This window comes from Phascolarctos cinereus, unplaced genomic scaffold, assembly GCF_003287225.1.
Source record: "Phascolarctos cinereus isolate Bilbo 61053 unplaced genomic scaffold, phaCin_HiC Scaffold_4;HRSCAF=312, whole genome shotgun sequence".
Lineage (NCBI taxonomy): Eukaryota > Metazoa > Chordata > Mammalia > Diprotodontia > Phascolarctidae > Phascolarctos > Phascolarctos cinereus.
This window is the reverse complement of record NW_027555847.1, coordinates 196,499,050-197,652,482: the sequence shown is the minus strand read 5'-3', so window position 1 is coordinate 197,652,482 and position 1,153,433 is coordinate 196,499,050. Positions and strand designations below refer to the sequence as shown.

The following is a 1,153,433-nucleotide window of genomic DNA, read 5'->3' as shown; positions in this document are numbered from 1 at the left end:
TTGTGCAAGGAACAGTGTGGAGGACAGTGTCACTGGACTACAGAATACATTAAATATTACAACTATTTAAATTAAATTAAAGATTTTAATATTCTTCTAAAGTCTATTTTGGCTGTATACTAAAACAGCAGCTGGTGGTACAATACATAAGAGTTCTAGGCCTGGAGTCAGGAAGAGAAGACCTGAGTTCAAATTTCATACTACTTAACGGTGTGACCCTGGGCAAATCACTTAACTTTTCTTTGCCTTAGTTTACTATACTGTAAAATGGAGATAATAATAGCACTACGTCTTAGGGTTGTTAGGATCAAACAAAATAATATTTGTAAAAATATAAAAACCTCTTAGCACAATGTACAGAGTAGACACTATGTGAATGGTTATTCCTTTCCCTTTCCATTTGAAGCTTTCTCTTAAATCATATATTACTTCTTCCTTTATACGATTGATGAATTCTTTGGAATTATATTAGCCTCCATAATTTCTTCAAATCACTTAGTTAAAAAATTCAGAAGCTGGAAAGGTCCTCAGAATCTATCTAGTTCAGGGGTTCTTAAGTTGGGGATGGATTTCAGGGAGTGATTTAGAAGAGAAAAAAAATACATCTTTATTTTCATTAACATTTGGTTTCCTTTGAAGTCCTGCATGTTTTATTTTATGCATTTGAAAACATTATTCTAAGTAAGGATCCATATGCTTTATAGACTGCCAAAGAGGTCCATGACACACAAAAAAGTTAAGTACCCCTTATCACATACAGCTCCTACATTAGAGAAATGCCAACTATAACATATTCAATAAGTTGCCATCCTTTCTCTACTTGAAGAGCTCCAAGAAGGAGGGATTCACCACCTTTTGACCTAGGATTCTCTACGTGTTCTATTTCCTATTCTCTGGACCAGTCCTGGATCACTTGATGGCTTTGTGGATTGTGGTCTTCCATACGGGGACCTTATGAAAGGGACCTTTCGTTACTGGGTGGAGTTAGAGAGAGGGGGATGGAGAATCACTGGTATGGGCTCAGATCCAGAGTTTTAGCATAACCCTGTTGCTATGTTTTTTTGTTTTTTGTTTTTGCAGTTAGGGGTGGGGTAGAGAAGAGATAAGGAAGGAAGTATCACTGCTGATTTTCTAAAAATTCGTTGATTCTTTGTTTCTTTTGGTGTTTTTTTAATTGTTCCTGAATCAGTTCTCATAGAAATTGTTCCTAGTTCATACTTTTCAGACCATCGTCTTCACTACATGTCCCTATTGTTCCAAGATAAGTGATGCATAATACAACTTGAAGATTATAATAATCAGGAAATGTGGTATGTATTGTGACAGTAATCATTTAGATATGTGACTGTTCAAATGCAACTTGAGAACAAATCATATTTAGTTGCAATATTTTAGAAGTCTACAGTTAGGGGCAGCTAAGTGGCAGAATGGATAGAGTGCCAGGTCTGCAATCAGGAAGACATGAGTTCAAATTCGGCCTCAGACACTAGCTGTGTGACCCTGGGCAAGTTGTTTAACCCTATTTGCCTCAGTTTCGTCATCTGTAAAAAAATCTAGAGAAGGAAATGGCAAACTACTCCAGTACCTTTGTTAAGAAAACCCCCAAAATGGGTCATGAAGAGTTGGACCTGACTGAAAAATTACTGAAAAAATCCATAGTTAAGGTTTGTCCTCCCCAAGTGAATCCTTTCCCCTGCTTCCCTATACCTGCAAATATTTCTCACCTGGAGCAGGAAACTGAAATCAAAGGATAATTGATTCAAAACTAGAAGGAATTTTAAAGCTCATCAAGTCCAGCAATTTACTTTTCAAGATGAGGAAACTGAGACCCTGAAAGGTTAAGCAAATTTTGTCCAAGGTCATACAGGTATAAAAGAGGAAAAGCCAAGAATTTCAACCATGTTCTTTAGTCTAGAATTCTTTCCATTGCACCATATGGATATGCGAGGAAATTTCATAGACATTTTGGTTGAAAGCTTAAGGTAGGATTTTTAATGGGTTGTTTTTTTTAGTAATTTTCCCCACCTCTAAACTAAGGAATTCTTTTTTTCTTGCTCCTTCTTCCCAATCCGTCCTTCCCCCAATGCTTAAAAATGACTGCTAAATTAATTATCTGAAGCTTATTTTTGGCATTGGCTCCCTATTGAAATTTTTGCCCTTATTAAATGCTGATTATTTAAAGTTTCCTGTTACTTGATGTGAATTAATTGAAATTTTACTCTAATTTCCCATTACTCAGAACCAGTCAATTACTTTATCATCCTTTACTTTTAATATCTTCCTTTGACTTTTGCCTTATGATTCAAAAAATCTCCATAAATATGAATAAAATCCCTCAAACTAACATCCTGCTTGGATATTTTATCTTCACAGTGAGGTGTTCTGGGATCTTATATCCTGGTTACCCAATAAACTCTTCAGCAGTTTTATGAATAATTTTGACTGAAGAAACTGAGGAAACTGACAAAAAAGCATGACCCTCAGTGCTATGTAGCCCTGTGCCACTTTCCCAATGATGGTGGTAGAAAAGAGAGTTAAAGGTTATTAAGAATCAGTGTTACTAGGCCTTCCTTCTTTACAGCTACATATATATATATAAATGTGTGTGTGTGTGTGTGTGTGTGTGTGTATATATATACACACACACATATATAGTGTGATAAATGTATACATATACACATATATATCACACACTATATATACATAAACATATATATTATATACTATGTGCTAGGCACTGTACCAAGTGCTTTACAATTATTACGTTATACAATTAATATCTCATTTGATTTCACAATGGCACTAGGAGCTAGGGGCTATTATTATCCCCATTTTATAGATGAGAAAAGGCAAAGAGTGATCATGACTTACCTAGGGTCACACATTTAATAACTGATGCTGGATTTTAACTCTGTTCCTCTTGATTCCAAGCCTGTGCTCTATTAACTACCTAGCTGCCTCTATAGACTAGGAGTGTACAACACTGCATGACTGTTAGACTCATTTGATCAGTTACTTGCTTTCATGGAACTGCATTTTTCTCTCTATTATTTATTATAAAGAATGATTATCTGTGGAGGTGAGGGAAAAGGGATATATTTTAAAATGAAGGCAGTTTAAAACAAAAGATATATAAAATATCTTAGAAGATTCACATAGTTCTTGGACCATCTACAAAAATTAATTGCTTGGTACTTGTAATTTTGTCCAGTAAAGAATGCATTGAAAATATTGGTAACTAGGTGACATAGTAGAAAGAATCTTGGACATGGTATCAGGGAAACTGGACTTAAAATCCTACTTTGAACATTTACTGTGTGACCCTGGACAAATCACTTAACCTTCCATCAGCTTCAGTTTCCTTATCTGTAAAATGGAGATAATAATAATTACCTCCCAGGATTGTTTTAGGATCAAATAATCACACACACACATACACACACACACACACACACACACACACACACACACACGTTTATATATATAAATGGCTTTGCACATCACAAAGCTCTATATAAAGCTGCCTGTTTATTATTAGTAGTACTACCTTGTCTGACCTTTTGTGACCCTATTTAGGGTTTTCTTGGTAGAAATACTTCAGTGATTTGCCATTTTTTTCTCCAGCTCATTTTTTACAGACGAAGAACTGAGGCAAACAGTGTTAAGTGACTTGCCCAGGGTCACAGAGCTAGTAAGTTCCTGGGGCTGGATTTGAATTCATGAAGATGAATCTTCCATATTCCAAGCCCAGTGCTCTATCCTTTATACCACCTAGCTTCTCCACTAGTACTACTACTACTATCACTAATAATAAATAGCTAGCATTTAGTACTATTAATAGTTATAAATAACTAGCATTTTCACTAAAAATGAAACCTAATCATATAAATGAGTTGCAACAAAATCAAAAGGCATATCACCCTCATGGAATGAAAACTATTTATGAACTGGATTATAGCATGTGTTTAAATAAAATAAACAACCTATCTTTTCATGGGATATGTGATTATGCTCTCCAAAGTCAGGGCCAGAGACCCCTGGAAGCTCATGGCTTGACCCTGAGGAAATGGGTAATTAGAAGATGGGAAGATGGATCACATGCCATCCTCTCTGCAACAATTTATTTTAGAGTTTGTCAACACAACTCAACCTGACTTTTATCTCAAACACTACTCATCGCTGCTTTTTCCCTCTGTAAGCTCTCGACCTCTCCGATTCTGACCAGAGTATGGCCCCTCAGGGAAATTATAGCCTAATCGCTACCTGAGAACCAGCAGCAGCAGCTGTTGCATAGATGCTTTTGGTAAATTCCCTCCCTCTAACCTCCAACAAACCAGTCTCCTGACCCACAGATCACTTCATGGTTGTGGCAAATGCCTCTTAGAGGATGAGCTCTGGGGCCATTGATCAGTAAAAGTTCTATCTTCCCAATTTTCATCTTGATGGGAAAGAGTGAATCACACAAAATAAACAGGTGCATGGATACTTTGTGATCTTTATGACTGATTTCATTACATCGTCATTTTATCCTCAAATCCATACACCTTCCAAACTCCCCCATTACTGTATAGAACACTAATATCTTCAGTCACTTTGGTTCACAACCTCAGCTACATCTTCAATTTCTCATTCTCCCTCACCCCACATATCCAATCAGTTGCCAAATTCTGTTGTTTCTACAATCTCGACATTGCTAGTATTTCTCCTTTCTCTCTAGGCTACCACCCTCATTTAGGCTCTCATTTCCTGTAATCTGGAGTGTTTATTTCAATGGCCTCATAAATGGTCTCCCTGCTTCAATTCTCCCCACTCACCAATCAATCCCCCACAGCGCTTACAGAAATAGTGCCATATGAATGTTAGCTATTATTGTTGCTGTTGTTATTACTGTAGGAATTGAATCACAACCATATTGACGTTCTCACCTTTATAGAAAAAGCTACCAAAATGATTTTCCTAAGGTACAGAAATAACCATGTCACTTCCTTACTCAATAAAATCTAGAGATGTAATATTGACTTTAGGATTTTATGTTATTTCATTTATCTTATCCTATTTTAAAGTCTATGTTCTGTATGTTTTGCATGTGTATAATTATTAATGTTTATTTTAACGTTTTTATTAATAATGGTACATGATCAACATTTTTGGAAAACATTGGTTTAGAATGAACTAATGTTACCCTTAGCAAATATGTCTCTCTACTCGGCGAGATCAAGTTTTTGCTGCCTGAACCATTTTCTGATAATCTTTGGCTCTTATTCTTGGGATAATTATTTTGTACCAATATCTCTAAGAATGATGATATTGTAAGACCTTTTCATTTTTGAAAATATCTTCTAATTTTTATCCTTTATTCTAATTGCATATTATTTTTTATGTTTTCTGTAATAAATATATAATTTTATGAATAGCTAATTTTGAACATTCAGAAGCAGTAAAAATTCATTTTTCATTTGTTAAGGTATTGTGAAGTTCATATTCTGTGACTTTATTCAGTGCTTATCAAAGCTAGCTTCTTCAGATTTTTTCTTAGAGAAATGGTTATGATGTACAGGTATGAGTAGTCTATAGGCCTTTGACCCTTTCTCATTTCTTGATCCTGAATCATTTTTTCCCACAATTCTTTTCATCCTCATCTTCCCCTGTCTCTGCTCTCTCTCTGAAGACAAATTGTATCAAACTATATATACTTACTAACTTTTGAGCATATAGTCAAATTCCTCATAAAATTTTACTGCATTACCTTCTGCAACAGTTGTTAGAACTTATGATGAGAATTTCATGCTGATTACATGAGCTGTAATCATATTTGTGATTTTCTGTCTAGTCATACTCATTATTAGCACTACAAGGTAATTTTTCCAGGTGTCCTATAAAATAATATTTCTTATTACCCTTAGGTGCTCAGTAAAATCACTTCTGCCAACTTCTCTCTGAGGAGAACCTGTGAGTTATTCTTCCATTTAGCTACAATAATTTTATGGCTTCCAATTTTGTTGAGAGTGAGAATACCAATATAATGTGATTCAGTTCCTCTATGATCCTCTTTTGGGATCCTTGGACAAAGATTATTCCACAATCACACAAATTGTTAAGGAACTATTTGTAGGTAGTCTAAAACTTGTGTCAGCTTTAACACCTTCTGTCTCATTTTCTAATCCCCTACTACTGTTTTTCATTTATTTAATCCAGTGCCCAACATGATATGGATAAGATCACATATGAAATGGTAGCACTAGAACTCGAGCCCACACAACCTAACTCAAAATCAAATGCTTTTTCTCATATTCCACACTTCCTCCCAAGGAGCTTACTGTCTAGTGAGGAAGCAAAGACATATACATAAATGCCATTCATTGTGGTTCAGCTGTGTCTGACTCTGTGATCTTGTGGACCATAGTATGACAATACTGTTTAGCGGGTTTTCTTTGCAAAGACACTGGAGTAATCTGCCATTTTCTTCTCCAGTGGATTAAGGCAAACAGAGATTAAGTGTCTTGTCCAGTGTCACACAGGTAGTAAGTATCTGAGGTTGGATTTGAATTCAGGTCTTCCTGATTCCACCACTCTATCCACTGAGCCATCTGTCTCACAATATGTACAATATATACAATATATGCAAAGACATATACACAAATGTCATAGTACAAGATTAGAACTTTGGGTACATGGCTCAAGTAGCAAATATTCTCATTCATCAAGGAAGAGAAAGCTGAAGCAATCAGAGAAAGCTTAGATATGAAGCAGTTGAACCTAGAGGACCAGTAACTATAGCAGTCTGCTTTCTAGAAAAGTAGGCAATAAAGTAGACTATATGGGTACATTACAAAATGAAATATGTATGTGGAACTCTGAAATTATGCATGTGGAAATGAATTGATTTAGTTAAGCACTTTATGAAATAACTTTTATTGTCCAGATAAAAACCTCTCATGCAAAAGATGAGTAGAAAGAGCTTATATGTAAACCCAGTCTGCAGGAATAGTAGCTAAATAAATATGCAGATTTAGTCCAATTTTATGCCATAGGCAAGAGGAATGTGAAAACATGATTTATTTTAGAAAAAATGGACCTGCCTGTTACAAGAATGGATTTTCTTTAGGTCATGGAGCAAGAGGAAATAGCATCAGTAGCCTGAACAGTCTTTAAAATAATCATTCTAATAGTTATTCCACTCCATGCTCTAACTTCGGATTTGTAATTATTTGCCTTATTTATATTTATCAATGTCACCTTCTCCCTCTCTTGACTATGCCAGGAGTGATTTCCTATGTCAATCCCTCTTTCAGTAAGAGGGGAAAAAAAAACCCTCAGGCACGTATCCTCAGCTAAACATATATAAGAGTACTTGGGTTATCATATTTCCCTACCTTACTCTGATTTTCTCTTGCCCATCACTATATTGCAATAATAACTCCTCATTCTGTCTGTTAATGTCTACCTGGCAACACAAAAGAATTTTAATGTTTTCATGAGTGTGAAAAAATTTGGAAGGAAATTCCATTAAGAATAGAATGTAATTATCTCATGGCGTAAAACAAAGGTGCTTTTTGACTCTGCACCATTGTCACCTGCTTTAAGCATAACCAGTAGAGAACTGACAGTATTCCCTCAAAAAAGGGGGATGTAGGAGGAAGCAGAATGTATTTATTTTCTTTTATGCTGAGGTACTGTTTTCTATTGATTCTGCAGTCTTAATTTCTTTAAGCACATCATAATTTATTTGGAAAGCACATGCTTCTTTTTATGACTAAACTAATGGTAAGACTCTATATTCCAATTCAAATCAACTAACCTTTCCATCAGTTGCCTGACTCATCATTTTTTTCCGCCCTCGAGATGTGTCTTATTTATACTCTTGTCAAAATTATCTGTTGCAGGTGTGTTTTCTCCTAATTAAGAGATAGAACCATGCAAATGAAAAATGAATGGTTATATTGTGGGTGGCTGTGGCAGTGATACCAATTGCAATGCACATAAGAATTCTTTGCTTAATGATTCAGAAAGGGACAAACATTTTTAGTTTATAGTGCTTCCAGTGTTTTTAGAACTTCTCAGTTACTGTGAATCCACAATCATAAGATATTTCTTTGATACTACCTGCTTTTGCCTTACAAGAGTGACCATTTTTTACCCAAAGGTTTCAAGATTTTATTTTCCCCCACCTTTTACAAGCAGCTAATTAGCATTTATTAAACATCTACTATGTACAAGACACTGTGCTAAGCACATATTTCCACAACTCTTTTTGTTTTGTTTTCAGTATCATAGAGAAGAATGTGATGAGAAAAAGGGTGAAGGGAACAGATACCTAGAAGTGACTTGATTTATTCCACTATTCAGAGTTAATTTGCAGCAACTTAAAAAGAAATATTTAATTTAGATTTCATGCTCAATTTTGCAATAAAGCTATATGGTTGGAAGGGCCTACCTGGAAATCACGATTACAGAAAGAAAAGTGAAACCATCCTTGACTAAGTCCTTTCATATTATGTCTTACTGCAGTTTGGGAATTAACATTATTCTAAATGTAAAGTATTAACTTCAGAGTCGAAATGCATATAGGTTCCTAAAAGCTTGAATTGTTTTATGGGAATGGAAAAATCATATAAGTCCTTTACGGTGCCAGTGAGGCTTTGATCTTCTCCTTTTATTCATGAAGAAATTCATAGAAAAAACCTTTTTAAGGACTGCAGGTCAAGGTGACTCTGGCTTTGACTGAAACTCAGAAGTAAATTGCTTAATAAGATCTTTCTGTGTTTGATAAAATTTGTAATATGGAATGGAAGTAATATCAAGTTCATACTACAAAAAATAGCAAATTGACTCCTGTAGAGGAATATCTCATGACATATTATATATTAGTGATAAAATATTGTTGCTTTAAAAAAAATTGGGCCTTTGTTTCAGGGAGAAGATTGGGATCATTAAAAGACTTTTTGCCAATTCCAAAGGCTATCCAACTCACTCTTACTCTCATTCTCCTAAATCATTTACCAGTTTCCTTTTTCTTTCCAAATTTTATATACTATGAATCCTCTGCATGGATTGTCTATCCTATTGTTAATCAGTCTGTAGAATCCAAAGAATTAGTTTTGCATCACATAAAGGAAAATGGAGAAGTACATAGTGGATATGAGTAAGGTGCAACATATTAGTAATGATGAACAGTACAAGATAAGTGACTGAACTGAAATCACAGTGGAGAGACAATGATTGAAAATAAAAGTGAGCTAATCTAAGTATTTTGAATTAAAATGCATTTTTTCAATTATCCAGAATTTCTTTTTCTATTTCCCCAAAGCCTCTTCCCAAGAAATGGAGGTGGGGTGAGAAGAAAAAAGAAAAATAAAACCCTTGTAACAAATATGCATAGTCAAGCAAAATTAATTCTCATATTGTCTGTCGACCTGAAAGTTGGTTAAAGAGACAACAAGCTAGGTGATAAGTAAATTCATATTTTTTATTCCCTCAAGTTAGCCAAGTTAGCGGTGCATGGAATCAGAGCTTTAACTCTGATTGAATGAAGCAATTTTTGGAGGACATTTAAACACTGACTCAGGATGTCTGTGTTACTCAGTTTTGTGGTCTCCATATGTTTAACCAGAGCATGAGAAAGGAAATTTAAATAAGATAGGCAGATGTTAGATCCAGGATATCAGTGTTTCCTTTACCACCCTCAAAGTAGTGTCTAGATTAAAAGTGCCTTAGTGGTCATAAACATAACAATGCTCTTGATCAGCTTTAGCTGTTGACATAAGAAGGGGCATTCTTAGTTCACTCAGAAAAGATTAATTCAGGTTTTTGGCCCTTATTGGGGCTTAATTGATCTTAAATGATTATCATGTCCATATCCCCAAATATGTATCTCATTCTGTATATTTAGCGCATCATCTATCAGGAGAATAATATTCTTCCTTATTGATAATCCACAATCATGGTTGATCATTTTAATGATCAGTTCTTATGACTTTCAAAATTGTTCATTTTTTTACAATATTGTTGTCATAGAATTGATTGGTTTTTGTTCTATTTGTATAACAGTTCATACAAGTTTCCTCAGCTTTCTCTGAAGCCATTCTTTTCAATATTTCTAATAGCACAATAATATTCCATTGATTTATAAAAAAAAATTATTCAATAATTCCCCAAATAACGGGTATCTCCTTTTAATTCCCAGTTCTTTGCCACCACAAAAAAAAGAGATGCTACAAATATGTTGGTTCATATGAGTGTTTTTCCTTTGTCATTGATCTCTTTGGAGTATAGACCTAGTACTACTGTAGCTGTATACAGTTTAATAACTTATTGGGAATGGTTCAAAATTGTTTTTTAGAAGTACTGTGCCAATTTCCAGATCAATCAATATTGCATTAATGTACCTGTTTTCCCATATACTATTCAGAATTTATCATTTTCTCTTTATTATCAGCTTCACCATTTAATTTGCATTTCTTTACTAATTAGTGAATAGAAGCATTTTTATTATGTCTATTGATAGCTTGGATTACTTCTTCCAAAACTTCCCGGTCTTCTTTGACCATTTATGAATTAAGGAATGCCTCTTCCAATTATGTACTTGAATTAATTCTTTTCATAAGATGGGTGCTCATGACAGTTATACTGTTGAAGTCAGATATGAGAGAGCAGTCCAAGTGTGAAAGAATTCACTTAGACATTCTCCATAGCCATTGGGAGCTTTATTATGTGAAGCCCACAGGCCTTGTTAGCAAGAAGCTAATTAAAGCTTGATATTTGGGAGAACTAGGCTTATATAGGGGTTTCAGAATGATGATGCAATTTTAGGGTTTTTTAATGGGTTTGAAGATTAGAAACAGGATAAGGATGAACAGAATAAGGAAGAAGTTTACTTATAAGATAAGGAGGAATTTTGTGACACAGGATGAGGAAGATGGTTGACAGGATAAGGAGAAAAGGGGGCACAGGATAAGGAGAACAGGGGAACACAGGATAAAGGAAAAAGTAATCATTTTGGTCTTACAAGATAAGGACAAGTCTTATGGTATTTCAAGATTAGGGGAAAAGGACTTTAGGAAGCCCTCAAGTTACAGGATCTCAAGTTACAGGATGAGCTACAGAATGAGCCCCAAACACCCTCAACAAGGGGCTTCACAATGTACTGGAAAAGCAACTCAATCTTCTTTTAACTCTTAGGGCACCATATGCTGTACCCACATCAATATCAATTGTAATACAAGTAAGCATTCTTTTGCTAATGACTCATAAAGTTACGAACATAGTTTCTTGGAAGTGAGATCTTATCTGAGAAACTTGCCCCCAAGTTTCCCCTTCCCCCACTCCCATTTAGCCATTTCCCTTCTAATTTTAGCAGCATTAGACTTGTTGTATAAAAACTTAAAAAACAAAACAAAACAACTTGTTTAACAATTCCCCAATTGAAGGGCATCCCCTCAATTTCCAGTTCTTTGCCACCACAAAGAATGCTGCCATAAATATTTTAGAACATGTAAATTCTTTTCCTTTTCCCTTAATCACCTTGGGAAGCAAACCTAATAGCTGTATTACTGGGTCAAAGGGAATACACAGCAAGGTCCCCATCCCTCTCCTATGGCACTCATGTGGTAAGGTGTCCAGAAACTAGGGAGGATCCTGCAGTCTTCCCCTATTCAACTATTGGACCTGGACGCAGTCTGTAAGGTGCAAGTTTCTGCTGCCACCTGATCCCAGGGCTTATTCTTTGTTCATTTGTAGGCCTTGAAGCCTACAAAGTCAATCAGGCCAGGCCTCCATTCCTGAAGGTCTGGTTTTCCTTAAGGTCCTCCTAAGCTGTTGTAGTAGAACAACTACTTTACCCTGAACCATTAAAGTATCAAAAGAACAGGGATCAAAATCAATAAAATACAAATACAAAGAAATATAGTATAATAAATTGGTTCATTATAATATGGAGTCCTAAAGAAATCTCCTATCTTCAAATATTGTGATAGTAAACTTTCCCCCCACAATTATTAGGAACTTGAAATCTAATGAGAAGGAGATGGTACAACTAATAAAACAAATCCTGCATTTTGAAACATTTAGACAATAGGGCCGAGTATGGTATTGATTATGTAAGATATGAAATAAGACAAAAAGCAACTAGAGATTTTTTTTTTCTCTTAGAGACATGTAGATGGGTTAAGTTTCTCAGAAGCTCATTCAATTTTCAGGGATAGATTCTTTGTCTAAAAGGCAGGGAATTTGTCTAAAATGCAAAACAAGGTGACACACTGAGTTGAGTCCTGAATTGCCACACCCTCTTTGAGAGAATTAGAATTCTGAGTACATTAAGCCCCAGCCACAAAATAAAAGATTTTCCTGTCTCTTTAATCCCTACATACTCCATGAGTTCCTGAACTATGAATTTCCTTAAAGAAGGTTGGCTAAAGCTAAATTGACTCCCCAAAGGAAATCTATTCTTTCTTAACAAAACTGTATTTGGTACTTCACATGATCAATTAATCAAGTTTTGATTGAGAATTTTAGTGCTATAACTAACATAATGCAATCTAGGTTTTGTCCTAGGCCATATGCATAAGGGTTTGCTCTTGCTCCCAGGGGCTGCTGTCCTCTATGTGCCTCATAGGCACATAGGTTAAGTACCTAGTCATCCAGTAACAGGTCAGCCAAGAATTAAAAAATAAAAACAATCTAGCCTCAAGGAGCCTAATTTTTTTTTCTGATATCTTAATTTTGCAGAAACTTGTAATAATGATGATTATCAGCAACACCTAATTTTCTTTTGTTTGGCTTTAGATAACAATAAGGGCTTATGAAATATGATGAGAACTTAGAATCTGCCTTAAACACACTGAAAGTCACACTAAGCATTGTTAACTATTTTCTTTCTCGAAGTAAATAACATTTGTTAATATCTAATCAATCCTATAAGAGATATTTTGTGTACCCATCTCTGCCTCACTCATTCATACGTGTATATATTAATTGATTATTAATTTATGAAATTATGAAATGGGGGAAGGCACACCTGCTTCTTTGGGTACTCTCCAGTAAAGACCAGGACTGACAGTGAGAAATAGAGTGGCAGTAACCACAAAAGGTGTAGGGGGAAACAGCACAACAGAGATAAGCAGTGAAAGGGGTGCAGAGGCAGATGGCATGGGAAACAGGATGAGTGAAGGAAGGCAGGCAGCATGGGGAAGAGGATGAGGAGAGGCACAGATAATTTTAGAGTTGGGAGCACTAAGCAGAATGGATCCAGTGAAGATGGAAGAGTGCTGGGGTGGAGTGGAGAGGGAAAGGGGGTGGAAACAGGAGTTTCAGGTCTCATTTGATAGGGTGCAGAGGTAATGGATAACCTGGGGTTAGTTCATTAACCTATCCAAACCATCTCAAAATTGGCAGTAAAACTTTAAAGTTAAGGTGTCCATGTCATCTCAAAGTTATCAATACTTTTTGATATTCTGCTGGTCTGAAATTGTGGGAGTCTGGAATTTATCTGGAATTTACATATTATAGGACCAAAACCCTGACAACTCAGAACATATTTTGAGATTTAGGGGTGCCCTAAATTACTCCGTCATTACCCGGATGTGAATTTTGCTTAATATATCATGCAATTTATAAATTTTACTGCTTTATTTTTGGGACACTTTGTATGTGAATTCCAAGTTCTCCTTTGCAATTTCATTTCCTGCTATTGTCCCTTTATCTGGCTACTTATAAACATATTTATTATGCTGACTAGAAGGGGCATGTCAGGGAGACAAGATACATTTTTTTTAACATTATGTATGTGTATATACATATACCAACGTATATGTACACATATAAATATACACACACATACCCATACTTCAAATTACATTTAGTAAATGCTGTTTAGAATCAAAAGATATGTTTATATTGTATAGTTTGGGGCAAATTACATAGTCTCTAGGTACTTGTTTCTTAAACTTTAAAATGAGAGAGTTAGACTGGAAAACCTTGAAGATACTTTCCCGCTCCAAAATTCCTGATTCCTGTAAGACATTTGTAAAGAAAGGAAGAAGGAATAAAAAGAAGTCTCAATTTTTCACTAAGGTTAGCTATAAGGTTTGGTGCATCCTACATTACACACACACACACACACACACACACACACACACACACACACACGCATATATTTTTGTATATCTATAGCTAGTGCTTCCTGCGTCTTGGATTTTAAATACCAAATTACAGAGTAATTTATTAAGGACTCTAGAATCCATTTCTTTAACCAAGTTAGCATTACATGGCTAATATTCCTTAGCTTGCCTTGTACCAGGATATTTTTTTCTTTTTCTGCTTTGCTTGGAGAAAACACATTCTTCCCCATGTTATAACCATGCTGTTAACAGTTTTATGAGTTAATTGGGTGATAGCATATATTATATGCATATGCTTATGCAATTCGCAAATAATACATAGATAAGACAGATAGTTAACAAGGGATGTAGGAGTTAGGTTCAAAAAGTATTTATACTCCAGAACATTGCACTGATTCATTTTCCAAGACTGATACTTATAAGCATTTGCTAGATTTAATAGAGTGAAGATTCCTTCAGGGAATTAAACTTCTTTTTATGCCTAGTATGACACCTTGCACATAATGTTTAGTAATTTTTTTGAATGAATGATCATCATTTAATGTACAACTTAAATTCCTTAGTCTGTTGATAAGCATGTTATGGGGACAAAATCAAAACCCTAGGTATTGAAAATTAATTTTATTTATTGCATCTTCCTTTATGTATTATCTGCCATTTGGTCCTTACTGATGAAATTAATATGACAGAATTTAATCTCTTAGGAAATCTCTCATTATATGACGTATTTGTCTCATTTTATACAGTATGTATGTCCCTAAAACTTTCAGTATGAAATGAGTGATATTTTAAAATTACTAGAAGAACTGAATAGTAAGAAAAAGTTGTGGTGAATCCTTTTGAAAACTGAGGAATTTTTCTCATTTATTTTCCTTTGAAGGTTTTTTTTTTTCTATAAAGCAGAAAATACTTGTATCACAATTCTCCTCAAAGCATTTTCGAACACATTTTGTGATTTTTTTTCTCATGAAAAGTAGTTAAATTAGTAAGTCCCTAATTTCTAGGACTGGTCTGGTTTTTTGTAACCATTCTGGTTACATACAATCAACTCTTAAGACACATTTTTTTAGGTTAGATGTAGGGACTGGACCTGTGACTTTATTGATACAGAGAAATACTTGTGAAAACTCCCTGTACCAAAGCAAATCAGCACCTTCTTTGTTTAGGGAATTGCCTAGAGCAGTGAGCAGTTAAGTGAATTGTCTAGGGCCATTACATTATTAGATTCGGGGCTTAAATTCATTTTCCTTAATACAAGATCTTCTCTCTATTTACTATGCCATAGCTGCCTCTACAAAGTATTAAAAAATTGTAGCTATGCTGCGGTGCTTAATTTACATTAAAAATTTGCTGTGAAATCTATGTGGTCCTTTTGATTTATTTCACCAAAGAAGACAGAATTGCTGTATTACTGCATGGATAAAGACAGCAACATCTTACAATAAAATGTATGCTTTTGTTATCTATAGGAAATTAGCAGACCTTGAAAAGAAAAAAAAATGACCAGGAGGAGGTTATTAAAGGAATTAAGGAGTTTGGGGGTCATTTATTGTAAAGGTTATGAAAAGCCAGGAGAAAGAATCTTTCTTATCCTTATTTACCCTCCTGGACTAGTGATAACATTCAAAGATGCTACTAGAGTCCCTTATTGTACCCAAGTACCAATTGATTAAATGCTAAAACTAATTTACCATGGATTTGATTAAAGCCCCAGTGCTAATGAAGCCAAGCTCATGAATTAAAGAGACATGGCCCAATTAACTTTGCTCTATTTCCTGACCTTAGCTTGCTCCTTTAACTTTGGTCCCCCATCTCTCATGCATAGGTGACTGGGTAAATGAAATTTATTTCTCTTATTAGAAAAACAACTGAGAGTGAATTCCTCACTGATAGTAGGTTGGCATCATCACTATATATTTGAATAGATGCTCTTGCAGAAATTCCCAATTAGCAATCTGTGAATAATTCACATTGCGTAGTGAACGAAGTGCTGGGCTTGAAGTCAGTAACACAAATACTAATAATAGCAATATTTCACGTTTACATATGGTTTTAAGTTTAAAAGCACTTTGTATACATGATATATTTGATCCTTATGGCAAACCTGTATGTCAATCAAAAAACATTTATGAAGCATTTTCTATGTCCAGGCACTGTGCTACGTGGATCCAAAGAAAGGAGAAAACAAAGTCTTTACCCTCAAACTGTCCACAATTGAATAGAAAACACATAGATATTCTTATTATTCCCATTTAGTAGAAAGGAAGATTGAATCTCAGAGAGTTTAAGTAACTTCAACATAATATGTCTTGTGACAGAATTTTAACCTTGATTTTTCTGATTGCAAGTCTAGTGCTGACATGATATAGGCCCTGGAACACCCTCCCCTCCCCACCCCAACTTCCCCTGAACTCTCCCACAAGACCCTGGCATTTGCCTGAGGCTCATCTCAGCATAATCCTTTCAACTGTCCTAGCACCAAGGCTTTGACCCTGCTGCAATCTCCAATTCTCTTTTACCTCTAATCCAGCCCAGCCCTCATTGTTTGCACCAGGCCCTGCCCTAGACCACCAATCCTTAATTCCATCTGCACCCTTTCCACAAGGCCCACATCCTTGTCATTTGCCTGGGTCACCTGGCCCATCTGTGTCCTTCTCTTTTCCCTCCCAGTCACCCCAGACTACTTGGCCACTCCTAGATCACATTCAGATTTTCCCATAGTCTTTCAGTGTATTGACTCACATTAAATTGCTCAAATTCCTTAAGAGTCTGGCCTGCTTCTATTGGTGACATAATAAACCTTGTCTCAGCTCAGATTCCTTAAGAGTCTGGCCTTCTTGTCAATACAAGTGAAGAGGTCTAGGGGTTATGGAGTGCTGGGACCCCAAGATCGCGATACTGGGCCCTGCTGAATGAATTCAACTCAAATCTTCTTCAGCCAGAGGAAAAGTTTATTGGTGATAAATCACATTGACCAGGTGACTAAAGACGAGCAGGCATGAGAAGTTCTCAGCCTTTTGAGCGTGAGATTCTCAGCATCTCAATGAGGGCCAAGGTGGATCTTAAATACTAAAGTAACTTTGGGTGGCCAGAGAAGGGGGTTGGGAAAAGGGTCTAGGTAAGAATTCTAATTGAGGAGGTCAGAGAGATTGAATGGACAATGGGAGTAGATAATGGAGGGAACAGGAAGGCAGAAGTGTGAAAGGCATCTGCACAAAATCAAGGTGGGGCTAGGACTTTCAAAAGGAGATAAAGGAAGGCCTTTCTGGGGCCTATAGACAAGAGGGAGCCTAAGGCTTTCAAAGGGATATGAGGGGAGTCGATTAGGAAATTTGAAGGTTTAAGGGTTTTTCTGGGTCCTGTAGACAAACAGGAGCCAGATTCTATTCAGGGCAAGGGCTGAAGGTGCATCTGAATAAGATCTAAAGGTAAGCTAGGGCTTTCAAGGGAGATGAGGGTCTGGGGCTTGTGAGTCAGATTCCCTTTGGGGCAAAGGGTGAAGATCTTGGCTTGGGCCCGCCCCTATCACAAGTATCACAAATGTTCAGATTCTTAAAATCTGGCCAATAATGCAGACTCACTAGGAGTCTCTCTCACCCCAATAGTGTTTTAATAAACCTTTTCCCTGACTGAAAGAAAGCTTGAGTTGAATTTATTCAAGGTAGGACCTGTGTCTTCTGCCCCAGAATTTTGGGGTTCTTAGCACCCCTAGACCTTAACAATGCTCTACTTTATCTTGCTGCCTTTCAGAAAAATCTATGTTAAAGTTGTCTGTAATCTCACTAGTTATGTGACCACTGACAACTTTCTTAGCCTCTCTAAACTGTTTCCTCATCTGTAAAATACATGAATGGATTCAGTGGCTTCTAAGGTTAGTCAAACACTTAAGTAACATTTATACAGCACCTAATATATGCCTGTGCTACATGCTAGGGATACAAAGAAAGGCAAAAGAAAATCCTGGCTTCTGTAGGAACTCATAGTCTCATGTGAGAGATAACATATAAACAGCTATGCAAAAACAAGACATGTATGAGATAAATTGGAAATAGTCTTGTTAACATTAAATCTGACTTTTAAAGATTTTTTTTCCCCTAGAAGGTGAGACTTTAGCTGAGATTTGAAGGAAGCTGGGGAATCTAGGAGGTAGAGATGAAGGAGAAGATTTCAGGCAGTGAGAAGGCTCTTTCTACTATATCATGCAATGTCACAGAAAGGAAATGGATGAAAGTGTCATGTACAAGGAACACAAGGCAGTGTTACTGTATCACAGATTACGTGGAGAGGAATAACCACTATGTTAAAGATACTCTGCTAAAAGGAATCCACACACACATACACATACACACACACACACACACACATCAGTTGATGAAAACTGGACAAATGGTGCATTTTATTTTGTTCCCATACTTGTGTTTTATAAGACTCCATTTAAGATTTTAATGCCATGAAGGTGAGTAGAGAAGACAATTGTCTTGGATTTGTACAGCACTCATAGTGTTGGAGATTATTTTATTTGTAACTGTAATCCCCAAAGGTAAGAATTTATACTACCTATCTCATAGTGACATTTTGAGAAATGCTCTTTGTAAACCTAAACATGTCATGAAATGTGAACTATTATTATTATAATTTTGTTGCCAAAAAAATAACCAATTAATTCACTGATTTTAATGAGGGGCAGGTTCTTGCCCCATGTCATTAAGCATTATATTTTATAGGTTGGAAATTGGACAAAAATTTGGCTCAAATTGTACTTAACTCTTTTTTATTTAAGTCTCATTAATCTTAGAGTAGGTAATTCAACTGGAAAACAGTACTTGGATTAAATTAGTTTTTGAAATATACAGTTTTTTATAATTCATTAAGCATATTTTATATTCACTGCAAAGCACATGGAAAATTACCGTGGGGGAATATTTGTTCTATATTTTATATGTCCTCTTTATTGCTAGGGAAAAGATATAGCTTTGAAAATGAAATGCATGTGTATAGGATTTTGATTCTCTATGTAAAATAGTTTAGACTGTATACAACAAGATATGTAGGCTCCCTTATGGTTTTATATTCAAATTTTGACACGTAATAAAAATGTCTGAACAGAAAAGGGGCCTCATAATAGATGTCAGATATAGTTCTTTAAAACTTATGTACTGACATACAATATTAAAGAGTTCACAGTTGACTCATAAGTTTGAAGAGAAAATATAATGCCAGGTATCTGTTAAATATAATGGTAAGAATTTATAGAACATATCCAACTGCAATAAAAAAGTATGTTTTAAATCTTTTTTTAAATATGAAAATCATATTCATCTTCAGTGCACTAGCAAAGATAATTTTACATAATGCGTATCCTCAATCTTTCATGCACTTTGAATCATGTATAAATCCGGGGGGAAAAAATTCTCCTCTGGAAAGAGGATGCCAGAATGTGCATTCCCCTTTTGGAATCTAAAAAATAAATTTAGAGTTACAGAACTTATTTTTAAAATGCATAAAGTCAGAGGTTAGACTAATCCAGAAATTAAAAGAACATTTGCCTGGTGGCATGTTGAGCATATAGCTCCCTGAGGAGAGTAGCATCCCATTAGAAATGCAGGTTATGTCTACATGGAGTGACTGGCAAAATTGGAACTGAAAATTCTAATTTGATTGCTTCATATATTTATGCCATATTAGTATACATCAGAACTGGCTTCCTAAGTTTCAGCTTAAATCCCATCTTCTGAAGGAGGTTTTTTCTGGTCTTTCACCTCCTCTACTCCCATCCCAACACACTGACTTTTCTCAGATTATGTTGTTTCCTCCATTAGAATGGGAGCCTCTTAAGGACATGCAAAGTATATTTGTTTTTCTTTGTATCTTAGCATATATAATAGTGCCTGCCACAAAGTAAGATCTTAATAAATGTTTATTGACCAATTGACTGAATTTGAGGACCAATATAAGTTCTGATTTAAAGCCAAATAATATACATTTCAGAGCAGTCTCAACAGATCAAATTTCAATTTTTATTTCCAATTCATTCTACTTGTGCCTGGCCAACTTTAAAGCCAGCTTTGATTGTATCTGTTTCTGATAAATTGCATACCTGATGATCTGAAGGCCTTAATATTTCACAATGGCTCAGTTTCTCAGGCAACCAAAACCCAGGTTATTTAGTTAATCATGCCCTAGATTAAAATTAATACCCTGAAGCAGGTTGGTAACTAGGGCAAATTAGTAGCTGTGCCTTATGCATCATTTAATCCATAAAAGTAAACAGAAGGTTCTGTTTTTGTCTTCCAAATATACTGAGGGGGAAAAAAACCTGATTGTTTATAAATAATATTTATAGATAATTCTTTATCTTCTCAAGTTTTTTTTTTTTATTTGAAAATGATATTTGTAGATCTGGGAAGAAGGGCACTCTTTTTTTTTTTTCTGAGGTGAGGGGACAGACCAGAATACCTAAGTGACATAATACGGTAAAAATGAATATGACAAAAAATATTACAACTATCAATGTATACCATTTATTTGTAGTGTGTGTCTCTTCTATACAATACTCTTTTTGATAATTTTCCAAGAGATAGCAGATTTAGAATGCAATCTTGAGTCCTGGAGGAGAGTCTAAATTTCATCTGGTGTCATTGCTATAACAAGAAGGGCAGCAGTCACATAAAAGCTAACAATCACATTTCATTTTCATGATCACTTGAAGTGGGATTATCAGAATGTTTTTTCAAATGTCTTTTATTTTTTTTTTCTTTCTGAGTGGCATTAGAGAAGTATGTGTGTGGGAAGATGACATCAATTGATGTTGCATGGGGAAGATAGTTTTAAAAATCAGACTTGCTGAAAAGTAAACACCATCATCCAGTCATTTGCTGACTAGAGTAATGATAGCAAGTGGTGGTATGATTTTTGCCCAAGAAATATAAGGAAGTATATATTAGGGAGAATACTGAAATACTTTATTTAAACTGAGTTTACAAACTTTTGGGTTCAGTAGATGGTACATTATATGACTTCCTTATTCAAAGATTTGGATATTCTGTAACTCAAGACTGTCTCAGAAACATAATTACATAAATAAGCAAATTTCCTCTGTCTATATCTATCTATCTATCTATCTATCTATCTATCTATCTATCTATCTATCTATCTATGTTGAACAGGTAAAAATGAAACTAAATTTCATTTCTTCCAACTCTGACATGCCTAAATAAAATGAGATTACATTCTATTTCTTTTCTTAACATTTATGTATATAGGGACAGCAAGGTGACCCAGTGGATAGAGTGCCAGGCCTGGCGTCAGGAACACTCATCTTCCTGAGTTCAAATCCAGCCTGATTCTTGCTAGTTGTGTGATCCACAGCAAGTTACTTAACCTAGTTTGCCTCAATTTCCTCATCTGCAAAATGAGCTGGAGAAGGAAATGGCAAATCACTCCAGTATCTTTGCCAAGAAAATCCCAAAAGGGGTCATTACAAGTCAGATGTGACTGAAACATGACTCAACAAAAATAACTTAATATATAAAGAGTAGCTATACACACACATGCATACACACACAGGCATGAATATAAGCATAGTTTACATAATAGTGATGATGATATCTCATATTTATATAGTGCCTTAAAGTTTACAAAACATTTTACAAATGTCTCATCTAATTTTCACAACAACTCTGGGATCTAGTTGCTATTTTTATGCTTTTACAGATAAGGAAACTGATGAGGTCTAGAGGTTTAGGGGTGCTGGGACCCTGAGATCATGACATACAGTCCCTGTCTGAATGAATTCAATCCAAATCTTCTTTCAGCCAGAGAAAAAGTTTATTAGAGATAAACCATGTAGGCAGACTCTTAAGGGATCTGAACATTAGTGAAGCCTATGGGGAGAAGCAGGTGTGAGAAAGTCTCAGCCTTTAAATGGGAGCCAGGGTGGATCTCATATATGCTAAAGTAACTTTGGGTGACCAGAATTGGGGCTGGGAAAAGGGTCTAGGTGAGAATGGGGATTGGAATGTCTGAGAGATTGAGTAGACAATGGGAATAGATAATGAAGGGAACTGGAAGGAAGAAGTTTAAAGGGCAACTGAATAAGATCAAAAGGTGGGGCTAGGGTTTTCAAAGGGGGATAAGGGGAATAGAAAAGAAACTATTTGAGTCCAAGAGTAAGAGAAGTGTAAAGGTTTTCTGGGGCCTATAGACAGATTCTTTTTAGGGCAAGGGGCCCATACCCCATCTGAAACTAAGGCAGATAAAGGTTAAGTGATTTGCCTGGGATCACATAGCTAATAAGTATCTGAGACAGAATTTGAATTCAGGTCTACATATGTTTATGCTCAGACACACATATACTTCCTTATATGGATATATAAATAGAGGTCGAAAGGGGAGGGAATTGTTTACAAAGAACAATACTATTATACAGGGATGGCAGCTGTGGGAAAGAGTTCTGATGCCAACAGGAAACAGCATAAGCAATATGCTTTTCTTACCTCCTCCAGCCTCACAAACAGACTAATGGTTTGGGTATGCAACAAGATGAGCACTCCAGTTCAAGGTTCAAAGCCACTCAGTGCTCAAACTTATAGAAAGTTTTAGAAAAAGAGCTGGTATGGCACTAAGAGACTGCTTCATTGCCTGTGGGGCAAAGCAATGAATGACAGGAGGGAATTTTCTGAATTGTTGAACGAGGAGCAAGTACTCAGGAAACTTAACTCCAACCATGACACAGCAAGGTAATGCCTGCAGAGGTGGCCAATACTTTGTCTCTGGGTCCATTAAACTTTAACACATATGAATTCTGGGGCCTGGGGCCATACCAGCCAAACTGGTTTTCATTGGCTTAAATAGCTTAGATAGGTAGGTAGATAGAGAGATGAAATCTTAGAAGCAGTATGGCATTGTGGATAGAAACTTGGGAGTAAGTCTTGGATTGAGGAAAAGGAGTTCAAATCCTTAGTCTGACATGTATAAATTGTATAAGTAACAATTTCACTGTCCAATATTGTATTCCACTTATGAATTACTGGCCTGTATAATTGAAGAAAATTCCAGTTTGAGAGTTCCCCACATTAATCAAATTGTAGGCACTAACCCTATATGTGTGTGTGTGTCTATGTATATATGTATGTATATATATAATATATATATAATTGTCATGTATACATATATTCATATTATTCTGTAGTAATACATTGTACCTATTCACTCGATAAGTCATAACTAATTAATCAGTAATATTGATTGATAGTTATTAAAGACCTAGTAGCTGTGTGACATTTGGCAAGTCCCTCTTATATTGGTTTTTCTCACATAAAATGGTGAAAATAGTTCTCTGAGAGAGCCTAATTCACAGGTTTTCTATGAAGCTCAAATGAGAAAGTGTATATAAAGAGCTTTATAAAGTTTAAAATGACCTATAAATGGCTTCCATTGTTGTGTTAATGATGTTGCTAGTGATGATGATGTGGAAACAATGATAATGTGTGTAGAGCATCAGGAAGATTTGTCTATGGCCTCTAGGAACTATCTGATTGATTTACAACCTCTAAAATAAATGGTAAAGTTGCAAGGAAATAGTGAGTAATGATACTGTTCAAAGAATCAGACAAGAATAGAGTATCAACATATATGTTGGCAGACTAGGAAGAGACCATGGCCTGGGTGGGGGCACATGGACTTACGATACTTCATTTTCCAAGTTTACCTAGATGAAAGGTCTTACAAATATATTAGCATAATGTAATTAATCTCAGTAATCATGGAGCCTTGTGGGTTACTTTCATTTCCATTGTTCATCTTTTCTTCCTATTATTATGTGTGGAACTCTCAGGAGGTTATTAGATCTTTAAAAATGTAATGCATTATTGTTACTTCTTTATTGCTATTGTAATTACTGTGAAGACTTTCAAATGCTATTATGATTTACTCATCTAAAGAGCTTATTATTATTGTTCAGCCAGGTGAACTGTGTTTCTACTTTAGGGACTTCATAAAGTGTAGCTTTTTGATGTAGTTTTGGATGATATTTTACTTTCTTTCCCCTCCCTCAAATTCTGGTAATATGAATGAAAACTGATTAATAAAACAAAAGTATGGGGGAATATTCTAAAGGACCTAATAAAGTTATCAGTGTAAATTGGAATCTAATGCTCAATATAGAAAGGTGATAATTAAAGTGCAATGGCAGAAAATATATTATAATTACATTATTTGACTTTACCTGAATAGCATAGAATTTAAATGAGACAATGGGTATAAAGTGATTTGAGAATCTTACAGTGCTATAAAAATCTATTATTACTATTAATATATTAGTCAAACGAAACTTGAAATCAATAGGCAAATTCAGTTTGTGAAAGTATTTTCCCTAAAATTCCAGTTTCTGGGAGCAAAAAACTAACAGCTTGATTTACTTCTTTTATACTTTTTCCAGTCAATTTCTTTCATTATGTTTGGTTATATAGTGGAATTTCAGTTATTTGAATGAATTGTCTAATAAAGCACTGTCATCATCTAAACATAAAAATAAGTATAATTTACCTTTTAATAATCAGGCCTTTATCTCCCAACTGCTTTCCTTCCTCCTTTTTTCTTGTCATAATTTTCCACGCTGTTCACATCAGTCTAGGAAACACTATTTATGCAATTGTATAATTAAACTTTAATATGAAGTAAGATAATATGGGTATTCAAACTACATACTGTTGAGGCAAGCAACAAACATTTATTAAACATGTATTTGGCGCCTTGCTAAACACTGGAGATAAAAAGAAAAAGCAAAAATTGTCTCTGCCCTTAAGGAGTTTAGAATCTAATAAAATGCATGTAGATGGGAATTCTAATAAAATGCACATAGGTAGGAATATACAAAGTATATGGAGAGTAACCTTAGAGAAGAAAGCATTAGTAGGATGGGAAATTGAGAAAAGTCTAGGAAGCCTGTGACTGTAAGACTGTAAGAGGAAGGGGTGAGGAAGAAAGGTACTCCACCAGGGTGAAGGCCTAGTGATGGAAATGGAATTGGAATGGTGTTTGTGTGCATGTAAGAGTATGTGCTTTTGTGAAGATGAGATGGCATCTAGGCCAGTATTGTAACATAGAGTGTATATATAAGAAAACTAGAACAATAAAAAGGTCCCAGATGATTTTAAAAAATCTTTTAATGTTAAAGCTTTATATTTGTATGTGGAGGCAGTAGGGAACTCCAGATGATGAGGATGGGATCTGGACCCTAAAAAAGGAAAAACCCTGGACTTTCCTACAAGACCAAATGTTCACCTGAGGCTATAATCCTATCAATTGGCCTTTCATTAACCCCAATGCCCAATCTACCTCCAGATGGCCCCAGGCCACTTCCCACCCTTTTCCTATCTAGACTCCATTCTCCCTTGGTCCAGGTCCCAGGGTTCTGTTCACCCTAGCTTACTGGCCACTCCCATCCAGATCTTCCTTAGACTCCTCCAGTTACCCCAAACTACTTGGCCACTCCTAGATCCCTCCCACAGTCTTTCTGTATATAAGGTCCATCTTGTCTCTATTAAGGTGCTCAGATTCTTAAAATCTAGCCAAATGCTCAGATTCTTTTAGAGTCTGGCTAATATGACAGATGTTCTGATAAACCTTCTCTTTGGCTGAAAGAAAGCGTGGGTTGAATTCTTTTGAACAGGACCCGCGTGTTGTGATTTTGGGGTCCCAGCACTGCTAAACTTTGAGACAGAGGTTGATTGATTAGTGTGGTAACATTCAGGCCTATGTACTAAAAAAATCCCTTTGGCAGCCATGTGAAGGATGTATTGGAGTGAGAAGAAACTTGAGGCAGAGACCGTTTAATATTCAAGGTGAGAGATGATAAGGTCCTGAATTAAGATAATGGCTATATAAGAGAGGAGAGAATGTATGTGAGAGACATGGTGAAAATAGAAATGATATATACACACATATATATGTGTGTATGTATATACGTAATGCAATATACATTATCTATGAGTAATATCCATTACTATATGCTATTATGTAGCAATATACCTTACTATGAGTAATATACATTAGTATACACACACACATTTGTTTAATTAATTAGTCCTTTGAGAATAGCATAGTATCTAGAATACTAGGTTTTATGCCAAAGGACCTAAGTTTACTAGTATGTAAAATATGGGAGTTGTACCATTGAGGATTACGGTTTAGGGGTGCTGGGACCCCAAAATAGTGATACACAGGTCCTGCCCTAATGCATTCAACCCAAGCCTTCTTTCAGCCAAAGACAAGGTTTATTAAAGATCCACCATATTGGCCAGACCCTTAAGGAATCCGAACATTTGTGACAAGGAGGCTAGATTGAATCTCAGCCAGATTTTTAGAATATGAGCACTTTAATGGTGGCAAAGATAGATCTTACATACAGAAAGACTGTGGGAGGGATCTAGGAGTGGCCAAGTAGTCGGAGGTGACTGTGAGGAGGGTTCTAGGGAGGATCTGGATGGGAGTGGCCAGTAAATTGGGGTGAATGTGAGGTAAAAGGGACCAGGATCCTGGACTACCTGGCCAAGGGAGAATGGAGTTTAGATAGGATTAAGGGTGAGAAATGGGCAGGGGTGATCAGAACTTAACAGAACAGAATTGGGAGATTGGGTTTAGCCACAATGAAGGGCCAACTGAGTGGATTATAGCCTGAGGAAAACACTAGAGACTTACTTGATAAAGTGAGAAAATTCAAAGAGGGAAGGCTTCCAGAGCTTGTAACCTGTCATTCCCCTCTCAAACAAATGGGACCCAGATTCTTTTGGGGTAAGGCACAAAGGTCTCAGCTTGGGCCCATACCCCATTATTACTTGATGATGTCTAAGATCCCTTCCAGATTTAAATCTATGATATTATGACTGGGCTAAAATTTTACCTATTCTTCCTATCTGTGTGACCTTGAGTAAATGAATCACTTAAATTCTTTAGGCCTTGGTTTCCTCTGTAAAATGAAAAGCTTATTCCAGGTAACCTTCAAGGACTTTTCAGCTCTAAATTTTAAGAACCAAAGAAGATATTTTCAAAAATAAATAATCCAGTCCCTGGGTCCAAGTATGTAAACAACTTAGTCACTTTTAAAATTTAATTCTAAATTTATATCTAGAACTAGTGGATCAAGTAACAACTCCATCAATATTTTATTAATGTAATTGCCTTCCCAACACCACTCCAACACTACTCTTCCCATTAGTCTACATTTACATTTTTCAAGGATTAAGGTAAAATCTCACAGTCGATACATTGTGTCAGCTGTGGGACCACGACTGAGACAAGCACCTGTTAGAAGATAGAAGTTGTTCTAATCTCTCAAATTAAAAAAAAATTATAAACAAACAACAACAACCAAAAAAAAAAAAAAGAAGAGTCCCTTCCCTCAAAAAACTTACATTCTACTATCAATAGTTGATTGGCTGGTTGTTGTCCTTCATTCTTGAAGAGGAGCAAAATGACATCACTATGCTAGAGTCTGGCTACAGTGTGTTTGACTATGGCTAAACAAATGAATATGAGCTCAGAATGCTCTACCACAGGTTGAGCACAAACAGTTGATGTGAAGATTTGTAGTGGATTCTCTAAATTTGCGGATCTCTTGTTTCTTTTGAGCTACTGCAATTCTGCTTTGTTCATAGAGCACCTTCTCTGATGAGAGCAGGCCATGTTGGGCAATTCCTGTGTCAGTGTCTCACATGTCACACAATCAATTCCAAAATTCTTAAAAGAGACCTTAATAATATCCTTGTATCACTTTTTCTGACTACCATGTGAGCACTTGTCCTGTGTGAGTTCACCATAAATAGTCTTTTTGGCAAGTGTACCTTTGACATTCAAACCATATGCCTAGACCATAGGAATTGTGCTCTCCACAATAGCATTTGAATGCTTGGCAGTTTAGTCTGAGAAATGACCTCAGTGTCTAGTAGTGATTCAATTTCCTGGCAAGGCTCCAGTATATTGTTCAGGTTTCACAGGTATGCGACAGTGAGGTCAACACAATGGCTCTGTACACCTTACAGTTTGGCAATCAGTCTAATACTTCTTCATTCCCGTACTTTCCTTTGGAGTCTCCCAAACAGTAAGCTAGCTCTGGTAATGCCTGTGTCAACCTCATTATCAATGCATATATCCCTGGAAGGTATACTGCCAAGGTAAGTGAACTTGCCCACAACATTCAGAACTTCTCCATTTGCTGTAACTGATCGTTCCACATATGGGTGGTGTGGTAGTGGCTGATGAAGCACCTGTGTTTTCTTGGTGTTAATTTTTAGGCCAAAACTAGCACAAACAACAGAGAACTGATCCATACTTTGTTGTATCTCAGCTTCAGAAGCTGCATTGAGTGCACAATCATTGGCAAACAGTAAATCATACACCAACACTCCCTCCCTTCACTTTGGTCTTGGCTTGTAGCCTTTTGAAGTTGAAGAATTTACCATCAGTGTGGTAGCTGACTTTGATGCCATGTTTGCCCTCAGTGAAGGGATTTGATAACATGGCTAAGAGCATCATGCTAAAAAGTATGGGAGCAAGCACATAGCCTTGTTTTACTCCACAGTGACTGGGAAAGCATCAGAGCATTGCCCATTATCCAGAAGCTGGGAAAGCATGCCATCCTGAAATTGAGAGACAATGCTTATGAACTTCTCCAGGTAACCAAATTTTGACATAATTTTCCATAAGCTTTCATGACTGACAGTATTGAAGACTGGTATGTGTATATGTATATACGTAATATAATATACATTATCTATGATTAATATCCATTACTATATACTATTATGTAGCAATATACATTACTATGAGTAATATACATTAGTATACACACAGACACATTTGTTTAATTAATTAATCCTTTGAGAATAGCATAGTATCTAGAATACTAGGTTTTAAGCCAAAGGATCTAAGTTGGTCATATCTACAGATGTTGTATGCAGACCTCTGTTCTGCTCCTAGCATTTCTCCTGGAGTTTTCAGGAAGCAATTACTGTATCAACCATTCCTCATCCTTTTCTGAAGCCACACTGGCTCTCAGGTAGATGACCATTGTACAGGTGAAGGATGAGCTTATTGAGGAGGATTCTGGCAAGACTTTTGCCAACAATGACTAAAAAAGAGACCCCCCTGTTATTGTCACAGGACAATCTATTTCCTTACTCTTATTGAGATGGACAATGTAAGGATCCTTGAATTCCTGGGGCATCACCTCTAATTGCTATATAACCCAGAAAATTTCAGTTGGCTTTTGTATGAGCAGTGGACCCCTTGCTTTGTACACCTCAGTTGGAACAGAATCAGCACCAGGTGCTTTACCACATAAAAGTAGCCTAATGATATTCAAAATTTCTTCTTCAGTTGGAATTTCAGCTAGGGAGGGATTGACTTCACCCTGAGGTAAATGATCAGTGGCTTCAATATTGATTGATAATGGTCGTTGAGGTCACTATGGAACTGTTCAGCCCATCTCTCTAAAATCATATCCTTATCATTAATCAATGTGGCTCTATCAGCACTGAGTAGTTGAGATGCACTGTAGGTCTTTGGTCCATATATAGCCTTCAGGATGTCATAAAAGTGCTTTAGATTGTTACTATCAGCATAAAACTGAATTTCATCTGGCTTCTTACTGAGCCAAGAATCCTGCATCTCTCTAAGCTTCACTTGTACTTTACTTTTGATGAAATTAAATGCTGCCTTCTTAGAGACGGATAAACTACCCTGTTGATAAACCCTGTGGAGTTCTCGTTTTTCATTTAGCAGCTTCTGAATTTCCCCATCATTTTCATCAAACTAGTCTTCATGTTTGTGAGTGTTCTAACCCAGAAGAACAAATGCAGTGCTGTGCACCAAATCTCCAAAAGCTTCCCAGTCCTTCTCTGCTCCACTGTTGCCAACTGTGTGGTGGCTCAATTTACCCTCCAAGTAAGCAACAAAAAAGAAGAGAAGAGCTCTAATGTGCTGATATTAATGCTTCTGCTAGTCATTTTGCTTTGGGGGTCACCACTATTGATGAATATGAATATTTAGCTTGGAGAGGATAAGTCTATGATCAGTCTAGAACTCTGCACCACACATTGCCTTCACTACTCTCATACCCTGTCTCTCTCTTCTCCTTACAATCACATAGTCTATTAAATGCCAGTGTTTGCTATGCAGGTACATCCATGAAATTTTATTGCATTTAGGTAAATGTAAGACAGTATTGGTGATGAGAAGGAAATGAGATGCATAAGCCTTCAGTAGTAAGTAACCATTGCTATTGCTATTCCCAACTCCATTCCTCCCTAGGACTCCCTGTGAGCTCCTGTAGTCTGAGCCTACTCTGGCATTGAAGTCACCCAGAATTATAAGCTTGTCCTCTTTTGGCACATTGATGGTAAGGGTCACCAGGTCTTCATAAAATTTTTCTTTGACCTCATCAGAGTTCATCATGGTTGGAACATAGGTACTAATGATGGTGGTGCGATATTTTCCTGCCAGTGGCAATCCTATTGTCATGAGGCTATTGTTCACTCCTTTTAGTAGGCATACAAGCTTGTTGACTAAATTAGTTTTGATTGCAAAACCTCCACCAGCTTCAAAGAGCTCCCCTTCACTGTGGGCACTCCAGAAAAAACATGCATTCAGCTCTGACTTCAGGAAGCTGGTCTTCATTTGCCAGCCTTGTTTCTTCACTCAAGGCTGATATTTGGATGTATACCTGCTGAGTTCTCATGCAAAAAGACCGGTTCATCCTTCAGGTCTACCAAATTTTGTGTTGCTTACAAGTGTGTGCACATTCTGTGTACTAATGGTGTGTGGAATCATCTTTGAAGCTTTTGTACACTTTTTCGTGTTTCAACATCAGGGAATAATCAGGCCAGGGTTGGGTAAGCAGACAAATTTTAGGGCATCTTTTCTAGCCCCTTCCTCACACCAGGAGGTGAGCAGTGTGGTACTTAAAAGGCTACTCAGACACTCAGGGGGCCGCCAAATCCCACTGCTGCTTCCATTGAGAAGACAGCCCTATGGTCTAGGCTTCCTGTGTTCAGGATTGTGACTACAGCTCCCAGTATATCCTCACCTGCTGCTTCGTCACTTGCCTGTCACCAAAGGACTTTGAGATAAGTAAAAATAGTAAAATGGCATGGATGATGTCTTTTGATTTATGTATAAATTATATTTAAGGGAGGCAGAGTTGTGTGAAGTCATTGGGCTTACTGTCTCCTCCAGAGTCATCATAGTCCAGTGGTAGGAAAGAGTGGTGATAGCTCAAGAGAATGACTTTGGCCTCTTTGATGTTTAACCAAACTGTAAGTATGCCACAGTGCCTGCTTCAGCTGCCTTCATGGGCATTAGAACAAATTGTTCTCATCCACCCATTCTACCAGGGGAAGTCTTCACATGCTTGAGGTAGACACCCCCTTAGCTCACCAATGTGTTTGAGACCCTTCTGTTACCCTCAACCTGGTGCAGTTCATCTGCTGAAATGGTTACTGAGGTGTGGTCACTGTGCATGCTATAGCTTCTTGGATGGAACAGGTAGACACCAAAGTTTGAAAGCAGCCCTGAAAAAGGCTTGGCAGCTCTCACACCAGAGGTACTAGTCTTCCCTGAAAACATCCTACACTCCAGTATCAATAGTAGGTATTTGTGAAATGCCAGTTGAATCTAATTGAACTGAATGGAGCAGACTGTACTCATTTATAGCCAGGAACACTTTATGCAGTTGAATGTAAGAAGTCATTTAGCCTGTTAACTAAGAGGTAAATTGTCTGCTTGGCTACTAATTGCCCAGGACAGTTTAAGTCTTTCAAACTTTTACCAACAACTGTCTTGAAATCTGATATATAAATAGCTTGAATTCTGCAATAACATTTTCAAGTTTTGGCAGTTCTCAAAATATACTTTTGAATAGATTAAAAAGTGAAGAGTGCATATTCAAAAAGTCAAAATATAGTTCCAGGTATTGTGGAATGATTATAAGATCTACTTAAGCTTCCATGAATATTCATCACCTTACAATATAGTGTAGAAACCAAAAAGCACGTAATCAAGGAGTGCAAATTTGCTTGTATGTGTACTGAATGGCAGACCCACACACACACACACACACACACACACACACACACATACACACACAATTAAAATTGGAAGTGTCACATTTATTTTCAATCTTACATTTCCAAGGAATAGGTATTACGCTTTTTCCTCCTAATTTCCCCCCACTCCAAAAATAACAACAATAAATCTTTCCATGATATTAGTTGACATATGTTATTGGTGAGGTGATATGTAATACAAAATTATATTTGTGACTGAATGAAAATTTAATTCAATAGGTACTGCCTTCCTTCTCCCTCTTGAGTTTCCACTCCTTTTTAAAAATCCAATTCAAATGTTGCCTTTTCTAAGAAGCTTTCTTTGAGTCTTACCTCTAGACCCCAATGAACTCTACCCCTATATTTCTTATAATATTTCTTCTAAATCTTTTATTGGAGGTAATATATTACTTTATATTATAGATATCTGTGTATGTGTCACATTCATCTTCCAGATTGTAAGCTATATGTGGACAGAAAGCTTATATAAATGAATACCATATGTATTTGGTTAGCTGAACAAGAGAGGTATTCTAATTTCCCTACTAAAAAATCTTCAGTAACTTACTATTTTCTGTAGGGGAAAATAGAAAATCATTATCCTGACATTTAAATCCTTCTGCTATATGACTGCCACCCTCCTTTCCAGATTTATTGATATTATTTGCATCCATTCATTCTCTGTCCCAGGAAAATGAGCCTGCTACTATTTCTTTCCATTATTCCAATACTTGATACCACACCCCCTCAAAAATCCATATCTTTACACAGTTGATTCTGCATATATGGAACATACTCCTTCCTTACCTCCTTTGCTTCCTTTAAAGTGGCTCAGCTTACACCTTTCTTGATTAGCCTAATACTTGTATTCTGTCTCTCTTGAAATGATTATATACATTTTTTATGTATGTGTGTCACTGCTATAGCATAGAATATAAGTACCTCAATGTCAAGGAACATATATATATATGTATGTATGTATATATATGTATGTATGTATGTACTATTTAAATTACACGCATGTGTATATATGTATATATGATATATATGCACTATTTAAATTACACACATGTGTATATATACACACATACATACACATGCATACACATACATATACATACTTATGGTATATAGTATATAACATATACTTTTTTCTTTTTTCTTTTTCATCTGCATTGTCTAACCTAGCACTTGAGACATAGAAAGTGCCAATGTTTATTGAGTGGAATTGAACTAAACTTTATGCTATCATCCAAGAAAAAAAAATGTGTGTGTTTGACAGTGAGAACAAATTCACTTTAAGAAGGTTTCATTTGTGTGATGGAAATCCAGATTTAGAGCTGGAGGGAACGTTAAAGATTATGTAATTCACCCCCACACACACTTTAAAGAAGAAACTGACTTCCTCTAAATCATACATGAAGTATGTAACAAAGCTCTCTTGAAATCAACTCATCCAAATCAAACATTTATTCTAACACACTATGTAACCTCTGTCTCTCCCCAGATAGAAGATGAAGGACTGGGGGAGATAGTGGCAAGTAGTGTTCTGTTAGAGGTACTTTAGACACCTTTAACTCACTTGTACCTAGTTTCAATGTTCTTAAGGCTACAATATTGAAATAGCTATGAGCTTTGCGAGAAAAACCTAGAATTAACAAAAATCCTGGATGAAGCTCAAATTCAGAAGAATCAGGAGATCACCCATGTCCTATTCTGTCTTATTTTATAACTAACCAGAGAACAGGAAGGAAAAAATCCATCAATGTATAAGCCATAAGAAAAGGTGACTATCCAGGAGGCTATATTTTCCTGAGAAAGAGTGGGTCTACACCAGTGATGTCACTCAAATAGAAACAGGGGCCACTAATCCATATGTAATGATCCTTATAGGTACATGTTGACTTAGAAACCACATATTAACATTATCTATGTTTTATTATAGGGGAAGAAAGGTGGTGTGATTGACAGAGTGCTGGGCCTGGAGTCAGGAAGACTTATCTTCCTGAGTTTAAATCCAGCCTGATACTTACTAGCTATGTGACCCTGAGCAAGTCATTTAACCCTGTATGCCTCCATTTCTTCATCCATAAAGTGAGCTGAAGAAGGAAATGGCAAGCCACTGCAGTATCTTTTTCAAGAAAACCCCAAAAGGAGTTACGAAGAGTCAGACCCTACTGAACAGCAACATGTTTTACAATATTTTAAATTTATTTCGTTAAATATTTCCCAACTACATTTTAATCTGATTCCTGCCATGTGCAAGTGTGTTTTAGACACCTCTGGTCTATATTATGGAAACCTCAAAAGGGTTAGGCACCTTTTTTGGATACTATCGTGAAAGGAGAAAAAATAAAACAAACCTATAGTAACATGTGACTTGTCCTACTACAACATTGTGAGCTGACCTGCATTTCATCACTGACTCATCTCACTGTGTACATTGGATTTATAGAAGCAAGACAGTTTGCTACTAGACTGATAGATCTAAAATTAGAACATGCACTCAAAAGATTATTTTTTCCTATTTTAAAGTAAGAGAATTAATAGTTTTTCACATGGAAAATAAGCCATTCTCCAAATAAAGCTTTTTAAAATAATGATCAAATTAGTAATTCTGGAGCAAATTTAAAAAATAATTAGAACCTTTCCTTGAATCTTGAAGAAAAGATGATGCATGGAAAGGAAGAAAAACTTGTTACAATAGAATGCATGATATACCCATCTTCCTGGGAAATGCAACCTTGTTTAAGAAAGATCAATACACCTAATAACTCGGTAACTGGAAATAGAATACACTTATTATCAACTCACCTCATAAAATTCTTTTCTTTTTTGTAAAATGGAATTTATTTTTAACTTAAATTTAAACAATAATTAAGCTCATTAATTGTAATTTTAATTTTGTGGGAAAATGACAATCCAGATGTTATCCAAAAAGTAGAGATAGACAAATAGGCCTCTAGAGCTGCCAAGATACTTTAGAGGTCTAACCTCTTAATTTTATAAATAGCTAAAGATCTTCCTTCAGGAAACTGTTTCCTGGCATGCTGACATTAGAATGTCAATCTCCTGATTTCTCATCCAGTCTTCTGCTCTCAGTAGAATGTTACCTCCTGCTACATATAACTTCTTTTCTATGTATATACAAGGATATCAATACTTCAGTAGGATAATATTTAATCAAACACTTGTCATTGATTTTATGCAAGTTAGAAAATTGGCTGATTTTCTTTTTGTAAGCAGATACATATTTTTCCCATTTGAACACTTTTAGCTTTTCATACTCAACAGCATATATATCTGGTACAATAATTCTTATGACTCTCATATACTTTCATATAGCAGTTGATCCATAATCACTTCTCAGCTACCATTGAATGCTAGCTTATTTAATGTAACTGTATAGATTTGTGAAAAGGAAAGAAAATGGTGACAATACAAGAGGTGAAATACAGAACCATTGTACTTTGGGATTTGTTTTTCCACAGTATGGTTTCTATAGCTACTATGTCTAACAGGATAGACTATATTCAAATTAAGCACAGTAAAACCTCCATTAATAAGGACCATACTAATGAAAAAGATACTGCATTGAACTTCTTTATATACTTCAGTTTTTTTTAAGACACCATCTTGACTAATTTATTTTTTTCATGTGCTATAGTTCATTTATTTTATTTTTAACATTCTTTTTATTAATTTATTTATTTATAGTTTTCAACACTCACTTCCACAAGATTTTGAATTCCAAATTTTCTCCCCATCTCACCCCTCCTCCCACCCTAAGATGGCATGTATTGTGAATACTCCTTCCCCTAATATGCCCTCCCTTCTATCACCCCCTCCTTCTCTTATCCCCTTCCCTTCTGTTTTCCTGTAAGGCAGGATAGATTTCTACACCTCAATGCATATGTATCTTATTTCTCAGTTGCATGTGAAAACAATTTTTTAACATCTGTTTTTAAAACTTTGGGTTCCAAATTTTCTCCTTTCTCCCTCCCCACCCACCCTCATTGAAAAGGCAAGCAACTCCATACAGGTTACACATGTGTAGTCATGCAAACCATTTCCATAGTAGTCATGTTGTGAAAAACTAACTATGTTTCCTTTCATCTGATCTCTCCCTCCCAACCCCATTTATTCTATTCTCTGTTTTGACCCTATCCCTCCTCAGAAGTGTTTGCTTCTGATAATCCTTCCGCCAATCTGCCCTCCCTTCTATCATCTTTCCCTTCTCTTATCCTCTTCCCCTCTATTTTCCTATAGCGTAAGATAGATTTCCTTACCCAATTGAGTGTGTATGTTATTCCCTCTGTACTTAAGTTTTATAGTAGATGACAACAAGGTAAGCTAATATCAGGGATTGAATTCATTTTCTTTTTAAGTATGTCTCAGTTAGTCCTATCCTTTCTATCTTCTACATCTGTAGAATCAGAGATGGTCAACACATTTGTTCATTTAACAATCATTTGTTGATCACATACTATGGTCAAAGTATTGTGCTTGGCACTGAGTGAAAGAAAAAGATGAGTAAAATACAATCCCTGCCTGCTAAATAGTATTTATGATGTGATACATACACAAATACAAAATAGATATAGAAATATCGAATAAGAGTTTACAAACAAAAGACTACTAAAGAGGGGGAGGAGATTAGTTCTTAGTTGGTGGGATCAAGAAGACTGCAAGAAAGGTGTTATTTGGCCTCAGCTTTGAAGGAAAGGAAGAGTTTCCAGAAATAGCATGAACAAGAATTTATGTGGAAAAACTTGAGATGGATTTATGGATGGTACATAATTCAGTGTGGGTATAGATCATACAAGTAAGCAAAAACAGATTTCTGGACCATAGCTTAAAAACTAAGAAATATGAGTTTTGAGTCATGGATCAAGGATATGTAGTAGTAGTAATAGTTGTGGCAATAACATTTATGTAATGCTTTATTTTCCAAAGTGATTCTCATATTTTATCTCAGTTCCTCATGTCAACTCTGTGAGGTAGGCCTGGTTATTATGCCCATTTTACAGATTAAGAAACTGAAACTGAGAGATTAAATGACTTGCCAGGTTCACACTTCTGATAAGAGTGTGAGAAAGAATTCAAGTAAAATATTTGCCAAAGCTATTCTAAAGAAGCTTCAACTCTAAAAAACAAAAGCAGACAAACAAACAAACAAAAAAAAAACGGAGGGGAGGCAACAAAGAAACATTTTTTCAGGCTTTATTCATTTGGACATGGGCTGGAAGTGTCTCTCTGCCAAAAGCAGAATGCCTAATAATTTTTTTTCACTTGCCTCAATGGCAGTAGCATCATTTAAATTCAAATATTTAAATTTAATCAAATTTAATTTTAAAATCAAATTTAAATTCAAAATAAAACAAAGCAAGAACAACAAAAACAAAACAAAATACAAATAAAGGGCAGCTGGCCCTTGTAGCTCCGGAAAGTAAAGCTTGAGGATAGAAGCACAAGCCCACGACCCCGGCCATGAGGCTTCTGGAGTGCTGCCAAGATGAATTCAGCTCCACTGACTCATAGGAAGTTCTGAGCATGAGGCAGGAGACATAGATTGGGTACAACTACCAGGAGGTGTCCCTGGGGTTGCACACAGACCTCTTTGGTGAAGCTGGCCAGGATGAGGCTGCCTGGTCATTCAAGATCTGGTGGAAATTCTATTCAGTCCTGAGCTACCTGGGAAAACCTGCTGTGTATGATGAACAAAGAATGGTGGGTTGAAGAGTCTGATGTGCTCAGGCAGGAGGAGAAATGGTCATCGTACTGGCGACTGCTTTTTAAAAAGAAAACCTTAGGGGGATATTAAAACCTTTGAAGAGAAGTACACTGATTTTAAAGAAGAGTTGACTGATATTAAACAAACCTATATGGACTTTAAGGACAACATGGATCAAATTATGGCATCTATGTTACATGTGGAATGCACTACCAAACCTAAAATAGGGAACATCATTCAACTGGCCATTGATTCTGGAGAAGTTACACCCTGTTGCCCTGTTAAGTTTTTTTTTTTTTAAGAGTCAAAGGAACAAAAAATGCAAGAAAAACGAGAGCTCAGGAAGGGGCCAGACAAGCTGAAAAGTGCAGGAAGAGGTTGGGCCTAAAAACATCCCTCCAGACCAGGCAAAAGGATTGGAAAAAAGAAATTCTGGCCCAGATGAAAGATGTATTGCAACTCTTCAAAAAAAAAAAAAGACAAGAAGGGAAAGAAATAATAAAGCAGATGATTTTGTTTCTTCAGGGGGCTTTCTATTTAATTGGCACTTACCTAGCTACCTGGATAAAATTGGTAAGACCTTTATTATTGAGGAAAATTGTCCCTTCTGGCCTAGACTAACCAGATCAATGACTGTCTGGTCAGTAAATTATTTAGCAATTTCCCCAGCCCATTTTAATTTGTTATAGATATACTTTCAAAATGTGTAATGGGAGTTATCATTTGTTTCTATGAAATGTTCTTATTGGAAGAATTTAGTTTTAAGAGAATATTTATTTTCATGAGTCTTACACAAAGGGAGCTCTAGGCAAATTATGTCAAAAAGGGATAGAAATTTTAGCAGAACTCACTCGACAGATAATAATGCTATTAGCTACCAAACTACTCACTGATAAAGAAGTTAAATTCTTAAAGCAGCCAGTGAACAGCTTTGTTCTAAATGTTTCTTTGCAAATTTGTTTTTGCTTATTTATGGTGATCAATATTTCTTTTTACTATTTAGTTTAATATAATGCACTATGGGTGTTGGCAAATATTTCAATATGCATGCAATAAACTAGTAAAATATTTTTTTTCAAAAGAAAAACAAAATAACAAAAGTAAACATTATTCATAGTCTCTCCAAAAAGGAGGACTCCATTGCTGGGGTGAAAATTATGTAAATAGGTGATGTAGGGGATAGAGCACCGGTGCTGGAGTCAGGAGGACTTGAGTTCAAATGCGGCCTCAGACATTTGACACTTACTAGCTGTATGACCTTGGGTAAGTCACCTAACTCCATTGCCTAGCCAAAAAAAAAAACATTATGGTAATATTGGGATAAAGTAAGTCTCCATTTTAGAATTTTTAAGAGAACAAGAAAAAGCTGGCATTGTCTGACCTACACCCTACAATCAGTGAAAGTGGGTTTTAAACATTTCAGAAAAAAAGACAGGTAAACTTACATGGATTAAAATTCAATTGAGGTCTTTAGCTCAAGCAATATAAAACAAAATCTTCAGGGGGCAGCTAAGTGGTGCAGTGAATAAAGCTCCGGCCTTGGAGTCAGGAGGGCCAGAGTTCAAATCCAGCCTCAGACACTTGACACTTACTAGCTGTATGACCCTGGGCAAGTCATTTAACTCCAATGGCCTCACTAAAAAGCAAAAAAAAAGAAAAAAAGAAAATCTTCATTAGCTATAATTCTGATGATGAATAAACAAGGAGTTGACTAAAAAAGTTGACATAGATTACACAGAGAACTAATCAAAAATTAGGTTTCTATAAGAAATGCACAGAAGATGGAAAACAGGAAAGTTTATGGATAATGAATGCATAGGGCTGGAAAAAGGAAAATGTCCCAATTTCTGTAAAAGTCAGTTTTGGAGTCTGAAGAGTAAAATCTAACAAACTTGTTTCCTATTCCTTTAAAAATTCAAAAATGCATTATTAAATGTATTATTAGTGAACATTAATAGGAGACAATAATTACAAGGAGATAACATAGCTTTTTGAAGAACAAATCATGCTAACCTAAATGCATTTGCCTTTTTGATAGAGTAGATCAAGAATATTATCGATACAGTTTACCTAGATGTTTCACAGCATTTGACAAAGTCTCTCATACTACAATGAAATAGATGAACAAATGTGATTTCAATGGTAGATAGTACATTTGGAGGAATAAAGAGTAGTTTAATAGCAGGATCCAATGAGTAGTCATTGATGGGAAGGGATAAAGGAATTCATACAAAAGATCTGCCAATTATAAGATTTATTATCCCCAGTTACTGATGAGGGAACTCTGGTTCATTTGATTTATTGGTCATTTATTTTATTTTAAAATTGACCATCTATTGATGAGACTAACTGAGGTTAAGTGACTTTCACAACTGTCCTATTGTAAGACGCAAACCCCAGTTTTAAATTGTGGTGCAGTAGATTTGTGTGTGACAGAAGGTCTCTCTTCTGCTGGTGGATCCCAGTAGAGCTACTGGAAAGGTACCATACATGTCTTAGAAGAAGAGGGATGCAGGGATGGAGAGTGGGTCATTGAGAATATGGAACTAGAAACAACTTCAGTTGTATAAGACAAAAGGAATTCTAGTATGTTGCTTTTAATATGTCAAAGTTCCAATTAACTTCAAGATCAAGAGATGTTGGAGCTCCATGCTGCATAAGCATGGAAAGTGTAGAAAAATAAGGCTATAGGCTTGTCATCTATACTTTCTTCAGTTGGGACAGAGAAAGCTCAAGAGAAGGCTAAACAGGAAAGAATGCCTTGATATATCAAGGAATTTGGAGTTTGAATCATGGGGAATGATTCCAAAACATAGTGATCCAGTTGGTATCTCTAACATTTTTCACCACAAGTGCCTCTATATGAGTTTAACATTTGCTGTCTAACATTTAGTGAGACCATGTGCCACCAACCCACGAGTACCTTTCCCCTTTTCCTATACCTGTTATCTCCATTGGTAATTTCATCAGCTCCCATAGGATCAATTACCTCTATGTACATGATTCCCAGAGATTTTATACACACACATACACACACACACATTATATATACATACATACATACACACATATATATGTATATATATATATGTGTGTGTGTATGTGTGTGTGTATACATATACATATACATATATATATATATATATATATGATCTCTGGAAATCATCTATATATGGGATGATCATATTCCTATATATGGGAATCATCTGGGATGATTCCCAGAGATTTTATAGATAGATAGATAGATAGATAGATAGATATAGATATATAATGTTAATTTATATATAATTAATATAGAAATTATGTATAATATAAATATACCATGTGTATATATATATATATATATATAATCTGGGAATCATCCCAGATGATTTCCATATATAGGAATATGATCATCCCATATATAGATGATTGCCAGAGATTTTTATAAATATATATGATAATCTCTGGCAATCATCCACATATTGGTGTATATATATGTGTATATAGATAGATAGATAGAGATAGAGATATAGCCCCCCTTCTTTATCCTGATCTGTAAACATGCATCACCAGCTACCTTCTGTAATTTTCCATCTGGCTTGACTGTAATAATCTAGGAGTGGCATCTGTCTCTAACCAAAGAACTCTGTTGCTAGGAGATAGTTCTGGATTGATGACTGTTGGTCTTATTGTCAAATGTGTCTTTCTTCTTTAATTTTCCCATCTGCCTTGAGTGGTGATAGTTTATTAAACAAATGCTTAATTATTATAAGATGATTAAATAATTTTTGGTACATGTTTAGCTGCATGCATCCCTTAGTATTTATTTCTTTTTTAAACATATTAATTTTCAGCCTTTTTATGTACCTTGAAATAATCCTTCAAGATGAAAACCACTTTGAGCTATCACCATACACCTGTCAGGTTGGCTAATATGACAGAAAAGAAAAATGACCTATGTTGGAAGGGATGTGGAAAAATTAGGACACTAATGCACTATTGGTGGAGTTATGAATTGATCCCACCATACTGAAAAACAATTTGGAATTACACCCAAAGGGCTATAAAACTATGCATATTCTTTGACCCAGCAATGCCACTACTAGGTCTGTATCCCAAAGAGATCAAAAGAAGAGAAAAAGAACCTATATGTATAAAAAGATTTATAGCAGCACTTTTTTGTGGTGGCAAAGAATTAGAAATTGAGGGGATGCCCATCAGTTGGGGAATGACTAAACAAGTTGTGGAAAATGATTATGATGGAATACTATTATGCTACAAGAAATGATGAACAGGATGCTTCCAGAAAAAAACCTGGGAAGACACCTATGAACTGATGCAAAGCGAAGTAAGCCCAAGAGACCACTGCATATAGTAACAGCAATATTGTATGATGATAAACTGTGAATGGCTTAGCTTTTCTCAGCAATACAATGATCTAAGACATTTCCAAAGGACTTATGATGAAAAATTCTATCCACCTTCAGAGAAAGAACTGATAGAGTCTGAATGCAGATCTAAGTATATTATTTTTTACAATTTTCTTTATTTAAATTGATTTTTCAAACATGACTAACATGGAAATATGTTTTGCACAATTTAACACATATAATTGTTATTGATTCTTGCATTCACAGTGGGTGGGAGAGAGAAAGAATTCAGAACTGTTTTTTTTTAAGAATTTAATATTTTTTAAAAAGAAATACTCATTTGAATAAAGTCTATCCGTCTGCTGGGAAGATGAGAGGAAAGATGTTCAAACCAACCTGTGGAAGACCTCAAATAATAATCTATTCTACTTCACTGGAAGATAATAGAGACCCAATGCAGATTTTCAAGTGATGGAGTGACTTGCTTTAATTAAAATGAAATGGATAACCTATCTCCCAAGTGCTTCTGCCGGATTGATTGAAGCCTCACAATTTCAGTGAAAGAGTAATTGGGGCAGTTGTTTGCTTTCTCAGGTAGTCTCAGAGTGCTGAAAAGGTGATGGACTCAAAACTTTCATTAATGGCTTGGTGAGGCAGTGTTTCAGAACAATAACTGGGCAATTGTAACATCCTGAATCATAATGTTAACAATTCGCATTTATATAGTATTTTATTTACAATGTCTTATTTGATCCTTACAAATATGTAAGGTAGATTCCCCATGTCTTTTTCTATTTCCCAGATCAGAAAACTGCCGTATAGAGATCAAGTTTTTGTCCAAGGTCACCCAGTTACTAAGTGTAATTGGGCAGAATTCAAAGCTAAGTATTTTATGACACCAGGGAGAGCACTGTCAAACTCTCATTGAAATGATTTATAATTATTTCTCATAAATTAGACTTAATGAAGTATAGAGATAGATTGCTACACTTTAGAAAGATTTTTAACTAAAAAGACTGAAGTAAAACTTAAAGTTAAATCCCCTTGTTAACTAGAAGATGAAGCTGATATCAACACTCTTATTTCTTGAATAATACTTTTAGTGAAGGGTTTTGCTGTTGATGGTTTTTAGTTAAGATTCCAAGAAATAGTTGGAATTTATGGAAGAAATTATGTTTTACACAACACTTTAAGTATCATATCACATTTGATCCTAATAACAGTTCTGGAATAAAGATGCTGCAGGTATAATTATCTCTATTTTACAAATAAGAAAACAATCTCACACTTGCTAAGTGCATAAACTAATTATTAGAAGAAACTATGAACTTAAATCTCTTATGACTATAAATGCTGTGTACTTTCCATTTCTTTCTCAAGAAGAAACTCTAGATTTCCCTTTGCACTTTGCTTAAAAAAGAAGTCAGAAAAGTATGTATCACCACATCCAGAAAAAAAAAATTAGGCATAACCTGATGATCTAGTGAGGGTACAGAACACATTTTTGGCTATCAAAGTTTGTTACTTAATTTTTAAAAATTTTCCTCTAAAAGCAGACAGAAGTATATTTCTACTATAGATTCCTATGAAACCCTATATTGAATTCTATGACAAAATCTAGAAAAACCTAAGGAATGATTCCCAAATAGAGGAGCAAGAACTTATAAATATTGTGATGGGAATGAAGGAAATGCATGCGTAAAGGAGACTAGGAGTATGTTGCAATATTCTAGGCAAGAGGTGATGAGTACCTGAGCTAATGTACTGTATGAGTAGAAAGAAGAGACTATATTCAAGAGATGTTATAGTGGCAGAAATGACAAGATTTGGTGATGTCATTACATATGTAGGGTAATGGAAAGTAAAGAGGTGAAGATAACCCTGATGTTATAAACCTGGGATAGATGTGTCTTTGATAGAAAAAGAGAAGTTTGGAAAAGTGGTAAATTGGGAAGAGATAATTGGTTTAATTTTAGACATGACAAATTTGAATTTTCTTTGGCACGTCCACTTTGAGATGTTTAATAGGCAATTGATGGTGTAGGACTTAAAATCAGAGAAGATTCTAAGACTAGATATATAGATTTGTGAGTCATTAGTAAAGTATTAAATTCACAGGAGCTGATGAGGTTTCTAAGAGGAAGAGTGTAGAGATAAGCAGGTGCTTAGAACAGAGTCTTAATTAACATCTGTAGTTAGAAGGGCATGATATATATGGATAATGAACTAGCAAAGAAGAATGAGGAGAGGTTATATAGGTTGAAGGAACATTAGCAGAAATGAAAACCCAGAGAGGAGAAAACATCCAGAAGGAGAGGCTGGTAAATAGTGTCAAATGCAGCAAAGTCAAGAAAAATGAGGACTGAAAAACAAACCATCAAATTTGGCAATTAAGATATGATTAGTGACATTGGAGAGATACCACAGACTGACAAATAAGTAAGTAAGGTGAAGCCTTATAATTGAAGTGAAGCCAAAGTAGTATTTGAAGGACAAGGTTGGCAGTAGTAGGAAAATAATTTCTTACTGAAAGACTCAGAGAAGTTTTGTAGAGGAAGCAGGTTTTTTTATATGAAGTTTCTTTTTTTAAAAATTTATTTATTTTTAATTTTCAACATTCACTTCCACAAGATTTTGAGTTCCAAATTTTCTCCCCATCTTGTCCCTCCCCCCACCCCAAGATGGTATGCATTCTGAATTTCCTTTCCTCTAATATGCCCTTCCTTCTATCTCTCCCCCCCTTCTCTTATCCCCTTTGCCTTCTTTTTTCCTGTAGGGAAGGATAGATTTCTATACTCCATTTTCTGTATTTCTTATTTCCCAGTTGCATGTGAAAACATTTTTTTAACATGTGTTTTTAAAACTTTGGGCTTCATATTTTCTCCCTTCCTCCCTCCCTAACCATCCTTATTGAAAAGGCAAGCAGCTCCATACAGGTGATACATGTGTAGTCATGCAAAACACTTCCACAGTAGTCATGTTGTGAAAAACTAACTATATTTCCCTTCATCCTATTCCACCCTCCCCATTTATTCTATTCTCTCTTTTGACCCTGTCCATCCTCAGAAGTGTTTGCTTCTGGTTACCCCCTCCCCCAATTTGCCCTCCCCTCTGTCATCTCCCTGCCTCTTGTCCCCTCCCCCACCATTTTCCTGTAGGGTAAGATAAATTTCCATATCCAACTGAGTGTATGTGTTATTCCCTCCTTAAGCCAAATCCTATGAGAATAAGATTCACTCATTCCCTCTTATCTTCCCCCATTTTACTCCCACTGTAAAGGCCTTTTCTTTTCAGTTTTATGTGAGATAATTTACGCCATTCTACCTCTCCCTTTCTCCTTCTCCCAGTATAATGCTCTCTCACCCCTTAATTTTATTCTCCAGATATCACCTATTCATCTTCAACTCGCCCTGTGCCATCTGTCTATCCATCTATCTATCTATACATACATATAATTTTTATCCTCTAACTACCCTAATACTGACAAAGGTCTCAGGAGTTACAAATATCATCTTTCCATGCAGGAATGTAAACAGCTCAACTTTAATAAGTCTTTTATGATTTCTCTTTAACTGTTTACCTCTTCATATTTCACTTGTGTTTGAAAGTCAAATTTTCTATTCAACTCTGGTCTTTTTATCAAGAATGCTTTAAAGTCCTCTATTTCACTGAATATCCTTTTTTTTCCCCCCGAAGGATTATACTCAGTTTTGCTAGGTAGATGATTCTTGGTTGCAATCCTATCTCCTTTGCCCTCTGCAATATTATATTCCATGCCTTATGGTCCTTTAATGTAGAAGCTGCTAAATCTTGTGCTATTCGGATTGTGTTTCCACAGTACTTGAATTGTTTCTTTCTGTCAGCTTGTAATATTTTCTCCTTTACCTGGGAACTCTGGAATTTGGCTACAATGTTCCTAGGAGTTTTCCTTTGGGGATCTCTTTCAGGAGGAGATCTGTGGATTCTTTCAATTTCTATTTTGCCCTCTGGTTCCAAAATATCAGGGCAGTTTTCCTTGATAATTTCTTGAAAGATGATGTCTAGGCCCTTTTCTTGATCATGGCTTTCAGATAGTACAATGTTTTAAAAATTATCTCTCCTGGATCTATTTTCCAGGTTAGTTGTTTTGTCCAATGAGATATTTCACATTGTTTTCTATTTTTTCATTCTTTTGGATTTGTGTTACAATGTCTTGATTTCTCATAAAGTCGCTAGCTTCCAATTGCTCTATTCTAATTTTTAAGGAAATATTTTCTTTAGTAAACTTTTGGACTTCCTTTTCCATTTAGCCAATTTTTCTTTTTAGGGCATTCTTCTCCTCATTGGCTTTTTGGACCTCTTTTGCCATTTGAAGTAGAGTATTTTTTAAGGTGGTATTTTCTTCAGTATTTTTTTGGATCTCCTTTAGCAAGCTGTTGACTTGTTTTTCATGATTTTCTTGCATCACTCTCAGTTTTTCCTCACTTCTCTTATGTGCTTCTCAAAATCCTTTTTGACCTCTTCCACAGCCTGGGACCAATTCATATTTTTCTTGGAGGCTTTAGAAGTGGGAGCTTTGATTATGTTGTCTTCTTCTAGTTGTATGTTTTGATCTTTTTTGTTACCAAAGAAAGATTCTATGGTCTGACACTTCTTTCAGGGTTTGCTCATGATCCCAGCCCATTACTTGAATTATAAACTTTTTGTTAAGGTAGGGGTCTGCTTCCAGTGTGGAGAATGTACTGTCCCAAGCTTCAAGGGTTTTGTGCAGCTGTTTTCAGGGCTACTTCTGGGGACCTGTAAATTTACAATTCTTCCAAGGTTGTATGATCAAGGGAGAGGTGTTTAATCCTTTCTTGGCCTGTGCTCTGGTCTATCAGTGACGCAAGCACTCTTTTCTGCCTTGGAACTGTGAGGAGGATTTTCTCTATACCACCACTACAAGCTCCACCATGCCTGCACCCTTCCTCATCCCAGGACCACCACCCAGAACTGTGACCCAGATCCAAGCAGGGCAAAGCAAGAGATTCCTGCCTCAGCACTGTCAAAGAGATCCCTGCAATCCTCTTCTGATCAGCCACTAGATTCCCCTTTAGTCTGTGGGCCAGAAGCTTCAGGAGGCAGCTGCTGCCCTAGGGCTATCACCTGGGTTGGGACTGGGACTATGTTTCTCTCTCTCACTGCAGTCATTGGCTTTTCCCACTGACCTTTTAAGTTGTCTTTAATGTTTGTGGGTTGAGAAGTCTGGAAACCACCACAGCTGCCCTTGATTCAGTCGTCTGAGGGCTGTTTTGTCTGTGTGTCCACACCAAACTGCAGTCCTCTCTGCACCCAGCCCAATATGCCTTTCTCATCAACCATCCAGGCCGTCTTAGGCTGGAAATTTGTTTCACTCTATCTTTTTGTGGTTTCTGTTGCTTTAGAATTTGTTTAGAACCATTTTTTACAGGTATTTGGAGGAGTTTGGGGGAGAGATCAAGCAAGTCACTGCTTTTACTCCACCATCTCGGCTCCGCCCCCTGAGGAAGCAGTTTTTGACCAGGCCTTTAGTATGGGTAGGATTGCAGCAACCAGAGAGAAGGTGGAGGGCATTCATGTATTCATGGATATTAAGTAGTAAGAACAAAAGTACAGGTCAGGAAGGACAAACTACATATACACACATGTGTGTATGTCTCTCTGTGTGTTTGTGTGTGTAGGTATCATCAAAGAATTTTGAAACAGTTTTGACATAGATAGGTTTTACTTGAATACTAACTGATTGCAGTATGAATAATTTTTTCATAGAAAGAGATTTTTAAAATGAACTTATTTTATATAGGAAGGGTGAATTTCAGAGTAAGAAAAATGTATGTGAGAATTGTTTGCTTTATGGGCATAAAATATACTTTGTAATGAAAACCTTTTGGTTTCATTTATATGTTCTTGAATAAAATTTTCTACTTGAATAAAATACTCTAATTTACTTTCTCAATTAAATTTATTCAGTATACCTCCCAGGTCTTGCAAAAAATCTCAACATCTCTCTCTCCGTCTCTCTCTCTCTCTTCGTACACACACACACACACACACACACACACACACACACACACATATATGCATGTATATACACATATATACACAAACATACATATATACATAAACATACATATATACACACACACATGCATACATACATACCCACACCCACATATATATGTATATATGCATATATATACACACCCACATATATATATATATATATATGTGGGTGTGGGTGTGTATGCATTCTATATACATATAATTTTTTTAATATTTCCCAGGTGTTATAATGAAATCACTTAAATTCAATAAATATTTACTAATTGCCTACTGTGTGTAAAGCACTGCATTAACTTTGGAGATATAGTTACCGTCCTGAGTTTACATTCTACTCAAAGAGCCGTTTATACTACATACACAGTTAAGTAAATGTAAGATTTTGAGCATGTGTAAGACGTGCATGTTCATATGAATTTGTTAAAAATATAGATGCATGGTTTTTAGAGGACATTGATAGATATCACCAGCATCATGCTCCTTTCATTCCCAAAGAAAACTAGAATTCCTGCCTTGAAGGAAGCAAGAGAATGGAGATGCTCTTTTCTCCAGTATCTGAGAGGTATCAGACTAGAAATATCACTCTCTGACTAAATATTGCTGGCCTACAGAGTATAAAGATGATGGTGAAGAGGAGGAGACAGAGGTTGTGGTGGTTCAAAAGATTAGCCACTGGTCACTCCCCACTTCAGGAAGAAAGGTAGCTCCAAATATTTAACTTTTTGTTGGCCTCTTCCCACCAAGTTACTGGTTACTAAAATGACTGTCACATATAGTGAATCCATTTATCTAGGCAAAACAGCAAACAGACATTGAGGAAGTTATACAAGCTGGAATATACAAGGATAATATGCAAGAGTAAATCTTTTTCTAACTGGAATGAGATAAGATCTCAGTTGAAACCTACAAAAAAAAAAAAGACTAATCCTGCCCTAGGGGAAATTCTTCCAGCAGTCTCTGGACAGACAAACTACAAGAAAGGTTCTATTAAGGGCCTACTTCACATGCCTGCAGATTCCAAAGTCTTTCTTTCTGTGCTCCCTGGTGTGTTTTCAAAAAGAAGTTTGCCAACTAGTGTCTCTCCCCCACCTCCCAAAAGTCTTAAAAGACGTCCACCTTTCCTTGAAAGTCTTCTTTATAAAATGTATCTTCTTCCAAATTCTCAAACCAGCTCTACCCCTTGCACAGGCATACAGTGTTTCATGTCAGCATTATCTATACCATTTAGGAGTCTCTTTTCTGAATACACAACAGAGTGCAAAATCCCCCAGGATTGGGTAAAAGCCTAGTTACATAAATATAAACTAACTTGAAAAGGAGGACACTAAAAAATTGAAGTGATCAGAAAAGGAGAAGAAGATGGTATTTGAGCTGAGCCTTAAAGATAGATTCTCAAAGATAGAGATGAGTATGTAGTAGATTTTATTCAATGGATGATTTGGAAATGCAACCATCCTAGAATCACTACATAGATTTAATTCCTCATTGACTCTGAATGTCTATGTGTATATACCCACAATCTCTTTTCTTTGTATCTTAGAAGGAAAGAAAAAAAGTATCCTTCATAAGACAGCATGGTATAATGAAGTGATTCCTTCACCTAGAGTCAAAATGTCAGCTGTAATGTCTACAATCTATATACCTTAGCCAAATCATTTCATCTTCTCTGGAACCCAGTTTCATCACTTATAAAATAAAGGGATTATACTAGATCAGATATTATTAATGTGTGTGTGTGTTGCATCATGGATCTCTTTGGTAGTCTAGTGAACCCTACAAACTCCTTATCAATGTTTTTAAATGCATAATATAAAATAAAATGGATGGGATTACAAAGGAAACCAAATTGTATTGAAATATAGTTATCAAACTTTATTTTTTAAAGTTTGTAGGGTGAAGGTTAGGAACCCTTGATAATGAGTTTATCTCTAAGGTCCTTCTATCACTAAATTTGATGTACTGTATTTTTTTCCAACATGATTCCTTCTAGTTGTGCACTTGATCCCAACTTACTCTAGAATTTTTAGACCTCAATTAAAATAAATATACTGGATTTCCAAGGCACTGGGAATAGAACATTTAGAGTTGAAGCCCATAAGCTGACTTGTATAGCCCTGCCTTCAAGAGCATTGTGAGCAGTGGAGCAAGGGGTGCCAACTTGAGGGGATTATTGTTCTTCCCTGTTGTAAATTCACTGTTTTTTTTTTTTAAACCATATTTAGTTTCTTAGTGTACTAGGCCAGAGGTTGGCAAACTATAGCCTCCAGGTCAAATTTGCTTGTCATTTGTTAAAACCATTCGAGATCATGAGTAGTATAACAACAGATGATGGAATAGATTTGGCCCTCATGTCATAATTTGCCAACCCCTGTCCTAGATTATAGAGGTAGCTAAAATTGCTTTATTTCTTGTGCATAATTCCTATTTTGGAGAGGTCTGAGAGGTCATGAGTGTCAGAGAAAATGTTTAGTCCACCATCTTGTTGGACACATGACCCAGATCATCTCAGAAACTGCTTCTTCTTGTAGATGTCACTTTAACTAAGCTAGAAGATAGCTTGGGAATTTGAAAGATAGAGATTAAAAAAGGAGAACATTCCATGTAGCAGGAATATCCTGCACAAAGGCAGAGAATATTTGAGGCACAGGAAGTAAGTCAATTTGTCTGGAATGTGAAATGTATGTGGAAGAGTACTATGTAATCAGCCCAGAGAGATAAGTGTACACCAGAAGGGCTTTATATGCCAAAGAAAGGAGTTTTTATTTTTATCTTAGGGGCAAGGAGGAGTCGCAGTAACTTCTTGAAAAGGGGGGAGTGACATGACTGGACTTGTGTAATTAGGACTTAATTAAAGCAATCAGACTAAGAATAGTCCTTACCATCCTTGAATTTTCTGAACAACTTGAAATATTAGTTATGATCATTTTGATATTATATGCCTTAGACTCTATGGCACTGCCTTAAAAATGTATTACTTAACATATTATTTACAGGTTTCCTACGCTGGTGATCCTCCTCCTATTATTTGCATTTGTATTTGTCCCCTCCTTCCTATCTCAGACTATCTTGGCAATCTCATCTATTCCTATGGTTTTATTTATCACTTTTGAGGATGACTTCTACATCTCTACAACCAGCTCTATTCTGACTTAAATCATAGTGTCACATTGTTGTGTGTTACACCTCCCTCTCCTCCCCCCCTTGTGACCCGCTGGAGCCTCAAATGTAATAGGTACAAAACTGATCTCATTTTCTTCCCTCTAAAACCTGTTCTTTCCAGTTTCCCTAGTCCTAATGTCATGTCACTCATTTTCCGAACGCTAGTTTTATCTTTAAATATTTCCTTTCCTTCCCCCTTTTCACTCAATTAACTGCCACTTTCTATCATTTCTACCTCATGGAATTTCTGGATTTCATCTCTTCTACTTCATTCACATTGTCATATTCAACCTATTTAAGGCCTTAATCACCTCTCACTTAGACTATTGTAATAGCCTCCTAAATAGTCTGTTCTGCAGCAAATTACAGTCCTCCCCAATCCATCCTTTACACAGTAGCAAAATATACTTCCCAATGTAGTGATCTGCCTCTGCCTCTTCCCAAATCAAAAACCTTCTGCAGGTTGCTAGTAATAAGTTACAATCTCCTTAGGCATTTAAGGCCTTTGTTCCAGTCTGTTTCCCTCCATTTCTCATACTACTTCCACCCCAACCCCTGTTTATGCTCTTTATGCTTTAATCACATTTGTCTCTTTACCATTCCCTAATGTTATTTTTTAATTTTAAAAATTAATTTTATTAATTTAATCTTTCTAATTGAAAATGATCTCTCCCTCCTTAGATTTTCATATAACATTTTAAATGGCTCTCTCATATATTCATTACAGTTTTCCTTGTAGTACACTTAAGGGTATATGTGTTATGACCTCTTCACAGAGTGTCATATATACCAGCGTCATATTAAATGTCTGTTGAACTTAATTTCAAGAAGTAGTCTCATTGAAAAAGTTGAAACTTATTTCAACTTACATAGCTGGAAATTCCAGGTTCTTTTGCTTCAAAAACATATACTGATATCTCACATTGCTTCTATGAATATGCTTATTTGGGGCAGACCTTAGCTTTGAAGTAAGATAAAAATCTAAAAGCATTCATCTTTTCTGTGGAAAAAAAATGTCATGGCTGATGGTTTTCTCTGTCTGATTCCATATGGGTGAAATCTGATGCTATTTGTTTGTAGAAATAGAATTTCATAAAACCTGCTCTAAACTTTTTAGAAATATTCTTTTTCTTTCTTTATTCCCATACAAAGGAATGATAAGACATGGTATAAAAGAACTGTCAAGACTACACATAGTAAATATCATTTTTAAGTTTTGAATGCATAAATCATCTGCCTTGGTCACATTTTAAAACTGCAGTGTGAAAATGACTTATGACACTGATATAATATATCACATATATTAGATGCTAGTGAAATAAAATGGATTCATGAAGCTCATTTCCCCACCTCATCCCACTAAACAATGCCCTATTCTTTTCTTTTCAATTCAAATAAATTCAAACTAGCCTCAAAGCTAACACTATCTTAGTTTGAGTGCCATCTCTGACACATATTAGCTATGTACCCTAGTCAAATCAATTAACCTTTAAGTGATCTAGTAGCTCTCTAAGACTAGAAGTTGCAGAACAGTAATTGAACTTTTTGACAAAGTTTCCTCATTAGGAAATTCCCTATAACAGTAAAATAACAGAGCAAACCTCTATTGATAGGAATCAATTCAATTCAAATTCATTATCAATTCAATTTGAAGGCTAAGTACTTAATATAACATGAGAATGGAAAGAATCAAGAAGTCCAGGAGAGTATTGTGAGATTTGCTAAGATGAAGAAATCATTCTCTTCATGTATGATAAAGGGAAGGCCTGGACATTCAGGGTAGATTTCATGTCATTCACAGATGATCTCTAAGTTTGATTTTGAGGAAAAGAAGAGGCAATACCTCAGCTTATTTAAATCCAACCTAGATCTAGCTCCTGCCTTTACCAGTATGTATTTTCAGTTTCTGCAGCTCACATTGATTTCTCCTGTATCCCTTCTCTAACTCTTATAGCATTTTCAGTCTATTTGCCCAAAACAAGCACAATGATCAGATATATATTTTGGTTATTCTTTTATTGTTTCTTTTGCAAATGTCTTTCTCCCATTACCTAATTACAACTTTTACAGGGCAGAGAGAGTAGCTTTTACTTGGATTCTGTTCCACTCGGTATTTAGCCCAACACTGCAGCTAAAATTAAATATATAATTCAGCAAGCAAATATCATACTGAGAGAAGGGCATTGACTCTGGAGTAAATAAACCTGGAACTTGCCTCTGACAATACCAATTCAATTGAATTGATTTTGAATTTGAATAGAATTCATTCCTAACAATAAGTTGCTCAGTTATTTTGCTGGTATAGGGAATTACCTAGTGAGGAAACTTTCTCAGCCAAGAAAGGTCAATGCTTGCACTGCAACTTCTAGTCCTGGAGAGTTACCTACCTTAGTAATCTTGAACAACTCTCTTAACCTCCCTCAGACTCAATTGCCTCATCAACAAAATAAGGAGTTTGGACCAGAAGGCCCCCAAAATTCTTTTCAGCTCCTGTTATATGATTTTATGCTTATATGCTTTTCAAATATGCATGAGAGATACCTTGTTGGAGATTTTTAGAGGCAATATTTTATTCTGCTGAATCTAGGGTCTTGTATTTTCTACATCTTTAAGGAAGTTATGTAACATTAAAAATTTCCACAAGGGAATATTGATACAAAAGCCTGCCTGTCCCTTTTAACATTCTTATCAAGTATGTCCTTGATAGATGCATAGAACATTCTCATAAAACTTTGTATAGTTAGTTTTGCTATGTCATTTTCCTTTGGAGGTGACCTCACCCACCCCAATTTATGTTGGCTATTATTTTTAGTGGAATATTTTCATTTTCTCAAAAATTGTTTAATAACCTATAAATTTAATAAAATGTTTTTATATATTGGTATTGAAAGAAAGACTAGTGCCTGTATTATAGTCTTTCACTACTATATGGAAAAAAAGGAAACTTTGGATATAATTTCCTACATGGGAACATGATTTGAGTGAGAGAATGACCAAGACTGTGGGCTAGACAGGCACTTTATGACAAAGGTTTACTGTAGTTACCTTTTTATTTTTTTTAAAAAAGTGCAATCAAACACATGGTATGCGTTTAATATTTTCAATGACAGTTGAGCCTATCTCTATGTGTCATTTTGCTCTTTAAAATAGAAAAATATTCCACTTCTATTGATGGCCATTAGTAAAATGATAAATAAATGAAACTATAATGCAAAGAATAATAATAATAATATCTCATATGTATAGTGCTTTATGTTTTAAAAAGTATAATAAAGTAGGCAGTGCCATTATTATCATCTCCTTTTACAGATGGTGAAACATACTGAGAGAAGTGCTTTGCTCCAGTATACAGCACCCCATATCTTCTCATTCCAATTCTAGTGCTCTTTGCACTACTGATATATATATATATATATATATATATATATATATGTTTGTAAGGTACTTGCATTTATAAAGAATTCCCTATACCTTGTGAACTGGGGGAATATGAGATGAAAGAAAGAGAAAATTTGCATATCACATAGGACAAAACAAAAATGGTTTTGGGAACTGAGACCCAAAATAAGGAGCTAGAGAGCTAGAGGGAATTGGAGCTAGGGAAAAAATGTTTTCTGTCTCAAAATATAGTGTCTTCTCCATCTGATATTTCACCATTAAAATGCAAACCTGAATCAGACTCTGTTTATGAGTAAGCAAGGTGATTCAGATTTTTTTTTTTAGGATTAAGTTGATTACTAATATAAAATGTATGAAGGCTTCTGGTGTTGCTCCTAGACAGTGTTGGAAGAAAAATGGAAGAAGGAAAAGTCTGATATATGTGTATATATATATGAATATATACATTTGTATATAGAGAAAGTTATAGTTCTTATAATTATACTTAGTCCCACATTAGCCACATTTGAAAATATGTTTTATTTGGTAGTCATGATATAACAGTGAAAAAAACAATCTTCATTAGTCTTCTAAAGACATAATTAATAATTGATCTGAATGTTTAAGCCTCTTAAAATTATGTTTTCCCTCCTTTACAATACTTATTGTATACATTATTTTGGTTCTGATCACTATACATCAGTTCAGAAAAGTCTTATGAGAATTCTCTGGATCTTTTATGTTCATTCTTCTTTCTGGCACGATAATATTGTATTTTATTCACATGTCAGAACTTATTCAACCATTTCCCAACTGATGAGTACTCACTTTGCTTTTAGTTCTTTGCTACAAAAAAGTTTAGTAAAGAAACAAAATGACCAAAAATGACCATTGTATGAGTTTGTTTTGCTTGACTATATTTGTTACAAGGTTTAAAGGGTTCTGTTACAAGGGTTTTGTTTAAGGTTTTGTCAAAGGTTTAAGTGGGCAAATTGTTGGGGAGAGGAGTAGTAGTTATGGAGAAAAACAATTTGAAAAGTGTCAATAAAACACTGAATATACATAGAAAGAAACAGACCAATGCACAGAAGTTCATGAACAAGTAAGACCATTTTTAAAAAAAATTTTGTTCTCATGACAAACTTTATAACAATTAAAATTATGCATAGTTTATAATTTCATATATTTTCTATTCAACATCATATATTGTTATGTTCATGTGTTCATGTTTAAGTTGATAAAGAATATTTTAAGTAAAGAATGCATGGTAAATTGGGAAGAATAGAAATGGATATTCAGGCATATTCTGCAGAAAGTTATTTGCTTGACTGATTCATTATATTCTAAAAAAATCATCTATTCATATATGAATACTATGAAGCAGATAGAGTACTTTGTAAATACCGTTCTAGTTAACAGCTTGTTTTGGTGTTTGCAGATAACTCTTGGGTTGTATGGTGACATAAAAAAATTAGGTGGTGGGGAGTCATTGTACTTGTCTTCAAAGAAACAAATAGATTGAAATAACAAATAGCCTGAATTGCAACTGATTTACATTTTACTTTCTTTAATTTCTGTGTTTGTATACCTTGATACATCCTTTCCTCTTGAGGAAGATTCAAAATAAGGTAACAATTATGAGCAAGAATTCACAAATATAAATTCTGCAATTATTTTCAATTGGATTTCTTACCTAAGTTTTTATAGATATTTGATTGACAGATTAACAGGGATTGCAATAGCAATGAAAGTTTCAAAGATTTAGGTTTAATAAGAATTTAGAGCAGAGAATAATTCTGTCACATACCATTCCAATTATACATTTATTAGGGTAATCAATCATATCAAAATAATAATTTCATCAATATGATTGTATTTTATATTGTTATTATTAAAGTTGAAAGGTAATGATTATTCTTAATTTCATTTGGGGAAGACTCATAAATCCACACATAAAGTTTTGCTGACTATTCAAAATTAAAATCAAGTAATACTGCATTTCAAATAGGAAACTCAAGTATATTTTAAGTTACTTGAAGTAAGGCAGGAAGTCTGTTTCTTTAATATCCCCTAATACTAAATATTATGATGCTCTGTATACAGTGGTGATTAATAAATGTTTGCTAACTACAGCTTGAAATTTGTTATTTTTATTTTTTTCCATGTCATAAACAGTCTCGGATCTCAGTAAAATGTGCAGCATAAGTTTTATTAAATTTCATAGTTAAGATTTCATTAGTACATTTAATTTCACTGACCCTATATTTTATTACCAGAGATGAAAGCTTAAGAAATAGCTTCATGTGGAAATAATTCTGTTAAATTTATAAAACCTAATTAAATTAATATTTGGCCTTTGGAATTGGAGTTTGAACAGAAGGGTAATTCATGATTTTGCTACTTGTTGGCATATATAAGCATACAGACATATGTTATGATTACACCTGACATTTATGCCCCTTCCAGTTTACACAATGATATATGTGTATTAGCTCATCTGAGCCTCAAAACATCAGTTTGGGTGGGCAGTGCAATTATTGTTATTCTCATCTTACAGATTAATTTGCAAATCTGGAAGGGACCTCAGATATCATCTAGTTCACTGTTGAGTGCTATTGAAGCAGAACAAGCTGGCTGATTTTTAATTTTTGTCATTGTAGTGGAGAGAAATAGTTGAATTTGGACCCTTGCTTCCTTTTGGTTTTCTATGCATATTTGTGCTATGTGATGCTTGTCAACTTAATAATTTCCATACTTCCTTATCTGATCCCTTTGATCTATGTGGTATACTTAAGATAATATCAGAATCCAGTTTCACCTCCACAGGTTTTCAACTTAATACCAGATGTCCTCTATTCCACTTAGATGGAACAAAACCCCAAAATGACTCTCCATGGTTCTGCCTGATTGTTTCAGGAATAAATGCAGAAACCTTTGCTGATCTATAAGTGGGCTGCAGGAGATTTTGGACAACTGTTTTTGTATTCAGGGTGCCCTGTGAAGCTGAAGGCCAGCCAAACACAGAGCCTTGGAATAACCATGTGTGGGGAAGAATGGAGTTAACACATCTCTAATAGATGATTTTAAAGATAAATCAGAAAAGATCTGCCTTTGAGGAGTTGGAACAAGGCTGTTTCAAAAGGACGTAAAGTAGGATGGATTTTGAAAAAGAATGGTAATGGCAATAATGGTGACATTTTTCAAAGCCTGAGAACACACACATACAAAAATGTTAAAGACTGTGTCTATGTATCACCAAAATATCTCCATGAAAAGGTGAAAACTCCAACCCATCATTTTAAATATTTAGGTTATATTTTGAAATACTTGAACATTTAGGAAAAAGTGCTTATGTTTGTAGACAGCTGGATGTATTGAGCCACATAGCCATAGCCAGACACAGAAAGAAAAATAGTTTTCAATGAAATGGAAGAAAAGATTTTCTAAATGAGTTGCTTTAGGCTTTTTCAGTCTTTTTTGATGCATGTTTCCCTTGCCTTATTTTAAAAGGTCTCATGAACTCTTCCCATTTACCTTCTTCATGCTTTTTATTCCTGGGTCTGATATAGAAAAGCAAAACAAAACAATATGTGTGATGTAGTGTTTTCTAATAAAAAAGAAAGGGAGGGAGGTGACAGGAGAGAGGGCAGAACGGAGAGGGAAGAGGGGGAGGGAGGGAAGATGGAAGGGAGAAAGAGAGAGAGAGAGAGAGAGAGAGAGAGAGAGAGAGAGAGAGAGAGAGAGAGAGAGAGAGAATAAGTAAGAGAAATAATGAAGGGAAGCTTTCCATGTCAGTCAACAAGTATTTATTAAATCAGCTCTTGTGTGATTGGTATTCTGTTAAGTTAGCCCTGTGGGGAATACCGAGGATGTAGAAGACAAGTCCCATCCCTTGCAAAATTAATGCATATGAAATGACAAGGATATCACACTCTAAGTATAGCATCTGAGACTTTGTGGCTTTAGCTCACACATGATGTTTATTCTTTATAAACCCAATCTCTACTGCAGAAGGACAACAAAACATGACATGATCAATTTGGTATTTTCCTCACAAAGTTTAAGATTTGGAAAGAATTTTAGAAGCCGTGCAGTACAACCAGTATTTAAACAAGAATTCCCTATATGAAGTACCAAACAAATAGACACTCAGCCTATCCTTAAAGACAACCAGTGAAGGGGGAATGCATTACATTTAGATATAACCTATAAGTCTTCTAATTGTTAGTAAAAAATTTCATTAAGCAAAAATTTGCATCTTTGAAAGAGGAAACCCACTCCCTCCTGAGGCAGCTGAAATCATTTTCGCATGACTTTTGATTGTTAGGATTTTTTTTTTCTTTGTTTAAATCTTCTCTGCAGCTTCTACTCATGCTTGAAGTTCTGCAATCTGGTTCTAAACAGGACAAGTGTAATACTTCCTTGCCACAGCCCTTCAAATATTTGAAGATCTCTATTGTGTCTCTCCTCTCCAATACATCTCCTCCAGCTTAAACATCCCAAGTCATTTTCAGGGATTGTTTCAATCATCATATATTTGGTCTGATTGAGAATGGATTATAGATAAATCAAAAAGAAAAGCAAATAAATCATTGCCTTGTGAATTTGGCCATAGAGTACGGATTATACATTTAAAATTTCTCACCTCAAATTTTTAAAGTGATATAGGCAAGATAATAGATCACTTAATATAAATTTAGCTTTAAATCAATTTCTCTCCTTTATTACTAGCCATTTCCAACGTACCTTGGATCATGGAAAAGTAGGAAAGGACCAACACCTTCATTTTACAGTTGAGAAATTGAGGCTAAGAGACGTGAAAAGGATGAACAGAAGAGGTAGCATTCAAACCTAGGTCTTCAAAATTCAAGCACAGCTTAACTTTTCCTGTTCTCTGTGACCTGATATCTCTAGCTTAGAATAGCTCATAGGATCAATTGGCAAATGCAGCATCCAACTACAAAGCTCTAAAATATGTTCTATCAGCAGTGGCATCTGGGCATTCAGCTGGCTTTCTGGCAGACCTTTTTGTAGGCCTTTATGTCTGGCAGCAAACTAGGCTACTCAAAGGGCCATAAAATTCTCTATAGAGTTGGCATGAGTCAGAATGCTCATGGGCTGCCTCATGTCTGTGAATGATGTTAATTTGGCTTTCCCACTGGACTGTGAGGAATTATTCCAGCTTGCTGCAGCTAATTTAGTAATATGGAGGCTCTTCAAATACATGCTTTAGAAAACAAGGTGGCAAGTAAATCTTCCTTGGGTTGGTGATTGCAAAAAGTTATGTTTTTGGAGTAGTTATACTCACTAAGTGCTATTAGGTTGGAAGACATTATTGCAGTTGCTGTTCTATTCCATACATGAGGGTACTAAGGCTATCAGTGTATCATTGTAACTTTTAAAGTTAAATTCAAACTGAAAAGTTCAAAATAAAATTGTGAGGGGACAAAGAAGGTAAAAAAAGGATAAGTTACATTTTTTCCCCAAGGGGAGGTGAAGTGGGGCAATGGTGAGAGCTGGAACCAGACCTAGGATTTCACTGTTGTAAGAAGCTTCCATTAAGATAACTTTCTCTCTATCAATGCAGATCACTATCAGTTATGTGATTAGATAGAAAACCAATAATTATACTTATTAAAGTATTCTTATGAAGTTGTCTAGGGTCACAGTAAGTTTAGTTAACTTGCCTACTGTAGCACAGCGGTAGGTGTCAGGTGAATCCAGAGCTTCCTGACACTGAAGCTTACTGTCTACCCACAACTTCAGATTTAGATCCCACCTATGGCTTGGTATTCAATGAGGCAGAGTATTTCTTGTGACATTAACTCCAGCTGGCCATTAATCATCTGGAGAACCTTTGTGTGGAAACTGTTATTTCCATTACAGTGGAAAATGAAGGGGAAGTTTGAAAGAAATATTTATTTTCTTATGATATAAACTCAACTAGCATATATGGGTTTCTTCTTGAGAAATAGGCCTTATCATTCACCAATCATTTTGTTGTTAAGTACCTCTCAACAGTCTATTCAATGAACTAACAGGGTTTGGAGTGTATTCCCTATAATTTTAGCAACAGAATAAAATGTCATTTTCAAAAATTTTGCCCAGAAGCTATTTCTTTTAATGGATATATAGAAGGGCTAACTTTTGTTCTTCTCTGAGGCAGGATTATTTGGTTGTAAATAAATCTTTGCAAAAAAAAAATTTCTCTTCTTTTGCTAATCATTTTGTAGAGTTCTCCAATCTGGACATTTTACTCTTACAAACAATCCATGATTAACAATAAGTAGCTTGTCCTGTTTAGAAAAAAAAATTGATATCACATCTTTAGAAATATCAGGTGTCACAAATGCTTATTTAAAATACCTGTGAGTCAGGGGCAGCTAGGTGGCTCAGTGGATAGAATACTAGCCCTGGATTCAGGAGGACGTGAGTTCAAATTTGGCCTGAGACATATAACACTTACTAGCTGTGTGATCCTGGGCAAGTCACTTAACCCTATTGCCTAAGCCCCCCCAAAATAATAATAAAATACCTATCAGTTATTCAAATCCTATGTCTCAGAGATACAGGGATATTCTCTCTACTAAATGCAAATTATCATCCATACACATCATAGTGAGTAGTCTTTATGGTTTTCTGTAACAATAGGTAGGTAGGTAGGTAGGTAGATAGAGAGATAGATAGATAGATTGACAGACAGACAGATGGACCGATGAATGGATGGATAGATCATAGAAATAATCTAGTCATTAATCTTTTAGCAAAATCAATCTGACTTTAGCTAATCTGCTCCATAAGTAACACATATTGTATCATCAAGTTGCAAAGTTATCTAGTTGACATAATTTGTATTATACTATAGTCTTTGAGAACCTTAGATAATTCTCAAATCATGATGAAACATAGAAAAGAGACTTCAGGAGAAAGTCTTAAAATATCTAGAATAAAAATATAAAATAATTTGCTAGTTCCTCCAAGTCTCCCCTTCCAAAGTAATTTTGAATATATGTATTGCAAGAGTTTAATTTGGATGTTGGAGATAAGAGATAAAATTTTGCATGAAATTTTCATCTATGTCCTGTAATAATAGATTCAGAGCCTTAGAAGCCATTTAGTCAAATTTCTTCATTTTACAAATGAAAATCTGAGAGAGGTGAAGTAACCTGTCCAAGGTCATTCAGGTAATATATGGTAGGTCTAGGAGTTGAAACTAGATCTTTTGATTACACATTCAGCATTCTTACTAATGTTCCACCCTGACACAATTTAATGAATAAAAAATCATGTAGCATTAGCAAATTAATTGTCAATGAATAATCAGTTTTAGCTTTCTTTGAGGGAATCCAAACCACAATTCATTGGTATAAGATGATAGGGGTAATGGAAGTTGAGTTAAATTCTCAAAGGAATACTTACTGAAAATGAATTTTGGCTGTTAGGCCATGTTTTCTTCCTTCAGGACAAAATATGACTCCTAGTCCCCTATAACACTGGCATGATAAAATGAAGCCAAGCCAAACAGTTCAAGAGAACAAAGTTGTGGGGTTCATTTAAATTACTTGTCAACTGTTATTAAGGGAAATAGTACAGATGCACAGAGACTACAAAGGGGCGTAAGTCCTAATCTCTATCATGAATTCATGTATTACCCCACAGAAACTAAAGAATGAACCTAAGCTTAAAATTGAACTGGTGGCTCATTATTTTTCATGACACATATTATAGGAGCATGTAATAGTGGAAGGGGGGTTGAGAGGTGCAATAAGTATCTTTGGGTTCAAATCTTGTCTCAGCACTTAACTGTGTGACTACTGAAACCTCTCAGAGGTTCACTTTCCTCATTGTAAAATTGGAATAAGAATACTTTAACTATTTTTTCCCCATAGGTCTACTGTGAGAAAAGTAAATTATAAAACTTAAATCACTATATAAATGTGATTTCTTTTTTTTGATTTGATATTCATTGCACAAAATTTGTTTTCTTTCTCTTGACTACCATGTAGAATCATATGGTGGGTACAGTGAAAGGAGGATAAGTGTTGGTCAACTATATCCCTTATTGATTTAATCATTTACCCACCCAAACTGATGAGCCTGTAGGATGTCACTGCTTTGCAGGACCTGAGCGAACCTTGCTGTGGATTGAAGGGTGTGCATGCTTACCTGAACCTTATTGCCAGAATGCTAAAATTCTAGTTGCTTCCCAAATTAGACTACCTCCAATTTGATGATTAGGCTGGTACTCAGAGCATTCTCTTGTTAGAGGAGCCTTTTCTCTGGTCTACAAAAATGAGCTGAAGGCACAGATTTTTTTTTGCCTCCTTTTCACGATCTCTTGATCAGAAGACATGCCAACACATTGTAGAGGAAACCTGTGTTCTGGTGTGTATGTGTTTTGGGGTGGGAGGAGGTGGTGGACCCATGTGATCACACAGCCTCCTCCTAGAAGTTGCAAATGACTGCTTTGGGGCAGAGATGTTGGGAACTGTGTTTGCTTATATATGGCCTATGAGAGGAGATTCTGAGCAAGGACTTCTCTAGTTGACTCAGAAGTATCTGGGGTATTAAGAGATCTTCACACATGGCAGATGAAAACATTTGACTTGAGAGGAAAGTCTAATACTTTGAAGTTGCCTTCTGAGTAATCCCAAATTTGATAGTTCCTAAATTTCAGAGTTTGGGCATTGACTTCCTAAAGGAGAGGACTGTCTCAATAACTTGCTTCTCAAATCAGGAAGAGAATTAGCAACATGGCTCGTGCTCTAGAAGTACTAAAATTACATTATGGTTTTGGGAGGAAGGATTTTGGACCTTGACACCCTTGCTTTAAATATGGCATATTTCAAAAATACAAGTCCATTGGGAAGAATTTTGGTTGTTCATCAACCTGAGAATGGTACTATGAATATCTGAAAGCTATATTTGTCTGTGGGCTGAAAAGGGAATATCCAATCATTGCCTCAATTATAACCCCAAATTACTTTCCATTCTGGGAAGAGTTGAGGTGCTTTAGTGAATGTTATATGTATTTATTTACATTCTCCTGTGGTATCTCCTGCACTTTCTAAAAGTGAAATAAAGGCCATATCGTTCATGGTGTTCATTATCTCTGCGGCTTTTAAAGGATCCTGTTAGCCACCTTTGGGGAAAAAAAATAAACATGAGCTAAAACATGATTATATTAGGCAGTTTCTCCCAGAATAACTTCAGGTAAGAGCAACGACCTAATGACAGTCATGAATCAGTCCCTAAGAATAGAACCCAGTCCATGTGAGGAGAGGGACAAAGGTCCCCTATGAGATTAGACCTCAGAAGTACCTTGGGGATCAACAATTATAGCCCATTAATTTTTTTTAGCCCATTAAATTAGAGGCAGCTAGGTGGTAAAGTGAGTAAAGTGCTGGATCAGCCAGACCTGAGTTAAAATCCAGCCTCAGATATTTAGCTAGCTGTATGACCCTGGTCAAGACACTTAACTTCTGTCTGCCTCATTTCCTTAACTGTAAAATAGAATAATGATAGCACCTACCTCCCAGATCTTTTGTGAGGATTAAATGAGATAATATTTGTAAAGTGCTTAGCACAGTGCCTGGCACATAGGAAACACTTCATAAATGCTTTTTTCCTTCCTCACTCCTCCCCCCCTCACTCCTTCCTTTCCTTCCTTCCTTTTTTTCGTCCTTCCATCCTTTCATCCTCCCATGCTCCCTTCCTTCCTTCCTAATAAATTTTACCCTAGAGATGTTGAATAATCCACCCAAAATCACATAGTGGCTGAGCTAGGACTAGAACCTAGATCTCTTGACTATCAGTCACTAATTTCCTTTTGTCATATGTATACATTTTAAGCTAAACATAAATTTCTTTTCTATTCCTTTTGTGTCAAAGATTATAGTTTTCAAGATGTGAAAAATACATCCAGACTTTGTTCAAATCCCTCTCTCAACATTCTGCACATCAATATTAAACATTTGTTTATATGTCACTTCAAAGTAATATCCCCTTGTTATTTCATGTCTTACAGCTAGAAGAGATCCTCAAGGGCAGGACCTGACATATCTTCTGAATCCCTATCATGCATAGTACTATAATCTATAACAATAAATATGATACTATTCCTTGGACTCACTGTTCCATGATCCTTGACAGCTTCTTGGTAAATATTTCTTAAACTAATTTGGCTATAGAATATACTTTGATTCTTGACAGATAGTAAAAAACTCCATAAAGGTAGCTTTTGAGATATGTAAAGCTTTAGATTACTTCTAGGAGAAAAGGCAGATCATGAAAATTTTTTGGAAAAAAGAGAAAATTAAGGTGTTTTCATACCAACTAATTGCTATATGATAAACATCTTATTTTATGTATAATTTTTATTTAATATTTCAGAGGGAAGCAGCACACTGGCATCACATATTTGTCACGGACCTCCAGCTTCTCATAAGGCAGAACATCAAGGTGTTCTATTGAAAAGTTTGGGAAACATTGTTTTAGACCATATTGGCATCCACAGGATTCCAAGCTCCACGTACTCACAGTATGAATAACTTACTTCTTTGAAGTATTTATAATATTATTGGAGGTGCTAAATGGAAGTACTGGGAACAATTTCTCAAAATGGTTCGTGGTGTTTTAAAAATGAATTAACCAAAGATTAGAAGCACTCCAAAACACAAATATGATCTGATGACAATTATAGGCCAAATCACCATTTCCCTTAGTTTCTCAGAATTAACAGTTATCCACTATATATCTCAATTCCATTGCTCTTTGAAGTATACTATATGTTCCAAAATTTATAGCTACTATTCTTATTAAAAACCAAATTAAACAAAAATTTAAAAATCATGTGTATAGGATACTGTTGAATAGTTAACCCCAGGATGTTGGACCTGAAATGCACTGCTGATTAAGGAAAATTCATAAAAAATAAAAAGAATCTTTCTGTGGGAAAGAGGGCATAGTGAAAGCTATCACCTAAGATAGTAAATAGAATATTAGGTGGATGGGGTTCTCACAGAATTCACGGAGCAATGTATTGCAAAAGTCTTCATAAAGAGAAGAAAAGGAGTTTATAGCAATGGTCTATATTCATGTTATCAGAGAGCACAAACCATAAAGAATGACAGTAGGTGTCAGTGGAAAGATAAATATCTGTTTCTCAGAAGTCCTCTGACAGAGAAAATTTTTTAATATTTGTTTTTTTTAATTTCTGTACCTTTTTCTGGGTATTCTATTTGAGTGTTTCTATGACCTTGGTTGCTACTGCTTTCCCTTGAATAGCTTCCCAGAATTTGAAGCTATAGTTTTGGGGGATTGTGTTAATATAAGATTTGATAGCTTTGGATTGTCACATTATACCTTGTTTCTCATGATTTCTCCTTGGGCCAATAATACTAGATTATAAACTAGTCTAGTAGACACAGTCTCCTGGACTATATATTCTTCCTATTTTCTTACCTGTTCACCAATAGCAGAAAAAAGTAAGAATGTATGTTAAATTTAAGATAGCATCTCAACAGGGACTGGTGGCAAACAGGGTAATATCTAAGCTCACAGACTCATTAGCATGGTTCAATTAGTAGTTTACATGGCAGACCTGGTGAAGTACCACACTAGCATTCAGTGTAAGATGAGGTGAAGAATGCAAGTATTTATTGTAGAGGAGGTAGTATAGCATTGTTGAAAGAGTCCTGGTTCAGTAGTCATATGATCTAGGTTGTATGTGACATTTACTACCTGTGACTACAAACATCACTTAATCTCTTTGAGTCTCATTCTCTTCATCTGAAAAATGAAGTTGGACAAAATGGCCTCTGAGACCCTTTCCAGGTCTGGAGCCAATCATAAGTTTTGGAGAGAAAATTTAAGTCAGACAAATGGTCACATTCTTCAGTAAGCCTCCATAATTCACCATTTAATTTATTACTGACCTCTTGGTCTGAATCTTCATGCAACTGACTTTCCTACTTCAGCCCTTGGGGTATCAGTGCTCCAAAGTAATCCTTGACCTTTCCTGTCTTAGGTTCTTAGACTAATAATTTGGACCCCACTCTATCACCAAATGAAAATATTCTTTCTTGATCCTTATGTTTGCCTTATCATGCATACATCTTATACATGTCACTTCAATAAGTGGATATACAGTAAACTGGGTAATCCTAGTGGGCAGACTATGAGGCTCAGCTATTGAGCTGAATGATGAGGAAAGACCTTTTATCCTAAATACCAGTTTCTGTAAGTTTCTATTAATATGTAGGGTTGGGCAGGGCAGCAGATCTCATTACCTAATTCTAATGACTCACTAGGCAGGGATAGGCCTGTACACACAGATTTTGGCTGGCATAGTATGGCAAGTCTACCTAAGAAGCTTTTTAATTTGTCCAGATAGTCATCAGCTATGGAGACTTCATCAAATAGGATGAGAACAGAGAAAAATAAGTAGTGGTGGAGACCATATTTTGTATAAAGAGGTGTTTGTGAGGTAGTCAGATGAACTGTGCTATTATAACAGAATTCTGTGGTAGGGAGCAAAGCAATCCAATTCTTCTCAATGGTAGATAGTATGGTACCCAATTTATTGTTTATTGGTACAGTTCATGTGTTCATTAGATTGGATGTCATGTCGTGGAAAGGCTAATCTTTATCTTGGGGGGTTTGAATAATTCAGTCCAGAATGAGAAAGAAACTAGAAAGTCAACCAGAGGTGGGAGTAGGAAGGATACTATGGAACTGGGGAATTTATTTTGGGACCAAACTGGTAGTTTTGATAATGTTGGAGAATCTACCACCCTTGGATTCATCATGGTGAACACCACAGATCTGTCAGATTCTGCAACTTAGATGAATGGATTTGCTATTTCACTGATATGGATATTTCATTTGACAGTGCAGATCACAGTCCCTCCAGGCCATCCCATACCATAGGACTCTTGAATATGGGTAAGGAAATTTGCTTTGGATCATAATGGTATTCATGTAATTTCTAACATGCACATATCATGATCAAGCCATAGTACATACCACCACCTCCAAAATGACATTATGGCCCTGAGATATAAATATATGGACAACAAAATCCATCATTTTAACTTCTTTGGGATGAAACAGAAGCATCAGGGGATAAAGAGAGACTATTGATGGCTTACTGGCATCCTGGACCTTATTGCATTTTACTGTCCTGGCCACAGAAGCAACAGAGTACTGCCTATACAGAATGTCATGGTTAGAACAGATAGAAGCAGAGGTTTTAGAGCCTATGGAAGACTGACCTTTCTTTGGGTGTAGCAGTTATTTCCTCTTGAAGGGTACATAATTGGGCCTGATCCTGAGAATCTTGTGAGAGTTAGTGTGATCAAATAATAAGAATATAAGATTCAAAGTAAAGTTATTTCATTTGTATTTCAGACCTTACACTTACCACTTATGGGACCTTAAGGAAATCACTTCATTTCCCTGTTTCCTTATTAATAAACTGGAGTATAAATATCTGCATTAGCCACCTCACATAATTGTGGAGAAATCATACTGTGAACCCTAGAACAACACAGAAATGTGAGTTCCTGCTGCTGCTAGGTCTAATCTAGTAAGTTTAGTTTCTAAACTATTTATGGTCTTCAGGAGGGCCTGTTGAGATTGTTGAGCTATCAGGTATCCAATTTATGAGGTTTTCATGGAGACATATTTGCCTATAAAATCGATGCATCATAAGACAAATGTGGTAGTGAAACTGGAGAGATTGAGAGTGAGAGAGAGAAGGAACACTAAATTTCAGTTGGGTTTGACAATGATTAAATTGTCAGGCCATATGAATGTGCCTCAGATTATTATTATCATTGTGGACCATCATGAAGTGGCACAATATGCCAAAAATAGCACCGTGGTCTTATGTGCATGCTTGAAATAGCAAAATAGTAGTTTGGCAACATCAGTTTGAAAGAGGAGGAAGCATATTTGTGCTCCAAAAAAAAAAATCCATGTTGATCATTAGGAAGTATTTACTATGAGGTAGGGAGAAATGAAATAGGAAGGCCTTGTAGCCTTCCTTCCTCTCTTCTGCTTTTCTGCTTTTCTCTTTTACACTCTCTCTCTCTCTCTCTCTCTCTCTCTCTCTCTCTCTCTCTCTCTCTCTCTCTCTCTCTCTCTCTCTCTCTTTCCCTCCTTCTCTCCCTTCCTATCTGCTCTTTTCCTTCTATCCACTTCTGTGAACATAGTCCATTTTTTTTTCTCTTGAGCCCCATATTAGAACCTCCATAAAATCTTCTCACTTATATGGAGTATTTGGCAGGATGAAGTTTCTCTATGAAATATAAATTGTATTACACAGAAATAATTTGAAGTTATTTTTTCCCCTGAGAAAGATGAGACAATATGCTGACAATAATGAAAGAAAACTTCCTACAATAATGAAATAGTTTCCAAAGGACACTTAAAACTGTGCAGAACAGTATTATTCCTATGTATTGTTGCAGAGTTATTGATGATAATACTGTGCTTGAAGGTCATGGTTTATATTTCTTTGGAAGCTCCTAATACATTTTACTCAAACAGGAGTCAAAGAGGTTAGTAATGAGTCACAAAATCATTAGTTTTTCTGTTTCATCTTTTGACAGTATTTCCTTTAAGCATATTATGACTGTATTTAGTATTTCAATTTCTTTAGTCACTTGTGATGAATTAATTCTTTGGCAAAATTTATGATCAAGTAATTGACTCACAGTTGCCGTGGCAGGGTAGGAGTAGGGGCATGTTAAGTTTTAAAACATGGATATTCCTTTAAAATGATTGATTTTGAAAAAAAAATTGAAATTTTATAATTTTTTTAGAGTAGAATGGCAATAAGGATTAAGTCAAATCTATTAAGAGTATTTTTATTTGTTCTTTTGTTAACTGAGAATTCATGGATATAATTAAGCCAGTGAAACATTGCAGACCTCCTTTGTCTTCTACATTTCATTTATTGCCTGCCTATTGTTGTCCATAAATTTGTGTCCAATTTTATGAATATTTGGAAATAGAGGGAAATAAAGATTAAGTAGACTGACAGAGTAGTAATAACTTGTACAAATAAATTTTGAATATATAATGGCAGACATTTAGAGAAGGAATAAATTAGAGATACGCTTATATATTTGCATTTTATAAATAAGATTGTTTTGTTGTATTTTAACAATTGTATTATAAAATTGTTTACTTCTTTAAAGTAGGCATTCTTGAGCTTGACTTGTGATCATTGCCCCTTTGGCATTTGGACAAGGTCTGTGGACCCCTGTACAGAATGTTTTGAAAGGCATGAAATATATAGGAATTCAAATGAAATTGATTATACTGAAATATGCTTATACATAATCTATGTACATATAATAGCAACAATTAGCATGTTTCTATGTTTGTGTATATCCACATACATTTACACATATATGTATATATTAACATATTATAAATGTGTGTGTGTATGGGATTCTAACTTTTAGAGGTTCTTAATTTGAGGCCCATAAAGTATACTTGTAAAAACATGCGTATTAAACAAATTCAAGGACCCCATATTAATATTTTATATTAATGTACATCTATATTGAAACAAATTCATAAATCTCATAATTATCTATAAATTGGTTTCATATATACATATACTATATGTAATTATATTACATATATAACATATTAATCTGTGATCTGTTTCATACACACATATGATTTTGTGTGTGTATATGTGTGTGGTGTGCATGAAAGAAATTTAAAGATATCCAATTTCATAAATAAATATGAAATAAATCCATGGATATCAGATATAGATAGATAATCTGTATCTATATCCACCTAACAAATTCATGTGCCCCAGATTAAGGACCCCTGAAAATTTAAAGGACAATTTAAAAGTAAAGTAAGCCATCAAGATTAAAATGTTACACTATTAAAGCAATTGCAGTGTTTAAGAAGAGCTGCTTCTTAAAGGATTAATCACACAAGAACACTTCAAAAATAAATTTTAATTTTTTGAGAAAAAGCTATTTCCTGATTATAAGAAAGTGATGCTAGTTTTGCAGACACAAAATACAGTGAAAGAACAGAATTACATGTAGATATATGCTGATTATTCTTTAGGTTTCCAGAACATAAGGAATATAAAAATCATAAACTGTTTGTGTTGCATGCGGAAGTACGTTGTCATCACTTCCATTTAGTTGTGACAGTTGGCCTAAGTTGTCTGTTGAGGAATGACAGAATCATTGCTTTCTAGAAATTTTGTTTTGGACAAATATATGATTTCACACTTTTAATGTTTCATAAGTCTATAAAAATTATGATTATATAATATGGTATGATATGATATATCTTGACATTGTAAGACATTGACTCATATGCCACCTGGAAGACTAAAGGAAAACACAAAAAGAATCACTGATGGGGAGGATATTATGGTTGCTTTTGACATTTCATAAGGAGAGGATGAAGTCCAAGTCATCCTTTAACAAATATTTGATGCACTCAAGACGTAGAATGGGATATATATTTTTGGCCGTAGGCAAAATAGAAATTTGATTTTGTTTGACTATGCCTATTTGTTACTGTGTTTTTTTCTTTTTCCTTTTTTTCTTTATCAAATGGGAGTGGGAGAGAGGGAAAATTAATTTATGTTGATTAAAAATATTAATTCTTTTTTTGTTTAAAATTAGTTAATTAAATGATAAGTAGAAGACACTTTAGAAATGTTTGAATCACTAGACTCAAAAGTAATTGCTAATAGATAAGTATCAATGTGGCTGGTCCCTACCAAATTACCCTGGAGATCTGTGCTTGACCCTATGCTGTTTAACATTTTTATCAGTGAATTGGATTAGAACATAGATGATATGCTTATAAAATTTGAAGATGACACAAAGTTGGAATGGAATAGCTAATACACTGAATAACTGTCAGGATTAAGAAATATATTGGCAGACTGTGTCAGTGGGCTAAACCTAATAATATGAAATTTGTATTTGAGGTGGGAAAATCAACTTCATAAGTATAAGATAAAGAAGGAAAGTTAGACAACTGTTACTTTGAAAAGATCTAGGGGTCTCAGTGGACTTCAGGCTCAATATGAGTCAGTATTGTGATGTAACTCAAATAAGACTAAATTGGTGCTGTAATACATTGAGGGAAGAATAACTTCTATTTCATTAAGACTTCAACTAGAGTATTTTTACACAGTTCTGGTCACCACTGTTTAGCTAGGACATGAATGGACTTCTAGAAGAGGATAACCAAGATGGAGAAAGGCCTTGAGTACACACCACATGAGGATTAGGGGGAAAAAATTGCCATGTGTAGCCTGGCTAAAAGAAAGCTCAGTGGGGCATGATAGCTGCCTTTCAGTTTTTGAGATGCTGTCATGTTTAGGAGAGATTAGACTTGTTCTGTTTGGTCCTACAGGGCAGGACCATAATCAGTGGGTGAAAACTATAAAGAAGTAAATCTAATCTTAAATAAAACAAATAATTCAGCAATTTAGAGCTGTCCAAAGGTGTAATGAGTTAGCTGAAGTGGTGATAGGTTACTTCTGGTAGGCAATGGAGAAGTAGCTAAATGACCACTTCCTTGCCAGGTATATTGTGACCAACTTATTAGATGGAGAGACAAATGAGATGTATCAAGTATCAAGTAGTCACTAAGGTCTCTTCCAACTCTTGAACTCTATAATTCTCTGATTCCATCATAATTGTGTCCTAAATACTAAATATAACTTTTTTCTTATGGGGTCAGTGATGACATATTTCGTGACTTAAATTTACCACCATTGTTTTGGTTCATATTACTTAAACTGAGTTTTAAAGGTACATGGGAACTTCGTCTCAGTACCCTCAATCTACAACATCTGACAATATATCAAAAGGTTAATATGTTATAGGAATTATGTTTTTAGAAATTACAACTTCATGAAAAACCAGTTACACTTAGTACCTCTTACTTCATTCAACTATTTCAATTATCCCTTTCCTCAAATGGTTGCTCAGAGCTAAGAAATAGAGAGGGGTTTATTTCTACAAGCAACCAAATGGGAGAAAGTCATTGACTGTCACTCTGTTGGTAGGACTGTGAAAAAAAAAATACTGATCATAAAAGAAGTAACAGTAAAGAAGTAGAAGATACACACCCAATGTTTTATTTTTGTTTATAAAGCTGTAATATACCTGTATTTTGTTTTTGTTCTTTTTTTCTAATTTCATTGACTGGGGCTCTTTGCAGTGTGGTCATGGGTACTACCACTAAGAGATGAGTGAGGCAAAATACTGAAGGTGATAAAATAAGTAATTGAAAATGATTAGATAGGGGAATGAGAGAGAGTGAGGAATGGGAATAAGCATGAAATGTTAAAGATCTCTAGAAGTCACAGAACTTTACAAATACAGGAGAGCTTTGAGTACTGCTTTCTTCATTTTATTTCTTGACAACACAGAGGTCCAGAGAGGTTAATTTTTTATTTATTTAAATGTTTATATATTTGTTTGTATTTATTAAGAGATAAGGTAAAGTGACATACCAGAGACTGGGATGGATTGTTCAATACTTATTCAATGGATCTGTAAAGTCATCATTGAGGCCACTCACAAAGTAAATGCACCCAACATGTTGGAGTCCTTCCCCTAGATTTCTTAAATTGCATAAATATCAATGAAATATGCAGGCTATCAGTTATCCCTTGCTCTTACTACATGGAAAGCCCACTTCTTTTCGATCCATGGAAAGAATGATGTTACCTGTTTTTCTGATTGTTTCATAGTCTGGTTTTTTTTGTTTTGTTTTGTTTTTTGTTTTTTGGTTTGTTTGGTTTTTTTTGCTGCTAAGTAGCTCACTGAATAGAATATTGAGCCTGAAGTCAGGAAGACCTAAGTTGAAATCCTATCTGAGAAACTAAGCTGTTTAACTCTGGGCAAGTCACTTAACCTCTACACATCTCAGTTTCCTCATTTGTAAAATGGGCCTAATAATGGTACCTACTTCACAGTATTATTGTGAGAATCCAATGTGATAAGATGTGGAAAGCAATTTACAAAATACAAATATGCCACATGAATGTTAGCATTTATTTTCATCATCATCATTATTTCCACTATTAAAATTATGATTATATGATATAGTCTATTTCCATCCATCATCCCTCTCTCCATTACCTTTTGGGTGTCCAAAATTTTTGAGTCTTCAGAGATTGTAGTTTTTCATGATCCAAGCTATATAGCATCACCATAAGAATATTAGTGTTCAAAAGATTGATTTCTATTTCAGGGAGAAGCTTGGTTGCATTCATTCAAAATACTGTGCGATTTCCCAAATGCAGTCTAGGCTGCATTCTTCCTCTCATTCAATTTTGGGGAATTTAAAGAGACAAATATCAACTAACATTTACATAACCATATATAGTTTACAAATTTCTTATTATTAGATAGATAAACATTGATATTATAAAAATAGCTATATCAAAGATAAGGAGATTAAGACTCAGAGAATTTTAGTGATGTGTCCAGTGTCATACAACTATTTTTGTAAGTATTAAACCTGGGATTCAAACACAAATTTTCTGATTCCAAAGAAGCAGGTTTTTCTATTGTACTATTCTACCTATAAGGTCTAATGATTTAGTTGTAGCCATTTAAATACAAAAACTTTACATTGTTAAAATATGCATGCAGTTTATTTTTTGCTACTGTAATAAACTGATATGGACTATGATGGTGTATTCCTTTGAATGTACAATCAAGCTCTCTAATTACTTATGCATCATGCATATTGGAAAGTATATAAGGACCATTTCAATCTTAATTGTTCGAAGAGGCATCTAGGGGACTCTTCCAACTATATTAGCTTGAAAAGAATATGAGTTCTGGTATTACCATTGAGAAAATCTTCAGTATTGATATGCAAAAAAGAAAACCTTGTTTTGTATCAGTTATGCTGAGAAAGGATTTTAAAAAAATAAAATCAGTATTAAAAAGGAATTTGAATTGTAGTCCTTAATATCTTCTTTTACTTAGGCAGCATCAATATATATTTACAAACAGGGTCAGCAACCTTTGAGTTACAATTGCGTAGCTATATAATATTGCCTATGAAAATTGTATAACAATTTACAATGGGAAATGAAGGATGAATAACAGGCTGAACTGAGCTTCAACTGAAGCTACAAGTCAAATAATAGGTAAAGTGTACATAATTGCTGGACCTGAAATTATGACAGTGATTTTTACAATCTCCCTCAAGTGGATTGCTGATGGCTTCAGATTGCCCAAACAATATTTTATGTGACCAGTTATTCCATGGGATAACTCCAAGAGTAAAGACTCTTCTGTTACCCTGTGACCATTTCATGTATTTCACCATGCAGTGCATGCAGTCTTTTTCTCATTCCATTTTTGACAGTCAACATGGTATTTACTAAAACAAAGATACAGAAGAAATGCATGGTTTCTGTAAATGAGTCACTGCAATGACATCCTTTGTAGAAAAAAAAAATCTCTGTTGAAAACCAACTTTATGCCAAGAACATTAAAATTAAACTCCTAGACTGAATTTAAAGGAATGGAACAAGGGAAAATGAGGAAAGCAGAAGGGAAAGCAAGAAGGGTCACAGATATCATTACAACAAAGCAAGGAGTATGACTTAGTAGAAGCAGCACAAAGCTGGTCATCAAAAAAATTTGTGATCAGTTTCTGACTTTTTCATCTAATTAGTTGTGAATTTGGGCAAGTCATTTAGCCTGTTTCTTTCATTGTAAGATAAGAATAATGATAATCATACAATCAATATTGCAAGATTGTCTTAAGTGTTAAATTTTGTAATGTGAAAAGTATTATATAAATGTGAGCTCCTATTATTGTCTGATTTAGGGATAAAGGGTTAATAGAGATAGGTGGCCAAAAACAATTCTGATTCATTATGCCATTTCCATTCACTTAACTCCCATCTAATTTTTGATGGAAGGAAAAATGAAGCAAAGCCAATAAAATTTCTCCTGAAATTGCTGCATATCCAGTACTCTTTCAGATAAAAAGTCATAAGGTATTTGTAAAATAGTATGACCTAGAAGAACTTTTGGTCTAGGAAATAATTTTCTTTTTAAAAAATTAATTTTTTTGATATCTTTTCTTTTTACATTACTTAACATTTCTCAAAACCTCTCTTTCCCTCCCCATCCCAGAGAAGTATCCATTGTAATATATTTTTTTTAAAAGAATAAAGATTGTTCGGGAATATTAACCAAGGCATTGAAAAGATCTGACATGTGCAGTCATCCACACCCACAGCCTTCCCCACACACTTTTGAAATAAAGGAAAGAGGTGTTTTTACATATCTCTCTTGGGGGGGGCAGGAGTGGTCATATAACTTCACAGAATTCAGTTTCAGTCCTAATGTTGTTCATACCGTTTCCCATTTATATTATAGTAATTTGTTTACTGTTTTCCTGGTTCTGCTTCCTTCATTTTGCATTGATTCATATAAGTCTTCCAATGCTTCCGTATATTCATCACATTCCTTGTTTCTAAGAGCATGGCAATATTATATTATATTTTTATAGCCCAACTCATTTAACCATTCACCTACAGACAGACATCTACTTAGTCCTTCAAATACTGTAGATAATTTCCCTTGAACCACTGCAAATAGTGAAACACTGACTGTGGCATGCAACAAAACAAAACAAAAACAAAATATTTTAATGGCTGCAGTGTTTTTCATGATATAAGCCCTCCTCTCCCTTTCAGCTTCTTTTTCTGTATTGTCTTCCCTCTTTACAATGTAAAGTCCTTGAGAGAAGCTACTGTTGACTTGCTATTATTTGCATTTTCAAAATGCAAAAGTGCTTACCAAAATGCTTTGGTGTGACTCAGTGACACTTAGTAAGTGCTTAACAAATGCTTTTGACTGAATGGCATAAATATGAGTATTTTTAATGAGTATTCACAGATAATGTGGCTTAATTTTCTGCTTTCTCCCTGTTCCCATAATAATAACACATATCTGTATGTCTCTTTATAGTTTATAAAACATATTAACTCAGGCAACCCTATAAATTAGATGGTGTATACTAGTTACATTTTGGAGATGAGAAATTAAAATTCAGAGAAGTTTAGGTAATAATGATAATAAAGCCAACATTTATAGTGCTTACTATGTATCAGGGTCTGTGCTAAACACTTTACAAATATTAACTTATTTGATCCTCACAAAAACCCCAGGAGGTAGGTGCTATTATTATCCTCCTTTTACAGTTGAAGACCCTGAGGAAGTGTATGAGGATGATGTGAACTCAGATAATCCTGACTCCAGGCCCAGCTTTTTATCCACTGTGCCGCTTAGCTGCCAGTGATTTCTTCCATCACAGTCACTTCAGAGATCAATCACTTACCTCATGTCTGAGTGAGGCAATGTCAAGAATCAAACCCTGAACTTTTTAGGCTAAATTCATGTATTATTTTGTCTTTCTGTCATTGTGTTTCTTCTTATAATATCCATTGTCAATATCATTGGTCTCCAAAATTGATCATAGTCATGTAATATCAGCAGAAAAAATTGCAGCATACGTTCCAGCAGATGTGTGTTTACTAATTGACAAACTCTGTAATGCATTATTTTACTAATAATTATGTATATTCCAAAACTTGCATAAAATAGGATTTTTAAAGGATGATATAAAATGCAATAATATTTAAATGCACATTTTTTACTCATCTACTAGATTATAAGTTTTGGGAAGGCAAGAGATCATATATATTTATATCCCTTGAAACATCTAATGTAGTGTCTTTTTGCATAATAAGCAATCAATAAATATTTGGCAGTGAAGAAATTAAAGAATATCATATTTTGGTATTTTTTTCTTTTGTAAGAGTTGCTTAATTGAATCAAATGCATATAGATTTTCATCAGTAAAGGCAGAATTCTCCAAGACATTGCTGTTAGGATTTTAAAATGTGTTTACTTGTTTCTACTACATATTAGGTGGAACCACTTTTCCTGAAGAAACTGGTATATGTATTTGTAGTGGAGATGCATTTCAATATTCCAGTTTTCTTCTTAAATGAACTTTTCAGGAAATCATTTAAGCAGTACTCTAAGTGGGGGAAAATGAACTAGAAATTTTCTTTTCTATCTTTATTCTACCCTCAGTAAACAGCTAATTTAAAGGTTAGAGTGGGAAGAGTGAAAGAAGAATAAGGGAGGAAGGAAATAAGTGGTTAGAAAAAATAGAGAAAAGACAGAAAGAGGTTGACTGGAATGACTTTGGTCACTACATCAAAGCCAGTAATGAGCAGGGAAGCAGCCTAGGACATAAGAAAGAAAATTGAAGTGGCAGTCAAGAAACCTGGGTTCTATTTGCCAATTTTATCAGTAACTAGATGTGGCCGATATACATCTTCATTGATTCTACAATGTCCCAAAAGATAATTATGGTACGGTGCTGTTCTTGACCTTAGAGCGTAATGAATCACAGAAAGAGAGGTGCAATTCAGACCCAGCAGAGTGAAACAAGGGACAAAATTCTGTTAGTAATTAATATATTCCATGCCTTAATATTTACAAAGAACTTGTCTTACAACAACATTATAAGGTAGATAATAGAAATATTATAACTTTCTTTTACATGGCATAAGTTGAGGCCCATAGAAGTTAATTAAGGTTCTCAGTCCTACAACTACTAAGTGGCAAAACAAGGACTCAAACTAAGGTCTTCTGATTTAAAGACTAGTACTTTAAATATCGTTATTTAGTTATGTCTGACTCCTCATAACCCCATGGACACCAAGGCCTTCCATTCTCTACTATCTCTCATCTGTCCAAGCTCATTTTCATTGCTTCCATTATACTATCTATCCATCTTATCCTCTAGTACTCCCTTTTCCTTTTGCCTTCAATCTTTCCCAACATCAGGGTCTTTTCCAATATGTTACGTCTTCTTCTTTTGTGGTAAAAATATTTAAGCTTTAGGTTCCATATTTGACCTTCCAGTGAATAATCTTAATTTCTTTAAATATTTACTGATTTGAGCTCCTTGCTATCCAGAGGACTCAAAAATCTTCTCTAGCACCACATTTCAAAACTGTCTATTCTGCTGTGCTCAGCTTTCCTTATAATCCTACTCTGACAGCTGTACATTGCTACTGGAAAAACCATAGCTTTGACTATATGGACCTTCATCAATAAGGTAATTTCTCTGCATTTTGGTATGCTATCTAGATTTGTTATAGCTTTCCTTAAGAGGAGCAAGTATCTTTTAATTTCATGGCTGCAATTGCTATCTGCAGTTATTTTTGAACCCAAAAATATAAAATGTGAAACTGCTTCCATTCCTTCTCTCTCTATTTACCAAGAAATAATGGCACTAGTTGCCAAGATAGTTTTTTTAAACTTCAAGCTAGCTTTTACACTCTACTCTTTCACTGTCATCAAGAAACTTCTTATTCTTCTTCACTTTCTTCTATCAGAGAAGTATTGTCTGCATATCTGAGATTGTTAATATTTCTTCTGGGAACCTTAGTTCTGGCTTTTGATTCATTGTGCCTGGCATTTTGCATGATGTACTATGCATGTTACTTAAGTAAAGTGACAATATAGAGCCTTATCATTTTCCTTTTCCAAACTTAACCCATCAATTATTCCATGCTGGGTTCTAACTGTTGCTTATTGGCCAGACAAATAAGCTGATCTGATACTCTCCTTTCTTTGACTACTTGCCATATTTTATTGTAACCCACAGAGTCAAAGGCTTTATTGTAGCCAATGAAGCAAAGGTAGATTTTTTTTTTCCTGAAACTTCCTTGCTTTCTCCATAATCCAGCAAATATTGGCAATTTGGTCTCTAGTTCCTATGGATCTTTAACAACGTTTCTGCTTTTCTGATAATTCTTGGTTCACATATTGCTGAAGCTTACCTTGCAAAGACATAAGCATAACCTTGCTGCTGTGTGAAATGAGTGAAATTGTTAAGTAATTTGAATATTATTTGGCATTCCCCTTCTTTAGGACTGGGATGTAAACTGATCTTTTCCAATCTCATTGCCACTGTTGAATTTTCTGAATTTGCTGGTATTTTAAGTGTCAGAACTTTGACAGAAACATTTTTTAGGATTTTAAATAGCTCAGCTGGAATTCTGTCACCTGCACTAGACTTAATGTTGGCAATCCTTCCCAAGACCCACTTGAGTTGCTCTCCAGGATGTTTGGCGATAGAAACCATCATGGTTATACATGATGTTAAGATCTTTTTAGCATAGTTCTGTATTTTCTTGCAACCTCTCCTAATATCTTCTACTTTGCCTTTTATTATGCCTATTTTTGCATGAAATGTTCCCTTGATAACTCTAATTTTCTTGAAGAGATTGCTTGTCTTTCCTATTCTGTTATTTTCTTCTATTTCTTTGCATTGTTCATTTAAGAAAACCTGCTTACCTCTCCTTGCTATTTTCTGGAATTTTGCATTCAATTGGGCATATCTTTACCTTCCTCCTTTACCTTGTTTTCCATCTTTCCTCAGCTATTTGTAAAGCCTCATTAGGAAGCCATTTTTCTTTCTTGCTCTTCTTTTTCTTTGCTTTTTTTTTTTTTTGCTGTTTTCTGTGTAACATTGCAAACTTCCATCCATTTTCTTCAGGAACTCTAGCTACCAGATGCAGTCCCTTAAATCTATTTATCACTTTTACTTCATATTAATAAAGGATGTTATTTTGGTTATACCTATAGGGCCTTATGGTTTTTCCTGCTTTCTTCAACTGAAGTCTGAATTTTGCAATAAGATGATCTTAGCCACACTCAGCTCCAGAGCTTGTTTCAGTTGATTGTAAGGAGCCTTTCCACATATATAAGTATATAATGAATCTGATTTCAATATTGACCATGTGATAAAGTTCATGTGTAGAGTTGCTTTTTGGGTTGTTGAAAAAGAAGTGTTTGCTATGACTAGTGAGTTATCTTGACAAAACTCTTTTCCTTGCTTCATTTTGTACACCAAGGCCAAATTTGCCGGTTATTTTAATTATCTTTTGATTTCCTACTTTAGCATTCCTATCTCTTATGATGAATGTGACATCTTTGTGTGTGTGTGTGTGTGTGTGTGTGTTTTCTAGAAGATTTTGTGGGTCTTCATAGAACTGCTAAACTTTGGTCTCTTTAGCGTCAGTGATGTTAAATGCTTTCCCTTAGATTTGTACAGATACCATTCTATATTTTTTGAGATTATACCCCAGTAGTACTTTTCTCATCCTTTTTTGATTATAAGGGCTACTCTATTTTTCTCAAGGGATTCTTGCCCATAGCAGTATATGTAATGATCACTTGAATTAAATTCACTCATTCCATCCATGTAAGTTCACTGACACGAAAGATGTCAATGTTCAATCTTTCCATCTCCTGTTTGTCCACATCCAGCTTATCTTGGTTCAAAGATTTTACATTCCAGATTCCTCTACAATATTGATCTTTACATCATCAGACTCTCCTTTCATTATCATTTGAATCCTCAGCTGAGTGAGGATTAAATGAGATAATATTTGTAAAGTGCTTAGCACAGTGCCTGGCACATAGGAAACACTTCATAAATGCTTTTTTCCTTCCTCACTCCTCCCCCCCTCACTCCTTCCTTTCCTTCCTTCCTTTTTTTCGTCCTTCCATCATTTTATCCTCCCATGCTCCCTTCCTTCCTTCCTAATAAATTTTACCCTAGAGATGTTGAATAATCCACCCAAAATCACATAGTGGCTGAGCTAGGACTAGAACCTAGATCTCTTGACTATCAGTCACTAATTTCCTTTTGTCATATGTATACATTTTAAGCTAAACATAAATTTCTTTTCTATTCCTTTTGTGTCAAAGATTATAGTTTTCAAGATGTGAAAAATACATCCAGACTTTGTTCAAATCCCTCTCTCAACATTCTGCACATCAATATTAAACATTTGTTTATATGTCACTTCAAAGTAATATCCCCTTGTTATTTCATGTCTTACAGCTAGAAGAGATCCTCAAGGGCAGGACCTGACATATCTTCTGAATCCCTATCATGCATAGTACTATAATCTATAACAATAAATATGATACTATTCCTTGGACTCACTGTTCCATGATCCTTGACAGCTTCTTGGTAAATATTTCTTAAACTAATTTGGCTATAGAATATACTTTGATTCTTGACAGATAGTAAAAAACTCCATAAAGGTAGCTTTTGAGATATGTAAAGCTTTAGATTACTTCTAGGAGAAAAGGCAGATCATGAAAATTTTTTGGAAAAAAGAGAAAATTAAGGTGTTTTCATACCAACTAATTGCTATATGATAAACATCTTATTTTATGTATAATTTTTATTTAATATTTCAGAGGGAAGCAGCACACTGGCATCACATATTTGTCACGGACCTCCAGCTTCTCATAAGGCAGAACATCAAGGTGTTCTATTGAAAAGTTTGGGAAACATTGTTTTAGACCATATTGGCATCCACAGGATTCCAAGCTCCACGTACTCACAGTATGAATAACTTACTTCTTTGAAGTATTTATAATATTATTGGAGGTGCTAAATGGAAGTACTGGGAACAATTTCTCAAAATGGTTCGTGGTGTTTTAAAAATGAATTAACCAAAGATTAGAAGCACTCCAAAACACAAATATGATCTGATGACAATTATAGGCCAAATCACCATTTCCCCTTAGTTTCTCAGAATTAACAGTTATCCACTATATATCTCAATTCCATTGCTCTTTGAAGTATACTATATGTTCCAAAATTTATAGCTACTATTCTTATTAAAAACCAAATTAAACAAAAATTTAAAAATCATGTGTATAGGATACTGTTGAATAGTTAACCCCAGGATGTTGGACCTGAAATGCACTGCTGATTAAGGAAAATTCATAAAAAATAAAAAGAATCTTTCTGTGGGAAAGAGGGCATAGTGAAAGCTATCACCTAAGATAGTAAATAGAATATTAGGTGGATGGGGTTCTCACAGAATTCACGGAGCAATGTATTGCAAAAGTCTTCATAAAGAGAAGAAAAGGAGTTTATAGCAATGGTCTATATTCATGTTATCAGAGAGCACAAACCATAAAGAATGACAGTAGGTGTCAGTGGAAAGATAAATATCTGTTTCTCAGAAGTCCTCTGACAGAGAAAATTTTTTAATATTTGTTTTTTTTAATTTCTGTACCTTTTTCTGGGTATTCTATTTGAGTGTTTCTATGACCTTGGTTGCTACTGCTTTCCCTTGAATAGCTTCCCAGAATTTGAAGCTATAGTTTTGGGGGATTGTGTTAATATAAGATTTGATAGCTTTGGATTGTCACATTATACCTTGTTTCTCATGATTTCTCCTTGGGCCAATAATACTAGATTATAAACTAGTCTAGTAGACACAGTCTCCTGGACTATATATTCTTCCTATTTTCTTACCTGTTCACCAATAGCAGAAAAAAGTAAGAATGTATGTTAAATTTAAGATAGCATCTCAACAGGGACTGGTGGCAAACAGGGTAATATCTAAGCTCACAGACTCATTAGCATGGTTCAATTAGTAGTTTACATGGCAGACCTGGTGAAGTACCACACTAGCATTCAGTGTAAGATGAGGTGAAGAATGCAAGTATTTATTGTAGAGGAGGTAGTATAGCATTGTTGAAAGAGTCCTGGTTCAGTAGTCATATGATCTAGGTTGTATGTGACATTTACTACCTGTGACTACAAACATCACTTAATCTCTTTGAGTCTCATTCTCTTCATCTGAAAAATGAAGTTGGACAAAATGGCCTCTGAGACCCTTTCCAGGTCTGGAGCCAATCATAAGTTTTGGAGAGAAAATTTAAGTCAGACAAATGGTCACATTCTTCAGTAAGCCTCCATAATTCACCATTTAATTTATTACTGACCTCTTGGTCTGAATCTTCATGCAACTGACTTTCCTACTTCAGCCCTTGGGGTATCAGTGCTCCAAAGTAATCCTTGACCTTTCCTGTCTTAGGTTCTTAGACTAATAATTTGGACCCCACTCTATCACCAAATGAAAATATTCTTTCTTGATCCTTATGTTTGCCTTATCATGCATACATCTTATACATGTCACTTCAATAAGTGGATATACAGTAAACTGGGTAATCCTAGTGGGCAGACTATGAGGCTCAGCTATTGAGCTGAATGATGAGGAAAGACCTTTTATCCTAAATACCAGTTTCTGTAAGTTTCTATTAATATGTAGGGTTGGGCAGGGCAGCAGATCTCATTACCTAATTCTAATGACTCACTAGGCAGGGATAGGCCTGTACACACAGATTTTGGCTGGCATAGTATGGCAAGTCTACCTAAGAAGCTTTTTAATTTGTCCAGATAGTCATCAGCTATGGAGACTTCATCAAATAGGATGAGAACAGAGAAAAATAAGTAGTGGTGGAGACCATATTTTGTATAAAGAGGTGTTTGTGAGGTAGTCAGATGAACTGTGCTATTATAACAGAATTCTGTGGTAGGGAGCAAAGCAATCCAATTCTTCTCAATGGTAGATAGTATGGTACCCAATTTATTGTTTATTGGTACAGTTCATGTGTTCATTAGATTGGATGTCATGTCGTGGAAAGGCTAATCTTTATCTTGGGGGGTTTGAATAATTCAGTCCAGAATGAGAAAGAAACTAGAAAGTCAACCAGAGGTGGGAGTAGGAAGGATACTATGGAACTGGGGAATTTATTTTGGGACCAAACTGGTAGTTTTGATAATGTTGGAGAATCTACCACCCTTGGATTCATCATGGTGAACACCACAGATCTGTCAGATTCTGCAACTTAGATGAATGGATTTGCTATTTCACTGATATGGATATTTCATTTGACAGTGCAGATCACAGTCCCTCCAGGCCATCCCATACCATAGGACTCTTGAATATGGGTAAGGAAATTTGCTTTGGATCATAATGGTATTCATGTAATTTCTAACATGCACATATCATGATCAAGCCATAGTACATACCACCACCTCCAAAATGACATTATGGCCCTGAGATATAAATATATGGACAACAAAATCCATCATTTTAACTTCTTTGGGATGAAACAGAAGCATCAGGGGATAAAGAGAGACTATTGATGGCTTACTGGCATCCTGGACCTTATTGCATTTTACTGTCCTGGCCACAGAAGCAACAGAGTACTGCCTATACAGAATGTCATGGTTAGAACAGATAGAAGCAGAGGTTTTAGAGCCTATGGAAGACTGACCTTTCTTTGGGTGTAGCAGTTATTTCCTCTTGAAGGGTACATAATTGGGCCTGATCCTGAGAATCTTGTGAGAGTTAGTGTGATCAAATAATAAGAATATAAGATTCAAAGTAAAGTTATTTCATTTGTATTTCAGACCTTACACTTACCACTTATGGGACCTTAAGGAAATCACTTCATTTCCCTGTTTCCTTATTAATAAACTGGAGTATAAATATCTGCATTAGCCACCTCACATAATTGTGGAGAAATCATACTGTGAACCCTAGAACAACACAGAAATGTGAGTTCCTGCTGCTGCTAGGTCTAATCTAGTAAGTTTAGTTTCTAAACTATTTATGGTCTTCAGGAGGGCCTGTTGAGATTGTTGAGCTATCAGGTATCCAATTTATGAGGTTTTCATGGAGACATATTTGCCTATAAAATCGATGCATCATAAGACAAATGTGGTAGTGAAACTGGAGAGATTGAGAGTGAGAGAGAGAAGGAACACTAAATTTCAGTTGGGTTTGACAATGATTAAATTGTCAGGCCATATGAATGTGCCTCAGATTATTATTATCATTGTGGACCATCATGAAGTGGCACAATATGCCAAAAATAGCACCGTGGTCTTATGTGCATGCTTGAAATAGCAAAATAGTAGTTTGGCAACATCAGTTTGAAAGAGGAGGAAGCATATTTGTGCTCCAGAAAAAAAAAATCCATGTTGATCATTAGGAAGTATTTACTATGAGGTAGGGAGAAATGAAATAGGAAGGCCTTGTAGCCTTCCTTCCTCTCTTCTGCTTTTCTGCTTTTCTCTTTTACACTCTCTCTCTCTCTCTCTCTCTCTCTCTCTCTCTCTCTCTCTCTCTCTCTCTCTCTCTCTCTCTCTCTCTTTCCCTCCTCTCTCCCTTCCTATCTGCTCTTTTCCTTCTATCCACTTCTGTGAACATAGTCCATTTTTTTTTCTCTTGAGCCCCATATTAGAACCTCCATAAAATCTTCTCACTTATATGGAGTATTTGGCAGGATGAAGTTTCTCTATGAAATATAAATTGTATTACACAGAAATAATTTGAAGTTATTTTTTCCCCTGAGAAAGATGAGACAATATGCTGACAATAATGAAAGAAAACTTCCTACAATAATGAAATAGTTTCCAAAGGACACTTAAAACTGTGCAGAACAGTATTATTCCTATGTATTGTTGCAGAGTTATTGATGATAATACTGTGCTTGAAGGTCATGGTTTATATTTCTTTGGAAGCTCCTAATACATTTTACTCAAACAGGAGTCAAAGAGGTTAGTAATGAGTCACAAAATCATTAGTTTTTCTGTTTCATCTTTTGACAGTATTTCCTTTAAGCATATTATGACTGTATTTAGTATTTCAATTTCTTTAGTCACTTGTGATGAATTAATTCTTTGGCAAAATTTATGATCAAGTAATTGACTCACAGTTGCCGTGGCAGGGTAGGAGTAGGGGCATGTTAAGTTTTAAAACATGGATATTCCTTTAAAATGATTGATTTTGAAAAAAAAATTGAAATTTTATAATTTTTTTAGAGTAGAATGGCAATAAGGATTAAGTCAAATCTATTAAGAGTATTTTTATTTGTTCTTTTGTTAACTGAGAATTCATGGATATAATTAAGCCAGTGAAACATTGCAGACCTCCTTTGTCTTCTACATTTCATTTATTGCCTGCCTATTGTTGTCCATAAATTTGTGTCCAATTTTATGAATATTTGGAAATAGAGGGAAATAAAGATTAAGTAGACTGACAGAGTAGTAATAACTTGTACAAATAAATTTTGAATATATAATGGCAGACATTTAGAGAAGGAATAAATTAGAGATACGCTTATATATTTGCATTTTATAAATAAGATTGTTTTGTTGTATTTTAACAATTGTATTATAAAATTGTTTACTTCTTTAAAGTAGGCATTCTTGAGCTTGACTTGTGAATCATTGCCCCTTTGGCATTTGGACAAGGTCTGTGGACCCCTGTACAGAATGTTTTGAAAGGCATGAAATATATAGGAATTCAAATGAAATTGATTATACTGAAATATGCTTATACATAATCTATGTACATATAATAGCAACAATTAGCATGTTTCTATGTTTGTGTATATCCACATACATTTACACATATATGTATATATTAACATATTATAAATGTGTGTGTGTATGGGATTCTAACTTTTAGAGGTTCTTAATTTGAGGCCCATAAAGTATACTTGTAAAAACATGCGTATTAAACAAATTCAAGGACCCCATATTAATATTTTATATTAATGTACATCTATATTGAAACAAATTCATAAATCTCATAATTATCTATAAATTGGTTTCATATATACATATACTATATGTAATTATATTACATATATAACATATTAATCTGTGATCTGTTTCATACACACATATGATTTTTGTGTGTATATGTGTGTGGTGTGCATGAAAGAAATTTAAAGATATCCAATTTCATAAATAAATATGAAATAAATCCATGGATATCAGATATAGATAGATAATCTGTATCTATATCCACCTAACAAATTCATGTGCCCCAGATTAAGGACCCCTGAAAATTTAAAGGACAATTTAAAAGTAAAGTAAGCCATCAAGATTAAAATGTTACACTATTAAAGCAATTGCAGTGTTTAAGAAGAGCTGCTTCTTAAAGGATTAATCACACAAGAACACTTCAAAAATAAATTTTAATTTTTTGAGAAAAAGCTATTTCCTGATTATAAGAAAGTGATGCTAGTTTTGCAGACACAAAATACAGTGAAAGAACAGAATTACATGTAGATATATGCTGATTATTCTTTAGGTTTCCAGAACATAAGGAATATAAAAATCATAAACTGTTTGTGTTGCATGCGGAAGTACGTTGTCATCACTTCCATTTAGTTGTGACAGTTGGCCTAAGTTGTCTGTTGAGGAATGACAGAATCATTGCTTTCTAGAAATTTTGTTTTGGACAAATATATGATTTCACACTTTTAATGTTTCATAAGTCTATAAAAATTATGATTATATAATATGGTATGATATGATATATCTTGACATTGTAAGACATTGACTCATATGCCACCTGGAAGACTAAAGGAAAACACAAAAAGAATCACTGATGGGGAGGATATTATGGTTGCTTTTGACATTTCATAAGGAGAGGATGAAGTCCAAGTCATCCTTTAACAAATATTTGATGCACTCAAGACGTAGAATGGGATATATATTTTTGGCCGTAGGCAAAATAGAAATTTGATTTTGTTTGACTATGCCTATTTGTTACTGTGTTTTTTTCTTTTTCCTTTTTTTCTTTATCAAATGGGAGTGGGAGAGAGGGAAAATTAATTTATGTTGATTAAAAATATTAATTCTTTTTTTGTTTAAAATTAGTTAATTAAATGATAAGTAGAAGACACTTTAGAAATGTTTGAATCACTAGACTCAAAAGTAATTGCTAATAGATAAGTATCAATGTGGCTGGTCCCTACCAAATTACCCTGGAGATCTGTGCTTGACCCTATGCTGTTTAACATTTTTATCAGTGAATTGGATTAGAACATAGATGATATGCTTATAAAATTTGAAGATGACACAAAGTTGGAATGGAATAGCTAATACACTGAATAACTGTCAGGATTAAGAAATATATTGGCAGACTGTGTCAGTGGGCTAAACCTAATAATATGAAATTTGTATTTGAGGTGGGAAAATCAACTTCATAAGTATAAGATAAAGAAGGAAAGTTAGACAACTGTTACTTTGAAAAGATCTAGGGGTCTCAGTGGACTTCAGGCTCAATATGAGTCAGTATTGTGATGTAACTCAAATAAGACTAAATTGGTGCTGTAATACATTGAGGGAAGAATAACTTCTATTTCATTAAGACTTCAACTAGAGTATTTTTACACAGTTCTGGTCACCACTGTTTAGCTAGGACATGAATGGACTTCTAGAAGAGGATAACCAAGATGGAGAAAGGCCTTGAGTACACACCACATGAGGATTAGGGGGAAAAAATTGCCATGTGTAGCCTGGCTAAAAGAAAGCTCAGTGGGGCATGATAGCTGCCTTTCAGTTTTTGAGATGCTGTCATGTTTAGGAGAGATTAGACTTGTTCTGTTTGGTCCTACAGGGCAGGACCATAATCAGTGGGTGAAAACTATAAAGAAGTAAATCTAATCTTAAATAAAACAAATAATTCAGCAATTTAGAGCTGTCCAAAGGTGTAATGAGTTAGCTGAAGTGGTGATAGGTTACTTCTGGTAGGCAATGGAGAAGTAGCTAAATGACCACTTCCTTGCCAGGTATATTGTGACCAACTTATTAGATGGAGAGACAAATGAGATGTATCAAGTATCAAGTAGTCACTAAGGTCTCTTCCAACTCTTGAACTCTATAATTCTCTGATTCCATCATAATTGTGTCCTAAATACTAAATATAACTTTTTTCTTATGGGGTCAGTGATGACATATTTCGTGACTTAAATTTACCACCATTGTTTTGGTTCATATTACTTAAACTGAGTTTTAAAGGTACATGGGAACTTCGTCTCAGTACCCTCAATCTACAACATCTGACAATATATCAAAAGGTTAATATGTTATAGGAATTATGTTTTTAGAAATTACAACTTCATGAAAAACCAGTTACACTTAGTACCTCTTACTTCATTCAACTATTTCAATTATCCCTTTCCTCAAATGGTTGCTCAGAGCTAAGAAATAGAGAGGGGTTTATTTCTACAAGCAACCAAATGGGAGAAAGTCATTGACTGTCACTCTGTTGGTAGGACTGTGAAAAAAAAAATACTGATCATAAAAGAAGTAACAGTAAAGAAGTAGAAGATACACACCCAATGTTTTATTTTTGTTTATAAAGCTGTAATATACCTGTATTTTGTTTTTGTTCTTTTTTTCTAATTTCATTGACTGGGGCTCTTTGCAGTGTGGTCATGGGTACTACCACTAAGAGATGAGTGAGGCAAAATACTGAAGGTGATAAAATAAGTAATTGAAAATGATTAGATAGGGGAATGAGAGAGAGTGAGGAATGGGAATAAGCATGAAATGTTAAAGATCTCTAGAAGTCACAGAACTTTACAAATACAGGAGAGCTTTGAGTACTGCTTTCTTCATTTTATTTCTTGACAACACAGAGGTCCAGAGAGGTTAATTTTTTATTTATTTAAATGTTTATATATTTGTTTGTATTTATTAAGAGATAAGGTAAAGTGACATACCAGAGACTGGGATGGATTGTTCAATACTTATTCAATGGATCTGTAAAGTCATCATTGAGGCCACTCACAAAGTAAATGCACCCAACATGTTGGAGTCCTTCCCCTAGATTTCTTAAATTGCATAAATATCAATGAAATATGCAGGCTATCAGTTATCCCTTGCTCTTACTACATGGAAAGCCCACTTCTTTTCGATCCATGGAAAGAATGATGTTACCTGTTTTTCTGATTGTTTCATAGTCTGGTTTTTTTTGTTTTGTTTTGTTTTTTGTTTTTTGGTTTGTTTGGTTTTTTTGCTGCTAAGTAGCTCACTGAATAGAATATTGAGCCTGAAGTCAGGAAGACCTAAGTTGAAATCCTATCTGAGAAACTAAGCTGTTTAACTCTGGGCAAGTCACTTAACCTCTACACATCTCAGTTTCCTCATTTGTAAAATGGGCCTAATAATGGTACCTACTTCACAGTATTATTGTGAGAATCCAATGTGATAAGATGTGGAAAGCAATTTACAAAATACAAATATGCCACATGAATGTTAGCATTTATTTTCATCATCATCATTATTTCCACTATTAAAATTATGATTATATGATATAGTCTATTTCCATCCATCATCCCTCTCTCCATTACCTTTTGGGTGTCCAAAATTTTTGAGTCTTCAGAGATTGTAGTTTTTCATGATCCAAGCTATATAGCATCACCATAAGAATATTAGTGTTCAAAAAGATTGATTTCTATTTCAGGGAGAAGCTTGGTTGCATTCATTCAAAATACTGTGCGATTTCCCAAATGCAGTCTAGGCTGCATTCTTCCTCTCATTCAATTTTGGGGAATTTAAAGAGACAAATATCAACTAACATTTACATAACCATATATAGTTTACAAATTTCTTATTATTAGATAGATAAACATTGATATTATAAAAATAGCTATATCAAAGATAAGGAGATTAAGACTCAGAGAATTTTAGTGATGTGTCCAGTGTCATACAACTATTTTTGTAAGTATTAAACCTGGGATTCAAACACAAATTTTCTGATTCCAAAGAAGCAGGTTTTTCTATTGTACTATTCTACCTATAAGGTCTAATGATTTAGTTGTAGCCATTTAAATACAAAAACTTTACATTGTTAAAATATGCATGCAGTTTATTTTTTGCTACTGTAATAAACTGATATGGACTATGATGGTGTATTCCTTTGAATGTACAATCAAGCTCTCTAATTACTTATGCATCATGCATATTGGAAAGTATATAAGGACCATTTCAATCTTAATTGTTCGAAGAGGCATCTAGGGGACTCTTCCAACTATATTAGCTTGAAAAGAATATGAGTTCTGGTATTACCATTGAGAAAATCTTCAGTATTGATATGCAAAAAAGAAAACCTTGTTTTGTATCAGTTATGCTGAGAAAGGATTTTAAAAAAATAAAATCAGTATTAAAAAGGAATTTTGAATTGTAGTCCTTAATATCTTCTTTTACTTAGGCAGCATCAATATATATTTACAAACAGGGTCAGCAACCTTTGAGTTACAATTGCGTAGCTATATAATATTGCCTATGAAAATTGTATAACAATTTACAATGGGAAATGAAGGATGAATAACAGGCTGAACTGAGCTTCAACTGAAGCTACAAGTCAAATAATAGGTAAAGTGTACATAATTGCTGGACCTGAAATTATGACAGTGATTTTTACAATCTCCCTCAAGTGGATTGCTGATGGCTTCAGATTGCCCAAACAATATTTTATGTGACCAGTTATTCCATGGGATAACTCCAAGAGTAAAGACTCTTCTGTTACCCTGTGACCATTTCATGTATTTCACCATGCAGTGCATGCAGTCTTTTTCTCATTCCATTTTTGACAGTCAACATGGTATTTACTAAAACAAAGATACAGAAGAAATGCATGGTTTCTGTAAGTGAGTCACTGCAATGACATCCTTTGTAGAAAAAAAAATCTCTGTTGAAAACCAACTTTATGCCAAGAACATTAAAATTAAACTCCTAGACTGAATTTAAAGGAATGGAACAAGGGAAAATGAGGAAAGCAGAAGGGAAAGCAAGAAGGGTCACAGATATCATTACAACAAAGCAAGGAGTATGACTTAGTAGAAGCAGCACAAAGCTGGTCATCAAAAAAATTTGTGATCAGTTTCTGACTTTTTCATCTAATTAGTTGTGAATTTGGGCAAGTCATTTAGCCTGTTTCTTTCATTGTAAGATAAGAATAATGATAATCATACAATCAATATTGCAAGATTGTCTTAAGTGTTAAATTTTGTAATGTGAAAAGTATTATATAAATGTGAGCTCCTATTATTGTCTGATTTAGGGATAAAGGGTTAATAGAGATAGGTGGCCAAAAACAATTCTGATTCATTATGCCATTTCCATTCACTTAACTCCCATCTAATTTTTGATGGAAGGAAAAATGAAGCAAAGCCAATAAAATTTCTCCTGAAATTGCTGCATATCCAGTACTCTTTCAGATAAAAAGTCATAAGGTATTTGTAAAATAGTATGACCTAGAAGAACTTTTGTCTAGGAAATAATTTTCTTTTTAAAAAATTAATTTTTTTGATATCTTTTCTTTTTACATTACTTAACATTTCTCAAAACCTCTCTTTCCCTCCCCATCCCAGAGAAGTATCCATTGTAATATATTTTTTTAAAAGAATAAAGATTGTTCGGAATATTAACCAAGGCATTGAAAAGATCTGACATGTGCAGTCATCCACACCCACAGCCTTCCCCACACACTTTTGAAATAAAGGAAAGAGGTGTTTTTACATATCTCTCTTGGGGGGGCAGGAGTGGTCATATAACTTCACAGAATTCAGTTTCAGTCCTAATGTTGTTCATACCGTTTCCCATTTATATTATAGTAATTTGTTTACTGTTTTCCTGGTTCTGCTTCCTTCATTTTGCATTGATTCATATAAGTCTTCCAATGCTTCCGTATATTCATCACATTCCTTGTTTCTAAGAGCATGGCAATATTATATTATATTTTTATAGCCCAACTCATTTAACCATTCACCTACAGACAGACATCTACTTAGTCCTTCAAATACTGTAGATAATTTCCCTTGAACCACTGCAAATAGTGAAACACTGACTGTGGCATGCAACAAAACAAAACAAAAACAAAATATTTTAATGGCTGCAGTGTTTTTCATGATATAAGCCCTCCTCTCCCTTTCAGCTTCTTTTTCTGTATTGTCTTCCCTCTTTACAATGTAAAGTCCTTGAGAGAAGCTACTGTTGACTTGCTATTATTTGCATTTTCAAAATGCAAAAGTGCTTACCAAAATGCTTTGGTGTGACTCAGTGACACTTAGTAAGTGCTTAACAAATGCTTTTTGACTGAATGGCATAAATATGAGTATTTTTAATGAGTATTCACAGATAATGTGGCTTAATTTTCTGCTTTCTCCCTGTTCCCATAATAATAACACATATCTGTATGTCTCTTTATAGTTTATAAAACATATTAACTCAGGCAACCCTATAAATTAGATGGTGTATACTAGTTACATTTTGGAGATGAGAAATTAAAATTCAGAGAAGTTTAGGTAATAATGATAATAAAGCCAACATTTATAGTGCTTACTATGTATCAGGGTCTGTGCTAAACACTTTACAAATATTAACTTATTTGATCCTCACAAAAACCCCAGGAGGTAGGTGCTATTATTATCCTCCTTTTACAGTTGAAGACCCTGAGGAAGTGTATGAGGATGATGTGAACTCAGATAATCCTGACTCCAGGCCCAGCTTTTTATCCACTGTGCCGCTTAGCTGCCAGTGATTTCTTCCATCACAGTCACTTCAGAGATCAATCACTTACCTCATGTCTGAGTGAGGCAATGTCAAGAATCAAACCCTGAACTTTTTAGGCTAAATTCATGTATTATTTTGTCTTTCTGTCATTGTGTTTCTTCTTATAATATCCATTGTCAATATCATTGGTCTCCAAAATTGATCATAGTCATGTAATATCAGCAGAAAAAATTGCAGCATACGTTCCAGCAGATGTGTGTTTACTAATTGACAAACTCTGTAATGCATTATTTTACTAATAATTATGTATATTCCAAAACTTGCATAAAATAGGATTTTTAAAGGATGATATAAAATGCAATAATATTTAAATGCACATTTTTTACTCATCTACTAGATTATAAGTTTTGGGAAGGCAAGAGATCATATATATTTATATCCCTTGAAACATCTAATGTAGTGTCTTTTTGCATAATAAGCAATCAATAAATATTTGGCAGTGAAGAAATTAAAGAATATCATATTTTGGTTTTTTTCTTTTGTAAGAGTTGCTTAATTGAATCAAATGCATATAGATTTTCATCAGTAAAGGCAGAATTCTCCAAGACATTGCTGTTAGGATTTTAAAATGTGTTTACTTGTTTCTACTACATATTAGGTGGAACCACTTTTCCTGAAGAAACTGGTATATGTATTTGTAGTGGAGATGCATTTCAATATTCCAGTTTTCTTCTTAAATGAACTTTTCAGGAAATCATTTAAGCAGTACTCTAAGTGGGGGAAAATGAACTAGAAATTTTCTTTTCTATCTTTATTCTACCCTCAGTAAACAGCTAATTTAAAGGTTAGAGTGGGAAGAGTGAAAGAAGAATAAGGGAGGAAGGAAATAAGTGGTTAGAAAAAATAGAGAAAAGACAGAAAGAGGTTGACTGGAATGACTTTGGTCACTACATCAAAGCCAGTAATGAGCAGGGAAGCAGCCTAGGACATAAGAAAGAAAATTGAAGTGGCAGTCAAGAAACCTGGGTTCTATTTGCCAATTTTATCAGTAACTAGATGTGGCCGATATACATCTTCATTGATTCTACAATGTCCCAAAAGATAATTATGGTACGGTGCTGTTCTTGACCTTAGAGCGTAATGAATCACAGAAAGAGAGGTGCAATTCAGACCCAGCAGAGTGAAACAAGGGACAAAATTCTGTTAGTAATTAATATATTCCATGCCTTAATATTTACAAAGAACTTGTCTTACAACAACATTATAAGGTAGATAATAGAAATATTATAACTTTCTTTTACATGGCATAAGTTGAGGCCCATAGAAGTTAATTAAGGTTCTCAGTCCTACAACTACTAAGTGGCAAAACAAGGACTCAAACTAAGGTCTTCTGATTTAAAGACTAGTACTTTAAATATCGTTATTTAGTTATGTCTGACTCCTCATAACCCCATGGACACCAAGGCCTTCCATTCTCTACTATCTCTCATCTGTCCAAGCTCATTTTCATTGCTTCCATTATACTATCTATCCATCTTATCCTCTAGTACTCCCTTTTCCTTTTGCCTTCAATCTTTCCCAACATCAGGGTCTTTTCCAATATGTTACGTCTTCTTCTTTTGTGGTAAAAATATTTAAGCTTTAGGTTCCATATTTGACCTTCCAGTGAATAATCTTAATTTCTTTAAATATTTACTGATTTGAGCTCCTTGCTATCCAGAGGACTCAAAAATCTTCTCTAGCACCACATTTCAAAACTGTCTATTCTGCTGTGCTCAGCTTTCCTTATAATCCTACTCTGACAGCTGTACATTGCTACTGGAAAAACCATAGCTTTGACTATATGGACCTTCATCAATAAGGTAATTTCTCTGCATTTTGGTATGCTATCTAGATTTGTTATAGCTTTCCTTAAGAGGAGCAAGTATCTTTTAATTTCATGGCTGCAATTGCTATCTGCAGTTATTTTTGAACCCAAAAATATAAAATGTGAAACTGCTTCCATTCCTTCTCTCTCTATTTACCAAGAAATAATGGCACTAGTTGCCAAGATAGTTTTTTTAAACTTCAAGCTAGCTTTTACACTCTACTCTTTCACTGTCATCAAGAAACTTCTTATTCTTCTTCACTTTCTTCTATCAGAGAAGTATTGTCTGCATATCTGAGATTGTTAATATTTCTTCTGGGAACCTTAGTTCTGGCTTTTGATTCATTGTGCCTGGCATTTTGCATGATGTACTATGCATGTTACTTAAGTAAAGTGACAATATAGAGCCTTATCATTTTCCTTTTCCAAACTTAACCCATCAATTATTCCATGCTGGGTTCTAACTGTTGCTTATTGGCCAGACAAATAAGCTGATCTGATACTCTCCTTTCTTTGACTACTTGCCATATTTTATTGTAACCCACAGAGTCAAAGGCTTTATTGTAGCCAATGAAGCAAAGGTAGATTTTTTTTTTCCTGAAACTTCCTTGCTTTCTCCATAATCCAGCAAATATTGGCAATTTGGTCTCTAGTTCCTATGGATCTTTAACAACGTTTCTGCTTTTCTGATAATTCTTGGTTCACATATTGCTGAAGCTTACCTTGCAAAGACATAAGCATAACCTTGCTGCTGTGTGAAATGAGTGAAATTGTTAAGTAATTTGAATATTATTTGGCATTCCCCTTCTTTAGGACTGGGATGTAAACTGATCTTTTTCCAATCTCATTGCCACTGTTGAATTTTCTGAATTTGCTGGTATTTTAAGTGTCAGAACTTTGACAGAAACATTTTTTAGGATTTTAAATAGCTCAGCTGGAATTCTGTCACCTGCACTAGACTTAATGTTGGCAATCCTTCCCAAGACCCACTTGAGTTGCTCTCCAGGATGTTTGGCGATAGAAACCATCATGGTTATACATGATGTTAAGATCTTTTTAGCATAGTTCTGTATTTTCTTGCAACCTCTCCCTAATATCTTCTACTTTGCCTTTTATTATGCCTATTTTTGCATGAAATGTTCCCTTGATAACTCTAATTTTCTTGAAGAGATTGCTTGTCTTTCCTATTCTGTTATTTTCTTCTATTTCTTTGCATTGTTCATTTAAGAAAACCTGCTTACCTCTCCTTGCTATTTTCTGGAATTTTGCATTCAATTGGGCATATCTTTACCTTCCTCCTTTACCTTTTGTTTTCCATCTTTCCTCAGCTATTTGTAAAGCCTCATTAGGAAGCCATTTTTCTTTCTTGCTCTTCTTTTTCTTTTCTTTTTTTTTTTTTTTGCTGTTTTCTGTGTAACATTGCAAACTTCCATCCATTGTTCTTCAGGAACTCTAGCTACCAGATGCAGTCCCTTAAATCTATTTATCACTTTTACTTCATATTAATAAAGGATGTTATTTTGGTTATACCTATAGGGCCTTATGGTTTTTCCTGCTTTCTTCAACTGAAGTCTGAATTTTGCAATAAGATGATCTTAGCCACACTCAGCTCCAGAGCTTGTTTCAGTTGATTGTAAGGAGCCTTTCCACATATATAAGTATATAATGAATCTGATTTCAATATTGACCATGTGATAAAGTTCATGTGTAGAGTTGCTTTTTGGGTTGTTGAAAAAGAAGTGTTTGCTATGACTAGTGAGTTATCTTGACAAAACTCTTTTCCTTGCTTCATTTTGTACACCAAGGCCAAATTTGCCGGTTATTTTAATTATCTTTTGATTTCCTACTTTAGCATTCCTATCTCTTATGATGAATGTGACATCTTTGTGTGTGTGTGTGTGTGTGTGTGTGTTTTCTAGAAGATTTTGTGGGTCTTCATAGAACTGCTAAACTTTGGTCTCTTTAGCGTCAGTGATGTTAAATGCTTTCCCTTAGATTTGTACAGATACCATTCTATATTTTTTGAGATTATACCCCAGTAGTACTTTTCTCATCCTTTTTTGATTATAAGGGCTACTCTATTTTTCTCAAGGGATTCTTGCCCATAGCAGTATATGTAATGATCACTTGAATTAAATTCACTCATTCCATCCATGTAAGTTCACTGACACGAAAGATGTCAATGTTCAATCTTTCCATCTCCTGTTTGTCCACATCCAGCTTATCTTGGTTCAAAGATTTTACATTCCAGATTCCTCTACAATATTGATCTTTACATCATCAGACTCTCCTTTCATTATCATTTGAATCCTCAGCTGAGTGAGGATTAAATGAGATAATATTTGTAAAGTGCTTAGCACAGTGCCTGGCACATAGGAAACACTTCATAAATGCTTTTTTCCTTCCTCACTCCTCCCCCCCTCACTCCTTTCCTTCCTTCCTTTTTTTCGTCCTTCCATCATTTTATCTCCCATGCTCCCTTCCTTCCTTCCTAATAAATTTTACCCTAGAGATGTTGAATAATCCACCCAAAATCACATAGTGGCTGAGCTAGGACTAGAACCTAGATCTCTTGACTATCAGTCACTAATTTCCTTTTTGTCATATGTATACATTTTAAGCTAAACATAAATTTCTTTTCTATTCCTTTTGTGTCAAAGATTATAGTTTTCAAGATGTGAAAAATACATCCAGACTTTGTTCAAATCCCTCTCTCAACATTCTGCACATCAATATTAAACATTTGTTTATATGTCACTTCAAAGTAATATCCCCTTGTTATTTCATGTCTTACAGCTAGAAGAGATCCTCAAGGGCAGGACCTGACATATCTTCTGAATCCCTATCATGCATAGTACTATAATCTATAACAATAAATATGATACTATTCCTTGGACTCACTGTTCCATGATCCTTGACAGCTTCTTGGTAAATATTCTTAAACTAATTTGGCTATAGAATATACTTTGATTCTTGACAGATAGTAAAAAACTCCATAAAGGTAGCTTTTGAGATATGTAAAGCTTTAGATTACTTCTAGGAGAAAAGGCAGATCATGAAAATTTTTTGGAAAAAAGAGAAATTAAGGTGTTTTCATACCAACTAATTGCTATATGATAAACATCTTATTTTATGTATAATTTTTTATTTAATATTTCAGAGGGAAGCAGCACACTGGCATCACATATTTGTCACGGACCTCCAGCTTCTCATAAGCAGAACATCAAGGTGTTCTATTGAAAAGTTTGGGAAACATTGTTTTAGACCATATTGGCATCCACAGGATTCCAAGCTCCACGTACTCACAGTATGAATAACTTACTTCTTTGAAGTATTTATAATATTATTGGAGGTGCTAAATGGAAGTACTGGGAACAATTTCTCAAAATGGTTCGTGGTGTTTTAAAAATGAATTAACCAAAGATTAGAAGCACTCCAAAACACAAATATGATCTGATGACAATTATAGGCCAAATCACCATTTCCCCTTAGTTTCTCAGAATTAACAGTTATCCACTATATATCTCAATTCCATTGCTCTTTGAAGTATACTATATGTTCCAAAATTTATAGCTACTATTCTTATTAAAAACCAAATTAAACAAAAATTTAAAAATCATGTGTATAGGATACTGTTGAATAGTTAACCCAGGATGTTGGACCTGAAATGCACTGCTGATTAAGGAAAATTCATAAAAATAAAAGAATCTTTCTGTGGGAAAGAGGGCATAGTGAAAGCTATCACCTAAGATAGTAATAGAATATTAGGTGGATGGGGTTCTCACAGAATTCACGGCAGCAATGTATTGCAAAAGTCTTCATAAAGAGAAGAAAAGGAGTTTATAGCAATGGTCTATATTCATGTTATCAGAGAGCACAAACCATAAAGAATGACAGTAGGTGTCAGTGGAAAGATAAATATCTGTTTCTCAGAAGTCCTCTGACAGAAAAATTTTTTAATATTTGTTTTTTTTAATTTCTGTACCTTTTTCTGGGTATTCTATTTGAGTGTTTCTATGACCTTGGTTGCTACTGCTTTCCCTTGAATAGCTTCCCAGAATTTGAAGCTATAGTTTTGGGGGATTGTGTTAATATAAGATTGATAGCTTTGGATTGTCACATTATACCTTGTTTCTCATGATTTCTCCTTGGGCCAATAATACTAGATTATAAACTAGTCTAGTAGACACAGTCTCCTGGACTATATATTCTTCCTATTTTCTTACCTGTTCACCAATAGCAGAAAAAAGTAAGAATGTATGTTAAATTTAAGATAGCATCTCAACAGGGACTGGTGGCAAACAGTGGTAATATCTAAGAACTCACAGACTCATTAGCATGGTTCAATTAGTAGTTTACATGGCAAGACCTGGTGAAGTACCACACTAGCATTCAGTGTAAGATGAGGTGAAGAATGCAAGTATTTATTGTAGAGGTAGTAGTATAGCATTGTTGAAAGAGTCCTGGTTCAGTAGTCATATGATCTAGGTTGTATGTGACATTTACTACCTGTGACTACAAACATCACTTAATCTCTTTGATCTCATTCTCTTCATCTGAAAAATGAAGAATGGACAAAATGGCCTCTGAGACCCTTCCAGGTCTGGAGCCAATCATAAGTTTTGGAGAGAAAATTTAAGTCAGACAAATGGTCACATTCTTCAGTAAGCCTCCATAATTCACCATTTAATTTATTACTGACCTCTTGGTCTGAATCTTCATGCAACTGACTTTCCTACTTCAGCCCTTGGGTATCAGTGCTCCAAAGTAATCCTTGACCTTTCCTGTCTTAGGTTCTTAGACTAATAATTTGGACCCCACTCTATCACCAAATGAAAATATTCTTTCTTGAATCCTTATGTTTGCCTTATCATGCATACATCTTATACATGTCACTCAATAAGTGGATAAACAGTAAACTGGGTAATCCTAGTGGGCAGACTATGAGGCTCAGCTATTGAGCTGAATGATGAGGAAAGACCTTTTATCCTAAATACCAGTTTCTGTAAGTTTCTTATTAATATGTAGGGTTGGGCAGGGGCAGCAGATCTCATTACCTAATTCTAATGACTCACTAGGCAGGGATAGGCCTGTACACACAGATTTTGCTGGCATTAGTATGGCAAGAGTCTAACACTAAAGAAGCTTTTTAATTTGTCCAGATAGTCATCAGCTATGGAGACTTCATCAAATAGGATGAGAACAGAGAAAAATAAGTAGTGGTGGAGACCATATTTTGTATAAAGAGGTGTTTGTGAGGTAGTCAGATGAACTGTGCTATTATAACAGAATTCTGTGGTTAGGGAGGCAAAGCAATCCATTCTTCTCAATGGTTAGATGTATGGTACCCAATATATTGTTATATTGGTACAGTTCATGTGTTCATTAGATTGGATGTCATGTCGTGGAAAGGCCTAATCTTTATCTTGGGGGTTTGAATAATTCAGTCCAGAATGAGAAAGAAACTAGAAAGTCAACCAGAGGTGGGAGTAGGAAGGATACTATGGAACTGGGAATTTATTTTGGGGACCAAACTGGTAGTTTTGATAATGTTGGAGAATCTACACCCTTGGATTCATCATGGTGAACACCACAGATCTGTCAGATTCTGCAAACTTAGATGAATGGATTTGCTATTTCACTGATATGGATATTTCATTTGACAGTGCAGATCACAGTCCCTCCAGGCCATCCCATACCATAGGACTCTTGAATATGGGTAAGGAAATTTGCTTTGGATCATAATGGTATTCATGTAATTTCTAACATGCACATATCATGATCAAGCCATAGTACATACCACCACCTCCAAAATGACATTATGGCCCTGAGATATAAATATATGGACAACAAAATCCATCATTTTACTTCTTTGGGATGAAACAGAAGCATCAGGGGATAAAGAGAGACTATTGATGGCTTACTGGCATCCTGGACCTTATTGCATTTTACTGTCCTGGCCACAGAAGCAACAGAGTACTGCCTATACAGAATGTCATGGTTAGAACAGATAGAAGCAGAGGTTTTAGAAGCCTATGGAAGACTGACCTTTCTTTGGGTGTAGCAGTTATTTCCTCTTGAAGGGTACATAATTGGGCCTGATCCTGAGAATCTTGTGAGAGTTAGTGTGATCAAATAATAAGAATATAAGATTCAAAGTAAAGTTATTTCATTTGTATTTCAGACCTTACACTTCCACTTATGGGACCTTAAGGAAATCACTTCATTTCCCTGTTTCCTTATTAATAAACTGGAGTATAAATATCTGCATTAGCCACCTCACATAATTGTGGAGAAATCATACTGTGAACCCTAGAACACACAGAAATGTGAGTTCCTGCTGCTGCTAGGTCTAATCTAGTAAGTTTAGTTTCTAAACTATTTATGGTCTTCAGGAGGGCCTGTTGAGATTGTTGAGCTATCAGGTATCCAATTTATGAGGTTTTCATGGAGACATATTTGCCTATAAAATCGATGCATCATAAGACAAATGTGGTAGTGAAACTGGAGAGATTGAGAGTGAGAGAGAGAAGGAACACTAAATTTCAGTTGGGTTTGACAATGATTAAATTGTCAGGCCATATGAATGTGCCTCAGATTATTATTATCATTGTGGACCATCATGAAGTGGCACAATATGCCAAAAATAGCACCGTGGTCTTATGTGCATGCTTGAAATAGCAAAATAGTAGTTTGGCAACATCAGTTTGAAAGAGGAGGAAGCATATTTGTGCTCCAGAAAAAAAAAATCCATGTTGATCATTAGGAAGTATTTACTATGAGGTAGGGAGAAATGAAATAAGAAGGCCTTGTAGCCTTCCTTCCTCTCTTCTGCTTTTCTGCTTTTCTCTTTTACACTCTCTCTCTCTCTCTCTCTCTCTCTCTCTCTCTCTCTCTCTCTCTCTCTCTCTCTCTCTCTCTCTCTTTCCCTCCTTCTCTCCCTTCCTATCTGCTCTTTTCCTTCTATCCACTTCTGTGAACATAGTCCATTTTTTTTTCTCTTGAGCCCCATATTAGAACCTCCATAAAATCTTCTCACTTATATGGAGTATTTGGCAGGATGAAGTTTCTCTATGAAATATAAATTGTATTACACAGAAATAATTTGAAGTTATTTTTTCCCCTGAGAAAGATGAGACAATATGCTGACAATAATGAAAGAAAACTTCCTACAATAATGAAATAGTTTCCAAAGGACACTTAAAACTGTGCAGAACAGTATTATTCCTATGTATTGTTGCAGAGTTATTGATGATAATACTGTGCTTGAAGGTCATGGTTTATATTTCTTTGGAAGCTCCTAATACATTTTACTCAAACAGGAGTCAAAGAGGTTAGTAATGAGTCACAAAATCATTAGTTTTTCTGTTTCATCTTTTGACAGTATTTCCTTTAAGCATATTATGACTGTATTTAGTATTTCAATTTCTTTAGTCACTTGTGATGAATTAATTCTTTGGCAAAATTTATGATCAAGTAATTGACTCACAGTTGCCGTGGCAGGGTAGGAGTAGGGGCATGTTAAGTTTTAAAACATGGATATTCCTTTAAAATGATTGATTTTGAAAAAAAAATTGAAATTTTATAATTTTTTTAGAGTAGAATGGCAATAAGGATTAAGTCAAATCTATTAAGAGTATTTTTATTTGTTCTTTTGTTAACTGAGAATTCATGGATATAATTAAGCCAGTGAAACATTGCAGACCTCCTTTGTCTTCTACATTTCATTTATTGCCTGCCTATTGTTGTCCATAAATTTGTGTCCAATTTTATGAATATTTGGAAATAGAGGGAAATAAAGATTAAGTAGACTGACAGAGTAGTAATAACTTGTACAAATAAATTTTGAATATATAATGGCAGACATTTAGAGAAGGAATAAATTAGAGATACGCTTATATATTTGCATTTTATAAATAAGATTGTTTTGTTGTATTTTAACAATTGTATTATAAAATTGTTTACTTCTTTAAAGTAGGCATTCTTGAGCTTGACTTGTGAATCATTGCCCCTTTGGCATTTGGACAAGGTCTGTGGACCCCTGTACAGAATGTTTTGAAAGGCATGAAATATATAGGAATTCAAATGAAATTGATTATACTGAAATATGCTTATACATAATCTATGTACATATAATAGCAACAATTAGCATGTTTCTATGTTTGTGTATATCCACATACATTTACACATATATGTATATATTAACATATTATAAATGTGTGTGTGTATGGGATTCTAACTTTTAGAGGTTCTTAATTTGAGGCCCATAAAGTATACTTGTAAAAACATGCGTATTAAACAAATTCAAGGACCCCATATTAATATTTTATATTAATGTACATCTATATTGAAACAAATTCATAAATCTCATAATTATCTATAAATTGGTTTCATATATACATATACTATATGTAATTATATTACATATATAACATATTAATCTGTGATCTGTTTCATACACACATATGATTTTGTGTGTGTATATGTGTGTGGTGTGCATGAAAGAAATTTAAAGATATCCAATTTCATAAATAAATATGAAATAAATCCATGGATATCAGATATAGATAGATAATCTGTATCTATATCCACCTAACAAATTCATGTGCCCCAGATTAAGGACCCCTGAAAATTTAAAGGACAATTTAAAAGTAAAGTAAGCCATCAAGATTAAAATGTTACACTATTAAAGCAATTGCAGTGTTTAAGAAGAGCTGCTTCTTAAAGGATTAATCACACAAGAACACTTCAAAAATAAATTTTAATTTTTTGAGAAAAAGCTATTTCCTGATTATAAGAAAGTGATGCTAGTTTTGCAGACACAAAATACAGTGAAAGAACAGAATTACATGTAGATATATGCTGATTATTCTTTAGGTTTCCAGAACATAAGGAATATAAAAATCATAAACTGTTTGTGTTGCATGCGGAAGTACGTTGTCATCACTTCCATTTAGTTGTGACAGTTGGCTAAGTTGTCTGTTGAGGAATGACAGAATCATTGCTTTCTAGAAATTTTGTTTTGGACAAATATATGATTTCACACTTTTAATGTTTCATAAGTCTATAAAAATTATGATTATATAATATGGTATGATATGATATATCTTGACATTGTAAGACATTGACTCATATGCCACCTGGAAGACTAAAGGAAAACACAAAAAGAATCACTGATGGGGAGGATATTATGGTTGCTTTTGACATTTCATAAGGAGAGGATGAAGTCCAAGTCATCCTTTAACAAATATTTGATGCACTCAAGACGTAGAATGGGATATATATTTTTGGCCGTAGGCAAAATAGAAATTTGATTTTGTTTGACTATGCCTATTTGTTACTGTGTTTTTTTCTTTTTCCTTTTTTTCTTTATCAAATGGGAGTGGGAGAGAGGGAAAATTAATTTATGTTGATTAAAAATATTAATTCTTTTTTTGTTTAAAATTAGTTAATTAAATGATAAGTAGAAGACACTTTAGAAATGTTTGAATCACTAGACTCAAAAGTAATTGCTAATAGATAAGTATCAATGTGGCTGGTCCCTACCAAATTACCCTGGAGATCTGTGCTTGACCCTATGCTGTTTAACATTTTTATCAGTGAATTGGATTAGAACATAGATGATATGCTTATAAAATTTGAAGATGACACAAAGTTGGAATGGAATAGCTAATACACTGAATAACTGTCAGGATTAAGAAATATATTGGCAGACTGTGTCAGTGGGCTAAACCTAATAATATGAAATTTGTATTTGAGGTGGGAAAATCAACTTCATAAGTATAAGATAAAGAAGGAAAGTTAGACAACTGTTACTTTGAAAAGATCTAGGGGTCTCAGTGGACTTCAGGCTCAATATGAGTCAGTATTGTGATGTAACTCAAATAAGACTAAATTGGTGCTGTAATACATTGAGGGAAGAATAACTTCTATTTCATTAAGACTTCAACTAGAGTATTTTTACACAGTTCTGGTCACCACTGTTTAGCTAGGACATGAATGGACTTCTAGAAGAGGATAACCAAGATGGAGAAAGGCCTTGAGTACACACCACATGAGGATTAGGGGGAAAAAATTGCCATGTGTAGCCTGGCTAAAAGAAAGCTCAGTGGGGCATGATAGCTGCCTTTCAGTTTTTGAGATGCTGTCATGTTTAGGAGAGATTAGACTTGTTCTGTTTGGTCCTACAGGGCAGGACCATAATCAGTGGGTGAAAACTATAAAGAAGTAAATCTAATCTTAAATAAAACAAATAATTCAGCAATTTAGAGCTGTCCAAAGGTGTAATGAGTTAGCTGAAGTGGTGATAGGTTACTTCTGGTAGGCAATGGAGAAGTAGCTAAATGACCACTTCCTTGCCAGGTATATTGTGACCAACTTATTAGATGGAGAGACAAATGAGATGTATCAAGTATCAAGTAGTCACTAAGGTCTCTTCCAACTCTTGAACTCTATAATTCTCTGATTCCATCATAATTGTGTCCTAAATACTAAATATAACTTTTTTCTTATGGGGTCAGTGATGACATATTTCGTGACTTAAATTTACCACCATTGTTTTGGTTCATATTACTTAAACTGAGTTTTAAAGGTACATGGGAACTTCGTCTCAGTACCCTCAATCTACAACATCTGACAATATATCAAAAGGTTAATATGTTATAGGAATTATGTTTTTAGAAATTACAACTTCATGAAAAACCAGTTACACTTAGTACCTCTTACTTCATTCAACTATTTCAATTATCCCTTTCCTCAAATGGTTGCTCAGAGCTAAGAAATAGAGAGGGGTTTATTTCTACAAGCAACCAAATGGGAGAAAGTCATTGACTGTCACTCTGTTGGTAGGACTGTGAAAAAAAAAATACTGATCATAAAAGAAGTAACAGTAAAGAAGTAGAAGATACACACCCAATGTTTTATTTTTGTTTATAAAGCTGTAATATACCTGTATTTTGTTTTTGTTCTTTTTTTCTAATTTCATTGACTGGGGCTCTTTGCAGTGTGGTCATGGGTACTACCACTAAGAGATGAGTGAGGCAAAATACTGAAGGTGATAAAATAAGTAATTGAAAATGATTAGATAGGGAATGAGAGAGAGTGAGGAATGGGAATAAGCATGAAATGTTAAAGATCTCTAGAAGTCACAGAACTTTACAAATACAGGAGAGCTTTGAGTACTGCTTTCTTCATTTTATTTCTTGACAACACAGAGGTCCAGAGAGGTTAATTTTTTATTTATTTAAATGTTTATATATTTGTTTGTATTTATTAAGAGATAAGGTAAAGTGACATACCAGAGACTGGGATGGATTGTTCAATACTTATTCAATGGATCTGTAAAGTCATCATTGAGGCCACTCACAAAGTAAATGCACCCAACATGTTGGAGTCCTTCCCCTAGATTTCTTAAATTGCATAAATATCAATGAAATATGCAGGCTATCAGTTATCCCTTGCTCTTACTACATGGAAAGCCCACTTCTTTTCGATCCATGGAAAGAATGATGTTACCTGTTTTTCTGATTGTTTCATAGTCTGGTTTTTTTTGTTTTGTTTTGTTTTTTGTTTTTTGGTTTGTTTGGTTTTTTTTGCTGCTAAGTAGCTCACTGAATAGAATATTGAGCCTGAAGTCAGGAAGACCTAAGTTGAAATCCTATCTGAGAAACTAAGCTGTTTAACTCTGGGCAAGTCACTTAACCTCTACACATCTCAGTTTCCTCATTTGTAAAATGGGCCTAATAATGGTACCTACTTCACAGTATTATTGTGAGAATCCAATGTGATAAGATGTGGAAAGCAATTTACAAAATACAAATATGCCACATGAATGTTAGCATTTATTTTCATCATCATCATTATTTCCACTATTAAAATTATGATTATATGATATAGTCTATTTCCATCCATCATCCCTCTCTCCATTACCTTTTGGGTGTCCAAAATTTTTGAGTCTTCAGAGATTGTAGTTTTTCATGATCCAAGCTATATAGCATCACCATAAGAATATTAGTGTTCAAAAGATTGATTTCTATTTCAGGGAGAGCTTGGTTGCATTCATTCAAAATACTGTGCGATTTCCCAAATGCAGTCTAGGCTGCATTCTTCCTCTCATTCAATTTTGGGGAATTTAAAGAGACAAATATCAACTAACATTTACATAACCATATATAGTTTACAAATTTCTTATTATTAGATAGATAAACATTGATATTATAAAAATAGCTATATCAAGATAAGGAGATTAAGACTCAGAGAATTTTAGTGATGTGTCCAGTGTCATACAACTATTTTTGTAAGTATTAAACCTGGGATTCAACACAAATTTTCTGATTCCAAAGAAGCAGGTTTTTCTATTGTACTATTCTACCTATAAGGTCTAATGATTTAGTTGTAGCCATTTAAATACAAAAACTTTACATGTTAAATATGCATGCAGTTTATTTTTTGCTACTGTAATAAACTGATATGGACTATGATGGTGTATTCCTTTGAATGTACAATCAAGCTCTCTAATTACTTATGCATCATGCATATTGGAAAGTATATAAGGACCATTTCAATCTTAATTGTTCGAAGAGGCATCTAGGGGACTCTTCCAACTATATTAGCTTGAAAAGAATATGAGTTCTGGTATTACCATTGAGAAAATCTTCAGTATTGATATGCAAAAAAGAAAACCTTGTTTTGTATCAGTTATGCTGAGAAAGGATTTTAAAAAAATAAAATCAGTATTAAAAAGGAATTTGAATTGTAGTCCTTAATATCTTCTTTTACTTAGGCAGCATCAATATATATTTACAAACAGGGTCAGCAACCTTTGAGTTACAATTGCGTAGCTATATAATATTGCCTATGAAAATTGTATAACAATTTACAATGGGAAATGAAGGATGAATAACAGGCTGAACTGAGCTTCAACTGAAGCTACAAGTCAAATAATAGGTAAAGTGTACATAATTGCTGGACCTGAAATTATGACAGTGATTTTTACAATCTCCCTCAAGTGGATTGCTGATGGCTTCAGATTGCCCAAACAATATTTTATGTGACCAGTTATTCCATGGGATAACTCCAAGAGTAAAGACTCTTCTGTTACCCTGTGACCATTTCATGTATTTCACCATGCAGTGCATGCAGTCTTTTTCTCATTCCATTTTTGACAGTCAACATGGTATTTACTAAAACAAAGATACAGAAGAAATGCATGGTTTCTGTAAATGAGTCACTGCAATGACATCCTTTGTAGAAAAAAAAAATCTCTGTTGAAAACCAACTTTATGCCAAGAACATTAAAATTAAACTCCTAGACTGAATTTAAAGGAATGGAACAAGGGAAAATGAGGAAAGCAGAAGGGAAAGCAAGAAGGGTCACAGATATCATTACAACAAAGCAAGGAGTATGACTTAGTAGAAGCAGCACAAAGCTGGTCATCAAAAAAATTTGTGATCAGTTTCTGACTTTTTCATCTAATTAGTTGTGAATTTGGGCAAGTCATTTAGCCTGTTTCTTTCATTGTAAGATAAGAATAATGATAATCATACAATCAATATTGCAAGATTGTCTTAAGTGTTAAATTTTGTAATGTGAAAAGTATTATATAAATGTGAGCTCCTATTATTGTCTGATTTAGGGATAAAGGGTTAATAGAGATAGGTGGCCAAAAACAATTCTGATTCATTATGCCATTTCCATTCACTTAACTCCCATCTAATTTTTGATGGAAGGAAAAATGAAGCAAAGCCAATAAAATTTCTCCTGAAATTGCTGCATATCCAGTACTCTTTCAGATAAAAAGTCATAAGGTATTTGTAAAATAGTATGACCTAGAAGAACTTTTGGTCTAGGAAATAATTTTCTTTTTAAAAAATTAATTTTTTTGATATCTTTTCTTTTTACATTACTTAACATTTCTCAAAACCTCTCTTTCCCTCCCCATCCAGAGAAGTATCCATTGTAATATATTTTTTTAAAAGAATAAAGATTGTTCGGGAATATTAACCAAGGCATTGAAAAGATCTGACATGTGCAGTCATCCACACCCACAGCCTTCCCCACACACTTTTGAAATAAAGGAAAGAGGTGTTTTTACATATCTCTCTTGGGGGGGCAGGAGTGGTCATATAACTTCACAGAATTCAGTTTCAGTCCTAATGTTGTTCATACCGTTTCCCATTTATATTATAGTAATTTGTTTACTGTTTTCCTGGTTCTGCTTCCTTCATTTTGCATTGATTCATATAAGTCTTCCAATGCTTCCGTATATTCATCACATTCCTTGTTTCTAAGAGCATGGCAATATTATATTATATTTTTATAGCCCAACTCATTTAACCATTCACCTACAGACAGACATCTACTTAGTCCTTCAAATACTGTAGATAATTTCCTTGAACCACTGCAAATAGTGAAACACTGACTGTGGCATGCAACAAAACAAAACAAAAACAAAATATTTTAATGGCTGCAGTGTTTTTCATGATATAAGCCCTCCTCTCCCTTTCAGCTTCTTTTTCTGTATTGTCTTCCCTCTTTACAATGTAAAGTCCTTGAGAGAAGCTACTGTTGACTTGCTATTATTTGCATTTTCAAAATGCAAAAGTGCTTACCAAAATGCTTTGGTGTGACTCAGTGACACTTAGTAAGTGCTTAACAAATGCTTTTTGACTGAATGGCATAAATATGAGTATTTTTAATGAGTATTCACAGATAATGTGGCTTAATTTTCTGCTTTCTCCCTGTTCCCATAATAATAACACATATCTGTATGTCTCTTTATAGTTTATAAAACATATTAACTCAGGCAACCCTATAAATTAGATGGTGTATACTAGTTACATTTTGGAGATGAGAAATTAAAATTCAGAGAAGTTTAGGTAATAATGATAATAAAGCCAACATTTATAGTGCTTACTATGTATCAGGGTCTGTGCTAAACACTTTACAAATATTAACTTATTTGATCCTCACAAAAACCCCAGGAGGTAGGTGCTATTATTATCCTCCTTTTACAGTTGAAGACCCTGAGGAAGTGTATGAGGATGATGTGAACTCAGATAATCCTGACTCCAGGCCCAGCTTTTTCCACTGTGCCGCTTAGCTGCCAGTGATTTCTTCCATCACAGTCACTTCAGAGATCAATCACTTACCTCATGTCTGAGTGAGGCAATGTCAAGAATCAAACCCTGAACTTTTTAGGCTAAATTCATGTATTATTTTGTCTTTCTGTCATTGTGTTTCTTCTTATAATATCCATTGTCAATATCATTGGTCTCCAAATTGATCATAGTCATGTAATATCAGCAGAAAAAATTGCAGCATACGTTCCAGCAGATGTGTGTTTACTAATTGACAAACTCTGTAATGCATTTTTACTAATAATTATGTATATTCCAAAACTTGCATAAATAGGATTTTTAAAGGATGATATAAAATGCAATAATATTTAAATGCACATTTTTTACTCATCTACTAGATTATAAGTTTTGGGAAGGCAGAGATCATATATTTTATATCCCTTGAAACATCTAATGTAGTGTCTTTTTGCATAATAAGCAATCAATAAATATTTGGCAGTGAAGAAATTAAAGAATATCATATTTTGGTATTTTTTTCTTTTGTAAGAGTTGCTTAATTGAATCAAATGCATATAGATTTTCATCAGTAAAGGCAGAATTCTCCAAGACATTGCTGTTAGGATTTTAAAATGTGTTTACTTGTTTCTACTACATAGGTGGAACCACTTTTCCTGAAGAAACTGGTATATGTATTTGTAGTGGAGATGCATTTCAATATTCCAGTTTTCTTCTTAAATGAACTTTTCAGGAAATCATTTAAGCAGTACTCTAAGTGGGGGAAAATGAACTAGAAATTTTCTTTTCTATCTTTATTCTACCCTCAGTAAACAGCTAATTTAAAGGTTAGAGTGGGGAGTGAAAGAAGAATAAGGGAGGAAGGAAATAAGTGGTTAGAAAAAATAGAGAAAAGACAGAAAGAGGTTGACTGGAATGACTTTGGTCACTACATCAAAGCCAGTAATGAGCAGGGAAGCAGCCTAGGACATAAGAAAGAAAATTGAAGTGGCAGTCAAGAAACCTGGGTTCTATTTGCCAATTTTATCAGTAGATGTGGCCGATATACATCTTCATTGATTCTACAATGTCCCAAAAGATAATTATGGTACGGTGCTGTTCTTGACCTTAGAGCGTAATGAATCACAGAAAGAGAGGTGCAATTCAGACCAGCAGAGTGAAACAAGGGACAAAATTCTGTTAGTAATTAATATATTCCATGCCTTAATATTTACAAAGAACTTGTCTTAACAACATTATAAGGTAGATAATAGAAATATTATAACTTTCTTTTACATGGCATAAGTTGAGGCCCATAGAAGTTAATTAAGGTTCTCAGTCCTACAACTACTAAGTGGCAAAACAAGGACTCAAACTAAGGTCTTCTGATTTAAAGACTAGTACTTTAAATATCGTTATTTAGTTATGTCTGACTCCTCATAACCCATGGACACCAAGGCCTTCCATTCTCTACTATCTCTCATCTGTCCAAGCTCATTTTCATTGCTTCCATTATACTATCTATCCATCTTATCCTCTAGTACTCCCTTTTCCTTTTGCCTTCAATCTTTCCCAACATCAGGGTCTTTTCCAATATGTTACGTCTTCTTCTTTGTGGTAAAAATATTTAAGCTTTAGGTTCCATATTTGACCTTCCAGTGAATAATCTTAATTTCTTTAAATATTTACTGATTTGAGCTCCTTGCTATCCAGAGGACTCAAAAATCTTCTCTAGCACCACATTTCAAAACTGTCTATTCTGCTGTGCTCAGCTTTCCTTATAATCCTACTCTGACAGCTGTACATTGCTACTGGAAAAACCATAGCTTTGACTATATGGACCTTCATCAATAAGGTAATTTCTCTGCATTTTGGTATGCTATCTAGATTTGTTATAGCTTTCCTTAAGAGGAGCAAGTATCTTTTAATTTCATGGCTGCAATTGCTATCTGCAGTTATTTTTGAACCCAAAAATATAAAATGTGAAACTGCTTCCATTCCTTCTCTCTCTATTTACCAAGAAATAATGGCACTAGTTGCCAAGATAGTTTTTTTAAACTTCAAGCTAGCTTTTACACTCTACTCTTTCACTGTCATCAAGAAACTTCTTATTCTTCTTCACTTTCTTCTATCAGAGAAGTATTGTCTGCATATCTGAGATTGTTAATATTTCTTCTGGGAACCTTAGTTCTGGCTTTTGATTCATTGTGCCTGGCATTTTGCATGATGTACTATGCATGTTACTTAAGTAAAGTGACAATATAGAGCCTTATCATTTTCCTTTTCCAAACTTAACCCATCAATTATTCCATGCTGGGTTCTAACTGTTGCTTATTGGCCAGACAAATAAGCTGATCTGATACTCTCCTTTCTTTGACTACTTGCCATATTTATTGTAACCCACAGAGTCAAAGGCTTTATTGTAGCCAATGAAGCAAAGGTAGATTTTTTTTTTCCTGAAACTTCCTTGCTTTCTCCATAATCCAGCAAATATTGGCAATTTGGTCTCTAGTTCCTATGGATCTTTAACAACGTTTCTGCTTTTCTGATAATTCTTGGTTCACATATTGCTGAAGCTTACCTTGCAAAGACATAAGCATAACCTTGCTGCTGTGTGAAATGAGTGAAATTGTTAAGTAATTTGAATATTATTTGGCATTCCCCTTCTTTAGGACTGGGATGTAAACTGATCTTTTTCCAATCTCATTGCCACTGTTGAATTTTCTGAATTTGCTGGTATTTTAAGTGTCAGAACTTTGACAGAAACATTTTTTAGGATTTTAAATAGCTCAGCTGGAATTCTGTCACCTGCACTAGACTTAATGTTGGCAATCCTTCCCAAGACCCACTTGAGTTGCTCTCCAGGATGTTTGGCGATAGAAACCATCATGGTTATACATGATGTTAAGATCTTTTTAGCATAGTTCTGTATTTTCTTGCAACCTCTCCCTAATATCTTCTACTTTGCCTTTTATTATGCCTATTTTTGCATGAAATGTTCCCTTGATAACTCTAATTTTCTTGAAGAGATTGCTTGTCTTTCCTATTCTGTTATTTTCTTCTATTTCTTTGCATTGTTCATTTAAGAAAACCTGCTTACCTCTCCTTGCTATTTTCTGGAATTTTGCATTCAATTGGGCATATCTTTACCTTCCTCCTTTACCTTTTGTTTTCCATCTTTCCTCAGCTATTTGTAAAGCCTCATTAGGAAGCCATTTTTCTTTCTTGCTCTTCTTTTTCTTTTCTTTTTTTTTTTTTTTTGCTGTTTTCTGTGTAACATTGCAAACTTCCATCCATTGTTCTTCAGGAACTCTAGCTACCAGATGCAGTCCCTTAAATCTATTTATCACTTTTACTTCATATTAATAAAGGATGTTATTTTGGTTATACCTATAGGGCCTTATGGTTTTTCCTGCTTTCTTCAACTGAAGTCTGAATTTTGCAATAAGATGATCTTAGCCACACTCAGCTCCAGAGCTTGTTTCAGTTGATTGTAAGGAGCCTTTCCACATATATAAGTATATAATGAATCTGATTTCAATATTGACCATGTGATAAAGTTCATGTGTAGAGTTGCTTTTTGGGTTGTTGAAAAAGAAGTGTTTGCTATGACTAGTGAGTTATCTTGACAAAACTCTTTTCCTTGCTTCATTTTGTACACCAAGGCCAAATTTGCCGGTTATTTTAATTATCTTTTGATTTCCTACTTTAGCATTCCTATCTCTTATGATGAATGTGACATCTTTGTGTGTGTGTGTGTGTGTGTGTGTTTTCTAGAAGATTTTGTGGGTCTTCATAGAACTGCTAAACTTTGGTCTCTTTAGCGTCAGTGATGTTAAATGCTTTCCCTTAGATTTGTACAGATACCATTCTATATTTTTTGAGATTATACCCCAGTAGTACTTTTCTCATCCTTTTTTGATTATAAGGGCTACTCTATTTTTCTCAAGGGATTCTTGCCCATAGCAGTATATGTAATGATCACTTGAATTAAATTCACTCATTCCATCCATGTAAGTTCACTGACACGAAAGATGTCAATGTTCAATCTTTCCATCTCCTGTTTGTCCACATCCAGCTTATCTTGGTTCAAAGATTTTACATTCCAGATTCCTCTACAATATTGATCTTTACATCATCAGACTCTCCTTTCATTATCATTTGAATCCTCAGCTGAGCTTCATTTCAACTTTGACCCAGCTGCTTCATTAGTAGTGGGGCTACTTGTAGTTATTTTCCACTCTTCCTCAGCAGCATGTTGGACAACTTCCAATCTGAGGGGCTCATTTTCCAGTATCATTTAAAAAATCATTTTAACACTGTCCATGTTTTTTTTTTTTCTTGGCAAAGATATTGGAGTGATTTGCCATTTCCTTCTCCAGTGGATTATCTTTTGTCAGAGTTCTCCACCATGATCTGTCTTGGGTAACCCTGTGTAACATAGCTCATAGTTTCATTTATCTGTCAGGGCTTGTCCTCCATAACATGGCAGTGATCCAGGATGAGGTACTTTTCATACTAGACCACAATGAAACATTCATGAGACAATATACATCTAGGATATACATAGGAATCAGATGTCATGATAGAGCAAATAATAGGGAATGAAAAATGAAGAAACCAGAGGATAAGACTGCACACCTAAGTCAGAAAGCAATAAGAATCAAAGTTAAGACAATCAGAGGCAAAAGCAAGGCAATTAAAAATATTTAGCATCTACTATGTGTAAGGCAATAATAGGTATTGAGGTACTGATGAATTGGCATCATGTTTATCGGAGTGAGGAGAAATTGGAAACAGGGAAAACAATTAGGAAGCTATTGGGATATTCTAGGCAAGTAGTTATGAGATCCTAAACTAGGGTGAGTGTTGCATGGGCAGATTTGAAGGATTTTGCAAAGACAAAATCTAAAAGACTTGACAAATGATTGAACGTGGAGTAAAGTCATGAGAGAGAAGATGTGTCAAGGAAAATTCAGGATAATAATCTAGGTTATTGGAAGGATAATGAAGTCCTCAACATTTTTTTTGAAAGTTTAGGGGACGGGCAGATTTAGGATGAAAGAAAATGGGTTATCTTTTGGGAATACTAAGATATCTATGGGGTATAGAGATCATGGCAGCCAGTTGACAATACGTAATTCTTTGTATGCATGTATGTGTAACAAGTGAGAAGATGACAAGAGAATATCAGCTAAGTTCCCATGTAGTCCCATTATTATTCAGGAATCATCAGCTAAGGAATTCATCCATAACTTGAAATTGTGAGTGCTGACCACATCATCAAGAATGTGTAGAAAGGGAATAGGATATAGAATTGCAAAACATATGCTAAGGAATTGGGGGATACAGGTGTTTTAACAAAAGAGACTGAAGGGAATGGTTATGGAGAGGTAGGCAGGAGAACCCAAAGAAACCTATTTCATAAAGCCTGAAGGAAAAGAAAACATCCATAGGGGAGCATAATTGTCCAACTATGGTTTGGAATAGTCACTAAGAAGAGTAGCCTAGAGAGTCAATATAACAGCAAGTTCACTGATATGTCACAAACTGAGAAAGATTATGAAACAAGGTCATTCAAGGAAGTTTGGCTCAAAGGTATCAAACAACAAAAACTAATTTAGGATGATGTGGTACTGTAGAGTATTTGATGTCAGAGGATCGAATGTAGAATCCTAGATTTAATATTTAATCCCTTTATGACTGTTGACAAACTATTTAATTTCCTTAGGCCTGCTCATCATGAATTAGACTGCCTGTGAGGTGTCTCCATGCTCCAAATCTACAATCCAGTGATTATATGGTTTCTGAACCCATCAATGCAGATATTCTCTTCACTGTTTCAGGACACAATTATTTGTGCCTTCTCATTTTGTCCAGTTCTTGTCCATGCCCATCAATAAATCTTTCATAGAGTATTTGCCTAATATACTAATCTTTCCTTTGATCTTTTAACATTTCATCATGTATACTAATGCAGTCCTTAGGCTGGCCAGCTCTCAAATTTCATTTCTGGTTATGCATGCATTTGATAATGTTATTTAAGTCACTTCCTGTAATTTGTCATTATTAGTAATTTTTCAGTCTATTTACTTTTCTTTTTTCTCTTGCTCTTTGGATCACTGGAAAATTATGATTCTTCTGAGGTTATGTAGTTTCATCACAGATAGTCAAATAACATCGCTAGGAAGATACGTATTGCCTTTTTTTAAAAAATATTTTTGTTTATTTTTATTTTTTAATATGTGTTTTTAAAACTTTGGGTTACAAAATTTCTCCCTTCCTTCCTCCCCACCCACCCTCATTGAAAAGGCAGGCATCTTGAAACAGGCTATAGATGTGTAGTCATGCAAAACACTTCCATAGTAATCATGTTGTGAAAAACTAAGTATATTTCCCTTCATCCTACCCTACCCCCATTTATTCTATTATCTCTTTTGACCCTGTCCCTCTTCAGAAGTGTTTGCTTCTGATTATCCCCTCCCCCAATCTGCCCTCCCCTCTATCAACCCCCTGCTTTCTTGGCCCCTTCCCCCCTTATTTTCCTGTAGGGTAAGATAGCTTTCCATACCCAATCGAGTGTGTATGTTATTCCCTCTTTAAGCCAAATCCTATGAGAATAAGGTCCACTCATTACCTCTCACCTCCCCTCATTTCCCCTCCATTGCAAAAGCCTTTTCTTGTCTATTTCATGTGAGATAATTTACCCCGTTCTACTTCTCCCTTTTTCCTTCTCCCAGTATAATCCTCTCTCATCCATTAATTTTATTTTCCAGACATCACCCCTTCATCTTCAACTCACCCTGTGCCCTCTATCTATCTATCTATCTATCTATCTATCTATCTATCTATCTATCTATCCATCCATCTATCTGTCTATACATATATATAATTTTTCCCTCCCATTACCCTAATACTGAGAAAGGACTCATGAGTTACAAATATCATCTCTCCATGCAGGAATGTAAACAGTTCAACCTTGATAAGTCCTCTTATGATTTCTCGTTCCTGTTTACCTCTCCCATGTTTCACTTGAGTCTTGTATTTGAAAGTCAAATTTTATATTCAGCTCTGGTTTTTTCCTCAGGAATGCTTGAAAGTCCCCTATTTCATTCAATGACCATTTTTTCCCCTGAAGGATTATACTCAGTTTTTCTGGGTAGGTGATTCTTGGTTGTAATCTTATCTCCTTTGCCCTCTGGAATAGCATACTCCATGACCTCTGGTCCCTTAATGTAGAAGCTGCTAAATCTTATGTTATCCTGATTGTGTTTCCATGATACTTGAATTGTTTCTTTCTGGCTGCTTGCAATATTTTCTCCTTGACCTGAGAATTCTGGAATTTGGCTACAATATTCCTAGGAGTTTTCCTTTGGGGATCCCTTTCAGGAGGAGATGGGTGGATTCTTTCCATTTCTATTTTGCCCTCTGGTTCTAAAATGTTAAGGCAGTTTTCCTTGATAATTTTTTGAAAGATGATGTCTACTAGGCTCTTTTTTTTTTTTGATCGTGGCTTTCAGACAGTCCAATAACTTTTAAGTTCTCTCTCCTGGGTCTATTTTCCAGATCAATTTTTTTTCCATTGAGATATTTCACATTCTCTTCTATTTTTTCATTCTTTTGGATTAGTGTTACAGTACCTTGATTTCTCAAATTGTCACTAGCTTTCAATTTCTCCATTCTAATTTTTAAGGAAGTATTTCTTTCAGTAAGGTTTTGGACTTCCTTTTCATTTTGGCCAATTTTTCTTTTTAGGGCATTCTTCTCGTCATTGGCTTTTTGGACCTCTTTTGCCATTTGGGTTAGGCTATTTTTTTAAGGTGTTATTTTCTTTAGTATTTTTTTGGGCAGCTGTTTTCAGAGATACTTCTGTAAATTTTCAGTTCTTCCAAGGTGCTATGATCAAGAGTAAGGTGTTTATAATCCTTTCCTGTCCTGTGCTCTGCTCTATGAGTGACCACAGAACTCTTATCTGTCTTGGAACTGTGAGGAGGATTTCTTCTACACAGCCACTACAAGCTCCACCATGCCAGCGTTCCTCCTCACCCCAGGACCACCACCCAGAACTGTGACCCAGATCCAAGCACGGGCAAAGCAAGAGAACCCTGCACCAGCAGAAAGATCCCTGCAATCCCCCTCTGATCAGCCACTCCATTCCCCCTCAGTCTGTGGGCCTGAAGCTCAGGAGGCAGCTGGCACCCCAGGGCCAAGCTCCAGGAATGGGTCTGGGACCCCATGCTTTTCTCTCACTGTAGAAACAGCCTTTTCCCACTGACCTTCTAAGTTGTTTTTAGTGTTCATAGGTTGAGAAGTGTGGAAACTGCCACAGTTGCCTGCGATTCATCCTCTGAGGAGTGCTCCAGGTTTGCTGTGGCCTGCATGCCCACTTCAAACTATGCTCCCCTCCCAGCATGGTGCAATATACCTTTCCAATCACCCATCCAGGCTTCCTTGGGCTGTAAATTTGTTTCACTTTGTCTTTTTGTGTGTTCTGCTGCTTTAGAATTTGTTTAGAGCCATTTTTTATAGGTATTTGGAGGGGTTTGAGGGACAGCTCAAGCAAGTCACTGTTTTACTCTGCCATCTTGGCTCTGCCTCCCTACATATTGCCTTTAAAGTGTGTTTTGATGTCAGACAACTACTTGGCATCACAAATTGTCCTACAAGGTTTCCCAAATGCTATGCTATTTTATTCTTCTTCTATTAAATTCTGAGCTCAATTCATTGTTGAACCACATTGTCTGTCCAAAATGAAGCTGAAATTATGGTTTAAATTAATAGATTATCTTTCTAACTGAATCTCATAATTATGTACTTGTTTGTATATGTTTTTCTTCATTTTTTTCACTTGCGTATTGTAATGCCTTTTTTTGTTGATTTATTTGTTTGAGTAGTCACGGATCTCAGTGAGGATGCCCTATGATATTTCAGGACTCAGTACAATCAGTACATTGTAATTTTTAAACAGTGCTGTGTAGGATTCTCACACATCCTAATTCATCAAAGCCCATGTAGTATTTACAGTGGTATAGAACTCCCCTGCACCATGTCTGAAGAAGACTTTCCTTTCACCGTGACATGGGGTTTTAACTCTCAGATATTGCTCTCTTCAGTAAAGGCAGAAGGTTGTGTGTGAAGGTGTGATTGCCAAGAGTCCTAGTCCCAGCCAGGGTGAGCATTTTCTAATATTGAGAGAAAAGGGATTCTTTATAAATGAAGTGTGAGATTCTGTGATTGAGCCTTTGATTTTTCCAGAGAAGATAGAGGGTGACAATAATTTGCTGCTCTACTCTGTTCTTGGAGGTTTGTCTACCAGAAAATTTAGTCATAACTTTGGTCAGTGGCTTATGAATTTCAAATGAGAATACCAGTCTTCTGGGATCAGTTTATTCACAGTTACTGTCAAAATGGTTTGGTTAGATTCTGACAGGAAGGGATGACTCTGAGAGTCATTACAAGAGGTTTTATTATCACTGTATTGATACCATTGTCACTGACTGGTGGTGGGTAGAGAGTTCACAGTTCAGGAGTACATAGTGATTCCTGTGGGAGGGGATGGGGAGGAAAGAGGGAAAATATGGGGGGAGTCTAACTCAGGAAATTAGATAACCTTTGAGGTGGAAGAGATGACCCCTTGGCAGACAACCATGGGAGACAACCATGCAGTTAAGGAATTGGTAGTGATTGATCTGCTGACTAAGGATTTAGGTGGGGCTTTAATAAGGTACTTTTAAGGAATTACCCCAACCATGTGGACAGGGATGAGGCATACCCCTACTGTCTGGATGGTGGTGGGCCTTATCTTTGGATGTAGGGTAGATGAAGGGCCACCCAATGTTATAACTTTGGGCTATCTTGACAGTGTCACCCTTTTGCCAAGTGACAGGTGGTCATCTATAAGGATATATCATCAGAGGAGGCCAAACTACAGAGGTTTGGTAAGTCAGCTAGTAAATTTCCATAGCAAGCCAATGTGTCACATAGCAAACCAGAATAGGCAAGGTTATAAGATGGACTCCAGGTTACAAACTGGATTCTAAGGAACATCAAAGGATCACACAGATTACCAGCTTCTACTGTTGTACTATCTTCTTTTGTCTAGGCCTTATCTTTTCCCATTGTCAACTACTGGTGACTTAGTACTATGCCAATCCCAGACTTCTTCATTGTCTCTCCATAGAGACTATGGTTGCAGAGAACCTTTCCATATCTCAAATTCTATGACGATATTTTAAAGAACTTATAGATAGTTTTGCAGCTAATACATTTTGAATGTGGTATTTGAACCCAGATCTTTCTTTACTCTAAGATCTATCTCCTGTCTGCTATAACAAACTGCCATTTACAATCTTCATCACTAAAATGTTCATTCACCATAGTTGTGCTCAAAGATCTGGGGGCCACCTTAACAACACCTATTTTAGCCATAAATACCAAAGTCTGGGGAAGATTTTGACAGTCATATTTAAGCTTGGTATAAAGAATTTTTTAAAGCTTCCTAACAATTGACGCTGTCCCCAGGTGAAATATTTTGCCTCAGGAAATGAATGATTTTCCTTAACTAAGTATTTTCAGGCAGAAGTTAGATGGCCACATGTCAGGAATATTGTAGGAGATTTATGGTTAGTTATGGGTTGAAATAGATTGCCTCTGAGGTCCCTTCCAATTTTGAAGTGTAAGCCACTTTGCCTGGAAGGAAGAAGCAGGGAATAATGTGAAATCAGTTTGAATAGATAGATTGGATCCCTCTTCCTATGCCTCTCCCTTTCATTTCTCTTTCCTGTCCTGCTTCTTTTTTCTATTAAATAGTATTTTATTTTTTCCAATTACACGTAGAGACAATTTTTAACATTTTTTTAAAAAGTTTTCAGCATTCATCTTCATAAAATTTTGAATTCCAACTATTTTTCTCTCTCTCTCTGCCTCCTCTACTCCTCCTCAGGATGGCAAGCAATCTGATATAGGCTATACATGGACAATCATATTAAATATATTTCCACATTAGCCATGTTGTGAAAGAAGAATCAGCATAAAAGGGGAAAAAATGAGAAAAAAAAAGAGCAAACAGTATGCTTCCATCTTCATTCAGACTTAATAGTTCTTTCTCTGGATACGAATAGCATTTTCCAACATGGGTCTTCTAGAATTGTCTTACATCATTGTATTGCTGAAAAGAAATAAGTCTATCAAGGATGATCATTGCTCAATGTTGCCGTTACTGTGTACAATGTTCTGGTTCTGCTTACTTTACTCAGCATCAGTTCACACAGGTATTTCCAGGTTTTTTTGAAATCTGCCTGCTCATTACTTCTAATAGTACAGTAATATTTCATTATATTCATATTCCACAACTTGTTCAGCCATTACTTGATTAATGGACATCCCCTCAATTTCTGATTCTTTATCACCACGAAAAGAGCTGCTATAAATATTTGTGTACATGTGGGTCCTTTTCTTTTTCTTATGATCTATGTGGGCTACAGAGTATCCCACTAGTAGTGGTATTGCTGGATCAAAGTATATGCATAGTTTTATAGCCCTTTGGTCATAGTTCCAAATTGCTCTCCAGAATGGTGGGATCAGTTCAAAACTCCAGCAACAATGCATTAGTGTTCCAATTTTCCTGTATCTTCTCCAATACTTGTCATTTTGCTTTTTGTCATATTAGCCAGTCTGAGAGGTGTGAGGTGGTAAGGTATGAGTTGTTTTGATTTGCATTTCTCTAGTCAATAGTGATTTAGAGCATTTTTATATGACTATAGATAGCTTTAATTTCTTCCTCTAAAGATTGCCTGTTTATATCCTTTGACCATTTATCAATTAGGGAATGATTTGTATCTTATAACTTTGACTCAGTTCTCTTTTTTAGAAATGAGGCTTTTGTCAGAGACACTGGCACTAACTATTGTTTCCAGCTTTCTGCTTCCTTTCTAATATTGGTTGAATTCGTTTTGTTTATCCAAAAAAAATAATTTGATGTAATCAAAATAATCCATTTTGCATTTCATAATATTCTCTAACTCTTGTTTGGTTACAGATTTTTCCATTTTCCATAGATCTGACAGCTAAACTGTTCCTTGCTCTCCTAATTTGTTTATAGTATCACTCTTCCTGTCTCAATCATGTACCCATTTTAACCTTATCTTGGTATATGGTGTAAGATGTTAGTCTATGCTTAGTTTCTGCCCATACTGTTTTCCAGTTTTCTCAGCAGTTTTTGTCAGATAATGAATTCTTATCCCAGAAACTGAAGTCTTTGGTTTTATCAAATAACAGATTACTAGTCATTGACTATGTCTTGTGTGCCTAACTTATTACACTGATCCACCACTCTGTTTCTTTAACCGGTACCAAATAGTTTTGATGATCACTGTTTCATAATACAGTTTTAGATCTTAGATGGCTAGGCTCCCTTCTCTTGCATTTTTTTTCATTGATTCCCTTGATATTCTAGATGTTTTGTTCTTCCAGATGGATTTTGTTATTATTTTTTCTAGAATGATTGGTGTGGCACTGAATAAGTAAATTGAATTAGGTAGAATTGTCATTTTTATTGTATTAGCTTGGGCTACCCATGAGCACCTGACATTTTTCTGAGTAGGTATTCAGATCTGACTTTATTTGTATGAAGTATTTTGTAATTGTAATCATATAGTTCCTTTGGTTTGTCTTGGCAGGTAGCCGCCCAAATATTTTATATGGTCTATAGTTATTTTAAATTGAATTTCTCTTTCTATCTCTTGCTGCTGGGCTTTGTTAGTAATATATAGAAATGCTGTGATTTATGAGGGTTTATTTTATATCTTGCAACTTTGCTAAAATTTTTAATTATTTCAAGTAGTTTTTAATTGATTCTCTAGGATTTTATAAGTATACCATCATATTATCAGCAAAGAGTGATAAATTAGTTTTCTCATTACTTATTCTAATTCCTTCAATTTCTTTTTGTCACTTATTGCTAAAGCTAACATTTCTAGTATAATATGGAATAACAGTGGTGATAAAGGACATCCTTATTTCACTCTTGATCTTACTGGGAAAGCTTCTAGCTTGTCCCTATTACATATAATGCTTGCTGATGGTTTTAGGTAGATGTTATATATCATTTTAAGAAAAACTCCATTTATTCCTCTGCTCTCTAGTGTTTTTAATAGGAATGGGTGCTGTATTTTGTCAAAAGCTTTTTCTGCACATATTGAGATAATCATATGATTTCTGTCATTTTTATTACTGATATGGTCAATTATACTGATAATTTTCCCAATACTGAACCAGTCCTGTATTCTTGGTATAAATCCCACCAGGTTATAGTGTATTACTCCAGTGATAAATTGCAATAATCTCTTTGCTAATATTTTATTTAAAAATTTTTCATCAGTTTTCATTAGGGAAATTGGTCTATATATTTTCCCTTTGTTTTGACTCATCGTATTTTGGGTATCAACACCAAATTTGTTTCATAAAAAGAATTTGGCAGGACTCCTTCACCTAGTTTTTCAAATAATTTATATAGTATTGGAATGAATTGTTCTTTAAACATTTTGTACAATTCACTTGTAAATCCATATGGCCCTGGAGATTGTTTCCTAGGGAGTTCATTGATTGCTTCTTCAATTTCTTTTTCTGAAATACAGTTATTTAAGTATTGCATTTCCTCTTCTGTTAATCTGGGATGTGTATGTGTGTGTGTGTGTGAATATATATATATATATATATATATAGTGTAAATATTTATCCATCTCACTGAGATGGTCAGATTTATTAGCATATAGTTGGAAAAATAGCTCCTAATGATTGCCTTAATTTCCTCTTCATTTGATGATGAATTCACCCTTTTCATTTTTGATACTAGTAATTTGTTTTCCTTCTTTCTTTTTTAAAATCAAATTAACCAAATGTTTATCTATTTTATTATTTTTTCATAAAACCAACTCTTAGTTTTACTTATTAGTTCAATAATTTCCTTGATTTCAGTTTTATTAATCTCTTCTTTCATTTTCAGGATTTCTAATTTGATATTTAAGTGGGGGGTTTTAATTTGTTCTTTTTCTAGCTTTTTGGGTTGCATACCCAATTTATGAATTTCATTTTTCTCTATTTTATTCATGTAAGCATTTAGAGATATAAAATTTCCCCCTTAGCTCTGCTTCAGCTCCGTCCCATAAATTTTGGTATGTTGTCATTCTCTTTGATGAAATTATTGATTTTTTTTCTATGATTTGTTGTTTGACCCACTCCTTTTTTAGGAGTAGATTATCTAGTTTCCAATTAATTTTTTGACTATCTCTCTATGGACCTTTATTACATGTAATTTTCATTGTATCATGGTCTGGAAAAGATGCATTCAATATTTCTGCCTTTCTGTGTTGGATTGTGAGGTTATTTTATGCCCTAGTACATGGTTAATTTTTGTGTAGGTGCCATGTACCAATGAGAAAAATGGTATATTCCTTTCTATCCCTATTCAATTTTCTCTAGAGGTCTACTATATCTAACTTTTCGAAAATTCTATTCACCTCCTCAACTTCTTTTTTTTGTTTATTTTATGGTTGGATTTATCTAGTTTTGAGGGGGGGGGTTTGAGGTCCCCCACTAATATGTTTTTTCTGTCTGTTTCTTCCTGTAACTCCCTTAACTTCTTCTCTAAGAATTTAGATGCTATACCACTTGGTGCATATATGTTTGGCACTGATATTACTTCAGTGTATACGGTACCTTTTAGCAAGATGTAGTTTCCTTCCTTATCTCTTTTAATTAGACCTATTTTTGCTTTTGCTTTGTCTGAGATCAGGATTGCTACTCCTGCCTTTTTTTTAAGTTTAGCTGAAGCATAATGCATGCTGTTTCACCCTTTGACCTTTACTCTGTGTGTATTTTTCTGCTTCAAATGTGTTTCTCATAAATAATATATTTTAGGATTATGTTTTTTAATCCTCTTTGCTCTCTGCTTCCATTTTATGTGAGAGTTCATCCCATTCACAATCATAGTTATGATTACTAATTGTACCTTTCTCTCTATCCTATTTTCCCCTGTGTTTATGCTTCTCTTTTCTTTCACCCTTTCTCTCCTCACCACTGTTTTGCTTCTGACCACCAACTCCCTCAATCTGTACTCCCTTGTATCAACCTCACTCTTTTCTCTTTCCTCTTTCCCCTACTACTTCTTCTTTCTCTTGTATCCACCTCTCTCTTTCTTTCCCTTTTCTCCTTTGAATTCCCTATAGGGTAAAATAGATTTCTATACTCAAATGGACGTGTATGTTATTTTCTCTATGAGCCAAATCCAATAAGGTTCAAAACTGTGCTCACTCCCCTCTCTTCTTTCCTTCTACTGTAATAGGTCTTTTGTGCCTGTTCATGTGATGTCATTTACCCTTTTTTGCCTCCCCCTTTTCTCTTCTCCAAGTATAATAATTTTTTTCACCCTCCTATTTATTTTTTTTATATCATCACATCTAACTCAACTTATGCTCATTCCCTCTTTCTATGCATACCCCTTCTACCTGCCCTAATAAAGATACAATTCTCAAGACTTACGGCTGTCATCTTCCCATGAAGGAATATAAACAGTTGAACCTTATTGAATAACATTTTTTTTTCTTTCCTGTTTACCTTTTTATGCTTCTCTTAAGTATTGTGTTTGAAAATCAAATTTTCTGTTCAGCTGTGGTCTTTTCATCAGGAATTATGTAAAGTGTCCTATTCAATTTAATATCTATCTTTTCCCTGAGAAATTATGCTTCGTTTTGCTGGGAAGTTGATTCTTGGTTGTAATACGAGCTCCTTTGCCTTCCTGAATATCATATTTCATGCCTTCCAATCTTTTAATTTAGAAGCTACTAAGTCCTGTGTAAGCCTGAGTGTGGCACCACAATATTTAAATTGTTTTTGTCTGGATGTTTGCAGTATTTTTTCCTTAACCAGATAATTCTAGAATTTGACTAAATTTCCTTGGAGTTTTCATTTTCAGATTCCTTTTAGAAGGTGATCAGTGGATTCTTTCAGTGACCACTTTACCCTCTGGTTTTAGGATATCAGGGCAGTTTTCCCTGATAATTTCTTGAAAGATGCTGTTCAGGCTCTTTTTTTTTAATCATAGTTTTCAGGTAATCTAATAATTCTCAAATTATCTTTCCTGGTTCTATTTTTCCAGGTCTTTTGTTTTTCCAATGAGGTATTTTATATTTTCTTCTATTTTTTCATTCTTTTGATTTTTTTGATTGATTCTTGATATCTCATCAGAATCATTAGGTTCCACTTGCCCAATTCTAATTTTTAAGGAACTATTTTCTTCAGTTAGCTTTTATACTTTGTTTTCCATTTGGCCAATTATGCTTTTTAAAGAGTTGTTTTCTTCAGTGAATTTTTTTCCCATTTGTCCAGTTGTATTTTTTAAGTATTTTTTTTCTTCAGCCAATATTTGTCTTTCCTTTTCCAAGCTCTTGACTCTCTCCTGCATACCTCTTATTTCTTTTTCAAATTTTTTTCTACCTCTTTTATTTGACTTGAGCTCTTTCCTTCTTGAGCTCTTCCAAGAAGGCTTTTTGGCCTTGAGCTCAACTCATATTCTTCTTTGAGGTTTTGTTACATAGGTATATTGAAAATGTTGTCCTCTTCCGAGTTTGTGTTTTGAGCTTCCCTATCACATAGTAACTTTCTATGGTCAATGTTCATTTTTGCTTCTTGCTCATTTCCCCCCCATTTCATGCCTTTTAAAATTGAACTTTCCTCCTGAGATACAGGGGCCACTGTCCCAAGTTTCTTATGCTCACTGACTTTGTGCACAATGACCTCTGATGCTGGCTGCTTGCTCACTGCTCTGAGATGTCCTGGCCTTGTCGCACATGTTGTTGCTTGGTTTTTGAGTTGGCAGTTTGTCTTCTATGGTAGGGCTTGAGACCTCACTGATGGACTTTTGGGGCACCAGCCTGATGAGCCAGTACTGAGGCGCCTCAGTTGCTGATCTGTTCTGTTTCTAAGAGCCTCCTACTGCCTTGCTGAGACACCATCTGTGTTAGTCTGCACTACCCTTTTACCCCAGTGAAACAGACCTTTCCTGAAATCTTTCTAAGTTATCTTAATCTGGAAAATTGTTTCACTCCATCTTTTGTAGGTTCTATTGCTCCAGAATCCATTTATAGGCTTGTTTAATGTAGTTTTTGAGGGAAACTGGAGAAAGCCTAGGCAACTTCCTGGCTTCTCTCTGCCATCTTGGTGCCTCCCCCTCCCCCTCATCTGTTATTTCCTTTTGATCTACACCTTTATTTTCATCTTCATTTTAGTCTTTTTCAATAATACTCACAGCCTATAATGTTATTTTCTTTTTAAAAATTTCCTTTAAATGTACAGAATTAACCACAAATTAATCAGGTACATTTAAATCAACATTTCTCTAATAAAATGGGGAAGGATATCTTGCTTTGTATAGGGGAATATGAGAGATTATAGCAAAAAAAAAAGAATTAAAGAAACAATGATGTTATGTAAAAATAAATGTGTACCATGCATGTAAAGTAGAATTTGAACAGCTGATATGTATTAAAAAACATAATTTGTTATTAAATATCATGTGAAGAAACAGGATAACTTGCCAAAGAAAAGAAGTTTAAATCATATTTTTCACTTTGATTTATCAAGTTAGAAAAGTAAGAAAATATTTATGGTTGAGTTATATATATGTCTTTAAAATTAAATTTTTTGCTTAAATACTAAGAGTGATTTATTGGACATTGTTGTGATGGATTTTTTTTAATAGCCTTGACCACATATTCTGCAACTCATGAGAATTTCTTGGTCATATGTATTTTTAAAATGTAATTTTACAGAATGTCTTCATTTTAAAACTACCTTAAATAATTGGTCAGAAAGAAACTTGTTTTTCTTTTTATTTGATCTCCTAATTCCAGAAGGAGCAAAGAGCTATATGTGTAATGGTTCATGTTTAAGAATGGATAGTTGGTTTTGTGGTTTAAAGCTGCCTCATATCAGTTTTCTGTCTTTAAAAAATATAGAAACTGTATTCTATAATTTCAAACTTTTGCTGTATGATTTTCCCTTTGTTGTTTTGATCCATTTGGAAAACCTAAAATTATTTGCTTAAAATGTTGAGATGTTATTTGAACTACTATCATACTTTATGCAATACTATATTTATTTTAGAAAGCTTTGTCATGTTTTAAATAGTAAACTATGAAAAAAAAATTTTTGTGATGATCGCACTAAATCAGATTAAACAACTTAGTTTATCCCTCTGTTGAAAATAGGAAGGTTCTTTGCTGGCTAGGAATTGACTTCCCACATAGTCTAACAGTTTATGGAGTTGGAAAGATGCATAGCAAATGCAACACTTGGGAAAATGTTTATTATCTCTTTATATGACTGTTCTCTAGTTATTCCCAGTGGTCTGGGAGAATTAATGATCGTATTAAAGCTTCTGCTCAAAGCTGCTTCCAGAAAATGTAAGACTAACATTTATAAACACAATTCATTGAATTAATCCAGCATGACATTTACATAGTGACTAATCATCAAGATCTCTGGGGTATTCAAAACAAATATCAAAACTGCGACAAACATTTGTTTTGATTTTGAGATGCAGAGGGGTAAGGGTCACAGTAAGAAAGATCGGCAGGGGCAAGACAAGGAAAGAGCATGTGGTTTAAGCAATTGAATCCAATCATTTAATACACATTAATCACCCATTGTGCTAGTGAATTAATCAGTCACAAGCATTTATTAAACACATATTATTGGCCGGGCACTATGCTAAGCTCAAGGAGTACAAAGACATGTAAAGTTATCTCTGCCCTTCAGGAGCATGAATTCTAATGGAAGAGACATCCAGAGAAGATGGAAGGTAATTTGAAAAGGGAAAGCACTGTGGGGAATCAGAAAAGCCTTCTTTCAGATTGTGGAAAATAAGAGCCTAAGGTGAAAGGGAAGAGTACTCCAGCCCTGGAAGACAGCCCACCCGAAGGCACTGAGACAGTGTCATGTTTAGAAAATTGCAAGTGGGCCATTGTAGATGGATTGTAGAGTGCATGAGGAGAGAAAAGCATATGGCTGGGGAGGAGCCAAATTATAATGAGTTTTAAATGACAAAGGAGTTTCTATTTGATCCAGAAGGCAATAGAGAGCCATTGAAGCTTATTGAGAAGGGAGTGGCAACATGGTCAGGTCTCTACTTTAGAAAACTCAGTTTGGTAAAGGACAGAATTGAATGGAGAGCTAAAGATACAAAGACAAAATGAAAATGTTTTTGAATGGATAAATAAATCTAAAATATTAGCTAAGTAAATGCAGAGTAATTTGTTTGAGTCACTAACAACTAGCTGGGGTGGGGGAGCATCAAGATAGCCAGCCCTCATAAAGTAGGTATCACTTGAACTGAAAACTTTAAGGATTCTAGTAATTCTGAAAGAAGAGGGGAATGGAGAAGAGGAGGCTGGAGATAAGGTAGCCTGTGAAAAGTCATGGAGGCAAGAATTAGATATCCCGTAAGGGTGTAGATAACTAGGCCCACTTTGCCTGGACTGTATACTACAAAGCAAGGAGTAGTGTGAAATAAGTTGGCATAGATGAATTAGAGCTTGATTGTGAAGGATTGCATAGGTAAAACAGAAAAGTTTATTATCTTAGAGATGATAGGGTGCTACCAAAAATTTTTGAGTATGGAGTGACATATTCGAAGCCAGACTTTACAAATGTCAGCGTGACAGCCCTGTGGAGGATAGAATATATAGTGGAGAAACAGGATAAAGGAGATATTAGAAAGACCGATGTCATCGATGAAGAGAAAGGTAAAAATGCTTCAATTATAACAGTTACAGAATGCATAGAAGGAAGGAAACAGAGGAAAGAGATACTGTAGAATCTACAGAATTAGCAATTGACCTGATGTGGACAGTCTGGCAGAGGTGAACCTGAGTGATTGGACAGAAACAGGGAATTTAAGAAAAAAAATTTTTTCTTTTGCTTTTTTTTTGAGGAGGATGAGTTCTATTAATAGACACAATAAATGTGAGAAGAAATATAGGTTAATGTCTTGGGAGAGTGGCAGAGTAAAGTTTAGAAGGTTTTATTTTTCTTTGTCCTATTTTATTTTAAGGTTGGGTAATGTCTGAGCATGTTTGTATTCAACAAGGCTGAATATAGGAGAGAGAGAGAGAGAGAGAGAAGAGAGAGAGAGAGAGAGACAGACAGACAGACAGACAGAGACAGAGAGACAGAGACAGAGAGAGACAGAGAGAGAGAATGTCATAGAGTATATGGAAGAAGGAGACATCTAATACCCCAGGAGAGAGTTGGGTCTTGGCAAGGACAAGTATCACATTTCCCCTCATAAACCAGATAACGAATAGGAAGTATATATATGTGACACCAGGGGTACTGAAGCTTAATACTTATCCCATTCAGCATTCAGTCTATCAATCAAGCATACCACCCAAAACTAAAGGGTTCTCTGTAGTAAGTGCCACACTCTCCCTGGCTCCTTGAGAACTGACCATTATATACCATCAGCTACCATTTTGCAGATAAGATTGCTTTTCTTCTATTTGTCTATTAATAACAGTTGACTATTACTAAGAGTCAGATTATTATTTGTAGGCCGAACCAACTCTAGGAAAACTCTTCTTCATTATTAACACTGGTTGTGACTCCATCGATTCACTTCTAACTTTTTTTTATATTTGATTTTAAGCTTAAATGCAAAATAAGAAAAGGAAAAAAATGCAAACTTAAATTGTGAAACTAAAATAATATAATACAAAAGAAAGAAAAACAAAAACATTGCCATGTGTACAGAATTTGAGTGTGGATTCAAAATATACAGCAATAAATTTCCATTTCAAGAAAGCCTATATAATAAATAGTACATATTGTATTAAGAGCTATCTACCTTTTCTTTGCTTCCTTGTTAGTTTTCTTTTGTTCTCTGCTGTGTACTTTTTGTTTTGTCCTTTTTTCTCCATCCCCCCAACAAGGCTACAATTAAGTGTGGCTACACACACACACACACACACACACACACACACACACATACACACACAGAGACATAAATATACATATATATATACATAATACATATGTAGACACATACACATAGATATATATGTAACATACATACATATACTTACATATACATAGATATTTATGATTATACTCATATATAGACATATGCATTCATATACATATGTGTAAGACTGTACTATACTTATTTGTCCTCTGTTTCTCTGAGGGGGGATAACCTTTTCCTTCATTACTCTAAGTGTTTCCATATTTTTCCAAGTCTACCAACTCATCATTTCCTATACCACAGCAATATTCCAACCTTATACTGTCTGGTTATATTAAATAGTCCAAAATAACATTGATGAATATGGCTGACACATAGCATAGTGTCCCTATTTTTCTCTTTTGATTAAATCTATTGATTTACTTCTAACTTAAGGAATATTGTAACAAGTATTTAATTGGTTTAAATAGGAGGTAATACATTTGAAAGCATTGGTTAATAGGTAACAAACATGAATCACATACTACGTTAGAACTTGGGACCCATCTTCTCCAAAAATAGAATCTCTTTTGAGACTGAAATACATCCTTCCTTCTCCTTTTTCCTACACAGGGATAAGAGCTAGCCCTGATGGTTTATTTCTCAGTTTCTACTCCTTAGGAGATGATTTTAAAAAATGAAAATATTTCCTTTATTCAAACAGTATGTGACAACCAAAGTTAGATTTCTTATTGATGCCAAGTTGAACTTCATTAATGTCATGTCAATTGCCATCAATGTCAATCAACTACATTGGGAGTCTTTCTTAAGGGCATTATAGCTTTATTAAGCAAGCTGAATTAGGCACTGGGGGTAGTGTATTAACTCCATCCCTTAATGTCAGATTTCTCCCTATAGCTATATCTCTTTATTCTTTGAAAAAAGTTTATTGGGCTTTCCCATAGGGAAAATCTTCTGCTTCCTGCTGTGAAAGTCCCTTGAAAAACAAACACCATAACAGTATGTCAGGAAGTACTTCTGCTTGATTACTTTCTTCCTCTCTCCCTCAATCTTCTTGAAAACCCTCCTGTTGGCCATGTCTCCTTCATAACTATCTGTCTAATGTGTCTTCCCACTGGTGATGTGTGTAAAATCGAAGAACTGCATATAAATAAAGATAATTCAATATACAAATGTCAATGCCAATCAAAATCATGAAATAGAAGTTTTTCTGCTATGCTCTTCAATATGTCTGTAACTGTACCTCTTTTATTTTAGCACCCTGATTCAAATCCCCTCACCCCCACCCAGTTTCCCAGAGTGCCCACCTGCTTTTCCTTGCTCATTATTGTTTAGAAATTTCCATTGTGGTAGCCCATTAGATCTAGGATGCATCCTATGCCCCTACTTTTCCTCAACCTTCTTCTTTGACTTATTCCATGCCCTTAGGGTCCTCAAGGTCTCTTGCTCTATGTTGGTAAACTAATTTGAGTGGAAAGTGTTAATCAGGTACTTATGGTGTCTCCATATAATTGTCCTTAGCTAACATTCATATTTTAATAGCTGCTTTAAATGTGCATATCCCCAAAGTTGGGAATTTTAGACATCCTATTAGGGCCAATAAGGGGAAAAAGATACTTTTAAGCAGTAGAGTCTTTCTTTACTGAAACCCTTGAAATTACATCAGTAAGCAGTTACCTAATCCAGATAACAAAAACAGCTAGCACTTTAAAATTTTTTTATTTACAAAAAGCATTTGTAAAATGCTTTACAAATATCATCTCATTTTATCCTCAAGACAATCCTATGAGATAGGTGCGATTTACAGATAAAGAAACTAATGCCAAATAAGGTTAAGGGACTTGCCCTGGTTCACACAGCTAGTGAGTTTCTGAGCCCAGATAACAACTCAGGTTTTCCTGACTCTAGTTGCAGAACTCTTTACACTGTGCCAATTAGTTGTCCCTGCGTACATGTATTTTATTCTACCTACAGGGAATTTTGTTCCCTATGGCTTCAGAAACTCAAACCATGAAGCTATTTCCTTGATAGTCTATCACAGATGGAAAAAAAAACCAGCTTTCATTGTTTGTGAATTCCTTAGAAAAGAATGGAGCTTAGTATCTTGCTAATTTCAAGTTTTATGCTTCTTTTAAAAAGAGGCATGAAGTTCCCCTGCTAGTGCTTATGCTTTGAACAAGTGAAATTTATTCAAATGTTATCAGGTATCCCATTTCTGAGATTGAATATCTAGTCATTTGTTCTGGCATTTGTAAAAACAAAACCATTAGAAACCATTGGCATAATTGAATATAATCCTCTTTATTTAGATGAAGCTTGTAAAATGGCAAAATGTAACACTGATAGGATCAATGCACTTTGATAACCTTAAATGCATAACAATAATTATGATTTAGGACTAGTAGAAGCTATGTTAGGAAACAACTCCAGGTACCTGAACCTTTGTTATTTCCTTAAAGACAGAAAGATCATTGGAACACAAACATTTATGGGGTCAGCACCTGCCTTAACTCTTGTAATATTCCACATGCTTACTTCTTGGGCTTCCAATGACACCACTCTGTCACTAACTTGTGATTGGGTTTACACTGCTCATCTATAGTCTCATTACTATAAAGACCTACCCAGTAAGGAAATACCCTCGAACAATGGAAATCAGCAGTTGTTCAGTAACTTACATACTTAGACTTTTAAGTGATTTACCTAGCATCACAAATCCAGTGTGTGTGTCAGAGGTAGGACAAGAATCCAGTCTTTCTGATTCTGAGGCTAGCTCTTTGTCCGCAATGCTGTACTGCCTCTGATTTAAAAAAAAGAATATGCTCAATCATGTAAAGTATCTTCATTTCCTGTCTCACTTTATGTTTCATATTCATTCCCTCTAACAACCATGCTTTTGCAATTTAATAGGCAAACAGGCATTTGTAATGCTGTCTGCTTAGAACACTTGGCATCCCTAACTGAGGAAAATTAAGTTGTCTTCTGTTTACTTCATGTAATGCTGAAAAGAAAAGGCAGCCAAAAAAGGATTCATTTTAAAAAGTTCACATTAACCTTAATGATATTTCTGAATAAGATGGAAGACCAGTTAATTCTGTCAAATTTTTGAGTAAGTCTATACTGCTGAAGTCAGTAAAAGTGTAGCCAACTTGGAATTGAAGGATAGACCATGAAGTATCTAAAAGTAGAGAGTCAGGATGCTGAGATTTCCAATTTGTTTCCCTACTAATGTCTTTCCTACCTTGATAATGCTTCTTTTTAATTATTAATGACCTAGAGTCTACCTCACAAATAGCTTCTATTGTGGGCACTTAATACCTATAACAATGAAATAGAGCTGGCAGAGATATTTAAAACAAACTAACAAAAAAACAACCTTCTATTAAATGTTTCCATAATTTTTTTCACCTACAGTGGAGAGAGGAAAAAAAAGGAAATAGATAAAAGGAGGAGAAGAGAGGGGGTGAGCATTTACATAGTGTCTTCTATACATCAGATACGGTGCAAAATGCTTTCCAAATGTTATCTCAGTTGATCCTCACAACCCCGTGAGGTAGGTGAGGTTATTGTCTCCATTTAACGGTTGGGAAAACTGAGCTAAACAGTGGTTAAGTGTAAAGTCCATGGTCATACCTCTTATAAGGGAACTTGAACTCAGGTCTTCCTGACATCAAGCCCAGCACTCTATCCAATATATCAAGTAGCTGCCTCATGAAGTCAGGTTCTGTAAAACCAAATTGAAGTGTGAGTTAAAATTCTTATCTTGAAATTTGGGAGCACCTGTTAGAGGCCTTGAACTCTAAAGTAGGTACATCCACTGGAAAATGAACATGACCTGCATTGTTTGCTTCAGACAGGTATCACGTAACTGATCTTTCCACCACACTTCTTCCCCAAAGAATAAATTAGCCAGAACATGCCATTTTGCAACAATTGGGCATAAGAGTTTCCTTCAATATCATTTTCCTTACAACTCTGGGAGGTAGATGGTGTAAAGATGTATTATTCTCATTTTATAGATATAGAACTGAATCATGGAAAGATTAGGTGAACTGCCTCTTGTTATCTATTGGTACCTACTAGTCTTGAACTGCAGGCAGTTGAAGACAAGTCCAAGGCCTGAAGCCGAGTTTGTGACTTGTAACACAGAAATCTTACCACTGAACTTTTAGGCTTTATGAAAGATCTTTTCCTATAGCAAATCAATGAATTTCCCTTTTTGGGAAACTAATATCTAAGTTGTTGTTTTTTTCCTCCTGATTTGGGGGAAGCACTGCATGGCCCTGAAAAGCAGATCTCTCTAAACTTGAGGATCCAGTGGAGAGGCTGTTATTGTTGTTGTTTAGTCATTTTAGTCATGTTGGTTACTTAGTGACTCATTTGGAGTTTTCTTGGCAAAGACTCTAGAGTGGTTTGCCATTTCCTTTTCCACTCATTTTGCTTAAGAGGAAGCAAGGCAAACAGGGTTAAGTGACTTGCCCAGGGTCACCCAGCTAGTAAGTGTCTGAAACAGAATTTAAATACAGGTCTTCCTGATTCCAGGCCTGGCACTCCATCCATTGCACCATCCCAGAGAGCCTGTCTGCATCCAAATTTCTTAGAGTAAGTATCATTGACAAACATCTGGCTATTACCTACACAGACAAAGAAACAGACTAGCAGAAGAAAGGATACAAGAGACTCTGAAAGACATATTATTTTATATGAGAGATAATGTGACTGTGAATAGAGCATGAGACTTATATTCAGGAAAACCTTTGTTCCAATCCTGTCACAGATTCTTGATATTAGACAAGTCAACTATCCTCTGTGAACTGGTTTTCTCATGTATGAAATAAAGGGGTTGAACTCAATGAACTCAAATTCCCCTTCCAGCCCTCAGTAATCCTATGTCATCCCTGACCTTAATGAATGGAGTGGCAAATTTATCTTCTATATGGGAAATGACTTTGGCCTGGGAATTAAAAATCTGTGTTTAAACTATTCACTTAATTATATGACTCTGGACATATATCTTAACTTCTCTTAGCCTCATTTCCTCGTCTCTAAAATAGATATAGGAAATAATCGATTAAATAATTTTCAATATCTATTCCAGCTCTGATATTCTATAACTTTATGGGTTTACAATAATCAGAAAAGGAAATCTCTGGGACCTTGATTTCCTTAAAATTGTTCATGAATATAATCAGTCAGTCAGCAAGCATTGTTCTGAAGGGACAAAGAAAAAAGAAATAAAGTCAAAACAATCCTTACTCTCCAGAAGCTCATAGAATAGTGATGAAAGCAACATCCAAACAACTAGTGCAAGAAAAATATATGCAGGATGAATTGTGGCTAATTAACAGAGGAAATATCAATAATAAAAAAAAAAAGGGGATTGAGAAAGGGTTCATATAGAAGGTAGGCTTTTAGGTGAGACATGAAAGAAGTCAGAGAAGCCAGCAGATATATGTGATGTAAATCTTTAAAAATCTCAATAACAACTAATTCTGGAATCTTTCATTTTATTTTGTTTTCTCAAAAGCACCACATAGGTATAACCAGGAACAAGTTATTTAGAGAACACAGAATGGAAGAAGGCCTTGTTTGGGGGTGATATCATCCAAACAGCTAAAGCATGAAGGCAAAATAAATCATTGAAGAAGAGTTTCTATTCAGATGAATGGTCGTTTGAAATAATAGTTAAGGAAATTCTACAGAATGATAAGAAGTTGTGCTAGTTTAATGATAATGAAGGAAAATAGCCAGGAATAATGAGGTGTATGAGCTTTTGAGATGTGATGTGCATAAAGTCTTTCTTTGTTCTTGTTTTTTGTCTTCATATTCCCAATGCCTTGTATAGAGTAGGTGTTTAATAAATGCCTACGGAGTTGAAACAAGCAGGGGAAAAAATGACAAAACAAATTTAAGTGTTTTTCTAATGTAAAGTTCAGATATCCTTTTGTATTCTATATCATTGTTAATTAAACTACTCTATGAATCCTGAAATTGAGCTATTATATCTTAGTTTATCGCTCATATTAATGCAAAGCAGAAATCCATTACCCATTAAGCATCTGTTCCTCTATTGTTTGGGTTAAATGCTATTTTGACATAAGGTGACAAGTATTATGCCTTAAAAACACAAAATGAAGAGTACCTTAAAGGTTACCTTGCCCAGCTCTCTCATTTTACGGATGAGGACTCTGAAACCCAGAGAGGTTAAATGAATTGCCTGAGGTATCACAATCAAATATCAAAGTCAAGTAGTTGAACTTTTTAGCCGCAAATAGGCCAGGTGTCTCCTTTATCTGGACCTGAGGTATCAAGGTCAAATATCCAAGTCAAGTTGTTGAACTGGTTAGCTTGTCTCTTTTTTTCCCCCCTTCACTTGTCTTAAATTCAAAAGTATAAATTTATGGCAGCTGCAAGAAGAAAAATTGTTAAATGCAAGCAGCATTCCCAAACTTGGCTATTTGACAAAGAATTTAATACATATTTGTTAACTAAAGGGTTATCTTTCCATAGAAATAATTGACACTGACATTGAGAGTGCTCATAGGGCTACCTTTCTCTCTAGATTGAAGATTAGAGTAATAATACAAGGCCAGGTTACACTGAGTACTAATCTATGTTAGCCCTTTGGGCTGGATTTGTTTCCCTAGGATCAAAAACTCATAAAGCACCTGATCTCTGTGATTGCAATGATTTCAATATCTACCTAAGACTCAGGTACCATGCTGTAATGCTGTCTTATCTCAACATCTAATTTTGAGTCTGTTTTGTGTAATATACAATTATTTCAGTGAATTTCTTTTTGAAGCTATTAGAATTCACTTTGGGAAAATCACAAACTGTCTAACAAAAAGGCTGCTCTATGTAATGTAACTATAAATATATAAAGATACTGACAGTATTTGAATGATATGTAATTGAATAAATATTTATTGTGTACATCAGTTGTGCCTAGCACTGGGCTAGTTAGGCATTCTGGGAAATACAAAAGAAGAAGGAAGCAGATCTGATTCCTACTCCCACAGAGGTTACTGGGGAATCCAGGTGCATGTGTGTACTAACTTCAAACCAAAACCAAAACAGGCTATGGCTATTAAGCAATAAAACAAATATTCCTTTGTGGTTTCTGGAATTCAAATCATTGACCACTTTATAGTTACACTTCAAATGTATTCTCCAATGCCAAAATAGATCATATATACTAACACCAGTAGAGTAAAAGATTCAGTTCAATTGAAACCGACAAATGCTTATGGAACATCTATTTTATTCAACATTAGATGATAAGAAATTATGAAATTTAAATTAGACACAGTACTGGGGCATATGGAACCTACAGTTTGTTAGAAAGATATAGTATAGAGAGATACAGCATATCATAGGGCCTGAGTACTAGGAAGATCTGAGTTGGAGTCCTTTCTCTGATACATATTGGTTGTATGATTCTGAGTAAGTCCCTTAACTTCTCAGTACTCTGTGCAGCTCTCTAAGAATATAAAAAGCTGCAGAGAAGATGTTGCTACATGAGTAAGTTGAATTTCCTCACCTAGAAGTTCCCTGTACCAATGAAAGCAAAGGTCTACTGTCTATCCCATATAATACCCACACAGACTGACACAAAATAATAAATAATAAATATATGAGAGGTATGATAAAAGTGTTAATGACATCATAGGCTAAAAAAATCATTTGCAACAAGGGAATAAGAGAACATTTCTTTGATGAACCAGAACTTGAGTGGGTTTTAAAAGAAGAACAGAAATTCCACAGGCAGAGAGGCAAATTATAAGATATTGTTTTTTAATGATTCAGTGGGATTGACTCCCATTATTCAGTATGGTGGACTGCATCTAAATAATGGACCTAGGAAATGTTTCTTTTTTGGGTGGAGGGGGTTAAGTGACTTGCCCAGAGTCACACAGCTAGGAAGTACTATGTGTCTGAGGCCAGATTTGAACTCAGGTCCTCCTGACTCTAGGGCTGATGCTCTAACCACTGCATCACCTACCCGCCCCTAGGAAAACATTTTTGCCTGTCTATAGTCACCTATTTGAGAGGAACTTTAGTCATCTACTCCTTGCTTTATTATTTACTTGAGATTGGTAGTAAAAGATAGTGATAGCTAAGGTAAAATTCTTCTTCACAAACTTCTTTTTAAAAATACAATTTTATTGATATCATTTGTTTTCATATTTCCTAGATACCCTCTTATCTTTCTTTCTGCCCTTCCCAGGGAACCATCCATTATAACAAGACTTTTTGAAAAAGAAGAAAAAAACCACCTGAAAGTATCGATATATAATTAAAATCTGAAATTGTTTAGTGTTCCACACCTATGGAGCCCCCTCATCTCTTTAAAGGAATAAGGAGTTTCTTCTTAGGACTAAGCACAAATTCCCTTTGGTTTAATCTAGTGTCCTAAACAGTTTAATTTAATTGATCACCTTGAAGAAGTGTATTAGGCAGAGCCTCTTACATCAAATCTTCCAGAGGGTCATCGGTAGTGGAAGAAGGGTCAAGATTTGAATTTTTTCTTCTAGGTCTGTAGACATACGTTCAATCATCAACACTAAACAAAAGACTTCAACACTACTTACATGGTAACATATTTAGAACTATAAGAACATTCATATAAGTTCATTAAGAACCTTGTAATGATAAAAATTTGAATGACCAGTGAGGAAGTTAGTGAATTTGTGATGATACTTTGGGTCTTTCCTAGATCTTCTATTGGTGTGCTTGGGGGGAAATGTAAAATTTTGGAGAAACCTTTTCTTCAGCAAGATTCACAAGGAGTTGATTGAATGCAGGTGTTGAATTTGGTTACTACCTGAATGCCTTAGTAATGTTTCATTCATAATCTCCACAAAGTCTCACCTTAATAGAAAGTTTTAGTACTGGTACAACCAACCCATCAATCCCAAACATTTATTAAGTGTGTATTCTCTACCAAGTCACTGCCATCAGAAAGCTTACGTTGGACTATGGGAATTGTTGAGGGGAAGAGGACGGAAATACCAACCTCCCATAAATATAAATCAAGTAAATACAGAGTTATTTCAGGGGCCTGGAGAAGCACTAGCCACTGGAAGGATCAAGAAAACCCTGTTTGGGGGCAGCTAGGTGGCGCAGTGGATAGAACACTGGCCCTGAAGTCAGGAGGACCTGAGTTCAAATGTGACCTCAGACCAAACACTTGACACTTACGAGCTGTGTATTGCCTAAAAAAAAGAAAGCTGTGTTTTAGCACATGGAACTTGAGTTAGGAGCTTTGAAGCTAGGGATTCTAAAAGGTACAGGTGATGAGGAAATTCATTTCAGTTATGTGGGACAACCTATGTAAAGATAGAACTATAGGCATAAGAATATCTTCCAGGAATGAAAAGGGTGTCAATTTATCTGGAATGTAATGTGTAATCAACCTAGAATAGTGGTCCAGAGCCAGAATGGAAAGGTCTTTAAATGCCAAGCAGAGGTGGTTACATTTTCGCTTGTTTGTTTTCTTTTTGATATATCCTAGGAGCAACAGGGAACCTCTGGATATGTTTGAGCATGGGGTGACATGTTCAATCTGTGTTTTATGAATATCACTTTGACAGCCATATGGGTGTGGTTCCATTGAATATTTAAAAAAAAACAGATTTCAGGATTCTGTTTGATTATACGCTTAACCCCTCCATTTTTAATCCCTTAAGGCAAAAAGTCCATTAGTTTCAAGGGAATTGGAGTTGTAATTAGGTCCAAGTAAATCACTGGTTCTTCCTATCAAGCTGTCAATTCCCCAGAGAAATAATATTGCTCCATTTTTAGTAAGGCTTTGGACAGTAATTTCTAAGCATACAAAGTATTTTCTTTTAATGTAAAAGCCAAATGTACTAGATCTTTGAAATGATGAACTGAAACTTATATCACTTGCAATATTGAACAATGTATAGTAGCTAAAATGAGTCTGGTAATAGGCCTGGCAAAACATTATGGACAGTATATTCACTAATTGTTAAAATAAGATAAGCAGAATGGACATCCATCTTGCACTCAGGCCATTTAAGAGTACCGTTGCAAATGCTGCATTGTTATAAGATATCCTGCTACCCATTCTCCGTTTATGATACAACTACAAGATTTTACCAACATATGAATAATTAAAATCATCCAATGTCAGGTAAGATGAACTACTATGATAGATACTGGGCTTCCTTCTGATGCCAGAGGTGGGGAAGTTCTGTAAAAGAAAAAATGCTCTTAACCTTTTCTGTGTCATGGACCCCTTTGGCAATCTGATGAAGGCTTTGGACCCCTTCTTAGAATAATGTTTTTACATACATAAAATAAAATTCTTAAGATGAAAAAGGAAACCAAATATATTGAAATATAGTTATCAAAATATGTTAATAAATCAATAGATTCCCAGTTAAGAATCTCTGGTAGATCCTAGACCTAACTTTTAGCTAACATAGGGAATTTTAATCTAGAATTTAAAGTGTGAGAGGGTTACTGATTTAAAGAGGTTAAGAGCAGCTAGTATGTGTAAGAGTCAGGATTTAAGCCCAAGTCTTCCCAACTCCAGAGTCACTTCACCATCCAATATGCCATCACACTGTATAATAGCACCACATTGCAGAAATTAATAAACATTCTGTTGCAGGCAGCTACTCTGCACATTTCCCCTATGAGTTAACCAGGGTATGAAAAACTTCTTGTGCACCAGTATTTGTATTTCCTGTAGCATCCACAATCCCTTCATATTTGCAAGTTGTTCTGTTTCCATGTGAGAATCATTTAAGAAAATAGAAGCCATTATCAATTAACATAAAAGTTTGTGAATATAATCTCTATGACCTTTTCCAACTCCAATAATATACAAGGCTATGTATATGTATGTGTGTGTGTATGTATGTATTTATACACACACATATGCATACACACAGATATATGTATGTGTGTGTGTGTGCATATATATGTATGTGTGTGTGTGTGTGTGTGTGTGTGTGTGTGTGTGTGTGTATATACACATATATATAAAATGTTAGTGTTGTTGGTTGGTTTGTTTAATAGTCACTAGAAAGCTGGCTTTGTTCTCAGAAATACCTGGATTACAATCCTAACTCTGAGCCATACTGTCTCATGTGATCCTTGACCAGTCATTTACCCCTTTTAAGACTGTAAATTGCAAAGAACATGCTTTTCCATTGTTATTCTCAAAGAGGAACATGACATTAGGAAGGTGATGTCATGACTTGCAAGTGAATTGGATTTAAGTAAGGGAGGGCTGTACAATTGCAGAGAAGCTAAATACCTGCACTGGTAGAAGAAATTGTTTTAGAAATTGTTTTTTAAGAAATAACAAATCCAGTCCCTATCTCAATCTTTTGTTTCAAAGTGATCTTGATTTCCCATTTTAACCTTCCTTTCCCACCTAGGGAACTATCCCTAATAAAAAGTATAAAAGGGGAAAATATATGAAAATATCAGCTAAAGCTATTAGTATATTTTTAAAAGTCTGACATTTTATGTTTGAATGAGAGCCTTCTCTTCTTTGGGATCAACCTTTGAAATATAATTTTGTAACATTCAATTTCAATTGCTTTGTTGTTCTGTTCATTTTTATTGCCTTAGCTATTGTGTATATTATTTTCCTCATTCTGCTGCTTACTTCACTTTGCATCAGTTCATCTGTCTTCATCTTAGCTGGTATTACATCATAGTAATATCTCAGTATATTCTTGTAGAACGTAATTTTTACTGCACATTTTAAAGCAGATTGGTATATATGGCTAGGGCAAGCATCGTAGATAGAAAATGAGTAGAATTTAACTAGAAGAAGATAGCAGCCTCAGTTACATTACGGAAAATGAATGACATTTTTTTACAAACCTAAACTGTTCCCCAGCATCAATGTCTTTCTTCCCTGCTTGCTTGCTTCCTTCGATGTTCTTTTTGGTAACATATTTTAAAACACTATAATTTCCAGAGTCAAAGTTGTGGTGACCCAAAGGACAGTGGGTGAGTTGTAGCCATTCTCAAAAATGACCTAAACCCAAGAAGGGGCACAAAATATCATCCAGGAAATGTATGATTGGGAAATCATGTGCAATGTATATATATAGGCAGGGAGAGGGACAACAGGTGGGGAGCCCAAGTTTTACATCAGTACTTATGAAAAATAAGCCTTCCTAAAGCAATACCTCCATCATATTAAATGTTTTATTTATAAAAGATCATAGGCAAGAATTACAGATGGAGATTAAGTTCTAATATATATTCAGTCAGAAGTACGAATTGAGCTCACATGTGTACATTTAGTTCTCACATTTATAGATGCTTCAAAAAATTCCTTGGGGATGGGAATCAACCCTGTGAAACAATAAGTAACTAAAGATCTATTTTTGCTTTTCAGTCATTTAAGTCATGTCTGACTTTGTGACCTCATGTGGGGTTTTCTTTTTTTTTTCTTCAATTTATTTTATTTTCAATTCGTGAAACAAAACAAACATTTCCATAACACAGTACAACAAAAATATGATTGCATATGGAACTGCAAATCTACCATGTTCAACTTGCTATTCCCTCCAAATATACAACAAAGTTGTGTGAATTTCTTTTTTTCCTCTTTTTTCCTTCCCTCCCCCCACCCTTTGCCCGACAGAAGGCTACCATTTCGGGGTTTTCTTGGCAAAGACACAGGAGTGGTTTACCATGTCATTTTACAGATGATCAACTGAGGTAAACAGAGTTCAATGACTTACCCAGTGGCATACAACTAATGTCTGAGGCCAGATTTGAGCTCAGGCATTCTTGACTCCAGGTTGATGGTCTATCCATTGTACCACTAAAGCTCTATAGGTTTGTATATTTTGGCATTGCTAAAAAGGTGGTTTGTTGAAGTAGTGGAATAATTTCAATTATTTGCTTGATTCACATTTAGAACCAAGCATCTAGGGTTTCTTTTCTTGCTTCTTCTTTTTGTGAGTGTGAGTATGTGCGTGTGTGTGTGCATGCGTGTGTGTGTGTGTGTGTGTGTGTGTGTGTGTGTGTGTGTGTTTTATTAAAGTGAGCCTGGGACAAACATTTAAGAAATTGTTTCAGTCTGGAAAGTGAAGGTCTACAGATCTTTCAAGGGCAATAATATGACTAGGCCATCAGGGCACTTCTAGTTGTGCTTTTAATAAAAGTTATTCTCTGCTTTGATAAACAATGAGTCATTTTCTGATTTCAATAAAGGAAGAAGGTCTTCCATTTTGCAAGTAGACAGTTTTAATACAACTGAAGGCAACCACAAAGTGGTAGAAATGAGATTTACTGCTGAGTTTGAATCACAATCTGCTGGAAGGAAACAAGCTTTTCATCAAAGTAGATTTACAGTTATTCTTATGCATAGATCTCAGAAAATCTACAAAACAGTAGTAGGCAAATGGAAGAGCTCAGAAGTCTAGTACTTTGGCATTCATAGGAATGTTGTAAACGTGATTTCAATAAGTTTAGAGAAGGGATTTCTTCTCTAGTTTTTTTCTTCTATCTTAGTTTTATATGAAATTAGGTATGTTCAACTGGATTATTTTCCAAAATTTGGACTTTGTGTGCAAATCCTTAATATAAAAATAATAATCTCTTTTTCTCTATTAAAGAACATAGATTTTGGAGCCAGAAAATCTGGGTTTAAATTCTGAGCCTGTATTTCTTACTATTATGTATCCTTAGATAAGTCACTTAATTTTGCAGGGCTCATTTTCTTAATCTGTAAAATAAGGAGTCAAGTTTCCTTCCAACCATAAATCCTGTGATCTTGTAAATGCATTTAGGAAAAATCATAAACTGATAAAGATGAACAGGGGCTAAATCCATCATTTTAAAAATTAGGAAATCAGAATCCAGGGAGATGAAGTTATTTGCCCAAAGCTACATAATCAGTTGAAGATTCTATAACTGTGAACTTAAATAAACAGCTTCCTTACTTCTCACTGATACTACTTAGGAGTAGGGTGTGTGCGCGTGTGTGTGTGTGTGTGTGTGTGTGTGTGTGTGTGTGTGTGTGTGTGTGAAATTTTGCAATCCTTTCACTTCCCTTTAGAGCTAAGTAATGCTTCTTTCCCCACGGTTTCAAATTCAAACTATTCAGAGGCTAACAGGCTACCTCTGTTTATTATCTTAAAGCAATGGAAGTATTTCTTATGTGCATTAAGGAAAGCAAAACAAAAACTAGAAATTTTTTGGTTTTTTGTTTTTTTCTTATTCATTTATTTATTTTTAATTTTCAACATTCCCTTCCACAAGATTTTGAGTTCCAAATTTTCCCCCATGTTGTCCCTCCCTCCACCCCAAGATGGCATGCATTCTGAATACCCCTTCCCCTAATCTGCCCTCCCTTCTATCTCCCCCCACCTTCTCTTATCCCTTTCCCCTTCTATTTTCCTTGTAGGGCAGGATAGATTTCTATGCCCCATTGCCTATGTATCTTATTTCCCCAAAACTAGAAAATTTTAAGAGGGTTACATGTGTACACACACACACACACACACACACACAGAGAAGATATCTGTATCTGTACTAGATATCAAATACACACACACACATTTGTTTGAGATTTTGAAGAAATATTTCATTTCTTCCTAAAGCCTGGTTTTAGAAGTCCAAATCTTTCCTTAAAAAGGTACATATGCACTAGAAACCAGGAATCTCTGTGGTCTTTAGCATATATTAGTCATCTCAGTTTTACCTTAATCACTTAAGTGTAAATAGATAGAATCTTAAATTGCAAATTCCATTAAACAGTGAATAATCATACCCCACATATGTAGTAGTTAAGTGCATACGATACCTGATAATACTCTATTACTTGCTTTAGGTTTTATTCACTTACTAATACATAGATATGAATTTAAAATATTTTTCTTAGGGCTTTATCCTTCCAACCAATCCACTGAAAATATCTCTAGTGAGCATTCCTGCTTCTTATTCAATAACTTCACAAAAAGAGTTTAATTTAACCTGTTTGTTAGAGATAAAGCTTTTAAACATTGTGGAGAAATTTAGATAGTTATTATAACTACTGATCAGAATTTTTAAAAATACTTTATTGGTTCCCTAAAAAGGTGCCATGATATAGTAGAAATAGCACTGGATTGTGGAGTCACAAAACCTGGGTTAAATTCTTGTTCTGCTTCTTATTACCAATGCGCCCTTAAGAAAATCACATCATCAGGGCCTCATCTCACTTCTCTATAAAATGAGATTATTAGAGTAGATAACATCTAAAATACCTCACAACTCTGAATTTATGATCCTGGGACCTTATATTTGGGAAAAGATCAGGAAACACTGTCCTTTGCATGAAACTTCCTATTGTTACAGCACTGATGGAGTCCTTCCCACCAAAGCAATATATGTTGATGGAGATTTTAAAGCAAAGATTTATTTTTAACTATTTTTAAAATCCATAGTCTTAACTAATATTAAAAATCGAACACACCAAAAAGAAATTAATAGGTATTTAGATAAATAAATAAATTTATAATACATAAATAAAAGGCAGGTGGCTTATGTCTTTCAATCTCAGAATCACAGAATATAAGAGTTGAAAGAGACTTATGTAGATAGCTAGTAACTGTAGATAGCTAGATAGCTGTATCCAAAAGAATCCTTCAGTATAACTTACCAGAGTAGTGATGATCCAGACTATGCTTGAAAACCTTTAATGAAAGAGAATACACTACTTCTGGAGGCCCACCTCACATATGATCAGCTATATTTTTAGGAAGTATTTCCTGACAGTAAATCTAAATTAGCTTCTTTGAAATGTATACCTGTTGCTTGTTTCTGACATCTGGAGACCAAACAAATCTGTCATGAGGCATGGAAAGTGGAGGATGCATATTTTATTTATTTATTTTGCAATTAGAATATAATCTTCAAATCAAGGTTCTTTAATATCAAGTCTAATTTCTATTGCAAGTTTTTCAATCAATAAACATATATTAAGCACTTGCTGAACAACAGCAGGTGCCAGGAACTGTGCTAAAGACTTCAGCAACTGCAAAAGACCTGGAAAAAAACATAAAAGATGCTTGTTTTTTCTTTGCCATTATACTCAAATTCATGAAATATGAAATATGCATGTTGGCAACATAAAGCATATAATATTTATAAACACAAATATAGCATTTTTGGAAATGTTTTCCATTTATTTGAAAAGCATTCTTTTGAATTATATTTTTTTAACTACAACTCCATTTTTAGTTGTACAAGTTAAGGAAATTTCATTTAATGGTAGGAAAAGAGGACTGCATGATATTTGCAATGAAAATTTAAAGAAACTTATGTGTCATTTTGAATAGTTCTTCAGTGTTCTTTACTTGTGTTATTTTTTTCTTATCATTATACATTTTGCAAAGTTCTCCTTGATTCGTTATTCTTACATCCTCTAATATTCAAATTTGGGGCTATATAACTTAGAGTTAGCAAGGGGGGCAACTAGGTGGCACAAGGGACAGAGTGCTGGTCCTGGAGTCAGGAAAACTTATCTTCCTGAGTTCAACTCTGGCCTTAAACACTTACTAGCTGTGTGACCCTGGTAAGTCATTTACCCCTGTTTGCCTCAGTTTCTTCATCAGTAAAGTGAGCTGGAGAAGGAAATGGCAAACCACTCTAGTATCGTTGCAAAGAAAACTCCAATTGGGGTCATGAAGATTTGGACACTACTGAAAATGACTGAACAAACTTGTGGGTTCATCTTTGCTTCAGAATCTGCTATGAATTCTTCCCCTAGTTGGGTGAATACACAGAACTCTAGACATCCTCCAGCTCATTTATTCTTCAGTAGCTCCACCTAAAATTCCTTCTTCAGTTTGAATGTCTCTACCATCAGGGTCAAAGCTGTTTATTTATTCTTTATTTTTTTAAAATCACATTATAATTATTATAAAAATAAACATATGCCTTTCATCATTTTATATTCTTCAAGATGTGCTAGCCTAGCAAGAATAGAGGGAATTAAAAGAACCTGACTAGAAGTATTGGGTGAAGCAATTTAAAGCTTCTAGGAATGGACAATTTTGTCCATTTTTTATTTGTTTAATGGCCAGGCTACATTTAATTTTATCAGAGAAAGGTATTCACACTTCATAAGGGTCACTATTTGTTAATTCCTCATAAACATACACTATGTATTGAATCCTCTAATTGCATCATCTGAATTGGGGAGGAAATGAAGAACTAAATCTCTCTGTTAGATAAAGAATAATAGTTAAAGCAAATACAGTTAATACAATGTCTCTGTCTGAATTATATGCAGCTTTCTACCCTGTTAACCGTCCACCATTTCTCTGTCAAGTGGAGAAATTTATTTCATTACTTGTTAATTAATTTAATTTCATTACCTGTTCATTACAGAGCCACTTAAATAAACCATGTAAATTATCTTTTTTCATTTACATTGTTTTAGTCATTGTGAATATTCTTGTTTTGTTCTACATATTCTACCCTATTAGTTTATATAAATCTTCTTATGTTTCCTTAAATTCATAGTGTTTTTTTTTCTTTTGTTTTTTGGCTATACCTCCTAGTAGTTGGATCACTGGGTCAATGGGCATAAAATATTTAGTCATTTTCTGGCATAATTCCAAATCTTTATGATACATATCATATATATGCATATATGGATGAAAAATGTACAAACACATGTCCATGTGTGTATACATATTTACATATGCATACATATATTTGCATTCTTATATGTAGTCCCCATCTCTCCCCTGAGTTTTAATACTGTGTATTGGACATTTCAAACTGGAGATTCTAGGGATATCTCAAACCCAATGCGACTGGACCCACTACCTTTTCCCTCCAAAACCTTCCCTTTTCTAAACTTCATTTTTATTACCAAAGATATCACCATCCTTACAGTATCCTAAGATTATTACCTATGAATTATCCTTGAGTCCTCACTCTTGCTCATCTCATGTATACTGTTAGTTACTATATCTTGCTCTTTCAACTTTTATAACATATCTTACATCTAACCACTTCTCTCCACTAACACAGCTATCACTTTGTGTCTTCATGATCTCTCACCTAAATTGTTGCCCATTTCTTCCTAATTTGTCTCCCTGCCCCAAGTGTCTCACTATTTCAGTCCATAATACACACTGCTACCAAGGTAATTTTCCTTAAGCACAGATCTAACCATGTAATACCCTTTTCAATCAGTTCCCATGTCTTCCTTTTGCTTCGGCAGTAGAATATCAACACATCTATTTATGTCATAATGCCCTTTACAACCTGGCTTCTAGCTATCCAGTCTCATTGGAAATTACTCCCCCATCAATTGAGCTAGTCACATCTGTAATAAGATGGGACTCTAAGTCTGGTTTGATCTATCCTCTAAGAAAATGAAGTTAAAGAAATTTGGTCATTGAGTTTCCCCTGCTACATATGCTGATTTATAGAACTTCAGTAATGAAAGTTGGTATATTACAGAAAGGAGTTAGAGAAAAGATCCCAGAATAAAAGTAAGCTGGTAAGTGAATACAGTATTATTGAAGAGAAAAACAAACAAACAAACAATTAGGACACTGAATGGTTATCATTTGTATCTCAAAGATTCTATGAATTCCTTGTATCTGAACTAGAGTATTATGGGTTGCATTAAATGACAAGTATGCAGTGATATGCCTACAATAAATGGTTAATAAATGGTTAAATTAATCCATATATATTTTTTAATTTATGGAGCATCTGATAACACAGACGTGATGGTTTTCTGAATTCTTTTTCTAGAAGAAAAGCAAAATTCTAATTGATTGAAAGGCATTAAAAAACACAGATGGACATAGTTTCACATTCCATAGACTAAAGAAACTTTTGCTATCGTTGAGAATTTTTTTTGTAATTTTTTTCATTATTATCTTAGGCTAAAGGACTAGTAAGTAAGATGTGAAAGGAAAATTGTGATGAAATATTCATTTAGATAGTCTCTCCTTTCCCTGATCCCAAATGTGAATTTCATCTTAAAAGTCAGCTGGGCACTTTGTACATGCATTTTCCCAGCTCACTAGGGTACTATTTAGCACATTGGAGCAGTAGTTCACTACCTGTTTTTTCCCTAGTGATCTGAAAAAGTGAATGTATTTCTCAAAGTACCTAGTTCTCTCCAGGGGATAATTTGTCTTAGGACAATCTGTCTGAGCAAATGACTTTTCTTCTCCTTAAGTTAACTAAACCATTACAGTCACTATAGGGTTTTTGTTGCTCTCTCAACTAGAAGAAGAAGGCATAGAGAATGAATGTGTAACTCATTTTCTGGGTTCCTCTTAACACAATCTGTGCTAACCACACACATATGGGATGGTAGAAATGCAGGCTTTTATGAAAATAGGAGAATGGAATGACCTTTGAAGAGTTATGTTTATTCAGCAAATAAATATAACATTCATGTTCTTGCCAAACATTAAAAGAATTTATAGTTTTTAGGTGGGTCAACCTTATTATCAATAGGTGACTCATTTATCACACCTCCAACCCCATCTAGCAAGCCTACAAACTGACTTATGACCTTCAGAAAAAATCAGCAAAAAAAAAAGGATGCTTTAAGGGGTGGTTTGAGTTTGAGGACAATTTGTACTATCTACAAACTAAAAAGTAATTGGTCAGGCAAAGAAAAATTACTTCCTGGATGTCTTCTGGCTAACTTGAAAACCTTTAAAACTATGTAGAAAATATCTCAGACCAAGAGATTTATGTAGTTTTCTTTAAAATTAATATGCAATGTTTCTTTTAGTGAAGACAGCAAGTTTTAATGGAGGAAGTACTAACTTTTGAATCAGAAAGACCTGGGTTTGAATCCTAGCAGTTATGTGACAATGGCAAATCATTTTATGTCTATATGCTTCTGACAACTACTGAATCCTAGATAAGTTGCAATCTTTGTGGATGAATGGAATCCCAACATTGGGAATTCCGGAACATGGAAATTAAAAAAAAAATTGTGCATGTTTCTTATGTGCTCCCAAGTAGATGTTACCATTTCATTGGTAGTAATCATAATGGTTACAATATAGTAGGTGAGCAACAGCAATCTGTCTTTTTTCAAAGGGAATATGATCATTATTATGTGTACAAGAAGAAAACATTTCCTTCTTTTCTGTTTTAGGCTTGCAACATTTTTATAAATTATCATTTGCATTGATAGACTGAAATAAAAATTGTTTCTTAGCTAACAAAGATAAGCACTTAAGTTAATGAAGTAAGCTACCAATAATACAGAAATTTTTTATGAAGTACAGTGTTTTTAACATTTAAATCTATAGCCAAGTCCATATGACTATGGCAAATTAAACATGGAACTAGAAAATTAAATCAGTCCAATTTAATGGGCATGTTCATAATACCATGAGAGCAATGTGCATAGCACAGCTGTATAAACAGGCTCTAGCAAATGGGGTGAACAAAATGTTATGGTCTACTGTGATTATATTTGCAGAAAGGGCAGAAAAACATTTCAGATTGAAAGAACAGCAAAAATGTAGAAAACTATGTAAAATATACACATATATGTATGTATGTATATATATATATATATATATATAAACACATGCATTCATTAATATTATACAAAGATAGAATAAATTCTGGCCAATTACCATTTATTTGTCATCACATTTGGAAATTATGAATGGGTTAGGAATTGTATTAATGAGTTTGAGGCATATTTGCTTGTATTTTAGCAAATGGGAAGAAATAAGTGCAGTTTAAACTTATATGTAATTCTTCACTAGTTATAAATTTGATGAATTTCTTGTGAGATACTCAGGGTTTTCTGGGGACTCACAACCTCTGTTGAAAATTGAGTTAAGCATCTGAGAAAAATCAGTGTTTGCCTATTTTTTTATTTTCATTTTTTATTTTAGAGTCAAACACCAGAACTCAAATATAGAATAGAGAAAAGAGAGAGAAACATAACATAAATTTAAATACTGAAATTTAAATACCAGGTAAAAAAAGGGAAAAAAATGTCATGTGCACAGCAGAACATAAGAGAGGATTCAAAATATATTGCAATAGATTTTCATTTCAAGAAAACCAGTATGGTAAATACTATACATTGTGTTGAGAGCTGTCCATCTTTTCTTTACTTCCTTGTAAGTTTTCTTTTGTTTTGTGATATGTACTTTTTACTTTGTTCTTTCCCTTCCTTCCTCCCCACCCCTCAGAAGGCTACAATTAAATGTGGATATATTTATGTATAGATATAGATATTTACATATACATATACATAAATAAATACATACATACACATATACATACTACACACATATATATATATATATATATATAGAGAGAGAGAGAGAGAGAGAGAGATAGATAGATAGATACTTTCCCTAACAAATTCTATACCTGATACTTTTTTCCTATCCCTTCTGACTCCTCTAGTTTACTTCTACCTGCTACCTTGCCCTTCCATTTCTTAGCCTACCCCCAAAAAATCCCTCCCCTTTCTGCACATTCCCACAAATCTAAACACCCTTCTATACCCCCTTTAACCTATTCCCTCACCTTCCCCTCTAAAGATCCCTCCCTTATCCTCCCATTCTCATTGATCTCAATGCCATTCTATACTCACCTTTTAACCTACTCCCTCACTCTCCCCTCTAGAGATCCCTCCCTTATCCTGTCCCCCTCAATCCCCTTACAGTTTTATTTCTTTTGAATTTAGAAGATTTTTATACTACACACACACACACACACACACACACACACACACACACGTATGAGTTATCCCTCTTGAACCCATTTCCAATAAAAGTTGGTTACCAAAACTACCAGCCTTCCTCCCCCATCTAATTCTTCTGGGTCAGTACTTCCTCTTGCAAATCATTTATATAAGATACTCTTTTTAACTATTCCTAGATGGTTTTACTTTCTAAAGTCATATCATGCTCAAGTCTACCCTAATCTTTTTCCCCCCAATTTATTTATTTATTTTTAGTTTTCAACATTCACTTCCGCAAGATTTTGAGTTCCAAATTTCCTCCCCATTGCTCCCCTCCCCCCATTCCATGACAGCCTGCATTCTGATTCCCTTCACCCAATCTATTGTACCTTCTATTCTACCCCCTCATCCCCTTCCCCTTCTATTTTCCTGTAGAGTAAGATAGATTTCTATACACCCTTGCCTGTGTACCTTATTTCCCAGTTGCATGCAGAAACAATTTTTAACATTCATTTCTAAAGCTTTGTGTTTTATATTCTCTCCCCTCCTCCTTCCCCACCCACTGTCATTGAGAAGGCAAGCAATTTGACATAAGCCATATATGTATGCTCATGCAAAACACTTCTGTAAGTTATGTTGTGAAAGATTAACTATAGTTCCCTCCATTCTATCCCAGTCCCCATTTAGTCTATTCTCTCCTTTGTCCCTGTATCTCCTCATAAATGTTTGCTTATGATTACCACCTCCCTCAATCCATCCTTCCTTCTATCACCCCTCCCTCTCTTATCCCCTTCCCCTCTGCTTTCCTGTAGGGTAAAATAGATTTCCATACCCAATTGGATATGTATGTTATTCCCTCCTTAAGCCAAGTCTGATGAGAATACAGTTCACATTCCTTCTTACTTCCCTCTTCCCCCCTCCCCCAGCCTCTCCACTGTAAAAGCTTTTTCTTGCCTCTTTTATGTGAGATAATTTACCCCTGTCTACCTCCCCCTTTCTCCTTCTCCCAGTACATTCCTCTCTCACACCTTAATTTTATTTTTTTAAGATGTCATCACTTCATATTCAACTCACCCTGTGCCCACACTGAACTGTGCTCCTCTCCTAGCTCAGTGCAACAGACCTTTCCTGTCAACCATCCAGGTTGACTTGGGCCAGAAATTTGTTTCACTCTGTCTTTTTGTGGGTTCTGCTGCTCTAGAATTTGTTTAGAGTCATTTTTCACAAGTATCTGGAGGGGTTTGGGAGAGAGTTCAAACAAGTCCCTGTTTTTACTCCGCCATCTTGGCATTCCACCTACCCCAGTCGTTCTTACAAACTACCCAATTGCAAATGACAGACTTAGACATATGCTTTCCTTTTTAAATACATGAAAGGTAAATGATCTGTCCTTAATCTTTTTTAGTCAGTCTTTGATATGTACCTTACGTTTCTCTTGGCTCTTGTACGTCAAATCTTCAATTAAGTTCAGTTTTTTTTAACAAAGTCCTGGAATTCTACCAGTTGACCAAATATCCATTTTTTTCATTCGGGATTATGCTTAACTTTGCTGCATATGATATTTTTGGCTGGTCCACCAGTTATTTGGCTCTTCAATATATAGTGTTCCAGGACATGTGGTCCTTTAGTATCTCCACTGGTAGGTCTTGTGTGATTCTAATTGTGGCACCATCATATTTAAATTGTTTTTGTTGTTGTTGTTGTTGTTGCTCTTAATATTTTATTCTTGAGTTAGGGATTTTGGAATTTGACTAAAATACTTATATGAGTTTTCCTCATGGGACCTCTTTCAAGTGGTGATCAATGAATTTTCTTTCTATTTCTGCTTTCTTCTCTTGCTCTAATGCTTCAGGATAACTTTCTTTAATTATTTCTTGTATTATTGTACCAAGATTCTTTTTTTTAAAAATCATAGCTTTTATTTAGTAGTATTATTCTTATGTTTTCTCTTCTTGATCTGTACTCCAGATCAGTTGTTTTTCTTATATCATAAGATATTTCAATTTCTCTTCTATTCTTTTCCTTCTTTATGTTTTGTTTAATTATTTCTTGATGTCTTATGACTTCACTGACTTCCCCTTGCCCAATTATAATTTTCAAGGTGTCATTTTCTTCCTTAATATTCTGGATCTCCTTTTCTGTTTGGTTGACTTTCTTTTCACAATCTTCTTGTTTTTTTGGATTGTTCTCATTTTTTTTTTAAAGATTTTCCTCAATCTCTCTCATTTGATGTTTAAAGTGGTTTTTTTAAGTTCTTGTACATATTCTTTTTGGGCAGGTGACCATTTGATGTTACTCTTTGGGGTAGAAGAGAGTTTCTTTGCTTCAATATCCTACCCTTCAGATGAACTCTGGTCTCCTTTCTTCCCATAATAACTTCTTATGGTTGGATTATTTCTCCTTTGCCTGTCCATTTGTTGTTGTTGTTGTTGTTGTTGTTGTTGTTGTTGTTGTAAGACCTTAATTTTTTTAATCACCTCTAATCCTGGAGTGTGGGGAATGGTGCCTCTGGCCTCAGGCCTTCAGTTCTCCCCTTTTGTCTGGAACTAACCAAACTTCCAGCTTCCTGTAAGTGCCTACAGCCAGGGGCCTCCTGCCCCACTGCTTCGACACTCACAAGGAATGTTCTGGTTCCTTCTCACCCCCACCACAATCTACAGCACAGATATGTCTGGCATTCTTTGTCAACAGAGGTTCCATCAATCTTACCTGACCCAGATGAACAACTCCCCTCACCGTCCAAGAGGTAAATGTTTCTGTGTCTGGGGTAGATGGAGGCTGCCTCCCAACCCAGCTAACCCATTGGTGCTTGTCTCTTGTTGTTTAAGTGGACCTAGCCTGGAGGTATTTACTGTTCACAAGGACCAAACAGTCCCGGAATTTTTCTTCAGATCTTCTCAGATTGTCCCAAGAGTACCCCTATTGTACCCACATTCTTTGTTTTCCCTGAGGTACTATTTTACTTTTGTGGGGGATAATCTTGAGAGCTTAGAATTTACTGACCTACTCCACCATCTTTCCAGAATCCTCTCTGCCTATTTTAACAAAATGGACCAACATGGACAACCATATGCAGAACCTCGGCATAACAGCAATTTTGTTGTTCCATGGGGGCTCAGATTAGGAACCAGATTTTGCAATGGTCTAGGCAAACTTTTTTTTGCAGTTAAGGAGAGACTCATGGAGTGAGCTCCCCCTCCCCAAAGAAAATGAGTATAGGAGAATTGCTATTTACTGAGTGTGTAGACTGGGAAGCTATTTATTTATTTAATCATACATGAATTTAGACATGGAACAAACTTTTACAAAGCTGCCTATGTTCAAGTCCTTTGATATGTGTGGAAGCCACAAAGAAGGAAAAAAAATGTCATTGCACCTACCTTCAGTAGTTTATGATCAGCCTATTGATCAATATATCTTTTTGGTCAGATACTGTATTCCAACTACTGTATTAGATGTTGATGATACAAATATAAAAAGGAAATTGTTTCTGTTTTCAAGATGCTTACAATGCTACAAACAGAATATATATTCATGAATATTTAAATCCAGACTTACATTTTTTTAAAAATGTGGTGATTTGGAGTAGAGGAACTAATAATTAGAGGAAAGGTTCTTGAGGGAGGAGAAATGAGTCTTGAAGAGAGCTAGATATTGTAAGAGACAGGAATGAGAAACAAAGAGGATTATGAGTATGGAGCAAAGCTTGTGCAAAAACTGAAAGGTGGGAGATGGAATGCTTTATGTACAGCACAGCAAATAAGCCAATCTTCCAGGATCATATAATGTGTGAATATGAATAATATCTATGTAATCAGCCTAGAATAGGCTTGATCCTGACTGTGAATGATGCATGACAAAACATTCTGTGGGTAGTCATAAAAGCTTCATAAGTAGAGAAATAACATTGTAAGCGTTGAGCTTTGGAATAGCAAATTGTCTACTATGGTGATCACTTAGAGAAGAGGGAAATTGGATACAGGGAGAGCAATTAGAAATTTCTTGCAGTAGTCTAGTTAAGATTTAATGAAGACATAGAGTAGGGTATTTATGATATGAGTAAATTGAAGGGGACACATGTTAGAGATGTCTAGGAAGTGGAATGATCAAGACTTGGCAACTGATTGGAAATAGGGAGATAAAGGAGAGTAAAAAAGGTGATGATTCCTAGGTTATTAATTTGTTTAACTGGAAGACTCATCATGCCCTCAATAGACATGGGAAGATAGGAAATACAGCATGTTTAGAGCAGAGGTTTGTAAGTTGTTTTTTTGTTGTTATTGTTGTTGTTGTTATGTGTGTGTGATGAACATCTTTGGCAGTCTAGTGAAACCTATGGATCCCTTCTCAGAATAATGATTTTAAATATAAAAAATAAAATACATACGACTGCAAAGGAAACCAACATTTAGTGAAAATAAAGATATTTTTTTCCCATCCAAGTTCACAAATCCTATTAAATCTGTGCATAGTTACTTAAAAAATCTCTGGTTTATACTTTTGGGAGCCAAGATAGTAGAAGAAGCAGTAAATTGCTGTCCCTATTCCATATTGACCTCTGAAAAGCAAGAAAATAGCATCCCAGGAAAAATACTGGAATAGCAGGGCCAGTGGAAAGATGGAGTGGAGTAGTCTTTTAGTCCACAGTATTTGGAGGATCAGCAAGAAAGCTTCAGTCAGGTAAAAGGGGAACACATTCCAGGACAGTAAGTGTCCTGACAAGCCACTAGCAAGCCCCACATCACCAAACCAGTGGGAGATCTTGAGCTGCAGTGTGGTGGAACAAGCAAATGCCAACACTAGGACCCCACCCCCCTCCCCCCATGTGCCTTAGCATAGCCAGGGGAACCAGCAAACTCTAGCTTGGAGAACCGCTTTGTGCTTCAGTGCAACCCCAGGCAGACAGACATCCCCTAGAGGACAGACATCCCCATGCTTCAGCACAGCACTGGACAGAAAGGTGTTCTCCAGTGGCCAGACCTCTGTGTGCTTCTGTGTAGACTTAGTGAAACACTGAAAAACCCAGTTGGCCTCAGCACATGCCAGACACCACCACTAAGACCAGGTAAGCTGCCAGACCCCCACAGCCTCTAGTTGCCAGCACCTGAGGCCCCAACACACAAAGCCAAAGGGGACAGTGCCCCCCCACCATGCTCCAGCAGAACTCAACTTTAAAAACCAGGAAATAAGCAAAGAACATGAGCAAAAAGCAAAAATGAACACTGACCATAGATAGTTTCTATGAGGACAGGGAAGATCAAAACACAAACTCAGAAGAGGACAACTCTTAAAACTCAAAGAGGAATATGAATTAGTCTCAAGGCCAAAAAGCCTTTTTTGGAAGAGTTCAAGGAGGATTTTAAAACTCAAATAAGAGAGGCAGAAAAAAAATGGGAAAAGAAATGAGAGGTATGCAAGAGAGAATTGACAGCTTGGAAAAGGCAGGACAAAAATTAACTAAAGAAAATAATTCCTCAAAAAACACAATTTGCTGAATGGAAAAGGAGATACAAAAATCCATTGAAGAGAAGAACTCCTTAAAAAGTAGAATTAGCTGAATGGAAAAGGAGGCCACTTACTTTCCATATCCACATTTCTCTTCCAAAGCCTCAACCTTCATTTGCCGTAACTAATAACAATACATGTGTGCCACTAAGTCTTTAGTTTCTTACTAGTATATGTTAATACCCAAATACGATTTCATAGTTCTCAGATTCCTCATTTTTAGAATGAGATAATAGGAACACCTAATTCCAAGGGTTGTTACAAGGATAAAATGAGTTAACTTTTTACAATGCTTTCTGACCATAAAGTACTATTTAAATTCTATCTATCTATTATTATTAAACTTTGAGCAAGTCAACCTTTCTGAATCTCAGTTTCTTCATCCATAAAATTGATTCATAATACTCTCACAACTTATCTCACAGGATTGTTGTGATGCAAGTGTGGTTTGTAAACCTTAAGACAGTATATATACATGGAAGCCAGCATTTGACTTTCCTGAAAATGTCAAGAATGATAATACCATATATATATACACACATATATGTATGTGTATATAAATGTATATATATAAAATATATATTTGTGCATAATATATCTATATATACATGTACACATACACACATATACCATGATATAGGTACCTTATATTAGGGTAACAAAATAACATTTAGTTTACATTAAATAGTGTCAGAAGGAACCTGTTGTATATGTACCTGCAAAATATGGCTTCATTATGATAAATGTAATTATTCAGTATGAAATACTTTTATTTTAAATTATACTTTGTGTATGTAGTGATAAATTACTATTAAACTATTACTGATATTTTATGAGTCGCTTGCCCTTTCTGAAAAAAGAGTAATTTTTTACCAGTATATTCCTTCTAATACATAAATTACTCCATGGAAAGGAGGTTTATGCACCTCCCAAAGTAATTTATTTTTTCCCAAGGACTGTTTGAATATAAACTATACTTTAATGCACCTATCCTAAAGTATGAGCTCAAAATGAATTCTTTAATACTAAACTAATAGAACTATAAATTGGCCCATTAATTCTGTGAAGCAATTTGAATTAATGTTAAGAAAATATCTAAAACATCCATACTCTTTGAGAAAGCCTGAGGAGGTCAAAGGAATAAAAAGGGTCCCTTAAACACAAGCACACAGAAAAATATTTAGAGAAGTATTCTTGTGGTAGCAAAATGATCATTATAGACTCCTATCAGTTAGAGAATGGCTAAATAAACTGTGATAGGTAAATGTAAAGGAATATTACTATGCCATAAGAAAAAAAAAGAATCAGAGGAGCACCAGAAGATATAAATAATTTTAAAGTAAGCTAAACAGAATCAGGAAACTACATATGCAAACAGTACAGCCATATGGATACAAAGAACAACACTAATCTCTGAAACTAAGTGCTATGTAATTAAAAAGAAAAATCTTGACCTAAAGAAATTTCCCTTCCCTTTATTAAAGAGATAGAGAACTATAGATGTCAACTGGTCAGACTCAGTTTTATCAGTATGGGTTTTGGTGATTTGCCTTCTTTTAAAAAAGTCTTTTTTTCTTATTATTGTTTCAAAAGATAGCTTATTTTATGGATGGAGTGACATTTGAAAATGAAGATTATGTAAATAAAAAAATATGTGAATATAATTACAAATTAAATTAAAAACTGTTCGTCAGCAGTAGAGTAACTAATATCTAATGTTCATTGTAAACATGGATAGCACTGATATGACTTTAATCTGTTTATCATGTATTTACCCTAAGACTTAGTAAATTAACTTATTCCAACTTAAAAGTTCTTCATATGATTAAAATTATATATAGCAAAAGAGGCAGTATGCTATAGTAGATAAAAGGCCACCTTTAGATTTTGGAAACCATTCACGTATTCATATTCTGCCTCTGGTACACACTTTATGACCATGAGCAAGTCACTTAATCCATCAGTGCCCTACATAGCCATCTGAAATTATGGTTTCATTAAAATGAGAATATTTTGATTGGGGAAAGAGTTTTTGTACTGAAAATATCTGGTCCCACTGAAATCATAAATAAACAAAGAATAAATAGTAAGTTTAGGAATTCAGTCTTAATGAAAATGCAGGTCACTTTGAACAAGCATGTACTTGATATGATACTGGGACAACAAATTTCCTATCCAAAAGAACAAAAAATGAAGCAGTATTTCTTTAATATGTGTTAAATGTACTTCAAATGCTATTTTATTTTCTCTTACTTTGTTAAAAACATTTTAAAAGATGCTTTTCATTTTGATGCTATAATCATTTCCAAACAAACCCCACACCAAGAACATGGAAATGTTCCTTGTGACAAAGAAAAACTATTTAGCTCAGCCAAATATACTCTCTTTCTTTTTGTCTCAATTCTGTCCCACTGCCCTCTCTCTCTCTCTCTTTCTCTCTCTCTCTCTCTCTCCCTCTCTCTCTCTCTCTCTCTCTCTCTCTCTCTCTCTCTCTCTCTCTCTCTCTCTCTTTCTCTTTCTCTCGTTTTATATATATAATATATAATTGTTTATATATAAGTTATATATTATCTCTGTATTTAAATATTATAAAAAATCATAGTATCAGTTTATATATAATGTGTATATGGAGGGTGTTGGAATCAAGACTGTCAGAATAAGTAACATTTGTTTTACATAGTTTTTGTCACCCTCAACCATGAGATCATAGATTTAGAGCTGGGAGGGATTTTAAGGCTATCTAGTGCTACATCTTCATAGTATAGATAAGAAAACTGAGGACCAGAGAGGTTAAGTGATTTGTCTGAGGTCACATAATTAGTTAGTGACAGAGCCAGGATCTGAACCCAGGCCCTTTAATTCTAAAGGCAGTGCTCTTTCTACAATACCAAATTCATATTATTTATGTTCAGTTTAAATGATTGATAATTAAAGGCTAACTACTTCCAATTATGGCTCTAAAAAGATAACTTCCAATCAATCAGTCACTATCTATTAACCAGCTATCATATACCACTTACTACATTAGGAAAAGGCAAAAGAACGGCAGAAAATGAAAGTCTCTGACCTCCAGAAGCTTCCATTATTTCCTTTCTCAAGTATTGGGGTTGCCTGAATTACACTCATAAAACCTGGGAAGAGGAGGCTTTCTTAGTTGGTATTTATAACCAAGTCAGTCTTAATGTTATTTCAGAGTAGATTGTCTCTGAAAGAAGGAGAGAAAGAAAGCCAGATAACAATTCCAGAAGACAAAGCAGTATGACTTTGGAGGAATTTGTGGCTTGAACATCAGTACTTGAGTTTTTCTTCTCTTCTCTGTGCCCTTAAAGAAGTAAAATATATTTGGTCAATACTGTTAAGTTGTCCATGGTCTTTGAACACAGAGACGGGTTTAGAAGGGCATCACGAAGTCAACAAATACAAAAAAGTCTTTGATAGTGCCTTCTGAATTCATCTTAATTATCTTGAGGGTAGCCATGATTTAGACTGTGGGGCCCAGGAAGTTGACAGCTGAAGACCCTGACATTTGCATTCATTGTTTTCTGACTTTTTTTTTTCTGCTCTTCTTCCATCTTTTATCTCAGCATAATACCCTGCTTTAATTTAATTTCAGGTTTCCCTTTTTCATAAACTCAGACAACTTTATAAAGTTATGCCCTTGAATTTACTTCATTCTTCTCTGAACCATACTCAGTTGAACTGATAAGGCAACCATATCAGATTTATGCCATTTAGACCTTTGTACTTTCTTGTTATGATAGTGTTATTACTATTGGCTTTGGTTTATTTATGAATTGTTAATATGACTTCTCTAAAATCATTAAGTATATCTAATTCTATGCATGTCCAGTTTATTGTTGCTCAGTACATGCTTAAATATTATGAATGTCATTTTTGAGAACCACGTTGGGAATCCATATTTATAGTAGACATCCTAAAACTTTGGAGTTACGGGCTGAGTCATGCTGCTCTATATTCTTAGCTAAATGTTTATTTTCAGTAAAAATGCCATACCAATAAAAAAATCTATATCTAAAGTAAAGGATTTCTGGTAAAGGAGAGTATTTCTATTGTCCAAGTCTAATAAAAGTCAATCTGACAAGTAATTTTGAGGTATGGCATAAGGAAAGAGGAAGAATTTGAAGTTTTAAATATTAATGTTGTTGGTTTCTATCTATGTTTTTATATATTAATGAATGAAATAAATTTTTAAAAAATTGCTTACTGTATGTAAAACACTGTGCTAAATGCTGAGTATACAAATGCACAAGTTGTTAGTACCTGCCATCAAAGAGCTTAATTCTCATAGAAGGAGATGACAATGTTGGCTAGGTTGGTATATTATAGTTTGGAAAGTTACAGGAATAATGAGAGGAGTAGACTAACATGATATTTCCAGTAACAATGTCAGTATTAGTTTGGTTATAATTCTAGAATTAGCACTTTTAATGAGAGACAGCTTATCTTCATAGATAGATATCCCAATTTGGTACCAGAAAAATTGAGTTCAAATCCTATTTCTGTCACATATTAGCTATATAATCGTAGGCACCTGACTTAAACTCTCAGTCTCCTAGATACCTCTCTAAGAGTTGCAGAGAAAGGGAAGATCTGGAGTTCTCTAAATTAATGAAATAAAAGTTCCAGTCTCTTTCTCTATCTAGAAGTAGAAAGTATGGTGGCATTGTGGAAGATGAAAAAATGGTCTGTGAGTGAAATGAAGCATGGCTAGCTCCTGCTTCATTGTAGTAAGCCATATGAGTCTCCAACAAGAAAAGCAAAGTCCCAGAGAATAATTTCTATACATGAAAGTATTAAGTCCTTAAAGCATGATATCTAGTTCCTATATCTTAGGGCAACAAATAAGAAAATCATAGGGAATAAAAAGGCTTATTATTACTATCATTATTATATTAAGAATTTTAATTAACTTATTTGCCTTGTCAGTGTATTGTAACTAAGAATTTATAGTCTAATTTTGCAGGGTGGTAGTAGCAAATATAAATGAATTTTCTCACTATTCATTTGGCTAATTTACCTGGCCATGAGTCTGCTAGTCTTGTCCTATGTTTTAAACCTTGTTTAGCTCTTATTTTAAATAAAATAAATTAGTCATATGTTATGATGTGTTTCTTTTTGCAATGTAATGTGGGATCTGGTCCTTTTATTTGTTTCTTTATTTAGAAGTACTGTGTTGTTCAATGTTTAATATATAATAATAGCTGACAGAACAAATTGGTCAGCTGGAACATGTTTTAAAGTACAAAATGTGATGTATTTAACAACAAAAAGAAAAAGAAAAATACTGCTGTATCAAGTTAAAAATTGAGGCATGGCATCTAACTTGATCCTACACCATAATACACCAGTGGGTGATCCTGTAAATGGTTTTTCTCCTCTATTATATTGTCAAGTACCTTGAGCATGGGCACAGTGATGTGAGAAACTTCATATTTCCCACAGTACCTAACACAGTCTGTGGTGCATAGTTTTTCTCAATAAATGAAGGTGGGAAGAAAAAAAAGTGGAGAAGGCAGAGAATAAAAAGGAGCAAAGGAAGAAGGAAAAGAAGGGCTTCTTAGTTGAAGTCTCAAAGTAAAGAATAGTATGAAAAAAATAAAAGAGAAATGTGGCTTTTCTTTAAAAAATATTCAAGTTTGGGGTTTCTTAGTAGCTGTGATACTCAGAATGTATCACAATGATTAATAATAAAATATAGCAATCTAATTTAGTAGGGAAAATAAGTATGATAGGAAAACTTGAAAATGTGGTACATGCATATTCAATTGTTTGTATTTTGTTTTTTAGGAAAATGCATTCCAGTAGGATAATATTTTTTTGAGGGGAGGAGAGATTTAGAGAATCATCTTATATACATTCTGCAGGTGCTTGAAATTAAATATGTAATGAGTTCCTAACTGCTGAGTCATTGCGAATTTGTTGGTTTTTTTTTTATTCTTACCACATTCATGGCAAATCTAACTGCTTGACTAGAGTATTACCCATAAAGTGAATTGGCCTTAGTCATAGCCATAATAGGATGGTAATCTATGAGGAGAACCTAATAAGGAAAATTGCCTCCCTCACATGCTAAATCTCCCCAAGCTGCCTGAACTTTCCCATTTAAATTTCTCATACTGCCTAAAGTTCTACCTATTAGAGATTAATGTGGGGTCCGTAGACAAACAACCCTTTCTAAAAATGTGAATGGTCCTGGATAGCCATGCCTTTATATATGCATCAGTGGGATTTCATTTTATCATATTTCATCCTGCCTCCATTTGGTTGAGACTAACTGCCATGAAAGAAGGAGGTCTTGTGAGTGTGTGTGTGTGTGATAAAGATAGATAGATAGATAGATAGATAGATAGATAGATAGATAGATGGATAGATAGATAGATAGATGATACAGATATAGATATGACAATGGAGAAGCATGGGTAATTAGGAAGCGTGGATCATTCTAGAGACTATGGCTAAGGATATAGCAGAAAAAGCCTGTGGCAGTCATGGGGAAAGACAAAAATACTTTTCTGCTGGAATTTATTAGAAAAGGAAATATCAGATGAAGATTTCAGAAAAGGAGATAAAAGATGCCAAAGACAAAATTCGCCTGCTTTAACATCCTATCCCATTCTGTTCCTACAGAATATTATGATACTCTGCTTTTTGAAGAATACATTTAAAATATCATAGAATTGGTAGTAAAGTGTCCATAGCTACCATAAAAATTCTACTTATTTATTTGGATGAAAATATTGACTTGTACCTCTCTATTACTTCACTGATATGGTTACTACAACACCTTTATTTGCATTTGCATTAAAAATCTATTCAGGCAAGAAAATTCAGAACAATATGGGTTGAAACAATGGTATATAGTTAAATGGTGACTACTAAGATTCTAATCCCTAACGTACCATTTTCTAGCTATATGACCTTATGTAAACCAGTTTATTTGGGTTTTAGTTTCATTATCTATAAAATCAAAGGCTTGGAATAGATCCCAGGTCCCTTTTTATCTTCAATATTATATTATTCTTGTAAAGGTTTCTTTTATGAAATATTTGTTACTACTGTTTTAGCCACTGCTATAGTGAAAACCAAGAGGGCAGTTAAATATATTCCAAAGAAGTATTACATTATATGTGCTGAAAGAAAAGTATTCCATATTGATTGGAAAAATACATTCTTCTGTACATCTTTGTCTCAATATATCTGTGATCTCATTGCTAGAAACATTCCCTCTGCCAGTTCAGATTGCAACTACTCCATGCCTTTTCCTCTTGTGCTATTCCTGTGCATTTCTTATACAAATTGTCCTTAGATTCTAACCAATGTGATATGATATCCCTCACTGACCTATGTGCTAAAAGCTTTCTATGAGGCTTTTAAAACATGATTTCTGATGTACTAGTTAAATATTTTAGCATCCATCTGTTTTACTTCACTCCAGATGTAAGATCAGTTCGTCTCCTTTCTCAGACTTAGATATTCTTGAGAATATGGTAAAATATTTCAATATACTTGAATTCTCATGTGTCTCTCCAGTGCCCTATAAATCTCTCTCTGTGTGTGTCTCTCTGTCTCTGTCTCTGTCTGTCTGTCTGTCTGTCTGTCTGTCTCTCTCTCTCTCTCTCTCTCTCTCTCTCACACACACACACACACACACACACACACACACACACACACACACACACAAACATTGATTCTTCTAGGTAATATTTTATCCATGTTTTGCCAACTGCATAGAATCAGGAGAATACTATGACTATGATGAAGAACTTTGGTATCAAGAAGCTTGAGATCATGAAACACTGCAAAACTTCCCAAATATAAGCCAGTCTATTCTCTCTATCCTATTCACTCCATCATCCATGTTCAGAACCTGTTCATTATATGCATGACTGATTAATTCAGTGGACTCCCACCATCCAACTATATGCCAACATCTGGGCACATGCATTCTTTATCCAGTTCATTTTCTTCTGTTTGTGTTGCTAGACTTTTCTGATCCCCCCCCAATGTTATTTTCCTTTATTACTAATCACTTTGTGTTTAACCATTTTATTGATTCTGCATTGATTTTTCCTGTATTATATATGTGTGTGTGTCTCTGTGTATGTATGCATGTGCTTGTGTGTATATACACCTGTTGTTTCCTCCAATTGGATGTAAATTCCTTGAGAACAGGGAGTGTTTCTTTTTTTTTTAACATTTGTGTCATCAACACATCTTTCTCTTCTTCTGTCTCTATACTACTTCACTTGATGATCTTCTCATGGATTTAAATATCTCTATGATGCATGATTCTCAAATCTACCCATCCATCCCATCCCAGTCCTCTTCTGACCCCAATTTCTCACCTCCAACTGCCTTCCCTTCTTATGCTACCTTCCCTGTTATCATAGAGGGCAACAGCATCATCCCAGTCCCTTCACAACCCGGGAGTCATCCTCAGCTCTTCATTTTCACACACACACACACACACATATGTACACACACACACACACACACACACACACACACACATAAAATCTGTTGCTAAAGCTATCAATTTTACCTTTGTAGAATCTTTTGATTATTCCTCTTCCTTTCTTCTGACACTGCCACCACTCTAGTACAGACAAATATCACCTCATTATTACAATATTATGCTTGCATTATTATAATAGCTTGTTGGTAGGTCTGCCTACCCAAAGACTGTCCTCACTTGGGTACTTCCTCCATTCACCACTATGTGATTTTCCTAGAGTACAGGTTCATTCATGTCACACACACACACACACACACACACACACACACACACACACACACACATACACAGACACCCCTACTCAATAAACTCTAGTGACTCCCTATTACCTCCAGGATCCAATATAAAATGTTCTTTTTGGCATACAAAGACCTTAGCCTAGCCCCTCCTACCTTACCAGTTTTCTTAAACTTTACTTCTCACCAGGTACTCTGATCCAGTGATACTGCCTCCTTGCTTTTATACAAATAATACCTCTTGACTCTGAGAATTTTCTCTGGTTGTCTCCCACACTTTGAATGCTCTCTCCCCACCCTTACCTCCACCTATTGACTTCTTTACCTTCCTTTAAGTCTCAGTTAAAATCCTGTCTTTTACAGGAAGTCTTTCCCAAACCCTATTAATTCTAGTGTTTTCCCTCTGTTAATGACTTTCTATTTGTCCAGTATATAGCTCGCTGTATGTATGTATACATGTATTTGCTTGTTTTCTTTTCATTAAGGATTCCTTCCATGTGTACATTGACCAGTTTGGCAAATATTTTATAGAGATGAGGAAATAAGCATAGGAGTCAGTAATTGATGATGTATTTCCATCAGTCTTTTGGGGACAGTGGGAGTAAAACCATCTGTAATTTTTCCTCAGTTTTGAGGGGGGAATTTTTTTTCCTATTGGAGGTATTTTGAAATCAGATCACTACATGCCTTTCAAATTATGTCACTTCCATCATCTATTTCTTCTGTGTGAATTTGTTCAGGATCATCCATTCCAGCTTCATCTTCTGCATCCTATATCAATGATGATGAGATTTCATTGCTATAGGAATGCTAGGAAATAATATTCATTTAGCACTGATTGTTCTCACAAAAGCTGAAATAATTCAAAGACCAATCAACATATTTCTGCTGAAAATCTTACCTTGTAAAATCAATTTTTTTCATAAAACGATACTTCTATGTGTGTTTTTTCACTTTGTTTTCAGGAGAAGACAGAACACAGAAGTTTATTTAGGTTAGATAAATAAATTAGATGTGAACTGAGAAGCTGACAAATCTATTGTTCTCCTGTCACAAACTAATTACTAAAGAAGTCATCCTAAGATATAGAAAACTGAATTTTCAGACAATAATAAATATTCCAGTCTATAGTCTTGAGCAAGATAATCTGTCATCCTACACCCCCTGATCCAACTATCTGGCATCCATTCCCCCTTACAACCATATTTCAATGTGCATTCATTTGTCTTTTACTCTCACTTTTTTTCTTCGTCATAGTTGATATTTCACATTTGCAGAAAATTTTATGGTTTTCCTAGGATTTTCCTCTCAATGGTGCTGTGCAGTTGGCAGTATAAAGTCTTCATGAGGAAACCAAGGCTCACAGAATTTAAGTGACTTTTTTGCAATGTCACCAACCAGTAAACAGCTTAGCCAGGACTTGACTCATGGTCTTCAGATTCTAATTTCAGTGCTCTTTCTTCCATTCTATGCTCTCCATTTGTTGGTCAAATAATACCACACAGAATGTCCAAGCCTACACTATGTAAAGTACCAAAATACTCCTATAAATTGGTTAGAGAGGTAATGGACATGGGCTTTGGTCCATGAAACAAAGTAACTTTCTATAATACCCTTTACAAATTTTTTTTTAGGATTGCCTTTTCTCACTCCTTAACCTTTTTGACTTCTCTGTAGGCTGTGACACTCTTGAACAAACTCTTCTCCGGGATTCTCCCTCCTATGTACATTTTCATGCATTGCTCTCTCATCTCTCTTCCTAACTGTTTGCCCCTTTTCAGTCTCTTTTCCTGGTTCTTTACCTAATTCATGGCCCAATTCAGGGGGCACATCCACCAAGGCTCTGTCCTGGGCCCTCTTCTTTTCTTCCTCTGCACTATCTCCCACGGTGATCTAATCAACTCTGATGGGTTCAATTATCATTTCTAGGCAGATGATTCCCAGATCTCTATATTCAGCCTTAAATTCTCTGCTGAGCTCTAGTCTCCCATAACCAACTACATGTTAGATATCCTCAAATAGATGCCCAATAGCCATCTCAAAATTAACAAGTCCAAAACAGAAGTCTCCTAAAAACATCTGCTTTTTTTTTCCAATTTCAATATTACTGTGGGGAAGCTAGGTGGTATAGCATATAGAATGTCCAGGCTGGAGTCAGGAGTTCAAATCTGACTTCAAACACTTACTGTGACCCTGGGCAAGTTACTTAATCTTGTTTGCCTTAGTTCCTCATCTGTAAAATGAGTTGGGGAAAAAAATGGCAAATCAAACCAGTATCTCCACCAAGAAAACCCTAAATGGCCTCATGAAGAGGTGGATGTTACCGAACAGTAACAACAACACTACTGAAGGAGAGCCATGAGTTAAAATTGTTTGCTCTCTAACTTTTGATACCTTGGAGAAACACTCCAGTACCTCTGCCAAGAAAACCCCAAATGGGGTCACAAACGGTCAGGCATGATTCAACAACAACAACAACAATGATAACAACAGATTACTATTAAAAGTACCACCATCCTCCCATTCATCCAAGCTCACAACTTTGGTGCCATCCTTGATAGCTCTCATGCTCAATTCACATATTCAATTGTTGTTAAGTCTTTCCTTGTCTATCTTTATGCCATTTCTTGGTGTATAATCCCTTTTCTTTACAATCACACAGTTACCACCCCTGGTACAGACTCCCATCACCACTTGCGTGGACTATTACAATAACCTATTGATTGGTTTCCAACCTCAAGTTTCTCCTCTTTCCAGTCCATCTTCTACTCTACTGCCAAAATGATTTTCCTAAAGATAGGCCTGACTCTGTTCTCTACTCAAACTCCAGTGTCTCCCTCTTACTCCTGAATCAAAAATAAAATCCTCTGCCTGGCATTTAAGCCTGTCACAGTCTTTTCATTTCTATTTTTCCCCCATTCTTCTTATATTTTTCTCCCTTCCAAGTAGTTTGCAATCCAGTATCACTGGACTTCTTTCTGTTCCTCACATCTCCTGACTCAACACCTTTCCTGGCTGTCTCTCACACTTAGGATGCTCTCTCTTTTCATCTCTCCCTGCTGGATTCTTGAACACTTAGCTCAAATTCTACCTTCTGCAAGAAGTAGCCCTCACTAATAATGCCTTCCCCTTTAGGTTACTTTCATTTTGCATTGCATATATCTTGTATATACATAATTGTTTGTATGTTGTCTCACTTGTTAGAATGAGAACTCCTTGAGCTCAAGTATTCTGTTTTTTGCCTTCCTTTTTCTCCATGAGGATTAGCACAATGCTTGACACATAGCAAGCACGTAATAAATACTTGTTGATTGAGAATGGCATTACTGATATTATCAATGAAGGTATGAGGAAAGGTTAAATACATATATCTAAAAGTTTTCATGCATGTAAATTGGCCTTGGTGTGGGGGAAGGGAAGCAGTGACTGATGTTTAGACAAGATAGTGGAAGGGATGGAAAATATTCTATTTCAGAAATACTTTAATTTTTCTAAGATTTATTTTTTCATCAGTGTCTGAATTCTCCCTCTTCTGACATAGTTTGAAACCTCTTGATGGCCTTTTAATTAGTCTAAAAGTTGATTTGGCTAAAAAATTTCACCATGTGATCAATTTAACACTAAGTCTCTTGTAACTCCAGTATTCTAATACTTGGCAAAATTATATAACATTAACACCGAAGCCCATACTTGAAACTTTTCTAGTTTCAGTGATGTTGTTTATAAATAAACCTTCCGTACTCATTCTACACTAAATGGTTAATGTGCTGATCTTCTCCTGTCCACACCACTTCTTGGGACACTAACAGCCCTAGAATACCATGAACTATAGCTATTTTATATGAATTTCCGAGTATGTATGGATTTCTGTGTATTTGTTTTTGTATGTACACATGTATTTATTATATGGCAGCACAGTGCTAGCCATGAAGTGGGCATCAATAAATCTCTACCAAATTTAAAGAATGAAGTACTAGGAGTTTAACTGTAAGCATTTTGTGCCAAGCTTCTTTGTTACTTCTAACACATTACTATGGAATGACATAGGAATGAGATAGATAGATAGACAGGTAGATAGATAGATAGATAGATAGATAGATAGATAGATAGATAGATAGATAGATAGATAGATGGATGGATGGACACAAAGAGATATCATTTGGGTCTATAATAGAGATAATGAATTATTAAATTTATGGAATGTTCTCCAGCATTTTATGGCAGCATAGTGCAGTGGATAAAGGAAGACATGAATTTGAATCTTGATTTTAACATTTAATTTGATGATCATGAACTAGTCAATGCCTCTTAGCATCATTTCCCTTAGATGAAATATAGAAGTTATGATAACTACAGTATTTATCTCATCAGGTCATTGGCTCCAATGATATAATGTTTATAAAGTATTGTGTTAATAACAATTATTATTAATTGTGATTGTTATTAGTCTTATTTCATTGTATCCCAACAATGCAACATTCAAATATTGGTAGCAAGAAATTAAACTTTAACACAGCATATATTTTACATTTTAAAAGTTTTTTTATATCATCAATTATAATTAAAAGGTAGATTAAGCATGTGTTTTGGGGATGAATGTAGTAAGATCCTATAAATATAAAGTAGTCATTACTAATTGGGGGAAGGGCATTCTAAGTTAGCTGAAAGTATAAATTATTAATTCATATTTTTGACATATATATCAAAATATAAAATATTTTAAATCATACAGTAATGATAACTAGGCTTAGAAAGTCTTAGCTAGCAGTGGAGAATTTGTTTTGTGATGGGAATAAATTGAACTGTGATTGATCTTTTATTCATTATACTATAAATACAACCATCTAACTATCTAAAAAAAAATTACAAAAACATCAGATAGTCAAGTTGCAGTTTTGTTTATGTGACTAAAGAAATCTTTACCCTAGGGATATAAAAGAAAAATAAACTTCAGGTTTGATGGGATGAATGGGATAGATAAATAAATAGCCTCTCTCTTTTTTTCTTTAAAGCATATTCTTTTGGTCAAGAATGTTTTTCCTTAGCTTTTGAATATTATTTTGAAACTTAAAGACAGTTTTTTATAAATCATTTAATGAATTTCCAGGAGTGCTAAAACCTTCAAAACTGGTAGGAACCTTAGATACCACATTATCACATAGCATGCCAGATCTGGAAGGCAGTTAAGATATGAAAGGCCAGGGATGTCAAACACCAGTGTTGCCATCTGTATTGTGACCATAAGTCTTCTCAAGTGCTTACAGAGCTGATTTAAAATGTAGTTGAGAAATATTTAACAAAATAAATAAAATGCAATAGAACATAAATAATGTTTATATGTGGTTTTCTAGGTCAATATGCAATCTACAGGAATCTTCACGTGTGGTTTAGTGACCCTTGTTTCTATTTGAATTTGATATCACTGTGCTAGCGTACTTCCCTTATTTTTCAGAAGAGGAATGTGAAATTCAGATAAGGTGTGAAATGAGTCATATATATTCATATGTGGGCATTGTATTAATTTGTTTTGCTTAACTATTCCTTACAAGGGAAGTTATGGGGGGGGGGAGAAGGCAGTGAGAAGTAACAATGATTTTTTAAAAAGAAAATTCATTGAACATTTAAGAAAAATTTTAAAAATATAATTACAGATGAATCTTTTTTTTTCTAAAAAGAGATTTGTTAATGCATACAGTGAATTAGGCCAAATGACTATATATTTTCATAATCAGCATGCATAACTTCTTATTCATAATATTTCTTCAATATTTCTTTGTATCTTTAATATCATGTGACCATACTTGAAAAGTGTCAGATAAATTGATAGTATGAAAATATTATTCATCATATTTTTTCTATGTTTATGCTAGTTTAAACTGTGGACCAATTGGGTAAAAACTATTTAATTTCTGTGTCTAACAGCATCTTCTGTTCTTAATGTTTGTCCCAACAGTTTGGCATAGAGTGTAGTCATATGTGCTTACTTTACATATATTGTTTTATATATTTCTTGGTTATGAAAATTTCAATGTTTTTATTGTTTTGTTCAGTGCTATTTTAGTTCCATTTATTTTTTAAGTGACCCTTGAGTTGCTAAGTACTGCATGTGAATGTTGCTTTGAATGTATATATGTTACACCTCTCTAAGTAAGAGACAGACAATACTCTTTATATATGTATTTCTTGACTGGTATTTACATTGAAGAAAAGAATAGGGATAGATACTAAACCTGTTCTTTCACTGGTATAGGTAAATACTAAGGAAGACAACTCCCTCTGCATATGTGTACCTCCTCTGCAAATTATAGTCTTATAGAATTGCCTAGAGTATTTTTAAAATTAAATGTTTTTTTCCAATTACACATAAAAAAAATTTTAACATTCTTTTTTATTTTGAGTTCCAAATTCTCTCCATCCTTCCTTCCCTCTCCTCCCCTGTTGTTGAAAAAGGCAGCCAATTTGATATAGGTTATACATTTGTAGTTAAGCAAAACATATTTCCATATTAGTGAAGTTATGAAGAAAATAGAGACAAAAACATGAAAAAATAAAGTAAAAATTGGTATGCTTTGATCTGCCTTCAGACACTATCAATTCTTTTAGAACTGTCTTTGATCTCTGTTACTATGTATAATTTTTCTTGGTTCTTCTCACTCCACTATGCTTTAGTTCATGTAAGATTTTCCATATTTTTCTGAAAGCATCCTACACATCATTTCTTATAGAAAAATAGTATGTTGCCACAATCATACATTACAACTTGTTCAGCCATTCCCCAATTGATGGGCAGGCATCCCATTAGTTTCCAATTCATTGCTACCTCAAAAAGAGCTGCTATAAATAATTTTGTATATATAGGTCTTTTTCCTTTTATAAATTTGGATTTCAGATCTAGTAGTGGTATTACTGGGTCAAAGTGTATGCACAATTTTATAGCCTTTTGGGCACAGTTTCAAACTACTCTCTAGAGCAGTTTACAACTCCAGAAACAATGCATTAGTGTCCCAATTTTCCCGCATCCCCTCCAACATTGGTCATTTTTCTTTTCTGCCATATTAGCCAATCTGATAGATGTGAAGTGCTACCACAGAGTTGTTTTAATTTGCATTTCTCTAATCCGTACTGATTTAGAATACTTTTTAATATGACTATAATAGATAGCTTTATTTTTTTTATCTGAAAACTGCCAGTTTATACCATCTGACCATTTATCAATTAGGAATGACTTATAATATTCTTATAAATTTGAATCAGTTCTTTATATATTTGAGAAATGAGACCTTTATCAGAGAAACTTGCTATATAAATTTTCCTTCAATTTTTTTGCTTTCCTTTTAATCATGGCTATATTGGCTTTGTGCAAAATCTTTTTTTTTATTTGATACAATCAAATTATGTATTTTACATCCCATAATGCTCTCTCATTTGATTATAAATTCTTATCTTATCCATAGATTTGACAGGTAAACTTGTACGCATTCTTTCTGTGTCTACTTCTTCTAACTGCCCTAATAATAATAAAGTTCTTAGAAGTTACAAGTATTATCTTCTCATGTAGGAATGTAAACATTTTAAACTTATTGAATCCCTTATGAGTTTTCTTTCTTCTTTACCTTTTTATGCTTCTCTTGAGTCTTTTTTTTGAAAATCACATTTTCTGTCCACCTCTGCCCACTGGAGAACTCTGCTTAGTTTTGTTGGGTAGTTGATTCTTGTTTATAATCCTAGCTTCTTTGCCTTCTGGGATATCATATTTCAAGCCCTCTAATCCTTTGACGGCGAAGCTGATAAATCTTGTATTATTTGGATTTTATCTACATGATATTTTAATTGTTTCTTTCTCACTGCTTGCAGTATTTCTTTTTCAGTTGAAAGCTCTGGGATATAGGTATAATATTCTTGGGAGATTTCATTTTGGGATGTCTTTCAGGAATGATCAATGGAGTCTTTTGATTTCTATTTTACCTTCTGGTTTTAGGACACCAGGGCATTTTTCCTTTTGAAATTTGATGTCCACACCCTTTTTTGATCATGGATTTCAGGTAGTCCAATAATTCTTAAGTTATCTCTCCTTAGTCTATTTTCCAGATGAGTTGTTTTCTAATGAAATATTTGACATTTTCTTCTTTTTTCCCATTCTTTTGATTTTGTATTATTGTTTTTTGAGGTCTCATGATTTCATTAGCTTCCACTGGCCCAATTCTAATTTTATGGAATTATTTTCTTCAGTGAGCTTTTCTTCCCCCATTGGCCAATTCTGCTTTATAAGGAGTTCTTTGCTTCAGTGAAGTTTTGTACATCTTTTCCCATTTTTGTGCTTCCTTTACTGAGTTGTTTAGTCTTTTTTCATGTTTCTCTTGCACTACTTTCATTTCTTTTTCCAATTTTTTCTCTACCTTTCTTATTTGATTTTTAAAAAATCCTTTTTGAGACCTTTAAGTAAATTTTTGAGGTCCGAGACCAGTTCACATTTTCTTTGAGGCTTTTCATGTAACTGTTTTAACATTATTGTGTTCTTCTGAGATTATGTTCTTTGTACCATAGTAACTTTCTATGTCAGGTTCTTTTTGTCATTGCTGATGCTGCTGCTCTTTCCTCATTTTATGGCCTATTTCTTGACTTCCAACTTTATGCTAACATTGGGTTCTGTTCCTGGTGTGGAGATGGCCCTGTCCCAAGCTTCAGGTTTTTGTGCTTCTGTTTTCAAAACTAATTCTGGGGGTCTTTATTTTTCAGTTCTTTTAAGGTGCTCTGATCTAAGGAGATGTGCAGCAACTTCTCCCCTTGGCCTATATTATCATTTGTGAGTGCCCTCAGGCACTCTTTTCCACCCTGAAATTATGGCCAGGGTCCCCACTCCCCTGTGGCTAGGAATTCTAGTGTGCTATTACTCTTCCTTTCCCTGGGACTGCCACCCAGGCCTGTGTCTTGGATGCTATAAAGGTAATGCAACAGAGTCCTGCATCTAGTACCAGCAAAGGATTCTTATGATCTTCTTATAATCTTATAATTTTACCATCTGTGGGCTGAGAGCTTCAAAAATTGTGGCTGATTCAGTCACTCCCAAGGCCTGCTGCTGGCTTCCTAGAAGGTGAGGCCTGCACTGGACTGCACTGCCCTCTCACCTCAGTGAGAAAGACGTTTCCTTTTGACCTTCTAAGTTGTCTTGAACTGGAAAATTGTTTCACCCAATCCTTTTGTTGGTTCCACTGCTCCAGTATTCATTTTGAGACATTGTTTTAAAGTTGTTTGGAGAAGAATTTAGGATATCTCAGATGAGTCCCTGTCTATCTGTTATTTTGGCTCTGCCTCTCAAATTTCCTTGAGTATTGAAAGGTTAAATGACTTGCCAAGTATCTCATAATAATTATGGACAGGTTCTCTATCCATGCTATCACAGTACCTCTCAAAATTGAAGATAACAAAATTTAAAATTGACTTGACAGAAATATGATGCCATTATTTCTATGTTCCATCTTTTGGAATTCATCCAAATATACTAATTTATTGTATTTCCTCCTTGTGATAAAATTTAGTCCCTGTGCCACTTAAATTATAATAATTATTAAGAGTGTTGCTTCTGAAAAATGTTAAGTATCACAAAACAGAGAGGCTTGAAAGGAGTAATAGAATTAAATGCAGTGAACATCTTATGTTCAATATGGGAGGAAATCATGGATGTCAGATTCTATTAGCATAGGATAATATTGAAACACTTTTTTTCCTAATGCATCTTAGTACAGGTGTTTGAAATCATAGAAATTTACTTATTCCCATTTTATTTCCTCTTTATATCCTCATAAGCCCATATACTGGGGTAACCAAGACTTTATGGAGCCCCCAAAACATTTACAATATCAGTGCCAATAGATACCATCATTGTCCTACTTTATTTAAAAAAAAAAACTTTTTTAAAGGTAAAAATTAAGAGACTAGGAAAACATAGAGACATGAGGAGGGTGCAAATGGACAGAGCTTTTACCTTTTAGTCAGTCAATCTGGGAAGGCTCAAAAGAAAAGGGAAGGAGATATAAATAAAGTATACTATCATATTTTTGCCAAATTCCTAGTGGGATTTATTGGGTGAGTTCAAAGGCCAAGGTTAATGATGAAAGTTAATGTTAATGTCAGCTAAAAAAATGGTAAGGCTATTGATGCTGGCTCTTAGAGAAGAGATAGTTATTTTTTAAAAAGGGGGGGAAGGTTGAGATAAATCATTATTAATACAAAGTAAGGTCTTATTAATCTGTTATTTGGAAAGATGCCCTGTTTGAATTTTCAAGATAAACTTATCCCATTAAATGCCAAATTTTCTTTTAAAAATAAAATCTTATTATTTTGATGGAGATTTTTTAAAGATATATTACATATTTCCTTGACTTCTTTAGGATACTTATTTCATACTCAGAAAAGTCCATGATTTTATCCCTATTAAATACTCCATCCATTGACAGAGCAAAAACAAAACAAACAAACAAACAAAAAATCCACCACCATCAATAAATAACAACAACAAAAACAAAACATTACTATCCTTCAAGTGACAAGCTTTCAGGTGATAGCTGAATTGTAATTATAATTATAATTATAATTATAATGAATTGTATAATTCGTTACTGTGTCCATATTAAAATCCTTTCTTGGTTCATGAAATGTTTCACTTTTCTGGCACTTTCTCCAAAAAACACTTTGTTACCTCCATTCCATATAAGGCATCAGACTGGAACTTTAGTGAGAAAATACAGTATACTCAACATAATGCCATTTTCTTAATCATTATATTAATCACATTATATGCATCATCTTGGAATACAAAATGGATAATCTGGTTTGAGTGCCAAGGTCTTATAAATCTGCACAAATTAATCTAAAAGTGTGTAAAATGATTTTGCACTTTTGCTATTCCCTAAGTGTCATTTTATGAATTGACTGTCAATGCAAACTTGCAATGTATTATTTAGTGCTAAACTCTAGGTGAGAATCTTTTTTAGAAATCAATTGATTCATAGAAATTACAATGTAAAGAAATCCACTTAAAAAAACTTTAAAAGACATTATTATTAAATTTATATGGATCAATATTGTATGAGGCAATTTTGTACAAATTCTGTCTGTAATAATGATGTGATTCTAGTAAAGTTTATTTGTTGAATTCTTAAGGCTATTTTAAGACCTGGACTGATGTCAGTCTGTGAAAGTAAGCAACCTTCTGATATACAATTCTTGCTATCATGTCATGTCTCAATTGGTATTCCCTAAAGACTAAATTTTTCCAGTCTAAAGTGATGTGTTTCACAGTTTCTACCATTTTTCCCATAGCCTATATTGATCTTGATGTCTAGGTTCTTTAGGAATATCATTACTGTCTCACTCTTATCTTTTTCAGTGGGGCTCAGATAAAAATGGTTCTGGTGACAAGTCATTCTCTTGTCGTCATATCTTTATGTTTAATGTGATAAACTATTGTACAAGTAGATAAAATACCTCTTTTTCATAATTGAATACAAGTTTTTGGATGTAAGCTCATTTTTTATAGGCTCATTGAAAGCATCTTTATGACTCTAGTAATAGATGACACAATAGAAATGATTTGTATGCCACATGGTTTTTTTTTTTTACCTTTTTAAAGCTTTTCATTCCACATAGCTTAAAGATTAAGATGAGAGATTTGGTAGGATGACATCTATGAAAAATATTTTCAAGTATTTATTGATTAATATTATGTTCAGGCAGTGGTGAACAACAGTTCTGTATATGATAACGGAGTCTGATATGATTTATTGGTTAAGTTGTTAAAGATATTTTGAGATTTGTTTTTGTAGTTCAAAAATATATCATTTCTTAGTTTATAAGTAATAGCTAGCTTCTGTGGCATAATTCTAACCACTCAATTGTGCCATTCTATGTATCTGAGAATTTCTCATTTTTTAGAGCACAAAGGGATATATATTGTATAGCTTCCATTGTTTCCTTTGGAAACTGCGTTCACCACCAAATACAGTCTCCTTAAAGATAAATCTCCTGAAATTTATTGCAGGTGTTCTATGGTCCTGAATTGCCATCTTAAACCTTAAATAAAATAAACCATAAAGTTATGTGATTCATCAATTTATTTCATGGGTGGTTAAGTTCATGCAGAAGTCACCCATGAAGGTCTTTTGATCCTATTCTCAGTTCTTAGGAAAACTACTTTTTGTTACATTAAACTAGGCCAGTATTATGTACCCACCAGCCTTGATTATTGCTTGGAAAAGTGATATCTGTTTTTCCAAAAAAATATTTATGTAGGGTTTTCACCCATTTATCATGAGCTTTTAGAATGTCTATCAATTCTCTTCCTTCTTTTTGGTGAGGAAGTATTCATCTTGTCATTATCATCATCAGTCATTATCAACATAATCATGATCATTATCATCACTGGCAGCAGCTTCTGCTTATGTGTTATCTTGATATGCGTTGAGAAAACTTCAACTTATATATAATAATAATAGCTAACATTTATATGGTGCTATAAGGTTTGCAAAACATTCCAAAGTGCAATCTCATTTTATTTTGGTTTCTTTTAGCACACACTTTTTTTATGCTAGGCAATGGAGTTAAGTGACTTTCCCAGGGTCACACAGCTAGTAAGTGTTATGTGTCTGAGGCTGGATTTGACCTCAGGTCCTTCTGACTCCAGGGCCAGTGCTCTATCCACTGCACTACCTAGCTGTCCCTAGCATACACATTTTTCACAAGGACCCTTAATTTACTATATAAATTCTATTAAAGCCAGGTTTAGAGACCTAAGTATCTAATATAATATTTGATCTAGATTCTTAGTCCCTTTGCATTGCCCAGATAACTACTCTTCATAGAATGTTCCAAAGAAAAAAACCATTCATTCATGACAAGGGCGTGAGGATGACAAAGAGGAATACATCTCTGGATAGAGTAATTTCAAAATACATCTACATTCAAAATATTTGTATGACATCAAGTATGCTAGGGAATCATTACCATTGAGCACAGAAAAGTAGTGGCTAGAAAAGTTTAAGGACTCTTTCCACTAACAGGAAGAGTTTTTTGTTTGTTTCAGTTTCTTTTTTGTAATGTTAATCATTGTTTTAGGTTATCTGTGGAGAAATAAACAAAAAGAAATAACACTGAATTGAATGCAAAACTTAATGTCTATTAGGGCAATGGGATACTAGTATAGATAAACTATGGAAGTGTTTAAAAAGTGTGTGTGTGTGTGTGTGTGTGTGTGTGTGTGTGTGTGTGTCTTTCAAGAACTTAAAAAAAAGAATAAATTACCTGTTATGGCATGCATTTCCTGAAGCCCAAATGTTTCCTTTGGTCCCTTTTTTTCCAGGGACATTAGTTTAATGGCTTCCGTCTTAATTGATTTATTTCTTTTAATGCAGAACTTCTTAACCTTGGGTTTACAAACCTCCATGGTATCCACTGACAGATTTAAAAGAGTCTATAAACTTGGATGGGAAATAAGATTACATCTTTATTTTTACTAACCTCTGATTTCTTTTGTATTTTAGTCATTTAAAAACATTTTTCTAAGGAGTCTGTAGACTTCCCAACTGCCAAAAGGTCCATCACAGTGAGCTACAAGCCCTCTGTCACCTGAATGGTGACACAACATGTGTCATAGAGCTCCCTTAATTCCTAGATTTTGATACCGGATTGACTTATAATTCTCCCCAACACCTTATGCAAAGAGCCTTATTAACTTTGGGAATAAATAACTACATTGTAACCTGCTGACATAGTCAGAAGAGGATGAGGTAGGAATGACTATTAGAAAACACAAGGCAAATTTTCTCAAAAGTCTCACTTTACTAGATATCTATTGATAGTATTCTTATCAATGCTTCTCAAACCTTCCAGTATACCAGAAAATGGGACAATATAAATTTTAATCAGGGGAAAAATGCCTCTTTATCTTTTTTGCCAGTTTTTTTCTCTTCATTTTTTATTCATTTTAAGTTCCAAACTGTCTCCCTCCCACTTTCCCCATCCCACCCTAGAGAAAGATGCCATTTGATGCAGATTTATAAATATATAGATATAGATATAAACATATGATGAGTAAATTTTTATAGACAGTTTCTCAATAAAAGCCTCATTGTCTTTTAAAGACTTTTCTACATATGGGATATAAAAATCATGAGACAATGAGACATTAACCAGATACGTGATCATGTCATAATTTGAGCAAATAACAATTATTAGTGACTCCACCCATCACGAGTTCTCTTAATAATTGATAATCATTACATGTGTTAGAGCCAATAACAAATTGTGGCCATACCAATGATGTCTACCAGTAGTCAATAATCATTCAAAAATTTCAACTCTGCTATGATTTTTCCTTTTTATTATGTCTTAACATGTCTTTTGGAAATGTTAAGTTTAGGTCCCAGCACCAATGATTTTGTATTTGATTCTGATAAGGTGAAAATGGTAATTGGTTCCTTCCACCTTCAAGATTTGTTCTCTAATGATATGTGGTGCCTCCCTTGCCATGGAAATAATAAAATGTACAAATCTTTGGTTTTAGTTTTGTTCTGCTGTACCCACAAAGATTCATATTCCATAGTCAACTGATGTTGAGGAGGACAATATGTGGCTGCCTTTAATGTTTGCTTGTACAGGCTGCCTAGAAGATTTATCTTCTCTGCTTATGCTGCTGCATGACCCAAAGTTCAGTGAGCAGGGGAAGCATAGCCTGACTGCCCCCATATTTAGTATTTTATACTACTTTTCACAGCTATTTTTCTAATTTCTTGCTCTTGGGTTGAGAAATGTTCAAGATATTTAGTAATCCAATCGGTTGAGACAAAGTTGACATGCTTGGGTTGGTTTCTTAGGAATTGTTTATGTATATCATATATGACACACATATCCTCTTCTGACATGAACTTGTATCTCTTTCAAGAGTCTTCTAGGTTCACTTATCTCTTTGTCTCTCACGCATACATAGCTCTGTAGCATTAATTTGGGATAAACTGTGAAATATGTGTGTGTATTTATATATGTGTGTGGTATATGTATGTGATATATCTAGATAGATCACTGAACTTCATTATGCTTGACTTTCTATGTATTTTCTGTAGGATTTTCATATGATTTATAGTTCTTTATATTTTCTTTTATGTATTTAAAAACATTATTCTAAGAAGAAGTCCATTTGGATAGGATTTTTCCTTTATTCCCCTCCCTTAACTCCCCTTCTGTCCCTCTCACACTCCTGTATCCTCACCCACCATGCCACAGGATAAGCCTCATGTTGTGAGATTCCTTACAAAGTACTATAAAATATGAGAGGTAATCAAGATTTGTCCAGGACAGATCAATTTAATTCAATGGCTATATGCCTTTGTTATGATTTAAACTCTAAATTTAGCAAACAGTTATGACTATCCAACAGCTCATTCTTAGAGTAACCAAAATACAAAACTGTATTTTGCTTTATGCTAGATGCTGGAAAAGAATGACAAAAAACAAAGTTACATAATGAGGTGCAATCATTTTTTTTTCCCTGGAGATTTCCCAAATAGGAATTTTTATTTGTCATTATACTCATAGTTATCTTGCTCATGGCTTGAGTTCATAATGAGTTTGCTTTTACTGGTCTTTAATCTTGGTTTCCTAAAATACTCTGCAGCCACTTTATAAAACATGCCAAAAGGAAAGTGGGTGATATACATGGCATGGACTTTTTGTCCACAACTTTGTAATTCCCCAGTACAGTTTTATATTTTGGTTGCTCTGAAAATGAGCAGTTGGACAGTCATAACCATTTGCTACATTTAGAGTTTAAATTATAACAACAGTGTATAGCCATGAATATTTTTGACCAAATCTTCTATGTGACCCAAACTGATATTATAGACATTGTGGCTGGCATTGTTAGATTAGCATTGCTGTGGTTTGGGCAATAAAGGATTTTTGCCCATGACTTCCCATTATTTTAGCCAAATTGTGAAATTCAGGCATTGTTGTAGCAGTAGGGCTTATTCTTATATTTTGATCCAAATGAATATATCAGACACAAATGGATTGGTCATCTAGATTGACTGAAGTATATTTAAGAGCTGTTATAAGAACTGACTATAAATCCAATTGTGTACCTACATGATTCAAATGTCTCTTTGTTTTAGTGTTGATATATGGTACACATAGCAAAAATCATTGACCTTCATTCATAGAAAATACAAATCCAACTAGTTTTAAAACCACTTAATTATTACCAACAAATTTACTCCCAAATATCTGAGCCACACTTAAAAAAAAAAACATTTGGAGCTGTTACAGGACCTTTCAGAGCAGTTTCTACATAGCTTATACTCAATTAATTTGATATCCCACACATTGAATTTGGCCAATTCTCTCTTTTCAGAGATAAAGTTACAGAAATAAGCCCTTTTGGAGAATAGAGGTGTAATGGGCTGAACTCTTTCATTCAATGGCTACAGGTATGACTAGGAATTGCCTGCATCTCTCCTGGGAAACACATTTCTTCTGGGAAAAATAAAATGAAGATTTTGTTCCATGCATTACCTTGTTCTGACAACTTGTTGGCCTTGCATTTAAAATCAAATCATTTGAAGAAAAGAAATCTTTGAATAAAAAAAGGTATAAAGAAATTTTCAGTAAGATTTCTGTAGTTGCGTCAAACTCAGAACAAACTATTTTGCTCTTTGTGGTAAAGGAGAGTGCTATTTAAATCAACACAGATATTATCAGTTACTTTGTATATTGAAGTGGGTAGAAAACTAGCTAGAACTCAGAAAAGACTTGTTTGTTTTGTTGATTCTGAATTCCCAAGGGCAAATGATTTGACTATGTATGTATCTGTCTGTCTGTCTGTCTGTCTGTCTATCTATCTATCTATCTATCTATCTATCTATCTATCTATCTATCTATCTTATCTATCTATCTACCTATCTAATTTGTTGAGGGAGATTCTTCTTAAGAGGTGACAACAATAACTAATCATCATAGAGGAACTAAGTAATTTAGCAGATAGAGTTTCTTAGCTGAAGTCAGAAGAACTGAGTTCAAATCCCACTAGTTGTATGACTTTAGGTAAGTTGCTTAAGTTCTCTTTCCTTTTGTCTCTTTATCTGTAAAATAAGAATAATGCTAGCATCTATCTCACAGAATTTTTATGAGGATCAAATGAGATAATATATATAAAACTTTGTAAATTTTTAAAGTCAACTTTTAATTGCAACGAGTATTTCCAAGCAAAAATCAAACAGAGGTAAATGAAAAAAAAATTCTAAGAAGAAAACTAAAATTGCTCTTCTGCCCTCCAAACTGAAGATGACTCCAGCAGGAACCAGACCCAACTCATCCCTTTGGAGATTTTGACCTCAGGGGTCAACTCAATGGAAAGGTATCTGCTAGAATACATGCAGTAGAGGGTGCCAGAAGGATCTGGAGATTCAAAGTTCTGATCTTCCTATCAGTTAATAGTATCACTCTCCAGAGGCAGAACTAGAGAAGCTACCATAGATGTTTTTCTTTTATTTCCTGATACCAAAGAACCCAAGATTATCCAAGCTAACCTAACCCCTTGGATATTAGAGGAAAGAAGGGAAGACTACAAGAATTCCAAGAGTATCTAGGAATGGACAATGTGAGGATTCTCTGTGCTTGTTCCCCTAAGATAGTAGGATCTCTCCTAGAAAGAAAAAGAGTACTAGGTGCCATCCAGAAATGTGAGGCCTGGAGATGGATTAGACAAAGGCCACAATGTTTCTTAATCAATCCTAGATCCATCTTTACTATTTAACTTGCCATTCCAATCAAGACTAAAAGCCAGCAGAGATCCCTGATGCCTAGAGCAAAAGATGTGTGTGTGTGTGTGTACATGTACATTGTATTCTAATATATAGTATCACATACATATGTGTATTGCATATATATATATATATATATATATGAACACATATGGTATATGTGTTTTTGTGTGTACACACACACACACACAGACTATATATATACATATCCACATATATATGTAACATATATGCAATGGGAAGCAACATGTTTTATAAATACTAGCTGTTATTGTTATTTTCTAAATGTCTTTGTGATAAATAAAGATCAATGACCTAATAGAAAAGCTGCACCTTTGATGGCTTTCTATTATTCTTAGAATTAATAATTCCAGGGGCAGCTAGGTGGTACAGTGGATAGAGCACCAGCCCTGAAGTCAGGAGGTCTTGAGTTCAAATCCAGTATCAGATGAAACACTTGACACTTACTAGCTGTGTGACCCTAGCAAGTCACTTAACCCCAATTGCCTTAAAAAAAATTATTATTCCATACATGTAAAATCCTTTCTTTAACAGGACTTTCTGAAATCATGTTATGGAGACAATAGAAAAACTGGATTGTTCAAGCAAATAGCTCAAACAAATTAAAGTAAGTGATAGCTTCAGTAAAGTAGTGGCGCACAAAATAAACCTACAAAAATCAACAGGATTTCTAAATAGCAATAAAAAATAATAGAAAAGAAGTTCCATTTAAAGTAATTATAAAATACATATCTGAGTATCAATTGACTAAAGCCACACTCAACATACACATAGATAAAATTCCACAATCTTTCTTAAGAAAATTCACAAAATACCCTAATTTTCCTTCTGTTTCCAGTATTGAAATATTGTCTGAGCCTGATCAAATAACTTACTATTTCTTGTTTTTAATCTATAGTATCGAATAAATAATTATTACCAATTGTTTGAAGTGTTGGATTGGTTTAAAGACATGAGAAACTTGACTCACCATCCTACAATATTATAATTTAGTAGAAGTCTTAGAGATTAGTCATTCTACCCCTTGTCATTTTACAGATGAAAAAACTGAGACCCAGACAGGATTATGTATCTTGTACAAAGTCACTCAGTTAGTTATTGGAAGAACCAGAGCTAAAACTCAGATCTCTGACTCCCAATTCAATACTATCTCTTCTACTTCACACCTACATGGGCTGAGTTGCTCTTTTAGCTTTGTATTATAAAAAGTAAATAAATAAAGTTTAAGTACATTGTACTTTAATGTTTTTAAGTTGTTGAATTGAATTTTTATGTGTTTATACAACTGTGTTCCTTGGAGTCCTTGGGACTAAAGAATGCATTTTTTGAGCCAAATTCATAAGGGTAAATTGTTTGTGTTTATAATAGATGTATCATACATTTATTTATATAAATAAATTATAATGGCATTTATGGGGCTTAGTGGATAGTGTCAGTCCTGAAGTCAAGAAGAGTAATTTTCCTGAGTTCAAATCTAGCCTCAGACACTTATTAGCTATGTGACCCTAGGCAAGTCACTTAACCCTGCTTACCTCAGTTCCTCATGTGTAAAAATGAGCTGGAAAAGGAAATGGAAAACCATATCAAGTGATTTACCCATGGAATTACCTAGGTTGTTTTTTTATTTGGGTTTGGTGTCACCTGTGATTTTAGTACAATAGGCAGCTCCCAGTGAGGAAACTCTCTGTACTAATGCAGATCATTACCTTCTCTGCCAGGCATAGTATTAAAGAGTTGACAAGGGCACTGAGAAGTTAAATGATTTTCCCAGCATTAAGTGTCAGAAGCAGGCCTTGAACCTGGGTCTTTCTAGCTCTTTTCTAGTATATTATGCTGAAAGCTAGAATGTCAGAAATGGGATTTGAACCTAGGTCACGGATTTATAGATTTAAAACCAAAGAGAACTCATAGACCTTCATGTTTAACCCCGTTAATCTGTGAATGAAGAAAATGTGGCCCAGGGGTGTTTGACTCACATAAGTAGTAAGTAGCAAGGCTACTTATTCAATATTCAAGCTAATATAATATTCAAGTCAAGCTATATTAGTCAAAAAGAAAGAAAAAGAGAATCTAAATTCTCAATGAAAAGAAAGGAACATGTCCTATGTATACCTGCCACAGTACTTTATATGCCATTTTAAGTTCTATTTATTAAAATTTTGTTTTATTCATAGTTGTATTCATTAACTAGTTACTGCATTAAATATTAAATTTATATTTCTGGTCTGAAACCATTGTCTTCAGATAGGACTTCACAATGCAAACTGGGGAGACTCTATCCTCCTGGCCAAAAACTTCCAGAGCAGGAGAGTGTACAATTTTCCCAACTCATTGCAATACCTGGTCGTCCAAAATCAAAGGAAAATTTTACATATAAACCTCAATTCCTTATGCATCTATTTAATCTGTTTGGTTTTGTTCTGACCTCAACGAAGATAGAAAAAATTAGGTTAATATATAATAGATAATACTTGTCCACATCCAGTTTAAGACATTTATTTAGTACTCTTCACTTAACCAAGCCACTGCCTTTAATCCATCCCCATTGGCCTTATTCCTCACTCTTGTAATTATGGAAATGACTACACTCTTAATCCTTTCTAGTTTCTCCATAGTTCTTGTCACTTGTGGAATCCAGAAAGCATTATCATCAAAACATCCACATTTTTGGCAAAACTGTGTTTACAGCTAGCAACAAACCTACTGTCAGGTTTCAGCCTTGATAATATTTTGCAAACCAATTCTTGATACAAATAGTAATACTTGTAACTGAAATCCGAAAGTCAGGGGGCAGTTGTCTCAAGCACAGACTGTCTGAAAATAAGCTCAGAATGATTGAGGAAAGATTTTCCGAGAATTTTGCATTACCCAATGTATTTCAACAAATAATGAAAATGTGTCTGAATTTATAAGCAAATGCTAAAGTCTCCTCAGGTTTGGGAACTAAGTAACAATTGTGTGATTGCTTCCCTGCGGTAAATCTGAATTTCAAAATCACCATAAGTCATTACTTGTAATTAAGATATTATTAGTGCAGATGGAAAATACCTTGCTTACCAGCAAATGAGGGAGGCAGGCCCATCATCAAATACTTTCACGTTAATGTCACTGTTTATCATCATCATCATCATCATTTTTGTATTTCAAATTTTGCAAATGTCAAACTGTGTGGCACCATTTATCTATGTTAATATCCTTTGATTTAGAATAAATTTAATTACTCTCATGGATTTTTATAACTTGGACCCCTCCTACCTTTTCAGGCTTCTAGTACATTTCTCTCTGTAAAGAACTTTGTGGTCCAACCAAATTTGCCTTCTTGCTGTTCATCATATGTATCATATTCATTTTCTACCTACATGTGTTCGCACAGCCAGTCCCCAATGCACAGAGTACTTTCCCTCTCACTGCCGTTCCTTAGAATCCCTTGATTCAAAAGCTCAGGTCAAGTACCACCTCTTGCTGGATTCATTTCCTGATTCTTTCAGCTGCTAACCCCTTCTTACCCAAAAGACCTTGTATTTACTTTGCATATATTGTGTATATATTTTTATGTTTATGTGTTATTTCACCTGATAGAATATAAGTTCATAAAGTCAAGGACTATTTTTTTCATATCTTCAAAGCCTAGAACAGTGTCTTACACACTTAATAAATGCTTGCTAATTGATCAGTTGGCAGCTTAATTTATTTTTTTCTGAAAACTTTAATTAATACAACAGTTTTTTTAGTATTCTAAGTTAATGAAAATTGATGTAACATTTCATTGCTATTTTTCTTTAGAATAAGTACAAGTCTTCCTAATGCATAATTTTGCTTACAATGTACCTTTTCTTGTCTTGTAACTTGGAAAATCTCAATAGTGAGGGGGCTTATTTTGTGAAGTTATAAAATTTGGTAACTTCATTCAAATATCTCCTAATAAGCAGTCAATAAATCAGTGAGCATTTAAGTGTCTATTATGTGCCAGGCACTTGGTATGTGGTAGTAAGTTTTTACTATGACAAAAAAGAAGCATCCCCTGCTTTCAAGTAGCTTATAGTTAATAATGAAAACAGAAGATAGCAGATGAGCAAGCATTTATTAGTCACCTGCCTTCCCCTTCTGGTTCTGTTTATGACTTTCTGGCCCTTGCCATCATGTTTTAGATGTCAAGTCATCCTAGAAATTCCCTCTGCACCTGGAATCTCCTTAACCTAGGATATCTCTTTGCCATGCTGGCCCTCTTTTTCCATTTGTTATTTCCTCCCATTGCCTCCGTTTAGGGGAGGGGAACAGGTTGGGTAAATCTTGCTTTCTACCCTCTGCTTCTGATTTTTCAGACCTCTAACATCATGACACCGTAGTCTCTCCCTGCTGCTTTTCCTGGCACATGTTAAACACTTAATACATGCTTGTTGTCTTAACACATCTGTTGCCTGTGTGTCAACTATGTCATGCTAAGCACTGGGGAAAAAACACCAAAAATTAAAGCCTTTGTCTTTAAATTCACACACACACACACACACACACACACACACACACAGAGTAAATACAAGGTGGCTACAATGGTAGGCATAACATGTATTATCAATCATAATATATTTTTGAGCTACAATTTGCATTGGGAATATCTTAGAAGGTTTAAGCTTAAGCCCTGACTTTGTGATTTATTCACTGTGTGACTGTCTTTTGTGTACATCATTAGACCTAAGTTATCTCATCCCTGAAAGAATGTACTTTTCATCTCAAAGTCCTGTGGTTCTGCATTTCTAAATATTTGGGAGTAATGAAAGCATAGATAGTAGCCTCATTGTTTAGTACTTGAGCATTGGTTGTTGTTACAAGTACTGTGGTATCTTATCTCTATCAAATGACATGACTTTACCAAGTACAGTGTTTAAAATCAGATTTCTTCAGATCAAAATGCGATGTTGAACAGATGAAATAAAAGCCTTATTGCTTCTGATATGATTTAGGAATAATGTCTGCATTAGACACACAACAAAGGAGAATAAAGCTGGGGTGGTGATACAGGTTGTCAAAAGATGTTACAGGGTTATATATATATATATGCCTCCGGAAGAAAAAAAAATTCCTGCTCAAATATTCTGAGGTATTTCAGGCTAGTTCTCTTATACACTATTAGCCAAGTTCCTGACCTTTTTCAAGATGACTGAATCCTGCTATTATTAGTGTTGTCTGTTTATCCTCTATAAAATGAACTTAGAACTGGAGTCTTAGACACTGAGCTTGTCAAGATCTTTAAAAACAATATGATTTATCTTATTTTCTGACAGTTCAAAGTGGCTAAAAAAATTAACTCAGACAAAGCTCATTAAAAATAATTTAAAATTCTATTTTTTGATACACTGATTATCAAAATCTTAAAAGCACCAAGATAATCTGAATTTAGGAAAATATAATTATATATATACTTTTAATTTTTATAGGTTACAAAACACAGTTATAGACTTAATTTAAATATTTTAAATTTTAATTAAAATCCAATTGCCCAGATTATCACTTTGTACAACTTTGTGTAGTAATGGAAATCACAGGGTGAGAATTTTAGCCAATATGAACAGCAGACTTCATCCTGAGATGTTTAAATGGACAAAAACAACGAAGTCAATGAGAGATTCTATTTTGAGAAACCATGGGAAAATCTCTTTTACAAAGCTTACAAGGAAATATATACAGAAAGTTCCCAAAGGTATTGAATATTTAAGAAAATTACAGTTATGAGTAAGCTACTACCACTTTTATCTTTAAATAGTTTGGTTACTGAAAGGGACAGAAAAAGAACATTTGGGAAGGAAACTTGATAATAAAAACTTGTGGAAAAAAGCAATCTCTCAGATAACATGTTGAGGAACAAGTCTGAGGGAGAGATTCATTTTGGCACTCAAATAAAGTAATAAGAATACTTATTTGAAGGCAAAACAATGACAGAGCTAAGGATGGCTACTGAGCATTGTGGTCCATCAGCTCCTTTGCATGCAGCTATTTGTAGAGTTTTAATATTTATGATTGACAAAAAATTATAAATCAAATACTTGTTTGGAACTATGGGTTTCAGATAGTAGACAAATGAACATAGTAGTTATTTAAGTTTACAAAAGAAGTAATAAATACCTCTTTGCCTCAAATTTATCAGTGTGAATACCTCCAGACAAACTTTGTTATAGGACATCCCATTCTAGCTCTGTTCAAGTATCTCCTTCTACACTAGTATCTGGACCTCCATCCTCAAAATTAATTTGTATTTAGTTCTTACATATCCTGTATTGACTTGCCATATTCACGTTACTTTCCTTAAGTAGAATGTCAGCTCTTTGAGAAAGGACCATTTTGTTTTTATTTTTGTCCGAGCACCTAGCTCATATAGTAGGCTTTTGATAAATATTTGATAAAAAATGAGTGAATGAATGATGTTATGTAAGTTATCTTGGGTTCCTCAAAACTATGCCAGTGGAGCATAAACCTTGATTGGTGCTATCAAGTTGGAAAGGCTTTGTTCATAATTCTGTCAAAAGAAAGTAAAGAAAGTCCATTCTAGATAAATATAGAACATTCAATATCAAAAGTTTGGCTAAAAGGTGAAAATTTTCTTGGCCATGGCAACTACTTTATCTAATTCACCCCTACTAGAATATAACCTCTTTGAGGGCATGGATCTGTGCTTTTTTATGTAGTATATGTATATTTAGATATAAAGATATCTATATCTGTTTCTAGAATAGAAAGAGAACACTACAGCTCTAATAAGTAATTAATAATAATATTACAAGCATATATAATGTAATATTTTGTGCTAACACAACTTCCCCTTGCACATTACTTTTACCTTCTGCTATGCTAACCTGATCTCCAGCCTAAGGTGAGGAAAGTAATACCTTTCTTTAACCATGAGCCTTTTGTCTCCTACTAACATGTTCTTGGAGGAAAGGCTGCTAGGGTTCCCCAGTCAAACTTTTATCTGCGCCAGTACAAAACAACTTCTACCTCCTACTCTTGGCCTTACCATTTTCTCAAGAGGTCGATAGCCTCCAGTGTAAAAAGGAGTCTTTCCTTTTGACCTCAGGTCTTCCATCTCCTACTGTTTCTGTCTCTTGGGAGAAAAAGAAGAGGAAAGTAAGTGGAGTTTGGGACTTCTATCTCCTGCAGTGTCTTTTCCTGCCTGATCTCAAGGCTCCTCTGACAAGAGGAGTGGTGCCTTCATCTCAATGATGACCATTTCCACAACTGGCCATACTTTATGCATCCCAAGATTACTGATCAGAATCTGTAGATCAGAATCCAAACCTCACTCACCATCTCCCATCACCTGATTCCTATTCCTGTCCCAGTCAACCCTCCAACCCAAAAGTCACCGCCAAACACCACAACCTGTTCCACGGTATCCTCTGGAATGGCCTGTTTCCTAGTCAACAAACTTCCTTTCATTCTAAATCTTTTCCTCTCCCACTGCTTCCATCTTCCAGAGATCACCAAACTCTTGCCCCCTGATGATGACACAGCCTTCTCTGCAACTCTTTCCTATGTTGTCTACCTTCCTTTAGACTCATTGGTCAAGGTGAGGGAATGGAATACTTCTTGCTCCCCACCGCCACTTTTAGGTACTCCCTTGAGCTCTATCAACTAACCTCCTCTCTTTTGAAATTCATATCTACCACCTAATCAAAATCCCACTAGCTATTGTCTATGTACCTCCAGGTCACTTCCCTTATATCCTCAATGAGTTCAGTAACTGGCTCACAATTTTTCTCTCCTCCCCAGTTCCTCCTCTCATACTAGATAACCTCAACATACATATTGACTCTCTGTCAAAAAATCCTAATGACTCAGTTCCTCAACCTATTCACTTTTCATCACTTATTTCTCCACACCACTTCAGCCACACACAAAGATGGTCACGGCTTAGATCTTGCTATCATCCACAAATGCATTACCTTCCTCTCCATGAATTCCAAGATCCTCTTATCTGATCAAAATATATTGGTTTTCCACCTGTCCCTCTGTCTTCCCTTACCAAACCATACTCTTTTCCCATACTGTCACATCCAATCCCTTGACCTCACAAGTCCCTCTCTTCATGTTTTCCCTTTCTCGATACATTGGTAGACCAATTTAACACTACTTTATCCTTTTCTCTGGGGTCCCTGGATCCATTATCATACAATCAATTGTAATCTACCAATTGAATCTCTCCCATCATCTGCCACCTTCACTCCTACACATGTACTGCTAAACAAAAGAAGGGGAAAAAATTACACAATCATTTTTATTGGTTTGACTACAAATTTATGTTACAGAACTATAACTTGGCCCTTACTGCTGCTAGGCAATTCTTCTACACCTCCTTTATCATCTCACTATCCCACTTGCTTCAGTGGCTCTTCTAAATATTCTCATTCCTCCTCAAATTTCCCATGGCTCCCCCTCCCTATGCTCTCTCAACTGAAAACCTTAAGTTACATTTTACAGAAAAAAATTAGTCCATTCACCATAAAGTCTCTCTTCTTCCCTCTTCCTCATCTCATAACAGGTATGTGATTTCTGCCACTATCTCTTCCTTTCCTTCTATCTCACATGAAGAACTGGCCTTCTTCTTTACCAGGCTAAATCTGTCTGCATAAGTTATTCCATCCTGTCTTGTCTCCTCTAAAAGTTTTCATTTACACTCTATCACTTACTTCAATTTCTCATTGTTCATTTCCTCCTTCTCTACTACCAATTATCATTCTCTTGTCTCTTTCATTCTTTTTTTATTGTTTTATTCAGTATTTTATTTTCCTCCAGTTACAATAGAAATAATTTTAACATTAATTTTTTAAAACTCTGAGGTCCAAATTCTCTTTCTTCTTCCCTCTGCACCCCCTTCATTGAGAAGGCAAGCAATTTGATATAGATTAAATATGTGTAATCATGCAAAATATTTCTCTAATAATCATGTTGTGAAAGAAAACATAGACCAAAGAAAACCCTTAAGAAAAATAAGGAAGGCAAAAAAAGTAGTATACTTCAATCTGTATTCAGACACCATGATTTCTTTCTCTGGGGATGGATATAATTTTTTTATCTTAGTCCTTCAGAATTGTCTTGAATCATTGTACTGACAAAAATAGCTGTCAGTCACAGCTGATCATCTCACAATGTTGCGGTTGCATTGTACACAGTGCACTTCACTTTGCATCAGCTCCTGTAAGTCTTTCCAGGTTTTTCTGGGATTATCCTAGTCATCATTTCTTATAGTACAATAGTATTCCATCGTAAGCACATACCACAATTTGTTCAGCCATTCCCCAAATGATGGGTATCCCCTCAATTTCCAATTCTTTGCCACCAGAAAAGAGCTGCTATAAATATATTTTTTTACATGTAGGTGCTTTTCCTTTTTAAAAAAATATTATTGGGATACAGGACTAGTAGTGGTATTGCTAGGTCAAAGGGTATGTATGGTTTAATAGCCCTTTGGGCATACTTTCAGTGCTCTCCAAAATGGTTGAGTCAGTTCACAACTTCACCAACAGTTCATTAATGTCTCATTTTCCCCACATCCCCTTCAACATTATTCATTTTCCTTTTCTATCCTTATTAGGTATGAGGTAGTACCTCAGAATTGTTTTAATCTGCATTTCTCCAATCAATAGTAAGACCATTTTTCATATGAGTACAGATAATTTTGATTACCTCAGCTGAAAACTTCATGACTTCTGTTCATTTATGAATTTGAATCATTTCTCTATGTTTGTGAAATGAGGCCTTTTACCCAGGAACTATATGAGCACAATTACCAAACACTTTTTACACAAATAAAGTCAGATCTAAATAATTGGAAAAACATCAGTTACTCGTGTGTGGGCTGAGCAAATACAATAAAAATGAGAATTCAACCTAACCTAATTTACTTATTCAGTGCCATACCAATCAAGCTACCAAAAAAGTATTTTATAGAGCTAGAAAAAATGATAAGCTTCATTTGGAATAACAAAAAATCCAAATATCAAGGAAACTAATGAAAAGAAATGCTAAGGAAGATAGCCTAACCATGCCAGATCTGAAATTGTATTATAAAGCAGAAATCATCAAAACTTCATGGTACTGGCTAAGAAATAGAGTGGTGGATCAGTGAAATAGGTTAGGTATGCAAGACACAGTGACTATGGTAATGACTATAGTACTCTACTATTTGATAAAACCAAAGACCCCAGCTTCTGGGATAAGAACTCACTATTTAACAAAAATTGCTGCTAAAACTGAAAAAAGAGTATGGTAGAAACTAGACACAGACCAAAATCTTACACCATATACCAAAATTAAGTCAAAAACAATTTAGATATAAAGACTGATACTATAAGCAAACTGGGAGAGCAAGGAATAGTTTACTTGTCAGATCTATGGAGAAGGGAAGAATTTATGACTAAACAAGAGATAGAGAACATTATGAAATGCAAAATACATAATTTTGATTACACTAAATTAAAAAAAAATTTTTTGCACAAACAAAGCCAATGCAACCTAGATTAGGAGGGTAGCAGAAAACTGGATGAGAATTTTTACAACCAGTGTCTCTGATAAGGTCCTCATTTCTAAAATATATAGAGAACTAAGTCAAATTTATAAGAACACAAGTCATTCCCCAATTGATAAATGATCAAAGGATATGAACAGGTAGTTTTCAGATGAAGAAATTAAAGCCATCTATCCTCACATGAAAAAAAAAATGTTCTACATTACTATTAGAGAAATGCAGATCAAAATAACTCTGAGGAACTACATCACACCTATCAGATTAGCCAAAATGACAAAACAGGGAAATGATGAATGTTGGAGAAGGCGTGGGAAAAATGGAACACTAATGCGCTGTTGGTGGCGTTGTGAAATGATCCAACCATTTTGGAGAGCAATTTGGAACTATGCCCAAAGAGCTATAAAAATGTGCATACCCAGCAAAAGCACTTCTAGGGCTGTACCCCAAAGATATAACAAAACTGGGAAAAGGACTCATATCTGTGGTGACAAAGAATTACAAACTAAGGGGATGCCCATCAGTTGGGGAATGGCTGAACAAGTTGTGGTATATGAATGTAATGGAATCTATTGTGCTATAAGAAAAGATGAGTAAGTGGGCTTCAGAAAAACCTGGAAAGATGTGTATGGACTGATGCTGAGTGAAATGAGCAGAACCAGGAGAATATTGTACACAGTAATATTCATGTTGTGCAATGACTAACTTGGATTAGACTTAGTTCTTCTCAGTAATGCAAGGCTTTAAGACATCTCCAAAGTTTTATGATGGAAAATGCTATCAGCATCCAGAGAAATAACTGGAGTTTGAATGCAGAATGAGGCATGCTATTTGCTCTTTTTTTCCTTCTGTTTTGTTTTGTTTTGTTTTCCCTTTCTAGTGGTTCCTCCTATTGGTTCTAATTCTTCTTTATAATGTGATTAATGTGAAAATATGTTTAATATTATTGTATATGTAGAGTCTATATCAGATTGCATGCCACCTTGTGGAGGGAGGAGGGGAGGGAGGGGGAGAAAATTTAAAACTCAAAAGCTTATGGAAGTAAATGTTGAAAACTAAAAATGAATTAATAAAAAAAGAAATAAAGAAGGCCTTTTTCTGAGAAACTTGCTTCAATTTTTTTCACAGTTACTATTGCTAACCATAGTTCCCTCTATCCTATTCCATCCCCAGTTTATTCAATTTTCTCTTGCCTTTTGCTCTGTCTCTGATCAAAAATGTTTTGCTTCTGACTATCCCCTCCACCAATCTCCCTCCCTTCTATCAACCCCCTCCCCCTTATCTTATACCTACTTTCCTGTAGGGTGATATAGGTTTCTATACCCAATTGAATGTGTATGTTAATTCCCTTTTTGAGCCAGTTTTGAGGAGAGTAAGGTTCATTCATTCTCCCTCAATTCTCCTCTCTTTTCCTCCACTGTAAAAGCTTTATCTTGCATCTTTTATGGGAGATAATTACCTCATTCTACCTTTCCCTCTCTCTTTCTCCAAGTACATACCTCTTTCACCCCTTAATTTTATTTTTTAGATATCATCCCTTCATATTCAACTCACATCTGTGCTTTCTATTTATATATACTCTTAAATTCCTTAATAATGAGAAAATTCTTATGAGTTATAAATATCATTTTCCCATGTAGCAATATAAACAATTTAACCTTATTAAATCCCTTATGATTTCCCTTTCCTCTTTATCTTCTTATGCTTCTCTTGAGTTTTATATTTGATTGATTCATGATGTCTCACAGTCATTAGCTTCCACTTGCCTAATTTTAACTTTTAAGGTGTTGTTTTCCTTAGTTAGTGTTTGCACTTTCTTTTCCATTTGGTCAATTGTACTTTTAAGGAGTTGTTTTCTTCAGTGGGTTTTTGTATCTCCTTTTTCATTGGTCAATTCTACTTTTTAAGGAGTTTTCCAAGCTGTTGAGTCTTTTTTTCATAATTCTTTTGCATTACTCTCATTTCTTTTCCACATTTTTCTTCTACGTCTCTTATATGACTTTCAAGCACCTTTTTGAGCTCTTCCATGAGTTCTTTCTGGACTTGAGATGACTTCCCATTTTTCTTTAAGGTTTTACCCATAGGTGTTTTAACATAGTTGTCCTATTCTGAGTTTGTGTCTTGGTCTTCCCTGTCACCATAATAACTTTCTATGGTCAGATTCTTTTTTTGTTATATGTTTTTTGGTTGTTTGTTTGTTTAGCTCATCCCCTCTTTTGTGGGGGCTTTTTCATTTCTTTTGGATTTGTTCTCTGCTCCCAAGTTGGAAGGGGCACTGTCTCTGGCTTTTTGTGCTAATGGCTGCAGGCCATTACTATTTACCTAGTACTGCATTGATCTTGCCCTGAGGTCCACAGGGGACCCTCATGTCTGGTTCTGCACTGTGGCATGGGGTGGAGGCGTTTGGCAGCTTATACCTGGTGCTGAGCTGGGGTTCTAGTGGTGGTGTCTAGCATGTACTGAGGCCCAGTGGGGTTTTTGTACATTTCCTCAGGGCACAGGAAGGTCTGGACCCTGGGGGATGTCTAGTTGCCCTGGGTCCCACTGACGCACATGGAGGTCTTGCCACTGAAGGATGCCTAACTGCAGCTGTGCTGAAGCATGTAGTGGTTCTTGGAGCTGGAGTCTGCCAATTCCCCTGGCTATGCTAAAGCACCTGTGGGTCATTGTGTTGGCATTTGCCTGCTCCACCACACTGGGGTTCAAGATCTCCCACTGGTTTGTTGAGGTGGGGCTTGCTTCTGGCTTGCTGGGATGCTTCCTGTCCTGGAATGCACTCCTTTTTACCTGAGTGAGATGGACCTTTCTTAGTGATCCTTCTTCACTGAGATTTTTTTTTAAATCACCTTTTCTATTTGGCCAATTCTCCTTTTTAAGACAGTCTTCTCTATACTGGCTTTTTGTACCTCTTTTACCATTTAGCCTAGTCTGTTTTTAAAGCTTTATTTTCCTCAGTTTTGTGTGTGTGTCCTTTACCAACTGTTTTTCGTGATTTTCTTGCATCACTCTCATCTCTTACCAATTTTTCCTTTACCTCTCTTGCTTGATTTTCAGAATATTTTTTGGGCTCTTCCACAGCCTGAGATCAATTCATTTGTTTTTCCTTAGAGGCTTTAGATGTAGCAACTTTGACTTTGTTATTTTCTTCTGACTGTGTGTTTTGATCTTCCTAATCACCATAGAAACTTTAGAACTTTTTTTCTGTTGTTTGGTCATTTCCCCAGCCTATTACTTGACTTTTAACTCTTTGTTAAAGTAGGAACACACTGTCCTAAGCTTCAAGGGTTTTGTGCAGCTGTTTTCATAGATTCTTCTAGGGACCTGTAAGTTTTCAGGAGAAGTTTTACTATTTGTGTGGCCTGTGCTCTGGTCTGTGAGTAACCACAAACACTCCTTTCTGCTCTGGAAATGTTACCAGGGTCCCTGTTTCACTGTGGCTATAAGCTCTGGCATACTAGAGCTTCTCCTTGCCCTGGGACTGCCACTCAGGACTGTGACCTGGATGTGAGTATGGGAAGCAATAGAGTCCTACTTCCATTCCAGCATAGAGACCCCTATAATCTCCTTCTCATTAGTTATTCAACCCTCTTACCATCTGTGGGCTGGGAGGTCTTAAAGCAGCTGCTGCTGCTGCTAATTCAGTGGCTCCCAAGGATTGCTTCTGATTTGCTAGGGCTGTGCTTGTATCAGACCTTTCCTGCTGACCTTACAAGTTCTCTTGGCTGGGGAAATTCTTTCATTCCATCTTTCATTCCATCTAAAATTTTTTTAAGTCATTATTTAGTGGTATTTGAAAGTGTTGGGGGGAGAGCTCAGGTGAGTGCCTGCCTTTACTCCAGCATCTTGACTCCACCTCTGTCTTATACTTAAAAAAACCCCAAAACTAATTAGATCCTTACATCCTTGCTAACCATCATCCTACATCTCTTCTCCCAAGCTCTTTGTAGCTGAATTCCTTGTAATAACCTGCTTGTGGATTTGCCTGCCTCAAGTATCTCCCCACTCCAATACATCCTCTGTTAGCCACCAGTGACCCTGAAGACTATGTTATCCCCTTACTCTACTGCCACCCTATTATCTCCAGAATCAAATACAAAATCTTTTCTATGTGATGTTCAAAGCCCTTCATAACCCCTCCTCCAAATTATCAGTATCAAAAATGAAAATGGGAATGCACCAACAATGAAGATGAAATTAAAGAAATTATTAGAGGCTATTTTGCCAAATTATACATTTGTAAAACTGACAATCTAAGTGAAATGGATGAATATTTACAAAAATGTAAATTATCCAGATTAACAAAAGAGGAAATAGAATATTTAAATAAACCTATCCCTTTCTAGTCTTCTTATAACCCATTCTCCATCATGTTCTTTGATCCAGTGTCACTGGCCTCCTTACAGTTGTACAAACAATATAGACTTGGTTCAATGCATTTTCTCTGGCTGTCCTTCATACCTGGAATACTCTTCCTCCTCAACTCTACTTACTAACTTCCTTGACTTTCTTCAGATCCCAACTAAAATCGCATCATCTATAGTAAACCTTTCCTTGGTTATTACCTCCCCTCTTTTAAGTATATCTTATTTTCCATCCTGTATACAGATTGCTTTGTATATATTTGTTTGTTTATTGTCTCCTTCTATTAGATTGTGGATTCTGAGAAGGCAACAACAGTCATTAACTCTTTTTTGTATCCCCTGAACCTTTTTATGTAGAATGGCAATTTATTAATTGACAAAAATAGATATACTTGTTGAGTGTTGGCACCAATTGTTTTGATAGTGTACAGCCTCAGGGTGAACAGATTCATTCAGAAGATCAAATTACAAAGAAACACAAGTTTGCTTCTTGAGAAAAGATTTTGAAGAAATCTGTTCTCAAAGGATCTTTCCATCAAGATGGGATATGCCTTGGACACATCTATGGTAAAGTTCTGCTGTAAGAATATTTCTATCCAAAGATATGGGACTTGTCATCTAGCACCAATGCTGGTCAAACAATGACAAATCATAGCAACTCAGTTCTCCTTTATTTATAAGAACTCCATGTAAATTACCACTTTTTTACATCATCTTACAGCTGACAGTGTAGATTAGAAGTATTTAACATTTTATTTTTTTCTCTCAGATGAAATATCAGAAGTTACTTTAATCTTGACAATAAATGGTGGCATTCTGCCATAGCTCCCTGAGCTTTTTAGTGGCCAGCTCCTAAAGCTCTGTCTTGTTCTAATACATCTTCAGCCGATGCCTTTGGGAAGCATTATCGATCTTTTAAGAGAAAGATCTTCCAGGCTACATGCTTTGGACTATTCAACACATTTTAAGTTCTTTAGTTAAAAAGCTGCACTGTATCTACCTCAGTGGTACACAAAATGCTATTTGGGAAGCTGGCCTGACCCTCCTCAGGGAGGTCAATATATAGATTTCATCTCTTCTCCACCTTAAAAAAAAGTAGCTATCTTCCCTTCTCTCATGTGTTCAGTACCTCCTCATAAGTCTCTTTGAGGCTGGGGAAAACCACTCATAAAACATTTCTCCTTCCAGTTTCTGGTTGCCCACATGTAACCCATGCCCAAATATTCAGATTTTCTCCCAACCTCTAAGAAGCTTTTATAAAGCATTAGGAACAATGGAAGGTAAGGAGAAGGTTAGCTATATTTCCTGATATTCCTTAGGCCTTAAGAAAAGTCCTCAATCCCATGCATAAAATATTATTTCCAGCTTAGACATCACATTTGAGCAGGATTTAGAGAAGTTAGAGCATATCAAGTAAAAGAAGAAGAGGAAGTTGTTAGTACTATAAATGATGTTGTATGAGGATCAAGTGAAAGCACTAGCAAAGTTTAGCCTGGAATAAAAGACATATGATGGGTGTGTAACTGTATTTGTCAGATGTTAGAAAAATTAGTTGGTTATACTTGACCCTAGAGGACAGAACAAACATTAATATCTCTGATAACAGTATGGTATCCAAAGTCTATAGATAATCGATAGAAATCAGTTAGATCAACAGCCAATATTCACAAATGATATAAATAGCTTTTAAAAGAAGAAAGAGTATCAACAACAATCTAAAGAGCTATTCAAATCATTAAAAATACAAAATGCAAATTAAAACAGTCCTGTGAAATCACCTTACAGTCATCAAATTAACTGATTTTTTTTTGAGATGGGAAAATTCACTATTGAATAGCCTGGGAAAGATAGGCCAGTGGACCTGTAAATTGGGTCATCTATTCTAGAAATCAATTTTGAATTCTTTAACAAATTCTGTTTATATCTTTTGCCCCAAAGATTTCACTGCACAGATTAAAAGCTTATGCAATTACTGAAACCATGAATATACCCTTATGTGTAATGATATTCAAAGCAGCATTACTTGTTATAACAATCTAAACCTTAATGTACTTTCTTCAAAAATGAATTTGTTTACTCACATTCTTAAATGAATAGCTCTGATGTTCTTTATTCATGTACTTCACCTTGTCATAAGGCCACTCCATTATTCTGAAGATAATGTGAATGAAAAAAGAAAGCCTCTGCTTAATGATGCTTATTCTTCTTTTCTTCTTCCTGATAGTATCTCATCTCCACTATGTCCTCATGTAACACTTGGATGTTGAAAATCTCTGTCACTTTGAACAGCAAGTGATCAATGAAAGCTTCTGAGACCAAAAACACTGAACACCACTATTTCAGGCAGGAGTAGTTATTAGCAGCCTTTAACCTCAATTTAAGAATTGCTGCCTTTCTGTAAAAATATGCATACCCTTTGACCCAGCAATAGCTCTTCTAGACCTATATCCCAAAGAGGTCATACAAATGGAAAATTTACCTACATGTACAACAAAATATTTATAGCAGCTCTTTCTGTGGTGGCAAAGAATTGGAAAGTGAGGGGATGTCCATCAATTGGGGAATGGCTGAACAAGTTATGAAACATGAATATAATGGAATACTATTGTGCCATAAGAAACGATGAGCAGGAAAACTTAAGAAAAACCTGGAAAGACTTGTATGGACTGATGCTGAGTGAAGTGAGCAGAACCAGGAGAACATTGTACCCAGTGACAGCCACATTGTGTGATGACTAACTTGGATAGACTTAACTCTTCTCAGCAATGCAAGGATCTAAGACATCTCCAAAAGACTCATGATGGAAAATATTACCATACCCAGAGAAATAACTATCGAGTCTGAATGTAGATCAAAGCATACAATTCGGTCTTTTTTTTCTTCTGTTTTGTTTTGTTTCTTCTTTCTTGTGGTTCCTTCTATTGGTTCTAATTCTTCTTTATAGCATGACTAATATTAAAATATGTTAATGGGAATGTATATGTAGACCTATACCAGATTGCACACCATCTTAGGGATGGAGGAATGGAGGGAGGGGGAGAAAATCTAAAACTCAAAAGCTTATGGAAGTGAATGTTGAAAACTAAAAATAAATTAATTTTTTAAAAAATTGATACCCTTTACTTCCCCTTATTACTTCTTTCAGCAAGGTCTAGTTGTTGAGTATACGTTAGCTACTAATAGGTCTAGATTCTCTTTAATGGCCTCTTACTCTGAATCTTGGCAAATAATCACTATAATGCTGTTGGAGGAGAGAACAGTTACCTTCTTCTCATGGCTCTGTCTGACAGACCCAACATTTCTTTCAAAACAGTCGAGAATCTAGTCTGAGATTCCAAAATAATCTTTATACATCCACAGTTCTGATATGGGTATAGTATGCACAGCTAACCTATCTGTCCTTTTATTTGGTCTGGGTTTGGAAGAGATTTGGGATTTTTTGTTGTAGTTTCAAGAAGACAAGGTGTAGGGAAGAAATAAACCTATTATCGAGGTCTTGCTGGGGTTCCTCTGGAAAGACTGAGGTAAAGTCTTTTCTTTGAGAAAAGATTCTTGACCTACTCCTTAATGTTTATTTTCTTGCTCTTCCCCCTGGGGTCCTAAATGTACAGGATGATCTTGTCTTGCTGGTTTAGACTCTCACTTTCTTCATTTTGCCCTCAATTTTATAGGTATTACTTTTTTTACTTGTTAAATTTTTAAGATTAGGAATTAAAAGCTCTCTTTACCCCATTTTGAACATGTTTTCTGAAGATCTCTAAATTGAGAAAACACTGTAGAAGACCAAATGATGGTAGCTATTATCTGTTGTTATCATCCTACAAATGAATCATGAACTCTGGTTGATTTCCTTTGAGGGACTGAGTATCTGTAAGTCTTCTGTTTCCTCAGAGCATTCTTTCAGTATGATCTCAGCAGCTGATCAATGTTGGATACACTTTCAGGAAGAGAATCTTCCCCTGTGGACCCCAGTTTCACATCATAAATATAAATCTTCTTCTTAATTAACTCCAATCTGGCATCAGTCTCCCAAAGAATGATCACTACCTTTATAATTTCTACTAAGTAGCAGATGCTTCTAACTGGCTGATTTTTAGTCTTGGATAGTGAAGAGATGTAAGGACAGTTAGAAGAGGAAGAAGCCTTATTTTCCTGTTGTTTCTCAAAAATAATTAGTGTCATGTTGCCTTAGAGGTTCTTCTCCTTTGAGGAGCCACTCAGCCTTGGACCCCACTGCCTCTTGGACCTTCCATCCTTCTGACAAGTGGGTGAACCCAGGAAAGAGTCTCAAAGGGCCTGGGGCTGACGTCAATTCCCCTGGTGCCTATCAGGCCTGGAAGGCCCTGGAGCTTCGGTGCAGGAGAGCCTCAGCCTCATTCTCTTGGGTGAAGGACGGTGAGCGCCCAAGCCAGCACTTTCTTTTTAAATTTTTTATATTTTATTTTTTGCAATTACATGTAAAAAAATGTTTTTAATTAATTTTTTAAAAAAAATTTTGAGTTCTAAATTTTCTCCTTCCCTCTCTATCTCCCCCCTCCTTGAGAAGACAAACAACATGATATAAACTGTACATGTGCCTTCATGGAAAGCATATGTTGTGAAAGAAAACACAGACCAAAAAACCCCTCCACAAAACAAGGAAAATAAAGTTTTAAAAAGTATGCTTCAATATGCATTCAGACTCCATCAGTTCTTTATCTGGAGGTGAATAGCATTTTTTGTCATAAGTCCTTCAAGGTTGATAGCTGAATAGCTTGATTTCAACATTGCTACTTTTAGAAGAAAATATAAAAGACATTTGGAGTTATCAAGGAAATAAGAAATCTAGCTGTTTGTTCTAATTTTATTCATGTTTATGTTCATGTATGCCCATAAAGGAATATAAACAAATCATTCATCAATCTGCAAGCATGTGTAAGTATTTATAAGACATTAGCAGTACTCTTTGGACTCTTTATATTATAAAAATGATGGGAGAGGCAGACTGGATTACATATATTTTGTATTTTGAATGATATAAACACACCTCTTCCTTTGGTATTGATTTTAAAGAAATGGTAACACCTGTGTGACAGGAAAGTTTGGGTGAGAAATAGTTTTTTTTTCTTGTATCACCACCGACACCTCAGAACAATAGCTAATTGTATTGCCTAGGGGAATAAAAGTTGATAAAGCATAATTGAATGATGTAGGTAGATAGCAATGTCTGAAATTAGGATGATAATGTGATCTGCATGTGTTCCTTGTTTCTTTGTATGAAGGTAAAAGTAACTGAAATATAAAAGAACAATCTGTCAGGTTACATCTGGTTTTATGGTTCTCACATTCAAGCAATGAAATGTGGGGCCTTCAGTTTCCAAACTCTCTCAAGGCCTCTAGGGATTGGTTCCTTGTAGTATGGTACAATAACTCTGAGTTCTGCTATGATGATTTTGCTCCACAATTTGCCACCCATTCTCCAGCTAAGTGTCTTCAACCTGTCCTCCATGTATCAGGAGTACAGTGTCAGTATTCTTAAACCTCAGGGTTATTTTTCATTATAGAGCAAAAATCAGGAGAAGGCAGGTTGATAGTGGCCCATAGTTTCCAGAGATTAAGGACCTCAAGCAGTAAAATGGACATTTTAGGAGGCTTTTTTACCTCTAAGGCATGACATGGGCTAGAAGACAGACTGTGATAGCTTGTAAGTAAGCATATTGACCTTTGACAAAAATATTCTAAGACATGTAGTTGTATTTTCTCTTAATTACATTTTTGAATCTTTGATTTTGACTTGCTTCAGGAAATCGGGATTGTACTTTCTAATTCTTTCCCCTAATCTCCTGATCACTTATTTCAAAGCTCTATATGATAGCTTTCCACTCTGTTCTTTCAGAACATTTCCAAGTTTCCCAACTTCTAAATAAAGTTGTTTTCTAAAATTTTTATGAATCTTACTCCTCTCCTTCTAGTGCTTTCATTTGATCTCTTAAAACTCAAGAGAAAGTCATTTCATGCTAGCTTGAAAGAAAGTAGCCTTTCAGTCTCAACTTTTATGTCAAGAAGGCTTTTTGGCCTTAAAGAGCTTTTGGCCAATCAACTTGACTTTGGAGGAAGATAGTAAAAAAGAATCTCTCTCTATTTAGAGATTTCCTCAATCAACAGTACTGTGGATTCAAGCTTCTTAAGAAGAAGCAAGTGTTCTAAGTCAGGAGTCATTGTAAATGGCCTTGGTGATTTCTAAGTTTCTCTTTACCTATACTGCCAGAGCTAATTAATAGAAGGCTACAAATCTGTAGGTTGCTGCTTAAATATACTCGGTGTTAACTTTCAGTAGCAGGAACTGAGACACATTTATTCTATTATTTACTCTACAGTATATTTTCATGAGGTGAATGGGTACTGTTTGTTAGTTAAGATGACAATTTTGTGAAATAAATGACTAGTTTTATTCAGGTAGTACATGTTGGGGAAAGGGCAAGTAGAAGGAGGAAAGAGGGCACTGGTTAAGTGAATTGAGTTTTCTCATTAAGGAAATACTAATCAGAAAACCTGGATAAAACACTAATAAAGAAAACCTGTAACACAAAAGAACTCAAATACCTCAAAATGTATTTCTTGGTATAGTAGAATAGCAAAATGACCAGTTAAAATTAAAATTTCTCTTCATTCTAATAAAAAAATCATTTCAAAATGAATTCCATGCTATTAGGGCTAGTGTTATAGCAATTTTTATTTGTCAGTAAGCAGTTATGTGTTTTCTAATAGGTTCCAGAAACAGGTACTGGGTACATCAAAGACAAAATGAGCCTTATGGAACACATGTGGTTCACATAGAACACATATGGTTCACATGGAACACATTAATAGGTTCTAATAACTGTCATGGTGTACCCTTAAATCAAGAATTTTACAAACCAAGAAAAGCATGGAAAGTGGCTCAGATTTCACTGGAAGAGAGATGCCAGTGTCAACATTACAAAGTTCATTTCAGTGCTTATTATAGGAACTCTAAGATGTTCTCTTTCTTGTCTTATTAATTAAAATATAAAGTAAATAATTGACTTATTTCCCATTGATTCGGGATATGAGAGCACCTAGGGATTATACTGCATATTAATTTGCATTGTGCAATCATATGGGTGTTATAAGGAAGGTGAATTTTAGTGTGTGTAAAGTGGATTTTTTGGTTATTCTTTCTTAGAGTTTTCTTCCCGGGATATATATAGCCATAACAATCTCTATTTCCCAGGTGTTAGATATGAGTTCTTTCAGATATGATCATGGTTCAAAACAGTTTCTACTGCATAGTAGCAATAGATATAGGGGTGAAGTTATGTAAAATTGTAAGGCCATTGCTGACAATATGCCTTCTTTGTCTATTGCCCTATAAAGCAAGTGGGCACTGGTTAGTGACTGGGGACCCCCTCAATGGTGAATGTGCAGGCTAGAATGCTGTGCAAGCTCTGATTGCCCCCCCATAAAGACTTGGGAGGGGGAATCTGTGTGTTTGCCTCAACCAGCCCCCACTGAGGTTTGAGGGGATTTAGAAGAGTGGACAAACCGTGCTGGTCTCCATTGACCCTATCAAGATTGAGGGGTAGTTGCCTCTCCCTTCACACTGGCCCCTGTGAGAAGGGTCCTTAGGGAATGCTGTAGGAGTTGGTACGCCCATTATCAGCAAAATCCCTTTGAGAAGACTAGACTAGAATAAAGTAATCTTATTTAACCTGTTATTATGACTACATTACTTTCTTCCTGACTCACCAAATCAAAAGCGAACCTGCTAGTGAGAGAGGTGCTAGAAGCCCTTCTGTGTCTTCTTCCTAAGAAATGGCATAGTCAATGTGTTTACTTGTCCAACAGTTGTATAGAAAATTAGTCTATATGAGTATTGACCCCAGGACATATGCTGAAAGTTTTGCTTTAAAATAAAAAATTATCAATTTCTTTCTTTTTGTTTTGCCTCTGCGCAAAAGTTAAATATGTGTGTGTATATGCTGGTTCTCTTTTGTGTGTGCCAGTTGTGGGGTGGGGAGACAAGTTGAGGGGTGGGTTTTACGTAATTGAGTTTGTATTGTAGTAACCAATGATGAATCCAGAAGAGGAGAGGAAGAGGTATGCAATCTAGATATAAGAGCTGCTTTAAAAAATTCAACCTCTTTTTAGAAATATTTCATTTTTTATTTCTCCTTTTTTCCCTTTGTAGTCTGCTCTGACAAGAAATGACAGGTTAACTTTTCTAAGTTTTTATGTTGAAATAGCTATTAAATATTCTTGTACCACCTACCCCACCTCCAGATAAAATTCAAAGTGGATATGCTCTGTAAGGTGCTAAAAATCTCCTGTTAAAAAAAGATACAAAATTTTTTTTAAAAGATAGAAATTTTAACTCATTCAATTCAACTAACATTTATTAAGGGCCTATTATTTGGGATATAATCCATTTAAAAAAATCTGATTGCATCCATGTAGGCAACTCCCAGAGAAGATGTAGAGGAGCCTTCGCTACTCAAAAAGTTGCCTGTGATAATGACAGGTTAAATGACTTGCCTAGCATAATACAGCTAATGTTTCAATGATAGGATTTGGACTTAGGTTTTCCTGAGTCTGAGGCTAAGAATCTATCCACTACATCATAGTTACCTCACAATATACTTCATTTAAACAAACCAAAAAACCCCCATTAATCAAGTATTATTTAGGCACCTACTATGTGACTGGAAATGTGCTTGTGCTGAGAAGCAGTGTGGCATAATAGATGAAGAGATGATGGTCTTGGAGGCAGCAACACCTGAGTTCAATTTCAGCCTCTGATACACACTGGCTGAATTACTCTGGGCAAGTCAAATAACTTCTCTGTGCTCTAGTCAACTTTCTAAATCTGTAAGATACAAAGAAGGTACCAACCTATGTTGGTGCAAAGAGTTTCCTATACTAATAAGAACATTATTCTTCCTCTTCCAACACATTTAACATTTTTTGTGTTCTTGATGCCCAAGTGGAAGTTGAAGATAGATACATAGATACATACATAGAGATGATATATAGATACAGATTTTAGATATAGATATGTAGATACAAATATATATTTCTATATAGGGGATAGATTAGATAGATAGATAGACAGACAGACTAGTTCTTGATCTGTCCCCTCCTAGCAAACCTTCTGCAATGCATATACAATGAAATTTGTAGCAGTTTAGATCACAAGGATCAAGCACACAGCCCAGGGCAGCATTGTGGCCAGCAATACTCTGGAGTACAGCCTAAACCTGATTAAAGTATAATTGAGAAACATTTAACAAAATAAATAAAAATAAAATAAAATATAGATAATGTTACTATGTGGTTTTCTAAGTATGTACCCACAAGGATCCTCAATTTCTATTTGACTTTGACCCCACTAGTCTAAACTATGTTGATTTATCCGTCAGGGCACCTGTGGAAAGGGTTCATACATGGAGTAGCCAGTCACTCTTATGGTTCATTCTAACACCTGGATTCTCTATTCCTCTAGTAGTACTCAATTTAGAGATGTGTCAACAACTAATATTGGAAATGGCCATTTAACTGCTGAACAACAATAGAAAAAGGGATCGTCTTTCTTGTTCAGTACCGCCAACATGGTATTCAACGCTATGTGGAAATTGGCCGGGTGGCCTACATTTCCTTTGGGCCGCATGCTGACAAGCTGGTAGCTATTGTGGATGTTACTGATCAGAATAGGGCTTTGGTTGATGGCCTATGCAGAGGTGGGAGGAGGCAGGCCATGCCATTTAAATGTATGCAGCTTACAGACTTTGTGTTCAAGTTCCCACACAGTGCTCGTTAGAAATATGTCCAGACTGCTTGGGAGAAAGAAAAGATCACTACAAAATGGAAAGCCACAAGATGGGCCAAGAAGATGGAAATCAGAGAAAGGAAAGCTAATATAACAGATTTTGACTGTTACAAAGTCATGAAGGCCAAGAAAATGAGAAAACGAACTATCAAGCATGAAGTAAAGAAACTCCAGAAGGCATCCACCCAGAAGGGGTCTCCTAAGAAGGCACTGGCTGCAAAAGTCTCTGCCAAGAAGATCCCGTCAAAGATGGCTGAGAGTCAGAAGGCCACCCCTGGTTGGAAAGGTCAGAAGGATCAGAAGGCCTACAGCCAGAAAGACCCAGCCAAGTAGGGACACCCCCAGAAAGGATCTGCTCAGAAAACAGTTGCTCCAAAGGCCAAAAAATAAGAGGCTGCCAGAAATCAAATAAAGGTTTTGCTACACAAAAAAAAAGAAAAAGGGATATTTGTGATAAATATATTTAACAGTATAGATTCAGTGTGATAATGCTGCATTGGAGAATATAGTGTCTCTGATGACTTATTGCCATACTTTGCAGTATAGCCTGAAGAATGCTTAATAAATGGAAATCAGACTCTCACCATACACAACTGTAACACTCTCTATTGTAGCACTGAGAGTGCTTGCTAAGGGGAAATAGGCCCTCAGGTAAGGCCCTTAGCGAAGTTGGCTATAAAAGGTAGAGTCACAAGAAAAAATTCAAGAGGGGAGGAAACAATAGAGGACAGGCATGAAACTAGGGATAATTCAAGTCATTGCCTTGCTTTGACATAATATCCTATCTGTCTATGATTGTGTGTGTATACACACACATATGCATACACATATGTGTGTGTGTACATATATATGTCTGTGTGTATATGTGTGTATGTATATACATACATATATATATATACATGCATACATATATACACATGTATACATATATATACATATACACACATATACACACACATGCATGTGTATGTGTTTTTAAAGCATTATCCTAACTGCACTTGTGAGTTGACCTGACCATTTGTTTTTATCATTTTGAGAAAAAGTTAATGGTGCTATAGTGGATGCCAATACTTGAAATACTTAGTGTTTACAATATTGAGAATATTTATCTGTGGAAGTCAATGTGGTTTCCACAAAACCTACCCATTCTGGCCTGGAGTATCTGAAGAACCACCTCCTGTGTTTCCTGGGAGAGAAGAAGTCTCAAATCAAGAACCTGTTTATCTGTGTGTTAGAGAAGTGGGAGGCAAGCCCCGTCACTCATGTTAGAAGAGATTCTGATGAAGATTGGCTCCAGATAAGCCTGGGTTGCTTTCTTTTTTTGTCTGATAGGATTTCTGAGGGATGCCCTACTTCTTTTATCTGTCTGAAATCCAAGAAAAGTAAGCACCCTCATGGGTAGGAGTTAAAGCTTTTCTAATACTTAGGCAGTATTATTTTTAAAATAAGGTATTACTGAAAACTACATGTGATTGTTAGTAATTAAGATATCCTAAGGTGCTGTGGGATATACTATACTAGATATAGATAAAAGATTTGTATCCCAGATCTATGAGGTAATGTGGAAAAGCCTTCTCAAAAACAATGTTTTTAAATGCATAAAATAAAATACAGAGGATTACAAAGGAAACCAATTATGTCAAAATGTGTTTATTAAAAAATTAAATGCTCACAAGTTTACAGACCTGGTCAAGAACTGTGCTTAGGCAATAACTTAAGTAATAGGCAAGAGTATGATATAATGGAAAGAAAGTAGTTTATGAGTCAGAGGGCATGGATTCAAAAGCAGCCTCAGATGCATACTGTTTCTGTGACCTTTGGTGAGTTGCTTAACCTTTCCCAGCCTCAGTTTCCTTACCTGTAAAATTAGGAGGATGGATTAGATATCCTATAAGGGCCCTTCTTGCTCTAAAGAGAAGAAAACTATTGTTTTGAATGCATACCAGGTGCCTAAGACTTTAAATGGCACTCTATAATTATGCTAAAATTTGGAAAATATGCTTTCAATTTTTTTAAAAAGGCCAACATGGGCATTATATGCTACAGTCTATCCTATCATAAGTAGCATTTCATCAAAGCACCAATGTACTTAGAATAAATATTCAGATGCTAACATCTTGGTAATTTTAATAATATGGAAAGGATGATTCCCTTTTTAACAAGATCTAATAGGTCTTAGTGTCTCTTAAATCTGGAATTATAGGAACCATGAGGAATATACATAGTACTAATTTCTTTGACTAAAACTTAAAGTTGAGATTGTAATCAATAGTACAGAAACAATGAATGACATTCTTGATACTATAATCATATGCATCAGATGCAGTGGCAAGAGCCCCAAATGTTAAGTTTTAATAGATTATATGAAGTTTTAAGTAAAAAGCTTCATTAGCAAGATTTATAAAGTAGCTTGAAAAAGTTTAACTTTTCCAGAAAATGGAACAATTATATTCATTTTATTATGTTAAAACATATATTAGAATCAAAATGTAAATATATATATGCATGCTTATATCTACATATATGTGTATATATTTACATAAGACATATAGACTTATATTTACACACACATGTAGCACAAATCACCATTCTTCAACAATGTGGGCAAAGTTAATGTGTCTGAGGAAAAAATACATTTTGGGGGATGGGGGATTGCTGTTTATCTCAAGCACTAAAATAAGAGACTGAGCAAAAATGAATAAGGCTATAGACAAACCTTTGACACTAAAAATCAGTGAGTCAAATGCCTACTTTCTGTATTCTTTGCTTTTTGTGGCAATAGACTTACAGCCATTAAACTTTGTATAAAATTCTTGTAACCAGTGTCAATATCATTTATGATGTCTATTTCCCATTTCCCATTGCTGATGTATTGCTTCAATATATAAAAAGGTAAATATACAGTACTTTTGGAAGGCAGGCATTAACAATAGAGGAAAGTATTCTTGAAAGTGCTCTTCAGCAGAACACTGAAGAGAGCTAAACTTTTCAAGGGGCAGAAGTAATAGGGAGAGCAGTACAGACATGTCAAGCAGCTTGTACAAAGGCACAGAGATAGCAGATTGAATGCTTTATATGGGAAATGGTAAGTAGGCTGGCTTGGCTAGAACATATTCTAATTAGTCATATAAGAACTTATAATGTGAAATTAGTCTACAAAGATAGATTGGAGCCAGATTGTGAAGGAATTTAGTTGACTTCCAGAGGAGTTTGTATTTTTATTTTCCTCAAGGCAATGGGGATCCACAAAAACTTCTCCAGCTTTGGAATGATACAGTGAAGCCTGAGTGTAGGAGTATCAGGCAGCTTTGGGGGATGAATTAGGGAGAAAATAGTTTGGGTTTAGAGAGACCAATTAGAAGGATATTATAGTATCCTAAATGAGAGGCAATGAGGAATTGGAATAAAGGATTGTTATGAGTGGGCAAAAAGGTAAGAACGTGAAAGACATTGAGGAGATAGAATTGATAAAACTTTGTAATTGATTGGATATAGGGTGGGGGGGGAAGGAGAATGAAAGAGTGAAGAGAAGAAATAACTCCTAGGTTGTGAATCTGGGATTCTAGAAGAATGGTAGTACTACCCTCAACAGAAACAAAGAAGTAGACAGGAGGGGAAGGTTTAGAGGAAAAGATAATAAGATCAGTTTTGAACTTGTTGGCTTCCAGATGCTTATGGGACACTCAGGTAGAGATGTCCAGCAGACAGTTGGGACAGTGATACTGGAACTCAGGGGAAGCATAAGAGTAGGATGCAGATTAAAGAACATTTCTATGATAGTTAAATTCATGCCTTTTTACCTGTGGGGAAAGTATAGAGTTAAGAAAAAAGAGCAAAGGATAGAGCTCTGGGGTACACCCACACAGGGGTGGAATGTGAGTGATGGTTTTGTTAAACAGAAAAGGATTAGTCAGTCAAGTGGGAAGAAAACTTTGTTTGCTAAAGCTGGGTGAAGGAGGAGGAGATATTCTTCAATACTAAGGGATGGTCAATAGTTTGAAATTCTATTGAGAGGTAAAGAAAACTAAGTACTAAAAAAAAGCAATGTATTGGTCATTAAAAATATCTTTACTGTCCTTGGAGGCAGCAATTTGAATAAAATAGTGAGGTTGGAAGGCAGTTGAAAAGGGATTAGAGTAAGCAGGAGGTGAGAAAGTAGAAGCATGCCCTAGGGATGAGTGCTTCATTTGGTCCATTTTATCTAGGCAAGCTCTTGCTTTATTCTCTTTTCATCTTCTCAAAAAACCAGCTTGATGGTCAGACCAGAGATCATGTCAGGGAAGACTTCAACTTTTCTGTTTTCCCCCACCTACCTTGATGTAAAGTATGTACATTTTCCCCTCTCCCACAAAATACCTCCAGCTTTCAGTCCTGGGACAATAATCAATCAGATCAATACTACAGTTGTTAATATGCTCCCTTGTGACTCTACTTATAATTCCTATAACTTTTCAAACCATAATAACCCTCCCTGGACACCTTTCTACTATATGGGTTGCTTATCTCTATTAGAATAGAATCTCATTGAGGGTGAGGTGAGAGTTTTTTTGTATTTGGATCCCCAGGAGTTAAGATAGTTCTTGGCTCACAGTAAGCACTTAATAAATGTCTTTTCATTAATTAATTAATCTATTCATTCAATTAGTGGAATTGATTTTTTTCCTAGGATGTGAGAAACAGGATGATAGCTTGAGTAGATCATAGGGCCGAGTAATTTTTTTTCTTAAAGAATGAGGGGTGACCTAAGTATGTTGTAACAACAGGAAAAGAGTCATTGGATAAAGAGAGATTGAAAATTCTACAGAAAAAGTGATAATTGAATGTGGAAGGAGGAGATTGGAGGGATAGCTGAAGAAGTTAATATGAACATTATTATCCCATTTTGCAGTGGAGGAAACTGAGGTAAAGTGAAGTATCAGAGTTAGCATTTGAACCTAGTTCTTCTATGTTGCAATCAAGACATCTAACTTCTTTGTCACATTGCCTTTCAGTAAAAAGAATGTAATTATGGCAAAAAAAAATTCTTTGTAGGGAGCCAGTGAGTGTGAAAAAGAAATGACCTCTTTTCTAAATGCAATAGGATATAATGATGGGTGGTCAGTGATGCGTGATGTAATGAGGAGGTAAAATGTATTCATTATTATATCATAACTGTTCCAAATTTCACTTTTGTTTTGTGAAAGGTACCACTATCCTCTTCCATTCTCCCAGGATCATAATGTCAGCATTATCATCTACTCTTCTCTTTCCTTTATCCTTCATATCTGGTCAGTTGTTAAATCTAGTCATTTTACCTTAAAAACATTTCTTCATCCCAAACCCCTCCAAATACCTGTAAACAATGGCTCTAAACAAATTCTAGAGCAGCAGAACCCACAAAAAGATAGAAGGAAACAAATTTCCAGCCCAAGACAACCTGGATGGTGGATGGGAAAGACCTGTTGCGCCAGGCTGGGAGAGGAATGCAGTTCAGTGTGGGCCAAGCAAGCAAAAACTAGGCCTCAGTGAACCTAGAGCAGGCCTCAGGGGACTGAATCAAGGGGAGTTGTGGAAGTTTCCAGACTTCTCAACCCACAAACACCAAAAACAACTTAGAAGATCAGTAAGAAAGATATGTCAGACATAGGTGAGGAGCAGCTCAGTCCTGCCCCAGTACTGGTGTAGCCCCAGGGCAGCTGCTGCTTCTGGAGCACTCAGGCCACAGACTGAGGGGGAATCAAGCAATTGATCAGAGAGGGATTGCAGGGATCTCTTTGCCAGTCTAGAGGCAGGATTCTCTTTCTTTGCCCGTACTTGAATCTGGGTCGAAATTCTGGGTGGAGGTTTGAGGCAAGGAGGAGCACTAGAGTGGAGGAGCTTGTGGTAGTGATACAGATGAATCCTCCTCACAGTTCCAAGCCAGAAAAGAGCTCTTGTGGTCATTCATAGACCAGAGCACAGGCCAGGAAATGAGTAAACACCTTGCCTTTGATCATACCACCTTGGAAGAACTGAAAATCTACAGGTTCCTAGAAGTATCTCTGAAAACAGCTGCACAAAACTGCTGAAGCTTGGGACAGTACATCCTCCACACTGGAAGCAGACCCCCTACCTTAATAAAGAATTGAAAAATTAAGCAATTGGCTAGGAATATGACTAAACAGTACAAAAAAAAAGTCAAACCATAGAATCTTTCTTTGGTGACAAAAAGATCAAAACATACAACCAGAAGAACACAACAAAGTCAAAGCTTCTACAATCCAAAGCCTCAAAGCAAAAGATGAATCAGTCCCAGGCCATGGAAGAGTCCAAAAAGGATTTTGAGAAGCAAGTAAGTGAAGTAGAGGAAAACCTGGGAAAAGAAAGGAGAGTGATATAAGAAAATCATGAAAAACAAGTCAACAGCTTGCCAAAGGAGACCCCAAAAAAAATACTGAAGAAAATAACACCTTAAAAAATAGCCTAACCCAAATGGCAAAAGAGGTCCAAAAAACCAAAGGGGAGAAGAATGCCTTCAAAAGTAGAATTGGCCAAATGAACAAAGGGAATCCGAAAGCTCGCTGAAGAAAATACTTCCTCAAAAATTAGAATAGAGAAATTAGAAGCTTGTGACTTTATGAGAAATCAAAATCTGTAAAACAAAAGCAAAGAATGAAAAAATAGAAAACAATGTGAAATATCTCATTGGAAAAACAACTGACCTGGAATATAGATAGTAGAGGAGAAGCAGGCGAAGGTGAGAAGGAATGAGTGAATCTTATTCTCATCAGATTTGTTTTAAGAAGGGAATAATATATATATTCAATTGGGTATGGAAATCTTTCTTACCCTACAGGAAAATAGGGGGGAAGGGGATGAGAGAGTGGGGAGATGATAGAAGGGAGGGCACATTGGGGGAGGGAGTAATCAGAAGCAAAATCTTTTGAGGAGGGACAGGGCCAAAGGGGAGAATAGAATAAATGGGGACCAGGATAGGATGGAGGGAAATATAGTCAGTCTTTCACAACATGACTATTATCCATGACTACACATGTATAACCTGTTTTGAGTTGCTTGACTTCTCAAGGAGAGTGTGTGGGAAGGGAGGAAGGGAGAAAATTTGGAACCCAAAGTTTTAAAAACAAATGTTAAAAATTGTTTCTACAAAATGGAAATAAGATATACAGGTAATGTGATATAGAAATCTATCCTGCCTGACAGGAAAACAGAAGGGGAAGTGCATTAGAGGAAGGGGGGTGATAGAAGGGAGGGCAGAATACAGGAAGGAGTATTCAGAATGCATGCCATCTTGGGGTGGGGGAGGGGAGACATGGGGAGAAAATTTGGAATTCAAAGTCTTGTGGAAGAGAACATTGAAAACTAAAAATTAATGAAATAGAAGAAAAAAAATTTTCTTCTATCTGGCCCCATCTCTCTGCTTATACAGTTACCAGATTAGTTGAAACTTTCAGCCCTTTTTGTAATTACATTGTAAGCTCACTGATGATAGGGGCTATCTTTTGCCTCTTTCTGTATCCCCATTGCTCAGCATAGTGCCTAACACATTGTTGTTCAGTTGTTCAGTCATGTTCAACTCTTTGTGATCTCATGGACCACACTATTCATGGGATTTTCTTTGCAAAGATGAGAGAATACCTTGCCCATTTTCTTCTCAATGGATTAAGGCAAACAGAGGTTAAGTTACTTTTCAAGGGTGACACAGTTATTAATTATTCTGAGGCTGGATTTGGATTCAGTCTTGCTGACTCAATGCCCAGCACTCTATCCACTGAGTCATCTACCTGCCTGCCTAGCACATAGTAGACACTAAATAAATGTTCATTAATTGGTAGATTGTCTCAACAGCCTTTTAATTTGTCTCCTTACCTCAAATTTCTCACAACTACATTCTACACACTGCTGCCAAAATAAGATCCCGTAATCTGACATGTCATTCCCCTATTCAATTAACTCCAGTAGCTCATTGATGCCTTTAAGATAAAATATAAACACTTCCATTTAGCTTATAAACCCATCAGAAACTAGCCTGTACCCATCTTTTCAGCCTTATTCAACATTACTCCACCTCCTACTCTCTTATCCAGCTAAAATGACCCAACTTTTTCCTCAGGAATGTCACTCCCTCTTTAACTCTTTCTTTGTTCCTCTGCACTGACTTGTCCCTATGTCCTCCTTACCTCCACTACATAAAATCTCTTGTTTCCATCACAATTCAGACTACTTTCTACACGAAGACTTTCCCAATCTTCCCAAATGCTAGTGCCCACTCAAACCACCTTATTTCTTTTTACACACAGTATTCTTCATATGCTTACCTACATACTTATTTTCTTCTCTATTGGAACACAAGTTCTTTCTATATAGGAATCATTTCACTGTTTATATTTGTGTCCTCAACATCTAGCACAATGCTTGACACAGAGTAGAAGCTTAGTAAATGCTTATTAATTGATTAAAAGTTAAGTATTAAATTAAAGTGAATTGTTGAATGGAAAGTAATCTCAATTATCACATCTAACTAATCACCTACATTAAAAAAAAAAAAAGAAACTGAATCCCAGAAAAGATAGAATGAGTTGCCTAAGGTCACTGGGTACCCCTTGGTGCTTTATTTTTTTTATTTTATCTGTCACTAGTTATTTATTATTTAGCATTGTTGCCATACTACCTGAAATTTCCACCATTCAATACTTTTTTGGTTTAAGAGAATGAGCACAAGACAGAACAAATATTGATGCATTTGATTTGAAAGCATTCAAATAAATGTGTAAGATGAACTCTGAGAATGCTCTGTGTTAATGGGACCTACATAGCTCATTTTCCCCAGATTCACGATGCTAATCTTTTGCTCAATAGACACTTGAACTCAATCTTTTCCCTTCATCAGTGTGTATTACAATCCATTTAGATTATGCCATCCTATGCAATTATTTTCTTTGTTCACCCATTGATCCTTCCCAGGGCAATCAACGTAACAAATGCTAACATATTTCACAAATGTATATATATTGCATTTAATTGGAGTCAGTTGACCAGGGATTGGATACCAGCTTTTACATTTACCAATTTTGTGACCATGGTTCAATCCTTTAACCTCTCAAAATCTCAATTTTGTCATCACTAAAATAGATTGTACCACTTACTTCCTAGGCCTGTTGTGAAGAATGTATTTATAACATTAAAACACTACATATATATGTGTATGCATATGTAAAATATTAATCCAGGAGTTGAATGGATTCATAAAACAACCAGCCAACAAGCATTATTATATGGCTATTATATGCCAGGCTAGTTGCTGTGGATAAAAAGACAAAAATGAAAATCTTTGCTCTCCAGGAATTTATACTTTACAATGGGAGACATGATTGTTATATTCACAATGCAATTAACTTTGCATGTGTTGTGAGGAAAATGCTTTGTAACATGAAAACATTACATAGATGTAAAATATTATTCTAGGAGTTGAATGGATTCGTAAAGCGGTAAATCAGCAAGCATTTAGGAAGCACCTACTGTGTACCAGGCATGATGCTAGGTGCTGAGGAAGTAATGACAAAAATTAAACAGTCTCTAGCCTCAAGTAGAAACATGAATTTTTGCAAAATTTACAATACAATTAATATGATATTCCATTAGTAGGTTTGTCATATTGGTTCAAAAAAATTTTAGTCTCCATGAACTCTGCAAAATCAGGTGTTACTGGTAGTCTTAAAAAAAAAAAGTCTTAGTTGACTCAACTTCCAGAAGCCAAGATGGCAGAGTAAGCAGTAAGTTGTTCTCACTCTCCCTTACTGACCTCTGAAAACCCAGAAAATATCACCCCAGGAAAAATCCTGTAACAGAGGAGCCATAAGATGGGCTGCAGCAGTCTTTTATTCTGGAAGCCTTGGGGGATTAACAAGAAAGGTACCTCTTGCTCTGGTGGAAGGGGAGCAGTACAGGATGGGAGGTGTCCTAGGAAACCAGCAGCAAGTCCTAACTCAGCAAACCAGCAGAAGAGCCTAAGCCACAGGGTGGTGAAGCAGGCAAATGGCACCACCAGGAATCCCTGCCCCTGTATCTTGGCACAGCCAGGGGAACCAATAGACTTCATCTTGGAAAACTACCACATGTGCCAGGAGTCAGGTAGTCCTCCAGCAGCCAAACCTCTCTGTGCTTCAGAGCAGCCTAGGTGAGCAGGTGTCCTCCAGGGACTAGACCCACCCACCCACCCACCCATCCTGAGAAGCGTTGGTATAGCCATTGGGAAACACAGAAAAATCCCATCTGGCCTCAGCATATGCCAGCCACAACCACTAGGACCCCAGTTCAGCACCAGGTAGGCTGCCAGACCACCTGAGGCTGCAGCACACAAAGCCTGAACCTGGCCCCCAGAAAAAGTAGCTTGGGAGAGTGCCTCCTGTACTGTAGTAGGAGAACTCAAAAAAGCCAGGAAACAGCAAACATCATAAGCAAAAATCATAAACAGACAATGATCACAGATTCTTACTATGGAGAGAGGGAAGGTCCAAACACATATGCAGAAGAGGACAATATTGTCAACATACTCACATCTGAAACCTCAAAGGGGAATATGAACTAGTCTCCAGCCCAAAAAGCCTTATTGGAAGAGCTGAAGGAAGATTTTGAAAGTCAAATAAGAGAGGTAGAAGAAAAAAATTGGATAAGAAATAAGAGATGTGAAAGAGAGAGTCAATAGCTTGGGAAAGGAAGGACAAACATTGACTGAAGAAAATAATTCCTTAAAAAATACAATTTGCTGAATGAAAAAAAAAAGTCCGCTGGGGGAAAAAAAAACAACAACTCCTTGAAAAGTAGAATTGGCCAAATGGAAAGTGAAATGCAAAAGGTAACTGAAGAAAACAATTTGTTAAAAATTAGAATTAGTCAAGTGGAAGCTAATGACTCTATGAGACATCAAGAATCAGTCAAATAAAATCAAAAGAATGAAAAAATAGAAGAAAAAATAAAACACCTTATTGGAAAAAGAAATGACCTGGAAAATAGGTCCAGGAGAGATAATTTAAGAACTGTTGGTCTATGTGAAGGCCAGGGTCAAAAAAAAAAAAAAAGATCCTAGACAGAATCTTTCAAGAAATTATCCAGGAAATCTGCCCTGAAGACCTAGAACCAGGGGGTAAAATAGTCATTGAAAGAATCAACCAGTCACCTCCTGAAAGAGATCCAAATTAAAAATGCCAAGGAATATTGTAACCAAAATACAAAATCATCAGATCAAGGAAAATATTACAAGCATCCAGAAACAATTTAAATATTGTGGGACCCAGTGAAGTTTATGCAGGACCTTGCATCTTCTATATTAAAAGATTGGAGGGCTTGGAATATAATATTCTGTAAGGCAAAGGAACTTAGTTTACAACTAAGGATCAACTACCCAGTAAAATTGAACATATTTTAAGGAAAGAGATGAATATTTAATGAAATAGAGGACTTCCAAAGCTTCATTATGAAAAGACCAGAGCTTAACAGAAAATTTAACCTTCAAATATAAGATTCAAGAGAGGCATAAAATGGGAAACAGGAAAGAAAAAATATGTTATTTAATAAGGGCAAACTGTTTACATACCAACATGGGAAGATGATACTTGTAACTCTTGAGAACAGTATCTTTGTTAGGATATGTGGAAGGGGTATTCATACACTAAGGGTGTGGGTATATGTTGACTTTAATGTGATGATAAGAAAAAAAGGTGGGGCCTCAAACTAAACACTTGACACTTACTAGCTGTGTGACCCTGGGCAAGTCACTTAACCCCAATTGCCTAAAATAAAAAGCCTAATTAAGTGGTGAAAAAGGTTGTATTGGGAGAAGAGGAAAGGAGGAGGCATAAATGTGTAAATTACATCATACAAAGAGGTGAAATGAACTATTACAGTAGAGGGAAGGAAAGAAGGGAGATGACTGCTATTTCAACCTTATGCTAATCAGATTTGGCTCAAAGAGGGAATAATATAATCAGTTAGGTGTAGAAGTCTAACTTACCCTATAGGAAGTAGTAGGGGAAAAGGGAAAGAAAAAGGAGGAGTCTGATAGAAGGGAGGGCAGATAGAGGGAGGTGGTTGTCCAAAGCAAAATTCTAGTGAGGAGGAAAAGAGAGAGAGAGAAAAGTGTAAGTGGAGTCGAAGGAAATAGAATGGAGAGAAAGACACAGTCAGTTATTGTAACTGTGAACATGAATGGAATGAACTCTCCCATAAAACAGAAGTGGATAGCAGAGTGAATTGAACACCACAATCCTACAATATATTGTTTACAAGAAATTTGAAACAGAGGGATTTGTGTTTGTCCTTCCTTCTGGAAGAGTACCATGACATTAGAGAAATGATGACATGACTTGCAATTGACTTTGATTTTAGTGAAGTAGGGCTGTGCAAGGTTGCTGGCCTCATTTTCTCCTTCAGATCCATCTGGGTCCAGTGGCCAGATATTCATCAGGAATACTGGAGAAGGCTCAGGATGCAATGGGAAACCCTGATCCTTTTAAGCTAAAATCTTTTCAGTTTCTCACTTTGAGTGAGGCAATGCTCATTCAGTGAATAGACCTCTTTAAGAAGTGAGTCAAGGGATGGCCCTTTTACTCAAAAAAAAAAATCAAACTGGGAGAGGAAGACCATCAGTGTTGCTAGCCAAAAGAGAAACAGTTGTTATTTATATTCACTCTCAGCCAGGAGGGCCCAAAAAATAACCATTAAGTGGTGCTTGGGCAGGGAACTATTTTTGTCCAATCTATGAGCTGCAGAGTGAATGGAGTTTAAGACTTGGTCTTTGAGAAAGAGAGGTTAAGTCAGTAAACCCCAAGTAAACTAGGCAGCTTTCAGGCAGAACACCTTCAAATAAGAGGAAAGGAAAGGAAAGGAGAGGAGGTGAGAGGAGAGGAGAGGAGAAGGTGAGCTGAGTTACTTAACTGAAACTGGCCAGTTGGGTCCCATTCAGGCAGCTCAGATTACTCACAGGTTGTGTTTGTCCTTCATTCTCCTAAAGGACCATGGCTTCCAGGAGATACAGAGTAAAAGTAAAAGGCTGAAGTACAATATACCATGCTTCAGCTGAAGTAAAAAAAAAAAAAAAAGCAGGGGTAGCAATCTTGATCTTAGACAAAGCAAAATCAAAAATAGATCTAATTGAAAGAGATAAGGAAGGAAACTACATGCTGCTAAAAGGGACTATAGACTATAAAGTAATATCATCACTAAACATATGTACACCAAGTAGTATAGCACCCAAATTCTTATAGAAGTTAAGGAAGTTACAGGAAGAAATAGACAGCAAAACTATACTAGTGGAGGACCTTAACCTGCCCTTCTCAGAACTAGATGATTCTAATGACAAAATAAACAAAAAAGAAGTTAAGGAGGTGAATAGAATTTTAGAAAAGTTAGATATGATAGACTCCTGCAGAAAATTAAATGGGGATAGAAAGAAATATACCCTTTTCTCAGCAGTGCATGGCACCTACACAAAAACTGACCATGTATTAGTACATAAAACCTCACAATCCAGTGCAGAAAGGAAGAAATATTAAATGTATCATTTTCAGATCGTGATGCAATAAAAATTACATGTAATAAAGGGCCATGGAAAGATAGACTAAAAATTATTTGGAATCTAAGTAATCTAATCCTAAAGACTGAGTTGGTAAAAAATAAATCATAGAAACAATAACTTCACGTAAGAGAATGACAATAAGGAGACAACATGCCAAAACTTATGGGGTGCAGTGAAAGATATTCTTAGGGGAACTTTTTTTAAAATTAATTTATTTATTTTTAATTTTCAACATTCACTTCCAAAAGATTTTGAGTTCCAAATTTTCTCTCCATCTCATCCCTTCCCCAACCCCAAGATGGCATGAATTCTGAATACCCCTTTTCCTAGTCTGCCCTCCCTTCTATCTCTCTTCCCCTTCAATTTTCCTGTGGGGCAAGATAGATTTTTATACCCAATTTCCTGTATATCTTATTTCCCAGTTGCATGGGAAAACAATTTTTTTTTACTTTTGTTTTTGAAACTTTGGATTCCAAATTTTCTCCCTTCCTCCCTCCCCATCCACTCACATTGAGAAAACAAGCAACTTGATACAATCATGCAAAACACTTCCATAGTAGAAATGTTGTGGAAAAACTAAGTATATTTTCCCTAATCCTATCCTGCCACCCCATTTATTCTATTCTCTCTTTTGACCAAGTCCCTCCTCAGAAGTGTTTGATTCTGATTACTCCCTCCCCCAATGTGTCCTGCCCTCTATCATCCTCCTGTTCTCTTGTCCCCTTCCCTCCCTATTTTCCTGTAGGGTAAGATAGATTTCCATACCCAATTGAGTTTGTATGCTATGCTCTCCTTAAGCCAAATCTGATGAGAATAAGATTCACTGATTCCCTCTCACTTTTCCCCATTTCCCCTCCACTGTAAAAGCCTTTTTTTTTTTGGTCTATTTTATGTGAGATAATTTGCCTCATTCTACCTCTCCCTTTCTCCTTCTCTCCATATAATCCTCTGTCACCCCTTAATTTTATCCTCCAGATATCACCCCTTCATCTTCAATTCACCCTGTCCCATCTATCTATCTATCTATCTATCTATCTATCTATCCATATATATGTATATAATTTTTTCCCCTCCAACTATTCCAGTACTGACAAAGGACTCATGAGTTACAATTATCATCTTTCCATGCAGGAATGTAAACAGTTCAACCTTAATAAATCTCCTATGATTTCTGTTTCCTGTTTACCTCTTCATGTTTCTCTTAAGTCTTGTATTTGAAAGTCAAATTTTCTATTCAGCTCTGGTCTTTTAATCAAGAATGCTTGAAAGTCCTCTATTTCACTGAATATCCATATTTCCTCTGAAAGATTATACTCAATTTGACTGGGTAGGTGATTCTTGGCTGTAATCCTATCTCCTTTGCCCTCTGGAATATTATGTTCCTTGCCCTGCGGTCCATTAATGTAGAAGCTGCTAAATCATGTGTTATCCTGATTGTGTTTCCACAATACTTGAGTTGTTTTTTTTCTGTCTGCTTGCAATATTTTCTCCTTGACCTGGGAACTCTGGAATTTGGCTACAATATTCCTAGGAATTTTCCTTTGGACATCTCTTTCAGGAGGTGATTGGTGGATTCTTTGCATTTCTATTTTGCCCTTTGGTTCTAAAACATCAGGGCAGTTTTCCTTCATAATTTCTTGAAAGATGATGTCTAGGCTGTTTTTTTGATCATGGCTTCCAGATAGTCCAACAATTTTTAAATTCTCTCTCCTAGATCTATTTTGTAGGTCAGTTGTTTTTCTGAGACATTTCACATTCTCTACTATTTTTTCATTCTTTTGATTTGTTTTACAGTGCTTGATTTCTCATGAAGTCAATAGCTTCCAATTCCTCCATTCTAATTTTTAAGGAAATATTTTCTTCAGTAAGCTTTTGGACTTCCTTTTCCATTTGGCCAATTTTGCTTTCTAAAGTACTCATTGACTTTTTGGACCTCTTTAGTCATTTGGGTTAGGCTATTTTTAAGGTGTTATTTTCTTTTGTATTTTTGGGGGGTTTCCTTTAGCAAGCTGTTGTTTTTCATGATTTTCTTGCATCACTCTCAGTTTACCCTCTACTTCTCTTACTTCCTTCTCAAAAATTCTTTTTGAGCTCTTCTATGGCCTGGGACCAATTCACATTTTTCTTGGAGGCTTTGGATGTAGGAGCTTTGACATTTTTGTCTTCTTCTGCTTGTATGTTTTCATCTTCTTTGTCACCAAAGTAAGAGTCCATGCTCTGACTCTTTTTGCACTTCATACTCCCAGTTAATTACTTGAGTTATAAACTCTTTGTTAAGGTAGAGATCTGCTTCCAGTGTGCAGAATGTACTGTCCTGAGCTTTGGGGGTTTAGTGCAGCTGTTTTCAGAGATACTTCTAGGAATCTATAAAATTTTAGTTCTTCCAAGGTGCTGGGATGAAGGGTGAGGTGTTGACTCTCTTTCCTGGCCTGTGCTCTGGTCTATGGGTGACCACAAGGACTCTTTTCTGCCTTGGAACTGTGAGGAGGATTGACTCTGCATTGCTACTACAAGCTCCACCAAATTAGTGTTCCTCCTTGCCCTAGGACTGTGACCCAGATTCACACATGGGCAAAGCAACCATGTACCAGCAAAGACAACACTGCAATCCCCCTCTAATCAGCCACTTGATTCCTCCTCAGTTTGTGGACTAGAAGCTCCAGAGGCAGTCGCACCCCCAGGTCATGTCAGGGACTGGAGATAGCACTGCTACCACACTTCTCTCTCTCACTGTAGGCACAAACTTTTCCTACTGACCTTCTAAGTTGTCTTTGGCCTTCATGGGTTGAGAAGTCTAGAAACCACCATAGCTGCCTGTGATTCAGTCCTCTGAGGCCTGCTCCTGGTTCACTGTGGCCTATGAGTCCACCCCAAACTATGTTCCTCTCCCAGCCTGGCACTGTATACCTTTCCAGTCAACCATCCAAGTTGTCTTTGGCTGGAAATTTATTTCACTCTGTCTTTTTGTGGGTTCTGCTGCTTTAGAATTTGTTTAGAACCATTTTTTACAGGTATTTGGAGGGGTTTGGGGGAGAGCTCAAGCAAGTCACTGCTTTCACTCCACCATCTTGGCTCTGCCCCCAGGGAACTTTTATATCTTTCAATGCTTACATGAATAAAATAGAGAAAGAGGAGATCAGTGGGTTGTGCATGCAACTAAAAAGGCTAGAAAAAGAACAAATTAAAAATCACCAATTAAATACCTAATTAGAAATTCTGAAAACCAGAGGAGACATTAATAAAATTGTAATTAAGAAAACTATTGAACTAATAAATAAAATAAAGATCTGGTTTTATGAAAAATAAAATAAAATAGTTAAACATTTGGTTAATTTGATTTAAAAAGTAAGAAGAAAACCAAATTACCAGTATGAAAAATGAAAAGGGTAAATTCACCACTAATGAAGAAGAAATTAAAACAATAATTAGGAGCTCTGACAATCTTAGTGGATATTTGACAGTCGTAGTGAAATGGATGAATCTATGAAAAAAATATATAAATTGCCCATATTAACAGAAAAGAAATAAAATACTTATATAACTCCATTTCAGCAATAAGAAATTGAGCAAGCCATCAGTGAACTCCCCAAGAAAAAATCTCCAGGGCCAGATGATTTACAAGTGAATTCCACCAAACATTTATAGCACAGTTAATTCCAATATTACATAAACTATTTGGGAAAATACCAGTTCTTTTCATGATACAACTATGGTGCTGATACCTAAACTGGGAAGAGTCAAAACAAAGAAAGAAAATTATAGAACAATTTCCCTAATGAATATAGATACAAAAATTTTAAATAAAATATTAACAGAGATTATAGTAACTTATCATGAGGATAATACATTATGACCAGGTAGAATTTATAGCAGGAATGCAGGACTGGTTCAATATTAGGCAACCTCTCAGCATAATTGACTATATCAACAACATAACTAACAGAAATCACATGACTATCTCAGATGCAGAAAAAGCTTTTGACAAAATAGAACACCCATTCCTATTTAAAAAAAAAAAACAATGGAGAGCATAGGAATCAATGGAAATTTCATTGAAATGATTAGTATTTATCAAAAACCATCATCAAGTATTTCCAATAAGATCAGGGATGAAACAAGGATATCCATTATCACTGCTGTTATTTGATATTATGCTAGAAATGTTAGCTTTAGCACTAAGAGAAAAAAAAGAAATGGATGCAATGAGAAAAGGCAAAGAATAAACAAATAATATGATGGTATACTTACAGAATCACTTAAAAAAAACACTTGAAATAATAAACAACTTTAGCAAAGTGGCAGTTATAAAATAAACCCACATAAGTCATGGGCATTTCTATATATTACTAACAAAGACCAACAGCAAGAAATAGAGAAATTCCTTTTAAAGTTACTGTAAACATCATTAAATATTTGGGAATCTACCTGTTACTACAAACCCAGGAACTGTATGAACACAATTACAAAACACTTTTTACATAAATGAAGTCATATCTAAATAAGTGGAAAAATATCAGTAGCTAATGAGTGGGCTGAGCTAATATAAAAATGACCATTCTATTTAAATTAATTTACTTATTCAGTGCCATAGCAATCCAACTGCCAAAAATGTTTTATAGAGCTAGAAAAAATAATAACAAAATTCATTTGGAAGAATAAAAATCCAGAATATCAAAGGAAATAATGAAAAGTAATACAAGAGAAGGCGGCCAAACTGTGCCAGCTCTTAAATTGTATTATAAAGCCATAATCATCAAAACTACTGGCTAAGAAACAGAGTAGTGGACCAATGGAATAGAATAGGTACACAAGACAAAATAGTCAAATTCTATAGTAATTTAATGTTTGATAAACTCAAAGACTCCAGCTTCTAGGATAAGAACTCACTATTTAACAAAAACTGCTAGGAAAATTGGAAAATAGTATGGCAGAAACTAGACATAGACCAACATCTTATATCCTATACCAAGATAAAGTCAAAATGGGTTCATGATTTAGATATAAAATATTCACCTCTCAGATTTGTGGAGAGTGGAATAATTTATGACCAAACAAGAGATAGAGAACATTATGAAATGCAAAATGAATAATTTTGATTACATTAAATTGAAAAGTGGGTTTTCCCCCACAAACAAAGCCAATGAAACCAAAATTGGAAGGGAAGCAGAAAGCTGGGGAATAATTTTTATACACAGTGTCTCTGATGATGCCCTCATTTCTAAAATATATAGAGAACTGAGTCAAATCTATAAGAATACAAGTCATTCTCCAATTGATAAGTCGTCAAAGTACATGAACAAGCAGTTTTCAGAGGAAGAAATTAAAACTACCTATAGTCATATGAAAAATTGCTCTAAGTCACTATCGATTAGAGAAATGCAAATCAAAATAACTCTGAGATACCATATCACACCTACCAGATTGGCTAACATGACCAAACAGGAAAAGGATGAAGATGTGGGAGAACTTGGAGAAGATGTGGGAAAACTTTTACACTAATGTATTGTTGGTGGAGTTCTGAACTGATTCAACCTTTCTGGAGAGTAATTTAGAACTAAGCCCAAAAGGCTATAAAAATGTGCATACACTTTGACCAAGCAATACCACTTCTAGATCTCTATCCCAAGGAAGTCATACAAATGAGAAAAGGATCCACATGTACAAAATTATTTATAGTAGCTCTTTTTGTATGCCCATCAGTTGGGGAATGGTTGAACAAGTTCTGATATATGAATGTGATGGAATACTATTGTGCTATAAGAAATGATGAGCAGGAAGATTTCAAAAAACCTGGAAAGACTGATGCTAAGTGAAGTGAGCAGAGCCAGAAGAACATTGTACATAGTAACAGCCACAGTGTGGAATTACCAACTTTGAAAGATTCCTCTCTTCTTAGTAATACAAGGATCCAAGACAATGCCAAAGAACTCATGATGGAAAATGCTGTCCACATCCAGAAAAAGAACTATGAAGTCTGAATGCAGATCAAAGCTTATTATTTGCTCTCTCTCTTTTTTCCCCTTTTTTCTTCTTTCTCATGGATTCTCTCATTAGTTTTAATTCTTCTTTACAGCATGTCTAATGTAAAAATAGGTTCAATATGAATGTATGCATAGAGTCTATATTAAATTGCATGCCATCTTGGGGTGGAGGAGGAGAGAGATGGGAAGAAAATTTAGAACTCAAAATCTTGTAGAAATGAAAGTTGAAATTTAAAAATAAATAAATTTTTAAAATACAGGCTAATTGAATTGAAGTGTCAGGAATATTAGTACTGAAATCAGGGACTTTTAGAGAAGAGAGAATCATGAAATCTTATGACTTGAATAATACAAATAATTGATAAAAAGAAATCAGAAAAAGTTGTATTTCCCATATTATAGTGTCCTCGGATCATATTATGTGTACTTCCTATTTCTATGGACCTGTAATATATGTAATAGTCCATTACACAGAGACAATAGAAATTATTAATTTGTCTTTTTTTTTAATTTATGTAACAAAGCAAGGCTTTCCATGACACAGTACAAAAAAGATGATTGAACCTGAAAATGCAAATCTACTAGGCACAACTTGCTAATCCTTTCAAATATACAGCAAAATCATAATGAAGATTTCTTTTTTTCTTTCCTCCTTCCCACCCCAGGGATGGCTACCATTAGAAACTGATAGGTACATATATGTAAAATTATCCTATCTGTACTTCTATTCATCAATTCTTTCTCTGGATGCAGATGTCTTTCTTCATATGTCCTTTATACTTAATTTTGGTATTTATAATAGTCAAAATAACTTATTACCTCAAATTCATTCTTAAAACAACACTGCTGTCACTGTATGCAATGTTTTCTTGGTTCTGCTCACTTTGCTCTTCATTATTTCATTCAAGTCTTTCCATATTGCTTTTTTCCTAAAATCTCTGAGTTCATCATTTCTTAAAGCACAGGAGTATTCCATCACAATCGTATACCACAACTTGTTCAGCCATTCCTAAATTGACAAACATATCTGTAATTCCCAGTTTTTTTACCACCACATAAACAGTTGCTATAAACATTTTAGAACATATGTTCTTTTCTTTTTTCATTAATCCTCTTTTTAATGAATCTGTAAGAGGCAAATAATTGTTACCTAGAAACTATTAACCTTCATGGTTTGAAAGAGACTGTGAGGGTCAGAAATGACATTTCTGAGGGACTGGGGAAATTAACTGTCATATTTAAGAAAAACAAAACAAAACAAAACTGATGACATTGCTTGAGATCAGAAGTGTCAGACTCCTTGTGCAGCAAGTGTGTTCCAGACTGTATTAAAATTCATTTAGGAAATGTTTAACAGAATTAATTTAAAATGTAGTGAGATATAGATAATGTTAATTTATGTTTTTCTAAGTGAATATCCAGCTGCAGGGATCTCTTTTTATTTTAATTTGATACCACTCTATTATAGAACTGAATTTAACTCTTAGGTTATGAAGGTTTTCCTTTTCAGAATTCTTGAGAGATGTTTACTTTCCTGGGAGAGCTGAATGGTACCACTGTATTTCTAGAGTTGGGTAGAAGTTAGTAGTTTCAATTAATGTTTAGAGTTAATACTATGATTTAGCTCACTGTAATCAACTGATAGAATATTTAAATATGTCTGTATTGTTTGTTACTTCCTTATTAAATTGTATAGCCAGTAACATCAAAACTTTTTTAAACCATTTAGACTAAAGAGTTTGGTAGAGAGGAAAGATAGGTTATGGGAAAATGAATTTCTCTGATTTATTTTATAAACAGTGGTAGGTATGGGAATATACATGTCCATTAATTGATGAAGGAATATGACACCATATCCTTGGTTGTCTTAGAACCTAGGTAGAGAAGCAGTAATTACAATTCAAGTGCAGGCTGATGGGTGGAGTTTGGTGTGCTTGTCAACACAACACAGCCCACCAGATATCACTACCACCTTAACAACAATGTATGGGGCTGTCTCACCAAACAATGTCATTTGGTCACTTTATGGACTTTCACAAACTAAGAAGAAAAGAACTTTTGTTCTTTTTTTTTAAAGCAATTGGGGTTAAGTGACTTCCCCAGGGTCACACAGCTAGTAAGTGTCAAGTGTTTAGTCTGAGGCCAGATTTGAACTCAGGTCCTCCTGACTTCAGGGCCAGTGCTCTATCCACTGCACCACCTAGCTGCCCCCAAACCAAAAACTTTTGAAGCCAAATAGTTCAACCCTTACTAGGACCTATGAATCCCACCCACAATGTGTCTTAAAATCTATCAAACACATTCTAATTCAATATTTCTTGTGACAAAGGATTTATTACTTTGTAAAACATCCCTTTAAACATTCAAACATTTAAATGCTATTAGTAATATGTTCTTTATATTAATCTGAAGTCCATGTCCTTCTAATTCTATTCATTGGACTCAGTTCTCTTCTCTAGGTGAAGCTGGAAAAAAAAATGCAGAATCCCTCTTCCACATGAGTTTAAAGCAGCTATAATTCTCCCTCTTACCACTCCCCAGCTATTCTTTTCTAGTTTCCCCAGACTTATTTATGTTATCATTTATGGACAATTTTCACATGCATTTTTCCTGATAAGGTTTTTACAGCCATTGAGGGGGAAGAGTTAAAAGAAATTCCAAAAGACAAATATTTTATATTGGTTTTATTGACTCCTCATGGTTTAAGGATTGGATTTTTCTTTAAAGGTGAGATTCCAAATCCTTAGAAAGTTTGTAATCCATCGCATTTTTGAAAATCTGTGAATTTCATGCTATGGACTATAAATATTGAAGACATAGGGATAGAGACATGTAAGCAAAACCTTTATTTTTGCCACTTGAATTTTTGAATTCTCACCTGTAACAAAGAGAACGTAACTAACCTAGAATCATAAAGTTTAGGAGAATCAAGGGACACTGAACTAAAGTAAGGAACATATCCATAAAATGAAACATTAGTGTTTATGTCAAACATTCTTCTCTTGATTCCCCTTCATGGTAAAGTAGCCTAATTCTTAGAAACTTCTTATTACTCAGGCTATCCCTATGGTATATTGATCCAGTGGTGAGGCAACTGGGGTTTCATATTCCTGGGAAAAGAGTATCAACAAAGATAAATTTGATTCTTGTATTGCTTCTCTCCTAAACTTGTCATATGCACCTCCCCCATTCATGGTCAGTTTCACTAGTTTTGATTAATTCTAATAATTCATATGGATATTGGAAAAGGAATGTCGTATAGCACTGTGTGTTTTACTCAGTAATTACTCCACATGTTACTTTCTGTATTGTACACTATTGATTGTCACTTCTGTTGATAGGCAATCTGGTAATGCAACAATAGATCAATTAGATTATAAACTCCTTAAGCACAGGGACTCTTTTTAATGTTTCTCCTATCCCCAATGCTTACCACAGTACCTGACATTTAATAGCACTTAATAAATTTTTATTCATTAATTGATTATGAAGACTCTGAAAACCTTAGCACTACATTAAAGTTCCAATCCCAGTGGCTTTGAAGTTAGCCATGTTATAGTATTTAGCAATCTGGTGGCTATTCAATTCCAATCTAGAAAGCCATTAACATAGAATTCGGTATACAATCAGTCTTTTTTTTTTTAATTGACCATGGTAAGGATAATAGTGAGATATTAGTGATGGTTGGCTTCTTCATTAAAATTTAGTCTTTTAGAGGGTTGTGGAAAGGTAGACAGACTAATGCATTGTTGGTAGAACTGTGAATCAGTGCGACCATTTTGGAAAGCAATTTGGAATTATGCAAATAACATGACTATACTGTCCATGTCCTTTGACCTAGAGATTCCACAACTAGGCTCATGTCCTAACGAGGCAATTTATAAAAAGAAAGCCCTATATACACCAAAATATTTTTAGAACCATTTTTTTATGATAGCTAAGAATTGGAAAGTACATGACCAAGTAGATGCAAGTAGGTGATGTAGTGGATAAAGTGCTGAGTCTGGAGTCAAGAAGATACCTCTTCCTGTGTTCAAATCTGGCCTCAGTCACTTACTAGCTGGGTGACCAAGGGCAAGTCACTTAATCCTGTTTGCTTTAGTTTTCTCATCTATAAAATGAGTTGGAGAAGGAAACAGCATACCACTCCAGTGTCTTTACCAAGAAACCCTCGAATGGGGTCATGGAGAGTCAGATATGAGTGAAAAATGACTGAACAACAACTGCACAGATGCCCAAGAATTAGGACATGGCTAAACAAATTGTGGTATATGAATGTAATGCAATATTACTCTTTTATTAAAAATGAAGGATGTGAAGGACAACAGTCATCTCCATCAATGTCCACAGCCATCATCCTAGGAAGCAACCCCTATGGAGATGAAGGTTGGAAATTGCACCTGCAAGTACTATAGCCACATCTGTTGAAGATAAAGAAAACAAAGTTCTTGTCACCAAAGTGTTAGGCAGTCTAAAATGGTTCATATTCAGAAACTGCTTTGGTTATATTTGTGCATTTGTTTTCAATTTTATGTAATCAGATATTCACTTTAACTCTGATACTAGTGTATCCCATATTTGGTTTTGAATTCTTTGACCATGATTAAGAAAATTTCTATGAGATTGATTCTAAGTTTCTCCAACAGTTTTGTCAAATAGTACGTAGTTTGGGTTATTGGCTTAATGAAGCACTTTGTTATTACATTAATTTTCTTCTGTATGTTGTACACCTAATTTATCCTACTGATTGAATTTTCAAATTGTAGTACATTGTTTTGATGATTATTGCTTTGTAGTATAGAATGAAATCTGGTACTGATAGGTCCTTTTCCTTCTCATTAGTTTTTATTATTTCCTTGGAATTCTTTATCTTTTCTTTCTTCAGATGTAGAAAGGAACCTTAGCAAGTAAAGAAATGTTCTATTTAGGGAAACAAGGAAAGGCCTTTTCCAGAAGGTAGGACTTGAGCCAATATTTCAGCGAGGCCAGGCAGCAGTGATAGGGATTAAAGACAGAATTCCAGGCATGGGGACCATTTAGTAAAAATGTATGGAACAGGGAGTGGGAATAGCAAGGAGGCCAGTGTCATTCAGATTATAGGGTATGTGGTGCAAGAAGGGGCCTGGCTCTGAAGGGCTTTAAAAACTAAACAGAAGACATTATATAGTACCACTAAGGTGATAAGCAGCCGCTAGAATTTATTGAATAAGAAAACAGTATTTAGATCACTTTGACAGCTGAATGGAAGGTAGACTAGAGCAGAGAGAGATGAGGCAGGGAGACCTAGCTCGAAAGGGCTACAAATCCTCCATCAAGTCTAGGACTATGCTTGAGCGCTTCCAGAAGCTTTGCAGAGACCATTCAAGAAAGGATGAGGTTCCAGTGCATCAATAGCCAGAACTTGTATAAGAGACAGGGCTAGACTAGCACCCACCAAATTAGACCTGGCTTCTCACATGTCTTCCTCAGCAATAAAATGGCTTAGATAGCCCACAGTTTTATCATGCATTTCAACTAAAGGGGAAGAGAAGTTCAGACAGAGCCCAGGAAGTACAGTACTAGGTTATGTTCAAAACATAAGCTGTAGGAAAAGAAAGAGCTAGTGAAACACATGAAAAGCAAAGCTTCTGAGGGATTTCAAGAGACCGGTTCCTAATGAAATATATAACACCTGTTTGGAGCCTTTTGGGCAAGGTAGAGAGCCATCTCCTAGTTCAAGTTGTTCAAAAAAAAGAAATAAAAGGGGTCAAGGCCAAAATTTAAGTCGTCACCAGTTGACAAAGCTGAAAGCTAGGAATTCCTGCAGAGGCTAGGGCTTAGTCTTAACCAGGAATAAGCATGATCTGATCATTCCATTCATGAGCAGAGGTGGGAGTAGAGGCTTATTCAAGCATAGTATCCCAATCTATAAAATTAAGGTTACATATAGATTTTATTTCTATATTTTATATATACATAAAATAAGTAAAGAGGAAAAAAATTAAGAAAATAATGAAAATGTCACGGACTTCTCAGTCCCAAGAGGTGAACCCAGCAAAAAAGACTATATCTAAATGAGTCCAAGGAGATCTCCAGAGAAAAGATTGGCTTAGCCAAAAGGTCTACATGACTACCTGGATGAAATGAAGGAAATGATAGGAAGGAAGACATAATGGGAATAAAATTAATAGCTTAGAATAGAATGTAATAAGCCTTAGCCAATAAACTCCATGAAAATTAGAATGTACTGAAAAGGAAAAAAAATGAGACAAGAAATATTAGAAGAAAATTAAAAGATTGGGAAAAATGTAAGATATACAATATAAAACTAACTGACCCCAAAAATAAGTAAAGAGAGATAATCTAAGAATCATCAGACTACCTGAAAAACAAAATAACAACAACAAAAAAAACAAAAAAACAACATGGATTTCCCCATACATGTTTCTCTTTGTCACTACCCTAGGAATCAAGCAGGTTTCTGGTGGCTCTTTGGCCCACTGCCACCATTCTCCCATCCCATATCCATGCTAGAGCTTGGACTATTTCACATAATTAAATACTAAATGTTTTCATTAGAATAATTGGAGTGTGGAGGACAGAGAAGAAAATATTCCCTGGTCAGATTAGAGGAGTTGAACATAATTCCGAGGAAGGAATGGAGTTCAGAGAATCCTATTCCCCTTCACAACTCTGCATGATGTTGCCCAAGAGAAGATAGGGCTTTTCCAGTGCAGTACTTGAAATATAGGCTCTTTGTGTGTGGGTGTATAAGTGGGGGAGGAGGTAGAAAATTGAGGAAGGGAAGAGAAGAGATAGCAGGGGTTCTTACCTTTTATGCATTAGGGACACCTTTGGCAGTTTAGTGAAAGATATACTCCTCAAAATAAATGCATAAAATACAGAAGAAAACAAAAATTAGTGGAAATAAAAACGAAGGTGATTTTTTTTCCACTTCTTGAAGCCAAGATGATGGAGTAAGAAGTAAGTCATTCTCACCCTCTCTGATTGACCTCTACAAGCCCAGAAAATATCGACCAAGGAAAAACCCTGGGCCAGCAGAAATACAGGGCATAACATTCTTGTAGCCCAGGAAGTTTGGGAGATTAACAGGAAAAGCCCCTCTCTCTCTGGGGGAGGGGAAGCAGCAAAAGAGAGGAGGCATCCCAGCAAGCCAGGACCAAGCCCCACCTTATCATATCAGGGGGAAATCCTGAGACCCAGAGTGGTGGAGCAGGTACATACCAATACCAGACCTCCCAAGAGCCTCAATACAGGCGGGGGGGGGAAACGGACAAAACAGAAAAGGAAGCACAAAAACTAATAGAAGAAAACAACTCATTAAAAATTAGAATAAGACAAATGGAAGCTAGTGACTTCTCAGTCATCAAGAATCAGTCAAATAGAAACAAAAGAATGAAAAAAAATAGAGGAAAACATAAAATACCTCATTGACAAAACAACTGACCTGGAAAATAGATCCAGGAGAGACAATTTAAAAATTATTTGTCTACCTGAAAAAACATGATGAAAAAAAGAGCCTGGACAACATCCTCCAGAAAATCGTAAAAGAAAACTATCTTGAAGTCCTAGAACCAGAGGGTAAATTAGTCATTGAAAGAATCTACTAATCACCTCCTGAAAGAGATCCCAAATCGAAAACACCGAGGAATAGTGTAGCCGAATTCCAAAATTACCTGTTCAAAGAGAAAATACTGCATGCAGCCAGAAAGAAACAATTCAAATATCACAGAACCACAGTCAGGATTATGCAGGACCTTGCAGCTTCTACATAAAAAGGGCATGGAATACAATATTCCATAAGACAAAGGAGCTTGGATTACAATCAATAAAAACAAGTGTATTTTCCCAACCAAATTCATGGATCCATTAAATCTATTCAGGAACCTCAGTTTAAGAACAGATGAATTATAGGTTTCCCTTGTTTCTGTCTATCTCTCTCTTTTTCTGAATTTGACTGTCTCTCTTACCTCTGTTTCTTCTTTTTCTCTGTTTTCTGCCTTTCTTTGCATGTCTCTGTCTCTCTGTCTCTCTGTGTGTTTCTCTTTATCTTTGTCTCTTTATCATTACCTGACACTTTTTCTTCTTACTTTGTCTCTTCTGCTTGCCATTCCTCTGGTTCATCTAGTCCTGCTTTCTGTTGTTATTTTGGTAGGCCCAGAGGACTGGGCTTGGATGTAACCTTTCATAGTTCCATCTTTGTGGTGATTTTCCCGTGGTCAAATGCTAATAAATGTTAGGACCAATACTCAGATTCAGATCTTCTGAATCCATATTCTTTCCAATAGTCGTGTTGATTATTTAATGTTTAATCAAGATCTACTTGCATTTGTTAAGTAATTAGGGGAAAACAGAGTCAGATGGGACATAACATAGGGAATTTGAAATGTTCACAATTTGAAAGGACTAACATTTTCTATTTTATTTGTTTGTTTCTTTTCTTTTCTGTAGGAAATCCATTAGAGATGGCTTCAAGAATTAGAATTGCCTTACTTGGATGCTAGAAATAATTTGAGACTTTCATTGAAACTTGTCAATTTGTGCTATGGTAAGACAAATGCTTCCTAATGTTTATTTCACTGTTTAGTTTTGAAATAAAGGAACTGTTTTAGTTATTTTTATGTTAAAGTTTTTATATGTGGCTTATTTCTCATGGAAATTATGAAAAAATGTGCATACGATCAAGTTTTGGATTTCAAGATAAGGTAAAAAAAAAGCCCTTTCCTTTCTAAAATGTGATTATTTTTCTGTCCAGAAAAGCATTTAGGTTAACTATAATTGAGGCTTGATATATTATTTTGTTTAGACTTAAGAAAATGAAAGAGAAAATATAAATGCAAGTTAAAGTTAAACATATGGTCTTGTTTCCTTTTTTTTTTTTCCAGAAGGTGGGTTGTTAACTTTTACTAGAACACCACTGGATTGCTTCCCTATTAACTCCACCTCTTATTCAAAATTCTTTTTTTTTCTATATATAAGGCTTTAGGATGAAAGGTATTTAATTGGACTATTTTAATTGAATTGTAATGACTTGAGAGCTCCTTAACCGTCATGAAGGTTTTAAAGACAAGTACGTTACCCTAAAATATGTGTTTAATTGAAAGAATATCATGCAACTTTATGAAGGTGAAAAGAAATTGAGGTATTATAAGGCAATTATGTATCTATGGTGTATCTATGGTATATGCATTTATATGGGACTTTATGATATGTATATATGCATGTGCATATACATATGCATGTGGATATAGTACACATGGTTATATATACATGTAGGTTCATATATAATATATACTCACATGAAGTTTATATATATATATATATATGTATACATGTGTGTATATATGTATCTATGTGTGTATACAATGAGAGAGACAAAGAAAGAGAGAAAAGAAAAAAGGAGGGGAAAATGGATAAAGGTAAAGAAGGAAGAAAGGAAATTCATTGGTTGGACTTCTGCTTCCAACAATAGATTTTTAAATTGTTGATGCTTTTTTCAAATCTTTTTTTTCCCTTTCTTTTACTTCAGCCTACACATTTTTTTGGTCTGGTTGTTTGTTTTTTTTTTCCAAAAGAATGTTACATGGTAGCCTGGGGTGGGGAATGGGCAGTGCCATTCTTTTCAACATGTTCAGGTTGCATTTGTCTGATGAAGGCTTGTCAGTACGGGACTACCAACATTATTATTATTTTTCTGTAGATGAAGGCATAGAATTACAATGTTTATCTGAGACATTGTCATTCATGGACTATCATGGACATTTATTCTTAATTGTGTGAAATAGATTAGGGAATATTCCAAATTAATGACCTGAAACTTGAGGATGACCCATTTGATTTAAGGAGTTAATTTCAAAATTGCTGGGGAGAGACTCCCTGCCTTCTCACTGGCTTTCCCCCATCCCTGGAATTCTCTTAATTCTCACTTCTACCTTTTATATTCTGTGTTCTTTTAAGATTTGACTCAAATCCTGTCCTCTAAAGGAGTCTTTCCCAGTTCTTCCCTGCTTGCTATTCTCCTGCTGCCTTCTTTCTGAGAATGCCTTTTATAATATCTCTATCTTTATAGATAAATAGATATTTTATGTATATATACACATAATTATTTGAATGTTGTCTCTTCCACTTGAATATGAACTACTTGAGGTCAGGCCCCACATTTTGGCTTTTCTTGTGTCCAGCCCTTGGTACATTGCCTGGCCCATAGAAGGAACTTAATAAATACTTGTTGACTGATTATTAGGTAGTCATACTGCCCCTGTTTAAAAAAAATGATGTAACTAAATGCCAAAATTCTAGCTTGCTTGGGTAAATTCATATATTCCATGCTGTTTGCATGCCATGGCTGAGGATTTCTTTGTCAGCTACATTTTTGTGGCAATAGGTGCCACCTGCAGCTAAAGCTTAAATTTTTAATGTTCTATATTTTAAAACCAAAAAGAAATCTAACTTTTAATGTGCAGGAGTAAGGAGAAACCTATGATCACCATGCTCCAGTATTTGTACTCACATTTCATGGGGAAGTAAAAATCTTTATAAAATTGATGAATGCATTGAAGATGGTAGGCTAGAGTTGCCTCTGATATCAATCTAGAAGGGCTTCCCATAGAGTACCATGGGGAAAGAATCTAGGCCATTCTTTACTTAAGCTATTTTCAATTAGTTTTCATTCTGTGAACACCTTCAAAATCTTCCATGTCCCTCCTACATTTTATTACTTCTGAATGTAGGCTTCTCTCATTTTGATAGGTTCTCCCAACTTACTTGAAAACTGAACAAACCTATATTCCCACTGCATTTCTAGATTTAATGAGAATAGTGAAGTAATATGCTTCTAAGGGACAGAAATTATAATCTCCCCTAAAACCTAGATTTTTTTTTCTTTGTGCACACAACATCCTTAATGAAGATGATGATGATGACAATGATGATGATGACAACTAGAGATTTTTTTTTAAGTTAGCTATACAGGGAAGAAATATGTAAATTATTATGCTATTTTTGTTCTGTATTCTGTTTTCCATGTGGCTACTAAAGGAAGTGTTCCCCCTTTGTTAGCTCTGTATTTGTCAGTTGGCTACAGTAGCTCTTCATTTGAATTTCTCATTGACACCTTAACTATACATTGGAAAACCTATCTGACACATTCTCTTAGCTTTGAAGTGGTTGCCAAGGAATGAGTAAGAGCCTTGAGCATTACGGAAGCCAAACTGGCCTATTGCTGCCTGGACTCTGCATTCTATTGTCCCATCCCCATGCTTTTAGATAGGCTCTTTGCCCTTTAAATCTCTACCTATTTTCATGGCCTCAGTACTAAGATAACTCCTCTAGAAATCTTTGTTAATGTCCCTGATTTTTAGTGGACTCTCTTTCCTTAAATAAAAATATCTATCTATCTATCTATCTATCTATCTATCTATCTATCTATCTATCCACACATATGTATGTATATGTAAATGTAAAAATTTACATGTTACATATTCCCTCAACCTGTAAGTTACAAGCTTCTGGTAGACAATAGTTTTTCTTGGTAGTTTAAAAATTGAATATGCTAAATAAGTAGTGCTGGAACATTAATTGCTAGAAATAACCAATTGATGACATTTTAATCAACTGGCTCTCAACATCATAAAATATGATATAGAGTGGGACAACATGTAAAAATAATCTCTCCCATTCAGTGACATGTATACATATCCCTTTATGTGAAGAGAACAAAATTTGAATTTTTATTCCAGAAAGTAGAAGTAAAGTATAGTAGCAAATGTCTTGATATTTATATCTTAATATCTTAATAATTAATTAATTAATTAATATATTAATATTTAGTTTTTGATATACTTGTGGAATAAGCATTGTGGAGAAATTAATTTACTCAGTAATAGATATCAAAGCTGAAAATAAATAAATAAAATAATCATTTTATTGGAAATATTCTAAATTATTATGACTGTGTGAAACTTCCATAAACAGTATATTGAAAATAATTTGAACTTTTCTTTAACACTCAAAATATAATTTTTGGCTCATTTATTCTGGCTTCATATGTAGTTGTAGATGCAGATATAGATCATTAAGGGTAGTGCTGTCAAACTCAAATAGAAATGGGTCCTTGAAGACTACATAATGACTTTAAAAAATACAAACTTAAAATTATCTATAATTTTTATTTTTTTTAATATTTCCCAATAAAATTTCAATCTTGTTGGGGTGGTGGCACTAGAAGAGTCTTTGGAGCTGCAAGTTTGACCCCTCTGGTATAGGGAATTGAGGGCATCATCTAATAAGTTAATGTGTAAAGTTGCTTACTTGGGGAACAAAGTACCAAATATTCTCTTCTCTTAGGATCATTTGCATTTTTCTAATAAAATTGATATGAAGGATATAGAACTTCATGACCAAAAGAACAATTATGTCATGAATGATTTTTTTAAAATCATGTAGCCAGAGGCTGAAGCAGCCATATTTCAAGAGATTTTTTTCTATCTCTAGAAAATTATCTAATCTCCTTTATTTTCATTTTCTCCTCAAAGCCTAGCATATGCCAGATAAGATTTTTTTTGTCACAGATCTCCTCTTCCCATTTCTTTAATTTTCTTCCTTTCTTCCTCCCTCCCTCCCACCTCTTTCTTCCTATTCCTCATTCTTTCTCCATATTATCTTCCTTTATCACCTTTTCTCCCTCAATTCTGTAATTATGGAGTTACCACTTTGTTTCCAGTAACGATCAAATGAGAGAATAGCCCTTAGTAAAGTACTTGGCACATAGTAGGTACTATATAAATGCTTATTCCTCCCATCCCTTTGTTTGTTTTCATCAGTTCCACTGATCTATATTTCTGTTTCTTAACCAGAAATGTCTTTTGTTGGTTTTTCTTTTATGGCATAATTTATGAACTGATATGGTCCTTTTTATTCAAAATGAATTTTGTTATGATATTATTTACTTCTATGAAGGATTTTCTTGATAATTTAATTGTATGTCAAAATCTATGAATTGATTTAGAAAGTATTATCATTTTAGGGCCAGTGAGCTTGACTCCTGGGAAAATTATAAAATGGATATTAAAGATATAGTTGGTGGACATCTAGATAGGGAATGATAATTACTACATAGAGGCAGAACAACTTCATCAAAAATGGGTCATGCCTAGACTATCCACATTTCCTGTTTTGTCCTGATCCTGACTTAGTAAATTAGGGGAATGTTGTGGATGTATTACTGATTTTTGAGCAAAACTTTTTATAAAATGTCTCATACAATTTTTACGGAGAATTACACAAATTAGATGGTTTTTAAACTGTTTGGATACATGGAATCAAAAGATAGTTAATGTTTTAATGTCAGCATTGCAGGAGGTCCCCAGTGGATTACTCTGGGGTTCTATGTTTGGGCCTATGATGTTTAAATATTTTTTTTAATAAATGACTTGGATAAAGGCATAGATACTATGTTCAAGTTTGTAAATGACACAAAGCTGGAAGGAACAGCTAACTCATTAAATTACGAAGTCAGAATCCAAAAAGATCTTCCCAAGCTTGATTTGAATTCAATAAGATAAAATGTTTTGCTTGGGTACAAAGGACTTTAGGTTCAGTATCAGTCAGCATTATGATGTGGTTGCTAAAAATCTTGGACTCCATTAAAACAGGTATATTTTCTGCTTTAGTCAAATTTTATCTGATTTACTGTTTTCAACTCAAGTACCAGAGTTTAATAAGGGTATTTATAAGCTATAAATTCCAGAGGAGGATATCTAAGACAGTGAAGGGTCTTGAGTTCATGGATTATGAAGATCAATTGAAAGGGCATGAGATTTTTAGCTTGGAGAAGAGGAGACTCAGGGGGATGTGTATAGGACTATCATATAAAGAAGGGATTAAACTTCTATTTGGCCCTTGGTGGAGAAACAAGAGCTTTGTGTGTCACAGTGGGAAGAGTATTATCTCTGAGGTGAGGAAGACTTGGGTTTCAATCCCACTTTTGAAATTTAATAGCTATTCAGTGGTAGGAAATTTAATTAAACCCAATTGAACCTCAGTTTCCTCATCTGTAAAATGAGGATAACAATAGCTTTAGCATACATCTCACAAAATTAGCATAATGATAAAATAATATCTGCAAACTTTGAAGATTTATATAATTTTCAGGTATTATTGTGCAAATGATGGAATAAGGGCCCAAGCTTAGACCTTTGCCCCTTACCCCAAAAATGGAATTTGGGTCCCATTTGTCTGTGGGATTCTCCTTGAATTCCCTCACTTGATTAATGAAGTGTCTGGCTTTTGCCAGAGGGTATAATCCTCTCAACTGGCCTTTCATTATTGCCTATGCCCAATTTTCCTATTCTGTTACCCTTAACCTAGCCTATCTCTCCATTGGCAGTTACCTGAAGATGGCCTAAGACCATTTCCCACCCTTGATCCTATCTAAATTTCATTTTACCTCCCAGTCACTCCCATCAACATTCTCCACTCTTGAATCCCTTGCACAAACTTTCTGTATGTCAAGTTCATCTTGTTTCCATTAAGGTGCTCAGATTCTTTAAGAACCTAGCCAAGGGCTCAGATTTTTACAAAATGTTCAGATTCCTTAATCCTTAATCCTTAAGCTGTCAATATGGTGGATTTTTAATAAACCTTGTCTTTGTCTGAAAGAAGGCTTGGGTTGAATTCATTTGGACAGGACCTATGTGTCATGATTTTGGGGTCCCAGCATTCCTAAACCTCTAGACCTCAACATAAAAACAAACAAGTTAACTTAATTTTAATTTAATTTAATTTAACTCAACTTAAACAACAAACAAGTTAATCTGACCCCAAGTTTCGTCATTGATAAGAGGAGAGAAATAATATTGGCATTGCTCATTCTGATGTGGTTTAGGGGTTCAGGGGTATTGGGACCCCAAAAGCACAACATGTAGGTCCTGTCTAAAAGAATTTGACTCAAGCATTCTTTCAGTCAAAGAAAAGGTTTATTAGAACATCCATCATATTGAAGAGGTATAGGGGTGCTGCTGGGAACCCCTGAGATTATGACACCAGGCCCTGCCTGAATGAATTCAACTCAAATCTTCTTCCAGCCAGAGGAAAAGTTTATTAGTGATAAAACACTTAGGCCAGGTGACACCCCTAAGGAGGAGTGGGCATGAGAAAAGCTCAGCCTTTGGGGCATAAGATTCTTAGCATCTGAATGGGGGCCAGGATGGTTTTTTTTATACACTGAAGTAACTTTGGGTGGCCAGAGGAGGGGGCTGGGAAAAGGGTCTAGGTAAGAATTCTGATTGGGAGGTCTGAGAGATTGAATGGGAATAGATAATGGGGGAAACTGGAAGGCATCTGAGTAAGGTCAAAAGGTGGGGCTAGGGCTTTCAAAGGGAGATAAGGAGCTGGGGTCTGTAGACAAACAGGAGTCAGATTCCCTTTGGGGCAAGGGGTGAAGATCTCTGCTTGAGCTCACCCTGTCAATATTGGGCAGACTCTTAAGGAGTCTGAGCATTAGTAAGCTGATTGATGTGGTATGTATGCTATAATTAGAAAATATATCAAGAACCTAAGATTTCATCTGCATGGAAATATTTTCTACCTTTGCAAATTGCTTTCTGATTATAATGTATAGTCTTAAGGAGCTCTCTGAGATTCAGAGAGGTTAACTGACTTGCCTATACTCACATGGCTAGTACATATACTAAAAATAATCCTGATAGGCATTTAGGTTGATGGATGTTTTTATAATATTGTTAGTGTGAGCTATAACAATAATTTTCCCATTTGCTATTATTATTTTTATTTTTATTATTTTATAATATTAATATATAATATACATTTATTAATTATTATATATTACAGTAGGCTTATACTATTATTTATTATATATAACAATATAATATATTATTAATATATAATATTGATTGTGTTTATAATAATAATATTTTATTATTTTAATTCTTCACTTGGAAGAATAATGTATTCAGCTACATAAGATAAGCATGTTTGTCTAGTTACTATGTAAAACATAAAAGAAAAACAAGTCTGTCACTTATGGACAAAGTGAATGAAGAATGAATTGTGAACAAGTTATTGTGTTTCACTCTGTGCCAGACACTGTACTAAGTTCTGGGTATAGAAATTCATACAAGCAAGATAGTAAGATAGTCTCTATTCTCAATGAGAACATATTCTAATGGGGGAATATAACAAATGAAGAGAAAGAAAAGGACGGTGGTTTCCTTGTATAGTTTGGAAATGGTTGGAAAATGACATGGAAGCCTTGTTCTGGTTAGGATAAAGCAAATGCTTACTAATCAGGGGAAAGGAACCCAATCCAAAAATAAGAATAAGATATAGAGGATGCCTTCTAAATGTGTCTGGTTTTCTACATTGAGTTTACTAGTTCTGATTATGTTCTATTACTTTAAAAAACTATTAGCATTTTATAGTTTACATAAAATATTATTAAAGGCATATATAAAGCAAATATAACCATTAACAATAATAGGAGAATTGTGGATACATTAAAATTATTCTGTGAAGAAATATGTAGTATTGGAGTGACTTAAGCACATAGTTCTGAATAATCTGGCCTTAAAAGATAGCCTTCTAAGACCTCTTTATGAAGCTGTTATCTGATTTGTTTCAATTATGCCATAGAAAAAAAGGCAGGGATACTTTAGGGGGGAAAAAAGCTGCTTCAGGCACTTAGAGGAAGCAATTAAATGAAAGTGTAGGGAGTTCATTCAAGGTTATAGTGAAACAATTAAAGAAGAAAAAACCTTCAATGGATTTCACTTTCCTGTTAGCTGACTGGAAACCTAACATAGAAAGCAAAATGACAAGTATTTTTTTTTTCCTTGCTTGACAACACTAGAGCAGAAGTCTTCTTATTAGGGGAGAAGTGATTTAGACTTACTTATTTTCCCCCTTGAATTGGTGCTACATGCTGAGCATCTTTGACTTTACTTTATCTTATAATGACATAGTTATCCCACAGTTTAATTATAGGGAATGCCTAAATATGCGTTCATAAGAGGGGGATGGTGATTGTGAAATTTGAAACTTTTTAAAGCCCTGTTTCTAGCTATATTTAATGACCACTAGGGAAGAAATAAGAACCTAATCTGTTGTTGTTGTTGTTTTCTCTTACAATTTTGAAAGAGGTGAAGGAAACTGTGATTATAGAGTAACTAAATCTGTAGATTGAGAAGTTAATAATGCTTTTCTCCAAGATTCAAAGAACCCATCAAGTCTCTCAGCTTACCCTGATATTGTCACAAATCTTTCTACTTTTTGCAACATAGAACTGTTAATGATTACCTTGAAAACTTTCAAGATACACACACACACACACACACACACACACACACACACACCACTTCACATCTTAGATTGAACTCCATTACAACATCAACTTGTTTTATTTTAATAGGATTTGGGGTATGGGGGTGGAGAAAGGGGTGTTTCTAGTTTCAAGGGCACTTAATGCAGAAAGTACATCAATAAAATTAACTGCAGAACTCACTAGACACCTGTCAAAATCTGAAGAGTTCTGACCCTGTAATTGACATTGTGTATTCAAAGAAAGCTTTGTAAACTGCAGGGGCCATGCTCCACTGCAGTTGACTGTTAAATATTGGCAGTCTAGAGAAATGGAATGTCTAACAGCAGTCCTTTACAATTATCTGAGCCACTGGCTTCAGTCTCCTCACCCTCCTTTTTATTACCCCCTCTCTTTTTAGAGTATGTAGATAGATATTATGGTGTCAGCAACCAGTATAGCCTGTTTAAGTATCCTAATACAGGGCATATAACAGTGTTATATGATTCATAAAACATGGTAATCAAGCAAAACAAATCCCCACATTGTTCATATCCCCAAACAGACATTGCTCTTTTTTTTTTTGGACACAGCCATTAAAGAAATTTGTTTTGCTTGACTGCATATTTTTTGCAAAGCTTTAGTTTTTCATTTTCAATGGGGAGAAATGAGGAAGGAGAGATAGAACTTTCTTGTTAATTTGAAAAACACAAAACTAGAATTTCAAAATACAAAATAAACTAGAGGGAAAAAAAGATGTCTTATTTTGCATCTTGAGCCCATAAGATGTGTGTTTCTTTTCTTCTTTCTTTTTTTCTCAGTTAAGGCAAAACAGGGAAGGGGGATGAATCTACCTAAGATGTGAGACATGTCAAAAAAAAAAACAAAGAAAGAAAAATAAAAGGATGAATGAATGAGAATGCTTGTTAATTAAAAAAAAGAAAAGAAAAAAAGAAACAAAATGGAGGCAACTGAGTGGTACAGTAATAGAGTAGGGAACCTGGAGTCAGGGAGTGATGAATTCAAATACAGACAGGCACTTATTAGCTGTATAACACCAGGCAAATCACTTTGTCTCATTTTTGTTATCTGGAAATGAGGATAACAATAGCACTAACCTTCCAGGGCTTTGGGGAGGCTAAAATGAGTTAATCTTTGTGAAGTGCTTTGCAAACCTTAAAACACTATTAAATGCAAGCTAGTATTTTTAATTATTAATGAGAAATATATAGACTAGTTTTTCTTTGTTTCATTAGTTGAGGAATGAGATAAGTGGAGAAGGAAGGAAGAAGCAAGTAAAAATGAAGTGAAACTTAGGTAGGACTTGTTGATCTAGGGGCTGTAAACTCCCAAGGTGTACTTGGATGGATTTCAGGGGGTCTATGAAGCTGGATGGGGAAAAATTTGCATATTTATTTTCATGAGCCTGTAACTAAAATTTGGCACTTTTTTCAATTATTTAAAATCATTACTCTGAGAAGAGGTCTTTAGGTTTCCACTGACTGATACACACAGGCACAAATTTAGGAAGTTCTGATTTAGACTAATGAATTGGAAGAAACCTGAGAGATATGATTTAGCCCACACCTGTTAGAGTCTTGCCTTTTAAGGTTAGTTTTCATTTACATTCATTTATATCCACACATCACATGTACCTATTTATGATATGTGTCTCGCATTAGAATTCAAAATCCTTGAGAACATGGGCCATTTCTGCTTTTCTTTGTATGCTCAGTGCCTGATGTATAGTAAGAATGTAAGGATGTTTGCTTATTGAATAATTGCTTGATTGATTTTCATATACGGCTTATGAAATGTTTCTATATTTTATAATTTTTATTAACAGTATTTCTTCAGTCACAGTCACTAGTCCTGTAGGTATAGATCAACCAGTTAGTCTGGAGGTGTGATTAATAAAGTTTTTGTTTAAAAATTATTTCATTTATCCACTCTTAAAATTTCGTAAGACGTTTTGCATTGAATCTCTTACATAATGTGTGATTTCATTCAGTGAGGAAGCATTTATAGTGAACACCTAGTATGTGTGAAATATTGTTAAGGTGTGGGAATACAAAGAAGAGCAAAAGGCAGCCTCTTGTCTCACGGAGCTCACAGTCTGACAGGAGAGAAAAAGAGAAACATATAAATAGTTCTGTACAAACAAGATAATATACAAGATAAATTGGCGATAATCAAGAGAAATCAGAATACATTAGCTACCTTACATCTCCAATCATTTAACCAAACCATTAACCAATGGTAAGCATCCTTTGAAAGTAGACCAATAAAAAAGCCAAATTAAAAATGTATCAAATAACTTTAAGCAGAATATATCAAGGATAACAGTTCTTAAAAACTTCATATAAAAAGGGATCTAGAAAATTTGGAATTCTATCAGAAATTATAGTTATTACAATACCAATTTTGATTCCAAATATAAGGTGTTTCATATATAAATACATATATAGTATAACATATACCATGTGTGTATATGCACTATATATGTATGTGTGTTTAATATAATTGTGTTTTTTTCCCCTTGGAGTCAGGAAGAAATGAGTTCAAATCCTTTCTCAAATACTTACTATGTGACCCTGGGGAAATCACTTTATTTCACTGTGCTTTAGTTTTCTTATTTATAAAATGAAGAGGTTAGACTTCATGGCCTCTAAGGTTCCATCCTTCTCTAAATCTGTGATATGATGTTCTGATATATCAATCTCATATTCTTAAACATGTTCAGTAATAGTTCCTTGATAAACTGTGCTTGGTAACACAGTTTAGCCCTCAAATTTTATTGTGTAGACTGTCACTAAGTTTCTCGTATGTGCTTTATTATAATTGGTTATCATAATTAATGTATGAGTCATTACAAGGAATCTTAGTCTTGGAAGGGAAATTATGGTTTTTTCAGGCTAACCTTCCTCCCAAAACAAGAACCCCATCTTTCTTTCACACTTTTCAAAACTTTTTTTTGGATTGGTTTCATATAAGTACAAGTCATCAGGTCTTTGATATAGCAGCATTTTCTGTCTTCTGTTTCTGACTTCTAGGATCTAGTTACAGTAAGAATAATATCAAATGTTTAGCTTTTATCTGACTAGCTGGAACTAGGAGATGTGAAGTCAACAATCATAGTGCATATCAGAGATGTAAAACACATGGATGCCTGAACCAGATTAAAATATAATTGGGAAATATCTAACAAAATAAGTAAAAATACAATAAAACATAGGAAATGAGAGGAGGAATGATGACCATTTGAAAGGAATGATTACCACTGGAAAGGATTGGCAGGGTAAAGCCATATTTCATTCAATTTAAGAGGTAGAAAAAGGATATGAGAAAGACAAGGATGGAAGGAATCTATTTCAATAGAGTGATGTTTCTGAAGGGCCCAATGGAAAAAAAAAAACCTAGTAGAGGGCTAGGTATTAGTCAATCTGTCCTAGAAAGAAAGTAAAGGTGGAAGTGTGTATGGGGGGGGGGGTGTAGGGGTAGTGTGAAAGGAAAAAATGTTCACAAAGATAGTAATCTTTTTTTTTTTGCTAGCAATGGGGTTAAGTGACTTGCCCAGGGTCACACAGCTAATAAGTGTTAGGTCTCTAAGGTCAGATTTGAACTCAGGTCCTCCTGACTTCAGGGCTTGTGCTTTATCCACTGTGCCACCTAGCTGCTCTGCAAAGATGGTGATCTTAAGAGATACTTTAGAGATAAGTGAGAATTGAAGTGATTAGGCAAAATTAGTTAATGTTGCTTAGAATGTAGTTAAAATAGAATATTAATGATACCTTGCTTCACACACTCAGTTGCTCCATAAATCTCCTCTGCCTTGGTGGCCTTTTCTGGTGGGGGAGGGGAGGCTATGCTCATAAATAGTTTTCACAGTCTACCACTCACGCTAATTTCTTTCTTTTCCCTTGACATTAGTCCAGCTAGAATAATATAACCTCTATGACAGGTTTAATATTAACTTTTAATTCTATTTATTAGCTAATGGAGCTAATACTTTTTTAACAATAATTTCTCCAAGAAAACATGGCTACTCTTATTTCCTGAACTCTCAAGTCTTTTTAATTAAAAATGTGACAGCACTGCTTATTCCTTTATTTTAAGATCCTAGATTCAAAGACTTCATTCTTAAAATTCTGGTAGCATCCTAAATTTTAAAGTAATTGGGTAAGTTTAACGATAGGCTTGATCCATCAAAGATGTGAAACCTGTATGCACCAAGAAATGAGTTGATTACATTTAACCTAGTTACATTCCCAGAACATGTTTTCATGTTTAGATATAGGGGAAACTCATTGTAGCATCTGGTTATTACCTGAATAAATATCCCAACTACCTAGCAGTATTTACATTACAAGAATGGTCATTACCTATATTAAAAATGGCTACTGAGTTAAAATATGCCTTCATTTTGCAAATCTTTTATTTTATACAAAGTCTAACTAATCAATCAACAAGCATTTTACTAGGCACATATTGGATAGTTTATTATTATTATTATCATAATCATCATCATTATTAAGTCTTATACTTGAAATTTAACAAACCCTTCTCCCAATTCAAGCTGGCTTCAGCATGTGCCTGGCTTTAGGAGACAATCAGAGACATTTATTTGTCCTAGGTGAATTAGGGAGTCATTGGAGTTTATTAAGTAGTGCAGTCATTGCAGTAGTGTACAAATGGATTAGAGAGGGGAGAAATGAGGCAGAATATTAATTTATTAATTTTTGGGGGGTGCAATGGGGTTAAATGACTTGCCAAGGGTCACACAGCTAGTAAGTGTTAGTGTCTGAGGCCAGATTTGAACTCAGGTCCTCCTGAATCCAGGCCAGTACTTAATCCGCTGTGCCACCTGGTGACCCCAGAAGATTAATTTAGAGCCTACTACAATAGTTGAGAGGTGATGAGGACCTGAACTAGAATGGAGATTGTATGAGAGAAGAGGATAGATGTGAGACATGTAAAAGTGAAAGCAAGATTAGACAACTGATTGGATATTTTCAGTTAGGGAAAATGAGGAGTCCAGGATGACACAAGATTGCAAATCTGGGCGACTGAAATGAATGTGGTGCCAATCTGGGGTCTACATAATTCTAGCAATTTCAAACTCTACTTCATTATTTGAGTGATAGGCAAGTATTTTGGTGTGGTGACCTTAGATCAAACCAGTCAGATACAATGATAATATGACATCAAAATAACTCTCTTGGAATTTCAGAACCAGTATCACCCTCAGATCACTGAGAAAAAAGGGAGCATTCTATTTCAAATGAACAAGATAGATACAGTGATGGATTTATTCATGATACAATAGATACATTATTAAGAGAGTTCAAATTAATCTGAAATTCAGTCACCCTTTACACAAACATGTTTGAAATTGAAGATGTTTTGGGTAAAAATGTGCAAACAGCTATGACAAGTAATTTTAACCATGTTCAGAGTAAATTGAAAGTATTTTTTTATTATTGGTTGCTATAAATATGCTTTTTTATCACAGCTTAAAGCATTAAGTATGAAGCAATGAGAGATTTTTGAATTTATGAAAACCTGTGCTTAAATACCAGATAGCTAGGATAATGAGTTAACTTCATTGCTTAGCCTTTTCAAGAGCTCCTCACTCATTTTAATAAAGAATGGGCTTTAATGTTTCATTTATGAAGTGTTCACTCTAAAATTGTTTCATGTTTCTGACAACATGCAAGGATTCCTGCCTTCCTGATTTTAAGTGCAAGTTGAGTTGACCGACATAGTCAATTAGAAGAGATTAAATAAGGAAGCCATGTATTTGATGAACCCTCTTGGTAGTGAGGGGAAAGGAAAGGATTTGTTTGTTTTTAATTTAGGGGCTTTTTGTGCAATCTCTATCTGTCATTCCCCACTTTCACAACACTGTCACAGATTCTATTTTCCTAAAGTCAAACATTCAGATTAAAGGTAGCCATTGAGAATCCTTCCTTCATTCCCTCCCTCCCTCCTTTCCTTACCTCTTTCCCTCTCAAACACTGATAAGTCTTTGCTAGTAGCTTAATAGATAGAGCTTCAGTTAAATTCAGGAAAACCTGAATTTGAATCCAAAGTCACACATTACATGTATAACCCTGGCCAAGTCACTTAACTTTTTTCATCCTCAGTTTCCCATATAAACTGTGGACACTAACAGTGTTTACTTTATAGGATTGTTGTGAGGAATAACTGTGATAATTCATGTGAAGTGTTTTACAGACCTCAAAATACTATATAAATATTAACTATTAATATTTTTGTTATCATATTGACTAATTTTCCTAATACCTGAAGGAAAAAAAAACTCTTAAGCAGCTATATTAGACTCAATCAACTGTATTCTGTCAAAAGTAATCTTCAATGTTTTCTGAGATCAGAGCAGAAAGATTCAATATGTGTATCATTCTACTTGTGTTTGTAGTTAATGGGGAAGATTTCATGCATTCTGATACAGTTGAGAGGGAATTTGAAAACAGTTGAATAGTGCCAGGCTGGGTTAATACAATTGTTAGCTATGGTTAAAAAATGATGTAGCCAAAATTTAGAAAGCTAAACAGTCTGAACAGAATTGGTATATCACAGGAGTATAGAGCAGGGATCATGAAGATCTTATGGATCCACATCCCTGTTCTGCAAAAAGAGAAATTTGATGTTAAAGGAGGAGAAGTAACTTTCCTATCATCACACAAATGTCATACCTAGTACTTCAATACAGATCCCTTTCCTCTTTCAGCCACATCATTTTGTCTCTGGTTTGGACAGGGAATCATACCAGATGATATATTCAGAATTAGTCAATATTGTCATGGAATTAAAAAAGAAACTATTACAATGGAAAGGTGCCTAAAATATAATCTCTCTCACCCACGACCCCACTCCTTCATTTTAGGTAAGAGAGTGGGAGCCCAGAGAAGTCAAGAGATCTGGCCAGGTAAAAAGAAATGACCAGTGGCAGAGATGGGACTAGACTTGAGGAAATCCATTAAGATTCTTTGTAAAGTATCGGATTAGAATGCTGCATCAATCTTTTCAAAAGCCCAACCATGACCCTTCATTCCATTGAGTATAATGTACTTCCTATAGGCAGAATTGCTAAAACTACACAATATGAATATATGAAACTATAGCACCAGTAGCAAGATCAGTATTACTAATGAACTGCAGCCTAGTGGATGAACTGGAAGCATGTGAGTACAAAAATGGGGAAATGGCACTTATTATAATCCAGGATCCTGGCTGATGATGGTAAATCAGGTCTGCAGAAGGAGGATGGGAGTAAACACAGACCTTGACAGTTGAGGCAATTTTCTGTCTCATATCTGAAAGCTATTATATCCTACTTTTTCAATCAGGAAGCTTCTTTACAGAAAAGGTTTCCCAGTTGACTACAGGAAGCAAAATGCCTAGCTGGAATGGAATGAAAAGGCAAAGAGTATATGAAGTCATGTTGACCATGACCCATTATTGCTTCATGGCAACAAAGGAGACAGATATTTTTTCCTCCAGTATTTGTGATGCTTACTGAGTTATAGGTGCCTCAATTCTGTTATTACCTCAAGATGAATTCAATTCACTCTCTGTTTCACTTGACCTCACCAGTTCTGATGGATTCAAGAATTATCTGTATCCTGATTATTCTTAACTCTACTTATTCAGTTATTCCTAACTGGAACACATTGATTTTTAATTTTGTATCTCCAAATTCTCATTACACATCTAAAACTGGATGTTTTTAGACATTTTAAACTCAATATGTTCAAAACTATACTCAGTACCTTTCCTTCTAAAGTCTCACCCTCTTCCAAACTTCCCTCCTACTGTTGAGGACACCACTGTCTTCCAAATCACCCAGGCTCACAACTTATATCATCTTTTCTCTTATTTTGCATCTTATCCAATCTGTAGCCAAAGCCTGTCAAATGTACTTTCAAAATGTATCTTGCATATACCCCTTTCCTCTCCTCTGACACTGCTATCATCCTGGTACAGACTCTCATTTCCTCACATCTGGACTACTACAATGTGCTACTGGGTTTGTCTGCCACAAGTCTCTTACTACTCCAGTCCATCTTCTATGCAGCTGACAGCTATCTAAAGCACAAGTTTGATCATGTCACCACCCCCCAACTCCTACTTCCCAACTGCTCAGTCAACTCCACTGGCTCCCTATCATTTCCAAAAGCAAATATAAAATCTACATGGCATTCAAAAACTTTCATAACTTACTCCTCCTTTCACCTTTCCATTTTTTTACCTGATGCCCTGCTGTGTACTCTGTAATCCAGTGAAATTGGTCTCCTTGTTGCCTTTAAAAAGGAACTGTACATCTGAGTCTGGGCATTTTTATTGGCTTGTCTCCTATGCCTGGAATGCTGTCACTTCTCATCTCTGCCTCCTGGTTTCCTTCAAGTCCCTACTAAAATCCTATCTTCTACTTCTCTTGCCTTTGCTGATACATCTCCTGACTATTTCCAATTTATCCTGCATGCAGGTTGTTTGTACATATTTATTTTTATGTTGTCTTTCTCCCATTGGATTGTGAGCTCCTAAAAGGCAGGAGCTTTCTTTTATCTTTCTTTGTATTCCCATTATTTAGCATAGTGCCTTGCACTTGGAAGATGCTTACTAAATGTTTATTAACTATCTCTGTGTTTCTGTCTCTGTCTCTCTCTGTCTCTGTCTCCTTCCCTTCTCTCTCTTCTCTCTTCTTTTAGCAATTTATGACTTAAGAAAATTTCCCAGATCACTGAGAGGAGGTTAAGTGACTTTTCCAGGGTCTCATAGGATTATGTATCAGGGGCGAGATAATGTGATAAGCTTCATTATTCTTTGTTTTACCTGCATCAACTATGGCAAACAGAACTAATCACCTATTTACCATATTTTATATGGACGTGAATTTATAACTACAAAATCCAATAGCTGAACAAGCATATATCATCTCAACCAGGAAGGTAGCCAGGAGGCCTAAATGCCATTTCCCTGAGAGGCAACTTTGAGTGATAAGTAGCTTACAATTCCAGATAAAATAGAGTGAATTTGACTGAATAGAAGGAGAAATGCCCGTGAAGGTATCATAAAGCAAGCAACTAAACAGAAAAAAGACACTAAGCTATCTGTAGGGAAAGAGAAGTGCAAATTAAGCATGTTATAGTTATTCACTGTTTTATATTAGTGTCTCTAACTACTATAAATACTGTTTAGGGCATTCATGTGCTCAGAACTGTCATTTTATTTGGTATATGGTTATGTATATACTAGTTATTTGAAAAATCACAAAGGAAAAGCCTAGTATTTATGCCATTGAGAATATATCTGGGGAAAAGTGACAGTTTACTCCCTCCTGAATAATCTGAATCAGCAAAAATCTCATGAATTACAGTGTTTTGCATTTTTTTGGGAGACGGGGATATTATTAAATGGCAATTGACAATGGAGAGGCTAGTGATAAGACTATTGTCTACAACACATTGCCACTGGAAACTTGGGCATTCAGGGTCAAATAAAAGGCATAAATGAAGACATTTGGGACCAGAAATGATAGTGGGCTGCATATATAGTGAGATGGAAAGAGAAGAGATGGCCTGTCCAAGGGCTGCTCTGCAAGCTTGAAATTTCAAAAGAACCAGAGTCAGCTCTCTAGTGCAACAATGAGATTTTCTCTGGAGGTGTTGTGGAAGGATATGGATAAAAAGCACAAATACGAATATATTTATGTGTTGTTGTTTATCCTTCATTTTTGAAGAATACCAAGGACATTATGGGGTGATGTCTTGACTCGATGATGAATTAGACTCAAGTGAGGCAGAGTTGAACAAAGCTGTCATATTTGCTCTATCTTTCAGAGTCATCTAAGTCGAGATGACTGGCTATGGCCCAGGAAGAAGTAGATGATTTTGGTATCTGCATTGTCTGACCAAGCTCTAAGAGCTTCACAGAGCCTGCTTCAGCTGCTTTTGTGGCCATGGGAACAGATTGTTTTCATCCTCCCATTCTGCTGGGTGAAGTTTTCACGTAACGGGGTGTGTTAGACATCCTCCTAACTCACTGAGAGGTCTGAGTCCTATTAGTTACCCTCATACTGGTTTAGCCTATTTGCCAAGAAAATTTTATTGGGGTGTGGCCACTACATATGCTACATCTTCTTGAAGCCACAGATGATAGCTGGGTGACCAACTGATAGGACACCAAATCAGCACAAAAAGGATTTGGCAAGCCCTTACGCCAAAAGTACTTGTCCTCCCTTAACACTCCATACACCCCTGTGATAATGTTTCAGTAGAGGGTGGAAATGAAGAATCTATTACATTATTATATAAAATCCTTGTTGCATGTGATATTTCTAGGTATGTCTTTGTAAAAAAAATAAATTCTTCACTATTGTTCATGTATGCTTAATACATATGCATATATATATATATATATATATACACACACACACACACACACACACACACACATAAAAAGCAATAAATTTGGAATTATGTTAGGATCTGAGTTTGCACCCCAATTCTATGACTTCCAACCTTGCAGAAATCACTTAACTTCTATAGGCCTCACTTGTAAAATGAAAAGTCTGGACAAGATAACTGCTAAGGTTCCTTCAACCTTTAGATCAGTGTTGTCAAACGCAAATAGAAATTGTTCCCAGAGAGTCAGTATTGACTTTTATTGCTCAGTCATTTCAGTCATATTCAATTCTTTATCACCCATATGGGCTTTTCTTAACAAAGACACTAGAGTAGTTTGTCATTTCCTTCTCTAGGTCATTTTACAGATGAGGAAGCTGAGGCAAAAAGGTTAAGTGACTTGTCCAGGGTTATGCAGCTAGTAAGAGTCTGAGGCTGAATTTGAACTCAGGAGGATGAGTCTTCTGGATTCCAGGCCTGGCAATGTATCCGCTGTGCCACCTAGCTGCCCCTGTATTGACTTAGAAAGCCACAAATTAACATTATCTATTTTGTATTATATTTTGTATTTATTTTGTTAATAATTTCCCGATTATATTTTAATATGGTTCAGGCCTGGAGTTTGACAATTTTGTTCTAGATCTATGATCCTAAGTATGTATCCTTAGACTAAGTTGAATCTAAGCAAAGAGATAGAATCAGGGACTGGATTTATGATTTCATTGGGAAAGGGAACTCCCAGGTGAGGAAACTCCTACTAATGAAATTTGGCACTTTATTTGAAACTCATTAGTCCTAATGAATTTTAACTAGTCTTAGATAGACTAATTTAACTGGAATTTTTAATGAGTTAACTAGTCTTAGATATTTGCCTAAAGCACTGAAATGTTAAATAATTTGCCCAGAGTCAAGCAGTCAATAATACTTAGAGGTGGACCCAGAACTTCCTGGTTTTGCAGTTGACTGCCTGTTCATTACACTATGTTGTTGCTTAAACAATGTATGATGGAAGACAATATAATAAATAAAATAAAATATTTTAATACTCCTATATTTGCAAAAAGTGCCCTTAAAGTCTCCATAATGTAATTGAACATACTCTGTCCAATCTAAATAATAATTTGCTACTTAAATCTCAGATAAGTTTTGTGTGTCATGCAGCCAACTTCTCAGGCTAAGCATTTGTTAATTTAATTATCTATCCAAGATTTGCTGATCTGTCTGTTTGTCATGCATGTGTCTTGGCTAACACAGTGTGGCCTCTCTTGCAGAGAACTGGTACTATGTCTGTTACTTTGACTTATTCTCTATCTAACCAATTGCTACTTTCTTTAGCTCACACAGATGTGAGAGTTAGTTGACAAAATCACTCCCCTATTGATTTATAACCTTGTTTGACTTAAACTTGTCATGGTCCCTTAATACTTCAGTATACATAGAAAGAAAGAAAAGTTTATTAGAATAAATTTAGAGAGGCGGAGCCAAGATGGCAGAGTGAAAGCAGTGACTTTCTTGAGCTCTCCCCCAAACCCTTCCTAATACCTATAAAAAATGGCTCTAAACAAATTCTAATGCAGCAGAACCCACAAAAAGACAGAGCGAAACAAATTTCCAGTCCAAGACAACCTGGATGGTTGATCAGAAAGGTATATCGCACCAGGCTGGAAGCAGAGCACAGTGTAGCTGGGCTTGCAGGGGGCAGTGAACCTGGAGCAGGCCTCAGAGGACTGAATCACAGGCAGCTGTGGCAGTTTCTAGACTCCTCAATCCACGAACGCCAAAGACAACTTAGAAGGTCAGTGGGAAAAGACTGCTTGTGGCCAGTCACTCAAAGACCAGAGCACAGGCCAGGAAAAGAGTGAACATCTTGACCCTTATCATACCACCTTGGAAGAACAGGTCCCTAGAAGTATCTCTGAAAACAGCTATACAAACCACCAAAGCTTTGGACAGTGCATTCTCCACATTGGAAGGAGACTCTTGCCTTAATAAAGAGTTTAAAACTCACATAACTGGCCAGGATCATGAGCAAGTAACACAAAAAGAGTCTAACTATATTATCTTACTTTGGTGACAAAGAAGATCAAAATATACAACCAGAAGACAACAAAGTCAAAGCTCTTATATCCAAAGCCTCCAAGAAAAATATCAATCAGTCCCAGGCCTTGGAAGAACTCAAAAGGGATTTTGAGAAACAAGTAAGAGAAGTAGAGGAAAAACTGGGAAGAGAAATGAGAGTGATGCAAGAAAATCATGAAAAACAAGTCAACAGCTTGCTAAAGGAGACCCCAAAAAATACTGAAGAAAATAACACCTTAAAAAAATAGCCTAACCCAAATGGCAAAAGAGGTCCAAAAAGCCAATGAGGAGAAGAATGCCCTAAAAAGAAAAATTGGCCAAATGGAAAAGGAAGTCCAAAAGATTACTAAAGAAAATACTTCATTAAAAATTAGAAAAGAGCAATTAGAAGCTAGCGACTTTATGAGAAATCAAGACACTGTAAAACAAATCCAAAAGAATGAAAAATTAGAAAACAATGTGAAATATCTCATTGGAAAAACAACTGACCTGGAAAATAGATCCAGGAGAGAGAATTTAAAAATTATTGGACTATCTGAAAGCCATGATCAAAAAAAGAGCCTAGACATCATCTTTCAAGAAATTATCAAGGAAAACTGCCCTGATATTTAGAACCAGAGGGCAAAATAGAAATTGAAAGAATCCACAGATCTCCTCCTGAAAGAGATCCCCAAAGGAAAACTCCTAAAAATATTGTAGCCAAATTCCAGAGTTCCCAGGTCAAGGAGAAAATATTACAAGCTCCAGAAGGAAACAATTCAAGTATTGTGGAAACACAATCAGGATAACACAAGATTTAGCAGCTTCTACATTAAAGGACCACAGGGCATGGAATATAATATTCTGAAGGGCAAAGGAGATAGGATTACAGCCAAGAATCACCTACCCAGCAAAACTGAGTATAATCCTTCAGGGGAAAAAATGGTTATTCAGTGAAATAGAGGACTTTCAAGCATTCTTGATGAAAAGAACAGAAAATTTGACTTTCAAATACAAGACTCAAATGGAACTTGAAGAGGTAAACAGGAAAGAGAAATAATAAGAGGCTTATTAAGGTTGAACTGTTTACATTCCTACATGGAAGGATGATATTTATAACTCATGAGACCTTTGTCAGTATTAGGGTAGTTGGAGGAAAAAAATTGTTTGTATGTATGTATGTATGGATAGATAGATAGATAGATAGATAGATAGATAGATAGATAGACAGAGGGCAAAGGGTGAGTTGAAGATTAAGGGGTTATATCTGGAGAATAAAATTAAGGGATGAGAGAGGATTATCCTCAGAGAAGAAGAAAGGGAGAGGTAGAGTGGGGTAAATTATCTCACAAAAAAACCAGAAAAGAAAAGTCTCTTACAGTGGAGGGGGAACAGGTGAAGGTGAGAGGGAATGAGTGAATCATATTCTCATAGGATTCGACTTACAGAGGGAATAACATATAATTTCTGTGTTGTGGTAGATTTATTTCAGCAACACTTACCTACCATACTCAAAAAGGAGATATTTCTCTTATAGCAATTACATTCATAGACACAATTTGCTTATTCATTTCCCAAATGATGAGCATGTACTTTCTTCCCAATTTTTTGCTTTCATAAAAAGTAGTGCTACTTTCTTCTCATCAATGGCTTCTTAGAAACCTTGTAGTGGAATGTCTGAGTCAAAGGTTTTGGGCATTTTAGTCATTTTATTTGCAGAATTCCAAATTGTTTTCTAAAATAGTGGTAGTGATTCATAGTTTCCCCAATAATGTACTAATGTGCTTATCTTCTGACAACCCCTGCACTATTTGCCAATTTGCAGGGTGTGAGGTGAAACCTCATGAGTGTTTTGATTTTATTTCTCTAATTATTAGTGATTTTTATGGCTGTTAAAAGTTTACAATTCTTCTTTTGTGATCTGCTTATAAACTTTGACCACTTATCTATTGGGAACAGCTTTTTTATTGCAAAATACTTTTACATCCAGCATCTTAATGGAAAAATACACTTGATATTTTACATTGAGGTGATATGCTTAGGAACTGCATGAATAACAATTAAAAGCACCCACATGCACAAAAATATCTATCAGCTCTTTCTCTGGTGGCAAAGAATTGGAAATTCAGGGAATGCCCATCTATTGGGGAATGGCTGAATAAGTTGTGGTATAGGAATGTGATGGAATACTCTTGTTCCATAAGAAATGATGAGCAGGTGGATTTCAGAAAAACCTGGAAAGACTTACATGAACTGATGCCAAGTGAAGTGGACAGAACCAGGAGAATGTTGTGCACAGTAATAGCTCCATTGTGTGATGACTACCTTTGATAGACTTATCTCTTCTCAGCAATGCAAGAATCTAAGACATCTCTAAAAGTCTCATGATGGAAGATGCTATCAATATCCAGAGAAAAAACTATGGAGTTTGAATGCAGATTGAAGCATACTATTTGCTCTTATTTTTCTTCTTCTGTTTTGTTTTATTTCTTCTTTCTTATGATTCTTCCTATTGGTTCTAATTCTTCTTTACAACATGACTAATGTGAAAATATGTTTAATAGGAAAAAAAATTAAAAGTGTAATTATTCCCTAAAAAAAAGAAAAGAAAAAAACTTAAAAAAAAATAAAGAATAAAATTTAATCTCCACCTTTGTCAGCTATGTTAAATTCCCTCTTGATGATCTCATGCTAGCTACAAAGGCTTTAGGGAAATTAAATGCCTATTTATTTAATAGGCTATAGTTTTTGCTCTTTTAAAAATCATCTTATATTCATTCTAATAAGTTATGATACATCATTGTTGAGTTTTTGAGTACCCACTCCCTACCCTGTGTCCCACTTAAACAAATTTGTAAAATGCCTTCTGGTCATTTGCTAATTAATATTTATCCTAATATTTGAAATATTTAGAATCATCTTGGGTCTTTCTGTGAATGCTGTGGTAAGACTAAAGATTTTACAAATGGATTATGGTCTTTTCTCATGTAGCTTATTAGTGAATTTTAGTTGATGACTCTCAAGTGAGAAGAATTTTTTCCTATGCCTTCCAAATACAGATGTCTGTCCCATTTGAGCATCCATGCATTCCAGTACAATGAGAAACAATTCATGTATTTGTGCTTCTAAGTTTTGCTCTCAAAACAGACCAAAGCAAGTCCCAAATAGATATCTCTCTTTTTTAGATGGTATGTAGAGTATCTTTGAATGAACACTTTTAGTGTCCCATAAGGCCTGAGAAGAAAACGTATTTTATTTTTGTTTTTTTATAAACCCCTACATATGAATGTTCAATGTGTAAGATATACAAGGATAGTAACCAATGAGCTCATATTTTTTGTCCGAAAACAATTTTAAGGTCCTCTGACGTGTCTGTTTAAAATCCTTGACAAAGAATCCAAAATTTTATCTATACTTTGTATGAATGTGCTGACTCAGTTCATTATTTATTCTGAAGTTGATCATCATCAAAAAAGCATTCATTATATGCCCTTGTGCCTATGATAATAATAATTAAAACAAAACTGCTTGTTTTCTTGTTTCTAAGAAAACACAACAGTGTGACTGGGACAAATGTTATGGGGATAGAATTGACAAGACTTTGTCACTGGATATGATGGGGAGAGATAAGGGCAAGGGAAGTCTAGGATAACTGTGGTTGAAAACCTGAATGATACACAAGTTAGTGATAGCCTGTCTATATAGTAGTGGAAGTAAGGGGAATTGGAAGGCCTTTGGGCATGTTGTTTCAAAATGCAAATGTGTCATCTAGTTGAAGATGCTGTGCAGGTAGTTGTTGATAGAGGCCTGGTGCTGGATATGTAGATTTGGGATTCATATGCATGGAGACAGAAATGGAGCTCACTGGAACTTATGGGATCACTGAAATAGAGAGATGTAAATTCAGGACAGAGCCCAGGGATGTACCCACTTTTATAAGGTGAGTACATTATGTGATGAGGGACATTATTGATAATCCAGCAATGAGAAAAATTGTTTAGAAAGGGAGAATACAAACTAGGGGATAACAGTGTCCAAAAAATCTAGAGAAAAGACAGTCTACAGTATGAAATGCAGAAGAGTCACATGAGATTAGGTTTTTAAAAGGCCATTGGATTTGGCAGTTATGAGACTATTGATGACTTTGATGAGAGTTTTTACAATCTACCAGTGACAAAAGAAGTCATGAGGCAAAGGAGCGAAAAGTAAGTCAGATATTAAGAAATACAGGTTGGGCAGCTAGGTGGTGCAGTGGATAGAGCACCAGCCTTGGATTCAGGAGGACCTGAGTTCAAATCCAGCCTCAGATACATAACACTTACTGGCTATGTGACCCTGGGCAAGTCACTTAACCCTATTGCCTATCCTAAAAAAAAAAAAAAGAAAAAGAAAAAGAAATACAGGTAGTAAGTGTATATATCCACACTACAACATTTCATTCTGTGTCATTATTGTTCATTTCTCCTTGAAAAATCCTCTGTCTCAAGCATTGGAGGTATTCCTGTCATTTTTTCAATGCCTCACAAGTATGGCTATAACTTTCAGAAAGTCCATCTATTCTCCCTCATTTTTTTTCCCTAAATGACTACTCACTTCCTTCTTTTTTAATCATGTAGCTTTATGATAGTTTTTGCCCTCAATTCATCATTAATAACATACTTGCAACCTGATTCTGTCCACTCTATGTCTGTCCATTTCCCTTTGATATACTTATAATTTTAGTTTTTCTAAAATTATTGTATTCTATGACTCAGACTTTTAGCATCATTAGGTAAATGCTGATGTTAAAAATGGACTTGCTGTTCTCATCTGCTCAATATATGTCTTTCAACCACATTGCATTTCCAATGTGACTGATAGCTTCATATGCTTTCACTTTGCTATGGATATCATAGAGCTGACTTTGTGATGTCTTAAGATTAGTACTTTTAGTCCAGTGTCTTTTATGAATAGCAGACTTTAGAAAATTTTGACATAAATAAGATCACTTAAAAATATATTTAATTCTTTCATAGGAGATCTTCCATGAATGTCAAACACCTTTGGAAAACACATCCCTGTTTAAAATTTGGCTCAGTGACAATACTCAGCAGGTCATTGTACTTGTTCATAGCTGTCATAGAGTCTAATGCAATTTTGACAGGTCAATGAGAGACAACTTCCCAGAGGAAAGCATTTAAGGTTGCAATGTCAAATGCTTTCTTAAAATCAATAACCAATAAGTGCAGAGACATTGTATGTTCCCTATAGATCTCAACCAGCTACATGACCCCGAGTACTGTGATGTACATCTTGTGTATTTTATTTAGAATTCCCTTGATGGTCTAGACTCTAGACCATTTTCATAAAGATTCAATACAAATGAAAAAACAGCACATGGCAGTTGCCAATAAATTCTCAGTCACCTGTTATCTTTGATATATTGGTAGTGGTTAAAAATACTATTAATTTTTCTCTTCATTCTAACATCCTCCTTGACTCTACATTTACTTTTGTAATCTCATGTACTCAAGAGGGGTGTCAAATATTGCTTGCTGAGAGGTCAAGAACGATGAGGACTGGAGGAAAAAGAACACCAGAGCTGGAAGTTTAGAGAAAATAATTTTAAAGGGAGGAGTTTTAGTTGAGTGAAGAGCAAAGAAGGGAAGAAGGAAGAAAATGAACAAACATTTATTAATAGCCCCTATCTCACAAGGTTGTTGTAAAGTTCAAATGAGTTAACATATGTAAAGTGCTTTGTAAACCTTAAAGGACTATATCAGTTCTAAAAGTGTAATTTTAATTAGAGGTAGCTGGGAAGCATAATGGTTAGAACGCTAAGCCTGCAGTCAGGAAGACCTGAACTTAAATATGGCCTCAGACACTTAGTAGTTGTGTGACCTTGGGCAAGTTACTTCTGTCTACTTCAGTTTCCTCAAATGTGAAATGGGGATATTGGTAACATTTACCTCCCAGGTTTGTTGTGAAAATCAAATGACGTATTATTTGCAAAGCATTTAACACAGTACCTGACACATAGTAGACACTTAATAAATACTTCTTAATAAATTTCTTCCTTCTTTCCTGTCTACTATGCGCCAGACATGTTGCTAATAGTTGTATTATTATTCCAGATTGACAATCGAGGAAACTAGAGGTCAAATGACTTGGTCCAGGGTTGCACAGCTAGGAAGTGATACCATATTTGAACTCAGATCTTCCTGACTGCAGGTCTAGCATGTTATCCCCTGGGCCAGATAGCTGCCCAGAAAAAATATTGAAATGGGTTGAGAAGTGAGTGAAAGGAGAAATAAAGGCAAAGAAAAATGACAACTAAATATGAAATGGAACAGACCTTAGAGGCCATCTACTCTAACATACTTATACAGATAACACAATTGAGGACCAGAGAAATAAATGACTTGCCCAGTGTCACTGAGACACTAATTAACAGAAAGAAGATTCAAAGTCAAGAACCCATGATTCAACATTCAGCACACAATATGGTGCACCGTATTGCATCTCAAAAAGCTTTCAGTAGAGCTCATTTAATTGGGCTCCAGTATCTTACTTGCTCTAGGGAAGTATCTACCATGAGAGAATATAAACACATAAATAACCTTACTTTCCAAATATATCCTACCCAGCTTTGGAGAATGCCAACACGGATTTTTTTTTATGTTGTATTCTATTTATATTTATTTTAAATTTTGTTTAAAATTTGTATTTTCAGTTGCAAGTTTTCTCTTTCCTTCCACCCTTCCCCTATCCATTGAGAAGGCAAGAAATGCAACACACATTATACATATGAAGTCATGCAAAACACAATTCTACTATTGTCACGAAATTATTTTATTAATTTTGCTCCTAACACAAACCAGCTTATGTGCAATTTCTAAGTCCAGTTTAGTGATACTAACTAGAAATGTTGTTCTCCTTGCTTTTATAAGTTGCTTGTTGGCAGCCTCAGAGTAAGAGCATGCTTCTTAGAGGAATTGTTGTCAGTTACTGCCTGCCTTTTCTTATATCTCGTGAGCTGTCGTTATGATTGTGATATCAATAACACTTTGAAACAAATGAATGATTGCTGGTATAAAATGATTGATTTTGGTACAGTGTAGTTTTATTGTAACCAGGGACTTTTGGCATTGCTCGTTTTTGTTTGTTTGCTGTGCTTTTTGTCTTTTGCATCCCCAGAATCTAAAATAATACTCAATTGTTAAACAAGAGGTATTCCTAGGATTGAATCATTAATTTTATATATTGGAAACCTGAGGGAAAGGGGATTGTTACTTAGTTAAGCCAACGAGTATTTAATTTGACTCTCCATCTTTCCCTTAAATTGAGATTTCCACAGCATCAGCAATTTCAATAAAAGAAATCTCCTAGTTTTATTAACATGAGGAAAATGGATCAGGAGAGGTCCCTGTGAGACTGATAAGTTCCCAGATCAACTTGATGAGATTATAGTGTGGGACTTTGGCTTTGTTTTGTTTCGGCTGCTAAGTGGTATGGTGGCTAAAGTGTTGGACCTGGAGTCAGGAAAACCTGGGTTCAAATGCAGCCTCAGATCCTTACAGCTTTGTGACTCTGGACAAGTATCTTAACCTTGTTTGTCACAATTTCCTCATCTGTAAAATGAGATGGAGAAGGAAATGGCAAACCACTCCATTATCTTCACCAAAATAACCCCAAGTAGGATCACAGAGAGTGAGTTATGACTAAAAAACAACCAAACAGTTTAGTTCTGTGTTTCAAGACTTCTGAGAAGAGGGAACTTCCTCTAGGTTATAAGTACTTCCCTTGGGATCCTTTTTTCAGGGCTGATTATCCACCTATATAGATAACACCACTGAGGACCAGAGAAATTAATACTTGCTCAGTATCACCTAGGTATTAGGTCGTAGAAATAATAACCGAAGTCAGGGAACCCTGATTCTCACCTGTGGCTCTAAGAAGCTATAGCATGTTCAGTGGCCATACCCTAAGAAGCTATAGCATGTTCAGTGGCCATACCCTGGTAAGACATCTCCGCAGACAGACTAAAGTAGATTGAGGGTAATCAACAAGTCTCAAACCCATTGATGAGTTGGGGGTGTCTATACAAAGCATGTAAGGACTTCCCCAGGCAGAATGGGTAGATAAAAGCAATTTTTTTTTCCCAGTGCCCATGAAAATGGTTGAAGTAGGCTCTTTGAAGCACTTAGAGCTTGGTCAGATATCAAAGACTCCAAGGTCATCCATTGCATCCTAGAGTATTGCTAGTTGTCTTGATTTGTATCCTGCTACTTGACTTAAAGTAGAAAGGGTGACACTGGCAACTTTGTGCAACTCTGCTTCACTTAAATTCAATTTTCAGTCAAGTCAAGACATCACCCCATGATGTCATTGGTCCTCTTTAAGAAGGACCAACAACAATAAAAAGTAAGCTAACACAATAACATTCTCTTTCTCTATTGTGGACTTTAAAAAGTTAGACCAGTAGTCAAAAGAGCAGACCTGATGATATGATCAGATGTTTTGAAGGTGAACTTAGCATATTTAATGTGCAATAACTGCTATTTCTTTTACTAATAAGTCCTGCCTTTCAGAAGGACAGTCTACACTCACAATTACTTCCCTCCTCCCAGGAGTAGCTGCTAGTGTATTGTGTTAGAAGCACATGGTAGAGATTGAATTGAATAGTTCATGGAAAATATTTCTGATTCATTGCCTGTGTAAAATATATGGATCTGTGAATATGTGCATTGTGATCCTCAAAACTAGCTCTGTAGTCAGAGAAGGGCAGTATCCTGGGATATGCCAGATTTGCATGTCAACTCATGTGTAACCACAAGTTTGAGATTTCTCAAGGTTGAGAGTTCAGGGATCATACCCTCTAAAGAGAGAAAATCTGCATAGTTTCTGTGCTTTGTCCTACCTGGAAAGCAAAAGTCCATGGCCCTTGAATAGTAAATGCCTGATGGGAAGGGGATGGCTTGGTCAGAAGCTCCCTGGAAATGTATAAATTCTGAGGGAAGTCTATGTCACAGTATGGTATTATGAGTACTAACAATTTCTCCTATTCACTAGATGAGCATTAAATTGAACATCAAGCATACCTCAATGGATTTCAAAGAGCTTCATTTCAGACTCAGTGAAGCCCAAGTAGACTACTAAACTTCTAAAAGCAAATATATAAATGAAAATGCATACTAACTCCCCAAGTATTATTCTGAAGTAAACTAGTATAAATACTTTGAAGGTGGACTCTATCAATCTATCTCTATCTATACACATATCTATGTATACATAGATATGTGTGTATATATCTATATCTATCTTTCTATGCAGGTGCTATTCCTGTAGTAAGAGATCACAAAGGGTTTTTTTTTTTCCAGTTGTTTGGTTATATAAAGTTAACCTACATGTGCTTCCATCCACAAAGAACACAATCCATTCACATTTTAGGCAGATTTTGTAAGTTGTTATAACAAAAAAAAAATCTATCACACAGACCAAGATTCCTTGGTGATCTTCTTTGTATGATATAGCAAAATAGTAGAAATTTGTCCCTTAAAAAGGGAGGGTCTTGGGTAGTCAAACATCCATTAACTATAAATTCCTTCATTTTATACTTGTCAAGTAGAAGAGACTAGACTATTTTTAAGTAAAATTGTTTTCAACAAGTATTTTAACTTGATATAGATCTGGGAGTAAAATATAAATCCCACAAGCATAATATATGCTCTTTAAAATAATACTAAGCAAATCTCAGAACTTTATCAAAAATACTTTGCTAATACACAGTTCTTTTGTAACAGAGTAGATCTACATAATTTTCCCTTTCCATATAATGTTTATTATAGATATCTGTTAATTTTAGTTGCCTATAAGGTATATTTTCCAGGAAAAACAAAATGTTTCATCAAAAAATGAAAGTCAATTTATATTAACATTTGATGACTTTAGCCTTCATTATCCATTCATCTATTAATATGTAATCCATTTGCTCTAAGATGTATCAAGGAGAATTAAGCTTCTTCCTAAGAAGTTATAGTAACAAGAATTATAATTCTTGAAGCATTCCTATTTGAAAGAAAATCAAACTTTGAGTCAGATATTCCCTAATCTTTTATTATATGGAAGATATGTTTTCCTCCATGAATGTACATGTTTTACTATTGTTTTTTTGTATAATAATTTTAATAATAATAGATATTTACACAGTACTTTATGATTTAAAAAGTACATTATATATATTATCTAATTTTATCCTAATGAAGCCTTGTGAAAGAGGTCATAATGCGACTATGGTTATTCACCTACCTGCTTTACAGATGAGGAAATGAGTCTCACAGAAGTTAATGACTTACCCATAATCACACAGGTAGTGAGTATCAGAACTGAGAGTTAAATCTTGCTTTTCATGACACCAACACTTTCTTCACTATATTGTGTTGCCTCTTAGGAAAATTCTGTTTTGTTGAACATAGTGGGTTTTACTTATATGACTTTTCAAAAATCACATAAAGCACCTACACATGGCTTAAACTTGTTTTCCAAAGTCTTCTTCCAAAGGCCTGAGGTGTCAAACTCTGGTGAGCAACACACTACCCATTGGCACCATATCCCCCCAGTGCTCCTCAGAGCATCCTATACCATAAGGAAATTTTATTGGGAAATATTTCACTCAATAAATAAAAATACAGCAAAGCACACATACTGTTAATTTGTGCCTTTTTATGTCAATGTGCAGCCCAGAGGGATATTTAGGAGTGGGTTGTAGCCTTCAATTCTATTTTTCTTTGATACCACTGCTCTAGGTAACTGATTCCTTAAGAGGATAAATAACAGACAAAGTGCCATCGGTGGAGAGTGTCCTCATCAAGTGTTCTCTTTAGCAGAAGAATCGTAGGTCCAATATTAACCTTATGCTAGAGGCAGGTAGATGAAGTAGCACATAGAGTGCTGGACTTGGAGTCAGGAACACAAGTTTGAATCCTGCCTCATTGACTTACTAGCTAGATAACCCCACTAAGTCACTTCCCCTTTCTCAGAGTTTTGTCATCTATAAAGTGAGGGGAAGAGCAGCACCTACCTTCCCAGGATTGTTGGGAAGGCCAAATGACATCATATATCTAAAGCTCTTAGGAAGCATCAAAGCACTATATAAATGTTAGCCATTATTCTGTGCAAAGTCCTATTATCATGGTCATATTATCAAGGTCCTATCAACCATGCAGAAATAGACAAAAAATGAAATAATCCCTTCTTTCAAGCATCTCATATTCTATAGAGGGTAAAGTAGCAAATGTGTCATGTATACCCAGATGTATTTACAAAGTAATTAAGAGGAGTGCAATATAATTTGTAAAGTATTAACTCTCTTAATAAGAGAAAGTAGCAGTGCCTAATCAACATGGAGACAGTCAGTGTAGATGCCTATAATATGATAGGGTCAAGTCAGCCAAAATTTCCATCCTCTTGAGACAGTAATTTCAGGATGGGATCTATACCTTAGCAGTTCCTTAGTGGCATGTCAGCTTTCTCATCAGGGACTTCAAGTACTATCTGTATAGGAGAAATTTCTCTTAAGGGCAACAAAAAAGCCATTTTGCTCTGAGAATTATATGAAATGAAGGCTACTAGAGATTAGCACATTAAGAACATTTAATAGTTAAAATGTCGCATAATATCTATTCCTTTCTATTTTGGATTAAATGTTTCCTACTAAAAGAGAATAAAAAGGCTATTAAAATTATATTATTGTTTTTTGCTTACATGAAACATAAATTTTTGCTCTGTAATAGCCAACAACCTGAAAATTGTGGTCTACTTGGAGGGATTTTTTTTTTAATTTAATTTATTTTATTCTGTATTTAAGAAATAAAACAAGCATTTCCATAACATAGTAGAATAGAAGAAAAGATTATTGTTCATGAAACTGCAAATCTGTTATGTACAACTTGCTATTCCTTTTAGATATATAATAAAATTATCAAGTAACTTTCTTTTTCCTTTTTTTCTTCCCTCCCCCTTCACTTCTTGAAGGATGGCTTTAATAATGAGAGCTACATATTCTATTAAGGTATTTTCAGAAAAGAAAATAGCAGATGATGACAGTGATGATAATTTATTATTTATTCATGCTTTTTATTTAGCTTATTTGTTCTTTATTTGTTAAATACTAGAAATTTAAAGATTTGACATTTATGTTAGAATTATTTTCTTTTTTAGAAAATCAACAGAGTATGCAACTGATGGATGCCATGTCATGATGAGAACAAACTTTCAAAATTGAATTATTATTGCATGCATTTATTTTTTTAAAATATTTTGAATCACTAGGCTGATTGTAAAATAGGCTTTCACAGCTCTCCTGTGAGACTTGCAGGAGATAAGATATATCTTGTATGTGTGTTTCACGTATATCATATTCAAATATATAATTTATTCTATAAAATGCAGTTTAATTTTTCACATCAATTTCCATTTGTAAGTGGAGGTTATACTACTTCAAAATGAAGATCCAGCAAGTTCTGTCCTCTATTAGGAAGTGCTCAACACTTAGGGAGGTGTCATTATTCACTGGGGTACATTGTTCTAGTTGCTGTTACTATTTTTATTGTTGCTGATGCTAATGGTGGTTCTGTCCAATTCAGATGTTGTTCAAATTATGAGACAAAGATATTCTGTACTTCTACCATGGAGATACATTCTCTCATTCATTCACTAAGTCATTCAATAAGTTTATTAAAATGTGGATCATTTTATCTGGCATTGGTTGAGAATTAAAGGGAAAAGGGAAACTATTATTGACTGTAAAATAAATAGGAGATGAGCTAACTGGCTTTCAAGAATTTATAATCTCCAATAATCACCATCATCATCACCACCATTGTTATCATCATCACTCATCATTTGTATAGCACAATATAAATTTCAAACTGTTTCCAACATCATTGACTGCCCTTTTCTCTACATCTTGGACCATCACCTCATTTGAATTTTTAAAAAATGAGTTTACAGAGATTAAGTAACTTGCCTAAGGTCCAGGCTAGATTCTAATTAGCTTGAGATGGTTAGCTAAGTCTTAGAACTGCTAGTGCACTGCATTTTCTATTACAGTAAAGGTATATGTGGACCAATATATGAAAAATAATATACAAAAATACAAAGCAACACTCAATAAATGAAGAAATCATAGAATTACGTATTTATGTCTGGAAAGTATCTCAAATACCATGTAGCCCAACTTTCTAGGTGGCAAATTTCATTTACTAGACTAGAATTCAGGCCTTCTGATTCCAGAGCTAGTGAGCTTTCCACCGTACCACCCAGATAAATATATACTATTTTACAGGCTCAGAGTTACAAGAGTAAATAGTATCAGGTGGGGTCAGCCAGGAATTGCTTTGAAAAAACAACAAAAATGGAGGGATCTGAAAGAATGGAAAAAAATATTACATATCAGTAGGTGAGTATGAATGATAAGTCATGAGGATGAGGATGGTAGTCAATTTAAGGTTCTTGAAGAAGAGAGTCTTTGTTGTATGTAACTAAATTAATCTACTATAGATTCCCAAACTAAAATAGTTCTAGGAAAATTTAGGTAAATTTATGATTGATTGATTAATTCATAGTAATATGCTGAGTTAGTTATGAATATTTGATGTACATGCAAACATACGCACAGAGAGACAGGCAGACAGATTCAAAGTCAGGATCATGGACCATAACTATGCAGTCTCTCTCATTAAATATGTTGTGTCTCTGCTAGTGGTATAATACTGGGTTTTTGTACATCATTACTCTGGCTCAGTGAGGGACTGAATATATTTACATTTCTCTTTTGATTCTATGTTTCCATACTGCAGTCTTTAATTTTTGTATGCTTGTCTTTGTAGCTACTGAATGAATATTAATAGGACAGTTGCCTATTGAGAAGAAGAATAGTCTTTGGGGTTTCAACACACTGCCCTAGGCCGCTTGTTACTACTTTGCTATAAATTAAATTGAGTAAGTCTATAAAGTTTTTATCTTTACACTTTTTGATGTTAGAAATGGGAAATAACAGATCAAAGGCAATTTTCTAATCGAGATTCAATTTTATACTTAGGTCAGGGCAGCTAAATCTGAATAATATTGATTGAAGCCCATCTCTCTACATTTCATATTACAGAAGGGAGAATAAACATATTAATATTGATCAAAGACATGGAATATTTTTCATGTTTTAGAAATTACATTCCGTGTAAGTATGAAATTGTCTGAATACATATTAATCCATTTCAAGTGTATGCTTCTATTAAAAAATAAAAAAGACAATAGTATATCCAATCAGATTTGAATTTCCTTCATAGGAAGAATATGGTTGAAATGTTATACATTTGCATATACATTTGTGTGTATACATACATATATATGCACACCTACATTCACACATTTATACATATATGCATACCTGCTGTTACTGATGATATACATATATTCCCCTTAACATTTTGAAAGCATATCCCTAAGCAATTCAATATTTAACAATATATCATTTTCTCTGTTATGCAAACACAGCTATGCACACACAGTGAGCAGGTATAAATAATCAAATATGTTGTTAAAAGGTACAATTGTTTTATTGGTAAGCTTAAGGAATATATTTTAATCAAGCAAATGTGAGCCATTGAAAGATAACAGAATCAGAATCTTGGAATTAGAAGGCAATTCAGGGGCTATATATATATATATATATATATATATATATATATATATATATATATAAACAATTCCAAAAAACCCTCACTATTCCATCCTAAATAAATGGGGTCATAATGTTTATTAGAATTGCCTCCCCAGGGAGCACATTCCATTTTTGGAGAATCTTACTAGCAGTTTTTTTTTTCTTTCCTGATCGCAAACTGCAATCTGTCATTTTCACTCCTTCCCCCTAGTTCTGCCCTCTGGAAAGCCAGAACAATTCTAATCTCTATTCTAACTTTAGATACTTACTTGACAACAAATATAATATAAATCTTCTTTTCTCCTAGTGAAACATCCAAATTTCCCACAACTAATTTTGACTATGCCATAATCTCATGGCCCTTCATCATCCTGGTCTCCTTTCTGTATCTACTCTCTAGGTGATGAATGACATTCCTAAAATGCTCCATACCTGAACGTAATAGTCTAGTTATGATCTGATGAGGGTAGAGTAAGAGGGACTATCACTTTCTTATTCTTTGACATTGCACCTTCTTGAGTGTAGTCTATGATTATATTTGCTCTTTTGGCTGCCATGGCATTTGGTATATTATTATCAAGTTTTAAGTCCCCTAAAAATACCAGATCTTTTACATATGAACTATTACCTCTACTTATGACTCCTTTTATTATATTTGTGAAGTTGATTTTCTTTAAATGAAGTATAAGAAATTATACTCTATTAAATTTTACTTTCTTAGATTTAGCCCAACATTCTATCTTGTCATGTTTAAAAATTTTTTTATCTGATATTATCTATCATTTTGGTAATCTTTCTTAACTTCTGTTATATCCAAATTTGATAAATATGCTATTTATACCTGTATCTTAGCAAGTAGTCAAAAATGTTAAAAAGCACAAAGTCAAATAGAGATCTAATTTTGAAATGACATCAAACCATTCGTGAAATTGCTTTTTACCTCATCAGTTGATAAATTAAAATACATATAACTGCGCTTTCATATAGTCCAGTCCTCTCCATCTTGTCCATATGAATAGCATAAAAGACTATCAAATGTTTTGCTAAAATCTAGGTAAACTTATGACATTCCTCTGAACAGCCTAATGTCTTTCTTTGTCTCTCTCTCTCTGTCTCTGTCTCTGTCTCTGTCTCTGTCTCTCTCTCTCTCTCTCTCTCTCTCACATACATACACACACACACACAACAAACTCACACACACACCCCAATGTTATTTTGATGTAATCTATATTGAAGACATTTTTGTCCCGTTGCAATTATGCTTCTTTTCTTTATTTTTGTTTTTAATTAAGATATAAAACAAGCATTTTTATAACATAGTAGAATAAAAAAGGTGATTGTACATGAAACTGCAGTTCTACTATATACAACTTGCTATTTGTTTTAAATACATTATAAAATTATCATGTGAATTTTTTTTCTTTTTTCCCCTTTTTTCCTTCTTTTTTTCTAAATCCCCCCCCGAGATGGCTGCCATTACACACAAATATGTGGTATATATGTAAAAATCATTCTATATTTTTGCTAATAATTCCTTTAATAAAGTTGTCAAGGCTTCTGCCAGGAATTAAAATTAAGCTAAACGGCCTATAATATGTGAACTACAATACTTTTTTCTTTTTTGGAGTTGGACATGAGGGATGGGAAAAGAAAAAAGGTAATAGGGATAGAAGATAAAAGCATCAAGAATACATGGCAGTAGTAATAAAGTGAAAATCATAAGTAATCGATTTCTTTATTAGAATTTATTAGAATTTCTTAGAAACTAAGGAATAATAATAACAACAAATGCTAAATGCTTTCAGAAAAGATGGAGTCAGGTAGAATTCTACAGTACCCTACAAAAAAATGTTTCTTTCTAATTTGGCCAAAGAATTATTATAGATGTTCAAAGTTCTACCTGATCTTCCTCATAGGAGAGGGAGAAAAGGGGAGTTAAAAGTAAAAATGTAATTCAATTCAACAAACATCTATTAAACACCTATTCTATGCAAAATTAAAAAGGGGGGGGTGGTGTGGATCAGTTCCTGTCCTCAAGGAGCTTTCATTCTCCTGAAACAATCTTCCAAGGGAGAGCTTTTGAATCAATGTGGATTATCACCATGGCTCCAGACATCTGATGTTGCACTTACTCTCTTCACTAACTCTCCCTTAACATCTCCCTATTCCTTAAGAAGTACACATTGACCTGGCATATATTGTCTACTTTGGCCAGTGTGATTGATAAGAATATCCTGAACTGTTGGGCAGAGGGCAAAGGAAAGGAGAGTTATAAAAAAAAATAGGAAGATTTTTGGACATGAATGCTGAAGGGAAAATCTCTCTTTTATTGTTTAAATGGATTTCTCTTCTTGAGGACAGATGAAATTAAAATATCATTATGTTTTACCATACTTCCATGCCTATATTTCATCTTTCTAGAAAGACGTAATTAGGATGAAGTTTATATGAGTATTGTTTCAGATGTGCAAATTAAAGGGTCCTGAAATTCTGGTATTTCTTTGTCAGGCAGAAACAACTAAACTTAACACCTAGGTAACAAGAATAATGAGTTACCAAAAAAAAAAAAAATAGGAAGCCACTTAAAGAACTGGCATCAAAGTAGAAACCCATGGATACAGGAATGACTAAATAAATTGTTGTATATGAGCACAATGATATATGAGTGTGCTGTAGGAAAGGAAAAATAGGATGACTACAGAGAAAAATGGAAAAGTTATATAAACTGATGAAAGTTAAATTAAGAAGAGCCAAGAAAATATTCCCAATGACTGCAATGTAAATTATAACAATATAAATGGAAAGAACAACCAAAAGCAATTGAAAGTGAATGTTGCAGAATTACAAAGAACAAGCATGACCACAAAGGAGCATGCATGGTAAGAAGAAATCTTCTCCCACTGCTTTGCAGACTTGTGAAGTGCACAAGTTTGAAACATTGAATATACTTCCAAACTTTTAAAAAATTTTATACATTTATTTATTTCTAGTTTTCAGCATTTACTTTTATAAGATTTTGAGTTCTAAATTTTCCTTCCTCCCTCTGTGCCCTCCCTCCCCAAGATGGCATGTAATCTAATATACGCTGTACATGTATAATCTTATTAAATATATTTCCACATTAGGCATGTTGTGAAAGAAGACTCACATCAAAAGGGAAAAATCGTGAGAGAGAAAAAGAGAAAACAGAATGCTTTGATCTTCATTCAGACCCATAGTTCTTTCTCTAGATATGGGTATCATTTTCCATTATGAGTCTTTTGGAACTCATTGCATTTTGAAGATCATTGCATTTCTCAGAAGAGCTAATCTATCAAAGTGATAATTTCACAATGTTGCTGTTACTGTGTATAATGTTCTCCTAGTTGGGCTCACTTCACTCATCATCAATTCATGCAAGTCTTTCCGGGTTTGTCTGAAGTCTGTCTGCTCATCATTTCTTATAGCACAATAGTATTCCATTACATTCAAGTACCACAACTTGTTCAGCCATTCCACAGTTGATGGGCATCTTCTCAATTTCCAATTCTTTGCCACCACAAAAAGAGCTGCTATAAATATTTTTGTACATGTGGGCCCTTTTCCCATTTGCATGATCTCTTTGGGATACAGCTGTAGTAATGCTATTACTAGGTCAAAGGACATGCACATTTTTATAGCCCTTTGGGAATAGCTCCAAATTGACCTCCAGAATGGTTGGATCAGTTCACAACTCCACTAACAATGCATTAGTGTTCCAATTTTCCCACAGTCTTCTCTAACATTTATCATTTTCCTGTTTTGTCATGCTAGCCAATCTGATATGTGTGATATGATACATCAGAGTTTTTTATTTGCATTTCTCTAATCAATAGTGATTTAGAGCATTTTTTCGTATGACTATAGATAACTTTAATTTCTTCATCTGAAAACTGCCTGTTCATGTCCTTTGACCATTTACCAGTTGAGGAATAACTTGTATTCTTATAGATTTAACTCAGTTCTCTATATATTTTAGAAATGAGGCTTTTATCAGAGACATTGGGGGTGAAAATTGTTTCCCAGTTTTTGCTTTCCTTCTAGAATCTTGGTTGCATTGGCTTTGTTTATTCAAAAAACTTTTCAATTCAATATAATCAAAATTATCCATTTTGTATTTCATAATGTTCTCTGTCTCTTATTTTGTCATTAATTCTTCCATTCTCCATAAATCTGACAGGTAAACTATTCCTCGCTCTCCAAGTTTGCTTATAGTATCAGCTTTTATATCTAAATCATGTACCCATTTTCACTTTATCTTAGTATACGGTGTAAGATATTAGTCTATGCCTGGTTTCTGCCATACTGTTTTCCAGTTTGCCAAGTAATTTTTTTTAATATTAATTTATTTAGTAGTGAGTTCTTATCCCTGAAGATGTAGTCTTTGGGTTTGTCAAAGAGTAGATTGCTATGGTCATTGACCATTGTGTCTTGTGTACCTAACATATTCCACTGATCTACCCTCTATTTCTTAGCAGTACCAAGTAGTTTTGATGATTCTTGCTTTATAATTGAGTCTTAGATCTGGTAGGGCTAGGCCACTTTCCCTTTCATTTCTTTTCATTAATTCTCTTGATATTCTGGACCTTTTGTTCTTTCCCAGATGAATTTTGTTATTATTTTTTCTAGCTCTATAAAGTATTTTTTGTTAGTTTCATTGGTATGACAACGAATAAGTAAATCAATTTAGGTAGAATTGTCATTTTTAATATATTATTTTGGCCTACTCATGAGCAACTGATATTTTCCCACTTATTCAGATCTGACTTCATTTGCATGAAAAGTGTTTTGTAGTTGTGTTCATGTAGTTCCTGAGTTTGTCTTGGTAGGTAGAGTCCTAAATATTTTCTATTGTCTATATTTATTTTAAATGGAGTTTCTCCTTCTATCTCTTGCTTTTTGGCTTTATTAATAATATATAGGAATGATGATGATTTATATGGATCTATTTTATATCCTATAACTTTGCTAAAGTTGTTGATTATTTCAAATAGTTTTTTTATTCTCTAAATATAGCATCATACTATCTGCTAAGAGTGGTAGTTTATTTCTTTATAGCCTATTCAAATTCCATCAATTTCTTTTTCTTCTCTTATAGTTAAAGCTTACATTTCTAGTACAACATTGAATAACCATGGTGATAATGGAAATCATTGTTTCACCTCTGATCTTACTGGAAATGCTTTTAGCTTATCCCCATTATGTATATTGTGTAGGGGATGGTTTTAAATAGATGCTACTTATCATTTCAGAAAAACTCTATTTATTGCTATACTCTCCAATGTTTTGAACAGGAATGAGTATTGTATTTTGTCAAAAGCTTTTTCTGCAACTATTGAGATAACCATATGATTTCTGTGAATTTTGTTACTGTTATGATATATTATGCTGATAATTTTCCTAATATTGAACCATCCCTGAATTCCTGGAATGAATCCCATCTGGTCATAATGTATTATCCTAGAGATCAGTAGCTATACTGTCTTGGCTTATATTTTATTAAAAAATTTTGCACCTATATTCATTGGGAAAATTGGTCTAGAATTTTCCTTCTCTGTTTTTCCCCTTCTTGGTTAAGGTATTAACACTATATTTGTATCACAAAAAAAAGAATTTGATAGGACTCCTTCTTTTCCTATTTTTCCAAATAGTTTATATACTGTTGGAATTAATTTTTCTTTAAATATTTGGTAAAATTCACTTGTGAATCCATCTGACCCTGGAGAGTTTTCCTTAGGAATTCATTGATGGTTTGTTTAATTTCTTTTTCTGACATGGGACTATTTAAAGACTGTATTTTCTCTTCTGTTAATCTCAGCAATTTATATTTTTGTAAGTATTCATCCATTTCACTTAGGTTGTCAGATTTATTGGCATACCACTGGGCAAAATAGTTCATAATAATTACCTTAAGTTCATCTTCATTTGGTGATAAATTCACCCTTTTTATTTTTAATACTGGTAATTTAGTTTTCTTCTTTCTTTAGATTAATCAAAATAACCCAGGATTATCTCTTTTTTCATATTTTCATTAAACCTTCCTCCTTCCCTTCTTCCTTGCCTTCTATTCACCCCTTCACTTTTTTTCCCCTTTCCCCTCCTACTTTCCTAAAGAGTGTGGTAGGTTTTCATAACCAACTAAATGTGCATGTTTTTCCTTCTTTGTGACAAATCCAATGAGAGTAAGAATTAAGTAGTGCTTGCCTCCCTCCCTTCTTTCCCTCTATTGTAATAGGTCTTTGCATCTCTTCCTGTGATGTCATTTACCTTATTCTGCCTGCCCCTTTCCTCTTCTCCTGGTACAATCCTTTTTTTCATCACTTAAGTAATTTTTTTTATCATCACATCAAATTCAATTTATTCCCACATTCTCTATGTATACCCCTTCAGAATGCCATTCTAAAGATAAAGTTCTCAAGAGTTACAAGTATCATCTTCCAATAGAGGGATATAAACAGTTTAACCTTATGGAACAGCATCATGTTTTTCTTTTCTGTTTACCATTTTATGCTTTTCTCCCGTCTTGTATTTGAATATCAAATTTTCTGTTCAGTTCTTTTTTTTTATCAGAGATGATTGAAAACATTCAATATCATTGAATGTCCATCTTTTCCCCTGAACGAGTATACTCAATTTTGTTGGATAGTTGATTCTTGGTTGTAATCCCAGGTCCTTTGCCTTCTGGAACATCAGATTCAAAATTCTCCAATCCCTTAATGTAGAAGTTTCTAAGTTCTGTGTAATCTTGACTGGTTCCACAATATTTAAATTGTTTCTTTCTGACTACTTGCAGTGTTTTCTCCTTGACCTGATAATTCTGGATTTTGGCTATGATATTTCTTGGAGTTTACATTTTGGGTCTCTTTCAGAAGATAATCAGTGGATTCTTTCAATGACAATTTTCCCATCTGGTTCTAGGACCTTAGGGCAATTTTCCTTGACAATTTCTTGAAAGATGCTGTCCAGGCTCTTTTTTCGATCATGGCTTTCATGAATGCCAATAATTCTTAAATTATCTTTTCTGAATCTATTTTCCTAGTCAGTTCTCTTCACAATGAGGTATTTTACATTTCTTCTATTTTTTGCATTATTTTGATGACTAATTATTGATGTCTCAGTGTCATCTTCCACTTGCCAATTCTAATTTTTTAATGAATTGTTTTCTTCAATAGCTTTTGTATCTCCTTTTCCGTTTGGTCAATTTTTCTTTTTAAGGAGTTCTCTTTAGTGAATTTTTGCACCTCCTTTTCCATTTGGACAATTATACTTTTTAAGGAGTTGCATTCTTCTGAGGATTGCTTTTTCCAATTGTATATTTTAAAGAATCATTTTCTACATTCAAATTTTGTCCTTCCTTTTACAAGCTGTTGACCCTCTCTTGCATACCTCTTATTTCTTTTCCCAATTTTTCTTCTAGCTCTCTTGTTTGACTTTTAAAATCCTTCTTGAGCCCTTCCAAGAAGGCTTTTGGGGCTTGAAACCAGTTCATATTCCCATTTGAGTTTTCAGATTTGTGTATATTGACAATGTTGTCCTCTTCTGAGTTTATGTTTTGATCTTCCCTGTTACCATAGAAATAGTCTATGGTTAGTGTTCATTTTTGCTTTTTACTCATTTTCTTTGCTTAATTCATGGCTTTTAAAGTTGATCTCTCATACTGGGGCACAGGGGATACTCTTTCAAGCTTCTTTTGCTGGAGTTCAGGGGCCTGGTCACTAACTTTGTTAGTTGGGGCCTCAGTGCTGGTTGCTGGAGGCTGTAGGGATCCAGAAGCTTACATGATGATGAGCTGGGGTCCTAGTAGTGGAATGTGGTGTGTGCATAGGTCAGGTGGAGTTTTTCTCTATTTTCCCAGAACTACACTGAAGCACAGGATGGTGTGGCTGCTGGAGGATACTTACCTCCTTGGGGCCATGCTGGCACACCTGTTGATTCTCTGAACTGGAGTCTGCTAGTTCCCCTGGCTATGCTAAGGCACATAAGGCTATGCTAAGGACCAGGAGGTCCTGATGATGGCATTGCTTCACAGCCCTGGGGCTCAGGATCTCCCACTTGTTGAGGTGGAGCCTGCTACCAGCTTGCTGGGATGCTGCATGTCCTGGGCTGCACTGTCTTTTACCTGAGTGATATAGAACTTATTTGCCAATCCTCTAAGTCTCCTGGATCAAAAGACTGGTGTACCTTGTCTTTCCACTGGCTCTGCTATTCCAGAATTTGTGCTAGGGTGTTCTTTTATGTGTGTTCAGGTATGAGAATGGGAGAGGAACAGTGATTTACTCCTTTCTCCACCATCTTGTCTCCCATATGTCCTCTCCAAACTTTTTCAAGGTATTTATTGGTCCACTGATTCTTTTCACTTCCTTTTTTTCTCTTTCTTTAAAAATAGCCTTTGTTATATTACATGGGGAAACTGGGTCAAGATATTAGGACATGTTAAAAGCAAAAAAAATGAATAAAATTCATTTTAAAAAAAGAAAGTGGATATTATAAACTTGAAGAGAATTATTTTGGCTCAAAAGAAGAGATATTAAAAGACACCTTGCCCAATCTTTTCATAAGTTGTTGTGGAGGTCCATTGATGTTGAACGTGGTATAAAATGTCAGCTTTTTTTTTTCAGCATACGATCAATTTTGCTGAATTTTGTTCTCTTCCTCTTTTTCTCTTAAGTTTAAAGGATGGCTCTCTGTGAGGGAAGAGTGTAAGGATAGAGTAGGGGAGTTCCTCCTCTAACCCTATCCAGCTTCTTTCCATCCAGAAACGATATCCCAGTTTCTCACTCCACAGTTGGTTAGTCAAGGGCCCATTAACTGAGGGGCTGTTTACACTGCTTGCCTTAATTTTAGTTTGTTGTATTTTCCCTAGGTGCATAAATTCCCATTTAATTGTCCATAAGAAACTATTCAATTTTCCTTTTCTCTCTTTCTCTTTTTGACCTTTAACCACCACCATAAACCTGGTTTATTTATGTTTTTGGTCTCAGAACAACGAATCCAATCAAACTGTATAAAAGTTTTTTTTTTCAAAAGCAGCTTCCAATTCTTTTCCGTTAGATGTTTATTTTTTTCTTACCTTTTTTTTCTTCTTAACTTGTGCAGTTACTGAGACCAAGAGAGACCTAGTTGACAGGAAATGTAGAATGGCGAATGAGAATGTCTACAATAGATATCAGTTCCTTTTATAAATGATGTCATTAAAGGGTAAACCACTGACTTACCTTTATTATTATTCTTATTTAATTATAAAATTATAAGTCAATGGCCCGTGTTAATTTAGCAACTCTGCTTGTTCTCTGACACTACAAACTATTGGCAATCACATAATTAGCATTCAGTAATCACTGAATCTTATAACCAAATACATTTTAAGTATGTGATAAACAGGAATGGGGAGAGATTAGAAAATTAGATTAGAAAATTATTTTACGTGGTTTTTTTTATCACAGTAACAATATAAACACTAGTATGGTAAACCATAAGTTTAGTTTATGTAAGCCCAATATGGTTTTGCTATATAAAATTAGATGTGCTCTTTGGCGAGGACAGAGTAGGGGACGGGATATTCAGAAAGCATGACATCTTGGAGTGGGGGGAGGGGGAGATGGGGTGAAAATTTGGAACTCAAAAACTTGTGGAAGGGAATGTTGAAAACTAAAAATAAAAAATTTATATTTCAAAAAAAAGAAAGAACTGTGATTTCATCCATATAGGGAACTCCCAAGTGTGGAAAATCCTTCCACTGATGCAGAGCAGCAACTCCTCTGTAACTTATACTCTTAGAGAGTTGCCTAACATCCTGAGACATTAAGTGATTGATTCATGGTCACACAGACAGTGTGTGTGTCAGAAACAGGACTTGAACTCAGTTCTTCCTGACTCAAGACCAGACTTCTTTCTATTACGCCGTGATGCCTTTTATTTTGACTTAGAAAATAAAAATGGCCAACGTTGTGTGAGTCCCTGTGTTAAAAAAAAAAAGGATGTGCTCTTTGATATACTGCTATATAAATGTTAGTATCGGCAAGCATCGTTTGTCTTCATTAAAATAAGCGTCATATGTACATCTCTTTTTGTGAAAAAAGATTGTTCTACTATGTAGAACAATCTATCAAGTGGAATAGAGTAGCATAATCAGCTTTATTTTCTTTGAACAGTTATAAAGACCAAAATAAAAACACACCTGGACACAGCATCTGAGAAGGAAAATTATCCAGGTAGAAGCATGTAATTCTAACATAGTCAATTATGTTAATGATATATACATATTTTTGACATATTTGGGTTCACCCATATTTCAAACACAACCCTATTCTAAGTCTTTGGATCTGCACTACCTAGTGACTTGTCTCTTAAAGGACTTTTTGCTGTTTTGATTATCTGTGAATCACTAATACTATAGTCATATGAGGGGTCAAACAAAAGACAGTGGAATTAAACAACAAGGAACAAGGGCTTTTTTATTTACCTCTCCATTTATTTTTTTCCCCTGGAAGTATTGAAAGTTCATGGAAAGAATGAACAAATGAAATAACATTAAGTTCTTATCATGTTCCAAGCACTGTGTGAAGCCTTACAGATGCAAATATAAAAATTGGTCCCTGCCCTCAGGAAGTTTACATTTTAATGGGGGTTGTCAACATAATAAGAGTAGGGCAACTGCAAGCTAAGTGGCTCAGTGGATAGAGTTCCAGGCCTGGAGTCAGAAAGATTTGAGCTCAAATCCAACTTCAGACACTCACTAGCTGCTGGAGGTAGGTACCTTTACTTCATGAAAATAGACAAGCCAACAAATCTAAGACAGTTTGATATAATCAAATCTGACATTTGCTACAGTCTCCATTCAACTTACCAGAGGACCAGGGTTGAGGAATCATGGTGAGAACTTGATTAAGTCTCCATTGCCCTTGACACCCAAAAATACAACTATATAGATTTTAGAGCTTTACCTCTCTCTTCCCATTCAAAAATATGCTTGGGTGTTATGTAAAGGTGAATACCCAAAGAAAAGTGAAATGGAGTCACCCAGGACTATACAGGTAGTTGTTTATTGGCTAGCCCTTTAACCTAGGTTAAATAAAAGGTACCTTAGAAGTCATGATATTCAATTCCCTCATTTTATAAATGAGGAAACTAAGGTCCAGAGAAGTGAAATGCCCTTGCCCAAAGTCTCACAGGTGCCACTTGGCAGTGGCAGAGTCAGGATTCACAACTATCTCTGACTTTGAATGCAGAGACTATTCCCATAAAACACCATACCTTCCTCCTTTGGAGGAATATTAAAATTGTGTTGGCTTTCCCTCATGGGTTATGTTCATTGAAAGGTTCAGTGATCTTTTATTAGAAATCTATCAGATTTCCTAGAAGCGTGACATATGCAGAATCTTAGAATCCCTTAATTCTAAAATTATTTCTCTTTCCATTGCATTCTCTTCTCCCTCAAACCAATTCATTTTCTTGAGGAATCTTGACTATTTTTACCAGATGGTATTTTCATTAGTCATGTATTTCTCTCCTTCCCTTATTTAATTCCATCCACCGTATGCAGTCAGTCACTAAGTCAAATTATTACTTTGGGGGAGGGGTATTATCTCTCCTACCCACCCTTTTCCTCTGTAATAATTTGGAAACATTTCCATGACAATCTTATCATCATAGCTATTTCCTAACTGGATTCCCCTATGTTAGGTCTTTTCTACTTCCAATTAATGAAATATGAACAGCTTACTCTTCCTAAACCTCTACTACCTTCCTTCTCTTCCCTTCTTAAAAATCTCCATGACTCTAAATTTAATCTCCTTATTCTGACCTACATGGCTCTCTAATTTGGACCCATGCTGTCTGACCTTATTGTCTACTCCAGTATGATCATGGTACTTCAGTTAGGTCAATCTTACTAGCACCTAAAAACATTTTGCTTAATTTCATCTTTTCCCCCTGCTAATGCTGTTCTACATGGCTTAAATGCCTTTCCTTTTCCTCTGTGTTTCTTTTCTAAATTCTACCTATCCTCCAGAACCCAGGTAAGATCCATCTCCATGAATCCTTTCTGAGAGTCTATATCAGACCTATACAACTTGGCAGTAGGTAGGGGCCAAAATTAAAATAGGCTGAACTCTTTCAGACCACAGATAGGTTAGATTAGAAACAGACTGACAATGGTTGGTTGCTGTGGGTCACATGACAAACAGAAGAGAATGTGCATACAAATAATAATATTTGTATAGCATTGTAAAGTTTTCACAGTGATTTATAACCATCATTTTCTTTGAACCTTACAACAGCCCTGTGATTTAGCCACTACAAATATTATTATCCCCATTAAGAGAGGAGAAATGTGTAGCTAAGAGAAAGGAAGTAATTTGTTCATGGTAATGCAGCTAGTAAGTGTCAGAGACTAGATCTCAACAAGGTATTCCTAACTTGAAGTCTAGAATTCCACTATATCATAGTATCTCTCATAAGTAAAGTTTGCTTAAATATTCAGTGATTGGACTTATCTTCTTCATCATCATCATTTTATGTATAGAATCCTCTAAGACATTTTACCAATCCCCAGGAATTGTGGAATTTGAATGGGAGGCTACCTTTATGATCTTTTTAAATGTTTCAATACTTGCCAAACTCACCTTGATGATGTAGCTGCACCTACTATATTTTTTATTAGTTAATTGAGCGCTTGGACCAGATGATGATTAAGGTCTCCTCCTTCTCCAATATTCTGAGTCTATGATTCTGTAATAGTATGTTTCTTAGAGTCAAGATGTCCTGTAAATTGAACACTATTTGGTAGAGTAATAATTACAATTGCACTAATGATGATCATGATAAATGGTAATAATAATAATCAGCACTGGTATTGCTTTAATGTTTACAAAGTCTCTCTTAAATATTATTTTACTTTAACCTCACAGCAACTCTGAAAGGTAGGTATTATAATTGGCCTCATTTCACAAATGAGGAAACTGAGGTAAATAAGGTTGAATGACTTGCTCAAAGTTAGTGTCTGAGACTGTATTTGAATTCAGGACTTCCTGATTTCAGGTCGAGTACTCTATTTACTTTACCACATAACTGCCTGATGTAATAATTCCAAGTGTTTTTCTTGAAAAAAAAATTATTTAGTAATGGAATCTCCCTCATGAATCCATTATCAACACCTCCCCCAAAAAACTTTCAGATGGAGGATTAGCAAACAGAAATTAATGTAGTTTGATATCAATTTTTCAAGAAACAAAAATTCTCTTAATGTTCCATATGTTTTTAGGTTCATATTAACCCCTTTGAGTGTCACTTGACATACCTATTGTAGCAGTAATACAGATTAAAAGAGAAGGTCATTCTTTGGTATTGCATAATAATTACAGTCTTAAATCAATGGGTTGGGGAGCTAAAATTTGCTTTTGAAAGGCACTCTCAGTGTAAATCACTAACCACATCATACTATTATAATCTTTTCATTACTTTATTAGTCATGAATTGAAAAAATAATTAGCAAAATCATAAACCTTAGTCAGTGTAACACCCAATGCAAATTTGGAGAGTTTGAAGTCAGCTAGTCTTGTACTTATTATTGCCTGTCTTATCTGAGAAATACACTGTGTTCTCAATTATTTTTGATGATAACTATTACAGGAAGTTTCACAAGCTATCTCCCTGGTACATAGATGATTTGGTCTATTGTCTCATCACTCAGGATTGATGAATTATTTAAGAGTTATTCAAAGTAGTTTCTCAATCATTACAAGATAATTGTATTCCCATGAAAAGTAGCTTTTAAAAGATACCTTTGCAGCAGTACAAACATACAAAGACACTTGCTTGGAGCCAAAGAATTTGTAACTGAAAGTGACCTTTGCCTCCTTTATCCCCACTTAATGAAAGTAATGGCAATATTTATCACTTACAGTTCAGAATATATTGTAAATATAATATATATGTATTGTGTTAAGAGTAGTATGAACAGAGTGATACAAGGACCAAACCATACAAGGAGCAGTTGAAACAGTTGGAGCTGTTTGGAGAATAGCATATATTGGGAGAACATTACAGATGTTTTTATCAATAAGAAATGCTGTCAGACAGAAAATGGATTTGACTAGTTCTACTTGACTACCAAAATGAGAACTATAATCAATGAATTGAAGAACTAGAATCAAGAACTGATCTAGAATCAGTGAACATCATCATCTAATTTCCAAAGAGGTGAAAGAAGGCAGTGTTCACTTACAGTAGTTTATGAGGATAAAGAGAACAGAATCAGCCCTCACAAGGCTGGACATTCTTGAGGAGTGCAGCACTCTCAATCAAGCAAGAATCATTTTTTAAGCATTTATGATCTGTCAACCACAGTGCCAAGCATTGGCAACACAAAAAAGTCAAAATAGTCCCTGACCTCAAGGAACTTTCATTGTTATGGTAAAGACAGTCTGCACAGAAACATGTACATGCAAGATAGATGCAAGTATGTGGAATTTAGCCTTAGGTGGGAAAGTACCAGCAACTGTGGGGGACCAGAAAAGGCCTCTTAAATAAGATGGAGTTCACACTCAGTCTTGAAGGAAGCCAGGAATTCTAAGAGGCAGAATTGAGTAGAGAAACCCTTCCAGCCATAAGGGACAGCTACTACAAAGCCATGGAGAAGAGAGTGGAGGAATGATGAGTGGGCCAGTATGGTTGGATTAAAGAGTGTTATGGGGGAGAAAGGGGGATAGGTGAGAAGACTAAAAAAGATAGGATGAGGCCAAGTTGTAAAAAGTTAAATGCCAGAGTTTATATTTAATCCAAAGGCAATAGACAGTTATTGGAGTATACTGAATAGAGCATTTACAAATTATAGTGTCAAACACATAAGTGTTTATGAATTTAAAAAGTAGATCAGTCAAATGCAATTTTTTTAACAGAAAGAATACACTTAGAAATGCATCACACCCAGATGAATTAGGGCAAGGGAAGGTGATAAGAACTTCTAGTCCCTCCAGATATTTTGCTCAGTGTTTCAGACACCTGAGCAAACATCCACAAAATAAAACAAAACAACAGCAGCAACACCACCACCACCAACAAAAGTCTTGTATCTTGGTGATTACCCCATTAGCTTTCATTTCTCCAGCCTACACTGAGGTATAAGTTTGAGTAGAGGAACTGCTAATATTTCATGTGACAGAATTGGGGGTGATAAATACCCACCACCTCATTCCTCTTTATGTATTCTCTTCCCTTATTTGTCTTGAGAGCTTTTCAAAAACCCAACCAAAGTAGGAAGCTCCATTCTGTTTAGTTTGATTTCACTTTAGTCCTCTCTTCCATTTTTGGGAAGAAATACTGCTCCATGGTCTTTATTGAATTAAGCACTTTCACAGGGCAGCCAGTCCAAACCTTTCCAATGGGACTGCTATACTGCATTACAAAAATCACTTTGACAGCTATATAGAAAATAGATTGCTGTAGAAAGAGAATTGAGGTAGGAAGAACAATTAGAAGATTATTGTAGTAGTCCAAGAAAGGAATAAGAGTCTCAATTAAACTGGGGGTTATATGAGTAGAGAAAAAGGTACATATGCAACAGATGTTGTAGAGAAAGCAATGCTAACATTTGCCAATTTATTGAAAAGGAGTAGAGTAAGAGAAAATGAAGAATGAAAGATAACCTCAAGGTTGCAAACCTTGGTGACTGGGAGGATAGTGGTGCCTTCTACTAAAAGAAGAAAATTCTGAGCATTGGTGGGATTTGGGGAAGAGGTAAGTAGTTATATTTCAGACATTGCATTTGTGATAGCTATATTATATCCAGTGTGAATTTTTCAATAGGAAATAGCTTGGGAGATGAGGAGGAGGAAAACTAGGACTAAATAATTAGATCTGGGAATCAACAGCACAAAGACAGTAATTGAACCTATAGGAGTTGATGAGATGAATTAGCTCAGAAGTAGAGAAGACAATAAAGAAGACTAAGAATAGAGCCTTGGAGGCATACAAAGTTAGTGGGGATGAAATGAGTGGATGAAGATCTAACAATGGAGACTAAGAAAGAGCAACAAAGGTAGAAGGAGAAACAAGAGAGAGCAGAGTCAGGAAAACACATAGTGGAGAGTGGTAAATAGTGTCAAATGATAGGTCAAGGAAGATGAAGACTGAGAAAAGGCCACTAGATTAGGCAATTACTTTGGAGAGTAGCTTCAACAGAATGCTGAGATCAACAGTCAGGTAACAGAGTTTCAAGAAGAGTTAAAATAGAGGAAGTGGAGGCATCAAGTGAAAGAGACTTTCTCAAGGATGTGGTTTTAAGGATGTTTTCAAGGATAAGAAAGGGGGAAGAGAATATTTAATGATAGCTAGAGGGCATAGCAAATGATAACGAGGTTTTTATTGTTTTAGCATGTGGGAGAATTCTGCTTGTTAAAATAGATCATGTCACCATATGATAGCTAGCAAACTTCTGTGTTATCCATTCAAAATGTTAGTGGTACAGAACTCATGTCTACCTACAAAACCAAAACCAAAACCAAACCAAAACAAAACAAAACAAAAACACCTTTCCCTGCTACTGCTAAATGTTATCTCATTGTCACCTACCTCAGGCTTACACTTTTTTCCAAGTCTGCATGCATCTCTGCCCTCTCTTCCATTATGCCCTCTGGAAACCTTATACTATTGTTAACTCATTTCTGTTTATCCTACACTTTTTCCTTTTCTAGAAATCCCTGAGAACTTGATCCTTCCCCATGCCCTAAAATACTGTAACTTTGACCATCCCATCCAGAATCAGATACACATTGTCTCATGCCCTCTAACATGCTCTACAAGGAGAAGGAATTGACCTCTTGCTCTTCAATGATACTTCTAAACCATTACTCCCCTCCATTGCTCTCTTTCTGTAAAATTTACTTAATTCAGATTTATCACCTGATCCAGACCCCGGAAGAAGTTATCTGTCAGTCTAGGTTATATGCCTTCCTTTCTAATAGCATTTACTAGCTGGCTTAGTCATCCTTTATTACCTAAACACTGCTCACATACTTGGTGACTTCAATATGCACAGGGATGCACCCTTAAACAGCTTAGCCTCCCAGCTCATTGACCTCTTCATCTGCTATTCTGTCAGTTCATTTCACCTTAGCTATACATATGGATGATCTTGATCTTACTTGTAAGTGTTCTCTTTCCATGAGTAAGATCTTCGACATTCTTCTTTCTGGACATAGCCTCCTCTTCTGTCATCTTTCCCTGTCCCTCATTTTTTTAAGATTTGTACTTCATCCTTATCATGACTTTGAATTTTTCAATATAACAGTATACTCCCAAGCTGTCACTGGTCCCATTTCCTTCTTTTTCCATTATCATCAGCTATATATCATCAACCTTTATGTTGCCTTGACTTATTGTCTGATTATCACTCATCCATTCCAAAGACCAACCCATGATTACTCCTACCATCTGGTTTCTCAGACCTCATTCATGTGGCACTGAATTGTACTAGAGGAAGTCATAAAACTATATTGACTCAGGTATGCTATCTAACTAATATCAACTCAGCCTTAGTCACTGCTGCATAGCAATCCTTTTATATCTCTTTAATTAACTATATTACACTCACTAAAATGGTTATTTTAAACTTTTTCTTCTCTCCTTAAATGTATCATGCCATCTCCCTCTTTGCTCAGCAAAAGACCTCATAAGATATGTTATTTATAAAATAGAGAGCATGTGCCCTAGGCTCCTCTTCTACTCCACATCTCAAAATCCTTCAATTTCTCCTACTCAATTTCAGCTTTTTATGAAAGCTTTTTAAGTCAGCCTTCTCTTCATGGAGTTTAACGCTTCTGTTTGTGCCCTTGATTCCCTTACCTCCTCTGGCAATTTCTGGTTTTTTTTTTTGTTTCTGTCTCTGTGAGTATGTGTTTCTGAATTTCTCTCTCTGAATCTTTCTGTCTCTCTCTGTCTCTGCCTCTTTCTCTTTCTGTCTCTGTCAGTCTGTCTATCTCTAATTGTGTGTGGGAGAAGAAAGGTGGGAATCTAAGTCCATGCTCAGTCTTCTCTTCCTAGGAATAATTAATAATGATGGTGACTTATTTACTTTCTTTTGTATTATACTACTTGTTAAGATAACTCGTTGCTTTTTGAGAATTTGTTCATTTGTTGTTTTATCTTAGTTCTTGTAATCCTTTTCCTCTCTCTATTATATACTTTCTGGCCCTCTCTAGTGGGCTATGAATATGCCCCACAAAGACTGAACAGCAAGGCTGCCTCAAGCTCCACATGTTATGGGGTTATAGCATTCTCCTAACTGGTCCCTACAATTAGAACACTGGTACTCTTAATGGAGTTGAGGGTGCATACCTGGCTTCAGTTAGGTTTCAGTTACTTTTCCTTCAGCTTGATACAGCTGCAAATCCAGAGACCTTGCACTATTTCCTTCCTTGGCTCTATTCCTTTCTTCCTTATGCATCCTACTTAGAGAGCAAAGCCAGTAAATTATTCAAACAGTACAGGTCTGATGGGAAAGGGCTTGCTTGTTCAGCAACCCTCAAAATATGTTTACTTTTTAGTGAATATTACAAGGCCTAGGGAAAAGGCCCTTGGGGGATTATTAAAAAAATAGTCTTGATAGCAACATCAAGTTCAGTTGCCTTCTTGGGGGAGCTGATGAACTATTCTAGTGATTAGAGACAATATGCTAGATAAGCATTCCTGTTTGGAGAGAGTTCAAAATGAACAAAGGTTTTCCTAACTGTAACTATCCCTTCCCTTAAGCAATTTTCTATTAGTTTTTATAGTAATCATGAACAAAAGATAAAATTCCATAGGAATCTTTTTTAAAGTGTAGTTTAATTTTATTGTTTTTGATTTACATAAACAGAATGAAAGTCTGACTGCTGGAGGAAATGTCTTCCTGAAATCAATTGTGTCCCACTTAACCACAGTCTCTACGGATTCCTCTTTCAATCTGGTTGAAAGTGAACAGATATGCTTCTCTTAATTGGATTAAACAAGAAAGCATTTCCATTTTAAGTTTGGTAGCTAAAAATAAAATTATACTTCAGTTTCAGGGAATCAAGATTTTTCCTTGGAATTATCTTCTATTTGAGGAGGATGAATTATGTCTTTGATTCAAGTGAGAACAAAAACTTCAGGCCAAGACCCTATCATAATATTTTTTCCTTAATATTTTATAACTGAAGTTTTGGTGATTATGCTTCCACATGTGTTTTGTATATTTGCCTATAAACTCTCAAGAATCATGAATGCTTTTGTAGTTTCTATGAGGGGAAAAAGGTTAATTTGCATTTTCTACTTACACTGGAAGTTTAGAACTTGTCCTTGGGGCTTAAGATTCTTTTACTTGCTTTAGGTAAAACCAAAACTTTGGCTCTACCATAAGTACGATAGGTAATTTTCCTAGACTCTCTCTAAGAAAAAGAATTTAAGAGATAAAAATTATCCTCTTGAGTTCAGCCCTCCTATTCCCCCCAAAAAAAATACGTGATCAGCTCTGTGTGAGCCTGAAGTAGTAGAAGGTGAAGTGTCAGGAAGACTAGGTCATGGATTACACTGATATTATTTCTGTTTCTATTATTGATAGCACCATCTCTCTCTGTTCCTTTTTTGCACATTGACCTATCTTCCACATTCTTGGAGTGCTGGTTGTATATGTTAGTCTGGTCAAATGTGAAAATATATATGTATATGTATATATATATATATATATATATATATAGATATAGATATATATAGATATATATAGATAGATATAGATATAGATATATATATATATATATATAGATATATATATAGATATAGATATAGATAGATAGATAGATAGATAGATAGATAGATATAGATATATATAGATAGATAGATATATCTATCTATCTATCTATCTATCTATCTATCTATCTATCTATATCTATATCTATATATATATCTATATATATATCTATATATATCTATATCTATATCTATCTATATATATCTATATATATAGATATATATATAGATATAGATATAGATAGATAGATAGATAGATAGATAGATAGATAGATAGATAGATATAGATATATATAGATAGATATATCTATCTATCTATCTATCTATCTATCTATCTATCTATCTATCTATATCTATATATATATATATACTTCTGTTTTGTTGGACTAAACCAGGGATGGGAAACCTGTGGCTTCGAGGCCACATGTGACCTTCTAGGTCCTAGGGTGCAGCCTTTTGACTGAGTCCAAGTTTTACAAAAAAATTATTTTATTAAGTGGATTTGTTCTGTGAAGTTTGTATTCAGTTAAAGGGCCACACTTGAGGGCATAGAGGGCCACATGTAACCTTGAGGCTGCAGGTTCCCCACCCCTGGAACAATAAGCCACTCCCACTCTTAGTTTGTTCACCATTAAGATCTGACTTTTATCTGTTCTGAAACTCCCCTGAAATTCTTCCACACTAGCTCTCAAGTGGTGGGATTCGGTCAGCAACATGAATTCCACCTAACCATAGTTTTCAGTAAATTTTGCCCCAGTCCAGCTAAGGGATCTATAAAAGCCACTGCAATATGTTACAAAGGGGCAGATTTTAACATAAGGGATGATATTCTGAAAACTAAAACTTTATGTTTCAGCACAGTGCCTGGCACATAGTACTTTACAAAAAGCTTATTGACTGACTGGAATGTGTTGCCACAAGAAATTGTGGGTTCTCAGATTGTTAAATGAAATGTTTATGACAAGGTGTCAAGGATATTGTAGAGACAAGAACTGTTTAGTAAATGTACTGAAATTGATTAGAACGGTTACCTTCTAACTGATATTTGGTGATTCTGTGACTCCAAACCCATTTATAATATCATACAAATTATCACTCTTCATATTCAGAGATCATTGAGGTCTCCTGATTACCCATTGATGTCATTCAGATAAATCTGTCTATGGTGAGGAAGGTGATATAGCCTTGAGGTAGTAGCTTTATAGTGCTCTGTATTTATCAAATCACATCTGGAGCTTTGTTTTCCATCCTGCATGTGATGTTTCACATAGAATATTGACAGAATGAAATATTTCCGGAGAGGATTATGAAGTGCTTGAAGTAACCCAGGATTTTAAGATTGGTGAAGAGTTGGTGGGTAGCCAGTGGCACATGACAGCTGTTTTCAAATATTTTAAAGCCTGTCATATGCAAAAGGGATTAAATTTTTCTACATATTCAACAAAGAAAAACTGAGACCAATGGATGTAAATTTCTGAGAAGTAACAGGTAAATATGAGGAAGACTTCCTGATAATTGAAATTGACCCAAAAATGTGCTCAGACACAATTTCAATGATTTCTCTTCAGGTTTGTTATAGTCACAGGCAGTATTTATTAGTCAGACATGGACCTATACAAATGATCATCTTTCAGGTTCCTTCCAACTCTAAGATTTACAGGTCTATGAATTCCTGCCAACTCAAGGATTCTATGGTTGTGGACTGCGAGTCTAGATAAGTTTGATCTTAAATGATAGTCCCCTGTCTCCCAGGCTATTTTCTACTCTTTCCATGGGCTTCGTTCCTAAATTTTCCACCACTTGTACCTTCAGGCCATCTGGCCTACCGATGTCATGCTTTGAAAGCAATAATTTTGTCTGCCTTCCTAAAGGCTCTAGATTACTTGGCCAGTCTTTGTGTTCCAAAAATAAGCTATCAAAGGTTAAGCTGATGTCTTCTTAAAAAGAAAAAAAAAGTCCATATACTAAGCGATAGGTTCTAACAAGTTGAATAAACTGTTCATCTCTGTTCTCTGAGGATCACCCAATTTATGTTTGGAAAGGGTTATGACTAGATTGACTAGAGGGTAAGGAATTTTATAGCCAAAGAAACTCTTGAAGACTATCTACTATCTACATAAAGGGGCTGTGGTATGTGTTCAATAAGGGGGATCTGTACTGAAAAAAAATCAATCCTAGACATATTGCAATGTGATAAACCGAAGCATTCATGATTGTTCTATTTAACTAAGTACCTTAGTACTTTGATAAATGCTCAGTAGGTGTTAGCTGATTGATGATACTGAGTAAAAAAAATCACATTTATATAATATTTTAAGGTTTATAAAATATTTGACTTAAAAAAACGAAGTAAGTTTATAGTTTTTCTTCCTCACATTTTTTTAAATTAAGGTAGGTCCCTAATTACTTCTTTCAGAGTCTTCAGCCTCAGTTTATTCATTTCACTTCAATAGGCACTGAATATCTACTATGTGCAAGACATTGTATAGAATGTATTTTATTCAGATACATAAATGTTGATATTTAGTATGAGTTCAGATGAAGAGCACCAAGGGAAAAAGTGCTGTCAAGCCACTATCTTGACATTTTGTTGACAGTCATCAGAGCAATTTACACTTCACTGAGAAGCCATAAAACAATTACTAGACCATTAGCACTTTAAAAAGGGGGCTTTAGGACATTTCTCATAGAATTGCTAAGACAAGCATAAGACAGAATCCTGACTCTGCATACGGTGGTATCTTTCAATGAGTTAAAATGGCAACATATCCAGCTGGGAAGTACTGGGACTGCCTAGGACACAGGAGAATGATATAAAGACTATGTCTTTCAAATCAATGGCCCTCTGGAATCAGAGATCAAAGGAATGCTCCTGTAGTAACATTTATTAAGTACCTACTATGTACTAGGCACTGTGATAAGCACTAAGCATTCAAAACAAAGATACACACACATGTGTATGTATTCTCATTTATATGTGTGTGTGTGTGTGTGTGTGTGTGTGTGTGTGTGTGTGTGTGTGTGTATTTCAGTAGTGTCTGGTTCTTTGTGACTGCAATTTGGGGTTTTCTTGGTAAAGATGTTGGAATGGTTTGCTGTTTCCTTCTCCAGCTCATTTTATGGATGGGGAAACTGAGGTAAACAGGGGGTAAAGAGGGTTAAGTGACTTGGGTCACACAGCTAGTAAGTGACTGAAGCTGAATTTGAACACAAGTAGATGAATCTTCCTGACTCCAGGGGCCACACTCTATCCATTGTACCACCCAGCTGATATCTATTTATCTATCTGTCTGTCTGTCTGTCTATCTATCATCTCTTTGCTGCCAAGGAACTCACAGGCCAAAAGGAAAGACAACATGTAAACAACTATGTACAAACAGGATTGATTGGTGGTAATCTGACAAGACAGTAAGATTAAGGAGAATGAGAAAAGATTTCTTACGGAAGGTGAGACTTCAGCAGAGACCTGAAGGAAGCCAGGAGACAGAGTTGAGAAGCAAAAGAAAGAACATTTACACATGGGGCATACCCAGTGACACTATCCAGAGTCAGGATTATATGACAAGGAGTAAAGTCTAAGAACACTAGAAAGATAAGAATGGAACAAGTTATGAAGGGCTTTGAAAGACAAAGAGAGGATACTATATTTGATCCTAAAGGTACTTAGGAGCCATGGAGTTTATTGAACTGGGAGAAGGCAATGAATGAGGGGTTGAGATGTGCAGACTTGCATTTTAGGGAGATCAGTTTCACAGTTAAGTGGGAAATGGATTGGGAAGAGAATTGCCGTAGTCGAGAACAACTAGTAGCCTATTACTATAAAAACCAGGCATGAGGTATTAAGGGCCTGCACCAGGATAATGGCAATGTCATAGAAGAAAGTGGGGCATATATAAAGGATGTTATAAAGGTTGAAATATAAAGATTTGCTGATTGATTAGATATTGGCAGTGGGAGAGAGTAAGGAATGGAAGATGACATCTAGGTTAAGCCGCTGTGACTGGGAAGATAGTGGTACTCTCCATAGTTAATAAGGGAGTTTTAGAGGGAAAAGGAAAGTTTTAAGGATTTTTTGGGAAAAGATGATGCATTCAGTTTTTGGATGTGTTGAGTTTAAGATGTCTATTGTATATGTAGTTTGAGATGTCTTAAAGGTAGTTGGAGATGTAAGGCTTGAGATTGAGACAGAGGATAAGGCTGTACAAGAAGATCTAAGAATAATCTCCATAGAGTTCATAGTTGAAATCATGAAAACTGGTGATATCACCATGTGAAATAGTATAGAGGGAAGAGAGAAGAGAGCTGAGGAGAGAATTTTGGGAGACTCCCCCCACACACACACACACACTATTCTGATGTGGATGAAGATAAAAGCAAACAAGACTAAGAAGGAGCAGTCAAATAGGTAGGAGAACCAAAAGACAGCAGTATTTTAAAATAAAAATCATTGATACTTTATTTTTTCTTTTAAAAATTATTATTTATGTATTTAAACACTTTCTCTTTTGAAATTGAATTCCAAATTCTCTCCCTCTCTCCCACCCCTTCCCCATCCACTAATAGGCAAGCAAAATGATATCAATTATAAATGTGAAATCATGCAAAACCCTTTTCCATATTAGCCACATTGCAAAAAAAAAAAAGAAACACAGAAATAAAAGGGAAAAAGGAAGAGAAGAAGAAAGGAAGGCAGGAAGGAAGACAAAAAGTCATACTTCAATTTGTACTCAGGTTTCATCAGGTCTCTTTCTGGAGATGAATGGCAATTTTTAGGGAATTATTTTCTTCAGTGAGCTTTTACCTATTTTCTTATTTTGCCAATTCTTCTTTTTAAGTTTTTTTTTCAGTGAATTTCTGTACCTCTTATACTATTAGGCCAATTCTGTTTTTTAAGTTATTATTTTTTTCAGTATTTTTGGTGGCTCTTTTACTAAGTTATTAATTCTCACTTCATAATTTTATTGCATTGCTGTCATTCCCTCTGCCCCCAATTTTTCCTCTACCATTCATCTCTTTCTTTAACTTTTCCAGGAATTATCTTTTTTCCCCAGTGACTATTTTGCTTTTAGGCTTTGATTGAGACTGTCTTTACATTGTTATCTTCTGAATTTATGTCTTGGTTTTCCTGCCCCCATTGCAGCTTTTATGGTCAAGTTCTTTTGTGGTTGTTTGCTCATTTTTCTTGTCTATTTCTTGACTTTGAAATTTATATTAAAATTGGGTTCTGCTCATTTGAAGGTTGGGTAGCTTTGTCCCAAGCTTCAAGCTTTTTCTTATTGCTGTTTCAGAGCTAATGCTGGGATTTTGCAAGTTTCCAAGGTGTTTCCAAGGTGTGATATGAAGTGAGGTGTGGTCACTGCTCTCTTAGTCTGTACTTTGATCTTTATCCAAGAAAGGTCCCTTCTCCCTTGCACTTACAAGTGCTAGCACTCCTTTTAGCCCTGTAACTGTGACCAGATCCCCTGTTTTCCTTCAGCCATAAGCTCTAGTGCTCCTCTTTGCCTTGGAATTGCAAATCAGGCCCCTGCTCCTTTGTGACTGACCAGAAGTACTCCTCTCTCTAGAGGTGTGATCCAGAATTATTTATTGGTACTGGAGTTACCAATCAGCACTAGCTACATACCCAGTGCCTGCAAAGGGTCCCCTGGTATATCTTTCTAATCAGTTGTCTGCCTCTGGGCTCACAGATGCTGAAGCTGTGCTACTTTTAGTGCTGAAGCCTTTCTCTGGGCTGGTGCCCACTGGAGTGTCACAGATCTCTCTTGCCTAACTCCTAAGTTATCTTTGGCTGGAAAAATGTCTCACTTGACCTTCTGTTGGCTCTGCCACTCCAAATTTTGATTTGAAGTATTATTTTAAAGCTGTTTGGAGGTATATATTGGCAGAGTTAAGCTGAGTTGCTACCTGTATTCTACCATCTTAGCTCTACCTGCACCCTGAACACACTATGGAGGAAAAAAAATATCCTTGAGATTAGTGGGGGAGAGTAGACATTGAGTTTTAATGTGAACAAATATAGCATTTAGGAGAAACTAAGCCATATGTTTCTTATAGGAAAATGGAACTCAGGAATTCAAAATTATATTGAAGGAGTAGTCCCTGAAGACATTAGCTCAATGTTCTGCTTCTAGGGGAAACTGTTTATTCAAATGCTGGAAATCATCATGGTAGGGCATTGTCTTCCCAATATTTATTTTTATGCTGCAGAAAGCCATTGTACATTCATACAGGAAACTCTTCCTACAATTCTTGCTTCACTTCAAAAATTATATAACCAAACTGGAGAAGGCCCAAAGAAGGGAAGGTAAAATGTTGAGTTTATTTCTCTATGAGGGCACAATTAAAAAGTTTAGACCTGTGTTTCCTCACTAAAAGTTCAGTGAGGAAAGAGGTTATGTGAGTCATATACACCCAGAATTTTAGAGCTGGAAAGGATAGACTATTTTATTTAATTCTTTCATTTCAAAAATGGGAAAATTGAAGCCTATAGATTTTAAACAACTGGGCTCAGTTCACATATTTAAATAGTGACAAGATCAGGACCAAATAAAGTATTCCTGGTATGGGTAGTCACTATGCTATACTGACTCCAATCTTATAGCTTTTATTTCAAGTGAGATAACATATATAAAATATTAACTATCATTATTTATACAGAGGATAGAGAGTGTAAAACGCATGCAGTTCAGAAGCAATATAGTCTATAGTTTTTAATAAATTCCATAAAAAGCTCAGGTGAACTCATAAATAGTAGTCCCATAAAGGGAAACTAGTACACACTGGTGGGACATCCCTTAATATTCAGTGATGTTGTCAAGGATATCCAAAACATATTGATGTATTGCCCAAAGATAAGATACTGTGATATATAGAGAGAGTCATAACTGGAGTGAGGTGATCACTGTTTTCCTCAGAGCATAGAAATTTAGAGGCTGCTATTAGTCTAAGAAGTAGAATAAACTTGTCTTAGCTTAAAGAATAATTAGTCAAAATAGTAAGTTGTCTAAAAGTCATATGCTTAAATAATTCTTCCTCTACCTAATCCTTCCCTTCTGAGGTGGGTCTACCAATTAGTGGCATTTCAGTGTCCATGGTTCTCTGACCATGGAGGTCAACATCCTATAATCTCTATTTCCAATCTCCCTGACATGGGGTCCTATCACTTCATCTCCCTACCCTGATAGGGGTAGCAACCGAAGTCCATTCTCTTTTTCCTCAGTCAATTACATTTGTCTTGTAAAAAGCTGACTTGAAGCCACCTTTCATATAGTTTGCCCTAGATGTTTTTTGTGGTGCTTAAGCCCAGGGCACCAAAATTGCTAGTTAAGGATCTAGATGAACATCCCATTGTTTTGACTATAGTTAGCCATTCATACATTCTAAAGCAGGAGCTGTCAATGCCTTACCAAATATGACACATAGAATGGCAGTTAGGTGGCATGTCATCAGTATTGTAAAAATATATGAATGGCCAACAGAATTATGAAAATTATGAAGTAATTTGTGTTAGGGGAAATAAGTGGCTACAAATCAGTCCTGTCTTTCTTCTCTCTCTCTCTCTCTCTCTCTCTCTCTCTCTCTCTCTCTCTCTCTCTCTCTTTCTCTCTCTCTCTCTCTCTCTCTCTCTCTCTCTCTCTCTTTCTCTCTCTCTCTCTTCCTTTCTTTCTCTCTCTCTTTCCTTCCCCCCACCACCTTTTCCCCCTGTATATACTTGTCTTGGAACCTATAGTTTCTAATCCACGATAGCGTGTTAAATTAAATTATTAATTTGATTGAGACTAACAAGGTAAGCCTTTTTTTCTACCATTAGAAAACTCTTTTTTTTTTTTACTGCTTCAGAACTTTTAGGTGATCTGTTATAGTTGCCATCAATTTAAAGAGAAGACTCAGATCTTCTGGGGACACTCAGAAGTAAATTTACATTTGCATCATAAACTTCTGATATTGATTGCCTAGAACCCTAAAAAAACCTAAGGAATTCCTCAAGCACTGTATGTGATGCTGCTACCCTTAAGTTTCAGGCCATTATTTAAGACTGAGAAAGCATTCTGTGAGTTATAATTCTGTAAGTATGAGTAAAGTAGGGAAGAGGGATTCCCTATTTACAAGAGTAAATTAAAGAAGATTGAAAGGACACATTATATATAGGAATATTAAGGAATAGCTGTGAAATTGTTGGATATATCTTTGTAGAGATAGACACTTTGTTTTACAGAATGCTGCTAAGTGTAATGAGAAAAGGAGGCATAGTCCTTTATAGAACCTCCTCTATCTCCTCCTCTCACACAACACACACCCCACACACTCTTCAGGTTTCTGACAAAAGTATATCCTTCCAACTTCTTTAAGAAAAGAGCATATACAGTTTAATTTTCATAATGACCTATTCACTCATATAGTTAGATAAATCGAAGTAGAGATTAGTTGATTGACTTTAGTAGATTAACAGATACCATATTGTTTCAATTGTGGTGATATTCCTAATAGGTAGCATAATAGCATAATGACTGGCACATAGTAAGCTCTTCACAAGAGCTTGTAGATACATTAGTTATAACAAATACAATTCAATTCAACAAACATTTATTAAGTGCCTATCCTAATCTAAGCACTGTGCTAGGTATGGGGTATGAAGGAAAAGAAAATGCAAAAATAAGTCTAAACTAAAAGATCTTCCCTGCCTTCAAGAGAATTACTTTCTACTGGGTGTAGGGGATAGTTGCAAAATGTACGTAGGCAAGTAGATACAATTCTGTGTAAATGACTTGGGACAAGCAATAATTTTGTGAGTGTAATTGTCATGCATGTGTAGTTCTACTGATACTAGGCTAACTCAGATTCAGACTTTGACCAGATGAAATTAGAATGAGCTGTTTTCAGAGACTCAGTCAATAAATATTTATTAAATACCTACTATGTTTTAGGCAAGGTACTAAGCACTGGAAATACAAAGAAAGGCAAAAGACAGTCCCTTATTCCAAGGAGCTCATAGGCTAATGGGGTACAGAACATGGAAACAAATGTATACAGGATAAATCAGAAATAATCCACAGAGAGAAGGAAATAGAATGAAAAATTAGGAAAAGCTTCCTATGAAAGGTAAGATTTTAGGTGGAGTTTTAAAAAGCCAGAGAAGTTAGGAGGTAGAGTTAATTCACTATCACTTTGATGATGAGTTTTATATAATATACATATTTCAATACTTTCTTTTGTTGCATTTTTAATTTAAAGGCTTTTTAAAGCAATAGATAGCACTCCAAGCAAACTGGCTTGCATTATCTCTCCTAAAGACCACACATCACCAAATGTTAGATATTGTGACAGCTGTTAGCCTAGTGAAATCAAGTGTTTGAAGGATCAAATGCCTACCTTTGCTTTGTATGGAAGAACAAATGAAAGTATGATTGAAATAAAACAATTGGTTAAAAATTGATGGAAAAATGTCTAATAAATCCTCTGGGGGGGAAATACCATTTAAGGGGACTTAGCTCTTGGAGATTTGTTCCAGTTTGTCTGCAATATGGTATAAGCTTCTTGATGTTGGAAGAACAGGAAAAAGACCATTAAAAATAACTGTAAACCTTTTCAATGAAGAAAAATGCTTGCTATGAGCAACAAAATACACAAACTAAAGTATTAAGGATCAGTAAAAGGTCATTTTTACTGATAAAACTATTTTTTTCATTAAAATATGTACTAATGTGATTTTTAGAAGAATTCCAGATGACTTTAAGATCTAGAAATCTCTGTTAGACATTGAGACAAAGTAAAATATTGAAATTAACATGCAATAAACCTAACACCATTTTACACACTTAAAAATAATCTACAAAACAATATGTTCTCTCCTATAGCAATTATTTGTTTTACACAATTTGACAGTGTGTTTTTGACACATTCTTAATGGTATTTTGACTCATTTTTTGACACATACTTAATGGCATTTTGACACATGCTTAAATTTTTCATCATGATGCCATACTATACTAACTGTTGTGTGTACTTTGATAAACAGTTCAGTTTTCCAAATCTAGCCTTAATTATTGCTACATAACCCCATGTAACCAAAACTAGTTAGATTTAAAAGTTCCCAAAACATTTAGGTATGTTTATCTCCATTTTTTGAATAAATATGTTAACTTTCCATTATCAGTGGAATCCATTATCATTTCCATTATCAGAAGGTCACAATTTCTTTATTGCATCTCCATTTTTAGAATTTCTATAATTTCAAAAGAAATTAACTTATTCATGTCAATATATTTATCAGAGTTCATTGTTACCTAAATGAGAAAAAATATTTAGGCCCCCAAAAGAAAAATAAATCATCAAAACTTTTGAACAGTTTGATAAAGTAGGGCAGATCTTATAATCTCACCTGAAGTTCTTCTGGCAATGGTTTAGCTATATCCTTGAAAGTAAAAAGTGTCCATCAGTTAGATAAACAAACAAACAAAACAAAAACAAAAACGTTTCCCACTCCTCAATGAGTTTTTGTATTGTCTTGCCTTGGTGACAAGTAGTTTTTTTTTCTTCACAGAAAACAAGCTTTTCTTAGGTCTCATTTGTATGTTTGTTTTTCTGATTTTCTCACTTTCTTTCAGGCCTCTTCAAAAATCCTAAATTACAATGTAGAAAAGTGAGTAACAATTGTTTTAAATCGAAGGGTTCTGCTTATTTTTGTTTGTTTTTCTGAGTGTAGATTAGGCAATTTTCTGGCAAAATCCATCAGTTATCACTTTAAAAAAATATTTATTTTCCCCAGTTACATGTAAAAACAATTTTAACATTCATTTATAAAACACTGAGATGCAAATTCTCTTCCTTGCTCCATCTCCACCAACTCCTAAATTGAGAAGGCAAACAATTCAATGTAAGTTATACATGTGTAGTCATGAAAAACAAATCCATAATAGTCTTGTTGTAAAAGAAAACATAGGCAGAGCCAAGATGGCAGAGTAAAAGCAATGACTTGCTTGAGATCTCCCCTAAACTTCTCCAAATGCCTGTTAAAATGGTTCTAAACAAATTCTAGAGCAGCAGAACCCACGAAAAGACAGAGTGAAACAAATTTCCAGCCCAAGATAACCTAGATGGTTGATTGGAAAGGTCTATTGTGATGGGCTAGGAGAGGAATGAAGTTCAGCATGGGCCCACAGGTGAAGACCAGGCCTCAGCAAACCTGGAGCAGGCCTCAGAGGACTGAATCATGGACAGCTGTGGCAGTTCCAGACTTCTCAACCCACAAATGCCAAAGACAACTTACAAGGTCAGTAGGAAATGTCAGTGACCTCTGTCAGAGAGAAACTTGGTCCCAGCCATGGTCTGTATCCCAAAAGAGATAAAAACAAAAAGGAACAGGACCTACCTATATGTACAAAAATATAGGGGTCAAGTATCTGTTTTCAGCTTTGGCTATGGTGCATTGTATTTCTGTCTGAAGTGGAATTTATGAAAGATAACACAGCTAAATAGTATTTCTTTTAATTCTGTCTGATTATGAGCCCATCATGTCAAGGAAGACCAAGAGAACACTGAAGGAAGAAAACAGATTTTTTTTATGAGGATTGAGAATTGAAATATTATCTTGTTCCTGCTAAAGATAAGATGATTTGCTTGTTTTGTGATACTACAACATCAGCATTAACAAAATTCAATTCTTATCACCATTATAACACACACAAGGACCACAAATATTTTAAATTAGAGGGAGTGGAACTAAAGGTTGTTTTGCAGAAATGAAAAGATGAAAAGCAAAAGCAAAGACAGTTCTTTCAAGCATTGGTAAGACCTGGAAATAATGCTACTGAAGCAACTTATGAAGTAGCTTATCTACTTGAGGGAAAGGGGTAGCCATTCGATGATGTAGAAATTGTAAAAGAATGAATGCATTGTCAAACATGTAGTACGCTTAGACCCAGGTAATGTTTCAAAGTATAAACAACTGTCTTTTTCAATGAGAGACATAATTGATCTGCAACATGAATTAGCCTTCAACTTATCAGAACAACTTCGTGGAATATTTCAAAAGGAAAACGTATACTATTCAATTGCTTTGGATGAATCAACTAATATTACTGACTCAGTACAGGTTTTATATTTCATTCAGGTCATAATAGACGATTTTCTTTGCTGTGAAGAGTTACTTGCTTTGGGTACTCTTGCAAACAGAATATGGGGAACAGATATCTTCAAAAACTTTCAAGATAAATGTCACAAAGTCGGACTGAATTTGGTAAATTTTGTAAGTGTATGTACAGACAGTGCATCTTCCACGAAAGGAAATCATGAAGGGTTAATTTCACAGATTTTAAAAAAAGGTGTTAGATCCAGATACTCTTATTTCTTTTCATTGTATCTTGCATAAGCAAAATCTCTGTACTAAAGCTACTATTTTAAGTGACTCTTTGCAACAAATTATAAGGATTGTTACCTATATTCATGCAAATACAACAAGGCATCATTAGTTTTGTAACATGCTACAGTTGAATGATGAGGTATTCAGTGTGGATTTGCCCTATCATTCTAAAGTGTGTTAGCTATCGTAGGGATAGGTGTTAGCCAAAATTTTATCTCTGTGAGAAGAGATGATTAAATTCTGGGAAAAACAGACTCAGCAATGTGAATTATTGAAAGAAGATTTCTATAGGAATGCTGCATTTTCATGTGATATCATGTCAAATCAAAAGCATTTGGATATTTCTTTGCAAGGTAAAGCTAAGTCTATATGTAATATATGGCAAAAATTTCAAGCATTTTAAAAAATATATCTTTTTCAAAACACTTCTTCAAAAGGAATTTCATTTGATCATTTTTCTTCTGTTATCAAAGGTCGCTGATGAACAGGATGATATATGTGAATCATTTGAAGAATATGCAGCTATTATAGACCTGTTAATTGGAGAATACAACAAAAGATTTGCTGACTTTGAGAATCATGACATCACACTCAAATTAGCATTTCAGCCTCACCTATTTGCTATCATCAAGACACCTAAAGAACTATAAATAGAATTGATTGAGTTCTCAGTAAATGACATTTTAAAGTCATTTTTTGATGCTAAGAAAGATCCAGTTGAAATATGGAAAAATGTAGTAGAATGCCCACACCTTGGGCAACATGCCCGAAAAATGCTTTCTTGCTTTTCAACCAGTTGTTGCTGCAAATCTGCACTCTCCTACCTAACCCAAATCAAGATGTGCTCAAGGTCACAAATGACTGATAGCAATCTAGAGGATCAACTGAAACAATGGACTTCCGTGCTGCAACCAAATATTCAAATGCTTTCCAACAAAAGGCAGACAGAACAAAGTCATTAAAATATTAGTTAACTTTAAAATTAACAGATAGTTTTTATTTTTTTGAAATTATTAAGTACATAGTAGTTAGATTTTTACAAAATAATGTACATTTTAAGTATATCTCATTGTTTCTTGAATATGGCCTTATTTGATTACAGCTAAATTTTAATGTGGCCTTCCAGCATGAAAAGGTTCCCCACCCCTGCCCCAAACCAACATTTGCTATAATATCTCTAATAGTCAAAGAATCATACTTTTTAAGAGCTACAACTATTGCCCAATTCATTGAAGTAATGATTTTTTTCTTTAAAACCATATAATTTAAAATACAAAAGAAAAGGAAAATGAATCTATTTCCAAAAATCAGTATTTAACTAATAGAAAACTAACCAAAGGCAGGGAAACCAGCTCAATCTGGTTTCACATGGAAAAGGTCAACTATTCTGAGTCATTTTAGTGTCAGCAGAAACACAAATATTGCTTTCACAAACTGAAAACATTTCAGACATTATTGTTTGTTTCAAATAATTCATACAGCAATTAAATGGGGATAAATGTAAAATAGATAAATAATGTAAATTGAGGTAAGTGTACAGTGCACTTGGGCAGACACACACACAAAAAAAACTTTATGAGTACAAGATGGAGGAGATTAGAAGGCAGTTTTCTGGAAAACATCTGAGGGTTTTGTGGACCACACGCTCAATATTAGTCATCAGTGTGATACAACATCCCAACACAAAAGGAAACAAACATAAAGTAATTCTATTTTGAGCTGCATTAAGAGGGACAAAACTTCCAGGCATAGGAAGGCAATCCATTGTATTCTGCCCTGGTCAGAGTTCATCATTCTGGAACATAAGTTCTAGGTCCCACAGTTTAAGAAGGACTTTAATAAACTGGAGAGTATGCACAAGGGGGAAACCAAGATACTTAATGGCCTTGAGTCATGAAATATGAGGATAAGTTATAGAAACTGGGCATGTTTAGCCTGGAGATAAGACTCAGGGGAACATGAGAGTTGTCTCCAAGTATTTGAAGGGCTGTCTTGTAAAGGAGGATTACACTTGTGCTGTTTGGCCCCAGAGGGCAGGACTAGGGAGCAATGGGTAGAAGATTGTTTTTTGTTTTTTGTTTTTTTTAAAGCCAGTTTAGTCTTGTTGTCAGGAAAACACTCCATTAGAGTTGTTCAAAAAGTGAATGGGCTTCAAAAGACCTCATTTGAGGTCTTTAAGCAGAGATTGGAAAATCACTTGTCTGACATATTATAAATAAATATTTTGTGTATGAGTTGAACCAGAGGATCACTGAGATGCCTTTCAACTCTCAAATTCTGTGATGCTATAATTCTTTCAGATTCTGTTGAGATTTGGGTAAATGATCACACCACCATCAGTTTGAGTCATTTAAGTGAGAATTTTGATGTTACAAATTAACAGCATACATTTAAAAGTATTAATTCACCAAAAGTGGTTTAATAAACAATAATAATGGTTGATATGTATTGGAAGTATAAAATACACTTAAAATGCATTATCAGAATCTTTAATATCTTTCTAGACTTAGCTCAGAAGTCTTTATGGAAGAGTCATTTCCAGTTTACTCCAGATGTTAATGCTCCCTTCCTCTTCCAATTATCTACTATGTCTTCTTTTATTGTGTTGCCCCAGCAGAATGCAAGCTCCTAAGAGGCAAAGGAGGTTTCTTTATTTTTGTGTTTGTTTCAGAAGTGCCTAAATAGATCCATTTACATAGTAAGTGTTTAATAAGTGTTTTATTTTACCTGAACCCCATACCATTCCTACAAACTGAATACTGCAAGCATTATTATCCCTATTTTACAAATGAAGAAATGGAGTCTGAGAGAAGTCTGTGTTCAAATAGCTAGAAAGTAGCATAAGCTAGATGGGAACCTAAGTTTCTTCTGACTTCAAGTCTAGTTTCACTGTGGTATTTGATGTTAGCAAACAGTTATTTAATTTCTTTGCACATTTCATTATTTTTTGTTTCTTATAAGGCTTATATGTAAGGACTCTAATTACTCATGAACACAAATAGAATGCAGAATTATAAGCATCTTGTTACTTGGATGTGTGTAAATATTCTCATTATGTGTTACTTGCTCACATTTTAGCTGACATTTTTCTCATAAACAGTGACATATGTCTTGGCTCAGAAATGATGATACATGTGGTAGTATTCATAACAGGCCTCTGTGAAACATTCTTTATTACAGTACCTAGAAAATATCCAGAAAATCAATGCTATCATACAGGTACCGTATGGGAAGTACTTAGATTTGTAATTTACTATATTGGTGAACGACAAGTAAGAACAATTTTGCCATTCATGAATATTTAAATTAGTGATATCATGACCAGAAACAAATTCCCAGGGACAAAATCCCAAGACTGGAGCTCCATTATCTCATAAAATAAGAATCCAACTCAGTGTGGCTGTCTATTTTATCTTTCCTGTCACAGTGGTTTTCTCCTCAAAATGTGCTAATAAATTACCATGAACTCTACAAATACTTATTAAGGATAAGAAGGAGGAAGGATTTTTAGCTCCAAAATGTAAGCAATTATGCTCATTCCCATTCTACTTCTGTATCTGAGTCTTTAAAATTCCCTACTGAGGCTTTTGGCCCCCATTTAAGTATTCAGGTTAACCTAGGCATTCAATATTGCAATGGATTTGTTTACTCAAAGCAATACAGAAAGGACTCGTTCCCAATCTATTATACAGTTAAAAAAACCCCAAAACTCTTTTATTTCCTATAAGGAATCAAGTCATTTCCACTTTGAGTATTACTTTCTGTGTCTTGGAGTTGCTAAATAACTGAACTTCCCAATTCCCTCAACATTGAAATATAATTAATATATGCATAATCTAAATCATCAGGAAAAGAAAAGGTCTGGTTTTTTTTAATTAATGTTTTTGATTTATCAGCAATCACTTCCACCTGCTTTTGAGTTTAACATTTTTCTCCTCCTTCCTCCCTACCACCCTCCCCAAGATGGCATACAATCTGATATAGGCTCTGCATTTACATTCCTATTAAACATATATTCACATCAATGATGTTGTAAGTAAAAATTAGAACCAATAGGAGGAATCACCAGAAAGAGGAAACAAAACTCAACAGAAGAGGAAAAAAAATAGCAAATAGTATGCTTTGATCTACTTTCAAATTCCATAGTTCTTTCTTTGGATGTGGAGAGCATTTTCCATCATGAGGCCTTTGGAGGTGTCTTAGATCCTTGTATTGCTGGGAAGGGTTAAGTTTATCAATGTTAGTCATCCTACAACATGGCTGTTATTGTGTGCAACGTTCTCCTGGTTCTCCTCACTTCACTCAGCATCAGACCATACAAGTCTTTCCAGGTTTTTGTGGGGTCAGCCTGTTCATCATTTCTTATAGCACAATAGTATTCCATTACATTCATATACCGCAAAACTTGCTCAACCATTCCCCAACTGATGGGCATCCTCTCAGTTTCCAATTCTTTACCACCACAAAAAGAGCTGCTATGAATATGTATTCTTATAAAATTGACATAATTCTCTATATATTTTAGAAATGAGGTCTAGGGGTTTTTTTGTATTATTAATTCTTTGTTACAGGCCCTCCTCTGGTCCTCAGTTTTGTGATTTTTGATAGGCTGTAATAATCTGTGGTTCCACTGCCAGTTAACATCACTGTCTGTTGCCAACTGCATCTCATTGTAGATCACATGAATGTACCAACCTTCAGTGTAGTTTTCTCTCCAAGTCTACATGTATCCTCATATGTGTCTGCAAACCATGGTCTCTTCATGGTCACTTTTATATGGATACACATCAAATACTACTGATATTTAATGCTTTATTATATGAAAGTGATTTATATAGCTTCTCTGAGCTAAACAAAATAAGATCAATGTTGTGATGTCCTTTTTGTGGATGAAGGAACTCAGAATCTCACAATTTAAGGCACTTTTCAAAAGTCAAAAAGCCAAGAAATGTCAGAGCTAGGACTCAAAGCAAAAACTTGTCTAAGACCAAGTTAATTTTTTCATTGTTTTTTTCTTTATTTGTTTTAACTATACTATGTTACACAGACTTTGGTGACTTTATAATTAAATTTTTTCTTGATTTTTTTGACAGCTTTCCTGATTTAAATAGGAAGAGCTTTGGAATTTCTTTACAAATGAGTATTTTGAGATCTTACTTTTGAAAGTACTTGAAATTTGTTTATTTAAAGAGACAAAGAGGGATAGAGATTATACATGTAGGAGGGAAGCTAGCTCAAAAATGATGACAGAAGGAAGAATTCCTTTGACAACATGGTATGAATAATACAAAATACATGTGAAGAGCAGAGACTTAGCGTCAAAGCCTCAGGGCCCCACATATCATTTATTTAGGAGCCTGAATAGGGAAAAAAATCAAACTGGCAAACTGTGTGAAAAGACTAGGTTGAACTGCAATAAAAGGTTGCTATATTTCATTTCCAGCAGTTTTTAAGACCTCACAAAGCAAGTGAGCTGTCTTGTAGGCAATTTCCACCCACCAAGGTTGAAGAGAAAAGGGGATAAGTAGTAGGAAAGTTGGTGCAAGTTTAATACTGTTTCAGCTTAGTGTTATATCAGTTTCTTTGCACATACTTTTAGTTTCTTATAGGGCTTGGATATTAGCTAACGATAGCTAGTATTTACATGGTACTTTAAGATTTGCAAAGGGTTTTACATGTTTTCTCATTCAATCTTCACAATGACCTGTGAGCTAGGTCTTATCGTTATCCCTATTTTACATGATCCCCATTTTATGGATGAGGAAACTGAAGCTAACTGAGGTTAAATAACTTGCACAGGTCACATCAATTTTGAGTGTCTGAGGAAGGATGTGAATTCATATTTTTTCCTGACTCCATGTCTGGAAATCCACATGTCACCAACTGCCTAGATGGAATAAATCTAATTTCCCATGGTCACAAAGAAAATGGAGACCAGCATGGATTTAGTTACTTACATCTATGTAAATTTCTTTATGAATATGTTTCTATCAGGCTGTCCAGTGTCTTCTTGTGTGTTATCCCTACCAATCCCATTTCCAGGCCTATGAGCTCTATCTTTAAGTAGGTTTTAGAAGTGTTTAATTAGGCATAGGCTATGGTGTGCATATAATAGACCTAAAAATTAATGCTAGATCAAGATTAAAATATCCTTAGAGAAACTGGTAAACAAAGAAGGGTACCAACATGACATCAAGACCTAGCCTGTATGATGGTCTTCTGTGCAGTTATTTTCTTTCACAGTGAATATGAGACTAGGATATAATGAAGTGAATTTATCAGCATTTTTTAATAATTTTATCAGCAGATATGACACTGAATGGAAAGACAAGATCACAAATGAAGTTGCAGGACATTTACACAATGGGAGCAAGAATTGCTACAGTGGAGCTCCCAGTGTCCACCATGGCAGAGAAGTGGACATCATCACATGACCATATACACAGGAGTTAATTTCAAGGATATAGCATTGCTATACAATACTTTAAAAAGAATTTTCAACTGCCTACAGTGGCATACAGAAATTGGAAATGAATTGATTCAATCTGTGAAGCACAGAAGGCAAGATTCAAATAGTAGTGTTCCCCCAAACTAAATCATTAAATGAAAGACAAGTTCTCAATATAACAAGAGGGAAAGGAAACATGGAATGAGCACTGGCTTTGGAGCCTCAAAAACCTGAGATTAATAACAATAATAGTAATTAATTATGTTATGTTAATAAAAATGAAAATACCAATAATCCCTAATATGTATATAGCACTTTCAGTTTTACAAAGTGCTTTACATATATTAACTCATATGATCCTCACAATAACCCAAGGAGGTAGGTGCTATTATTCTCTAAATTTTATAGATGAGGAAATAGACAAATCACATCTATCTTCCAGGGCTGTTGTGAAGACTAAATGGGATAATATTTGAAAAGTGCTTAGCCTAGTATTTGTAACAAGGCAGATACTTAAATATTGGCTCTTTTCCTCCCCATCCCCTTTCCTTTCCTTTGAAATTACTTGCCTAGGGTCACACAGCTAATGTGGCACTATTCAAACCCAGATTTTTCTAATTTCAAATACCCCATTTTATCCACTGTGCCACCTAGGTGGCTTATATACTTCTTTTGATACTGTGTGGGCAGCAAATTTGACCTCCCTGAGACTCAGTTTCATCATTTTTAGCATAAAGGTGTTGGACAAGATTACTTCTAAGTTCCCTTTCATCACAGAAATCTGTGATGAGATGATCTTGTGCCCATATATGAGCCTTTTTAGCTACATAAGTATTGTGATTACTATCATTAATGCTGTCTATTTATACATACATATATGCCCATTTGTTCTCTGGCTTTATACTTTTAAGATTACATTAACCCAAGTAATATCTGAACAAACACTTTCAGAACAAAAAGCATTGGTAAACTAAGAGATACAGTGTAGTAACTAATAGTATTGCCTGCTTATTGCTTTTCTTCCAATTTTGAATCAAAGCATTAATTTTAATATGTAGGTCTTAGTACGCACTTAGCTGTTCGTTGATTTATTGATTATTTGATCAACCAACTGACATTTCATAAGGCTTTCTATGTGCCAGTTACTGTGTTCAGCACTGCAAACAAAAAGACAAAAGGGAAATAGTTCCTGCTTTCAAATGGAGGAGACAACATACACACATAAAGGTAGGTACAAAACAGATATCTAACAGATAGAAGGCAACCTTTGGATTGGGGACTGAGGATGAGGAAGGAGCACTAGCAGATGGAGCACTAGCAGATCAGGACAGGCCTCATGTAGAAGGTAGCCACACCATGAACTAAGTCTTGAAGAAAACCAGGTATTTCAAGAGGAGGAGGTGAGGAGGGAGAGGATTTCAGACTTGGGTTGTAGCCAGTGCTGACAAGGGAATAGCCTTGAGGTGACCATGAGTATAGCACAGACTATATCAAAGGGAGTAACACAAGAAAACTAGAAAAGTAGGATGTATTTAGGTTTTGAAGAGCTTTAAATATCAAACAAAGGAGTTTCTGTTTGCTCTTACAGATAATAGGAAATCACTGCAGCTTATTGAGGGCCATGATGCTCAGACTTGGACCACTTTGGTGGATATATGGAAAATGCATTGGAGTAACAAGAGATCAGGCAGGGGTGATATTGAAGAAGCCATAGCAATAATCCAGCTGAGAGGGAATCACAGCCTATGCTAGGGTAGACTCTGTGTGGGAGGGTAGAAAGATGGGTATATTAGAGATATTATGGAGATTGAAAGACAAGCCTTGGCAACTGATTGAATACATAAGATGACAGACTGAGGAGAAGAGAGCAATATTCTTGCTGCAAACCTATAGATATTGGAATATTATAGTAGCCTCTCAACTGATCTTCCTTGTCTCTTTTGTCTCATAAGGTGATATACAAGACCCTACAAAAGTTTTCCCCAACCTACCCATTCCAAACTTATCTCTTACAACTTCCCAATATGAACACTACCCTTCTTCTAGACTGGTTTTCTCACTCTCCCTAGGAAATATCTTATATATTATCAACTCCACATCTTTGTGTATAGCTTCCCCCTTTTGAAATATCTTCACCTTTTTCCTCCTTGAATACATGAATTTCCTTATCTTTGGACCCAGCTCAAATCCCACCTTCTTTCTGAAACCTCTGTCCAATTAGGAATATAGAGAGCAAAGTATATTAGAGCAGGAAGGGACATTGATGAGCATTCCCTCATTTTATAGATGAAGAAACTGAGGTCCACAGACATGAAGGGACTCTCCTGAGGTCCCACAAGTTCAGTAAGTAGCAGCAAAACTGGACCTGTAGCCTAATTCTTCTGACTCACAATCTAGCATTGTTTTCCACTGTCCTGTTTCCCTTGTTTCCAATGATTTCTCCATCTTTTAAGGGCCTATAGTACTTATGATCTATATCAATCATTTTTAACCTATTTCTTAACAATATTTTTATATGGTTATTTACTCTTTAAATCTATATTCATTCTGCCTCCCCAATTATACTGAAAACTCCTTGAAGGTAACATGTCAAGGTTTCTTTATTATTATTATTTTCAATATTTTTCCATGAGTATGTTCTATAAGTTTGCAGCCTCCTTTAAGAGGAAATTGTCATGATGGCCTCAAAACCATCATTCCAGGGGCAGCTGGGTGGCACAGTGTATAAAGCACCAACCCTGAAGTCAGGAGGACCTGAGTTCAAATCCAGCCTCAGACCAAACATTTGACACTTGCTAGCTGTGTGACCCTGGGCAAGTCACTTAACCCCAATTGCCTAAAAAAAAAATCCTAATCTTATAACAGTGATTTCCATGCATAGATGCTACAAACTATAACTTCCCTTAAAGGGAAACTGTCATGGTGGTCTCAAGACCACCAGGCCTAATTTTATCATAGGTTACTATTGTGTATAAAAATTATTTCAAAGAATTTAAAACTGAAGATTGGAATTTTAAGTTGAAGACCTTCCAAACAACAGCCATTTTAAGAAAGGAAAGGAAGATGGATGGCCTCTCCATGCCCAACAAAAACCCCTAATATCATCAAATTAATTGTGCTGTCATACTTAAGGATGGTGAATGACTAAACAATGACTCAGAAGGTCAGAGGATCAAGCAGTCGATCAAAATTTATTAGGCACCTGCAGTTAGAAATATACATACACACGATAGTTCTTGCTCTGAAAGAGCTCATGGTCTGATGGAAGAGAGAATATGCAAATAATTATTTACAGGATTAATTGGAAATAATTAACAAAGAGAAGATAATAGAATTAAGAGGAATTGGAAAAGACTTCATGTAGAAAGTGAGATTTTAGCTGGAACTTAAAGGATGACAGGGAAGTCAGGTGCAGTTCATCCCACGCATAAGGAACTAGCCCCCAGAGCATGGTGATGGAGTGTCTTGTTTAAGTGACAAGAAGGAGGTCAGTTTCATTGGATAACATAGCATGTTGGGGTGTGTGTGTGTGTGTGTGTGTGTGTGTGTGTGTGTAAGGATCATGACTTTAGCATTAGAAGAGATTTTACAAGCCATTCAATTCAACCCCTTATTTTGGTAATGATGCTCAGAGAGGTTAATTGACTTTCCTGAGGTCAAAAAAAGGGTGATATCATGAAACTGTCTTAGCTGAAAGGAGCCTTACAAATCATTTAATCCAACATTCTCATTTTACAGATGAGGAAATGAAGACTCAGAGAAGGACATTAAGCTGTTCACAGTCACAGAGTTATACTAGTGATATATACTATGTTTATATCTATATCTACCTATCTATCTGTGTGTGTATGTGTGTGTGTGTGTGTGTGAGTGTATGTGTGTATCCTGTCCTGTCAGTGGTCTTACTGTTATATGACATGGTCTGCTTTGTTCTCACTCATTCAACTCTTCTTTCTACTGAGCAACTGCATAGTATAATAGAGAGAAAGCTGAATGGGGAGTCAGAATACCTGGATTGAAATCCTGGCTTTGTTATTTACCACCTGTGTGTTGTTGTCATTCAGTCATTTCAGTTGTGTCCAACTCTTCATTACCCCATTTGGGGTTTTCTTGGCAAAGACACTGCAGTTCTTTGCTGTGTGTTTCTCCAGCTTATTTTACATGTGAGGAAATTGAGGCAAACATGGTTAAATGACCTGTCCAGGTCACACAGCTAGATATGAACTCAGGAAGATGAGTCTTCCTAACACCAAACCCAGTGCTCTACCTACTATACCACCTAGGTGCTTACCACCTCTCTGCCCTTGGGCAAATCACTTTTAGTCCCTAAGTCTCAATTACATTATTTTTAAAAGAGTAGATTGGGTAAGATGATTGGAATAGAAGCTTCCTGGCTTCTCTATCTTCCTTCAAATTCCAGCTAAAATCTCACCTTCAACAGGAAGTCTTTCCCAATCCCTCTTAATTTTAATACCTTCTCTTTGTTAATTATTTCCAAATTATCCTGTGTTTACTGCATGTTGTTTCTCCCATTAGACTGTGAGCTCTTAGAGAGCAGGAACTGTGTTTTGCTCTCTCTCTCTTCTCTCTCTCTCTCTCTCTCTCTCTCTCTCTCTGGTGTGTGTGTGTGTGTGTGTGTGTGTGTGTGAGAGAGAGAGAGAGAGAGAGAGAGAGAGAGAGAGAGAGAGAGAGAGAATAATTCTAGTGCCTTTGTATTGTTTCTCCCAATCTTGACATATGTACAACCAAGCCTCTGTTTTCAGACAGGAGTTGGGTGGAACTACAGAGCAGAGATACCAACACGGCCATTGTACCATATGTACTTTATTTGAGAGCAAAAGCTAATAACTCTTTCCATTCTGACAAGGCACCAGGGAGGATAGATAAGGCTAAGGCACTCAAGATTCTTCTGAGATAAAAACTCTGAGAAAATGGAATACACAGTATTGTTGAGTCATGAAAGTAACAACCACAAGCTAGAGGAACATTGGAAAATATCTCATATCCTCTACGAAAATATTCTAGTCTACTGTCCCCCAAGAAACAGGTCATAAAAGAAATGAAACCTTTATCATTTACTACAAACTTATATTGAACTTTTAGCACTAGGGACTATATCTAGGGAAGGCTAGTGACTCACATTTATAATGGGAGGAGACAGTGGGGATGGAGGATAATAGCATCATAGATTTGGAACTTGAAGAGACTTTTGAGAACATCCACTTCAATTTTTTTTCAGTTTACAATTGAATAAACAGAGAATCACTAATGTAGTTGTATTCTGCTCCTAAGTCCAACCTTAGCTAGATAACCCCAACTTTCCCTCACCTTCAAAAAAGGGATGATTTTCTACTTTTACTAATTCCAGAGCCTTGGCATAGTATATATTGTATCTAGTCCTAGTTAGTTTTCTCTCATGTCTTCCTTTCTTACTCCCTTCTCCATATTTTTACCCCTCATCTAGGGAAGCATGTTGGATCTTATGGAAATAAAAAAGGAAAAATTGGTCTGACTTTGAATATTATTGGAGTAGAGGATGTAAACATTATAAAGTTGCTAGCAAAAATTCTACCATGGAATGGAATGTTAGGGTAAGATGGGCCTGTAGAGTTATTCCAATCCAAACTATTCATTTTGCAGATGACAAAACAAGGGTCCAGAAAGAATGACATATTCTTTATAGACTAGTACTAAACAAAACAAGCAGTTTGGGTTCCAATGTAGTGTGTCGGCAAACAAGAACAAAAAATAAGCATAGACCATGAATTATATAACTTTGATTTCTAAATTTCTAGAATTTTCTATGGAAAGGCTTATTTCAGTCTTATCTCAGTATTTTTCAATTTTTGTATATAGGTGTTTCCATCAGATGTTTCCGGTTCCTCTCTTATAGAATCAGATGAGTTTAACCTTAACAGACCATAGAAATCATAAGTTATGATTCCCTGCATTTTGAAAACGAGGCCACTGAGTCCTAGAGGTGAAATAATTTACCAAGGTGTTATAGAAGATTAATGACAGAATCCAGACAAGAACTGGGTCTCCTGATTTCCTATGCAGTGCTCTATCCATTACACTTCCTTTGCCCTCCCACCCTAGAAAACTACACTTACGAATTTTAAAAGTGATCAAAAGGGAACTGCATCAATATAACAACAAGAATGATAGCTAACATTTTATAGTGTTTTTTTTACATTTGTAATCTCTTTTGATCATAGCCATAACCCTATGAGGTATGTTCTATTATTATAATACCCATTTTAAGGATGAGAAAACTGGTGCTGACAGAACTGAAGTGACTTTCCTGGGGTCACAAAACTAATAAATTTATGAGGCAGGATTTGAAGTCAGTTCTTCCTTATTCCAAGTCCTTCAGCCTCAATATCATCTTCTGTGATCTAGCCTAATATGTCAAATAAAATATGGATGAAAGTGAACTGGACTGAAGTTTTAATAAACAGACTGATAGCCACCGCTGATTGGAATGTCTTCTGCACTGTTGTGAAGAATAATACTTCTTTGACCAAAAGAAACTCATTCATCAGACACTTCTGGGGGTTACATACCAAACCTGAAGCATGCTGTCAGAACTAAGATGGGAGAAAATACCTGTACCTGCCTGCCAAACATGGTTACCAGCTTTAAACAAGTTTGTGTGCATTTGCAGGAACTTGTGAGTCTCCTATTGAAAATGAACGGGAGACTGGTGAGTTCCCGGGAACACCCACAAATTTTCCTGCTAATTCTCACTACCTTGCAAAGGACAACAAAGCCTGTCTGTTGGCTGCCACTGTTTCACTATCTTCTTTTTAGGAATGCAAAGAAAGCATCATCCAATATTCTTGGAATCCTTCAAAGCAAAACAATGCCTAAAACACTGTCATTCCTCTTTAGGTGTTCCTGTACTATCAGCATACCAAAAGCATAAAGTTTCCTTGGTTAGCTCCCCCCAGTTCTCACCTATGACTTTTTTTCCCCACATTTATATGTTTTTTAAGTTTAAGTCTTCAGGATACATTTGTAAATTGAGTGGACAATTCATGATAATGCTTTAAATACCACTCTATTTAAAATTAAATAACATAAACAATTTGGTCAAATTAATGTTACTTTATTATGTGAAAAGATCTGCAACCTTTGGAGAGTCAGATTTTTTTAAAAATAAATCAATATAGAAAGAATTAAATTACCAGTAGCCTGAATATTTCTTTAATTATTTCTCACTGAAATTTTTTTTGGGGGTATTTATTTTTCCCTTTCATCTTACAAAAGCATGTTTCTCTTTCAGGTCTTTTTATAGTATTAAGTTTGGGAGAATTTCTTGGATCCTCTCCCCATCTATTTTTGTTTTATTTTGTTTTTTGAAAGAAGGACATTTAATAGAATATTTTAGTTTTTAATATTTCATGGAATTGCTTACAAATGTTCTTATTATTTGGATTCTTTCCATAAGATTTATAATTTGCTATATTATAAGTCAGATGCTAAAATTTCACAGATTTGTGTGGATTTCTTCCAACACTCTGTACTATTTCTTTATTTTAAATGAAAGTCAGTGTGGTCTGATGGAAATCAATGGGTTTCAACCCCACTTCCAACATTAATTAGCATTGCAATCTTATAATCCTCTTAAACTCTCTTATACTCCACAAACTGCAAAATGACAAAATGCTTGCACCTACCTCACATATTTTGCAGTAGATCTCTATCTAACTTCTATAGGAATTCTTCCTCCTGCTTGGATCTAATTCAATAGGAATATGGGCCAATAACCTACAGAGTTGGCATATTTTTGAAGGAGGCAGAGGCATGGGTAGTGGTTGAGAAACATGTTTTGTTAACATCATCACTGTGATGTCATCATGCAAATGTAAACTACGAGGTTCCTTTGCCTAGTGATCTATCATAATGGATTGATTCTGACTTTCCCTTCTATAAACAAAGAGAAGAAAGTTTAAGTCTCTTGTCGAGGCACAAATCAAGAACATGAAGTCATTTATGATAATAGTTATAGGATCAAAGATTGAGAGCTGGAAGGAATTGTTGAGGTCATTGACTCCAAACCCCTCATCTTGTAGTTGAAGAAACTCAGGTCCAAAGAAGGTAAGTGATATTGCATAGCAATATTTACACTAAAGTCTTTTTGACTCCAAGTCCTCTGCTCTCTGTGCTATACCATGCTGCTTCCTGTTCATTCATCTCCTTGTACAGAGTTTCTAAATTTTCTGTAAGCATATTCATCTTACATCATCATAAATTCTCTGAGGATATAGATTGGATTTATTCTTTTCTCATATCCCTTCCCTAAAGTACATAGTAATGTAATAGCATATATAGAGTATCATTATCATATATTTTGATGACACTAAATGAACAATAATTGATGATTCATCTAACATATCATTGCTGAGACAATTCCTGACCTTCAGGGTTTTACATTCTATGGGTTTAGAGAAAATTGTAACTGTTACATAAATAGTTAAATGCAAAAATATATAGAAAATAAATACAACGTAATCAGGAAAGATTTTTCTAGTAAGAGGCACTGGTGTTGAGCCATGAAGGAAGTTAGAGATTCTAACAAAGGGAAGTGAGGAGGGAACACAGCTCAGGAATGGGAAGATAAAGAGAAGTCAAGTCTCTATAAGGGCACTGAGGTAAGAAATAGAGTTTCCTGCATGGAGAACAAGTAGCCAAATTTTTGGGCTATAGCATTTGACACTGTTGAGCACCTACTCTTTCCTCTTAGATACACTCTATTCTGTGGGATTTTATTCCACCTACACCCATTTTTTCATGTGAAGAGCCTAAGACCAAGATAGGTTGCAACTTGTATAGGGTTACAAAGGTAGGAAACATCAGAGGTGACTTATTGTATTTTCAGTTAAAGTTTTCTTGATGCCTTTTGTTTATATGTTAAAGTCATTTCAGGTTGTAAACTCACCCCCTCAAAACATCTACTTTTAGTGAGCCTTACCTTGAACAAAGAAAAAGTTATACAAAATTGAGTGTTAACAGTGATTATGACTCAGAGCATATGCAACATTCTACACTCAGAGTCCTCCAACTTTTAAGGCAAAGTGGGGGGGAGGATGCATTTTCTCATCTCTTCTTTAGGGCCACCAATGGTCATTACAGTTTCAAAGTGATTGGCTTTATTTTAATATTATTTTTATTTATGTTACTATAATTATTGTGTATATTTTTTCCTAGATTTGGTAATTTTACTCTTCATTAGTTCATGTAAATTGTCCTACTTTTCATGTTCTTTTTTATATTATAGTCCTATTACATTCATTTACAACAATTTGTTCATCTGTTCCTCTGTTATCCCATCTTTTTAATAAGAATTTGACATCATCTGTAGGTAAACACTGACTTGAATAAGCTGCCATTGAAATATGAAGATGAATTTTAGTATTGCTGTTCCCCTGATTATATCTCAGTAGCAGTTAAGTTTAAGGAAATCTTTGAGCATGTTTTTCCTTATTTTCTGGGGCAAAAATTTCTAATTCTATTCTTGGACTAGATTATTTCTAGTGCTCTTTCCACTCTAAAATTTTATGATTATATTGGATTCAAAAGGTATTATTACTCTTATTTGAATACAACTTTTAATGGTCCCTACTCCATTATTACATACTTTCCCTTCACTTGCAAACCTTTTCCCTTTAAAAGTAGTAAATTCCACCGAATAGATTATAATATGCTGGTGGAATTATATCCATTGTCATTTTACTCTTTTTTTCCAAAATACAATCCCCACAGGAAATTTCCTTGCATATACTTTGTTACACAGTTGTTTAACTTTAAAAATGATGAAAAGAAAGTTTGAGGACAAATTTACTATGATATTGGTGGTATGGAAATTACTGTTGCTTGGTTTAGCCATGGAAGATGAAACTTGCTGTCAGTATGATGATAAATGTCTTGTTCTGAATTTTGGGTACAGATATGACTTCAGAAAAGTGAAGTATGCTTCTAATGAGACTTTTCAAAAAGCAATATTCTTAGCCAGGCAGTGTGTTCTGATGTTTAGGTTAGGTAATATGTACACCATTCCCAGAACATAGGGAGAAAGAGAGAGTGTCTCAAAGATGAAAGCAGAAGGTTTCCTAGAATGTTTTCTTATAGTCACTTAGGCTTGATGAAAATTCATAGATAGAAGAAGCAGTTTGCAGCTGCAATTGAATCTGGAATGTCAAATTATCGAATATCAAGTCTCCTTCTTCCAGGAATTAAGTTTCATTAGAGTAAAAATTAGTAAATTATGCATGAAGAAAAAATGGTAAATTATTTCCTTTTAAATGTTGGAAATGAGGAATATTTGATGCAAGGAAATCATATGAGACTTTGTATTCATACCCCATTTCATCTAAGCTAAGAATCTAATCATAGTTGTATTAATCATTGTCCTCAAATCCAAGGAGTTTATATTTTTTTCTTTTATGCCCCATCAACTCTAACATTCCCACTGAATCTTAATTTAATTGATTTTTGAATGCCTTTTACTTTTTTGTTTTTCTGGAAGAGGCCTGGCACTTTAGACCTGTGTATAAATTCTTTCAATTCTGAAGGGAAAGTTATGAAGCCCATATGAGATACATTGATCCTTATTTATTTTACCATGAAAAACCTCACCCCAACAAGACTATCATAATGGGTAACATTTATATATCACTTTAAGTTTTATAAATACTTTGTGTGTATTATATATTTTATAAATTGTACTTTGTAAACTTTATATTTTTATATTTATATATTGTACTTTATAAATACTTTATATATATTATATTATTTGATCCTCACAACAATCCTGTGAAATAGGTGCTATACAATGGTTCCCATTTTACAGAACCCGATAGAGGTTAAGGGACTTGTCCATCACAAAGATAGGATCACAAAGAAAGTAGTGTCTAAGGCAGAATTTGAACTCAAGTTCAAGAATTTAGACTCCAAGTCCACCCCTCTACATATCCTACCACCAAGCTGCCTCTCTCCCCATGACTCAAGGCCTGACACTGTGTATGTGCTATTTGGCTGTGGATTCTTCAGCTTTGTTTTATGATTGCCCTCTGCTTTTCTCCCTCCTCCCATAAGATTTAGGATGTGTGCCTTAAAATATTAGACTGTGTCATAGTTGAATAATTATTTATTTAGATACTTTGGTCATATTATGTCAAGGTAACAATTTTACTTATCAAAAGTTCTGCATCAGAAAAAAAAATCAAAAAAATTCTTCAGGTAGTGATAGCGGCTTCAGAAATATGGTCTCATGACTATAGCTGATCCTTAAGTTTTGTCACCATGAGTTACTTGTGCAATTATTGTGAATGTTGAATTAAATATGAAGATTATGCAATTATTTTGAATACCTTAATGAAAAAAGATCAATTGTGTGATGAATGCCATTAAATGGATTAATCAAAGCCAAAATTTGACTTTAATCTACTTTTATTTGCATGGAATGAGACAGGCCATATACCTGACTATCCTTCAACTTTTTGCAGTTTTCCTAACCCAACTCTCCCTGGTGGCTAGCTCAGGTGATCCTCAGTGTTTGTTTTTTGTTTGGAGTTTTTTTTTTTTTGGTGAGGCAGTTGGGTTTAAGTGACTTGCCCAGAGTCATACAGCTAGTGATTGTTTTGTGCTGAGGCTGGATTTGAACTCAGGTCCTCCTGACTCCAGGGTGAGTGCTCTATTCACTGTGCCACCTAGCTGCCCCTGAAATGACTATGTTGTTACTGTTCACTTGTGTAAATCAACACACCCACAGTAAGAAACCCCACCTCTTGGCACCCAGTAACTTCTTTCCTTACCTCTCACAAGCCTTTTAGGCCAAGGCTTCTTAAACTTTTTCCATTCACAACCCCTGAGCAATTATTATGTGATGGTATATAAATATATAAAATAGGTGTAGAAATCAAACATTTACTGATAAAAAAAAATCATAAAGAAATTTGTTTTAAAACAATTCATTGTCATACATATAATTTTACCATTCATTAAAGATGAAAGCAAATTTGCATACTAATGATATGGATGTGCTTATTTATTTCTAAATGAAGAATTAAACCTCGGCGGAATATTTGATACGACAGGACGTAGAGAATCTTCAACGTTTTTCAGAGCTGATTGATATTTTGATCTTATAATCATCAGTGCTGAGAATTCTACTTTGCATAAATATGTAGTATAAAATGGCAGAAGTATATTTAAGGCCATTTCAGAAACTGTTGGAAATTTTGTCCTAATCCTAAGCCAAAATTAATTTAATAATTTTGTATGTATAGTAAAAACACTGCAATTTATAACATATAGTAGTCTTGAATCTGAGCCAAGGTATTTCTGGCAGCATTTGTTGGCATTGCATGGCTTGACGGGATTCACAGAACAAAGTATGCATGTTGTGTGTTCAAAACAAAGGCTGGAGTGAAGTTGAACAAGGCAATATGAGTAAGCACTACCAGAAACACCTCAGATTCATTATGTATTGGATTTTGAATCAAATTTTGGTTCTTGCATAGTCAGAAACATTTTATTGTTTCCAAATTTTTCACAACCCCCACATTCAGTTACACACTCTATGTGGGGTCATGATCCACAGTTTAAGAAGCACTGCTGAAGTCCTTGCCACAGGATTCATCAAGAGGAATTGTTGCATTAGTCATCCTAATGAACAATTCTGGTTCTGTACCTCCATAGCTAAAACAAAATAAAACAAAACCTGCATTTTCTAGCCATTTTCTGCTTAATAAAGCCTAAACTTAGCTGAAGGTCCATTAACTTTATTTCTTGATATTTTGCAAACTCTATTTAAATATATTGATTTGCTTTCTAATCCTGTGATTTTATTATATGCAATTAAAAACAGTTTTGTGAGAAGGGATACCTTGTTTTTTTTCCTAGACTGCCAAAGAGATCAATGACATAGAAAAAGTTTAAGAACCCCAGGATTAAATGATTTCTAAGATTCCTTACAACTCAAAATTTTGTGCTTTATGTTATTCCCTCTGTTCAGAACTCTTCATTTTCCCAATTATAAGCCATCCCTATCTCTATCTGTTTAGTTCTTAGCCATGCTTCAATGCCTATCTGAAATACTACTTTCTCCATTAGTTCTTCAGTCTTTCCATGGAGTGAAAAGTTATCTCTACCTCTGAATTCCCATTGTGCATTGCCCATACCTTATATGTGATATATCACAACTTGCATTAACATCATTTGTGTATATAACTTAAAATTCTTAAAGAGTAATTTTTTTTCATTTTTTTTGATGATGGTTGGGATTAAGTGACTTGCCCAGGGTCACACAGCTAGTAAGTGTCAAGTGTCTGAGGGTGGATTTGAACGCAGGTCCTCCCGACTCCAACGCCACAGCTCTATCTACTGCGTCATCTAGCTGACCCTTTCATTTATCTTTGAATCCCAAATCGTACTTGATCAAAATTTTTCTTTGCATCCCAAATAACACAGTGTCACTCATGTAGCAGAAGCATCTCCCCAAACCCCATCCCTGGAGAATGTAAGTTTCTTGAGAGAAGGAACAATTTTTGTTTCTGGTTTTTTTTTCACTTCACATCCTTAGGGCTTAGTATAATAACTTAGAAGTGTTAGGCACTTAACATATGCTTTTTTTAATTGAATTGAAGAAGTTGTAAAACTTGAAGAAAATGTTTGAGTTACACACAGACTTTGGAAATATAATGCACTCATGAGCTGTGGACTGCCTTCATAGATAGGCAATTGGCCTGGGCACTATTTACCTGATGTCCTTTCAGTAAGCACATATTACTTACACACACACACACACACACACACACACCACACACACACACACACATGCAATTTATAGTAAAAGTTTCAAGAAGAGAGCAGAGAAAGCACACTATCTCCTGGAAGTGCTCCAGGTACTCTGATGTTATAAGCATTTGCCCAATTGGCTCCATGTAGATAGCCCCTTATGACATTCACACAAAATCTTAATCTTGCTATATCAGTGACCTATCTACAATGAAAATGTTTTAGATAATTTTAGACTAATCTCTGCTCAAATGATTCAGTAAAGTTAAACCTCCTATTCTTCTGCCCAACATGGTGAAGACTTCACTCACTCTTGAAAAAGATTAGAAGAAAGGCTGCAAAATAAGAATTCTGGGTATTGAATTCACTGAGCTGAGGGAAACTGATTACAGATAGTTTTTAAATCATCAGTGGTGCAAAAAGTTCTTACAAAAATGCCATGCTGTTCCAGGTCTTCAGTATGGCAATGAACGATTAATCTGCATAACAATTGATATTTTAAAAGATGTTTTCTTCCTTTTATTATGTTTCACTAAAATTCTGTCAATTTTATATTATTTTTGTTCTTTCTCTCTATTATAAGGAAATACACCTTTTTAAAAAGTAAAATATGACTTTGGGAAAGCCAAAGCCTTTGGAACAAACAATACTCCTGTGGGCAGCTACCTCACTTGCATTAGCAATTGTTTATTTTCTCAATAGTCAATAACTGTTGCTTTTTTTGACTCCATGTCTGACTCCTGATCTACTTTCCATCCTTTAAACATAATCATCTTTGAAAAGTCCTTTCTTTGGTTCCACTTGTCTCTTTATCCTCTTTCACTTGGTGATCTTATCCACTCGAAGTTTCAGTGTTCACTTGCAGATAACTCACAAATTTGTGCCTCTTTTTCTACTTCATTGAAAAGTTTAAGTCACATATTTCCAATTGCCTACTGAATACTTTGCCCAGGATGTCTAGCCAACACCTCAAATTCCATGTACCCAAGACTAGGTTTTTTATCTCCTCTCTTAAAAATGCATTATCCCTCTCCCTCTATTTCTATTACTGATGTCATTATCTTCCCAATCACCCAGGCTTAAAACTTGGTATTATGTTTGACTTTTCCTTGACACTTAATTTATGCATCTAATAATCTGTTATATATGTGTCTGCATATCTTTGTATATTCCTACATATATGCATATATACATACACACATAAACTTGTGTGTAATTGTACATGTGTAAAATACACAAAATACAGAAGTCTGGGTCATCTACATCTATAATAGACATACATATGTTATAGCTAGCTAGATAGATAGATACATATACATCTATCTTTCAGTCTATCTCTTTTTCTTATCTCTAGTCTATGACTCTTCCAATATCTTTTACACTGTTGCCAGAATAATCTCCCAGATAACTGTTTAATTACTTATTTATTAAAAAAAAACTTTCAGTGACTTCTTATTGCCAATCCCCCCTAAAAACAGTATGAACTCTGATAGTGACCATTCAATACCCACTACAATCTGACTGCAACCATTAAATATTTTAATATAATATGAGTTTAATGTAACTCATTTTATTTTGCTTTTTCTAAATTAATAAGCATTCATTTTCCTCTTTTTCCTGCCCCCTCCCACATTAAAATATTGTATAAAATGTACATACATGCATATATGTACATGGATACATATATACATACATATATGTAGAAGTATGTGTATATATAGGTAAGTATATGTGTATGTGTGTGTGTGTGCATATATATATATATATATATATATATATACATACATACACATGCACACATCTATATATAGTCAAACAAAACAAATTCTCATATTGGCCGTGTACAAAAAAGAATGCCTCATTCTACACTTTGAGTTCATCACCTCTCTGTCAGAAGTGTAACACACTTTATTGTTAGCCATCTGAAATAATGGTTGGTTGTTGGATTGATCAGTTTTTAAAAATCTTTACTTTAGATGAAACAGGATAAATTTTACTTCATCCCCTTATTTTAACTCTGTGTCTTTTTTTTCTTTTTGGTTCTGCTTTCTATTCCAATCTGCTATCCTCTTCCGTTTTATAGGTGAGTTCATCTCATTCATATTCATAGTTATAATCTATGGTTGTGTAGTTTTCATCATCATATTTTTCATACTTTTCTTTTTTTTTTGTTTCATGCCCCTTCAGTATAAAGAAAGGGTGATGAGAGAGAAAGGTTATGCTCAGCACAGGTGTTCTGTGTTTGGTATAATTTGCTCCTGACATCTTTCCCCTATTTTCTTTCTGTCACCCAGAGCCCAGTCAAATATTTTATTATTTCTATCTTTTCTTTTAAATTCATCTTTGAAATGAAGCCTACTCTGCTAGAATTTGTGTTTCTTAGTACTAATAATCATTTTTTAATCTATTCTGCCTCATATCCCTTATTCCCAACATTTGTCCTTTCCATTTTGTTTTCCTGTTGAGTGAGATTTATTTCCATATCCGTGTGTGTGTGTGTGTGTGTGTGTGTGTGTGTGTGTGTGTTTATTCCCTCCTTTGAGCAGTTCATGTAAGAGTAAGCTTTGAATATTTACCACTCTGCCCACTCCCTTCCATTGTGTCTGTATGGTGGTTGTTGTCTCTAAATGTAAGGTCAAATTTAAATATTAATCTTTCCAAAGCCTTCCATCTTCCCCCACAGTGGAAACTAGGGATTGGCAAAGTTGCTTCTTGAGCAATAAGGGTCACTTTTTAATATTACTTTTTTATAAATGCATGCAATTTGATGCAATAAATGGGTACTCTTACATTCAACCTCATAACACCAGTGTGCAAAGATTAATTTTATCTTATAGGAAGAGACCAGGCAAACAAATTATGTTCTCACATGGCTCTTCTCAATTTGAGATTTTTATTAATAAAATAAATAATGAAGCCTGAAAAATTACAAGCTCATCCAAATAGGAAGTAGCTTACCTTTCTTGAACTCTGCGTTTTTCTGCTTCCTTTCTCAGGGAACATTATATTCTGTTCTTCAAAATAAAAAAAGGACATAAAATAAAAATGGCTTGTTGAGCATGTGTGAAGGCTGGAAGGAATACTAACTCCAATTCTCATGAACCCAGGAAAGTGGGCAATTTCTAGTTATATAACAGATTTGGTACTATTAGAATTTTCAAAAGTACTAAAATAGTACTTTGCTACTATTGGAATTTTTTTAAATTGCATATCCTTCCACAAATCTTCTGGGATAACTACTTCTTGGCTAGAAAAATGCTTCATTAAATAAAAGTTGTACTCATTACAAAGTAGAACAGTTTGTGCTTAAGAACTAATATCATAGTCTATCTGTGGTCTAAACACCATAGACTGCCAACAGGATTTCTTTTATTATAAAGTAAAACTTCATAAATTTAGTGTTATTTATTCAAATTAATTTAAATATAGGTTATTCACAATGTGACTCAATTTCCTTATTTTGAAAACTAAAGGGCCTATTTAACTACATATGCTAAGGGGCCTGCCAAATGTAAACCCCATGGTCCTGTGAATTGGTGAAGACTATAAATTATAGGAAGAATTTTAAAGACATAAAGTTGTTAATTTCAAGTAAATGCAGCAATTCATACCAAACTAATTAACTATTGCCAAGAAAATTTCAGTAGAAAAGTTCTTATATTTTTTTCTTCAATTAACAGTATAAAAGCAAATCATACCCAGTCCCTAACAAATATGGTACACATTAATGGAATATGGTAGGGTGGAAAGAACGATGAAAAGACTTGTCTTCAAATCCTACCCTTTATATTGGTAGCTCTGTGACCACAGACAAATCTTAAAGACATAATATCAGTTCACTCATCTACAAAAGCCTAAAATATTAACTATAGTGCTGATCTCACAGGGTGACCATCAAATGAGATCATATCTATACTTCATTAAAACACTATGACAGCTCTCATCATTATTATTGAATACAATATGCATTCTTCTTTGTCCTCAATCATCATGAGAACTTGGATTCACTTTTTTAATAGTTCTTTTCCACTTGATTTTCTTTTGCTCTTCCTAGGCTGACAAGTCTAAATTAATACAATCCATCTTATTAAAGACTGCTCTGATATGGGGGTCTGGAGCTCTTTACCATCTTCAAGCCTCTAGCACTTAAACTAAATGGTGACAAGTTTTTAAATGAACTCCACAAATTGATTTTATGTTAAATTTTGTTGCTGACATCAGTTACATTATTCATTTGTAAAATGATTTAGGATCACATGCAATATCAATGAAAAATGTTTCTTTTAATCATCACATGCATCAGTGGGCAATATTCTCTTTTAGCCACTTCTTCGTGTCAGTAGTTCATTTTTTGTCTTACCATTTGGAAGTTTGTTTTTAAATTTTAGGGTGAAACATATATAGAGAATGGAAAAGGAGGTAGATTGTATTTATTGTGCATGAACTTTTCATTTTCTATTCTATTTATAATTTTCCATTATTTTACACACGTTATTTTAGCTCTCTTCACAAAAAAAAGTATTCAGCCTTCATTTGGAACTCTACCTCCTACTCACTCAAATTCACCAGCAGGGAGTGTCACATTAGAATTAAATCCTCCAACTGAGGACTCCCTTGCCAGTCTTGCCTTAGCTTTATTTCCTCTTGTCAAAAGTAGCTATTTAAAATAAAACTGATGCTATGTCCTGAACTGTGGCAATAGTTATATTTCCCTCTCTCACTCCTTTTGTTTTAGATTGCTTGTTCATGTGGGCTGAGAAATTAAAGACTATAGGAATGGAACAATATCTAATAAGTAATTTCTAACTAGCATAAGCAGTCCTTCAACTTTGAATTCCAATCTAGATCTCAAGCAGAGACTATAAGAAGCTAAAAAGGGCTCATTAATGTAGCAAAAACTTGATTAACTAGAACTTAGTCAACCCAAACTTTCAATATCCCAACTTAACTGTACTTCTATACTATTTTTAAAGTAATAGAAACTACAAGAAAATAATCTGATATTGGGGATTCATTGTTTAGAACTTCTATGATATGTCCTAGAGTCAATATAAATTCATTCCAATCTGCCATACTTCCTTTATCTGCAATATCCTCTTCTTCACCACAACCACCAAAACCACCACCATCTCCCTCAAACTCCATCATTCACTGTGTAAGATGATGGAGGGAATGGCAAAGTAATGTTCTATCAGCCAGAATCATAATATACTGGGGACTCTGTGTGTCCTCAGAGTATTATGATAGCCAGCAAGACCTTGCAAGAACCCTGGAATACTGACCATGTGTGTTCTGGTAATACAACTGATTAGATTAACATCCAGGGTGATGAAGCTGCTCCTATAAAACTAAGAAAATGATATGAAGGTACAGAGTTGTGCTTTTTTATTGCTATCTTTAACTTAACATGAGGTTAGTAGAGCCAGTGTTACTCCTCCATGTTCTGGTACCACAAGGAGGTAAAATAAATTGGAACAAATCAGAAATACCAGTATCATACCTATTGGAAATGGTTTAATTCTGATGAAATTGACTATTAAAGAGGACAAAACATAATTATAGATGAAATAGATTGAAGATATGAATGCTTTCATTACATCAGTACTTTATCATAACAAAATGAAATGTATTGAAATATCCAAGAATTTTATCAGGTCATGGAAGTTTAAAGAGCTAAAATAACCAATGACACATTAGATTATTTCCACAACACCATCACATTAAAGAAATACATTTGTTTACCATAGGGAAAAACATTACCTGAAAGATTTAAAATAAAGTAAAATTATGACTAAATGTCTATGTACAGAATATTTTCTTCAAAATATCTGATTTTCAGTATTCTAAACATCACAAGGCTGTCCAGTATTGGGCAGAGAATGTGAGAATTTTCATTCGTTTTATTAAACTATTGGATTCAACATAATGAAAGATCAGATTGATTGCTTTAGTGGTAAATTTTCTTAAAAGATCATGAGTAAAGTAGAAAAGTATAGTCTAAGGAAAGTTTATAAACAGTTAAGGAAAGCCTGTTTAAGTTTAAGGGAGAGAATTCAAGATGACAGTAAAAGTGTATTAAAGTGAAACCAATCTTATATTTTTGTTGTCTTGTTATATGAGTTATTGATAGGAAGGTTTTGAATTGCCTTAAAGATTATCTCATCCTGAGTTATTTTATCAGAGGTGAAGTGACTTGGCCAAAGGCATATGGTATGTGGGAGAGTCAGGCAGTGGATAGAGTGTGAGGCCTGGAATCAGGAAGACTCATCTTCCTGAGTTCAAATTTGGCCATCAGATACTTACTAACTGTGTCTTCCCTGGGCAAGTCACTTAACCCCATCTGCCTCAGTTTCTTCAGGTATAAAGTGAGCTAGACAAGGAAATGAAAAACCACTGTAGTATCTCTTCCAAGAAAACCCCAAATATGGTCTTGAAGAGTCAGGCATGACTGAGAATGACTGGCCAACAGCAACAAAATGTGGGAGTGCCAGGATTTGAAACAAGTTTTTTTTTTAATCGCAAGTCTAATGTCTATGAGATTTTGGATAAGTCATTTCATTACTTGAATCCCTAGTTTCTTTATCTGTGAAATTAGTTCACGGGACTAGATGGTCTCTAAGGTGCTTTGTTGCTCTAAAAAATCTATTTTAGACTATAATTCTGGTGTTATGTTAAGCTAACTATATACTTCTTCATAGGGGGAAAAGTATTCAGATGGACAGAGACAGACAGAGAGAGACAGAGATACATACAAAGAGACAGGCAGAATGAGTATTTATTAAGCACTTACTTACTACATGTCAGACACTGCTAAACCCAATGAATAAAACATAAGCGAACAAAATAATTTCTGCTCTCAAGGAGCTCACATTCTAGTGAAGGGAGATAACATATAAAGGACAGCTGAAAAGTGACATGGGATAGGATATGAAGTGACAGGTAACAAGGAGAAGTCTGGAGAGAGAGTCCTAGTATAAGTGAGATGAAGAATTACTGGGGTCCTTCCTAGAATCATGATCCTATGGAGAAAGTCACCAATCAGAAGGGTAAAATCTTAGGGGGAGGTTTCTTCAGGATAGGAAGGAGGTTGACAAGAAAGAAGAGAAATCCAGATAGTGAATCTAGGAGGTGAAGTGATAGTTCTACTGTACTCTGCCCTGGTGCAGTCTTTTGAATATTATATTCTGTACTTGCCTCCAAAATTTAGGAAAGATGATAAGGTGAATCACATCCAGAAAAGAGTGGCCAGTATGGTAAAAGCATTAAAGTTCATGCCATAAGAGAAAAATTTGAAGGAACTGAAGATATTTAAAGTAACTGGGGATATTTACACTGTAGTAGAGATATCTCAAAAAGAAGGGAGCATGGTGATGGTGTTCAGGTAATTGAATGGATGTCACACAGAAGCGATATTAGACTTGTTTTGTTTTGGCCAGAAGAGGGCAGAACTAGAATCAATGGTAGAAAGAAGGTGAAAAGAGGCAGATTTAGCCTGGATATGGGTGGGGGAAATTCTGCCCATTAGAATTGTCCAAAAGTGCATTATATTGCCTCAGAAATTGAAATACCTCCCCTCATGGTGTGAGGAGTGATCAAAGAGAAGCTGGAGGAATGGCTATCATCAGTGTTTTATAAATGATGATTTTTGGCCAGGTGTGGATTGAGCTATATGGCCATCAAGATTCCTTCCATTTCTGAGATTCTGTGATCCTGTATAGGCTTTCAAGGCATTTAAAAAATCTCTGATGCTGTATCGTCTTTAAACGCACTTTCTTTCTACTCTGCACTTTATCCCTAGCTCCTTGCTCTCCATGCTCTATTATTCTACTCCTTTTGAAGTCTTTCATGCCCAGAATTGAAACTAACAACATTGTCAAAGTAAATTTATTTCATTTTCAAAGCAATTCACTTCAACTTATATTGAACAATCATTGTTATATCTGTGGTGTTCAAAACCCTCTATTACTTGCTGAAAGTACATAGATGAAACAAAACTATGGTCTCTTAAGCTTATAGATAGAAGAAATTACAAATGGTTATAATACCTATACCTGTGAATATAAGTGTATAAGAAGAGGTCCAAGCAGCATGCTAAACATATTGCATGACAGACATTCAACGAATATTTGTTGAATAATTGAATACATCATGTTTCATCTTATAATAATAAGTGCTTAGTAGTAGAAAGAAGTGTCAGAATAATGTGAACAGTAATGAAAACAACTTCCATTCATTCTTCCTTGTTCTTATAGTAGTAGAATCAATAAGAATTGATAGCTAAATAGGTGCAGGGATGAAGGAAAATGCATAGCCCTTAATCATTCATAGATTTTGAGCTTAGATGGTGGGGAGGATGTGGATGTGAACAAAAGAAACAGGAAAAATTGAGTAGAGAGTCAAGTATTGTTGTTGAGTCTTTTCAGTCACGTCCAAATCTTTGTGAACCCATTTGAGGTTTTCTTGACAAAAATACTGGAATGGACTGCTATTCCATTCTCCAGTTTATTTTACAAAGGAGGAAACTGAGGCAAACAGGGTTAAGTGACTTGCCCAGTCACACAGCTAATAAGTATGTGAGGCCAATTTTGAACTCAGTTCTTCCTGACTCCAGGCTCAGCACTCTATCCACTGTACCACCTAGCCACCCTGGAGTGGCAAGTAAGAGTGGGCCATCGATAATTTGTTTTTATTTTGGCATGTGACTAGCTTAAAATATCCTTATGGCTATGGTCAAAATACAACCCTAAAAAATCTGTACTAAATAGGCCTTCATTCTTTGGAGAAAAAAAATCTCTTTATAATTACGTATAATGGGCTAAAATGCTGTTTTTATATTATTCCCATTATTTTGTTGCCTTTCTTTACTCCTATCTTGTGGTGACTATTCTCTGTAGAATGTGACTCTCCATCTTCATTCAATATTTTCTAAAACACCTTAGGTCTCTTCTATGCACTTTTACATTCTATCTTATATTTATTTATTTATGTCCCTTCTCTCTCCTTTTACATCACAAACTACTTCAGAGAAGGACCTATGCCATTTCAATTTTTTTATCCCCATTATCTAGTATAGTATCTTTCATGTGGTTGACTATTATCAGTTTGTTGAATTGAATTAAATTTTAATTAGCATAGATTTTTAGAGCTTTACTTAGTTGTGGACATACATATGTATCACTTAACTTAGGTCAAATGACCTAAGAACTAGCCTCAGGCAGTTGAGACTTAAAGTCTGCTTCCTATTTGTTAATTATGAATGAAATCTTTAGTTTTTATTTTCCTTTTCCAGCATCTTTGGAGAACTTTTGTAACAGAGAAAAGCTGAAGTCTATTGTTTATTCTAAGTGATTTTTACTAAAGACAGCATGCTTTCCTACTGTATGGTCATTTTTAGCCACACCTTTTTGGTTTTGAATTAAAGTTTTTTTTTTCTTCAACACAAAGTCCAAATTGATATTGATCTTGGAGTAAAGATATGAAAGCATTTTCCTTCTATAAGACATTCCTTACTGAATTTGGGCTAACGATTGATACTTGTGCAAATACTCAATCTAAATACATTATATCTTATTACAATCTAAATAACTGAAGTTATACTTAAACATTGTTTAAGCTTTTATAAATGAAAGAAGTCCAAAGCGTACAGACTATCACATCTATCCACCTATTTTCAATTTAACAATGTTTCAAGGGCCTATTATGTGAATGTAACTGTACTTAGTAACTATGTAAAAAAATAATAAAAGAGGAACAGTGCCTCCTTTCAGTGAGCTTTCATTTTTCTTGTGTGAAACAACTTGTTCACAAATGAGTAAATTTGGGATATGCACAAAGTAATCCAAAGTAATTTCTCCCTCCTGAAATTGCCTCACATTACTTTCTATACATTTCACATTTACTAAAAACCAAATGAGTACCCATGGGGAGTGGCTGAACAGTTATGATTTATTAATGTAATGGAATATTATATGAAAGGCATTGGTTTAGGGGGTTCTGGGAAGATTTATATGAACATATGCACAATGGCATGAGCAGAACCAACAGAAAAATCAGGGCATTAGTAACAACACTGTAAAAAAGAGAACTTTGAAAGACAAAAGTTGTGATGAAATGGCAAGCCAGAACTCTAGAGTAGTTAAGAAAAAATACAAACCTGCCTATACATAGAGAGGTGATGGACATACAATTAGTTATGGCCAATGTGGGAATCTGTTTTCCATGACTATATATATGTTTGTTGGAAGTGTTTTGTTTTGTTTTGTTGTCAGTTGAGAGGGATATTGGAAGACTGGGGACTAGATATCAGGATCCAAGAAAGAAAGAAAGAAAGAAAGAAAGAAAGAAAGAAAGGAAGGAAGGAAGGAAGGAAGGAAGGAAGGAAGGAAGGAAAGAAGAAAGAAAGAAAGAAAAAGAAAAGAAAAAAAAGAAAAAAAAAGAAAAAAGAAGAAAGAAAAGAAGAGAAAGAAAGAAAGAAAGAAAGAAAGAAAGAAGAAGGAAGGAAGGAAGGAAGGAAGGAAGGAAGGAAGGAAGGAAGGAAGGAAGGAAGGATGGAAGGAAGAAAAAGGACAGAAGAAAGACCATAGAGAAGAAGAGAAGCTTTCAAAGTTACATGTTAAATAACATATAGTTAAAACTAAGGTAGGCTCTACATAACGACAGTTTCTAGATTCAAGTGTAATCTTCCTCTTTCCTAAAATGCATATGGGAATGCTCATTTCATTTGGTATTTAAGTTCCTAATAAAAAGAACAATAAAATAATAAAATGAGAGGGTTGTACCACATGATTTCTAGCTGATTACATGAATGCCATTGTTAGAAATGATTCTTGCAAGGATAAATGAAAAATTATCCTCAGTCATCTGCTATTTACTTCTATTCATATGACCTTAGATATGTTAAATCTCCTTTCTGTACTTCACTTTCTTCATCTACAAAATGAGAGGCATAAGCTAAGTGATGTCTACCACTCTTTTCCTTTTGTGAATTCTAAGATTTCATGAGTCTCCATGCTTGCTAACAGCCTAGCCTCCACATTAGAAAATGTGGAGACCTGAGTCAGTTAAGAACAAATAACCAAAAAAAAACAACAAAAAAAGAAAAATGGAAGAAGGTGTTAACTGGCGAGACAGTGTAGACTCTTACTTGTTCCTGAATTGTCAAATACTTATTCAGAACCACAGAGGAGACAGGGAACTTAACTTCCTAGTATCCAGTGAATAAAACATGCCCCAGTTTAGTTAAATGCTCATTCTGGGAAGTACCTCAGTGGTATTATTCAACTTGTAGAAATATTAGCTGTGTACTAAATTAACAGTTAGTAGATTATCAGCCTTTCGTTTTCATATGGGTATAGTTAAGTAATGTAACTGAACTCCACTGTAATCAGTGTCCTAATTTTATCTCCTTGAGAGATTGTACTTTTAGTAGATGTTCCCCAAATAATGATTAAAGGAGTAAATTAAATCTCTGGAATCCTGCTTTAGAAAAATATAATGCAGTTAACTGTAGGAAAAGAGAATTAGAAAAAAATAAACAGATTAATACCTTAAAGAGAGCAGCTCTGTTTGAGAAAGTTCATTACATGGGTTTTTCAACAGGCCCCAATTCAGGTAGTTAACAGAGAAGCTTCCCAACTGATATTTACATATACTTAGTCCTTTTATCTGTAGTTCCTGAATCACACCCTAATGCTACAAAGAGAGGAAGAAACCTTTTCAGACTACCCTATGATCCTAAAGCTATTTATAAGGAAATATTGTCTCTGTGATCCTTTGGAAACAAAGAATGATGGGATTATAGATTTAAGTTATAGGATTATAAATTTAGATCCAAAGAGGCCTAAGAAGTCCTCCAATAGAGCATGCTCAATTTATCTATGTGGAAACTTTGGCTCAGTGAGTGAAAGTGACTTAAGCAAGGCTCCAAAAGTTGCGAGTGACAGAAGCAGGTTTCAAGGCCATATCCTCTTACTGCAAATCCAACATAATTTTCAGCACAATGTGGTATACTGCCTCCCACTTTGTTCATATTCTGGCTGATCATATTGATATGCCATCCTAAATGAATAGAAACCTGACTTTCTATTTTGGTAGAAGTCTGTGGATTTGTTGCTTAACTGTAAATTATTTGGCTTAGAAGGTTAAAGAATAAATAGCAGTAAAAAAAAGACAAAAGGCATATAAGTAAAGCTGTGTCTGTGACCTTAGGGTCCAAGCGTATTGGTTCCACCATTCTTAATGGGGATTAAAAAAAAGTTATGATGATGTTTGAAATTTTTCCCCATTTTTTTCTTCTGATAGTACTCCTTTTATTTCCTTTCTTGAACATTTCTAGGATTGTTCTTTATTAGCTGCCCATCTTGCCAAATTTTATTTAAACTGCTTTTACTTTCTGCTGTTTCTTTCTGCTTATGAGTTGATAATGCTAAGATTTAACAATGGAGTTATATTCTAACTTGGTGTTGCCTTTGTCAGTCTCATCTCAATTTTTGAAAGTAAGTCAGATATTTGCTGACTAACATTTTCTAGGTTCCTTTGGCATCCTTGTTGTGGCAATTCATTTACATTGGTTAAACTTCTGAATGAATTATTATTGTTGGCATAATTACATTTATTTTCATATTTTTAAATTGTTTTTTCAAATACTTGTCTAGGGAATCAACACATTAAAACTTTTTCAGAGTTAAGTTATTGCTTGCTATATATCTGATTTTTTTTCCTAATCTGTATTTTATCTCAGAGAAGTTGATGGTTTGCCTGTATACAGATGCTTAAATCAGGGATACCTCTGAAAGCAGTAACAATTATTTTCCTATCTGTTAAAATACAATACACTTCATTTTTTAAAGGCAATTGGAGTTAAGTTACTTGCCCAGAGTCACACAGCTGGTAAGTTTCAAGTGTTTGGTTTGAGGCCAGATTTGAACTATGGTCTTTTTGACTTCAGGGCTGGTGCTCTATCCACTGAGCAACTTAGCTGCCCCTATACACTTCATTTTTATGGTATAATTTGAAGCTTACTCATTAAGTGATAACAGATCACATTATACTTATTGTTTATCAATTATATAAATTTCTTTGATTTTGTAGAATAAAATGCTGCCTCATAGGACTTTTTATAACAAGGTGTCTTCCTTCCACATATCCATATATATACACACACACACATATACACACACATATATATACACATACACATATGTATACACACATACATTATATATATATATATATACATATGTATGAGAATCATTCAAAATTTCTTTAAAGATATAACTACAGCAATAACCCTTTTTAACTACCCTTTAGTTATGAACATAAGGTGAGACATAAAATAGGGAGATATATGTTCATAGATGTTCCAAACTCCAATTGAGAATATATGGTGCAGAGAAACTCTCTCTGGCCCTAGATATTCTTATTTCAGATTCCATTATGCCAATCGTATCAATTTCCATAACTTTACTGAGCCTCTTCAATAATCTGTTTTCACTCAAAGGCATTTGGTCTGATGTTACATACAGGAAATAATAAATGGATGAGGAATGTCTATTTCTCAGATTATAAAGGGAAAGAGATGTGCACATCAGTGAGTCTACATGGGACAATCAATAGTGATGGATAATGGATTAGGTTCAGAACAAGTTGCATTGCCCCTAGAAATTTAACAAAGCTCTTTTAATGACCCATAGTCTTCATAGAAACATCCTACTAGTTTTAGTCTATGACAGTTCACTATGTAATATAAACTGTCTCTAAAGAATTAAAAATGAACATCACACAGAGGCCAATGGGGAGGCAGAGTGTGGATTGTAAGCAATCAATAAGGAAATTCAGAGAAGAATAGAAGCAAAAGTTATCATCTGGGAATTGTATGATAGGAAAAGAACATGAGCTTATAATGTGGTGAAGACCAAGGGATGAAAGGTTAATAGTTTACAATTTTTCAACAAATAAACTAGTTGAAAATAGTCACTGTGGTATGGTGAATAGAAAGATAACCCTTGGAGTCAGGAAGATAAGGGTTCAAGGGCGGTTTTTAACATATGTCATCTGTGTTATGATACACAAGTTATTCAACCTCTCAGTACCTCTAGAAAATTCTCTAAATCTAGAAGTTCAATATAAGCAACTGATTTACTTCAGTAGAGGCAGTTTCACACACACACACACACACACACACACACACACACACACACACAGAGTCACTCACTGATGATTTGAGTTCACTCCCCATGGTGATAACTGTGATAGCATGCAATGGCAACCAAAGAAAAAAAAAGCAAAGCTATTAATTTGAATATAAATTAAAAATATACCCACTCATTCATTTGTTTCAGCTGTCAGTCAGCTATATAAAAATGAATAAGACTGGAAGGAGGCAAACTGGTGTAATAGAAACTTAGAGAGCATTCAAAGGGAGCCTAAGTTCTCAAAACCAGAAAATGAGTCATCAGATGTAACAAGGAGAAATGGAGACAAAGCATACATCAAAGCATAAAGGTATGTCCCATGGAAGAAATGAGGCAAAATGTTATCATCTTGGTGATATGAACTAGGGAGGCAGAACCTACAGACTAATAAGTAATAGAACTAAACCTCATCAAGTATAGCACCAGCTTGAGTAATCACTCCTGCAAGGGCTATGGATACTAAATCTTTAAGATGGAATCAATCTTTGGACTGATAACAGTTTATCTGTCATCTATAAGGAACATGGAAGATGACTGAGAGTTTAACAAACGTTCTGCAGAGATTTTTAATTATGATGGCTGGAGAGTGAGTATTTGAATGCAAAAAGAAGAGACTAAGAGAACTTTTTTCCTGAGAGACTGACTGATTTATTCATCAAAGAGTTAGGATGACAAAGATTTTTTTTAATTTTTAATTTTTTTATTTAAATTTTTTTTATTTTTTCCACATGCTTTTGAGTTGAAAATTTTTCTCCCTTTTCCTCCCCCCCACCCTCCCCAAGATGGCGCACAATCTGATGTAGGCTTTACATTTACATACCCATTAAACATATTTTCACATTAGTGAAGTTGTAAGTAAAAATTAAAACCAATACGAGGAACCATCAGAAAGATGAAACAAAACTCAACAGAAGGTAAAAATAAGTGATAGTGATTCAACTTCCATAGTTCTTTCTTTGATGTGGACAGCATTTCCATCCCAGGCCTCTGGAAATGTCTTAGATCCTAATGCTGAGAAAGGTTCAGTTTAACAATCTTAGTCATTGCATAACGTGGCTGCTATTGTGTACAAAGTCCTCTTGGTTCTGCTCACTTCACTCAGCATCAGACCATATAAGTCTTTCCAGGTTTTTCTGAAGTCAGCCTGTTCATCATTTCTTACAGCACAATAGTATTCCATTACATTCATATACCACAACTTGCTCAGCCATTCCCCAATTGATGGGCATCCTTTCAATTTCCAATTCTTTGCCACCACAAAAAGAGCTGCTATGAATTTTTGTACATATGGGTCCTTTTCCCATTTGTTTGATCTCTTTGGGATATAGCCCTAGAAGTGCTATTGCTGGATCAAAGGGTATGCACATTTTTGTAGCCCTTTGGGCATAGTTCCAAATTGTTCTCCAAAATGGTTGGATCATTTCACAACTCCACCAACAATGTATTAGCGTTCCAATTTTCCCACATCCTCTCCAACATTTATCATTTTCCTGTTTTGTCATGTTGGCCAATCTGATAGGTGTGATGTGGTACCTCAGAGTTGTTTTGATTTGCATTTCTCTAATCAATAACATTTAGAGCATTTTTTCATATGACTATAGATGGCTTTAATTTCTTCATCTGAGAACTGTCTGTTCATATCCTTTGACCATTTATCAATTGGGGAATGGCTTGTGTTCTTATAAATTTGTCTTAATTCTCTATATATTTTAGAAATGAGACCTTTATCAGAAAGACTGGTTGTAAAAATTCTTTCCCAATTTTCGACCTTCCTTCTAATCTTAGTTGCATTGGCTTTGTTTGTGCAAAAACTTTTCAATTTAATGTAATCAAAATTATCCATTTTGCTTTTAATGTTCTCTATCTCCTGTTTGGTCATGAATTCTTCTGTTCTCCATAGATCTGATAGGTAAACTATTCCTTGTTCTCCCAGTTTACTTATGGTATCAGCCTTTATATCTAAGTCCTGAACCCATTTTGACTTTATTTTGGTATATGGTGTGAGATTTGGGTCTATGCCTAGTTTCTGCCATACTCTTTTCCAGTTTTCCCAGCAGTTTTTTTCAAAGAGCGGGTTCTTATCCCAGAAGCTGGGGTCTTTGGGTTTATCAAATAATAGATTACTATAGTCATTGCCTACTGTGTCTTGCATATTTTACCTATTCCACTGATCCACCTCCCTATTTCTTAGCCAGTACCAAGCAGTTTTGATGATTGCAGCTTTATAATACAATTTAAGCTCTGGAATGGCTAAGCCACCTTCCCCTGCATTTCTTTTCATTAGTTTCTTTGATATTTTGGACCTTTTGTTTTTCCAAATGAATCTTGTTATTATTTTTTCTAACTCTATAAAATAATTTTTTGGTAGTTTGATTGGTATGGCACTGAATAAATAAATTAGTTTAGGTAGGATTGCATGACAAAGATTTTTCTAAGAAAATTGAACTTAACTTATCCTGTGAAGAAATATTATTAAGAGAATTCTTGAGAAGAGTTTAATCCCCATCTGAAAATAACTGAATTGAGGGACTGTGTTTCCGCAGTTAATTGTAAAAGGTGATTCTGGCAATGATCATTCTGATAGCCGCTACATTGCAAATAACTGTTTATGTCTTTGCCTTACTATTCCTTGAACTATTAAATTTTATATACAAAAATCTTCTTTTTAAAGTTAAGCCTAATATATTACAGGGGTTGTTGTATAATAATGTCTGAAAGTTAATAAGAAAAGACATGTCACTGGTTTACTTAATATCCAATATGTTAAACTGGTACATAGGTATAAAGATATTTAATTAAGTAATGATAGAAATGTTACAATTTGAGTAATTTGTGAGAAAGTTCCATAATACATATCTTAATTTTCTCCGAAACTCATTAAAATATTAAATTAAAATATCAGGACAGCAAGGTGGCACAGTGGGTAGAACACTGGCCCTGAAGTCAGGAAGACCTGAGTTCAAATCTGGACTCAGGTCAAACACTTGACACTTACTAGCTGTGTGGCCCTAGGCAAGTTACTTAACCCCAACTACTTAAAAATTAAAAAAAAGAAAAAAGAAAAAAGGGAGAATTAAAATATCTATGGGTTTCCACTAGATACTGAAGGCTCAAGATGAAAAGAAGAGAAGAAGATGAACCTACAGCTATAGATTAAAGACTTCTAATGACAACAGAGTTGAGTTCAGTTTACACCATGGTGAAAGAACAAAGACATCTTTTTATTGATACTTGTAAATCAATTTATGATTTTATGCTTTTTACTTTTTTTTATCCTCTTCTAGTATATTCTTCTATTTAGGTTAAATGATTGCTTAAGAAATGCAGTAGGATATTGATCAGAGGAATACACTAAGAAATATATTCTGAGTTAGTGGTGAGGTGAAGGCAAGATAAAATACACAGTTGGGAATAGTCAGAGGTGTCAATGAGAAAAAAAGAACAATTATGCCAGAGCATAAAACTGAGGTCCCTGATAACAAGGACATCAAAGCCACAAGAATAAAACCGAATCAGGAAACAGAACTAAGAAAACATTATACAGAATGATCACAACAATGTATAGGAAAAGTACGCTAGAAGACATCAGAAAGCAAATATAATGACCAGTTTGGATTCAAGAGAACAAATGGCAAAGTATATTTTCTTCCTCTCAATAAAGTATGAAAGACGGAATATCCCATCAGGCACAATTGATGTTTTGATTTATTTTGATTAACTGTTTCTCCTTGTTACAAGGGAGATTTCTATATTACAGATGATGATGATATTGAAAAGTGACAATGTGAAAGAGAAAAGGCAGCAAATCACCTGAACTCTCACAAAAAATCATTCTGAACATCTTTAAATAATGTCATAAAACAATTCCTAGAGTAGCAGAACCCAAAAAAGGATGGGGTGAAATAATTTTCCATCCAACTTAGAAGTTCATTGGGAAAGGTCTGTTACGCTTGGGTGAGAGTGGAGGACAATCTAGTGCAAGCTGTACCAGCACCGACCCAGCCCCAGCAAATCAGGAGCAGGTCTTGGGAACCACTAAATCGGTTGTAGCAGTGGCTGCTTTCAGAGTTTTCAACTTACAGACAGTAAGGGGATAAAACAACAAGTCAGAAGGAGATTACAGGGGTCTATTTGCTAGCTTTCCCCCTGCTTGGATCTGGGACACAGTCTCTAGGTGGCAGTCACAGAGTAAGGAAGGAGCACTAGCACATCCCAGCTTGTAGCCACAGTGGAGCAGGGATCCTGGACATAGTTCCAAGGCAGAAAAGAGTGCTTGTGGTTGCTCACTGAACACTGGCCAGGAGAGGAGCAAACTTATGTATCCTTAGATCACACCATCTTGGAAGAATTGAAAACTGACAGGTCCATAGTAGTATCTCTGAAAACAGCTGCACAAAACCATTGAAGCTCAGGACAGTGTACCCTCTACCCTGGAAGCAGAAGCCTACTTTAATAAAGAGTTAAAAGTCAAGTAACAGACTGGGAAAATGAGCAAACAACAGGAAAAATACTGTAGAAGGTTACTATGGAGACTTAGAAGATGAAAACATATATACTTAGAAGAAGATAATAAAGTCAAAGTTTCAAAGTCCAAAGTCTCCAAGAAAAATATGACTTGATCTAAGAGGGCCATGGAAAAGCTCAAAAAGGATTTTGAAAATCAAATAAGAGAGCTAACGATAAATTGGGAAGAGAAATAAGAGTGATGCAAGAAAATCCTGAAAAATGAGTCAATAGCTTGGTAAAGGAGACACAAAAATGAAGAAAATGACACCTGAAAAACAGACTAGGCCACATGGTAGAATAGGAACAAAAATTACTGTAGAACAAAAACATCCATAAATAGTAGAATTGGCCAAATGGAAAAAGAGGTACAAAACCTCACTGGAGAAAATAATTCTTTAAAAATTAGAATTGAGCAAATGGAAGCTAATGATTTTATGAGAAATCAAGAAACAATAAAAACAAACCAAAAGAATGAAAAAAAGATAGAAAACAATATGGAAAAATATTGGAAAAAGTATTGACCTAGAAAACAGATCCAGGAGAGATAATAAAAAGAAAATATTAGACTACCTGAAAGTCATGTTCGAAAAAAGAGCTTAGACATCATCTGTCAAGAAATTATCAAGGAAAAGGCCCTGATATTCTAGAACAAGAAGGTAAGATAGAAACTGAAACAATTCACCAGTCACCTCTTGAAAAAGATCTCAAAATGAAAACTGCCAGAAATACTACAGCCAAATTCCAGAGCTCCCAGGCCAAGGAGAAAATATTACAAGCAGCCAGAAAAAAAAAACTAATTAAAGTATTGAGGAAACATAATCAGGATAACACAAGATTTAGCAGCTTCTACATGAAAGGAATGGAGGGCTTGGAATATGATATTCCTGAAGGCAAAGGAGCTAAGATTACAACCAAGAATCACCTACTCAACAAAACTGAATATAATCCTTCAGGGGGGAAATGGATATTCTGTGAAATAGAGGACACTCTTAATATAAAGAACAGAGCTAAATAGACATGACTTGAGAGAAGCATAAAGTGGTAAACAGGAAAGAGAAGTCAAAAGGATTTAACAAGGTTTGGCCATTCATAAGACTTTTCTCATTATCAGGGTAGTTAGACGTCACATATATAGACAGAAAGCACAGATGTGAGTTGAATTTTGAAGGGATGATATAAAAAATAAAATTAAGAGGTGAAAGAGGAAAGTACTAGGAGAAATAGAAACAGATAGATAATAAGGTAAGTTATCTCACATAAAATAACCAAGAAAAAGCTTTTACAATTGGGGGAGGAGGGAGGGAGGGGAATGAACCTTACTCTCATCAGAATTGGCTCAAACAGTAAATAACATATCCACTCAATTGGGTATAGAAATCTATCTCCCCCTACAGGAAAGTAGGAGGGGAAAGAGATAAGAGAAGGGGGTTGATAGTAGGGAGGGCAGATTTGGGGAGGGGTTAGTCAGACGCAAAACACTTTTGAGGAGGGACAGGTGAAAGGAGGGAGAGAATAGAATAAATGGGTAGGGTAGATGGCAGGAAATAGCAATACTGTGAAAAAAAATTTTGAAGGAAGTTTCTCTGATAAATCAAATTAGCAAAAGTAAGAGTAATTCCCAATTGATAAGTGATAAAAAATTATGAACACTTTTCAGATGAATTAATCAAAGCTTTCCATAGTAATAAGAAAAAATATTCAAACTCACTATTTATTAGAGACATGCAAATTAAAACAATTCTGAAATACAACCTCATACCTATTAGATTGGCTAATAGAACTGAAAAGGAAAATGACAAGTGTTGCAGGGCATGTGGGGAAAATGAAATATCAATTCATTGTAGGTAGAGTTGTGAACTGATTAAAACATTGTGTAGATGAATTTGAACTTAGGAAGATGAGTCCTCATGACTTCTGGCCCTCCTTGTACCCTATCCAGTGTGTCACTTAGGAAATTTTATACATGTACACACACACACACACACACACACACATACACACTTATATACTTATATATTTATATATATATATATATGTGTACGCATATGCATATATGCACATACACATATATATACCCCACATATAAATATGTGCACGCATATATGTGTGTATATATACATACACATATACATATGTATGTGTATGTGTATATGTGTGTGTGCGTGTGTGTGTGTGTTTATGATTTATCCTTCTAGGAGAAGGTTAGAATATTTGATTCACTACTTTTTCTCTCAGATAGAGAGACATATGGATAGACAGACAGAGAGACAGACAGACAGACAGACAGATAGATAGATAGATAGATAGATAGATAGATATAGATGCATCCACTTGGAAATATTGGGAGAGATATTCAAATAGGTAATTATGCATGAATTAATTACATTCATACTCTCAGAAACACCACCTAACAAATAAGTATTTAAGGGAATAGGAGTGAATATTCTTATAGCTGTATTTTATGATGATTATCCAGACACCCTGAAGATGGAGGCAAAACATATATAAACAGATGGTATCCAGTTAAGGGTACATTATTCTGCAACCATTTGTTTCATTACAGAAGACTCCAAAATTGTATATTAAAGTTAGTCATCTTAAAATTCCATTATAAATATTGTTATAAGAACATTTTTTTTCCCACTCTCCTTTTGCCCTCTTCTGGTTTGCAATTTTCTGCTTTCTATTCATTTCCTTAGTGATTTTCAAATAAGCTCTGCCCATGGCAATCAGACAGCTATTCAAGCCACTTTGGAAAATATGCAGATATAAGACAGTGTACACACTAAAGGGCCATGATTTATCAATCTCTCAAGGAAATGCAAGATTTTAGAATCCCTGGTGTCAGTCAGGTATGTGGCTGGGTTTATATTTTAATATAATTTCAAAACTCCTTTGGTGGCTATAGTTTTAAAGTAATACTACCTATTGTTTATGCTAATCACTCTAGCAAAAATAATCTATAATTTTTATGCAATTTAATAATTATATAACTTTTCAAAATAAGTCTAGGAGCAATTTTCTATTATTAACTCAAGTATGTTGCACTAGTTAATTGATTTTGCCTAAGAACAGAAGGTTGAGTATGTAAGTGTTAGCAACTAAGATTTTTGTCTGATACCAGCAAATATTTAATCTCTTACAATATACAAACTGATTTTTCTTTTATTAGAAACATTAAGTCAATAAAGTTTTGAATGCCAAAAAACAATGATTTCTTTAATATGCAAATTTTAACTCAATATAAATGCTATTTCTAATAGATATCCCTTGAATGATGTCCATTATTGACTAAATAGATTATACTTATATGACTGGACAGCTAGGTGTTTCACTGGTTAGAGCGTCAGGCCTGAAGTAAGGAAGACTCATTTTTTTGAGTTCAAATCTAGCCTCACTCCCTTCCTAGTTGTGCGACCCTGGGCAAGTCATTTATCCCTGTTTGCCTTAGATTCTTCATCTGTGAAATGAGCTGAAGAAATAAATAGCAAAATGCTCCAGTATCTTTGCCAAGACAACCACAAATAGGGTCACAAAGAGACATGAAATGGCCATGACCAAATAACAAACCTGTATTATACATATTTTCTCAGTTTAATGAGTTATTTATTAAATATCTCTTTATAAGGAACATTCAGGGAGTACCAAATCCCCAGAAATGTATCTCATATTATTATGATGCAGTAGAAAGAAAAATAACTTGGAATCACAAGACCAGAATTCATATCCGAGCTCTACTACTTACAACCTGTATGACCATGAGTAAATTATTTAATTTTCTGGGCTTCAGTTTCTTTATTATGAAATAAATGGGCTGAACCTGATGAATTATAATATCCCTGGAAGCTCTAGATCTTGAATCCTCTGATGCAGAAGTAAATATAAGTATTATTTTCTTATGATATATTTTTGATTGTGTAGAATTCTCTTGGACCACTTCCTCATTTGATAAAGATAGAAAAGGATATATCTGGAGAAAGAAAATGTTATTTTTGTTGGCTTGCTTCTTTAAGGAGTTCTAAGGAGTATCCATCAAAAGACTGAGTTCTTTTGTCACTTATACTTAAGAAAGTTCTATATTTTTTATCTTTAGGATACTGAACAGTTTGGATGCTGGGAAACTTTTGCATAACATCCAGATTGTGAACATTCAAGGAACTGAATGTGCTATCTTTCAAAAGCAAAGGTGACACTACAGACCCCCATTAGTAGATCATTAGCTTTCAGCTCTTCTTCAACTATAACTAGTTTACTCTGATGGATTCCAAGCACAGTCCCTTACCTTGAATAATTTGTGCCATTAACAAGATGACTTTCTGGGATTCAGAGGTTGTAATTTAGCAACTAAAATGTCCACGCAAGAATGGAAAAGAACAAAATAGAGAGTAGAATAGGATAGGATAGAATGGAATAGAATTTTGGACTTGGAAATCACCTTCTAAATCAAAGAAACTGAGACCTGGAACTGCTTTGTCTCACTCAAGGTCACACAACTGTTTAATAGCAGTCAGGAGTGGGGCAGAGCCAAGATGGCAGAGTGAAAGCAGTGACTTGCTTAAGCTCTCCCCCAAACTCCTCCAAATACTTATAAAAAATGGCTCTAAACAAATTCTGAAGCAGCAGAACCCACAAAAAGACAGAGTGAAACAAATTTCCAGCTCAAGACAACCTGGATGATTGATCGGAAAGGTGTATCACGCTGGCTAGGAGAGCAGCACAGCGCAGCATGGGTGCCCAGGCTGCAGTGAACCTGGAGCAGGCCTCAGAGGAGTGAATCAGGAGCACCTATGGAGGTTTCCAGACTCCACAATCCACTAATGACAAAGACAATTTAAAAGGTCAGTAGGAAAAGCTTGTTTCTGTCAGTGCTGAGAAAGGAAGGTGGGGTCTCAGGTCCATTCCCCAAGGGCATGGCCGGGGAGGGTGCAGCTGCTTCCCAAGCTACCAGCCCACAGACTGAGGGGGAATCCATCCAGTGGCTGATTAGAGAGGGATTGCAGGGATCTCTTTGCCAGTGCTGAGGCAGGAATCTCTTGCTTTGCCAGTGTTTGGATCTGGGTCACAGTTCTGGGGGCGGTGCTGGGGTGAAGGAATGCTGGCTGGTGGTCTTGAGTGGCTGTGGAGAGGAACCCCTCCTCACAGTTACAGGACAGAAAGGAATACTTGTGGTCACAGGCCAGGAAAGGAGTAAACACCTCCCCTTATCATACCACCTTGGAAGAACTGAAAATTTACAGGTCCCTACAAGTATCTCTGAAAACAGCTGTACAAACCCCTGAAGCTTGGACAGTACATCTCCACATTGGAAGCAGACTCTTACCTTAACAAAGAGTTTAAAACTCAAGTAATCTGCCAGGATCATGAGCAAGCAGTGCAAAAAGAGTCAGACTATATTATCTTACTTTGGTGAAAAAGAAGATCAAAATATACAACCAGAAGAAGACAACAAAGTCAAAGCTCCTACATCCAAAGCCTCCAAGAAAAATATGAATCAGTCCCAGGCCTTGGAAGAGCTCAAAAGGGATTTTGAGAAGCAAGTAAGGGAAGCAGAGGAAAAACTGGAAGAGAAATGAGAGTGATGCAAGAAAATCATGAAAAACAAGTCAACAGCTTGCTAAAGGAGACCCAAAAAAATACTGAAGAAATAACACCTTAAAAAATAGCCTAACCCAAATGGCAAAAGAGGTCCAAAAAGCCAATGAGGAGAAAAATGCCCTAAAAAGAAAAATTGGCCAAATGGAAAAGGAAGTCCAAAAGATTACTGAAGAAAATACTTCCTTAAAAATTAGAATAGAGCAATTGGAAGCTAGTGACTTTATGAGAAATCAAGACACTGTAAAACAAATCCAAAAGAATGAAAAATTAGAAAACAATGTGAAATATCTCATTGGAAAAACAACTGACCTGGAAAATAGATCCAGGAGAGAGAATTTAAAAATTATTGGACTATCTGAAAGCCATGATCAAAAAAAGAGCCTAGACATCATCTTTCAAGAAATTATCAAGGAAAACTGCCCTGATATATTAGAACCAGAGGGCAAAATAGAAATTGAAAGAATCCACAGATCTCCTCCTGAAAGAGATCCCCAAAGGAAAACTCCTAGGAATATTGTAGCCAAATTCCAGAGTTCACAGGTCAAGGAGAAAATATTACAAGCTGCCAGAAGGAAACAATTCAAGTACTGTGGAAACACAATCAGGATAACACAAGATTTAGCAGCTTCTACATTAAAGGACACAGGGCATGGAATATAATATTCTGGAGGGCAAAGGAGATAGGATTTACAACCAAGAATCACCTACCCAGCAAAACTGAGTATAATCCTTCAGGGGAAAAAATGGTCATTCAGTGAAATAGAGGACTTTCAAGCATTCTGATGAAAAGACCAGAGCTGAATAGAAAATTTGACTTTCAAATACAAGACTCAAGTGGAACATGAAGAGGTAAACAGGAAAGAGAAATCATAAGAGACTTATTAAGTTGAACTGTTTACATTCCTGCATGGAAAGATGATATTTATAACTCATGAGACCTTTGTCAGTATTAGGGTAGTTGGAGGAAAAAAATATATATGTATATAGATAGATAGATAGATAGATAGATAGATAGATAGATAGATAGATAGACAGAAGATAGATAGATAGAGGCACAGGTGAGTTGAAGATTAAGGGGTCATATCTGGAGAATAAAATTGAGAGGATTATACAGAAGAAGAAAGGGAGAGGTAGAATGGGGTAAATTATCTCACAAAAAAAAACAGAAAAGAAAGGTCTCTTACAGTGGAGGGGAAATGGGGGAAGGTGAGAGGGAATGAGTAAATCTTATTCTCATAGGATTTGGCTTAAGGAGGGAATAACATACACATTCAATTGGGTATGGAAATCTGTCTTACCCTACAGGAAAATAGGGGGAGAAGGGGGCAAGAGAACAGGGGGATGATAGAGAGGAGGGGAGATTGGAAAAGGGTGTAATCAGAAGTAAATACTTCTGAGGAAGAACAGCATCAAAAGAAAGAATAGAATAAATGGGAGGGCAGAATAGGATTAAGGGAAATACAGTTAGTTTTTTACAACATGTCTACTATGGAAGTGTTTTGCACAACTGCACATGTACAACCTATGTTGAGTGGCTTGCCTTTTCAATGAGGGTGGGTGGGGAGGGAGGAAGAGAGAAAATTTGGAAACTAAAGTTTCAAAAACATATGTTTAAAAAAATTGTTTTCACATGCTGCCAGGAAATAAGAAATAGAGGAAATGGAGTACAGAAGTCTATCCTGCCCTACAGGAAAATAGAAGGGGAAGGGGTTAAGAGAAGGGGGGAGAGAAAGAAAAGAGGACAGATTAGGGGAAGGGATATTCAGAATGCATGCCATCTTGGGGTAGGGGGGAAAGGTGAGACGGAGTGAAAATTTGGAATTCAAAAACTTGTGGAAGTGAATGTTGAAAACTACAAATAAATAAATTTATATTAAAAAAACAAAATTAAAAAAACAAAGAAATTTTTAAAAATAGCAGTCAGGAGTATCACTTAGTCCAGTGTTATTTCTGCCTTGAAAAGAATGTCTTCAAGTTTTATCTTACTAGCCCAGTTCATTAACTTACTGAGCGAAGTAGCCACATATTCTAGGAATGACTATTTAAAGTCATTCAGTAAACTGGCTTTTCATCCTAGACATTCTGAGCTTTTCTTTAAAAAATCCATTTTTTGAGGCTAAAATAATGTTACATGTATAATTTTAGGTTATTTCAAGCTATGATGTATACTGAGGTCTACAAAAAACATATAATTCTTTTTAGAGTAGATAATGCACAGATGTGCATGTGTGCTTTGATTAGTATTATCATCCATCTGGTCATGAGCTTGTGTAAGATTTTGGCTATATTGGGTCACCTTGAAATATGTGTTCACTACATGGAGAAGACCAAGACATCTAAAGGAAAGGGATATATGTGATATTTGAGTGAATACATTAAATTCAAATGAGAGAGAGATTGAGGCTAAAACTTCCAGAATTTTTCAGTGACGCTTATGCATGCCAGATATACTTTGAAGATAGCAACATTCAATGTAGACAATATGTGCAGCTAAGAAGGAAGATTTTATTTTATTTTTTAATACCTATAATAAATAAAATTCTATTGAATATCTTGATCTCTCTGCTTAGTCATATATCCTGAATTTGTAATCTTTGAATACTCCTCATTTCTTTTGAAGATGTAAGTAAATACAGTAGTATCTTAAACTATTTTCAATGCTATAGAACCCCTAGGAAATTCATATTCCTACAACTGAAACACAACACCAAAGAACCTTAGCATTGAAATGGACTTCATAAATCCTAGAGTTAAACCCCTATATATTTGAATAATTATATTTTTAATATCTTCTAAAATATCTCATAAAAATATTTGGTTTAAGCAAATGAAGAACCACCACCATCCTACCTGTGGCCCATAGATACCGAGTCTTTGGGGACATAATGGTAATACCTTTTCTCTGTTGGTTATTTCCAATTTATTCTAATACATGCATATATACCATATGCATATATATGTATATGTGTGTGTATCTTGATTGTACATAGTTGTTTTCATAATGTTTCCTCCATTAGACTGTAAGCTCTTTGAGATCAGACTGACTTTTTGCCTTTCCTTGTATTCCCAGAACTTAGCATAGCCACTAGTGAATAATAGGCACCTCATAAATGTTTATTGACTTGACAATTTCTTATAATTGGAAAACTAAAAACATTATTATAGTAGCATAATGGAAAATACTTTTTAAATCGAAAAAAAATTGTTTAAGCAAGTTATCTAAAGGTTTTTATATTTGATTTTATTATTGAAATAGAAAATTAAAATTAAGCCATTAAAATATTTCCATGTTAATTTTAGAATATGGTGAAGACTAATAAAAGATATAGTTTGTAATTTACTAGGTTTGGAAAATTTAAAGCATATACCAAGTGGAAATTGAACTAAATTCTATCAAGCATAAGGTCATACTACCTCAGAGTTAAAAGCACTTCAGAAATTATCTAGTTTAACATATTTGTGTAATAATCTTCTGAATACCACAAGTAGCTATATCTTGTTACCATATAAAGGCTATAATGGGAACTCCAGCAGGTCCTGAGGAAGCTCACTCTATTCTTTGACAGATGTATTTGTCAGAAATCTACCCCTACATGTAACTTCAATATGACATTTATCAGTATCCATCCATTGAAGCCAAGCAAAGAAGGTCCAAACTTTCTTCCATATAACAATCCTTTAAAAAGCAAAGAAAGAAAAATTGACAACAGCTATCAAACACTAATAGTCCAAGCTATTTCTGATCTTATTAATTTAGTATTTCCTATTATGATGCAACACACATACATTTTATGCCAATTTGTATCATTTCCTTCCAAAATCCACCATAAAAGTTTCACCCAACTGGCTGAGGTCCTTCCTCAGTTTCTCTGGGATACGTGATTATTCTTTATTATAACCACAGGACCAGTCTTCTTGTTAAACATTTATTTGAAAATATGCTTTACATTGGTTCTTCTGAATAGTTCCTCATTTATAATACACTGTAGATTGGTCCCAATATACATGTTCTTTTCCATTGTGCTTTCTGCAATCCTCAACTTTATTTATTTTGAGACCATGCTATTTTATGACTCAGGGTCATTTATTGAATAGCCTAAAATCAATAAAATCATTAATATTCTTCCAAATCACCAGAGACTATCTAACTGTACAAGAGATGAAAGAAAGTTAAAGAAAGACAGAAATGTGTAAAATGTTTCAATAGATTATTTAGCTGGTTTATAAAATCATAACATATTCAATTCATCTTTTTTTGTTTTTCTCTGTTATTTTACAAGTATAAGGAATTCCTGCTATATAATTAGGATTCTTTATCTACTGAAGCAGATCTGAAACTCATTTGTAACTTAAAAATCTTAGTTAAATGATGTGCTATGAGAATACAGCTTGTCCATAATTGCACTACTAAGAAGTATCACAGGATTTGAAACCAAGTCTTCCTAACTGCAAAGCTCATTCTGTCTCTCTCCTACTTGATGTTTCCTCTGTGACTTAATTTATGTCTTAATAAAAGATGTTTCAAGTGTATTTCAAGTTAAACATTCAGTTGCCAATTAAGTTTTACTTTTCTCTAAGTCTTTCATTGACTATAAGTTTCATTATGTTATAGTCAATAAATATTTGTTTAGCAGTTCTGCTTATCTGAAGTTGTGAAGTTTTTCTGCCCTGGAATATGTGGTGCTTAAAAAGTTTAAGAAACATAGTTTCTGGGCAATTTAATCATTTTTTATTTACTAAGACTATCACGCTTATTCATAAAAGGAGGTCTGTGGCCCTCTGAAATGTCGAAGAACCTCGTTGTGGTGGGCTCGTGGTTTATGTACTTTTGGAAGAGTGGTTGTTCCTGAAGGTGGCAGTCAACTCAAATTGGTTACCAATTAATGACAGAAGGAATATTATAATGGGAAGTGAGTTATATTACAGTGAAGGTCTTGGGGAGAACGTGACTTGGATCATCCAAGTCTTGATCAAAGAGACTTATTAATTTCCATATCACCTATCTGACAAAAGGGAGGATCTACATTTTCCCAGACCTATCTTTGAAAACACAATGTGCAGGAATGTACCCATTAGCCTAAACTTAGAATTTCTTTCACTGTCTTTGATTAGATCTCAGTCATCTTGGCTGGATAAAGTCTTTGAGAGATTTCCCACTCTTGTTTATTTCTGGATGAGGAAGTAGAAAATGGGAAAAACCTTGGTCCTAATTCTGTAATTAGTTATTAATACAAGAAAGAAATAATTATTTTTCTCGTATATAGTTAATTTTTAGGAAAATGTAATGCAATGATGAGCAATATATATATATATGTATATATATATATGTATATATATATATGCCTTTGTATTCCATTCTACGATCATCAGAAATCTATTATATTTAACTTTCTAAAATTATATTAAGTTCTTGTTTTTGCTTAACTTTGTGTTAGACTTTCCTAGTTTTGAAAGGTCATTAAGGTTTCTAGTTATTTTAGTTTTTTTTCCTATTTATTCCAGTGATTTATTGAACCTTTCCTTCAAGTAAAGAAGTTAAGCCTTTGCATATACATACTCACACACATAAAAAGTAGATAGATAGATAGATAGACAGACAGACAGACAGACAGATAGATAGATAGATAGATAGACAGATAGATAGATGCATAGATATTTCATATTATTTCCTTAAAGTGACTAAAAACTCAATATCATTCCCCTACTTATGCTCTTTAGTCATGCATATTTGTATTGCTGTCAAGATTTGAGATGATGATTTGTGGTCACAGACCTCCTGAGAGGTGTTGGGTGCTGGTTCAGGCTGAATTTTATTCTGGTCTTTCTCCTGCTGTGGCTTTAGCTGGTTTCAGGTCTCTTGGTAGGCCCATAGATGGTGCTGCCTGGGCACTACAAACAGTTTGTCTAATGATGTGGCTTTAGTGTGGGCTTCTGTAACTTCAGATGTCTTAGAAGCATCCAGGTAAGTTGGTAATGTTTTCTCTATCTCCCTATGCGATGGCTTGGGAAATGGCTCTGTTCTCTGCCACTGAAGCCAGATTAAAGACCCCACTAGCATTAGGCTCCAGATTCTTTGGCTAGCTTTGCTTATCCCCTGACTTGTCTTTGCTCAGAATGCTGCAAACTTCTTGTAGTCTTCTTGTGGAGTCCTAGACTTAGGCAAAGGAGATTACTATTTTTTTATCTTAGTATACTTTATCATTCTTCTACTTTTTAGAACATGGCTGTAGCACATTCGGGAGAATTAGGTTCTTCTTGAACTTCTTCTGTTAGTATCTTAATCAAAAGCAACCGATATTTAGAAATTTTAATTTGAAATGACATAAATTCAATGTCATTTCTTTGCACTATTGTTTTTTGAAGATCTCTTAGTGAAATGTGATTTCAGAAGTTTTTTGAAATATGGAATAAGGGATACCCTTTGCAAAATCAAGTAAAACTTGAAAAAAGTCAGGAAGTCATTGATTGGATGGCTTAGTTATCAGGCCATGCTTTTCATTTCTTTGGGAGAAGCAAAGGAACTGAAGAGACCTTGTGGTATTATGTTAAGTGCCCTGGACTTTGATTCATTATGCTTGGCTGTGAAAACTGGTGAGCTGGTAAGCAACAGGGGAGTAGATAGACAACTCCTTTATTGAAGCAATCACATTGTTGATTTGGTTATGTATCTCTTACTTGAAAGAGCTCAAAATTACAAGTATTACATGCTTTGTGTCCTGGTACCAGATGAGAAGTTCAAGAAATAAAGTGTGATGGAAGCCAGAGTCCATACACAGTGGACAACTTAAACAACAAGGAGTCAGGACAGTAGGGCCTTAGTGCAGGAGTTCTGGTCATAAAAGGGCTGTCATAATGTCAAATTTGTTATGCAAAAGAACACAAACCAGTTTAAGAAACTTCAAGAGTTTTGAGAATGGGGGTAAATTCATTCTGAGACATTGTGTGGTAAGAACCATTAAGGTTATGTGCCATCAAAGATGGCAAGACAAATCCTTAGGGGAACTTAGATTAGAGTCCAGGTTTTCTGACCCCATTTTCTGGGTTCTGGCTTCCAAATTGGGCTGCCTCATTGTCTGATAGCACAGTCAAGTGACAATTGTCTCCAAAAGAGAAAACTGTGCAGCCAAACAGTACAGACATAAAGGGCATTTTCTAATCATTTACCTATGTAAGAACAAGAATGGTTTTGTTAGATATTTCCTCAGTGTCTAATCAGATGCATCAACACATTTCTTAAGAACTGCATTGTGTAATAGTCACTATTCATTCATAAGTGGAATCCTGAAGAGATGACATTTCAGCTTAACCAAAGTTGATGTTTCAATGGTTCATCTATGAGTTTCTTGAAAGTTGAAATGCATGAAATGGAAACAAATGGAGGGAGATGATTCTTTAGCCTATGATACAGCTGAAATATAGATTTAATATTGCATAGGAAAAGATACAATTTATAACATTATTAATCTGGGGAAATACAGTCAAACTTCCAATTTGGCACACCAGGAACGTATCTACCATCACTGAAGCAATAGAAGTGGATATTCCTCCTTCCTAGCTGTTCCACCACAAACAGTCTCAATTTCTGCATAGTTTGAGAGGAGACTCTCTCAGATCTAAGTAGCTCAAGGTGGTAGCCATGGCTAGGATCAACCCAGATTGGGGGGGGGGTGAGAACTAATAGTAACTGTGAGAGGAGTGGAATAGGGAACAGTAATATAGATATGAATGAAGCATGAGAGATTGGGCTACATAGGCATGATGATGAGAGAAAGAGCAGAGGAAACAGGATTCGGGGTGTTCAATGGCATAGATTAAAAAAGCTAAGACCATTGAAGGGTACCATTTGATAGTAAGTTGGTACAAAATTTCATACTTAGAACCTGTGAAGTTATTTAATCCAACCTGTGCCTAAATAACCAAATAATTAATCAGTATATATTAAATACCTACCTTATATCATATACTCTGATAGATACTGGGGATCCCAAAATAAAGATGAGACTTAAATAGATTTCTTCTCTAAAATATCCCAGGCAAATAGTCATTTAGCTTGTCTACGAAAAAGTTGAAATAATAAGGAACTCACTGACTCTTCAAAGCAGCCCACCACATTTTCAGAGGATTAAGATATGTTTTACATTGTAAAATGGAACCCTAATGTTCATCTAGCCTGCCTCCAGGGATGAATGTACCTTTTGTCATAAGCTAATCAGTCTGTGGGAATTAGGGCTTGGCAAAGACTCTATTTATAATAGCAAAGAGGGGTGATGAGGGCTAGGAGTGATGGTAAGATAGGTAAGGTAAGGTAAGGTAAGGTAAGGTAAGGTAAGGTAAGGTAAGGTAAGGTAAGGTAAGGTAAGATAAGATCTCCTTCCTCCCACTCCTAATATGTTCCCATCCCTCTCTGTTGTCTCCCTTCACTGTTGGCACTGATGTTGGTTGATCAGGTCCTTGAACTCCACTCTTAAGACACGTGGCTCTGAAAGACAGCAATGGAGGTGCACATCCAGAGGTTTTTTATTGAAGTGTTGAGGAAAAGTAACAAAAGTTGGCTTTTCCCTCAGTCTTTTATAGCGTTCTCCCAAATTAGATCCTAAATAATACAGAGGAGGACTGGAGACTCTGTAAAGGGAAATGAGAAGCAATGACTAGTTTCCCAGTGTCTGTATGATGGAGTTGGTGGTGCATAAGGGGTGATGGTGACTAGACTTAGTCTGTGGCAAAGAGGGGTAAGGGAAAGTGAAAAGAGAAGGGAACTTCTTGGGAGAAGTGGAGATAGGGATAAAAGAAGTTTCTGAAATTAACTGGGGAGGGAATCCCTGGCTAAGATAATTATTTGTCATCAAGGAGATATTGTGATACAAAGCAAAGTATATTTCAGTTCTCTAGATTCAAATATAGGTTGGAATTCTGACTCTCATGCTTAATTATCTACGTGACCTGATATATCTTACAAGGTTAAGGTGGTTAAGTGCCTCAGTTTCCTCATCTGTAAAATGTGAGATTTGAATTAAATGGCTCTGAAGTCCTTTCTAACTTTAGATCAATGATCCTAAATCTGGCTACTTATATAAAATTTAAAACATCAATATTCATATCAACTACTTTAAAAATTAGGAGAAAAATATTCTCTCTCTCTCTCTTTCCCTCTCTCTATGTCAGTCACAGACACACACACACATACACACACACACACACACACACACACACACATACACACCTCTACAGCACATATTTTTTCCCCACATACTACTTTTGGCATATTTCTTGTTAACAAAAATAAACTGCATCTTCATTGTAAAAACTCTGCTGTTTTTAATTCATGCTATGTCACTTTGAATTGCCATACTTTAGCAAGAGCTTTATAATCCATCATCAACAATGAACCAGTCCTTTTGAAAACATTAGCGAATGATAGCATTGTCAAGGTAAATTTTTGTCTTAGAAATTAAAGCAGAGTATATATGGAATATAAACCTGCTACAAGTTTTAGGCCCAGCAGCCCACATCTTATAATTGCCATCATGGCACCATAATAACATTTGAATAAATATATTAGAAAAGCCTTTGAAATGAAAAGATATAAGTATATAATATCATATATAAATATGTAACTGTATAGCTAATAATTTTTAAAATTTGGACTGTTACCCAGAGATCATCCTAATACAGAAAATAAAGCTTTAGGTATAACTAAACTGTGCAGAAAAGGACCATGAATAAGAAGAATATAACTGAAAACAGATAAAATTACCAATGAATCTTACGTGACACTCAAATAAAACTGTAATTCTTAAATTAAAATTTACAATGAAAAATTATACCAAATAACTGAAAATAAAAATGGAAATACAGGTGGAATTCAAAACACATTTCCATTAAAATTACCAGTACGTTAATTGATTTTCCCCTTCAGACTAGGAGAGTGCAAGTTATATGCTCTCTGGGAAATGGTAGACAAAGAATCTTTCCATTTCTTTCTGAATTTCTCTGCCTATTTTCCTCAGAATATGGACGAGAGACCATACCATGAACCACAAAAAATTCATAGCACAGAGTAGTGAGTAATGTGCTGGCTATATTTAAGGCACCATTAATATTGTAACTCTGAAATCTGGAAGAGTCTACAATGGCATTTTTATTATACCGCTTTATCTTACAGATGTTGGAACTGATGCTGAAAGAACTTCAGCTCTTGTGGATTGTAAATGGTAGACTCAGAATATGAACCTGGATCCTGTGGATTTTGGTGCTGGAATGAATGTTCTACAATAGGCTACCTAAGCTAACACTTTGTAATTTCTGAGACTATAAAAAAAAAGTACATTTTTGTAGTGCTTAGCCAATATCATAGAATAAGTCGTTGCCACTTAGGCTGTGAGGCTCTTGTCTCAGAGATCTGAATCCATTGACCAAATTGGAATCTGTGGAAAGGAACAGAGACAGGGGCTTTGCATAAACTAAGATTAGATCAGTTTTCTATTACTAGTCTTCCAAATACAAGTGCCTAGATAAACCTGGCTTCTCTGCAAAGTATATCTTTATTGTCTTGGTTAGGTACAATAATCAATTTTCTTGTAGTATAGAGATGTGCTCTAAATGGGTCATTCATTTTTCACCCCTATAGCTAAGGGTTTTCTTTTTTTTTTTTTAAGTTCCATTCCATCCTGATCTTATGGAGGCATTATTATTGAAATATTGTTGTGGCTATTATCATTTTTCTTTTTTTTTTTTAGCTAATACCCATGATGTGCTAATTATTATTAAAGACATTTGAAGAAAAAAAAAAGACAGTCATTGTAGGCATTGCTAGTACTCCAGCTCTATGGAAAACTACCTTTTAAGTTTAAGTTTAGCCTGCACTACTAACATTTTTCCATAATTTTCTAAAGACTAGACAAATCAACAAAACAAATAATCAAGTCTTTATTTGTATTTTGCTGATTTTCAGGTGCAAATACACTGAAAATTTAACAACCAGCTCTCCAAGCAGGTTTGAGTTGTCTCCAACACACTAAAATCTTTGTCCCATGAATGTGACATGCAGAGGAAAATTAACAGATACTTAAACTTATGCTAAGTTTCTGAATTTATAGCCTTTTTCACAGGAAATATTTATATATTAGCCATATAAAAAGACAGTCTTTCATATTAATAGCTGAATATGCTTATTGCTTAGAATATATAGTTTCTTTACCATTTCATGTATTTTTTCATAAACAATATTTTTCATTTACAGGTAAAGACAGTTTTTAACATTCATTTTAATATGAGTTTGATTTCCAATTTTTTTCTCTCCCTAAAATTGCCTCACCAATATGTCAAGCAGATATGGGTTATTCATGGGTAATCATGTAAACATATTTCCACATTAGTGTTGTTATGAAAGAAGAAACAGAACAAAAGGAAAAACCACAAATAACAACCAAAAAGTGAAAAATGGTATACTTTGATCTGCATTAAGATCCCATAATTCTTTCTCTGGATACAGATAGCATTTTCTATCACAACTCTTTTGGAATTGTTTTGTACTATTGTATTGTTGAGGGCAGCTAAGTCTATTGTAGTTAATCATAGTACAATGTTCCTATTGCTGTGTGCAATGTTATTCTGGTTCTGTTCACTTCACATGGCATCAGTTCATGTACATCTTTCCAGATTCTTTTGAAATCCGCCTTCTCATTATTTCTTATAGAGCAATAGTATGCCATTACATTCACATACTGCAACTTGCTCAGCCATTCCCCAGTTGATGGGTATCCCCTCAATTTCTAATTCTTTTCCACCAACAAAGAGCTGCTATGAATATTTTTGTATATGTGGGTCCCTTTCCCTTTGTTATGATCTCTTTGGGATACAGTGGTGGTATTGCTGGATGGAGGGATATGCACAGTTTGATTGCCCTTTGGGGATAGTTCTAAATTGTTCTCTAGAGTGGTTAGATCAATTCACAACTCTACCACCAATGCATTAGTGTTACAATTTCCCCAAATCTTCTCCAACATTTATCATTTTCTTTTTCTGTCATATTAGTCAATCTGATAGGTGTGATATGGTACCTCAGAGCTGTTCTAATTTGCATTTCTCTAATCAATAGTGATTTCGAATATTTTTATATAACTATAAATACTGAAAACTGCCTGTTCATATCCTTTGACCATTTACCAATTGGGAAATGACTTGTAGTCTTATAAATTTGACTCAGTTCTCTATGTATTTGAGAAGTAAGGCTTTTATTAGAAATAATTGCTATAAAAGTAGTTTCCCATTTTTGTGCTTTCTTTCTAATGTTGTCTGTGATGATTTTTTTTTGTGCATAATGCTTTCAATTTAATGTAATAAAATTATCTGTTTTCTGTTACATAATGTTCTCTATATCTTGTTTGGTCAGAAATTCTTCCCTTCTCCATAGATCTGAGGGGTAAGCTATTCGTTATTCTTTATGTCTAAATCATGTACCTGTTTTGATCTTGTTTCCTATATGGTGTGAGATGTTCGTCTGTGCCTGGTTTCTGCCATACTACTTTCCAATTTTCCCAGAAGTTTTTGTTAACTAGTGAGTTCTTATCTAGAAGCTTAAGTCTTCAGTTTTATCAAACAGAATATTACTGTTTACAGTAATACAATATCTTCTGTATCTTCTAAACCTAATCCATTTCACTGATCCACAACTCTGTTTCTTATCCAGTAGCAAATAGTTTTGGATCTGATATGACTAGGCCACCTTCTATTGCATTTTTTTTCATTAATTCCCTTAATATTCTTAATATTTTGTTCTTCCAGATAAGTTTTGTCAATATTTTTTCTGGCTCTATAAAATCATTTTTGATATTTGTTTGGTATGACATTGAACAAGTAAATTAACTTACATAGCATTGTCACTTTTATTATATTAGCTCAATCAACCCATGAGCAACTGACATTGTTTAGATATTATTTTATTGGTTTGAAAAGTGCTTTGTAATTGTGTTCACATAGTTCTTGGGTTTCTCTTGGGAGGTAGACTTCCAAATACTTTATATTGCCTTTATTGTCTATGTTATATGAATAGAATTTCTCTTTTTAGCTCATGCTGCTGGACTTGGTTGGTAATATATAGGAATGCTGATGATTTATGTGGTTTTATTTTATAACCTACAACTTTGCTAAAATTGTGAAATATTTCAAGTGATTTTTTAGTTGATTCTCTAAAATTCTAAGTATATCATCATATCAGCAAAGAATGATAGCTTTGTTTCCTCATTGCCTATTTTAATTCCATCAATTTCTTTTTCTTCTTTTCTCACTAAAGGTGACATATCTAGGAGAATATTGTATTATAGTGGTGATAATGGGCATACTTCTTTCACCTCTGATCTTACTGGGAAGGCCTCTGTTTTATCCCCATTACAAATGTTTACTGATGGTTTTAGATAGGTATTGCTTTCCATTTTAAAGAAATCTCCATTTATTCCTATACTCTAGTGTTTTTTAGTGGAAATGGGTACTGTATTTTGTCAAAACCTTTTCTTACATCTATTGAGATAATCATATGATTTCTGTTGGTGTTTTTATCGATATGGTCAATTATGCTGATTGTTTTCCTAATATTGAACCAGCCCTGCATTCCTGATATAAATCTCAACTGGTCATAATGTATTATCCTGGTAATAAATTGCTGTACTCTCTTTGTTAATATTTTATTTTATTTAAAATTTTTGCATGAAAATTCAGTAAGGAAATTGGTCCTTAATTTTCTTTCTCTGTTTTGGCTTATCCTGGTGTAGGTATCGGAACCATATTTGTGTCATAAAAGAATTTGGTAGAACTCCTTCTTTGCCTGCTTTTCCAAATAGTTTATGTAATATTGGAATTAATTATGCTTTAAATGTTTGGGGAAATTTGCTTGTAAATCCATCTGACCACAGGGATTTTTTTCCCCTTAAAATTTCATTGATGGCAGCAGCTAGGTGGACACAGTGGATAGGCACCAGACCTGAAATCAAGAGGACCTGAGTTCAAATCCAGTCTCAGACCAGACACTTGATACTTACCAGCTGTGTGACCCTAGGCAAGTCACTTAACCCCAATTGCCTCACCAAAAACAAAAAAAAAAGTTCAATGATGGCCTGTTCAATGTATTTTTTCTAAAATGGGGCTATTTCAGTATTTTATTAATTCTTCTGTTCATCTCGACAATTTATATTTTTATAAATATTCATTCATTCCACTTACATGATCAGATTTATTGCCATACAGTTGGGAAAATAGCTTCAAAATATTGTTTTAAATTTTTCTTCATTGGTGATGCATTTATCTTTTTCTTTTTGATACTGACAAGTTGTTTTTCTTCTTTCTTTTCTTAAAATTAAATTAACCTAAGGTTTATCTAATTTATTGTTTTCTTCATAAAACCAGCTCTTAATTTTATTTGTTAGCTCAATGCTTTTCTTATGTCCAATTTTATTAATATCTCCTTTGATATTCAAAATTTCTAATTTGGTGTTTAATTGGGGCTTTTTAATTTGTTCTTTTTCTAGTTTTTTTAGCTGCATGCCCAATTCATTGATCTGTTCTTTCTCAATTTTTTTTTTCATCAAGCATTTAGAGATACAAATTTTTCCTTAAGAACTGCTTTGGCTGCATCCTGTAAGTTTTGGTATGTAGTCTCATGATTGTCTTTCTGTTAGATGAAATTACTGATTGTTTCTTTGATTTGTTGCTTGATCTACTCATTCTTTAGCATTAGATTATTTAGTTTCCAATTACTTTTTGTTTGCATTTAATGTTTCTGCCTTTTTTAATTTGATTGCTGCATTTTTATGCTGTATACATGGTCAATTTTTGTGTAGATGCCATGTATCACTGAGTTTTCCTTTGGGGATCTCTTTCAGGAGGAGATCTGTGATTCTTTCCATTTCTATTTTGCCCTCTGGTTCTAATATATCAGGGCAGTTTTCCTTGATAATTTCTTGAAAGATGATGTCTAGGCTCTTTTTTTGATCATGGCTTTCAGATAGTCCAATAATTTTTAAATTCTCTCTCCTGGATCTATTTTGCAGGTCTGTTGTTTTTCCAATGAGATATCACATTGTTTTCTAGTTTTTCATTCTTTTGGATTTGTTTTACAGTGTCTTGATTTCTCATAAATCACTAGCTTCCAATTGCTCTATCCTAATTTTTGAGGAAGTATTTTCTTCAGTAATCTTTTGAACTTCCTTTTCCATTTGGCCAATTTTTCTTTTTAGGGCATTTTTCTCCTCATTGGCTTTTTGGACCTCTTTTGCCATTTGGGTTAGGCTATTTTTTAAAGTGTTATTTTCTTCAGTTTTTTTTTTTTTGGTCTCCTTTAGGAAGCTGTTGGCTTGTTTTTCATGCATCATGATTTTCTTGCCTCACTCTCATTTCTCTTTCCAGTTTTTCCTCTGCTTCCCTTACTTGCTTCTCAAAATCCCTTTTGAGCTCTTCCAAGGCCTGGGACTGATTGATATTTTTCTTGGAGGCTTTGGATGTAGGAGCTTTGACTTTGTTGTCTTCTTCTGGTTGTATATTTTGATCTTCTTTTTCACCGAAGTAAGGTAATATAGTCTGACTCTTTTTGCACTGCTTGCTCATGATCTTGGCTGATTACTTGAGTTTTAAACTCTTTGTTAAGGTAAGAGTCTGCTTCTAATGTGGAGAGTGTAGTGTCCTAAGCTTCAGGGGTTTGTACAGCTCTTTTCAGAGATACTTGTAGGGACCTGTAAATTTTCAGTTCTTCCAAGGTGGTATGATGAGGGGGGAAGTGTTTACTCCTTTCCTGGCCTGTGACCACAAGTATTCCTTTCTGTCCTGTAACTGTGAGGAGGGGCTCCTCTCCACAGCCACTCCAAGGACCACCATGCCAGCATTCCTGTTCACCCCAGCACCGCCTCCCAGAACTGTGACCCAGATCCAAACACTGGCAAAGCAAGAGATTCCTGCCTCAGCACTGGCAAAGAGATCCCTGCAATCCCTCTCTAATCAGCCACTGGATTCCCCCTCAGTCTGTGGGCTGGTAGCTTGGGAAGCAGCTGCGCCCTCCCCGGCCATGCTCTTGGGGAATGAAACCAAAACCCCGCCTTCCTCTCTGAGCACCACAGAAACAGACTTTTCCCACTGACCTTCTAAGTTGTCTTTGGCATTTGTGGATTAAGGAGTCTGGAAACCTCCACAGCTGCCCCTGATTCACTCCTCTGAGGCCTGCTCCAGGTTTGCTGTGGCCAGTTCGCCCACACCGTGCTGCGCTGTGCTTCCAGCCCGGCGTGATACACCTTGCTGAAAAGTCTTCCAGGTTGTCTTAGGCTGGAAATTTGTTTCACTCTGTCTTTTTGTGGGTTCTGCTGCTTCAGAATTTGTTTAGAGACATTTTTTATAAGTATTTGGAGGGATTTGGGGGAGAGCTCAAGCAAGTCACTGCTTTCACTCTGCCATCTTGGCTCTGCCCCCAGGATTTTGGTTTTTAATCCACTCTTCTATCCATTTCCATTTTATGGGAGCATTCATCCCATTCACATTCATAGTTATGATTACTAAGTGTTGATTTCCCTCCATCCCATTCCTCCCTTGTTTATATTCCTCTCACTCTCTCCTTTCACCCTGTCCCTTCTGACCAGTGTTTTGCTTCTGACCACTGCCCCCCTAATTTGCCTTCCCTTCTATCAGTCCCCTCTCCTTTTATTTTCTGCTCCCCCTAGTACCTACCTATAGGTAAGATAGATTTATTTACTAAACTGAATGTGTATGTTATTCCCTGTTTGAGCTAAATCCAATGAGAGTGAGTTCAAACAATGCTCATCCTCTCCCTTCTTTCCCTCTCTTGACTAGGTCTTTCATGCCTCTTAATATGATACAATTTACTCTGTTCTGCCTCCTCCTCTCCTTTTTTTCAAATACAATCTTTTTTTCAACCATTAATTATTTTTGTCAGCACATCAAATATATCATCAAATTATACCCATACCTTGTGTCTAAGTATTCTTTTTAATGACCCTAATAGAAATACAGTTTTGCCTTTTTTTGGTGATGCAGTTGGGGTTAAGTGACTTGCCCAAGGTCACACAGCTAGTATGTGTCAAGTGTTTGGTCTCAGTCTGCATTTGAACTCAGGTCCTCCTGACTTCAGGGCCACTGCTCTATCCACTGCACCACTTAGCTGCCCCAGAGATACAGTTCTTAAGAGTCACAAATATCATTTCCCATGTAGAGATACAGACAGTTTAACCTTTTTGAATACTATGTTGTTTTTTTCTTTTTGTTTTTTTCTTCTTTTATCTTTATTCCTCTCTTGAGTAAAATACAAGTATTTTAAGACCAAATTTTCTATCCATCTCTGGTCTTTTCATCAGGAAATTTGAAAGTCCCCTATTTCACTTAATATCCAACTTGCTGCTTGCAGTATTTTCTCCTTGGCCTGATATTTCTGGAGTTTGGCTACAATATTCCTTGGAGTTTTCATTTTGGGATCTCTTCCAAGAGGTGATCTGCAGATCCTTTCAATTTCTACTTTTTCCCTCTGTATGTAAGACATCAGAGCAGTTTTCCTTAATAATTTCTTGAAAGATGCTCTCCAGGCTCTGGGTTTTTTTTTTTTTTGATCATGGCTTTCAGGTAGTCCAATAATTTTAAAAATTTCCTTCCTGTATCTATTTTTCAGGTCTTTTGTTTTCCCATTGAGATATTTTACCTTTTCTTATATTTTTTTTTGTTATTTTGTTTCTATTTGATTCTTGTTCATAGCGTCATTAGCTTCCACTTGGCCCATTCTAATTTCTAAAAGGGAGCATGTCATTTAGTGAAATTAATATTAGAATTGGAGTCAGAGTCCTTGGTGTTCTTCCTGGCTCTACCATTAAGTCAATGTTTGATCTTGGGCAGTTCTCACTTGAGGAGGCAACTAGTTGAAATATCTCTGGATCAAAATATCAGGACATCTATGGTCTAGCCATAGTCCTGTCACTAACTACCTAAAAGACATTGGCCAAATTATATTCTCTATGTAGCCCTCAGTTGCCTCTATTTAAAATGAAGGGAGTGAACTAGATGGTTTTTACATACATGGATATTCTAAATCTATCATTAACAATAGTTCACATGTATAGATCAACTTAAGCTTTTCAAAGTGCTTTACATACATCATCTTACTGCCTTCTCACAATAATTCTATGAGGCAGGTATAACCGTTATTTGCATTTTCTAGATGAGGGAATCAGTATTCAAGTACAGTGTTTGGTATTTCCCTACAGTCATACAGATAGCAAAAATCTTAGAGGTGAGAGTTTACCCAAGTCACTCTGAACCCAAGTTCAGACCTCTATCTTATATGATCGTTTTCATTCTAATAGCTCTTTTTTGTTTTGCAACAGTAAAAATAAAGGCTAATTTGTAATTTTGGAATGTAAATAAACATCTTTTCCAAATAAAAGGATAAAGACAAATAATTATGTTCTAGAATTGAGTATGGGTTGAATCTAGTAAACAGCAATTTCATTTTTTCTCTCTCATAAATGTAATCAATGTGCAAATTTACTTGATGAAATATGCTTAAAACCTTATGGAATGTTAACATTGAGTTTTTATTACTTTAAAAAAAAATATTTTCCCAAGCAACATATACTCTTTATTCATTCTCTCTCTCTCTCTCTCTCTCTCTCTCTCTCTCTCTCTCTCTCTCTCTCTCTCTCTTTCTTCTCTCTCTTTTCTCTCTTCTCTCTCCTCTCTTTCTCTCTCATATACTCTTCTCATTTTGTAATGAGGTCATTAAAACATCTGTTCAAGAAAAGTACAGGCTACTAGAAAATACCATTTAAAAAAGTGATGATTTAGATAATTTGGGAGGTTTTTACTTAGCTAATGTTTGTGCTGCACAAATACAATAAGATTATACCTATATTATAGGTATAATTATATTATATATAATTAATATATAATTATATATATCATATATACCTATATATATACCTATATTAACATATAGATTCAGTATCATGCCATCCAACTACAAAAGGAGACAAAATAGAGCAAAAAAAATTAACACAAAACTTTTTTGGTATATAAAAAGGTATATAATTTCAAGAGAAATAACTTTTAAAAAAACATGAACAAAGGGAAAATAGTACTTCTAGACCACATATTCTAGTATAAAATAATAATTATGAAATATCATTTTAATCATAATTTAAAATATTCTTTGAGTTATAATTAATTATAAAATCTATAAATAGATTAGTAAATCTATGCTGTTTAGAAGTAGTAAAAAATTTGAATTACCTTGACCAAAACTTGCTCTGTGATCCTGAGTGAATCAATCAACATCTAGGCAATTCTCTAAAATTATAGAGAGCATAAAAGCTGCATTGCTAGAGATGGTTTACACATCTAGGAGTTCCCTATAGCTAAACAAACAAACAAACAAATAAATAAAGAGTTCCTATCCCTATCCTCTTTAAAATAAGTCAACCACTTGAACAGATGAGATAAGAAAGAATCAGGGGGAAATGAACTCAAAATTTGTTGTTTGAAAGACCTGATAACCTACTTTACTTGGCAAAGAATGTCTCTTTGACCTAAACTACTGTGGAAAAGAGAAACAGTGTGAAACGAATTAGATGTAAACCAGTGTCTTAAACCATACATCACAATAAGCCAAAAATGGATTCATGACCTGAATGTTAAAAATCATACCATAAAAAAATAGATAAAATCAGATCATGTATCTTTCATATGTATGGGTAACAGGAAAAGTATTAATCAAATAAGTGATAGAAGAAATCCCAAGAGATGGGATGGGAAAGGACTGGAGTTATCATTTAATTTTTATAGAGATTTTCACAGGGGTATATTCCTCTTAATAGTGCAGATCAGTACCTTTCCTGAAATTAATATATTTCAAACATTTCTTGGGGCATTGAGAATTTAAGTAACTTGCCAAGAGTCACACAGCCAGTTTATGTCATATTTGCAACTTGAAGCAAAATCTTCCTGACTCTGAGTTCAGACCTCCCTCTCCATTGTGCAAAACTCCCTCTCACTCACAAAAGATTAAATAGGTAAGTTGAAATATATGAAATGTAATAGGTTCTCCATGAACAGAAGCAATGCAACTAGAATGAGACATTACTATTGGAGGACAAAATACTTGCCTCAAATAATTATTATATAGTTATATGATAAAATGCTCTAAATCATTATTGATTAGAGAAATTCAAACTAAGTCAACTTTGAGAATCATTTTATAGCTGTCAGGTTGGACAAAATGATTGAAGGGGAAAGCACCAAATGTTGGAGGGGAGTGGGAAACGTTGGGACACTAATTCATTCTTTGTGGCATTGTGAACTGATCTAGCCATTTTGGGGAGTAATCTGGAATTATGCCCAAAGACTTATTAAACTGCCTGTACCCTTTGACTCAGCAATACCACTACTAGGTCTGTTTCCAAAGATGATTGGGGGAAGAGGAAAAGAACTTGTGTGTTCTAAAATGTTTGTAGCATCTCTGTTTGTAGTGGAAAAGACCTGAAAATTACAAAGATGTCCATCAATTGGGGAATAGCTGAAAAAAAATGTAATATACGACTGTGATGGAATACTACTGTGCCCTAAGAAATGATGAGCTCAATGATTTTAGGAAAACAAAGAAGGATTTGCACAAAATAATGAAGAATGAAATGACAAAACTAAGAGAACATTGTATACAGTAAAAGCAATATTGTTTTCAGAATGACTTTGAGCAAATAAGTCATTTTGATTATTATGAATACCCAAATTAACTATAAAGGACATCTGAAGAAAGATACTATCTGCATCCACAGAAAGAACTAATAAATAGAAGTATGTATAGAATAATTTTACATATATGTATGTGTGTATACATATGTGTATATGTATGCATATATATGTATATACATACATACATACATACATACATACATACATACATATGTACACCTATTTGTGTCTAATGGTAACCATCTGTAGGACACAAGAGGTAGGGGGAGGGAAGGAAAAAGGAGGAAGAAAAAGAAATTCACATGATAACTCTATTATATATTTAAAAGGAATAACAAGTTGTATGTAACAGATTTGCAGTTTCATGTGCGATTTTCTTTTTTATCATTATATTATGTTATGGAAATTCTTGTTTTATTCCATAAATTTAAATATTAATTAATTAACTAAAAAGGAGTTGTGGATCACAAAAAATAACTATTATAAGATTTTGATATCCAAGATATGTATGGACATAACACAAATGCATAAAACCCTAGAGCCATTCCTCAATGATAGAGTAATTAGAGGAGATGAGCAGTTCATAACAAAATAATTTTAAACTGTTAACAAGCATATAAAATAACTTTTTAATATGCTACTAAAATACAAATAAAAGCAATTCTAACTTTATCTCAGGTCCATTAAAATGACAAATTGACAAAAAATGGAAATTGTCAGTTTTTAGTGGCTGTGGAAAGACAGACAGCATTCTAGATGGAGTTGTGAAGTGGTCCAAACATGCTGGGATGTAATTCAGAATTATATTAAGAAAGTGAATAAAATGTTCATACTCTTTCTCTCAGAGATATTCTCCTTGCTAGTGAAGGAACTCTAAAATACATCTCAAGCACATCAACACATTCATACCTTTTGTATCGTAGCATAGAATTAGAAACTTTGATGAAGTAATGACTAAACAAATAGTGGTATATGAATTTAATTGAATATTATTGTTATCACTACTACTACTGCCACTACCGTCACTATTAGTAATAGATAATACCATTTACATAGTGTCTTAAGATTTGCAAAGTGAAAAATATTATCTCATCTTATACTTACCACAATCTTAAGAGTTAGATGCTATTATTATCTCCTTATTACTGTACCATAATGTACAATGAAAATGAAGAATTAAGAAAAATATGGAATGATTTAAATGAATTGATGCCAAAAGAAGTTAACAGAACTAGGAAAAACACACATACATCTACATGATGTCTTCAAAAATTTAAATATTGTACAAAAATATGTTAAAATGAGCATTGTGTAGCTATAATAACAAACTTGGATCCCAAAGAAGAGATAAGAAAATGCATCTCCTTCTCTCTTGTTTGGTAGAAGTACAGGATTATGGTTGGGGAACATTGTACTATGAGATTTTGTTGATGTATTGATTAGTTTTACTGATATTCTTTTTTCCCTCTTCTCATTTAATTAATTTATTGATAAATATGACTCACTAGGTATCTGTAGGGACATATATTTTGAGAAATTAAAGTGACTAAATAATAAAAATACAGAATAATTCCCATGATAGGTTTTATACCTACATAGAAACACATAACTGTTTCACATAAGTGAAACAGTTGAAAACAATGTTCTTTATTTTTAGGCCTCCTAAATCATGAAAAAGTATTTTCTGAACTTTCAACATTTGTGACAATTTATAGTCTGATTACTTATTTTAAGACGGTGAATTTATTTTGTCACTGAACATTTTCATATGATTTTTTTAGTAGCTCTAGTACAATAGCCTTAATCAGAGTATACACCCCTGTCATTATTAACTATGACAGCTCAATTTCAAGCTATTATTTTTCTTTTTAAAAAATCAGCTATTGCTTCTCATTAGCAACCTAGTAAAATATTAATTTCGTGCTCCTAAATGTCATATCTCTGGGGGAAATTGCACTAAAAATGCTGAGTAAATAATACACTAGTACTACAGATTCTCCCTCATCATTTCTTAACTTCTCTCAGAGTAAAATTACAAAGATAAATATAGTATTCAGACTTAGGAGAAGTGGGAAGATGTTAAGATCCAGTATTTTAGAAGCAGACTTTTCCCTCCAGGTCTTGGGATGTAATTCCTACTTGGTCACAAATAAGGACACACACTTTCTTATTAATTTGGATGTGGGAAGGCTTCCCTAGAGAATGCCAGATGTGTGTGTGTGTGTGTGTGTGTGTGTGTGTGCACGCGTGCACATGTATGCATTGTATATATATACACACACACACACACACACACACACACACATATATTTGTTCTCATGATACACTTTTAAATTTAACCTGAATTATTAACATCTCCATTATTTTGTTAAGTCTAAACAATTAAAAAATAAATTAAGCCTTGGTTTGAAGCATTTACTGATTTCTGAGGCTCATACTGAAATGCAAACAATTAGCTCTCATAAGTCAGTAGGAGTTGACATACTTTTTGAAATGATAGAGATGATCATTTTGGGAATCATGTGGAATGTATTAGAATGATTCAGCCAAAGAACCCTCAACCTCTTCTAATATCACAATATAGAGAAATTATATTTTTGAAAAAGTGAAAAATATGATTGGAGAATATTCTTGAGACTTATGGGGCTAAGTATGAATACTCTGCTTTTAAATAAAGCAAGACTTTCCTCTTCTCACTGCTACAGGTAGAGCTCTTGCCTTCTTGCTTCTTGGAAAAGAAAGGGAGACAGAAATGCCATTCTCCAAATATATTTCATTAAATACCTGCTTATGCAGATAGCATGGTATATTTAAGAGATCACTGAATTTTTACTTATTTTATTTTTTTCCACTTAATAGTATTCTATTTTTTTAATTACATGCAACTACAGCCTTCAACATTCACTTTTATGAGATTTTGAGTTCCAAATCTTTCCCCCTACCTCCCTTCCCTACTCCCTCCCCAAGATAACAAGCAATTTCATATAGACTATACATGCATAATCATACAAACATATTTCCAAATTAGTCATGCTGTGAAAGAAGAATCATAGCAAAAGGTAAAAATCACAAGAAAAAAAAAACAAAAAAACCCCAAAAAAGTGAAAATAGCATGCCTTGATCTGCACTCAGACTACATAGTTCTTTGAATTGTCTAAGATCTTTGTATTCCTGCGAAGAACCAAGTCCATCAAAGTTGATCATTGCACAATGCTGCTGACACTGTGTACAATGCCCTTCTAGCTCTGCTCACTTCACTCAGCATCTGTTCATTCAAGTCCTTCTGAATTTCTCTGAATCTCACAGCACAATAGTATTCAATTACATTTATGCACCACAACTTGTTCAGCCATTCCCCAGTTGATGGCCATTCCTTCAATTCCCAAATCCTTCACACCACAAAAAAGAGCTGCTATAAATATTTATGTACCTGTGGGTCCCTTTCCCTTTTTTTGTAATCTCTTTTGGATACAGAACTATGGTGATATTGTTGGATCAAAGGGTATGCACAGTTTGGTTGCTTTTGGGGCTTAGCTCCAAATTGCTCTCCAGAATTGTTGGATCAGTTCAAGACTTTACCACCAAAATATTAGTGTTCCAATTTTCCCACATCTTTTCCAACATGTATCATTTCCCTTTTCTGTCATATTAGCCAATCTGATAGGTGTGAGGTGGTACATCAGAATTGTTCTAATTTGCATTTCTCTAACCTATAGTGTTTTAGAACATTTTTCCTTATGACTATAGATAGCTTTGAATAATTCATCTGAAAACTGCCTGTTCATATCCTTTGACCATTTATCAATTGGGAAATGACTTGTATTCTTATAAATTTGAATCAATTCTCTATATACTTGAGAAGGGAGGCCTTTATCAGAAATACTTGCTATAAAAATTGTTTCCCATCTTTCTGTTTTCCTTCTAATGTTGATTGTGTTGGTTTTGTTTGTGCAAAACCTTTTTGAATTTAATGTAATGAAATTATCCATTTTGTGTTTCATGATATTCTCTATCTCTATCTCTTCTCCATAGGCAAATTGGCCCTTGCTCCTAGTTACTTGTTGTATCAGTCTTTATATCTAAATGTTGTACCCATTTTGACATTGTCTTGGTATATGGTGTGAGATGTTGATCTGTGCCTAGTTTCTGCCATACTATTTCCAATTTTCCCAGAAGAATTTTTGTCAAATAATGAGTTCTTATCCTAGAAACTGGAGTCTTTGGGTTTATCAAATGGTAGATTACTATAGTCATTGACTACTGTATCTTGTGTAATTAACCTATTCCAATGATCTACAACTCTATTTCTTAGCCAGTACCAAATAGTTTTGATGATTGCCACTTTATAATGTAGTTTTAGATCTGGTACAGCTAGGCCACCTTTTTTTTTGCATTTAAAAAAAATTAATTCCCTTGATATTCTTGACCTTCTGTTCTTCCAGATAAATTTTGTTATTATTTTTTCTAGTTCTATAAAATGATTTTTTGGTACTTTGATTGGTATGGCACTGAATAAATAAATTAATTTAGATAAAACTGTCATTTTTATTATATTAGCTTGGCCTACCCATGAGTAATTGGTATTTTTCCAATTGTTTAGATCTGACTTCATTTCTGTGAAAAGTGTTTTGTAATTGTGTTCATATAGTTCCTTGATTTGTCTTGGCAGGTAGACTCCCAAATATTTTGTATTGTCTACAATTATTTTTAATGGAACTTCTCTTTCTATTTCTTGTTGCTGGGCTTAGTTAGTAATATATAGAAATAGTAGTCATTTATGTGTGTTTATTTTATCCTGCAACTATGCTAAAGTTGTTTATTATTTCAAGTAATTTTTAGTTGATTCTCTAGTGTTCTCTAAGCATACCATTATATCATCTTCAAAGAGTGATATTTTCTTTCTTCATTGCCTATTCTAATTCCTTCAGTTTCTTTTTCTTCTCTTCTTGCTAAAGCTAACATTCCCAGTACAATATTAAACAGGAGTGGTGATAATGGACATCTTTGTTTCACCTCTGATCTTACTGAGAAGGCTTATCCCTATTACATGTAATGCTTGCTGATGGTTTTGATAGATACTACTTATCAATTAAGGAAAACTCCTTTTATTCCTTTGCTCTCTAGTGTTTCTAATTGGAATGGGTGCTGCATTTTGTCAAAATCCTTTTATGCATCTATTGAGATAATCATATAATCTCAGTTTCATTTTTGATAGTTTCATTGTTGATATGGTCATTTATACTGATAGCCCTGAATCAGCCCTGAATTCCTGATATAAATTCTACCTACTCATAGTGTATTATCCTCATAATAAATTATTGTAATCTCCTTGCTAATGTCTTTTTTAAAATTTTTGTATCAATATTCACTAGAGAAATTAGTCTATAATTTTCTTTCTCTGTTTTGACTCTGAATGGTTTAGGTTATCAGCACCATATTTGTGTCAGAAAATAATTTGGTAGGATTCCTTTTCCTATTTTCCCAAATAGTTTATATAGTCTTGGAATTAATTGTTCTTTAAATGTTTGGCAGAATTCACTTTTAAATCTATCAGGCCAGGGGGATCATTTTTTTACTTAGGTAGTTAATTGATGGTTTGTTCAATTTCTTTTTCAAAATAGAGTTATTATGAGTATTTTATTAACTCTTCTGTTAATCTGGACAATTTATATGTTTGTAAATATTCATCTATTTCACTTAAATTGTCAGATTTGTTGGCATACAGTTCGGCAAATAGCCTCTAACTATTGTTTTAATTTCCTCTTCATTGGTGGTGGAGTCATCCTTTTCATTTTTGTTACTGGTAATTTGTTTTTCTTCTTTTGTTCAATCAAATTAACTAAAAGTTTATCTATTTTATTGGTATTTTAATAAAACCAACTCTTAATTTTATTTATTACTTCAGTAGTTTTCTTATGTTCAATTTTATTAATCTCTCCTTTGGTTTTCAGATTTTCTAATTTGGTATTAAATTGAAGATTTTTAATTTGTTCTTTTTCTAGCTTTTTTAGCTGTATGGCCAATTCATTAATCTTCTCTTTCTCTATTTTATTCATGTAATCATTCAGAAATATAATATGCCCACAAACAATACTTTGGCTGCATCCCGTAAGTTTTGGTATGTAATCTCATTATTGTCATTCTCTTTGATGAAATTGTTGATTGTTTATATGATTTGTTGCTTGACCCTCTCATTAAAGAATGAAAGAGGTTAGTTTATTTAGTTTGCAATTAATGTTTAGTCTATCTTTCCATAGCCATTTATTACACATAATTTTTATTGCCTTATAATCTAAAAAGGATGCATTTGATATTTCTGCCTTTCTGCACTGAATATTGAGGTTTTATGACCTAATACATAGTCAATTTCTGTGTAGGTGCCACGTATTACTGAGGAAAGGCATATTTCTATCCTCATTCAATTTTCTTCAGAGGGCTACCATAGCTAACTTTTCTAAAATTCTATTCACCTCCTTAACTTATTTCTTTTTTATTTTGTGGTTAGCTTTATCTAGTTCTGAAAAGAGGAGGCTGAGGTTTCCCACTAGTATAATTTTGCTGTCTGTTTCTTCCTGTAACTCACTTAACCTCTCCTCTAAAAATTCTGATGCTATACCTCTTGGTGCATATATGTTTAGTTTTGATATTACTTCATTGTCTATGGTGACTTTTAGCAGGATGTAGTTTCCTTCCTTATCTCTTTTGATAAGATCTATTTTTTTTTTTTGCTTTTGCTTTGTCTGAGATCAGGATTGGTACCCTTGCTTTTTTTTTTCTTCAGCTGAAGGACGACACATTCTCCTCCAGTCTTTAACTTTACTCTGTGTTTGTCTCTCTGCTTCAAATGTATTTCTTATAAACAACACATTATAAGACTCTGGTTTTTAATCCACTCTGCTACCTGTTTCCGTTTTATGGGAGAGTTCAACCCATTCAAATTTACACTTACTATTACTGTGCATGTCCCTCCGTCTTGTTCCCACCCCCCAACCTTGCTATATGTTTTTTCTTTCCTTTAGCCCTTTCCCTCTTCATCATTATTTTACTTCTGACCACTGCGTTCCTCAATCTCTTCTCCCTTCTATCAATCTTTCTCTCTTTTCTTTTCCCTTTCCTGTACTACTTATGCCCTCCCTTCTATCCACCCTCTCCCTTGTCTTTCACTTTTCTCCTCCTACTTCCCTATTGGGTGAGATAAAATTTTATACCCAACTGAGTGTGTATGTTATTCCCTCTTTGAGCCAAATCTGATGAGAGTAAGGTTCAAATAATACTCACCTTCCTCCCTTCTTTCCCTCTATTGTAATAGGTCTTTTGTGCCTCTTCATATGGTGTAATTTATCCTGTTCTGCCTCCCCCTTTCCTCTTCTCCCAGTACAATTCTTCTTTTCACCTCTTATTTTTTCATATCATCACCTCAAAGTTAACTTATACACATACTCTCTCTATGTCTCTCTGTCTCTGTCTCTGTCAATATAGATAGATAGATAGATAGATAGATAGATCAATAGATAGAGATAGAGATATTTATATACCCCTTCTAACTGCCCTAAGAAAGATGTAGTTTTCAAGAATTACAAGTATCATCTTCCCATGTAGGGATATAAACAGTTTAACCTTATTGAATAACATGTTTTTTTTTTCCTTTTTCTTTACTATTTATCTCTTTTTTTTTTTGCTTTTCTTTAGTCTTGTACTTGAAGATTGAATTTTCTGTTCAACTATGGTCTTTCCATCAGAAAAGATTGAAATTTCCATTTTTCATTGAATGTACATCTCCTCCCCTGAAAGTTTATGCCCAGTTTTGCTGGGTAGGTGATTCTTGTTTATAATACAAGCGCCTTTGCCTTCCAGAATATCATACTCCAAGGCTTCCAATCCTTTAATGTAGAAGCTGCTAAGTCCTGTGTAATCCTGACTATGGCTTCAACATATTTAAATCATTTCTTTCTAGCACCTTGCAGTGTTTTCTATTTAACCTGTTAATTCTGGAAGTTATCTGCAGTATTCTTTGGAATTTTCATTTTGCAGTCTCTTTCAGGAGGTGATCAGTGGATCCTTTCAATAACCATTTTACCCTCTGGTTCTAAGATATAAGGGAAGTTTCCCTTGGTAATTTTTTTTGATAGATGCTGTCCAGTCTCTTTTTTTATTGTGGCTTTCAGGTAGTGCAATAATTCTTAAATTATCTCTCCTGATCCATTTTCCGGGTCAGTTGTTTTTCCAATGAGTTATTTTACAGATTCTTCCATTTTTTTAGTTCTTTTAATTTTGTTTGACTGATTCTTAATATCTCACAGAGCCATTAGCTTCCATTTGCCCTATTATAATTTCTTAAAATTATTTATTTATTTATTTTTTGGTTACGCAATGAAGTTAAGTGACTTGCCCAGAGTCACATAGCTAGTAAATGTTATGTGTCTGAGGCCAGATTTGAACTCTGGTCCTCCTGAATCCAGGGCCAGTGCTTTATCCACTGTGCCACCTTGCTGCCCCTACCCTATTCTAATTTTTAAGAAATTACTTTCTTCGGTTAGCTTTTGTATCTCCTTTTCCATTTGGTCAATTCTACTTTTTAAGTTTTTTTTTTCTGCAGTGGATTTTTCTCCCTTTGGCCAATTGTAATTTTTAAGATTTGTTTTCTTGAATCAATTTTGTCCTTCCTTTTCCAAACTCTTCATTCTCTCTTGCATACCTCTTGTTCCTTTTCCCAATTTTTCTTCTACCTCTCTTATTTGAGCTTAAACATTCTTTTTGAATTCTTCCAAAAAGGCCTTTTGGGCTTGAGACCAATTCATATTCTCCCTTCAGATTTTGCATGTAGGCATTCTGACAATATTGTTATCTTCTGAGTTTGTGTCACCGTCACCTATGTTCTATGTTCAAGGTTCTTTTTAGCCTCTTGTCATTTTTTTTGGGGGGGGGCACTATTTCATGACTGTTAAAGTTGAGTTCTGCTCCTGGAGCACAGGGGGCACTGTCCCAGCTTCTCAGGCTGAGGTCCAGGGGCTTTATCACTAGCTTTGTGTGCTAGGGCCTTGAGTCCTGGGAGCTTGCTCAGTGTGCTAGGGTGTTCAATCTAGCTGGCAATTTACCTTCTGCACTGTGGCTGAAGGCCTCACAACGGCCTGCATTGCCACTGGCCTGCTCAGCCACCAGCAATGGGCCTTGGTTTCTGACCTGTGTTGCAGCTAAGAGCCTCCTCCTGGTGTGCTCAGGCACTGTCTGTGCTAGGCTGCACTTCCTTTTTACCAACTAAGACAGACTTTTCCTGAAGTTCTAAATTATCTTATACTGGAGAATTGTTTCACTCCATATTTTCTAGGTTCTGTCACTCCAGAATCCATTTAGAAGCTTTATTTAATGTTGTTTCTGAGGGAATCTGGGAAAATCTCAGGCAATGTCCTGGTTTCTCTCTGTCTTGGCTGCAACCCCCATCTCCCTGAATTTTTAGTCAACAGTTAGATTTCAATCCTAGCTATACCGTGCTTTACCCTTATGTACTTCAGAGGAAAAAACAACAACAACATGATAAATACTCTTAGTCCTCAGTTAGTTTCCTTATCTGTAAAAACAGGAGATGATACTATATCACTAAAGTCTTTTCCAACTTTACATCCCATGATTCTACATTCTTGGCAATCTGATTGTTTTCTGCTTTCCAAAGCATAACTTCTAATTACCAGTGTCTTCACAAGGTTGATAGAAGAAACGGACCCGTAGTCAGTACAACTTGAGTTCAAATCTAGCTTCAGATACTTACTAGTTACATGGTCTTGGAGAGGTAACTTAACTTTTGTCTGCCTCAGTGTCTTCATCTATAAAAAAGCAGATAGTAATTTAAAAAAAAACTACTTCCTAGTATTATGGACAGAATTAAAGGATATAATGTGTGTAAAGCACTTCACAAACTTTAAATCATTATATAAATGCTATTATTATGTATTTTAAATTTAACAGAGAGAACAGTTTACAAAATACAGGAAAATGCCCATAATCAATAAACTCCAGTGGTACCTCATTAAGTTAAGAATCAGTTATAAAGTCCTTGATTTGACATTTAGAACTCTTCTCAATTTGACCCCTTTTTACTTTTCCATTCTTTTTATGCTTTCTTCCTTTCCAAATTCTCTGTAACTCAATCCTAGTACCTATTTGCTCTTCTTGCATACAATACTCCATCTCTTATCAACATGCCTCTACCCTGTACCTGAAATGCTTTTCTTCCTTACTTTCTTTCTCGCTACAACCACTTAGAATTTCTGGATTTCGGTAAAATTCAGTTAAAACATCACATTCTGCAAGAGGCTTTTCTTGGTCACCCCAGTTTATAGATCATCCCCCTATAGGGTCACCATCTATTTATTCTGCATTCATCACACATGTACCTATTTATTTTCGTGTTTTCTCTTCCACTAGAATGTGAGGTCACTAATGTCAGTGACTATTTTTGCCTTTCTTTGTAGAGCCAATGCTTTAGTACAGAGCTTAGCACATAATAAGTGCTTAATAAATATATGTTGATTCTTTGTATGATTGTTTGAAAACAAAGAATTATATTTTATTAAATGTGATCTTATAGTTAGAAAATAACTGATCATATATGTTTTTGTAAAAATATGTATTTCTGCCTCAAAGTGAATTTTAGCCTATGACAACAGGTTGTACTAACTTTACCTAAGCAATATGTTATTACTCAGAAAATTGTTTTTCCTCTACTGTTAAATGGTACTCTACTCCTCTGGAAGAGTTGATTCATTTGAAAGTATGAGTGTTGTTTGCTTGTTTAAATCATGGAAACAATTATGTTAGTGAGTTGCATTCCCCAATGTGGGGAAGGCAAAAGATAGGGCCACCAAAAATGTTTCAAAGGAGAGATGAATGTGAGGTTAAAGTATAAAGAGAAAAAAAAGGATTATGGCTTCAATAAAAAATTGAATTAGGCCCTAGAGCAATAGGAAGAATGAATCTGGGCTTGTGAGTAATGGAGCCCTATCGCCACTAGACATAATACTTCCAGAAAAACTTAATTTGTTTTCTTCCATCACAAATGAGAAACTTCCCTCTTAGATGCTTCAGTAGCTTATATGTTATCAGTTTTAGTATCTATTTAGAATCCCGTTTTCCTGTCTCTTTTCAATTAGTGACTAGGAAAGAACAAAACAAAGGAATTTGTCACCCTTACATAATCAGAGTGATGAAATGAGTTACACCCTCCCTCTTTCTTCCTTGTCCTCTGAGAAATTCCAACCAACCCATTATATTGTGCCTAGGTCTGGGAGCAGCTGCAGGAAAAAAGAATGGGGGGTGGAAACAATATTGGTGTGGGCAGTTCACAGTAGAAAAGAAAACTTTCATGATGGTCATAGAATAAAAAGTTCAAGAATTGCTAAATTATTCTTAATTAAGTATTCACTCTTTGATTAGCTTCAACAATTCCAAGTGTTACTTATTAATGTGGTAGTTTTTGCATAATTTATTTTGCAGAGTGTTTAAAATAAGTTTTATTAGCACTGAGTTACTGTTCTAGGCATCAATTCAGTTTCACACATTTTCACTGGGAAGTAAAATTGAATTTTAAACATACAGAGTCTTTTGCATCATTGTAAAAATATCCTCATTGCTGCATAGCAAGCATTTAAACCTTCTTGGTATTTCACTCACACTTGACATTAATATTTACCATAGCAACTAAATCTTTGTCAATATTCCCCTCCGAGTTATAAGGTAAAATGTGCTGATAACATCAAACATACAGTAAGATTATTTTTGAAATTCTCTGCTCTGAGCTCTATTTCTGTTGTTTCTAGTTAGTGGCTCTGCTGATCATGGAGGAAAAAAAAAACAGTCTAAATTGTTTCCTTCATTTTCATGCCTCTTCCCATGCTGTATGCTTAGAACTGTAGGGGGAAATGTCAGCTTTGTCAACACACCATCACCATCATTCTGTACATATTGAAAGAACTATATCAAACAGTGGAATCTATGATCTATTGGTAAAAATGTTTAAACATTTTCATTGAAACTGAAATGTGCAGTAGTATTGAGACAAATTCTGTGTTGATGAAAATTGTCTCTTATTTCAACCTAAAAGACTTTTCTATATTATCTGATTTGTCAGTGAAACTTTACCAAGGAATTGCCGTAACACAAACAAAGCCCCTTTAAGACTTTATAACTGACATTTTTAGTGTCAGGGCCCTCTCCTAGATTTTATATCTTACTTGGAACCCAGTGGAGTAGTGCTAATCACTGCTACAGCTTTTTTGTTGTTGTTTTATTTAATAATTTTTCCTTATTACATGTAAAAACAATTTTTAACATTTATTTTTAAAACCTTGAGTTCCAAATCTCTCCCTTTCTCTCTCTCCATCCCCTTCATTGAGAAGACAAGTGATTTGATATAGATTATACATGTGTAGTCATGCAAAACATATTTCTATATTAGTCATTTTGTAAAAGAAAGCAGACAAAAACACTTACAAGAAAAATAAAGAAAGTAAGACAAGTATGTTTCAATCTATATTCAGATACCATCAATTTTTTCTCTGGGGATGGATAACATTTTTCATCATAAGTCCTTCTGAGTTGTCTTGGATCATTGTATTGCCGAGAATAGCTAAGTCGTTTATAGCTGATCATCACACAAAATTACTGTTACTTTGTACATGGTACAACTGAATTTTGCATCAGCTCATGTAAGTCTTTCCAGGTTTTTCTGAGAGCATCCTTCTTGTTGTTTCTTATAGCACAATAGTTTTTCATCATGATCACACATTACAATTTTTTTCAGCTATAACACAATTGATGGACCATACCCTCAATTTTTAGTTCTTTGCCACCAGAAGAGAACTGCTATAAATATTTTTGTATGTATAGGTCCTTTTCCTTTTTTTGTCTCTTTTGGGAAACAGACCTAGTAATGGCGTTGCTAGGTTAAAGGGTGTGCATATTTTATAGCCCTTTGGGCATAGTTCCAGATTGGCCTACAGAATGGTAGATTCTCCACCAACAGTGCATTAATGTCTTATTTCTCTTACATTCCATCCAACATTGGCCATTTTTTTCTCTCCTATTAGCCAATCTCATAGTTATGAGGTAGTACCTCAGAATGCTTTTAATTTGCTTTTCTCCAGTCAATAGCGAGAGCATTTTTTCATGTGTCTATAGATAGCTTTGATTACTTCATCAGAAAACTTCATATCTTTTAATCATTTATCAATTGGGGAATGGCTTTTATTTTTGTAAATTTGACTCAGTTCTCTATGTTTGAGAAATGAGGCCTTTATCAGAGAAAGTTGTTTCTATTTTTTTTTGTATTTGCTATTGCTAGCTGTATTTTCTTCCATTCTATCTCCCATTTATTGTATTCTCTCCCTTTCCCTCCTCTAAATTGTTTTGTTTCTGACCCACCCCAATTTGCCCCGCCCTTCTGCCACCTCCACTTTTCTTATTCCCTTACCCTCCAACTTACCTGTAGGGTAACGTAGATTTCTATACCAATTGGGTGTGTATGTTATTCTTTCTTGGAGCTAATTTTGACGAGAGTAAGGTTCACTCACTCTCCTTTAGTTCTCCCATCTTTCCCTCCACTGTAAAAGCTTTTTCTTGCCTCTTTTATGTGAGGCAATTTACCCCATTATTTCTCTCTTTCTTTTTTGATATCATCCCTTCATATTCACCTCACATCTGTGCCCTCTGTCTGCATATGCTCCTTCTAACTGCCCTAATAATAAGAAAGTTCTTATGAGTTACAAGTATCATCTTCCCATGTAGAAATGTCAACAATTTAACCTTATTAAGCCCCTTATGATTTCCCTTTGCTGTTAACCTTTTCATCCTTCTGTTGAGTCTTGTATTGAAAGTCACCTTTTCTAGTTAGCTCTGGTCTTTTCATCAAGAATGCTTGAAAATCCTCTATTTCATTGACTATTTTTTTTCTCCTGAATGATTATACTCAGTTGTACTGGGTAGGTGTTTCTTACTTGTAATCCTAGCTCCTTTGCCCTCTGGAATATCATATTCTAAACCTTCTGGTACTTTAATATAGAAGCTGCTAAATCTTGTGTTATCCTAACTATGGCTCCATAATACCTGAATTATTTCTTTGTAGCTGTTTGCAATGTTTTCTCTTGACCTGGGAGCCCTGTAATTTGGTTATAATATTCCTGGGAGTTTTTGTTTGGGGATGTCTTTCAAGACATAGGTGGATTCTTTCAATTTCTATTTTATCTTCTGGTTCTAAAGTAGCAGAGCAGTTTTCCTTGATAATTTCTTGAAAGATGATGTCTATGATTTTTTTTTATTATGGCTTTCAGTAATCCAATAATTTTAAAATTATCTCTCTGGATATCTTTTATAGGTCAATTGTTTTTCAAATGAGATTTCACATTGTCTTCTTTTTTTTCACTCTTTTTAATGTGTTTTATTGTTTCTTGATTTCTCAAGTCTTTGGCTTCCATTTTCTCAATTCTAACTTTTTTTTCCATTAAAAATTCTTATTCAATTCAAACTTTTAAGGAATTATTTTCTTCCCTGAGCTTTTGTACATTCTTTTCCATTTAGCCAGTCCTACTTTTTAAGGAGTTTTTTCTTCAGTGAATTTTTGTACCTCTTTCCCATTTGGCCTATTCTGCTTTTTAAGGGGTTCTGCTCCTCATTGGCTTTTTCTTCCTCTTTTACTTTTTGGCCTAGTCTGGTTTTTTTTTTTTCAGGTGTTATTTTCTTCAGCATTTTTTGTGTCTCCTTTACTAAGCTATTGACTTGTTTCTCATGATTTTCTTGTATCACCTTATTTCTCTTCCCAATTTTTCCTCTATCTCTCTTGCTTGATTTTCAAAATCCCTTTTTAGCCCTTTCATGGCCTGAGACCAATTCATATTTTTCTTGGAAGCTTTGGATTTTGCAACTTTGACTTTGTTATCTTCTTCTGAGTGTGTGTTTTGATCTTCCTTGTCATCAGAGTAACTTTCTATAGTCAGAATTTTTTTTTCTGGTCTTTACTCATTTTCTCTTGACTTGACTTTTTACTCTTTGTTAAATTGGGGCTCTGATTCCAGGGTGGAGATTGCACTGCCTCATGCTTCAAAAGTATTGTACGTCTGTTTTTAGAGATACTTTAGGGACCTGTAAGTTTTCAGTTCTTCCAAGGTGGTATTATTTAAGGAAAGATATTCACTACTCTCCTGGCCTGTGATTTGGTCTGTGAGTAACCACAAGCACTCTTGTCTGTCTTGGAACTGAGATAATGGGGATAAGCTAGAAGTCTTCCCAGTAAGAACAGGGTGAGTCAAAGATGCTCATTATCTCTAATATTATTCAATATTGTCCTAGAAATGCTAGATATAACAATAATACAACAAAAAGAAATTCAAAGAATTAGAATAGGCAATGATAAAAAAAAAACACTTTTTCCAGATGATATGTTGGTATGCCTAGAGAATGCTAGAGAATCAACTAAAAAAAGTTAGCTGAAATAATTAACAACTTTAGCAAAGTTGAAGGATATAAAATGAACCCACATAAATCACCAGCATTTCTAACTATTATGAATGAAGTCCAGCAGAAAGAGAAAGAGAAATTCTGCTTAAAATAATTGCAGACAGTATAAAATACTTGACAGTCTACATGCCAAGAGAAGCCCAGGGACTATATGAATACAATTACAAAATGCTTTTTATACACATAAAGTCAAATATGAACAAAGTGGAGAAACGTTCACTATTGATGTGTAGGCTAAGCTAGTTTAATAAAATGACAATTCTACTTAACTTAATTTAACTTCAATTAATTTATTTTAGTACTATTCAAGCTTCCAAAATTATATTGTAGATCTAGAAGAAAATAACAAAATTTATCTGGAAAAACAAAAGGTCAAATATATCAAGGGAATTAATAGGGAAAAGCAAAGGAAGATGGGCTTAGCAAATCAGATCTCAAACTTTTACTATTACAAAGTGGTAATCATCAAAATTATCTGGTTCTCAGTAGCATGGATTGGGTACACAAGACACAGTAGTAAATGACTGTAGTAATATACTATTTGACAAACCCAAAGTTCCAAGATTTGGGAACAAGAAAACATTATTTGATAAAAATTGTTGGGAAAACTGGAAATCAGTCTGGCAGAAACTAGGTATAGACCAATATCTCATACAGTATGCCAAGATAAGGTCAAGATGGGTACATGATTTAGACATAAAGAGTGATATCATAAGCAAATTAGGGAAGCATGGAATAGTTAACCTACCACATTTATGGATAAGGGGAAAACATTATGACCAAACAAGAAAAAGAGGGCATTATGGCATCTAAAATGGATAATTTTGATGACATCAAATTAAAAAGGGTTTGCACAAACAAAACCAATGCAGCCAAGATTGGAAGGGAACAGGAAACTGGATGGGGGAGGATTTACAGCAAGTTTCTCTGACAAAGTGCTCTTTTCTCAAATAGGTAGAGAACTGAGCCATATATAAGAATTAGGCATTCTTCAATTGATAAATGGTCAAAGGATATGAATAGATAATTTTCAGAAGAAGAAATCAAAACTAACTGCAATCATGTAAAAATGCTCTAAATTACTAATGATTAGTTGCAAATTAAAGCAACTCTAAGGTAGCCCCTCACATCTATCAGACTGACAAATATTGGAAGGAATATGGAAAAATTGTGACATTAATGTACTGTTGTGGAGTTTTGAACTGATCAACCACTTTTAAGAGCAATTTAGAACCATGTGAAATGATGGCAAAACTGTGCATACTCTTTGCCCCAGCAATATGTTACCCTTTACCTAAGAGATCAAAGTAAAAGAAAAAAGGACTTATATGTACAAATGTATTTGTAGCAGGGTTTTTTTTTTGTGTGCTGGCAAACAATTGGAAATTGATTGAATGCTCATCAATTGGAGAATGGTTGAACAAATTGTAGTATAGGGTTGTGATGGAATACTACTGTATTATAAGAAATGAACAGAATGTTCCTGAAAAGACTTATATGAACTGATGCAAACTGAAATCAGCAATACCAGGAGAGCATTGTACACAGTAAAAGCAATATTGTGCAATGAGCAACTGTGAATTACTTAGCTATTCTCAGCAAAATGATGATCCAAGACAATTCTGAAGGATTTATTATTAAAAAAAATATGCTGTCTTCCTCCAAGAACAAATATTGATGAAGTCTGAATACAAAGTGAAGCATACATTTTTCTTTCTTATTCTTGGGGGTTTTTTAGTCTGTTTTCTTGGCAACATGGTTAATATGAAATATTTTGCATGATTGCACATGTATAATCTATATCAAGCTGCTTATCTTCTTAATGAAGGAAAAAGAATATGGAATTCAAAATTTTAGAAAATGAATGTTAAAAATTTTTGTTCACATGTAACTAAGAAAGAAAATAAATAAATATTAATTGCTTACAAAAAGTCATGTTGATTTTCTTTCTGATTTCCTTACCCTTTCCTAAAGCCAGTAGCATTCCAACTAAACTTAATTTCTATTGGATGTAACAAAGCAGGACTGACACTACTTCCTTTTATATTCTTAGCATCTGTTTCTATATACCTCCATACTGGAATAATTGAGGTGAGAATGGAATTGCATTGCAGAAAATGGTTGTGGTGCAATAATACACATTCCCTGAATAATAGATTTTCTGCTCTGGTTAGATGTTTTTCTCTACAACTGAGTCTATAACATAAAAATTATCCTTTCCTTTGATACAATATTTTGTTTTTACACTCTACAATTTCATTATAATATCTAAGATAGTTTTGACTGGATAGGAGCCAAGATCAGGAAAAGATGATTTAGTTACTAAAAAGACATCATATTTTGGCAAATTCTACAATAAAGTGCAACTATAAAATGCTTCCATTACATATCATCCATGGCCAGATCAATGTTATAACTATAATTCTTTAACTTTGTCTCAGAGATCTCAGGATTTACATGAGTAACAAAAAAACCCAAATATTATGTGCGTTCCTTAATTGGCTAAAATTAGAAGCTGGCGTGATTAGAAAGAAAAGTGTATCTGTAGCTATATTCCACAGTAAATATATTTAAGAGTAAATATATTGCAGTAACCCAGGTATCAAGTAATATTGTAATAAAATCCAGTGTTACCTATGGGAAAGTAAGGAATGAGTTTTTGCAAATTAAATAATAGAATTTGGTGACTGGGTATGATGGTGAAGGAATACTAAACTGTAATTCTTTGAAGGCAAGTAAATGAAAAAGAATGATGATATTTTTGAGGGGTTCTTTAAATCAGGCATAATTTTTTTAGTTATGACAAAGACTACATTGTCTATCTAAATCTCTTGTCTATTTCCTGTGATTAAACTGAATCCAGAAATAATGACCATGCTTGAAGAATAGGCTTTGGTTACACCAAACTATTTTATACCACACTAGGATAGAATTTGAGAGGTGATGTGGAACCCACGTTGCTTTTTTGTTTTGTTTACTTTTAAAAATATTTTAGCTCAGCTCTGCTTTCTCTTTTCCTTTCTCCCATATGAGGAGGGTCCTTTGAACATGTGTTATATAGCTCTTGAAGGTCTTAACTTCATGAACTAAAGTAATTTGTTTCAGTCTGACAAGTACTGACTATAACTAGAAGACATTCCATGTTGTGTTCCTAGTCTAAAGATTACACTATAAACTTTACTCTTTGAGAAAGTGAAACTTCTTTGTTTGTAATTAGCATGCTGTTTTTCAAGTTTATTTTATATTTTTTTCCAGAAAGAAACATAAATAACAGACTTTTTTTCCATTTGAGGAAGATACCAATGGTTTTCATGATATTCAAGGCATGGTTAACAATTACTCTGATAGCAACATTGAAATCCCTTGCCTGATAGGTAGAAAGGAATAAAGAAAGCCTGGGGCAAAGTGATTGTGTTTAATTGACTCTGTCCTACTCTGGGTTTTTGTTTGTTTGTTTTTGTGTATATGTATTTGTGTGGAGTGCTCTACCTAGAAAGATGAGAATAATATACCATTGACTGTTATTATTATGGTATACTGATTTTGACTATAACAGAATATTCATAGCTCTCTTAGTCAAGATCCCCACTGCTTCTTACAGAGTGAATTTTCTCAGTAGGCTTGCAGTTTTTTTCTGCCCACTCTATGCCCTAGCAATCTTACAAAAACTGTTTTGTTTTGTTTTCTTTCCTGACTGAATTCAGAAGGAGAGCTCAATTAATTTCTTGTTTATTTTCTCATGCTTTTGCAGGTATGTATATATGGGTGTATATGTGTATATGTGTGTTGAAATTTATCTAATAACATTTTTCATACTCTAAATTCTGAGAGTATGTATGGTAGAATGTACCCCAGCTATAGTTGAGCCTTCCTTTCTCCACCTCTCAGAGAGAGCTAATTTATTGCCTATATCAAGGTAAGAGATAGGAAACTAAGTGGAGTCTCATGCTATTTGCTACTTGGCCTATTTCTGACCAACAAGACTGAAATGCTAATCATGAATGCAGTATTCAGAAGGTCTGAGACAACTAATTACTGGTTTCATTATGTCACTTCTCTAATGAGAAATCTCCAAAGGTTTACTGTGGCCTACCACATAAAGTCCAAGCTTTTCCAGCTGATATCCAAAGCTCTCACCGATCTTGATCTTATGGACTTATCCAACTTTAAGCTCTATTGGTTCCTAACCCTTACTTCATTTATGTATAATTTTCCACTTAAGGTCCTTCCTTGTCTTCTTCAGCCCACCTCCTATTTAAATCCTACCAACCTCAATCCAAATAAAATCTGACTATCTTTATGAGGACGTCTCTAAATGGTGTAATTTACACTTTTCTTTTGAATATGTACTGTCCTTTGGCTTGTATCATTTAATTTTCATCACTAAATCATATATTATTTTGCATTTTTATATGTGTTTCTTTGATGCATCTCCCCCAACTAGATTTTTAAGCCACTAGGGGCCTAAGCAGTTTTCAGAAAAAAAGAAATCAAAGCTATCTATAGCCATATAAAAACATGCTCAAAATTACTATTGATTAGAGAAATGCAAATTAAAACAACTCTAAGGTAACATTTCACACCTATCAGAAATGACAAATGCTGGAGGGGATGAGGAAAAATAGGTACACTAATATGCTATTGGTGGAATAATGAACTGATCCAATATTCTGAAGTACAATTTTATAGCCAAATGGCTATGAAATTGGGCATACTACTAGGCAGCAATATTACTATATCTGTACCTCAAAGAGATAAAAGGAAAAGTACCTATACATATAAAAATGTTCATAGCAACTCCTTTGGTGGTGGCAAAGAATTGGAAATCAAGGGAATGTTTAATAATTGGGGAATGGCTGAACAAATTGGAGCATATGCTTGTGATAGAGTACTGTTGTGTTATAAGAAATGATGAGGGGGTTAGTTCAAAAAAATGGCAAGACCAAAATGAACTGATGTAAAGTGAAGTGAGAACTGGGAGATCATTGTGCACAGTAACAGTAATGTTGTCATGATGATAAATTGTAAACAAAACAAAGCAAAATGAAAAAAAACAACCTGGATACTCTGATTAATATAGTGATCCAAGACAATTCCAAAGGACCTATAATGTAAAAAAAAATGTTATGAACCTCTGAAGAGAGAGCTGATGGACTCTGAGTGCAATTTTAAAGCATGATTTGCTCACTTTTTTTTTGCAATGTTACTTATATGGAAATATGTTTTATGTGATTTCATGTATATAAGTGATATCATATTTTTTGTCTTTTCAGTGTCTAGAGGAGGGTCGGGAAGGAGAGAGAAAATTTAAGAAAACAATATCAAAAATAAATAAATAATGATTTTAAAAAATGTCCACCTGAGTTCCCCAACACTGAAAGTCTTTAAATAGGGGTCAAGTTGACCACTTGTTAGGTGTATTGTCTAAGACATTCATAACTTAGATAGGGGTGGTGCTTAAATGACTTCCAAGGTACCTTCCAACTCTGAGATTCTACAAGTCTATTATTCTATTTTAGAACTTACATTGTTAAAGCATATTATTTCAAAGTCATTCAAGTGAATAATAATTATAAACCCTTGGTTGTTTATGGATTTGTTAGTGTTTCATCAAAACCTTTGAACTAGAACAATTCCCTTACTAAGATACCTGATGAGGAATGATTTCCTTACTGGTTTCACCACAGCCAAAGACAAATTGTTAAGGAATGTTTCCTTTGAGTATGATTAACTAATAAGCTCTGAGATCTAATAGCTTAACAAAACACATTTGGAAGAAGGAGCTACTTCCTACCTCCCAACCAATGCTTTTACGCTTCATTGGTCACTTCATCAGCTCTTATATTCCACTCTACTTTTATGATTTTATTATATCTGAATTCATAAGTTATTAATCTTTTTATGTACATAGAATTATCTTATGGAGTAGTATTTGGTTTTCCGAGCAAAATAGTATCTAGTTCATTTTTACAGCGCTTTGTGCCCGAATGCCTTATTAAATTGCCTACCCCTCCCCCTTTCATTGCATGTGTGTGTTCTTAGCAGTTGCCAAGCAACTCCTGTAATACTTTGGCAAAAATATTCTGCGGATATTTTTCAGAATAGACATAATGGAGTTATTGCTCCCTTATAATGACTGAGGTTATACTTGTTCAAATGGCAAATCAGGCACTGTGACTAAAGATTAGTATTTAACATAATAAGCAAAAATCTCTCTTCAACTGCCATTTTCTCAAATACAGAAAATGTCAATTCAGGGTTAAAAAACTGAAGTTGATAAACACCACAAGCAAAATTTTTATTAAATTAAATAAAATAACTATTGTATTAACTTCATCTTTTAAAAGTTGTAATTATACATTATAAAATCATACTGTATAATTATAATTTAATTATGTTTTAATACATAATTTTTAATTACTATATAATAAACTATAATTATACATTATAATAATGAAATATTAATAATTACTATGAAATGCTAATTTTCTATCTAATGTGGCATAAAACCCTTATAGTTTTCTCTGACTTCTCCATATTTTCAGAGTAGGACAATCATAATTTGAACCCATGTCCTTTAATTTAAAATGCAGGATTCTTTCTATTTCACCACGCTGTCTTCCCTAAAATCAATAACAAAGTTATTTCAATTCATTTCAGTAAGTCTTATCTGGGCACATTTTATGGACACAACACTTGATAGGAAATATAAAAAGAGTATATAATATATTCATTTCCCTTAAGGACATTTGTGTTCTAGATGAACTGGAAAGATTAGACCTGAAATTTCATTGATTTAGGCAGCTCTTTAGTGAGGAAATTCTCTCTACTAAGGCAGGTAAGAGTTTTTCTATAACTGAAAATCTTAAGGCATTGCATAGAGCACTGAGAATTTAAGGTACTTGAATCCTGCTCTTCCTGGTCTTAAAACAGCTAGCTCTCCATGTACTGAAGGCCCAAAACAGAATGGTTCTTTTCCAGTCTTATCTAATTGAACCTGTGCAACTTTTACAAACCCTTTGCCCTTTGCTTAATTTCTCACTATATACATACAAGCATATATACATACATACATACATACATATGTATATGTATATATACTATGTATGTATATATACTATATATGTATATATACTATATATACTTTGCCCTTCTCACTATATGCGTGTATATATGTGTGTGTATATGCATATATACACATATATACTATATATACATATGTATATACATATATACGTATGTGTGTGTGTGTATATAATGAGGCCAGATTTTTTTACTACTGGAATGTAACTCCTTCCCTTTTATTTAAATATATTTTCATATGCTTTATGTTGGCTTTGCATCTAGCACAGTATTAGAAACATAAAATCACAGAATTTTAGAGCTGAAAAGGGCTTTACAAATCACTCACTTTAAAACATTTATTTTATAAATTAAGAAAGATGTCTCAGACTGGTAAACTGACACCCTTATTAATAATATAAATAAATAACAACAAAACAGGGCTAGAACTTGACTTTCTTGATTATCAAGAAATATACTTTCCTTACTTTTCTCAGGACACTTTCCCATATATTCTCCATATCTTGCCACTTAATTAGATTACTACTTTGATTCCCTTTTCCTGAGATGTACTTGTTCCTCAGTTTTCCTTCAAGATTTTGTCAAATAGGATCTTCTATTCTGAAAATTCCCCATTCCTGACCCATTCTTTTGAAAATATTCCTGACATTTCCTCTGAAAATTCACCCTTTTCTCATACTAGAAAGAGCATAATAGACTATTTTCTACTCCCTTTGAACTCATCTTTATCCCCCAATCCTCATTTTCATAAAAAAATTTTTTATCAGTACTGTATTCTTGTTCATTATGAATGTCGTGCTTTTTCATAAAAATGTCTTTCATGATCTTATATTCCTAAATACCTTCTTCCATTGGACTCCTAATTTTTTTCCCCTCTGAGATCTTACTTTCCAGGCTCTCATCTCATTTCCTTTGCTGTTTCTCTTCCTTTTTTTTCATGTATAGGTCAGTGGTACTGTTCAGAGATGAAGAGTTATAAATATTACACATTTTATTATCATTAATAGACTGTTTAAGAAAGAATATTTTATACTACAAATGAATAGCCAAGAGCTAGAGATGTGTTAAAAGGACCCCAATTACTAAAAGAAATATTCATGAATAAATACTTGAGTAGGGAACATTAAAAAACAAACTACACATTAATTTTCAGTGATGTGGAGTGAAGGGAAGGGAGACATTTTACATCCATCTAGATTTATTGCACTTAGTTATGACATACAACTAACAAATACTGTGGGATTTTTAAAAAATCCTCATAGAGTGTAGGCTTTTAAAATAGGATCATTTCACTGTTCTAGTCTATAGGAATGAAACCAAATTCCATGTGTTGTCCCCTTGAATGACTGATTTCTTTTCTTCATGGCAAAGTTAATTATGAATAGTTTTCAGAAACTATTGCTTCCTGGTTTGGGAACAAAAACTAGCTCCTTTCAACAGAGACTTCTTCCTGACCAGCAGGAGTCTAGTTGTTTTTATGTAGTTTGATGTGCAGAACTTTGAAAAGGGCCTGGTGATTAGGAACACTCAGTTTCTAATAAGCTGATCCTAATTTTTATAGCCTGTCTATCTTCCAACTTCTCTCATATGTGTCAAGGAGAAAAAAGTCATGGTCTGTATTACCTTACCTATCACAGAATGACAGAGTTTGATGGAATCTCAAAGCCATTTAATACAATTGGACCTGTGAATACACAGCAGCCAAAAGGTGATATCCATCTACTCTGGGTCGTGGGGGTAGAGATGGGGTAGAAAAGGATCCTTTATTTCCTTAGGTAACACATGTGAACTTGGGGTAGCTCTAAACGTTAAGAAATGTTTCTTTACATTCTGCCAAAGCTTGATTCTCATCATTTTAACCTATTTCTCCTGCTTCTGAATCTGAGGCCATTTTTTAAAAAAAATCTAAGGGTTTTTAATACTCAGTTAGCCCAACCTACATCTGACCAGGAATCCCCTTTATAGCATCCTGGACTCATTAACTAGACTGCATTTGAAAACTTTCCTTAATGGGAAATTCACGCTACAATTTTGAGGAAGTCTTTGTTAATAAACTTTTTTTTTCTCTTTAAGAAGGCTAAAATTTCTTTTTTTGACTATAAGTCCCATCTGCTAATGTAAAGACAGTAAGAAGGATACAAAATGTGTGTATGTCTGTATACATAATATATGCATGTATGTGTTTGTGTATATATACATTCTTTATGATATTGAGATAGAACTATAGATTATCCAGCCCAGCATTCTGACAGTGGCACAAGGCTTATTTTGTGAAAGACTAAAATAATTTATCTTAAGAGGTAAGGAAGGAGTGCTCTGAACATGCCAGTAAATTGTGAGTTTTTAAAGCACATGAACTAACATACTTCCATTGCATCACTTTCATTACTTAACTTAGCATATAGAATATATTCAGTGAATATTTGTTACAGTAATGTTCAACAACAACAACAACAATAAACATTTATATGGTGCTTTACATTTTGCTAATTGCTTTGCAAATATTATCTCATTTGATGCACACAATAACCCTGGAAGATAGGTACTATTATTGTCTCCATTTTAAGGATGAAGAACTGAGGCAGAGGTTAATTGACTTGCTCAAGGTCACACAGCAAGTATGTGTGTGAAGCAGGATTTGGACTCATGTCTCCCTGACTCCAAGCCCAGTGTTGTATCCCCTATGCTATCTAGCTGACTTCTATATCAGGGATTCTTAACTTTTTAATTTTTGATTTAATCTTTAATTTTAAAAAAATGTCATTGACCCTTTTTGCACTTTAGTAAATCCTATGGACATCTTCTTATAATGTTTTTAAGTACATAAAATAAAACACATAAAATTATAAATGAAACAAATTATATTGAAATGATTATCTATATGTGCATATATGCATGTGTGTATGTACATATATGCATATACATATACACACACATATACACACACATATACATACACACATGCATATAAATATATATATGTATATATGCGAATTTTGACACCCCCCCCAGGTTAAAAACATCTGCTTTAGATCCTTGCCATCTGAGTATTTAGTTACTCAGTATCCCAAATCTCAATCAGCAGACTTATTTGGTCCAAATCTTAACATATTTTTTTTTATCATATCCTCTGAAATGCCTTTCCATCCTTGGATACTTTTCTCCATCATTTAGGAGAAGTTTTAGAATGTTTCATTTGTTGAGTCATAGGAAGATAGAGTAGATACAAGGTGGGAACAGGAGAAAAGCAGAGATGAAATTCAAGTGAAATGACCCTCTTAAACCAGGAGTGAAAGTCTGATTTGGCACTTTTTTTCTTCTGTGTGTGTGTTCATCTCCCCCCACCCACAGTCTAATAACAAATCCTTATAAATAGTAGAAGAGCTGGTTGATTCAACATCATTTTTCCTACATTGGTCCAAGTTTTCTCCTGTATGCTTACCTTTTCTGGCTTGGCACTGACTTTGGTTTCTGATTTTTGTTTGTGTAAAAAATTAGCTACTATTTCTAAGCCATACTGAGTTTTGTTTGTTGTTGTTGGGTTTTTTTTTGGGGGGGTTAGGGAGTTACTCACCTTATTCTTGTCTAGTACTCAGATTCTAGCTCTTGATGATATTCTTGCTTTGAATCTTTAAATATAATCCTTTCATCAAACATTTGAAGGGAGGTCATTCAAAAAAGGGATGAGATTTGGTTCTGCTTAGATTCATACAGTAGTGTTCAGTATGCCATAAGGAAATAGGATAGGATAACGATAGTTGCAATTTATGCGTCAACATCCACTAATGAGTATTAAGAGGTAGAGATTTTTTTTTTAAGTTACTTGGTAAGAGTTTTCATTCCAAGTCAACAGTTACCTTTACATTCATGCTCTTAAATTTGGAGATTGGCGCAAGAGACAGTGGTGAAAATTATGTTATAAAATATTATTTGCTATCAAGAAACAAATTAATATAAACATTGTAAAGAACTAGCGTGCTAAGTTCAGGGAATACAAATGAAAAAGGTCATCAGTCCCTGCCTTCAAGGAGCTTACATTTGAATTGGAGAGAAAACACTACAGTTTATGATGACTAGGAAAGTTTATGTTGATTAGGGAAATAGTAGGGAAGTGAAAGAACACTTAAGGCAATCAATTGGCGTGCTTTTTTGCAGGAGCATTGGTAGCATTGATTTAATTGGCTTCCCAGAACAATAGGTGGTAAACCTGGTGTGGGGTCCAGGGAGGAGATATGCATATGACAGCATGGAAGGAACATGAACTAGGGTAAAACATGGTCAGAGGTCTGGGGTTGCTTAAATAGAATTGATAGCTTATAAACTCAGAAGTCCCATATATGAAGATTATAAATATTATTTCCTTTAAAAAACTGATATCTTTTACTTTGTTGCTCTTTCATTTTTGACTGCCTCATTTGACCTATCAAGCATGTCATCACTTCCTTATAATTTTTTAAAAGAAAACAAATCCTTGAAATTAGGCTCAGCTAAGCATTATTATTCAGAGAACACTGACACATAAAACTAGAATGAGAATTAAAAAAAGACATGAAATTAAACTGATTTCTCTGAGATTTTCTAATGATTTTGCTTAATGTCAATAATGAAACTCACATTTCAAATCTCCTCCAGTTCCCAAAGGTACTAAAAAATTGAAGTTGGCAATAGTGACTAAATGACCAGCCCTGGCTAAATCCATAAAGATGAAAACCATGCTGGAAGCAATATTTTTCATCATTCAATTAGCCAGCATTTATTGTATGTGATGTTGACATACAACTAGTCTGCATTGTTAAGCAAATCACTTCAATTCTTATGTTTGTGTTTTCTCATCTCTAAAATGGAGATAATATTATTTGTGATACTTATCTCAAAGGCCTGTTGTAAGGAAAGCATTTTGCAGACCTTCCAGTAATATATAAATATGAATTACTATTACTACTGCTGCTGCTACTACTACTACTACTATTACTATTCTGTTGGCAATAGTTCATTTTATAGCATTGCCAACTATTTTTTATCAATAAATTTCAATTTGTGAGGAATATAGCAGTGTGTTTACCTAGTATGAAAGTAACACAGCTGTGCCTTAACCTCTGTAGTGGCTACCTTTCTGAAGCTAGACAGAGACATGATCTTAGCCCTTTTCTTTATTTCAACAAAGATCAGCACAGATACCCATGATGCTGATATTTGAATTTTGAGAGCAGCGAAGGGCAAGTCATTCGGTCAAATCCTTAGCTGGGAAATTCAGTTTTTCACTGACTATAAAGTGTCACATTCTGTTTAATTTTTTTTTTAAGGATAGCAAAAGGCATAGCTATTGACTTTATTCTGTGACTCATATAGCTACTAATAAGTGGTAGCAGTCCTTCACTGTTTCTGGGTCTAGGCAACATACCACATTTTGCATTTTACATGTGAATTTATACGGATAATCTTTTGTAATCTCTGCCTTTATACCATCTAGCCCAAGAAAACATGGAAAAACCAATCAAGCATTACAATGGACAGGTTGTAATTGTCCCATGTTCCATAGATATTTAATATTGCGATTAATTTCCAGTTCAAAGCAATTAACAACAACAACAACAAAAGCAAATCCAATATTCAGCCAGGTCTTGATTTTTCATGTCAACAGAGAGACAATGTCATAAACAATCCAAAATAAATGACAGTCAACAAGCTATGTATGTTTATTTGATTTTGGGATTCATTGAATGGATTTATTTTTCAGCATATTTACTTCTCTAGTGACGCTTTATATAGACCAGTTGTTTTTCATTTCCTTTTTGCAATTCAATACGTATACAAACTTTTTCCAGGCTTGATGCTGTCTGGCCTCTAGAGAAAAAGCCAAGCTATTTGATCTTGTTGTTTCTGGTTCTTTATCACCCACCCAGGAACTCCAGAGAGGAAAATTACTTAAAACTTAGGCTTGGCTCATGTCTAGGCTATCAAAAAAGGAGCTAAGTTTGAGTTGTCTATGAGATAGGGAGTACGAAATATACAGTTACCTGAAGATGCATGACTGGAGCTAAGGAGAGATAATATGGCAGAACATATAGATCTGACAGTCATGTGCATAGAGATGATAATAACAATTAACAAATGAATGATAATTAACATTTATATAGTGCTTATTATGTGCCAGGCTCTGTGCTAGATTCTTTATTTTCTCGATTGAGCCTCTTAACAACCCTGGGAGGTGGGTACTATTATTACTACCATTTTATAGATGAAAAATCTAGATAAACAAAGGTAAAGTGGCTTGCCCAAAATCACATAGTTCATAGGTATCTGAGGACTAATTTGGGGAAGTTAGGTGGTACAGTGATTAGAGTGTTGGGCCTAAAGTCAGGAAGACTCATCTTCCTGAGTTCAAATCTGGCCTCAGGCACTTAATAGCTATGTGACCCTGGGCAAGTCACTTAACTTTGTTTACCTTAGTTCTTCCTATGCAAAATGAGCTGAAGAAAGAAAAAGCAAATCACTTCAGTACCTTTGCCAAGAAAATCTCAACTGGTGTCATGAAGTCAGATGTGACTGAAACAACTGAACAACAAGACACATCAAGGACTGATTTGGATTCAAGTCTTCCTTACTTCAGGCCCAGGGCTCTAACCACTGTCACCTAGCTTCCCCTACTGATGAGGTCACAAAATAAAAGCATGCAGAGTAAGGAGAGAGCTGAAGACAATCTTGAGGTGTACATGGTTAAGGTCAGGATGTAAATAATAAACCAGCAAAAGAGACTGTGAAAGAATAGTCAGACATGTAGAGAAAGAATCAAGAGAGAGATTTTATGAAAACCAAGAGAGGAGAGAGTATCTGAGAATACAGTTCAGTGAAGAGCATCAAATGCAGCAAAAGGGTGAACAAGGATGAGCAATGAGAAAAGGCCATCATATTGGGCAGATAACTGGCAACTGGATACTAAAATTTCAGTTGAGTGATGACTTCATAAACATAAACTCATAAACAAAACTGCAAAATGGGAGTGAAAGTGAAGTCAACATGTGCAGATTTTTCAATATAATGAGATAAATATCATACAAAGGAAAAACTGTATATGTAACATTAACCCAACATTTCAACAAAGACATTTTTTCTTTTATCAAGGAAATTCTGAAAATCACCATAATTTTCTTTTATTGGACTTTTGGTTACATTTCTCCATTATCTGAATTCCCTGAGCCTATCTTTATGTTGATGATTTTCATCCCTAACCTCTCTTGGTCTCCCTTCCTAATCAGTCCTTCATAATACATGCCACGGATGAGGTAAAACATGAAGTTTTGAAATCCCTAGAACCATAAATCTTCATCATTAACCTATTTTCACCCCATATTACAACTCTTACTCTGAGAAATGCAATCTTATTAACACATTTTTTTTCCTTTGGATAGGGCATATCAAAAGATCATTTAATATTCCAACCACTATCCCTGGTTTCCAAATGAAAGGACCATTCATTCTTTCACCATCACTCCAATACACATCTCCCTTCCACTATAATGTAAGCTCCTTTAAGGCGTGGATTTTGCTGCTATAACATCTTTATCCCTACCACTTAACAATGTCCTTGGCTTATAGTGTTTAATATATAACTCAGTCATTCATATATTCATGAGAAAGGGAAGGGAACAAACTTTAACGTTCCACAAACCAAGCTAAGCACTTTCTAAATATTATCTCATTTGATCTTTACGACAAACCTATAAGTTAGATACTATTATTATCCCCATTTTACAGTTGAGGAAACTGAGGTAGATAGAAGTTAAATGACTTACCTATGTTCATACAACTAGTAAGTGACCAGATTTGAATTCAGATTCCTCACTATGGAAAAGGGTTCTGTCCACTGTGCCACTTAGAAGTCATTCATTCCATGCATTGTAGAAAAACCTTTTTTTTTTAAATTTCAGCTACAAAAACATCTCAATTGTTTCATGTCATGCTGTGACAAATGAGAGAACTCAAGAATCTTGACTAAAATAAATGGATTTGCATTCAATCTCATTTCTCTTTTCTTTTCTTTCTTGCAAGGAAGGATTAATGAGCAATAATATGGATGAAAGCTGGCAGCTACTAGAAAAAAAAGGAGACACAAATTATATGAACAATCACCAACCAGATAACACAACAAATGGTTTCCTTTAAGTATAGCATGCATATGACACTTGCATCACATTTTTGTAATGTAAAGAATGAATGAATGTTTTACAAGAACAGTGTGAAAATAAAATGTAGTTAGAATGTACAAGATTTTACACCAACAGTTTCATAAATCTTGCAAGCATCTCTTTTTTTCCTTAAAAAAACTGCACTCAACAGGAGCCCCCATTTGATGACTTTTGTGATGTCTGTCATAAGATTTAACTAGTCTACAAGGCTAAGGGTTTTGCTTCATTTCATTTGTTTCTATTGTGCTTGAATTCTGAATAATAGAACTTATTTGTCAAAAAGCAGTTTATTTATGTGATATGGTGAATTTATTATTGCCTCTGTTTATGGTGGTATGACTGCAGCAATCTTATTTCTGACTAAGGTCTTATTTTTTATCAAGTATCCTACTCCTGCACTCATTCTTACTACAATGACACATGAATACACTAATTTCCAGTACAGATATTGTTGTAGTGAAATTAGCATCCTTTCTTATGTGATGTATCTAAGTCTCATCTTTTTAATCCTAACATTGCACATGAAGCAGTACACAGCTTCAAAGCCAGACATTATTCCAAAGACTGTTTGTATTTTAGGTTATGTCATGCTCCCTGATTATGTGGTGCTTGTATCTTGTTGTCTATAGCACTTGAAGTGGCCTTTAAGAAAATGATTCTCTAGTTCTTCTTTTGGAGGTTTAAATTTGATTTCATCCATTAAAATACTTATAATGTTCTAGAACTCTTCTTCCAACCTTTTCACTCCATTATCCCTTTCTCTCCTTTCTCTTCATTTGCCCTGTGAATTTACTCTCCATCTCTTTCCACCTACATATACGGATTGCTCATTTCCGTCATTCTAACACAAAAAGTTCATAACATGGGTTGTATAGTATAATGCATTACAGTGGTAGGGTGCTATTAAAGTAAAACTTAAGGAAGAATTCATTTAACCAACATTTATTAAACAATTTCTCAGTGTCTTAATGACCAAAATTGTCCTGTTATGTGTTTTTCAAGAATTGGAATATTTTGTGTATTAATAAGGATGTAGGAGGAGGAAGAGAAGGAGGAACAGCAGCAGTAGTGGCATTGTAGTAGTAAAGCTAATAATAATAGTCAGCACTTATATAATGCTTTAGGGTTTGTAAAACAATTTACAAATATTATTTCATCTGGTTCTCCAAACAATTCTGAGAAGTAGGTGTTATTATTCTCATTTTGATGGAGGAAGAAACTCAGATAGGGCAAAGAATGGTCAAGTGACTTGCTTAGCATCACAGAACTAGTAAGTTTCTCAGCTAAGAATTGAACTAAGATCTTTCTGACTCTAAGTATAATGTTCTATCTATTGTCTGACCTGTCTGCCCTTGATAATATTACTATTAAGAATAACAATGACAATAGTAATAATATGCATTTATATACTATTTAAAGTTTGACAAGTGTTTTATATACAGTATCTTATTTGAATCTCTTAGTAACTTTGTTAGCCCCATTTTCTTGATAAGGGCACAGAATCTCAGAAAACTAAAATGACTTCTTTATGGTTAGCCATCTAGTAAATATCCAATTTAGATTTGAATATGTCATGCTGACTTCAGGTGCAGCATTTTATCCGTCATTCCATACCACCTCTCAAATATAAACTACCAAAGCTAGTTCTTCCTCAAATGTGGAAATACAAGTCTGATCTTTGAGATATCTTTCTAAATGGGGCCTCTTAAACTAAAAAAAAAAAAAAGAATCTAAGTTTTCCAATGCAAAAAGTAATAAAAATTTTAAAAAAGCATTCTAAGAAAGGGGGTGAAAGATAAACAATAAGGTTGGCTTCTCTCTCTCTCTCTCTCTCTCTCTCTCTCCTCTCTCTCTCTCTCTCTCTCCTCTCTCTCTCTCCCCCAGTCAAAATAAGCAGATGACATTCTGTGGGTGGAAGATGAATGACTAAGGATTCATTGCATGATCGTATCACAGGATTATGTGTAATTGATGCATTTAGCTTTAAAAGCCTTTGGTTCTGCACAGCTCTTGAAACACAACCAGAAAAGAATGAAGCTGCTCGGCTTTTAAGATTTACAATGTGATTGCAGGATTTCTACTCTCAATGGTACCCTGGTTTCTCATCAATACATTTATATTTTGCTTCGCAATTTTTAAAGCACTTCCATATCCACGATCTCATTGTACCCTCAGAGCTATCTTGTGAGACAAGCAGGGCGGATAAGATTATACGCATTTTATAGATGAAAAAAAAAAGTTTAAAGAGAATAAATGACTTGACCAAGATCAAATACCCAGTGAAGCCGATTCTTAATCCTAAAGCCTCTGGTGCTTAGCCTAGTGACCTTTCCATTTGGCCACATTGTATATTCTGTTGTGTTAGCATACGCAGGATTAAGCCCTGAACATTTTGGAGAGCATTAAAAGTGCATAACAAAAGCAGCATCTAGGGATTCTGGAGACAGCATGTTTTCTTCTACATGTAGAATCTTCCCTCCAATTATCACTTTTCTATTATCATGAGCATTCTATATCCATTAGTCATTTTTTGCAAATTAGAGAAAATAATTAAGAAGGAAAATTCTAGGGAATATCTCATTCAGTCAAAAAGGGGTAAGACGATATGAGAGAAAAGTTTAACAGACTACATTTATGTGACCAAAAGCTATTTGGCAGTTTCTTTAAGTGCATATATGTACTGGGGTAGATTGAACATATGACATCTCTTGGGATAGATATGCCAAATAAATTGCAGGGTTAGTAGAGAGGAGGAGTGTTTTCATAACTATAATTTTGGTACAGAAAAAAAAAACTTATTGTCAATAATGTCATTAGATGACTTCTCTGTATTAATATATCAGCTGCTTTTAGGCACCAAAGAGAAGCAGAAGATTAGAAAGAAATATATGCATTACAAATAGCCAGACTTTATAGATTTGTGTTGGAGCACTGTTTTTTAGACTCCAGTCTGCAGACTGATTCTGCACACAATCTCACTTTTACTGGTCTGTTCCAGTCATTACCCAGAGGATCAAAGACTTTGCAAAAAATTCAGATCTCAGCAGTATAAATAGGCTGTTTGGAGACCCTATCTCTCAGAAGGCACAGCTTTCTTCAGCTGCATAGCACTATTTCCAACTTGACATGTATGTTACTCCATCTTAAGCCTTTCTCCACCAGAGAATTTAGTTTTACTAATTAAATGAGGTGGGTTCCTTTTTGTTTATTTTTGTCTTTTACAAATAGAAAAAGATTTTTGTTTTGCAAGTAAGGACACAAAATGTGCATGGATTAATTCCAAATCCAGCACTTGATGTAGAGTGGTATTGTAGATGGTTCAAAGTGCATTTGTGTTGGCCTGACTGATGAATTTCATTAGAGCTTTTAATAGTAAATTCTACCAAAATCTAGTCAATCACATCTGTGCTCTTATATACTTACGGACAAACTAATAGATAGATGGATGTAGTGACTTTAATAGGTGTTCTACAATACTGTAAAACACAAGTAAAGAGGAAAGGATTGTTAGCTACTGGTTATCATTTCTTCAGATTTGTATTTGATGTAGCACATAAATATCATCTTCTATTTATGAGTTATATATAAGTGCATAACAGAATTTGTGAAGTATCACACCTCTATGACTCAATGAAGCATCAGTGGAATTGTTCCTTTTCTAACAAAACCTAGATTTTCAAATCACAATGTTGATAGATCTAGATTTAAAGGACAAACCTTCCTGAGTGTTAAAATATGCATTTTTGTGAGGTCAGAATGTTTAGAATAATCTCCATAAAATTGTAATCTTTCCCTCAGATTCTTCTGGGAGTTGCCCTCATTTAAATGTAAAGGCAATCTAGCCCTGGGACCTAAAGATAATATGAAGTATAAAATGCATATGGGTTGAAACACTAGAAACATTGTGATTGCAGTTTTACAATGGGAATTATAAAAGATGACATTGATTGGCTGTTCAAGACTCCAAAGTGCTCTTCATTTGATGCAGTTGTACAGATTTTAAATTGTTTGCAAAAGTTTTAAAAGTCTGTGCACTTACAAATGCTTAAATATCAAAATCAATTGTAGGGCACTGTGCTTACTGTTGTTATTGTTCAATCATGTCCAACTCTTTGTGACCTGTGGATCATATTGTCTACGGAGTTTTCTCAGCAAAGATTCTGGAGTGGTTTGCCAATTCTTTCTCCAATGGATTAAGGCAAACATAGGTTAAGTGACTTGCCCAGGGTCATATAGCTTATGAAAGTCTGAGGTTGGATTTGAACTCAGATGCTTTTGACTATAGGCCTAGCTCTCTATCCATTAAACTATCTAGCTGCCTCACTGCACTTATTTCCTTCCTCTAACAGCAACTCAAGCTCTGATAGATTCTATCAAGTTGAAAAGAATTGAAGTATGAGACACTGATAGAATCTTTGTCTGCCATTAAAAGACTAAATTAGCTAAATTTTAGAGAAAATCAGTGCCCTGATCACATAATCAGCCAAAAGTGATGGACATTTTCAAATACTGCAAGGCCCTATATTGATTTAATAATGGGTGAAGGTGCTACAATCTGCGTCAGTGGAGAGAGTATGTCCAGAATTAAAATTCACATCACTTAATTTTGAACTAAACATTCTAGTTTCATACAATTAGAAAAAGACATCTGGGTGGCACAGTGGATAGAGCACTCTGCCTGGAATCAGGAAAACCAGAGTTTAAATTCAGCCTCAGTCAGTTACTAGCTATGTGACCCTAGGCAAGACACTTAACCTTTCTTGCCTCAGAACTGTTAATTATAATTTTTAAAAGATTTAGTTCCTTGTGTGGTAATGAAATCAATCAGCTTTTCTTGAACATATTCTTTACTTATTAGAATGCAAGCTCCTTGAAGGTAAGAACTGATTCATTTTACCTGTATATCCACAACATAGGAAATATTATTACTTATTAAACTTAAATCTTGTACTTATTATTTTTTAAATCCTGGGAGCTTAAATTGAAACTAGACCAGATAACTAAACTTTGGTGAAATACAACTATTGATGCTAATATCCATCTTTCCTTTCTGATAACAATTAACTACACTGAAGGAATATATGTACTTTGTAGGATTTTTGCTTTGCTGTTTTGGGAAAGTTGTGAATTATGTGCAAAGGAAATTTATATAAAAATGACATATTCCCACACATCAAAAGATTGTGAATTTCTCTTCCCTATATACTTACATATGCTCATGCTGCATTTTTTAGTGACAGTTCGTCCCTTGAAGGTTTCCTCTGCTGATTCATTTGTCATATTTATAGAAGTATAGAATCATAGAGATAAAAGGGATCTCAGATGTCATTTAATATAAGCCTTACTTGAACAGGAATCCTCAATGCAGCAATCCTGAGAAATGGTCATCCAATGTTACTCTGAAGAGTTCCAGTGCTAAGGAATTCACCTCTTCCAGAGATAGCCCATACTACTTTGGGACAATTCTTTACAACTAACTCATTGCTCCTGTGAGTCAATGCACTGAAAGTCTAATCCTTTTTTACATGACAGTCCTTCATACATGTGCAGAAAATGATCATTCCACATCCTCTACGAGTCTTCTCTTTTCCAGTCTAAAAAACCCCAGTTATTTCAACTGTCTTTTAATCCATATTTTTATGTTCTTTTACCAATCTGATCACTTACTGTTTTTTCAGTTACTCAGAGTTTACTTTTCTGTAAGTAAATTTTTCATTTATATTTTCTATTAATAGTGATAATTGTTCTTATTATTTTATTTAAATCAATTCATATACTTTTACCCTTAATCTTCTGAGTTCCTCATATTTATTATTCCCTATACACAATAACATTTTATTGCTTTGATATGTGTTTTGTCAGCAACACCACAATCAACGAGCATTCACTTTGTTATTAGTTCTTTGCTACTGAAGAAAAATGCAGCTATAAATATTGTGACATATGTGGGAGCTTCGTTTTTATCTTCATCTTCCTTGGAATTTGTGAAAATTAATGATTGTTGTATGAAAGGGAATATATGATCAGCTTGGTCATTTTTTTTCTTATCTTATTTATGTATTCCAGAAATATGATTAAAATATTTCTTGGTAAATTATTCTTGAAGTTTCTTCCTGCTCATGTTCTGTGCACTCTTCCCATTTTACATTGTTTTCTGCTTTCAATATTTTGGGGGCAATTTTTCTACATAATTATTTGAAGTATGATATTCAGGTCTTTTTTATGATGGCTGTTACAGAGTTATAACCTTTAGATTATCATTTTTAAATATAGATTTCTTATTTTGTAAAGCTGTCATATCTTATCTTTTTTAAAAAGTAATTATTCTGTTCTTCCTTCTGCCTCTGCATTTTTGAATTCTAATTTTAGTCGCTTTTTTAAAAAAATCTATTGCTTTATGGGCCCATTCCCTTCACCTCAAACTTTACATATCTTCTATGTGCACCAAAAAGATTTAGATTATAATTCTAATGACATGGAGATGGCAGGCTTGTATCTGGGGATGTGGCAAATCTACCCCATGCCAAGCTCCCCGTCCCATTTAATTGTTGAAAATTTTTTTATCCTTTATAAAAGCATAACAAAATGTTCTCTGTCTCTATCTCTCTATGTCTGTCTCTCTGTCTCTGTCTCTCTCCCTCTCCTTCTCCCCCTCCTTCTTTGCCAAGTTCTCATTTTCTATAAAAACATCATCTAGCCTATGAGGTGGGTGGTCATCAGTCATTTAGGAAATGTTCTGATAATTAATAACCCCCTCTACAATAATATATTGTGAACTATATCACATATATAGGAGGAGCTGGAAGGAAGCTTAGGAAATCTGGCTCAAAACCTTCATTCTATAGGTGAGAAAACTTAGTCTCACCATGTTTAAGTAGCCTGGCTATCCTCACATAACTAGTAAATATCAGAAGGTAGATTTTAACTAGCCTTCCTGCCTCAAATGCCAGGATATTCTCCAGTAAGCTATACCACCTCTCAAGAAGTCAAATCTAAAAATTTGCATCTAAAACTACAAGAACCATCAGAGATGTAGAGCCTGACGTAAGACAATACCTGGTACATAGTAGATATTTACTAAATGTTTATTGATTGATTGATTGTGCTGTGGGTTGTAGGTGAAGGGGAGGAGAGTGTGGGATAACCTGGTGAGGTGAGTTTTTTATCTCTTCTGACAGTTGTTGTCCACTTCCCCCCACTTCCAATGTATTAACAGCTTCCATTTGGACTTCAGAACTACCTCAAAATAAAAAAAAAAAAAGAACTACCTCAAACCAATATGAGCTAAGGCAGATAGTAGGCCTTGTGAGAAATTGTAGGAATCTCATATGGGAATACCAGAAGAGGTATGTTAAGATCTGATAATTTGAACTTGTTTGTTTGTTTTTCTTTTAAGAATTATCTTGGAACAAGTACTTCTCAATTTCTTTTTTCTGACTTGGATGATTTTGCCCTGTTTTGTAATTGCTTGGGGAGAAAGGCTGATGAGAGAGAACTTTGTTCTGAGACAGTTTCCTTTCACAAAAGACTGTTGTTGTTCATCCTTCATTTTGAAGAAGACCAATGACATTACTGGGTCAGTAGAAAAGTAAAATACTATAATTTAAACTCAATATCACTAACCCTCAGACCACTCATGTACTGGTGCAAGAGACAACGTCAAATATGCAGGCTTATGCATTAAGGATTAATTTTGCAGTTCCCTACTGAGGTCTTCCATGGCAGTGACTCAGAATGAACTCTACCTCACCCCATAAGAAGTAGCACACTTTTGGCCAACCACATAAAAAAAGAGAGCCAAGGATAAGGGGAGAGAGAGTGGCAACATAGTAGCATAAAGTTTACTAGAACAGAGAAGTAGCTTACATGTATAAAGGAGGAAGATTAAGAATTTAAATCCCAAAACAAGGAGGTTGAGGGTGGCAGCTTCATGGGTCTAAGCAGCAGAGGTGAAGGGGGCAAAGAGTGATGAAGAAAAATACTACAAGATATTGGGAATTCAGGAGACAGGCTAAAAGATCAAAAGACCAAGAGGGAATGGCTGAATATAAACCAACTTCCTAAGCAGATAAACCAATAGAGAGGCAGAAAAATGAGAAAAAAAAAATTCAAAGAGAATCCATTACATAACCCACTGTTGTAGTATGAAGGAAAATGTGCTAAAAGCTTAGATGAAAATCTGGCAGCTTCCCCAGAGATCATAGTATAGACAAGAAATTCCACAGTGGTTCAAAAAGAAGTAAAACTTTTAAAATAGATAATAGAAGGAAGTTAGATTGAAAATCAGAGGTCATGATGTCTGGATGTATACCTTCCCTAAGGTAACTGTATCTATTCTGTACCTTCAGGGCCCAGGGTTCAGAGGCATCTCAGTACTAGTGAAAGTAAATCCCCTCATCTTTGCAACCCTTGACCTGGGGCCCAATCATATTGATTGGTGACTAAGTGAGCACAAACTAGCCCACTATATCTAGATAGTCTCAAGCCCTAGACTATGCTGCACCTTCACATCCTATCTAGTCATTTGTTTAAACCATTTTTCTTTCTGTCTGAAACCAGCATATACCTCATCTGTCTCTCCTCTCAAGCTTTCCATTTCTTGCCCTGGGATAAGCAATAAAATCCAGAGTATCACTGCTTCTAGAAAGAGCCTGTTAGAAATTATGTAATATATCAACTTATCAGCCCTGTGACTCCTTAGAAAAACTCCCTTGCCTGACCATCACTTCCTTATGTTCATTTTATTTCTCTTTAGGCCATAGTTACATTATGGGCAGAGGCTGTCTCCCTTCTTCTTTTTGTATCTGAAGCATTTAGCATTGTGCTTAACACATAGAAAACACAGTGGATTCTTCAAAAATAACTAGATGACTCATATTAAAAGCAAAAATACCTCTAACTCTATGATACCGATGCATGGGGGAAAAAACCAGCTATGACAAAGGACATGTAAGATAACCTACATATATGCTAAAAACCATACTTAGAATTGGCAATAGACTTTCTCAATATGATAAAACTAACGTAAAATCATAGGCTAATATTATTTAAAATGAGAGGTGAAATGTGCAAAAACAAGGGAGTGTTAGATGGAATGTCATGCACAGGGGCCTAAAACAGAGTATTTAATTGGGAAATAATATAAAATAAGATTTAAAAGGTAGTTGGGGGATACATAATTTTAATCTTTAAATTGTGGGCTAAGGAATTTATATTTTATCCTGAATGCAATAGGCAAGCATCAAAAAATAAGGAAAGGAAGGGATAAGTCTGTCTTTAAAAAAAATCAGTGAGGGCAGCTAGATGGCACAATGGATAGAGCACTGGCCCTGGAGTCAAGAGGACCTGAGTTCAAGTCCGGCCTCAGACGCTTGAAATTTGCTAGCTGTTTGACTCTGGGCAAGTCACTTAACCCCATTGCCTAGCCCCCCCCCAAAAAAAGCTTCCCTCCCCAACACTGCTGAACACCTTTGGCAATCAATCAATAAATATTATTAAAAAAAACAATGCACTAGCCATGTGGAAGGTAGATTCAAGAGAAGAGAGATGGAAGCAGGGGAACAAATCAGGAATCCAAGTGATGGAGGCATGAACTACGGTAGAGATTACATGAGTGGAAAGAAATGTATAGGTGTAATAGACAAAGTGCAAGTATGATTCATAAGAATTGTCAAATGTTTAGACAGTTGTATTATGGGAGAAGGAAGAAGCAAGGGTGACTAATTGGTAGAATCTACAAAGATAGAATTCAATAGGATGAATATAAAATCTTACACAGATACAAAAGTCAATTTCAAACATACATATTTGGGAAGACAGGCATCAGTTATAAATATTAAAATGTTATACTATTATATAATATGCATAAAATAGTGTGTGTGTGTGTGTGTGTGTGTGTGTATATATATATATATATATAATGTAATGTGTATATATTCAAGTTGTTCTGATTTTCCTCAGATAGCATAACAAGGAAAAATTGGTAGAAGTTCCAAACAAGCATACACGTAAACTTGATATCAGGGAAAAGATCCAAACCACTGGAATGTCCAAAAGTGGAGTTTGCTGTTTTGAGAGTTGATGCAATCTTTCTTGGAGATTTTCAAGAGGAATCAGTATTATCACATGGTTTCTATTTAGTAGAGATTCCTTTCATGTATAGTTCAGACTTCCAAATCATAAATTTTGTGATTCTGTAACTCCAAAGTGGGAGACCTACATGAATAGAAAGATGTTCTATCCCTAAACAGAAATAGGAATATCTGGAGGAGGGTTGGGTTTCAGGACAAATACAATGAATTATGTTTTGAACATGCTGCATTTCAGATGATAATGCAGATGATCAGCAGGCAATTGGTTACGTCTCTTCTTTACTAATTAAAAAAAAAAGCAAACTATTTGTCACGTCAATGAATGTATATATTTTGATAGCAGGATACTAAGGAGTTTGTATACCCCAAAACAAAATATTTCTCAGAATTTGAGAGCAGATACATTTTTAAACAAAAGAGGGATTTTTAACAAGCCTGTGAAGATTGCCCATTGTTTGTAGTAGAAGATTTAGAACCTATCTTTATTTTAATGGAATCAGAAAATACTTGCTAATTTCCTACTTATGAAACCAAATTCTCTGCACATAGTGAAAATAAACAACACCTTTGCAATAAGTGACACCTTGTTAAAAGGAAAATTCTTTGTTCAGGCTTTTCTACTAATAGGGCAAAACTTAGGAAAAAGAGAATTAAAATAAATTTATTAAAATATGTCAAGGTAGCAACACATTGATGGGGATAACTTTTATAATGAGATAATAACAATTCAGATAGGTCAGTAAAAGGGGATGGACCATTGTGTCTCAGTTCCTCCCCAGTAGTCAGTAAGTTGAGGGCTAACAGGTATGAAATGTGACATATGGCAAATAATACAAAAGCTAAAGATTTGGTTGTGCCTTCCCCAGTACTGATTGACAAGCAGGACAGGGAACACTAGGTCACTTGCTCAGCATAACTTTCAATAATCTCTCGTCTAAATTGTATCTTGAGAAGTAGAAAAAGTGGGCATATACTCCTTTTCACAAACCAGTTGCTAGGACCTCCTAGAACATTTGCTCTGCACACACAGATTTCAAAAACCTATTTACTTTCAAGCTTTGGTGAATGATCTCAGGGACTATTCGTTCTTTATTAAAAAACAAAAACAAAACTAAAACCTGGGGAACTCTTGATTTCAAAAAGAGAAACTGTTTTAATAAGATTTAGCAAAGATCTTTTGCTAGACTGTGAGGATCCAAATTGGTTCAAGAAAACACAGTTCCCATATCTATAAAGAATTTTAGAGTTTGTGGTGACTTTAGAGACTAGTTAGTGTAACCCTTGTCTTTGTACAGATGAAGATCTTGTCTTGTCAAGGCCTCTTCTCAACCTGGACAAGCACCCTTTGCATTGAACCTATGGAATTATTTTCTGTCAACTCTTGGGAAATCTAATGACCTAGGACTGAGCCCTCTTGAGTATACACATACTTGCCTAGCCCACTGTATCTAGTTGGAACCAGACAAGACCAGACCATATCTTACATTGCATCAAGATATCTATCCAAGCTACTTTGTCATCTGCCCTGTTGTTGTGCCCATGTATCCTATCCACCATTACTTTTCATTTATTATTCTCTTCACAATAATCAATTCAAAAGTACTAATACTTTTAGAAAGGGTTTGTGAATGTAAATTAACAGTACACTGTGACTGTCCTATGCCTCCCCAGACCAATAGGTCCTTCCACAGCAGCACTCCTCTCCATTTGCTTTTTCTCTCCCCATTAAACTCTAAGTTGCTTGAGGGTAAGGACTTTTTTTTTTTACTTTTTGTATTTGTACCCCCAGCACATACCACAGTATATAATAAGTACTTAAGCTTTATTCATTCAGTCATCTCTTGGGTTAAAAGGTCAGGTCTTTTAGTCTCACAATTTTAGAGCCACTGTATTTACAATTTGGTCTTCTATTCTTTTGCTTAGTAGATACCTATGGAACAGCATGCTCTGCCTTTTTTCTACTGAAGGGATCTGTAGCTATTACCTAATTGTTGAAAATATATTACCAGGCTGAATTAAAATATTTATCCCAAAATTAACTCTCTGGGAGCCAAAGAAAGTGCAAAGTATATTTGTCTTGTAGTAATAGGCAAAATCTCTGGCAAGAATAGATATTTAAAGGGTAGAGAGAGAGTTCTTTTCTTGAGTAGCCACAAAAATGAACTCTGAGCAGGGGAATACTTAAGTAACTTTAATGTGTTCACTAGTCTCAAAAGTGTTTGCCCTCTGCCTTTATTGATCCCAAGGATGCACAGCTAACCACCCATAACTAACTCAATGTTTCTTTATTTTTTATTAATTTATTTTTATTTATCAACAATCACTTCCATAAGCTTTTGAGTTTTTAATTTTTCTCCCCCTCCTTCCCCACCTCCCTCCCCAAGATGGCACACAATCTAATATAGGCTATACATATACATTCTAATTAAACATATTTTCACATTAGTGATGTTGTAAGGAAGAGTTAGAACCAATAGGAGGAAACACCAGAAAGAGGAAAGAAAACAAAACAGAGGGAAAAAATAGCAAATAGTATGCTTCGATCTGCATTCAAACTCCATAGTTCTTTCTTTGGACGTGGATAGCATTTTCCACCATGAGACCTTTGGAGATGTCTTAGATCCTTGCATTACTGAGAAGGGCTAAGTCTATCAAAGTTAGTCATCGCACAATATGGCTGTTATTGTGTACAACATTCTCTTGGTTCTGCTCACTTCACTCAGCATTAGTCCATACAAGTCTTTCCAGGTTTTTCTGAAGGCTACCTGCTCATTATTTCTTATAGCACAGTAGTATTTCATTACATTTGTATGCCACAACTTGTTCAGCCATTCCCCAATCAATGGGTATCCCCTCAATTTCCAATTCTTTGCCACCACAAAAAGAGCTGCTATAAATATTTTTGTACATGTGGATCCTTTTCCCATTTTTATGATCTTTTTGGGGTACAGCCCTAGAATTGCTATTACTGGGTCAAAGGGTATGCACATTTTTATAGTCATTTGGGCATAGTTACAAATTGGTCTCTAAAATGGTTGGATCATTTCACAACTCCACCAACAATGCATTATTGTTCCAATTTTCCCACATCTTCTCCAACATTTATCATTTTCCTCTTTTGTTGCTCATGGATATGCCAAGCTAATATAATAAAAATGACGATTCTACCTAAGCTAATTTACTTATTTGGTGGCATACCAATAAAACTACCAAAAATTATTTTATAGAGTTAGAAAAAATGATAATAAGATTCATTTGGAATAACAAAAGGTCCAGAATATCAAGGGAACTAATGAAAAGAAATGCAGGGGAAAGTGGCCTAGCCATTCCAGACCTTAAATTGTATTATAAAGCAGCAATCATCAAAACTACTTGTTACTGGCTAAGAAATAGAGTGGTGGATCAGTGGAATAGGTTAAGTATGCAAGATACAGTAGTCAATGACTATAGTAGTCTACTATTTGACAAACCCAAAGACCCCAGATTCTGGGATAAGAACTCACTATTTGACAGAAACTAGCGGGAAAACTGGAAAAGAGTATGGCAGAAACTAGGCATAGGCCAACATCTCTCACTACATGCCAAAATAAAGTCAAAATGGGCTCATGATTTAGATACAGAGGCTGATACTATAAGCAAATAGGGAGAGCAACAACTAGTTTACCTGTCAGATGTGTGCAGAACAAAAGAATTTGTGACCAAACAGGAGATACAGAACATTATGAAATGCAAAATGGATAATTTTGGGGTAGCTAGGTGGCGCAGTGGATTGAGCACTGGCCCTGGATTCAGGAGGACCTGAGTTCACATCCAGCCTCAGACACATAACACTTACTAGCTGTGTGACCCTGGGCAAGTCACTTAACCCCATTGCCTACCCCCCCCAAAACAAAACCCGAAAACAAAATGGATAATTTTGATTACATTAAATTGAATAATTTTTGCACAAACAAAGCCAATACAACTAAGATCATGAGGGAAGCAGAAAACTGGGAAAGAATTTTTACAACCAGTGTCTCTGATAAGGGCCTCATTTTAAAAATATAGAGAATTAAGTAAAATTTATAAGAATACAAGTCATTCCCCAGTTGATAAATGGTCAAAGGATATGAAAAGACAGTTCTCAGATGAAGAAATTAAAGCTTTGTATAGTCATATAAAAATGCTCTAAATCCCTATTGATTAGAGAAATACAAATCAAAACAACACTGAGGTACCACATCACACCTATCAGATTGGCTAACATGATGTAACTCAATGTTTCTTGAGAGTGATGAAAATAACTTGAATGTTACAGGATTAAGTGTTTTTGTTTTATTTCTGTAGACTGCATTTCTGGGCAAAATAAATATTTTCAAATTGTGTCATCAGATGGTATGAAATATGTCATAATAATTTTGTAATGATGTGATTCTACAAAATCTTTCTGCTTCCACTGGGGGGGAACCCTCTCATCTCTCTCACATCTCCATCTATTTTCCCTGTGTATTTCATGTATGTGTACGTTGTATGTAAATGTACATAGATACACTCAGACGTAAATATACATATGTTTGCACATATACATATAATGCATCTTTTTCATGGTTCTTATACACATTAATAAAGAATACTGAATTAAAGACCAAAAATTATGGATAGCATTGCAGTATTTAATGACTTAATGAGTTTTTTTCTCTGCTACACAAATTTGGAATTAATGAACATTAACTTTCTTGAAATGCTAAAAATGTTTTGACATTTATTATTGGTCAAAGGCAAATTATAATAACTACTGATCTGAATTGTTAGATGCTAGGGGAGCTGTTTTAAGGAGCCAGGTGTAATAGAACAACTTCCTGAGTATTTGGAGAACCTGGGTTTGATATGTTGTTCATCTCATAAGTTCACGAGAAAGAATACAAACACAGTCTAACTGAAGAGCTCAGAAAGGGGGAAAAGGCATTATATGTTACTGGAGACAGTGTGGTTCAATAGAAGGAGCATGGATTTTGAGTTAGAGGAAGTGGATTAAAACTTGGCTTAGCCATGAAGAAGTCACTTAACCTGTGGTAAGAAGTAGTATCATGTGTACTGTGAACACCCTGGTAAAACCATCTTAGCGAATAGGCTAAACCAAGCTGATGTTAACTGACAGGCCTGAAACCCATCAGTCAATTAGAGGAATATATACCGTAAGAATGTGAAGGTTTCCCCAGCTGAATTTGCAGATGACAGCAATTTGTTTCAATGGCTATGAAGGTAGCTGAAGCAGGAGTGCTTAGAACTTGGTCAGACAATCAAAGATGCCAAAGTCACTCACTACATCCTAAGGCCATTTTCAGTCATCTTGATTTTTGTCTTGCTATTGGACTTTGATGACTGTGGAAGATTGAGGCTGATGACTGGGCAATTCTGCCTTACTTAAATCCAATTCACGAGGAAGTAGGACATCACCCTGTGATGTCATTGGTCCTCTTCAAAAATTAAAGATATACAACAGCCTAGAGTCATTCATAAGTTTTTTTTTAACAGTCATTTTTTCCATTAATTCCTTCCTGTTTTCACTTCCTTCCAAGAGGAGTATTTTAAACTAATCCAACCTTTTACTAACCAAAAAAAAAAATTCTGAACAAATTGATGTTTTTAGAAGAATTAGTTGGTGATATAACCAAGTTTCAATGTGGCCAGAATTTTTCAAGATGAACATATCTTGAAACATAAACAGGACAAACAACTTCATAGCTTCAAAATGAAGAGAAATTTACTTTGCTTTCTTTGGAATAAAATAAATGAAAGAAACTTTAGATAGGTGGTGAGCTTTGACCGTATCCCTACTTTATCCATGACTCTACTTCATATTAAGCCCTTCATAAACATTACTCTAAACTAAATAACTAAATTTAGGACACTTACTGGTTCTATTTTTTTTTACTTGGTGTGTGCTATGTTTAATAGATTTTATTAAGGACACATTTTTGAAACATTAGTCATCACATATTTTTATGAAACTTTCATAAAAACATAAACTGCTAGGGTAATCCAATAAAGAGCAACAGCATAACCTAAGACCACATATGGATAATTGCTACCTCAAAAATGCTATTAATACAGCCCTTTTCTTTTGCATTCTTAATCTTCACTCACATATACATTGGAAATTCCTGCATGTTGTACCTGAAGGTAAATAATATGTTTATTATTATATTTTAGTGCATTTAGAGATCTTAGTGAGATTCATTATTAGGTCTTTAAATCTTCAAATCCTTTACTGATTATTCTGCTTTATAATTATTTGGGATTATACAATTATAGTAAAAAATAGAAATAAAGTTTATGTTGTTATTGCCAATACTTTGTACATATCAAAAGGTAAATAATTAGAATGAGAATCTTCTGCTTCTTTTTGTCCTATGGTGATATGTGTGTATGTGTGTGTGTGTGTGTGTGTGTGTGTGTGTGTGTAACCTTTGTTTCTTGTAATTTTGTCATGTGGTTTTATAAATTCATCATAATCCCTTTATTTATTTTACTCACCTCTGTGTTTCTAGTCTATTTATCTTCATTTAATTCATTGAAGACCCTGCTTGTATTTTTATCAATTATGTTTAAAGACATTCATTCAAATCATTACTGGGTTCCTGTCCATAAAAGAAGTAGAGAGTGAAAAAATGTAACAAAAACTAAGCACCCTAGGTTAACTCATCTGTAAAAAAGAGGGATTAGATGAGAAATCCCTAATCTTTTTTTTTACTTTATTTTCAATTTATGGAATAAAATAAGTATTTCCATAACATAGTATAATAAAAAACAAGATGACAGCACATGAAACTGTGAATCTATTATGTGGAACTTACTATTCCTTTTAAATGTATAATAAAGTTATCATGTAAATTTCTTTTTTCCCTTTTTTTCTTCCTTCCCCTGCCCTACCATCAGATTAGATGTCTACCATTACACAAAATAATGATTATTATTAAGTATTGTACTCAAAGTGATAGGAAATAATTACAAGATGAGGAGACATGGCTAGGTGAGTTTATTTTGTTTTTTGAAATGACATTATTCAAATATAATTGTTAAAGACATGCAAAAGGCCAGAGCACTTTAGAAGACTATAAATTCAATATGAACTGACTATGTGACTTTCAAGTATACTAAAGGACTAATGAAATCTTAGCCTGAATTAATAGGTTATATGGTCTACATCAAGAATCAGTCATTTCATCAATAAACATGTGTTAAGCATTAAATGTGTCAAGCACCATGCTAAGCATTGGGGATAAATAAGAATCTAGTCAAACAGATCATTTGATGACAGAAGAAAACAAAATCCAAAGAATTTAATGATTCATCCAAAGTCAAATACTTAATAAGTAGCAGATTTGGGATTTGACCCCAACTCTCAACAAATCCAGGAAGCTTTACAGAATGGAGGAAATGAGGAAGTGATAGCCCCATTATCCTCTAACCTGATGACAGTGGAAATACTTTGTTCAGTTCTGGCCACATTTTAGGAAGAACGTTGGAGGTCTGATTACAGGAATGTGGCCAGGGTTATAAGATGGCTAGCAACACTACCCGGTGAGTTCTGATGAAGAAATATGGTATTCTTGGTGAAGAGAAGATTTGGGGGGTGTCAATGGAAGGGGTGGAGACAGCAGCTGTTTTCAGACACTGGAAAGGCTGTCATGTGATCAGGAATTATTCCTATTTGATTTGACTTGATTCTAGAGGCAGAGGAAGAGAGAGGAACAAGAACTTGTAGACCTTATTTTAGTTTGCTATATCAGCAAACATGAACAAAAAAAGGAGATACTGTGTTTCTGATGTTTGCAAGTGGAAAATTTTTGTGACACTTCTATGGAAGAGGTAGAAGGCATTTCTGCTTAGTCACAGTTTGGACTACATGACGACCAAAGTGAATTTCAATTTTGAGATTCTCTGATTCTCTGAGTTTGGGCTCAATGATCCTTTTTTGGCTTTCTAGTTAGGATATTTTGGCTATTTGTTTAATTACATGAATCCTATTCCCAGTATTCATGGTCCAGTATTCTAGAATTTGTAGTCTTAGATAGTTAGGATCTTGGATACGAAGGTCCTAAAAGAACGTAGTCATACAGCTAGGGTTAAAGACAAGTGTTAAACATGGATCTTCCTGACTTAAAGGAAAGGATATATCTTTATTCATTCAGCTTTGTTTCCTCTTCAGATCATACACAATCCTAGTATAATTATGTCTTACATGTGTGGCAAAACCATCATTATCAGTATACTGAGTAAATGAAGTCATTGGACTAAAGAACTTAATTTTTCTGTAAACTCAGAGTCAGGCATAGCACCATCTTAGTAAAAAAAAATTTCAAACTTCATTTTTTAACACTTTGCAACAGTGCATCATTCCACTGTCCAGTCTGAGTAATTATGACATTCTTCATTCAATTCAATTAAATATTAAATGACTACTTTGTGTAGAGTTTTGGGATGGGTATTGTGATTATCCAAAAATTAAATAAGGCATAGTCCCCACATATATGGTAAATTTACAAAAATAATGCTAATAGAAAATAATATATGAGTACATGAAAGTGCTAGGAAGAGCACTCTGAGTACTGCACTGGGAAAAGTCCTACGGAAGAGATGCCATTTCAGCGGTACTTTAAAGGACAGGAAAGATTTAAATTGGTGAATCAAGAGTTGTGGGAGCATGGAGGACATTTGAGGGATAGAGAACAGTTTGTGAAAAAGTATGATCATTTGTGGTTCAGGATCAGTGGTGCAACAACTTTTACTCATGATGATGATGAATGGTTCTGACTAATTACTGTGTTTGGATTTATGCTGCTAGAGTCCTGTGTTCATTTCTTTTTTTTCCCTAAATCAGACCATAAAAGAATTGAATGCTTAGTATTTGAAAGGTGATGATCATACTTATAAATTAAAATGTCTAGACTTTTATGGTAAATTTTTCCATTGTAGAATTTAAGCATTATCTAACTTTTTAATGTTTCAAACTGTTGCTTTTATGGGTGATGGAGAAGAGATGTAATAAAGTGGGTACTTTACTCACAGGAAAGCTATAAGAATTAGTGAGCTATTAAATAGGCTAGGGTTTATTGTTTTGGAAGGTATTCATTATATCCCACAAATATGAAAAGTTCCTTTTATTCTGTTAGCAATACTGAATGAATAAAGAATAATTTGATTCCCAAGATGTCTTATTAAAGTAGGAGAGATGAATTTCATACTTCCCTTTACCTTAATTTTCTTCATGCTCATTGCTAGGGTCTAAAAATTTTGTTCTGAGCTTGACTTTTTACAGTGCTTTAAGATTTAAAATTTGCTTCCTTGACAACAGTACCATGAAATAGGTAGTAAAGGTATTTTTATCCTTAATTTACAGGTGAGGAAACAAGCCCTGAGTTGTTATGCCGTGTTGAGGGTAACAGAGCAAGACATTTAAAGAATGGAATTGGATCCAGATTATTGATCATTAATTGCTAGTATGGGGAATTGTAAGATCATAGATTAAAAGCATCCAGGACCTAAGATATATGTAGTCAACTTCCTTCTTTTTACAAATTAGGAAATGGAGGCACAGAGAGGCTAAATAGCTTTCCCAAGTTAGAATTGGAATGATTGAACACTTTTGTTGATTACAACAGTTTTTTTTGGCTGATAGGTGGAATACCAAGTCTAATTTGTCTTCGTGCTTTTATCTTTATCTGATATTTACACAGTTTGGCTAAAAAAGAAGGGAAGAATAAAAAATTATTTATAATTCAACTAATAAATTTTTGCATTCCTTGGAGTGTGAATAAAATAGCTATGACCATAATGAAGGACAAATGATTTTAATTATCCAGGAATCATCTCAGGTAATTCCCTAGGGTATTAATCTCCAAAGATTATATAAAATAACATGTTTGCCTTATGATCTCTTTTGAATAAGCAAAATTCTTTATTGTAGGTAATCTTTGAAATTTATTTTCCACCATAGAAGGGAAGTTTCAGCCAAACATTCATTTCCAAGTCTTTTAGTTGCCCTTTTTACTAAATATATGCACATACGCACACACACACACACACACACACACATATACAAACAAAAAGCAATGAGTGAAAAATAACAAAAATAAAGAACTCACTCATCCCACATATGTTACGATATGTTATACATATATCTTCATTTGTCTACAATATTTTTAAGGATTTTCCTTTTCAGGAATAAATCAATTTTCTATATTTAGTTTTAGTTTTCAACAATCACTTCCTTAAGCTTTTGGATTTTAAGCTTTCTCTCCCTCCTTCCCTACCTCTTTCCCCAAGATGATGTGCAATCTTATATAGGCTTTACATATGAACAAATCCATTTTTAAACTATATTTGTACCTCAAAGAATTTTTCATTTTGTCTATGGCCAAAAATATATTTCATTCTGAATTTTGAGTTCAGTACCTCTCTGTGAGAAGGTGAATATGATGATTTCTCAGTGGTCCACTGGAATTTGTGGGGGGGGAAGGGGAATCTAGTACTGGGATAGTAAGTATCTATCAAGTAGATCATATTTCTTGTCTTTCAAAGTTATTTGACTTTATTATGGTTTTCTGCAAATTGTTCTCCTGGTTCTGCTCAATTAGTTCTATATCAGTTGTAAAAGTCTTCCTAGATTTCTCTGAAATCATTTCTTTAATATTTTCTTATACTATATTACTATTTCACACATTCGTATGCTATAATTTGTTTTGCCATTCTCCAATTAATGGGTACACCCTTAATTTCCAGTTCCTTACCACCACAAAAATAAGTTATATCACTATTTTGACACATATGAATACATTTCCCCTTTATTTTGGCTGTTAAAGTTATACACCTATTAGAGTTATCACTGCATCAAAAGGTATTTATGGTTCAGTAACTTTTGGAGCAGAGTTACCAATTGCTTTACAGATGGGTTGGATCAATTCACAGTTCTACCAATAATGCATAAATGTACCTGGTTCCCTGCAGCCTATCCATTATTTACCTTTTTTTTTTTTGGTTAACTTTGCCAATCTGTTGGGTAGGAAGTGGAAAATATGGGTTGCTTTAATTTTCATCTCTTGAATTATTAGTGATTTGGAATGTATTTTTTCTTGTGGTTATTGGTAATTTGATTTTTTTTCTTTGAAAATTTTCATTTCATGTTTTTTTTTGTTTTTTTTTTTGCTTTGATTTTACTATTTATCATTTGGAGAATGGCTAAAAGATTCCTTTGTCAAAAGTCTCCATTGGTTCTAAGTCTTCAAACATTAAGAAATTCTTAGTATATTTTCCTGTCCATTGAATATTAAAGCTTCCTGAGGAAATGAGCAGGAACTTATTATTTTTTTCTTTAATGTTCCTTCCAAGTCTTCTCACTAATTCGTTAAGTATTTCACATTTACAGGTTTGAAAGAATTTGCTTTTAAGAGCAATATAATCAAGAACTAATTCTCTGGACTTTGGGAGATAAAAAAGGGTTCTGATGATTTTTCATCTTTGAACACTTTCTCTGATATTTTGGTAGGTCCATGATCACTTCAATGAGATTTTGTCTTCATTCTACAGAAGGGAATCTACAGATTCCAATCCAGCAACATATTCTCATTCTTTACCATTCTTGTTTACAGTCTTCTAAAATTCTTCCATAACATATTTTTCAAATATGTTGGATTTCTTCCTTTGGATAATGTTAATTTGGTCTTTTGAAACAAATCTGAATGTAACCACTAAAGTTTATTACTTTGACAAAACTAGCTGTATGTAGAAAGGCCAATTTGCTAAAGTAAAAAAAAAATGTTTATTTCCCATCTGTCATTTTCTCTCTTTGCCCATTGTTCCTTCACTAGTTGAACTATTTTAAGTGTCCCTTAGCTAATGTCAAAATCCTGTAGAGTTCTGCTTCTAGGAGCCAAGATGGCAGAGTAAAAAGGTAGTTGCTCTCACTGTCCCCTACCAATCTCTGAAAGCTCAGAATGTATCACCCCAGGAAAAACCTTGGAACAGCTGAACCAGAAGAACAATGGGGAGCAGCATTCCAGTAGCCCAGGTACCTTGACAGAAAGGCCCCTGTTGCCCAGGGGGAAGGGGAGCAGTACTGCATGGGAAGCTTCTTAGCAAGCTAGCAGAAAGTACCTCTTTAGCATGCCAGAAAGGGATCCTGAAACCCAGGTGGTGGAGTAGGCAAATACCAAGACCTGGACCTCTGAGTGCCTCAGTGAGGGGCAGGGGAACTGGTGGAAACCAGCTCAGAAAATCACCAGGTGCCTCGGCATTCTACAGCAAATGGCTCTCCCAGTGCCTCAGCAAAAAATGGAGGAAGCAACACTACAAAGGGCCCCAGGTGGATAAATATCTTGCAACATCCATCTGAAAGGAACTGAAGAAAGCAAAAGGAAAGTAAAAGCAAGCAACCTAGAGTAACCCTAGATTTCCAGCCTTGCTGATTCCAGCCCAGCACCAGGTAAGCTGCCAGAACCATGTGGCCTCCAATTGCCAACATTGGAGGCCCCAGCACACAAAGCCAGTGACCAAGACCTAGGCTCCCAACACAAGAAGCTTGGGTCAGTGCCCTCTGCTCCCCAGAAGGAGAACTCAATCTCTTTAAAGGCCTGGGAATAATCAAACACCATGAGCAAAAAGAAATGTACCATACATTCATATTATGAGAACAGTGAAGATCAAGGCAGAAACTCTGAAGAGGACAACATTGTCAACAAACCCACATCTGGAACCTCAAAATGGAATATGAACTGGTCTGAAACCCAAAAAGCCATTTTAGAAGAGCTCAAGATGGATTTTAAAAATCAAATGAGAAAGATAGAAGAGTCCTTAAAAAATACAATTGGCCAATTGGGAAAACAGTACACTGAGAAAACAAGTCCTTAAAAAATACAGTTGGCCAACTGGAAAAAAAAGTACACTGAAGAAAATGAATCCCTAAAAAATAGAATTGGCCAAATGGGGAAGGAGGCACAAAATCTAATAGAAGAAAACAATGTATTAAAAATTAGAACTGGGCAAATGGAAGCTAATGACTCTATGAGAGAGCAAGAATCACTCAAACAGAAACAAAAAAATGAAAAAAAAAAGATGGAAAAAAAGATGAAAACAAACAAAAAAAATAGACAAAATACATCATTGGTAAAACAACTACCTGGAAAATTGATCCAGGAGAGACAATTTAAAAATTATTGGTCTACCTGAAAATTACAATGAAAAAAACTGCCCCTGAGGTCCTAGAACCAGTGAGCAAAATAGCCATAGAAAGAATCTACTGATCACCTCCTGAAAGAGATCACAAATTGAGAATGCCAAGGAATATGGAAGCCAAATTCCAAAATTACCAGGTCAAAGAGAAAATACTGCAAGCAGTCAGAAAGAAACAATCTAAATATCATGGAACCACAGTCAGGATATCCCATGATATTCCATAAGACAAAGAGCTTGGATTGCAGCCAAGGATCAGCTTGGTTATAATCAACTCAGCGAAAATGAGCATGATCTTTGAGGGGAGGAGATGCATATTCAGTGAAATAGGGGACTTCCAAACTTTCCTGATAAAAAGACAGAGCTCAACAGAAAATTGATCTTCAACTACAAGCCTCAAAACAGACATAAAAAGGTAAATGGGACAGAAAGATACAATATGTTGTTAATAAGGGCAAATTGTTTACATCCCTACAAAGGTAGATGACACTTGTTACTCTTGAGAACTGTATTGCTATTATACCATGTTAAAGGAATATACATAATGGGGGTGGATATAAGTTGACTGATGTAATGATAAAAAAAAATTTAATCATTTGGGTGAAATGGATCCAAGTAAGTGGATTAATCTGATCTAAGAAAATGTGCTGAGAAAGGAGGAGGCAGACAAGGGTAAATTACATTACAAGAAAAGACACAAAAATCAATTACAGCAGAGGGAAAGAAGGGAGGGAGATGAGCATTGTTTGAACCTTATTCTCATCAGATTTGGCTCAAGAAGTGAATAACACAATCAGTTAGGTGTAGAAATCTAACTTGCCCTATAGGCAGTAGCAGGGAAAAGGAGAAAGAAAAGGGAGGTGGGGGATAGAAGAGAGGGAAGAAGCAGTAAAGTGGAAGAAAAGGGAAAGCCCTAATAACAGAGGGGAGGGACTGAAGGAGGTGGTGGTCAAAAGCAAAACACTAGTGAGGAGGTAAAAGGATAAAGGAGAGAAAAAAGCATAAACGGGGGGGGGAAGATGGAGTAATCATAACTGTGAATGTGAATGGGATGAACTCTCCCATAAAATGGAAGTGAATAGCAGAATGGATTAAAAACCATAATCCTACAATATGTTGTTTACAGGAAACACATTTGAAAAAGTGTGACACACAGAGGGTAAAGGTAAAAGGGTGGAGGAGAATATATTATGCTTCAGGTGCAGTAAAAAAAAAAGCAGGGGTATCAATTCTGATCTCAGACAAAGCAAAAGTAAAAATGGATCTTATCAAAAGAGATAAGGAAGAAAACTACATCCTGCTAAAAGGCACCATAGACAATGAAGTAATATCATTACTAAACACAAATGCACCAAATGGTATAGCATCCAGATTCTTAGAGGAAGAAGTTCAGGGAGTTACAGGAAGAAATAGACAGCAAAACCCTACTAGTGGGGGACCTCAACCTCCCCTCTCTGAAATAGGGGGGACCTCAACCTCCCCCTCTCTGAAATAGGATAAATCTAACCACAAAATAAACAAGAAAGAAGTTAAGGAGGTGAATAGAACATTAGAAAAGTTAGGTATGATAGACCTCTAGAGAAAACTGAATGGGGATAGAAAGGAATATACTATTTTCTCGGTGGTAGATGGCACATACACAAAAATGGACTATGTACTAGCACATAAAAACCTCACAATCCAATGTGGAAAGGCAGAAATATTAAATGCATCCTTTTCAGATCATGATGCAATAAAAATTATGTGTAATAAAGGGCCATGGAAAGATAGACTAAAAAATACTTGGGAAGTAAATAATCTAATCTTAAAAAATTATTGGGTCAAACAAAAAATCATAGAAACAATCAATAATTTTATTCAAGAGAAAGACAATAATGAGACAACATACCAAAACTTATGGGAAGCTAAGAAAGCAATTTTTAGGGGAAGTTTTATATCTCTAAATACTTACATAAATAAAATAGAAAAAGAGGAGATTAATGAATTGGGCATACAACTAAAAAAACTAGAAAAAAGAACAAATTAAAATCCTCAATAAACACTAAATTAGAAATATTGAAAACAAGGAAAATTATAAAATTGAATTAACAAAACTATTGAACTAATAAATAAAACTAAAAGCTGGTTTTATGAAAAAACATAAAAATAGATAAACCTTTCATTAATTTAATTTTAAAAAAGAAAGAAGAAAACCAAATGACTAGCATCAGGAATGAAAAGGGTGAATCTACCACCAAGGAAGAGGAAATTAAAACAATAATTAGGAACTATTTTGCCCAACTGTACACCAATAAATGTGACAATCTTAGTGAAATGAATACATATTTATAAAAATATAAATTGCCCAGATTAACAGAAGAGGAAGTAAATACTTAAATAGCCCCATCATAGAAAAAGAAATTAAACAAGCCATTCATGAATTCCCTAGGAAAAAATCTCCAGGGCCATGCAAATTCTATCAAACATTTAAAGAACAATTAATTCCAAAACTATATAAGTTAATTTGGAAAATAGGTGAAGAAGGAACCTTACCAAATTCTTTTTACGATACAAATATAGTGCTGATACCTAAACCAGGAAGAGTCAAAACAGAGAAAGAAAATTATAGACCAATTTCTCTAATAAATACAGATGAAAATAATTTAAATAAAATATTAGAAAATAGATTGCAGCAACTTATCACAAGAATAATACACTATGACCAGGTAGGATTTATACCAGGAATGCAGGGCTGGTTCAATATTAGGAAACCTATCAGCATGGTTGATCATATCAACAACAAAACTAACAGAAACCACATGATCATCTCAATAGATGCCTAAAAAGCTTTTGACAAAATACAACACCCATTCCTATTAAAAACACAAGAGAGCATAGAAATAACTGCAGTCTTCCTTAAAATAATAAATAGCATTTATCTAAAACCTTCAGCAAGCATTGTATCTAATGTAGACAAGTTAGAAACATTTCCAATGAGATTGGGGGTGAAACAAAGATGTCAGTTATCACCACTGTTGTTCAATATCGTACTGGAAATGTTAGCTTTAGCAATAAGAGAAGAAAAAGAAATTGAAGGTATTAGAATAGGCAAAGAAGAAACAAAGCTATCACTCTTTGCAGATGACATGATGATATACTTAGAGAATCAAGTAAAAGACTACTTGAAGTAATAAACAACCGCAACAACAAAGCTGCAGCCTATAAAAAAAACCCAAAATAAATCATCGGCATTTCTATATATTACCATCAAAGTCCAACAGCAAGACATAGAGAAATTCCATTTAAACTTACTGTAGACATTATAAAATGTTTACGAATCTACCTCCCAAAACAAACCCAGGAACTATATGAACACAATTACAAAACACTTTTCACACAAATAAAATCAGATCTAAATAATTGGAAAAACATCAGTTGCTCATGGGTAGGCTGAGCTAATATAATAAAAATGACAATCCTACCTAAGCTAATTTACTTATTCAGTGCCATACCAATCAAACTACCAAAAAATTATTTTATAGAGTTAGAAAAAATAATAACAAGATTCATTTGGAAGAACAAAAGGTCCAGAATATCAAAGGAACTAATGAAAAGAAATGCAGGGGAAGGTGGCCTAGCAATTCCAGATCTTAAATTGTATTATAAAGCAGCAATCATCAAAACTGCTTGGTACTGGCTAAGAAATAGAGTGGTAGATCAGTGGAATAGGTTAAATATGCAAGACACAGTAGTCAATGACTATAGTAATCTATTATTTGATAAACCCAAAGACCCCAGCTTCTGGGATAAGAACCCACTCTTTGAAAAAAATGCTGGGAAAACTGGAAAAGAGTATGGCAGAAACTAGGCATAGACCCAAATCTCACACCATATACCAAAATAAAGTCAAAATGGGTTCATGACTTAGATATAAAGGCTGATATGTAAAACTGGGAAACAAGGAATAGTTTACCTATCAGATCTATGGAGAACAGAAGAATTCATGACCAAACAGGAGATAGAGAACATTATGAAAAGCAAAATGGATAATTTTGATTACATTAAATTGAAAAAGTTTTTGCACAAACAAAGCCAATGCAACTAAGATTAGAAGGAAGGTAGAAAATTAGGAAAGAATTTTTACAGTCTCTCTGATAAAGGCCTCATTTCTAAAATATATAGAGAATTAAGACAAATTTATAAGAACACAAGCCATTCCCCAATTGATAAATGGTCAAAGGATATGAACAGATGAAGAAATTAAAGCCATCTATAGTCATATGAAAAAATGCTCTAAATATATTGATTAGAGAAATGCAAATCAAAACAACTCTGAGGTACCACATCACACCTATCAGATTGGCCAACATGACAAAACAGGAAAATGATAAATGTTGGAGAATGTGGGAAAATTGGAACACTAATATTGTTGGTGGAGTTGTGAAATGATCCAACCATTTTGGAGAACAATTTGGAACTATGCCCAAAGGGCTACAAAAATGTGCATACCCTTTGATCCAGCAATAGCACTTCTAGGGCTATATCCCAAAGAGATCAAACAAATGGGAAAAGGACCCACATGTACAAAAATATTCATAGCAGCTCTTTTTGTGGTGGCAAAGAATTGGAAATTGAGAGGATGCCCATCAATTGGGGAATGGCTGAGCAAGTTGTGGTATATGAATGTAATGGAATAGTATTGTGCTATAAGAAATGATGAACAGACTGACTTCAGAAAAACCTGGAAAGACTTGTATGGTCTGATGCTGAGTGAGCTGAATAGAACCAAGAGAACCTTGTACACAATAACAGCTATGCTGTGTGATGACTAATATTGATAAACTTAACCCTTCCCAGTAATACAAGGATGTAAGACATCTCCAAAGGCCTCGTGATGGAAAAGGCTATCCACATCCAAAGAAAGAACTATGGAGTTGAATGGAGATCGAAGCATACTATTTGCTATTCTTTTTTCTTCTGTTGAGTTTTGTTTCCTCTTTCTGGTGTTTCCTCCTATTGGTTCTAATTCTTACTTACAACATCATGAATGTGAAAATATGTTTAATGGGAATGTAAATGCATAGCTTATATCAGATTGTGCACCATCTTGGGGGGAGGGTAGTGGGGAGGAATGGGGAGAAAAATTTTAAACTCAAAAGCATATGGAAGTGATTTTGATAAATTAAAATAAATTAATAAAAAATTTTGAAGAAAACCATGTAAAAAATTAAACAATAGAAAAGGTGACTAAGACAAAAATGCAAGAACAATATCACTGCCGTGTTAAAAAAAAATAAAATCTTAGACATTTTATTTTCCTATACTAGATTCTTCTTGTTAAGACACTACTTTGGGTCAATCATACACATACATGGGTGCATATGCACTCAGTTTCTCATCCATAAAATGAGTTGGAAAAGGAAATGGCAAACCATTCTAGTATCCTTGCCAGGAAAATCACAAAGGGAATAACAAAGAGTTGAATATGACTGAAAAAATGACTCAAATATGAGTGTATATATTCATACATGTATGTGTGCAAGGGTGTCTATCCATCCATCTATCTGTCTGTCTATCTATCTATCTATCTATCTATCTATCTATCTATCTATCTATTTATCTATCTATCCCTGCATCTATATATCTAGTACTTTGAGATGGAAAGTGCTAGAAGTTCAGGGGATCAAGAAATGCTTCGAGAGGTTGGAGCCAAGATGGCAAAGTAAAAGCTCTCCCCCAGACCCCTCCAAATACATGTTAAAATGACTCTAAATAAATTCTAGGTCAGCAGAACCCACAAAAAGACAGAGTGAAATACATTTTGAACCCAAAACAGCGTGAATGGTTGATAAGAAAGGTCTGTTGTGCTAGGCTTGGAGAGAAGCGCAGTTCAGCATGGCCCGAGCAGGCAAAGACAGAACAGATATCAGGAGAATGAATCACAGGAAGCTGTGATGGTTTCCAGATGTCTCAACCCACAAATGCCAAAGTTAACTTAAAAAATCAATTGGAGGGAGCAGCTAGGTGGCACAGTGGATAGAGCACCGTCCCTGGATTCAGGAGGACCTGAGTTCAAATCGGGCCTCAGACACATAACACTTACTAGCTGTGTGACCCTGGGCAAGTCACTTAACCCCATTGCCTAGACCAAAAAAAATCAGTTGGAAAGGTCTGTCAGAGAACTCCAGTCTTGGCCCTAGCACAGCCCAGGGGCGGTGGCCACAATAGCAGCAGTTGCTTCCAGAGCTCTCAGCCCACAGATAGTGGGGGCATCAAATGGTGGATCAGAAGGGGACTACAGGAATCTCTTTGCTGGCACTGAGGCAAGATTCTCTTGCTTTGTCTGGGCCTGGATCTGGATCACAGTCTTGAGTGGCAGTGCCAGGGTGAAGAGGAGCACTGTCAAGGTGGAGCTTGTGACATAGTGGAGAGAGAATCCTCCTCACACTTCCGAGGAAGAAAAAAAGTCCTTGTGGTTACTCACAGAGTAGACCACAGCCAGAAAAGGAGTGAACACCTCTCATTTGATCATACCATCTTGGTAGAACTGAAATTTTACAGGTCCCTAGAAGTATCTCAAAAACCACTGCACAAACCTCCTGATGCTTGGGACAGTACATCCTCCATACTGGAAGCAGAGGTCTACCTTAACAAAAACTCTTTTAGAAAGTCAAGTAATTAACATGATCAGGCTCAAAAAAAAAACCAACCTCAGACTACAGAATATTACTTTGGTGACAAAGAAGATGAAAACATACAACCAGAAAAAGACAATAAAGCAAAAGCTCCTACTTCCAAATCCTCCAAGAAAAATATGAATTAGTCTTAATCTTTTTGAGGAAGACCTCAAAAAGGATTTTGAAAAGCAAGTGAGAGGAGCAGAGGAAAAACTGGGAAGAGAAATGATAGTGATGCAAGAAAATCATGAACAACAAGTCAATAGCTTGCTAAAGGAGACCCCAAAAAATTCTGAAGAAAATAACACCTTAAAAATAGATCAACCCAAATGGCAAAAGAGGTCCAAAAAGCCAATAAGGAGAAGGATGCCTTCAAAAGCAGAATTGGCCAAATGGAAAAGGAAGTCTAAAAGCTCACTGAAGAAAATTCTTCCATAAAAATTAGAATGGAGAAAATGGAAGCTAATGAAGTTATGTGAAATCAAGAAATTATAAAACAAAATCAAAGGAATGAAAAAATAGAAGACAATGTGAAATTTTCATAGGAAGAACAACTGACCTGGAAAATAGATGCAGGAGAGATCATTTAAAAATTATTGGACTACCTGAAAACCATGATCAAAAAAAGAGCCTAGACATCAGCTTTCAAGAAATTATCAAGGAAAACTACTCTGACATTCCAGAACTGGAGGGTAAAATAGAAATGGAAAGAATCCACCAATCACCTCCTGAAAGAGATCCCCAAAGGAAAACTCCTAGGAATATTACAGCCAAATTGCAGAGTTCCCAGGTCAAGGAGAAAATTTTGCAAGCAGCCAGAAAGAAACATTTCGAGTGTTGTGGAAACACAATCAGGATAGCACAAGATTTAGCAGCTTCTACCTAAGGGATCAGAGGGCTTGGAATATGATATTCTGGAGGTCAAAGGAGCTATGATTAAGAACAAGAAAAACCTACTCAGCAAAACTGAATATAATCCTTCGGAGGGGAGGTTGGACATTCAATGAAATAGAGGACTTTCAGTCATTTTTTATTAAATGATCAAAGTTGAATAGCAAATTTGACTTTCAAATCCAAGACTCAAGAGAAGAATGAAAAGGTAAACAGCAAAGAGAAATCATAAGGGACTTATTAAAGTTCAACTGTTTACATTCATATGTTGAAAGATGATATTTGCAATTCATGAGACCTTTCTCAGTATTGGGGTAGTTGAAGGGATATATGTGTGTGTGTGTGTGTGTGTGTGTGTGTGTTTAGAGGCAAGAGAGGATTGTACTGGGGAAAGAAGATAGGAAGAGGTAGAATAGGGTAAATTACCTCCAATAAAAGAGGCAAGAAAAAGGGGAAGGTAAGAGAGAGGAGGTGAGAGGGAATGAGTGAACCTCAACCTCATCAGATTTGGCTTAAGGAGGGAATAATATACACACTAGCTGGATATGGAAATCTCTCTTACCCTGCAGGAAAATAGATGGGAATGGGATGGGGGGGTGATAGAAGGGAGTGCAGATTGGGGGAGGGGTAATCAGAAGCAAACATTTTTGAAGAGGGACAGGGTCAAAGGAAAGAATAGAATAAAGAGGGAGTGGGATAGGATGGAGGGAAATATATTTAATGTTTCACAACATGACTATTATCGAAGTGTTTTGCATGACTACACACGTATAACCTATGTTGAAATGCTTGCTTTCTCAATGAGGTTGGAATGGAAGGGAAGGAGAGAATTTGGAATTAAAGTTCTAAAAACAAATGTTAAAAATTGTTTTTACATGCACCTGGGAAATAAGATATACAGGCAAAGAGGTATAGAAATCTATCCTTCTGTACAGGAAAATAGAAGGGGAAGGGGATAAGAGGGAGGGTGACAGAAGGGAGGGCAGATTGGGATAAAGAGTATTCAGAATTCATGCCCCTTGGGGAGGGGAGGGATGGGGAGAAAATTCGGGACTCAAATCTTATGGGAGTGAATATTGAAAATTAAAAATAAATAAATCAGTCAATAAAAGGAAATAAATAAATAAAGAATTGCTTCTTTTAGAAGATGGTGCCTGAGCTGTGTTTTGCAGGAAGAGAGGGATTTTACGAGACACAGGTGAGGAGGGAATACATTCCAGGCATGAAGAATTGCCATTGTATAGAGGTTAGAGATGGTGAAGCGACATGTTTAAGAAACAAAAAGAGGCCCTTGTGATTGAATTTTTGTGGTATGGAAAAAGTAATATGCAAGGAGTCTGAAAAGACATGTTGGAGTGAGGTTGTGAAGGGTATTAAAAGCTAGAAGAAGAATTTATATTTGCTCTTAGAAGTAACAGGAAACACATTATAATTCCATACACAAATAAGAAATTAAAAATATGACTGTATATCACAAATATACATATACACATATATGTATATCTATAACTATCTATATATGAATTTAAAATTGTAAAAACAATACCCGCCTACTTTTCTGTATACCTCTAGATTTTACTTCTGCCCTATTGTGTATATTTTTTGAATATTCTATTGATTCTTTACTTTTTCTTTTTTTTTGTATCACTTTAAATATCTACCCATTGTCTCCAAACTCTGCCCCTATGATATTATTATTATTATTATTATATTATTTTTCCATATAACCTTATTTCCCATTATTCACCAATATGAACTCTTCTTTTCAGGCAGCTCTTCTTTTTTCTCTATTTATGTATTTTTAGTTTTCAACATTCACTTCCACAAGATTTTGAGTTCCAAATTTTCTCCCCATCTCTTCCCTCTCTTCACCCCAAGACAGCATGCATTCTGAATATCCCTTCCCCTAGTCTGCCCTCCCTTCTATCTCCACCCTTCTCTTATTCCCTCCCCCTTCTATTTTCTATATACCCCAATGCTTGTATATTTTATTTCCCAGTTGCATGAGAAAACAATTTTGAACATTGGTTTTAAAACTTTGGGTCCCAGATTTTCTCCCTTCCTCCCTCCTCACCCACCCTCATTGAGAAGGCAAGCAACTCAATACAGTTTATACATGTGAAGTCATACAAAACACTTCAATAGTAGTTATGTTGTGGAAAACTAACTATATTTCCCTTGCTCCTATCCTGCCCCCCCATTTATTCTATTCTCTCTTTTGACCCTGTCCCATCTTAGAAGTGCTTGCTTCTGATTATTCCTTCCACCAATATGCTCTCCCCTCCATCATCCTCCTACTCTCTTATCCCCTTCCCCACTATTTTCCTGTAGGTAAGATAGATTTCCATACCCAACTGAATGTGTATGTTATTCCTTCCTTAAGCTAAATCCAACGAGAATAAGATTAACTCATTCCCTCTCACCTTCCTCCACTTCCCCTCCATTGTAAAACTTTTTCTTGTCTGTTTTATGTAAGATAATTTACCATATTCTACCTCTTTTTCTCCTTCTCCCAGTATAATCCTCTCTTATCCCTTAATTTTATTCTCCAGATATCACTCATTCATCTTCAATTCACCCTGTGCCTCTATCTATCTTTCTATCTGTCTGTCTGTGTCTGTTTGTCTGTCTATCTATCTATCTATCTATCTATCTATCTACCTATCTACCTATCTACCTATCTAATTTTTTCCCTCCAACTACCCTAATACTGACAAAGGTCTCATGAGTTACAAATATCATCTTTCCATATAGGAATGTGAACAGTTCACCCTTAAGAAGTCCCTTATAATTTCTTTTTCCTGTTTACCTCTTCATGCTTCTCTTGAGCCTTGTATTTGAAAGCCAAATATTCTGTTCAACGCTAGTCTTTCATCAAGAATGCTTGAACACACTCTTCTTCACTGAATTCCCATTTTTTCCCCTGAAAGATTATATTCAGTTTTGCTGGGTAGGTGATTCTTGGTTGTAATCCTATCTCTTTTGCCCGCTGGAATATCATATTCCAAGACCTCCCATCCCTTAATGTACAAACTGCTAAATCCTGTGTTATCCTGATTGTGTTTGCACAATACTCGAATTGTTTCTTTGTAGTTGCTTGCAAATTTTTTTTTAATTTTATTAATTTATTTTGATTTATCAACAATCACTTCCATATGCTTTTGAGTTTAAAATTTTTCTCAACCCTTCCGCCTCACCACCCTCTCCAAGACAGCACACAATCTGATATAAGCTACATTTACATTCCTAATAAATGCATTTTCACATTAGTGAAGTTGTAAGTAAAAATTAAATCCAATAGGGGGAACCATCAGAAAAAGGAAACAAAATCAACGGAAGAGAAAAAAAATGATAGCGATTCAACTTCCATAGTTCTTTCCTTTGCATATGGATAGCATTTTCCATAACGAGGCCTCTGGAGATGTCTTAGATCCTTGTATTGCTGAGAGGGGTTAAGTTTATCAATATTAGTCATTGCACAACTTGGCTGTTATTGTGTACAACGTTCCCTTGGTTCTGCTCACTTCACTCAGCATCAGACCATAGAAGCCTTTCTAGGTTTTTCTGAAGTCAGCCTGTTCATTATTTCTTATAGCACAATACTATTCCATTACATTTATATTCTACAACTTGTTCAGCCATTCCCGAACTGATGGGCATCCTCTCTATTTCCAACTCTTTGCCACCACAAAAAGAGCTGCTATGAATACTTTTGTACATGTGGGCCCTCCTCCCATTTGTATGATCTCTTTGGGATACAGCCCCAGGAGTGCTATTGCTGGGTCAAAGGGTATGCACATTTTTATAGCCCTTTGGGCATAGTTCCAAACTGTTCTCCAAAATGGCTGGATCACTTCACAACTCCACCAACAATGCAACCAATTTTCCCACATCTTCTCCAACATTTATCATTTTCCTGTTTTGTCATGTTGGCCAATCTGATAGGTGTGATGTTGTACCCCAAGCCATTCCAATTTGCATTTCTCCAATCAATAATGATCCAGAGCATTTGTCCATATGACTACAGATGGCTTTAATTTCTTCATCTGAGAACTGTCTGTTCATATCCTTTGACCATTTATCAATTGGGGAATGGTTTATATTCTTATAAATTTGTCTTAATTCTCTATATATTTTAGAAATGAGGCCCTTATCAGAAAGACTGGTTAAAACATTCTTTCTGAATTTTCTACCTTCCTTCTAATCTTAGTTGCATTGTCTTTGTTTGTGCAAAAACTTTTCAATTTAATGTAATCAAAAATTATCCAGTTTGCTTTTCATAGTGTTTTCTATCTCTCATTTAGTCATGAATTCTTCTGTTCTCCATAGATCTGATAGGTAAACTATTCCTTCTTCTCCTAGTTTGATTATAGTATCAGCCTTTATATCCAAATCATGAACACATTTTGACTTTATTTAGGTATAAGGTATGAGATTTGGGTCTATGCTTAGTTTCTGCCATAGTCTTTTCCAGCTTTCCCAGCAGTTTTTTTTTTCAAAGACTGGGGTCTGATCCCAAAAGCTGTGGTCTTTCAGTTTATCAAATAATAGATTACTATAGTCTTTGACTACTGTGTCTTGCATATTTAACATATTCCACTGATCCACCACTCTATTTCTTAGCCAGTACCAAGCAGTTTTGATGATTGCTACTTTAAAATACAATTTAAGATCTGGAATGGCTAGGCCTCCTTCGCCTGCATTTCTTTTCATTAGTTCCTTTGATATTCTGGACCTTTTGTTCTTCCAAATGAATCTTGTTATTATTTTCTCTAACTCTATAAAATAATTTTTTGGTAATTTGGTTGGTATGGCACTGAATAAGTAAATTAGCTTAGGTAAGATTGTCATTTTTATTACATTAACTCGGCCTACCCATAAGCAACTGATGTTTTTCCAGTTATTTAGATCTGATTTGATTTGTGTGTGCTTGCAAAATTTTCTTCTTGATCTGGGAAATATAGAATTTGGCTACAATATTGCTAGGAGTTTTCCTTTGGGGATCTCTTTCAGGAAGTGATTGGTGGATTCTTTCCATTTCTATTTTACCCTCTGGTTCTGGAATATCAGAGTAGTTTTCCTTGATAAAATACTTGAAAGGTGATGTCTCAGTTCTTTTTTTTGATCATGGTTTTCAAGTAGTCCAATAATTTTTAAATGATCTCTCTGGATCTATTTTCCAGGTCAGTTGTTTTTCCAATGAGATATTTCACATTGTCTTCTATTTTTTCAATCTTTTGGTTTTGTTTTACAGTGTCTTGATTTCTCAAAAGTCACTAGCTTCCAATTGCTCCATTCTAATTTTTAAGGAATTATTTTCTTCAATGAGCTTTTGGACTTCCTTTTCCATTTGGCCAGTTCTGCTTTCCTCTCCCAGTCTAGTGTGATAGACCTTTCCAATCAACCATTCAGGTTGTCTTGGGCTGAAAACTTGTTTCACTCTGTCTTTTGTGGGTTCTGCTGTTCTAGAATTTGTTTAGAGACATTTTTTACAGGTATTTGGAGAGGTTGGGGGAGAGCTCAAGCAAATCACCGCTTTGATCTTGGCTCCACCCCTAGGCTCATCAGCTAGCTCTTAACTCCACTGTCTCTCCACCACCCCATATGCAGCTTTGAAATGTTTATAATATTTACTTCATAATATGAGACCTTCCTGTTTTTTGAAATTCTAGTTTTGTCCATCTCAAGTTCAAATTTACATTTGCTATTGTGGCCAACAATGCATCTTCTCTTCCCTAGATTTCTATAGATAATCTTTTATATCTGGCATTAAATTTGAAATAATTTTATAATGTTGCTTACCTATTTTATACATTAATGTCTTGGTAGATTTTAAGTTCAAGGAACAAAGAGGGTGTTTCTTATATTTCTTTTGTGTTTCCTTCAGTGCCTAATACAAAATATCCAATAGACTATACATAATTATTGAGTATGTAGATAGATGAATGAATAAACATCATTATCTGCAACTACCTGTTGTACTCTGTAAATTCCTTGAGGCCAGGGAGTACTTGGGGTTTTGAGCTCCTTTTGTTTTAAGCCTTCAGAGCACTAACTTGGATATAAACAGATGCTTGATAAATTTCATCTTAACAAAACCAAACAGATTAAGTTATCGTTGTAATATCAGAATTTTAAAATTGAATTTAAAAATTTGTGATAGATTTACTGGACTAATTGTTATATAAGTAATCATGTAATGTGGCCCTTTGAAACACTGCTGTCAGGTCCTTAAGTTAGCTATTTCCTCAGCTGAAGATTAAAAGGTAGAGCTGGGAGGGAAGATGGGATTTCTTCATCAAAAGTCTAATTTCTAAGTCCACATACTTTTCTTATCTGGTGTTACCTCTTTCTTCTTCCATAAAATACTGCATTATAACACAATTCAAATTAACTATGGTGTTAGTATTATTATGAATCCAAGTTACACTTATTCATGTGAGAATGTGTTCTAACTTTAATAATTCTAGAAATGTAAATAAAAAACTACTTTGAGATATTCTCTTATGCCCATTAGTTTTGCAAATATTGTTAGACAATAAAATTAAATTATGGAAGGACTATAGAGAACTCTACTGTTTTGCACCATACCTATAGAGTTGTAATTTAGTTCAATGTTTTTTGAAAATTAAAATAGACTTATATAGCAAAATAAGAGTTATTTTTAACATTTGACCTAGTAAGGTGATGTTGGGATCATATTCTAAAGATGTTATTTTTTGATAAGGTGAAAAATTTATTTGTGCAAAAATAATTTCATAAAATTAGTTTATGTACTTCAGAATTCAATGCATCCGTGATCACATTAAGTGTAAGTACTTCCCTTCAATAGTATTCCCTGTAGAATCATTTGTAATAGGAAAAAAAATGGAAGCAATTCATGTTGTGCAATATGACTATGATAGAATATTGTTGTGTTGCAAGAAATGATGAAGGGGATGGTTTCAGAAAAAAGAACATGTGGCAATACTTTTATGAATTTATATAAAGTGAAATGAGCATTATCAGGAGAATGTTGTATACAGTAACAATACTGTAATGACAATCAACTGTGAAAGACTTAGCAACTCTGATCAATATAATGATCCACAACAATTCTGAAAAATTCTTGATGTAAAATTTTATCCAACTCCAAAGTGAGAACTGATACACTCTAAATGCAGATTGCATTTTTTAAAAAATTTTCTACTCTTTTGCCACATGGCTAATATGAAAACATGTTGTATATGACTTCATATGTATAGTGAGTGTCATATTGCTTGCCTTCTCAATAGATAGGGGAGTGGTGGGAGAAAGAGAATTTGGAATTTCAATTTTTTAGTGAATATTACAATGTACATAATTTTAAAAATACAACTTATGTGCTAGTCAATTTTTTCATAATAGTGTAATTAGTGTAACAACATTTTCATAAAATAAAAAGGAAACACAAATAATAGAACAGTTTACTATTAATTTATCAAAGTTAATTTTTGTTAGATAGGTTCATAACTTTAGGCAGAATCTACTTTTTTCCTTTTTGTGTGTATTTGAAGGTTTGTGACATGTTTGTTGAGAGATGTCAAGTATCTGTATGCTACATACATACATATATATGTATGTGTATATATATTTATATCTGTCTATCTATTCACATAAATGAATCTCATACTGCTTCACATTGTTCAAGTAGCTCCATAGCTACATGCAAGTTGGAAATTTTTCTTTTTTTTAAAGACTGTCTTAAATCCTCTCCCCTTTTACTTATAGATGTTTTCCCTAGGCAATTAGGGCCAACAGCCTTCTTATTTCTGCAAAACCTGCTTCTACCCTCCTTGCAAACCCTTTGGATTTCTAGAGATATAAAGTCATTTCCTGTATGTACAGTTACACATGCTTTCTGGCCACTGATCAAGCATTTCTATTAACAATCCCCTTCATTATCATTTGAACCTTTGTACTTTAGTCATCTTGTTATTTTCTTTCCTCTCTCCCTACATTCTCTTCTCCCAAATATTCTCCCCTCCACCTTTATACTCTGGATCAGCATATTCTAGGTTTCCTATATCTTGGTCTTCTTGCCAATCCAGCAGTCAGTGATCCTACCTAGTCTTTGAACTTCGATGAAGCTTCTCTCTCTGTCTCTATCTGTCTCTGTCTCTCTCTCTGTCTCTTTGTCTCTTTATCTCACTTTCTCTCTTTCTCTCTCTCTCCTTCTCTCTCTCTTTCTCTCTCCCTCTTTGTCACACCTCATTAGGTCTTTTCAACTAGATTCGCCTTCTCTCCTCTAGACTCCATACCACTGGATCATCTTAGTTAAATTGACCTAATTTTCTTTTTAAAACTTTTTTAAAATTTCTTATTAAAATTCCATTCAAGAATTCACAAAGCTAACGACATCCACTGTGTTCCATGGAAATCTTCCTTATGGTGCCTTAAGTGATGAAGAATATTTATGATTCCAAAGTAATTTTTAGGAAAAAAAACCCTCTGTTTTGTTGTCACCCCCATTTTGTCATAGGTATCAAGGTTCTAAACAATGGGTCACTTGAGGTAGAACTCAGGAATTGACAATGCACTTCATGTAGTCACTAGGGAATGAACTCACAATATAATAGAGATCCTACCCCAAACAAGTTACCTGGGATACTATGGGCCATATCATAAGGCATGATGAATTTGTTAAAATATCCTCTAAAGTAATCTAGGTCTTTTAGAGTTTGGCAAATGAATTTTGAATTTTAATAACCTAATACTTCAGGTCCAAAGATACATTTCTATGGCATTGGCAGAATAAAAGCATCACTAGATTTTCCATTCAAAACTCAAGTATGTCATATTTTAACCTTGCTTTCATAAAGTGGTAGATTGAGATTTATGTTGTTATTTTTTTTTCTGAAAGCTTGCCGGGATCTAACTACTTTTGTTTGCTGATGACTTGTACCAATGCCCAGTTGAAGTGAATTTTAGAAACAGCAAATGATTCTTTTAGCTGTGTGTTGCCAAGTGGAATGGAGTCTATTCCACTCCACTGTTTAATAACATGCACAATTATGAAAGATAATGGAGTGTAGGAGAGGCTGCTGGCTTACTTGAAAGAGATGGTTTTTTTTCCAAATTGGAAATAAGGCCAAATTTAGAATTCCATCATCACTTTGCCTTTGTTATTGTATAAGAGCTTCAACTTCAGTATGGTACCTTTAAAATGCCCTTTCTCTCTTTTTAATTACAATCAACTTTCAGAGATAGAGTCATAGAACCTAAGAATTGGAATGGACATTTGAGATCATCTAGTCCAATCTGTCTCTCAGTGGAATCACTCTCATCCACCACATCCCAGCCAGATGGCCATCCAACCTTTGACCATTTTCAGTGACAGGAAGTTAGCTGCTTCTGGGGGATTGCCTATTCTATTTCAGACAGCTTTTTTAGGAACTCCTTCCCTTTTTTGAGTAAAAATCTGTCTTCATTCATTGGTCCCAATTCTGCCTGTTAGGACAACAAAAAATCATCTAATTCTTCCATCACATGATGATGCATCCAAAAATTTAAAAGTTGAGACAGCAGGGCTGGGGAGTCACATGCCACCATACTCCATTTCAGTGGCAGCAGGCCCACTGCAGGCTCATTAATAGTTCATTCCATCCCTCCCACGTACATGCACACCACCCTACCCTGGCCCTGTCCAAACAGGCCTGGCCCAGTCCTCTCCCTGGCCAGGGCTGCTGGTGGGCTGGGAGGAATAGTACAGCCTACAACATTTTGTGGCCAAATTGGAAGAAACCCCTGGGGCAGCTCCCTGAATGTAAAAAAGATGGACTCCCCGTGGTGGGTAGCCACCCACTCTACCACCCAAGTGAATATTACTTCAGTCTCTTTCCTTCCAAGGCAAATGAAGAAATGATTGACCTCTCAGAATGGGCACCACTGACTTCTCCTTGGTACCAGAGCTGGATTTTTTTGTTTGTTTTCTTTTTCTTTCTGTTTTTTAATTTCCCCTGAAGATTTTTCTTGCTGAAAGTGCAGGATCAGCACCTAGTAGCAAGAAAGATCAGGAGATTTCCAGTGGGGCCTCCCTCGGGGACTAAGTAGAGGCAGTGGAACGAGCTTTTGGTAGAGAGACTCCAAATGGAAGCATGCAAATTATGTACGTGAGAGCAGAGGCTGTGATGAGGAGATGATGAAAATAGTCGACTCTGCTCTGCCATGGTTAGAAAGCAAACCAAGAAATGCTGCTGTCCCCATTGCTGCATCAGACGCTGATATTTCTGACAGTAGCTGTTTGAGTTCCATAGAACAAAACAGCTCCTGGGGTGACTTTGAAGGTTTCAGGGCAGCTCTGACTAGTCTGACACTTTGAGCACCCTAGAAATTCTGGAGTGGTGGGCAGCACCAGAGATACATGAAAGTGATCCTGATTTAAATGGATATGTCACAACCTATTGTAGCTGTCTGTAGTCTGATAGTTTAACCAGTATGAGGGAAACTGCTGCTGTTTTACCTATTAAAGCCAGCCTCAGCTATGAGAATATTTTTAAGCTTATCTTTCTTTTTTGTTTTGTTTTGTTTTGTTTTTTTAATTTTATTAATTCATTTTGATTTATCAACAATCACTTCCATATACTTTTGGGTTTAAAATTTTTCTCCCCCTTCCTCCCCACCACCCTCCCCAAGACGGTGCACAGTCTGATTTGGGCTATACATTTACATTCCTGTTAAACATATTTTCACATTAGTGAACTTGTAAGTAAAAATTAAAACCAGTAGGAGGAACCATCAGAAAGAGGAAACAAAACTGAACAGAAGAGAAAAAAACAGATAGTGATTCAACTTTCACAGTTATGATTACTATCTGTGTCTTCTTGTCCATCCTTTTCCCCCCTGCCCCGTTTATGCTTTTCTTTCTCCTCTCTCCCTTCCCCACCTTCACCAGTACTTTGCTTTTGACCACTGCCTCCTTCAGTCTCTCCTCCTTTCTATTATTCCTCTCCCCACTTCCCCTTCGTCCCCACCAGTTCTTCCCTCCCTTCCATCCCCCCTCCCTTTTCTTTCCCCTTTTCCTTCCTACTGCCCATAGGGCAAGTTAGATTTCCATACCAAACTGATTATGTTATTCCCTTCTTGAGCCAAATGGGATGAGAGTAAGGTTCAAATAATGCTCACTCCCCCTCCCTTCTTTCCCTCTGCTGTAATAGGATTTTTTGTCTTTTCTAGTAATGTAATTTACCCTTGTCTGCTTCCTCCTTTATCAGATCAGATTAATCCACTTACTTGGATCCATTTAACCCACTTGATTAGATTTTTTTTTATCATTACATCAAAGCAACTAATATCCACCCCCTTTATGTATACTCCTTTAACATGGTGTAATAATAATACAGTCCTCAAGAGTTGCAAGTGTCATCTTCCCTTGTAGGGATGTAAACAGTTTTCCCTTATTAACGACATTTCGTATCTTTCTGTCCCATTTACCTTTTTATGTCTTTCTTGAATCTTGTACTTGAAGATCAAATGTTTTGTTGAGCTCTAGTCTTTTTATGAGGAAGGTTTGGAAGTCCCCTATTTTGTTGAATATCCATCTCTTCCCTTGAAAAATCATGCTCATTTTTGCAGGGTAGTTGATCCTTGGCTGCAATCCAAGCTCCTTTGCCTTATGGAATATCATGTTCCACACCCTGCAGTCTTTTAATGTAGAAGCTGCAATGTCCTATGTAATCCTGACTGTGGTTCTGTGATATTTAAATTGTTTCTTTCTGGCTAGTTGCAGCACTTTCTCTTTCATCTGGTAATTTTGGAATTTTGCTATTATATTCCTTGGAGTTATCAATTTGGGATCTCTTTCAGGTGGTGAGTGGTACATTCTTTCTATGGTTATTTTACTTTCTGGTTCTAGGACTTCAGGGCAGTTTTCTTTTATGATTTCCTGAAAGATGCTGTCCAGGCTCTTTTTTTCATCATGATTTTCAGGTAGGCCAATGATTTTTAAATTGTCTCTCCTGGATTGATTTTATAGGTTGGTTGTTTTACCGATGAAGTACTTTATGTTTTCATCCATTTTTTCATTTTTTTGTTTCTGTTTGACTGATTCTTGCTCTCTCATAGAGTCATTAGTTTCCATTTGTCCAATTCTAGTTTTTAACAGATTGTTTTCTTCTGTTAGTTTTTGTACTTCCTTCTTTAATTGGTCAATTGTATTTTTAAGGGGTTTGTTTTCTTCAGTGTACTTTTTTTCCAGTTTGCCAATTGTGTTTTTTAGGGACTTGTTTTCTTCAGTGTACTTTTTTTTTCCAATTGGCCAATTGTATTTTTTAAGGACTCTTGTACCTCTCTCATTAGACTTTTCAAATCCTTCTTGAGCTTTTCTAAGAAGGCTTTTTGGGCTTCAGACCAGTTCATACTCCTTTCTGATGTTGCAGATGTGGGTTTGTTGACAATGTTGTCCACTTCAGAATTTCTGTCTTGATCTCCACTCTTTTCATAATATGAATCTATGGTACATTTCTTTTTACTCAGGATTTCTTTATTCCTTGTCCTTTAAAGAGATTGAGCTCTCTTGCTGGGGAACAGAGGGCACTGACCCAAGCCTGTTGTGTTGGGAACCTAGGTCTTGGTCACTGGCGTTGTGTGCTAGGGCCTCTTATGTTGGCAATTGGAGGCTGTAGGGTTTTGGCAGCTTACCTTGTGTTGGGCTGGAATCAGCAAGGCTGGAACTTTCAGGCAATTCTAGGCTGCCTGCTTTTCCTTTCCTTTAGCTTTCTTCAGCTCCTTTTAGATGGGTGCTGCAGGATGTTTATCTGCCTGGGGCCCCTTGCAATGCTGCCTCCCTTGTTTCTCCTAATCCACTAGGAGATTCCTTTGAGGTAGAGTGCCTGGTGGTTTTCTGAGCTGGTTTCCACCAGTTCTCCTGCCCTCACTGAGGCACTAGGAGGCCCAGGCATTGGTGTTTGCCTGCTCTACCACCTGGGCTTCAGGATCTCCTCCTGATAGTTGGTGGCTGTAGGACAGCTTACCTGGTGTTGGTTTGGAGTCAGCAAGGCTGGGACTTTAGGAAGACTTCAGGTTGTTTGCTTCAGTTCCTTTCAGATGAATGCTGCAGGGTGCTTATCCCCCTGGGGCCCTTTGTAGTGTTGCTTTCCTTATTTTTGCTGAGGCACTAGGAGACCCTTTTGCTTGGCTGCTGCACTGCTGTTCTCTGTCTGTCTTCTAATTCAGCTGTTGCAGGGGTTTTTTTTTCTAGGATGATATTTTCTGGGTTTTCAGAGGTTGATAGGGGAGGGTGAGAGTGACTACCTTTTTACTCCACCATCTTGGCTCCCAGAAGCGGTAGTCTAAGTTTGTCTTTTAAGAAGTACCAGTACAACAAATAACAGAGGATGTTTGCATCTCACACCAGTTTAAAAAAAAACATAATAAAGAAAATACTAGCTGCAAACCTGTTTAAAAAAAAACAATTTTGTTCTGAGTCCTGAAAACTCTTGATGATTCTCCAAGATGAACATAACACATCTACTTCAAGATGCCACTGGAGTAAATATCATTGCCAAGACAATTTCTTGTTCTCGGGATATATACTGCTCAAAAAATCTTTCAGGAGATAAGAATACGTTATGGAAGATTCAGACCTGAAAGAGACTGAATATTTAACAAAAGTAAATGATTTTAATCTTAATAATTACGAGGCACTAATTCAAACCAAGCATTCTGAATCCTGAGCTCTCTGACACAGCAACCCATTTATGTACAACTTGCTTTTGACAAAGCTCTTTCCAGTGAAAATATGAAATATGTAACAATCTAAAGAAAGAAAAAAAAATTTTACTGCCCAGAATCTAAAAATAAAATATTAATAATGATGTTTGCTGAAGAAAAAATATATATGTAAATATATTTTTTTTTAATTTTTGAGGAAAATCTTACATTTTGCTACTAACAAATGGTTCTCTAAACTTTAAATCATAGACATCTTTAAGGTGAGAAAACAAATTTTCAGCTATATTTTCCTATGGCTACCACTTTGAATTTGAATTAATCATGGGTAATAATCAAGACTTTCATTTGAAGAGTTTGCTCTCCATTTTTAAATGTACTATTTTCTGGCCACCCCCAATTTGCCAGTAGTAAGCAAATGAAGGGTTTTTCCACAAACTTTATTTTTCTATTCAACAAATACTTAGAAAAAGCCTTGAAAAGAAATGTATTGCCTTTATAAAGTTTAGAGATGCCACACATTTCTTTAACAAAGTTTCCAGGCCCCTATTCTCAGGTAGCCATTCAAGATTCAGGCTTTGGTAGCCTGCCTCTGGGGCTACTTCCACGGTAGCAGCATGAGCTTAAAGATCACAAATGGCTGATGGAAAAAAACAAAAACACTTCTTCAGATGACTTCCCAATGTCTTGACTCATTCATTGACCTTTTGTTGTTGACTAAGAGAACTAAACATTTTTATGAATGGTTCCAGCTGTGACTAGATGTCCCAACACGTGAATTTTCAGTGTCAGCCTCTTCAACATAGATGTTTTCTTTATTTTCAGGTGACATACTATGGCGAATCCAGGATAATGTCACTGTAGAAATGTCTGATTAAATGCTGTGATGCTTGTTTGGAATATGTTAAAATAGTGTCCTTAGTGGGTTTAAAATATGTTCTAACTAAAAGATGAAGGAAAACCTGAAAGTATAGCCCCAAAGTATCTTAGTCTAACTTAAGTTGCTTTTCCCTAAAATATTCATTTTATTTTATTGTATTTATTGGAGACATCTCAATATTCTGTTTAAACATAAAACTCAGTGCTGTGTGTTATGCACTAAATCTGGGATAATTTGACATTTTCCTATGTAACTGTTGACCTTGACAAAGCAACGCACATGGACAGCAGCTTTATTCCATTTTAAAATTCGTGTTATGGAACATGCAAATGAAAACTTTTTCTAGGTCTCCACTGAAGAATAACTCCTGTTAAAAATGGCAAAAGCCAACAAATCTGCACGTGTTTTTTTCTTAACATTTTATCAAATAAAGTTCCCTGAATACAAAAAAAATTAAGTCATTATTTCTTCCCTAATTTTTTTTTCTTTTGCAGTCTGCTACAGTTCCCACTACTTTTGACCATTCCTCATATGGCTTATTTTTACATACTCTCAAAATTCTCATTTATATCCTCTCAATGCTCTTTTTTGTCATTGTTGCTCAAATATGTTAGTGCTAAAAAATAAACAGAATACTGATTCTCATGAGATACAGTTGCCATATTCTTTCTTTTCCCTTCTAGAACCTATTATTTCCCAAGTGTAAATACTTATGTGAAACCTTTTTTGTGCCAATACATTTGGCTTATAACTTATTAAGAATTACCTGGATCACTAAGAAGTTAAGTAACTTCCTCAGATTCACACAGCCAGAATATAGAAGGTGGGACTTAAACTCAGATCTTCCCAATTCCATTGTTGGCCCACTTTTACTATGCTGTATCAACCTTCTTAGACTTTATGCTTTATCTCTATTACCTGTGTTGCCTTTGGCAAGTCATTTATCCTCTCAGAGCTCCAGAGTATTTGTATATAAACAGATTTAACTAGAATTTGGTGACCTACAAATATTCTTTCAGCTGTAAATGTATGAGCCTATAAACTGTTTAGGGATTAGACTGGTGATTTTGATGGTATATGCCAGGAACTGTGTTAAGTGTTGAAAATATGAATGAGAAAAACACAGACCCTAGCCTGGAGGAGCTTACAACCTAATGGGGAAAGACAACACCCAAAAGAAAGATGAAAAGTGGAGAGGAGATATGCAGGGAAAGAAGGTAGCTGGCATTGAGATATGATGGATTCCAGATCAAGAAAAGCAGCTTGTAGAAGATCAAAAATTGGTTGGCCTGGGAGCCCTCTTTAAATGGAGGTTTTGGGAGTTCTTTGATCTATCTTCCAGCCCTTGAATCTGAGGGGCTAAGTATACCTATATGTAGTGATGGAGTGTGAATACCAAAGTTGATGAAATCTTGCAGGTTGATGATTTTCCTGATGATGAGTTTTCATGGAGTATGATCATGGTAGAGTCCAGTCCAAGTTTTGCAGATAAGGAAACTACTAATTAGTAAAAGCCAGCATTTTATATTTAGTTTTTGCAAAATGCCAAGGTCTTCACAACAACTCTTTGAGAGATGTTTTTTTCCCGCCTCACTTTACAGATAAGAAAACTGAGGCTGAGAGATGTTAAATGATTTGCACAGTCTTGCAAACCACATATTGGCTTAGAAAACCATATGTTGATGTTATCTATGTTTTTAAAATTATTTTTAATTCCTTTTATTAAATATTTACAATTACATTTTAATGTGGCTGTGGCCCAACTGGGGAGTGTCCTGGGCCTCAAAAGCCCTGTAGGCAGCATGTCCGATTCCACTGATTTGGAGCAGTGAGAGATTGTGATTTAGTCTTAGCCAATGTGTCAGAGACAGGGCTTGAACCAGATAGTTCTGACTGCAAGGACAGTTCTCAATCTATTATGCCATGCTGTCTGAATGTGACCTCTCTTAATTAAGCATAAGTCCCTTATCTATTTAAACAGCTCAATAACTCTGTTGACTCACATTATATTTGTGGTCAACACTGCAAACATTTTATTTCATCTAAAATAAAATAAAACAAAACTAAAGATATCTCTTGGAAAATACAGAGGAAAGAAAATAATCAAATTATCATGGGAAATACTTCCTGAAGTATTAACTAAAACTGTGCAGTCACAGTGAAACCATTCAGTAATGGGCAATTGCTAAAGCAATTAATCTTTATATGGAAAATGCCTATATGTCACAGTTAATCATATCAAAAATATCCGCATGGACTACACACTACAGAGAAGAGTTCTCATGGTGCCCATCAAAAGTTGACATTCATGATCACTCTCTAATGTAGCAAGAAGCCAGTAGGAACTTTGGGATGTGCTGTCAAAAAGAGATAAATCAGGATTAAAAATGTATTCACTCCTTTGAATGTGTGAGTTATGTTTCACAATTGGAGACAGCTTATTTTTGAGAGCTTCTAAGACTAAGCAAGGTTAAAATGTGACTTTAAATCTTAATGACCAAGTCATCAGCAGCTACTAAATGTTTTGGTCTGGATTACCAAACAAAGTCTATTATGAGCTCACTCTATTCTGTGCTTTGCTCTGGGCACCCACAGACACTTTGTGTGGAAGAATACCATACACATGTTAGTCTAGCTTTACTCTGCATTGTGGTAAAACTCAGACTTTGATATTTCTATATTGAAAGAAATTAATATTGGAAAATATCCACATGGAGAGTTTAAAAACAAAAGCTACAGCAGGGTCCTTAAAATGTGAGACTGAAAACAAAACTGACCTTCAATTTAGACTTTTGTTCTTTGCATTAGCCCACAGAACAGGGCTTGTAGTACCCCAAAAGTTCCTCAATATTAAGTCCTCACAATTGGAATTCTCACAACGAAGCCACAAAAGCCCTTCTACTGATAGTTTTCAGCACTTGATTCACCATCCACACTCCGTCCATCAGAAATGACTCTTTTCCCCATGCCCCATGGCTTTGTAGAGGCCTTCCAAAAAAATGAGGTGTATAGCTGCATGTTATTTTTATTTATTTTATTTTTTTATTTTTTGGCTAGGCAATGGGGTTAAGTGACTTGCCAGGGTCACACAGCTAGTAAGTGTTACGTGTCTGAGGCTGGATTTGAACTCACGTCCTCCTGAATCCAAGGCCAGTGCTCTATCCACTGCGCCACCTAGCTGCCCCATAGCTGCATGTTATTAAACAATGTGTATTCTTTGCATTGGTTCCCTAGTAGACTGCTAGGGAGATCATGCTTAGAATAATCAACAAGAATTATACGACTTTCCTCAAAAAACACGCCATACCTCTATCTACAAATGAGATATTCTTTTAGGTTAATGAGCTCCTTTTGGTGGAAGCAAATACTCCTAGGAAAACTTTACCTATTCATTTATCATACTTTAGTTCTATTTCTTCTCATTTGAAATTGATATGTGTGATCTGCTTACATGGTTTTGTTTATATCTAATTGAGTTGTGATAAAGAAAAGAAAACATTATGTAAGCAAATGACTCCTACTGGGTCCAACTTGCTTTGAATAGGTATTATCAGTATTTTCAGATTCTTATATGGTATTTTTTAAACTCTATATACTTTTTGGTGCTTCTAGTTATTTGTTTTCTTTTTTAGTTCCTACATATGTTAAATTCTAATCTCTGTTAAAAAATGTTAACAAATTAGTCTTTCTTAAGAACCTATGGAAATTAAGACCATGGTAAGTCCCTTGCAAAACAAATTCCAAGAAATCAAAGATTTGGCAGAATGTTAAATAAGAGGCAGTTTGGAGTAGTGGATACAACATCAGATTTGGAGTCTATGAGACCTGGGCTCAAATCTCATCTCAATCACTTCCTATATATGTGACTCTGGGAAATCAATTTTACCTCTGTACCTTAGTTTTGTAATCTATAATAGTAGGTCTTTGTATGCATGGATCTTTAAGGTCCATTCTAGGTCTAAATCTATGATGCTTTGATTGAGCTCAAAACCTAGCTCTGAAACTGTGTGAGCTTGACCAAGTTACAATTCTCGGGACTATGGTTTTCTCATCACTAAAATAAAGGCACTAAATTATCTCTAACAGACCATCCAGCTCCAAAACTATGATCCATTTTAAAATAATCCCTATATTTGGCTTCTAGAATGATAACACTCTTTGGGGTTGTGTGGTAATAAAGTTATAAGTTGGCACAACTTTTTTTTCTCTTCAAACTTTTGTCTTGATTTCAATTTAAGCCAATTTATATATTTAGAGTTGGCATCAATTAGGACAAGGTACTTCTGGAATATATAGCAATAAAAGCATAGCTTAGTAAAAACTCTTCTTCAGATTTTTGAAGCTGTTCTCAGTCCTGTTAGACCCTGAGAGACTATTAAAAACCCAGTTTTCCAAGCACAGCAAAGAGATAGTCCTTTGACATAAAGCCTAATGAGGTCAATACCAGTCTTCCAACATACCATATCAGGTAGTTGTTTTTTTTTTTATCAGTTCTATTACTCAAATTTCCTTAAAACACTTTGTCTGGATCTCTTCTTTTTTCCTCATTCCACAGGCAGACTTTTGTGTTCCCATAAATTTAGGGAAGTCCCTCTGACTATCAAGGCAGATTATCAGCTCTGCTGAAATTTATGGTTTCAGAGATTTGCCTGAAAGATTAAATGGTTTTGTGGCCATCAGAGTCAGTACTTGAACTAAGTTTTTCTTGATTCCAAGATGAAGCCACTATCCACTACATGTGATAGATTAAAGCCTTGTACATAGTAGATGTTTAATAAATATGTGTTGATTGAGCACATAGAAATTGCCAGGAAATCACTGTCATCTTTTATATGCTGATAATAAAACTAGATAATTTGATCTCCACAGTAATACCTCTGGGTTGGTAGTATGATTCTTATTTTCCAAATTTCAGTAAAAAGACTAGGAAAATGTAGTGATAAGTTAAAGATCACAGAAACAAAGAATAACAGAAAAACTAGAAGAGATCTTAGAGAGCATCAATCCTGTTTACTTTTTTTTTTCAGATGAAGAAATCTAAAATATGGAGGTTGTGGCCTACCCAACTTAACAAAACTAGTTAATAGCAAAGATAACATGTCAATCCAAATCTGTTGCCTAGAATCTTGTGATTTTGGGAGATCTCCTGATGAGGGCCTCTCTTTAACGGGATAGATCAGTACCTTCACTACCTATAATCCTAAGTATATAATACTGTGACAATGGAATTCAAATGACCTACTCAAGATTACATAGCCAATATGTATAAGAGGTAGAACTTGAACCAAATCTTTTCTTAATTTCTGAAAATTATAAAGATTATGATTTAATACTGAATTTTGAAAATAAATGAGGTTCTGATTTAGTTCCTTCTCTCTTGCCTAACAACCATGTACATTTCCAGGTACTGATAAAATCATAAATGGTTTTTTCAAACTGTTTAAATTTTTCTACCCTTTAGATATTTCCTTATGACTTGATCTTTTAAAAATTTTCTTTATTTTTATTGCTATCATTTGTTGCATATCCTCCTTATTTCTCAACATTTTACTTCCCCCTTCCAAACCTGAGAGTCATCCTTTAAGAATGACTATAAAAGAAAGAGAGGGGAAAAAAGCATTTGAGAAGAACTAACCAACATACCAGTCAAATCTGGTATATTTATATGTGTGTGTGTATGTATATATGTATGTATATGTGTGTCTACACACATATAAGTATATATATGTATATATAAGTATGTATGTTTGTATGTATGTGTGTACATATGTATGTATGAATGTATGTGTGTGTGTATATCCTTCTCCATATTCTCCCTGTGCAACAAAGAAAGGTACAAAGTGAAGTATATTCTCTTATTCCTCTCTCCTCTTTATTTTAACTGTTAGCTCATTATAATTACAAAATATTTATTTTCCATTTCTGTAGTTATCCCTTAGATTAACATTGTTGTCACTGTGTACATTGTTTTCCTTTTTCTACTTACTTCACTTGCCTCTTTTCTTGTTCTTTAAAAAGCTCATCAGTATAAATGTTAAGGACAAATGGTATTCTCCAGTATGCTGAACATTCCCAGTGGATATGCATGTTATTTTGTAGAAAAAAGAAAAATTTCCCTCCTACTGCTAATGTGATTGGTTTATCTTCCATTCTTTCTCTCCGTGTATGTTGCAATGCTGTTACAATGTTTAGTAATTTTCTTTCTTCCATGGAAATTTAGATATTTCTAAGATAGAGCCTCAATTCCATTCTGTACACATATTACTTTTATTTTGTACTTGTTATTACTTTGGGGAGGAGAAGATGGTAGGTCAGTCTAGATTGCAATCTGTTTTAAGTGACCTCTGGTGCCAACAGAGTTAAATTGCTGTGTCCTTGTTTAGTATGACATCCATAAGATCATAATCATTACCTATGCATCACTTCACTGCCAAGTAAAGAACAAATGATCTTATAGCTCTTTACAATTTCCTAGGATTTAAAAAAATGTTACTACACACAGATACAAAAAATAAAATAAAACAAAAAACTTAGAAATCCAGTCTTCTGCTTTCGATTTTAACACTCAGTCATCTGACAACAATTCAATTCAATTCCAAGAGTATTTATTACAGACCTTCAATATGCGAAACACTGTGCAAAGTGCTAGGAATTTTAATAAGAAAAAGAAAGTCAGTTCCTGACCAAAAGGAGCTTACAATCAAATGGGGGGAAACAACATAAAAAAATCAGGCTAGAAAGTGGAGGAAGGGGTAATAGCAGGGGATACATGGGTGTTTTCTCCTATGGAACTGAACCCAGGCAGAGTTGTAGATACAAAGTAGAGTTGGGGAGAGAGGGGATGCTGCACCAAGACTGAAGGAAAGGGAATTGACAACTGGCTGAGGCCAATTCTGTTCCCCTACATGTTAATTAGGACAGAGAACAAGAATGGTTAAAAGCAAATTAAGCAACATCTGAGGAGGCTGAGACAACTTGGAAGATTTGCCACAAAAACAGGTTGAATATAAGTGGATAAAACAATGGGTAAGATATTAAAACAGAAGGATAAATAGACACTAAGATATCTAAATAGGTAAAAACATCTCTAAATATGTAATGCAAGACAAAGGAAAATGAGCCAACACCTGATGAAACAAAGAAATCTCTGGATTACCAAGTGAGCATGGGACTCTAGCAAGATATCTTTGAATGGTTCAATAGAGAAGGGAAGAATATCGTGAAAGAGTAGTTTATGACCTGCACAAAAGTTTACTACACTATGTCTAAAATGAACAAAGAAAACTTGAATCCATAATCATGAGTCTTTCCAAAGAATTGAAAGAAAGAAAAGCTGATTAGGAACACAAATATACAGGAAGAAGAGAAGCAAAATGCAATAATGTTAAAAGAACATACAATATACATATAAGCAAAACATATGGCTCTCAAAGATATAATGCATAATTAACTTAAGGATCATTGAAATATGACAAGTCAAAAAACCTGAACATCATCATGCAAGAAATCATATAACCAAGCTGCCAAGAACTACTGAAAGTAGAAAACTAAGTAGCAATCAAAAGACTCCACAGATTTCCCCCAAAAGTTTTCAGCAACATCATCTGTTATCGCCTTACCTCTGGTAACAAATTAGAGTTAACTCTACTGTTCATTAAGATTTGATCCCTTTAAAAATCATTCAGGCCATTCCTCTGCCAAAGCGTCTAACCTTTGAAATTTACAATATTTTTCACTTTCAAAAAGTCATATTTCAACAGAACCTATGATCAAATAACTTCAATGCTATTGATTCAGTTCAGTTCAAGTAAATAAACATTTGTTAAACTAGAAATTACTGATCTTCCTTTAAGACCAAGCAATACTCAGCATCTATATTCTACTCCCTTGAAAGACTGAGTTTCTAACTTCTTTTGGTGATCAAATCCTACCTAAGTATTATACAAAACCCTTATTTTATCCTTTAAGTTATTTTAACCATGGTTATTACTCTTTCTCAATGCCATGCTGCACTCAAAAGATTTTCTAAGGGTTTTCATCATGGATAAGATTTCTTCATGCCGTTTGGTCAAGCCTTGAACAATCTCTAGTATTCTATACAAAATGAACATGAATAATTGATGTAAATAAGACCTAAAAATGATGGCTTCATGCAGTGGGATTTGGAAAAGAATTAACTTGTTGTGCAGCCCAGCATGAAATGGGACATACTGAATTCTCAGGGATTTAATGGGGAAAAAAGAGGTACCATAGCCATATTTTCCTAGGTCAAAATTGTACAGTCTTCTTTCTCTACCATGTTCAATCCAAAAGGTAATCACTTGGTACATGGATTAGGCTTATTAACAGTTCTTCCCCAAACATAACACTCACAGTTCATATTTAGATAATTAAAGAATGTAAAACTTTTATACATTACTTAATACATGACTTACTCATGGTAACACAGGTAGGGAGTGTTACAAGTAAGATGTAAAATCAGGTTTCATATGACATGACAGAAGGCATTCCAGAGGACAAACAACTTTCTTTAGTTTATCTAGGAATATTGTCAAATATTATGGAAAGGCAATCTCATCTAGTAGATTGACTTGGAGTTAGGAAAGACTAGGCTCAAATAATCACCTCTGATATTTAGTAGTATTGACTATGAAAAAGTCATTTAACCTCTTTGTGCCTCAGTTTTCTCATGTATAAAATGTAGTTAACAATACCTCCAGAATCCAACACACAAGTTGTTTTTGTTTTTAGGCTTAAATGGGATAATTTATGAAAACATTTTGTGAACTTTCAAGTATTATATAATTGTCTGTCACCAATATTATCATTATCAGATTGAATTTCTATATTTTTCCATATATGACACAGTCACCTCATCCAAATTATAAAGGAAACATGATAGAAGTATGGATTTTGTCATTTTACCTAATGTACTTTAGTGCCTTACTTATTAAAAAAATTTCCTCCTAATGAAGAAAAAAAATGTGAGACAAAAGTCAGATAAAAATAAATAAGTGATTCTTAAAGTTTGATCTCAGGTTCCTTATACCCTTACAGGAGGTTAGAACTTTTTTCATTTGACCATTAGGTCAAAACGGTTTTTGTAAGAAAACTAAGACGTCTTAATCCACAATACAGTAAATATTGATAGCTAAATCCCATATTTAAAAAAAAATTTTTTAGAAAAAATCAATTATTTTTAAAAGTTAGGGGGTCCTGAGACTAAAAAGTTGTAGAATCACTGTTAAAGAAATGCTGGGAATTGAAGCATTATCTACTTTGAGGAATGGAAGAATTTTAATCAAGCTGATGATATATGTCTTTTCCTAGGATTTCAACTCCCCTTTTCCATTCTTCAAAACTTCTGAGCTGCAGAAGTCAATAAATAAATATTTATTAAACACCTACTATATTCCAGGAACTGTGCTAAGCATTGAGGATACAAAAGGAGGTAAATGACAGTCCCTCTTAAGGAGCTAGTAATCTAATGGGGGAACAACAAGGAAACAGATGTGCACTAACCAGCCATATACCGGACAAATAGGAAACAATTAAAAGAGTGAAGACACTGGAATTAAGAGGTGGTAGATGGTGAAGATGAGATTTTACGTGGGGCTTGAAGGAAGCCAGGGAAGCCATTAGGTAGAGATGAGGAAGTATAGCTTTCCAAGCATGAGGTCACAAAAGGAGTTTTTCTTATACTTTATTGAGGCTAATCTTTCTATCTCTACTTTTGATGTTATTCCCTTGGGCTTCCTCCAATATCATGTTTCAAAGGCCATCCCCTGTATCATTCATCTTCAGTATAAACCTCTCTCTTTTTCTCCACTGTCTTCTTCCCAAAAATTTACATTTTCAAGTGTCCTCAATTAAAAGTAAAGTTAACTTTTCTAACCCCTTCCACTAGCATATAGCATTTCCCCTTTCATTCACTGAAATACTTTTGAAAAAAGTTTTTTTAACCTTAAATGCTTCCATTTCCATATTCCCTGATTTCTTCTCAACACCTTACAAGCTTCCATCCCCATAATTATCATAAAAGTTCTCTTTCAAAGTAATCAAAGTTCTCAGAAATGCAAAAATCCTTTTGCCTTTTTTCAGTCTTCATTCTCTTTGGTTTACCCACAACTTCTGAAGATGTAGACTACCCTCACACACTAGACAGCATCTTTTCCTTTGTCTTCAGAGATAAGTTTCCTCCTATCTCCTTTTTCCTTCTATTCATTGACTACTCATTTCCCCCCCAGACTACTTAAACAAGGTAATCCACAAGGGTCTTATTTTCTCTCTTCTCACTTATTTTTTTTTCCATTCATTTCCATGGTGCAAATTCTACCCACATGCAAAAGCTTACAAATCAGTAACATCATTAATTCTTTCCTGAGTTCCAGATCTGCACATCCAAATGCCTTTAAGACATCTCTATATACATGTATATCCACACTTCAAGTAAAACATTCTAAAACTGATTTTTTACTAAAATCTCCTCTTTACAAATTTACTTTTGTCTGTAACAACATTATTGAATTAATTTTCCATGAGACTTGACTTTTTGTTAACTACATACATCTTTTATCTCCACCATCTTCTTTATTCCTCTAGTAACATCTCTAACAATTGTTATTATCTGTCATCTGCATTGACTTATTCAATAACTTATTCACAAATTTTGCTGCTTCCATTTTCTCTACTTTCAAAATCATCCTTCACACAATTGCCAAAATTATCTTCCTATGCATATACACATAGCACTCCTACAGACAACATTACAAGTGGCTTCCTGTTGCCTATCAAAGTACACATTACTTTTTTTTTCTACTTGAAGTGTAACTGCAATGCTGCCTCTTTCCTGAAAACTTCCACTATCACATGATCAATAACCAGCACGTCCCTGGAATCTTACATAACACTTTGCTTTGCAGACTAATCACTCAGCAGTCTTTGAGCACATGAGAATACAAATATAGAGGATTAGGGAATTAGAGAGATGGAGATATAAATATTAAAGCTCAAGCTTTATTCATATTCCATATACTTCCTGATCTGGGAAGGTACTAATATATATGATTTTAAAATATTTCTATTCTAGATTCTAGGAAATGGAAATATTAAATAAATAAAAATTATCCTCTCTTTGATATTAAGAACTTCAAAGTCAGTTAACAATTTTTTTTGTTTGTTTACTATGTGATAAACACTATGCTAAAATCTGGGGCATGTTTTATCCCATATTAGGCATAATATAACATGTCCCAAAAATCTTAGTGCAGCTTTAGGCTATTCTAGCAAATTAATATTTAAGCAATTAAAGTTTAAAATACACTAAGACAGAGGTGAGGAACCTATGGCCTTGAGGCCACATGTTGCTCTCTAGGTCCTCAAGTGTGGCCTCATGACTGAATTCACACTTCATAGATCAAATTGATTTGTTTGTCCTTTGAAGTTTGTATTTAATCAACGTGCCATGGGCCTAGAAGACTGTATGTGGCCTCTAAGCTGTAGGTTCCACACTCCCGCACTAAGACTTTTGGGACACCTTGTATGAATAATCTTGTCCATGAATATTCAAATGTTGATCATATAAATCCCTATTCAGATATCCAAGGTTTTGAAGTTGATTTTTTTGTCTTGTGTATTTTTTTAATAATTTATATAAGTATTATAAGTTTAAAATAACATGTGTATCTGACTCCAAGTCCAGCTTTCTTGCCACTGTAATAAATATTTTTACTTATTAACTGTAATAAAACAAATTTATTAGCTAAGCCTGAAAAGGGAAAGGGGCATTGAGGTTTTTCATTGTGACTACGAAAAGTAAACTGAAAGGTGATTTTAAAAGGTATACTTTTTTTTTTAGGAATAATTCTTTGGTACTTATATATTTATATATGAATAAAACATTTAGATATGATTTTTATATATTTACTTTTTTTAATACCTATTTTGTTTCATATTAAATATGAAGGCATTGATGATTCCTCAGGGTGTTAGTGTTTCCCAGTCTGAAATTACTTTGTAATGATTATATTATGACACCTTCCCATCCAATTCCTGCTCAGTAGAATGTAAGCTTCTTGAGGTCAGCTATTGTTTGATGTTTTTCCTTATATTCCCAGTGGCATAATGTCTCACACAAGAGTGTTTTCTTTATAAAAATTTCCAAATTGAACTGAAACTATGAACTCTTTGGGGTCACAGATCATGTTGTCTTTTCTCTTTACGTAATTTCACATGACCAGTACTCTACACTCACTGAGTGCTCAATAATTGTTACCTGGTTGACTAAATCATATATACACACTCATACACACACACACACACACACATATGTGTATACATATATATGTAGGTATATATGCATATAAGTATATGTATATGATATATTTTATGTGCATATACATGTATACATGTGTGTATATGCCAAAAGTATTCTCTAACTTGAGAAATAATTTTAAAAATTATTACTTTCAAAAATATTTACTCTGCTAAAAGGAAACATATGCTAATATTAACATAAGGACAAGACCTTCAATTTGATTCATGTTGAGAACTTGAGGATACTCCCTCTACTAATGCTGGCAAGAACTTTCTCTGGAATTTATAGCCTTAAGGAGTTGTCTAGAGGGATGAAAGTTAAAAAATATTTGTCCAGGGATGCACAGTCACTATATTTTAGAGGTAGAACTTGAACTCAGGTCTTAACTAGGTCCAAGACAGGATATCTGTTCCCTATGCTGTGATACTTCTCCATACAAATGGATTTTTCAAAGTATTCCTATGTATCCCAAAAGTTTAAAAATTATATAATCCCTCTAAATTGTCCATTCACTCATAATTTGAGACCTCAATGCCTCTTTTCCTTTTCAGCCTTAGTTAATAAATTTGTTTTATAACTATTTTTTGACATTTTAAAAAAATTTTTAGGCAATTGGTGTTAAGTGACTTGCCCAGGCTCGCACAGCTAGTGAGTGTCAAGTATCTGAGGCTGCATTTGAACTCAGGTTCTCCTGACTTTGGGGCAGGTGCTCTATCCACTGTACCACCTAGCTGCCCCTATAACCCTTAATAAGGGGAAATGCATATTCTAGTGGAGAGACAGCTGGAGTTGGAATGAGGAGCACCTATATTAAAATCCTACCTTTGTTACTTTCCAGATATGTGAATATAGGTAAATCATCTTTAAGCCACAGGAAACTCTGAAATACATAACTGCTAAATAGTCATCTGTGGGTGGGGAAAGAAGGAGGGGAAGGAACAAAAAGAAATTTACATAAGAACTTTATTATATTTAAAAGGAATAACAAATTGTACATAATAGATCTGTAGTTTCATGTGCAATCATCTTTTTTATTATGTTGTGTGATAGAAATTTTTGTTTTATTCCATTAATTAAAAATAAATAAACATTTAAAAATACTTAATTGCTAAATGATAGATGAGTTGTGATTGCCCTTGGTAAAGGGTTCCCACCCTAATATAATCACAGATATTTTGCGTACTGAGAAATATTATTAATAACAGATTTGCATAGCACTTTATATTTTACTAGCCATTTTCACATCATTGCCTCATTTGATCCTGGAAAGAACATTATGATTTAGATAAGCAAGGTGTTATATGCATTCTCGAATGGGAGAAATTCAGGTTCAAAATTAAACAGTTATAAAGTGTCAGATCCAGAACCAGAACTCATATCTATGAATGTATGTAGATGTGTATGTTTATAAATCTTTAATATTTAGTAGAACTTTTTGGAGATGATTTGCTCAACCTAGGTGTCTTTAGAAAGCTAGTCCAAGAAGTTTGAATTGGTGTTCTTTATCCCTTGGTGCATTTCCTTTTAATAAGCCCTGTTCTCTATAATAACTTTAAGATATATTAAGTGAGAAAAAAAATGGCTAAGCATATCAAATAAAACTTACAGGCAAGTTAATATGACCATTTAATTACAAACTTGTTTTTATACATAATACTTAAGCTTACATGATGAAAAATATTTCTGTTGCTTTTATCCACAAATAAGTTTTTAGCCTCTAAAATCAATGTAATTTTTTCCCTGATACTATGTGCACTTTAAGTATCATCATCATTATGTCACATGGAAATATATGTGATAGGTATAAGTAGAAAACCAAAAGCTGTATACATGTGAAAACTTCCAAAAAGACATAATCAATGACATATATAATTGGAAAAGCAAATAGTCTGTTAATGAAGCAAGGGTGAGCTGATCAGTTCCAAGATCACATTGAAACTTTCACTGTTTGATACATTTATAATGTCCTTGATGGGGATATTCCCTACACTTTATTTCTCTCAAGGCAGGTGGCATGCACATGCATGGGAGCTACAGTGTTGGAACTGAGCTCCTATCAGTATTGGGCTACATAATTTTTTAAACTCTTCCAACAGGGGCCAATGTCATTTCATCATCATTTTGTCTCTGGACAGAGGAAATACTTCTATAAGACCACTCCCTCCAACCTCAATCTGGTCTATCTAGACAAAAGAATTTGTCTCCACCCAAGCCTGAGCAGAATACAATGGGGTCTCCCTACCTTACATTAAATTACTTACTGGCTTGGGTCAGAGGCTGACCAGGATAAAGAGAGTCAATAAAATCTCCTTATCAGTAATGTTTTTCTGAGGAAGAACTGAACTTAAAGTCAGGACTTAGGAAGAAGGGAGCTGAGAGAAGCTTTGAATCTCTTAAGATAATTATTGTTATAAATCATTTCATTATATATACATATATATCACATACATATATACACACATACATATAAATATATACATACATAAGTGCATTTATACATACATACACATACATGCACACACAGTGTGTGTGTGCTTATAAATCCTCCATGTCCTCTCACCCATTGTGATTCTTATCCATCTCTTTCATTTCACAGATCTTCCATAGAGGATTTACCTAATTCCTTTCCTCCAGTCCTTTTCATATTTTGTGGATAGCTGTGAGACACTTTGGTTCACTATTACAGCCTCACTCTTATTACATAATTGGCCAGCTTACTTTTTTTTCTTGTCACACATATTTTAATACTTTGTGTTATACCATGTATTCACATAGTTATGGTTAATAATATGGTTACATACCACTTATACTTTTTTTTCATTGCTCTTTGGATCACCAAAAATTTTCACTCTTCTTAAATTCTAATGTTCTGTGACTCATAATCATCTAGTACTGCTGAAAAACTACCAGTGGTAAAAAAAAAAAATATGGCTTTTGTGACAAGAAAAAGCTTAGAGTTTCTGAAAATGCTATACAATTTCCCAAGTGTCATCTATCTAGTTCTTTTCCATTCTGGGCCCACTTTTTGTCCATCTGTTAGAGGTAGAAGGGCTTAAGTTTCCGCAGGTAGAATAATACAGAGATTTAAAGAACAGCTCCAGGAAGTAGTACACTGCAGGTGGGCTCGGGCTCAGCCAATAAAAAGTAAGTTGATGGTTCCATAAAGACCCCAAAATCAAGATAAGGGTCAAGCCAGCTCAGACCAGTTAGGGTCAACCTAAGGACACCTGAAAAATGTTAGTGCACCTGCTTAATGAGCTTCATTACTATTATCTGACACACCCTGCATAAAATTAGAGCCTCGTTAACGAGTCATGGGTCACATGACCAAGGGAGGGGGAACATACTTGAGCATATCAAGGGGAAACATGTAAGGAAAGGTGTAACCTGGGGAGGGATGGACCAATCTCGGCCTGGGAGGTTTCGCGCCAAATTCAACTGCATTAAAGCACATTTGCCCTTGCACTCAGGGCCCACCCCTCCTGAAGAGGGGTGGAGCCCGCTTCTGGCCAGAAACGTCTAGATCCTCTGGACTTTTCTTTATAATAAATTTTCTTGATACTAAATTTTTGCTGTCAAGCCTATTGGCACCCAATGTGGGGCTCGATCTGGACTTCGGAGGAGACAAGGTAAGACATCCCGGGAAGAGCGCTCCCGCTGTATTTCAGCGGTCTCGGTGAATTGAGCCTTTCCCAACCAAACTCCTGATCTTGGACCACGCGGAAGAACTCCAGGGGATTGGGAAGCCAACAGCAGACCACAAGAGCCAATATATTGGGCAAAGGTAAGAAACAATCTTTGCTGGTCTCAAACTCCCAAGGTTCGGATATCTGACCGGTTAGCCTTGAGCTAGGAACAGGTTCGGAGATGGGAGGGGCAAATTCTAAGGTACACGTGGAAGAGGGGGAGGAATCCCCAGGGACAACATTTCTTCTGCTAGCCCTCTGGGAAGGATGTTAGAAAGTTGGGAGGACGCTCCCAGGACTGGAGGGAAGAAAATGATTACATATTGTTGCCAGGGAGTGAACTAAAGAACCTGTCCTGGCACCATCAGTGTTCGGGCCTAAGTTTTGATCAGATGAGGATTGGATTTGTCAACTGCTAAATTTGTATGTAAATGATAAGAGAGAGGCATCTCAAGAAGAAAAAGGTTACGCTGGTTGCTGGGGCCCAGGGGCTATAACCCCAACAGCGACAGGTATATTCTTAAGTCAAGTAAGAGGAAAAGAAAAGGAGGAAAAAAAAGAAAAACTTCGGAACCCATTCAAAGGGGACCCTGGGACAAAATGAGTTTCTTTTGACCAGTCAAGGTTAGAAGTAGCATTGTGCGCACCCTGTCTGTCTGGATGTTTTGTGTTGCCAGAAAAATTTTGTAACTTTTGAGGTCTGAGATTGGAAAAGGAACAGTGGGAAAGACCTCCTGCCTCAGGCTTTCTGGGGGGAGATTGAGATTAGAATAAAAAAGGAGAGAATCTCTCAGAAGTTAGTGGAAGGCCAGCAAGCAGCCTTTAACTGATAAGGAGCTTGCAGCCCAAGATGGCTAGAAGAAGAAAAAGGTTGAGGATTGGAATTCAGGTTTAATGGGATCCCAAGGCTAAGTAAGAGTTTGAATGGCTGTCTTTATCCCTCCTGCCAATGTGTCTGGTATAGGGGCACTGTGTTTAACATTGCAAAAATAAGGGTTTTTAACATTATAAAAGCTATTTGGGGAAAGGCTGGGAGAGCTTTTCTCTGGTTTGCAATTCTTATGTCCCTTCTGAGTCCAAAGCTGTCCCAGCCTTGATGAGTGGGTATTGTTTGTTGAGGTAAGCCACCCTTGGATATTGATTCTGGCTGCCTTCAAGGTGTTTTAAAAATGTGAGGAAGTTTGACTCTGCTTTGGGTAGAATTGAAGTGAAAATTTTGCAGATCATTGTGATTGGAGATTGTTACATAAACTGGGCTGTTCAATTACTTATTGTAACTCTAGAAGCTTTCTGCCTAAGGGAGAAAATTGATTAGGCCTAGTTAACATTGAAGTAGGAAAGAAAAAAGGAAGATAATTGTTTAAAGCAGGAATTATTTACACGTGTCTGTTTAAGGGAATTATAAACATGTGGAGAATATTTCCTTTTAAAAGGCCAAGAGTATTGGATTTAAAACAAAAATGTTTTTAAATGTTTATCATATATAGCAATTATAAATTAGGATCTGATTGGATTTAAGTTTACTGTTCTATAAAGGAAAAACATAATGGTTATTATGGAAAAGAAAATGAATGATGATTGTAGAGTGCTTAATACAATGGCATATGTTAGAAGTGGCACTATTTATTATTTAATGTAATTGTTAAAAGTACTAAGAGTAATAAGAGTGATAATTTCTGTATGTGATAATCTAGAAATTCAATTGATGTTATCTGAAGTTTATTGTTTAGGTTATTACTGTATTTCTAAAATTGTATTTCTAAAACTCTTAGATTGTAAAATTTGAGGGACCATTGTGAGGTAGAAATGGTGTTAAAGTAACTCTTGGCCTGGAATGAGTCTTTAGTGATTAAGAGTGGAGATGTGATGAAAGCGAGATAATTTGAGATTGTTAAATACCTAGTGAGGTATATTGGGTTTTAAGACTATGATGGTAGATTCTCATTTAAAATCTTGACTATTATAAAAATATGTGGTGGTTTAAAGTTATAGTTTCAACATATTAATGATGAGATGAATGATTTTCTGTACAAAGTGACTTAGAAGAACATCCATCTAAATTGATAATGGGTTGTTTCAAAGTTTATTACAATTGTGGAAATTTATAATGTATGCCCTATGGTACAAACATATTTTATTGTGGAAAAGCTTGTTGATATGTATTTGGAATTAATGAGGTATTCTCTCATATCAGAGCCTCAATTAGAAATTAGAAAAATAGAAAAATATATATGTACATATATGTTTTTCAAACCAGGCCTTCTTTAGGATAATTATTGGGTTTGTTGGGGGATGGGCCATTGAAGTTGAATCTGGATGTGGCCTGAGGCTATCAGAGCCCATAGACAATAAAGAAAAGCCAGTCTAGTGGGATGGGAGTGGCCCCAGGAGACTGTTGAACCTGGTGAAGGGGTTCAGAAAGAGAGAAAAGGTTTTTATAATAATTAATTGGGTCTGGTCCAAGTTTTTAATATACTGCTTACATATTTCTGAATTTTCTTATGTGATGTAATCTGGTAAGCAATTGTATTAGTTATGTTGTTGGAAGAGCAATTCATTTTATAACCTAGAATGTTAAATTAAGAATTGTGCCTTCAGAGAAAAGAGAAAAAAAAAGGAATGGGTAAAGGCTGTTGGGGTATTCTATATGACCCTGTTCTGTAACATTTCCTTTTTAAGTACTATAATTTGAGAAATGAGAACTTAAAAGTTTTCTCTGTTTAAAGGAAAGTTTTAGCTGGGATTATTTGGCTCTCACTTATGAAGTTTAAAATTGTTAACTAAGCTATTTGGAGTTACTGTTTAAGTGAATTACTGGTAGAAGTATTTTTGTGTGTGTGTAAAGAAACTATGTAATTATGCAAAGAAAGATTTTGTAAAATCTCATAATTCTTATCAATCCTGTGCAGGAGTTTTCTGAGGTGGAACTCTTACTGATTAAGTGGCCCATTGCAGACACCTCTGGACTAAAGAAATTAGGTAACTAGGAATTTTATGGTGATAATCATTTAAGATCGATTGAGCCGCAATAAGGGCAAAAAACCTGAACTGATCTTTTCTTCCTGAGTGAGCTAAGAATGCAGATCAAGAGCATTCTTATGTTTATGACCACTGAGGCGCCTTTAACCCAGACACTACCTTGATGGTGGTAAAGGAGACCCAGATGTCCTGGATCTGACATTTGCCTATCTTATTTAAATTTCCTTTCTCATGCTTAGGTTAAACATTTGGAGACCATGAAACTGAGTAACCCAGATCTCCTGAGTCAGGGTGGAATATCACTTATCACTAGCTTGTGTGTGGTCTCTTTAACCAATGTTCAGGTTGACAATGGTAATTAGGAAATTGTAAGCTGTTTTTAAGAAAAGGAGATACTTTTATGAAGAAGATGTTTTGATGAAGTCTTTGATATTCTTTTAGAGGGCCCACTAAATTTCTATATGCAAGCTAATTTGTTGCAGTAATAATTTATTGTTGATGAAAATTATGTTCAAATCTCTTATGAACTTAAGAGTTTCATTTCTGGGTTTGTTGTGTCCTTGGATTGGACTTAACTGGGTGCTTTTAGAGAAACAGTCTCAATGGGAGCAGTGTCAGAGATCTAAGGCTAGTGATTAATACTAAAGCATATAAGCTGTAAGTAGGAAAGATCTTACTGTTTTGATCTGAATTCATTCCATGGCCTAGAAAGAGCTAAAATTACTATTTAAACTTATATGTATAAGATTCAGTCCTGAAAGTGTCTCATTCTTTCAGATTAAGGATGGTTAGGAGATAGATAAGCTTGAGAAACAGAAAGGCAAATCTATTTGGAGTAGCAACTTATGATCTTAATGGAAATTTGATTTTACTTAGGATGTTATTAGGAACCAACATGTGTAGGAAGTTATGCAAGCTACTCACTTTGGAGATGTTCCCTAATTAATGTGACACTATAGTCACACCTGAAACTCTGATGAGGGGAATTTGCTATCTAAGACCTTGGAATCTGTTAATGAAATATTATTTTGAGTCTAAATCCAGGTATGGTTAACAACAAACTGATTGAGCTACTGACCCATGACATCAGCAACCTGCAAAGAGGTTTGTGAGCTGCACCTATGAGCTGCAAGAAGGTGTTCTCATGGGAAGGTCGGGAGAACGACTTTTCTGCATGGCTGAGGTAGGATTCTCCTGACTCAATTTTCCCACCAACACCTGGCAGACTTTAAACCTGGCTCAGTACAGTTCATTGGTCATTATATAACTTCTGCCTGGAGTTGACATGGATCTAGGGAAGCATTGTTCCCTTACTTTAGTTATGTTCTTTCATGGCAAATTCCTATATTCATAAGTTTGTAAGCATAAATATTGAATCTATTAAGCAATAGATTGATGCGGAGCATCTGAGGTTATTATAGTAAGATGAAAAAGATTGAGTTATTTGGCCTAGAATTTCAGAATTAAGTATATTCCTGTATAAGTCAGGATCCTTTAATTTCTCATAATAGTTAATGATGAGGTTTGGAGGTTTGGGGGTGCTGGGACAGCACAAGGGTTCCTTCTGAAGAAGTTCAGCCCAGGTCTTTCAGCCAGGGGGGAAATTTGTTGGAGATAAACCATATGGGCCAGGTGACCCCCATAAGGAGGAGCAGGCATGAGAAAGTCTGCATTTTATATAGGGGTCAGGGTGGATCTTACATTCACTAAAGTAACTTTGAGTGACCAGAGGAAGGGCTGGGAAAAGGGTCTAGGAGAGAATTCTGATTGGAATGTCTGAGAGATTGAATAGACAATGGGAACAGATAATGAAGGGAACTGGAGGGAGGAGGTTTGAAAGGCATCTGAATAAGATCAAGAAGTGGGGCCAGGGCTTTCAAAGGAAGATGGGGAGCTGGGGCCCTTAGACAAAGGAAAGCCACATTCTTTCTGGGTCAAGGGGCAGGGGTTGACTTGGACCCTTACCCCATCATTAGGGGATAATTAGGCCAGGAGATTGTGGAACAAGGATATTATTCTGTTACTTAGTTAATACTTAGTTAATGTTAAAGTTATCTCAGTTTGTTACAATTAATGTTAAAAGAGGAATAGCTTATGGCTTATCTTGTAAATGCCTTGAAAGAAGCATCTACTTTAATTAAGGATTATTTATTTGTACATGACTAGAAGTTGGGATTGTTTTGTTATTTGATATGTACTGGTTTTAAATTAACTACTATGTATTGGAGTGTGTTATTAATTCCTTAGTGGAATCTCATCCTCCTGATGAGGAATATGAATAGGAATGAATAATGAACTAATGAGTAATGCAGAATGTAAGGCTAGGTTCTAATTTTTTTTTAAATATGAGTGTCTTGAAACATGACAACTGGACAAAGTTCCAGTTTTGATCTTGTAATGGTGAAGACATAGGGGTTGAGTTAATTTTCATTATTTGCCCTGGTTATTGGCAAGGTAATTTAAAATTGTGTTGAGATCAATCTTGTAGGAGAGTGGATACAAGAAGAAGGATCTCTGCAGGAGGAGTCTGCTGGACACTGTTTGAACAGCACTTAGACAAGAAGACTTCACCGATGATGTCAGAGTGTCAGACGGTGTATGAGAAGAGACTTCTGAAGCTTTAAATGGACAATTTATCATTACTTTTGGGTCTCTGTATCTGTACTTAATAAGGGGACTGCCCCCTTTTTAATTTGTCAATGCGTCGGTCAACTCTTTCCTTCCTTCTCTCATATTGTTTTAAGTCCCCAAAATCCCTTGATGAAATGTTGCCCAGCAGCACAGTCCCAGGTAGAACCATCACTAAGACATTGCAAGGTTTAACCACTTTAGCTGAGGAGTTGGCAGAGAATTCTGGGAAAGATAACTGATTAAAATGATGGTTAGAATCGTGGTCTGGCAAATGGAAGGGAATAGCAGCATCCATCATCACCTCTCTAACCATCGCTGCGGGAGTTTTAACTGCTGTAAGGTGTTATATCAACCCTTGTATCAGAGGACTAGTGAAAAAATTAATAGAAACAGCACTAACTAAAAGTATCCCAATAGGACCAGCTATGGAATTCAGGTAACAGGATCAAGTGGAGTAGGATGATGATTGAGAGAATTAATGATCATTCCTCTCCTTCTGATGAAGAATGAACTAATGTTAAAACACTTTGAGGAAAGACAACAGGAACAAAAAGTGTGGAAACATAATTCTTATTGAGAAGAAGAGGAGGGAATTGTTAAGAGTTAGAAGGGCTTAAGTTTCCGCAGGTAGAATAATACAGAGATTTAAAGAACAGCTCCAGGAAGTAGTACACTGCAGGTGGGCTCGGGCTCAGCCAATAAAAAGTAAGTTGATGGTTCCATAAAGACCCCAAAATCAAGATAAGGGTCAAGCCAGCTCAGACCAGTTAGGGTCAACCTGAGGACACCTGAAAAATGTTAGTGCGCCTGCTTAATGAGCTTCATTACTATTATCTGACAGACCCTGCATAAAATTAGAGCCTCGTTAACGAGTCATGGGTCACATGACCAAGGGAGGGGGAACATACTTGAGCATATCAAGGGGAAACATGTAAGGAAAGGTGTAACCTGGGGAGGGATGGACCAATCTCGGCCTGGGAGGTTTCGCGCCAAATTCAACTGCATTAAAGCACATTTGCCCTTGCACTCAGGGCCCACCCCTCCTCAAGAGGGGTGGAGCCTGCTTCTGGCCAGAAACGTCTAGATCCTCTGGACTTTTCTTTATAATAAATTTTCTTGATACTAAATTTTTGCTGTCAAGCCTATTTCTAACACATCTACATGGCATTCCAATCTATACATACCAATACACTAATGTGATTGGCTTCCCATCCAAATCTATACCATAATCTGGGCAATATGTATTCTTCATCAACTTATTTTTCCAATGTGGATTTCTAGATCAAACATTTTTGGACAATTGTGGATTTTATTGAGGAGGCCATGTCATGTTCTGAGCTGTAACTCAGTCATTGAAATGCTATTTGCTCACAGGAGCTTATGGACCACAGTACCACTTAGAGAGATTCACATTTCTATTTGGACTTTGATTAAGACTTATTTTTGAACATACTAACTCAGGGGTTGTTGATAAAATTATTTGTGATTATATCTATCAAAGAATCTTATATGTTCTTAATATATAAAATGGAGAGACTTTATTAGATGATAACCTGTAATGAAGGCTAAAACTTGTTCTATTGGGTCAAATACATTTTTGTTATCATCAAACAAGAAAACAGCTGAATATTGTATTTTCTGTATTTTGCCTATCATCACTTAAGCTAGTTAGTATTACAGCTGGAAGATGAATCACTGGTTCTCCAATTTTTGCATCCTTTTCCTTATGTCACACAGCCCAAACTTTCTGATATTGTATAGCACACTGCATTTTGATGCAGTGAAGTTCAAATAGAGAGTAGATAATAGTAAAAGAGGTTGGCAATTCTGTTTCATTGAATGTCTATTTGTTATCTTCCTCTAAGTTTCATTCAGATATAGAACTGGAATTTACATTTTCTGTTTTATTTATAGCAAAACATTTTAGTGTGGATGGAGTTAATGTTCTTGATTACTGTATTCACTCATTGTAGGATGTTTCGTATTCATTGTTACTTACATTAAATGTACCAACAGTTAAATTAATATTTATTGGTATATAATTCTTAACATCTGGACAGTTTGCTACCATCATTATATTAGCGGAATGAAGGTCATTTTGCATTTTTATATATTTCGTATCTGAGGATGATCACTTGTGCCTTTCCTGTGGGATTACCTTCCATTTATACTTTATATATTTTCTACATGTATAGTTATTTTCATGTTGCCACCTCAATTAGAATGTAAGGTTTTTGAGGACAAGGACTGTGTTTTTATCTTTCTTTCTATCCTCAGAGATTAGCACAGTGACTGGTACATAGTAAGCACTCTAAGGACTGACCTGACTAACTGACCAAACAGTTTATTGTTTAACAGGTAACTTTTTCATGATATGCCTCTTCATATTTAGCTAGGTTAATCCTCAGAGAATAAACTTTGCCTCCAGAACCATACTATTTTTTTCTAGATAGGTAGACTTTTTAAAAGTTTTGAATTGCCTTTGAGATGCCTGAATCCACCCCTTTGACCCAATGAGACATTAACAATTATTTATAAGATATTATCTATAACATAGGCATGTTGGGGAAAAACACTCTGAAAAATACATAGAAATATATGTAGGAGCCATATAGGATTAGAAGATATAAACAGTTGTGATCTATGTGAATGATGTATACCACTCCTGAATCCATTGAAGAATCAAGGTTGTATCATCATATAGACATGAATACTCTGTGGCATTCCCATATGCTAAAAATTGAAGTTCTGGTTTATATTTGCCAAGATCTAGAGTGTTTCTGCATGTATCTCAACCCCCATGTTCCAGAGTTTAAGTTCCAAATACTATTTCAATATATTCTACTCTTGCCCATCCTGCACTGTGCTTCTGGACAGTGTTTGCTCACTGATAATTGGGGAAAAAAGCATCAAAATCCATCATAAAATATGCATATACATCTCTTGAGGAGAAAACCTATGGCATAGTGAATAGGAATGTCAAGCTCTGCAGTTTGCTATTGTTATTACTTGGATAGTTAAGATACCCCATAGATAATTTCAGTCTGAATCTTTGGAGGGTAAGGAAACTATTTCAATGAATTCTGAAGATTATGCTGCATATGTGTTGTTCCCCCCACCCTAGGCAATCATTAACTATGTGTGTGATGCAGGCAAATGGCTCTTTGCCAAAAAAAAAAAGTGAAATAGCTAGAAATAGATGCCTTAGATGCCTCTCTCTTTGCTCACTTTTTAGGGTGGATAGAGAGAAATGGTCTTTCTTAATGGATGACATTGGAAATGAGGGAGCCCCTTCCAAAAAAAAGAATATAAGATTTTGGAGCTTGCAGTTCATTGATCTTAATAGAGTTCTAACACGATGAGTAGAATTTTGTGAGTGGCATTGCTGATATTCACAAAGAAGTGCTGAAAATAAAATACTATATTTTTGGATAAGTAGTACTCTGTGAACACACAGCATTATTGTGCTTATTATAATAGTCTTCACTAGCATTCTTTTGAAAAGACAATAAAATTTAGCCCTTTTGTTCCTGATAATCAAGTTATTCTGAAGAAACATTTAAAGCAGTAAGTTAGTTGATGACCATCAAAGTTAATGTGCTTGCTATTATTGGCACTAGAGTAAGTGATCAAAAATAGCGTTAAACATTAGACCTTTATTGCAAATGCGATGAAGGAATATTTGCCAGGATATTTGGTTGATGCCCTTATCTTTTTTTCCCTTTTCTCAATTCACAAAGGTTCATAGATATTTAATAAATCTTTTACTTCTATTTGGGTAATAGGTTAATGTAGGTGGATAGATTCCAGTTTAACATTTCATCTGGATATTAGAATAATATGCTTGCAAAGGAGGTATCAGTTTTGCCTTCTTGTCAAACAATTCTGCATCAATACTGGAAGTGAATTTGATTCTTCTTAGGACTTAAGTGAGGCCAAAGCAAGAAGCTGGCTTCTACAATCAAATATTTATTTCATTCATTATTTGTTCCATTAATTTCTGTGTATGCTTATTTTTATTCTATTTTTAAAAGTCAAATAGTTGGTGACCTACTTTCGTAACAGCATAAAATTTGATGAATAGTAACTGAATTATTCAGTCCTGTTTAATATTTACCATAGGTATGTGGCACTTTCCCACGTATCTGTATTCCCTGCTTCCTTCAACTTTAAGGCATGTAGTAGATACCAGTTTGGATCCATATACAACTGTGAGTCACAAGTATGAATTGTAGTGCTTCTTTATCAGATAAGATTTTTAAAAAGACATTTCATTAAACCCCATAGTAAAATAAGTGAGAAATAAGATTTTCCTCATACATGGGACTTTATACCTGTGTGATGCCACTAATGGAGAAAGAGACATAAAGATCTTACATGTTGGGAAAATGTGCATAATTTGGCATCCACGTAGAAACCAATCTCTGGGGAAGTATATGCCTGAGGTACTAGAGAGCTGCTGAGGACTGAGGTTCTTCTTTGTACATTGTTTTCTGTTAGATGCCTCTGCTTCTGGGTGCTTCTTCTGAGTTTTTCTTTGATGGTCTTCAGATATACAATCCTCTAATCCTTCATGATAATGTTGTGGTTGTGGTTGTGGTTGTTGTTGTTATTGTTGTTGAGTCATGCCTGACTCTTCGTGATCCCTTTTGGGGTTTTCTTGGCAAAGATAATGCAGTGATTTGTCATTTCCTTCTCCAGCTCACTTCACGAATTAGGAGATTGAGGCAAACAAGGTTAAATGATGTGCTCAGGGTCACATAGCTAGGAAGTGTCTGAGGCCAGATTTGAACCTAGGAAAATGAGTCTACCTGATTCCAGACCTGGCATTCTATCCACTGTACCACCTAGCTGGCAATTAAGGGTTCAAAATTTCATGTCCTGACTCTGACACTGACTTCTGGTGTAAGCTTAGTCAAGTCACTTCACTTTTAGTTATTTCATCAGAAAAAAAGTGAGAGATTTGGACTAGATGCTCTTACTATGTCATTTCCAGTTTTGCTGTTCTATAATTCTGTGTTCTGCTATTTGAACATGATGGGATTTCTAATAAGTCAATTATTTCCAATGGCAAATTTCTACATTTCTAAAGCATTAATTGAATTAATTTTAAATTTGACCACCAATAAAATGTACTATTACTGATTTTATATTACTGATAATTGAGAAAAAATATGACAGCTATGGCATTTAAGTTAAAACCCATGTCAAAGTTCTATGCTTCTAGATGTTATGACAATTTATAATTCTATTTACCACATGAAGCTTGAGAAATTTTATCCAGTCTTTAGCATAATACTATGAATTGCATTAATTTTCTGATATTATACACTGGAGAAATTTCTACCAGTAGCTGGTAAATTCTTTGAAAGTATATTTAACTACCAAACCTTTTGAAAGCAGTGTCTTTAAACAATATTAGATATATTAATCCTATTAATTGTCATCACAATGGAGAAAGAATCTGGGAAAATTTAGAAACTAATTTGGTGAAAAGAAAAAATGCTTATCTTGGAAGGGTATAGCATACAAATTGCCTTCCAGGACTTATGATTTGTAATCATTTTCCCTTCCCTTGCTCCAATATTACTTTAGTATTTTAGGTAAAAACAAGTCATGGCTAAATTAAAACAATTTCCTCCACATCTCATTCCATGATTTTATCAATGTGGGCCAATATATATATCAAAACCCTTCTTGATTGCAGCAGATGGTTTTCATAGAAAAACTTTATGTGTGTTGCTGTATCCAAGACCATTATGCCAACCATTGGGTGATAAGCCTGTATCAATGTAGACTAGCTAGTCTTCAGATTACAAATATAGCATCTATTGCCAAGCCCATATTATGCTCACAGAATTGGTAGCAACTACCAAAGGTTGTGCTTTGTTGGAATAGCCTTGGAAAATGCAATTTTATATCCATGACATAATTAATCAGTCTCAGTCTTGTGAGTATATTCTCAAAGATGTAAGTATCCCATACCTAACATCTTTGGAAGATATTAATTTTCCCTTTTTATTGTGGAGAGAAGAACATTAATTATATTGAAATTTGGAAAGTTTTTTTTTTCCAGAGAGAGTTCATGCCATTGACCATCAAAAAAAAAACATAATGAGGAGAAACCCTATGAATCTGATGAGTATAAAAATTCCTTAAATCATCAAAAATCCAATATCAAGAATTATACTGTTCACCCGCAGGTAAAATACCATGAGTGTAAGTTTTAAAGAAAGAGTAAAGGGAGTTCTTTCAGTAAGAAAGTATCTTTTATTCAGCATCAGAAAATCCATACTGGTAAGCAGTTTTAAAGGTAGTGAATACAGAAAACCCTGGGAGAGTTCAACATTAAGCTGCATATTTTCATAAGAGATTTCATACTAGAGAGAGAACTCCAGAAATGAAGCAAATTTTGGAAAAAACTTGAAGTGATTAATTTGATGGTGGTAATTTCAGGCTGAATCATTATTGTGAAAAATCATAGGGAATCCCATCTCTCCTTCCTTTGTTCCAGCAAAGATTGAAAAGGAAGATTAGGTCAAAAACATTCAAGAGAACAGTAAGCATCAGGAAACAGGGAGGAAGCTTGCAAGTATTCTGACTAAGGATATCCCAAGGGCACCTGAAATAACATGTGTATGTGTTTACATACTTGATGGACATCTACTTATTTTCCATTTCTTTGCTACCAAAACTAATATGCACTGAATATAGGAATATGTGTGTATGTATTCATAGTAGTACATTGTATGGTAACAAAACACTGGAAAGTCCATCAATTAGGAAATGGCTGAACAAATTATTGTACATTAATGTAATGGATATTACTGCTCTGTAATACATGAAGAAATGGAGAGATTCATAGAAACCTGAAAATATTTTCATTAACTGACATAGCGTGAAATGAATATAACAAGGAAAACAATTTATACAACTACAACAATCATGCGAAACAACAACTGTGAAAGATTGAAGAAATATAAGTAATGAAGCAATCTACCACAACTCCAAAAGGCAGTGGGTAAAACATGTTTCCCATATTTTGATAGAAGTGATAGAACAGAGGTGCATGATAAAGGATACTTTCAAAAGCAAGGCCTAAAGATGCATTTGTTTTGCTTTGATTATAATTATTTGTTACAAGGAAGAATTTTTTTAATTAACAAAAGTGGGAAAAAAATGATTCCTCAAAAAAAGAGAAATTAAAAGAAAAGGCATTGATGAAATACATTTTTTTAAAATGGGTACATGATTTAAACAAACAGTCATACCACAAGAAATTAGAAAAGCATTGAATAATTTATCTGTCAGATCTTTAAATAAGAAAATAATTTAGGACCATTTTTGGAGAGTTTTGGAGAGCATTATGAAATATAAATGGATAATTTTGATTATATAAAATTAAAATTTTTTTGCACAAATGAAACCAATAAAACCAAAATTAGAAAGCAGAAAATTGTGAACCAATTTTTGTAGCAAGTGTGTCTGTTAAAGGTCTCATTTCTTAAATATATAGAAAAGCGAGTCAAGTTTATAAGAATACAAGTAATTTCCCAATTAAAAATGGTCAAAGGATATGAACAGTTTTCAGATGAAGACACTAAAGCTATCTATAGTCATATAAAAAATGCTTTAAATTGCTATTGATTAGAGAAATCCAAATTAAAACAACTCTGATGTACCACCTCACACCTAAAAGATGGGCTAATATGACAAAAAAAAAAGAAAATGATAAACATTGCAGGGGATATGGGAAAAGTGGGACACTAATGCACTGTGGGTGGAGCTGTGAACTAATCATTCTGGAGAGCGATTTGGAACTATGCCCAAAAGGCAATCAAACTGTGCATAACCTTTGATCCAGCAATACCATTGCTAGACTCTATCTCAAAGATATTTAAAACAGGGTGAGGAGAAGATGTATTTGTACAGAAATATTTATAGCAGCTCTTTTTGTGGTGGATAAGAATTAGAAATAGAAGTGATAGCCATCAATCGGCGAATGGCTAAAAAAGCTGTGGTATATGATTGTAATGGAATGTTATTGTGCTATAAAAAGTAACAAGCAGAAAAACCTTGGAAGACTTGCATGATACAAAGTGAAGTGAGCTTAACCAGGAGAACATTGTATACAGTAATAGTAATATTGTATGATGAAGAACTGGTAATGACTTAACTATTCCCAGCAATACAATGATTCAAGACAATCCCAAAGGACTCATGATGAAAAACGCTATCCACTTGATATTGTCTGAATATAGACTGCAGCGTACTATTTTCTCTTTCTTCCTTCTTTTCTTTCTCTTTCTCACTTCCTTCCTTCCTTTCTTTCATTTTTTTTTTTTGGTTTGTCTTCTTGTATAAAATGAATAATATGGAAATGTTTTCCATGAGTGTACATGTATAAGCTATATGAGATTGCTTACTATCTCAGAGAGGATTAAGGGGAGAGAAGGAGGAATAGAATTTCAAAGTCAAAACTTAAAAAAAGTTTAAATTGTTTCAACATGTAATTGGGGAAAATAAATACTATTAAAAAAAAGAAACATTTTGAAAAGGACAGATGAGAACATAGACTTCAAAGGGATAGACAAAAAGAACAGCTTGGAAATAATGTGCTAACTTTATTGTGTACATTTAAAAATGAAGGCTGTACAAAATAGATACTCATGGATTTATATGCAATACTCTTTCTCTTTATTGTATTTGGATATGTTCAGGTAATAAAAATATTAAAATACTGGTAAAATGATACGCATGCATATATACATATATATACACACATATAAGTACATATACAGACACAGTTGTTCAGTCATTTCAGTCATACCTGCCTCTTTGTGACCCCATTTTGTATTTTTCTTGGTAAAGATACTGGACTTGTTTGCCATTTCTTTCTCCAGCGCATTTTGAAGATGATGAATATGAGGCAAATAAGGTTAAATGATTTGCCCAGGGTCATACAGCTAGGAAGTGTCTGAGGCTGGATTTGAATTTGGGAAGATGAGTTTCCTTGAGTCCGTGCCTGGCACACTATCAACTGCATCATCTAACCATAGATTGATAGACAGATAGATAGATAGACAGAAAGATAACATTTTATAGCTATTTAATGTTTGCAACCTCTTTACCTAAGTTATTTCATTTGGTCTTCACAATTATCTTATGAGCTATGTATTATTATTACATCCATTTTAAAGATGAGGAAGCTGAGACTGAAAGATGTTACATAACTTTCCCAGTATTATCCAATTAGTATGTTTGAGGCAGAAGGTGAACTCAGGTCTTTCAGATGCTAAATCCAGCACTCTGTCCACCATTCCGTGTAGCTATCCCAATACTCAGCTTCTCTTTACCTTGTACCCTGCAGCTGTCCCATAGTAAATATGTAAATATATATATATATATATATATATGTATGTATATATATATATATATATATATATATATATATATATGTTAATTTGTTGATTAGGCAGCTTGTCTTTTTCCTCTTGTTGATTTTTCTTCATATATCATCTCCCAGAGACAACTTGTCACTTATTCCATTTTTCCAATATCTAAGAAATCTAAGAGACTGTAGAGAAATGGCCTTGCAGTCAGCAAAAGAAAGGTTCAAATCATGGGTCTGTTAACATACTACATATGTGACTCTAGCCATATCACTTAACCTCAGTGGCCAGGGCATTTATTTAAACCTATAAGCCATAGACAATGTGAATATCTGAGAGAGAGAGAAAGAGAGAGAGAGCGGAGGGGAGGGGAAGGGAAGGGAGGGGAGGGGAGGGGAGGGGAGGAGAAGAGAAGAGAAAAAAGGAAAACAGGGAGGGAGGAAGAAAAGTAAAAAAGGCTTAAAGAAAGAAAAATGTTCCCAATCATTCTTTCTTCTCATGACATTTTCCTGAAATGCAAATTTTTACTTGGAAAAAATGTTTTAAGCACTGAAATAAATTGATCTTGCCAATAAAAGATATTGTTACCCCAGTCTCACAGCCATAGTCTTGAATTTATAACTAGAAAATGAAAATGATTAAAATTATATCCTCTGCATTTTTGTTGCTGGTTTGTTCTATATAATATGCCACAATTAATTCAAATTTTAAAAAAAAGTTCTCATTTAGACATCTTTACTCCTAGATTGAAAGTTTATAAAAGTTAATATGATTTGTCACCTAAGACAACATATGCTTTTATATATATATAAATGTGTGTGTGTGTGGTGTGTGTGTGTGTGTGTGTGTGTGTGTGTGTGTATATAGTTTTCAGCATTCACTTTAATAAGATTTTGAGTTCTAAAATTTTCCAAGAAGGCTTTTTGGGCTTGAGACCAATTTTTATTGGATGATATTGTCCTCTTATGAGTTTGTATTCTAATCTTCCCTATCGCCATAGAAACTATCTGTGGTCAATGTTCATTTTTCACTTTTTGCTCATGTTGTTTGCCTATTTCCTGGCTTTTAAAGTTCATCTCTGCTTCAAGGGCACAGGGGGCACTGCTCCAAGCTTCTTGTGCTGGAGGCCAGGGACCTGGTCATTGGCTTTGTATGCTAGGGTCTCAGGTGCTGGCAGCTGGAAGCTGTAGCAGTCTGACAGCTTACCTAGTGCTGAGTTGGGGTCCTAGTGGTGGTTTCTGGCATGTGCTGAGGACAAGTGAGTTTTTTCTGCTTTTCTCTGGGGCTACACTGAAGTACATGTAAGGTCCAGCCACTGGAGGATGCCTACCCACTCAGGGCTGCACCAACACACATGGTGGTTTGCTGAACTGGAGTCTGCCAATTCCCCTAACTGCACTCAAGCATGTGGGGAGACCTGGTATTTACATTTGCTTTCTCTACCACCCTGGGGCTCAGCATCACCTGTTGGTTTGCTGAGATGGGGCTTTTGTTTCTGGCTTGCTGAAATGCTTCCTGTCCTGGAATGAGCTCCCCTTTTACCTGAGTGATATGGTCCTTTCTTGCTGAGCCTTCAAGCTTCAAGTGCTAAGACTGCTCCAGGGGCAGCTAGGTTGTGCAGTGGATAGAGCACCAGCCCTGAAGTCAGGAGGACCTGAGTTTAAATGTGGCCTCAGACCAAACACCTGACACTTATTAGCTGTGTGACCCTGGGCAAGTCACTTAACCCCAATTGCCTAAAAACAAAAATAAAAATAAAAAGACATTTAGCTTCTTAAAAAAAAGACTACTCCACCCCATCTTTCCAATGGCTCTGCTGTTCCAGCCTTTTTTTCTGGGGTGCTATTTTCTGTTGTGTTTTTTTTTTCCAGAAGTCAATATGGGAGAGTGACAGTGATTTACTGCTTACTTCCCCATCTTGGCTCCCAGAAGTGACCTCCAAGCATCTAATTTGGGGCCAGTACCAATGGTAATTATGTCAATGTGGATCAATAAGAGCTTGTATATAAACCCATCCACATTCTTCATTTCAAAACAGAAAGATATGCATGTAAGAAAAGAACAGCAACAATGAAAAGAGGGAAAAAGAAAAATAATCAAGGAACACCAAAGAATATCCAGTATAAAGATTAAAACAAGCAATAACCCCCTCCAAAGAAGTCTCACAATAAAATGAAGAACTAATTAAATTAAAAGAATTTTAGGAACATCCTCTAGAATAAAAGTATGCTATAATAAATATTAATAAGAAAATAGAAAAAAGAAAATGATAGATATATATATATATATGGATTACATAAGTCATTAAAGAGCTTAATAAAAGAATAAAATGGAATAAATAGCAAAATTATAGATCAGAGAAAAAAATTAAAATAATATTTTAGAAAGGAATCTGAGAGTAAAATTGATGAAGCATGGGATACGTAGAAAATAACAGCATGAAAAAAATAGAGATTTTAAAATGTTGAGATTTAATTTAAAAGAAAAAATTTGCATAATGACAAAGATATAAAAATTTGAAGTATTCATGAAGTCCCTAGAAGCCAAAAATATTGATCACAAAAATAATGATAAGTAAACAATGTAAGAAACATTGGTCTCCAAGAAAATATGGAGGAAGGAGAAGTCTGCATATTTCAGAAATATTACGGAGAATTAGTAGAACAAGAGGAAAAAGTACAGATCAATAGGCTTCCCAAAACACCAACAAAGAAGGACACCAAATCCAACTCATGGAGACATTTAGTTACAAGCTCTGAAACTTCCAAATATAAGAAAAAAATTTGTGGAAATCAGTAATGGGCAACTGGTTGAAGACCTCCCAGTTCAAATCATTCAAGATTATAATACTTATCAAAAGTGAAAAATGAGAAAGGGGGGGTTAGGTTATAATATTCTCCTTAGCAAGAGAAAATAGTTTGCGCCCCAGCATAACCTAACTTTTTAATCTGAGTATAATTACAACTAAAGACACTTCAGTAATCTTAAACACCCTGAATTCTAAGCTTCTGGTTTAATACACATAAAGAAATTCTATAGGAAAAGATAATTTTATTTGAATACAAATTCCTAAGTTTAAAAAATAACTGTTAACTGATGCCAAAAAAAGAACTGCATATATATGGAAACAAACATTATTCATTCCATGTTTTTTAGTACTTATTATCTACAAAATCCTAGCCTAGATTCTGTATGGATTCAAAGGTTTTTCACATGTAATTCCTTTCCTCAAGGATTTTTAAAGAACTACAAAAGGACAATTGAAATGGGCTTCCTATAAGTCTCAGAAATTTGTTATAAATTTATTATATTTAAAGCAGATTAGCCAATACTGATAGTGGTTCTCTTTATAAGTATATTGAAAACCTACCTTCAATAATTGTTTTTTTTTCCTTTTAAAGTCCTTTCTCTTTTAGAAATTCATAACTAAATTATCTTATTCTAAACATAAGAATATGAGTAGCTAGGTGGCACAGTGCATAAAGTGTTGGGTCTGGAGTCAGAAAAAACTCATCATCATGAGTTCAAATCTGGCCTGAGACACTTACTAGCTGTGTAACCTAGGACATGTTCACTTAACCCTGGGTGCTTCATTTCTTCATTTGTAAAATGAGTTAGAAATGACAAACCACTTCAGTATCATTGGCAAGAAAACCCAAATGGGGTCATGAAGAGTAGGACATTACTTATATGACTGAACAACCACAAAATAAGAAAAACATGACATTATTTCACTATAAATAAATTTCTTCACCACTTCTATACTTAAATATTTTGTAGGAGTATCATTTGCCACTCATCCATTCATTGTCTTTGAGCCTTAGTAGATAAAACGTGTATTTTGTTTTTAGCCTAGTGAATAACTTAGTAGATACTTTTAATAGAACTTAAAGTTAATTCATAATTATGTTGTTTTATGTATCAAAATTTAGAAGAAATATTCATAAGTTGTAATATTGCCACAACAATGCAAGCAGGGTGGTAAAGGGACTTAAATTCATTCCATTAGTAATAGGTTGAAAAGGGTTTAGCCTGGCAAAAATAAGGCTTAAAAGGGTTCTAGACTTTTTTGGAGTCATAGACCTCTTTTTCAGTCTCATAAAGCCTATCGATCACTTCTCAAAAAATTATTTTTAAATGTGTAAGATAAAAAGGATCACAAAGGGAAACAGTTGTATTGAAATATAGTTATCAAAAAAAAATCATGGACAGCAGGTTAAAAATTCCTGGTTTAGGAAGAGCTGTGATTGCATATATTGTTTTCTTGTCCCTGCTTGCTTCACTCAGATCTTTCCATGCTTCTATATAGTTATCACATATATCATTTCTTACAACCCAGAAATATTACATTACATTCATGTAATTAATTTGTTCGGCCATTTCCCAATTGATGGGGTTCTATTTGTTTGCAACTCTTATATTCTGTCTTTTTCAGTCAAGTCCAACTCTTCATGACCCTATTTAAGGTTTTCTTGGCAAAGATACTGGAGCTGTTTGCCATTTCCTTCTCCAGCTCATTTTACAGATAAGGAACTGAGGCAAACAGGGTTAAGTGACTTGCTCAATATCACACAGCTAGTAAGTGTCTGGGGCCAGATTTAAACTCATGAAGATAACTCTTCCTGATTCCAAGCCCAGTGTGCCTCCTAGTAGACTTCAAGTATTTGAAGAAATTTGAAATAGAAAAAAAACTTTTATGATTTGTTCTGCTGAAACCTAATGAAGTAAAATGGGTAGAAATTATATGGAGTTATAGTTAAGGTCTATATAGGGGGAAATTTTTCACAAATTAGAGTAGTTCAAAAATGGAACAGATTGTCTTTAAGCAATAATGAGTTTTGGTTTCCACTTACTGGAGTTTTTCAGGCACAGGCTAGAAGATCACTTAATGGTGATGTAGTAGATAAGATTCTCCTGATCTGGTCTGGACTCAGTGATTTTTTTAATATTCTTCCAACTTTTTTGGTCTATAATTCTTTAGACCGCATGTTTTAGGAGTAGTTGATTATTTCTTTGACTTTAGGATAAGCATCAATAAAATATTTACTGAACACTTACTATATGCCTATCTCTGTCCTTGGTGCTATGTGGGATACAACAGAAACATGGGCCCTACACTATAGGAACTTGTAATTTAGTTGGGGAAATAAAATTAAAATTTATGAAACAATTAAGGAACACTTCAGCATTAAATACTATGGTACTGATGATGGGAATAGTAGACCTTCAGAGAATGAGGGTCAGTGGGTATAGAGTCATCAAAGAAGGCTTCATGAGGTAATTACAATAACAAAATCATAGAATTTAGGATTGATTGGTGATTCACTCCAAATGATAATGAAGGTTGAAGTTCAAAGTTTGATTATGTAGCATTTGGATAGGCTGAGAAGAGAAAAGACATTGTAAAGAGGGAAGATAATCATGGGAAAAGGCATGGAGTTAGCAGTAAGCATGGCATACCTAAAAGACATATGGTGGTGTGAGTAAGCTAACAGATATTACCAAAGAATAATTGTGCAGCAGTGGTATAAAGAATACCACTAGAGAGGTGTATTACCAGTATATAGCCCAGTCATGTAGTCAGAGAAAGGGGTAATCAATGGGAAACCTGCATGGTCCATTAGAATCTGCAATGTGTAAACAATGAAGGAAAATCTCTGGCATTCTGGGAAAAGTCATTATAGGCTATTTTGGAGAGGACATGTGTAAGATATACAAAATAAACAAGTATGGATAGATTGCATTTTGAACTTTTGAAGAATATACCTACATTAAGATATCAGAGATTCATTGAAGTATTGAGACACAGGAATGATAATGAGGCAGTAATACTAATAAAACCACAGCAGATATGTTGAGAGAAGTGGAAAATAAAATTCCAAAGGCATTGTGGAAAAAGATTATGAATGGTTTTAAAAACTTGGCACAGGAGTATGTATGAATTTATACTCTGAAGCACTAGAAAGTAATCAGTATGCATTTCTCATAGTAATTTCTGAGTTGGGGTTTTATAGGCCAAGGTCGAGATGAAGATGTACAAAGCCCAGAATAACATTAGGAAAAAAATGCCTGGTCAGAAAAATCTCCCTTGCTGCCAATGTCAGATGGCTGGCTATATAGATAAAATAGAATCTAAACATATTTAAAAGTGTCACATAGTGGAAAACTGTTTTTAGCTAGTTTTTGTTTAATTTATATCCTAGTCTATTTGTATGCCACTAAAACAGCTATAAATCTTAATGTATAGAAAAGCAATCTAAATCTTGCAATGGAAAAAAAAAGTTTGTTTGTTTTGACCAGGTTGTTAACTTTAAGTCATAAATACATGAATAGTTGGCCATAGCAGAGTGGTCATGCTCATTGTAGCCACTGTCAGCAATCATCCAAAGAAAATAAGTACAATTTTTCTCCACAAATTCATAAAAAAACCCCAAAACAGTTTGGTCTTTCCTTTTAATAATGTTGCCATTGTCATGGACTGTTGAGTATGAGTTACATTTCCTGGTTAGCTCTAGCTTCTTTTTGGGAAGTTTCATGAATGATAATGCCCTTAGTTTTATTTACTCCCAGATTTCTTTCCCCTCATTCAGATTAAGGATATCTTTGAGTACTATAATTTCCTTAGCAGTCTAACTCATGTTTCTTATTTAGCTTACCGTTTTGATCAATCTGATTTTTCCTTGAACCAATATAATCTATTGTTTTTCTTTTGATGCTTACATATTTTTTTGCAGCCAGACTGACCTTTTTAAATGTTTTTTTCTATATTAGGGGCAAAATTGTATCACCAAAATCCATTCTACCATATGCCTCCATTCTATAGTATTTTAAAATAATATTTAAAACTTATTTTAACAATTTATTTAATTAAACACGACATCTCATTCATGTGCTTTTTTAATCTCAAAAATGTATTCTGTTAATCTGATTTTCATAATTTCTAAATGAACTCCATTGAACTTCCTCCATGTTGTGCCTTCCAGGTTTTCATTTCCAGATGTTCATTCAGTTTATCAGAAATTGTTATTTGGTGTTGATGCTGCTTAATAAATAGACCACTGACTTTTTTTTTTTTTAATGATCATTGTATTGGAGAACTTTGTAAATTGGAAAGGGCAATTCTGTAGAATTTTGCTATGGTTCTCTTACTTATCTACCGTACTTAGAAAATGAGAGGAAATCATTTTTTAAAATTGTATACTTATGTGCAATGACTAAATTCTCCCTTAAATATCATTAGGTTTCTAATCTTATTTGTCCAACCTACAATTTTTTCAAAGAGCTGCAAAATTTGTAATAGTCAATGAAAACAATGCTAGCTGGTTTTCTTTGATAAATTAAATTTTATTTTATTTTACTCCTAGAGAATTGTAAGTAGAATCATGGAATTTTAAGGCTAGGAGGAGGGACTTAGAAATGCAATCAATTCAAACTTAGAGAGATTAGAGTTGCTCACATTAAGTAAATAAATACACACATAAATAAATAAATAAACAAATAAATAAATAAGCAATTAAATAAATAAATTAGTGAATGAATAAACAAACAAGCAAACTGGTTTGCAGCAGTGCCCCCATAATTCCAAATTCACAGGCTGTTTCCCAGATTGAGTGCAGAATACCATTTTGATGATTCTACGGCTACCAGTCTCTCCCCTTTTGATATTTAGCAGTCTGTTCTTCACAAGATGCAGGCACCTTTTGCTCTTTTACCCTATGCTAGCAATAACTCCTTGAAATATCAACTATGTTATTGAGACAGTATGATGTTAAGGTAAAAAGAATGCTCTGTACTTGGATTCCATGAACTTGCTAGTCCTGTGACTATACACTAATTAGTCAACTTCCCCAAGAGTTAGGGTTTTTGTCTCTAAAAGGGGAAAAATAATACATATTTTAATGGCCACAAACAATATGAGATAGTATATTGCCATACATTGTCCATAATACTTTATCTACATCTTCAACATTTGATAGCCATGAATGTTCATAAAAATGGCCTCAAGTTACAGTACAAATTATGAGCTCATCTTAAGGATAATCTGTTTAAGAAGTTAGGAGATGTGTAAAAACCTTTTAGAAGGATTTCCACTGGGTGTAAAAAAGTTTAAAATAGCAAACCAGATTTTCCATAATAGCCCTTTTTTTGGTGAGATATAGAAATCTGAGGATTTTGTTGTATAGAAATATGTCCAAAAATTAAATATTTGCCATCCTCTGGAACCTGATAGACTGGCAACACTAATGCAGATGGCTTAAGTATTCATGATGGCATGGATAAGTGACAAAGAGTTGACCATGGAATACTGATTTAACAAAACATTGGACTTTTCTATGAAAAGAAAAAAAATACTTCTTTCTTTTGTTCTTTTAGGGCTTTATTAGATCTATCTGCTCCCATTACCAGAAGATGTCAAGTTGATATGTGTGCCAATAATCTTGTCACCAACCTCTAAACCACATTATAATAGATCTATGTTCTTGTGATCTAGACCTGTGATTTCATTGATGTATGGAATTCCCACCAATGAACCTTCATCCACTAATATTTTTGGCAACTCTTCTACAATTTATGGTCTAACAGATGCCTGGGGAACTGAGAGGTTAAGTGATTTGCTCAGGGTTACATGGCCAGTAGGTGTCAGACTTGGGATTTGAAACCACAGTTTCCTTTCTGTAAGATTGGCTTTCTGTCGCTCCTCCATGCTGTTGATAATTATTTGTATGATGATAATTTACCATATAGTCATGTCAATTCCACTTTTCTGTTACCCCCCACCCCACCGAGCTCTCTCAGTTTATAGACATTTAAATAGCAGCACCTATTAAAAGTTTGTTTTGTTTATTTGTTTTGAGCATAGCACCCATCACGGTATTATGAAATGAAGCACTTAGATTGTTTACAATAAGGAATATAATCATCATCAGTAACTGAAGACTGCTTAGTCAAAAATCTAAACCATTCCAATTCAAGTAGCATTTTGTAAACCATTTACTGTCTTGAAGGTACTATCTCTGGTAAGCATTTATGAGACACAAAGATGAAACAAACAACAGTCTCTTCCCTCAGGTAACATATATCCTTCAGAGTAGTGAGGCAGAAATACAATATGTAAATTCATAAGTTTGTTAATGATAATTTAGGGAGAAGGAAAAGCAAATATTAATAATGCTTAGAGCAATCAGGAAAGACTTCCTGAAGTCTTAGGAAGAGGTGCATAATTTTAGCTTGAAGGAAGTTAGGACTTGTGAGAGGGGAAAATGAAGAGGAAGTATATTCTAGGCATGAAGAATATCTTATATAAAGGGATGGAGGTGGGACACAAAATGTTTGGTTCAGATAACAACAAGTTTGGCTGGAAGATAGAATATAAGAAATGTTTTACTGTGCAGAAAACCTTAAAAACGGAGTCTAGGACCAAATTGTGAAGGACATTTCATTGCCCAGATGAGGAATCTCAAAAAAATGCAATGTTTTGTAGCGAAAAGAACACTGGCAATGGGACACCTATGTTTAAAATAGTTTCCATGCATGCTCATTCTGTGACCATGGATAAGTCACTAACCAAAATATGAGAATCTGTTCCCTTGTTTGTAAAGTGATAATAATATTTACTTTACCTATGTCACAAATTTGTTGTCAAGGAAGCACTTCATTAAGCTTAAAGTACTATATACTTGTTAAGTTTCACTGAGAAACTTGCTCTGTGATGGGAAAACTATTAGAAATCCACTTATGTTACATAAATGTATACAAAATTATTACTTAAGCAATGAACATATGAAAAAGAATTCATGAGGATTTACAGTCATCCAGAAATGCATATAAATTTTAAGGGCAGCCAGAGTGTACTTACCATAGCTGACATTTTAAGTCATTCCCCTGCTGAGATATTACCCAGCTCTGACCTTGTCCTGTCCCCATTGTCAAATTCACTCTATTTACTTATTTTATTTTGATTATTCTTGTTCCTCTCAACAAATAATATATTTATACTGGAGGTCCATATGTGTTAATCTGATATATTCTTCCTCCCCCCAGTGTTATATCATGTAGTGTTTCTCTGACCAACATACTATCACCAAGCCATTGCCAACTCTTATTTCATTCACTGGGATTTGTCTCTAACATATACATATAAAACTTATATGTATTTATATGTATGCATCCATATACTTCAGAACACATGTATGCATACATGTATATATATATGTGTGTGTGTGTATGTGTGTTCTCTCTCTGTCTCTCTCCTCTCTCTCTTTTTCTGTCTCTCATATGCGCACTGTTTTTTACTCTCTCTCTCTTTTAGAACAATTGTATATGCGTTAGATCTCAAAGTCCTGTCATTCGTCCTCTTCCTCTAATGCATATCCTGTCAGATTTATACGTATACACACACATCTGACAGCAATGTTTCATATCAATATATTTCCTTCTACTTGAACATCTTTGTGATATGTTAAAAAGAATAAGAAATCTTTTAAAATAATATATAGTGACATTCAATTTGCTTACTACAGTATGGAGGGGGAAAGCTCATTACATTTAAAAATAGTAAAATGCCTGATGAAAAGTATGATGTATCCGAAGACATTGTATGTCAAAGATATCCATAAAATTGATCAAGCTGTACAATTACAACTTAAAGTGAGGGTTGATAAGGCTAAAAACACTGCCCTAAATTACCCAAAAGCTAAAAAAAAACAAACAAGTAAGCTTTAAAGAACAGTTTGTAGTAAGTGATGCACCGTGGGGTAGAAGAAAGAAAGAACAAAAGGATTTTTAGATGTATTATATATGCTCTTGTTGAGATTCAAGGTGGATTTTAGAGTTGTCACAAAAGAATTCATAGATTCAGCCCATCTACAAGCCAAGCAAAAGCATTTATTGAGAATTACACCTCTCAGAAAGGGTTGAGCTCCAAGATGAAACAGCATCTTAGCAGAGCAAAATATGGATTTTTATAGAGTGAATGAAGCTGATTACATAACAGAATATATGAATATACATATAACAGAATATATAATTATTAAAATAGAGGAGGAGATTAATAAAATGAGGAGGGGTCCTCACCTTGTTGAAATTGTCCATGCAATTACCCCGAAGGCATACGGAAAATCCCACTGGGGAGGCATTTATGTATGATAATGATATAATAATAAGTATGATACTGATATAATAATAAGCCTCTAAATTCACCTTAGGTTAGTTCTTTGCTATTACTGTGAAGGTGTCCAAATAGGCTGTGATTTAGTTGTCAAATATCCTGGTCCATATTCTCTTTGTGCTGCTTTCTGATTGGCTAGCTATTGTGGTCCTGTGTGGGACAACATGGCTGGCTGGCTATTCTGGTCCTCTCTGAGGCAAAATAGATGATGTGGTTGAGAACATGGGCACATCTACTACTCTAATAGGCTGTGAGGCATATGAGGAAGTTGGATATTGGGTCTGGGGGCAGTGGCTAGCTAGAGTCAGTGGGTAGGATTCCATCACTCTAATTTTAAATTAAATGCATAGGTTCATAGTTTTTGACTATCTTAAGTAATCTTTAGACAATTGGATGCCACTGTGAAATATTCTGGGTATGATAGATTCCTTTGTACTAGGGAATTCAACAAAAATATGGATTCTCCCTCAAATTGCCTAATTTCCCAGTTGTCAATATATGTATCTCCTATTAGCTTCACATCACATTAGAATCAACTTCACATCACAAGCACACTGAGATGGTGATGCCATTCATCCTGGCATCAACCCAAAATTTTCTGTTTCCATGTTAATGAACTCTGAAATTCAGAGTTCAAAATATTTCATGATTCTATCTTTCCCTTTACTTTAGGACACCTAAACTTATTTTTTAGTCTTAGACCTCCAATCCCTCAACCCTTCAGTGTTTTCTCAAGCCATTGCCCCTAAAAATAGAAAAATTTGATGCCATTCACTGAATTCTGCCTCTTATCTTATCATTTCACATCCCTCTGACATAATTTTGTGCCATCTCCTCTTTTACACAAGTCTTTTTGAGGCGCTCTCTCTCTCTCTCTCTCTCTCTCTCTCTCTCTCTCTCTCTCTCTCTCTCTCTCTCTCTCTCTCTCTCTCTCCCCATATATATGACTCACTTAAATTGAATTCATGTCAGGATATCACCCTGGTGATGTCCTGGTCCTCTTCAAAAAGGAAGGATGAACAACAATAACAACTCTTAATCTCATCCCCTCTCAGTGTCTATAGAAGATTTCCACCATTATCATCTTCATGTCTCTGATCTTCAATCTCTCTCTATTTTCCATTCCATTCTCAATGCCTATAAACTCACTTGTGTCTAACTTTATGAACAAATGAAACATTGTAACTTAACTATTCTCTGTTAAGTCTAGTATTAATCTAGTATTTCTCCATTTTTTTAGTGAAACTCCTTGAAAAATGTTTCTATATGTAGTATTTCTACTTTTTTTCTTCTTACTATCCAAGGAGTGAGAAGATCCCTATATAATATGGCTTCTGATCTTATTGTTCAATTGAAACTCCTTCATTTAAAGTTACCATTGAACTCTTACCTGCCAAATCTAATGGGTTTTTTCTCATACTTTGACTTCCTTACAGCATTTGACACTGTTGATAATCTCTCCCTGGATACTATTTTTCTTGTAAAATTTTATAACTGTTTTTCCTTTGCTCTCCTACTTTCTGACCTCTCTTCAATATCCTTTGCTGGATGAGCATCCATGTCATGTTCACTATGAGTTTTCCTAAAGTTCTGTCCTGAGACATTTTATCACATTTTCTGTATTATCTCACCCAGATTCATAACCTTGCAATTATCACTGATTCCTCTCTCTCATTTACCAATCTATAGCCAGATCTCATTATTTCTACCATCACAATATCTCTCATATGTGTCCCCCTTTCTCCACTCATACAACCATTACTTTACTCAGGTCCACATCATTTCTTTCCTGAACCATAGTAAAACTCTAATTAGTCTCCATGCCATCCTCCATAAATTTGATTTTCTTAAAACTTAAATCTGAACATGACAGCTATCTTTTCCTCCCTAATAAACTTCAATGATTCTTTTATCTCTGGAATTTAATATAAAGAACTGTGACATTTAAAGTCCTTCAAAAACAGGCCCTTTCCAACATTTCTAATCATTTTGTATTCATGTTTTCTCCCTCTTTATGTCCCTAGAATATAGCACAATGCCTGGCACAGAACAATTACTTCATAAATTATTGTTGATTGATTTAAATATAGAAAAGAAAGTATCAGCTCAAAAATAATGCATTTTAAGTATAATTATAGGAGTATTGAATAATGAAAAGCAATGTTTCTGAATTATTACTTCATCCAAGGCATAATATAAAATAATTGATTTGATACCACCTAGTGGTATGTTCATACTTTGAAAGAGCTACTAGTCATGCCTCATGAAGGAAAAATATAACTTCAGATTATATTTAGTATTGACAAAATTAGAGAAATTGACAAAAAATATTCAAATTTTGCATGATCTGATGATTAAAACTTAAGAAATTTATCAAATGTTGTCTTGAATTTTAAATACTAATTATATAACAATGTATAACTTTTTCAGTAGTGTGAAAAAAATAACTTGGTTATTTTTTTCTAAGAATTTGAGGAGGTACAGTAAAAGATATATGCCATACAGTGAAAAGGAAGAAATAGACGGGAAAACATTCCCCACCTCCAGTCCTTTGGTTCATAATTCAGTCATTCACTCGTTAATATACAACATTATTTATTAAGTAGCCAATACAGTGTATGAAGAGGCACTTGAGGAAATATACAGAAGAGACATCTCTGCCCTAAAAGAATATATGATTTAGTGGGTGGTGAGTGGGGGACCTTATATTTATATGGCTCAGAACATTTTAAAGGCATTTTTATTCACTTAATCTTGACAACAACACTGTGAGGCATGAAATTAGGGTGAGGGTTAACAGAGGCAGGTGAGGTAGTAATCATTCCAAATTTACAAGTGAGCAAACAAGTTGAAAGACTATCCCAAAATCTCATACCTACTGAGCGGCATATCCAATTATTCTGACTCATTTCCTAGTATACTTTTCATTATATCATGCTATCTCCCTTCAATCTTAAGGGGGAAATTTAATTCCTGCAGTGGCTTCCAGAAGTGTATGCTTTCTAAAGTGCTTTAGAAACAATGCAGGAAAAGTACCCTTGTAGAGCTTATTAGTGATCATCCGTTATTTAGAGAATCTTTGGGCAAAATAGGGAAGTATAGTAGGGACAATGCCAGGTATCAAGAATTCAGATGAAAATATGAAGGAAAATATATGTCTAAAGGGAGCAAAATAATGTCCACATTTTTGTGATTGATGTTGAGGTTAACTTCAGTGAGAAGTGAGACCAATGGTTTGAGGAGATGAGTGGAGAGCGAAGAATGTAGAACTATGTTTGTAATGAGCAAATATAGTAGTTCAAGTGAATAGGAGTAAAAATTATGCATTCATATACCATATTTGGCTATCCTAGAACTGAATGGTTTTAAAGAAAATAATCTTCAGAACAAACATCAGAGAATATCCAAAAATTGCAAATGTGGGACTTAGGACGAGGTGTAGAGAGGAAGACAAAACAAATTTCTCTATGTTTACTTCAGAGCTTTTTTCAATAACTAAAAGTTATTTTATATCTGGGATGTTCCATTAAGTAATCTAACTTTTTAAAGTAAAATATAAATTATTTGCATAGGAAGGGTTTTATTTCTAATTGCTGCTAAAGTCTGATTTCATTTTGTTTTAGGATTTCATATTTAAAATTTGTTAGCATAAACTAGAAAAACATCAACAAATATGAACTTTCCATAAGGACAGAAAAAGAGGCTTATATGAAATGCAAATCCCTTTTATTTACAGTTTGTTTCTTTTTTTTAGTATCTAATACATTTGTGACATTAGTTGCAAAGTTTCCCTGCTTTTCTGTGTTTCCCTCTGAACTTCCTTGTATTCTTTTCTGTGCTCTATAAAATGTTTCATTGACATTTTTCCCCATTTAGCAATAGTATCACTTTCTCTGTCCCTCCAAATTATCACACAAATTCCTCAAAAAAATCTTCCCTTATAACAAAGAAGGATAGTGAAGCAAAACATATCAATGCGCTGACCTTATCTAAAAATGTTATTTCATTCTGTAGTTCTAGTCTATCATCTCTGTCTCAAGAGGTAGAATGAATGCTTCATCAGTCTTCTGAAATTATGATTGGTTGTTTTATAATCAGTTTTTTCAATCAATGTTTTTTAAAATTTACAATGTTAAAGTCATTGTATAATATTTTCTAGCTCTGTTAACTTTACTCTGCATCAATTCAAATAAATTTCTGTAGTTTTCTCTGAATTTTTCCTTTCCATCATTTCTTATAGCACAATAATACTCCATTGCATTGATATGTGATAATTTGTTCAGTCATCACCCAAAAGATGTAACTACTCTTTAATTTCTAGTTTTATTCTACAGCAAAAAAGTGCTGCCATGAATTTTTCAACATATGGACCCTACAGACTTCAGTTACCTATGGATCAGGCTTCCACATCAGCAGACTTCTGGCTGTCTTTTTGTGAAGTTATCAAATGGATAAAGGTGTTTACTGTTGTTTTACTTGGGATATCCTGATCATTATTTGATCTGATACCCTTTAGAGATCCGTTGCTGTCATATATTTGTATATATGTGTGTGTGTGTGTGTATACACACACATATATACGTATGCACATACATACATATATATGCATATATACACATACACATATGTGTATGTGTATATATCTATATATGTATGTATATATGTATGGCTCCTCTGAGACCTATTATATCACCATTTTAACCAGAAGGAGAAAAGGTAATTATACATATAGAGGCAACAATTTATATTTAATTGAACCCTCCACTTTATGGAGGAGGGAGGGAGCAACTTGTCAGTTAGCCCGGGCAGTTGGAGACAGGAATCCTCCATTAAGTTCATGAAGATAGCAAGATGTGCATATGTAGTCTGCTTCATTTAGTGAGATGGGGATTGTTTTGTTGTTTTTTTTTAAAATAGTAAAGAGACAGCCTGAATGAGCAAAGAAGAAAATTTAAGACATCTTTATACAATTTTAAAAATGAGTCGTGACATTGTTATTCTAAGGAAAGAAAGCTTGGAAGTTGAGTGTTTTATTTTGTCTTTGTGTTTGTTGTTTGTTTTTAATCTGCCATGGGATGGTGGAGAATTCCATATCCATTGATAGAAGCAGGACACATCTTTGAAAGGAAGCATAAATTTTGGACTATGTTGATCATTGAGAATTCGCCTCTTCCAAACAACTCTTGATTGTGTAAGGATGCATTGGACGACAAAGCATGTAGAAAACTGTTTAATTACTCAAGAAGAACTATGATCAAGTTAGGATTCTATTATTTACTAGCTGTGTGATTTTGATAAAGTCATTTCTACTTCCTGGGACAGAGTACCTCACATGTAACATGAAGGGGGTACACCAGATGTATGCTAAGGTCTCTTATGGCTTTAACATATTGTTCTTCACCTGGGACCATTGATATTATGAACTATTTTATCCTAAGAACATTTATTATTACTTGGTGCATATTTTTATCTTTAAAGTACCAAATTTCTAACTGGTTAGAATACAGATTATCAGCATTCACATGTGACATAGTAATTGCCAGTTGTCTACAACTTAATCATTATATCACATTCATTATCAAGAATCATTTCAGCTAGAAAAAAAATTATATTTGCCATTTTCCACTATTGCAGTAATATCATAATTTTAGGTTTTATATATATATATATGTATATATATATATATATATATATATATATATATATATATATATATATATATATGAAATGAGCTCCATCATGGGACTTCCTGTCTCCCCCCCAGTAAATCTTTCACCTTCAACTCTATTTTTAGCTAAATAATTACATTATTTTGACTTTTGTACTCATTTTGTTATTCATCCCAAATTCTTGTCCTAATGGGTCAGCATGACCACAACTTTTGCCACTGTGTCAGTTCCATTATGTTTGGGTCCCCTCACCCACATATTGTAGTGTGATAAACTTGAAAATGTACTATGGGGGGAGGGTTGGGAGACATGTGTTCAAGTCTTGACTTGTTTCCTGATAGTTGTGTGAACATAAACAAGTGACTTTATTTCAGGGTCTTAGGTTCCTCACCTTTAAAATGCTCTCTAAAGTACTTTTTTATCTTTTACCTCTTTTGACCTTTATTTTTTTCTGTTAGTCTATAAGCCAGTTTTAAGAGGGTGGCAACGGCCTCCGATTTTTATCAATGTCTAGATCATCCATATCTAAATCTATGATTTTTTCATCTCAGTTCTTTCATTCTCCCATACCTTCTTTCACTGCTTTTCCTTTTCCTTTTTATGGAAAAAATGTTTTAACAGTATTTGCAACATGTTTTAATAAAATATGTAGCATTTATCATTCTGCAGAGACTATACAGTTCCTCAATTACATAGTACAAACATACATAAAATAAATATGAAGTATTTTAGGGAGAAAAGTGGCACAGTTGGTAGTATTGGGAATGGTGTGATGAAAAATGAAGTACTTGAGATGTCTTTTTTTTTTAAGGCAGTTGGGGTTAAGTGACTTGCCCAGGGTCACACAGCTAGTGAGTGTCAAGTGTTTGGTCTGAAGCTGGATTTGAACTCAGGTCCTCCTGACTTCAAGGCCAGTGCTCTATCCACTGCACCACCTAGCTGCCCCTGAGGTAAGTCTTAAAAGAAATAATGGATTCTATATAACAGAATGAGAAGAAAAGCATTTCATACATCAGGACATCCAGTGTAAAAGGAATGATATGAGTAAAATAAGTCCTGTGTGTGAGGAATTGCAAATTTAGCTAGATTGAAAAGAGACAAAAGAAAATAACTTGAGAACCAGTAGTATGCAATGTAGGTTTTATTTGTTGCTTGCTTTTCAGTTTGTTTGTTTGTTTGGTTTGGTTTATGAGGATGGTATAAAACTAAGCGCTCAATTGAGAAAGCAGGGGAAAAGAGGAGGTATGGGATGTTTGCAGAAAGGCAAAGAGTGACATAATAATGAATTAGGGGAGAATCAAATATTTGTACTTCCTACCCTAAAGGGCTATTGAGAAAATCAAACAAGATGATTATATAAAGCACTTTACAAGAGTAAAGAAATTTACAAATGAATTATTATTTTTATTACAATGATGGTAATCATCTTTACAAAAAAGTTGGGACTACACACGTATGAAGGCATCACTCAAAATTGTATTAGTAATAGTAAGGGACACAGTAAAGAACAAATACAGGTAAAAGAGAAAATATTCCTTTGATTTTAGCTTTGCTAATCCAATGAATTGAATGAATTTGAATCTCACAGAATTGACTATTTTTCGAAATAGCGTGTGAAAGCTCTTACTCACTACATATTTTAGATTAATCCTGCATTCAAGCCTGTTCTTCCACATTTACCTAGGTAGTTTTACTAAGATGAATTAAATGGATCTTTTTCAGTGTAGATAGCTATGGTTATGAATTTATATGATAATATGATTAAGTTTGGTATGGGATATGCTGTTATGCAATATTTTCAGTACAAGATGCTTTCTTTTTGGCTAGGCAATGGAGTTAAGTGACTTGCCCAGGGTCACGTAGCTAGTAGGTGTTATGTGACTGAGGCAGAATTTGAACTCAGGTCCTCCTGAATCCAGGGCCAGTGCTCTATCCACTGTACCACCTAGGTGCCTCACAAGATACTTTTAATAAGAAAATTAATTTGAAAATCAAATTTATAGAAATCCTGACTAGTATGTACTGATTGGGAGCCATCAAAGTCAACAAAATGTGTAGAATTGCAGAAAAGATAATTAAATGAAACTGACACTCAATTCACATACTATCTGGGAATTTAAGATCATTTACTTAGAACTAAAAGGGATCTTAGAGGTCATCTAGTCCGCTCCCTCATTTAACAAATGAGGAAACTGCAGATGAGAGAGTTAAAGTGATTCACCTCTAACAGAGATAATAAGTGGACAGTGGTATATAAATTGTTGGCTTATAGATCCCTTTGTATAGATCTACTCTGCTTTAGTAGATAATATAATTTATGATTGGCTTATCATTCATTCAAGCAACAATTATTTGATTGACTACTATGTGAAAATTGCTTAATTGGTGAGTTCATAAATACCTTCTAGGATACTCAAGCTTTTTGAAAACTGTTCTTAAGTAAATGGATATTCTTCTGGCAATGCCTTTTTTCATTAGTAACTTACTTAGCAAATAATTTTCTCCTAATTATTACAAAAAGTTCATCCTTTCCCAGGCTCTACTGAATGTATTAAAGATTTTGAATCAAGGTCATATAACTTTGAGTTTATACTATTGTGTATAAAATTTATATTAGACATTTTCCTGAGACAAAGGATCCAGTGCACTGCTTTTTTTCCTTTTATTTCTCATTATGTGTAATACATCAACCCATGAGATTTTGGAAACTTCATCTGTGATAGCCCCAGTAGACTGAGATCAACTCTCAAATTACCAGCATACTGCTCACAATAATACAGAAACACTTTATTAAAAGAAGAAGAAAAAAAACCCACTATTGAATGTGACTATTAGTCCCAAAGATCTATCTAAATTTTTATTAACCAATTATATTATTAGGAATTTTTTGTCAGTTATCCACCCCCTAGGAAGTAATTTCTTCATTTGATTTGGTCTGCCCATCTAAAGGAGAGGAAGGCTGCTCCACTCTCTCTCTCTCTCTCTCTCTCTCTCTCTCTCTCTCTCTCTCTCTCACACACACACACACACACACACACCCCTTTCTTCTTTCCCTCCCTTCTCTTCCTACTATGTTTCATGACTTCTTCCATTTCTGTAGCATAATTATCTGGGATTCATGAAAATTTTCCAAGTGGGTAAAGATGAATTTCTAGAGTTTTTAATATTTTTATATTGTCTCCCCTATTCAAAATGAGAACTATGTGCATGAATATCAGTTTATTCCTAAAACAAGAAGACAGTCCTTATGGAGGGTGTCTTGAAAAAGTAATATATTCCAGTTCTACCAGTATCTTTGGATAAAGAAGAGATAAGACTGTGGCTTGCAATAGATAAAGAGTAACAAATAAAGAGTTAGCCACTGTGAATGGTATTTAAAAGATAGAGAAAAGGAGAGATGTTAATAGACTAGAGAATGATCAATAAGCCAATTAATAAAAAAAAAAGGGGAAAGAATGTTTGGAGTTTGTGAAGATTATGCTGGTGATCTTGACCTTGATTCCTGGCAAAATTCTTGAATAAATAATTAATTTCTAGAGTAAATAATTTTTTACAATGACTAGTAAGTATTTAGAAAAGAAGACACATCACTAAAAGCAAGCATAGCTTCTTTAAGAGTGGATAGTATGTTACTACCATTATTTCTTTTATGGATAGAACAATTAGGTATGTAGATAAAAGAACAAGTGTATTAGACTAGATGATCTAACCTCCTTTTAGCTCTCTTCAATCATATAATCTTACACTTTGAACTCAGATCTTCTGACTTCAAGTCCAGAACTTTAACTATAATACACTTCCTCTCTACTCAACTCACTGATGACCACTTTGGGTATAGTTGTGTCCAATCAAGTCTAAATACACATCACTCTACTCTCATAAAGTCTAGCCATATAGAAGAGCACTTTCAGCAATGATAGAGTAGGAAATCTTGGTCAAGTATTGATAGGTCTGGGTGACCTCTAGAGTTTTGTACAACTCTGCAATTCTATGATTTGTGAAGATCACAACAGAGTGGAATGGTGAGTGTAGTAACATATAATTAATGTTATTTAATTGAAAAAATGCTAATGCCTACATTTGAAATTTTAAAAACCAATTGCAGAAGTACAGAATGGGACAGTAGTTCACATGACAAGAGCCTTTAAGATTTTAGAAGTTCAATGATCCTCACAACACTTCTGTAGATGCTATTAATCAGACATTAGACCAATGAAGAGAATGCCCCAGCAGAGTCAGGGAGACTCTGGAAACCAGGAAGTTCTTCAGAATTAGGATAATAGAATTTTGAGATGGAAGATTGTCCTTAGTGAATAGTTAGTATATCTCTTCTATGGTTGTAGTAGAGGAGACTGAGGGTGGTGAAACTGAGGTTTGAAGAATGGAAGAGAAGAGCTGAGAGAGTTCATAGCCAATGGCAATCTTGTCAGTATAATATGATTCTAGATCATCTCATATAAATGGAATGGGAATCAAAGGAATTAAAACTGAAAAGCAAGAAGTTTTGTAATAATAGCTGTGTTAAGTCATTTTTCAGTTGTGTCTGACTTTTCATGACCCTGTTTGGGTTTTTCTTGTCAAAGATACTAGAGTGGTTTACATTTCATTTTCCAGCTCATTTTGCAGATAAGGAACTGCAACAAACAGGGTTAAGTGACTTGCCTAGGTTCATATAGCTAGTAAGTGTTTGAGGCCAGATTTGAACTAAAAAATATGAGACTTCATGACTCTAGGCCCAGTACTCTATCCTCTGTATTGCCTACCTGTCCCTACTAACAGCTATGAGGAGATGCAATAAATGTAAAATAGAAATAGAAACAAATACTATTGAGGGCCCGGCTAAAGAGAGTAGTAGTTGGCATTGTGAATAGAGATTAGTGGCATGAACATACAATAAGGTCAATAGTATAATATGGCTATTTTGATTTTCATCCCTGCAGTGGAGAAAAGTAGGTCCCGATTTCCCATTCTTTTTCCTCTTAAGGTAGTTTGTCTTCCACGATTGATAGACAAAAAGTTCCATGCAAATTTAAAATGTTCTTTTTATGTTGATTTTATGTAAAATCTTTATTTTGTTCACTGGAGGTACATGAGATTTTTTTTTGGCTGTTAAAATATAAACTCACGGAATAAGAATAATTAGACAACTTACTAAATTTGGGGCAGCTCTTGTAAAATTCAGGAAAAATTTAGCAAGCTCTCTCCCAAAGCATGGGAGGAGAGAGAATCATAGCTTATCTACCATTTAAAATAAGGGTGCAGCGATACAGCATATTGTGAAGGAAGAATTAGTTATGCTTTAAGGGAAATCCAGTTTCCCAGGTGTTCTAGATAGCTTCTGCAGAGGTTAATAAGCTTTAGTATCTCTAAGGCAAAAGACTAATCTTGTCACCTTGGAAAAAAAATTGTTCAATATTTTTGCCACCTGCCAAGTGTGACAAATCAGCAATGGACATTGAGCAAGTGCTCCAAGGTGAAAACTGGAATCACAAATTAGTGCTCCCAAAGGGTTCTAGTCTTGGTCCTATTTATGATCAGTGTATTTACCAAAGATTTGGATGGAGCTACCCATAACAGCTTTAACAAGTTTTGGGCCAGCATGAAGCTGAAAAGGATACATAGTAGAGTGGAAGATTAAATTAGTGAATTTTTTTAAAGCTCTTGACAAAGCTAGGACGTTGGTCTAAAGCTACTGAGATAAATGTAATGGGATAAATACAAATTTATCATATAGATTTAAAAAATAACTGGAGATATTTTAATTGAATGTTTGTAACAAGGCTTTGACTTCTAAATTACTTGAGTATTTATTTAACATTCTTCTCTCTACACCATCCCTTTATATCATCCACAAGGACTTTATCATTCCTTTTGATGGTGCCTCTAGTGATCTGATCATGTAATTCCTCAATTTCTTCAACCCCAATGACCCACTTCTTTAATTTCAGCTAACCCCTGATATGGTCATATGTTTATTCCCATTATCTCTTAAAATTCAATCAATAACAGACCTAGAATTTGAAATTCTACAACCTCCTAACTTTTCAATTCTATTATATTCTCCCTAATATTCTTCTTCTCCTTAGTCATTACCTCCAGTATATTAACCTCTAAAATACTTCACCTGATTCCATAGTCAGTCTTTAGTCAGTGATCATCTTCTTTAAAATTTTATTAACTTGTACTTGAGGGCGCTAGGTGGTGCAGTGGATAAAGTGCTGGGCCTGGAGTCAGGAAGACTCTTCTTACTGTGTTCAAATCTTGCCCTAGACAATTATTAGCTGTGTGACCAGGGTAAGTCATTTAACCCTGTTTGCCTCAATTTCTTCATCTCTCAAATGAGCTGGAGAAGGAAATGGCAAACTACTCTCATATCTTTGACAAGAAAATTCCAAATGGTGTCACAAAGAGTTGGACATGACTGAAAAATGACTGAACACAGCTATTATTACGAAACTTCTTCCTTTTCAATTTTAATTCCTTTGATTCCCACTCCATTTATATGAGATGATCTAAAATCACATTATACTTACAATTGCCATTGGTTATGAACTCCCTCAGTTCTTCTCCTCCATTCTTCAAACCTCAGTTTCACCACCCTCACTACAACCATAGAAGAGATATGCTAACTATTCACTAAGGACAATCTTCCATCTCAAAATTCTATTATTCTAATTCTGAAGAACTTCCTGGTTTCCCCTCTTGACTCTCCCTGACTCTGCCGGGGCACTCTCTTCATTGGTGTGATACCTGACTAATAGCACCTACAGAAGTGTGGTGAGAATCATTGAGCTGTATATATAAGCTATTATTATCTTTACCCTTCTTTGGAGTTAAGGTGACCTCTGTTAAAATGAATGTTCCCTGGAAGGAGTAGCACACATTAATCATTTTAGCTTTAGGTTGAATTAGCTTATTGTATTAACAAGTCATTAATAAGGCAATAAGAAAATAGAAAATTAATTTTTGATGGGAGAGTATTAGGGGTGGAAGGGGAAAAAGGAAGGGTTAAAAGAATGATGAAATTACTACTACATTATTGAGACCTAGGAGGCCACTATGAAGATATTAAACACCTGGTACAGTAAGGGAGAGGGGAAATACAAAGAGATGTGGTACTTTAAAAGATTAAAGAAGGATGCTAATTGCAACCTTTGCCTATATTAATTTTTTTCCTTAGGGATTTGCCTATAATCAAGGATCTACATGTGTTTATGAAGACTAAAAAAATGCAGAAGGTAAAGTTTGCATTTGTGTGTGTATTTGTACACATATGAACACATATATCTCTCTTTCCTGTTCCCCTTCCCCACCTCAGCTGTAGTGTTCCATACCCATCCTTGGCTTTTGTTACGACTTATTAAAATGTTACCTCATCTTTTTGTAAATTCCAAATAAAAGTAACTGTAATCAAGTGGTAGAAATGTGAAAATGATCATATAACTAACTCCCCAGCTATATCTCAGCCTAGGTGAGAATACCAGAGGCCTCTTTATGTTGCTCTTTTTGTAATCTAACTGAATGGCTCCTTTACCATAGACAAAATCATCAGAATTGTCATTCATCAGAAAGGAGCTGATACTTTCTGTCTATTATGTGTTTCTTGGGATACCATTTTGAAATCAAATGAACTTTCCCTTCCCCCTTTACAGAATATTAACAGTTCAGAAGAAAAATTATCATTGCATTAATATCAACTGGATTTTGTTTTTCCTTCACAAACCCTGAGCCAATTAGCTTGTATTTGAGTTTATACTCTAGGTTCAAAAAGATATCTGTTTATTTTATTGGGATGTTTTTTCTTTTTTTTTTTTTTCGGTGAGGCAATTGGGATTAAGTGACTTGCCCAGGGTCACACAGCTACTGAGGCCGGATGTGTCTGAGGCTGGATTTGAACTCAGGTCCTCCTGACTCCAGGGCCAGTGCTCTTTCCACTTCTGGATGCTTTCTTTCTTTTCATCTCTAAGCTCTCATATAAATAGGGAATAATAGAACATTGCCTTAGATGAAAGCACTACAGTAATGTGTCTTGGGGGACTACTGAATAGTCATTTAATACAAGTCTTAACAAACTTGTTTAGGATGATGGATCAGCCCCAAAAGTTTTTCATCATGCAAAAAAAGAAAATGTCAACAGGGGCAATATCAATTAATTAATTAATTATTTGTTTTTATATATTATAATATTATTAATATATAATATATGATATATGATACATTAATATATAACTAATTAATTAATAATATTATCTAATTTAATTATGAAAGCTTAGCGACCAATACTGTATTAACATCTGTGTTATCTGTTCAAGGAAAAATCATTTGTGACTGGATCATCTCAACATATATGAAACCATATATTTTTATTAATGTCTCTATGTATTCCCTACACAATAATTTCAATGCATCTTTGAACAAATGAATGAAAAAGTAAAACTTGAAGTATCAGACCCAAAATGAAAAAGGAGTTTAATGATTTCAGCCACATTTTACATGTGACTGTAACATACAGCATTTAGGAATTCAAGGGTTAAAACCTAGTAGATCAACCATAAAATAAGGAATAATATTGCATTCTTAGAGCTACTATATATTGATGCAGGCTTTCTGGGGAGCAACCTGGCTAGGTACCTAAGAGTCACAAAGCAATGACTGACATTTGTAAGGCACTCTGAAGTTTGCAAAGTGCCTTATATGTCTTATCTCATTTAAGCAGCACAACATCTGTGAGGTAGTTACTAGAGGTATTATTATAACCATTTTGTAGATGAGGAAATTGGGCATCCAAGAGGAGAAATAACTTGTCCAGTATAAGTATACCCTGTACCAAGCTGCCTGCCGTGAAACTGATTGTATCCTTTGATTGATTCCATTGCTATAACCAAGGAATGATATTAATAGAAAGGATAAATTGGAATACTCTTCCCCCTCACCTCCACCTCTTTGTTTCTGGCTTCAAGACTGAGCTCAACTCCTTCCTTTGGGAGAAAGCAGGCCTTCCTGGCCCTTCCTCGCCCTCCCAGTTTATTGCTTTTTCTTTCAGATTGCTTTTATGTAACTGCATAGATCATGTATGTATGTATCTGCCTCTCTATCTATCTGTATATTATCTCTCCCATTAGAATGTACACTCTTTAAAATAAAACATTTTTGTTTGTTTGTTTGCTTGTTTTGGCCTTTGCTTGTATCCCCAGAGCCTAAAACTATGCTTGACACATTATAAATACTAAATTAGTGCTTATAGAATGACAAAACAGGAGGGAAAGAGCACTTGTAAGTGCAAAGACGTTCATATTTATTTTATTTGTTATAATGAAAAAGCAGGAGCAATCTATATGTCTAATGATTGGAAAATTGTTGATAAATTCTGCTATATTAAGTGAATATGTTGCAAAAATGACAAATATGAAAAATACAAAAATTATGGAAAAATAAATAAAGTGACATAAAACAAGATCAGCAGAATAGGAACTTCATGTCCATTAACTACAACTGCAGTTTAAAAAAATCTATTGGAACATTGATTTTAAAAGAGACCAGAAACAATTTTGTTAGTATGTTGTCAAAACGAATATTATTATTATTAGGTTCTCAATAAAAATATAAATGGTTCCAGTTCTAGGGTTCTATGTGAGATTTGCTCCATATTTTCTTTGATCATTTGCATTTTTTGAAAATGTTGCTGTTATATTTAAAATAGGTAACTTATATAAAATTAAAAAAAACTAAGAACCTGAAAAAATTTAAGTCAGCAAAGTGAGAATCTAGAAGGTCTAAAATCAATTTTAAATGCTCTGTTTCTCCTCTCTTTTCTCATTTTTGTTTTGTTTTCATGGGAAACTGTATTTGTGGAGACAATTTTATTTCATGCTGGTTTCTCTATAATGCCATCCTCAGGGTCCAAGATCACATTATAGCTTAGTCTGCACTATAATGAAACATTCACAGTATGACCTCTCCAGCCCCTTTCTCCATGGGGTTTTACTGCATGGACCAGACCAGACAGTCACGTTGGGGTCCTTACCCAATTTAGGTCTTCTATAACAATGTCTCTAAAATGCTCCATTGTATTGACGTGAATTCCTTCTAATGTGGGAATGCTTTACCCTAACATTTTTTAACCTTTTAGGAATCAGCTTGACTTCTCTGAAACTACAATTTTAAAGAGCTTTGGGAGGACTTTAAAAATTAGAGTCTTACCTAGACCCAGACCATACTGTGTTTCATGCCATAAAAGGGCACTTTTGAGGTCTACTATGTTGTTTGGAACAGACGTTTCTGTGATGTTACTTTGTCTTTTGTTGTAGTGAAGATTGTAAGACAGTGGCATGTGATAATTAATATGGATGAAACCAGTATAGCCTTGACATGGCAAATGTAAGTTTTAATACATATGCAATAACCCTGGGTTCTTGAAGGTTCTCCAGGACCTACCAAGATAGGAAGGCTTTGAGAACAATCTCAGCCATAGTTTGTTTGGTACACGAGGGTGAGGCTTAACCTGAGGCCTGGAGGCCACATATGGCCCTCTGGGTTCTCAAGTGTGGCCCTCTGACTCAATCCAAATTTCATAGAACAAATCTCCTTAATAAAAAGATTCCTTCTGTAAAACTTGAACTCAGCCAAAAGGCCACACATGTAGCCCCGGCTGGCCTAGGTCAATATGGAGAGGCTCATTAATAGCAGTTTTTGGGCCACTAAGTGATGGATTCTTTGGCTATGGTGACCTAGAAAGATAGATAGATTGATAAACAGCTTTCTCATGTTGTCCCTCAAATTGCTCATTCACTCATATGGCTTCAGTTGTTTCCTCTCAAATTCCACCTCTAGACTGTCACTGATATTTCTTCCCCCTATTTTCCACTGCTTATTAGAAGATATTTTATTGGCTTATTAACATTTAAAAAAAACTTTTTTAAAAGACCTGACCTGTGATTTCAGGTATACTTATAATATTAGAAATGAGATTATAGTGAGGAAATTCTTTTTAGTAATGCATGTTGGTACATGCTTTACAACTTATATTCTTATAGGACAAGGCTTATAAGGTGTTGCCTGGGGCAATAATAGGTTAAGTGCCAACCAGGACTCACAAAGCCAGTATGTATCAAAAATGAAATTTGATCCCAAACCTTCCTGACTCCAAGGCTAGCTCCATATCTATTACTCCACCTATTCCTTATCATAATATTAACAGAAAATTACCATGACTCAGTATGAATTTATCACCTTTCCCCAGATACCTCTTTCTAATTTTTTTTCTGTTTTTATTACTATTGTTTTTCCAATCTTCCTGACTAAAACCTTTGAGTCTACTTTGATACAGACTTCTTCTTCATTCCCGATATGCAAATTCTATTGGTTCTTCCTTTGAAATTCTCCTTATTTATCATTCCGACTGCCAGCTGTAGAACAGGCCCTGTTCACCTCATGTTTAGCTTGCAGCAGCAGCTCACCTTGATGACTTCATTTTCTCTTCTAATCCCCATTTGACTGTAAGCTCCATCAGGGCATGGACTGTTTTCATGTTTCTTTGCATTCCAGGTGCTCAGTACAGTGGCTGGCACAGATAATTGCTTAATAAATACTTGCCAACTTGACATCTAATCCATTACACATACTATTGTTGGCAGAGTCCCAAGTAAAGTGCCCGTATTGTGAAAGCTGCAGTGCCAGCTTTTTGCCTTTTTTTTGTTTGTTTTGTTTTGTTTTGTTTTTGGTGAGACAATTGGGGTTAAGTGACTTGCCCAGAGTCACACAGCTAGTGAGTGTTATATGTCTGAAGCTGGATTTGAACTCAGCTCCTCCTGACTCCAAGGCCAGTGCTCTCTATCCACTGTGCCACTTTGCTACCCTAGTTTTCAATCGAAATTCTTGTTGTACCTCCTCCCCAAACTGGACACTTACATTTTATTCTGAGACACAACTAGTTATAATACCTAGAGTTCCAGAACTGGAGTCAGGAAGACTTAGATTCCTGCAAAACCAGTGAGGATTTACTGAACCAAGGAGGAATATCTCAGCAAAACAAATGCTACTACTAATAATTCTTTAAATAAAGTAAGTGCATGTAAGCAACTCAAATGTATATAAGTGGCAAACAACAGTGCTCCTTACTGGTGTTTTTGTTTGTTTGTTCTTGTCTTCCTACTCTAAAACATTTGTAAGAATTAATCTCATTCTCTGTCTCATTCTCTCCATTTCTCTCTGCCTCTGTCCTCTGTCTCTTTGTCTATCTTCATATACCTGTGTCTGGCTGGCTGTCTCTCTTGTTCTCTCTGTCTCTCCCATTACTTCCTTCTTTCCCGTTCAATTACATATGCTCAATGCAATTGCATTCTGCTTTAATCTTAAAGGAAATAATATTAACACTCCCAACTGATTCTCCCATCTCAAAAGTTTTGAATTGTTAATTAACTAACACTGGTAGCCCCAGTGTTAACAAATTCACATCTCTCTGTTTTATATCCCTTCTTCTAACCAAGTTACTTAACACTAATTTCATGTTTTACCTTCCTTATTTTCTGATTAGGTCCTTAGGCATTAAATCCATTCCTTGCTCTCAAATTGACTAGAGTATCTGGAATATTTCCATATATAAGAAGAGAAGAGAATTCATTGTAGATGAATTCATCCACTCATAGATTCAATCTAGAAATATGGTCACGTATTTAAAATAAAATATTATTTAATCACTGTAGTTTTTCTCTCTTATCAATGAGAATTGGTTCACCATCACTCCTTGATGGGTGGTTTCATGAGTTTCTGTGACCAAGATATAATTGTCAGGTGGCTAGCCTTCTAGTACTGAAACATTTTCAGAATCACCTAGACTGACGGTCCTCAGACCAAGATATCCTACTGGGCTTGAAGTCAAAACCTTTCCAGGTTCATAAAACTTATCTAAGCTTTTACTTCACTGACATATCTATTATTATTTTTTTTTCTAATATCTCCCTATTGTGCTCAGGCTGGAAGTACAGTGTCTACCTCTAGGTCCAAACCCAATACTGACTAGCAGGGAAGTTTTAACCTGTTCATTTTTTTTTTCCAACCTGGGCCAATTCAGCCCTCTTTAAGCATCCTAGTAGCCACCTGCTCTTGGGGTTTCACCATATTGATGCCAAACTTAGTGTGGATAACTTGATTGGCGTACTATAATTCAAAACTCCCAAATTCAAGTAATCCACCAACTTCAGCATCCCTTGTCTCTATAGTAGCAAGGCTAGCCATGTACCATTATGCCCAGTCAGTGTATCCTTTCAGAACCCAGGATCACTTCGACCTCACAATGGAGACTTTAGAATATGAATTTACTGGAGTCATATGCTGCAAAGACAATAAATATTTGATTCATTATACCTATGAAAATAATTTGTGTATTTCTTAGGTTTTTCCAATAATAGAAATGTTAATTTCCATTTCCATTTTCAGAAAGAAATAATGGTTTTGTTTCTAAAATTTTGTGATATGGATTTTTAATTCCTGCATGAAGTAGATAAAGGTGCTGTATTTTATAATCTGAACAAGAACAGGAATTTAATGTGTGTCTGCTCATTTTCTAGTATAATATATCCTAAATGTCCTCAGTGTGTTCATAGACAGCTAACATTGCAAGCAGTAATTGGAAAAATACATCACTAGTCCAAATGTTCTTGCATGCCTAGGTCAGTTTGTTGATGTTGCTTAAGTCACTATGCTTTCAGCATGGAGGGTGCAAAATTGACTTGTCAGGGCCCTAGTTTTAGCCAGTAGAAGTTGTAATGTTACAAAAGTGGAGTCCAGGTATGAGGAAAGTATTCCTTAAGGCTTTCTTAAAATACTTTCTATAAAAATCTAGTCATGAAACAAAAATATTTTTGTAAGGTAGTCATGGCAAGACTATAAGGAAAATTATAAATAGTCCAGAGAAAATGGGACTTTGCCCCTAGCATGCCAAAATTTAGGACGATATACTCTCTTACCTCTCCTTCCATTACTTAGTAGTCTTTTACTGGTGGTCAATGTAAATATCCCCAGAGACACATATGGCCATATTCCCTATACTACTAACCCAATGAGGAATGGACAGTTCTATCTGGAGTTTGGGATGCCCCTCTAAGCAGGACTATATCCATTGTGGGATTTTGGGGGGCATCATTCATCTTCCCCCCATTTCCAAATACAGCTGAAATTTGCCCAAGTCCAATTAGAGCTAATTTATGACTATAAGTACACAATTGCATTCAGAATAAACCTAGAATAAAATAAAATACCAATTTATATAATAATTTAAACAATTACAATACACTCTGGTATCAATAGAAAATAGGTATTATGTTTCATGCATCCATCAACAAGCATTTATTAAGCACCAAATGCCTGCCAGCCAAAGTGCTAGGTGCTGACAATGCAAAGTTCAATGGGTTTCAACACAAATTTTGCAAAATATGTTATAGTTTAACCCATTATAAGAAAAACTAAATAAATCCACAGATTTATTACAAAATGAAATAAATATTATGGTAACATTAATGATGACATTTGTAAACATTGTAATTATGTTTAGGATAACTTTAAATGCTTACTTAATCTAGAACAGAGAAAAGTAGTTAATACAGTAGCTAGCTGTCTATTTAAGCAAACAGGTATGAAAGTTCCTGTGCAGTATACTTTCTTAGGTGTTAGAGATAACAAAAAAAAGGAAGAAAAGAAAGAAACTATCCATGATCTCTATCCTAAAAGAATTTGAACTCTCCAATATATTTATTATGTTAAAATTATATTGTAATTATTCATATTTCTTTTTTTCTCACCTCTCTTTTTAAAATGTAAAGTGACATGAGAGATTTCAAGAAGTTAACAACATATATAATCAGTAGATTTAGGAAAGGCTTCATGGAAGAGGTGATACCTTGCTCTTAAAGGAAGAGGAAAATATCAGTAATTAGGGATATAGGAAGAGGACAGACTAGGCAAAGAGGAGAGTGAAAGGAAGAAGTAAAGGGCAAGATCAGGTCAGCAAATGACTATTTTTATTTCGATAAAACTTGAGACTGTGTGAGGGAAAACAGTACAGAATAAGGCTCTGTTTTTGACTCTCCAGACACAGCTACTATGTTTTAGGTAACTTTTTTACTGTAGAACTTCCCTCCACAATTGAGTTTCTGTTTCCCTGGAACATCTCTCTACCTCTGCAGTCCCATTTTCCCATTGATGAGTTTGTTTAAGGGCCTCCATTTTGGGGAAGGCCATCCATCATCATTCTTGCAGCTCTGCCTCTGACCCTCTAGACTTTGCCAACATACTTTAACTATCTTTTCACCTTGAAACTTCCCTTAGTGCCTGTGCCTTTGTTATCCTGATATATCCCTCCTCCTTGTGGCACCTTAACCAATTGGTAAGTTGCTTCCAGAAAGAAAAGACCCCAGGTCAGCCTTCTTCTACCACCATTACCCATTTCTTTTCAATTTCCTTTTATATATTGTCTTAGTACATAAAAAATGTAAGCTCCTTGAGGTAAGACACCTTCTTTTTGCTTGTATTTATATCCTCAGTACTTAAAATAGTGTCTGGCACATAGTAAGTATTTAATAATTACTTGTTTATTGCACTGAAAGGTAGGTCAAGAGCCATATTTCGGAGGGCTTTGAATGCCAAGATGAAAAAATGTGATTTTATTTTCTAAACAATTAGTAGACAATCAACAAGTAATTATAAAATATCTGTATATGAATGTCCAGAATGTTCTTTTCATTTTCCTCCCACATTCCTTGGTTGTGCTTGCAAAAATACTCACAGGATCACAGAATATGAGAATCGTAAGAGAACTAAAAAAACAATCTAGTTCTGTCTGACTCATATTGAGCTTGTAGCTCCCTTAATACAATGAGGTCTTTTTCACGTTAACTTTTATCAAACTATGATTCCTCCATTCTCTTTCATACAGATAAGATGTAATGCATATTTATATATTAAATTTAAGTGTTGGGTTTACCATTTTTCCCTATTATACAGGATGTCCAAAAAGTCTTATTGCAGTTTTAAACTATTAAAGACTAAAATTGCACTAAGACTTTTAGGACACCCTGTATTTCATTTTATTAGATTTGGTTAGCAATTACAGAATCACAGAATTTAACATTTCAAGAAGGCTATGGGACCTGATTCAGTCATCCACTATCCATGGCATCTGCAAATATGGTAAGCATGAAATCTCCAGCTTCATCTAAATCACTAATAAAACAATCAAATGGCACAGAGCCGCTGGTGGATTCCTGAGTAAATCCACTAGGGACTTCCAAGTTGATATCAATCCATTAGTGTCTGATCTTAGGATTTATTTTTGTGGTCATCCCACCAGAGTGAGGGAATAACAAAAAATTAATTTGAAAATAAAAGTTATATAATCTTTCAGTTTCATCGTACATAAAATGGTGAAAATATTACTTACACAGTCTACTTCACAGTATTATGGGGAGGAAAGGGCTGGCAAACTTTAAAGCACTATATAAGTGGGAGTTATTGTTAGTATCATTATAAATACTATATTTTCATGGAGTTTAAACAACACGTAAGCCATATAGGAATGGTTCAGGGATCAGTTAGCAACTTGCCCACTACTCTTGCCCACTTCCTGCTTTGAGGCAGGAAGCTTTTTTTTTTTTTAAGTAAAAGAACCTTGATTCACACCCCTTACTTTTTGCTTATTATCTTTTCAGGCTTGGGTAATTCATGTGACTTCCCTGGGCCTGAGTCTTATCAAATAGAAATAGCAAGAATGACAGCATATACTGAGCTCAGTGCTTGATTGTTCTTTGTACAAAGATTAATACACATTAAGAATACTAAAATCAACTTAATGTTTGTAGAAAGTCTATGACATATGTGATTCTGAGTATCTCTGCACCCTTTCTTCCCATTCTATCAAAAGGACCAAACATATATGCACATATACCTACATACATACGTCTACAAACATACATATGTGCATATACATACTTCTCTATTTGTAAAGTAGATGTATGTTGTGCATATTTGTATGTATATGTGGATTGTGTACATGCAGGCATATGTTGTATATGTTGTGTATGTGTATATGTGTGTATATATGTGAACAAATGTATATCCTTATATAACTATGTATACATATATTTACATAAATATATTTTACAATTATAATTTCATATATGTAATATGTGTTAGCTTAAAATCCACTAAGACTGGAAAACTCTGTGTGTGTGTGTGTGTGTGTGTGTGTGTGTGTGTGTGTGTGTGTATGTGTGTGTGTGTCCCAAAATCTTGGTGGAGTTTTAAGCATTTTGCACATAAATACACACATACACATATGTTATTATATATTCATATATGTATACATCCCAAGTAAATTGATTCCTCTCCCTCATGTCAGCCTCTTTACCTCCTTGACTTTCTTCAATTTCCAGATAAACCCCACATTTTGTAAGAAGTCTTTTCCAATACAATATAATTCTAGTGCCTTCCCTCTATTGATTATTTATCCTATATAGTTTGCACATAGCTGATTGCATGCTGTGTCCCTGATGAGTTTGTGGAGATTGTTTTTTGCCTTTATTTGTATCTTGTGTTTTTAGCACAATATCCAGCACATGGTATGCATTTAATTAATATTTATTGACTGACTTCCTGATTAACTGACTGGAAAATGAGAAAGCTGAAGATAGATCCTTGGGGGAAGATCTACATTAAAGGAATAGGAGGAGAACCAGGAAAAGGAGATAGGAGTGATTACAGAGGTAGATAGATGATTCAACAAAGTGTGTTATTTCTGAATTCATGAGAAACTACAATAATCAATAGGAGAGAGTAGTCTGTAGTATCAAAAGCAGCAGAGAGGCGAAAGAAAATAGAATCCAATGAAAGTCATTCAGTGCAGTAATTAGAAGGTTATTGGATTACCTTAGATAGCACATGTTCAGAAAAGTGGTGCCTCTATTAACCTAAATTCAAAAACTCATGAAAAGAGTGAGAAGAGAGAAAATACATGAGGCACTAGATATAGAAAGCTTTTCTAGAAATTTGGTAATGATGGAAAAGAGAGAGATTGCAGATGTCATATTTTCATTCCTGGTGCGTGCGTGCGTGCCGTGTGTGTGTGTACACACACATACATATACATTCACACATATGCACACATATACATATATGCATATTTAAATCTTTGATAATGTGTTTTATGTAACTTCATGCATGAAAGCCATGTTGTAACCTTTTTATACCTACAGTAAATTCCCTCATAATTTCTCAATTCCTTTGCCTTTTAAAAATTCTTTAGAAAGCATGGTGTTTTATAATTCACAGTCACATAACATTAACAGATCATTGAAGTTATAAAAGGGCTGTTGAAGCAGGGAGAATCTAGAAAATTTTGTAGTTTCCTTAATGTAATTCAAGCCAATCACATTCTATTTAATCCATTTTTTTATATTTTAAGTTTTTTTATGTCTTTACAGTCACAAATCAGCTTAAAATATGGGAAGACCAATTTCCTAAACATCCTAAATATTGCTCCTTATGAAATAATCCATGGAACAACTTCTGCAAAGCCTTAACGGTTCAAGGAACATCTTTAAAAAAACCCTCCCCTAAGATGTAAGCGAGAAACTTGTACACGTTAAGTTTTATTTCTAAAGGGTACTTGAGTAGAATAAGTATCAGCCTTGGAATCATAAGATCCATGTTTAAATCCAGTCTCTACCACTCACAAGCTGTGTGACTTGGGGAAGACCCCTGCCCTTCTCTGATCTTCAATCTTTTCATTTGTCAAATGAATACTTGCACTATTTCTCAGTTTTGAGAAAAGTATATTGAAGGCCTTGAAGTACTTTACAAATGGGATGTGGCATATTACTACCTACAGTTAGCAGCTTGTGATTAAGTTAATATCAACAGATACTAAAATTCTACATGCAAGATAGAGAAATATGGAATGTTATGACATTTATTAAATAGGAAACAAGTCTGGGCAGAGCAAAGAAAAAAAATAGAAATAAAGCCATTTGAACTTCATTATCTTCTGTTGAGGTCACCAGTTTTAAATTTAATTTCCCTTCTAATGCTATAAATTCACACAGAGTTCTGAGCACTCTAAAAATTACTTGCTACTTCAACGGACAGAAATGAAGCATTTTCATATAACATACGGAAAAAAGTGACCACCTAAAGGATTGACAATATAGCAGAACATGTTGATATATTCATAGAAGTAATTTCCTGTGTTCCTATGCCCAAAAAGGTGAAAAATAATAGACTTTAAGGAACTTAAAATAAGAAAAAGGAAATGGAAAGACAGTTTCTCTAGACTTTTGAAAGAGAATTGAAATATCTTTTGATTAATTCTAATCAGAGAGTGGGTTATCTCTCTTTCTAAATGGCAATGTAGGTCCTGACTGAAAGCAGAGAATCATTTAGATCCATTCACATCAGAATACCAGCGCATTTTAGGGTGAAAAAATTATAACTACAAAGTATACAGGTGCACAGATGAATTATGAAACAGATACAGAATACATTGTTATTTATCTTATTTTGTAAAATGTATATATTTTTTTCTAATTGTGATATATACAAGTATTTTTATTTTAATGTATTATTTAAAGTCACTCCTTATTTGTTAGAATTCGTTGAATACAAAGTTTACTATTTTAGAAAAGTTCCTAGTAATGCAAATGTCATTATTTCTGATTAAATTGTATAAACAAAAACAGTAATCCTTTTGGAAAATATATTTTAGCTATTTAGGCTTTGATAAATTTGCTTTAATGATTTTGAAAGGCAGATGAAATAAATTTTTATTGGGCAAGAATATTTTCTTTAAGTCAGGAGTTTAGTAGAACTATGCTTTTGCCTTTGCAAGGGTTACATGACTACATGCCTTTCTATATTTGGGCCTATTTTTGCACATGAACACTAAAAATAATAAAAAAAAAACCATTGAGAACTAATATCTTGTGAACCATCTTTAAAGGTGTACCTTCCAGAAATATTATCTTTACTGTAACAACATTCTAGGATTGATAGTGAGGCAGATAATTTACCTTTTTTCTCTGGCTACCTGCTGTCTCCAGAAAAGAGATTTTCAAGAACAATTAATATGAGAAGTGTTAAAGAGATGCTTACAGTATCCTAAGCAGATTTAAGAAAACCAGAGGAAGGATGTAGAGTAGCTATAGTTAGAGAATGACCCTATTTATGAGAGAAAAAGAGGAGTTTTACAAAGCTTATCCTAGTATTAGTATTTTCTCCACTAGTACTGAGTAGAACCCCTGCATACCTTCCCTCTAGTCTTTAACTTGGGGTTTACCAGCTATAGTTCTTTCTCAAAGAACATGCCTTAAACACTATTCTCTCTGGATCTTATTGATTGAACAATAATAGGTCCCTGCCTAAGCACAACTTAATGATTATTTTTTGGGCCCTCCTGGCTCAGAGCAAATATAAATAGTAACTCTTTCTCTTTTGGCCAGCAACCAGAGGGTCTTCCCCTCCTTGTTTTTTTTTTTAGTTACAATGCCATCCCTTGACTCACTTCTTAAAAGAGGCCAATTCACTGAATAGGCATTGCCTCACTCAAAGTGAGAACCTGAAAAGACCTTAGTTTAAAAATGCTAACTTCTTCCACTGCATCCTGGGACATCTCCAGTGGTTCTTAATCTGTATCTGGCCACTGGACTCAGATGGCTCTGAAGGAGAAAGTGAGGTTGGTAAGTTTGCACAGCCTTCCCTCACTCAAATCCAATTCAATTGCAAGTCACGACATCATCTCCCTGATGTCACAGTCTCCTAGAAAATGAAGGACAAACCACACAATTCTTACCCATTTTTTAAAAAATATTTCCATAAAGCATCCACACTAATCAAAGGGCATGTTTCTCAAATAGTACAGTTGAAAGAATGCTAGATTGAGATTTAAGAGATCTGGGTTCAAATCCTAGCTTTGAAAGTTAGCTAGCTCTGTGATACCCCACAAATAGTTTCATTTCTCTGATCCTGAGACTTTTAATACATAAAAGGAAGGGATTGAAATACTCTTAATTTATTACCCTGTAATAAACAGAATAACACAATTTAATAGTAGAGAGGGATCTCACTATCTATCTAGTACAACCTATACATAAAATGTATATGGGATGTATGTACATATGTATGTATGTGTATATATACATATATATGTATATATATACATACTATTTTTGCAGTGTTTAAAGGGAGACATTCAAATACAAAGAAAATGTGGAAGGAAAATTATATTTATGATTCTTAATAATTAATTTTAAATTCTGTTTTATATTTACTTTTAGCTTTTAAAACAATTACCATCGTGTGTGTGTAACCAGAAGACACCCAATACCAATTGATTATGTAAAAAAACCTTTATTTCCATTATCTTTTTTCAATTTGGTTTTCTCTAGAAAACATTTTGATTAATTATCCCATCTCAACATATAAGCCAATATGAAAATGGTAGTTTTCTTTCTCTTGTATTCTTAATAAAAAATAACTCATTTTTCTCTGTCATGTTCTAGAATATATGCCATATGTTATCTGATTATTGTCATAAAGGTGAGGTTTAGATGTGCTGGGATCCCAAAATCATGACATATGGGTCCTGCCCAAATGAATTCGACCCAAGTCTTCTTTCAGCCAAAGATAAGGTTTATTAAAGTTCAGCCATATTGGCTAGACTCTTTTAGGAATTTAAACATTTGTGACTCTCATAAAGGCAAAAGAGCTTGAGCAAGTTTCAGCTATTGACTAGATTTTAAGAATCTGAGCTTTGGCTAGATTTTAAGAATCTCAGCACCTTAATGGAGACAAGATGGACCTTATATACAGAAAGATTGTGGGAGTATCTAGGAGACCAAGTAATTTGAGGTGGCTGGAGGAGGGGGTCTGAGAGAAGGGGTGTCTTGGTGGGAGTGGCCAGTAGGCTGGGGTGACTGGGAGCTCCACAATGGGGTCTAGATAGGATCAAGGGAGGGAGGTAGCTGGGGGCCATCAAGAGGTAACAGACAAGGGAGGGCTGGGCTAGCTTAACTCTAAGGAAGAATTGTGAGATAGGGTATAGGGATAAAGAAAATCTAGTTAACAGGATTATAGCCTCAGGATAACTCTAGAGACTTCCTTGACCAAGTGAGACAGTTCAAGGAGAATCCATAGACAAATGGGACCCATATTCTTTTAGGGGTAAGGAACAAAGGTCTTGGGTTGGGCCCGTACCCCATCAAAAAGGCTTGAGAAAGATCAATATTGCCCTGATTTTTTTTTTAAAGAAGAAAGTATACTCCATGAACTATGACTTTGACTTGAGGAAAAAGTCTAACATATATTGTTAAAGGTATTATGGTTCATGATCTTTGAGACTATAAAGTAGCAGTAATTACAAAGAGTAATATGTCTTCATAAAAATAAGCCATACAAGAATATACTTATTTTCTTTTTTTAATGTGTTACTAGTCTGGTAGATAAAAAGATTTCTATAGCAATAGTTTGGAGGTACTATTGATGCAGTGAAAAGCATGGTGGCTTTAGAGTTAATGATCCTGGATTTTAATTCCAGCTCCTCATGAGCTAGAGTCAATCACTTATCCTCATCAATAAAAAGAGAAGAATGGTCTCTAAAGTCCTTTCTTAATTAAATAGCAAGCATTTCAAGAAATATATCAAGTAAAAATTATAATAGTAGGCATCCTTGCTTTGCTAGTAATCTTAGTGGGTGGTGCTTAAATATATTAAATATATAATATTTATGTCACATATAAAAGTATATTGAATATAACATAAATAAATTATTACTGTATAATTAATAAAAATAAATTATGTTAGCATTTTAATATTAAATATATTTTCCCCCTTTATCGACATTTTATTCAATATTTTTGAATTTATATTTATTAGCAATGTGAGTCTATAGTTTTAATTATCTGATTTATCATCCTTTGGTTTGGCTGTCAGCACCACTTCTGTCTCATAAAAAAGATTTTATAGGTTGCGTTCTTGCTCCATTTAAGATAACTTATAAAAGTTTGGAGTTAATTGTTCTTTAAATATTTAATTCAGTTGTTAATGTTTCTGGGCATAGAATCATCCCTTTCCTTTCCCTTTTGGGAGATTTATTTATGGCTGTTCAATTATTTTTCTTGAGACTGGGGTATTTAAATGGCCTGTTTCTTCTATCAACCTTGTTAAATACTTATCTATTTCAGTTATCAGTTTTATTGGCATATAATTTTCAAGTATTATCTTTCGTTACCTCTTAATCAGTGATATATTTTTTTCTTTTTAATTCTGATTATGACGATTTGACTTTCTTTCTTTGTTACAAAATTCAGAGTTTGCCCATTATATTACTTAAGAAGTTTCTAGTTTTATGAATCAATTCAATATTTTTTGTTTTCCAATTTGTTTCTTTCCTTTCATTTTCTACATGTGCAGTTTATAAATCTGTTCTTTCTCTTTCTTTTTTGACAAAATATTTAGAATGAATGCTTTGACTGTATTCCAAACATTTTGGTAAACCACCTCATTATTGTAATTTTCTTTTGTAAGAAATTATTCATTATTTATGTTCTTTTGTTTAACTCATTTTCTTTAGAATTATATTTCTTGATCATTATTTGAGTTCAAATATTTTCTTCAAAGACACTTTATTGGTAATAATTTAACTATGTTGTTACCAGTAGAGGATGCTTAATATTTATGTAATTTTTAATGTCATGGTGCATAGTCAGTTATTGTAATATCAAGCAAATCTGAGAAATATATACACACACACACACACACACACACACACCCCATTTTAATTATCATCCAGTAATTAGGAATATTTGAATATTTATTTATGAATTAAATATTCATTATTTCTATCCTATAATTATACATGTGATTTAACAGTTGTATTTATTATGCAATAATAAATAACACATGAGTAAAACTTTAAAGTAAAATAAGATAGTATGCTATAAATTCATTATGTTTATATTATAATTTCTATACCAATAATCATGTCATTATAAGACTTAGTCTAATCAGCTAGCATTTATTAACCACAACTACATGCCATCTGTGTGCTAACGTCTGAGTGTACAAAGAAAAACAAATGAAAGTCCCTTCTGTCAAGGAGCCCATAACCTAATAAGAGATACAACATATCAACAACTATGCACTAACAAGATATATAGAAAATAAATTGGTAGGGGTTGTCTCAGAGGAAAGGAACTAAAATTAAAGGGGACTGAGAAAGGCTTCTTGAGCAAAGTGGGACTTTAGTTGAGATTTTTCAGGAAGTAAGCGAAGTGAAGAGGCAGAGATGAGAAAGATCATTCCAGAAGTGGGGGACAGCCAATGAAAATGCTCTGCATCAGGAGATAAAGTACCATGTAAAAGGAACAGTAAGGAGGTCAGTGCATGTGGAGAGAAGCATAAAATTTAAAATATGTGAGATAAAAGTAAAACACTTTAAATATAATATTTTGTTATTTAATGGTGCAAAAATATTAGTTCTCACTAAAATATGGTGATGAATAATGAGGTGATGAAATTTGTAATTTTACCTTGAATATAAAATATTGAAAATAAAGGGATGAGTCTTTCATGACTTAATAAAACTTGATAATATAGATATCTTAAAGTTCTAGTGAATCACAATTTATTTGGTCTTCTATAAATGAAGTATCTAGTTCACAAGCATAAGCACTAAAAGACCAGTAGCCCCATTCTATAGTATAGGAAAATGAAGGGCTTGTTTATCTCGTTTCTCTTTACCAAAAGGAAATATTTGAGCAGGTCCACATTTAAATATAAAGGTTACATAACCTTTTGTAATATAAAATATCTTTATGCTGGGTCTATATTCTGTGATGAAAATTCAGAAAAAAAATGGGTAGGTTTTTTTTTTCACTAATACTTCTGCAAAAGTTGATAAATGCCCCCCTCAAAACAAAAAGAAAAAAAAATATGCAGTTTATATTCTTATGGGAGTATATGGGAGATGGGGAACCTTAAATAACAAAGTATATTTTTTCCCCCAAGTAAGCAATAGTGAATAAGAAAACACTCATGCTTTCCAGAATTTTCTCCAGCCAAGTTAAAAGCTGTTTACCATTCTTGCTGAACACAACATACATACGAGCACTTTTAAAGACACCAACATAAACTTTTACTTTTTTCCTAAAACTCATTCACACAGATACTATTCCTAAGTGTCATGATGTTTTGAGCCTTAATTTTCTTTAAGTTCTACATTCTATTTTGAGCATAGAAGGGGGTTTTTTTTGGTTTTATTTATTTGTTTCATTGTTTTTCCCTTTCTCACAAGAAAAACAAGTTTAAAACTGTCTGAGACAAAAAAAACCAATCCCTTACTATGGAGTCTTAAATCACTTTAATTACTACTAGAGGGTTAAAACATTGTGCATTAATTTGGAGGACTAATCACATTTTATCTTTCATCCTTCAATGTACAAATTTTAGAATGATTTCTGATAAAAAAAAACCTTTTTCTTGGCTGAGTTCAGTTTTATTTTTAGAATATTTTGCATCTACAGGAGAAGCATTCTCTCAAGGGAAACAGGAGCTTAGTTAAATATAGAGCCATTTCAAGGCCAAGAAAAATCTTTAGAACACCTGAAAATACAATGCAATACAAGTCATGCCATACCTTCACCGCAACAATAATGCAGGATCATGAAAAGTAGTTGAGGAAGCACAGCTGATAATTTTATAATGACCAAAGCAAATATACGTGTTTATTTCTGCATTCAGCTCCACCACACATTTAGGTTGTTACATTTTCTCATCCCTCTTAGCAAAGTTGGCCTTCTAAGTGCAAGGTACATGTCATTTATACATACACAAATACTGTTATTATTATAATTTAACAAAACCTAGAGATAAATTTAAAAATAAACCCTTGAAGAGTAGTAGTGCTAATCGAAGTGTTGAAGGAATTTTCAGTGCAAATATTCTTCCAATTCTCTCTAAGCTAGGACATTTCCTGTGGAAATAAAGAGCAATGAGCTGTCATTGCTATTCCCTACCCACACTTACCCCTTTAGTTTAGGTTAAATTAGCCTTTGTGGAATTATTTACTTATCTCAGCTAATTCAACCTGAGTATAATCTCAAACATTTCTAGTGGTCAGAGAATAACATTTAAGGGGTTTCTTGCCTTAATGACTGGCCCTTTTCCTTTTTATCCTCCCACTGTTCCCTTTGCACAGAGGTATTCTTTACTTTTTCTACGTATACTTGTTGATCCTGTCAAACTTTAACATCTTCCTATAACTAGTAAATGTTCATATAGGCAGTGGTAGTGCAACTCATCACAAATAGGTATATGCCTTTTTCCTGGCCTCTACTTCACAACTTTGACCCCTATGTTGACCTTGCTTGTTGCCTGGAAGGTGGGAGAGTCACATGACCATCTAGTTTCAGCCATATGCATAACCCTATTATCTTAACCATGTGGGGTCCTCATACATGTAGCCACCCAAGAGGATGCAAAATATCTCTACTCAAAGAGAGACAGCTACTATAGTCAAATGATTTCTTGAGGTCTCATTCCTGGTTTTATTTCTTAAGTTAATAAATAGTCTCCTCCCCCATTTTTTCTCACTTTTTTTTCCAAACAATGATATTGGCTTGGTATGGGGGCCTCATGAGCCTGATCACTTTTAAATCCTATATCAGTTCAATTTGAATTACAATGTGGCAGCAAAATATTATAGAAAAAATATTAAAGAGGGGAGCTCAGGCTTCTGGTATTAAGGAGAAATCCTAGCAAAATCCTTTTGGGGAATACTTTCACCTGCACAATAAATTTCTTGTGTGACTGGTTCAATCCAAATAGAGGCTTCCCCAATTGTACTAGGACTGTCTTTTTTTTTTTAACTAATTCCCCTTTGAATCTGAAACCTAAAGTGATTTAGTTCATGTAAAAGTTTTTTTTTAAAGAAGTGGGGAATTTTGCCAGCTGAGATCAGAGAGCAGTTTGCTTCCTGTCTTAAAAGATGTTGCATGTATTACCTGTCTGAGCGAGTGTTGCATCAAGTTCTACTCTCTGAGTTTATCACTGGCTATACCTAGTTGTGGCTAATACCATAGCTGGAACAAAGAGAGACATTTGTTTATCTTGTATTTCTGTGTAAAATTTTCAGCAAATTCCTTATCTTAGTCATCTAAAATTGCAATGTGTTGCCTTGAGAAATATTGAATCCTCTTATTGGAGATTTTCACATGAACACTAAATGATCAGTTGTCAGTGATGATAAGAGAAAAGATTACTATTCAGGAATATGTTAGACTATGTAGTTTCTTCTGCCTCAAAGATTCTAGTAATCTAAGACTGATCTCTAACACTAAGAACAAGAATGGTTAAAGTGTCCAAGACAGTACAAGTGTTTGATGTTAGAACTAGAACTATAGACCCGGTCTCTTGCCTTGCCAATAAGAAAACTACAGTATCAGAAAAGCAGATATGATTTTAGAAGTTTTTCCCTTGCTCCAAATCTCTTGGTCCTCTCAGAGCCACACCTGTTACTGTGCCCTTCCAGTAACAGTCATAGGCCTCCAAGTTCCCCTAAAGTTGGTTGAGTGTCTCTTTCTGACATTAGCTTGAATAGGCACCTGTTTTATTCCTCCACATTTTAGGGAGGCAGTTACTAATATTCTAGTTTCTTTTAACCCTTAACATTGATTGGTTTTTGCAAAGGAATATTTACTTCACAGATATAACAAGAGCAAACATTTAACCCAACACTTCAGGTCATAATCCCACCCCTACCCCTGTTGCAGTGTGAGAGGTTGAGAGGTTGTGACCCCTCAAAGACTGGAATACAGGACGGGTCGTCTGGAATGAATTCACAGACTCAAGCATTCTTTAATTCAAGGTGGCAAAGATTTATTGTTACACTTTTCAGCCGGCAAGGATTCTTAAGGATTCCTGCGGCAAGGATTCTTAAGGATTCCTGCAAGAGACTGAGAATGTGGCTAGGGTTTATATGGAAAAGAGCATGGGAAAGAAATGCCAGGGACATTGATGAGGTAATCCAAAGGTGCCAGTGTCTTTGGGCGCTATGAATGGGAAAGTACAGGGAGTATACCAGACAGGGAGGGAGATGACAGAGGTATGGATCTTTGGAGTCTGGCAGGAGGAAGAGTCCTTGGGCTGGCCAAGGACAAAACTCCTTGGGCTGGGCAAGGCACCCCTCTCCCTCTGTCTTGATGAGAGAATGCTCTGTAACAAGGGAAAGCTTTCTCACAAGACAGGAACTTACTAAGGAATTGAGAGGCTTCCAGAGACATGATCTGAGGACTGGGGTCTGAGCATCCCAGCTCTGTGTAGCTATACCAGGGAGAGAGATAAGGGTCGTGCTGAGGTGCATGCATGAATAATTTCTAGGCACAGTGTCCTTGGGCTGGGGAGGAACTGTCAGGGATAGTGTTTCTGAGGCTAGGGAGAAATTGGGGTACAAGTACAAGCACAAGCACCTAAACACCCCATCACCCCCACTCCCATATCCCTTTACTGATGGAGAGCAGAGGCAATTAACATCAAAATTTAGCTCTGGTTGTAACATTGATTCTGAGTTCACATCTAATGCCAACAGCACTGTCAAGCTCTGCTAGGCTGGAATCCCTGTGCCTTGCTCCTCAGGGCATCTACCTTGGGCATCTACCTGGTCTAGGATCCCAGTGGCTCAAATTCCTGGTCCAAATAGGAGATTCAGCTACCTGCACATATAATGGAAAAGAACTAGGGAAAAGGCCAATGACCCAGGACATTTCTCAGGGTCTATTTGGAGCAGAGGCATAAGGAACCCTTTAACCCTCCTCCTTTACAATATGATGCTCTTATATGGAGCTATTAGTAAAGCAGTGACCTTAGATGTGTATGCCTCAAAGAAATAGCTGACTGGACCTTTTGTTTGTTTTTTTTTTAGATACCAAGAGTTCTTATTCCATAGTCATTGGAAAAAAGACTCCTTTAAACCATGTGTTAGGCCAACAGGAAGCAGTTGCAGAACGTCACAAATGCCCCAGTCATCCAAATTCTCCGAAAAGTAGCTCCCAGTCTCTCCAAGTGGACAGAAGTAATTTTAGCTGGCCTGAGTATGCCAAGACATCCGTTGCGTAACAATAAAGGTTTCTTAGGGTTAGGCTATTGTGCTTATATGAGACTCTTGTTAAAATGCAAAATATTTTGGAAGGAGTACACATTAAACTTTTCAGTCATTAACATTTAAGTGTGAGGTTAGTTTCCTATAAAATATAAAAGTGAAGGAATAAGAAGCCAAACAAGTACCTTTTTATGGGGCTGGAACAGAGTAGGTAGGTAGGAGCCAAAATTAAAATAGACTAAACTTCTTTGGGCCGCAGATAGGGTTTTAGTGGCTCACTTTCCAAGAAAAGATAAAATTAGTGATTAAGCTATTTCTCAAAAACTTTTTTAATCCAGACATAATCCAGAAACTGCAATCAGCAAACACTTCTTTATGAAGTCATCTTCAGTAAAAGACTTCCCAACAGCAATAATTTCTTTAGAAATCTAAAAATTAACCTTAGTAGCTGCCTCATTTTCTGGAGTTTACTTTCTTGAAAAACTATTATTCCTCACTGAAATTTTTCAACAATTTGGACCTTTAATTTGTTTTTAGTTGGTGTCCAATTTGCTTAAGTCAGGATGTTTTGATTGGAAATGGCAACAAAGATTCTTTTGGAATGGCTATTAATTCTTAGCAAACAAGGCACAGTATTTTGTCTGTTGTGTAAGTAAACAAGAATCTATTTGCCCACTCCATATTAAACACTCTATGTTTCATCTTGTTTCTTTTTTATCAGCCATTTTACAAAGTCATTCCAAAAACTTTAAAGTTAGAACCAAAAAATCTCCACAGCAGCTGCTCACATCCAAAGAAATACTGAAACGAACCGAGTGTCTGACCTTGGAGAGAGCACCAGACGCTCATGTAACTTGGAGGACAGCTGCTCAGTGAAGGAGGGGAAGAAGCCCTCATATTGCTGCCACTATTCACATAGTGGGTGTCAGCTGTGTTGGCATGTGGCTGCACTCACTTTGTCCTTGTTCAATTCCAGTAACAACTGAAAACACAGAGAAAAGATATGACTCTCACTCTTCTCAGACCAGAGACAGATTGTTGATGGTTAGTTGCCACCAGTCACACAATGAACCAAGAGAGTGCACAGTGGCAGCCCACCCGCCAAGTTACATGACAGACACAATAGTGACTAGTGGAAGGAAGACTAAGCCGGCATGGACAAAGCACTTATTACATCTTTACTTTCTTTTAAATCCTCTACATTTTTTGTGGGCCACCCAAAATCCTTTGGCGGTCCTGTGGGCTTTATTGTTGTGCAGGCCTGCGGTAAGAGGATTGAGGGGAATGGGAGGAAGAAAGGAAAGCAAAGCAAGTAAGGAGGCAGACAGCTGTGTTAAGAACTACAAGCAATATCAGTAAACAGTGTAATATGGCAGTTAAAAAAACGTAATTCAATCTTGGGTCACATTAAATTTTTGCTACAAATCCAACATTCTTGCCTATCATTGCACCAGCACTATCTGTACAGACTCCAACACAATTTTTACACTGTAAACCTTCATTTGTGAGAAATCCATTGACTTCAAGATGTCTGTCTATCTATCTATCTATCTATCTATCTATCTATCTATCTATCTATCTATCTATCTATCTGTCTGTCTGTCTGTCTCTATCACTATATATCTATATATCTTGCCTGCTTGTATGCCCTTCCAAAGGGTGACAAAACAATAATTTTTCACATATGCTTTCTTCATAAACATATCTTACATGAAATAACAACTTTGCCATGTTAGAAATATCAATTATATCATCTAACTGAATTGCGAACTTTGTTTTGCCCTTAAGCCTAATAATAAGCAGCTGGAATTGGTCATTACTACTTTCAGAAATTCTTTCAGAAATAGTATCACATGATATGGGGATTTAACTAATTTCATCCCCATCTTTTTTCCCCACGAACTATTTCTGACATTTTAATAGCAGCAGGTAATACAAGATCTTCTGTTGCATAGGGCTTTTTCGTTTTTGCAACTAATGAGAAGACTCATAAGATGCAAGTCAAAGTTTTTTGTTAACAGTAACAAATTTCTCAAGATGCATATTTTCCTTATTTGAAGATATTAAAAGTCATTCAAAATATTTCTTTGGTTTATTGCAATACACTGCATGCTTGGTATTAAGAGATTGTTCTATTTTGTCTGGTTTCATGCTCTCTGTAGCCAAAACTTCATTACAAATTAAGCAAAGAGGTTTTTCTACACCATCATCATTATCACAAGTAAATCCATATTGCAAAAATGATTTTACATGTTTTCTTTTTCTTGTCAATTTAGGTGTACCTGGAAGTGAAGACTCTGCCACATTGTCATCAGTATTTTTACCACTTCTGTGTAAATTTAGACACTTATCCATAACCAAAGAATATTTTTGTCCTAAAATAAAAATAGATATTCCCAATAACTTCTCAAATAAATAGTAGCTTTAGTTTCTGAAATTTACATTTGTTTGTGCTTAATTTAACAAATTGATGTTCACCCTTACACATACAGTGATGATGGTGGAGAAATATTATTAAAGGGTTTTTGTCTTTACTTGCTGCAATTAAACACTTATGTTTCTGTAAAATAAAAAAAAAGGAGATAACAGCAATTTTTAAAATCAAACATTCTAACACAATACAATCCGGAGGAATACTGATTTGATACTTACATGCTGACAAATGATGGTAGAAAAATATTAATTTTTTTAAATTTTCTATAATTAAACTATTATGTTTCTGCAATAGCAGAAAACTTTGTATGTACAGTAAAAATATTGTAGTTCATAACATGTAATAGTCTCATATCTGAGCTGAGTTGTTTTTGGCAGTGTTTGTTGGTGTTGCATGGAATGACGGCATGAGCAGTGCAAAGTGTGCATGTTATGTGTTCAGAACCAAGGGCTGTAGTAAAATTGTGCAATGCAATATGGGCAAGTGCTGCCAGAAACACCTCAGATTCATTATGCATATGATTTTGAATTAATTTTTGGTCATTGTGTGTTCAGAAACATATTACTAGTTGCCAAATTTTTTGTGGATGTCCACCCACATTCAGTTATGTGACCCCAGACGAGGTCACGACCCATAGTTTGAGAAGCTTCAAATCAAGTGTTCAAAGTGTGGTTTGGCGATGCTTTGGTTGTCTCTGAGCCTAAGAGAGTCTCAGAAGTCAGAACTATTTTCATAATAAAACTTAGGTGTTTTAATTTATAATAAGGTAAAAACAAATAACTATGACTCATGTAAACAAAAGGTTTTTGGGAGGTCCTCAATAATTTTTAAGTGTGCAAAGGGATACTGAAATCAAAAAGTCTGAGAAATACTGGAAAGGCTTGGGAGTGGGGGAAGGACTTGGTAGCTATTTACAAGTGTTTGAAAGACCATCGAGTAGAAGTAAGTTTAGATTTGTTCTGTTTATCCCCAGAGGTAAGGCAGAGGGTCAATGAATAGAAATTGCAAAAAAGAAAATTTAATTTTGTTGTCAGGAATAACTTTCTAAGAATTGGAGCTATGAAAAAATTGAATGGTTTGCCACAGAAAGTAGAAAATATTGCTTCCCCTCACCAGTGCCACTACGGTTCTTCAAACAAAATCTTGATGACCACTTTGGGATTATGTTGTAGGTGAATTTCTTTATTGGATATGGCTAAGACTATATTAATATTTTCCAGCTTAAAAGTTCTGTAAATCTGAGTTGGGCTTGTTAGGTTATGCCTATAATGTCTACTGTCAGAGAGGTTGAGGCTGGAGGATTTCTTGAGTTGTAGTGGGCTGTGACAATAGCATGTTGACACTAAGTATGACAACAGTTTGGTGAGCTCCAAGTTGCAAAGGGCCACAAGGGCTATCAAGGGTGGAGTGAATTAGCCTGGTTTGGAAAGATCTGTGTCAAATAGTGTTGGAATTGGGTCATGAATAGCTTCTGCACTTTTTTTTTAAATTTTAGACAAATGCTAAAACTTAAATGCATAATAAAAGAAAAAAATATAAAACAAGGAAAAATAAAAAAAATATCATGTGCACAGCAGCACATAGGAAAGGATTCAAAATATATAGCAATAACTTTTCATTTCAAGAAAGCCTGTATGTTAAATATTGTGCATTATGTTGAAAGATGTCCATCTTTTCTTTGCTTCCTTGTAGGTTTTCTTTTGTTCTCTGCTGTATACTTTTTACTTTGTTCTTTTTCCCCCCTCCTTCTCTCCCTACTACCTACAATCCCAAGGCTACAATTGAGAGTTGGATATGTTTATATATAGGTATTGATATATACATATACTTGTGCGTATATACACATATATACATACATATATAAACAAATTCCTAATTCCTCTACTTTAGCTCTACCTGCTTTCTTGCGCTCCTATTACTTAACCTACCGCCACTCCAGCAATCCCTCCCTCATCCTCCCATTCCCCTAAATCTAAACCACGTTCTATATCCCCCTTTTATGTTATTCCCTCACTCACCCCTCTAAAGATCCCTCATTTATTCTCTCCCCCCCTTCCCCTTAGAGTTCTATTTCTTTCTAAATTGAGAAGACTTTTATACCCTTCTAAATATATATGTATTTTCCTCTCTCAAATCCATTCTTGATGAGAGTAGGTTTCTAGAACTAACAGCCTCCCTCCCCCATCTAATTCTTCCGTATTGGTTCTTCCTCTTGCACTTCATTTGTAAAAGATAATTACTCTTTTAGCTGTACTTGAAAGGTTTTACTTTTTGAAGTCCTGTCATACTAAGGTCTACTCTGATCTTCCTTACAAGTTACCTAATTGCTAGTAACAATCTTAGACATAGGTTTTATATTTTTCATACATAAAATGTAAACATTCTATCCTTAATTATTCCCTTATAATTGGTCATTGGTATGTACCTTATATTTCTCTTGGCACTTGATGTTAAGTCTTCTATTGAGGTTTTTCTTTGTTTTGTTTTTTAACCAAGACCTGAAAATCTGAAAATTGATCAAATGTCCATTTTGTTTTTCATGCAGAATTATGCTTAGCTTTGCTTGGTATGATATTTTGGCTGGAAATCCAGTTGTTTTGCTCTTTGATATACAGTGTTCCAAGACCTGCGATCTTTTAGTGTCACCACTGCTAGGTCTTGTGTGATTCTAATTGTGGTACCACCAAATGTAAATTGTTTTTCTCTTGTTGCTCATAATATTTCCTCCTTGATCTGGGGCTTTCAGAATTTGAGTATAATATTCCTGTGAGTTTGCCTCATAGGATCTCTTTCAGGTGATTGGTGGATTTTTTTCTATTTCTACTTTCTCCTCTTGTTCTAATGCTTCAGAACAATTTTCATTAATTATTTCTTTTTTTATTGTATCAAGACTCTTTTTTTGATCAGAACTTTTGGGTAGTCCAATTATTCATATGTTTTCTCTTTTTGATCTGTTCTCTAGATCCATTGTTTTCTTATGAGATGTTTCATATTCTCTTTGATTTTTTCATTCTTTATGTTTTTTTATTATTATTATTTCTTCATGGTGCCTCTAATCCTCTTCAGTTATCCCTCCTGATTTTGAACTCAAACCAAGACCTCTAACCTCCTGTAAGTGCCCACAGCAGAGGCCTCCCCACCCCACTGCTTCTACATTCACTGGGCAATTACTGGTTCCATGTCTCCAAAGCACAGCTGGGTCTGGTTCTCCTTGTCAGCAGAGATTACCCAGATTTTCCCCAGGTCTGATGCCCAACTCCTCTCACTGTTCTGGGGGTAAAAATTCCTGTGGCTGGGGCCAAGGCAGCCTCCTAAACCACCTAACCCCAGGATTTGCTGCTTCTTGTTTAAGTGGCTTGATGCTTGTTGTTAAAGGGGACCCTAGCCTGGAGCTGTTTACTATTTACAGGGAGGAAATCTCATCCAGGAATTTTCTTGAGATCTCCAATGGTCCCATAAGGACCCCTCTTCTCCCCCTATTCTTATTTGTTTTCATGGCTCTACACTCAACCAGAGGCTATTTTATCTCTTTTGTGAAGGAAAATCTTGGGAGCTTGAAATTTTCTGACCTACTCCACCATCTTTCCAGAATCCTCTCCTGCACTTTTGAAATGAGGAAAATTGGAAGTTCCAGTTTTGAAAAAGGAGGCAAGGGGAGAAGATGAGAAGAGGAAGGAGAGGGGAGGAAAAGGAGAGGGGAAGGGGGAGAAAAAGAAAGAAAGAAAGAAAGAAAGAAAGAAAGAAAGAAAGAAAGAAGAAAGAGAAAGAAAGAAAGAAAGAAAGAAAGAAAGAAAGAAAGAAAGAAAGAAAGAAAGAAAGAAAGAAAGAAAGAAAGAAAGAAAGAAGGAAAGGAAGGAAGAAAGAAAGAAAGGAAGAGAAAGAAAGAAGGAAAGGAAGGAAGAAAGAAAGAAAGGAAGAGAAAGAAAGAAGGAAAGGAAGGAAGAAAGAAAGAAGGAAAGGAAGGAAGAAAGAAAGAAAGGAAGGAAGAAAGAAAGAAAGAAAGAAAGAAAGAAAGAAAGAAAGAAAGAGAAAGAAAGGAAGGAAGAAAGAAAGAAAGAAAGAAAGAAAGAAAGAAAGAAAGAAAGAAAGAAAGAAAGAAATGGAAGGAGAGAAAGAGGACAGAAGGAAGGAAGGAAGGAAGGTAGTAAGAAACAAAGAGAAATTCAGTGAATCATTGATTTGGGGTATGGAATTCAACCTGTAGAGGGCAAGTAGTATGATAGGAGAATGAGAATTCAAAGAATGTGGAAAGAAATGAAGTATCAAAGGCTAATGGTACCTATTTTAAAGTTTTGCCCAAGGCTTTTCTAGAAGTCAGCTTGAGAGATCATCGCTTGAGGAATATTATCCTGTGCTTAAACTAAACCACAGACTTAGTGTGATAATCAGTCAAGATAATGTGCATGGAAATATTTTGTAGTAGTAAAACATTATAGAATTATAAAGTATTATTACCACAACATATTGTTAATGATTTAATTCATATGAAAACAAAATAAATCATTGAAAATATTCAAAAGTGACAATATTGACTATGTTTAATATTCATGCAATAATGTTTATAGAGCAAAATGAATTGTAACGTTAGCAAGTACACATGAGATATGATAAATATGTCCAATGATAACCTGTTAATCCAGTCATTTTACTTCTGCTCTGCTAAATCAATTACACAAATATGTTATTATAGCTATTTGCTCATACTTAATTTTGTTGACATTAAATTAGTGAACTAATTAGTCTCCATTGTTTAAGTGGGCTCCTTTTGGAAAAGCAACATAGCTTTTAAGCTTTTGAATGGCAGATACACCTGCTTCCTTCCTCAAGAGAATAGCCTGAATGAGACAATGTCACCTGAAGCTGTAGTACTTCTCCATTTAAAAGAATGTGGTTGTAGATAACATTGACAGTAGAAGATTTCAGGACTAGAGAAAACCAGAGGCAAATAGATTATGTCCAGGCATGGAAAAACACACAGATTCACGCAAAGCATTAGTCGGTTTATGCTCATATAAGATAATTTATTCTAAAATTGCAAAGCCTGTTTTAAAATAACTTTGGAGCTTGTTCTTGGCTCAGTACATACTTGATTATGATGGGAAGCCTTCCCATATGAGTGATTTCTTTTGTCGCAATAAATTCTATTTACAGAACTTCTGAGCATGATCAAAATATGAATTGTTCTTGGTCTTTAATTGGTCAATTCAGTATACACTGTAATTGACAAAGAGGTAATGCTGTCACAGAGTATTTACCCTAGCTTACAGCCATAGTAAATTTAGAAGTTGGCTTTTGCTATGCATGCACCTAATTAAGTGAATGACCAAAATCTGTTTGAAAGGGTAAAGCTTTGCCTGAGAAACTCAGGAGGTTATTCAAAATTAGGGAACTGTTGCAAGGCTTTCAGCTATTTTAGTTTTATTTTATTTTATGTAATTAGCACTTTTTTCTCCCTTCTTTGCTGAATTCAATTCATACTTATTACCATACATTCTTGAAGGTTATTTATTTTGTGATTATTTCTATGTATACTTTTTTGGGAGGGAGATAAAAGAAAATAGCTTTGGAAGGGAATTTGTTGTTCAGTAGTGTCTGAGTCTCCATGACCCCTTGTGTTTTTGTTTGTTTGGCAAAGATACTGGAGTGGCTTGCCATTTCCTTCACTAGCTCATTTTATAGCTAAGAAAATTGAGGCAAACAGGTTTAAGTGACTTGCCCAGGATCTTATAGCTTGTAAGTGTCTGAAGCCAAATTTAAATTCAGGAAGATGAGTCTTTCTGATTCCAGGCCTGACCCTCTATCCACTATTGCCTACTCACCCAGGAAAATATTATTGATAGTAAGTTTTCCTTTCAAAACTTCAAAGTGTTTTACAAGTATTAAATCATTCACCCAAATAACTCCTATGAAGTAAGACAGGCAAATAGTATTAAGTTATTTGTCTAGGTTCATGAAGAAAGACTATATAATCAGCACAAGAACTCAGGTCTTAGAAATACAGATTTAGAGCTGGAAGTGATTTCGGAAGACATCTAGTAAAACACCTTCATTTTTAAGATGAGGAAAATAACATCTGGAGAGAGTATGTAATTTGCCAAGATCACATAGGTAGCAAATGTCAAGGCTAGCCTCTAACTCCACTTATGGCCTTCTTTCCATTTTGTCTCACTACATCCGAAGTCTCTCATTTCTCTAGGGCTTAGTTTTCTCAACTGAAAATTGAGGGATTTGTACTTTAAGACACCTTCCAATGCTAAATCCATTATCTTAACTACATTCCACTTATAACAGTGGTCCTATTATATTCTGCCTTAGACATATGCTTTAAAAAGACTTATATGAACTAATGTTGAGTGAAGTGAGCAGAAGCCGGAGAACATTGTATACAGTTACAGCAACAATGTGCGATGCCTAACTTTGACAGACTCATCTCTTAGCAATGCAAAGATCCAAGACAGCTCCAAAGGAGTCATGATGGAGAATGCTGTCCACATCCAGAAAAAGAATTATGGAATCTGAATGCAGATCAAAGCATATTATTTACTCTCTTTTTTTTCCCTTTTCTTTTTTTATTTCTTCCCTTGCATGGTTTCTCCCCTTGGTTCTAATTCTTTTTTACAACATGACTAATGTGAAAATAGGTTCAATATGAATGTATATGTAGTGCCTATATCAAATTGCTTGCTGTCTTTGGAACTCAGAATCTTATGGAAGTGAATGTTGAAAACTAAAATTAAATTTTAAAAAATAATTAGAAATGATGGCAGGAGGGATATCTATTCAGAAATAAAGCTGATGTAAAAAAGAAACATGCATTAAACTTTGGACTGGTCCCTGACAGTGAGCTACTATTCTACAGAAAGTGAAATTACTATTCTAGGTGGCCCTCACCAGTCTACCTACAGTAAGTACCACCCATGTCTAATCAGTTGTAAAAGTGAAAGACTAATTTATAAAAACTATTTAATCCTGACCACAGAAGGCTGCTATTTGCTCCTGCTGCCCTTTAAAGTAACATTACTCCTAGGAGGCTTCCATATCTTAGAAACCATGTTGTGACAAGAATAAGCTGAAGCATTATCCTGATGACTAGTTCTTTCCTTTTTTCAGTAGGACTGTGTAATACCTTGTGGTATGGCAAATATCTACCAAAAATACCTCTTCAACTACCTGGGGTAAGGTAGATTTTTCTAAAAATTCATAAAGCTGTGACTTGATTGGCCAGGGGATAGGCTCAAGCTATGTCTCTCTTAATGTTACTGCCTGGTAGCCTCTAGTTTTATTGACATGACTTCCTGATCATATAGAGGTCCCATCCACATGGATTTAGCACTTCATTAACTTTGTGGAAGTCCAACAATCACACAAATAGTTACCACACACTGTCCTGCTGAACCAGCCCATTTCCATATGGAGAAAACATAGGGTATATCTATTAAAGCTAAGTGCTACTGTGTCCTTCAGCATGTCCTTATTATGTTAGGGTGAAGCAAATCTCCTTTGGTTAACTGGTCAATGACCTAATAGTCTCGAATCATCTCAACATCAAACCTGAACTAACAGGATAGTATCATTAGGCCTATCCCTCATACACCTCTATAAATGCTTGTAGAATAACAAGGGAAGGAAGGCCAGACTCTGTGGTATAATGGTAGAATTGAAATATCTGATCTCTTAAAACAACCCTTGGATGATGAGTAGAAGTCTCAGAACAAATTCAATGTCAGCAATACAGTCAAAGATATCTCTCAGAGATTTTCCCATCACTGGCTTTGCCCTTATCAGAATGCTGATCTATCTCATGATGATAGTAGTAAGAACTAACCACAAGATATTACAACCAGGGAATGCATATACACGCATTATTCTTTCCTAGCTGTTTCCTGGATATTATTAAACTTTGGAAGACAGAAAGATATATTTACATAAAGGAACTTTCTCCCTGGGAACCCTAGCTAATACAGTGACACCCTTCCTAAAGATTTCCTATGTCTTATTCCTACTACAAAAGCAATCCAAAATACCTAAAGGGCACAAAATTTTTCTGGCCATCATACTTAGATTCACTAGCACTCTCTTTTCTCTTTAAATATGCCCTCCACCTATATGACTATGATATTGGTAGCCAAAGACAGGAGAGACTTGATTGTTGCTGGCCTGATCACAATGTTGAGTCAAATTATTACCCTCAGCTTCATCAAAGCCACTGTCCACGGTGCCGAACACTTCTCTGCTAATGCTAAGAAAGGGAGTGCTCTAGCATAAAGGTATATTGGCATGACCACTACAGAAGTATTTAGTACAGTCCTCTGTTCTTTCCTGTCCATATCATACCACATTCATATATATATCAAAGTCTTCAATAGTATGCTACACTAGCCTTCATATTAAAACCAATTTTTACCAACTGGACTGAAAACCCGAACATTTTGGGTAATGCAGATGAATGGAAAGCACTGGACCAAGTGATACAGAGACAATTCATCCCCATCTATAAATATAACCTTTTTTCGTGGAGTCTTTAAGAAAATGGATAACCCAGTGGAAAATTTGACTTCCTTTTTCCTGAAATTCAGACTGAATTCCCATAAGATTTTAATCAAAACCTTACTGAATTAGGAATTTTTAGCAACTTATGTACCTAGAAATTATTATTAAACTATGTTCCCCTGAAGGTTGTGATTTGGGGAATTGAAATATATTCTAGCAAGCTTTAGTTATCAGATACAAGTGTTTAGTGGGTATACAAGACCATTTGGGGGGGTTATTATTATCTATAGAGAATAGTAAATATGGAAATATTTCTAGTACTTGAATGCTTATTGCTGCCAAAGAGTGGCAGAAAAGTCTATGATTGAGTCAGATTTTCCCCTTAATATATATGAATGCATGGACTTTAAAAAAAACTGTTTCCTGGAATTCAATCTTTCTTGAGGAATTTTGAACATTGGAGTCAATTTTATATGTATTACTTTAGTTAAACAGTTGCACCATTGGCAGTTGATCCAAATATTCAATTATTAAAGTCCTTTGATTTAAGCTTTCTATTTTAATGAACTCTTTTGCAATAGAGTAGTTTTTAAATGTCCTTTTAATCGATGATGTATATATTACCAGAGTCTCTGGCATTTAAAATGTCAGTTGTTTAATTTTGAAAAGTGGATATTAACTTTTTCAAAAATATGTGATGAAGTTTTGCTTTATATTCTACTTGGCTCAGTTACTTGAATTCTACATAAAAGGTCTTCAGTATCAACAGAATATAAGGTTATGAAAGCTTCATACATAATATTCATTTTCTACCTGGAAATGAAACCTGTCTGAAACCTTCCCCTATCTACACACTCCACCATTTGTAGAGCCTCACTATGGGAATGGCTGGAATGGATTCTCTCACAAATTAATAAGTCACAGATCTGAAACTTTCTTTGTGATTTAAGAAAAAATGAAGTAAAGGCCAAAGATTTGGATACATATAAATAATACCAATAGGTGTAGAAAGGATAGGGACAAAACAAAATTACAGAGCAAAAGATTGGTCATCATGTATAGACATTACACAGAGCAGGGTTTTAAGAAACTCTTTTTGTGTTATGAAACCCTTTGGCAGCCTAGAGCAGGGCTCCTTAAATTTTTCTACTCACAACCCATGATTTAGCAACACTTTTTAGAGTAGCCTATAGATCCCTTCTCAGAATTTTTTTGTTGCATTAAATTAAATACATAAAATTATTAAGATGACCAATTATATTGAAATTCAATTATCTATTTACCTATCTACATATATATATATATGTATATCCTTGTACAGTTATTGAAATATATCTCTATAGCTATAGCTATCTATTACATATATATGTATGTATTTATGTATATTTATGTGTTTATACACAGTCAAGAACCAGGTTAAGAACCTCCACCTAAAGCAATATTCCATTTTAATTATTTCAATTGATCAAAGGCTTTGTGTTCAAGCATGAAGAAGAGAATTGAACTCCATGATAAGCAAAGCAAGACTCCAATTTGTTCCTTGCTCCAAAGAGACAGATAGATAAGTAGATAGATAGATGGATAGATAGATAGCTGATAGATTTCATTTGGGGGGGGGGTGTCTGTGGTCTGTGTGTCTGTATGTATAGTGAAATAGAATTCAGCAAGGCATAAGAAAGGACTTCTTGGTTGTGAGGGTTAATTGAATGTGATTGAATGCTAGATCAGAATCTGGAGAAAGTTTGTGGAATAATTTTCACTAGAGGCTTTAAAACAGAAAACAGAGGTATTTCTCAGGGGAGACTTAGAAACTGATCTTTCTTGAGACAGAGAAATAGATTTTATGTCTTACTGAACTCTCCATGTAGATTTTTTTCTTTTTTTTATTAATTTATTTTGATTTATCAGCATACACTTTCGTAAGCTTTTGGATTTTAAAATTTTCTTCCCCTCCCTCCCACCCTCCTTCCCAAAGATGGCTTGCAATCTGATATAGGCTATACATATACATTCCTATTAAACATAATTTCACATTAGTGATGTTGTAAGGAAGAATTAGAACCAATAGGAAGAACCATCAGAAAGAGGAAACAAAACACAGCAGAGGAAAAGAAACTTTGCCCAACTGTGTGCCAATAAATTTGACAATCTTAGTGAAATTGATGAATATTTACAAAAAAATATAAATTGCCCAGATTAACAGAAGAGAAAGTAAAATACTTAAATAACCCCATCTCAGAAAAAGAAATTGAACAAGCCATTGATGAACTTCCTAGGAAAAAATCTCCAGGGCCAGATGGATTTACAAGTGAATTCTATCAAACATTTAAAGAATAGTTCATTCCAATTCTATATAGACTATTTGGGAAAATAAGCAAAGAAGGAGTCTTAACAAATTCTTTGTATGATACAAATATGGTTCTGATATCTAAACTGGGAAGAGTCAAAACAGAAAATTATAGACCAATTTCCCTAATGAATTAAGATGCAACAATTTTAAATAAAACACTAGCAAATAGATTAAAGCAGTTTATCACAAGAATAATACAGTATAAGGGGGCAGCTAGATGGCATAGTGGATAAATCACTGGCCCTGAATTCAGAAGGACCTGAATTCAAATCCGGCCTCTGACAAAACACTTGACACTTACTAGCTGTATGACCCTAGGCAAGTCACTTAACCCCAATTGCCTTAAAAAAAAAAGTATACTACACTATGACCAGGTAGGATTTATGCCAGGAATGCAGGGCTGGTTCAATATTAGGAAAATTATCAGCATAATTGATCATATCAACAACAAAACTAACAGAAACCACATGATCATCTCAATAGATGTAGGACAAGCTTTTGACAAAATACAACACCCATTCCTATTAAAAACACTAGAAAGGCTAGGAATAAATGCAGTCTTCCTTAAAATAATAAGTAGCATCTACATAAAACCTTCAGCAAGCATCATATGTAATGGGGACAAGCTAGGAGCATTTCCAATTAGATTGGGGGTGAAACAAGGATATCCATTATCACCACTGTTGTTCAATATTGTAATGGAAATGTTAGGTTTAGCAATAAGAGAAGAAAAAGAATTTGAAGCCATTAGAATAGGCAAAGAAGAAACAAAGCTATCACTCTTTGCAGATGATATGATGATATACTTAGAGAATCCTAGAGAGTCTAACAAAAAACTACTTGAAATAATAAACAACTCTCCATATAGATCTTAATTCTATTACACTAGTAGATAAATTTAGCAATTGTTCTTCCTCTTTTTACTCAAGAGAGAATAAATGGGCATGGGGTTAGCATAGAATAAAACTAGGGAGTGGGGGAAAGAATTTAGGTTAGTCATTAGTAAGAACTATGAAATGTTGGGCTGTTATAAAGATAGGCTACTGAATTCCCTAACTATTTTTAGCACTAGGGCATCTAATACCTGCCTGGAATCTCTCTATTGAATAAAGATATGGACAGGACCTGTGGTTTCATTGGTGTGGAAAAGGAAATTGCTTCTAGAAATTTTGGTTGATGCCTCTGTGTCTTATAGTTTAAAAACCTGCCTAGAGCAGAGGTATCAAGCTTGTCTCTTGTGGCCTGCAAAACTCCTGAGTGTGACAGGAAACAGACTAAAACGTAATTGGAAAATGTTTAACAAAATAAATAAAAATACAATGGAACATAGTCAATACTAACTTTTAGTTTTTTTAAAGTTAATATGTGCCCTACAGGCATTCATTCCTATTTGAGTTGTACAGTCAGTACATGTCAGAGGTGTGATTTGAATGCAGTTCTTCCTATGTTTTAAACTGGCTCTTTGTCCCCTATGACATGCTACCTCTCTTATATTTAATAGTGTCTACAAAATTGTAATTGAATTGTAGAAAATCCTTCGATTCAATTTAATTCAGTTCAATTCAGAAAGCATTTGATAATAATCTATAGTCAATCTAATGTTCCAGATTCTGGAGATCTGAATCAGTCCTTCTCAAGAAGTTTATATTCTACTGAGAGAAAGAACTTTTACAATTGTTCACATTTCTTTTGAAGTGTATTAATGATTTTGGAGCAACAGTACATTCTCATAACATGCAAAACAAAATAAAAAGAAACAAAGGAAAGAATATGAGCTTCATAATTAGGAGCTTCAGTGGCTAAATAGTTTCCAGATATAGATAGATATGTCCCCTCCCCTCATGGATTCAGAAATTAAAGAAAATCAAAGTTTACTTTACTAGGCATTTCCTTTTTTGATCAAATAACATGTGAACCAATAAAGGTGTTTATCCGCCTTAAACATGATGTCCAACTATTAATAATTCACTTGAATCAGCTGTTTGAATATTCAATTTTCATTCCATTATGAGTAAATAGGTCAAGTTATTTAAAACTTTTTTTTTCTTAAAGAAACTGAAGCTGAAAGGTTATGTAACTCTAGGCAAGCTTCCTAGTGCCCAAGATATTCTTTAAAACTGAGATGGAAGAACAGCTGTCCATCTGCCTCAATAGAAAGGATTTTATCACTATCAACTCCCTACAATGATAAAATCACAGTATTTCTCAAAAAAAAAGTAAGACTGTCTTAGATAGTAATAGATGGAAGGAGGGGTGTGTGTATACACATATATACATTACATAAATACTATATCATAAAATATCTATAATTATGTAATAATATTGTAATTAACATATTAATATAACTTGGATAAATATATTTGTCTCTGTCATTTTGTTGTATTGCACATCTGTAGATTTGCAAGTCTATATAGCATTTTGTCATGCAGTGGATATAGAAGAGAAAAAATTTGAATTTTAAAATATGTATTATATTGGCAATTATCATACCAGTTTGAATAATTTTAGATAACTTGCAAATTTTTTAATTGAATGGAATGATATGTCATGATAATGCATGGATATAGATACATTAGCAGCAAGGAAAAAAATTAATATTTGCTTTTAGAAAGAGTTGAAGATAGTAAATTAAAATCTACCCCAAATCACCAAGCAATATTAATAAATTAATAAAATTATATGAAATACCTGAAAGTGAAACTTTTCTTCCTTTTCTTTTTGAATCATACATGTATGACTTTTTTCTTTTTACTGATACACAATTTTCCAAAAGAGAAGAATCCAGAGGTAACGAACCTGCAGCCTCTAGGCCACATGGGGCCTTCTAGATCCTTGGATGCAGCCTTTTGACTGAGTCTAAGTTTTATAGAACAAATCCTTTTGTTAAGGGGATTTGTTCTGGGAAGTTTGGATTCAGTCAAAGAGCCACACTTGAGGACCTGGAGGGCCACATGTGGCCTCGAGGGTGCAGGTTTCCCCACTCCTGGCTCTCAACCATGAGTTGCATAAAACTACTGCCATCATATTAAGACTAACCAGTGACACCCATGTCATTTTCAAGTGAGTAAAGAAACTGTAAGAAAGAATTGTGTACAGTAGTCATGCATTTTTAAGATATTGGAACAGTTCAAGACTGAAAGAATGTTAAATCCTACTGACCTCAAAATGTATTTCTTCTATCATCAGAGATTATAAGATCAAAACATATAAAATCCTAATGTCCTTTCCATTTACATTTCTTAGAAAAGTAGAATCTAAAGAGAAATTTATGACACCAAAATTTGCATTATTCTATTGACAGTTACAAAAACAAAAGTCATTTTAATTTAGGCAGTTTGTAACAGAAAAAAGTCAGAAAGTTTTTGTCTGTTTGTTTTTCACTACTTTTCTCCATTGATGAATTCGAGATGTGGATTTCATACTAAAGAAAATTCTGATGCTATATAACATTGTAAAATATTCTTTTAGCAGTATTTGAATGGACACGTTTGAGATGAAAGTACTTGATAGAGTAAATCATTCAACCTGTAACTTCATTATGCTCTCTTTTACTTCAGGATGTGTTCTGTTGTAATTTTGAATGGCTCAAGGAAGGACTGAAGTAAGAATTATATGAATACATGATTGATTCCCTTCTACCATTATCTTTCTCTGTCCACAACTATAGCACACATGGGTGAATCCCTTTTGCCATTACATTTTTCTGCCCACAGCTATAGTATATGTTTGTTATTGTTTCCTACTAGAACAAAGACTATGTGAAGTTACATGTCACTATTTTTCTTCAAATTAATTATAATTTTAAGTATAGTGATATGATTTTATTGTTGGTAAGCTAACAATTGCTATGCTAGGAGGTGTCTGAAATTAGCTACATTGCTTATTTCTTTGTCATGCATTGTTTTTAATTAACTACTTTTTGTTGTTGTTTATGTAAAAAAAGGGCTTGCTTTACAGCCTACACTTATTTATTTTTTTTCCAATCTTTAGAAGCAATTCCTAACAAAAAGGCTGAAATAAATTAAAGTTACACAACCTTCATTTCCCCTAAAAATTCAGATCAAAAGTCATTTAACAATACTTTTGTTTTTTTTTTTTTTAACAAATCTGAGATGTAGATAGCACAAGTATGAAACAAATTAAGGTCAGCTGCACTGACTCCTGGTTGCAAGTTTCGCACAGAAGCTGCAAATATACTGTGGCTTAAATGCCTGGCATTCCAGTGCATCTCTTTGCCTGTCTTCCCTTTTTCAAAATGTAAGCCTCAGTAGGATAGAAAAAAATAGCGATACACTATCATCCAATGCAATTTGACACTGTTATTTCCTGTGAATATTTGTGCTTAAAAACACTCTCAAACAAGTAAAGCTTAAGGGTCTGGTATGATAATAAGCCTTCCACTACAGAATGCAGTCATTCAGAGTATAATATATAGTCATGCTGGCATTGTGAGTCAGAGTATAAGGGCCACTCTCTATTGTCTTTGATATTAGCCATCTGTAGTTGAATAGGTAGAACATTAGACAGGGGTTAGGAGTACCTGAGTTTTAAATGTGAAGGAAAATAGTTTAGCAGTACCACATCTCAAACTGTATTTATTAGAACGTGGTAAGCATCAAAAACCATCTAGTATTGGCTATAAAATATAGTGGTAGATCAGTAAAATAAAGTACATAATGCACAGTAGCAAATAACCATAGTAATCTTATGTTTGACAAACTTAAAGATTGAAAATTTTGAGATAAGAAATCACTATTTGACAAAAATTGCTAAGAGAACTGGAAAGCAGTTTGGCAGAAATTAGGTGTAGACCAACATCTCACATCCTGTATGGAGATAAGGTCAAAATGGGTACATGATTTAGACATAAGGGTTGATGTCATAAGCAAATTAGGGCAGCATGGAATATTTTAAATATCACATCTATGGATAAGGGAATGATTTATGAAGAAACAAGAGATAGAGTCTTACAGGATATAAAATGGGTAATTTTGATTATGTCAAATTAAAAAGGTTTTGCACAAACAAAATGAAGGCAGCAAAGATGAGAAGGAAATAAGAAAACTGGGAAAAAATTTTTACATCAAATGTCTCTGATAAAGTCCTCATTTTCCAAATATATAGAGAATTGAATCAAATTTATAAGAATATGAGTTATTCTCAAATTGCTACATGGTCAAAAGATATGAATAGGCAGTTTTCAGAAGAAGAAGTCAAATCTATCTATACTCATATAAAATGTTCTATATCACTACGATTAAACATGCAAATTAAAAAAAAAACTTTGAAGTACCAACTCACACCTATCAGAATGACTAATGTGTCAGAAAAGAAAAATGACACATGTTGAAGAGGATGTGGAAAAATTGGGACAGTAATTTAGTGTTGGTGGATATGTGAACTGATCTAACCATTCTGGAGAGCAATTTGGAACTATGTCCAAAGGGATATAAAACTGTGCAAACCCTTTGATCTAGCAATACCACTACTAAGTCTGCGTCCCAAAGAAATTAAGCAAAAAGGAAAAGGACCTAAATGTGCAAAAATGTTTATAGCAGCTCTTTTTCTGGCGGCAAAGAATTGGAAATCAAGGGAATGTCTCTTAATTTTGGAATGGCTGAACAAATTGTGATGTATGATTGTGATGGAATATTATTGTGCCAAAAGAAATGATGAGCAGAAATACTTTCAGAAAAACTTGGCAAGACTTACATTAACTGATGGAAAGTGAAGTGAGCAGAACCAGGAGAATACCACACAGCAATATTGTACAATGATCCATTGTTAATGGCTTCACTATTCTCAGCAATAAAATGATGTAAGACAATTCTGAAGGACTTATGATGAAAAACGCTATCCACCTCCAAAAAAAAAAAACTGATGAAGTCTGACTGCAGGTTGAAGCATATATATTTTTTAATCTTTTAAAATTTTTCTTGTTTTTTTTCTCCCTTTTCTTGTGCAACATGGCAAATTGTGCAAAATGTTTTGCATAACTACACATGTGTAATCTATTTCAAATTGCTGACATTCTAAAAGAGAGGAGAAGGGAGTGAAGAAGAGAATTTGGAGCTCAATTTTTCAAACGGATGCTAACTTTTTTTAATATGTAATTGAGAAAAAAACAGAAAAAAGGATATGTAAGTAAACTGACATATTAGACTCTAACTACGACCTTACTGTGACCTATAACATAATTTTCTCATCTGTATAATAGGGATAATAATAACACCTATTGTTGGAAAAAATATCAATATTAATACAATACTGTGCATTTTTAGTCTCAGGGCTGCCAGAAACCAAATTCACTTTGTTTTCAAGTCTCAATGTTTTTGTAATCTCTTAGTTTAATGAAAGATGGCAAAATTCAGAGGTGCAATGTCTTGTTAGGTGTTTGATAGTTATTAAATTGTTGCAACAATGTAGTGAGTTGTTTTTCAGTTTAAACCATTCCATTACCTAATCTGCATTAATCAATGAGCCAATATTCATAAGGAGTAACCTTTCTATAAAACCAATGTTTCCTAGTGCAAACATTCTAAACTTCTCTATTTCTGCAAACAAATCTGTGGGATTCAGACATTTCTTCAATGCCTCTTTGTCAACATATTGTTGGGTAACTTCATGTGGTTGTCATCATGTAGGTGCTTTTGATTCAACTGTTTTATCTTTTTTTTTATGAACGCCATTTAAGCTTAAACCACTTTAAGTTACATTAGACAAATCCAGTGGTAAATTTCAGCTTTTACTTGATCAGTGAAGTGCTATTTGCCTTTTTTAATAGTATTTCTGTAGGTTCTTAATCTTTTTGTTACTATTACTACTATTATTATAAACAAACTTCAACTATAAGAATCACCTGCATTATAGAGGTGTCTGATTTCCTGGTTGTTTTCATTATTGGTTCACAAAACCAATTTCTTATTGAATTTACATCATGAGAATTATTATTTATAAGTCAACTATGATAAAGATAAGAAAGGAATGTGTCTTATCTACACTATATGTCTTGCACAGAATCTGGCCCAATAGTCTGAACAATGAATGTGACTAATAAGTGCTTAATGAATTATTGACTAGTTTTTGGGTCTTGACTTTGAGAAGAATACTATTTACTGTCTCTAATTTGTTTCCCATCTCTCTGTAAACACATACACACACACACACATACACACACACACACACACACACACACAAACACACACACATGCACACAGACTTGCAAATGATGGCATTTAAATGGAAGGACATTGTTCTTAAACATTATATACCTGGTTTTTTAAAGGAAAAGAAAAAAAAGCATTTTTAACTAGGTAGGTAATAGACAAAGAGAAAACTATTCTACAAAGATTTCCCAGAAGTTCAGCCTAAGTGTAATTTCAAAAATGAACCAAAATTACTTTTGGTTCACAACATGTTCCTTAACGTGACTTAATGCTAAGCCATTTCCTTTCTTTACCATTTCCATCTCTTTCTAGTAATCTTCATATCAGTATTAAACTAAATGTCCGTAAGAGTGCTTATCTATAGAGAATGTGTTTTGAATATTTTTTAACACTTTATTTTTCTCCAATTATATGTAAAACAATTTTTGAAATATGTTTTTAAAAATGGAGTTCCAGATTCTCTCCCTTTATTCCTTTGCACCCTCCTCATTGAGAACACAAGCAATTCAATATAGGTTATACATATATACTCATGCAAAACACACTTCCATATTAGTCATGTTGTGAAAGAAAACAGACAAGAGGGAAAACAACAACAACAACAACAACCATCAAGTAAAAATAAGTAGGTTTCAATTTGTATTCAGACGCCATCAATTCTTTATCTGGAGATGGATAGCATTTTTCATCATAAGTCCTTCTGAGTTGTATTAGATCATTTTACTGCTAAGAATAGCTAAGTCATTCACAGCCAGTCATCTTACAATATTGACCTTATTTTGTAAACCAGGCATTTCACTTTGCATAAGTGTATTTAAGTCTTTCCAGGTTTTTCTGAGAGCATCCTGTTCATCCTTTCTTAAAGTATAATAGCATGCCATCATAATCACATAATGTAATTTGTTCAGCCCTTCCTCAATTGATACGCATCCCCTCAATTTCCAATTCTTTGCCACCAGAAAATAGCTGCTATAAATAGTTTTGTACATCTAGGTCCTTTTTATTTTTTTTATCCTTTTTAGGATACAGACCTAGTAATGATATTGCCAGGTCAAAGCCCTTTGGGCATAGTTCCAAATTTCTCTAAAGAATGGTTGAATCAGTTCATAATTCCACCAACAGTGCATTAATGTCTTGTTTTTCTCATATCCCTTCCAACATTTGTCATTTTCCTCTTCTGTCCTATTAGCCAATCTAATTGATATGAGGTAGTACCTCAGATTTGTTTTAATTTGCATTTCTCCAATCAATAGTGAGCTAGAACATTTTTAAAAATATAGCTGTAGACAGCTTTGATTATTTTATATGAAAACTGTCCATATCTTTCGATCACCTATCAATTGGGGAATGGCTCTTACTTTTATAAATTTGACTTAGTTGTCTATATATTTGAGAAATGAGGCTTTTAGCAGAGAAACTTGCTTCAAAATATTTTTGCAGTTACAATTGCTAAATATATTTCCTTCCATTCTGTCTCCTTCATTCATTCTATTCTATCTTTTCACCCTTTCCATTCTCAAAAGTGTTTTGTTTCTGACTACTTCCTCTCCCAATCTGCCCTCCCCTCTATCACCATCCCCCTGTTCTTATTCCCTTCCCCTCTTACTTTCCTGTAGGGTAACATAGATTTCTATACCCAATTGAATGTCTATATTATTCCCTCTTTGAGCCAAGTCTGATGAGAGTAAAGCTCACTCACTTCCCTTCACACATCCTATCTTCTACTCCACTGTAAAAGACTTTTCTTGCCTTTTATGTGAGATAATTTACCTCATCCTAACTGTCCCTTTCTCCTTCTCCTAGTGCATTCCTCTCTCACCCTTAATTTTACTTTTTTTTTAGATATCATCCTTTCATACTCTGTGTGCTTTGTTTATATAGACTCCTTCTCACTTCCCTAATAATGAGAAAGTTATGAGTTATAAGTATCATCTTCCCATTTAAAAATGTAAACAGTTTAACCTTATTAAGATTCTTATGATTTCCCATTCCTGTTCACATTTTTATGCTTCTCTTGAGTCTTGTATTTGAAAGTCAGATTTTCTATTCAGTTCTGGTCATTTCATCAAGAATGCTTGAAAGTCTTTTGTCTCATTGAATATCCAATTTTCCCCTGAAGGATTATACTCAGTTTTACTGAGTAGGTGATTCTAGCTCCTCTGCCCTCCAAAACATCATATTCCAAGCCCTCTGATCCTTTAACATAGAAGCTGCTAAGTCTTGTGTTGTCTTGACTGTGGCTGCATGATACTTGAATTGTTTCTTTTTGGCTGCTTGGAATATTCTCTCCTTGACCAGGGAGCTCTGGAATTTGGCTATAATATTACTTGAATTTTTCGTTTTGGCATCTCTTTCAGGAAGTGATAAGTATATTCTATCAATTTTTATTTTACCCTGTGGATCTAGAATATCAAGCCAATTTTCCTTGATAATTTCTTGAAAGATGATATCTAGGCTCTTTTTTTAAAATATGAGTTTCAGGTAGTCCAGTAATTTTAAATTATCCCTCCTGGATCTATTTCCAGGTCAGTTGATTTTTCAATGAGATATTTCACATTGTCTTCTACTTTTTCATTATTTTAGTTTTGTTTGATTGTTTCTTGATTTCTCATGAAGTCATTAGCTTCTATATGCTCCATTATAATTTTTAAGGAATTATTTTCTTTACTGAGCTTTTGTACTTCCATTTCCATTTGTCCAATTCTACTTTTTAAGTATGTTTTCAGTGAATTTTTGTGCCTCTTTTTCTATTTGTCCAATTCTGCTTTTCAAGGCATTCTTTTCCTCATTGGCTTTTTGTACCTCTTTTACAATTCAGCCTATTTTTTTAAGGTATTGTTTTCTTCACTACTTTTTGTGTCTCCTTTACCAAGTTGTTGACTCATTTTTCACGATTTTCTTCCATCACTCTCATTTTTCTTCCCAACTTTTCTTCTACCTCTCTTATTTGATTTTCAAAATCATTTTTGAGGTCTTCCATGGCCTGTGCCCAATTCATAGTTTTTTCTTGGAAGTTATGGATGTTGGAGTTTTGACTTTGTTGTCTTCTTCTGAGAGTGTATTTTGTTCTTTTTCACTATAGTAACTTTCTACGTTCAGAAATGTTTCTGTGGCTAGCTCATTTTTATAGTCTATTTCTTGACTTTTAGCTCTTTGTTATAGTGGAGCTCTGATTCCAGGGTGGAGTGCACAGTGTCCCAAGCTTCAGGGGTTTTGTGCAGCTTTTTTCAGAGAAACTTCTAGGATCCTGTAAGGTTTCAGGTCTTTTGAAGTGGTATGACCTAAGGAGAGGTTTATTATTCTTCTGACCTGTGCTCTGTTCTCTCCATGACTGCAAGCACTCTTTTCTGCCCTATAGCTGTTGACAAGGGTCTCTGCTCCATTGTGGCTACAAGCTTTGGTGTGCAAGTGCTCCTTCTCACTCTGAGTTTACCACCCAGGACTGTGACCCAGATCTGGATGTGGGCAAAGCAACAGAGTCCAGCCCCCCAGTGCCAGCAAAGAGACTTCTATAATCTCCTTTTGATCAGTTGTTCAACCCCTTTACCATCTGTGGGCAGAGAGTTCTGAAAGCAGCCACTGCTTCTGCTGATTCAGTGGCTCCCAAGGCCTGCTCCTAGTCTGCTGAGGCATGGCCTATGCTGGCACATTCTGCTCTGGACTGTGCTGCACTCTTACCCAGGGGTAAGACCTTTCCTGATGAACTTCTAAGTTGTCTTTAGCTGGAAAATTATTTCACCCCATCCTTTTGTGGGTTCTGCTGCTTCAGGAATTGTTTTATGGAATTATTTAATGGTGGTTGGAGTGGTTTGGGGAACAGCTCAGGTGAGTCCCATTTCTTCTCTGCCATCTTAGCTCCCTTAGAATACTTCTGAAAAAAATTGAGTTCATTGAAAAAAAGGAAAGAAAAAAATGAGATGAGCACATTTAAATTAATTTCTTTCAAGGCCATCATCAGTTTCTCTTAAATCCTGAAGCATTCTCATTTCTATAGCTGATTTGGATGCTTGCTGATGGATTCCAAATGTCCCTTGCCTTCAACCGCTTTGATCTGTCCATTTTCTTAGCTTACCAATGAACTCTTAACCTGTACCCCAAACGAAAGATGTGTATCTAAATCTTGTGTGTGCGTATGTCTATGTGTTTAAAGTCTTTCATCAATTTCTCTATTATTATAAGGTCAAAAATAACACCTGCCTACTCCCACCTGTTCTCATGGTTATCGCCTTTTAAAATTTCTTAGTCAGTCAATAAAAATTTATTAAGTTATCAATACCATGCACTTTGGTAATGGTTAAATATGTGTGTATGTGTGTATATGTACATATATACACAAAACAGATTTATTTATGTGTACATATATATAATATAGATTTATGTTGTACATGTATTTATATTTAACATATATTTAACACACATGTATATGTGTATTACATGTATATGTATACATATATGACAAAATGGAAATAACATAGTTAAGGCACTACAATTAAGGAGGAGAAGGGAGAGGAACTGGGAAATTCTTCCTGTCAAAGATTATCTGGGACTTGAAATAAGCTGGGAGAGCCAAGATTCAGAAATGATGAGGGAAGATAGCTGGGGGAAATGTCCAGCACTGAGAGGTAGAATGTCACTTTCAAGGAAAAGAAAGGATAACAGAGGATATAGGACTGAAAAATGCCATGTCTGGGTGGGCATCTTGGTGGTTCAGTAGATAGAATGCTAGCCCTGGATCAAGAGGACCTGAGTTCAAATCAGGCCTCCAAAATTTTATTGCTGTGTGACCCTGAACAAGGTGATTAACCCTGTTTGCCTCGGTTCCTCATCTGTAAGATGAGCTGGAGAAGGAAATGGCAAACCACTCCACTGTCTTTGCCAAGAAAACTCGAAATTGGGGCACAGAGAGTCAGATATGACTGAAATGACTTAATAATAACAGTAGTAATATACTCAGGACAGTTCATCTAGGGCTTTGAACACAAAACAGAGGATTTTATATTTGATCCTTGAGGTGACAGAGAGTGACTGGAGTTTGCTAGTTGGGGTGGAGGATAATGTGATCAGATCTCTGCTTTAGGAAGACCACTTTTACAGCTCAGTGGAGCATGGTACAGAGCAGGTCTGCCCACAGGAAGTTTGCAGCATGCTAAAGAATTTCTCTCTGGCCTGCAAAAAAATGTAGAAGTTGTTTTCCTATACATTTTTCTTAGACTACCCAAAAGTTTTTGGTAGGCCACAGGGATCTGCCAAAGCAGAGATCTGACCACATTATCCCCTACCCTAATTAGTAAACTTCAGTTACTCCCTATTACCTCAAGGATCAAATATAAAACTTTCTGTTTTGTGTTCAAAGCCCTGCATAAACTATCCTTGGAATATTGCTATTGTTGTTACTGAGTTGTTATTGTCTACATTTTTCATGGGCCAACCAAAATCCTTTGTCTGGCTACAGGTTGTATAGGTGTGGTCTAGAGTGAAGCAACACATGTGGCTGAAAGACCAACAAGCAACTTATTGCAATAGTCCAGGTATTAGCTGATTGAGGCCTTTACTATTGTAGTAGCAGTGTCATAGGAGAAATATATGAAAAATTTTGTGAAGGCAAATTAGACAGGCTTTGATATCAGATTAGAAATGGGGTGATGAGCTAGACTATACAGCTGAGAATGACAGCTAACCAGTGAGGCTGGGTAACTAGACGAGGTGGCACCCTTAACAGTAATAGGGAAGTTAGGAATGGGGCAGGTTTGGGGAGGGGGAATTAAATGAGTTCCCTTTTAGACATATTGAGTTTGAAATGTCTGAGTTATCTTAGGGATATTGAGATGTCCAAAAGACGATTGGAGATGCAAGAATGAGGTCAGTAGCAATGTCAGAGGTGAGTAGATTTGAGAATCATAAGCAGAGATTTTCATTGATTCCATGGGAACTGATGAGATCACAAAGAGAAATAGTAACAAGAGAGAAGAGAAGACAGAGCTCTATAGGACACCTGTAGTTGATGGGAATTATTTGGATGAGGATCCAGCAAAAGAGACAGAGGAGAAATCAGATAGATAGGGAAAAAACCAGGAGAGAGGAGTATCACGAAACTAAAGAGAGAAGTCTAAGAGTATAATTAACAGTGTCAGAAGCTTCAGAGAGGTAAAAAAAAAAATACAAGGCCATTAGATATGGTGATTTTAAAAGTGTTACTGTCTTTGGAGTTTTATTTATTCTACCATTGAAATTAAAAACTCACTTCCTCTGTAGCATTGGCATGATCCATTTCCCAGTGCATAATCCAGACACTCATACTTCTGACTGTCTTCTTTGGTTTATTGAATGAGAGAACATCAGAAAGATAGGCAGGAATTCTCAATGGCCATGTAGTTCAACATATACTCCAAAAAGTAATCCTTCTTTGAAGATCTCCAATGAGGGGGAACCCACCACCTCACAAATGCAATCCATTCTACTTTTTGATATCTATTTAATAGAAAACTTTTCTTTACAGTAAGTCTATTTTTTTCCCTCTCTTTCCAACCTCTACTCATTGTTCCTAAGCCTGATTTCTATGGCTAACCATTCTTCTTACATATTTCAACATATTTCAACAATTCAAATATTTCAACAAAGTTATCATGTCTGCTCTGAATGTTTTATTTTCTAGGCAAATCTTCCCAAGTTAATTCAACCAATCCTTATATGGCATGAACTTCATGTCTTTCACAACCCTGGTTGCCCTTCCCTTGACCTTGTCAGTTCCCTTTATAAAATGCAATGCCCAGAACTGAACACAATAATCCATGTTTTCCAATCAGGAATAATAACATGAGATAATCTTTACTTTAGACTTGGGCACTATGCCTTTATTGATGGGGTCTATATTACCAATACTTTTCTTGGCTGTGTTATCACCCTGTTTAATCAATTTATTCCAGGTTAAAATAATGTTTTCTTCTTCAGAAAAAAAGTATTTATTTGAAACTTTTTTGTTTTTTTTAAATATAAATTTATTTATTTTTAGTTTTCAGTATTTACTTCCACAAGATTTTGAGTTCCAAATTTTCACCCCATCTCACCCCCTCCCCCACCCCAAGATGGCATGCATTCTGAATATCCCTTCCCCTGTCCTCTCTTCTATCTCTTCCCCCCTTCTTTTATCCCCTTCCTCTTCTATTTTCCTGTAGGGCAGGATAGACTTCTGTACCCCATTTCCTGTATTTCTTATTTCCCAGTTGCATGTGAAAACACTTTTTTTAAACACATGTTTTTAAAACATTGGGTTCGAAATTTTCTCCCTTCCTCCCTCCCCACCAACCCTTATTGAAAAGGCAAGCAACTAAATATGGGTAATACATGTGCAGTTATGCAAAACCCTTCCATAGTAGACATGTTGTGAAAAACTAACTCTAATTCCCTTAATGCTATCCTGCCCTTCCATTTATTCTATTCTTTATTTTGACCCTGTCCCTCCTCAGAAGTATTTGCTTCTGATTACCTCCTTTCCCAATCTGCCCCCCTCTCTGTCATCCCCCTGCTCTCTTGTCCCCTTCTCTACCTATTTTCCTGCAGGGTACAACAGATTTCCATACCCAATTGAATGTGTATGTTATTCCCTCCATAAACCAAATACTATGAGAATAAGATTCACTCATTCCCTCTCACCTTCCCCTGTTTCCCCTCCACCATAAGAGACTTTTCTTTTCTGTTTTGTTTTTTGTGAGATAATTTACCCCATTCTACCTCTCCCTTTCTTCTTCTCCGAGTATAATCCTCTCTCATCCCTTAATTTTATTCTCCAGATATGACCCTTAATCTTCAACTCACCTTGTGCCATCTATCTATCTATCTATCTATCTATCTGTCTGTCTGTCTATCTATCTATCTATCTATCTATCTATCTATCTATCTATCTATATACATATATATAATTTTTTTCTTCCAACTACCCTAATACTGACAAAAGTCTCATGAGTTATAAATATCATCTTTCCATGCAGGAATGTGAACAGTCCAACCCTAATAAATCTCTTATGATTTCTCTTTTCTGTTTACCTCTTAATGTTCCATGTCAGTCTTGTATTTGAAAGTCAAATTTTCTATTCAGCTCTGATCTTTTTATCAAGAATGCTTGAAAGTCCTCTATTTCACTGAATAACCATTTTTCCCCCTGAAGGATTATACTCAGTTTTGCTGGGTAGGTGATTCCTGGTTGAAATCCTATCTCCTTTGCCCTCCTGAATATTATATTCCATGCCCTGTGGTCCTTTAATGTAGAAGCTGCTAAATCTTGTGTTATCCTGATGATGTTTCCACAGTACTTGAATTGTTTCTTTCTGGCAGCTTGTAATATTTTCTCCTTGACCTGGGAACTCTGGAATTTGGCTACAATATTCCTAGGAGTTTTCCTTTGGAGATCTCTTTTGGGGGAGATCTGTGGATTCTTTCAATTTCTATTTTGCCCTCTGGTTCTAATATATCAGGGAAGTTTCCCTTGATAATTTCTTGAAAGATGATGTGTAGGCTCTTTTTTTGATCATGGCTTTCAGATAGTCCAATAATTTTTAAATTCTCTCTCCTGGACCTATTTTCCAGGTCAGTTGTTTTTCCAATGAGATATTTCACATTCCCTTCTATTTTTTCATTCTTTTGGATTTGTTTTACAGTGTCTTGATTTCTCATAAAGTCACTAACTTCCAATTGCTCTATCCTAATTTTTAAGGAAGTATTTTCTTCAGTAATCTTTTGGACTTCCTTTTCCATTTGGCCAATTTTTCTTTTTAGGTAATTTTTCTCCTCATTAGCTTTTTGGACCTCTTTTGCCATTTGGGTCAGGCTATTTTTTAAGGTGTTATTTTCTTCAGTACTTTTTTGGGATTCCTTTAGCAAGCTGTTGACTTGTTTTTCATGATTTTCTTGCATCGCTCTCATTTCTCTTCACAGTTTTTCCTCTGCTTCCCTTACTTGCTTCTCAAAATGCCTTTTGTACTCTTCCAAGGCCTGAGACTGATTCATATTTTTCTTGGAGGCTTTGGACGTAGGAGCTTTGACTTTGTTGTTTTCTTCTGGTTGTATATTTTGATCTTCTTTTTCACCAAAGTAAGGGTAATATAGTCTGACTCTTTTTGTGCTGCTTGCTCATGATCCTGGCCGATTACTTGTGTTTTAAACTCTTTGTTAAGGCAAGAGTCTGCTTCTAATGTGGAGAGTGTAGTGTCTCAAGCTTCAGGGGTTTGTACAGCTGTTTTCAGAGATGCTTGTAGGAACCTGTAAATTTTCAGCTCTTCCAAGGTGGTGTGATAAGGGATGGAGTATTTATTCCTTTCTTGGCCTGAGACCACAAGTACTCCTTTCTTTTCTGTAACTGTGAGGAGGGTTTCCTTTCCACTGCCACTACAAGCTCCACCATGCCAGTGCTCCTCACCCCAGGACCACGGCCCAGAACTGTGACCCACATCCAAGCATGGTCAAAGCAAGAGATTCCTGCCTCAGCACTGGCAAAGAGATCCTTGCAATCCCTCTCTGATCAGCCACTGAATTCCCCCTTAGTCTATAAGCTGGAAGCTCAAGAGGCAGCTGCATCCCCAGTGCTGTACTCTCAGGAACTGGAGCTGCACCCCCAAGCTTCTCTCTCAGCACAACAGAAACAGACTTTTCCCACTGACCTGCTAAGTTGTCTTTGGCATTTGGGGATTGATGAGTCTGGAAACTGCCGCAGCTGGCAGAGATTCATTCCTCTGAGGGCTGCTCCAGGTTTGCTGCAACCTGCCCATGCTGCACTGTGCTCCTTTCCGAGCCTGGCGTGCCATACTTTTCTGATCAATCATCCATGTTGTTTTGGGCTGGAAATTTGTTTCACTCTGTCTTTTTGTGGATTCTGCTACTTTAGAATTTGTTTAGAGCCATTTTTTATGAGTAGTTGGAGGGGTTTGGGGGAGAGCTGAAGCAAGTCACTGCTTTCATTCTGCTATCTTGGCTCTGCCCCATTTGAAACTTTTTTATCCTTTACCTGTGAAGTTTTATTTTTGAACCCAAGTGTGCAACTTTACATTTATCCTTGATAAATTTCATCTTATTTGATCCAATGTTTCAACCCATTTAGAAAATTTTGAATCTTGTCCTCCAGGGTATTAGTTATTTTTCCCAACTTTGTGTAATCTGGAAGTTGATAAGCTTTCCATCTATGCCTTCATCAAAGTTCTTGACAAAAGTGTTAAATGTCCTGGGGTGAAACATATGAATTCCCTAAAGCATTCTCATGGAGTATCCAAGGTGACATTGAACTAGTAACTGAACTAAAGATTGGGTCACTGGGCCTGACCAATCAGCCAATTCTAAATATTGCACTATGCTAGCCCATATTTTTTTGACATTCATCAAAAATGTAAGTTCCAAATCTCTATCTCACTCCCTCCCTTCCTGTTCTCTAAGGCAGCAAGTGATTTGATATAATTTATACATGTGAAATCATGCAAAACATATTTCCGTATTAGCTATGCTGTGAAAGAAAACAGAGACTACAAAAAAAACCAAGAAAAATAAAGTTAAAAAAGTATACTTCAATCCGTACTGAGACCTCATCAATTCTTTCTCTGAAGATGGTTAGCATTTTTCATTATAAGATCTTATCTAAGTCATTCACAGCTGATCTTTCTACAGTATTGCTGTTACTGTGTAAACTATTCTACTGGTTGTGTTCATTTCACTTTGCATCAGTTCATGTAAGTATTTCCAGGTTTTCCTGAAAGCATCCTGATCATCATTTCTTATGGTACAATACTAGTTCATCACAGTCATATACCACAACTTGTTTAGCCATTCCCCAATTGATGGGAATCCTCTCAATTTCCAATTCTTTGACATCATTAAAAATGCGATCTGTGTCTTTTTCTCCATCCTTTCCTCCCACCACTTTTATGCTTTTCTTTCTCCTCTGTCCCTTCCCCCCTTCACCAGTACTTTGCTTTTGTCCACTGCCTCCTTCAGTCTCTCCTCCCTTCTATTATCCCCCTCCCTCCTCTTCCTCTTTGCCCCCACAGCTACTTCCCTCCCTTCAATCCCCCTCCCTTTTCTTTCCCCTTTTCCCTCCTACTGCTCATACGGCAAGTTAGATTTCCATACCTAACTGATTATGTTATTCCCTTCTTCAGCCAAATCTGATTACAGCAAGGTTCAAACAATGCTCACCCCCCCTCCTTTCTTTCCCTCTGCTGTAATAGGATTTTCTGTCTTTTCTAGTAATGTAATTTACCCTTGTCTGCTTCCTCCTTTATCAGATCAGATTAATCCACTTACTTGGATCCATTTAACCCACTTGATTAGATTTTTTTTTTATCATTACATCAAAGTCAACTAATATCCACCCCCTTTATGTATACTTCAAGAGTTGCAAGTGTCATCTCCCCTTGTAGTGATGTAAACTGTCTGCCCTTATTAACAACATTTTATATCTTTCTGTCATTTACCTTTTTATGTCTTTCTGAATCTCGTACTTGAAGATCAAATTTTTTGTTGAGCTCTGGTCTTTTTATCAGGAAGGTTTGGAAGTCCTATTTCATTGAATATCCATCTCCTCCCTTGAAAAATCATGCTCATTTTTGCAGGGGAGTTGATCCTTGGCTGCAATCCCAGCTCCTTTGCCTTATGGAATATCATGTTCCATACCCTGCGGTCTTTTAATGTAGAAACTGCAAGGTCCTGTGTATTCCTGACTGTGGTTCCATGATATTTAAATTGTTTCTTTCTGGCTACTTGCAGCACTTTCTTTCATCTGGTAATTTTGGAATTTTGCTAATATTCCTTGGAGTTGTCAATTTGGGATCTCTTTCAGGTGGTGAGTGGTGTGTTTTTTATGGTTATTTTACCTTCTTTCTAGGACTTCAGGGCAGTTTTCCTTTATGATTTCCTGAAAGATACTGTCCAGACTCTTTTTCACATCAAGATTTTCAGGTAGTCCAATAATTTTAAATTGCCTCTCCTGAATCAATTTTCCAGGTCAGTTGTTTTACCAATGAGGTATTTTATGTTTTCATCCTTTTTTTCATTTTTTTTTTCTGTTTGACTGATTCTTGCTCTCTCATAGAGTCATTAGTTTCCATTTGTCCAATTCTAGTTTTTAACAGATTGTTTTCTTCAGTTAGTTTTTGTACTTCCTTCTTCAATTGGCCAATTGTATTTTTAAGGGATTTGTTTTCTTCAGTGTACTTTTTTTCCAGTTTGCCAATTGTGTTTTTTAGGGACTTGTTTTCTTCAGTGTACTTTTTTTCCAATTGGCCAATTGTATTTTTTAAGGACTCTTCTACCTCTCTCATTAGACTTTTAAAATCCTTCTTGAGCTCTTCTAAGAAGGTTTTTGGGCTTCAGACCAGTTCATATTCCTTTTGATGTTGCAATGTGGGTTTGTTGACAATGTTGTCCTCTTCAGAATTTCTGTCTTGATCTTCACTCTTCTCATAATATGAATCTATGGTACATGTCTTTATTCCCTGGCCTTTAAGAGATTGAGCTCTCCTGCTGGGAACAGAGGACTGACCCAAGCTTCTTGTGTGGGAGCCTAGGTCTTGGTCACTGGCTTTGTGTGCTGGGGCCTCTTATGTTGAATTGGAGGCTGTAGGAGTTCTGGCAGCTTACCTATGTTGGGCTGGAATCAGCAAGGCTGGAACTTTCAGGCAATTCTAGGTTGCCTGCTTTTCCTTTCCTTTAGCTTTCTTCAGCTCCTTTTAGGTGGGTGCTGCAGGGTGTTTATCTGCCTGGGGCCCCTTGCAGTGCTGTCTCCTTGATTTCTGCTAATGCACTGGGAGATTCCTTTTAGGTAGAGTGCCAGGCACCTGGTGGTTTTCTGAGCTGGTTTCCACAGGTTCCCACACCTTCCTGAGGCACTTGGAGGTCCAGGTGTTGGTATTTGCCTGCTCTACCACCTGGGCTTGAGAATCTCTTCCTGGTTGACAGTTGGAGGTTCTGACAGCTTAGCTGGTGTTGGGCTGGAATCAGCAAGGCTTGGACTTTAGGAAGACTTTAGGTTGCTTTCTTCAGCTCTTTTCAGATGAATGCTGAAGGGTACTTACCTGACTGGGGCCTTTTGTAGTGCTGCTTCCCTTATTTTTGCTGAGGCCCTCTGACATCCATTTGCTGGGCTGCTGCACTGCTACTTCCCATCTTTCAGGTGTTCCAAGGTTTTTTTCTGGGGTGATATTTTCTGGGTTTTCAGAGGTTGATAAGGGAGAGTGAGAACGACTACCTTTTTACTCTGCCATATTGGCTCCCAGAAGCGAAATTCTTGAGTGAAATATATTGCCAAAATCTAAGTAAACTGTATCTCCCTCATTCCTCTAACCTATCAGAATATGTACCCAGATAAGAAAAAGAAATTAAGCTAGTCTGCCATGACTTGTTGTTTATAAATCCCTGTGGGCATTTCTTTTTGTTTGTGTCTTTGTTTTTGGTGATGACTGCTTCTTTGTTTAAAGATGTTCTTTAAGAAACCTATTTATAATATCTTCTAGAATTTACCCTGGTTATCTATCCCGTACTTGAAGATATTAAATGTCAGTGTTTCCTGAGGTTTATCCATTTTACTTTAGGCAGTACAATTTTAGGATTTTTTAAAGCAATATCTGTTTCTTTGGAGCCTGTCCCACCATATTGTTCCTTGTTCTTCACGCTAAAGTACCCAAATTCCTTCAACCAATTCCTGATTTAACCAGAGCTTCCTAGTAGTTCAGAGTTGCAGTACACCTTCCTCATCAGGCTTGTTGTCTCTACACTTTCTCATTTCCAATTAATGCAAAATTCTGTGGTTCAAATCATCATGTAGTTCTGCCACTTCCTACCTGTTTGACCTTGGGTAAGTCACTGAAGCTCTCTGATCCTCAGATGCTTTATCTATCTATCTATGTATCTATCTATCTATCTATCCATCTATCTATCTATTATATATGTAATATATACACACATACTTACATATATATGTATATATTTATTACATATATGTGTGTATGTATGTAATATTTCTACATATATATAATATACAACTGGACTAGATAAAGTCTAATTCCCTTGTCAGCTAAAAATCTGTGACCCTCTAAAATAAGCAGTTTTTCTCCAAAGTTCTGGTACCGGGAGGAATTATGTATCAATCTCAATGTATTCTTTGCTAGAGAATTAGGAGATGGTATGTCATGTATTCTTCTCTTTCTAAATACAAAGCTGAAACTAGATATGTAGGTAAGGATAGCTGGGAAAATACCCAACTGCCCTGCCTAGTTTCTGGATGCTACAAGAGGTTAAAGAATTTATCATCCTTAAAAATCAATGCATGTGTAACTTAGGCACTGTATATATGAAAGTGAAAGCTATTTAGACACTCAAAGTAATACATGTCAAAGTAGCGAACAGATTACTATCATTATCCACCTTTTATGAATCTACAATAACAAAGACATGTAATATCAGATAAGAATCACCTGCCCAAAATGACACAGAAAGTTAGTGGTAAATGCTGAACAAGAAGCTAAGATCTACTGCTATTCATTTCTCTAGCTAATGATCGGAAAATACTATCATTCAGAATACATATAAGAGTGATTATCTTTGAAATTTCAGATATTTGTGAACCATGCATTCAAGGTGAATAAATATTTAATTCATTGTGCTTTTTTGTAGTGCTTTCAGATCCATTGCTCAGTATAGTATTTTGCAAGTCAGGTAGATTTTTTTAAAAGTTGATATTATTACTACATTAGTATTGTGGATCTATAAGAGACGACACTAACTACAATATACATTGTAATTCTTAAAGGTCAACCCTGGCAAGGATCTGGATTGGAATTCTAGTTTTGTTAGTTGCTGTATCTCTGAATCTTGTCCTTTTGACTAATGTGGGCCTCCATGTTCCATCTTTGAAATGAGTTTGGGAGGCAGTAAGGGAGCACAGTGGATAGAGCACAGGCTCTGGATTGAAGAGAATCTGAGTTCAAATCTCTCCTCAGACACATAACACTTACTAACTGTGTGACCCTGGGCAAGTCATTTAACTCCATTGCCTAGCCCAAAAGAAAAAAAAATTAGTCCCCTTAAATGTTATCTTAAATCTATTCCAACACCAAAGTAGAGTTGGAGAGTAAATCTTTTGAAGAATCCATAGTTAATAATAATGATCATCTTAGGAAGAAAAATATTGTTCTGAATATTCTCCTTAACCATGTTTTGTTTTGTTTTGTTTTGTTTTTTTACAGTATCTGGGAGAGTAATTGGTACATTTCCCAGTGACACATTTATACTTCTTGATTGCCCCAATGGATTTTTCTTCATATGAGGTAAACACTGAATTTAACTTAAATATACTTTCAAGATAAAATAAGTTCCTAATGTGTTATCAGAATTCTATTGTTATCAAATCCCTATTGTGTTTCTTCTCCTAAGAGTGTATTTAAATTTTCTTTATATAATAAGATATATAATTGTCTTTTCAGTAGTGCTTTGGGTCTCTACCTTGTGAGACCCTCAAATATCTGTGGATAACTTAATGGCATAATTAAAATCTACTTCTATGCATGTAAATTGACTTCAGTTGTTTTGCAAAACTGTCAAATACTACGGTGAATATAATGCAGTAAATGCAATAGTATAATGTTTATGAAGTGTTCTGATTCAGATACTTCTTCACCACCTTTCCCTAAAAGCTAAATTAGTGTATTCATTTTTTAGACCAAGCTTGACTTGTTCACCACATCAAGTCCTAGTGGAATAGAGTTATTTAACTATTCTTTTTTACAAGTTTCAGCTTTCAAAATAGAAACTGTCTAATGGAGGTACTGACTTATGCATGGATGATATTGACAATCTTTTATTCCTTGAAGACTCTCCATGAATATTTTAATCCTTCCTATAAGCCATTTGATTTTATCTGCCTAACATCAATCAATGCTAGAACCACAATTTAGTATAATGTAAGCTTTTTCCATATGGGGGATGTATTTTTTAAAAAAATATTCCCATACCCTAGCACGTGGTCAATTATTTAATGCATGCCTATTGATTGATTAATTGAATGACAACCTTCATTTTGTTTTGCTCTTTGTAGATTCAGTGGAAAGATCTAACATTTTTCTGCCTCTTTTTTCCACAACTAAAGCTCCAGCATTCAAACAAAGCCCAGTTTTCTCCCATGAGATCTTGCTGACATAAAAAGTATAAATAATAAACAAAGAAAACATATATACCACAAACATAAATAATATACACAATAATAAACAAAGAAAACATATATACCACAAACACGAAGACCCTCCTGATAGAGAAAACCATGACTTTCAATCAATGATTCACTTACAGAAACGATGGTCTTTTCTCATTTCTAGCAAATGAATAGTAATAACCACAGGTCAGGGATAACTTGTAAATAAATAGCTTTTCTCAGTGGGAAAGCAGGCATAAACACATCAAGCCCTTATGGTGCTACTGGGCCAATGGGAAATTTTCTGTGGAAACAAATGTGCCACACTTAGCTACAGAGCCACAGATTTAAAATGCTAAAAAAAACAAAGCAATTAAACAAGAAACACAAAGACAGTAAAAAGCTGTCAAAATTTCAGATGAATTTTGGCATAAGGAATAATATAAACAGAATCAGCTGATGTTTGGTTTTGTTTTTATTTCTCTGTGAATGAGTATACCATTGAAACATTGTAAAAAATGGGCTGTATGTTGAAGCATGCAATACACACTTTACAAAGACTTCCAGGATGTTACCTTGGAAGGGGTGATATAGGAAGAGGGAGAACAAATCGTTACATGGAGAAATATGAGCTAAAGGTAGTTCATTTAGAGCCAGGCTGGTTTCAGAGTGCTGTATCAATCAGAAAGACTAAGTTGCTAGTGGCATTTAAAAATGACAAACTTAAAGTGATTTGGAGACACTGTGAAATTTAATTGCCTCTTTGATGATTTCCTGGAATACACTTTAATACTTCCTCAGTCAAATTAAGTAATCCTAATAAATTAACCTCTTTTCCTGCTTAAAATGATGAGAAGTGAGCAATCTGCCATTGATCGTGAATTTTCAGAAGAATGTTAGATGTTTTAACATACATCTTTATAATTCAATGTTTGAAGTAGATCCTTATCCCCTTGCCCCTTAGTTCATGAAAAATCATGTACTTTCAAAAAGAAAAAGAGTATTTTTTAAAATATAGTTTCCATTTGGTTAGCAGTAGGATTTCAAAAAAAATCCATCTTTGGTTATGCAGACACTTTTTATCTTTAAGATTCCAATTGTATTCATGAGGAGAAAAGAGTAAATTACAATAATGCAAAGATACAATAACCCACAGGGCAGCTAGGTAGCATACTGGATAGAGAGCAGGGATTGGAGTCATAAAGACCTGAGTTCAAATCTGGCCTCAGACACTTACTAGCCATGTGACCCCTGGGCAAGTCAGTTAACTCTGTCTCAGTTCCTCATCTGAAAAGTGAGCTGGAAAAGAAAATGGCAAACCACTCTAATATTTTTGTCAAGAAAACCCTGAATGAAGTCACAAAGCATCAGACATAGCTAAAATGACTAAACAGCAACAATAACCCACAAAGAATTATGACCTAAGGGGCAAAAGTTTATAATCCTTTACACAGATCACATATTCTTTAGCATTCGTAACACAAATTAATTATACTTTTTATCTAAAGCCAAATTATGATGTCTTGAACATTCTAAAAGTTTAGTGGCTCTATTCTTAATATATTATGGGAAAAATATGTCATCATGTAACTATGTGTTCTGCCCCCATTAAATTTACACTGAAGACAAGGTATAGTAGAAAATTGAATATGGCTCCAGAAAACATTTGTTAAAATTGTACCATCACCAAGCCCTAGCTGTGTGACCTTATTAATTTACCTCTCTGACTTTCAGTTTCTTCATCTCTAAAATGAGAACATTGAGTTAAATGAACTCTAAGGTTACTTGCAACTTGAAATCTACATTCCTATAATCCTCTGCCTATGTTTACACAGAGTAGAATCTCGATAATATTTCTAATCCATCTTATATTTATCAAAATATGTTGTCTTCTTTTACTTTTGTCATTTCACTTCTGGGAATATAATATCAATACACAAGTACATAAAGAATGCTGTTGTTAACCATATTGTCTTTCTTATGTATCTTAATTAATAATGCTGCACACTTTATAAAATTTGGTTAAGCTCATGCATTTGTGAGACTACTTAAAATCTCAAATCTTTTTGAGCTTATCATTTCTGTTAGGCTATTCACAAATACTGAAAGGCCACTAACTGCCCCCAGAGATAGGATTTTTAAGAGGAAAAAAAAATCTGTGTGTTTGGACATATACACCCTTATTCACTCAGGCTAAAGATAGGGAAATAGGTGGGGATTGTTTTAAAATGATTATTTTAGTTTGCAATGATCTCTGATATTTCTATCCTGCCTTGGATGACTAATCAAGATCTGAAATATATATATATATATATATGCAATATGGATCTGTTTCTTTTATTATAGTGCTCTATACATGAATTTACCATCTCTGTTTAAAGATACTCCTTTAGTCAGAAGAGTTCTCCCCATGAAGTTCTTCATGCTTCTTAAGGGCTGCATTACTATCATTGTACTTCAAAATATTAGATTCCTTAAGTGCTGAATTTCAAAAGCTCTAAGGTCATGGTTTTACTCACCTGATTGTTCATAAGGTGAAATTATTGTAGGCACTATTAGAAATATGAGAATAGGAATTTTTTTTTTAAAAAAATGTGATGTTTGTCCTTCTCTACAGTTTCCCCAGGTCAAGGGCAGAAACACAATGTTAATAACTTTGGAGTCTGTTTTCCAGAATCTGGTCCTAATAAGGGTTGCTTCAGAGAACTGTAACAAAGAATAAGCAAAGTAAACTAAGGTAACATTTGAGAAACAAAAGTGATATTTTAAAGTTTTTTTTAAAAAGAAACAATAATATGGGAATTTATAATATCAGAAATTCTGGAATGCACAGGTATTTATTTTGTGATAGAATAATTTAGTGTGATAAATCAATTATGCTGAAGACTTGAACACTAAGTTGAACAGTTGTACACAACAGAATGGGAGAAGATAAAATTTTCAATCATTGCATAGAATACAGAAATACTTTGTTGATGACTTAGGAAGCTGTGTACTTGCATGGGTGTAGAAATGGAAAAGTACGTAGGACAATATGCACATACCAACAAAAGATGACAGCCATGGAACCCACTTCTATGTTCAATAATATTTCCTTGCCCTTTGGCCCTATTATCTTTTTTTTCCTTTTAAGGAAAAATGTTATTCATTTATTTAACATTCTTTCTTTTTAAATTGAGTTCCAAATTCTCTCCCTCCCTCCTATCCCTCCTGCACCACTGAGAAGGCAAGCAATATGATATCAATTATACATGTGAAATCATGCAAAACATTTTCATACTTGTCATATCACAAAGAAAAGCAAAAAGAAAACAAAGCAAGAAAGAAAAAATATATTTCAATTTGCACTCAGAGTTTGTTAGTTCTCTCTCTAGAGATAGCATTTTTCCATCCTGAGTCCTTTGGAATTGTCATGGATCATTATATTATTTGGAATAGCCAAGTCTTTCACAGTTGATTATGATTAAATCATTGCTGTTACAATGCACAATGATTTTTTAGTTATTCTCATTTCACTTTGCATCAGTTCGTATAGGTCTTGCCATGCTTTTTTTTTTCTGAAACCATGCCCCTTGTCATTTCTTATAGCATATTAGCACTCCATCACAATCATATGCCACAACTTGTTCAGCTCTTCCCTAACTGATGAACATCATCTCAATTTTCACTTCTTTGCTATCACAAAAAAAAAGAAGTACTATAAATATTTTTATACATATAGGTCCTTTTCCTTTTTCCTTTGCTCTCTTTAGGGTGCAGATCTAGTGTTAATATTGCTGGGTGAAAGGACATTCACAGTTCATAGCCCTTTGGGTACAGTTTCAAATTATTGTCCAAAACGGTTGGTCAGTTCAGAAGTCCACAAACAGTTTATTGGCGTACCTCTTTAATCTTATCTCTTCCTGCATTTGATTTTCCTGATAGGTGTGAGGTGGTACCTTAGAGTCCTTTTTATTTACATCTGTCTAATCAATAGTTATTTAGAACATTTTTATGTGATTACAGATAGTTTTGATTTCTTCTTTTGAAAACTGCCTATTCATATTTTTGACCATTTATCAAATAGGGAATGGCTCTTTTTTTTTTATAAATTTGACTTAATTCCCCATATGTGAGAAATAAGACCTTTGTAAGAGAAACTTGTTATAATTTTGTAATTGTTATTGTCTATAGTACCTTTTTAGCAAAATGTAGTTTCTTTGATTATCTCTTTTAATTAGATCTATTTTTACTTTTTGCTTTATCTGAAATAAGATTGCCATCCTTGCTTTTTTTAAACTTCAATTGAAGCATAAAAGATTTTGTTTTATCCCTTTATTTTAACTCTGTGCATGTGTCTTTCTATTTCAAATGTGTCTCTTATATACAACACATTATTGGATTCTGGTTTCTAATCCCATTCTGTCATCTGGTTCCATTGTATGGGTGAATTCATTCCATTCACATTCTTCATGGTTATGATTACTTACTGTGTATTTCTCTTCATCCTATTTTCTTCTGTTTTTCCTTCTCTCTCATTTCATCTTGTCCTTCCTCAAAAATCTGTTTTACTTCTGACCATTGCCTCCCTTGATTTACCTTCCCTTTTATCATCTGTCCCCCAATACCTCTTATCCCCTTCGCCTCCTGTTTTCTTAAGATAAAGTGAGGTTCAAGCAAGGCCCACTCATTCCCACTTTCCCCTCCACTTTAAAAGCCCTTCTTTATGTGACTTTTTATGTGAAAACATTTCCCCCATTCTAGATATCTCCTCCCCCTTCTCCCAATATATTCCCGTTTTCCTCACATTTTTTTTTGAGATCATTTCAACACGATTGACATACCTATGCTCTCTGTCTATGTAGACTCCTTCTAACTGCCCAGTAATGATAAAGTTCTTAGGAGTTATATGTAGTTCCCACATAGCAATGTAAACAGTTTACCTTTATAGAGTCTCATGATTATCCTTTTTTGTTTACCTTTGTATGCTTTTCGAGTCTTGTATTTGAATGTCAAATGTTCTATTCAACTCTGATCTTTCCATCAGGAATACTTGAAAGCCCTCTATTTCATTAAATATCCATTTTCACCTGAACGATTATACTCAGTTTTGCTATAGGTGATTCTTGGTTGTAAACCTAGCTCCTTTGCCTTCTGGATTATCACATTCCAAGATCTCTGATATTTTAGCAAGGAAGCTGAAAAATTTGATGTGATCCTGACTGTGGCTCCACAATATTTGAATTGTTTTTTTCTGGCTGCTTACAATATTTTCTCCTTGACTTGAGAACTCTGGATTTTGGTTATAACATTCCTGGGAGTTTTCATTTTGGAAACTCTTTCAGGAGGTGATCAGGGGATTCTTTCTAAAATACTGGGGTAATGGGACAGCTAGGTGGCACAGTGGATACAGCACCAGCCCTGGAGTCAGCAGGACATGAGTTCAAATCCAGCCTCAGATACATAACATTTATTGGCTGTGTGACTCCAGGCAAGTCACTTAACCCCAAAAGCGTCACCAAAAATAAAATAAAATAAAATAAATAAAATAAAATACTGGGGTATTTTTCTATGATAAACCTGAATTCAAATCTTGTCCTAGCACTTAATAGCTGTGCAACAATGAGCCTGTTTCATTAACTCTTGAAAGAAAGTAATAATAATTATAATATGGACCTCATAGAATTGTGAGGATCAAATAAGATTAACACTTTTAATTCTAAATCCTTATGCCTCATTGGACACACCTTCTAAGGTGATATCTATGATTCTATGTCTTTTTGAACAGTGGCTATTGAGTAGCAACTATGTATCCACTAACACCAGTAATATCTCACCTATCATTACTAAAGACATTTATTCTTTTTATCCCTTTTCCCAATATCTCTTTCATTGTCTAAATGTGATGATCAGTTAAATTGACAAATGTGGGTGGTTGCCTCTTACAACCTCTTTAAAAATCTCATCACATGTCCCTTTCTTCAAAAGATGTTTCCAGATCCACCCAAATGTCAATACCCATGCTCTAATATCCCGGGTACTTAGCTTGCATATATTTTTCCATGAGCATTTTGTATCCCTCTAGCAGAAAGGAAGCTCACTAATGGTAGGGATTATCTCACTTTTGTACTGATATTCCTAGGGCCTAGCATAGCATTGCACATAGTAGATGTCTGTTCCTAAACCTCTATTACACTAATTTCTAGCATTCCCTATCAAAGAGTTTAGTGATTCCATCAGAATAAAAGATATGAACTTGGTCTGGTTTGAGTTATTCTTAATAAAACTGTGGAGAAGGGGCAGCTAGTTGGTGCAATGGATAGAGCATCGGCCCTGAAGTGAGGAGGACCTGAGTTCAAATACGGCCTCAGGCCAAACACTTGACACTTACTAGCTGTGTGACCCTGGGCAAGTCACTTAACCCCGATTGGCTAAATATATAGATATATATAAAGAAAAATAAAACTGTGGAGGTCCATTGTGATCATTGCTTCATGTAACCTATAGTTCTTCTCTACCTCCTAGTTATGGAGTATGCCTTTGAATCAGCAGCTATGCCAAATCTTATCCTGAGCTCCCACCAGTGACAGATCATTCAAAAAAGACATTGATCCAAGAGGCAACAGGTTTCTAATTAAGGCAGAAAGGTAAATCACGGGGAGTTGAATCAAATAGTAAACATTTTCTTCAACCATAGATACAAGAGATGCCATTTCTGTTATCTCCAGGAAAATACCAATCATTTTTTCCCCCTTTAATCCCTCTGTTTCTCTTCAATAGAGAAAGGGGACAGTTAGTTCTGAGCTCAACTCACTTGCAATTTCTATCTAAGACAACCTAGGTGAGTCTTACAGTTTGTCCATCCAACATAGTTTGTACACACATGAAAAATAATGCAAGAATAGCATTGCAAATGGTTTCATTTAAGTAATGCATGGGCAAAAAAAGCAAATGGGCTGGTCATGTGATTAGCACAGGGGATGGTCAATGGAAGACTGCCTTTTCCATTAGGGAACCTAGCACTTTAGGTAGACATAGGAAAGACAAATACAAATGGGCTGTGCTTGGCTTCTTTGGGAGCAATACTTGAATCAAGAGATTTCAGATCCATTCAAATATGTAATCCAGTCTGTTCAGAATCATAATTTTGGTGCTAAAAGGTACGATCTCACAGCTTATATACCTATATTTCTTTTACTCTAGTCTAATGCAGGCAGGATGAGTAGCACTGATTCCTTAAGATGGCCTTTCCTCTCACTATAGCTCTAGTATCTTTATGCCATGACCAGGCCACACCATGCTTCTTTCTCCTCTGTTATTAACTCTTCCTTTTCACTAGAGACAAGAGTTTACAAAGATGAGGATGAGAAGAAATCTAGTGAGATGTACAGGTGTGAGTGAGATAAAGCATGGTTAGGGTCTTTCCTGAAATGGTGGTTCCAGGGAAGGTGTTGAAAATAAGGAATTTGAAACCTCCGGACAGAGATTTTTCTAGAGTGACAAGACATGGATTAGCGTAAGTCTGCAAAGTTAGACCATCCGTAAGTGAGGTGAAACTAGGTCCCTCTGTTTGCTCTACCTGTCTTATTCACAGTCTCCAACAACCTAAGACAATTCCCCTCCCCCATCCACATTAGCTACAAGTAATCCTGGCTATCTTATATCCAAAAGCTTTTATTGATCAAGAGCAGTTCCATCCATGTTCCACTGTGGGCTAACTGAAGCTGCAATGGAAAGCTCAATAAAGGACAGTAGAAATTTCCTTCCATGTTACAAATAAGTCAGGTATTGTTGAAGGATCTTTCCTTTCCAATGAAAGTTAATATGGAGCAATAAGTTAGTGAAACAAAAAAAAGTATATACATGTATATATATTTCTCAAATTCTTGTGATTCCTATTTCTTTGGCATCAAAAGGTCTTCATTCAACAAGATTGGGAGGGAATACAGAGATATTTTTTTAATTGTCTCTACTTATCTTTCTACTAGCAGTTTATGAGTAAATTAAAATAAGTATAAGGCACTCCTCATGATAGAAAGAGCAAATTGCATTGGTATTCTATTCAATTCAATTCATCTAGCAAAAGAATGGCTTTTTGTCTTTTTATTATTGGATTTTTTTTTACCCAAGGGGCTAATTTTTATGTTTTTCTCTCATATTCTAGGAACTTATCTTACTAAGAAAAATTAAAATGACAAGCTGTCTAAGGAATAAGAGACTTTTTGGACTCAAATAACTCACTTAGGCCTGTGAAAAACAACTAGGCAGAGATTTATCCATTTAACCTATTAAAAAAACCCAACAGTATTTCTACTATACATATTATACTAACATATTCTGCTATAAGACTGACTGCATATTCCTATACAGATTGAAAAGTCAGACATAGTTGGAATCCCTAAACTATTCAGGAATTGTGTCATCCACATTTGGGGCCCAAGTATTTGTGAGTCATAGTAGTACTGTGAACTTTTAAGTCAAAAATACAGAGGCTTTTGAAAAAGTTTGAATTCACTTATGTTATATGCACTTCAACAATGAAGTGTCAAGTTTCATTGAGGGAAGGCTTCAGAAGCTTATGGAAAATATAAACTAAAAAATCTGATGTCATTTGTTGCACACATTAAGGAAAAAAAGTAGTCTAAGTACACACATGAATTAAAAATCCTTTAAAAAAAGGAACTTTAATCAAACAGACTATAGTAGTATAAACTGCTAATAAAAATTGCTTGCCCATAAGCTTCTAAAATTTTACTGGGAGACCTGAGTTTTAGTCCTGGTTAACTATTGAATTTAAATTAGGCCAAGTTAATTCATTTCTGTCGACCTCAATTTACTTATCTTAAAAATAATGGTTCTGGACTAGATAATCTTTGAAGTTCTTTTCACTTGTATGACTCCATTGAAATAATAATGCTTTTGCCTACTACAAATCTATAACACATTTATATAGTACATTAAGGTTTGCAAAGCATTCATTTATTGCAAAGCATATATATGTGTGTATGTATACACATATATGTATATGTATAATATATATACACACACACATGAATACATATAAACACATTTACATTTGTAACAGTTTACCTGAAATTGTAGCCCAGGAGAGAAAGCCACTATTCAGAACACTGGACCCCCAGAGTACTATTTTGGGAATAGAAAGTTTTAAGATATCTTGGATATGGTCTGTCTTGTGAGTGGCATGACATTTGGCAAAACTAGTAAGAAGATTGCTGAAGAATCTTGTCAATCTGTGTTTCATTTTCAAGACCCTGCAAAATATAGCAATATCTTTATTTTCAATATTGTCTTATATCAGTCTCCACAAAGCAGTACAATATTGCTTGAATGCATATTGCACTTTCTTATCTCTATAAATCTAATCATTCAATTGCCTATCACTGAAATTGCTTCCCTCCTAACTTTAACACGTTGAATTTCTGTCTTTTTAACTCAAATTGCATCTTGTCCAGTAAGTTTTTCTTGATCTTTGCTGTTATTTATGGCCATTTTCTCCCTTTGGATCTCACACACTTTGTTTTGCATTATGTTATATATAATAATTATCTGTATCTATGCCTTATCCAACTACTAACCATAAGTTCCGTGAGACACCTTCGCATAGGGGAAGGAATGCTGGATTCAGTGTCAAGAGAGTCCTAGGTTTAAATCTGGCCTTTGAAACTTACTGTATGATTATGGACGTCATTTAACTTGCTCTGAGCCTCAGATTTTTCTTCTTTAGGTGATAATAAGAATATCTGCAGAGACTAACTCTCAGTGTTTATTGTAAGGATCAAAGCAGATAATGCAGCAATTGTATACCTTAAGCAACTACATAAATGTCACCTACTACCATCATCATCTTTACCAGTATTATCATCGTCATTATGATGATGAAGAGAAAAGGAATAAGCATTTATATAGTGCCTACTGCAGGCTAGAACAGTGCTAAGTGCTTTTTAATGATATTATCTCATGTAATCCTCACAATAACCCTGGGAGGGAGGTGTTATTGTTATCCCCATTTCCCAGATGAGGAAACCGAGACAAACAGAGATTAAGTGACTTATCTGAGGTCACAGAGCTAATAAATGTCTGAAACTGGATTTGAACTCAGATCTTCCTGATTCCAGGCACAATGTTGTATTCACTGTGCCACCTAGTAGCCATGATAAGAACAAGGGCCATATTGTATCACAGTATTATAAATCTTCCAGGTTTTAGCACAGTGTTCTGCGTACTTTGATATAAGTTCATTTTGTTTCTCTTTTTGTGAGATTTTGGTATAAAGTCCTAGCATTGGAATGATTTTTAAAAGTCCAGAGATTCATAAAGGTCCTGCTATTTTGTCAGAACACACAGGGTCTTCAAACCATCTTTTATAAGTGAGAAATGAGTCATCCAGCGTTGTCAGCATATTACTTTCTGCCCTATCTGTGTTTGGGGACATCTGATAGAGTAGATTGTTCAATGACAGCTAGAGACTCTGGGTTCTTAGAAGAGAGCTCCTAAAAAAAAAAAAAGATAATGCATACGTACACACACACACACACACACACACACACACACACACACACACACACACACATAGATATATATAGATGGATAGATGGATAGATAGACAGATAGATAGATAGATAGATAGATAGATAGATAGAGAGATAGAGAGATAGAGAGATGTATAGGTATATTCACCCTTATTGAGGCCTGTCTCCCTATAAATTGTTGTCATTTTTCCCTGGTGGCAACTGCTTACATGTACCTCTTCAAAAAGTGATCCCAGACAGAGGATACTAGGAACAGCTTTTCTGGAAGGCTATATTTACTAAGTCAGTTGATAATATTTTTTGGCATTCAGGGTATGGAAGTATTCAAGAACCAAATACCAGTTTTTAACCACCAGTCTGGTAAAGTTCCCTGTAGTGTTGCTTCACATTTACTACAAATGAAATACACACACATGTTCATCTCAGTAATTCTCCAGGATCTTCAAAAGCAGCTCTGGACCACTCTGCTCAACCATTTTCACATTTTTAGTTTCCAAAAGGCCTAACTGAAACTCTGAATCACAATATCCATGTAGTCATAAAGATTGCAGCTGTATATTAAGAAGTCTCTCTAAAATATAAAGAATACCCACCTCATAATTCACCTTCATTGGTTTCTGTTGGAAAATAAGTGTTACATCCAAGTTCCTCAGCCACTCAAACTCTACTGTTTTGGAATCCATAGTAGTCAGATTCAATCTGAGAATCAATTAATTCTCTTTCCTCCAACCCTCTCTGCCTTCTGTGCTTACAACAGATGATGAACAATCCTGTTCGTGAAATCCTAAAAAGTCCACCTTACCACTTATGCAGGGGAGAGTAAAAAACAGCTGGCTTGCTTTCAAATCTTTTTGAGAGAATTCCTGCTAGAGTTGTTTATTTGTTTTGAATGGTACACAACCTGAGTAGTGGTGTATAACTCCAAGGGCTGCCAATTTTTGCTTTGTCATAATCACTGCCCCCCCCCCTCGATTGTCCATCAACTTCACTCTGTGAGAGCTTTCACACAAGTTGATGCCTTAGTGGGAGTTTTCTAGTAAATTCAACTCAAATGTTCCCATACTGCTCCCTGCTTGTCAAACCTCTGCTTGTTAATTTTGCACCAGTTAACCTAATTGATACCAGCAGGGATAACATAAAATGGTTCCCAACAATTTTTGAATGTGGTGGGTGTAGTATATACCAGGAATGAAAGGAATTACTAGAGGGCATTGAGTGTCTTCTCTGTTGTTTGTTTTTACCTTCTATTCTAATATGTATAATATATGGGTTTTTTTGTTTGTTTACTTATTTTGACATATACTATGTTTTTTCCTATCTTTATTCTTAATCAACATTTGTTTCCACTATTCTATACTACTTTTTGATATAATCTATTCTATAAGAGTAGTGTATAAATTGTCAAAGAATAGTTATAAATTTCCTTTCTTAATGCAATTAGATGAATAGGAGATTAAAAGCCATGGGTAATTTTGCCTATTTTTCACTAATTTAAATTATATTATCTCATAATGGCACTTTGACTTTTGTGAGGTCAGTTGTTATCCAATATGATATTTATTTGCATGTAACTTGGCACATGAGAAATGCTTAATAAATCCTTTATGAATCAAAACAACAGTTAGTGTGGATGTTGTATCAACAGTAAATCCATGTGACTTCTAATCAAAAGAATTTATTTTGTTGTTTAAAAAAATAATGTGAAAGATTTACTTGCAAGATCCTGAATCTGTTACATGAGACGGGATGATGGGAGTAGGAGGTAGGTTTATTTTTTTAATTGAAAAATATTGCCAAAAGTGAAAATTAGCATTGAAAGCAACTCGAGAGATAATTTCTTTTTATTTATTTTGAAGATGGGGAAGCTGAGAGAGAAATGAAAACAGTAATGGGTAAAGACGCCATTTTTTTCTTTGGGCATAGGGGAGAGAAGTGCTCTTTGTTTTGTTTCTAAATAATTGCTAGAGAAGAGACAGAGACAAATGCTAGAAATGGGAAGCAGAGATACAACTTGGAAGTGGACTTACCACAGTGATAGGCATTTAATAAATCTTTGTTGAATTGAATTTAATTAGCCCCCAAGAAGCAGACAGAAGAGGGTTATAAGTTAGTATTTACTGAGTACCACTAGAGTAAATAGGAATGTGGAAAGGGAAGGAGGTTAGAAAAATGAGAAAAAAAAATACATTGATGCACACAAGATGGCATGTACATTGGTCATTAAGCTTGCCCTAAAGCCACAGTTTAGTCTCCTGAGCATTTGCTCCCTTCATTAGAAACAAAGTTCTGACTCTATCCAATGTTGTTTCATTACACCATGATGACCGCTTCTCAACATGGGTTTTTTTCATTGTGGCCAACTATTATTCTTATTCTATTTTCTTCAAGATTCATTTCTAGTGTCATTTCTTACTTTGTTAAGCTTTTCCTAATCCCCCAAGCTGTTAAAACTCTCTCTCTCTCTCTCTACTCTAATTATCTAGTATTTACTTAGCTGTGTACATGTTGTTAGAATCTATATATATCTAGTTGGGATGTAAGCTCCTTGAAGGCAGGAATTGCTCTCCATTTTTCTTTCTATCACTAGTGCTTGGGGAAGTGCCTTGAAATAGAATCATCAGATACTAGATCAAGAGTCAGAGAAGACTTTTGAGGCCATGTTCTCCAAACCCTTTCATCTTAGAGATGAGGAAGCTGAAGCTCAGAGATCTTAAGTGAGTTGGCCAATGCCAAATAGGTGTCAATATCAGGATCCAAACAGGATTCCATTTTCAGCACCTTTTTTATGCTGTTGTGCCATTTTAAAATGATGATTAATAATTACTTATCAAATTGAATAAAAATAAAAATAACTGGCATTTCTCCATGCTTTAAGGATTGCAATCCGCTTTAAATATGTTATCTTACTTGATCCTCTTGATAACCCTATGAGGCAGGGGCTATATTTTCTCTTGATATATTCTCTATCAACATTTTTACAGATGAGGAAACTGAAGTTAAGAGAGATTAAATCACTTGTCCTAGGTCATATAGTTAGCAAGTATCTGAGGCAGGATCAAATTCAGGCCTTCCAGATTCCAAATTCTCCTAGTTGCCTTTAACTGAATTTAATTTTAATAGTCAGCTTAGGGTAGTGGGTAACTTAACACAAGAGTTCTTTAAAGTAGAGTTGTCAAACTTAGGGCCTACAATGCAAAAGCCGCCTGCAAAACTTCTGACAGTGGCCAGAACCAGATTAATATATAATTGGGAAATGTTTACATAATAAATAAAATATGTTATGACATAGGTAATATTAATTTGTGGTCTTTTGTCAATATGTGCTTGAAGGAATATGTTTCAATTTGAGTTTGGCCCTATTTTCTTTAAAGCTAAATCCCCATTCCTCTTTAGAAAAAAGATAAAAACTATTGCCATCTTCAAAGTTACATCCCATAAGCATCTTCATATTATGGACAGTGCCCTTATTAAGGACAGAACAAAAGCAAAAAGGTCAGGAAATCATGTCTGACCAAGTTTCAGATACAAATTATCACAGGGGAAATTTCTGACAACCTGTCATATGCTATCCCTTCCTTTAAGGATAATATAGTCCAATGTGTCAGAGTATGGGTTAAAAAAGCAAACGAAACAGAGGAGAACCAAGAAATCTGATATGGGGTTAATCCATCCAGCCTATTAATCTGGCAGTGGTTTCATGGGATGTATAAGGCCAGTGGTAATAAATTCAGACAGAAATAGGGGTCTCCAGTCTCATACACAAGGATTCCTCACAGCCACAAACTAACACAGTTTTAAAATGTGACATGATCTATGTTTTATTTTTTAATTTATTTTGTGAAATATTTCCCAATTATATTTTAATATGGTTTGGGCAGCCTTTGACAATATTTTGCTGCATGAGACATATACTTGATACCTCTGCTTTGAACAACAAAGTGATAAAGAGAAGGAATTCCACTCAAACATCATTTCCCCTGATATCTCATAGTTGCCTTCTTAAGGTAATGAGTTCTCTAGGTTTATTGCTTGCCACATAATGTAATATATTAATTTTTTTTTCTAAAACTGTATTGATCAGCTTTATTGGGCCTTCTCCCCACTCCAGTTCTAGAATTCTGCAGTTTTATATCAGAATAATTTGCACAGCAAGTGATTTAGAAATCAGGTTTCTGTATATGGGTGTAAGTTCAGAGACTGCCCCAAGGTCACACACAGGCAATGTCAGAGTTGGCATTTGAGTCCAGGTCCTCAGACTCCAAATCATGTTTACTGTGTCATTTTTGCCTCTAATAGACTTGGAATACAAAAGCATGGGGTCAGTTCTATACTCTGACATTTATGGGGTGACCCTGAGCCAGTAATTAACTTCCTTGTGCCTCACCTTTGAAGGTTTGTAGGATCTATTTTAGAAATAATGCTTTAAAATCTGCTTTATCACGTATCAGTTTCCCCAAGGTGGAAATATACTTACATTTATTTTATTATAAAGAATGGGAAATATGATAGTATCACAAATGTAATCATTTAGACAAGTCAACTTGGTCGTGTAGTGCTTAACATGCTGGCACTGTCATCAGTAATGTTGTTCAGTCATTTTCAGTTGTGTCCGACTCTGTGACCCCATTTTGAGGTTTTCTTGGCAAAGATACTGGAGTGGTTTGCTATTTCTTTCTCTAGCTCATTTTACAGATGAAGAAACTGGGGCAAACAGGATTAGGTGGCTTGCTCAATGTCCTACAGCTAGAAAGTGTCTCAGGGCAGATCTGAATTCAGGAAGATGTCTTCTTGACTCCAGGCCCAGCATTCTATCCATTGAGCTACCTAGCTGCCCAGAGTCAGTAATAACTGAGTTCAGATCTGACCTCAGACACTTACTTGCTGGGTGACCTTGTGGAAATCACTTAACCTTTGTTTGCCTCAATTTCCTCAACTATAAAATAAGATTTTACCTCTCAGGATTATTGGGAGGATCAAATAAGATGATATTTGTAAAGTACTTAGAAAAATGCCTAGCATGTCATAGGTACTACGTAAATGCTAGTTATTATTATTATTAGATATTCTTTAATAATATTAGTTTCTCAATATACTTCATTTATATGACTTATCTCGCTCTTCAATAATTTGAAAAAAAATTTCCAATTGACAAATGGTCAAAGGGTATGAACAGGCAGTTTTCAGAAGAAAAAATTTAAGCTATTTTTATTCATATGAAAAAATGTTCTAAATCACTATTGATTAGAGAAATGCAAATCAAAACAACTCTGAGGTACATCGCACCTATCAAATTGACTAACATGACAAAACAGGAAAATGATAAATGTTGGACAAGATGTGGGAAAATTGGAACACTAATGCATTGTTGGTGGAGTTGTGAACTGATCCAACCATTCTGCAGGACAATTTAGAACTATGCCCAAAGGGTTATAAAACTATGCATACCTTTTGACCCAGCAATACCACTTCTAGGTCTATATCCCAAAGTGATCATAAAAAAGGGAAAAGGATAGACATGTGTAAAAATATTTACAGTAGCTCTTTTTGTGGTGGCAAAGAATTGGAAATTAAAGGGATATTCATCAATTGGGGAAAGGCTGAACTAATGGAAAACTATTGTGCTATAAGAAGTGATGAGTAGGTGGACTTCAGAAAAACCTGGAAAGACTTATATGAAGTGATGCTGGGTGAAATGAGAACCAGGAGAATATTGTACACATTAACAGAAACATTTTGCAATGACTAACTTTGATAAACTTAGCTCTTCTCAGCAATGCAAGGATCTAAGAAACTCCAAAAGACTCATGATGGAAAATGCTATTCTCATCCCAAGAAAGAACTTAGGAGTCTGAATGCAAATGCAAGCATACTATTTGCTCTCCTTTTCTTTTGTTTTGTTTTGTTTCTTCTTTCTCATGGTTCCTTCCATTAGCTATAATTTTTCTTTACATCATGGCTAATGTGAAAATATGTTTAATATGAATGTATAAGTAGAGCCTATATCAGATTGCCCACCATGTTAGGGATGGGGGATGAGATAGAAGGGGAGAAAATTTAAAATTCAAAATCTTATGGGAGTGAATGTTGAAAACTCAAAATAACTAAATTAATTACAAAAAAATTGAAAAACATTGAATTTTAGCTTTTTGAGCATATACTGTGTATGTCTCTTTTAACATCAGAGTGAAATAAGCTAAAACAATGGCTAAAGCATGAAAATACTGCAAAGGTTTTCCATTTCCTTCTCCAGTTCATTTTACAGATGAGGAACTAAGGCAAACAGGGTTGTGACTTGGTCACACAGCTAGTAAGTGTCTGAGGCCAGAATTGAACTCATGAAGATGAGTCTTCCTGATTGTAAGCCTAGTGCTCTATCCACTAAGTTTAAAACCATGCTTAGAAGCATTAGCTGACTGATCCTGGGCAAGTCACATAACTCTTTATGTCTCTATTTCATTACCTATAAAATGAAGATAATAATATTACCCACTTCTCAGGGTTGTTGTGAGTTTAACATATGTAAAATGCTTTGAAAACTTTAAAATGGCATGTAACTTCTATTTATGTTATGTAAATGCCAGCTATTTTTATACAGTCAGTGGTCCTAGTTGTATAGTACTCGACAAGTCATTTAACTTATTTGAACCTTTGTTTTCTCAAATGTTAGATGATCAATAATATATGATAGCACTTAACTTCACAGCATTGTTGTGAGGACAAGTGTGTGTGTGTGGGTGTGTGAGAGAGAGAGAGAGAGAGAGAGAGAGAGAGAGAGAGAGACAGAGAGAGAGAGAGAGAGAGACAGAGAGAAAGAGGGAGAGGGAGATAGAGAGGGAGAGGGAGACAGAGAGAGACAGAGATAGAGAGAGGGAGGGAGACAGTGAGAGGAAGAGGGAGAGGGGAGCACTTTTTAAATTTAAAGCCTTATGTTAATGTTGCAAGGCAATATGGCCTAGTAGACAAAGAACTTGACTTGAAGCCAACAAAGCTTGGATTCAGGTTCTGCCTCTGATATATGTTATGTGACCTTGGACAAGTCACTTGAACAATCAGTGCTCTAGGCAATTCACTAAGATGATTAATTGCAAAGAATGTGTGAATTTTTATTGGTAGAGAGAATTTTCTTAGCTGAGAGTTCCCTATACCAATGAGATGACTAGATGGCACAGCAGACTGCATTCTGGGCCTGAAATTAGTAAAACCTGCGTTCCAATATGGGCCTCAGACCACTTACTAGCTGTATGATCATGGGGAAGTCACTTCATCACTGTCTACCTCAGTTTCTTCAACCATATAATGGGAATAAGAATAGCATCTATCTCCCATGTAGGATAAAATGAGATAACTAGGGGGAAGGGAGAACGAATAAACATTTATATTGAGCCTACTTTGTGCCAGCAGTGTGCTAAGTGTTTTATAAACATCGTGTTTGATCTTCACAAAAAACTCTGTGAGGTAGGTGCTGTTATTATTCTCATTTTACAGTTGAGGAAACTGAGAAACTGAGGAAACTGTGTGACCTTGACCAAGTTACTTAGCCTCTGTCTCAATTTCCTCAACAGGGGCTAAGTAACTTGCTCAAGGTCACACAGCTAATAAGTGCCTGAGGCCACATTTGCACTCAGGTCTTCCTGAGTCTAGGCCAAGAACTCTATATTCTATACTACCTAGCTGCCTGGATATAATATTTGAGATTATATTTTAAAAGCATCTTTCAAACCTAAAAGCACTATATAAATGTTAGTTACTATTGTTGTTGCTATTATTTTTATTATTATTATTATTATTATCATATTGTCGGAAGTTATAGAACTCTGGCCTTAAAGGCATATATGTTTAGGAGTAGCAGCTTAGCTCAGATCAGCTGCCAGTTACATTACCTGTCGGGCTAGGAGATTTCAGCTCAACTATGCCTGTTTCTGTCTTATAGTCACCTAGCATCTTCATTACCATCACTGAAGAACATTAGTAGTTCATGGCAAGAAGGCAAGGTTTTGCTGTTGATTGAGTCATGCCAAGGAGATAATCTTAGGGAAAAGTGGGGTATCAAAGGCTGAGTTTTTATGACAATGCAGTTTCAGGAAATGTTCCTAGGGATCTAGAGCCAAAGAGTCAGAGATGAATAAACTAACTAGAAAACAAGGTACAAAGTAGCCATGACTAGGTGGAAGGCTGGTCAAGTATACTTGGCACTCTATAGTCCCCTTGAGGTATTCAGAAGCACAGGAGCCCTTCCCAAACCTTTTAATGACCATAATGGCAATGATGAGGCCCCAGACATAGTGTCTCCATTGTGTTGGTTTTTATAGCTCTTCTGGCTTCCCAGTCAATATATCAGTACCACTCAAACTGAATTGCTGCCAGTCTAATTATAACACATCACCAGGCACTGCAGCAGAGCCCAGTTAAACTGAGACAATGCTAGATAACTCCTGACTGTGTCTCATTATATTCCAGAAATACTTTATCTTCCCACCTTTTGTGCATTACCCCCTTCAAAACCCTTGTTTATTTTGTATTGACATGAATCCTTTCTATGTGATTACACCAGGAAAATTTCCTTTTGCAGATCCTGAATACAAAGCCCAAGAATTGACTGTACCTTGTGACCTTCTGATTGGTGACTGACTGGCTCTGGTAAACACTGTGATTTAAGAACAGTGATGGACTTTTTCCTCAGCATTGGCAATTAGTGACAGGTCTAGAGGTCCTATACCTCTAGAAAATAGTCTCCTAACTCTGAAGACTAAAATTTAAGATGGAACTTAGAGCTTCTACAGTTTCAGAGTATATAGCAGTTCAGACAAAGTTAAACCAGAAAAAAAAGTCCATCCAAATTGTTATTGTTATTCAATCATTTCAATTATATCTGACCTTTCCTGATCCCATTTTGAAAGTTTTCCTGGCAGAGATATTGGATTGGTTTGCCATTTCCTTCTGCAAGTCATTTTACAGATGAGGCAACTGAGTCAAACAGGGTTAAGTGACTTGCCCAGGGTCACATACCTAGTAAGTGTTTGAGGCCAGGTTTAAACTTAGAAGGATGAGTTTTCTTACTGCAGACTTCACATTCTATCCACTGTGGCACCTACTTGCCCTCCATTTAAATATGCTCATGGCTAATTCAATTCATAGGACTGTTATACAATCATAAGTGATTTGAACAATTTTTGTGTAAAAGGACTGGGGACAATTAACATCCTTTTTTTTTTTTATAAATTCATACTCTTTCTGGTACAAGTGGCAGATATGGATATTGAAAAAACTGGTATTGCCAGGAATATGAAGTAAATTTTCCCATACCACATGGAAAGTTGATGGTGTCAAATGCAGTGGTAGAAATGATTAGGTATTTGTTTTTAACAACATGATGAAATCCACTAAAATTTGGGATTTCCTGACATTAATATCTACTTCTGAGAATAATTAGGTTTTCTTCTCATTTCTCCATATCAAAATATGTAATATATGGGACAGAATGGACCAGAGAACTTGACTGGGGTTCGAAGAACTGTGCCCTACTGCCATTATTGTTATTAGTTTCCCTTCAGACTTCAGGCAAGTAATTCTATCCAGGCCTCAGTTTCCTCACTTATGAAATGAAGTTATGCTTAATTTCTAAGTTCCTTTGCTGTACTAACATACTGTTGACTGATAGTATGCTGTCATTTAGGTTTCATGATAGAAGCCTCAGTAATCAGCAGAATAGACTTTTATTAAACCACATAATATTTATGATGCTTCAGTCACTTGTTCCTATCATCTGGCACAGATGTCCTTGTGCCATAAAGTATTCTCACCTATGTCATTTAAAATCCAATTTAAACATCTATAGATAGTCAAGCATTCAATGTTAATAGTACAAGATGTCAGATCTCTAGCCCGGTAAAGGTATTTTTAATGCATTCTTTTTTTTTTTTCTGTGCCAAGAAAATGGGGGGAGGGGTTGGAGAGGAATGCCAAGACTAGAGTCTTATGTGTTTTCTTTTTCTGATTTCAGCTTCTTGTTTGTAAATCAGTCTTGTGATTTTAGTGCAAATTGACCCCTTCTTGGCAACTTAGTCTTAGCTGCCTGAGACACTAAAAAGTGCACTTTCTAGACCTGGGGACAGCTATAAAGTATACCATCCTTCCTCTCTTGATTTCATACTTATGTACATAAGAATATGACAATGAGGGTATATATGTCAGAATATGGAAAAGCAGAATTCAAACAGCATAAACAGATTATTTCAATGTATAGAAGGATGGAACCTCAGAATTGTTAAGGACCTCAAAGGACATCTAGTATAATCCATTCTTGATCAAGGATCTTCATAATATTCCTTCCCAAGAAGTGATCTTCCAAACTCCTTTTGAAGACTTCTAGTGAGGAATAACTGATTAATTTCTTTGGCTGTGTCCCTTTTGGAGTTGCCATAATTACTAAGAAGGTTTGTTTTTCCTCTATACAATCAAGCCTAAATCTACCAAACTTATAACTTCAATTCACAATTCTGCCCACTGGGACCAAGCAAAAACAAAACCAAAAAACAACTCTAATTCTTCTTCCAAATAACAGACCTTCAAATGCTTGAAGATAGTTATTATGTCTCTCCTAAGCTTTCTCCTCTCAAAGCTATACATCTCAGTTGCTTCAACTGATCCTATATGGCATTAATTCGAGTTCCTCCACCATCTTGGTTGCCTTCCCTAGACATTCCACAATTTATAAATGTCCATCCTAAATTTGGTGCCAAAACTAAACATAGTAATTGAGATATCAACTGATCAGTACAAAATATAAAAGCACTATAATCTTTCCTCTTCTGAATAGTGGCATGGTATAATGGAAAGAACACTGGGTTTGAAGTTAAAGGATCCAGAATCAAATCTGGGCTCTTGCTTTTATTGTTCTTGTAGCCTTAGTCAAGCCACTAGAACTCTTGGCCTATTTCATCATCTGTAAGATAAGAAGGTTGAACTAAATGTCCCAATTAAGTTCTAAGTCTATGATTCTATGAATATCATACCTCTCTTAATGTGCCCTAAGACTTAATTAGATTTTTTTTTCCTGCCATGTCTTGTTCTCTACACTATAATCAGGGATCCTGGAGACTAGGAAAAGTCCCTGTGAGTGGAAGTGAAGAAGAAACTGAAGTTCGAAGAAGTGGTGTCTAAAGCATGATCCCTTTTATGCATGGTTGAAGTAGGGTAGGAGGGGTAATAGTAGTTGAGTAGGTTGAGGGCTTTGGAGTCCAGGGTGTTTTAGAAAGTCAAGGATTGGTGTGAAGAAGACTAAGCCAGATAGTAAACTTATTGGGGGAGGAAGGAATGTGACCTGGTTATGAAAGGATGACAGCAACAAAGTGAACATTGATGAAGTGGTTTCTCAGTGGGAGTGACAATAAAATTTGTTTATAAATGTTGTTGGGTATGAATGAATATGCCAGCTCCCCCTTCTGAACACTTTAGAGAATGGAGAGGAGAGAGAGATCAGGTTAGGAAGATCTGAATTCAATTCTTACCTCAGACAATTTACTAGCTGTGTGACCCTGGGAAAATCACTACAGCAATTTATGCCTTATTTTACTCACCTGGAAAATGAAGGTTAGACTTGACAGCCTCTAAACCTGCTTCCGGCTCTAAATCTATGGTCCTTTGTGTGTCAAGGCATGTATAAGGAAATCATTCTGTCTTGGAGAGAGCACAAAAAAGTTGTGGTATTCAGGGGGAAAAAAAACTACTTTCAGTGAATCAGCTATAATAAATGCCTGGTGGATGGAAGTTTGTGGGCTAGCTAATGTTATCAGCTGGTCAACAGTGCTGCATATGGTGAAAGTCATATATGCCAAATCCCTTGAGTTAACATGGGCCAGCTCTCTGTAAGCTTTCTGTTAACTCATATTGACCTTAAGTCCACTAAGACTCAGATCATTTTCAAAAAGACTGCTAGCCATATGTTCTCCATTTTGTAAGTGAGAAGTTGATTTCTTTACCAAGGTATGATATTTAATAAATCTGATAAACTGTATCTTATTAGAGTTCTTATAATTATTTAGGATAATATCTCAGTCATCCAAAAGGTTTGCCATCCCTCTCAACATAAAAAAAATTATGCTTCATTATTCTTATTATCTTTCATGGAAAGAGAGAAAGACCAGCAAAGACATATTCATTCTTCTCTTGAACTTCTAAACGAGAAGATCCATATTATCACCATATGTCTATGATTTATTACAAAGCATAAAATCAATAATTATCCAAATATTAAATGCTGTTGAGGCCTATCATACTACAGCACTAATAAAACTTGTTTCACTTAAAATTCCACTATTGTGAAAAATATTGATTGTTTAAAGTATGCATGTTCAACAAATTCAAATTCATTAATTTATCCACTGATTTATTTAAAATATTTATTAAGAATTTAATATGTGCAAAACAATATCAAAGGCCTTAGAAGATGTTAAAAAAAAGTTACATGGAGTTTGTAGTCTAGTAAGATAATGAAATAAATGCATGTAAATACATAATATTACATAATTAGGTGAAAACATGCTATTAGAATTCTAAAGTGGAGGTAAGTACTGACTTGGGGGTTTAGGGTATACTTCCTGGAAGACTTGGCTTCAAATTTGAAATTAAAAAGATTTATAAGAATTCAACAGGTAAAAAAAGGAGAGGGAGAACATTTAAAGTATATATTCCTGTGAGTAATGATAATATAGAATATGTACAAGGAGCAGGATGTTCAATTTGAAATTCAATTTGATGAGTGTATAGCATTTGTGAGATAACACTGATAAGATAATGATGAGGTAAATGATAAAATGACAGGATATATATTCTTAAAAATCTGATAAATGAGAAGATAAATGAGATAAGGCCCAAAGGGTAAGAGTACTAAATACTAGATGATGCTGAAAGACAGATGCAATAATTTGATTTTGATCAGTAGGCATTAGGGAAAGAGTAAAGATTTTTAAGCAGAAGAGTGATGTGTCATTTCTGGGAGCCAAGATGGCAGAGTAAGTGGTAAATTGCTGTAGCTCTCCCATATTCATCTCCAGACAACCATAAAACAGTACCCCAGAACAAATCCTGGAAGAGCAGAGCCAGCAAAAAGATCAGGTGGAGCAGTCTTTTAGCCCTAGAGACTTGGAGGATTGGCAAGAAAAATGCATCTCACTCAGGTAAAAGGGGAACACATTCCAGGACAGGAAATGTCCTAGCAATCCAGCAGCAAGCCCCACCTCAGCAAACCAGAGGGAGATCCTGAGCCCCAGTGTGATGGAGCAGGCAAATGCTAGCACCAGGACCCCCTACCCCCAAACAAAAAAAAACCAAAACCAAAAACATGTGCTTCAGCATAGCCAGGGGAGCCAGCAGACTCCAGAGAATCACCAGCAATTCAGTATATCCCTGGGACCAGGGGCCAGACCTCCACAACCTTCAGTATAGCCCCAGGGAAATGCAGAAAAACACCACATGGCCTCAGTATACAAGAGACACTACCACTAGGACCCCAGCTCAGCACCAGGTAAGATGCCAGACCCTTACGGCCTCCAGCAGTGCCAGCCAACCACTACCTAAACCCCTTAACACAGCACTGGGCACAAGGGTCCCCCATGCGCCTCAGGGCAACTTCAGTGCAGCATCAGGTAAACAGCCAGGGCCTGTAGCCATTGGCACAAGAAGCCTGACATAGAGCACCTTCTACCCTGGGAGCTGAGATCAAATTTAAAGGAAAGAAAAAAGGTCCACCCCCCCCCCCCAAAAAAAATGAACAAAAACAAAACAAAACAAATGAAAAAGAATCTGACCATAGAAAATTATTTTGGTGACAGGGAAGACCAAGACACAAACTCAGAAGAGGACAAAAAAGTCAAAACACTTATGGGCAAAATCACAAAAAAAAGAGAAGTGGTCTCAACCTAGAAAGAACTCATGAAAGAGCTCAAAAAGAAGCCTAAAAATCATATAAGAGAGGTAGAAGAAAAAATGGGAAAAAGAAATGAGGGTGATGCAAAAAAAATTATGAAAAGAGACTCAACAGGGAGCCAAGATGGCAGAGTAAAAAGGTAGTCGCTCCCACCCTTCCCTATAAACCTCTGAAAACCTAGAAAATATCACCCCAGAAAAAAACCCTGGAACAGCTGTGCAGCAGCCCAGAAAACAGGTCTCCCAGTGCCTCAGCAAAAATAAGGGAAGCAGCACTACAAAGGGCCCCAGGGGGGTAAGCACCCTGCAGCATTCATCTGAAAGGAGCTGAAGAAAGCAACCTAAAGTCTTCCTAAAGTCCCAGCCTTGCTGATTCCAACCCAACAGCAGGTAAGCTGTCAGAACCCTACAGCCTCCAACTGTCAACCAGGAGGAGATTCTGAAGCCCAGGTGGTAGAGCAGGCAAATACCAACACCTGGACCTCCAAGTGCCTCAGGGAAGGTGTGGGAACCTGTGGAAACCAGTTCAGAAAACCACCATGTGCCTGGGCACTCTACCTAAAAGGAATCTCCCAGTGCATTAGCAGAAATCAAGGAGACAGCACTGCAAGGGGACTCAGGCAGATAAACACCCTGCAGCACCCACCTAAAAGGAGCTGAAGAAAGCTAAAGGAAAGGAAAAGCGGGCAACCTAGAATTGCCTGAGAGTTCCAGCCTTGCTGATTCCAGCCCAACACTAGGTAGGCTGACAGAACTCCACAGCCTCCAATTTTCAACATAAGAGGCCCCAGCACACAAAGCCAGTGACCAAGACCTAGGCTCCCCACACAATAAGCTTGGGTCTTCCTCTGTTCACCAGCAGGAGAGCTCAATCTCTTTAAAGGCCAGGGAATAAAGACATGTACCATAGATTCATATTATGAGAAGAGTGAAGATCAAGACAGAAATTCTGAAGATGATAACATTGTCAACAAAGCTACATTTGCAACATCATAAAGGAATATGAACTGGTCTGAAGCCCAAAAAACCTTCTTAGAAGAGCTCAAGAAGAATTTTAAAAGTCTAATGAGAAAGGTAGAAGAGTCCTTCAAAAATACAATTGGCCAATTGGAAAAAATGTACACTGAAGAAAACAAGTCCCTAAAAAACACAATTGGCAAACTGGAAAAAAAGTACACTGAGGAAAACAAATCCCTTAAAAATACAATTGGCCAATTGAAGAAGGAAGTACAAAAACTAACTGAAGAAAGCAAATCTGTTAAAAACTAGAATTGGACAAATGGAAACCAATGACTCTATGAGAGAGCAAGAATCAGTCAAACAGAAATAAAAAAATGAAAAAAAGGATGAAAACATGAAATGCCTCATTGGTAAAACAACTGACCTGGAAAATTGATCCAGGAGAGACAATTTAAAAACTATTGGACTACCTGAAAATCGTGATGAAAAAAAGAGCCTGGATAGTATCTTTCAGGAAATCGTAAAGGAAAACTGCCCTGAAGTCCTAGAACAAGAAGGTAAAATTACCATAGAAAAAAAAAACACACCACTCACCACCTGAAAGAGATCCCAAACTGACAACTCCAAGGAATATAGTAGCAAAATTCCAAAATTACCAGATAAAAGAGAAAGTGCTGCAAGCATCAGAAAGAAACAATTTAAATATCATGGAACCACAGTCAGGAATACACAGGACCTTGCAGTTTCTACATTAAAAGACCGCAGGGTATGGAACATGATGTTCCATAAGGCAAAGGAGCTTGGATTGCAGCCAAGGATCAACTGCTCTGCAAAAATGAGCATGATTTTTCAAGGGAGGAGATGGATATTCGATGAAATAGAAGACTTCTAAACCTTCCTGATAAAAAGGCCAGAGCTCAACAAAAAATTTGATCTTCAAGTACGAGATTCAGGAAAGACATGAAAAGGTAAATGAAACAGAAAGATACAAAATGTTGTTAATAAGGGCAGACGGTTTACATCACTGCAAGGGGAGATGACACTTGCAACTCTTGAGAACTGTGTTATTATTACACCATGTTAAAGAAGTATACATAAAGGGGGTGGATATTAGTTGACTTTGATGTAATGATAAAAAAGAAATCTAATCAAGTGGGTTAAATAGATCCAAGTAAGTGGATTAGTCTGATGTTAGAAAATGTATGAGAAAGGAGGAGGCAGACAAGAGTAAATTACATTACAGGAAAAGACAGAAAATCCCATTACAGCAGAGGGAAAGAAGGGAGGAGGGTGAGCATTGTTTGAACCTTACTCATGAAATTTTGCTCAGGAAGGGAATAACATAATCAGTTAGGTATAGAAATCCAACTTGCTCTATAGGCAGTAGGAAGGAAAAGGGGAAAGAAAAGGAAGGGGGGATAGAAGGGAGTGAAAAAGCAGCAAGGTAAAGGGGAAGAAAGGAAAATGGATAATGGAAGGGAGGAGAGACTGAAGGTCAAAAGCAAAACACGGGGGGCAAGGAAAAAGGAGAAAGAAAAGCATGAAAAGGGGGGAAAAGGATGGAGAAAAAGACACAGATAGTAATCATAGCGATCTTTTTTTTACTCTTCTGTCAAGTTTTGTTTCCTCTTTCTGATGGTTCCAACTATTGGTTTTAATTTTTGCTCACAACTTCACTAGTGTGAAAATATGTTTAATAGAAATGTAAATGTATAGCCTATATCAGATTGTGTGCTCTCTTTGGGAGGGTGGTGGGGACGAAGTGGGAGGAAAATTTTAAACTCAAAAGCATGTGGAAGTGAGTGTTGATAAATCAAAATAAATTAATAAAATAAAATTTTTTTTAAAAGACTCAACAGCTTGAAAATTTACTCAAAAAGTGTAATTGGCCAAATGAAATAGAAAATACAAAAATCCACTGAAGAAAACAACTCCTTAAAGAGCACAATTGACCAAATGGAAAAGAAAGTACAAAAGCTAATTGATGAAAATAACACCTTAAAGGTTAGAATTGGGCAACTAGAAGCTAATGACTCCATGCAACATCACGAATCAATCAAACAAATTCCAAAGAATTAAAAAATGGAGGAAAATGTAAAATACCTCATGGGGAAAACTGACCTGAAAAAAAAAATCCAGGAGAGATCATATTAGAATCATTAGAGTACCTGAAAGCCATAATCAAAAGGAGGACCTGGACAGTGTCTTTCAAGAAATTGTCAAGGAAAACAATCCTGATGTCCTGGAAGCAGAGAGCAAAATGGGCAGTGAAAGAATCTACCTCTGGAAAGAGATCTCAAAATAAAAATCTTAAGGAACATTATAGCCAAGTTTCTGAACTATCAGGTCAAGGAAAAAATACTGCAAGTGGCCAGAAAGAAACAATTCAAATCTTGAGGAGTCACAATTAGAATTACACAGGACTTGGCAGCTACAACATTAAAGGATCAGAGGTCATGGAACATAATATTCAGGAAGGCAAAGGAGCTAGGAGTACAATGAAGAATCACCTGGTAAAATTAAGCATTGTACAATAATGAGGGAAAAAATGGTCATTCAATGAAATAGAAGCATTTCAATTCTTTATAAGGAGAAGACTGGAACGAAACCAAAAATTTGACCTCCAATATCACGACCCAAGAGAAGCATAAACAGCTCTTATTAAACTCCCCTTTATGTGGTAAGGCCTACATTTCTCTCCTGTTTAAGTAATGTATCAGAAAGTTTTTTGTAAGCTAAAATGCTATAGAAATTTAATTTTTTTGTCAAAAAGATTCCTCTATGAATTGTTTTAATTAATTAAATTAATTTAATAAATTTCTTTTTTGCTTACCACAGAATCAAGTATAAACAGCAAATTAAAAATGTTTTTATACTGAATTCATACACTGAAATGTAGGCATACATGCTTTAATTATACCATATTTCCTAAATATTTTCTGTGTGTTCTTCAAAATATAGCTTGCATACATTTTGTAACTTCTAAGAATGCATATAATATAAAGTTTTACACAACCAAGTTATGAGAGTAAGTTGGCCAGTAGTGCTGTTATTTCTACTTAGTTGTACTTGGGTGACTGCTGAGAAGAAGATTGATATACTTGACAATAAATGTGTAAGAAGGATCCTGGGAGTCTGTGGGACATATTGAAGGAAGTCACCAGCAGAGAGACAGAGAACAAAAAAATTAGGAGACAATAAGATCTTTGAAGAAATATTATTTGACATGTGTGAAGAGCAAAAAATGTGGAGAAAAATCTAATAGGATTCAGACACTGTCATTGAATTTTGAAAGAAAACATGGTAACTTACAAAGGGTTCAGGGACAAGCTTCTGAAAGGACAAGCCTTTTCAGAAGGATTTGAGATTAAGGCTCCCCTACTGGTGTTGCAGGTATCAGTAACAGGCAGAGGATGAACAATATAATTGTGTTTATTATGGTACACAAAGCTGTCTTAGAATTAAATATAAACATACACTATGAGAACAATGAATACAAAACACTAGATTAGTAAAATATCCAAGGTAAATTAATTCATTACATTGGGGGGGGGAAGCAAACTTTCTTTTAAGTACATGCATACCCTTCTCCCACCCACAATAGCTAACATAATCTTTTCTTAGCAGACAATAAGGTTATTTTTTATATGTATATTTACATCACATTCTATCCCATAATCCAGTGTTAAAATCTCATCCTTGAGACTAAAAAAGAGGAAAAAGGAAAACTTTAATAAAATTAAGTTACATAAATTCAACAACCTCACACCTCTGAAAGGAAGGAATTAGCAATTTTTAACCTTTATTCCAGTACCAAATTTTGTCATTATGATATTCCAGTATGCGGTTTTATTGTTGTTCATTATATTACATTGACTTACAATTTGTTTTGATAAAAGGGTTATTTTTTGCTAGGATAGGAGTATGAATTAGGCTAGTGGCAGAAAGTACACCACTTTAGCAGTTAAAATGACCAGAAAATACTTTACTGTTTCTCATCGACTTCTTCCTCCTTACAATACAATGCATGAAATAGACCTTGCACTCTGTCAAAATGTGAGGAGGTAAGAGTTGTCTTTAAGAAAATGAAGTCCTTATCATAACAAAAAGCAGGATGCATAATATATTCCAGCATGGCCTGTATTTGAATGATAAGTGCCACAAGGGTGTCCAGAGGCTCCAGGTGGTGCTCCAGGTGTTTTTCCTGTGCTGGGAATAAAGTCAACTGAATCAGGGTCCCTTGGAAGCAAGTAGGGTTTCCTTGTAGCAATTCTAATATCTCTTCTTTTCCCAATTCCCTCCACAAGACATCTGTCTGGAAGGAGATGTCATCTTCATATCATATTTGGGGTAAAATACCTCTGAATATAGTAGCATTTGCAATAATACATAGAAATGGCAATGACTGAGAGATAGAACTACAATCCAGTACAAAATATCAGTATCAGTAACAGTATCCCCTGGGTATTCATTGCTCTGATTCCCATCATTATTAGCCTCAAAAGTGTTTGGCCTCTGTTACATGTCCTCCTCTGGATATATTTGATATACCCCTATCCTTACACAGAGGACTGTGTCCATTTTAACCAAACTCATTCTTTTCTCCCCTCTATTTGTCCCCATGCCAACCCCCAGCGCCTAAATAACTAACTAACCAACACCAAAACATCCTAATATCCTGGGAAATTGGCTAATCACTTATTTGTAGCCAGGAAAGCTTTAATGGGGTTTATTCCTCAGACAATGGTTGCCAGAGTGATATGAACTGGTTCCTTTTTAAAACACCCTCCTCATCTTTATTCTTCCCTGTCCAACTATGACTAATGAAAAGTGTTTCAGTGAAGAATTCATACTACATATTTACAATGTAACTCTCAGCAATTTCACTGTGATTTTGTCATCTCAATTATTGTAATATTTAAAACCATAAGAGTGGCAGCAAGCCTTAGAAGCAAATCTGATGAAGATATCTTTACTGAATACTGATATGCCATAATGGGTTCAATTTTCATATTTCAATTGCTAGTATTTATGAATACAGTGCAAAAAACTACTATAATTGGAAGCATCTTTCCATTGACCCTCTGACTAGAATAAAACTAGCATTTTGCTGTCATGTGAATAATGAAGTGTGGCTCATCTGACTGACGCTAATTTCTATGATGGTTTCTGGACTTACTTCTGATGGCTTTTTAATGGAGTTTCTCCACAGGTGACCTTTCTTTCAGAATCTTTATTCAATATCCTTAAATCTGCAGAGCATAAGAATATGCTAAACAGGAAAGGATATATCTAAGAGATTACAGATATTGTTTTGTGTGCTTCCCTATATTTGATTAACATGGTGGCATAATCACTCTGCCTGCATGTTGCATGTAGTCTTTTTTTCTTTTATTTTTTCTTTTGATTTTTTTAACATTTGTTTTTAAAACTTTGGATTCCAAATTTTCTCCCTTCCTCCCTCCCCACCCACCCTCACTGAGAAGGCAAGCAACTAGATACAGGTTATACATGTGTAGTCATTCAAGACACATCTATAGCAACGATGTTGGGAAAAACTAAATATAGTTCCCTTTATCCTATCCTGCCCCCTGCTATTCTCTCTTTTGACTCTGTCCCTCCTTAAAAGTGTTTGCTTGTGACAACCCCTCCTCCAATCTACCCTCCCCTCTATCATATCCCTGCTCTCTTATCCCTTCCCCGCCCATTTTCCTGTAGGGTGAGATAGATTTCCACACACAATTGAGTGCGTATGTTATTCCTTCCTTAAGCCAAATCTGATGAGAATAAGATTCACTCATTCCTTCCCACTTTCCCTCATTTCCCCTTCACTGTAAAAGCCTTTTCCTGTCTGCTTTATGTGAGATAATTTACCCCGTTCTACCTCTCCCTTTCTCTTTCTCCCAGTACCTCTCTCACCCCTTAATTTTAATCTCCAGATATCACCCTTCATCTTCAACTCACCCTATGTCATCTATCTACCTATATCTATCTATCTATCTATCTATCTATCTATCTATCTATCTATCTATCTGTCTGTCTGTCTGTCTGTCTGTCTGTCTGTCTATCTATCTATCTATCTATCTATCTATCTATCTATCTATCTACATACATATAATTCTTTCCCTCCAACTACCCTAATACTGACAAAGGTCTCATGAGTTACAAATAACATCTTTCTGTGAAGGAATGTGAACAGTTCAACCTTAATAAGTCCGTTATGATTTCTCTTTCCTGTTTACCTCTTCATGTTTCTCTTGATTCTTGTATTTGAAAGTCAGATTCTCTATTCAGTTCTGGTCTTTTCATCAAGAATGCTTGAAAGTCCTCTATTTCACTGAATGTCCATGTTTTCCCCTGAAGGATTATACTCAGTTTCGCTGGGTAGGTGATTCTTGGCTGTAATCCTATGTCCTTTGCCTTGAAGAGTATTATATTCCAAGCCCTACAGTCCCTCAATGTAGAAGCTGCTGAATCTTGTGTTATCCTGATTGTGTTTCCACAATATTTGAATTGTTTCTTTCTGGCTGCTTGTAATATTTTCTCCTTGACCTGGGAACTCTAGAATTTGGCTACAACATTCCTAGGAGTTTTACTTTGGGGATCTCTTTCATGAGGTGATTGATGGATTCTTTCAATTTCTATTTTACCCTCTGTTTCTAAAATATCAGGAAAATTTTCCTTGATAATTTCTTGAAAGATGATGTCTAAGCTCTGTTTTTGACTATGGCTTTCAGATAGTTCAATAATTTTTAAATTCTCTTTCCTGGATTTATTTTCCAGGTCAGTTGTTTTTCCAATGAGATATTTCACATTGTTTTCTATTTTTTCATTCTTCTGGTTTTGTTTTACAGTGTCTTGATTTTTCATAAAGTCATTAGCTTCCAATTGCTCCGTTCTAATTTTGAAGGAAGTATTTTCTTCAGTAAGCTTTTGGACTTCCTTTTCCATTTGGTCAATTCTGCTTTTTAAGGCATTCTTCTCCTCATTGGCTTTTTGGACCTTTTTTGCCATTTGGGTTAGGCTATTTTTAAAGGCATCGTTTTCTTCAGTATTTTTTTTTATCTCCTTTAGCAAGCTGTTGACTTGTTTTTCATGATTTTCTTGTACACTCTCATTTCTCCTCCCAGTTTTTCCTCTGCTTCTCTTACTTGCTTCTCAAAATCCTTTCTGAGCTCTTCCATGGCCTAGGACCAATTCATATTTCTCTTGGAGGCTTTGGATGTAGAACCTTTGACTTTGTTGTCTTCTAGTTGTTTGTCACCAAAGAAAGATTTTGTGGTCTGACTTTTTTTGTGAGGTTTGTTCATGATCCCAGCCAATTACTTGAGCTATAAGGTCTTTTTTAAGGCATGGGTCTGCTTCTAGTGTTGAGAATGTACTGTCCCAAGCTTAAGGAGTTTTGTGCAGCTGTTTTCAGAGATACTTGTAGGGAACTGTAAATTTTTAGTTCTTCCCAGGTGGTATGATAAGGGGTGAGGTGTTTACTCCTTTCCTGGTCTGTGCTCTGGTCTATGAGTGACCATAAGCACTCTTTTCTGCCTTGGAACTGTGAGGAGGATTTTCTCTGTACCACTACCACAAGCTCCACCATGGCAGCACTCCTCCTTGCCCCAGAATTGCCACCCAGAACTGTGACCCAGATCCAAGAATGGGCAAAGCAAGGGAATTCTGCACCAGCAAAGAGATCCCTGCAATCCCCCTCTGATCTGCTGCTTGATCCTCTTTTAATCTGTGTGCTGAGAGCTCTGGAAGCAGCTGCCACCCTGGGGCTGCAGCAGGGATTGGGCTGGGATGGAGCTTCTCTCTTAGCACAGTCACAGACTTTTCCTACTAACCTTCTAAGTTCTCTTTGGCATTTGTGGGTTGAGAAGTCTGGAAAACACCACAGCTGCCCGTGATTCAGTTCTCAGGGCTGCTTCAGGTTTGCTGAGGCCTGTTTTGCCTGTGTGCCCATGCTGAACTGTGCTCCTTTCCCTGCCCAGCACAATATACCTTTCTGATCAATCATCCAGGTTGTCTTGGGCTGGAAATTTGTTTCCCTCTGTCTTTTTGTGGGTTCTGCTGCTTTAGAATTTGTTTAGAGCCATTTTTTACAGGTATTTGGAAAAGTTTGAGGGACAGCTCAAAAAAGTCACTGCTTTTACTCTGTCATCTTTGCTCCTCAGACAGTCAATATAGGAAACCATTCATTTAATCTTTCTGTTATATATCCAGAAAATTTCAGAAGCCAAGGAATTATTTTAGATAATTCTAAACGTCAAATTTTGTCAAGTGATGACTTATAAATGAAGCCTGTATTATTAATTCCCCAACATGATTCCCAATTTCATAAGTCAAAAAAATGCATTTGTATTTCTATGGCCTTTTGCTGTTCAGTTATCTTAGTCACATTCAACTCTTTGTGATTCCATTTGGGGTTTTCTTGACCAAGACACTGGAGTGGTTTGCCATTTCCTTCTCCAGCTCATTTTACAGATGAGAAAACTGAGGCAAGGAAGTTTAAATGACTTGCCCAGGGTCACACAACTTCTAACTAAGGCCAGATTTTAACTCAGGAAGATGAGTCTTCCTAACTCCAGGCCTGTCACTCTATCCACTGTGTAACCTAACTGCCCTTATTTCTGAACCTTATAAAATATCAATAAGAAATTCACAAATTTGCACTGTTTCACTCAGTTAGTTAATAAATATTTATTGTCTTTAATGCTCCACTTTCTTTGTTACATGATCAAGATACAAAAACAAGAAAAAGACCATATTTTCTCTCAAGTTGGTCATCATGTAATGGGGGGGAGAATATATGAAGGACTACATACAAATAAGCTATATGCTGTCTAGTTTGCATCATGGTTTTGATTCTAACTCTAAAATAAATCTGCCAAAACACAACATCTCAGAGTCACAAAGGACCACAGAGGTTTCCTTTTTCAACTAATACTCAAATAAAAGTTTATATATCCCTAAGAATTGGTCATCTATCTAGCTTGGCTCAAAGATTACTAGTGACAGGAAAAGTTTTCCCCTTGATCAAGCTAAAATCTGTCTCCCTGTACCTTCTATCTATTGTTCTTCCTTTTGCTTCTAAGCCTAAGCAGAACATGTCAGATTCCTTTTAGTCATTTCCTATGTCACAGCCATTCAGATCTCTGAGAATACCTATACTGTTCCACTTAAGTCTTCTCCAAGTTGAACATTCCCAGTTCCTTTAATTGATCTCTACATGTCTAGTCATAGTCTCTTCAATCATTGTGTTGTACACTAGTGCTGGTGAGGTACACCTTCAATAACTTCACAAGTTTCTTGAATTTCTTAGAGCAATAGGTGATGAGAAGTCATAACATATGCTTTGTTCCCATTAGCTGTCATGAGTACAAAAGAATTTTCTTCTGAGTCCCCTATCTTGTTGAGTTTAAGAAAATAAAATAGACTCTCTAAGAATAAACAGCTAACTAGGGGGCAGAGTGGATAAAACACAAGCTTGGAGTCAGAAGGATATGAGTTTGAATTCTACCTTTGACACTTACTGTGTAATCCTGATCATTTCACTTAGCTTCTCTCAATCTCAGTTTCATCTATAAAATGGGGATAATAATAGTAGCTAATTCCTGGGGTTGTGAGGATAACAAAAGATAATGGAAATATTTAAAGTGATATGTAATTGTTCTCTATTATCCTTATTACAAACACCAGGGAATAGAATAACTAATACAAACTTATACATTGTGCCAAAGGAATAATTTCTATCCCAGGTGTCTAGATTTCAGGATGAAGAGCACTTCATTGATTCACTGTCAGAACTGGTAATAGATAAGAGATGAGCAGGGCTTCGAAGGGATTGTATTTTTCCTGTAGGTTTAATCTTTATAATACTCCATCTTCAAATTAATATTTCACATACTAAAGAACATACTAAATATATAGAAAATGATATTACAATACTCTCAGAAAGACAAAGATGAAAAAGCTACTACAAAGCTCTCCCCATTGATCATTTGTGACTCTGAGACGTTGTGTTTTGGGAAATTTATTTTAGAGTTAGAATTAAAACCATGATGCAAACTAGACAGCATATAGCTTATTTGTATGTAGTCCTTCATATATTCTCTCCCCCATTAGACCATGACCAACTTGAGAGAAAATATGGTCTTTTTCTTGTTTTTGTATCTTGATCATGTAACAAAGAAAGTGAAGCATTAAAGACAATAAATATATATTAACTAAGTGGAACAGTGCAAATTTGTGAATTTCTTATTGATATAAGGTTCAGAAATAAGGGCAGTTAGGGGAGCTTGGTAGTAGCACCTGCCTTTTGAATGAATGAATCTTTTAAGTAATATATGCAAAGCAGTATGCTAAGCATTGAAGATAGAAATAGAAGACTATTGTAGTCCCTTTTCTTAAGGAGCTCATATACTGAAAGTATCAGCTGCAAGTCCAATGGGAATGTTCCATCATCCTTATGATGTAGCAGCAAAGCAGATCGTAATGCCTCCTAAGGCCAAGGTATTTCCAATGACAAAATCTTACATCATCCTTCGATCCATGGAGATCTTTTCTTACTATCAAAGAACCATAAACAACCCCCAAATTAATAAGATATTTGTTATTTAGAATCAGAACATATGCTCATTAGTCACCATTACAGAGATACTATTTCATTTCATTGATTCGATGGTTTGCAAAGGAAAATGAAGTGGAGGCTTAGTCATTATGCCTTCTAGTTTCCATTAAGCTTTCCTCACACTTATAAATTGAAGATCTGTTAGTGGAACTGGACTTTTACTGTTTAGAGAAATAATGGTTAGTTGAGTCTCACCATATCTAGATCATTATAAGAGCCTAAATATAATGGTTACTTTGAAGTTCAGGGCAATGGTGTTTCTTTAAATTACTTAATTGACAATTCAGTTGGTTAAGAGAATGGTGCACAAGTCAGTGTCATGTGGTGGAACCTTCAATTGGCCATTTAGTTTAACTCTATTGCCATTTCAAGGTTGTATGCTGTTGGTTACAAGTGAGATCAGGCAAAACAGGAGATGCTTTAGTATGTTCAATTGCTTTTAAATAGAGGAGTACTGGGATAAGGAGTGGACCTGTGATTTCATTAGTATAGAGAAATCCCCAGTGAGGAAACTTCCTCTGCCATTGCAAGTCAGCATCTTTTCTGCAACTTAATCTTAGAAAGTTGCCTAGAACACAGAGAGGCTAAGTAATTTGCCCAGGGTGTCATGGCCCATATACATCTGATCTAGGACTTGAATCTAGGTCTTCTTTTCTTCAAGGTTGGCTCTCAATCTATTAGGTAATGTAACCTTTTTAAGCAGAGGGACACCCCAAAATACATGTTGGACTGGTGGTGATTCATAGTTTCCTTTATTGATTAAATTTATAATGTATCTTTCATATGAGGTCCAATATACTAACATGCAAAATAGAATGCTTAATAAATACCATTTGTCAACCTGAAACTTGAATAAATTCCAAAAATAATATGTTGTTCAGGAGATGGAGGGGATTTCACACCTTGCTGTGAAAGGTGAGTCCTCCTTTAACATTATCATTCATAGGAAATAATGAAAGGAATTCTTATTGTCTCTCACTGGAGGGAGCGAATCTAGGGTTAAAAACTAGTGTTATATAAAGGAATAATTATATCCATTTAATATGAATAGAATAACATGGGCCAAAGTTTTCATGAGACATTCTAGCAGTGTATCCATTGGTCCATTCAGAATCTTGTTTTAAATCTAACAATCAGTAAAACCAGAGACCACTGAAGATTACTGAACTCAAGAAGTATATTTGCTCATTCTCAAGGGAACTTACCCAGTCTTTTTTATTTCCCATGAAACCTACCCCCGGACTTAACCTTTGTCAATCATTTGGCCTTTGGACTTAAGAATAAGTTCTTCAGAAGGAGCCTGGACTATAATATAAAGAAGAGAAGTAAGTGGTGTTAGTAAGATACTGACAAAAGAAGCAAACTAGCAAGAAATAGCTTTCTCCTGGGATACACAGTAAGCATTTCAGTAGGGGAATGAAAAGAATATTTTTTTCCATCCACTATGGCAATTGGCTTCTGCATTCAGACCCTACTACTTCTAATAGATGAAAAGTTAGGAAGAAAAAGAAAGTTGTATATCAGGAAAGAAAAAAGAAAAGAAGAAAGGAGACAAAGAAATTATCATTTAACAATGAAATTTAAAATCTTTTTTATTTCTTTTTAAAGTTAAAATTCAACATTACCACATTGTATGCTACATAAATTTCGTCCATGTGAACTGAGGTCTTGGGGCTAGTTACAGGTTGACTCTAAAAGTTGCAGAAGATTTCCTGAATTTTCTTTGTAATTCTCAGCATAAGTTTGAGCTTTTAATGATGACTACAGATATGACAGTAAATGCATTACCTAGTCTTTTAGCAGTTCGCATATATATTCTTCCTTCAACTAGTTCAGAGTAAATTTCAGCTTCATTGTATTTTAGATTAGAATAGTAAAATGTGGGAGAAAAAATAAGCTCTTTGGCATTGGTACATCCATTCTTCAGGCTCAGTGCAACAAATTGTGCTGTCACTGTGATGTTCATAGGAATGGAAAGTATAGTGTCTAATACACAAAATACACAGAAAGAAGACTAGAAGATGATAAATGGGAAGATGATTATGGACTACAAAAAGATTTTTTGCGATGATAAATTGTACTGAGCCTATTTTCAAGGGAAATACAAAAGACTAGAACCCAATTAAAATGATTGATTTTTATTAGTAGAAATCATCATGAATCCTTCAGAATTTATTTAAAATATATAATTGATAAACATATTCCTAGCTTTCTCCATTAATTATTGGGAGAGCTATGTTTGTGTAAAATAAAGCACTGCTTCTGAACTTTGTAAATGGCATGGGGCTCTGAGGTCCTAGCAGTTCTGCTAAAATTAGTCATTAATCCAGGGAAGTTGTTAATAATCTATATAATGTAACAGTTTGGAAGCAGTATCTGGTGATATCTGAGTTTCATCTATTACTATAAAATTACTGCTGACTCATCCTTGTTGAAAAAGCTAATTGAAGGAATTACTTGTATTGAGACAAACTTCTTTGTACATAAATGAAATAGCAAGCTACACTTGTGAATGTTGAAATCAGAAAATTATGTGCCAGTGGAATAAGATAGATTACACATAGCCAAACCATTCAGCTGTGATCATACTTTCACTTAATACTACTCAAACTTCAGCTAATTGTTTTTCCCTTGGTGGATTTATATGGAAAATATAAGTTTACAAAAGAACGGACTAGTAAGCCATCCAAGTTATTCAGCACGTTGTATTAGGTACAACCACTGCATAGACTACCTATTTGTATGCTTGTGTATATATACAGATAGATTTGTTCTTTAACCTTAAGTGAATTTATTGCCCCTGAAATAAGCTGTATTCCCAGAATCTGAAGTCCTTACATTTATCTATACAAGAACATGATACTTATCTTCTGTCCCTCTTCAAGAAAGAAAGGAAGGAAGGGAGGGAGGGAGGGAGGGAGGGAGGGAGAAAGAAAGAAAGAAAGAAAGAAAGAAAGAAAGAAAGAAAGAAAGAAAGAAGAAAGAAAGAAAGAAAGAAAGAAAGAAAGAAAGAAAGAAAGAAAGGAAGAAAGAAAGAAAGAAAGAAAGGAAAATGTATACAAGCTACTAAGTCAAAATTGAAAGTATTTCTTCTATTCCTGTTAGGCTTTGTCCATCCTGATCTATAAACTATCAGAAATAATGGGTTACACTGAAACCAGCCTGATGATTTTCAGAGGAAGTCTCCTATCTCACTGAGGACTTGGATCCCAAGGGAACATTATTTTTACTTAGGCTGAATTTTTCACAGCTCAAAGAAAGAAAAGTCTTCTGTTTATAATTAACAGCATGACTGAGTTTGGAACAAAAAGTGGGTAATAATAAATATGGATATATCTTCTTCAATAAAATAATATACAATTCAATAATAATTTTAAATGCCTGATCTATGCAAGACACTGGACTAAGTTATACATATATACATATACACACACACATATACATATATACACATATATATGATAACAAAAATGAATTATTCTCTGATCTCATGGAACATATTACATCCATTTGAACAATACCTATAGGATATACATCAGGGTTGTTGTGGGGCTGAAATGAGACAAAGTATGCAAACTACTTTTTAATTCATACGTTACTATAATCATCATTATAATGATTATTGGCATTTTGTTTCACAAATGACTGCCATGTGTTTATAAAATTCTAATTATTTGGATTGATATCAATGATGCTTTATCAAGGGACATTACCTGTCCAATATATACTGTAATAACACTTTGGGGAACTGTCTCACAAGGTACCCAATATGATATTTCAACATTAAGTGAGCATCATTATATTTTCTCTAGTACCTAGGTATCATTGACTATAGCATTTGTATAATAGATCCCTGTGCCATATAGATTATAAGCATTAGGTCTACAAGATGGCATTCTCAGAGAGCTATGAGCTATGAGGCCCTTCAGAGTTCATCAAAGATAGGAAGTTAATGGAACTAGATATTTTATAGGTATACCTGGGAAAATGTAGGGTTTTTTTTAAAATTATTGCTTGGTGTATTATTTTAGCTCTGCTTTGAATGAATACAATTTTACAAAACCTTGGTGAAGTGACATTTTATGTTTCTACATTTCTCTGAATTTGAGTTATATTCATCTACCTTGTGGCTTCAATCATATTTTGGGTGGGGTGTTAAGAGAAGATATGAGGACAGCACACAGGAAAATGCTGCACTTTAACTGTAGAAAACTTCACAATTTTCTGTGCTGAATGGCTGCTGCTTCTGCTGAGTCAAGCAATTTACTTTTTTGACATTGTAAGAAGACTGTTACAGACCTACAGATATGGCAGTGCTTCAAAGCAGAAAAATATGAAGGTCTTTAAAATGAATTTAATGGAGCGTAGCAATGATCTGAGTTCATCGTCTTCAGGATTCTAGGCAGAATTCTGTTTTCCAGTTTGATTCACAGGTTGGGTGGAAACAAATGTTTTGCTTTGTGTTGTTTTGTTTCATTTTTTTTGTATGCAGGAAAGCAATTGCATCAGCAAAACCCCCGACTTATCCTTTGCTCTGTGTTGTAAACAAGTCATGATTTATACCATATGCATTTTTCCCAGATTAAATTGGTAGTTTCTTTTGTCCAGCATAGGGTTCCCTAAAGAAAAGTTTAGCACATTGACCCTACATTCTCCTTATTCCATAGCTTTAACCATTTAAACATTTCTTGTAGGTTCAGCTCCACTCCAAACTCTGGCTTCAATCCAGTCCCTAAATAGTAATGTGAAGCTCTTGGGGTTCAAATTTTGGTAGCTTAGAACCAAGTTAGCATTATCGTTAGTCCAATTTTGATTGTGTCTTCCATTTCCAACAGAAAAGGCCTTTGCCATTGACCAAGCCTCTGCTTAATAACCTAGTCCTCTCAAAGATGAACACCTGTCTGATTGTTGCTATTCAGCTATTTCCAAAAATCTCTGACTCTCTGTGACCTCATTTTGGGGTATTCTTGGCAAGATCCTGAAATGGTTTGCCATTTTTTTCTCTAGCCCATCTTACAGATGATTAATTAAGGCAAATGTGGTTAAATGACTTTCCCAGGGTCACACAGCTAGCGAATTTCTGAGGCCAGATTTTAACTCATAAGACTGAGTCTTCTTGAGTCCAAGCCCAGTCATCTATCCACCACATCATCTAGCTGTCTCCCTGTCTGATTACTCACATCTCATTTCCAGCCTTGCTTTTTTTTACTGTTACCTTGTCCCCTTCTAATGATGGTGTATTTCATTTGCCTTGTGTCAGACCCCTCTGATGCCAACCACCTACAAATTTCTTGTACCTCTAACAAACATCTGCTAATAGATATTCTTAATTTCTTTTTCTTTCTGGTTGCTAGCCAGTTGCCGGGACCATCTCTAATAATGTTTTCCTTCAGTAAATCTGTCTTGTCTCTGAATTTTGGCAGTCTCTAGTGTGGTCCCTACCTCAGTCTTTGAGCCTTAATTTTTACAAGAAGAAATGCAATCAGTTTATAATTTGAAGCTTTGTTTCTATAGTCACTTGAAATTTACTAATACTGCATTCTGACCCATTTGAAGCTAGGTACTGAAATACTGAAAGACAATTTTGTCACTTATATCTGTTTCATGGGTTACTTTGGCCAAAACATCCACCAACTTAGCAATAAGTCTAACTATACTAAACTTAGCTGACTCTCTGATAGCATATACACATGAGGGTTCATTAACTTCTAAGAAATCTTCCAATTCTAGATCTATGATCCTATGATAATAGGATAAAATTTATTTGTGAAATCTTTCCAACTTTGTAGAAACTACAAGAGTATATGTTCTATTTCTAGTTCTTTAAAAACTTGGAGTTTCCTTAAAGCCATAATGAGGTAATGGGTTAAAATACCTTTCATTGACATGTTACATGCCACAATAATGGATAAGCTTCTGTTGTGACAAATGAGTTCCTCATCATACCTTGATGTAAAATACCCATTCAAATGAAGGCTAGATGATCACTCTCAAACATATTGAAGAGGTGATTAATAATAACAGTAGCTTTTAGGCTAAGTGATTTCAGAGGACTGATAGTGAAGCATGCCTGCCACCTTTTGCCAGAGAAGTGATAGACTAAGAGTATAGATGGAGACATGCTTGTCATATATGGCTAATATGGTGCTTTGCTTTGCCTAATAGTATAGAAGCGAAGGTAGTATTTAGAGGCAAGGAGAAAGGATGACTCATTAGGAAATTACAGTAATGCAAAAAAATACTATGGATAATGCAATGATTACTTAAGTATTCCATTTAATACCTTCTGTTACCTTCTCCAAGTTCTTATTACTCAAGGGAACAATCATAGTTAGTGATGTATAAAATTATCTACTTCTTAGCTTTTTTTAAGATGGAAGGATAGAGAGATATAAAGACAGCGAGTTGTGAAAGTAGTGCTCTTAACACTTTTTTAACTGAATGGTGAATATATTCATAGATATACACATTCAGTGCTCTTAAGCAACCATGATGGTGTTTGGATACTAAAATTTTCCAGCCAATTATTTTTTTAATTTTTAATTAATTTACTTTTAGTTTTCAACATTTACTTCCATAAGCTTTTGAGCTTTCAATTTTCTCCCCCTCCCTCCTCTCCTTTCTTTCCAAGACAGTGTGCAATCTGATATAGGCTCTACATACACATCCTATTCACCATATTTTCACATTAGTCATGTTGCAAAGAATAATTAAAACCAGTAGAAGGAACCACAAGAAAGAAGAAACAAAACAAAATAGAAGAGAAAAAAAAAGCAAATAGTATGCTTCAATCTGCATTCCAAATCCATAGTTCTTTCTCTGAATGTGGATAGCACTTTTCATCATGAGGTTTTTGGAGATGTCTTAGAAGCAGTGATCTAAATTGTTACATGTAATTGTATCACGTGCTCTAGGTTCACTATCACAACCCTTACTCACCTTAGCAGTTCAGGCTCATAGAAGTGACGTCACCTCCTTGGAGATTTAAGGATAAGCCTGAAATCCATGATCAAAAAAAGAGACTAGACATCAGCTTTTGAGAAATTATCAAAGAAAACTGCCCTGATATTCTAGAACCAGAGAGTAAAATAGAAGTGTCCACCAATCACCTCCTGAAAGAGATTCCCAAAGGAAAACCCCTAGGAATATTATAGCCAAATTCTAGAGTTTCCAGATCAAGAAGAAAATATTGCAAGTAGACAGGAAGAAATAATTCAAGTATTGTGGAAATACAATCAAGACAATACAAGATTTAACAGCTTCAACATTAAGGGACCAGAGGGCTTGGAATATGATATTATGGAGGGCAAAGGAGATGGGATTACAACCAAGCAAACTGAGTATAATTGTTCAAGGGAAAACATGGATGTTCAGTGAAATAGAAGACTTTAAGCATTCTTGATGAAAACACCAGAGCTGAATAGAAAATTTGACTTTCAAATACAAGATTTAAAAGAAGTATAAAAAGTTAAACAGGAAAGAGAAATATTAAGGGACTTATTAAAGTTGAACTGTTTATATAACTACATGGAAAGATGATATTTGTAACTCATGAGACCTTTGTCATTATTAAGGTAGTTGGAGGGGGAAAACTATGAATAGATAGATAGATAGATAGATAGATAGATAGATAGATAGATAGATAGATAGATAGATGACACAGGGTGAGTTGAAGATGAAGGGGTAATATCTAAAAAATAAAATTGAGTGATGAGAGAGATCATACTGGGAGAAGGAGAAAAGGAGATGTAGAATGTGGTAAATTATCTTACATAAAACAGAAGAAAAAGCTTTTATAGTGGAGAAGAAGTGGAGATGCAATGAGTGAATCTTATTCTCATTGGATTTGGCTTACGAAGAGAACATACACACTCATGGTTATGGAAATCAATCTTAAGAGAGCAGGAGGGTGACATAGGGGAGGGCAGATTGAGGAAGAGAGTAATCAGAAGCAAATACTTCTGAGGAGGGACAGGGTCAAAAGAAAGAATAGAATAAACAGGGAGTGGGATAGGATGAAGGGAAATATACTTAGTTTTTCATATGACCACTATGGAAGTGTTTTGCATGACTACACACATATAACCTGTATCATGTTGCTAGCCATCTCAACAAGTGTGGCTGGGGAGGGAAGGAGGGAGAGAATTTGGAATCCAAAGCTTTAAAATCAAATGTTAAAAATTGTTTTTACATGCAACTGGGAAATAAAGATATGCAGGCAATGGGGTATAGAAATCTATCCTGCCATAAAGGAAAATAGAAGGGGAAGGGCATAAGAGAAGGGGGGTGATAGAAAGGAGGGCAGATTAGGGGAAAGGGTATTCAGAATGCACACCATCTTGGGGTGGGATAGTGGCGAGATGGGGAGAAAATTTGGAACTCAAAATCTTGTGGAAATGAATGTTGAAAACTTAAACAAATAAATAAATAATAAAAAAGAATTACAATTGGCTGAGAAATGAGCTAGAAAATAGAAAAGAAGAACTGGAAGTTACCATTATAGATAACTTTGGCTAGGAAATTGGTTCTAAAGGGGAAGAGAGATCTGGGATGATAGCTTAAGAAGCTGGTAGGGTATTATGAGAATTCTTTTTTTTAGTGTTTATGTTTAATGTTTGATGTTGTGCCTATTTGTAAGCAGTAGAGACCGAAGATTGGAGAGCAGAGAGGAGAGATTATGGCGGCAATCTGCTATAGCACAGAGAAGAGGATGAGCTTAAAGATCTGATAGATAGATATAGATATATAGATATAGATATAAATATGTGTATACGTATTATATATATGTATATATACACACACACACACACACACACACACCATTCCCCAATAGATAAATGTTCAAATAATATGAATAAATCATTTTCAAAAGAACTGCAAAACATTCACAATCACACGAGAAGAGGCTCCAAATCACTAATAATAAGAGAAATGCACATCAGAATAACTCTGAAGTTTCACCTCAAACCCTGAGAGTTGGCAATCATCTCCCCCCAAAAAATCACAATAGTCAAATGTTGGAGGGGTCATGGGAAAATAGGCACAGTAATGCATTGTTGGTGGAGCTATGAAATTGTTTACCCATTTTGTAGAATAATTTGGAATAACGCAAAGAAAAAAAGAAAATAATATTTATAGCAGCCTCTTTATTTTTAATGATAGCTGAGAATTCAAAACAAAGTATATATACTCATCAACTGAGCAATGGTTAAACAAGTTTTGGTACGTGAATGCAATGGAATACTGATGCACTGTAATAAATAAAGCATGTGATGAATATAAAGAAGCATGGAAAGATCTGTATGAACTGATGCAGAGGGAACTAAGCAGAGCCAAGAAAATAATACACACTGGAACTATAAAACTGTAAATGGTAAGAATAATGACACACCAAAACCTCAAAGGTAAGTATGAGAAAATTATAAAGATCAAGCAGCACTCAAAGATATGTGAAGACACCCCCAACCTTTGTGTAGATGGTAGGTTCACAGACAGGTGTTAAACGTTGCCCATATCTATCAGTTGTCCTGATTTTTTTTTCTCTCAAAAAAAAATACCATTTGTCTTATAGGATAACTCTTGACGAGTGTTAAGGGGAAGGTAACGTGATGTATGAAACAAATAAAATCAATATTTTAAAAAAGATTCATGTAGAGATCACTAACCTTGTAGTGTCATCCCTTCACCAGAGTTCCAAGAGTCTGGAAGTTGTACTTTAGGGTTAACTACTGAAAAATAAAAACTGGGCTTTGTTGATCTACTTTGTTCATCTCTTTAAATATAAAAGAGCAATTCTGGTTTTTTAGCTAGCAATGATGAGTGCAACCTACATTTCATTTATTTTAAACACTGTAATGCTTCAGAGCTTCCTCCACCTTTCTATTTTTTCTCCAAATTTGGGGTGATAAAAACAGTAGATTTCGAATCAGAGGACCCATGTTTGAATCCTGGATCTGAAACTTTTTTCTTATATGACTGAACAAGTTATTTAACCTATCTAGACCTTGGTTTCCTCATCTTTACAATAAGAACATTGGACTCTGACCTCTGGAGTCCCTTTGGTGTTGTTTGATTGTTTGGTTGTTGTCCTCTGTGCTAGAAAAAGGACCAAAATATCACTGTCAGGGTCAAGGTAAAGTGTATCTGACTGGCTGATAAGACAAACAGAAGCTCAGAAAGCTTTACCTTATGTTGAGCACAAATAGTCCATATGAATATTTAGAGTGGAGATATCTCTAAATTTGTACATCTCACTGTTTTTTTAATTACTGATATTCTTTTTTGCTCAGAGAACACAGCTTTGTGTCCTGTGACAGTCTCTCCTATGCCATGCAGTAGATTCCAAAGTTCTTCAGAAACACTCTGATAGTGTCCTTTTATTGCTCCTTCTGACCTCCGTGTGAGTACTCGCCTTGTGTAAAATAATTTGTTAGGCAAACATACATTTGGCAGTGCAACAATGTGGCTAGCCCATCAAAGTTTCACTCTCTACAGTAGAATTTGAATGTTCGGCAGTTTAGCTCCAGAAAGGACCTCAGTGTCTGGTACCTTATCTTGCCAGGTGATTTTCAGAATCTTCCTAAGACAATTCAAATGGAAGCGATTCAGTTTCCTAGCATGGTGCTAGAATGCTTTCTAGGTTTCACAGGCATACAACAATGAAATCTGCACAACGGCTTCAGTTGGTAGGCAACCTAAATACCTCTTTTCTTCCACACTTTCCTTCAGAGCCTCCAAAACACTGAGCTAGCTCTGGCAATGTATATGTCAACCTCATCATCTATGTGTACATCCTTGGAAAGCATACTGCCAAGAAGTGAACGACATTCAAAATCTCTCCATTTACTGTAAGCAATGGCTCCACGTACAGATGTTATGGTGTTGGCTGGTGGACAATCTGTCTTTCTTGGTGTTAACTGTCAGCTCAAATAAAATGTTCACAATCTGGTCTTCAGTTGAGGAGAAGGGATATAAGAAATTCATTATATACACACATATATGTATGCATATGTGTGTATATATATATGTACGTATATATTCATATATATATATATATTTTATACATATAGTATACATATTTTTTTCAGTTGGAAAGTATTTTCTTTCTCCCATCGTCCCTCTCCCCCACTACTAGGGGAAAAATTTTTTTAAAAAACTCTTGTAATAACTATGTAGAGTCAAATAAATCGAATTCTTATATTGGCCAAGTCCAGAAACATGTGTCTTATTCTACATATTTAATTCGTCATCTATGTTCCTGACGGTGAGTAGCATTCTTCACCACCAGACCTTTGGAATCATTATTGAACATTGTGAAACTTCACTAACCATTGCCTCTATTTCCAAAAATCGGTATGTGTCTTGTTGAGGCATTTTATCCTCTATCCTAATTCTAGTAAGATGGTGTCAAAGGTCTGAAAATCAGACTCTAAAGAAGAAATACACTTTTTTCTGTTTTAAATTATTCTACAAAGCTAGGATATTTAGTTTTCCTACAAACATATCACTATAAAATCATCATTTGCATGACCACAGATAACTTTATTATCTTTGTTTGTTACTTTACTAGAAGATAGAGACCATGATGTTCCAGTAGTGACTTCACTTTCTTCCAGTTCAGTCTGGCATCATTTGGAGGCAATAATAGCAGAATACATGTATAAATTTGTACATGGAAAGGGTATTTTTGGCCTGACTCAACTTCATTTCTGTGTGCCCTGTTATTCAAGCCTGTAGCTTCTTGTAATTCCAGAAACATGTTGTAGCAGATATAGCTAAGGAGTTCTGTTAAATAATTATCTCAACCATCTTGTCTCATATTGAGAGAGAGACATGCCTTGAGGAACAAAGATGCAGTGAAGACATGGCTTAGGGCAGATAAGACAAGACCCCACTGGGTATGAGTTAATTTGAAACATTGGTGTGTGTGTGTGTGTGTGTGTGTGTGTGTGTGTGTGTGTGTGTGTGTTACATTTGTGGAGAAATCCTGTCCTTTGTTCATAATGAATTTATTAATGGCAGTACAGTTATTTTAGTTTCCCTAAATCAGCTATTTTAATGGACTGAGTTCTTGGGCTAGATATATCATGGAGAGAGTTTTAATAAAGAGTGAAGCTTGTTGGTTGTGATCAGAGATCTGGAAATTATAAATATGTGTGTAAAATTCAATTCTTTCATGGATTTTGGCATAACTGATATTGAAACTCTTTAGTAATTATGGAAGTACAATATGTAGAGCATCATAAAAATTTACTAATGAGTTTTATGCACATACCATAAAAATATCCAGTTTCAAATCAAGAGATTGTCTGATAAAGAAGCCAGGACACCAAACTGCAGGACATCATTCCGGGATACCTGGGAGGACAATAACTCTCTCAACTGGGTTGTTATTTCTTCCCCCAGTCTTACAAGATATTTTCCTGATTAAATTCTCTTTGTTGGTTGTTACTGAGCATCTTCATACCGTGAGTTATAATTGTAATTTTCTCCTTCTCTGTGTAGATATTCTTAGGAGAGGACAAATATTAGGGAACCAGACACTGGAAAATGTTCATCTTGTGGATATTAGAATAGTTTATGTAATTTTTCAAAATGTTTTGAAATATAAAAGTTGTGATGGTGGTGGTGGTGCAACAATGATAATGATTAAGATATGATTTACTAGTATTTTCTTGGGAAAAATTTCCTAGGTTCTACATTTTCTTTAGATCCTTTAGCTGCTTTCCTAACTTAATATTCATTTTTAAGAGACTTTTTGATTTAAAGTTTTAAAATCAAGCTATATTTTATATATTAAACAAAACCAGTTATAATTTATTTAATCCACAGTGGAAATTGATTTCATAATTGCCTTCATTGTCTGAACATCCATTCAAGGATATGAACACATGATATCAATTTTTAAATGAAATTTTATAGTTAATTAGATGGATTGACTCTGTATATCTCATGTAGAACTGTCAGGTGAAGTAGTAATCAAGGAAACTAGTATTATTATAAGTCTCCCCCTACTTCAAAGTAAATATGTTATTACTAGTTCTCATATGTAACTTCCTTGCATCTAAATTGGTTATAGTCTTCATCAAGAGATTACTGGGGGCAGGTAGGTGGCACAATAGACAGAACTCCAGCCTTGGAGTCAGGAGGACCTAAGTTCAAATCCGGCCTCAGACACTTGACATTTACTAGCTGTGTGACCCTGGGGAAGTCACTTAACCCTCATTGCCTCACCAAAAAGCAAAAAAAAGAGATAGATTACTGTATTATAATCTATAAAATATGCAAAAACAGCCCTGGATAAACATGTAATGAATGAATGAAGCTTTCAATCAATCTACCTATTTCTTGTGCCTTTTCACCTCACTGTGTCATACTCTACACCCCTTCCACCTTTCAAACACCAAGTTCTCTTTTTCCACAACTATCCTTTTAGGAAAGGAATTGTTGTTTATCATTTATACCTTATTGTGAATGTCAATGTGTTTTATTTTACAAGGGTGTTAAATGTTGTCTTCTCTCCAACTGGGTTCAGGAAGTTTTGTTTCCTTAAAATAGACAGAAAGCATGGGAGGCATTATTTTTGGTGAGGCATTGGGGGTGGAGGAAGGTTGAGGGAATATTTCCAAATTAATATCTGAAATAATTTATCATAATCTATATTCTCCCTACATGGAATGGCCACCTGGGTATCATATGTAGTCCATTTTAAACTAAAGTTACATCAGTATAGGGATAAGGATAGGTCTTGTGATTTCAGTGATGCTGGGAACTCACTCTATCAATATAGATGGGCACCTTCTATTCTTATAGTATTAAAAAATTTCCTAGAGTACTGTAAGGTTATGTGATTTGATCAAGGTCCCAAGCCAGTATTTGGCAAAGGTAGGACTTAAACAATGCTCTCTCTGAATCCATGACCAGCTCTCTAGCCATAACATACAATAATCATAAAAAATAAGATTAAAATATTTCCCTACTTATGTCTTGTTGCCTTAAGGAGGATGTTGTCTTTATAATGTTACCAAATATAGGAAAAACGTAAGAAAATTGTCAAGTATATATTGTTTGATTCTGCTAGTACCCACATTGTAGAAGCACAATACAATATTTTTAAATTTTAAAACATAATATTTGTGATTTTTTAATATGTCACTGAGTAAACTTGATGATTATTTTAAGGTATTATGACAAAGATGACAAATAACGTGAATAGTCAGTGTTAAATGGATTGTAGATATATGGGCACCCTAAAGCATTTTTAGTAGGACTGTTAACTGGTTGATACAATCATTCTGAAAATTATTTATTTAAGTAAAATGAGAAAATATGCATATCCTTTTGCCCACAGATTTCATTGTTTGGCAGATACAAGAAGTCAATGGTAAAAAGACAGGCCCAAGGTACTCCAAGACAATTATAGTAATACATGTCATGGTAGGCAAGAATTTGAAACAAAGTAATCACTCATTGGTTGGGAAATGTTCAAACAAAATGTCGGGGGGGGGGGAGAGAGAATGGAATATTGCTATTCTGTATGAAACAATAAGATTATGTGAAAGATTAGGATTACATGAAATAATGCAAAGTGAAATAAGCAGAACCAAGGGAAATTATACCAAATGACTAAAACAATATAAATAGAAAGTATAACAGCAGGAATACATTTAAAAATTAATGCCATGAAATTATATTGCCTCAGCTTGGCTAAAAAACTAGATATGAGAAGGTAACTACCTCTCTTTTTTGAAAATGTGACTTCTTGGGGGGGAATGCTAAAGATATTTTCAGTTCTGATGAGCTACTTCAATTTTTTATAAGAGATAACAATCTCTGTGAGTCACGAATATATTGGGAAATATAAAGGATGAAAATGTATCAACAAAACATGTTTTTTTAAAAAATTATTTATTTATTTTATTTTTCCCTAATTACATATAAAAACAAAATGTAACATTCATTTTTAAAATTTTGAGTTCCAAATTCTCTCCCACCTACCCCTCCCACCTCATGGAGAAGACAAGCAATTTGCTGTAGGTTGTACATGTGTAGTCATTTAAAATATATTTCCGTAATAGTCATGTTGTAAAAGAAAACAGATTTACTAGCTATGTGACCCTGGGCAAGTCACTTAACTCCAGTTGCCTGAAAGCAATAAAAGAAAAGAAAAAGAAAAAAAAAGAAAAAGAGAGAACATAAAAAAAGTATGCTTTGATATGTATTTAGACTCCATCAGTTCTTTCTCTGAGGATGGATAGCATTTTTCATCATAAGTCCTTCAGAGTTGTCTTGGATCATTGTATTGCTGAGAATAATTAAATCATTCACAGTTGATCATCTTACAATATTGCTGTTCTCTTGGTAACTCATTTCACTTTGCATCCATTCATGTAAGTCTTCCTAGGTTTTTTCTGAGAACATCCTGTTCGTCATTTCCTATAGCACAATAGTATTCTGTCACAATCCCATACCACAGCTTGTTCAGTCTTTCCCCAATTGATGAGCATCCCCTCAATTTCCATTTTTTTGCCACCAGAAAAGAACTGCTATCAATATTTTTGTACATATAGGTTCTTTTCCTTTTTATCATTTTGGGCTACAGACCTAGTAGTGGCATTGCTAAGTCAAAAGGTATACATGGTTTAATAGACCTTTGGGAATAGTTCCAAATTGTTCTAAAGAATGGTTGTTCACAACTCCAGCAACAGTGCATTAGTGTCTCAATTTTCCCATATGCCTTCCAACATATGTCATTTTCCTAATAGTTTTGAGGTAGTATATTTATACAATCAATAGTGAGTTAGAGCATTTTTCCATATGGCTATTGATAGTTTGATTACTTCATCTGACTGTTCATTTCTTTTGATCATTTATCAATTGAGGAATGGCCCCTCTCTTTATAAATTTGACTCAGTTCTCTACAGAGAGATGAGAAATGAGGCCTTATCAGAGAAACTTGCTTCAAAATTTTTTCATAGTTATGATTGCTAACAATATTTCCCTCCAACCTGTTTCATTCCTATTTATTCTATTTTCTGTTTCCTTTCATCCTGTCCCTCCTCAAAAGTGTGAGAAAACATTTTAAAAGAGCCTATTTTGCATTCTTTTGACATACCTTACACATCAGTCTTCAAGTACTTCAAAATATGTCTTGATTTCAGCTTAGATTTCAGGTGTACATGTTTTTGAGAAGCAATTTTTTCCTCCAACTTCATATTAAGTGTAATTGTCTTTCTGCCCTAAATGTATATTCATATATACATATTGAATAAATATGCATATATTTATATACACATGGAAGGATGGATGGATGGATAGACACATAGATAGATAGATAGATAGATAGATAGATAGATAGATAGATAGATAGATAGATATTCTAGCAAGTAGTATTTTACTAGAAAACAAATGTAAACTATATAATATCAAATGGTGAGAGTAGATCATCATTAATATATAAGCATATCTATTCTATTTCACAGGTATATTTCCTGTCTGCTTTTCAATTTCATCTACAAATGTTCTCAGAATGATCTGATTTTAAAAATCTTTGCAAGCTCATTTCCCCTTAGTTGCTTATCATCATTTTTTAAGTCCATGTTTTTTATAATCTTCAGGCATCCTAGTATAACTACATTGTTTCTCCATTTGACAAGGAAATTGATTGATTGTTCATTGAGATAGTTTTTGGAGATATTTTGGTCTCATCCCTGCGGTGACTATTTCGTCAATTAAGCTTCTCTAAGATGGTGATTTGATTAGTAGAATTATAAATATTTAAATTAATTTTGGTGGTATTTTCATTGACATGGCCCAACCATGAGCGTTGAATAGCTCTCCAAATGTTAATATTTCTTTCCTAATCTCTATAAATAATGTTTCCTATTTGTAGTTATATAAATCTTACCTGTGTTTTGGGAGGCACTTTCCCAACACCTCATATTTTCTTGTAGTTTTTTTTAATGCAATTTCTATTTCTACCATTATTTTTCACTTTGTTAGTACTGTATAGAAATAGTGATGATTTTGTACCTGCTACTTTACTTAAATATTAATCATCTTAATTTGTTTCTTCATGAATTCTCTGAGATTTCCTAAATACATAATCATGTCATCTTCAAATAGCAATATTTTTCCTCTGATTCTTGTACTTCTAATTTTTTTCTCTTGTTTTATTTCCATCCCTAGTATTTCTAGAAATGTGACAACAATAGTGTGCAATGCCTCAAAAGCTTCTTTTATTTCTGTATTAAAAATAAAGCAAATTATTAATTTTAGGTACATGCTTTGGTTAGTATTGAAGGAAAGTTTTTCCATGGCTATACTTGTAAAGATTTGTTATATAAATGATTGTGATGTTTTGTCAGAGACTCTTTAACATATATATATATATATATATATTATATGTATGCATATATGTAGTATACATACATATATATATATATATATACATATGGTTTCTGTTCTCTGCATTGTTTATATGCTGATTGATGCTCAGTGTTTGAACAATGATTAAAGAATTCTTGCATCTCAGATATGAATCCAAAGGGTTATAAAGATTTATTTTGTGTTTATACACTGCTGTCATCTTTTTTGCACAGATTTGATTTTCAAATTTTATATCAATATTCACTAATACCACTGGTCTGTAATTTTATGTGTATGCTTAATATTTCCCTGGTCTTGATATCAGGATCATGTTTTTCTCACAAAGGGAGTTTAGTAAAATTCTTTCTGTTGCTATTTTTTAGAATTTTTTTTGTAGTATAGTTATTTGTGGTTCTTTAAAGGTTTGAAAGAATTTACTTGGCAACTCATCTGCCTCATTAATTGTTCTTACCCCACCAATTCTAGGTACATCATTCATGGCTTATTCAATTTTTTTTGAAATTCCTATTTCTTGTCTTATATATTTAGACACTTCATACTTTTGCAGATAAAGATCTATTTTTAGTTTTATTTTACTGGAATATAATTCACACTGACTTTTTCTAATTCTGTTTTTAAATTAACCACTTTTTACATTTTGATTATTTGATTTTCCTCTTTTTGTGATCAATTTGTGTAATTGTTCATTTATTTAGAGTTTTCAAAAACATAGCTATAAATTTTATTTGTCAGTTTGTAAGTAAAAAACATTCTCCTTTTTGTGCTTTTTAAAGGACCAAATTTTTGTTGACAGGTTTTTTTTATTTATACACTCAGATTTTAAGCCTTTCTTTTTTTCTATTTTGTTAATATTCACTTTCATATATATGCATATATGTGTGCTTTTGTATATGTGGCAAGAATAGCCACCTCTAGTATTTCCTTCCCTAATGTTTCTCCAAGGGAAACTTTGAATCTTGCTAGGAGGAGAAGTAGGCAATTAAGGCCAGAGGCAGGCCACTCTGATTTCCTCAGAGATAGGAGCCCTGTTCTTCCCCTTAAGCTTTGGAACTGGTTTGATTCAGTGTCCTCAACCCATTGTGACAGCAGAAGCATCCCTGTGATACTGATAAGTGATTAATTACAAAATCAATGTTGAAAAACATCATCCTGTCACAAACGACACAAGTGCCTGAGGCCATATGTAGCTACAGGTTGTGGGAAAGAGCAGACCAGAGCAATGGGCTAATGAACTGGTTTTCTGTTACTTCACCTATAAACATTTCTCTTTTTTTTGTTGTTTTATTTTTCAAATTTTTTCTTCCTTTCATTGTTGTATTTGAAGCACAGTCATGATATTTTCATTATTTATTTAATGTGGTAGTGGTGGTAGAACTAGAGGTAGAGAGGGAATGGGTCCTAGGTTACTTCTGAATCTGATGTCTTCTCTTTTTTTAGTTGCAATGACTTGGAAATTAAGGGCTGTTAATCAGTTAGGGAAACAGATGAATAAATTATGGTATATGAATGTAATAAAATATGATTGCAACATCAGAAATAATAAAAGAGATGCTTTTAGGGAAATCTCAGAAGAATTATATGAATTGATACAAAGTGAAGTGAGCAAAACCAGGAGAACAATTCATATAATAACAACATTGTAAAGACAAACTTTCAAAGACTTAAGATCCCAAAACATACAAGTCTAGAGGACTAATGCAGAAGCATGGTATCCACCTCTTGAAAGAAAGATAGATAATGGACTAAGATACAGAATGAAACATGTCGTTTTGGCTATTGCTAGTATGGGAATTTGTTTTGATGGATTATGAATATTTCTTACAGTGATTTTGTTTTTCTTTCTTTTTTGTCTTCCATTGGGGATGGTAAGGTGGAAGGAAGAAAAAATAATACCAGTTAATTTTTTAAATAAAAATAAATGTTTTTAAAAATTAAATGGACTCGTTTTGGATATAGTGAATTTTTACTCAACTGAGGTGTTTAAACAAATATTTTAAAATTTTTTAAATTTAATATTTTATTTTCCCCAATTATAGGTAAAAAACAATTTTTAACTTTTAAAAAAAAATTTTCAGTACCAAATTGTCTCCCTCCCTCATCTCTCTCTTCATTAAAAAGGTAAGCAATTTCTTATAGCTTATCCATATGCAGTTATTAAAATATATTTCCATATTAGTCATATATTATGAAAGAAAACATAGAACTGAAAAGGAAAAAAGGAAAAATAAAGTTTTAAAAGTATGCTTCAATCTGCATTTGGACTCTTTCAGTTCTTTCTCTGAAAATGCTTAGCATTTTTCATCATAAGTTCTTCTGAATTGGCATGTATCATTGCATTGCTGAGAATAGCTGTCATTCACAGTTGATCATCATACAATATTACTATTACTATGCATAACTTTCTCTTGGCTTTGCTCATTTTACTTTGCATCAGTCCACGTACATCTTTCCAGGTTTTTCTGAGAGCGTCTTTCTTGTCATTTCCTACAGAGCAAGAATATCACTCACAATCACAACTAATAAATCATCCCCTCAATTTCTAATTCCATGTCATCACTAAAAAAAACCCCCACAACTATTATAAACATTTTTGTTCATATAGGCCCTTTTCCTTTTTTATCTCTTTGAAATAGAGATCTAGGAGTGGCATTGCTGGGTCAAAGGGTAGGTGTAGTTTTATAGCCCTTTGGGCCTAGTTCCAAATTGTTCTACATAATGGTTGAATTAGTTCACAACTCCACCAACAATGCGTTGGTGTCTCAATTTTCCCATATCCCCTCCAAAATTTGTCATTTTCTTTTTCTGTCATATTAGTCAATCTAATAAATGTGGCATGGTATCTTGGAGTTCTTTTAATTTGAATTTCTCTAATCAATAGTGAATTAAAACTTTTTTTTATATGACCATAGATAGTTTTGATTACTTCCTCTGAAAACTTCCTATTCGTCTCCTTTGACCATTTATCATTTGGGAAATGACTCTTGTTTTTGTAAATTTACCTAAGTTCTGTATATATTTGAGAAATGAGACCTTTATCACAGAAATTTGCTGTAAATTTTTTTCATGGTTATGATTACTGTATATTTCCCTCCATCCTTTTTTCCTCATTTATTATATTTTCTTTCTCCTTTCACCCTGTCCGTTCTCAAAATTGTTTTGCTCCTGACTACCACCACCCTTAATTGGCCCTCCCTTCTATCAGTGCCTACTTTATTTTATCCCCTTCCCCTCTTATTTTCCTGTAGGATAAGATACTTAACTGAGTGTGTATGTTATTCTCTTTTGATCCAATTCCAATGAAAGTAAGATTTAAACACATTCTTCATCTTCCTCTCCATTGTAAAAGCTCTTCCTTACATGCCTATTTTGTGAGATAATTTTCCCATTATTCTTTTACCTTTCCCCTTCTCCCAGTACATTCCTTTCTCATCCCTTAATATTACTTTTTAGCTATCATCCCATCATATTCAACTCACACCTGTGTGCTCTGTCTGTATAGACTCCTTCTAACTTCCCTAATAATGAGAAAGTTTTTATGAGTTACAAGTATCATCTTCCTATGTAGGAATGTAAGCATTTTAACTTTAATGAATTCTTTCTCATTTTTCTTTCCTGTTCACCTGTTTATGCTTCTCTTGAGTCTTGTATTTGAAAGTCAAATTTTCAATTCAACTCAGGAATGCTTTAAAATCCTCTATTTCAGTGAATATCCATTACCCCCCTGCTGAAGGATTATACTTCATTTTGCTGGGTAGGTGATTCTTGGTTGTCATCCTAGCTCCTTTGCCCTCTGAAATATCATATTCTGAGCCCTTTGATTATTTAATGTAGAAACTGCTAAATCTTGTGTTATCCTGATTGTGGCTTCATAATATTTGAATTGTTTCTTTCTGGCTGCTTGCAATATTTTCTCCTTTATTTGAGAGCTCTGGAATTTGGCTATAATATTACTGGCAGTTTTCATTTGGGGATCTCTTTCAAGAGGTGATTAATGGATTCTTTCAATTTCTATTTTATCATCTGGTTATATAATGTTAGTACAGCTTTTTTCTTGATAATTTCTTGAAAGATGACTTCTAGGCTCTTTTTGAGATCATGGATCTCAGTAGTCCAATAATTTTTTTTTAAATTATCTCTTCTGCATCTATTTTCCAAGACAGTTTTTTCCAATGAGATATTTCACATTTTCTTCTATTTTTAAAAAATTCTTTAGATTTTGTTTTTATTGTCTCTTGATGTCTTATGGAAATATTATCTTCCACTTATCCAGTTCTAACTTTTAAGGAATTATTTTCTTCATTGAGCTTTTGTACTTTCTGATATTTGGCCAATTTGGGCTAAACACATATTAGAAGACTACTGAGTCATTCCTCTAAACAGGAATTTCTTATTCAGATACAAGTATAACTTGGCCTAGTGGGTCTCTGAGTTCTCTCCCCACTTTGTGTGTGTGTTTGTGTGTATGTGTATGTGTATATATGTATGGATGGGTGGGTATATGTGTGTGTGTGTGTGTGTGTGTGTGTGTGTGTGTGTGTGTTTGCAGCTAGGTGATGCAATGGATAAAACACTGTACCTGGAGTCAGGAAGATTTGAGTTCAGACATGTACTAACTATGAGACCCTGGACAAGTCACTCAACCTCTGTTTGCCTCAGTTTCCTCATATGTAAAACTGGTATAATAATAGCATCTACCTTCTAGGATTTTTGTGAGAATCAAATGAGATAGTAGTTATAAAGCACTAGCACAGTGTCTGGCACATAGTAAGCAATATAGAAAAATTAGCTAATAACAGTAGTGTTGTTGTTGTTGTTGTTGTTGTTATATGGTATATAGAGGCAACTAGGTAGTATAATGGATAGAGTACTGGACCTGGAGTCAGGAAGACCAGAGTTCAAATCCCACCTTAGATACTTACTAGCTCTGTGACCCTGAACAAGTCACTTAACCTCTGTTTGCCTGATCTTCCTCATCTCTAAAATGGGGGAAATAGCAGCTGCTTCGCAAAGTTGTTTGTGAGGATCAAATGCGATATTTGTATAGTGCTTAGTACAGCACGTGGTATATATTAGGCACTATGTAAAAGCTAGCTAGCTGGAGAAGGAGAGAGGAGGAGGAGGAGGTGATAAAGGAGAAGAAGAAAGATGAAAAGAAGGAGGAGGAGGAGAAGGAGAAATGAATACTCATTATGACAAAGAAACTAGTTATAATGTTGAAGAAACTGGAGATATTTCACTTAAAAGAGAATATTGAAGTCAATACAATAGCTTCTGCAAGTATCTGAAGATTAAGACAAAGAGAAGTGGAACAGGGATTTCACTTGTTATAGTTAGCCTAGACTACAGAACTAGAAGCAATGGGTGGAAGTTGTGAAGAGGTGGATTTTTGCTTCATATAATGGAAAATATCCTAAAACTGAAGTTGTATAACAGTAAAATGTATTGCCATTGGATATAGTGAATGTCTCAAAAGCTAAAGGAATTAACTGGAGACTAGATGATCACTTGTCAACAGTTCCTTTGATAGTATTCCAGTTCAGATATAGATTAGGGTAGATGATAATTGAAATAAATTCCAATGTTAAGATTCTATAGGGAGGGAAAAGATTAAGTATATCTTCATTTCCATAATGGTGATCAATTTCTAACCCTTGAATATAGCTAAAATTTAGAACTATTAAACCAGAAACTACTACTTCTGGGTAGTATTTCCTCCTATTTCATATCTCCTCCCCGAACCTTAAATAGGAATGTAAAGTTGGCTCATTCTTTTTATTTTGTTTTCAGTAGATTGGTTTTTTCAGTGCTACAAAATAGAAGAACAATTTTCAGATCCTTTTTTTCATTTTGTAAATATGTTGGTTTTTTTAAGACAGTAACATTTGTCATATGCGTTATGTTATAATACACTATAACTAATTATCAGTCCCAGCTTTTACTGAAAAATCTATGTAGATAATAGTTACTGATATCATTTAAATTATTAGTATATTTTCTATTTCTTATTAGTGAGAAACTGTATTGTGACTGTTTAGGCCTATAAGAATTTAGTCATTGGTGAAATAATTTTAAAGTTTATGACATTGTTTAAAATACATTTTTACATATTCCAAGTGGAAAGTCAATGTAATATTCTGGCTAGACTGGTAGCTTCAGAGCCAGGAAGACCTGGGTTTAAATTCTGCCTCTGAGAGCTTCTGGTTGTGAAACCCTGGCCAAATCACTTAACTTCCCAGTATTCCAAGCAATTCTCTAATTCTGGAAGTTGCAAAGGAGGTGTCAACTTGTGTTGATATCTTGAGTTAGAGTTCCTTGTTCTAGTGAAACCATAGGTTCATTCACAATCATATATTTTGAATAGACCTGGCATTGCTTCTGAAACATCAAAAAAAGTGATTTTACTATTTTAAAAGTAAGTTGTATATTTAATAAGTGTTATAACCTATAAACCAAAAATGTTAATTCAAAACATGCCATCATTTTTGTGCCCTCAAAAAAATACCTAATATGCCCAAAGGGCTATAAAACAGTGTACGCCTTTTGACCAGCAATACCATTGCTAGGTCTATATCCCAAAGAGGAAAAAAAAAAGGAAAAGTATTTGTATGTGTAAAAATATAAGAATTCTTTTTCTATTGGCAAAGAATTGGAAACTGAAGGGATTTTCATCAATTGGGGAATGCCTGAACAAGTTATGGCATATGATTGTGATGAAATATCATTGTACTATCAGAATGAGGAGGATGCTTTCAGGAAAGCCTCGAAAGACTTTTATGAACTGATGTGAAGGGAAGTGAGCTTAACCAGGAGTACATTGTACACGGTAACTACGATACTGTATGACAATCAACTGTGAATGACTTAGCTATTCTCAACAATACACAGATCTAAGACAATTCCAAAGGACTTACAATGAAAAATGCTATCCATTTCCAGAGAAAGAACTGATGGAGTCTGAATGTAGATTGAAGCATATTTTTTTTTATTTTAGTAGGTTTTTTGATCTGGTTTTTTTCCCACAACTAACATGAAATATGTTTTGCATTACTGCACGTGTATTTTGTTGTTGTTGTTTAGGTGTTTTAGTTATGTCTGACTTTTTGTGACTCCATTTGGGGTTTTCTTGGCAAAGATACTAGTATGATTTGCCATTTCCTTCTCCAGCTTATTTTACAGATGAGGATACTGAGGCACACAGGGTTAAGTGACTTGCCTGGAGTCACAGAACTAGTAAGATTTTGAGGCCAATTTTGAACTCAGGAAGATGAGGCTTCCTGACTCCCAGCCCAGCACTCTATCCACTGCACCACTCCACTGCCCAACAGAGGCAGAACCCAACAAAAGGAAAAAATAAAATTAAAGAATACATGACATTTCAAATGTTAATTGTTTAATTAGGTGGTTATTTGGTACAGTGAATACACAATTATATCATTCTTTTTTAAATCGACAATTCATTTTAGATTAAAGAATTTTGGAATGGACTACAGAAGAATCTACTATTACCTGCCTTTCCTACTTCCTAATGATATACATATACATTCATACATATACATATATATAATTCCTTTTTAAATAAACAGTATTGGTATCTTTTATTTTTTATTTGTCATGTCTGGACAAAATGACCATGCCTTTCCATCTCTAGCATTGAATTCTCTCTTGTAACATGAAAAACATTTAAATAAAGTAAAAAAAAAATGTAGTGACTGAATCTGAGTATATGCACCAGTTTGCAAGTGAAGTCCTACACCTCTCTGCCAAAAAGAGGATGGTAAGTTCTTTGTTGTTTTTTTAACAGCAATTCTTAAACTATAATCTGCTTGGAGTGACCTTATGGTGTAATCCAAGGAGTCACCTTGACCCTTTCAGGAGATCCACAAGGTCAAAACTCTTCATAATAATATTAAAAATGTATTTGATTATTAAAATGTACCTCCCTTTCCCAACTACCTAGGTCTGTGAGGCTGCATTTTCTTCATATATTTCAACTAAAATGACATAACATAATGGATTGAATGCAAAAGCAAATATGAGAATTAAATTCTCATATTAAGCCAGAAACTGAAGAGATTTTCAAAAACATGTAAAAAACAATGTCACTCTCCTCATAATTTCTTTTTCTTTTGAAAATTGTTTTTCTGTATTTTTTTAATTTATTCTTTACTTTTAAATTAATTAATAAACATATTTTAAAATTCTATTTTAATTTCTAACATGACAAATACTTAAAGATATAATCCATATCAATAAAAGCGCTTTGGGGTTCTCAATAGTTTGTAAGTGTATAGAGGCTTTGAGACCAAAAAAATTGGAACCATTGTACTATAGGACCAATAATCTTGGCCAGGATAAAATGACAGTGTAATTCTGAGTCCCCTTCCCTCCCACACCACCCCCTCCTGCTTTGGTCCTTAAACCTCTGAAGCACATTGCATTCAATAATACTACTGATTATTAGACTTTCATATGAGCCAAAGCATCTGCGAACTTTAAGAATTGATCATGGGGTTTATTTCAACATAGAACCCTCTTGTTGTTTACTCACACAATAAGCAGTGTAACTGACAGCTGTGCCAAATGAATGCCCTCATGGTCTTACCATTTTTAATTCTTCTAATGATGAAATATTTTAAAGGTCATTTTATTAAGAAGGAGACATTGAAAGTGTAAACTTGGAATATGTTTTCCTGTTTAGTCTGCCATTTAGTCTAGTAGTTTAAAAAATGGAAGTAGAGATCTTAGAAGGAAAATCAATTTTTTGGTTTTTCGTGGTTTTGTTTTTTTGAAAGTGGATAAACTCTTGTAATGAACAAAGGATACAGAAAATAGATTATCCCAACTATCCCTTGTTACTCTGGCTCCAAGTTTTTAATTACTGGTTCCAGGAGAGGTAACAACACTTACTGAGATGAGAGTAGACATGTAAAGAACTACAGGCTGGATCCAAGTAGCCAAAGTATTCCTATGTAACAATATTTTATATTTTTAACTAATGAAAGCAAAATTGATTCACTTCCTACAGGTGCCAGTCTGAGATAGTAAAATTCCCACACCAAACATTCCTACACATTAACACACTAGATACATGCAACTCAGGAGAATGACACATTCAGATTGGCACAATTTCTTTGGTGCTATGTGGCTCTACCATATGAATGAAATGACCTATGCAGCCAATATCTTTACTCTTCATGGAGCTGAGGTCTAAAATGGAGGTTGAATATCTACTTCTCAGATTTTGAATCTTACTTCCATGTGTGGATTTGAGGTCTTTTCTAATTCTTGGATTCTGCGAACAGTATCCAAGGAGCCTGACCAGCCAATGTACTGTAGTGTAATAGGTCCATAACTCTGATAAGGTTCTTTCAACATCAGAGGTACTTTTTATACTGTTTATATGGCTCATACTATTGTACTTTCTATTCTGTTTGTGAAAATGAAAAAAAAAACATGGACTCATTTAGAAATTTGAACTCTAACCTAGGCAAGTTAAACATCATTATGTGATTTTGTCACATAAATTAATGTTATTACTGCATTATTTAACACTTTGAGGATGCTGTGCTCTTGTCATTGCCATTACCATCATGCTTTTAATTCAAGATATTACTATGTAAACAGGTTTACCCCCTGCCTGCAGATACTCAAATGATTTTACTCCTTGCTTTGAGTTTGATACACTTCTCTTGTTGAAAAATACACTATTTGCGATTTTAAATATGCAACCTAATTTTACCACTTGGGTAAAAATAACTCAGTCTTATTTCTCCCAATGAATTATACAGTCTAATTAAGTGCTACTCAGTAGGAGTAAATAGTTAAGAAAAGCAAGTATAAAAACATTTTAAAGTTTGGAAAATGTCCTTAACTGATATAGACATTATAGAAAAGAAAGAAAGAAAGAAAAATACAGGCTTTCTATGTGCTTGACACACTGTTGAGCACTGGAACAACAAATACAAGCAAACCAGATTGGCCTACTCACCATGAGCTTGCATTCTAATGGTGGAAGATAAGACATAAAGGGCAATTGGAAAGTGTGCTGAGAGTCCTAAAAAATGGCATGTGAGAATGGCTAGGAAGTTATGTGGAGGCCTCATTCTCAGCAAGCTAGAGCAGAAGTTCACCTATAAGAGATCTGGGAAACCCAAGTCTCAAAGAGAGGGGGGGAGAGGAGGGAAGAATAAGAATGATGGCCAAAATATAGAGTACCCAAATAAATGTCATATATTTTAAGTACATACCACAAGTACAAAAGGTAGACCTTTTCTTTCTTTGGCTACTCAGTATTCATCTATAACCATGCCCCAGATTGCACGTAGCTTTTCCCTTATACATATCTCAAGAGCTAGAGTACAAGTATAGATGTATCTTACATTATCCCAATAATGATATGTCTTGTTTTAAGTATTTTTAATCACTAAGAAATAAGAAATACAAAAACACAATATCACCAAGTTGGAAAAGGCTTCAGGAATCACTGACTCTAACTTTTTCCTGAGTAAGAATCCTTCCTAAAATCTTTCCGGCATGCTCTTGCTCAGTCTCTAAATAAAGGCCTGTGGTGATAGGAAATTCACTCTCTCCTCAGTTAGATGGGCATTCTATACTTAGTTCATAGCGTCTTAGAAGCATTGACTAAGCGATGGAAGGAACTTAAGATCATTGAATAAATCCCCATCATTTTATTGATGAGTAAACTGGGGCACAGGGTCAAACAGCTAGTAAATGTCTAAGGCCAGAAATGAATCCAGTTCTTCCTAACTCTTGAGCCTAGCACTCAATTCACCAACTCCACATTGCCTATCGAATTCAGTTCAATTCAAAAAGCATTTAATGGATACCTTCTTCGTTCCAGGTACTGTGCTAATAGGTATCAGGAAGATAAAGAGAAAAATAAAACACTTTTCCTTCAAGATGCTTAGATTTTATTGGAAGAAAGTAACAGGTACACAGTAGAATAAATATAAAACATATACAAAAAACATATAAAAAATTTGAGTGGTAGGGCAGGGTGCCTACCCTGATTCCTGAAGGAATCAGGAAAAGTCTCTTTAAGAGGCCTCACTAGAGCTAAACTTTGAATATATTTCAATGAGATTTCAGAAGATATAAGTGAGGAGGGAAAGTATTCCAGATAATGGAATCATCCCATGCAAAAACGAGAAAGGAATGAATATAATGTCTTGTCTGGGGAATATTCAATAAGCTATTTGACTAGCATGCAGAAAAGTGGTGTTGAATTCAAAATAGAAACAGATTTTTCCATTGACCAAATATCGACTTAGAAAACCACCGATTAACATTATCTATGTTGCATTGTATTTTTATTTATTTTGTTAAAGTCAGGCGGAAATGTTCTGAAGGCAATAGGGCATAATGGATAGAGAGCTGACATCATGTCTGGAAGATCAAGTTGCTTATCCTCACTGAACCTCATTTCCTCATCTGTAAAATGAAAATAACAATAGCACTCACTTCACAGGCTTTTTGTGAAAGTGAAATGAGATTGTATGTGTAAAGTGCTTTGAAAATCTCAAAGTGCTATATAAATATCAGCTATCATCATTATCATTAAGTGTTAACAGATTAACAGATTAATGGAAGTGACCTCAGAAGCCATCTATTTTAGCTCCCTTATCCTACAGAAGAAATTCACATGTAGGGAAGTTAAATACCTTTCTCAGGGGCATACAAGTAGTAAACCTCAGACGCTGGAAATGAACTGAGTTCCTCTAACTTGTCAGTTACTACTGGGCCACATACAACCTGGGTTAAATTTCCAACTCTGCTTCTTACTACCTTTGTGACTTGGAAAAGTCATTTAGCCTCCCGTTGCTTGGAAGGATGGGTAGACAAAATGATCTGGGAATGGCTGAACAAATTAATGGCTGTGATGGAATACCACTGGACAAAAAGATTTGATAAGCTTAATGATCTTAGAACACTATGAACAGACCTGCAAGAAATAATGAAGAGCAAAATGAGCAGAACCAAGAAAACATTGTATACAGTAACAATAATATCATTTTAACAAGAATTTTAAGTGACTAAGACATTTTGACTATTATAAATACCCAAATTAACTACAAGGAATGTATGAAAAAAGAAATTATCTGTATCCAGAGAAAGAAATGATGAATAGAAGTATGTATAGAATGATTTTACATATACATCTATACATGTGTCTAATAGTAGCCATCTCTAGGTTGGGGGTGCGGAGGGAAGGAAAAGGGAAAAGAAAAAGAAAGTTACATGATAATTTTATTACATATTTAAAAAGAATAGCAAGTTGTACATAATAGATTTGCAGTTTTGTGTACAATTGTCTTATTTTTATTCTACTGTGTTATGGAAATGCTTGTTCTTAATTCAGAATAAAATAAGTAAAATTTTTAAAAAAGAAAGAAAAAAATAAATTCTATTAACATTTGAAATATGGAACTGGAACTCAGAGAATAGACTATTACGTAAAAATTATGTAGTCATCTTCACAGGCATATTTGAAGCCGTAGAAATGGATGAGATTCTTTAGGAAGAAAAGGGAAACAAAAGAGAAATGAGAAAAAAAAAAGCCCTTTATCTTAAAAAGCCCTATTTTTAAACAGCTTAGGTAATATAGAAAGATCCATTGCCAAATATGGTACAGTGAAAAAAATAAATCAATTCATAGTCAAATCCCACTTCTGTATTTACTACATCATGTGAAACTGAATGAGTCATTTAATCTCTCTTGGTTCCCATTTCCTCATCTGTAAAATGAGGGGGTTATATTGTAAAAGACTTTCCAGCTCAAAATATCTGATACTATTAAAGTAATGTTTACCCCAACTATCTATGACCTTCAGATAATCTACTCTAGTTAAAGAAAAAGTATCATGTAGAATTGTCTAGATTTGAGATGTTGTACTAACATATGGAGTTTTCTTGCTATTAATTTCCTTCTCTTATATTCTGCAACACAGTAAATTAGCTTTAAAGAATATTCAAAATAGTTCTTTATTTTCTACACACTGATTTGCCTAACCTGATTAAAGATTAAAGGGAATAAACAACAGCTCCAGCAAACATGCCCAATTTGTAGATACTTACTCTAAATTCCTTCTGCCCACTAACGTTGGCTAAGTCACAATATTTATTTGGGCTTCCAACTTGCAGTGATTTCTCTCTCTCTCTCTCTCCACACATACACAGACACACACACACACACACACACACACATACACACACACACACACTATTACAACACCAAGCTCAGTGAGTACTACATAGTAGGTACTTTAATAGTAGGTACACTAAAAATACTTGTCAATTGATTAGTATGATTTACTAATCAGTAATATGACTTATCATGTTTAACATTAATGGGTCTATGTTAAATCAGATGTCACTATTTCCATATAAACACTTATTTCTCTCAAATATTTGCTTTTATATTTTTGAATTTCTTTTTTAAAAATATGTTTTAATTGAAATCTATTGTTTTTAGATCACCTATATTTCTCAATGTATCCTTCTCTACTCCGCCTTCCAGAGACACATCCCTTATAACAAAGAACAAAAAACAAGGGAGCAGTTCCATTAAACTAGGAAATACATAGGAAAGTATGAAACTGTAGATTGTTTCACACCAATAATCTTTCGCCTCTGCAAAGAAAGAGGGAGAGTGTCTTCATATATTTCTTCTTTACAACCAAGTTTAGTCATTATAATTTCATAATGTTGTACCGAGAAATCAGCGAGTGAGATCCAGATGTAATTTAAGATGTGGCTTTCGGCTGCCAGGGGTATGCACATCCAAATCAAGCAGCCCCCATCAGGGGTCGAGCTAGGGTTTATATAGAAAAGAGCATGGAAAGAAATGCAAGGAATACTGATGAGGTAATCCAAAGATGCAGGTGTCTTTGGGGGCTATGGATGGGAAAGTACAGGGAGTATACAGGACAGGGAGGGGGATGGATCTTTGAAGTCTGGCAGGAGGAAGAGTTCTTGGGCTGGTCAAGGACACCTCTTTCCCTCTGTCTTGATGAGAGAATGCTCTGTAACAAGGGAAAGCTTTCTCACAACACAGGAACTTAACTGAGGAATTGGGAGGCTTCCAGAGACATGATCTGAGGGCTGGGGCCTGAGCAGCCCAGGTCTATGTAGCTGTACCAGGGAGAGAGATAAGGGTCACGCTGAGGCCCATGCGTGAATAACTGCTAGGCACAGTGTCCTTGGGCTGGGGAATGGTTGTTAGAGACAGTGTTTCTGAGACTAGGGAGAAATTGGGGCACAAGTACAAGCACAAGCACCCAAGCACCCCATTATTACGGATCAGAGATCACACAAATCAGACCAGGTGTCCTGGTCTCTGGTATAAACATAATTATCTAAAGCAATTATATTGCAAGCTTTCTTATCCATTTGCGTTGGAGGTACGGACTATGCTGAGCTATGCGAGAGTACATTTCACTATTGTTTAGATTTAGGAGGAAAGAGGTCTGGGGCAAGATTAAGCACCAACTTTTGCTTTCCATGGTTTAAAGGGCCCTACTACCTAAATGGCAAAATAATGTTCTGTATAACAATAACATTCTGTTTACTTTTTTTCTTTCCCTCTATTTTGTTGTAGTCATTATATATTATTGTCATATTTGCTTACTGCAATTTGCAACAATTCATGTAATTCCCTTCTTGCTTCTGTAAATAGAGAGTTGCCTAGCTCATTGTGCCCATGGTCATAAGGCCAGTATGTATTAGCCAGAACTTGAACCTAAGGCTTCCTAGTTCCAAGGCAAACTATCTAATATACCCCACTGTTTCTCAGTAATGTATTTATATTTTGTCCAGAATAATGACAGTATTTCTTCATGTATAGAGTTTATTTATGTATGTATGTATGTATATAAATTGCTTAGGGTTTTTTTTATTAGCACGTATGTTTCTTGATCAACTCGGCTTGTGCTTTGGTATAATTGCTATCTAGCATAATATATATATTAATTCCCCTTCATTGCACATAATTTTTTGTAGCAAACTTCCTCAAAAAATTGAAAGTTTTGTATATCCAAGGAATTTTAGATGTCTTACTTATTTGAATTTTCAGCATTTATCCCTAACATCGGAAGCTTTGATCTTCAAAGGAGCTGATTGCTACTAGATAACAAATGTGTGTATGAGGGGTATATGTGCACACACACACACACATATATTATATATATATATATATATATATATATATATATATATATATATATATATATATATATATATATATATATATAACAGAATACATGTATATAATATATGCATTAGTTGAATATATTATATATTTATGTGCTGAACTAAGGTTGTATTAAACAAGTATTAACTGTTCATTCACATACCAAACTATATTTATAAAGAAGAAAACCAGTATCCACTTAGCTATGTTTGACTTTCAGCTGTAAGGTTTTGCTCTTCTTAATCATGCCAGATTACATAATTATTTTGTAACTCAGATGTATAGACATTGAAGATTAGAGAAAGTTGTTTTCATATTATCTCTATACAGACATAACATTGACTTCAGATATCTACATATAGAGAACTCTATCTTACTAAAAATGGAAATAAGGCATCTTTGAAAAGGAAACCCTTTTTTCTCTAACTCTTCTCCCCAGAGTCTGATGAGTGTATGCATATATATAAAATGAAACATTTACAAAAATGCTCTGAGCAGGTTTATTAACCTTTTTAGGAAGAAATTACTGTTAAGTGCATGAAATATAAAAGGAGAGGAAACTGAAAGAGCAGCTATTTAATGTATACAGTTTAAAATTCTATTGGAAAAAAAATTGAGAAATTGTCACTTAATGTACTTATATGTAATCTCATGAACCAAGAGAAAATGCATCATGTCCTTCAAAAATGCTGGAGGCTTATGTAAATGAATCTTCATCCCGCAGTTGCTCTCTTAGTGGATAGGCTAATTGAATACTTTGTTAATTCCACTTACATGTGGCATGTGAATTAATTCATTTGATCTTTTGGGAAGAATTTTGGACATTTGGCACCAAGTGAACCTCATGCTACATGAGATACATCAAGGCATCCTCTCCCCAAATTAAAATAAACTTGTGGAAGAAATATGGTGCGACTTCACCTTTTAAATGTGTAAGCTGAGAGCCAGAAACATGAAATGATTTGCCCAGAGTCACATAATTAGTAGGACAGCTTAGTCCTAAGCCTGGGTCTTCTAATTCTTAGTCCAGGTTTCTTTCTACTACATCACTGTTTTCTTGACACACCTAAAGAGATGGTGTCATAAAAGGTAGAAGGAAGAACATGGGAAACTGGCATAATAAGATTTTGGAGGGAAAAAAGGGTTAGTGAAGATGATTGACAAAACCAGTTTACTCACTGATGATTCTAATTTTTAAATAATCCTTAACCTTTACATGTGGAAGATTAACCTAATTCCCCAGATAATTCCATATCACTACACCCTCTTCTACATAGTCATAAACAAACACACACATACTTCCAACCCCTCTCCCAAAAAACCGCTTCTGACATTTTTATATTCTTCCATTTAAATGCAAGGTCTCCTCTTTTAGCTTTGGCACTTATCACTGGATGTGATGGAAGCGACTTCAACAGAAAAGCTGTGGTCTCATTGGTGTTGATATTCCCCTTCAGTGGTAGACTGCAACCTATCCATACCTATTCAACCTATTCAATTCTTGTCGATACACTTATGTAGATCCTCCACAGAAAATCTACTCCCACTTATTCCCTCTTCTACAGGATCCTTAATCTACATATGACTTCTGCTGGACTGATTGCTAGACACTGTTAACTCACTTCCTAAAAATACCCCATTTCATTTTAGGGTAGCTTAAATAAGCAAGAAAATCTCTCCCTTCCACTGATTTACTACTCTCCCTTCTTCTCTTCCTTCCACCTACCCTCAATTAAAAAAAGGAAAGCAAAATTCTTGTTAAAATATATAGATAGTTAAGCAAACCAAATTTCCACTTTAGCAATGTCAAAAAAAAAAATGCGTGTTTCATTCTGCAGTTTGAGTCCATTATCACTCTGTCAAGAGATGGGTTGCATGCTTTTATTATCAGTCCTCTAGAATCTTGGTTGGTCATTGCATTGTTCAGGTTTCTTAAAACCTTCAAAGTCCTTTGCTCTTACAATTTTGTTGTTATATACATTGTTCTTTTCGTTCTCTCACTTCATTCTGCATTACAAAAGTCTTTCCAGGCTTTTTTTCCCCCAAAACTATCAGTTTCATCATTTATTGTGGTTCAATAATAGTGTGTTTTATATATAATGCCATAATTTCTTCAACCATTCCCCCAAATAATGGACGCAAGATCCTACACAGAGAATCTATCAAGAATACTAGAGTGTTTTCTCCAAATGTTTTTATATTTCTCGGGTACAAGAGGAAAATTTTGGTTCTCCATTTGTTATTTCTTGTTTTCTAATGTGCTTTTGATTGCCAATTACGTACAGGGTAAGAAAGAGGGAGAGGATACAGGAGAAGTGAGAAAAAGGAGGCAAGGAAAAGGAGAAAAGAGAGCAAAGGAAAAGGCAGGAAAAGTCTTCAACAGAGTTGAGATGACCATCATTGTAATTTTGGAAGCCAGTACAGATTTTCCCAGCACTCTAACATTTAAAGGTACAGGACAAGTCAGTGATGAGCCACAAATTGCATAGATAAGTAGAATAAGTCACCAGTAAGAGTTTCATTGCTAAATTCTTTAATTGAAGTGTTCCTTTCTAAGTTACCTAACCATGAAAAGGGAAAATGGTCTTAAAATATATATTTTTGGTGAAATATGGTTATCTTGATGAAAGGACAAGAAAGCCTTTGCTTTAAAGATTAAAGACTTTCTTTTGATACCTAGCATTTTCAGTTTTAAATGGCCCAAATAATATCTTTAAATACATCATGGACAAAGTTAAACAAACTAGATAATATAGACAGCATTGTAGCAATCATAGTTTAGCAGCCACTACCACAATGAAGAATTTGTGACATCTAAGCATGTTAACCTCTATTTCGCTTGTTTATTTGTTCTTTGCACCAAAAGATACCAGAACTTTCATATTTATTGTCAAGTTTTAGTCCATCATTTGGGGGTTTTACTGGTTTCAAAACAGCAATATAGTTTTAGCAATGTAATAATAAAGGCTAAAAATAATATTTTTCCTTTTTGTGTTAAACCTCTTCTTTAGAGAAGATTAATAGACCCTGTTTTTCTTTATTTTTTAGTAAGCTAGAAGTTATAAATGTGCTACTCTCATCATCAGGAATTAGTTGATTGGAAGAATTTAGTCATTACCTCCTTTATAACCCAGAAAATGGCTCAGAATTAATTATACAACTATATTGAGATAAAATCACCCTAACACCTTCCAGCTACTTTTCTCTGGGAAGCTTTGGCTGTAGTGGACAGAATCAATTATTGTGATAAGGCATGTTCTTCCTAGTTGTGAACTAAATCACTTGAAATCTTTTTTTTTGTTGTGATTTTATCACTCCAGGTACTTCCTACACTAATAGGAAACAAAACTCTTCCCTATACTAACAGACATATCAGTTGAGTTACTGGATTGGAGTCCCTGGGGAACCCATTACCCCACCAACTATAGTAGCCAGCCTTCTAGAATGAGTCTCTCTGAACTAAGGTAGTCTGTTACACAAAGACGGACAGATTAATCGTCTATTTTTAGCTTATAGTTAACCTAGAACTTTCCAACCCAGCCCAGGAGAAGGGGTTATTAAAATGTATGATATTACATATAATTATAATATGTGACATATTTCCCCATCCATAAATTAATTGGAAAAGGAAATAGCAAACCACTCTAGTATCTTTGCCAAGAAAACCCCAAATGGGGTCACAAAGACTTGGATATGACTGAAAACAACAACAACATATTATAACTATAATCAGTGAGGAAAGAGCTACTAGATCTTTAGTCTCTGAGCTACCAGACCCACTTATAACCAATTGCAAACCAGACCCTAGAGCATAGTTGCCCATATTGTTGGGACAGAGGTGATAATTTCTTGTCGTATCTATATTCAATTCCCTCTTCCTCATCTCCAAATACCTGATGTCCTAGAGAAATCTTAAACTTAACATGTCTAAAACAGAACTCATGATCTTTCCCCTCCAAACCTATCTCTTTTCTAATCTTTCTTTTCACTACTGGGGTAGGTAATATCATTCTTCCAATCTTTAAAGTTTACAACTTTGGTGTGACCCTTAACTCCTCACAGTCACTTACCTCATTTATTCAACAAGTTTTTAAGTTTCTATCTCCAATGTGCCTTTTGCATTGGTCTCTTTCTCTCCCTTCAAAATACTACCTAATTTTATCCCTTTGTCATCTCTTGCCTAGTAGATTACAGTAATCTATTAATTGATATCCATGTTTCAAACCTCTCTCCATTATAATCCAAACTCCCCACATCCACCAAAGTGATTTTCTTAAATTACAGATCTCATCATGACATTTTCCCTACTGAATAAACTCTTGTAGCTCTCTGTTACCTCCATGATCAGATACAAGTCCCGTTGGCATTTAAAACTCTTTAAAACCTTGCTCCTTCCTCCCTCTCTAGACTTAAACACTACTGCCCTTTACATACTCTACAACACAACCAAACTGCCCTATATATTGTTAAACACACACACACACACAGATATACATACCATCATATCTACATGACACTTTTCCTTGCTTAATTTCATGTAATATACCACACATTGTCTATTCTAAGCTTTCTCTTCTTTAATCCCCAGTCACCATTTCCTTGTTCTTCACTTTTAGCAAAGTAACTCACTTCTATTTTTCCAAGAAAATTAAAGCCATCTGTCATGAACTGCCTCTTGAACTCTCCTCAAAAGCATTTCCCATTCTCTGTATCTCTGTCCCTTCTTGCAAGACCAAATTACCTACTTGGACCATTTGTCCCATCCCTCCTGTGTCCTCTAGCAGCTTGCTCAACTGATCACCCCTTCTCTTCCCTATTTTCAATATTTCTTAATCTACTAGCTCTTCCCCTAAAGCCTTCAAACTTATCCAGGTCTCTACTATCCTTATAAAACCTTCACTTGACCCTGCCAGTTTCACAAATTATCTTCCTATTCCTCTTTTCCCTTTCACAGCTAAACTCATAGAAAAAGCAATTTAATAATAGCCAACATCTTCCTGTTCCAGGCATTGTCATTTTATAATTATAATCTCATTTGATTCTCAAAACAACCCCAGGACGTAGGTACTATTATTATTCTCATTTTATAGATAAAAGTGGAACAAACAGGAGTTAAGTGACTTGCCCAGGATAATACATCCAGTAAGTATCCAAGGCAAGACCTGAACTCAAATCTTCCTGATTCCAGGTCTAGTAAACTTTTTTTTCTAGTAAACTTTTCTAAAGTTTACTGTAGAATCTAGGTGTTCTATACATGTTACTGTTGTTTCATCAGAACTCACTCAATTCTCATCCCCTTTTCATTTTCTGACCACTCAAGGTTATCAAACATCTTTCACCTGCTTAATCCAATGATTTCTGCTTTCATCATTCTCATCCTTTCAACAGTGTTTGATATCTTCACCACCCCCGCCTTCTGGATACTATTTATACTCTGGGTTTTTAATTACACTGTTAATTACTGGTGTTCCTACATATCTGATTCCTCTTCAGTCTCCTTTGCAAAATCCATGTTCCAGTCTTCTGCTTAGGTATACTTCAAGACTCTGCCCTCTTCTCTTTCCATACCTTGTTTCTTGTTGATCTTATTAGCTCCCACAGGTTCAATTATCATCTATATTCAAATAAGTGTCATTTTTACATGTCCAGCCCCAACTCTCCTAAAATCACATGACATATATCTATCACATTTTTGGATATCTCTGGATGTCCCACAATAATCTTAAATGCAATATGTCCAAAATGTAACATATTATTTCCCACAACACAACTCACCTCTTCTTAACTTCCCAATTTCTAGCACCGCTATCCTTTCTGTCACCTAGGTTTACAACCTAAGAGTCATACTGTACTCTTCATTCTCCTTCACTCTTACCTGCTTCTCACTATATAACCAGTTGGCAATTTGTGTTGATTCTTTCTCCACAAAAATTCTTGCATCTGCCCACCTCTCCATTCAGTTACCATGCTTATTCAGGCCATCGTCATTTCTTTCCTGAATTATTACAATACACTGATAACTGGCCCCTGCTTCTAGTATCTCCTCTTTTTAGTTTGTCCTCTTCACAGTTCAAGAAACTTTATTGTCTTTCTCTTGTGGTTAGCATAAATAAAAAAGACTCTATGTCATTTAAAGCCTTTACAATCTGATTTCAACATATCTTTCCAAATTGGTTTCATATTCTTCTCCCTCATTCCCTACATTCTAGGAAAACTGGGTCACTTCCTCTTTTTAAAATATTGTAGTCCATGCTTTTTCACTAACTCTCTTGACTATAGAAATACTGTCTTTATTTACTGCTAACTTTTGGAATGCATAACAAGGTATGTGGTAAGGTGGTTAGAGTGCTGGCCCTGGTGTCTAGAGGACCTGAGTTCAAATCCAGCCTGAGACATTTGTTAGCACTGTAGCCTTAGAAAAGTTACTTAACCTTGTTTGCCTCAGTTTCCTCATCTGTAAAATGAGCTAGAGTGGCAAATCATTCTAGTATCTTTGACAAGAAAACCCCAAACAGGGTCACAAAAGAATTGGACATGACTAAACAACAACAAGGAGGTATATGCTGGTGAATGTTTCACAAATGGCTCTCTGGTGGAAAATGCACACAAAATACATTCTCATATTTTATCTGCATTATTAACATTTTCTCTATCACTTTCTTATTCTAGACAATCAAAAAATCAATGTCAGGCCCTAATTTGGAGTATTTGCCAATTTCTGATATGTAAACATTCATACTAAGAAGTAACAATCAGATATCTTGAATCCATAGAAGTTTACTACAGTATGCTCCTGTAAGGCTCCTCCTTTAATAGCTTAGCTCCAATGTCACTTACTTCCTACTTAAGGAGCTTTTTAAACATAGTAGTTAGACTTTTAGGAATAGTAGAATTGGTGAGATGAGTTACTGATGGATTAAATGACTGTAGATCAAAACAGGATATTTCACATTGAAAAACCACATAAATGCATAGCTTCTTCGTCAATACAAGCATGAGGAGACTAAAATTAAGCATTATGTTAATGCTCAGTGGAATTATCCTACTGTGAATTGTGACACTTGGTGTATCTTTTCCTTGTATTTTTTGTTTGCTTAACAGTCACATTTTATCAAAGAACTATGGTTATATATTAATTTATTTAAATTAGTGGCTTAAAATGGCATCTTGCTTCAGCACAAGTGAAAACAAAAAGTAGACATTGCTTTAGTGGGGATTTGCTAAAACATGCATTTGCCAGCAAACAGCAGTGGAGGATTAGTGGAAAGAAAGCAATTTGAAACCAAAGACAATAATTTGAAGCCAATGTGATAATTCTAGCAAAGCAGCATCTCAACTACACATTTTATCATTACATATAAAAATGAGTGCTGGGTAATTATAAAAAGCTTCTTGCATATCAGGAGTAATGGAGGAAGAGGTCCTGTTGCTATCTGCAGAAGATACACAAGGAACATTTTTTTAGATAGTAGTCAGTCAATTCAAATATGTAATTGATTTTATTTAACATGCTAAAAAAAAAGATCCCACTGAACTATAGCACTATGGAAATCTAATTTGTCATCATAATACAGAGCAATCTTATCCTCATGCTTTCTGATACACATAGAATAATAAGTTTGACATTTGTAATAGCAACTATGTTTGACTGCCATGATTATATTGTTGGGATCTTGGATGTTGTTGAGAGAATAACTGTTTAAAAATAATAAAAATTGAGCCAGAATCTCCTAGCAGGTATATCACCACTAGTATTATCTTTAACATTTTAGCTGTGGTATGAACTTTTTTTGGCTGCTGAAGAACTTTTTAGATCACTGAAAATTGGGAAATGGATACTTCCAGAATCCTGAGGTTTCTTTCATTCTTTCAGCTCAATGACAAGAGATTAGCTCTGGACTACTCCTCTGTCTGGCCATAGAGTAGCCTGAATTCATGACTGAAATGACTTACCCTTTATAGATAGAATGATGTCTAATATGAGTCAGTATGAAAATGACTTTCATGAGGTTATAATTGCTTTAATGAAAAATTATTGGGAATAACTACAGTGAGACAAAGGAATTTGTATCTCATTTGCACTGCTTACATGAAGACTTACAAAGATCCATGAAGCACAAAATAAGCAAAAATTATATATATACATGTATATATATACATATATATATATACATATATATATATATGAATAAAATTAGATATTTGTCAAGTGTATTGCAAACCTTTAGGGCTATATAAATGCTACCATTATCTATATAAGCAATTAGGTGTGCAGGTAGTAATAGAAGTAGTAGTAGTAGTAGTAGTAGTAGTAGTAGTAGTAGTAGTAGTAGTAGTAGTAGGTAATATTAATAGTTTTGAGAAGAGCATGGTATAGTGGACATAGATGTGGCCTTTGAGCCAGGAAGATACCAAATCCTCTAGGACATATTAGCTGTGTAAGCATGGATATGCCGCTTAATTACTTACAGCTGTTTTCCACCCTGCAACACTCCAATGAGTTTTTGCTGATTTTCATTAACAGAGGGTGTTCCTTCATTGATGGAATGAGAAGGAGTAAGGAGTAGGTAGAAAGGGAAGTAGAGGAAGAGGAAAGGAAAAGGGACAGAGGGGAAGGAAAGAGGGATGCAAATATTGAAAAATGCTTTAAATACATTTTATTAGCATATAGTAATAAGGGCTTTTTCCAGAAAGACTATGTTCTCATGGATCTAGGAGTAAAGATTCAATTCCACAAAGTTATATTGAGTGCTTACTAAATGTCAAGCATAGTGTTAAGTTCTAGAGATACAACAAAAGCCAAAAATAAAAATAAAACAAAATAAAAACAAAAAATCAGCTTTTTTTCTCTTGAGAAGCTTATATTAAGGAATTCAGATTACAGATGGCTGATTTTCTGATTCTAGAAAGGTATGAGCCCAGGTATATTTGAAAATCTGGGGAGGTAGAGACACTTGAAGAGGAAAATGAGTTGACTAAGAATAGTGAATGAGTTTAGTACTTTTTCACTCCACATGTTGTTTCAACTACTAACATAGAAGCCACTTTAAGCTTCTCCCTAATAAGGTAGTATAGAAACACAAAATATTCTACACATCCTACTATTTATCATCTGTCTCTAAATTACTTTCCAGTAGACAAGTCCCATCAAATTGGCAGCCCTGAACTGTTCTTTCTGGTTTTAATGCATAAATATGGGCACATCTCCCCCTGCACACACATAAAATGCATTCTTTCACTATATGTGCAAATAATATTCACATACCATTGATACACATCAATAAATCCCTTTCCCTATGCCAAATATCCTGGCATCAAACCATGCAGCCTGTTGCTTCTACATGAACAAACCATATCAAGTTGTCAACTATTGTTAAAATTGCTGTTTCATCACCACTAACTCACTCTGAGGTCATCCCTTTCTCACAAATCTAAGTAAACATCTTGCTGTCTCTTCTCTGATACTAACCCTGAATCACTGACCTGTCATATCTTTCTATTCAAAGTTTCTTCAGGGCATCAGGACTTTTTTATTTAAGAAAACGAAAGTGTTACTTTGTAAAATGTTAAAAAGAACTCCTCAGGACATCTATCTAAGTGAGTCATAAGCATCTCAACATCTAAACATCTCAAATTGTTTTCCTTTCACCCCTTCCAAAACTTGTGGAATGTTGATCATCAAAATGCAATAAGGAATCTTTCCCTTCATCTTCTGATAAAGGACAGCTTGAATGCAGAGAAACTGGGCACTCATGACCTTAAAAATGCTTAGTTCCTCCATAGTTTTAGAATATGGTGTTTCCATACAACTTTCTATTCCATCTGATAATGTGTCACTATGGTTACAGTGATTTTATGCCAATACATAGCAAGTGGCCAAGACATAAAAAAATTAACCAGCATGCCCATTGCTATTGGGCTGCATCATTTGTCAATCTCCCTTCATTGGTTAGAAACAATAGTGATAGATACTAAAGAAATTAATAAGTAGAAAAAAAGATATACAACATATTTTAACCTTTTTGAGGTTATATTAGCATTTTTGAAGACAATTTCCATGCCCTTTCATTTATTTGTTATTAGAAAGCCAATTATATAAAAGGAGGATTTCTGATGTTGGTAGACCTGCTGAAATGATAAAAGCTTTTGACTTTTCCATTCAACATCATATTCATCCATCTGTTTATTCTTTGAACAAACCTTTATCAGAGATCTTATATGTACAGGTATTGTGCTAGGCACTGAAGGGGAAATGAAGATGCAAGGTTTTGGTCTTTGGCCACCATTATTTATAAGAAGGGAGACGTAGGCATGTAGTTCCATTTGCAAAAATTTGCATCCTGAACTGAGCACAGATAAGGTTTAGAACATTGTACAACAACTAAATTTAATACAGCTTTCTATATGTATTTATCATTCTGGGAAGACTTTCATATTTTTTTCTTTATATTGGTATTTTAGTAATTACATATAGTGAAAGAGATTTGGTTCTCATCTGCCTAGAGCCACCCCCACCAACTTTGTTGATGTAATAGAAAGGAAAGGGAAGATAATAAAGAATAGATTATTAAAATACAAAGACATATCTTTCCCTGTGGCCTTTTTATAAAGTGCAAAAAGGTTTCTCTGATTAAATTATAAGAAGAACTTAGTACTAGATGTCTAAAAATTGGCGGCATACTTAGAGATTTTTCTTTTAAAGTCAAGCTTGCCAAGTCCTGGAGAACTGAACCTTGCTCCAGAAAGAGTAGTCAAGGTTTCAGGTACCTATATCAGAGGGCAGTAGGAAAGAAGAGTATTAACTCTCCTTCTCCCATCTCTGCTTCTATCATGAACCATGTAATCATGAAGCAGAGCGACCTACCATGTCCAGGAGAGTGAAAAGACACACTTTTCAGATGGAACCAGCACAGAGAGACATTCATAGTTCTAGGCAGGAAGCAATTTCCAAAAGAATTACTTCTGCAGGAGAAGACAAAGTTCACTGTGGATTCAAGAAAGAATTAACTTAATAGATGGAAGTTAAGCTAAGGAGAAGAGTAGACAAAGGAAATCCAGCTAAATGACTCATCCAACTTAAACAGTGGAACCAACAGGTTATACAGAGAAGATACCACAAAAAAAAGAAAGAGGAGGCAAAGCCAGGGTGGCAGGGTAAAGACAGGGACTCACCACCGCATACCTTTAAAAATGACTCTAAACAAATTCTAGAGCAGCAAAACCCACAAAAAGAGTGAAACAAATTTGCAGCCCAAGACAACTTGGAAGTTAAGCAGGAAAGGTCTGTTACTCAAGAATGAGAATGGGGTGAAGTCTAGACCCAGCCCCAGCAAACCAGGAGCAGGCCTTGGGAATAACTGAATCAGCAGCAGCAGCAGCTGCTTCCAAAGCTCTCAGCCCACAGACAATAAGGGGATTGAACAACTGGTCAGAAGGAGATTTCAGGGGTCGCTTTGTTAACACTGAGGCAGGACTCTTGCTTTGCATATACACGGATTCAGGTCATAGTCCTCAGCGGCAGTCCCAAGGTGAGGAGGAACATTAGCACACCAGAACTTGCAGCAACAGTGGAGTGGGGAACCTGGTCAAGTTTCCAGGGCAGAAAAGAGTGCTTCTGGTCACTCATAGACCAGAGTACAGGCCACAAAAGTAGTAAACACCCCTCTTTAAATAATATCACCTTAGAAGAATTGAAAACTTACAGGTACCTAGAAGTATCTCTGACAACAGCTGCACAAAACTCCTGAAGCTTTGGACAATGCACCTTTCACCCTGGAAACAGAGCCATACTTTAACAAATAGTTAAAAGTCAAGTAGTAGGCTGGAAAAATGAGCAAACAATGGGGGGGAAATGACAATAGAAAGTCACTATGCTGACAAGGAAGATCAAAATACATGATCAGAAGAAGGCAACAAAGTCAAAGCTCCTACATCTAAAGCCTCCAAGAAAAATATGAATTGGTCTCAGGCCATGGAAGAGCTCAAACAGGACTTTGAAAATCAAGTAAGAGAGGTAGAGAAAAATTGGGAGGAGAAATGAGAATGATGCAAGAAAATCATTAAAAAATAAAAAAGAGTCAACAGCTTGGTAAAGGAGACACAAAACAGTACTGAAGAAAATAACAGCTTAAAAAAGACTGGCCCAAATGGTGAAAGAAGTTCAAAAGGCCAATGAGGAGAAGAATGCCTTAAAAGTAGAATTAGCCAAATGGAAAAAGAGATCCAGAAACTCACTGAAGAAGATAATTCCTTAAAAATTAGAATGGAGCAAATGAAAGCTAATGACTTCATGAGAAATCAAGAAACAATAAAACACAAAACCAAAAGAATGTGAAATTTCTCATTGGAAAAACAACCGACCTGGAAAATAGATCCAGGAGAGATAATTTTTAAAATATCAGACTACTTGAAAGCCATCATAAAAAATATCTAGACATCATTTTTCAAGAAATTATCAAGGAAAACTTCCCTTCTATTTTAGATCCAGAGGGTGAAATAGAAATTGAAAGAATCCACCAATCACCTCCTGAAAGAGATCCCAAAATGAAAACTGCCAGGAATATTATAGCCAAATTCCAGAGTTCCCAGGTCAAGGAGAGAATATTGCAAGCAGCCAGAAAGGAACAATTCAAGTATCATGGAGCCACAGTCACGATAACACAAGATTTAGCAGCTTCTACATTAAAGGATTAGAGGGCTTGGAGTATGATATTCTGGAGGGTAAAAGAGCTAGGATTACAAGCAAGGATGACCTGTCTCGCAAAACTGATTATAATGCTTCAGGGAAAAAATAGATATTCAATGAAATAGAGGACTTTCAAGAATTCTTGATGAAAAGAACAGAGCTATATAGAAAATTTGACTTGTATATACAAGATTCAAGAGAAGCATAGAAAGGTAAATAGGAAAGGGATATCATAAGGACTTAAAAAGGCTAAACTGTTTATATTCCTACATATGGAGACAATATTTGTAACTCATAAGACCTTTCTCATTATTAGGGTAGTTAGAAGGAGTATATAGACATATGTCTACATATATATCTATCTCTATCTCTATATCTCTATCTCTATATCTATATCAAGAGAGAGAGAGGCACAAGAATGAGTTGAATATTAAGGGATGATATCAAAAAAATAAAATTAAGGAGTGAGAGAAGAATGTATTAGTAGAAAAAGAAAGCTAGAGGTAGAATGGGGTAAATTATCTCACATAAAGGAAGCAAGAAAAAGCTTTTACAGTGGAGGGGAAGAGGGAGGAGCTGAGGAGGAGTGACAGAACCTTACTATCCTCAGAATTGGTTCAAAGAAGGAATAACATACACTCAATTGTGTATAGAAATTATCTTATCTTACATTTCAGAAAATTAGGAGGAGAAGGGAATAAGGGTGGTAATATATGGGAGGACAGATTAGGGGAGAGGGTAGTCAGAAGCAAAGCACTTTTGAGGGCGGATGGGGTGAAAAGAGAGAGAGAATAGAATAAAGTAGGGAACAGGGTGGAGGGAAATAAAGTTAGCAGTAGTAACTGTGAAAAAAATTTTGGAGTAATTTTCTCTGATAAAGCCTCACTTCTCAAATGTATAGAGAAATGAGTCAAATTTATAAGGATGGAATCCATTACCCAATTGACAAATGATCAAAATTAGCAGTTTTCAGATGAAGTAATCAAAGTTATCTATAGCCATATGAAAAAATCCTCTAAGTCACTATTGATTGGAGAAATGCAAATTAAAACAATTCCTCCTATTATATTGGCTAGTAAGACAGAAGGGGTGTGTGAGGGGTGATGGAAGGATGGGACATTAATGCATTGTTGGTGGAGTTGTGAACTGATTTGACCATTCTGTAGAGAAGTTTGGAGCTATCCCCAAAGGACTGCACATGCCCTTTGACCTAGCAGTGCCACTGCTGCGTCTACATTCCAAAAATATTTTTAAAAGGGAGGAGAACCTATGTAGAGAGAGGTATTTATGGCAACTCTTTTCTTGGGACAAGGGATTGGAAATTGAGAGTATGCCCCTCAGCTGGGGAATGGCTGAACAAGTTGTGGTATGTGATTATGATGGAATACCATTGTACCACAGGAAATGATGAGCTGATACTCTCAAAACACCTGGAAAGACTTACATGAGCTGATGCTAAGAGAAATGTACTATGTACAAATTAATAGCAATATTGTGGGATGATCAGCTGTGAATGAGTTAGCTATTCTCAGCAATGTGATGACCCAGGACAGCTCTGAAGGACTTACAATGAAAAGTGCTATCCATTCCCAAAGAAGGAACTGAAGGTGTCTAAATCCAGAGTGAAGTCAATTTTGTTTTTACTTTCTTTTTCTTGAGTTTTTTTTCCTATGTTTTCTTATACAACCTATTATAGAAATGTTGTGCATGGCTACACATGTGTGGCTGTATCAAATTGCTTGCCTTCTCAATGTGGAGAGTGAGAAGGGGAGAGAATTTGGAGCTCATAGCTTTAAAAATGAATGTTTAGAATTGTTTTTACATGTGACTGGGGAAAAATAAAATACTAAATTTTTATGCAAAAAAAAATTAAATTTAAAAAAATGAGAGAGAAAGAACATTTGAGCCTGCAATACTGAAGTTGTGAATTATCTTGGCTATATATATTCTCTACATGTATGCCCTACAACCAGTGTACTCAAAGTATGTGACTACTCTATATTTGTTGGAATGGGAACAGCAGATGTCAGGACTATGGGATAGACTTTCATAGTTTGTTTTCTTACTGTCAATTTGCTAAATGCTTTTACTTTGAGATCATTGTATCTGGTTTTCTTTACTCATTTCAGTCATGTCTGATTCTTCATGGCCCCATTTGGGGTTTTCTTGACACAGTTACTAGAGTAGTTTGCCATTTCTTCTCCAGATCACTTTACAGATGAGGAAACTGAGGCAAACAGCATTAAGTGACTTACCCAGGGTCACATAGCTAGTAAGTGTCTGAGGCTAGATTTTTACTCAGGAAGATGAATCTTCCTGATTCCAGTTCTAGCACTCTATTCACTATACCACCTAGCTGCCTCAATTGTGTCTACTGACTGACAATTAAAGGTAAACTCATTGGTAGGTACTCATGAGCTATAATTTTAAAAGTTTGGACCCACAAAGGAGTCTTTGATCTTTTGAGAATATTCATTCCTGTAGTACAGCCATAAATTAAGGTTGCTGAAATGATAGCTTTCAAATTCATTTAGAAAGTTAGGGGAAGAAGTATTGGAAGAGTCAGAAGGCATTGTGTACAGTGGAAAGAGCAGTAATTCTGGGGTCATGGGATCTACTTTCACATCCTACTTCTGATGTTTACTGCCTCTGTGACCTTGCTTAAGTCACTTAATGTCCCTTGACCTCAATTTTATCATCTTTAGAATGAAGTGCTTGGAATAAGTGGCCTCTAATGCCTCTTCCAGTTCTACAAGTATAATCCCATGAACTAGGTTCAAGTCAAAGATCTTTCATTAATTAACCATATGACTTCAGGTAAATCACTTACCCATCCTGGATTTTAATTTCCTTGTCTGTAAGTGAGTACATTGAGGGAGATGATTTCTAAAGTCCCTTCCGAACTCTAATAATATATGAATGTGCCTAGTTTTGTTATGCATAATTTTAATTTTGAATAGATGTGCTTTAGTATAATATATTATCTCATGGTAAATTTCTTCTCAGAAGTGAGTTTGTATCAAGCCATCTTCAAATTAAGTCCAAAAATATAATGATTTTAGATCCAAGGGAAGTCCCACTTCTCTTTTCCCATATATACTTTATTTGTCTTGAAAGTCACTAACACAGCTTTAAAAAGATCTTAGTTTTCTAAAAATAATTTACATCTGCACTAAAATCAGGAAAAGATGTAAGGATAAAAACTTCTGAAAATAGCATACTGACCTTCAGGTAGCACCAACAATCCACAGCTAAGGTCATGGTGGTATTTCCTTCTCAAGGAGAATTATTAATTAGCATTCACTAGGAAATTTGGAGGAGGCAATGATTGATCTTAGTACTTAGAATGAAGTAAATTGGTTTTAACTAAATGTCTAACTATAATGTTTGCCAATGAGGAGCTTCTCATTTAAGCTTTAAACTAAACTGTTTCTTTTGCTGAAAAAAAAAGTACTTTTATTTAAAAGCAAAGTAATCATTTACTTCCAGCTCCCAAATATTGCCCAACTTCAAATTGAACTTTAGAAGGAAATTTCTACCACAGGTCAATAAGCATACAGTAGCAGATAAAAAGAAATATCAACAACAAAACGATTTATCTGTAATTTGATAAAAAAAAAAATGAATTCAGCCTGCATCTTGAGGGAGTCACTGATGAATACTGATAATGACTATTAATAATCTGAAGTCAGAAAAACACCTGCACATGATAGAATAGTCATTAGTTGGCTAATTCAAACATTGCATTAAACCTAAAACAGTAAAAGGAGAGAGTGTCTCTGGCAAGTTACTGCTGGAGATTCTCTCTCCTCATACTTTCCCCCTGCTAATACAACCCAGACAGCTCTAGGAATTACTCCTATTACTTTGTCATTTGTATTTCATCCTAGGAGAGGCAGCTTGCAAAGTGGTTAGAAATCTGACCTTAAAGCCAGGAAGACTTGTGTCTATGTCCTGCCTCTGACACATACTGGATACATGACCCCGTGCAAATCACTAAACTTTAAGTTCTTTAAGCAAATTCTATAAGGGCATAAGTGTAGGGACAGTACTTGCATTGGTAGAAGGAATTTACTCACTTAAAAAATTCCCTATAGCAATAAAATCATAGGTCCATAGATTTTTAAAAAAATAAATGTTGCTTTCTTATTGTATAATTTAATGAAAAAATATCCATTATTTTGAAATTCTTTTCAAGTACTTACTTTGTCATGCCACCCCACCTTTTCATGTTCATATGTTCACAATATATGTGTTTTGATGAGTCTAGCAAGAAAGATAGCAGTCTATATATATATCTAATTCATCTCCAGTCACTAAAGAATATGAAGGGAAATGATCCCCAGTGATTTGTCACAAATTGGTTTTTCTGAGGGGGCAGAGCCAAGATGGCTGAGTGAAAGCAGTGACTTGCTTGAGCTCTCCCCCAAACCCCTCCAAATACCTACAAAAAAATGGCTCTAAACAAATCCTAAAGTAGTAGGACCCAGAAAAAGACTGAGTGAAACAAATTTCCAGCCCAAGACAACCTGGATGATTGATCAGAAAGGTATATCATGTGAGGCTGAGAGCAGAGTGCAGTGCGGTGGGGCACACAGGCCACAGCGAACCTGGAGCAGGCCTCAGAGGACTGAATCATGGGCAGCTGTGGCTGTTTCCAGACTCCTCAATCCAGGAATACCAAAGACAACTTAGAAGGTCAGTGGGAAAAGTCTGTTTCTGCGGTGCTGAGAGAGGAAACCAGGGTCTCAGATCCACTTCCCCAAGAGCTTGGCCCTGGAGGGGTAGCTGCCTCCTGATCTTCCATCCCACAGACTGAGGAGGAATCGAGTGGCTGATCAGAGAGGGTTTGCAGGGATCTCTTTGCCAGTGCTGAGGCAGGAATCTCTTGCTTTGCCTGTACTTGGATCTGTGTCACAGTTCTGGGCTGCGGTCCTGGGGCCAGGAGGAGCGCTGGCATGGTGGACCTTCTAGTGGTTGTGAAGAGGAAGCCCTCCTCACAGTTCCAGGACAGAAAGGAGTGCTTGTGATCACTAATAGACCAGAGCACCTTGGAAGAACTGAAAATTTGCAGGTCCCTAGAAGTATCTCTGAAAACAGCTGTACAAGACCCCGAAGCTTGGGGCAGTGTATTCTCCACATTGGAAGCAGACTTCTACCTTAGCAAACAGTTTAAAACTCAAGTAATTAGCCAGGATCATGAGCAAGCAGCGCAAAAAGAGTCAGACTGTATTATCTTACTTTGGTGACAAAAAAGATCAAAACATACAATCAGAAGAAGGCAACAAAGTCAAAGCTCCTACATCCAAAGCCTCCAAGAAAAATATGAATCAGTTCCAGGCCTTGGAAGAATTCAAAAGGGATTTTGAGAAGCAAGTAAGAAAAGTAGAGGAAAAATTGGGAAGAGGAATAAGAGTGATGAAAGAAAATCACGAAAAACAAGTCAACAGCTTGCTAAAGGAAACCCAAAAAAATACTGAAGAAAATAACACCTTAAAAAACAGCCTAACCCAAATGGCAAAAGAGGTCCAAAAAGCCAATGAGGAGAAGAATGCCCTGAAAAGAAAAATTGGTCAAATGGAAAAGGAAGTCCAAAAGATTGCTGAAGAAAATACTTCCTTAAAAATTAGAATAGAGCAATTGGAAGTTAGTGACTTTATGAGAAATCAAGACACTGTAAAACAAATCCAAAAGAATGAAAAATTAGAAAACAATGTGAAATATCTCATTGGAAAAACAACTGACCTGGAAAATAGATCCAGGAGAGAGAATTTAAAAATTATTGGACTATCTGAAAGCCATGATCAAAAAAAGAGCCTAGACATCATCTTTCAAGAAATTATCAAGGAAAACTGCCCTGATATTAGAACCAGAGGGCAAAATAGAAATTGAAAGAATCCACAGATCTCCTTCTGAAAGAGATCCCCAAAGGAAAACTCCTAGGAATGTTATAGCCAAATTCCAGAGTTCCCAGGTCAAGGAGAAAATATTACAAGCTGCCAGAAGGAAACAATTCAAGTACTGTGGAAACACAATCTGGATAACACAAGATTTAGCAGCTTCTACATTAAAGGACCACAGGTTATGGAATATAATATTCCAGAGGGCAAATGACATGGGATTACAACCAAGAATCACCTACCCAGGAAAACTGAGTATAATCCTTCAAGGGAAAAAATGGTAATTCAATGAAATAGAGGACTTTCAAACATTCTTGATGAAAAGACCAGAGCTGAATAGAAAATTTGACTTTCAAATACAAGACTCAAGTGGAACATGAAGAGGTAAACAGGGAAAGAGAAATCATAATAGATTTATTAAGGTTAAACTGTTTACATTCCTGCATGGAAAGATGATATTTGTAACTAATGAGACCTTTGTCAGTATTAGGGTAGTTGGAGGGCAAAAATTATATGTGTGTAGATAGATAGATACATAGATACATAGACAGAGGGTACAGGGTGAGTTGAAGATTAAGGGGTCATATCTGGAGAATAAAATTAAGGGATGAGAGACGATTATACTAGGAGAAGAAAAAAGGGAGAGGTAGAATGGGGTAAATTTTCTCACCAAAAAAAAAACAGAAAAGAAAAGGCTTTTACAGTGGAAGGGAAACGGGGGAAGGTGAGAAGGAATGAATGAATCTTATTCTCATAGGATTTGGCTTATGGAGGGAATAACATTCACATTCGATTGGGTATGGAAATCTGTCTTACCTTACAAGCAGATGGGGGAGAAGGGAACAAGAGAGCAGGGGGATGATAGAGAGGAGGGCAGATTGGAAAAGGGGGTAATCAGAACCAAATACTTCTGAGGAGGGACAGGGTCAAAAGCAAGAATAAAATTTATGGGGGGGGCAGGATAGGATTAAGGGAAATTGAGTTAGTTTTTCACAACATGTCTACTATGGAAGTGTTTTGCATAACTGCACATGTATAACCTATATTGAGTTGCTTGCCTTTTCAATGAGGGTGGGTGGGGGGGGAGGAAGGGAGAAAATTTGGAACCCAATGTTTTAAAAACATATGTTTTAAAAAAGTGTTTTCACATGCAACTGGGAAATAAGAAATACAGGAAATGGAGTACAGAAGTCCTTAAGGAAAATAGAAGGGGAAGGAGATAAGAGAAGTGGGGAAGAGACACAACAGAGGGCAGACCAGGGGAAGGGATATTCAGAATCCATGCCATCTTGGGGTGGGGGGGAGGGGTGAGATAGGGTGAAAAGTTAGAATTCAAAATCTTGTGGAAGTAAATATTGAAAACTAAAAATAAATAGATTTATTTAAATAAAACACAAATTAGTTTTTCCATATTTCAATAAATCTATGATTTCTGAAACATGGTCACTTTCTGCAGCAGTGCAGATTACAAGCTATGTAGACTTTCTCATTTTGTCTGTGTCATACCATAAGAAGTCCATTCATAGGACATCTATGCAAAATTGCTAGGAGCTTCCTTCTACCTTACATCTCTCAATATCATGTGGGAGCCAATCAGCATAAAGGCTTGCCATTTGTATGGCCAGTGCTAGATAAAAATATTCAAGTTAAATTTGGGGTTTTTGTCCCAAGGAAAAGTTTCAGGGGTATCTAAATGTGCTGTGAAATTTCCAAATGCAGTCCACTGGACTGTTTTGATCATGTATAATTCTGGAGCCAGATCACTATCCATCTTCAGTAGATAGAAGCAACTAGGTGGAGCACTGGACCTGAAATCAGAAAGTCCTGAGTTCAAATCTGGACTCAGGTACTTACTGGCTTTATGACTTCTGAGTAATTCACTAATCTTTGCCTGATTCAGTTTCCTTATCTGTAAAATGGGAATAATCTTGGCTTCTACCTCCCAAGATTATTGTGAGGATAAAATGAAAGAATGCTTGCAAAGCATTTTGTAAACCATATAAATACTAGCTATTATTATTAATGTCCATACAAAATATATGTACTGATATATTACTCTTCAGAAGAGAAAGATGACCACTATCAGCCCGACAGCCCCTTTCTTCCCCCTGCAATACCATTTACCTAGCCCCCACCAATCTAGCCTGGAGGAGTAACGTCCCTAGTCTTTGCATGGAATACAACCCTAAGGAGACTATGAACATTCTAATTCACCTTGTCACCCATTACTATCCCTGTTCTTAGCTAACTTATGCTACTTGTTGCTTTCCCTATACTTGATTACTTAATCACAGGTCTACCCAGCAGTAAATTATAATCACGTTACAAGAGATATATCTCTATAGATCATCTCAGTAAATACCCTTCTCTTTATATTCAATCTTCCGAGATCTTGCCTAAAATACTTCTTCCAGAGTGGCCTACTGAAGGGTACTTCAGCAGAACCTTTTCTTCCTTTTACTACACTCACTATTAGTATTAACAACTTTGAAAGATGTGAAATGAAAATCTTCAATTCCAGAAGGCCAATGAGAAAATATACTGCCCACTTCTTGTTAGAGAGGTGATAAATTTAGGGTGTAGAATGAGATATAGGGGCAGCTTGGTGGTGCAATGGATAGAACACCTATCCTGGAGTCAGGAAGGACTTTAGTTCAAATCTGGCCTCAGACACATAACACTCACTAGCTATGTGACTCTGGGCAAGTCACTTAACCCCAATTGCCTCACCAAAAAAAAAAAAAAAATATATATATATATATATATATATATATATATATATATATATATATGTGTATGTGTGTGTGTGTGTGTGTGCATGCATCTCATTCTGCACCCTAAATTGTACCCTAAACATATATATATTTATATTTATGCATATACATATGCACACATATATTTATATAATGTACACACACGTGTTTGTTGATTTATCTACTATATGTATGTACATATATATGTATGTACATATATATGTATGTATATATATATCTATATATCTATATCTATATATCTATATCTATATGTATCTATATAGATATAGATATATAGATATAGATATAGATATATATAGTAGATAGATCAATAAATAGAGCCAGAGACCTTTTTTCTCCTTGACTTTGCACATTTGTTACCAAACAATGTTTTCTTGCCCTATCAGTGGGGTAGAGGTAAGAGGAGAAGATAATAGATTTTTTTTATTTTAAAAAAACCACTCCAAACTAGGAAAAAAAATCACTACAGAGATATCTTAATTTCTGACCCATTCTTTCTGCTATGAATTATTCTTCTAAGATTACAAAGGCACTAGTAGAGCAATGACAGTCCTGGGCCAGCCTCAAGTTTTCCAACTTCAAGTTCAGGGCTCTTTCTACTAATCAGCACTTACTGTCTGCAGAATCAATAATAAGTATACCCTATAAGTTTTTATGTGGATCAATGAGAGAGTGTATATATCAATGAACTTAACTGAGTTTATAGAAAACAGGAACTAAGAAAAATTGACCAAAAACGTGAAGCAAAGATAGAGAAGGGAGAGATTTAACAAAGATGAATTCATTGACTCATGCCACGTATGTGTTTATGAAATGAAAGATTTCATTTTTTATAATAGTCTAGTCTATTGTCTGTAGTCTCTGCTATGCCTTGAGGACTTTCTTTAAGAAAAGCATAAATATCTATTGTTTAATTAGCATAGTGATAATTAATCTGCAAACTTTTAAGCCAGCTCTGCAATACCTTCCATACTTGTATACTCTGGTTAGACCCTGTGAGAGTTACTCTATAAAAGAGTGGGGTAGTGAGTATGAAAATAAGGCTCTGAGAAACTTATAACAGCTCAACTGCATTAAACTAGAATTTGTCCTCTCCTGTTTTTCCTGATATCACTATGAATAGCTCAGAATATGGTGCTTATGGGCAGGCAGGAGCCCAAATGATTTCTGTTCTTATTTGTCATTCTTCCCCAACCCGTTACGTGTGTGTGTGTGTGTGTGTGTGTGTGTGTGTGTGTGTGTCTGTAGCTCATGGTATTAGGATGAAGGAATTCAAAGAGGAAATCTGAGAATCCTGAAGTTTGAGTATCAGAGCTACTCAGTATTTCATGACCAAGATCTATCTCCTATGGCTTGGGAAGAATGCCCAAATTAGAGCATTTTGTGATTCAAGAAAATTAAGCCTCTAATATGGAGCCTACATGTAGTCTCTCATTAGTGATTTATTTCTTTAGATTGTATACTCCTTTAAAATGAAAATACCTTGATGTTAGTTTAATTTTATGCTTTCTCCCAAATCAATGAAATGGCCATGAGAATTCAAGACCTGGTGAAATATGTCCCTCTAAGTAGCAGGGGAGAAAGTGGTCAAAGAGGCTTATTGGTAGGCAAATATAAACTGTTTTTACTTTATAACTTTGTGTAGAGTCAATCAAAGCAGCTGATGAATGAGTCATGACATGTCCCGACAGGATGTGTGATAATTTCATTTTAGGAAAACTTGCATGTAAAAAGGACATTTCTTTTGCCACAGAAAACATGGTTATTTCAAGCATTGGTGGGATACAGTGGAAAGAACACTGACTCTGGAAGTGAAGACATGGGGTTCAATTTCCATCTCTAATACTTACTACCTGTGCAACTTAATTTCCCTAGATCTCATTTCCCCAGCTTTAAAATGTAGGTATTGGACAATTTTGACCTCTGAGTCTCCTTTGACCTCTTCTTCTATGATCCTATGATCTTTTCATTCACTAATCACTGAAAAACTTTGAAAATATAGGGTCAGTAAAGGATGGCTCTATTAATAATATTCTATTTCCATTATCTGAATTAGGTATAATTTCTCATCATGAAAAATGTGTTAATAACATGATTCAATTTACCAAGTTTGGCCGTTAAGTTTATTGCTTGCTGTGAGTAATAAAATTGATTCAATGTATGTCTCTGCGGATTTGTGTCTATAAGGTGTTTTCTTATAGCAAGATTCCCAACACATTATAGCGTAAGACAGTTACAGCAGTATCCTTCAAAGGCAAAGATCCTCTCAAACAATGACAGCCATTATAGTTATCAAAATATAACTGTTCTTGTTAACTTTTAAACAAATTTATTTTTCTTTAAACAAAATTATTATTAGTGGAAAATGTTCAGAACCTTAAATAGGCATTTCTTTGATGACCTGGGATTTATCTGTTTTCTTTTAAAGCTGTAGAAGAAACTTAACATATCTTCCCAATGTTCTCCCAATGTGCATGTAATATAGGAGAATTGTGGAGAATACTAGTTTATTTTGATTAATTTTATCACTCAAATACATTCTGTAATTTTCTCAACTAGTTTCTTTTTATACTTTTTCTCTAAAAACAGAACATTGCTTGTGTTTTCTAACTTTATTTTTGTTAAATATTTTTTGTTGTTTTGGTTCAGTTTTGTATCTCAGATTCTGAGTCTTATTCAGTAATTTCTAGACATATTGATAATTAATTGAGTGAATTGCTGGAGTTTGACACTTGCCTTTAGAAGTATTCATTGATAGCTTTACCTTTCTTCCTATGGTTCTCAGCTTAACCGTGGCTGCTGCCTGTACTATTGTAAGCAGATCCTGCATTTTTTTTTACATTTTCTGTTACAGTGGAATATTGTATTCATTTATGATGGTTACATCATATATCAGCTTTTTGGAATTACTGTCTTCTTTGTATCAGTGGTGTGTGTCTTAATTGGTTTCAGGCTGTTCAACTCGAAGAATACTTTCTGGAACTCCAGTTTGAATAGGTGTTTCCCCTTTTCAAAATAATTTGAAACTTTAGTAATATAACTGTGATATTTTGATATTAAGTATTATTTCTGGAGTTTAACATAAGTGAAGATTCTCAATAAACTAATTTGCGTCACTATTCCACCCTTCAAATTTTGATTATGCTTTTATCTAACCTTTTATTTCTTCTAACTAAGTTTACAAATAAAATACAGAGTTTTGTTTTGTTTTTATAATGGCTCTGGAGGAGAAAGGGAGGCTGATGGCTTTGTACAGCCCTCTTTCACTCACATCCTTTTTGAGAACAAAGGAGAAACCACAATGATTGCCTTGAACTGCTCACCTGAGACAACTATTCGTAAAAAGTAGTCTGAATCCCTTTCCTACAGTTAGTATGATCTACTTCTAATTTTATTATGACATAGTATGAATACACAATTAAGTATTAATAAAGAATTATTGACATTAATTAAGTATTAGTACACAATGAAGTAGTAATTAATGAAGTATCTCTAGCATATGAGTAGTGTCTCTGATGTGATGGTCAGCATAACCTGCTCAGAGTATATCTAACAGGTCCAGTATTGTTATTCCTCATTTGTTTTGGTGTATCTAGCCTGTTTGTAATATTAAAATATAAAGTGCCACCACTAATTCCACTATCCTCTGTGTCACACACCTTCATCACAGTTTTGAGTAGTGCCAGCTTGCAACTTCATGTCACCCTGCTAATTTCTTTCATTCTTAGGATCACTTACAATAAGAAGTATCAAATTCAAGGCTGCAAAATTCCTGGAGGGAAGAGAGGGAGGCTGAACAAAATGTAATGGGGGGGGGCAAGATGGTGGAGTAAAAGCAGTGACTTGCTTGAGCTCTCTTCTAAACCCCTCCAAATACATATCAAAAATGGCTCTAAACAAATTCTAAAGCAGCAGAATTCACAAGAAGACAAAGTGAAACAAATTTCCAGCCCAAGACAGCCTGGATGGTTGATCTGAAAGGTATATTGTACAAGGATGGTAGAGGAGCGCAGTTTGGCTTGGGGGTGAGGCAAGGCAGGCCTCAGCCAATCTGAAGTAGGCCTCAGAGGACTGAATTGCTGGCAGCTGTGGCGGTTTACAGACTTCTCAACCCACTCATGCCAAAGACAACTTAGAAGGTCAGTGAGAAAAGTCTGTGTCTGCTGTGAGAGAGAGAAGAATGGTCCGAGCTCTAGTCACTGAGCTTGGCCGTGGCTGCTTCTGGAGCTTCTGTCCCACGGACTGAAGGGGAATCAAGTGGCTGATCAGAGAGGGATTTCAAGGATCTCTTTGCCAGTGCTGAGGCAGGAATCTCTTGCTTTACCTGTGCTTGGATCTGGGTCACAGTTCTGGATGGTGGTCCTGGGGCAAGAAGGAGCACTAGCGTGATGGAGCTTGTACTGGCGGTACAGAGAGAATCCTCCTCCTCACAGTTCCATGGCAGAAAAGAGTGCTTGTGGTCACTGATACACCAGAGCACAGGCCAGGAAAGGAGTAAACACCTCTCCTTTAATCATACTGCCTTGGAAGAACTGAAAATTTACAGGTCACTAGAAGAATTTCTGAAAATAACTGCACAAAACCCTTGAAGCTTGGGACAGTAAATTCTCCACACTGGAAGCATACCCTTATCTTAACAAAGAGTTTAAAACTCAAGTAATTGGCTGGATCATGAATAAACAAAGGTCCAAAAATACTCAGACCCTAAAATCTTTCTTTGGTAACCAAGAAGATCAAAACATACAACCAGAAGAAGACAACTAAGTCAAAGCTCTGACATCCAAAGCCTCCAAGAAAAATACAAATCAGTCCCAGGCCATGGAAGAGCTCAAAAAGGAGTTTGAGAAACAAGTAATAGAAGTAGAGGAAAAACTGGGAAGAGGAATGAGAGTGATATAAGAAAATCATGAAAAATAAGTCAACAGCTTGCTAAAGGAGATCAAAAAAAAAATACTGAAAAAAATAACACCTTAAAAAATAACCTAACCCAAATGACAAAAGAGGTCCAAAAAGCCAATGAGGAGAAAAATGCCCTGAAAAGCAAAATTGGCCAAATGCAAAAGGAAGTCCAAAGGATTACTGAGGAAAATACTTCCTTAAAAATTAGAATAAAGCAACTGGAAGATAGTGACTTTATGAAAAATCAAGACACTGTAAAACAAATCCAAAACAATGAAAAAATAGAAAACAGGGACAGCTAGGTAGCACAGTAGATAGAGCATCAGCTCTGAAGTCAGGAGGACCTCAGTTCAAATCCAGCCTCAGACCAAACACTTGACATTTACTACCTGTGTGACCCTGGGCAAGTCACTTAACCCCAATTGCCTAAAAAAAAATAATAAAATAGAAAATGACGTGAAATATCTCATTGGAAAAACAACTGACCTGCAAAATAGATCCAGGAGAGAGAATTTAAAAATTATTGGACTATCTGAAAGCCATGATCAAAAAAAGAGCCTAGACATCATCTTTCAATAAATTATCAAGGAAAACTTCCCTGATATTTTAGAACCAGAGGGCAAAATAGAAATTGGAAGAATCCACCAATCACCACCTGAACAAGATCCCCAAAGGAAAACTCTTTAGCCAAAACCCAGAGTTTCCAGGTCAAAGAGAAAATATTGCAAGCAGCTAGAAAGAAGCAATTCAAGTATTGTGGAAACACAATCAGGATAACACAAGATTTAGCAGCTTCTACATTAAGGGACTGGAGGACGTGGAATATAATATTCCGGAGGGCAAAGAATCACCTACCCAGCAAAACTGAATATAATTCTTCAGGGGAAAAAAATGGCCATTCACTGAAATAGGGGACTTTCAAGCATTCTTGATGAAAAGACCAGAGCTGAGTAGAAAATTTGGCTTTCAAATACAAGACTCAAGTGAAACATGAAGAGTTAAACAGGAAAGAGAAATCATAAGAGACTTATGAAGTTTGAACTATTTACATTCCTTCATGGAAAGATGATATTTGTAACTCATGAGACCTTTTTCAGTATTAGGGTACTTGGAGGGAAAAAATTATTTGTATGTAGATAGATAGATAGATAGATAGATTGATAGATTGATAGAGGGCACAGGGTGAGTTGAAGATGGAGTGATATCTGCAGAATAAAATTAAAAGGGATGCAAGGATGATATTGGGAGAAGGAGAAAGGGAGAGGCAGAATGGGATAAACTATCTCACATGAAACAGACAAGAAAAGGTCTTTACAGTAGAGGGAAACGGGACGGTGAGAGGGAATCAGTGAATCTTATTCTCATAGGATTTGTCGTAAGGAGGGAATAGCATGCACACGCAGTTGGGTATGGAAATCTATATTACCCTACAAGAAAATAGTGGAGGAAGGGGACAAGAGAGCAGGGAGATGATAGAGGGGAGGGCAGATTAGGGTAGTGGGTAATCAGAAGCAAACACTTCTGAGGAGGGACAGGGTCAAAAGAGAGAATAGAATAAATGAAGGGAAAGGATAGGATGAAAGGAAATATACTTAGTATTTCACAACATGACTACTATGGAAGTGTTTTGCATGACTACACATGTATAACCTGTATGAAGTTGCTTGCCTTTTCAATGAGGGTGGGTAGGGAGGGAAGAAGGGAGAAAATTTGGAGTCAAAGTTTTAAAAACACATGTTAAAAAATTGTTTTCATGTACAACTGGGAAATAAGATACACAGGCAATGGGGTATAGAAATCTATCCTGCCTTACAGGAAAATAGAAGGGAAAGGGGATAAGAGAAGAGGGGGGAGAGATAGAAGGGAGGGCAGATTAGAGGAAGGGGTAATCAGAATACATGCCATCTTGGGGTGGGGTGAGGTATTAGATGGGGAGAAAATTTGGAACTCAAAATCTTATGGAAGTGAATGTTGAAAACTAAAAATAAATAAATTTTTAAAATAAAAAATAAAAAAATTTAATTTGGAAATATTTAATGAAATAAAAATATAGCACAATATAGAAAATGTTAATTTATGGTTTTCTAAGTCAATATGCTACCCTCAAAGGTTCTTTTTTATTTGAGTTTGACACCAGACATAACACAAAGACGAGGGAGTCAGTGCAGTAATGTTACTGCAGAGTGTTTCTGGGTTTGTACCAGACCTTCACAGTTATTGAAATGGTCACAGGTTGTGCAAAGTTCCTGCTTTAAGTAATTCTGGCTGGCATTCTCCTGCTTTGCAATATCCCCAACTTTTTTTACATTAAGCATTAAAAATGAGCTGGACTTTGAGAAAGTTATTATTATTACCATCATAATCATTTTATCATTATTATCATTAAGACCTATGATTTAATCTGGTGGGGTGGGGAGTTCTCCAGGTATGGGAGCTGCCTTCACTGATGCAAATGTTCATCAGTTAGATTTAATCACTTTTTTTGTTAGAGAATAAAAATGCCTCACCCATCATAGTGTGTGTCAAAATCAGAAATTGAAGCTGTTGTTTTGACTTGAAAGTCAACCCTCTACTCATTATGCCTTATTTTTGTTATCATTACACTTATTATTATGATGATTACTTGGCGATGTTCTCAGAGTCTCTTATAGGAGTTTCCCTTAATTAAATGATCAACATTCTACATTGTCCTCATCTCTCAAGTTGCTTGCCTCCTTTTCTTATTTCTGATCTTGTCCTGACAAGCCCAACTTTTGAATTACTCCCATTATATGCTGTTTTCACTCCTACTCATGTGTTGCTTAATGAAAGTAGAAAAATTCGTAAAACCATTTCTAAACCTCCCTAATTAACTGCCAAAACAGTGCCTTTTCCAAAACTTTTTTTACCATTTCTCAAATATTTTATTAATTGGTGAGGCCCCAGTTGAGATTATGTAGTGTAAAATTGTAGTAGATTCAGTCAGCATGGTTTCATGAATTTCTCCACCTTTTTTTTCATCAGCACATGTGTAGGAGTAAAGGTAGAAGCTTGTGGGAGGCATCCAAGCCTAGTGCTTGTTGAGGAAAGATCAACAACAGGATGAAGTGGTGAAGTACTTGAGAGAAGAGGGCAATATGGAGTTGAAATGGTGCTTCAAGGGGTCAAGAGAGGGAAGGGAGGAGAATGTAGCCAACGTAGTGTTGATTACTTGAGGAGTTGAGAGGTTTCAGGTCACAGCAAGGATGAAGAAGAGGGTTAGAGTTTGCAAGGCAGAGTAAGATTTATAATGACAACAGATCATGAATCAGACAAGAATGTTTTGGAATTCATGATCATGGAAGTGGCACATTTGTAGGTGATGACAAGATCAATGATAACTCTCTATAACTGAGGTAGGGTAGAATAGTTCATGGGAAATGGGCAAATTAAGGAACTGGGAAGTTTGCATGTGCGAAGGAGTATCAGTAGGTATGTTGAAGGCCCCTAGTAAGACAGCAGGAGTTGGGGAGGAGAGAAAGACTGTGGATTAGACCCTGAACTCATCAGTAAAAGAAAAAGAGTATCCTGGAGATTTGGTAGAAAACAGTGGCCAGAATTTTGATTGAGAAGTGGATATGGAGAAGATACCAAATAATGTTGGTAGAGGAAGAGCCTTGAAGTGGCAATGAAGAGTAAGGAATATTCCGAATTTCTTATCTCAACCAGGAGGATGTCATTTCTCAATGAGAGCCAGAAAATATGAGAAAAGATTTAAGATAAAAGCAAATTTATTACCTATGGAGCAGATATACAGAAAGCACAGTGCAAGGGTTGGGTAACTTTTGAGGTGGGTTGAGTTGAGGGGAAGAGGATGATAATAATAACTAACAAATGGCTCTTGCTATGTATTAAGCTGTGCTAAGTTTTTTTTGAAATTATCTCATTTGGTCCTCATGACAATACTAGCAGATAGGTGCTATTATTATCCTTATTTTACAGAAGAAGAAATTGAGGCAAATAGTTAAGTGACTTGCCCAGGGTCACACAGCTAGTAAGTATCTGAGGTAGGATTTAAATTCAGGCCTTCCTGACTCCAGGTCTACTGCTTTATCCTCTGTGCTGTGAATAAAGGTGATCAGTGAAGGACAGAAAATAGGTCTTGAATAATGATACCTCTGAGTTCAGTTGTCAGATGAGGAGAATATAATTGGGTGGGAGTTTATTAATCGTATTTTGTGATTGTTATTTTCATTTACATTATTTGTAGTCATCGTTTTCCCAGCTCTACTTACTCCACTTTGCATAAATTTTGTAAATCTTTAACATGCTTCTCTGTATTCATCATGTTCATCATTTCTTACTACACAGTAATGTTCCATTATCTTCATGTATTCTAATTTGTTTAGCCATTTCACAACTGATGTATGATTACTGTGTTTCTGGTTCTTTGCCACTACAAAAAGTGCTGCTATAAACATCTTAGTGTGTATGGAGTCCTTTGTTTGTCAATGACCTTCTTGTTGTATATAGAATTTCTGTGTCAAAGCACATGGATCTTTTAGTCACTTTCTTTGAATAATTCCAGATCTCTATAAAGCTCCACCAATAAAGCATTAGTGTCCCTGTCTTTTCATAACCCTTCCAACATTTAGGATTCCTGTCCTTTATCATCTTCTCCAATATGGTAGTTTTGAAGTGAAACTCAGGGTGGTTTTGATTTACATTTGTCTTATTGTTAGTTATTTGAAGCATTTTTTTTCATGTGGTTGTTAACTGTTATTATTTAGCTATTCTTTTAAGGTCTGTTTGTTCATTTTCTTCCTTATTTATTTGGAAAGGCTTTTGATATATATTGCTTTTTATTGTCTGTATACCTTGGATCTCAAAGACTTATCAGAAATATTTCATACAAAGATTTTTTTCTCAGTTGATCACTTTCCTTATTTAGTCTAGATGCACGAATTTTGTTTGTACAAAAGCTTTTCAATTCCAACAAATCAAAAGTAATCTAGTGTGTCTTTTAAAACTGCCTGTATGCACTAAATCTGTAAATTAACTTTGGTAATATTGTTCTTTTATTATATTGACGTGGCCAGTCATGAGTTATGAATGACTTGAATGAAACTCCTGATATTTAAATGTTAATTATTTAGGGATAGTTTTGTTATTAAATCTATACAAATTACCTATCATTTCTTTTTGTTATCTTCACATCTTTAGCTGTTCACCATTAGATCTCTAAGTTTATTAAAATTGCACCCAAATTAAGATATGAGTAAAAATATGAGATCTTTATGGTTTGTCTGATCTCTAAGCTTACTAACATTGTATCCAAAAGAATAATTAAGAATAATTAGTGAAGATCTAAGGAATCTAAATACAAGTGTTGAGTCATATTTATTTATTTATTTTTATTTATTTATTCATTCATTCATTCATCTATCTATCTATTGGTTGATTGATTGATTGATTGTGAGGCAATTAGGGTTAAGTGAGTTGCCCAAAGTCACACAGCTAATAAGTGTTATGTGTCTGAGGCCGGATTTGAACTCAGGTCTTCCTGACTCTAGGTCCAGTGCTCTATCTACTGTACCACTTGGCTGCCCTGAGTCATATATTTTCTTTGAGCTTTCAACATTTCCATTTAGAAAAGTACCTAGTGAGTGATGATTCAAGTCTCTTCCAGTACTATCCTAAGTACCTTCCACATAAGTTCCTAATGTGTGACGGGCTGCCGTTCAGTGTCCTAGAATTGCAAAACCTAAGATAAAGAGATACATATATAGACAAAATTGAAAATTCTTTGAACAACCAAAACATCTCTTTGCATGGTTTTTCAAAGTTAGATTATATAGACTGTGGAATTATTTATTTATTTATTTATTTTACATAAAGGTATTCAGAATTAGGATAGGCAAGGTAGACAGCCACTTGTGATGAAACATGGAGGATGAGGATTATTGTGGGGGAATGTAATGGAAGATGTTTTTGGTGACAGAAAATTCTCTTCTCTTTAGTAGACATTTATTTAATGAGAAATCAAGTACTCATGCTAAGATAAAGGGACAAAATCACCAACAGACAGTAACACTGAGAGTGAGCAATCTCATTTATTGAGAGATGACTTTTCTAACTTCATATATCAGTAACATCACTAAGAACCGGCATATAAACAGAAAAGCCCCCAAAGAATGAAAAAAAAATAGAAGACAATGTTAAATATCTCATTGGAGAAACAAGTGACCTGGAAAACAGATCCAGGAGAGATAATTTAAAAATTATTGTACCACTTGAAAGCCGTGATAAAAAAAAAAAAAACTTTCAAGCTGTTTCAAAGCTAGACAACAGCTTTCAAGAAATTATCAAGGAAAACTGTCCTGATATTCTAGAAGGAAAGGATAAAATAGAAATTGAAAGAATCCACCAATTATCTCCTGAAAGAGATCCTCAAAATGAAAACTGTCAGGAATATTATAGCCAAATTCCAGAGTTTTCAGGTCAAGGAAAGAATATTGCAAGCAGACAGAAAGAAACAATTCAAGTATCATGGAGCCACAGTCAGGATAACAGAAGACTTAGCAGTTTCTATATTAAAGGATCAGAGGACTTAAAATATGATATTCCAAAGGTCAAAGGAGTGAGGATTACAACCACTAATCATCAACCCAGCAAAACTGAGTATAACCCTTCATGGGGAAAAAAATGAATATTCAATGAGATAGAGTACTATCAAGAATTTTTGATGAACAGACCAGAGCTGAATAGAAAATTTGACTTTCAAATACAAGACTCAAGAGAAGCATAGAAAGGTAAACAGGAAATGGAAATCATAAGGGACTTAAGGTTAAACTGTTTACACTCCTAAATGGGAAGATGATACTTGTAACTCGTAAGACCTTTCTCATTATTAGGGTTGTTAGGAGTATATATAGATGGAGGGCACAGATGTGAGTTTAATATGAAGGGATAATATCTAAACAATAACATTAAGTGGTGAGAGAGGAATGTACTAGGAGAATGGGAAAGGGAGAGGTAGAATGTGGTAAATTATCTCACATAAAAGAGGCAAGAAAAAGCTTTTACAGTGGAGGGGAATAAGGAGAGGTGAGGAAGAGTGAGAGAACCTTACTCTCATCAGAATTGGCTCAAAGAGGAAATTACATACACATTCAATTGTGTATAGAAATCTATTTTATATTTCAAAAAAGTAGGAGAGAAAGGGGATAAGAGAAGGTGGTGTGATAGAAGGGATGGCAAATTGGGGGAGGGAGTAGTCAGAAACAAAACACTTTTTAGCAGGAACAGGGTGAAAAGATAGAATAGAATAAATTGGGGGAATAGGATAGAGGGAAATACAGTTAGCAATAGTAACTGTGAAGAAAAATTGAATCAAGTTTCTCTGATAAAGGCCTCATTTTTCAAACACAGAGAACTGAGTCAAATTTATAAGGATGGGAGCCATTCCCCAATTGATGAAAAGACATGATCAATTTTCAGATGAAGTAATCAAAGCTATCTATAGCCACATGAAAAAAATACTCTAACTTACTATTGTTTGGAGAATTGCAAATTAAAACAATTTTGAGGTACTATCTCAAATGAGATTGGCTAATTAGACAGAAAAGTTATATGACAAATGTTGGAGGGTGGGAAAAAATGAGAAATTAATGCATCATTTCTGGAGTTGTGAACTGATTCAACCAATCTGTAGAGCAATTTGGAACTATGCCCAAAGGGCTATAAAACCATGTATAACTTTTGACCTGGGAATACTACTATTAGGTTGGTATCCTAAAAGACATAAAACACAAAAAATAAAGGACCATATACAAAGAAATATTTACAGCAGCTCTTTTCTGGGGGCAAAGAATTGAAAATGAGGGAATGCCCATCAATTGGAAAATGGTTGAATAAATTGTGGTATGTGATTATGATGGAGTACTATTGTATTATAAGAAATGATGAGCAGGATGCCCCCAGGAAAAAAAAAAACCTGGAAAGACTTATATGAGCTGATGCAAAGTGAAATGTACTGTGTACAAAGTAATAGCTGTATTATAAGATGATCAGCTGTAAATGACGTAGCTATTCTCAGCAATACAGTAATACAAGACAACTCTGAAGGACTTATGATCAAAAAGCTATCCATCCTCAGAGAAAGAACTGATGGTGTCTGAATACAGATTGAAGCATACTTATTTTTTTTTACTTAAAAAAAATAAAAGCGACAAATTTCTCTTTAAGCTCTGCACCAGGGAGTTTTACAATTCTTTATATTAAAAAAAAGTATCATCTCGGCATGACATCAGGAACTTTTACAAGACAATAAAAGTAGAATTCTCAGTGCAAGAGACTCATGGAAGGAAATGAGGTGATTTTCACCATTTATGTTGAGTTTTATAGAGAACACAATATTCTTTACTTGTTTGTTTCTTTATTAGACAATCAGCCATGCTGAAAAATAATATTTTAGGAAAAACTCCCCTCATAGGCACTTTTGAAAATAAAATTTTAATGCCAACATACCAAGATTTTCAGACTTAAAGGATCAATTTCCCAGAATACAGCGTCTGAGGGAATAGTTCTCTGAAGTGCTCTCATCTGCATATTAATTCATGAGGCATTGTTACAACAATAGCCAAGCAGCCAGACTGTTCAGCAGTTGAAACATTCATGATCTAACCATCTATATTTCAGAAAAGTTGTACGTAAATTAGTCCTTCAGTACTTCCATATGTCAATGAATTTGTGCTATCTTCAAAGTGGTGTTTCGTCCAGTGGTATTAACTGTATTCCATCCACACCTTTTCAGCTTATTTATAACATCCTGTAAATTAGAGAAGGAAGGAGGGCCATTCATCAGTCTAGGATATTTCCACTAAGTTTTTTGATGTTTTATGAGGATTGAAGTAGCATGTGTATAGTCTATTTATTATTCCTTACTCTGCAGTAAATTTTAAGTCAATGGTTGTGAGAAGTGTGAAACGATTATATCATCTGACCTCATTGCCATGTAAGTTATTCTGATTTTTGAAACTGAACAGAGGCCATTGATGTCAGCATACTAGTGCTTAGCAACACCTTCAAAGAATAGTTGCAAAGATGTTTATATACTTATATGTAAACTCAAATGAATATGTGATCACATTAGTTTGGTGTTTCCTACCAAATTGCAGAGGATAACACATCAATGTCTTAACATCCTATTTGACTTGCCCAAGTTCACGCACACATATGTGTATCTGTATACAAACACATATGAAAGGGTGGTGAAAAGAGATTGGCCCTCAAAATCAGAAATAACTAGTCAAGTTCTGCCTCTGACACAATTTGTATATTAATATGGGCAAGATACTGAACTTTTTGATATTCTAAGCAACTTTCAAAGATTATATTGCAGAGACAGTACTTACTTGCACTGGTAAAAGGAGTTTCCTCACCCGGGAGCTCTGTATATTATTAATAAAATCACAAATGCACATATATATGCATTTATATACATACTGTACATACACACATGTAAGTATATGCACAAATACACATGTATGTGTTTGTGTATAGGATATAGTGATTAAAAGCCTTAATATAATACTATTATTTGCAAGATACTTTTCAGGTTTTGCTCTCTTTGTGTCCTATTTCCATATTCTCATTTCTTTATTTCCCAAAGACATTCCTCTTCCTATAAACAATAAAACTGCTGGTTGGAGGGCTAATTAAACACCCCTGTGGCTGTGTTTTTAGGCTATCTCCCCTTAGCAGCACAAAAAAAAAAACCTAGACTCCCAATACCACTGTGAAGAAAATACTGTCATTATATAGCAAGGACAAGGGATGCCAGTGGGACAGACAGAGTACCCTCCTAATGTACAATGACATCAGATGAAAGTCTTTTGTTGAGTTTTGAAAGGCATGGACAATAGTGACAGAGAAGGGAAAGTTGCAGATTAATATTAAATATCAAATAATATAGCATAATATTAATTATCCTCAGCAGAGACTGGACCTGTGATTTTATTAATAATATACAAAGCTCCTGGGTGAGGAAACTCCCTTTACCAGTGCAAGTAAACACTGTCTCTGCAATATAATCTTTGAAAGTGGCTTAGAATATCAAAAGGTTCAGTATCTTGCCCACATTAATATACAAATTGTGTCAGAGGCAGAGCTTGAATCTAGTTATTTCTGCTTTTGAGGGCCAATCTCTTTTCACCACCCTTTCATATGTGTTTGTATACAGATACACATATATGTGTGTGAACTTCGGCAAGTCAATGTATGTTATGAAAAAAAAAGGAAAGAGGAAAGAAAGGGAAAGAGAAATGAGGGAGGAAAGGAAGGAAGGAAGGGAGGAAAGAAGGAAAGAAGGAAGGGAGGAGAGGTTATATGCCTATCTATATATTTACTCAATCTCAATGCTTTGTTCCTTTGCATATAATGCACATCTTTGCATTACCATAGAACTGCAAGAAGAAAAAAAAAGGCCAGTTGATTTGAGAATACATGTGCTTCTATTTTTGTCTTGCAAGAAAATTTAGACTATATTTTTCTTTGCCAAAGCCTGTCTTCAAAGATTATTCTATTATTGTGCTGAATGGCTCATTTTCTTTCTTAGGTAAAAATAGAAATCTTGAAAACTAATAGTCCCTAATGATGCAGCAGGGTTCCTCCATCCACCTTAATATAAGGATAACTCTTACATCCCAGGAATATTACAACTGAGACAATTCAAAAAACCTACCCCCAGGTCCATTAATATTTATAAATAGTTCCACAAGCTTTTCAGCAAGTGGAAAAATGCTACTCCACAGGGTATAAAGGAGACTAATTTCATTATTGGGGCATGGTACCAGTATAAACTAGATAATTTCATCAATTAAAATTTGAGTTAATGCATAAATGGTACTTGGAAATGAACCTTCTTATACTGATAGCTTTTTAAAAAGATGAATTTCCTTGGTGGATTTATGAAGAAGAAAAACATAGTTTATTTCAGTGGAGAGTAAAAATATATTATTTGTTTCCTTGGGAATACTATAATTCTTGTAGAGCAGTCGTTGGCTCTAAGGGATAGAAGTTGGTAAGATAGGGACAAATAATTTGCAGATCTATAATCTCTTTTTGTTGTTGTTCAGTTGTGTCCAACTCTTTGTACCCCACATGGGGCTTTCTTAGCAAAGATACCACAATACTATGATTAATTGCTGTATTAACTAGACCCATAATAACCAATGAATTGAGGTCATTGATCTTTCTCTGTGATCCCTGAGTGAGGCTCACAGATTTGAGTGCCTGAGGTCACATTTGAACTCAGATCTTCCAGGCCCAGTACTCTATCCACTGAGCCACCTAGCTGTCATTTATAATCCCTAATCAATCCACTATCTCCAAAACAAAATGGGAAATAGGTGGCACAAATCCTTTCTAGAATTCTAATTTCTTAATAAGCATCATATCACAGACTTAAAGCTCAAAGAGACCTTCTATAATATCTAACCCAACACCCTCATTTGTCAGATGAAGAAAAAGGATCCCCCAAGAATTTAGCTGGCTGGTCGAAGGTCACATAGATAATCAGGGAAAGAGCCAAGGTTCTAATCTAATTCCCTAAATCTAGAATTCTTTATACTGTACAACCCCCCAGAGGTTCATGATCTACTGATCTTGTTAAATCATGAAAAGTTTAAGCACTCCCACACCTTTGCCATGCCCCTCTCATAAGTGGCTTATTTTGATCAAAATTTCTTTGATTCACATAATTGTTCTCCTTTAACTGGACTCCTGGACATGGATCAATATAGCTTGTCATTTTCCATTGGCCAATATAATAATTTAGTTCAATGTTGAATGCCCAGTTTTATGTGGATTTCAACTACAATTATTCTAAACCTATTTAAAGTGGACACACTACCTTCTACATGAAATAACTTGGACCTGATTACATCAAAAAAAGACTATTGCCAACATTTAAGTTGGGGGGGTGAGAATAAGGATGTCTTAGTTTGTAGTAAAAACAGGGAGGCAGTACTCTAAATTCAGTGAATGAGATTTGAAAAGTAAGCAGCAGGAGTTCTCATTAAGTGTATATTAACTTCCATCACCATCCAGCAAATCCATTTGCAGGAACATAATCTTATATGTGGAGTGATATGTCTGTATGTTTGCCTGCATCTTTTTTACCACTTTGATTTGGCCTCTGGTGGCTTAAAATATATAATCCAAGTATTTGGAACAGCTTACTGATGCATAACACATAAATGAATTTTTCTTTCAGATAAGTTTCCACTAGTAATAGGAACACTTCTCTTTACATGCAGACAGAAAGTTATTATCAACTGTTTCTAACACTTAAATTTCTTCCACTAGTGTGAGATTTGGGTTTTATGGAATGCCTTGAAATTCTGAGGTTGTGTTCTTAAAGTTGCCATGGCCTGTGTTTGGAAGTGGCCCCAAGGCCACTTTTTGTAATGAATCTGTCAGGCTTTGAACCTGGATTGATATCTCCTAAATTATGTGATTGTTTTTTACCTACCTCTTAAAAATTTTTTAGGGGTTGAGCATAGTGCTGTGCTGGAAAAGGTGCTGGATTCAGTTGATTTGGATTCAAATCTCTATTCTTTCCCTTCCTTTATGAGTATACTTCTGCAAGTTACTTAAATACTTTGGGACTTAGTTTTCTTATTTGTAAAACAGGAATCTTTAAGGTCCATCCTAGCCCAAAACCTATCTAAATCTCATTAAAATTCCTTATATAAATTAGAGTCCTGATGGAGGAGACAGCATAAATTGTCTATGCGTATATCTGTATAAATCGTGTGGCCCCCACATACCTTTTGATTTTTTTGTCTTTGTATTCACAGAATCCAACACAGGCTTACAGAACTCCCAAAGCTGTAGAGACTCTTCCCCAGCTACCCTACCATTCTCTTACTAAAAGTGGCAGGTTCTAATTCATCCCACCCAAGAAAAAAAAAGTTGGAGAGGTGAAAGGGAAACCTGCGTGGAGTTCCAATGCAGACTGTGGTCTTGAGAAATGGGTGTGAAGCCCAGTTGGGACTGATCGTGGTCTTTCAGAGTATTCTCATGGCAAGGACCAAGACTAGTGAACCTGTTCCCCAATGTGAGACATATAAGGCTGACTTTTAGACTAAGCTCAAGGATTTACCCATCAAAAAATGTGGAAAGGCCAGAAAATTCAACTGGAGAAAATACACACAGACATATGCACACATACACACACACACACACACACACACACACACACACACATACATACACACACATGCCATGCACAGGTGCACACACATACATATGCACGCAAATGCTGAAAAACCAAAGATTTCAAGAGAAAAAGTCTCTTAAAGACCTCTAGCATAAGAAGAGAAATCATCTAAAGGGGTCCAAAAAATATAAATCCTCAAAGAGAATACAAAGTTCTCGGAAGAAATATAATACGAAGGAAACTGATTCATTGACTAATGAAATACAGAATCTCATATACTCCTATGAGACCATGGAACAACAACAAGAAATTTCAGAATCATTCAAAAGAGAATGAAATCCATTAAAGAAGCAATTAGGAATGAATTTTGGTCAGAACTTAGAACTATTTGTGTAGACTTTTAAAATTTCAATGAACAGATTAGGAAAAAAAATCAAATCTATATTCAAAAACCTCTCTAAAGAAAGGATGAGATTACCGAATTTAGTCAAAAAAAAGAAACTTGGCATATGCCATATACCTGCCATAAGAGAAGCAAAAAGCGAGATTATTAAACAAACATATGAATTATGTGAAAGGAAAAACAACTGTGATGTAGCTTTAACTACAAAATTAAATATCATAGATCTCATTCAATAATCAGTCAACAAAAATCAATTGTCACACAAAAAAACATAATAAATAAACCCCTCCTCGAATCACAAAATAGAAGAAATAATATGAAAAAAAAAAACTTCCCAAAGGCTCAAGTTCATCTAGGGAAAGTTTTCTTAATGTTTATGATGTCCTGGACTCCTATATCAATCTGATAACCACCTCTCAGGGAAATGTATTTAAATGCATAAAATAAAATACATAAGATTAGCAAGGAAACCAAAGACTGTTTGAAATAAAGATTTTTTTTTCCCGTCCAAGTTCACAGATTCTCATTAAACATATCCACAACCTAGTTTGGGAATAAAAGCTCAAGAATATGGTCTCTGGTGTGAGCAGCAAGAGAGCTGATGAGGTTGTGGAGGAGGTAGCTGGAGAAAAGAGAAGTGAATCATGCTTTAGGCTTTCTTGAGAGTATGACTATGAGATCTCTCTGTCCTGCTATTAAGGAAAATCAATGTTTCTTTAAGGTTTACTGTGCACCGTACTATCTCTTAACAACCCTTTGAAATGGGTATCTTTATTATGCCCATTTTAAACATGAGGAAATGGGTATATGAAGATAAAAGAATGACTGAACAAATAATGAAATGAAGTATATTGATTTTGTACACAGTGAATCAATCAGTACATTTTGTAATGATAAGGAGAGAGGAAAGTATCATTAGTACTGCATTTTAGACTTGAGAATCTGAGGAGCAATTAAATTTTTCTCAAATAAAGTGTTCTTTTGGGGGAGGGAAAGAAGGGGAAAAAGAAATTTACATAATAATTTTATTGTATGTTTAAAAGGAATACAAAGTTGTACATAATAGATTCACAGTTTCATGTGCAATCATCTTTTTAAAATTATACTGTTATGGAAATGATTATTTTATTCCATAAATTAAAAATAAAACTTTTTAAAAAAGTGTTCTTAGAGATGATAGAATTTCAGGGGCCTTCTGAAGAAAAGAAAAAGGGCTTAGTAAGCTCTATTGAAAAGGACATCCCAGGCATGTAAGAGGGTTTGAATGCCAAAGGGGCATGCTCAAAACAAAATAAACTTTTAAGGAGGCAGCTTGGAAGAAAAGAAAACTCACTGGATGTTCCCTAACCATCACTTCCTAATTATGTAATTTTAGGCTAGTCAGTAAATTGTCTTAAGTTGAACCTTAGCTCAACTTCCTTATTTTTAAAATGATGATAACAATGCTACCTATTTCAAAAGGCTGATGTGAAGAAAATGGTTCACATATTCTGAAGTCCTATATATATTCATGTAAGAAACCAGTAGTATTATTTTTCAAGCCTATGATAGTCTATAACTACCTTATTAACTCATTGGAATCATTACAAAAAGAACTTGAATGAGATAAAATATAAATATGCTCATGAATAATGACTCAGATATGTGACTATTTAATGGAATCATCAGAAGAGATTAAGGAAAGGTAGAACTATTTGGGGCATTTGTTTAATGATTTGAGTTTGAAGTCACGTGGGAATCTGTGGGAAGACATCTACTGATGCATGAATAAGATGAAATAGCGGGATGGTTGGTTTTCTACTGGTTTTCTACAGTTTGTCTAATGTATATGTTAATTCAATAAGTATTTATTGAAATACCTACTGTGTGCTTGGAGCTAAGACAAGAATACACACACATATCCACATTCTTAGGTGGGTTAGAGTTAAGTTGAGTCAACAAACATTTATTAAATGTAATATGTTCTAGGCACTGGGGATAAAAAAAAACAGCAAAAGTGGTCTCTGCCCTCAAGGAGCTCACGCTTTAATCAGTCAGACAACAGACAAAGATCTATATACATATAATTTGTGTACAAAGTAAATTGGAGGTAATCTGAGAGGTAATGCACCAGCATTGATGGGGCAATATTCTAGCTGTGACTTGAAAGAATCAAGAGAAGCTGGAAGACAAAGATGTTAGACAACATGCCAGGCATGAGAAGCAACCAGTAAAAAATGTAGAGTTGGGAGGTGAAGTGTCTTACACTGGGGGCAGCAAGAGGCCAGTGTCACTGTATCATAGAGAACATGGGAAAATTCTAAAAGTAAGAAGGGGCCAGATTATGAAGGATTTGAGCACTAAACAGAGAATTTCATATTTGATCTTGGAGGTAATAGAAAGTCATTGAAGTTTATTGGATAGGGAAATACAGTAGTCAGATCTTCACTTGAGGAAGATTACTATGGTAACTGAGTTTATGATGAACTGGAGTGGGAAAAGATGAAACAGGAAGACCCTCTAGAAGGTTTTTGTAATAATCTAGGCTTGAGGTAAAGGCCTGCACCAGAGTAATGGCACTATTGGAGAGAAGGGGTCACATGTTAAGAGATATTGTGAATATAGAATTGATAGGACTTGAAAACAGATTTAATGTGAGAATTAAGAAAGAGTCAGCAGTTGGAGATGACACTTATGAAATTAGATGACTGTAAATATGATGGTACCCTCAACAATAAAGGTAACTTTGAGACAAGGAAAATTTTTTGGGGAAAAGATGTGTTCTGTTTTGGATATATTGAATTTGAAGTGTCAATGGGATGTCAAGTTTCAGATGTCCAAAAGACAGTTGGAAATGCAACACTGCAGATAAAGAGAGAGGTTAGGGTTAGATAAATATGTCTTAGAATAATCTGCAAAGAAACGACAACTGAGTGCATGGGAATTCTTGAGCTCACCAAGTGAAATAATATAGAAAGGGAAAAAGGCCCAGGGCACAGCAGATGCCCATGGTTAGTGGACATTACCTGGATGAAGATCCAGTAAGGGACACTGAGAAAAAATGGTCCAATAGGTAGGAAGAGATCCAGGTGAGTGTAGTGGCATGAAATATTATAGAAAAAGAGCATTAAGGAAAAGAGTGTGATTGATAGTATCAAAAGCTACAGAGTTATAGAAGTATGAAGATTGTGGAAAGTCCAATAAGTGGTTTTCTCAAGGAGTTTAAGAGTTGGAGGAGTTGTAACAGGAGGCATTTTGGTGGCATCATGAGTAGAATGCTGGATATTTATTCAGTAAGACCTGGGTTCAAATCCTTCCTCAGACAATTGCTAGCTGTATTATTATGGGTAATTCATTTAGACTCTCTTAACCTCAAATTTTTAGGGAGGCACTGTGAAACAGAGAAATGGTTCTAGATTTGGAGTTAAAGGACACAAGTTTGAATCATGAATCTAACTGTTACTACATGTGTAACTTTGGGTAAATCATTTAACTTCTCTATACCTCAGTTTCTTCATCTGTAAATTGAGGGGGTTGAACTAAATGACTTCTGAGGTTGCTTACAACATTAAATCTATGCTCCAATAAATAAGAATAGGAAAATGCAGAGGAGTTAAATTGGTCCATGATGCTTTTCTATAAACTTTGAAGGGTAGATTTTGTATTTTGTCAATAGTGAAATGGGAGGGCATAATAAGCCATTACAAAGGAAAATGTCACTGTAAAACTGATAAGTGACAGTGTTTTGTTTTGTTTTTTGAAATTTCATTATAGTAAATAAGATTAAATATCCAGAAATACTTAATTGCTGTTCTGACAACTCTGCAAGGAAGTGACAAAATTTTGAACCAAAACTGTATAGATAAGAGAGACATTATAAATAATATTTTTGGGGCAGCTAGGTGGCACAGTGGATAGAGCACCATCCCTGAAGTCAGGAGGATCTGAGTTCAAATCTGGCATCAGACCAAACACTTGACACTTACTTAGCTGTGTGACCCTGGGCAAGTCACTTAACCCCAATAGCCTAAAAAATAAAGAAAAAAAAGATAAATGAAATTTTCTGGATGGTTGTATTCCTTAATAATTAAACGGACCTTTCCTCTTCACCCCCCCCATTTTAGGGTGATCTCCATTTTCAACTCAACTTAGACTTCTAAATAGAGCCATCTTGAATCACAAATTTGATAGATGACATTCCCTCCCTTGTTGGATTAGAATTGTAGTGTTAGAAGTTGGTGGACCTTAGAGAATATTGAATTGAACCATATCATTTTACAGAGAAGGAAAACATTGGCCTGGTGACAGTGAAGACTATATATTATTTAGGGCTTTCCAACCTCCTCTATGATAATCTTTCAGACTAATCATAAGGTTATGATAGAAATAATATTGATTTGGAATTTTTTTCGCCCATGTTCATTCAATATTTTCTTCTGTGCTGCTTCTTGGTTTTTGTTTGTTTGTTTGACACTAAGCCTAGTTTTTCTTTGTTTTTTTTTCTTGTTTGTTTATTGTAAATTGCATTCATATTCTATTTTTGAAGTTAAGTTCTTAGAAATAACTATTGGTTATTTCTTTAATTTCTTTCAGACATCTACTTAATGGAGGACTCTTCTTAATTTAGATGTGTCATCAAAAGCAAATGAAAATAACACATCTCTTTTAAAAATACTAAGCTTCCTTTCATTCTTTGAAAGAAACTGAATTTGTTTAATACTGTTCAGTTGAAAAAGCAGTAATTTAGATTTATATTAAAAGAAAAATTGTCCTTAACTAATCATAGTTTTAGTCTTACTACTTTTGGAACTTTGCTTTTGAAATTTATTCCAGTGCTCCATATATAGAATATTCTGAAAGGGTCTCTCCCCAAATTAAGTGTTTTTATTATGTGAAATTGATGAAAATTCTCATACTAATCTTCCATTAGCTTCATAAGCTAAAATGTATTCAAAAAGAAAGGAGTTGTGATTGTAACTTATCAAAGTAGTTTTAACTGAAAGAAGGGATTTTGAACTGAATAGTAAGGACAGAAAATCATCTATGCCTATTTACAAATCTAGAAAATATTGGCCATGGTTACAGTTCAGAAAAAAAGAAGAGTAGCAGAAGTGTCCAATAATTTATAAGAGACAAGGACCAAGAAAAAAGTCAGCAGTGGAACCCATGAAATCAAAAGTCTGTAAACAAAGGTATGAAATATAGGTACTTAAGAAGATAAGTTAAAGATTTTAAAAGTGGAAAGAAAATGCGTCTTCAAAGATTTCATTCAGGTTTAATGGAATGATAGTCAAAATTAGGATAAAGTTCTAGAAGTCTACATTGTATTCAATAGGAATAGAATAGATAAGAAAAGGGGAGGAAAGGTAGAAAATAGTATGATATATTAAAATAAACTCATGAGGGAACCCAGATTTAGAGGAGAAAAGTATGGTAGGGAGTATTTGGGCAAAATTTTATGAACATATAAATAGACATTATTAGTTAGACTATACACCAGGACAGAAAAAGAATGTAGATGAGGAGTTTGGGAAATAGATCACTGACTTTGTCATGAAGGGAAGGTGCAGTAGAGATGGAGGGCAGATGCCTTCAGTTATCTAGATATCTGCTAAAGCTCTCTCTGTCTATATAAAGCAGAACAGGTAACTTAAAAAAAACCCCATCTTTGTAATTATTTGATCCTCCAAAAGGCAGGTGGAATGACAAAGAGAACTTTTATTCTTCAGTTGAATCCATACTACAAGGAGGGACCAATAGATGATTTGGCAGCTAGGTCACACACTTAACCTGTGACTGCCTCAGTTTCCTCCTTTATAAAATGGGGATAACATAACAGCACATACCTCTCTGGATTGTTATGAGGATAAAAAAAATAATACGTATGTGACATTTCTAAGCCTTAACGCACTATATAAAGGTTTGTTTTCATAATGATTGTGATGATGATTTGAATTTCTGGGTTGGACGGCCATTCTACCTTATAATTTATGTTACATGAAAGCAAAATTGGGCATGGTCTGACATGCACTTTAGAAAAGTTGATAATTATAGTAGTCATTGGATGGCTAAAGAGCTCTTCAAAGAAGCAGCAAAAGTGGTTCTCAATGTATCAGCTAGTTTATTACTATAGAGAAAGAAATACTAAACATAGAAAAAACTCACAGGATGCATTAACAGAATTATTTATTTTTGTTTACTTTTGATTCTTTGGTGGATCATTGTTCTTTCTACCCATGTCTCTCATCTGCGGACTACCAATATAACTTATGCTGACCTCCCCTTCATATGCAGTTCACTACCTGAATACTACAAAATAAGGCATATTTCTCTCTGCTCCCAAAATGAAGTACATCACAATATAGGAACAAAAAATCATACATGGGGTTTGGGGACTGGGATTCCCATTTGGAGGAAGTGTCAGGAAGTGTCATAAAGCAAATGTTATCCCCATCATCATCATCATGATGCTGTGTAGTTTCTTCAGCCTTATCTGATATTAGGTCAATAATTATAATATTTTCATTCTTGGAGTAGAGGCCAATGGAAAATAGAGGCCAGGGAGGGTCTAAAAAGGAGCCGGTGAGTGTAGAGATGTGGCACCTACTGTCTGCATCATAAAACACTATGTCTCCTGCCTCATAATCAAAAAAGATCCCTATTTTGTTGAGTGTTCCTCTTAAGGGAATTCTGGTCCTAGATGTGGTGCAGACTATATAATTATTTTGTCTTTGACTCAAAAGCCAGTATTCAGTAAAAGATGATGAAACCTTTCCAATTCTTTTTACAGAGTTCTTACAAAGACCACCATCCCAAGCAGAACTGTTTCCCACTAATTTCACCTCCCAATAATATCTTCCAGACTTGAAGCTCTGAGTCACTAGAACAGGACCACATAGATTGGATCTCTCCACAGTACAATGTACTTCCTTCCATGAATCTTTTTCTCTCATTGTTTTCATATCTGTGGATATGATGATTCCAAGATGGACAGTTTCAGGATCCAGACTGATTTCCTCGTGGAATTATGTATTGATCATTTTTCTCTGATTCAGGCTCCTCCTGAAGTGAGACTGGAGCAGTCTGAAGGACTGTGCTACTGTCATCAGTTATTGATTGGGCCAAAGTTTCTGGATAACACAAATTTTCCCAGCACTCAGGACATTTAAAACTGTCCTCATTAGTCAAATAAATGTAGTGGAAGATACGGTCTTCCCAGAAATTGTGATCACATTTTGTAGACATGGCACATGTGAAGAAATCTAAGCAGATAGAGCATATCATCTCTTGTGAGATGCTTGAAGTAAGATATGAAGCCATGATTCTTTCTGAAGCCTCTGATTTGGGTGTTTCCCTGTTCTTGGAGCTCCTTTCAGTTTCCAATAACAGAATTGTTTAAACAAGATTAACTTACAACTCTGGTTACAAACAGTTTGGAGTCTGACATTCAGCGTCATTGAAACATAAGGCATTATTATCTTTTACCCGTATTGAAGACTATTCAGTCAACATCCCAGTCTGATTTTCTTTCTTGTGATCACCCTCTTCAATATGCATGCTTTCCCTGTTGTCAACCATTGTTGTTCCTGGGGGGCACCAAAGCCATCATATTCAATGACATCCTAGGATCCCTAGACCTTTTGGAACTCAAGTTCATTGTCAGTCCTGGACATGTCCAAAATGCATACTCATTCACTTTACATCAAGAAACAACAAACACAAAAAAGGCAGAAGTTGGCCATATGTTCAAAACTAGTGGATGGTGGGTTAGAAGTGCTATTGTTTGCTCTTCATTTTCAAAGAGGACCAATGGCATTACAAGGGTGATGTCTTTACTCATGCATGAATTGGATTTAAGTGAGGCAGAATGGCACAGAGTTATCAGTCTCAATCTCTCTTCCAGAGTCATCAAAATTCAGTGGCTAGACAAAAGTCAATATGACTGGTGTGGACCTAGATGCAGTGGATAACCTTGGCATCTATGTCTGACCAAGCTCTAAGCACTCCACAGCACCTACTTTAGCTGCCTTCATGGCTGTTGGAACAAACTGTTCTCATCAGCCAATTCTACCTGTGAGAAGTCTTCACATGCTTGGGGTAGATATCCCCCAACTCATCAACAGGTTTGAGGCCCTTTAGTTACCCTCAACCTGGGTTAGCCTGTTTGCTGAGATAGTGGAGTGTGATGACTGTACATTCTGAAGCAATTCCAACTGTTGCTCATGATTCATAGGTGGAAATGAAGAGAAAAGAGAGTAGGGATGAGAGCTCCTTTCATGTAGCTTCTGAGTCATCAGTCCTTTCAACAGCATAGACCGTTAGGGGACTCTTCATCATCCCCTATTTCAAACCTGTTATTGATGAGGGGCTAGAAAAAGGATTGGAGCTTCTAAGGGTTGTCTGGAACTAAGAATGGTTATAGTACATTCAGTGGAGGGGGATGGGAAAGAGTAAAGGAAGAATGAAGGGAGAGAAGGGACCATTACAAAAATATTAATACTATATAATCATGAAGTTTTTGCAGTACAAGCCTTTGGCCTCTTTCCTCCTTTGACCCTGTGTCATATTTTCCAACCATTCTCCATGTTTTTTACTATCCTCCCCTATGGCCACCTTTTCATTGAAATCATATTATATTAGAATATGTTGATTTAATTTTTAGTGTCTTATCAAGGCCTTTATAAAATATCTTTGTTTCATTAGCCTCTAAAATATATTTTGGTGCATAAAATTCAATTATCTGTATTGGCTACCTTTTTGCTTATGCTAAAAATGAGGTCTATAAAGTGAAATGAGCAAATGTTACATGAAATAATGTTTCTCCTTTATGATTGGACACATGCTGTAACTAATTCTGCTTAGTCCTTTATTTATCTCTCCCGAGATGATGGATAGATAGATAGATAGATAGATAGATAGATAGATAGATAAAAGAAGGAAGGAAGAGAAGAAGAAACTTTTATGGGGGGAAGACAAAACATAAAAGGGAGCTGGAAATGGGGGTTACTGCTGAAAGAAAGGGTACCTATATGGAGAAAGAGAATTTTGTAGGTAGGACACAGATTGGAGAGTGAACTGGAAGTGAAGTGAAAAGAGTGTCTCATGATATGGTGACCCCAGGAAGGAACCTGTTAACTAGTGAAAAGGCCTTAGGACAGCCATCATTAATAGGATAAGGCAGCTGGTGTGGAGACAGAACAGACTAGAGAGTGAACCAGGAGGTGAAGCAGATGAAGAGAAGAACCTATGAGTTGGCCTCCCCTTAAATTTTTAACTAGTATTCCTTCTATTTTCCATTATAGTGAGTGTGTCAATATTTATATTAATTAATAATAATTATATTAATATATAATAACTTTATATATAATAATATAATTATATTAATATTAATATAATTAATATATTAATATATTATAATTAATATAATATATAATGTATATTAATATACATTAATGTAATGGTATTAACTTTTTGATAATTGGACAAAAATATCACAGTAAGTGTACCACCAGTTAAATGAATCTTTATAAACAGCATACAATTGTATAACTAATATCTCTGCTCCCTTTTCCACCACTTTATCACTATCATGATGAAAGGAGCCTAACAAAGGACTGGAGGCTTCAGATTCCAATCTCTGTCCAATAAGGATGTCATATTAGGTAATAACTAAAGTCCTTTCCAGTTCTAAAAGTCAATAATACTGTGCAACTTTGGATTTCAATGTGACTTTCTCCCTGCCCCAGTACAATGAGATAATACTTTTTTTTTTATTATTATACTCACAATTCTCTGATATTCAGTATGGTATCATACATCACGTTATTTTTTAATGATATACTGCTGCTCCAGTAGTGTCTAGGTAAAATGTTTTTATGGTGGGTTTTCCTCTAGCATCTTAACAGGGAAGGAGGCTTCTACCACCTATCATCATTGTTTCCTAATGGAACAAAGAACCTGTCATTCCTCAGAAGCTACTTTTTAAATTTGTTTTTAATCCTTTTTCTTTTCCTCTAGAAATTAGTCTATGACCTGCTGCATGGTCTTTTTTTTTTCTTCCCCTTGGGGCTGAAACTACATTTAATTTCTAAATATCCTCAAATGAGACATTAATAATGATGATGGGATAGGTAATGGACCTGTAATTTCATTGGTGTATGGAACCCCCGGTAGAAGAAACTCCCTCTATCAATGCAGTTTGGCACTTTTTCTGCCATTTCCACTACAGGGTACTGAGAGATTACGATAATTTATTTTCTTTAAAAGTTGTATTTTCCTCACAAATATTATTTGTGAGTTAGGGGAAATATTATCTCAATTTTTCAGATGAAGAAACTGAGGATGAATAGCTTGCTCATAGTCATATAGTTTGTACTGTCAAGGTCAATATTTGAATCCATTTCTCTTCATTCTAATTTTAGGCTCTTATTCACCTTGTCCTTATTTTTTAGCTTAATTTTGCTGCCGTGTTGAACACTGGTACTTAATGCAGTCAATCCCTGTGAAGATAATGGAAAAGTTATTTTCATACTCTCTAGGAACTTCAAAAGGGGGAATCAGCTGCAACTTGTGAAAAAGCTGTTTTGCATATCATTATTTAGTTAGCATTTATTTATCTATTTATTTATATTCCATTTATACTTCTCCTCTCAAAATGAATTGGCAACAGATTTAGTTTATATTTTAATTAGTCTAGAAGCTTCAGCTTGCTGTTAGCCTTGTTTAAACTTATTTTCCCACAAGAAATCCTAATTATGGGTGTTGTACAATAATAATATGTTTTTTAATTTGTGGAGATCTCAAAATAGCCTTTCCTACCTTGTCAGGTAGAAGAGCAAATGAATTTAGATCACATGGTACAATCTGCTTAGTTACAGATAACAAAACTGAAACTGGGGCAGTTAAACATTGAACTGTCCAGGGTCGCATAGTAAATAGCGGACCCAGGATTCAGAATAAGCTGTTCTTACTCTCAGTCTAGTTTATTGGCCATTATGGAACACTTGTGTTCCCCACTTTCACAAATTGTATAGCCTAAGTAATGTTTTAATATTATACGAAATAAAGTTATGCTTTAATTCCTATGCTGATAGAACTAGGGTTCCATTTTGCTGTTGTTGTTAAATCGAATCACCCAAGGAACAAATAAAGGATAAGTTCCCACAGACCATGCTACTGAATCCTGATTTTTCCCCCTCACCCATACTTTGCTTATATAGCAGTACCCCTTTCTTTCCTTCCTGCCTACCTCGTAATAGCATGAATATTGTACGATATATTAATATCTCAAAATTATATGGCCAAAGCAAAATCCAAGGTTAGTTGGGAAAAAGACTGATAGGCAAGTAGGCCAAAACTTAGAGTTATTTTGGCAAAATCATTTTGTACATATTATGAAAGCTCTTTGGATTCAGGGGCTTTTGTTTTTTGGAATCAATGGAGAATAGAATTACTGACTTGATTGAATTAAAATGTGAAATCTAAAATCATTTTTATATTCTTACATCTTAGAAATTTCACTTCTAGTTTTTAGGGAAAAAAAGAATACATAAAGCAGAACCTGTTATTTTTTCATTTAAAACACATGCAAAAGGCTCAGCATCTTAAAAGTTAAAATCTCAATGAAGTACATCAAAAGCAAAGTTTGATTTCTAGTAATTTTACAATATTGATTTAAGACCTAGAATAAAAAAAAATTATCAGAAATCAAAGTCCTTTAATCACTATTATATTTTAAAATTTTTCATATTAAAATTTTTTAAAATGCAAATACGTAAGCAATGCAATGTTTATGATTTGTTTTCTTTAGCCTGAGAAGATGACTTCTTCCCTCCACCCTCTGCTCTTTCTGTACCCACCTCTTCCCATTCTTCTTACCAGAATGTTGATTTCTAGAATTAAACCAAAAAGCTATAAAGTTCTTAGGAATGCAAATCTGGGCACAACAGAATCCCAAATGACCTAAGCGTTAAATAAATTATTCAGTTGTTCTACATAGTACTCTTCAAATTTATTCACACGGTACAAATGAAAAGATTTTCCAGGTTGATAATCACAAATTAATCATGAATTATAGGTTTTTAGGACTAAAACATGAGGAGGAAAGATATTGCTTTCTTCCTTTTCATAGTTTCAGCTGAACTACAGGACTCCATTTGGGGTTTTCTTAGAAAAGATACTGGAGTGGTTTGCCATTTCCTTCTCCAGCTCATTTTACAGATGAAGAAACTGAGGCAAACATGGTTAAGTGACCTGCCCAGGGTCATACATTTAGTAAGTATCTGAGACCACATTTGAACTCAGGAAGATCCTGACTTCAGGCCTGGAATTCTAACTGCTGCACTGATTAGCTGCCTTGTATAATTATATTATTTATTGTTATGATCATTCAGACAAAAATCTGCAACTTTTACCCATTGCACCTGCTTTTGACCTCTGGTGTCATACAAATCAAGTCTAATAATCCCTGCCCCTTCCACAGCCCCCTCTAATGTAAGGTAGAGTCTACAAACAGGATGTTAAACTCATAACTACTGAGCACTAACCCCTTATATACAAATGCACTAATCCTAATTAATCTTCACTTGGAGTTGTGATTAGCAGCAGCAAAATACAGATTGAAGTAGGCATATTGCAAAGGTACATTCTGCTGATGAAGTCTGGATGCATTAGCATTGTTTGCCAGCTGCTACTCTAGTCCTTTCTGAACCTGGACTAATTTTACAGCTATCAGGTAAATTAACAATTCACACCGCGTGCTCAACAGATGCTGTTGAAGAATATGAAGGAGACAGCAACATAATCACACTGAAAACAGAATTTGAAGATCACCTTGTCCTTTTTGCATTAGGGACTCAGCTAAACAAGACCACTGATTTATTCATACACCCTATGCCATTATTAAATAAACCAAGAGAAGAGTGGAGGCATGATACTTCACAACAATTTCATTGGTATGAGTCACAGTCCCTGTAATTTAGCAATCACATTGTCTAGCTCAAACAGGTGGCCCTGTCTGCCAGAAAGGAGTGCAGATTTCTTAACAGGAATCTCAGATTTTTGAAAATGATTCTCTCTAGTTTCTGTGCATTTCCTGTATCCTTTTAGTTGGGAGGAAGTAAAATAGGAGAGGCCCACTATTCTCTAAAAGCCATATAAGAAGTCAGGGCTGTCATCAAAGTGCATTCTTTTGCAACACATCTTTTCTTCAAATGCATAAGTATATCTCTGGGGAGGAAGAGGCTCTCATCCTCCAAAAAGGACAGAAGGGGCAATTTTTGTAAGAAAGGAAAAAAGCATTCTCAGTCTCTGTACCAAGAACTTGACAATGAGACTATAAAAGCATTATCAGGAAGAGAACAGATGTAGACAGACTTTTTTTTTTCTCACAAAAAGGCAGGGGTGGAGGAGGGAAAGAAGCGAGGAATGGAGAAAGATCAGAGTATTGCTATTGTGCAATAGTATTCCTTTATGAAGAGTTAATCACATGATCATTAAAGTTAAGTGTGGATGCAGGATCAGTAACTAATTGGGAGTGTGCAGCATGAGCTCTCCTTTCCCAGCCCTAACATTCTGGCAGATGGCTTGTGTCTTTGTGGTTTCCCCAGAGGGGTGGATCTCAAATCTGGTAGCTTTGTTCCATGGGCATATGAAGAAAGCACTGGGGAGAAAAGCAGTGAGAGTTTCTGCTGAAGTACAGAAGTCAAAAGCAAGAAATACCACAGTTAGTTAAGTCAGAAACTGCTTTCCTGAAGCCTGTTTTTTTTGGTTTTTTTTTTTTAAATAGGAAGCTTGTGTGCCTTACCCTGGGATTGATGCAGATCCCTTGACCTTCCTGGGAAGGCCCCTAGGGTACAGCTGAATCAGCCATGCCTACTAAGTCTAGGACTGAGTACTACATTTATTTTATAACTTGAAGAGGGGACAGCATTCCTCCCCCATCCTCTCACCAGAGTAATCTTTAAATATTTTAAGGACTGTCAAATGTCAGATAAGGAGGGGGCTGGGGAAGGAGCAGGGATTATTAGATTTGATTTGCATGACACCAGAGGTCAAAAGCAGGCACAATGTGTAAAAGTTGCAGATTTTTGTCTGAACGATCATAACAATAAATAATATAATTATATAGGGCAACTAATCAATGCAGCAGTTAGAATTCCAGGCCTGAAGTCAGGATCTTCCTGAGTTCAAATCTGGTCTCAGATACTTACTAAATGTGTGACTCTGGGCGAGTCATTTAACCATGTTTGCCTTAGTTTCTTCATCTGTAAAATGAGCTGGAGAAGGAAATGGCAAACCATTCCAGTATCTTTGCCAAGAAAACCCAAATGGAGTCATGAAGAGTCAGACATGACTGAAATGACTGAACAACAACAAATACAGTATTATTGCTTTCCTCGTAACAACCTTGTTAGGTATTGTTACTCAATATCAGGAAATACTACAATATAAGAAAATCTAATCAGTACAACTGGATTCAAGAATCAAGAATCACCTCGAGGTTGATGACCCCAGATCTCTCTATTTAGCCATAGCTTCACTTCTAAATCTTCCATATCATTAACTGCTTTGAAACATTTCCAATTGATTGTTTCATAATCATATCTAACTCTACCCAAAGCCTTCCCTAACTTTTCTTAAATCCAGTGCTTTCCCTCTTTTAATTATTTCCCAAACCCATATGTCTTCTTAACTTCTCTGTTAATTTAAAGGGCTCCACTATCCTTCCAGATACCTTAGTATGTAATTACCAAGTAATTCTCAACTCTATATTGTCCTCCTTCCTATCTAATCAGTTGCCAAGTCTTGCTGATTCTTCCTCCACACCACCTCTCTTGCATCTATGCTACTCTAGTTCTGCATCTAAACATATTACTATTTTCATATCCTCCTAATTGGTCCCCTTCTTCCAGCTTCTCTTCATGCCAACTATTCTGTGCATAGCTCTTAAAGTAGTATGTCTATAGCACAGGTCTGACCACATTACTCCTCTGCTCACAAACCTCTAACCTTTCAGAGAAAATATAAAGTCTATTGTTTGGAATTAAAAGTCCTTCACATGAGGCAGAGCCAAGACAGCTGAGTAAAATCAGTGACTTCCTGAGCTCTCCCCCAAACTCCTCCAAATACCTGTAAAAAATGGTTCTAAACAAATTCTAGAGCTGCAGAACCTGCAAAGAGACAGAGTGAAACAAATTTCCAGCCCAAGACGACCTGGATGGTTGATAGGAAAGGTCTGTTGCACCAGGCTGGGAGAGGAGCAAAGACAGGACCTCAGTGAACCTGGAGCAGGCCTCAGGACACTGAATCACTAGCAGTTGTAGCAGTTTCCAGACTTCTCAACCCACAAACACCAAAGACAACTTAGAAGGTCAGGTGTAAAGGTCTGTTGGACCTGGGTGAGAGGAGCCGTGGTCTGATCCCAGTCCTTGCACAGCCAGAGGGCAATGGCTACTTCTGGAGCCCTTGGCGCACAGAAGGTGGAGTGATCAAGCAGCTGATCAGAGGGGGATTGCAGAGATCTCTTCAGCACTGAGACAGGATTCTCTTGCTGCATATGGGTCACAGTCCTGGGTGGCAGTCCTGGGGTGAGAAGGAACGCTGGCGTGGTGGAGCTTGTGACAGCAGTGCAGAGAGAATCCACCTCATAGTTCCAAGGCAGAAAAGACTGCTTGTGGCCACTCATAGACTAGAGCACAGGCCAAGAAAGGATTAAACACCTCTCCTTTGATCATACCATCTTGGAGGAACTGAAAATTTACTGGTCCCTACAAATATCTCTGAAAACAGCTGCACAAAACCCCTGAAGCTTGGGGCAGTACCTTCTCCACACAGGAAGCAGACCTCTACCTTAACAAAGAGTTTAATACTCAAGTAGTTGGCTGGAAACAGGAGCAAACAGCACCACCACCACCACAACAACAATAACAACAACAACAACAACAACAACAAAAACTCAGACCACAGAACCTTACTTTGGTGACAAAGAAGATCAAAACATACAACGAGAAGACAATGAAGTCAAAGCTCCTACATCCAAAGCCTCCAAGAAAAATATGAATTGGTCCCAGGCCATCGAAGAGCTCAAAAAGGATTTTGAGAAGCAAGTAAGGGAAGTGGAGGAAGAATTTGGAAGAGAAATGAGAGTGATGCAAGAAAATCATGAAAAACAAGTCAATAGCTTGTTAAAGGAGACCCCTCAAAAAAACTGCATAAAATAACACCTCAAACAATATACTAATCCAAATGGTAAAAAGAGGTCCAAAAAGCCAATGAGGAGAAGAATGCCCTGAAAAGATTGGACAAATGGAAAAGGAAGTTCAAAAGCTCACTGAAGAAAATAACTCCTAAAAATTAGAATGGAGCAAATGGAAGTAAAGAAGTTTATGAGAAATCAAGAAATTATAGAACAAAACCAAAAGAATGAAAAAATAGAAAACAATATGAAATATTTCATTGGAAAAACAGCCAACCTGGAAAATAGATACAGAAGAGATAAATTAAAAATTATTGGACCACCTGAAAGCCATGATCAAAAAAAGAGCTTAGATATAATCTTTCAAGAATGTATCAAGGAAAACTGCCCTGATATTCTAAAACCATATAGTAAAATAGAAATGGGAAGAATCTACTGATCGCCTCCTGAAAGAGATCCCAAAATGAAAACTTTCTGGAATATTATAGCCAAATTCCAGAGTTTTCAGGTCAAGGAAAGAATATTGCAAGCAGACAAAAAGAAACAAGTATCATGGAGCCACAGTTAGGATAACACAAGATTTAGCAGCTTTTATATTAAAGAATCACAGGGCTTGAAATATGATATTCCGAAGGTCAAAGGATATAAAGGTATTATGTAAATTTTGTGTTTAAAGGTAAAGACATTAAAGACATTTCCACCACCCCTCAAAAAAAATCCTTCATATGCCAGCTTCAGTCTACCTTTCCATATCTATGATAAATTTTATTGTTCAGTTGTTTCAGTTTTGTCCCCCATTTGGAATTTTTTTTTGGCAAAGATACTGGAGTGATTTGCCATTTCCTTCTCAAAATTGTTTTATAAACAAGGAAATTGAGGCAAACAAGGTTAAGTGACTTGTCCAGGGTAACACAGCTAGTAAGTATCTGAGGCCATATTTGAACTCACGGAGATGGTCTTCCTGACTCCAAGTCTAGCACTCCATACCACTGTGCCATCTAGGTGCCGTGTATCATACACTGCCTTGATTCAAATATTCTATGTTCCATATACACTGGCCTAATTCAATCAATCAATCAACCAACCAACCAATATTTATTAAGCACCTACTATGTACCAGGCACTATGCTAAGCTCTGGGGATACAAAAAGTGGGGGGGAGGAGCAAAAGACAGCCCTCACCTTCAAGGAGTTTACAGTCTAATGGGAGAGACAACATTCAAACAAATATATACAAAGCAAACTGCATATATAGGATAAATAGGAAATAATTAAAAGAGGGAAAATGCTGGAATTAATAGGGCAGCTAGATGGCACAGTGGGTTGGGAGGCTTCCTGGAAAAGGTGAGATTTTAGCTGGGACTTAAAAAAGTCAGGAAGCTCAGTAGTCAGAGAGGAAGAGGGAGAGCATTCCAAGCATGGGGACAAGCCAAAGAAAATGCTCTGAGCTGAGAGATGGAGTGTCTTGTTTGTGGACCAGGATTGAGGAATATATGTTAGGGGTAAGATATGTAAAGATTGGAAAGGAGTAGGTTATGAAGGGCTTTGAATGTCAAACAGAGCGTTTTGTAAGTGTTCCAGGAAGCATCAAGAAGCAGCTGGAACTTACTTATTGGGGGAAGGAAGTGAGATAATCAGAACTGTGTTTTCGGAAAATTATGTTAGTTGCTGAATGGAGAATAGCCTGGAGCTGGAAGAGATGTTGAGGCAGGCAGACCCACCAGCAGGCTGTTATGGTTGTTGTTGTTGTTATTTTTCCTTCTTTCTTGAAGAGGATCACGCAATCTAGAAGGTGATCCCATGATTTGCAAGTGAATTGGATTTAAATGAAGGAAGGCTGTGTGAAGTCACCAGCCTCACTCTCTCTGGAGTCATCTAGGTCCAATGGCAAGATATAGATCAGAACTATAGCAGACTGTGGTAGTAATCGAGGAGTAAGGTGCTGAGGGCCTACTCTAGAATGGCAGCAGTGTCAGAAGAGAGAAGGCAGCATATTTGAGAGATGTTGCAAAGGTAAAATCACTGCTCTAGTGAATCAGAAACAAAGACATAGCCCATGCCTAAACCTTTAAGAACTTCCCATGTTTCATTTTTTGCACTGTATTATTGATCAAAGACTGACATGCAAATATTTTAAGCTTCTTCGATTAGTGTGGGAGCAAAAATATCTTGCTTCCTCCTAGCATCTGTATAATTTGGGTTCATATTGTTTGACTTTAGAGAGGTATCCCTGTTATAGATAGATGTAGATGCAGATGTAGATATAGATGTAGAGATAGATACAGACATAGACATAGACATAGATATAGATACAGATATAGATATAGATGCAGATATAGATGTAGATAGATATATGTATGTGTGTGTATATATACACTATCAGTGGGGTTTTATTTTCTTTCACTCTAAAAGACAACAAGTTTTAGTAAATAAAGTACTGGTCTACAAGTTGGGAAGACAATTCAAATCCTTTTTCTGGCTCTTAACTAGCTATGTGACTGGACAGGTCACCGAATCTCTCTAAATTTTATTTCCTCCCTTGTAAAATTAGGCTATAATGTCTATAGTACTCACCTCACATAATATATACCTCTGAGGTGTCACTCATATGAAATGAAATGAGTTTAATGCTTTGTAAACTATAAAGCACTCCATTAATGTCAGCTATTATTATTTAAGGGATAGTTATTAATTAGTTTGGAAAATCATCATCACTTAAAATATTCCATAGTGAAATAAATGATGGGACATTTGTTTCAATTTTCCCATCTAACCAGATTTCAAAAATATAGGATACAGAAAATACAACTAGAAAGTAGGTCATATTTTAAAAAGAAAAGAAAAAAACATACCTGGGGTTTTAGTGGCTTAAAAACTCAACTTGAATCAGCAATGTGATACAGCTGGGGAAAAAAAAAAGCCAAATGCAATCTTGAACTGCATTAATAGAAATATAAAATCCAGAACTAAGGAGGTGGTAGTCCCATTGCAATCTGCCCTAGTCACACTATACCTGGGTTACTGTATTCAGTTCTGAAAAAAACAGTTATACAAAGTGAAAAAGCATAATTGTATTCCTCCAAAGGAGGATGACTAGTACATAGAATAGACTTGAAATTATGCCATGAAAGAAATAGTTGAATAACAAGTGGTGTTTAGTTTGTTCTAGAGGTGAGAAGATTTAGGAATAATAAGATAACTGCCTTCAAATACTTGATGAGTTGTCCAATAGAAGGCTCAGATTTTTCACCCCAGATAGAAGAATTAGGACCAAATCAAAATGTGGAAAGTGTGGAAATTATGATTTCAGCTCAAAATAAAAGGGGAACTTCCAAATTATTGAACAACTGAAAAATGGAACATGTCAGATAGTGCCTCTAAACCTAACTCTAGAATCCTTACAATGGAGGCTAGATAACCACTTGTTAGGCATGTAATGGGACGAGGATGGGATTCATGCTTCAGGAAGGGAATGGGCAAAATGGGCTAATATTAGAAATTTAGAGTCAGCAGGAACTTTAGGGGTTATCTAGTCCAACTTCTTCATTTTACTAGATGAGGAAACTAAGACCTAGACATGAAAAGTGACAAGTTGATGATCACATTAGTAATAGTAATATATAAGTAAATAAATTCATAGATAAATAAATAAATAAAGCTCTTTAAGGTGTGCAAAACACTATGCATATCCCATCACTTACTTGTGCTCTCTCTTTCCCTCTACCTCTTGTAATCCTTGGTTCCCTTAAAGATTTGGCCCAACTTCCTATGTGAAATCTTTCCTAATCTCCATAGCTACTTTGAATTCATTTTGTATATATTATGTATAAATTTACATATATTCATGTTGTCTTTCCCAATTAGAATGTAAACTCCTTGAGCATAGGGACTTTTTCCACTTTTTTTATCCCTAGTGCTTTGCATTTTGTTGTTCTTCAGTCACATCTGACTCTTCGTCTGACTCTTTGTGACCTCATGGACCATAGCATGCCAGGTCCTTCTGTCCTCCACTATCTCCCAAAGTCTGTCCAAGCCCATGTTCATTGCTGCCCTCTCATCTATCTCTCCATATCTATCCATGCCATCACTTATCCCTCCCTTCTCCTTTCGCCTTCAATCTTTTCCAACATCAAGGTCTTTTTTTTTCCAATGAGTCCTGTCTTTTCATTATGTGGCCAAAGTATTTAAGCTTTGGCTTCAGTATTTGACATTCCAGCGAATAATCTAAATTAATGTCTGTAAGTATAGACTGATTTGATCTCCTTGCTGTCCAAGGAGCTCTCAAAAGTCTTCTCTAACACCAAAATTTGAAAGTATCAATTCTGCAGCACTCAGTTTTATTTTTTAGTCCAACTCTCACAGCCATGCATTACTGCTGGAAAAAAAAAACCAACATAGTTTTGACTATATGGACCTTTTTTGGCAAAGTGACATCTCTGTTTTTTAGTATGCTGTCCAGATTTGCCATAGCTTTCTTTCTAAGGAGCAAGTGTCTTAATTTTGTAGCTACGGTCACCATCTGCAGTGATCTTTCAGCCCAAGAATACCAAATCTGACACTGCTTCCATTTCTTCTCCCTCTATTTGCCAGGGAGTGATGGGACTAGTTGCCATGGTCTTAGTTTTTTTTTTTTATACTAACTTTCAACCCAGCTTTTACACTCTCATCCTTCACCCTCATCAAAAGGTTTCTTAATTCTTCCTCACTTTCTGCTATCCAAGTGGTATCATCTGCAAATCTGAAAGTGTTGATACTTCTCTCAGCAACTTTAATTCTGCTTTTTTAAAAAAAATTTATCCAGCCTGACATTTCACATGATGTACTTTGCATGTAAGTTAAATAAGTAAAGCAACAAATGCACCCTTGTTGTACTCCTTTCCCAGTCTTAAACCAATCAACTATTCCATGTTTGATTCTAACAGTTACTTCTTCATGTACATACAGGTTCCTCAGGAGATACCTCTTTGAGGACTTGCCACATTTGGTTGTTATCCAAACAGTCAAAGGTTATAGTGTGGTCAATGAAGCAGAAGTAGATTTTGTGTGTTTGTTTTCTGGAACTCCCTTGCTTTCTCTATAATCCAGTGAATATTGGCTGTTTGGTCTCTAGTTCCTTTGTCTCTTTAAAAACCAGCCTGCACTTCTGTCAACTCTTGGTTCACATATTGCAGAAGCAACATTCTTCATTCTCCAGGATGTCTAGCACTAAATCAATAGCCATAGCATCGTGATTATTAGTGATATTAAGATCTTTCTTGTATAGTTCTTCTGGGTATTCTTGCCATCTCTTCTTAATCTCTACTACTTCAGTTTAGTCCCTACCATTTTTGTCTTTATCATGCCCATTTTACCTAAAGGTTCCCTTGATATCTCTAATCTCTCGAAGAGATTTCTTAATTTTTTTCCCCATTCTACTGTTTTCTTCTATTTCTTTACATTGCTCATTTAAGGAAACCCTATTCTTTGTATAGTGTTTTTCATATAGTAAGTACTAAATAAGTGCCAGCTAATTGATTGATTTAAGGGTTTCTGTCAGCTTTGCAAATAATTTTTGTCTATCATTTGGGAATTCATGAAGAAAATACTTCTAAACATTTGTAGTTCTGTGTTTTTTATCATGAGAAAATAATAATTTTTTCAATAGAGTTCACAAAACTTTTTGGAGTTTTAAAATTCTAGGAGATTAGCATGTATTCACACTCTCCTCTTTGCCTTATGTTTGGACTTTTGTAATCAGTGAACTGAGTCAGTATCAGCAAAAACACCATCATAATTTGAGTATTCATATGATTGTGTTTTCTTTAATACGTTTGATCCAATTCTAGGAAAGGGATTTATTTTTTTTTTCATATCCATTAATTGTTTTAAGTCATTTTGGTAGTGTTATCCTTTTGAAAGAGGCAATTAAGTGGACCTATCAGCCTGAAAGAATTAAATTATTCAATGAAATTATTAAATGACAAAATAATACACAGAGGTGCCCGCTTATTTCTAAGACCTAATCCCTTTTATTTTTCCTTTTTTTTAATTCTTTTTTTTATCTGGATCTGAGGATCACCTATTATGGAAAATTTCTCCACTAATTCAAAGGTGCTCCTTTTCTGTAATTTAGTTTTAGAAAGTTATTTGAGGTATTGAAAAGTTAAGTTACTTCCCCAGAGTCACCCAGATAGTATTTTTTAGAAGTAAGACTTAGAGCCAGCTCTTCCTGATTCCAAGGAATCCATTGTGCAGTATGTTATTACAATCATTGACATAGCTATGCCTTTTCCTGGAATTATGTCTAGGATCGTGAATTTTAATTCTTAATTAAATTCAAGTAATACCTTTATTTTTCATTGTCTTCTAATTCTCTTTATTGTGATTTACTTACATATACCATGTGTCCCCAATAAGTTTGCAAATGCCTTAAGGCCAGGGGCCTTGTCTTATATTTCATTTGTGTCCTCCACAGCAACTGTAGCAATGCCTGATATATAATTGACACCAAATAAATACTTCTGGATTAGAATTTCATCTTTACTAGAGACTAATAACTACAGTTATCTTCCCTTAATAATTATCCAATGAAGTTTATCTGTATGATACTATAAATCAATCATTTTCATTGTGGTCTTTGATTTCTGAGAGACAGAAAGAAAAAAAAAAGTAGGGGAAGAGAAGGAAAGTGTCATACACTAGAGACTCCCCAATGGTAATTTAAGAATCATAGGCATAGGACGGCCTCAACCTAACTTCTCTATGTCAGCCATCATTAGAAGGCAGTGCTTGATGATTACTCCTTCTTCTTGTTGTTGTTGTTGTTGTTGTTGTTGTTGTTGTTTTTAAACCTTGTCAGAAAAGGGAATGCCTGAGCTAAGAACTTCTTTGCCATATTATGTTCACAGGATTAAAGTTGGGAGTATCTTCCTATAAAGTAGAGATTCTTAAACTGCAGGCAAAACTGAAGCTAAGGTTTAATCAAGAGAGACTGGGAGTGAGGATTCTGGGAAGATGGAGGAGTAGGTCAGAAAATTCCAAGCTCTCCAGATTTCCCTCACAAACAAGACAAAATAGAGCTTCAGGGCAAATATAGAGCCAGTAAAAATAAATAAGAGTTAGGGCAGAACAGTAGTCCTTAGGGACAAGAGAGAAGAACAGAAGAAAAATCCCAGGACTGAGGTTTTGGTCACCTGCCCAAAAAGAAGGGAAGCTACATTATACGGCAGCAATATGAATCAATATTGTATTAGACTATTTAACATAACTAGAAATTATAAGGTTGGAATGGTGCTGTGGTATAGGAAATGAAAAGTGTAAACAACCCAGACTAGTTTCTCTGAGACAATAAGCAGTGAGCCCCAGAGCTAGCTGGGTTGGGAGGTAGCCTGGCCCCAGCTACAGGAATTTTCACCTCCTGGACAGTGTGGGGAGTGGAGCATCTGAGCAGGGGAAGATTAAAGGAACTTCTACTGATAAGGGACTCTCCGCTGTGCTGCAGAGAAGCAGCCCTTGGCCAGAAGGTACCAGGACACACCTGGTTAGTGCAGAAGCAGTGGGGCAGGGAAGCCACTGGCTGCAGACAATTACAAGAGGGTTCTTGGTTTTGGTTCCAGGCCAGAGGCACTATCCCCCATGCCCCAGGACTAGAGGTGATTGCAAGAAGTTGCTATTAAAAAAAAATGAGGAAGCAAAGGAGAAAGAACCCAGCCATAGAAAGTTATTGTGAGAATAGAGAAAACCAGAGTTTGTTTTCAGAGGAAAATACTGTAGCAAAAAAAAGAAAGAAAGAAAGAAAAGAAAAGGAAAGGAAAGGGGGAAAAAAGCTCCTCTCCTACCCCAGAGAGTAGCATCAAATGGTCACCTGCACAAAAGAATGGAAACTACACTATATGTTAGCCATAATAATCAATATTGTTTTAGACTATTTGAAATAACTAGAAAGTATAACGTTGGAATAATGCTCTGGTGCTGGAAATGAAAAATACAGAAAGAATTGGACTTATGAAGGAAGATGCTGTCCACTCTCAGAGAAACAAAGGACAAACAAGTATAGTACTGTCTTACGTAAATGCATATGAATGTATATGTTTATGTATAACTATGATTATAGATATCCAAGTGTACATATGTATATGTAAGTGTATGCATAATATGTATGTGTATGCTTATGTGTATATATGTGTGTATGTATATATATATATATATGTATGTGTATAGACATTAAATCATACATTTATCTCAGATATATAAGGATACCCCAATATTCTCATTCTCATTAACTAGTTTTTTTCTTTTTCTGATCAGGAAAATGTTCCACTGGAAAATGTTAGTAAATAGCAGTACCCAACTTCCTGGCAGGTGATTGGAAGCTTTTAATGGAGTTTCTTTTTTCACATCTGTATTTTGCATCTATTTCTTCCAGATCTAGAAATAAAAACCATTGGTGGGAGAAAAGGATTTCTTCTCTCTGCTAAGGGGGCCTTATTGGCTCTGGACTCAAGCAGACAGACCCATTTCAATACTGGTAGAGCATGACCATGTTAGGTAGGGCCAAACTTTCATTCTCATACTCCTTGGATCTTTACTTCATCACCAAAGCCTTGGGGGAAATTACTTAAAAGTTTAAGTTTGTTTCATATCTAAAGGTCTCCCTAGAAGGGGAGAGTAGAAAATAGCAAATGTACAATGTATACAAGGTACAAGAAAAGTATGTATTTCTCCCACACAAAAGAAATGCTTTTAAAAAAAAAGAACATAATTGACAGACTTAAAACAGGATACAGTAATTACTGTTATACTTTCTCGGACAGTTGGGACTCAAAGATCCAAACATGAAGCAATTTTCAAGATAGCTGAATAGGCATTTTACATTTTACCTCAGCTCTGCACTCTTCAAGTAGTTCCCTCCAGGTATGGGAAGGCAGGCCAAGAATTGGGCTCATCCTCCAGCTAGCGGCTATCTTCTCTAAGAAATGTTGTGGCATATAGAGAAGGGAACTTCACGCATCAACTCAAGGCCTAGGAGCTGTTGACTTCTAGAATTCACAAGGTGGCCTCCAAGGTGAGGTCCACAAATCATCCTATCCCATCATAGGATTGCTGCTCAGTCACCTATGATCAGAAAAAGAAACACGAAACGGAAGAGGAAGCTAAGGCTCTGGAGATACATTTTCAGGCTTGCCTAAGCAGGTCATAGACTTTAGCTGTCATGTGCTTAAAATTATAAGCACGTGAATGGGGTTCATGAAAGGCAACACCTTTATCCCCCACTTCAACCAGTGTTCTGAGGAGAGGCTTAAATAGTCTTGACATTATCTGCAGACAGGAAAAAAGAAATAGTTACTTATTATACCCTTGAAAGAAAATAGGTAACAAGGTGGCACAGTGATGGATAGAGCACTGGGCCTATAGTCAGGAAGACCTGAGTTTAGATGTGAACTCAGGCACTTACTAGCTGTGTCACCCTAGAGAAGTCACTTAACCTCTGTTTGACTCAGTTTCCTCATCTGTAAAATGGGGATGGTAATAGAACCAGGGTGGCCTTGAAGAGCAAATGAGGTAACTGTAAATTACTTAGCACAGTAACTGGCAGATAGCAGGCCACGTGTAAATGTTAGCTATTATTATTGTGTACCTACTATGTGCTTAGTTCTGTGTGTGTGTGTGTGTGTGTGTGTGTGTGTGTGTGTGTGTGTGTGTGTATGATCCCAATAGTGGCAAGGATCAAATGAGATAATTGTAATATTATTCTGATCAGTCCATAGACTTCACCAGACTGCCAAAAGTTTCCTTATCACACACACGTACACACAAAGGTTAAGAACCCCCCTTCTAGAGGAAGTAAACAGAGATCACAATTATCGTATAAAAAGGAGAATGCCTTTTATCCACTGAATGCTGTTGGCAACTCTTCTGTGACGTGGGGCAAATCATTTAACTTCTCTGAACTGCTGCCCCTTCCTTTGCAAAATGAGGAAGTTACACTAATTGATCTCTGAGGTTTCTTGCAACTCTGAAATTCTATGGTTCCCCATGGAAATGGAGTAGTCAGGGCTTAATGGAGAAAGCTAACAGGGGCTCTTGACCTGATTCTTCCTTTTAAGTCTTCTCTTCCCATTCTGAAAGAGAGTCTAAGAGCTCTAGAGGTAGAATAGGTGGTTCAGTAAATTAGGGTTCTGCCCTGGAATCAGGAAGATGTGAGTTCAAATGTGAACACAGACACTTACTTGCTAGCTATGTGACCATGGGTAAGTCACTTAGCCTTAATTTGTTTGCCTTGGTTTTCTCAACTATAATATGGGGATCAGAATGGCATCCCTACCTCCTGGAAATGAGACATTATTTGTAAAATGTTGAGCACAGTAATAGCACTCTGGAGGTTTCTTAATAAATGCTCCTTTATTTCCTTCCTAAATTTCCCTTCCCCTCTTCTTTTGTTTCCCCATGTTTCTTCCCTTTCTGTTTTTTCAGTCCTGCCTCTGCTCTTTTTTCTTATTATTCATTTTATACAAAAATAACTGTAAAACAAAATGAAACATGAAAAGCTCCTGGAAGACAGAGGTACAGTGAGTACTGAGGAGCAAGTGGTCTCTGGTTGGCAAGATCAAGAAAAGTTTCAAGGATGTCATATGAGATGGATTTTGAAGGATAAGTAGCATTTGAATGGATGCAGATGGTAGTATTCCAAGCATAGAAAATGATGGGAACAGAGGTATGAAAGTTCACAGGGCATCTTAGTGGAGGTTGGCTGAATCTTAAACTATGTGGAGTGAAATATAGCTAGAAAGGTAGCTTGGAGCCAGATTTCGAAGAGTCTGGAATGGCAGGATCAGAATTTTGTACTTTATTCAGTAAACAAGAAGAATCTACTTAAGGCTTTTTAAGCAGTACAGTATATTAGGACAGCCCATCTGATGATGATACATTGCCTGGATTGGAGTAGGGGAAAGCTAGATTCAGGAAAACTAGTTAAGATGCTATTGCAAAAGTCCGGGTGAGAAGTAATGAGGTCCTAAGCTGCTATCAGAAGTGGAAGGAAGAATAGAAAGGAAAGAACCAATATGATACTGCAGAGATAGAACAGACAGAGAGCCGAGCCACTCACTACATACGGGGAGGGGAGATAAGGGAGACAGAGGAATCAATAGTGATTTGGAAGCTTTGATCTTGAGTCACAGGGAAAGGGGTGATCCAATTAATAGAACTTGAAAAATTAGGAGAAAGGGAAGGTTTACACTTTGCAAGGAGTTTTTCCCCTGCAAGGAAACAGGTTCACCTTGCAAAGTGTTAAGTACACTCAGCTGGGTGACATGTCAGAGAGGAAATGTCCCATAACCATTTGGGGAAATAAACTCTGTTCTTACTATCCTTTCTATAGTGGTGAATGGTTGGTGGAATATGGACAGGATTTAGGCAGATGGGATTTCTAGTTGCATTCTTGGAAAGGAAAATGCCTTTCACTGATTTTAAACCCTAGGACAAGGTATTACCCCCTCACTCTCCAGATTAGGAAACAAAATCATAGAAGGAATGGTCCAAGGGCTTATTAAAATCGTAATCTCTTTAAGGATTTAGAGCTATAATTAGGAATTGAGATTCTTACCTTTTAGTTCACTATGCTGTCCATTATTCTCCTCTCCCTTTATATATACCCAATTGACTATTGCTGGAGTCATGCAGATGGAAAAAATGGGGAGGAAAGTATACTTATAACAGCTTTAAATGCATTTTATACTCTTAAACATAAACAGCTACAAATTATTTTTAAAAAATAACAATTTGTTCAGATGTTAGCCCACAATATTTTCCAAATGAAAATGAATAATTTATTATTTCTGAAATAGTCTGTCTTAAAAATTGCTCCAGGGCAATGCATATGTAATGCCTCTTTCCCCTCCCTTGAGGCCTTGAACTGAGATTCCTTTATGCCTAACCTGGCAGATTTTTAAGTGCTGACTTTTATTGTTTGATATTGTCAGATAGGTTCGTTCAGAGATATTGAGGAAGGAATAATAAGTAATCCAAATTCTGAGGTAATTTTACTGCTTAAACGGGAAATATAATTATACTTTTTACAAGACTTTGAAATAGCATGTAGTAGTGGATAGAGAGTCAGCTTCAAAGCAGGAAAGATCAAGATTCAAATCTTGTCTCTAACCCATACTGGTAGTGACCTTGATTAAGACACTTAATCTCTCAGTGCCCTGGGTAACTCTTTAAGAGTATAAGTTGTGGAACAATGGCCAAACTGTACTAGTATACTCAGGTTGGTTGGTTTGTTTGTTTTATTTAGGGAGTTCACCAGGTAATTGAAAACAAAAGGTTCAGTCCCTACCCAGCATCTTTATCCCACTTGATAGGAGTCTGATCTCTGGGCTTAACTAACATAGATAATTACTAGTGGAGATGGGAATAAACATAGGTTTATTTATTAATTGAGCTGCAAATTATATTTAGTCTAGTGGTTCAGTCATAAATAGGTTGGACTGAAGAATATGTAATCAAAGACAAACCATGTCCTTTATGTAAGAGTGAAGGCATTGCCATTTTAGCAGGCTTTTATTTGATCAACACCTCATTTCACTGTTATAAATCCTGTGCAAAAGTTGGCAAGTATAATCTTAGCCTAAGGGGTAATTTGCTTAAAAAAGAATGGCATATGGCACATTTGATGAACTGACATAATATGAGACTTTTCTTATCAGAATTTTCATCATCATCATCATCATCATTTCCTTTGCATTTAGGGACATCCGTTGCACATCTCTGCCTCTCTATTCTTTCTTCACAAATCTTTCTTCTCTTTTTAAATGCAATTTCATCTCCAATGTTTTGGATCCATCTTTCAAAATGCATATCATATCATACCTTCTGTATAAGGCCACACTAGCAAAACCAACTTTACCCTCATGGATTTCCATAGTATTTATTGTATGTCACACTCATTTCACGCTTAACAATATTCCATTTTGTTCTGTAGTCTTACTTTTGTATTTATATGGCTTGTTTTTCCATGATACTGCAATGCCCTTAAAGGTGGAGATTCTGTTCTATGTTTTTGAGATTAATGAACTAACATTCAATACTTTGCCCATAGTAAGCATTCAATAAATACTTAGCATAGTATTTCTTGTATATTTGCACATGCGATATAATTGGAAGAAGCACCTTTATTGTGTGGTAAAAAATGTAGTAGTATTTTATGTGTCATCCCCAGCCCTCTCCCCACTCCCAGAGAGATGCCCAAGAATAGAGAGGTGACAACATTACAAATGCATAGCTGTTAGATCCAAGCCCAGTGTAATATGGGCAGCTAGGTGGCACGATGAATAAAGCAATGGGCTTGGAATCAGGAAGACTCATCTTCATGAGTTCAAATTTGGCCTCAGACCCTTACTACCTGTGTGACCTTAGGCAGCTCACTTAACCGTGTTTGCCTCAGTTCCTCATCTATGAAATGAGCTGGGGAAGGAAATGGCAAATTACTCTGGTATCTTTGCCAAGAAAACCCCAAATTGGGGGCATAAAGAGACAGACATGACTGAACAACAATAATCTGGCACAGTGAAGATGGCCTTTCCCAAGGAACCTCCAGAGCACACTAGACACTAATCCTACTGATTATTTAGTTGCTTCTGTCTTTTACAACCTCCCAAACCAATGAACAATTTGGATTTGGGGGAAGGGAGCAACTACTGATTTGTTTGGGAAAGGAAACAGTATTTTCCTGGCATGACTGAATACCAATATGTGCCTTAAAATTATTGGAATTGTTCTTCAGCCCTAGAGAATAGCAGTTCTAGTGTTGACATTATTTCTTTAGTATTTATTAGAAAGCAGGGCAAACTATTTAGTGTCTGCTGCATGGAGCTATTTGTAATACAATACAAAGACAATTGCGTAGTAAAGCCCCTGTAGCTTCTTTAATGCAAAAGCATCCCAGGGTGTTTTTATATTAGCTAAACAAAGTGTAAGCAGTGTTCAATTAGAGAACATGCCTCACTGAAAAGATAAAAATTTAGATCTGAATGAGTTTATTGACTCTGCTGTTTCAGACACCAGCTGGGAAAGAATTTTAAATTGACCTGTACAATAGAGAAACCAGAGTGTGTAGATTTCTGTGTTGGCATCGAGAGTTTTGTTGTCACCAGACCTTTGTGGTTTTGAAATCGCCTGCAGACCAAACTTGACTTGATTAGAGACAAAAGGAGGACAATAGCTCAACTGTATAAAAGATAATGCTGATAAATATCCATGTTCCAAATTGTTCTGTTCTTTAAGTCATCATACGACAATTTTAAAATCAATTTGATACTTAACAGAAAACCAATGTAATTCCCTCAGAAGAGAAATAAGTCAATGAGACCATCTTGGGTGTGCTACCATTTCAGTCCCTGTATTTTTCATAGGTTTGAATGTTTTCCTTTTAATAACTTTCAAGAAAACAATACCTACTTACTCAATGTCAACTAAAAAAAAAAAGACTATATTGTTTCTCCCAGAACATTGTTAAATATTTGCCCGCATATTTCCATAGATTAGCTTGAAGCATAGAGATTAAGGATTTTTCTTAAATGTAGCTCCAGTAGTAGCATAGTTTAAGGTAAAGAATGTTGGTCTCAGATTCAACAGTCTTGGATTCAAATTTTGGTTCTGTCACTATCTACAAGTTATTTAACCTTTCACAGCCTCAATTTCCTCATCTATAAAAATAAAAGGGCTAGACAATGATAAAAATCATAAAATTGCATTACAGGTAAAGTATACCTTCTTTATTAGTTACAGTAGATACCTACATCATTTCTTCCTGCTCTCCAATACACCCAACAATCCTTCACTTTTATCAAAGCTTAGTTAAGTAGCCCCTCTTCTAAGGGAAGGTTTTCCTTTTCCCCCAGATGTAATGCTTTTTTCTTTCCTCAAACTATATTATATAAATGCAGCCCCTTCCTCTCCCAAGGTTTCAAGGACTAGTGAAATGGCTTCCAGGAGAAGGGAGTGCATGAAATCAGTTGTGCATTGTTTGGGAAGAGAGAATATGAAAAGGGGTAGCTCAGGGAGTTTGAAGGTAAGACAGGTGAGGGCTGGAGGACAGAGGAACCAGTAGATAAAAGAGAGCTATGGGCAAGGAAGCACAAGAGGGGCAACATCTATATATTTTTTTGTTCATATAATATCTCTTCTGTAGAACGTAAGCTCCTTCAGGGCAGGGATTATTTCAGTTTTGTTTTTGTATCCTCCTCCCATCTTTTCAGCTGAAAATTTTGCCTCAAAAAAAAAATAAGTTCATTTATGAGAGCTCCCTTTTTTTCACACATTCCTCATGTCACATCACTCAGATGGCTCCTGCCACTATCTCTTCCACTCCATTTCACATAAAGAGGTAGTCTTTCTTTCTAAGGCAAATTACATGCATAAGAGATTTCATTCTATCTCATATTCTTCACTAGACTGTTCTCTATCATCCCTACTTTTTCATCTCCTTAATTACTCCCTATCTGTTGCCTGTTTTCTTTCTGAATACAAATATTCCTGTGTATCCCCCATCTTCATTTTTTTTAATTTTAAAAACCTCTTACTTCATCCATTTATTCCCCATTAGCTGTCATCTCTCTTCTCACTTCTATGGCTATACTCCTTGAAAAGCCCATCTACAATAGGAGCCTCCACTTCCTTTCCTCACATTCTCTTCTTAACTATTTTCAATCTGGCTTCTGACCTCAACACTCAACCAAATCTGATCTCTTCAGAGTGATTAATGATCTCTTTTTAATTTTTTTCTTCTTACTATTTTATTTTCCCCAGGGACATGCAAAAACAATTTTTAACATTTGTTTTTAAAACTTTGAGTTCCAAAGACTCTCCCTTCCTCCCTCCTCACCCCCAACCCCATTGAAGAGGCAAGCAATTTGATATAGGTTATGCGTGTGTAGTCATGCAAAATATTTCCATTATAGTCATATTGTGAAAGAAAACACACACAAAAAAAGAAAATAAAGTAAAAAAAGTATGCTTCAAACTGTATTCATTTTTTTTTCCTTAGGGGATGGATAGTATTCATTATAAGACAACTCTAAAGTTGTCTTGGATTGGAGTATAGAGTTTAGAGTATTGCTGAGAATAGTCAAGTCTATCACAGCTGATCATCTTACAATATTACTATTACTTTGTACACAGCACATTTTACTTTGAATCAGCTAATATAAGTCTTTCCAGGTTTTTCTGAGAGCATCCTACTCATCATTTCTTATAGTACAACAGTATTCCATCATAATCACATACAACATTTTGTTCAACCATTCCCCATTTGATCAGCATCCCCTCAATTTCTAATTGTTTGCTCTCAGAAAAGAACTATTATAAATAGTTTTGCACATATAGATCTTTTTCCTTTTTTATCTCTTTTGGAAAACAGACCTAGTAGTGTATTGCTAGTTCAAAGGGTATGCGTAGTTTTACAGCCCTTTGAGCGTAATTCCAAATTGCTCTGCAGAATACTTGAATTAGTTCTCAACTCCACCAACATTGCATTAATGTCTCATTTTTCCGACATCCCCTCCAATGTTTATCATTTACGTTTTATGTCCTATTATCCAATCTAGTAGGTATGAGGTACCACCTCAGAATTGTTTTAATTTGCATTTCTCTTGATTACTTCATCAGAAAACTGATCATATCTTTGATCATTTATCAACAGTGGAATGGTTCTTATTTTTATAAATTTCATTCAGATCTCTATATATTTGAGAAATGAGGCCTTTATCAAAGAAACTTGCTTCAAATTTTTTTTTCACAGCTGCTGTTGTTAAATGTATTTCCCTCTATCCTATTCCCCTCAATCCCTGTTTATTAATACTCTCTCTCCTTTCACCCTGTTCTTCCTGAAGTGTTTTGCTTCTGACTTCCCCCTTCCCCAATCTACCCTCTTTTCTATCACCCCCCTTCTCTTATCTACTTCCTCTCCTACTTTCCTATAGGGTGAGATAGATTTCTGTAGCCAGTTGAGTATGTATGAACTAATTTTGATGAAGGTACCTCCCTCCACTTCCCCTCCACTGTAAAAGCTTTTTCTTGCCTCCTTTATGTGAGATAATTTACCCCATTTTACCTCTCTCTTTCTTTCTCCCAGTACATTCCTTTCACCACTTAATTTTATTTTTTAGATATCACACCATATTTAACCTACTCCTGTGCCCTCTGTCTATACATACTCCTTCTAACTAAGTTAATAATGAGAAAGGTCTTATGAGTTACATCTTGTCATGTAGGAATGTGAACAGTTTAACCTTGCTAAGTCCCTTATATTTCCCTTTTCTGTTTACCTTTTATGTTTTTCTTGAGTTTTGTATCTGAAAGTCAAATTTTCTATTCAGCTTTGGTCTTTTCATTAAGAATGCTTCAAAGTCCTCTATCTCACTGAATATTCAGTTGCTGTTGTTGGTTTTTTTGGTTTTGTTTTTTTTTCCCCTGAAAGATTATACTCAGTTTTGCTGGGTAGGTGATTCTTAGTTGTAATCCTAGCTCCTTTGCCCTCCAGAATATAATATTCCAAGTCTTCTAGTCCTTTAATATAGAAGCTGCTAAATCCTGTGTTATCCTGACTGTGGCTCCATGCTGCTCTAAAGTTGTTTAACATCATTTTAAAAGGTATTTGGAGGGTTTTGGAGGAGAGCTCAGGTGAACCTTTGCCTTTACTCCTCCATCTTGGCTCTGTCCCCGCAGAGGCTCCCTAATGATCTCTTAATTGACAATTCTAAAGGCTTTTTCTCAATCCTCATCCTTTTTGAGTTTCCTGTCAAGATCTTGAACATTTTGACACTGTCAATTACCCTGTCACCCTTGATACTCTTCACTATAGGTTTTTGTGGCACTGCTTTCTCCTGGGTCTCTGTCTACACATCTAACTATTCTTTCTTTGTCTCCTTCATTGGTTCTTCACCCAGCTTATGCCTACTAACACTGTATGTCCCTCAAGCTTCGGTCCTGGGCCCTCTTCTCTTGTTCTTTATATGGTTTCAATTGGTGACTCATCAGCTCCCATGTTTTCAGTTATTTCTTTATACAGAGGGCTTTCAGATCTTGTCCAGCCTAAGCTGTCTCTCTGTCTCCATTCTTACATCTTCAACTGCCTTTTTTTTGTCTTATTAATTTATTTATTTTTAGTTTTCAGCATTCACTTCAATAAGATTTTGAGTTCCAAATTGTTTCCCTATCTCATCCCTCACCCCACCCCAAGACGGCATGCATTCTGAATACCTCTTCCCCTAATCTGCCCTGTCTTCCGCTTCCCCTCCTACTTCCCTTATCCCCTTACCCTTCTATTTTCCTGTAGGGCAGGATAGACTTCTATACTCCATTGTATCTTATTTCCCAGGTTCATGGGAAAACTGTTTTTTATATTTTTTTCTAAAACTTTGGGTTCCAGGGGCAGCTAGGTTGTACAGTGGATCGAGCATTGGCTTTAGAGTCAGGAGGACCTGAGTTCAAATCCAGCCCCAGACAACTGACACTCACTCTGTGACCCTGGGCAAGATACCTAGCCCCATTGCCTAGCAAAAACAAAAACAAAAACAAAATTTGGATTCCAAATTTTCTCTCTTCCTCCCTCCCCACCCTCCCTCATTGAGCAGGCAAGCACCTCAATACAGGTTATACATGTGTAATCATGCAAAACCCTTCCATAGTAGTCATGTTGTAAAGAACTGACTCTATTTCCCTTCATTCTATCCCACCCCCCTTATTTATTCTATTCTCCCTTTTAACCCTGTCCCTCCCTAGAAGTATTTGCTTCTGATTATCCTCTCCCCCAATCTGCCCTCCCCTCTATCATCCCCCTGCTCTCTTATCCCCTTCCCTCCTATTTCCCTGTAGGGTAAGATAGATTTCTATAACCAATTGAGTGTGTATGTTATTCCTTCCTTAAGCCAAATCCAATGAGAAGATTCACTCATTCTCTCTTACCTTCTCCCATTTCCACTCCGCTATAAAAGTCTTTTCCTGTCTGTTTTATGTGAGATAATTTACCCCATTCTACCTTTCCCTTTCTCCTTCTCTCAGTAAAATTCTCTCTCACCCCTTAATTTTATTCTCCAGATATCACCTGTTCATCTTCAATTTACCCTGTGCCCTCTATCTATCAATCTATCTATCATCTATCTATCTATCTATCTATCTATCTATCTATCTATCTATCTATCTATCTATCTATACACACATATAATTTTTCCCTCTGACTACCCTAATAATGACAAAGGTCTCATGAGTTACAAATATCATCTTTCCATGTAGGAATGTAAACAGTCCAACCTTAATAAGTCTCTTATGATTTCTCTTTCCTGTTTACCTCTTCATGCTTCTCTTGAGTCTTGTATTTGAAAGTTGAATTTTCTATTCAGCTCTGATCTTTTCATCAAGAATGTTTGAAAGTTCTCTACTTCACTGAATGTCCATTTTTCCCCTGAAGTATATACTTAGTTTTTGCTGGTAGGTGATTCTTGGTTGTAATCCTATCTCCTTTGCCCTCCAGAATATCATATTCCAATATCTCTGACCCCTTAATGTAGAAGCTGCTAAATCTTGTGTTATCCTGATTGTGTTTCTTTCTAGCTGCTTGCAATATTTTCACCTTGACCTGGGAACTTAGGAATTTGGCTACAATATTCCTAGGAGTTTTCCTTTGGGGATCTCTTTCAGGAGGTGATTGGAAGATTCTTCCCATTTCTATTTTATTCTCTGCTTCTAGAATATCAAGTCAATTTTCCTTGATAATTTCTTGAAAGATGATATCTAGGCTCTTTTTTTGGTTATGGCTTTCAGATAGTCCAATAATTTTTAAATTGTCTCTCCTGGATCTATTTTCCAGGTCAACTGCTTTTCCAATGACATATTTCACATTGTTTTCCATTTTTTCATTCTTTTGGTTTTGTTTTACAATGTCTTGATTTCTCATAAACTCATTAACTACCATTTTCTCCATTCTAATTTTTAAGGATTTTCTTCAGTGAGCTTTTGTACTTCCTTTTCTATTTGGCCAATTCTGCTTTTTAAGGCATTCTTCTCCTCATTGGCTTTTTGGACCTCTTTTGCCTTTTGGGTTAGGCTATTTTTGAAGGTATTATTTTCTTCAGTATTTTTTGGGTCTCCTTCAGCAAGCTCTTGACTTGTTTTTCATGATTTTCTTTCATCACTCTCATTTCTCTTTCCAATTTTTCCTCTATTTCTCTTACTTGCTTCTCAAAATCCTTTTTGAGCTCTTCCATGGCCTGGGACCAATTCGTATATTTTTTTCTTGATGGCTTTGGATGTAGGTGCTTTAACTTTGTTGTCTTCTTCTGGTTGTATGTTTTGATCTTCTTTGTCACCAAAGAAAGATTCTATGGTCTGACTCTTTTGGTGCCATTTGCTCATGATCCCAGCCAATTACTTGAGCTATAAGCCCTTTGTTAAGGTAGGAGTCTGCTTCCATTATGGAGAATGTACTGTTCAAAGCTTCAGGGGTTTTGTGCAGCTGTTTTCAGAGATACTTCTAGAGACTTGTAAATTTTCAGTTCATCCAAGGTGGTATGATCAAGGGTGAGATGTTTACTCCTTTTCTGACCTGTGTCCTGGTCTCTCAGTGTCCACAAGCACTGTTTTCTGCCTTAGAATTGGAGGAGGATTTCCTTTTCCACTGCCACTTACAAGGTCCACCATGCCAGTGATCCTCCTTGCCCCAGGATCACCACCTACAACTGCAACCCAGATCCAAACATGAGCAAAACAAGAGAATGCTGCTGTAGCACCAGCAAAGAGATCCCTGCAATTCCCCTCTGATCACTCAATTCCCCCTCAGTCTGTGGGCCAGAAGCTCAGGAAGCAGCTGCTGCCCTGAGGCTGCTTTGAGACTGGGGCTGGGACCAAGTTTCTTACTCATAGAAGTCACAGACTTTTCCTACTGACCTTCTAAGTTGTCTTTGGCATTTGTGGGTTTAGAAGTCTGGAAACTGCCACAGCTGCCCATGATTCAGTCCTTTGAGGCCTGCCCCAGGTTAGCTGAGGACTGGTCTTTGCCTGTGCACTCACACAGAACTGGGCTCCTACACAGAACTAAGCTTCTGTCCTAGCCAGGTACAATAGACCTTTCCAATCAACCATCCAGGTTGTCTTGGGCTGGCAATTTGTTTCACTCTGTCTTTTTGTGGGTTCTTCTACTCTAGTATTTGTTTAGAGCCATTTTTTTCAGGTATTTGGAGGGGTCTGGGGGAGAGATCAAGCAAGTCATTGCTTTTACCCCATGATCTTGTCTTGGCTCCCCTCAACTGCCTTTTAAACATTCCAAACTAGATGTCCCATAAATGTCTTAAGCTCAACAAATCCAAAACTTCAATCATTACCTTTCTCCAAAAACCTCACTCATCTTTCCAAATGCCTCAATGTCACACTTCCCCTCATATTCGATCATCACCAAGTACGGTTCCTTCTACCTTCATATCATCTCTTGTGTATGCCCCCTCAACTCCTCTGACACTGCTATCATCATGATACAGGCCCTCATCACCTTATCCCTGGACTAATATAATAGCCTTCTAGTTGGTTTCCTTGTCTCCTCTCTCCCCAATTCACTCCATCATCTTCTCAGTTGTTAAATTGAGCTTCCTAAAATGCAGGTCTCACCATGTCACTGCCCCTCCCCACCGACTCCTATTTCATAAAGTCTAGAGGCTCCTTATTACCTCCAGTATCAAATAGGAAACAAAAGCCTTTTTTGGCTTTACAAGCCCTTCATAACTTGACTCCTTTTTGTCTTTACAGTCTTCTTATACCTTACTCCCCTGGGAAAGTACTCCATGATCTAGTGTCACTGGCTTCTTGCCACATTGCACTCTGTCTCCTGATTCCAGGCATTTTCCTTGGCCATACCCCATATGTAGCATGATCTCCCTTCTCATCTTTTCCTCCTAGCTTCCCTGATTTCCTTCAAATTTCAGCTAAAACCCCATATTCTACAAGAAAGCTTTCCCAGAACTCCTTAATCTTAGTTCTTTCCTCTGAAACTACTGTCAATTTATCTTGTACGTATCTTGTTTACATAGAGTTAATGTAATGTTTTCTCCCCCATTTGACTGTGAGCTCCTTAAATGCTCTTTTTTTTTCTTTTTTGTATCCCAGGCACTTCACACAGTGCCAAACATATTGTAAATGTGAGTTGACTGATTTGTATCTCCTTACGTATAGTAGGAACTTTAAAAATTCCTTGTTGAATTGAATTAAATATTTTCTAACAAAAAGTGGTTAATACTTATAGAAGGATATGAATACATCTTGCAAAACCACCTGGAGTGTGAAACACTAGTAATAGACTCATTCAGATCAAGACTTCTTCATTTGACTATTGTAGTAAGACTGGCCCGGGATTAGTAATTGTCCAAGCCATAGCACTCCTTAATATCCACCCTGCATCCTAACACAGCTACTATGGTTAGCAGAAGGTATAAAGGGCTTGCCCAGGAAGTTGGGAGAAAGGAGGAGAGTAACAGACCTGCTCAATACAATCCTTGAATGTCTTAGAAACCCTGGAATTTTCATTAAGAGACTGAGAAGAAAGTGATACTGCTCTGGAAGGCTTCACTTCCTTCCTACCCTCCAAAACAAAACCAAACTTTCTCCAGGACTATTATACTTTATTTGCATTATTTTTATTGGCAACCACATTACACAGTAGAGTTTTATTGCTGGAAGATACTTTAGAGATCATTTAGTCCAACTCTTTTTTTGGACGGGTGATGAAACTGAAACCCTTGAAGGATTATCACTCAGCCCGTATCGTATAACTAGTTAGTGGCAAAGCCAGAACTACAACTCACATTTCCTGAATCTTACTTCCATGTTCTTTCTACGACAACATATAATAGCTCCACCTTTTTACTTGACTGTTGTTTATTTTCTATGATATACCTTAAAGAGAGGTCTTTTTTCTTGTCTACTGTATTTAGAGTTCAACAGGAATTCAACATTTTTGAGTGACTTTTTGACTGGTTCATTTCATGATCTCCTCTAATGATCTCCTCTAACTATACCAGGCATAGGAACCCAATCAATCAGGAAGTGCCTATTAAGCTTCAATGTTCTGGGTACTTTGCTAGGTACTTGAAGTATCAAAGTAAAATTGAAATAATTCCTGACTTCAGGGAGCTTGCATTCCACCAAGAGATTTGTGTATGTGTACACGTGTGTGTAACTTTCCCATCTTCTTATACCTTACTTCATATACCTTATCCATCCACCCTACCACCATCATTTCTCTGTAACCTAGTGACACTGGCTTCCTTTATGTTTCTTGAACTATCCAGTCCATCTCCCAACTCTGAGCATTTTTCACTGGCTAACTCCTGTACTTGAAATACTCTCTGTTCTCCTTTCTACCTCCTGGCTCCCCTGGCTTCCTTCAAGTCCCAGATAAAATCCTACCTTTCAAGTAGAAACCTTTCTTTTCCCCCCTTAATTCTAGGGTTTTTTCCCCTCTGACTATCTTCAACTTATCCTGCATGTAGCTTGTTTGTACATAGTTCTAGGCATAGTGTCTCCTCCATTGCACCATGAGCTCCTTGAGAGCAGGCATTATCTTTTGCTTTTCTTTGTATCATCAGTGTTTAAGCACAGTTCCTGGCACATAGCAGGCACTTAATAAATGTTTTCTCTTTCTATCTTTTCTCAATACTTAGCACATAGTGAGTGTTTAATAAATGTTTATTGATGGACTTACTGCATACAAAATATATGCAAAAGAAATACAAGATAATTTGAAAGGGAAGGCAGCAGCTCAGGGGATTAGGAAAGCTATATGTAGAAATTAATACTTGAATTTTGAAGGATAAACAGGATTCAAAGAGGCAGAGGTAAGGAAGAAACATTTTAAACGTGGATGACTAAAAAAAAGTCATGGAGAAAGGAGATTGAATTTGTGAACAAGAAACAAAGAGAAGGATTCATAAAAGAGAAGAGTGACATGATATAACCTGTACTTTGGACATCCTTTTAGCAGCTATGGGAAAGATGTATTTGAGAAATGAGAGACTTGAAATGGAAATTCCAATTAGGAGACTATTGCAATAGTGCAGTGGTGATGAGGTCCTCAACTGGGGTGGTGGCTACTTAAGTGGAAAGAAAGTGACATGTATGGGAGATACTGTGAGGGTAAAAATGATATAAAAAAAAATTGGCGACTGAATCAATATATGTGTCTACAGACAACGAGTGTTCTTTAAGGCTCTTGCTGTCTATTTTATTTTTTGCTTGCTATCTATTCTTTTCTTGCTATCCATTCTATTTCCCTTGGTAAGAAAGAGAGTGAGAAGCAGAGGATCATGAGGAGTAGAGGCAAAGTTCTACCCACCAGGCTCTGAGGGAAAACAATGGCGCTCCACTAAAGAGGGAATCTAATCTTTGATCAGTACCATTCTTGTTGTTGTTGTTGTTGTTGTTGCTGTTGTTGTTCAGTCATTTCAATCATGTCTGACTCTTTGTCAAAACCCCATTTCAGGTTTTGTTGACAAAGATACTGGAGTGGTTTGTCATTTCCTTCTCCAGCTCACTGTGTAGATAAGGAAACTGAGGCAAACAGGGTTAAGTGACTTGCCCAAGGTCACACAGCTATGAAGTGTCTGAGGCTGGATTTGAATTCAGAAAGATGAATCTTCCTTCAGGCCTAGTACTCTATCCACTATGCCATCTAGTTGTCCTAGTACCAGTCTAAATACCACATTAAGGAAATTCTATCCACCGTTGTCAGTCTAGTAACGTTGAGTGTTCATGTTGTAAATGTCCTTCTGATCATCCTGAATATGAATAGCATTTGTGTGGCATTTTCTTTGGATGTTCCCTGCATTTTGAAGATTAAAATATATTAAGATATGTCAAGGTAACCTACCATGAAAAGATGTTAATAATCAGAAGCATGTAATTCATAGAGGGCTGTGTATTCACTTTTATTACAAACTCTACTAGGCATATATTCTCAAGAGAGAAGGCAAGATAATTTATTTGGGAAGGATTCAAATAAAGGAATTTAAATACTACTCAGACAAACAGCCATTGAGGACAGAGTGATAGACAGGAAATCCAAACCCAGAGATACAATAGAGAATAAGGATGATGTAAGCATTATACTGTGACTCAGCTTCTAGCTTAACTTTTTCTATTTCTTTGGTTCCCTAGGGTGCAAAAAGGAGAAAATTAATGGAAATTGTTTTCCTATGTTTCACAGGTTTCTATGCTCACATCCACCTTATGTTTGAAATGTAAAGCAGCTTGTTGCAGTGGGAACAGTATTAACAGCTCATCATTCATATAAGATTGCTGCCAAGTAGTGCAGTAAAACAAAAAAGTCAGAATATGACATTTCCTAGGAGTCCACTGATTCGAGCCAATACAACTCCAATTTCATCAATGCATTTCTCACAAGCAATGAGAAACCTGAGAGGCTTTTCTGTGACATTTCTGTGGGATTTCTGCCACATTTTGTAGCCCTCTCTGGGTTCTCCCCTAGAATTATATTCTCTAATCTTGAATAGTTTTGCACTCTCAGGAATCACCGGTATAAGCATGATTCCACTTCCAGGCTCCTTCTGACATTTGAGATTCCCTTGATTTAAGATGGTTTCTCTAAGAGGTATCTGACTTCCATAGTCCTCTGTCATCATCCTAGAAGTAGAAATACTGGCACTTTGGAAAAAGGCCTAGTGCTACCATGACCAAGGACGCAGAGGCTAAACAGAACACCCAAAGTACCAGAACCATACACACCAAACCTTACATGAAGCCAAGTGAATTCTTAATAGGAACATATTCTGGCAATCCAGGGATGCTACTCAAGTAAAGTCAAAAAACATATATTAAATACCTACTATAAGATGATCTGAGGATAACAAAAAAGGGGAGGTGGGCAAAAAAATTGTCATAAAACTTAAGGAGTTTATAGTCTAATAGGGGAGGCAACATGCAAACAGCTATGTATAAACAAGATATGCATAAGATAAATTAGATCACAGGGGAAAAAGACACCAGCATTAGTGCGGAAATAAGGGAATTCTTCTTGTAGAAGGCAGCATTTTAGCTGAGACTCAAAGGCAGTAAAAGAGGCTAGGAGATGGAAATGAGAAGGGAGAAAAATTCAGGGTTTGATGGACAAACAGTGAAACTTCAGGAAGTTGACACATGGAGTGTTTTGTTCCAGAAACAGCAAGAAAGTCAATGTCATTGGATGACGTGCATGGAAAGGAAGACAGTGTAGGACAACTGGAAAAGTAGGAAGGCAGCAGGCTATGAAGGGTTTTAAAAGCCAAACAGAATATAACTAATGAGGCAGTGCCACATGTGAGCTCATTACAGTCTCTGGGAACCCAGACCTTCAGTCAGTCTGAACTTCTTATCACCACTATCCCCAGTTCCTTGGTGTTTAGATGGGAGACTCATACCAGCAACAACCTTCATTACTGCAAAATAATAGAAGGCCCCCACATCCACTCAACTGGTATTTTCCAAGTCCTGTGAATATAATATTTATACCTTATAGTCTCTTAAATCTAGTAATTCATAGTACTCATCTTTCAAATAAAAACTCCTTTGTCCTGCTACTTCTCATATTTTCATTTCCTTTCAAGTCAATCCTACCTTTCTCCAGTCCCTTCTCTCCTCTGCCCTCTCTTTCCATTGTGCTATAAGGAGCTACAACTTGATCATTAACAATCTCTTCATGCTTAATCTTTTCTTTTCATTATGTTTCCACCCCTTATGCTCACAGAAACCAGGCTATCTTCAAAAGATACTTCATCCATTGACCCTGTCCAGTGCTTCCTTCTCATTCTTAATTTAGGAAGAAGAGAATTAATATATTCCTTGTTCCTTACTACTGTTGCCAGATTATCTCCTTAGCACTATATATCTCAGTTAGATCCTCATAATAGAAGATAAAACTTACTCCACCTTGATTCCATACTCCTCTCTTACAGCTAATATCTTCACCTCCTATCTGAATGAGAAAATTGAGGGCATCTGATATGAGCTTCTTCAGTTGTCCAAACCCACACTTCAAAATCCATCTGGATTTTTTATCCATTCTTGATATACATAGGAATAAACTCTTATCCCTTTGAAATAAGCAATCCTTTTCCTTCTTAAGAATGAAACCTCTAGGACAGCTAGGTGGTGCAGTGGATAGAGCACTGGCCCTGAAGTCAGGAGGACCTAAGTTCAAATCCGGTCTCAGACCAAACACTTGACACTTACTAGCTGTGTGACCCTGGGCAAGTCACTTAACCTTAATTGCCTAAAATTTAAAAAAAATTTAAAAAATAAGAATGAAACCTCTACCTGTGCCTGTGCTTTCATCCCCTCATATCTCTGCAAGCTTGTCCCATTGATCAATTGTAATCTTTTATGTTCATTTTTTTCTTATTTCATTTTTTGGCTCTTCCTTTCTCACTGTCAATCAACATGTTTGGGTCTATCCCATCCTCCAACAAATGAAACCTTTCATTTGGGCTACCATCCTTTCAAGCTCTAATCATAAATTCTCTTTTTCTTCACTTCCTAAATCCTAGATAGGATCCTCTATGCCTCCTACCTCTGCTTCCTCAGCACTCACTTCTCAAATTCTTGTAACTATCTTCCACAACCACTAATTGATCAAAATTATTTTCTCCAAGGTTTAATCTTTTAACACTCCTTTCTCTATCCTCATTTAATTTGATCCTTCTTTAGCTTTTGACACTATTGACCATTCTTCTTGTTGGGCATTCTGTCTTACCTTGGCCTCTGTAACATTGCTTTTTACTGATTCTATTTCCTCAGTCTCCTTGCCTAGAGCATAATTTATATTCAACCCATTAAACATGAATGTGTTCCCAAGACTGTCTTGGGCCCTCTTCTGTTCTTTTATATACATTTCTCCCTTGTGAATTCATTTGCTCCCAAAGTCTCAAGTATCACCTTTACAAAGATGATTCCCAAATACTTCTATCCAGACCTATTCTTTCTTCTGAATTTAAGTCCTGTGTCATTAACTTCGTTCTAATAGCTTCTCCTGGATACCCTGTAGGCATCTCAAACTCACTGTTTCAATACTGAATTCATCATATTTCTCTGCAAATCTGCCCATCCTCTAAATTTTCCTGTTTTTCTTGATGGCCCCATCATCCTGCAGTCATCCAAATTCACAGTTTCACAGTCAACCTTTACTTTTCCCTCTCCTTTTTTCCTTTTATCGAATCAGCTGCCAAATTTTATACATTGTACATCCCTAACATCTCTTGAATCTTTTCTCTTCACTCCCCTCACACAACCATCAATCTACTTCGGGTCTTTGTGACCTCTCTTCTGAATTACTGTATTGCTTCCTTAGTGGTCTCCTTGCTTCCACTCTCTCTCCTTTCCATGTGACTGTCAATATTACCTTCCTAATGTATATGTTTAACTATAATTTACTCCCTTGTTCAAACACCTTTAGTGCTTCTTCATTTCCTCTAGTATTAACAAAGAAAACAAAACAAAAAGGCAAATTGCGCGCGCGCGCACACACACACATACACACACACACACCCCAACTTTTTAATCTGGCTTTTAAGAATTTCAAATATCTGGCTCCTGCCTCATTGTCCAGCTTTATTTTTTACTACTTTCCTTTTTGGGAACTCTATATTATATCCAAACAAGACTAACTGCTTTCTTTAGTCCATAAATAACATAACGTAATGTAACATAATATAACATAATGTAACATAATGTAACATAACATAAAAAATACTCCCAGGTTCTTAATTTCACTTGTACTCAACAATACCAGCAAAGATACACATTGCTCCATAGCAAGCTAGTACTAATGGGGGCAAAGTGAAGCTTATTTTGTTGCCCCTGGTTCCACCAGCACTGATGAGCTTTCACCAGTAGGGCAATCTCCTGGACCTATGCAGTAATATATTGATCAAAAATATGAACATCCATAATTAAAGGCAGGACAAAGTGACTTTCACATCTCTGCCTTTCTAGATTTGTCTTTTGAACTGTTGGGACTTAGCAATGTCTCATTTCTCTTGTTATATTATACGTATATACAACATATATACCCTCATACTGAATGAGTTTTAACTCACACAGACACATAGCTGTACAGAAAAAGTTAATTAGCTTACATATATAATGTATGTATATATGTGTGTGTGTGTATGTATGCATGTATGTGTGTGTATACACACACACACACAAACACACACACACATATATTTCCCAACAGTAAAGGCACACCAAAGTTCAAACAGATGACAGACAAACTTTTCAAAAACTGTGAGAGGAAAATATAGGTTTTAAAGTATATTTGAGCATGTATTCTTTTTGTTGTGTCTTTTCCAAATGAGGACTTGCATTCATAATTATATCCATTGGTCTTCTGGTAATTGACTTGAGTTGGACTTGGAATTTACTTTGCTGTGCCTTAATTTAACTATCTCAATACAATCTGCTAGACTATAAGTTATTTGGAATGACTGGGGAGGGGAATGTATAATCCTGTTGCATCTTGGTATCCCAGTCACAAAGCACAGTACATTTGCTATAGTAGATGGTTAATAAATGTTGAATTTAATTAAATTATATTCATTAAATTCTAGTAAGAGAATTCATCTTGAAGTAAACTATTTAAGTAAACTCAGAGATCACAAACTATACTTTTTTGCATAAGGCACAAGACATAACACAGTTCTAGGAAAATAATATTTATCAAAAAATATTAATTGACTGACTAATGGACTCTCTTGAGCATGAGACAACTGGTAACAGAATCAGCAGAAACTTAAAACCTTGTTTTAGGAAAACCAACTTGCACATATTTAGAGCCACCCATATAGTTAAAAAATAAACTTGCTTATGATTAGAGAAATTATGTTTTCAAAAATCAGAATGTCCCTAAAGTTGAGTTTTTCAGAAAGTTTCCCAGGTATTCCAGAAATTCCAGAGGAGATAAAAGGCCAAAGCTGGCCAAGTGAATTAGTGAGCCTATTTTCTCTGTCTTAATTCAAAGATACTTATTCTTGGAAGAGAAGTCAAAATTAAGATAGAAGTTATCATTCTGCATTCCTTCTGTCATCATCTGCTTACATGGATCAATAAGGCTACAGCCATAGACCTATTCCTTATGTGATCTTTCTCTTGCCCCACATAATTTTAAGCCTTTTTGGTTATTAGTATTCATCACTAGCCTCATAAAATTTGATATTTACTATCTCTGATTGTATCACTACTTTGTTTTTTTTCTACTAATACCCATCTAGCATCTATCCTCTCTCTCTCTCTCGCTACATATATAATATATACACACATATATGTACACACACATATGTATGTATGTATACATATATACATATGCATGCATATATGTACACACATATGTATGTGTGTGTGTGTATATATATGTATATGTATATCTATATATGTATACATACAGAACCTACATTGGCTAATAAGTTTCCTATACATTCGTATTGGTCTCTTTAGATGCTTTCTCTTTTTTGTCATAATTAATTTTGTGTGGTCAGTCAATAAATCAACAAATATTTAATAAGTACTATGTGTCAGGCACATATACTAGGTACTATGGATGGTACAAAGAATGAAACAATCACTTAGCCACAAGGAGCTTACATTTTAGTGGGGAAGACAAGTAACCATGGGGGAAAAACACAATGTAAACATAAGATGAATAAATAAAAATACACACTAAGTAGTTAAAGAGAAGGGAGTTTGGAAGGCAGGCATTAATAGAGGAATTGAGAAAAGATTCATGGAGAAGACTGTGATTGAGTTGCATCTTAAAAGAAAAAAAAAGGGAACCCTATGAGGAATGGGTAAAGAAGGAGTGCATTCCAAGCATGTGGGATTACCAATGCAAACATACAGAGATGGGAGATGGAATGTCGTGTATGAAGACCAGAGAGAAGACTAGCTTGGCTGGAGTGTGGGAGGAGTAGTACTATTCAATGAGGCTGGAAAGATTTGTTGGTGCTGGCCTAGGAAGGGCTTTAAAAGCTAAACAGAGGAATTTATATTTTATCCTAGAGCCAATAGGAAGCCACTGAAGATGCTTGAGTGTGAAAGTTACAAGATCTGTGTTAAAGGAAAACTACTTTAGCATGTAGGATTGACTGAAATGGTGTTAGACTTGAGGCAACAAGGGTAATAACCCAGGTAAGAGGTGAAGAGAGTCCAGAGTAATGTGGTAGATGTGTGGTAGGGGAGAGAAGGCATGTTGTTGTAATTTTAGGTTATGGAATTCTATGTATTCTGTTATTCCATTTTAATTTATTCTCAATTTGTAGGCTTTATGTCAAATTATGCTAGCTTCCTTTTGTTTCTCTAGCATTAATTTTAAAAGAAAATAATTATTTGCTTCCGAAGTCTAATTACCTGATTTTAGAAATAAAAAGAAGCCTAGAAAAGTAAGGTGACATGTTATAGGCCACACATCTAAATACTAAGTGAGCTGGAATTAGAACTTAGATCCACCCTGGTATAGCTTGAACGGATACTAAGGTGACCTGAAAAAAAATACATTGTCACAATTATGTTCCAACTGGGCCAAAGAGGAAGATATTATTAGATCTTTGGAACAGGGATAACTTAGTCAACAAATCAATCAATAAGCACTTACTACGTGCAACACAAAAGAATACAAAGCAAAAAAAAAAAAAGAAATGGTCACAACTCTCAAATAGTTCATTTACCAATGGGGAGATAATTGTTTAAATATATAAGAGATAGAAACAGTATAATTTTAGGTAGTGTAAGAGTCAAAAGTTTTAGGAAGTGGAGAAAAGACAAGCATGGCAAAGACTTCCTGCAGAAAGTAGAATTTGAGCTGAGTCTTGAAGGAAGCCAGGGAATCTGGGATGTAGAGATGAGAAGGGAGAGCATTCCAGTCATGAGGAACAGCCATTAAGGTGACAAAAGTCAAAAATGAATGTTACTGAATGATAGAGTGTGTGTAGAGGAGGAATGTATAAGAAGACTGGAGATGTAGGATGGATCTTTAAAGGCCTTTAGGTATCAGATTTTTATATTTAATTCTGTAAGTTATTAGGGTGCTGCTGGAGTCTTGTACTGTCTTATATCTATTTATTTTCTTTCCCCCCTTCCTTAGTCTTGTGTTTACATAAGTGGCAGATGGATAGAAATGGGGTGTGGTCAAATTCAAGAGTTAAGAGGATAATACCTCCAAATATGTAAATACTTCTCCTATAATTCAAAGACTTGTGGTTTCATCTGTGTGAATACTTCCTTCACTTATACAGATTATAACCCCACTATAATTTAGCGCATAGATGTCAAGGTTGTTGTTCAGTCTTTTCAGTCAAGGCTCTTTGTGACCCCATTTAGGGTTTTCTTGGCAAAGATACCATAGTGGTTTATATTTTCTTCTCCAGCCCATTTTACAAATGAGTAAATTGAGGCAAACAGGGTTAAATGACTTGCCCAGGGTCACTAATAAGACTTGCAGAACTGGTAAGCATCTGAAAGTGAGATTTGAACTCAAGGAGATGAGTCTTCTAGACACCAGACCAAGTATTTTACCCACTATGCCACCTAGCTGTCCCTGTCAAGAATTATTATGATTGATTGTTGATGGAATTGTGAATTGATCCAAACAGATTGGAGAGCAATCTGGAATCCAAAGGGTTATTAAACTACCTATACTCTTTGACTCAGCAATACCACTGCTTGGTCTATTAGTAAAGATGATTAGGAAAAAGGAAAAGAAACCTACATGTTTTAAAATATTTTATAGCAGCTCTCTTTGTGGTAGCAAAGAACTGGAAATTGCAGGGATGCCCATCAATTGGGGAATGGCTGAATAAGTTGTGGTATATGATTGTGATAGAATACTGCTGTGCTTTAAGAAATAGTAAACTCAATGATTTTAGAAAAAACATGGAAATACTTGCATGAAATATTGAAGAGTAAAATGAGCAGAACCAAAAAAAACATTGTACACAACAATAGCAATATTGTTTTAAGAATAACTTTGAGCAAATAAGTTATGTTGACTATTATAAATACCCAAATTAACTATGAAGGACATATGAAGAAAGATACTATCTGCATCCAGAGAAAGAACTGATAAATAGAAACATAAATAAAATATTTACATAATATATTTATAGGTATGTATGTACAAATATGCATATATATGCCTGTGTCTGTTGTGTGTATATATACATATATGTGTGGGTGTATATGTGTGTATACCTACTTGTGTGTAATGGTAGCCATCTCTCAGGAGGGAGAATATGAAAAAGGAAAAAAAGAAATTTACATGATAATTTTATTGTATATTTGAAAGGAATAGCAAGTGGTGCATAGTAGATTTGCAGTTTCATGAGCAATCATCTTTTTTTATTGTACTATGTTATGGAAATGCTTGTTTTATTCCATAAATTAAAAAAAAAGAAAATCATAAAGGCAGAGTGGTGACATCATGCAGCCCAGTAGAAGCGTTGAAATATTTGTTCATTTTATAGAAGGTCCATGGCTAATTGCTTTATTTGATATATATATAAGAAACAAAAACTGTAGGTAGCAATGTTTTAAAAAAAGTTACTATGATTAAAAAATTCAACACTTTTCAATCACCCTGGTAAAGGGACTTTCCAACTTTAGCTAGATCATCTACTTGGTTGCTTTGTCTACACTGAAATCCTTTCTAGCTTAGGATCTCTTAGCATTTTCATTCTTTCAAGAATTCATAGACTCCAATCCATTCCACAAAGAAGCATCAGTGAAAGACTTTACTGGTTAAGTACAATGTTATAAACACTGAGGATTCAAACATAATTTGTCATGCACAGTCCAGTGGAAAGAGCTCTGGAGAACAGCCTCTTATCTCCAGATTACTTGAATTGTTTTGGGGAAGTCATTTAACCTCTATGGACTTCTGTCCCCATCTTTTAAATTAGATGGTTTGACTACCTGGAAGCTAGGTGGTGCAGTAGATGGAGCTCTGGACTGTAATCAAAAAGACCTGTGTTCAAATATGTATGCAAACCCCTTACTAGTTGTGTAAACCTGGACAGGCCTGTTAATCTCTGCCTCATTTTCCTCATTATAAAATGGAGATAATTAATAATAGCACCTGAGCAGTTGTCAAAGTTTTTATGAGGATAAAACTAGATAACATTTGTAAAGTACTTTGCAAACTTTATAATACTACATAAATGCTATTATTATTTCTAAGGTAACCTCTAGCACTATACTATAGAATATAGTACTATTATTTTTTGTTTCTTTTCAACAGGGTATTTTGGCCTCCCCTGAATAATCGCAAAGGGAGCATGAATAAACTCCCTGAATCCAGTAGGCTTTGGTTTTCTCATGTCTATCACCTTACATTAAGTTTAGAAATTCTTCAATTTGTGTATTCTCTCCTTCGAGCAGCATGAACAAAATACCTGTGGCATTTTAATCTCTTTATTATGGGAATGATTTATTACATTTGGATTTTCATTGTATCACTACTGAGGGCTAGAAGCCCATGGGTATAGTAAACATTTCCACAGTGTGGAAATGTGCCCTAAGGAGCCTAAAACATATGCCAAGAACATAACTGTAGTACCAGTGAGGCTTGAAAAATATTTTCGCTCTATTAATGATCCTTGAATTTTTGAATTTTTAATGCAGCCGCATGATTAGTATGTACCACCTCAACTCCAGGTGACTGCCTTCTAAATGGTTTTTAATTTTTGGATATTTATGTAATAATCAAAACGCAATTCATCAAGTTTGGAGAGTGTTTGTAATAGGTGTTTTTGAATGTTTCAGGTAATGGATGATTTCTTAGTTTATCCTAATAAGCACCCTGCATTCTTCCCCACCTTGCAAATCATCTTAATTCAGTACTTAACTTATATGACATTTCTCACAAATAAACATGAAAAATGATGAAAATATTGGTTTTAAAAGGGGGATAGTTTGAGATTGCTTTGTTACCTATTATATCCTGAAAATTTTGCCAAATGTTTTCATTAAAAATTGAAGCACATATGCATACAAATATGCAAGCATACATTCAGCTAAGGTCTTAAGATTCTGAAATAAAATAGGAAGGTAGGAGGGAGAAAAAAGGAAAGGATAAGGCTGTCTAAACTAATTTATCTGTAGAAAAGACATTCCCATCAGGTTAAGCATAAATGAGTGAGTGGACAATCTTATTGTCCTTACTTAATCAGTTTAACCATCTTGAAAAATTGAGGTAGTTAGAGGCTGTCCACAGAGTATTAAGGACTTGAGTGAGTTTTATCAATTTGTTTCAACCCTTTGAATCTGGTTGTATATGTTGCCCTGCCTTTGGCTGACAACTTATGCCCCCCACATAATTAAATTATTTTGAAATTACTTTATGTTTACTTGGTTACTAAAATTTTGAAGGGGAGGAAAAATTACCTACAGACAGAGCTTTGATAACCTTAACATTGTAAAATGCCATAGCAGAAAGGAACCTTAAGGAGTTATCTGGTCCAGATCCCTTGCCTCAGGCAAGTTGATACTGAAACCATATGAGAATTATGGTTCATGATCCTGTTTTTAAAAATTTCCAGACATTATTTCCTTGAGCAACTTTGGTAGCCTGTAACAATGTTTTTATTCTTCATTCAGTCTAAGTCAACCTTTTGCTGTATGTTCCCCTCTTCTTTATCATCACGAAGATAAAAATGGGACAGGTAACATCTTACTTATGTTTTCTTTTTTTTCCATACAGGAAGACACTTGTTAAGCCAACTCTAAGCTTCCCCTTATTTGGAATAAACAAGCCAGTTTCTTCCTCAGAGACTCTATTTTCTTAACTTTGTTTTGTTTTTTTCTTTCTCTGTAACCCCTGCAATTTCCACACATTGCTCTTAGGCTATGTACTCTGAGAGATACAGACATAAATCCTTTCCAATTCATGAGGAAGAAAACTATATCCAATAATTCAGTTCAATTCAATTATTCATTTTAATTCAACTAATTCAGTTCAATTCAATTTGAATATAGCCAAAGCAAAAGAAAATTCTGAGGGAATGCTTTTTTGTGGGCTAATACTATTAATGGTTGATTGAATGACTCTACTTCCCCAAACTCTGAGTTCTGGAGCCTGGAATGTTGTACTTCCAGACTTTAATTTACAATTAACATGATAGTGACACCAACTAAAAGAGACTTGTTCAAATAAGAATTTCATTTTTACCACTTGCCAATTCCAACCCTCAATTAATCAAGTAGTGAGGTTATTTTAGAGAACAGATAGAAGAGAGTAATGATCAAACAGATTTGATTTAAAGTTGCTGAATCCTTCACATTCAGGGGAAATGTCATTGGTTATACTAACACTTGAATTTATCTCAAAATATTTTTTAAACTTTGTTTTCATTTGCAAAATATTCAGGGTGCTGTTGCATCCTTAAAATGTGAGAGAATGTGGGAGGAAGAGAGAGGAGCTGGGAGAAGGAAGATAGACGGAGGCTGAGAGAAAGACAGACAAGAAAGACTGACAGAGACAGAAACAGAGGGACAGGAAAAAAAAATGAGTAATCTCAAAAAAAAAATTTGAAGGAGAATGATGTGAGATGGTTAGAAAATAAATAAGTGAAACAAGACAAAATCTTTTAGGAGCTCTGTTAATTTGTGAATACAGCTGCTCCTTCTATGGTATTTAAAGAATTGTAAATTTAAAAGAAGTTTGTGCAGTGCTCATGTCAGGGAATCTTTTGGGACTTCAAATATTTCTCAGGAAATATTCTAATTTCTTTTGGTTTGTACATTCACATCCAGGAAAATTTCTGCCTGGTTCCATCCAGAGCTTACCTTCTCTCTTTTAGCAAAGAATTCAATGTATTTCTTTTTTTGAAGATCAAAGTCATGAGGAAAACAGAAAGAACAAGACAGAAAAACATATATGGAGAGACAGAGATTGTGATCAGTAACATAAGAGAGAGGAATTTCAGTTGAATGATGAGAGAGAAAGCTAGATTTCAGAAGTTTTAGAAGCAGGTGATAGAAGTGGAGATGGAGCTACAGAGTAGGCAGATTTGTGAAGTGTTTAATAGAGAAGGGAAGATGAGATATAGGGCTATAGCTCAGTGACAGGTAGCATCTACTGAGGGTTTGTTTGGGTTTTTTACTTGTTTGTTTGTTTTGTTTTTAAAGATAAGGAGAAGAGGGGAATTTGTAGTCTGCAGAGAAGGAACCAGTGTATAGGCAGAAAGATTTAAGATTAGTGAAAGACAGGATAATTGGGGAGGGGGGTAAATTTCTTGAAGAAAATGGGAAAGGAAGGGATCAAGGATTTAACCTTAGAAGAACAAGGGTCACCTCTTAATCAAAAAATGGCATAAAGTAGGAAATGATGAAGCATGATGTCAAGGTGAAGTGAGAAGAATAGAAAAAGGAAAAGTGTGAGCTTTCAGTAAATGGCCCTGATTTCACTGGTGAAGTATTAATGTAAAATCCAAGCCCTCATTATGCCTTGTTTCCTATCATTGAAACTGCCTTCCAATTGATTTCTCTGCCTTAAGCTTCTCTCTCTCCAAACTATCCTTCTCACAGATAGCAAGTTGATATTCCTAAATCGTATCTGACTTTGTCATTTCAATATCAAGAAGAAACTTCAATATCTCCCTGTTGTTTCTAAAATAAAACACAAACTCCTTTGTCATTTAAAAATCTCCACAATCTATCTTCTGCCTGTATTTTCAGGCTAATTACAAATCATCCCCAATTACTAGGCTATATGATATTCTCTCTGAATTCCATCTCACATATTCGTCTTGACACTGTCCCTGTGCTGGGATTGATCTCCTTCCTCACATGTTCTTCTTAAAACTCTATCTCTGGTCAAGAATCAGCCTAAGTCTTGGCTCTCATATAAGACCTTTCCTGATTCTCCCAGCTGTGTCTCCTCAGCCCTCTCCTTTCTCATCTCTACCTCCTGCATGCTATGGCTTTCTTCAAGTCATTGTTAAAATCCTATCTTCTACAAGAAATCTGCCCTTATCCCTCTTAATTCTCAAAATGATTTCCCTCGGTTGATTATTTCCAATTAATCCTATTGATAGCTTATTGTCAATGCTATGTTTGCATTGGATTGTGGGCTCCTGGAGATCAGGGATTATTTTTAACCTTTGTGTCCCAGGACTTGGCACAGTGCCTGGCACAGAGTAGACAATTGATAAATGTTTATTGGCTAAATGATTGACTATTTTGTGTATACTTTGTGCTTATATAACTGTGTACATGTTGTATCAGCCTAGTAGAATGGAATTTCCCAGCATGTCATATTTGTTTGTTTCTTTGTATCATTTAGACAGCATAGTACCCATTAGGCACATAAATGCTTTCTCAATTGAACTAAATTTATGTTGTTTTAATTTCTCATACATATGTCCACCAGGCAAGTACTTTGAATCTACTGTTCTACCTTGTTCCTCCTTCATACTTCCCATACTCACACTTGCTCTGGACACTCTTGCAATCTGGCTTTTATCTCACCATACTCAAGATTGCTAGATTCAGGGTCACTAATGACTTCCTAATTGGGCAAATCTAATGTTCTTTTCTTTAGCCTTCATGCATTATGGCCTTGCTGCTACACTGGGAACTATTGACTAGTGCCATCTTTCTTGAGGTTATTTCCTTCCTCTTTTTCTTTTTGTGGGACACCGGTATTAAAACTGCATTGTGTGTGTGTGTGTGTGTGTGTGTGTGTGTGTGTGTGTGTGTGATCTACCTGTTTATACCTACCTTTGCCCATCTTGATTTGGGAATTTCCCATTTCATCAAATCAGGTGTGTTTTTTTTCTTCTTTGTTTGAAGCACAAAGTATATATCAAATGTTATCCACTTTAAAAAGCCTACACATCAGGGGCAGGTAGGTGGCGCAGTGGATAGAACACCAGCCCTGGAGTCAGGAGGACCTGAGTTCAAATGTGACTTCAGACACATAACATTAACTAGCTGTGTGACTCTGGGCAAGTCATTTAACCCCAACTGTCACACACACACACACACACACACACACACACACACACACACACAAAGCTACATATTGCAGAACTGTTTCAATGTCATTGCTCAATAAAATTGTATTAGAATTAGCACAAATCCATTTACTTAATGTTTTCATCTTTGTTGAAAGAGATCTACTAACTCCTAATCAAGGCAAAGGATATTTTCTTACATTAAATAATTATTCTTTATAAGTAAACTCCAAGGATAGCTTAAGTAATGAATGTGTTAAATGTTCTTAACTCTTGTAGATATCAGCAGAATACTGGTCTTTGTCCAACTTTGTCCAAGTTGATGCTTTTGCTTGCATTCTTCCCTCTAGCTGGAATGCTTTCTCTTCTATTTACATCCTTGGAGATAATGCCCCTTTCTCATGGCCCAGTTTGAATAAGACCCCCTCCATGAAGCCATTTCTGATTCTCCCTTTCCCTTAGCTAGAAGATACTTCTGCTCTTCTTGTTTCTATTCTACTGTCCTTATACATGATTTTATATCACTTACCATATTTTTACTTGTAATTGTGTGTCTGTATATATCTTCTTATCCTTCCAGTTAAACTATAAGTTTCTTGACAGCACAGACTATCTTTTTTTTCCATCTTTGTGACCTTGGTGTCTTATACATAGTAGGCAATTAAATATTTATTCATTTTAATTGCATTATATTTAGGTTTGGGAGCTTGACATACATGTTCTCACCTACTTAACCTACCTATATAGATTATGAAAGAAATTTTCTGACAGGCAATTGAGTATGATTTTTTTATGAATTTATTTTATTTATCAATAATCACTTCCATATGCTTTTGAGTTTAAAATTTTTCTCCCCCTTCCTCCCCACCACCCTTCCCAAGACTGCACACAATCTGATATAGGCTGTATATTTATATTCCTATTAAACATATTTTCACATTAGTGGTATTGTAAGTAAAATTTAAAACCAATAGGAGGAACCACCAGAAAGAGGAAATGAAACTCAACAGAAGAGAAAAAAAATAGCCCTTTGGGCACTGAGTATAAATTTTTAAAAAGAGTATCACGAACTTGTAAAAAATAGTTTTATGACTGCTAAAGCTCAAAATGATTTGAGCTAGTGATGGGAGCTAAGAACAACATTTATTTTCTCTTTTTAAAAATGTTTATTATATTTTGTTTATACATCTTCATTCCTTAATATATCCCTCCCCCTAACCTCCCTCCTTTACCCATAGAAATATCCTTTTCTTTTGCTTTTTTTTTAAATTTAGTGAGGCAAATAGGGGTTAAGTGACTTGCCCAGGGTCACACAGCTAGTAAGTGTCAAGTGTCTGAGGCTGAATTTGAATTCAGGTCCTCCTGACTCCAGGGCCAGTGCTCTATCTACTGCACCACCTACCTATCCCAGAAAGGGAACTTTTCAAAGCTCTGTTGAAGAAATAAGAACATTGAAGAAGGGAATAACATCTCTATGCAGGGTGATAGAATAATGATAAGGAAAGTTGAAATGGAAGCAGCACTATTCAATTTCATTATGCTTGTTTTCTTTACCAAAAACAATTAATAGAGAGCTCCAATTCATTAACAAATTAAATGCATATTAAGCAACAACTGGGCAGGTAGTTGGCACAGCATATACAGCACTGGTCCCGGAGTCAGGAAGATTCTTCTTTCAGAGTGCAAATCCATATTCAGACACTAGCTGTGTGATCCTGAGCAAGTCCCTTAACCCTGTTTGCCTTAGTTTCCTTATTTGTAAAAAGAGCTGGAGAAGGAAATGGAAAACCACTCAAGTATATTTGCCAAGAAAACCCCAAATGAGTTGGACACAAATGACTAAACAACATTGGCACTTTTGACACCAATGATAATTAGAAAGATGATAATAGAGTACCTAGTAGCCTTGAATTAATTTGAGGCCCCAGACTGAAACAAACTAAATGCCAGGGTATGAAAACAATTGTAATATCACTTATGATTTCTTGTCAATGATCTTTTTAAAATTGTAACAAACAGAAGAGAGGCCAATATATCTTCAAAAATAATAGGCCAGTGAGCCTGACTTCTTTCTTAGCAAAATTATAGAAAATAATTGGAAAATAATGCTTTATGAACAGTTGGAAAAGGAAATTGAGACTCCTAACAACATGAATAGCTTCATTAAAAACAGGTCATACTGGATTAATCTCATTTCCTTTCTGTCAGGCTTACTATACTACTTCACTCACGGAATGCTGTAGACACAGAATACCTGGATTTCAGCAAAGGATTTGACAAATGTCCTCTTGCTTTCTTTGTGGAGAAGATGGAGAGGTATGAAACAGATTATAACATTCAGTGAATTTGGAATAGTTGAATTAAAAGCCCTAAAAAGTAGTAATTAATGGATTAATATCAACTTGGAAGAAGTTTTCAGTTGGAATGATGTTCAACATTTTTATCAATGATTTTGATGCAGGAACATCAGATGGTAGATGACATAAATTTGAGAGTGATAGATGGATACCAAAAAAAATCTTTAAAAAAATCTTTGATAATCTAGAATTATGGGCTAAATCTAATAAAATACAGTTTAACAAGAGTAAGTATAAAGTCCTACATTTAGGTTCAAAATGTAAAATAACACTATAGCATGGCATCCTGAAGGCAGGAAGGCTAGTAGAACAACTTATCACTTATGTGGCCTTGAATGAGCTTTTTATATAAGTCCTGGTCCTATCCTTATCAAGAGAGGCACAATGCCCAGAGTCAGGTAGGTGATAAACCCAGTACTTACTCTGATCCTGGTCAGGCTGAAAATGATCTAACTCTAAAAGACCAAAACCACATACCTGAATCTTGGTGCCACAGAGTCTAAAGGGAGAGAAGAAGGTAGCCTTCCTTGCCATAGCTCAGTTCATGGTGCCCATGTGATGGGGAAGCAGCACCTTCAGCCTCTGGACCCTGCCAGAAAGTGAAAGTAAGACTGTCCTAGTCTGATAATTGTAAATGTGCAAGCTGTTCTGACTGAAAAACCAATGGAAAAGGCTACTCCCACTCACTCAGCATGATAGGAGAATGAAGAATGTTTTCTCCCAGAAGCCAGTCCAAGGAGTCTCCCATCTGGGTGCTTCCCTCTTAGGTAATATGGACATGTTTCCATGCCCAATTACAATTTACATATATTTCGCATTTTCTATGTGTGTAAATATTATTTTCCCTGATAGAATGTAACTTGAGGACAGAGATTATTTCATTTTTGTCTTTAAAAAAATCCCCAGTCCCTGACATAATGTTTTACCTGTATCTGTAAATATGTATCTATAGACCTATATCTATAAATGTTTATATATTAAGAGTAGGTATTCAAAAATATTTATTGATTGTTAATGAATTGCAACCATTTCAAAAGGATAATATGTATCTAATTTTAATAGAGACTGAAACTGGACCTTTCCCACTCCAAAAATAAACTTGTAGCCAAAAGTGGGTTTGTGAGTAAATCAAAGAATAGCTTTCAGAGAGCCACATTTTTTTGAAAAATGACAATGTAGGAGTCTGAATTGATTTACTATGAAGCATTATATGCTTATCTAATATTACACAAATCTACAACTTGCCACATTATTATTTCAAAGTCACACTAATTTGTACTTTTTCTACTTTGCTACATTTCTAGAGAAACAATCTGTCAATGAGCAAGTAACCACTATGTCCAAATAAATTCTATATTCTGTACAATTTATGAGTATATCTATTCCTCCATAACTCTGCCAGTATTAATTTTTATTGTTTTTAATTATTTTAATCAATTTAATAGATGTTAAAGTGTACTTCAAATTTGTTTTAATTCTCATCTCTTTGATTATTTATGAGGTTGGCTATTTGAAAGGGATTATTAACAATTGGTATTTTCCCTTTTAAAAATTGTTTATATCTTCTGACCTTTGACAATTTAAAGTTATCACTGATGTTTTTCAAATTTCATTATATATGTTAAATTTTTATTCATCAATTCTGCTGTAGATATAGATATGTATGTGTATATATGTATATATATTATAAATTTCCTCTATCCTCTTCTCTTGTCCTGTTTCTAATGGTCCCTGTGCCTATGTATTATTCTTTCAGCCATACCTTGCTTGGTATGCTTCCATGCTAAAGCAGGAAGGCTAATAGAACAATGTTTTTGTTTATTTGTTTGCTTATATAGGTAAACCATTATTTGTTTATTTCAAATATCATAAGAAATATTCATAACCATGCACATAAGCAAAAACTACCTTTTAGGTAGAAGATTGGCACCTAGTTTACCTGGCTGGTAATAAGTAAAACGTTATCTTTTCTATTACAAGTCACTAGGTGTGTATGATTTTTTTTACTGTTCAAACTTAAAATAAAACATAACTGAAGTACTTCCTTCTCTCCTATACTGCCTCCTTTAATTCTATTCTTGGTTACTATTATAACTCATTTTGTTTTCCTTTGAATTCATAAATCAAATTCTAATTTGTAGGCGCTACTATAACAATGACATAATACACTGACATAGGAAGTAATACCTAAATGCCTAGAGACAAAACTGAAGATTCCAAAGTGTGGTCTATATAGTACCACTATTATTAGGGTTTTTTTTTTTTGCTTTTTTATCTTTTCAAAACAATTTTCCCAATACAATGATATCTATAATATTTTACAGGCCATAAGGGAGCTTTTGTTAATAGGATATTTTATGGAACTCTTTTACCTTTCTGTACCTATAATGGATGCTATAACATGTTTGTAACCTTCCAATTGATTATTTAAGTCATTGTTCAGATTTTATAAATTTTCATAATGTCTAATGGATTTCAGAAGTGATTTTTTAATGAACCTAAAGCAATTAAATAACTGTTTGTGTCCACAGAATAACAAGTAGTCCTGTGATTTCGCTGGTATAGGAAACTCCTCAATAAAGTAAAATTCCCTCTACCAATGTATTTTGACACCTTCTCTGCAACTTATAGTCTTAGGAAGTTTCCTATTGGGGCAGGTAGGTGGCACAGTGGATACAGCACCGGCCCTGAAGTCAGAAGAACCTGAGTTCAAATCCGGCCTCAGACCAAACACTTAATGCTTACTAGCTGTGTGACCCCAGGCAAGTCACTTAACCCCAGTTGCAAGAAAAAAAGAAAGAAAGAAAGAAAGAAAGAAAGAAAGAAAGAAAGAAAGAAAGAAAGAAAGAAAGAAAGAAAGAAAGAAAGAAAGAAAGAAAGAAAGAGAAAAAGAAAGAAAGAAAGAAAGAAGAAAGAAAAGAAAGAAAGAAAGAAAGAAAGAGAGAGAAAGAAAGAAAAAGAAAGGAAGGAAGGAAGGAAGGAAGGAAGAAGGAAGGAAGGAAGGAAGGAAGGAAGGAAGGAAGGAAGGAAGGAAGGAAGGAAGGAAGGAAAGGAAGGAAGGAAGGAAGTTAGTTTCATATATACCCAAACTGTGTCTGAGGCAGGATTTGGATATAGGTCTTTATGGCTCTGAGGCCACCATGCTAGGCACTGCAGCATGCTGCCTGTGTGTCTTTTCATATTGCTTAATAATAACCACAAGTCATTTGGAAAGCAAGTAGGAAAAAATTGCATCCTAATATGCAAATCTATTTTTTCATTACTGATATAAAGCAGAGGAACCCAAAAGCATATAGCAAACACTAACATTTTGCCTCTTAAGTGTTCACAAGCATAAAATAAATGAGGCATGGCTATTGATTGTCTTTGGGCTACATTATCTGCACAGGAACTATTAAGAAGGTTTTTCCATCTTCTTTTCATGCCTCATTTTCTCATACTACCTAATGAAGAGCTTCACTTAAACTATAATGTGCTACTCTCTTGGAAGAACATTTTTATGGTACTAAAAAGCTAAACTTGTGTATTAAGAGCTGTTTTTACTGCACTCTTTATTAGTTTGTAGCACTGTATAGAATAATAAAATTTCCTAGAGCTGAATGAAGTTATTCTTTCTTTTAATTAATTTCTTATTTTAAGATTTACTTTGGCCACCATAAACATAATTATGCTCCCCCCAAAAATGAAGTGGCTCAACCTAATATTGCTGAAATCAGAATAATTTCACTATTATTGTTCAAGAAGGATTTTCATCTGGGATCATGGGATTTTCTGTTTGGATTGGATCTATTTTTAGGCATAAAACTTTGTAAGTGTTGATCCATAACAGGAATTTTCTTGTATGCTCAGATTGGAAATTAATTCATATATTTAGAATGATAAATGTAACTTGTGTTATAGAAAATATGATAGGGGTATATGTGGAATAGCCTGATCCCATGAACGAGGTGGCAGATTTAGGCATCAGGTAATACTGTAAGAGTAATTCAGAAAAAGACCTCCAACCCTTTTAATGACAGATATTTAAACTTGATTCCTCTTGAAAATGAAGTATGTATGTGTTTATTTATGTGTGTGTGTGTGTGTGTGTGTATACAGATATAATGGTTACTATGATACAGCCAAATAGCTAATATATTTCATTAATGCTATCCATAATTTTGCAAAAATAAAGAATTTAATGTGAAATATTTGACTTTTCTGTTAAATGTGAATTCCTGATCTGTCTGTTTCCTATATCTACCATACTGATAATATTAATGATAATGAGCTTCTGAAACCTCAAGAACACAAACTACCTTAAGAATTATCAGTGACATGTTAAATTTAGGTTAGTATCATGATAATTCTTTTAGTGCCTATTTCATGAGGTTATACAGAAAGCATTTTCTGAACAAAGTTTCATTATAAATGTGGGAATGATGATAATGCTCATTATTATTGTTGTTAATTATTTGTCTCATTGTGACCTTTTCTTATGGAGTTCAGATAGAATCAATCTGTCCAAAGTAACTGTCCTGCTATTAGTCTTTTATTTGTCATGTTCCTCTAGCTACTACTAAGGTCAAAGAAATAACTGGCTCTTACAATTGAATTGGATCTACAGTGGGATGTAATCTCCTCTCTTTTAGACTCACAGAAAGCATATTTATGACAACTCTAGTAGCAGACAGGGTGACAAGATGGTTTGTTTCATCATTTGTTCTTCATTTGTTTCTACATCATTTTAATTTCTTCTAGGTCTTTGTCATTACTCCTTAATAGCTAGAATCCCATAATTCTCCCTCTGGCTCCTACGGAATGAAATTATCATTAATACAAATAAAGAATTTTTCAGCTTTTCTTTTTCACCAGAGAGAAAGTTTTAGCAGTAATAAGTTCTGAAATTGCAGTAATTTTGTTATTATTATTGTTGTTATTCAGTTGTTTCATTCATGTTTGACTTTTTGTGACCCCATTTGGAATTCTCTTGGCAAAGATACTGGAGTGGTTTGCTATTTACTTCCTCAACTTATTTTACAGATGAGGAAACTGAAGTGAAAAGGGTTAAGGGACTTGCCCAGCGTCACATAGCTGTCAAGTGTCTGAGGCTGAATTTGAACTCACAATGATAAACCTTCTTTACTCAAGGCCCAGCACCCTATCCACCTAACCACAGTTCTTTATCAAAGACTAGATCTTGGGACTAATCATTGGAGGGCATTCCTACACGGATACAAAATTGTACTAAATGACCCCTCAGGATACTTCCAACACCAATAGTCTATGATTCTTCATAATAGTGATTGCATTTTTGGTGCATTTCTATTCTTTGAAAAATAGTTATTTAATTGTAAGTATTATCTATTAAACATAAACCTAATCCTAGCCATATTTGAAAATTACTTTTACTACAGTTAGCTTACAATCACATGTGAAACAGTTACCTATGACACTATACTAGGTATTCTATAAAGGAAATTTCTTAAACTTAGTCCTTTCCTAAAATCTGACAAGCATATTGACATAGATCTATGTGTGAAGAGACAGACTCAGCATATTAAACCATGAAAAAAAATGATCAGTAAAAGCTTTATGCTATTTGTAACTCAGAGATAAGTACTTCAGCTGCAATAAATACATAATCATGGTGGTCACTGAGGAGGACAGCAATGGGAATTCTATGTTCAGATTAGATGGAAGGGATGGTCAATAATATTTTCTTCATACATTGAAAGCTTTGAACTGACTTCCTAGTGAAGATGGCAATGTGAAAGTTTCTAAAGAAATCTGGCTTTCCAGCAAACATCTCAATAAAGAAGGCACCAGGTTTTGTTTTTGTTTTTGTTTTGTTGAGAACACCAGAGAAAGACCAGTAAAGTTTTCCATCTAGTACAAGACTGCATAAGAAGTTGGCCATAAGCCTACAGGTGCTTGGAAAGAGATTAAGTCAGGGAAGGTGGAGAGTAGCGCAAACTCTGGAAAACTGCTATTGAAACAGCATCAGGGGACAGAATGTAACCAATAGGTATTTTCACAGGGAGTCAATCAATGAATCAATCAATATTTATTAAGCACTTACTATTTGCCAGACACTCTGCCCTCAAGAAGTTTATAATCTAATGGGGCAGACAACATACAAACAAATATATGCAAAGCCAGTTATATGCAGGATAAATAAGACATAACCAACAAAGGGAAAGCATTGGAATTAAGAGGAGTTAGGGAAGGCTTCCTGTAGGAGGTGGGATTTTAGTTGGGACTTAAAGGAATCTGGGGAAGGCAGTAGTTGGAGTGGAGGAGTGAGAGTAGTCCAGGCATGGGGGAAAGCCAGAAAAAAGTGACCAGAGCTGAGAGATGGAGTGTACTGTTCATGGCATAGCCAAGAGGTCACTGTCTTTGGATTCAAAAGTACATGTCAGGGAGTAAGATGCAAGAAGACTAGAAAGGTAGGAGGGAGATAGGTTATGAAGGACTTTAAATGCGAGAGTATTTTATATTTGATTCTGGAGAAGATAGGAAGGCACTGGAATTTATTGAATAAGGGATGACACAATCAGATCTGTGCTTTTAGAAAATCATTTTGAGGGAGCATCTAGGTGGTACAATGAATAGAGCGCCAGCCCTGAAGTCAGGAGGATCAGAGTTCAAATCAGGCTTTAAACACTTGACTAGCTGTGTGACCCTGGGCAAATCACTTAGCCTCAATTGCCCAAAACAAACAAATAAACAAACAAACAAACACAGGGGCAGGTAGGTGGCCCACTAGATAGAGCACTGGCCCTGGAGTCAGGAGGAAAGTTCAAATCTGGCCTCAGACACGTAACACTCGCTAGCCGTGTAACTCTGGGCAGGTCACTTAATCCCAATTGCCTCACCAAAAAAAAAAAAAAACCATTTTGGTGGCTGTATCTAGGATGAATTGGAGTGGAGAGAGACTTAAGCAGGCAGACCTACCAGCAGGTTATTGCAATAATCCATACATGAGATGAGGTGATGAGGGCCTGCACTAGAGCTGTAACAGAAGAGAAAGAGGTGAAAAAGCATAGTGAAGAGATGCTGGAAAGGTGAAATCAACAGGCATTGGCAATAGTTTGGTATGTGGATAGTGAGGAATCCAGGATGAATCCTAGGATGTGAGCCTGGTGGACTGGGAGGATGCTGGTACATTCTACAGTAATAAGGATGGTGGGAGGAAAGGAAAGTCTAGGAGAAAAGATAATGAGTTCTATTTTGAACATATTGAGTTTAAGAATTACTAGACATCCAGGTCAAGAAAGGCTAATGGAAATGTGAGATTGGACTTCAGCAGAGAGATTGGGAGAGGATAAGTAGATTTGAAAATCTTCAGCATAGAGTTGTTGATTAAATCCATGGGAGCTGGTGAGATCACCAAGTTAAACAGTGTAGAGAGAGAAGAGAAGAAGGCTCAAGACGGAACCCTGAGGGACACCTCTTGTTAGAAGGCATTATCTGAAGGAAGATCTAGCAAAGGAGACAGAGAAGGAGTGGTTAGAGGAGAACCAAGAGGGAGTAGAATCTTGAAAACCTAGAGGGAAGAGAATATCGAGGAAGAGAGAATGATCAAATATCAAAAACTATAGAAGAGTCAGGAGAATGAGGATTTAGGAAGAGGCATTGCATTTGGCAACTCAGAAATCTTCGGTAATTTTGGAGAAAGCAATTTGGGTGGAATGATAAGGTTGGAAGCCAGATTGTAAGGGGTTAAGAAGAAAGTGAGGAGAAAAAGTGGAGACATGTTCCAAAAGATGGCCCTTTTGAGGAATTCATCTACAAAGGACAGAAGAGATCCAGGATGATAGTTAATAGGATGGAAGGATCAAGTGAGAGTTCTTTTTCAAGATAGGGGAGACACGAGCATATTTGAAGGCAATAGTAAATGAGCTAGCAAAAAAAAAGGGAAAGATTGAAAACCACTGAGGGTAGGGAAGAGAAAGAAGGCAATATATCAGAGGTGATAGGATGGAATGAGATCATTTGAACAAATAGAGATTGGTAAGCACTAAGTCTACTTCATCATGTAAGACAGGAGAGGGGGAAGAAAAAGTGGCAGAAGGCGATTGTATGATAGGAGATGAAGAAGAAGGAGTTCACAATGAATGGCCTCAATTATTTTTGTAAAATATAAGGCAAAGTTCTCTGCTAAGTGGAGTCAAAGGGAAGCTATGGGAGTTTTGAAGAGGGATGAAGAGCTTTGGAAGAGTCACTATGGAAAGTGGGATAGTATGTGATAAGGAAGGTATAATAGGATTGCCTAGCAGCAGTGAGGGCTCAGGTGAGGTTATATGGACCCAGTCAGAATAGTTGAATCTCCACCTTAGCTCAGCAGCATCTGTGTAGGAAGGTGGCAAATGTGGGAGTGATCCAAGGCTGGGGGTTGTGTAATCAGTAGGGACTAGGGATTCAAGAGAGGAAGACAGTGAAGAGTTGATTTGATTCACAAAGGAGTCAAGATGAGGAGAAGAGGAGAGAGTGGATAGTACATGGGAGAATGGGGGGTTGTCAAGGGATTAGAGGTCACAGTGAGGATGAAGAGTATGGTTTTGTAAGGGAAGACAAAGGGGGGTGTGAAACGCCAATAGATTATGGTAGATAAGGGGATTTCAGAATTCTTGAGCACATTTGTGCTTGATGAAAGATAAGAGTATCTTGGTGTGGGGCTGAAGTTGGTAGCATAGCTCATTGGATGTGAGTAGGGTAAGGAACCCAACAGAAAGTTTATTTGAGGAAGAATCAGCATGGATGCTGACATCCCCTAGTATGAGGGCAGGATTCAGGTACTGATCTTGTTGAGTAAGGAAGGAGAATGACCTGGAAATCTGTAGACAATAGCTACTAGTATTTTGATTAGGTGGTAGATATGAATAGCATGAACCTCAAAGGAAGAAGACAGGGACAGAAAACATGCTGCATTAATCACTTTATAATATTATCTCATTTGATCTTCCCAATAACCTTGGAGGTAGGTGCTACTATTATCCCCATTTTACAGTTGGGGAAACTAAGGCAGACAGAAGTTAAATGATTTGTCCAGAGTCACATTGCTCACAAGTGTCTGAGGCCAGATTTGAACTCAGGTCTTCTTGTCCAGTGATCTCTCCATAGCACTTCCTCTAATGCACATCGGGGATGATGACAGTATGCCTTAGAAGCCCATGTGCTTTCTGAAAATGGCTGCTTCCAAGAAGCCTGAGATTAGAGTCATCTTTGACACTTGGTAGCAGGCCAACATCAGGAGACAGAACTGAAGAGATTCAGTAGTGATGGCATTTTTAATGTATTTCAATTTTTTGAAAAGTAGTTATTTAAATGTGTATATTATCCATTAATCCTAAACATAATTCCAACCATATTTGAAAACTGTGTGCTACAGTAGTGCACAATCACATGTGAAACAGCTATTCCTGAGAGAGTGGGAGTGTGGAAAATTTGGGGAGAAAAAGACAAAGATAATCCATTGTCAACACATTGGGCTATCAGGAGATAAAGACAGACATCAGAGATTGGGGCTGAGTTGTTCCTCTTCCAAGTCACCATATCCAAAACTTTAGTAGTAGTGGCATTCGAATTACAGAGCATACATGGGCAAACTCCATGCAAAACAGAAGGGAGGTGGATAAATCTGGTCCTGGCATAAAGTCCTGTTCTAGAATCTAAGGCTAGAGATACAAATAAATAGTAAAGTCCATATATAAAGAAGAAATGCAATGGGTCTAAGAGCAGCTCAAGAGATTTATCCAGAGGTGAGTAACTCCACAACATACGTAAGAAGAACCTCATATCAAAAGAAGGGTTTGACCATAAGAACTCTAAATATGATTTGAATAAGTGAAGTGAGAGATAAAAAAAACAAATTAAAGTTCTTAATGGAAAAATGCAAAGAGAATAAATATTTTATAATGGAAGGTGGAAAGCCTTAACCAAGTGGTGGACTCCCTGAAAAAATGAAGAGATTTTATGAGCTTTAAAATTCTGGTTTCATATCCATTTTGCATTTATTGTGAAGGAACAAATATTGTAGCATATAAATACTGATGGTCTGAAACTAATTTCTGCCAGACTGCTTACCAGTTTTTCAGCAAGAATTTTTCAAATAGAAAGTTCTTTGCTAGGTAATTTATGTCTTCAGGTTACTGAACACTGAGTTCTTGAGTTCAGTTATCTGAATACTTCTTTATGAAGTCTGTTCTGTTGATCTACTGTTCTATTTTTTTTAACCACACCAAATGGCTTTGATGATTAATGCATTAGAATACAAGTTAAGTTCTGGAAGTGCTTTCCCTTTATATTCTAGATATCTTGTTTCTGTACATGAATTTTATTATTTGTGTAGCTCTATGAAATATATCTTTGGTAGTTGCATTGGTAGAACACTAAATCTATAAATTATTTTGGGGAATATTATTATTTTATCCTATTGCATGGCCAGCCATGAACATTGAATACTTATTCATTTATTTCACTTGTTCTTTATTTCTTTTGTAATAGTATTTATATAAAGTATGCTTTGATAGAATGGAAATCCATTCTATTATTGCTTCCTGTATTTTATTATTGCCTCCTGGATTCTGTTATTTCTATATAAAAATGCTGTTGATTTAAACAGAGGTACTATTGTATAGGCTGATACTATTTTGAAGCTACTAATTTACTCCATTTCTTCCTTTGATTATTTCTGAGGCTTTCTAAGTAAACGATCATATCATCAGCAAATAGGGAAAATTTTGTCTTTGCCTGTTTTTATACATTAGATTTTTTTCTCTTGTCTCATTATTATTACTATTTGCAAGACAACATTAAATAACAGCGTGTATAAGGGACATCATTATTTCCATATTTACTGAGAAAGTTTTAAGTGATTCCTAATTGTACATAATGCTAAATTTTGTTTTTATGTGGGGTACTTTGGTCATTATATATATACTTTTATGCCTATACACAATATACTTTTGGCATAAATTAGTGTTGTACTTTGTCAAAGGCTTTTTATGTCAATTGAGATAACCATGTGGTTTCAGTGTGTGTGCGGTTTTTTTTTAATATGACTAATTTTGTTAATTGTTTGAAGAGTATTGAACATCCTTGCATCGTGGACATAAGTCCATCTTAATTATAGTGATTTGTGGAGGGTGGGGGATAAATTTCCGTAGTCTTTTTGCCAGTATTTTAAAATTTTAATCAATAGTTTAATTCATCACATTTTTAATAGTTTTCTTCATTTTATCCTTTCCTGGTTTAGGCATTAGAATTGTATTTGTTTCATAAAATGACTGTTAGAGCTTTTTCTACATTTTTGGGAATAATTTATGTAGTACTATTGTTAATTATTCTTTAAAAGCTTGGCAGAATTCTCCTGTAAATCCACTTAGATTAACTTTTTACTACCACAACAACAACTTTAATTGTCCCTTTACAACGAATTCAATTTCCTATTCTGAGATTGGATTATTTAAAATATCTACGTGGTGTTCTAACTTTGCTTTTAATTATATCCCCAGGGCTTCAGACAGTAGAAGGCATATAGTAAGTACTTATTGGGTAGCTAAGTGGCAGTGGATAAAATGCTGGGCCTGGAGTCAAGGAGACTCATTTTCTGAATTCAAATCTGGCTTCAGACATTGCTTACTAGTTGTGTGACCCTGGGCAAGTCACTTGACCCTGTATAAAACAAGGATCATAATAGCATGGACCTCATCATGTTGTTGGGGGAATCGAGTGAAATAATGTTTCTAAAAAGCATGGCATATAGTAATATTTAATAAATGCTTATTCCTTTCCCCCATATTTTCTTGGTAGAATTTTCCTGAGTCCTTGAAGAGGTGGGTACAACTTATAGCTTTACAAGAATCTTCTGCTCTGAGAATCCTGTAAGAGGGGGACAGACATTTGCCCTCTTTGCACTTCTTTCCCCTGTTGCTGATTTTTTTTTCCTTTCTAATGGTTATCTTGGTTGGCATGGGGTGGTTGACCCCTATTGTTTCTGCTACTCAATTCTTAAGGCTCCCCACCCCTTACTTTCCTTCTGTCTTACATTTTTTAAGTGCCTACTATGTTCCAAGCACTGAACTAAGAGCTGGGAATTTAAAGAAAGGTATGTTTATCTTAAAAAGTCTGCCTTCTAGCTCAAAGATGCAGATAATTTCAAATCACTCCCAAACCTGAGAGAGGCCTGAACTACAAATTCCAAGATGGTAGTTGGGTCTCAACCCCTTTATTAAATCTATAACCCCAGCATTTAGCACATTGCCTAACACATAGTGAACACATAATAAATGATTTTTGATAGATTGATTCAGAGGGTTTGGAAAGTTTAAGAAAGTATCTGCCTAGTACGTTAGTTTGTCCATTAATCTCTTAATTGCCAGATCTAATGGTCTTTTCTTACTCTCTACTGAGAAGGAAAAAAGAAAATATCATATTCCATGTTTTAGGCAGTGTTCTATTAGAAATAACTGTTTTAAAATTAATCAGATATCTAAGCATCTCTAACTTTGAGAGGTATTAAGACATGACTCTTTTCCACTAGGTAATTTGAACGAGTGTTTATAGAAATCTTGATCAGGGGAAAAGATTATATGATATATGTTAATATGCAGTATTGGGTCAACATTCCAGAATAGTAACCACTCATTTCCTTCCCAGAGCATTCCCCTTAAAGAGTACAAAACAAAACAAGCAAATAAAAACCCTGTTTCCTTTCTCCTGATCAATATTGTAACCTTGAATGCAAAAAAGGATAGAATCCTTAGATTGGCCTTCCTAAACAGGATTAGTCCGTTTCCCTAAGAAAAACCTTAGCTTTAGTTGTACCCACTTCCCTAAATGGAAAAGTCTAGAAAGAGTTTTAAGTTAAAGAAAATGTTGTTTCTTAATATTTTCAGTTAAATTATAAAGGAAGTATACATATATATGTATGTATATATATGTGTATGTGTGTGTATATGTGTGTGTACATACACACACACATTATATATATATGTATATATATATATATATATTTCCATGTATATATATATATATATATATATATTTCCATGCTGTCCTTCTTGACCTTTCTGCAGTCTTTGACCACTCTTTTCTGAATACTCTCTTTTCTCTATATCAGTAATATCAAAGTCAAATAGAAAGGGAGGGGAGCATTAAACCACGCAAAAGTACCCCTGTGGGCCACATGTTGACTTAGAAAACCACATATTCATATTATTTATGTTTTATTCTTATTTTAATTTGGTTAAATATTTCCTAATCACATTTTAATCTGGTTTGGGCACACTCAAAAGTGTTATGGGCTATATGTGGCACACACGGCATGCATTTGACATCTCTATTCTAAATCTTAAGGACACTACACACTCCTGGTTCTCCTTCAACCTGAAGAATGGCTCATTCTCAATCTTTTTTGCTAGCTCATCATCATCTCCCTCCCAAACCCCCAAACTCTTTGAAAAGAAGTTTGTTTTTGCATCTCCAGCACCTAGGAGTGCTTAACTTAACATATAGTAAATCCTAAATCAATACTTACTCATTGATTGGTTGGTTGGTTGGCTGCATTACTGTGCTTGTTATTTTCTTGGCTCTGCTTATTTTATTTTGCATAGCTAATGTATGTCTTTCTCTCTTCCACATTTATGCTTCTCCATATTTCTTTCAACATAGGTGTATTCCACAGACTCAGATTGAGTGATGTCAATATGATTTCAAACTGAGGAATTTAAATAGTTTGTTTACTCAAAGGATCATGAATAGCAAGATATATGAGGGATCTAATGGGTTATAGCATGTTAGCAATGTTTTTTTGATGCATTTATAGCTAGTCAATTAGTCAACAAATTTTTATTAAGCACATGCTACTGGCCAGGCCCTATACTAAGCTCTCAGAAGATAATTAAAGGTAAAAAGAGTCTGCTTTCAAGGAGCTCACAATCTAAAGTAAGAACAAACATACAAACTATGTAGAGGCAAGATTAACACACTATGAATTAGAGATAATTGACAAAGATTAAGGGAGCCCTACCAAAGCTTCAGGCAAGCTTTGAGATAGCCCTTGCATACGCATTTGTTGAAATAATTAGTCAACTAATATTTTTATATTCATTCTCATTCTGAGAAGATTTAAGATGGTTTACAAAATTGAAAATAAAGTAAAATTGAACAATGGAGATCAAAACAAAAGCGAGATTATCTAAAAGGTTCCAAAAAAATTAGATATCATCAGACACTTGATAGGTAAGTATGTTAGGTAGGAAATAAGTAAGGCCTTCAATCTCTTGTCTGTTGTTAGAGGCCCACAGTGATCATTTTCATCTCTGAACATTTCAGGAAATATACAGTTATCTATAATGACAGAGGCACACATGACTTTCTCACATTAGGGCCAGTTGACTGCAATTTGTTCTATCTTGAATGCCCTGAAAACTAAGGTGGAAATTGCAGCAGTGGCAGAATATGGGAGTTAGACAGACTGCTCCCCAGTATAAGGATGAAAGCCATTGAGATTTCTTTCCTATGAATGTAATAGCTGACATTGGATGTATGGATTGAGTTCCACATTTTTCCCATGACATTTAAAGCTATGAATGAATTCATGAGGGGAAAAAAAAGAAAGAAAAAAAAAATGCCTAGCTTAGTTTATTGTTTACCCTAGAATTCTTGACATAATTATAAGTGATTTGAATTTAGAAATACTTGCCTAAAATATTTTTCCTTTGGGTTCTGGACTTTTGGATAATTGACCTTCAATGTCTTGACCTAAACATGCTCTGTCATTTTCAGAGTCTTCAAGCTGGTAAAGGGAACACTTGTCAGGAACTCTTCCACGGGGCCAACTATCTATGTGCATGTGTGAGCTATCTGAGAGAGTGGTAAAGGGCTTGGTTGAGTCTTTTCATGAGGACAGAGAAGGAGTCTCTTGTCATATGTAGCTGAATTATGAATTATTCTTGATTGAACTGCAATAGCTCGTAGAATCAGTCAGCAAGCATTTATTGTGCTAAGAATAAATAATTTTTGAAAAGTCAAAAATATTTACTTGCCCTCAAGAAACTTATATTCTAATGGTAAAGAGGAGAGGAAGGGGCAGAGTGAAGTGAAGGGAGGGGAGACAAGAAGAGTAAACCAGGTTGAGGGTAACCAACAGGCCTCAAACCTCTCGGTGAGTTAGGGGGATAGGGACATGTCTACCCCAAACATGTGAAGACTTTCCCCAGTGGAACAGGCAGATAAGAAGAATTTGTTCCAATGGCCTTGAAGACTGCTGAAGCTGGGCTTCAATGACTCTGGGAGAGAGAATGAGGCTGATGACTTTGAGCAACTCTGTCTCACTTAAATCCAATTCACTCACAAGTGAAGACATCACCTCCTCATGTTTTGGTCCTCCTTGAAAACGAAGGACTTTGGACTCCTCTTCTTGATTCCAAAAATTTGAGGTCCCTCTGTCAAGGTCCCCACCCTAGTTTAGATAGAACACTCTATCTGTTCCTAATTTTATTCTCTGAAGTCCAGACTATAAACCAGATAATGACTGTTTGCCCAATTTGAACCTTCTTACTTTCTCCCAAGAAGAAGAGTGATGGAAGAAAAGGCATGGACACTATCTAAACCCAGAGGTCAAGGTGATTTTCTTTTCTTGAGAACCTAACGGCTTTTCTGGCCTTTCAAAAGTCAATTCAAAGCCTTTTTGAGATAGACTTTACTGAACTCTTTTACATTATAATGAAAACACTCAGAGGTTGAATGATCTGCCTAGGTCCTGATTTCTTCACTTTCCTAGCATGACTTCATTTGTCAACAACACACAATTTAGTATTCAATTATGTTTTGTCCTGCTTTCCCTTTAGTTCTTTCATATCCATAAATCCTTTAGAATGAGTACCATGTTTTATGTTGTGTGTGTGTCCTCCACAAGAGGCAATTAGGTAGCACAGTGGATAGAGCACTGGGCCTGGAGTCAGGAAGACCTAAATACAAATCTGACATCATGTGACCCTGGATAAGTAATAACTTCTATCCACCTCATTTTCCTCAACTGTAAAATGGGAATCATAATAGCTCCTACCTCACAGGGTTATTGTGAGGATTAAATGAAATGGAGTAAATACTTAAATGCTTGTTTCCTCTATCCATCCACTGAGCTAGTCACATGGTAAACACTCAAGAAAAACACATTTATAGAAATAAACAACATTTATTTTCTAGATTCTACAACACAGGCTGGACTATCAAGACATAGAACTGTAAAATATCCTAGGAACTTTTTTTTTTAAAGACAATTTTATTTATTCATTTATTTTGTTTGTTTGTTTTGGTTAGGCAATGGGGTTAAGTGACTTGCCCAGGGTCACACAGCTAGTTAAGTACTGTGTGTCTGAGGCCGGATTTGAACTCAGGTCTTCCTGAATCAAGGGCCGGTGCTCTATCCATTGCACCACCTAACTGCCCCCCTAGGAATTTTTTGAAGGGAAAAGCTATCCCTTATGGAATTTGCTTATGTTTACTTAGCACCACAGCAATTACTACTTCTCTACATTTTGTACAGTGCAATTATAAATGGGAATCTAGGCAAGTCTTAGTTATTCTAAGTAGAATTAGGTCACTTTCATTCTTTCTTTCAATTTTATTTATTTTATTCTGAACTTAAGAAATAAAACAAGTATTTCCATAATATAGTAGAACAGGGGAAAAAAAGATGATGTACATGAAACTGTATCTAGAGAAAGAACTGATAAGCAGAAGTATATTTAAAATGGTTTTACAAACACTCACATATTAGGTCACTTTCAGATTTCCTGAGCTCTATCTTTTAGTAGTCTTGACTACCAGATTCTCATTGTCACCTTGATAAGAGGAGGCTGAGGAATGACAAAAGTGACTTCAAAGTAGCCAAATGACTATTGCTTCGCTTCTGTTAGATGGGATAGGAGAAGCAATGGCTAACTTGAACTTCAAAATAACCTTCAGTCAGAGTCATAACCTAATATCTTTTCCAATAACAAGGATATTTAGCAGTTGTCAATGCTTTAGGAAATGGAGTATACACACCAGCAGCAGAGCCTCAGAAAGATTTTAAAAACAAACTAAACTTGACAAAACCAAGTTCAAATATTGCCTTAACCTGAAACTATGCTAGGAAGCTTCTGGATGTTGCTATTACTGTTATTACAGCTGTGTTGGTATTTTTTTAACACACCTCTCTCTCTCTCTCTCTCTCTCTCTCTCTCTCTCTCTGTCTGTCTCTCCTCTCTCTCTCTCTCTCTTTCTCTCTCTCTCTTTCTCTCCCCCCTCATGGAATTTATAGGGAAGGGAAGGGCAAAATGACATGTGCATGAATAGCTATAATATAATGTAGAATATATAGGCATTGAGAGAAGTAAAAGCAATATCTGATTATTGATTTCTGAATCCATTGAAACTCTTAAAGGCAACCAGTTTTAGTCTGTATGTATAAAGAGACAACTTTACATAATGGACAGAGAGCTTGTCTTCAAATGAAGAAGATCTGGGTTCAAATCCCATCCTTTGTTGCATACTGGCTATGAGACACTAGACAAATGATTTCATCTTTGAGTGCTCAAGGCAAAAACCATGGGAGAAATTGAATAGCACAGTGGATAAAAAGGTAGACTACTAGTCAATTAGACCTGAGTTTATATCATGCCTCAGACACTAGCTTTGTGATTCTGGGCATGTCTAGTAACCAATCTGAGCCATTTCTTCCTCAGAAAAGTGGGATAGCACCTACCTCACAGTGATGTTATAAGGATTAAATAAGATAAAATATGTAAAGTGTTTTACAGCCCCCAAAGTGTTATATCATTGCTAGCTATAGAAGGTTCTCACCTGCATTGGTAGGGGGAGTTTACCCACCTGAGACTGCCCTATACCAAGATTGTCCCAGGCCGAGTCCCATTCTACAAGTAAATAGTAAATTGAGCACTATGGCACATTAACCCATCCATTGGATGGACCTCAGATTCCCTTTTTCTGTCACCTTCAAGAACTTGAGATTAGAAAGTATGTCTTCCCCAAGTCCCAGTGACTTTCCTCCCCTACTGATCCTTGAAATCACGGGTCCTTACAGTATGTCTTCTATGGCTATGCAATATGTACTTGAATTTGAAAGTAATACACAAAGGCTTTTGTTGTACTTTTGAAAACAAAACATTTATTTCAATACATACTTCACATTGCCTTTTCATGGTTAACGGCTTCCACACTCAGTCATTCCCCAAGGGAGGTAGAGCATTTTGTCACAACAATCAGTTTAATTCAACAAATACATTTCTTAAACATCTACGTAGAAAGTACTGTTTTAGGTCCTGGAGAAGAAGGATATTTCTAGATGCTGAAGTTATAGAAGCATAGATTTTAAGATAGAAGGGACCTTAGAGACCCCACGCTTTACAATGGAGAAATGAGAGGCCCAGAGAGGGTAAATGATATAAATATACACAAGCTCACAAAGATAATTGGTAACAGTCAGAGGACTTGGACCCAGGTCCTCTGAGTCCAAATCTATTGCTCTTTCCTATGTACCGTGCTGTCTTTCCTCCAAAAGTTCTGGTTGTCAGTGACATTTGCTGATTGCTTCAAATCCAGAACACGGAAGGACTTCATCAACTAGCTTGATAATCATTCAAAACAGTCCAGCCTATATATTCAGAAAGGAAGAGCCAGGGTGTTGAAGGATGCCTAGTATTCAGCTATTATTCAATTAAAGAAACAGCTTGTACAACTCACCTTTCACTACATAGATCTTGGAAAAACACTGAAATGAAGAATGAGCTCCCTCAGAATTGAACAGGAAAACAATAACTCTGGGGATAAAAAAGAAAAGAAGAAAAACAATTCTAGTTCTTAAGGAGCTTACATTCTAGTAAAGGATAATTACATATTAACAAAAGCTAAGTAGGGAGGCATCTAAATGGTAGAACACTGACCCTAGAATCGGGAGGACCTGAGTTCAAATCAGACCTCAGGCATGTACTAGCTTTGCGACTCTAAGCAATTACCTAAAATAAATAAATAAATAGAAGGTAATTTGAAGACAGAAAGGACATTAACAGCAAGGAGGGTCAGAAAGGGCCCCTGACTTGTAGGAAATGGCACCCAAGTGGAGCCAAGAAGGACAATAGAGATTTTAAGAGGTAGAGAAAATGAAGTAGTGTATTATAGGCCTGGGTGAAAGCATATACAGAGGCTAGGAGGTAGGAGGTGGAGGTTGGAAAATAGCAAATAGACCAATTTGAATAGAATGCACAGCAAAACATGGATAACAAGAAATAATTTCACCCACTTTTCTCACTTTCTAAATAAGGAAACTGAGTCCCAGCCAGAAAAATGGAGCAATTTGCCCACAATCACAGACGTATTAAATGGTAGAACCCAGACTTTGAATCTGGGATCTTCTAGTTCCTATTGCAGTACTTTTTCCATTATTGTTTATTGAGCCCCTATCATCATAGTGGAGAATTCTGCACCCTAGTGAAATTTCAGAAGTTTTTTTTAAATTATAAGCCTGTATGTTCTATGTTACACACACGCACACACACATCATATATAGCTTCTACATATATATATAATATATATATGTATATACATATATATGTGTGTGTGTGTATATATATGTCTGTGTATATATACATATATAATGTATATATGTGTGTGTGTGTGTGTGTGTGTGTGTGTGTGTGTGTGTGTGTATAGAAACTATTACCTTGGGTGAGTCATTTAAACTATCTGGGCCTCAGTTTATTTATCTGCTAAATGTAGAAGTTGGGCTTGATGGCCTCTAATTTCCATTCTAGATCTATGATCCTATAATATGATTTTAATTATATTTGTAATGCTTAATGTCTAAATGCTTGTTTAATTGTTTATTTTATATAAATATTTCATATTTATATTTTATTGTATTTTTAGTGTTTAAATCTTGTAACATAGATATATCATTATGAATCTTGCCAAATTTAGTAATTGTTTTTTAAAGCTTATGGACTACATCCTTTTCAAGAAGCATAGAAAACATCTTGTAAATTAGAGTGGAAAAAATCATAATGTTCCACAAAATTAACAAGTTTTGATTATGATTAGGCTAGTGGTATTTTGCATTTATGCAACAACAGCAAAAGCTAAGATCCAAAGTGAATATAGTTAACTGGAGTCCCAGACCAGTAATATCACAATCCAGGAAAGATTAAGATTTAACATACTATTTAGATCAGTCTCCCTGGCGGCTGTATCATGAATATTTTTTGCACACTCGGCTAAAAACAGTTCAGCTGGGGGATTTTATGTTTAAAAGAGATTCATAGGGTAGGGGACCAGTGAACTTGTTCCCATTTGAATTTTGGTGATTTAAATATGTTATATTATATTAATTAGATCATATTATTCTATTAGTACAGATAAGTTTCCTTTAAAAAATGAAAACCAGCCAAGATAAGTATATCAATATCATAATTATGGATCATGCCACACTGAGAGGAAGAAAGAATAATAGCATTACTTCTTAATAAGGCGTGCTCACTGAAAATGAATTGATGATCACATGAGCTTAACTGTATCAGCTAGCAAACAATAACTCTCATTTGTAAAGTAGGAAGTGCCAGTACTGTTACCTCCACTTTCAGATAAAAAACTAAGTCTCTGAGATGTTATAGATTTTATCCAAGGTCACATGACCAGTAAATGTCAGAGTTGGGATCCATCACCTATTCCCAAAATTGCTCAGGGATGGAACCTGAGAATAAAAATCTGTCCTTTAATGAATACTTCAACTCACATCATAGTGAATGGTACATACAGAATAATTAACAATTAAAATGCTGCAGGGTTCTATGTGAACAGTCCAGAACCTCAGAAGATAGCTAATTAGTGGAAATGCACTTAAAAACAAAACAAGACAAAAAAGTGTCATTCATGTAGCTGGTAATCTAGGATCATACATTTAGAGAAGAAAGGGACATGAGATGTCATTAAATCCATCTTTCTCATTTTATCAATGAGGAAAGGGAGGCCAATATAATGTAAATAACTTTTCCGATAAGTAGGTAGTAAAGTTCACAGATCAGATTTGAATCTAGGTCCTTGAACAGTAGTAACAACAGTAACGATGATGACAACAACAACAATAATATCTGACATTTACATGTGGGGGCTCAGTTTTCTCATCTACAAAAATGAGGGATTTAGACTAAGATAATTTTTGAGGTCCTTGTCAGCCATCTATCTTGCAATGTTTAATCCCTGCTACTATTTTATCTTGTGGGTAATTGATCAGCTTGATTTGATTCTCCTATACCCAATTCTGTATGAGCTTCCTTTTCTTACTTTGGTTTTGAATATATATAACTGTAAATATTTGTTCTTGCTAAACCCTTCCTATTACCCCATTCTTATTCTTTTTGTGTGTGTGTCATCTTCACTACTCATTGATTGTCTATTTAGGTCTATGTTTGATAGGAATATTTCGATTTGGTTGGTTTAGTTTTTCACATTTATCTCTACCACCACTGCAAATGCTTATTGGACGATTGAGGTTTGTTAAGGAGTCATTCTTCCTTCTAAATTCTTTGAATTTCTATGGTTAAATCATGTCACCAACCTTTATCAGTTGGGTGCCTAGCTTCATTATTCATCATCAGAAAGTGGGAAAAATTCTTTTAAAGGTCGTCTAGCCTAACACTGTCAAAGATGAGGAAACTGAGTCCTTGGGCAGTTAGTTAATTTACCCAAGGCCATCTAAAAGATAAGAAGTACATCCAAAATGTGGGCCTAGGTCTTCTGCCACTAAATTCAGCGTTCTTCCCATTATACCATTCACTCTTTCATTGTAGATAGGACAATCAGTCAGTCAGACAACAAGCATGCATTAAGTCCTTGCTATTTCTTTCAGGCACTGTACTAAGCACCAGGGATACAAATAGAAGCAGAAAAGAAAGAGTCCCTACCCACAAGGGTCTCACATTCTAATGGGGGAAGATGACATAAAAGAGAGCTAGTTGTGTGACCTCAAGCAAATTACTGAAAATCTCAGCGCTTTAAGCAGATTGTGGGGGAACTCAAGTGGCACAATGGATAGGGAGCTAGACTTGAAGTAACAAAGATCAGAGTTCAAAACCTGTCTCACTCACTAGATGTGTGACCCTGGGTAAGTTAATTATTCTCTCTGAGCTTCAATTTCCTTCATCTGTAAAATGGGGATAATAACAGCATTTACCTTACAGGCTTGTTGTGAGGATGAAATAAAATAACATGTAAATCACTTTACAAACCTTAAAGCAGCACTATATAACACCTCTTCCTCTTTCTCTTCCTCTGGTATATATACCACTAACTGGTATCTAACAAATAGTAAATATATACTGGTAAGAGTATATACTAGTAGTATAAAAATACATGACTAGTAAGAATAGTAGGATTAGTAGCAGCAGAAGGAGGAGGAAGAAGAAAAGAAGAAAAGAAGCAGAGAAGGAAAAAAAAATATAAGAAAAAGGAGGAGGAAAAGATGGAGGAGGAAGAGACAGGGACAGCTATATGGTGCAGTGGATAGAGCACCTGGCCTGGAATCAGGAAGATCTGAGTTCAACTCTGGCCTCAGACCCTTACTAGCTATTTGACCCTGGCTTACTAGCTCCTTAACCTCTATTTGCCTCAGATTCTTCAACTGTAAGGTGAAGATGGACTACAGGTAAGGTAAGGACTACAAATACCTACCTCTCAGGTTGTGTTGTAGTGAGGACCAAATGAGAAACTAAATTGTAAAGTGCTTAGTCCATCTGGCCCATAGTGAAGTGCTATATAAATGTTAACTGCTGCTGCTACTACTAGTACTATCAATAATAATAAGGCCAAGTGACATGATGAGGATGAGGATGATGATGATGATGTCATTTGACCCAAGTTCACACGGACTCTGGATTTAAAGCCATGCTGTTGCAAGAATAATATGAGTGGCATAATTGGAACTAGAACTATGTTTGCTCTGCTGATTCCAGTATATCATACTGCCTTTATACACAGAATATTTACATTGACATGTCCAAATTTGATGCGTATACCTGTGTGTGTGTGTGTGTGTGTATAATCTACATATGTGTACATGTGCATATGTATAGCTAGGTCAAGATATAACACTACATTTGATGATTAAGTGGCATAGTCATATCGTATAATTATGCATATTCTCTATCTACTTCTTACATATGAGAATTATAAAGAATGAAAAAATTTTCTTCCTGTACAAAAGTATGGAGAGACACTATTTCTCTAAACTCTGTTACCCTTACCATTACACCAGAGACTTTGCCTTAGATCAAAGCAATTTGAGCCTAGATATCTTGTTTCTTTTTTTTAAGTTTCTTTTCCCCTTCTTTATATATGAAGAAGTTTTTATACTAGTGAAATACTAGAATTAATTTGTTTTGTTTAAAATTGCAAACCTACATGTAAGTAAGATGTATTTGGCATGGTGAAGTAGGCAGGGCATTAGTCTTAGAGTCAGAGAGATCTGGGTTCAAATCTCACAATGGTCACTTAGTGGCTGTGTAACCTTGGAGAAGTCGCTTAATCTTTGTGGGCCACAATTTCTTCATCTATAAAATGAGGATATTAGACTTGAACTTGCAGACAAGACTATATTCTAAGAAAGTACTTATTTTTCAAAATGTCCCTGTATTACATTGAGTTTCATTTTATAATGTATGTATCAGCTACTCTGAGCTTTCAATGTGCTTTTTTGCCCTTTCCATCTTATCCACAAAAAATAGAAGATTTTTCTGTTCTCATGAATGGGGCAGTCTTTTTAGGAGATCAGCTGCATTGGTTTCTACATGGGAAGTCAAAAAGGCTCAAAAGAACATTTTGCCCCCAATTTTTTTAGGTTAACTGTGGCTATGCAGGGAGGCCCATTTGAAACTGGTCTAAATTTAATGAAATGTGACTTTGAAGGGGCTCTTGTAAAAACTACCATGCTGGAAAAACACCAGAGGCTTGAAAAAAAAAATAATGTAAATTATGTTTCAGTATACTTTGAAATAATGTTCACAGAAGGCAACATATAAAATACAAACACTTTTTCACCTCTAACCTTGATTAGAATAGAAAGCACGTATTTTAACATAGTTGTTTGAGGCTTGCATATGATTCAGACAACAATTCCAGTTTTGGCTTTCCATCTTATTATTTCCCCTCCGTAAAGCAGCAGTCAAAGCTCATATTTAAGGTTTAATACAGATTTCATTGAGCACACGAGTTCCATGATAGAACTCATTTTATTAGACCCTGCACTCAATACAAAACATCAATTGCAGGGGGTCACACTGCATCTGTCTAGCTGTCACACCAATATCTTGCTGAGTGCCGGCTGCAATTTCTCAGGTTCTTTATTTATACTGGAACTCATTTAGTTTGATCCAAAAGCTATTTCCAAAACGCCTGTAGTACACAAAAATTCACTTTATCAACAGACAGTCCACTGCTTTGCAGATGTGAGTTTCAGGGAGATTCTCTATGGTTGGGGGAAAATGTAGACAATTGGAGAAATATCTTAAGAAGAAACAATCTTAATTCTCAGAAAAGCTCTTCTATATATTAAGTTAATCCTCTGTCCCAAAGATGTCTGGTAGCCTGAATTTCTGAAAGAGTATTGTGACATTTTGTGCCACTCTATAGTCTTTTACAAAGCATATATGTTCTTGTATTGACTGATTAATTTTTTCTAACCACTATATGTCTGTAATTTATGTAGCTGTTGCCAAGTCAACAGTGGTACCTTGGATTAATTATGGTAGCATTACATATTTCTCAGGAATCGTTAGCTCAATTTCAGAACAGTTAACATACAATAACAGATATTGATTTTTTTCTAGTAGATTTTTTCTAGTAGAACTTTTTGCTTAAATGAGAACATAAATATTTAATTGCATTCAATTAATGTGCTGAATTTAAGTAGGGAACAATATATACCAAGATACAAAGAAATATAAACACCTAAGTACAAGTTATGAATCAAGGGAGTTCAGCATCACCTAAGTAAAGGGAGGAGGGATAGAGATTGTGTAGGGAATTCCCAGTGAGAAACTTTCTTAAGTTTCTCTTAATTAAGCATGTTAGTACCTTTCCTGTAATGTATACTCTCTGATAGCTAGCTGTCTAGAGCATTGAGAGGTTAGGTGAATTGCCCAGGTTCACATGTAAACATGTGTTAGGGGCAGGACCTATACCCAGATGTTCCTGGCTCACTGTACCATGCTGCCAAGAGAAGGTGGTCTATTTTGACAAATGTTATAGGGAAATCAAAGAGGGTAAGGACTACAAAAAAAAAGCCATTTGATGGGCAATAAACAACTTGGTGACTTTCAAGAAAGTAGTTTTGGTGGAGAAGTAGAGACAATAACTAGATTGTAGGGGGTTAAGGAATAAGTTGATGCTATGGAAAATGGGACATAAATGTAGACTTTGCTAATTAGAAGTCTTTGAAAGAGGGGACATGTAAAAAAGATAGTGGAATGTGTGCTCGGCTTGGAGTCACAAGACTATAATTTCATTCTCAACTCTGCCACTCACTATCTGTGAACTCTTGGCAAATTACTTAGCCTCTCTAGGACTTATGCTTTCACCTCTGAAAAATGGAGAGTTCAGCTTAAATGACCTCTGAGGTTTCTTCTGTTTTTATATCTCTAATCCTTTGTGATTCTGGCTTAAAGGAAAGGTGAGAGGATAGCAAAGTCAAAGGAAGTTTTTTTTAATAGAATAAAGAAGACCTGAAAAGCATTGTAGACATAGGAGAAGGAACAAGTAGAAAGGAAGATATTTCAAATGTAAGACAGAGAACATTTGATTGAGGCACCAGAAGAAAGAACACTCAACTGAGAATTTTTTTAAAATGTGTCTAAATTTTGGCTCCATTACTTACTAGATGTATGACTTGAACAAATCATTTAATCACCCAAGGCTTCAGCTTTATTTTATTTAAAATGAAAATATTAGACTAGAATAGATGATCTCTAAGGTCCTTTCCAAAAAATAGTTTCAAAGTCTAAGGAAGATGGGTCTTTCTTGGTGAGAATAGTCTTTGAGAGAGTAGAGAAGTAAGAGAGGATACATACATACAGAGGAGTCTGTCATTGAGTCATTGAGAAGCGAGTTAGAGGAACTAATATTGGAAGGCCTAATCTTTTTTTTTAATTATTCTTTCATTCAATTTTATTTTAATTTCAATTCCAGATTATCTCCCTTTCCCCACTTCTTCCTCTACCCATTGAGAAACCAAGAACTACATGAGGCTTAATAGTTTGTGAAGCAGTCATCTGCTAGGAGTGAGTGAATAGGGTAGGATTGGGGTCTTAAATAAGAATAGAAAGGTTATAAAACAATGTGTGAGTTCAGTAGAGAGTTAATTATAAATAAACATGAGTTGCTAAGCAGTCATCAAGACCTACGTAATATTAAATCACATGAATCTGTAGTGGACCCAATCCATACTTTTTTTCATTTCCTCAGCAATACCTAGCAGTCAGGTGCATGACTGGAGGAGGAGATAGCAGTATATTTGCATTGATGTTGAAATTTATTTGGACAACAAGGTCAAAAGATTCTGTCACTTTTTGTTTCTACCTGTGTTTTCCATAAGTCATGTTAGCCTTTTGGAAATGTCTGAACTAACCCTACTAAAAACAGAAGGTTAATTTTTTTAAACTTATTTATTGTCAGTGATTTTAAAAATCATCTGGTCTGGTTCCAGTCCCTTTTATTTCAATAGCTATATCCGATCTATATGCTATTTGTTTCAATATCTGTACAGTTCATTGACTAGGTCATTTATGTATGTACTTGGTGCCTAGAACCCATTTAACATTGTAGTAGTTGTAATATAAATGTTTAAGACATTGTTCATATTTTATAGAGTGTAAGGGAGTTGAATTTTAGTGTGTGTAAAGTGGATTTTTTGTTATTCTTTCTTAGAGTTTTCTTCTAAGATCCATAGCCATAACAATCTCTGCTTCCCTGGTGTTAGATGTGAGTTCTCACGATTATGGTTCAAAACAGTTTCTACTGCACAGTAACAGTAGATGTAGAGATGAAGTGATATAAAATTGGTGGCAATATGCCTTCTTTGTCTGTCGCCCTATGAAGCAAGTGGGCTCTGGTCAATGAGTGGGAGACCCCCTTAAGGATGAATGCACAAGTTGGAATGCTGTGTGTTCCTTGATCAGCATCCATCAAGGCTTGGGAGGGGGAATCTGTGTGTTTGCCTCAACTGGCCCCCATTGAGTCTCGGGGAAGGCACAAATTGTGCTTGTCTCACTTGACCCCATCAAGACGGAGGGATAGTTGCTCTCCCTTCTTGCCCCCCTGCGAGAAGGGTTGTTAGGGAATGCTGTAGTAGTTGGTACTCCTATTATCATCAAACTCCCTTTGTGAAGACTAGACCAGAATAAAATAAGCTTGTTTAACTCTTAATAGACTCCATTCCTGTCTTCCTGTCTGACCAGATCAAAAGCAAACCTGCTAATGAAAGAGGTGCCAGAAGCCCTCCTGTGTCTCCCACCTAAGAAGTGGCATAGTCGCTGTGTTTACCTGTCTAACATAGAGCATATAGACATTGAAGCAATTAACTAAAACTATCCAACAGTACATCTTTAATCCTACAATGTGTGGGATACAAAAAAGAAAATGATAATTGTTAGAGAGGATTTGGGGAAATGGCAAACTAATGCACTATTGGTGTAATTATAAATTGTTTTTAGATAATTTGGAAGTCTATTTGGAATTATACCCAAAAAATCACTAAAGTGGGCATATCCTTTGACACAATGATACCATAAAAAGATAGGAATAGGAACTTCTGTCACTGTAGCAAAAAACTGGAAAAAAGTCTGTCAGTTGGAGAATGGCCAAACAAATTATTGTACATGGATTCAATGGACTACATGGATTTAATGCACTATAAGAAATGGTGAAACAAATAAATTCAGAGAAACCTGGAGAGGGAAAGGAACAAGCATTTTTATAGCACCTACTATATACTAGGTGCTATGCTAAGCATTTACAAATATTAACTCATTTGATCCAACCCAACAAGCTAAGTGCTATTATTATCCCCATTTTACAGTGAGCAGAAGATAAGTGATGAACTCAGGGTCACACAGCTACTAAGTGTATAAGACCAGATTTAAATGCAGGTCTTTCTGACTCTAATCACTTTATCCACTATACCATCTGGAAGCCACTAGAAAATTGGGAGGACTTAAATGAATTGATACAGAGTGAAATGAGCATAATAAGAACAGTTTATAAAGGGTGTATCACATTGTAGAGGAAAACACATGAGAAAGACTTCAGACCTATGATCAGTGCAGTGACCCATCACAACTCCATAAAAGTGAAGCTGCTGCCTACCTCTTGACCCAGAAGTGAGGTGCTAGAAGTGCAAGATAATACATACACATTTTCAGACACAGTCAGTGTGTGAACTTGTTTTGTATGTCTTCTTATTTGTCACAAGGCAAGGCATTTATTTCATTTTAAAGGGTAGGTTAGGAGGGAATTCGGAAAATAGTGCCATTGAATTCTTAAGGAAATAAACAAAAGAGAGCTGAATGAAATTCAAAGCAAGACAAAGACAAGCAATAAAAAAAAACTGCTTACAATATACCAAACAAACAACAAACATCAGGCTGTACTTTGTAGAATTTAACAGTTTCATGCCCAGTTATCTTATTGTTGTGCTTTGAATGGGTAAATGTTTGGTTTTGTAAATGTTTGTCAAGCTCATAAAAAAAGAAAAGGGAAAAAAAAAGTCAGCAAGATGAGTTTTAGCTTGATTCAGTTGGCAAAGGGCAGCCATTATAAAGTTTGTAAGAAGAGGTTAAAGGTACTTGAAATTGAGAAACATCTGTTCCCACAGCTGGAAAGAGACCTAAGGGAATGAGGCCATCATTGTACAGATGAGGAATCAGAGGCCCAGAGAAGTGCAATGAATTATCTGAGGTCACACAGAAAATCATCAGTAGATGAAAATAAAATTTTGGAAACTATTTTTGAAGTGACAGAAAAGGATTAATTGTAGGGGGATAGACTGAAGTTGGGCAATTGATCTGACAAGCTTGTAATCTAAGTGTGAGTGAATATTTGGAAGGTGGCAGACTGAGAGGTATGTTAAGGGAGGCTCTCCTCCATCCACACCACCACACCAAATAATATGTTAAGAGTCCTAAATTTTAAGAAATTCAACATGACAGGAAGAGGAAAAGTGAAACAGCCTCACTCTGGTTAATTTTTACTAGATAAATAAATCGATAGAGGTAGATGAATAATTAAGTGAATGAATAGACATAGATGAATGAACAGATCATTAATTAAATTAATGAATGGAAAAAGAATGGATGAATGGATGGGTGAAAGAATGAATGAATGAATGAGGAGCAACTCATCAGCTTTTCTGCTCCTATTGACTCTGCAAAGCCCCACCTCCCCCAGACCAAGTGATGGCTTGGGCATTTTTAGGCTTCTGATTTTCAGAGCTAACACTTGGGCAGAGTACTTGGGGTTACCCAATTATTCTGGCAAGCTGAGGCCCATGATTCAGTCTAGCCATGAATTTCAAGGAGAAATGAAAAGAATGGTTATGGAGGAGTTTGATACTCTACAGATAGGAAAGTGGAGAAGTAAAGAAACCAGAAGTGCAACCGTTAATTATAGCTGTTTAATTAATTAAACAGGGAGGAAACAGACAGCTAGAATTAAGAGAAGACTAAGTGGAAAGTTGGCAACAGAAAGAAGGGATGGTGGAGAGCGACACACTAGGCCTTCAGAAGAATAAGAAACCCATCTTCAGCAAGAATAACAGAGAAAAATCAACAGCATGATTAATAGATTTATGAATCCATTATAAAATATAAAACCTTGTTGACAAGCTATAACATTGTACATTGATTACAGGGGCCAAATCTTTTGAAATTTTCTCTGATATCCCAGTTGGGAGTGTCCTTAAATTACCTGGTACTCACTTAACTATATGCATGTTGTGTTCCCCAGCTCACCCTCACCTCCCTTAAGAATTGTTTCTTAAGGGCAAGAACTTTTTTTTTAATTTTTGTATCCCCCAACACCTAACACAGTACCTTAAGCATAGTTAAGTGCTTAATGTTTATTGAATGCAATTGAGTTTACCAAAATCCTAATTATATTATATTTCATTACTATAATTATAATTGAATGAGAGATGGCATAGCTTAGCTTATAAAGAGCCACAGTGGGTGCCAGGAAGAACTGGGTTCAAATCTAGTCCTTGACACATACTCACTGTGTGACCCTAAGTAAAGCACGTAATCCTTCAGTGCCTCTAGACGACACTCAAACTATAAATTGTTGAACGGTTGGCTATGTGGGTTAAGGGAAGGTTTCCTTTTCAGGAGTTTCCTCCGTCAATAAAATCCTATGTCTGAACCAAATGCTTGTGTATCAATACATCAATATATGTGATATATACATATCACAGTTTAGTTTGAATATACAGTACATCAGTAGTGGTATGATAAAGAAATTATTAAGCAGGCTTCAGAGTTTGGAAGACCTGGTTTCAAGTTACTGGCTGTGTCACTGAACTTCTTAAGCAACTCACTAAAATTAAGTTGCAGCATTGCTACAGGTCATCACTGGTAGAGGAAGTGTGATTACCAGGAATTTCCCAATACTGATGGAGTGTGGGGATACTGATATATACATGAATAGATGAATAGATTGGTAAATAGATATAATTATCAGTTAATAAACCACGGCAGTAGTGGAAATGTTTGTAGGGAAGTGTATATGACCAAGCATAATAATTTTATTTTATAAATAATAAATAACATATATAACAAATAATATATTGTAAATTAAAAAGAATACTTTGGATGAATGCTTATGGAAGAGAATATGCTGTTATTTTGGAACTTGGGTTAAAAACTCTCTTTGACTTTGAGACTTTGAGTATAGTATACTTTTATTTTTATATCTTTTATTTCGTGGATTCATTCATACATACAAAATACTGTACTTGATTATACATATCTTCTTTTCTGTGAAAAAAATTAAAAACCACTTATTTATTTAAAATAACTTTAGCTGTGAAAAAGTCGTCACTTTGAAACATCTTGCATACTTCTATAAAACTAATTCCTTAAAAGAAGAATTATGGTCCATGTTCTGTAAAATTTTTTCTAAAAAACAGCTTTTGGCATTTTTCCAGTGAATTCATCATAGTTAGGATAGTTCTTGCCCTTAAGAAACAATTCTTAAGGGAGGTGGGGGTAGGCTAGGGGACGCAACATGCACATAGTTAAGTACCAGGTAATTTAAGGACATTCCCAATTGGGATATCAGAGAAAATTTCAAAAGTTTTGGCCCCTGAACCTCCATCCTTATCTTCCCATGTTATAGAAGAAAGTCTGCTGGCTTACAATCAGAAGGCATGAATTTAAGTTCTGTCTCTTTGCTATTTTTTGACCTTGAAATAATCACAAATTCTCTTAAACTGAAATTCCTCCAATAAAATGGGGAGAGGGAATAACACTGCACCATTTCTATGTATTTCATATAGTTGTTATGAAAAAGAACAACTCAAAAACAAATAAGGAAGTTGTAGGAAAGCACATTGCCACACAAATGGGAGGCGTTTAATAAAATATTTAACTGAATTTGTAAATAGTCAAGAATAATACAAATGTAACTTTATGAATGATGATGGAGATAGTGATGATGATGACCAATCACCTAAGTGCAGAGTGCATAGACTCCTGGACCTAGATTCAAGTTCCAATCCAGCATTAGACATTGACAAACTATATGAGATTGGACAAGTCACATTACTGTTGTCTGCCTCATTTTTTTTTAATCAGTAAAATGCAGATAATAACAACACCTACCTCCCAGGGCTGTTGTGAGGCTAAAATGAGATTAAATTTGTACAGTACTTCGCAAATCTTAAAGAACTATATAATTGCTAGTTGTTATTAATTATATAGTCTTAAATTTAAAAGAGACTTTGGAGGCCATCTAGTACGAACCCCACCTGAAGCATGAATCCTTTCAGCAATATCTCCAACAAATATTAATTTGACTTAAGATTTTGAAGATTTTCCCAAGGTAGCTCTAAATTTTAGTTGATTTTTCCTTATTTTGAGTTGAAATTTAACTTAGGAGCTCAAAAGAATATATATAAGCTGCTTCTACTAGAAAAATTAATGTATTTTAATTTAGTAGACATGTCTACTCTAAATCATCTCTTCTTTGGGATAAACATTAGTTCCTTCAAGCACTTGTCTTTTGGTAGTTTCATCTCTCTTTGCTGTCCTGATAGCTTATCTTTAGACTTGTTGTTCAGTCATTTCAGTCATGTCTGACTCTTTGTGAGCACATTTGAGGTTTTCTTGACCAAGGTACTGGAGTGGTTTTCCATCTCCTTCTCCAGCTCATTTTATAGATAAGAAAACTGAGGCAAATGGGGAAAGTGACTTGCCCAGGGTCACACAGTTACTAAGTATCTGAGGCCAGATTTGAACTCAGGAAGCTGTGTCTTCCTGGCTGCAGGTCTGGTGCTCTATCCACTGTGCCACCTAGCCGCCCTAATGTGGTTTAGAATAGTAATTGTTCAGGGGCACCAAAAACTGTGCCCATTTAAAACCGCAAACTTAATCAATAAATGTTGTGCATGCTCTGACTGCTCCAAAGACCAGCTGTCCTTGGACCTCCTTATTCCTTGAAGCACAACAACATTGAAATTGTTGTTCAGTCCTTTCAGTTCTTGGCAAAGATGCTGGAGGGGTTTGCCATTTCCTTCTCTAGCTGATTTTACAGATGAAGAAAAAGAGATAAATAGGATTAAGTGACTTGCCCAGGATCACACTGCTAGTAAGTGCCTGAGGCCAGATTTTGACTCAGTATGATAAATCTTCCATACTTCAGGCCCAAGCACTCTATCTACCATGCCACCTAACTGCCTTCACCCCTAGACACATTCCAATTTATCAACGCACCCAAAATGTGATTCCCAACAAGAATATAATGTCCTTTATATGATATCTGATCAAAATACAGTGCCTGTGAACTATTGTTTATTTCATTCTGGATACTTCATTAAAAGAGACCATAATTGTATTAGCTTTTATTTGGCTTTCCTATCACACACTCAGTTCCTGTTGAGATTTTCTTCTTCTGCAGCCCCCAAGGGCTTTTGCCTACAAACTGCTGCCCCATTCTTAAAAGATTTCAAGTGATTTAAAAAAAAACCCACAGGAACCTTTTATCATAAGATTTAAAGATAGAAGGCACCAAAAAAAGCAAAAGATGGAAGACACCTCAGTGGGCATTTAGTCCAATCCCATTTTTTTAGAACAGGAAATTGAGGGCCATAAAAGTTAAGCGACTTGCCCAAAGTCACATGGGTAGTAAGTGACACAATCAGGACAATGATTATTATTACTTTCACACTTAATTTTCTCCTAAACAATTTAACCAAGAGAGAGGATGGTGGCTGGACCTGTGATATCACTAGTAAAGGGAACTTCCAGGTGAGGAACTTCTCTCTACCAATGCAGGTTGGCATCTTATCTGCAACTTATGATCCTAGAAAATTGCATAGAATACTGAGAGGTTAATAACTGGTCCAGGTTGGCATTATGTGTGAAAGGCAGCATTCAATGAGCCCAAGTTTTCCAAACTCCTATCCACTATCTCATACAGTCTCCATACATTCTTACTCATAATATACTATGGCCATATTGTTCCTTACCAAAGCTGTTTCCAACATCTACATTTCCTTTCATCATTGTAAATCTATACTAGGGAGCATTCTACCTCACTGCATGCACCTTTTGTCAAAGCAGATAGGAACCTCATTTATTCTGAATCATAGTTAAATTGTAAAGTTTCCCTGGGAGAAAATTAAGGAGATGCATTTATGATTTATTAACTGGTTATTTAGTGGTTGCATTGTTCATCTCACTGTGATGGCTGACTTTCTGTATCACAGTCTGAGTTTGTTCACAATTTAATACTTAGAAGTAATCACTATATTGTAGATATTTTCATCCTTAGCAGAAAACCCTTTATCCCATTGGATTGTGGGCTCATGTATTCACATGTGCTCTCATGTGCAGACACACACCATTGAAAAAACTGAAACAGAGCTGAAATACTGCTTTTTATTATCCTCTGTTGATGATTGTTCTTTAGCAAAAGCTGAGCCAAATCCTACAAAAAGACAGCCACATCTCTTACTCTAGTTTTGCGTGAGGAAGGTGTAGTTACAAGGCTTTGTAGTATAGCATTCATTTTACTTTAGGCAATCCAGTGGGGGAAACGTCACTAACAATGTTGATAAGATTTTTTATAGGTTGTTTTTTTAATGTAATTAAAACCAAGGATTATTCCTAGAAATAATAAGGCTGAAACTAGTGCTGTTGGCTTTCCTCCTTGGTGACTGATAGCTGTTGGCGCTAAAATCCCATTCTCCTGGCTTCCCTCTTGGCTATGGCATATCTATCCTCTGTGGCTACACAATTCCAGCCAGAGAGAACAGAACAGATCATAAGCCTTCAAAATGTTTGGTCTTGGCTTGTGCATGTTGACCAGTAGTCATGCTCAATAGGTTTCAAACATGCCAAATATCATAACTAATTATACATGGACATTGGTAGTTGGCACTGACTATATGTACCACATGGTGCAGAGTGAAGAATTTTTAAAAAAACAATGTAAATGTCAATGCATTGGCAGTGGTACCCAATGCTTCAATCCCTACTCATTTCTAAAAGAAAAAGGCATCACTCAGGCTTGCCTAATACAATTCATTTCAATTCAACAAGCATATATTAAGTATACACTATGTGTCAAGCACTAAACTGGGAATATAAAGACAAAAATATAATGGCATCTGTCCTCAAGGAGCTTCTATTCTACTAGGGAAAGTAACATGTAAACAAATAAATACAAAACATAGTAAATGCAGAAAATAAATACAAACTGATTTGGGAAGGGATAAAGGTAGGCATTAACTAGGCAAATAATAAATAAATCTCTTAGGAAGCAGACCTTGAGCTGAGCTATAAAGGGAGCTAGGGATTCCAGGAAGAGGAGGGGAAGATTTGCCAGTGTGGGGAAAGTGGCAACATCATGAGTTCACTTTGAGATGTGTTGTATTTGAGATACCAGTACCAGAACATCCAGGTTGAATTGCAGAGAGGACAGATGGAAATATATGACTAGAACTCAGGAGAGAACTTAATGTTTGAAAGTCATGAGGGAGGGGCAGTGGAAAAGGGGAAGAAGAGAAAGAAAAGAAAAATGATCATTGAAACCAGAGATACAGCTAAGATTACCAAGGTAATTGTAAACGGAGAAGAGAGTTGGACAGTGAAAGATTCCATATTCAGAAATGAAAACAAAAACAAACCAGAGAAAGAAGATGAGAAGTAGTAATCAGGAAAGTAGGAGAAAAACTGGGAGTGAACCTGTGTCATGTGTTGAGAGAGGACAGGAAGGAATCTTGAGTCAACACTACAACCTTCTCCTTTTTCTTCCTCTGAGGAGAAATTTGTGTTGGGTGGAGAGAAAGGAAGATAGAGGGGTTTTGAGGGAAATGATAAAAATAAGTAATCAAGAGGAAGGGAAGAGGCAGCATGATGTAGGATTCAAGGTCATAGTACCATTGGATCATGGATTTAGGACTGGAAGGGAAATTAGAAGCCACTGAGTCCAACTTCTTGATTCTACAGGTAGGATCAAGGCACAGAGAGATTAAGTGACTTGCCCAAAGTCACACAGTTATAAAAGGTCTGAGACAGAATTTCATTTTAGCTCCTTCTAAGTCTAATTCCACTGTACTCTTCACTAAACCATAATTGTAGAAGTGGGTCTTTGAGCTGAGTTTTAAAGGAAGCCGAAACAAAGAGGCAGAAGTAAGAAGGCAGAAAATTCCAGAGTTGGGGAACAGCCATTCCAAAGACACAGAGATAGGAGATGGAGAGTAGTGTATAAGGACCTGCCAGGCATAGACCAGGAGCAGGCCAGTGTACCTGAATCATAGAGGAGAGTAAAATATAAAAAGACTTGAAAGGTAGGAAAAGGCTAAATTATGAAAATCTTAATATAGTACTTATGATGTACTATTTACCGAGGGAAGGGTGACATAGTCAGACTTGTCCTTAAAAAAAAAATGTCACCTAACTTGTCTAGGTTTGTTACCTTATTTATAAAACAATAGCATGGTATCAAATGAGTTATGACTCCCCTTCCATTTGTAAATCCTATGGTCTTTATTAAGAATATGTTGCTAAATGTTTAGCAGCCTCAGAAAATGTTCTCATGATACACTTAAGTTTAATCTACATTATTAACATTTGCTCTATCACTTTCACAAGTTTAGAGAGTCAGCAAAACAGTAAATCAAACCCTGATTTACAGCATTTGTGGATTTCCAAGGTTTAAATGGTCACACTGAAAATATAACCATCTGTAGAGCTGACTTGAGCTGGCTCCAGCACAGCCCTGTTACTTAAGAAAGGATAGAAATGAATATAGTATTTTCCTTCCTTTTCTCCCTAAACGCTGGACCAACCCCCAAGGTAAATATTCTAGCAAAGAAAAGTTGTATAAGTCTCGCTATTCACTGGTTTGTTTGTTTTTTATTCTGTTCCACATTCCCAGTTATGAGCACCTAACTGGTTATATTGATATAGCTGATGGAGAAAGACATGCCAGATATTGTGCCAAGTGTTGGAAGTACAAATATAAGCAAGACAATTCTTGCCTGCCCTCAAGTAGTTTACATCCTACTGATAGACAACAACCTAAGGAGCAGGAAAAAGAATTGGGAGACAACAGCTGACCTATCAGAGATGATTCACTAATAGAGTAAGAGTTAAAGGAGGGGAGGCGTTAAAAGCAATGGTCCAAGGTTAGTTGGTATGGCGTAGCGTGGGCCTATGCAGTAATGTTCAGGCTGAAGACTAACACAGTAGTGGGTACTTATTTAACGTTTATTCCAATAAATAAATAATAAATTTCCCAAATTTATATAATTTTGATTAACAATAAAAAAATACTAAGATGAACAGTGACTTCTATGGCAACTGTAAGGCCAAGTCCTTAATCTTTGAAAGTTTTTTTTCCCTTAATTCGTTTCATTTTTGTGGATCAAAAGTATTATTTTATCAGTATATAAAATTCTATATGATAAAACTCCTATCCCTGACCAACTCTGTAATTAATTCTCTGAGAGACTGAGAAGTTAAATGACTTACTGAAGGTCATGGAATCAGTATGTCTAGGCAGCAAGATTTGAACTGAGTTCTTCCTCATTCTGAGGCCTGATATCTTTCTAGCCATGTTTCTTTCTCTCCAATATTTGATATGTCCATAATCACCTCAGAAGAACTTTCTATTTGAGCTATCACATCAAACAAATATATATTATTAAACAACATTTACTTTTATGCTCATATAGTTAAAATATTTAGAATTTCAAATTAAGTAGATTTAAACACAGGTATCTGTAGTTTCACTAAAAATGTAATATAATCCTAAACTTGGTTAATTTTTTTTTAATTTTGTAATTAGGAAGTGATTATGGTAGCTCATTTATTTGCTTAAATGTTAAAGTATGAGTGTAATTATTTTCTTTTTGGTTTTTATGAAATAGGTTTATAGGAAGATATATATTGCCAAATACTGAAGTTGCTAACAGCAGCATGAGAGGCACAATTCAAATCGGTAAGTGAACAATAGGTTTTGTTCTTTCTTTCAGTTTGTTAAACTCTTACTCAACGTCTGGCTGTAAACTAGTGAAAATAGTTTACTTGTATAGATTGGAGAAGTTAGTTGTTGTATTAATTCTTAATCACGTCTACTCTATTAGGCATCCATAGTTCTCACTGGCTAACAATTTATTTTATAAACATATGTCCTAGATTTTCCAGTGTCCTAAGTGATCAAGGAGGTAGCCACTAAGTAAAGCCAACTCTGAATTCTCTAGGATTATGGGAAGAGAATATCAAATATTAAACCAAAAGCTCAAACTAGGTATTAGTTTTAATCTTCTTTCTCATGAATAAATTTGTTATGACTGAGAAAATGTGACAAATTGCCTAAGTTGAGCTGTACTTCCTTTTCCTTTAATTGTTGTTTTTTTGTCGATTAGTTGTATCCAACTCTTTGTGACCCTATTTGAGGGAAAAATTACTGGGGTGATTTGCCATTCCTTCTCAATTTTATAGATGAGGAAACAGACAAACAGGATTCGGTGACTTGTTCAGGGTGACACAACTAGTAAGTGTTTGAGGCCAGATTTGAACTCAAGTCCTGCTGAGTCCAGTGCCAGCACTTTATCCACTGTACCACCTACTTGCCACCCTTCCAAAAAATAGCACCCAGTATTCCCAGGCAGTCTCTTATCCAAGTACTAACTAGGCCCAACCCTGCTTAGCTTCTGAAATAAGATGATATCAGGCACATTCAGGGTGGTATGGTTGTAGATATCTCATATAATAATAACTATTTATTTCCAAAACACTTTGTCTTTTCTTTACAATACTATCATCACCATTGTACAAATATTTGAGTATCATAGACAGTATTAGAACCCAGATCTCCTAACTACTCTTTTTCTCTTGTAATGAATGAATGGATAGATAAATAAACTGAGAAAAAAAAAAGACATTTACTAAGCATTTATTATTTGCCAAGCCCTTTTCTGGGATATAAATGACAAAAAAATCACAACAATTCCTCCCATTGAGGAGATTATATCCTAATAGGAGAAGACAATGCATATTAGAGGGGCATTTTGATTGTGGAAGTTACAGGGATAGGAAGGGCATTCATAGGATATTTGATTAATATGCCCTTTCTTATAGTGGTAGATTATTTTGATTGCTATTCTCAGAGCTAGAGACAGTAAAGGAGGAAAGGGAAGGGTCATTCATGATGTGTACGTATACACATATACACATATACAAGATAAGTATACTAGTGAAAAACCTAGGGCTCTAGAATTTGAAGTTGGGATAAAAGCAGAAACATGGAAGGAAGATAAGAAGATGACTGCACTGGATTGTATATGGTATCTCACCATTAAGTAGCAAAAAGCAGGAGCTAAAAAGCTTCATCTGAAGTGGATTATGGAACATAACAGCATGGCATAAAAATAGCTAGGAAGATCTTTGTTTCAAGAGGTAATACACTAGTGAACTGTGACCTAGTGCATGTGTGTGTTCAGAATGACTGGGCAAGTGCTCCCAGAAACACCTCAAATCCATTACATGTTTGATTTTAAATTAATTTTGGTTGTTGAGCATTCAGAACATTTTACTGTTGCCAAATTTTTCACAACTCCCATATTCAGTTACTTGACCCCATACAGAGTCATGAACCACAGTTTAAGAAGTGCTGGGCTAATGAAAAAAACAATAGGTCTGGATTAAATCATGTGAATTCAAATCCCAATTTTGTTCATTAGCACCTTGGGCAAGTCACTTAACCTCTCTGGGCCTGTAAATTGAAGGGTCTGAAGTATATGACCTCTAAGGTTCATTCCACCTCTAATCAATGACACTGGACCTTACTTTCCTCATATGTAAAATGAGGAATTTGGACTGAATGACTGATATCATCCTTTCCACCTCCAAATGCTATGATTGTATCTTTTAAATGTTACATTGAGTGGTATTAATGGACTGAATTTATTGTAGTTTAAGATGAGAACAATTTAGTTTAAAAAGGATGTAAAAGCTTCAAATCGGTTTTAGAAATACCTATTTTGATTCAATTCGACAAGAATTTATTAAGTATCTACTAGGTATAAGACTACAGTCTCCCATCCATACATCGAAATCATTCAAGATTATTTGAAAAATAACACAAAGACCATTGCAAATCACCCTCTGATCATAACTATGAAGTGAAACATAAAACAGCAAGGCATGCTTGTCAGAGATGTTTATGACTCACATAGTGAGATTTCCCAGATGCTTTTGTTAATGACATCATGCTGGTTGCATTAAGCCCCTTATGTAATTCAGTTTCCTAAAAGAGGTCTGTAATGATTCAAGAGTTCAAACTGACCATCTACATAGGAAAGACCAAGTGGATGAAGACTATCTAATAATGATATTGTGACATGTAGCTGAATAGATAACCTGTAGAATTTTTCTGTTGATAAGTATGTCTGAAGCATACAGTACAAAGGAACATTTAGGTAGACCCAGAATTGAACAAATACAGGAAAGAGAATGAATAAGTTAATGTCTTTAGGAAGCTGCAAAGCTCCTTAAATGATCCCATCTTTTTAATACCAGTATTCCTTTTACCAATATTATTGTATGGCTTGAGAAATGAAAAATGACAGCTTCCAAAGAACTTATAATAAATCATAAAATGTGATAGGTTTCAATGCATAACTATTGAGGAACTTCAAAGAAGACAAAAGTAACAGATGCCACCAAGAAAAAAAAAAAACAGCCAGAAAACAGGCCAGTCACATGACTGAGGTGAAGGATAACAGGTAGACAGCTTGATTGCTCCACTGAAATCCTTTCTATGTTAAAGAAAAGCAAAGAAGGAATTCAATGTGTTAGGTGGCCTCCCTGTGGAGAATCCATAATAAGACTTGGACAAGAGTTCTGACAAATGGACAAACATGAGGAGAGTGCCATCCTCATAATTGGAGGGAATATATAGATCAGTGAAATTGCAGATCCATTTGAGTGTCAGGCATAATGCTAGGTACTGGGGACACAAAGTCAAAGATGAAACTATTCCTGGCCTCAAGAAGCTTATATTCTGTTAGGGATGAAATGTACACAAATGGGTAAATACAAAATAATTTCGATAGAGGAGAGTGGAATGTAAACATTGAAGCTCAGGAAAGATCTCTTAAAAAATAAGCCTTGAACCTCATAATGGAAAATGCTATCCACATCCAAAGAAAGAACTACAGAGTTTGAATGCAGATTGAACCATACCATTTGCTATTTTTTTTCTTCTGTTGAATTTTGTTTCCTCTTTCTGGTGGTTCCTCCTATTGGTTCTAATTCTTACTTACAACATCACTAATGTGAAAATATGTTTAATAGGAATGTATATGTATAGCCTAAATCACATTGTGCGCCGTCTTGGGGAGGGTGGTGGGGAGGAAGGGGGAGAAAAATTTTAAACTCAAAAGCATATGGAAGTGATTGTTGATAAATCAAAATAAATTAATAAAAAAATGGGCCTTGAACTGGCTCTTCAAAGGAAGCTAAAGAGGTATATAGGCAAGAGAACTTTTCAGGTGTGGGAGATATTAAAAAAATGAGGGTGGGAGATGAAATATATATAGGAAACAAGTAGGCCAGTTTGATTTGAGTATAGAGATTAGAGCATATGAGGGAGAAGTAACATGAAATAATTCTGGAATCATAGATGGGAGTCAGATTATAAAGGACCTTAAAATGACAAGAACAAAAAGAAAAACCCAGAATTTGTATTTTATCCTAGAAGGGTCAGGGAGAAAACTGAAGTTTTGTTGTTGTTGTTTTGGGTTTTGGGTTTTTATTTTTGTTTGTTTGCTTGTTTTTACCATGGATAAGGTCAAACCTTTGCTTTAGGAACTTTAGTTTGGCAGCTGAGTAGAAGGTTGAATAAAGAGAGAAAAGAATTGGATTGGGTGGGGGAACTTGTGGCCTTGAGGCCACATGTGGCCCTCTAGGTCCTCAAGTGCTGACCTTTGACTGAATCCAAACTTCTTAGAACAAATGAATTTAAAATAATTTCAAATACGTTTGGTAATTAATTCAATAAAATTCGATACATATTTGTTAAGCTCTGACCTTAGGAAGCAGTGTGGCATAAAGGATTGAGTATTAAACCTGGAGAAACTTGGGTTCAAATCCCGCCTCCAGTACTTATTAGCTGTGTGTGCATAGGCAATTCACTTAACTCTTTGGAGCCTTTGTTATCTCATTTAACCCTTTGGAACCTTGTTTTTCTCTTGTTTAAAATGAGAATAACATTTTTACAGGGTTGTCATAAGACTTGAATGACAATGTATGTGAAGTACTTTTCAAACGTTAAAATGTTATATGAATGTCAATGCTTATTCTTATATTCTAGACACTGTGCTATGTGCTAAGGATATAAAATCAATAATGAAACAGTACTGGCTTTCAAGGAACTTATGTATGGTGTGAATGTCCACAAACTAATCCTTTCTCCAAACTTATTTACAACAACGTCATCAATCTTATTTCCAGGTTCAAAACCGTGAAATTTTTCTGACTCTTTCCTTTTCTTCCATCTTCATATCCAATTAGTTGACAAATCTTTTTGAGTCCACTACCATAAAATTTCTGACTCCCATCCCTTTCTCTTTATTCTTTCAGCCCTTCTCTTTCACTTCCTTAATTAAAAATATTTAAGAACATTATATTAGGGACTGTAGGGTTAAATCAAACTCCTTATCTTGTCTTTCAAAAGCTTCCATAATCTAACTTTCACCTACTTTTTACAGTTTTTATTTCATATTATTCCCTTTCACACAATCTCTTTTATATTTGAAATGGCCTAATCTGTGTTTCTTGAACATCATTTTCCATCTCCCATCTTTTCAAAGGTCACCTCCTATGTCTGAAATTCACTACATTCTCCACCTTTTATAGTCCCTAGCTTATTTTAAAGCTCAAGCTAGGTGTTACTTCCTATATAAATTTTTCCCTGACACCTTTATCTCTAGCTGTTGCTCTCCCTTTTGACATTATTTTACGTATACTTTGTGTTTAGAGATACACATACATCCTATAACCTTCATTATAGTGAAAGCTTCTTGAGATTAGGGTCTATTCTGTTTTTATCTTTTTATGTCTAATGCTTTGCATGGTATCTTATGTCCAGTTGCTATTTAATAAAATTTTTGAATTGCATTTTATTGGATTAAAAGAGCCAGTTGACTACATAGATAATAATGGGCATAGGGATGATATTATAATCTAATTATAGAAGATTTTTGTTTTGCTAATAAAAGTATTCAAAGATATAAAGTTTCTCCTAAGAACTGCTTTGGCAGGGGCAGCTAGGTGGCACAGTGGATAGAGCACTGGCCTTGAAATCAGGAGGACCTGAGTTTAAATCTGGCCTCAGACCAAACACTTGACACTCACTAGCTATGTGACCCTGGGCAAGTCACTTAGCCCCAATTGCCTAAAAAAAACCCAAAAACAAAACAAGAACTGCTTTGGCAGAAGCATCTCAATTTTTTTCTCTCTCATCATTATAATTTATAAAGAAATGTTCTATCATTTCTATAATTTGTTTTTTATTTGAATCTTTTAGGATTAAGTTATTTAGTCTCCAGTTGATTTTAATACTTTTCCAGTAATACTTTTGTTTATTTAATGCATTTTATAGCATCATAAACAATACATGATTCATGTAATATTTCTGCTTTTCCGTATTTGCTTGTGTTATATCTAAAGACGGGAGTCAGAAAACTATGACGCATGGGCCTTTCTTAGTCTGGAAGCTGTACAAAAACAATCATCAGGCTTAATTGGGCCTATAGGATATAACTTGCAGATCCCTGTCCTGAGACTAGATCAATTTCTAGTAAAGGTGCCATACATGGAAATAGAAAGGAATATACACATTTCCCAGCCACATATGGCCAGTAATTGCCAAACATTTAGTATTCCAATTTTTATAAGATTTTATTCAGGTCCTTCTTTCTTGTTTTATTTTAGTTAAATTAAGGGCTGGTAGGGACATATCAAGATTCCTCCATTATTATAGTTTTCTTGTTTATATCTTTTTATAATTTATTTGATTTTTCCTTTAAATACTAGTAGTTATGTAATTGGATGCATATATATTAAATACTGAAATCAATTTATTGTCTGTTACCTTTTAACAAAATGTAAAAAAAAGCAAAATCTTGGCAATCTATTTTAATTAATTGTTCTTGTTGTCTAAAATTCAAATTGCTACTCCTGTTGTTGTTTTTTTCTTCAGCTGAGAAATAGTATATTTTGCCCCAGCCCCTTATTTTAACTCTGTGTGAGACTCTGTGCTTCAAATGTGTTTCTTGCAAAAACAAACTATTCTTTCCCTTGTAGGAAGATGCTGATTTTTACTGGGTAACTTATTCTTGGTTGTAGACCTTTGTCTTTTGCCATTTGGAATATATCATTCCATGTTCTCAATATCTTTAAAGTGATAGTTGCTAAAATATGTGTAATCCTGATTTGCTTCTTGAATATTTGAATGATTTCTTTCTGGCTGTTTATAGCATTTTTTAAAAAAATAAACTGATGAAGAAAGAAGTGACAAGGACCACATGGACAATTTATATACTGATAATAACAGTATAATAACAAAGAGCTCTGAAAGCTGTAAAACTATGAAATAATACAATGAACATTCATGATTTCCATGGACAGCTAATGATATATGCTATCGATTATAGCATATAGGATATATATATATATACATGTGTGTATATATATATATATATATATATATATATACGTATGTGTGTGTGTGCGTGTGTGTATGTATATATATATACATATATATACATATATGTATATATATATATATACATATATATACATATATATACATATATGTATATATATATATATATACATATATTATATGCACTTTCAAATGAGGTCACTGTAGTATTAGTTTTATTGTACTCTTTTACTTTGTTACAAGAGACCCCCTTTGAAGTGATAGTAGTGTGTAAATATTTGTAATTTAAAACCAAAATACATTAATGAAATGTTTAAAAAATTTATTAAGTACCTATTATGGTCAAAGTCTTATCTTACATGCTTGGAATATAGTCACCACTAACAAGTAACTTACATTTTACTTGCAAGGGGTAGAGAGTGGAGAAAAATATGTACATAGACAAGTGAATATAAAATATGTATAAAATCAATACAAAATTATGGGGGGGGATGGAGAACAGCAAAACCTTGCAATATCAAGAAAGACTTATGTGCGGACAGGAATTTAAGCTGAGCTTTGAATGGAGATAGTGAGGCCCAATGAGGAGGAAAAGAAGGAAAATTCCATGCGTGAAGGACAGGCTTTGCAAAGGCATTGCTATGAGAAATGACAATTAAGAGGAACATCAGAGAGGTTAGACTTGCTATAATTTAATATTTAAGATGTAAAAGTGTGAAATTACTCTGGAAAGAAAGATTGAAATTAGATAGTGAAGAAATTTAATGAAATAGGACTTACCATTTTAATTTGAGACCATAGAGAGCTAAATGGAGGTTCTTAACTAAATGGAAGTGACATGGTCTGATCCATAATTTCAGAAAATCAATTTGGCAGCTTTGTGGAATATGGATGAGAAAGGCAGTAGAGAGCATGGAGGTAAAGAGAATAATTAGGAGGCTATTTTAAAACTCTAGACAAGGGGTGATAAGGACATGATAAGGGTGGTTATGTGAATGAAGAGAAGAAAATGAGTAGAAGACATGTTGCAGAAGATGATTGACAAGACAGCAACTGACTGTATTTGGCAGGGTTAAGATAGAGGAAGGAATCAAACATGACTCTAATATTATAAACCTGGGTGACTAGAAAGATGGTGATGCTCTCAGCAAAAGCATGAAAGTCAAGAAGAGGGATGGTTTTAGGGAAAAGATAATTAGTTCTGATTTGGACATGCTGAGTTTGAAATGCTTAGGAGGCATCTAATTAGAGATATGTATCTCTAGGTAGTTGGTGATGCAAGACTGGTTCTCAAGAGAAGATTGAGAGGTAGATGTGTAAATTTAGGAATCATTTACATCAAAGGTTTCAAATATGCAGCCCCTGAGCCACATGCAGCCCACAAAATTACTGAGTTTTGGCCAGAACAAATTAAAATGTAGCTCCTTTCTGATTTTAATATGTTGATGTAATAGTTTTTAAAAATGAAACATACAAATGTGTAGTTTTCTAAGTCAATACATGACCCGATATACACACACACACACACACACACACACACACACACACACACACACACATATATATATGCTTTTATGACTCTCATTTTGGTTTGAGTTTGACACCACTGATTGAATCTTTCAACTCATGGGAGCTGATGAGATGACCAGAAAAGAGAGTAGCTTTTTGTTGTGGTTGTTCAATCATGCCCTACTCTACATGACCCCTTGGATCTTGCTCTTGACAAAGATAATGGAATAATTTGCCATTTCTTTTTTTCAATGTGCCCTCAATTTATGGATGAGAAAATGAGGCAAGTTAGTGTTAAGTGATTTGCTCAGGCTCACACAGCTAGTAAGTGTCTGAGGTTGGATTTGAACTCAGATCTTCCTGACTCCAAGGTGGGTGCTCTGCCTACTACATCACCTAGTTGCCTCCAGTTTTTAGTAAACATCTAAGACAAATATTAAGTGAAAAACAACTCTATAGCACATTCAGGAACATTTCTACTAATAGGAAAATTGGGGGAAATGGCAATAATTGGGTCACACAGCCTTTGTTCTTTGCTTAATGAGTTTAAGATCTTTATTCATTACTAATCTCCAAGTTGTATACTGAAAAAATCTTAATATTCTGAGGGAAAATCATTTTGTCATGAATTTAGGCATTTAAGCCTAATAACCATGCAATTTATGACAGATTAAACAATACCCATGTGTTATTTTAGTATTAATGTTGTTTTAAATAAAATGGAAAGATACTCCAGAATTTTCCAATGGCAAGTCTTTTTGGAAAGATACTTCAGAATTCTTCAAATGAGAAGTCTTTTTGAAGAAAAAAAAAACTTCTGAAATTTTTTTCTTAAGTCCAAAAGCATAGAGAGAAAGACTTTAAAAACCCAAACTAATATTTTTAATTGGTTTGGTTTTTAAAACTTCCTATTGCCTTTCTCTTTCTTTATTGATGATAGTGTTAAAAATTGCACATATATCTTTACTTATTTGGGGGGAGTAGTGGAGTAGAAGGTTAGAAAGATGTTTATTTAAAGGTTCATTTAGAGATGAAATTTTAGAAAACTATACCTTTATGGACAAGATCTGGAAAGAAGGGAAAGACACCCATAAGCAAGTTTCATGCTAAGCACTGGAGTTACTAATATGAAAAAAAAAATGCCTTCCTTCAAGGAGCTTGCAATCTAATGGGGGAATATAGCACCCGAGAAAGCTGAAAAATTGGAGGAGGAGAGAGGCTGAAGAAGTTACCTGACATTGAGATTTGGTGGAAAAGTCAGAGAAGCTCCAAAGTAGTACAGCTAGGTGAGAAATGAGGAGCTACAAAAAGACCATCACAAATAGTAAATAGCAAATCTATTTGCTTAAGAAGGTAGGAAAAAGAAATTAGAGAAGGTAATGCATTTTAGAAAATACAAAACAATGCACACAGTGAGTGAGCATTCCCATTGCTACTGAAATATCATGACTCAATGAAGAAAATTGCCAATCTCAAGCAAGGGGACGTTTTCTAAAATCTCTATGTGGGGGGCAAGGGAGGAAATCAAGGAAATAGTTTAGAGTTGCTTTCCCCTATATGCCTACCCTCCAAAATATTTTCTTTTCCCCCTTCTGCCCTCTTTACCCTCTCCTTTCTTCAAAAGGGCCTCAAACCACCACTATCCTCTTTCAAAGTGGGAAGGGAAAATGTCTTTCTTCTCCTAAGCCATCATTCCAACACTATCCCATAGACACACATAGTTTCACATCAAAGCAGTGCATATATATATATATATATATATATATATATATATATATATATATATATACACATATATGTATATATATATACACATATATATGTATATACACATATATATATATGTACATATATATCTCACTATTGATTGATTAAATATGCTTTTTATTTTGTTTTGAATTCTCATTTTAACAATTTGTGGTACAACAACACAGTACAACTAATAAGTGAGGGCACTGCAGTCCATCTCTCCATGTTGTGGAACTCTTATTCTTCTCTCAGGATGTAATATATGCCTTACATGACAAGTGACTAACACATAGACTTTTGGGGGGACATTGGTTTCAATCCATATGTTAAATAGGATTTAATTTTGCCAAGTAACGCACACATCACACCTTGCTTTGTTCACATCCTGTTACTCTGCAATGCCTCCCCTAACCCCCAAGGCTAGTTGGAAGCCCGACCTTATTTTTAACTGGTAGGGAACACAGGAGGTATAGAACACTATTCCACTTGATTAACAAAGTCAGGTTAATGGATTCTAGGCTATAAAAATCCTTCATTGGGGTAAACATTTTTTATTATGTTAAATATTGTCTAAAATACAGGAGTAGGCATGTTATAGTGACCATGCTTGAACACACTGATTTGAAGTTTGCTTATAAATTATCTCCCCCATGGAGTATTCCATTATTGTGTGTCTCCCCTTTCAACCCATTCATAATGTAACAAGGCAAGCATAATTCCTTAAGCATTTTGTTTCATCTTTAAGAAACCATGCTGTTCAAGCTCTTCAAGTTTGTCTTCAAGCTCTTCCTCAGTAACATTTTTGTATGGGACTTGATGATTGCTCAGATTACAAACTATATTCTTCTGTTCCAAAGTTTTACAGAAATATTTTATTTTATCTTGAATCTCCTTCCTATTTTTCTTGGATTAAAATTCCTGAGATATCTGATGCATAGAGGGTTTTTTTCTGGGAACATCTGAACTGAGTATTATCACCTCTTATTTTTTCTTGGATTAAGACTCCTAAAGTGTCTGATCTGTAGGTATTGTCTTTTATGGGAACATCCAAATTGAAAACCAGGTCTAGTCCTCTAGCTTTATGGTTCACAGCTTATTGCACTGTGAAAGTGACTGTCTGACAAGTGTTCAAACAATATTGCTTGAGTTAATCTCTACCTTTGGGCAGTGATGACTCAGAGGTTATATCAGAGACTGGTCTGAAGGGCCATCTCATCTACGTACCCATTTTGTTGTTATCTTCCGTATTCTTTGGTTTCATCTCTTAGCATTCTAGAAGGACCATCACCTGGACTAACTGATCAGTTACACTTAGCTCAAAGCAGTTGTTAAAGGTTTCAGATCAATTACTCGTAATCCACATAAGAGGACTAAGATCTGCTTAGATGAAGCTTTAGAACCCAACTCTTTTTCCTCCACAGAATGAACCTTTAAGGAGTCACCAGAAGAGCTAAGTAGGACACTGAAATCTGCCCCCCTCTGTGATTGTCCACTTTCATTTTCTGCTTTTTTTTCTCAATATGTTGATATCAGTCTCAGTTAGAGACAATCTTTTTCTGTAATGATTTCTCCATTAGTTCTTCCTTTCATAGGTTTTTTCCATTACTATACCCTTTTTGGTATTTAAAAGCCTTCATAAACCACATAATCCAACTTATCTTTCCAGCTTTACTGCACATTACTAGTATTCAAGAACTCATTGATCCAGCCAAACTGGCCTTCTTTGTGTTCTTTACACATGACCCTCCCTCTCCCACGCTTTTGCATTGATGATTCTCCATGCCTAGAATGCACTCTCTCTTCACCTCCAGAACTTAGAATTCCCAAATCCCTTTAAGACCCAGCTCAGTTTCCATCTTCTACAGGAAGCCTTCCTGAATCTTCTGAAATATTAATGCTTTCCCTCACAAAACAATTTTGTATCTATTTTGCATACATTTACTCACATACATGTGGTGTCCTCTTAAAGAATGTAAAGGCGTGGATTATTTCACTTCCTCCTTTGTATTCCCAAGTGCCTAATAATTCCTGACACAGAGGAAGTAATCACTAAATGTTTGCTGACTGATCAACACCTTCCTCATATCTTGGCCCAGATGCCCTGGCCTAGTTGCTACCAGGGACATTCAGTCCTTAAAAGGAGGAGGAAGAAGCTGGGCTCTATGCCCTTGGTATCTCCTCAGCTTCCATAGATTTTCCATCCAGGGCCTCCTCAGCACTGAGCCTCAGTTTTCCTCTTCACCACTTCTTACAATAGCTGCCTTCTCTTGCAAGGCTCTAACCCCTATTACTGCACATCCCAGTTCAGTGGAATGCTGCTTCAGCATTCAACTTTTTTCATCTTGCATCTGACTCTTCTGCTGGTGCTGCCCAACTCTGAAAAGAAAATAGGGAAAGACAGAAATTACTACCTAGTAATTTGTCAGTCAACAAGTATTTATTAAGTATATATGATGTTCTATAGCAGTCATCCAAAATTGCTTCCAACAAGAATGGCCATTCTGGGAAAAGAGGTTCCAGGCCATATTTTCTTACTGTGCCCCTAATGATAATATTCAGGACTCTTACATTGGGGCTGTAGTCCTAATTTGGACACCACTGGCATAATGAATATAGATTTGGCCTCAGAGTTCGGAAAACCTAGGGTCAAGTGCCATCTCTGACATATATTAACTGTACAATTCTGGGAGAGTCACTTAATGACACAGTTAGTTGGCACAGTGGATAAAGCATTGAAGTCAGGAAGACCTGAATTCAAATCCAGTCTCAGATGCTTACTACACATGTCACCCCTGGGCAAGTCCCTTAACCTCTATCACATAGTAAGTATTATATGAATGATAGTTATCATTATCTTCATACTGGTTAAGAGAATCCTTCATCAGGAGATCCCAGTACTGATGAAACCACAGGACTGCAGAGAACAAAAGAGAGAAAATAGAACTATATAAGTGTGCTTTATATAAATAAGAAACTTTCTTTTTTTGTTTGTTTTTATTTATTTATTTCTGGCCAGGCAACTGGGGTTCAGCTAGTGAGTATCATGTGGCTGAGGCTAGATTTGAACTCAGGTCCTCCTGACTCCAGGGCCAGTATTCTATCCACTGCGCCATCTAGCTGCCCCAAGAAACTTCCTATCAGCCAGAAAGTGCTATTTTACATACGGAGACTACAAACTTCTTAAACAAGAGTTTACCTTAAACAGCAATAATGTATCTTCAGGGATAACTACAGAAGATATTTGGCCATCTGCTAGTAAGGAAATCAGTAATTTCTGCTATTTTATAACCAGTGAAAGAAAAATATCTGTCAGACTTGTAAACTTTCTAATTAACTAAGGTCATGGAAATATTGCTTACCTGCTTTATCAGTTAGTTCCTGTTCAACTTCCAAAGATACTTCTTCTCAGACCAGAGACTCCCAGAGACAATGAGAGTGCCTATTTTGGTGACATATTAGATGCAATATACTGTATGTCTCCTTACAAGGCTAGACATCTTTTTTTTATTTTTAGGATTTCCTGATACTGCCATGTGGATAGACATAAGTGTATGTTGTCAGTAATTTGGGTAGGTAAATGGGAACATTTGTGAATGACAACGTAAATGGAGTTGGCTTTAGAACACTATGGCTTCAGTTAAGACTTTTGATAGAGAATCCTGTGCTTCATGAACACGTTCTGGAGAATACATCATTATTTGAAAATGAAACTGTGATATATTTTTAAAATAAAGATCTCTTAAAATAAATAGAAGCTCTGCATGGAAGTAGCTCCCTCACCCGCACATACAAACAACATTGGCATTTCCCCACAGACAATTCACTGTTTTTATTCAATCTATATGTGGGTCCACATTTGGTACCATCATAAAATTCATAGTTCATATTTTTGTGTTGTACCAATATTTTCCACATAATATTCTTGTCATATGGTAAGCATAGCTGAACTGTGATGACCCTAGGTTTCCTGCCCAGAGAGTAGCTGTCTGGTTTTGATATGTAGAGTGACTTTATGTGACCCTAAATTTTATTAGTTATTCTACCATTTATAATGAATGATGGTATGTAGGAACCAGAAAGGAAAACTGTCTAGAGGAGAATATGACCATGACAATTTGTTTAACATTCTGACTGATGTGGAAAGTTAGACAATTCTATCATTTTCCAGACTTTCCCTTCTGTGGTTCACTTGATGGCTCATCACGATTTCTAACTGTCTCCAAATGGCTGGTTGTTAGAGTTTTAAGACTCTCAGGGCATGCATAATTTGATAATATGTTGTCAAGTGTCTGGATCATTTGCTGGAACCATATTGTTAGATATTAGATGGATCCAGATACGTTTTACAATCTGGTTATGATGAAATTATGCTCTTTTCTGGGAAGGATGAGGTCACACTAGGGACTTTTCCAGTTTGGATTATTGAGCACCTAGTAAATTTTCAGAATATTCCTATGTTGATTATTTATAAGATCCTAGTGTTGAGCTGGAAGGGACCTCAGAAACCATTCATTCCAACTTCCTCATTTTGTAGATGGCACAGAGAGAGGGAAAGTGACTTGCTCAAAGTCACACAGATCATAAATCCCAAAAGTGAGATTTGACCCTGGGTCTTCTTCTTGTCTTCAAACTCAGTTTGTAAATTATCCTAGGCCTTTGCCTTTCATTTTTATCTACTTATAAATATTTCTGAAATTCAGTGTCTATAGATGCTTCTAAATTTTTTATAGCCTTAATGATGATGTCTTTACACTGAAACTTAGATGGATTAATTTAGTTCAGTAAGCATTTTTTTTTGTTTTTTGTTTTTTGGGGTTTTTTTAGGCAATTGGGGTTAAGTGACTTGCCCAGGGTCACACAGGTAGTAAGTGTCAAGTGTTTGGTCTGAGGCTGGATTTGAACTCAGGTCCTCCTGACTTCAGGGCCGGTGCTCTATCCACTGCGCCACCTAGCTGCCCCCTCAGTAAGCATTTATTAAATGACAACTCAATTGCATTGATTCAACATATAATCCAGAGCTTCTGAACACTGCTAGAACAATTCTCATAACCATACTGAATGAGTTAATTTATAAATTCATGTTATTGAAAATCAGCTAGGCCCTCATTGCTACATAAACTTTAGATCACCAGATCTCAGATTTAGAATTGACCCAGAGATAATCTAGTCCAACCTGTACTTACCCAAGAAAGCCTTAATATACTCAGTAAGTATTTCACCTATCTTTGGTTGAATCCAGCTTACATGAAGGGGAAGCAATTAACTTCAAAAGAAACATATTCTACTTTGGAGAAGCTTTCATTCTTAGAAAGTTTCACCTTACATCATGACTAAATCTCCCACTTCATAACTTTTGTGCATTGCCACACTGGGCCAAATAGAGTAAGTCTAATTCTTCTACATAGCAGCCCTTCAAATTCTTGAAGACAGCTATAATTTCCCCCAAAATCTTATCTTCTTCAAGCTGAACATCCCAAGTTCCTTTTATTAATTACTGTATGGCACTCTTCAGGATTATTAAAGTCCCGGTTGTCATCCTTTGGAAACTATATAATCAATACCCTTTCCAAAATAGGGAGCAATATCAAGACTTTAGCTCAATGTTTCACATGTTCATTACCTCCTTTCTGGATGCCATGATGCTCTTAATGTAGCCTGAGATCAATTTAGTTATGTTTTGTTTTATTTTCCCTCTCAGTCCATAAATATTTTACTTTATGGGGATTCTTTATTTTTTTTGTCTTTGGATTCAGCTGTAATTGCTTTCATCTGGCACATACGTTTTTTAAGGTTTCAAATGTAAAGGAGTCTGGAGAAATTATCATATCCATTGTCTTTTGTTCCTGTGACTTGAAAGCCCTATTAATAATTTTTAACAACCAAATGTAATAGCATTTATTTAGTCATCATCTTTCTCAATCTACCAGTAACTTTTGACACTATTGAGCATCCTTTCCTGTTGGATAATATCTCCTGTGTTGATTTCTGTGACACCTTTGACTCCTAGATATTCCTTTACCTACCAGATCATTCCTCCTCAGTCACATTTTCTAGAGAATTTTCCATTCCTGTTGTCCAAGAATAGGCTTCCCCCAAAGATCTATATTAGGCCTTCAATATTCTCTCAAAATTCCTTTGTAATTTCATGCATTCCTGTGTATCTCTATTCAGATAACTCTGTTGAGACATATATACACATATGTATTCATATCAAACATCAATAGATCTGTGAACTCATGAGTTTACTCCCTCCAATAATGCAAGTTCCAATCTATTATTTTCTTCTTATTTTCTGCCATTTTTAATCTGTCCTTCTCATCAAACTTCTCTCATTGTAGAAACCAGTGGACAAAATAAGTGCTAATTTTATGTGATCTGAGTCAACATTTTGTGAAAAACCTCCCATGTGAGCATCAAAAACCTGTTTTAACTTTGTCTATTCAGTGTATATATATTCATCAAAATTTAATACTACAACTTAAACAGATTTTGAATGATTATCTTGACCTCACTCTAACTTAAGCCATTTTTATCTCTCCTCAGATTACTAAGGTAGTTTTCTCTAACTGATTTCCCTGTCTTTAATCTTTGCCTTTCACTGATCAGGTGTTTATGGTTCAATTCAATTCCGTATATTTGCTAAGCATATCCTATGTGAGAGATGCTAAACATCTTGGTACTTACATGTTATTGGGAATAGATTAATCCTTCTAAAATAAGGCTCTTATAATGTCACTCTCCTTTTAAATTGGATTTAAATTAAATTAATTAAATTTAAATAATTAATTCCTCATTCTCATGCCTGTGGGTATTTGTCAAAATATAAATTCCTGGAGGCTAGAGGCTGTTTTATTTTTCTTTGAATAGCCAATGCCTAGAAAATAGTGGGTGTTTAACAAGTGCTTAACAAATATGTGCTTCATCCACAGGAGCAGATTGCCATCCTTGCATACCTTTGTTGACTGGTTAAATCATTTTTCCTTTCTGTGGGACTCAATTTCCTAATCTGTAAAATATTTGTAGCAATGCTTCAGAGGATAATAGGAAAGATGTTTTCTAATCCTTAAGGCAATATGAAAAGTTCACTTAATATTATTCTTGGCTCCTGAAAATTGGGTCCCCATTTAATTTTTCAGCTTTTCCCAGTACTAGTTTGAAACCTAATGTAGTTCACATATATTTACGTGCAATGTCAAACCTTTGCACATAGCAGATATTAAACAAATGTCTTTGGGGAGAAATAAATAAGAAATAAATGAATAAAGGCTAGGAAACCTCTTCTAAAAATCATTTAAAAATAAGACATTTTCTTAACTCTCATTGGTTAGATGTATTCTGGAAGGGCAGATTCGAAAAATGTGTTTTCTTGACTCAGTTTGACTGCTAGTTAACTTTGCAATCATGGTTATGACACTTTACCTCCTCAGGCCTCAGGTTTCTCATCTATCCTTGGTGATAACAATGATTCTTTCCAACTTTAAAGTTCTGTAACTGTATCATGGCCTTTCATAAGTCTTGTAGGTACATGGTTTCATGATACAATTAATTTATGTGCTGTCTTTGACTCATCGGTATAACTCAGTGTTCAATAAAATGCATTGATTTACATTTTATATCTATTCAGAACAAAACTTAGAGTTATAGTTGAAAGAATGTTTTTAAATTCTGTATTCTTACCTAGTTTTGAATCTTTTCTAGTTTCTAGTTTTCTTGTTTTCAAAAATGAGTTTCTATTTAATTTATGAAGCTAGTCATAAAATTTACATTGACGAGGCAGCCATCTATGCATCTACTCTATCAGAGATAATTTATAGAAATTTTTGTTAGTGTACAATGGATATTAATATAATGTGTGGTAGCTATTAATCATGAAAGCTTATTCATACTTATCTTCCTAATACATTACACAAACTATATTCTCTGTAAACAAACTTGTTATAGATATATTGAAAGCAGGTTAGCACATTGAAAGCTATGAAACAGCATCTGAATTAATAACAGTAGTTTGTTATAAATCTCCCAAGATTTTTATAGCTTTAAAATGCTTAATTTATTGGGAAGTTGTATGTACCAAACACACCTGTGTGTCTGTGTATATACAGTGTGTCTGTGTATATACATTTAATATTATATACAATTCTGAGAAATTTTTGCTGGACTAGATGAGTATCCTTAATTGCCACTGTTTGAATGGGTGTCTCTCCCAAACAATTGTCTCCTGGCCTGCAAAACTTTTATTATTAAAGGTTCTTTCTTTGTAAAAATAATACACTTTAAAAATTTCCTCATGAGAGTGAGGACAAATTATGTCATAACCAGATATGGTCATTGTAGATAGGCTATAATTCTCAATGAAATTTGGTAATCAAACTTTTGGAATGAATCTCCCATTGATTGACTAGGCAGCCAGCTGTCTATCTTTAAATTGCTTAAAGCATTTGCTAGATAAAATGGCATGGGCCCATACTCTAAAGCATTCTGGCTAAGTAGCTCCTGTCAGAGATTGTTTTTGTTGACATAGTGCCACCTTACTCACTATCATATAATGATGAGGTATAGTAGTTTAGTGGGGGCTTCTTTAGGATTAGCCACATTGAAAATTGCTGAAAAGCACCTCAACCTCCACCCCCACATACACAAGTGAAAAAAAAATTTATTTGGATTTACACGCACACGCGCACACACACACACACACACACACACACACACACACACACACACACACATACACACACACATCAGTGAACCAGATTTGCCTCTGTATGCTCATGAAAATGAACTGGAACTTGATTGCCCACCTGAAAAGAAAAAAGATAAGTTTTGTCTGAGATAGAATACTGATTATTATATAAAACCCAGTTCATTGTTTGGCCTAGGTCAGAAGAGTTCACCAACATTTCATTGTGTCATTTGTGGAGACATTTAATGGAACTGAAAACATAAAGCCAGTAAAGATTTTTTTTTTCACTAATAGTCAAAACACATCAAAAGGACAATTATTTTTTGAAATTAAAATCTCTTAAAATTAAATTCCAAAAAAATTCTCTCGAAATATGTTTGTTATTTGAAAAACAACTTATAAAAGCTTTGTGAATGTGTATGCAAATATTTAATCATTGTGAATTTGAATAATCATCATATCTAGAGCTAGAGAAGTCAAATGATCTAACAACCTAGTTTTTTAGGTAAGAAAACTGAAGCCCAGAGAAATTATGCCCAAAGTCACACAGGTTCTAATAACAGAGCATAGATTCAGGCATTGAAATCCAATGGACTTTCCTCTAAACTGTGCTGCCCCAAATAACTTGTGAATCCTAGTTAGAGTGAAACTCCAAAAGAAAGGAATACATTTATTTGAAAACCATAAGTGAATAGGGCTGTATTATTTTTCCTCCAGCTTGTTGATGATTTTGGTGAAAATTTTCAGGAATTCAAGTTGTCAGGAAGCATTTATTAAGTACTATGTGCCAGACACTGTGCTTATTACTAGGGCTACACAAAAGGTAAAAACAGTACCTGCCCTCAGGGAACTCACAATCTAATTGTGGACACATGAACACAACTATGTACAAACAAGATATATATTATATTGTGTCATAATATGTTGTATCATATGTTATCATTAGAGATAGTCTTTGAAAGAAGGTACTAGCATTAAAAGTGATCTTGAAAGGCTTCTTTAAAAAAATCTAGCTTATACTTTTAAGCTTAGACTTGAAGGAAGCCAGTTTCTTCAACTGTAAAATTGGCATAATAATGTCACCTACTTCTCAGGGTTGTTCTGAGATTCAAATGAGATGATAGATGGATATAGATGTAGATAGTGCTTAGCATAGCTCCTGGCATGTAGTAAGTGCTATATAAATGCTAGCTATTATTACCATTATTATGGGAGATGGAGAGCTGTGTACAAGTAACAGCACGACCATTGTCACTGGATCATAGAATATTGGTATGGTAGTAAGTATTAATAAAACTAGAAAGTTAGGTAGAAGTCTAGTTATGAAGAGCTTTACAAGCCAAACAGAATTTTATATTTGACCCTGGAGATATGAGGGAACCACTAACATTTATTGAAAAAGAGAGTGACATGATCAGACCTGTATTTTAAGAAGAGCACTACGTGATTAGATATTCTTCTTGGAAGACAATGGAATCAACTAATATACCCTGATACATGTACAACTATTGATTCAGTTAGAGTTGTTTGTCATTAGATATAATGATAATATAAAGATAGAATGTTACTTAAGATTGAGAAAACAACAAAATGTAACATGTGTATTCTTAAACATGTATTTGAAGCCAGCAATATGAAAAATCTGGTACTTTTTATCATCTATGCATCTTTTTGCTTGTTTCTTTGCATTATTTCCTCCTGTTTCTTTCCATTATCCATTTAAACAGATTCCCTGTTTCATAGAAATCCTTTGCTATGTAGAAAGAACCATTTTATTCAGTTGAGTTTCTTTAAAGGACAAAATTTGCATGGTTTACATTTACCAATTCTACAATTATTCTGCTCAATTCTTTGGGTTTTTTTTAACTGAACATCCTTAGATACTAATTTCCTTGATAGTATATTTATAGTACATCTTTAGATTGAACAAGAATGAGTTTCCTAAATATCCTTCCCCAAACTTTGGATGTTATTATATTTTTAATTCCTTTTCTAAGTCATTTTATATATATGCAAGGCCAAGATTCTGAATCTTGGGCCATGTTTAGCTCGTATCAGATAATTTGGAGAATAAAAGTCTTTACTGTTTTCATCTTGAACCATATTACATAGATCATTTATTCATCTTCCTAAGACCTTAGCCTCCTTTTCAGCTGCTTGGCTTCCATAGGATATCAGCTGTATTTTAAATGGTCATGCTTATGAGAGCTGCAAGCCTCACTTCAACGCTCAGATTTTTCATATTATTCTTTTCAAAAGAAAATTAGGTAACTATTGCCTTTATGCTTCTGTTTTTCATTATGCATGGACTGGCAATGTAATATCTAGATCATCCACGATGATCTAGTACTATGGAATTCATTGTTTCTTCCCTGATATCTAGCATCATCTCATTAGTCCGTGTAATTGAGCTGTGACTGAAATTAATCTAGGCAATTGCCTGTAAAAAAAAAGGTACAAAAACACACAACACACACGGAGATGATGGATATCAACCACCTGTGTTTGGTACTTGGAGTTTCCACAGGTATATTTATGTATGTTAGATTATTACACATTCCAGAAAAAAAGTGACAATGCTTAGTGTCCTATTCCTTGATACTGCCCATAGCAGGAGCTATACAACCTTTAATGTCTCTAGCATTTCTTTTCATTTTTGTAACATTTATGTGGGAAAAAATATTTATCATAAAGGTTAAATACTTCATTGGAAAAGTATGTTACTGTGTCTTGCAGTACTAAAAAAGACAAAAATCTACAGAAGATTTGGATATCCTACACTTTAGAACACTCACTCCTTTCAAAAATGCCAGAGAACAATATAAGGAAAAGAGAAATGGAACTCACAAAAGTCTGTTTATAGTTTATTTCAAGCTCCTAGTGAGACAGATCAAGAATTGTCTTATTATCTACGATATTGGGTAATAGGCTTCCAAATACCCATCCTGAACATTATTTTGATTTATATTTCTTTAGAATCAGCTTCAATTTCAAGCACCATTTTCTGTCATTTTATGTTGTTATAAAAGTGAATTGGCTGTTTTGTCCTGACCTTGGATTTTTGTTGCATTTGGGTAGAGGTTTTGTATGTGTGTGTGTGTGTGTGTGTGTGTGTGTGTGTGTGTGTGTGTGTGTGTGTATGTCTGTGTGTGTGTGTATGCGTGAGAATGAGTGTATGGTTATGTGTGTGGACCTGTGCAAAGAAGGAGACAGGTGATGGTTTGAAAAGGTTGCTGGTAGCACATGGAGCTATAACAACAAATTATAGCCTATAGAACTTTGTGGTCTCTCTGACTCTAGTCCCTCCCCTACTATTCCATCCTTCATATAACTACAAAACTGTAACACAAGTCTCACCATGTCACTCCATACTCAAAGAGCTACAGAGGTGCCTAGTTTCTTATAAGATAAGATACAAACTCCTTTCTGGCATTAAAGAGATTCAGCGGCGAATCCTTTCACATTAGATTCCAATCTATCTGTTCACATAACTTTGTTTCATGTATTTTGTGATTCAAAGAAAAATAGCTCATTTTCTCTTCCTCTCACAAAACGTTCCATCTCTCATTTCCATGTCATTGCCCAGGATTTCTGCTATGCCTGTAATGTACTCCAATCTCACTACTACCTCTTAGAATCTCCAGCTTCTTTCAAAACTCTACAGAAGTCATACCTTCTATATAAAGCCTATCCTGATTGACTGTACCTTTCCCCCTGAGAATTACATTGTATGTACTCTGTTGATAATTCACATTTATCTGTGTCCATGTTGCATTCCCTCAGTACAATATAAGATGCTCAAGGGCAGGGAATGTTTCTTTTCGTACCTAGTAGACCCTTGACAAATGCATATTGAGTAGGCATTTCTATGAGTTCAGTTGAATGAATTCAATTGAATCCATTCAGTTTGGTCTGTCATTCTACTACTCAAAAGTCTCCTGTGATTCTCGATTATCTCATAAAGTTTAAACTCTTAAAATAAGTTTTTTTTATAACTTCCACAGTTTGGCACCACCCTACCTTTCTATTCATATGTCACGCTTAATGATTCCATATACTCTTCAGCCAAAGTGAACTATTTTCTGACACACCAGGATATGCATATAATTATTTCTCCTCTGTGTTTTTATTCTGTTTTCTGTGCTCATGGGATCATAAATTCATAGCTTGAAAGGACTTTAGAGGCCATCTAGTACAACCCCCTAATATTCCTTTCTTCATTTCTTTGTCTGTTGAATGTCCAACCATCCTTTAAAGCTAATTCAAATGACACGTCCTTGAAACCTTCCTTGATCTCATTAGTCACTAATGGCTTTCTCCATTAGATCTCACAATAGCACTTTTGTAACCTCTCTAATATACTTTGTGATATAATATTGTATGCTATAACTACTTGTAATGTTGATTTATCTTCCTCCTACATTGTAAGCTCCTTGAGTGTATGGACCATGTCTTATCTTGAATTGAAATCAACCCTAGAAACATGAATCACCATATTCTGATACTTATTAAATGCCTACTGAATTGAAGGCATAGTTAATCATAGCTATCTATTGAACTCTTACTGAACACTATGGACAAAACAAAAACCTTTCAGTACCACTCAAGAAGCTTACAATCTCATTGCATTAAGTAGAAGTTTTCACTACCAAGGATGATGGTATTTTGGGGGGGAGGGGTCTCTAAAGGCTATTTTGTGATAAATTCTGAATTTGTGTACTCTTAGGCTGTCTGACGTATGGCATGTGTTATGAACTAATACTGAAAGGGCTGTTCATTGTTCATCTCTTAAAAGTAGGCTTACCAGCTCATAATTTTGCATCAATCCAATTTTCCCAACAGAGTTTCTCCTTACCTCCTGAAAATCTGAACATTGAGAGAAATTGATAATTATAGTCTCTTTTGTAATTTTTCTTGTAAAGTATTCTCATTGAAATGCACTTTGTGGTATCCTGCTTGGATTGTTAATTTTTTTCAAAGAGAATGCTATAGCTGAGTTGTGCATTTAATCAAAATTTATGCCTCCTAGCAACTCTTTCCATGAGGGGCTGAGAAAGCAGTAATGGCACAAGAGAAGGGGAAACTATTCATGTTAAATCTGTATATACTGTTTCTCTTTCTTTCTTACATGGCAGAAATAATTTCTTCCCAGAATGTATGAATACATTAAATCCCTCCTGGCACAGTGACAAGGTTGAAGATTTGAGATTGTGGTATATTATTTAACGTCATTAAATTATCATCAGGTTTCACCTGTGTGCTTCCTGACATTTTGGTCCTCTTCTGAAAAGGAACTTTTCTTTTTTCTCTTTGGTAGATGCACCTGAGAGTATATGAAAGAATAAAGAAACTGTGAAAATATAATAGCCATACCACTCTTCAAATGAAGGTGTGTGTGTGTGACTGTGTGTTTGTGAATGCATGTATACCTGCCTCTGTGTGTGTGTGTGTGTGTGTGTGTGTGTGTGTGTGAGAGAGAGAGAGAGAGAGAGAGAGAGAGAGAGAGAGAGAGAGCGCATTATAAAGCACAATGGCATTACAAAGTTCTTCCTCAGGTCCCTTAAAATGAATACATTTTTGAGAGCCAGCACTTAGGGGCATTGCTTCTGGGAAATAAATCTGTGAAGGGCCACAATCACTCATTAATTAAATTGTATTTTAATAGCAATGATCTCATAATTACATATATCTCCCAAAGATAAAGTGTTTCTTGGGAGGCTCAAGACCTTAAAAGCAGGTTGAAAGGATAACAATGGAGTTCAGAGAGAGGGTAGAGAATATACTAAAGAAAAAAAAAGATTTAAAAGCATTTCAATGAAATGACTAAGGGGAGCACAGTTATTCATAAAGATATTAAATATTATGCTCATCAAAATAATGTACATATTTCAAAAGCTGTATGTTGTTCAATTGTGTCTGACTTTTCATGACCCCTTTTGCGGTTTTCCTGGAAAAGATGCTGAAGTGTTTTGCTTTTTCCTTCTCCAGCTCATTTTACAGATGAGAAAACTGAGGCAAATAGGATTAAATGACTTGCCCAGGGTCATGCAACTAGTAAGTGTCTAAGGACAAATTTGAACTCAGTTCTTCTGATTCTAGGCCTGACACTATATCCACTGTGCCACCTAGCTGCCCAAAATATTATACATACCTTTATAAACATTTCCTAATTTATAAATGCTTCACTTGCAAATATCTTTACCTATTAATAACCAGCTTATGGTATTAATGGGATTTTTTTTAAAAAGGCATTCCTGAAACTATCATGCTAATGACCAACCTGTGGTGCTCATTGGACTTTTTTTTTTTAAGAAAAAAGGCAGTCTTGCAGCCACCATGTTCACTTCTGACTTCTGCCTGTTAGCAAGTAACATGCTTATGCATAGCATGGGCCTATTGGGGATGGGGAGGAAATAGAAGATGTAGTCTATAAACTGCGCACGTATTTGAGAGAGTAGATTTTGAAGTGTTTAGAGAAAGAAGAGGAAAGATCGAATAGACTAAAATGTACAGCATAAGTTGGCCCAAGGGGAAATAGAAAGCTCTAAAGAATGATGCTCTGAAGACATAAATGGGAATGGTTTTGATGAAAATATAGAAAGCTGTCTAAAGGAACTTATATGAATATGCCCGCAAAATTCACTGAAAAACTGATATCTTTAAAAAGAAATACCTAGAAGATGGAAACAAGGTCAGATAGCAGTGGTTGAATATTTTTAAATGATACAATTAAGAACTAAAGCTGAAAATAAGTCTATCAGAAACAAGATCGGATTTTTAAATCTATGTTGGAGACAAGATGATGATCAGAGCAGTTATAGAACTTCTACTTGTGGCAGACTGAATGATTATGTATATTTTACTGCTGTGTTCCAAGGTTAATGATTTTTGAACAGAGAAGGCTGAAACAAAAATTTTTTAAAAGATTAATAAGGAATTAAAACCTAAATTAAGTGAGATGTTAAGAAATTATGTAGCTGTCCTCAGTGAGTTGTCCTCAGTAACTTGATCCCAAGGAACTTGTATCCCAGTGTACTAGAGAAAAAACTCAGTATGGCTATTTTCAAGTATTTGAATGAAGAAATATCACATGAAAGAAAGAATCAGTTTATTCAGCTTGGTCCTAGAGGGCAAAACTAGAATTGCTTAGAGATAGACAGCTTCGATGTAGGAAAAATTCCCTAATATTTTGAGCTGTCCTAATGTGTAATCAATTTTTCTCATAAAGTAATAGGTGCCCCTTCATAGAACATTTTCAAGCAGAATCTAGATGGTCACATGTTTTCAGGTCAGTAGAAAAGTTTCCTGTCCATGTCTGTCTTACCCTAGAAAGTTTCTGAGTTCACTTCCAGCTCTGAGTTTCAGTAATTCTGTGATTTAGTATGTCAGTATAGCTGTTTGATACATCTAGAAATAACGATTTGTCTACACATGATATAATTTTAAAAGAGTCTCCTGGGGCAAAATCAACTGTAGAATCCTTTTTTCTGTGCCCCTTCCTTAACCTGTCAATGGTATGTTTTTCCATTCTTCCAATGGCTCTTGCCATTCTTCCTGCTCCACAAATATATGAAGAACTGAGTCAAATTTGTAAAAGTAGGAGCCATTTCCCAATTGCTAAATGGTCAAAAAAAAATGAACAGGCAGTTTTCAGAAGAAGAAATCACAGCTCTTAATAGTCGTATAAAAATGTTCTGAATCACTAAAAATTAGAGAAACGCAAATTTAAAAACTCCGAGGTACCACCTTATGCCTACTAGATTGGCTAACATGACAGAAAAGGAAAATGACAAATGCTGAAGGGAATGTAAAAAAATAGGTACATTGATGCATTGTTAATGGAGTTGTGAACTGGTCCGACCATTCTGGAGAATAATTTGGAACTATGCCTGAAGGGCTAGAAAACTGCATGTACTTTAACCCCAAAATACTACTATTAGGTATATATATCCCAAAGAGATCTAAGGACATATATGTACAAAATATTTATAGCAGCTCTTTTTTGTGGTGGCAAAGAATTGGAAACAGGGGATGTTCGTTAATGGCTGAGCAAGTTGTGGTATATGATTATGATGGAAAACTATTGCACTTTAAGAAATGACAAGGGTGAGGGTTTCAGAAAAATCTGGAAATGAGTATATGAACTGATAGGAAGTTAAGCGAGAAGAACTAGGAGAACGTTGTTCATTGTAACAGCAATATTGTAATAACTGTGAAAAACATAGCTACTATGATCAATACAATGATCCATTACAATTTCAAAGAACTCATGATGAAAAATGCTATTCACTTCCAGAGAGAAAACTGATGAACTCTGAATACAGATTGAAGCATGTTTTTTTACTTTTTTTTTTTTACAACATAACTAATATGGACTTATGTTTTGCATGACTTCAAAAAATAGGAGATATCATATTGCTTGCCTTCTCAATAGGTGGGAGAGAGCCTAAAGGGAAGAAGAGAATATAGAACTCAAAATTTAAAAAAATGAATGTTAAAATCATAAATAAATGCAAAAAAAAATGGCCAATAGGCAGGTTGAGACTTTGTGGTTTTCATCTTTATCATTTCAGTTTCATGATATAGTCCAATCTGATAGTTCATGGGCTAGACTCTTGTTGCAAAGACTTTTATGAAGTTGACTATTTTATCCTTAAGCTATGAGTGACCCACATCTTTTCTTCCTTATTTGTGAGCTTTGTATAATCTACCTGAAGATCTTCAGTTCATATCTCAGAACAAAAACTGTCTTATGAGTATCACATGGAGAACAGCAGTGTACCTTCAGTACTGAGTAGTAATTAGAAATATAGTCATAGCATGGCAGAGAGCCATTGAGCATAAGAAAAGCATTTCTGAAGAGGTATGCCTTACACACTATTTTCTCAATGAAAGCTACCTTAGATGAAAATTTTATTTGTTATTCAGAATAGTTGCAAATTCAATTTTCTCCTCTTCAGTTTCTCCTTTCTCTATCTCACCATGATCCAAAGTACACTGGAAGTTATTACTCTCGCTTTGTCATTTTCAATTCAGTCTTTAAAAAGCAACTTGAAGAAGCAGTTAAATATCTGGCCTTGAAGTAAGTGATGGCATATATGACACAGATAGGCCATATAACCCTGGACAAGGTATGTATAACCTTTCAATACTCCAGGCAATTGTCTGAAACTACAGAGATGGTCCTGACCTGTACTGGTGGAAGGAGTTTCTTCAACCAGTGAAATCACAGGTTTGGTCCCTATCATAGTAGTCGAGAGTGCCTCAGAGTATCTTAGCAAGGAATGATAATAATTAGGTCATCACTGAGTAAACACTTGAATGTTTATTGATGAGATATTTTTGAATTAAGCATTAACACATGCTTTTTAACAAACTTAAAGAGAAAGGAATTTAGGATTTTAGGCCCTGAAAATGCTACAGAAAAAACAATTATGTGACAGGTTTTGAAAAAATAAGAATGTAAAGGCTAAAAAACAGTCTGAAGTTGGGAAGTTCATTGGTCATGCTATTATCAGTAAAGTTTGTATTCCAAAATCCTATTAATAAAGCTGAAAAATCAGAGAAGATTCCATGTCATGTTCTGGCAGATGGCTAAATTGAATTTTTTTTTAATAGGCTGATTCATCTAAAGTTCATCCATCTTTCTTTAACTTGTCCCAGAGGAAAAATGTGCTTCTGAAATGTTTATGGTCATCTACTGTTTGGTTTTTTTTTTTTAGGCAATTGGGGTTAAGTGACTTGCCCAGGGTCACACAGCTAGTAAGTGTGTCAAGTGTTTGGCCTGAGGCCGGATTTGAACTCAGGTACTCCTGACTTCAGGGCCGGTGCTCTATCCACTGTGCTACCTAGCTGCTTCTACTGCACCACCTAGCTGCCCCTGCTCATCTACTGTTTAAAAAAAAAAAACCACTGCTTATTTCTGTGATGATCAAATACAAAAACCTGTTTAAACCTTTGGTGAGTAATTGGACTGCAGTGCTTCTTCTTAAAATGTTGCATCACACAGCATGGCAGAGTAGAAAGAGTACCATATTTAGACTCAGAATGCATAGTTTTGAATCTTTACTCTGCTACTTACATTCTATATGACTTTGGAAAAGTCAGTTAATACCTATGAGCTTCAGTTTCCTTATGTATAAAATGTGATGGTTAGGAAGAGGAACTGAACTAGATGATGTCCACAGTCCATTATAGCTAGACCTATATATTTGTTCATTTCCTTTAAAAATAAATCTTGTACTTCGATATTCCTATATCTACATAAAGAGAAATATGCATTCTGGTAGTTAAAATCTCCATAGAAAAATATGAATGAGTCCCTAGACTAGTCTCTAGTCTTTCCTACCTATCTATCCTGAAATTTCAGTATGTGATTCATGTTCTATATACTTATTTATTCTTCCTTTTATCTCTGTGTTTGTCACGAAGTAAAAGTGATTGAAGTCCCAGGTCTAATACCTTTGTCTTTACCAAATTCAATATTACTTCCTTTATAGAACTTGTCCTACTTTTCCTTTTTTTCTGATTTTCCTCATTTTTAGATGCACTAATTTATGGGGAAAATAATATAAATAGATTCAGTGCTCCATGGTAGAAATTTCCATGTATCCAAAATGATGTGGTTCAATTATATCCCTCTAAACTCCCCACAATCATTTTCATTGCTATGGACCGTGCCACCCTATTTTGGTCTATGATGCCTCTCTCATTCCCATTCTAGTTGATGGCTGCCCTTAGTCACTTAAATATCCTTTCACCTGAGGAGTATGTTGTTCATGGTGACACAGTACTCTCTTATAGAGCATGGATATTTATGTATATAAAATTCACTAGTTCCCCTTCTCCCACAATTCAATTCATCATTAGTTCCTCATCTCCTGTCACAGACATATACTTCTTTCCCCATGAAAGTGCTCTTCAGTTTGACTCCCTCCACTGCTGGGTTGAGGCTCAATTCTCCTTTCATTCTTTCAGTTGCAGTAACTCCCTCCTGTCAGCTCTTCCATTTTCCTGCAGTCCCTCTTCTTCCTGGGGAAAAAAAAAAACAACAAAGGAGTAATCATTCTTTGGCTGTTCACCCATGAAATTGATGAGTGTATGAGCCATTTTTCTCTCTCGTCAACCTCCTTAACCTCTATTTATGCATCTACCTACTCTGGAAATTGGTCCCACAAAACATATTGATTCAGGGGGGTTAGAGAATAGTGCAGTAGTCCATGGTGCTTCAGTTCTGCTCTTCCACTTCCTTTTATTTAAATGCCTCTAACATCTTTATCTCTTTTATTTCATTTATCTTGACTTTTTCACTCTATCTATCAGTATTTTTTCTCTGGGGAAAAAAAGCGTCTAAATATTTAAGTTATTTCATTGGTTGTCACTTTTTTATCTTTTATGTGTTCTTATTTTTTATGTTGTCTGCAACTTGGACTTTAGTTAAGTTTACTTGATTTCATAATATTCATTAAGAGAGTTTATAATTTTTTATATAATTTATATTTTATATATTTATATAATATATAATTTTTCCTCACAGTTTTAGAATCCTCTCATTATCTATCTACTTGTCCTCTGATTCTTTATTGAATTTGTTTTTGTCTTAAAATCTTCAATGCTTCGATCTTTTTTTCCCCTTATATTCCTTTGTCACTTGCTTTTTGAATCCTCCTCCTTTGCTGGCAGATACACACCCAGGGCTAGCCTGAAAAGCTGCCTCAATCTTTTCATATACTTAAGTATTTGAGGTTCACTGACTTCTCTCCCTAGCTAAGTAACTTCTACAGAGACATGACTGAGCTGAGGTGAATTTTATTTCCCTTTCCTCCAGATGTGGTATAGCAATGTATAATAGCCCCTTAATGTATTCCTACCTTGGATCTGATCCTTGCTCCCTCTGGTTTGCTTGAATCAGCATTTGGTGCTTGTCTGCAGGTTTAGGGGACAGTGATGAATGTATTCTGGACAGTCTCTTCAAGTCTTGCAGGTGTCTAACATGCAGGCACTTAAGGCATAAAGCAGACTCCCACCCCCCACTCAACTCTTATACAGATGACTGAGCAGAATCAATGTCTACTATTTGTTTCAGAGTGATGGTGGGCCAGAGGTGAAGTGAGCCATCAAAAACTCTGAATCAGAGAAGACATCCCAACATAGACCCTATGCATAAGACCATGGGTCAATTTGTATATCTTGCCATGAGCTTGACAGCTGGTGGAAGAGGGTTGCTGTAAGTGCTTTAAGAATTAGCATTCTTAGTACAAAAATATTCATAGCAGCTCTTTTTGTGGTGGCAGAGAATTGGAAATTGAGAAGATGTCCATCAATTGGGGGATATCTGAGCAAGTTGTGGTATATTAATGTAATGGAATTTTATTGTGCTATAAGAAATGATGAACAGTCTGACTTCACAAAAACCTGGAAAGACTTGTATGGTCTGATGCTGAGTGAAGTGAGCAGAACCAAAAGAATGCTGTACACAATAACAGCCACGTTGTGCGATGACTAATATTGATAAACTTAACCCTTCCCAGCAATACTAGGATCTAAGACATCTCCAGAGGCCTCGTGATGGAAAATGCTATCCACATCCAAAGAAAGAACTATGGAAGTCGAATTGATATTTTTTTTCTATTCTGTTGAGTTTTGTTTCCTCTTTCTAATGTTTCTTACTATTGGTTTTAATTTTGACTTACAATATGACTAATGTGAAAATATGTTTAATAAGAATGTAAATGTATAGCCTATATCAGATTATGCACTGGGGAAGGTGGTAGAGAGGAAGGGGGAGAAAAATTTTAAACTCAAAAGCATATGGAAGTGATTATTGATGAATCAAAATAAATTAATAAAAAAATTTTCAAAAAGATTTTAAAAAAATTAGCATTCTTGGGGCAGCTAGATGGCAACAGTGGATAGAGCACTGGCCCTGGAGTCAGGAGGACCTGTGTTCAAATCTGGCCTCAGACACATGATACTCCCTAGCTATGTTGCCCTGGGCAAGTCACTTAACCCCGTTTGCCTGACCAAAAATAAATAAATAAAAACAAACAAAGAATTAGCATCCTTTAAGAAAATGTGTTTTATGTGATTACATATATATAACCTATATCAAATTGCTTATCATCTCAAGGAAGGAAAAAATTAGGAACTTCAAATTTGATGAAAAATGAATGTCTTTATATGTAATTGGGAAAAATAAAATACTACTTAAATGCAAAAAAAAAAAAGAATTAGCATTCTCTGGTGTTAATTCATAAGGATTGTACTTTATCAGGATGCTCCTTTTCTTCTTCCTTCTTCTTTCCCCTCCTTTTTCTTTCTCCCTCTCTCCCCCCATTCAGCAATAATTATTCCATATCTGTCATATAATTATCCTTTTGAGTTCTTTTTTTTAACTCAGTAGGAACTAAGGAAAGTATTTAATTAACCACATTTTCCCTCTCATGACTGAGAAGTCCAAGGTGTCCTTACTAAATGCGCAAAGTCATTCCAATATTATACAGGTATGAGCAGTGCAAAAGTTAAAAAGAAATTGACTTGTATCACACTGACAAACAAACTTTAGCCCACAGATTATGAACCTATCTTGAATAAGTTTGTATTTTTATTGTTTATATAATGTTGATTGATTTATTCCTGTGTTTATTGGGAAGTTTTCAAAACTATGGTTTTATGTATAAAGTCCTATACTAATGTGGAAACTGTATGTACCTATGTCACCTGCAGGTCATAGTCTTAAATAGCCTAGGAAGAGATTATGACTCATCTGTGGTCACATAAATACTATGTGTCAGAGGCAAGGCTTAAACTGAGGTCTTTGAGGCCAGCCCTCTGCCCACTGTTTTATTTGCCATAAGTTCTATTTCACATTCATAATCCAGACGTGAAAGTAGATTATTTTCAAGTTGTTCAACTGAATCAATCTGTTAGTTTAGTTAAAAGTTAAAGTCAGAAGTTAAAAAGACCTAACTGGTTTTTATGGACTAAACATGTCTTTGTTTCCATATAGACACACGCATATATGTACATGCATAGACAGGTACATAGATGCGCATACATATCTACATCTGTGCACATATGTGTGCATTACATGTGATTGTTTGGTTTGTGTACATGTATGTGTTTGTATGTGCATGTACATACCTGTGTTGACATATGCATTAAAGTCTCCTAGTGTGTGATGTTTCAACTGTCATCCCCAAATCTGCCTTGGCTTTCTTTTGAATTTATACCCTTTGAATTTATGTAAGACCTTTAACCTTTTCTTGATCATTTCATCCTGAAGAAGGAATATTTCTGGGAAAAGTGTCCATTGACAAGTTTCTGAATGATTCATTCCAACCCTATTCTGAATTCTAGTCCTTAAAGGCATAGAACTAATGAAAGATCTTCAAAGGTTGATGATCCCTGGACTATAACATCCCCTAATAATCAGGTTGTCACAAACTCCAAGTCTCTATTAAAACTGTTCTCCTATCATTTCAAAGATGCAGCTGTTGTTACTTAAACTCTTCCAGTAATGTCCTATGTAACCCAAGGAAAGTCCATAAAACTGCTTCTATGAGAAACAAAAAGGAAATCTTACATTTGGCTTCCCTCAATTCTGTGGTATAGCACAAGTCATTTGAATACAAATATATTTTTATTTTGCTTTTTATTGGCAAAAGCAAGCAATGTAGAGAACAGCTGAAGTGTCCTACTTTTTACAAATGTAAATGTGTTTAGTCATGTAAAAATTAAGTTTTACAATAAGGCCATTCAGTTTGAGCTTAAAGAAAAATGTTATATGTAGATATTTTACATTTCTATAGCACTTTAAAGTTTGCTAGATGTTCTCCTCACCATGGCTTTGTGAGATAGGTATCATGAAAACTATTATGTCTATGGATATACCAGAAAGGAATGTTGTCACGCTTAAGTAGATTTAAAGATGCTGCAAAGCTTGGGGGGTGGGAGGGTGGGGACAGAGAGCTGATCTCAACTACAATGTAGTGAACCTTAGAAAGGTTTTATAAAAAGAAAATCTACTGCAGAGTACTTCTTGCACCTTAACTTTATTAAGCTTGTTAATTTAATTTTTGTTTTCCATCTGTGAAATTGTGATGATAGGAATAAGATTTGTTATTTGTATCATAAAGAGTATAATGTAGGCCAATGAAGAATGTCCATACATGCCCTATTTCTCTTATCTCCCAGAAGCAAGTCCCTGGCCCATGTCAGTACTTCCATTTTAGGTGGTCAGGCCCTATATCAAAGCCCTTTTATATATATTAGTTTGTATGTATGAAATACTTGAAAAATGTATTGTTGATGTATACTTTGGTCCAGTTTAATTACTCATGTGCAAACCCCCTTTACCAATGCAAATTGACAACACATTTGTAATTTATTGTCTTAGAGACTTGCCTGGGCACTTAAGGATTAAGTATTCAATTCATCAATGTGTCAGAGGCAGGACATAAACCCAGGTCTTCCTAATAACCTATTCAGTCTTTTATTCATTAAATGACTGTGTTCTTGGGCTCTCTTCTCTTTATATTCTGTTTCTTGGTGATGTCATTGGCTCCCATGGGTTCAGTTATCATTTATATAATAACCAGTGATTACCAGATCTATATTTTAAGCCCTAGTTTCTCTTCTGAGCTATAGTCCCATATTTCCAACTTGCTTTTGGAATATTTTCGTACAAGTATCTTATATGTGTTATAAGTTTGACATGTCTTAAAATTATTTATTTTTCCCCAAAAGCTTATCTATTCACATCCCCTATTTCTGTTAAGGGCAGTATTACACTATACTATACTATACTATACTATACTATACTATACTATACTATACTATACTATACTATGCTATGCTATGCTATGCTATGCTATGCTATGCTATGCTATGCTATGCTATGCTATGCTATGCTATGCTATGCTATGCTATACTATACCGTACCATACCATACCATACCGTACCGTACCATACCATACCGTACCATACCATACCATACCGTACCGTACCGTACCATACCAAACCATACCATACCATACCATACCATACCATACCATACCATACCATACCATACCATACCATACCAAACCATACCATACCATACCATACCATACCATACCATACCATACCATACCATACCATACCATACTATACTATGCTATATTATACTATAATCATTCAGGTTTAGAACCTGAGTCATTCTTAGACTTCAGTCTCTTTCACTCTCTTATTCAATCAGTTGGTGTCTTGTCCTTTATTTTACCTCCATCACTTCTTTCCCATCCATCTCCTCTCCATTCACACAGCCAGCCATCACTATAGTTTAGGCCCTAATTACTGCTCACACAGTCTATTACAATAGCCTCTTTGCTGACTCAAATCCCTTCCTTTTCTAACCCATCTTTCTCCCAGCTGTCAAAACAACTTCCCCAGAATAAAGGTCTGACATGACACTTGTCTGCTCAAAAAGCTCCTATGGCTACTTAGTGTCTCAGGTATAAAATTCATCCTCCTCTATTTGAAATTTAAAGTCCTTCACAATCTAGCTCCAGACTACCTTTCCAAATGTTTGACATAGAACTAGCCTTCACATACTGTATCATTCGCATCCTACTTGAATTCCCTTGCACATGTTGCATCTCCATTTCCATGCTTTTGTACGTGATGTTCCCCATGCCAGAAAGGCACTCCTTCCTCACCTTTGCTTCTCAGATCTCTACATTCCTTCTAAGCTCAACCCAAGTGGCACCTCCTACGTGATGCTTTTGTTGATTCTGTAAGAAATTATTTGTATTTATAGTTTCTTTGTATATATTATGCATTTACTTATATGTTTATTGTATACTGTTTTGCCTGACTGAAATTAAAGAAGCTCACTGAGGGCAGGGACATTTTTGGTTTTGTCTTTGTGTCCTTAGAACCCAGGGACACATCTGGGTGGACCATTATTAAATGTTTATTGATTGATACAGGATAGCATTATTATGATATAGCATTATTAAGTTCATTATTGACATAAGTAGAAATATTTTGCAGGGTAGTTGTAAGATAAAATAAGTGAGTGATATCAATCAATAAGCACTAAACATTTACTAAGTACCTACTATATGTCAAGTACTGTGAAGCACTTGGGATATAAAAGGAGTCAAAAGATAGTCCCTGTCCTTAAGAAGCTTACGATTTCATAGAACAGACAGCATCCAGAAAGTGAGACAGAGACAGAGAGTTAATTCTTTTTAAGTGCTCACTATGTACCAGACACTGTGCTACAGTATTAAAGAAAAACTTTGTGAGTTTTACATAAAGTAAATATACCGTGGAGTACATCTTTCACTTTAACTTTACGAAGCCTCTTAATTTACTTTTTGTTTTCAGTCTGTGAATAATAGGAATAAAACTTTCTATATCCCTACAGAGTTTGGGTTTTCCAAGATCTTTAGCTGAAAAGAGAAACTACTCCCAAATCCCATGAAAATAAGGACTTGCAAGCATGTTACTTGCTCCCTTCAATTCACTGTCCTTAGTCACCTTTCATAAAGTTGTTATATTGTATGTTTTTGTATCATTATTTAAGTTATAAAAACATAAATAGTGAGAGGACAATGAATTCTCTTTCGCAATCAGGCAGAAGGTTAAAACCAATGATTACACTGAAATATAAATTTTTTTTAAAATATGAAACAAAATCACAAACTTTGGGCAGATAGCGTATTCTTTCTCCTCCTGGATTAAAAGTTAGAAATCCCTACAGGCCATGGAATACCTTCTAGTGAAGTATTACTACACCAGAGCTAAACTAAAGAAATGGCAGGAAGAATGAGGTACAACAGCTATCTTTCTCCTTCAGTAATTCTTCAAGAATATACTTCTAAAATATTTAATTTCAGATTCATTTCACATCTCTGGGTGAAATCAGTATCTGGTTCAGCTTATTTCAAAATCTATATCATAAATTTACGAATAAGTCCTACATAGATACTGTTTACTCTAAAGAGATACAACAAAGGTTGTCAAACATCTTATACTTTAATTTATTGGTTATTAAGTTAGCTTTCTCTTTGATTCATGGCTTCTCATGATCCAAAATTTTCATCATTGGGTGGCCAATCTCATGATGAGTTTTTCTGTACTTGGACTGTTCCTGAGAAAGCAGAATATTGCTGTACTTGATTTCTTTCCGCAGAGTAGAACATTCCCTCAGATTGGATTCCATTGGTGTAGCCTCCAAAATTGGCCCTATCTCTGTGCCACGTGAATATAATGTTGTGGACCCCTCACTGTTACAAGGATGTGGGAAAAATTATAGTTTCTCCTTCAGGGATACCATAGGGACCATATAACCTGATACAGGAAGAGTGTGAAAACAACAGGGTGAAAATCAAGGGAGAGCAGCTTAGTTAAGAACTCAGGCACAGCCAAAGAATTGACAGCTGAATGAAAAAGGAAATAGGTATAATTACAGACCATGTTTTCACAATGTATTTATTATGCATAACCACAGAACTGTGGGAAAGGCATTTACATTAACTACTGCTACAGAATCAGCCCACTCTTCTTTCCAGCATTTTTCAAGGAACAAGTAACCACAGTGGCAGCAAAGACAAGATGGCCGTTGATGTAAGAGCAACTCATACTATTTCTTTTACTCATTTCCATCTCTCTGGCACATTTAACAAATCCCATTAACTGATCTGATATTCTCCTACCACGTCCCACTTCCTCTTACACATTATTATGTTTTAGCCATTTAAATGCAAGCTGGCTTACGAAAAGGCTTTATAGTAAAACGCTTGGCAAGATTTAGCATACTAAAATAGTGAAATAAAAGGGATTCTCAGTTTGTAGTATTATCTTCCAAGTTAATAAATGTATTTAATATTAAGTATTTTGGAAAGAAATACTAAATAATTGAATTATATTAACAAAAGCAAATCTTTTGTAAAGTACTTCATTTTAGCCATGTATAGTGGAGGCAAACTCCATGCCACAAAGTTTATAAATCATCACTTTACTATCCTCATTATCCTGTTCAAAATGGACTATTCCTTTTTTTCCTATCATAGGAAAATATTGAACTGACACATATAGGAAAATAAACATTGATAATGATTGAAGATTAAATACAATATGAGTAGGCCTAAAAGCAATGAAATAGTTCTTGTATCTCTCCTATGATCCCCATTGGTTAACTGTTCAAAGGGAAATCTGTGTTTTTAGAGGAACTGACAAAAACATTTTGCAACCTTAGGCATGTCACTTCTCTAGTAAATATTTTTGTCTTTTGTTGAACTCATTTTTCTCTAAGATCCCTTCCATCTTTAATGTCTGTTATTATAGGGCTCTAAGTCTGAATAGTTTTGCTCCAAATATGGGCCTCTGTTTGCTTACAAAGATTGAGAGAACTGGAAGGAAGTGTAGATGAATTTGAGGAGAAAATGATAAAATAAAGAAATTTGGAAAGGCAAATAGCAACTTGGAAGTTGGAAGGTGTTGTTGCTGTCATCTTTATATTCTTTGTCATTGTTACTGTGTGGGGCTGAACCTGTTTTTTTAACTTTTAGGGAAAAAATGTTAGTTATATAATCTTTGAGAGGGACATAATTATGCAAAATTCAGACAACCCAAAAGGCACTTCCAGTAGCTAAAGAAGAGTCTTTAGGCCTTAAGAGAAATGATAAGCAATGGTTCAAACTTATCTGTGTAGTGCCTAGAGTACGGAAGAGTTGTTCAATGATGTTAGTGGCATTTGAGTGAATAGAAGTCAAAAACAATTACGATCAATGGTAAATGCAATAAGCAAGAACAGTCTAATTTTTGCAAACAGAGATACTTCTACAGTTATTTATTTGCTTCCAATACATCTCAAGTAATAACTGACTAGAACAGTAAGTGGAAAAATAATTTACTCTTCATCAAAAGTAATAAATCAATAAGATAAATTGTTCTTTTATTCTTGTACCATTTTTACATTCATTTTTCTTCTATTGTTATAGAAGTAGATTTTTTTATAGAATATCATATGTTCAAAATATAATATATAAAAGTAGTCAGGAACCAGTGCATGCAAAAATGTGTTCATGTCTGCCAAAGGAGCAGTATTCCTCAAAGAAGATGGAGAAAAACAACACCTGCAGAGACACTGCAGTTTCAAAGCTAATGAACTACCTATTTTATCTATCTATCTATCTATCTCTGTCTTCCTTCCTATCTATTTCCAGGTGGAAAGGATGGATCAATTTTGTTTGTTTTATTTTATTTTAAAGTCTGATCAGTTTGTATCACCATTTCCTTTAAAAAAATATTTTATGCAACTATCTGTCTAGGTCACATGTATTCACGTTGTCATATCTGTGTACATACACACACACACATACATTCACACACACACACATAAAAGCACATTATATATGTATAACACAAATACACATTCAAAACTAATGAATAGGGGCAGCTAGGTTGTGCAGTGGATAGAGCACCGGCCCTGGATTCAGAAGGACCTGAGTTCAAATCCGGCCTCAGACACATAACACTTACTAGCTGTGTGACCCTGGGCAAGTCACTTAACCCCATTGCCTAGTCAAAAAATATAAAAAAAGGTTAAGAAAACTAATGAATAAACTGAGGAAAATATTTTTAAAGGTTTGCTCCCAGTGGCATGATCAATAAACATAAAATGTTCTTGAGTATTTCAGTTGATTTGTTTTTAGTTTGATCTCAAATTTTCTCCTTGGTACATTTTTTTTTCATGACAAAGTCACTACAAAGATTTCTTGGGCTGTTTTAATCCCTTTTGTTATTCTGAAAGTCTGAAATTAGATTAATTTCTTTCAGACTTTTATTTATTCTCTTTCCTTTGATGACAGTTCTAAAAGATACAATTATCATCCAAAATGCACCTATAAAAGACTGGCAGTCTCCTAATCCAAAGTTCTGCTTTGTGTACAATGGGAAAAGAGATACTAAAGGTATCAGATATTGCTCAGTAGTCCATAATTTCTAACTACATCATTTGAATGTGACCCATTTGAAAAACATGCTACTTTATATAGTTGTATGGTTCTTTATTTTAATGCACATTACAGAACTTCAAGCAAATTTTCTTATCTTAAAAAAATCTTGATTAAAACCTGAGCTATCACTTTGAAGCCAGAATCTTCTATATCTACTCTTTCACTAATTTACTTGGTCATCCATTTGCAGGAGGCAGCATCTCAGACATATCACATGATGTATATACACTGCTATATATTTCTATATTCTTTTGCTTTTTAGGGGTTTATATTTTGAGCTAAAGAGAACACCATCATTTGTAATGGAAATATATTGAACTTTAGTAGGGAAAAAATTATATGGTCCTCCAAGGATCTTGCTGCTTGGGGGCATTTTCATGGCTATCTAAGTGCTGAAGGATCTTCTCTAACCACAGAAACCCTGAGTATATTCCTTAATTCATTAAGGACATTATGACCCATTACCATAATTTTTTTCCGCAACTATCCAATCACTACCTCTTGTATTAAAAAAGGATCTTAATGGAACCCAGGACAAGTACATTTTGATGCTTGGGTCAAAGTCAGAAACTTCTAGTGTTGTTTCTAGTTGGACACTCTAGGAAAGAACCCTGAAATTGATTGAAGAAAGAATGGTATAAAACAACGATCCTGGGACATGAAGGCAAATATTCCCTACTTGACAGTGTCATCCAGGACAAGCCCAGTATTTGTAGGATTTATAATATTCCAAGGAGGAGAGGAGTCAACTTTTCCATGCCAATCTAACTTGTCTTTTGAGGTTTACAAGATTTATATTTGGTCTGTTGTATCAGCTCTTTAAAAAAAAGATAAATGGAAAGGAATTTCATTTATGAAAATGATTCACTCATATTGTTTGTAGTCAAAGGGTTATTTTCAGAAGATAACCAAGAGTTATGTTTGTAAATGCAAATGATGAGTTCTGTGAACTTTCAGAAATTTTGGTAGAACCTATCCTAGAAATGGATTTGTAAAAGATGAAGGTCACAAAGGTTGACAACAGTTTATCAAGTCAGCAAAATGAATTATGTGTAGTCCTGCATGGTGCATGTTTCAGCTATGGGTATTTTTAAGGTACTTGAGAAACAAGTCTATTCATTATGCTGTCTATGGGAAATAAAGTGATGCCAACATTCATTTATTAAGTACTTATTTGTCAGGCACTATACTAAGCACTAATGATACAAAGAAACATGGAAATGGTCCCTGCCATCAAGGAGTAGTTTGCATTCTAAGTACTGGCACAAATCCCCAAATTCTAAATTTTGGTGGATGCTAACTCTACTATTTGGACACACTAGTAAAAGAAACACATATAAAATTATAGAAAGCAATAGTATCGATCAGATAAGCATTTATTGAATAACTTCTCCAATATGATCTTGGTTCCTTTTTGCTAATTTTCCCATTGATTTATACAAGAATTCCTTCTACTTCATTAAATTTGTTACATTTTATGTTTATTTCTACTGCATATTCCATTGAGCCTGTCATAGATTATAACTACATTCATACCTAGTCTTTCAATATTATCCTTCTTCTGGAGATCTTGGTGAAGCATGGCCCTGGGATTATCATTTCATTCTTCATAGGTAGAAAAGGCTAAAACACAGGTAAGGTTGCACTTGGCCAGAATCATTCAACAAACAATGAAAGGAAATCAAGAGACATCTTCAGTTCTGTGTTCCAACAACTAATAAACTCATCATCATCTAGTTCCAGGTTAACATTAGTAATTGGAAAGAGAAACCTTGTTTTTAGAGATATTGGCTTAGAATTTTGAAGTTCAGCACACTATCACTATTCTGTGTCCCCTCCAACCCTACTTACTACCACCACTTTGTATAAGCTCTTGGTGCTCTTATCCAGTCCCTCACACGAGACTTCTTTAGTGCTAAGTACCTCCTTGTAACTCTAAGTAAGTTTCTTAAATATAGAATTTTCTTTTATTTATACTGACATTACTGAGCTCAATTTATGGGATCTCTTAGGCTGAGATGATGTGGGATCTATCAAAGCATAATAAGGTAATTAATTAGTGCTTATTCTTTAAAAAAAGAGTTAGAAGTTGTATTTATAGAACATTGAAACTTTTAATAGTGATTCATGTCCTGGGCCCATTCTCCTCCAATGATTTCATTCTGGCAGTAACCATAGCAGGTGAAATTTATATAAGCATTTTAATATTTGTAATGCTTTTTATGTATGTATATTATCTTATTTGATGCTCACAATAACTCTGAGGCAGATGCTGTTATCTCCAATTTAAAGATGGAGAAACTGATGGGGCAGCTAGGTGGTGCACTGGATAAAGTACCAGCCCTGGATTCTGGAGGACCTGAGTTCAAATCCAGCCTCAGACACATACCACTTACTAGCTGTGTGACCGTGGGCAAATCACTTAACCTCATTGTCTCACCCAAAAAAAAAAAAAAGATGGAGAAACTGAGCCTCAGAAAGGTTCAGTGACTTGCCTAGAATCACATATCTACTAAATGTCAGAGGTTTAAGTTGAACAAAGGGCCTCTTCTCTCAAAGTCCAGCATTTGTTCCACTATGCTATGAATTGCTTGTGATGTGTGCCCTCCCCCATCCAGTATATGTGGTACAAATAAACATACCAATGGTCAATCCTCAATGTACTCGTCAGGTAAAGAAAAAGAATAAGAGATCAGAAGTGGTTTAAAAAAAAGGAGGGGGTAACAAATAAAGGCATGAAAGAAATCATAAAGTAAGACGTTTATAGGATCAAAAGAGAAAGCATATGATAGTGTCTGGTGTCTGAATTAAGGGTGTTTGCAAAGTCTTTTACATATATTATCTCATTTCATCCTGACGACAACTCTAGGGGATAGATGCTCCTATTATCTTAATTTTATAGAATAGGAAACTTCCTAAGGTCACACAGCTAGTAAGTGTTTGGTAAAGGATTTGTGCTCAGGTCTTCCTGACTCTAGGTCCAGCACTCTATCCAGAGCACCTCCTGTCTGTGGTTATAGCAAAGTTAAACTTTATAAAAGGTAGGAAGGTTAAAGAATCTGAAATGCATGTGTGATGAGCTCAGTCTTTTCTTTTTCATTCAATGTATATATAGATCAGGCACTCCTTCCCCAGGAAGAAATGGTCTCTCCCTGAATTTCTCACTTTAGAAACATAAAACATAGAGGTAAGGGGAACCTAAAAGATTGTATTGCCCCATCCCCTCATTTTACAGATGCATAAACTGAGATGTAGAGAGATTAAGTGAATTACCCAAAGTCAGACATGTAATGAGTAGCAAAGTAAGTTTTCAAACCCAGATCCTCCAGCTCCATATCAGTGTTTTTTCAACTATCCCACAGTTAACTTTCATGTCTCTTTAATCACTACCATGGATTGACTAATTTCTAACTTCTGTCCTTGTTAATTTTGTGCTTATTTTATGTTTTTTAAAAGGTTCCTTGAGGGTGGAGACTGTCATTTTCATCTTTGTATGCTTAGCACTTAGCACAATATCTGGCACATAATAGGCAATAATGCATGTTGAATTATATTAGATTGCGTTCTGAATAAATTAAATTGAATTGAATTCATATTTTGGTTGTCAGTCATTAAAATATATTGATGACCTACTGTGTGTCAGGCACTGGACTAAGTGTAGAGGATGCAAAGAAAGGTTAAAAGCCTGACTCTTCTCTCAATGAGCTTAATATAAGGGGGGGGGGGGTGGCAATGTGCAAATAACTGTGTAGAAATGAGCTATATACAGTATAAATAGGAAGCAATCTATAGAAGGACAGAACTAGCATTAAGGGAGAAAGGCTTCCTGTAGAAGGAAGAGCTGGGACTTCAGAGAAGCTGGAAGCCAGAGCTGAGAAGAGACTGGGGAACAACCAGGGAAAATACAGTAAGTTCAGAGATATGGATGGAGAGTCTTGTTCAAGGAACACAAAAGAGGCCAGTGTCTCTAGATTGCAGAGTATATAGGTAGACGTATGGTGTAAAAAGAGATTGGAAAGGTGGGGGTTGATGGTTTAAAAAGGGCTTTGTATGCTTAACAGAACATTTTATATTTGATTTTGGGAGTTTTGGAGCAACTGAAATTTACTAAGTAAGAAAATGACATGGTCAGAACTTCACTTTAGTAATATGACTTTAACAGCTAAATAAAGGATATCCTGGAGAGGGGAGAGACTTGTGGCAGGGAGACCACGTACGTAGCCATACAACTTCAAGAGAAAGAGGCATATGGAGGGATGGCATTGTGGTAATAGTCAAGGTGAAGGAAGAAAAGGGATTACTTTTGAAGAAAATTTAAAAGAAACATCCTTTTTCACTAAAGATGTGATAATTTGGGGCATTACAAATAATACCAAAAAATCTAAAATGTATAGTTGCTACCTTCAAGGGATTTATAATCTAGTTGGAGTATGGGGAATTAACACGAAATAGAAAAACAGATTTCTTTTAATGGGATTCTGATTACATCAGTGTGGTGTTTTTCGATTCCCAAGAATTTCCCCCATAAAAGCACATCAGAACCTGTTCTGTGGGTTATAGGCGTAAAGGCATAGGACAATGAGTATTTAAGGGACAAAAGAGTGGAGTGGTGGTTCTAGCTGCACACTGTAAATTGTCTTCCTCTACTGTATGAACTCAACTGAATATACAATTAAGTGGTGCTTCCCCTCTCCAATGGCTAGAAAACTTCAACCTCCTGCTCCCTTAATTTTTGTGATTCAGAATTGGAATCTACTGGGGCAGAGACCTCTTTCCCTTGCTACCTTTCCCCACATTCTTATCCGTATTTAGTTCAGTGCTACTCATTCCCTGTCCCTATCCTTTTATTTCCTCCTACTATGTCCTCTGGAACCTTCACTCTATCAGAATTATTCCTAAAATCCTAAGGCTGAGATTTATACCTTCCATCCAAATTAAGACATTCATAAAAGTCATGGAGAGCTCCACTGAATCATTCAATCAATCAAAAGTGTAAATCAGGTATGAACAAATTCTTAATCAATTGAGAGCAAAACAAGCAAATAGCTTGTGATTGGTTAAATAAATCATATGCACCTCAGGCCCATAAAAACATAGCAAGTCCGTTCATCATTTTGAATTCCACTAACAGACCAGTAAAGTGGTGGTTAAATCCAGTGTTAGAGGAGTCCTGAGAGAAAATTTCTCTAGCAGGGAAGGAGGAGTGAATTTCTCTCACTCTCCTCCTATTGACCAAATGTTGACCTTATGAAACTTGAAAGATGAGATGATCTGAAGTTCCCCAAAAAGTAAAGAGCAGCAGTGGCTGATGGTAGTATATACATGGGGAGCTGAGAGATACATGATGAAGGGCAGACTTGACATCTACACCATCAAAAGGCAAATTCAGGATTCTGTAAGAATTCTGATCTTCGGAGCTCAGCAGAGAGCTGTATCTAAAGGGATTTTCAGGAAAACTTGATGGTGAATATAACAGTCATGAGTTTATCCTTTGGCCATGTGTGCTCTCTAAGTTGAAGCCCTCCAGGTACCTAGTGTGTGCAAAGGAAGATGTCCCCCTGGTTTCAGGAGATATTTCCATAACAGTTGTCTTTGCCATATCTTCTCAATAATTCCCATTTGTGAAAACTAGTGAAATCATATTGGTTGACTGATAATATGACAGACACTAGATTCGGTCTCATGAGAAACAATACTAGAAACCTCAGTTTCTCAGAAATCATCACAACAACCCTGAAGGAAGAGTAATCATGTCACTCAGAAACCAACTTGCCAGTAAAAATGACAGTTGCAGGAGTAAATCCAGAGGATGTGTTACACTCATTTTCTCTCTTCCAGTGCTGGTTGTTCAATCTCTCATAGCTACCCTGCTCTCTGACATGCTAGGTTAGGAGTACTTGATATATTTCTCAAACTAATGCCACATCTACACCATCCTTCTATCACCAATCACTCATTAGTCTATTCTACTTTGAGGTTCACTCCATCTGTATCACCTTATCTGTAACCTACCTGCTACTGGTAGATATCACCAGTATGTCAATTTCTTTTCTATTTTCTATTGTAAATCTGTGGGGTTACTACAAGGGGAAGTTGAATTCCTCAGGAAGGGTACCAACGTGATGGAGTCCTGTGATCCTGGCCCAGGGACAGCACTTCTGCTACTCAGTGACACAGGCCAGATTGGAAGCTCTGACATGGGAAGGTGGTTGCTGTAAAAACAGCAACTTTTGAGAAAGGCCTCTTGCTTGTATGTTGACTAACTGTGGCAAAGCCCAATCTGTCCTATAATGATTACAGATTTCATTGTCAGATGAGGTAGGGTCTCGAAGTCAATCAAATGAAATCTATTTGATATAGTTGGAAAGTAGAGTGATCATTAAATATTTATCAGAATGGGAGAGATATCATGAAAACAATCTTTAGGGGAAATTTTATCTGAAAACAATATGAAAGGTAGATTAAAAGGGTCAAGAACTAAAGTGAAAGACAGAATCTGTTGTAAGAATCTGGACATGAGGTATTGAGGGACTAGGTTTTGGTAGTTATAGTAGAAAAAAAGAAGGGAAGAACATTAAATGCCACAAAAGAGCAAGAGACAGCTCTCTGTTAGCTCTTTCTCCATCTACTTTCCTGCTATGGCAAGCTTAGTTACTTAGTATGGAAAAAAAAAGTTAATTTAACAGATCTTTCCAAGTGGAATTTTTCCACTGGACTTTTATGAGCAATGCTTCTCTTATCATATGATTTACTCTCAGCAATCCATCTTTTTTTTTCATCTACTGCTTTCTTAGAGAGCAGAATTCCTATGTTGAAATCTGAAAGTGGTAATTAGATAGTTTTGCATCGCATTTTAGTACTTCAATTTTATTCAAGCGCCCTAAATCAAGACCAAATTTCAAAACTACTATTTTTTTCATTGATCAAACCACAATCCAATGTGACGATTGTTTTTGTTATTATTGTTCTCAACTTCCTCACCGTCCTCCCAAAAAAGATTAAAATTAAATCCCTTACAACATTAGTTTTCTATCAGTGGAACTGTGATTAATCCTTAGTACATTTGGCTTATAATAAATTGAAAATGTAGTCAAGCTGAAGTTAAAATCTCTTTTATCTGAAATGTTCTATTATGGAAATTAATCTAAATTAAATACAAGCACTAGATTCCCTGTATCTTAAAAGTACAATTAATATGCTCAAAATGTATCTCGTAATATTTTTACTCTATTCTGCCTCCAATATTAAAACAAATGTAGAAGAAAATGGAGAAAGAACCCTGGCCCAAAAGCATTCAAATGGTTCTTTATTAGTTTTGAAACTGTGATCCCATTTAGCAAATGGGGGGAAATTGTTTTTGTATAGGAATTGCCGCAAAATCAGTCCTGGTTAATCTGTAAAATAATAGTTTCCATTCAGAATGGTGGTAATGAGACTCATGTCACATCATTCCCCCCACTGATATGTACTGGATTGGAGTAGATATACTCATTTCAAACTGATTGGGGAAATATTTTGCAATATTCTCAAAAAAAATTGCTTTGCTTTAGAATGAACTAATGATACAGAAATTACACAGAATGTTAACTCGAATGATAATAATGTTTAAAGCCAAAGTGAGATCTCAATTACCCCAAAAATTTCAACTATATTTAAGGATTTTGAAACACATTATATTTGTTTTATTACTATTTTTTGGAATTTATAGCACTGTATTATTTTATTTCATCTTCATTTGGTAGCTATCTTCCAATATAGAAACTCTTCACAGAAGATCAGAAGCTGATCTGTATTTTATAGTCTTGGGGAGACGTATAGGGGCACTGTGAAGTTGGTCACATAACTAGTACGTTTCAAAAGCAAGTCTTGAACTTTAAGTCCGTCCTTCAATCAACTACCGCTATCTTGTCTCTCAGGTCATTTTATGCCTGAATAAAAATTGAAGAAAATATAACATTGATAACTCAGTGCCAGACAACCCTCCTGACTTCAAGCTACAGAACAGAGAGAGTTTTTATTCATTGAGTTCCATATACTGAAGAAACAATATGTCCAATTAAAACAACAACAACAACAAAAAAACAAACTCTAGTACTTCAAGCTTTTGTAATTTCATTGACATGTATACATAGGTGCAGATAGTGAGTCATGTACAATTTAGACAGCATTTTTTATGGCTATGGACAAAATAATTCATCACCTTGCAACCAGTCTTATGGGATGTTACTCTTGAAGCCTGCTTAGGCTGATCCTCATAGGAGAGATACTTAGCCTGAAGCTGTGATTGTATTTCAAGCCTTCCCAGTTTGGTATCACCTGTCCCATTTTGCAAACTATTAGCATAGACTCTGAGAGCCAGGAGTCATGGTGTAGTGGGACATACATCATCAAATAGTAGTGAACCTAAAGTCTTGGGTAAGATGTGTGTAGGCACTTTTCTACTTTAATCTTTTTTTGGGGGGAGTATGGGGTCAGGGTGAGAAGAAGCAGGTTTAATTAACGTACACTTCAAATTATCACAGTTAACTGAAGCCATTTAAGATAATTGAACTTTTATTTATACATAATGCCACATCTGTAAATGTCCATGTTTCAATAGCAGAGCCCTTTGAAAACCTCAGAAAATACATTGTAAAAAAGTTATGAACATGGAGAATAAATTATTTGATCATTTCCATTTCTAACTATTCCAGTACTATATATAGTTGTTAAGCTATAGCTTCTTTCATTTTCACATAATAATCTATTGCAAAGTTACCTATAGTTTTTGCTGTTGTCTCATTTGTTCAAAATCCACTCTTTTTCCCTGCATCATCCTTTTCACTGCTCCAGCACACATATATGCAAATAAAGACACAAGTTTTTCATAAAGGAAAAAATTTAAATTGAAATGAACATCAAGAATAAGCTTCATAGGAGAAAGCAGTCACATGAGGACTGACCTAGGAGATCTAATGTTATATAAGTAGGAAAGGGCAGCTATACTCATATTGCCTTAATGATGATAGAAAATTTATGGACTAATTATATGTATATTCAAAAGCCTCATGCTTTTGTATTTTTTTTAAAGCAGTGTGTGGACAGCCTTCTCCCAAACAGGCTGTCTCCCTGAGTCATTGCTGTAGTACAGAAACTATTCCCGTTCCCTCCCCCCACTTTGATGTCTATTGAGCATGCAGAGGTATCAGTAATGAAGTGTTTTTGCTTTCAGTGAGTTCTGCTCTACTGTTAAGCAACAGAGAAGGGGAAGGAGCACTTTCTATCACAGGAAGGAGCACTTTCTATCTGCATGGTTCATTCCTAAATGTTTATCTTTGAAAGTATCAGACTGCCCTTTGGCTACAGATGGAAGAAAATGGGCTTTCTGATTACTGTATTACCATTTCGGACCAACCGTTTCAAGTCTCCTGTGAATGCTCTGTGCTTTTAGTAAGGAAAAAAGTTTGATGAATGAAATAGTTATTAATATCCAGCAGCTTTTCAGCTGTTCATTAAATTTGCATGGAAGGGTAAAAGTATGGAAAGAGATCTGAGTTTCAGTTCGGGCTTCAGTACTATCTATCTATATGAACATGGGCAACTCTCTTGACTTTACTGAGCCTCAGTTTCTGAATCTGTAAAATGGGAAAAGTATTTTCAATGCTTGGTTCATATAGCTGTTATGGGGAAAGCACTTCATAAACATTCATTTATAAGTATAATGAGGAAAAAATTGTAAATATTAGTTTTCATAATTATTATTATTACAGAAAAAATCATTTTCATCTAAAGTACCTCAGATAGAAATGATCACTATCTTGATGTCATTAATTATTTCATTAAATTATATTTAATTAATTTAAATTAAGGTTATTTAAATAGTTAATTAAAACATTATTTAGAGTTCCACAGACCATCACAAAGGTATCTAATAGCTTTTTGTAGGTGAATGGGAGTATTGAAATATAAGCTCATCTTCTGTAGTCTAACTGAAAATACCCTTGGTACAACTCCAGGAGCAGACAGGGTATATACTTTAACCTATTCCCACATGATCTTTATTTCTTTTGTTAAGCTCTTTGCTAGGAGTCTCAGGAATCTAAATCAAATCATAAATCTAGGTATTGGGGTGGTGCTATTGACTGTAGCAGCAAGGGTTACCTAAGAGTAGGTTTACTTAGTTTATAAGGATGTTAGAGCAAGACTACATGTTGATAATACTGGTATTTGTCTTAGTCCTGATTAGTGACAATCTCCTTTTTCTTTTCCCTTTCCAACATGGATTCAGAGCTCCTAGCAGTGGTTGGTTTGGGCTCACAGAATGTGAAAGACCTGCCAGGATTAAGGAAGCACTGTGCCCTATGTATGGGCAGCTTTATACATCGACGTTCTACCAAATATCTTATCCCCTAGACTAAATCCTTCCATTATACATGAATTAAAGAAACCTATAGGCTACTATCTGTTATCAGATCTCAGTTCCCAGTGCCTTATAGTCTCAACTGCTTTAGAGACTAGATACTTTCCCCTTGAAATCCTTTGATAAGTTTTTATTTTATATTACATTCATTTACAGATTACTCCCACTTCATGAGAGGTGTGTTATAACAAAGTAAAACAGTTAAGTAAAACTAATAGTAGTGCTCTCATGTAAAAGTACATGCAATATTTTGTATATGTAGCAACCCCCAAATCTCTATTAAAATAATAATAATAATAATAATAATAATAATAACAGAAGTTCATTTTCTCTCTATCCTATCTCCCACTGCACTAGAAAAAAAAAGAAAAAACCCAATTTTTTTAATAAAAAACAAACAAAATAAATTCCACCACTGTTTACGTACAAAATTTATATATATATACATTCTACAACTTAAATTCGTCCTCTCTCTCTGATTGGCCCTCTGGAATGATGATTAGCCATTGTATCAATCATGGTTCTTACACCTTTCAAAGGGTTGTGTTGTTGTTGTTATAGTGTTGTTCTTATTCTTATTGTATTAATTTTTCTCCTTGATCTGCTCATTTCATTCTTCATCAGTTTAAGTATATTTTTATAATTAATGTCTTATTATAAAATTTTCTGTTTCTAATCATTTCACTTTGCATCACTTTATATGTCTTTCCATACAGCTCAATATCACTCCCATGTTCATATACCACATCATTCCTTAATTGTTGGGTATAATCTGAGTTTCAGTTCTGTTTTGTTTTGCTTTTGCAAAGGGGGGGGGAGGGGAGGGATTCTAACAACATAAAAGTAGCTGCTGTAAGTATTTTGCGTAGATCTTTACCTCTTTCTCTGATCTCTTTTGGATACAGGACTAATAGTGATAGCTGAGTGACTTTTTGTGAGTTATTCTAAATTGCTTTCCAGAATGGTTTTACCCATTCATAGTTCCAGCAACAGTACAGAGGTGTACCTATTTTTTCATAGCACCTCCAACATTTCCCATATTCCCTTTTTGTAATTTTTGCCACTCTGATGGGTGGGAACTAGAACCTTGGAGTTGATTTAGTTTGTATTTTTCTAATTTGTAGTGATTTGGAATAATTTTTTCATACAACTAAAGATAGCCTGAGTTTCTTCCCTTAAAAACTGACTGTTCAGATCCTTAGATTTCTTAAGGGGTTGGCAAGTAGGTATTTTCCTTATAAATTTGAATAAATTGAATATGTTGAAAATAAGACCTTTAACAGGAAAACTTGCTTCAATGATTTCCCCAATTAATTCCCTTTTAATATTATCTTTATTAAATTTGTGCAAAAACTTTAAAATTTCTGTAATCAAAATTATCTATTTTATCTTTTGAGATCCTCCCTAGTTCTTTTTTGGTCAAATAATTTTCTCCTATCTATAGATGTGATGGATAATTTTTCCATTTTCCTATAATTTGTTAATGGTTTAATGTTTTTGTAGGTTACGTATCTGTTTGGAACTTAATTTTGTCTAATAGGTGAGGTATTCGTTTAAATCTAATTTCTTCCATACTGCTATCCAATTTTCCCAGCAATTTTTGTTGAATAATGAGTCCTTATTCCAATAGCAGGGGTTTCTGTGTTTATGGAATACCAAGAGATTAAATATGTTTGCTTCTGCATTTTGTGTACTTAATCTGTTCCACTGATTGATCTCTTTATTTTTTAAACCAGTAGCAAATATTCCATGAGATGAAGTTCTTAAATATGTTTTTGGTGGAGCCACATAGCTTAATGTCATCCATGAATATCAAGGAATTAATCAGTGTTTTGGCATGACATTATCATCATCATCATATGTATCTCTGTGTGATTTTTCTTTATGTAGATGAACACATTAGGCAAACATTGAAATCTTACACAAATCTTAGTTGTGTTTCTGTGTGTGTTTGTATGTGTGTGTGTTCCCATTTGGGGGAGGATCTGAACCTTTGACATAATCACTTTAGAAAATTCCAAATGTTTGCAATTCCTTCCACCAATTCAGATCAATGGCATCATTACACAATAAAAAGGGTACTTGTTCTAGAGTCAGAGGGCCTAGGCTCAAATCTAAAATTTGCTACCTTTGGAAACATGGACAAGTCACTTAACCAACCTCCCTGTTCTTCAATATCGTCACCTATAAAATGAGGGGTTTAGTAGTATAACATAATGTAGTTGATAATGTATTGGATTTAGAATCAAAGGGGCATTGTTTTAAATACTACTTAGCTTATTTACTATTTGTACAACCCTGGGAAAATCAATTAATCTCTCTGTGTCTCAGTTTCATAATTTCTAATATGATGATATTGGAGTCAATGTCTTCCAAATTTCCTTCTCCCTCTAAGTCTATGATCCGAAGATGTTATGTTAATGGTCTTTTCCAGCTCTAACACTATAATCCTATGATTGGCAACTGCTATATAATTTGTAATCTTAGATAGTTGCTTGGGATGCTGAAAGGTTAAGTAAATTAATTGTAGACACACAGCTAGCATGTGTACCATATGGGACTTAACTATAAGGCTAGCCTCCTATCCACTATGTCAAACTTGCTCTCAGGTGCATAGATGAATATGCTATGAATATTCATTAGATTAAGTATTATTTCTATCATCAAAATCATCATCATCATCATCCCCATCCCATCATTATTTGTATTTATATAGTGCTTTAAGTTTTACAAAATACCTTACAAATGATATCTCATTTTCATTTTCCAATGTAGTAGAAACAAACATAAAAAGAATATAGATGAATAAAATATTGGATTTTTTGATTCAAGATTATTCCCCAAGTAGGTGGCTAAGAGGAGAAGAGAAATGAGATTCTCTTGACTCCTGGCCCTATTTTTGTTCCTGACTAATCCAACCCTCTTGGGTATATAGTGATGATATAATTGGTCCTGACTGGCATTGTTTCACAGTGAGTATTGTTGGCCTCAGTGTCTGGAAAATCTGAGTTCAAGTCTTGCCACAGACGCATATTGGCAATGTGATCCTGGGCTAGTCATTTAAGCTCTGGACACCCTAGGCAACTCTCTATAAGTTGCAGAGTAGGTGCCAACATGCTTTGGTAAAGGGAGTTTCCTCATGGAGTGTTTCCTACAAAGATTAAATCTCCTATATAGTTTACAAATGGATCAATTGTGGCTCAAATAAATTGGTATCCTTTATAAAAGAATGAACACACACACATACACAGATATTATATTTAAAATGTACACCAAAACAACAATGTAGGGATCAATTCATGCCAACTGCCTAAATTAATTTTGACTTGATAAGCAGTAAATCACATCAGAATAAGATTTCTTGCTTAGTAGTCATTCTGAGACCTCAAACCATTGATCAGGCCATAGATTGTGAGCCAAGTATGCTAGCACATCATGAGGGAGTAATTCCATTAAATCCATGTTCACCAGGTCCTTGCTCTCTTCAAGACTTTAAACTAGATCTGAAAATGGCAAAATATAAAACCATGCTGAGAACCTCTCAGTTCACTTCCTCTGAGGTGTGGGCACCATTATGATAAAGGGTGAAGGCAGACAAGGTCTTCAATGCCTCACATGGTTATTATTCTCATTGTACTTTTCTTAAGCACTTCTCCCAATGATTGCTCAAAGAATCCTTTCAAAGCATTTTCTGATGCTGCGATAGAAGATAAAAACCAAATAGGTAGGTGTTTTGTTTATTGTTCTGTGAAATTACATTATTAAGAAGAGAATCATTTTAAGTAAGGAAAAAGCATTCATGTCTGTAACTGTTTTCAACCTGTTACCTTTTTATGATTAAAGAACATTTTGTTCAGTGTTGGGAAATCTTGAAAAATTATGCTGTAGACTTTTCAGAGTTCTTGCTGCTTCTGACTGGGAGGAATTTGTCTGCATGGCAAACAGAAAGGGTTTCCACATTTTATATCTGCTGGTGATATCGTCAGGAGTGGGAAATTTCAAGATTGAGAGTCAGCAATCCTAGGATCTATTATGGACAGACTTATCCAGCTCCTGAGACTCCATTAATATAGACTATTCTATAAACATATATATTTTTCTTAATCAGAGGAGCAGTTGTATATGCATTCACAAACACAGTCATGTTTAAAAATATCCAAATAATCAGCCACGGATAGTCATTGTGGCATACTAAATTAAGAGGTAGACAGTGTTAGGAAGACTGGGGTTTAAATCGCAGCTCTAGCTCTGTGACCATGGGAAAGTCACTTAGACCCCTCTGAGCCTCAGTCTCTTTATCTGCAGAAAAGGAGGGAGATAAAATGTGCTATAGTACTTAAATCAAAGTTGGTGTGAGGTTCAGATAAGAAAAAATGTATGCAAAATGACCATGTACATTTTGAAGAGCCATATACATGTAAATTAATACTTGTTTTCTTTCCTCATTAATGTCATCTGTGCTTGGGGGCATTCTCTACATACAGTTTCTTAAGGTTTCATCCTCTTGTCAACTGACAGCAGAGTCATGGGAATATAGCAGAGTGAGTTCTTTCTTATATCTTCTGTCACTTTGAAAGCTAGGAAGCTGAACATCAAATATCTGAGGGAGGAGGGAATGATAAGAAGAAACTAGGATAGAGAAGGCAGGCTGTGTCAAGTAGGTCTCCAAGATTGTAAGTTATGGGTAGGAGTCACTGATACACATGAATGAGCAAGAATGTAGAGAGCTCATGCTCTCTTCCCCCATGCCCACATCAGACTGATGAAATCAAATCACATCATATCAACTCTTACCCCAGAAAAAAATATTAAAATTTGTAAACAGGCAGTCATCATAATGCAGAGTCCATTGCGTGTAATTATTTTATTCATCCATAATCAGTGATATTCTGAATTATTTTTCTAATGAAAATGATAGATTTTTTTCAGATGTATCAAAAGACCTCCTTTTTCATATTTCCCACCTTCTCCCTAAGTAGGGTAATGAATTTCATCTTACCTGACAGAATATAATAGAATTTTTGTTAAAAAAAATTACAATTGACTAAGTATATGAGATCAACCCTAGTACTGCAAATTCCATATTTATGTTAAGTTTTCCAGTGATAAGTTTTTCAATAACCTAGCTAGTACTTCATCCTTCTGATAAATTTTTTTAAATGTTGTTTTTTTCTCCCACACATTGCAACATTTTTTCTGCCCTCTGTTAGTATCAGAGTTAGGTAACAGATCATAGCTGTAAGCATAAGGGAATCTAAATAAGGCCACAACAACTTACATGAGTCATAGTATTCATTTCATCAAAGTATTGCCATGTTCTTGCCTTGTTTATATATAAGGCATTTTTTCAGATTCTGAATACATGACAATTTGTGAGATGGATAGGTATACTTCCATCTAAACATATATGCAACTATAATTAATCATTTATATTTGTATTCACATATACCAAGATTCACATATGTTTATATTGTTTTGATTCCTTAGTTGTCTTTGTTTTCACAACTCACCTTAGGAGCCACTTGCTATGACAAACTTTTTTCTAAATCCCCAGATTTTAGGTCTAGAATGCTAGAGTTGGAATTAGGAATACCTGAGTCATAATCCAGCTTAGACACTTACTAGTTGTATGATACTGGGAAAGTCATTTCACCTTGCTTTGCCTTGGTTTTTTCATCTGTAAAATAGGAATAATGCTGGGATCTACCTATGTAGGGTTATGAGGATAAAATGAGATAACATTAGCAAACCATAAAGTTCTGGATAAATGATAGCTATTGTTGTTGTTGTTTTTCTTAACTTCACAATATTATTTTACTACCACCACTCTCAAGTAGAGTGTAAGCTCCTTAAAGTCAGGGACTGTGTAACTTTTGTTTTTAAATATCTGTGGACTAGCACAGTTGAAGGCAGTGACTATTTCTTTTTTGTCTTTGTGTCTCCAGCTACTAAGAGCATAGTTGGTACATATCAGGTGCTTAATAAACACTTGTTTGTTTCCTTGCTTGCTTGATAGATAGTTTCCTAATAGTGGTTTGTTGAATTGAATTATATGGAACTGAATGTTCCTGTGTAACTGAGTTTGGTGTGTGTGTGTGTATGTGTGTATATATATATATATAATATATATATATATATATATATTATATATATATATACACATATACATATGTATGTGTATGTATGTATACATACACATATGTATGTGTATATATGTATGTATGTAAAATATGATTAGAGTTAATATGATTCTATTATTATATGTCTAAAATATCTTGTGTAACAATTACCTTGATAGAAAGAAAAATAATTTCGTTTTAAGCAGATGATTTTCATTGATACAACTGAAATTGTTCATGTTCAGTTTCAAAACAAATGACGCTATCCCCTCTAAAGCATAGAAAATTACGGTTGCAGATAAATCTTTTCTTGAAATGAAAATACAGTTAAAGTGAATCTCAAAAAGAAGCAAGCTTAATAGCCATTTTGAAAGGAAAGTAATTTGCCTGCATTTAACAACAAAAATTGTAGACAGACTAAAAAATATATTATTTTAAAAAGTTCAGTTTTTATTTCACCTGGACAACCTTCATGTTGTGAAAATATATTTGATTAGAATAGGTCATGGGCAGCTGGAACATTGAGTGGTAGAGCCAAATTCTGTCTAGGTATGGACTGGGAATGCTGCTTGACTGCCAAAGAGTAGACTGATTCAGTTTCCTCTGAATAACTTAAGGCATTTCTTGCTTTTTATTGAATTGATACCAACGAAAAATAAAATATCTATGAACTCCCTGAAGGGGACACCTACTTTGTCTTCCATAAATAGTCATAAGAGGGCAGTGTCCAAGATAGTACCTAAAGACAAAAATCTCAGGAAGATAAATAACATGATCTATAATGAGCAGATTTAAACTAGGAATCTGTAAGGTCTGGAGTTCATTTGGCTGGGGAACCCTGTACCATTCCCATAACGATAAGATGTTCTTTTGATTCCAAAGGCAGAGCCTACAGAGCTCTAGATTGATTATAGATAGTAGTTTAATCAATCGTTATGAATACTTACAAAACAAGGGCAATCTTCAGTCTAGGGCTGTGGCCAAACAGTTTAGTGGATCCCCGCTCAAGAACTCCAAAAATCCTTGTCACAATTATAGAAAACAAAGGCAGAAAGAGCTAGAGAGGACATCACTGCTGATTGGTGGATATTTTTTGTTTTCTGCTTAGTAATGAGCTTGAGAGTTAAGCCAATGTTATGCCCAAACAAGTTTGTGTATGGATCATGTACTGGTCACATGTAGGTCACATTATTCTTATTTTGGCTTTCATAGGCCATAGTATCATATGAATCAGTGTCTAAGTTATGATTTTAAATAGGTCACCATGTTAGGGCTTCCACCTTTCACATACTTTAATTTTCTATGGCTTTTCACTTATTATTGTATTTTATGACTTTTTTTTCCCAATCAGGACCCCACAGAATCTAAGAAGAGATCCAGTGGAGAGATTTCAGTACCAAAAGAGATTTGTTTTTTTGTTTGTTTGCTTGTTTGTTTTCAGTTGAATTTAGTTAAAACATCCAGAACAAAATATCTGGAAAAATTAAGGAAATGGCAGGAATTAGACCATGATCACTAGCCATTATTTTTTGATAACTCATGGGACATAGAATTCCTTGACAAAAGGGAAAAGAAGTAATGACCAATTTTTTAAAGGGCAAAAAGAATACAAATCAAGTCTGATCAGCATAATAAGAATAATAGAATCTGAAAGTTGGAAGAATCCTTAAAGGCCACCTAGTCTAACCCTTTCCTCTTGATGAATCCTCTTTACAATACAAAATGTGAATAGTCACCTATACCCTGTTTGAAGACTTCTAATGAGGTGATTCATCACTTTGCCAGGCAGCTCACTTCATTTTTGGATAAAAAGTCGCTCCTCAGATTGAGCTAAAATCTGTCTGAATCTCTGAAAAGACACTAGAACAAATCATCCAACAACAAATTTTCTATTGCCTAGGAATACAGGAGGGTATTGGCTTGTATTTAGCATGGATTTGTCAAGGGCAAATCGTGCCAAAGCAGCTTGATTTTCTTCTCAGTAAAGTGGCAAGCTTTATTGAGGAGAGGAGGGAGATAGGCAATGTGGATACAACAGATGGTAAAGAGAGACATGTTTAGTTTTATGCCCGTAGTCTTCTAAGTATTGCCTAAAATTTGGGAAAGTTCCAGGCATGCTGGCACCAGGCACTGTATGGTTTGTCTATTGAAATATATGCCATGGAATGGTGCAGTTAGTATGTTTGCTTTTATACTATTAAATCTATTGTTATACTTAATGAGTTATGGTTAGCATGATAGCAAGGGGGGAAATAGATGCCTTGATCAGGATTTTTCTTTTTTTGAAGTAGAAAGAGCAAATGATTCCATATTCCTAGGACTCGGGTTCACATCTCAGCTGTGATACTTCCTACATGTATGACTGAGGGCAAGTCTCCTAAGCTCTCTGGACCTCATTTTCCTCAACTGTAAAATGATGAGAAAAACGCAAAATTCCCTTTCAGTTCTAAATCATTGATAGTAGTGCAATCTTGATCTATTCTCCTATTAACACTAGTATCCTTTTCTTTTTCAGATAGTTTTAATCCCATATCAACTACAATTCTGATATAAAATTTGGAAGGGGAATAAAAACAGTCACACTAGAATCAGGCACAAAATGGGGTTTTCTTGGCAAAGATAGTAAAGTGGTTTGCATTTCTTACTCCAGTGAATTAAGGTAAATAGAAGTGAAGTTACTCCCAGGGTCACACAGCTAGTGACTGTCTGAGGCTGAATTTGAACTCAACTCTTTCTGACTCCAGACCCAGCATTCTATCCACTGACTGATCTAGCTGCCTCACCTGGCTTTATATAAATGCTTACTCTCTTCTTTCTTTTCCTCTTCCCTTATTTGGGCAGGATAGAGAAAAGCCTTTGCTAAAGAAAGTTATTTCTGACAATGAATTGGATCCATCAGTAACTCATAAGGTAAAGCATAAGAGCAACTATGTATATCCTTGTAAGTCATATAATGACCTTTTGACCAAGTTATTCCTAATTCTTTGTGGTCTGTTGGTTTAAACTTCAAAATAGGAAAAGATAGTCTGAGAATTCAACATTTTAACACTAGTTGGGTTTTTAGGATATACATTTAATGTAAATTCTTTGAATTCATTTAGCTTGTTTCATCATTCTCACTGTGTTGTTATGAGGAAATAAATATAAATCTTAAAGTGTTATATGACATGAATTTTATAGTATTTTTCTTTCTTTCTCTCCTTCCTTTTCTCCCTCTCTCCTTGTACTTTCTCCCTTCCCTTCATCTACTCCCTTCTTCCTTTCCTCCATTCTTTCCTCTCTTCCTTTCTTTGCTTCCTTCCTTCTTTCCTTGCTTCCTATCTAATTCATTAATAAAAATGTAAAGTTATACAGGGCCCTCCAAAATATATTTTGTTCATTTTGATTGACATATCCATTAATTCTTACTCTTTGGGTGAAATCACAGCATTCCAAATATAACCAAATGTATTCTCCTAGGGAATGCTTCCCAGCTCATCTGCATCTATATGACTATCTTGAGAGATTTCATAAAAATACTTAAATATATATCATTCTGTTTATGTTATTACCCTAATCTATCGATCTAACACTATAAAATAAAGGTTACATTGTAAAAAAAAATCTGGCGTGACTTGTCCTTCATGAAACCATTTTGGCTAAGTTATGACCACTTCTCTTTCCATTCTTTTTTTTTTCTTTTGGCTAGGCAGTGGGGTTAAGTGACTTGCCCAGGGTCACACAGCTAGTATGTCTTATATGTCTGAGGTCGGATTTGAACTCAGGTCCTCCTGAATCCAGGGCCGGTGCTCTATCCGCTGCGCCATCTAGCTGCCCCAACCATTTCCCTTTCAAAACATTTTGAAATCATTATTTTAATATTATAATATACCAAAATTTGTTCTCAAGGATTGAAGCAATGTTCTCTGATGCATAATTTGAAGACCCCTTCTGTCAAACTCCAGGCCCAGTGCTCTATCCATTCAACCATCAGTTGCCTCTTCTTATGTATTATGTTCCTAATAAATATTTACCAAATGAAGAGAGGAAGTAAGGGATAGAGAGAAGAAAGAAATTATTAGCAGTCCCAAATGTATAAATGGATTATTTTCCAAAAGGTTATTTGGAAGTTGTTTTTAGGTTCAATTTCTCATAGAAATAATATGAATGGTATGTGTAATAACCCTCCAACACAATGAAGTGGATATAATCCTAAGTGAACTTCAGTATATTGCTGGATTTGTATTCCACAATAAGATTTCAATCACAGTTCATTCATGCCTCCCCTTTTCAGCAACTCTTACTAATGGATATAGGCAGACAGACCACAGTGTACCTGAAGAAAAATACAAACAAGTGCTATTTCAACTAGATATAATCACAATTTATATGTTTATTAATTTATATATTTATAATTTATATATGTATACATAACATGTATTTTTATATATAAATATATGAATATAAATATATATAAATATAATTTATATATTGTATAAATATATATGTTTATAATTTATGTATTTATAATCACATCATTCTTTAGGAAAATGTGTTCTTGGTTTCAACTTAACAATGCCAGGAATAATCTTCCCATAGTGTGACTAGATAGCTAGGGGTTACTTGGAAGTTGTACTTGTGAAAAATGAGGAAAAGAAAGAAGCAGAGATAAGAAAGGGCTGGAGGTAACAGCTCTAAGGCAGCAGTAAATTTGAAACAACAAACCATATTCATTTGTTTTTGAAAATTCACCTCTGTCAAGGACAATCATTCCCTAGGTCTTCTGAATCAGAAAACATTTGTTCCTTTAGGAGATGGGGGTGAAGAATCAGAAGGGTGGCAGTATTAGAGGGTTAAAACATGAGCTCTGAGGGGCAGCTAGGTGGTGCAGTAGATAGAGCTCTGGACTCAGAGTCAGGAGGACCTGAGTTCAAATCTGGCCTCAGACATATGACACTTACTAGCTATGTGACCCTGGACAAGTCACTTAACCCTGATTGCCTCACTAAAAAGCTAAAAAATGAAATTGAGGGCAGCTAGGTGGCACAGTGGATAGAGCACTGGCTCTGAAGTCAGGAGTACCTGAGTTCAAATTCGGCCTCAGACCAAATACTTGACACTTGCTAGCTGTGTGACCCTGGGCAAGTCACTTAACCTCAATTGCCTAAAAAGAAAAAAGAAAAAAAGACATGAGCTCTGTACTTTGGAAAAGTTTTGTTAATCAAATTTCTGTTACTGTAAGTAAAAAGTTACAACAAACTGAATTGGCAGAATTGTGTGATATAGTTTTTTTGCACTGAAGAGACTAGTAAATGAGAAATGGTTACTAGACTTTATTCCACCACTATCAACCTACTTGAATTTAACAGAGACATCTATCTCTTTGAGCTTGATAGTCACAGATATATAGATATAGATATAGATATAGATATAGATATAGATATAGATATAGATATAGATATAGATATAGATATAGATATATATGTGTGTGTAGACACACACATATATAATGAATGCATGCATATATATTCATGAATGCATAAATATATGTATAAATATATGCAATGTTGTTGTTCAGTAGTTTCAGTAGTATCAAACTTTTTGTGACCCATTTGAGGGTTTTCTTGGTAAAGAAATTGCAGTGGTTTGACATTTCCTTCTCCAGCTAATTTCACAGATCAGTAAACTGAGGCAAACAAGGTTAAGTGACTCACCCAGGGTCTAGTATGTCTAGTAAATGTCTGAGGCCAGATTTGAAATCAAGTCTTCCTCCAGCACTCTATTCATTGTGCTATCTAGCCGGCCCTAATACTTGCATACATGAATGCATTGTATATGCTAGATACATGTTTATAGATATTATGTAGATGTGTGTTCATATAAATACACATATATGTACACGTGTATACTACTATGAGCTTATTAGTCACAGAATCATAGAACCATACATACTACATAAACATATATATTCACATGTGCATATATGCATGTGTATATGAACATTCATTGCACATGTATATATAGTTATGTGTGTGCATTGTAGACTGCTGTAAATGTGTGCATGCACACATGCATATACATTTATTCTACCACAGATACATTCATATATGTGTATGTATACATGTACATGCAGAATCTACACACATATGTAAGTATATTGTGAGACCTTAGATTTTACAAGTTTATTTCCTTCATTTTGTATCAAATATTTCATTTATAAAATGGATCATAAGAATATAATATATACCAAATTATATATAATATATATTTTTAGATTTAGAGCTGGAAGAGACCTTATATAGTTCAACCCCTCTTGTTGCTGTTGAAAATACTGGGATTTAGAGAGGAGATATGACTTGTACCAAATCACATGGGTAATAAGTAGCAAACCAGATTTATATACAAAGTCCTCCAACTCTAAATCCTGAATTTTTTCCCACCCATGTCTGCTTTATTTATAACATTATTTTGAGGCATATATATGTGTGTGTATACATATATGTTATATATTATTGTATATTAAATTATAATATATTGTGTTATATACTATAATCTGTTAATATTATAATATTCTAATCTAATGGGAAAAGATATATCATTCAAGTGGAAGTTAGAAAGGGGTGGGTGGGAGGAAGGGGGACATTCCATGGAGTTCAAAACAATCAGAGTGTACATGGAAAGTGGTAAATAAGCTGAAAAGTACAAATCCTGCCCTCTATAAAGGGAAGCTTTGGGTGTAGTTTAGTGCTACTTTCTCCAGCCCTCCAATAAGAGAAGAGAAGAAGGAGTTGGGAAGGTGGTAAATATCCAAGTCTGAGTTAAACAGGATGATGATAAGATTTCTGATAATCACCTTATCCTGGCAGGGGCATCTTCTTCCTTGAAATTCAAACAAAACAGCTAGAAAATGGAGAGAGAGAAAAAGATAAGACCTAATCCTGGTTATTCAAGGGGTTTATAGTGGAGAAAAGGGGGTCTACATTTTAGAGGTCTTAGATAGCAATAAATATAAAAGGAAACAGTACCTTTTTAAGATAAAACAGATACAATAAAGGAATGAAACCATAAGCCTACTCTCATCCTGCCCTTCATATATAGGCTTAACTTGTGTTTGTCAATGGATATAACTGACATTTTGAGGTAATCATAGAACCTCAGAGTTGAAAATGAACTCAGTGATAAATTAATTTTACCCTTAGCTCAAAACATTAATAAAATCCACAATACTTTCATCAAGTGGTCATTCCCATTTCTCTTGAAGCCAGTAGATTTGTGAAATTCACTACCTTCAGTCAGTAGAAAAGGACTCACATGTACAAAAATATTTATAGCAGCTCTTTTTTGTGGAGGCAAAGAATTGGAAATTGAAGGGATGCCCATCAGTTGGGGAATGGCTGAACAAGTTGTGATATGCGAATGTAATGAAATACTATTTTTCCATAAGAAATGATGAGCAGATGGATTTCAGAAAAAACCTGGAAAGACTTACATGAACTGATACTGAGTGAAGTGAACAGAACCAGGAGAAAATTCTACTCGGTAACAGCAACATTGTGTGATGACCAACTTTGATAGACTTAGCTCTCCTCTGCAATGCAATGATCTAAGGCAATTCCGAAAGACTAACGATGGAAAACGCTATTCACATTCAGAGAAAGAACCACAGAGTCTGATTGCAGATCAAAGCGCACTATTTTCTCTCTTTTCTTCTCTTTTTCATGGTTTTCCCTTTTTGTTCTGATTTTCTTTCTATCATTTAATAGTTCTAATTATTTTACTATCAAATAGTTCTAATTATTAGGGAAATCTCTTTCCCTTGCAGATCGGAAAGTTCACTATTTTAAAAAAATAATTAAACTATGTATTTTTTAGTTTTCAACATTCACTTTTATAAGCTTTTGAGATCTAAAATTTTTCCTCTCCCTTCCCTCCCCCCTACCCAAGACAGCATGCAATCTGATATAGGCTATACAAGTACAGTTATATTACACATATTTCCACATCAGTCATGTTGTAAAAGAAGAATCCGAACAAAAGGGGGAAACCATGAAAAAGTGAAAAAAAAAGAGAGAGAAAAAATAGTATGCTTCAATCTGCATTCAGACTCCATGGTTCTTTGTCTGGATGTGGACAGCATTTTGCAGCATGAGTCTTTTGGAGTTGTCTCAGATCCTTGCATTGCTGAGAAGAGCTAAGTCCACCAAAGTTGATCAGCACACAATGTTGTTGTTACCATGTACAATGTTCTCCTGGTTCTGCTTACTTCGCTCAGTATCACTTCATGTAAGTCTTTCCAGGTTTTTCTGAAATCCATCTGCTCATTCACATATCACAACTTGTTCAGCCATTCCCCAATTGAGGAACATCCCCTCAATTTCTAATTCTTTGCCACCACAAAAAGAGCTGCTATAAATATTTTTGTACATGTGGGTCCTTTTCCCATTTGTATGATCTCTTTGGGATACAGACTTAGTAATGGTATTGCTGGATGAAAGAGCATGAGCAATTTTATAGCCCTTTGGGCATAGTTCCAAATTGCTTTCAAAAATGGTTGGATCAGTTCACATCTCCACCAACAATGCATTAGTATTCCAATTTTCCCGCATCTCCAACATTTATCGTTTTCCTGTTTTGTCATATTAGCCAATCTGATAGGTGTGAGGTAGTACTTCAGAGTTGTTTTAATCTGCATTTCTCAAATCAATAGTGATTTAGAGCATTTTTTCATATGACTATAGACAGCTTTAATTTTTTCATCTGAAAACTGCCTGTTCATATTCTTTGACCATTTATCAATTGGGGGAGAAGTTCACTATATTCAAAGTCAGTTCATTCCACTTTTGAATAGTTACAATTGTCACAGAAATGTTTTCCTGTTTCAGACTTACATCTGCTGCTTTGTAATTTTTAACTATTAGTTCTACTTCTGTCTTAATCACTCTTCTATTTGACAATCCTCCCTCTTTCTTAAATACTTCACTATATTACACTATCAAGTACTCTTGAGTGCTTACTTAGTACCAGACACTGTATAAAGTGCTGGAGATACAAATAGAAGAAAAAAGAAACACATTTCCTGCCTTCAAGGAATTTATATTTTAATTGGGTTAGACTACACACAAAACGAAGCTGAAATAGGGTGTAGTGAAGAGGGCATAGACAGTACCTATGAGGGACAATGGTATCCATGATATTGAAGTCCAGTAAGCCAGAAGCAGAGCCAAAAGGTGAATGAAAGTTGGCCAGAGTGAATTCCTCTCCAAATGAAGGTCTGAAGAACTCACCAGTGGGAGGAGTGGGCCAGAGTAGTTGAGTATGAGGAGGTCCCATGTGCTGAGAAAGTTTCAGGACAAAGTCATTTGACTACGTTCTATCCTGTGAAAAAATGCTGACGATTTCATTAGAGTCCTTTTGCCATCCATTAATTTACCAATATAAACAAGCATTTATTAAATGCCTACTATATGTAAAGTATTGTGCTATGCACTGGAAATATAAAGACCAACATTGCCTTTAAGAAGCTTACTTTCCATCAAAGTGACAATATATGTATATACAAGTAGGCACAGAATATGCACAAAATAAATACACTAGAAGCTGAGGGTGGGGTCCAAAAAGGCTTCATGTAGAAGGTGGAGCTTGAGCTGAATCTTGAAAGAAGGGAATCATACAGTATGATTTGTTCAGCCATTTCTCATGACAGAAATATTAACTAATATGTAGAATGAGAAACAGAGTCTTGGACATGGCCAATGTGGGAATTTGTTTTGCTTGACTATGCTTATACAATATAGATTTCTATTCCTTCCTTCCTTCTTTCCTTCTCTTTCAGATGGGGAAGGGAAGGAGTAAAACATATGCTGATAATTGGGAAAAAAAAGGCTGGAATTTTTAAGCTGTATTAAAGAAAAAGAAGTAAGGGATTCTTTGAAGCAAAGGGGAAAGAAGGAGTACATTCTGGGCATTAGGGACAGCCTACTAATAGTACTAATATAAGCTATAATGATATAGATAGTCTTATATTGTCATTTTCCTGCACAAAATTTGTTTTTGTAAAATTCTACAGGCTGCACTGTTCCTGTGAGAGACCAAAGAAAGAGAAAATTATAATACATATACTATTATCATGAAATTCTAATCATCTTTAACTCTCCTATTTTTCTTTCTTTGGTTATTGCCAAATGCTCTCTGTATTGTTTCCCTTGGTGACCCACTCATGAACACAGCTTAAAATGATATCTGGAAAATAATTAAATTTCCTTGCCTCCTTATACTTCCTTTCCTCTGTGTCTGGACTCTCCAATTACTAAAATTGCATCTTGCTTTCCTATTTCAACTTCATTATTCCTCTCTTTAAATCATTTTTTAAATTTTATTTTCCCCTCCTACTTTGAATTTGCAAGTCCAACTCTCATCTTTCTTAGTTTTGAATTTTTCATTAATTATAATAGTGTAAGGTCAGAATTTCCTTGGCTAGGGAACCCTTTATTTCCCCCATAACCATAGGGTGTTATTTTGATACCAAAGGAAGAGGCCACAGCACTCTAGATTGATCATAGGTAGTGGTTTAATCAATCATTATAAATATTTACAAAGCAGGGGCAATCTTTGGTCTAGGGCAGTGACCAGACTGTTCAGTAGATCCCTGCTCAAAAACCCCAAATATCCCTGTGACAATTATAGAAAATAGACAAAGGATGGAGGAGCTAGAGAGGGCATCACTACTTGTTTTCTGCTGAGTAATGAGCTTGGGAGTTAAGCCAATGTTATGCCCAAACATAAGCTTGTGTATGGATCGTGTCCTGGTCACGTGCAGTTCACAATATTCTTACTTTGGCACAAGGGGTGATGGCATCAATGTTCTGTGCATACTATTTCCTATTTCCCATAGTGCAGTCTGATCCCCCCCAAAGTGGGGCTACATTACATGTACATGAGAAGTTAATTAGTCCCAGTGTTACTGTTGGACAAGCAAGATGGGTATTGTGCTTGCTCAGAACAAGTAATGTTCCAGGAAAGTCCCTTGGTTAGTTATCAGCTAAGTGCTAGAATGTGATTGGTTAATTCAGGCTTCAGGGGTCTTATCTGGATATAAGTTATTGTCAAGGGCATTAGCTCAGGGGCTGTGGATACAAGTTTATTGTCAAGGATATCAGTTGTTCAAGGACATTCCTCATCAATCCCCCCTCAAACAGCGGGGACATAAATTCATTTGGAAAAAGTGATGGTTTTATCTTCTGGAACTGCTTCAGGCTGACAAGGGGTGTAGAGCTGTTCCTGCCTCACTGGGTCCCAGATGGTGGTGGGGTTGACTGGAAGTGAGCATAGGACAGGTCCAGAAGATGATAGGCAGACATGGACTGGTATCCTTCTACTAGGGCCATGTGAAATTTGATTGAGGTTTAGCCTGGAGGACACAAATTTGGTTAGAAGCTTCAAAAGTCAAGGCCTTAACACCAAAAGCAACAACTTTAACTCTTGCTTAAGCCATGGAATGATTACAAATTCAGCTCAAAACAGCACGATCTCACACACTTACATTATGCTCATATCTTACTGAGCACTTACTCTGATTATAGAAATTTGCTGCAAAAGGAAAAAGCAAGGACATGATTATACTAGCATCGAACTGATACTTCAGGCTTATGCCTACAGGCATATATATAACAGGATAAAGCAACCTTAGCTCTGTTCAATTTCAGATAAGAGTAACAGTTTATAACAATTCCGCCTCATAGCTAGACTCAGGAATAACCAGATGGAAAACATTCCTTTTCAAAGGAACACAATGGAGAAATTGAGCCAGGCTGATGCCAAGGTTGTCCTCTCAGCTTTTCCCAGATGCAGACCTCCACCTGTAATTGTTCAGGATCACATTCCCTCTGAGTAGCTTGTGGCATTTCTCTCAAATGGTGGATTGAATTCATTCGAGTCTTATTTTAAGTGAAATGTGTCTCTCCTAATTTGATGTTTAAGATAAGTCAGAATTTATTATGTTATTTGGCATTGTGACAAATTGGGAAAATGCACAGATCTGGAATTTGTTAACTGGGTGACCTTAAACAAGTTACCTCACATCTATTTACTTCACATGAGTGCAAAGTGCCTGAAACAATGCCTGGCACAGGGCAAACATTATAAATTCTAACTGTGATTATTAGTTCCTTAATTAGATGTGACCAGTATATAATGCCAAAGGTGATGAGATGCCCAATTTTCTATGTAATTTGGAAATGCATTCAACAGAATTGAAGTCACCTGATTGTTGATGGGTTTGTTCCAAGTTTCAAATTAATAATATTGTTTCAAATTGGTAAGCTTTTGTATCAGTTTATGTCAAGCAACTTTCATAATTTGGATGTTATTAGAATATAAACTGAAAGAGACAAAGACAGTGGAAAAGTCATTTAAAACCAGTTATGGGGGCAGCTAGGTGGCGCAGTGGATAGAGCTCTGAGTTCAAATCCAGCCTCAGACACTTGGCACTTACTAGTTTGGTGACCCTGGGGAAGTCACTTAACCCTGATTGCCTCAACAAAAAGCAAAAAACCAAATAAATGAACAAAAAACAAACAAAACAATTATGTCATTTTATCAGCCCTGCTAACTCTGTCTTATGATGTTTTGTAATTGCCATTTAGAAAATTGGGTATTTCTACCTTTGCCTATAGTTAAGAAAAAGTTACAGATAAAACAATTTGGCTATCACTTTTCCCTTTCTCATGAGGCAGGAAAGGATTAAGTGACAATCCAATTCCAAAGTGCAAGCCTTGAAATGCTCACTGGCATAGCCCCCAAGGCTGCCTGTCTCGATAATCAGTGAAGTGACCTTTTTCTCTGAATAAGGGGGAAAAGTCCTCCCTTCCTTTTTTCTTATCTGTCCCTCCACACCCTAAAACCTGTAGAGGGAGAGAATGAAAAATTTTACCAACAACTTTTTCTTTCCAAAAGTTTCCAACCTGTTTACTCTCAAACCCTCTGTTCATGCTGTCTATGCAAACAGATTACAACTTTCTTTCTGCCCATGCTCCTCTCATACTTACATGCTTAAAGTTTCTTGCCTTTCCTTCTATCTACTTATCCCTTTGGTGAACTTTGATTAAACCCCCTTTTAAACTGCACAAATCTTATTTCTTTCTAATTCTGATCTGACACTTTCTTTTGTCCTCCTCTGATTGCCTTTATCAGTTATCTAACCTGAATAATAAAATATTTTTCTCTCTCTTTCTCTATCCACCCGCTCCTCTGAGGCTGCTGCAGTCAGGGAGGGAGGGAGAGGAGGAGAGAGAGAGAAAGAGAAAGAGGTATTCCATCAGTATCCTATGTGACTACGCCAATTGTAAGGTCCAGAATTCCCCCCACCAGGGGAATGCTGTACCCCTTATAACCATGATCTATTGTTTTGGGAAGTTTCAACCAATTCATCCTCAACCTTCTAAGCTAAGTCCAGAATTTTCCTCTTCTCTTCTATTGTACAACAGGAGGAGATAATAATATCAGTGTCTCCCCATGTTTCCAACTCTGCAAAAAACAGCCTAATAGGGCGCAGATAGGTGGTACAGTGGATAGAGCACCGGCCCTGGATTCAGGAGGACCTGAGTTCAAATCTGGCCTCAGGCACATGATACTCACTAGCTGTGTGATCTTGGGCAAGTCACTTAACACCAATTGCCTTGCCAAAAAAAAAAAGACAGCCTAATGGCAAGTCACATGGTTACAGGACTAGCTTGCATTGTGCCATAAGTTCAAAACAAGTCACTTTCTCTTCAAGCCACCCCACCTCCACCAGCATCCAACAGGAGGGGAAAAACACAGGGTTCTCAGGTGGGGCGTACCCTACTAAAAGAGAACCCACAGATAGGTTACAGAGTCTCCAACAGGGTACGTTATTGAGAGGTTGAGAAGATAGAGACTAAATGGCTAAACCATAATGGATGGGGCACATCCCCCCTTTTGGGAGGCAAGATCAATGACTGAATTTTGCTAATGTGTATTCAAATGAGCCATATCAGCTTTTAATAATGCCCGGAAATCCCCTTGTCTGAATGGGGGGAAAATGCTGTTGACAAACTCTTTCCTTTCTATCCCTCTGTAATTTTCTTTGATCAAGGGACCGACTTTGTCTCCAGCACCATGCAGGATGTCCCTTTCAGTTTCATGTTTATTTTACTCCATAAATTCTTTAATTATATCTTATCATTGAAAGCCAAAGAGGACTTGAAGTTGGAGAGAGGTATAGTAGATTCTGATCATATGGGAGAAATCATTAAATGAAGAGATGGGGAAAGATTCTGCCTAATTCTACCTAATCTATAGATAAAATTTATGGGACTGTGTAGTGGAACCCCAAGAGAAATGTGAAAGTTATTACATTCTGGACCAAAGAGTTTCACGTGTCTGTGAATGGGTGTCCTTATGAAGAAGAGGTGATAGCAAAAGAAATAGAGCGTATATATGGATAGCAGAGCAAAGAAACAGTATGTATCAACTCAAGCCAGTGGATAAATTGCAAGCAAAGGGATTATAAATTTTTTATTATAAGTGGTGGTGGTGGTGGTGGTGGTGGTAGTAGTAGTAGTACTATGTCACAAATGTTCTGGGGCATAGATATCTTTTAAAACTGTTGAATTGGTTTGACAGGTTCTTTTTTTTTTTCATTCTAGATTGCTGACTTTTTGGTGCTGTCTTAGCCCCATCTGACAAGTTTATGATTTGGTGATATCACAGCTGTTCTAACTAACTAGGTGGTGGTGGTGGTGGTGGTTAGGCTATGATTGCTTTTTATTCTTTTTTGGTAATATTCCCATGCATATTTGCCTTAGGTATTTTATTTTTTAATATTAAGAATTGAGATTTGGAATATTTGTTCTTAAACACAGAATATGGTCTTGGTGCTGCTGTGACTGACAGTATTGGAATGAAGAGGAAGAATGTCTTAGAACTTGTTTTCCCCAGCTTTGGCCCTTAGGGATTAATAGGGCTGTGTGGTGTTAATGATTTAAAATAAATGAGTAACCTTAGTCATGGAGATGCAGAATGGGCATAGGCTAATTGCACTAGTGGCATCTTGGGAGTAGGAGAACCTTATGTAATAAACTATCATTAACAATGGAGGAAAACACTTTAACTGTTTATTCCTTTGTATGCTGTTTTATTGACCTAGGTGTGTTAATAATAACAAGAACCTAGAGAGTTATACATCCTTGATATTTGTTTCATATCCAGTAAAATGATCTGTGTATATAATATGTATGTACTTGTATATATACATATATATGTATATATATATATACATATATATATACATATATATATGTATATATATACATATATATACATATATATATGTATATATATATATATATATATATAATATCTATATCTGTAGAGATGCATCTGTACCTATTCGTATTTATGTCTGCCTCATTCAGTCACCCTCTCCAGATGATGAACTTGCTTTTGGGGCCAGTTTGCCTCAGGCTTAAGACAATGGTTGAACTGATTATTTTGTCTGATTTCTCAATTTTTCTTTTGATACAGAGCTTTAAGTCAGTTCCATAAAAAGGGCATTAATAGCTCTCTAAGAGAAAATGCTAATATATTTAAGCTTTAAGCTTTACTTGGGGAAGGGGGTGGAGAGGAAGAGTTCTGTTTTCAAGCAAATTCAAATTGATCTTAGAAGTCTTTTGATTCACCCCCGTGCGGGCCAGAGATTTGAGTTGTGCCTATGTCCATACATTAGGTGATTACAATTCATTTGGTGTTCAGAATTTTTTTTTACTTTGCAGATTTCATGTCTCTCTGGAAAAAAAAATAATTAATGCCTCACAGAAGGTGTTATCTCTTGAAGATAATGTAATTTTAAATCCATTTTAAGGGATAGTTAAGGTGATGACAGGAATTAACAAATGGTAGACAATCAAAATGTACAGAGAAATAGATTTTATTTATTTTTACTTCAAAGAATTTCTTGGGGAAAGAAAATCAGAGCATAGAGACATATTTATTAGAATTTAGTTGATTTTAAGGAAATATTTTGGATCAGAGTACTGATATAGAAAGGACATGAGATGTTGCTGGTATGAGAATTCCCTTTCATGAACAAATGAATAAATGAATGAAAAAAAATTATTAAGTGATAATTATGTACACTGTTTTAAGTTCTACAGAGTCAAATACAAACAAAAGTTCCTTCTCTCAAGAAGCCTACATTCTAATAGGAGAACACATTTCGTGTAGGGGAGTAGTGGTTCAAAAGGGATATTTTTCTTCTGAGAATTTCCAGGAATAGTGAATTTAGTCATAAAATAATTTATGGCCATGTACTTTTCCAAAATGTTAGTATTGATTTGATTAATATTCTCAGAACAAGGGATAGGGAAAAAAGGTGAATGTGGATGGCCAGGGAGCAGCAGTGTGGTATAGTTGGATCTGGCTAGACATGGTGATATTTGCTTTGTTCCTAAGGTCTAAGCCACCAACTACTACTTACTTCTTAAAAAAAAATCATTATTTATTTTAACATTCTTTCTTGAATTCTAAATTCTCTCCTCCCATCTTCCCTGACCATTGAGAAAGCAAACAAAATTTTACCAATTATACGTGTGAAATCATGTAAAACATATTTCCATATTCCCATATTGCAAAAAAAAAGCAAAAAAAAAAAACCCAAGAAAATTATACTTCAATTTATAATAAGAATTCATCACCTTTTTTTCTTGGGAGATAGAATTTTTTCATCATGAGTCCTTTGAAATTGTCTTATGTCATTGTATTGATCAGAGTAGCCAAGTTTTTCACATTTGATCATTATTACAATATTGCTGTTACCATGCAAAATGATCTCCCAGTTCTTTCCACTTCACTTTGCATCAGTTCATATAGATCTTGCCATGTTTTATCTTTTTTTCTGAACTCTCCCCCGTCATTTCTCATAGCACTTCCTTCATAATCATATGCCACAACTTGTTCAGCCATTCAGTAATTGATGGGCGTTCTTCCAATCCTTTACCCAACACAAAAAAAGCTGCTATATTCTTATGCTTATAATTCCTTTTTCTTTTTATTTGATCTTTTTAGGGTACAGACCTAGAAGTGGTATTGCTGAGTCAAGGTTTTGGTTTTTGATTTGTTTCGGGTTTTTTTGTTTTTTGTTTTTTTGCTTTTATTTATATGTAGCTTACAGTTTTATAGCCCTTTAGGCTTAGTTCCAAAATGTTCTGCAGAATGGTTGAACTAGTTCACAACTCCACCAACAGGTCATTAGTGTACCTATTTTCTGTCATCTCCTCAAGCATTTGTCATTTCTGTTAGGTATAAAGTGGTTTTCATTTGTAAAAGTTTGACTCAGGTACTTTATATTTGAGAGAGGAGGCCTTTAGCAGAGAAACTGCTGTAAATATTTTTGATATTATTTCATTGTTTATGTTAACATTTATCAAAATGTAGTTTCCCTTATCATCTCTTTTAATTAGATATACTTTATTTTTTCCTTTGAGATCATAATTGTGACCCTCACCCTTTCTACTTTAGATGACACATAATAGATTCTGCTCCAGCCCTTTATTTTAATGTTGTGTGTGTCTTTCTGTTTCAAGTGTGCCTCTTGTAAGTAACTTACTGTTGGATGCTGGTTTCTAATCCATTCTGAATCCATTCTCCTAACTACTTCTGTTTCATGAATGAGCTCTTCCCATTCACATTAACAATTTTGATTACTGTCCACCATATTTTCTTGTTTATCCTTCTCTCTCTCTCTCCCTCTCTTTTTTTCCTGTCCCTCCTCAAAAGTACATTTTGCTTCTGATCATTGACTCTTTTAATCTGCTCTCTTTTTTTATAATCACTCCAACATTTCTTATCCCCTTCCCCTCCTATTTCCCTATTGGGTAAAATTGATTTCTATACCCAACTGATGTGCATATACATTCCTCCCTCTTTAAACTAATTCTTGTGAGAGTGAGCATTGTCTGCCAGCTCTACACATTTCTCCCTCTACTATAAAAGCTCTTACTTTCATGTCTCTTTCATGTGAGAAAATTTCCTTCATTCTACCTCTTCCTTTCACCTTCTTTTAGTGCATCCTTCTTTCTCATCCCTTCATTTTTTGAGGTCATCCCAAAATAATTGACTCACACACATGGGCTGTATCTATTTAGACTCTTCCTACCTGTCCTAAAAATGATAAAGTTCTTAGAAATTACATGTGTCATCTTCCCATAAAGGAATGTAAAGAGTTCATTGAGTCTCTTATGATTATACTTTTATGTTTACCTTCTTATGCTCCTCTTGAGTCTTGTCTTTAATTGTAAAATTTTGCATTTAGCTCTGACCTTTTCATCAGGAATTCTTTAAAGTCTTCTAATCATTAGATGTACATTTTTCCCCTGAAGTATTATACTCAGTTTTGTGGAGTAAGTTTTTCTTGGTTGTAGTCCTAGTGCCTTTGCCTTCTGGAACATCATATTCTGCTCCTTTAACATGGAAGCAGTTAAATTTTATGTGGTCATGACTGTACCTCCATGGTATTTGAATGGTTTCTTTCTGGCTGCTTGTAACATTTTTCCCTTTACATGGGAGCTCTGGAATTTGACTATAATATTCCTGGGATATTTCTTTTGTTTAATAATAGTATTTTTCCCAATTACATGTCAAGACAATTTTTAGCATTCATTTTTACAAGATTTTGAGTTCCAAATTTTTGTCCCTTCCTCCCCTCCTTTCCCCTCTTCCAAAAATTGTAACAATTTGATATAGGTTATACATGCACTATCATGTAAAGTGTATTTCTATATTAGTCACATTTGTGAAAGAAGAAACAAATCAAAAGAACAAAACATGAAACAGAATAAAGTAAGTGAAAAAATATGCTTCAATTTTCATTCAGAATCCATCAGTTCTTTATGTGGATATCAATAGCATTTTACTTCATGAGTCCTTTGTACCTGTCTTGGAACATTAGGTCGCTGAGAAGAGCTGAGTCATTATAGATGATCATTGCACAATGTTGCTGATACCGTGTACAATGTTTTCTTGTTTCTGTTCATTTCACTTTGCATCAGGTCATACAAGTTTTTCCAGGTTTTTTTCTGAAATGTGCCTGCTCATTATTGTTTACTGCACAATAGTATTCCCTTACTTTCACATACCCCAACTTGTACAGCCATTCCCTAATTGATGGGCATCCCCTCAATTTGCAATATTTTGGCACCATGAAAAGGGCTGCTATAAACATTTTTGCACATGTAGGTCCTTTTCCTCTTTTTTATGATCTCTTTGGGATACAGAACTAGTAGTGGTATTGCTGGGTCAAAAGGTATGCACAGTTTTATAGTCCTTTGGGCATAGTTCCAAATTGCTCTCCAGAATGGTTGGATCAGTTCACAACTCTACCAACAGTGAATCAGGGTCCCAATTTTCCCACATCCTCTCTAACATTGATCATTTTTTTTTGTCATATTAGCTAATCTAATAGATGTGGTACCTCAGAGTTGTTTTAATTTTCATTTCTCTAATCAAAAGTGATTTAGAGTACTTTTTCATATTCCTATAGATGGCTTGATTTCTTCATCTGAAAACTGCCTGTTCATATCCTTTGACCATTTATCAATTAGAGAATGGCTTGTATTCTTATGTATTTGACTTAATTCTCTATGTATTTGAGAAATGAGGTCTTTATCAGAGACACTTGCTGTAAAGATTGTTTCCCAGCTTTCTGCTTTCCCTCTAATCTTAATAGCATTGGTTTTGTTTGTGCAAAAGCTTTTATTTTAATATAATCAAAATTGTCTATTTACATTTTTTAATGCCCTCTATCTCTTGTTTATTCATGAATTCTTCCCTTCTCCATACATCTAACAGGTAGACTATTCTTTACTCTTCTAATTTGCTGATGGTGTCATCCTTTATGTTTAAATCATGCACCCATTTTTACCTTATATATGTGTATGGTGTATATAGTGTAAGATGTTGGTCGATATCTAGTTTGTGTCTTATTGTTTTCTAGTTTTCCTGGCAGTTTCTGTCAGATAATGAGTTATTATCCCAAAGGCTGAGGTCTTTGAGTTTATCAAACACTATGGTCACTGACTACTGTGTCATATTTACGTAATCCATTCCAGGGTGGGAGAGGCTTGCTGAGATGCTTCCTGTTTTGGACTGTGTTCCCCTTTTACCAGAGTGAGACAGACCTTTCCTACCAATCTTCCAAGTTTATTGGGCTCGAAGGTTATTTCACCCCATCTCTTTGCTGTTTTTGCTGTTCTAGGATTTGTTTGGGGAAACTATTTCATGATTGTTTGGAAGTGAATATGGGAGAGTTATGGTAATTTACTGCTTACTCTGCCATCTTGACTTCCAGAAGTCCTTTCTGGGAGATTTCACTTTGGAATCTTTTTCAGTTTCTATTCTTTCAGTTTCTATTTTACCTTTTGCATTTAAGATATCAGGGCAGTTTTCCTTGATAATTTCTTAAAGTATGATGTCTAGGCTCTTTTTTTATCATGGATTTCAAGTGTTGTAATTTTTCTTAAATTTTCTCTGCTGGATCTATTTTCCAGGTCAATTGTTTCTTTGGTGAGATATTTCACATTTTCTTCACTTTTTTCATCTTTTTCACTTGTTTTTTTTTAATTTTTATTTTCATGTCACATGGAGTCATTAGCTTCCAGTTGTCCAACTCTAATTTTTAGGAATTATTTTCTTCAGTGAGCTTTTGCTACTCTTTTTTTTCCACTTGACCTATTTTGCTTTTTAAAGAGTTCTTTTCCTCAGTGAATTTTACTATTAGGTCAATTCTCTATGCAAATATATATATATATATATATATATATATATATTTATATATATATATATATTTTATATATATATATATATACACACATATATATGTATATATATGTATGTGTATATATATATGCATGTATGTATGTGTATGTGTGTGTGTGTGTGTATATATATATCTCAAAGGCAGGATATGAACCCAGGTCTTTCTCACTCTAAGGCTTACTCTCAATCTACTACAACATATATTGTCACATTGCTTTTAAACATGTTATATAAACTTCAATAATTAATAGATTCACACTAAGATTTTAGTCTACAATAGAATTGTTTTTACAATCAGATCCCTACTGGAATTATTTATTAAGCAATGTAAGTTAATTCTATTCCTGTACTTTTCTTTGATAGAAAATAAGGTATTATATAGAATTTGAACTCTATTATTTTATATTTTTATCATTATTAATGCAATTTTTATTTTAATTGTGGTCACATAAAATTAGCACATACATAATAATAAAAGAGTGTGGTATTAGAAGTTCTCTATATAAAAAAATCTACTGGCTAAGACATCAAAAAAAGGGTAAAGGACCTATTTGTAAAAAAATATTTATAGTAGCTCTTTTTGTAGTGGCTAAGAATTGGAAATTAAATGGTTGTCCATCAATTGGCTAAACAAGCTGTGACATATGATTGTTATTGTACTATAAGAAATGATAAAAATTATCATTTCAGGAAAAACCTAGAAAAGCTTACATGAGCTGATCCAAAGTGAAGTGAGCAGAACCAGGAGAACACTGCATACAGTAACAGCAATATTATATGATTAAGAACTGGGAGTGATTTAGCTATTCTTGGCAATAAAATGATCCAAGAAAATCCCAAAGAACTAATGATGAAGCATGTTATCTGCCTTCAGAGAAAGAACTGATGTTTTCTAAATAGGGACTGAAGCTGCTATTTATTTTTTACTTTCTTTTTTATTGAGTCTTCTTATACAAAATGACTAACATGGTAATGTTTTACATGATTGCATATGTATGACAAGAACAACAAGAACAAGAACAAGAAGAAATAATAATCCACTGGCTAAGATGGGGATTTGATATATGTTTCCTGTCTCTTACATATATATTCTAGATTGTATTTTAAGTGGCCATACCTCATTTTACAGAAAAGTAATATTCATAAAATTGTATATTAATTGTATCACATTTCTAATTCATTGAGGAATCTTGGTATTTGAAATTAACCTTACAAAACATCTATAGAAGCTTTATTTACTATGATGTAGTTTAATGAAGCAATGTCATTAGGGTCCATAGAGGTATGGAAGCTTTTAGGCATGCAGGACAGCTTATGGAGTCCAGACAGAAAATGGGATGTTATGTGTACAGAACAACAAGAAGGTTACATAGGCTGTGTTATAGAGTGAATGAAGGGGAGTAATATGCAAGGTACTTCAAGAAGTCTTATTTGAGTTTTAAGTTTGGGTAATTCAAAACTGTCCCACATACCTAGAAAGCACTTTCTCTTTATATCTATCCCTTGGAATCCCTAGTTTCCTTCATAGTTTGGCTCATATGACACTTTTAGCAGCAGTCCTTTTATGATCTTCCTCATTCCTAATGTTTTTCCCAAAATTATCTCATATTTATTTTGTCTATAATTTATATCTGCTCATATATGTATTTGCTGTTTCCTCCATTACAGTATAAGCACCTTGCTGCTAGAGACTGTTTCATTATATCCTAAGCACTTAGCTCAGTGCCTGCCATATAGTAAGTATTTAGTAAATGCTTATCGGATTTTATTGATGGCTAAGTCTGTGAAGGAGAATCATGTGAAATAAATCTAGAGAGCTGGCTAGAGCTATATTTCAAGAGTATTGAATATTAAGCTGAGACGTTGATATTTTACCTTAAGACATTAAGGAGCCATTGAATGCTATTGCACATGGGAGTAATATCAATCAATCTATTAACAAATGTTTATCAAGAGCCTACCATGTGCTGAGAACTATGTTAGGCACTAAGAATACAAACACAAAGAATGAAGTAATCCCTACTTCACACTTGTGCTTGAGGAAGATCACAGTTGTTAATAGTGTGAATTGGAGAAAGGAGAAATTGACTTGCAAGAATCCGGGTAGGAGTCAATGAGAAACTGAACTAGAATGTAGTCCACTTTAACAGAGAGAGGCAGATTGTGATTTTTGTGGAAGTAGATTCAACAGCACTTTAATCATATATGTTCATGTCCCCTTACCACCTCCACTTAAATCCCTATAGTTTCTCAATGCCCTTCCTAAAATGCAATACCCCAAACCAAATACTTGAGAGAGGGCCTTAGCAAGGCAGATTGTCATATTCCTTGTTTAAGATACTATGACTTACATAATTATTACCTTATATCATATTAGGTTTCTTTGTTTCAATGCCACACAGTTGATATATGTTTAGCTTGCAGTCCACTAAAATTCCCAGTTATTTTTCACACGAACAATTGTCTGATGGTTACACTCAAGTTGGACTGTAACCTGAGGTAGCAAAGTGGTGCAGTGGATAGAGTGCTAGGCCTGGCACCAGGAAATCTGGCCTCAGACACTTACTAGCTATGACCTTAGGCAGGTCACTTAATCTTGTTTGCCTCAGTTTCCTCACCTGTACAGTGATCTTGAGGAGGAAATGCCAAACCATTCTAGTATCTTTGCCAAGAAAACCCCAAAAGGTCTCAGACATGATTGAAAAAACTACTAAACAACAAAAATTGTCTATTTTTGCCCTGTTTTATAATTTTATAGCTTTTTTTGTTTGTTTACTTTTGAACCCTTGTCCTTTCTCTTAGTATTTTATCTGGGATTTGGAAATACTGACTCAGAATCCTTGTTTTTTCTCATTGTTTAAGTAGCCTCTAGCTTAAGGAGGCAGCACCAGATACAGACAAAAGTAAACTGGATAAGCATATGTAGGTTTCATTAAAAGCATCCCCTCTCCATTAGATGAATATTTAAAAAGGAAATCTCAATATTAAAGAAAGTCAATGTAATTTTAATTTCTGAAACCATCATATTATGTTCTACTGTAATGTCAATTCCTCAAAGGCAAGGATTGTTTCCTTTTTATCTTTGCTTAGCACAATATGTATCACAAAATAATAACAATGCTTTTTTTAAAAAATTGAATAAAATACAATATACAGAAATACATGTATGGGCATAGAATTAAGAGCTAGAAGAGACATTGTAGATATCTAGTCCAATCTCTTTTTAAATATGAGAAAATTTAGGCTCAGAGAATTTGCAAAATGTCACATAAAAAGTCACAAAGCTCAGACTGGAGCCTATATCCTTTTAATTGCAAATTCATAGTACTACCTACTGTTTCACACATCTGTTACAAATAAAGTAACACTACTTACCTGTTGGTGTTTGGTACAGAACTACTAGGACTTGGTTCTACCTCCAGAATTCTAATTGAGTTTTGACCCCATAGATAGAGTATACAGACTATAGGGAGCTTTATTTAAGTTCATAGCTGGCTATTCATGGTCTTTGCAACATTTCAGCCTTCTAAATTCAATAAACATTTATTTAACATGTACTGGGTTAGAAAACTTTGTTATACTCTGTAAGAATTACACAATTTAAATAATGCCCAGTCCACACCCTTAAGATGTTCATACTCTAAAGAGAAAATAAAACACAGACAAAAGCATAGATAACAATAATATGAAATATTATATGACACATGAATTAAAGAGTTCAAAACAAAAGTGTTTTATGAGGTCCAAGGAAGAAGATCATTAGTATCCCAAAGAATCATAAAAAGGTTTCATGGAGGAGGTGATATTTGAATTGGACCTTAAAGAGTGGATTGGATTTCAGTAGGTTAGCTGTGAGTGTCATTGTGACTAATTGAACAAGTGACAGTTCGAGTTTTTAGTTTTAATGTAAGTAATATTTACTCAAAAATAGGATCCTATATATTCATATGATGTAAGTATGCAAAATAAGCTAGCATCTATGTAGTGTTTTAAGGTTTACAAAACACCTCACCCAAATTATCTTATTTTATCCAAAACCTTTATTTATTTTATCCACAACTCAACTAGAGTCTAGTATCTATAGTTAGCTACCATAGAAATTATTCTTGCTTTACAGATAAGGAAGCAGGCTCAAATAGGTTGAAAGACTTACTTATGGTCACATAATTCTTGTAGCAGACCTGTAGTATATTCAGTGCTTTAGGTAATTCTCTACCAGAAGATAAATGGGAAGGTGTGGACTAGCACTGGGAAGCGGGGGAAAAAAAAATGTGGATGATTTGTGATCTGCCAGGGCAGAAGAAATACCCAAATTGATGAGATAGTATGCCCTTTGATGTGTTAAAGGGACAGCATGATATGGTTTAAAAAAGAAAAAAAACTTGATTTATAATCAGAAGACCTTATTTCATATCCCAGTTCTGCTGCTTACTACACGTGTAACCCTGGGAAAGTCATCTAACCTCTATAGGACTAACTTCTTAATCTTTAAAATGAAGGCATCAGACTATATAGATTCCAAGATCTCTTCCAGTACTAAACCTATGATCCTATGTGACATTTTGTGGGGGAAGTGAAGCATGACAAATGCCTCTCCTTTTAAGTTGACAAAAATATATAAATGTAAGTTCAGAGGTTTTTATTTCCTTTCATTTTTTTTAGAACTTTGAGTATATAATAATATTAGGATTTAAGATCTGGCCAGCTTCAGACATGTCACTGAGGCATCCCAATGGCTAAAATTTTGTGGAATCACAAAACTACAGAATATAAGAATCAGAAGATCCCCCAATCATCACTAGGTTCGTTCTGTACCTTTCTGAAAAGGGATTATTTTTACAACATACCTAATAATTTTCTATCGAGACTTTGCCTGAAGAATTCCCCTACAGAAGAACTCATGTCCTCCTTAGGCAGCCAGTTCTAATTTCATAATTGCCAGGAGGTTTATGTTGAAGTCAAACCTAAAATTTCCACTTTGCAATTTCTACCAGTTGTTCCTAGTTCTGAACTATTGGACCAAGTAGAATAAATCTAATCCTTCTTCCCCATGACAATCCTTCTTGTAGGCTTGCTAGCTAAACTCAAAAGGGAACATGTAATTCAGTAAATATGGTTTTGCCTTAAGAATCGGCTTTAAAATAACAGATCTTTTACCACTTTTACTGACACCTCAGGTATGGAATGTGATTTTGTTATTTACAAAGATATTGCTTGCCCCGATCATATTCAAAGTCTATTATACTAAAGGGAGGGGGGGAAAAATACACGAAAAGATGTGGGCCCTGAATTGAAAATGTCCTACTAACCTCCTTCTGAGATTCAACTCTGAGAATTCAAAGCAAGAGTGTCTCAGCTCATTCTTGTTGTTATACAGGTTTAAGTCAAAGGAGAAAGAGTCTGTAAGATGATATAGAAGTTTCCTCCTCCCCTACCCCCAACAATTAACTACTGTGAAGATCTACACTTGTGTTATTTGCAGAATGTTCCTGTTCAAAAAGCTTAAATTGCTGCCTAGTAATTGACTTTTCATGATTTGTCAGAGAGAAAATGATTGGAATTTTAAGAGTAATTTACCAGAGTCTGACTATTGTAATGCTAAGTAAGAAGAAACTAACAAAATGTTTCTGGATTAAAACTTCCAGATAAGAATCCTGTTATAGTTCAGATTTTTGGCATACTTTTTTCTTTATCAGTATTACTTTTGGAAGCAATGAACCCCAGGCAGTCGTAAGTACTAATAGGCTCAGGGCTCATAATGCCCAGGCTTCTAAGTTATATGAAATCTAGAGGGACTGCAGAGGATTTTATTTATCTTACATTTGTATAGATTTCATGGTTTTCCAAGAGATTTACATAAAAATAGCTGATGTATATATGAAATGTTTGCTATGTGAACTAGTATGTATGCATGCTATGTAGAAATGATATATGAAAACAGAATATATGAAAACATAAATTACACATAACTGTTTATGTGTGTGTGCACATAAACATGTATGTATGTATGTATGTATGTATGCATATATGTATGAATGTAAAATATTTGAGGTCGAGATGACCCATGAGGTCCCTTCCAGCTCTAAATTGATGAAATACATGTTTAGGGGCAGCTAGGTGGCACAGTAGATAGAGCACCAGCCCTGGATTCAGGAGGACCTGAGTTCAAATCAGGCCTCAGACATATAACACTTACTAGCTGTGTGAGCCTGGGCAAGTCACTTAACCCCATTGCCTAGCCAAAAAAAAATAAATAAAATAAATTGATGAAGTACATGTTTTAAGTATAGCACATGTTCTCAGACAATATTCTGTCACTGCACAGGCAAGGCAAATTCCCAGAACACAGCTACTATTTCCTTTCACAACTCTAAGGTTACCCCTGAGGGGGTTGAGAAGGATCTTTTCTAATGCTATAAGTCACAAGTCCTTACTAGTATATTTTTTTCCATTGCTCATCTGTCAAAAGTCTATTTAATCAGCTAGTTGAAAGAAACTTTCAGAAGTGGGTGTTTATTACAAGAGGACAGCAAGAACAGTTGGCATAAGACATCCTTCCGTAATATATAAAAATGCCAATGATTTGTGTGGTTTTATTTTATATCCTCAACTTTGCTAAATGTGTTTACTATTTCAAGTAATTTTTACTTGATTCTCTAAATATACCATCATATCATCTGCAAAGAGTGATAGCTTTGTTTCTTCACTGCCTATTCTAATTCCTTCAATTTCTTTTCCTTCTCTAATTGCTACAACATTTCTAGCACAATATTGAATAATAGCAGTGATAATGGACATCCTTGTTTCACCCTCAATCTTATTGGAAATGCTTCTAGCTTATCCCCATTACATATAATACTTGCTGATGGTTTTTGATAGATGCTATCTATCATTTTAAGGAAGATTCCATTTGTTCCTATGCTCTCTAGTGCTTTTAATAGGAATGGGGGTTATAGTTTGTCAAATGCTTTTTCTGCATCTATTGAGATAATTTCTGTTAGTTTTGTTGTTGATATGGTCAATTATGCTGATAGTTTTCCTAATATTGAACCAGCCCTGCATTCCTGGTGTAAATCCCATCTGGTCATAGTGTATTATCCTTGAGATAAGTTGTAATTTTTTTGCTAATATTTTATTTAAATGTTTTCTATCTATATTCATTAGGGAAATTGGTCTATAATTTTCTTTCTCTGTTTTGGTTCTGGTTTAGGTATCAGCACCATATTTGTATCATAAAAAGAATTTGGTAGGACTCCTTCTTCACCCATTTTCCCAAATAGTTTATGTAGTCTTGGAATTAATTGTTCTTTAAATGTTTGATAGAATTCACTTATAAATCCGTCTTGCCCTGGAGATTTTTTTCTTAGGGAGTTCATTGATGGCTTGTTCAATTTCTTTTTCTGCAATGGAGTTAAGTATTTTCTTTTCTTTTCTGTTATTCTGGGCAATTTATATTTTTGCAAATATTCATCCATTTCACTAAGACTGTCAAATTTGTTGGCGTGTAGTTGGGTGAAATAGCTCCTAATTATTGTTTTGATATCCTCTTCATTGGTGGTGAATTCACCCTTTCATTTTTGATGCTGGTAAATTGGTTTTCTTCTTTCTTTCTTTTTTTTTTTAATCAAATTAACCGAAGGTTTATTTATTTATTTGTTTATTTTTGGTAAAACTATCTCTTAAAATCTTACGGAAGTGAATGTTGAAAACTAAGAATAAATTAACTAATTATAAAAAAAAAAAGCCCACACCCTTATGAAAGTCCCTCCATCTAACACATAACATAGTCCACAGGAAAATGGGCTCAAGCTTAGACAGAATATGTGGCAAAGGGGCAACACAACTCCTAGCTGCTAGAAATCCTATTTTCCCATTTTGAGGGTATTCAAGAATTTGACGTTAGACATAATGTAGCATCTTTCCTAGACTTGTTGCAGAGCTAAGAATGTGTGACCAGCCTGTCCTTAGCTCCTCATGTAGATTCTGAATCTAGTTGCTACTGTTGTGGGGAACAATGCTAGGTATTCGTGCAAGATGTTAAGTCCAAAATCCTTCAGACCTTTTGAAGCTCCCACGTTTCTTCTCTGAGAAAAGCTATGGCTGAAAATTTTCTCTTTCTTCTCCCCATCCCAAGCAATTTCTCCTAAAGGAGTTAAGCTAGAATTACTCTTTCTTTGTTTATCATTCTCTGGTATCTAAATCCCTTTTGTTTCTGAAATAGCTTAGCTCCCTCATTTGTGTAGACCCCACAGAGCCTCACCAAATTTTTTCAACCAACCCAAACACTCTTTCTTTGCAATATGACTTCCAATTCATCTAGTGGCTCATCAGAGCATTGAAATTCATCAAAACCCTTTCCCTCTTAGTTGGGATGCCCATAATTGATTTGAATTAATCTAGACATATGCCTACTTGGTTTGGGCAGCCAGGATACAGCATTTTATCACTTACTTTAAGTGAGTTGGAGTCATTTGATTGATTTACTCAATTATCTCATTTTTATACAAGGTTTATATCTCATTTGATCCTGACAACCTGAGAGGTAGGTCCTATAAGTATTATTAATCTCATTAAATAGATTTTGAAATTTAGGAAGGTTAAGTAATTTGCTCCTGGTCCAATGCTAGTGCAGTGCCTGGCACATAATAGACACTTATTAAATACTTATTAACTGACTAACTGGTCACACAACTAGTTACTAGCAAAGATAGGATTCTAATTCAGATCTTCCCACTTTTACATTCTTAGTCCAGAATTCTTTTGCTTATGCAATTTTGCTTTTCCATGGATCATCCATTTGCTTCTTCAAACTTGCCTATGTGGTAGATAATTCCAGAATTATGATCTCTATTTTACAGCAAATCTAAGAATTCTTGGGAAGATTTACTATAAAGTGTAAACTCTTTGATGGTACCATGTCCTGCTTCATTTTGGCATCCTCAATACCTAGCGTTATGTGCTATGCATTGTTTTATAGGATTTTCTGGGATCATATTTGCTTTCATTGGTATAGTGAATTCACATCGATGAAACTCTCTTTACTTACGCAGAGCAGTGACTTCTCTGATAATTATAGTATTAGAGAGTTGCCTTAGGCTACTGAAAAATTAAGTGACTTGTCCAGGGTCACATGGTCAGCACCAGTTAGAAACAAGACTTGTATACAGGTTTTATGGGCTATCCGGCATCAGCTTTCTATCTGCTACTCTACATATGTTAATTATTAATGGTGGCAATGAGGATGATGATGATGATGTTGATAGGAATAAATAATAACAGATACCATTTATATAGTGCCTACTCTGTGTCAGGCACTATGCTAAGAGATTTACAAATATTATTTCATTTGATTCTCACAACAGCCCTAGGAAGTAGGTGCTATACCCCCATTTTATAGATGAAGAAACTGAGGCTAGCAGAAGTTAAGTGACTTGTTCAGAGTAACACAGGATTTGAACCCAGGTCTTCCTGCCTCGTGGCCCCACACTCTATTGTGCCACCTAGCTGCCCCCAAACTTAATCTAGTATATTAGTAATCATTAATAAATATTTAATGTGATTCAATACCTCCTCTTTTTGATAAGCAACCTGATCTGAGGGAACAAGGCATTAGATTTAGAAATAGAAGAGAGCAACATATATAAACTAATGAATTACCTACATGAGGAAACTGAAGCTAAGAAAAATGAAGTGACTTGCCCAGAGAAACAGTTAGTAATTAGCAAAAAGCAGATTCACACCAAAGTCCTGTCACTCTAAATTCATCACAGTTTTAGCTAGTCTGTGTTTTCTTCTTTCTGTCAGTACTCTTCTATCAATGACTCTCCATACTTTCATTGCAATCTGAAAAAATGAGTTGTTTGTACAAACAAATTTCAGATACAGGCATTAAGTCCATAGTGAGAAAAGCTTTTTGTAAACTTTAACATATAATACCATGTTATATAGGATCCTAGTGTGCCACATAGCTTGTAATGTATGAGGGAGGGAAGGTAATTTTTAAAGTGCAATTGTGCTTTCCTGAACCTTAAAGACTATACCTTTATGCTTTAAAATAGAAGACAGACTTCCTCATGTCTCAGCCGATAGAGCACATCCACATGGGCACATCTAGGCAAAGCAGCTTTTGGTGAAGAAATATATTTCCCATTCCTCTTCCACCCCTAGCATCTTTTTTTCAAGAAGTTTTTTTTTATCTGTTTTTAGTTACCGTTAAAAAACATAGTAATTAATTTTAAAAGTAAAAAAAAAAACCTTAATCATGCATATTAGTAAGCCTTTCAGACGGCATTTTTACCCCTCAGACGTTTTTCAAGCCACCCACATTATTCAATAAATATGTCTCATGATTGCTGGCAAGGTTCTATATGTGTATCTATATCAAGATATTTGTTTTCAATGTTTGGTTTTTGGTAGGGGAGTAGGACAATTAAGAATCAGTTCTTTCTTTTAGAAAGTGTTCTTTTTTCATTATGAACTTTATAAACATCTACAGACACGGGCATTCTTATATCTTCAAAAACATAAAAAGAATCTTGTATATAAAACCATGAAGCTCTAAAAAGTAGAATATGCATTAAATTTAATGCAACAGTGCTAATACTTCCAGGCTTTTTTATGTGTCTTTTTGAACTTCCTTTTGCTCTCTTTTATATATATATATATATTCATTGGTATTCTCTTCCTTTAAATACTTAACAGCTATGCCACTTGGTACATCTATATTAACTATTGATGTTATTTTGTTATGTATGATGTCTTTATCCATAATATAGTTTATTTGCTTAGTTCTTTTAACTATATCTTTTTTTTACTGTTGTCTTGATTGAAATCAAGATTGACACACCTGCTTTTCTGAATTCACTGGGAGGATAATAAATTCTACCCTAACCTTTCATTTTAACTCCTTGTAGATCTTTTTTTTTTAAAATTTCAAATGTATTCACTATAAGCAACATCTAATTTCATTCTGGTTTCTAATTCACTATGCTCATCTGTTTTATGAGTGTCTTGTCTCCAAATATCTTGTCTCCTCCATTTAGAATGCGAGCTCTGTGGTAGCATGGACTGCCTTCTTCTATTTGTATCCTTCCTTCTTTTTTCTTTAATTTAGTATTTCATTTTTCCTGAGTTACTCCTAAAAACAATTTTTAACATTCATTTTTAAAACTTTGAGTTCCAAATTCCCTCCCTTCCTCCCTCCCCACTGCCCCCATTAAGAAGGCAAGCAATTTAATATAGGTTATACATGTGTAGTCATGTAAAACACTTCCATAATAGTCATGTTGTGAAAGAAAACAGACAAAAAACACTCAAGAAAAATAAAGTTAATGCTTCAACCTGTATTCAGACACCATTAGTTCTTTCTCTGGGGATGGATAGTATTTTTCAACATAAGTCATTTAGGGTTGTCCTAGATCATTGTATTGCTAAGAATAGCTAAGTCATTCACAGCAGATAATATTACAATATTGCTGTTATTTTGTACACAGTACATTTCACTTTGCATCAACTCATGCAAGTCTCTCCAAGTTCTGAGAATATCCTGCTCATCACTTCTTAGTATAATAGTATTCCATCATAGTCACATCCACAGCTTGTTCAAACATTCCCCAATTGATGGGCATCCCCTGAATTTCTAATGCTTTGCCCCTAGAAAAGATCTGCTATAAATATTTTTTGTATATAGGTCCTTTTCCTTTTTGTTTTTTATCTAGTTTGGAATACAGGCCTGGTAGTGGTATTGCTAATTCCAAATTGCTCTGTGGAATGGTTGAATCAGTTCACAACTCCACCAATAGTACATTAATGTCTCATTTTTCCCACATCCCCTCCAAAATTTGTAATTTACCTTTTATGTCCTATTAGCTAATTTAATAGGTATGAGGTAGTACCTCAGTATTGTTTTAATTTGCATATCTCCAATCAATTAGTGAGAGTATTTTTTCACATGGCTCTCAATAGCTTTGATTACTTCATCTGAAAATTGATCATATCTTTTGATCATTTATCAATTGGAGAATGGCTGTTATTTTTAGAAATTTGACTCAATTCTCTATATGCTTGAGAAATGAGGCTTTTATCAGAGAAACTTGCTTCAAAATGTTTTTCACAGTTATTATTGCTAATTGCATTTCCCTCTGTCCTGTTCCCTGCCCTATTTATTCTATTCTCTTTTTCCTTTCACCTGTCCCTCCTCAAAAATGTTTTACTTTGACCACCACTCCCTCAATCAGTCCTCCCTTCTATCACACCCACTTCTTTTATCCTCTTCCTCTCCTACTTTCCTGTAGGATAAGATAGATTTCTATACCCAATTGAATGTGTATGTTATTCCTTCTTTGAGACAATTCTGATGAGATAAAGGTTTACTCACTCTCTCTCACCTTCATCCTATTCCCCTCCACCATAAAAACTTTTTCCTGCCTCTTTTATGTGAGATAACTTACCCAATTCTACCTCTGTCTTTCCCTTTCTACACTTAATTTTATTTTTTAGATATCATCCTTTTTTAGATATCATCCTTTCATATTTAACTCACACCTATGCCTCCTGTCTATATATACTCCTTCTAACTTTGCTAATAATGAGAAAAGTCTTATGAGTTACAAATATCATCTTCTCATGTAGGAATTTAAACAATTTAACCTTATTAAGTGCCTTATGATTTCCCTTTCTTGTTTACTCTTCTGTTATTCTCTCGAATCTTGTATTTGAAAGGCATAGTTTCTATTCAGCTCTGGTCTTTTCTTCAAGAATGCTTGAAAGTCCTCTATCTCATTGAATATCCATTTTTTCCCCTGAAAGATTATACTCAGTTTTGCTGGGTAGGTGATTCTTGGTAATGATTCTAGCTTCCTTGCCCTCCAGAATATCATATTTCAAGCCCTCTGATCTTTTAACATAGAAGCTGCTAAATCTTGTATTATCCTGACTGTGGCTCCACCATACTTGATCTTTTTTTTTTCTTTCTGGCTGCTTGCAATATATTCTCCGTAACCAGGGAATTCTGGAATTTGGTTATAATATTCCTGTCAGTTTTCATTTGGGGATCTCTTTCAGTAGGTGATAGGTGGATTCTCTCAATTTCTATTTTATCCTCTGGTTCTAGAATATTAGGGCAGTTTTCCTTGATATTTTCCTGAAAGATGATTTCTAAGGTGTTTTTTTGATCATGGCTTTCAGGTAGTTCAATAATTTTAAAATTATCTCTCCTGGATCTATTTCCCAGATCAGTTGTTTTTCTAATGAAATGTTTCATGTTGTCTTCTTTTTTTTTCATTCTTTCAGTTTTGTTTTATTGTTTCTTGATTTCTCATAAAGTCATTAGCTTCCATTTTCTCCATTCTAATTTTTAAGGAATTATTTTCTTCAGTGAGCTTTTGGACTTTTCTTTCCTTTTGGCCAGTTCTGCTTTTTAAGGCATTATTCTCCTCATTTGGCCTCTTGGACATCTATTACCATTTGGGCTAGTCTATTTTTAAGATGTTATTGTCTTCAGTATTTTTTGTCTCCTATACCAAGATGTTGACTTGTTTTTCATGATGTTCTTGTATCACTCTCATTTTTTCATCTCAATTTTTCCTCTTCCTCTCTTACTTGATTTTCCAAATCCTTTTTGAACTCTTTCATGGCCTGAGACCAATTCATTTTTTCTTGGAGGCTTTGGATGTAGGAGCTTTGACTTTGTTGTCTTCTGAGTGTGTGTTTCAATCTTCCTTGTCACCATAGTAACTTTCTATAGTCAGAGGTTTTGTTTTGTTTTGTTTTCCCATTGCTTGCTCATTTTCCCAGCCTATTACTTGACTTTTAACTCTTTCTTACAGTAGGGCTCTGTTTCTAGGGTGGAGGGCACATTGTCCCAAGCTTCAGGGTTTTGTGCAGCTGTTTTCAAAGTTATTTTTAGGGACCTGTAAGTTTTCAGTTCTTCCAAGGTGGTATGATCTAAGGAGAGGTGTTTACTACTCTCTTGGCCTGTGCTTTGGTCTGTGAGTGACCACAAGTACTCTTTTCTGCCCTGTAACTGTAAGGAGGGACCCCATCCACTGTGGCTGCATGTTCTATGCTAGTGCTCCTCCTCACCCTGGGACTGCCACACAAAACTGTGACCTGGATCTGAGTATGGGCAAAGCAAAGTGCTAGCAAAGAAGAGATCTCCTTCTGACCACTTGTTTGATTGCCTTACCATCTGGGGGCTGAGAGCTCCAGAAGAAGCCACTGCCTCTGCAGATGCTTATTCAGTCACTCCCAGGGCCTGCTACTGGTTTGCTGTGGCTGGGGAAGTGCTTGCATGGCCTGCTCTGGACTGAGCTCCACTCTCACCCAAGTGAGACTGACCTTTCCGGCTGACTATCTAAGTTGTCTTTGGCATCTATGATCTGCAAGGTCTGGAAACCACCAGTGCTGTCACTGATTCAGTCACCCTGACCCCTGCTTAGGGTTTGCTGTGGCTGGGTCTGTGCTGAGGCCTGCACTGGACTGAGCTCCTCTCTCACCCTGGTGCAACAGACCTTTCCTGCCAACCTTCCAAGTTGTCTTGGGGTGAAATTTCATTTCACTTCATCTTTTTGTGAGTTCTGCTGCTCCAGAATTTGTTTAGCATCATTTTTCAAAAGGTATTTGAAGGGTTTGGGGGGACAGCTCAGGCAAGTCCCTGCACTTACTTTGCCATCTTGGCTCTGCCTCTGTATCCTCCTTTCTTAGCACAGCACTTAGCACATAGCAAGTAATCAGGAAATGCTTTTTTTTTCATTCATTCATGTATTGATTCATTTATTCAAAGTTTATTTTTTAATCCATTGTGAAATTCAAATGGGAAAAAAACCAAAATGTCATTTCATTCCTCAGAATCTAATTTGGTTTATATTCCCAAAAGGAATCAAAGTTATGTGAGACACTAACTTATAACTAACTGAGTAAATGGATCTTCAGTCTTCAAAGGATAATGAATGTCGACACTGGAAGTGACCTTAGAGATCATCCAATCTACTCATAATAGACAGTAGGGTATTTATTAATTGCTTAATATGTGGAATGTTAAAATGCTACTAACAACAATTGTAAAACAAGTATGATAAGGTTTCTGCCCTTGAACTTGGTGGAGGAGACAAGGCATATTTTGAAACAAAGAAAAAAAAAGTTGTTCTACTTTAAGAAGATTAGCTGAAGTAGATTTTGTATGTAAATCCAGTGTCCTACAGTGGACTGTGCAAAAAATCTGCAAATAATTTTTGAAAGTAGCATTACCTTATCACCACAAATCCTTATTATGGCTTCCAAGCCTTGTATGAATATACATATAGTGGGAAAACAACTAGACATGGAAACAGAAGACCTCAGTTCAAGTCTTGAGTCTGCCATTTACTAGACATATGACCTTGAGTGAATTATTTAACTTTTCTGAGCCCTAGTTTCTCAATCTGTAAAATAAAGAAGCTGGACTATGCACTTGCAGAGGTTCCTTCTCTTGCTAACATTTTTAATTCCATGGAATGGTATTTTTATTAAGATTTCCAATTAATAATATTTAAGGGGTTCAAAATAAGGATGCCCATAATACTGCAAACTCATCACTCTGGTATATTTCTATGTCTTCCCTTCTGTCTCCATATTTTTCTCCTTTGTTTTCTTAGCCATCTATATATAAAAAGGCCTAAATTTGTTGGCAACCTCCACAAGATCAAGGACTGTGCAAAAAGTGACTATCTTCTAATACTTAGAAGTTGTTCATAATGGTGAGATACCAAGTCTATCCTGAAAAGTGTTTTGGGATTTTTCAAACTCTGTCTATTTCTACAGAATTTTATAACATGTACTGTTAATGGTAGTTCCATGATACTTTGAATAATTATACCTCTGAAGACTAATTTGTGGAAGTGGGGAACATTTCATTATAATGAAATTGTGTTTCTTTGAAAAAAGAAACATAACCAGTTTTCTCTTCATTTCTTCCACCTTTCCCTTCAGTTTGGTTCATTTCACACTTTCACATTTATAGTGTTATCTGCTGCAAATTAACTGAAACCCACAGGAAAATTTGCATGTGTTGGCAGCAAGTGCTATTTATTTTCTCATCTTTGGTATGCAATGCCTGTAATAGCCTCTCATCTGTTGTGAAAGAGATCTTGACACAGAAGACAAAGTATGAAATTGGGTATTAAGATTCCTCAATTCCATTATTGGTGCTAATTCTTAATTCATTCAGTTTAATTTAATGAATAATTATTGGGAGCCTATTATGTGGTACTAGGTGCTATGTTAGGTGGGGTACATAATAAACATGACACATACCCTAACTTCAAGGAGCTTATGACATAATATCCATTTAAATATATTTATTAACCACTATTCATGTGACTATGTGCAGAGCATCATACCAAATACTGGGGAGATATGAAAGTTTAGGAAAGGCACGACCCTTGGCTTCATAGAAATTTCATTCTAGCAAGGAGATAAGATATAAACATAGCTTAATATTGGTAATTGTATGTTCAAGGCATGGAAGTGGTACAAAAAGTATTATGAACTAATAATTGAATCTTAGACATAAGTTTAATATGCTGACAAGACATCCAGTAGATGTCCAACAGGTATATAGTGATGAAAGACTAGAGCTCAGGAAAAAGATTAGACATGTACATGTATATATTTATACATATATGAGCAGCTAGATGGTGCAGTGGATAGAGTCAAGAAGACCTGAGTTCAAATACAGCCTCAGACACTTACTAGTTGTGTGACCATGAGCAAGTCACTTAACCCTGTTTGCCTCAGTTTCCTCATCTGTAAAATAAGCTAGAGAGGGAAATGGAAAACCACTCCATTATCTTTGCCAAGAATACCCCAAATGAGGTCACAAAGAATTAGATACAACTGAAACAACTCAACAATGACACATATAACATACAAAATATACATATGTATATATCTCTTCCTATATATATATATATATATATATATTATATATATATATATATACATATACACATACATATATATATATGGGATTAATATTCATCAAGCTAATGATTGAAGACATGAGAGTGGAGGAGGGAAAGATGATGTATGACGTTCCAACAAAGTATCTAAAAAGGAGTGGTCAAACAGGAAAAGAAATAGGAAAGAACAGAGAGATCAAAATATTGATGAAAATAGAAGTAGTAAATATATGCTACTCTTTCAGAAACTCTGGACTATCTCCTGAGTAGTCACTAATTACCAACTATGTTTTGGACATTCACTGGATGTCCTGTAGGCATCTCAAAATCAACATGTCAAGATAGAGCTCATTATCCCCTCCCCAACCCTTCCAAATATCCCTATTACTATTAAGAGCAGCAGCATTCACACACCTTCTTTCATCCTCAGCTCCTTACTCTCATTCATCCCACATATTCAAACTTTTTTCACATCTTGTCATTTCTGTCTTTACAATATTTGTTATATATGTCTCTTCTCTCCTCTCACCCTGTCATAACACTAATTCATGACCTCTGTGTCTTTTGTCTCAACTGTTGCCATAACTGTTGCCATGGTAGTATTGATTCAACTACTTTTCCCAGCACCATGATAAGAAGTAGAAAAGGATATATGTGTAGTGTCAGGGGCATGGTTAGAAAGCTGCATTATGATGCATCAGGTCTGAATAGAAATGGTAGTATTAATTTGACTACTGTTTCCACAGCTAGAGGTGGAATGGTATGTAGCGGGGGGAATGGACAAAGAAATGGTGCACAAGTGGCATGGCATGAAATTTACTAGACAGAAGTAGTTCAGCATGTCTGCACATCTCTTGCCAGTTAGGATGCAGTTTTCCAGGATGCAAACTAGAGAGCTGAAGGGCAAAGATAATAGGATGCTAAATGAGGTCAAACCAAGGCCAGAGGAGGCATGGACAAATGTAGTACAGTGTGATTGTTAGCCTGTCCACAAACCACTCTTCTCTTCAACTTAATCTTGGCATTCTATACCTGCCTCTTCTATCACTTCTGCACAGTCAAAGAGTTCAAGCCATGTTGGTAGTGATGCCATACCAGAAGTGTCCCAGTAATGGTGATCTCTCCTAAGATGGTCTTACCTATATACTCAAGTGCCCCTTCCACAAATGTGCCCTTGACTCTTTTATAAGTCAAAGAATCATAAAAGACATTTCACTTACCATAAATTCCTAAGAAATAAAATATAAAATAGTAGAAAATGGTGATTTAAATTTGTATTATTAAGCCTTTTTTTAAAAAAAGCATTTCTAATAGTATTCTTCCTATGAGTCAGTCTCTTTATTTACTTCCTTAATTTGCTTCTTGTATAATTTTTGGAAGTCTGCTATATGAGAACTAAAGAATTTATTTTCCTTCTTTCCTCTTTCACAAAATGGGTAGACCAATATTACAAGAATATCTCCTTTTGTAGCATGATTACAGAGGGCAGAAAATTATAAGAATATACTGCCTTATCAAGGAATATGCCTTTATCTTTGACATTATCTTTATCCTCTTGCAATGAATTCATTAAGAAATCCCAAAAGGCATGTTTTCTTCAATGTTTCTTTTCACTAAAATACAAGTAGACTTTGGGGTCACTTATCCATCCTCTGAATGGAGCATAATCTTTGCATTTTTGTCTGTTCCTGGAAATTTTCATAACTTTAGAGAGATGAATCCAGTTCTATAGTTGGGAATGAGGAGGACAAGCTAGATTATTCATCTTTGCTGAGCAAGTGCTAATAGTTTTTAAAAGGGTCAATATATGATATTCCTTTTTTTTTTTCTTTTAACAAGGCATGGACTTAACTTAAAAAATAGTTTAAGTAGGAGTTGGAGATTAAGACAATTTATTTCTCCTGAGTTACATTTATTGAAAAGGTTTATATTTATCCAGTTTAGTAAACTTACCTTCTCTATGAAGTTCTTGGATAAATCTGAGATGGGGCCAATCACTGCAACCCCCAAACTTCTTGATTTAACATCGTAGGGGAAGGGGGGAACAAAAAGCCTTTTCACCAAAACTGTCACCCAAACATACACTTAACTTTTTGTTTTTTAAGAATCAATTTTCAGTTATCTATGAGATTGTTTAATTCCAAGTAGATTTCTTACTGCATCAAGACACACTTCTTGGGCTACATTGTCACATTAATAGTTGGGCAGTACACAGTAAGCTTAGTTAATCTAAGGTAAGGTCAACATGATGTATCATGTCATGCATCCCATTATTAGGGATTCTGCAGTGAAATTGATGTGAATATGACAGAGGTATCATGCATGAGTAAAAAATCTATATGGGGGTTTTGGTTATATATGCTTTCATCTGTAGTTGTTTTAGGGGAATTGATTTCTTTATTTCCTATTAGAATTTGAGTTGCTTTGGGTTATAGACTATATTATTATTTTTCAAATAGTAAATACGCACACAGCCCAGTAATTATTTAATGATGCTAGACATATAGTAAGATTTCTAGTAGACACTGCTAGAATTTAGTTGGTCTTCTGGTGTTTAATAATAATAGGTAGCAGTTATGTAAAGCTTTAAGGTTTTCAAAATGCTTTGTAGATATTATCTTGTTTTATATTCAGAGCAACCCTAGAAGATGTGTGATTATTTTTGCCATATTATAGATGAGACCAATTCCACAGAAAAACTTTCAAATCAACATATGTGAAATATAGCTTCACTCACACTGGGAAATCTTCCCAAGTCCTGCTGCCTATGTGGAGAAATTATAAAAAGGAATGCCATTCAAAGCACTCTTTAATAATAAATAAAATAACAAATTTTCTTTTTAATGCCAAAAGTATATGTCTTTTAACTAGTATAGACAATATGTATTGCTAACGGGCCATACAGCTTGCTTTAATTTCCCACACTGATTTTTAGAAATAGGAATTCATTGGGCTTGAGGACTCAACAAGACTAAACTCACTGGGGGATACTTTGGAATTACTGTTTGCAATGAAAATAATAACATTGTTCAGATGTTTCTAAGTCTCAGTTACATGTAGACATTTTTTCTACAACTAAAAAAAAGTCCCAAATATACTTCAGGCATATCATTGACAAAAATCCTACATATATACTAAAAGACTTTAAAGCAACACCTTTTGTGGTAGCAAAGAAATGGAAATGAAATGGATACCCATTGATTGGAGAATGGATTAACTGTAATGGAATATTACTGTGCTATAAGAAATGATGAATGTGATGAATACAGGTAACTATGAAAAGATTTCCATAAACCATTACAAAGTAAAGTAATCAAAGCCAAGAAAACAATATACATAATGACTACAATGATGTAAATTGATAGAACAAGTGAAATAATCAAAACTAAACTTGAAAATTATGAAAAACAAACCTACCCACAAAGAAGAAATAGAATAGGAAATCTCTCCCTACTCCTTTGCAGAGGTCAGGGTCTACAGGTGTGTAACATTTCTATATATCATCAGATTTTTTCAATGTTATTAAGTTTTGGTGATTTCCTTTTTTTTGTAACTCTTTTTAAAAAATCTTTGTTATAAGGGATGGCTTTTTGGAAGAGGGAAGGGGAGAAATAGAAGTAATGCAAAAGACAAGAGACATTAATCAAAACAATCAGTTTTGGAAGAGTATAACATAGTGTCACCTGCCTATAGTCCCTGATGTTGAAGAGGCTGACTGGTGCCTTGATATTGATAAAGCTGACTGATGGATCTCTTGATGTCAGTAGTTCTGAGCCATAGTGGGCTAAATTGGATTGGGAGTCCTCATTGTCTAGCACCAATATGATGAGCCCCTGGGAGTGGAGGGCCACCAGACTAACTAAGGAGGGGCTAAGGAATACACACTGGTAAAAGAGCAGGTATAAGCTCTCATGCCACTTAGGTGGGAGAGAGGTTGAATAGCTCCTATGCTTCCAGCTTGGATAAGATAAACTCAATCTCTAAAGAAAAAAAAAATAATCCCACACAGAAAAAAAAAATAATTATCATAAAATTTGTGGTGGCTCCTCAAAAATGTACCTATACTTACTCCTTTCACCACTTCCTTCCTATTCCAAGACTATCTGAGAGAAAATACAACAAAGTAACTGTTACATCATTTGCACCCTGCTCATATGTCTCAAGTCAACAGCTATTCATTAATCACCAAATCCATGTGTGATACAGAAGCAACAGGGTGTAGTTAATAAAGAGTAAACAAAAGTTGGGGTCAGATCCCATCTCTGACATTCACTAGGATGTATGATCCTGAAACAAATAACTTAACCTTTCAATGCCTTCAAGATACTAACACTCGGTTAAGAGTAGCTGATCTGCCTTGTTTGATAGAGTTTCTTTACCATGAGTTCTCTACACCATTGAAATCTCACATCCAAATGAAAACAAACACAAAGTAGTACTAAGGGGAACATATTTGCCATAGACATGATTGTCATGACTTGGTCCAGCAAGTTAACTCTTTGTTGATTTTCCATGCATCAGTTTTGGTCAGAAAGATTGTGGGATATCTGGATCAATTCTATGAATTTGATTTGATAATAAGAAAGTCAACAAGATTGTCTATGAGGTCCTAATATGAGGTAGAGTCCTTTCAACCATGTATGAAAGCTCAGTGAAGCTCAGTTTCATCATGGACAAAACTGGCCATTTGATGGTATAAACAAATGGCTGAGGGACCTAGGTATTGAATGCCTGCTTCTTGGAAATGTAAAATCTGAGTCATTCTCAACATTTCTTTAATAGTTGGACAAAAAGGGCAAATTCTCCTTGGTAAAGCAGGCCCTTCAGTTAATTTCTAAGGGCAGCAGCCATGATTCATGAATGTCAAGATCCTTCAAAAAAATGACAGAATTTAAGAGTTGGAAGGGCCAGACAGCTTTCTAGTCCAACCTGTACAAAGCATAAAATTCCCAACATGTAGGTATCCAGTCTCTGCTTGGCAGTCTCAAGGGATTAGGGGCAGGAGATGGTATCTTCCATATCTCAAGGCAGTTCATTCCCCTTTGGTCAGCTCTAATTGTTAGGATGCTTTCTGACTAATAGCAAACCTAAATGTGCCTCTTTCCAACTTCTACCTATTGCTCTAGGGTAGCTTAACAGGAAATATAATCCCTCTGCACATGACAATTATTAGAACTAGGTTGGTAACTGCAGTACCAGACTCAGGCTTGTATCTTATATATTCAGGTTCAATGTTGAAACAAAATGAAGCACTCATAGATCATTCAACAGTTAAGGAAATTACTGTGGCTTTACTTAGCCACAGCATAGAAAGAAAATTCTATAAGGGCTACCTCAGAGCATTCTTGGGATTTTGTTGAACAGCTAATTTCTCTAGATACATAGCAAGCTCCCTCATCCCCCTGCAACATACTACATATGTCTGTATATTGAACTTTTCCACTCTTACTACCTTATTCTGATCCCCATAGCAACAGATTAAGAGAGCAGAGGTATCTAACTGTGACAGAGAACACAGTGATTGTAGCTCTTCTATAATGTTCTGAACTAACTCCCCAGGATCCTGGGAACCAAAAATGATTCAGTGCTTGTCTGGATCTCCAAGGTTCCTAACCCAGAACTTGTGGGATCCTAGAAACATAACAAGTCAAAAATACTCTCCCATATTCAAATCTGGGTCAGGCATCAAATGTAAATAGAAGATGCAATTATTATCTGCATTTTCTTTCTTGTTCTGACCCATGACATTCTGCATATGTTTCTTAACTTCCTTGGTCATTTGGTTGCTTTCTTATAAAAATAGAAAATCACCCACTGCACAGTGGCACAGTAAATATAGTACTGGACATGGAGTCAGGAAGACCAAAGTTCAAATCTAGCCTCAGACATGTGTTGACTGGATAACCCTGGGCAAATCACTTCACCCTTGTCTGCCACAGTTTCCTCAACTATAAAATGGAGATAGTGACAACATCTGACTCCTAGGGTTGTTACTAGAATCAAAAGCTCTTAACTTAGTGCCTGACATATTGTAGGTGCTTTATAAATGCTTATGTCCTTCCTTCCTTCTCTCCTTTCCCTCCTTCCTTATATCCTTTCTAATTCTTCCTTCCTTTCTATCAGGGAAGAGTATGGAAAGTACTAATAAGTTACCATTTCTCAAATGGAAAGCATTTCCTTTCTCAGTGGGAAAAGTCAATTTATCTCACTAGAAAACAAGTTGATTCTAAGAAAACAGTTATCTATAATGGGGATCACAGAATCATAGAATTTAAGGACTTAAAAACTCTTAGAAATTATTGAGCATCCCCACCCCTACTTGTTCTATACATATGGATGCAGATTTCCACATAGTATGAGTAATTTCTCTAATTGCTAATCACAGTTAGTGGCTGAGGTGGGACTAAAAACCAGATATTCTAACTTAGGTCTAGCCTTTTTGCAATAATACGCATGACACATGTACCAAATAACATACCAGAGGAGATTCACATGAGAGGATAAAGCAGTCCTTCCCCCCAACAAAAAAAGTCCAAATTTTAAATGAGTTGTTTTTCATCACCATAAAATATTTATTTTGTGTTCAAAAGGTACATAATCACTGAAGACAAGGTCTAATAATAGAGCAATACTTGTTTCTCTCCCCACCTCCCCACAGATGCCATTGCTGGTACTAAAGAAGGTGGGGAGTGGAACTGACTTTAATTTATATATAATATTCTTAAAATCACCTTCATTCCAATTTCTCCTTCCTACTGTGACCCCATCCCTTACAACAGAGAATTTTTTAAGAATGAGAAAAAACTTCAACAAAGCAGAGTATTCTAGCATATGCAGTGCTCCATGTGCATGCATATCCTCACATATACATATCTCCACCCCTACAAGGAAGGAAGGGGGTACATTTTCTTATTTTTTCTCTAGGGCTAAGCTTGTACCTCATTACTAACATCATATGCAAAGGTCACTGGCCTTTAATAGAATCTTGACAATTTATTGGACAAGATTGTAAAGGCTTTGCAATCCTGAAACAGCTGCTAATCAATTCTAAGATTAAATGGCATTTTAAAAATTGACTTCTTAAAATATTTTTACCTGAGGACTGAGATTTGATTTTAGAGTATTACCAAATATTTTTGAGCCTTTAGTCCTTTTTCAGTGACAGATCTCATCCCTATTTCTTTCTTTTTTCTTCCTTTCTATTTTTCTGCCTTTCCTTCTTTTTCTCTCTTTTATTTATGTTTTTCTTTCTCTATTCCTCTCCTTACTTCTTTTCTTCTTTCTTTCTTGGGTCTACCTATTTTCCCTAGGCTGGAAGTACAAAGGCTGGCTGCCCATGAGCTCTATCTTATTCTAATTAATATGGGAGCTTCAACGTGTTCAGTTTCTAACTGAAGCCATTTTGTCTCTCCTGATTTTATGGTCTTTTATTTCTGGGGGTTCAACATATTAATTTTGTTGTTACTGTTGTCACTATTCAGTCATGCCAGTCATGTCAGTTACGTCCAACTCTTTGTGACCCTTTTGCAGTTTTCTAAGCAAAAAATGCTAGAATGGTTTGCCATTTACTTCTCTAATATATTTTACAGATGAGGAAACTGAGGCAAATTGGGTTAAGTGACTTGCCAAAGGTCACACAGCTAGAAAGTGTCTGAAGCTAGTTTTGAAATCAGGAAGATGAGTCTTCCTGTCTCCAGGTCTAGCACTTTATCCACTGTTTCACCTACCTGACTATATTAATTTTATAGATACCTTATTGGCTTAGCCCACTGGAACTCAGAACTGCTGAGATTAAGAGATCCTTCAGTCACAACACCACTGGTAGCTGGGATGATATGAACCACTATATCCAGTCATCTCCACTTTTTTAAAGCCACTTCTACCATTAAACTATATTGCAAATCTAGTTTGTTTGTTGTATTGAAATATTCAAAGTGTGTTTCAGTATCTGTCACATTCCATTACTTTTGCACTTCAAAAGATCTATGATTTTGTCAGCACGAGTACTCCCCTCGTTGAAATAGATTATAACTTCTTTGTGTCTCATTAGATAGTCTTCATGAGTTGCTGTTGCACAAAAAAAAAGCAAATTCTATGGATAACTAGATGATGAACCTGTTTTCATTAAGCTAGATAGATGACATAGCTTTCACAAAGTCTGTATTAGAAAACTTTCCAACTCATTAGGACCTTTCTGCATTAGCAGTCCACCAGCACAGCAACTGAGGAAGCAATTAAGGTCAATTGCTCCATAAACATGTATTAAGCACCTATTATATACCAAACTTGGTGCTTATGACTTAGGATACCAAAAAAAAAGACAAAAGATAAACTATGTCCTCAAGGAGTCCACAGTCTAATGTGGGAGACAACAAACACCTATATACAAATGAAATAAATACAGCATAAAAAAATAATTAACAGAGGGGAGACACTAAAATTAAGAAGGATTGAGAAAGACTTCTTAGAGAAGATAGGATTTTAGTAGGAACTTAAAGGAAACCAGGGAAGGTATTAGGCAGAGATAAGGAGAGACAATATTTCAGGCATGGGAGACAGCCAGAGAAAATGTCCCAACAAGGCCTTGAAGTAGAAACTAGGACATCTGTGGAGGTGTACTAAATTAGCTGAGATTGAAACTTTCATTCTTAGAATCATGAAATGTTAGAGCTAGAAAGAAAATTCAGGATCATAGCATTGTTTTCCCCTCTGCAAAACAAACAAACAAACAAACAAAAAACAGTAAGAAGGCTGATTTGGCTGGATTATTGAATGCATGACCTTTGCTTATATGCAATCTTCATTTGAATATTTCTACAAACATTCCCTCACATTATTAGGAAAAATACATCCTCTGGCCACTTAACATTTGTTTAATCATATGTTACTATTCCTCAATATCTTGAAAGAGAATATTTGCAACCTTCTTTGTGCATATATATTTTTATGTGTATGAGTATTTGTGAGTGAATGTGTGTGTGTGTGTGTGTGTGTGTGTGTGTGTGTGTGTGTTCAAGGGAAATGTGAGCATTTTTTTTTAAAATGCTGCTACTTACCCGCCTCATCCCAGAATTTATCAAAAGGAAAAATACAATTGGATTTCAAGCAATTTATCTTCATATTTTGGCTGCTGGTTCCTCTCCAACTATTTAGAATGACTCAGACCTTTTGTATCTGCATAATTAAAATGGAAAATAGTAAAAAAAAAAAAAAAACAAGCAAAAAAAACCACCACCTGCTGCTATAATCACGAAAGGAGAAAATAAGAGAAATAAAAGGATATGAAGTCCTGCAGTTTCCCAATCCTCCCCCCTACTCCTCCAGTATATCTTTGGCTGTCCTAAAAATTCAACTTTCATCATGAATTATCTTCCTAATATTTATATAGTAGTAAGATAATATATTTTTTTTAAATTACTAGTAACTGAAATTTGACAATTCTTTTTTTGACATCCCTTTCTTTTCTAGTCAGGAAGTAGCCCCAAAGAATTTTCTTTTGATGCTTCAGTTGATAGCTCTCATAACAGCCGGAATAAAGATAAGGTACATAAGAAAGTGATTTAAGCATAGCATGGCCAGCAGTAATTACTGGCTATCAAATATATAGGAGTCCTTTCCAGTGTTCAGATTGGGTTAGCTCAGGATTGGGTTTATCTTAACCACTGTAACATCCCTAATTGTTAAAAAATGTCTTCTTGTGGATAAGCTAGAAGCCTTCCCAATACAATCAGGGGTGAAGCAAGTATGCCTTCTATCACCTCCATTATTTAATATTGTACTGGAAATGTTACCTATAACAATAAGAGAAGAAAAAAATTAAAGGAATTAGAATAGGCAATGAGGAAACAAAACTATCACTTTGCAGATGATGTAATGTTATACTTAGAAAATACTAGAGAATCAATTTTAAAACTCCTTGAAATAATAACTTTGGTAAAGTTGGGCACAAAATAAACCCACATAAATCATCACATTTCTATATATTACCAACAAAGTCTGGCAGAAGGAGATAGAAAGAGAATTCCATTTAAAATAACTGTAGACAATTGTCGCCCACAACCAGATTGTACACGGACTGGAGAGGCGTGAAATAACTTATAACATGGGCCAGGCGGAGTAGAATTACTGACTCAGTTTATTCATCTGAGGGCACAGAATATATAGGGAAGATCTAGCCTAACTTCAAAGAGTCCTCCCCGTGAGATACTCCCCAGAACATCTGCTGAGGATGTGGCAATCATGAATTTCCTCCTTATCAGGGTTCCTAGATTGGGCTGTAGATTCCAAGGTTTTCCCAGGCGCCTTGGCGCCACCTGAATAGAGGAGTGAATATGTTCAAAGAGTGAGAAGGAATGTCTCAGAGACCTCTTAATCAGGAAGGAATTGGGGAGCCGTACCACTTAATCATGGAGCCCCTTTGGGTAAAAGCCTGGGCAGAGGTCAAACTCTGCCTTGGATCTGAAACCCTTATCAGACTCTTAAGATCGGCCCTCAACAGACAATGTAAAATATTTGGGAGTCTATCTGCCAAGCCAAACTCAGAAACTATATAAACACAACTATAGAATGCTTTTCACACAAATAAAGTCAGATCTAAACAACTGGAAAAATATTAATTGCACGTGGGTAGGCTGAGCCTCTATAAGAAAAAATGGCAATTCTACCTAAATTAATCTATTTATTCAGTGACATACCAATCAAACTGTCAAAAAATTTTTTTTTGCTAGGCAATGGGGTTAAGTGACTTGCACAGGGTCACACAGCTAATGTCAAGTTTCTGAGGCTAGATTTGAACTCAGTTTCTCCTGACTCCAGGGATGGTGCTCTATCCACTGTGCCACCTAGCTGCCCCAAAATTATTTTATAGATCTAGAAAAATAATAACAAAATTCATCTGGAAGAACAAAAACTCAAGAGAATCAATGAAAAACATATGAAAGAAGGTGGTCTAGCTGTACCAGATCTCAAACAGTATTATAAAGTAGTAATTATCAAAACAATTTGCCACTGGCTAAGAAATAGAGTAGAGGTCAGTGGAATAGATTAGGCATAAATTATGTTATAGTAAATGACCATGGTTAATCTAGCATATGATGAATTCAAAGATCCAAGCTCTTGAAACAAAAATTCATTATTTGACAAAAAACTGCTGGGAAAACTGGAAAACAGTATAGCAAAAACTAAGTATAGACCAACATTTTACACCATATACCAAGATAAGGTCAAAATGGATACATGATTTACACATGAAGGGTGATACCATAAGCAAATTAAGAAAGCATGGAATAGTTTATTTGTCAAATGTATGGATAAGAGGAGAATTAAGAAGATATAGACAGCATTACAAAATATAAAATAGATTATTTTAATTATATAAAATTAAAAAGTTTCTGTACAAACAAAACCAATGCAACCAAAATTATAAGGAAAGTAGAAAACTGGGGAAAATGTTTGCAACAAGTGCCTCTGATAAAGGCCTCATTTCTCAAATATATAGAGAACTGGGACAAATTTATAAACATACAAGTCATTCCCCAAATGATAAATGGTCAAAAGATATCAACAGGCAATTTTCAGACAAAAAAGTCAAAGTTATCTATAGACATATGAAATAAAATGCTCTAAATCACTATTGATCAGAGAAATGCAAATTAAAACAACTCTGAAGTACTACCTATCAAATTGGCTAATAAGACAGAAAAAATGTTGGATGTTGAAGGGGATGTGGGAAAACTTGGACAGTAAGGCACTTTCAATGAAGTTGTGAACTGATTGAACCATTCTGGAGAGTAATTTGGAACTAAACCCAAAGAGCTATAAAACTGTGAATACCCTTTGATCCAGCAATGCCCCTGCTAAGTCTATATCCCAAAGACACCTAAAAATAGGGAAAGGACCTATTTGTAGAAAAGTATTTATAGCAGCTCTTTTTGTGGTAGCTAAGAATTGGAAATCAAAGAGATGTCCATCAATTGGAGAATGGCTAAATAAGCTGCAATATACATTGTAATGGAATATTATTGTGCTATAAGAAATGACAAGCAGGATGATTTCAGAAAAACCTGGAAAGACTTATATAAACTGATGCATAGTGAAATGAACAGAACCAAGAGAATGTTGAACACAATGACAGCAATATTGTTCCATGAAGAACTGTGAATGACTTAGCAATACAATAATCCAAGGCAATCCCAAAGGACTGATAACAAAACATACTATCTGCCTCCAGAGAAAGATCTGATATTGATTGAATACAGACTGAAGCACACTATTTTTCATTTTCTTTCTTTCATTTTTTTTCTTTTATTCAAGTCTTGTAAAAAAAATGACTAATATGGAAATGCTTTACATAATTGCACATGTATCTGATTGCTTACCATCTCAGGGAGGGAGGAGTGGAAGGAAGGGTGGGAGGAATAAAATTTGGAATTCAAAACTTTAAGTAAAAATGTTGAAAAATGGAAAAAAAGAAAAAATGTGTTTTTTTAACTGAATCGACTCTGAGAAATGTAACTGTGAAATTGTTTCTTCTCAGCCTATACATGCATTTATGTGAATCAAGAAGTCTAGATAAAAGCCTTGAGAGAATTCATATTTAAATTTCTTTCAAGCTCAAAACTTCCCATTAATGTAAATATATAGTAATATAACTTGCATGTGTGATTTAAAATATAGTTTCTTTCTCACTGGTGTGTATCTGTTATTTGAAGACATATGAAAACATGTGTATGTATGTAGATACATTTTTTTATCCTGATCTGAGATTTCCGCAGCGCAATGAAGCTCTCTCAACTTAATTTTTTAACTTTTTTTGCTTTCTGGTGAGGCGATCAGGGTTAAGTGACTTGCCCAGGATCACACGGCTAGTAAGTGTTAAGTGTCTGAAGCTGGATTTGAGCTCAGGTCCTCCTGACTCCAAGGCCAGAGCTCTATTCACTGCGCCACCTAGCTGCCCCCTCTCTCAACTTAGATGAAGACATACAACTTGATGTGTACTAGTCTATAATTTATAATCTTAGGTACCATGAACCCTGAAAAGTAATAAGGGAAAGGATTTGGTCAAGGGCTGTTACATGTTTCAAGCTGGCCTCAATTCCAGGTATTCTGTACTTCATTAACAGGTATAGGTATGAAAGTATGTTTATAGCTACACAATCATGATACTTGGGATCATGTGTATACGTGTGTTTATGTATGTGTGTGTGTGTGTGTGTGTTTTATATACCTTACCAAATTTGGTGTAGTAAAAAGCTCATTGTCCAAAGATTCAGAAGACTAGGTTCTGATTGCTAGTTTCATCAACATTTGTGATATTGGTCAAGTAACTTTACCCTCTCTCTGAGCATCAGTTTCCTCATCAATAAGATGTATATAATAGTACTTGTCCTATTTATGTCTTCTGGGTTTCCCCATTAAAATGTAAGCGTATTTCAATAGGGATGGTTTCATTTTTTGAGTTCAGTGCCTGTCACATAGACAATTGACAGAACCAGGGAGGTAATAAAGTGGACTTAGAACTCTAGACTTGAAGACAAGAAAGTCTAAGTTGGAATATTGTCTGAGACATTTAATAGTTGTTTGCAATAGAAAGTTCACCTTATTTGGAAATCAGTTTTCTCATCTGTAAAATAAGGGAGTGAGATAAAGTTCCTTCCAAATCTAAACATACGATACTATTATACGGAAATCCTATAATAAATACTTGCTGAAAGTACTATTCTAATATTAAGTGTTATTATTCATAATAAAAAATTGCACATATGTGCATAAATTTTAACAAAGACATTAAATTATATATTTTAAAAATCATTTAATCGTTAAAAGATTCATTGATGGGGGCAGGAAATGAGGGGTTAAGAAAAGTACAAGTGAAGAAAAATGTACTATACTTGGTTGTAAGGGAACCTGGTGGCTCAATTAATACATCACTTTGAATCCAAGAGGGCTTATACTGAAATCATTTTAGGCTGATCTATTTGTCCAATCTTAAATTCATGACCTGCAGTCTCAAATCTCCAATTGCCTGTTAGGCATCTTGAACTGCATATCCTGTAGGCATTTTAAAATTAGCATGTCCAAAACTAAGATCATTGTCTTTTCCAAAAAATCATCCCCTCTTTTTAATTTCTCTATTACTCTACAGGATACCACCATCCTCTCAGGCTCATCCTCATTGCTTCACTCTCACCCCCTATATCCAATCTGTGGCTGTCTTGTTGATTTTACCCTTATAATATTATTTGTATATGCCCCTTCTCTCTTCTGACACTGCCACCTCCCTAATGTAAGCCCTCTTTGCACACTTATACTGTGAAAATAGCTTTTCTCCCTGCCTTAATTCCCCCACTCCAATTCATCCTCCACTCAGCTGTCATATTGATCTTTCTAAAACTCAGGTTTAGCCATACCATCTTCCTTGTGTTCAGTAAACTCCAGTAGTTCCTATTACCCTCAGGATCAAAGATAAAATCCTCTGTTTGGCTTTCAAAGTCCTTTATAACCTGGACCCTTTCTACTTTTCCTTTTCTTATACCTTACTTTCCTCCATTTAACATATTACTGTTCCTCTCATTTGAACATGACACTCTACCACCCAATCCTAATAACTTATTGACCTTGGTGTAAGAGAGTCATCTTCATAATTCTATAACATCTGTTCAATAAGAATTTATTAAATACCTATTATGTGCAAAACATAGTGCTTTTTGTTGGATATATAAAGACAAATACTAAATAGTCCCCTACCCTCAAGATGCTTGGATTCTACTGCTCTTATCATTTTTGAACTGGAAAGAACTCTTGAGATCATCTAATATAACCCTCCCTCATTTTACAGGTGAGGAAACTAAGGTCCAGAGTGATCCAAAGGATCGTAACTCCATAGCAGGGCTCCCAGGCACTATGTACCCATTTTCAAGTGAGGTAACTAAAGAGCAGGGAGAATGAGAGACTTTTTTCATAGTCACTTAAGTAGTAGGGAATTGGAAATGGGATTTGACCACAGGTCCTCCAACTCTACAGATAGTGCTCTTTCCACTGTACCATACTGCCCTAAAGCAACTTGAACTTGGTTGTTAGGAGGTTTAAATATCCCCTCATATTTATTTTTGTATCCTTGGAGTTTTGTCCATTAAAGTGTTTGCCCTCAGGCTATGTTTTTCTTAACAGTTCCTTACTGAAGTTCACTTTGTCATAATGACTTTCTATCTTCATTAATATAACTGGATAATTTTATCCATCACTCCCCTATATCAGTTTTTGTAAAGCTCACTACAATTTTATGTTGCCATATGCCTTCACCTGTTCTCTCATCCTTTATTTTTGTCTTTGGAGAAGAGATAGACCTTTTTGCAGTGGCAATGAGTTCTACTTGTGGCATCAATTCCAATCCCTTCCATCTCTTTAGGATCTTTTCTTTTGATCATTTCCCCTATCTTCCTCATGTTTAATATGTTCTTTACTAGCTATTTCTCAGCTGCTTACACAAGTGCTCAGGTCAAGCCCTTCCTTTTAAAATAAACCTTATCATCCATTTCCCTTGACCTAGCTAACACCCTGTGAAACCCTATCAGAGCCAGACTGCTAGAAAGAATTGTCCACAGTGTCTGACTATTTCCTTGCCACTTCTCAATCACCAATTAACTAGAATTACTCTTTCCAAAGCTACCAACCATCTCTTAACAATCAAATCCAATTGTCTTTTCTCAGTTATCATCTCTTCCCTTGACTTTATTGGAGCTTTTACCAATCAAGCACTCCCCTCCTCCTGGCACTCCCTCTTCCTTTGGCTTCTCACTTGGTTCTCTTCCTACCTGTTTGACCACTACTTTTCTATTGCCTTTTTAAAATCATCATCTGTCTTTTCCCCCCTCAGCAGGGTGCCGCTACAGATCAATCCTGGACCCTCTTCTCTCTCTATTCTCTTTCCGTTAATGATTCCATGTGCTTCCAGGGTTTAAGATACCATATATTTGATGATGGCTCCCAAATCTCTATATTCATGTTTAATCTGTCTCCTGAATTCTAAACATCAACTTTTTGTTAGCCATCTGCTACTGGATGTCCTGTATGTATCTTAAACTCAATATGTCCAAAACTAATTTTGTTACGTTACTCCCCAACCCCTCAAAAAAAAAAAAAGCTGCCCCTTCTCTAAACTGCCAAGATTCTATTGAATCTCAGGCACCCAGTTCCAAAACCCTAGGAGTTATTCTGGACTCTTTTTCCATTAGCTTCCCATACCTGAACAATTTCTAAGTCTCATCATTTCTATCCCTTCAGCATAGCTCTCCCATCCTCTTCTCTTCACTCATATAGCCACCACTTTATTTTTCCCGCTTTCTCCTAGACTGATAAAATAGCTCAATTTTCCTCATATCCTCTGCCCCCTGTCTCTTTTCTCTTTAATCCATCCTCCAAACACCTAATAAAATAATCTTATTGGGTCACAGGTCTGACCTTATCATTACCCTACTCAAAATCCTTCAGTAGCTCCTACTTGCTGTTATCAAACACAAACCTTTTAGCCTAAGGCTTAGGATCCTCCTAACTCTATGAATTTGCATGTTCCATTCATGAAACTTACACCTTCCTCATCTCAGAGTCCTCTACTTCATTCAAGTTTGAATTCAGGTATTAATTTATCTGTGAAGCCTTCAGGCTCTCCCCCCTTCTTCTACCCCACCCCAATCTACTTTTCATAGTTTTCATTTTATTATCCTTATTTGTTTATGTGTTGTCTTCCCTGTTAGAACACAAAAACACCTGGAGGAAAGAGTTTCTTTCATTTTCATGTTTTTATCCTCAATAGCCAGCACAGTGCCTTAGACATTGGAGACTCCCTAATAAGTATTTCTTCAACTGGATTTGTGATTGAATCTAGTAGCTGTTTAAATGAGTGCAGAGATATCATTGTTTACATAAGAAAGGAAACAGTCCTTATCTAAGTAAAACTCCCAAGGGAACACACCTAGGTAATCATGATGTAAGTACCTCTAATCTGAGGAATTTCTTTGAGATCAGGTTGAAGGAGATATGATTCTGTGAGGAAAAATTAGGTTTGTCCTTCAGGAGGCACAGAATGATGAAACTTTGAGGTTCGAATAAGAGTTTTTCAGCTCAAGAATTGATAAGGTGGACTAATTTTATTTTCCTAAGAACTCAAAGATTTCTAATAGCAGACATTTTTGGTAATATAACTTATATATTTCATGTTAAATATATTTTGTTCTTTCCCTTTGGGTTTTAGAAATATGTTAGTATTGTTAAATATTTTTAAATTCATTTGCTGAATTAGAATTTGGCCCTAAAATCAATCCGTGCTCATTTATTAAGTGCCTACTATGTCCCAGTCAGTGAGCTAGGCTCTGGAAACATAAAAGACTAAAACTAAAATAGCCCCTTGATTGAGCTGATGTGCTACCAAAGAATGAGCTTTATACCCCCAGTCCTGTTCTCTTATTGAATTTCTAGTGCCACATTGCATGCTCAATAATCATGATAATAGTAGTTCCCATTTGTATATTGCTTTAAGGTTAAAAAGTATTTAGTATACATTATTTCATTTAATCCTCACAACAATCCTCTGAAAAGTAGATATTATTATACTTATTTTACAGATGAGGAAACTGAGACATAGGGAGTATTCAAACCAAAGCTGTATCTAATAGGTCATGTTGGATCTTCCACTTTTATTTCAAACTGAACGTAACTAAACTGAATGCTTGCTAGTATACTTTCTGGGGATATACTCATAGATGATGAGGTTGACATACACATTGCTAGAGCTAGTTCAGTGTTTGGGAGACTTTGAAGGAAAGTATGGGAGGGAAGAGGTATTAGGCTACCTACCAAACTTAAGTTTTACAGAGATGTTCTGCTGACCTCATTGTTGTATGCCTATGAAACCTGGACAGTATTACAGTGCCATGTCAGGAAATTGAATCCCTTTCATTTGAATTGTCTTAGGAAGATTCTGAAGATCACTGGCAAGATAAAATTCTGGATACTAAGTTTTGGCTGAAATGCCAAGTAGACTCAAACCCTACTGCAGAGTGCAACTCTGATGGGCTGGCTGAATTGTTCAAATGCCCTACCTACCTTTGCCTAAAAGACTGTTTTATGGAGAACTCACACAAGGCAAGCTCTCACACTGAGATCAGAAGAAGCATTGCAAGGACACTCTCAAGGTGTCTCTGAAGAACTTTGGAATCAATTGTGATACATGGGAGACTCTGGCACAGGACTGTCCAGTATTGCATGGCATGCCTGCATCAAAGAAGGTGTCCTATGAACAAAGCAGAATTGCAATAGCTCAAAAGAAACATGAGGTGCACAAATTTAGAGACATCTCCATTTGAAATGTTCATATGGGCTATTTGTGCCCAACTTCCTTGTATTGGTCTAATCAGCACAGTTGGATACACATAGTGATGTCATTTTGGTTCCCTTTGACTATGAAGGACAACAACCAACTAACTAAAACTAAACTTACTCCATATGTGTATAATGTATACAATATTTAATGACTATTCTGAGGAAAGCATTTTATTAATTTTTAACATTCTACATAAATGCTTTATTTGGTGCAGTGAGGGAAGAGGGAGGCATAATCCTTACCTTCTCTCTTAGTTTCTCACCCATACCATGCTTCTTCTCTTTGTTTATTGATTCATTGACCTACAGTTCAGGAATATCATTTGGCATGTATGAGATAATAATGTTGGCACTACCTGCCTTCACATGGTTCTTCTGAGAGAAAAAAAGGAGCACTTTGTAAACTTTAACACATATATGTGAGTTTTACAAATATAAATATTTAGTAACTGGTTGGCTGGTGGGGGGTTATCTAGATGTGCCAGTTTACTCCATATACTTTTTTTTGATGCTAAGATAATTAGATTTCCATTTACCACATAAAATAATTTTATATCTCTTTTTAGCTTCCTCTTGACAAAATCATAGCTTTAAAAGCAATTTATATTATTAATACTTACCACAATCTCATTCTCAGATTAAATATTCCTAAAATTATCACAGGACCATGACATTAATTTTTATTTACCTCATACATCTGCCTTTTCTTTCATCTCTGCATGTACTTATTCAATGCTTCCACATATCTACATTCATTGGTATAACTAACTCCACACAAAGGTATATTTTACAGCTAATTCACATATTCCCATTCCACATGACTCTTGTTACAGTCATATGAACATTAACCTTCTCTAGGTCATCTGTATATGTCTTTTAAATATATAAGCTGGCCAATAGGACTCCTATGCAGCCACATTATCTCTTTTAGACTACTCCCCCTCTTCTTCCATTGGAGTCAATTGTTTTTGTATAGAAAATATTTTTTTTTCTGAAGCTCATCCCCACCCCCCACCCTGCTTCTTGAGGTAACATCATTTATAGAATTTTGGCACATAGGATCCTGCCTATTATTGCTCCAAACTCAGATATCCGCTCACCTCAAATCTAGATAATATTATATGTGCCACCCAGATTGGTTTTTTCCCTATTGATCATGTGTTAAAAAATTGTGTGTATGTATCCTCCACATTTTTCCTCATTTCTACTTCAGCAATCATTTCCTCCATAATGCAAAAACTGAGATTTATTATGAGTCTCTTTTTTTCACTTTCTACAAATTCTGAAAAGAAATGAAATTATCATAAGGAATTTGTCATTTACTCTCCTTTCAGCGAAAAGAGAGTTCCAGCAGTGTCTACAAAGGTACAGCAATATCAGCTCTGAGTATTTCCTCTGGCTGTCCCTCATGTCTGGAATACTATTCCTTCTCTACTCCAACTATTGATCTCCCTGGCTTCCTTTAAATTCTAACTAAAATGAAATATATTATGGGAAACTTTCCCCAATCCCTCTTAATTTTAGAGCCTTCCCTCTACAAATGATTTCTTATTTATCTAATACATAGCTTACTTTCTGTGTGTGTGTTTGTATGTTGTCTCCCACATTAGACAATGTGGAAATACATATATACACAGCAATCTATATACAGGATAAAAAAGGAATCATTAACAGATGAAAGGCACTATAATTAAGAGGGGGTGGAGAAGGCTTCCTGTTAAAGATGGGATTTTGGTTGGAACTTAAACACAGCTGTGGAAATCAATAGGTGGAGTTGAGGAGGAAGAGCATTCTAGGCATGAAAGACAGGGAAAATTTCTGGAACCAAAAGATAGAGTATCTTTTTCATGGGACAGCTAGAACAGGTCGATGTCACTGGACTGAAGAGTACTCATCAGGGAGTGAGGCATAGGAAGACTGGAAAAGTAGGAAGGAGCTACATTATGAAAGGCTTTGATTGCCAAACAGAACATTTTTGCATTTGATCCTGGAGATGACAGTGGAGTTGCCAGAGTTTGAGCAGAATAGTGACACAATTTGACCTGCCCATTAGGAAAATCACTCTAGTGTTTAAATAGAGGACGGATTGGGAAGGAGAGAGACTTTAGGCAGGCAGACTCACAAGCAAGTTATTGCAACTTTCCAGGCATGAGGTGATGAGGGCCTGTGCTAGAGTGGTAGTAATGTCAGAGGATAGAAGGAAGCATATACACAGATGTTGCAGAGGTGAAATCAGCAGGTCTTGGCAATAGCTAAGATATTGGGGGCAGGGGGAGAGTGAGAAATTCAGGATGATCCCTAGGTTTTGAGCCTGAGGGATTGGGAAGATGTGCAGTCAGCTACAGGAGTAGGGAAAATGGGATGTCAAGCATTTAGGGGGAAAGGTAATGAGTTCTGTTTTGGATATATTTAGTCTAAGATGTTTACCAGACATCCAATTTGAGATGTCTAAAAAGCAGTTGTGGAGATGCAAGATTGGAGGTCAGCAGAGACATTGGGGCAGCATAGGTAGATAATCAGCATAGAAATGGTAATTAAATCCGTGCTAGCTGTTTAGATTATCTAGTAGTATAGAGGGAGAAGAGGGCCCAGGACAGAACTCTGAGGGCCACATAAGATTAGAGATTTTGATATGGAGAAGGAACTAGCAAAGGAGAGGGAGAAAGAGTGGTCAGATAGGTAGGAAGGAAACCAGGAGACAGTGGTGCCCATAAAGATCTTGGCCTATGCATTGCATCTTCCTGCTATGATCTCCAAGATTATCACACCTCTTCTCTACCTCTTGCAGTGTGTCAGGAATAGCCTGGAAGCTGGGGTAGCTTCTCTCTCTTTATCTATCTCAGTTGATTCAAAAGTGTAAGTGAAACTCTCTTAGGGCAAAGGACATGGAAACCCAAAAACTCTTCCAAAATTATATGTGTACTCATATCAGCATCTAAACAGTCTCCACAATTACTTTATTTGCAGTTCTCTCAGTACTTCTTACATCTGATATAATATAAATCACTTCTCCTTAAGCAGAGCAGAGAATAGAGCATTGAATTTAGAATTAAGAAGATTTCAGTTCAAACCCATCCTAAAGCATTTATTAGCTATGTGATATTGGGCAAGTCATTTAACCTATACTTGCCTCAGTTTCATAAACTGTAAAATGGGGGATAATAGCACCTACTCCCCCAAGTTCCTTTCAAGGATTCAATGAGATACTTGTAAAGCACTTAGCCAGGAACCTAGCATATACTAGATGCTATATAAATACGTTATCATTATAATTGTTATTGTTGTGTTTGTTATTATTATTATTCCTTGATTCTGTGTACAGCAGATTCAAAGAAGAAACTTCTGCTGCCTAGAATTAAGCTTTTGACTAGTTAACAGGTAACTGAAATACCTCTTTCACTCTTTCAGACTACAAGGAATTCAATATACATGACTAGATGAAAGAAAAAGAAGTTTTAAAAGATTGTTCTATGCTTCTTTCTCTCAGAGACCTCCCAGATATTACCCCTCCAAAAGTGTCAGATTGTCTAGAAATAATTTATTCTTGAAGAAGTTTGATGATGGCTACAAAAAAAAAAGAAAGAAAGAAATAGCAAACAACTCCAGTATCTTTGCCAGGAAAACCTCAAATGGGGTAACAAAGAGTCAGAGATTATGGGGAAATGACCAAATAACAACAAAAACAAAAAGTAAATCCTGACTAAATTTAAAAGAACTTTTAATCTCCTCCATGTGAAATTTTAGGGTGGCTTGAATTTTACTTTATCATGACCATTACCTTTATCTTCATTATCACAATCACTCATCAAACATTTTTGCATGCTATCATCTAATTGGATTCTCTTAATTCTGAAGTAGGTAGGATAGAAATTATGATCCAAGAGCAGATATTCTTAAACTTTTTGTCATGTACCCCCTTGGAAACCTGCTAAAACCTATGGAACTTCTCTTCATTCATTTTTTAAAAATATAGAATAATTTTAAAAGCATAAAATTAAGGAAATCAATTATATTTAAACATAGTTATCAAAATTGTTTTTTCATAAGTTCATGTGTCCCAGGTTAAGAAACCCTGGTCAAAAGACATGTGGTAGTAGATAACTAGATTCAATTAGACATCAGAAAGATAGATTCATGGGTCAAATCCCACTCTTACCTCACCCTTAGTACTTTGTAATTATTGGCAAGTCTGATCATAACTTCTGAGCTTCCTCGTGCACTTAAAAGACATGGGTTTTTTAGTTTTTTTGGTTTTGTTTTTGTTTTTTTTTTATGTAACATGCACTTAAAAAAACATAGAGGGATTTGTAGTGAAGGTCAAGTTAAAATACATGCAAGGTACTTTGTAAAATTTAAAATACTGTGTAGGTATTTAGGTGGTTCTGTAGATAGAGCTCTGGTCTTGGAGTCAGGAAGACCAGACTTCAAATTTAGCCTCAGACCTTTACAAGCTGTGTGACCTAAGTAAGTCATTTTACCTCTTTCAGCCTCAGTTTCCTTATCTGTAAAATAATGATAATAATAGCACCTACTTCAGAGGGTTGTCATGAGGACCAAATGAGATAAAATACATGAAGTGATTTGCAAAACTGTTTTTTTCAGCCAAAGGCAAGGTTTATTAGAACATCCATCATATTGGGCAGACTCTTAAAGAGTCTGAACATTGGTAAGCTATTGGCTAGATTTTGAGCGATGGCTAGATTATAAGAATCTAATGGAGACAAGATGGACCTTATATACAGAAAGACTGTGGGAGGATCTAGGAGTGGCCAAGAAGTTTATGAGGTAATAGAACTCCAGGGGTGGCCAAGGAAGAATGGAGCCTAGATAGGATTAAGGGTGGGAAGTGGCCTGGGGTCATAGGGAGGTATGGCATTATAGCCTCAGGAGAATGCCAGAGATTTGGCCATGTGGGAAAGTCCAGGGTTTTTCCTTTTTAGGGTCTAGATCCCATACTTATCATGCCCCCCTCAAACAAATGGGACCAAGATTCTTTTGGTGTAAGGGGTGAAGGTCTCATCTTCTGAAACTGCTTCCTGCTGGCAAGGGGCTTAGAGCTGTCCCTGCCTCCAGGGGGTCCCAAAGAGGAGGTTGACTGGAATCGAGCACAGGCTGCATCCAGGGAACAATAGACATTGGCTGGTACTCGCTGTTTGCTACCAACTGTAGGTGAATGGCCCATAGTCTGGAAGACATAAGTGTTGAGCAGGATGTGCTGAACCTGGGTGCTGCTTCTAGGCAGAGGTTGCCTAGGGCCCAAGGCAAATGTCAGGGGGGCCCACACTGTAGCTGCTACCTCTCTCCCCTCCTTCCTTTCCCAGGTAGGGGAGGGCAAAATCAAAGGTATGGGGTAAAGGGTGAAACTCTGTTCTCCTATGAGAGATATCCTCTTGACTCAAGGGAAGGGAGTGACCAGGTTGTACAGGTGTTTCAAAACTCCTTAATTGTCAATCACAAAGCCTCCAGAATCTGCCAAGATATTTTTAGCTGTACTAACTTTCCCCGTAACCTCCATGAAGGAGGATTCAGAGGTGCAGAGGGAAGGGAGTAAGTAAGCCTCAGGGAACCAAAAAGCAACTGCAGTTTTCCCCAATTCCCTAGCAGAATTGAGCATTCACTTCCGGATAGGGAGTCTGTCCTTGTCCTTTATGCTGCAGAAGGTGTACCTAGGTCCATGGCCTTCAACCAACCCAGTGGACCAAGAGCCTGAGAGCGTCAGGCCGAGTGCGAGACAGCCTCATAACTGTCTGCCACAAAAGCACCTCCAATCCTTGGCTCTTGGAGAGTGACCCCAACTGCAAAGCAAGAAAGGAGGGGAGAGGGGAGGCTTATATACCTTCCAGTCTTGGTTGGAGAAGAATTTGGGGTTAGGCAGTTTCTCCATATGGGCCACCAAAATGATGTGGTTTAGGGGTCCTGGGATCCCAAAATCACAACACGCAGGTCCTGCCCAAAAGAATTCAAAAGACTTCTTTCAGCCAAAGACAAGGTTTATTAGAACATCCATCATATTGGGCAGACTCTTAAGGAGTCTTAACATGGGTAAGCAGTGGCTAGATTATAAGAATCTCAGCCGTGATTTGCAAAACTTAAAGCTCTACATAAATGCTGCTATTATTATCATTATTGTTCTCATTCTCGTTATCACTTAACATTATTCACTTATCATTATTCATTTCTCCCCTATTTTGGAAATGGGGCAACCAAAACTCAGATTTGTAGACTTGTTCAAGGTCACACAGCCTAAGAACAGACAAGATTAGACCTCACATCTCTCTTCTTTTCACTGCACCATGCTGGCTAAAGAAAGTTTTAAATTGCCAAACTGTTATTATAACTAAAAATGCATAGCAAGTAGGTGTTGTTGTATTCTGGTAAACCCAAAGTAACAAATTTGTCACAGTTCCTAAAACTGGGTTATCCTATGAACAGTTACTCTAGAATGTGAACATTTGGTGGGGGGGAGGGAATCTCCAATATTCTTGGGTGCCTTTACTGAGTATTATTGCTCGGTAATATATATTCAGTCACTACAGGAAATCAGTATTGAGCAGCTATACTTAGTAGAAATTCTTTTGAGATGACACACTGAAATGCAATAATCCCAAAGACGATGAAGATGACAGAGTGCTGCCCAAGTCTCCAAAGTCATAAGAGGATCATCTGAAAAGTCTTTGTATGTTTTTGGTAGGAAGATGGGAATGAGTTTGTGATGACAAATTACAGTGCTGGCCTATAACTGAGAAGAGCGAAGTAGGAGTAAGCCTTCCTTGGGTTTTGTCCCAGAGAGGATTAAAATTTAAGTGGAATGCCAATTTTCATAAAGTAATACTATAAAGATGACATAATCAAAAAATTAAAAGTGATCGTTCATCTTATGAAAGCAGTTCACAAGTTACATTTGTAATCTATCTTTCAAAAGAAAAATTTACCAAATAAATAAATTTGGAAAGAATGGTCATTAAGAGGCATATGATATAATGCAAATATTCTTGGAGGGAAGAATTTACATATCTGTGTGTATACATATCAATATTTAATGCACATATAAATATACATGCACACGTGTGTACACATGCATTTCTACCTACATATATGCATATGTAAATACACAGATATATACAAATATATTTTTATATAATATTGTGTATATATGTATATGCATATTTTTTTTCCCAAGCAAGGTTTAATCCTTTAATCTCTGCATTCTAAGAGCAAATTGAGAGCTTCTACCCTCAACATCCTGCCAGGTTACATGCTAGTCTATTGGTACCACCCTCCACCTATTTTGTTTAAAAACATTTAAATTGCTTCTTTTTTTGCCCATCAAATGGCTTGATGTCCTGTTTTACATCTAGTCTCATCTGACAAGCCTGCCCTTTCCTTTGTCTATAAGCCCAAACCCTCTAGATCAATTTATTTTTCTAGCCAAGTCAGGCGACTGGAGAAAGGGACCAGATTTGAGATTTCACTCATAGAGGGAAATCTCTCTACCAGCACTTTACTCTTAACTCATGATTCATTGAATTGCCTAAAACACTGAAAGGTTAAATTACTTCCCCACAGTGACTCACTTAGTATGTGTCAAAAGCATGACTGGAACCTAGGTCCTCCTAGCTTCAAGACAGGTTCAACATTAACTATGCCATGATGATTCTAAACTAAGTTATGAAAACCAAATTTTGTAGGAAAGTAAGGAAATAATAGTGCGATTTAATGGCAACTAAGATTAAAGACAAGGTTTCTTTTAGATTCTTGCTAGAATGTAGTACAACATAGTAGAGACCAAAATTAAGTCTCCTTCTGAGTTTTGTATTGGCCTTTTAGGAGTTTGGACTGGCTGCTGGGGCTTTTGTAACTATTTAGAATTCCAAAATCCATCACCCCTTGGTTTAGCCTTATCTGGTGCTTTTTTAGCCCTGCTTATTTGAACTACATTTTAGCATGGGAAAGAAGAAAGTCAGAAACAGTTTCTAAACCTTGACCTATCTACAGAGCAAATGGTTGCTTCCTTCAGTTCCTGATTTAGGAAAGGGAATTGTATTTTATATCTTTTCCTTCTTGTATCAAGTATTTTTCAACCTTAAATATTAAAATACTTGTAATTGGATTTGTATACACACAGACACACACACACATGTGTGTGTGTGTGTGTGCGTCAATTTTTTTTCCAGTGGGATGACCACTTTCCAATTTGAAGACCACTGTTACAGACCACAGAAGGGGTATTTCCTCCAAAGTAAATCATCCTCCTAAACCTAAGTAAACCAATAAAGTCACTGGACATTAATCCAAGGAGTTTTAGTTTCTTTTAACAAAGGTTTAGCCCTCTTTCCAAACAAATTCCACAGCCTGTTATTTTATAAAGTTAATTGGAGAAATCATTAAATTGATCAGTGGCTTTCCTCTTCAATCTTCATTATATTTATGATACTTAAATGATGGTATAGAAGGCATAAGGCCAGAATTAAGGCAAGATATAATCTATCTTATCAAATGCAAATTATAGGTTTACATTTAGTAGGACAAGAATTCTTTGAAATTTATACTACCACAAACAGCCTAGTGTACTTACTTTGGGAACAGTTTCGCTTATTCTCTTTAGCCCAAGAGCTCACCTCAGTTTCTTTGCTTCGATGTCATAATGAAAGGCTTCAGCAAAGCATTTCATGCAGCATTAGCCATTATCTGGGTCATTGTATTATTTTACTTATTCTAAACTTTTGAGGAATCTAGCATCAAAAAGTATGAGAATGATATTTTCAGGGTGATTGAAATTACCCTGACATAAATCTGGATTTTGAATTTTCTAATATACCTAGTATTGAAATTAAATTGATGATGTCTCACAGTAGCTCTTTCATATTTGACTTTGATTTTTTTTCTTCTTTGCTATGAGCAAAAATTCGGTCAGCTATGAAAGGTCACAGATCATCCTAAGAGTGATTTGATAGAGGGATTTTACATTTTTAAATTACTTATTTTAAATGTATCAACTGTTATCAACTATGCAGAAATGGACTTCTCGATCTCACAGAACCTTGATATCATAAATATTAATGCAATTTCTTACCAGACATTACAAATTTTAATAAAATTAGAAAGCCTAAGCTTTTTACCCCAGTGTCAAGAAAGAAGAAATTTGCACACTGCTAATTTGTTGAATGAGCTGGCATATTTCATTGCTGGCAAATGGAAAGGTGATGACTAGTGAGATTGGGTGGGCTTAATTCTTCTACCTTTGTAATGAAATAAATGCCTTCCTTGCCTATGTTCATATTCCTAAAGACAAATACTATGAAATGATGAGGGGCTTTTGCAGGCAATCCCACTGCTAATTCTGTTTCTTTCTATTAGATATACTGTACTCATTTGGAGAATGAAAAGGATTATTCTTTTCACAGAGGGATTTCCTTTCTTAATAACAATCCATCAATATACTGTTGAGTAATAAAGAGGGCTGTAGATATAACACAATAGTAATATTAAATTCATCTCACTGGGACCCTCTACTGATACCATAAACCTTTTGAGGGGTTCAGTAATAAAAGGGCAGGAGGTCAGGGAAAAGAGAGAATCTTATCATAATTTCTCTTCTTTATACCTATCTTCTCAACTAAAAAAGTATGCTGGTTGAGACAAGGCTGCAAGTTTAATAATTCTGTCTTTGTTCTTCAGTAGAAAAATAAACAATAACCCATGTATATCTAGAGTTACGGGAGCAGAAAAGTGATCAAGCAGCCTTTCTAAAACCCTGACTTTCTTTGGTAATGGCGGGGTGAAGAGGGGGAGGGGGGTAGGGGGGGCATGAAGTCCACCACCACCCCCATCCAATTGTGAGAATCTACTTTTTTTTTCTTGTAACCTTAACGTGGGAGTCAGGGGGCAGGACCAAGTAGACAAGAAAAATCTTATTAGTGAAGGAAAGAAAAGAGGATAAAAACTAGTTGGCTACACCTTGCCAATGGAAATAGTAACATGCTACAGTAATAAGGGAATCTTTCTGATTTAAAAGATAAAGTTTAAGATCATCTGGTTAGGCTTATTATTTTAGGAAACATTATGCCATTGCATCTTATCAAGGAATCTTTTAATAATCCTTTGTGTATGTTAAGTAGGACTTTTCTCCTATCTCCCTTCTGTAAGACTTGAAACTTTTTTCATTGATCTGATAATCAAAGAGATAAAAAGCTAAGCATAGCTTGTTTTCAGGTTACATGTACACTGCTAATATCTAGTGGATTTGGTGCTTCTCCAGGAAAATGTTAGTTAACTCTGGAGAATATTGACTTTGTGGAGAGTAGAAAGACAAGCATGACTGGGCAATTGCTTCTCCTCTCTCCTATCTTCAAGAGGGATATTGAGATAAACATTATAGCTATCTATTAAACACCAAATATTCATAGGAGCATGGTGGAATTCAAAATAAAAATCACTTTTTGCCTCATCACTCAAGGTGGGAAGATCTATTCTCCTCCACATTGGGACAGTTTAATCCAGATGAGTTTAGCTCCCTTCTCTCCAAATACTTAATACACAAAAAAAACAACAAATATAGCAAACAAACACTTATCAAAACAAGCAGTAAAACAGTAGTTAGGAAAGTTATATGGAATAATTTAGACAATGGAATACACAAGAGAAAGGGGACTCAAGTGATGCAGGAGTGAAATTAAAATCTCAGTCCTCCCAAGGAGACAATAATCTCACCTAAAAGTCTGTTCTTATCAATGGCTAGGGGTCTTTGATTACCCCACATATCTGTAGTTCAGGGAAGATTTCCCATCCAACATTCAAAGTTCATGCCTTCTCTCTTCACAACTCACACCTTTCTATTATTCTCCATCTCCCTTTTCTCTCCTAACCAAAGTCTCTCAGATAATCAGGAGTCATATCTTCCTCCATATACACATCACACAGTTATAGCCGTGTCCTTCAGGGTATAGCCTAACTCCACCTGAGTGGGTTTAGGGTCCTGGGGGAAAGAGCATAAACATTCCCCATGCAGCTTTAGTGTTTTTCAGAGAATACAAGATACTGCTACCACTGTTGTTGTTAGAAGACCAAATCACAAAATCTTGGAATTGTGCAGTCTAACTTCTTCAAAATTTCCTTTGACAGCCTCTGAGATAACCACCTCCCTCTTAAGAAGCCCATTTCACCTTTGGATAGCTCTAATTGTTTGGAAGTTTTCCCTTACTTTCAGTCTTTGAAAAAAACAATCTAGTCTTTCTTCTATGAGTCTCTCAAATACAGATGCCTAAATGACATCTCATCAACATCCTGTTTTTCCTTCTCTGGATGTGTTATTGTTCAGCAATGTCCTGCCTGTGGTATCCAGAAATGAAGATGGTACTTTAACTGTGGCCTAATCAGGGCAGAGGTTAGAGGACTATCAAAATTATGGTAGATACTAGGCCTTTCTTAAGGCAGTCTAGGGTCACATTAGCATTTTAAAAATTGCCACATGGTATTGCTTTCTCTATTTGAGCTTGAACTCTACAAAACCCTTCAGATATGTCTCTCCTACACTGTTGTCTAGCTATCTTTCTACATTCTGTATTCATAGGTTGACTGTGTGAACTTTAGTGTAGAATTTAATATGTATTCCTCTTTGTCTTATGTGAGTCCATCGTCTCAGCTTGTCAAGTTTTTTTTTGAGGGGCTCCTGATTCTGTCATCAAATGTGATAGTGATTACTCTCTGTTTTGTGTCATTGGAAAGTAAGCCATCTACTGCTTTATCTAAGTGCAAGGCCTGAGTACACATCCCAGCTCTGCTACTTACTAGCTCTGCAATCTTGGACCAGGCACTTCACTGCTAATAGCTTCTGCTCTAATGTTTTGAGATTTCCAACCTTGATCTGAGAGTTACAGCACTATTGTGGTTTTCCTTTTAGTCTCTCCTTTGTTAACTCTTGAGACTCCACATGATGCAGTAAAAAGAATGCTGTATTTGTAGTTATTTGACATATTCAAATCCCTGCTCTGCCATTTACTACCTGTATGGTCTTGAGCAAGTCCCTTAAATTCTGTGATTCCTTGTTTCCTATTCTTTAAATTAAAGGAGTTGTACTAGTTTTATTCTGAGATCTCTTGGAACACTAAATCAATGGCACAATGGTGTTTGAATATAGTAGAAGTTATTCTCCCTTTACACATAGTGGCATTGTTAATGAGAAGAAATCCAGGCCTATCCTGGGAATATTTCTTTGGGTGTCTGTATAATGACATAAGTTAAGAAGCAAAAATAGAACTCAAGGATACTACAATAGCTGCATCAGTAGCAGTCACCATAGTGATAGCTCACATTTAGGTCATATTTTAAGGTTCATTATATACATTATCTCATTTGATGTGCTTCTATTTCTTTTTAATATGTTTCATTTATTCTTTTTTTTTTTAATCTGCCTATCCTTCCCATTCTCTTTCACCAAGTATTCAGTTGCCTGAACGGAGCCCATCAATGTTTTCTAATGTCAAAGTGACTCAATTGTCCATTAAAGGTGTCATCCAAATTGGTTAAAGTTTTACAGGCTCAGAATTGTAGTTGTATCCCCAACTTCTGAATAAGAATAAGCATGTTATCTTATGCTTTTAGCAATACATAGACATTGTTGTGAGGTTATAAAAGATGAAATTGTCTCTTTAGTTAGAGAATCTACAAATGAGTTTCTAGTTTGTTAAAAATGAATTTGACTTAAGAGCTCAATAGAAATATACTAAAGATGGATCCACATTATTCTAAAAAACTATCTCTCATGATGTTTAAGCTATATAAGACAAAAATCATCTATTAGAGTCACTGTTTGGTATAGGTTTAACTGAATATGAATCACTTACTTATCAAGTATATCACACAATGGTATTTGAGCAAGAATGAATGGATATGTAGGTATGCTCATGTACTTGCTAATGTTATGGAAAAAGGAGAACAAAAAAGATAAAAATTTTTGCTGAAGCACTAAACAAAATAAATTTCTCACTTTGTTTTTGTTAAGTATTTTTGTACATTTTTTGTAAAGCTTAAGAATAACAAAAACATTCAATTCTCCCTATATGTTTGTATTAAATATGTACCATATGGAAGGTACTAGGGCTGCAAATGTTAGAGTGGAGTTGATTTATTTACACAATCAAGTCAACCCACTCAACTTATCAATTATAGGTAATAAGACACCTAGTCAAACTCAGTCATAGGCTTTGACCTCTTTAAAAAGCCCTTGGAATTGTGACATTTCCCAGGAATCATATTGAGATGGGCCAATGAAACTTGGTCACACCTCAGAGGTTTTCTACAAATTTTAAAGCTGGTTTAGAACTAGGTTCACTTGAGAAGTTGGAGCAAGTGTGTTGTTCCAGTAACACCTGAGGAAGAATCATGTGAGTGGGGGTGGGGGAAGGAAGATGAGAAGCTTTTTTTTTCTTCCTTGACATAGATTTTCTCCCTCCTCTTTAGCTTAAGGGAGACCTTGTGAGTTTTGAAGGGTCCAGAGTATGTTGGACTTCCTCTATTTCCATTGATTTCCTAGCAGCATCCCCAAATCAATGGACCTTAGTATATGCATTGAGATCCAAAGATAAACTGAACACAGATTCATGGCTACACTACAGAAGAAACTGCACTATGCTTAGAGGAAATTTCTTGAGGGCTGCAACAATGGGAGAAATGGATTTCCAGAAAGCAGTAATTTTGAACCCTTTGACATGTGTTCTCTAAGCTTGAAACAATTTCCTTTGTACTCTGTATGTACTTGTGAGAGGGTATTCCTAAACTTTTAGAGGAATATGAGAATGAGAGCTGGGATAAGGATCCTTAGAGCTTGTAATATGGATTACAGAAACATAAAATATTATAGTTCCTGCCCTCAAATAATTTATAGTCTGATTGGAAGGAAGACCTGTATAAAAATAAGTGTGATATAAGAACAAGTGTGATAAGCACAAAGAAGAGACCCCACAAAATACGGTGAGAAATCTGAGGAGAGAGAATACTTTAAGCTGGATGTTGTACTTATCAACCACTTCATGGGGGAGATGATAATTAGTTGAGTCCTGAGGAAAAGAAGGGATTTCAAAAAACTGAGATGGGCAAGAGTTGCAGTGGGAAGGAATCCACTGCACACATTGGGGAAAGAGAAAGAAGAAACACATGGAAATAGGAAAAAAATTAGACAGGAATGTGATGGCAAATGTTACAATTTGTTCAGAATATAGAGTAGGTCAAGGAGAATAGTGAGAAGTAAGCCCAGAAATATATTTTAAATTCAGAAGGAACAGATTCTTGAACATCAATATCAGAGGTTTACTTTGTTTGTGATTGGGAACCATTGAGAGGTTTTGGACAGAGAAGTAATATGACAATATTGGTACATTATAAATACATATGTGTGTATGCACATATATTATTAAATTATCTAGATCTGTAATTTCATTGGTGTAGGGAACTCTTAGTGAGGAAACACCTTTTATTAATGTAGAGTAACAACTATTCTGTAACTTTTTTAAATGGTTGTGTGACTGAAAGGTCAATATAATGATCATATAAACAGCAGTATGAAGAATGTAATAGAGAAGAGGAGAGACTGATTTTAAAATAATAAGAATATTACTTCAGTAGTCTTCAGTTTTGAATCTTGAAATAGGCTGTTTTTGGTGGTAGGGGAAAAGAAAGAGAAATATGAAAAATATTTCAGTGATAGATTCAAAAGGATTTGATAGTTACCAGGTTAAGAAAAGCAAAATAGTTATTGTCATTCAATCATGTCTAACTCTGTGTAACACCATTTGCATTTTGTTGTTGTTGTTGTTGTTGTTGTTTTTGCAAAGATACTAGACTGGTTTGCTATTTCCTTCTCCGGCTCATTTTACATATGAAGAAACCGAGGCAAAGACAGTTAAATGACTTGCTCAGGGTTGCACAGCTAGTAAGTGTCTGAACCCAGATTTAAACTCACAAAGATGAGTCTTCCTGACTTCAGGCCCAGCACTCTATCCACTATGTCACCTTGTTACCCTCGCTTTGTGATTTTTCAGAGTGGGAGACCAGGAAGGGCAGGTATGGCAGAAAACACCTCAATTTTTAACTTCTTGGGTTTGATTTTAAAGGACTAAAGATTTAAAGTAGAGGTAACATATTTAGACTTTCCCTCTAGAAGTTGAGAAACAAAGGGAAAGATCAAAAGATTATCTCATTCACTCTTAAAATTTCAATAGAGCTACCGCCAAATCTCTATCTCCAACTCTGACCTCTTTTCTTAGTCTTAAACCCAAATCTCAGACTACCTATATAAATCTGTATAAGCCCTTCAAACTCAATATGTTAAAAACTGAGGATATGTAATCCAGTGTTTCATAAGACCTTCAATGAATACAATTTATCAAGGAGTCCATATTCATGGAGTATTCAACATATTCATGAAGATTCAAATGGAATAGATAAATTTGCTCATAAACATACTCCGTCACCTTTGCTGTCAATGGTCCCACCACTTACCTTGTTTTCTGAAATATTGGATTTAGCAATAAAGTGGTTGGAAAGAATAGTTTCAGTTGAGTGCTGAGGATGGAAACTACAGTGATTGTAGCAGATACCCTGATCAAAATATATGACTTAGTCTTATACTGCAGCTTCCACTATTGCTAAGGATGACATTGCTGATTCCTTAATGAAATTTCCACTATAATCTATCAATCAACATTAGACTTTTGAGGAAAATAACATGGTTTATTTTATATGGATTTGAGCAATATGTCATCCATTCATTCACTGATGGTTGGTCCCTGAGAGTGTATAAAATGAGCTTGGAGCTCAATAAGAAGAAAACTGCTATGAGATCATGTGTGGAAAGAATGAGGCATTTGTTGGTAGAAATGGATTGGAAGAGGAATGGCAGTAAATATCCCAAGTTGTGTATGTAAGGTTCTTTAGTGTTTGCCGTAGCAATGAATTGGGGGTACTGACCAATGGAGAGCAGTACTCAAAGCATTCACATGGGACTCTTCTTTCTTCCAGCCCTTGTGGGGAGGGAATTTGATGAACCTGCCTTTGGAAATGTTTTGATCAGCAGTTCTGCTTGGTTCAGCTCCCAGAATTTCATTCTTCCTCCAGGATAAGCTGATCACCTGAAATCTCGTCTCCATGATGATTGATTTAGCTGCTGTTACTCTTAACATCTTCTCAACTCCCTCAGTCCCCTCTCTCCTATGATTGGAGGGCTGGAGGGTAGATCAATAAACTCTACCCAAATCCTTCATTTGTGGAGGGCTGGCATCTGAACTTTTTAGGGAACTCTCCATTTTCCACTTTCCAATCCTTGCTTTTCAGTCAGCTTCCTGTTTTGTGTTATCTTCTCCCACTGTATTTTAAGCTCCTTGAGGACAGGGATTGTTATTCTTTTTCTTATTTGATTCTCTAGTGCCTAACTTAACATCTAGTACATAATAGGCACTTAATAAATTCTATTAAATTGAATTTATTGAATTTATTTGAGGTATATAATAACATATAATAGAGGAACCTTGCCTTTGATTCAGAGCATGAACAAGTATTCTGTGACTATTTCTTGGCTGCTGAACCAGAATTGAATATGTTAATGAATAACTGAATATGTATGCAAAAGAATCCAACAAAGGAACATAACCTTTCTCTTCTTCCTGCTAATCATGAGATATAAGCACAACTTTCTAAACTCTAGAGGGACAGTGTAGAGGCCATCCTCGACTTTATGGCCACCTAGGCAAGCCATCGTCTGGGGTGGGGCTCCTTTCTGTTTGTATTATTTCCCCTTTTGGTACAACATTTTGGGAAGGCTACCTGCCAAACATTCAAACACTGCTTCTGAGAGTGTAACTACAATGGACTGGACATGTTGTTCAAATGCTAAATATATGTTTACCTAAAAAACTTATGTGAGTGCTCTCACAGAGATTAAAAGAAGTGTTGCAAGGGGCAGCTAGGTGGTATAGTAAATAGAGAACCAAACCTGGAGTCAGGAGTACCTGAACTCAAATCCGGCCTCAGACACATACTTGCTGTGTGACCCTGGGCAAGTCACTTAACCCCGTTGCCTAATCAAAAAACAACCAAAAAAAAGTGTTGCAAAGACACTCTAGAGGTCTCTCTGAAGAACTTTGGAGTCGATTATGATACATGGGAGACATTGGCACAGGACCACCAAGCATGGTGTGACTATCAAAAGAAGCATTGTACTTTATGAGCAAACCCGAATTGGAGTAGCTCAAAAGAAATGTGAGATGTGAAAATTTAGAGATATCTCCTTCCCAAATGGTCGCATAGACTATTTGGGCCCAATCTGTGGTAGAACCTCCATGCTTGTATTGGTCTGATCTGCCACAACTGGACATATTTTACATTGACCCCAACATAGTGGTGTCATTTTTGAGTACAAAGGACAACCATAGTAGAAATCCAACATTTGAGCTCAGGAGGGAGACAGCCATGGAGAGAGAGAACTCATCTCACCTGAAAAGAGTACTCTCTCACCCTAATGAGTCAACTCTTAGAAGGCTCTGGAGGTTAAGGAAAATGTTGGGATGCCAGCTTTTCCCCACATGCCTGCAAGTGGGAGAAAGGTTCTTTTTTTCTCATCAGAGTCAATTCTATTGTTCTTTTCTCCTTGTCTCTCCTTCCTTCTCTGCCTCTCTCTCCCAAAAAATCTGTCATCCAATCAGAAATCACATCTTGCTTTATGTACATAGCATTCCAGATTGTCCTCCAGGCAATCATCAAGCCTACCTGGTAGGACACAGCAGTAAATCTCAGTGAGGAATATATGTGCTATATAACAGGTCATGGAAATAGAAAGTGACTCAGGTACAACCAGTCAAGACTTAGAGATGTACTATTGAGGGAATCCTACATAAAAAATTAACTTCCTGGTGGTCCCACAATGTTAATGTCCTTCAAAAGTAAAGAATATTACTAGTTTGCATTCATTTAGCAGTTTAAGGTTTATAAATCATTTTCTATAATAATACTCTATGCAGTTTGCAATACAAGTATTATTATCCCACATAGAGATAAAGAAATAGATATTCAGGTCAAGAAACTCATCCAGGGTCCAGTTAATAAGTGGCAGAGTCAAAATCTGAATCCAGGTTTCCTTACTTCAAGTCCAATACTTTTTCCACTGCTGAAGGCTGACTGACTTTCTTAAAGTAGATTGTTACACTGATTAAGGCAATACATGATATATGCTATAAAATTAAATACAAACTAAAAATCTAAAACATTGTGCAAATTTCTCATTCTACATGGAATTCTGTTAGAAAAGAGAGAAGCTGAAGAACATCTATATATTTCTTTTCACTCATTCATAATCTGTTATACTTTTGGAACAAATACCTGCACAAAATCCTACAGATGAATTGACTAATGCAGGAGGAAAGACAGATACATGTCAGACAGATACTGCCAAAAAGGAAAGGTTTCATAAATAATCAAATTCAAAAACCTTCATTCTCATTCTTTGGTCTAATTGAGCAAAATAACCCCCACCTGCAAATATATTCTTTTCTTAAAATCAGAAAAATTAATTGAGGGAAAAATTATTTTTAAAAAATCTTACATTGCCCTGCTTAAAATCTCTATCATATAGAGAGTATACTTGCAATATTTTTATAGTAAAATTATAAATTCCATAAAATAAGACTTCATAATAGGAATGCTCATATATTCCACAAGTCACTGTGCTGTTGAAGCGGACGAGCTATACTTGTTCCAAAAATCCACAAAATGGTCTATTTTTTTCCTCTTTTTTTCAGCTTTTATGCAGTCTGTGATTTTCCCCCTTTCTATTATGAAGTGATATTATACCATTAAAAATTTTTTTCTTTGCCACTCTCCATGTTTTATTACTTTCTTCATGGCAGTTTCAAAACTGTGATTTACATTGTTTTTCATCACACAATAAGTATTTGAGGCTGACACTTGGAAGGTATTAATTGTATGTTATATACATGTATGTAGTACAGGAGTAGGTTGGGGCCAGTTCAAACCAACTTCTGATAGCCAATTGTTAAATTTTCATTGTTAGCAATTATAATTTGAAAACTGATAAATCCTGGTAACAAAGGCTTGATTGTTGTGTTGTTTTTAGTGTTTAGATTTTTATAACTGTTGGAGAAAATGTTAATGCAAATGAAGCTTAAAAGTTTGTCGTATGTGCAGTATTTTTGAGCCATTTGTTAAACATTTGCCAGTACTCTTCTGGGCTATTGACACCAAAATTATGAAGATATGAGTTCACAAAGTATATTAACTCTTTTACTAGATTGCGTTTCCTTTTCCTCTAAATGATAAAATGATAAAGCTATTTGTCATTTTACTTTTTTAACTTCTAAGTTTTCATGGATCAGAGATACAACCTCTAATTTATTGATTTATTTTGATTTATCAACAATCACTTCCATAAGCTTTTGAGTTTAGAAATTTTTCTCTCCTCCTTCCTCTCCTCCCACCTGAAGATAGCGTGCAATCTGATATAGGCTATACATAAACATTCCTATTAAACATATTTTCACATGAGTCACATTGTAAGGAAGAATTAGAACCAATAGGAGGAACCACCAGAAAGAGGAAACAAAACAAAACAGAAGAAAAAAATAGCAAATAGTATGCTTCGACCTGCACTCAAACTCCATAGTTCTTTCTTTGGATGTGGATAGCATTTTCCATCATGAGGCCTTTTGCATTGCTGAGAAGGGCTAAGTCTATCAACATTAGTTATCACACAATGTGGCTGTTACGATATATAACATTCTCTTGGATCTGCTCACTTCACTCAGCATCAGTCCATACAAGTCTTTCCAGGTTTTTTTGAAGTCTGCCTGCTCGTCATTTCTTATAGCACAATAGTATTCCATTATATTCATATACTAGAATATATTCCTTTCTATCCCTATTCAATTTTCTCCAGAGGTCTGCCATACCTAACTTTTCTAATATTCTATTCACTTCCTTAACTTCTTTCTTATTGGTTTTGTGGTTATAGATTTATCTAGTTCAAAGAGGGGGAGGTTGAGGTCCCCAATCTTTTAATGTAGAAGCTGCAAGGTCCTGCATAATCCTGACTGTGGTTCCATGATATTTAAATTGTTTCTTTCTGGTTGTTTGCAGTATTTTCTCTTTGACCTGGTAATTTTGGAATTTGATTACAATATTCCTTGACATTTTCAATTTGAGATGTCTTTCAGGAGGCGATCAGTAGATTCTTTCTATGGCTGTTTTACCCTCTGGTTCTAGGACCTCAGGGCAGTTTTCCTTGATGATTTCCTGAAAGATTCTGTCCAGGATCTTTTTTTGATAATGATTTTCAGTTAGACCAATAATTTTAAAATTGTCTCTCCTGGATCTATTTTCCAGGTCTGTTGTTTTACCAATGAGGTATTTTATATTTTCATCTGTTTTTTCATTCTTTTGTTTCTGTTTTACTGATTTTTGCTCTCTTAATAGAGTCATTAGTTTCCACCTGCCCAATTCTAATTGTTAACAAATTGTTTTCTTCTATTAGATTTTGTACTTCATTTTCCATTTGGCCCATTTTATTTTTTTAAGTAATTCTTCTCCTCAGTGAGTTTTTGTGTCTCCTTTTCTGTTTGGCCAATTCTGCTTTTTAAGGAGTTGGGGTTTTTTTCAGTTAATTTTTGTCCTTCCTTTTCCAAGCTATTGAGTCTCTCTTTGCATATCTCTCATTTCTTTTCCCAATTTTTCTTGTACATCTCTTATTTGACTTTTAAAGTCCTTTTTGAGCTCTTCCAAGAAGGCTTTTTGGGCCTCAGAACAGTTCATATTCCCTTTTGAGGTTCCAGACATGGGTTTGTTGACACTGTTGTCCTCTTCAGAATTTCTGCCTTGATCTTCACTGTCCCCATAATAAAAATCTATCATGCATTTATTTTTGCTAATGGTGTTTGCTTATTTCCTGGCCTTTAAAGAGATTGAGCTCTCCTGCTGGGGAACAGAGGGCACTGACCCAAGCTTCTTGTGTTGGAAGCTTATGGCCTGGTCACTGACTTTGTGTACGGGGGCCTCCCATGCTGGCAGTTGGAGGCTGTAGGGTTCTGGCAGGTTACCTGGTGTTGGTCTGAAATCAGCAAGACTGGAACTCTAGGGGTAGGATTGGGTAGTTTGGCCCCTGGAGGTTGCCTGCTCACCCAGGTCTTTCCTTCCTTTCACTTTCTTTGGCTGGGTGTTTCCATTGCTGCAGGATGTTTCTCTACCTGGGGCTTTCCCCCTTGGAGCACTTTCCAGAGTTTTGTTGAGGCACTGGGAGACTTGGCAGCTGTAGAAGGCTGAGGCATGTGGTGGTTTTCCAAGCCAGTTTCCGCTGGTTCCCCTGCCTATAGTGAAGCACTCAGGGGTCCTGGTGTTGGTGTTTGCCTGTTCCACCACCTGGGATTCAGGATCTCCCCCTGGTATGCTGAGTTGAGGCTTTCAGCTAGCTTGCTGGGATGCCTCCCATTCTGTACTGCTCCCCCTACCCCTGGGCAAGAGGACATTTCCCATTAATCCCTTAAGCCACCTGAGCTACCAGACTGCTGCACCCTGTCTTTCTGCTGGTTCAGCTGTTCCAGGGTTTTTCCTAGGGTGATATTTTCTGGGCTTTCAGAGGTTAATAAGGGAGGATCCTGGAAGTGGAATATACTTCTAATTTGATTTAATTTGTATTTCTCCAATTATTAATGATGGAACATTTTTATATGGCTATAGATATCTTGGATTTTTTTTCCTTTAAAACTTTCCTGTTCCTATACCTTGGTCATTTATTTATTGGGGAATGGCTTTTATTCTTATAAATCTGAAACATTTCTTTCTATATATTGGAAATTAGAACTTTATCAAAGAAAATTGCCACCAATATTATTCCCAATATCTCTATCTTCTAATTTTAGCTGTTCAGTTTTGTGTGCAATATATATATATATATATATATATATATATATATAATTTTTTTGTAATCAAAATTGTAAAACAACCTCCTTGATTTACTCTATCAGTTATTTGGTCATGAACTCTTCTTTATGCATAGACCTTAAAGTTAATATCTTGCTTATTCCTCTACATTGGTCATAATATAACCCTTTATAGAGGTGTTTGCTAGTGTCAGCTTATATCAGCTTGAGAGAGATAATTGTTAAATTTTTATCCTGATTATTTTTCTTTGGAAATCAGCAAAGACTAAAAATCAAGGATTGATGTCTTGTTTTATTGATTGTCTAGGCTTAAGGAAATATTAATAATGCAGATTAAACTTAAACATGTGTAATACATTTTTGGAGAGTTAGTTGTTAAACACTTATCAACACACCATTGTCTTTATGTCTGAGGTAAATGTCCATTTGGAGCTAATCTTGCTATGTGATTTGAGGTATTTATCTAAACCTAATTTCTGCCAGACTTTTTTACAGTTTTCCCAGCAGATTTTTATCAAATACAGTGTCCTTGGGAAATCTTTTTTGCAAGTTCTCTGAGTTTATCAGACATTAGGGCATTGTATTAATTTGCTTCTACATGTTGTGTACTTAATCCATTCCACTGATCAACCAAAAACCAAATAATTTTAATGATTCTTGTTTTGTGGTGTTTTCTGGTACTAGTAGGCCCCTTTTCTCCCAGGTTTTTTTTTCTTTATTTCCTCTGGGATTCTTGACATTTTGTCCCTCTCCCCTTTATTGCCCAAAAGCCTTTGTCTGTATCCTTATACTGACCTGGGCTAGAAAATTAATATTTTTCCCCTTTTTATTTCCTTATCACTATTCAGTCTGGTGCTCTTTCTAAATCTTTATTGGAGTAGTTGTGGGGAGAAGTGGACTGTGCTTCCTCCTACTCTATCATCATTGCTAGTCTCCTCTTATAAGTTTGAATGATCAGTCTTGGTCCTGGAGAATAAATGAAGAAACACATTTACCTCTTCTCAGTAGAATGAAGGAGTACTATAGATGCAGAATGTTCCATATGCCATCAGGTATCATTGCTTTATCAGTTCAAGAAAACCTGATTACAGGTTTTCTTGATTATTTAATATGTTATCATTATTACTGATAATACTTCAAGGACCCATGATTTCATCAGTGTGATTACTTTCTCTGCCAAACCCAGGTACAAATTTTCTATAACTTGGTAGATGGATGATGGTAGTGATGATAACAATGATGATGAGAATGACAATGGCTAATGTTATATATTGCCTTGAGTTTTGCAAAGAGATTTACATATTTTTTTTCATTTGATCCTGACATCTTTGTGAAGTTATTAGTTTTCGTGGGAAAAAAAAGATTACAGTGGGGTACAATCTGTAGGCAAGCATATCTGAACTAAGCTAAAAGTTTTGTCATATTACAGACACACAGTCTATATGTAACCATTTAAATTTGGTGGCACCAATAAAAGATGCTTGAATGACTTTCAAGAACCCAAGATCACCTCCAAACCATGATGAAGCATTGGAATAGAAATTTACTCTAATACAAGGTTTATGAATCTACTTTCTATTAGTTCATTTTAGATGATATGAAATTTGACCCCTTTAGTTTGCCCAGTAACCCCTAATTATTGGGAATGGTCAATGCTTCAATGAGGAAAACAATTTTATTTTACCTTATTTAGTTCAATTATACAGGAAGCAATAGTGACAGGATCAACTAAAAAACTTGACTCAGCAAGAAAAAGCTTCCTTTCTTTCTTTTTTGAAATATGATGCTCCCCCACTCCCATCAAACTAAAGAAGAAATTAACAGCATGAAGATTGTTTGGGACATAATATCCTTCCTTTCTCATGGTAGGAAAATAGAGATTGAAAATTGCATACATTATCAGATGAAGTTACAATGTTGATTTGGTTTAATTTTTTTTTCTTCATGAGTAGGAAAAATTCTATTTTTTGAAATATTGAAAACTGTCAATGGTATGAAAGAAAGGCGTTCACAAAACTTTTTTAAAATTTTAGGAAGTGTTTGATTTTTTTCAGTTCCTTTGGTGTTGAACTGTTAGAAGAGAGAGCAGGAGAGAGAGACAGAGAGAGATGGAGACAGAGAGGAAAGAGAGAGATGCAGAGAGAGAGAGAGAGAGAGACACAGAGAGATTCATTAACAGAGAAGTTATATGAATGGCATTCTGTTTTTGAAGATCATAGAGGGGAACAAAGGAACAGTATTAAGAATGTATAAACAGGCTAAAAAGAGATTCATTTCACTATATGTATTCAATGTAAGTTCACTCACATACACATAGCTGTGTGGGTTGTATTAACCCAGAAGCAAAGAAAAAAACCTTCACGCCATGAGCAATGTACTGGCACATATGGGAACAGCTTAATTATCTGGTCAAAAATATTGCTGTGCTCGTTGTAGTCTCAGCATGTTCTCTTTAGAGAAGAGATGTGACATCAGCAGTACAGTCAGAGTGGCACCCAGGGTGACTTTTTTAAGTTGTCTGAAAATTACAGGTTCAACATGTTCTTTGTTTGGAACTTGCTCACTTTAAATGGTGTGCTGAATTAGAACATTGGTGGCAGCTGGATCTCTTTGAAAAGCATTAAAAAATGTGTTTTGTTAGTTTGTCACAATGTCACTACAGAATTTTAAAATACACACATATAAAAACAGACTATAATGTTGGTGAATAGAAATCTTGATAAAGTATGGACTGGATTCTATCTTAATATTAAGAATCACTGCTGAGCTCAAAAGATTGGAGACCTGTATTTGCTCTCAATATCTCTCTCTCTCTCTCTCTCTCTCTCTCTCTCTCTCTCTCTCTCGCTCTCTCTTCATTCAACTCTTTTCCCCATTCACAAGTACAGATCAGGTTCAGTCCTGGGAATTCCTTGTCCCTAATGAGTTGCATGCACTGACAATCTTTGGCTCATTATTCTGTAACTCATCCACTTTTGGATAATTTACCTAAAGAATAAAATTTGTCTCAAATCTATGGTCTCCCCAAAAAGGTGGAGGCAAGGGAAGACACTCAATGTACAATATAAATCAGATGTGTAATAAGTATTTATTTCCTACACACAAAAGAAATAAATGCACAATACTTACATGCATGCATTGACAGAATGACATCCCATATATATGGAATCTGAGAATCATTGAGCTGGTTCATATATGTGTGTCTGTGTGTATATACATATATACATGTGAGTATATACATAAAATACACGTACTCAATCCTCAACAGAATTAATGCCTTAATTATTTAAATATCTCAATTAAAAAAACATTGATTTTAGACAATATTCACTTTTCATAGCTCATAAAATCTATAGTATCATAAGTGCTGTTCAGTAAATAAAATTCTTAAAGCTAAAACATGTTTTAACCAGAATCTTACCTTCTACTGTGTCAGGTGACTGTATGAGGCTGTTGTATGTATACTATACTGCTGTAAACCTCTCTATCTTGGCTACCCTTTGAAAACTAAGGGAGAGGTTGCTAGGGATTTGGTCACTGCTGTTAGAAGATTCCAAGGCTGGCAAATTCTCAACATCACTGCTGACACTCTGCCCTTCATGGCTGGTAGAAGGCATTGGAGATCATGAAGAACATACCAGCATAATTTATCCATGACCATTGCTTTGTATGCCATTTGAGATCCTTAAGAGTCTTGGAGGTAGGAGTAAGACAGAGGGGAATTGAAATTTAACCTTGAGGCTGCAATCAATGATGGAATTGGCAGCCTCAATGACTCTAGCCAGTTGGTCAATTAGGCCAACAGAAACTACAGACTACTGCCACAAAATTTATATAACACCTTTATTTTCTCACTAAGCCACATCACTGACTTTGCATGTTTGGGCTTAGAGCCCAAAGGATTTGAACTACACTTTGGGAACATAATTGTGACACATAAATTGAGTTTTAAAGGCAAATAATAAAAATATACAATATACACAAGGAGTTGTTTACTTTAAAATGGTAGGATGTACAAGACCAGTGAAGTGCCTAGTAAGATACCAATCACTCCATAAACTTGCATGCTTTATGCCTCTCATTTTTTTTCTTTACTGTGCACAGCCACAAGTGAAAATGAGGTTACTATTAAAATCACATGAAAGCTTGAAGTCATGCAAGTTAAACACATGAATGTTGAGGAATGATTCTGTGTGTGTGTGTGTGTATGATATCTAAGAATCACAGAGCTGGAAAGGACTGTGATTGTATATATAATAACTAAGAGTCATAGTGCTGGAAGGAAATATAAAATAGCATCAGCTCCTTTCTTTCCTTTTACCTAGGTGAAAAATTATGTCACAGGATTAAAACTTTAGAACTAAAAGCAGTCCTTATAGATGATCTGCCCATTCTTCTTATGTTACAGATAAAGAATATGAGACCTAGCAATATTAAACAACTTGCCCCAGGAGTAAGTAGCAGAACTGGGATTCAAATCCAGTCTTCTTATGCTAACAACCATTGTCAATTCTTCATTACCTCGAATATATACATACATACATACATACATACATACATACACATATATACATAAAATGGTCATAAGGGACCTTAGAAATGACATATTTCAACCACTCCCTATATAAGAGCCATCTAGCCTGTGTTCAAAAACCTCTAATTGAAAAAAAAAATAAGATAGCCTATTTCATTTTTAAACAGCAATAACTGTTGAAATGTTTCCTTCTGTTGAAATTAAAATATTATTTTAAATGTCATCCCATCGCATGAAATTTTTCTTTATAGAAGAATACAGAATAAGTCTACATGCTTTTCCCATAAGATAGCCCACCAAATATTAGAAAATACTATCAAGTTCTTACTAAGTATTCTCTTCTGCAGGTTAAATGTTTTTAAGTTCAACTAATCCTCATATGATATGGTCTTAAGTGCCAAAATGAAAACTGCTAGGAATGTCATATCCAAAATCTAGATCTCCCAAGTTAATTAGAAATGCATATTTTCTAAGCATCCCAAAAGAAAGAGTTCAAGTACCCATAAACCGGTCAGGATCATATAAGATCTGCCAACTGCTGCTCTATAGAAGAGGAGAGGGAGTAGCTAAGTGGCACAGTGGATAGAGCACTGGCCCTGGAGTCAGGAGGACCTGAGTTCAAATCTGGTCTCAGACACTTGATACTTACTAGCTGTGTGACCCTGGGCAAGTCACTTAACCTCAACTGCCTCACCAAAACAAAACAAACAAAAAAAGAAGACGAGGAGGAGGAGAAGAACTTGGAATATGAAGTACTCAAAGGCTAGAGACTCATAACCAAGAATGACATTTCTAGCAAATCTGAGTATAATTTAGAAGGGGGAAAAAACATATGGCATAATATTGAGTCCTGATAGCCCTCATATGGGTAATCTCTAATTTCTTAATGCTATCTTAAAATATAGTTTATAGGATTAAACTCAGATCATTTGAGCAAGCAGTTATATATCTACTACACTAGGTAGGAGAGACATCTAATTAAAAATGAAACAGCACCTCTCCTCAAGGGCTTGATATAACATATACCAAGAAAGGTATAAACCAAAACAGATAAAGTAATTTCATGAAACTGTGGCACACTTTTAGCTAGGAGCAGGCAGAATCAGAAAATTGTGCATGTTATTTCAGGTGTGATCTGGACAAAATGTGAATCAGTAAGATGATCACATTCTTTATTCTGAACACTAAAGCTACGTTACTAAAGCCTGTCATTAGCATTTTTCCCCTTCTTGCAGATTCCCAATTACAAACAAGCCCAGGTACATATAAATAGCCATGTGCACGTGTATATGTAGAAAAAAGTAATACCAAAATTCATAATTCCTAGGTGTATACACACAATCACACCATAAATGGCCCTGACTTATAGAAGTATGGAGCAACTGTCCTTTCCATTTCATTCCAAATTCCACTATCATTGTCAAGTTTGTTATGTAATCTCTGAACAGTTGCTGTCTCACCACTGGTTTCTATGAACACCAATGTCTAAAACATGGCTTTGATTGTGTCTGTAGGTGACCTCTGAAGTCTCTTTCAGCTCTAAATCTATGATCCATTACTCAAAAATCATCATTAACTCTTTACTACTCAGAAAATGAATAGAGCCCAATAGGCATATGCATGTATGTGTGTGTGTGTGTGTGTGTGTGTGTGTGTGTGTATATACATACACACACACATATGTATATGTATATGTATATGTATATATATATGTATATGTATATGTATATGTATATGTATATGTATATGTATATGTATATGTATATGTATATGTATATGTGTATGTATATATGGATTCATTGCTAATGAGAATGAAGGGATTAACACAAAGAAGTCAAACTGATTTCCACTAGTGGACATCCTGTGCTTTTTTAAAGCTTTACTTTAGTTGTTTTTGTTTGTTTGTTTGTTTTTACATTCTAAACATTTATCTTACTCCTACTTCATGAGAGATCTCTTGTAACAACATAGAACAGTTAAGTAAAACTAATAATATATTGACCTCATCTGAAAGTGCATTCAATATTTCAAATCTGTAGCACCCTTTCACCTCTCTATTTTTTCAAATCAACAGAAATATGTTTTTTCTCCTTCCTGTCCTTCACCTCACTGGAAAAAATAATAAAAAAAACATTTCTTATAACAAATATGCATACTAAGGCAAAACAAATTCTCTCAATGATGTTTGTATGTGTATGTATATGTATTTTGTATGTGTATAAATTCGAGATAATGTATAATATATATTTCGTATATAATAGAGTATATTATGCATTGTAAAATTGCATACAGTATATATAAACATCTCCTTCTATACTATAAATCCAGTACATCTCTAATAGACACTGTATTTCATCATAGGCCCTCTGGAATTGATCATAGTTCTCACAGATTTCAAAGTTGTTTTTATATCATTGTTATTGTTTAAATTGCTTTCTTCTGCTTATTTCATTTTTCAAACATTTATAAAAGTCCTCAGAATTGTTCTTTTGAAAGATATTGATATTTTAAATTGTTCTTCTGGTTCTGATTACTTTACTCCGTGTCAGACCATATGTCTTTCCATGTCTTTTTGAAACTATCTATTTTGCATTTCTTACAGCACAATTGTAATCCCTCCCTCACAATTCATCTACTATGACTTATTCAGCCACTCCTGAATGGCTGAATATGGCCATCTTCTTAGTATCCTTTTTTTTACCATCATAAAAAAAAAAAGCTGCTGTAATTATTTTATGCAAGAAGGAACATCTCCTGTTTCTCTGATTTATTTTGGTTGTAAGTGGATTAAATGGCATGACTTCTTGGTTTCAAACTATTTTTGTAGGTTCTAGGTATTCCTTATGGTTTTGGCCCACAACTCTTCCACTGTAGAAGCCTTGGAGTTTCTCAGCCCATATCCTATTCTAGGCAAAAGGTGTGCTGCAGGTGGTAAGAATTCTCAGTAGTTAAAGCCTCTGAGGTCTCCTTGTCTGGTATCAAACTTTGACTTACAGCTTTGGGCCCCATGCCCAGGCTCTGCACTAATTATTTCCATTCTGTGTAAGCTATTCCTTCCAGCAGGGTACCTGGTATTTTCATCATTACTGAACAAGGTTAATATTCTGTTGTGGTTGGGAAAAGTCCATTCAATGAGTGTTTCCCTTTTTAAAATTCTTGGGCATCAAGATGGTACAGTGGATAGACACTGGGCTTGGAGTATGGAATGCCTAAGAACAAATCTGACCATAGACCTTTACTATCTTTGTGACTCTGGGCATGTCTCTTGCTTTGTGCTAAAAATAAAAATAGATATTAGTATTTTATTTTAAGATCCTTAAAATATAATTTAAGCTAGAAGAGTAGTCAATTAAATATGATAATGAGTAAGATTTTTTTTCCATTTTAAAGGTGTTAGATATTTTTCAAAATCAAGTGATTTCATAATAACTGTTTTGTTTACTTTGCTTAAAATATTACAGATTATGAAGGGAGACTTAATTGTAAGGAATTCAGATGGTCTTAATGTCTCACTGAGGCTGAAGTCCAGATTCCCCCAGGGCCATTGTAGTCTTGCCTCAGTGTATCTTTCCATTCTTTGTTATATTCCACTTCTTACTGACAGGTGGCTTAAGCTGTCTCCAAAGTGAACTCTTCACTATGATCCCTGATCAAACACTGCCTTCCTCTTCAACTATAAATCCCATCCTCTCCTATGTCTTTGATGACTTCTATCCATTAAGACAACTCTTTCAAGAATCTTCTCTACTGAATGAAATCTTTGAATAAATTCTTCTCATAAATTCCTTCTTCTGAAGAAATTTCAATTTCTGAAGCAATTTATCCCTCTGTAACACTTTAATAAAATTTCATCACATTTATCACATACTTCCAAGACTGTGGCTAATCCTGCACTTGTGTCTTGATGCAAGCACCTTGTCTTATTCATCTTTTTAACCCTTATAATGCCTATGACAGTGCTTTATATGTAGTGTGTACTTGATAAATGTTTTCTAAATGAAAAAAAATTAATCTAAAGCAGGGTCTTTGCCCCCTCAGAATACAAAACACCTTATTTTTCAACTAATTAGCTTAAAATGTGTTTTACTCATCCTAGTAAATTACACAAGGGAAGAAACCATCAGATAACTTCTATATCTATTCCAGCCCTTAGCACAGGGATTTTCACATAACAATAAATGTTTGTTAAATGAATGAATGCAGAAATCCACGAAGACTAAGGTGGCTTTACGTAGGAGACTGTGAATGAGCTGAGTCTTGAAGGAAAGCTAAAAAGTCTAGGAAGAAGATTTAAGAAAGCAATGTATACAGGGCCACCAGATCATAGGCTTACAAACAAGGGGTAGAGTGTTGTATGTGAAGAACAGCAAGGCTAGTTTGGTTGTGCAATACAGTATTTTAAGTAGGTTATACAACACAGGAATGGAAAGATACATTGTCTTGACTTCACTATGCATCTGATGCCTGTTCTGCTTTCAACTCTTTGGAAAAAGATGCCCCTCTTTGGATAAGCTCATCATTTCTAAACTTGCCACTAACTCAAGACTTGATTGACTCTCCCTCCCTCAGCCTCCTTCCTCTCTCCTTTGTTTGGAGGGCTGGAGGGCAGAATACCAAACTCCTCCCAATGCCTTCCTGTATAGAGGGCTAAAACTGGACTCTCAGATCATCCTACTTTGCATTTGCTGCACTGCCTGGTTTCATTTTCATTGGATAAAATACCCCCCTAGTGTCCCCTTTCCTAATTTTCCTGACAGCATTTCTGTGTTGTCTTCTACTTTAGATTGTAAGTTCATTGAGGGCAGGGGCTGTCTTTCTTTTTATTATGTCCTTTGTGTTTAGCACAGTTTCTGGCATGTCGTAGGCACTTAAAAATTTTCATTGGATTGGATTATTCAATCAATTGGATTGATGAGAAGCAGTGTAACATGTGACTAGAATGGTAGATTAGAGCTCAGTTGAGAAGTGCTTTAAATGCCAGAGGAGCTTGCATTTGATCTTAGAGGTAACAGTTAGCCACAGGAATGAATAAGTCATACCTATGCTTTCGATCATCTCAGGGGTTATGTGGAAGATGGATTGGCTCAGAGAGAGAGAGAGTGATGCAGTGAGACAAATTAAGAAGACATTGCATTAATCCAACTGACAGGTGATGATAGCTTTAACTAAGAGGGTGACTTTGTAAGTAAGGAGGGGGTGTCAGATGCAAGAAATGTTGAGGAACTAGAAAAGATTTGACAACTTACTGAATGTGTACAGTGCGGACTTGGGAAACTGCAAGGATGGTGACACTTAGAAATGTGAAAGAAAGGTAAGTTTGGGCTGGAAGGGATTGCTGAGTTCTATTATGATATGTAAATTTGTGATGCCTATAAGACCTGTAGGTGAGAAGGAACTGGAAACAAAGAGAGACACTACAGCTGGAGATGTAAATAGATAGAGCAATCATCTTCATAGAGATGATAAGTAAATGAACACAATAGATTAGGTTACCAGGAGAGATAAACTGGATTATAAAAAAATTAGAGCATGGTGGTATACATAAATAAAAGAGAAATATTAAGTAAATATTTGGCTATATCTGTCATAATAGATCTATGATATGCTAATGGTTCATAAACTGAGGTGCTCCCTCCAGCAATCAATCAGGGGTGGGGAATCTGTGGCCTTCTAGGTCCTTGGGTGCAGCCTTTTGACTGAGTCCAAGTTTTACAGAATAAATCCTTTTTTTAAGGGGATTTATTCTGTGAATTGGATGCAGTCAAAGGGCTGCACTTGAGGACCTAGATGGCCACATGTGGCCTTGAGGGCACAGATTCCCCACCCCAATCTAAATAAGCCATCCACGCTTTCATCCGTGTCTTTACCCTTATCCTTGTCCTCCTGTAAAAGTTCCACTTGGTATTCACCCAACATATGTACCCAGAGTCTTCCCCTAGTGCTTTGATACAACATGGATAACAATAGAGCAGAAAGGCTATTTGTCAGTTAGCCATAACTTTTGCTACATGATTGACCCACTTTATTTTCTGTGCATACATCTCTTTGATCAAATCCTTCCTGCCATTCTCTCAAAAAATTCTTGATTGGTATTATTCTATAGCCCACTCACACCCACACAAGTTAATCTGATCCATTTAATGATTGATAAAACCATCCATCATTGTTCTGTTTTGTAATTATATATAAAGGGTAAGCAGCTCATATAAATGACTATAATTAGTGTTACTTTTACACAATCAAACCATTTTTACAGCCATTCTCTTCTCCATTGATTCTCCAGAACTTCCAACTGCTATTTGTCAAAAATGTTCCTCTAATAATATAAACATTTTCATTTAAATTATGCATATATAGTATATTATGTAAAGCATATAATAAATGCACATGTGTGATCAGATATTCATCAAGAATATGAGTTGGCCATCAACATCAGTGAAGATTTCCACACCGGCAGTTCCCTATGCTAATGAAATAACAGGTCTAGACATAAAAAAAGGAAAAGTTTGTGAAGGAAAGGTATATTTAAGTTGAATTTTAAAGGATGATTTGGAATAGGGAGAAGGAGAAGGAGGGAGGGAAGGAGAGAGAGAGAGAGAGAGAAAGAGAGAAGTGGGAAGGCATAGGCTGTGTATACTTAAAAAAAGTCATTAAAAATAAATTAGAGAAAGGAAGGAAGTATCTTTTATAATTGTGATGAGGGAAAATTCTTAACTAAAGTAGTGATGGTATTGATAGTAAAATACAAAATATACATTTTTAATTTCATAAAAAATATTTTGAGAGATTTTGACTTGTCCACATGAATCTGTAGACATATATGTGTATATGTATATATATATATATATATATATGCATATATGTATGTATATACATATCAAAATGGTGTGTGTGTGTGTGTGTGTGTATATATATATATATATATATATATATACTTTCATAGAAGTGTCTGTTGAAGTCATAAACTTGTTAAAGGAGAGAGAATGTGAGGACAGAAGAGGTACCTTAAAAAACAATCACCTTCAGGGGTTGGTATGAGAAAAGTGCAAAAAAGTACAAAGAGAGGGAATGTTTTGAAATGCAGGAAGAGAAATCAGAGTATCCTGCCTCTGAGGTCCAGGGAGGAAAGAATATCAAGTGACAAGGAATGGTCAGTAGTGTCACATATGTAGAGCAGAAGGAGGGAAATGGATAACTACTCCTCAGCAACAAGAGATCTCTTTACCTATTCCCTCAACCCTCTTTGCAACTGAGAGGTCTTTATGTAAGTTATCTAACCTTTCCCCACTCTACATTTTCCAGTTCAAACTTCAGTATTCCACATTCCCTGAACAAAACATGCCTATTTCTCTCTTTCCTGGACTCCAGGTGTTTGAGGAAGCATTAATTCCAACTGTTGGATTGTCTACCTGTCTGGGAAGCACATTAATGCAATTTTTTTTCCTAATAGGAGGCTCTGACAGAGGTTATATGGTCAACAGTATGGTAAAAATGGGAGTACAGTAAAAACTAATTTTGAATTTCTGGTATCAGGAGATTTTTGAGGCAAGGAAAGGGAAGAAGAGAAATCAACATTAGGAGAATTACTGTATAAGGCCATCCAAAGTTGGAGGTACTGAGATTGTATAAGGTTCCATGTCTTTCAATTATCACTGAAAATTGGTCATTCAGAATACTCTTTCCATGATCCAGTAATAGGCCTGTAGAGGCAACAGCCAAATCATTTGTGCCAAGAGAAGTGAGTTATATTTCAATTGTTGTCCAGGTCCCTTAAAGGACCAAAAAAGGGGAGTTAGGGGTTACCATCAAGACTGGACATCTCAATATGTGTATAATTTTAGCTCTTATAATGGGAAAAGCCCTTCCCTAATTTCCAAAATACCTCTTATTACTTTCTGATGCATTAAGTCTTAAGGGAAATCCCTTTTTCTCATTTTCCTTGATACTAAAAAGGATAGAATAAATAAAAAAAACAAATTCTGAAGAAACAATATTCAAGTTATTGATGATGCTGAAGTATAAGCATTTACACCTTACCAACAACTGTAAATGACACTATTACATCTTTTGTTATTTTATTTTTTCCCTAAAACAAAGCTACCTCAAGAATAAGGTTCTGGGACCTGAAAAGGAAAACAGGCCCACCTCCTGATATGGGTAGGAGGGAAAGAGATAGAAAGGTAAGGATAAGGATTCTAAAATAACTTCCCTTTCTAATGTTTTCTGGGCCTGGATTAATTCACCTTCAAATCTAAGCAGTATACTAAGTTACCTCAAAAGGGCATAATTCAGCACCATCATTTCAGAGGACTCCCCTTATTTTTTTAATATTAAATTTTCTATCTTATGTGAACTTAACAATCAGCAGTAGACACAAATATTTCAACATGCCAAGAATAAGAAGGGAAATTGTAAGAATAATAGTGAAAAGCTCTTACATTTAGTGTTTTTTAAAGGCATATATATGTATATACACACATACATATGTATGTATATACAAAGAAAGACAGAGACAAAGAACAAGATGCAAAAATTTAAGAACAAGAGTCTTTCCCCAAGTGATTAGAGGTTATAAAGAGGCACTTCTCAAAGAAAAAGTCCTTTTAAATATGCTTATACTGTCTCCTTTTAAATATACTTATCTGCCCCAGTGTCTACTTCACTTACTATTCTCTCCAATACTGATCACTCTTGATTCTTATTTCCCAATTCACTTGGCTGGGAGAAATCAAATTAATCTTTGATTCTTGCTGGGGCTTACGTACAATTGTTCTTCTGCTATCAGTCAACAATCTGTCCTTTGAAGATCGAACAACCTAAATTTACCTAATAAAGAAAAGTAGTGTGCTGTAGTAGTTAGAATTGGATTCAGGAAGATATATGTTCAAATCCATTCTGGATATTTATTAGTTCTGTGATCCTAGGCAGGCCACTTAACCTCTCTGGTTCTTGGCTCTGAGATGGGCCAGACCAAAACAAAACTTGCTCTCTGAACTCAAGGCCTACTATCTCAGAAAATTCCAATTACATTTTTATAGCACTTTAAGGTTTATAAAGTGCTGTCGAATCTTAGAAAAATATATCAGCTCCATAAGTCTTCATTACAGCAATCATACCAACCATTAGAGAGAATATTTTCTTTGCCATCTATTCCCTCAACTGCTTTTTCCCATGCACTATTTCCAAAATTCTAAATCATTTCTCCTCCACCAGGCTGATTGTGTGTTCCCCATAACCTTAGAAACAATAAAAACAACAGAATCAGATTATTTCCCATCTTTCTACATATGGGCCAGCAGGAATCTGACACCTTTCTCTCAATCCAGATTTCCATCTACACTGAGAGATTTAAGCCCTGGATGAGATGGAAAACATTCCCCAAAAAAACATTCTATGCAAAAGCATAGGATAATCTGTTCCCAGAATTCCTCATTCATTGTGAAGAAAACACTTTTGTAAATTGTAAAGCCTTCTATAAATGTGAACTAATTGTTGTTTTTGCTGCTACTACTGTGGAAGAAGAGAAAGAGAGATCTGATGCTAATGTCTCTGATAATGATATATATTTGTATTTATTATGAGCTGTATATGATATTATAAAAATATTCATATACCCACAGAGAGATTCATTTGAAGAATGCCCTTTGAGACAACGTGAGTTGGTATCAGAAACACAGTCTGTTTGTTGACTCTTAAAACATTATTACCCTGTAATTACGAGTTCCTCTGCCCTAGGCCCTAAGAAAGGGAAGTATCTAAGTAAGTTTGTGTTATTATGAGACACAAGGAATCCCTAAACACAGATACAGTCAATAATCCACACATTAGACCAAGGCTCTGTCCATACTTTCTTTAATATTTAGCTGACATTTGGAATATACGCAGATACAATAATTCACCTGTTTCTGGGGGCCTCTCTAAAACCCAGATAGATGTAGATATAAATATGTTAGTGTCTGTGTATGTGTGTCTGTGTGTGCATGTACCTGTCCCTCCAAGAAGCTATAGCTTGCGCAATGGCCACACCCCAGTAAAACCATCTCAGCAGAGGGACTAAACCAGGTTGAGTGTAACCAACAGGCCTCAAAAAGCCATTAGTGAACTAGGGGGACATCTAACCCAAGCATGTGAAGACTTCCCCAAAAGGAATGGGTGGATGAGGATAATTTGTTCCAACAGCCATGAAGACAGTGAAACAGCTTGGTCGGACATCAAAAATACCAAGATCGTTTATTACAAGCCAGGTCATTGCCAAACATTCTGACTTTGTCTTGCCACTGGACTTCGATGACTCTGGGAGAATGAAGCTGAAAACTTTGTGCAACTCTGACTCACTGAAATCTCTTTAATTTTTGTTCCTTTGAGACCTTACTTTGACTACTATTCCTTCCCTCATCCTCAATTTCTCCATTTCTACTAATACATTCTTCTTATGATTACAAATATAAGTTGATTTTTATAATCCTTAAACCAACAAAAACCTCCCATTGTTTTTTGGTACACTCATAAACTGTTACCATATATCTTAAAGTTTTTCACCATTAAACTATAAGAAAGAACAGTTTTTATTCACTGTCACAACTTCCTCACCACTTATTTATTCTGAAACACCAAGGAAATTAACTCTATTCTCATCACATTATTGAAACAACTCCTTTGAAGCTCATCAGTGACCTCTTAATGGCTAATTGATGTGATCATTTCTCAGTAATCATCCTTCTTGACCTTTTTTAGCATTTGACACTATTAAACATCCTCTCCTTATTGATAACTCTTCCCTGTCTTGGCTTCCATTTTGCTGACCTTCCTGGTTCTTTTCCTATCCTTTTAAAATTTGTTTCTTTCAATCAATCTTTTTTCTGTAGTAGGCTAGTACACACACACACACACACACACACACACACACACACACACACATCTGTAGGGTTTTTGCTACTAAGGCCCTGTCCTTGATTGTTCTCTTCTTAATCTATAAATTCTCCCTTAGTGATTTCATCTACTCCTGTGATTTCAAATACTACTTTTGTGTGGATCACTTTAATATCTATACATTGAAGCCCAGCCTTTCTCTTCAGGTTCAGTCTTTTATTTCCAGTTGCACATTGGACATGTCTAACTGAGTGTCCTATATACAAAAAATCACTTTAGTACATGAATTTATTAAGTAACTATTATGTACCAGGCATATATCCAAAAATGAAATAATCATTTTCTTCCTAAAGAAGCTACTCCACCTTCCCACTTTTCTATTTCTGTTGACAATCACTATACCAGTTACCTAGACTAAAAATTTTGGATTTATATTTGACTTTCCCCTCTCATATGATCAGTCACTGAGTCCTGTATTTCATATGCTTTATATTTCTCCATTCCTCCCTTCCTATTTATTCATAGTCACCACCTAGGTCAAATCCTTTATTATCTCTTGCTTAGATTATTGTAATCACATTATAAGTGGTTTCCCTTCAGTAGTCTCACTCTTCTCAAATATATCCTTCATACAGCTGCCAAAATAATCTTCATATACTTAGGTCTGAACATGTTACTACTAAAAAAAAATAAAAACAAAAATAAAAACCTTCATTGGTTCCTTATTGTCTATAGATTCAAAGATGAGCTCCTTCATGTGGCTTTTAAATCCTTGCATAACCATGCTCCAAACTACCTTTGCAGCCTTGTTTCACAATAGTCCTTTTCATGTACTCTATATTCCAACTAAATTGACTATTGACTATTCCCTGATTTAGTCTCATCTTCTTTTACCTCCAAGTATCCATGCAGTACAGATTTCAAGCATATAATGCATTTGCCCTGTATCTCCACTTGCTAAAGTTTTTCCCTTTGAGCAATATTTTATCCATGAAACTTTCCCTGGTTTTCTAGAGTTGAAAATAGTATTTCCCTTTAAAATTTTCTTACAATACTATGCCTAGATATCTCCCTTGCTATTATCACATTCTACATTATATTATATTTATGTAAGCATTCACGTAATCCTCTTTTCAGATACAACTAAGCTTACATACAGAACCTTGAACATAGTAGTAGTTCAATACACATTTGTTGAAAAGAATAGTATTTTGTCTATAAATCTATGTGTCCTGAACTAATTTATTTGTCATTCAAGTTAGAATTAAGGCTTCTCACAGTCCTATTCCCACTAAACAATAGTACCAAATGTGTGAGAGGACCAGAAAGATAGAATGGGAATATTTTCCCTGTATCCAGCCTTTCCCTTTCTGTTAATTTCCTCCAATCAGCATCATAGTTGCATGTCAGGGCTAAAATTTTAGTTTATGTAGATAGATATCTGTTCCTATAGACACTCATTTGATTGCAATGCCTTGAAAAGAATCTGTTTCCCTGAGATTTAAAGAATTTAGTTACTCATATAGAATGTATAACTGAATAATTGTATACAATGTTATTCATTACAAAAATTGTACTGATGATTCAGAGACAATCAACAAAAAATGATTTATTAAATGTTTCCTCAGTACAGTACTCTGCAGTGACACACCCGCTTCCTGTGAGTAAAGGTGTGATTCTTCAGAGTAGTCCTTGAGTGAAAGGCTCTGCTTCAAATATTCCTCCTGTTGACTTTCTTTGTTTCATTTAAAGTGTTTCTGTGTGCAGTGAATAATGCAAAGTTCTATGCAGTATACAATGTATTCTATCACAATGGGGGTGGGGGAGGAAGAGACAGAGCCAGAGCCAGAATAACTTCTTTTTCATGTTAGGAAATGTTGATAAAGTAAGTTCTACTTACATTGTTAATGACATTTTAAAAAAGATCTATTTCCTGCATGTTTAGCTCCTCTCCTTTCAAACCCACTGACCAAATAAAATATCTTTCTCAACTTTATCTTCTTTCTCATCAGAAAGAAGCACTGGATCTATGATCCTACACTTCCCATAAAACATATTAGCAGTTATTATGAGGGAAAAAAAGGAATGTTAGTGCAAAGAGGACTAGAAAATTCTATAACCCTTAGGTCTAGAGTGAAAAGCTAATGATGTACTAAGATTATTTTAACATAACTATATTCCCATGAATTGGTAGTCAACAAATTTTCAGTGTGAGTTTGGGTAAAGAGTGAACATCATGCTAATTAATATGGCATAAAATCATTTCATTGAATGGAATTTAATAATCAATTTCTAGAACTGGACAATACTCCAGAGACCATCTAGTTCAATCATAAAGCATAGGAAAAATTCTAATTTTGCTTCCCAGAAGTTGTTTTAAAATTAGGGAAATTCTGAACATGAGTATACATTTTGGTTGTAAACACTCAAGTAGTATTTTACTCAGCCAAAAATTTTCTTAATGAATTTAATCCCTGGTAAAAATCCTGATACTTATGGTTTAAAAGTATACCCCATTGTTCTATAACTAATCATTAAAGGGTTTTTTTGTAGTAATCATTTTGAAATATTTTCCAAGAAAATAGAATTCTTAAAAATATTTTACTTCATAGCAAAAACCAAGCTAAAGTTAATATTCATTTTGGTCAAACTAACCTAGAAATTTAGGTATATACATACATTATTTATAGCGAGGAAACTTGAGGTGACTATTTACAGAATGATTGGAGGCAAAATAATGTAGTCTTTTTTTATATTTAGGTCAGTAATTTTTGCATTTAGACAGACATAAAGTATATTGATTTAATAGTCCAACTACAATATAATTTCTGATATGATAAAAAGTATGTTTTTTCCCTGGAAACCTAAATAGTCATTAGTTTGTATACTCAATAGCCAAAATAGGGCCATGGATTTTTTCTTGAAAAAAAAAAGTAGAATTAATCACAATAACAGATTAACTGATTCTACCAGAAATGGCAGGTTTTATGTTAACTTCTTTTCATGAATCCCAAATGACTCCTTCTGTGTATGAGTGAGAGTTGCTCCATTTGAAGGGCTTTTAAAAGAAGCTGGAAAACCTTGCAAATTCAGAACAATGGACAGCTACTGACACACTAGAAACCAAAGCAATGATTTACAAGTGTATTCATTAGACCATAAATTTATCCCTATTTCTGAAATTGCTTAAAGCTGGACCAAGTGAAATTAAAAGTTTCCAGGACTTTAAAGAACATAAATCCCAATGAGCTGAACTCTACATTTGTTACATACATATGGAATATAACTATATATGTAAATATTCATATATATGTAAGAAAAATAGGAATACGTAAAAGAAATGCAGCTACACATGTATCTATATTTGTATAGTTGGCATATGTATGCATGTATATCCTTTAATTTGGTCATTTCTTACCAGACTGAATACTCTTTGTAACAAAAAAGACAAGTAACAAACCGAAACAGAGTGTATGTGTATGTATACATATATACACATTTATATACACATACAAATATGCATAAACATATACATGTACATATATTATAGTCTATCTTAGTAGCCCTCTCTGTTATGAGAGAGGAAAATTCTTTTTTTGAGACTTCCATTGGCTTTGCAATTACTAAGAATTTGACTTTTGTTTTTTCTTCATTTTCATTATTTTTAGTAGTTTTTCTACACTGCTTTCTTAGTTCTGATTATTTTGATCTATATCAGGTATGCACATTTTCTTATGTTCCTCTAAATTCTCCACATTTATCATTTCTTACTAATTCCATTATATACAGATCCCATAGTGTTTTTTCAGTAGTTTCCCAATTAGTCGACTCTTTTGTTTCTAGTTCTTTGCTACTACAAAGAGTATTTCTGTAAATATTTTGATATAAAATGGACCTTTGTTTCAAGCTTTGACTTTCTGTGGTATGTGGGTCCATATCGGTATCCATGGATCCAAAAATATGTACAGTTTAGTAATTTCCTTATTCCAAACTGGTATCCAGAATAGCTGAGCCATGCTGTAGTTCCCCAACTAGTGAATCAATGTGCCTATCTTCCCACAACCTTTCCAGTAGTGATTTTCATATGTTGCCATCTATACCAATTTGTATGGCATGAGATGAAATCTCTGAACTCTCTGAGCTGTTTTATTTATATTTTTCTTATAGTTAATGATTTGGAGTCCATTTTCCCATGATCATTTTGGTTGGCCATTCTTCTTTTGAAAACTTTTCATATTCTTTGACAACTTATATATTAGGAAATAGCTCTTCACTTTGTATTATATACTTCTGTTATTTTTCTGCATGATTTAGATATCAGACTTTTATTGTTGATATTTGTGCATTTTTTTTACTTTTCTACTGTTTCTATTCTAATTCTATATTCTATTTTATTTGTTGAGGAAGTTTTCTAAATTTTTGTAGTCAGAATTATTTATTTTATATCTTAATATCTCTTATATCCCTTGTTTAGTTCAAGACAGAGTTGTAGGAGTTGCCTGATCTCATTCTCTTCTAAACTCTTTTCACATTCATGTATGTTCCTGAGGATCCTGAAAAGAGAGTTTCAAGGCAGAATTATGTTCCTTCTATTCATTTAACTGGGATTATTGCTCTCCTCTCACATGCTACTGTTGTTTCTATTCACCTAGTATGAGAAGTGAGAAGCAGATTGAGAATCACCACTCTAGTTGAGGAAATACTCACAACCAAATCACAGGGTACATAGAGCAACACTACACAGGAACTCAGTTATGCTGAGCCTAAGGAAGTGACGTCCATATAATAATATAACAACAATAATAATAATATAAACTTGGATCAGATATCCTGATTTTGCCCAAAGTACTAATTTTGCTGAGAAATAGATTTTGACAGTGAGTTCTTGCTTAAGCCTTCACAGAATACAAGTTAAAGTGGTACAGTCAGACTGAGATACAATTTAGTACTCAACAGCATGTATCCTCCCACATGCCCAAATCCTCTAAGAAATGGCTGGAAAACATTGGTATCATAATTACAATTTCCATGAGAAAAGTGGCTTACTATTTGAATATTCAGCAACATAATTATAATTTCCATAAGAAATGTAGAGCAGTTGTCATAAACAACATAATTGTCACTATTTCCATGACAAAGGAAATGATTTTGGATGAAGGAAAAAGAAGAAACTTCAATAAGGAATCTTGTGTTCCATTACCTTTCTTAAATTGAGGCAAAGAACATTAAATGAATTGCAAAGCCTTTAGAACTTATCCCAAAGTAATAAAGCCAGACAGATAAAGATGCCTACTTGTGGTAGTTATTTATATGCTGAAAACGAAAGTGTTTTTTTACATTTTAATCTGGTTGATTTTTAACTTCATTGACTATTTCTCTTTATAGTATCTCAACCTTATGTTATTTATAATTTGTGAACCACAAACTTCACTTCAAAAATACATTTTAATATTTATTACAAAGCATAAATGATATTATATATTAAAATAACTAATTAGCCATGGAAGACCTTATATAATAGCTACTTGGAACATGCTTCTTGAATTAAATCTAAGGTGATTTTTATAATTAAATTCTTCTTAATCTGATCATGAACTGGATCATAAGCTACTCTTTTACTAGAATTATTGCTTAGATTTGGTTTCTACTTAGATTTCCTATTTTCTCCTCTCTTTGTAGGTAAAGTGAGTAAAACTGAAAGCAAGCTTCAAGGTTTGTACATTTCACATTATGAAAATCTATAAACAAATGTAAAATGAGCACATAGTAACTATATAAGTATTTCTTGGATAGACTATGATGCCATAGGATTAAACTGTAAGTTCTATTTTCCTCATTTTGATGATATGAAACTAAAGCATACATAGATTAAATGTTTTGCTCACCCTGATAGTGTCAAAAGCTACAAAACATTTAGGAAGATGAAAACAGAGAAAAATTAGACTCAGTTAATAAAATATCATTGGTGATTTTGGAGACAGCAGTTGAGTAGAATGTTTGGAACAGAAGCTAAGGTTGCAGAAGATTGAAGAGTGAATGGATACTTGTATAACCAGAGCAGAGTTAGTTAGTTAGTTAATTAGTTAGTTAGTTAGTTAGTTAGTTTAGGGCCATCCCTAGGCAAAAGTGGAAGATAATGAAAATATTTCTTTTTGTCATTCATTTACTTATTCAGTAGCTATTTAGTAAGTAACTACAAGTTTTGACTGTTCGCTCACTTAATTGCCTCTTTTAAACCAGATATCTGGTGTTTCTACTCAGGCCTGCCTGTTCTGCCTCAGGACTTTTCATTTCAGCTTTGTTTTCTAAGGAATTGATAAGTGATGCTAATATGAAAATGGACAACAATAGATTAATATTTACCTTTCTACTTAGCATAGCATAACTTTTAACATTACTTTTCTCTGGACAATTCCTTAACTCAAATGGTGGAAATAAGCCAGAAGGAAAAGAGGTTGGACTAAATTACTTCTCACTGTATATAAAAGGGATATGTGAAGTTTTTTTTCCTAAAATTTTATAAGAACATCTTGTTTAATATTGCCCTGAATAATATTGATTTACAATAATGTTATTAATATTATAATGACTAATCTCAGTCTTGGAGAACAGACAAGGAAATCTTCTCTAGATAGAAAGGTAAAGGGCTACAGGAATGGAATGCTGCATATAGTGACACTGTGTTGTTCAGTTTCACTTAACTGATTTTATTTGTTATAATTGATGGGTCAGTGGTAGGACAGAGGCAATATCAAAAAAGGATAATAAGCAATAATACAACTTGAAAAATACTAATAATATCACTATTACATCATTACGAAGCATCACCGTAACTACATGAGTGCAAAGTTTTCAGTTGGATTACCTAAGAGGCAAGTCATATTAATGCTGATGATCCAATTATTCTTGAACCCAATACTCTTAAACTTCAGTTTCTTTCTGTTATTTTCTCATTAACAATAGTGTTCCTATGGACCTAATAATCTCTGCAATATCAGAGCCACATTCTGTTCTATCCTTCATCTACTGTAGGTGCTGTGATTAATAAACCTCTCCCTTGAAGGGTGGTAATACTGCTTTTCTCAATCAGATTTCTCATCCAGTAATTACGAAGCTTTTTTAAAAAATTTCAGCAATTATTTTAGCCAGAACTTAAGAAGTTCTTGCACTCAGTCTTTAGCAGAGAATAACAGCACTCCAACTAATTCCAACTAACTCCAACTAAGATCAAATCTGTTATTTGAATTCATCTTTGAACTATATTTTTTTCACTCTTCTTTTAACTGCTTTGCCCTCTGCTGTTTCCCCTGAGTATTTCAGTTTAACTTATCCAACTTGTGCTCAAAAGCCTCTGCCTTGTCTCTGAGCTTGTCTTTGAACTGGCTGAGGTAAATTTCCCTAGTGCTCTTCATCTAATAATAATATAATAATAATAATAATAATAATAATAGAAGAAGAAGAAGAAGAAGAAGAAGAAGAAGAAGAAGAAAGAATGTATTGTGATAAGGAAACTGGTTTTTACCTTCTTTCATCAAGCCATTCTGTTTCATGCAACTGTGGCACTTCATGATGGCTATCAAAGGCTGAAGAGCTATTGTCATTTATTCTACTCTTCTGTTGCATTGCCACATCACAACCTGGTTTCTTTAAGATCTTCCTACTCTGGAATACTGTGGATTTTTTTTGATATGTTTAGAGAGATTGGGGGAGGGAAAATGTTGTTAATTTTGAAGACAAGCACTTCCTAAGGGGGAAGTATGAGCTAAGAAAGTAGTTAGGGGTTACTGTTAACCTAATCAGAAAGGTGTATACAGTTGAACAAGTAAAGAGAGAATAAAGAAAATGATGGATTTTCTCTTTATTACCAACATATAGTACCTATTCTTTGTGTGTTTGGGCATGGGTATGTGTGTGTTTGTTTTCTCATTTGTGTTCTTGTAAAGTACGGTATGTTTCTTGACTAGATCACATTTATATATATTTTTCATATGAAAGCCCCCCACACACACACACACACACTCTATGGAATATAACTGCCATTAGAGTAAAGTAATAGAAACTAATCAGGACCATTGTTGCTTCAATACTCCAAACTTCAGGGAAGAAAGGAAAAAGCTGAACTTGATTTTAGAAATATAATAGAATCCAAGCCAGGATGCCAAATTGACTGTTTTTTGAAACCTACTGCCATCACTCCAACTGCTATTAAAATAAACATTGACTAAATACTATACTTTGACTAAACTAAGTTAAACATTGACTAAATACTACATGTAAGGCACTGTTATATGTACACAGTATCCAAAGATAAAATTAAAAACAGTCTAGGGACTCTAGAACATTGCATTCTACTCAGCAATAAAATGTAACACAGATAAACAAAGACAAGGTAACATGAGGAGCAAGAGAACACTAATTGCTGGAGTAATCACTCAAATGAATCTTGAAGGATGCAGAGGGAAAGATAGGAAGAGGAAATGAACTCTATATATAGAGGACAGCCAAACCTAAAGCCATGAAAAGGATATTTTTAAAAATTTAATTAAATCTCCATTTAACATCCAGTTCAGTAGGAACAGAAGTGCCTTAGGGAAGATGGAATATGTTTTTCTGGAATCTGAAATTGGAATTTCAAATTCATTTTCACATACAAATCATTACATAGTTAATTCCTATAATAATTAATATTATATTTCAGTTATCTGAAAGGTTAAATATGTTTTTGTAGTCTCATCTGGGACTCCATTCTATATAAAAAATATTCTAGCTCTATTGAGAATTCCAAACAACTAACTTCAAACACATAGAACACAGCCACTTAATTAATTGGTGACTATTTCAATAGAAAGTCTTACTTAGCTAGAAGCAACAAAGGACAATAATAACTTTTTTATAGTGCTTACTATGTGCCAGGCAACATGCTAATACCACTACAATTATTATCTCATTTGATCCTTATAAACCTTGGGAGGTAGATGCTATTATCTGCATTTTACAAATGGGGAAACTGGGGCAAACAGGGGTTAAATAAGTTTCTTGGCTGCCCAGTCATAGCAAATAAGTGTGTGAGGCCATATCTTCCTGACTCCAGGCATGTCACTCTATCCACTAAGTACTGGATTTTGATTCAGGAAAAGCAACACTCAGACCCTGCTTGTGATCCTTACTGTCTTTGTAATCATGAGTAAGAAATTTCATGTTTCTGAGCTTCAGTGACCTCATTTATAAATTGGAGATATATCTGGCCCTTCCCTCACAAGACTCTTATGAGGCTCAAGTGAAATACTATGTATGTGAAGTGCTTCATCAATGTTTAAATGCTATATTCATGTCAGTTATTCTTTTTTTTTCCTTAGTGAGGCAATTGGGGTTAAGTGACTTGCCCAGGGTCACACAGCTAAGTGAGTGTTATGTGTCTGAGGCCAGATTTGAACTCAGGTCCTCCTGACTCCAGGGCTAGTGCTGCATTCACTGCGCCACCTAGCTGCCCCTCACATCAGTTATTTTTAAAGTATGAATATTCTATAATAAAACGTAGTGTGTCTTTCAAGAGTTTAGTTGGACATGTAGGTCCTTGGGTGTGGCCCTTTGACTGAGTCCAAGTTTTACAGAACAAATCCTTTTATTAAGGGAATTTGTTCTGTGAAGTTTGGATTCAGTCAAAGGGCCACACTTGAGGACCTAAAGGACCACATGTGGCCTCGAAGCTGCAGTTTCTCCACCACTGCAAAAGTAGCTAAGTTTATATCTTTAGGGACAGTTTCTGTCTTTTCACATTTTAAGAGTGAACACAGTCTCAAACCAAGCAGTCGGTCAGATGATGTGGTCAGACTGCTAATAAAAAGGATGAGAGAGGTGTAGAAAATGGCAGGTGCCTATGCAGAATCCAGATCTGAGGTATTAAACAAGTAGAAAGGGGTTCTGTTTGCCAAGTACCGCAGCAGTCCTTCTTGATGTCTGCTTTGTAGGATTGCTATCAATTTGACTCCAGCACTCGTTCAATCCAGCAACTCCTTTAAAAAACAACAAAGAAAAAAACAAATGGCAGTAGAGGACAGAAAGAACTCCTAAGAGGCACAATAAGAGATGTCATTTAAGTGTGAAAAATTCTTGTTAGGAAATAATCTCCAATAAATTTGCATTCCTTTAGCATTGATGATTTCATGTAATAGCATAGAGGCCCTAGAAAATAAACTTATTAGGCATATCTACAGTATATAACTCATAGTAGTTTCTGTTGCTGTTTTATTGATGTAACTAAGGTGTCAAAATAGATAGAGCCCTGGGCCTGGAGTCAGGAAACCTGAGTCCAAATTTGTCCCAGATACCCCCTAGCTGTATGATCCTGGAAAAGTCACTTAATTTCAGCTTGCCTCAGTTTCCTCAACTGTAAAATGGGGATGATACCACTTATCTCATGAGATTGTTGTATCAAATGAAATATTTGTTTTGTTTAATGTGCTTGGCACATAATAAGCACTATACAAATGCTTATTCTCTTATTTTTCTTTCTCCTTATGTTTTACTCGCATGGTTAGTTTGAGTATCACTGTAGAGTTGAGAAAAATGGAACAGAATGAGATACATACAGGTCAGCTCATAAGGCTCTCTTTTGAATCCATTTTTTACTGGCATTCTCACAATGTCCATCTGGAGACCTTACTATCCATCTTAGAACAATTTCCCTTTCAAAATATTAGACCATTGCATTCCATCTCCTTTCTCTGAATGCTTTGAAATAGGTCTCATAAAATCCATGTTATACATCAGATTCTGTCTGACTTTTCTCTCCCTTATGCAAAATCAACGATGGAGTCATCATTTACTTCCACGGTTCGTGTGTTTTCTACTTCAGCAGTCACCCTTGTTATTCAAAATAAATATAAATGTTACTTCTTCCAAATATTAAAGAATACAGTTATTAATAATGTTAACAGACGTGAATTTATGGTTGTAGTGTTTGCCAAATACTTTACATATTACATCTCATTTCAGTCACACAATAGCAATGTACAACATAGAACCTGTATGTACTACAAATATTATAACCCTTATTTTACAGATGAGGAAAATGAGGCTCAGAGGTGTTAAATGTATTGCCTGTGGTCATAGAGAAAGCATCAAGTAGAATTTGAACCCAGTTCTTTCTGACTCCAAATTCAGCTTTCTATCCACTAAGACACATTGAATATCATAAAGTTATACATTTATCTGTTTCTCTGCTTTTAGCAGAAAGAAGTACCAGTGGATGTATGGATAGGTAAATGCTCCCACTTAAGGCTATTGAGTATGATTTCTGACACTTATGGTAAGCTCTACAGAGCTCAGGTCAGACCTGGGGGAGACCTCAGACATAGGGCTATAATCAGAGCAGTCAGTTAATAAGTTTATTAAGCATTTACTATGTATCAGGAAATAATTAAATGTTAAGGGTATAAAGAAAGGCAACACACACACACACACACACACAGAGGCCCTGTCATCAGGGAGCTTATCCTGTAATGGGAGAGAAAACATGTAAATAGCTAGGTATATACACTACAGATGCCGAGTGGATGGAAGCTCATCTGGAAGAGGAAGGCACTAGAAGTTTGAAGGATGAAGAAAGGCTCCTGCAGAAGGAAGAATCCAAGTTGAGTCTTGAAGTCAAAGAAACTAAGAAGCATATCAGAGATTACAGAAATTCCAGGCATGTAGGGCTAACCTTGCAAAAGTATGGAGGACAGAGATGTAACATAATGTTTGACAATCAGCAAATTGGTTTAGCTGTATTATATAGTGCTTGAAAGGGAGTAAAACTTAAAAATGCTAGAAAAAATAGAAACTGGTTAGTTATGACAGCCTTAAAAAACAAAATTTGTAATTGATCCTGGAGGTAAGAGGGAGCCACTGGAATTCAATGAGCAAGGGACTGACATGGTCAGACTACACTTAGTTAAAATTTGACTTGGCATCTGAGTAAAGGATGCATTGTAGTGTGTTGGGATAAGGCAGGGAAAGTCATTAGAAAACTTCTTGGATCTTCACAACTACCCTGTAAGTTAAGTATAAAAGATTCAAGATTCTTACTGATCTTATAGAGCTTTCAGGAAATTTTAGCTCCTTTTCAAAAATCATCCAGAAGCCTTTTGTCTTTGGCCCTAGGGTTTTCATCCATCATTAATTTTTGTTTGTTAAAGAATAAATCAGTTATATTAATAGCTTTTATTTTAACATTGCAGTAATTCCTGGGTATACTCCTTCAACCGTTGCTCCCAGCTGAATTCATGGTTAACAACATAGGATCACAGAAGTAGAGCTGGATTGGAATTTATAGGTCATTTAATCCAATCTTCCTATTTTAAAGATAGGGGAACTGAAGCCTAGAGAGGTTGTGGTTTACTCAAGATAGATAGGTATGGTTTTCAGAGATAGAATATGGATGGATCACAGCACTTCTGACTCCAAATCAAATGCTCTCTGCACTGTACCATTCTGCCTAACTTGTAACAAGGGGGAGAAAAGTTAAACAGAGTCAATATACCATCACTACTTTTAAAATTCCCTGATAACTTCTAATTTGATACACAACTCAATTGCCTTCCCAGTCAGTAACTCAGAATTTCAGAATATGGTGCCTGATTGGTTAAACCCCACTGAATTAACAGACAATTGTTCTTAAGAAGGGAGGAGAAAATATGCAAGGTCTTGGACATTGAGGAAAATTTCAGTACAAACAGGCAGCTAGGAAAGCAGTGGATACGGTGCTGGGCCAAGAGTTGGAAAGACTCATCTTCATGAGTTCAAATCTGACCTCACACATTTAATAGCTATGTGACCCTGGGAAAATCACTTAACCCTGCTTGTCTCAGTTTCCTCATCTGTAAAATGATCTGGAGAAGAAAATGGTAAACTACTCTTTGCCGAGAAAACTCCAAATGGGCTCACGAAGAGTCAGACATGATTGAAACTACCGAACAACAAACACGCAAATATACCAGAAATGACTACTATTAACCAAGACTACAATTTGTATTTATTATTATCTAGTTTAAATTCCCTAAACCTAGTTTGACCCATGTAACTCTCTTGGCTGGAAAGAAGAAAGGAAACCAGAATTATTAAATTAGTACCATGCTAGGCAACATGCTAAGAACTTTACAAATATCTCATTTGATCCTCACAGCAATCCTAGGATATAGGTTCTAAACTGAGGAAGACACATATTAAGTGACTTGCTCAGGGTTATAAAGCTAGGAAGTGTCTGCCACTGGATTTGAACTCAAATCTTCCTGACTCCAGGCCCGACATTCTATCCACTGCATCAACTAGCTGTCTGTGAGCATTATACCATTATATTTTGCTCCTTTGTGGCTCTGGAAGAGAAACAGATCAAATACACTGAGAATATCTTTCATAAGTTTAGGATTCATCAGATTGTCACTTTGAATGAAATTATTTGGTTTATTATGTTTTTAAAGCAGTTCTATAATCTCAGCACATTGTCAATGAAATTAGTCACATAGCTGATTACACTGCAAGTTTTTGACACTTTGTCCATGTTATTAATAAAAATTTGGCTAAATATTAATTCTTTTCCACCTAACATATGTATGTATGTAGTGGGGGAGGGAGAGGATGGAAAGAAAGAAAAGGCAGGGAATAAAAGGAATAATAACCTCTTATTAAAGAAAGTTTCCCCTGCCACTTCAAAAATATAACAGTCCTCTGAAAGGCTAAATGAATATGTGCCTCACTTAAAAGATGGAAAAGCTAAGCATCATTGAGCTTGCCCAAAGTCACATGGTTTGTAAATAGCACAACTGGGACTAAAACTTAGGTCTATTCTAATTCTAGGACTGTTTGCATGACACTCCAATATCTCATATGCAATCAGTTCATTGAGCAACTCTTGAAAATTAATGGCAAAAAGATTACAAATGGTAATTATAGTTGTTATGTTTTGTTTGGAGAAAGGATTTATATAATTTTTAAAATGTTAATAGATGCCTATTTTCTTGCTGTCTGGTTAGCTAATACTAGAAATTTCCTTTACTAATGCTGATTGGTTATTTTTAGCTTTTCATTAAATAGTATTATTTAACCGCAATTGCTGCACCCCAAAAAAGAAATAATATTATTTTAAATTTCTTTTTTTAATTTTACTTCCCTTTATTTTTGTTTTGAATTAAACAATGTTATGCCTTAAAGTCTCTATATTCCACCCTTTGTAATCAGTGATGTTTTACCTGTTGGTGACCTTACTTGAGTAAAGGTATGTAGCTAAAAATAGTAAGTTAGATTTTATTTAAGTCCATTCTTTTGTTAATTATTAAGGATGCCACTTTAAAGTTCTGGGTTTTGGGGGGGATTTTTTTGTTTGATTTTTATGTCTGTGGCTTTTCCTATCTCCTAGATAGTTTGTTGGTTCAGATTTAGTTTCCCTGTCTCTCTTCCTTGCTACCAGCAGATATGATTTCTGTTATGATTTTCCAACAGCTAAGAGTTGATTAAATCTGTATTTTAATACTTTCAAAGTAATCTGTGTCCTTTCTTTCTGCTCTGCTGATAGTTATCTTCTTTATTCCCCTCAGTGGATCAATATCATATACATTTCCTTTTCTCAACTCTTTTTTTCATGGGTCTAGAACTATAAATCTGGACTACTAAGTGTGATTTCCATAACTCTGACCATCCATACTGAAAGACTATCCATATTTTCTACCAGTTTAGTTCCAGGATCCCTGAAAATGATGATAAAACAAAATGGTTCCATGTGGTGTGTGTGTTCATTTATGAGAGAGAGACAGACAGAAAGGCAGAGAGACAGATAAAGACAGGAAAACTAAATCACCAAAATAAAAAATTGGGAAAAAAGACATTTTCAGAAATTATTATATTTAACACACCTAATACTTAAATTAATGAAAGTTTACCAATAAAAACCACATTAGCAGAATAGAGTCTAAGATGAAAATTATATATCATAAATAAACCACCAAAGGAGGAAAAAAAAAAAGGTCCAGGTACTCTTCCAAGTGAATTCTATCAAACAATCAAAGAGCAATTATTCTCTATTGCCATAAATTACTTACAAAAGGTGCTTTACCAAACTCATTCTACAAGACAAATAATGGAGAGAAAAGCCCAGAAAGAGTTAAAGCAAAGGAAGAAAACTACAGACCAATGTACCTAATGCATATAGATGCAAAAAAATAAGTAAAATATTAGCAAAGAGAATACACCAATATGTTCAAAAGATTCCTCACTATGATCAAGTTGAATTTATACCAAAATGAAAGAATGGCTAAGCATTTAGTCAATCACTCAATAAACATTTATTAAACACCCGCAATAAACCTGGCACTGTGCTAAGTGCTGCGGATAAAAAGAAATAAAAGATGCTTCCTTTACTCATGGAGCTTACAATCTAATAGGGAAAGACAGGATGTAAACAACTTGGCAGAAACAAGCTATATATGAGATAAATTGGAAATAATAAGCAGAGGGAAGTCAATAGAATTAAGATGAGTTGGTACAAGGTGGGATTTTAACTGGGATTTTAAGGAAGCCAGGATGTGGACAAAGAGCATGAGGGACAGCCAGTGAAAATGTGCAGTCAGAAGATGAAGTGTGTTATTTGAAGAACAGTAAGGAGGCTAGTGACACTGATCACAGAGTATGTGGGGCAAGGATGGGAAGTATAATCTGTAACAAGAATGGAAAGATGGGAGGGTAGGTTATGAGGAGCTTTGATTCACAAATGGAGAATTTCATGTTTGATCTTTGAAGTGATAGGGCATCTCTTGAGTTTATTAAAAGAAGACATGATATGGTAAGGTCTGTGTTCCAAGATCACTTTGACATCTGAGTAGATGGAGAGAACTGGAGTGGAGAGAGACTTCAGCAAGCAGAAAAAACCTGCAAGCTATTGCAGTAGACCAGACACAAGATTATTAGAGTCTGAACCAGGGTGGCAGAGGTTTCAGATGAGGAAAATGAACACATACAAGAGCTATTATGAAGGGTAAATCTACAGATTCTGGGAACAGATTAGATGGGGGGAAGGGTGGGACAAAAGTGATGTGAGGACTACAGGATGATGTCTAGGTTATGAGTCTGAGTTACTGGGAGGATGGTAATGCCCCCAGCAGCAAAAAGGAAGTTAGGAAATGAGGAGAGTTTAGGAGGGGATATAATTAGTTCAGTTTTGGAAAATTTAGTTTAAAATGTCTATGAACCTCTAGTTTGAGCTGTTCAATAGGAAGTTAGAAAGCTATATACATACATCATTCATACACACACACACACACACACACACACGTGTGTGTGTATATATATATGTATATATATACATATATATATATATATAACCACATTAATAACAGACAAAAAAAACACAATTATGCCAACACATGTAGAAAAATATTTGACAAAGCAGAGTAGTCATTCACATTACAAACACACACAAACATAAAAAGCAAAGAGATTGATGGACCTCTCCCTAAAACAATAAAAGGATCTATCTAAAAACCAAGAATTGTAGTCATTTGTAATGGAGAAACTCTAAAGTTTTTTCTATTAAACCAGCCAAAAAACAAGGGTATCCATTGTCATCATTAAAATTGTACAAAGAAATAAAGCAATGAGCATGGGCAAATAGCAAGCAAAATTATGATAGGATCATGGATTTAGAATTGGAAAGGACCTTAGTACAATGCACTAATTTTTATATGGGGAAAGTGAAACTTCCAAGAATCAAATATCTTAACCAGAGGCATATGCATAACGAATGACAAAATCAGAATTTGAAATCAGGTCTTCCAACTCCAAATGTAACACTCTCTTACATAATGTTGAAGCATGACCTAATAGACTTTAAAATAATTTATAATAAGTTCTGAAACAAAGTTAGGGCTGTAGCACTTCAATGACCAAGACAGTAATTTATACGGTTAAATTAAATACTCCATATATGCAAAATGAAATTAATTAGTATTTTCAGTTGTTAAAAGAAAATCAGAGCAGTACATTTCTTGAGCATCTGAGATAATCAACATTTACTTGACAGCCATTTTCTCTCTAACATTTGAGTCAATTGATATAAGTTGCTCTCTCCTACACTCAAAATTCACTTTATGGTATATATTCTGCATATTTTTGTCAATTACAAGTATTATAAAAGATATTTCATCACATTTAGATAATCTGAATAATTAAGGCAAAAAAATTTGATAGCTCTGGTTAATATGAATTTCACTAAATACGCTTACATATGATATTTATTTGTTAGTAATGTGTTTTCCAGACTCCTAAAGGCACTTCAGGGGAATGATTCAATGATTTAATTTGGCTTAGAGATTCAATCCTAAAACTGAGTCCTAGAGATTCAATGAAAAATATAATGAAATTTAGTTCCAGGAAAATATTCATCTTTGTAGAAAAATGTTATGTTTTCTTCTATCAACAAACAAAAAGTAGAATAAAGAATGAGACTTCATTTTTGCATTACCCACTATCAAACTTGGTATTGTTATAGTAATTAGTTTACAGAAATAAATGGAAATAAACATTGCTATAGTATCTACTACATGCGAGGCATTGCACTAAGCATTTTTAAATATTTGTAGATACTTTCTCATTCAATGTTCAGAACCTTGTCGTTATCCCCATTTCACAGTTGAGGCAACTGAGGCAGACAGAGTGACTTGATCAGGGTCACACAACTTATAAGGCCAGAGTTGAACTCAGATCTTCCTGACTCCAGTCTCAGTGCTACAATGTAGGTGATTAAAATTGAACTTATTTGTATATGTTTTTCCCCTTTTCCTATAATCAATGACAACTAATCTGTGATTGTTGACATAATGTGAATTGTTGTTTCCTTAAAAGGTAGGATTCATGGCAAATCATCTTCATCTTTTCCATTTGATTTGAATCACATGCTAATTTTTATTCTGTGACAATATCTCAAAGCTCTGATAACTCAAAACTGTATAGAATTAGCATGGCTTGACATTTAATAATTAAAATGAACAGACTATTAGAATTCCCTTTTGTAGAAAAGATCTAATATAACTACTATCAGGCTGAACACCTAACCCAATTAATTTAATTTTTTGATGTTATATGAGAGGGCATCTTAAACATGAACTATACTCAATATGTATGTAATTCATGGGATCTTGTGATTGCAGAAGAATCAAAATTACAAGTAATTCAAAGTACAATGGAAAGATGAATGGCGGGCATCAGTAAACTGTTGACAGCTACCAATAATTTGCTTATGAAAAGAAGGACAAAATACATTATTTAGGATAAGTATGAGGTGGGGGACTGGTCATAAAGCAAGAAGGAGAAACAATAAGAGAAATATATAAGGTCTGCTTTAGGACCTCCAAATATTTAAAGAACCAAAAGAAGTCTCTAGTGACCCTCCTGTGACTGGTGCTCTGGAAAATTAATGGAAACTCTTCTATCAGAATTGTACATGATAAAAAAGCATATAGAAGTTATGAGCCATGCCTATGACATTATGGACCTATTAAAGTACATAGCTTATAGTACATAGCCATTGGAAATATGCAAAGTGGTTGCAATCTATACCAGTGGAGAGAGAAGTATTAAATGAACACAATATTGAGATGGCATCTCAATACTGAGTTAGCATTCTTTGACTCTGGATTTCCAGGATGTAGGTTCAAGTCCTACTTCTCATGCCTATGCTGTGTGTGACATTGGGTAAGTCATCTTATCTATTTGAGTCATCAATTTATTTATTTGTAAAATGAGAGGAAAAGAACTGCGTGTCTTCCAAGGTCTTACCTAGCTCTGAATCTATGATCCTATGACTCTTAGAACATGTTAAATGTCTTCAGTGTGTTAGAACTTTTACTGTCATTGGCCTTAAACAGCAAGACAGATGTAAAATCTGAGAGACAAAATTGGACCTAGAGCCAGGAAAAAATTCCTAACTGTTAGAGCTGTCCAAGCAAAAGTGGAAGAAAGGTGGTGGAATTTCCCTGAACGGAAATCTTCAAGTAGAATCTAGATTACCATTTTAGAATTATGTTAAAATGAAAATTCTTTTTGGTTAGAGGAAGGCCTACCTGGCCACTGATAACCTTTCCAACTCTGAAACTGTGATTCTGTGAAAGAAATTCCACAGCTGCATCTTAAATTTAAAGCTTCTTCTTTGAAATTACACAGAATTCCCAAGGATCATAATAAAGGGTTATGTTAAGTTTCCTTTGCAAATAATGCAAAATAATTGATGGTGGAAATTATTAACCTTGGTGACCTATCCTATTGTTATTCTAAGGAAATATTAAGTGATCTTATTATGATGATAATATTTTAGGTAAACAGAAGGAGGTGTTGCCTTGAACTTACCCCATGACTGTTTTGTATAGAAAATGCTAATGGATTATAAAATAAATTAAGGTTTTAAAAGTCACATAGTTGTACCTGTTTCTCCAAAATTCATGTTTCATGAGATTGTGAATAATGCAAGTGATTGAAGCTTCCTATGCACACTTCTGGAATCTATTTTTGATGAAAGACATTACAGAAGTGTTTCATACCTACCCCTTCTCACCCCAATTGTGTCTGGGGATCCCGGGACACATTTCATACACAGAACATTTTCACATGCCCCACACAGTGGATCTCAGAGTAGGATCTTAATAAATATTTGTCAAAGGAAATAGTATTAGTAACCAGCTATTGTTCATCAGAAAATGAGGAAATAGAAGGATTCTAAGCTCCACGTTCTTAACTGCATCTTGTTTGGATTCTATGGGCCCCAAATTTCACACACAGTCTATAGCTGAGGTAAGTGAATATCACTAAACAGCAAGATAGTATGTCTCTCTGATGTCATGTTCTAATTCACTGAAATTCAACAAATATTTACCAGCAACTCACTCTTGTTCTATATTTGACACCTATTAGCTGGGGAAGTCATTTCCCAGTGCTATAAGCAACACTCTAAGACTGAGTTGCAAAGCATGTCCCCATCTGCATTGGTAGAGAGAGTTTCTTAATCAAGAGATTTCTACACCAGTGAAATTACAGGTCTAAATGTTTATGTGTGTATATTTATACACACATACACGTATGTATACATATACATATATATATATATATATATATATGTACGTGGATTTGCCTATATGTGTGCATATGTATTTTGTATACATATGCAGGTATACATGTGCATACTTTTGTATGGACCTATACCTATGTACACACACAATTACACACACACACACACACGTACTTTTTTTTTCCTAGGCAGTAAGAAATATGAAGAAAATAATGAAACAATCCCTACCCTCAAAAAGATTGCAATTCATTTTACCATGGAGATATAATATGCCCATAGAAAAATGCAGGAGAGCTAAGAACTCTAAAAATGGGAAAATTAAATAATATTTCATGGAGGAGATGCCTTAAGATTATGATATAATAAAGATAAAGATTATGAGCACTAAGGAAGAGAAATAAATACATTCCAAGTACAAGGTATAGGGAGGAGTGATCTGGATCTGGCTCATACTGGTTCACGAGAGCTGGTTGTTAAATTTTCAATCTGAGCATTTACTCTGCAGAAACCAGCAAATGCTACAAATCAGAGCTTGATTTCTTGTTTAGTTGATTGTCTAGACTTAAGAAAATGATGAAAAAATATTAATAATGAAGATTAAACTACAAAGTGTCTTGTGTTCCTTTGTTTTCAGAGAGCTGGATGTTAAACATTTAGCCGCAAATCCCTGATATAGCTTGTAAGAATGCATTGAGATAGGAAACAGAATTCCAATTTTGGACAACAGCTAGTTTGTCCAGTTTGCCAGGAATGTATAATATACAAATGGGCATATTGTGAAATGAGGCTAGAAAAGTTGATTAGAGCCTTAAAAACTGCTCTGAGGAGTTTGTCTTCTTCCCCCCACCCCCCCAATCAAGGTGGGAGACAGGAAAGACTTTTGAATTGGACAGGGGAAGAATAGACCTATGCTTTAGCAAAATTATTTTGATAGGTAGGTGAATGATGTATTAGAGAAGTTAGAAACTGGAAACAGAGAGAAGGTGGCTATTAGGCTATTACAATAAAAATATGTGACTTTTTCAGAGTGCCTGAACTGAAGTGGTAACAATGTGTGTGAAAAGAAGGGAGGGAGATGGGAGATGGGACAAATGTGGAGACATAATCAACAGGACATACCAATGTATTAGATGTGGAGTTTGAGGGAAAGAATAAAGAATGTATTTGGGGTATGAGCCTAGGCGAGTGTGAGGACAGTGGTACTTAAGAGAAATAGGGACGTTGGAAGAAGGAACTGTTTAAGGATTATGATGAATCAAGATAATGAATTATCTTTGAAGGGTATTGAGTTTGAGATGTTAATGGAATATCAAGTTGAGGATGTTTAGATGGCAGTTAGCAAGTGAAGTTTGGGGTTTAGAAAAGAAAATAGGACTGACTAAATGGACTATATAGATTTAGGGATTATTCATGTAAATGTCCTCACTGCAAACCAATGAAGCAGATGGAATCATCAAATGAGAAGGTGTAAGGAGGTCTTTGTTGATTGAAGAGAGCCCAGGACTGGTGGAAGGTGACAGTTTGGGTGGCACCTGGGTGACTTCACATATGAACACGTGGAGCTTCCACTCGCAGGCTACTGGAGGCCTCCTCTCCGAAGGCCTTATCTACCCTGCGTGCCTGCCCCAGTTTACCAGGGCTGGGGTTCCTACAGCACACTGGTCGTTCCTTGGACCTTTATAGAGCTCCTGACTGGATCCAGAGCAGCAGTCAATGCTGGTGCCACAGACACCATCCACTGCTGGGATTCTCAATACAGTGGCAACTGAGTCGGGGGCCAGCACTGGAGACCCGGAGATAGTCAATAGCAACAATGACGGTGCAGCCCAGGCTCTTTCCAGGCGGGGAGGTGGAGCAGCCCGGAAGGCGGAGGAGAGGCCCGAATATGAGCCGGAGCTAGAGGCAGAGGCAGGCCTGAAGTCAGAGCTTCAGCTGGAGTCGGGAGGACCTGGGCTGTACTCGGACCATTAGCAAAGGTCAGCCCTCAGTCAGAGCTTCAGGGGAAGACTGGCAGGTCCCAGCCCAGGCCGAAGCTGCGGGAATCGGACAGTTTTTTTGTTTTTTGTTTTTGTTTGTTTTCAGTCAAGCGAGTCAGCATCTTGGAGAGGACTTTCCGGAAAAATCCCTGCCCCTCGTTCGAGCATGCAGTCCGGAATGCGCAGGAGTTGAGAATCACAGGCCCAGGTTAGTTTAGGAACTGAGCCTCCTAGAGGTTAAATAACCCCCAGGGTCACACAGCTAGGAAATGGTCTGACTGACTCTGAGGCTCTGTCTCTTTAACTGCCCCTTTGAGAAAGCAAGGAGTGTAGAAAAGCGTCCCTCCTTGAAGGCGGCAGGGGGACTGCTTGCGCAAATGGCCACTGTTCCCTCCCACCTCGCGCCCTCCCTCACTGCTTGGGAATGGTGCTTGGTCAGCGAAGAGTGCTGCAAACGTTTTTTCCTCAGTTAACTTGTTCATCTCATTTTAACTACATTGGTTCTGTTTCTCTCCCAAGCATTTTAATTGTATGTAATCAAAATTATCCATTTTATCTTCTGTGATCCACGCTCCTTCGTTTGGCTGTCCGTGTCCCCGGTCTATGGTTTAGAAAAGTCATTTGGTTCTTATTCCCAAATTGTTTATGAAACTATCGACGATTGTGCTTATCTCAGTATGTGCCACGAGACGCGGTGGCACAGCCCCCTTTAGTGGTAGAAATCTACCTGGCACTTCCCCCTTTTCTCGAGCAGTTTTTGTACCAAAGCCCTTAGCCCGGGAAGGAGGCTCGGTGGGTTTCAAAGCGAACTCTTGCTACCATGGTTGTGTGCCAGGCACCCCCTGAGCTCTCCATTTTTTGCAGCCAGGACCAAGTGGTTTCGATGGTCTCTGCTTTGTTCTGTGTAGTGGGAGATCTGGGGCTGATGGACTGCCTTGCTGACTGCCGTTTGGGATCAGTTCACCCAGGTCTAATCACACCTCCCAATAGTCGCCATTTTCTATAGCACAGTGCCATTCTGTCCCATTCATGTGTCACTCATCCACTTTGTAGCTCTCTGTAAGACAACATTTTGTTATCTACCGGGTCCTCTCTATCATTCACCTTCTAGCCGAGGAATCTTTGGGTTTCTGCATATGAATACTTTGGAGCTTTCTTTACATCATTCTAAATGGTTTTCCAGAATGGTTCAACCAATTGAGAGTGTAACAACAATGCATTGGTATACCAAAGCCCCTCTGCCCAAGATCAACTGTTTCCATCTTTTATTTTCTTTGCTAAATATTCTGAGTGCCAGATGAAACTTTAGAATTGTTTTGGTTTTTATTCCTATGGCACAGTAGATAGAGTGCTAAGCCTCAGACATTTAATAGCTGTGACCCTAGACAAGTCACTTAACCTCTGTTTGCCTCAGTTTCCTCATCTGTAAAATGGGGATAATAATAACACATACCTCCCAGAGTTGTTGGAAGGATCAAAATAGATAATAATTTTAAAGTGTTTTGTGCAGTGACTAGCATATAGCAAGTGCTATTTAAATGTTGTTTTTGTTGTTGTTATTGCCCCTCCTCCCAGCAGCTAGGTGGCATAGTGGATAAAATGCCTGGCCTGAAGACTCATCTTCCTGAGTTCAAATCTGGCTTCAGACACTTATTTAGCTGTGTGGCCCTGGGCAAGTCACTTAACCCTGTTTGCTTCAGTTTCCTCATTTGTAAAATGAGCTGGTGAAGGATATGGCAAACCACTCCAGTATCTTTGCCAAGAAAATCCCATGAAGAACTGGAGATAACTTTCAAATGATTCAACCAAAAAAAATATTATTTTTTAACTATTGTTAGTGATTTGGAACACTTACATCTGGTGGTTGTTTGTTTTAATTAATTTTGATTTATCAACAATCACTTCCATGTGCTTTTAAGTTTAAAATTTTTCTCCCCCTTTCTCCCCACCACCCTCCCAAGACTGCACACAATCTGATATAGGCTATACGCATACATTCCTATTAAACATATTTTCACATTAGTGATGTTGTAAGTAAGAATTAGAACCAATAGGAGGAACCATGGTGGTTAATTGTTGACAATTCTTCTGAGAACTGTTAATATCTTTTTGGTTTTATTTCTGGGTCAAAGAGTATAGGCAGTTTAAATAATTCTTTGGCCATAGTTCCAGATTGCTCGCCAGTATGGTTTCATCAGTTCACAGTTCTACCAACAGTGAATTAGTGTCTCAATTTTTCCATATCCCCTCCAACATGTGTCACTTTCCCTTCAATCATTTTAGCCAATATGGTAGGTGTAAAATGGTATCTCAAGGTTGTTTTGATTTGCATTTCTTTAATCAATAATGATCTAGAGCATTTTTATATGACTATAAATTGTTTTGATTTCTTCACTGGAAAATTGCCTGTTCATGCCCTTTGACCATTTATCATTTAGGGAATGAGTCATAGCCTTATAAATTTGACAAAATTCTTTGTATATTTGAGATATGATACCTTTTTTTGAGAAATTGCCTATGTAGATTTCCCCCTAGTTTTCTGCTTTCCTTCTGATCTTGGCAACAGTTGTACAAAACCTTTTTAATTTAATGTGATTGAAATTATCCATTTTACACCTAACTTTGCTCTCTATCTCTTGTTTATTCATAAATTGTTCACCTATCCATAAGTCCAATGAGTAACATGTTACATGTTCTTCTAATTTTCTTTTAGTATCTATCTTTATATCTAGGTTATGTATCCATTTTGACTTTATCTTGGTAAGTGGTGTAAGGTATTGATCTACATAAGTCTATATTGGTCTACCAATACCTGGTCTATTTCCAAAGGTGATTAAAGAGAAAGGGAAAGAACCTATATGTTCTAAAATGTTTATAGTAGCTCTCTTTGTGGTGGCAAAGAACTGGAAATTGCAGGGATGCCCATCAACTGGGGAATGGCTGAAAAAGTTGTGATAATTGATTGTGATGGAATACTACTGTGAAATGATGAGCTCATTGATCTTAGAAAATAGTGGAAAGAATTGCATGAAATAATGGAGAATGAAATGAGCAGAACAAAGAGAACATTGCATACAGTAATAGCAATATTGTCTAAAGAGCAGCTTTGAGGGAATAAGTCATTTTGACTATTATAAATATCCAAATTAACAATAAAGGACATATGAAAAAAGATGCTATCTGCATCCAGAGAAAGAACTGATAAATATAAGTATGTATAGAGTAATTACCTCTCTGTGTCTAATGGTGGCCATCTATAGGGTGGGAGGAAGGGAGAAAGAAAAAAATAAAAAATTATATAATAACTTTTATCTATTTAAAAGGAAAAGCAAGTTGTCCATAACAGATTTGCATTTTTGTGGAAAATCATCTTTTTTATTATATTATATTATGGAAATTCTTGTTTTATTCTACATGTTAAAAATAACATAAATAAATGTTTAAAAATAATTAAAAGGAAAAAAAAGGAGCCCAGGAATGAGCCTTGGTTAAGAATTAAGAGATAGATGATGATCCTGGTAAGGCTGATAGAAGTACTCAGGCAGATGGAAGAACCAGATGATGGTATCATTATAGAAGCCAAGGGAGGAAAAAATATTCCAGAAGATAGTTTGGTCAACAGTGCCAAAAACTCCAGCATCAGGATACCAGGCTAACAAGGTTAGCATTTATTTAGTAGGCAATGAGGATCCAGTGAAAGATATTGAGGAGTGGGTTTATGTGATCAGAGTTAAGAAAATTGGTTTGGCAGCTATATGAAAACTATAGGAAGAAAATAAATCTAGAGCAAGTAAGGCAAGTTACAAGACATTTGAAACAGTCTAAGCAAGAGTTAATGAGAGCAGAGCTAGCAACAATGAGTCTGCAAGTGAGTAATACTACTGTCTGGAGTAATAATGGTACAAATCTGGCCATAGACAAATTCTACATTATTCTGTTCTATTCTATTCTGTTCTGTTCTATTCTATTCTATTCTATTCTATTCTATTCTATTCTATTCTATTCTATTCTTCTATTCTATTCTATTCTATTCTATTCTGTTCTGTTCTATTCTGTTCTGTTCTGTTCTGTTCTGTTCTGTTCTGTTCTATTCTGTTCTATTCTATTCTATTCTATTCTATTCTATTCTATTCTATTCTATTCTATTCTATTCTATTCACTGATCTATTACTGATCAAGAAGCTTTATCATTATAAAAAGTAATGAAACCAAGGGTTTGTGTTTATGGCACCCATAGACATATGCCATGATAAAACTCAGCTGCCATGTCTATTGTATTAAAAATTAAGTCAATGTTTATTCTGTTTTAAACATTTATTACAGCATACACTCAATAATGACTTCATATTTCACTGAAAACCAGGTTGTACTTGACCCTGAAGTGAAATATTGATTTTTTTTCTTAGTTCACTGGATAAAAGGTTTGCTCGAGTACAAGTCCGTATTTACTAATTGCCCCTGTTTTACAGATGGTTAATTTAAAGCCTTTATAATAATTGTCCTTGAATCACTGGTCAAGTTTGAAAACTACATGAATCAGAAATCTTGACATACCTTATGTGTTCCAACAATGAGGCACTTTGAATGTTTGCAAAGGTCTTTGCTTCAAAAAATGACATAAGTATACTTTTTTTTCTGAAATGCATCAGTGCCTGGTTCATCTGTAAAAAACTGATTGCAAAGGAACCTAAACATATATGTTTTAATAATTAAACAAATATTTTACTTTGAAGTATGAGGTATTTTCAGAATCCTTTTTTGAAGACTTTTTAACTATTTTATGTAGAAAGTTAGCATCTCTCAATGGAAGTGGGAATAGATTTTTTTCTTTGCTGCTCCTGAGGTTAGAATTCAGATGAGTGGGTAGGAAATATAGGGAGATATATTTTAATTCAATATAGGGAGAAATGTCCTTAAAAATTACAGTTGTACAATAATGAAATGAGCTATATTGTAAAGTACAGAACTACTTGTCAATGGAAATGTTCAAGCAGAAACTGTAGGACTGTGTGACAATACAATACATAGTAGAGGAGATTGGACCACCCCTCACTTCCTAGGAACATGATAAGGATTAATTTTGATACTAGTACAGAATCTTTGGAATTTCTCAGAAGCAAGGCACTATTTTATACAGTGGAAGAACTCTAGGTGTAGCTGATGTGCTTTGCTATAACCCTGCCTCAGTTTTAAGGTTTGCCCTAGGTAAGTCTGTTTTTCTGAGCTGTGTAGAAATATCAGGACTCTGGGTGTGTGTGTGTGTGTGTGTGTGTGTGTGTGTGTGTGTGTGTGTGCGCACACATGTGTATTCACTGTGTTCCTCTGTGTGTCTGTGTGCTTATCAAGCAGAATGAAGCACATTTAAAATGGTAGCCAGATTTTTGAGATGACACAACTCTAACACAAAATGTCATCTTTACATCCATTCTCTGGAAATTATGATTAATATTGTTCATTCACCCATGAAGCCAATCAACCCAAACATTTATTGAGTTAATACTATATATTCACAAATGCACTATATATTGGGAGCTATGGGCGATACTGAAATATGAAAATATGGCCCCAGTCTCTCCTAAATCAGTGGCAAGGGCATAGTTTCCCTCTTCACAGAAAACTTCTCAAAAAGAAATGGGCATCTCCGAGCAATAGTGGACCAAACTTGTATTAATATGTTTTCATTAGTTATAAGACGTTAGTGGGGAATTCGAATAATTTTATCTAAATGACACCCTACTCAGCACAAAATATTATTATTAATAATTGACACCTTAAATATTAGTTATATGTAATGATAGAGAATCACTGCTGGTTGAAGTGAGAGGCTTGCTCTTTTCCACTATAGACACTTCTGTCTTGGACTCATTCATTCACTCCAGGTTCAGTTGTGGAGGAGACTGGTCCCTAAAGAGAGGAGTCAAACTCTTTTTTTTTTCTTCAAACTCTCTGGTTCTTTATATGCCACCCCAAAGGCCTTTGGGGAAATCATTTAAAACTAGATTTGGCTCATGCATAGGGTCTCTCCAAAAGATGGAGTAGAAAGATATTTAGTATATCTTGTGGATCATGTATAGGGCAGCTATTCATTTCCTTCACACCAAAAACAAAAACAAAACAAAATAAAATAAAAACAAAACCTCACAAGCACATATTTGCAAAGACTTAAACATTAACCATCAACTTAAAATCATTATTATATTCTCTCCAGGGGTTGGTACTAACATTTTTTTTCTTATGCAATTGGGGTTAAGTGACTTGCCTAGACTCACACAGCTAGTAAGTGTCAAGTGTTTGGTCTGAAGACAGCTTTGAACTCAGGTACTCTATCCACTGCGCCACCTAGCTACCCCCTGACATTTTTTTAAAAAAGTTAGTGGGGTTTATGAGCAGGCATTTCATATTTAACTAAACTCTGTACAATCCAAATAATTCTATCTGTTTCTTCTGGCAAGCCAGTTCAAGTCTTAGCCTCATCCAACTGGCAATGATTATCCTCTCACCTTGGAATCATTGTATCAGAGTGGGGAAGGGGAGGCACCGATTGGGGAACATCGAGGTAACCACTACTAAGAAACTCTGTTCAGTAGCCCATAAAAAAAGAGTGACGATGTCAGATGATGAGAATAATCCAAATTGGGGGCTTCACAAGAATGATTGATGATAGGATATTGGGATGATGGAGTTGAGTATAGAGTTGAGCTGACTGGCCAAGGTGTCCAGATGGGGAAGGGAGGAGAATGTGGCTAGTGTAAGGGTGGCCTGGGAAAGAACTGAAGGGTGGAGGCATTATAGGTCAGAGTAAGTATGAAGAATAGGGTTAGGGATTGTGAAGCAGAAGGAAAGATGGAATGATAAAGAACACTGTAATCAGATAAAGGAATTGCAGAATTCAACAACATGGAAGTAGAATACATGTGGCTCTTTTGTCATCTATGAACTTCTAGATTTAACTGCTATTCTTTTAGCTGAAAAATTGACAATGATGATGATGTAATTACTTTCATAGGTAATTCCATAGATGTGTAAGACTGGGAAAATACATTTCAGTTGATAAAAGATCTACAACCAACCAAATGTTCATGTGAAAGAATTCTCATAAAATAGGGGCACTGTTTTGGAGATAAGACTGTACTATGCATATCCACAACTAGAAGGTGTAATACAGTGTTAAACTTGAAGTCAAGAAGACATGATTTCAAATCTACCTCCAGGCACTTACTAGTTATTTGACCTAAGAAAATCATTTAACCTCTCCTACACAATTTCCTTGTCTTTAAAATAGGGATAATAATAGCACCTTCTTCCTAGGGCTGCTGTGAAAATAAAATGAGATAATATTTTTAAAACACTTCATAAACCTTAAAGCACTACACACACACACACACATACACACACGCACACACATACATAATTTTATATACTTTCTGCATATATAATAACTTTAACAGTATTTTAAAATTTGATTTAGAAAAAAATCAAAGGGAAAAGAAGAATCCTTAGAGATCCTCCTGCCCCACTATTTGATTTTATAGATGAGGAAACTGAAGGCCACTTCTGCTAAGCATTTGACCAATCAATCTCACACCACCAATAAATGACACAGCTAGACCAATAATCTGGTTCCCCCGGACTCTCAGTCCAGTTCTCTTCCCATGTACTTTTTAAATAGACACAAAGAAAAGAGTTTGGAAACTATGGCCTTAACTAAACTGGAAAGGAAGTAAGGAATCAGGCTCCCTTTATCTTTTTTTTTTCAAATCATATCAATTTGGTAAGCACCCTGCTCACATTGACAAGCTGTGTATTGATGATAGACATGCTTCTTGTACTTACTAGTAAGAATCTTCATCAATATCATGGCCGATAGGTTTTTGATTGATCTCCTTGCTTTCATAGGTGATTCCATAATCTATCACCAGGTCTATATCTCTTTACAAACACTAGAAGTGATTAAGTACCTAACTAAATGCTATAAAAACTGCTGTAATTTCCTGGGATCCTTCTCACGATTTGTCTGATAATCACCTACCTCGCTCAGGTTTATCACTCACTGTCGGGCCTAATTTACCCCCACAGTAAGGCTCTGTGTGTGCACATTCATTCTGCATAATAGGACTCGTGCTTGATTTAATAAATTAGCACACCCAGACAAAGAATTCTTTTTCTGCACACAGCTGTGCATGCCTTGATGTAATTTCAGCCTCTCAGAGAACATATTGGGGGCACTGTTTGATCTGAGGACTGAGGAACTGTGTGAAACCAATTTTCTTCAGCCTAGGGTTCAGGCCTTTGCAGGGAACATCATCAGAGCCAGTTAAGAGTGCATACAGAGCAAATTTCCAGAGAAATATGCAGAGATCTCTAGGGATTTTTGTTGATTTCAGCAAGAAAGCTTCATATATAATTTTATAAGCCCTACCTACCTCACTTGTTCTTCTCAAGATATACTTTGTTCATTACTTCCCAAGTGAAAGTTGATGTGTACTTCAGCAGTTTAGCATGTGCATATTGAGAATGCAAAATAACAAAGTTATTTAGTCCTTTAACTCACGGTCCAAATAACAGTGGATAATGTCTTACTTTTGGAGAATGAAAATTTTTTGTAAAGGATGTTGAAGAACTTAGAAAACGTGAAAATAAGCTAAGTAAGCAAGGCATAACTTGTCCATAAATTCATATGTTAAGAGGGGGGAAAAGTAGTAGTAGTTTCTTAGGATAGAGATGGAAAATTTCTTTTTATGTCAGATGGAGACTTACCTTCATATTTCCTTGAGCCTCTGCAAGTAAGGGATAGATTGGGATAAAGGGAAGGGGAGCCCATATCAATTGGTAAATCCCCATATTTTGATGGACATTCGCTGCTCCCCCATCTCAAAGATTCAGAATCAACATCTGTTGAGAAAAATATCCTCCCCCCTGTTTTCTCATCTCTGTCCACCTGAGCCCCTACCCCTCCATAATCCACATCCTTCTCAGCCCTCCTATTCTATTTCCCACTCTGGGATACCTAACCTTATTGCTAACAAACTCTTCTTTGTCCTAGAAATCTTTACTTCACACCTTTTCTGCCTTTTGGGGAAAGCTAGCTTTTCCTTAAAGACATTTAAGCCCTATTTACTTTCTCCAATACTGAATGCTTCTTTTCTTATTTCCCTAGAGCATGGGTCAGCAAATAGCTGCCCATTCTACTCTGCCAACTGTTTTTCTATGTTCCACAACTGTTTTTGGAGCCTGTGAGCTAAGATTCTTTTCCCATTTTCAAATAAAGTTTTACTTTAAATGTAAGAACCATTCTTAGGTTGTGGGGCTATAAAAAGGCGGGTCAGATTTGGCCCTCAGGCTATTGTTTGCCTACTGCTGCCCTAAAGCACTGAGCCAGGAAAATAAATATAGTCCTTGTTTCTCACTCTCACTTTTAGGCTCCCCTTTTGCTGCTATCAATCAATAGTCTCTCTTCCTTTAAGGTCCATCTTTAGTACCTGGTCCAACTCCACATCACAGTCTTCTCTTCTCCTCCAAGTCAATCATTGCAGTAGTAAGTATTTGTTAATCTCCTACCTACTATGTGCCAGGTACTGTGTTAGTGCTGTGGATAAAAATATAAAAATGTAATAGTCCTTGCTGTCAACAAACTTGCATTCTACTTGGGCAGTGGTCTTTAATTTTTTTTTTTTTAACATTTTAATACCTGTAGTTTAATATAATTTATTTCCTTTGAAATCCTATGTATTTTATTTTATGAACTTAAAATATTATTCAGAGAAAGGGTCTATGGGATTCACCAGGTGGCCAAAGGACAATTACATATAACAAATTCACCAATAAGTAAATAGGAAGCATATAGCAAAAGCAAAACAAAACAGTGAAGGGGCTGGGGGCAGGGAAGGGTAAGGAGGAGATAGAGGAATTAATAACTGGGAAAGAAGTCTTGAAGGAGTTGGTATTTGAGTTGAGACTTCAGGACAGCTTGTAGTGGGAAGAAGCAAAGTGAAAAAGGAATAAATCCCTGGCATGGTAGGAGATGAAATTTTGTTCGGAAACAACAAGTAAGCAAATTTCACTGGAACAAAGTGTTCATGAGAGGAAGAAATATGAAATCTGCCTAGAAAGATAAGTTAGAACCAGAACATAAAGGACTTTAAATGCCCAAGCAGAGGAAATTTGATTTTAACACAAAAACATTGGTGAATCACTGATCCTTCTTAAGTCAAAGGGACATGTTCAGACCTGAGCTTTAGGGCTATCAATTTGGCAACTATAGAGGAAGGGAAGGGAATAAGTGTTTATATAATGCCTGCTATGTGCTAGACACTATATAAATATTTTTACAAATATTTCATTAGATCCTCACAACAACCCTGTGAAGTAGGTGTTGTTATATGCCCATTTTATAGTTCAGTAAACTAAGGTAAACAGAGGTTAAGACACTTCATGGTCACACAGCCATATGTGACTGAGGCAGGATTTGAACTCAAATCTTCCTGACTCCAGGTCCAGCATTCCAGAGCCACCAGCCTCTAAAAAAATTGAAGCATGAAATTCCACATGAAAATATAGGGAAAAAAATGGAGAAAGGCAAGCTGAATATGTGAGGGCCAGTTTGGAAGTTATTGCAATAGTCCAGAAGGCAGTGTTGAAGGCTTAGACTAGAGTTTCCTTCCTTTTTCAAAGCAGTCAGTATGTGAGGTGCAATCTTCTCCACTCAGGTCCCTGCCTTCATATAATATTCATGTTGATGTCTTAGCTTCATCTCCAAATTTATCAATATTCTAAACTCCAGTGACCCCCAAATCCTTCCACCTCAGTCACACAAGGGGTTGTCCTCGTTTGGCTTCTATGTCACTGCTTTCTCCTTGTTTTTCTTCTACTTGTCCTTTATTTCCCAGATTCATTTGATAGGTCATCATCCTCCTACCCATTAAATTGAGACATTCCCAAATGAAGGCCTGACCTTGGGCCTGTTCATTTCTTTCTCCACTCTGTCCTTTGATGAACACATCCACTCCTATGAGTTTAACTACCATCTGCATGAAGATAACTCCCACTTCTAAACATCCAGCTATAATCTCTCTCCTGATCTGATTCCAGCATTACCAGTTGCCTGTTGTGCATGTCATGTCCCATTGATGACTCAAACTCATCATGTACCAACTTCTTCCAAACTTCTCTATTTCTGTTGAAGACACTACTATCTTTCCAGTCTTCCAGATTCACAGAGTTGGAGTTGTTCATCCATACATCCTGGAAGACCCCCAAGTCTTCCTTCTCTTTTAACTCATAACCTCCAACTTGCTGGAAAGTTAATTGTACTGTATTTTCAAAGCAATTTTCATATCTTTCCTTTTCTCCCCATTTGCACTGCCTCTAATCCTAGTTCAGGTTCTCATCATCAACACCGGGTCGTTTCAATAACTTCCTGATTGGTCTCTTTGCTTTAAGTCCCTCCCTTCTCTAATCTACCCTCGAGACAGCTGCCAAATTGATATTAAGTTAAAGTTTCATCTTTATTATGAGCCTAAAATATTTTTCAAAATGGACATTCTCAATATACAAAGACAGAAAGCTTGCATATGAAACTGTGAACTTCTACTAATTGCAGTTTTTAAGTATATGTTAAATTTCTCAAGAAAGTACAAAAACACTTTCCTCATCTGTTTCCCCTTCTGAACTTCCTTCTGTGTATTTTTAATGATTCATTGGTCTTCTTTTCTTAATTTTTTTGTATTATTATCATTACCTATCAATTACTGCCCCCCATAACCCTTTCTCTGATAAAAGTCTTACCTTATTTTTAAAAAAATGTAGGCAACACGTTGGCCATATTTTTTTAAATGCATGTCTTATTATGCACTTCTAATCTATCAACTTTCTGCCAAAAGATGGGGTGTGTCCTTGATGATCAGTCTTCTGAAGGAAGGATTGTTCATTACTTGATCAGAGTTCTTTAGTATGTCAAAGTTTTTTATAAATTACTTTAGTAATTATACAAATTGCTCTCTTGTTTCTACTAAGTTCATACTATGTCACTTGGAACATCAGTTCCAATTTTTCTACGAATCCATCTCTTTTGTCATTTCTTTTGGTGCAATAATATTCCATGATATTAATATACCTTAATTTGTTCAGCCATTCTCCCAGTTGAAGGGTACAAAATTCTGTATTTGCCTTCCATTTTTTCCCTCAAATGTCATAATTTCATTTCTTAGTTATTTATTTCATCTACTCTAGGAGATTCCCCCCAACTCTCCTTTTCTTGATTATGGAGTTACTTTCTTGTTCTGCATTTACTTCTTGGCCTACTCAGTGCATAGTATTTCTTCATTGAATTACAAATTAACTTCTATTTGCTCATATTTCTGGTTTCATTACCTGGATTGGGATTTTGTGCAAAGGAAAGATTCTGCTACCTCTTTTACGCTTGGATACAGTGCCTGTGTCCTGGTTTTGTTCCCTCTGCTGTCCAGTTGCCACTGCAGCAGCCCTGCTTTAATTCTCAATGAAATTAATGGTTTTCCTATTCTTCTTTCCTGTTCTCTTCCACTTTCTCTCACCCTGTACTGGGGTTGTGCCGTATGTTAGCACCAGGCCCTATCTACTATCTGAAACCCTGGCTTTCATTCACGCATTGAAGGTGCTGACATCTGATATCTTGTTCTCCTTTTACAATCATTCACCAGCTGTGTCTCCTGCTGGGGCACTGACAAGTCACAAGCATATATGAAACATCATACTAGGTTAGCATCACCCCTTCAGTAGGGCCCTAATGAACTTTTTTTCCCATTTCCTTGATTTTTGGGGGGCAGCTACAGAATATGGGAGATTACTATTTTGGGGTCACTTGCAGGAGTCCCAGAGTAAGATATATGGAAATCTTAAGTCTATCTCAGTTTCCTTGTGCAATCACCTATTGGGAACTGGTTTGGTCTTCTGTTGTGGCTCTTATAGGATATAAGGAGGGGGCTGAGTTGCCTGACTGGAACTGGCCAGCTGGGACCCCATTGAGGCAGCTCAGACTACTCACAGGTTGTGGTATCCAATTCAGTTGCAAGTCACGGTATCATCTTCCTGATGTTATGGCCCTCTTCGAGAACGAAGGACAAACCACAACCACAATATAAATGATCCTTTTGAATTCAGGCATCTTAGAAGGCCCCTCCACACGCACACATTGCCTTGGTTCCTCTGCTTCATCTTTTTCCTTTAGTTCAATACCTATGATGAGCAGGATTTGTCACCCATCAATGTTCTGACAGGCCAGGACCAATATCAAGCTGAATTCAGACTCCAATACATCTAACCCTATGTGATCACCCCCAATATGGTTTTTAACCATCTTCTATGCAGTCCTCCACAGAGGACTTTACCGGTGATTCCCTTTGGTTTTATTAATCGTTGCCTCATCTGGTGACTTTTAAACATATTTGCGGAGTAGTTTCATGGGCAAGAGTTCAGGAGAGAGAGAACTAAGCTGTAACTTTTTTGCTTTCCTATTTTTACGAGAATCTCCAAATTGCTGTCCCTAAAACACAGATATGACCATGTACGCTCTCTACCCCATCAAAAATCTTCAATGATACCTATTACTTTTCAGAAAAAATAAAATCCTCATCCCATAATTTAAGGTCCTCTATAATTGCAACCTCAGACATTTCCAATCTTTTTAAAATTACTCACCTTCAACCACTAGATACTTTAGTTATATTGGTCTGCTAGCTATTCCCCTTTCATAACATTCTACCACCGACTTCATTGACTTTCCACAAGTGTTCCCTGTTGTTTGGATTATATTCTCTTCCTCTATGCTATAAAATTCCTAACTTTCTTTGAAGCACAGTTAGCTTCCTCCCCTTACATGAATCCTCTCCTGACCTCCACTCCAAGTCATTAGTGCTCTTTTGAAATTATTTTGTTTTACTTCATATATACTCTATATTTACTCATCTAGGTATAAATTGTACCCCTCTGTAGAATGTATATATAACTGCTATTTGTTTTTGTAGTTTCTGAGGCCTCCTCTTGAATCACAGAGTTTGTAACTCAGAGGTTCAATGAGTGGCTGTGGGTATGTATCTACTATGGCTCATAATTCCTTGTGTATATGTTTAACTTTAATAGAAAGCATAATTAGTTCAAATCAAAGTTACTTAATGAAATTGAATAATAAGAAAAGTAGCAATAAGGCATTTCCCTCATAATCCTCAGGTATACTCTCCTATAAATATAGCATTAGTTATGTATTACATTAAAGGCAGGTAGGTGGCACAGTGGATAGAGCATTGGATCTGGAGTCAGGAAGACCTAATTCAAATCACACCTCAGACATCTGAATATTTGTATGACCATGCACAAATCACTTACCTTCACTCAGCCTCAGTTTCCCCATCTATAAAATGGGGATGATAATAGCAGCTACCTCACAGAGGTATTGTGAATAGACAGTATGAGATAACATCTGTAAAGAATTTTGTAAGCCTTGTGCTATATAAATGCCAGGAAGTAGCTATTATCCTGTAGAAAACACATTTGCAGATAAATAGATAGATATGCATACAAAGAACATACATGGCCTGAGCATATTCATAGAGAGGCAAATCATGCTTCTCATGCTGCAGGACAATCCTTGTCTTCTAGTGCTGTTATCAAGTTGCTCCCCGCTGGTCTTTTGGCCTCCAAACAATGCTGTTCTGCTGTTCACTTCTCAGTCAGACCCTTGCTCCGCTGGACACTGTCCTCCTGGATATTGCTTATTTTAGTCTTTGTTGGATTCTAATCATGGTACACTCCTCCATTGCTTCTAGCTTCTCATTCAGTGGAAATTCTTCTGTCTCTTGGTAAAGGAGAGAGCAGGAAGGGTATGTTTCTTTAAGCTGCATAAGAAAGGTAGAAACTTTTACCTTTAAACTGGAAAAGAAACAAAAATCCTCATCAGTTTTGGTATGCTTTTGAAAAATGAACAGCTATGAGGCCTTTTATCTCTAGAGCCGGAGATTTCTCCAGCTTTAGAACTGAAACTAGAGATCAACAGAGACACACCTAAGTAGCTGGTGTCCTCAGGATCATCTTTCTTCTTTTTTGGTATAAACTTCTGTCTTTGGCTTCTTAGGCTTGGAGACTCCACATATAACCACTCTAACTCATCATGGTCAATGTCCGTCATAGCTCCCAATCTTACTGTGAAAATTTGGCTATAACCCACATAAGGACATTTGCCCAATAATTAACAAGACAGCTTAAGGGCTCAAAATGCCCAATTTATAACTACAATTTCTTTGCATTCTCCCCTGTGGGTAGGTAGCTGGGTAAAGGACAGAAGACAAAGCAAAATCCAGTGGGCAAGGTCATTATCATTTCTACCTGCCTAGCCACATTCCTTATTTAGTATAAATGAGTGTAGTCAGCCAAAACCTTAAGTCTTTATCTTTGTATTCTTAGCATCAGTGTTGTTTCTCATTCTTTTTTAGATATCATAGGTGGAGTCAGGGAGCTAAGTTTTTCTTTGCATTTCACTTCCTGTTGTATCATCATTATTTTTTAAATACAGCTTCCTTTTGTCTTGCCTGATTCTATGCATGTGTTTAAGATTTAATGAAGATGTTATTGCTTAAAGATGCTTGGCTTTAGTGACTCAAGGGATTTGGGGAGGTGTAAAAAGTATTCAAATACCTTAAGTGGTGTTATGCCTAAAGCAGCCATGGGAATGCTGTCTTTCAGACCTGCTACTGTGGGTTAATTTTATTGAAATGTTTATGTGACTACAGCAGGATTTTTTTCCCTTAAATTGGAAACTTTGTCAATGTTGATTTGCATACTGGCCTTGAAACATTTTTAAGGATGTAGATGATGCAGAGACAGATCATGATTTTCATTAACACTTAACACCTTTGGCACACAATGACATAATTCAATCATTATTCATTAAAAACTGCAATCAGAAAATTGACTAAATTGACCTTGCACAAAGATGGAGTGCTTTGAAAATCATCTCATAATGTGAACCAAGATAAAAGAAACTTGATTTCTCAGTATGACAAACTTGTAATTTCTTTACAATCCTTTCAATAGACACTATCCTTATCATTCTGGGAATAAACATTTAATCCACATTGTACCCTGCAAAACACCAAACATACAAGTGAAATGTGTAGTGTAGTATCTAAATTCAGTATAGCTTGCTTCCAAATCCATTCTCCAGGGCAGAAGCACAAAGGTAATAACTAGTTAGATTAAACTGCATTCTCTATGACATTTCCTACATTTTCCTGATGGATAGAATGTGATTTTTCATTATAATTGTTTCTGTAAACTTTGCTTTATTAATAATGCACAACTACAAAGTAAAAGTAAATTCAACATTTGTAAATGCCTACTTTCATATAGGTCTTTGAGACAGAAGTTAATGGGTGGTAAGGACAACTGAGCAAGTAACTCTAATAATGGGAAAGAGAAATAAATAGAAAGGAAAAATTCAGGCAAAATGATCCGAGGATTTCAGAGTAGGGAAGCCAGATTTACAGAGCATTAGATGATCCTTGAAGCAAAGAGGAACTTCAGTGGATAGAGATGGAGTCTTTTATGAGCATGAAGGATGATGCATGCAAAAGCATAAAGACAGGAGAGCACAGAATGAATAGGAGTGACAAAAATGGTGAATTTGGGCTGAATCATACAGTAGAAAAGAAATGTTTTAGTTTGCAAGTTTTCTCTGACACAGAGATTGAGTTTTGGATTAGAAACAACAACATGAGAAACAAGAATAAAAAAGGCTTGTGGGGAGTTGATATCCAAAGCAAGGTAATAATAAGAGAACTACCTGTTCTTGAAGAGTTTAACCAACTTAGGTTAACTTCATTGCTGGGTAACCAAAAAAACAAAACAAAACTAAAAAACCAACTGATTGATGTGATTGCTGGGTCATGGAGAAGAAAATATAGGTATTACAGGACTAAAGAAGGGCGTGATTTTTTAAAAAAGAAAAGAAAATAGAATCTGCAAACTATAGAGCAGTGAGGTTGACTTTGATTCCTGGCAAAAATTCTAGAACATATTATTAAAGAAATGGCAAATGAATATTGAGGTGTTGTACTATTTAAAAGCCTTTTGTAGGGAGTCTTGCATGGGCTACCTGGGAGGGGCTGACCCATCTCTCCAAACTTCTTGAAGTGGTCAGGGTCTGGCTGTGGGAGTTCCTTAAGTGGGAGGCTACCTTGGACTTAAAGACAAAGATCTTGATCATAAATCAGTTAAAACAATATTCTTCTGTTTACATCCATCCCTCTCACATTGATATTTTCGAAGGTGGGTTCCATAGAGATGAAAATGAGAGTGTTCTTCAGGATGGGCACATTTATACATCAATTCCACAAAATCCCCATCTTCAAAGTCCCAGGGAGTAAATCCAAAAGAATCTAAATAGGACATTTTATCACAGTCAAATTTCATCCCCAACACAATTCAGAAATCCTCATTCAAATGGGAAAAATAATTTATGTGAATTAGACCTGAAGTTTAAATGGAATATAAGTATGAATAGCAACATGTCATCAATAGTCCAAATAACTAATATGATTTTTTTTGTTAGACCTATGATTTCATTAGTATGGGGAAGTCCCACTATGGAAACTCCCTCTCTCAATGCCAATCATTAATTCTTTTGTAACACAGTCTTGGATAGTTGTTAGGATAATGAAGAGTAAAGTGAATTGTCCATAGACAAATAACTAGTCTGTGTCAAAGGCAAGACTTGAACATGATTCTTCTTGAATGTGAGGCCAGCTGTCTAGCCACCATGCCATGCTGGAAGATGTGAGATTAAAATAGTTGTGGAAACACAGTATCCAGAATGAGGGAGATGACAATTCTATTATATTCTACTCTGTACAGACTATGTCTTCAGCACTGCATTAATTCACTGATAATTGCCAACCTTGAACATGTCCATATGATAATAAGTAGAATGATAATAGGAAATAAAAGTGTAAAATACCTGGATTTCTTGAAGGAACTAGGAGTCTTTAGGCTGATAAATGAAAGATTTGAAAACTAAGAGGTGATGATCTCAGTCAGATAGTCAACAAGTGTTAATTAAAATGCCTAAGCATTGTACTGAGTGCTAGGAAAGGAAAAACCAGTCCCTGGCACTCAAGAAGTATCTGTTCTAGTGAGTGAGACATCATGTAAATAATTAGGTACATATAAGATGCATGCAAAGTAAACAGAAAATAATATCAGAGGGGAAGGCACTTGCAGCTAGAGGAATTAATAGAAGCCTCCTACCAAAGGTAGCGTTTGGGCTTTTTCTTGAAGGTAGTAAAGGAAGCAAACAGGTAGAAATGAGAAGGGAGAGCTTTTCAGGTGTGGGGGACAGGACTTTCAAGTAGACAAGGGATTGGACTTATTTTGTTTGACCCTGAAGAGTGAAATTAAGAGTAATGGTTAGAAGATGCAGAGGAAAGGATTTCATCTATTTCAAGGGAAAACAAAACAAAACAAAACCTTCCTAGCAATTTGTGTTGTTGTTCAGTCATTTCAGTCATATAGGATTCTTTGTTAGAGCTATCTTAAAATGAAATGGATTACCTTAGCAAATAGTGTGTTTGGAAATCTTAAAACAAAGGCTAGATAACTCTCAGTCAAGTATATTGTAGACAGGACTCTAGCACTGGTGTAAGGAAAGCTTAGATAGCCTGTGAGATCCTTCACAGTTTGTATAACTTATTAAATACATTGTCATCTTTTAAAAACACCTGTGGCAATATTAGTGATAGTTTCTTTTGTAGCAAAGACTGATTTGATAAACATCTGTGAGTAGGAGGGAATGAGGTTTTGTTGGTTCAGCTACCTATGTATTCAATTAAAAAAAGAAAATGTTGGCGATTATGTTTAAGGCCTTGATGGGGAAACAAATATTAGTGTCTGCCCTGAAAAGGCCTGAATTCTGATATATGGGATAAAACAAGTTGAGGTAAATATTGGTACAGGCTTAACATATAAGGGTGATAAGAAAAGCATAACAGCAGCTAGGTGGCCCAGTGGATAGAACACTGAACAGGAAGCCTCATCTTCCTGAGTTCAAATGTGGCCTCAGACACTTCCTAGTGGTGTAACCCTGTTTGCCTCTCCTGTAAAATGAATTGGAGAAGTATCTTTGCCAAGAAAACCTCTCAAAAATGGGATCATGGAGAGTCGGACACAACAGAAACAACTGAACAACAACAGAAGAGAGGTATACAAAATTCTATCTGGGGTCATAAGAAAGAGAAATTGATTGCATGATCTAGGGATATCAAAGAAGGCTTCATGGAAGAGGTGATAACTGACCTGGCCTAGAAGGGAAAACTAGACTTTTGACAGGTGAAGTTGAATAGTTGAGAGGAGGTCCCCTCCAGGTATATGGAAAAGCTTGCATATAGGCTTGGGAAGCAATATTGTTCGAGGAAAAATGAATATCTCAATTTGACTGAAATGTAGGGACTAGGCAGAGGAGTGGTGGAATATAATAAGTCTGGGAGGCTCAGGTTGAGGATATATTGTACTGGGACTTGAGGGCCAAACTGCAATGTTTGTACTTCTCAATTAGGCAATGGAAGGCCATTGAATGTTGTTGAATAAGGAAGTATCAAATTCATTCTATGCCTTAGGAAGGTTAATTTGGCTGGATGTTAGATGGAGAGGATGAAAGAGACTGAAGATATGGAGACCAGCTAGGAGGATATTGCAGTACTCTTGGTAATGAAGGTCAGATCTAGGATGACAGCAGAGAAAATGCCAGTGCTGGGGCAGGTAATTAGCTGTGTATTTTTTTCGTTATTTTGTAATTATCAGATAGCTGTTGGACATGTTTAATGTGCTTAGGCTCATAGGATCACAGGCTTAGACTTAAAATTGGACCAACTCCCTTGTTTTACAGATGAGGAAATTGAATCCAAAGGTGAGCTGACTTGCTCAAGGTCATATAGATAGTGTCATTTGTAGCAAGTGGGTAAGGCAAGGTGTTGTAGGATGTCTTCTGGTAGCCATCAGAAACCCAGGTCTCAAAATGCTATGAGTGACTGACCCGACATAAGGGATATAAAAGAAAATTTACATAGCTCTTTAGGTTACACTTGTTAAACTCAGAGCAAGGATACTGGTTGATAATCCTATTTCAATTATGTTTTTTCTAATCATAGCCTCCTCTGCTCTCCCTATCCCACATAGATATATGTTCAAAATAGTGGCTGATGAGCCCAACAAGAGGGGGAGGACTTGCTAGGCCTGAGAAGGCCAAAAGGCCATCCTCTCCATATTATTTCTTTTGTCACCAAAAATTTGGATACTGCCTTAGCCTCGGAGAAGGCTCTTGTCAAATAGGATCCAGAAGACTTCAAACATGTCTGTCTCTAGACCTCCCCAAACTCCTATTTTACAAACATATTTTTTTTAGACTTTTCTCCATTCATTCTTATTTTCCTGATCTTTCCTAGATAAATTCTTATTCTGTCCACTGCCCTTGATGTTTTATCTATGTACAACATTCATGTCTTGGTAGAGGCTGCTGCAGAGCCTGGCCAAAGCCCACCAAGCCATCACACCCTCCTAAAGGTATTTAATTCTGAATTGTGTAGTCTCTGGTTGCTGAAAATAGATATTTTTCTTCACATACTAACTCAAGGAGGAGGTTATTGGCTTACATAGTATGTCCTATTTTATTAGATTATGTTATGTTATATATTATATTTTATTGTATTATACTGTCCTCTGTTATACTGTGCTATACTATACTATATTACTTTATATCCCTTTACCTATACAGTGAGATAGAGGAGAAAACCTTTGGTGCAGTCCCACCAATTGTGCCAGTTATATTCACTTTACATGTACCAGTTGAGCTTTCACTCATGCCCTCTGGTTGTTCATTTTTAAAAGCAGCTTTCCTATGGAAGGGGCTTTGAGGGACAGGAGTTGTGCTATCCCGCGATGAGAGAAAGTACGCTTTCACTTTTCCATTGTAAAGAGAACCATTTTTTTATAACAGCCTTTGTTGTTAGGGCCAATTACTGGTTAGTCTACATGTAAAAAGCAGTACTTGCTTGTCAGTATCCTGAGAGTTATGGTCCTTGTTTATTATACTGAACCTACAATATAATAGCTTTGTTCTTGTAGCACCAAAGACGTATTGTTAAAGTTAGGCTTGGTGCTTTCTACTTTTCTTAGTCCCTTCCAGGAAATTATCTTGTCCTTCAGTAAAGTGAATTCTGGAAAAACAGTTCTGATTAGAGCAAGATTTTAAATCTCTTGTTATCTTAGCAAGTAGGGTTAGGAGTTCAAAGATTATTCACTACCCAAAGCCTGTTCTAATGACTTATGAGAAAACTTATTCATTTGAAACTAATGAAATAATTTAAATATTAGGTATTCAGTAGGAATATTAAAAACAATTTCACAAGTTTATGAGAGATGATATTCACTAAAAGTCTACAATGTTCCCTTAGCTGCCTCCTCCTTTAAAAAATGGAGGAAAAAAAAATAAGTTCTTTGTTGGAATTTCTTTTGTTTTTTGGGAGGAGTGGAATAGAGATGGATATAGGCTCTGTATCCATGACTGTACAGACATAGGAAGCTCCTGATGTGTAAACTCCTTCTGCCAATGAAAATGGACAACTCATCCACAGCTTCGAGAGTTGATTGAGGCACTTAGAGTTTTAGTTGACTTGATGAAGATCATATAGTCAATACGGGTGAGAGGCAGGATATGGACCTAGATCTTTCTGATTCCAAGGCCAATATTCATCTACTTGTCTGGCTTCATCTAGTCTAAATTACACAGCAAAGTCCCTTAGAAACCAGGAGTAAAGAATGGGAGATGGAATGTAATATGGGAGAAACAACAAGAAGAACAGTTTGGCTAGATTAAAAAGTATGTGAAGGATGATAATGTATAATTATGCATGGAAAGGTCATATGGAACCAGATTATGAAGTGTTCTAAGTGCTAAACAGAGAAACTTTTATTTGATCCTAGAGATAATAGGAAGTCATTGGAATTTAATGAGCAAGGTAGGGACAAAATCAGATCTGTGATTTTTAGAATTATTGGCAGCTATGTGGAGGATGGCTACAATGGGAGGAAACATTGGCTGTCCTGGGCCACTGTGACTAGTCCTTAAAAACATAGCCATACACCTTTGGTGGCATTTGTTTTTAGGATAAAAGCAATTTTTATAATTGACAGCATCAATTATCCCCTCTCCCTAAAATGGAAGAGAATTGAAGCCAAACAAAAAAAAGCAACTAAGATGTACTTCAGTAGTCCAAGTGAAATGAGATGGAAGTGTGAGAGTATTGACCATTTGAATGCACAGAAGGGAACATGTGAGAGAGATATTATAGATTTAGTGTCAGTAAGACTTGATAACTGATTGGATTTGTGAGGGTGAGTGAGAATACCTCCAAGTTTGAGAACTTGGTTGATTAGAAGGATGATAGCATTCTTGAGAATAATAGGAAAGGTCAGAAGAGTGATAGGTTTTGGGGAAAAGATAATGAGTTCTCTTTTGGACACACTGAGTTTGAGATACCTACTGAACATCCATTGGGAAGTGTCTATAATCAGATAGTGATAAAGGATCAGAATTCAGAAGAGACTAGAGCTGGGTGGATAGATATGAGACTCATCTACATAGAGATAATAATTGAACCCATGAGAGCTGATGAGGCCAACAAGTGAGAAAGTGTGGAGCCTTGAAACACACTCACAGGAAAGGATTAGGATATATGTTAGATTGGCAGGAGAACTAAGAAAGAACAATATCATGAAAACTCAGAGAAGCTGGTTTGGAAAGGGTAGTCAATATTTTGAATACTATAGAAAGTTCAAGAAAGATGAGGTTTGAAGAAAGAGCCAATCGACTTGACAATTATGAGACCACTAATAATTTTAGAGAGGACAGTTTTTTATAAAATGAAGAATTATGAAGTTAGATTACAAGAGGGTGAGAAATGAGTAAGAGGAAAAGAGGTTCATATCAAGAGAATAGATTAATTTTCTAAGAGTTTGACTGTGAAAGAGAGGAGAGATATAGTATGAAAGCTTAAGTTTATGTTTGGTAGGTACATTTTTTGAATGACTGATATGAAAATTTATTTTGCTTAACTACACTGTTGCAAGAGTTTTGTTTTTCTTTTTTTTCTTTATTCAATTCCGGTGGGAAAGATAAAGGAGCTTGAGATAAGGAAACAAAAGGGGGAAAAAAAGGAGGTCATTGAAGCAGATTTTAAATGCACATAAAAGAAGGAAAGGAAAGCCAGAAAGAATCACAAACAGGAAAAACAGCTTTGAAAGTTTTATGTTTGATTTATGTTATTTAAAGAAAAAAATCAAACTGTACATAATGGAGATCCACAGTTTTCATGGGCAATCCTCTTTTGCTCTTCTACATATGCAGAATTGATTGTTTTGCTTATTATTCATTAAGTTCAGAATAAAAATATGTTTAATTTTTTAAATAAAATTTTTAGTAGTACAGGATTTTTTATTTATTTCTTAAGTTTAAGGAAGGCCTAGGAAAAATGCATAGGATGCAGGGAATAGCTCATTAGAGAGAATGAGATTGAAGATTAGAAAAAAAAAGAGGAAATGCTAATGGCAAATATCACATGAATTATGATGATAAATGCTACCCAGGCTTGACTGTTTGCACATGTGCTTGATTACATCTTGAAGGCCTATTCATAAAGGCCAAGGAAAGCCAATGTTTTCTACCATTAGCCCCATTCCGTGGCCTGGAAGTCCTGGAAGAAGGCAAACCACTGCAACGGGAAGAATTGTCACAGTCACTTGAAAGGGTTTCCTTTGCTGCACTTCTACCCAGATGATTGCTGCTTGCATTTCTTGTTCTTCACACATGCTCAACTCTTTTAGAAAAAATGGAGTATGGAAAACATCTCCAATTGCCAAGTCCATTGGTTTTTCTTCCTCAATGCTTATCTTTCTTGACCTTTCTATCATATTCAAAATATTGACTACGCTTTCCAACTGGATACTCCAGCTACTCTGAGTTTTCATGGTACTGTTCTCTTAGTTTTCCTCCTGCCCACCTAACATATATAACATATATATGTATATATATGCACACGTGTGTATGTATGTATGTATAGATGTGTGTGTATATCTGTGTACATGTATATCTATAAAGATGCCCACCATTAGACAGTCTCCCCCAGAGATGGATATTAATTCAGCTGTGAAAGATCAGATTCACAGCTCTGTGCCCAAAGCTGTGAGACACATCAGCTCTACTCAGGTCCTGTCTAGGAAATACCAAATGGCTTTACTCTCCAAATGTTCAGGACCCAGTTTTAGACATGCCCAGTTCCCCTGGGAAAACACAAACATAATGCATGAACCTCATTTCCACATCCGAGGATATAGGCTTTGAGTCTACACTCAAGGGCAGGAAAAACATGAGGGTTAAACCCTGGATTATTACAACTGAGTCAATGCAAGCTCCTCAGAACCTTATCTATAGCACAATGCCCTACTATTTCATACACTGCACTGTAACTCAGAAGACTGAGCTGGTCTGATCAAGTTATAATAGCGTAATCAACAGTGAAAAGATTATAAGTATCTGCTCCTGACCTACTGAACATGGATGAAACTCGTTGTGCTTCAGTCCTAATCTCCTGTTTTTGAGCTCTTTACTAATACTCTAAGGGTGAGAGCCCCATCTGAGGTTGTCTATCCACATGTTAGTTGTTTTTGTTTTTTTGTTTTACTTTCTCTCTTCTTTTGTCTCTGTATCACATAAGTATTACTACCTGAAATTATACATCCTGGGGATCTTATGATTATCAGAAGGAGATGACATGCAATAGCTAGTCCTTCTTCCCTCTTCTGAATATTCATATCATTCCTGGGCTTCATCTGCCACTCTCCAGAGAATGGTGTGTGTGTGTGTGTGTGTGTGTGTGTGTGTGTGTGTGTACACATAAAGTGAGAGAAAGGAAAGTGTATCTAAGTTATTGGTCAGAGGTTGATTCAGGAGGTGCTTAAACTTTTAGTTATATAGCTGGCTTTAGTTGAATGCAATTAAACCACTGGACTTCAGTTTCATTATTTATAATGTGGAACTCAAAAAACTAACCAAACTGCATTGCTCTCTTTTATATGCAGAGAAATTACCACAGAAGATTGCAAAAAATCTTGCAAGTCATGTCATTTCTGTCTGTATTTGACAGTGACCTCATTTTTGTGTTGGATTTCCCTCTAGGAGTGATGTGCACAGATGCTGTGCTATATTAGCTTTCCTGTACGGAGAATTGCCTAGAAATATGTATCTAGCTCTTTGAAGCATACAGTTTCTTTTTACTATCTCACGTATGAATTTTTTCTGTATTCTCAAAATGACCACTGGGGCATTTATATTTTGGGGAATAATATTAGTGACATTTATTCTAATGATTTCTTTCAGTCAATTTTAGTGAACATCTACAAAATAAAGTGTAGCTTTGACATATGAGTTTCTGGGTACCATGCCTGGTAGGCTTTATATGATAGTATAGAAAATTATCTCTAATGCAGTGGTGCTTAACCTTTTTTGTTAAGTCAAGACCCTTTTTGCAGTCTGGTAAACATTCTCAGAATGTTTTTTTTTAAATTTTTAATTCATAACTGAAGGAAATTTTAAATTTCAGCTAGACTTTAGTAAAAATAAAAATGAATTTTTTTTCTTTCATCCAAGTTCACAAATCCCCTGGAATCTTTCCGTGGATATTCAGAGAGTCCATGGACTCCAGGTTAGAATCCCTGTTCTAAGATCCTTTCCAGGTTTAAAATCCAGTGATTCTATGATCTTTATGATTGGAATTGCAAATCACCCTTTCTTGCTAATCATCTTTGACCACTAAAAGAATAAAGGGGGGGGTCTAATTATTGTTTTGTATTCTCTCAGATGTAGTCTAGAGTGGCATAGTTATGCTATGAACTTTCTCTGTTCATTAGCCAAAACAGATAACGCTATATATATAGTGAGAAACTTTTTTTTTCATTTTTTCTTTTTTCCATTTCAGGATGAATTTTCCTCTGTGAAAAATTCTCTTATCTTAAATTCTTTTCTGCTGTGAATTGTGTTTTCCTTCTTAAAAGGATTTTTTTAAATGACATCGTGTTATCAAACTTAATGCTAGATATTGCTAAAAATATGTCATTATGAAATGATCCAGTTATTAAAATATCATTGTGATTGTCTTATCTGTTGATGTGTGAGAATGACTTAACAAAGGATTTCTCTGTTAGAATGTTTGCTATTTTACAGATTTTCTCTAGTAATCTCCAGAAAAGGATATGTGTTCATCATGTTATGAAAAGTTGATATCTTATCTCTTAAAAAAAAAACTAAATTGTTTTTATTGCCCAGAAATTACACAATACTGTGTATCTTTTTCTTGTTGTATATGGTATAAATAACGAGAAGAAATGGTATACCCTTTACTGAATTATTCTTGTTATGAAAAATTGCCTTGAATTTCTCATGATAAAGATTAAAGGTGTTCCTAGCTGATAAACTTGTCTTATCCTTCCAAAGAGAATTCCAAAATAACCTTTGTTTCAATTTTTTCAGTGATGGGTGTGTGTATATCATAAAATTACTCGTCCAGGTTTAAAGTCAACTGTGACATTTTCATACATATGTATGTGTTTGTATATATATACATGTGTATGTATATATGTTTATACATATAATCATATATATCATGTGTATATTTATGTATATGTATATATACAAATTTATATCTTCAACATATAAGGGAAGTATTCTTCTAGAAATCAGTTTTTTAAAGTAAATTAGAAAAATCATGAATTTCTGAGCTATTTTCTATTTTAATTAGTGTATTATATTTATCCGTGGTGCTTGTCTATAGGACAGGGTAAGGCAGGACAGAGTCCACAAAAACAGGAGAGGTCTCAGTAAGGGGTTTATATTTAGTAAGATTGGCCAAACCTACTTAGATGGCACAGCGGGTAAAGTGCCAAGTCTGTAGTCAGGAAGACATGAGTTTAGATCTGTCCTTAGACTTATTAGCTATGTAACCCTGGGCAAGCCACTTAACCCTGTTTGCCTCAGTTTCCTAATCTCTAAAATGAGCTGGAGAAGGAAATGACAAGTTACTCCAGTGTCTTTGCCAAGAAAACCCCAAATGAGGTCATGAAGAGTTGAACACTACTGGAACAACTAAACAACAAGACTAAGTCCAGAAGGAGAAATAATAACTCACATTTTTATAGCACTTTAAGGTTCACAAAGTGTTTATTTATTCATGAAATGGGATTTTCATGACCTTTTGAGACTGGATTATTATGCCCTTTTTAGGGATGGAAACCTGATTCAAGTGATTACTTGACTTTGTAACTAAGTGTTAAAGCCAAAAGGCAAACCCAGTTTTTGCTGTCTTCAAGTTCAGGGTTTTTCCTACTGCTGCTATTGTAGGTTCAGGTAGCCAATGAGTGTTCAGCATCCAGGGAAGTCACAGAACCAGCAAAAAAATTTGATGATGTCTCTGATTCCAGCATAGAGGCTGATAACTCTCTGATGGGCTTTCTTCTGAAGGTTGTTTAGGAACTGCATGGGCCAAGAGTTATTTATCATAATTGCATGGAGGTCCTAGGCCTCCTGCCCCCTGACTAAGGCAAAGGTAGAGATTTTAGCATAAACTTATAATGATTCTGTAGGTACCAATTTTTTTTTTATTGTTTTGTAGATGATTACACACCCAGGAATGAGTTTGTTCATTATTCTTATTTCTAATATGTTTCAGCTTTTGGGACATTGCCTTATAATCTCAAAGCTCTATATTGAAGTTTGAGGCCTTTAGTATTATTTATATAAAACTATAAAGGGACAAATTGGTAACTAGATGAAGCAATTAGAGTTCACTTGGAACAAATGTTTAAGAGAACAACATTGTGTTTGTTGTCTATGTGACTGTGAGTGAGATGAATCAAAATGCAATATTACTATGCTTAATAACTCTGCGATTGCTAGGTCCCTATGCTAGTGAGCGTGACTAGACCACATTTACCACAAGAAAGAACTTAGGCCTTCAGCCCTTTAAAATATCATGATATTTTGCTTTTGTAAAGGCATTTATTTAATCAGGTTTGGCACCTAAACTTTAAAACCAAGTGAATCATTATAAAAATATTTGTTGAGCATCTGCTATGTGGTCTGACACATTCAAGGTTCTTTGGGAGATACAAAACTCTTAAGACATGTATAGCACTAATAGATCTTATAGGCCAGGCAGGAAGTTGGAGGGAAACTAATACCAAAATTACTATAATGCTGTAGCAACGAAAGACATATAATTAAGAACTAAATTGTGTGGTACCTTTTCTAAAATGTTACAACATTTTATAAACATTTTGTTTCAAAAAAACTTTTGTAAGAGTAATGATTTCTGTTATAGACATATGCTCAATTGTAATACCATGTTGTGGGTCTTGGAGTGTATGTTTCTTTGACATAATGATATTAATTTTCTTTTTTATGTTTTTTCAGAAAAACATTTAGAAAAGAATACTTTTTGAATTCTGTAAACCTTTTGATGTTATTATAGTGTAAAATCGCTTTCTGGTGCTGCATTTTCTCTATACTACCTTTCAAGGTCTCCCTATTATTGTCACTCTTCTCATAGGCACTTCTTTCTGGAGCACAGTGAATACTCTATTTTTGAATAGTCATTTTTACTGAAAAATTGACTTTTCCCATAGTTTTCCATGTTCCATCAAAACAAAAATGTTCCACAAAATGTTCCAGCAAAATAAAAATAACAAGAAATTGTGATATTAATGGAAAATCTATTTCAGAAAAAAATGCTTCTGTGTTTGGGTAGAAAGTAATTAAACCTTATTATGAGCCACCATTAATGTGAAGAGGATTTTTTCTGTTTTTTTTTTCTGTTTCATATAAGCCAGGTGTTACTTTCACTATCTAAAAGAGACCTTAAAACATTTGAGAATTTTAATGAATAAAGGCAGAACAGAAAATAGCCTGGCTTTTGAACCTAATTTAAAAAAAAATGTATCATTAATGAATACATTCAGCTGCTAATGGCTCTATACTAAATAGTAATACCTTCTAATAGATTGTGTTAATTTTCAGCAATTTTTTCATAAAGAAAAATTTGAAAGAAAAATAGCTACATAGAACGCTGCCAATTTATAAATTCCTTAATATTAAGTACAGAACTTTCCACACAAAGTTTTGTTTTCACAGCAGTACCTAGTGCTGCATTTTGCATCTTATAATATCATATATATGTAATATATATTTGTTAGCATAAACACACATATATCTGTGTTGGGCAATGGTACTCTTCATAATCATCATACATTACCTTACATAATCATCAAAGATACCTGGATCCTCACAACAACACTGATATTGGGAGGGTGAGTATGATTATCCCCATTTTATAGATAGGGAATCAGAAGTGAGGTCAAAGTAGTTAAGTGATTTGAGGGCAGACACAATGTCAGTAAGTGATGAGTCTGGATTACATCATTTTAACTCATCAATTGAATCAGTTCCAGCTCTGGGCTGTAGGTACTCAGTAAATATTTGTCAGGTGATTAAAACAATATGGCCTGTAACCAGTGACATGGTTTTTGGTGTTCAGTTGTTTCATACCCTTTGCCACCCTATTTGGGTTTTCCTGGCAAGGATTCTGAAATGGTTTATCATTTCCTTCTCCAGCTCATTTTATAGATGAGGAACTGAGGCAAACATGGTTAGGTGACTTGCCCAGAATCATACAACTAGTAAGTGTCTCAGGCCAGATTTGAACTCAGGAAGATGACTCTTCCTGACTTCAGGCCCAGCACTCTATCCACTGAGCCACCTGGTTGCCCCAGTGACATGATACAACTTTCTAATACAACAAGTTGCAACTGTAAATAAACAGCAAGGAGGGAGGATGATGAAGTTCTCATTCTTCCACTCACATACCCTCATATTGGTCAAAGAATGACTTTGTGAAATTTGAAAAGTCTAGAGGAAAGAACTTCCAAAGATCTGATATCGTAATCTTACCCTTTGGCCAATTCTCCACTCTCCCCAGGGACCTTGTGTGCCCCTACTTTGGGGGAGGAGGAATATTTCTGTAACAACTCTCCTTGTTATACCTGCTTAGTACATACTCCTTTCTAAAAGATAATCCAATCTGAGGGCCAATTGATAATCAGTGAGAAACACACTAGATGAAGGTTCATGGTGGATCCTCAGGGTTAACCATAGAGGGAAAAGTCATAATTGCCCTCTAGCACCATAACCAGATAATATAGTATTGACCTACGTTCTCTGGGCCTCATCTGGGATAACATTTGCACCTTTTGTAGGAACCGCTTGAGAGATCTTCCACCCAGTGCTCTCATTATTGGATACCCTAGTTTTCAGGATCCATGAGAGAAAAAAATAGTATTATTTTTTCTATCTGTTTTAGATTGTAGTTGGACTGTCTATTTACTGTTGTAGTTCCTTTAATGTCAAATTAATTTCTTTGAGATAAGCTTTGCTTGTTAGAGTGCTCAAGAATTAATATTTGAGGGGGCCGCTAGGTGGTGCAGTGGATAGAGCACCGACCCTGGAGTCTAGAGAACTCGAGTTCAATTCTGGCCTCAGACACTTGACACTTACTAGCTGTGTGACCCTGGGTGAGTCACTTAACCTGATTGCCTAGCGAAAAAAAAAGTCTTGGAAAAATTAAAGAAATAGATAAGAGTGGTAGAGAAAAAATGGGAAAATAAATGAGTGATGCAAGAAAATTGTGGAATGAGAACAAGTTGGTAAAAGAGGCACAAACACACTGAAAAAATAGTACCTTAATAAAAATTTAAGAAAAAGAAGAATTAATATTTGATACAGTGGTGGATCCTTTACAAGTACTGAGGTTGACTTGAGCAGTATGGATTTTGAATCCCTGAAATACTAGTCCTATCATTTTGTCTATATCACACTATGAAATGTCTATTCCTTCCTTTCTTTTAACTTCTTCCTTCCTACTTTCCTTCCTTCTTCCTTCCTTTCCTTACTTATCTATTTATTTGTTTGTTTCTTTGATTTTAAACAATCCTGGACTGCTTGTATTAATTTTGACAATTAAGACAACCTGTTGGAAGTCCTTATGGACTTCAGGTTCACAGGATAAGTTTGCCCATTAACCTAGAAATCCTAAAATCAGCCCAAAATGTTTATTACCTTTTGGGCAGCTTCACAACCCTTTGGGGATTTGCTGACTTCATTTTCCTTTTTAAAATAATTTGTTGTGGTGGTAGAATGTAATGGAATACTATTGTGCTATAAGGCAGACTTCAGAAAAACTTGGAAAGACTTGTATGGACTGATGCTGAGTGAAGTGAGCAGAACCAGGAGAATGTTGTACACAATAACAGCCATATTGTGTGATGACTGACTTTGATAGACGTAGCCCTTTTCAACAATGCAATCTAAGACATCTCCAAAAGTCTCATTATGGAAAATGCTATCCACATCTAGAGAAAGAACTATGGAGTTTGAATGCAGATAGAAGCATACTATTTGCTCTTTTTTTTCCTTCTGTTTTGTTTTGTTTCCTCTTTCTTGTGATTCCTCCTATTGGTTCTAATTCTTCCTTACAACATGACTAATGTGAAAACTAAAAAAAAATAATAATAATTTGTTGTCCTAATGAGAAGTGAGTTAGGAACTCCAAAAGGATTGTCCTGTGCATTGGTAGGCATCCTTTGGGGAAATTTCGGGTACCCTATTCTATAGGAAATTTCTATAGGAAATTTATGTCTGGGCCTCCAGTTGGATTGCCTTATGTGTGAAAAGGATTTCCAGGGACAGTGTGTTTGACTTGTATGTAAAACGGATGCCAACAAATATTTTGTCCAAACTTCCAGTTGAGTAGTCCTGTTTGCTAAAAATAATCATGGACAAATTTTCACACAAGACAATATAGTTTCTTACCTGAGTGTGAGGGGTGACTTCTAGCCAACCGCAGGTCCCTAATATCTGTTAGGAAATTCCATGTATTCTGGGTGCTCTATGAGATCCAGGCTTCCCTCTAATGAGGATGGCTTAAATTTCTATTTATTTTTAAGATTATCTGGAGTTAAACCTGGCCTATATGTGTGGGTGCAGAATAGAGGGGCCCCTTACTGGAGAAGCAAGAGGAGTGGTCTAGTCCCATGAGACCCAGTGCTGATACCCAACCAAGCCCAAAGCACAGAGGCTTCTCAATGGGAAAGGTATAGATGAGGGTCACAGCTCCACCTGAAGCCAGTAGATTGGTGTTACTACACAAACATGAAGCCAGATTGGCTTTTTGACTACCTGTAAACCTCAGAACCTGAATCTCTATGGAGAGAACACCACATAGTTAGGACAATTCTTAAAAGTCCTCAAGTTACTAGAAAGCTATCCAAGATTGAGAATTATGAATTTTGTCAATACCACTCCAGTTTATTTGTTGAAGACAGCAAATGTTTACCTATAAGAGTGCAAGATGAGTGTCCCATGTCCCTCAGTCCTAATTTAACGTAATATTCTATTCCTTGATACCATTATTATATTTATGAAGTGAGAATGTCTTTATGGTTTAGTTGCAGAATCAATCAATAAAGTGTAAATTACATATGAACAAGTTCTAGATACTTCTATTGGATCAGTCAATCAGCGGTATAAAGTAGGTGTGGACAAGATCTTAATCAGTTTGAGCTATTGGACTATTATCTAAAGACAACCCAGTAAATGTATTATGATTGGTTGAAAGAATTAGACAGCCTTCTGGGACTATGTACTTCCTTCCCACCAGTAACTTGGACTCCATCCCCCATCCCTTGGCTCTAATAGATGACTTTTTGCCTTGTGTTGCCAGAGCCCAGGCCTCTATACCACTTCTCAGACCACTCCATGCCATGTCACCATATGCTTACCATACCCCTTCCCATCTCCCCTTTCCTCTTCCCACAATAGAATGTAAGCTTCTTAAAGGCAAGGACTATCTTGCTCACTTGCATTTGTATCTCCAACTTTTAGCATAGTATATAGTGACACATAGCAAATAGTTAGTGTTCTATCTATCACAGTGAAGAGATTTGAGGAGAAAAGTAATGGAGTTTTGAAAGCACCTTGAGAAAGCACACTCTTTGGACCTGTGCCAAAGTAGATCAAGGAGCAGTCCATGAGCCCAAAGGGTTTGTTGTATTCCCCATTTCTCCCACTATTAACCATGTCAGTAGAGACATTATATGAGTTATGTGTATTGTATTCACCTGGGAGCTGAGAGGGAACAAACTAGAACTTTAAAGTAAGGAAACTTCATAGAGTATTATTTCATCAGGCTAGAGAGAAATGCAGCTTTGACTTTACAGAGGCCAGTAGAGAGTTATACTTCTGAAGGGGAACTTCATGTAGCAGAAAAAGAATGAGTTTACTCTTTGGCCATATGAGCTCTTGAAGCTTGATCCTAGTTTCCCTAGGGACCTTTTTTTGTGGGAAGGTCTGCCACAGGTTTGGGGAAAATGTTTTTAATCAGTGTTCTTACTATACTAGCTCAGTGAACATTCTTTTCTAAGAACTAATTAGCCAACTATGGTCAGCTAATTAATAATGAATTAGAAACATTCCTATGTTGTCTCACTGAAACAATGACAACGATAATCTATGTCTTCCCCTTCTGTCTTCAAAGGCAGAGTCATCTTTTTATCAAGGCTAATTACTCAATATATGTGTTCTCAAAACCACTTTCTTCTAGGCCCTTGCTGTAACTTGTTAATTCTTCATCACCATCAATTTCTTCCAATGTACTGTGTATTTAATGATGAATAAATGTCCTATTTTGTAGGAAGAAATGGGAGGTGGGAGTGGTGGTGTTAGTAATAAGCCTTCAATTGACCTTTCTCTTCCTTCAACTATTGTCTTAATTCAGTCTTTCCCTTCCCTGACAAACTTTTAAAATGTTTTGTATTCTCAATCTTTTTTTTTTTGGTGAGGTAATTGAGGTTAAGTGACTTGCCTAGGGTCACATAGCTAGTAAATGTTATGTGTCTAAGGCTGGATTTGAACTCAGGTCCTCCCAATTCCAGGGCCAGTGCTCTATCCACTGCGCCACCTAGCTGCCCTGATTTTCAGTCTTTATGTACCAGTTGACATCCTGCTCCTTCCCAAAACTTGTCTTTCCTTGCACTGAAGAAAATCCTGCATTAAAATATGGCGTAGCACTGAAGCTTGGTCTATGGGATATCATTAAATCACAAAAGGGAATACCATATATAAAGAAACCATTGTATCAAATCATAAGTTTGTATAAAGATACCTTGGAATCATGGGGAAAGATAGACAGACTTACTTTCTATCAGCACCTTTGCTTGGTTTCTGGTTTCACCTCCATAGAACATCTTGCCTCCCTCCCCTTGCCCCAAGCTGATCATCTGAAATTTCATCCCCTGCATATTGACAGCTTTTGATACTTAACCCCTTCTCAGCTACTTCAGTTGCCTCTCTCCTCTGTGCGGAAGAACAATAAACTCTTCCCTCATTTTTAGAGGTGTCAGAACTTACCAGGTATCTCTTCATTTTCCATCATTGGCCCAGCTTGGTTTTGACACAATAGAATGCCTCTTTGCTGTGTTGCTTTTAGCTTTTAGCTTTCTTTTGTGTGTTGTCTTCCCCAATTAAGATGTGAGCCACTTGAGGGCAGGGATTATCTTTATCTTATTTATATCCCCAGCACAGCACAGTGCTGGCACATAGTAGGTGCTTAATAGGTGTTTATTGAATTGAATTGAAAGATAGATTGAAAGAATAAATGGGCAAAGGTATCAGACATTTATAAGCATTTATAAGCAATTCCTTCACTTTACCTTGCTCTTTTAAGATGGTTGAAATTGTGATAATTAAAATAATTTCAAGAGACATAGTTTCTGCATAATTTAATCATTTTACTAATAAGTCTAGCACATTATTAATAAAAGGATGGTTATTTGGCATCTCTCTTAGACCAAAAACAATCACAGCAGGTGGGCTCACACTTCATATACCCTTCAAAGAGTAGGTGTTCCTAACAGGTGGCAACCAACTGTGATTGGTCAATGCAATGGAAGGTGATAGATATTAAAATGAAGGGCTGAGAGTGTAACCATGAACAGAGAAACTATCTCTATACAAGACCACCCACAACTTTGGGCTATCTATTCAAAGAATGTACCCCATCCAACCCTGAGCAGAACACAATAGCTTCTACCAGGGTGGCATCTTGAAGAAGATAAGTTACTCCAGTCTTATTATCAGCAATGTCCTTTAAGAGAGTGAACTTTTAAAATCAGGACTATAGAAGAAGGGGAGAGCTCTGAATCTCCCCAAATTATTGGTTTATTAATAATCATTTCTCTCAAGTTTTTATTTTAATGTGCTGGGGTTATATATGGGATATAAACTTCAGATATTTTAAAGTGATATCTCTTTCCAGGCATGCCACATAATACTTATGTGGTTATTTTTTTAAACTTTATATGCACAAAGGCTATGTCAATATCCAACATAATTGCATTTTATAAGTTCATTAACTGTATGGTTATAGTATATGGAATCTTTAATCAAGATTCCTAAGAATTGCTAGAATTTCATTTAGTTTAATTTCATGAATAGTAACACACATTTTTCATTTGAAGAGATTCACACGGGGTTGAAAAAATGCCTAGGAATTAATAGAAATATTCCAGTGACATGAAATCATCTTTGTGATTTGAATGAAAAACATATACAGTTTTTATTCTTTTTGAGGTCAATGCACTATCTATGGAAAATTGCTAGTGGTCTCAGATCATTAAATCTCAAGCCACTGCTTCTTTTTTGAAGTTGCTACAGAGGTCAACAGTGTGTCACTGACTTTAACATTGTCAGTATTTAATTAGTTGTGTTGTAGATTATGAGTATTTGCTGCTAGTGTTATTTTGAGCGTATTTATCTGTCTGACTCACTTTTCTCATATGATTCATAGCTTGTGAGAAAAATCAAGTGAAAATGTTACCTGAAGATGTATTTCTGGTGTAGATGACCTATTTAAAACAAGTAAACATATTTCCTTATTGCAGGCATTAATGAAGCTTGGGGTGGGCAAGATTAACTGAGACTCATGGTGAGGATTATTGTGTCCTACATGCATGCATAATAGCAATTTCCTTAATAGCTGTGCTTCTATAGCATGGATTCTAGTCACTCAGGCACATCTTTTCTAAAAAAAGATCCTTCTTTTCTAGATGCTCTCCAGGTTCTGAAAGTTGTTTTTTTCTTGTTTTTTTTTCCCCCTAAAATGTGGTATTCAGACCTAAGCACAAAGCTTCAGATGCCATATGACTAGGGCCATGTAAAATAAGACTATCATTTCCATTGTTCTGTATGCTTACTTCAGATAATATAGCCAACGATCTCATTGGCTGCCATGTTACATTGTTGATTTATTTTGAGCATGCAGTCAACTAAAGTGCCCAGTTCTTTTTCAACACTAATTGTATCTAATCTTATACTTTTGCAGTTGGTATTTCGAACCCAAACATAGGACTTTAAGTTTATCCTATTAAATGTTATCTTAAATTTGACCCATTGTGCTAGTTGAAGTTAAATGTAACTACCCATTTACACTAAATGGAGTTACTCATTTCAAAGAAGAGAAAATACTATTTTCCCTGCCTGCCTCCCATACACAGAGACATTTAAATAGTAAATTGCTCTGTCACCATGGTCCTCTTCTCTCTAAACTCACACATCAACCAGCCTACATCAGCTTCTCACCTGGTCTTTCTAACTGGGCTCCAAACTCCAAGTCTCTCTAATCTCTACTTCTACATAGTTATTCAAGTGATTTTTCAAAAGCACAGGTTTGACCAGGTAATTCCCCTACCCAATAAACTTCATGGGCATCCTGTTGCCTGTTGGATGAAATAGAAACGCTTTAAAGCTTTTCACAACATATCCCCTGCCTATATCCAGTTTTCTTGCACATTATTCTATACTGTGAACTCTATGGTTTAGCCAAACTGACCTATCACTTGAAAAATCTTCTACCTTTGCTCTAGCTACTCTGTTCATCTGAAATCCTTTACTTTCTCACCTATGTGTGTCTATTTTATATCATGATATAAAATCATATGCCTTGGTAAAGTACATATAGACTCTGTCTATAACATTTCATTGCTCTAATATTCTAGGAATTCTGATGAATAAAGAAAATGTGCTTAGTCTTAAATGTTTTTTGACCCATGCTGGCTCATAATGATTACTCCTTCCCTTTTTAAGTAGCAACAAATTGAAATCAAAGTCACTAGATTAAAGAATCCTTATGCCTTCTTTTTGATAATTAAAATTTTTATATATCTCATGTTCTATACTACTCTCCTTGGCCATAATTCTTTTTAACCAACAATAGTGGCTAACATTTTATTCACAGGTTCTTTTAGTATTCTAGGATGTAGTTTGCCTGAGGCTAGCTACTTGAATTCACGTTATGCAATAACTGTGACCTCTCTGCCACCAAATATTGAACAGAAGACATCATTGGCCAAATGTTCTTGAGAAAAAAAGTGTAATATATTGCCTCATGCAGTGATTGCATTAATTTTCTCAGTTTAAAAAAAAAAAAGAAATTCTCCCTGCCCTCCAGCAATTTACATTCAACTCTGGTGGATTATAATGTAAATTCCTCCATTAGAATATAAATTCCTTAAATTCTTTGTGAATAGGGATTGTTTCATTCATTGTATTTGTATCTCCAAAGTCTACTAGAGTGCTTAGCACAAAGCAAGCACTTAACAAAGCCAATTCTTGTGGTGCCATAGATACCTACTTTGCAAAGCAGAATAATACTGATAAAGGCTGGGGCAAGGGTAATAAATTGTGATTGGTTATAGCTTTGGGCCTGTGATCATGCACACTGTTAGCTGATGATACATTTGCTTTGAGAAAAATGATTATTTCTCTCTTATAGTAATAATTATTAATTAGGATTAAAGTTTTTGCTTTCTATTTCCTCATTAAAAGCCCAGTCCTTGTGAAAGACATTGCTGATAGATCAGATTGCCCCAAATCCATGGAGTACATGCTTCTAGATCTTGGATGGGATTGCACTTAACCAGAAGACCTTACATTGTGTCTAATTTAAGTGTAATTTTTACCCCACTATTGTTAATTGTTTATTTACCAGGAAGAGATGGCTGTCCAGATAGAGATATTTGTCCAAATAGCTGAAGGCAGCTGAGCTTGTCCTTAGCAGGAAGAACTTTCAGGTTGCCTCATCCACCTCCTCATTGATTCTTAACCAATCAGAGGTGATTTCCACCCTCAGGCATAACCACTTTTCCAAAAGTATTTAAGCATTCAAGCAGCCTCCATGAGGGGTCTTTGATTTATGAAAACCACTGACTTCATTTTTTTAATTGCCAGGCACAATTAATAAAATTGATTATTAATTACCCAGAAATCATGTCTCTCAGACCTTTCCTTTGTCACAGTTTTGAAATTGAGTTCTTGAGTTTTAATGCTGTGGTATATCCTGGTTCCACACTGCTTTGGGGGCTTTCTGGATTTTTACTTTCTATATCCTCACAAAATCATAATTATCATCATTACTTCATGCTTATAGCACTTTAAGCATCCCACCTTTTAAAAAACAGCTTTGTTAGTAGGCAGTGCAAGTATTTCTAACTCCTCTTTAGAAATGGGGGAGGGAGGAACCAGAGGAGTAAAGGTACTTAGCAATAACCACATAGCAAGTAAATGTCCCAGTAGAATTCTAGGTCTTCTGACTCCAAATATTATGCTTGTTCTAATATGCTCTGACACCTACCGGGGACTCCCAAATAATGAGAATCAGTGGTCTAACTTTCATAAGGTGTAAATTGGTACTTATAAAAACTCTATGCAGAAACCATATTTTATATGTCTATTTCCTAATCCCTATGTTTTACTATTATATATGTGTGTGTGTGCATATACATATATATATATACAATAAATATATATACATATGTATGTTTACTTGTTTATTGTACATACCTTTTATAATCTGCCCTTTCCATGATATCCCACTGAACCAAATCAAAATAAAGAAAAAAACCTTTAAAAATGACAAAACTATCATCACAAACATGCATAATTCAGCTAGATAAATCCCCACATTGGCCATCCTCTTTCTTGATTGTAAGTTTATCACTTCTCTGTCAAGAGGAGGACTTCTCCAATCTTTCAAAGTTATTTTTCTCTATGATATTGTCATTACATGAATTTTTCTAATTCTGCTCACTTCATTCTGTACCATTTCATAGGAGTCTTCCCAGTTTCCTCTGAAACTATCATCATTACTTAGATTGTGTTCATAAATTAAAGTCTTTCTGTGTTGATTTGCATGCAGCCTATTATGACAGTCAATTGCCTGCTGTATGACATCTCATGCAAATGTCATGCCTATTGACTTTGTTTTCTTCAACTTAAAATTAATTTGTGTTTCCTCAATATAGACATACATAGAAAAATTATATATTTTGTATTTCAATTTAGCAGCTTTATAATGAAAGTGAATATTTATGTATAACTGGGCATGTGGGTTTGAATGAATGTATGCATGTAATGTGAGAGCTACTATTTGAAGGAAAAAAAACAACTATTCATCTTAAGAACTGTGATTAATTGCTCTGTCAAGTCATCTCATTCAATTACTGGCAGCAACAAGAAAACCTCCATTCAATTATTTAGGCTGTCAATCAGACAATCATATGATATTGTAAGAAGCTATATAATTTTTTAAGTTAGTGAGGATACTCTATGAGTTTTAATCCTTTTGCTGAAATGAAACAGGAATTTCAAAAGAAATAAAATGAAAGAAAATATTTATTTTTAAAAGAATCACTGTTCTGAGTTTGAATTGAGTCCTTTATTGAAATTAACCCTTGGGTGGGGGGAAGAAAAAAACTTTTGAAGAAAATGGAGTCCCCTTGGAAAAGAGTTATTAGCAAGTCTGCAGCTTTCAAGGCTATCCATTTCAAACTGAAGTTGTAAACAGGATTATTGTAAACCTCCTTGTATCCTTAAATCATTCTGCAGAAAAAATAATGCAAATATTAGCACAGCAAAAGAAATCATGTCAAATGATATAGGTTACAATGATAGTCCAAGTTACGTGTACATGTTTGTTTTTTGTAAAAACTATACAAATTCAACATTTTGCCATTGGTTTACTTTATAACTTCAAATGTTCTTATCTGTAATTGTTCTTCATTACTTTTAAATGTCCATGCTTTCTATCCATTCAAAAATAAATAAATAATCTTTAAACAAGCCTTTAAGGGTAGTTAGGTGGTACAGTGGATAGTGCACCAGTCCTGGAGTCAAAAGGACTCATCTTCATGCGGTCAAATCTGGCCTCAGACATTTACTAGTTGTGTGACCCTGGGCAAGTCATTTAATTCTATTTGCCTCAGTTCCTCATAAGCTAGAGAAGGAAACAGCAAACACTCCAGTTTCTTTGCCAAGAAAACCCAAAATGGGATTGCAAAGAGTCACACATGACTGAAACAACTGAACAAAAACAAAACAAGCCCTTAAATGTACCAGGGGAATTGGTATTTAATTCTAAGGTATCCGTGTGTGCATGTGTAGTATAATTGCTAATGCACTACTTTTATGTTACTACTTTGAAATACTGAGTAATCTTAAAGTGGGACACCCCCATTTTTATTCAGTGAGTGTGTAGTATAAGTACCTGCTATCTAAATGCTCCTCATATAAAGCAGGAATTACGAGTAGAGACATCATAAATAATGTGATGTAAGAGCAAGGGCCAAACTTGTGCACAAACTAATAAGAGTACTATGCTCATCTCTAGGAGCCACATTTTAGGAAGTATATTTATAAGCTGGAAAGTGTACAGAGGAGAATAACTACAATAACAAAAGGCTTTGAGATCATGCCATCTAAGGAATGCTTGAAGGAAATGAGGTTGCTAAACCTAGGGTAAATGATGGACTTTGTTTTCTTTCTTTCTTTCTTTCTTTCTTTCTTTCTTTCTTTCTTTCTTTCTTTCTTTCTTTCTCTCTCTCTCTCTCTCTCTCTCTCTCTCTCTCTCTCTCTCTCTCTCTCTCTCTCTCTTTCTTTCTTTCTTTCTTTTGGTGAGGCAATCAAGGTTAAGTGACTTGCCCAGGGTCACACAGCTAGTAAGTGTCAAGTGTCTGAGGCCAGATTTAAACTCAGGTCCTCCTGACTCCAAGGCCAGAGCTCTGTCCATTGTGCCACCTAGCTGCCCGATAAATGATGGACTTTCAAATGGAATTAGGCTCATTTTGTTGTTGTTGTTCAATAGAGTAGAATAGTGTGTAGAAGTTAAAAAGAAACAAGTTTCATGTCAACATAAGAAAAATATTTTTTCTAAAATAATAGCAGTATCCACAATTAGCATGGGCTCCTTACACATTAATATCATTGTGGATCTCTAAGGCAAAGTCTAGGTGATTTTGTCAGGTACATAGTAGGTTGAGGGTTTGGTTTTTTTTAATTATCATATAGATTATACTAGATCATCACTGAGACTTCCAACATTAAAGTTTTTTGATTCTTTGAAATAATTATAAGTTCAGAATTTAGCTTCAAACTTCTTATACATAGAAATAACTTTCTCAAGTGCCAGTAATACCATAGTTTTTAGACATTGTGCTTACACAGTATTTAAAAAATAGAATTTTACTGCTAATTTTTAAGGTGTTTGTGCTGGTAGAAGTGACTGTAGTTTAGTGTTGTTTTTTTTTTTGTCCAAATGAGGATGCTAATTAGCTATATTGTAGCATATCATTCAGGATCTGAACCCTGACACAATGAAAGAATCCTGGTGGGATGAAGGTATAGACACCTGTTTCAACTCTGTTGTGTGGTGAGTTGCTGCTGTTCCTGTTTCTTACTTTTTGATGGTTCTTTGATGTGATTGATTGTACAGATGTCTGAAAAAGTAGCCATTCTGATAACCATCTAATTTCATCAGATTCTCATTTCTAAGACAGATTGTTCTATTTATCCTGTCCATATTCTCAGGATTATTAAAAAATAAAAACCACATCCTGTATATAACAGGAAGAAAAGTATTGCCTAAATGAGCGCTGAAATTTGATAGTTAATAGCTTCTAGTATGTCTCACTGTTTCTGATCTATATGTGAATTAATATCAACCCCACTTTCATGTGAACAAATTCACCAATGTTTTATGCACTAGTGGGAGAAGAAAAATGAAGAGGACCCACTGAAAATAGCACTTCAGAGAATGGAGAGAGTGAGAAGGAGAGACAGAGACAGAGAGATCTAAAATAGAGATGAAGATACAGATAAAATAAATACATATTTAGAAGAGGAGTAAATAATTTTCATCTTCTAGAATTTCCAATTCATGGGATAAGTTGCATTTACCAATAAGATTTCTAAGTTTATGTTTAAAAATCAAAACATAATCAAAAAATGTCTTGAAATATCATGTGTTGGTAAATATTTTTTCATTAATTATATTTAAGAACAAGTAAAATCACTGAATTGTAGATTTTCCTAAATCCAATCCAACCTGTATCTGAACAGTAATTCCCTCTAAAATATACTTGCCAAGTGATTTTTTAGCTTCTGCTTTAAGAGGTAGCTAGTGATATAATGGATATTGAGAGTACTGTGAAAGAAGTCAGAAAATACTGAGTTCAAATATGGCCTCAACACTTAGTAGCTGTATGAACCTGGACAAGTCACTTAATCTCTATTTGCTTTATCTTCCTCAACTGTAAAATGGGAATAATTAATAGCACCTACCTCACAAAGTTCTTATAAGGGTTAAATGAGGTTATATATGTAAAAAAGCACCTAGCACAGTGCCTATGGTAGCTATAGTAGACACTATAGAAATGTTTATTCACTTCCAGAGTGGGCCTATTATTAACTTAGAGGCAGACCCATTACTTATAGAGAACTCTATGGCTAGTGAAGTTTCTTATAGCAAGCTTAAATCTGCTCTTTTGCTACAATCATCCACTGATCCTAGTTCTGTGCTTTGGAACCAAGACAAATAAAAGTCTAATCCCTGGGAATTTCCCAGAAATTGGAAATATGATGAGTTCTATTTTAGATATATTGAATTAGTTGCCTACAGGAATCTACTTTCAGATGCCCAAAAAGTAGTTGTTGATGTGAAACTGGAGGTCAGGAGAGAAATTAGAGCTATAGGAACCATATACATAAAGATGATTACTGTACCTATGTGAACTGATGGGTTCACTATGCAAAATAGTATGAAGGGATAAAAGAAGAGAACCCAAGAGAGAGTCTTGGGGAATACCCACAATTAATGGTCATGACCTGGATGAAGATCTAACAAAAGAGACTGAGTGGTCAAACAGATAAGAGAGAAACCAGGGGAGAGCAGTGTCACCAAAACAAACAAACAAACAAAACTAGAAAGAAGAAGTTATTCAGAAGTTTATGTCAGAGTTTCCAGAGACATCAAGAAGGTTGAAGATTAAGGAAATTCTATTCAGTTTCTCACTTAAGTGATGATTGACTTAGGAAGATGAAGAGACTTAGGAAGGGAGCAACTTCAGTTAAATGATGAAGTTGGAAGTAAGATTGCAAAGGGTTTAGAATCAATGAGGAGGAGAGAAAGTGGAGGCTATGAAAGTAAATTTTGTTTTGTTTTGTTTTGTGTTTTGGTGAGGCAATTGGGGTTAAGTAACTTGACCAGAGTCACACAGCTAGTGAGTGTCTGAGGTTGGATTTGAACTCAGGTCCTCCTGAATCCAGGGCTGGTGCTTAGCTGCCCCTTGTAAATTACTTTCTCAAGGAGTTTAGCCAAGGAGGGGAGGATAGCTAGTAGAGTAAGTAGTATCAGGTAAGGGGTTGGGTTTTTTTGTTTGTTTTAAGATGTACAATACATAAACATGTTTGTAAGCAACAGGAAGTTAGCTGGTAGATATGAAAAGACTGAACATTAAAGAGATTTCAGATGACAAATGGGGCAAACTACTAGAGAAGATGGGGTGGGATGAAGTCAAGAATACACAGAGAGGACTTTGCTTTAGCAAAGAGAAGGACTGTTTCTTGATGAGTATCAGTCAAGAACAAACTCCAAAACCTGAAAAACTTTTAAAAATTTATTAAGTCATTTGGCTCAGGAAAGATTGCTGGAGGAAGGTGCAGCTCCCAATCTTGACTCTCTGTAAGGTATACAGAATTGTATATCAGCAGGTAAGTATAAGCATTCAATAAAATTTGAGCAACAGCAAAAGCTGTTGGACAGACCTACAACACAAACTTTTTGGGTGGACCCAAGACTCTTGTTGACCCTAAACAATACCTGGGTAGAATCTAAGCATGCCTTACAGTGGTCTCTAGCTTCCCTAAAGTATCTCTGAGGTCAACTTGGCCTTTACAGTAATGCTTTGGGTTAGATAATTTTTAGCCACGTAAAACTAGGTTCAAACAATATTACTTATTAAAGAATTTTTTACCGCATGAGAAAAAGGACTAAAGAAGGAGATACAGTGATAGATCAGAAACTATAAACTGGGGGCAATTGTAGCAATAATAAGGACATGAAAAGGGATGCAGAAGGAGCACTTATCAAAAGACCTTTTTGTGTGAAGAATGAGATTAGATTCTCAGCAGAAAATGGGGAGCTGGGCTTGAGGAAGAATGAAAGCATTTGGAATAGCTGATGTTATGAGGGGTGGAGAAATTAGAGGTTACTATTGCAAACGAAAAGGCGACATAATAACATACTATGACCAGAAGGAACTTTAGAATTCATGAAAATGGAAGTGTAACACTTCTGAGTGCCTTGTAAGCAAAGGCATATTTATACTTTTGTTGTATTCCCAGCATTTAGCACAGTCCCTGGAATATAATTTGTGCTCAATAAATACTTGTTGATAACAATATCAAAGTTATGATGATTTTTGTGTATAGCAGAGTTAGGATAGAGGACTAGGTCATGCCAATTGAGCAAAATGAAGACAGGGAAATTGAAGTATTTGAGAGCATCAATATGAGTGTTGAAGACTCTTAAGATGAGGGCAGCAATTAGGGTGAAGACAAAGCCTATGGAGTCAGACATTGAACTCCTTGAGGAAGGAAGAATAATATCATGGAGTTGATAGATAATAACATCCAGAATCTGGATTGGATAATAAATTTAAATAGTGTGAACATCAATGGAGGAGAAGTTACTTAATGATGGTAGTAGAAGGCAAGTCTGGAAGTTTCAGTGGGGACCATGGTATATTCCAACTCCTCCACTATGATCAGTGAGTAAGTTAGGGAATATGAGTGAAAGTAAAGCCAGTACTGAAAAATATGGACAGGTATGAAATGTCACCAGATGAGAGCAAGTTTCAGTGAGTTCCACAATGCGGAATGAGTGATAAAAGAAAAGGTTTAAAATGAAAAGTATGTTAATTATGGAGCAGGCATTTCAGTGAACACAGTAGAAGTGAGTAGATTTGGAGTGGGACATTTAGAGGGAGAAAAGGATCAGGTGAATGGTAGTGACAGAACAGTAGAGATCTTGAATTTATATTTATAGTTTATATTTCAGCAGCTGGGAGTGCAGAATCACTGAGATAGAGGAATCCAGGGAAAAGGTAAGAATATACTAACCACTGAGAAACAGTCTAGGCAGAATATGGTTGATTAGAAAGAGATACATTGAGGAAGACAGTTGATTAAGCTTAATAGCCTAATTTACCATGTAAATTGGGTAAACCTAATTTACCATAACAATTTACCATGTCATTTCATCCTTCATAAACCTTGTTCTTGTCTTCCTAAAACAAAACAAAACAAAACAAACACACAAAAACTTCCACAGGGGAGCCACCCAATACGCTGGAGATCTTCCTTTAGATCTCTTGACATTGCAACACTTGTGCTTTCCATCAATTATCTTCCATTCTCATGGCATGTCTTGCCTAGTACATTTTTTTTTTTATATTTCTCTCAGATGTATTCTTTATATTGCTTTTTCTGTACAAACCTTCACTGGTAAGATGTCATTTGAGCTAGGGCTCAACTAGGCTTCTCCTTGTGGTCAAATTGCCTCCTTCATCCAGGTGAAAAATATTCCAATTGTGATTGTATGCTCAGTTCTGAGAAGCCCATTAAAGAAATTATATTAATAACCTGGAAAGTACCCAGTGAAGAGTAATCAGGATGTAACTCAAGTTCATACCAAATGAGGATCATTTATAAAGAATGGAGGTATTTCATCTGGAAAGCAAAGACTTGGGAAGAAGTTAGCAGTCTTTAAATATTTGAAGAGCTGTCATAGGGAGACTCAGTAGTAATATTTTGTTCATACAAAAAAAGTGGAAGCAAAATGCTTATAGACAACTATATTCCATTAATACTTTCTTTAAAAATAAAGGGAGCAGCTAGGTGGCACAATAGATACAGTGCCAGGCCTAGAGTCAGGAAGACCTGAGTTCACATTTGGCCTCGGGCACTAGCTGTGTGACTCTGGGCAAATCACATGACACTGTTGCCTTGGTTTCCTCCTCTGTAAAATTATCTAGAGAAGGAAATGGCAAACCACTCCAGTATCTTTGCCAAAAAAAAAAAATCCAAAATGGGGTCATGAAGAGTTGGACATTACTGAAATGAATCAACAAGAACAACAAAGAAGAGTCTAGACTATAGATACAGTGAGTACCAAATAACACAGAATATTAAATTGATTATATTTTGACAGGAAATGAATGTCTTATTATTATAAGGCTCTGAAATAGCTCTCTGTGAACATCATACACTAACTTGTCAAAGCAAAATCAAAAGATAGAAAGGAAGAAAGTGTGATGCATTATTGAGGTAACTCCAGCTTGATATATTTAAATACACTGTTGATTAAAAAAATAAGAAGCAGATAAAAAGAAATACTATCGACAAAGACTATTGCCATTTCTTAAGGAAAATTAATTGATGTAAATCACTTTCCACAATGAGGAGACCAAAAGAGCCTAGAAATGACCACAACCAGCAAACACTTAATCTTGCAAATTGGAGAAATATGAGAACAAGGATATTGCCAGTTAAAAATATAAACTCATTTGAAAAATCTTGAGGAGAAAAGTGTTGGAACAATATGAGCAGCATTAGCCTCATAAAACAATGAATAACAATAAAGGGAAAATCAAGTTTACTGAAAACATGGCAGCAACCAATTTAGCAGAGATATATAGAGGGGCATTTTGAAATAAACAGGATGAAGAAAAATGGAAAAGATATGTAAAGATTCATACAGAAAACAATGTTTTTTAAAATAGGAATTTCAGTAAAGCTACTCACTACGTTTGGACGTATATCACAAATCCAGATTTGCTTCATTAAGAAGTAGGAATAGCAGTAAAGAACACATAAATGAGCAGAGTTGTCAGTACTAGAGCAAGTAAATACAAAGAGTCCCATGAGAGATTCTCAAAATCTGAAAAAAGGAAGGAAATAAAAGGCTTAGAGAAAAAAAAATCACAAATATTATTACTAAAAATGGTGATGGATAATTACTAACTCATGTGCCTGCTTTTCCATCTTAATAAATCTAGAGAAGAATAATTTAGAAATTCTCTGATGAATTGTTAAAAAGGCAATGGATAGGCTTCAACAAATAATATCCTAGTTTTTGCCATAGTTACACAATTGTTGGAAAGGTGATGAGAATATAAGGACCCACTAAAAAGAAAGGGGGGGGAATTTTATATAATATAATAAAATTTTATCTTAACGTTTCTCTGTTTACAAAAGATGTTTCTCACTACTTCTCTATCTTCTTTCTTAGTTCCTCCTCCAGATCACATCCTCTGATGATAGGACAGGATGGGGTTTCATCCTGGGTACTCTTCTCTTCTCCTTCTATACTACTTCACTTAGTGATCTCATGGATTTTATTAACTCCCCTCCTGTGGATTTAATTACCATCTATACACTGATGATTCTTAACCTTTCCTCCCTCAAATCTTTCTGCTGACCTCCAATCTCACAACTCCAGCTGCCTTCAGACATCTAGAACTGGATGTCCAGTAGACATCTTAAACTCAATATGCCAAAACAGAACTGATTATTTCCCCCCACCCCACCCCACCTACCTTCCCTATTACTGTTGAGGGCAACACAGTTTTTCCCAGTCCCTCAGACTCAAAATCTAGCAGTTATTCTGAATTCTTTACTATCTCTCATTCTCAATATCTAAGTTGTTACCAAAGTCTACTGATTTCACCTTTGCAACATCTCCCAAAAATGATCCCTTCTCTTTTCTAACATTGCCACCTGTCTAGTGAAGGTCTTCCTCACTTTACACCTTGATTCGGGCAATAGCTAGCTTGTGGGTCTGCCTGTCTTAAGTCTCTTCCCACTCCAGTCCACTCTCCATTCAGCCACTACAGTGATTTTCCTAAAACACAATTCTGATCATATCGCTGCCCGTCCCCCACTTAACAAACTTCAGTGGCTTCCTATTGCCTCCAGGTGCAAATACAAAGTGCTGTGTTTGGAATTCAAAGTCCTTTATAACCTACCAGTCTTCTTACACTTTACTTGCCAACAAGCACTCAAATCCATTGGCACTGGCTTCCTAGCTATTCCACAAACAAGACACTCCATCTCTCAACTCTAGGGATTTTCTCTGGCCATCTCCCATGCCTGGAATGCTTCTCTCCTCCACTCGGTGACAGCTGTTCTCCTTGGCTTCCTTTAAGTTCCAACTAAAATCCCACCTCCTACAGAAAGCCTTCCCTAACCCCTCTTAATTCTACTGCCTTCTCTGTTATTTCCTATTTATTGCGCATTTAACTTGCTTTGTATATATTTATTTGCATATTGTCTCTCCCAAGAGTTTAGCACAGTAGGTGCTTAAAAATGTTTATTGAGGGGACAGAGCCAAGACGGTGGAGTAAAAGCAGTGACTTGCTTGAGCTCTCCCCCAAACCCCTCCAAATACCTGTAAAAACGGCTCTAAACAAATTCTAAAGCAGCAGAACCCATAAAAAGACAGAGTGAAACAAATTTCCAGCTCAAGAAAACCTGGATGGTTGATTAGAAAAGTCTATCACACTGGACTGGGAGAGAAATGCAGTTCAGCATGGGTGTGCAGGCAAAACAGGCCTCAGCAAAGCTGGAGCAGATCTCAGAGGACTGAATCATGGACAGCTGTGGCGGTTTCCAGACTTCTTAACAAATGAACACCAAAGAAAACTTAGAAGGTCAGTAGGAAAGGTCTGTGACTGCTGTGAGAGAGAAGCTTGGTCCCAGCCCCAATCCAGGCCCAGCCCTGGGGTAGCAGCTACTTCTGGAGCTTCTGGACCACAGACTGAGGGGGATTGCAGGGATCTCTTTGCTGGTGCTGAGGCAGGATTCTCTTGCTTTGCCTGTGCTTGGATCTGGGTCACAGTTCTGGGTGGTGGTCCTGGGGCAAGGAGGAGCACTGGCATAATGGAGCTCATAGTGGCGGTAGAGATAAAATCCTCTTCACAGTTCCAAGGCAGAAAAGAGTGCTTGTGGTCACTCATAGACCAGTGCACAGGCCAGGAAAGGAGTAAACACCTCGCCCTTGATCATACCACCTTGGAAGAACTGAAAATTTACAGGTCCCTAGAAGTATCTCTGAAAACAGCTGCACAAAACCCATGAAGCTTGGGACAGTACATTCTCCACACTGGAAACAGACTCCTACCTTAACAAAGAGTTTATAACTGCACAAAACTGCACAAAAAAAGTCAGACCATAGAATTTCTTATGGTGACAAAGAAGATCTAAACATACAACCAAAAGAAGACAACAAAATCAAAGCTCCTACATCCAAAGTCTCCAAGAAAAATATGAATTGGTCCCAGGCCATAGAAGAGCTCAAAAAGGATTTTGAGAAGCAAGTAAGAGAAGTAGAGGAAGAACTGGGAAGACAAATGAGAATGATGCAAGAAAATCATTAAAAACAAGTCAAGAGCTTGCTAAAGGAGACCCACAAAAATACTAAAGAAAATAACTCCTTAAAAAATACCCTAACGCAAATGGCAAAAGAGGTCCAAAAGGCCAATGAGGAAAAGAAGGCCTTAAAAAGCAGAATTGGACAAATGGAAAAGGAGGTCCAAAAAAGTCACTGAAGAAAATACTTCCTTAAAAATTAGACTGGAGCAATTGAAAGCTAGTGGATTTATGAGAAATCAAGACATTGTAAAATAAAACCAAAAGAATGAAAAAAATAGAAAACAATGTGAAATATCTCATTGGAAAAACAACTGACCTGGAAAATAGATCCAGGAGAGATCACGTAAAAATTATTGAACTATCTGAAAGCCATGATCAAAAAAAATAACCTAGACATCATCTTTTAAGAAATTACCAAGGAAAACTGCCCTGATATTTTAGAACCAGAGGGCAAAATAGAAATTTAAAGAATCTACCAATCACTTCCTGAAAGAGATCCCCAAAGGAAAACTCCTAGGAATATTGTAGCCAAATTCTAGAGTTCCCAGGTCAAGGAGAAAATATTGCAAGCAGGCAGAAAGAAACAATTCAAGTATTGTGGAAACACAATCAGGATAACACAAGATTTGGCAGCTTCTACATTAAGAGACTGCAGGGCTTAGAATATAATATTCCAGAGGGCAAAGGACATAGGATTACAACCAAGAATCACCCAGCAAAACTGAGTATAATCCTTCTGGGAAAAAAATGGACATTCAGTGAAATAGAGGCCTTTCAAACATTCTTGATGAGAAGACCAGAGCTGAATAGAAAATATGACTTTCAAATACAAACACAAGAGAAAGAAGAAGAGGTAAAGAGGAAAGAGAAATCATAAGGGACTTATTAAGGTTGAAATGTTTACATTCCTGCATGGAAAGATGATATTTGTAACTCATGAGACTTTTGTCAGTATTAGAGTAGTTGGAGAGAAAAATTATATGTATGTATATATGGATATATAGATAAATATAGAGCACAGGGTGAGTTGAAGATGAAGGGCTGATATCTGGAGAATAAAATTAAGGGGGTGAGAGAGGATTATACTGGGAGAAGGAGAAAGGGAGAGAAAAGGTGGGGTAAAGTATCTGACATAAAACAGATAAGAAAAGGCTTTTACACTGCAGGGGAAATGGAGGAAGGGGAGAGGGAATGAGTGAATCTTATTCTCATAGAATTTGTCTTAAGGAGGGAATAACATACACACTCAATTGGGTATGGAAATCTATCTTATCCTACAGGAAAATAGGGGGGAAGGGGACAAGAGAGCAGTGGAATGATAGAGGGGAGGGCAAATTGGGGGAAGGGGTAATCAGAAGTAAACTCTTCTGAGAAGGGACAGAATCAAAAAAGACAATAGAATAAATGGGGGGTGCAATACAATTAAGGGAAATATAGTTAGTTTTCCACAGCATGACTACTATGGAAGTGTTTTTCATGACTACACACGTATAACCTGTATGGAGTTGCTTGCCTTTTCAATGAGGGTGGGTGGGGAGGGAGTAAGGGAGAAAATTTGGAACCCAAAGTTTTAAAAACAAATGTTAAAAATTGTTTCCACATGCAACTTGGAAATAAGATATACAGGCAATGGGGTATAGAAATCTATCCTGCCCTACAGGAAAGTTGAAGGGAAAGAGGATAAGAGAAGAGGGGTGGAGATAGAAGAGAGGGCAGATTAGGGGAAGGGGGTATTCAGAATGCATGCCATCTTGGGGTAGGAGAAGCAACAATATGGGGAGAAAATTTGGAACTCAAAATCTTGTGGAAGTGAATGTTGAAAACTAAAAATAAAGTAATAAAATCTGGAAAAATATTTATTGAATTGAAAATGTTGAAATAATACTACATTTCTCAAGCTATAACAGAGATGATTTTGTTTTATAACCTCTGATTATTAATATCAAGAGAAATATGACTCAGGAGGAATAGATTTAGAATCAGAGGGAAACCTAAAAGTCATTTGGTTTTCACTTTCCCTACCACTTTCCCGTTTTTTTGGAATTGAGGAAATTGAAGTGAAGAAAGCTAAAGTGAGGGGCAGCTAGGTGGCACAGTGGATAGTGTGGATAGTGGATAGGACTCTGGCCCTGGAGTCAGGAGGACCTGAGTCCAAACCAGACCACAGACATATAACATTTACTAGCTGTGTGACCCTGGGCAAGTCGCTTAACTCCAAATGTCTTAAAAAACAAACTAAAGTGACCTGTTTAAATTCACACAGGTAATAAACGGAAAAGTCAAGGCTTGACCTCAGGTTCTCTAACTCTGTTATACTTTGTACCAAACCATATTGTCTTATTTTTGCTAAAGTTATTTGTGATGGATGTTGAGCAGAGTACAAATGACAGAGGGATCTCCTGTAGAGGCTGAGGGCTGACTATTAATTGCATTAAAACTTGTAACATTATTGAGCTTTCTAAATTAAATTCATAACCATTCAAAAATGTACAGTCTTCTTAGTCACTGGACAAATACTAAGGAAATGAAGTGTGCCTATTTTGTAGGCTATGGTGTACAATGCATATGCACAATTTGTCCGTCAATAATAAGACCAAGAATTTATGTAGAACTTTAAAGTTCACAAATATTATCTAGATTTTTATAACAACTCAATGAGCTGGGTGCTATTATTATACTCATATTATACTGTAATGTATTATATTGTGTATATAACATATTATATTGTTGTATACAGTATAATATGATATATTTTACTATACACAACATTCTCTTGGTCCTGCTCATTTCAGTCTTCATTATCTCATATAAGTCTTTCGATGTTTTTCTAAAATCAACCTTCCAGCATAGCAGTATTTCATCACAATCATATACCACAACTTACTTAGCCATTCCCCAATTGATGGGCATCCCCTCAGTTTTCAGTTCTTTGCCCCCACAAAAAGAACTGTTATAAATGTTTAAGAACATAGAAGTTATTTTCCTTTTTCTCTAATCACCTTGGGAAACAAATGTAATAGTGATATTGTTGGGTTAAAAGATATGCACAGTTTTATAACTCTGAGCATAATTCCAGATTGCTCTCCAAAATGGTTGGATCAATTTGCAGTCTAACCAACAGTATATTAGTGTCTGAGTTTTTCCACATCTCCTCCACCATTTGTTATTGTCCCTTTCTATCATTTCAGCCAATCTGATGGGCAGGAGATAATATCCCAAAGTTGTTTTAATTTATATTTCTCTATACCCTTTGACATGATTCATATTCTTATAAGTTTGACAAAGTTCTCTTTATATTTCAGATATGAGACCTTTATCTGAGAAACTATCTATAAAAAAAATTTTCTCAATTGCCTACTTTCTTTCTAATGTTGGATACATTGGTTTTATTTGTAAAAAAAAAAAACTTTTGAATTTAATGTAATCAAAATTACCATTTTACATTTCACAATGCTCTCTATGTCTTATTGATTCATAAATTCTTCTCCCATCCATAAGTCTGATAGGCAGTATCTCCCTTTATATCTAGGTCATGTATCCATTTTGATCTTATTTTGGTAAATGGTATGTTATTGGTCTATACCGGGTTCCTGCCAGACTGCTTTCCAGTTTTCCCAACAATTTTTACCAAATAGTAAATTTTTATCCCCGAAGCTTAAATTTTGACATTTGTCATACCTAAGGTTACTATAATCATTTACTACTGGATTATTGCATGTTTACTCTGTTTCATTGATCTACCTTTCCATTTCTTAACCAGTATCAGATAGTTTTGATAATTACTGCCTTGTAATACAGTTTAAGATCTAGTAATCCACATATCTACTTAATTGCTATGTTTTATTATTTCTACTTCTGTAATTCCCTCTCCTACATTGCTGTGGTCAGTGTCCTATATGAAGCCCCCCAACTCTTCTTACCTAAATGGTTATAATAACCTCCTCACAGATCTTCTTTCTGTTTTGTTCCCTCTCCACTGACTCCTTCCTACCTCTTCTCTAGTGATCATGCTGTCACAGATCTTATTACTCCTCTAACAAAAACCTGTCTTCCTGCTTGCTTAACAAATGCAATACAGACTCCTTTCCTTGTACTTTACAATCTTAATCCAATCTACTTGTCCAGCCTACTCAAACTTGATTAGTTTCCATACTTGTCCTTGTCTTACCCTCATCACTGTCTGTGCCTTTGCCCCCCACTCTTCTGTAACTAGAGCTTATTACCTTTCACCTCAATCTCTATCTCTCAAAGTACCTTCCTTTTTTTTTTTAAAACCCAATTCATTCATTCAATCCATCAATCAGTAAAGATTTATAGATATAAAACAAGGCCAAATTCAGTTGCCAACTTCCAAGAAACATTCCCTAACCCCAAGTTTACTTCATTACCAGTCTTACTTAGCAAAAGTATTGTATGAATTTTTCCCTTTCACTTATCTCATTCTCCTTTGAGTCATAGTTATTTATACACATAAAATAACTATTAGAGCAGAAAAGTTTAGACATCAATTTAAATAAGCTGAGTTCTAGAGAGGTCAAACAACTTCCCTAAAGTAAACTAGCTAGCTAGTGGAAGACCTTATCTTCAAATCCAAATTTCCAGATTCCTAATACAGTCAGTGATTTTTTTCACTACATTTTTTTCCTTTTTATTAAAATCATAAATTTAGATCTAGAAGGTACATTAGAGGCCATATAATCCAAGTCCTCATTTTTACAGATGAGAGATCTATAGTACAGAGAAGTTAAATAACTTGCCCACCAAGGTATCAAAAGTAGTAAGTGTCAAAAGGATGATTTAAATCCAAATCTGACTTCAAATCCAGAGTTCTTCCCACTATATCATGCTGCCTCTAGATTATAAATTCCTTTAGACACCCAGAGCAGGATCTTTGCTAAATCTATCTTTACATCCATAGTATCCTTGACAAACCCTTGTCAAAAGTTAGATTAATTGAATTGAATAATGACAAAGTAAACCCCAAAAATAAGATATTTGCCCTCAATATCTTTAGTGTTATAACCTTTCTTTTATCCATTTCTGTATTCAGAATTACTTGAAGTATTATATCCCACTATTCAGTACCAAGATCATAGCCTAATATTTAACTTTCATTTTAAAAAATCCCTTTGAGATATTTTCAGAGACATATCATTCTTGAAGGATTCTGGGCATTTGGGGAAAACTCCATGATTATACTAACTATGGATAATCCACATTGCATTAGTAGATAGTGTTATATGCTGCAAGGTACTACAGATGTCACATATATATATATATATATATATATATATATATATATATATATATATATATATATATATATATATATATATATATATATGTCTCAAAAACACTTCTTACGAAAAGGAATTCTTAGCAAGGGACAGTGTTAAGGAAAACAAAATAATAACTGAATGATAAATTGAATGGGGCTTCCAAATTAAGATTCACTAGTATTCATTATGCTCTCTTAGTTTTTAATTGACATGAGAATGGAGATTTGATTACTTAGCTTTGTTTTTCAATTAAAAATGTGAACTTAAGATAAAACCAGCTGTCTTCCAAATAGTGTCAAACAGATAGACACTTTCAAGGTTAAATCAGAAAGCTTCTAACCTCTTTGCCCTGACTATACAAACAGACATTACTTTTAAAATATCCATGCCTAAGATTGCTAATTTGCAATTTCCTCTAAGCTTGTTATGTTTGACTTCAAATATTTCAACCACTGTAGATACTTGATCATCATCCTACATTTCAAAATCCTCCAACTGGATGAGGAAATTCTACAAAATCTCTTTACACCTCATTCCAGCAACTTTTTAAAGGATGTTTTATTGATCTTTTCAACAAAATATTGCTGCCACTTCCCAATAACACCCTCACACAGTGAAACCATCTCATAGCAAAAAATATTCTTAAGCAAAACAAATTATCAAATTGTTGACTATGTCTGATATTAAATGCTCCATCCTTCATCTCTCTCCCTCTCAAAAAAAGAATTAAAAGATTAAAAAAAGGAGATATGGCTTTTCATCAATTCTTTAATCAAGATTTAACCCTTATTTTTTCTTATGTTACTCCTTTGGCAATTAATGTCTCCTGTGAAAAGTTTCATTTTCAATGGAGATATGGTTGAAAATATTAGAAGCTAAATTTCATTTATTTGAAATATATGAGACTAAAGCTTTGCAACGTGTTATTTTATGTACTAGATTATAATTATACTTTTTATGATTTATTATTCACATTTACTATAAAACCTTTCTCTGACCCCTTTTAGGTCTTTCCCATATTGTACCTAATTCTGCATATGAGTAAATAAGAACACAGAATTTCACATGTAAAATGTAACCCTTATAACTTCTGTGAAAAGCATACCACTACCAGTGTTTCAATTTCTTAGTTCCTGTTAGTTGTTATCCTATCAGACATAATTATATACCAGCTTAAGATATCAAACCAGTCACTAGTAATTATGTAGTCTCTTTGGGCAAGTGGCTGTAAGATGTAAAATTAGTGATTAAACTTCCATTCAGAATGTTTTCTACATCAGTCAAGGAGCAGGTCTTATGATTATTTCCTTCTAATATTTAACTATCATACTCACTCTTATATCGTTGGTTTTGTTGGAAAAGTTGAGCCATTATGTTTTTCTATATTTTACCTGTATTTACATTTTGAGGGGTTTTTTATGGAAAGCGTATAAGAAACAATTCCCTTTGGATCATTAAAAAAAAATGAAGAATGTTATTCTTTTTCCTGATATAGCAAAGATCTGGAATGGCATAAGTTGATTTTGTACTTATTTTGAATGCTGATATGGATTGAAAGTGTTGTAAAAATAGTAATTCCAAAGAGAAACAGCAGCTGAAAGTTATAAACCCCAAATAAACTGTTTTTATTACATTCTAATGTAACCATTAAAGTTTATCAAAATGAATGGCTTTTTCTACCTTGTAAAAAAGCTGTAATTAATTGGAGGAGGGGCTACTATGAACTCCTGTCATAATGATTTTTAAATAATGCTAACTCTTCTCTTGAAAGCTTACTGGTTAGACCAAGCAGAATAATCTAATCCAGTACATGTAAATTTGTGGCTCCGTATGAACCCATCATTTAGAGAGTGAGCAGACTTTCCAGACAATTAAATATCTAATTCAAAATCAGTCTTTTATTAAAAATTCTAATTTGTTATTCTGACCAATCTCACATGTCTCATTTCCTCAATGCTTTCTATTATAATTATTATTATTTTTATTTCCTCTTACCTTCCTTAACCTCAGTAACTCTTAGTCCTCCCTTTCCCTTCTCTCCTCTATGCCCCCTTTCTTTACTGTTTCCTTCTCTCCTAACTCATCTGTCCTTCTGTTTATTTGTTTGATTATTATGTTTTCATTTATTTCCATGTTTATGCAGAAATAGAGAAAGCATCTATGAAGAACTTCAAGTATAATTAGTCCTTCCATCAACATAGATCTATTCAAACTAGTCTAATATCTTGTAGGTCATAGATTTCCATCTCAAAGGGATTGTAGAGATCTTCTGGTCCAAAACATCACTTCATAGATAAGGAAACAGACACCCAAAAGTTAAACTATTTACCCACTTTTCACGTAGGTAGTAAGTGGCAAAAGACCAGATTTGGATATGGGTCCTCTGGTTCTAAATTCAGTGGTTTTTCTATCACATGAGGCTGAAGTTCTTTCCAAATGAACATAAGCCCAAGAGAGTTTATTGAAACACAAAAAGGGGGATGGGGAAAGCAATAAGCATTTATATAGCACCTACTATGTTCCAGGCACTGTGCTAAAAGCTTTACAAATGCAATCTCATTTGATCCTCACAAAAACCCTGCAAAATTGGTACTGTTATCATCTCCATTTTATACTTGGCAAATCTAGGCAAACAGAAGTTAAATGACTTGCCCAGGCTCACACAGATAGTAAGTGTCTGAGCCTGAGTTTGAACTCAGGTCTTCCAGACTCAGCATTCTGTCTACTGTGCTACCTAACTGCTGCAAAATTTAAAAGAATTGCCTAAGATCACAAAGCTAGTTCCAGGGAAGAGAATTTGACTCTAAGTCTATACTAACTTTAAGCCCAACATCCTATTCACTATCCTTTGCTGTTTCCTCTGTATAATTCCGTAATTTGTATAATTAATTAAGAGTTTAGAATCAAAGAACATCAAGGTTGGATTAGTCCTCAGAGTTCTAATCATCTCTGTGTAGATGATTTATATATAATACCATAGATTCTCTCCTGAACTACTATCACACTGAATTAATGTTCAGTTTCCTACTGGGCATATCAAACTAGATGTCCCACAGACAACTCATATGCAGTATCTCCAGAATAGTATCGTTATTTTCCCAAAAAATATCTACCTATTTTCAAACTTCCCTGTTACTACCAAGGGATTCAACATCCTCCTAGTCATCCAGTCCCTTCATCTCAGTATTAACCTGAACTTTTCCTTGTCACCTGACATAGCCAATCCATGTCAAATATTGTCATTTCTTCCTTTACATCTCATACAAACATGCTTTTAAAAAAAATTTATTTATTTTGATTTATCAACAATCACTTCCATATGCTTTTCAGTTGAAAATTTTTCTTCCCCTTCCTCCCCCCAACCCTCCCCAAGACGGGGAACAATTTGATATAGGCTTTATATTTACATACCCATTAAACATATTTTCACATTAGTGAAGTTGTAAGTAAAAATTAAAACCAACAGGAGGAACCATCAGAAAGATGAAACAAAACTCAACAAGGTAAAAATAAGTGATAGCGATTCGACTTCCATAGTTCTTTCTTTGGATGTGGATGGCGTTTTCCATCCCAAGGCCTCTGGAGATGTCTTAGATCCTCATAATGCTGAGAAGGGTTCAGTCATTGCGTAACGTGGCTGTTATTTGTGTACAAAGTGTGCTTGGTTCTGCTCACTTTACTCAGCATCAAATCTCATAAGTCTTTCCAGGTTTTTCTGAAGTCAGCCTGTTCATCATTTCTTATAGCACAATAGTATTCCATTACATTCATGTACCACAACTTGCTCAGCCATTCCCCAATTGATGGGCATCCTCTTAATTTCCAATTCTTTGCCACCACAAAAAGAGCTGCTATGAATATTTTTGTACATGTGGGTCCTTTTCCCATTTGACAAACATGCTTTTTGCTCCAATCATATAGGTACAGCCTTACAGTCTTTCATCATCTCTTGCATGGGCTATTTCAGTAGTCTTTTCATTACTCTGCCTTTCTCAAGTCTCTTATCATTCCAATCCATCCTCTACTCAGCTGCTAAGTTGATTTTTCTACAGCTTGAGTGATAATGTCACTTCCTGATGCCAAGGGCTCCCTCTTACTTTTAAGATCAAATATAAAATCAAATCAAATATAAAATATAAAAACCCACTTCAAGCTTTTTATAACCAGGCCTTTGTTTCCCTTCTGTCCTTATCACTAATTTTCTGGCAAGCACCAGATGATCTAGCTACACTGAATTATTTGTGAAACACCTCATTCTCCATCTCCATGCCTTTGTACTTGCCATCCCAGAGTTCTCTGCCCATTTGCCTCCATCTTTTAATTTTCCTGCATCCCTTGAAGGCTCTGCTCCATTGCTACCTTCTGCAGGAAATCTCCAACTCCTAATGCCTTCCCCTTTCAGATTATATACATATACTCTACATAATTCTTGTATATACCTAGTTTCTTATATATTTTCTTCCACATTCAGAATGTAGGAAGTCACTGGTTTTTGCTTTTCTTTGTATCCCCGGTGCTTGGCACAGTACCTCCCATTTTTTTAAAGTTGTTCAGTTGTTCACTTGTGTCTGATTCTGTGTGACCCCATGGACCATTCTGTCCTTGGGGTTTACTTGGCAAAGATACTGGATAGATTTGTCATTTCCCTTTCCAGTGGATTAAGGCAAACAGGTTAAGTGACTTGCCCAGAGTCACATAGCTATTAAGTGTCTGAGGTCAAAATTGAACTCAGGTCTTTCTGACTCCAGGCTCAGTGCTGTGTCTGCTTAGTCACCTAGCTGCCTCCTACCTCCCATGTAGTAGTGCTTAATAAATTCTTGTTGACTGACAACATACTTATACCATAGCTGAGGAAATGGAAAACTCAATAGATTAAGAGAATTGTGGAGGTGGTGAGGAGCCCATATGTTTTTCTCTAATTATAAAGTGTATTTTCTAAGATTCAATGAAAAGCATGATTTATCAATAATTTATTTGATCAATGATTAAAGTAAGTGAAAGGCTAAAACATATACCTAATTCCTAGTCATAAGAGGGAGGAGGAATAATAATTCTAATTAATAACAGTAATAATAACATCAAAAATAATAGGTACCATTTACTTCCTACTGGCCTTTACTATATGCCAGGTACTTTATTATCTCATTTGAACTTCACAATTACCTTAGGAGGGAGAAGGTACTGTTTACAGATGGTGAAGCAGAGGTAAGTGTTCAGGGTCACACAACTAGTAAATATGTCTGAGTCTGAATTTGAACTCAGATCTGCCTGACTCCAGATCTGGTACTGGTACTTTACTGTGCCACCTAACTGCCCAAATGTCTTTTAAGTCAATGTGAAGGAAATATTAAAATAGTTAAATTAAGTACCATTTTGGTTGCCACAAAGATACAATGTATGAGAATTGGTATTTCATGGCTATTAGTAGTCCATTACTCCATTTTATTCTATGAAACTTGTCACTTATCTGTAATACACATTGTATTTTCAATATCCTGTAAAAACCTTGCTTTTTCCATCATTTTGTCTTATCATTGTTTTAAATTTCTACTTCCTTTATAAACACCAGAAGACGAGACACACATGTCATCAAAGATAATATGTCAAGTAAAATTATACTATATCCTTTTATTTTCTAAGCTCAAAAGCAGATCAGTTGATCTGTCCCTGGTAAATTAATGTCAGCACTGTTGTGCATTAGTAGACACGTAGACATTGCTAATATGCAGGTACAGATCTCTTAGTGGGCTTTGGAATACAGTAGAGAAATTAAGATGAAATTATGATTTGCATGCATTGCTGGAGAGGGTTTTTGCTTGATATTCCTTGTATTAGATCAATCATATTAATCAACATTTTTTTTTCTTGATCTGATAGCAAAAGCTGAAGAATCATGTGGTCATTAATGAGCAAGAAATCCTAATTCAAAATATATAATTTAAATATAAATTTGAGGCTGATTTTAAATATGGGAGATTCTGCCGCATGAATCTGGCTGTCGTTTGGAAAGTTGCAGAATATATTTTGTTAGATACACCCATATGTATGAACTATATGCTAACCAATGAAACTGAGCAATGAGGAAAGTATTGGTGATATTGGAAAAAGTAGTTTCAAGAGAATAATAGGAATGGAAGCCAGAATGCAAGAGATGATTAATCAGTGAGTGATGAGAAAGAGGGTAGAAATTATAGATAATTCTAAAAATTTATAAGAGAGGAGGGAAGATAAAATAAATGATGGCTACAATGTATAGTATGATGAGCAAATGATTGTAATTTTTTTTAAAGATATTGAATACCATTGCTTACTTTTAGGTATAGAGGAAGAGGAGGAAAAAGAGAAAGGGAGAGAGGGATAAAGAACAGGCAGGGGGAGAGAGAGAGAGGAAGAAAGAGAGACAGAGATAGAGAAAGAGAGACAGAGAGAGACAAAGATAGAGAAACAGACAGAGACAGAGTGACAGAGAGATAGATAAAGAAAAACAGATTTAGAGACAGAGAGTAACAGACACACAGAGAGACAGATAGAGAGAAGCAGACAGGAATAGAGTCAGAGATATACAAAATCAAGGTTTTTTTGGAGACTAGAGGGGATTTATGACATAGGTAAAGAGTTTAGCCTTTGTAAGAAGGAGAGCTACCTCAGACCATCCTTCCATGAAATTACTGTGGATTAAAAAAATAATATGAATATCTGACTTGGGATTTGTGAAGATTATTTTGTAACTTTCCAAAAACCAAAAAAATATACCTTTGGCTTAGAGAGGTATTTCAGATCCAGGAAATGGAATAAGCCTGATTGTATCTTATACTTCTATAAAGATAAAATTTGTTTGAGATCATTATATGACTTGTAAATTGTCTGCATCTTATTAAAATTAGAATGTCTATATTTTGGATAATAGTTTATCAAAGACATACATGATGTAATTCTGAGGACTCATATTTTGGTGCCAAACAATGAGTAATCATATACAGCCAATGAACAAGTTGTAGTATATGAATGACGAACAGGCAGATTTCAGAAAAATCTGGACTTACGTGAACTGATGCTGAGTGAGGTAAGCGCAACCAGGAGAACATTGTACACAGTAACAGCAACTTTATGTGATGATCAACTATGATAGACTTAGCTCTTCTCAACAATAAAATGATCCAAGAGAATTCCAAAAGGCTCATGATGGAAAATGTTATCCACATCCAGAGAAAGAACTATGGAGTTTGAATGCAGATTGAAGCATACAATTTTCAGTTTTTGTTGTTGTTTTCTTTCTTGTGGTTTTTCCCTTTTGTTCTGATTATTCTTTCACAACATGACTGATATGGAAATATGTTTAACATTATTGCACATGTATAACCTTAAAAAAATCATGTATGGCTAAGTTAAACAGAATTTTATTTTACCTAGTTCTGGGGGCTACTGCCAGGTTTCTGTAATTAGAAGGATATGAAATTAATATTTTGAATGATTCTTATAAGTTGTATAATTAGTAATGGTGCTGTTAACATGCTAAACAGGAACCAGCAAAACAACACTTTGTCATTTGAACTTAATCATAGGTTTTGTCACAAGATATCAATGCAGTCCTGTCAATGGCTTTATTTTTACAAAAGAAAAAAAAAGTCAGAGGAATGTGTAATTTCTTCCTTTCAGAAAATTTAGTTCATTTAAGATTGACCAAAGGAAGATCTAATTTTTTAAAAGATTATAAACTTCCTTGTTATGAAATTTGTTCTAGATATTGTTCTTTAAAACCAAGACTGCTAAGATGTGTTTCTGTCTGTACTCTATAATCTTTTAGTGTCTTCGTATACAGTGAACTCTGCCCAATACTAAATACAGAATGCCAGATCTTCTATAATACATGTGAAAAATTATATCAGCGATTTAAAAAATGGAGCTATAAAAAGTAGTTGCAAGGAAATAAATTTGTTGCCACAAAACATTGTTTTATTTTTCTTTCTCCTAGATTTTTGTAGCAGAAATCTTATGGTTTTAAGTTCTGGTGGCTTAATTGATAGCAGCATGTTAGTATTGGTGAGAGATTGGTTGATGCGTGAAGCCTGTGATATGTCAACTAGTACAGTGCAATGACTGCTACCTCTGGAGTCTGAGGACATGGGTTCAAAGCCTTCTTCTGATGCTAACTGTATGATTTCGGGTAAATTGCTTAATATTTCTGGCCTCAGTTTTCTCAACTGTCAGTTGAAGGAGTTGGATTAAATAGTCTGAAGTCCCTTTTAGCTTTAAATCTATCATCCTTTGACCCCCAAGGCTGGTTCATATATGACGTCTGTTATACGCCCATGTGTTATATTTGAATGAACTCTAGAGCTTGAGGACTTGGGTTCAAATCCCAACTGTTATTCGCTGTGTGACCTTAGCTGTATAATTTAATTTTCCTGGACCTCAATTTCCAAATTTATAAGATGAGGGGAGTGGACTAGTTGGCCTCTGAGGTCTTTTCTAGCTCTGCATATGTGATCAAGGATTCTACATACTTGAGTATGCCTCAAGTACTGAACTCTGTACTGTGAGCACAGTATTCAAGAAAAAGGATGTATGGTACATCATCCCTATTTCTAAGAATTTTACAACCAATTTGGGAGATTAATCACATACATACAAGTAGATTGCAGAGTATAAACTCAGTTAATATTATTGCATTGAACTTTACTGAATATGTTTCAAACAATGGAAGGATCCTTTTTACAGAGCATTTTTTGGTACATTTAACAAAATTATGTTAATGGGTCCATTATCTCATCAGAAAGAAACTTTCCTCCTCTTGGAAAAATCACAAGCCTTCTATGCTCTCTTATTCTGTCTTATTTGTATTTATCTCTTTCCATGATATTCCATAAAAGGTTTACCCATCATGCCAAATGCTTTCTTCTCCTATTTTAATATTTCATAGGTATGACCATAACACTTAGGCTGTCAAACTATTGTTTCACTCTTGCTGTCTGCATAGTTTCATGAGAATCAAATGCCTACCACATAGGATTTGGTTAATAAGTTGTTGTTGATTGGTATATAAATATAAATTTTCATATATAAATATATATGGGCATATAGATATATAAATATAAATAAAATGCTTGTTGATTGGCCAACTGAGATATCAATTAATCAGCCCTCCTCCTTTCTAGTCATACATATACTTGTATGAGGCCACCTCTTCAGCACCTCAGCATCCATATAGGACAAGTTTATTTTTTGCTTCATTGTAACATTTCAATTTACTACAAGCAAAAGCATCCTGAAATATTGTAACCTCATCCTCTTCTTCATATGAAACACAGAAACAGAAATGCCTATGGCCAGCTGCCATGATTAATTTGGATGAAGTGGTTGTGAAGGCAGAGTTTACTCCTTTCCCTTTGATGAGTCTATAGGTGTTTCTAGCTGAAAGTAAAAAAGAGTGATTCTTTGATATTACTAAAGGCTTTAAAGCTAGTTTCAAAGGAATGTTTATATAAAGTCTAACATAACATATAAAGTCTAAAATAATGCTATGAAGGAAAGATTATTAAAAATATGAAAAAAAGTTTAAGCACTCATGAAACCAGATACATGTGATACATTTGGTTCATATGTTCTTCAGTTTTGCTAAAAATGATTTTTTTTCTCTCACTCTTTTTTTTTTAAATTTTTGTCATAAGGGCAACATCACAGTGTAGAGCAATGGGAGGAGGGATACTTTCAGAAATTAATGTGGCATAAAAAAACCAAAAGTTATCAATAAAAGTAAATATTGTGAAGAGTAAGTCTCCATGGATATTTGCTCGTTTAATTTTCTTACAAAATAATCATGACAGTAGAACAAGGAGAACTCAGATTAAGGCACAGAGATCTGCTATCAAAGGAAACTATTTTCAGCATTCTGAAACTTCTTTTCACTGCATTCCATTTGGATCTGGCCAAAGATCCCTTATTTAAACACATATTAGGCTCATTGTTCATAAAACCCTATTCAATTAAAACTAAATTAAAATCAGAGGCTTCTGACTACCATAGTGGTTTAAATCAATAAATTGGGCCATCTGGATCACTAGTAAGGGTTTTCTTTTAATATACTTAAAGTATAAATGTAAAATTATAATATAAGAAAGAGAGAAGCAAAAGCAATATGAGAAAAGGATAGGGACTAGATCTACTATTTCATTCAGAGTACATTAGACTCAATAGGCATGTAAGTAGATCTATTTGGTAAATATATGCCAGGTTGAATTGAATGAGCTTTAGCATTTATTGTAATCGACTCATGCAAAAATATAGTTGGGGGAAATGGAAAAAGAAAACATTATACTGCTTTCTTTATATCTACAGCAATCATATTTTCTGAACCAAGAACTGAGACACATGTTCTGACAAACTTTCCCAACCCCTCTTAATTCTAATGCCTTCCCTCTTTTAATTATTCCCTTTTTATACTGAATATAGCTTGTTTGTAAGTATGTGTGTGCTTATTGTCTCCCCAATAAGATTATGAAATCCATGAGGGCAGGTATTGTTCTTTTGCTTTTTTTTTGGATCCTCAGTGCTTAGAATGTACCTGGCACATAGTAGGCATTTAATGTTTATTGACCGGGTATTTTGCTTTAGTTTATGAATTTATTTCTATGACATCTTTCTATGACATCAGTACGAAAACTGAATCCCATTTATTTATCTGAGGACACACAACACAGAGAAATATCATGACCAATCACCACTATCCATACCAGGCCACCCAAGCTGCATCCATACCACATATACAACTATAGATGGATGTTATATGTGTCAACAGGTCAATGTTCATGAGTAATTATGATGTCTCATAATTCCTTGATTTTCCAATTTCTGTGGCTCCCATTTCTCTGTGCATATATATGTTTCTATTGCAATACTTGCTGCTTTGATTTGTTTAGTACTATTTTCTTATGTTTTGCAATTTCCATTGAAGTATAATGGTTTAGAGGGATAATGAGGTATGTTGTCACTGTGCTGATGTCTCAATCTGAGAAGTAGCATCAATATCATCTCACAATCATGTCAAAGAATTGGAATTTGTAAGTTTTAAATCTGTCTCCTTCTTAACAGTAAATGTTCATTTTAATTTGATTCATTTTCCTTGGGTAAATCAATAGGATGGCTTGAAAATTGAAGGAAGTGATTGGATAATTTGCCAGACATAGTTTTCTCAGATACATGGCAAATCTTATATACAAAGTAAATTGTAATATTTCCATAAGTATCTGAAAGCATACTAGTTATGACCAAGTGAGGTATTTCTAAATGTTGTATAGGCTTAATTTTTTTTTTTACTTTTAGGTAATTGGGGTTAAATGACTTGCCCAGGGTCACACAGCTAGTAAGTGTCAAGTGTTTGGTCTGAGGCTGCATTTTAACTCAGGTCGTCCTGACTTCAGGGCCAGTGCTCTATCCCAGCTACCCCCTATAGGCTTAATTTTTAAACCAACCAATGTGCAACATGCAATTAGAAAATAATAACACTCCATTTTCTGATTCTTCTGATTCAGAAAATTGTCAAAATGGACTTAAGGAAAACAAGGTTATCTGGGTTTGAGAAATTTAGCATGGTTGTTTGTTCCAAGACTATTAACTCATTGTTAGTCACAAGAAAATCCCAAGAAAAAGAAAAGAAATACACCAGTAAAAATTGCCCAAAGGATCATAAAAGCGATTCAAAGTATTTTTCTACTAGTAGTTCAATACTGCTGTCTCTGTGCATGAAAGGTATTACAACTTAAACACATTAGAAAAATATAAAGTTTCTTAAGACACAAATTAAATTAAAAATAATTTTGTTTTCATGTTTAGAATTCAATATTAAGACAATAGAAATGAGCACAGACAGTTTCTTCCAGGGGAAATTTGTTCCAGAACCCATTCAGTTTATTTGAATCTAGCCTTAATGTCACGAATCCATCCATACCAAGAGACTAGCACTGAAAATATCATTCATTAAATCTCTTCTAACCAAAGTCAGTTTTGAAGATTCTGTCATTATATATCGGGCAAAGAGGCACATAGAAGCCCATATATACAATATTTTTCTTGGAAGGGAATTTAGAAGCTAGTCCAAAGTCCTAGATTAAAAAAAACAACTGAGACTCAGAGAGATCAAGTGATTTACCCAAGATCACTCAGGTGAGACTATGACTGAAGAGTTGAAAATAGAGCTCTGGTCTTCTTACTACGCTTTCCCTACTCCCTTGAGCTGAAAATTCTAACTCTCTCCTGAAAAGGGAGCATAGTATATTAACTGATCATTACAAAATTTTAAGAGGAGACACCCCCCCCCAAAAAAAGGAAGTGCAAGTAAAGTAAGAAGTTCACTCATATTATAGATTCATGTGCTATAGTTCAGACAACTGATTTACAGATTTCTGTCCTTTCTTGGTGTTCTTGATTTCTTGTGGAAATGACACTATAGGATATCTCTTCCACATGCTTCGTAGTAAAAATTCCACATTTTGGGGGAGAGGGAGTGAAGAATAATACTTGGAACTCATCTACAGAAATACATGGCATTTTATACCTTATTAAAATTGATTTTTTTACCTCTGTCCACGAAGTTATGAAACAGTGATAACTCCTGAACTACATACACCCAAAGCTGGAATATTTAATATTGGCTTGCTTTACTTAGCATTTCTCTGTATATCTGTGAATAGCTTTGGTTGTATAAATATATGTATGTGCTTACTTTTCTGCCTACATTTGGTTGCTCTGAATAAAGACTATGTAGCATAAGACAAGTTCCTAAAAGGTAAAATCAATTAAACAAATTTAATCAGACTTCATGTACTTAATTCTGTTGTGGAGGTTGGTTATTTCTTAATTTACTTCTCATTCACAAGTATCACTTACATGAAGCGTTTACTGAACTTGAGTCCTTCCTGTGAAATGCAAGATGAGTGAAATTCAAACATATTTATTGCTTTCAAATACATTAACATTCATTCATGAACATTAATAGTTTAATGACAGCACAATGTATTCATTAAGCAAATATCCTTCACAATAGAAGTGCAAATGATATCCAAATGACATAGCAATGTGTAATCAAATAAGAAATGGATTTGGAATCAGAAGATGGGTTAATAGCTGGCTCTGTGAATTGTTAGCTGTGTTACTATGAATACAACTTTTCTACCTTCAACTTCTTTGTCTATAAAATGGAGATAAGAATACTTATACTATCTGCTTCATACAATTGTGGTAAGGATATTATTTTGTACATTGTGAAGTAATAACATAAATATTCTATGTTCTTGTTAATAATTGTTTACCTCTGTTAGGCACATGAATTGATATTTGGTTTTTAGCTTAGGTATATATTATGTGTGCAGTAAACAATAGGTACTTTAGGGTCTGAAGTTCTAAATATTTGGTTGGTAACTCCCAAACAAATCCACCTAGTGCTTCTAAAATGACTTGTTGTTGTTACTGTTGTTCATTCATTTCAGTCCTGTCCAACTCTTTGTAATCCCATTTGGGATTTTCTTGGCAGAGATAGTAGAGTGGTTTGCTACTTCCTCCTCTAATTCATTTTACAGCTGAGGAAACTAAGGCAGACAGGGTTAAGTAATTGCCCAGAGTCACATAGCTCTGAGGCCAGATTTGAAATCACAAAAGTGAGCCTTCCTGGCTGCAGGCCCAGCACACTGCACCACCTCAGTGGATAGAGCACTGGGCCTGCAGTCAGGAAGTCCTGAGTTCAAATGTGGCCTCAGATACTCACCAGCTGTGTGGTCCTTGGCAAGTCACTTAACACTGCCTCAATTTCCTCAACTATAAAATGAACTGGAAAAGGAAATGGCAAACTGCTCCACTATCTCTGCCAAGAAAACCCCAGTTAGGGTCATGAAGAATCAGACATGACTGAAAAATGACTAACATAAAAAAGAAAAAGACTTAGTAGTACTTCTTAAAATATATAAAGATTCATGATGACCATGGAATATATTGGGTACACAACATACAGAAGCAAATGGATCTTAACATTCAATAAACTAAGACCTCAGCTACTATTCACTAGTCAAGAAAAATTCTTAAGAAAACTGGAAGGCAGTATGGTAGAAATTAAGTTTGAAGACTTCCCATGACATACCTAAATAAACTCCAAATAGATACAAGACTTAGATAAAAATAGACACATTGTGAGCAAATAAGAAAATCAAGGAAGAAATTAACTTTCAGATTTATGGAGAAGGGAAAAATTTATCACCAAACAAGATATAGAAAGGACCAAAGAATATGAAACAATTTTGAGTACGTAAAATTTTAAAATTTTTGAACAAATGAAATCAAAGTAGCTAAAATTAAAAGGGAAACAGTTAACTGAGGAAAAAAATCTTTTTTTTTCATTAATTTATTTTTAGTTTTCAACATTCACTTCCATAAGCTTTTGAGTTTTAAATTTTCTCCCCCTCCCTCCCTACTTCTTTCCCCAAGGCAGCATGCAATCTGATGTAGGCTGTACATATACATTCCTATTAAGCATATTTTCACATTAGTCATGTTGTAAAAAAGAATTAGGATCAATAGGAGGAACCACAAGAAAGAAGAAACAAAACAAAACAGAAGAGGAAAAAAAAGAGCAAATAGTATGCTTCTATCTGCATTCAAACTCATATGGATAATATTTTCCATCATGAGACTTTTGGAGATGTCTTAGATCCTTGCATTGCTGAGAAGAGCTAAGTCTATCAAAGTTAGTCATCGCACGGTTACTGTGTACAACATTCTTTTTGTTTTGCTCACTTCACTCAGCATCAGTCCATACAAGAGTTGCCAGGTTTTTCTGAAGTCTACTTGCCCATCATTTCTTAGGAGAAAAAAAAAATCTTTCCAGTAAGTTTCTGGGCTAAAGAGTCATTTCCAAGACATATAAGGAATTGCTTCAAATTCATAAGAATAAGGGCCATTCTACAATTAATAAATGATCAAAGGATATGAATAGACATTTTTCCAAGAAAAAATTCTAGCTATCAGTCATCATTTTTTAAATGCTACAAATAATTAGTAATTAGAGAAACACAAATTAAAGCAATTATGTGATTCTACTTTGTACTTATCAAATTAACAACATTCCAAAAAAGTGGAAAATGACAAATTCTGAAAGGACTGCAGAAAAATAGGAATATTGATGGGCTGTAGGCAGAGCTATGAATTAGTTCAGTAATTCTGGGAGGCAATTTGGAACTATGTCCAAAATATTACTCACTCATACTTACCCTTTGATCCAAAGATATCACTATTAAGCCTATACCCAAAGAGATAAAAGAAAGTAGAAAAAGACCCTCATGTATAAAAATATCTATAAAACTCTTTCTGTAGTGGCAAAGAACTGGAAACTAAGGAAGTGACTATTGAGAATGGATGAATAAATTATCATAATTCCAATATAATGGAATTATATTCTACCATAAGAAATGATGAAAGGGAAAGTTTCAGAAAAGAAAAAAATACTGGTAAAAAAAATCTTATATGAATAGATGCAGAGTAAAGTCAGCAGAACCAAGAGAACAATTCATGTACAATGAAAGTTATGGAGACAAATATGAAAGACATAAGAAGTTAGATCAATAGGAGACAAATTGGGATTCTAGAAGACCAATATTGATATGTGCCACCCATCTCCTAATAGCAAGATGAAGAATGAGACATATATTTATGAAAATGACTAATGCAACATCCTGTTTTGCTTGATAATACATTTTTGTTATAAGGCTGATTTTTTTTCTTCTTTCTAAATGCAAGCAAGGAGGAAGGTGGAAAGAAAGAAAATAAATCCATATTAATTGGAAAGACTAGGAAATGCAATTTTAAAATAGTTTCTATTGCTAAAACAGAAACAGAGATCCAAACTGGGTTATCACTATATTATTAGAAAGGCAGCATGGGATAGTGTACATAATATAGGACTTGAAGTGAGGAAGACCTGGGTTTGAATATCACCTCGTATTCTTAGTATTTGTGTGATCCTTGGAAAGCCATTTAACTTCTGTTGTTCTTAGTTTTCTCATCTGTAACATGAAAAAATAACAGTACCCAATTTCCAGAGTTACTGCAAGATTCAAATGTAAAGCACTTTGCAAACTTTAGACATCATATAAATGTTTGTTATTGTTATAGTATTATAAGGAAATTCCATTTGAAAACGCTCCATGCCTATGTTAAATCACAGCTTTAGCACTCCAATTACAGATGTCTACAAACTATTCTGCAGGCTATTATTATGTTTCTTTGTACTAGAAATCCTAAGTTTTTTTCATTGAATTTAGAAACCAATGATTGTGTCACACAAATGCAAGCTGTGTGTTTCTAGTAGACAGCTATATTGAGGGAGGAGCAATTGAGATGCACTGTAATGTGCTTGTGTTTTAATATAAATATTGTTTATTAATCCTGACAGTTTAAATAGATCAATAACAACACGAAGGAGCAGCATGCACTCAGGGTAAACACCTTCTGTAGAACATAAACTTCAGTCTTTCTGCCTTGATGTTTAGAAGTACCTTGAGAGACATTTATGGTTCCACACACACTCTTTTATGATGCCCTTATTGATTAAGTGGTGGATGCCTCCTGGTCCCAAGACATGGCTGACTATTTTTCAATTAAAATGAAGGGACATCTTGTTTGTTGCAGGTTCATTTCAAGCAGTTGGAGTGTGGGGACCTGGGAGATGCTACTGCCTATGACGTGTTGGAATTATCATGATCAACTACCCTGTTTTGGATTTCACCCAGTGGCCAAGGGCTTTGCATGGTAGACAACAAGGACTGGACTTTTAAAAACAGGAAAACAGGTAAGACTCAGAGAATCAATCTAATTATTTATCACCAGCACCCTGAGTGTCTGTGGGCTGTCAGATGTATTGCATAATGCACATTTTTTTTATTTGTTTCCAGGTTCTGTAGAAAGGTGCTCCCTTAGCTGGAATATTTTAGGCAAATCTGTATTATTATTATAATTGAGTCTTTTTCCTCTCTAGAGGAGAAAGAGGCTATTTAAAGATACATGAAAGAAGTAATAGGAATATTGGCTTAAAAGAGTAATCTGAAACTCCAAAGTACCCTTTGCAGGTGAATTTTCTTTTAAACTTTGTAATATTACCTGTCAAGTATTTCTCAAACTGTGCAAAAGTAAGCATTTTATGAAACATGAGCTAAATAATTCAATAGTTTCTTTAAGATAAATAACAACACATTGACTATTTTATTTGTTTAAAGATAGTGATTTGTGAAAATTGTGCAAATTGAATTACAGTTTTTAAATGGTAATGTCTGTAAAGATTATAGCCTACCTATCCTATACTGTTATTAATTTATTAAAATAATTTCTGCTTTTTTCTGTAGCATTCTATTCTTGGCAATTATTTCTTTTATGATCATAGTGTTACTTCTTTCTCCATAAAAAAGTAATTGTTTTATTAATTGTAGACAGGAAGAAAAATTTCATTTTCTACGTTCTCTACTCTTGTGAACATCCTTGCTCTTCTCGAATATTAGACTTCCCACAGGAAGACATGAATAAAGCCAGTGTTAGAAATACTTAATTCAACTGCTGCTGTAAAGAAAATAAAGCAAAATCAACTCATTGAGCTGTCCTAGTCCTGGAACCTATTAAATTATTTCTATTTCTGTTGGCAAGATTTTCTTAACATGAAAAGTTCCTCCATTCATCCTATATTTGGCAGGAAATGCCTCTTCAAGTGAATGGTTCTGAGATAAATCAGTATCTACCATAGGAAGAGGGGATGAAAGAGAAAAATCACAAATAAAACTTAAGCATCCAAATGACTATTCATCTTAGGATATTCTTTACAACAAAGCTAGGGCACAGGAGGGCTGGAGAGGGTTAGAGGAGGAATGGAGCAGGAAGGCATTATCAATCTACTGTCTGCTCTAAGAATTGAGGTTGGATAGACTAGGAAATTAGCTGACAAAAAAAAAGACTTCTAAGCTGTTCACTCTCTCTTTTTTTTTGGTAGAAAAAATGTCCCATTTTGGATATGTGTTGGCTAATTATCCTATTTTCTCAGGGGTGTCGGTCAGTGGGTTAGTGAGGGAGCAAAATTTTGTCTCTTCCTCTGCTCCAAAGATTTATGCTTTGGTATCTTTGAGCATTGCAATTGTTTAAGAAGGTGAAAGAAAGATGAAAGGAATGAATAAGAGAGTAATCCATGTAATTGCTCTCTTGACTTGTTCTCATAGAAATAGAATACTGTTTTTCAATGCCTTGTTTGTATTCTTGAAACATGTCAGAACCTATGAGGTCATCTCTTGCACAGGCAGTCATGATGAGTACATAATAAACAAATGTACCAAGACATGTTCATGCCTAAATTTCTGATTTAAGTATTAAGAGTCCCTGAGTCATTCTTTAGACTCTAAAGTATTCTTTAGGTATGATAAACAGGCAAGCATTCACTTAGTTTCCTTATTTCATATGTAACAGTCCTTTTATTGCTCAAGTATTAGAGTATCTTGTATCTTGAAGATGGGCCAGGAGAGAATAAACCCCGATATACTCATTCAGACAAATGGGAGGAAACCATTCTAAGCTGGTCATTTTTTAAAATTATAGAACATTTTAAAAAAAGAAATATAATTATATAATTTTCAAGAAATTATAGTAAATGGATACTAGGTAACAAAGTGTTGACTAGCAGAAGCCATTGGAATGCTTTCATGAATAGTTGAAAAGATATGTAATTAGCATACAAATTTTTGCATATAAAGGAGAACATTTAAAATGTTTGAAAATTGCTTATTGCCTTAAGTTGTATAAACTTCTGCTCCCATATATAATTATTTTGACTATTTAAAAATCCCTTCTCCTATTAGGTGAATTTTAAGGTGAATATTAGGTAAATAATTATTTTGACTATTTAAAAATCCCTTCTTTTATTAAATGAATTTCTTCTCTCTCAACCTCAAGCAGCACACTCAATTGTAAATAAACTCAAGGTAAATGGACAGTTTTAATAACAGCTTTATATGTAGCACAGTGACATGGATAAGCAGTTAAAGAAAAAAACCAAATATTTCCAAAGGCATACTCCTGCTGCAAAATGGGATAAATAGCTTTTTCTCCCTCACCTCTTATTTTCTTTCCTCTGGGTCAGAGGGGAAACAAGAAGTAAATGATCACACATGAAAGGGGAGTTGAGCAGTAGTTGTCTTATTGACTTCTGGGAAGAAGGAAAAGCTAGAGAAGAGTCCTGGATGCTTGCCAATATGGACTCTTTTTTGATCTGTCCACATGTGTACCAAGGCTTCTCTAAGGAAGTCTGTTTTCATGCCAGCAAAACCAGAAGATTATGCTGCTAGCTTATTCCTCTTCCTGTATCAGTCCTTTGGTGTCTTAAAGGAAATGTCTCTTATGCCAGGGTTCCACATAAATTGGACCACAGGATTTAGATCCAAAAAGAACCTTACAGAAAATATTGTCCAATTCCTTAATTTTATATATGTGAAAACTTAGGTACAGAGAAAGGAAGTGACTTCCCAAGATCACCTAGTTACTCTAAATTTGAAACTCTTTTATTTCAGTTAAGTTTACCAAAGAAATGTTCATGTTGTTCTAATTATAATGAACCTAGATTAGAAATCAAAAATTGATATTATCGTCAGTAGGACTACAAGTATCATTTCATCTCCATACACCTCATTTAGATCAGAAATGTCAAACACAGGGCTATCCTGCAATATTCTCCAGTGCCACAAGAATTGTATTAACATGTAATTGGAAAATATTAAACAAAAGGGGCAGCTAGGTGGCTTAGTGGATAGAGTACTGGCCCTGGAGAACCTGAGCTCAAATCCGGCTTCAGACCAAACACTTGACACTTACTAGCCTGGTGACCCTGGGCAAGTCACTTAACCCCAGTTGCTTAAAAATAAAAAAAAGAAAGAAAATATTTAACAAAATAAACAAAAATGCAATAAAACAGATACTATTACATTTTAAAACTAAGTCAATATGCAGCCCACAGGGAGCCTTATATACAGATTAATAGGACCTTTTTCTATTTAAGTTTGATACCACTGCAGGAGATTTTCTCTGAATTCCCTTCTAGGCCTGATACTCAATGATTCTATGATTTTTGAGAAATTATGAAATAGAGTAATTGGGTTTTTAAAAATAAGTAACCACATAACTTTGCATAAGTGCATTTATATAGACTTGCTTTTATACATCTCTTCTCTTTGTAGGATAAGACAAGTTTATTTTTACTTTATTTTTTCTCTTAATCAGTGATTTCATCTGTATGATAAATCCCTGATGGGAAAACTCTACCCCTCTTTTTTCAATTTTTAAAATTTATTTTATTTTCAATTCAGAGGACAAAACAAGCATTTCTATAACACGGTACAATAAAATGTGACTGCACATGAAACTACATATCTACCATGTACAACTTGCTATTCCCTCCAAGTATTCAACAAAGTTATCGTGTCACTTTTTTTCCTTTTTTCTTTCCCTCCCCCTCCCTTGGGGAATGCTTATGACAAGGAGATCAGCCAGCAGACTATTGTGATAGTCCAGGTGTGAAGTGATAAGGGCCTGCCCCAGGGTTCTGACACTGTCAGAAGAAAGAAGGGGGCATATGTCAGAGATTTTATGAAATTGGAAACAATAGGACTAGACTACTGATTGGAGCAAGTGAGGAGTCAAAGATGACAGCTGTATTTCAAGGGTGGGTGACTGAGAGATTGGTGGTACACTTGACAGTAATAGAGGAGTATAGAAGGAGAAAGAGTTTCAGGCAATGAATTCAGTTTTGGACTTCTTGAGTTTCAGATGGATGCAAGTCTGAAAGTCAGGACAGAGGTTAGGGCTTGATAAATAGATCTGGAAATCACTGTCATAGAGATGCCAACTGAACCCCTGGGAGCTCATGAGATTGCCATGGGAAATAGTATGGAAGGAGAAGAGAAGAGTGTTCAGGACACAGCCCGGTAGTATACCAATCTTTAGCATGTATAGACAAGGTAATTGCTGTGGAGATTTCTTAAATCTTTAAAAGACTTTTTTAGTATTTGCAATGTTGTTGCTATGTAAATTGTTCTTCTGGTTCTGCTTACTTCACTCTGCTTCAGTTTACAAAATTCTACCCAGGTTTCTCTGAAACCATCTTTTGTTTATTTCTTTCTTTTTTTTCTTTTCCTTTCTTTTTTTTGGTTAGGCAGTGGAGTTAAGTGACTTGCCCAGCGTCACACAGCTAGTAAGTGTTATGTGTCTAAGGCCGGATTTGAATTCAGGTCCTCCTGAATCCAGGGCCAGTGCTCTATCCACTGCGCCACCTCATGGCCCCTTCTGTGTATCTCTTATGACGCAATAGTATTCCATTACATTCATATTCTATAATTAACTCAGTGATTGCCCAACTGATTACTTTCTTCAAATAAATTTATTTTGGAGTTATTTGTTTTTCTTGTACTATCAATAATAAAAGAACACAGTGTGGTGTAGAGGCTTACTTTAGAGCCAGGAACTCCTGCTCCTCATCTAAGTCACTTAATTACTATATTCCTGAAGCAGCTCTCTTAAGACTTCATTATATTAAAAGAGGAAATTGAAATTCACCTGGAAATTGCAGGGATCCCCATCAATTAGAGAATGATTGAACAAGTTGTGGTATATGGTTGTGATGGAATGCTACTGTGACAGTGAGTTCAACAATCTTAGAAAGGCATGGAAAAACTCACAAAATAATGAAGAGTGAAGTGAGCAAAACCAAGAGAACATTATATGCAGAAACAGCAATATTGTTTTAAGAATGTCTTTGAACTACTAAGTCATTTTGACTATTATGAATATAAAAATTAAAAATAAAGGGTGTATGAAGAAAGAAACTTATCTGCAGTTCTGAGTTAAGCACCTCTCTGTCAGGAAGTGAAATACATGCTTTTTCTTTATTCATTCAGCAGTTAAGATTTACTAGACACTGTATTAAGCACTACATATACAAAGCAAATAAACACTTGTTTGTATTCTTGAAACATGTCAGAACTTATGAGGTCATCTCTTGCACAGGTAATCATGATGAGTACATAATGAACAAATGTACCAAAATACGTTCATGTCTAAATTTCTGATTTAAGTATTACGAGTCCCTCAGTCTTAATGAGAAAGAACTGAGAGATGTAAGTATGTATAGAATAATTTTACATATATATGTACACACACATAGATGTGCGTGAGTGTATGTATGTGTGTGTGTGTGTGTGTGTGTGTGTGTGTGTGTGTGTGTATAATAGTAGCCATCTCTTGGTAAACTCCAGTCTACCTTCCACTCAGTCGCCAAATCGATCTTCCCAAAGCACAGGTCTGATCATGCCATTTCCTTATTCAGTCAACCCCACTAGGTCCCTATTACCTCCAGAATCAAATATAATATCCTTTGATTTGCCTTTTGAAACCAACCATAACCTGACTTCTTTCTACCTTATCAGTCTTCTTATACTTTAACAACCTCTTACCCTGAATACTACCAGCAATACTCTTTGATCCAGTGGTTCTGGCCTCCTTGCTTTTTCTTCACACATGATACTCAATCATCTCTCCACTCATGATTTCCTTGGCTGTCTCCCATGCTCAGAACTCTGTCCCTTTTGTCTCTGCATCCTAATTTCCCTTGCTTCTTTCACATCTCTGCTAAAATCCCACCTTCTTCAAAAAGTTTTCCTGGTTCTCCTTAATGTTAGTGCCTTCTCTCTTTCCTCTGATATATCATTAACTTAACCATGTGTTTGTAGACATATACACAAGCACACAAACACAGAGAGAATAAATGTTATGTATTAAAATACATATATGTATATATATATATGTTACTCAGGGTAAATATATGCACATGCATATGCTCATGCACACATACATGAGCCCCTTGAGGGTATTAACTGTTGTTTATTTTCTTTGTATACCTAGTGCTTAATAGAATGCCTAGGATATGTGTCTTAAGCACTGAATGACTAAAGAATAAACATGTTATTCACTTCCTGACAGAGAAATGCTTAACTCAGAGTATAGGAAAAAAAATCTTTTTCGGACATGGCTAACATGGGGATTTGTTTTGTTTAACTGTGCATATTTGTTACAAATGTTTTATTTTGTTCTGCAATAATGGAGGTAGGAGGAAAAGAAAAAAGATTTTTGTTCATTTAAAAAAAATCACTTAAATCTATCAAGCAACAGGAATGTACTAAATGACTACTGCGTGCCAAGAACTGGGTTCTGTGTTTCATTCTGGGCATAAAAGGCTGAAAATAAAATGGTTTTCACACTCAAAAAGCTTAAATTCTATCAGGGGACATAAAAAATACATACAAATAGAGAGAGAATAAATATATACACACTGTATACAAAGTAAATGTGAGGAGGTGTTTTGTTTTGTTTTAAAGAAGGCTTAGTATCTTTTGAGGTGGAGTGAATAAGAGAAGGTCTCATATAGGAGAAAAATCTTTGATCTGAGCTTTGAATTAAACTAGGGATTTTAAAAGGCAGAATTAAGGCAATTATAGATAAGTTTTTGAGAGAAAAAAAGCGCCAGAAAAATCCACTTATTAGTATCCATTTCTGTACCTACTCAGGGATGTGTTTATATTTTTTTTTCAAATTCTATATATTTTCATTGGATCAGGTTGATTATCATATACAGATGGAACACATAGATGACGAGTTAGTTTTATTCTGTCACATATTTCCACTTTTAAAAAAATTGTTCCAACTGCAGGCTATGTATATTTCCATAGTCTAACTTTTAAAAAGAAAAAGAGAAATTGCATCATGCAGTTTTACTGTGTATGTGAATATTTAACTAATTCATTTTAGTTTCTCATTGTTTGAATGGCAGTGGTATTTTTTTTTTAAGTAGAGATAGAAGCTAAGGTCTTGGTAAAGTTAAAGATATGTCATAGCTTCCCAATTCTGGTTTTCAAAAGTTTTAGCACCTAGCCATAAAAATGCAGATCAGTCCTGAACTTGGAAGAATTTTGCCTCTTAGAACATATTAAAATAAAGACTTTGCCTACCTTCAGATCACACTAATTTAGGCTGATGAACAAAAGCAATATTAAGCTATACAGGTAGGATATTACCAGGAAATTTTCACAGCACTTTAGATAATACTGTAACCTGTGGTGTTATTCTGCAATCATCAAGGTGGGACTCAAAAAATTTAATTTTAAATAAAACCTATGTGTTTATAGGTCATAATATTTCTGTGTAATTCGTTTCATACTGCAGGAAAAATAGGAGTTTCTGCAACTGAAGATGTTTTAGGGGCATCCTCCAATCTGATCCAACAAGTATTTATTAAGCACTTACTATGTGCAGTGAGTTGGAGGGTACAAAAACAAAAAAAAAGTAGTCTTTACTCTTAAGGAGTTTAGCTTGTATTTGGAAAGGTACAACATATAAACAGATACACATGATAATTTGAGAAGGAATGTGGAAAGGCTAAAAAGTAGCAGGATCAAGAAAGAATTCTGGTTCAAAATGGCATATGAGATGAGTTTTGTTACAGCAGACAGTGAGGAGGTGCTTCTTCCAGTGTGGGTGTCAAACTATACCAAGGCTTCTTCAAGAATTTTCTGAAAATGAAGTCCTCAGCCCTAAGAGGTAATTGAAACAGTTAATTGTGTTTTATAGAATCTGGTCATGTATCTGATGGAATAACATTGAAGATTTTTACACAGGTGGTTTTTTTTTTGAATTCCTGTCCACATAATAGACCTAAAGTACTCAGCCTATCTGTACCACATGGTTCAAAAGAAAAAACAATCTTAATGGATATTTGATTGAAATGAAGTCTTAAATCTAGCTCTGGAAATTTGTACTTCAGTTAAGACAAGGGCAGCTGCTCTGCCACTTTATTTCCCTTTTGAGACTTTTATCTCTCTGGCTTTATCCATCTCCCCATCATTTTATCATCTCGTCAATCACTGTGTTTCAATCCTTGTGAACATAGATTGAGATAGAAGGAAAATTTTTACGACTAGGAAAAAGATACGCCCAACTTGGTTTGCTCTGCTTACTTAAAAACTAAATAAGTAACTCCACTGAAGATACAGCTTGGCATCAAATGTGGTATGCATTTGCTCAAAAGAATAGGGAACTCTTTAAGACTAGAGAAAATAAGAGGAAAAAGAAAACTGGGGAAAATATATTAAGAATCAAAATGAACTTTGGCATAACCTCTATAAGTTTAACCCCCAGATAAACCAGGACAAGTTATTGTAACTGCTCTGTTGAGAAAATTGATCATTGAGAATAGCAGGATTCAGTCCATTAACTTTATTGAGTGCAATCATTATTACAAGCTTCCCTGGTAAACTGCCAAAGTTCATTCATTCTATGTGATTGAAGCTTTTATTTTCAGAAAGGTTATTTGGGCCAAATATAAGCATATTGATAAGCTAGAGAGTGTCCAGAGAAAGATAACCAGAATAGTGAAGAGCCAGGTTGAAAGAATGGGAATGTTAATCCTGAAGGAGACAAGTAGGAAAGTAGTGGGGGGAGGGGAATGAAATGAGAGAACAAGGAAGGGAGTAGTGATCATCAGATATTTGAATAGCTGCGATCTGAAAGACAGATAGACTTTTAGTTCACTGTGGTCGCAGAGAGCAGAATGGGAGACCAATTGATGTAAACTTCAAAGAAGCAAATATAGGATAAATGTGAGGAGGGGTGCTGTGAGCCTCAAATGAGGTAATGGATGTAAGGTATTTGACAGTACTATACAAATGCTAGTTATTATTCTTATTGTTATTTTTAGTCTACAGGCACCATCTCCAATCCAGTAATGACTTCATTCATTAAGCCTTCTACTGCTCTCCAGCTGAGTTCTAGCAATGTTTATAGAAAAATAGAGGGATGTGCTTGTAAATGTTTAACCACCTGGCTCTCCTGAGAGGAAAAAATTTGTGCACACACTTTTCAGTTTAATCTGAAGGAGACACTTTTGTAAGTCTAAACAATCAACAAAACAATAAATCAAACTTTAATTTGTAGAGATTACCATTTTCTGAGAAGTAAATGCTCACACAAAAAATTTTAACAATTGACTGGGAGTTGTAGCTGCCTCTTGACAGCCAATTGTTATATCAGTATCAAGACATGGCAGCTAACTTCCTAAAAATTAGAACTATCCAAAAGTAACAGGCTACATGAGGAGTTACTGAGTAAGCCTCATTTGGTGATCTTCAAGGAAAGTCTAGATGACCACTTCTCAGAAAAGGTTCTAAAGATTATTCTTTTTCCAAGTACAGATTGGATTGGATAGCTACTGAGATACTTTGTAAACTTTTTTTTTCCAAGTGGAGAAAAGATACTCTTTGGTTTGTACCTATATACATTAAATAAACGTGAACAAAGAAAGCTAATGTTACACCAAATATTTAGGAGTAAAGAAGCCTCCACATGCATAGCTCACTGTGCAAATCCATCTCTATTTTCTGACTTCTTGGGCAATAGTAGAATTTTAGGGATCTGGAATGACTTACCCATATAAAAACCCAAAAAATTTTGTTTGAATACTCCACTGATAAGGAACTGGTGAGCTCACAATTTAGCCCATTCCATGAGATTTGGGGATTGTTTTAATTGTTAGAGGGTTCTTTCTTATGTAAAACAAATTTTCTACAATCCTCAACACTAATTAATGTCACTAACAAGATGCTGTATGGCCTGCTAAAGAATTAATCAATCAGAGGTATGAGCAGGGCCTAGATACCGCTACTGAACCAGTCAATCAAATTAATAAGTTATGTGAAAACAAGCCTCAGTCAATTTGGGAGAAATGGAGTGCTTTTTGAGCCATTAGATGAAATCAGATTAAGTAAATAGAAAATGTATTGGGATTGGTTGAAGAATTAGATATATACCTCTAGGCATATTCACAGGTAGAGAAGGGAATTTAGTAGTTACTTCAAGAATCAAGCTTCAAGGGCAAGCTAGGTCATGCCATGTACTTGGAGTGAGGCCCTGGAGTCGGGAAGACTGGAGGTTCAAATCTAGCCTCAGATACTTAGTAGTTTTGTGACCTTGGGCAAGTCACTTAACCTTGATTGCCTCAAAAGAAAAAAAAGTCAAGCTTCAGGAAATATGTAAAGGAGTTAGATTCATGTTTTGAAACCAGAGTACAGTAAGGTGGAGAGGAAGTGAGCTTATTGGGTTACTGCTAGAACCCTAACTGGAGAAGTAGTAAAATACCTTCTACCACAGTAATAATTGAAGTGGATTCTGGGAGAGTTAACTTAGAGGGCATGCTACATTTATACTGCCTTACAACTCATTCATTTTAATTCTGTTCCTATACAGAACAACCCTAGCCCTTTTTCCATGAGAAGTTCATGTTAGTAATTGAAAATAGCATTGATAGCCTTCCTAAATATTCTCTTCTCTGTGCTAAATATCTCCTCACTACACCACTTCTTCAAAAGGCATAGTTTCAAGTCTGCTTATTATCCTAGTTGTGCAGTTTATCCCTCAAATAAAATAAAGTTTTGAATGCGTTAGCAGCTCAATGTTTCGTTATCCAAAGTTACTGTCACCCTGTCAGGATTACATGAGTTTTATGGTTTCTTGCCTAACAATATTCTTGCCTTTGAATAGTTTTCTTTTTTAATGCTACATGGAATTGTATTATCTTTGGTGAAAATAAGGGATAACAAAGGAATCAATCACTGGAATTTTTTGCCATACTGACAGGATTTCTTATGTGTCTCTTATAAGGGACAAAGTGGCAAGATGTGATTTGTTTCATAGAATCTATTCAGATATCAAGGTACCGTGATTTAGTGACATACACCAAGACTTCATCTCTTGCCATACATGTTTTCTGACTTCTTTTGTAGAAGCAGGTTTCCATAAAGAATCCTATTCTTTATTCACATCAGAGGAAATCTTGGTTGCATGAGCATTAGCTGCTTTTTCTTTTTCTTTTTTTCTTTTCTTTTCTTTTTTTTTAGGCAATTGGGGTTAAGTGACTTGCCCACGGTCACACAGCTAGTAAGTGTCAAGTATTTGGTCTGAGGCCGGATTTGAACTCAGGTCCTCCTGACTTCAGGGCCAGTACTCTATCCACTGCACCACCCAGCTGCCCCATTAGCTGCTTTTTCTTGAGGAGAAATAATAAATAAGTATTAAAGAGTTATGTGACTTTGGTGTTAATATCCTTGTTAAAGATCTATTTTTGTTCACAGAGCAAGCTAAATTAAGTCATGTTGTTAGTTGTCATTGTGTCAAGAAAAAAACTATATAGATCTCAGAAATGGAAATTTGCATCATAGACTATGGCATTTACAATCAATAATACACATTTAGAGTCACTTTGAAATGATAAGTTGGTAGCAAATGAATCATTATGGTCCATTGACTAAATTCTGTAGTGAGAAACCACTCTTAATATATACCTATACAAAACATCCTTTGGTGCCTCATCAATCAGGCATTTAAAATTAAGTTTAATTTTTTTCTCTTAAAACTCATGGGTTTCTAAGAGAAACACTGTATAGTTAATATTAAGAAAAAAGTTAATATGAAAACTACTTATTAAAAGTACAAATCACATTTTTTTAAAATCCAGTGTCATGATCAATCTCACTATTTTTCAACCAAAGAAATCACCTTGAAGGCAGAATTGTGGCCCTTAATTGAACTTGCAATAATTGGTCTGGATACAGATGCATGCTTTTGGAAAGAGCTGTACCAAGGATGTGGTGAGAAGAAAATAATCCTTATGCTTCCTTTTACCTGAAGGTGAAAATCTGCCTCTACCGTGGTTTACACTATATCGCCACTTGGAATTTTTTTTCTCAAGAATGATTGTACTTTTTTGGAATAGTACAGAAGAAATGAGTGTAGGAAGTAATCTGTCTACAAAGGAATTAGCAAAAGTTAACTGATATCAAAGTAAGGTCCTGTTTTTCAAACATTAAATCTCATGCCTAAATCCTTAAATAGTCTTTCCTTTTGTTTCTTTGAAACAAAGATACTCCTTTAGTCTAGTCAGTGTTCTCATATAAAATTTCCATGCCCACCCACTCTTGCAGTGCTTCTGTTATGTGGTCCTAACCCAAACAGGGTTATGCTCTGTAATATCTGTACTTAAATTGGTCCTCTAAGTGCTTACTATTACAAAACCCCATGTTAGACACCAAATTAGATAATTTCTATCCCCAAGGAATTTATACTTTAATGAGTTTGAGGGTACCATACATATATTCAAATAACTATGATATATCAAGCAAATAGTCAACTCGCATTTATTAAGTCTGAGGTTCTTTAACTAGAGTGCATTAACTTGGATAGTGAAAAAAATTGCATGTTTACATCAATATAATTGGTTTTCTTTGTAATTCTAGATATTCTCTTTTATGCATTTAAAAACACTATTCTGAGAAGTGGTCCATAGGCTGATTTACCAGACTGCCAAAAGGGTCCATGATACAAAAACATCTAAAGTCTGTGTATTAAAATGTTTACTTTGTTCCAGAAACTGTTCTAAGCACTGGGGACACACACACACACACACACACACACACACACACACACAAAATAAAAAATAGTCTCCATCCTTGGGGAACTTTCATTCCAATGTGAGAGATGACATGAAAATAAATAATGGCACGCAAGATATATATGTACTAGATAGAACATAACCTAAGAGAGAAAACTCCTAGAAGTATGGTGTACTAGAAAATGCTTCCTGCAGGAGATGGTATTTGAGCTTTTTCTTTAAGAAACCTAGGCATTTTAAGAATTAAAGTGAGGAGGTAGAACATTCCAAACACTGGGAAACTGAGGAAAGGAAAGATTAGAGGTGGAGAGTCATGTCTGAGAAATTTTATATAGGCCAAAACATGTGGAATTGTAGAGTATGTAGAAGTGAAGAAAATGTAAGACAACTGGAAATGTATGAAGGTACAAGGTTGTATGTAAAGAGCTTTAAATGCCAATAAAAGGTAACAAGAAACCACTGACACTTATTGAGGAGATAGGTGACATGGCCAACCCCTCTGCCTTGGAAAATCACTTAGGCATTTGTGTGGAGGACAGATTAAGAGTGTGAAGAGATTTGAGGTGGGGCAGTCTAGGCAAGAGGTAATAGGAGTCTGAGCTAAAGTAGTAGCTATATGTTCAGAGAAAGAGAGATATACAAGAGTGGTTCTATGAAGGTAGAAATAATAAGATTTGGCAACTTATTAGATACATGGGGTGAGGGAAGAATTGAGGATGACACCATGGTTGTGAGCCTTTGTGACTGGAAGGATAGCACTGCCCTCTATAATAACAGGAAAGTTCATAAGAGAGGAGGGTTTAGGTTCTGTTTTGGTCTTGTTGCCTACAGGATACTCAATTAGAAATATTCAACAGGATGTTTGTGATGTGAGACCAAAGCATTTGAGAGAATCTAGGACTAGATATATCTATCTGGAAGTTATCTACATAGATATCAGGATTGAACCCAAAAGAGCTGATGACAATACTATGTGATGTGATGAGAGCCAACTAGAGATCCAAATTTTTGTGAGAAACTTAAGCAGAAAGGGATGACTTCCAACTGAGAAAAACAGGGAACTGTTGAGAAAAGGTTGCATCTGAATTGGGCCTTGCATTTCAAGGGTGATAACAGTAATATAGTAATATTGATATTATAAATTAATAATTTAATATAATTAATAGTGTATCTAGCACTTTAAGATTTATATAAATGATCTCATTAAGCCTTACAACAACACAGTGAGATTAAGTGCTACAGTTATAATTATCCCCATTTAATCAATAAAGAAACTGAGGCTAAGAGAGTTAATATAATTTGTTTAAAGCAACTATTGTGCATTCAACTACAAAACAGCATTCAAACCTAAGTCTTTATGACTCCAGTTTCAGTGCTTTATCTGCAATGGTCCTTGAGCAAAGGCAAGGAGACAGAAAAAGGCAGTGTGTACTCCAGTTTGTCTGGAACTGAAAGTCCTGGTTGTTGTCCTTTGTTTTCAAAAAGGATGAAATGACACCACTACATTGAGGGTCAAGTTGCAGTGTGTTCAACTATGATAGCTAATTAAACCAATACAAGCTTGGAATGCTCTACCCAGGTTGGGGACAAATAGTCTATGTGAACATTTGGGGTGGATTCTCTAAATTTGTGCATCTTGCATTTCTTTTGAGCTACTTCAATTCTGCTTTCCTCATAGAGCACAGCACCCTCTCTGATGAGGGCATGCTATGCTGGGTGGTCCTGTGCCAGTGTTTCCCATGTCATGCAATCTATTCCAAAGTTCTTAAGAGAGACCTGGAGAGTGTCCTTGTATCACTTTTTCTGACCACCATGTAAGTGCTTGCACTGTGTGAATCCTCCATAAAATAGTCTTTGAGGAAAGCATATGTTTGACATTTGAACAACATGGCCAACCCATTGGAATTGTGCTCTCTGTAGAGTTTGACTACTTGGCAGTTTAGTTCAAGAAAGGAGCTCAGTGTCTGGTATCTTATCCTGCCAGGTGACCTTCAGAATCTTCCCAAGACAATTCAAATGGAAACAATCCAGTTTCCTGGCATGGCACTGGTACACTGTCCAAGTTTCACAAGGCATACAACAATGAAGCCAGCACAACAGTTCTGTGGACTTTCAGTTTGGTAGTCAGTCTAATACCTCTTCTCCCCCGCACTTTCCTCCCAGACATTGAGCTAGCTCTGGCAATACATGTGTCAATCTCATTATCTATGTGTACATCCCTGGCAAGTATACCGCCAAGGTAAGTGAACTTATTCACAGTATTCAAAAATTCTCTATTTGCTGTAACCAATGGTTCCGTATATGGATGGTGTGGTGCTGGCTGATGGAGCACCTGTGTTTTCTTGGTGTTAATTGTTAGGTCAAAATTAGCACAAGCAGCAGACAATCAATCCATACTTTGCTGAACCTCAGCTTCAGAGACTGAGTTGAGTATACAATCATCTGCAGACAAAAAAATCATGCACCAACATGCCCTCCACCTTGGTCTTGGCTTGTAGCCTATTCAAGTTAAAGAATTTACCATCACTGTAGTAGTTGACCTTGATGCCATGTTCATCATCACTGAAGGACTTTGAGAACATGGCTGAAAACATCATGCTGAAAAGCATGGGAACAAGCACACAGTCGTGTTTTACTCCATGGATGCCTGGGAAACCTCAAGAGCATCATCCATTATCCAGAACCCAGGCAAGCATGCTGTCATGAAACTGATGTACAATACTGATGAACTTCTCTGGGCAACAAAATTTTGACATAATTCTCCATAAACCCTCATGACAGACAGTATCAGTTGAAACTGGAACTGGAAGTATATGAAGGGGAATAGTATGAAATAAATTGTAAAAGACAGGTCATGGCCATATTGGTGGGGACTAGAGGAGATAGGGCTGTTAAATAACAAAATAAGAAAGTCTTATTAAAAAGTCTTTAAAGATTTTGTGCAAAGGAATGATGTGATTAGTTTTGTAAATTAGGAATATGTCTTTAGAATTAGAAAGGGGAGAAATTAGAGGCACGAAGACTAATTAGGAGATCATAGGCCATATGAGAGATTATAAGGTCCTAATAAGTGTCATTAGAGCACAGTATGTCAAATGAGATAACATATATAAAGAATTTTGCAAACTTTAAAGTGTTGTATAATTGCTGACTAGATTATTATTCAAGTGCTCATCCTTCTTGACAGACCTGAAGAATTTGAAACTGTTCCACTATGACATCCTTCTAGATATTCTTTTCTCAATTAGTCACAGAGACATCACACTCTTTCCATTCTTCTTCACCTATCCATCTATTCCTTCTCTATCTCTATAACCGGTTCCTTGACCTATTAAAGTTAGTGTCCCTCAAGGTTTCATCCTTAATCTTTTTCTGTCTACATTCTCTCCCTTGGTGATAACCATTCACTCCCACAACATCCACTATCACCTCTAAACACATAATTCACCAATCTATCTGTAGCAAAGAACTCTCTCTTGAGCTTCAGACACACATCTACCACTATTAACATGGGCGTCTATGTCAGGATACCTTACTAGCACCTCAGATTTGTATCCAAAACTGAGTTTAGTATTTTTCCCAAAAAATCTGATGTTTTTTGTTTGTTTCTCACTCCATTATTTCTGCCAGGGACACAGCAACCTATATTCAAAACCACGTTGTTGTGTTTGGCACTTCCCTCTCTTTGGACTCATATTCAGTCGGTTACAGGTTTTTTGATTCTTCCTCTGCATTTCTCTTATTTTTCTCCTCCACTTTAATTCTGTTGCTTTCTCCTTAGTTCAGTCACCCTCATTAAGACCCATCTGTATTATTGCAATATTCTACAAACGTATCTTCCCACCTCTACTCTTTTCTCCTGTAAACCATCATTCACACTGTTGCTAGACTTATTTTCCTTATGTGTAAATCTTGCCAGGTTATTTCTCTCTCTGGGTGACAACAGTGTTGTAGAATAGATTCCTATTGAGGTACTCATGGGGTTAGATGACCTTTGATGTGCCTGCTAGGTAGGCGAGTCTGTACGCATACCACATGTGATGCTAGGATCAAGGGGTACAGAAATGATAAAGCCACAGACCTTGCCTTAAAATTATTCAATCAGAGAATTTCAGAGCTAAAATTAATTTAATAAATCAGTTAATTCACAGGATACTAAGATCATAGATCTAGAACTAGAAAGAACTTTAGAGGGTCATCTAATCCAACTTCCTCATTTTACACATAAGGAAACTGAGACCCAGAAAGGCCAAATTATTTGTCCAAAGTGACACAGTGAGCTAGTAGTAGAGCTTATATTTACCTTCAAGGAACTTACAGTATGATTTAGGAGATAGGGCACATACACAGACCACAAGATATCACATAGAAAATGTCACTTGAGTCATAAAGTACTATAGAGATTCAGAGGAGGGAGTATGCTTTGGGAGCTGGAATGCTAATGGAAGATTTTTATGGAGAAGGTGAGGCTTGACCTGGGTCTTAAAAGAAGTATAAGACTTAGATAATTGGAGAAGAGAGGACAGGATCTTGCACGTATGTTTGGGGTGATATTGAATGGACATGTTGAGTTGAAGCAGAGAGATAAAACCTGGAGAGAGGACAAATCACCATTGGCCTTGAAAGCTTCACTGAAGACTTTGCATTTTATTCCACAGGCAGCAGAGAACACTTCAAAATATCTGAGCAAGATAATGATGTGTCTTAATTGGTGTTTTAGAAAAGTTGAATTGACGTGGATGTTCAAAATAGATTAGAAGGGAGAAAAGTGAAGACTAGGAGACTGGTTAGGAGACTTTTGCAATAGTGCTGACCTTTTTACGTTCTTAAAAATTAGAAAGGACTCCCCAAAGAGCTTTTGTTCATGTGGGTTATAGCTGCTGATATCTGCCATTTTAGAATTTAAAATTATTACAAAAATAGTTTTGAACTTGTAGACCTCTTTCAGAAGTTACAAGGACCCCCCAAGTGGTCCCTGGACCACATGTTGAGAGTCTGCTGAAATGTAGAGTCCTTTTGGAATTGTGCTCTGAGACACTAATTATCTACTGAGTAGAATACTGTGTCAATTTTAGTCTAGCTAACATCACTCCCAGCTGAAATAAAGACAATCTGCTATTAGATCTGCTTCTGTGAGGTAGTGTGTTTTGAAGGACCTCCATCTTGTATCTAGAGCTATAATAGATATCTTTAAACAACCTGAAGGATAGATTTAGGCAAATGTGCCCTTCATTGATGGATGATACTTTTGCTCCTAAGGCACAAATATTTTGCAAAGGAAGTGGTTGAAAATATTGTAATCCAAGGAAGGAATTTAAGAGAAGCAGCATGGCAAAGTGAATAAAGAAATGGTCCTGGGAACAGGAAGAGCTAGGTTCAAGTTTTTCCTTAGATATACACTATTTGACCTGGAGCAAGCCATTTAACCTCTCACCACACAAAATTTCTAAGACTATGATTGACAAAAAAAAATTGCCATTGGTAAATGGTGTTTCCAAATGGTATCCCAAACTAATGAAATCACAACTTTGACCAAAAAAAAAGTGCCTTATTTTGTGGCATTACCTCTTTGTTATTCTGTTGTTTCAGTCATGTCTGACTCTTCATGACCCCATTTTTAGCAAGATGCTGGAGTGGCTTGCCATTTTCTTCTCCAGTTCATTTTACAGATGAGGAAACTGAGGCAAATAGTATTAAGTGACTAGCCCAGAGTCACACAGCTAATATCTGAGGCCAGATTTGAACTCATGAAGATGAGTCTTACTGACTTCAGGCCAGGCATTTTATCTACTGCACTACCTTGCTGCCCCACTTTTTCTTCTGGCCCTTTACACTTTACTAGTTCACAGCATTGCAAATTTAGGGCTCAGATGGAAGTTAGAGGTCTTACTTTACAGTCTCCTTCTTTTATAAATGAGGAAAGTAAGTTCAGAGATGATGTGATTTGCCCAAAGTCATATAGGCAATAATTGCTATGGTTGAGATTCAGACTCAGATCTAGCACTCTTTCCTTTACATGGACATCAAGCCATCTTTCTGCAGCTATATCTTGTCTCCTTAAGTTAAGGGTAAGCTACTTGAAAGCAGAAATACTGCTTTTTTTTTTTATTACTGAGACAAATACACAATAAGAAAACAAAAAGAAACATATTATAAACGTAAATATTGAAACCTAAATACAAAATAAGAAAAGAAAAAATGTGCACAGCAGAACATAAGAGAGGATTCAAAATACATAGCAGTAAATTTCCACTTCAAGAAAGCTTATAAAATAAATACTACATGTTCTGTGGAGAGCTGTGCATCTTTTCTTTGCTTCCTTGGTAGTTTTCTTTTGTTCTCTGCTGTGCACTTTGTACTCTGTTCTTTTCCCTCCTTCCTTCTCCCTGCTCCTCCCCCCCCACTCCCACCAAGGCCTTTTTTAAGCGTGGATGTATTTATGTATACATATAGCTATATACATATATACCTACATACATACGTATTTGGACATATACTTTCCCTAACAAATTCTACTTCTGATCTTTGTTTTTATGTGTGTGCATATTTCTTATTTCCAACCCTCCTAACTCAAGTACTTCTACCCACTACCTTTCCTCCTATTACTTAACCTACCCTGCCTCCAAGGATCCCTCCCCTATCCTCCCATTCCCATTAATCTAAACATCTTTCTAAACTCCACCTTTAAACTATTCTGTCACCCTCCTCTCTAGAGATCCTGCCCTTATCCTCTCCCCCTTCACTATCCCTGTGGCATTTTTCTTTCTGAATTTAGAAGACTTTTATACTTTTCTAAATATATATATTGCTCCCTCTTAAACCCATTCCCAATGAAAGTAAGGTTGCAGAACTAACAGACCTTCTCCCTTAATTTGTATGCGTTGGTTCTTCCTCTCTTTTGGCCAGAACACCAGTTCTTTTACTCTTCAATATAATGCGTTCTAAGACTTGCGGTCTTTTTCTGTCACTGCTGCTAGGTCTTAGGTGATTCTGATTGTGGCACTGCAATTTAATTTTTTTTCTTCTTGTTCATAATATTTTATCCTTGAGCTGGGGGTTTCAGAATTGGACTATTCTATTCCTATGGATTTTCCTCATAGGATCTCTTTCAGGTAGTGATAGATTTTTTTCTATTTCTGCTTTCCCCTCTTGTTATAATGCTTCAGGACAATTTTCTTTCTTATTTCCTGTGTTATTATATCAAGATTCTTTTTTTTTGTCAGAGCTTTCAGGTAATCTGATTATTCTTATATTTTCTCTTCCAGATCAGTTGTTTTTCTTATGTTTCATATTCTCTTCTATTTTTTCATTCTTTGTATTTTATTTTATTATTTCTTGATCTCTTACAACTTTATTGGCTTCTCCTTTCCCAATTCTGATTTTCAAGGAATCATTTTCTTCTTTCAGGTCCTGGATCTCCTTTTCTAATTGTCTGACTTTATTTTCTTAATCTTCTTATTTTTCTTGGATTGTTCTTATTTTTTCTTTTAGTTTTTCCTCAATCTCTCACATTTGATTTTTAGAGTTTTTTTAAGTTCTTCTGTGAATCCTTTTTGAGCAGGTGACCATTTAATGTTATTCTTTGGGGTAGAAAAGGGTTTCTTTGCTTCAGTATCCTCTGAAGATGAACCCTGGTCTTCTCTATTCCCACAGTAACTCTCTATGATTGGATTCTTTCTCCTTTGTCTGTGCATTTTTTTTTTACTTGTAGTGGCTTAATTTTTATAATCACCTCTAGTCCTGGGGTAATGGGAATGGTGCTTCTGTCCTCAGATCCTCCTTCAGTTCTCTCCTCTATCCTGGAACCAGAACCAAGACCTCCAGTCTCCTGTAAGTGCCCATAGCAAGCTGTATTCCACCCTGCTGCTACATTCACTGGGTGTGTGCTAGTGCCTTCTTGCCCCCTCTGCGTCTTCCACTGCACAGCTAAGAGTGGCATTCCTTATCAGCAGAGGTTCTTTCCATCTTCCCCAGCTCAGACACCTTTAACACCCTTCACTGTTCCCTGGGTAGAAGTTTCTGAGGCTGGAGCTGAGGAAACTTCCCAACCCATCTAATCCCAGGGCTTGCTGCTTCTTATTTTTTTTTAATTTAAATTATTTTGATTTAACAACCATCACTTCCATATGCTTTTGAGTTTTAAATTTTTCTTCCTCTCCCTCCAGACCTCCCTTCCCAAAATGGTAAGCAATCTGATATAGGTTGTACATATACATTCCTATTACATATATTTTCACACTAGTGATGTTGTAAGTAAGAATTGAAACCAATAGGAGGAACCACCAAAAAGAGGAAACAAAACACAACAGAAGAAAAAAATAGTAAATAGTATTCTTCAATCTGCATTCAAACTCCATAGTTCTTTCTTTGGATGTGGATAGCATTTTCCATCATGAGGCCTTTGGAGATGTCCAAGATCCTTCTATTGTTGAGAAGGGTTAAGTCTATCAATATTAGTTATCACACAATATGGCTGTTATTGTGCAAAACATTCTCCTGGTTCTGTTCACTTCACTCAGCATCAGGCCATACAAGTCTTTCCAGGTTTTTCTGAAGTCAGACTGTTCATCATTTCTTATAGCACAAAAGTATTCCATTACATTCATATACCACAACTTGTTCCCCAATTGATGGACATCCTCTCAATTTCCAATTCTTTGCCACCACAAAAAGAGCTGCCATAAATATTTTTGTACATATGGGTCCTTTTCCCATTTCCATAATCTCTTTGGGATATAGGGTTATTGCTGAGTCAAAGAGTATGCACATTTTGTAGCCCTTTGGGCATAGTTCCAAATTTCTCTCCAGAATGGTTACATAATTTCACAACTCCACCAACAATGTATTAGTGTTCCAATTTTCCCACATATTCTCCAACATTTATCATTTTCCTGTTTTGTCATGCTGGCCAGTCTGATAGGTGTGATGTGGTACCTCAGAGTTGTTTTGATTTGCATTTCTTTAATCAGTAGTAATTTAGAGTATTTTTTCATATGATTATAGATGGCTTTAATTTTTTCCTCTGAGAACTGCCTGTTCATATCCTTTGACCATTTATCAGTTGGGGAATGACTTGTATTCTAATAGATTTGACTCAATTCTCTATATATTTTAGAAATGAGGCCCTTATCAGAGAGACTGGTTGTAAAAATTCTTTCCCAATTTTCTACCTTCCTTCTAATCTTGGTTGCATTGGTTTTGTTTGTGCAAAAACTTTTCAATTTAATGTAATCAGTTATCCATTTTGCATTTCATAATGTTCTCTATCTCCTGTTTGGTCATGAATTCTTCTGTTCTCCATAAATCTGATAGGTAAACTATACCTTGCTCTCCCAGTTTGCTTACATTATCAGTCTTTATATCTAAATCATGGACCCATTTTGACTTTATTTTGGTATTTAGTGTGAGATTTTGATCAATGCCTAGTTTCTGCTATACTCTTTTCCAGTTTTACCAGCAGCTTTTGTCAAAGAGTGAGTTCTTATCCCAGAAGCTGAGGTCTTAGGGTTTATCAAATAGTAGATTACTATAGTCATTGACTACTGTGTCTTGCATACTTCATTTATTCCACTGATCCACAACTCTTATTTCTTAGCCAGTACCAAGCAGTATTGATGATTGTTGCTTTATAATACAATTTAAGATCTGGAATGGCTAGCCACCTTCCCTGCATTTCTTTTCATTAGTTCCTTGATATTCTGGACCTTTTGTTTTTCCAAATGAACTTGTTATTATTTTTACTTTATAAAATAATTTTTTAGTAGTTTGATTGGTATGGCACTGAATAAGTAAATTAGCTTAGATAGAATTTTTAAGGTATTTTTATTATATTTGGCCTACCCATGAGCAACTGATTTTTTCCAGTTATTTAGATCTGACTTTATTTGTGTGAAGAGTGTTTTGTAATTGTGTTCATAGAGTTCCTGGGTTTGTTTCAGGAGGTAGACTCCTAAATATTTTATAATGTCTACAGTAACTTTAAATGGAATTTCTCTTTCTATCTCTTTCTATTGGGCTTTCTTGGTAATATATAGAAATGACAATGATTTATGTGGGTTTATTTTATAGCCTGCAACTTTACTAAAGTTGTTTATTATTTCAAGTAGTTTTTTACTTGATTCTCTAGGATTCTCTAAGTATATCACCATATCATCTCCAAAGAGTGATTGTTTTGTTTTTCTTTGTCTGTTCTAATACCGTCAATTTCTTTTTCTTCTCTTATTGCTAAAGCTAACATTTCCAGTATAATATTGAACAACAGTGGTGATAATGGACATCCTTATTTCACCCCTGATCTTATTGGAAATGCTTCTAGTTTGTCCCCATTACGTATAATGCTTGCTGAAGGTTTTAGGTAGATGCTATTTATTATTTTAAGGAAGACTCCATTTATTCCTGTGCTCTGTAGTGTTTTTCTTTTTCCTTTTTTTTTTTTAAGGCAATTGGGGTTAAGTGTCTTTCCCAGGGTTACACAGCTAGTACACATCACATGTTTAGTCTGAGGCCGGATTTGAACTCAGGTTCTCCTGACTTCAGGGCCAGTACTCCATCCACTGTGCCACCTACCTGCTTCTGTAGTGTTTTTAGTAATGGGTGTTGTATTTTGTCAAAAGCCTTTTCTGAATCTATTGAGATGATCACGTGGTTTCTGTTAGTTTTGTTGTTGATATGATCAGTTATGCTGATAGTTTTCCTAATATTGAACCAGCCCTGCATTCCTGGCATAAATCTTACCTGTCAGTGTATTATTTTTGATAAGTTGCTGTAATCTATTTGCTAATATTTTATCTAAAATTTTTGTATCTAGATTAATTAGGGAAATTGGTCTATAATTTTCTCTCTCTGTTTTGACTCTTCCCAGTTTGGGTATCAGTACCACATCTGTATCATAAAAAGAAGTTGGTAAGACTCCTTCTTCACTTATTTTCCCAAATACCCTATATGTTGTATTGGAATTAATTGTTCTTTATATGTTTGATAGAATTCGCTTGTAAATCCATCTGGCCCTGGAGATTTTTTCCTAGCAAGTTCATCAATGGCTTGTTCAATTTCTTTTTTTGAGATGGGGTTATTTAATCATTTTACTTCCTCTTCTGTTAATCTGGGCAATTTATATTTTTTGTAAATATTCATCCATTTTACTAAGATTGTCAGATTTATTGGTGTACAGTTGGGCAAAATAGTTCCTAATTATTATTTTAGTTTCCTCTTCCTTGGTGGTGGATTCACCTTTTTCATTTTTGATACTGGTAATTTGGTTTTCTTCTCTCTTTTTTTTAATTAAGTTAACCAAAGGTTTATCTGTTTTGTTGGGTTTTTTTCACAAAAACAGCTCTTAGTTTTGTTTATTAGTTCAATAGTTTTCTTAATTTCAATTTTCTTAATTTCTCCTTTGGTTTTCAGTATTTCTAATTTGGTGTTTAATTGAGGATTTTTAATTTCTTCTTTTTCTAGTTTTTTTAGTTGTATGCCCAATTCACTGATCTCCTCTTTTTCTATTTTGTTTTGTAAGCATTTAGAGATATAAAACTTCCCCTAAGAACTGCTTTGGCTGCATCCCATAAGTTCTGGTGTGTAGTCTCTTTATTGTCATTCTCTTGAATGAAATTATTGATTGTTTCTATGATGTGTTGTTTGACCCAATCATTTTTTAGGATTAGATTATTTAGTTTCCAATTATTTTTTAGTCTATCTTTCCATGGCCCTTTATTACGTATAATTTTTATTGCATCATGGTCTGAAACGAATGCATTTAATATTTCTGCCTTTCAGCATTGGATTGTTGTGAGGTTTTTATGCCCCAGTACATGATCAGTTTTTCTATATGTGCCATATACCACCAGGAAAAAAAAGTACATTCCTTTCTATCCCCATTCAGTTTTCTCCAGAGGTCTATCATACCTAACTTTTCTAATATTCCATTCACCTCCTTAACTTCCTTATTGTTTGTTTTGTGGTTAGATTTATCTAGTACAGAGAGGGGGAGTTTGAGGTCCCCCACTAGTATAGTTTTGCTGTCTATTTTTTCCTGTAACTCCCTGAACTTTTCCTCTAAGAATTTCGATGATATACCATTCGGTGCATATGTTTAGTAATGATATTACTTCATTGTCTATGGTGCCTTTTAGCAGGATGTAGTTTCCTTCCTTATCTCTTTTGATAAGATCTATTTTTGCTTTTGCTTTGTATGAGATTTGGATTGTTACCCCTGCTTTTTTTACTTCATCTGAAGCATAATGTATTCTGCTCCAGCCTTTTACCTTTACCCTGTGTGTCTCCCCCTGTTTAAAATATGTTTCCTATAAACAATATGTTGTAGGATTGTGGCTTTTAATCCATTCTGCTATCCCTTTTATGGGAGAGTTCATTCTATTCACATTCACAGTTATGATTAGTATCTGTGTCTTTCTCTCCATCCTTTTCCCCCCTGTTTATGCTTTTCTTTCTCCTTTCTCCTTTCCCCTCCTCACTAGTGTTTTGCTTTTGACCACTGCCTCCCTCAGTCTCACCTCCCTTCTATTAGCCCCCTCCCTTTTCTTCCCCTTTACCCTTACTACTTCTTCCCTACCTTCTATACCTTATAACCCCACTCTTTTCTTTCCCCTTTTCCCTCCTACTGCCTATAGAGCAAGTTAGATTTTTATACCTAACTGATTATGTTATTCCCTCCCTTGAGCCAAATCTGATGAGAGTAAGTTTCAAACAATGCTGATCTCTCTCCCTTTTCTCTCTACTATAATAGGTTTTTGTGCCTTTTCCTGTAATGCAATTTACTCTTGTCTGCCTCCTCCTTTTTTTTTCTCAGTACATTTTCTTAGATCAGATTAATCCATTTAATTGGATCCATTTAACCCACTTGATTAAAATTTTTTATCATTACATCTAAGTCAACTTATACCCACCCTCTTTATATATACCCTTTGAACATGGTGTAATAAAAATACAGTTCTCAAGAGTTACAAGCGTTATCTTCCCTTATAGGGATGTAAATAGTTTGCCCTTATTAATAACATGTTGTTTCTTTCTGTCACATTTACCTTTTTGTCTCTCTTGAGTCTTGTATTTGAAGATCAAATTTTCTGTTGAGCTCTGGTCTTTTTATCAGGAAGGTTTGAAAGTCCCCTATTTCATTGAATATCCATCTCCTCCCCTGAAAGATCATGCTCATTTTTGCTGGGTAGTTGGTCCTTGGTTGTAATCCATCTCCTTTGCCTTATGGAATATCATATTCCATGTCCTATGGTCTTTTAATGTAAAAAGCTGCAAGGTCCCGTGTAATCCTGACTGTGGTTCCATGATATTTAAATTGTTTCTTTCTGGCTGGTCGCAATATTTTCTCTTTGACTTGGTAATTTTGGAATTTGGCTAACTATCTTATAGGACAGTACTTAGCCCGTGCGGCTTACTTTCCCTTTAAATCAGAGAAGTGGAAAAGCGGCAGTCTCGTTCTGAAGTTTACTTTCGCTTTTGAAGACGCTCAAAAACCGTAGTCTCGTTTGTCCGCACGGTTTGCTTTCCCACCTGTGCAGTTTGCTTTCACTTTAAATCTGAGACCCCGAAAAGTGGCAGTCTCGTTCTGATGTTCACTTTCACTTTCAGAGACCCCGATAAGCGGCAGCCTAGTTCTGATGTTCACTTTCGCTTTAAGAGACCCCGGTAAGCGGCAGTCTCGTTCTCACGTTCACTTTAAGAGACCCCGATAAGCAGCAGTCTGGTTTCTTTTTAATCCCTGTTTAACCTGGTGAAAATAAAAAAGTGTATAGGAAAATTGTTGCCCTACCTTGTTAGCGTCTTCTCTTGACGATGCAGCTCCTTTTCTAGGGCTGTTGGCCAAACAGCCCACCTTGTCCAGGGCCACTCTGCCAGGGGAAGCCTTCCTTTCAGGTCCCTGTCTAGGCGCCAAATGCCAGGAGCGCCTGCGTCCCCGGCTGTGGTCTGATGCCGGCAGAGTGTGAAGAGAGAAAGAAACACGGGCCAGGTGAGAGCAGTGAAGAACAAACTCAGTTTATTGATCTGAGGGCTCAGGCTTATATAGTACTGGATCAAGCAATAGTGACATTATTATTCATGAAAAGTACAAATCTAATTAGGTGATTTCCTTACTTCCTTGTACCTTGTCTGTTACATTCTTTCCTGCATCCTGTCCTGTACCCCATCCGTTTCCTCCCTTCCTGCATCCTGTTCTCAAGAGACAGAACAGGGGGGTGGTGAGCCGACATCCTGAGTTTCACAGCTGTCAGGCTTAGTACAAGCTGCAGGTAAGACCCGGGCTGGCCTAACCCCTCCAACTTCCCAAAGCCGGCCCTCTACAGGCTACTGTATTCCTTGGTGTTTCCAATTTGGAATCTTACAGGAGGTGATCAGTGGATTCTTTTTATGGCTATTTCACCCTCTGGTTTTGGGACCTCAGGGCAGTTTTCCTTTTTGATTTCCTGAAAGATACTGTCCAGGCTCTCTTTTTCATTGTGATTTTCAGGTAGACCAATAATTTTAAAATTGTCTCTCCTGGATCAATTTTCCTGGTCAGTTGTTTTACCAATGAGGTATTTTACATTTTCGTATATTTTTTTCATTCTTTTGTTTCTGTTTGACTGATTCTTGTTCTTTCATAGAGTCATTAGCTTACATTTGCCCAATTCTAATTTTTAGCTAATTGTTTTCTTCTGTTAGATTTTTGTACCTCCTTCCCCATTTGGCCAATTGTATTCTTTAGGGACTTGTTTTCTTCTGTGTAATTTTTTTCCAGTTGGCCGATTGTGTTTTTTTGTCTGTTTCTTTGTTTTTGTTTTTTGTTTTTTTGGTGAGGCAATCAAGGTTAAGTGACTTGCCCAGGGTCACACAGCTAGTGTCAAGTGTCTCAGGCTGAATTTAAACTTAGGTCCTCCTGACTTCAAGTTCGGCACTCTATCCACTGTGCCACCTTATCCACTGTTCTACCTACTAATTGTATTTTTTAAGGACTTGTTTTCTGCAGTTAATTTTTGTCCTTCCTTTTCCAAGCTATTTACTCTCTCTTGCATACTTCTCATTTCTTTTCCTATTTTTTCTTCTACCTCTCTCATTTGACTTTTAAAATACTTCTTGAGCTCTTCTAAGAAGGCTGTTTGGGCTTCAGACCAGTTCATATTCCCTTTAGAGATTCCAGATGAGGGTTTGTTGACAGTGTTGTCCTCTTCAGAATTTCTGCCTTGATCTTCACTGCTCCCATATGAATCTATCATATGTTTCTTTTTGCTCATTGTGTTTGCTTATTTTCTGGCCTTTAAAGAGATTGAACTCTCCTGCTGGGGAGCAGAGGGCACTGACCCAAGCTTCTTGTGTTGGGACGCTAGGGCCTGGTCACTGGCTTTGTGTGCTGGGTCCTCTGATGTTGGCAGTTGGAGGCTATAGGTTTCTGGTAGCTTACCTGGTGTTGGGCTGGAACTAGCAACACTGGAACTCTAGGGGTAGGATTCTAAAAATATATAAAGAGAAAATCCCATGATCAGTAAGATGGAGTAAACTTGAAAAAAGGAAATATTTGCCATATCTGTAGCAACTATGATTAAATACACATGATGGGGAAACAAATATCACATAAAACAAAAGGCAAATTAAATAATATGATGAAAACTAAATCTTAACACTCCCACTAACTATCCTGATGCCCAGCTGCCCCTTCAGGTAGAGTTTGGCTAGCATAATCAATCTTACAGGTTTCAAGATCCAGCCATGAGACTCCCTGACCAGTTTGATCATTGCAGTGAATCAGTGTGAATGCCCTGAAAGCCCAGGGAAACATAAAACATTGCTTTTTCCCAGACATAGAAAAAAAGGCATGCAACTGCAGGGTAAGTGGTATTTTGGAAGATGTTACAGAAAACTGGATAAAGAGGAAGGAGCTACTATGGCTAGGGCACTAGAAACCTGAGCTGGGGTAAGTCTTCCTTCCAGTGAGTGAACAATGAGCTGAGAGCAAGTTTTTCCTTCCATAACCTCACAACCACAGGAGGCTTAGCATGTTCTGTGAAGAAATAAATATTCTTGATATAGCAGCAGAGAAGGGAAGGGGCTAAGCAAATAGAGTGAAGAGAGTGATCAGTTATTGGAGATATGAGAAAAAGGCTGAAAGACAAAAAGTGCAAGAAAGTAAGGTAAGGTTTAAGCATATCTCCCTACCAGATAAACCAACAGTGAGTCTCCTAAAGCCAGAAGGAAAAATTAGTCAGAATGCAAAAAAAAAAAAGTGTCAAACAAGAATTATGCTATGAAAGAAAATGAACCAATAACTTGCAATGAGAAAAAAATTCTGTAGACTCCCCAAAGATCATGTAACAACAACAAGAAATTCCAGTCTGGTACAAAAGAAAAATCAAACTTTTAAAAGAACATGTTACGATGGAACGTATCTCAGAAATCAGAACTCTTGAAGTATAGTTAACAACAACACACAAGCAGAGTAGAAATTAGAATAGAGACTAGCTTCAAAGTAGTGGAACTGAGAAAAAGAGTGACAGATTTGGAACTCAAAAATACAGAAGTGGGAATGAATGACAGAAGAGAAAGAAAGCTAATAATTTTGAAAGAGCATATGAATTCTGTACAATAAAAAGTGACCTTGAAAATAGGATTCACAGATATAGCTTTAAAATGATAGGTTTTGGGGGGAAGCTAGGTGGCACAGGAGATAGAGTACTGGTCCTGGAGTCAGGAGGACCTGAGTTCAAATCTGGCCTCAGACACATAACACTCACTAGGTGTGTCACCATGGGCAAGTCACTGATTGCCTCGGGAAAAAAAAAAATTATAGGTTTTCCAGGAAGGGTTGAGGGGACCATAATTAGCATACCACAGGAAGTGATGCCAGAAAATAAACTAGAACTTATAAGTACAACAAACAAAATAGTCTTTGATCACACAGATTTCCACAGGAGAAAAACCCCACACTTGAAGTGTGTAGTAGCTAAATTTCAAATTTCAATACCAAATAACCATTTTTTTAAAAAGAAGACAAGAGAAAGACTCTTAGCTTTGAAGGAATTTCAATGAGAACAATTCAAGATTATGCCATAGCTACAATTTACTATATATTTGTTTATGTATTTAGAATATTTCAATAAAACAAAAGAATGTAAGTGACATCCCAAAATAGCATTTCACATAAAGCTAAGCCTGTTTATCCACTTAAAAGGTAGACCTTAAACAAAAGAGAGGTAGTTGAGGCACTTCTGGGTGGGGAAAAACAAGCTGAGAAGAATATTTAACTTGCACACATTCTAAACCGGAGAACAAGAATAAAAGTAAATAATTACATTATCAGTTGAAGGCTAAGCAATGAAATAAATTCCCTCATGACTATAGGTCATGCTTTTACCAAAGAAATTAGATTGAGATATAAAATAAAGAAGAACAAGGTACTTTGGGGGAAGGGGAATCTAAGAGTCTGAAGTTTTAAGGTAATATTAAAGCATTAGAAGGGAAGGTAGAACTGATTTAATATTCCCTGGGCCAAATCCCATTCTCCCCAAATTGTCTTCCCCTGAATTAATATATTTTATAAACGAATAATACAGTAGTAAGTTTGAGACAACATGGGTACAACAAAAGATAGAAGGGAGCTGAAAACAACCTTCTTCTTCATCTCAAACCTGGATAACAGAATAGGATGGCTAATTATTCCCTCCAGTATTGAGTAGTTATGAGAGAAAAAGGTGAAAGTAATGGAGGAGAGCAACTGGGGGAGGCAGATTGGAAAGTTGGTCCCATACTACAAGAGAAAATTAAAGAATTTTCCCATAGAGTAGAAAGATGTGTGCCTGTGGTGAGAGAAAAGGTTTTGTCTAGTAGGAAAACGACAAAATAGAAGACTACTTTCTCGAAGCAGAACTTCATCCCACTCCAGGAGAAGGAATATATGAGCCTTCCATGGTGGCCAATATACAAAGGGGAAGTAAGGACATAGACGTAGGCACAGGATAATCTGGATCTTAAGAGCAGTGAGTGACAATCACAAGAACAGGGGATAAAACTGGGCCAAATTACTTGGAATGCAGAATAATTCCTCACCACATTGCAATGCCTTATTCAAGAATTGATGTATTTGGGTGTAAGGTATAATCGAGCAAGACCCAACCAAAAATTAAATTTAAAAAGTAAAATAAGTGAATAAATACAAAAGGGGAAGGGGAGATGGAATATGATCTATAACTAGAATAAAAGAAATGAGATATAGGAAGGAGTTCAAATTTATTGCTCTAGAGTCTTACCTCTAGTGAGGTAATAGAGAGAATAAATGGAGAACAAGTGAGGGGAGGAAAGAATTCAGAATAGATCAGAAAGAAGATGAAATAAGGAAAACAAAAATAAGTAAAAACTTCTTGGGAAAGGGAAGAATGCAATTTAAAATAAGAGGTAGGAGTAGAAAGGAAGACAAAAAGATTTTGAGCTACAACATCTTTAATGACAGAAATGGAAATGTTAAAATCTGAGAAGGGGAAAAAATGATAAATAAAATTAAAAGAAAGATAAATGAATATTTAAGGAAATCAAGGAATCATAACCCTATGTAGATTAAAAAGCTGATAAAGCAAAAGTTAACTGCAGAATGGAGTATTTAAAGAACACAGCAATTTTCTGCATGTAGAAAGAAATCTAAAAATAAAGACATACGGAATGATGAGAGGCTGAATAAAATTCGCTATGCATCAAGGGACTTTAAAAAACTTGAGTTGCAATGTTAGAACATTTGTTCACTATTATATGCCACTTGTTGTTCAGTCCAACTCTTCTTGACTCCATTTGGGGTTTTCTTGACAAAGATACTGGAGTAATTTGCCATTTCCTTCTTCAGCACATTTCACAGCTGAGGAACTGAAGCAAACAGGGTTAGGTGACTTGCCTAGGGTTACAGAACTAGTAAGAGTTTGAGACCAGCTTTGACCTCAGGTCTTCCTGACTCCATGCCTGGAGCTCTATCCACTATGCCACCTACCTGCCTCATTATGTGGTGTGCACTATGCTAACCACTAAGGATACAAATGTAAGAAAGTAAGATAGGCTCTGTTCTCAAGAACTTGCATTTGAATAGTAGAAACCAACACATAGAGGGGAGTTAGAACGGGAATCATGTAAATGCACAGAATGGCTTTGAACTTGGTGTGTAGGCCTGGTCCACATCAAGTTAAGGCAAGTGCAGATCTGTCGGGGCTAAGGGACTCTGAGGACTAGTCCAGGTTATCTATAGGGAAGAGGTAGCGGTGGAATTGTATGGAGCAGTCTGGGAAGAGAAGCTTTACCATGCTATCAGTTAAAGGAAAAACAAAGACTCACAATAACAAGAGAAATAGTTGTATACTCTCTTTTATTCTGTCTATACTCTTTAACTTGATGATTAGCTCCCATGGTTTTAGTTATAATCTCTATGCAGATGTCTCTTGATTCCTTATATCTGGTCCTAGTTTCCTCCCTGAGAGCCAGTTGTTCATCAATGTATTGTATATGTATTATTGTATATTTCAAACTGGATGGCCTATAGGCATCTCAAACTCAGCATGACAAAAAATGAACTCATTTTATCCCTCTGAAACTACTTTACTTCTCTTCTGAACTTTCCTAGTTGTGTGGGGAAAACCACCTCTGCTCAAGTCACCCAGGTTCATAATGTTGCCATTATTATTGATTTATCATTATTCTACATCCTACACATCCAATCAGTTGCCAAACTTTGTCATTTCTGCCTCCACAATATATCTTTAATACGATTCTTGTCTTTCCTCTCATAGCTACTACCTAGTAGAAGCCCTCACCACCTCTCCTTTGGATTACTACAAAAGCTTAATAAGTGGCTTCCCTACCCCAAGTCTTTTCCCTCTTTAGTCTATCCTCCATACAGCTGCCAATGATTTTCTTGAAGTATATGTCTGATCATGTCACTTCCCTATTTATTAAAATCTCGTATCTCCCTATCAACATTAGATTTAAAACCTTTTACAACCTGGCCCCAGCCCGGCACATTATCTCTCCCATTAAACTGTAAGCTCCCTGAGATTAGGGCCAGTTAGTGCCTGATACAAGTAGGCACTGAATAAATGTGGTGTTTTTTCTTTGACAGGGAGAAAGAGATTAAGCTGAACTGCTTAATGTAATGTTAATTGAATAAGGAATCAGTGAAAACTATAATGTATGTAGATTTTCATTGATTCTTACAATGTAGGATCAAAGAGCTGACAAAAATCATAAGATCATAGATGGACAGTTGTAAGGGAAATAGAGATCATCTTGTCTAACCCCTTCACTTTTAGAGATGAGGAAACTGAGGCCCGGAGAGATTAACTTGCCCAAGATCACACAGAGTTAGCACTTGAATCTAAAACCTCTGATTCCAAATGTAGGACTCTTTCCCTACATTTCAGGCTACTATGTCAGAGAGTTGTTTGGTCCAGCCTCGTGACTTGATAGATCTATAGCTAGTCCATCTATTACAAATGGGTTTCTCTTCTATTCTGGAGAGTAACCAGGAAAGTAATTGCTAAGGATTTAATCATAAAGTCTATTCTTATGTAGGTTAAAGGATCATATTTGTTATAAGACAATATTTAATTAACCAATCATTATGTCATATTATTTCAAAAAATAATCCCTATTGGAGAGAGAAATATGTATTATTTTTCCTGGCTTGCATTTACAGCAGAATGAAAATATATGCCTATAGCATACTAAATGTGTGTCCAGAAAGAAGAGTATTCTTCACCTATGAACTTTAATCAGATGGAATGTTTAATCAAGCCCAGTTCTCTTGAAGACCATGATCTGAAGAGGCTCCAAAAATGGCTGTCCTCAGATAAATGGCAAATTACAGTTTTATCTCATTTGTCCAAAAGCCTGCACATGATTCACTTGGCCTTTTTTTTAAAATCTAGCCTTTTGAAATTGCAGCATGTTTGTGAGACACCCCCTAACTTACTTTAATCAATATAATGCATTTGCTAATAGGTTTGTAGCTCAAAAATAAACCAACTGTTTGAAATACTAGTTTCTACTTAATCAGGAGGTAATTGTGTTAAGTACCTTTTTAGTTGAGTCTAATCAAAATCATAAGTGTATCTGCCTATTCCCTCTGTTTCTAGCCTTCCCACTGACTTTTGATCATATATCTGATTCAGATCTCCAGTCCTAGATGGCCCAGAATATGGATGAGTTACAAGTAAGGCTGATAGTAAATACAATAAGTAAATATCTTACTGTTTATGTCTAGGTTGGAAATAATTGTAGTACATTTACTCTTAGATCATATTCCTACATAATACCATGGTTATTTCAAAGCATACACGCATGTATAGATGCAGCAGAGGCTAATCAGGGGACACCTCAACAACTGAGTCACCACAATTCAGTTGATAAAATTATTGCCTGGAAGGGGCAGGTTACAGAGATAGTGATACAAGGGCAAATCCTTTTTAGCCTTTTTGCATGAGAAAAGGTAAGGAAATGGGTTTGACTATTGGGAAAGGCTATGCATCTACTCCAGTTCCCTTTTCTCAACCACTGACATGGGTAAATAGAAGTACGAAGTTTACTTTTTACCTTTTTCTTTGCGCTTGGGAAATTCAGTAATGTTGGTGGGAGAGAGGGGGCTCTCTCCCCTGCACTATTCCCCTGGCAATAGGGTCCAGCAGAGATAAATCAATAAACATTATTAAGTGCCTACTATGGGCTGGGCATCATGCTAAATACTAGGGATTCAAGAAGAGGCAAAAGACAGTCCCTGCTTTCAAGGATCTTACAATTTAATGGGGGAACATAACATACAAACAAATGTATACAAAGCAAGCTACATGTAGGATAAATAAGAAATCATTAACGGAAGGCCTTAGAATTAAGAGGGGTTGGGAAAGGTTTGCAGTAGAAGATAGAATTTAAATTGGGATTTAAAGGAAGCCAAGGGGATCAATAGGTGGAGTGCAAGAGGGAGAATATTCCAGGCAGGAGGGACAGCCAGAGAAAATGGCTGAAATGAGACATAGAATGCCTTGTTTGTGGAACAACAGAAGTACTGGGAAGGTATGGAGTGGGACCTAATTTTGGGTGGCAGTTTAGCAGTGGAATTTAGAAGTAAATAGTGAACAGAAATAAAGCCTGGCATCTGAAGCAGGATCCTGAGCAGGCCTCAGAGCCAACATTTGGAGAAAGGAACTTGCAATGTAAGGGGAAGGCCCAAGATGAAAAGCCTCAGGTTTCTCTCAGGTATTCCATTCATAAGGGACATTGTTCATTTTAGGAAAGAGGGCAGGCAGAAAGATACCAATATTGCTTGCACTTCTATGAGGGATAGTCTGGCATGGAGCAAAGAGACTATAGTCTTAGATTTAGAGTAGGAAGAAACTCAGAGATCACTTAATCTGGCCCCCTTATTTTATAGAAGAGAAAACTGAGGCCGGAGAGGTTAATTAACTTGGCCTAAAGTTATTTGGTATTGTGAGATTAGGCTGTCAACAGATTGCATAAAACCTAAATCTTCTAAACTCGCTTCCTCACCATAATTCCTAATCCCTTTTCTGATAACCACTCTAGCTCCAAGACTGAATTTTTTCTTGGTGATCTAAATATCTCACTTTGGGAAAAGATAGGATAGTTGTTTTAACTTTATGACTTTCATTGATGGAATAAGAGCTATTCCAAGTTATGCAGAAATAAACAACATAATAACCATAGTTTATACAACTTCTCTGAATGGGTTTTTCCTACTGTTGTCTCATAAAAGCAATAAAATTATCAGTGCCTTGAGTGATAATCTCAATAAGTGTCATTCCTCAGAAGTTACTGCCCTTGTATTTTAAACTGCCAAAAAATTATTCTCTCCCTTCATTATATGTTCTTAAGTGGCCAATATTTATATGTGGATGTGTTTCTGCCTTGCACTGAATATTTTAATGATTATAGAAGGTAATGTACCTGATTGTTGTATATCCATGATAGGGTTCTCCTTCCTCGAAGACCATAAGGTTGAAGGTTCTCTTTGTTTTGGAACAGGGATTCTTAATCTTTTTTTTTTTCATGTGTCATGGACTTCTTTGGCAAGGTGGTGAAGCCTACAGACTACTTCTTAGAATAATGTTTTAAATAATTAAAGAAAATGATAAATTTCAATTAGTAAAAATAGAGATGTAATTTTTTCCAATCCAAATTCTTAGACTCCCTGAACCACCTAAATCTTTCCACAGGTTAAGAAACCTTGATTTTTGACATTTAAGAGCCTGAAATCCAAGACCACATGAATGGGAGAAATAAAAAGACCACAAAATAAAGTTTGAGTTGAAGCAGAAGAAAATTGAGATTAAAGAAAAAACTTAAATCGTTACAGTGGAAAGAGTAGACTTGGACCAAGATAACAAAAGCCTAGATAGCTTGTGGAATCATACCAGATTATTGGACTGGGGATGGATACCTTCCAAGGTAATTCAGTTTCCTATTTTCCCACTCTATTTCTGAATAATTCTAAGGGAACTAGAAACAGAGTTATCAAAACATAGAGAAATTAAAAGTTTTTCTATCTGCTTTGTAAAGTATTCATTTCTATATTATTTTCATGATGAAGAGGAAAGGAGTTATTAATAATTAAACTGTCCCATGTATGTATTGCTGTTGTGATCACCTACCAATAGCCTCAGTCCATGAAATAAGTGGGGAAATGGAGTTCCCAGATTCATTGGAAAGTGCCCAAGCAGGCAGCACTAGTTGTTTCTTCAGTTATGAAGGAAAGGCTTCATTGGTCAGTGGATGAGAAAGGCAGCCACTCATGCAAAGCTCTCTATATCTATTTGAGGTTGCCCATAGCCAGCCAATAAAGCAGACTTAGATCAAGTTTCTGGTTTGATCAAACTTCCTAAGCTTGCTCTCATCCTAAAAAAGCTTTGTGTCAACAAGAGGTAGAATAAGAAGGCCAGGGGAAATCTTTCTGGAAAATCAATGCAGCTCTGAAATATGGAGATTTCCCTTCATGTGTAAGTCTATATCTTTCTGTTTTCTTTGTTTCCCTGGGGAGTGTCTTGTGCAGTATACCATACTGTAAGTTGCTTCAGGCACAGGATATGCAAAAGGACAGGGAAGTGATGACCTCATGTCACAAGGTCAAAGATAACTGCACCCCTGACATTACATATTCTCTATATTGTATGTTTTCCAGAGGCCTTACATCCTTGATAGTCAGAGTCTGAAAGACCTTGACTTTGAGCTAGAAAGCACAGACCTACCATGCCTCAACTGCACAAATTTGTCCTAAATACAAAAGCTACTGTGTTCATTATGTGCAGTGTTCTTAAACCACAATGACTACAACAGGTCATAATAGAATACTAGTTCTGTTTACCAAAAGCAGCCATCTAAGCACTTGCAAATGCCATACATTTACAAAAAAGTTTGTATTGGACACATTGTACAACTGGTAGAAAAATTCCATATTAAGAGACAAAAAAATATCCATTTTACACAGTTCTGGCAACATTATGCACAGCTTGTCAACTGGTTTAAGATGTAGAAATGCCTAAACAAGTTATTATTACTGTGAGAAAAATTAGAAAAAATGCACAATTAAATATATATTGATCTGAATTTATCCCAAGCATTATTCAGAGTCTTTACAAATGCAAAAGACTATACTCCCAGGAGTCAGCCTTAGTTACTCTTTTAAATTACCAAAAGGCTTGATTTCCTAATGATTCATCTCTATTGCTGGAGATAACAAGCCTGGAAAGAACTCAGATGAATCTTTCATGGCACATTATTGCTTATTCCTATATATCTCATTTCATTTTTGTGACTTTTGTCATCATTTTTACTCCTTTGTTCTATTCACTTGAATATAAAAAAATCATAGCCATGTAGCTGATTATTTCTTTTTTTTCCTCTAATTAATGTTCATGCAAATAGACTCAATGATTTTTTAAGTTATTAGTTCCAGGATAATAGACACAATTTCTTCCTTCCTTCCTTCTCTCTTTGTTTCCCTCCTTTTTTTCTTCCTTTGTCCTTCCTTCCTTCTGTCCCTCTCTCTCTCTGTTGCTCCCCTTCTCTCCATTCCTTCATATTTTTTGCCCTTCTGACTTCCCTTTCTCTCTTGCTTCCTTCTGATTTTTTCTCCACCTCCTCCTCCTCTTGCTCATTCTTCTTCTTCATCCTCCTCCTACAGTCATAGGTTTAGAGATAGAAAAGACCTTAGAGATCACCTGATCCAACCACTTCAATTTACAAATGAGGAAACTAAGATAAAAAGAGGTCAAAGTGAAATGCCCATGGTCCCCCATGGAATAAGAGGTAAAGCTGGGATTCTGTTTATCTCCTAACATGAAAATCTTCTCTGTAGTTTTTCAAACTCTTAGAGTTTTCAAATGTGAAAATTTCCTTTTTACTATTTCCTTTTGTCTTTATCTATTTCACTTCAATGGACAATTAAGCATTGGCACTAGGTCTTTGCAATAAATGAACTAGTTAGGTGGCATAATGAATAGAGCATAAGACTTGAAGTCAGAGACCTGAGTTTAAATCCTTTCTTAGACACTGGGCAATTCATTTAACCTTTCTGTGCCTCGGTTTCCTCATCTGTAAAATGTGGAAAATAATAGCACCTACTTCACATACTTGTAATAATCAAATGAGATAATATTTGTTGTACTAGCTATTATTATCTTGAAGTCAAAACTAAGGTGAAAAAATAGATGAACATAATTTATGTTTTTCATTCTCATAGATGTTGATCGAAACTGTTTTAAATGTGCAGGTAATGAATTAATCTTTAGGAAATAGATATTTTGATATTCATGATAGATATGGATAAGACATCCCAGTTACAGAGGTAGTAGTGCCAGAGTAGAAGGATTTCTACTTTATTCTATATATTCACATTCTGTATATTCTGTACAGTTCTACATATTTATCTACACTTTCCCCTTTAGTATAAAACAAATACCATATGAGTTAGGTGCTTACTTTGTATTTATTTATGTGTTCCACTACTTTACTTAGTGCCACCTTGGGAATGGAGTATTGAGAACAGAAGAGGCAGGGAATCATGGTTGCATTTTTATTCATTCATTCAACTAGCATTTATTAAACAACTACTATATGCCAAGCACTATGCTAGGTGGTAGAGATACTCATTCAATAAACATTAAGCATCTACTGTATACTATATTTTGTATTGTAAGTAGCTCAATTATTTTAATCCCATTCCACAAATGAAGAATATAAGGTCAGAGTTTGTGACTTGCTGATAGTCATCCAAATAAGCACTTTCTGAGCTTGTATAAGCACAGGTCTGTAAATTACCATTTATTATCCGCTTGAAGTTTGTAAATAAAGGGAAGTAAAATAGTGTCATAATTAAAATATCATAATTACTCATTTATTGAAACCCTAGTATTACTCTTCATTGGTCACATAGAATATTAAAGAGCATATGCCAAGACTGAACATCTTAGCTCTCTTTAAATCTCTCCTTATTCACAAATTGATTTATAAATTTGTTTTAACGATCTACTTTTTAAAAGTTTTTAAGATGTACTGGTTTGGAGGGGGGAAAAAAACTTGATTAACTAAACTGAAGGGAAAAATTCTCTTTCTGCTGACCATTTGTCCTAAAAACCCTAGAATCTTTTTTTTTCCCCTAATAATACAGAGCTAAAAACAATAAAGAAATTAGTCCTTAAATCCTATGTGTATTGTTGACCATCTTGGTTCATTTGTCCTTCATATGGATAGGTTAAAAACTGAAATTTCCTGGGGCAGCTAGGTGGTGCAGTGGATAGAGCACCGACCCTGAAGTTAGGAGGACCTGAGTTCAAGTCTGGCCTCCGACCAAACACTTGACACTTACTAGCTGTGTGACCCTGGGTGAGTCACTTAACCCCAATTGCCAAAAAAAAAAACCACCAAAACGGAAATTTCCTTTGAAAAAATTATAAAATATATTAACATATGAGCAACACAAATTTACATGAAGCAGGAAAAACTAAGAGCAAACAAATCAAAATCCCCCATCTGTTCATCTAAGGACATTTTAAAATTTATCATTGTGGGTAATATTCAACTATAAAGTAATGAAACTGGCTCTCGTATGTAATCTCTGGAAACGATTACATTAAAGTAACTACAATGATGTATGTATTTTTCTATATATTATATACATATATGCATACACATATGGACATACCTGTATGTGTGTCACATGTGTTATCTGAGAGGCAACATGGCATAGTGGATGAAAGATTCACCTCAGAGTCAGGAAACCTGGAGTCAAGTGCTACTTCTGATATATTCTGGTTATGTGATCTTGGACAAGTCACTTAACCCTTAAGTATCCCCAGGGAATTCCATAAGACCAGAATTTATATGCACAATGCATTTCATATATATATATATATATATATATATATATATATATATATATGTATATATATATATATACACACACACACATATATATATACACACATATATATACACATATATATACACACACACATATATATTTATTTATATATATATACACATATATACACACATATATATAAAATTCATGTAATACACTTGATAGTAAATACATGTTGTGTATTATATGTAAATGATATACATACATTTATTAATCATATACATATACACAAACCCATATCTATGTATATATGATTGTATATATGATGCATGTGTGTATATATATGTATGTGTGTATATATAATATACATACACGTGAGTGAGCAGCGTGTATACACACAAACATTTAATTTTGGATAGGCTATATGATTTCATCAGTAGAGTATGCTTCCAGGTGCTTCCTTGACCAATGCCATCTCTACAACTTATAGTCTTAGAGGATTGCCATGGAAGGAGGTGAGGTAAAAAGCACTTGAGTATCTAAGAAGCTTGTGGTGACTTAGTCTTAGATTTTCCCATTTTGCTTGCCCTAGTATCCCTCATTGCTGAACCTTGGGGAAGGGCTGTTAGGAACTCATATGCTTTGTCTATACTACTTCTCTAAGGATTCTCATGGTCAGGCCCCATATTGTTTGGGAATCTAGGCACAGAGTATATTTCAGAAGGAATATGAATAGCAATGATATTTCCTATAAAATTGGCCTTAGAACATAATGAATTCTTCATGAGTAAGCTTTAATGCCCATCACAAAGATGACAGGCACCTTTGTTTCCCCCTTCCCACAACCACCCTCGTCCAGGCCCTCATCTCTTCTCACATATACAATCACTCATAACTAACTTCCCTACATCCAGTCTCCACTCTTCAATTCATCTTCCACACAGCTGACAAAGTGTGATATTCCTAAAGTCGATGTCTGAACTGAGAGTGGGTGTGGAATAGTGTAGAATATTTTGATGTCATGACAACCTGGCTTTACAGTGTTTATCTGACACATACTGTAGTCCACATGGATATCATAAGAGGTATTGTCTAATGTTAGGCTTTTACACCAAAATGGAAATAGATTTCTTAATAGTTAGTAAGTTCCTCATCAGTGAAAGATTAGATCTTATAGAAAAGATATCCTTATGGAGTAAAAGATTGGACAAGATGATTTCTAAGGTCCCTCTGAAGAGGTCTAGGACTTTTGGGGTGCTGGGACCCCAAGATCGTGGTACCGGGCCCTGCTAAATGAATTCAACTCAAATCTTCTTCAGCCAGACGAAAAGTTTATTAGTGATGAATCACATTGACCAGGTACAGACCAGCGGGCATGAGAGGTTCTCAGCCTCTGAATGAGGGCCAAGGTGGATCTTAAATACTAAAGTAACTTTGGGTGGCCAGAGAAGGGGGTTGGGAAAAGGGTCTAGGTAAGAATTCTAATTGGGGAGATCAGAGAGATTGAATAGATAATGGGAATAGATAATGGAGGGAAGGGGAAGGCAGAAGTTTGAAAGGCATCTGCACAAAACCAAGGTGGGGCCAGGACTTTCAAAAGGAGATAAGGGGAGTCAATAAGGAAGGCCTTTCTGGAGCCTATAGACAAAAGGGAGCAAAATCTGAATAAGATTGAAAGGTAAGGCTAAGGCTTTCAAAGGGAGATGAGGGTCTGGGGCCTGTGAGTCAGATTCCCTTTGGGGCAAAGGGCAAAGATCTTGGCTTGGGCCCCGCCCCCATCACCTCCTCAAACTAAGGTTCTTCAGTATATGCTTTAAATATTCTCGAATAATACATGCCAGTCATTGTGATTTTCTGCTTTTCTTCATCATTTGAATTTAATCTCCAAGTGGCTGACAAAAGGGCTTCATTTCATTCCACCTTTCCATGTGATTAGAAAAGACTATTCCCCAGACATCTGACTGTCACTTCTCTGCATTCAGGTTAACTTCTTAGGCAATCAATAAGAGCAAACAAATTCATACCTAGATACTGAATAGCCATCCATTAACATTGCATTTTTGACATACAGTAGACACTGCTATTATGTAATCTACATGTGTTAGAGAGAGTTTCCATATGGCTGATGACCATGCTGTAGTTTTGCCAACAAGAACAAAATAGAGACTCAGGAAGAGTTAATTGGTTGCTGTTATGAATCCTCAAAACATGTTCATGAGAAAAAAATTGCATGCCAGCTGCTAATTTACTTGTTTATTTCATTTGATTTTACTTAACTGCACATAAGGGAGGTGGGTGGCAGAAGCTTAATTTATTTGTTCCTTTAAAAAATGTTAAGTTTTGGATCTCAAGTTATTATGAGATATCAGGGTGGTTACATGGAGGGATGTGCTTACTTTTCTGAAGTCTGCATAGCTTTTCTGGGTTGGCTAACTTCTTTGTTTCACCAAATGATCAGTGTAGATGCTAGATTGCTTATATCTTTCCCCCCACAGAATTGGAAAAGAGTTGAGAATACAGGGGAATAACTAATTGGCTGTAGTTTCTAGATAATCTTACTGAGTGCTGCAGCTTACTTGTTTTCATTACCCCTTCCAAAAAGACCACCACATGCTGGTTAAACTCAATTGACTCATTCTCTTTTAAATGAAGCTCTTGTCACTAACAATTGAAAATAGCTAAGAGGCATTGTGGGTGGACAGAGAAAGATTAGAATAGTATCCTGCCCCATTTACAAAGATGGTTGGCATAGAGAAACTTCTGCTGCACAAAAGTATCTCTAGATCCTTAAAAGTATGAAAGATGGAGTTTTCTAATTCTTTCCCATTACTTATCCCACCACAAAAATTAGAACACAACTACCTCCCTTCATGATGTTAGAGTTAGAAGGGCTCAAGTTTCCACAGGTAGAATAATGCAGAGATTTAAAGAACAGCTCCAGGAAGTAGTACACTGTAGGTGGGCTCGGGCTTAGCCAATAAAAAGTAAGTTGATGGTTCCATAAAGACCCCAAAATCAAGATAAGGGTCAAGCCAGCTCAGACCAGTTAGGGTCAATCTGAGGACACCTGAAAAATGTTAGGGCGCCTGCTTAATGAGCTTCATTACTATTATCTGACACACCCCGTATAAAATTAGAGCCTCATTAACGAGTCATGGGATGTATGACCAAGGGAGGGGGAACATACTTGAGCATATCAAGGGGAAACATGCAAGGAAAGGTGTAACCTGGGAAGGGATGGACCAATCCCAGCCTGGGAGGTTTCACACCGAATTCAACTGCATAAAAGCACACTTGCCCTTGCACTCAGGGCCCACCCCTCCTGAAGAGGGATGGAGCCCACTTCTGGCCAGAAACATCTAAAGCCTGTGGACTTCCTTTATAATAAATTTTCTTGATACTAAATTTTGGTGTCAAGCCTATTTCTAACAGTGAGTTCCATATGTAACCAAAGGGCAGGGATGCATTTCAGCACAGTAGACTGTAAGCAGAAGATTGACCTTTCATTCCCGTGCATTTTCAGGTACTTAATCTATATGGTACTTGGTTGGTTGGATCCATGATCTCATTTATTGAGGTACTCCCTTCCCTGATATAAACTGCAAGCATCTTATACCTTTTCTTCCTATGGGATTTTTGTCCATGTTCTTCCATAAATTATCCATAGAAGATTAGCCAACGCATGAAAGACCATCCTTGGATGGTTGAATGGTTTGTGTATAGCAGTAAAATATATGGGCTATCTATGTGTTATCACTCTCTCATGACTAGATTAACTCCTTTTCTAATCCTACATATCAGTGATTAGGTCCTTTATGCCATGTCTTAGGAACAAATCATCACTGGCAACATTCTGAGTTACACTTTTATCTGCCATGCATTTTTTAATTGTCACTATTTTGTTGTTGTTGTTATAAGATTACAGGATAATAATCATTGAGGAAACCTTTGAGTCCCAACTCCTTCTTTTACAAATGAGGAAAGTAAGGCTCAGAAAGGTTAAGCAACTTGCCCAGGGACTTCTGAGATCATGATATCCATTGATTTATAGTCATGTAGTATCCCCTATAGAATGTTAATGTTTAAAAGAGAGAGGGAGGAGTTTGGCAGCATGGAATGGTTTGCAAAAGGTCATTGAAAGTATCACAATTTTCTAAATTCAATCCAGCCTATTGTCCTATTTAATTTTGGTCCTAGATCATTTTGCATTTATAGTTCCATTTCCTAACAGACTAATTCAATGAGCTGGCTATCTAACTTTATGGCATAATCTGAGCATAATGTATCTTATTCCACTTCTTTTTCACATTGTGTAGATTTCTTAGTGAATCTAAATCTGTTAGCTATTTGTATGGCCATTGTTCTCATTAAAGAGTCCCACAAGTGTTTTGTGCTTCAAAGCAATAAGTGTAATATTGAAGAAGACTAGGACTTTTGGGGTGCTGGGACCCCAAGATCGCTGTACCGGGCCCTGCTGAATGAATTCAACTCAAATCTTCTTCAGCCAGATGAAAAGTTTATTAGTGATAAATCACATTGACCAGGTGACGCCCATAAAGATGAGCGGGCATCAGAGGTTCTCAGCCCTGTGGGCCTGAGATTCTCAGCTGGGTGACGCCCGTAAAGACGAGCAGGCATGAGAAGTTCTCAGCCTTTTGAGTGTGAGATTCTCAGCATCTGAATGAGGGCCAAGGTGGATCTTAAATACTAAAGTAACTTCAGGTGGTCAGAGAAGGGGGTTGGGAAAAGGGTCTAGGTAAGAATTCTAATTGGGGAGGTCTGAGAGATTGAATAAACAATGGGAATAGCTAATGGAGGGAACAGGAAGGCAGAAGTTTGAAAGGCACCTGCACAAGATCAAAGGGTGGGGCTAGGACTTTCAAAGGGAGATAAGGGGAGTCGATAAAGAATCACTGTTTGAGACCAGAGAAAGGCCTTTCTGGGACTCAGACAAAAGGGAGCCAGATTCCCTTTGGGGCAAGAGGCTTGGCTTGGGCCCCGCCCCCATCATTCCCTGTCCCTGCCTCTCTGGCTCCTGTTCCGGGGGTCAATCTATTGTTTAAACACTCCTCCCTTATGATCTCCTCTTGCCCTGCCCCCTCGTTGGGAAGGGACCTAATGGTGAAGTTGGGGAGCCAATTTTCTCTAGTTAAGGCTCCCATCTCCCTTTTCCCTCTGTGTGCCAGACCTCCCCACGTTCCCCTGGAAGTGTGGGAGACAATTTGGGATACTTTTGCTACCCCAGCCATTGTTCACCTTCGAGACCCTAAAGTATTTTCCTATAGCTGTATTTGTAGCCCCACCCAGGAGGTTTCTTTGTCCATTGCCTCAGGAGTGCTTAATTTCTTGGGAACTCAAGGCTATAGAGTCTCTTTGAACAAAGTTCAAATAGCATCCCAGTCTGTAAAGTTTCTGGGCCAGGAATTCCCTATTCCAGCCACTAAGAAACAATTTTGAACTTTTATAGGCATGGATAGATTTTGTAGACTCTGGATCTCTGACAATAGTTTGATTGTTAAGCCCCTTTTTGACTGTCCTCTGGGCCCTGATTCACTCCCTCAAGAGTGTGGCCCAGACCAGACTAAATCTTTTGTGATTTTAAAATCTAAATTGACCTCCACACCCCTAAATCAGTCCTTAGGAGCCGCTGGAAAGCCTGCAAGCTTCCTGGCGGTGGCTGCCACAGTCAATCTAATTGAGGAAGCCTCTAAATTTGCATCTGGCCTCCAAAAGTGGGGAAATAGTTCCCTAGCTAAATTGGGAAGCTCTTTAGAACGCTCCCACCCAGACCCACACATTAACTCTCATCTCCACAAAGCCCCCCTCCCCAATATGACGTTCTCAGAAGTTTATGCCACTCCGTTTATGCTTGCCACGTCTCTATGGGCTACTCTCTCTGTATCCACACCTTGCTTCTCCACAGGGGAATATTCCCTTACTTGGGAGACAAGCTCCAAGGCCACTAGACAAGTTAACACCCCTGTGAAGGAAGGGCTTGTTAGAGTTTCTGCTTAATATTTTGACCTGCACTACCTGTGCAGACAACACTAGTGACAAGAATTTTGGGGAAAATGCGAAACAAAGTGCCAACACATGGCAAGACCCCAGAACTACTGTTTTGGTCATTCAGTGTTTGACACCCTACAAAGACTTTGGGGTGTGCACTCTCAGACTTTTAGCACTCCCCTTCTCCACTTTCAATGCCAAACAGCCCAGAGTCTCTAACTTAAAGGTAAAACATGGATTTTGGGGAAATGTCCTCTGGTCTCTTAAAAAGGGAGCAGACTATCTTATGCCCTGGTATAACCTAGAACATGAACATATTCTCTCTAACCTTGTAGAGACTATTTACCAGTTGGCAAATATGACAGCTTATGGTCCCCTGGAAATCCAGCAATCTCTGGATTCCCTAGCAAAAGTAATTCTAGACAATAGAATAGCCCTAAACTACTTGTTTGCCTCCAGTGGAGGGGTGTATGTGCTTTTGCAAACACATTCTGTTGCACGTATAACAACTCTGGGCAGATAGAGTTGTGCTCCAAAATCTTCTTCATGGGAGTCCTGGCTTCTTCCTATACTGGCCCCTATTCTCATTCCACTACTGATCATACTTCTCTTGTGTTTGTTTGGTCCATGTTTACTAAATATTCTTGCCAGATTCCTTTCTTCTAGGGTCGGAGCCATCAACTTCCAGATGACTGTATACCAACCCAAGGTCTCTAGTCCACTGATGCCAGGTTTGAAGTTTGACCCCTTGAATGGGACCCAGAGAGGCAGGGACAGCTCTTCGCCCCTTGCTGGCAGGAAGCAGTTTCAGAAGCAGAGACCTTGTCCCTTTCACCAAAAGAATTTGGTTCCGATTTGTTTGAGGGGGAGATGATGGGAGGGGGGAGAATCTCAGGCCCACAAGGCTGAGAACCTCTCATGCCCTCTCGTCTTTATGGATGTCACCTGGTCAATGTGATTTATCACTAATAAACTTTTCGTCTGGCTGAAGAAGATTTGAGTTGAATTCATTCAGCAGGGCCCGGTACCGCAATCTTGGGGATTTTGCAGCACCCCAAAAGTCCTAGACCTTTTCAATATTACTCAAAAAGGGAAACATTTGGGGAACATCAAAATCCTTAGGGAAATTCATCTTCAATTACAAATGTTCACAGAACATTATCCAATCAGCATAGCAAACCCCTTCGCTGACCACCTCCTGAAAGATCTATTCATGACATAGAGGTATGGAGCTTCTAGATAATCTACAAGCCTTTGTTCTGTATGATTTTCTATCCTGAATCATGTTTTCCAAAATATATTTCACAATTTCCCACTCTGTCCAGCAAGCCAACTATTTCTATAGAGGGCACCATTAACTCCCAGTCTCCCAGGTATGTAACTTTTAAATCATTTTCAATTTTTCACTTTTCCTCAATCTCTATACCCAATCACTTGCCAAGTCTTGTCAGTCCCTGTGTTCACAGTTAAACACATAACAAATCACAAAGCAGTATAGCAAATAAGTTTTATATAAAGCAAATCAGGAATTAGAAAATGCTTATAAGAAAAAAAAATTTAATCATGTAGAAATGCTGGCCAATTACAGGTACTGAGAATGAAAGTCCTTTTGGTGATAACAAAGGCAAGTCCTGCAGCTGCAGTCCCTTCCAGTCACCCTAATCTGTTTGTCTCTCTCTCTTGATTCTCCTTTCCCTCCTTTCCCCTCCTTTATCTTTGCTGACCTTTCCCTTCACATTATCAATGTGTCCATTCATAAAATTCTAGAAAGAATCACTCTCTCAAGACAGAAAAAAAAATGCTATCTTTCCAGAATTATACTTTCTAGAATTTGCAAATTTAGGTTTCAGAACCTGTTAAAAATCTTAAGAATGATCCCTTCTTTGATTTCTCCTTGTTTTAGAGGAGAAATGTATTTTGAAGTAATATATAACGTGTTACATTGTTTTCTCCTGTTTTGAGACAAGCTTACTCATGGTAGATTTCTAGGGAGCAGAGTTAATGCTCTTGAAAAGAGGTATGATATAGTATGATATGGTGTGGAGGAGAACTATATTTGGAGTCTGAAAACCTGGCTTCAATTCCTTTCCCTGCTGTTTTTTATATATTTTCACTTTTAGAAGTCACATCACTTTTTCCAGGCTTTCATTTCCATTTCTGATAAATGAAGGTGAAGAGGTTAGACTAAATGACCTCTAAGGTTCCTTGCAGTTCTAAATTCTATGATGCTGTTTTTATGGTGTATATAGTATTAAGCTCAGTGGATATAGTGCTAGGCTTGGAATCAGGAAGACCTGAATTCAAATGTGGCCTCAGACACTTATTAGCCATGTGACCCTGAGCAAGTCACTCTGTTTACCTTAATGCACAACAGAAAAAATGGCAAAACACTCCAGTATCTTTGCCAAGAAAACTACATGGACAGTATTGTTAAGCTATGGTCAATGTAGTCAACAAGACTGACTGACTGAACAATACCAAATAGTATTAAGGTTACCCTAAAGGAAGGTTGTATGATGCTAATGTTCCTTCAGGGCAGGGCTTGCCTCTTTTTTTTTTTTTGTCTTCATCTCCACACTGCCTTATGTAGCTCAGTCTGGCACACAGTATGCATCTAATAAATGATTGTTGAATTGGAAATAAATATATAGCTATATAGATATATGATATTTTAAAAACAGACATTCATAAGGAACATACATTAATCTGAGTCCATGGAACTTCTCATGTCTGATCTGAGAGAGTGGCTCCAGGTAATATCATTAACCTTATGTAAGTCCAACTCTGAGAGAGAGCCTCCTGAGAAAGCAGGGGCAGAGTAAGGATTGACAGTGCATTTCAGTTATGTTTCTGGTTGGAGTGGATGATTGCTAAAATGTCATAGGCATTTATGTCAGGGAGAGAGACTGAGAAAATCTGGCCTAGAGTACACCGGTGGTGGAAAAAAACAAAAGCCCACACAGCTGTGAAAAGTGGAGGAAGGAGAATCATTGTCAATTTTAAGTTAATTGAGCTTCTAATTGTAGAATGTCTAAACAGCTGTAAGATTTCTAGGAAGCTGAGTTTTAAGAGAGGGCTGGGAGTGCAAAGTATCTTCCTAGGTAGTTGTAGAAACCGAGAGCAGGGATTTTCTTTCCATAATGTCTCAGCAACACTACTCAGTATCAAAGAATAGAGACAGGGAATAGAAACATCCCTTTGAAATACAGAAAGAAATTCCAGGAGCTCTGGGTTGGGTTTGGGAAAGGGGGCTGAAAATTACAAAAGCTTCAGAGTTGGAGAAATACCAGAATTCCTTGAATTTGAAGGAAAAAAATTCTAATGGTAATTTCAATAGCACCAAGACATTAAGTAAAGCTCAAAATATAGGGAGAGAGGGAAAAAAAAGATTTAAATGGATGTAGAATTCTTAAAATCAAGTTGGGTAATGACCTGATTCCTATGGAAACACAAGGTTGAAGGGCATTAGAAGTTTGAGGTTTTAAAGTTCTTCTATTTTTAAAAATAAAGTATAAAATTGAATTCAACCAACATTTCTACAATAGGTACTATGAGCAGAGCACTCTTCTAGCCTCTGTGCTGAGGGAAGTACGAAGATTAAGAAAAATTTTTCCTGTCCTGCTGGAGGTTACATTTTAGTAGGAGGATTTGACCAAGATGAAAATAACTATAATTTTAAAAACTCATAAGTGCGTAAGAGAAATACAAAATTCCATGAAAGATCTGAGAAGGGAAAAATCATTCCCTAATGAAGTCATAAAGAAAGGCTTCCTGGACAAAAATAATTTTAAGCTGAGATTTAAATGACACATTCAAATGTAAGAAAAGGACAGAAACCATTTCAGACATAGGGAATAGAATGATCAGAAGGGCATGTACAGGAGATGGGTATCATCCAGTTTGGAACATGAATTAAAGGACTAGCATGAGATATATGTGGATAGACTGGTTAATATTGGATTATAGAGGGACTTGAGTCCCTCCTCCAGGCTAATGAGGCAGCAGCTCCACTCAGTAAGCACTAGGACATTAATAGCCAAAATAAAGTCATTTTTTATCATAGGTGAAGCAACTGCTTTATTATTTGGCTTGTGATTATGTTTATTAAGAACTTTCTATAAGAAAGTAATATTAAAATGTTTCACAAAGAAGTGGCACCATTTGTACTATGATCACTTTCCCATACAAAACAATAAATGACATTCTCAAGTCACTCCAAACAAAAGATCATTTTGTTGAATACACATAGGACATTTTAAATGCATTAAGCAAATGCAATAGTGATAAGGAAATGTGTATATAGATTTTTTTTGGACAGTAAATAATGTTTGTTTAGAACTAGGACTTAAAAACTGAAGCAGTTTTTAAATAGTCTTAAATCCTATCATTTTCGTACTAAATACATAAACTCCTTAAGTATGAAAACAAATGGAAAACTTTATCGAAATGTTTACTGTGTGTTTCTGCCTAGTTTTGGATACTTCAGTTATTAATAACCTTTTCTTATTTTTACCCCTGACTACCATATTTCACTGCATAATCATCACTACCACATAATCATCACACCCTGGTTTTTTTTTAAATACAAAAGTTGATTTATAATCTTTCATTGCATAATTGTCACATGGTATAATTCTGTTTGTCACTGCTGTTTAAAAGATAAATAGAGCAGCAATGTATTCACCAGTGGCATATGGTTACATATGGTTATGTGGTTTATTTCTCATGCATTGTGAGCCAGAAGCCCAGAATTCTCAGTGCATGTGCATTGTCAGTATTCAACTTTAACATATTCACGAGTATTCAGTGCACCCTCATCTTGCACCAAAGACCGTTTAGTAATAAATGATTTTTAAGTAATACCAGCCTGTTTTTTTTTAAATCTTCACATAATGGTTGCACTCTACCTTTTTGCATAAAATCTGTGATGATTATGCAATGAAATTGTGAAGTGTAATATGTTGGTATCAGGTGCTTTGGCTCAGTGGCAAGGACGGAATGAAATAGCAACTAACTTTCAAATAGTTCTCCTATGTTTCCAAGGAACCTTAGATCCATTAACTCATTTAAGTCACAATAATCCTATGAGATAGATACTACTGGTATTATCATTCCTATTTTAGAAATGAAGAACTGAGGCTCACACACATGACCAGATTTATCTATGGTTACTCAGTTAATAAATATCAGAAGCAGGATATGAATCCAAATTGAGCTATATAACCACCATGAAAAATTACAGCTCTTTGGCTAAAACATAATCAGTGGGGTGAAGGCTTTGCCCATGGCATATTAGCTCAGCTGGTCACAGCTTAATGTGAATGAGGCTAGGTCACAAGTTTGAATTTTTTATGTCTGTTTGCTTTGCCCACTTCCATAACCACCCATAACTAAACCTGCCAAGCTACCTAATAAATTATCAACACCTTTCAAGTAAAAGGATAACAAAGAATGTGTGGTAGGGACTATTTGATCTATTAATAAGCACTGAGCCAATCTGAACTGTATCCAATCCTGATGGCTACCTCATAAATTCATAATCTCACACTATAGCTTGTCTTGGTTTCCATAAATATAGGTAAAAGAAATTCCTTGAATCACATTAAAAAAGAAAAACCACTTAAGGTAATAATGTATATGTTGGGTAAAGGACATCTTTGATTCTACCCCACAAAAAGTGAAAAAATATATAAAAGGATTCACTGGGGTCTATAAATAATGCAGAAACACATATGAAGTATTCTCTGTAACTCATAAACAATGGATACAGTTCTCCCACCCTAATTAAGTCCTAATTTCTACAGTGACAAATGAAGTCCCCCACATTCATACCACCACTCTGTGGTTTGAAATCCTCTTAGAGTTACTAGTGGAATAACTCTACCAACATTTTAGTATCTTTTTTTTCCTAGGGCCCTGTTTCATCCTTCCATATTGTGGATATAATCCTCTAATCTTCAGGGACCATGGCCATGCTTGCTCAGAAACTCTTAGGAACTTCTTCTCTGATAAAAGATTGAATTATATATAACTGCTTGATACCTTGTATTTATTTGCATTGCATTGCAGTTATTTGGATAAGTGCCTTGTATTCCTAAATGGATCATAAATATTTGGAAATCGGGGCCTGTCATATGCTTTTTTATATCCCCCTCTTCCTTATTTCTGTGTTTCTATGAAGGTCACACTACTCCAGTCCCTCTCACTGGACGATTGCAACACTCTTCTAGTTGATCCTCCTGTCTTTCCCCTCTCCAATTCATCTTCCACACAGCTGGCAAATTTATCATTCCTAAAGAACAAGCCTGGCACTCTCTTGCTTCAGAAAATCTAGTGTCTCTATCTTGCATCTAGGATAAGATGCAAGCTTCTCTGGCTGTTGAGGACCTTCAAACTGTGGCTTCATCCTGCATTTCCAGTCTTATTGTACATTATTCGTTTTACAATACTTTAACTCAATTGCATATTGAAACAATTTTTAACATTTTAAGTTTTGAGTTCCAAATTCTATTCCTCCTTCCCTCCCTCCCCTCTCCCCTGCCTGAGACAGTAAACAATCTGATATGTTATATGTGTGTAATCATGTAAAATATTTCCATATTAGTTATTTTGTATAAGAAAATTCAAATAAAAAATAAAACAAAGAAAGTTAAAAAAATAACATGCTTCAGTCTGTATTTAGTCAATATCAATTCTGTCTCTGGAGACAGATAGCAGGCTTCATCATGAGTCCTTTGGGATTGTCTTAGATCATTGTATTTCTGAGAATAGCTAAATTATTCACAATCCTTTATCAAATAATACTATTGTTACTGTGTACAATGTTCTGGTTGTGCTCATTTCACTTTGCTTCAGTTCATGTAAGTCTTTCCAGGTTTTTCTGAAATCATCTTACTTGTCATTTCTTATAGCACAGTAATATTTACCTTTACAAGCTCTACATTCCATCCTGTCTTGTACTGGTAGAAAGGCTATCAGCTTCTGCCTTGAATATACTCCCTCCTCACCTCCACCTCACAGAATCCCTGCACATGTTAAAAGTTCAGTTCAAGTGCTACCTGGCACAGGTTCCCCTAATTGCTAGGACCAAGATGTCTATCATTTATCTGTCATCTGTCTATCTATCTACCTATCTATCTATCTATCTATCTATCTATCTATCTATCTATCTATCTGTCTGTCTGTCTGTCTGTCTGTCTGTCTGTCTATCTATCTTACATATTAAATATTTTACATAAGTAATATATGATGATTATAGTAATGATATATAATTATGTTTGATAATTACATATTATATAACTATTGTCATGAAGGCAATGTGATATAGTCAGATAGACAATTGGTGCAGAAACCAGAAAGATGACAATTTAGGTCTCTCCTCTGACCCACATTCAGTGTATGACCCTTGGCAAGTCATTTAGACAATCGAGGAAGCTGTTTAAAACTATAAGTTGTAGAGAAGGTGCCTGCATCAATAGACATTTTCCTCATGCAGATGTTCCTTTTATGGCACTAATAAATCCCAGGTCTGGTTCCTGTCCTGTATATTTTATATGCATATGATGATATGTGGTCTCCCTCTCTCCCAGGAAATATATGTACTTTCAAGTCAGATATCATTTTGTTTTTTCTATCTCCAGTGCCTTACATAGTAGCTGTTTGGGAAAGGCTTATTGAATGAAGTTGAGGATACTGGAGAAACAACCTCTAAAGTTGGCACTACCTAGGAAATACCTCTTCTCTGGATAGAAGTCAAGTCAACAACTATTTATCAAGTACCTACTATGTACTAGGCACTAGATTCACTGTCCAAGAAATCTTTTCTGCTCAATGCTGGAGACTAGGCTTTAGAAATTCTCATGCTTCTCCAGAAAATTGGGGTTTAATGATTCCCATTATTTGACCCACCACTCTCCCCATGGCTGCCATGTGGTTAGAAGTATGCATGCCTCTGCCCCTGCCTCTCCAGGGCTAAGTTCAGACACTCTTCTTACACCACCACTGTCTCAGTTGAAGCTCTTCCTTGGATTAAAAAGGCTACCAAATAGGTAGCAAGGGGAAGAAGAAGAATGTGTGTTTAGGACATCATCTTTGGTACCCTTCAATGACCAAACTTCACTCTGAGGCAGTTAGGTAGTAAAGTGGTTGAGTCCTGAACCTAGAGTAGAAAATATTTAAGTTCAAATCCAGCCTCAGGCATTTACTGGCTGGGTGACCCTGAGCAAGTTACTCACCCTCTCTTTGCCTCAGTTTCCTCAACTCTAAAATGGGGACAATAACAGTATCTACCTTGCAGGGTTGTTTAGTACATAGTACTAGTAGTTAGTACATGGAGTGTTATATAAATGCTTATTCTCTTCCTCCTTTTTAAAGCCTCTTACCTCTGACAGGTACACAATAAAAAGAAAAAAAAAGACAAAAGGCCAAGTTCACTCCCTTTTACAAGCAAGCACAAAATGTGGCTCCCCCCACTACTCTCTCTTACACAAGAATAGAGGTTAATCAATTCATGCTCCATCAGTGAAACATCCTCTAGGAGGTGCCATAAGAATATACAATAAAGTCTTTAAAAGTTTCAAACAAATGATCACCATCCTGTGTTGTTGTTTGTCCTTTGTTCTAGAAGAAGATCATGAAGTCAGGAAGATGATGTCATGACTTTAAAGTGAATTGAATTTAAGTGAGGCAGAGCTGTGCAAACTCACTAGCCTCACTCTCTCCTCCAGAGCCATCTGGGTCCAGTAGTGAGATATAGATCAGGATGACTGGAGGTGGCCTCTCACCACCCGGTGGCATCATGTTAACCAAGGAACTCCCTTAATCAAACACCTTCATATATATCCCTTCCTAAGTCGAAGAGTAAAACAATTTAAGCATTCTTTATCAACCATATGGAAATGGAATATTTCATGTATTTTGTCATTTGAAGCATTAATGAGTAGTACTTAAAAGAGTAAGATAATTTTTGTGAGGGTAATGGTTGTTTAGACTAAAAGTGGATTTCCTTGCAGAGCAAATCACTTCCATGGGTGATAATGCAATGAATCTACCAGCAGAGAAGGAAAAAAAAATACATGCTCTTACTAATGACTAGAATTAAATTATGGAGTTTATTGTAAATGCCTGAACTAGCAGTGCTGAATTCTTGAGATTAAAAAATTGGATGGCAAAATCTTTCTCTTTACTTGGCACAGAGAAACTAGCAAGAGAGTTAAAGAGTTAAGGAGATACTAAAGGAGAAGAATGGCTCATTTGGGGAGTGCACTGAATGGCACAAAGTAAATAATAATGTCATGGTTTTCTGGTTGCTTTAATCAGTGTAGACAGTAAAATTGCATTCTACTTCTAAAATATCCTCTTGGTGGTCTTAATTATCTGGGTATGGTTATTTTATAGTGATCAAATTATAATGAAGAGACAGTGTGGTATAATGGATAAATATTAGACTTGGATTCAGGAAGTCCTGGATTCAAATTATACTTCAGATAGTATCTGTACAATCAAAGGTATAGGTAAATCATAACCTCTCTGAACCTCAGTTACTTCGTCTTTAAAATAAGAAAAGAATAGTAGTAATAATAATAATACCTGAAGATTGTTGTAATGGTCAAACATTATATTATACATATATGCACCTTGAAAAACAAAGAACTATATAAATGTGAATTATAATTATCTGGATAATGTTCAAATTATTACTTCCAATTTGTTATGTGCAAACAAACTTTGAAAGCAAGATGAGTGTTTCTCATGCTTTTCAATACTTTGATATGTCAAAACTAAGGTTTTGAGTCAAACTAAATGTTTATAGTGCCATCATTGGGCTGATTTGTGTTTTCTCATTTGGTTTTCACATCATAAAAACATCAACAAACAACAACACGGGATGGTGATCATTTGTTTGAAACTTTTAAAGACTTTATTGTATATTCTTATGGAAAGTATAGTTATGGTGCTTGGCACCTCCTAGAGGATGAGTTTCACTGATGGGGGATGAAATGATTAACCTCTATTCTTGCGTAAGAGAGAGTAGTGGGGGGAGCCACATTTTGTGCTTGCTTGTAAAAGCGAGTGAACTTGGCCTTTTGTCTTTTTTTTCCTTTTTATTGCATACCTGTCAGAGGTAAGAGACTTTAAAAAGGAGGAAGAGAATAAGCATTCATATAACACTTCATGTCATTTATAAACTTCAGATATGTTGAGTGTTTATGCAGGGGGTCTTACCTTCTGTGTGCCATGGTCCCCTCTGGCAGTATGGTGAAATCTACGAATCCCTGGTGATCTATGAACCTCTCCTCAGAATAATGGTCTTTTTAAAAAAAAATTAATTTATTTTAAACTTAAATACACAATAAGAAAAGAAAAAAAAACATTGCCATGGGCACAGCAAAATGGAAAAGAGGATTCGAGATAAACAGCAATGAATTTCCATTTTAAGAACGTTCATATAGTAAATACTACGCGTTGTGTTCAGAATTGTCGATCTTGTAAGTTTTCTTTTGTTCTCTGCTGTGCACTTTTTACTTTGTTCTTTTTTTTCCCTCTTTTCCTACCCCCTACCCAGGAAGGCTAAAATTAAGCATATATATGCATATGTGTGTGTGTGTGTGTGTGTGTATATCCACACACACATCACATACACATATATAAATATGCATGTACATACATGCACATATACACACATAAGCACATACACATCATATATTATATATCACACCTGCACATATATAATATCCCGGAACATATATGCACACATATATACATATACACACATCTATACACTTATACACACACATGCACATAGATATATATACACAAACATACATATATGCATACATGCATACATAAACTTATATGCATATATATATATATATATACTTAGATATCTATAATCATACTCACATATAGATATATTCATTCACGTGCATCTGTGTAAGACCATACTATACTTGTTTGTCTTCTATTTCTCTGAGGTTTGATAACATCTTTCATAATTCTAAGTCTTTCCATATTTTCCTAAGTCCATCAACTCATCATTTCCTATACTACAGCAATATTCAAACCTTATACTGTCTAATTATTTAAAATAGTCTAAAACAATATTAATATGACCTACATATAGTACATGATTACTACCCCTGCTTTTTTTCCTAATAAATTCTATTCCGGATCTTTATTTTATATTTGTGTATATCTCTTATTTACTATTCCTCCTGACTCCTCTACTTCTACCTGCTGCCTTGCCCTCCTATTACTTAACCCCCCTGCAAAGATCCCTTACTTATCCTCTCTCCACTCCCTTAATCTAGGCACCCTTCTATACCCCACCTTGTCCTACTCCCTCCCTTCTACCTCTGAAAATCCTTCCCCCCATCCCCTTAGCTTTTTATTTCTTTCTGAATTTAGGAGACTTTTATACCCTTCTAGATATATGTGTATTGTTCCCTCTTTAACCCATTTGTTCATGAGAGTAGGGTTCCAGAACTACCAGCCCTTCTCCCCCATCTAATTCCTCTGTGTCAGTTCTTCCTCTCACACCTCATTTGTATAAGATAATTACTCTTTTTACCTTTTCCTAGATGGTTTACTTTTTAGTATCACATCATGCTCAACTCTATGCCAATCTTTCTTTCAATCTACCCAATTACTAATAGCAATCCTTAAACATATCATTGATATTTCCTCACATAAAAAGTAAATAGTTTGTCCTTATTGAGTCTCTCTCTCTCTCTCTCTCTCTCTCTCTCTTTTTTTTTTTTGGTGAGGCAACTGGGGTTAAGTGACTTGCCGAGAGTCACACATCTAGTAAGTCTTATGTGTCTGAGGCTAGATTATGAACTCAGGTCCTCCTGACTCCAGGTCCAGTCCTCTATCCACTGTGCCACCTAGCTGCCCCTTTATTGAGTCTCTAAATTGTAATTAATCTTTGATGTTTACCTTATATTTCTCTTAGATCTCGTATGCCAAATTTTCTATTGATTTCAGATCTTTTTGCAACAAAATCCTGAAAGTCTGGCAATTCATTGAATGTTTTGTTGTTGTTGTTGTTCAGGATTATATTTAACTTTGCAGGGCATGATATTTTTGGCTGCAAGCCCAGTTCTTTTGCTCTTCCATATATAGTGTTCCAAGATCTGTGGTCTTTTAGTGTAACCACTGCTAGGTCTTGTGTGATTCTAATTGTGACGGCCATATTTGAATTGTTTGTTTCTTGTAATATTTTCTACTTGAACTGGGGATTTCAGAATCTAGCTATGATATCCCTGTGGGTTTTCCTCATAGGATCTATTTCAGGTGAGAATAATAGTCTTAAAAACATAAAATAAAATGCATGGCATTAAAAAGTTAGCCAATAATAAATATATATATACACACATATATACACACACACACACATATAGATTATATATAACATATATATACATATATTTTTAGATACATTCATGAACCACATTTTAAAAGCCCCTGCTATAGAGAGAGTCAACCTGTTCCATTATTCTGTTCTTTCTTTTCTTTTCTTTTCTTTTTGAGGCAATTGGGGTTAAGCAATCTGCCTAGGGTCACACAGCTAATAAGCATTTGAGGCCCAATTTTAACTGGGTCCTCCTGACTCCAGGGCTGGTGCTCTGTCCATTGTACTACCTAGCTGCTCGAGTCTATTATTCTTAAACTTGAACTTTTATTATAAGATAATAGAATCATAGATTTAGAACTGGAGGGACTTCACAGTCATCTATTATAACTCCCTTATTTGATAAATAAGAAAACTGAGGGAAAAAAAAGTGAAGCAATATACAGAAGATCACCCAAGTAGTATCAGAGGTATGGTTTACATCCAGGTCAATTGATTCCAAGTAAGTGTTCTTTCCACTAAACTGCAAAGAATTAAAGATTCTGGGTAATGAGTGATGTGTAAGCTAATCTTTGAAGGAAACTAAGAATTTTGAGAGGCAAAGGTGAGGAAGCAGTGCCTTTTAGGCATGGAGGAATGTATGGATAAAGGCAAAGAAACAGAGGAGTTTATGTGAGGAACTATATTTGGTACCAGATTATGAAGGATCTTAAATGATAGAGGGGCATTATTATTTTACTCTAGAGGTAATAGGAAGCCATTGCATTTTAATGAGCATGAGGATCTAAACTTCTGCTTTAGGAAAATCACTTTGGCATCTGTATGGAGGATGGATTGAAGAGGAGAGAGACTTGAGTAAAGGAGTTCAATTAGGTTATTATTACAATAGTCCAGGTATAAATTGATGAATTTTCACCAGAATGATGGCTGTGGATGTAAAGAGAAGGGACTATATATGAGAGATGTTGTGAGGGTAGAAATGACAAGACTTGGCAACAGATTGGGTATGTATAATGAAAGATAGTGAAGTGCATCAGCATACCTAGAGGCAAGGGCAAATGTAATACTGTTTTGGGTTTTTTTTTTTTGCTGCAATGAAAGATTGATCATGGGATATGCAAAGTCCCAAATAAGAAAATGGCTATTGCTAATCAGCTCTCACAATCCTGCAGAAACATAGTAATCACATATGAGGAAAAAGACAGAAAGAGTGGGGTGAGGCTTATTATCAAGAGGAAATGTGACAGCTCTAATTTGGGCTTTCCCAGATCTTTTCTCTTTTGCATGTGTATGTGTACCATTGGTATACCATCCAGTTAATTCCACAAGTATTGATTAATTTCCTACCATGTACCAAATATCAAGGCCTTCATTTGGGGGAATTAATGGCCTGAGTTAGAAGGTAAGTGAATCTATTTTTATCTCAGTCCTCTAAATCTAGTCTTCCTCAACTTCCAGACCTTGGCTTCATTCTATTTCAGTCATATAGCTGGACACCAGGGCCTGGCCATCCTGAGAACCTTGCCATCTTTCCTTCTGGAGACATCGTTTACCTCTACCATCACCACCCCCAATACATCCTCATCCACCTCTTGCTCAGAAAGCAATAAATAATTCAGTAAAACTCTATGGCTGCACTAACAATTCCAATGACTGAAGACCAAAACTCTATTCCCTGGTCATGACTCTTTGAAATGTGTTTTATCTCCTAGGAGAATTTAATCTCTTAGAGAGCAAGAGCTATCTCATTTTTGTATTTGAACCTCCAAGTAGGCATTTAACTGATGCTTGTTGACTTATTGATTGATGGCTACTGGTCCCTGGGGGTAGAAAGACTTTTTAAAAAACTTTCTCTGGCCACAAGGATTTCATATATAAGATGTCCTCTGTATCTGTGACTTTTTCAAACTTCCCCAAAGCCCAAGCACAATGAGAACTCATAGGATTTATTCTGTCTTGATTCTGTGTTTTAAGGCTTTGGAAAAATATCTTCCTTTTGAGGCCTCTTCCTTTTCTCAGGTGATACCTATATTCATTAAGAATGTCCATTTTAATGAGGTCATCTAATGACAAGGAGTTATTACAAATATTATGTTTGTTCTCCAAAATTTAAATCTCTAGCACAAGTGTAATATGCACACATATAAACACAATGTAAATTATGGCTAATGAGTAATTGACTCATTTAAGCAGGCATACATCAAACCGTGCCTCCCTAAGTATGTACATTGCAAAGTAATAACCTTAGAAAGTTTTACATTTAATCCAGTGATGCTGACACTGAAAACGTTTGTAGGACTTGTCTTTAGGGGTTGCCTTCAGAGCCTGAGGCACACTGTTTTGAATTAATAATAACTGGTATTTGTATAGTACTTTACATACATTTTTTTTAACCTTAGGACAGCTCTGTAAGGTAGGATTACAGATATAATTGTCTCCAGAAGGAAAAATGGTAAGATTCTCAGGTTGACCAGACCCTGGTATTCAGCTATATGGCTGAAACAGAATGAGGCCAAGGTCTGGGGGGTTGAGGAAGACCAGATTTAGAGGACTAAGATAAGAATTGATTCATTAATCCTCTAACTCAGGCATTAATGCCCCAAGATGAAGGTTCCAATATTTGGCACATGGTAGGAAATGTATGAATATTTGTGGAATTATAAGCTTCCTAAACTAGGTCATACACTAGTAGTAGTATATTGTTATTTTACAGATGAGGAAACCGAGGCTGAGAGAGTTGAAATATTGTGCCTCTAACACAAAAAGTAGTCTGTTTATGACCCCCCAGAAATTTGATTTTGTCGCCTTAAAACATGCTTCAGATATTGTGCTAAATTGAATGCTTTTTTAATAAGATTCCATTACTTGAGCAGAATATAAACATGTGTGTATATATGTATATACACACACGCACACACATGTATGTATATACTTGTATATATACATATACATACATACATGCATATATATATATATATATAATATATATAATATATATATATATATATATATATATATATTATATATATACACACACATTTTTTTTAATGCCAAGTTCATTTTACTACAGTCATATACAACTGAGATTGAGAAATGGTATTTGAACTCAGTTGGGTCTTTCTGATTCCAAGTCCTACCTTCTATCCATTATACCAGTCTGCCACTCTAATTTTGGCCACAATAACAATCCTTCCTTCAGTATTGATTTTATTTTTGGAAATGGTCAAAAGTCATTTGGGGCCATGATTATTAACTCAAATTGTGAGAATGACTATCATCTAGGACTTTGCCATTAATGAACTCCTCCTGCCATCATTAAGTGTGCCTCAAAAGATACTAATGAAATTTCAGATTCCATAGATATTCCATTGGCTATGATCACAGCTCTTTGACATCCTCTTTATTCAGAAGGATGAAAAATGTACATGTTCCTCAAGAATATAGTGAACCATAATTTTTGCTCCATTTAGATTTAAAATAGGTCATCATATCTCCAGGTGCTTAATTTTTATTTTGATTACTATTCATATGCAATAGAATCCTAACATTTCACATGTGAAGACACAGAGAGGTTTAATGATTTGCCCATAGTCACTTAGAAAGCTACCGGTTTAATGAAACATAGGATTCTACACTTTGTGACTCCAAGTTCAAAGTATATCCATTAAGTTTCCATGTGTTCCAATAATTAAATACATTGTTATGACAGTTTAATGTATGAACTTTCAATTTATTTGGCAGGTTTTAATTTCAATATTGAAATCTATAATTACCATCACAGGTCAACTTTTTTTTTCTATGAGTTATACATTCCTATCTAGTTTTTATGAAGATATATTTCTTTCCATGGAATAGAAAGTTGGTGTGCTTCTTTCTTTGGAGTATGCCACCTGGCATATGATAGAAGGCAATTAGTCAATTAGCCAAAACCCTTCTCTCTCCTCAACTTCCTATTACTATCAAGGTCACTACCCTGCTTCCAGATGCTTGAGGCTTAATCTCTGTATTGAACTTGATTCCTCTTTCTCACTCATTTCACATAGCTAATTAGTTGCTAAGTTATTTAATTTCTTTCTCTATAACATCTCCCACATATATTCCCTTATCTCAGATCATATGACCACCATGCTAGCAAGTTCAAGCAGTCATTACCTCTCATCTGGACTATTACAACAGCCTTCTAATCAGTCATCCTGTCTCAAATTTCTCCACTTTCCAATCCATCCTCCATACAAGCACCAAATTGATTTTGCCAAAGTATAGTTTGGACAATCTTATATATCCTCATCCCATCCCCACCCTCACCCTCAACTCAATAAGCTCCAGTGGCTCCCTATTAAAGCTTTCTGTAACCTGGTCCCTTCCTACCTTTCCAATCTTCTTACATTGTACTACCCTCTAGGTACTCTATGATCTAGCTTTAATAGCCTGCTTGCTGCTCCTTATGCATAGCACTGCATCTCCTATCTCTCTGTGCCTTTGGACTGTTTTTTTTCCCCCTCATGCCTAGAATTCTTTTCCTCCCAATTTCTGATCCTTTGACCCCATGGCTTCCTTTAGAACCTAATATAAGTGCCCTGTTCTCTAAGAGGTCTCTCCTGGTCCCCACCACTACCACCACACGCACCCAGCTTTTAGTTCATCCCCCCTAAGATTATCTTCCATCTAATCTTTATTTATATGTTCAACATGCAAATGTGTCCCAAAAGTCTTAGTGCAGACTAAGCTTTAACCCTAAAATTCTGTTAAGCGTTTTGGGACATATTCTTTATGCTGTCACCTCCATTAGAATGCAAGCTTCTAAGGGGCGGCAACAGTTTTTGCCCTTTATTTGTATACTCAGTGCTTAGCACATTGCCTGGAAGATAGTAAGTATTGAATAATTATTTATTGATTGAGAAATCTATAGGTAATAGTTTAGAAATTTCATAAAGACAATATTTCCATCTTTTCTTCTGGGAAATAAGATTCCCTCTAATGCTGTGTAAATGTAATAAACACTTAGGAAAGCTGTCTATTAGGGTCTGACAGCAAGAAACAGCAAAAATTAAACTTTGTTACTATTCCAATGTATGAATGGCAATGATTCAAACTGTGACATTTGATAATACACCATATTTTAGGCACAATGTAAAGCTCTTTTGGTGTCTGCAGAATTAGCTAGATGGTAGTGAATAGGGTGCTGGACCTGGAGTCCAGAACATGGGTTTAAATATTGTCAGAGATATATAATAGCTGTGTGACCCTGGGCAAGTCACTTAACCTCTGCCAGTCTTGGTTTCTCCTCATCTATAAAATATAGATAATAATAGCATCTACTTCTCAGGGTTGTTGTGAAGATAAGATGAAATAATATTTATTAAGTGCTTTGCAATCTTTTTTTATTAATTTATTTTGATTTATCAATAATCACTTCCATATGATTTTGAGTTTAAAATTTTTCTCCCCCTTCCTCCCTACCACTCTCCCCAAGACAGTACACAATCTAATATAGGCTACACATATACATTCCTATTAAACATATTTTCACATTAGTGATGTTGTAAGTAAGAATTAGTGCTTTGCAATCTTAAAGTGCTCAATAAATGCTAGCTAGTATTATTAGCAGTATTAATTCCTGTGTTATAGAGAAGTTGTTTTACTAGGCTTTATTGTGTTGGCAGTTTTGTCCTCCTCATGTTCTTTGACCCATAATTTATCTTTGGACTATATAGAAATGAACTATGCCATATAAAAGGATTACATAGTTGTGAAAGATCAGACTAGGTCCAGGGGACCAGGTTGTATATTCCATACTTGAAAACTGATTTTGGAGAGGTTTAAATAAGCACACCTTTCCTGAAGCCCAGTACAGGTATTGCAGGACCAATCCTCCAGTGATTTCCCTGTCTTGAAACTTGTTAAATTTCTTAACTTATGAAATATTCACAACATTGTTTGAAAAGCCAAACCTATGCATGCCTGGGCTTCAAGCCTTCAGAAGAGGAAGCAATTCCTCCTAGATATGACTTTTATACATTGTGTAAGCCTTGCTATGGTTTGATGGCAAGGCATCAAACATACAGATGAGAAGGAGATGGGGAATTTGGTGTAGGAATAACACTCCAGTGCCTGTATATATGCATTGTAGTTCACAGATTTCATTCTGTTATAGGATTCTGATTTATTTCTGTACCTCTCTGAGAAGACTCTCTGGTGAGATAGCTGTTAATCTCAATAGACTGCTCTTCCCCTGGGGGGAAAAAAGTCCTGGAAGATATTTTTAATGAAGCATAAGAAGCACATCATCAGTTATGCTAGATATTAAAGGAAACATAGTATATTCTTAAGATGGCTTGATGCTTATGCTGTTATGTGTGTGTCTGTTTAAAACATACAGCTCCTAAACTTTGTAGATATTATTTTATGCTCTCCCACTTTTAAATTCAGGTTTTTTTGGCATCTGTCCTTAGTCCCTAAGTGTTCTACCTGGAAAATTTCAAGCCATAGTAGAAAGAATACTAGAGTTGAAATGAGAAAACCCTGTGTGGCTTGCTATACTTATGATCTCAGACAAATCAATTAACCTCCTAAAGTATTTGTTTTATCTATAAAATTGGGACTATTATTCTTGCACTGCAGATCTCGTAGGGCTAGTCTTGAGAAACTCTTTGTAAACCACAAAGTATTATATAAATATGAGCTATTATTTCTGGGGACGGATCGAGTTCAACTTCAGTTAGTCACATGACTAGGAGACCCTTTCTTGAGGATAGAAGGTAGACATTTTCTGTACTTTCCTTAATTGATATGTTCATTTAGCATATGCTACACATCTACTGTGAGAGGCAGTATGGTATAGTGAATGAAGAGCTGGCCTCAAAGTCAGGAAAACCTCGGTCAATCTCCCTAACACATACTAGCTGCATGACCCTGGGTAAGTCCCTTAAACTCTCAGTGCTCTCTAGATCACTCTCTAAGACAATAACTTTCAGAGAAGGTACTGAAATGAATGAGTAGAGGGAGTTTCCCTACCTGGGAGTTCCCTATACCAATAAAATTATATATGCAATCCCTATTTCCATCCCTACTATTGACAAGGCAGAGAAGCCATGTGTAAGAGCTGACAAAAAATAGCGGTCAGTAAGACCTGGATTCAAGTCCTGCCTTGGACATTCCTGTGTGATCCCTGGGAAGTAATTTAACCTCTCAGTGCCACAGGAACCTTGCAAAAATTGTAAGTTGCAGAGCATTCGCGTGATTTATATTGATAGAGTTTCTTCAATGGTTAGAACCAAAAAGTAAAATAAGATGTACAGTGAACTATGTGAGGGTTTGAGGGAGATATATTGGAATACAGTCAGGCTAACAGACCAACAAATTTTCCATAGAGGAACAGATCATCTGTTCTTGGCCAAACCTAATAAAACAGGATATTTTATTGTTGTTACCATTCTCCTGGGCAGCAAAAGCCCAAGAATGGTGATATAAGGCCCTACTTTTAAGGGCCTTATAAGAATCTAGTAGGGAGATTAAACAGCTAGCAACACAAACAATAAAAACCTAATTATAATTATATAATTTTAAGTCAAGTACAAGAGGCTTGGATGAGAAAAAGAAAGAGACAGAGAGAGAGAAAGACATTTTCTGCCATGAGGATCTTGACAGGCTTTGCAGAAAAGGTGACACTCATTAAGGTTTTTTTGTTTTGTGTTGTTTTTGTTTTTTTAGAATGAGTTGGAGGTTGGAAGTAGAATGGGGAGGGTACTGACAGAGAGAAGAGGAAAAAGACCAGTGTTCCTGATGGAGGCCACATAAGGAAAGGTAGGGAGCTGGGAAAAAGAAGGACAGGTTTGGGTAATAAGTAGTGCAGCAATATTTCCTCCAGAAATGTTTTTACCCCACTAGAGTCAGAAGTATTATAAAACATTTTTACAGTATGTCATATTTGCATAGTGCTCTAAAATGAGTTCGATTAGTTATTTACCCCTAATAACCCCCAAAAATCAATAGGGAATGTTCTTCCCACTTGACAAATAACTGATGCGCCATCATGAAGTGATATTTATGAACTAAGAGGTTAAGTTATTTGCTCAAGATTGCAAGCAAATCAGTATTTTATAAAGGAGCAAAACTCTCAGACCTTGGAGATTCCAGTTCATTGCCTCACTTGTACTGCTTTGCTTCTGCTGTTTATGCAGCACCCATCATCATCACAAATATCATTATGAATGATGCTGCATGAAGAGTTAACCCTCAAAGGCACGATAGTAAATAGATTAATATATAAATCCAAGAGAATGGCATTTCCTACACATGTAAGATATATTGGAATACAGTCAGGCTAACAGACCAACAAATTTTCCCTAAAGGAACAGATCATCTGTTCTTGGCCAAACCTAATAAAACAGGATATTTTATTGTTGTTACCATTCTCCTGGGCAGCAGTAGCCCAACAACAGTGATACAGCAAATAAATAAGCTTAAGGGCCTTGAAAAAGTTCTAAAACATAAATGGATATTAAGATACTTCAAAGTAAATAATTATTATAACTTTCATTTCTATAATACTTTGTTTTGCAAAACACATTTTGAGTTCTACATGGCTAGTATGGAAATGTGTTTTGCATGACTTCACATATATAATAGGTATCATATTGCTTGTTTGCCTTCTTCATGGGTGGGAATAGGGCTAGAGGGAAGGAAAGAAATTGGAACTCAAAAAATTTGTAAATGTATGTTAAAAAAGAAGAAAAACACATCATGATTATATATATATATATATATATATATATATATATATAATATATGCATCTATATAACATCATGAGTTATATTTTTTTTTCCTTAAAGAAATGGGAGTTCCTTGTATTGATGTCAATTCAGAAAAGATTATCTCTAAATACTTGCATAACAAATATGTGTAGTTACTATGGGGAAAATTTTCATTTAAGGAATATTTATTAAGTATTATATTCAAGTCTGAAAATAATGATTAATAATAATTAGTATCATTATTATTGTTATCATTATTATCACTATGACATTCATTCTCTGTGTAACCTGGTGTTTGGATGTATTTGTATTTATTTTACCATGACATTTATTTTACCATGTGTCTTCCAGGCACAGAATTCCCTGAATTCCAAGTTAGGGCTTCCTGAATTCTTTACTCTTAGGAAATTAGTCCAAACCTATGGGAATACTTGATTACATTTGGAAAGAATTGTTAAGTCTATAAGCCAAGATGGGCTCTAGGACAAGATTCACCAAACTTTCTTTGGGTTGGCCATGCCATCACCAGGTAGATTAACTTCAGGTCCTATGGAATCTATAAACACTTACTGAGGTCTTGATTGAGAAGTTCTTAACACTTTGGTGAAGAGTAAGTTAAATAAAACTTTTTCTTCACAACAACCTCCAGAATATTGGGAAAATGAAAATAATGGTGGAATCTCAAAAATAACCTTCTCTTTATCCTTTTGCCAACCCCTACTCCTCCAATTAGAATTGATTTCTTTCAAATCAGATCCAGGAGTATTTTGGACCTGAGTCATCATATCAAAAATTGAAGTATAATTGTCACCTCTACTGAAAGATACCCTTTAAAGACTAGGATTAAGTCTTATTCATCACTTTCTTTCATCCTTTATCTGTACTAGGGCTCTACACATAGGAGGTACTTTATAACTTGTTAAGTGAATGAATGAGTCAGTGATTCAGTATTCTCTAAAGCTTCATTTCACAGCCACTCCCTTGTCAGCATAGGTCTACAAAATTTAGTGGTCTACAGCTATGGTTCACAAACACTTGTGTACCAGGTCTGTGGCAAATTTTTTCACCAGGCTGAAAAAGTGTCATGACCAAAGACCATAAAAATCCATATGATTTTTTTGGAGGGGAAAAAAAACTCTTTTTCTTACTATTGTCTTTGACCTGGCCTTTTCACCTATAGGGTCAAGTAGAACAAATCTAACAGATCTTCAAATACTTGAAGATGACTAAATTTTTATAAGATTAATCATCTCTACTCCACTTCCTTACATAAATTCTCCTATAGTGTGGGTTCTGAATTCCTAACCATTCTGGCTGTTCATCTCTGACTATGCATCCATTTCTCAATGTGTTTTCTAGAGTGTGATGCCCCACTTTAAATACACCATATTCTGATCAGGTGTGGTTTAAAAAAGGCAAAGAAAAGAGTGCAGAGTATTATGAAGAATACAGTTGTCTTTAGCTTGTGTTTTTAATTATCCTTTGGAGTATGCTGACATGGTGTAGCTATTAGTTGCTTGTGCAATAGTTGTTTGAGTAACAACTATGGGCAACTTGATATTCTAAGCAAAGGTTAAATTGCTTCTCATCACAAAGGATGTTTCCTAAACTCTTTATACGTAAGTTAAAAGATAGATATAATGGAATTAAAATCTTCTCATGGGGCTTAAAGTGCACCTAAAAGCTATGAATTGCAGCAAAATATAATCTCTTTTTCCATTGAAGTCACAGTGATGTATGTATTTTGCTTCAGATATGAATTAAATACATGCCATGTATAACTATCATCCAAGCATATGGCACAAGTACAGGGGGCACAGGCTCTTTTATTTTAAATGTAGAACACAGGGCATGAAGAAATGTTTGGTTTTAGTTTTCTCTTTTGTGGGTGCTACAGTCATTCTTTTTTCCCTTGTTTCGTTGCTGCATTACAACAGCACAATGGAAATAGAACTTAAGAGTTAGGACAAATTTTGGAGTTAGCACGAATATATTTTCATATCTGGACCTGCTTTCTTATCTTAACATGAACAAAAGCTTCCTTGGTTTAACAAAAATGACTGAAATATGGTTACAGAAATACAATAAAAATTAAAAGAAAGAATTTAGCTACTTACAGAGACAACCTCAAGTTAGCCTTGTTTGTCTGGAAAGAGATTTATACAAACTTTCTCAATAAAAGAAACAAAACAGTTTGTCAGTAAGTGAGATGAAACAGAATTCTTCTTTGTCTTGTATTTTAAATTCTACAAATTCAGGGACTACATTTTCCATTCTACATCTTCTTTATATTCTTCAAAAGAGTTTTGTTCTCAATTCACTAGTTTTTCAGCCATGTCTGACTCTTTGTGACCCCATTTGGGGTTTTCTTGACAAAGATACTGGAGTGATTTGCCATTTCCTTCTCTAGCTCATTTTACAGATAAGGAAATTGAGGCAAACAGGGTCAAATGACTTGCCCAGGGTCATACAGCTAGTAAGTATCTGAGGCTGCATTTGAACTCAGGAAGATGAGTCTTCCTGAATCCAGTACCAGCACTTTAACCACTGTGCCACCTGCCTACTTACCAGAGCTTTGTACCACATGGTACATAAAGGTAAGTATTCAGGGTGTACTTTTAGACTCTATCCCCGTTCTTCAGTTTTAAAATTAAATGAAACCGAAGTCTTGCAAAATGGAGACAGCTCCTCATCAGAATGTTAAGAACTTCTCAATCAGGACCTCAGGCAATACTGGAGACACTGGATCACCTGGGTTCTAGGCCTGATTTTGCCACTAGTGACTTGTGTGAACTTGGGTAAGCCATTTGACTTTTTTGAGAGCCCACTTTCCACATCTGTGAAATGAGAAGTTTGGGGAAATGAGAAGTTTGTATTAATTGACCTCTAAGGTAATTTATTTAATTTAACAAAGTATTTCTGATTTTAGTGTGTCCATCAGATGATTTTCCCTTTTAAATATTGTAGCTTGTTGTTTATACTTCTGTTAACTGCCCTTTCATTATTGCTGTTAAATCATTTGTCAGTCGTGTCTGACTCTTCATGATCCCATTTAGGGTTTTCTGGACAAAGATACTGCAGTTGTTTGCCATTTCCTTCTCCATCTCATTTTACAAATGAAGAAATGGAGGCAAACAGGATTAAGGGACTTGTTCAGGGTTACACAGGTGCTAAGTGTCTGAGGCCAGATTTGAACTTACGAAGATAAGTCCTCCTGACTCCAGGCCTGTGATGTATCCACTGAGCCACCTAAGTGCCCCATTGTCCTTTCATATTATGCCTTGTATCATAGTTATTTTTGTATATTGCGTATATACCTTGGGTATATGGAGTATATTCTCAAAGTAAAGTATATCCTTACTTTGAGATTGGGGTCTGATTTAATCTGCTTTGTGTCTCACCCTCCACCTCCAACCTCTTATCTCACATAACAATGCTTCGTATGTAGTAGGTGCTTAAATAAATTAATAAATGTTTAATGATGTGGTGTTTTGGGAACAACATGGGATTTGGAGTATGAAGATCTGTATTTGAATCCCAGTTCCACCCTGAATATGTGAGTAACCTTGAGTAAGACATTTTTCACCTCTGTAAACCTCAGTTTCCTCACCTGGCAACAAGATGATTAGAATTGATGGTCTTTAATGTTCCATTTATCTCTAAATTCCATAAATATTTTATATGAAATACGGTTCAACATTTATTTGTTTTATTTGGCAAATGTATTTTGAACACTTACAATGTAAAAAGCATTTTGCTAGATGCTATGGGGTTGAGAGGACACAAAAAGGCTAAGGCTAAGACAGGGCCCACTCTCAAAACACATACAGTCTTCCAGGGAAAAGAAGGCATATATAGAAAATAATTGTACACTACAATATATGTATTTTTGTATATACACATGAAAGACTTGACTTTGGAACCATGAAGTACTGGGTTCAAGTCTTTCATTTGAAATGTTCTGGTTATGTGAATCCAGGTAAGTTATTCAACCCCTCACTGCACTGGACAACTCAGACTCTAAGTTGCAGATAAGATGCTGACTTGCATTGGTAGAGGGTTTTTCCTCATGCAGTGAGCTACCTTTGCCAATGAAGTTACAGGTCCCATGTCTATCTATTATGAAGCATATGTTAACTAGTAGGTAGAGCACTGCCCCTGGAGACAAGAAGACCTGAGTTCAAATCCAGCCTTACTACCTATGTGACCCTGGGCAAGTCAATTAACCTCTATTTGCCTCAGTTTCCTCAACTATAAAATGAGGATAATAATAGCTCCTAACTCACAGGATTGTTGTGAGGATCAAATGAGATACTATTTGTAAAAGGCATTTAGCCTATCTATTAAATTGACCTGGACTTGTGATTTCATCATCATGGGGAATTTCTGATTTAGAAACTTCTTCAATGCAGATCAGTAACAGCTACATAATTTACGGACTTAGAAAATCATTTGAAGCCCTAAGAGGATTGACTTGCCCACTGTCATACAGACAGTAGAAGACTGGAACCAAAATCTTCCTAATTGTAAGGATTCTACCTGGTATCCCGAGGTTTTTTCTTCTCAATAATTTCATTGTGGATTATCACTTTTTTATTTCTCAGAAAATGATGTATTCCCAAGATAGACATATTTAATAGATTTCTAAAATTTCTGGGGCTGGAAGAAGAACCTAGATATCATGTAATCCTAACTGCCTTAATTCAAAGATAAGCACACTGATATTCAAAGGGATTGTTTGTTTAATGGCTAGCCAGTAATTTAGCTAGGACAAGAATTCAAGTCTTTACCTCAAATATAATTTTCTTTTCACTATACTAAAAAGCTGCACTGAAGAGAGTCTTCCATTGAATTGCTTGGCTTGCTTGTGCACTAGTGACAGGGATGACTTATTGTATAACATGTACAGACTTGCTTATTAACATACCCAAGATCCAGTTGCTTGCCATCTCAATTGCCTGAATCCTTTGATCATTTCTTCCATAAACTTTGCATTTCCTCAAGCTCTCAGCAGAGTAGGCACTTAGTAAATGTTCATTGTATTTGCAATTTTTTTTTACATATGCCACACCTAAAATGTCTTGGGTACTCTTCTGAGTAATAGTCTCCATATTTGATGTCTCAGTCTCATTAAGAGGAGTATAGCAACCAGAATATAGCAGGTGACAGTTTTGTGGTACTCTATTCTGACTACACCACTAATTGAGCTAGGCATTCTCATTGCATTTAGATGAGGGCAGCCAGGATGATCAAAACCTAGGAGACCAGGCCATTTAAGAATCAGTAGAGGAAGACAGAGATGTTTAACCATTAGAAGGTTAGAGGAATAACGACTATCTTTTGCTTGAGCCCAATTCTTAAGTTGTTTTTGGGAGGCAAATGAGAGAAAATGTAAGTTGTCAAAGGCAAAACTAGACTTGATCAGTAAAAATTTCAGAGAAGTATATTTAATCTCAATATGAGAAAAACTTCCTAAATATTTGAAGCTGTGAAAAATTGGAATGTGCTTGGAAGGTAGCTGCAAATATCCAAATATTGAACAGTTGGTCATGTTTTAGTGATATAGAGAGGATTCTTATTCATTTTGAGGTTAGACTAAATGGTCCCTTAAAACATGGAGATAATGTGATTCTTCTCTTCCTCTAGAAAGGCAAATCATAAGACTGACATCAGAAAATTACTCATTTTGTATTGACGTTTGGAATGAAATTGTGTCTTATGTGTTCAGTGCCCTGGCAATCAAATTTTGTTTTGTTTTTTTTTGGGGGGGGGGCTTTTTTCCCTGTATTTCTCAGAATGGGCATTCAGCAAGTGATTTGGGTGCTAGATAGGTTGATTTTAGCAGCCAGGTGGGGAGAGTATAAGTTCCTCAAAAGCATGGACTGTTTCATTCTTGTCTTTGTATACCCACTTGGTAAGTACTTACTAAATGGCCGTTGCAGTGTTGAATTTTTATTTTTCCCCCTCATAAATTTTAATCTTTTACTTTGCAATGTTACATAATGGTTTGTTCTTCTACCGTCCACCTTCCATTTTCCTTTTGGCTTTTGAAGATAATTATTCATCCTGCCCAGATGATGATGAACTTAAATGGACTTATTTCTTGAAATATAAAATGAAAAGTCGATTTAATGTGAATGATCAGGGTAGAAATTTTACTTCTGACTGAAAGAATTATAACTTTTCTTTTCTTTAATGAGAACAGTAAGTAAAAATAATTATTCATGCAAGCTTGCCATCTCATTAAGCAGTGATGTAAAATTCTCTCCAATAAAACCTCTTAAGGTTTTTTTTTGCAAGGTTGGGCTTTAGAGGGTTTATTATTTCAATTAGGCTCTGGAATTTGATTAGTCAATCAACCCAGTCCAGTCCAGAAAAATCTCTTATGGTCCATTAATTTAAGAAGGCTTCTTTGTATTGGCTGTGATTATTAAAAATAAAATAAAATAAGATTTCCTCATAGAAAAACTACTATCTCTCTGCTTTATTTCCTGTTCCACTTTTAGCCTTTGTTTTCAATAAATCTTTCTGCCGTTTGTTTTTAAGAAATGTGTTAATTCCAATTATTCTACTTAACTCTTCCACAAATTCTACCACAGTCAAGATGAGATACAAATGCAAACTTCCTTTTCTGCCTAAGTATGCCCAGTACATTAAAGGTTAAAAAAGATTTTATTATTTTTTTTCCAAGTAGAAAGGAATATCCCTGTAGGTAGTGAGATGGGCAGGCCTTACATAAAGCTTTCTGAATATTTCCTTTTGATGAAAATAGGAATATTTCATGGGCTGCTTTTTGCCTTTCTTTATACCCCCAAAACTTATCACAGTGCCTGGCATGTAGCAGGGACTTAAGAAATGCTTGTTGACTTGACTTGGCAAGATGAGTTTTTCTATATATCCAAAACTTTGAATTAAAAAAAACCCAACCTTCTAATTCTACAAATAGCCATCTTTTTAATACTAATAATTTCTTAGATGGGCTCTATGGCTTTGAGTCATGGAGCTCCATGATGTCCATAAATCACAATTTGCAAAGGGGCAATAGAAAGGCACGTGCTAAGCAAAAGTTAATTCCAGCATATTAACTACAATAGCTTATTGATGAGAAGTGGTACAAAACATATCATCATGAGATCTGATCAAAAAAGAGGTGAAATAGTCAAACACGAATAAGATTTAAATAGGCTAAGAATATCGTCAATAACTGAGAATACTACCAATATCTTTAATCTCAGGGCAAAAAAGAGATTGAATATTTTTCCCTGAGAAAAATGTTCTTTTAGTGGAATCAGGTCTGCTTATTTTGGGGGCAGCTAGGTAGCACAGTAGATAGAGTGCCTGCCCTGGAATCAAGAGGGACCTGAATTCAAATCTGGGCTCAGACACTAGCTGTGCAACCATGGTCAAGTCACTTAACCTATTTTCCTCAGTTCCTCATCTGTAAAATGAGCTGGAGAAGGAAATGGCAAACTCCATTTTTGGCTTAGAAAACTGCAGTTGGGATCATGAAGAGTCGGATACAACTGAAAAATGACTTAACAGCAATAATGAAAGGGCAATAACAGAAGTATAAACAATGAACTATGTTATTTCAGAGGGGAAAATCATCTGATAGACACACTAAAGCCAGAAATACCTTGTTAAATAAAATAAGTAACCTTAGAAAACCCCAAATAGGTTCACAAAGTTTTGGGCACAACTAACTGACAAAACAACTTCTTATTTCAAAATTTAATTTAATCAAAATTAATCTAAATCATTTGAGTTAAATAGCATCTATTGAGTTGAACAGAGCTTTGCCCCAGGGTACCAAAAGTTAGAAACTGGACAATTTTAACACATGGCATTCCTTCAGTGTTTTTATTGTTGCAGTCATGCCCAACTCTTTGTGATCCCATTTGGAGTTTTCATAGCAAAGATACTGGAGCTGTTTGCCATTTCCTTCTCCAGCTCATTTTATAGATGATGAACTGAGGCAAACAGGGTTAAGTGACTTGCCCAGGATCACACAGAGCTAGTTAAGTGTCTGAGCCCAGATTTGAACTCAGGAAGACTCTTCCTGACTCCAGGCCCAGCATTCTATCCACTGCACCACCTACCTGCCTCCTTCAGTCAAGTATAGGTGATTAAAATAACTAATTCACTGATTTCATATTAATTACTTTCTGTGTTGTTTTTACTTCATGAATTAGAAAGTTGGTTTGAAGACTTTTTTTGTGCTGCTTGACTCTCGTACAGTTCATCTTGCTTATTATCTTAGGTACCAAATTACTAGTTCATAGAATAATAGAGCTAGGCTAGAAGAGACCTCAGAGGCCATCTGGATTATCACGTTTGTGCTGGAAGAGACCTTTGTGGCCTTTGAATCCAATCCCTTCCTTTTATAAGGAAAAGATAAGTGAGTTTCCAAATGTTATGCATCTAGTATCTGAGGCAAGAACTGAATCCAGGTCCAAACAGCCACTGTGTTATGTAGATGCAGATTGAATCCTACTGGAACTCCCTTTCAACTTCCCAGATCTCATAAGAAACATCAACAAATGTGAATATCAGAGAGGCTTTTTTTTTTCAGTCTTATAGTTATAAAGTGATATAATAATGCCCATAATCTTTTTCCAAGAAGGACTGGCCAGGAAAAAAGTGATACATTCTGAAAAACTCACAACTTTGAAAGACCACAATAACAAATGCAAATAGAACTTGAAAGAGGGTAATGCTATCTAAACTGGACATCCCCATTCCATTTTAACATTTGGCTTAAATATTTGTTACACATCGTTTAATCAGGACCAGCTCAACATGTAGAGGAAGTAGGTGACTTTCTACGTAATTTTGGATGGGGGTGGGTGGGGTGCCATGAAAGAAAGAGCCTGCCAAGAAATACTCTTTCAATGTCTTCCTTGTTTCTCTGCTATAGTGTCATAAATTTCCATATTACTCTTTTAGGTGAAGGACTTTATTAAAAATGTTTGTGTTACATATTAGGATTAACATATTTTCATTTCTGCAATACTCTAATGGATTAATGACCTCCTTGGTATGGGTACTCAATTCACTGTTGCAGATGAAAACCCATCATGGTGTGACAAACACTCTTTTTTCTGGAATCAGGGGACCTGGAGTCAAATCCTAGATCTGATACTTATTATGTATACTACCTTGGGCAATTCACTTAACCTTCTTAGACCTTGTAGTCCTTATCTGTAAGATGATACATTTGGACTACATAGCCTCCAAGGTTCCTTCTAGCTCCAAATCTGTGATTTATTTATGACCTCTAATCCAGTGAGATTATTATCCATTTCATTATTGTCATCATTGCTAGCCTTTACGTGGTTCTTTAAGGTTTGCAAATTTCAACTTAAGGTTTATGTGTGGTACCTAATTTGATCCTCACAACAACCTTGGGAGGTAGGTGCTATTATTATTACAGATGAGTAAATTGAAGCAGAAAAAGGTTAAGTGACTTGTTCAGGCTTACACAACTGATATATCTGATGACAAGATTTGAACTTCTGACTCCAAGTCTAGCTCTCTACCCACTAGGCCACTTAGTTGCCTATATTGCTTTACATAAGTCCTTCACAAATAATTTATTAAATATTATTCAGGTCTTTTTCTGGTTATTTTAATATTTATGGAAACTAGAATAGTGCAACGCTTAGACTGTTTATATATTATCTCTCATTGCTACAAGATCATTATCATTTAGCCATCATCAATCATTAATGCCTCTTCTTTAATGGGCTTATTAAGGTAGTTGTTTTAGAAATGTCATGGGGGAATAATAACACTAATGTTAACACTACCTAGTGTTACTAGTATTAGAAATAATAATTGTTATCTCTAGTAATTCTGCTAATACCGATACTTGTTATTAGAATTATTGTTGCTAATATTTATATAGCACTTTAAGGTTTGCAAAATGCCTTTACAATTGGTATAAGCATTATATACTATAAGCAAATTGGGAAAGCAAAGCACAGTTTACCTGTCAGATTTATGTAGAACAGAAGAATTTATGACCAAACAGGAGATAGAGAACATTATGAAATGCAAAATGGATAATTTTGATTACATTAAATTGAAAAGTTTTTGCATAAACAAAGCCAATGCAGCCAAGATTAGGAGGGAAGCAGAAAACTGGGAAAGAATTTTTACAACCAGTGTCTCTGATAAGGGCCTCATCTCTAAAATATATAGAAGTAAGTCAAATTTATAAGAATACAAGTCATTCTCCAATTGATAAATGGTCAAAGGAAAGAAACAGTCAGTTTTCAGATAAAGAACTTAAAACTATCTATAGTCATATTAAAATGTTCTAAATCACTATTGGTTAGAGAAATCAAAACAATTCTGACATACCACATCCCACCTATCAGTTTGGCCAACATGACTAAACAGGAAAATGATAAATGTTGGAGAATATGTGGGAAAATTGGAACACTAATGCATTATTGGTGCAGTTGTGAACTAATCCAACCCTTTTGGAAAGCAATTTGGAACTATGCACAAAGGGCTATAAAGATGTGCATACCCTTGGACCCAGCAATATCATTTCCAGGGCTGTATCCCAAGAGATCATAAAAATGGGAAAAGGACAGACATACGCAAAAATATTTATAGCAGCTCTTTCTATGGTTGCAAAGAATTAGAAATTGAGGGGATGCCCATCAATTGGGAATGGCTGAACAAGTTGTGGTATATGAATGTAATGGAATACTATTGTGCTATAAGAAATGATGAGCAAGCAGACTTCAGAAAAACCTGGAAAGACTTGTATGGTCTGGTGCTGAGTGAAGTGAGCAGAACCAGGAGAATATTGTACACTGTAACAGCTATGTTGTGTGATGACTTTGATAGACTTAGTTCTTCTCAGCAATGCAAAAACCTAAGACATCTTCAAAAGTCTCATGATAAAAAAATGCTATCCACATCCAAAGAAAGAACCATAGAGTTGGAATGCAGATTGAAGCGTACTATTTGCTCTTTTTTTTTCCTCTTCTGTTTCTTCTTTCTTGTGGTTCTTCCTATTGGTTCTAATTATTCTTTACAACATGACTAATGTGAAAATATGTTTAATAGGAATATATATGTAGAGCCTATGTCAGATTGCACACTGTCTTGGGAAGGGAGATGGGGAGGGAGGGGGAGAAAATTTGAAACTCACAAGCTTATGGAAGTGAATGTTGAAAACTAAAATTAATTAAAATTAATAAAAAAAAGAAAAGAAAAAAGAGAAAGGAAAAAAAACAAAAACAAATGCTATCTTATTTCCCCCTGACAACAACCATGGGAGGTAGGTTTTATCACATTTTACAGGTGAAGAAATTTGTTTCTTTTTTTTTTTTTTGGTGAGGCAATTGGGATTAAATGTCTTGCCCACAGTCACACAGCTAGGAAATATTATGTGTCTGATGCCAGATTTGAACTCAGGTCCTCCTGACTCCAGGGTCGGTGCTTTATCCACTGTGCCACCTAACCGCCCCAAAACTTGAGTTTCTTGAGAGGTTATATGACTTGCCCAAGATCACATACCTAGTAAGTGTCAAGGCTGGATAACATAAGGTAGTTAAGATTTTATGGCAAGAAATCAAGAACAACAGCAACAACAAACATTTATACAGGATTTAAAGGTACATAAGTTGTTTTATACTTATTCTCTAATTTGAAACATATCACAAGCGGAAATATTATTTTAGCCCCATTATTCAGATGAGGTAATTGAGGTTCCGAGATTTTAAGTAATTCACCCATGGTCATGTGGCTAGTGTCTGAAGTTAAGATTCGGACTTAGATATTACCAATTCCAAATAGCAAACATCATTCCACAGTACCAGGCAGCATCTTATGGTGAGTGCAGCAAAGGAAAGAGTCAAGGTCTTTCATTGCTTTAGACAAGAATAGAGTTGGGGAAGCTGTGTGAACACCGTGGATTTTAAATGATTAGTTTTTCAAGTTTCCTATTCTAATATTTTTAAATTTCTGAGTTACTTGCTTCAAACAACATGAGGTAGAAATGCTCTTAGGCAGAAGTCCATCAGTGTGAAACTTAATTAGAAGTTTGAAAACAAGACATGGTTATTTGAAAACTAAATATTGTTCTTTTTGTTGATTTGTAAGTTGACTAAAACTACAAATTACAAATGGAGTATGAAGGTGAGAGCCATAGATGTGACTGCAGCGCTGGCAGTGTTCAGTATTTGGATTTGGAGTCATAGGCATCGTTTCATTTCCTGCCTTTTCTACTTCGTCTTAACAAGTTACTGTACATCTCTGGGCCTCAGTTTTTTCATTATCAAAATAAAGGGATAGATTAGAGAGGGTATCTTTTATTCTAATATTCTGTGATTCAGTGGCCTTAATGAGAAAGCTAATCTCAAAATGTTGAAGTGCTCTATTCTTGATTTTACCATAAACATGCCAAATAACCACAGCTAATCATTTTAGAAGTTCCTTGATGCTCTCATCTATGTAACAGAGATAATGATACCTACTCCTTACTTATCTTAATGGGATTTTGTAAGGAATAATAAACCCCTTAAAGGAGTTGTGAGTTCTTCTAAAAGCATTATATAAATACAAAGTATTACTATAATTATGTGGAAGTGAGTCTATTGCAACCCATTAGGGAAAGAGAGGCTCAGATGTATTAGAACTTGATTTAATATCACCAGCTGTTTTGCAGTTGTATTAGGTTTCTCAAGACTCCCAAGTTACTTTTACTCCATATGTTTAGAAACTAGAATAATTCTTAAATTCCTGATTACTATATTTTTACTTTACAGTATTGGTTTGTAAGGGTTGTTTTAAATTGTTACAGAATTTTTAGAATTACCAGGTTCCCTTTTAAAAAGTCAGAAAAATATAATATTTCTAGTACCCAGGAATTCAAAGCTCACATTTAATTGGTAATACCACATCACTTCTGTATCTGGAAAAAGCCTTCTCCCATCAGTGTTGCCTTTCTAAATTTAGCTACCACTATGGATCTCATGGTCACAGAAAACCTTCCCTGATCAAAATGTATGTGGTTAAGTCAGCCCATTGGTTTCTTTCTGATTTGTTGCCCTAATCCTTCAACGTCAGTTATAATACTCCCATGACTTATTCATGAATTGTGTGGTATTTTTCTACACAAGCTTGAGTGCCTAATTTCCATAGCAGTTTCTCTATTGGATTAAAGTTTTCTAAGCTTTACTACTGAGCTAAGGAATATTGCTTACTGCTCTAATTTGTTCTTAACTGGCACCTTGTTAAATGCATATGCTTAGCTTTGCTGCTTGGAAAATTCCTAGGAATACTAACTCTGAATCACATTTATCCTTTCCTCTTTCAATTATTGTACATCTTCATATGCTATGCCCTTTCCTTCAATTGAAATTTATCCCCATCACTACTAAAGCTTTCTTACAGAAATTTAGCCTGTGCTAAGCTTATTGCTTTTTCCTCATAGTTGGTCTCTGACACATTTATACATTTAATACAGAGGAAGAAAAGAGGAAGGTAGATTACTAAATTAGTCAAAACTCCTATTTAGAGATCTCTTCTCTTTTGTTGAGTGTTAACTCATTATATTTTCAAGCACTTAAAAAAAAAACCTACTCATATTGGACCTTCTCCTTTATCCATCATTTTTGATCTGTATGCTATTTTATGGCTGAGTGAATCCTATGGTATCTTGGTTTTAGCAATATAGTTCAAACAAATTTATCAAGGCTTCTGAAAATATACGTTACCACCAAGGCCTTTTCAGTCTTTTACTGGGTGCATTTACATATAAAAGGGTCAAGAATGTGGCTGAGTAGGTAGAAGAAGCAAGGACTAAACTTAAGATAGTCTCTGTGCCTTTTTCTCCACATTCATTTACAAGGGAGACTAAAGGTTCAAAAACTTAGCACCCCATAAGCCAGGCTTTTTGGCAGTTAGACGGTAAGGCAAAGAACTATTATCTGACTGAAAGTTTAGTTTTCAAACATTAAATTAGGTTGTATAAACAATGTTAACCATAAACTAGAGCAAGGTCTCTGACTAAGGGCACAAGCATCTGGAGCAAAAGTCAATGAGTCAGTAAACATTTATTAGCCACCCGCTATGTGCTGGCACTGTGCTAAAGCTGGAGATACAAAGAAAGGAATAAGACAGTTCCTGCCCTCATGGAGTTCATAGTCTAATGGGAGAAAACAACATATTAAAAAAAAGATGAAAACGGTAAGGGAGGTTACCCAGCCATAAGGGTATAGTGAAGTCCTGGAGCCAGGGTGGGAAATGATCTGAGATGAGATTTGCAGAGTTGCAGAATGATAAATTTCTGGAGATTATGAAGTCAAGGAAAGTAGCCTGATGGGAAATGATAAGGAGAATTCCCTGGGTGCCCTCCTTAAATGGTAGAGGCTTAAGGAGGAGCTCTCTCCTCCTTCTACCTTCCTCCATCTCCAATCAGAGAGCGAGAAGGGCCCCATGGGCAGGGGCTACTGAGGAAGTGTCAGTTTCGGAGTTGATGCCATCTTGCAGATTGATGTTCTAGAGTCTAGACCAGTGGGAACCTGCGGCCTTGAGGCCACATGTGGCCTTCTAGGTCCCTGGGTGTGGCTTTTTAATTGAGTCCAAGTTTTACAGAACAAATCCTTTTATTAAGGAGATTTGTTCTATGAAGTTTGGATTCAGTCAAAGGACCACACTTCAGGACCTAAAGGGCCATATGTGGCCTCGAGGCCTCAGGTCCCCACCCCAGTTCACAGAAAAGACTAAGACTGAAGGCAATAACTAGATAGGAGGACACTTTTTTTTTTCTTATCATAGTTTGGTCCCCTACACTGAGAAGAATCTCCTGGTAGGGAAATGAGACTGAAGAGAACAGAATAGGGCAGGGCTCTTTGTGTTTTGTTTTTGTTTTTTGTGGATTTATTTTTGCCTATTCCAGAAAACTTTATCTGCTTTTCCTAAAGTAGTTGGAAAAAAAAGACCATGGATTTAAAGCTATCTTTGTCCCTTAAAAAAGAAATAGTCAAGGATTTTAGCTGCTCCAGATGCTTGAAGCAGTAGACTATCCAACAGAGCCATGTCTAGCAGAGATTATGCATGCATATGATGAGAAAACATCAGAGGCCCTGTAGGGTCAGAGTTATTAGCTGCCCTACATATGTTTGCTCATCAACAAATTCACTATGACCACACATGTTCCTCCTGTGTGCACATCACCATCTGTTCCTGATGTTTGTCCCTCTCTACTAATTCCACGTGTTTTTATTTGTGGAACAGAATGCCCCTGATTTATAAAACAAATGAATGATTGCTACTTTTACCCTTCTATTTTACTAAAAATTGTTTTCATTTACGTTGTTCTTGTCCTTGTGGGGATTGTTCTTTTGGCTCATTTTTCCTGAATCTCTTTAGCCTTGAGAGATCCTTTCATAAGGATCAAACAATAGAAAACTTAACACAGTGCTTAGTACATAACAGGCGCTCAATAAATACTTATTCCCTTCTCCTTCCTTCAGGCATGCCCAGAGGGAGCCTTCTCTGTTTCCTGTCTTGGAGTCTGGCAGGATGTGCTCTTGCTACTGGTTCCTTAGATTAGGAACAAGCTGCCCTTTCTACCTTCCATAACAATTTTGCCATACAGGCTTTATAGTATGTAATACTATCTCACCAACTTTAGTGGAGATCTTGAAGATTTAGCCTACAGGAAGCTCCATATCGCATGTCCCAGGCCTGTCCTCTTTATCAGTTTGGTTTGAAGTTATTTTTGCAATTGCTTTGCTATTAGGGGCTTTCTAACATTGGCACCTGTTTGCTCAGGTTCCATATCAGTAGAAAAGGCAGTACTTTGAGCCTTTGATTGAGCTCATTGAGCAGTTGACAAATGGCAGTTTAATTAGCACTAATATAGCGAGGATATGCAACAAAGAGCACTTAATTTCAATTAGATATGGTTCCCCTGATCTCTATATGGAAACATGTCTGGCCAGTAGGTTGGCATGTGGTGACTTGCATGGTATTTGGATGTATGCCAAATCTGAAGGGTACTGACTCCCACGTGGGTGAAGAGCTTTTATACCTCTAGATGACTAGGAAGCCACATCAGCACAGCCAGAGGCAGTCAGGAGTGTCAAGGAAGGCACAACTAGAGCTTAAGCCCACCAGATTAGCCCACCATCTTTTAGGGAGAATGTAGTCTAAAACTCAGTTGGGGGATTGGGGTGAGGAGCAGAATGGTGAGGTGAGGGAATGGTCTTTAGCTTTATGTTGTTTGTCACTACCCCATGTGCTGGAGCTCTTTTTCTACTCATAGTAGTAGTGTGTATACATCTGTATATTGTTTTCCCCTTGGACAACAGTGCAACACTGGAGCTATTCATCTCTTATCTGCCATTATAACTACATTACAATTATCATTTGACCATTATCAATCATAATACTTCATCTTTAATGTCCTTATTAAATAAAATGCCAGATCTCCTAGAAATGTCATAGAAGAATAAAGCATATATTAGATAAGATTTCATGATAACGAATGAATGGAAAAAAGGCTCAACCTTAGTGTGGAATTTGTGGTTCCCCTTCTTGGGAAGTTTCCTTATAACATATAAGTTACAAGCTCACTCTTCCTTGTATGTGTAAAGTAATAAATATGTGTGTGTGTGTGTGTGTGTGTATGTATGTATACTTAGTGCATACATGTGCTTCTCCTGATAGAAGGTAAGCTCCTTGAAGGAGGAACTATTTCATTTTTGTCTTTGTGTCTTCAGTGCATAGTATGCATAGTGGTTAATATATAAGAGGCCCTTCAGATGGAGAAATCAAAGCTATCTAAAGTAATATGAAAAAATTGTCTAAATCACTAGTGATTAGAGAAATGCAATTTAAAACAACTCTCAGATGTTTCTTGTTTTGTTTTGTTTCTTCTTTCTCATAGTTCCTCTCATTAGTTCTAATCTTCTTTACATCATGACTAATGTGAAAATATGTTTAATATGAATGTATAAGTAAAGTCTATAACAGATTGCATGCTGTTCTTGGGGAAGGGGGAGGAGAAGAAAGGGGGAGAAAATTTAAAGCTCAATATGTTATGGAAGTGAATGTTGAAAATGAAAAATTAATTGAGAGAGAGAGAGAGAGAGAGAGAGAGAGAGAGAGAGAGAGAGAGAGAGAAGAGATTCCAAAGAATGGTGGAGTTGTCCTGGATTATCTCTAGAATCTCCATTCCTTCTAAGATACCATGAATCTAGGACTGAACTTTATACTCTTCAAAGTCTAAGTGGGATTTAAATTTTGGGGGAAAATGTAGTCTTTCATGACTTCTCTAAAGGTCATTTATAACTTCATTTATAGAAAGGCCAATTTTGGGATGAACATGACTTTCTAAGCCTCTTAGTTCTAAAGGTCTTTTACAAATATATTTGGAAAAAAGTTAGACTGTTATTTAATAAATTATACCAAATATAACAGTGTCCCTATTGTTTGCAAAACTTTCCCAAATCATTCAGAATATGAGTGTATATAAAAAAAAATTTAGACTTTTTTTTTCTTTCAATAGAACTAACAATTTATTGATGCTGCTCAGTGGCATAGTGTATAGAGTGCTGTACTTGGAATCAGGAAAACCTAGGTTCAGATGCTGCTTCAGACACTAGTAGTGTTACACCAGGAAAGTCACTTAACCTTTCTTAGTGCCTAATCTATAAAGTAGGGGAAAATATCATTTACCACACAGTGTTGTTTTGAGGACCAGATGAGATATTATCTGTAAAGTGCCTTAGAAATCTTAAAGCACCATGTAAATATATATTTTTTCAAGGAAATGAAAAAATAAAAGCAACAGCTATAAGGACTTTATCTTTAGTTTGTGCATATATGTGCACATATATGTATAGATATATTTGTGGTTGGATGGATGGATGTATACAGGGAAGGTGGGTGGCACAGTGGATAAGAGTGCCCCGCCTGGAATCAAAAAGACCTGCATTCAAATCCTTCCTCATCCTTCACTTACTAGCTATGTGACCCTGGACAAGTCACTTAACCCTTTTTGTCTCAGTTTCCACATCTGTAAAATGAGCTTGAGAAGGAAAAAGTAAACCACTATCTTTGCCACAAAAACTCCAAATGGGGTCAAGAAGAGTTGGACGCAATGGAAAACAACTAAACAACAACAACCTTTTACAAAGAGATATTTACTAGGAAGATACAATATCAACAAAGTATCTATAATGGAATGACAAATCAGCCAACTCTCCCCAGGGAAAAACCCATGAAACTATCAAAAGATGAAAGTGTAGATACTTAATATCTCCATCAATCTCAACCTGTTTCTCAGTCTGTCACATAGTTTTGGCCTTCTACCAAACTCATGCTTGGGCAGTCATTGTAGATGCTGCTACTTATGATAGGAACTTGAGGGCCTTCACTGTCCTGTTTGTATGCCTCTGTGTACCTCCTGGTTTATCTGTTAATCTGGGCAATTTATATTTTTGTAAATATTCATCCATTTCACTAATATTATCAAATTTATTGGCATACAGTTGGGCAAAATAGTTCCTAATTATTGTTTTCATTTCCCCCTCCTTGGTGGTGGATTCACCCTTTTCATTTTTGATACCAGTAATTTAGTTTTCTTCTTTCTTTTTTTAAATTAAATTAACCAAAGGTTTATCCATTTTATTGTTTTTTTCATAAAACCAGCTCTTAGTTTTATTTAATAGTTCAAAAGTTTTCTTAATTTCAATTTTACTAATCTCTTCTTTGGCTTTTGATATTTCTAATTTTGTATTTAATTGTGAATTTTTAATTTGTTATTTTTTCTAGTTTTTTTTTAGTTGCATGGCCAATTCATTGATCTCCTCTTTCTCTATTTTATTCATGTAGGCATTTAGACATATAAAACTTCCCCTAAGAACTGCTTTCACTGCATCCCATAAGTTTTGATATGTAGTCTTACTATTCTCATTCTCTCGAATGAAGTTATTGATTGTTTCTATGATTCATTGTGTGACCCATTCATTCTTTAGAATTAGATTATTTAGTTTCCAGTTATTTTTTAGTCTACTTTTCCATGGCCCTTTATTACATATAATTTTTATTGCATCACTATCTGAAAAGAATGCATTTAATATTTCTGCCTTTCTGCATTGGATTGTGAGGTTTTTATGCCCTAGTACATGGTCAATTTTTGTGTATGTGCCATGTACCACCGAGAAAAAAAGTACATTCCTTTCTATCCACATTCAGTTTTCTCCAGAGGTCTATCATACCTAACTTTTCTAATGTTCTATTCACCTCCTTAACTTCTTTCTTGTTTATTTTGTGGTTAGATTTATCTAGTTCAGGGAACGGGAGGTTGAGGCCCCCCAACTAGTATAGTTTTGCTGTCTGTTTCTTCCTGTAACTCCCTGAACTTCTCCTCTAAGAGTTTAGATGCTATACCACTTGGTGCATATATGTTTAGTGATGATATTACTTCATTGTCTATGGTGCCTTTTATCAGGATGTAGTTTCTTTCCTTATCTTTTTTAATGCGATCTATTTTTGCTTTTGCTTTTTATGAGATTAGGGTTTCTACCCCTGCTTTTTTTTTACTTCAGCTGAAACATAATATATTCTACTTCAGCCTTTACCCTGTGTGTGTCCCTCTATTTCAGATGTGTTTCCTGTAAACAGCCTATTGTAGGATTATGGTTTTTAATCCATTCTGCTATCCACTTCTGTTTTATGGGAGAGTTCATCCCATTCACATTCAGAGTTATGATTAGTATCTGTGTCTTTCTCTCCATCCTATTCCCCTCTCCCCGTTTATGCTTTTTTTCCTTTCTCCCTTTCCCTCCTCACTAGTGTTTTGCTTTTGACCACTGCCTCTCTCAGTCCCACCTCCCTTCTATTAGCCCCCTCCCTTTTCTTCCCCTTTACCCCTACTACTTCTTCCCTACCTTCTATCTCCCCTCCCCTTTCTTTCCCCTTTTTCTTCCTACTGCCTGTAGGGCAAATTAGATTTCTATACCTAACTGATTATGTTATTCCCTCCTTGAGCCAAATCTGATGAGAGTAAGGTTCAAACAATGCTCATCTCCCTTCCTCCTTTCCCTCTGCTGGAATAGGTTTTTGTGCCTTTTCCTGTAACGTAATTTACCTTTGCCTGCCTCCTCCTTTCCTTTTTTCCCTAGTACATTCCCTTAGTTAGATCAGATTAATCTACTTACTTAGATATATTTAACGCACTTGAATAGATTTTTTTATTATTACATCAAAGTCAACTTATACTCAACCTCTTTATGCATACTCCTTTAAAATGGTGTAACAGCAATACAGTACTCAAGAATTACAAGTGTTATCTTCCCTTGTAGGCATGTAAACAGTTTGCCCTTATTAATAACATGTTGTTGTTGTTTTTTCTGTCCTGTTTAACTTTTTATGTGTCTCTTGAGTCTTGCATTTGAAGATCAAATTTTCTGTTGAGCTCTGGTCTTTATATTAGGAAGATTTGGAAGTCCCTTATTTCATTGAATGCCTATCTGTTCTCCTGAAATAGTATGCTTATTTTTGCTGGATAGTTGTTCCTTGGTTGTAATTCAAGTGTCTTTGCCTTATGGAATGTCATATTCCATGCCCTATGATCTTTTAATGTAGAAGCTGCAAGGTCCTGCATAATCCTGACTGTGGTTCCATGATATTTAAAGTGTTTCTTTCTGGCCTCTTTTAGTATTTTCTCTTTGACCTGGTAATTTTGGAATGACTGCTATATTCCTTGGCATTTTCAATTTGGGATCTCTTTCAGGAAGTGATCAGTGGATTCTCTCTATTGCTATATTACCCTCCAGTTCTAGGACCTCAGGCAGTTTTCCTTGATGATTTCCTGAAAGATGCTGTCCAGGATCTTTTTTTCATCATGATTTTCGGGTAGACCAATGAATTTAAAATTGTCTCTCCTGGATCTGTTTTCCAGGTCAGTTGTTTTACCAATGAGGTATTTTACGTTTTCATCTATTTTTTCATTCTTTTGTTTTTGTTTGACTGATTCTGTCTCTCTCATAGAATCATTAGCTTCCACTTGACCAATTTTAATTTTTAACAAATTGATTTCCTCTCTTAGATTTTGTACCTCCTTTTCCATTTGGCCCATTTTATTTTTTAAGGAGTTCTGCTTCTCAATGATTTTTTGTGTCTCCTTTTCCATTTGGCCAGTTCTGCTTTTTGAGAAGTTATTTTCTCCAGTGTACTTTTTTCCAGTTGGCCAATTGTATTTTTTAGAGACTTGTTTTCTTCAGTGTACTTTTTTTTCCCATTTGGCCAATTATGTATTTTTTAAAAATTTTATTAATTTATTTTGATTTATCAATAATCACTCCCATGTGCTTTTGAGTTCAAAATTTTCTCCCCCTTCCTCCCCACCACCCTCCCCAAGATGGCACACAATCTGATATAGGCTATACATTTACATTCCTATTAAACATATTTTCACATTAGTGGTGTTGTAAATAAAAAATTAAAACCAATAGGAAGAACCATAAGAAAGAGGAAACAAAACTCAACAGAAGAGGAAAAGAATAGCAATTCAACTTTCATAGTTCTTTCTTTGGATGTGGATAGCATTTTCCATCACAAGGCCTCTGGAGATGTCGTAGATCTTATACTGCTGGGAAGGATTAAGTTTGTCAATATTAGTCATTGCACAACGTGGCTGTTATTGTGTACAGCATTCTTTTGGTTCTGCTCATTTCACTCAACATCAGACCATGCAAGTCTTTCCAGGTTTTTCTGAAGTCAGCCTGTTCATCATTTCTTATAGCACAAAAGTATTCCATTACATTCATATACCACAACTTGCCCAGCCATTCCCTGATTGATGGGCATCCTCTCAATTTCCAATTCTTTGCCACCACAAAAAGAGCTGCTATGAATATTTTTGTACATGTGGGTCCTTTTCCCATTTGTATGATCTCTGTGGGATATAGCCCTAGAAGTGCTATTGCTGGGTCAAAGGGTATGCACATTTTTGTAGCCCTTTGGGCATAGTTCCAAATTGTTCTCCAAAATGGTTGAATCACTTCACAACTCCACCAACAATGCATTAGTGTTCCAATGATCAATTACATTTTTTAAGGACTTGTTTTCTACAGTTAATTTTTGTCCTTCCTTTTCCAAGCTATTGAATCTTTCTTGTGTACTTCTCATTTCTTTCCCCAATTTTTCTTCTACCTCTCTTATTTGACTTTTAAAATCCTTTTTGAGCTCTTCCAAGAAGCCTTTTTGGGCTTTTGTACAGTTCACATTCCCTTTTGAGGTTTCAGATGTAGGTTTGTTGACAATGTTGTCCTCTTCAGAATTTTTGCCTTGATCTTCACTGTCCCCCCTAATAAGAATCTATGGTACGTTTCTTTTTGCTTATGGTATTTGCTTATTTCTTGGCCTTTAAAAAAAATTGAGCTCTCCTGCTGGGGAGCAGGGGGCAATGATCCAAGTTTTTTATGCTGGGAGCCCAGGCCCTGGTCACTGGCTTTGTGTGCTGGGGCCTCCCATGCTGGCAGTTAGAGGTTGTAGGGTTCTGCAGCTTACCTGGTGTTGGGTCCAGCAACACTGGAACTCTAAGGGTGAGATTGGGTAGTCTGGCCCTTGGAGGTTGCCTGCTCACCAGGGCCTTTCCTTCCTTTTGCTTTCTTTGGTTCCTTTGAGATGGATTTTTCACTGCTATGGGAAATTTCTCCACATGGGGCCCTTGGAGAACTTCCCAGAGTTTTGCTGAGGCACCAAGAGACTAGGCTACTGGAGAATGCACAAGGTGGTTTTCTGAGTTGGTTTCCACTGGTTCCCCTGCCTGTACTGAGGCACTCGGGTCCTGGTGTTGGTGCTTGCCTGCTCTACCACCTGGGATTCAGGATCTCCCCCTGGTATGCTGATGTGGGGCTTTCCGCTAGCTTGCTGGGATATCTCCCATTCTGTACTGCTCCCCCTTTCCCAGGGCAAGAGGGTCCTTTCCAGTTAACCCCTCAAGCTTCCTGGGCTATAGGACTTCTGCACTCCATCTTTCTGCTAGTTCAGTTGTTCTAAGGTTTTCCTATGGCAATATTTTTTGGGCTTTCAGAGGTTAATAAGGAAGGGTGAGAGCAACTTACTTCTTACTCCACCATCTTGGCTCCCAGAAGTGGACCAGATCTACAACTTTAACTGGACTACTGCTGGAGCAGTCCTCCAGTCTTGGTCTCATTCAAGACAATCTATTTCCTATCAATATGCCTTTGCACAGGCTGCCCCTATGGATAGAAAGTCATCCTTCTCCTCTCCATTTAGAAACCCTAGCTACCTCCAAAGTTCTTCCCAAGTGCCACCAACATGAATCTATTTTTATTAATTTCTCCCAATTTCTGGTTCTCAACTGCTTGTGAGCAGGAAGTGTTTTATTTTTGACTTTATATCCTTAGGAGAGGAAGGGAGGAGAGGAGAGGATATAAGGAGGAGTCTGACTTGCCTGACTGGAACTGGCCAGCTGGATCCCCTTTGGGAAAGCTCAGACTGCTCACAGGTTGTGGCTTGTCCTCCATTCTCGAAGAGGACCATGACATCAGGAAGATGATGCTATGTCTTGCAAATGAATGGATTTAAGTGAAGGAGGGCTGTGCAGAGTCACCAGCTTCATTTTCTTCTCCAGAGCCATCTAGGTCCAGTGGCCAAATATAGATCAGGACAACTGGAGATGGCCCAGGATACCATGAGACACCTTGGCCTTTTTAAGCTAAGGTCTTTCAGAGTTCTCACTTTGACTGAAGCAACACCCATTCAGTGATTAGGCCTGTTTAAGAAGGAAGCCAAGGGATGGCCCTTTAATAAAAAAATTAAAAAATGAAGGACAGCTCTGTGATGCATCTCAAGAAGTCTATTCTTTTAAGTGTTTGGGAATGCAGCTCTTGGGAATTGAAACATGTCAGAGTATTAACTTTTCCCACTTCACTTCAGGTCCAGTAAAGTCCCCCATGGGCCATTCAAAGTCTTTACCTTGCCTTTCTGAATTGATAATTAGTTTAGGAAATTAGGAAATTGGGGCAAGCATGCCTGGTTCTTTGGTTGGCTGCTGGGAAAGACCACAATGGCAGCATGAAACAGGATTGTAATTATACTTTAATAACCACATAGGGTGTGGAAGCAAATAGCACAGTAAGTACAAAGACAAGAGGGAAAAGGGGTACAGAGGCAGACAGCATGGGAACAAGAGATGGAAAGGTGAAGGGAGATTGGCAGCTATGAGGAGGAGGATGGAGAGAAGAGGCAGAGAGTACCACTCATATAACCATAGATTAGAATTAGAAGCACTCTGCATCATGGATCCAATGTATATAGAAGAGTGCTCAGGAGAGAAAAAGTTCATCTCATTTTAATAAGGTTTTGGGGAGAACACACTATTATCTGTGCCTCCTCGGGATTAGTTCATCAACATATCCAAATCATTTCAAAGTTGTCGGCATAATTTTAAAATTAACATGTCCACATCATCTCAAATTTATCAGCATGATTTAGTGATCTGCTGGTCTTCTGGAACTTACCTGAGAATTATATAGTATAGGACCCAAAGGCTCTGACAGCAAAGCCTAGATGGCTTTCCCTGATTCAGCATCTATTACCAGGATGTGATTTTTGGTTAATATCCAATATAATTAGTAAATTGTTCTCCTTTGATCTTTGGGACAGTTTGTACATGACTTCTAGGTTTCCCTTTGCAATCTTACTTCCTGCTATTGTCTCTTTATGCTGACTACTTATAAATTTAGTATACTGACTGCTAGAGGGGAAGGGGAAGGGAGAAGAGAACAGGATACAATTTTAACACACTGTCTTTCTCTCCTTCACTTTTCTCCCCTGTAGCCATCAGGTGGTCTTCTTCACTTATGCCCTGGCAACCTCAGAGGTTCAGTTCCTAGTCAATAAAGAGTCATGGCTTACTACCATACACTGAGCTGTCTGTCCTTCAGAGCAACTGCATAAGTCCAGTAGGGGTACTGATGTTAAATTTGTTGATCTGGTTGATTAATTCATTGGAATGCTCTCTAGAGGCACTGAAAGCTTAAGTGATTTACCAGAGATCACACAACTAGTATATGATATGCAGAGGACGTGAGCTCAAGTCTTCCTGACTCCAATGTCAGCTCTATCCATTTTGAATACTAACCACTTTCACAAAATTTAGTAACTTTAAGAATAAAATTATACTATTTCTATTTTAGAATACTGCAACTGTCTTCACTTGGTATGAGAACTGCAGGAAAACTCTCCATTTAATTGATCTTTCAGTATCAAAGTTGTATACCTCTTCCATCTTGAATTTACAAGTCTTATCACACCATTTAATCTTCAAGAGGGACTCACTATAAGTTGTTTCTGGTAACTGACTACAGTCTTGTGAAGGGCTCTTTCTTCTAAATGGATTTAGACTAGAATATTCAGGTAGAAGGACTATAGCTATAAAATTCAGTTCCACTGGGTAAGGACCAAACACATTCTTAGCAGGTCCACTGGGAAAGACATAATAGCATGCATTAAAGCAATGGATTTCTCTATTCATTGGTGAATGTGAAATAAAATCTTTGGCAATCAGAGCTCCCTCCTGAATTTAACAGAATGACCATTTCTCTCCCATGGGTTTATTTGTATTACCTAATCTTTTTTCCCCCCTTTTCCTTCTGGCCAGCAGTAAATAAGCTAGCAGGATACATTAAAGGTTTCACAAACCAAAAGGCTCATTGTCTAGTTTATTTCTTCAGATTATGAAAGTGGATTAATAATTAATAATTATAATATATCAATTTATTATCCATTATAAAAGATGTTAGATAGATATTTTGCACATTGTCACAAACCACAACATAATATGCCTGCCTGTATTTGCATCTGTCCTTGCTGAGTCACTCACGTGATGTTTAGTAGGACACGAATACTACAATTGCTATCGTTGCTCTGCCTGCCCCAGCAAGGAGGATTTGCATGATTCAGCTAGGGTACCCTCATCCAGCCTCTAGTGTGACCAAATGACATATTTCTGGGATGCTTAAAAGGGGTTACAGTGCACTATGTGGCTGCAGATTCATCAGTCAACTAACCACTATCAAGTGTTAATTATTTGCCAGGTACTGTGCTAAATTCTGGAGCTACAAAAGAAAGGCAAAAACAATCCCTGCCCTAAAGGAGCTTACATTCTGACAGAAGATAAAACGTAAATAAATGAATAGACATATGTGTGAGACAGAAGAGAGAGAGAGAGAGAGAGAAGAGAGAGAGAGAGAGAGAGAGAGAGAGAGAGAGAGAGGGAGGGAGGGAGGGAGGGAGAGAGAAGACAGTGAAGAAGGAGGGGAGAGGGACAGAGACTAAGTAGAAAGAAGGTGACCTTTGAGAGAACACTCCAGGAAAGGTATCCTCTAGGAGGTAGAATTGAACTGTTTTGAAGGAAGCTAGGGATTTGAAGAGATAGTGAGGAGGGGGAGCATTTCAGGCATCAAGGACAGCTAGCACAAAGGCATGGAGACTAGAAATGAAGTATCTTGTTCTAAGAACAAGTACACTAATGTAGTGGAATACTAGAGTGTAGAAAAGGAGGTAAAGTATAAAAAGACTGTAAGAGTAGGAAGGGGGCAGGTTGTGAAGAGTTTTCAATTCCAAGCAAAGGATTACATATTTTGTTCTGAAAGTAATAGGGAGCGCTGAGAGTAAGAGAGTGATGGCATGAACAAACCTGTGCTTTCTGGGGAAAACCAACCAACCAACCAACCAACAACAACACTGTGGCAGGTATTTGGAAGATGGGTTGGAGTGGGTAGAAACTTGAGGCAGGGAGACCAATTTGAAGGCTGTTGCAATCGTCCAAACTACATGTGGTGAAGGCCTAAACTAGGAGGTTTGCTTTGTACATACAGAAAAGGGGACATAGATGAGAGATGTTGTGAGGGTAGGAACAACAAACTTTGACAGCTGATTAAATGGAATCCAGCAAATGTAGCTGACCTACATGCAGATTGAACCACTGACCAGAAATCAGTCTTCTGTAGTTCTTGGTGACAACCAAATGTTTTAATCCAATATCCCAAATGATCTTCACAATAACCTTAGGAGAGAGGTAGCTCAAGTATTAAGACCAAATGATATAATACATGCATACCACTTTTGTAAACTTTAAGTTCTGAAAACTAGGAACCATTATTATCCTTATTTTATAGATGAGAATAATGAGACTGAGATGAAATTATGCAGCTATAACATGGTTAAGCCAGGACTTCACCTGAAGTCTTTAGGTTTCTTGTCCAATGCTCTTTCCAATATACCATAAAAGTAAGCAGGCAAACAATTTCTTGATAAAGCTGTCATTGTGTTCTTCCTCTGAAGCTAATGACTGTAGAAAATTCCACAAAACTGATAGCTCTAAAAAGTTTTTATTAGATTTGAAAACCATCTAAAGAATAAGCTATTCTTGGTCCCAAGCATGAGAGGGATATGATTAAGTCCACATAATAATTCTTCCCTCTCTATAAGGGAACAACAGGTATAGTGGAAAGAAAATTAGATTTGGACTCAGAAGATCTGAATTCAAATTTTGCCTATGTATTTTACTACCATGATGAACTTGGGAAATTCACAACTCATCTCAGTTTCCTCATCTGTAAGTTTAGGGTGTTGATCCAGATTATTGGTGTCAAACTCAAATAAAAACTGGGGCCACCAAACCATATGTAAATATGCCTATGGGCTACATGTTGACTTAAAAAATCACAGATTAGCATTATCTATGTTTTGTTGTTGGGACAGCAAGGTAGTACAGTAGGTAGGATGCCAGGTACTAGCTGTGTGCCCTGGGCAAGTCACTCAACTGTTTGCCATAGTTTCCTCATCAGTAAAAGGAGATGGAGGAGAAGACAACAAACCACTCCAGTATCTTTGCCAAGACAACCCCAAATGGGGTCAGGAAGAGTCTGATATGACTGAATAGTAACAACAAAATGTTTTATTGTATTTTTATTCATTTTGTTAAATATTTCAAAATTACATTTCAACCTGGTTCAGGCTGCACACATTAAATCTGTGGGTTGAGTATTTGATACCTCAGGTCTAGAAGACTTCTACAGATCCTTCTGGCTCCAAGTCTATGATCCTTTGCTTTTGTAAAAAATAATAGGAGAAAATACAGAAGCAGTCTACCACAATAATATATAAAACTAGATGATTTCATTAAATTCATGGCAAAACATGTATCCACAATATAAGCAAACTAGTTTGTGAAGCATAACCTTGGTATAATTCAAAACAAAGGCAAAGAAATGACATAATTTAAAGGGGAAATTTAGTGTTAGCTACAAGAAATGAAGGAAATGCATTGACAAAATGACAGATGGTATGAAATTTTACCTTGTACTGATTCAACTAATTACAAGATTAAAAAAAAAACTCTACAAGTCAGTGATAAACCAGAAAAACCAATCTGAAAATGTGAAGGTAATAGAGTGTGAACAATTAAAGAACCTTAAGTTAAATTCCTCTTTCTCAGGAAAGCTGGATAAAGAACAGATAAGAAGACTAGCAGCAGATGGTTCTGAGCCAGGTCCCAAAAACATGATAATTATATAATTAGTCTTGGATTCTTTTTGGGTAAGTGGGCAAGTGCCTAAAAATGTAAGTTTAAATTGTTTTCTTCATGTAAGTATTTTCCTACTACATTTATGAAAGCAAAATGAAGGAATTTGTTTGTGAGTTCAGAGTTGAGAGTCAAATTTAGCTCTTCATATTTCTTTTTTTCTATAATAGGCCAGCATTTGGAACTTTCTTGGTTGCCTCACTGTAGTCTCCAATCTAACCAACTCTTTCCCTATGTTCCCCTATGAAATTCTTAAGCTGTGTAATACCTTCATCATAGTAATTCATATAAGAAAAGTTTTGTGATGCTTCTCTTTCTACCAACTTCAATCCCATTTTTGAACAAATAGTTCTTTCATCTCAGATCTAATTTCAGAAATGAAAAGATGATAATATTATTGACAGATTCATGCACTTTTTCTTCTTTTTATTATATTTGAAGAAGTTCTCACTGAATCTTTTATTTTGTGAATGACTATTAAATATCAGAAAGCCAATATGTGTGATGTGGTCTGGTAGACTAAGGTCTACCACCATTCATCAGAGACCTATTATACAGCATCCTCAAAGAAAGAATGTTGATAGTGCTAGAAAGGAGATCATAAAAAGGTATGGTTTGTAAAAAAAAATCAGATCAGAAACATTAGAGGGGAGATCTTTTAGAGAAGCATAGATGAAAAAATACTTTTTAAAAATAAGTATTGACCTTGCAACCATAATTAGGCTAATGAAAACCAAATTTGGTGATATTTCTAACTAAAAGGCAAGAAGCAGACAACCATGTTGTGTAATATAATAAATTAACAGGGACTTTTTCCTCTTTTCTCAGCATTCAAAATCACAGACGCTCAATACTGTCTTTATTCAGCTGCTATGCTCTTTAAAATTATTTTGTAATGGATTTCTCCTGAGAAGAAAAAAAGCCAGTTTGTTTATATTCAGTATGGGATTATATAACTCGGAATGTGAGTCGCACAACCATATAGAGAATTTCTTTCTTCAGAACAGGAAGATACTGCCAGAAGAATGTCATGGCATGGGAAAATGTCTTATCTAGGCCTTGAAGAGGCCATGGAAATGAATAAGTTTTCTAAAATATCAAAAAGGACTTTTAGAAAGTTCACTAAATGTTAGTTGATCTGAACTTGGTAGGGCCATCCATGTTTAAAAATTTGCCCAGCTCTCCTATTAAATTTTCTGTTTATCTAGTTCTCATTATTGATCTATAACAAATTTTCCAGGTCAAGAGTTGAAGTTTTTTAGCCCGCTTTTTGAATTTGGTATAAAATGAATGATGTGGGCCTGAAAATGGAAATGGTTTTAAGCATGAGGAAGTGAATTTTGTCTCCAATGACATACCTTTATTTCACATGTTGAGGGCAATTTCTAACCCATTGATCCATTTGTTACAATGGGAGATTATTCTTTTCGTGCACTAAATTTAATTAAAATTGACTAATTCAGTTTAATTCCATTCAGCAAGCATTATTACACATCTGCTGTATGCAAGGTATTGTAAGAAGATCTGGACAAAGGTAAAAAAGAAATAGATTCTGACTTCAGAGTTTGCATTCTATTTTGTGGAAGGGTGGAGAAAGTAGAGAGATGGAGGAGAGGTGATGCAAAATGTACACAAAGTCAGTCAAAAATTGGAGTGGGGGGAAATTTTGAGTAGTAGAAAGGGATCCATAAAGGTGTCCTCTTGGAGCTAGCATGTGACCTGAGCATGAAAAAGCTCTAGGAATTCCAACAGGCCTAAATGTAAGTAAGGAGAACATTTGAGGCATGGTTGACAGCTTGGGCAAAGGTACTAAGGTGAAAGATGGAGTCATTTATACATGGAATTTGGTAAGAAGGCCATTCTGTGTAGAACCCAGAATGTATTAAAGTAATGTGACATAAATCTGGAAAGATAGTTTGGAGCCAGATGGTAAAGGATTTTAAATGCCAGACACTGGAGTTTTCAATTTATGCCACAGGCAACTTTAGCTTTTAAACAAGGGAGTGTCATAAGCTGACCAGTGTTTTGCAAAGATCTATCTGGCAATGGATGAATTGAAGTGAGGGAAGAGTCTGGAAACAAGGAGACCAAATTAGAAACCTATTCCAATAGTCCAGACAAAAGGTGATGAAGGCCCAAGGTAGGGACAGTGGCTATGTGAGCTGACACAAAGGGACAAATACGTGAGGTATTGTGGAGGTAAAAATCAACAAGATTTGGCAACTTATTAGACATAGGGGGTGAGGAAGAGTGAAGAACTAAGGAAGACTTCAAGGTTATAAACCTGGAAGATTGGAAAGATGGTGCTATCTTACATAGAAATAGGAAAATTATAAAGTTGTTTTTTGAAATCATTCCACAAATATTGAAGCTTACATGTAATGACAACCTTTGTATGCTTTAAAAAAAATAAATAAAAGCATACAGTATGTAATGTGTGTACATATCTTTTTAATGTTGTTATTCATTCATGTCCAACTCTTGGTGACTCCATTTGGGCAAAGATACTGGAGTGGTTTGCCATTTCCTTTTCCAGCTGATTTTACAGATGAAAAACTTGAGACAATCAGGATTAAGTAACTTGCCAAGAGTCACATTAGTATCTAAGATTGGATTTGAAATCAGGTCCTCCTGACCAGGCCCCACACTCTATGCACTGCACTACCTCACTGCCCTTAATCTTTTTATATTCATATTTTAAAATGTATGTTTATACCATTTTGTTGTATTCCAAAGTCATATAATTAAGCATCCTTGGCAGTTTGTACATATCATCTGCAAGCACTTTTATATCATTGATATTGTAATACAGAATGAAGAAAACCATCTTACAACACAAAGCTATTGCCTACAAAGTATCTTTCTTCAGTGGTGTTAATATAAGAATATCATCACATGCTTTTCCCTGCTTCTGTCCTTCAACCCTCATTTAATTGGTAAGTAACATTTTAATGCTATAGACTTCTGATTATTGTAATGATACAATGAAATCTTGAGAAACTCAGAACAAAATCTCAAGCACTGAATCATAAATCTTGCTAGAAAATGCAAGCCTTAAAGTTTTGAATTAGAAGAGCAATTCAGATTGTAGTCTATAGGACCATAGTTATTTATTTTGACTGCTAGGATATAATAAATCATTCTGAAATAATGTCTATAGTTATTCATATATATATATATATATATATATATATATATGTATATATATATATATATGTATACATACACACACACACACACACACACACACACACTGTGCTGGAATTCAGAATATGCTATCACACTTGCAGGTTAGTTATCCCAATCTTGACACAGCAGGCAGTAGTAATGTCAGCTATAAAATATCAAGGTGGAGGAAAGATGGATAGTGCATTTATTTTTATGGGAGATTTTAAGCTTTCTTCCATTGCTGCTTACATCTTTCTTGGACATGAGCCTTCCATCACACACATTCTTTGCTTACTCCTACAACTTGTATCTGAAACAAATATGTTGCCTTTTTGATACAGGTATGTAGTATTCAGAGGGTTTTTTTGTTTGTTTGTTTTTTACTTTGTTTTCTCTGCATACCAAAGAAATGTGTAAAGAATATTGGACAAGATATGTTAGAAATTAAATTCAGAAAAATGAAAATGTTTTATGAGGAGGTTTCTGAAAATAAGCATCCATGCTAAAAGAGCAATTTTGAGCAGGCAGTCATTCAAAGATCCAATCAATTTCGTTAAACAGGCTTAAAAGAAATTGTTTTGTACATTTAATGAACCAGTAGTTTGAAATAATCAATCAGTTTTCTGATGGAATGGACCCATTCAAATGCATAAAGTAGAGCTGAAATTAATTTATAAAGTTAAAGAAATAATTCAAATATTACAGCAAATTTTTTTGCCTTAATTATAACTGTTTAGTCTCATTTATGCACATTGTTGTATTTGCCCATGCTGTTAATCCAACTTTTTTAAATTTTACTCTGCTCCTGACAATTAGAAGCTGCATGACCATCATATTCCGCATCCTTTTCTTATGTATTATGATACATTAGTCTGTGTATTCTCACTACTATGCTTCTGCGACTTTCTTCTCAAACCCTAAAAACAATGGACAATTTCTTTCAATAACTGTTATTGACTTTCTCTTCTTTCCCATCCCCAAATAGAAATTCTCTGCTGAAAAAAATTTTATTGAAAGAGCATTAGATTTAGAGATAGAAGTAGTGCAGTGAATAATAACCTTTCCCTGCCCCCTCCCTTAAATATATTATTTCCACTTTACCTAGTATATAACTTGTTTATACATAATTGCTTTCATGTTGCCTCCCCAATCAGATTGTGAGCTCCTTGAAAGTAAGCACTGCTTTTACTTTTCTTGTATTCCCATTGCTTAAAACATTGCCTAGCACATAGTAGTTGCTTAATAAGTGTTTATTTACTTGATTTGATTTGAATAGAATACTGGATTTGGAGTCAGAAAGTTTTGAGTTCAAATCCTTCCTTAGACTCTTAATGGCTCTGTGATCCTGGATAAGTTATTTAATTTCTCGACCTGTTTCTTCATCTGTAAAACTGAGATAATAATAGCTACTTTACAATGTTTTTGTGAAAATCCAACATATTTTGCAAGCCTTGAAGCACTACAAAAGCATTATTTATTATTTGTGTTGTTATTCTAATTATAATTATTCTTATTTTGACATTCTGTGTAACTTGGGACATGTCCCTTAATGTCTCAGGACTTCATTTTCCTCCTTTATGATATTTGGTGGTTAGACTTGTTAAGGTCTGGTTCTAGTTCCCATTCCTGGGAATCTATGATTATTGGAACTTGGAAATCATTTTGCCTAACTTCTTCATTTTAGAGTTAACTTGGAATAAGATGTTTTGAGGGTTTGTTTGTTTTTTGTTTGTTTTTTTTTTAAGTACTAATGTGTTTCCCAGGCAACATGGAGTAATGGATAAAAATTGGACTTTTTCTTTCCAAGAAGACAGGAATACTTGAATAGAGTCCCACAACCTACACAAACTGGCCACTGCAGCCATATAGCACTGGGCAAGTCATTTAATATCTCCATGCCCTAGGCAATTCCCTAGGGAAGTCACAGAGGAGCTGATGATGGGCATTGGTAGAGGGTATTTCCTCATTTGGCAGTTCTCTATATCAATGCAAGTGAGGTTTAAGTACAAATGCTAAACTGTGTTTCCTCAAGATTTTTACCCTTCCTTTAAAACCATCATTCATAAGGAAGAAACAGAGAGTCAAGGAATTCCCATCCTCTCAGAAAGCACTGGTCCCTTTGGTCACCATACTCTTTCCTGTATAGTTAGCTACATTTATATTGGTACTGTCATAACAAAAGTTTGTGTATATCCATGTTTACCTACAGCATTGGTGTCAAATTTAAATAGAAATAAATCCAGGTGGGGTGCTTATTGACTTAGAAATCTGCAAATTAATATCATGTCACATTTTTATTTATTTTGCTAAATATTTCCCAATTATATTTTAATCTGGTTTGGGTGGCAAACCAGGGAGGTTTTTTTTTGTTTGTTTGTTTTGTTTTGTTTTTGCTAGGCAGTTGGGGCTAAGTGACTTGCCCCGGGTCACACAGCTAGTAAGTATTAAGTGTCTGAGGTCGGATTTGAACTCAGGTTCTCCTGACTTCAGGTCCAGTGCTCTATTCTCTGTGCCACCTAGCTGCCCCGAATCAGGGAGTTTTACAGGCCATATGAGGCCCATAGAGCATAAGTCTGATACCTCTGATCTACAGTATTGTTTTAGGGTCATTTAAAATATTAGAGGTAGCAGGGAGTTGATGGAATGTTAGACTTGGAGTCAGGAAAATACTGACTCTAACATTTATTTGCTTTGTGAAAAGGGCATGTCACTAAATTTCCCTGGAGTGTAGGCCCATGTCTGTGACTGTAAATCACTGGTGTTCTAACAGGATGGATCTGGGTTACTAGGTATGCTGTGAAATTTCTCCCCAAATTCCAACACTTCCATATACCTTGATCATTGACCCTAGCTAAAATTCTTCTGGTCTTATCTTCAGGAAGGCCACAATAGCAATCCTATGCTTGGAGCCTCAAAACCCTCAATTGCTTTGAGGGCTGAGGAAGCAAAGGAGAGGGAAGGGGAAGAAAAGAGTTATAGGAATACAAAGGCCCAGGGATTGGGTCTAGATGCCTTCCTCTTTGGAAACTATTCTTTCTTGACAACTTAATGTGCCAGAACTCCTTACTGTAAGGAAGACCCTCTCCCTACCCCCACCCCAAATCAAGTTTGAGCAGCATTGTTATAAGTTATAGATATGTTGCATTCTATGAATGGAAACAGTTCCCATACCAATGAAGTTATACAGTTCCTTGGCATATTCCTTGGCTTTGTTTTAATGCTATTCTTTTTTTTTTCCATTTCTGTCCTATGCCCAACTACTACTCTAACAGAACTCTCTCAAGCAACAAAGAAGTACATTTAATTAAAATACACTAACACACTGGTCATGTCTGACAATGTGTTCGACTAATTCTGACCTTTATCCGTCACCCATATGTCACAAAAACACTGCCTCAAACTCATGAATATTATAGCATGGTACAGTAGACAGTTTGCTGGATGTGGAATCAGAGAACCTGAGTTCAAATCCAGTCTCTGCCAGTTATAGCTCTGTGAGCTTGGATAAGTCAGTCAACAAGTGCCTACTTGTGCCAGGCCCTGTATTAAGCACTGGGGATACAAAGCAATGAAAAAAACAGCCCTTGCTGAAATGGAGTTCATAGTTTAATGGGGGATACACCATGCAAACAAGTATATACAAGCAAGCTATATACAAGATAAATTAGAGATAAGCAATAGAGGGAAGGAATTAGAATTAAAGGAAGTTGGGAAAAACTTCTTGAGGAAGGTGGGATTTTACATAGGACTTGAAGGAACTCAGGAGTTATAGATTGGGGTGGGGGGAAGAGGGGAAGGGGGAAAGAAAGAGAGAGGGAGAAAGAAAGAGACAAGGAGAGAGGGAGGGAAGGAGGGAGAGACAGGGAGGGGAAGAGAGAGAGAGAGAAACAGGGAGGGGGGGAGAGAGGGAGAGAGAGAGAGAGAGAGAGAGAGAGAGAGAGAGAGAGAGAGAGAGAGAGAGAGAGAGAGAGAGAAAGAAAGAAAATGAATATCATAGACATGCTTCATGGGAAAACTTGCCAATTTCATGCAGTATAGTTATCTTCAGAGTTTACATACTAACCTACTTTCCACCCAGAAAAATATAATAAACTGTTGGACTTACAGGAAAAATATGACAAATTGTTGGAATAGACCTTGCCCTAGAAAATATCATCCATCATAACATGGATACACCAGACTTATTTTTGTACCAGAGGCTGCATGGACTTAATAGAACCACTTCATGGAGCATAATCAAAGCTATCCTTCCAACTGAGCACCCTGAGACCTGCTTCTGTCTATGTGTGACTGAAGTAAAGGTTAACACTTTCAGATGATGAAGAGTCCTGGTGACACAGTGGATAGAGTGCTGAATCTGGAGTCGAGAAGACTCATCTTCCTGAATTCAAATCTGGCCTCACACTTACTAATTGTGTGACTCTGGGCAAGTCATTTAACTCTGCCTCAGTTTCCTTGAATGTAAAAATGAGCTGGAGAGGGAAATGGCAAACCACTCTCGTATCTTTGCCAAGAAAACTCCAAATGGGGTCCTGAAGAGTGGGACTTAACTAAACAACAACAACAAAAGTCAGAAAAACTGATGATTTAATGTGTATATAAAAGAGATTGCCCTATCCCTTTCTTTTTTTCCTTTCTGTAAATTATGTAGGAATATTTTAAGCTGCATTCCAAGAATTACATGGGGGAGGGCATCTGTTGTTGTTGCTTGTCCTTCATTATCAAAGAAGACTAGTGACATCAGAAAGGTGATGTTTTGAATTGCAAGGGAATTTGATTTAAGTGAAGCAGGGCCATGCAAAGTCACCAGCCTCACTCTGTCCTCCAGAGCCACCTAAGTTCAGTGGCAAGATGTAGATCAGGATGACTGCAGATAGCCCTGGATGCAGTGGGAGACCTTGGCCTTTTTAAGCTAAGGTATTTCCCAACTCTCTGTCTGAGGCAACACACATTCAGTGATTAAGGCTAGGTAAGAAATGAGGCAGAAAAAAATAGCCTCTTTTACCTACTCAGAAAAAAAAATCAATCTGGGAGAGGAAGACAGCTTGCTACCTTTTCCACTTTATATTTCTGTTCCAGAGTAAGTGACAGAATATTGTTTTCATGTTCAACATGCCCAGGTTTGGAGGCAATCTTCTGAGTTCAAAGAATCATTAAGCCTTGAGCCTCACTGGTTTGGAGCTGGTAAGCTAAAGCAGTGGCAGGAGTGGTTAGTTGTATCAGATGTAGACATGGTTGCTTATGGAAACAGCTGATTGCTGTTTAAAGGAGGTTAGAGATTAGAGGAGATTGGATTTGGAGTGATAGTACAGAACCAAAGTAAAATACCTAATCACCCAGTGCCACTAATTGTTTTAACATCTAAATTATGCTTATATTCAAATCAGCCTCCTAGCAAACTGTAGCAGTTATTGTGTACTTTTAAGTGTTTTATGTTTAGCAATTCCTTTTGTGTGAAGGAAGTCATTATTTGTCCCATACTTGATACCCTCTTTATTCTCCTCTTGTTGAGGAAACTCCAGACTTGTGATCCATATGCTAAGGTATAAATAAATTATCCCCCAGGGAACAGAGGAGTTGAGGACTTAATCAGGCAAAGAGTATGTGAGAAGGCAGCCTATGCCCTCTGATTAGAGTCTGAACCTGGTCAATCTGCATGCTTGGGAACAAAAAAGGGAGCAGGCTACTCCCAGCTGATGTGGGTCCAGCAGCAGTGCCTCAAGGTTAGACATGATACACAGGGTCTTGGAACTGTATATACTGGGCAAACATAACCTCAGAGCTTCATCACATCCCTGCAAAACAAGGAAGAAGGAAATGAAGCAAGGAGCAAACCTACAACACTGCAATGCTGTCACACTAAGAAGAGAAGAAAATGTCCCTCTGGAATGAAATTATCCTTTGTGAGCCATCTTCACCAGAAAATCGTGTGGAGTAAAAAGAATTAAACGGTTAGGATAAAATTATGTTTCTATAGGGAATTGCAGACATATTTCCAGAGACTGGCCTCATGCTGATTAATGCAGTTCCCAATATACTAGTGATTGGAAATGCCTCGTTTTAACCATCTGTAAGACTTCAGTAACTGTCAGTGGAGTAGAGGCAGAGGCAAAGAAAATGTTCTAGCCATTAGCAATTCTTCTCTTATTGCATTTTGTATACTTAGCATAAAAGATCCCCGTACAGAGAAGTTTTAAAACTAAAAGATGATAACAGATCTGTCATGAGCCCTCACTATCTTACATACAATTCATTTTAATTCATACAACGTTTATGAAGCATCTAATTAGCAGGGAGTATAATTTAACAAGGAGACCAACAGATACAGTACAAACCTCTCAAAAAGCTTACAGTCTGGTAAGGACTAAAGACATGTCGGCAGATGATTATGAAAGAAGAGTGTGTTATGCACAAAAGAGAGTTTTAGACAATGAGGAATTTGAAAAGAAAGAGATCATATTTATCCCAAGGAGATATTTGTCCCAAGAAGGCTTCCTATGGAGGAGTACACCTGAGTTGGAATTCCATTCCAGGCATGTGGGGTGGTGTGAAAACAATCAATGTCACTGAGATAGGAGTAGGTAGCATGAGAATGAGGACTGGTGAGTCAAGCCACTTTGACTGGTTCATAGAGTAAATGAGAGGGAGTAGCATAAAAAAGGCTACGGTACAATTTGGCTCTAGTGGGACATATTGGAGATAAATTATGAAGATCCCTGAAAGATAAAATCAGAACTTTATCTGTAGATGCAAGAAAGAATTCTTCTTCTTTCTTTAATCACTTGAAGTTGGTCTAGTCAATCATAGAAATAAATAATCAATACACCTATCTAGGGATGTTATAGTAATGATCTCTGGGGAGGGGGGAAAATGTACCCACATCACACTTTTAAGTTTAATCTGCAAGATTAATATTTCCTGTGTCACTTTTTAAGTCTAGAAATCAATACAACAATAAATCAAGCCCTGATTTGTAGTGTTTGTCAAATTTTGTGATTTTAACAGTTGACTCTTGTGAGCCAATTTGAGCTGGCTCTAGTACATCCTGTCCTTACCCCATTAAAAAAGGAGGGGGGCAGTTCTCTTCTCAGCAGAACTTGGTTGACATGAACATTTCTGTTCTGATGACTTGAGATTATACTCTAATCCCACTGTTTATGAAATATGGCCATCCTTTTCATGCCAATGATAGCATGTGAATGACTGACTAAATCACTCTAATTGAATGCCAAGAGATTGGCAAGGTCCAAATCAGCAATTCTCTAACAGGTTGGATAGGGAGACCATTCTTTAGACCTATATGTTCTTGGCTACATTTGGTTAGCCAGTCTCCCTAAAGAGTTACTGGGTTTACTGATTGTCAGCTTCACAGTCTGTCAGGTTGGTCATCTGTCAGGATGAATTTTGTGGCAGAATTCAGAGACAGTTATCAGCTCTATCTCTGAAAGACAATTGACTGTGTTGAATTTCTGTGGTAGAAACTGATACAAAATATTGGCTCATAGGACTTAGAGCTGGAAGGTTCTATAAGGAAGACCAACTTCCTCGTTCTCCAAGGCTACAGAGATCTGGAATGATTTGCCTTCAGTCACTTAAGTGACAGAGCCAGAAACGGAACCCAGGTTTTCTGACTCCTAAACCAATGCTCTTTCATAGTGAAACGATTGGAATATTAAGGCTTCAGTTATTGAGGTATGTTTTGTTTCCCTTTAAGAAGAAGGCCCTAAAACATGCATGCAGTCTTCAAACAACTTATACCCACATGATCATTCTTCAGGGAACTCTGTTCATTGTCTCCTGAAAACCGAAGTTTTTCCAAAGTTCCTAAACAGGCATATGGAAAACACATTCTTGTAGTGGCATGCTCATAATTTAGCATATTCTGTTTGTGGATATATCACACTATATGCCCCCTTGAAGTCACACAAGCATTATCCATATTCATTATCTGAAAGTCTCAGAAAAATTCTGTCCCTTGGAGAGGCCTTGATGGTAGAGGAATGGAAGCAAAGAAAAACATCACATATGTTTTGGGTTTTTTGTTTTTGTTTTTGTTTTTCTAGAGGAACTGTAACAAAGCAGAAGAGACTGCCTAACTGCTCACTTTGGCAAATTTGCAAAAATAGTTTCTGAAATGAAAAGTTACAATGGCTAAATGACTTCATGAAAATAAATATCTAAAACTCCGGTTGACATGAATGTACTTCTTATTTTCCTGGCTTTCTGAGTATTTTGAATAGCAACATGTTGATGGACAGAAACCTTTCTGAACACTACACATACAGAACATATTTCCTATCATTTATTTTAAAACATTTCTTTTCCTGCTTTTTAAAGAAAAGGATATTTATTTGTTCAGTTAAGATGTATTTATTTCCTTTTTTCTGCCATGCCTTAAAGGTAAAATCAGTACCAAATTAGTTTTTAAATCTCCATTGATCAAACACTTCATAAAATGAATTGCTTCTACAAACATAATAAATTATGTATATATTCCATATTTACTTAATATGTTATTTTAATTTATGATTTTGGTTTCAGTTGATTAGCTTATTTATAAAAATTGCTTTTAAAACATACAATTTCAAGAAAAGGATCAATTCACTTAATGGAAAGGATAAGTCAGGTTCCATCCGTATCTTATATACTATCATTGAAATTATGATTTACACTCTGAGTCTTCTCTATTTATGTAGCAATGAAGACTTAAGGCACACATTTAACTTATGATGATATCAGATGATATCTGACAATAATATAGTTTCACTGAAATTGTTAAAAAGTATGCCAGAATTTGATGGCTTTTTTTTTCTAACAAGTTTCATTTTAGGGTATTACATAGAATGAATCAACCTTAATACCTGATTAAAAATAAGAACAGCAAATAGACCTATGATTTCATTGGTACAGAGAACTAGTGGATGTGGAAATTCCCTCTACAAACACAGATTAGCACCTTCTTCTGCAATTTGTTGTTTTAGTTATCTAGAGCACCAAGAGATAAAATTACTTGTCCAGGGTCACACAGCTAATTTGAACAGTCAGAGGTAAGACTTGAACCCAGGGCTTCCTGGCTCTAGATCCACTTCATCATGCTTGACTACAAATGAAATCTCAGTTCTTTTGGAGGTTGAGGAAATCATCATGACTAGCACTCTAATGGTAATTCCACTTGTGCAAATGATTAAGAATTTTGAAATTGCCCTTTTTTCCCACACAATGAGAGACACTAGTTACCTAGGATATGTAGCATTTTTTAGGAAGGAATTAGATAGGCTTTTTTTATTGTTGTTGTTTATGCTAGGCAATTTTAAACTTTAATACGCTGCAGTTACTCTATTTAGAAGTGCACAATGTGCAGGAGTTCAATTTGTTCATCTTTTGGAATGTATCTCAGAAGTGACTCTTTCAGTAGCTATCTTTTATACCAAATCACATTATGTAGAGTTGTATTTTTACATTGAAAATTTTCATTGCAAATGGGATATAAAATGTCCATCAGATGTGGCTTAAATTTGACCCTACAATTCTAGGCTCAATTTGAGAAGTAGCAAATTGTAAAACCATTTTCTAGGATATATTCATTATACATTTTAAAAAGAAGGAAGCATAGTTTTGGAATGCCTGAAATGGAGCAAACATTTGCTATTGTTTCAGAAATAAAGATATTCGAGATCTGTGGCAAAACTAAACATATGGTTCATATGTGCAAGTGAAACCATCCAAATATGAGTGATTTGTTTCCAGGAGTGAGTCATTATCTATTGTCACACTAGTCATTTTCTGATTAGAATATTTGGAATAATTTGTTTAATTTAGAGGCTTCCAATGTATATACTTTTTCCTATAATAAGGCACTTTTGGAAACCGTATTAATTCCTCCTTGCTACTAGGATGCAAGTTATTCAGCTCACTTTCCAAAATGGCTCACTAACATCTAGGTGACAGGTCACAATTTATTTGACTCTGACACATTAAATCTGTTTTAGGAAAAAAAAATTGTAAATTTAATGATCAAAAGCACTCACATTTCATTATGCAAAAATGAATAAAACGCATGACTCTCTTGAACCCATGAACTTCTGTAACATAAATTTTTTAAAATTATATATTAAATTTAACAAAGTAGTAATATAATTGCCTTATTTGTGTTCCCAGGTAGATTTCATTTTTACCACAATTTTCCTCATTGTTCTGCATCTCTATCACCATCTTATTAACTCATATTTAGTCCCAAGTCAAAGCTTGCCACCTGTCCCCATAAAAAATAAGTATGGACAAGAAAAACAAATCATCGCATTGAGAAAGCCTGAAAATGTGTGGTCTCATTTTGTACCTCTAATCTATCACCTCTCTGCCTTGAAGCACCATTGACTCTTCCAATAATTATCATATGAAGAAATGCAGACACTTGTTAAGTATATAAGCCTATCTGTTTCTTTTGGAGCCTTTTTTTTTTTTCAAAATGCATTTTACTTAAATAACTTCAGGGTAAATGAGGTCCCTTTAGCTTCCCCTTAGGCAACATAGAAAGCCTGGGTCAATAGAAATCAGTATGTCTCCCTCAAGAGGATTCATTTTGTCATAGCATTACAGATTTAAAGTTGGAAATGATTATAGAGGTCATCTAATGCAACACTCACTTTGCTAATGAAGAAACTGAGGCCCAGAGTAATTAAGTGAAGTGGCCAAGGTCACATAGGAAAATGGCAGAGCTGGCTGGGATTTGAATCTTTTTCTCATTAAATGTGACATTTTTAAATTTCTTTTTTTAATATGTTTTATGTTCACATGTCCAAATTTAAAATTCTTTAATATGTCGGTAAGAAGGACTGATTAGAATACTTTGTTCTATGCCTTAAGGAGAGGACATTGCTACTGAAAAAAAAGCCATAAAAGGTTTATGGCATCTAATAGACTATTTTTGATGTCTCATATGGAGTCATTAACTTCTTTTGGGTCAATTCTAATTTTTAAAGAGTCATTGTCTTTGGGTAAGAATTTTACATCTTATTCTGAGATGTTGTCTTTTCATATCTTTCTTCCACAATCATCATTTGTTTTCCAACCTTTTTCCTTTATGTTCTCATTAAGTTTATAAAGTCATTTTTATTTCTTATTTTAAACTCCAGCTTTAACTCTTCTAGGAATTCTAGTTGGATTTGTGCCTAAGCTGCTTTTTTCTTTGAGATCTTACTTATAGATATTTTTGAGTCTCTTCTTTTGGATTTATGCCTTGAGCTTTCCTGTCACCATAGTAGCTCTTTATGGTGGAATTATCTTTTTATTTGTTTGCTCCTTCTTCTAGCCCACTTCTTTATATTGACTTTATGTTAGCTCTGGGCTCTACCCACTTCTAGGGGAATTTTCTGGCCTGAGTTTCTGTTCTTTTGCATCCTTCTATTGCTTCCACAGCCCAGGCTGGGAGCCTGCAAGCATTCAGGGCTTCCAAAGTGAGGTCATCCTAGGTGAAGTCTGCTCACTACTGTCTACTACTCTACTCCTCCAAGCTCCTGACCCAGGTTTGAGTCTATCAGCATATCCCTGTTTAGGAATTGCAATTAAATGCTGGTGGCTTGTTGGAAATCTCCACAAACTCGGAGCAACTGAACAGCTGCCTCCCCTTTGATCTGGGACACCTGCCTTGGCTATTCCACCGAATGCTTCAGACTAGGCTAGAGCTAAAACTGAGGCATTGCTCTGCTCCTTGGACCAGAATCACAAAACTCCCATTTGCTTCTGATCTTGTTTCTTGCTCAACACACAGCAATGGCCTGCTAGCAACCACTTTTCTCTGCAACTTCTAGGTGCAGATTCCCCTCCTCAGTCCAACCCAGACCTGGGCAGTCAGCAACAGAGGTGCAAGATGGCAACTGTTCCTGATCTTGCCCTTGTTTATGGTTCCCCAGAGATTTCTTCTTGCCCAGTTGCTTTACTCCCTGGCACCCAGATTGGATTCTCTTTAAGTCATTGGGCATTGAAGTGTTCTCACTAGGTATTCTCCTTGCCAAACCTCATTCCCATTGCCCTCTCTGTCTGCTTCCCTAAGCTGCTCAGGGCTGAGGGAAAAAAAAAACCAAACTCACTGTGACTTTTTATTTCATTTTCCAATCAGACCAGTCTAATGGGTTTCTTTTGTGGAAGAAATTTGGTGGAGCAGCTAGGCTACACATTTTCCAGCTACTCTACCAACTTGACATTCCTCCTTAATAGACTATTTTTTGAAATATAATTTAATTGACATATTTTGTTATTGTCTTTCAGTCATTCAGTCACATCTGACTCTATCACTTTGTGGACCATTGCATGTCATTATTGTCCATGGAGTTTTCTTGGAAAACGTACCAGAATGGTTTGCCATTTCATTTTCCAATGGATTAAGGCAACAGAGGTTAAGTGCCTTGCCAAGGGTCGCACAATTCTTAAGTGTCTAAGGCCAGATTTGAAATGAGGTCTCCCTGACTCCAGGCCCAGCATTCTATCCACTGGCTACCTAGCTGCCTCCATTTTGGTTTTATGTTATATAAATTTATCTCTTTTTTTCTCCCTCAGTCCTTCCAGAAAGCCATCCTTATAAGAAAGAATTTAGACTCAGAGTTGGAAGGGTCTTTGGAAGTAAAAAGAGCACTAAATTATAAATCAAAAGATAGAGGTTTAAATACCAGCTCCTCCACTTTATTGGTTGTTTACTTCTGAACAAGACACTTAATCTCTATCTCAGTTTCCTCACCCATAAAATGAGAGAAAATATTTTTGCCACCATAGAGCTTCTATGTGGATAAAATATGATAATGGACATAAAATATTGTATAAATGTTAGTTCTTCAGCAGCATTGTGTGATAATCAACTATGACAGACTTTGCTCTTCTCAGCAATACAAGACAACTCCAAAAGGCTCATTATAGAAAATGTTATCCACATCCAGAGAAAGAACTATGGAGTCTGAATGCAGATTTCACTTTTTTTGTTTTTGTAGTTTTTCCCCTTTTGTTCTTTTCCTTCTTTTACAACATGATTAATGTGGAAATAACATGATTGCACATATAACCTATATCAGATTGCTTGCCATCTTGGAGAGGGAGGAGGTGAAGAAGGAAGAAAATTTTGGAACTCCGAATGTTATAAAAAATGAATGTTGAAAACTACCTTTACATGTAATTGGAAAAAAATAAAATACTGTTAACAAAAAAAATAAATATTAGTTCCTATGATTATCTAAATAGACCTCCTCCTGACCCAATGCAGGACTTCTTTTAAAACATCTCTAATATGACTACCCAGCTTCTCTCTGAAATATCCCAATGACAGAGAATTTACTATCTCATGAGATAGCCCATTCAGTTTTAATTGTTAAGAGTTTCTTCCTTATCCTGGGCAAAATTTTCTTTCTTGTGAATTTTGCATATTATGGCTTTTGTTTTGGTGTTATCTTTATTTTTGCTATCAAAACCCAACACAGTTTAAATTTATTTCCCCTCCTAATTTCAGCTATTCAAATATTTTAAGGAAGCTTTCATATGTCCCCTAAGTTATCTTCAAGCTAACATCTCCGGTTCCTAAAAATGATCTTCATGTGCCATTGCTTTAAGTCCCATCATAATTTTGATTGCCTTTCTTCAGTTTATTAGTATTTCTCTCAAAGTGTAAAACTGCAAAGAATATCTTAGCTACTATTTGACCAGCAGAGTCAAATGAAATTATTTCCTCCCTCATTATTTGTAATCTTAGTTCCCATTAGCTGTTTTGGCAACCACATCACACAGTTGACCCATAATATATTTGTAGTCCATTCAGATGCCTCAGTTTTTCTCACATGGGCTACTATTAAGTCATGTAGACTCCATTCAATGTTTGAATACTAGTTTTTGGACCCTGAGTACAGAGCTTTGTAATTACACATTTAAAAATTGCATCTTGTCAGATTTAGGCCAACATTCCAGCTTATTGATATTTTCTAGTTTTCAGTTCTATAATTCAGTGTATTAGCTATCTCTTTCCACTTTTTATCATCCATGGATTTCAAGTCATCTAAGTCTTCATCTAAGTTATTGATGAAGATTATGAGCAAGAGAAAGCAAATGTCAAATCCACTTGATGCCTCCCTTCAGACTGACATAAGTCCATCAATAAACATATCTTGAGTGTGACATTCAAACAGCTATGAACCACTTAATGGTATTATCTAGTCAACATTTATTCCTGTTGCCCCAAAGGACATTGTGGGATAGTTTGTCAAGTGTCTTGATGGAATCTACAATGCAAATATCCTTCCTTTGCAATGTTTCTATCTGCCAATCTGATAACCTTATTTTAAAAACAATGGATGACATTCCTCATAAATTTATACTGACTTCCTTTGACCTTCACTTTTCTTAATTGCTCACATAACCACCACATAGTTTCTCAAATTTCCCTTTTCCTTTCTAAAAAGTATGACAACTTTTACTCACTTCATATTTTCCTCATCTTTGCCAATACCTATACATCTCCATAATTATCAAAAAATCATGGACAATAATTCATCAAATTCATCTTCAGGTATTTTTAGCATTCTAGTATATAATTTACCTGAGTCTAGGAACTTGAACTCACTCAGAGCAGAGACAGCTCTCTTATGTTTTCATTTGCACTTTAATTCCCTCTAAAATGTGTTTATTTTACCCATTATACTTTGAAAGTCATTTTCCTTGGTTAAGAAATTTTTAAAAAACAAGTTAAATATTCTTATTTATCTGTTAACATTATGCTTTGTGCTTCCATTCTTCACCTCATAGCACAGAAGTATTCCCTAACATTCATATATCATAACTTGTTTGTCCATTCTCCAATTGATGAGTACTCCTTTAGTTTCAATTCTTTGCCATCACCAAAAGAACTACTAAATTTTTTTTGTACATATTGGTGCTTTTCCTCTTTCTTTGATCTCTTTGGGATAGAGACCTAATAGTGGTATCACTGGGTCAAAGTGTTTGCACAATTTAATGTATTTTTTGAATAGTTCCAAATTACTTTCCGGGATGGTTGGACTACCTCACAGTTCTACCAGCAGTGACTTAGTATTCCTACTTTCTCACATCCCCTTTAGGATCTGTCATTTTCCTTTTTTGTCATCAAACCAATTTTATGGGTGTGAAATGGTAGCTCAGAATTATTCTAATTTGCATTTTCTAATTGTTAATGAGTTTTTCATATAGGTATTGATAACATGGATTTTTTTCCTCTGAAAACTGTCTCTTCATATTCCTTAGCCATTTAACAATTGGATAATGACTCTTATCATGAATTTGACTCAGTTCCCTATATATTTGAAAACTTTATCAGATCTTCACCAGAGAAACCTGTTTCAAAATATTTTTTCCTAGTTTCCTGCTTTTCTTCTAATTTTAGCTCTTTGGTTTTGCTTATGCAAAATCTTTTAATTTTATGTAATCTAAGTTATTAATTTTACCTCCTGTGAACACCTCTATCTCTGGTTTGGTCATGAACTATCCATAGATCTAACTGGTGATTTCTTTCATATTCAACAAATTTACTCATATTGAAATGTTTTCATAATATTTTAAAAAGCAAGTTCATAGACCCCAGGCTAAGCTCTAGGAGAGAAAGAGTCACCCTTAGAGTCAGTAAGACCTAGTATCAAGTCCTGATTCTTATACATACTATCTATATGAACATGAACAAGTCATTTAACCTTTTAATGCCTCCAACTTATAGGCAGTGCCAAGATTATAAATTGCAAATAAGGCATACATATTGATAGAGGAAGATTCCACAGTAGAAATTTTCTACTCTTTTGAAATCACAGGTCTATACCAAATAATAATTATTATTATGTGTAATAATAATAGTGGCAAAAATTTTAGAATTAGGAATTCACAAGGTAACCATATTAAGAATAATAAATGTTACTGAATTTAAACAGGGATTAAAGCATAACTGGAGAGGTACATTTTTTTGAAATGTGGGGAATGAGCGTAATTATACCCTCTAACAGCAATGGTGGCAAATAAACTTAGCATATCCCCTCACTTCTACAACCTATCTGTACTTATTGCTGGAACTGGTCCTATATGCATTCATTAAAATGAATATTTGTAGAATGGTGTTCCATCGAACTGCCTCCCATAGAGCAGTGACTATAGTTGCTGATTTTGGTGGGTCCAGCCTTTAAAAAGATGATCTTGCTTCATAAAATCTTTAGTATCATAGAAAAATTTAGAAATCTCTCAGAGATTCTGAAAAAAAAATTCACCTCCATTCATTTCAATGAATATAAAAAGAATTATTGCTAGGTTGACACAATTATCAGTTTTTTCTGATTTTCTTTAGTTCATCTTCTGAAATACCTGTGTATAGCAGGGGTAATTATTTTCCTGCTTGCTTTCTAACAAAAATGTAGCTTGCCTCCTGCACAGATTCTTTTTATATAAAAAAAATCAGAGCAGTTCATTCTCTTATTTTGGGAAAGGAAGAATTGTTGTTAGTATTAGTAGTTACTTGTTATTGTAATCATGGTAGAAATGATAGTTTCCTGGAGTCCTATGTCTGGCTTATGCCCCTATCATATAATCTTTTATTAAACTTGTGTTCTTGTCATATACCCTCTAGAAGACTATAAACTCTTGAGAGCAGGGACTGTGTCTTGTTTTATTGTTGTATCCTAATATATGATGCATATATAAATACATAATGACTTATTATTTCTTTGTGTGGATTTCCTGTTGTGTGAACCAAAGGACATCACAACTGATCCATTACTTAATACCAAAGTCCTAAAAAGGTGTCTAAGACACAAAGTTAGACTTTCCTGCTGCCGAGCCTGTCATTCTATCCACTAAGCCACACTACTGTTTCTTACACATCGTGGATGATTAATAATCATTTATTGAATTAAATTGAGGTCTGACCATATAATGAATGAATTAATTTCTAGGAGCAAATTTCGAACCCAAAAGTCATGCAATAGTCATGTTCACTATAAGCAGTTATTTGTTAAATAATAACCCCTTGGTGGCTCAGTGGATTGAGCATTGGCCCTGGAATCAGAAAAACCTGAGTTCAAATCTGGACTCAGACACTTGCTAGCTGTGTGACCCTGGGCAAGTTATTTAACCCCATTTGCCTCAGTTTCCTCATCTGTAAAATGAGCTGGAAAAGGAAATGGCAAAGCAATCTAGTATCTTTGCAAAGAAAACCCTAAATGGGGTCAAGAGGATTGGACACAATTGAAACGACTCAATACTAGATGGGAGTGAGAACATTTTTTTTCTTCCAGGAAGAGTTCTTTACAGAGAATGTGAAACCTGATTAACTGTATATGGTATTCCTTTTCCACTTCTTCCTTCTCAGTAATCGTTGCAACTTGCTCATGCAGGAACACTGATCTCAGTGATGCTTTAAATCTAGGACACTTAAGGAATTAGACCAAATGGTTGTTAAATGCACATCTCTTCATGGTCTTTGCCTTTGTGAAACAGGAAATAATGGAAACAACTCAGCACACACATGTGTTTGTGTATGTTTATAGTGTATATGTGTATGCATATATATGTATGTGTGTATATATAGATATACATATATACATACATACATACATATATATATATATGTATATATGTATATATATATATAAAAGCATCTATTTATGCTCTGGAAGTTAACTCTTGAGTAGCTGAGCAAACCCCGTCTCTGATTATACACTCATAGGAAACTGTCTCCAAAGCAATTTGCCTTTCTTGAACCCCCAAAGGATCAGACGCAGTATTATACTGTATATTATACTTATTGGGCATAAGCTCGATGTTCAGTGTACTCTAGAAATTGTTAAAATAGTTTTTGATTCAAAATAAAACTATCTACTGTTGTTACCCCTGGTAAAGTTTCATACCAGTATAGTTAAAAACCCAGATGGATGAAATTAGAAATTATAATCATGATTAATAATTAGCAAAACTAAATCATAATTCAATAATTGCAAAAAAGGAGATGTAATCACCATAAAACCTACTCGAGGTCAGTGACTCATGACCTTCTATTTCTACACAATGACCCCAGATCTCAATTTAAAAACTGAGAAAAAATAAATGAAGTTACCATAAATTCCATCAAAGGTCAGTGACTCATGACCTCTTTTTATTTTTCCATGATTAGCCTACATTGGAAACCAATGAGACATTGATTATGACCCTAAGGTTTAAATAGGGAATTTTGTGAAAGCTGAGTTATGGCTGATTATGACATTCTAAGACAATAAGCTGTGCTAACGAAACACCCAGACTAATTTGACTGCTTTGAGAATTAAATATTAGCTTTTAAAAATGTAGTAAAATACTTTACTTAGTCTTCATTTTGCAAACAAAGTTCATATGACTTAGGAATAAATGCAATGTATTCAGAACAAATCTTATGGGTTTTTTGGTCACTCTTTATCTAACCTGGAGAACCACAATTTTTTTTAACATATGTATGATATCTTGTCTCCCTCCTACCCAGTAAAATCACTAATTAGTTAGAGAAATAAAAAAAAATGAGACGTTAAGAAGTTAAGAAAATTAGCTATTTGCATCTGAACTATTCTTTGTGTGCTGTCAACATTACAGACAAGTAGTTGTGTAGAAAAAGTGCTTTAACATAGACTTATAAGAGAAATTTGTACCTTGAGAAAATAGATGGGCCAGTCAATTAGTGAGATTGAAGGACAGCCAATGGACAGCTCACATGGCCAGGAGAATGAGGAAAGTGCCAAGTATATTGAGTAGATTCCCTGTAACAAAATTGTGAAAGGAAGTGCATGAAAGTTACAAGATGGGCAAACATGAATATGTTGCTCTCTGTACCTTTGGAGGGAATACCCTCATCAGTGAGGTCACACATCCATTGGTTGAGTTTGTACTGTCTTTCAGGGAGTTTTTTGTCCAGCTATGACTCTAACATATCATCATATTTTGTATGTACATGTTTTTCATGCTTCCCTTCCCCAAAGACAGTTAAAAATCCGAATTGTCTTAAATGTAGTTGTCCTTTTCTGCCCAACATTTCTTCTGATAGCAGTCAAGAATTGATGACACAGCAGTGCCTATTATTTTATCTCCATGTATATATACTTTTAACATTTTAATAAATTGTAAGAGACGTGTATTTCACTTTTCATATCTTTAAAATACTTAGTTGAGTAGACAGAATAGAAATCTTTGTTTATCCCAGCAACTCACAACAATATAATTTTATCAATTAGTGTTTCAACTAAAGTGATACTGTGTTGGTGCTAGGGGATGCAGAATGCAATTAATCCCACAAAGTTCTAGCTACTACAACTAAGAAATTATAGTTTCAAACTAAAATTTACATAGTAGTGTCATTTTCATATTTGACTTTGCATGAAGAAAAAGGCACAAATCATTTTGATTCTCAGAATAGATTTTCCAAAGTCAGGATTCTCTTTCTTTATGTAATCATTCCCCAAGGAATAAATTACTGTTCTAATCTCTCAATAAGGATCATTGTTAAGCTATTCAGCAGCATATGTTATGGCATCCAAATTGTGTACTCTTTAAATGTCTTTTGGTTTTAATGTTTTGGCACATAATTTAAAGTATGAATATACCTTCCCAAGTCCCAAGGGAGAGATGGGGAGAATAAGCTTCAGAGTCCATTTTATTAAGAAGATGTACTTTTAAAAGTCTATATATTTTCCTGTATATATCATACATTCTATGTGTCTGAACACACACAAATATACACATATGTGCATATGTGTGTGTGTGTGTGTGTATAAATTGGTCTGTTCCCTTTGACTAATTAATTATCATATGAACTCAAGAAAAATTGATAATTTTGTCATGGTAGGAAAATTCTCAATACCACCACAGATCATAATCCATCTACTGTATGACTTAGTAAATAAGGGAATTGACTGAGGAATACAAAGATTAAATGACAAGGTCACATCGACAGTAAACATTACATGTAGGGTTTGAACCCATTTCCTCTTGACTCGAAGTCTCAGAGTGCTTTCTAGTATGTAACATTGCCTCTATAATTTATAGACAGCATAAGATTAAACTAGTAGACTGAGTATACTGCTTATGTTTAGAAACATTCCTTCTCTGATTTATAGATCACCATAACTGATCTACAAGTATGTATTAAATACTCACCCTGTGCTGGGCATTATTAAGCACCAGAGACACAAAGAGAAAAACAAAACAACTTCTACCATCAAAGAGCTTATATTTTATCAGCTGGGGCATCATGTGTACATGTAACTGTATGCAAATACACAATAAATATAAGCTAATGGGAAATTGGGAGGCAGGCACAATCAAGATATGATTGAAGTAGGAGTTGACATTTGAAGTGAGGTCTGAATGAATCTAGGCATTCTAAGAAGTAAAGATGAGGAAGAAATGCATTCTAAGTATTGAGGGGAGCCTATGCAAAGACACAGAGTTGAGATATTGAAGGTTGTAAGGACCAACAAGAAGGTCAGTTTTGCTGAATCAAAGAGTGCAAGGGAAATAATATATAATAAGCCTGGAAAGGTATGTTGAAGTCAGAAAAAGTATGTTGAAGCTAGATTATAAAGGTCTATATAACAAAGGAATTTGCATCTCATTCTTTGTGTAATAGGGACTTAATGGAGTCTACTGTGGAGGGAGTAACATAGTTAAACCTGTGCTCTAGTAACATCATTTTGGCAGATTTGAGTCAAGAAAATCAATTAGGAAGGCTATTGTAATATTCTGTGTTGTTGGTGATGAGGGTCTGAACTAGAATGATGGCCATGTGAGTAAAGAGAAGGGAATAAATGTGAAAGAAACGGCAACAAAATCAACAAGACTTTAGTAACTGATTGGATAGCCTGGGTGAGGAACAGTAAGAATTTGAGGATGATTCCATAGTTGTAAACCTAGATGCCTTAACAAAAATAATAAAGATCAGGAGAGAGGTGGGTTTTGGAGGGAAAATAATGTGTTCTTTTTTTGGATATGTTGAATTTGAGATGTGTACAAAACATCCAGTGTTGTTATTATATAGAATCACTTAATCATGTTCATAGACACACCTATAACATAGAGTAGCATCTCTAGGTTTAGGTCTGTCCACTAATGCCAACATTCCATGTATTTTTCAATATACATATATACATATACGTTATATACATATATATATATATATATATATATATATTTAAATATACATGTATATTCACATGTATTTTAAACTATATTTCATTTAGCTACCTGGATGAGTTAAAATTTATTTTCCTAATATGTACTCTAGGCCTTTTCATAAGTGTGGGTACAGTTAAAAGTATATGCCTGAATTTCCACCTTCTCAATATTTATATGGTCCAGTGTACATATAATCCTAAATCATTTAAAGGGGTAAATTTGAAGCATGTTCCATTTAAGTATAAAGTGAGGGCAGTTAGGTAGTGTAGTTGATAGAGCACTGGGCTTAGAATCAGCAAAATTCATCTTCATGAGTTCTAATCTGGCCTCAGACACTCATTAGCTGTGTGACTTTGGGCAAGTCACTTAACATTCTTTGTCTCAGTTTCTCATCTGTAAAATGCGCTGGAAAATAAAATGACAAACCACTCTGGTATCTTTGCCAAGAAAACTCCAAAATGGGGTCACAAAGAGTTGGATATGACTAAAATGACTCAACAACAACAAAAATGTGAAGTGAATTAACTGACACTTTGACCAGTTAGAAATGAATGATTAACAGCTGTTGAAATTGATTGATATTATAGTACATAAGCAAATGCATTCAGCTCTTTCAAGGAGTCCAGTGTAAATTTTACCATCAAGAACCAATTTAAAAAATTTTGAAGGTAAAAATCAATTTGTGGGGTGTTTGAGGAAGGAAGGGAGAATTTAGTCCATTTCAGTCTGCTAATTTCTATTTCAGTCTAATGTTTTTGGAAATGAGCTGGAAGTACAACACTGAAGCAGATTGGCTTGATTACAATGTGTAATGATCATCGTAAGGACTACACAGATTGAAAACAGTTATCAGGTCCACTATTGAAAATACCAGGATTCCTACCCCGCGTTTTACATTGTCAAAATGAAGCACCAGTGAAAAGTTTAAGTGATCTTATTATACCAAATAAATTAAACCTGCCAAAAAGTGTTTCCTATGTCATCATCTCTGTAACCAACTTTTGCTGATCATATGAGTGAAGTCATTTGAAATGTCAACATTCTGGTCATCAGAGTAGATGAAACCAGGAAAATCACCACAAGTTCTTACTCAGGGTCACCCATGAGTCACCATGATAGCTGAGAAGAGAAAACAACAAGAGCATAACAGCTTTTTTTAAACCCATCTTATATTTAACCCATCTTACCTTTAAAGGGCAAAAGTTACTTAACAGTAAGAAATTTTTCTGGTGCATTTCAAGATTTTTAACTTAAGGAGTTTGTCCCTGGGGTAGCACTATATTCAACTTCCTATAATAGGACAATCAAGGAATCAGCAGCAGCAGCAACATTGGCATAATTTTTGAGGGCTTTTGCCTTCTCAAAGTATATTACAGGTGTCTAAAAAATCTCAATGCAATTTTAAGCATTTAAGCTTTAAACTGTACTGAGACTTTTCTTTAAGCTATTAAAGCTTTAAGCAATTAATACTTAAAACTGCACTGAGACATTTCATCACCCTGTTTATCATCATGTTTTTAAGCCTCAGAACAATCTTGTTTTGGCTAAAACAGATAATAGATGAATGAATGAATATGCATTATTAAAAAGTTACTTTGGGCCAAATATTGTGCTCATTAATAGGGATGCAAATAAAAAAGGAAAGATGATTTCTACCCTCAAGGAGCTTATATTCTAATAGTGAAAGACACAAATACAGAAAAATGGTGACAAAGAGACGCTTTAACCAAAAAGTTAAGGGGATAGTTAAGGGGATAGAATAGATTGACACATTCTTTCCATGAGTAACCTCAGAGTTGATGATTGTGATAACATAACTGGAAAGCAAGGAAGGGGAAGGAGTGGCTTAGAAGGTGAAGGACAACAAAGAAGCTAGTGAAAATATGGTTGGAGGGTAGGAAGTAAATCATGGCTGGGGTCTGCCAGAAATAGTAGGCCAGGTAAGGCACTCAACAGTCAGGATAGCAGGGTCACAGGCCTTGTTCAGGAGATGAAAGGGATAAAAATTCCAGAGGCCAAGACAGCTATAAGAAGATATTGGAAAAGAGGGTGATTATTATTTCCATTTTACACAGCTGTCAAATATAGCTTCTTATAGGGTGTGTGACAATGTTACCCTACTATTTAATAAATTCCAGTGGATCCCTACTGCCTCCAGGCTCAAATACATAATCTTCTATTTGCCTTTTAAATACTTTCATAAACTGGTCCCTACTACCTTTCTAGTCTTCTTACACCTTACTCCTCCCTTTTCTGACCCCTCAATGTACTGGATTCCAGTGGGATTTAGTGACACTTGCTTCCTTTCTGTTCCTCAAATATGAAACTTCATCTAATTCCACGTATTTCAACTGTTGGTCCCCTATGCCTGCATCTCTCTCCATCTTCATCTCTGCTTCCTGGCTTTCTTCAAATTTCATCTAAAGTCCCACCTTATGCACAAAATCTTTCCCCATCCTCCTTAATCTTAGTGACTTCCCTCTAAGTTTTTCCCCTATTTATCTTGTTATATGTTTGTACATAATTATTTTCATGTTGTCTCCCCTATTATCTGAGCCTCACGAGAATAGGAACTTACATTGTATGGCCAGCATTTAGCACAGTGCCTGGCATAGTGTTAATTGACTGAAGATCAGAAAACTTAATTCTCTTACCAGTGGTCACACAGCTAGTAAGCATCAAGGCAAGATAGGAATTCAGGTCTTTTTTATTTCAAAATCTGCAATATATCTAGCCACACTAGTGGAGAGAAGGTACACAAAAAAAATGAATATAATTTTATTACTCACCTGGAAAACTTTTCTATATTCTGTATCTTCTTTTCACTATCTTAATAATATTTAATATATCTGATGTCTTTAAAAATTGACTAACATGCTTTTATCTCTATTGTGTGAAAATCATCTTAGAAATTGTGTCCTCAAGCACAGACTCTTAACTCCAATTCCTTGTATTTTCAGGGACTTACTGAGAAAATTTGGTAGTTATAAAATGCTACAATTTCCAGAGAGAGGATACAGGAAAATGGGAGCTGAAAAATGGCTATTGACAATATCCCTTTATTTTTACAAGCTGATTTTTAATTGGGTAGAGAACTAAAAATTAGGATTGGGGGTTTAATATCTAGGGGTTTGGGCCCCCATACTCTACAGCATGTTCATGCCAAGGATCATAGAACCATGAAGCTTACCATACAACTGAAGATGATCCAGTTAGAAGAGTAATCAATTTGCATAATGTAATAGATGTAATCCCTAAACAACTAATTAAGCCTTATTTTAAAAAAAAACAACTTACCATGTGAAAAATAAGATCTAAAGCAATATAAGACCCTTAAAATGTAATGGGAATTTGTTAATATAAAATAAAACTGTAGGATTTGAAGAACAACAATTCAATGTTACCTTAAGGCAATTGTTCAGCCACAACAATCTTAGGTTATCTGACTTACATCTAGAATTGAAAATAAAAACAAAACAGAATCAACAGTACATGTGGGTGAAAGCAATAATCAGGTCTAAAAGGGACTTCAGGGAATATTAATCTTGAGTCATTGACTTTAAGTTGTTTTGTTTTTTTCATTTTGATTACTATATTTCAATATAATTTATTTCCTTAGTAATCCAATGTATTTAAAAACAATATTCTGAGGAATGGTCCATAAATTTCACCAAATTATCAAAGGGCTCCATGACATACACAAAGAAGTTAAGAACCCCTGAATTCAGTGAAAGCAGAGAGTCTGTTCCTATATCCTAAGAAGTAAGGATTCCCCATTAATCAATCCTGACTTTTAGGAAGGATTTTTTTTTAATGGAATAAATGATAAAGAAGTGAGGAACACATTCCTCAACATGCTGTGTCTTTGTTTCCAAATCACCCAGCTTTAGTTTCTCTTGAGGAATTAACCTAGAATATGAGGGCTCTTTCACTTTATTCAGTAATGCCTTAGCCCTTATTTGGATAATAAAGCCCCTCCAAAATCTAACTCTAACATACCCTCCCAATCTTATTTCACACATTCTTCTTTATACATTTATTGTTCATCTGTGATACTTTTGACATGGGAACTAATTAGTTTGAATATAAATAGTTCCTGAGCAACATTAGATGGTTATATTGATATTTAATGTAGCTTTTATCAAAAGGTTTAATGATAAAAATAATTCATTTCCAGACACCACCACATCTGCTAATATCTTAGCATCAACAGCAAAAAGGCAAAAGCAGACAGATGTGACTGGAAATATGAGAAGTGATACATGTAGGAGTAGGAGGAGGCCACGGTTTAAGGTATGTCCAAGAATAATAGTCAAGACCTAGACAAGGCAATAAAGAGTTAAAGTTGTAAGGGCCAGAAGCCAAGAAACATTCCATTACCAGATTTTAGGGACAGGCAAGAGCTTCAAATTCTGTAGAGCTACCACCAAAACCAGTGAAAATCATAGTCTGAAATATGTGAGCAGTACAGGAATTCAAGAAGCTAAAAAGAGAGCTCAGACAATGCTCAAAAGTAAGAGTCATGAAAAAATTCATTTTGTAGAAAAATAAATAATTTTTAGTATGTAGATGATGATATCTGAAAAAAACTTGACAGACTATCTGGATATTTTTATCTGGAAAAAATTCTGGAACTTTTTTTTATAATTTAATATTTTATTAGAAACAACATAACCATCAATATTGTATAAATACCTAAACTCAATCTTACATTCATAGAACAAGTTAACTTATGGCACAGGGCGTACTTTCTCTTGAACTATAGGAAACTTCTTTGAAACATCATTTATTTTAAGAATGATAATAGATACACAGAATAGTAGGAGTGGAAAGGATATCATGAGCCATGTAGCCAACTCCTGACTCACAGAGCTGTCTATAATATCCCCAAGAAGTGACCATGCAGCTTCCATTTATAATCCTACTGTGAGGAGAACTCAATACCTCCTAAGGCAGCTGATTATACTTTTGATCAGCTCTAATTGTTATGATATTTTCCCTTATTTAGCTGAAATCTGTCTCCCTATCAGTCTTAAAATATCACTTATATGTTCCAAATGTCTTTTGAACCCTAGCCACCTCCTAGGACTTAGCACAGTATTTCCAACTGCATTTGGAGTATCTCCAGATGAATAATCCTCTAGTACCTCAAATGTAGGGGCAGCTACGTGGTTCCGTGGATAGTGTGCTGGTCCTGTAGTCAGGAAGACATCTTCCTGACTTCAAATCTGGCCTCAGAAACTCATCAGCACTGTGACCCTGGGCAAATCACTCAACCTTGTTTACTTCAGTTTCTTCTTCTGTAAAATGAGCTGGAGAAGGAAATGGCAAAACACTCCAATATCTTTGCCCAAATAGGGTCACAAAGAGTTGAACTCAACTGAACAACACAACAATACTTCAAATTTAATATGTATTCTCTGGGGGAGGTGCCCTAGTCTATTCAGATTGCCTCACCTACCTTCCAAGAGCCTACCTAGTAGGAGAGATTCAGTATATTCACAAATACTGTATAAGTATAGGGACTAACTATAACATGTATGTTACAAGATGCTATAAGAATTCATAGGATCATAAGACTGAGAGAAAGAAAGGACCAAAGATGTAATCTAGTCCAATGTCCTCATTTTCAGAGGAGGAAACAGAACTAAAGAATTTAAGTGACAGGTAATAAATATCAAATCAAGGATTTGAGCTCAGATTCTCTAATTCCAAATTCAGAGGGAAAGATCATTTCCAGTTGGGGTTTTTATAAAAGACTCCTCAGAAGAGTTGACTTTAGAACTGAAACTTGAAGGATAGTTGAGATTTCCATAGGTAGAGATTGAGTTGAGAAAAGGAATTCTAGGCAAAAAGAATAGAATGAATGCAGATGTAAGGAGAGTATAAGACTTGTTCAGAAAACAATAATTTATCTGGTTGCAGCACAGGGATTGTCTAGGAGGAGGTTGGAGATACTGCTAGAAAAGTGGGTTGGAGTCATACCATGGAAGACCTTTAATACCAGGCAAATTAAGCCTAGTATTAAGCCTATACCATTAAGCCAAATAAATTGTACCCACCCTATGTGTGTCTTTACTAATGACTATCCTCAACATTCCAGTGATTCTGACTACTCAGTTTTCATTATATAAATTCCTTTCTCTTTCCCCCATTTCCTACTTCCTTATCTTCATTCCCTTCAACCCAATCCTCACAAAGGTCCACTCAGAGGCTACAGATTATGGTGGCTGAGTTGAAGTATTACTTTCTCCTCAATGTTACTTAAAGACTGTCACTCAGCTAACATGCCCTTCACTCAGGAATGTCTCTTCCTTTGAGATTCATTTAATCTATCCAGGCGGTGCCAAAAGTCTTGAGATTTTATTATCCAATCAGGATTCTGGCAGCTGTTTGCTACTGACCTCCAAGAAATTCTTCCTTCTTTCTGAACTAATTCATTGCCTTGCTCACAATCTATCTCTCCTCCCCAACTCTTGCCCTCATACTTTTCAATTTCAACCTACATTTTGTTGAAACACTCTAACTTCACAGTTTCTCAATTTACTCATTCCCCACAACCTCTTCTTCTACTCCACCTCAGTCACATATAAAGATGGTCATATCCTTGATCTTATATGCAGAAGTATTTCACTTCCACGTTGACGAAAATCCTATATCTGATATGCCATATTCTATATCTGATAATATCTGTTGTCAGTCCACCTTTCCCTCAGCTTTGCAACCTTTTACCTGGTTTGGCTTTGCTTCAAATCCCTCCACCCTTCAGTTCTTTGCCAGGTCCTACCCTGCAAACTACACTCTCCTCCCTTCCCCACCTTTGTGAACCAGTTCAGTTCTACAAAGTCCTCTATCTCCTTATCTGAACCCCAATCTTCAACTGCCAAGCTTCAATCTGGGGTAATTACTTCAATCTGCTGCTTTTGCTCTTATTCATATGCTGCTGAATGAAGCTGAAGAAAACAATGGCACTGTGTTGACCATATCCACTACATATTTAAGTTAAATAATCTTAACTGGGCCCTCACCAAGGCAAAATAATTCTTTTATACCTCCCTAATTAATTCACAATCCCACTTACCACTATAGCTTTTCCAAATTTTCATGTCCTCAAACATTTCATGAATCCCTCTCCCCCCACTTTCTCAGTTGAATACTTTGCCTCATATTTCACTAAAAACTTGCATACGTTCTCTAAGAGCTCCCTCTTCTCCCTTCCAAATCATCTTACATCACTCAGATGTTTCCACCATTATCTCATCCCTCATCCATCTCACATGAAAAGGTCACTCTTCTCATGGCCAAGCAGGCTCCTCTATATGCAGTAGTGATTCCCTTCCATGCTCTCTTTTCTAGCAGATTTTCCCCTTTATCATGTCCACTCTCATTAATCATTAATTTATCCCATTCTCCTCACTGCTTTGCTACTGTCTTTAGGCATGGTCACCCCCTCCCATTCTCAAAAGATCCTTATTTGATCCATCAGTTCCCATTAGCTATTGTCCCATATCTTTTCTCCATTTTATGACTAAATTCCTGAGGACATCTACAATCATTGCTTCTACTTTCTCGCCCACTCTCTTCTTAACCCTCTGCAGTCTGGTATTGCTTTTCATTATTCAACTAAAACTACTCCCTCCAAAGTTAATAATGACATCTTAATTGCTAAATCTAATGGTCTTTTCTCAATCCTTCTTAGTCTCTCTGCAAACTTTGCCACTATTGATCACCCTCTGTTCCTTAATATTCTCTTCTTTCCAGGATTTCATGATATTTCTTTCTCTTATTTCTCCCCCTTTCTGTCTGATCACTCTCTTTTATTCTCCCTTGCTGGTTCCTGATCCTGTTTGTACCTATTAACCTTCAGTATCCCCCAAGGCTCTGTCCTCAGCCTTTTCTTCTCCCTCTGTACTATTTCACTTGGTGATTTCATCAGCTTCCATGAATTCAATTTTTATGTCTCTACAAATGATTCTCAAAACTCATCATCTAGCCCTAACCTCTCTCCTGACCTACATTCTCATATCTCCAACTGTCTTCAGTTTCTCTAACTAGATGTCCTATAGAACTCAAAATGTCCAAAACTGAATTTATTCTCTTGGCTTCAAATTTCTCCCTCTTCCCAACTTGTTTATTAGAGTTAAATGCAACACAATCTTCTCTGTCACCCAGGCTCCTAATCGAGGTACTCTCCTTTGACTCTGCTACCAACCAATTACAGGCTCTTATCACCTCACATCCAGGCAATTGCAGTAGTCTGCTGCTCTGTCTCCCTGGTTCAAGCCTATCATCACACCATCTTTCATTCAGATATCAAAGTGATAATAACAATAACTGTCATTTACATAACACTTTAAGATTTATTTTATTTTCTATATTTTGTTTTTAATTTATAGAATAAAACAAGCATTTCCATAACATAGTATAATAAAAAAAGATGATTGCACATGAAATGACAACTCTACTATGTACAACTTGCTATTCCTTTTAAATATACAATAAAGTTATTGTTTTTCTTCCCTCCTCCTCTCCCCATATCCCACCTTAGAAATACCACCATTAGATGCAAATAACTATATATGTAAAATTATTCTATACATACTTCTACTTCTTAGTTCTTTCTCTGGATGCACATAGCATTTTTAAAAATATGTCCTTTGTAGTTAATTTGGGTATTTATAATAGTCAAAATAACTTATTCACTCAAAGTCATTCTTAAAACAATATTGCTGTTAATATATACAATGTTCTCTTGGTTCTGCTCATTTCACTCTTCATTATTTTGTGTAAGTCTTTTGATGTTTTTCTGAGATGATTGAGCTCATCATTTCTTATAGCACAGTAGCATTCCATCACAATCATATATCACAACTTTTTCAACCATTCTGCAATTGGTGGGCATTCCTGTAATTTCCAGTTCTTTGCCACCACAAAGAAAGCTGCTGTAAACATTTTAGAACATATCAGTTCTTTTTCTTTTTCCCTAATCATCTTTGGAAATTGACCAATAGTGGTATTGCTGGGTCAAAGGGTATAGGCAGTTTGGGCATAATTCCAGATTGCTCTCCAAAAGGGTTGAATCAGTTCACAATTCCACCAATAATGAATTAGTGTCCAATTTTTCCACATCCCCTTCAACATTTGTCATTTTTTCCCCTTTCAATCATTTTAGTAAGGTCTAAGCTCAGTTTCTGCCATACTGCTTTCCAGTTTTCCCAACAATTTTTACCAAATACTGAATTCTTACCACAAAATCTTAAGTCTTTATACTTGTCCAATAAGATTATTACATTTATTTGCTGCTATAAATTGTATGTCACTCTGTTCTCTTGATCTACCTTTCTATATAAGATTTACAAAGCAATTGACAAATATTATCTTATTTGATCCTCACAACCACCCCAGGAGTTTGATTATTATCCCCATTTTACAGATGAGAAAACTGATGCTTACAGAAGCTAAGTCACTTGTCTTTGGTCACATAGCTAGTAAGTGACTGAGGTCATATTTGAACTTAAGTCTTCTTGACTCCAGATCCAGCTTCTCAAAGTTCAGGTCTAACCATCCTACCTATCTGCACACCCAGTTCAATAAGCTCCATTGGCTCCAGGTGGACCAAGAGAATCATCTCCACCCAGACCACACCTGCCCTTGGGAAATCTAGGGAAAAGAGATCTATTCCCACCCAGACCACTTATATTGGTAGCTGAATAATTGGCCAGAATTCACTTAGATTAGATTCTCTTTACCCTTTAATCAGAAATAAACTCTTCCTGTTGTGTGGGGTCCCACCCAAGATTGAGGAGAACATTAACTCAATCTCATCTTTACCCTGTCCTTCAGAGGCTGCTTGATATAGTCCTTAAATGAGGAAACAGAAAAAGTAAAAAACCTGGACATCCCCCCCCCATTAGTAATTTGTTATTAATAATAATGTCTCTCACTCAGCCTGGCACAGTGTAGGTGCTTAATAAATGCTCGTTACTGACATGGATTGACTTGACATAACCCTTGTGTTCATCTGTGCCTGGGATTTGCTTAACCTAGGCTGGTAAAAGGTTCGTGTGTCTTTTATTTTCTCCTAAGTATAAAACAGAGTAGTAATTCAGTAACTACTCAGATCAGTCTCTAGTCCTAACAGAGCTGACTAGCTCCTGAGGAGACCTCAAATCTTCTGTGGCTATGGCACATCCCAGAATGAGGACAAAGGGTAGAGACCAAGTTAGTTTTGTCATTGAATAGCATAAATCCTTCTTATACTTTTTATTTCAACAACAAAAAAATATAATTAGGTAAATTCTCTATGGTATGAGCTATATTTCTCTTCCTTAAGTCCTGAAAGTGGCTGCCACAATAGGCACTACATGTAAAACATCTTTGTATACACTACAGTGCTTGTCCTAGTACCTAAAACCATAATAGGAGACAAACAAATAGCCATTAAATTTATAAAGCCAACTTATTCAATGCTTACTTTGCTGATCATTAAACATCTGTTTGCCAAACTATCCTTCTTCCTTCATTGGCTGTAGCATAATTGAAGTTCTTGCTCAGTGGCTATTTGGTCTTTATATATGTTTAAATTACTGTTGTTTTAGATTCTAAGACAAAGTTGTTCATTGTAGCTTGTAAGACTTTGTGAGTTAATAAACACCTGAAACCAGTCAATCGGCATGACTTGATTAAGGGTCCACTATGCACTAGGAATTATTCTAGACATTGGAGAATATAAAACACAAAAGAAAAAAATAGATCAACCCCATGCCTCTTCCCCCAAAGAGCTTTCATTCTATTGGGAAATATAACATGTATAACAAGTTTAACATACACATATAAAACATATAGAACATACATACAAGGTAATTTTGTGTGTATGTGTTGAGTGGAGTAGGGAACTAGCAACTCCATTAAGAAAGGCCTACTACAGAAGGTAGCAGCTGAACTGAGTCTCCAAAGAAACTAGGGATACAGGCAAAAGTGAGGAGGGAGGGAATTTCAGGTATGAGGTACAGGCTATACAAATATATGGAATGTTCTGTGTTAAGAATAGCAAGAAATCCAGTCCATGCAGATGCATGAAGGTAAATAAGATGTAATAAGCTGGGAAAAGAAGAATGGGGTCAGATTGTGAAGGTCTTCAAATAAAAGAGGAGCTTGTATTTGATCTTAGGAAGAATTAATTAAGTAGGGAAGTGACATTGTTCATATCTGCTTTTTGGGAACACACTTTGCTGTGTAGGGAGATGGATTAGAATAATGGTTCTCAAACTTTTGCTGTTGGGATCCCTTTACTCTCCTAAAATTGTCGAAGATTCTCCCACCAAAAGCTTTTCTTACATGGATATGTTGTGATTTGGGGAGCTGGGAACCGCAAAATGTACAGGGAAGTGGGGTTTGCTTGGAAAGAATTCAACCACTCAATCTTTCTTTCAAAGTAGCAAGGTTTATTGTAACACCAGTATGGCAGGCAAGATTCCTAGTAAATCTGCTCTTATAATGCCAGTAAGAGCAGGCAAAGATTGCTAGTGAGTCTGCAACTTAAATGTGTGTGTGGGGGGGGGGGGTGAGATTGGTACTTATACACAAAAAGGGACAGTGAAAAGATCTGGATGGGATTAAAGAGTGGTCAGTAGCCTGGGGTGGGCCAGTGTAGGCTGTGAAAGGAGTGTCAAGTAAGCTAATTAAGTGATCTACATGGGCTGGGGTGGGCCAGATGCCTTGGGTGGAGGTGCCAGTGATCTAGGCTACTGAAATGTATGGGAAAATTCAGGGTCCGGTCCCCTTACCCCATCACATATATTAATCAATGTTTACCATTTAGGAATTAAAACCATATTATTATGAAAATCATTTTGACCTCATAGACCCACTGAAGATCTCAGAGATGCCTAGGATCCCTGGACCACACATTGAGAACCGCTGAATTAGAAAAAGGAGAGAAGCTTAAGGCAGGAAGATCATTTAGGATGCTATTGCAATAATCCAGTTGAAAATCTTGATAAGGGTGAATTAAGACAAGGCCTATTTAAGTGGAAGGAATAAGAGGAAGGGTAGAGATTCAGTGGAGTTAGAATCAACTTGACCAGACAAATGATTGGATATGTTGGAAGACTGAGGTTGTGAACCTTAGTGACTTGAAGGTTTAATGGAAGCTTATCATGTTCTTAAGGATGCATGATAAATAATAATGACATCAATCTTAGGGGCCTAATGAAAATCAAGCAATAATTAACTCAAGTTTTACCGTATTTTTCTGTTTCCTATACCAGCTTTATGAAAACCTTTATCTAAGATTATCTATTTATGCAGTCACTAATTAACCTTTTTTTGAGTGTATATTTAATAAAATCCAAAACACCAGATTGACCATTTTATAATTATTTTTTATATCAAACACATAATGTGTGTGTCTGTGTGTATGTATGTTTTGCTGGCAAATACTAGGATTCTGTTAGCCTGAGATAAAGAAAAAATGAGATGAATAGGACTAGGCTTATAAGTAGAGTAAGTACCCACCTAAGTGGATATCAATTAAAGATCCCTGGTGCCCCAATACAAATCTCCTTCTCATCCCCCCTCTCTCTACCACTACACACACACCCTAACCCTTTTTGGCAAGTGTATGAAGTTCTATCATTAGTGCTTAGTCCATTTATTTTAAATTTTCCATCCTTTTTATTGAGAAAAAAAGGAGCTAAATTCAGTTTCTGAAAGAGAAGGATATTTGTCTTCCAACAGGGGGAAAGAAGGAAAACAGTAAAGAAAAAGAACCAGATAGAACTAGAAACAAATTTTACTTAGGAATTTTGCCTAGGGATGGTCCTGGAGATACAGGATGCCTCTGTCTAGGAGGGGACAGGCTTAGGAATCTTGTGTTGAGCACATGTAAATGTCAAAAAAAAAAATACAATTTCTGGAGTCAAATGGTTCAGATCTTTGTCATTATTGTTATTCATCTTTTTGGTTTTTTAATGTAGTATTTGGAAATCTGTTTTGGAAACTGAGCTCACAGTGAGGTACACTGCTGAATACAGAGAAGCCTCTTCTTATTCAACGATATTTGACCAAATAGCTTACATGCCAATATTCAGTGGCAGAGACAACAGCATTATAGAAACAAAAAAATTCCACTGTGCTCTCTTTTCCTGTCCCTAGCTCCAAGTACCTTCAGTGATTTACAGACATGCTGTCTGATTTTATTTAACTAATCCACACTGAAGCGGATGGAGGTTGTTACTTGCCCAAGGTCACACAGTAAACCATAGACAGATCAATAATGAAGACAGAAAATGTAGCTATGAGAGGTAATGCCACTTTGGAAGTTTGAGGATCTGGGTTCCTAAATGTGCCAGTTATCTGAATTTGGGAAAGAACATGATGCTTCCTTGTCAGAGGCTTCATTTTTTACATTTATATTCAAAGTGCCACAGGACTTTACTCTCATGTGAGCCTAAGCATTCTCTGCTTATGTAGAAAATCCAGCTCATTCTAGATTTCAGGAAAGGAATAACTGGGAAAACAACATGTGCAGGATTCAGTGAGCAAGACTTTTGTTTGCAGTCATAATTATTATTTGGGGTTAGAAGTATTAATTTTAAAACATGCAGTCAAATAAAATCGTTTCTAAGTGAAAAGTATGCTTTAGTATACGAAAGGCCACTGGTTGTGTTGTCGATCTCATGAAGCAGGCATTTCCAAAAGAAATGTGATCAAAACCCTTAAATATAATGGTTGTAGAAGATATAAAGCCAATATAATAGAAAATTGTTGTTTTTTTGTTTGTTTAAAGAAAAACATTTGCTCTAAGTTGGTATTCAGTTCATTTTACTCAGCTCTGCTGTATCTCCAAAAATTATATTATCCTTTGAATCTCAATTTATTTCCTTTCAGTTTCTATTTGGCTGATTTTAAAGGTGGAAACTGATCTAACCCAATGGAGCATGAATTCATGAAAATTGAAAATAGAGTATGTATCTTTCTCAACTTCTTAAGAAGCTAATAGAAGTTATTTTGCTGTATTCTTGATGTCTCTACTCTCCTGGAAGTTTTCTTGGACTTGAAGCCCTCTAGGTATCAATAATAACATGTATTACAATGCATTTAACCAAAATCAATTCTATTGTAATTTTGAGGAATAAAAACAGAAGTGGCTGACAATGAAAAGAACACATGCATAAAATAAAAAGCATTCCAAAGAAGAACATAAATTTCATTGTCAACCTTAAGTTGTGAAGGTAGAGAGCAAAATGTGCAAAGAACATTGAGAGAATAATTTCCTGTTATCACTAAAGCTTGGTGTATGTTGTCACTCTGGTTATCAAATCATATTTCCATAATGAATATTAATACTTGCATTGCTCTAAAACCCAGACACCTCTGCTCTCTAAATTGACTGGGATACTTTTACCATATTTAATGTTCGGCAAGTTTATGCAAAAAAATATGATACCATTTTATTGCTTAAATAAATGCATATTTCAAAGGAGGCATTTCATTCTCTGAGACTAAAAGCAGGGCACACTCTATCAGACTATTTGTGAAAAAATATACCATATAACCTAATTTATATGCTCCCCCCCCCAGTATTATAATTCAAGCTTCATCTCAGGTCTGTGGCAGTTGCCAGTGTCTGCAGCCTGATTTCACTGAATAGTTTATGCCTTAGGGTTTAAGACTGCCAGTCAATTTCAGTGGTAAAATTAGAGGAGTGTTGTGATGATGTGATTGAAGAAATCCTAATGACTTAGGATTATGACTTAGAAGTGGGCTACATAGTGTATTGAGCTAAGACATTGGTCTATAAGAGTGGTATCAAACTCAAATAGAAATGGAGGTCACTAAATCATAAATAAAGAACCCTGTGGGCCTCATATTGACACATGTTAATATCATTTATGTTTTATTATATGTTTATTTTGTTAAATATTTCCCAATTACATTTTAACCTGGTTTTAGCCACACTCAGGATTTTGAGGAGCCATATTCAACTCATGAGCCACTTATGTGATATCTCTGGTCTACAAGACTTTGGAAAGAATACCTTTTGATTTGCATGGAGTTTATACTTTTATGATTTCAAAGCAGAATAGCATAGTGATAGAAATCTGGCCTCAAACCAGGAAGACCTAGGTTAAAGTGCTCCTCTGAAATACCGGCTGGGAAAGTAATTTAATTCTCATTGCTTTAGGTGGCTCTCTAAGACTAAGTTGCAGACAAATTCCTACCTGCATTGGTGGAGAGAATTTCCTCACCTGGAGTTCCCTATACTAGACTCAGATAGGACCAACTCCATACCCTGTAATTTAAAAAATTAAAAAAATATTTTAAAATATCACATCTACCGTACTTAAGAGAGAGAATAGGGATGTCTAGTCTAAGCAGTTGGCTCAAAATTATGGACTCACCACTTGTCCACTACTATTGAATGCCAAATAGCCCTATATGTAATAAAATTATATCCTAGTTTCACAAGTCTTTGCATCATTTGCCTAATTATCCTCATACCATTGTGAGAAATTAGAGGACCTTAACTTATACAGGAATATATGATTAGTAACAGGTGTCAAGGCTAAATACTTAATTACTTAGTTGTTTGGAATATAGAAAGGATTAAAATTCTAGGCCAAATAGTTCAAATCTTATACTTGCATCTCATTATAGTACTGATCACTTTACATGATTATAGAAATTTGCCAAAAAAGAAGAAACAGGGATATAGAGAGTAATGCTTCCCTAACTTCATGTCAATTCTGGGCAAAAGTTATATAGATAGCCAATTTGCAATAAGCCACACTTAAAGTCACCTTACCATCTATGGGATGAGAGCTCTGGAAGCAGCCACTGCTGATGCTCATTTAATCACTCTCAAGGCCTGTTCCTAGTTTTCTGGGACTGCGGCTGTGCTGGCATGGCCTGTGCTGGACTGAACTCCACTTTCACCCAAGTGGACAGATCCTTCCTGCTGACCTTCTAAGTTGTCTTTGGTATCTGTGGGCTAAGAGATCTGGAAACCATCACTGCTGCTAGTGATTCAGTTGCCCCAAGGCCTTCCCTGTGTTTGCTGGGGCCCAGTCTGTGCTGGCTTGACCTGCGCTAAACTGCATTCCTCTCTCACCCTGGTGCTGCTGATCTTCAAAGTTGTCTCGGGCTGGAAATTTGTTTCACTCCATCTTTTTATGGGCTCTGTTTAGAGTCACTTTTAAAGGTATTTGGAGGATTTGGGGAGAGAGCTTAGGTGAATCCCTACCTTTGCTCTACCATCTGGGCTCTGCCCTCACATACATAATTTCTTACAACACAGTAATATTATATTACATTCATGTACCTTAATTTGTTCAGCCATTTCCCAGTCAATGGGCAACTATTTATTTTTAATTCTTACGTTCAGTTGTTTTCAACTGTGTCTGACTCTATGACACCATTTGTGGTTTTTTTGGCAAAGATACTAGAGTGGTTGCCATTTCCTCCTCCAACTCATTTTATAGATGAAGAAACTGAGGCAGACAGGGTTAACTGATTTGCCCAAGATCACATGGACAGTAATTGTCTAGGACCAGATTTAAACTCATGAAGATGAGTCTTCCTGACTCCAGGCCCAGCACTCTATCCACTGTACCACCTACCTGCCCCAATTTTTAGCTATCACAAAAAGTGCTGCTATAAATATTTTGGAGTATATAGGGCAGCTAAGTTTGCCAAGAAAATCCCAAAAGGGGTCATAGAGATGAACACAACTAAAAAATTACTAGATAAGAAATGGAGACATTCTTCTTATTAATGCCATCCTTGGGGTATAAACATAGTAATGGATTATCTGGGTATGGATTATCAAAGGTATGGATATTTTAGTCACTGTATTAGCATAATTCCAAATTGCTTTCAAAAAACAGTACTATCATTTTAAAGCATCATCAATAAAATGGTTTTCAAAACAATGTCCCCCTTTCAGTTGCATTTAAAAATTAAGCACTGTTAATTGCCCTCAGGTAATTACATGTGTTCTGATTTTGGAAGAATAAGAATTGCCTACAACTTCCCTGCCCTACTGCATGGAAATCAGTCAATAAATATTTCTTAAATGCCTACTATGTGGCAGGCATTGTGTCAGGTACTGCAGATACAAAGATGTTATTAAAAGTCCCTCCCCTCAGGGATTCATTGTGGCATTGTGGGAAGTTCACTGGCTGTGTAGTCAGAGGACCTCTTGTTTGGCCTTGGGCAAGTCACTTATCTCCTTAGGACTTAGTTTCCTCATCTGTAAAATGGCAGGTCTAGATGGTCTCTCGGGTCTCTTCCAACTCTAGATCTATGAGTCTAATAAATCAATAAGTTTATATTCTACAGGGAGAGATAAAGAAGATATTTTAGAAAGATGGCAAGGGACAGCTAGGCAGCACAGTGGATAGAGGTCTGGCCTTGGAGTCAGGAGGACCTGAGTTCAAATCCGACCTCAGATACATAACACTCACTAGCTGTGTGATCCTGGGCAAGTCACTTAAACCTACTGCCTCATTTTTAAAAAAAATAGTGAAGTGAAAGCAGTGACTTGCTTGAGCTTTCCCCTAAAGCCCTCCAAATACCTGTAAAAAAATGACTCTAAATAAATAGCGCAGCAGAACCCACAAAAAGACAGAGTGAAACAAATTTCCAGCGCAAGACAACCTGGATGGTTGATTGGAAAGGTATATAATGCTGGGCAGGGAGAGGAACACAGTTCAGCATTGGTGTGCAGGCAAAGACCAGGCCTCAGTGAACCTGGAGCAGCTCTCAGAGGACTGAATCATGGGCAGCTGTGGTGGTGTCCAGACTTCTCAACCCACAAATGCCTAAGACAACTTAGAAAGTCAGTAGGAAAAGTCTGCAACCTCTGTGAGAGAGAAGCTTGGACCCAGCCCCAGTCCCCACATGTGGCCCTGGAGTGGCATCTGCTTCTGGAGCTCTCAGACCACAGACTGAGGGGAAATCAAGTGGCTGATCAGAGTGGGATTACAGCAACCTCTTTGCTGGTGCTGAGGCAAGATTCTCTTGCTTTGCCCTTGCTTGGGTTTGGGTCACAGTTCTGGGTGGCAGTCTTGGGGCAAGGAGGAGCACTGGCATGGTGGAGCTTGTAGTAGTGGTAGAGATGAAATCCTCATCACCGTTCCAAGGCAGAAAAAGTGCTTGTAGCCACTCATAGACCAGAACATAAGGCAGGAAAGGGGTAAACACCTCGCCCTTGATCATACCACCTTGAAAAAACGGAAAATTTGTAGGTCCCTAGAAATATCTCTGAAAACAGCTGCACAAAACCCTTGAAGCTTGGGACAGTACATTCTCCACACTGGAAGCAGACTCCTACTTTAACAAAGAGTTTAAAACTCAAGTAATTGGCTGGGATCATGAGCAAACCTTGCAAAAAAAGTCAGACTATAGAATCTTTCTTTGGTGACAAATATCCAAACATACAACCAGAAGAAAGCTCCTATTTCCAAAGTCAAAGCTCCTACTTCCAAAGCCTCCAAGAAAAATACGAATCAGCTCCAGGCCATGGAAGAGCTCAGAAAGGATTTTAAGAAGCAAGTAAGAAAAGTAGAGGAAAAACTGGGAAGAGAAATGAGAGTGATGCAAGAAAATCATGAAAAACAAGTCAACAGCTTGCTAAAGGAGACCCAAAAAAAATACTGAAGAAAATAACACCTTAAAAAATACCCTTACCTAGGGGCAGCTAGGTGGTGCAGTGGATAGAGCACCGGCCCTGGATTCAGGAGGACCTGAGTTCAAATCTGGCCTCAGACACATAACACTTACTAGCTGTGTGACCCTGGGCAAGTCACTTAACCCCATTGCCTTCCCCCCCTAAAAAAAAAGAAAACAAAAATACCCTTACCTAATGGCAAAAGAGGTCCCTAAAGAAAATACTTCCTTAAAAATTACAATGGAGCAAATGGAAGATAGTGACTTTATGAGAAATCAAGACATTGTAAAATAAAACCAAAAGAATGAAGAAAGAGAAGACAATGAGAAATATCTCATTGGAAAAATGACTGACCTAGAAAATAGATCCAAGAGAGATAATTTAAAAATTATTAGACTATCTGAAAGCTGTGATCAAAAAAAGAGCCTAGACATGATCTTTCAAGAAATTATCAAGGAAAATTGCTCTGACATTCTAGAATCAGAGGGTAAAATAGAAATTGAAAGAATCCACCAATCATCTCCTGAAAGAGATCCCCAAAGGAAAACTCCTAGGAATACTGTAGTCAAATCCCAGAGTTCCCAGGTCAAGGAGAAAATATTGCAAGCAGCCAGAAAGAAACAATTCAAGTATTGTGGAAACACAATCAGGATAGCACAATATTTAGCAGTTTCTACATTAAGGGACCAGAGGACATAGAATATGGTATTCCAGAGGGCAAAGGAGATGGGATTACAACCAAGGATCACCTACTCAGCAAAACTGAGTATAATCCTTCAGGGGAAAAAAGGGACATTCAGTGATATAGAGGACTTTTAGGCATTCTTGATGAAAAGACCAGAGCTGAATAGAAAATCTGGCTTTCAAATATAAGACTCAAGAGAAGCATGAAGAGGTAAATAGGAAAGAGAAATCATAAGGGCCTTATTAAGATTGAACTGTTTACATTCCTACATGGGAAGATGATATTTGTAACTCATGAGATCTTTGTCAGTATTAGGGTAGTTGGAGGGGGAAAATGTATGTATGTACAGATAGATAGATAGGTAGGTAGGTAGATAGATAGATAGATAGATAGATAGATAGATAGATAGATAGATAGATAGATAGCACAGGGTAAGTTGAAAATGAATGGGTGATACCTGGAGAGTAAAAATAACAGATGAGAGAGGATTATACTGGGAGGAGAAAGGGAGAGGTAGAATGGGGTAAATTATCTCACATAAAACAGACAAGAAAAGGCTTTTACAGTGGAGGGGAAGGGGGGGAAGGTGAGAAGGAATGAGTAAATCTTATTCTCATCTGATTTGGCTTAAGGAGGAACAACATATACACTTAGTTGGGTATGGTAATCTATCTTACCCTACAGGAAAATAGGGGGAAAGGGGATAACAGAGCAGGAGGATGATAGAGGGGAGGACAGATTGGGGGAGGGGGTAATCAGAAGCAAACACTTCTGAGGAGGGACAGGGTCAAAAGAAAGAATAGAATAAACAGGGGGCAGGATAAGATGAAGGGAAATATAGTTTTCCACCACCTGACTACCATGAAAGTGTTTTGCATGACTATACATGTATAACCTGTGTCAAGTTGCTTGTCTTCTCAATGAGGGTGGGTGTGGAGGGAGGAAGGGAGAAAATTTGGAACCCAAAGTTTTTTTTAAAAGTGTTAAAAATTATTTTCACATGCAACTGGGAAATAAGATATACAGGCAATGGGGTATAGAAATCTGTCTTTCCCTACAGGAAAATAGAAGGGGAAGGGGAAAAGAGAAGTAGGGGGGAGATAGAAGGGAGGGCAGATTAGGGGATGGAGTATTCAGAATGCACACAGTCTTGGGGTCAGGGAAGGGAGGAGATAGGAAGAAAATTTGGAACTCAAAATCTTGTGGAAGTGAATGTTGTAAACTAAAAATAAATAAATTAATAGAGAAAAAAATTTTCAAAAAAAGGAATACATATTTTAAGTATATACAAAATAAGCATTAACAAAAGTTGTAAAAATACATTCAACATATACTGAGATCATTGAGATTATAAAGATGCTAGCAGGTGAGTGGGTTAGAAAGAACTTTGAGTAGAAGGTGAATTAAACATTTGAACCAAACTTTGAAGGAAATCTAATATTCTAAGTGAAGGTGAGTAGGGGGTGGGTTCCTACCCTTTTGGAGGTCCTATGGCAAGGCACAGAGAGAAGAAATGGCTGTCTCATATAAGACTAATTTGGCTGTTCCAGAAAGTGAAGAGAAGTGGCCTAACCACCCCTTCCTCTCTCTGTTCCCCTCCTGATGCCTAAATTTTATGACCAATTTCACCAATGACCAGAGAAAGGGTAGAATGCTTTACATTTGTAAGTACTTTAAATGCATCACCTCCTTTAGTTTTCCCAACAAGTCAGGGACAGAACTAGTACAAGTATTATGTCATTTTTAAAAAATAAACAACATGGCAAAGAGGAAAGCACAGTGGATTAAGAGAGTCTGTTGAATTGGGTTCAATTCTAGCCCTTCAATTTTCAACCTTTGTAATCTTGGGCAAGTTTCATCCTTTTGAGGCCTCAGTTTTCTCATTTGTGAAATGAAGGATTTGAATTAAATGACTTCTAAGGTCTCTCCCAGCTCTAAATCCATGATCTTATGAAAATGAGAATCAGAGAGGTTCAATGCCATGTCCATGGTACTTCCTAAGTGGCACGACCATTGATGGAATTCAGGACTTTTGACTCCTGAACCAGCTGTCTTACCGGTGTATCATGTAGTCTCTAGAAGATAATATTTCCAAGAGTCACTCTAAGAATCATGTGACAAGATTTGGAATTACTGATGTTTCGAGATCTCTGCTAATTAAGCCATCATAGTCTGTCAATATAATAACACAATAAGTTTGATTAAAAGTTAAAGTACTATTAAAATAACATAAATAACAACAGAATAGTATTTTGTGAAGAACACCAGATTGGGAGGCTGGAAAGACCTGGATTCCAATCCTGATCCTGACACTAGGTGGCCATGGGCACCTATCTCTAAACCTCAGCTTCTTCAACTGTGAAGTGAGAGTAATGAAATCTGCAGGACCACCTCACAGTATTATTGAAATCAAATATGGCAATTCTGTGAAGTACTTTGCAAGCTCTTAAGAACTATGTGAAAATCATCTACCATTATGATCATTAATTACTTACAAGACTGTAATAATAATGGCTCTGCCATTCACTCTGCATGTGAACAAATGACAAAACATTAGTGAAAGCTACACCTTTGCCTCTCATAGGCTGAGATGGCATTGCTTTCTATGTTTCCCTAGTGGGTCTGTGTGAGAAGACATGCACTATTCCTTTAAGTTACCTTATCAAGAATAAGGGTGTTCTTTGATGGTTTGTTATCCCTGTCCTTGGTTATATCTCCCTTCCAAATTTTCCACTCATCTAGAGTTAGACTTTCTTATTCACAGGATCAAGCTCTGTGGTGTAGTGAAGGAAACAGCAGATTGCAATGTATTTAAGGCTATGAGATAGCAGATACCTTTGGAACCTTACCTTTGGTAAGGGATGTGAAGAAAATGGAGCAGAGATTGTCATAATATTATTTCATGGTAAATTGCTATTTTCTACTTATTGATGGATAAGTATACTGACAATTCTAAAGGTATTTCTTTTTAAAAAAAAGATTTTTTAAAAACTTTGGAAGCTTAAGCTTCCATTAAAACTACAATCAAAGAAAGTGGCTTGATGGGGGAAATGCCTCTCCTGAATCAGAATCATCAGAAAATTTTAAAACAGTTGAGCACTCAAAGCCTGAATCATATTCCAAACAAAAAGAATAAGTGTGAAAAAGTTTGTAATTACATATGCTGAATTTGTAAAGATGGAAATCCTATTGCTCAAGTGACTATGAATTTGAGGAAGATAAGAACTATGCTTGGTAATTGGCTAAAAGTAATATTTGGGGGACAGTTAGGTGGCACAGTGGATAGAGTACTGGCCCTGAAGTCAAGAGGACCTGAGTTCAAATCTGGCCTCAGACCAAACACTTGACACTTAACTAGCTGTGTGACCCTGGGCAAGTCATTTAACCTCAACTGCCTAAAAAAAAAAAATTAAATAAAAAAAATAAAAGTAATATTTGACTTGCTTTAGAGGACTTATCCTTGGCATTTTGTTGGGTAGTAAGAGGACACACATGTACTACCAGAAGTGCTTGTACACACACACACACACACACACACACACACACCCCTTTTCTTTCAGTAGAAATCAAGATGGCACTAAAATAGAAAGTATGTGGGGGGGGAAGGTAATTGAGAAAATGAAACCTAAAGAAAATGAACTAAAACCTCAGACTACATAGACTCAGGACCAAAGAATTATCTAGGCTTCACAACCTACTTTTCTGCTTTAAAAAAATTCTTTAGTCATTTCTTCTTTGTGCCTTAGCTACATGGCTTCTATTGTGAATTTATTTAATTCACAGTGCTGTATCCTTCACAGGTCTGAAGAGGATGGGAGGGACAGCTTCCCAGAGCATAGATCCCAAAGCCTAACTTAAGAGATTCCTTAGCCAGTTACTGCCCAACACACCAACTTCTTCTACCACTATGTCTTTTGAAGATTGCTGGGATTTCTCTAGCAGAGAGATAAGCACATTTCATAAGACTTTACTGTCAGTAATCACTGCTCCTCCTTCTGCTTCCTATTAGTGATCTCAAAGCTTTAAGCAAATAAAAGAAGACTTGTCTTCACAACTAAACTGGGGAGCCCTTACTTAGTATAACAGTTATTCATTGAAGTCTCAGGCTGGCTTTGCAGAGGATTATAGATTTAGAGCTGGAAGGAGCCTTCTGTTGTTTTCAGTCATTTCAGTCATGTCTAACTCTTCATAACCCCATATGGGCTTGGGTTTGGGTTTGGCTGTGGTTGTTTTGTTTTGGCAAAGGTACTGGGGTGATTTACCATTTCCTTCTTCATTGGATTAAGGCAAGCAGAGGTTAAATGATTTGCCCAGGTTCACACAACTAGTGAGTGTTTAGGGCAGACTTGAAATCAGGCCTTCTTGACTCCAGGCCCAGCACTCTATCCACTGAGCCATTCAGTTGCTTTCATAAGGAACCTTAGAGGCCAACTGTTGGACATCACGAACTGGGTGTTCTGTAGACATCTTATACTCATCATATCTAAAACTACACTCATTATCATTCCTGCCCCTACCCCTTCCCCCATCTGCCCTGTTACTGTTGAACAGAAT

The 1,153,433-nt window shown here is 35.4% G+C and overlaps 1 long non-coding RNA gene and 4 pseudogenes across 1 annotated transcript; 4 read left to right on the top strand and 1 right to left on the bottom strand.

Annotated features, from left to right (window-relative positions):
- Positions 1–37,705: 37,705 nt before the first annotated feature.
- Positions 37,706–38,569, top strand: LOC110198628 (dnaJ homolog subfamily C member 9 pseudogene; annotated as a pseudogene).
- A 63,055-nt stretch (positions 38,570–101,624) lies between these two features.
- Positions 101,625–211,024, top strand: LOC110198629 (large ribosomal subunit protein eL14 pseudogene; annotated as a pseudogene).
- A 27,595-nt stretch (positions 211,025–238,619) lies between these two features.
- On the top strand, positions 238,620–1,009,401 carry LOC144456655 (uncharacterized). The gene is made up of 4 exons (XR_013485663.1): positions 238,620–238,712; positions 560,882–560,962; positions 765,524–765,594; positions 1,009,248–1,009,401. It is a non-coding gene; the product is annotated as an uncharacterized LOC144456655 (long non-coding RNA).
- On the top strand, positions 431,773–447,544 carry LOC110198630 (uncharacterized protein CLBA1-like; annotated as a pseudogene).
- On the bottom strand, positions 766,239–766,357 carry LOC144457314 (5S ribosomal RNA; annotated as a pseudogene).
- Positions 1,009,402–1,153,433: the final 144,032 nt, after the last annotated feature.